The sequence below is a fragment of the Oryctolagus cuniculus genome, chromosome 8, assembly GCF_051225735.1.
Source record: "Oryctolagus cuniculus isolate XC-2025 breed Fujian yellow rabbit chromosome 8, ASM5122573v1, whole genome shotgun sequence".
In the NCBI taxonomy this organism is placed as follows: domain Eukaryota; kingdom Metazoa; phylum Chordata; class Mammalia; order Lagomorpha; family Leporidae; genus Oryctolagus; species Oryctolagus cuniculus.
In genome coordinates this window covers 123,063,065-124,216,497 of record NC_142874.1, presented here as the reverse complement: position 1 = coordinate 124,216,497, position 1,153,433 = coordinate 123,063,065, and the positions used below count along the sequence as shown (strand labels likewise).

Here is a 1,153,433-nt window from a genome sequence, read left to right as displayed (position 1 = left end):
CCCAGCTCCAGCAGTCACAGCCATTTGGGGAGTGAACCAGTAGATGGAAAGTCACTCTCTCTCTCTCTCTCTGCCTCTGCCTCTGCCTCTCCCTCTCCCTCTCTCTAACCCTGCCTTTCAAAATAAATGTAAAAATAAATACATCTTTTTTAAAAAATAAGTCTTTATATTGAACTTCCAGTTTACAGGAAATACAGGGATAGAAGAACAAACTGAATGACTTCCTGAGGAAGGCACTGGACAAATTCAGATGGGGTGCTTTGTACTGGATAGGTGATCTCTTTTAACAAGTCAATATCATGGAGAAAAATGGGTGGAGGAGAATTCTAGATTTAGAGAATATTAAACATCACTTCTTTACTCTCTCAAAATGGAATGTGGCCTCCTATTTTGACTTAGAATAGACAGTAACTGTAGAGAATTCTAGAACACTCTAAATCAGTCTCATCTCACATGGGGACCACACAATGCGTGACATCTTACACTAGTGCTTCTCAACATTTGTCTCCTGCCCGGAATTTTCCTGTGTTGATGCTTTGGTCCGTGTGTGCCCAGAAATAAGAGGAGGTAGTCCTTCATCTTGCAGAACTTTGGTCAAGAGGAAGCAATAACTGGTAGATAAATTCCTCCCTGTTCTGCAATGTACTTTCCTAAAACATATCTGTTCATCTGACCTCCCAGAAGATGGCTCCACAGCAATAAACAATCAGTCACCCCTGATAAAAGGGACAGTTTGCTAATGTACCCTTAAATTCACCCTTCTAATTCCTTGCCCCCCATGGCCCTTTCCCTTCAGTGCTGTTGCCATATTATTGAACTCTCTTATAAAGTAGCAGCATAAAAACTTTTGCTTCAAGCTCTGCTTTCTAGCTAAGGCAAAGAGACATAGAGGCGTAACAACTAGATGCAAAGTGTGATCCTATAAAAACATTTGAGAGGATAATTGGAAAACCTTCTACAGAAACTGGGTTTTAGATTATATGAAGAGATGATTGATTCTTTCATATGTGATCACATTATTTTGATGAATGCATTTTTTCATAGATACAGCTTTAGGAATATAGTGGTCCTTTCCTTCATACCCACCCCACCAGCTTCCATCCCACCTTCCTCTCCCTCTCCCATCTCCTTCTTCATTATGGTTCATTTTTTAGTATGACTTTATATGCAGAGGACCAACTCCATGCTAATCATAGACTTCAACAATTTGCAACCATGCACACACACAACATATAGAGTATAGTTTGGGGAGAGAATTTGCAGTTGATTCTCATATTACAATTCATTAGGGATGGAGGTCCTACATGGGGAGCAAGTGCACAGTGACTACTGTTGTTCCTTTAACAATTAACACTCTTTTTTTATGACGTCAGTGATCATCCGAGGCTCTTGCCACGGACTGCCAAGGCTATGGAAGCCTTTTGTGATCATAGACTCCATAGGTATTTGGACAGGGCCATAAGCAAAGTGGATGTTCTCTCCTCCCTTCAGAGAAGAGTGTCCCCTTCTTTGATGACCCTTTCTTTCTTTTCTTTCTCTCACAGAGATCCTCCGTGTAGGATACTTTTTTGTCACAGAGTCTTGGCTTTCCATGCCTGAAATGCTCTTGTAGGCCTTTCAGCTTGACCAGGAAGCCTTAAGGGTTGATTCTGAGGTCAGAGTGTTATTTACTGTGAATGTCATTCTGGGAGTCTGCTGTGTGGACTGCTTCCCATGTTGGTCCTTCCTTCCTTTTTAAATTCTATTATCTTTACCGGGTACTGGATGTTATTTATATCCTCCCTTTTAAACTTTAGACCGATCTGTTGTCTTTAACATTTAATATTATCATTTTAACAGGATCACATTATTTTGGAATGCAGGATCTTAGAGATGAATACTGAAGTACTTTGAAGTAGAAATAATATTCTTTAATTCATTAAAAATACTTTAGCATTAAAAAATTGGAATTAAGGAAAAACATCACAAGTCTCTCTCTATTGCTTTGTGAGACTAGGCTATAATATTAATCAGAGTCAAATTTTAGAAAAAGGAAGCCCAGAAACTGGTGGAAAAAATATATATAGGATACATTAACTTAAGGCAAACTTTCATATATTTTTAGTTTTTCAGTCATGAATCACGAATCACAAAGAAAATTTTTTAAAAAGAGGAGTTTATGGAATGGGAATGTGGTGCAGTGAGTTAGGCCACTGCACAGGACACTAGAATCCCATCTCAGAGTGTTTGTCACCAAGACCCACCTCTGCTTCTGATCCAGCTTTCTGCTAATGTGTACCCTTGCAGGCAGCAGATGATGGCTCAAATACTTGAGTCCCTGCCATCCATGTGGGAGACCCAAAGGCTTTCCAGCCTCCTGGCTTCAGTCTGGCCCAGGCCTGACTGCTGTAGGCATTTGGGGTATGAACTAGTAGGTAAAACATCTGTCAGTCTTTCTATCTGTCTTTGAAATAAGTAAGTGTATAAAACATTTTTTAAAATGGAAGGAGTTCAAAAGAGCAAAGAGTTTAGCAATCTGCCTTGGGTGCATGAAAATGGACATTTTTTTCTCATGAAAATGCATTTTTCACTTCCTTATTCTTTTGCCCCCCAAAAAGTGATTAAATACCTTTTGTTTATACAAAGATGGGAAAATGAAATTAAAAGAACTCTCTGTCTCTTAGATTTAATAATATGTTTTCCTAAGACTTCAGTGTCTTATCTTGGAAGTGAAGTTAGGTTGCTCTCTTTAATCTTTCTTTTACTGACCAACAGAGAGTGCTTAATAGATGGATTTCTTCTTCATTTTAGGATTGGCTTTAAAAAACATCATTTATTTATTTGAAAGTCAGAGTTACAGAGAGAGAGAGGGAGAGACAGAGAGAAATCTTCCATCCATGGGTTCACTCCCCAAATGGCTGCAATGGCCGAAGCTGGGCTGGTTCGATACCAGGAGCCAGGAGCTTCTGGATCTGCCCCATGGGTTCAGGGACCCAAGGAATTGGGACATCTTCCACTGCTTTCCCATGTGCATTAGCAAGGAGCTGAACTGTCAATGGAGCAGCTGGGACTCCAACCCAGCGCCCATATGGGATACCGGTGCTGTAGACTGCAACTTAACCTGCTGTGCCACAGGGTTGCCCTTACAACACCACATTCTTTTTTAAAAAAATATTTATTTATCTGTTTGAAAATCAGAGTTACAAAGAAAGAAGGAGAGGCAGAGAGAGAGAGAGAGAAAGAGAGAGAGAGAGAGAGGTCTTCCATCTGCTGGTTCACTCCCCAATCGGCCTCAACGACTGGAGCTGTGCAGATTCAAAGCCAGGAGTCAGGATCTTCTTCCAGGTCTCCCACGTGGGTGCAGGGGCCCAAGCACTTGGGCCATCTTCTACTGCTTTCCCAGGCCACATCAGAGAGCTGGATTGGAAGTGGAGCAGCCAGGACTTGAACCAGCGCCCATATGGGATGCTGGCACTTTAAGTGGCGGCTTTACCCGCTACGCCACAGCTCCAGCCCCAGCACCACATTCTAACACATGGGATTATATTTTTTATTCTCTTCCCAGAAGAGAATTGCTCTGGTATTACATTGTATAATTTTATTCTTAAAAGGGATTTAAGTAGAAAGGTATTGAAGAGAAGAAAAGTTAAACTACATGTTTTAAGCATTTTTAAACTTTTAATATACATTCTGCATTTCATAAATACATGTACAGTGTTTACTTCCACATTTTCCATTTTTCAAGGTAAATTGAGAAGACTGATGACAATTGTTGTGAAACTCAATCAATTTTTATGAAACTAACTACCTATGAGATGAGGAAGGTCTGAAAATCCATATTTCCCTAGATGGGTGTTCACCATTATTATTTATTCACCTTTAAAATTTTGTAATAAGAGTAAATTAAAATACATGAAAAAGAAGAGATAGCAGTGTAATGAATCTGCACATACGCATCATCCGGCTTAACCATGAACAATTCATGGTTAATCTTGTTTTATTTTTGTACATGTCCCTCCCCCCCCTTTTTTTTTTTAATTTGACAGGTAGAGTTATAGACAATGAAAGAGAGAGACAGAGAGAAAGGTCTTCCTTCCATTGGTTCACCCCCCAAATGGCCGCTACGGCCAGTGCTGCGCCAATCGGAAGCCAGGAGCGGCGCCACAAGCAGAGGATTAACCAAGTGAGTCACGGCACGGGCCCAACATGGCCACTTCTGCAAGCAATCTTAAAGCAAATCCCTGGAAAACTTAAGTAGTCACAAGAGCGAATTAAAAGTTAGTACATTATCCTGATCCACATCATTGATCAAACAACACATTGTGGACAGTGAAGTCACCCAAGTTTCAGCCTAGGGGTGGATAATAGTTCTTGGGGAATGTCTTTTTCTTCTTCTTTTTTTTTTTTTTTTTTAGATTTTTTTTTTATTTATTTGAAATGCAGAATTACAGAGAGGGAGAGGCAGAGAGAGGAAGAAAGGTCTTCTACACACTGGTTCATTTCCCAAATGACTGCCAAAGCCAGGAGCCTGGAGCTTCTTCTGGGTCTCCCCTGCGGGTGCAGGGGCCCAAGTACTTGGGTCATCTTCTACTGCTTTCCCAGGCATTAGCAGAGAGATGGATCAGAAGTGGAGAAACTGGGACTGGAACCAGCACTCATATAGGATGCTGGCACTTCAGGCGGTGACTTTACCTGCTACGCCACAGCACCAGCCCTCAGAATGTCTTTTTTAGACCTACAGCAAAATAATTCTGATCAGCTCTCTTGTCAGCACCTGAGTTGTTAGAACAGAGACGAATCCTTTCATAAGAACACTGGTATTTTTGCTACACCACCCAGCCAGACTGTTATAGCTAATTGTGGCCATTTGTCTAAGTGCTGGCAAACTGAATGTGAGCAGAAGGGATTCTCGCAAACACTATAGGCCTTTTCCTTAAACTGCCATGGCTTCAGCTTTTCTCCTCCTCCAGTCTTCCAGGTTGGGCCCCAGAGACAAAAGTCCAAGGATGGTAGAGGCTCTTCACCAGCCCAGAGGACTGTTGAGTGAAGATATATAAATGTCTTTCTGTTCAGGCCACTGTATTTTTCACATTACAAGGATTTTCTTTTTTTTTCTTCTGTATTTTCTTTGTTAGAACTTTAGACTGCACAAATAATTTATATATGTATAATATGCTAAAACTGAAACCAAACAATTGGGTTATTTTGTCTTTTCAGTTTCCTGTTTTTCTAAAATGCCACTGTTTACAGCCAAAATTCATAAAACTTAAGCTCTCCAAGGGTAAGGTTTGTGCCTTATTTTTGTATTAATAGAGACATGTAGAAATGGTCCAATAAAAATGCCCAAAGAGCTTCAGGCCTCCCTCTACTAACAACATTTTGTTGTTAAATCATATAACTTGCTCTAATCCCATGTCTCTATCTCTTTCAAATGAGAAACTTTTGGGGCTGGCACAGTGGCATAGCGGGTTAAGCCGCCTCCTACAGACCCGGCATCCCATATGGGTGTTAGTTTGAGTCCTGGCTGTTCCACTTCTGATCCAGTTCCCTGCTAAGGCACTTAGGAAAGAAGCAGAGGATGGCCCAAGTCTTTGGGCCCCCGTACCCATGTGGGAGACGCGAAGGAGTTTCTGACTCCCGGCTTTGGCCTGGCTCAGCCCTGGCCACTGTGGTCATTTGGGGAGTAAACCAGCGGATAGAGGATTCTTTGTCTCTGTCTCTGTCTCTGCCTCTCTGTAACTCCACCTTTCAAATAAATAATTAAATCTTTAAAAATAGAGACAGAAAGAAACTTTTGTGGACAGAGATGTGAACGGTGGCCTCTCTAAGATCTTGTGGCAAAGACAGAACGTGAACCAGGAAAAATACCTATTCAGGCTCTGTTGTTTGGGACTTTACCATTCTTCTGATAAGGCAGTCTTTGGAAATGAAAATAAAAATTGTCAGCAGGCACGAAAGAATAGAAAAGACACTTATCTACTCAATTCTGATGCCTGACCTTACTCTGCTCTTCTCTGCCACCTGGCTGCCAAGAATTGGTATTTTTAGAACTCTAGTATTTTCTATTTGAAATTTAGCTTTATTTGCCTAGACCTGAATAAAAGGTAGAGTTTGAGTTGCAGGAATATTGATGGAATTCATCAATATAATATGTGCTTTGTGTGAGAGCCACCTTGACATTCACTGCTAGCCATGCCATTTCATTTTTTTCCTTTAATATTTTATTTACTTGAGAGATAGAGTTACAGATAGAGGGAGGGAGAGACAGAGAGAAAGATCTTCTATCCATTGGTTCACTCCCCAAATGGCTGCAACAATTGGAGCTGAGCCGATCTGGAGCCAGGAGCCCGGAGCTTCTTCTGGGTCTCCCTCTCGGGTGCAGGGGCCCAAGCACTTGGGCCATCCTCTACTACTTTCCCAGGCCATAACAGAGAGCTGGATCAGAAGATGAGCAGCTGGGATTAGAACTGACTCCCATATGGGATGCAGGTGCTGCAGGCAGAAGATTAACCTGTGCCACACTGCTGGCCCTGCCATTTCATTTTTTAAAAATAATAAAGTGGTGTGTCTTTCACATGGCTAAAGAGAAACTTCAAGATACTTTCATATTTCACACTTGATGTGAGCCTGATTTTTTCATTGACTTAGATATTTTAGGGAAGTAAAACTGAGATCAATTTTTAGGAAAGTTAATGCAAAGTAGATGGAACCTAGGCGTTGCTTGACAATCATTGGTCAATTTTTTAAAAAGTTAAACCTACATACTGAGTACATTTTATTACAAGATACACTCTCCAGCAAAAGAATTGAATTCTAGTAATGTACTGAAAAGTAAATAATCTGCTTTTCTCCTTTCACTGAACTGTTTGATGACACTATCTACTTTTGTCAGAAAAAGAAATAAATCCAGTTGTTTTGTTTGTATTATTTACATTTAAGAAAGTACACTGTGTGATTTTAAAAGTCAGCAATTATAACTGTATATTTTGTTTAAAGCGACTATAATAATTATGTTTGCGGGGCTAGATCATAGCAGTAAACTGCTTTCAGTAGAAGTAAGCCACTTTTAAAGTACAACACTTTTCCAGACAATTGGAGCAATAATTATGAAAGAGGATTTTATTAATTCCCCTTAGTACCTAACTATGTGAAATAGCTAGTGCACTCTCGAAACCAACTGGTTCCATTAGGAGACAAAGAAGACATTGTAAGCTCTTAAGGAGGTTGCGAAGCCACAGCTAGAGAAGCACTTTGCTCATTATTTAATAATGAGCTGAGTTTACAACTGTGGTTTCTAATGCCAACCTAATTAATGGGTCAGTACAATGTGTTCTAAGATTTTTAACCATAAGTCCTTTCTTTCAAATTAATCTTACACAAAACCTACTAAATAAATGAAATGGATAAATAAATTTTCCTGGGTGGCCTAGGTATCTAGGGATAGGGATGGAGGCAGAGTTCCTGCCCAAGGAGTTCTCTCCCCTACAACTGCTGCTGATCCCTAGTATGATGTTTCTGAAAACCCATTTCCCAAATCCTGTCCATGAGAACTAAACCTACTGAGTCAGCGCTACTGTTTCTCCCTGGCTAAAGGTTGAGAAGATCCTGTGGCATATGATGATATACTGAAGCTAACATAAAATGAAAGTTGCTGCAATAGTTCCCACTCCACTTCAATTGTCTATTGAGAATATCTGGTTCACTTGACATCATGTTTTAATGCCAACCAGATGTCCTTTGTCATCTGTGCTCATGTCATAGGCCAAAAATGAACAGTCTGACCATTCGTCCATGAGAGTATAAAGTCAACATTTCATTTTCATAGCATAGGAAAGTGAACTGAAAATTGAACATTAGAAGTGAGAGTTTAGCCTAGCAGTTAAAAGACTGCTAAGTTTCCATATTAGCATGCTTGGATTCATGTCCTGGTTCTGGCTCCCGATTCTAGCTTCCTGCTAATGCAGACACTGGGAAGACAGCAGTGATGGCTCAAATAATTGGGTTTCAGTCACCCACATGGGAGACCTGGATAAAATTCCCAGCTCCTGACTTTGGCCCCTGCCCAGTCCTGGCTCTTGCAGGCATTTTGGGGGTGAACCAGTGGAAGAGAGCTCTCTATCTCTACATGTCTGTCTTTCTGTCTCTCTGTCTTGCAAATAAATAAATGAATGAATTTTTAAAATTGAATATTAGCTCTGATGCTATGGAGAAATGAGCTACATTAACAATAGAGAAAACTAAATTATACTCTGCGAATCTAAATGGGAGACTACAAAGAGGGTAACAAACTTTCTCTTATTTTAATACTCCTGCAACCCATGATTATGGCTTCTTTTTTAAACTACAAATCTGCCTGGTAACCATATGCTTAGCAAGCTCCATCACTCCTCACTGCTCAGCAGATCAAGCTCAGATGATTACCCAGGCTAGCAAACTGGTCATGATCTAGCTCCGAGGAGGTCTGAACAGCCTTAACTCCAGCTGATCTGGATAATGCACTGAGGATCCAGCTGCACTGAACACTAAACTGTTTTCCGAATGGATTCTCCTTGTTAAATTTTTCTTTTTTTATGTTATAAATGGAAAATATACATACCATTAGAGAATGCTGAAAGAAAGAAAATTAAAGTCATTTCCATTATCTCACCACAGTACGAAGTGCTGTTTAACGGTGAAGATGGAGGAGTTGAGCCACAGACTAAGGCATACAGGTGGAGTCAGAAGTCAGAAAACACAGGCATAGTTCTTCTCCTAGAGGCTCTAGAAGAATACCCAATATCCAAGGTGACACCTTGATTTTAGCTCAGTCAAGCCCATTTAGGACCTGTGACCTTCCAGAACTGTAAGATAATAAAATATGCTCTTGTTAGCTTTCAAGTTTATTTGAAAGGCAGAGTCACAGAGAGGAGGGAGGGAAGAGAATCGATCTTGATTTGCTGCTGGTTCATTCTCTAAAAGGCTGCAAAGACCAAGGCTGGGCCGGGCCAGGCCAAAGCCAGGAGCCAGGAGCTTCCTCTGGGTCCCCCTTGTGGGTGCAGGGGCACAAGGACCTGGGTCAGCCTCCATTGCCTTCCCAGGCACACAAGCAGGGAGCTGGATTGGAAGCAGAACAGTCAGGACCTGAACTGGCGCCTATATGGGATGTCTGTGCTGCAGGCTGTGGCTTTAACCTGCTGCACCACAGCATCAGCCCCACATTGTTGTAATTTGTTACAGCAGACATGGGCAACTAATATAATACCTTATGAAACTTGGCATCATGCTTGTATATGCCTATTTAAAAGGATTCATTTCAGCACTAACATCCAATCATCATATTTTATCCTTGGAAGGAAGTTTCACTTTGTTAAAATATTATGACCTTGAGGGCCGGTGTTGTGGCATAGTGGGTAAAGCTGCTGCCTGCAGTGCCGGCATCCCATATGGATGCCTGTTTGAGTCCTGACTGCTCCACTTCTTCTTTTTTTTTTTTTTTAATTTTTATTTTTTTTGACAGGCAGAGTGGACAGTGAGAGAGAGAGACAGAGAGAAAGGTCTTCCTTTGCCATTGGTTCACCCTCCAATGGCCGCCGCGGCCAGCGCGCTGCGACCGGCCCATCGCGCTGATCCGATGGCAGGAGCCAGGTGCTTATCCTGGTCTCCCATGGGGTGCAGGGCCCAAGTACTTGGGCCATCCTGCACTGCACTCCCTGGCCACGACTGCTCCACTTCTGATCCAGCTCTTTGCTATGGCCTGGGAAAGCAGAGAAGATGGCCTGAGACCTTGGGCCCTGCACCCACGTGGGAGATCTGGAAGAAGCTTCTGGCTCCTGGCTTCGGATTGGCTTAGCTCCGGCCATTGCAGCCAGTTTGGGAACGAACCAGTGGATGGAAGACCTCTATCTCTGCCTCTCCTTCTCTCTCTGTGTAACTCTTTCAAATAAATAAATAAATCTTTTAAAAAATACTATGACCTTGGGTTATAAATTAAAAAGAGGGAGCAGGCTGGTGCTGTGGTATAGCCAGTAAAGCTGCCACTTGCAGTGCCGGCATTCCATATGGGCAGCAGTTCAAGTCCTGGCTGCTCCACTTCTAATCCAGCTTCCTGCTAATGTGCCTGGGGAAGCAGCAGAAGATGGCCCAAGTCCTTAGGCCCTATCCCCATGTGGGAGACCCAGAAGAAGCTCCAGACTCCTGGCTTCGGATTGACCCAGCTCTGGCCATTGCAGTGAATCAGTGGATGGGAAACCTCACTCTTTCTCTGCCTCTGCCTCTCTCTAACTCTGCCTTGCAAATAAATAAATAAATATTTCAAAAATAAATGTTGTTTAGCTAGTGGCTAAGACTCTGGTTTAGATGCCTGTGGACCTCATTGGAGAACCTGTGTTGGATTCCTGGCTCCAGCTCAAGACTCAAACTTCCTGCTAAGTAGACCCTGGGAGGCAAGGGTTATGGCTCAAAGCTCAAGTAATTGGGTTCCTGCCATCCACATGGGAGACCTGGATTGAGTTTCTGGCTCCTGGCTTTGGCCATGGCTATTTCAGTTATTTGGGAGAATGAACCAGCTGATGGGAGTGCTTTTGTGCATGTATGTGCTTTCTGTCTCTTAAACAACAACAAAAAATTTAAAAAACAAAAATGCAAACTTATTCAATAGTGAGCCTACACACAACAGTAGCCATGATCTCAATGAGGGTAGAAAACATTAGTTTTGTTCATTAACATGTGTCTAGATAAAGTGCTGGGCACAAAATAAGTGTTCAGTAAATATATGTGAAATGAATTGTGTGAGTATAGTCAAATTCTCTTTTTTTTAAGATTTATTTATTTAGTTGAAAGAGTTACAGAGAGAGAGAAGGAGAGGCAGAGAGAGAGAGAGAGAGAGAGAGAGAAGGGTCGTCCACCCGCTGGTCCACTCCCCAATTGGCAGCAACGGCGAGAGCTGTGCTGATCCGAAGCCAGGAGCCAGGAGCTTCTTCTGGGTCTCCCGTGCAGGTGCAGGGACCCAAGGACTTGGGCCATCATCTACTGCTTTCCCAGACCTAGCAGAGAGCTGGATTGGAAGTGGAGTTGCTGTGACTAGAACCAGCGCCCATATGGGATGCTGGCACTGCAGGCAGCGGCTTTACCCGCTACACCACAGTGCCAGCCCCTATAGTCAAATTCTTACATGTTCTCTTGAAATCACATGAATACTCATGCATTCATAATCATGCTATTTTGATAAGTGTGCACACTCAATGTGGGCTTTCTTCTGCTTCATGCAAGCCAGTTTGAACTCTGCGGCCTTTTATGCTTGCCTGTTTCTGTAGTCCCGTGAACTGCTTTCAAAAGGCCAATGATTACCTAGTGCTCTAGAGCTTGATAGGCTTTCTGAAGCTTTGAGTTCTGTTTCTTGGCAAGGTATATCCTTTTTATTTTTTTAAATATTTATTTATTTATGAGGCAGAGTTTCAGAGAGAGGGAGACACAGAGAGAGAGAGGTCTTCCATTTTGCTGGTTCACTTCCCAAATGGCCACAATGGCCAGAGCTGGGCCAATCTGAAGCCCGGAACCAGGAGCTTCTTCCAGGTCTTCCACATAGGTGCAGGGGTTCAAGCACTTGGGCCATCTTCCACTGCTTCCCCAGACCATAGCAGAGAGCTGGATCTAAAATGGAGTAGCAGGATTTGAACTGGCACCCATTATGGGATGCTGGCACCACAGGCTGAGGTTTACCCTACTATGCCACAGCTGCAGCACGGCAAGGTATACCCTTTTACCACTTCAGCCATTTAACATTATAGAAGCAAGATTGGGCATTTGGTACAGCAGTGAAGATACTGCTTGGAATGCCTGCATTCTATATTGGAATGCCTGGGTCCAAGTGCTGACTCTTCTGATTCCTACTTCCTGCTAACACATACCCTGCGAGGCAACAGGGGATGGTTCCCAGAGAGGAGACCCAGATTGAGTTCCCAGATCCTCGTATTGACCTTGCCCAGCCTTAGCTGTTGCAGGGTGAATTAGTTAGATGAAAGATTTCTCCATCTATTTCCCTGCTGTTCAAATAAATAAGTAAAAATTTAAACAGAAAACCACTGTGGAAGCAGTTTGTAGTATGAGTATTGATGTTCCATGGTACGTTTAGGTACCACCCTGCAGGTGGATGAAGCAAAGTGCTGAAAAACAGACTATGGACACACTCAGGCTCCTCCAACAACTCATTGACTCTTTAGAGAACCTTAAGTTTACTAAAGTTAACTCACACAAAGCTACTGAAGAAGAGGCAATATTTTGGGAAATTTTATTCACAGAATATAGGGGAGAATCAAAAAGTAAATGAAAAAAAATTTGCCCATAAAAGACATTACAGAACCCATCAATTGATGTCTGTTCACTTCTTCCTAATTTTACTTACATGTTTTCCAGCATGAGAATCAGGGAATTAGCACCAGCAACGTGGTACTACAGCTGACAAGCAACAACAGGAAAAGAAGCTTTAAGAAGCCATAAGTAAAGTCACTATTCCAGCATAATGATGTGGCACACCGACTCCACTCCAACAGATCTGGAAATATCACTTTACCACTTATTAACTGGTGATCTGTTTTCCCATTCAGAAAATGGAGGTAATGATAGTATTTACCACACAGGGCTAATTAGATACAGCAAGGTTAAAAAAAAAAAAACTCTATGAAACAGCAGAGATATAGTAAATGTTAAATATATATTAGTTTTTCTTTTATTAATTTAATTATTATTATCATCTCTTATAGGTCATATAAACTTAGGAAAGTTACTCAGTCTCTCTGTAACTTACTACCATAGTTTACCATAAATGATTGCAACAAAAATCAACTAAGGAAATATATACAAAACTTTCGTGTGAAGATTTTATTTATTTATTTGAGAGGTAAAGTTACAGAGAGAGAGGGAGAGACAGAGAGGTCTTCCAGAGGTTCACTCCCCAGTTGGCTGCACTGATCCGAAGTCAGGAGCCAGGAGCTTCCTCCAAGTCTCCCATGCAGGTACAGGGGCCCAAGCACTTAGGCCATCTTGTACTGCTTTCCCAAGCCATAGCAGAGAGCTGGATCGGAAGTGGAGCAGCTGGGACTAGACCTGATGCCCATAGGGGATGCTGGCACTGCAGGCGGCAGCTTTCCCAATATACCATAGCACCGGCCCCACAAAAATTTTTTTCTGAAGATTTATTTATTTTTAGTTGAAAGAGAGAGAGAGGGAGACAAAGAGAGATCTTTCATTCACTGGTTCATTCCCAAATGGCTGCAAGGCCAGGGTTAGACTAGATGCAAGCCAGAGCCTGAAACTCTATTCAGGTCTCCCACGTGGGTGCAGAGGCCCAAGTATTTGGACCATCTTCTACTGCTTTTCCAGGCCATAACAAAGAGCTGTGTTGGCAGTGGAGCATCCAGGACTCAAACCAGCATCCACATGACATACCAGCATTGCAGGTGGAGGCTTAACCCACTGTACCACAGCACCAGCCCTGAGACATACAATTAATCATGAAGACAGAGTCATCCCACTACAAATTGGCTAGTAGCTTCTGGTGTGATCTGGGCAAAGGATTTCTGGCAATCTGAATGACAAATGCAGAAATAATTTGCCAGTTGGGAGCAGGATTGAAAAAAAGTAGAAACACCCATTCTAACCTGTTCTAACCAGACTGCATCACTGCAGGGCTCAAGGTCCAGAAACTCTGTTGCTGAATGTGCCAGAGTGACCTGGTGTATAGAATCATTCCAAAGGTCTCTTGGAGACATTTTGACTCTGTCAAATGCTGGTTTTGGTGTCTTCATCATTCTCTTTCTATTATTGTTCTGTGAGTATCTATATAATAAACTCTCCTATGAATAACATAGTTGAAATTTATAACTCTTTTAAAACAGTCTTCTACAAAAAGATAATTATCAGTTTATGAAGTGCTTGCACTTATACTATCTGGTTTAATCCATCAATAAAGCCAATAAACTACAGAGAGTTTTCTAGGTATCTAATCATTCAAAGCAAATAACCTACAAGGCTGAGTCAACTGAGGCTGAAATTTCATTAAAGGACAACTTCTCTAAAAAAAAGACAAACTTCTTTCAATGTCCTCTAATTACGGTTCAGTGTGAATGTGAAGTCCAGGCTGGCACACAGAGGAAGGACAAACTCAAGGGAACCCCAGAAAAATTAAGCTGGAGCCACTAATGCAATCCTGAAACCTACCCAACCTGTGAACTGCACTTCTGTGAAGCAATACATGTCCTCATTGCTTCAACCAGTTAAGAGGGTAAATTTCTGCTGTCTGTAATTGAAAATGAACCGATACTACACAGCATCAATTACAGTTTTACATGACTTCCTCGGGGAAGAGAAGAGGACCCTTGACCAGGGAGGGAGGGATGTGAGAAGTCTGGGCCAAGGGGGTTGTTTATTCAGTTCATGGACAGATGTGCACAGGGAGGAGGGAGTCTAGGTCATGGATTGACCAAAAGGAAAGGCAGAGGAAGAAAAGGGAGGTTTAAAAAAAAAAAAAAAAGGTTGAATTTCATGTACTTATTAGCCCTGTCTTATTTTAAGTTACTTGTGTACTTTCAGTTTTGATAGGAAACTTAGAGCGCATTCATAAACCTACAAATAAAAATGATTTCTGTTTTTAAAAATTAATTTGAAGGCCCGCACTGTGGCATATCAGGTAAAGCCGCTGTCTGCAGTGCCAGCAGCCCATATGGGCATCGGTTTGAGTCCTGGCCGCTCCACTTCTGATCCAGCTCACTTCTATGGCCTGGAATAGCAGTGGAAGATGGCCCAAGTCCTTGGGCCCCTGCACCCGCTAAGGAGACCTGGAAGAAGCTCCTGGCGCTGGATTGGCCCAGCTCAGGCCATTGCAGCCATTTAGAGAGTAAACCAGCAGATGGAAGACCTCTCTCTCTTTCTCTGTGCCTCTGCCTCTCTGTAACTCTGCCTTTCAAATAAATAAATAAATCTTAAAAAAAAAAAAAGAATTAATTTGCAAAGAGTTTTGACTTCATCAGTATTTCCCAGACTTGTGTTTCCCATGATACCTTTTGATGTTTGTCATCTCTCAATATCTAATATTTTCCTTTAAATCAGTGATTCCCAACCAGGAATGATTTTGCCCTCCAAGGATATTAGTCAAAGACTGGAAACATTTTTGTTTGGTACAGCTGGGGAGACAGAGCCATGCAAGCGTCTGTTGGCTAGAGCTCAGTGATACTGCTAAACACCATGGTAAACAGCACAGCCCACCACAACAAAGGATCATCCGCCCACTGTGTCAGCAGTGCCAGTGTTGAGAAACCCTGATTTCAGTCAGTTCATTCTCTTTAAACTTCATAATAACTAATACTTACTGAGTAGACATGTATTTTACATGTTGTTCTAAGTACCTGACTGAGAATGCAGTATCTCATAGAATCTGCACATCAAACGAATGTGGTAGAAACTGCTATCAAACCTCTTTTATAAGAGAGGAAATGGAAGGTTAATTAACTTTTCCAAGGTCAAACAGGTAATAAATAGCTGAACCTGGATAGTATGATTCTAGAAAGATCCTGAACTTAACAAATAACTATAGTTTATATTACAACTGTAACTAGAAACCAGTATCATATGCCCTATGTAGTAGAAAAACATAGAAGTAAATGCAGTCAGAAGAAAATATTACAGGACCGCATTGTGGTGCAGTGCTTAAATGGCCATCTGCAACACTAGCATCCTAAATGGGCACTGGTCTGAGTCCCAGTTGTTCCTCTTCTGATCTGGGTCCCTGCTTATGTGCCTGGGAAAGCACCAGAAGATGGCCTACATGCTTGTACCTTTGCCATCCAAGTGGGAGACCCTGATGGAGGTCTAGCTCTTGGCTTTGGCCTGGTCCAGCCCTGGCTGCTGTGGATATTTAGGGAATGAACCAGCAAATGGAAGATCTCTCTGTCTCTTCCCCTCTCTCTCTGTAACTCTGCCTTTCAAATAAGTAAATAGATCTTTAAAAAATGAAAAAAAAAAGTATTAAGTTCTAGCTAGATTTTTTTCTTTTAAAGATTTATTTATTTATTTCAAAGGCAGAGATACAGAGAAAGGAGACAGAGAGAAAGAGATCTTTCATCCACTGGTTCACTCCCCAAATGGCTGCAACAGCTGGGGTTAGGTCAGATTGAAGCCAGGAGCCAGGAGCTTCATCTGGGTCTCCCATATGGGTACGGGGCCCAAGTACTTGGGCCATCTTCTGATGTTTTCCCAGGCACATCAGCAGGGAACTGGATTGGAAGTAGAGCGGCCGGGACTTGAACCAGTGCCCATATGGGATGCTGGCAGTGCAAGTGAAGGCTTAGCCTTCTACACCATGGCATGGACCCCTCTAGCTAAATATTGTTGCCTGATGAAGTCCCTGGGCCACATGGGACTATGCTGTATTTCAAGGGAGGTTTTAGAGAAGTGTTAAAGACATACTAGCATCAAACCAAGGCTGGAAAAAATTAAAATGAATGTAAAAGGGATTAACTTATCTAATTCTGATTCAGTATTATATAATGCCATGTACATGCACCATTTAAAATCCCAGTTCTTCAAAACTACAGTACCCTGAAATTGTTTTATTCTACATGAATTAGATAGAGCTGGGCTCAAATTCTGGGTCTACAACTTACTCCTGCTCATATAATTAAGATGTGACTGAATTTCCTCATCCATAGAAGCTGAGACAAAACATATGTCTTACATGGTTGTGGGGACAATTAAATGAGATATAAGGAGTCTTGGAAGATTACAAATAAAATGCACAGCACAAAATAAATATTAGTTCTCTTCATTTCCGGAAGATACTGTGGTCCCCTTCCAGCCTTGGTCTGGATTTTCATATCCTTCCATGATTATGCAAGCTCTCTATGAGCGCTGGCAGGAGAAGCAACCACAGTTGGCCCCAGAGTACCACAAGGAACAAAGACCTGCTTTCAGTCTTGTCCAGAGCAACCACATAGGCCTCTTGGGAGGAACTGGCCTTTTGAGCCATGTTGTGTGGCCGGGTTAGCATTTTTGATGATATAGCCAACGTTTACGGAAATTGCAAGCATGCAGGTTCTGTGACAGTGACTCTGATAGATGATGCAGGTCCCTGGAGGTTATCAGGCAGGAAGGAGGCACAGAACATAGGGAAGGCTTTGTTCCTAGGAAAAGAGTTGTTGTGAGTCCTCTTAATTTCTTTCTTTCTTTCTTTTCTTTTTTTTTTTTTTTAGCCCATCTTAATTTCTTTACATATAAACAGAACTGCTCTAAATTTAGATCCACCATTTGGCCACATGATCCTTGAGTTCACAGCTAAAAGTTGTACTTTAAGTAGTCACAGTACCTCCTATAGGACTGGATTTGCCATTCTGTGTATCAACTAGAGTTTATAAGAGACTTCAAACTATTATCTGCTTGGTGATCGATGGCCTTTTGTCCTTATTTTGTGATTCCACAGTTTGTCTCCCACTTGCTGCTTTAATTTTTAAAAATACTCCTTTAATATATTTTGAGATTTCTGTGCCATAATTAGACCTAAATAAATTGCTAATACAATGAGGGAGTTTATACACTGACTTAAATTCAGAATATCTCCTTCCTAATAAAAACATAAAGTCTTGGTGGCAGGGCCTTTGCTTTGAATCCTTCTATATCCCCAGTGTTCACATAACTGGCATATAGTTAGAACTTAATAAAAAATTTGCTGGATGGATGAGAGTTCATATTAAGAGCAAATGATTGTGGCAGCCAACATTCCCTTTGCCTACACACATTACGTGTATCATCCTCCAGAGGATGTTGCATCCTGTCTGTTATGCCTTCTCTCACCCCTTCTTCATTTGGGGAAGGCCTTGTAACCTTTCAAGATGCCTTCAGATAAAAATCTTCTTGGTCCTTACCGTCCTCCTCCAACGAAGGTAACCCTTTTTCAAAAGGTGGGCTCCTGCAGTCCTTTGCATATATTCCTATTGTAAGCAGAATGATTCTGTGCTATAATGATTGGATTACACGTCAGTCTCTGCCAGTAGAAATGAGTTCTTTGTGATGGTGGGTCTTTATTTTGTATTATCCCCCTGAGCATGGTAACTGAATGTCACTCACAGACTGACTGAATCTTGCAAGTAGACCTTCATTCTGCAGGGCTCCAGAATCTTTTATAAGGAGTGCATTACAAGATCCCTTCCTTTAAAAAGCTCTATTTTGGGGGCTGGTGCTGTGGCACAGCGAGCTAAGCCACAGCCAGCAGTGCTGACATCCTATATGGGTATTGGTTCAAGTCCTGGCTTCTCCACTGTGGTGGAATGAGAAGGCCATGCCAAGATGGCCACTGGTAAGCGAGCGTCAGTTACTTAGGAATAGCTTCAGAACCCACCTGGCAACGGAGCCTGCCTGGCAACAGGCTGTGATTGGTTAGGGCATAAACCGCCCCTTGACCGGATTGGCTGCCTCGGCTATATAAGCTGCTGTACCAACTGAAATAAAGGAGTCTGTGGGCTGCTCGCCTCTTACCCGCTTTCACTCGATTCCCAGGGTCTATGTGGTGATTCCGTGCCTCTTGCCCCCACTGCGCTCCTCCTCTTAGAACGAATGCACCATAACACTCCACTTCCTATCTGCTCCCTGATAATGGCCTTTGGGCACCTGCACCCACTTGGGAGACCTAGAGTTTTGACCTGAAAGAAATTCCTTGCTCCTGGCTTCAGCCTAGCCCAGCCCCAGCTGTTGCAGCCATTTGGGAGTGAACCAGCAGATGGAAAATCTCTCTCTCTGTGTCTGTCCTCCTCTCTCTGTAATTCTGCCTTTCAAATAAATAATTAAATCTTTTTCTAAAAAATGCGCCATTTTGGATAGGAACTCTTTCTGCCCACTAAGGTTTTCTTTCACTAAATCCATGAATTCTGTATTGAAATGAGATGATTAGTGTAAAAATATCCAGAACACCCTACAAATAAGGGATTTGGAAACACTTCATCAAATTTCAACATGGGATTGATTACCTTGGTTTTCTGCTGTCTGCTTCCTGGTTGCTTTAATGCCATAGGGACCGCAAAGAGAGCAATCCATGGGGAGGGTTGGAATATTTCTCCTGAAGCAAAACAAGTAGTTTGCCTGTTTGGGACCAGATTCCTGTTGGTGCAGAACAGGGAAATTATCTTGTATAAGGTAGTATCTCATGTCTCCAGCTATAAGAGGATTGTGGCCTGCTCAGGTTGCTATGGTTGTGACTATGACAACTATGAAAAACATGAGTGAGATGCCAAGAAGGGGGTGTGGAAATGGCCACAGCAAAGGAGAACAAATGGCTAAGACTGCCTAGTGTCCCTGGATTCCAGTGGTCATATAGGCAGGGATTCAAAACCATATATGGAGATCTAATTTCCAGATTTTATTATAAATAAACATTGATGCAAACCCTGAACCTTTCATAATTGAATCCTTTCATTCATCCATCCTGCTTTTTTGTTATTCTGAGGAAGGCAATAGGGTAGGGGGAAGCAGCAAAGCACCTGTGGTACAAACCAAAAGGCTGCAGCTCTTGGGAACAGGCACTATTTAATTAAGCCAACTGTGAATTTGTGTGGGTGCAAGTAACAGCTGTTAATTCCTAAGATATTTTTGTTGTACCCAGTTGGGAGACTCTCTCTGTCTATATATGGTCCTTCATGCTACAGGACCTCATGGGGATGGGTGGGCTAAAACCATGGGCTCCTTGAAACTACTTTGCCACCTCTTGATCTTTGACAGCACACTGACAGCCTGCTCTCTGCAAAACTTCAGCAAGGTTAAAAGTTAAGCTGCTCGTCTGACACACTCAGCAGTGACTCCTCCATCTCCTCATGTTGTTGCTAGGCTATTATGAGCTTCAACAAGAGACTTATTTGTTTAGTCCACATATACTTTCAAGCTGCTTAGTTACCATGTCTTGTGCACAGAAGCATTCCTGGCAAACAAACTTTTTAAGAGCGATTGAAGCTGCAAGCCAGCCTGGCAGATTGAGCCTCCAGAGCCCATGAGCTATATGAAGCAAACCAAAACACAGCTGGTGGAGTTAATTTTAGACTTTTCAACCTTGGAAATGTCCTGTCAATTTGGGAAAAGCAGCTCTCAATAGGCTCAAAAAGGTCCCTCTCTCTTCAACTCTATGCAGCCTACTGAAGAAGTGGCTACGTGGTTATACTGGAAAAAACAATAGGAGGCAGAAGTAAACTTGACAGACCAAGAACTTCAACTCAGTATTTACTGAGCAAGTACAAGGTCCATGAAAGAAATCTTATATCCTTTTTTTCCCCCTAATGACTAAAGCCCTCAAAATTATACTGAACTTTCTAAAAAAGAACTTTCTAAAAAAGTTCTAGGGGCAGGCATTTGGCCTAGCTGTTAAGATGCTTGTCTCCCAAATTGAAGTGTCTGAGTTGATTCCTGATTCCCTCTCCTGACTCTAGGTTCCTGCCAATGCAGACCTTGAGAGGCAGTGGATGATGGATGGTTCAAGCTGCTGGGTCTCTGCTACTCACATGGGAGACCAGAACGGAGTTCCTAGCAGTTGGCTCTGGCTCCTGGCTGCTGCCTTAGTTTCACGCTGGCCACGCAGGCATTTTGGTAGTAAATCAATAGATGAGAGTTCTTTGTCTCTGTCTCGCAAATAAACAAAAGAAAAAACCATTTTGTTAAGTTTTAAAAGACTGGCTTCTCAAAGACAAAAATAAATTTCTATGCAACGATGCCTCAAAACATCAAAAGTAAGTTGGTAATGATAAGTGAGGAAACAAAACTTTTATTAAATTATGCCTTTTATGAATGCAACAGGAATTTAAGTGCAAGGAGTACATACACACTGTTCACTTCTGAAAACAAATGATGCAATTCTCTGACCACCAAAATAGGTAAGGTCAAAATAGATATAATATATACTCATATACAACATGGAACCTGCCTTCATAATGCGTATGTAATTTCTAACTTTGTGTTTACTTATCTGATTGCTAGTATTTCCCAATGACCTACAGACTTCATGACCTCACTAAAGTCCAGAGTAGATGACAAATACTTGTTGAGACTCTTATCATTCCCTCAAAGCTAGCTTTCTATTGCACAAACCTCATCTTCAAGGAATGCACAGTTTCAAGGGCGAGGGTACTGGGTTGAGTTTTTGGTCAATGAAAGATGCCTTCTTCATTTTAAACAGGAAATAAGAAGCTTTGTGTTTGCACACTTTGTGGGTTTTAGTGATAAATGAATGCACTGAGAGACACCAAGATTTTCATGCTTCCATTACGCTCCACTATGTCAAATTAATCTGTCCTTGAGAAGCAATTAAGACTCACATTGGTTTGTCTTTAATGAAGCAAGACACAGAATTAAAATCTAAAGAGCACCAATAAAGCTCAGGTTGAATTTCTGGACTGTATAGCATGCAACAATTCATTTAGAATATATATTTTTTCTACTTTAGTCCATCAGGGAGGGGCAGAGTGAAGAGAAATAATCTTTACACTGTTGGGATTCTACAAACTAGCTGTGCTCTTGGGCAGGTTACATAACCTCTTAGCATTATCTTCCTTATCTATAAAGTGGGGTAAACAACACTTAAAATCAACCTGTGGAGCAGTATAAGGAATAAATGAAACAAAAAAAATTATATGAAAAGCTTAGTGAGATTGGCCCATTGGAAATACTCAGTAAGTTGCATCCAGAAAAACAATCTTGTGTAATAAAATAATTAGATGGAATAATTATCACATCAATCTAAACATTCCCACACAACAGAATGCATTTCATCAAGTTATTAAGGATTTGTTGTCCAGGTATACCTTTTCTAGTATTTGTTATTCAGTATCTACTATTCTCTCTCTCTCTCTTTTTTTTTTTTTTTTTTTTTTTTGACAGGCGGAGTGGACAGTGAGAGAGAGAGAGAGAGACAGAGAGAAAGGTCTTCCTGGTTTACTTCCCAATGGCTGCTGCGGCCAGCGCACCACGCTGATCTGAAGCCAGGAGCCAGGTGCTTCTCCTGGTTTCCCATGTGGGTGCAGGGCCCAAGCACTTGGGCCATCCTCTACTGCACTCCCGGGCCACAGCAGAGAGCTGGACAGGAAGAGAAGCAACTGGGACAGAATCCGGTGCCCCAACCAGGACTAGAACCTGGTGTGCCGGCGCCACAGGTGGAGGATTAGCCTAATGAGCCGTGGAGCCGGCCCATTTTCAACAACTTTTAAATCCTTATCACTGATAGAATTTCTAGGATTTTCCCAAAAAGGAGGCTGTTCTTTGCTTGTTTTCTTTTTATCATGGAAAAAATTCAAGCTAAACAAAGGTTGTCATCATTGCATAATTATTTCCATGTCCTCACTACCTGGCTTCAAATATTATCAAGTTATGGACAACCTTGTTTCATCTATATTCTTACCTTCCTCTCCCATGTCTATCTGAAACAAATTCCAGCCATGTTTATTTCATCTTTCTAAAAGCTAAGGGTTATAAAAAAAAGCAAAATCACAACATCAGCATCACAAAAAGCACCCAGTGTCCACATTTCCAGTGTCTTATAAATGTCAGGAGGATTTATTCCAGTTGTTTCACAGTTTGTTTGAATCAGAATGCAAATGAGTCCACACATTTCAATTAGTTGATTTTCTTATGAGTTTTTAAGCCTCTAGGTTTCTCCTTCAGCTGTTTTCCCCCCTGCAATGTATTTACTGAAGAAATTGGATTCTGCTTAGGTTCTCCACAGTTTGGATTTTGCTGATTGTATCCATGTGGTACAGGTGTAATTTTAACACATTCTTTAGCACATTCTCTGTTTCCTGTATTTCTTGCAAACTGATAAATTGGTTCTAGAGGCATGATCAGATTCAGTTTCTATTTTGTTGTAAGTCTTCTTTTTTTAAATTAAAAATTTACTTATTTATTTGAAAGGCAGAAAAACATAGAGAAGAGATCTCTCATCTGCTGTTTCACTTCGCAAATGCCTGCAGCAGCTGGGGCTGGGCTATGCCAAAGCCAGGAGCTTAGAACTCAATCTAGTCTCCCACACAGGTAGCAGGGACCCAACTATGTGAGCTATCATCTGGGTCTCCTACCTGGATAGCAGGGGCTTAAGTACGTGGGCCATCTTCTGCTGCTTTCCCAGGGGCATTAACAGAGAGCTGGATGGGAAGCGGAGCAGCTGGGACTTAAACGGGCATCCATATGGGATGCTGGTGTCTCAGGTGGTAGCTTTACCCACTATGCCACAACGCCAGCCCTGATAATACATACTTTTATCAGGAAACATAAACTCTGGCTATCTGTCTTGTGACACCAACAACCATTGATGATCATTCACTAGAGGCTAGATGCATCTACTGAGGAGGGGTTGCGAAAATACTGATATTCTACTATTAGTTCAGTCATTCCTATTTCATTTTTTTAAAAATTTAAATAATTCCACAAGGAGAAATTTCTCCTCATCTACTATATGGAAACTTGTCTTTAACTGGTGTTATTTTATATGGGAATAATGACATATCAAATAACACAGTAGATATGATTCCTTTGTATTTTAGAAAGCTACTATGAATACTTTTCCTTCAGGTAGTAGAAATCCTAACTTTTAGAGAAAGCAAATGTAAACAAAATTGAGGGAGAAGAGGAAGATGGTTGTCAGGCATCAGATATCTGGAGAGAGAAGTAAAGAAAGGAGAAACAGAGTCTTAGAGGTGACATTTTTCTAAGTTACTCTTACGTGGCACACAAATTTCTATTCAAAAGCCTATCCTTGGCTTTGAATATCATTTACTTGCTGAGGAAGCCTGCATTCCTATCTACAGTTCAGATGTCTCCTCAGGCTTCATGAAGTACTCAAAACTCCAACAGATATTGCTACTTTGATGTCTAAAAGACATCTCAATGTGAACACATCTGTGGGGAGCAACTCGGACTAGACTAAGTTACTCGAATTAAGACTTATTCTATGCATCTGCTCTCCCACAATATGGTGCTGGGAGAGGAGGAAACAGCTTCTACGCAGCTGTCTCTCGCCAACTTGAGTGATGACCTGCAGGAGCTGATCCTGCTCCTGATTGGAGGAGAGCAGCGTGCTCGGCGTGTGGGTAGCAGAGTTGGGATTGGTGGAAGAGGACTATAAAGGAGGAGAGAGACAACATGCACCAGGAACACCTGAGGAACATCTGAGCAGCCCCCGAGAGAGCCGGCCGGCGGTGTGCCGCTCCCCCGCGGAAGTGGGGAAAGTGGCAGGGGGAACCGCCCTTCCACGGAGGTGGAAGGATCGGTAGCCAACCCGGAAAGAACCAGCAGCAAACCCGGGGAGGGCTGAGCAGACAAAAGAACAGCGCAGGGTCCTGTGTCGTTCCTCCACGAAGACGGGGAGCGACATAATGGTGCCGTGACTCGGATAGGAAGCCTAGGAGACACAATGGTGCCGTGACTCGGATAGGAAACCTAGGCAGGGTTTAGTGTCGTTCCTCCACGAAGAGGGGGAGCGACAACATCCAAATGGAACTTTTTTGGTTTTCCCTTAGAATTGTGATCCACATCTTCCCTATCTTAATAAATGGCAGCATCATCAATCAGTTGCCACAGCTGAAAACACAGGAGTCATTCTTGTCTCCCTCCTTTCCACAACTTCCACAATCAACCAACCAATCACCAGGTGCTCTTGGCTTTACCTCCACATTACAAATTCCTTTTTTCTATGATTAGTAACACCACCCCAAATCAAATTACAACTTGTTCCTAAGAAACAATTGAACTATTTCAGTAATCTAGCTTTCCTTTTAACATGTAAATTGCTTCCAGCTTATTATCTACCAGAAAGGAGGTGGGGGCCAATACTGTGGTGTAGCTGGTAAAGCCGCCGCCGCCGACTGCAGTGCCGGCATCCTCTACTGGTGCCTTTTCAAGCCCCTGCTGCTCCACTTGCGATCCTGCTCTCTGCTGTGGCCTGGGAAAACAGTAGAAGCTGGCCCAAGTCCTTGGGCCCCTGCCCCCTGCACCCGCATGGGAAGACCCAGAAGAAGCTCTTGGCTCCTGGCCAATAAATCTTTTAAGAAAAAAAAAATGAGAGTTATCATTCCAAAATATTAATCAGGGGTCAAGAGCTGATAATTGTTAAAGTTGTGTGATGGAGTCATTATACTAATCTCTGCCCAGGTGAGTATGTCTGAAATTTTCCAAATTTAAAAAGAAAAGTATTATTCAGATTATTTTAATTTATGCTCTTACTATCTTAATTCAATGCTGACTTCTCAGATGCTCTTAGAATAACATCCAAATGTCTTATCCAGGTCTGTGAGTCCCAACCTGCCTTTGGTCTACCTTTCTGGCCCCAACTGATGCCACTCTACCCCTTGTTCCTTCTAAACTATCAGGCAAAAGAACACTTTAAGCTCTTTCATCTCTTAGGGCATTTGCACTTACTATTCCCTCCACCAGGCTGGCTTCTCTTCCTCCAAGTTTCAGTAAACATCTAACCTCCTTTACAGGGACCTTTCTTAACCTAACCTAACTTCTTCCTTCCACATTCATAACACCATTGTGTCACTGTATTTCAGATCTTTTACCATATTTATAATTATTTACCCATTTCTCTAAATATATTTACATGCTTATTATGACAAGAAAGCAACCTAAATGAATAAAGGCATTTGAGGGCATACACCTACTCATATTCTATTTTTGTCCACATTGTAGTATAATTCAATTCTTCAAAAAATTGGCAGACAGAATACAAAATGTTAGCAATTTTGCTTCATAAACAAATGGCTTCATTCAGATTTTGTTAATTTTTTTAATAATATAAATTTTTTAATAATAATACCACAGTATTTACTGTCTTTTTGTAATAGCATAAGGGCTATAAAAACTATATGAACAAGTATTTTAGAACTATATTCCTGGCCGGCGTCGCGGCTCAATAGGCTAATCCTCCACCTAGCGGCGCCGGGCACACCAGGTTCTAGTCCTGGTCAGGGCGCCAGAGTCTGTCCCAGTTGCCCCCCTTCCAGGCCAGCTCTCTGCTGTGGCCCGGGAGTGCAGTGCAGGATGGCCCAAGTGCTTGGGCCCTGCACCCACATGGGAGACTAGGAGAAGCACCTGGCTCCTGGCTTCGGATCAGCGTAGTGTGGCGGCCGCAGCGCACCGGCCACAGTGGCCATTGGAGGGTGAACCAACGGCAAAGGAAGACCTTTTTCTCTGTCTCTCTCTCTCTCTCACTGTCCACTCTGCCTGTCAAAAATTTAAAAAAAAAAAAAAAAGAACTATATGCCTGGGGCCGGTGCTGTGGCTCAGTGGGTTAAGATGCCATCTGCAGTGCTGGCATCCCATGTGGGTACCGGTTTTAGTCTCAGCTACTCCACTTCTGATCCATCTCCCTGTTAATGTGCCTGGAAAGCGCAGTGGAGGATGGCCCAAATCCTTGGGCAGGCCCCTGCACTCACATGGAAGACCCAGATGGGGTTCCGGGCTCCTGGTTTTGGTCTGGCACAGCCCTGGCCATTGTGGCCATTTGGGGAGTGGGCCAGCACATGGAAGAGCTCTCTCTTCCTCTGTCTCTTCCTCTCTTTCTGTAATTCTGACTTTGAAATACACAAATAGATCTTAAAAACAAAAACAAAAACTACTCCCAATAAAGGACATCTAAAAAACAAAAACTGTATTGCCCTCTCAATAATTTCTAACTTTATTGATCATTTCTACATGGAGACACTTTGTAGCAAAGTATAACTATTTCCTTTTAGCATGATCCCACAGTTTTCTTGACTTTGTTTTAGGATAAATCTCTTCTGCGTGGTCCATTATGAGGTTCATGTACTCATCAAAACCAATGATTCAGCCTTTTCTCTGCACATGCACTCGCTCACACAGTCACATCTGAGTGTCAGATCTACTTTGCAAGTATCTGAGGATGAGGTTGATGGGTGTACCATCACCTTCTGCCCTTTGGACCCTGTCCACAATGCAATCTCACAACCACCACACTGGACACACACGTTACCTCAGAAAGCAATTTCTGGAATTCGACAGTAACTTCTTGAAACCGAAACTTCAAAAGAGTGGCATGAAATATGGATTGGTGAAAGAGAAATTCGAATTATATTTGTTTGAAGATAACTTCTACTTGATTCTGAAATTCCTAACATTTTTGACATGCTACATCATTTTAGGTGATAGCCATTGTTTGATTTAAAGTCTAATCTAGAATTATTCTGTATTGTTAACATGACATCCCCCTCATTTTTAGGACAACTATAACTAAGCTCTTCCAGATATTAATTCTAGGCAGTTCTCCTAGTGGTTTGAAAAAGTACACGGTAGAGATTTTTGCAGATTCTTTCCTCTGCTGGTCTTTCTCCAGATTCAGGATCACAAGATGCATCTACTGGAGCCGGCCCTGTGGTGTAGCAGGTAAAGCCACTGCCTGCAGTGCTGGCATCCCATATGGGTGCCAGTTGGAGTCCCAGCTATTCTACTTCTGATCCAGCTATCTGCAATGGCCTGGGCAACCAGTAGAAGATGGCCCAAGTCCTTGGGCTCCTGCACCCACATGGGAGACCCAGAAGAAGCTCCTGGCTCCTGGCTTTGGATTGGCCCAGTTCTGGCCATTGCAGCCAACTGGAGAGTGAAGACCTCTTCTCTCTCTCTCTAACTCTGACTTTCTTTTCTTTTCTTTTCTTTTTTTTTTTTTTTTTTGTATAAAACAATTTATTGAATTTTTTGGGGGGGGGGAATTCCATCACATCATGCTGCATTACAACTGAGCCATTAATCTTGTAGCTTCATCAACATTAACAGGTTCATTTTCATGACTCTGCTGAAGAATCAGCTCTTTCTGTAACGGTTCCAGAGAAAGGCCCCTTGAGAAGTTTGCAAGTTCCTTTTGTATATTTATAAAAGCTTTGTTCACTCTGTTAACTTTGTCTTCGTTCACAATGTTTATCTTCTTAAGATTAGTAGTAACTGGTTTTGCTTTGTTTTTAGCCTTAAAGTTTTTTTGGCTGGCTATGTGAAATACATTTTTGGACTTCTGTCCTCTTAATTTGTTCTTGGCCATTGTCTTAAATCCCCGCGTGCTGCAGCTGGAGGTCCAGGTGACGCCATCTGCACGCACATAGTCCCTCTAACTCTGACTTTCAAATAAATAAATAAATAACTCTTAAAAAAAGTAGTATAGGAATATTTCAAACACAGGGGTTTTACATAATAAATCCATGATTTTTATTATATTTAGCTCAGTCCTCCTCTTTCCTCCTTTTGTGGCATGTTTTGGGCCTGTAATTCTCAAATTATTCCAGTGACCTCTGCAGTTCCCCTAATAGTGTGAGATCTCAATATTTTCCTCTATTTTTGTTTTTAACTATTTTATCGCCATGCCTAAACTAATAATGTGACATATAAGAAAATAAAGTTCACATTTGCATCTCCTTCAAGTGTATTCTGCCCTTTGGAACTTTAAGTCAAAGGCGGGTTAATATCTGCACATTTGTTTTGTTGGGATTCTTTGAGACCTTGTGGATTTGATGGGTGTCCGTAACATGGACAGCTCTTGCATAAAACAAACAGGTACCCATAGTCCTCCTCAAATTGACAATGCCGCAGGCGCATTCTTAGAACATAAAGCCTTGCTCTGGGCCCCTTAACTAGGAGAGAACAAAAGTGCTTCCATAAGTGAGACTGAATTTTTTCTAGCTTCCAGCATGTTTTGCACCTCACCCTGCATTTACCGGGGGCTTTCGCCCCGCCTCAGTGTTGTCTCTGATGATGACCCGCCTACCTTGCTAGTAGTGTCCGTGGTGACTCCAGCTCTCCCCAGGGCTCCCTCAGTTTCCCCAGGAGCTGATGACCGCCTGGCCTGCCAGTTCAGACAGGGACCCAGAGACCCTGACCTAATTCAGGGTTTTAAAATGCTCCCATCACAGGGCAGCGACCTTGAAAGCTCATTTAGTCCCCTTTCCTCTCTTCGGGCAGAACCACATCCAAACCATTCCCTGACCTTAAATACTGGCAGAGAAGGAGACTGCATAGCCTCACCTCACCTTGGACCGGGCACTCAGGGTGGGCAGAACCCCGGTGGCCCTTCAGTCCCTCTCCGCAGGACCCTGGCCTCCTGGAGCTGCCGCCCACTTCCTCCCCGACCGTGAAGCCCAGCTAGCGCTCTGCCCGCGACCCCCGACCTGGCGGACAGGCCTGGGGGGGCAAAGGGCTCCCTGGGCCCAAAGGTGACCATTAGGCCGGCGACCCCGGGCCCAGCAGGAGGCGCCGGGTGGGCGCGCGCGGCTCTCGCGAGAGCTCGGTTAGTGAGGGTGGCAGGGGCCTGGGGAAGTGGACGCCTGGGAGCGGCGCGGTGTCAGAGGAGCCGGCGGGCGGCCCTTTCCCCGCCTCCCTTAGCTTCTCCTCCCATTGAGCGCTGCACGCTCTGCGCTTCCCACTTCCGCCCCCTCTGCCTGCCATTGGAACCAGCGAAGCCCAGCAAGTTGCGGCCGCCGAGCAGCCGGCGCTGCCCTCCTACTCTGCGCCTGCCTTCCTCTCGCCTGTCCTCCGCTTCCCCGGCCGCCGCCGCCCCTGAGGCCTTGCGATCGCCGCGCCCGTAGCCCACGCCGCGGCCGACATGAGCTTCTTGTTGTGAGTAGCAGGCCCCTGCGCGCGTCGGCTTTGTTTGGGCGCGACCTGGGCCGCGGGCCCCGGCCGCCTGCCTGCACGCCGTCCCGCCCGGCCCGGTGGCCTCGCTCCGCGCTGCCCTGCCGGACGTTGCCCCCCGGGCGGAGCTCCGGAGCTGCAGCTGTAGCTCCCGGGACGCCGCCGCCGCCGCCTCGGCTGGCTTGTACCGCGCGTGGAGTCCCCGAGCCTCAGGAGGCTGTTTCCCCCGGTACTCCCGGCTGTGTGCGTGTGTGTGTGTGTGTGTGTGTGTGTCCGATTTCTCCGTCAGCCCGAGCGCTGCCTTCGCACTCCTGCCGGCGATTGTTTATCCGCACGCTTTTCCTAGATACCGCCCACTCCCGTCGGGCTCCGTCTCGTTTCTGCGTCCTAGGCACGGAAGATTGAGCGTCCTGCTCTTTCCCCTGTCACGCCGGGACCTTGTAAACTTCCTTCTTAGGCCTTAGGGGTGGGGAGATAGGGGACAAGCCCTGTGGCTGTAACTCCGATGCGGATCGGAGTCCTTCTCCGGTGACAGCCTGGGGTCTTGGGCAGGGGTATCTGGAGCTGCCTGCATGCCACAGTGTTGGTTAGGTCCCCCCAGGGGGTTGTTGCGCGACTCATTGGAGGATGCCATCGGTAGAGTCTCATTGAGTGCTGGTCATTATTTCGCTGTACTTATCGCTTATTCCAGAAGAGTTTGGGGCGGAAGGGGGCCGAGAGGGCAGGGCGGAAAGATGAGGCGGCCAGATGAGGGTGTGGAGGCAGCAGGCGGGCCTCCGGTTACGCCCCGAGGAATAACTCTCCTGAAGGCTTCGCTGTGGTTCCTCCGTGGTTCCTCTGCGTTTGGAAAGCCAGTGTGAAGTGGGAGTTGGAAACCGACTCCGTACACTCCTTCACTGTGGTGGACGAGATAAGCGTTTTGGAAGATTGTTTTCTGGGCTGATTGCACTTACTTCCCAGTCGCCCATTACTTTTTAGTCCTCCCCTTGGCATCTGAATCCTGATGTTTTAATTCACCCTTATTTCCACGTGGATTATATCTACAATATTAATTCTTTTTAGCGTGTCTATCGAGCGATCACGGACGGTTGGTTAACTGCCCGCAAACTGGCTATTATTTTCCATGTGCGTAGGGGACCTGGCTTTTGTCAGCCTGAAGCCCTGTTTTTAGACTTTATCCTGGACGTTGATTCTGAATTTGTAAGATTGAAATAGTGCTAGAGGAGGGGACTGGGTGCCTTTTTAGAAGTCTTTGTTTCCTACTGTAGTCCTAACCAATATATCCAGGCAACCTTAGCTTGAAGCTTCTCATCTTGAGTGTAATTTTACATTGCTGATGCTTTATTTTCTTTAAGAATTTAAAAGGTGCTTTTCAAATAGCAATGAATGTACTGCCCATGACTGCGTCTGATGGGCTTGTGTCTTTTGGAACTCATAAACCAAATTAGTTGAAGCAGGGGAGAGCTGTATTTGGCTGAAACTAGAGGATGCAGAAGGTTCTGGTGCTATTTTTTGGAATGCAAATACAATAGTGTCCTGTTTTTACATGGCTTAGTGTTTAATAGATTCAGAAATGTTCTGGATTGGTTCATTTCTCCTAAAGGATATTAGCTACATTTAGAAAGTCTTGCTGTAACTAATGTACATAGCACCTCAGAGGGTTTGCACTGCTCGAGGCACAGTGTTTGAGTCAGCTGACATGTAGCAGTTAGTATATTCTTAGGATATTTAGCCTATGTCCTTGATAGTTCAAAAACATTCATTCCATATTTTTGGTTTTGATCCTTGTCCCCAGGTAGTTAAAATCACCGAGAAATAATTATTGGAAATGAAAGAACAAAGTTTTGGTTTCTTCATCTTTTGTTACGGTTTCTTGAATACAACTTCTATACCAAGAACTAGAAAGATGACCTCAGAAAGGAAGACTTTAAAGATTGAGTTCAGATACTTTCCTGCAGTTCTTGGAAGCTTGTTGGGAAGGCTTCTGTTAAGTGGATGGAGCAGAGGAAGTAAGGGCGATGCAGGACAGTTACAAAGGTGATGACTCATGGCTCTTGAGGACTGTAAGACAGAAGGAAAAAGTTATTGATTTAAAAAAAATTCGCTACGTCAGACACTGAGGTAGACGCTGAGTATCATTTCTTGACAAAACAGACAGAAATTCCTGCATTACTAGACCTTGTATTCTGGTGGGTGACTCTAAACCCTAAACATCAGTAAATTATATAGAATGTTAGAAAGTCATGCCATGGAAAAAAATAAAGGAAGTACCGCAGTTTTTGGATTGGGAGTCTAGGTAGATTAGGACATCTTCAGAGGCTGCCAGATCATCTGCAGGAGTGATACCTTGTGTAACTTTTCTGTGAATGTTCAAGATAAATTGGCACTGACTGAATGTGTAGGTCTGGCAGGGACAGAGCATTGAATATGCTGCAGATTGGCCTCAGTAAAGTGGCAGCTTTACTTGCAATACCACACTTACTTGCAATACTGTGTTACTTCTTTTTTTCTTTTTTTTTTTTTTTTAAGATTTTATTTTATTTGAGAGGTAGAGTTACAGACAGAGAGGGAGAGACAGAGAGAAAGGTCTTCCATATGCTGGTTCACTTCCCAGATGGCCACAACGGCTTAGGCTGAGCTGATCCCATCTGAAGCCGGGAGCTAGGAGCTTCTTCTGGGTCTCTCCATGTGGGTTGAGGTGAGACCTGGGCCTTCATCTACTGCTATCCCAGGACACAGAAGAGAGCTGGATTGTAATTGGAGCAGCCAGGACTTGAACTGGTGCCCATGTGGGATTCTGACACCACAGGCAGAGGCTTAGCCCACTACACCACAGCGCTGGCCCACTTATGCATTACTTCTTGAAAAATATGAAAAGATCGTACCTGTTAGGAATGTCAAGCTGAGTCCTATATATTTTTCAACTCTTCATTTTATCCAACATTCTATTTTTGTTTTAGATCAACTAAGATATCTTTTAATTATGTATAAGTGTGGCTGTGAAATCTGTTCATTTGCAGAAGTGATTTAAAATTTTACTGTGACAGGGCTGGCATTGTGGTGTAGGGGGTAAAGCTACCGCCTGTGATTGCCAGCACCCTTGATGGACACTGGTTTATGTCTTGGCTATTACGCTTCTGATCCAGCTTCCTACTAATGGCCTGGGAAAAGCAGCAGAAGATGGCCCTAATGTTTGAGCCCCTGTACCCACATGGGAGACCCAAATGAAGTTCCTGGCTTCTGGTTTCTGGCTTCATCTACTGTTGTGGTCAATTGGGGAGTGAACCAGTGATGGAAGATCTCTTTCTCTCTCTCTGTAACTCTGACTTGCAAAATAAATAAATAACTTTATTTATTTATTTATTTACTTTTGACAGGCAGCGTGGACAGTGAGAGAGAGAGACAGAGAGAAAGGTCTTCCTTTGCTGTTGGTTCACCCTCCAATAGCCACCGAGGCCGGTGCGCTGCGGCCAGCGCACCGCGCTGATCCGATGGCAGGAGCCAGGTGCTTCTCCTGGTCTCCCATGGGGTACAGGGCCCAAGCACTTGGGCCATCCTGCACTGCACTCCCGGGCCACAGCAGAGAGCTGGCCTGGAAGAGGGGCAACCAAGACAGAATCCGGCGCCCTGACTGGGACTAGAACCTGGTGTGCTGGGGCTGCAGGCGTAGGATTAGCCTATTGAGCCACGGCGCCGGCCAATAACTTTTTTTAAAAAACCTTTGTATTGTGAAACATTTCCCAACCTTCATAAAGGTTGCAAGGAACCACACGAGGAAACTGCACGCATTCCTTCTTCAGAAACCCCACAGAATTTTATCTGTGGCTCCAACAGCGTCATCTCCAGTGAAAGAGTCCTGTCATGAGTCATGTGTTGCATCCAATTACGTGTCTGCAGGTGTCTTCAAACTGAAGTATTGCCTTGGTCTTTCCTTGAATTCCTTGCCCTTCTCATTTTTAAGAATTGCAGGTTAGTCATTTTGTAGAATGTCCCTCGTTTTGAATTTGTCTGATGTTTCCTTGTGCAGTTGAGTTATGCATTGGGACAAGAATACTACAGAAGGGATGTGTATTTTTCTTATTGCATCTTAGTAGATACACAAGTTACGTATTTGTCTGGTTTTGGTGGTGTTAGCTTTGATTCTTTGAGATGTGTACCAAGATTCTCCACTGTATTTGATCTCTTTTTTTCCCTCTTTGCAGTCAGTATTTTGATATGCTATGACTATCCCTTTCCTCATTCCATTTTTATCCACTAGTTTTAGTGTCCACTGCAACATCTTGTCCAAGTTATTACTACTGTGTTTGTCTAATTTTGTCATTTCTTTTAAGTTTATTAGTTGATAGTTTTACCTCAAGGAAGAACTTAACCTTCTTTTCATTTATTCATTTTTTTTTATATCCGTGTTTGCCATGGTCTGAATGTTTCTATCCTTCTAAAGCATATACATTGAAATCTGATTACTAAGGTGATGGATGGTATTAGAAGGTGGGGCTTTTGGGAGGTGATTGGAATTAATGCCCTTAGGTAAGAGGCGTGAGGAAGGGATAGGTGTTGTGGCACAGTGGGTTAGGCTGCTGCTTGGGATGCCTCATCTATATTGGAATGCCTGGAATCGAGTCCCAACTCTGCTTCAAATTCAATTTCCTGCTAGTCCACCTGGAAGGCAGCAGATGATGGCCCAGGTACTTGGGTTCCTGTCCTTATGGAGTTCTTGGCTCCTGGCCTGGGCCTGGCCCAGCCATGGCTATTACAGGCAGTTGAGGAGTAGACCAGTATAGAAGATGTCTCTTTCTGTCACTCTACCTTCAGAATAAATAAATAAATGAATAAATCTAAAAAAAATGGAAGATGGTGCCTCAACTCCCTCAGGAGCTTCTTTGCCCTCTGCCATGTGAGGACACCCGGAAGACATGGCTTGTAAGGAACAACCCTCACCAGACATCAGAATCTGCTTATGCCTTGATCTCGGATGCCTAGCCTCCAGGGCCATGTGCAGTAAATTTCTGTTGTTTATATATTACTGAGAATAGATATGTTATTATAGCAGCTCAGATGGACTAAGACAGTGTGAACATGTGGATTTCTGTGTTACTCAGTGAGCTGTAATCTGTAACAACCATTATTTGGGTGCTCAAATTGTCCCAATTTATGCTGGTGGGAACTCTGTTCAAGCCAGCTTCTTTATCCTTTGGCTTGTTCCTATCTTTCTCTCAGTACTTCTTTGCTTTCTGCACAAAATATCCCAGACATTCTCTGCCCCAGTTCTGTGACTGTCTGTTTCTTTGAGTACCTTGGTTCTGTTCAATGGAGAATAATATAGAAAACAATGTTCTTTTAAAAAATATTTTATTTTCATTAATTTGAAGGACAAAGAGAAAGGGATCTTCCATCTGCTGATTGAGTCTCCAAATGCTCACAACAGCCAGGGCTGGGCCACACCAAAGCCAGGAACCCAGATCTCCATTTAGGGCTCCCATGTGATAGCAAGGCCCCAAATATCTGAGCCGTCATCTGCTGCCCTCCAGGGTGCACATTAGCAGGGAGTTGGATCAGAAGCGGAAGTGAGACTCAAACCTCAGCACTCTGATATGGAATGCAGGCGTCCCAAGTAGTGGTGTTAGTACTATGCCACAGGGTATGCCTGAGGTATGCTTTTTTCTTTTTTAAGATTTATTTATTTATTTGAAAGTCAGAGTTACACAGAGAGAGTAGAGGCAGAGAGAGAGGTCCTCCATGTGGGTGCAGGGGCCTAAGCGTTTGGGCCATCTTGTACTGTTTTTCCAGGCCACAGCAGAGAGCTGGATTGGAAGTGGAGCAGCAGGGTCTCAAACTGGCACCCATATGGGATGCTGGCACTTCAGGCCACTGCACCACAGCGCCAGCCCCTGAGGTATGCTTTTTACAACAGGTTGCTTGCTCCTAGGCCCCATCATTGGACAGTACTAAAAAATACATACATATAATATATACTTATCTGTATCTACCTGTGTATATTAAATCAGTTCCCACAGCTACCTTCAATTCTTTTTTTTTTTTTTTTAAGATTTACCTATCCACTTGAAAGTCAGAGTTACACAGAGAGAGGAAAGGCAGAGAGAGAGGTCTTCCATCCGATGGTTCACTCCTCAGCTGGCCGCAATGGCCAGAACTGCGCCAATCTGAAGCCGGGAGCCAGGAGCCTCATCCGAGTCCCTCACGCAGGCGCAGGGGCCCAAGGACCTGGGCCATCCTCCACTGCCATCCCAGGCTGCAGCCAAGAGCCGGATCGTAAGAGGAGCAGCCAGGACCAGAATCTGTGCCCACATGGGATGCCGACACCTCAGGCCATGGTGTTAACCCTCTGAGCCACAGCGCCAGCTTCAATTCTAAGCCAATCGCATAGGTTTTATTCTAACCTTCTTCTTTTCATGTTTTCTACTTCTTTGTCCTTGAGAAATCTGACTCCTCTCATCCTCATGGAACTTCCTTACCGAGTCCCTCTTTATAGCTTTTCTCTTTTCTCTGGCTATCCTACATGTCCACCCACTTTATAGCCCCAACTTCTCTCGTTGGGGCGTGTGTGGGCCTGTACTGTAACCATATTAGGGATGAGTGCGTTGTGAAACTGTTTTGTTTGCATGTGACAGTGATTTTTTTTCTTATGAATCTTGAGTTTAGGAACAATACTGCAGAACTGTTGGGAAGATTAGATGCAGTGAATGCAAAGGCCTTGCTCAACGTATTGCACTTGTGTACATTAGTGATGCACACTTTATTATTGACATCTCTGTAGTGTGATGATTGCTAGTGGCTGTTATTTTTTGTAAACATGTTCTCCATTTCTGGAAACTTAAATTGTAGCCAATTTTAGTAGGTATATCATGGTGTGTGTCAGTGCTGCTTTGAGTTTTTGAGGTTAGAACTCAAGTGAGCAAACATTATTTGGGTAATAGTCTAACTACTTCATGACCATATAGCCTTATTATTTGTAATTGAAGGTTAAATTTTCTTTAATTGTTGCTTTTGTTTTATATTTTTGGCTAAGACTTTATGTTATCAAATGGAAATATGACTAAGAATACCTCAGTAATCATAGTAGTAGTAATGTAGTATTGATTATTAGAAGAAATATTTTTTATGCCGTGGTTCCTTTGTGGAAATAGGTAACAGTGTAACTCAGTGTAAAGGAAGAATAATTTAGTCGAAACAGTAGACAGAAAGTGTTTTTAAGGTACTTTTTCTGGTATCTAAGTGTTTCAGATCCTATTCCAGACAGATGAACAGTAGTGTGACCCTCCTGCTCTGTAGAGAATCTGTTTGCTAGAGCCCTGTAGCTCTAGAGTTAACTATTAAAATAGCTCTTTGTTCAAAAACTCCCCGTGGTTATGGTTTTTGCTCACATATGCCTAGTTTCATTCTCACTAAGCCTTCCCCATCCCTGCCAAATGTTCATTCAGTTGGCTCTCGTATTTGCAACTCTGAAATGGTGCTTTGGAGTCAGTGAATAACAAATTGATTACACAGCATTATTATGAGGTCAGCTGCTTGTAAGTCTTGAGTTATTGTTAGGGACTCTCAATGGTGTCTTCTCAGTCAGACTATTCAGTTCTTTTTCAGCCTTATCAGTTTTTCATTTAAAAAAAGGCAAATTTTTAAGAACCAAACATTCTTTTAAAACCATATTTCTAATTATAGTTAGAATCCAACTAAATAAAAAAATCAGTGCTTAAATTGCTAGATTTTTATGAACCAGAATGTACTTTGTGAGCTTTAATGATTTTTTAGCTTTCTCTGAAGTGGAAACATAGTTATAAGATGTTGATACTATATTGTTTGATGAGAAGAGTACTTGCTTAGAGATATCTTCACCTTTTTAAAAAAATTATTTGAAGGCTTGAAAGTAGTCATTTTATTTGAAAAGCAGAGAGAGAGAGAGAGAGAGATTTTCCATCCACCAACTTACTCCCCAAGTGCTTATAACAGCTAGGGCCAGGCCATGCTGAAGCCTAGGGTTGAGAACTGAATCTAGGTTTCTCAGGTGGGTAGCAGGAACCCAACTACTTGAGCCATCACCTGCTCCCTCTCAGGGTTCACATTAGCAGAAAGCTGGAATCTAGAGTGGAGCCGAGACTTGAATCTACATACTCTGATATGGGACGTGTGTGTCCCAAGTGGTGTCTTAACTGCTGAACCAAACACCACTCCCTCTGACTTGCTTATGTCATTCAACACTCAGGAAAACACTATTACTGTCATTTTATATAGCAGAAGAAAAGCTGCTCTTGGCCTCTGATGACAGAAGATACCTGTAGAACTGAGGAGACCAATGTATTGTCCTTAAGAGGTTTGCTTTAGACCTTTGAAGTGTGGAGCTTTGGCACCACCTAGGAGGAAGATAGAAATGCAAGATTTCAGGGTCCAAACCCTTGGATTAGAATGTATTTTAGTAGAATAAATACAAATGGCCAGCAAATATGAAGAAATGCTCAACATCACTAGCCATCAGGGAAATGCAAATCAAAACCACAATGAAATATCACCTCACCCCTGTCAGAATGGCCAAAATCCAAAAGAAAGAGAGCAACAAATGCTGGTGAGGAAGTTGGGAGAGGGGAACACTTACACACTCTTCATGGGAATGTAGGTGCAGCCACTGTAGAAAACAGTATGGAGATTTCTTTAAAAACTAAAAATAGAATTGTTATATGATCTAGCAGTCCCACTACTGGGATTGAACACATTGTATCAAAGAGATACCTGCACCACCATGTTTATAGCAGTAATGTTCACAACAGCCAAAATTTGGAGTCAACCAAGGTGTCCAATGGTCAGATGAATGGATTAAGAAAATGTGATATATATATATACACACACACACACACACACACACACAGAGTAAAATATCCAATCATAAAAAATGAAATTCTACCATTTGCATCCAAATGGACACACCCGGAGTGTGTAGAGTAAAATAAGCCATCCACAGAGACAAATACCGCATGTTCTCCCTTATATGTGGGAGCTAAAATTTATTAAAAAAATGAAAAAGCCTGTGTGTATCAGTATTGTTGCACATGCAGTTTTGTAAAACTTTGTCTTAAACCTTTGTCAAGCCAGTGATGAAGAATGTTTTACTGGGCCAATACTGTGGTGTTGTGTGCAAGCTGGTATCCCATAAAGGCACCCATTTGAGACCAGCTGCTCTACTTCTGATTTAACTGCTTGGTAATGCACCTGGGAAAGCAGCAGAAGATGGCCTAAGTGCTTGTGCCCCTGCACCCGTGTCAGAAACCTCTAAGAAGCTCCTGACTCTTGGCTTCAGATAGGCCCAGCTCTGGCCATTGTGGCCATTTGGAGGGTGAACCAGTGGATGGAACATCTCTCTCTCCGTCTCTCCCTCCCTCTCTCTGTAACTCTTACTTTCAAATAAATAAATCTTTAAAATAAAAAATAATGTTATATTACTACCATTTTAATGATCTGTAATTACTTTAAAGTTTATATATGGGTGAAATGGTCATTTTTCCATAAAACAAAATGAAACAAAACAAAAAATGATATGGTACCTCCCTCCCAAAGAAAATATTTTAGTAAGATTTCCTAGGTGATTGGAAAGTACCTTTCAAGTCTGAGAAACTTTAGACAATAGTAAATGAGGGGCCGGCACTGTGGCATAGCAGGTAAAGCTGCTGCCTACAGTGCCAGCATCCCATATGGGTGCCGGTTTGAGTCCAAGCAGCTCCTCTTCCTATCCAGCTCTCTGCTGTGGCCTGGGATAGCAGTGGAAGATGACCCAAGTGCTTGGCCCCTGCATCCTCGTGGGAGACCTGGAAGAGGCTGCTGGCTCCTGGCTTTGGATCAGCACAGCTCTGGCTGTTGCAGCCAACTGGGGAGTGAACTAGCAGATGGAAGACCTCTCTATCTCTCTGCCTCTCCTTCTCTCTGTGTAATTCTGACTTTTAAATAAATAAATTAATTAAAAAAATAGTAAATGGGTAAATGACTATTTTGATTTACATGTTCAATGTAATAATTAATATAATGTAACTCTGCCTCTGAGATTCGCTGTAACTTTACTTCTGATTGAGAGATTCTTTGAAGCCCCTTGTAGGAGCCTAAATATATGTTATCTTACTGTCTGCACACTTGTAATTATTTATAATGATTCTTTAACTATGTTTTTTCCTTCTGGACTGTAAATTTCTGGAGGGTTTGCTCACCATTTTATTTTCCAGTATGTTAGTATGTTACTTGGCAAATATGTTTTTAGTTTTTTTTTTTTTTTCTTAACTGAAGGTTGTTCTAGTAGAAACAGTGGTATGTGAGAGAGGAGACCTGGTCACCATTAACCTTGTGAGATGACTTAATTCCTTAGCCTCTGTTTCCTCTACCTACTGGGGGGCAGGGGCCAGAAAGTAATGCTTATTCCATTGGGTTACTGTGAGAATTGAATGGCAGGATACATGTGGAGGCTCTTTATAAACCAGAGAGTGCTGTATGAACTGTCCTTATCTTTGTTCATGAAACTCTTTCTTCATTCCAGCTTTTGTTTAGTTATCTTACAAATGCATGGTATTGCTACATAATAGAGTAAACATGTATTATTAAGCAAAGTGTTGGGGCTGGCACCCCAGGTTCTAGTCCCGGTTGGGGTGCCGGATTCTTTCCCACTTGCCCCTCTTCCAGGCCAGCTCTCTGTTGTGGCCAGAGAGTGCAGTGGAGGTTGGCCCAAGTGCTTGGGCCCTGCACCCATGGGAGACCAGGAGAAGCACCTGGCTCCTGCCTTCGGATCAGCGTGGTGCGCCGGCCGCGGCGGCCATTGGAGGGTGAACCAACGGCAAAGGAAGACCTTTCTCTCTGTCTCTGTCTCTCACTGTCCACTCTGCCTGTCCAAAAAAAAAAAAGAAGAAGAAGAAGAAATAAAGCAAAGTGTTGGGTGCTAGCTTTAAGAGGAGAAAGGGGTTCAGGAAAAGATAAGATGTATGTTCTTACTAGTTGTTTTTCCTCTGGCTAATGGCTTAAACATCTTGGATATTGCATCAAGTATACACATTCCTTAAGGTGTAGGTGTGAGTTTCAGTTGATGTTTATACCAGTTTTAAAATGTTTGTAGTGTGTTCACTTACTCAAAACAGAGGGGATTTTGCAGATCTAGGCTTCCATAGTTTTTGGCAGAGGCCATTTTGACTGGGTGGATTTGGGATCTTGTGTTTTTAGTTCTTGGCTTTTTTGCTGCTCTCTTCCACCCAGCATGGTGTTTTTTTAATAAAGAAAAGGGGTGACTGGGATCCTTTGGCCCACCCACTTCCTGTAGTTGGGACTTTCAGGTAGGGATTGGAATGGGCTGGAAGTGGTTGGCGGAACTCCAAAGCATGGAAGAGATGGTGTGTGCAGACCACTGCAGCCTCAATCACACGGTACCCCCAGGGCTCAGCCATTTTATTGGTATTTTTTTCAGCTTGCGTTTCTTCTGCCTTTGTAAATGCTCTTCTAGTTGTTCTGGCTGGGCTACCCTTTCCACCACATTCCTCTGGTTCGGAAACTGCTTTTTCCTGGCCTGTGCCCCCTTCCCAATTTGTTAGATACCATTTCAGTGATGTTCAAACCTTACCATAACCCTTTTCAGAAAGATATTATACTCCCCATCACAGTATGTGTGACCTCTTTGAAGATGGGGCAGTTTCAAAGCTATTTGTTTTTTCTTTTTTAAATCTTTCTTTTTTTATTATTTGAAAAGCTGAGTTAGAGAGAAGGAGAGACAAAATACAAAAAAAGAAAAAAAAAGAAATAACAAAAAAAAAAAAAAAAAAGAGAGAGAGAGAGAAGGAGAGACAGAGAGATCTTCCATCTGCTGGTTTGCTCCCCAAATGGCTGCAACAGCTGGGACTGGGTGGGGCTGAAGCTAGGAGCCTGGGGCTTCTTCCAGGTCTCCCGTATCAGTGCAAGCATTTGGGCCAACATCCTCTGTTGCTTTCCCAGTGCGTTAGCAGGGAGCTGGATCAGAAGTGGAGCAGGGGCTAGTGCCCTGGCACATTATGTTAATCCTCCGCTTGCGGCGCTGGCATCCCATATGGGCGCCAGTTCAGGACCCGGCTGTTTCACTTCCGATCCAGCTCTCTGCTATGGCCTGGGAAAGCAGTGGAGGATGGTCCAGGTCTTGAGCCCCTGCACCCACGTGGGAGACCCGGAAGAAGCAACTGGCTGCCGGCATCGGATTGATGCAGCTCCAGCCTTTGCAGCCATTTGGGGAAAGACCTCTCTGTCTCTCCCTCTCACTGTCTGTAACTCTACCTCTCACATAAATAAATAAAATCTTGGGGGGGAAGCCATTGTATTCCATAAGCTGTACTTTGGAAATTTATATTCATTAAATAAAAGTTAAAAAAAAATAAAATCTAAAAAAAACAAAACAAAACACACACAACAAAGAAGTGGAGCAGCCAGGTCTTGAACCAGTGCCCTAGGGGATGTTGGTGTTGTAGGCAGAGGCTGGCCCCCTTAGAGTTATTTGCTTTTTTTTTTTTTTTTTTTGAACAGGCAGAGTGGACAGTGAGAGAGAGAGACAATGGTCTTCCTTTTCCGTTGGTTCACCCACAATGGCCGCTCTGGTGGCGCGCTGTGGCCAGCGCACTGCGCTGATCCGAAGCCAGGAGCCAGCTGCTTCCTCCTGGTCTCCCATGCGGGTGCAGGGCCCAAGGACTTGGGCTATCCTCCACTGCACTCCTGGGCCACAGCAGAGAGCTGGACTGGAAGAGGGGCAACTGGGACAGAATCTGGTGCCCCGAGCGGGACTAGAACCTGGTGTGCTGGCACCGCAGGCGGAGGATTAGCCAAGTGAGCCACAGTTTTTAATCTGCCACCTAGTACATTGCCACCTAGTACATTGCCTGGAAGTAAACAAATCAATGACATTTTCAAATATTTTGATGGTGGGTGTGGGAGTGATTGCCTCATTTTGCTCTAATTTCCCCCTTCTAAAGATTTTAAGGAAAATATAAGAAGTGGATGCTATGCACAGAAAGATTTAGAGCACCTGTTTATTGGATCTTTATTGCATGGCTTTATAGAAACACTGTAGATACCTTCCTTAAAAGATTGGCATATACCAGGCTCATGTGTTCTGCCTTCTAATCTGCTCGTGTAATGTGCATTTCCAGTAGCAATAAACGACAGTGCCCATTTCTCTGGATCTCTGATGTCTTCGTACCACTGAGAAAAACAATTCTGAAAGCCTCTTAGCTTCTTTGACTCTTTTTAAAGATTTATTTATTTATTTTTTTGAAAGGGGCCCAAGGACGTGGGCCATCTTCTACTGCTTTCCCAGGCACATTAGCAGGGAGCTGGATCAGAAGTGGAGCAGCTGGGACTCCAACCAGCGCCCGTATGGGATTCTGGTGCTGCAGGCTGGGGCCTTAATCTGCTTGCCACAACGCTGGCCCCAGAATATAATTTAAAATTATATTCTTTTAAAAATATTGATAACTTTTAGGAAAATATTTGTTTTATCTAAGATCGACACATGTAAAGTTTTTTTTTTTTTTTTTTTTTTTAGATTTATTTTATTTATTTGAAAGGCAGAGATACAGAGAGAGAGAGAGGTCTTCCATCTGCTAGTTCACTCTCCAGATGGCCACAACAGCCGGAGCTGAGCTGATCCGAAGCCAGGAGCCAGGAGCTTCCTCCAGATTTCCCACGTGGGTTCAGGGGCCCACACACTTGGGCCATCTTCTACTACTTTCCCAGGCCATAGCAGAGAGCTGGATTGGATACGGAGCAGCCAAGACTCCAACTGGTGCCCATATAGGATGCCGGCACTGCAGACAGCAGTTTACCTGCTACGCCACAGTGCTGGACCCCCCAGGATTGTTTTTGAATGAAGGGTTTTTTCTCTTAGTAACTCTTTCCCCAATCCATAGGTAAACTGCAGTGTCCAATTGCTAGTACATAGGAAGAATATGCCTTTATGGTATGCTTGCTGCTTTTGAGTATTTACAAGTAAAACCATTAAAAGCACTAATAAGTTACATGTTATGACAACTCAGAATATTTCACCATTTTATCAGCAAATACTCTGCATAATTGTGTGTGTAGAGCCCTGCTAGCCTATAATTTTGTCTTTTTCAACATTTAAAAGAGTTTTATTTGCTTACTTAAGATACAGAGATAGAGAGCCCTCAGATGGTGGTTCACTCTCCAAATGCCGGCAGTGGCCAAGGTGGACCTGCTGACACTGGAAACCAGGGACTCAGTCCAGGTGTTCTGCACAGCTGGAGGGGACACAGCCATTTGAGCCATCACAGCTGCCTCCAGGGTCTGCATCAGCAGACTACTGGAGCTGGGTGCTAAACCCAGGCTCTCTGATACAGAACTCTGGCATCTTCAACTGCTGGGCCAAATGCCAGCTCCTGTTGCTTTTTTAAATGGCAGCTCTGAAACTTGCATTCCACTTAGTTCAGAAAAAGAAAAGTAGGAGAAAGAGGGGAGAATTTTTTTGCATTTAGTTATGGATTTTCTTTTTTTCTCCTCTTTGACAGTTTTCATTTATTTATGCTTTCTTTTTCTTTCTTTTTTAAAAAAATTTTATTACCAAGATAAAACTATAATTTCTGGAAGTTATTACCCATAGAACATTTTTTTTTTCTAAAGTCAGAGTAACAGAGAGAGAAGGAAAGGCAGAGAGAGAGAGGTCTTCCATCTGATGGTTTACTCCCCAAATGGCCGCAACAGCCAGAGCTGTGCCTATCCGAAGGCAGGAGCCAGGAGCTTCTTCCTGGTCTCCCACGCGGGTGCAGGGGCCCAAGGACTTGGGCCATCTTCCACTGCTTTCCCAGGCCATAATAGAGAGCTAGATCAGAAGTGGAACATCCGGGTCTCAAACCAGTGTCCATATAGGATGCCGACACTGCAGGCAGCAGCTTTACCCACTATACCACAGCACTGGCCCCTATGTTGTCTTTTCTTAGTTTAGATGGCCAGAGTTAGAACTCATTCCAGATACTGGAGAACATTGCTAAGTCCTAGATAGTGTGAACTGTCACTTCTGCAGGTCAGTGATTCTAGTCTAGATACCCAGCTGCAAAAGTCAAGTTTTTTGCCATATGAAACAAATAATACCTGAGTTAAATAATGATAGTAAGTGGGGTTGGGCAATTGGTGCAGCAGTTAAGATCCACTTGACGGCCGGCGCCACGGCTCACTAGGCTGATCCTCCGCCTTGCGGCCCCGGCACACCGGGTTCTAGTCCCGGGCGGGGCGCTGGATCTGTCCCGGTTGCCCCTCTTCCAGGCCAGCTCTCTGCTGTGGCCAGGGAGTGCAGTGGAGGATGGCCCAAGTGCTTGGGCCCTGCACACCGTGGGAGACCAGGATAAGTACCTGGCTTCTGCCATCAGATCAGCGTGGTGCGCCGGCCGCAGTGCACCAGCCGCGGCGGCCATTGTGGGTGAACCAACGGCAAAGGAAGACCTTTCTCTCTGTCTCTCTCTCTCACTGTCCACTCTGCCTGTCAAAAAAAAAAAAAAAAATCCACTTGAAATGCCTGCATCTTTTATCAGAGTGCCAGGGTTTGAGTTCCAGCTTTGCTTTCCATTCCAACTTCCTGTTAATGCACACCCTCAGAGGCCCCAGATGATGTCTGAAGTAGCCGGGAACTTCTCCCAAGTGAGAGACCCAGATTATGTTCTGGACTCCTTATTATGTCTTGGCCTAGCCGGGGTGGGGGGCATTTGGGGAGTGAACCAGCAGCTGACAACCTCACTTGGTCTCTGCCTTTCAAAGGAATAAACAAAAGCAATAAATAGATTTTATTGATCTTTGGTCAGACATTGCACTAGTAATTTACTTTCTGGTCTCTATCCCTTGAGACAACTCTGCAGCGTAGTGTTTTTTCTGTTTTGTAGACAAGGTAAATAAAGCTCCATAGACTAATGAGTAAGTCAATGTCTCCACTAAACTGTAGAGCTGCAATGAGATTCCAGGGCCATAGGACTCCAGTAAGCAGTTCTACATCATGCTGCATGCTGCTTTTATAAGTTTTAACCTGATTTATGTTTATTTGGTGGGTTTTGGTTTTCTGAAGCAAGTCACATTGATTGAATCTGGCAATATTTCTTTTTTTTTGTTTTAAAGATTTATTTATTTATTTGAAGTCACAGTCACAGAGAGAAGAAGACCCAGAGATCTTCATCCACTGGTTCATTCCCCAGATGGCCGCAACTGCTGGGGCTGGGCTGGGTTAAAAGCCAGGAGCTTCATCTAGGTCTCCCACATAGGTGGCAGGGGCCCAAGTACTTAGTCCATTCCTTTCTGCTTTTCCGAGGCCATTAGCAGGGAGCTGATTTGGAAATATGGCATGCCAGCATCACAGGCAGTGACTTTACCCACTATGCCACAATGCCAGCCCCCTCTGGCAATATTTCTAAGGTGAATTAAGAATAGCATCTAACAGCTAATAAGCCATTATGTCTCATTTATAGGTGGTTTTGACTGATTTATCTGTGATACAGCATCAAAATGCTAGGCTATCTCTGTATAGCTCTAGATATACAGTACAGTATGCTTAGGTAGAGCAGTTTATTTACATTTCTATAAATAATCCATTTTAGTGCCATGTTTTGATTAAGCATTCAGACTGGTTTTTTATTAAGCTCTCAAACTTTTTCTAAATTTATTTTTATTTTTTCAGTGTTATACATGTACATAGTTTAATTTAGAGTTAAACAATTCTTTAAGGTATGTGATAAAAGCAACCCTTCTTTTACTGCTTCTTAGATGCAACCATTTTTTTTAAGAACAAAAACCATGCAGTTATCTCAGTAGATTCAGAAAAAGCAGTTGGTAAAATTCAACATTGCTTCCTGAGGAAAAACTCTCAGCATATTAGGTATAAAAGGAACGTATGTCAAAATAATAAAGGGTACATATGAGAAATCCAGAACCAACATAACACCAAATAGAGAAGAGCTGAAGGTGTTTCCTCTAAGATCCACTTTCAGCACTCTTATTGGATATAGTATTGGAGGGGCTGCATTGAGACATGATAGATTAAGACACAGCCCGTAACACTGCTCTACTTTAGTTATCCAGCTCCTTGCCAATGTGCCTGAGAAAGCAGTGGAGGATGGCCCAAGTACTTGTACAAGTACTCCTTGTACCCACATGGGCGTTCCAGAAGAAGCTCCTGACTCCCAGCTTTGGCCTGGTCCAGCCCTGGTTGTTGTGGCCATTTGGGGAGTGAACCAGTGAATGGAAGACCTTTCTCTATCACTGCCTCTCTTTCTGTAATTCTGCCTTTCAAATAAATAAAATAAATAAATCTTAAAAAAAAAATATAGATTGGAAGCCTTGCCATGAGCAATTAGGCAAGAGGAAGAAATAAAACACTCACATATGTAAATGGGAAGTAAAAATAATCAATGTTTACAGATAACATGATTTTATAAATAGAGAGCTTAAGTACTCCACCAGAAAGCTGTGAGAATTGATAAACAAGTTCAAGTAAAGTTTTAGGACACAAAATCAATGTACAGAAAAGGTAGCATTTTAATGCACTGACAGTGAACTTATTGAAAGAGAAATTAAGAAAGCATTACTCTTGGCAAAAGCTATAAAATAAAATATTTAGTAATGAATATGACCAAGTTAATTAAAGATCTCTACAATGAAAATTAGAAAACACTGTTGAAAGAAAATGTAGAGGGGGCTGGTGGTACAGTGCAGTGGTTTAAGCCGCGGGCTGCGATGCCAGCATCCCATAAGGGCAGTGGTTCACATTTGGGCTGCTCCACTTCTGATGCAGCTCTATGCTAATGCCCCTGAGAATGTGGTAGAAGGTGGCCAAGTATTTGAGTCTTTGCCACCCTTGTAGGAGACCTAAATGGAGTTTCTGGTTCCTGGCTTGAGCCTAGCCCAGCCTTAACTGTTACAGTCATTTGAAGTATGAACCAATGGTTGGAACATTAATCTCTCTTTTTAAATTTTTTTTTTTTTTTTGACAGGCAGAGTGGACAGTGAGAGAGAGACAGAGAGAAAGGTCTTCCTTTGCCGTTGGTTCACCCTCCAATGGCCGCCGCGGCTGGCGCACCGCGCTGATCTGATGGCAGAAGCCAGGTACTTATCCTGGTCTCCCATGGGGTGCAGGGCCCAAGCACTTGGGCCATCCTCCACTGCACTCCCTGGCCACAGCAGAGAGCTGGCCTGGAAGAGGGGCAACCGGGACAGAATCCGGCGCCCCGACCAGGACTAGAACCCAGTGTGCCAGCGCCACAAGACGGAGGATTAGCCTAGTGAACCATGGCGCCGGCCTCTCTTTTTAAATTTTTAATTAGTTTTTAACAGATTCAATGTGACTTATAGATACAATTCTAAGAACATAATATTTCCTTCCTACCTACCTCCCTCTCTCTCCCTCCCACCCTGTTTCCTTCTCCCTTTCTTTCTTTTATTTATTTTTTTAGTTTTTGAGATAACTTTTTATTTTAATTTTTAAAGATTTTATTTATTTATTTGAGAGAAGGAATTAAAGAATTAAAGACAGAGGGAAAGGCAAATCTTCCATCTGCTGGTACATTTCCCAAAGGGCTGCAATAGCTGGAGCTGGGCTGATCTGAAGCCAGGAGCCAGAATCTTCTTTCAGGTCTCCCACATGGGTGCAGGGCCCCGAGCACTTGGGCTATTTTCTACTGCTTTCCCAGGCCACAACAGAGAGCTGGATTGTAAGAAGAGCAGCTGGGGCTTGAACTAGTCCCCGTATGGGATGCTGGCGCTGCACACAGAAGCCCAGCCCATTATAACATGCAGCCAACCCCAAGAGAAAGCATATTTTAAAATTACATTACAGTAGGCCAGTGCCGCAGCATCAATAGGCTAATCCTCCACCTAGCGGCGCCGGCACACTGGGTTCTAGTCCCGGTCAGGGCGCCGGATTCTTTCCCGGTTGCCCCTCTTCCAGGCCAGCTCTCTGCTGTGGCCCGGGAAGGCAGTGGAGGATGGCCCAAGTGCTTGGGCCCTACACCCCATGGGAGACCAGGAGGAAGCACCTGGCTCCTGCCTTTGGATCAGCGTGGTGCGCCGGCTGCAGCATGCCAGCCGTGGCGGCCATTGGAGGGTGAACCAACGACAAAAAGGAAGACCTTTCTGTCTGTCTCTCTCTCTCTCTCTCACTGTCTAGCTCTGCCTGTCAAAAAAAAAAAAAAAATTACATTACAGTAAAAAGTAATACTTCACTGAATAAGAAGTTTAACAAGTAAAAAGCAAAAAGGCCCTAGTTTAGTGGGAATATAGACAATGGCTATAAACAATAATTGGAAAAATGGAAAAATGATCATTTCACCCATATATAGTAAATTTTAAAGTAATCCCAGATCATTAAAACTATAGTAGCATAACATTCTTAGCCATTAGTTTGACCAAGTTATAAAACAAAGTTTTACAAAACTATATTTGCAGTCTGATACACATAGACATTTCTTTTCTCTCTTTTTTTAAATTTTTGCTCCCACAAATAAGGGAGAACATACAGTATTTGCTTTCTGGCTCCAGCTTATTTCACTCAACATCATGTCCTCCAGTTGTGTCCAATTTGCTGCTAATGGTAGAATTTCATTCTTTTTTATAGCTGAATAATATTTCCATTGTGTATATATACCATATTTTTTTTAAATCCAGCCATGTGTTGATGGATACCTTGGTTGGTTGCAAATTTTGGCTATTGTGAATGATGTGAGGCAACCACTTTGAATGCTTTCTTCTGATTTTTTTTAACATTGAATATTTAAAGATTTATTTATTTATTCCAAAAACAGAGTGAGAGAGGGAGAAATCTTCTATCTGTTAGTTCACTCCCCTTGAATGTCTGCAATAGCCAGAACTGGACCAGGCGAAAGCCAGGAGCTGCCAACTCTGCGCCTTCCATGTGGGTGGCAGGGAGCCAGGTACTTGGACCATCATTTGCTGCTTTCCCAGGTACATTTAGCAGGAAGTGGGCTCAGAAGCAGAGCAGCAGGCATTCCCACATGGGATGCTGATGTCTTAAGTAGTAACTTGACCCACTGCACCACGATACCTGCCCTGCTGTGATTGTTTGGCTTTGAATTTCATGTCTGGAACATGTACATATTCTTACTTTTTGATTTCTTCATTTCTTCATTATAATGATTTCTTCATTATTCTTCATTATTATTATTATTATTATTATTATTATTTTTGACAGGCAGAGTGGACAGTGAGAGAGAGAGACAGAGAGAAAGGTCTTCCTTTGCTGTTGGTTCACCCTCCAATGGCCGCTGCGGCTGGCGCGCTGCGGCCAGCGCACCACGCTGATCCGATGGCAGGAGCCAGGTACTTATCCTGGTCTCCCATGGGGTGCAGGGCCCAAGGACTTGGGCCATCCTCCACTGCACTCCCGGGCCACAGCAGAGAGCTGGTCTGGAAGAGGGGCAACTGGGACAGAATCCGGCTCCCTGACCAGGACTAGAACCCCGTGTGCCGGCGCCACAAGGCGGAGGATTAGCCTAGTGAGCCGTGGCGCAGGCTTCTAGGCCTTAATTATTAAATTGTTATTATGGAAGTAAAGGATATCACCCCACCCTTACCACCAGACACCAGATTACATACATATTTATTTCCTATCCTGCCAACTTTATGATACATTTAATACTGCGTAAGTGCTGTGAACAGTTGAGCCAATACAATATTACTTTTCCTTTCCTACACAATTTTTTTAAAGATTTATTTTATTTATTTGAAAGATGGAGTACAGAGAGAGGTAGAGACAGAGAGGGAGGTCTTCCATCCGATGGTTCACTCCCCAGTTGGCCGCAATGGCCAGAGCTGCGCTGATCCGAAGCCAGGAGCCAGGAGCTTCTTCCAGGTCTCCCACGTGGGTGCAGGGCCCCAAGCACTTGGGCCATCTTCTACTGCTTTCCCAGGCCACAGCAGAGAGCTGGATTGGAAGTGTAGCAGCTGGGATTAGAACCAGCGCCCATATGGGATGCCAGCACTTCAGGCCAGGGCATTAACCCACTGCGCCACAGCGCTGGGCCCTCCTAAACAATTTTTTTTTAAGATTTATTTATTTAAATGAAAGCCAGAGTTACACAGAGAGAGAAGAGGCAAAGAGAGAGAGACATCTTCTATCTGCTGGTTCACTTCTCAGTTGGCCACAACGGCTGGAGCTGCACCAATCTGAAGCCAGGACATAAACACTTTTATGTCCCTTGCTTAAAAAAAAAATTTTTTTTCTTTTTTTAAAGATTTATTTATTTGAGATGCAGAGTCACACTGAGAGAGATTTTCCATCCTCTGGTTCACTCCCCAAATGGCCACAATAGCTAGGGGTGGGCCAGGTCAAAGCCAGGAATTTCATCTGGGTCTCCCACAGGGTGGCAGGAACTGAAGTACTTGAACCATTATCTGATGCTTCCCAGGTGCATTAGCAGGAAGCTGGATCAGAAGCCAAGGAGTTAGGAATGAAGCCCATGCTCTGATAGGGGATACAGGTGTTAGAGGCAGCAGCTTAACCCATTGTAACACAATGCCCACCCCATCTGCTTATATTTTTCATTTTAAAAAATTCCAAGAGTTTTACATGGTTTCTCTCTTTTTTTATGTAATATCCTGGTTTTATTTTATGAAGCAGGTTTTTTTTTGCATATTTTTGAGGGTATTTTTGATAAGTTTTTATTTTTTAATATTTTTGTTGTGCATCATTTGTCCTCAGGTTGCTTTTTGCTGCCTATTTTGGTGTTTTCTTTCATGTTAGAGGCTTCTCTCAGATGTTCGTAACCTTTTGCTTTCTGCTTTTATTTACAAGTAAGACAGCTTAGTTCCTTGGATCTTTGGAGTGCAGGTTGTTGGGGGCCGAACATGCCAACTGTGGACTTTGCTGAAGGAGTTCTCTGTAGAACTGGAACTAAGTAATTGATATCTTTATACACTCAGTGTGATCAGTTATGCTAGAAAAAGCTTTGCTGGTATTTGCTTGGAAATGATCTCCCTGGTTGGGGGAAAAGGCTACGAATCTGATCATTGATTCTTCAAATTCATCTTAGTGATAGGAGTGGTAGGTCAGCCTGCAGCCTTATCTGTGATCTCTAAGCCAGAGTGCTTCTATTTTGCTCTCGCCTTAAAATAAACCTTCAGCTCCTAGTTTTTTCTTGGGATGGGTAGGAGCGGGGGGTATAGAAGCCCGTTGTGAGCTTGTAGATAAGGCTTAGGGATTAACTATTATCCTGCAATTAGAGGTGTCACTAAATCCTGAACTTTTTGTGGGATCTATGATATGAATTGTTTCTAAATTTGGGATTAAGTTTTCTTAGACACATTAATTCAGTTATGTATCTACTTTATAATATACAAAAATGTGTTATTTTGGGCTGGTGCCGTGGCTCACTAGACTAATCCTCCGCCTGCGGCATTGGCACTCCAGGTTCTAGTCCCGATTGGGGCACCAGTTCTGTCCCGGTTGCTGCTCTTCCAGTCCAGCTCTCTGCTGTGGCCCGGGAAGGCAGTGGAGGATGGCCCAAGTCCTTGGGCCCTGCACCCGCATGCGAGACCAGGAGGAAGCACCTGGCTCCTAGCTTTGGATTGGCGCAGCGCACCAGCTATAGCGGCCATTAGAGGGTGAACCAACGGAAGGAAGACCTTTCTCTCTGTCTCGCTCTCTCACCGTCTAACTCTGCCTGTCCAAAAAAAAAAAAAAAAGTGTTATTTCCTCTTCCTTTTTGTTCTTATGGGATTATAGTTTTTTTTTTTAAAGATTTATTTATTTATTTGAAAGTCAGAGTTACACAGAGAGAGGAGAGGCAGAGAGAGAAAGAGAGGTCTTCCATCTGATGGTTCACTCCCCATTTGGCCGCAACGGCTGGAACTGTGCCGATCCAAAGCCAGGAGCCAGGAGTTTCTTCTGGGTCTCTCATGCTGGTGCAGGGGTCCGAGGACTTGGGCCATCTTCTGCTGCTTTCCCAGGCCATAGCAGAGACCTGAATCAGAAGTGGAGCAGCTGGGACTAGAACCGGCATCCATATGGGATGCCAGTGTTTCAGGCCAAGGCGTTAACCCGCCGAGCACAGCGCCAGCCCCAAGGGATTATAATTTTTGTAAAATTATTATTACTTTGAGTAGGCATGGGGGGCTGGTATGTATTTTCGGCCTACAGTCTTTAACCATCTCTCTTCATAATCATTTTTATGAATACAAAAAGACTTCAGAAAGTTCATAAGAAATGCGTATTATGAAAAAAACTTCATGGATTTCACAATTTTTTTGCATCATAAAAGCTTCAATCTTTTAATTCCATTTTCTATGAACTTCTTCAGATGTCTTTGTATTAGTAGGTAACCTAAAACTTCACCTTCCAACTAACACTTTGACAGTTCAGTATCTCATTTTTCCAATAAAACAGATTAATCCAAATTTGAATTGTATCTTCACAGCTTCCCATAGTTCTTAACATGGCAATGTCTTGTCTGTGTTAGGTATCCTGGAAGATTGAAGATGAATCTCTATCCATTGTATTAACACTGTTATTATTTCAGTGACTTTGAAATCTGATCATAGGTAGGTGAAGATTTTCCTAAAATTTTTATTTCCAGAGTAACAATAAAAATAATATTGGGACATTAGTATACTAATTGATCCTTTTAAATATCTGAGCTCTGAGTTTGAAATTTAGCTAACCATACTGAACCATAGTATTTTGTCTCACTCTTAATGTAGAAGTAGACATTTATTGCCATTTGTTTCTGGTTATCAGAATTCTTCATGACTACTTTGTTATTTCCTAGCAAACGAAGCTGATATTCCTGATGCCCTTTTGGATATCAGATGTGGTCTCAGTACTATGCTTTGATTTCTAGTTACCTCTTTATGATTATCTGCTGCAATTTTGGAGTTTCTTCTTTGCCTTGCTCCTCCTTCCCTTCCATTTTTCTTCAAGATTGTGAAATTCCTCTTTGGTATCTTTGTTTTCAGCAATAAAACTCCATGATGTCTACATTCAAATAGTAATTTAATTCCTTTAGAGTAAAGATGACCACTGATACCACAAGCTTTCTTGGTATTTTCATTTTATCATTATGATGAAACTAGACTGATACATTTCAATGTCTGTCAGAAGAATGGATGATTTAATATTAATCCTATGATAATTTTGTTTCTAGATGTCTTTAAGCTCTTGATTAGAATATTTTAATTGGTTAAACCATTAATAAGTTTTATAACTTATTTCATTATCATTGTCTTTCTGATATTTCAGATTATTCAGGTTACACTTCACAAGCATACTTTAACAAGTTCTTATTTTTTAAAAAGATTTGTGTATTTATTTGAAAGGACGAATTACAGAGAGAGAGAAAAAGAGGGACAGTTTACTGTTTTACTGGTTTACTCCATATGTCCGCAATGGCTGGAGCTGGACTGATCAGAAGCCAGGAGCTTCTTCCTGGTCTCCCACATGTGTGCAGGGGCCCACACACTTGGGCCATTTTCCACTGCTTTCCTAGGCACATTAGCAGTGAGCTGGATCAGAAATTGAGCAGCCAGCACTTGAACCAGCACCCGTATGGGATCCCAGCGTTGTAGGTGGTAGCTTTACCCACTATGCCACAGTGCTGGCCTCAGCAAAGCTCATTTAAATCTTTAATGTTTTTAGCTTCAACTCTTTGTGAGTTAAATTTATCTCAAAATCAGGAATGATCCCTATTTTCATTAAAGAGAAAACCCAAAAAGCAAAAAACCCAGTTACTTGGATTTGCAGTGAGGGTTATAGGAGAAAATGACTTTAACCATTTTTTTTTTTATGTTTAGAGCTAAAATTTATTAAAGTACAAAATTGCTGAAATTAAGCTAAATAGGAAAACATAGTAAATATTTACAAAAACATGGATAACATCACACAAGTCACACACATGAAACAGCGCAAAAAGGTCTGAAAGGCTTACATGTTGACACGTGGCGATTTCCTTCCTCATAGATGTAGCGCGCTCCTCTGAGCACAGTGTCGATGTAACCATTTTAAAAAGATTTATTTATTTGTTTATTTGAGATGTAGAATTTCAGACAGAGAGAGGGAGAGATAGAGAGAGAGGTATTCCATCTGCTGGTTCACTCCCCAAATGGCCACTCTTCAAATGGATGAATCTGGGCGGATGATAAGCCAGGAGCTTCTTCCAGGTCTCCCACGTTGGGTGCAGGGGCTCAAGCACTTGGGCCATTTTCCACTGCCTTCCCAGGCTGTTAGCAGGGAGCTAACAGTGAATACCAGAATAGTGAACTACCAGATAGAAGATCTGTCTCTGTCTCTGTCTTTTTCTTCCTCCCTGTCTGTCACTCTGCCTTTCAAATCAATCAGTACATTGTTTAAAACATTTATTTATTTCATTTAAAAGGCAGAGAGACAGAGACAGAAAGAGATCTGGTTCACTTCCCAAATCCCCACAACAGCTGAGGCTGGGCTGGGCTGAAACCAGGTCTCCCACATCATCTGTCTCCCAGAGGGTGCATTAGCAAGAAGCTGGAATCAGAAGTGGAGCCGGGACTCAAACATGGGATGTAGACATCCTAAGTAGCATCTTAGCTGGTAAGCCAAACATCTACCCTTCCTTCTTTTCTTTTTTTTAAAAAGATTTATTTATTTATATATTTATTTTGAATGGCAGAGTTGGAGAGAAAGAGAGAGGGAGAGAAAGAAAGAGAAAGTCTCCTATCTACTGGTTCACTCCCCAAATGGCTACAACGACCAGAGCTGGGCTGATCTGCAGCCAGGAGCTTATTCCGGGTTTCCCACAGGGATGTGGGGGCCCAAGCACTTGGGCCATCTTCTCATATTCTATTGCTTTCTCAGGCCATAGCAGAGCTGGATTGGAAATGGAGCAGCTGGGACTTGAGCCGGCGCTCATTTGAAATTCTGGCACTGCAGGTGGCAACTTTACCCTTTATGCCACAGTGCCTCCCCCCTCCCTTTTTTTTTTTAAAAGATTTATTTATTTATTTGAAAGGCAGAGTTGCAGAGAGGCAGAGGCAGAGAGAGAGAGAGAGAGAGAGAGATCTTCCATTGCTAGTTTACACACGAAATGGCCGTAATGGCTGGAGCGGGGCTGGTCCTAAGCCAGGAGCCAGGAACTTCTTTCAGGTCTCCCATGAGGGTGCAGTGGAGGTGGTGCACTTGGGCTATCTTCTACTGCTTTCCCAGGTAGATTGGATGTTGAGCAGCCAGGTCTCAAGCCAGTGCCCATGTGGGATGCCAGCACTGCAGGTGGAGGCTTTATTTGCCAAGCCACAGCGCCATCTCCCATTTTCTTAAGACTGTTAATTTAATGCAGTGAATTTCTTATAAATGTCATGGTTTTAAGGTTTAATATAAATTATTGAGTTATTTTTAAAATAATATTTATTTATTTGAAAGGCAGAGTTAGAAAGAGAGGCAGAGAGAAAGAGAGGGAGAAAGAAAAACATCTTCCATTTGCTTGTTCACTCACCAAACAGCCGCAAGGGCCAGGGCTGAGCCAGGCCAAAGCCAGGAGCCAGAAGCTTCATATGGGTCTCCCACATGGGTGGAAGGGGCTCAAGCGATTGGTCCATATTCTGCTTCTTTCCCAGGTGCATTAGCAAGGAGCTGGCAGAAGTGGAGCAGCCAGGACTTGAACCGGTGCCCATATGAGATACCATCCTCTCAGCTACATCATAACGTTGGCCTGGAAATGCTCAGATCTTAACTATGTAATTTGATTAAAGAGAAGTATAGACTTGTGTAACCCATAACCCTTTTGAGACCTAGAACATTTCTATCACCCAGAAATTATACCTTTTTGGAGTAAAACCAAAGATCATTCCTTATGGGTCTTTTTTTTTTTTTTTTTTTTTTTTTTTACTGTTTGAGTCGTAGTTGTACTGTTAATCCGCATAGTACTTCCTTATGGGTCTGACATAATGTACTTTAAGCTCACCTTTGCTCTTCACTTTACATTTCCATTAGCTACATCAATAACTCAGCTTTTCTGGAGGAGGAAAAAATCTATTAGGCCCTGCTGTGTGCACTTGCTGCTGGTTTTCCCCCATTGGACAACATAGCAGTTTTTAACTACAGTAGTCTTTTAGGTGAGCAAAAGAACTGGGATGGCACCTAGTAATTCAACTCCTTGGTCCTTAAAGAGATCAATGCTGTCAGTTTTTATAGTTAATCTTGGTCTTTAATTACCCCACAGTGATGAATAATACGTGTTGTGAGCCAATGAGTGAAAGAGCTTTAATAAACTCAAAGATAGAAGTTCAAGTTAAAAAAAAAACAATAGTTTTTGATCATTTATTATATTACAGATTTATGGGACTTGGTCCTACATTGCACATGGTCATAAGAGAAACAGATGAATTAACACACAATTCTTCTAGGTTGGTGAATATAGTGATAGGAAACTATATGCTATACAATAATGCCTGGAGGAAGGTGTTGCTTATTTTTTTAAGGGATAGTCATGAACAATTTCTCTGAGAATGTTTCTGAATAGTTCTATGTGCTGATAATTGACAGAATCAGTTCTATCAACAAATACCTTCTAATTTACCCTCTCTGAGTACCATTAGTAAAACTTAAGGTAGGTAGAAACTAATCCAGATCTTAGAGTTATAATTGCCAAGTTATACAGTAAAGTAAATATTTGAAATGATACAAGAACTGCATGTTGCAAACTTAATAAAGCTTAGAAAGTAACATCACAAAATACAGAAAAGCCTGATGTCTGCCATAACTTTCTACTTAGAGTTTTTTGACACTTGTTAATATGTCAGTTTAGTAAAATAGAACTGGTTTTTTTTTTTTTTTTTACGATTTTATTTATTTATTTAAGAGGTAGAGTTACAGACAGTGAGAGAGAGAAACAGAGAGAAAGGTCTTCCTTCCGTTGGTTGACCCCCCCAAATGGCCGCTACAGTCGGAGCTACGCTGATCCGAAGCCGGGAGCCAGGTGCTTCCTCCTGGTCTCCCACGCAGGTACAGGAGCCCAAGCACTTGGGCCATTCTCCACTGCCTTCCCAGGCCACAGCAGAGAACTGGACTGGAAGAGGAGCAGCTGGGACAGAATCTGGTGCCCCAACTGGGACTAGAACTGGGGGTGCCAGCGCCGCAGGTGGAGGATTAGCCTATTGAGCTGTGGCCCACCGGCCCCAACACTTTGCTTAATAATACATGTTTACTCTATTATGTAGCAATACCATACATTTGTAAGATAACGAAACAAAAGCTGGAATGAAGAAAGAGTTTCATGAACAAAGATAAGGACAGTTCATACAGCACTCTCTGGTTTATAAAAAGCCTCCACATGTATCCTGCCATTCAATTCTCACAGTAACCCAATGGAATAAGCAAACTCCAACATTATTTAGACAGGGCCGTAATCAAAGTGGAAGTTCTCATCTCCCTTCAGAGAAAGGTACAGGAGGATTTCTTACTCTCTCTCTGTCTCTCCTTCTCTTCCCTATAACTCTGCCTACCAAATAAATAATAAAATAAATAAATATTTTCTTAAAGAATAATATGTCTGTTACTAAGCATGTATACTGGGTAGTGTTCTATTTCAGTCTATCATACTTAGGCCTATTTATGTAAACTGAAAATATAAATTTTAGCAAAAGTTACCAGAATACTTCCTGTACTTTCAAATTTATTTTGGAGTCATTTATTAGTTTAGCTCAAGAAGCAAACGCTGAGGATTTGTTCTGACCTAGGCCTGTGTTAGGTTCCAGAGATCTGCTGATGACTTAGGAACAATCCTTGCCTTAAAGGAAATGTCTGATGCTTTGTAAAATGGACGCATGCTGGAGTTCTGTGGGAACACAGAGAAGGCATCCTTCACCCATCTGAGGCCATCCGGGAAGCTTCCTGAGGACTGTGACCCCTAGTTGATTCTCTAGGAGTGCCTAGACATTACCCAGTGAAAAAAGTTCAGTTAAAAGTATGTGAGATGAGGAGTAGGCTCCATCTGATTTCTAACTGTATGTATGTTTTTCTTTTCTTAGAAAACCAGGCTGACTTCACTGTTACTAAAATTTAATTTCAAAGTCAAGCAACAAAACTTCTGTGTCACTGATTGCATTGAATGCTTATTGTTTTATTGCTTGATATTTACAGGCAAATGCTAGACTTTGGGAATTGTGAGTTGGTCTTTTTCCTAGTATTAGTTTGAAATTTATTTCTGATGTAAAGGTTATTTCATTATTGCCAAAACTGCAGACTTGATCTTTTTTTAAAAATAAAAACATTTATTCATTCATTTATTTAAAAGGCAGAGTTATACAGAGTCAGAGGCAGAGAGAGTCTTCTATCTACTGGTTCACTCCCTAGACGGCCTCAATGGCCAGAGGTGTGCTAATCTCAAGCCAGGAGCCAGGAACTTCTTCCTCGTCTCCCACTGGGTGCAGGGGCTCAAGGATTTGGGCCATCTTCTGCAGCTTTCCCAGGTTTCCCATCCAGCAGAGAGCTGGGTCAGAAGTGGAGCAGCTGGGACTCAAACTGATAAAAAAACTGCAGGCGGCGGCTTTACCCACTACACTACAGCACCGGCCCCCAGACTTGATTTTTTACTACACCTTTTCTAATGGTCTGTGGTTTGGATTATATGCCAGGGAAAGTTCTGTCCTTTTACTTTGAGTGGGGAAAACCATTTTTTTTTTTACAAGAAACTACATACTAGCTTGTAAAATATGGTTATATTACTGTAGACTACAGGATGAAACTACAGCCTACTTAGTGGTTAAAAATATAAAAACTACCACCTCCCCACAAGGGGGAGAAATAGGCTCACATAGAATTGCTGAGATGCTTTAGTTAACCCATTGTTTTAGGCAAAGTTTAAGTAGGACTATAACGGGCCTAAGATTGAAAATGAAATTTTAGTGATGGGGTTAGGAATTATCTCCAGTCTGCCTGTTACTTCTGTTGTCACAGTTAAAATAGATTTGTTGCACTGAATAAAAGAAAGATGATAGATTGATCCTTTTGTTTAATACTAGAAACAGTGGCTCCTTACAGTAAAATTTTCTTCCACTTCAATGTGATCATTTAAGATAATAAACATTTATTAGGCACTGTTATGTTGCAGGTTCTGTATTAGGTATTAGGGATTCAAGGATGTCTAAGGCACTGTCCATATCTTTGAGTAACTGACAGTCTGATGAGAGAGAAACAGTAAATACGAGGATGTGATGTTTTAAGGTGGCCCTTAATGGATTAGAAGTGTTTCAGGGAGATAAAGTAAGGATAGTTATTTTATTTATATATATGGATAGGCATGTAAATGTACATACACATAATTTATTGATCAATTTATGACTGTCAGTTCCTGTATTGAGTATTAACTGTGTGAGTTACTGTAAAACTAAGGTGCTTTAAATATATGCTCTCATTTGTCATAATAGTCCTGTAAAATTAGTAATATCACTCCCGATGTTTTAGTTATATAGTGGTCTCCATTATCTGCAGGGAATGTGTTCCAAGGTCCCTGGTAGATGCTGGAAACCTTAGGTAGTATCAAACTCTATATTTTCTTTTTGTTCCTGTACAATATAACTATGACAAGTTTCTATTTATAAATTTGGCACAGCAAGGAATTAACAACAATAATAAAATAGTGTAGCAATGAATTATAAGGCAGTTGCCAGTATCATTACTCTTGTGCTGATCAAAGGAATGACTCAGGTCCTGGGTAGGAGGAGTAGAACCATACAAGATTCTATCCTGCTGCTCAGAAGAGTATGCAATTTAAAACTTAGAAATTGTTTACTGATAGAACTTTCCATTTTGTGTTTTTGAGTTGTGGTTGACTGTGGGTAAATGAAACTGCGGAAAATGAAACTATGCGTAAGGGAGGACTGCTATAAGTTTAGGGAAGCTGTATAATTTGTAAGTTACAAAGATAGGATCTGAAACTGTGTCTTCATTCCAAAGCCTTTGCCTCTCCTTCTAGTGTATCCCAGACATCATATTAGGCAGTAGAACTACAAAAATGAAGGGGACACAGCCTGTCATCTCAGAACAGCTGTTTGAAAGAGAACAAACACAATGTATACCTAAGGTATTATAGGTGCCTCAAACTACTGGCATAAATATTCGGAATTAGGGGCAGGTACTGTGCATAGCAAGTGAAGCCGCTGCCTGCAGTGCTGGCATCCCATATGGGCACCGGTTTGAGTCCTAGCTGCTCCACTTCTGATCCAGCTCTCTGCTATGCTCTGGGAGGGCAGTGGAGGATGGCTCAAGTCCTTGGGCCCCTGCACCCATGTGGGATACTCAGAAGATGCTCCTGGCTTCTGGCTTCTGGCTTCTGGCTTTAGATCATCCCAGCTTTTGCCATTGTTACCATTTGGGGAGTGAACCAGTGGATGGAAGACCTCTCTGTCTCTCTGTCTCTTTCTCTTTGCTTCTCTGTGACTCTGCCTTTCAAATAAATAAATAAATCTTTAGAAAAAAATTTGTAATTACTGTAGACTCAGTTGCCAGGCTGATGCATTCTAAGCCCTGCACGTGCAAGTTTCTGTTTTCTCTTTTTAACTGTCTGGCTCGCTGCATAAAACTCCAAAAATGGAGTTGCTTTTGTTGCATGGAAATCACCAAGTCATCCACTATGGGTACTTCCTAAACTCTGCTGTGGTTTCACTACCTGCTTACTGACTAGAATGCTGGACTGAATGCTAGGCAGAGACTGTGGCCTCTGTGCAACTCAGAAGCTTCAGGATGCTAGGAGACAGGTGAACAAACTCTAGTGCCTTTTTTTTTTAACTTTTATTTAGCAAACATAAATTTCCAAAGTACAGTTTATGGATTACAATGGCTCCCCCCCCCATAACTTCCCTCCCACCCTTACCCCTCCCATCTCCCGCTCCCTCTCCCATTCCATTCACATCAAGATTCATTTTCAATTATCTTCATATACAGAAGATCAATTTACTATATATTAAGTAAAGATTTCATCAGTTTGCACCCACTTAGAACATAAAGTGCCTTTTTTTATAGCTAGTATGGTACCTCAGATAATGTCATGATATTGAAACTAATTGATGTTTGCTTGTGAAGTGCTATATTATTTTCTAAGGATTAGGTTATAAAAGTTAATGGAGTATTAAATAAATACTGAATTGACTAACAGTCTACTTATTATTATATGAAGTTGCTGTTATACTTTATAAAATTGAAGTTTTAGGAACATGCTTTAAATTGAGAGAGAACAAAACAGTTTAACTTACTTGTGCACTGTTCCCAATTATGTCGAAGAATAGGATGCCAAAGCGTGGAAAAAGTTTCCATGACTAAAATATTTGGAAACTCTGGGTTTAACCATAAACAGTTTTCTTCAGTATAGGTCTTTTCATAGCTTGTGAAATACTCATTATTTTAATACTACATTTAAATGCACATTGTATTAATATTAGTGCATCTTTTGGCACTGTGCTAACCATTGAGATTACAAAGTTGATCCGTTATGTTCTGCCTGAACTTTGCTTCAATGCTGACATTTGTATGTACAGTTGCCTACCTAACATATCCATCTGGATGTATGATAGGTACTCAAGATAATAAGTCTAGGAGCCGTTAGGCTGCACCCTTTGTAGTAAATGGCCCAGTCTCTACCTAGTTGAGATTAAAAACCTAGGAGGCATCCTTGATTCTCCTCTTTTTGCTGCTCTCCATAAACGAAATCCAAGAGTGAATCTTATTGCTTCTCTTTAAATGTATCTGGAATCTGTCTTCTTTCTATCCATGCTAGTCTGAGCCACCATTCTCTTCTTTATAGTAGTTACTACTTGAGTCTCCCTGTTTCTGTTAGCATATTGTAACATGTAACTAATTAACATGTATATTAGATCACATTTTTATTTATTTATGGTGAGGACATTAAATCTATTATCTTAACAATTTGCAGGTATACAGTATGTTGTTATTAAGTATGGCCACCATGTTGTATAATAGATCTCTTATTCCTCTTAACTAAAATTTTCTATCCTTTGATCAACATCTCTCCAAAAACCCAGTGGCTCCCAACCCCACCCTTGGTAACCACTGTTCTACTCTGCTTCTTCACTTTTTTAGATTGCACATATGAATGAGATCATGTGATCTTTGTTTTTCTGTTCTTGGCTTATTTCACTTAATATAATGTTTTCCAGTGTTTATGTTATGGCAAATGAAAAGATTTCCTTCTTTAAGACCAAAATAGTATTCCTTTGTATATATTTTCCACATTTTTAAAAAAATTTTTTGACAGGCAGAGTGGAGAGTGAGAGAGAGAGAGAGAGAGAAAGGTCTTCCTTTGCCGTTGGTTCACCCTCCAATGGCTGCTGCGGCCGGCGCACCGCGCTGATCCAATGGTAGGAGCCAGGTACTTCTCCTGGTCTCCCATGGGGTGCAGGACCCAGGTACTTGGGCCATCCTCCACTGCACTCCCTGGCCACAGCAGAGAGCTGGCCTGGAAGAGGGGCAACCGGGATAGAATCCAGTGCCCTAACCGGGACTAGAACCCAGTGTGCTGGTGCCGCAAGGCGGAGGATTAGCCTAGTGAGCCACGGCGCCGGCCCCACATTTTCTTTATCCACAGATGGACACTTAAGTTGATTCTATATCTTGGCTATTGTGAATTAATACTGTAGTGAACATGGGAGTGCAGATATCTCTTCATCATACTGATTTCCTATCCTTTGGATATAATATCCAGAAATGGGGTTGCTGATCACATAGTTAGATCTACTTTTAATTTTTTGAGGGGCTTCCATACTGTTTTCCACAGTGGCTGCACTAATTTATACTTCCACCAATGGTGTTTAAGGATTTACTTTTTTACTACATCCTTGCCACCGCTTGTTTTCTTTTGTCTTTTTTGATAATAGCTATAGAATATTTTTTTAAAAAAGCTTACATCAGGTGATGGTAGCACTTCGATTTTAAAACTAAGTTTCTAGTGACTTCAACTTGCACTTAAAGTCCCTCAGTTTGGCCTCTAAAATCTTAGCTAATTTGATGCTACCAGCCTTACTGGTTTCATCTCAAACCACTGTTTATGATGCCTTAGCCTCAATTACCTTTTTTCCCTTGTTCATGAAAATGTTACTTTTATTTTCTCACTATGAGAATAGGTACTTTACTTGTCTTGTTCAATGCTGTGTTTCAGTGCATAGAATAGTGCTACTTAGAATGAAGTAGGCAAATAGAATATACTGATTGAATGAAGGAATGGGTGCCATAACATTGACCTTTAAAATGAACAGTTTAGTAGCTTTTAAAATATGCACAAAGTTTTGCAACTGTCACTATTGTGTAATTTCCAGCATGTCTTCATCAACCCATATTGAGACCTTATATCTTCAGTGGTTGTCCCTTTCCTTTGCCTTGCTCTCTTAGCTCTGGCAACAACCTATCTGTTCTCTGTCTTCTTATATTGGTCTATTCTGGACATTTCATATAAATGGAATCATGATACGTGACACTACATATGTTGTGTTTGGATTCTTTTTCATTTAGCATATTATCAAGATTCATCCATGTTGTATGTATCAGTACTTCATTTTTAATGAATAATATTCTGTTTTACAGATATACCACTTTGTATTTATCCATTTATAATTGATCAATCTTTCAGTTGTTGCTACTTTTTGGCTGTTATAAATGACGCTGCTCTGAAAATCTGAAAATGTTATGTCTGTGTGGATATATGTTTTCAGTTCTTCTGGGAATATATCTTGTCATCTCTCTTGACTTCCCTTGAACCCTGACTGATCATTTTACTGTCTCTGGTTTTGCTAGAATGTCATGAATTTGGAACCATACAATATATAGCATTTTTACTTGTCTTCTTTTACTTGGTAGTATTCTGTTAAGGCTTTCTCTTGTCTTTTTAAGTCTTGATGGTCATCTCTTTTGATCAGTGAATGGAATATTCTGTTGTATGGATGTAGCACAGTTTGTTTATTGAAGGACATTTTAGTTGCTTACAATTTTGGTGATTATGATTAAAGTTGCTATAAGCATTCCTGTACAGGTTTGGTTAAATGCTTAGGAACATAACTGCTGGAATGAATGAGAAGATTATTGTTTAGCTTTGTAGCAAACTGCCAAATTGTTTTCCAAACTGGCTATATCATTTTTTCATTGCTACCAGCAATGAAATAGTTTCTATTGCATTGCATCCTTATCAGCATTTGATATTGTCATATTGTGGATTGTAGCCATCCTCATGGGAGTATATTGGTATCTCTGTCTCTCTTTTTTTTAAGATCCCTTTTTTTGAAATGCAAAGTGACAGAGAGAGAGAGAGAGAGAGAAAGAGAGAGATCTTCTGTTCTCTACTTCACTCTCCCAAATGGCTGCAGCAGACAGGACTGTATTTGGCTGAAGCCAGGAGCCAGAAACTCCATCTTGATCTTCTACATGGTGGCAGAGTCCCAAATACTTGGGACATCCTTCACTGCCTTCCCAGGTGCATTAGCAGGAAGTTGGATCAGAAGTGGAGAAGCTGGGACTCAAACTGGCACTCTGGTATGGGTTGGCAGCATTGCAAGTGATGGCCTAACCCACTGGCCCATTGTATTTCATTATTTAAATTTACAATTCTTTGATAACAAATAATGGTAGTCATCTGTTCATACGCTTATTTGTTTATCTTTGATGGGATTTGTTCATATCTTTTACCCATTTCTTTTTTTTTTTTTTGACAGGCAGAGTGGACAGTGAGAGAGAGAGACAGAGAGAGAAAGGTCTTCCTTTTGCCGTTGGTTCACCCTCCAATGGCCGCCGCGGCTGGCGCACTGCGGCCGGGGCACCGCGCTGATCTGATGGCAGGAGCCAGGTGCTTATCCTGGTCTCCCATGGAATGCAGGGCCCAAGCACTTGGGCCATCCTCCACTGCACTCCCTGGCCACAGCAGAGAACTGGACTGGAAGAGGGGCAACCGGGAAAGAATCTGGCTCCCCGACCGGGACTAGAACCCGGTGTGCCGGCGCCGCAAGGCGCAGGATTAGCCTAGTGAGCTGCGGCACCGGCCTACCCATTTCTTCATTGGGTTGTTTTGTTGTTGAATCTTAAGGGATTTTTGTTTTTGGATACATATCCTTTGTTATTTGCAAAGATTTTTCTGCTAGTTTGGCTTTTAAAGAAAGTTTATGTGTTTGAAAGGCAGAGAGAGATAGAAGAGAGATCCATCTACCTTCTGTTTGCTGGTTCCCTGTTCAGGTACCTGGTGCAACTGTCAGGGCTAGGCCAGGCCTTAGCCAGGAGCTCAGAACTCCATCCAGTGATTTGAGGTTGTCCACCTGTGTTGTTTGGGAATACTAGTTTGGGAGGATTACATGAGAATTGCGTATGAATTGTTCTCAGCACAAAACTCTCAGGAAATATTAATTACTATCATCATCATTACTTTTTTGATGTAGGTGTTCTCAGATTGAAGTTTTAATCTACTGACCTGTAGATTAAAAGTATTTTATTGGGTACCTGATCTCCAGTTTTTGACTTAGACATAAAGAGCTATTGATATGAATGACAAGTTGGTACCCAGAGGTAGAGCAAAGAGTGCTACTGTTAGTAGAATTCTTATCATGTGGTTCAATAGTAAGGTAGGTATTATTATTTCTATTTTATAGATGAAGAAACCAAGACTAATAATATTAAATAACTTATTCCAGATATGGGCTATTACTGAATTCTTCTTCGGCCATTTAACTTGCTCTGTGGTAAGAGTAAGTTGCTTAACCTTGAAGGGATGGTGCTATTAACTCAAATTAAGACAGTTAATTTCCCTCTGGTCTGAAGAAATTGACATATTCTTAAGTGTCAAAATATACAGATGTATATTCTTTTAATCCTAGTGCCCTTGTTTTGAGTTCTCTATAATTTTCTTCCACCAACCCTCATCCCTTCAGCCTTAAGATTCCACAGTTCAATTTAGAAAGTACAAGCAATCTTGTTGATGGTTGGATTGAACAATAGATGGTTAAAATTAAGGGTATAGATGGATGGTAGTGTTAAGATAATAAATAATGATTTATGGGATTTAATGTAGGTGTTACTACAGAACCTAAGATATTCTTTAGGACCTAAAAGAGGAAATAAATGATGTTGTGGAAATTTACAAAAAGTAAATCAAATTGGAAGACTATAAGAAATATGTGTCAGATCTGTCCGTAGAAGTGATTATTTACCAGACAGACCACACTGTCTTGATTTAAAAATTGATTTTCCTTCAAATAGCTATAAGATAACAGGGGAAAACAAACCTAAATGTCTTAGATGTTTATTTGGAAAGTGATAGCAGCAGCGTAATGTTAGAATTATTAATACAGCACTCTTAGGTGTAATGCATCATTCACATTCTTATCAGAAATCTCTAAATTCTCTATAGTTACAGTGCTGTGTTGGAAGCTGTGTAAGAGAAATTAGCATTCTAATCTTTGTCCTGTAAAATGAAATGAAAAAAATGTGTAGCAGCTCTCATTCGTTATTAATGGGATTATAAAAAGGTATAACCTATTGGAGAAAAATAAAATGCACATGTCTTTTAGCCCAGCAATTCTAGGAATGTTTCCTTAAGTACATATGCATGAGAATTTTTACCACAGCATTGTTTGTGGTAGCAAATGACTGGAAACAACCTGAATATTTAATATTAAATGATTGATTAAATCTATAGCAAGGAATGCTATTCAGTCTATGGAAAGAATAAGTACGTTTACTTGTGCCTAACACAGCAATATCCTGGATATATTAAGTGAAAAATATGTAGTCTACTACAGTGTGCTACCTATTTAAGATCAGACAGGCACAAACATTCTTATGCTTGTGCAGACATGGAATCTCTGGAAGGATACACAAGGTATTGATAACTGGGACTTCTGGGGAGGGTGGAGTGAAAGGGCAACTTACTTTCCATTTTTGAAAAATGCTTTGACCATTTGCATTCATTTATCTAAAATGCCATATGAAATATATGAGGGGGCTTCTGAAAATTCATGTCGTATTTTTATTCCATTTCTCCACAAGCCTTTGGAAGTCCCTTCCCGTGCTTTTGGCCATATGTTGCTATTATGAGAGCTTGTAGTCATCCATGAGGACTGTTGTGTACATGCTTTTGTGTTTGTAGTTTGAACTTGAGGATCTATCAGTTGGTTGTTTGAGAAATGAGAAGCAATATTGTCTACCCCTTCCAGGGTAGAAAGGATGCTGGTGGAATCTCAACTAGCAGTTGAAGAAAAGTCTAATACAGTTTTTAAAAAAGAATTATTTTGTTTATTTGAAAGAATTACAGAGATAGAGACAGAGAGGAAGAGGTCTTCCATTCCTTTGGTTCACTCCCCAAACGACTGCAATGGCCAGAGCTGAGCCGATCTGAAGCTGGAGCCAGGAGCTTCTTTTGGGTCCCCAACATGGGCTCAGGGGCCCAAGGACTTAGGCTTTCGCAGGCCATAGCAGAGAGCTGGATCGAAGAGGAGCAGCTGGTACCTGATCCAGTGCCCATATGGGATGCTGGCGCTACACGCTGGGGCTTCAACCCACCGTGCCACAGTGCTGGCCCCTAATATAGTTTTTAAAAAGTATTTTAAAAAAAGTAGTAGATGGTTAAGGTATTCTGTCTGAATTAAGCAGGAAGAAGGAAAATGAGATGGAGGACTCAAAAGCATGTGGGAAGTTTGGTGGTACATGCAGAGAGGAATAGAGAAGACAGGCAGGTGTCTGCAGAGAACTAAAAACATTTTATAAACATCTCATCTGTAAATTATACCCTTTTGTAAAATGTCATTTTTTTGGCTTTCAAATGACAAAATAAAAAAAAAAACTTTTATGATAATTTGTGGTTTCCTGAGTAACCTAAGAAGATGAGAAAATAGAACTTTGTTTTACTATTTAAATTTTTTCTCCTTTATTTGAAAAGCAAAGAGAGGATGAGGGAGGGACAGAATTCCCATGGTTCAGAACTCAAATGCCCACAATGGCCCCTTTGTAAAACCATAGTAGGGTCTGGGAACTCAGTTGGGGTCTCCCACACAGTGGCAAAGACCTAACTACCTGAGCCATCATCTGCCATCCTCCAGAGTGTTCAATAGCAGGAAAGCTGTAATTGGGAGTGGAGCCAGGACTCAAACCCAGGTTCTGTGATATGTATCCCAAGCAGCATCTTAATTGTTTCCCCAAGTGCCTTGAGCCTCTTTTCTTCCCCTCCCCTCCCCTCCCCTCCCCTCCCCTCCTCTCCCCTCCCCTCCCCTCCTCTCCTCTCCTCTCCTTTCCCCTCCCCTCCCCTCTTTTCCTCTCCTCTCCTCTCCTCTCCTCTCCTCTCCCTTTTCCCTTTTCCCTTTTCCCTTTTCCCTTTTCCCTTTTCCCTTTTCCCTTTCCCCTTTTCCCCTTCCTTCTTTTTCTTTTTTTTTTTTTTTTTAAATTTACTTATTTATTTGAAAGGCAGACAGAGGCAGAGATCATCTATCTGCTGGTTCAACTCCCCAAATGGCCACGCAGAGGGGAGCCTTGTTTTCTTGATTCTTATGTAACCTCTGAGATCACCTGAACCAAGTTTGAGGTGAGCATAGGGTTGTATGCACCAAAAAGAAAGAAGGAAAGAAAAAAACCAACAGAAAACTAAAAATATTCTATTTTGAACTTGTATAAAAACATGTATTTCCAAGGGCTAATGATGAGTTGCAGCAGGTGAAGCCATAGCCTGCTGCGGCAACATCCCTTATGGACTCCACTTGCAATCCAGCTCCTTGCTAACGTGCCTGGGAACGCAGCAGAAGATGGCCAGAGTACTTGGTCACCTGCCACCCACGGAGTCCTATATGGAGTTCCAGGCTCCTGGCTTCAGTTGTAGCCATTTGAGGAGTGAACCAGTGGGTGGGAGATTTCTCTCTGTTTCTCCCTGTCTCTCTTTAGCTCTGCCTTTCAAATAAATAAATTAATTAAGGAAGTGAGGAAGAGAGGACAGCAAGGAAGGGAAGAAAAAAGGAAGGAAGGAAGACAAAGCAGATAGGACTGGAGTCAATTCTAGCTTTGGGTATTGCACTATCATTTCTTTTTTTTTCTTTTTTAATTTCAAAGTCAGAGTTACACAGAGAGAGAAGGAGAGGCAGAGAGGAGAGAGAGGTCTTCTATCTGCTGGTTCACTCCCCAGTTGGCCACAATGTCTGCAGCTGCGCTGATCCCAAGCCAGGAGCCAGGAGCTTCTTCCAGGTCTCCCACACAGTTGCAGGAGCCCAAGGACTTGGGCCATCTGATACTGCTTTCCCAGGCTGTAGCAGAGAGCTGGATGGCAAGTGGAGCAGCCAGGACTCAAACCACGCCCATGTAGGATGCCAGCACTGCAGGCGGCAGCTTTACCTGCTATGCCACAGCGCCGGCCCCTATCCTTTCTTTGTAGTCATGATAATGAAAAACTAAGAGTTGCACAGCTTTTACAGGTTTAAAAATTTTTTCCACATATATTATTTTCTCATTTTGCAACTGTTCTGTGATACAGATAGTATGGATATGTTGTTTTTTCTTAGGCTTTCGCTGCTAAAGAAAAACCAGGCTGTGGAAAGCTAATTTGCTTGAGATGACATACCTGGTATGTGCCGAGCTGGCCTTCATAAAATCCAACTCCTACTTTTTTCTTTCTTTCTACCAAAATGTAAGGTCTTGCGAGAATTTGGTGGAAGATCACCGGTAGGTCTAGGAAAGGGCTGATCAAGAAACCATTACAAAGTGTAAAACTCTGGGGCAGAATAGTTTGATCAGTAGGGGTTTTGGTGGTTAGGGGAGGCTCTGACCCTCCTGAGTGCAGGCAGAGCACAGGTCCTTGTAGCTCTCTTAATGCTCTCAGCCAGCCCTGTTCAGAGCTGCTTGGCACTTCCTCAGTTGCTGCATCACTGGAGTTGAGGCTAATTAAAGGGAATGCACTTAACACCCTTTCTCAGCACTTGTACTATGTTGTCACAGGGGAGCTATTTTTGTAATTGATCACACATAAATTAAGTCAAATGTCTTTTTGTACAATATGTTGGTTAAAGATGTTCTCACACTAAATTTTGATAAGAGGTGAGGAGGAGGAAGAAAATGAAATAATCCACAAGCTTGGTAGTCATTTATATATAATTATACCTTATGTTTACATAAATAAATTTACATGTTTGTAATTATTTATATTTTAGAGATGCTGGGAGAGTATTTGGTGCTAAAAGCATTATCTGATTAAAGAACAGTTTCCACACTCTAGTGCAGGTCTAGAGCTTGACCATGTCTGATAGTTGTCCTCTGATTTACTCTGGTACACTAGGTGTATTGAGTGGGTCTAAGCAGAACACACCTGATTGATGTTTTCAGTGGTCTTTTAGCTGTTGAGCACAGATAGGGAAGGAATGTGTGTGGAGACTGAAGGAGTGTCAATTAAATTCTAATTAGACACCTGAGAAGAGACCTACATTTAAATGAGAATGTCAGTGGTGAATGCCATTTAGAGTGAAATATACCTGTGATTTCAGTTGGATGCCTGGCTTGATCAGTAGGTTCCTAGTTCATCTTAAGATTTTCATTTATCTTAGTGCTTTCTGAAAGCTCCTCAAGTGCTGTATGTAGCCAGGGTAGAACTGCTGCTTTATCTTGGGGGAACGGTAATGGGGAACTTGGAAGTGTAACTGCTATTATGTGTTCTTATTGGAACTCCACTTTCCATGCATGCTCAAAATATCTGAACGTTGTGGTGGTGTAAATTTAGTGACCCCAGACTATAGAGCTCTCAGTTATCCAGCTTCTTCTGAATCTTTCCAGTGTGTTCTCATCTGAAGAGAAGAAGGTATTGAGAGGGAGTGACAAAGATACAGCACAATTCAGTAAGAATTTGCAGCATTAAGAGAATATGCCTTCTCTTTAACATTCTTAAAACCAATTTTAAGCTTAGTTTCAGGTGTGTGTGTAACATATAGGCATTCAGAGAGAGAGAGAGAGAGAGAGAGAGAGAGAGGTCTTCCATCCACTGGTTCACTCCCCAGTTGGCCGCAACTGCCAGAGCTGCACTGATCTGAAGCCAGGAGCCAGGAGCTTTCTCTGGGTCTCCCACGTGGGTGCAGGGGCCCAAGGAGTTGGGCCATCCTCTACTGTCTTCCTAGGCCACAGCAGAGAGATGGACAGGAAGTGGAGCAGCCAGGACTGGAACCGGCGCCCATATGGGATGCCGGCACTTCAGGCCCTGGCGTTAACCCACTGCGCCACAGCGCCGGCTCCTAAAAATTCTTTTTTCTCCCTATGGATTATAGTAGTGAATGTAGAGAGAGTTTTTATGTGTTTTGGTAGAGAACACAGGAGTTACGGCAATTATGGTGTTGTGATTTAATGTAGCCATTGCATTTTAGGTCTAATGCTGAGAGGAGCTAAAAGTGTATTTGCTGTTTGTGAACATTTGGGATCACTTGTATTTTATTACCCCGTAATATAGCATACTAACCCCTGTTGAAAGCCTTGCCTTAAATATTAAAGTGTTTTTTTCTTTTTTCTTTTCTATTCATAGTGGTAGTCGCTCTTCTAAAACTTTTAAACCAAAGAAGAACATTCCAGAGGGGTCTCACCAGTATGAACTCTTAAAGCATGCAGAAGCCACACTTGGCAGTGGCAACCTCCGGATGGCTGTCATGCTTCCTGAAGGGGAAGATCTAAATGAATGGGTTGCAGTTAACAGTAAGTGGTTTTTCTATTTCTCAGTGGGCTCTCATTTAGGTTAAGAGCCTCATTCTAGCATCTAGTTGGCAATCTAATATCACAATATAATGATGTCACAATCCACGTTTAGCCCTTTTACATTTTCTGAATATGAAGTTTTGTAAAACTCTTGTCTCCTTTTGTAATGTATGAATACTAGAAGGCACAGATTTTATCAAACTTAAGTGGAAAAATAATAATATGAGGGTACTTCACAAGATATGTGGAAAAATAGAATTAAGAGGTAGTTTATTTTCATGCAGAAAGTTGGGAAATCCATGCATAGTTTATTTGGTAATATACATTTTTCATGAACTTTCTGAATACCCCTCATATTTGTAAGTGTTAATAATGTGTTTAGCACTGCTGTCCTTTCCACATGGATGATTTTATTTCTTCATTGTAACCATATGATGTGTATACTTTAATTATCCCTGTTTAACAGATAAGGATGCCGAGACAGAAAGATCGTTAGCTTGCCTAGATCATGTAACTATTGAATGGCAGTGCTGAGGCTCAAATACACAGCTATAAAATTTCAAAGTCTATTCTAACTAAATAAAATTGCCTGTGTCGGGAGCATACCTGATTGTTTGTCTAAGTTGTGTTTATTGTTTTTAAAGTCAATTCAATAGTAATCTTTTTAAGTTAATAAAAATATTTATAAGTATAAAGGAAAAATATCAAAGTAAATATATTCTTAGGAATTAATCAAAATTGAAGGATAAACATTCAGAGGTTTTCTTTAGCACCAGTGAAAAGATTGACATAATTTTATAGCTGAAGGGAATTTATATGAATCTAATAGAAATGAAATGAAATTTCCTTGAAAGCATAAACTAAAGCATCGAGGAAGAACAAAACAGTATTTTTCTTATAATAATTTTGAATAGTATTACTGTAATTTGAAATATGTCTTGGGATTTATAAACTGAGCTTCTAGCCAGTAATAACTTTTAAGAACCAGAATGATTTTATTTATTTACTTATTAAAGTTTTGTTTATTTACTTTTAGAGAAGCAGAGAGAGGGAGCTCTCCCATTCACTCCCAAATGCTGGCATTGGTTAGGGCTGGGTTGGGTCAAGGCTAGCATATCATCCAGGTCTCTCATTTGTGTGGCAGGAACTCAATTTCCTGGGCTGTTACTACTGTCTCCCAGGGTCTGCGTTATAATGTAGGAAGTCAGCTTCAGGAGCTGGAATCAGATATTGAACCCAGGTACTCTGAAATGGTGTTCAGCTGTCATAACCACTAGGCTGAATCCCTGTTTCCCAGACAGATTTCATTGAGATGTTTTAAAATCTTCCTGTGACAGCATTTGTACAAGAGCTGTATTATTATGTTTATCCTTCTAGACTGAGAGAATTTTTCAAATAAACTGATTCATTTGCTGTTAATGAGACTCACCTTATCTACTAGATGATTTTGTAGCACCTCAAAGACAATATTAAGAATGTATTTCCAGTATAAGCCTGCATTTTTTATGCATGTTATGCCCTTGTGCCGTTTATTTGAGACCTTATAATTATTTTTTAATTTATTTCTTTTATTTGAAAGAGCTAAAGAGAGAGAGAGAAAGAGACTCTTCTATGACTAGTTCACCTCAGATGGCTGCAACAGCCAGGAGCTTTATCCAGGTCTCCCACGTGGTGACAGGGACCCAAAAACTTGGGTCATCTTGTGTTACTTTTCCCAGGCCCATTAGCGATGAGCTGGATTGGCAGTTGAGCAGCCAGGACATGAACCAGCACCCATATATTATGCTGGCATCCCAGGTGTCAGCTTTACCTGCTACACTACAATGCTGGCCCCTTGAGACCTTATTTACTAATATCAAAAATATAACAATGATTAGAGCCACTATACTACAAGAAATTTTGACTTCTATGTATAAAAGCAGATCATTATTTTCTTTCTATCTCCCTTTCTTCTTAGGATTTACTTATTCATTTTAAAGGCAGAGTTACAGAGAATGATGGGAGAGGTGTCTTCCATCTACTGGTTCACTCCCCAAATGGCCAAAACAACCAGGGCTGGGCCAGACCAAAGGAGCCTGGGACTCCATCTGGGTATTGCATGTGGGTGCAGGGGCCCAAGTACTTGGGCAACGTTCCACTGCTTTCCCATGTGGGTAAGCAGGGAGCTGGATAAAAGTGGAGCAACAAGGCCTTGAACTGCCCCATATGGGATGCTGGCGTTGGCTTGGCAGGTGACGGCTTAACTAACTCTGCCACAATGCCAGCTCCAGATCAGTATTTTCTGTCTGTATTCTCTTTCTGTTGCTGAAAGTGAGTGTCTGTGCTATTGAAATACTGAAATTTCACTGGCATTCCAGAATTATCCTATTTACTTGGACAAAAATTACTTTGGAATGAAGCAATACATTATCTGCTTTGAACATGTAATTCTGCTTGAAAATGCAATATTTGCCTGAAATGTTAGATTCTAAAGTTTGTTATTTATAGTAATCTTCTCAAATTACAATTTTTTTTTTTTTTTTGACAGGCAGAGTGGACAGTGAGAGACAGAGAGAAAGGTCTTCTTTTGCCGTTGGTTCACCCTCCAATGGCTGCCGCGGTCGGCACACCACATTGATCCGAAGCCAGAAGCCAAGTGCTTCTCCTGGTCTCCCATGGGGTGCAGGGCCCAAGCACTTGGGCCATCCTCCACTGCACTCCCTGGCCACAGCAGAGAGCTGGCCTGAAAGAGGGGCAACCAGTACAGAATCCGGCACCCCGACCAGGACTAGAACCCGGTGTGCCGGCGCCGCAAGGGGGAGGATTAGCCTATTGAGCTGCGGCGCCGGCTCAAATTACAATTTTTTAAAAGATTTATTTTTATTTATTTGAAAAAGTTACAGAGAGAGAAAGGTCTTCCATCCACTGGTTTACTCCCCAAATGGCTGCAATGGCTGGAGCTGAGCTGATCTGCAGTCAGGAGCTTCTTCTGACTCTCCCACTTGGGTGCAGGGGCTCAAGGACTTGGGCCATCTTCTACTGCTTTCCCAGGCTGTAGCAGAGAGCAGGATAGGAAGAGGAGCAGCCTGGACTAGAACCAGCACCCACATGGGATGCCGACGTTTCAGGCCAGGGCTTTTAACCTGCTGTGCCACAGTGCCGGTCCCTAAAATGGCAATTGATGATGTGAATAGCATTTGAGACTAGATGGGTATTGCCACTCATTGGCAATGATTAGATAAACATTTCAGGTGCATAAAAAAAGGAGGAAATTCTTGATAAGATTGGCATCTTAGCACTCTTTTGGCTTTATTATACCAGCTTAATGAAGATAAGTGGTAAAAGATGGGAAATCTTTACAAATTCAATAACTAGTCTCATAGCCAGAAACCGAGCTTGTTTTTGAACATTTTTCTAGTAGAAAAATAGATAAGAGTGATAACTTCTAAAGAAGATGTTAGGAAGGTTTAGGATTCTGGAAAAGAACAGAGTGCATAACATAAAAAGTTTATAGGGCACAGAGTCCTGAAGCTGTATCTTGGTTTGGGAAAGGAAACTAGTGCTTACTGAAATGCTGCTTTATGGTAAGCACATATTTTTTTGGTACTCCGTGATTGGTTCTATTTTATTTTATTATTATGTGTGCATTTGAGAGAGAGACAGCTGCCATCCATTGGTTCATTCCCCAAATACCTGCAATGACTCTCTCTGCCTGGGCCAAAGCTGAATACCTAGAACTCAATCCAGGTTTCTCTCGTGGGTAGCTATCATCGCTGCTTCCCAGGGTCTGCATTAGTAAAGAGCTGGAATCAAGGACCCTCATATTGAACCAGGTATTCCAGTATTAGATGCATGTGTCTAAACTGCTAGGCCCAAGACTGTGCTCCAGTTAACTCCAATTTTAAAGGTGGGTAACTGAGGTTCAGGGAGATTAAATAACTCAAACTGGTAAGTATAGGTGCTGGGATTCAAACCTATATGAGTTATTTTAAAAGCTATAGATTGTCCTGTTCAAATTGAGGACAATTTAAGAATTACTGTTGCAGAGTCATTATTTAATCTTGGCTCACTGCGGTAGGACAGTAGAAGAAAATGGTTAGGATTTAATTTGGCATTGTACTTATTACTGCCCTACTTTCATCAATAATTAAGTTTGACTCCTCAGTCATTTTTTTCTTCTGCTCAGACAGTCTGAATTTACAAAGCATGGTGCTGCTCATGGGTGATTAATGGCTTGAAAAAGAAATGTTAGAACTGTGTGAACAAGAGAGAACAGACACTGAGCTCATGGTCACCACGTGTAGTGTTTGTCCTTAAAAATCTGGCTGGATGTTCTCTTTCTACCTTAGCAACTTGAAAAGATACAATTCTTACACTATAGGCATAAGTTGTTAGGATCTGGCTAGAGATGTCAGTGGTTACCAGAACATTCCTTGTGGCTTCCTTGAGGTAATTTGCAGTAAATCTTTATTGATTGTGCTTTATGTATTAAGAGTGCTCTGAGGGCAACCTGTTCGCTTCCATGTTTACTTTTCTTCATGAGAAACTCAAGTGATAACTCTTCGGTACTGCTGTGTAAACCTTCAAGGGCAGGCCATTGAGTCAGTTTTGTTCCTCACTATATTCTTAGAGGCTGCCATAGTTTCTAGCATATCCAAGGGCTGTGCATTGTCTGGAGGATGTATGTGACTTAAAAAAAAATAAATATTTAGCTATTTCCATCTACTTCAAAGGCTGAGAAACAGAGAAATCTTCCATCCTATGGTTCACTGCACAAATGCCCATAACAGTGAGGACTAGGCAGGCCAAAACCAGGACTCTGGAACTCCATCCAGGTCTCCCATGTGAGTAGCAGGGACCCAAGTGCTTGAACCATCACCTGCTAGCTCAAGGATGCATCTACCAGCAGGAAGCTAGATCAGAAGTGGAGTAGCCAGGATTTGAACCAGCACTCCAATTTGGCATCTCAAGTGGCTACTTAACCTGCTGCACCACAATGTCTGTCTTGTGTTTGCGACTTTTTAAAATCTAGGATGTGATGTTCTATACTCTAGGTCAAGAGTTAACAAACTTTATAAGACAAGATAGTAAACATTTTAGAGTTTGCCGGTCACAAAGATTCTGTTGTAGCTCTTCCGTTCTGTTGTTATAGGAAGAAAGCTGTCAGAGATGTTTATAACTGACTAGGCTGGCTGTATTCCAGTAAAACTGTTTATGAAAGCAGGTGGTATGCCAAATTTGGCCTGTGGCCATGGTTTGCCAACTCTTGCTCTAGGTTAGGAGTGAAATAATAATAAATGGATGTATAATTACCTAGCTAATATGAGAAAAACAGAATGATTAAAATAATTCCTAAGAACACAATCAAAAAATAATTATAATAAATAGGATAAATCTATACCAAATATTATTAAGATTGTGGATTAAAATCCAAATGTTAGTAATTGTATTAAATGTAAATGACAAGCCAGCACTGCAGCTTACTAGGCTAATCCTCCGCCTGCGGCACTGGCACCCCGGGTTCTAGTCCTGGTTGGGGCGCCGGATTCTGTCCCGGTTGCTCCTCTTCCAGTCTAGCTCTCTGCTGTGGCCTGGGAAGACAGTGGAGGATGGCTCAAGTGCTTGGGCCCTGCACCCGCAAGGGAGACCAGGAGGAGGCACCTGGCTCCTGGCTTCAGATCGGCGCAGGGCACTGGCCGTAGCAGCCATATGGGGGGTGAATGAACCGAAGGAAGACCTTTCTCTCTCTCTCTCTCTCTCTCTCTCTCTCTCTCACTGTCTAACTCTGCCTGTCAAAAAAAAAAAAAAAAAAAAAAAAAAGTAAATGACAAAATACTTCAATAAAAAATAGTGACGGTGGGTGTTGTAGAGCAGCAGATTAAACTGCTGCTTGGGATGCCTGCATCCCATGTTGGAGTGTCAGCTGAAATTCAGCTCCTCTGCTTCCAGTACAGCTTCTTGCTAATGCATACTGGGGGATAGCGGATGATGGCCAATTTGCCTGACCACTGCTATACATAGCAGACTTGGATGGAGTTTGGGCTCCTAGCTTTTGCCTGGCTGTTGTCAGCATTTGGTGAGTATTTCTCTTTCTGTTGCACTGCCTTTCAAGTAGATGAAAACAAATTTATTTTTTTTAAAAAGATGATTCTATTTTGATGGTTACAAAACAAATTTGAATGCTGTTTCCAAGAACGTACTTTAGGAGACAGTACTGTGGCTTCATGGATTAAGCCACTGCCTGAAATGCCAGTATCCCATGTGGGAGCAAGTTCAAGTCCCAGCTGCTCCACTTCTGATCCATCTCTCTGCTAATGCACCTGAGGAAAGCAGTGGGAAATATTTGGTCCAAGTGCTTGTGTACCTGTACTCACATGGAAGACTTGGGTGAAACTCCTCGCTTCTGACTTTGGCCTGTCCCAACCCTGGCCATTTAGGGAGTAAACTAGTGAATGGAGGATCTCTCTTCCACCCACACCACCAACTCTGCCTTTCAAATAAATAAAATAAATCTTAAAAACATACTTTAGGGTCGGGCGCTGTGGCATAGTACACTAAGCCTCCGCCTGTGGCACCAGCATCCCATATGGGCACCGGTTCGTGTCCTGGCTGCTGCTCTTCTGATCTGGCTTTCTGCTATGGCCTGGGAAAGCTGTGGAGGATGGCCCAAGTGCTTGGGTCCTTGTGCCTGTGTGGAAGACCAGGAGGAAGCTCTTGGCTCTTTCTTCTGGTCTGCTCAGCTCCAGTCGTTCTAGCCATCTGGGGAGTGAAACAGTGAATGGAAGACCTTTCTGTCTCTCCTTCTCTCTGTAGCTCTACCCCTCCAATAAAATAAATAAAATATTTTAAAAAATACTTTAAATATGCAGATGTATAAAAGTTGAAACTAAGAGGCTAAACACTAATCCAAACATCACTGATAGTCATGTTTTATCAGAACATGTAAGTAAACTTTAAGTAAAATTCACTAATCAAGAGTGTACTAGTCTGTTTTCTGTTGATGTAATAAAATAGCCAAATCTTGGTACTTTCTGTAGAAGAGAAGGGGGTGTGTGTGTGTGTGGCTGCAGTTAATGCCTTATTTGAGGCACCTGCATTTCGTATCAGTGTGCCTGATTCAAGTCGCAGCTCCTCTGCTTCCCATCCAGCTTTCTGGTTACTTGCATTTTGGGAGACAGTAGAAGATGGCTCAAGTATTTAGATTCCTGCAAGCCAGGTGGGAGACCAGGATTGAATTCTGGGATTCTTGTTTTGCCCTGGCTACTGTGGCATTTGTGAGTAAACTAGCAGGTAGAGGATCTGTTTCTACCTTTCAAATAAAATGAAAAAATATTTTTAAAAACCAGAGTTTTACTTAGCTTATCACTCTGGAGGTTAGAAGGCTTGACAGCTGTTTTGCATTTGGGGGGTGAACCAGTGGGAGCTCTTCTCCCCTGTCTCTCAAAATAGAATGAGGTAATGAAAACATACAGCAAAAATAATTAGCAAATCAAAAAATTGTTCTTTTGAAAAGTCTAATGAAGTTTATAACCCTTGATAAGACAAGTCTAGAGACAAAAATTAATAGAGAATGCAAATAGCCAATATTAGGAGTGAAAAAGGTAACATCACTGCAGATCTTACATAGATCTATATAACTCTTAAATACTCATAGTCATGAGAATATTATAAATGTAGTTCAAATTTATGCCCAGAATTTGAAGGTTTAATTGAAATAGACAAATTCCTGTTACAAATTCAACTTAACAAATGTTAACACTAGAATAAAAAATAATTTGAATAGTCTTATAATTATTGTTTTGATAATTGTAATCTAATTGAAATCTTAACACAATGGGTATTCCTACCAAGCATTTTAAAAAAGATTTTATTTATTTATTTGAAAGTCAGAGTTACACAGAGAGAGAAGGAGAGACAGAGAGAAAGAGGTCTTCCATCTGTTGGTTCACTCCTCAGCTGGCTGCAACGGCTGGAGCTGCACCTGTCCAAAGCCAGGAGCCCGGAGCTTCTTCAAGGTCTCCCACGCGGGTGCAGGGGCCCAAGGACTTGGGTCATCTTCCACTGCTTTCTCAGGACATAGTCGAGAGCTGGATCAGAAGTGGAGCAGCCGGGGACCCATATAGGATGCCAACACTGCATGCAGCGGCTTTACCTACTATGTCACAGCGCCGGCCCCGCAACCAAGCACTTAAGGAAGAAATAACACCAGCCTTTGGCTCTTACAGAGATTATGTGTTTTGAGCTCTGTATGAACATAATCAGAAAGAGAACTAAGCCATCTAATTTATTGATTGAACTTAGGTTACGAATCCTAATAAAAATATTAGGAAATTCAATCTAGCTGTATTTAAAAAGTCTTAACATATTATTATCATGTTGAGTTTATTGAAGAAATATATTGTCAAGTAAATAATAAATGAGAACCTCTGTTAAAGCATCAGGTTTTGGAGAAAAGCAGTAGCAAGGGCCAGTGCTGTGGCGTAGTGGGTAAAGCCGCCACTGGTGCCGGCATCCCATATGGGCACCGGTTCGAGACCCAGATGCTCCATTTCTGATCCAGCTCTCTGCTATGGCCTGGGAAAGCAGTAAAAGATGGCCCAAGTCCTTGGGCTCCTGCACCTGCGTGGGAGACCCGGAGGAAGCTCCTGGCTCCTGGCTTTGGATTGGCGCAGTTCTGGCCATTGCAGCCAATTGGGGAGTGAACTAGTGGATGAGAAGACCTCTCTCTCTCTCTCTCTCTCTGCCTCTCCTCTCTCTGTGTAACTTTGACTTTCAAACAAATAAATTAATAAATCTTTAAAAAAAGAAAAAAAAAGCAGTAGCAAAAGCAAACATAACAGAAAAGTTTAAGTTTTTGCAGATTAGGAGTAAGTCAAGGATATCCACTTCCACCCCCACTTTAATGGAATTTTATCCAATGCAGTACAGTAGGAAAAAGAATAAAAGATAACAGTGACTGGAAAGGAAGATGGAACCTTTTCCATTTATAGCCAACGTGAATATGTATGTTGAAAATCTAAACAACTATGATTGTTACTGCCATACCAAATTGTTATACCAAAAGATGACTTTCATAGGGTTGTGGACTCTAGTTCAATATAAAAAGTTACAGATAACTATCAAATACCAGAAACCTAAAATAAATCTAATGAAATACATGGAAACCTATTCTGTATAACTATTGCTTTTTCCCTTCTTTCAAAGAAATATGTCAATGCCAAAGGTTGTAAACGTGTTCTTTCCATGTTTTTATTTTTTTTTTTAACAGGCAGAGTGGACAGCGAGAGACAGAGAAACAGAGAGAAAGGTCTTCCTTTTTGCCGTTGGTTCACCTTCCAATGGCCGCCGCAGCCGGCGCACTGCGCTGATCCTATGGCAGGAGCCAGGTGCTTCTCCTGGTCTCCCATGGGGTGCAGGTCCCAAGCACTTGGGCCATCCTCCACTGCACTCCCTGGCCACAGCAGAGAGCTGGCCTGGAAGAGGGGCAACCGGGACAGAATCCGGTGCCCCGACCGGGACTAGAACCCGGTGTGCCGGCGCCACAAGGCGGAGGATTAGCCTAGTGAGCTGCGGTGCTGGCCTCTTTCCATGCTCTTAAATTTTGATGTCTTGCTTTTTACATTTAGAGATACAGTCCACTTGGGATTGCTTTTTGGGTATGTTTTGAGTGAAGAGTTAAGTCTTATTGTTTTCAATGTCAATAGCCGGTTGACTTGGGAATGTTTATGAGAAGACTGTCCTTTGCCTACTGCTCTGCAGTGATGGCATAATGCTTGCATCTGTTTCTGAGCTCTCTGTTCTGTCTTGCTGGTCTGCCAAGACCTGTTTTATTCATTGTGTCTTATAAATCTTGATATGCACTTTGTTCATTTTTGTGTATGTGTTGGATATTCTTGGATTTTTTTTTGGGGGGGGGGGGCGCTGTATAATGGCATCCACCGTCATTTAAATGTGCCGTTCCATAGTTGCTTGCATCTTTTCATAGGATTTTTGACTGAAATCTTCTTTTGTAAAGTGATGGTTCGGGGCTGGTGCTGTGGCATAGTGGGTAAAGCTGCCGCCTGTGGTGCCGGCATCCTATATGAGCACTGGTTCAAGTCCTGGCTGCTCCACTTCTAATCCCGCTCTCTGCCATGGCCTCGGAAAGCAGTAGATGATGACCCAAGTCCTTGGACCCCTGCACCTGAGTGGGAGACTTGGAAGAAGCTCCTGCCTCCTGGCTTCGGATCGGCTGAGCTCCAGCTGTTGCAGCCAATTGGGGAATGTACCAGCAGATGGAAGACCTCTCTCTCTCTCTCTCTCTGCCTCTCCCTCTCACTGTCTGTAACTCTGCCTCTCAAGTAAATAAATAAAAAATCTTAAATAAATAAATAAATAAAGTGATGGTTCAGCCTGTCTCACATTTTTCTACAGCGTTGTCCTTTTCTTATTGACTTATAGGAGTTCTTTATATATTCTGGATACGAGCTTTTTGTTTTTATGTGTTGCAAAAAACTTCCCCCATTGTGTGCTTGCCCTCTTAATTGAGTTACTTGATAAACCTAAGCTGCTAATTCCTGTGTAGCCAAATATTGAGGCTTTTGTGTGTACCTTTCACCTGTTCTTTGTAGGGGAAAGAACACTGATAACCATAAGATTGTCCTTAAGTAAAATTTTGTTTTAAACATTCTGTTTTATTAATAACTGATATTTGTTTTGCAGCTGTGGATTTCTTCAATCAGATCAACATGCTTTATGGGACCATCACAGACTTCTGTACAGAAGAGAGCTGTCCAGTGATGTCAGCTGGCCCAAAGTAAGATGTCATTAATGATAACTAGTCATTTGTATTCTCCTTTATAGTACTTAGATAAGAAGAAAGTTTCTGGCCATGCAATTTCTCTACTTAGCGTCTGCCTTAGGGGTTTGCCAATGACTGATTTATCAAATCCATGTGCCTTGGCTTGAACTGATGCCCAACTCTCCCTGTAGTCTTCCGTTCTGCCTTTGTTCCATTTGCTTATGTGTCTTCCCTGTTCTATCCAAACTGGCTTACTGGAAATGCTTTACTGTCCCCTCCATTACTCTCTGAAAACTTGCTCATTCTTTTCTGTTCTGGGATATTTTTCTTCTTTCCCTTTTCTTTCCTATCATTTGTGAATATTTCAAAAAATCTTACCTGTCCTCAAGGCCCATATTAAATACTTCTTCTCTCTGAAGCCTTCTGACTTCTTTAGATGAGCTCTTTCTACTTAACTTTTACAATGGTTATATTTATTTGTTACAATATACTATTTATGAGTATACATCTTATATAATGTTAGACTTTTTTTAAAGATTTATTTATTATTTGAAAGTCAGAGTTACACAGAGAGAGGAGAGGCAAAGAGAGAGTAAGGTCTTCCATTTGATGGTTCACTCCGCAGTTGGCTGCCACGGCCAGAGCTGTGCTAATCCGAAGCCAGGAGCCAGGAGCTTCTTCTGGGTCTTTCATGTGGGTGCAGGGGCCCAAGGACTTGGGCCATCCTCTGCTGCTTTCCCAGGCCATAGCAGAGAACTGGATTGGAAGTGGAGCAGCTGGGACTAGAATCGGCGTCCATATGAGATGCTGGCGCTTCAGGCCAGGGTGTTAACCATCTGTGCCACAGCTCTGGCCCCCTTTAACTTCTTTTTGGTATAAGAACAATGCCTGCTGCCTAGTTAGCACTCAATAAATGTTGGTTAGATCAATATACTTTTTTTTTTCTTTTAAATAACAGGCAGAGTAGACAGTGAGAGAGAGAGAGAGAGAGAGAAAGGTCTTCCTTTACCATTGGTTCACCCTCCAATGGCCACTGCGGCTGGCGCGCTGCAGCCAGTGTACCACCCTGATCCGAAGGCAGGAGCCAGGTGCTTCTCCTTGTCTCCCATGTGGGTGCAGGGCCCAAGCACTTGGGCCATCCTCCACTGCACTCCCTGGCCACAGCAGAGAGCTGGCCTGAAAGAGGGGCAACCAGTACAGAATCCAGCGCCCCGACCAGGACTAGAACCCGGTGTGCCGGCGCCGCAAGACGTAGGATTAGCCTATTGAGCCACGGCACCGGCCAGATCAATATACTTTTGAAACCTTTATTATTACTGTTAATAATAACAATAGCAGCTATTCTTCATTTAGAACTAACTAGCTATAAGGCCTTTTGTGTGTTTTGCCTTTACACAGAAACATTCATCACAAAAATATCGTCCCATATGTTGCCATGGACTCAGACAATTTGGTCAGATGGTCACAGTGCTCATAGAGGTGTAAAAGCTTAGGAAAAGTATGGTGGGGCCAGCGCTGTGGCGCAGTGGGTTAAAGCCCTGGCATCCCATATGGGCACTGGTTCTAGTTCCGACTGCTCCTCTTCCTATCCAGCCCTTTGCTATAGCCTGGGAAAACAGTAAAAGACGGCCCAAGTCCTTGGGCCCCTGCACCCACATGGGAGACCTGGAATAAGCTCCTGGCTCCTGGTTTCGGATCGGCGCAGCTCCGGCTGTTTTGGCCATCTGGGGAGTGAACCAGCAGATGGAAGACCTCTCTCTGTCGCTCTGCCTCTCCTCTCTCTATGTAACTCTGACTTTCAAATAAATAAATAAATCTTTTTTAAAAAAGGAAAGGTATGGTAATACCACAGAAGGAGGTAAATCAGGAGCTGGCAGTTTTCAGTGAAGAGAGAGGAAGACCGCACTAGAAAAGGCATAAAAGTGAGCCTTCACTTCTTTTTGGCCTGCAGAGAAGTCAGTCAGAATCCAGTGCTTCTCAGTCCCCTTACAGATCCCTTCTTGCAGAGAGGTATGTTCTGAGGTTTTCCCTCCTCTGCAGTGTTTGCTTTGGAGAAAAGGCCTCTGTGGACCTCACTTTGGGTTTGTAGTTGCAGGTGCCTCTTGTTCTTTTTCACCCTGTTTGAACTTACATGAGTTAGCTCTCTTTTTCTTTTTTTTAATACTGTTGTTCAGAGACACAGGTGTTTCCTAGTTTCATCAAAGATATGGTATGAATTTCTGTTACTTGTTATTCTGGGACAATTTCTTAAAGGAAAAGTACACATTTTGAAATGAAATTTTCTTTTTGTACTAATTAATTTTTGTTAAGATTTTTGATAATCACTTCTGAGAATAGATGCTTTTAAAAAACGTCTGGGAATAGATGTGTTTAATTTTTCTGTTTCATGTTTAGTTATGCATTGAGGACATTAAATAGCCCACCTTTTACAAAAGCAAGTTCCTGTGACTATTTGAAAGCTACAGTTTTCTATCTATTCCTGTGTGTGCACAAGTTATATGTTGGTGTGTGGGTGTGTAGCTGTAACTAAAGCTGTAGCTAGACTCCTGCCTTCCTGCCTGCATGTGTGCCTCCTTCCATCCTTCCTTTCTTCCATGTATTCCACCCCTTCTTTATGGAGAAATCTAGACTTTTACCTGTTGTTGGACATAAGTAGATGTGGTTGTTGTCATGGCTGTACATATTTAGCAGCAGATGTAAGAGGGGCCTTGAAAAATGGAATTAAATAGTTAAATACAAGGGACTGGTGGTGCAGCAGGTTAAGCTACGGCTTGGGACACTCGTATTCCATATTGGAGTGCTGATCCAAGTCCTAGCTACTCCACTTCCAATCTAGCTTCTTGCTCATGGCATCTCGGGAGGCAGCAGATGATGGCTCAAGTACTTGGACCTCTGCCACCCACATGGGAGATTTAGACAGAGTTCTGGCTCCTGGTTTCAGCCTAGCTTAGCCCTAGCTGTTGTGAGCATTTGAGGAGTAAACCAGCAGATAGAGGATCTCTCTCTGTCTCTGTCTCTTTCTCTCTCTGTGTTACTAGGCCTTTCAGGTAGTTGAAAATTAATAAATAAACATTTGAAAAGAAAGATAAAAATAAAATATTAACTTAGGGGCCAGTGTTTGGCCTAGTGGTTAAGCCGCCAGTTGGGACACCTGCATCCTGAACACAGAGTGCCTGAGTTTGACTCCTGGCTTTGTTCCCAGTTTCAGCTTCCTGCTAACCCACACCTGAGGAGGCAGCAAATGATGCTTAAGTACTTGTGTCCCTGCCATCCATGTGGTAGATCTGGATTGAGTTCCAGGCTCCCAGCTTTGTCCTGGCCTACTTCTAACTATTGTGGGCATTTGAGGAGTGAGGCAGTAGATGGGAGCTTGCTCTCTCTCTTTTTGCCTTGAATTAAAATACATATATGTGTATGTGTGTGCCTGTATCTAAATCTATATCTATCCATCTATTTATGTGATTTTATTTCTCAGTATAAGACCCATCAAGTTCAAACACTTTTGTAAGTGATGACACCAGCTGTGTAGTGCATTGGTGAATGACTGATGTTGACACAGTATCTCTCACATGGTAGAAGCCCATTAAACAAAGGATGGGTTGCCAATTTTCTTTCTTTTTAAAAAAATTTTTATTTATTTATATGAGAGGTAGAATTACAGTCCAAGAGAAAGACAGAGAGAGAGGTCTTCCATCCACTCATTCCCCAAATGGCCACTGTGGCTGGAGCTGTGGTGATCCGCAGCTGGGAGCCAGGAGCTTCTTCTGGATTTCCCACGTGGGTGAAGGGGCCCAAGTGCTTGGGCCATCTTCCACTGCTTTCCCAGGCCATAGCAGAGAGTTGGATTGGAAGTGGACCAGCCGGGACTTGAACCGGCACCCATATGGGATGCCAACACCACAGGCGGAGGATTAACCTACTGTGCCACAGCGCCAGCACTGCCACTTTTCTTTGGAGTGTTTAACCCATCAGCCAAATGTCCTCAAATATTGAATCATCCTCCTTTTCATCACTTTAGAGCTTCTATTTCATTCTTGACTCTTAGTGCAAAGTGCAAAGTCTCAATTTGAGAATTGTGCTGCATAAGAAGAAATGTTTTCTAAGGAAGAAGAACAACTATAAGACTCAAAGATAGTCATCATAGATCTGGGAAGAAAGCCAGTTTCTCTACTGTAGCAGTGTGTGGTTCTACTACATGAGAGGGAAAACAATGGAGAATATAGGATCTGCTTAGTTTGGATTGTGAAAATTTGAAAGTCCACTAGCAAATTAAAAATGCATCTTTATTGAAGGAGCAGATTGTTTAAAATATCTGTATACATTTTAAATACATATATAATATAAAAAAGTATGTACACTATTCCAAGGATATAGCAGGAAACACCAGTCAGATGCAGTTTTTCCAGCATACATTTGCAGTCAGGTCACTTCTGACACCAGATGTTGGGGGCTTTCTCCCCATACACCAAGCAGGTAGGCAGTTCTGCCATAGACACCAGTTGGATATACTCCAATCCAGGTCAGCTCCGACCCTGTCTACTTAGAGATAGTGTCAGATCCAGCTGTTGAGGATTCAGTCCCCAAGACTCCCTGCTACCCTTTAGATTCCATTTGTAAGCCCCCGGTTGCTTTACCCCTGCCTTTTTCCTTCCCTCCTTCCCTCCTTCCCTCCTTCCCTCCTTCCCTCCTTCCCCCCTTCCTCCCTTCCTCCCTTCCTCCCTTCCTTCCTTCCTTCCTTTTCCTCCTTCACGATTTATTCATTTTATTTGAAAGGTAGAGTTACAGAGAGGCAGAGGCAGAGGCAGAGAGAGAAAAAGAGAGAGATTAAGAGAGAGAGAGAGAGAGAGAGAGAGAGATCTCTCCCAGATGGCTGCAATTGCCAGAGCTGTGCCGATCCAAAGCCAGGATCCAGGAGCTTCTTCTGGGTCTCCAATGCGGGTGCAGGGGCCCAAGGACTTGGGCCATCTTCCACTGCTTTCCCAGGCCATAGCAGAGAGCTGGATTAGAAGTGGTGCAGCTGGGACTTGAACCGGTGCTCATACAGGATGTCGGCACTGCAGGCAGCAGCTTTACCCACTACACCACAACACCAGCCCCTTACCTCTGCTTTTGACTGAGTATAAATCAGGATTCCTATACCATTGCCTCAGGTTTGATTAATTTACATGGGTGGCTTTCAGAACTCAGGGAAACCCTTAGATTTACTGGTTTGTTATAAAGGATATTTCAAAAGATACAGGTGAAGAGAGGCATAGGTATCAGGTAAGGGGGAAGAGATGTGCAGATTCTGTGCCTTCCAAGGCTTCCTAGGGCATGCTCCAGGTATCTCCAGTCAGCTATCTGGAAGCTTTTTGAACTCCATCCTTTTGAGTTTTTTGAATTTAATTGCAAAGATATGATTGATAGTAGAATGTGTAGAGAAACCCAGCATGGCCTAACTCAGCGTTCTTGGTCTCTGTGTGAAGCCTTCCTACCCCAAGGGTATGAGGCAGGGCCCCTCTAAATGAGGAGGGTTTTGTGACCTACAGTTGGACAAGGGTAGGTCAGAGAATTTCTCTGTGGCCAGTTCTAAGACAGAAAGGTGGGAGAAGATTCGAATTTCTATGACCTGCCTTGGGGAAGAGAGATTCTCATTTTTGTAGTCTGCCTTGAGAAGGGAGTTATGAGCCAGAAACTGGGGATGAAAACCAAAATATATACAAGTGTATCATAGTATCATAACCATCTAGAAGTATATAATGATATTCTGTGCATTTTTATCTCTCCAATACAGATATGAGTATCACTGGGCTGATGGAACAAACATAAAGAAGCCTATCAAGTGCTCTGCACCAAAGTATATTGATTATCTGATGACCTGGGTTCAGGACCAGTTGGATGATGAGACATTATTTCCATCAAAAATTGGTATAATTATTTTATGTAATTGGGATCCATTATTAATTATGTAATAATACACGTTTCTAGAATTGTTGTCCTTCCCACCCTATATACTTGGAAGAGTTCTGTGGTGTTGTATTGGTGTATGTATGTATATAGCTCCCAGGAAGAGACACAGTTGTTTAATCGAGAGTTAAAATCAACAAGCTATCCTGTGTGAATTGATTTTATTCTCCTTAATATGTTATTATATTATAAAACATATTATAAAATTATAAATATAAACAATACATTATAAATTATATATAAATATATAATTTCATATATAAAATTATATATATTATAAAAATATTTGTTAAGTTTTTGGTGATATTCTAGATTAAAATATCACTAAATTTATTTTCAATAATAAAGCAGGGATTTTTGTTTTTATTGTTATGTTTTACTTTGTTTTATAGTTATAAACACTGAGCTAACCTTTTCAGTAAAAATTTCTAGGTGGAGGCTTATTCCTGTTCTGGAAACCATACTAGGTACCATACCTGTCAAAATATTTCTAATCTTATGCATTAAAACTATCCTTTTTCATACCAAATTTATCATGAACATTGAGATCACTTCTCTGTAATTTTACACAATGAGAAAATGAGTGTATCTAGGATAATAGCAAAATCTGAGTTATGTTATAGAAAAAGAGAATGGGTGTTGAGTAGGCAACTAGTAATATCCAATACGATCATGTGTATTTTATATTTTGGGAAAAACTTACATGGATTGTATCCAGTTGTACATTGTACTTACGCTAAAGAGAGAGTTTTTTTAAAAAATATTTATTTATTTATTTGAAAGTCAGAGTTACAGAGAGAGAGGAGAGGCAGAGAGAAAGAGAGAGAGGTCTTCCATCTGATGGTTCACTCCCCAAATGGCCACAATGGCTGGAGCTGTGCCGATCTGAAGCCAGGAATCAGGAGTTTATTCCGGGTCTCCCAGGTGGGTGCAGGGGCCCAAGGACTTGGACCATCTTCTGCTTTCCCAGGCCATAGCAGAGAGCTGGATCAGAAGTGGAGTAGCTGGGACTCGAACTGGTGCCCATATGGGATGCTGGCACTTCAGGCCAAGATGTTAATTAGCTGTACCACAGCGCCAGCCCCAAGATTTTGGTTTTATTTTGATATCATAACTTGTCAAAAGCAGGAAATTACTAGTAATTAAATACTATATAGGTCTAAGTCAGGTTTCCCCAATAATAACTTTTCTGTTCTCCATCTCTGCATATTTGATTTTTTTCTCTTTTTAAGATTCCAAATATAAATGAGAACATGCAGTATTTTTCATTTTGTTTCTGGCTTACATTTTTACAAAGTCCATGCAGTGGCAAATAGCGGGATCTCCTTTTTAAAGCCTGAATAGTATTTCCGTGTGTTTTGGCTTCTTTGTTTCTTTTTTTTCTTTTTTTTAGATTTCACTTTATTTATTTGAAAGAGTTACAGAGAGAAGTACACACACATACACAGAGAGAGAGAGGAGATAGAGAGGGAGAGAGAGAGAGAGGGAGAGGTGTTCATTCAATGGTTCACTTCCCAAATGGCTACAAAGGCTGGAGCTGAGCTGATCTGAAGCCAGTAGCCAGCAGCTTCTTCTGGGTCTCCTACATGGGTTCAGGGCCCCAAGGACTTGGGCCATCCTCTGCTGCTCTCCTAGGTGCATTAGTAGAAAGCTGGATCAGAAGTGGAGCAGCTGGGACTAGAACTGGCACTCATATCAGATGCTGGCACTTCAGGCTGGGACTTTAACCTGCTGTGCCATAGCACAGGCCCCATCTTAGTTTCTTTATTCATTCATTGGTTGATGGACACCTAGGTTGTTCCCATTTTTTTTTTTTTAACCCGGAAACATTATAGTATACAAACTTAATACATTTCATAAATAGAAATTTAGAAACATAGTGATTCTTCCCACCCTACCTGTCCTCCTACCCCCACTCCTACCCTTCTTCCTCCCTCCCATATCTTGGCTATTATGAATAATACTGCAAAAAACATAGGAGTGGTGATTTCATTTCCTTTGGGTATACATGCAGAAGTGGGACTGATGAGTAATATGGTGATTCTATTTTTACTGTCTTTAGGAACACCATACTATTTCCATTAATGGCTGCAACAATCTACTTTCCTACCAGCAGTGTACGAGGATTTCCTTTTCTCCACAGGGATGCTGCATTTGTTTAAAGATGTAAAAGTGCTCCAATGCACAAAAACAGTGAGCCTAATTGAGCAGAGATTGAAGCTAATTTCAGGACACATGTAGACCTGAAGTAGTAAGGAAATCATTTTAAACAGGGTTAATGCATGATTTTTATTTATCACATATTTGTACTGGGACTTGATGTTAGAGATTTGAGTGTGCGTTTTGTTAGCTCCACTACCATCCCCGGAGTTTTTTGTTTCATTTTAGTAAAGTAATGATATGTTAGAAGCATAATGGGCCCTAATGAAGACTAGTTCTTACTCCTTAGAAGCTTTGAAGCTCATTTTCATGGAATATTGAGGACTTCTGAAATGTAAAATGGGTATGCGAACTTCATAAATACTACTTTTTTTGTGCTTCGTCTTAGTAATTTATTTTTCACTTTGCTTACAAACTCATACTGCCTTTTTCTCATTTCTTGTTAATAGAATGGGGGTTGTTTATCTCTTTACTAGGTGTCCCATTTCCGAAGAATTTCATGTCTGTGGCGAAAACTATCCTCAAACGCCTCTTCAGGGTTTATGCTCACATTTATCATCAGCACTTTGACCCTGTGATCCAGCTGCAGGAGGAAGCTCATCTCAATACATCTTTCAAGCACTTTATTTTTTTTGTTCAGGTAGGTTGGATTAGGAGGGTTTTGGTGCCTAGTGTAAGCATTTATCTTCTGACTTACACGGTGAACACTACTTCCACAGTGTATAATTTGCCACATCTCTATAATCTGCATCCTGTTCCAAACTTTCCATTATGGTAAGCACTGGCCTTTTGTTTCTGAATTTCATTAGCCTCCAAGTTGATGACAGTAAGTCTAAAATAGATCCAAGAGAAGTTGCCTTATATTTGCTTTAGTGAACAGGCCATAATGGAGGGGCTCAGTAAGGAACCTTTAACAGTTGGGCAGATTATTTATTGAATGCATGACATATATATTACTTGGTTTTTTAATCATTTCATCATTCCTCACACTCCCTTTAACCTTCTTCTCCTTTCAAGCCTTGCTGTTTATTAGTGGCTCCTGAACAAGGAAATGGGCTTTGGATGTCATATCTTTTGTCTCCTTATTTATTTTATATCTTTGAGTGACAAAGAGAGCTCCCATCTGCTACTTCATTCCCCAAATGCCTGCGAAAGCTGGGGCTGGGCTAGGTTGAAGCTAGGAACTGGAAACTCAAATCTAGGTTTGCCACATGGGTATTGTGAACCCAGCTACTTGAGCCATCAGAGCTGCCTCTTAGGGTATGCAGGAAACTTGAATTAGGAAAGGAACTGCAACTCAAACCTAAGCACTCTGATATGCAATGTGATGGTTCCAGCTAGCAAATTAACCACCAAATGCTTGCCCATGTCCTTTTAAAAATCATATTCTAGGCCAGCGCCACAGCTCACTTGGCTAATCCTCCGCCTGTGGTGCCAACACCCTGGGTTCTAGTCCTGGTTGGGGCGCCGGATTCTGTCCCGGTTGCTTATCTTCCAGGCCAGCTCTCTGCTGTGGCTTGGGAAGGCACTGAAGGATGGCCCAAGTGTTTGGGCCCTGCACTCGCATGGGAGACCAGGAGGAAGTACCTGGCTCCTGGCTTCAGATCAGCCCAGCGCGCCGGCCACAGTGGCTATTTGTGGGGTGAAGGGAAGGAAAGGAAGACCTTTCTCTCTGTCTGTCTCTTTCTCTCTCACTGTTTAACTCTGCCTATCAAAAAAAAAATAATATTCTAAATATGTCTGAGGGAGAAATATATTAGAAATATATTGCAAAGGGTATTTTTTGTTCCAGAGATCTATTAGTGCTTGATCTGACTTCCTAGTTGACCTCCCCTATATTTAGTCTGCAATGAGCTGACATTAGAAATACAGACTAGGGGGGGCCGGCGCCACAGCTCTATAGGCTAATCCTCTGCCTGCGGCGCCAGCACACTGGGTCTAGTCCCGGTCGGGGCGCTGGATTCTGTCCCGGTTGCCCCTCTTCCAGACCAGCTCTCTGCTGTGGCCCAAGTGCTTGGGACCTGCACCCACATGGGAGACCAGGAAAAGCACCTGGCTCCTGGCTTCCAATCAGCGTGGTGCGCCGGCCGCAGTGCGCCGGCCCGCGGCGGCCATTGGAGGGTGAACCAGCGGCAAAGGAAGACCTTTCTCTCTGTCTGTCTCTCTCTCACTGTCCACTCTGCCTGTCAAAAAAAGAAAAGAAAAGAAAAGAAAAGAAATGAAAAGAAAAGAAAAGAAAAAATATAGACTAGGGGCCATGAGTCTTCTCTCACTCTGTCATAATTAGAGAAGTAACAGGCAAAGGTGGAAAAGAGGTAGAAGTGGACAAGATTTATTTACTTTTTTCCTAGTGGTTAAGAGAGGGAGATGGTGGTCTGGAGAAGCCCAAGGCCTGATTTCATGTTGTTTTTCTAACATTCAAGTGTGTCTGTAAATACTTGTTCACTTCTCTTCTTCACTAAAGAAAAAATATGTCCATTTTCCCTCTATACACACTCTCAGTCTGAAGGCATACATATATTTTAAGTTTCAGTCTTGCCTATATAAATGCATTTGAGGAGGTTGTAACTTGCCAGAACTGTTTCTGTAAACACTTAATATGATATCTCATTTGCAGACCAAGAGAAACAAACAGAACTTTGTAAAGTTTGTAGCTGTGCTTTGGTTTAGGCAGAACATGATTGCTAAAGTTCAGGATTCTGGGCCAGCGCTGCAGCTTGCTTGGCTAATCCTCCGCCTGCGGTGCCAGTACCCCGGGTTCTAGTCCTGGTTGGGGCACCGAATTCTGTTTTGGTTGCCCCTTTTCCAGTCCAGCTCTCTGCTGTGGCCCAGGAAGGCAGTGGAGGATGGCCCAAGTGCTTGGGCCCTGCACCCGCATGGGAGACCAGGAGGAAGTACCTGGCTCCTGGCTTTGGATCGGCACAGTGGCACACCGGTCATAGTGGCCATTTGGAGGGTGAACCAATGGAAGGAAGACCTTTCTCTCTGTCTCTCTCTCTCTCTCTCACTGTCTAACTCTGCCTGTCAAAAACAAACAAACGAAAGTTCAGGATTCTGTGGTTCGGAAGAGTATTTTCTCCCTCAAAAAGCTTGGTTTTACTTTGTAATCTTAAAGTACACTGTGTTTTCCAGCTGCTAGCTATTAGTAGGGGATTGACACAGAACATTTATCAAATCTTATCTAATTTACCTCTGGGGACACTGGGTTTCTTAAATGTAGTTCTATAAGTTATATAGGATCACCCTTAGATTGAGTACAATGAACATCTGCCCCAGATCCCACAATTTTAGACTGTTATTCTGTCTCTGCTTTGGCTGCACTCCCCACCATGACCTTAAGGGATCCATGCAGCTAGTAACATACCTACCCATTCTTCTGGTTTATGCTTGGGCATTTGAGATCTCAGAATTCTCTGCCCACATGTTCCCAGCTGCATTTTCAGCATCTCCATGAATCTTTTCTGTGCATCCATTCCTTTGAGGACATACCTGAGGATAGCCAAAAGGGTGCTTGCTGTTCATGAGGGCATGTGAACATTTCCCATGTGTGTCAGCAAGTGTGCCTACACTCATGTGCACGCAGCCCTTTGAGGTGCAGGGAGGCTAGAACAGCAGGGGGTTTCTGGAGGGTTGGGACCTGGGTCACTAGTGCCATACCAGTGCACTATATGACTAGTGTCCTTCCCTTCAGTGAATGGGGCTGGTGTTTGCTTATCATTTTAAAATGATACAGTGCCTTCTTTACTTATTATAGACCCAACTTGAAGCATTCTGACTTCTGATTTTTCCCCTGTGAGGGGAAATCTTTTTCTTTGCAGTAATGTCAAACAATGAAAATGCTGTCTTTATAGTGAATTATTACTTATGGTAATAAGTCTAGAAACCTTGTTTATAGAATAAATACTAATTTTTCTCTCATTTTATTCTTGAGAAATAACCTTTTCTGACTTCTAGTTTTAATTTTGTCATTTATGGCAAATCTTTCAGTTAGAACTCTATGTCCTTTCAGTTAGTCACTAGTCATAGATACATAGATACATAGAGAGTGTCATAACTTTATAAGTGCAGAATCCTTAGGAGTCTTCAGAATTATAAATATGAATCTGCTTTCCTGGTCACTGTGAAGTTATATTTGTAAAGGTAGGAGAATAGAATATGGTTAATTTCATAACATATTAGCTTAATGTAAAATTTTAATAATTTAGTCATGTGCTATGTATCTGTGTTCTTGGCCCAGACACCACCAATCTTAGAAGTAAGCCTGCAATTGAATACCTCCTAGTGCTTCTTCCCGTTAATTATTGTATGTAGCACCTGACAGATGCTAACAAAGGAAGTTAAATTGAGAACTGAAAAGGCCTCATCATAACAGAATATTGAAAGTATAGCAGCTTCCATTTATTAGCCTTATAATTTATAGTTGAGGGAAAATCTGTTCCAAAGTGAATTTTCGAATGATAGGGAGTGGAGCTTCTAAAGAAGCCTAAGTTAAATCCAGGCTTTTTCATTTGTTCTTTACAGGATTTTATGATTTGTAGACTCTACCTTATTCATGTTATTTTCAGGTCACATCTTAGGCTGGCCTGCAGATACACAGGTTTACAACCAGGGTTTTACTATCATATATGCTTAAATTTGCCTGTGATGCTAGAGTTTTTGATCCCTAATTGGTTGACTATATACATATTTAAGTGGTATACTGGTTATTCCTTTCACCAGGAAGCAGAAACTCCCAATTATTGAGTGTTAGTTTTTCCCAGGGTTTACATAGATTTTTTAATATTCATTATCACATTTAGTCTCCCGATAGTTTTATGAGGTCAGGGTATTTTTCATAATATTACAGATGTTATAAAAACATCAAGGGGCCTGCACCCCATGAGAGACCAGGAAAAGCACCTGGCTCCTGGCTCCTGCCATCGGATCAGCGCGGTGCGCCGGCCACAGCGCCCCGGCCACGGCGGCCATTGGAGGGTGAACCAACGGCAAAAGGAAGACCTTTCTCTCTGTCTGTCTCTCTCACTGTCCACTCTGCCTGTCAAAAAAAACCAAACAGACAAACAAACAAAAAACATCAAGGGGCTGGCGCTGGGGTGCAGCAGGTTAAAGCCCCAGCCTGCAGCACCAGCATCTGATATGGGCACCGATTCTAGTCCCGGCTGTTCCACTTCTGATCCAGCTCCCTGCTAATGTGCCTGGGAGGACAGCCAAGTCCTTGGGCCCCTGAACCCATGTGAGAGACCCAGAAGAAGTGCCTGGCTACTGGCTTCCAATTGGCTTAGCTCCAGCCATTGCAGCCATTTGGGGAGTAAACCAGCAGATGGAAGATCTCTCTCTCTCTCTCTAACTCCCTGTAACTTTGTCGTTCAAATATAAATAAAATAAAATTTTGAAAAGAAAACATCAAGATTGGTTAAGTGATTTGTCTAAGACACAGAACTAGTGAATAGAAAAAAAAATCAAATCTACTTCTTTTACTTCAAAAGCTAATTTCCAACAAATGATAATGGTACTTTGCTTTGGAATGAAGTGCAAATGTTTTACTATTTTTGCTGCTTTTTTTTTTTTAAATCATGCATAGGAATTCAACCTTATTGACAGAAGAGAACTTGCACCACTCCAAGAACTGATTGAAAAACTCACCTCAAAGGATAGATAAAAGGATGCAAAGCTATGCAGATTGTTCCTCAAATGAAGATGTGTGGAGTATATTTGGATCTTGGTTATGTTTTGTTTTTATCTTTGTTGTTTCCGTCTTAGGTTTGGGTGGCTTTGCATTCCTGGTTCTTTATTCTGAATATATGAAACCATATTCTATTGCTAGAGGATGCCAAGAGCCACTCTCTATACTTCTGATGGGGGTAAATTTTGTCTTAGTTGTATAGTTTTTTTTTTTTAAACTTAGTTTTGATTATTTGGGAAATATGTTATAATACTGTGTGCTGAAAGAAAAAGCTTATTGATTGAACTGCTGGTAGATGGGGTTCTGTCTTATGTAAATTGTGGCCCATTTTTGAAGTCCCCAAAAGACTTGTTTTTAAGTGCCTTGTCAGGCTCACTTCTGAGGTGCAAAGCACAGACATAGAACTGAACAGGGCTTGAAACAATATAAGATTACTACCCAGGGCACTTTCTGTGCATGCTGTAAAATATTCATGATAAAAGCCATAGTTTATGTAAATTGGTGATCTCCAGCTTTTACTACATTGAAGAAACATAATTTGTAAAGGTGTGCATGTAGAACATAAAAAATTAATATTTCTTAATTATTTTTTATATTGACAGTAATAGAGTCTGTTCAACAAATATTTAAAGTTCTGCAAGCAGGTCTTTTTCCATCTGTTGATATCTGTGATATTGAAACTTGAGGATGTTGAAATGTAATATCTATTGCATTTTGGCTTCTTTCTACTGCACTGTAGGTGTAAAAATTCAGGTTATAAGTAAGATTGCCATCTTCAGAGGTGATGCTGAACTGTGAGGTTTCTTAGCAATTGCCAAATGAGCCATAAGTCTGCAGAATCTCCTTCTACTCTGAATAGGAGGGGATGGGGTGTGTATGTGTTTAGGGGGTGGTTAGTTTTCTAGGGAGTTAGGGATGGGATTAAGTATGGGGAGTCAAGTTCTGTAAGTCCTGGCTTAAGCCCTTGAAAAAAAAGAATGGTGTGAAGATTTTTAAAAAGTATGTATAAACCGTCTTAGAGACTTCCTGTTAGGAATCAACTTCCATGAGAAGTTACAAATAAATTACTAATTTTAAGTACAGACATTAAGCTTATAATTTAAAGATGGGGTAAATTGATGACTTTTTAGCATTTCCATTCAGTGAATGGAGCTGGTGTTTGCTTATCATTTTAAAATGATACAGTACCTTTTTTGCTTATTATAGGCCCAGTTTGAAGCATTCTGACTTCTGATTTTTCCACTGTGAGAGGAAATCTTTTTCTTTGCAGTGATATCAAACAATGAAAATGCTGTATCTTTATAGTGAATTATTACCATAAATAACAAATCTAGAAACCTCATTTTTAGAATAAATACTAATTTTTCTCTCATTTTATTCTTGAGAAATAGCCTTTTCTGACATCTAGTTTTAATTTTGTCATTTATAGCAAACTTCCTCCCTTCAGTTAGAAATATATGTCCTTCTTTCAGTTAGAAACATTGCCTTTTTTCCTTGTAGAATAGAAATGCTTGCTCTGCAATCATAGATACAAATACTTAGTAGAAAAAATATAAAATGAGATCAGTTTTTTTTATCATTAACAGATCAGTGATAAAATTTAATGCCATTAAAGTTATGGTCACTAGGAACTGCCTTTTACTCCATTTCATTTGTAGCAACTGCTTGCCAAATAGCAACAGTAGAAATAACAAGAGAGCCTGGCAGAAGCGAATATTTTGGATATTTACTGATAATTCTTTTTCATAAACTGCAGGGAGAGCTAGCTGATATCCTTAAATCTTTTAGTATCCAGATAGACAATATCAACAACTGTGGATTGATTCAGAAATGAAATTTAGTGTCAAGTGGTTTTGAGTACCATCTATTTAGGAACATGAAACAATATGATTACTCAAATAATCTTCCAAATGCATTGACTTCATACAGACCTAGTAAACTAGGAATTGCAAAAGCCAAGTCAAAAATTGTTCTTGCTCTTTTTAGCCTTATTCGTTAGTACACTGTAAAAATAGGAAAATGTTTCTTTTAAATTGTTCAATAGTAGGATATACTTTCCCAGTATGTGTAGATAGGAGTTAGTTTTCACTGTGCCAGAATCTCAGGTGCCTGCTTCTGGTTATTTAATCAGAGTTCTTGGGAATGAGGAGGTATGTATGTGTATATATGGTAACAAAGTATAGAAGTTCTCCTAGGGAGAGGCCTGGCATTGTCAGTGGTGTTACATGGCTAGCAATAAGGAAACACAAAGCATATGAGAATGAACTTTTAATAGGAAGCTATTTTAGTTTGGTTCCTGTGAAAGTAAGATGCCCTTTATAAAATAAGAATTAAAGCTTGTTTTTTCAGCGGAGCATGCTTTTAAATGTTGATTGGATTCTCTTCAGATCTTTTAATTTAATTTGTAAATAACCCAGATATTTTCCTTTCTACTCTTTATACATAAGATATAAAACTTTCTTTGATAAAAGCATCCTGTAAAATATACAGTAGTAAATTAACATAGTATTACTGTCACTCATGATGCTTGGTTAAGTTAACATGAAACAAGTTTTAGTAATTATTTTAAATGATGGAGTAGCAGTATTGAAGAGACATGAGTAACACAGTGGAAATCTTTTTAGTTAGCAGTAGACGGTGCTACTAGCTTTCATTTACTGACTTGATTATTCCATTCCTATAAAAATCATAGCATTAGATTACATTAAAAGAGTAAGCATGTGTTAGTTAGCTGGTGGCTTTGGAGGTCAATTTGTCTTAATTACTATCTCATTCTGCCTTTCCTGTTAGTCATCTGTAGTTTCTAAAAGGTCAGCATAAAATGTATTAGGTAGGCCCTACGGAAGATAGGTTTAATGTATAATGTCTCTCAGACTGAGTTTCTCTCTGGCTTCTCAGAATAGGTGAAGCACTACAATCTCTTGTTAGGCAGTAGAGATGATGTGGATATTTATATTTTACAAATATAGTCACCAGATTCCATTTTATTAGCATTTTCCCTGCTTATGAGAAAATAGAAAAATGACAGATTTCTTTTACACCTTTATACCCTTTCTGAGAGAAGTTTTGATAATCAATAAAATGGTAGAATATGTGAGTTACAAATACTAAGTTGTAGAATTTTCTTTTAAAATGAATATGTCGTATCTCAACATACACATGAGAGTTGATCTTCGGAGTGGTTCCTGTGGGAGCGCTACTTATCCCAGCTGTGCTAGGAAAGTATGCTGATAGCTTTGTGATGAGTTAAAAATAATCAGTGGTTGATCACAGAAGTGCAATGTTTTTGGAACTTTGTTTTAGACATGTCATGCAAATCAGTTTGTGACTATGCAAGGAAATCAGTTTCATCATTTTGGTTGTACCAAAAGCTTCTTGGTGGCTCAGTAGTGACCTATCTTAATCCCCAAGCTAACTATAATTTGGCTCTGCTCTGAGAACTGCACCATTAGGGACATTGAAAAAAATGTGCCATAGTCTCTGAATCTGCAGAAAACAATATGTTAAGTATTGATCACATAATTGAATAAAGCAATAGTTTTCTGACATCACTGTTTTGAAGTGGACAATATCATTTACAAGTGTAGGTTTTACTTTAAAAAAAAATTCAATCTAATTACAATTAAATAATTTTTAAAAACCACTGTTTTTCTCCAGAACTTGTTTTCTGTGTTTTATTACTTATCCTGAAAACTTTTGAATTTTATATTGATTACTACAGAATAGTAGTTCTGATTGTCTAATGTGGAAAATGGATCCAATATTTAAGATAGAAGTAAGTTAAGGAAATAAAAGATTTCACTTCCAGGATTTTTTTTAAAGCATGTTTTATTTGAGTAAACAATTTTACTTTATTAAAGACTGTAATGCAAAGAAATCGGAATGTTTTATATGTTATGCTGAGTTTTAAGCTTACATATCACAAAATGTTTAAAATTGTATAGTCATTTTATGTATCATTTATAACTTTAAGTTTCTGAATGTCCTTTGAAAAGATGTGGGACCAGAAGTATATTTGTAATTTGGAAATGTGACTTTGTACTATGAAAACTTATGTCTTTTTGAAACTTATCTGGTATAATAAAGACTATATCAATTCTTAGAAACACAGATCTATACTTTAAGGACCACTCCCAAAATAATTTAAATGCCAAGAATTTTGTCCTGATGTTAAGATTTAGCATAGGAATCACTTGTTCAGCTATCAACTTAGTTGTGTATGAGATAATAAATGTTTAGAGGTAAAGCTATTTCAAGATATGCTGGAAAATTTTAATTTGAAGATGTAACAATTCTGACTGTAGATGATTTGAATTTTATGAATTTCCTAATAAGCTAATCACAGAATAATTTATTATAAAACTGCGCTGTATGTCTGCCACTTGTAGTTGAACTAATTTACATTTGACAAAACAGGTTAAAATACTGGGTACTCTCAGTTTTGCAAATGTAATGTACATTTTTTTCTGCACATAGTATAATACAATAGATAACTTTGTACTACAGTTCTAAAGATAGTAAAATCACTGGCCTTTTGTAGCTCTTTTCTTGACTCCTTATCCTCCATGTCACAAACACAAGGTATGCAGGTACATACACACAGACACATTTCAAGCAAAGCAGGTTGATTCCTCTAAGTTTTCTTTGTTAGTGATTCAAAAGTACTTAGTGTCAATACACAGGTTTCAGTTGATAGCTTTTTTTAAGTTATGTCACTGAAGCTGAGATTATTCGTGATATAAAGTAAAACTTTATTAATATTTAATTTTATTTCATATATTATTAATATTAAATTCTTACAGGTAGATGTTTCTTACAATTTTGCACAGTTTTCATTTTTGTTTCAGAAACACTTAATTGTGCAGATTGTAAAAATAAATGAGTGCATTTTCATTTTAACAACATTTTTCTCCTTAAATTGTTCTGCAGAAATGACTATTTTTAGGGAAAATAGTTTTTTACAGCCACTAAATTGTATTTGTTATTTTTGTACATGTTTAAGCAGGGTGGTGAGGGCACTAATCTTGTAGGGAACACTTTGTTCTATTTGAACTTTTCCTACATATTTAAATTATTACTTTAAATTACCAATAGGAACAGTGTCAAGAAATCTAGACTGAGAGAATACAGTACACAAGAGAATACTTAAAGTGTGAAGACAAAAGAAGAGGAATACTGCCAATGCCAGGGGATGGAAGCATAAAGGCAGCATTCACACTGTGCTAGTGTTTAAGAGACTGCATCGATACAGGGATCACACTCTAGTGGAGAGGGACAGTTTGTCTCTATAGTTAAGTAGCTGGAAGGGGAAAAATGGTCTAAAATATGGAATATGGGCGCTATATTGTAAACTGTGCCAAGATTATGCAGGTTGTAGTTGCTAATGATCAGAATTTGCTTCATCATTTTTGTTTTAAAGGGCATACCGAATGTCAGAAAATTTGTAATATGTTTTATTTGAAAGATGTAAATAATGTATACAGACTTGTATGTGATGGGATATTTAAATTATAAGTTTTTTTAAGGAAGAAATTGAATGTTTATAAAAAAATTAATAAATCATTATGTTTGGCCATGAATCCTTTGGATGACTTTTTTTTTTTTAGGATCTATTTATTTGAAAATCAAAGTTACACAGAGAGAGGAGAGAGAGAGAGAGAGAGAGAGAGTGTCTTCCATCTGATGGTTCACTCCCTAATAGGCTGCAATGGCCGGAGCTGCGCCGATCTGCAACCAGGAGCCAAGCGCTTCCTCCTGGTCTCCCAGGCGGGTGCAGGGGCCCAAGGACTTGGGCCATCTTCCACTGCTTTCCCAGGCCATAGCAGAGAGCTGGATTGGAAGTGGAGCAGCCAGGTCTCAAACTGACGCCCATATGGGATGCTGGTGCTTCAGGTCAGGGCATTAACCCACTGCACCACAGCACCGGCCCCAGTGATGGTTTCTTTTTATTGTAGGTACTCTCACACTAAACACATTCCCAGGGCAATATTGGTATATAGAGTATATTGAACATTTTGAATGTTTTGGGCATTATTTTATGTAATGTTCATGACCCTGAAAGTTAATATCTGAGTCTTACCTACTAGAAAACCAAAATTCACAAGTTATACAAGTCATTGGAATAGTTTAAAAACCCTAATATGCCTGCACTTGAAACCAATGTTTGTGTTTGTTTTCTTTAATGTAAACTACTAGAATGAGAATATTTATTGGAATAATGAGTTCTTTATTGACCTTTCCAGCTTGCTTTTATCTAATATTTTGTCTTCAGTATAAATCATTAAGGAATATTAAACAATATTGGAAAATCACTTGCCCTAATGTCAATTCCAAAAGAAAATAAGTATTTTAGAGATTCTTAGAAAATCATTATTTAGAGATGTTTTTATCAGAGGCTTTTGTTTGGATCTTGAAGTTGAGAATATTTTGATGGTACTGTCTATAGTTGCCTAAAGTCCCTAATGATATAAAAAGATGAGTCACAATGCTGGTTCACACTGATGTGGACTATGCAGGCTTTAAAAACACCTGTTATTCTGCAAATATCTATAAAACATTTGTGTGTAAAAATACACAAGGAGGCTTCAAAAAATTTCTGAGAAAAAATAGAATTAAAAGATAATGTGCATTTTCCATGAACTTTCTGAAGCTTCCTCATAAACACACATGATGAAATCAATCACAGTTTGATAATTAGCTTCATATATCTCTATTGTACTAAATGCAAATTGTTACTTCCTTATACAGAATTATCTAGAATGATGTATTTTGGCAACACAAAACACATAATTCTAAATAGTTATTCCTTTAAGGGTTAACCATGTTTAACATGCTCCTGTTTTAAATACATTGTCTTGATGTCCTAAGTTCACCTTTACAAGCATGCAAACAACTATTTTGCTAAGCTCTATGTGTCTGATGGTTCCTGTGCTCTGCTAGTGGGTTACTTTGCTTTCACATTTCCAAAATTGTTGGCACCCTGATTTCCCAGTCTTGTTTTTATGATGGCTTCTGCATTCCTATTTTCTATGCAATAAAGAGGGTTTCAGGAGGAAATTTACAACTAATCAAATTGATAAATGAAATTTTACACTTGGGTTGGTATAGACAAATGCATGGACTATATAATTATTACTTACCAATGTTCAGGACCTCCTAACATTTTCTGCCTTTGCCTTCACTTTCTGAATTGGTTAGTTTTCTTAATAAGATTTGTTGTCAGTCAGGATCCTGACTTATTCTTTAGTTATACCAGAATATCCACAGGAGAAAAAGTATCCCCAAATTGAACATTTCTGGCAAGGACAGGTCAAGATGGTCGCATGCTCATGTCTGGCTGGATACTGAGTACCATGTCTGGTCTACAGTTTCAAATGAAAAGCTCAGAAAATTGAAAGTAGTTTCTTGAATTCAGTGCAAATTTAACCTGACCTGAAGTTAACCATCTTTATCTCAAGGTAAAAATTCTACATTTTACTGCACAATGTTAATGTATTTAACATCTCTGCAGTGGGGTAGGAGTGATTACTTAATACATACAGTACATATACACTGTATTTCTTCGATTTTTTGTTGTTGTTATTGTGGATGGTTTTGAAAGGCAAAGAAAGGGAAACAGAAAGCTCCCAGTCCACAGTTCACTTCCCAAATGCATACAAAGGCCAAGACCCCAGACAGGAGTCAGGAATTCAGCCCAGGTCTTCCACATGTGTGGCAGGGACTCAACCGCTGGAGCCATTTACCTGTTACCTCTCAGGGCCTGCATTGGCAGGAAGCTAGAATTGGGAGCAGAGCCGGTTTCTGGCACAAGCTCCTGACTCCCAACGGCCGGCTAATGCAGACCCTTGGAGGCATTGGTGATGGCTCAAATAATTTGGGTTCTGCTACCCATGTGGGAGACCTGGATTGAGTCCCCCAGCCCTAGCCTTTGTGGGCATTTGAGAAGTGAACTGGTGGATGGGCAACTCCTCACTTTGTATTTCTCAAATAAAAAAATAAAGTAACACTATATAACAATATAGGGAATTTACAAAGAATGATTTTGGTATTTTCACCCTAGAATTCCTCAGGGAATCGCATTTTGATAGATTTCTGCTCTTTATTTCTGAGAATGGAGTCACCATTTCATAACCATTCTTCTAGTTCAACTTTTAGATGCAGATCAGGTGATAGCTGCAAAGTACCAAAAAAGAAAACAGAAGAACCTTTTGATTTTTGTACAGTTAGAGCCAGGTAACTTCCAGACTGGGTAATACCTGGCCTACTGTCTTTCCCCTGATGAAAAGTGAACCGTGGGCATGTCTGTTACTGCATGTGTCCCTACCCGCGGGAGTCTTGCTCCAGAGTACTTAGCACGGAAGCAGCCTTTCAAAAATTCACGGTTGTTAACTGCGCCAAGGTGTAGGGCATACAAAGTTAATGAAGCCAGTCATGCTGAACACAACCCCACCCAGTGTGGCAACTTGTACACAGCACAGACGCGCAACCAAATCAAACGGGCGGGGCAGGGGCGGTCTGGAGAGGCTTCCTGCGGGTGGTGCCGGGCTCCCAAACCCCAGCGCACTTCCTCTTGACCTTGACCTTGCCGCAACAAGTTAGCCCCCCAGCGCGTGTTTCGTCTCTGTGCTTAACGAGGCTCGTGACGGGATCACGGCGCCTGAATAAAAAGAGCCTAAAAAGAGCCTAGGGCAGGGCCTGGCGTTACGCCAAAGCGGCCCTGAGGAGAGGAACACAGGGTTAGCCATTTGATTTCTTTTTTTTTTCCCCCACCATACAGACTGTTCTCCGTGACGCATTCCAAGGTTCAACCCCATCTCTGTCAGGACGCCTCAGGTCTACACAAACCGCGCCAAAGCAAGCGCTTAGCGCCTCCCCCCGCGCCGGGGCGTCTCCCATTTTCGCCGCCAACGCCGGCGCCCGGGTATTCGCGCGCGCTGTCGCGTGACCGGCGTGACGCACGCACGGGCCGCGCCGGAGGCGGGAGAGGGCGCCGGGGCCGCGAGGGGATCGGGGCTGGGACTCGGCGCGGTGCGGCGTGGGGGGAGGCAGGGCGGAGCCGCACCGCAGGCCCGCCCCCGCCGGCAGCTGCCTCCGCGCGCCAAAATTAAACCCGGGGCCCGCCGGCCGGGGATGCTGCGCGCAGGCCAGTCGGGGCAGGTTCGGCAGCTGCGCGAGCCCGGCGCGCACCTGTGACCGCCTCCCCGCCCGACGCGCTTGGGGCCGCCGCCAGACGAACATGGCCACTCCGCCCAAGAGAAGCTGCCCGTCTCCCTCCACCAGCTCCGAGGGGACCCGCATCAAGAAAGTGTCCATCGAAGGGAATATCGGTGAGGGGCCCAAAGCCGGGGGGGAGCCGCCTCGGTTTCGCTTCCCGCGCGCAGCCCGCGTCACCTCCCGCGCGCGGGGGAGGCGGCGGCCGCGGGGGTCCGGCGGGGCGCCAGGCCTGCCGGCTTTGTGTGGCGCTGTCCGGGCCGCTGCACCTTCCTGGCCGGGAACTGGCAAAAGGGGAGGGGGGGGGGCTTTGTTTGTTTTGTTCCGTTTTGTTGGTGGCTCGCGGAAGGTGGGGGTGGGGGTGGGCAAATTTCTTGAAGTGTAATGTACACCGTTAAGTGCACACTTTTTAGGTGCGCTCTTCAGTGAGGTGTGAGAAGTCTAGTGTCATTCTGTGACCACCACAGAGCACGGCTGTCGCCTGGGGAAGCTCCTTTGTAGGCAGCCCTCTGCCTCTTCTGTGCTGACAGCCACCGATCTGACCGCTGCCCCTGCAGAGTTCGCCCTGTAAACGGCATCAGGGAGCAGAAAGCCTTTTGTGTCTGGCCTCTTTCCTGAGCATCGTGCTTGTGAGGTTTCTTCATGTTACTGATTCCTGTAGAGTGTTCCTTTTTATTGCGGAGTGGTATTCCCTTGCTGGATAAACCACGGTTTTCCTATTGCCAATTGTGTACCTTTGGATTGTTTCTAATTTTTAGCTATTTGTAAAAACACTATAAACATTCAAGTACAAAGAAAGATTTTTAACCATCTTAATAGCGTGAAGTTTCTCACCCTTAATCCCACATCCAGGAAAAAACTGGGTTATGAAACTAATTTTTCTTAACCATGATAAGGCGGACTACACTATGCCTGTCATTTTGCAAGAAACATATGAACTTCCATTCTTCTATACTTCCTACCATATGAAATCTACACTTAATACTTCCTGTTTTGATAGAAAAAATTACTACTTTTGGACTGCAGGTTGAGTGCTGGCCATTCATACGTACAGTAACTATTTTTTAATCTTACCACATTCAGAACACTATCCCTTCTTGAAAAAGGCACCGCAATGCATTAAGCATTTTAAAAAAGCTCAAAGCTGAACAAACACTCACTTCTCCAGTATTAAGACACCAGTGAAAAAGCCTCATTTCCTCTTAGTGTAAGTTCTTTGAGGCTGCATGTTTATTAGGATGGTTTGTCATAGCTCTTTCCTGGTAAAGAAGACCATATGTGAAGGCAGGAGAAAGTCACCTGAAAGTAAACTTAAATGAACCCCTCAGGTAAATACCACAATGGATTAATCTCCTTCCCTCTCTCAAGTCCAGTTAGACAAAATATCACATTTAGAAATCTGCTTTTTTCCAAACATCCTTACCCTAGCACCTGAAATAACTACCAGTTCCCCCACCTTTTCCCTCCCCTCCCCTCCCCTCCCCTCCCCTCCCCTCCCCTCCCCTCCCCTCCCTTCCCCTCCCCTCCCCTCCCCTCGACTGTGAGCTCCTATTTGTTGGGTCACTCCTTAAATGCCTGCAATAGCCAGATGTAGGCCAGGCTGAAGCCAGGAGCCAGGGACTCAATCTAGGCTTCCCATGTGGGTGGCAAGGACCCAAGTATTTTTGCCTAGGGGTGCACATTAGTAGGAATGTGGAACCCAGAAAAAGAAAATATTCACTCCCAACACTCCCACGTGGGATGCAGATGTAACCACTGCATGAAAGCATGCCTCTGAAATAACTTTCTAATATGCCACCTCCATTTTCTCTTAAATACATTCAGAGCAGTCTTTATATGCAAATTACCTACACTGACAGGAGTTGCAAATTATTCACTTAGATTTGCACAACATTGGTCTGCAAAGATTTTGGAAAAACAGTTGCTGGCATTTAAAATTTGGGAATTTCATGTGAATGTCTAGATTCTAGGCTTTTTGAAAAATCTGAAGATGGTTAACAGTGGTCCCACATTACTGTTTGACAGCAGTTGGTATTTAGGTGTAGTATTTGCTTTGCCTTGCGTTATCTTCTGATTCTGCAGCTTTGTCAGATGCTGTTTGTTACTGCTCTCCCATTGTCCATGTCTACCACCTGTTTCCAGATCCGAACAAGCCAGAAATGTATAAATTGTTATTCTCTAGAAAATTATTATGTGATTCCTCTTTTTTTTTTTTTAAGATTTATTTATTTATCTGAAAGGCAGAGTTACATAGAGGCAGAGAGAGAGAGATCGAGATCAGTCGGTCTTCCATCTGCTGGTTCATTCCCAGATGGCCACAATGGCCAGAGCTGGGCTGATCTGGAGTCAGGAGCAAGGAGCTTCCTCTGGGTCTTCAGTGCAGGTGCAGGAGCCTAAGCACGTGGGCCATCTTCAACTGCTTTCGCAGGCCATGACGGAGAACTGGATCAGAAGTGGAGCAGGACACAAACCTGCGCCCATATGGGACACCGGAACTGCAGGCAGTGGCTTTATTTGCTAATGCCACAGTGCCAGCCCCAAGCCTTTTTCAGGTATTAAATCAGTGCTCTAGGTTCTTGTTCTCTTGTCTTTATCAAACATTAACTTATTAATTATCTTATTTTTTAGCTCCCACTTCTTTCCCCAAGGTTAAAGAGCTGGATATTAGTCTGACTGGATTGATTAGTATGGTTCCTCACAGCTATTTTTAGGTAAACAAGACCGTATATGGGGCTGGCATTGTGACATAAAGAGATATGCCGCCTTCGATGCTAGCATCCCATATGAGTGGTGGTTTGCATCCCTGCTGCTGCACTTCCAATGCAGTTCCCTGCCAATGAGCTTGGGAATGTAGAAGAAGATGGCCCAAGTCCTTGAGCCCTTACACCACGCCGAGAGACCTGGAAGAAGCTCCTTGCCCCTAGTTTCAGCCTGGCCCAGCCTGGGCTACTGTGGCCATTTGGGGAGTGAGCCAGTGAATGGAAGATCTTGCTCTCTCTTTCTCTATGTAAATCTACCTTTCAGATAAATAAAATATATCTTTATTTTATTTTTTTTTAAGGGAACGAGTTTATTGGAGGAAACCCGACAGACTGGAGGGAAGGGGCGAAGAAGGAAAAGAGGGATAAGGAGAGTGTAAGAGAGACAGAGACAGAGGTCAGGAGACAGAAAGGAAGAGAGAGTGAGCGAGAGGAGAGGAGAAAAAAAATAAATCTTAATAAAGAAGGAAGACAACATGAAGATGGGAGAAAACTGAACAAAGCCATTTCAAAAGTAAATTTAGTGAAAAGACCCTCAGATCAATAACACAGTGGATTAACTTCTCTTTCAACTAAATGTAACTTATTATATTTAGAAATATGAACCCATGAAATTTTTCTGCACATAAGCAGGATCAGAAAAAAGTAGAATGTGCTAGCTTTAAGTGCTTTTAGACTCTGATTCCAGATTTTTAAAACTTCTTTTGGGTGCTCTTTCTGAATATCCTGTTCTTTTCATCTTCCATCTAATTTAGTGAATGTTGGGTGATATTTTGTGTTTTTCATTTACCATTACTCCAAATGGTGTACAGTCCCTAATCTTAGTCCTGTACATAAATTTTTAATTGTTTCTATTGTTTCTCCATGATTAAATTTAATAATTAGCCAGTTCATCCTTAAAAGTTCTTTGCCTCCCCTCTGGAAATGATAGGACTTTTATCTTGCTTCCTATCTGTTCTCATGGTGCTGCCTTTTTATTTAGTCTTCTTTTTTCTGTTCTTGTGATCCTTTAACGTTCTTCCAGTTTTTTACTTCTTTTCTACTGCCCTATATGAAGTCTGAGGTTTGAATATAATTATGGTAGTAAAAGGTAAGTTCTTTTTGTTTTTAGATCCAATTTGTAAGAAATAAGAACTTTTACCTATCAGTATATTCAAGTTATTTCATCTGTGTATTCATGTATATACACAAGGGTACATCAAGGAGTTTCTAGAAAAATGAAATTAAAAGATAAGTTTGGGGCGGGCATTTAGCCTAGTGGATAAGAAGCTTATGTACTGACTTTACCTTCCTGATGGTGCAGACCCTAGAAGACAGTGGTAATGGCTCAAGTAATTGTGCTCCTGCCACTCATAACAGAAGGATTGAATTCCCAGCTCCTACTGTCAACCTTGCCAAGTCTCAGTCATTGTAGGCATTTGGGGAGTGAACCAGTTAGTTGATGGGAACTCTGTGTTTCTGCCTCTGTGTCTCTCTGTCTCTCAAATAAATGAAAAAGATTTTAAAACAGATAATTTATTTTGGGTCAAAAAATTTAAGACCTATGTGTAGTTTTTTCAAAATATGCATTTTCCGTGAAAATTTTGCAGATTTCCTTTATATACACAAATGTGTATATATGTAGTGAGGAAGAAGAGGAGAGAGAGAGACACACACACACACAACATTGTTTACCAGAGATGTGTACTATAGCCACATTTGGTGACTTCAGATACAAAGGGTGTGGTTGTCGTATTGCTGCACCCTGTTTGATTCTTTGTCAAGACAGTTCTAACTATACATGTAATATATTCCTGGATAATTTTAAAACAGTGAACATAGTATGTCCTGATTACACATGGTCTATTTTCTTTTACTCCTCCTAGATATCTCATAAACTGATGAATGATCAGGGTAAAGTATGTCACTTACATGAGCACGTGTGTGTCTCTCTTTTTAAATTTGGTAGAGTATACTGGGCATGGAACCGTGAAAATGAAGCTGAGAGAACATGACTGTTTGTGAGAAGTGCTTTGCAAACATGTTTTTAAAGTTTCTGTTAGTCAAAGTGACTATTAATTTTATATAATAAACATACTGTTTCCCATTCTAAAACTTGAGGTCCTAGGTAAATCTTTATATTGATTTTATGGCTGTTTGTTAATTGATTTTAGATAGATAAGAATGAGCCTGTTTGTGTCCAGTGAGAATGGAGCTAGTAGAGAGGACACTTCTGAAAATGGAAGATCCTGAAATGCCTATCATGGTAGGGATAGTTACTTTCATCACAACAGTTTGCATGAGCACATGTAATTGTATTTTGAGGAAACAGAGGTTCAGGGACTTGCCTCAGATCACACAACTGATTATGTGGAGCAGTTGTCTAATTATCTAAGGATAGTCAATGTAAGAGTAGGGTTTGTTTTTTTTTTTCTGCCATAACGTCTTACCTAGAATTTCACCAGGATTTTAATTTCATGATTTAGCTAAACTAAAAGTAATAACAAACAAATATGCTTAACAAAAATTGAGTTCTGTTTTCATTAAAAAGAAAATCTAAAAAAATTCAGGAAGTTGAATGTTTGGGGTTTTTTGCTTTTGTGTTTTGAATTATTTGTTATTATAAATCCTGTAAAAGTTCATGACTAGTTGACCTTTTTTTTTTTTCCCTTTCACAAGTTCTCTTTCTCAATTTGCCATTCTTCTTACAACAGCTGCAGGGAAGTCAACATTTGTGAATATTCTTAAACAAGTCTGCGAAGACTGGGAAGTGGTTCCTGAACCTGTAGCCAGATGGTGCAATGTTCAAAGTACTCAAGATGAATTTGAGGTATGAGAATAAAATTTAAGTAATAGAGGAACAGAGTATCTAATCTCTTTTTTACTCCTGCCTTTTCAAATAAGACTTTCAAATCTAACTTTAAGTATGTTGCTTCATCCTGGCAGTAACATGGAGATATATATATATATATATATATATGTTTATGTTTATGTTTATGTGTATATATATGTATATATATATGCACACATATATATGGTACTCTAAAAATTTTGTAGAAAATGCATATTATTTTTTAAATATTTATTTATTTGAAAGAGTTACACACAGAGAGTTCTCCATCCGTTGGTTCACTCCCCAATTGGCCACAACAGCTGGAGCTGCACTGATCCGAAGCTAGGAGCCAGGAGCTTTTTCTGGGTGTCCCATGTGAGTGCAGGAGCCCAAGGACTTGTGCCATCTGCTGCTGCTTTCCCAGGCCATAGCAGAGAGCTGGATTGGAAGTGGAGCAGCTGGGTCTCGAACCAGCGCCTATATGGGATGCCGGCGCTTCAGGCCAGGGCGTTAACCCGCTGTGCCACAGTGCCAGCCCGAAAATGCATATTATGAGAATATTGCGTGGATTTCAGATTCTTTTCTGCCAAAATTAGCTTTTTTTTTTTTTAAATATTTATTCATTTTTTTTGAAAGGCAGAGTTGTAGAGAGGAAGAGGCAGAGAGAGAGAAAGAGAGAGAGAGAGAAAGAGGTCTTTATCCACTGGTTCACTCCCCAGATGGCTGTAATGGCTGGAGCTGTGCCTGTCTGAAGCTGGGAGCCATGAGCTTCTTCCAGGTCTCCCTTATGGGTGCAGGGGCCCAAGGACTTGAGCCATCTTCTACTGCTTCCCCAAGCTACAGCAGAGAGCTAGATCAGAAGTGGAGCAGCTAGGACTGGAACTGGCGCCCATGTGGGATGCCTATACTGCAGGCAGTGGCTTTACCTGCTACACCACTGTGCCAGGCCCCCCAAATTAGCTTTTAGTTCCATTTTCCATGAAATCGTTGTAGTACCCTTGGAAACATTATCAAGCTATGCATTTGAGATTTATGCATTTCACTGCATCTATGTAAAGTTTAAAACATCTTTAAAAGTTCAAAAAATTATTTAAAAGGTTTTTAAAAAAAATCTAATTGAAAGTTAAATTGCTTGAATGACATTTTTCCTTTGCTTAAAAACAATCAAGAAAAACAGAAACTGAAAAAATTTACCCAAAAACTTTTATTAATTTACTTTTCAAGCCTTTGTCTTAGAGAAAATTATTTAATCCTCATTTTTCTTTCTTTTTTTTTTTTTTTTTAAGATTTATTTATTACTCGAAAGGTAGAGTTACAGAGAGAGAGGGAGAAACAGAGGGCGATCTTCCATCCTCTGATTCATTCCCCAAATGGCTGTGATGGCCAAAGCTGAGCCCATTCAAAGCCAGATGCCAGGAGCTTCTTCTGGGTCTCCCCTCGTGGCTGCAGGGGCCCTAGTACTTGGGACATCTTCCACTGCTTTCCCAGGTATGTTAGCAGGGAGCTGGATTGGAAGTAGAGCAGCCGGGACTGAAACGGCACCCATATGGGATGCCAAAGCTGTAGGTGGTGGCTTTACCTACAATGCCACAGCACCAATCCTTTATCCTCATTTCTTTGTGCTATACTTTTTCTTGCCATGTGTTCACTGTAGCATAATTTTCAATTTCCCAACACTTTGCCATTCTGTATTACAAATGAGAAAAAAAAGAGTTTTATTTTTTTAGAGCATAAGTTTTGCTTATATATGTATATGAGAAAGAGAGATTACTAAGATTTTCATTTCTTCAGAAAAGAGAATGGGAAGCAGTGAAGTAGAAACCTTAAAAATGAAAATGTGTGGGACCAGCGCTGTGGCGTGGTGGGTTAATGCCCTGGCCTGAAGCTCTGGCATCCCATATGGGCGCCGGTTCTAGTCTCAGCTGGTCCTCTTCCATCCGGCTCTCTGCTATGGCCTGGGAAAGCAGTAGAAGATGGCCCAAGTCCTTGGGCCCCTGCCCCCACGTGAGAGACGCGGAAAAAGCTCCTGGCTCCTGGCTTTGGATTGGAGCAGCTCCGGCGTTGCAGCCATCTGGGGAGTGAACCAGCAGATGGAAGACCTCTCTCTGTCTCTACCTCTCTGGAACTCTTTCAAATAAATAAAATAAATCTTTAAAAAAGAAAATGTGTGCTAGACATTTACATTGATCTGGGGAGGACAAGAGAACGCAAAAACTTTTTTTTTTAAAAGTGTAGCTGTTGGTATGAAGATTTCTGGGAATAATAGAGTAATTGAAATTTAAGTAACATAAACAAGGAGCAATCACTAGAGTTAAAATGAGGACTTTGAGTATATGTGGTTTTGACCAAAAATATTTTCTCACATATTCTCTCTATTTGCCAGTTGTAGTTAACTCTAGGCCTGGTTCCCAGTTCAGTGTATACTCTAATCCTTTGCATATCTAGGGCTAATCTTAAAAGGACTTCCCCTCTCATTTGGACCCCTATTTGCTTAGGAAGTTGGTATTTCATATCAGAAATTTCGGGAAAGATAGGGTTCGCTATAAGTAGAATTTTGAAGTAATTAATTTATTTGCTTTATTTCAACATTTTTTATTGATGTATAGCTATACAAAAATATATAAAACATACATGCAAGTTGAAGAACAGTTTTAAAGTGAACATCTTCGTGGTCTTTTTGTTTTGCTTTTTCAAAGATTATTACAAAGGGTGAGACAGAGATCTTCCATCCCTTATTTCACTTCCCAGATGGCTACAACAGCCAGGGCCGAGCCAGGCCAAAGACAGGAGCTGGGAACTCCATCCGGGTTTCCCATGTGAATGGCAGGAGACCAAACGTGGGCCATCATTTTCTGCTTTCCTAGGTGCATTAGCAGGGAACTGGACTGGAAGTGGAACTGGCATTAGAACCAGTGTTCATATGGGATACAGGCATTGTAGGCAATGGCCTGATCCACTGTATCACAGTGCCGGCCCCAAGCCATCATCCAGATCAAGAATGGAACATTATTCCAGAAGTCCCTTTTTGCCCTTTCCTGACCACATTTCTTTCCCTAGGGTAATGCTCTTCCCCTAAAGTAATCACTGTCAATCACTATTATTCTTGTAATACAAGTTTTCTTGCTTTCTATAAAAGTAATGACCAGGGGCCTCTATTGTGGCAGAATGGGTTAAACTGTAGCCTATGAATCTGGCATCCCATGTTGGATCTGGTTTGAGTCCCAGCAGCTCCACTTCTGATCCAGCTCCCTGCTAATGTAATGGGTCTGGTAAAGCAGCAGAAGACAGCCCAAGTACTTGGACCCCTGCCACCCCCATGGGAGACCTGGGTGGAGTTCTGGCTCCTGGTTTTGGCCTGACCCAGTCCTGGCCTTTGCAGCCATTTGGAAAGTGAACTAGTGATGGGAAATCTCTCACTTTCTGTCTCCCTTCTTTTTAACCCTGCTTGTTAAATAAATAAATAAATAAATTGTTAAAGTTAAATTAATGTGACCATCCATGAACATGTCTCTAAGAAATATAATTTAGTCTGTTTTTAAATGTTATATAAATGGAATCATACTATTTATATTCCTCCTCTCTTGCTTAATAATTTTATGAAATTTGTTCATATTGTTGCATGCAACTTGTCTGTCCATTTTCATTGCTGTATAGTATTCAATCATGTTTGTGTTCACTGTCTTTCCATTCTGTGCCTTGAGGCTTTTTTTTTACTTTATAAGCAGCATTGTCATGAACATGAATTCTGATGTACACATACACAAGAATTTCTTTAGGAACATGAAGTAAATTCCTGGGTAGTGGGATATGCTTCTGGTCTTCCAAGGTGATAGACTCATTTGCACTCTACTGCAGTCAAGCTCTTCTTAGTATCTTTACCAACATTAATTTTGTTTTGCTTCGTATCTACACTTTATCGTTCTGAGTTTTTACTTTTATATTTTTAGATTTGATTTCCTTAATTGTTAATGATATTAACATTCTTTTTTTTTTTAAAGATTTATTTATTTTACTTGAAAGTCACAGTTACACAGAGAGAGGAAAGGCAGAGAGAGAGAGAGATCTTCCATATGCTGGTTCACTCCCCAGATGGCCGCATGTCTGGAGCAGCGCTGATCTGAAGCCAGGAGCCAGCACCCATATGGGATGCCAGGACCGCAGGCAGCAGCTTTACCTGCTACGCCACAGCGCTGGCCCCAATGATAATTGCATTCTTTTTCATGTGTATATTGGCCATTTGGATTTCTTTAGTGAAATGCCTGTCAAGTCTACCTTTGGGTCATCTGTCTTCCCTCTCGGCATTACTGCTTTCCAAAGTATGTCTAGGGGCCTCTGGCTTTTTGAAGGCATTCATGTTAAGTCAGTGTCAAATATAGAGGGAAGTGGTAACCTGAATGGACCAGGTGACCTCCATTTAGCTTTAGTATCCATTCTTAGTTTTAGTTTCAGGCTTCCAACTCATATGAATAACTGGTTTGTTGACACACTGGTCTTTTATTTTTTAATGTTTTATTTATTTATTTGAGAGAGTTACAGACAGTGAGAGGTAGAAACAGGTCTTTCATCCGCTGGTTCACTCCCCAAATGGCTGCAATGGCCAGAGCTGAGCCAATCTGAAGCCAGGAACCAGGAGCTTCTTCCAGTTCTCTTACGTGGGTGCAGGGGCTCAAGCATCTGGGCCATCTTCTACTGCCTTCCCAGACCATAGCAGAGAGCTGGATCAGAAGCAGAGCAGCTGGTACTAGAACCGGCATATGGGATGCCGGTGCCACAGGTGGCTGATTAACCTACTGAGCCACAGTACCGGTCCCAGTACACTGCTCTTTAAACTCAGTGTGCCTCACGTTAAACAGGGGCACAGAAACTGATCAACAAAACCCAAAATGTCAAAAATCTTAATTTGTAGACAAAATGTAGTTGTCAGAGTCACTGAATTTATATAAACCCATTCTCTGTTAGGGCGTAATTCTCATCTAGTGGAAGGAACTTTTAAGAAACTGAAGAGTTTGGATATGTTTTAAAATAATAAGAGATCCCTTGGGATTTTAAATATGTGAGATGCCTCCCAGTTAAAAATTGTTGCTGATGAATCACTGTTAGTGTTGGGAATATATTGAACTCTTTCATTACGTTGCAGAGGTAAGTTTTGAAAACACTGAATTATTATATGTTGAGAACTAATTTAAAATAAGATGATTGTATATTGAACTTGGAATCAGAGCCCAGAGGAATTAGGTAGATATATTAATGGCTGATGTCATGAAGCTGTGACACATTCGTGCATGTGTCTTCATTTTAAGACATGATGGCTTTGTGAATCTTTTTTTTTTTTCCTATGAATCTTTTTTTAAGATTCTATTTTATTTAATTGAAAGATGGATGACAGAGACAGAAAAAGAGATCTTCCACCCATTGGCTTACTCCCCAAATAACTGCAATGGTCAGTACTAGGCCAGGCCAAGGTCAGGAACCTGGAACTCCATCTGGGCTCCCATACGGATGACAGAGGCTCAAGTACTTGGATCACTTCAGCCCACATTAGCAGGGAGCTAGAATGGAAGCAGAATAGTTGGGACTCAGAACTGGTGTTCTGATATGGCATTGCAGGCCATGGTTCAACCTGCTGTACCACACACCAGCCCCAGCTTCATGAACCTGATATTCATGTTTATCAACTGGGGCATTTTCTTTCCATGTACTAGAATCAGAATGCCTAACTGGCCTTTGTTTATAACTAGCATGCTGATGATCCTATTAATATTCTTTCACTGGATAGTTCACTATAAATCTGTCATAACTCCATGATATGATTTTGATGATATGATTTAGATGCATATTATTTTGGTTGGTAGCTGTAGTTTCTTTGTGTATATTGTGGACTACTATACTATAGTTGGTCTCCTGCACTTCTGGGTAGAGTGTCAGATAGTGTGAGGATGCTGTTTTTGGGGGTAAGGTTGTATGTGACAGTGGTTGGTTGGGTGACTTTGCTTGTATTTGAGATTGTTCTTTTTGTCTGGACTGACATTAGATTTTTTTTTTTTTTTAAAGTAATTTATTTATTTGAAAGAGAGAAAGGGAGAGGGACAGAGATCTTTCATCTATAGGTGCATTCCCAAATGACTGAAATGGCCAAGGTTGGGCCATCAGGCCAAAGCCAGGAGACAAGAGCTTCATCTGGGTCTACTATGTGAGTGCAGAACCCTGAGTACTTAGGCCATCCTATGCTGCCTTTCCAGGAACATTAGTGGGGAGCTTGATTGGAAATGGAGCAGTGGAAATTGTTATGGCACAATGCCAGCCAGCCCCATGGACCTGCACTAAATTTAAGAAGTGGTATTTTCTTATTTCATCCTAGATCCTTTTCTCAGAGTCCTTCCTGGTCTGTTCTTTGTGGTTATAATGTGAATCAAGGACTATCTAAATCTTAGCTTTGTTAGAAAACTGTCAAAAATGAGAAGTGGATGTCTTCAGACCCAACTCTTGCAAGACCAGTTCTACTTGGATGTTAACCATCTGCTCACATTTCTTAGCAGCTGTTGAATAGGACTGTTGTTTGTGATCTCTTCCCTTGGTAACTTAATATGCACCTGCATGCTTAGTTTTGCTTTTTATTATTTTTTTCACCTGCCACCTAGTGGCTGAAATGTTGCTATGCTATTGATACTACCAATTTTGAGTAAAATGGAACAGAGCGCCTAAAAAGATTATTTAGTCTGTTCTCCCTCCCCCTTCATCCCTTCCTCTGAAAAGATGATCTTTAAAATTCCCCATCCATGTGATTACCAATCTTTATTATTTAAAATAAGTCTTCAATATAATATACTTTGATGATTTATGTTATTAATTAGTCTCAGAGCTTTGATTTAATTGCTTACTTCTGGCTTTTTTTTTTTTTTTAAGATTTATTTATTTATTTGAAAGAGTTACACAGAGAGAGAGAAGGAGAGGCAGAGAGAGAGAGGTCTTCCATCTGCTGGTTCACTCCCCAACTGGTCGCACCAGCGGGAGCTTTGCTTCACCCACTATGCCACAGCACAGGCCCCTGTTAGTACACTATTAAACTAAGAGATACGGCAAGCTACTGCTTACAATGCTGACATCCCTTGGCTGAGCACCAGTTCAAGTTCTGGCTGCTCTGCTTCCAATCTAGCTCCCTGCTAATGTTCCTGGGAAACCATCAGATGGTAATTCAAGTACTTGGGCCCCTGCCACCTATGTGAGAGACCCAGATGAAGTTCTGGGCTCCTGGCTTTGGCTTGGGCCAGTCCTGGCCATTGTGGCCATTTGGGGAGTGAATGAGTCAATGGAAGATCTCTTTTCTCTGCCTCTGCCTCTCTCCCTGTCATTCTGCCTTTCAAATAAATAAAATGAGTCTTTAAAAAAGAGAGAGACAAAAAATAACATCTTCAAAGCTGTAAAATTCTGTAGCAGAATTTTTATTCAGTTTTAATTTGTGTATTTATGTTTTTAGGACTAGTTGATTTTTTTCATAATTTGGTAGTGGTTCAGAATTGATCCTCTGAGTTGAGAGAAAGAGAGTTCCCATGATTTGATTCACTTCCCAGATGCCCAACAAGGCCAAGGCTAGGCTGGACTGGGCCAAAGCCAGGAGCTGTGAACACCCTCCAGGTCACCCACATGGGTGGTAGTGATACTGTCCTGCTTATTAATAATTTTCAATGTTAACAAGCCTGTGGGTTCTTGTCATGTATTCAGAGAAGAATTCTGAATACTGACTCAAATAAACCAGACAAGATGGTAAGTTCTTAAGCTTTTTATTCAGTGAGAGAAATGCACAGGAAAGTGAGAGCTTTATTTAGGGGAGAAAGAGAGATCTAGAAGCTAAGTTGGGTCCATACTAGGCGGAGAGCAGGCTATTCGCCACATGGAGCAAGCATGCAGGCAGGAAAGCAGAGAGTGAGTGTATGGCCCAAAGGCCAGTGCCTGCAGGGCAACAAGGGGAGGGCCTACTGTGTTCCAGGCCTTTTATTTACTCCCCGATGGGAGTGGTTATGTAGTCTGATTGACAGGTGGGCTTACAGGTGGGGTCTGTAGGGGCATGAGATCACAGAGCGGGTAAGACTAAGGCATGGTCTCCTGCTTATAAATCGAATCAATTTTATCCTGTCTGCCTGCCTGCATCAGTAGGAGTGTAGTGATGGATCAAGTAATTGAGTTCCTGCCACCTTCATGGGATGCCTGGGTTGAGTTCCTGGCTGCAGTACAAACCTAGATATTGTGGGCATTTAGAATGAATCAGTATATGGGAACTCTCTCTGTCTCTTTATCTTCTGTCTCTGCCTCTCAAATAATTTTTTTTAAATTTCAAAAGTATTTTGTTGATTACCTTCATTTCTCTGGAAAAGTTTAATTGTATTAAATATCCTCTCCTTGGAGAATGCCAAATAAGTGGAAAGTATATTTTTTTAACTTTTATTTAATAAATATAAATTTCCAAAGTACAACTTCTGGATTATAGCGGCTTTTCCCCCCCATAAATTCCCTCCCACCCGCAACCATCCTATCTCCCACTCCCTCTCCCATCCCATTCACATCAAGATTCATTTTCAATTATCTTTATATACAGAAGATCAATTTAGTATATACTAAGTAAAGATTTCAGCAGTTTGCACCCACACAGAAACACAAAGTATAAAGTACTGTTTGAGTACTAGTTATGCCGTTAATTCACATAGTACAACACATTAAGGACAGACATCCTACATGGGGAATAAGTGCACAGTGATTCCTGTTGTTGATTTAACAATTGACACTCTTATTTATGGCATCAGTAATCACCCAAGGCTCTTGTCATGAGCTGCCAAGGCTATGGAAGCCTCTTGAGTTCGCCAACTCCGATCTTATTTATTTATTTATTTGACAGAGTTAGAGAGACAGACAGAAAGGTCTTCCTTTACCGTTGGTTCACCCCCCAAAATGGCTGCTACAGCCAGTGCGCTGTGGTTGGCGCACCATGCCGATCTGAAGTCAGGAGCCAGGTGCTTACTCCCGGTCTCCCATGCGGGTACAGGGCCCAAGCACTTGGGCCATCCTCCACTGCCTTCCCAGGCCACAGCAGAGAGCTGGACTGGAAGAGGAGCAACTGGGACAGAATCCAGTGGCCCAACCAGGACTAGAACCTGGTGTGCCAGTGCCGCAGGCGGAGGATTAGCCAAGTGAGCTGTGGCGCCGGCCAACTCCGATCTTATTTAGACAAGGCCATAGTCTAAGTGGAAGTTCTCTCCCTTCAGAGGAAGGTACCTCCTTCTTTGATGGCCCATATGGAAAATATATAATTAAATTAACAAAGATTTATTCTGTAAGTTGTTTGGGAAGGCAACTCACTGAATCCTATTTCAAATAATAGTCTTCTCAATATTTTCTAAACATAACAACTGTTGGCTTTGTATCCTGTCATTTTATGCCTTTTTTTCCTCTAAGTTTCGAAGAAGATTGACTTAATTTTGTGGTTTGTGGTTCTTTGCCTCAAGGTGCCGTACGTTTGCATGGTTTTTTGGTTCTTAACAGAAACTTTGAGGACAGTTGTAATATTAATACTTCTGGAGTTTGTTTTTCAAGGAACACCTGTGTTGAGCATGAATTCCCAATAAATTTTCAGGTTGTGCTTATTTGGACTAGGATTGAGAATAGGAATTAAACCATAATATTTTCTTCTTTGATAATAAATACACAAGACTAAAGGAAACTGTAGCTCTTAAATTACAAAAAAGACTGGTGAAGAGTGGTTTGTGCACCATAGGGACCTGTGAGGACAGGTCAACTGATTTATTTATTTTTAACAATTTATTTTATTTGAAAGTCATTGTTACACAGAATCAGAATTACACAGAGAGAGTGTGAGTCGGAGATTTTCTTCTGCTGGTTTACTCCCCAGATTGACTGTTATGGCCGGAGCAGGGCTGATCTGAAACCAGGAGCAAGGAACTTTTTGGGCATCTCCCATGTGGGTGTAGGGGCCTAAGCACTTGGGTCATCTTCTGCTTTCCCAGGCACATTAGCAGAGAACTGGATCAGAAGTGGAGCCAGTGTCTCAGGTGGTGACTTTACCAGCTTTGTCACAGCATTGGCCCCAATTAATTCATTTAAAAATCAGTTTAATAAGCCCATTGCATATTAACATAAAGAGCATTGTTTTTAATTTTTTTTTTTTTTTAATTTGAGAGGCATAGTTACTGACAAGAGAGAGGGAGAGACAGAGAAAGGTCTTCCATCCCCAAGTGGCCATAATGGCTGGAGCTGAGCCGATCCAAAGCCCAGAGCAAGGAGTTTTTTCTGGCTCTCCCACGTGGGTGCAGGGGCCCAAGGACTTGGGCCATCTTCTGCTGCTTTCCTAAGCCATAGCAGAGAGCTGGATTGGAAGTGGAGCAGCCAGGACTTGAACTGGTGCCTCTATGGGATGTGGGCACGGCAGGCGGTGACTTTACTTAATGCACTGCAGCACTGGTCCCAGGATCTATTTTATTATATAGAAGATTAAAGTTACAAATTCAGTGCCTTAAGGGACCTGGAGTCTAAGCAGTACAGATGGTTCCTGACTTAGAATGGTTCAGTTTACTAATTTTACAATTTCACAGTGGTGCAATGGTGATACATATTCAGTTCAAATTGTATTTCAAGTTTTGAATTTTTTTTTGAATTTTTCACGTTGGCAGTATGTACTATGATACTTATGTGGTGCTGGGCAGTGGCAACAAGCCATAGCGCTCAGGCACTAAGATAAGACAGTGACCAACCAATCATCTATAGTGTACTGTGTTGCTGAACTATGAGGTTTGGTAGTTCAGGAGTGTTAAATGCATTTTCAACATAGGATATTTTCAACTTATGAAGGATTTGTTGGTAACTAACCCTATTGTAAGGCTTGTTAGAGAATCATTAGGGAATGATGGGGGCTGATAAACTGGAGAGCGTATTCCACCTGATGGAGGTGAGTATGACTTGGCTCTGATTTTTGCCAAGAGGAAGTAGAAGCACAGTGTTGTTTGTTTTTTTCCATTTCTAAAAAGAACATATAAGTCCAAATAGTTTATGTGAAATTAATAGCTTTCAACCACTGAAACTAATTCAATCTTTAAAAGTCCCATTTGAGTGAAATAATAGGTTAGCTTGTAAATAATAGGTTAGTTTGTAAACTGTTCTGAGAAGTAACTAAGGATTCTTTCAGACTTCAAGCAACCTGAATGATGTAGTAAGAGGAAGGGGGCTTAATCACCCTGGTTTTGCTAATCATGATACTTTTGTTTATCCAACTTCTCTTTTTTGAGCCTATTTAAAGTTAAAATACCCCATTGAGCATTAACTTTTCTTTTTGTAAATTCAAAATAGGAACTAACAACGTCTCAGAAAAGTGGTGGGAATGTTCTTCAGATGATGTATGAAAAACCTGAACGATGGTCTTTCACCTTCCAATCATATGCCTGTCTCAGTCGAATACGAGCTCAGCTTGCTTCTCTCAATGGCAAGCTCAAGGATGCAGAGAACCCTGTATTATTTTTTGAACGATCAGTGTATAGCGACAGGTACGTACAAATAAATGGCTTGCATTTGGCTGTTTAGAGCCTTGTCTTTTATTTTTTTAAAATTTATTTATTTATTTGAAAGGCAGAGAGAGAGGAGAGAGGGAGTGGTCTTCCATCCACTGGTTCATGCCCCAAATGGCTGCAACGGGCAGAGCTGGGTCGATCCAAAGCTGGGAGCCAGGAGCTTCTTCTGGGTCTTCCACTTGGGTACACGGGCCCAAAGACTTGGGCCATCTTCTACTGCCTTCCCAGGCCATAGCAGAGAGCTGGATCAGAAGTGGAGCAGCCAGGTCTTGAACTGGAACCTATTTGAGATGCTGGCACTGCAGACGGTGGCTTTTACCTGCTACACCACAGAGCCGGCCTGTCAACATTCTTTTGACCTCCAAAGTTACCTCAGAGAGAGGCTCTCAAAAGTTGTTGGTCTCATGACCCCTTTCCATATGTATTATTATTCATGAGTCCTCGGGCCTTTCTGATTTATGTTTTTAGAATTTATTGTTATTTAAAATTACTACTAAAAAACCCATTTCATATTAGCACAACTAACATACTTTTGGAGGCAGGCTTTTTTTTTTTTTTTTTTTTTTTTTTGACAGGCAGAGTGGACAGTGAGAGAGAGAAACAGAGAAAGGTCTTCCTTTGCCGTTGCTTCACCACCCAATGGCCACTGCAGCCGGTGCACCGCGCTGATTTGAAGCCAGGAGCCAGGTGCTTCTCCTGGTCTCCCATGCGGGTGCAGGGCCCAAGGACTAGGGCCATTCTCCACTGTACTCCCGGGCCACAGCAGAGAGAGCTGGACAGGAAGAGGAGCAACCGGGACAGAATCTGGCACACCAACTGGGACTAGAACCCGCCGCAGGCAGAGGATTAGCCTAGTGAGCCGTGGCGCCGGCCTGGAGGCAGGCTTTTGATGCAGTGGTTAAGATCCCACTTTGAGGCCGCTGCCACGGCTCACTTGGCTAATCCACGCCTGCGGTGCTGGCACACTGGGTTCTAGTCCCAGTTGGGGCGCTGGATTCTGTCCCGATTGCTCCTCTTCCAGTCCAGCTCTCTGCTGTGCTCTCTCTCTGCCTGTCAAAAAACAAACAAACAAACATCCCACTTTGAATGCTTACATCCATTATCAGAGTGTCTGGGTTCAAGTATGGCTCTGCTTCTGATTCCAGCTTCCTGCTAATGTGGTACCTGTGAGACAATAGGTGGTGGCTTAATACCTTCAGGGATGTTATCCACGTGGCAGACCTGTAGTGAGATCTGAGCACCTGGCTTTGGCTTAGCCCAACCCCAGCTGTTGTGGCCATTTGAGGGTGAACTACCAGATGCAAGGTCTTTGTTTTTCAGTCTCTGTCTATGCATTTTTTGTGAATCTCCTTAATGTTTGACTCAGTTAAAGACTGCTGAGCTTTCATTTATGCTATTTATGCCAGAGCCTTGAATTGGATGGAATCAATTTGATAAATTTGATAAATTCTATTTGATAAATTCTTCTGATTGAAGCTTAGTAGTATTAGAAATCATCTGGCCTTTCATAACACCTCTGAAAGGATCTCAAGGGCTTCCAGGGAACCCCAGACCACAGTTTGAGAATGACTGGCAGGAACATACTTCCTATTGTTGGAAAGAGTAGTTTTTTCAGCTTTCCAAGGATTCTGTATGCCACAGGAAAATGTTTCATGTCCACTTAATAGATATGTTTTCTCTTTTTGTGGTTTTTTTGAAATGATAAGCTATATTGATGAAGACTCTCTTTCAGGTATATTTTTGCATCTAATTTATATGAATCTGACTGCATGAATGAAACGGAGTGGACAATTTATCAAGACTGGCATGACTGGATGAATAACCAATTTGGCCAGAACCTTGAATTGGATGGAATCATTTATCTTCGAGCTACTCCAGAAGTAAGACCCAATAAAAATTTGTTTCATTGAAAAAGTTTTTTTAGGAACTTATTTTTTTTTATTTATTTAAAAGGCAGAGTTACAGAGAAAGAAACATTTTTTTTTTTTTTTAAGATTTATTTATTTACTTGAAAGGCAGAGAGTTACAGAGAGGCAGAGGCAGAGAGAGAGAGGTCTTCCATCCACTGGTTCTCTCCCCAAATGACTGCAATGGCTGGAGCTGGGCCAGTCAGGAGCCAGGAGCTTCTTCTGAGTCTCCCATGTGGGTGCAAAGGCCCAAGGACCTGGGCCATCTTCCACTGCTTTCCTAGGCCACAGCAGAGAGCTGGATTGGAAGTGGAGCAGCTGGGACTCGGCGCCCATATGGGATACTGCCACTGCAGGTGGCAGCCTTACTCACTACGCCACAGCGCTGGCCCTGAGAAATCTTCCATTCTCTGGTTCACACCTCAATTGCCACAACTGCCAGGTCTGGGCTAGGCTGAAGCTATGAGCCTGGAGCTTCTTCCAGATCTCCCACGTGGGTGCAGGGGCCCAAGCACTTATGCCATCTTCCACTGCTTTCCCAGGCTTATTAGCAGTAAGCTGAATTGGAAATGGAGCAGCTGGACTTCAACTTTACTGCGCCCAGATGGGATGCTAGTGTCACAGGTGGAGGCTTAACTTGCTATGCCACACCACCAGCCCCTTCATTGAAAATTTTAAGTAATATTTAGAAATCCTGGGGCCGGCGCTGTGGTGCACTGGGTTAGTCCTCTGCCTGTGGAGCTGGCATCCCATATGGGCAGTGGTTCTAGTTTTGGTTGCTCTCTTCCAGTCCAGCTCTCTGCTGTGGCCTGGGAAAGCAGTGGAGGATAGCCCAAGTGCTTGGACCCCTGCACCCGCATGGGAGACCAGGAGGAAGCTCTTGGCTCCTGGCTTCAGATAGGCGCAGCTCCGGCCATTGCAGCCACTTGGGGAGTGAACCAACGGAAGAAAGACCTCTCTCTCTGTTGCTCTCTCTCTCTCTCTCTGTCTCTGTGACTCTGCCTGTCAAATAAATAAATAAAAATCTTTTTAAAAAAGTTAGAAATCCTTTCAGTGGCATGTAGCAAAGGCAATTTAATTCCACACACCATCCTCCACACCCTCTAGTTATCTACCTCCAAACATATAACTATAGGTGGAAGTCTTTTGCTTTCTCAGGACACTAGAAGCCCAGACTTGGAAGTCACTCTTTTAGGCTCTTGTCTGTTCTTCCTCACTTAAATTTTATTTTTCATTATTTCTTCCTAATGTTTGCAGGCTCTCTCATTCCATCACAGTAAGGAATTTGTTCAAGCAACTCCTAGAATATAGACTTCATGAGGTGGAGCTTTGGGTGTTTTAATTACTGTTGAATTTCCAGTGCCTAGAACAGGGTCTGTGTTTGTAGTGGGAACTTGGTAAATGTTTGCTAAATGAATGGTGAAGTTAATGGAGGTCCATTTCCAGAATCTTTTATAGTTGTTATGGCTTGGAATGAATGGATAATGACAGTTATGTTCTAGAAGAGACTTAGAGGACCCTTGCCATTTTCGTTTATAAGAATGAGCTCACTGGGGCTGGCGCCGCGGCTCAATAGGCTAATCCTCCACCAAGCGGTGCCAGCACCTCAGGTTCTAGTCCTGGTCAGGGCTCCAGATTCAGTCCCGGTTGCTCCTCTTCCAGGCCAGCTCTCTGCTGTGGCCAGGGAGTGCAGTGGAGGATGGCCCGAGTTCTTGGGCCCTGCACCTGCATGGGAGACCAGGAGAAGCACCTGGCTCTTGGCTTCAGATCAGCGCGGTGCACCGGCTGCAGTGCGCCGGCGGTGTCGGCCATTGGAGGGTGAACCAACGGCAAAGGAAGACCTTTCTCTCTGTCTCTTTCTCTCACTGTCCACTCTGCCTGTCAAAAAAAAAAAAGAAAAAAAATGAGCTCACTGGAAAATGTGCCTTTCATGATAGGTTGTAATAGGTATTATATTTATACATGATATTATGTAATAAATTCAGAAGATCAATTGGTTGCTTTTGATAAAATAGATAAAATAAATAATAAGATTATATTTAGTAAGAAGTCTTCCGGCTTTAATGCTTGCATTCTCATTGTTTCTGATTTTTTTAAAATTTCTTTGTTAAATAATAAAGAAGGAGAGCAGGCATTTTGCCTAGTAATTCAGTCACCTGTTTGGACACCTGCATCCCACAGAGAACCTGGATTCTATAGGGAGGCAGTGATGATGACCCAAGTAATTGAGTTCCTGCCTCCCACATGGGAAACTTGGATTGGTTTCACTGCTGGTATTTTGGGGAGTGAGCTAGCAGATAGAGTCCGGTCTTTCAAAAAAAAAAAAAAAAGAGATAAGGAAAAACAGAGTAACAAGAGAAGTGCTGATAAATAAAATATAAATGCCATAACTTCCAGCCTAAATTAGTTTTGTTTATGATGTCTTTTGGTTAAAAGAATGCTTAATTATTGAAAAGAGAAAGTAGATTTGGAAGCACAGTTTTTATGTTGCCATAATCTTATGCATGTCATTTTTGTTAGCGGAAGAAGCTCCTTACTCCTAGCCTGGATTGGCCTAGCTCCAGCCTTTGTAGCCATTTAGGGAGTGAACCACTGGATGGAAGATATTCTCTCTCTCTCTCTCTCTCTCTCTCTGCCTCTGCCTCCCTGTAACTCTGCCTTTCAAATAAATAGATAAATCTTAGAAAAAAGAAAGGAAGAGAAGTGAAGTGTTTGATCTTGTAGTAAGTAGTCTGTGGTTGGCATAACTGAAGAGCACTAGAAAGCAACATTTTGATTGCAGCAGATAAGAATAATTGTTTTCTTTTTCTCCCCTCTTTTGTTGCTTGCTTTTAGAAATGCTTGAATAGAATATATTTACGTGGAAGAAATGAAGAGCAAGGCATTCCTCTTGAATATTTAGAGAAACTTCATTATAAACATGAAAGCTGGCTCTTGCATAGGACACTGAAGTAAGACCTCCTTATTCTTGGTTACTGTTCATTTTGAATACCTTTATTGCATTTTAATGCTTGGCACCATGTAAAAGTTTCCATTTAGTAATTTTATTTATTGATGTCTCCCAGAAAATTAGGTGTAGATGTGATTATCTTGATTGCAATGAGATCTTGTTTCCTTAAAGTTTTTGTAACTTAACGTACCCCAGTGGTACTCATTGACAGTATAATATATTGAGTTTTTACTTTAAATGATAAAGTAGGAATATATCTGTTTATGTCACTTAAATATTCTTTCAGAAAGAATTTTAAGATACAGTCTTTTCTGCAGACTACAAAAGTTATACCCACAGTGCATAATAAGTGTTGGTTAAGATGAAAAAGCCATTACATTTGTGTATTTGTTTTAGGAATAAACAGTTAATATAGGCTTAGGTTCTACCTGTACGTTTAGGCATCTGTGGGGGTCTTGGAACATTGCTCCTATGTATAAGGAGCGATCATTGTAATATATTTCAGATTTGTTTCTTCGAGCATGGTGTGAGAGAGTATAGCGTGGTTGTTGAGAGTGTAGATTGTCTTTAGTCAGATTGTGACTTAAGTGCAATCTCAATAGTGTGTACAGAATGACCTCTGGACTTCAGTTTTCTTATCCAAAATGCAAAAATTCCTACTTGTTATTTAGTTTGTTTTTGACTAGAATCACGTTAGAATGCTTTGTTTTATATATTTTTTTAACCTATAAATTGAATTCCAATATGTATAGTAAATCTAAATGAGGAAGAAGGAGCTGTCAGATGAATACTTGCAGGGTAACTTTAGTGTAAAATGATTGACAAATATTTTGATTTTCCTAAGATACAAGTTTTTATTGTTTCTATTTTTTATATTTTCTGATTATTTTGTTCATCTCTTTTTAAACAGAACCAACTTTGATTATCTACAGGAGGTACCTATCTTAACATTGGATGTTAATGAAGACTTTAAAGACAAACATGAAAGTCTGGTTGAAAAGGTATAGTTAGACAAAAACTAGATGATTTGTCATCTCTAAAGAAATCTACTAAAGGAAATTTTTTAATAGAAAAGGTTACATAAAGTTGGGTTAAGAAACAGTGAAGAGGTGAAAAGTACTTTAGATTGTTTAGACTGTTCTGACTTTAAATTCCAGCTTGGTGACCTGTGCTAAAATAAGGATCTTCTTTATCCTTTACTTCCTTTCCTTTACTGACCATTCTTTCCACAGCACCAATATTTAGATATCTTAACAGTGAACTGCTTGTGAAGTTGAGTTTATTTTTTTTTATGAGATTCCGTATGGAGGCTATTTAAAGCTGTAAGATATGGATCTCTTTCCGTTCTAAGCTGAAATCTTGAGAATAAAAGATTTATTTTTCGTTTCATTAGATCACAAGGGATGAATTGACATTGCCCGATATTTGTGTCATTGTCTTAATTAGTGTTAATTTATCTCCCCAGATAATGGGGAGTTGATTGTTCTTTTAAGTGAGTTGGTTACACATATTGATAAAGGAACTGGGAGATAATCTATTGATATACACTTAAAAGAATAGTAAGGGGAATTGTGCAATGATTATCCCTGTACTCTGGTTAATTAACTTAGTGATCTATGGTCTAAAGAAGAAGTCACAATTTTTTTCTTTGGTTTTGAGAAAAAGCTGATTTTTTTTCTTTGTCTTGTCATGAAGTGTCTGCTATTTACTGTAATAGGGTGATGACATTCATAGGGGATATATTTCAAGAATTTTGATCTCAAACGTTTTACAAAATACAATAGCAAATGGTTGTTTTTCCCAATATAAACTAAAGCATATTTGAAATTCAAGTGATGTGTTCCTACCATTGATAATGTTACAAATATAGGATAGAAGTCACTTAAGGGGCCAACGTTGTGGTGTAATGGATAGAGCTACTGCCTACAGTGCCGGTATCCCATGTGGGTGCCATTTGGAGTCCCAGCTGCTCTACTTCCAATCCAGCTCCATGCTAATGTGCCTGGGAAAGCAGTAGAAAATGACCCAGGTCCCTTGGGCTCCTGTGTTTATGTGGGAGACCCGAATGAAGCTCCTCCTGGCTTTGGCCTGGCCTAGTCCTGACCATTGTAGCCATTTTTTGGGAGTGAACCAGCAGATGAAAGATCTGTCTCTTCCTCTCTAGTTCTGCCTTTCAAATGATTAAAGTAAATCTTAAAAAAAAGCACTTTTTCAAGTTACCTAACATTTATTTTACTAAGAATTATTTCACTTTATTTATTTTTACTTTTATTGATAGTGCTAGCAATTGGCTTTAAAAAAATTTTTTTTTTTTTTGACAGGCAGAGGGGATAGTGAGAGAGAAAGGTCTTCCTTTTTGCCGTTGGTTCACCCTCCAATGGCCGCGGCTGGTGCGCTATGGCTGGCGCACCGTGCTGATCCGAAGCCAGGAGCCAGGTGCTTCTCCTGGTCTCCCATGGGGTGCAGGGCCCAGGGACTTGCGCCATCCTCCACTGCACTCCCTGGCTATAGCAGAGAGCTGGCCTGGAAGAGGGGCAACGGGGACAGAATTCGGCGCCCTAACCGGGACTAGAACCCGGTGTGCTGGCGCCGCAAGGCGGAGGATTAGCCTAGTAAGCCACAGCGCCAGCCTAAAATTTTTTTTTAAGATTTATTTGAAAGTCAGAGTTACACAGAGAGAGAGAGAGAGAGCGCTGCAGGCCAGGGCATTAACCCACTGCGCCACAGCGCCGGCCCCATCTTTTTAAGATATTTTTACATGGCAATGGTTTTTGACATTATGTAGTTTGGAATATGTAGAGAACAAGAGTCTTGCATTGTGGTATTTCAGTTCGCTAGATTTATTCACTGCTTATATAACTTTCCCCATATACTAACATTTATGCTTCAGAAAAATTACAAATATACTACATGTCTAACTTTCAGTTTTTTAAATTATTATAGTTATTAAAATTATCAGTAATAAAGCTGTGTAATCAGTGGTCCATGGTATTTAAATGAATAGATTATAAAATTAATGTTACAACTGTTTTAGAACTTTTTCTTTTTTTTTTAAGATTTATTTATTTACTTTGAAAGAGTTACACAAAGAGAGAAGGAGAGGCAGGGAGAGAGAGAGGTCTTACATCCACTGGTTCACTCCCCAGCTGGCCGTGCTGCAATGGCCAGAGCTTTGCTGATCCGAAGCCAGGAGCTTCCTCTGGGTCTCCAACGTGGGCGCAGGGGCCTAAGAGCTTGGGCCATCTTCTGCTTTCCCAGGCCTGGACAGGAAGTGGAGCAGCTGGGTCTCGAACCTGCGCCCACATGGGATGCTGGTGCTTCAGGCGGTGGCTTGACCTACTATGCCACAAATCCGGCCCCAGAACTTTTTAAATTCCGATGTAAATTAAATAACTCCTAATCTTTTAGGTCATTCATCTTTTACTACTGAAGTATGTAACAGTATTTGTAGGGAAAGTAAATGATATGACGTTGGTACAGAGTTACTTACTGTTGGGTAGACACTTTTAATTGAATATGATTTTTAGATATGAAGGGTCTTCAGAATGTTCATGAAAGATATATATAATGAAAAATATGCCTGAATTTTAAAATATATTTTGTATCCAAATAAACATCTTTTAATTTCATCTTTTGAAGTGCCTTCATATTTCAAATTAGTCAAGGAATTACATTAATATTTTTTTGTCTTCTCAGGTCAGAGAATTTTTGGGAACCTTGTGATCTTACTGAAGACTACAGGTGACCATATGGTTCCAGATCCTTCAGCTTTGTATGTCTTCATAGCTCCACATTCATGCAAGTCTTTTTAGAAAACCCAAGTTTTTAACCATCTTTGTTCCAAGATAAAAAGATTGTCTTAATGAATTTCATGTAAAACTTTAAGACCTCTTTCTCTAATTTTTTTCCCTTCCTTTTTTTTTTTTGTTTAAAATGACATTTAGTTACCTTTCACAACAGGAAGTCTGGAGGTAGTTGGTTCTAGAATCAGTATAGTGCCTAACTTGTGCCTTATAAAGGCCAAGCCTCCATTCTATCTTTCCCCATAGTCTTCCTCAGAAGATTTTTTTGTTTTTTGTTTTGGTCATGGTGCTTCTCACTTTGCTGGTAACCATTTTCTTAATTGGTAACTTTAATGTCACATAGTAAATGGTGTGTGTCCTATGTAAATTAGCGCACCTATTAAAAGTTGAAAAGTGGAATTTAAGGAATCACAGTAATAAGGATTCTGAAGTTTTATTTTAAATGTTTATCAGATGCCTCTCATTCCACCTTAATTTATGTGGAAAATAAGGTCCAAGTTCAGTATTTAATGACTTCACTGATATTTATTAATATGTCTATAAAAATGTTTGTAGAGCAGGTTTGACTTTGTTCCCAGTTTGGCAATGGGGGTAACCCATCTTAAGTCATTTAGTATTTTCTCTACCTTTGCTTCTCATTTGTAATAAGGATAATCTTTCACTTATCCTTTTATGTGAAATTTTAGAGGACTGAAGAGAAACTCTTTCTTAATAGATAACTGAAAGTTATAGAAAAGTGTAAAGATTCAGTGTACATGGAGCTTAAAATTGCTACCTGTTTTATCTCGGCTCTGACTATTCTTTTTGAATGGAAAATTATTATAGTTGAAAGATTTGTTTAATCTATAATTGTCCTTAAGTCATTTGAGTTGGAAGTGTAGTTTGTTCTAAGTTTCTTACCGAATATGAACTATTAAGGGAACATAGTGTATAGTTTTTCTCTACTGTTTCTTCTTTACTTCATACTTAGAAGTCAGAAAGTAAAGCCATCGTGAACTATCTTATTAGCAGTTTGGTCTGTTTAGTCCCACCTCTTATATCCTGACTCATACTGCTTTTTGTACTGTCTGGATTAATTAGGTAGCCTGCTATTTTAAAGTTTACATACAAATCACACATTTCTACTTTGAGAGCATTGTGGTTCCTCTTCACTTCATAGTTTGTTTTATTTTGTTTTGTTCCTTTCAGAGAAGTTATTGATAAAAGATGTTCTTGCTTTTTGTGTAATATATCATGAAAGTATTATCATTTTTTGTTGAACTAGGAAATAAAGTTTAAAAATACAAGGAAGTTGAAACTTCCATTAATGTCACACTTATTTAATCTTAAAACTACTATGTGAATAGTTACAAAAAGTCTGCTTAGATTCATCTTAGCTCTGTGTATGATTAAAGAAGTTTTTTTTAAGGTATGTAGCATACTTCCATTGTATTTAACCTTTATTTCTATTTCATGTTTTAGAAAAATCGTGTGCTTTTTGGAATGAAGGAAAAAGTCACATTTATTTTGAAACTACCATTTTCTTTCCTCAAATGTCATGTTTTATTTTTTGTTCCTTATTCAATGATGACAATGTTTTGGATTAGCCAGTCTGGATGCACTGATCTTTGAAACAGTGACTTAATTTCAAATCTGTAATTACTATTAGTATTTAAACTGTCTCTTCTGTGTGTTTTTGGTTAATTTTTGTTTGAAATACATGAACTTGTCTACTTATTTACATATTTGTTAATAAATAAGTTTAAATCTAATAAACTACAATGGAGGTAATTCATTGATCTATTTAGAATTAAAATTTTATTATTGAAGAAAATTACAAAAATAAAAGAGGGAAAATGGTTTATATAAATTACATTGATTATGTTTTAAAGGGAGGCTTTAATTCAGTCATTTTCAGTAGCCTTTAAAAATGTTTAATGACTTTTTAATCTGTAGAATTAAATCAGACTAATAAAAATACATTGTTATTTATTTGTGATAACAAAAGCTGTACTGATATGGTGGGAACATGAATTGAGCCAAGTGGTCTGTTTTATTTCTTGGGTATTTTCCTATATTACTTTCCATCAGCATTTATTTATTTTTTAAATTTGCTCTTCTAAAAAGTTACTTGATAGTACAAGACTAATTTTCTTAATCCAGAACTTTTTCTTCTGCTGTGCCTGAAACTTAGAGCCTATATAAAGCCAACAGAAATTAGGTCTGTCATGCTTTACAGAACAGAGTCTCGAAGTGTTTTTAAAGTGGAGCAATAAATGTTACAACCTCCAGAAAGTTGGTAGATAAGTTAAAACATTGAAGTGTTTACAAACCCATGGGCTGCAGTGGTGGTGCATCAGGTTAAGCTGCTGCCTGCAATACCTACATTACATGGGGGCGCAGGTTTGAGTCCTGCATGTAAGAAAGCAGCAGAAGATGGCCCAAGTGCTTTGGCCTCTGCACTCACGTGGGAAACCCCGAAGGAGTTCTTGGCTTCTGGCATCAGCCTGGCCCAACCTTGGCCATTGTGGTCATTTGGAGAGTGAACTAGCAGATGGAGGGTCTCTGTCTCTCTCTATCTGCTTCTCTCTGTAATTTGCCTTTCAAATAAAGAAGTTTGGAAAAAATAAAGTGTTTACAAAATACAGTGTAAATAATAACCTTCATCTGAAAAACATTGCCTTAAATATTTTGAAATAGTTTTAGATTTCCTAAAAGTTGTCCGTCACTTGGCTAGCCCGAGTGATAACAGTTGAGGTACCATAGTATATTACCTAAGCAATATTGTTATTAACTACAGACCTAGTTTGGATTTTACAAGTTTTATCTCATTTTTAATTAATAAATTTAAAAGAATATTTTTATAGTAGTTTCTGGCTCAGCAAAATTGAGTAGAAAGTACAGAGGTAAACCGTCACCCAGAGGCGGTTTCTTTTCTTTCTACTCTGTGTACCTTTTCTTTTTCTGATTACATTAGCTAGGATTTCCATTAATGTTTAAAAAGTTGATGTTGGGGGCAGATGCTTTGGCATAGTGGGCAAAGCCACCGTTTGCAGTGCTGGCATCCTATATGGGCTCTGGCTTGCGTCCCACCTGCTCCACTTCTGATCCATCTCCCTGCTAATGGCTGGGAAAGCAGTGGAAGACGGAGTGCTTAGGCCCTTGCACCCATGTTGGAGACCTGAAAGAAGCTTCTGGCTTCCAAATTCAGATAGGCGCAGCTCTGGCCAATGTGGGCATTTGGGGAGTGAACCAGCAAATGGAAGATTTCTATCTGTATCTGTCTCTCCCTAACTCTGCCTTTCGAATAAGTATACAGATCTTTTTTTTTTTTTTTTTTAAAGTTGATGTTGGCAAACAGTGATATGAGAAGACATCCTTGCCGTATTCCTGATCTTTTTTTTTTTTTTTTTTTTTTTGACAGGCAGAGTGGACAGTGAGAGAGAGAGACAGAGAGAAAGGTCTTCCTTTGCCGTTGGTTCACCCTCCAATGGCCGCCGCTGCAGCCGGCGCACCGCGCTGATCCTGGCAGGAGCCAGGAGCCAGGTGCTTTTCCTGGTCTCCCATGGGGTGCAGGGCCCAAGCACCTGGGCCATCCTCCACTGCACTCCCTGGCCATAGCAGAGAGCTGGCCTGGAAGAGGGGCAACCGGGACAGAATCCGGCGCCCCGACCGGGACTAGAACCCGGTGTGCCGGCGCCGCAAGGTGGAGGATTAGCCTATTGAGCCACGGCGCCGGCCCGTATTCCTGATCTTTTTAAAAATAGTAGTGGTTGCCGACGCCGCGGCTCACTAGGCTAGTCCTCTGCCTTGTGACGCCGGCACACTGGGTTCTGGTCCCGGTCAGGGCGCCGGATTCTGTCCCGGTTGCCCCTCTTCCAGGCCAGCTCTCTGCTATAGCCAGGGAGTGCAGTGGAGGATGGCCCAAGTACTTGGGCCCTGCACCCCATGGGAGACCAGGATAAGTACCTGGCTCCTGGCTTCGGGTCAGCGCGGTGCGCCGGCCACAGGGCGCCGGCCGCGGCGGCCATTGGAGGGTGGACCAACGGCAAAGGAAGACCTTTCTCTCTGTCTCTCTCTCTTACTGTCCACTCTGCCTGTCCAAAAAAAAAAAAAAAAAAAAAAAATAGTGGTGGCAATTTATTTTTAAGCTTTTAATTAGTTTTTAATACAATCAGTGTTCTTTGTAGATAAAACTCTAAAAACATAATGATATTCCCTTTCTCCTTCCTCTCTCTCCTATACTCCTTCCTTCTCAGTTTCTTTTTCTTTTTAATAAAGCATGCTTGGTACATTTTTTTTTTAAAGGCAGAGTTACAGAGAGAGAGACAGAGATCTTCCATCTGCTGGTTCACTCCCCAAATACCCCAATGGCTAGGATTGGCACAGGCCAAATCTAGGAGCCAGGAGCTGCTTCTGGGTCACTCACATGGTTGTGGAGCAGCCAGGTCTTGAACCAGTGCCCGTATGGGATGCTAACATCACAGGCAGAGGCACAACCTACCACAATGCCAGCCCCCTTTTAGTGTTTGAGATAATATATTTTGAACTCCCATCACAGTAAAAAGGTTTAGTACTTTGCCAAATAAGAAGTTGAACAAGTAAAAAGCAAAAAGACCCTCATTTAGTGGTATTATAGGCAACAGCTGAAAACAGTAATTGAATGGAATAATGACCATTCACTCATATACAGTGTATTTTGAAGTAATCACAGATCATTAAAACTATAGTAGTATAACATTCTTAACCATTGGTTTGCAAAGGTATAAAATAAAGTTTTTGTTTTACAAAATTATTTGCAGCAGTACTGATACATTTCTTCCTTCTTCTGGGTCTCCCATGTGGGTGTCAGGGGCCCAAGGACTTGGTTCATCTTGCACTACTTTCTCAAGCACATTAACAGGGAGCTGGATCACAAGTGAGGCAGCAAGGACTCAAACTGACTCATGGGATTCCAGCTTCGAAGGTGGTGGCTTTACTTGCTTCGCTACAACACCAGCCCCTGAAGCTTCATAAATTAATGGAGGTAGACTGTCAGATTGCATGCTGACATTACAGAAGCAACATTAAGACGTTATGAGCCTCCTGGTGAAAAAATACTTAATATCCATCAAGTATTTTATTTATGCATTTATTTGTTTATGCTCCCCCACCCCGCTTTTTGTTTTTAAAAGAGACGAAGATCTTCCATCTGCTGATTCGTTCCCCAGATGCCCACAACAACTGGGGTTGGGCTAGACTGAGTCCAGGGGTCCTAAACCCAATCTACATCTCCCAGGTGATTGGCAGAGATCCAAGTATTTGAACCATGGTCCACTGACTCACATAGTACACATTAGTCGGAAGCTGAATCAAAGTAGAAGAGCCAGAACTCAAAGCAGGCATTCTGATATGAAAGTGGCATCTTAACTACTGGCAAATACCCTGAATTTTCCTGCCTCCAAAATTTGGACCTTTATCAGTTTGAGCCTTTAGCTCTAAATTTTAATTCAGGGGAGGTGCAGTGGCACATGAAAAATGCGAAGTGATACCACAGAGATGAGATAAGGCACATCCGGACTCTGGGAACTACAAGACAAATTTCCTAGTTGGATAAGCTGCAAAGAAAAAATAAAAAAGAGACTATCAGATTAAAAGACTTGGGGATTATACACAGAAGAATGTATGTTCTGTTGTTGTATGTAGTCTAAAGACTGAGTTAATTCTGTCTGGTTATTTGATAGTGTTGTTGAGTTTGACAGTGTCCTTAATGATTTTCTGCTTGCTGGATCTGTCCAGTGTTGATAGAGGGCTTTAAAAAATCTTCAGTTAACAGTGTATCCAACGTAGACTTGGCATCTTGTTTTTGATCCTGACAGTTTCTTTTAATTGATGTATTTAGATGTGTTTAGAAGGATTTTAAAAATATATTTGGGTTATTATCTACCATATTCTTTAAAAATAGGTCTAAGATAAGACAATGTGAAAAGGACAGTCTTCGATAAAGTTCACTGGGAGAATGGCGTAGCCACATACAGGGAATGTAACTGGCCCTTCATGTTAACGTATACAAAAGGGCCGGTGCCGCAGCTCAATAGGCTAATCCTCTGCCTGCAGCGCCGGCACACTGAGTTCTAATCCCGGTCAAGGTGCTGGATTCTGTTCTGGTTGCCCCTCTTCCAGGCCAGCTCTCTGTTGTGGCCAGGGAGTGCAGTGGAGGATGGCCCAAGTGCTTGGGCCCTGCACCCCATGGGAGACCAGGAGAAGCACCTGGCTCCTGCCTTCGGATCAGCGTGGTGCGCCAGCCGCGGCGGCCATTGGAGGGTGAAGCAATGGAAAAGGAAGACCTTTCTCTCTCTCTCTCACTCTCACTCTCTCTCACTGTCCACTCTGCCTGTCAGGAAAAAAAAAAGTATACAAGAGATCAACTCAAAATGGATTAAAATCTAATGTTAGACCTGAAACTAAAGCTACTAGAAGAAAATGGAGGCAGAAAAACTCAGGGTGGGCATTTGCCAGTGGTTAAGAGACTACTTTGGGGGCCATTGCTGTGGTGCAGCGGGTTAACACCCTGGCCTTAAGCGCCAGCATCCCATATGGGTGCCGGCTGAGACCTGGCTGCTCCACTTCCGATCCAGCTCTCTGCTATGCCCTGGGAAAGCAGTGGAAGATGGCCCAAGTCCCTGGGCCCCTGCACCAACGTGGGAGACCTGGAAGAAGCTCCTGGCTCCTGGCTTCAGATCAGCTCAGCTCAGGCCATTGTGGTCAATTGGGGAGTGAACCAGTGGATGGAAGACTCTTTCTGTGCCTCTCCTTCTTTCTGTAACTCTGACTTTCAAATTAAATAAATAAATAAAGACTATTTTGGACACTTTCCTATCAGAATGCCTGGTTTGAGTTCTGGCTCCTCTACTTTGATTTAGCCTCTGGCTAATGTGCACTATGAACCAGTGGACCATGGTTCAAATACTTGGGTCTCTGCCATTCACATGGGAGATGTGGATTGGGTTTAGGACCCCTGGACTTAGCCTGGCCCAGCCCCAGTTGTTGTGGCCATCTGGGGAATGAATCAGTAGGTGGAAGATCTTCTCTTTTAAAAACAAAAAGGGGGAGGGGGGCAGGATAAAAAAAATGCATAAATGAAATAAATGCATAAATAAAAAGAATATGGCCTGGGCAATGATTTTTTTTTCATTTGATCCCAAAAATGGGCAACAGAAGAAAAATGTGAGGCTGTGGTGTAGTGGGTAAAGCCACTGCCTGCAATGCTGGCATCCCACATGGGTGCCAGTTCAAGTCCCAGCTGCTCCTCTTCTGATCCAGCTTCTTGCTAATGTGCCAGAGAAAGCAGCAGAAGATGGCCCAAGTCCTTATGCTCCTGCGAGACCCGGAAAAGCTCCAGGCTCCTGGCTTTGGATTGGCTCAGCTCCTGCCATTGCAGCCATTTGGGGAGCAAACCAGTGGATGGAAGATCTCTGTCTGCCTTTGCCTCTGCCCTTCTGTAACTGTCTTTCAAATATGTAAATAAAAAAATTTTTTTAAATGTGATATGTTACATCAAGCCAAAGTTTTTGCATGGCAAAAGAAGGCAACAGTGAAGAGACAACCTGTGGATTGGGAGAAAATTTTTGTAATCAATGTGTCTGATACAGGATTAACATCTAAAATATAAGGAATATAACTATACAAGGAGAACATATTTAAATTAAACAATGGGCAGAGGACCTGAATAGATGTTCTGAAGAAGACCTACAAATTGCCAACATAGATGAGAAAATGTCCAATATCATTAATCATAATGGAAGTACAAAGTAAAGTCACAGTTGTCAGAATGACTAATATCAAAGAGGAAAGAGGCCGGCGCCGCAGCTCACTAGGCTAATCCTCCGCCTAGCGGCGCCGGCCTACCAGGTTCTAGTCCCGGTTGCCCCTCTTCCAGGCCAGCTCTCTGCTGTGGCCAGGGAGTGCAGTGGAGGATGGCCCAGGTGCTTGGGCCCTGTACCCCATGGGAGACCAGGAAAAGCACCTGGCTCCTGGCTCCTGCCATCGGATCAGCGCGGTGCGCCGGCCGCAGCGCGCCGGCCGCGGCGGTCATTGGAGGGTGAACCAACGGCAAAGGAAGACCTTTGTCTCTCTCTCTCACTGTCCACTCTGCCTGTCAAAAAATAAATAAAAATAAAAAAAATTAAAAATAAACAGAGGAAAGAACATGGCAAGGATGTGGAGAAAAGTTAGCCCTTGTACACTGTTAGTGGACATGTCAGTTGTAGCTATTACGGAAAACAATGTGGACATTCCTCATACAACTTACCATGTGATCCATCAAACCAGAAAATATGAAATTAGTATGTTGAAGAGATAATGGCACTTTTATGTTAATTGCAGCATAGCCAATATATTGACTTAGCACAAATGTCCACCAATGGATAAATAGATAAACAGTGTGGTATATATACACAATGTAATACTAAAATATTGCAGGAAATCCTGTCATTTCTGAGCCTGGAGGACATGCTAAGTGACATAGCCCAGGCAGAAAAGGACAAAAGCATGAGATCTCACTTATATGTGGAATCTAAAATAAACTCATAGAAGTAGAAAGTAGAGTGGTGGTTACCAGATGCCAATGGGTAGAAGTTAGGGGGGAATGTTGGACAAAGGGTACAAAATTTGTAAGTTAGGGGGAAATGTTGGGCAAAGGTTACAAAGTTTGTTAGGAGTAAGTTTTTTGAGACATTACATAGCATGGTGACTAAATGTGTATTTTGAAATTTCTATGAAAATTTCAAATGTTCTCATCACAGTATTTGTGGTGATGTGAATTAACTTGATTTACTTATCCCGTACTGTATACACTTGCCAGAACATTACCTTTACCCCATAAATATTCAGTGATAGAGAAGTTATATTCTGGCAGGGAAAAAAAGTCAGTAGTTACAATCATTTGCCACACGGGGTCATTATATACCTGATTCTTTACTGTCCTCTGGCTGTCAGCCAAGCATTATTTTGATGGTGAATGGTTGGGAAAAGATAGGAAATGATGAGAGGTCTTTTGAATTGCCAGTCCAAAAGCTTACTGATGAAAAATAATGAAATTTTTTGTGTACAGATGCAGGGGGAAAATGACCTTTTGGATGAAATACAAGCAGTTACAAAGGCAGTGCTTTTAGAATTATTTTAATAAGAAAGTTTGCTACACATCTCCTAGCTGCTTCTCTAGATACAGATTGAATAATATCAATTGTTGAGTTTTTATGGGATGGTATTACGTTCATTATATAATTATGCTTAACAGGTTCTCAGGAAATTGAATGTTTTAATGTTCACTCATTAGACTGAATATTAAGGGCTGTGTTGCATGATGTTTACTGTTTACTTAGCAACTATGTATACAAAGAAGCTTACAGTTAATTTTCCTAATTCCATGGAACTATATAGAGCTTACATTATTTTTCCATTAAAAATAAAGTTTTCTTATCAAGATGATGATCTAGAAAGTGATTGAGTAACAGATAAAATGTGATTTTTAACCCAAATATATCACCTTTTAAAGTGTTTTGGTGTCATTTCAAAATGGTGATAACTGCTACTTTGGTGACAGTGATTTATCTGTGTACATGCATGGGTACATTTGAACCCTGTTTTTATGGCATTTGCTGTTACCCCTGTTTAATAAGATGCAATTAAAGCTAAAGTATCTTCTAAAGCTGCTTGCTGTTAACTGTCAGCCACAGTGGAATCACCTTATATTAAATTTAAATTTGAAAATTGGCTAATGTTATAAAACAATTTATTTGCTTGGATCAGCAGCACTATTTTGTTACGCTGTAGAATACTTAAAATGCTATCAAATCACTGACTTGAGAGCAAGGTAGTCAAGATGGGCATAAGTTATTTTGCTAATGGCTGCACTGGTTGCTGGATTAGCAAGTCATCATAGTCCTTTTTGTATGCTGTAACTGAATCTTTCACAAACTGGGTAAATTAAGAGGAAAGACATTAGTTTTTTCAAGGTCTGGAGTATGGGAAGTCTAAGATGCTGGCAGGTTTGTTGTCTAAAGCCCAGGTCTCCAAGATATTATTACCTTGATCCTCTGTATCCTGCAGAAGGTAGGAACACTTTGTACATATGGCAGAAGAGGAAGAAGAGTGAACCCTTGAGCTCTCTTTATGGCATTAAACACCTCCCCTCGGCCCCCACCTCCCAACATAAAAGTTTCAACATAAGTTCTGGAGGGGACAGAAACATTCAAGCCAGAACATAACTGAAATAAATTTGTAGAATATGGTAGCTTTTAATAGACTGACCTTAAACTGCCAGTTAAATATTACTCTGTTCAGAATACTTTATGATGCTGTGTTTAATTCTAACAATTCTGCCATTTTCAAAAGACTAGTGGGTCTGAGTTTAGTACAATATGTTTTTAAAATATGATGCAAGATTTTTGTATATGTGTGATGATGTTTTTAAAAATTGTTTATCCATCTATCTGTTTGAGAGATGGAGCTCCATCCACTGGCTCACTCTGCAAATGCCTGCAATGGCTGGAGCTTAGCTGAGACCAAAGCTGGTAGCGAGAAACTCAGTCCAGATCTCCCATGTGTGCAGCAGCTCAATTAGTTAGGCCATCACTGCTGCCTCCAAGAGTCTGCATTAGCAGGAAGCTGGAGTCAGAGGCTGGAGTCAGGAATGAAACTCACGTACTCAGATGTGGTTCTGAACTGCTAAATTAAACACTCCTTGTAAGCTTGTTTTAAATGATCATGAATCACTTAGTGACAAACCCAGTGAATAAGAAGGCTAATCAAATGACAACTACTTTAGATCATAAAAGATGGTAACAATAAGGCACTTAGAATTATTTTTTATTCAGTTTATTATGTATATGTGAAAATAATTCATATTTGTTTTTACTAATTCAGATGTTTTTGACTAGTGGCAAATAATATGAACATACACAACCTCTCAATGTGATTACCTTGAAGACACTTCTAAGTAGAAGATTCTGGTATTTCTTTAAAAATATTATATCTATTATGTTTATATCAGGTGTATATACCGGCAGTCTTTGTTAAGTAAGAAGTTAATATTTAATATTTTTTAACATCATTCAGAGGCAATAATAATTAAGAACATAGGCTTCTGGACAGATTGCTTTACTTAACTGTCTAACTTTAGGCAAGTTGTAACCTTGAGCAAATAATGTTTTCCAATTTCTTTATCCATAGTATGGCTATGAACAGTTGTACCTGCCTATAAAGTTATACAGCTTAAAGAGGTAGGGTATGTAAAGCATTTAAAACAGTGTTCAATAAGTGTTAGATGTTACTAATTGTTCTATTATATCCTTTCACTTAATGTCTTGATTGGTGAAGTATTGGGTAATTAGCACGTGTGTACAGTTATTTAAAAGATAAGGTAGAATTTTAATAAGATGTCCATTGTATTTTTAAAATGGAAAGAGCTATGGTATTCTACCATTTCTTTTTTAAAAATATGCAGTATATATATGTATAGAAAGAGGTTTACCAAACTGTTCATAATGGGTGCTTCTGAGAAGTAAGATTGGAATAATGGTCGAGATTCTTGAGAGAATGTCTACGATATAACAAACATCAAGCAATATTAATTTATTAAAATATAAATGTAGAGATCAATCCACTAAAATATTAATTTAATCATTTGCTATGAAATTATTCATTCAGCAAGTATTTATTGAGCTCCTGTTGCATGGCAGGGACTGGTGAAAGAACAAGTAAATGATTAGGAATTCTTCCCCTTGTGGAAGTTTGACATTACCTAAAGGAGATTGGATTGCTATTCAGGTTCTTAACATTTTCCTTCATTTTTGTGTTCTGTATTTTTATTTTGTGAATGGTGCTCAATATAAATATTTTTATATTTTCATTAATGTTTCAGAAAATTATATTTTCCTTTGTAAATGTAAAAATTCTGCTAATTTTAAAATGTAAAAGTGCACTGAGGGTGAGTGTTTAGCCTAGTGGTTAAGATGCTCAAGTCCCACAATGCAGTGCCTAGGTTCAATACTGGACTCCAACTTCCTACTAATGTGCACCCAGGGAGGTAGTGGTGATGAGTTGGATTCCTGCCATCCATGTGGGAGATCTGGTTTGAGTTCCTGGCTCTTGGCTTTGGCTTGGCCCAATCTAGGCCATTTAGTGTGTAAACCAGCAGATGGGAGCTTATCCTCCTCCCCTCTCCTCCCCTCCCCTTCCCTCCCTTCCCTCCCTTCCCTTCCCCTTGTTTTCGATTATAAAAACAATAAATATTATGGAAAACTCTCAGGAGACTTTGATGCTTGATACTCCTCTAGCACTTAGGAAACCTTTCTTCTCTTGGAAAGTAGGTGGGATTAACAGGCTATAGTTATTATTTATTATCTTAAGCAATGTACATAAAGATTTTTTTTAAGAGTAATTTTTTTTTTAATTTTTATTTTTGACAGGCAGATTGGACAGTGAGAGAGAGAGAGACAGAGAGAAAGGTCTTCCTTTTGCTGTTGGTTCACCCTCCAATGGCCAAAACGGACGGCGCGCTGCTGCCGGCGCTCCGCGCTGATCCGAAAGCAAGAGTCAGGTGCCTCTCCTGGTCTCCCATGGGGTGCAGGGCCCAAGGACCTGGGCCATCCTCCACTGCACTCTCTGGCCACAGCAGAGAGCTGGCCTGGAAGAGGGGCAACCGGGACAGAATCCGGCGCCCCGACCGGGACTAGAACCTGGTGTGCTGGCGCCGCAAGGCGGAGGATTAGCCTAGTGAGCCGCGGCGCCGGCCTACATAAAGATTTTTTACCATTTCTCAGAAGGTAGGTTGTAACAAAGCTCTCAAGACCTATAAATTATCTTTAAGTTCTGTTTTTTCAGAAATTGTTTTTATTCTTTCTGCTTTCCAGCCTTATTTCATTTGGATAAAAGAATATTAGGATTAGTGTCATGTGTCCAGTGTTTCTGCCCTGGAGAAGTGATGAAAGGGGCTACTATTTTACAGTTACTCAGATGTCTCTTCAAGGGCCTCGTTCTAGACTGTAGACAAATGTCTGCCTCAGTCTCATACTTGATTGGGTCCTCAGGTCTTTTCAGACAGTTAAATAAAGTTGTCTTTCATGAAACAGTGCAGATACTCTCTGAGTAATAGGGACAAAAGGAATGTGAATGAAACCCCTTGACTGGTTTTTATTTCTTGGTGAACTGAAATGTCTATTTCACAGTAAACAAAGTAATCGGTAAAATGAGAGGCGTTCCTATTTTGATGGGTTCTAGAGCAATATTTGATACAGAAAATAAACAATATTGAAAATATTTGTAAAGTAAAGCCTACTGGAAATGCCACCACATCCTTGAATTTCACTGCATGTTCATCTACATGTGTGTGTATGTGTGTGTGTGTGTGTATCTTTCTGCATTTGTGTTTGTTATCTTTAGACTTCTTTTGATTACATTCAGAAACAAATCCTGAATTCCTTATTGAAAATGTAATAACTGAATTTTTCTACTGAGATTTGACTATTGGCAAAATTTATTGAAATTTTTATGATAAGTAAGAATACCTAAACCTAGCCGGCGCCGTGGCTCAATAGGCTAATCCTCCACCTTGCGGCGCCGGCACACCGGGTTCTAGTCCCGGTTGGGGCGCCGGATTCTGTCCCGGTTGCCCCTCTTCCAGGCCAGCTCTCTGCTATGGCCAGGGAGTGCAGTGGAGGATGGCCCAGGTGCTTGGGCCCTGCACCCCATGGGAGACCAGGAAAAGCACCTGGCTCCTGGCTCCTGCCAGGATCAGCGCGGTGCGCCGGCTGCAGCGGCGGCCATTGGAGGGTGAACCAACGGCAAAAGGAAGACCTTTCTCTCTCTGTCTCTCTCTCTCACTGTCCACTCTGCCTGTCAAAAAAAAAAAAAAAAAAAAAAAAAAAAAAGAATACCTAAACCTGACTTAATTGCACATAAACTGAAAGTGGCATAGTGGTTAAAATGCTGCTAGGGACACCAGCATCCCATACTAGATTGCATTCTCAGCTCTGCTTCTGGTCCAGCTTCCCCTTCATGTGCAGCCTGGGAGGCAGCAGGTGGTAGCTCAAGTGGTTGACACCATGCCAGCCACATGGGAGACCCAGGTTGAGTTCCAGGTTCCTGGCTTTAGTCTGGCCTAGTGGGCAACTGGGGAATGAACCAGCAGAAGGAAGATCTCTCTCCCAGTCTCTCTCTCTCTCCTCGCTCTCTGTCAGTCTGCCTTCCAAATAAATCTTTTTTTTTTTTTTTATGCAAAAGCTATATTCACATTGTAAATTACCTGCTCCCTCACCCTACGCTTACGGGGCGAGATTAAAATCCATGCTTCAGCAAAATCATAATTAATTATACATCGAGTACCTTAGGACTTACCCTATAACAGCTGAAACTTTCAATGTTAAGTGCTTAATTTCCTTTTTATGTTGGAATCTTTCAGGAGCTCATAGTGCGTGTGCGTGTGTGTGTGTGATGGATATATAATTTGAACAGATTTTCCTCATTTATTTGTGTCTTATGTAAGCTTTAACTTCTTCGAACCTTAGTTTTCTCATTTTTCAAAGTGTAATGCTAGAACCTTTTCAAGGTACAGGATTGTTTTAAGGAGCCAGTATCATGAAATCTGTGGAAGAACTTTAAAAAATTGCGAAACATATAAATGTTAAGTTATTATTCAAGGAGCTCCAAGAAAGAAAAATAAAAGATGAAGGCAACTCTTGACTCCAGCAAGCTATGGTCAGATTTCCTGTCAGAACAAATGCAAACTGAGCATGGAAGCCTTCATATAAGAAATGCGGAGGAGGCTGATGCTGTGACGTAGTGGATAAAGCCACTGCCTACAGCTCCAGCATCCTGTATGGGTGCCATTTCAAGTCCTGGCTACTCCACTTCTGATCCAGCTCTCTGCTGTGGCCTGGGAAAGCAGTGGAAGACACCAAGTCCTTGGGTCCCTGCACCCATGTGGGAAACCCAGAAGAAACTCCTGGCTCCTGGCTTCGGATTAGCTTAGCTCTGGCTGTTGTGGCCATTTGGGGAATGAACCAGCGGATGGAAGATATCTCTCTGTCTCTCCCTCTCTGTACTCCTGCCTTTCAGATAAAGAGAAATAAATCTTTTAAAAAAATAAATGCAGAAATAACTGCTTTGAATTTCACATCTCAGCAAAAAGGTACACATTTTCAAGCAGATCACCTCTCTAAACCTTAGGGCTAGATGAAATAGGATTCTTTTTGTACTGTATTAATTTTGGACAAGCCAGGTTTGTAGTACCTAACTCTTAGGGGAAAAAAATCAAAAGAGCAAGGGAGAAATGGTGTATCTGTCCACCACTACCTGTTATTTTTAGATTGGCTAGGAAGCCCTATTTGGCTGCCTTTGCCCATCTCATTTGGCAGCTCTTGAGCCTGCATCATTCAGAAGATATAAGAAGCTTAGAAGGTGGAAAGTGGATTTCTTTGATTTTCCAGACATCATTGCCGAAAAACATCATCCCAAACAGTTTGAAGGACATTGACTGTAAGTAAAACAATCAGTGTTTTCATTTCGCATAGTAGGCAAAGATGGGATGTGTTTCCACATTTCTGCTTTAATAGCGGGTAAGGAATTGATGAACCCTCTGTTTTAATTTTATTTTCATCCACTATCAAGAGAAATATTAACATAAAAATGTTAAGTATTGTGCATACACATGTACATGCAAATGCACAATGTTCATGTTTTTTTTTTTTTTTTTAATCACTTTCTAGAATAAAATTCTCAGAAAAGAAAGGCAAACAATATGAGTGTCAAGGGAAGAACAACACACAAACGACCCTGGAAATGACAGGTGTTAAGATTTATGTACTAAAATAGATGAAAGCTTACAAAAATAAAAGGTGAATAAGGAAATCTAATTTGCCATTTATTCAGATAAAAGGGCGCATTATTAAACCCATGGATCAGTTTTAGGTGAACATGCATGTGAGCATTTTATAAACTAAAATTTAACATTTGTGGTTTCTAGTTCTGAAACATCTCTGCTGTTGGGTGTAGTGATTTACCAAAATCTCCATTAAAAGTCATGTTATGTATGCCAGCTATTTTTTTCTTTTTACGTACCTACATTATTATTTTGGTAGCTCCCCACACTAATTTTTCTCTAAGTCTGTTAAATTGTTACTGTCCCTTAACAGAAGAATTTTATTAAAGAGTTAATAAATGGTAAGTAGACATGTGCACAAATTTGAATAAAATTATATTAAAAATTCACTTAAAGCTAACCTTACTTTAGGCCATACAGCTATTTTAGATACCTGCCCATTTAAAATAGAATTCACTTTTTCATAGCTGCTCCAAAGTTTCTGTTTTCCTCTTTCACCAAAAGAGTGTGAGAAAAGCTTAGATTGTAAGCCTAGTCTTATGTGCGGCAATAACATAAAACAATTCTTTGTACTCAGAAAAGATATGGATATATTGCTCTATTTAAATTTATGATTGTGGAATCAGTGATATATAAAGTAGTATCCACTTAGAATGACTTAAATTCAAAGGCAATTTTTCTTTTTACAGATCTAACTTGCTTATAAAGAAAGTTCAGGGAGCATTTGTAAAGTACTTTATTATTTACAAAGGACTTTTATAACTTCATCATTTAGTCCTCACAATAACCCCTGAGACAAACAATATAATTCCTTTTTATAAGTGAGAAAACAGGCTCACAGAGGGCTTAGTTTATATGTGATAAAACCTGCGTTTTAATGAGAAACTGGATCGCTGGAAAGGATTCTGTAGAAATGATACCTACACAGGAATGCTCTTGTAAAGAGTCCTGGGGGCATCCTTTCCAATGTCTTTCTGTGATTGCTATGGTTTTAAAGAGGCAGCATGGTATGTAGGAAGTATGGTATATATGAGAAGACCTGGATTTACTGTGTTCTGACTTTATTTTTTGGATCTTCAGCTTTTTAAAATTTTAAGGAAGTTGATTACTATGTAATACTTGTACACTGTTATGGGGTACAGTGTAATATTTCAGCCCATGTATACAGGATTAACTGATCAAATTAAATGATTAGCATTTCCATTTCTTTTCTTTATGATTGGAACCTACTAGCTCCTCTCTTCCAGTTTGTGTGCCGTATTTAATGCATTATTGTGAACTATAGTCTTTCCACTGTGCACTAGAACCTGTTATTTGGTGCCTCTTATCCAGTCTCCCTCTGTACCCTCTCCACCAACCTTTCCTAGCCTCTCATAATCACTATTCTAATTTCAGATCAACTTTTTTTTTAAACTTCCATATGTAAGAGAGAATATGCGATATTTTTATTTTTAGTGTCTATCATTATATCCTGAACTTAAACAAATAACTCAGTTTCCCTGAACCTCAATTCCTCACCTGTAAAAAAGACCATTTTTAATAACTTACAGTATTATTGAAAGATGAAATGAGCTAAGGTAGTAAAAGTAGAGCTATTGTTAAACTGTATAACTCCAAATACAGTTGTCCATTCCATAACCTACAGTTGCTGCACAACCCATTAGAGCCATGACTTGGCAGAGGATTATATTGTTAGTAATCAATAACTGTTTTTGGTGAATTATAAAAATGAATGGAGAATTTGTTGAAGATAGAGTAGAGAAGCAAATTGTATGAAATAGAACCCATCAAGCTATTTAGAAATGGAAGCTAAGATCACAACTCAAATCAATACAGTGGCAGGAAGAACATAGCAGGAATTAAAAATGTGCCAAGACCTAGCTTGGTGGAAGGAGTGTGAGAACCACTTGGCTAAAAGCTTGGCACACAGTTTCAAGATTCACCATACATCAAGGAGGCCTCTAGCAAACTCCGTGTTCATGGAAAGTTTCAGCAGTGGGGTGGAATGGGTCACACTAAAAATGGGCTTTAGAATTTGACAGATCTAGGTTAAAATTTTGGTTGTGCCACCTGCTAAGTATCTCATCTTGGACAAGTTATTTTACATCTTTGTGTTTTGTCTGTAAAATGAGGGTGTAAATCCTACCTTGGGATTGTTTCAAAGATCCAATAAGATATATTGATCTGTAAAGTGTTAACTTATTTTTCTCTTTATTGCCTCCTTCTCTGCCAACAAAAATATAAGATCTGTATAAGCAAGACCTTTGTTTTGTCTCTGTACTGGGTGTATTATATATAATGATAGGTCCATTTTTGTCTATTTGTTGAATGATTGAACAAATGTCCTTTGTCAACATTTCTGTGTTTAACAGATCTATATACCTCACTGAATGATGTTAGGAAAATAAACACTGTCAACTTACGGTGGAATGTATACTGTTTTTATCATGATTCATCCATGTCTAAATTTCTTTTACACTTGTTCAACCATTCATGTAACATTTAACATGTTCTGTTTTATGTCATTGTCTATTTTATTGAACTCTTAAGATGACAGTGGGTAGAGAGTGATGTTTATCCATCATCATATAGCCCAATGCTATACTTGTAGTATCATAGATTGGAATAAGAAATTATGTTATGAATTGCTGGGTCACGTAACCAGGAAGTTATACTTGATAGGATTTGGCTGAAAATGAAAATATATTTTCTTCAGTTGATATTTGTTATAAAAAAGATTGACAGATATGATATTAATGGTCAAGAAAATAACAGATCTATTTGAGAGTATTTATGTTCTGATTCCAGAACAAAGGTTATACGTTGGTGGATATTTTGAGATAATATGCGACAAATATGCTGTTTTTTGCCTCTGGGCCTTCGCTCATGTCTTTGTCTGGAAAATTTCCCTTGCTCTCTCCCCTTCATTTGCTAACTCCTATTCATCTTTCTGTTTTCAGCTTCATGTGATTTTTCTCCAAGAAACCTCCACAGTACTAACATAAGTGTGGATGAAAGGTCTGTCCTCACTCTTTCCATAGCACCATATACTTTTACTGTTGCAATACATATAAAGTTATATTGGAATTGCCTGTTTATTTGTCTGTGTCCCCTACTAGATGATAGCTTCATGAGGACAGGAGTTGTGTATGTTTTATTCACCATTTATGCTCTAGTACAGTGCTTGCTACTGTACGAATATTTGTAGAATAAACAAATGAGGAATGACTAAAAGAAAGGGAAAAAAATCCTCATAGCTGTCATTTACTGGATGTCTGTTAAGTAACTGGGCTTTTATAAATGTTAATATTTAATCCTTGTAACAATCCAGATGGAGCAATTGGGGTTCAAAGAACTTAACTTCGTCAAAGTGACCTATGTGGGATTTGAATCAGGATCTTTCTGGATCCAAAGCCTCTGATCTTTCCCCTAGATGATATTGTTTCCCCCAAATTTTACATTCATATAGATTGTTATAGACTCTACTCTTTTAACAGCCTTGTGAAACTGGGTTCTTATCCTCCATTTATATATCCAATAGAAGCAAAGCCATGACTTTAAATTAGATATTCTGCATTCTCTTTCCATGATAAGACAGCTCTCTCATTCTGGAGCATTCAAAGGTGTAAGACCTTTACAAAAATGGTGAGAATAAAAGTTTACAAAATAGCAAAGAATGTTTAATTTATTAATATTGGAAATAATTTCAGATACAGGTATTTTAGCAAGATTAGAATAATGTCTATTTTGTCATTGCTTCCAAGAGACAAAGTAATAAAGTTGGGAATAATTGCTATTAACACTATCAGGTTCTTTATTCTCATTGATGTCTGATTACTTTTTGGCCTCACATTGCTATAAAACCTGAATTCATAGAATCACTACAGAAGAGGTTTTGTTTTTGTTTTTTAAAAGACATTTTTAAAGCTATGGAAGATTGTAGTTTGTTGAAACCACAAGTAACCAAAATTCTATTTTAAAATCTTAAGCAAAATGTTAAATTTAAATAAAAGACTTAAAAACCAATTGTAAGTTTGAAAATAAATTTCTCTAAAACAAATATGATTCCAACATATATCTTTATTATTGCCTATTCTGTTCTGCCTTGCACTGTTCTGTAAATGTTTGATGAAGCTGAAGTTCATTATTTACTTTTCTTTGATCTCCCCACCAGCTAAATATATTTGTGTTTCTATTTTCCTTGTGACTCTGCATTTGTACTATCTGGCAGTGGAATTTTGTTGAATCTTTGAGTTTGGCTGTTTGTGGGAGAGAAAGACAGAGGAATGTGGGTCCAAGTAGGTTGTGTTGAATAGAAGGAAATTCCAAGTTCCCTTCTTAATAATGGTGGTATAGTTTGCAAATTGTAAGCTCGGTAAATCTTAAACATTTTAAAGGGTATTAACCTCTTTCCAACCACCATCTAGATCAAAATAAAGAACATTTTCCATACCACAAAAGGCTCTCATGTGTGCCTTCCCAGACATTACCTACTCCCCAGGATAACTACTATTCTGATTTTTGTCACCACAGATTAGTTTTGTCCTTATAGCCATTTTTCTAAGAAAAATAATTTATTTATTTGAAAGGCATAGAGATAGAGACAAACAAAGATTTCTCATCCTCTAGATCACAAATGCCTACAACAGCCAGGGCTGGGTCTGGCCAAAAGCAGGAATCTGAAACCCAATCTGGGTCTCCTGTGGAAAGGACCCAAGTACATGAGCCATTGCCTTCTGTCTCCCAGGATGCTCTTGAGTAGGATGCTGGATCAGGAGTAGAGACAGGACTCAAATCCCAACACTGCAATATGAGACGTGGGCATTGAAAGCTGTGCCTTAACCACTATACCAAATGCCCACACCAGGACAGCCATTTTAAACAGTGCTTTTCACACAAGACATTATAAATGGGAATGATTGATTTGAAGTTTGGGGTTGGAAATAGGTTTAAGTTCCTTGGCATGACATTTATGACAATGTTGGTATGTCCATTGTATACCAAAGACAGAAATTCCCAAGTGGTCTCATTCATTCCACATTGATCAAGAGGACAGGGTTTTTCTTTGATATCTATCTACACATTGCATGTCCAGATTCCCCAAGTTAAATGCCATTCTTTCTTCAAGGTTGCTTTTAAGGGTATGCAGTTGTACTGAAAGGCTAATGTCCACAGGCAAATCATCAGTGTGGGGTTAATACTTGGTAATTACTCCTCACCAAGTCCCTCTCTCTCCACTCATGGACCTTTTCACCTGAATCCTACTTATGTCTCTCTCTCAAATTTACTTGTCTTTTATTTTAGCTCAAGCTTATTTACTCTTTGGCAACAACTACAACAGCAAACCCTGGAAACATACATCTACATTTTTCTCTGTCCACTGGGTTTTGGATTGTCTTTGGGCTAGGGGAAGATGATGGTGAGAGAGAAGAGAGAGATGGAATATCCTTAAGTATTCATAGGTTAATACTTGGTATTGTATAGACTGGCCATATGTCAAAGGTCATTTATGTTAATGGTCCCAAGCCACATCTCTAGCCTGAACTTTCTTTCCAGCACCTTTCCCATGATGAAAGCATATTTTTCTTGCTGTTTTGTTGTTGTTGTTGTTCAAAATCTTTTTACTCTTTCTGAAGTGTTTCAAGACCTCTACTTTTTCCCAGGTAATTCCTACTTCACTTTCAAGACTTACTTCAATGGTTCCTTCTTGGTTGAATTCTTTCCCTAGGTTTAGACAAATTGACTGCTCCATTTTTTTTTTTTTGCAAGATTTACTTATTTATTTTGAAAGTCAAAGTTAAAGAGAGAGGGGGAGAAAGAGAGAGGGAGGGAGGAAAGGGGAAAGAGAGATATATCTTTCATCTTCTGGTTCACTTCCCAAATGGCTGCAATGGCCAGGGCTGGGCAAAGCTGAAGTCAGGAGCCAGGAGCTTCATCCAAGTCTCCCACGTGGGTGAAGAGGACATCTTCTGCTGCTTTCCCAGGTGCATTAGCGGGGAGCTAGATCAGAAGTGGAGCAGCCAGGACTCCATCTGTCGCCATATAGGATACCTTTGCTGTAGGTGGTGGCTTAACCCACTGCACCACTGCCCCGGCCCCCATTTTTCCTTTCTAAAAGGAACTGTTTCTTTCAAGGCAGGCATATACACAGATAAAATGTACAACTCTGTAGAATCCCTTCCAAATAGAATCTTGGGACCAATTCTGGCTAATGAGATGAAAGAGGGGAAGTATGGGAGGGTAGTCTTTCAACAACAGCCAGAAACACAATGACCAGTCTTTTCACCTTCCTACCTTCTTACATGAAACATGGACACAGTGTCCAAAGGTACATTATCAGTCTTGTGACCCTGAGGAGTATAGCAGTGTTTCAAGGTTTCTTCACAGTTTTTGTTAAATTCATGTCAGGGTTTTGCTTTTTTTTTTTATAATTTTTTATTGTAAATGGGACTTTTTCATTTGTTTTTTAAGCTCGATGTTGTTTGTATCACTGTATATATGAAGGCAATTAATATCTACATATTGATTTTTCCCTCTTCAAATTGAATTATTTTTCCCTCTTCAAATTGAATTATTCCAAATTATGAAGGTTACTTCCTCTTTGGATATTTTTTAAAAATATTTATTTATTTATTTGAAAGGTAGGGTTACCTAGAGGCAAAGAGAGATAGAGAGAGAGGTCTTCCATTGGTTAGTTCACTCTCCAAATGACTGCAATGGCTGGAGCTGGACCAATCTGATGCCAGGAGCCTGGAGTTTCTTCTGGGTCTCCCACATGAGTGCAGGGACCCAAACACTTGGGGCATCTTCCACTGCTTTCCCAGGCCATAGCAGAGAGCTGGTTTGGAAGTGGAGCAGCCAGGATTTGAACTGGCATCCATATGGGATGCTGGCACTGCAAGATGGTGGCTTTACTTACTACACCACAGCACTGGCCCCCTCTTTGGTTATTTTACACCTAAGTTCTATTGACTAATTTCATTGTCTACCATCTCCAGAACAATGTTAGATAATCATGGTGAGAGTGGTCATCTATGACCTAAGATATTTAAATGTGACTACAGTGATATAAAAGGCTATAAAATATGCTTCCTTAAAGCTGTCTCAAAGAGAATATGATTTTAATAAGAAAGTGGGGGCAGGCATCATTTGACACAATGGATAAGGTACTGCCTGGGATGCTTACATCCCATATTGAAGTGTCTAAGTTCGAGATCCCACTCCACTTCTGATTCCAGCTTCCTGCTAGTGTGCAGCAGGTCATGGTTTAAGTACTTGGGTCTCTGCCAACCACAAGCGAGATTCAGACTGAGTTCCAGGGTCCTGGCTTTGTACTTGCCTAGCTGTGGCTATTGCCAGTATTTGAGGAGTAAGCCATTTGAGGAAGATCTATTTTTCAAAGAAATAAAAAAAGATAAAAACATTCCCTCATATTAAAAATCAATGAAGTGAAAATGCTCTTGAAAGGTTGTCTTAGATGTTTGAGTCTTTCAGGTGTGCGTTCAAAGGTACCTTTTTAGTGACAGTTTCCATGGCCAACTGTAAAATTACACCTCCCTCCTGGTCTCCTGTGTGAACTCATTTTTCTCCATACATTTTATCACTACTTCACAAAATATATTTAAATTACTTATTTTTTTAAAGATTTATTTATTTATTTGAAAGAGTTATACAGAGAGAGGAGAGGCAGAGAGAGAGAGATCTTCCATCCGCTGGTTCACTCCCCAGATGGCCGCAGCTGCCGGAACTGCGCCGATCCGAAGCCAGGAGCCAGGAGCTTCTTCCTGGTCTCCCACATGGGTGCAGGGGCCCAAGGACTTGTGCCATCTTCTACTGCTTTCCCAGGCCATAGCAGAGAGCTGGATCAGAAGAGGAACAGCTGGGTCTAGAACCGGCGCCCATATGGGATGCCAGCACTTCAGGCCAGGGCGTTAACCCGCTGCGCCACAGCGCCGGCCCCCACTTACTTATTTTTATAATGTATATTTCTCTCTGCTGGAATGTAAGCTCTATGAGAGCAGAGATTTTTACCTTTAGATGGAGAGTATATGGCTGTATCTGTAGCCCCTAGAACATTGCCTGGCACATAATCAATGCTCAAAATAAATACATGATGGATGGAATTGCCTAAAAAAATCTAAGAAAGTTGCAATAAGAGGGATTTGCTTCCCTCCAGCTAAATGTCAGTATAGAAAAGGAATTAATTACATGAAGAACTTAGTGGGATTTTAAAATTTCTTGTGTGGTCACATTTTGAAGCGTGTTAACTTCTCTGCTTCTTCATAGTGATGAGCAACAGTGGGGCTGGGGAGATGAGCATCCACCCAGGGAGTGGTACTGCAATGAGAATAGGCTTCATGTTAAGGTTGTACCTGCATCTATTTTGAAGAACAAAATGTTTTTCGTTTGTTTTTTAGAAATGGCAGTGAAACTGTTTCACTGAAAAGAAAATTCATTCGTGCTCCATAGAACTACCTTCATGTTGTTCAAAAACAGATGTGCCTTTCTTTGTACATAATTCACTATTGAGATTACATACAGCAAAGAAATTTCAAAAAATCAGTGAGGGCCGGCGCCGCGGCTCACTAGGCTAATCCTCCGCCTAGCGGCGCTGGCACACCGGGTTCTAGTCCCGGTCGGGGCGCCGGATTCTGTCCCGGTTGCCCCTCTTCCAGGCCAGCCCTCTGCTGTGGCCAGGGAGTGCAGTGGAGGATGGCCCAGGTGCTTGGGCCCTGCACCCCATGGGAGACCAGGAAAAGCACCTGGCTCCTGGCTCCTGCCATCGGATCAGCGCGGTGCGCCGGCCGTGGCGGCCATTGGAGGGTGAACCAACGGCAAAGGAAGACCTTTCTCTCTGTCTCTCTCTCTCACTGTCCACTCTGCCTGTCAAAAAAAAAAAAAAAAAAAAAAAAAAAATCAGTGAGAAACATCATCTTTAAAGGACTTAGGCCTAGGGTGTACCAATGATTAAGAAAAATATTAAAGGAAGGAAGGAAGGAGACTAGGGAGGAGGGAGAAGAAAGAAAAAAGCAAAAGAAATGGAAGTAGAGAAAGAGAGGGGTTATGACTCTTAAACAAAATAATTGGTGAAATTGTGTGCAAATTCTGTTGGAAAATTGTCCCAGTCAACTCTGTGTGGGAAAAGGAGTTGCTCAGCAGGGACAGCTAAAAATATAGCAATTAGGAAGCCAGATTACTTCATGTTGGCACATGTGTCTGCCTAGCGCTTGGTAGTTTGTTCTGAGTTCTAGTTCTGTTACAGCACCAGTGCCTTTCCTGATGTGTTCTCACCACAGGACAGGGGTTAACCTGAGCTTGGAGGAAATGTAGCACAGCTTAATTCAAAAGCAAAAATTGGGAATCTCCAGTTCAGAGGTGCTCTTGCAATTGCTCTATTATTAGCACCACGATTAGGCTGAGTTTAGACCAGCATTCCTGTTTTACCTGATGAGAAAATTGGAGGTTGCTGCATTTAGACTGAAGGAAATCATGAATGCATACGCCTGCTATTAGCAGTGTTTTTGGATAAAAATGGCAAGAACTACGTGTTATGATCTTAAAGCGAATTTCAAAGCAATCTTGTTCATCAGGCTTGGTCTCTTTCCTCCTTGGTATTGTGATTCCTGTTAATGTATCCCTTTCCTTCCTCCCACTCCACATCAGATAGGACAAAAGAAATGTAATAGCATCTTTTGCCTCTAATTCCAATCAGGAAAGACAAAAGTCCTTACTATGGTCTGAAAGGTACTTCATGATTTCCAACTTCTCACTACCTTGCTCCTTGCCCACTTCAGCCCTGCCTCACTGCCTCTGCTGTTCATGACCCTGTCAAGCCCACTCTTGTCCCAGGAACTTTGCCTTTGCTGTCCACTCTGCTTGGGATACTTTTCCCCCAGATACCTTCCCAGCTCTCTCTGGCACAGCCTCTAAGTCTTTGCTCAGATGTCATCTTATGAAGAAGCCTTATCTGACCACCCAATCTAAAATATTAACCCCAGGAGTCGGGGTGGGGGCAATGCAATGGCCAGACATTCGCATAACAAACCTATATTTGCCCAAGGCAGGGGAAATATGGGACACATACACAATGCTGTGAGGACATTATGGCCAAAGAAAGGATGGGTCTTTTTGTAATTCAAATTTCAGGGATACTGTTAGCAGAGATTGCTGGAATAGAACTTTGTGCAAGGAAGAATTCAGGCACGAGGCAGAGAGCACTGGTAAGCAGGGTAGCAAGGTTTATTGGGATAGGGCATCCATCAGAATGGGTGGGCACCTCTTCAGACACAATCTGAAAGAGAATGCTCATTCAGACTGGGGTAAGCACGGTTATCTAGTTTAATGGAGAGAATAGGCCTGCTAGACCATGCAGCATCTCAGCAAAGGGCTGTATTCAGACTGAGGCTTGTAAGGGAATGGGAGCTGGGTGTTCTGACTTTCTCTCCCCTACCCTTTCTGGAGAAAGGGTTTGCTGGGTTTGAAGTAGGTAAAATTGTTCCCAAGGTTTTATTACCCAATGTTAGCCTGGGTAACCTACTTGGCGCTGGGCAGAGTGGATTCTCCTGGGATCCCTTTCTTTGGGGGAAGGCTGGGGCCACCTATAAAGTTACCAGGATATGAGCAGGACTTGGCAGTGTAAAATACTAGGCTGCTTAAGGTTACCGAGGTATGGTCAGTACTTTGTATTGTAGAATACTGGGCTTCTCCCAAGGTGTGCTTTCAAGGCTGCTAGAGGCTGCTGCATTCCTTTCCTAGAGTGCTTTTTTTCCTTAGGCCCCTCTCACACACAAAGGCTAATTTTTAACTTCTACCTAGCAATGCTATTTCATTCAAAATTCAGTAGTCAGAATGATCTCCACTTATCATTGAACCCTCCGGTTCTAGGATGACAGGATCTGAATTTCACCAAAAGGAAGTGCTGTGATTTGTGCATGGATCACTTTTCACAGAGGCCACGCTGCCAGCAGGCCATCATCTGTCACTATCTGGAGACAGTCTGTGTGTGTATGATTCGCATCTGTTGGAAGCAATAAGATGTCAAGTAGGAGAGCTGTGGGTCTGTATTCCCCAGATCAGAAATGCTGATGGGTGGTTCTCATGCTTCGTGCTGCCAGCAACACCTCTCTCTGGAGGGATTAATGTATTGATTGGCCCTCCGGAGGATGGTGGAAGGAGCCTGGCTAATCCCTTGGTTTCTCTGACAGCAGGTCCGGAAGGATCCTGTTGCCAGGAATCGAAGGTAGTTGTTACCTTGACAGCAGGAGTGCCCGTGCGTCTTTCCTGGGCCCCATGTGATCCTTCACTGTGACGCTTGTGTGTTTATACCTGTGCAAGACTCAAGGAGGTAGAGACAGCCCATGTGTGTCCCATATGCCCTCCTCAAGGAGGCAGGCCTGGGCCCACTGGGCGCAGCGAGCACTCTGCCTTTGCCACAGCTCTAGACAGCAAGTGATGGGAGCGCTGAAACCAGGCAGGTGGGCCCTCTTCAGAAAGACAGCATGATTCCAGAGATGGGCAAAGTGCCAGGTAAGTAGGCGTACCTGCGTTTGCAACAGACCAGTGGGCTCATGTGCTTCTCAGCCCAGGCCAGGGCACGTGTCAGAGGATGAATATTTTTCTCCTCCTGAGATGCCATGAATATTGCTCAACATCATATCAGCAAATATTTTCCCCTGCCTCTGCCTCTCTCATTTTGATGATTTTGTCTTTCTTCATACATCGCAAATTGGGGATTGCTTACTGTGACTTGAAAATTTCAGCCTTTCCCACCCTGGGAGCACAAAAGCGTTCACCTCTCAAATTGCTCTTCATCCCATTGTGATTGCTTGTGGAGTTCTTGTCCTCCACATATTTGTGTAAATTCTCCCATCAGTTGCTTTTTGTTTCTGTGCAGAGCTCAGGCTAGAGCTCGCTGCAGGGGCTTCCCCACTAGGTTGCCACAGCTGCTGAAACTGGAAGTCTGCTGTGGCCACTGTAGTCCAGCTGCAGATGCCAGCAACAGGCCTGGTGTGGCCAAGCTGCACCCCAGTGAGGCTGAGCTGGTGCCGCCCCCTCTGCTCTCTGTGCTTCCTTTTAGTGAAGCTCTTGTCTCAAGCATCTCTGTCAATGACGACTTTGCAAAGTGAGAAGGGTACTTCCTTGCCCTTTGGTACAGTGAAAACAAAAGGCTTCTGGAGTGGGCCTGGTTAGCTTTAAAACACAATGATTTAGATCCCAGAGTGCTTTGCCCTGAGGTGAATGGCATTGCTCCTGCTGTAGCCAGAAGTGCTACCTGGAACTAATCCAGTTGGAACTTGGGTGTTGTAGCTGCCTTTGAGCCTTTGTAAATCTGCCACCAGCACCTTCTCATTTTGGATCCCTACAAATGTATTACATGATTTTGTTTTTGAGAATAGAAAATAAAATGTTTCTTTGGTTTTGGGTGTGGTGGGAAAGTTATGCCTCAAATTTTCTAAGTTTGGGACAGCTGTTAATTCACATACAGGAGGCTGACACATCCTCTGGGATTGCCTGGGTCCCTGAGGGTTCTGCTGTCAGCTGCTGAATTCACTGCCTTCACCTCTAAGGTCCTTTTGCTGAATCTTGTTCCCTTGTCTCTCCTTATATCTTACTTATTTGTGATTCCTGCAGTTCATCAGACATCAGACTCCTTTTATTCTCCCCTACTTGGATATAGCAGAATCTCAACTCCAGCCAGACTCTTCATTCACAGATAGCTCTCCCCACTGCCGTTAGGTATTCTGTCTTCTCACCCTCTCTCCTTTTCCACCTACACTCTACCATTACTATGACATCTTCCTCTTAATCTGCTCATTCAAAACTGCCCCCAAACTGCTCCACATTCTTAAGTGTCTTCCAGTGGTCAGCATGGAGAACTCTTCCATCAGTCTCTCTCCCATGGATTGCTTTCTTTTTCCTCAGAGACTATACCTATAAGATCTATGTCTATATTTATCTATCACCTATCTATTAATCTTGATAAAATATATAGAAAGTTATGATGAAATGCAAACATTTCAAACATTCAAGAAACCATAGAGATCAATATAACAAGTGCCATATAGCCACCACCTACCTTTAGCAAGCGTTAATGTTTTTTCTACCTTTTCTTTGTATTTTTTTTTTAATTAACACAATATTACAGATATAGTCGAAGTCTTCAATTCCCTTCTTCTCAGCCCATAACTCCCTAAGTCCTCCAGGAGTAATCATTTGCTTCTGAATGCATTTTGTATATGTGTGTATTCACATCATTATATAATATTATGACTTTAACAATTAAATGTATGACGTGAAGTACATCACTGCTGTGGTCTGAATGGGATTTATCACCACCAAAACTCATATTGAGGGAATTAAGTGAGAAGGAGTTACTGTAAAAGAGTGAGCCTGGCCCTTGCTGGTCTCCTGCTTCCTTGCTCACATACATACTTCTCTGCCATGTTATACAGGCAGGGAGTTCCTCACCAGAGGCCAGTGCCAATTGGTTTGGACTGTCCAGCTACCAGAATTGTGAGCCAAATGCACCTGTGTTCTTTATACAGTTACCCAGCATTTGGTGTTTATACATTGCCCAGCATCAGGTATTTTTTCATAATGACACAAAACAGAGTAAGTCAGTGACATATTCTAACTTGATTTCTGCATTCAAAGTTAAGCTTTTCAGATTTTCCCATATTCACACATTAAATATTCATTGATTTCAACTACTATACAGATTACATTTGAGATTATACCACAACAAACATATCTATTTCTCCACTGATAAGTCATAGTCATTTTAATTTCCCTTCTTTCATGCTCTTCCAACTCTTGCCTTATTTTTCTCTGAAAATTTTCATTACAGCTTCCTGATTTTGATTGTTGGTTCAATATTAGAAGTCCTGTTACCATAATTGGCCACAGCATTGAAGGAAGTAAATTGATATTTCAACTAAAACACATGGCAGTGTAAAGACAAGAATGGAGAATAGAGATATGAGCTCTGAAGTAACTACTGAAGATTCTTTAAGGGTTTATATTTGATGGTAAAGCTGTTGTGCCTGGGACAGCAAGAGCCTGGGGCTTTGGGATAAGACAAGCTGGGCTTGAATTCTAGCTCCACTCCTTTCTAGCGTTGTCAGTTTCTCAAATTCCTCATGCATGGCTTATAGAGTTATTTTATTTGAATGAGACAATTTACAGAAAGCTTGTAGTGCAGTGCCTGGCACAGTTAATCATTCTGTTCATCTTTGTATGAGTTTTGGTTATTAGCTTAGTTGAATGCAGGTGCTTCTCTTTTGGGGGGGGGGTTTCTGTGAGGATCTACTTCTACCCCTTGGCTGGAGCTGTGTGTGTGTGTGTGTGTGTTCAAGGAGGGATAGGAAGGGAATTACTGTAAAGCTCTTTATAACCTCCAGCTTACATGGAAGACACCCCCCCCCTTCCTACTTCAAAGGCAAGATGCATTTTTTTGGTGGATTGAGACTTCTATATTAATTCAAGGTAATTGTTCAATGTCACAGCATGCTCTTAAGAGCATTATTTTTTTTAATTTTATTTTTAATTTGACATATAGAGTCAGACAGTAATAGAGAGAGAGACAGAGAGAAAGGTCTTCCTTCCATTGGTTCACCCCCCAATGGCCGCTACGGCCAGAGCTACGCCAATCCGAAGCCAGGAGCCAGGCGCTTCCTCCTGGTCTTGGGCCATCCTCCACTGCCCTCCTGGGCCACAGCAGAGAGCTGGACTGGAAGAGGGGCAACCAGGACTAAAACCTGGCACCCATATGGGATGCCGGCGCCGCAGGCAAAGGATTAACCAAGTGAGCCACGGCGCTGGCCCAAGAGCATTATTAATGATGGGATATAAGGATTGCCTTGAAACACATTCTAGAACAATAATTTGAATAATTCTTCTACATCAAATAGTTTTAAGTGATCTTTTTATATGTATGTTTTAACTACTCTGTGGCCTCCATGTACCAATTCAACCCTTTATGTAATTCTACCTCTATATGAACATATTTATTTACTATTAAAAAAGATTTATTTCTTGATGGCAGAGTTACAGAGATTGCAAGAACGAGGTGGAGAGAGAGAGAGAGAGGGATTGAGAGATCTTCCATTTACTGATTCATTCCCCAGATGGCTGCAAGGGCCAGGGATGGGCCAGATCAAGGCCAGGAGCCTGGAACTCCATCCAGGTCTTCCACGTGAGTTGTAGTACTTGGGTTATCTTCCATTGTTTTCCCAGGCACATTAACAGAGGGCTGGACCAGCATTGGAGCAGCCAGGACTCAAACCGGTTCTCATATGGGGTGCCAGCATGACAGATGACAGCTTAATCTGTTGTGCCACAATGCTGTCCCCTACATGAACATTTTTATTAGGAAATAAAGATTTGCACATAAAGGGAGTGAGAGGCCTTCAGGTTTACAGGAGAGGACTTGGTGGCCTGAGAGATTTTATTTTATTTATTTTTTGACAGGCAGAGTTAGAGAGAGAGAGACAGAGAGAAGGGTCTCCCCTTTCCGTTGGCTCACCCCCCAAATGGCCACCATGGCCCTTGCGCTGTGGCTGGCACTCTGTGCCAATCCGAAGCCAGGAGCCAGGTGCTTCCTCCTGGTCTCCCATGCGGGTGCGGGGCCCAAGCACTTGAGCCATCCTCTACTGCCCTCCCGGGCCACAGCAGAGAGCTGGACCGGAAGAGGAGCAACCGGGACAGAATCCGGCGCCCCAACAGGACCAGAACCCCCAGGGTGCCGGTGCTGCAGGTGAGTCTCAGCGCCGGCCAGCCTGAGAGATTTTAGGGACTTAATCTTCATTCTTACAAAAAAACATTTTTTCCCAAACACATGCAGATGCTCTTAAAAGACCAAACGGTTGTTCTTTGCTGGGAAAAATGCTAGGGCTAAAGGTAGAATGGAAACCTCTTTAGAGTGACTTGCTTCCAAGTCTGAAATAATTAGTAAGTGCTACTCAGAGATTGGCTGTTTTTAAAGGCTCTAAGACAAAACAGTGACCATGAAGAGTATAGCCAGAGGTAACAAAAGGAAGTGGAGCCAAAGCGGGCATGGAACACAAGAATTCATGCTGCTCAGTGGCTGTTCACATTAAGACAATCTTTTTAAACAGTGATGCACTAATCCTGTGCATTAATTGAGTCCACATCCTCGTGGAACCAGCCACGGGTCATTGTCTGATCACAATCAGAGTCCTTACTCTGTATCTATGAGCAACGAAAAAAATGTCTTTTCTTTTCTAGGAAGAGAAAATAGTTTTGAACTTTGGGAAATATTACATGTCCTTGTCAGGGTCTGTCTCCCAACTCTAATTTTGTATCCATTTTCCAAAACTACACACATTGTACAAAGATTTTCATCTTGCATATAGGAATTATATAACAACTAAGAGAACATGAAAAAAAATTTTTTTTTTTTTTTTATTTATTTATTTATTTATTTTATTTATTTTTTATTTTTTTTTTAACTTTTATTTAATGAATATAAATTTCCAAAGTACAGCTTATGGATTACAATGTCTTGCCCCCCATAACGTCCCTCCCACCCGCAACCCTCCCCTTTCCCACTCCCTCTCCCCTTCCATTCACATCAAGATTCATTTTCGATTCTCTTTATATACAGAAGATCAGTTTAGCATACATTAAGTAAAGATTTCAACAGTTTGCTCCCACACAGAAACATAAAGTGAAAAATACTATTTGAGTACTAGTTATAGCATTAAATCTCAATGTACAGCCCACTAAGGACAAAGATCCTACATGAGGAGTAAGTACACAGTGACTCCTGTTGTTGACTTAACAAATTGACACTCTTGTTTATGGCATCAGTAATCACCCTAGGCTCTTGTCATGAGTTTCCAAGGCTATGGAAGCCCCCTGAGTTCACTGACTCTGATAATATTTAGACAAGGCCATGGTCAAAGTGGAAGTTCTCTCCTCCCTTCAGAGAAAGGTACCTCCTTCTTTGATGACCCGTTCTTTCCACTGGGATCTCACTCGTGGAGATCTTTCATTTTTTTTTCCCCAGAGTGTCTTGGCTTTCCATGCCTGAAATACTCTCATGGGCTTTTCAGCTGGATCCGCATGCCTTAAGGGCTGATTCTGAGGCCAGAGTGCTGTTTAGGACATCTGCCATTCTATGGGTCTGCTGTGTATCTCACTTCCCATGTTGGATCATTCTCTCCCTTTTTGATTCTATCAGCTAGTATTTGCAGACACTATTCTTGTTTATGTGATCCCTTTGGTTCTTAGTCCTATCATTATGATCAATTGTGAACGGAAATTGATCACTGGGACTAGTGAGATGGCATTGGTACATGCCACCTTGATGGGATTGAATTGGAATCCCCTGGTATGTTTCTAACTCTACCGTTTGAGGTAAGTCAGCTTGAGCATGTCCCGAATTGCACATCTCTTCTAATGAAGAACTGGATTAAGGATTCCTCTGGGTTGCCTTTAGAAATCTCTCTTTTTTTTAAATAATAGGTAAAATCCAACAATTTTATGTAGTACAAGCAAGTGGTATTTATCCCACGTAAGCAAGGCTGTCAGCATTTTAAAAAATCAATAAATTGGACATACTACACAAACTGCAAAAATGTTAAATGGTTACATCAACTTTTGTAAAAGATATTTGGCATAAAAAAACTGAGCAAACAAGAAACAGAAGAGAAATTCCTCATCTAGATAAAGAATATCTACCAAAACCAACTTTAATAGTGAAATTGGACAGTTTTCCCTTAAGTTGGGGAAAGGGGGAAGTGTCTTTTTCTCACCACTACTTTTCAATATTATGGTGGAATTACTAGACAGTGCAGTAACACAAAGAAAGGATACAAAATGCATACATATTGGGAAGGAAGACATAAAACTGCTAGCAAATGTCATTATTGCATGTATAGAAAATTCAAAAGTACATCATAAGTACCCCTGGAACAATGTTAGTGTAGCAAAGTGGCGAATTACATGTACAATTTAATTGTTGTTCCATGTATGGGTAAGAGCTAGGATTTGAAATTTAAAAACAAAATTAAGCATCATTTAAAATTGCATCAGGTTAAAAAGCAAACCCCAATCGGTGTCTTTTAACTGGACAGTTCAGGCCATTAACGTTCAATGTGACTAATGAAAAGTGGTAACTTTGCCCTGCCATTTGCCAAAGATAAGTTCTAATATATGCTTTGAATTCCCTGTGATCTTTTGCTGTGAGGTTTCCTTCCTTTATCTTCTTTCATACTGATGACCGTGTTTCTGTGTTTCTGTGTGTAACACATCTTTAAGCATCTGTTGCAGGGCTGGACGAGTGGCAACAAATTCTTTCAATTTCTGTTTGCAATGAAAAGTCTTTATTTCACCTTCATTCACAAATGATAGCTTTGCAGGATATAATATTCTGGGCTGGCAGTTGTTCTCTCTTAGTACCTGGGCTATATCTCGCCATTCCCTCCTAGCTTTTAGAGTTTCTGATGAGAAGTCAGCTGTGAGTCTGATTGGAGATCCTCTGAGAGTAATCTGACGTTTCTCTCTTGCACATTTTAGGATCTTTTCTTTATGTTTCACTGTGGAGAGTTTAATTACAACGTGTCGTGGTGAGGATCTCTTTTGGTCGTGTTTATTAGGGGTTCTGTGGGCTTCCTGTACTAGGATTTCTCTGTCCTTCTCCAAACCTGGGAAATTTTCTGCTAATATCTCACTAAAAAGGCCTTCTAATCCTTTCTCCCTCTCCATGCCTTCAGGAACTCCTAGAACCCGAATGTTGGGTTTTTTAATAGTATCCTGAAGATTCCTGACAATATGTTTCAGATTTCTAATTTCCTCTTCTTTTCTTTGGTCTGACTGTATCCTTTCCTGTTCTCTGTCTTCTAAGTCCGATATTCTCTCTTCTGCTTCACCCATTCTGTTTGTAAGGCTCTCTATTGTGTTTTTCATTTGATCTATTGAATTCTTCACTTCAGTCACTATCACAGTTTCCTGTTGTACTAGTTGTTTCGTTTCATTTTGATTCCTCCTTAATATTTCATTTTCACGAGAGAGATTTTCTATCTTGTCCATTAAGGATTTGTGTAGTTCCAGAATTTGTTTTTGAGAACTTCTTAATGTTCTTATCAATTTTTTGAGATCTGCTTCTTGCATTTCTTCTATGTCATCATCTTCATAATCTTGAATTGGGGTGTCTTTTTCATTTGAGGGCGTCATGGTGACTTCCTTGTTTTTATTACCTCTGTTTTTGCGTTTGTTATTTGGCATATTGGAGATATTTGGTTTCTTCACTGTGGTGCTTTTTCTTGTTATACTATGACTCTAGATTAAGTGGACTATCTGTTTTTGATGGAGCCTTAGGGCTTGAGATGGGTGTGGCCTGAGAGCTCTGTTTGGTGTGCCAAAGGTGACACTCCCAGTTTAGGCGTGGTAAATCTCTCTCTGTCTCTCTTTTTTTTTTTGATTCAAAAGGGAAGTAATTCCACACAGCTGAACGAAGTTGGAGGTAGTTAGCAGGCAAATGATATACCCACAGGAGCCAGAGATCGGAAGCTCTTTCCCAAGATCCCCACAGGGAATCTGTTTGGCCCTTAGAGTGGGCTCAAATTCTCCTTCAGCCTCCCACTGGGTTGCCAAAGTTACGGAATTGTAGCGTCTCTGGAGAGTGCTCACGTGAATTCCGTGAGTTCTCTCCCCCACCGTCTCTTTTTTCACAGTCTCAGTTCAGTAGCACCACAAATTTACTAGCTCCTAATCTCCTGTTAATTCGCCCCGCCCAGAGTCAGGTTTTTCTGCTAGGCTCAGGGCCGGTGCAGACCTGAGGTCGCTCTGCTTATGACGTATGTCCAAGATGGCGCCTGCTCTTTGTCTTGCTCGCCCTTGAGAGGTGAGCGGAGAGAGAGAAACCCGTGTCCGTACTAGTCACCCTTTTCTCTCTCTCTCTCTCTCTTCCAGTTAGCCTTGTGAACTTCCCCCCCCGGGGGTCGTTCCCTCTAGTCTCCTCTTGCCTGCCGGTGTCTCGGGCTATTGAGGTTCGGCTCACCTCGCGTTCCAGCGCTGGTGTGTTGAGTCTGCCGCTGATGTCCCGAACTGTGGGCTCCTACGCTCTCCACGCAGGTCCGCTGTGAGTCACGCGTTCCGGAAGAGTTTCTTCTGCTGTTTCCTCCCCTACTCTTCCTTGAACCTGCAGTATCTCCACTTTTATTAAACTATCTCTCCCCAGACTATCAGTGTGCTCCCTTCCTATTCCGCCATCTTGCCGGAAATCCAAATTTTTTTTTTGACAGGCAGAGTGGACAGTGAGAGAGAGAGACAGAGAGAAAGGTCTTCCTTTGCCGTTGGTTCACCCTCCAATGGCCGCTGCGACTGGTGCGCTGTGGCCGGTGCACCGCGCTGATCTGATGGCAGGAGCCAGGTACTTCTCCTGGTCTCCCATGGGGTGCAGGGCCCAAGCACTTGAGTCATCCTGCACTGCACTCCCTGGCCACAGCAGAGAGCTGGCCTGGAAGAGGGGCAACCAGGACAGAATCCGGCGCCCTAACCGGGACTAGAACCCTGTGTGCCGGCGCCGCAAGGTGGAGGATTAGCCTAGTGAGCCGCGGCGCTGGTGAAAAAAATTTTTACTGCTTCTGTATAATATCTGTTAAATATTTGAGTATTGTAATAGACTATGTGTGCAACTACTCAGTAGGCAATGTGAAGAATATTTTCATTAAGGGATGCAAGATTATGTAGATATATAAACATGATCTGGTATTCTGTAAATACATATAATCTGGCCATAATTTCTGTTCTAAGCCTCCTTTTCAGTGTTATTTTTTTCCTTTGAGAATTAAAGCACTCATGAGGGATGGATGTTTGGCGTGGCAGTTGCTATACTACTTGGGGGAGGGGGTCTGTATCCCATATAGCAAAGCCTGGTTCCTGGCCTGGCTCCTCTGTTTCCCAACCAGCTTCCTGCTGATGCACACCCTGGGAGGCAGCAGAAGACTCGGATTGGTGGGTTCCTTCATTCTCTTGGGAGATCTAGAATTGAGCTCTGGGCTCCTGGCTTTGACATGACCCAGTCCTGGCTGTTGCAGGCATTTGAGGAATGGACCAGTAAATGGAAAATCTCTGCTCTATACCTTTCTAAAAAGGAAAAATACATACATAAATAATAAAATACTCATTGTGGATAGATTTAATAGATTTCTATATCTCAGTAAGATTCTATTTTTCCTGTATTTTTATAGGAACCTTTTCCTTTTGACATACATTTAAAAATGAACATTAGAATTTATGTACTTCAAATCCTAGCAAGCGATTAGTAGAAATGTTTGTAAAAGTTTGTAAGGAGAGTTTTATTTAAGATAGTTTGTGGGAAAAACTTTCCTTTACATTTTCTAGGAAGAAATATTTGATTTTAAGTATTTTGCCAGTTAATGGACATTTATACATTATATTACATTAGCAATAGCTGTATGGAAATGTAAAAATAGAATGCTGAGACTAGAATCTCAAAGAGGGGTAAGATGAGAAGGAGAAGAGAGTTTTATGACTCTGGTATCATGCTATCATAATTTCTTGTTCTGTTTGAGATTCATCAAGTAACTGTTATTTTTCTCTCTACAGATATCCACACTTGTTTTATAACCTCGTCTGGCTATCAACCTGAGCAATGCTTGATCTATTGTAAGTTGGAATGTCATATGTGGAAAAAAAGTTTTGCTTTTTAAACTATGTTCTTTCTTAAAAAAAAAAAAAGAAGAAGAATTTAAATTATAAGTGGTTAGGAATAGAAACGGCTTTTTGTTTCTGTAAGCAAATGTTCTGACCTTGTTCTGGGTTGATAAACTGCCTAAGTCTAGCTTTAGTAATTTTAACTCCCAGAGTTCCTCCTATGATCCAGTGGTACTCAATACATCACTACTGTTGTTGATGACAAATGTAGGTAGGAAAAGAGTATGGAGGTGCACTTTTCCCTTTTGTGGCTTGACAAATATTTTTTTTTTCCTTTTCAATGGTGGGTCATTTATGCATTTATTATAATTTGGTCCAAATAAAATAGTTTTTAAAATCTTCAAATAGAAACAAATTGGAGAGAATTAATGAGACACCATTTGGGATTGTTGGCAACTTTAAATGTTCAAAAAACAAAAATCACAAAAAGCAGAACAAAAGCCTCATCCTGGCTGATTAGATGATATTACCAGCAGTTGGTGTTGGCACCAAATCATCAGCCAGACTGTTAAAAAGTCTCAGGGGCTGGTGACTCTGTCCTCCATGGGGAAAAGATCTAAAACGTGTCCCTCATTATATTCTTTGGCACACAGATTTCCCTTACGAATCTCTGATTGGAAGAAAATATAGCATCACAAGGAAAGCCACGACTGGGATGCACAGTGATAAAATGAGTGGCCCTTCTGTGAGGGGGTTTTATCCTTTGCTGTTTGGGAGCAGTCGGAGTAGTGAGTCTTATATCGTCAGAGTTTCTCATCCTGCCTGGATTTACGCATCCAGGGCTAACATATTGATGTTCAGAGGAAAAGACCCCAGGACAATGAATTGCAAAAATATTCACATTTACTGTAAGAGCCTGTGCAGTGTAGAAAGCATGTCTAGATCCTTCTCCAAACATTAAGCAGTGTGTATCTATTTTTGGCATTACATTATAAATAGGGCTGATGTTTATTGTGAAACAAGAATATATTTTCAAGGGGACTTATATTCAGTTTTCTCATGTTAAAATATTTAAGGCTACAGTATTTTCATGGATGATTTAATTTGTTAGTAAGGTTTCTTTTGCTTTGTGAGTCTCAGTCCTGAATATAAGGACATTATATAAGTCCTTAATGTTCATGTAAGGATACGTGATCAGGCAAAGTGCCAGGATTTTCTTTGAAAAATTCAATATGCTAATAGGGAATATTAGCCACAGACAGTATAGTTAATAAAGTTATCTATTCTCTGTGATTTTTTAAAAATCATTTCACCATTTTAGGGGATTACAAGAAGCTGGTTACCTTGTGCTAAAATATATGTCCAGTTTATGTGAGAGTGAGTCTGTGTTCTCCCAGAACAAGAGAGGTCTCTTTCCTCTCCGGAGGTCTTCAGTGAAGTCCCCCAGAGCCACACTCTGTATTTTCCAACTTGATTCTGCTGACTCTTATTTGCTGTATATCCCATCACTTTTTAATGGACAGGCTAAAATTAGGCAATTAAGTTTTCTTTGCTAAAAAATGTATGGAGTTGGGCTTGTTCCAACTTGTTGGCTAATAAAACTGAATGTGTTTGTTTTACAAAGCATGTAATGTGAGCATCCTATTTGATCAGCATAATCTTCTCAGAAAGCACTATGAGCCCAACTATGTTGGGAAGAGGTCCCAGAGTCTTAGTGGTGATCTGGCAGACTTGAATCTGTTCCCTCTCACTGTGTGCTCTTTGGTGAGACACAGTGGCCAGCAAACAGCAAGTAAAACTCTGCGTCCCGGAAAAGATCAATGGGCAGAACATTTGATCACAGAAGAGCAGAAATGAGTTTCAGGAGGGATGCTAAAGGCCAGATGGCTCCACAGGATCTGCCAAGATGTTCAGAGGCCCCAATATGGACACGCCAACAAATGGGCTGTGCTCTGCCTGTTAGATGAGCGGTACCTGCGTGAGGAGTTCTGCGTGCTTAGTGAAAGAGGTGGGCTCAGGGTTAGGAAGAAATGAAACTTTCTAATTAGATGCTTCCTAATAGTGGCTGGATTTTGTGATTTTTTTTTTTTTTGCATCTGCTATGTTTTGCTTGTTTGCACATTGCATGGATTCTGTTTTGGTGGTATTTGATTTTCACTGACTGCCCTCCTGTCCCTCACATAATTATAACCGAATGGCTCATAAGTGGTAGAAGCTGTGTTAGGGCTGGCTATATAATACTGAACAAGATGGACATGGCTCCTGCCTTCATGGACCTTATAGGCTAGTTGTGAAAATAATAAGTGGAGGGGCCAGCGCTGTGGTATAGCGGTTAAAGCCGCCCCCTACAGTGCTGGCATCTCACATGAGCTCCAGTTCAAGTCTTGGCTGCTCTACTTCTGATCCAGCTCCCTGTTATGGTCTGGAAAAGCAGTAGAAGATGGCCTAAAACCTTGGGCCCCAGCACCTGTGTGGGAGATCTGGGGGAGGCTTCTGGCTCCTGGCTTCAGATCGGCCCATCTCCAGCTGTTGCAGCCATTTGGGGAGTGACTCAGTGGATAGAAGCCCTCTCTCTCTCTCACTCTCTCTCTCTCTCTCTGTCTCTCTCTCTTTCTCTCCTCTCTCTCTCTGCCTTTACTTCTCTGTAACTCTGCCTTTCAGATAAATAAATAAATCTTTTTTAAAAAAGATTTCGTTAAAAAAATAGTAAGTGGAGCAAGTGGTTATAATAATCCAGAATGAGGGATATGAAAGAGAAACTGCAGAGGTGGGCATTTGGCCCAGTTGTTAAGACCCCTGCTTTAGAGCGTCTGGTTTTGATACCTGCCTCTGACTCCTGACTCCAGCTCCTGCTAATGTGGACCCTGGGAGGCAGCTGTAAGGGCTTGGTGCTTGACTTCCTGCCACCCACCGGTACAACTGGATTGAGTTTCTGGCTCCCAGCTTCAGCCTTCTGGCTATAGCAGGTATTTGGGGGAGTGAGCCAGCAGACAGGAGTGCACTCTCTGCCTCTGTCTCTCAAATAAAAAAATAAAGAGAAGGTTCAGAGTTCTGAAGGTGCACATGGGGCAGGAGGAACTAATGTAATCTGGAGATCACAGAAGGTCTCTTTGGAAGGAATATGTAGGCTGAGACCTGAAAGAGTAGTAGCGGTTTGCTAGGAAAGTAAGGAAACATCCCCTGTAGAAGGGACAGTGTATGAGGTTTTGGACTTGAGATGAATTTTGGCCTATTTGAGTAACTGGAGGATAAAGGGGGACAGTGTGATAGGATGGAGGGCCTGGGGAATCTCTGTTGCCTTTTCTCCTGCACCCTAGAGTGTGAGACAGGCATGAGGACTGTGGGGAGAGGGTTTTTGTGAGTACAGAGATTTAATTTTTGGCTGCCAGTATTACTTCACCAGAAGTAGGAAGCAAGTCTCTGGACATGTGTCACAGGAAAGGAGATTTACCCACCCAATTGGGGGATTGAGGTTAGATTAACATTAATGGAGGATGACGTGAAGATGAAGCAGTTTGCATATCAGTGGGATGTAGAATGGCTGAGGTCACTCGGACGGTATGCGTGGAAAAAGAAGACAAGACCTAAAACAGAACCCGAAAACACTGACACTTAGTAGCCAGAGAAAGAGCTGCAATGAAGACTGAGAAGGAGAGCTCAGAAAGAAAGGAGAAAAAGTTGGCAACTATAGTATCACAGAAGCAAAAGGAAGAGAGTTTCTTCAGGACTGGGACTTGCCTTGGGCAATTGGAGGTGTCAGAAATGTAATTAAAACAAATAATATTTTAATGCACTATTTTAAAAAAAAAACAATTAATTAAAAAAACCCGTGATGTACAAATCACGAAGTTTTAAAATAAAGACAAGTTCCAAATTATTGAATTTTCTCTTTGCCTCAAGCTCCAATATAGTTGATAGGACACTGTATTGTTATATCTAGAAGGGCTAGTATCTTTCAAAGATTGATGTTTTCTTCATATAGAAAGAAATATAAATAAATGACAGTGTTAAATGTGGCTGAGAAATTGGTCAAGATAAGGGCAGAAATGGGTCCACAGGGTTTAGGGACAATCATTGTCTGTGTCTTTTCTCTACCTTCTTTTAATAAGTCATAACAGAAATTATTTTAATGTCTGCTAACATAATCACTACTACAAAAAAGGAAGACCTTTTTCTGAATTAGGAGAGTCTATAAATATAAACATACTTTTTTCTTGTTTTTCAAATTTTTATTGTGATATATATATAACATAAAATTTACCATTTTAACTAATTTTAAGTGTACAGTTCAATGGTATTAAGTACAAGATACTGTGTAATAACTGACATCTTCTATTTCAGAACTGTTTTTGTCTTACAACATGGAAACTATACTCATTAAACCTTTTTTACTTTAAAGTCTATTTTGTCTGATATTAGTATGGTCATGCTGTTCTCTTTTGGTTACTATTTGTGTGGAATATACTTTTTTCTCCTTTAACTTTATTTTATTTAATTTTTTTTTTTGACAGGCAGAGTGGACAGTGAGAGAGAGAGAGAGACAGAGAGAAAGGTCTTCCTTTTTTCTGTTGGTTCACCCCCCACAATGGCCGCTGCGGCTGGTGCACTGCGGCCGGCGCACCGTGCTAATCTGAAGCCAGGAGCCAGGTGCTTCTCCTGGTCTCCCATGCGGGTACAGGGCCCAAGGACTTGGGCCATCCTCCACTGCACTTCCGGGCCACAGCAGAGAGCTGGACTGGAAGAGGGGCAACCAGGACAGAATCCGGCGCCCCGACTGGGACTAGAACCTGGGGTGCCGCTGCCGCAGGCGGAGGATTAGCCTATATATTGTTCCTTATGCCAGTAACTTGTTGTTTTAATTACTATAGCTTTGTAGTATGCTTTGAAGCCAGGTATTGTGATGTCTCCAGCTTTGGCTATTCTGGGTCTTTTGTGATTCCATACAAATTTTAGGATTATTTTTTCTTTTTTAAAAAAATAGTTGAAAGAGTTACAAAAGAGAGGGAGAGACAAAGAGAAAGATCTATCTGCTGGTTCACTCCCCAGATGGCCCATAGGGAATGTGACACTGGCTTTACCGACTGTGACACAACATTAGCCCCAATATTGTTTTTTCTAATTCTGTAAAGAATGTTATTGGAAATTTGATAAGGATTGCACTGCATCTATAGATAGCTTTAGGCAATATAGACATTTTAATAATATTGATTGCTCCAATCCATGAGCAGAGACTATCTTTCCGTTTTTTGTGTCATTGATGATTTCTTTCATCAGTGTTTTATAATTTTTATTGTAGAGATCTTTAACTTCTTTTGTTAAATTTATTACTAAATATTTGATTTTTTGTGGCTATTGCGAATGGGATTTCTTAATTTCTTTTTCAGTGAATTCATCATTAACATCTAAAAAAGTTACTATTTTTTGCATGTTTGTTTTATAACCTGCAACTTTGCTGAATTGACTTATCAATTCTAATAGCTTTTTGGTGCAGTGTTGAGTATTTTCCATCTGCAATGTCATGTCATCCGAAAACATGGATATGCTGACTTCCTCTTTTATAATTTTCATTTCCTTTATTTCTTTCTCTTTCCTAATTGCTCTTGCTAAAATTCCAATAAAATATTGAATAAGAGTGGTGGAAGTGATAATCTTCAAATCTGAGGGGAAATGCTTTCAGGTTTTCCCCATTCAGTTTAATAGATGCTGTTGTTTTGTCATATACAACTTTATAATTTTGAGGAATGTTACATCTATACCCAATATGTGGAGGGTTTTTCAATACCTCATGAAGAGGTATTGAATCTTATCAAATGCTTTCTCTGCATCTGTTGAGGTGACCATATAGTTTTTGTTCTTCATTCTGTTGATGGGATTTGTGACACTTATTGATTTGCAAATGTGATCCACTCTTGCATCTCTGGGATAAATCCTGCTTGATTGTGAAGTATGATCTTCTTGGTGTGGTTTTGGATTTGGTTGCTAATATTTTGTTGAGATTCTTTGCATCTTTGTTCATTAAAGATATAGGTGTGTATTTTTCATGTTGTACCTTTGGTTGTGGTACCAAAGTGATGCTGGCCTCATAAAAAGTTTGGCAGAGTTCCATTATTTTCAGTATTTTGGAATAGTTTGAAAAGTACTGGAATTATTTCCTCTTTAAATGTTTTATAGGGACTGGTACTGTGGAGCAGCAGGTAAAACCACTGCCTGCAATGCTAGCATCCCATATGGGCACCAGTTTGAGTCCGGCTGCTCCACTTTTGATCCAGCTCCCTGCTAATGTGCCTGGGAAAGTAGCAGAAGATGACCCAAGTACTTGAGTCCCTGTACTCACATGGGAGACCCAGATGAAGCTCCTGGTTCCTGGCTTTGGTGTGGTCCATCCTCTGTCTCTGCCTCTTCTTCTCTGTAACTCTGCCTTTCAAAAAAAATAAATATACATCTTTTTAAAAAATATATGTTTTGGGCTGGTGCCGCAGCTCACTAGGCTAATCCTACACTTGCATCGCCGGCACACCGGGTTCTAGTCCTGGTCGGGGTGCCAGATTCTGTCCCAGTGGCCCCTCTTCCAGGCCAGCTCTCTGCTGTGGCCCGGGAGTGCAGTGGAGGATGACCCAAGTCCTTGGGCCCTGGCTCCTGGCTTCAGATCAGCACGGTGCACCGGCCGCAGCGCGCCGGCTGCAGCGCCCATTGGAGGGTGAACCAACGGAAAAGGAAGACCTTTCTCTCTGTCTCTCTCTCTCTTGCTGTCCACTCTGCCTGTAAATATATATATATATATATATATACACATTGTAGAATTCGATAGTAAAGCCATCAGGTCTTGGAGTTTTCCTTGATGGGAGACTTTTTTTTTTTTTTAAAGATTTATTTATTTATTTGAAAGTCAGAGTTACACTGAGAGAGGCAGCGAGCGAACGAGAGAGAGAGAGGTCTTCCATCCAATGGTTCACTCCTCAGTTGGCTGCAACGGCCAGAATTGCGCCGATCCGATGCCAGGAGCCAGGAGCTTATTCCGGGTCTCCCACGCGGGTGCAGGGGTCCAAGAGCTTGGGCCATCTTCTGCTTTCCCTGGCCACAACAGAGCTAGATCAGAAGTGGAGCAGTTGGGACTAGAACCGGTGCCCATATGGGATGCCAGCGCTTCAGGCCAGGGTGTTAACCTGCTGCCCCACAGCGCCGGCCCCAGTGGGAGACTTTTGATTACTGCTTTAATATCATTGCTTGGTGTGGGTCTGTTTGTCTACATCATTTTGATTTAATCTTGGTAGGTTATATGTTTCCAAGAATTTATTTCTTTGAGGTTTTCCAGTTTGTTAGTGTATGGTTCTTCATAGTAGTTTCCTATGATCTTTTCTATTTCAGTGGTGTTCGTTGTAATGTCTCCTTTTCATCTTTAATTTTATTTCAGTTTTTCTTTTTTTTAGTCCAGCTAGAGGTTTATATACTTTGTTTATATTCTAAAAAAACAGCTTTTTTTGGGTTGGACTGGCGCTATGGCGTAGCGGGTAAAGCCACTGCCTGCAATGCCAGCATCCATATGGGTGCCAGTTTGAGTCCTAGCTGTTCTACTTCTGATTCAGCTCTCTGCTATTGCCTGGGAAAGCAGCAGAAGATGGCCCAAGTCTTTGGGCCCCTACACCCGCATGGGAGACCCAGAAGAAGCTCCTTGCTCCTGGTTTCAGCCTGGACCAGCCCCGGATGTTGTGGCCATTTGCGGAGTGAATCAGCAGATGGAAGACTCTCTCTCTCTCTCTCTCTCTCTCTCTGCCTCTCTGTAACTCTGCCTCTGCCTCTCTGTAACTCTGCCTTTCAAATAAATAAATAAAATAAATAAATCTTTTTAAAAAAACCCAGCTTTTTGTTTTTGTTCTTTTATATTTTTTTATTTTTAGTTTCAATTTCATTTATTTCTGCTCAGATCCTTTTTATTTATCTCCTCCTGCTGATTTTGATTTTGGGTTTGGGTTGTTCTTTTTTATCTAAGTCTTTGAGATGCATCAATAGATTATTAATTTGAGATATTTCTCTTTTTTAATGTAAGCACTCAATGCTATAAACCTACCTCTTAATATTGCTTTTGCTATATCCCTTAAGTTTTTTTTTTTTTTTTAAGATTTATTTATTTGTTTGAAAGGCAGAGTTACAGAGAGGCAGAGGCTGAGAGAGGGAGAGAGATATCTTCCAACTGTTGGTTCACTCTCCAGATGGCTACAATGGCCGGAGCTGAGCCAATCTTAAGACAGGAGCCAGGAGCTTCTTCCGGGTCTCCCACGTGGGTGCAGGGGCCCAATCATTTGGACCATCTTCTACATGGTTTCCCAGGCCATAGCAGAGAGCTGAATTGGAAGTGAAGCAGCCCTGACTTGAACTGATGTTCATATGGGATGCCGGCATTGCCGGTGGCGTCTTTACTCGCTACGCCACAGAGCCAGCCCTATCCCATAGTTTTAGATACGTGATTTTCATTTTCACTTATTTCAAGAAAGTTTCCAATTTTCTTTTTAATTTCTTCAATGATCCATTGATCATTCAGTAACATGTTAATTTCCATATATTTATGAATGTTCTGTTCTCATTGTTTATTTTTATTTTATTCCTTTATGGTCTGATAAGATACATGGTATGATTTCAGTCTTTTTAAATTTATTGAGACTTGATTTGTGGCCTAATGTATGGTCTATCCTAGAAAATGTTCCTTGTGCTGAAGAGAAGAATGTGTGTTCTATAGAAATTGGGTGAAATGTTTTGTAAATGTCTCGTAGGGCCATTTGTTCAATAGTGTTTCAACTCTGATGTCTCTTTATTGATTTTCAGTTTGGATGATCTATCCATGGATGAGAGTGCTATGTTGAAGTCACCCAGTATTATTGCATTAGAGTCTCTCTCTCACTTTAGGCTTAATAGTATTTGCTGTCTATATCTTGGTGTTCTTGTATTACATACATATATATTTATGATTATATAACTTTTTGCTTAATCAAACATTTAGCAAAATATAATGTCCTTCTTTGTTCCTTTTTACAGTTTTTGTTTTAAAGTCTGGTTTATCTGATATGAAAATAGCTAGTCCTGCTCATTTTTGGTTCCCATTTGCTTGGTATATCTTTTTCTAGCCCTTCATTTTCAGTGTGTGTGTATCTTTGTGAAGTGAGTTTCTTATAGACAGCATATAGTGGAGTCTTGTTTTTTTTAATCTGTTCAGGAAATCTCAGTCTTTTGGCTGATGAATTTGATCGATTTACATTCAAGATAAGTACTGATAGATAATATCTAAGACCTGTTGATTGGATAATGATTCCACCTGCTCTGTTAGTGAATTTGGTGGTGTCATGTGTTTTCATGATGCCTACTTCTAATGCAGGACTCCCTTCAGACTGGTCTGGTGGTGGTAAATTTTCTGAATTTTTGCTTATTTGGAAAATATCTTGTTTCTCCTTCACTTTTAAAGGGTAGCATCACTGTATATAATATTCTTGGTTGGGAGTTTTTGTAGCATGACATCTCCAAAGGAACACGATAGTCTTCCGAATTAGATCCTAAACTGAAAGAAATCTATGAAATGACAGATATAGAATTCAAAATAATGAATGTAAGGAAACTCAATGCAACGCAAGAGAAAATAGATAGGCAGGTTAAAGAAATGAAGAAATCAGTGAGTGACATGAAAGAAAATATTACTAAGGAGATAGAAATCATTATGAAGAACCAAATAAAAATCTTGGAGATGAAATCTTCATACAGTGAAATAAAAAGTATGGTTGAGAGCTTTAACGGCTGAATAGAAAAAGTGGAAGAAAGAATTTTTTACCTCAAGGACAAGAAATTTGAAATAATCAAGAATAAAGAGAAAAGAATTAAGTCTATGTGAAATATGAGATATCAATAAGCAACCAAATATTCATATTATAGGTATTCCTGGAGAAGAGAAGGAAAAAGGCACTGAGAAACTGCTTCTTCCAGGTCTCCCACGCATGTGCAGGGGCCCAAGGGCATGTGCCATCTTCTACTGCTTTCCCAGGCCATAGTAGAGAGCTGAATTGGAAGTGATGCAGCCGGGTCTCAAACCAACACCGACATGGGATACTGATGCTTCAGGCCAGCGTGTTAACCCACTGCGCCATAGCGCTGGCCCTGAATGATCATTTTTAAAAACAAATCAGTCTGTTAAAATTATGTAGAAAGCAAAAATGTAACCAAAGTTACAACAATATATATCTTTTTTTAAAGATTTATTTATTATTTGAAAATCAGAGTTACAGAGAGAGAGGGAGAGACAGAGGGAGAAAGATCTTCCATCTGCTGGTTCATTCTCCAAATGGCTGCAACAGCCAGGGCTGGGCCAGGCTGAAACCAGGAGCTAGGAGCCATCTGGGTCTCCCACATGGGTACAGGGGCCCAAGCACTTGGATCATTCTCCATCACTTTCCCAGGCATATTAGCAGGGAGCTGGATTAGAAGTGGAACAGCTGGGTCTCAAACCAGAGCCCATTTGGGATGCTGGCACAGCACATGGTAGCTTAACCCGTTGTACCACGGCACCGGACCCAACAACACTAACTTTTACAATTGCCCACGTATTTACCTTTATTGTGGTCTGTATTTCTTCATGTGGCTTGGGTTCCTGTGTAATGTCCTTTATTTTACCTGTAGGACTCCCTTGAGCCTTTCTTGTAGGGAAATTCTAGTGGCAACCAATTCCCCCAGCTTTTGTTTTTCTGGTGATGTCTTACTTTCTCATTCATTTTCAAAAGGCAGTTTTTTCCATGTATGATTTTTGTTTGGCTGGGATTTTGTGTGTTTGTATGTGTGTGTGTGTATTCTGTATCAGCCACTGCCAGCTAACTTCCAAAATTTCCAATAAAAAGTAATGCTGGCAATCTTTGAAGACCCCTTAAAAGTGATGAGTTGCCTCTCTCTTATTGCTTTGAAGAGTCTCTCTGTTAGCCTTTTTATAGTTTGATTATAACGTATCTCACTGTGGTTCTATTTGGGTTCACCTGCTTGGAGTTCATAGAGTTTCTCAGATATTCCTATTCATGTATTTCCTGAAATTTGGGGAAAGTTCACCCATTATTTATTCAAATGTTACCTCTACTTTTTTTACTCTCTTTTCTACTTCTAGAACTCTTGTAATGCATATATTGGTCTGCTGGATAGTGAACCACAAGTTTCTTAGACTGTTCACTTCTCTTCAATCCTTTTTCTTGGATTTCTTCCTTGGGCTTTATAATTGAAATTGTCCTATCTTAAAGTTTACTAATTCCTTTTCTTCCTGTTGAAATATAGCATCAAATATCTCTAATTAATTTTTCATTTCAGTTATTTTATTTTTCAGCTCCATAGTTTCTTTTTGGTTTCTTTTTAGGTTTTCTATCTCTTTATTGATATTTCTGTTTTGTTCACACATTATTTTCTTGATTTTTAAAATAATAGGCATTTAAAATAATACATATATAGACAAAATAAATTTTAAATTATATATTTCATATTTAACCAGCCTCATAAAAATACTTTGAAGACAGCTAGATCTGCAGATTTCTACTGCTTGATTATTGCTTTGCCTATTATTCTTTCTGTTTTCTTTCCCAAATAAACTTCATTTATGGCCCAAGGTAGGATTTAGCCTACTTATATTTTGTCCACTGTTCTTTAGGCAAGAGCTGATGCCTCCTAGTCATCCAGTGCTCTCATAATGTGAAACATTCTGTTATTATAAAGGTTCTCGGGACTTTTACATCTTACTTGTATCCTGTATCATTTCACATTAACCTCAGTTTATCAAATCCTACAACATTATAATACTATTTTTAATTACCATCCATCTGCTGGCTTGATGTTGCAATGGTAGGCCTGCTCACCGTTTTTACCTGAGAGCCGTTTTCTTGAGTTTCTCTGATGTTCTGTTAGTTTATAAATCATCTACCTTAAGTAGTTGTCTTAATGTCTTTTTATTAGATCTGTCATCAGATCTTTCTCAGGTTGGTTTCTGTTTATTTCTTTTTTCTTTGAGTAGATAATTTCTTTCTTTCTTTTTTTTTTTTTAAAGATTTATTTATTTTACTTGAAAGTCAGAGTTACACACACACACACAGGTCTTCCATCATATGGTTCACTCCCCAGTGGGCCACAACAGCCGGAGCAGCGCCAATCCAAAGCCAGGAGCCAGGAGCTTCTTCCAGGTCTCCCTCGCGGGTGCAGGGGCCCAAGGACTTGGGCCATCCTCCACTGCCTTCCCAGGCCACAGCAAAGAGCTGAGTTGGAAGAGGAGCAGCCGGGACTAGAATTGGTGCCCATGTGGGATGCCGGTGCTAAAGGTCAGGGTTTTAACCTGCTGCACCACAGTGCCGGCCCCAGAGTGGGTATTTTCTTATTTCTTTGTATGGTTTGTGATGTTTTGTTGAAATCTGGATCTTTGAATCTAATAACATAGTATCTCTGGAAATCAGATTCTCTTCTTCCCCAGGATTTTTTTCTTTTTTCTTTTTTTTTTATTGCTATAGGTTGTCTCTGTTCTGAGAATTAGCCCAAGCTGTAAATGAAGGTTTTTTCATGTCTTTTCTGAGCCTACACTTATCCTTGACATGCATGATAATATTTTAAATGCCACCATGTATATAGTTGTTTTAGAATGTCCTGGTCTTTAATATCTGGCTTCCAAAAGGGGAACAGGAAAAAATGAAGGAGGGGAATGCACTGTTCCTTCAAACTGCCCCCACCCCAGTCACTGCATCCAGAGGGACGGGGGCTTGCAACAGTGGAGGAAGGCGCAACAGCAGCCTCTGCCTGTTGGTTGCAACTCTGTGATCAGAAGCAGCAATCTGTGATCACAGCTCTGGTCCCTGATATTTAGAGGTCAGCTCCTTTTTGCTCACCCTCGTTCCACAAGCTGTATGTAAACTGTTCCAGGAATTCAAACACATCTGACTCCCAGGGGTCTGGGGTGGAGGAAAGATGAGCGCCTACTGATAAGCTAGGAACTGAAACTGACCAGAGTTAATTGTAATTTGTCATCCAAGTAGCCCTTTCGAAGTTTCAAGCCTTCTGTAGACTGGAGTTCTAAAATCTTTACATGAGACAGATTGTTCAAGTGTTACTGTTGTCTGGGTGGGGAGAAAAATTCCTTGTGGTTTATATTCCATCTTCCCAGAATCCTGTTTCACCAAATCTAACCTTTTAACCTCATGGTATCTTTCATATTAACTTGAACGTGAAATGAGATAATTGCTTAATTTTATGAATTAATCTTTAGAAGTTTCTGGATGGATCCTTGTTTTTGCCAAAGTCACATCTGAGGGTCAGAAATAACAGCCTGGGAAGCCAAATTACTAGGTGTGATTGCTAAGCAAACCCATGAATGTCCCTGAGAGAGGTCAGCTGTGTTTTGCTTATAGGTCCTTGTATCTGTTTAGGAGACACTAGATTACCTGTAAACAATTTGGTTCCACTGACTCTTCAGTTTGAAGTATTGTGTATAATTCAGTTCCATATACAATAAATCCCCAAGTCCTTCTAAAGGTGTTCATACTGCTTGTTAAGGGTTCTGCTGCCTTTTATTCCATTCTTACCTGACATAAAAAGTTTGCATCTTTTTACTTTCTGATGCTATTTTACATTCTAATCATGGTTGGGGTACTTCAGAAGATATTCAGTAACTTGACATGTCCTAGCTACCTGCCCAAAATTTGGGGACATCCATTTTACCCCTCAGCATGTCAAAAGGTTGATTATATTTAAAGGGTAAAAATATTTTAATTTGTGTCTCATGAATTCAGTCTCTGGCTTTAGGATGACCAAATATTCTGGTTTGATCAGGACTTTCCAGCTTCAAGCAGTGAAAATTCTGTGTTCTGGGAGAAAACCTGTACAACTGGTCAGCCAGTTTGCTCTAGAAATATTTGCTGCTCTTCTTGATTAAAGCCATCTAAGTTCTCTAGGTGTAAGGGTAGCAGGTGACTTTACTAATTTTGTATGCTCCTGTTCCTGCTAAATTTCTTGGTGTTCATGGACTGCTGGCAGTTTTGAGTAAGAAGGGAGTTGAGAGATCCTGTATTACAACCATCTCATTTTACAGATGAATAAAATCTCAATTGCATTGGCAAGTTTTAGCCATCTTCATTCCACTCTGGCTGCCATGGTACCAGATTTCTGCAATGTCTTCAAACATCTCCTTCCCCACTAATTAAAAACAAACCATTATGCTGGAACATCAGCTACAGTAACAGGAAAAAGTAGCAGTCAGTTAGTTTTAAATTGTCCAATAATCTTTCTCTAATGCCTCTATTTGCGTCAGAGGCATTTTAACCTCCCTCATGTCTAAAGTTCAATGTCTCTTACTCATATTATCTGAGTGTGAAAATAAATATGGTCAGGTTAATTAGTATCAATTTTAATAAGTTCCTCAAGTAATTTTACACAGTGCTTCCTGGCAAAAAAAGAAATTAAAGTTGATAACTGAGATGATGGTATCTAAAGTAGAAACTATGTCCTAAAGAAAAAAATAAACACAGTAAAGGGAGAAAGATACTGTATGTATTGTGTGTGGTGTATGGATAAGGTTTTCTTTTCAGAATCACACAATGGGCCTTTGTTATTTTGCCTCCAAAGGAAGTCAGAGACTTGGTTCTCAAACAAACAGAGTGACCTGGAGTGCTTGTTGAGAATTTGAATACCTGCCTCCTGTACTTGGTCATTCTGATTCTGCAGATCTGGAGGGGAACCTGGGAATCTCTATTTTCAATAAACTTCAAAAGTGATTCAGATGCAGTTGGTCAATGGAGCAGTGTCTGAGGACCAGTCATCTTGACTATTTGAAAAGGCTTTGCTGTTTTTCACTTTGGAAAAACCCTTTACTAGTCATTTCTCAGACAGGTATCATCCTCCTTTCTTCAAAGAGGGGGACATTGAAGAAGGCAGCGTCATATAATGATGTAGAAATATGAGAAAGAGAGAATGTTTACTCTGCACTTTCACCCACGAGGAGTGAATTAAGGCACTAAACTAAGAGCTGCTGCCATAAAGTGGGAGCATGAATTTTTCCAGTGGGCACGTGAGACTGTGCAAAGCAATTTGTACATTTTACACCTGACCATAATGAGGCAAGGTAGGGCTGGCTCCTGGGAACTGCCTGAATCCAGCATTTTCAATCCTGGTTTGACGTCTGCAGAGATTGTATAATCCTTATCAAGCAGAGGAGAAATGGCTAAAGTCTCTTTGTTCATTATCCACAATGAAAATACTTCTTATTAAGTGTGTGTTTATGTGGCTGTTACTGGAGAAGCAAAGGGTCCATGTCTTCATGCAAGAAAGAATTCAGGCGTGAGACAGAGAGTAGTGGAAAGCAAAACAGCAAGGTTTATTAGGGTAGGGACATCCGTAAGAACGGATGGGCACCTCTCCAGACAGGACCTGAGAGAGAGTTCGTAGCACACATTTAGGCTGGGGTTTTTAAGGGGATGGGTCTTGCCTTCCCTCCCCCTCTCCTTCTTCTCCTCCTGAACAAAGGACTTGTTGGATGTAAATATGAAAAATTTCTTTCTGAGTTTTTCCCCTCAAGTTATCAGACAGGGGAAGCCTTGCTGGCGTCGCCCCGCCGTAGAGGAAGGATGTTTATCAAGCCAGGTAGAAGGGGCAGGACCCCTTGGAAGGTCATCAGGATCCAGGCAGGACGTTTGAAGTGCAGATACTGGGCAGTGCCTGGAAGGTTATTGGAATGACTTTGAGATGTGGATGCTGGGCCTAGATGTCAATTCCTTAGGCCTTTGTCACACACATATAAGCTCATTTCTGACTTCCTACCTAACATGGCCATGTACAGATACTTAACATAACCTGAAAAATCCACTGGGAAACCAATACAAGGCCCCAGGTTCTTAATTAGCAGAGTGGATTTCCCAGCCCCGTCTCTTAATGGTATAGCAGATGATGTGTTTGGCAATTAACTGCGTGAACTATAAAACTGGAATCCTGACCACTAACAGTCTTTAAAGATCCCAGGGTACTTTCCTTGTGGCAGGTGGAGTCCTGGATAAATTCCAACCGTGATAATTAAATTATATTCTGCCCAGCTTCCTGTACACTTTCAACTGGACTCTGTTCCTTTTCCATCTTTAATCACAGCAGATGTGTACATTAATAGAGAACTACTGGATTTTAAAGATGCCTACAACATGGTAACAATGTGCCCTAACTGAAGGAGTGAGAGTTGGTGGGTTAGTAGTCAACAGGCACATTTTGTACAAAGAGGAGATGGCTAGCTTAGTATCTAAAGAGACATGGTACCACTCCTGAAAAGTAAAGCCTGGTAAACATTTCAATATGTAATTAAAAGTACACGTGCTATTAACTTTCAGAAGACTTTTTTTTGCCTGTTCCTTTAATAGAAGATGTCTTTCTGTAAGCAAAGTAATTAATAGACATGTTCTATTAGCAGAACAAATCCATGTGTTTAAAATACATAACATAATAAAATGACTGATCTGAATCACAGAATAGTAGTAAAGATAAGACCAATGAAAGTACTAGAGACTGGTTTGATGACTTGAAATTTGTTGATGTGGAGTTTGAGCTCATGTATCTTTATTATAAACAATTAGTCTGCTTCTACTCCTTTACTAAGTTTTTCCAACATGAGGTAGCTTGGAGGGCAATGTGATTTCTCTTAACAATTATGTTTTGTTATAATCACAAATTATTTTATAAACACAGTTTTTCCCCAAACATGAGAATTCAGTTAACTGTCCTGAGACTATAAAGGTCTTCAAAAAGTTAAGGGAAAATGCCTAATATGAAGAAACTATGCATGGATTTCAAACATCTGTTGCACTAAAATGAATTTATTTTTAATTCCATGTTCCATAAACTTTTTGAAGTGCATTTGTAGAGTGCTGTTATATAAGGCAAACTGCCATAAATATGTATCAGGTTATCTTTTTCTGGAAATTAAACTTCTTCCTGAAACTGGATTTCTGCATGCAGAAGTATGAAGCAAGACCCCTACCTTATACCTTACACAAAAATCCACTCAAAATGGATCAAAGACCTAAATCTATGACCTGATACCATCACATTATTAGAAAACATTGTGGAAACCCTGCAAGACATTGGGATAGGCAAAGAGTTCTTGGAAAAGACTCCAGAGGCCCGGACAATCAAAATCAAAATTGACAAATGAGATCACATCAAATTGAGAAGCTTCTGCACTGTGAAAGAAACAGTCAGCAAAGTGAAGAGGTGACTGACAGAATGGTAGAAATTATTTGCAAACCATGCAGCTGATAAGGGATTAGTATCCAGAATATATAAAGAGTTTGAGAAACTCAATAACAACAAAACAAACAGCCCAGTTAAGAAATGGGCAAAGGACTTAAATAGGTATTTCTCAAAAGAGGAAATCCAAAAGATCAACAGACACATGAAAAAATGCTCAGGATCACTAGCCATCAGGGAAATGCAAATCAAAACCACCATGAGGTTTCACCTCACCCCAGTTAGAATGGCTTTCATACAGAAATCAATAAACAACAGATGTTGGTGAGGATGTGGGGAAAAAAGGTACCCTAATCCACTGTTGGTGGGAATGTAAACTGGTAAAGCCACTGTGGAAGACAGTATGAAGATACCTCAGAAATCTGAATATAGACCTACCATATGACCCAGTCATCCCACTCCTGGGAATTAACCCAAGGGAAATGAAATCAGGTTATGAAAGTGTTATCTGTACCCTGCATGTTTACTGCAGCTCAATTCATAATAGCTAGAATATGGAATAAACACAAATGCCCACCAACTGAAGACCGGATAAAGAAATCATGGGATATGTACACCATGGTAAAAAAAGTAAAATCCTGTCCTTTGCAAAAAAATGGGTGCAACTGAAAAACATCGACTTAGTGAAAAAGTCAGTACCAGAAGGACAAATAACATACGTCCTCCCCGATCTGTGGTAAATAGTAGAGCACCTAAAATGCAATCTCTAGAAGTGAAATTGACACGTTGAGAAGCAGTGACTTTGAATAGCCCTTGTCTCCACTGTTGAGCAACAGTTTGTTATTTTTCATACTATTTGTTGAACTCTTTACTTAGTATAATCTTCTGTACGTAAAGTTAATTGAAAATAGATCTTATTAAAAAATAAGAATGGGAATAGGAGTCCATACATAGTTTTTTCATGATATGCGTGTCCATGAATTTTTTTACACTTGACCTTAGCCGAAAGGCTGAGAAGCGATCCATGAATTTTTTGAAGCTCTCTTACATTCCTGTTGTATGGTACTTTCAGGAATAAGCACACAGAATTTTTTGTCTATTAATTTCACATTTATTGTATACAGGATCTCCATCAGGTTTATCAGTTTTTAAATGATCAACTCATAATCACCATTTAAAATCAAATTTTCCTCTCATCTAATGATTTTCACTCTGCTTAGTTCAGCTTACTCTTTAGTCTATGGTAGCCATGCTTTATTTCAAAGGAGCTAAACTATTTCATTATGCATTATACACAAAACTTCTGCTTTCAAATCATACCTACAAAGAGTAGATTAAGTTTTCAAGTTTACAGAAAATCATACCATAACAATTTACCAATATAAACATCTTGATTACTGTTCATTCCATTCTGTTTAGACAGCAGCAGCACTAACAAAATTCTTAATGCATATACCTCGTTCCCTATGCTATCAATGACAATTACATAAAAACCTCTCAATCCAGAAACCAAGTTTTACAACCACTGTTCCTACCAATCGAAGGAATATGCACCAAGATCCCAATTCTCAGGAATTTTAGCATATTAATGGTACATTAGTTACCTAAGACTGAAGGACTATGCCTTCCTTTATAAAAAACAACGAAGATATCCTATCACCTTAATTCCATATATATAATACTACCGAGTTAATAAAAATTGTAATAAACATAATAAACTACTACTGCAAACTTATGCTATTCATGTGGGAAGACACTACAAGAGAAGACATAACAGAGACTGCCTGACAATAAGAAGTACAAATTCCTTCTATAGAGATGGAGAAATAAAAGGACAAATCAGCTGTCTAACAGACAATTCACTGTACACATTTTATTTACAGTTTTGTACACTGTCTTAATATGAATAGGATCGCTTTTCTACTTTAGCCATTTTTAACCAAAGCAAAATAACCTAAGTAATACAAAGTGTTAAAATACAGCATAAAGAGCTGGTGAGGATGTGGGGAAAAAGGGACACTAACCCACTGTTGGTGGGAATGCAAACTGGTCAAGCCACTATGGAAGTCAGTCTGGAGATTCCTCAGAAACCTGAAGATAACCCTACCGTTCGACCCAGCCATCCCACTCCTTGGGATTTACCCAAAGGAATTTAAATTGGCAAACAAAAAAGCGGTCTGCACCCTAATGTTTATTGCAGCTCAATTCACAATAGCTAAGACCTGGAACCAACCTAAATGCCCATCAACGGTAGACTGGATAAAGAAATTATGGGATATGTACTCTTTAGAATACTATACCGCAGTAAGAAACAACGAAATCCAGTCATTTGCAACAAAATGGAGGAATCTGGAACACATCATGCTGAGTGAAATAAGCCAGTCCCAAAGGGACAAATACCATATGTTCTCCCTGATCAGTGACAACTGACTGAACACCAAAAAGGAAACCTGTTGAAGTGAAATGGACACTATGGGAAACGGTGACTTGATCAGCATAGCCCTGACTGTTAATGAACAACTTAATACATTATCCCTCTTAGTAGTTTTTTTGTCTGTTCTACTTAATATGACTGGTTTAATTCTGTAATTAATACACAGTTATTCTTAAGTGTTGAAAATTAACTGAAATGTGATCCCTGTTAAACATAAGAGTGGGAATAAGAGAGGGAAGAGATGTATAATTTGGGACATGCTCAAGCTGACTTGCCCCAAATGGTAGAGTTAGAAACATACCAGGGGATTTCAATTCAATCCCATCAAGGTGGCATGTACCAATGCCATCTCACTATTCCAAGTGATCAATTTCAGTTCACAATTGATCATAATGAAAGGACTAAGAGTCAAAGGGAGCACATAAACAAGTCTAGTACCTGCTAACACTAACCGATAGAATAAATAAAGGGGAGAGTGATCCAACATGGGAAGTGAGATACTCAGCAGACCCATAGAATGGCAGATGTCCTAAATAGCACTCTGGCCTCAGAATCAGCCCTAAAGGCATTCGGATCTGGCTGAAAAGCCCATGAGAGTATTTCAGGCATGGAAAGCCAAGACACTCTGGCAAAAGATCTCTGTGAGTGAGATCCCAGTGGAAAGAAGAGGTCATCAAAGAAGGAGGTACCTTTCTCTGAAGGGAGGAGAGAACCTCCACTTTGACTATGACCTTGTCTAAACAAGATAAGAGTCGGAGAACTCAGAGGGCTTCCATAGCCTTGGAAACTCATGACTGGAGCATAGGGAGATTACTGATGCCATAGACAGGAGTGTCAATTGGTAAAGTCAACAACAGGAGTCACGGTGCACTTACTCCTCATGTAGGATCTCTGTCCTTAATGTGCTGTGCATTGAGATTTAATGCTATAACGAGTACTCAAACAATATATTTCACTTTGTGTTTCTATGGGGGTGCAAACTGTTGAAATCTTTACTTACTGCATACTAAACTGATCTTCTGTAAAAAAAAAAAAAAAAAAAAGAAATTATCAACTCCCAACTTGACTCTCACTGGGATTAAACATGACAATAGGTCTGATCTGATTTCATCATCATTTAAAAAAAATCATCTATTATTTTTCACTTTATGTTTCTGTGTGGGAGCAAACTGTTGAAATCCTTACTTAATGTATACTAAGCTGATCTTCTGTATGTTAAGATAATCGAAAATGAATCTTGATGTGAATGGAAGGGGAGAGGGAGTGGGAAAGGGGAGGGTTGTGGGTGGGAGGGACGGTATGGGGGGGAAGCCATTGTAATCCATAAGTCGTACTTTGGAAATTTTTATTCATTAAATAAAAGTTAAAAAAAATACAGCATAAAGATACAAAAACATACATACTAATTCTAGTTAGGAATGTAATTATGATGTTACATTTTAATAATCCACAATTATGTTTATGAAAGCATATAAGCATAGATCATTGATTTGAATGAAATGTATAAATTTGTTGAAAACCTTTATAGTTACAAAAAACAAAAAAATTACCAAAGAATGCACAAAATTAATGTTTATCCCACCTTTGTGTAGAGTCCTGGATCCTTCACCAGTGTTACATGAGGAAAAAACAAAAGCAAAACAAATGAAAAGCTGAAAGCAGAATCACTAATGTTATCAAATAGGGAAACAAATAAATTAAAATCTAGCAGCCATCAGCAAAAGTACAGCAAAGATGATGCTGTAAAAAGAAACAACGAAAATTGCTAGAAAACTTTATACATCATACTCTTTTAAACCAGCAAAATATGCTCTGCATATAATGGAACATAAATAGTATTTTTTCCTGTAAAGTATAGAAATGTAAGTTTTTTTTTTAATATTGTGGGTGAATAAAATGTGTTTGTATAATTCTACTTAACTATTACAGAGTGGGCCAGGAACATAGAAGGATTATGGAGAGGGGCTAGTGCTGTGGCACAGCGGGTTAAAGCCCTGGCCTGAAGTGCCGCCATCCCATGTGGGTGCTGGTTCTAGTCCTGGCTGCTCCACTTCCGATCCAGCTCTCTGCTATGGCCTTGGAAAGCAGTATAGGATGTCTCAAGTCCTTGGGCCCCTGCACCCATGTGGGAGACTCGGAAGAAGCTCCTGCCTCCTGGCTTCAGATCGGCACAGCTCTGGCTGTTGCAGCCATCTGGGGAGTGAACAAGTGGATGGAAGACCTCTCTCTCTGTCTCTCCCTTTCTCTCTAACTCTGTCAAACAAATAAAAAAATAAAATAAATCTTTAAAAAAAAGAGGATTGTGGGGAGAATGTACTATATATAATTCTTTAATTGGGATAGTGGACACTTTAGCCAAAATTAAAAAAAATAATGAACACAGAAGTACAGAAGTACAAGACAAAGACAAATGAGACTTTCATTTTACAACATTTAGATGGAAATCTAATTTAAATGCAGTAAATGTGCTTTTTAAAAAAAAAAAAAAGATTTATTTACTTATCTGAAAGAGTTACAACAGAGAAGACACACACACACACAAAGAGAGAGAGAGAGGTCTTCCATCCGATGGTTCACTCCCCAATTGGCCTCAACAGCCAGAGCTGAGCCGATCTGAAGCCAGGAGCCAGGAGCTTCTTCCTGGATCTCGCACGTGAGGGCAGGGGCCCAAGGACTTGGGCCATCTTCTACTGTGTTCCCTGGCCATAGCAGAGAGCTGGATCGGAAGTGGAGTAGCCAGGACTAGAACTGGCACCCACGTGGGGTGCTGGGGCTTCAGGCCCGGCTGTTAACCAGCAGCGCCACAACGCGGGCCCCTACTGTGCTTTTTTTTTTTTTTTAAACAGGAAGAGTTTTAGACACTGAGAGAGACAGACAGAGAGACAGAGAGAGAAAGGTCTTCCTTCCATTGGTTCACTGCCCAAATGGCCGCTACGGCCGGAGCTATGCCGATCTGAAGCCAGGAGCCAGGTGCTTCCTTCTGGTCTCCCATGCGGGTACAGGGCCCAAGCACTAGACTAGAACCCAGCACCCATATGGGATGTTGGCACCACAGGCAGAGGATTAACCAAGTGAGCCACGACGCCGGCCCCCCACTGTGCTTTTGAAGAGGCTTTGGTTCAGCTCTCAAATCTGGATTGTTGACACAGTCTCCTATGGGAATCCTCAAAAGGTGTCTTCTTAACCTATTTTTAGTGGTGGAGTTGCTCTTAGGAGCTGTGTCTGCATGGGACTGCTAACCAATCACTATCTTCATTTTTATTTTATATTTATTTATTTATTTGACAGGCAGAGTGGACAGTGAGAGAGAGAGACAGAGAGAAAGGTCTTCTGCACTAATCTGATGGCCCAAGCACTTGGGCCATCCTCCACTGCACTCCCAGGCCACAGCAGAGAGCTGGCCTGGAAGAGGGGCAACCAGGACAGAATCTGGTGCCCCGACCGGAGCTAGAACCTGGTGTGCCAGCGCCGCAAGGCGGAGGATTAGCCTAGTGAGCCGCGGCGCCGGCCGACCAATCACTATCTTTAGAGGAAGCCCTAACCTTTCCTTGTATACCCTCCCTGTATGTTTAAGAGCATCTCTGTTTTCACATTCAGTAGTTCATGTTGCTGTTTTATCACCTTTATTTTTATTTATTTATTTATTATTTATTTTTATTTGATAGAGTTAGTGAGAGAGAGAGAGAAAGGTCTTCCTTCCGTTGGTTCACCTCCCAAATGGCTACTATGGTCGGCACTGCGCCGATCTGAAGCCAGGAGCCAGGAGCTTCCCCCCAGTCTCCCATGTGGGTGCAGGGGCCCAAGCACTTGGGCCATCCTCCACTGCCCTCCTCGCAGGCCACAGCAGAGAGCTGGACTGGAAGAGGAGCAATCGGGACTAGAACCTGGCACCCATATGGGATGCCGGTGCCGCAGGCGGAGGATTAACCAAGGGAGCCATAGCACCGGCCCCTATTTTATCACCTTTAGCTCTAACTTTAACAATAGCTCCACATACATCATCGCTGTAGTCATCAAAAGATTCTCTAAGAAGGCACAGCAGTATCTAGCCAAAAGCAATGGAGGTCACTTGTCTCTGCTGTTTGTTTAACGCAATTAGGCATTGTCCTCCCCCTTTTTTTTTTTCATCTTCCCACATAGGCTCAATGTCATCCTTAAAAAGTGAGTAGTCGCAGCCAGGCATTAAATTACTAGACAACTAGATATGGTTGTACAGAGCCGAGAAGTCTTCAACACTATCAAACTTAGAGATCAGCCGAAGGTTTGCTTGCCAAGTTGTGCTTTTATCATTTTTTAAAAAGCACAGCGCTCATCTATTCTGTAGAGGATGTTTAATATAGTGTTCTGGGTTAGCAACCTCCTGATTAGATTCTGTTTTCTCCTCTTTTGTGAGTGGGGGATTAGGAATGAGGGTGGTTTCCGGTTCCACAGTTGCCATCTTAGATCGATCTGATCACACAACCTCTCCTGAAGGGGGGTGAGACGAAAAAAAAAATGCAGAATTATTATAATACAAATTCTATAAGAAGAGAAATAATTGGAAACACTAGGAAAAGCAAATACTTATCCAAGAAAGAAACATACCTGGCTCTTCAGTGAACATTTATATACTCATATGATGAAAGTATTACTTATTGGTATAGTAATAATTATATAGCTGGTAGTATACTGGTAAATCTTTATCAAACAGCTCACAAAAATTGCATGTATCTAGATACACACGTCTATTGTACTGATTACTGGTATAAAGGATATATAGCTCACAATTTCCAAATAATAAGATACACAAAACTTTTTATTGCAAATTCCATGTAGCAATTGATGTTCACATAATGCTGTCTCAAAAAATGTTGACTTTTTGCTGAATTCTTCAAACCACAGCCAAACTCTGGCTGCAATTGCCAGCTAACATTCATATACTTCTGATATGAATGTTAGTTGAATCTTTGCTTACTTCAACAAGTAGAAAAAGTTGAAACAATGGTGATATATATCAGATCTTTACTTGTTTGCCAATGATATGAGCAAATGTTTTGCTGGAATGAATATATTTTACTATTTTATGTATTCATTTTTTGCAGCTAAAGATATATTTATTGTGTAACTCAGAATAGTAAAAAAATCATGGTCTAAATATTTGATAATGATACAATAATATGAATAATTGTGGTACAACCATAGGATGGAATATTACATAACCATTGGATACCATGGTTTTGAAAGACATGAAGATATTTTCATTATATAGTATTTGGTTAAAAAAGAATAGAAAATTTATAGTATTAATCCAAATTTTTGGCTGGGTTATCTGTATACCCAAAAGAAAATATTTTTAATTAAAATATTCTTCTGTTTCATAGTTTTTACAATGAACATTATTACTTTTGCATTCAGGAAAACAGCTATTTTCTCTCTCTCTCTCTCTCTTTTTTTTTTTTTTGACAGGCAGAGTTAGACAGTGAGAGAGAGAGAGACAGAGAGAAAAGTCTTCGTTCTGTTGGTTCACCCCCCAGATGGCCGCTGCGGCTGTTGCGCTGCGCCGATCTGAAGCCAGGAGCGAGGTGCTTCCTCCTGGTCTCCCATGTGGGTGCAGGGCCCAAGCACCTGGGCCATCCTCCACTGCACTCCCGGGCCACAGCAGATAGCTGGACTGGAAGAGGAGCAACCGGGACGGAATCCAGCGTCTCTACCGGGACTAGAACCGGGGGTGCTGGTGCCGGAGGATTAGCCAAGTGAGCCGCAGCGCTGGCCTATTTTCTCTTTTTAATCACTCATTAAGAATCATCTCAAATGCCATTTAATTCTTAAACTTTTCCTCAAACCATCCAACCTGTTGTGATCACTCTCTGGCCTTTTTTTTTTTTTTTTTTACATTTTTAAGCTTTTATTTAGTGCAAAAGATGCATAGGGGAGTGAGGGCCCTGTCTAAAGGAGAGAGGTAGATCTGGGTTCATACTGAGTACCAGGAACCAGCCACGTGGAGGAACATCTAATTCAGGAAGCACGAGGCGGTTGGCCCTAAGGTCACGCACTCTGGATGTGCAGGGCTGTGGCAAGCCCTGCGCTGGCAAGAGGCCAAGGAAAGGAAGGGACTCTGGCCTGTCTCTACAACACTGTATCTCTAGGGCACTTACAGTCCTCTTTTTCTTCTTCTTCTTTTTTGGTATAATTATTTGGATGCCAAACTCATTATTTAAGCTGTCCAGTATACACCAATGGGCCGCACCCAGCTTCCTGCAAAGGACAGGGTGCTGATTTCGTTTCATGTAAGTCTATCCCATGTCCTCAAAAAGCATTCACTGTGGCTCTATCCCGTGACCAAACTTCACTCTTCAGAGCACTTACCACCTGAACTCAACGTGATTATTTACTAGCTTTTTGTCTGGTCCCCACACAGTTCCTGCCACAGAGGAAGGGCTCAAAAAATAGTTGCTGAGTCAGTCTCCAGCTTTTTAGATAGACTCTCCTCTGAGCTCCATGCAACCAGCTACCTCTGCTTGGCTGTCTCCTAGGCACCTTAAATTCAGTATGTGTCGGTACTGAATCCAAACTCCCTCCTATCCCCTGATCTGCTCTTCCTCCTCTATTCTCAATGAATTCTACGTCTATCCGTCTAAATCAGAAGCATGGAGCTTTCTTGCTGCTTCCTTCTACCCCACCTCCAAACCATCTGATCTTCAGTTTTCTGTACATTCAACCCTCCTGAATAAATATATCCCCTCTATCTCTGCGCCATTGCCTTAGTGAACTCTCATCACCTCTATGACCCACCTGGGCCGAATCTTCTCCTCTATTGTTTCCTGCAGTCACAGTGTGCTGGTTACAATGCAAATAGGACCAGCCGGCGCTGCGGCTCACTAGGCTAATCCTTTGCCTTGTGGTGCTGGCACACCGGGTTCTAGTCCCGGTAGGGGCGCCGGATTCTGTCCCGGTTGCCCCTCTTCCAGGCCAGCTCTCTGCTGTGGCCAGGGAGTGCAGTGGAGGATGGCCCAAGTACTTGGGCCCTGTACCCCATGGGAGACCAGGATAAGTACCTGGCTCCTGCCATCGGATCAGCGCGGTGCGCCGGCCGCAGTGTGCCGGCCATGGCGGCCATTGGAGGGTGAACCAAGGGCAAAGGAAGACCTTTCTCTCTGTCTCTCTCTCTCACTGTCCACTCTGCCTGTCAAAAAAATAAATAAAAAATTAAAAAAAAAACAATGCAAATAGGACCATGCTTCCCTTTAAAAAGAAAACTCTTTAGTTGATCCCAGTCACTAACCACTGCAAGCTCTTTAACATGGCCTACCCAATAGCAGTTAATATTTATAGAAAACTGACTGTGTGCCAGATACCATACAATTTATCTCGTGTATGAATCTTAACCCTATGAGATAGGTACCATTATTATTTAGATTTCACATATGAGGAAACCTGAGGCTCAGATTGTTGTAGGTTAAATAAATTACCCAAAGTCTAGTGGATTCTAAGTAAAGCTGAGAGTCAAACGCAGGTCTCTGACTCTAAAGATCTATTCTTTATTTATTTTAAAGGCAGAGTTAGAGAGAGAGGGGAGGAGGAGAGGAGAGAGAGAGAGAGAGAGAAGATATCGTCCATGCGGTGGTTCACTCCCCAGATGGCTGCAATGGCTGGGGCTGGGGCTGGGCCAGGCTGAAGCAGGAGGCTGGAGCTTCTTCCAGGTCTACCATGTGGTCAGGGGCTACACCACAATGCCAGCAGGCCCCATCTCTGACTCTGTAGTCTATACTGTGAGCCACACAAATATAGCAATAGCTGACTTTGCTTAATGTGTCAGACACTGCTAAGTTTCTGATATGTATATTTCTCTTTAAATCTTCATAATTTCTTCACAGGGAAGGACCTATTACTATTTGAATTTTACAGCTGGGGAAATTAAGGTACCAAGAGTTTAAGGAACTTGCCCAAAATCAGAGTGACTAAATGATAGGGCTGGGATACAATCATCTTCCTGAGTGCTTCTCAACGAGGTTGCTCCTTTACCTTTCTCACATCTCAAGCTTTCTTTAGTCTTTTTTTTTCTAAGATTTATTTATTTATTTGAAAGTCAGAGTTACAGAAAGAGAGAGAGAGAGAGACAGAAAGATCTTCCATCAACTGGTTCACTCCCCAGATGGCCACAACAGCCAGGGCTGGGGCGAGTTGAAGCCAGGAGCCAGGAGCTTCTTCCAGTTCTCCCTCGAGGGTAGCGGGGGCCCAAGCTCTTGAGCTATCTTCAGCTGCTTTTCCCAGGTCATTAACAGGGAGCTTGATCAGAAGCCAACCAGTCGGAAGATGAACCGACCCCCACATGGAATGCCGGTGTCACAGGCGGTTGCTTTACTTACCTTATCACATCTCTGGCCCCTCTTCTTGGTCTTGACCCTAGAACATTCTCCAGAAGTGTTCTTTCCTTCTCTCCACCATCCTCTTTGCATTCCAGCATCGCCTAATTGTTTGTAGTTGCTGTTATCCTTCCACACATTCCCACCCCAGGACTGTTTTCTTAAAGGTCCTTGTAACTTTATTTATGCTATTACTTCTGCAGGCTAGTGCTCTCCCCTCCTCTTCCTTTAGATAATATTTCTATTCATCCATAAACAACTCCATACAGGAGTCACCTCTCCCAGGGAGATGTCTCCTTTCTCCTGCATCCTCTTTGGTTAGGCGCCCCTCCTACTTGCCCTCAGTACCTTGTGCATCTTCCTGTGACCTCACTTTATGTTTATATTCTGTTTCTATGCCCCCTTTCCTCACAAGGTACTGTATGGCCCTCCAATGCAGGCACTATCCATACACAAACACCCGGATAGTTTGTCTCCCCATTAAAAGTTCTGTTTTAGTTAAGAGATTAGGTACCTTTCACATGATAAAGCTGTGCCAGGACTGCTGGCAGTTCAGGATGTTACACATCTGGTCCAGTTCTGTGTTAGAATGCAGCTTCTCAATCAGGAAACTACATGGAATACAGTTTTGAGGCACTGTGCCCTTAGACATTTACTCCACTATACCATATGAATATTGCTCTTCTGGACACAGTACACTTTCCCCAGGTGTCTAGGTGTCCTTAATCTAGTCAAGTTGACACCTAAAATTAGGCATCCCAGGGGAAACTTGGCTGGAAGTGACATGAAACAGATAAGTACTCATTTTTATAGCAGAAAGCAAAAATGAAGATGCTACATAAAAAATGGTTTTCTAATGATTTTTTGTGTAATGACTAAGTATGATTATAAGAAGAAATATGGGAAGCTGAGCAGTTGTAGGACAGGGTAAAGGCTTTTTTTCATTCCTTAGTTAACCCTGAGAATGTTCTCATTTGAAAAAATAAGTAACAAAAGTAAAAAAACCCTAAATGTTACAGAAATGATTTATAATAAAAATATTTTGAAATAGTGTGAGACTGTATTCTTCTAATTCTTTTTTTCTTTTTACTTGTTTTTTGAGAGGCAGATAGATTGTATTCTCATCTACTGTTTTAGTCCCCAAATGGCCACAATGGCCGAGGGTAGCTGAGGCTGGGCTGGGATTGGGCTGAAACTTGGAGCTGAAGCCGGAAGCCAGAGGCAGTCCAGGTCTCCATGTAGGTGGCAGGAACCCAACTACTTGATCTATTAGCTGCTGAGCCAGAACTGGGAGCCGGGAATCCAATCCAGTCACTTCCATGTGGGATATAGGCTGGCATCTTTTTTTTTATTATATGATTTTTAAAAAAGATTTATTAATTTGTTTGAGAAGTAGAGTTACAGAGAGAGAGAAGGAGAGACAGAGAGAAAGGTCTTCCATTCACTGATTCATTCCCCAAATGGTCACAATGGCTGGGACTGGGTCTATCCGAAGCCAGGAGCCAGGAGCTTCTTCTGAGTCACCCACGCAGGTGCAGGGCCCAAGCACTTGGGTCATCTTCTGCTGCTTTCTCAGGCCATAACAGAGACCTGGATCAGAAGAGGAGCAGGTGGGACTTGAGCTGGTGCCCATATGGGATGCTGGCACCACTGCTACACTACAGCACCAGTGCCCTCAGGCTGGCTTAACCCCAATGCCAAATGCTGCTCCTGTTCTTCCACATTCTGCCTTGTCTTATTCACTGCTCTGGTCTACCAACAGGAAAATGATCTAGTTTGCTGAACTTTTTGGGGGCATCAAGTCATTCTATGTATCTAAAATTTGATATAACCTCTGGGTATTTTTAACTGAGCTCATATGATTGAAAGCATCAATTGGGACACATTGAAGATGTTTACACTTTGAGTGTCTATTGCTGATTCCTTCTGGCAGTCACTGAAACTTACAGTTTAGGCCATTGTTGACTCACTGGGATCTTAATTAGGCAGTTGAATCCCATATGTTTATGTGCGCTGCTTCAATTTCTCTAGTATGTTTCCTTGAGTGATTGTGGCACTTTATCATTGTGTCTTCGCAGGATCCCCATGAGCAGTCTGGCAATTTGGTATATGATGTAACCTCAGGACACAACTAGTTAATCAAATGTCCTAGCTCTAGCTCACAAACCTAAATGGTAATGGAATGCATTTGTAAAGTCTAAAAATTATTCCCTATCAGTCATTTGCTCTTGTTCCTTTCTTCTCATTCTCATTATTACACCACTAATTTTTATTCAGATGCATCAGTTTTTTGATTATTACACTGGCCTCTTTCCTTTTTCTTCTCCGAGTTCTAGTGTTCAACCCATTTTCTTTCTTTCTTTTTCTTTTTTTTTTTTTTTTGACAGGCAGAGTTAGACAGAGTGAGAGAGAGAGAGAGAGACAGAGAGAAAGGTCTTCCTTCCATTGGTTCACCCCCAAAATGGCTGCTACGGCTGGTGCGCTGCACCGATTGGAAGCCAGGAGCCAGGTGCTTCCTCCTGGTCTCCCATGTGGGTACAAGGGCCCAAGCACTTGGGCAATCCTCCACTGCCTTCCCGGGCCACAGCAGAGAGCTGGACTGGAAGAGGAGCCACCGGGACAGAACCCGGCACCCCAACCGGGACTAGAACCCGGGGTGCCAGCACTGCAGGTGGAGGATTAGGCAAGTGAGCCGCGGCGCCAACCTCAATGCATTTTCAATGGCCCTACTGAACTCATTTTTTTCTCCCAAAATGTTACTCTAATGGCTGGCGCCGCGGCTCAATAGGCTAATCCTCTGCCTGTGGCACCGGCACACCGGGTTCTAGTCCCGGTTGGGGCACTGGATTCTGTCCTGGTTGCCCCTCTTCCAGACCAGCCCTCTGCTATGGCCAGGGAGTGCAGTGGAGGATGGCCCAAGTGCTTGGGCCCTGCACCCACATGGGAGACCAGGAGGAGGCACCTGGCTCCTGGCTTCAGATCAGCGCGGTGCGCTGGCCACAGCGGCCATTGGAGAGTGAACCAACAGTAGAGGAAGACCTTTCTCCCTGTCTCTCTCTCTCACTGTCCACTCTGCCTGTCAAAAAAAAAAAAGTGACCCTAACGTCTTCTTCTTGCTCAACAATCTTTGATTTTTTTTTTTCTAAGGTAAATTCACATCCTTTAAGTTGGGCCAGTAATCTCTGAAGTGAAGTGGGTGGACTTAGTGGATGTGACAGACAATCCACTGGAATAGGGAAGAAAAGATCTGAGCTTTTTATGTTTAATTTCTATACTACACAAATACACACACACACATCAGGCTAAAAAGGAAAGTAAGTAAAGCTTTGCAAGTATTTCATATATGGATGATACAGGAGCTGCCTTTCAGATAATATGTCAGACGATTGTGAGTCACTTATGGAACTTGATATATCTTGAAGTAATAGTTGGAGTTTCAAGGTACTGGGGAATAGTGGCATTCTCATTGCAGGGGATGGTCAGCTGCGGATTAATTAATTATATGGTTTCATGTATGGGCAAGTGGCTCAAAAAGATTTCAGGAAAGAAATCAGAGGTTTAAGAGAATAGTGATTACAATTAACAATTGAGCAACAACAAAAAGACCCAATTGTTACTTTTGTTCTGAGTGCAGTTTGTAAGCCACTATATGTAATAGAAATAATGCAGCTAATCAAGTCTGACAACAATTTGGCCAAAATGATCTAAAATTACTGAAACGATAGTTTGGAATGGAAATCATATCCTAATTTAATAATTCATCACACTTTACATGTGTATTATGCTTGATGTTTTAGTGATAATATCAGGACATTAAATTAATAAGATATTTATAAACTAAGAACCTAAAGAGGACAGATTCAGGTTCTGTTGAGCTTGAACCTGAGCTGAATTTGGAGGTCTCTTTAAGAGAAAAAAGTACCAAATTGCAAATGTAAAATCAGATAAATATTTATTTAAAATGAGACAAGAAATGACAGCAGATCAACCACTTTAGTTTTGTACTTATTTTTTATTTCTCCATTTATTTTTATTTTATTCAAAAGGCATAGAGAAAGGAAGAGAGACTCTATTCAGTGAATTAGCCTCCGATTTCCTGTCACAGCTTGGGTTGGGCCAAGCTTAGGCCAAGAACCTGGCACTTAGTCAGGGTTTACCCTGTGAGTGATAGGAACCCAAGTACTCAGGTTATCATCTGCTCCCTCCCAGGGTACCCATCAGCAGGAAGGTAGATCAGAAGCAGTGTGGCCAGGACTCAATCTGGGGCACTCATTATGGGATGTGCTGTCCCAAGCAGTGACTTAACTGCTGCATCAAATGCCTGCCCACAAATTATTTTTTATTACTGAAAATAATTTTCTATTAGGAATTTCACTCAGGTTTTTAGGATTTTTGTCAATTTGGGGAAACCTTTATTATGTTTCTTTTATTTTTATTTTTATTTTTGACAGGCAGAGTGGACAGTGAGAGAGAGAGACAGAGAGAAAGGTCTTCCTTTGCCATTGGTTCACCCTCCAATGGTTGCCGCGGCCGGCGCGCTGCGGCCAGCGCACCTCACTGATCCGATGGCAGGAGCCAGGTACTTATTCTGGTCTCCCATGGGGTGCAGGGCCCAAGGACCTGGGCCATCCTCCACTGCACTCCCGGGCCACAGCTTAGAGCTGGCCTGGAAGATGGGCAACCGGGACAGACTCCAGCGCCCCGACCGGGACTAGAACCCGGTGTGCCAGCGCCGCAAGGCGGAGGATTAGCCTAGTGAGCTGCGGCACAGGCCTATTATGTTTCTTTATACAGAGCTGTAAAATTTTTGTGATGTTCATATTTTATTATAGAAGACTAACTTTAAATGCTCTTTGAACTAACAATACTAATTAATCTGAGAACATTTAAGTGTATTTAAAGATTGCTGTTATGTTGTAGTAAGCTATATAATTTTACAGTGCAACTATTCTTGTGTATTTTACATTGGTAAATAGGTATAGGGATTCTGTCATAGGAGCATTTGTCCTTTATTTGGCTTAGTTTGTTGGTGGTGACTTTGTGTACTATTTTATCTAGAATTGCCAGATGTAATCAAGAGAAGACAAAGGAGACATGCTAAGAAGTGTGTTGATAAGCTGAGATACATAAAACTCCCTCATTAGGTGACCATATGGACGCCAGGCTGCTCCACTTCTGATCCAGCTCTCTGCCAAGACTGGGAAAGCAGTAGAAGATGGCCCAAGTGCTTGGGCCCCTGTACCCATATGGGAGACCTGGAAGAAGATCCTGGCTCCTGGCTTTGGATCAGCCCAGCTCCAGCCATTGTGACCATTTGGGGAGTGAATCAGTAGATGGAAGACCTTTCTCTCTGTCTCTCCCTCTCTCTGTCTGTAACTCTGCCTTTCAAATAAATAATTAAATAATAAAACAACTCCATTATACTATCACTACAGGTTTGTCCCTACAAACACAGGCATTATGATAAATTCTGTTTCATGTTATTACAATTGAAAGTAAAATTTAAAAATTCATAATTTATTTGAAATTGAATCGGATGATAGGAGAGAATTTCCAGTGAGAACCACAGGTTTTATAATTTTTAAAGAAAGATTCTTATTTATTTGAAAAGCAGAACAACAAGGGGAGAGGGAAGAGAGAGATCCATTTTCCATCTACTGGTTCACTTCTGAAATGACTACAACAGCCAGAGCTGGGCCAGGCTGAAGCCAGGTGTCTGGCTTCAACTCAATCTGAATCTCCCCCATGAGGGGAAGGGACCCACGTACTTGAACTATCATCTGCTGCCTCCCAAAGTAAGCATTATCAGAAAGCTGGAATCAGAAGTGGAGCTGGGACCTGAACCATGCATTACCATAAGAGATGCCAGTGTCCCAAGTGGTATCTTAACTGCTAGGTCTAATGTGTATCCTCTTCCCCCTTATAATTTTATACATCTGGAAGAATTTTCCATAAGCAAGCTTATGGTTCCATCATTTCAAACCTCATGTCTCTTGCACTTCTGCATACTTTTGGTTCTGCAAACCGTGGAAAACACCCACGTGTGACATGACCTCCGTTTCTGCACCTTCATGTCACATGCACAGATGAGTCAGAGCGTGGGCGAGAGCATTCCTGGAAGGCATATTCTACTGGGATGGCTAGGGATAACCTAACTACACCAGTAAGAGCCCAGGGACCACATAAATCCCACTAAACCCAAACTAAACATGCTCCTAACTCTACTTTCTCTTATTTGAATTCCAGAAATGCTTGTAGCCTCTTGTCTACCATCTAACATAAAGGGAAGTGCAGCTGAAGGAAGTCAGAGAGGAAAGAAATTGTAGTCAGAGTGTATTACTTTGATCTCACTTGCACAGCCTTCACAGAAACGAATGGCCATGAGGTTACATTCCAGGGGAGATACTCACACAATGAGGAGTCCTGAACTTAAGCTTCATTAGCTTCATGGTCGAGATGTCCCTATCTTCAGAAAGGGAAATCAAACTGTTATAAATATTTTAATGATTTTAAAGGCATCTGACGCTTATTACAATATAGAATGCTGCAAGAGAGTAATAATTTTTTAAAAGAGAAGAAAAACCTCACTCACATATCTTTTTCCATCAGTATCAGCCATGAACATCACCAATAGAAATAGAATGAGCCAGAGTTTTGAATCATGCTGTCACCAACTGTTACATGAAGATTAGCAAATAGCATATTAATATTACTCTTATTAAAATATTTATTTTTTAGAAATGACAAAATATTTTAATATGTCTTAAATAGTGTTTATTTTACCCTTTCAAATATGATATATAAAGCACATCTCAGTTTATCATATGTGTTTTATGTACATACATGTACAAGCAAGCTTCAAAAAGCTTATGAAAATTACAAATTATTACTCAATTCCATTTTCCACATGCTTTTTGAACACCATATACATATATACATAGGTATACACAGATGCATACACAGACACACTTAGTGTGGGTGTATGTTCAGAAAATTTACAAGATGCACAATTCAAAATGATTGCGGATCATTGAATTAGACATTCAAAGAAACTCAACATTTGATCTCACAGAATCACTTCTCTTCAGTTAATCTGAATTATTTCCAATCCCCCAAACAAGTTTTTTTTTTTTTTTTTTTTTTTTTTTTTTTTTTTGACAGGCAGAGTGGACAGTGAGAGAGAGAGACAGAGAGAAAGGTCTTCCTTTGCCGTTGGTTCACCCTCCAATGGCCGCCGCGGCTGGCACACCGCGCTGATCCGATGGCAGGAGCCAGGAGCCAGGTGCTTTTCCTGGTCTCCCATGGGGTGCAGGGCCCAAGCACCTGGGCCATCCTCCACTGCACTCCCGGGCCACAGCAGAGAGCTGGCCTGGAAGAGGGGCAACCGGGACAGAATCCGGCGCCCTGACCGGGACTAGAACCCCGTGTGCCGGCGCCGCTAGGCGGAGGATTAGCCTAGTGAGCCGCGGTGCCGGCCCAATCCCCCAAACAAGTTTTTACAACTATGTTCCTACCCTAGTGTCTGTATTTGAGTACATCCTACTCCAGCTTTCAACTTGGAATGTCGCCTCTTCTTCGGGCTTACTCAGGTCCTACCTAACCTCAGGAGCTTTCTCCTCAAAGATCCCCAACCTCTTTACTTTTCAGAGGACTCCCATCTTTTCAGAGCAATAGTGCTTGCTCTTTTTAATATGCCTTTAGTACTAAGTGATATCATACTTCAAGGCGTCCCTTTTCTGTATTATTTGTTCTGGAGCATATATACTTTATTCTCAAGCTTCTCAAAGGCAAACCTCACTCTTGAAGTTTTGTATCCTCCACTGCACCTAAGACTATGCAAATAGCAGATCCTCTATAAGGATCTGTGGAATCAATATCTATTTTGGGGAAATCGAGTCCAGGGGAGATATATTTGGAGTTCACGGGACTCTGTGAGAGGACAGTGTGTGAAGACCTCGTGGTGACATCCTTTTCTTCCTGGTTCACAGTGGATGAAAGTTCTCTTTACACAAGTTCCTGTGCACACAATACAGTCCCCAGGAGGAATACTGAGTGGTGGACACAGAGGCTCCGTCCAGGACAGTAAAAGGAAAGGATGGCATTAGCTAGCATCACAACGTGGTTAATTCGTCCTCCTTCCCAAACTAAACAATGTTGTGTTCTCAGCAACTGTCTTGTCTGCCTCATTCATCACGAGGTTGTGTCCACTGACCATGACAGACGGGAGGAAGGGGATGTGACTGCCCGTTGCATGCTAGTTTTGCATCTCTGTAGAAAGAAAAGTGATCAAATAAACCTTGTCCTCCTGAAGTGTCCTGGTTGCTCCTGTCCCCTTGCCTTTTTTGAGGTGCACTTTCCCCAGACCTAGAGGGAAAGAGGTTGGTTCTTTTTAGCAGCAGCGGTCCTCCTTGCTCAGCACTCTTCTGGGATTAAGAAAGGACTCATCTTGAAAGCGTGAGATGATTGGGAACTATGAGGCTTCAGCAGATGATTAAAAAGCCATTGTCTGTGCTGTAACGGAGTCTATGATGTCTTTTCATCTCGACACCTGCCAACATCTCAAGGTTCTAATTAGCTGCCAGTCAGTGCAAGAAACTCAGAATAAGTGGCATTGTGCCTGGAATTAGTATGTGGAAGTATATGCAAATTACATGGGCTAAAGATAAGAAAGAATCTGTATTTTAGAGACTGAAAAGCTATATTAATATGAGATATCAAACACTGATAAAATGTATTACTGACCTCGTTACAATGCCAAAAAGAATAACGCTGTCATCTCAAGCCCGGCCTGGATGCTGGTGAAACACACTGGCTCTGGCTTGGCTCTTTCCTTGTGAATAGCATGGGGTCCTAAGCCCGTGAGATCAGGACAAGCTCTACCCTGTGACACCCACCTTTTCCCATCTGTATCCATCTCCCACTGTGTTATCAGACACGCCAGATGGAGCTTCCTGTGCAATTGTTAATTATTATTATTATTTTTATCTCTTCACCCATAATGTCTCTAACTCTCCTGGCACTGCAACTGCTGTCTTTGTTGGAAAGCGATGATAGCCTTCCAAGCTGGTGATTTCTTTGTGAGTTCTCAGGAGCAATGTGGATACTATTTAAGTTTTTTAAAAAATAATAATTATGTCCTGACACTTTAAAAAAGTGAATTTCTTTGTAATTACTTCTAGTGTTTAGGATTGCTTTGAAATTCACCAGGGTTCTTCCTTTAGACAAGGAGGGAAGCTTCAGCTTGTTTCCCTTGTTTGGGATCTGTTGGGATGGAAAGCACTATACAAATGTAAGCTATTATTAACCCGCCCCTTCTCCAGACACTTGTCGACGGGGGCTCTACAATGTATATCAGCTGATGGTGAGTCTCGGCTCAAAGGAAGCTGCATTATTTTTAAGTGTGTTCTTTGAATTTGCCCAAAGCCTGTCTATTTCCGTGCAAATAGAAGTGGCATCCTGTGGCTCAGGTCCCTGTTGGTTTTAGCAGTTGAGGAAGGTTCAGCTGCATGCCACCTCCTGGACAACCCATAATGCTTTTCCGTGTTTCAATAGCAAGTGTGAGGAGTAGGTTAGCTTCTGCCTGGATGTAGAGGGACAGAGAGATCTTGCAGATTTCCTCCAAACCGTTAATTATTTTGCAACTGCAGTGTATAGGTAAGAAGAGAAAACCATCATGTCCTGCCTGTATGGTTTTACCAGCTCTGTGGCTTATAGAAATTTTCTGAGTAGTTCTTTTTTCCTTTTCCAGTGTTGCCTTGCAGCTAGCATTGACTGACCCCAAGTAATTCAGAAACTGTGGTCTCTGTTGCTGTTGCCCTCTATGGGATAAGTAACTGAATCTTTTTATACTGTGTTGGACACTGGGCAAGGCTACAGATGTGCACTGCACACCATTTAATGTATGTGCATGTGGTGAGTTTCCATTTTTATCATGGTGAGTTTTTTTTGAAAGTTGGGATATCTTCATTATGATTTGGAAATGAGTGGTAGCACTGAGCTCTTTTCAGTTCCCTGTCCTTGAACTCCTCTGGGAGAATTTTTTTAGGAGTTTTGGATCCGTTGCATGGGAAGCATGGAGACTTTTCAAGGTCTCACCTGAACTCTGTTTGCTGAATTGCTCTGTGTGGCCATAGCTTCACTGTGTGTTTCAGTTAGCTATTCTTCCCGAAACTCTGGTTTAAACAACAATCATTTATTTGCTTATGATTCTTTAATTTGGCTATGACTCAGCAAGAACAGTGTGATTCTGTCTCATGTGGCGTTAACTTCCAAGGTGGCTCACTCACATGGCTGGCAAGTTGGTACTCACCTGGGGCAGTCAGCCAAGGGCAGCTCCATTGGCAGGGTTCCCAGGTTCTCCTCCATATGGCCAGCAAGGAGATCAGGGTCGTCCATTTTCTTACACTATGGCTACTTTCTCCCGAAGAGCAAAAGCATAAGTGGCCAGACTGCTTCTAGGCTCTGTCTTGGAGCTGGCACAGTGTCCCTTTTGCCAGTTTGCAGGAGCAGTGCAGCTGGAAGGGAAGGGACTACCCGAGGATGTGAGTACCTGGGATTTACTGGGGGCTGTCAATGTCATGGTGTGGTCTTCCAATCTGATTTCCAGGCTCCCATGACTGTGCCTGCCTTGATACTTAATTTGGAAAACCCATTGTTCAAAGGGACTTTTAGGGACCTGCCTTCCTCTTACAAGAACTTTCAAGGACTGAAATTCTCTTTTCTTCAAATGTCGTCCTTGTGGCAGCTACCAAATACCTTGCTCTGCCTTTTTGCCACAACCTTGGATTTCACCCAGGAACTTTTCTGGCAGGTTCCTACCAGACTGCCTGGGCCTTCATTGTATTCCTGATTTTCAAACAGAGGCCTAACGCACCTCAGGTGTACAGGGTGAATGCCAAGGCATGTGTGGAACTGTGAGACATGGACATGAATCATCTTCCCTGAAAGTTGATTTTACTTGAAAATATAGATTAACAAAATTCTCATTTCAATCCTTTTTTATATGAAAGTTTTTATATAAAAGCTAATGTGAGTATGTTATGGAATAAAAGGTGGAATTCTATTGAATTTTTAAGATAGAGCACAAGGTTTCAAGGACGTCTAAAGCTGAGTGCGACTGTTTCACACACTACCCCAGACTGCTGGGCATGGGTGTATTTTCCATGTCACTGCAGGTCTGGTCAGCTTTTCTCACCAGAACCTCTCCTTCTAGCCTTGCCTATTCTGCCATCCGTTGAGATCCAGATCATGCTGCATTATGGCCTGAGCCTTGACAGTGGTACTTGTAATAATTGTTGTCTATGCCAGCTTTCCTGTAAAGGGAGAAAGCTGTTTGGTGAAGGATGAAGAAACACATGCACTGTTCCTGTATCTTTTCTGGGACATAAATCTTATTCCAAATTTTGTCCTATTAAAACCAGACTCGGAAATGGCATTTGGCCAAGTGGTGAGGACGCCTGTGCTCCATTCCAGAATGCCTGGGTTCAATTCCTGGCTCCAGCTCCCATTCCAGCTTTCCCATTGCCATTCACCACCAATGTGGCCCCTGGTTGGGGGTCCTGTCACTCCTGTGAGACACCTGGATTGAGTTCCTGACTCCTGACTTTGGCCTAGCCTAGCCCCAGTCATTGCAAGCATTTGAGGAGTGAACCAGTGGATGGGAGCGCTCGCTCTCTCTGTCTCTCTCTCTCTCACTCTCACTCTTTCTCTTTCTGTCTCTTCTTTCCCTCTGCTTCTTGAATTAAAAATAAAAATAAAACACCCCCAAAACTGAGATCTCTTACCTACTCCCTGTACATCTCCTATGACTTGCTTTCCCAGCCTCTCAGAGTCAGTAAGCACTAGACAATCTTGCTTGAATGGAATTCACAAAGGCTGGGAATTTTCTTAGCAAAGGGGCTCCAGCAATGAGCCGGGAAGATGAACCTCCCCCTGAAGGGGATGGCGTGTGGCATAGACTGTGGTCATCACTGATCAGGGACTACAGTTGCTGTGCATCGATTGCCAAGCTCCATGAAGACTTTACATGATTACAGTGGAATATTGATGTCCAGCATTTCAAAAAATTTATTTCATCTTATTTGAAAGGCAGACGCGTGCACACACACACACAGGCAGACACACACAGAGAGAGAGAGAGAGAGAGAGAGAGATCTCCTATCTGTGGGTTCGTTTCTCGAAGGCCCACATCACTCAGGGTGGGACCAGGCTGAAGCTGGGAGCCTGAATCTCCATCTGGATCTCCCACAAGGGTGGCAGGGACCCCAGTACTTGAGCCATCAGCACTGCTGCTCAGGCTGTGCATCAACAATAAGCTAGATTGGAAGCTGAATTGCTGGGACTCAAACTGGCATTCCAGTATGGGATAGGGGCATCCCAAGCTGGATCCCAACTGCTGCCCCAAACGCCCACTATAGGCGGTCTTCAACATGCTTCAGGTCTTAGCCCAGGTCCCATGGTATTTATTTATTTTGCTCCAATTTATTAAGTATTTCTTTGATTGACAGACAAATTAGAACTATTATGTACAACATGCTGTTTTGAAATATGTATATATTGTGGAATCTGTAAATCCAATTATTTAATATGCATATTACCTCACATACTTAATCATTTTTTGTGGTAAGAACACTTAAAAATCATTGTTATTAATGATGATTGCATGTGGTTCAATAGGTCCCTTGAACTTACTACTCCATCTAACTGAAATTTGGTGCCCTTTGACCAGCATTTTCCCACCTTTTCTTTTTTTTAAAGACTTATTTATTTTACTCGAAAGTCAGAGTTACACAGAGAGAGAAGGAGAGGCAGAGAGAGAGAGAGAGAGGTCTTGCATCCGCTGGTTCACTCCTCAACTGGCCTCAACGGCCGGAGCTGCACCGATCCGAAACCAGGAGCCAGGAGCTTCTTCTGGGTCTCCCATGCAGGTGCAGGGGCCCAAGGGCTTGGACCATCTTCCACTGCTTTCCCTGGCCATAACATAAAGCTGGGTCGGAAGTAAAGCAACCGGGACTCGAACCCGCGCCCACATGGGATGCTGGCACTGCAGGCAGCAGCTTTACCCACTACACCACAGCGCCAACCCCTTACTACCTTTTCTTTTCTTTTTTTTTTTAAATTTTTTTTGACAGGCAGAGTGGACAGTGAGAGAGAGAGAGACAGAGAGAAAGGACTTCCTTTTGCCGTTGGTTCACGCTCCAATGGCTGCCGCAGCCAGCGCGCTGCGGCCAGTGCACTGCACTGATCTGAAGCCAGGAGCCAGGTGCTTCTCCTGGTCTCCCATGGGGTGCAGGGCCCAAGCACCTGGGCCATCCTCCACTGCACTCCCGGGCCACAGCAGAGAGCTTGCCTGGAAGAAGGGCAACCGGGACAGAATCCGGCGCCCCGACCTGGACTAGAACCCCGGGTGCCCGTGCCGCAGGCGGAGGATTAGCCTATTGAGCCGAGGCGCTGGCCCCCTTACTACCTTTTCTATACTGAATGTGTATGGGATCATGTGTCATTTCACAGTATGTAAATCCTGTCCCATTTGTGCTCATGCCAAGAGGAGAATAGAGTTCTTGTCTTTGAGTTGTTGAGTTTGGAAGTCCAGCCCAGTACATGTCCTGAAAGAACTAGGTATTTAGGACTCACTAAGGTTCCAGAACTTTTGATATATTTTTTAAAGATTTATTTATTTATTTATTTATTTGAAAGGAAGAGTTACAGAGAAGCAGAGGCAGAGAGAAAGTCTTCCATCCTCTGGTTCACTCCCCAAATGGCTGCAACAGCAGAACTGGGCCAATCCGAAGCCAGGAGCTTCCTTCAGATCTCCCATGCAGGTGCAAGGGCCCAATAACTTGGGCCATCTTATACTACTTTCCCAGGGCATAGTAGAGAGCCGGATGGGAAGTGCAGCAGCTGAATCTCGAATCGGCATCCATAAGGGATGCCGGCACTGCAAGCGGTGGTTTTACCCTCTATGCCACAGTGCCAGCCCCATTGATATTGTTTTGATTAAGTTTCTAAACCCTCAGAATGTCTCTAGAGGTTCATAGTGTTTCAGAGACAAAATTAGGGGATCTATAAGATCTTGTACCTTCTTTTCCCTATTATTGTCCTGACGACCCCGCCCCCTGGCATGCATACACTTTTTTAAAAAAGAGATTTGTTGAGGCCGGCGCTGTGGCGTAGCAGGTAAAGCTGCTGCCTGCAGTGCCGGCATCCCATGTGGGCGCCAGTTCGAGTCCTGGCTGCTCCGCTTCCCATCCAGCTCTCTGCTATGGCCTGGGAAAGCAATAGAAGAAGGCCCAAGTCCTTGGACCCATGTACCTGTTTGGGAGACCTGGAAGAAGCTCCTGGCTCCTGGATTTGGATTGCAGCTCCAGCCACTGCGACCAGTTGGGGAGAGAACCAGCGAATGGAAGATCTCTCTCTCTCTGTGTCTCTCTCTGTCTCTCTCTGCCTCTCCTCCTCTCTCTGTATAATTATGACTTTCAAATAAATAAATAAAGTCTTAAAAAAGAGATTTGTTTATATGTTTGAAAGGCAGAGTTACAGAAAGAGGAAGAAGAGGGAGAGAGAGAGAGAGAGAGAGAGAGAGAGAGAGAAATCTACCATCTACTGGTTCACTCCCTAAATGGCCTAAACAGCCAGGGCTGGGCCAGGCCAAAGTCAGGAACCAAGAGCTTCATTTGGGTCTCTCATGTGGGTGACAGGGGCCCAAGCACTTGGCCATCTTCCACTGCTTTCTTAGGCCATTAACAGGGAGCTGAATCAAAAGTGGAGTGGCCAGGACTTGAACCAGCACCTAAAAAGGATGCTGGCATCACAAGTAGCAGTGTTACCTGTTACACCACAATGTAGGTTCCTGTCCTGAGTAGCTTTAGAACCTGGTCCAGCCCTACCCATCTGGGACCACAAGTTAAGGTTTTCATCACTTATTTTATCACCTATTTCATCATCCTATTTTAATGCTTTTTTTATTCAGTGTTATTCTCATCTTAGGGCCTTCTGGAGTCTGGGGACTTAATACTAGGTGTGTCCTTGATGAGCCAGAAACCTCAGAATTGGTTCCAGACCAACATAGGTAGAGAAGAACCCTCATGCACAGATGAATACTCCCCTCACTAATCTTCCCTGGCAGGGTGTGTTTTGAGTTCTCTTGAGACAGAGCTGGAAATTCACCTGCCAGTTGAAACAGATTAGCGCTGAGCTAATTATTCAGGGAAGAGGAAATGGAGATGAACAGAGGAGCTGCAGCTGAGGTATGCTGTGTTCCTGCCGGGGAAGACTTCCCCATTTCTTGTTTGTGCTGCTCACAAGCTTCCAGGCAGAGACCACTTTAATAGGAAGCTTCATTTGCAAAACAATTTTGTGAAATAGACCCCAATACTGTACATTAGTTGATGAAGGTGACTCCTAACACACAGAGAAAATGAGCTGGACACTTTCTCTTTTTTGATTGGGTCCTAATAAAAAGATCTTGTTAGCTTTTCAGTAAGAACCCATGGATATATTTGCCAAATTCACTTCTATATTTATCAGTGCCATAGCAGGGGAACAAAAGATAGACTTTGTGCATGATGATAGTTTGTCCTTGGAATAACAAACCAGGTAGTTATATTGATTAACGGAGGGGATGTTTATCCACTACTTTGAGTGAAATGAAGTTTGAAGGGTCAATAAGTGAATTCTGTGAAGGCTAGTGTTATTACTCATATTAAAATATTAACACATTTCGTTCTCTGCCTCTCTAATCAATTCCTTTTTAAATGATCATTTGGTTTTCAGGCCAGCCTCTTTCCCAAAGCTTGTCCAAACAAACAATATAATTCACAGATGGCAGTCACATTAAATGATGGTCATAGTTAGTGGTACCTCTCTTGCAGCTTGCTAAGTGGGGGTCTATGGGAAAGAACTGTCCCTCATAAGAAAAGAAAGGTGCAACCAAGGACACACCTAGCTTTCTGCTTTCCAGTTTGAGAGATCGATGTACTCAATTCATATTATCTACAAGGAGCTGTACAGTCAGTGAGCAAAGTTCTCTTGAATAAGCTAATCTCAAGGTTCACAGATTACCCAAACACCATATCTTTTCTGGACTTAGCGTATCCTTCCTACCTTTGTCACAGTGATTTACACTTCTCTGCCAGTGGGGCTGACTTTTCTGTTTTGCTGGAGGAAAGGGGGCTGGTGGACTATTTGTGGAACCAGAGGAGATACAGGTAGAAAATGAATCAATGACTGGTCTTTCTTTGTTTAACCACCAGGGACCATCCAGTTAAGAGGGCAGTGGTGGTGATTAATCTAAGTCACCAAGCTTAACTACCTTTTGTGTGTGTGTGTGTGTGTGCATTTCTAGTTTTCATTGGGAAAAAACAACCACTATTCTAGTAGACTACTGCTTACTACTGACTCTTCACCAGCTTGCACCTGCCTTGCGCTGCTTCTGGAGACTCTGAGTCACACTACTAATTTTCATTCTAGAACCCTGGTGAAGTTCTGTTAGACCAGCGCACATCTCCTGGAAGCCTAGAAAGTGAGATGTTCATGTGAGAGAGGTTCCCAGACCTACGGGCTTCTCTAGCAGATGCAAGCAAACCCTACCTGTGTGCCTCACGCCTTTCAGGGGGTTCCAGCCCAGGTCCAGCTGAGTGTTTTTATCTCTGTGTCTGAGATTTTTTTTTTCTGAAACTGTGTGATTCACTCTGGCCATACACGTGCTGATCTGCTTTTTGGTATAGTTGAGGTTCTGGATTTTCTGTTTCCAATCTCTGTCTTTGCTTGGGTTTTGTAGTGAAACTATTTTAGAATGGATTGTTTTGAACATGCCACAGTGTCTAACAGTAATATATGAAATTGCCACAACTATTTTCAAATTTATATCTCCAATTTTGTTTCCCTTTGATGCTCAGCCTTCAATATTTAATTGCTTTGGATGTCCACTTGTTTCATAATAGGCATCACAAACACATTACTTTTTTTTTGCTTTTCCTCTCCACTGGCCCCACCCTCTGTCCAAGACCCCAGCATGCCCCATCTCTTTAAATGAGACCATTTAAATTTCATTAGATTGCTCAGATCCCAAACCTGGACTCATCCTTGAATCCTCTCTTCCTCATTTCCCCACAGCATGGCAATTTGTTGGTTTACTTTCAAAATAATATATCAAATATGACCACTTCTTATGACTTCATTCCGACCTCTGCAGTTCATGACACCATTAGTCATCTCTCACCTGGATGATTACCAAGGCTCTTTTTTCAAAAAAAAAAAAAAACTTTATTTATTTAAAAAGGAAAAAGAGAGAGAGAGAGAGAAACACATGCACACAGAGAAAACTCTTATGTGTTGATCCACTCCCCAGATCCCCCAAGAACATCCAGAACTGGGCCAGGCTGAAGCCGGAGTTGGGAAGTCAATCCAGTTCTCCCATGTGCATGACAGGGAACCAAATATTTGAGCCATCACCCACTGCATCCCAAGGTGTGCATTAGCAGAGAGCTGAAATTGGGAGCAGAGGGGACTCAAACTCAGTCGTTCTGCTCTGGGATGTGGACATCCTAATTGGCATCTTAACCATTAGAACAAACACCTGCCCTGCAAAGGCTCTTAAACTTCCACTTTTGCCCCCTTACATTAAACCCAATAGCCAAAACAATCATGCCAGTTTCTTGCTTAGAGTGCTAGAATGACTCCCTGTTACATTTGGAGCCATGGGCTGCAAGGCCTTTCTGATATCTTCATGGCTCATTTGCTAGCTCTTTCCCTATGCATGCCCCTTTAGCTGCTCTGCCTCTAACACTGGAAGACTTCCCATCCCAGAGGCTTTGCGCTCATGTTTTCTGGGACTGTCCTTGCCTCACACCTCCCCTTGCTCACTATCGCCTTTCGCCTGGGTCTCAGCTCAAACATCTTCATTCCTGTAACCACCTTACCATAAATAAGTATGTTTTAAAACTCAGGAATAAATTCCAAGAAATCAAGAACTTGTCTGCCTTGCTAACTTGTATCTCTAGCACCTAGAGTAGTGTCTGGAGCATATTACAATTAACACGCATTGAAGGAATTGACCTGAGTATATAGTGTACTGGGAACTCAACTGGAAAGAATTAAATTTATTATATATCAGCACAGTCCTCACATTGTGTTTCAATGTTTGGAGAATAATAGGAGTGTAAACAGGGAAGAAGAAGCTGCTAGGTAGCTACTTTCTAACCTTTCTCATCTTTTAATAAAAAATCTTAAATGAAAATAAAATGGCACAACTGATGAGTTATTATGAAAGATCTTAATTAAAAAGAAGACTTTTCCCATCTCAGAGTTTTTGCTTTTCTGGTTTCTTGGAAGGGGAACTTCTATGAACTATAATATCCTTTGACTTTTTAAAAATATCTTAATTTTTTAATGATTTATTTATTTATTTGAAAGTCAGAGTTACACACAGAGAGAAGGAGAGGCAGAGAAAGAGAGGTCTTCCATCTGCTGGTTCACTCCCCAATTGGCTGCATCAGCCGGAACTGTGCTGATCTGAAGCCAGGAGCCAGGATCTAGGAGCCAGGAGCTTCTTCCAGGTCTCCCTCAGGGGTACAGGTACCCAAGGACTTGGGCCATCTTCTACTGCTTTCCCAGGCCATAGAGAACTGGATGGGAAGTAGAGCAGCCAGCACTCGAACTGGCACCCATATGGAATGCTGGAACCTCATGCGGCAGCTTAACCCACTACACCATACCGCTGGTCCCCCTCATTGATTTTTAATCAGACCTAATGCAGAAAAATACTTCACAGATGTAGTGTGTTGTGTAGGATAGAGCTTCTCAGTGAGTTTGCCATTTGTAAGTGTGCCTCATGAGTAGCCTCTTTTGATGAAAACTTAAAAGCTCTATTAACACTGAAACTAAACACTATGCATAAAAAGGGTGAGGAGGCGTTTAAGCTTACCAGGAGAAAAAAAGATCTATTTGGACATCTGCTGAGGTAAACTTTCTGGGACTGTGGGACCATTTCTAGGTCCCTGTGGCACTCAAACTTAACCATGCTCCAGCTGCTTCCTGTTTTAGGAACAAAAATTGTTGAGTGATATTGTCAATGATTTAGCAGATGCAATGCCCTCACATGGGAAACCCACCAGCCTCAGTCTTGGGCTCTCTGCAGCATCTTCCTGCAGTTCTTCTGGGAGAGGAATCCAGCCATTGGAAAAGCCATCGTGTGAACTGGGCTCCCTCCAGTTATCCCAAAGGAGTCACTCTTTTTAAGAGTCACACAGGGAATTGAGAATTGTGTGTTGCTAACAGGAAGGCTTTCTCTCCTCCTCTTCTCCAGCTTCTGCTCTTAATTTCTTTCTTCTTCCTTTTCCTTGATGCTTGCTCTTTCTTTTCTCCCTCTGCTTTTCCTGTCCTGTCTTCATCCTCCTTACCTCTGTCTTTTCCCCAGTCTACTGTGAGGTGGTGGTTGAAGATAGTAACAGGCTGTCGGAGGGATGAATTCCAAAGTCAACTGTGGGAAACCAAACCACGCACCACGGTGATGCTCTTCCTTCCATCCTTGTTGCACTTCTCTCCTGGATGTACTAAGGACTTGGGTTTTTCAGCTAGTGCTCTGTGGTGACTGGAGTAGGACAAAGAGGAAATAGGAAACAAATGGGGCTTGACTTAATCACACCAGGAAGCTGTTGGTCACAAGACTGAGTTAATCTATGGTATTATGACATAGAACACCTTATTTCAGAATACAGAATTAAATCAAGTTGGATCTCATGATTTTTCAGATAGAATCTTTCTGCGGAGGGGATTTGCAGTGGTGCTGCAACCGTCTACATTGTTGTGAGAAAAAAAAAACGCTGTTCTCCAAATCTCTAATGCTGGGTTTGTTTTGGCTGGACTCCTATGCCTGGTAATGGACTGGTCTGGACTGGGGCACTTTCTACAAGTGGTGACTCTAAGGGACTGGGCTGTTCTCAAGAAAACACTGGGCCTGTTTCAGGAGAGATCCAGTTTTTTCTTCTGTGTCCTTTTTTTGCCCACTATAGTTGAAGAAAGTGACTTGATTCAAAAACTTATTTCAGAATGTGGGGAAGAGACTCATGGAGTCACGGAACCTGAGGACTACCAAGGACGTAAGAGGTCATCGGTTCCACCTCTGCCAGATAGTCCTTTCTTCTCTGCTTCTGCCCTCTACTTGAACTGTAGCATGGAACTTCTAAAGTCCTGAGATAGAACATCTGATGTTTATAATTTTAGGGGCAGCTCTGACAATTGGGAAGCTGGACCTGTTGTGTCCACATCTCTCTTTGGCCTGAAGTTTTCCCATTGGACTCTCTCAAGGCTCTGGGGACACAGTCTTGGCTAAGTCTTAAAGAAGTCAGTTCCCCAAACCATCTACAGGAACTACTTTCTCAAGTAGAGCTAATTTCCTCAGTAGAAACAGCTCCAGACCCTTGAAGCCGGCATTAAAGGAAGTGGCTGAAGTACCATGAACTCAGTGAGTTTAATTAGAATGGCAGAATTCTCTTTTTGAAGATGGCAAGGAAGCACTCTTCATCATTATTACAGTGAAAACTAAAGGCCTATACATAGATTTGATAATAAGAAAAAAATTCTAAGAAAATTCTTTCTCCCCCAAACAATAGAGTCATTTTCTGGGCTCCTTTCTGATATAATTTTGGGGCATTGCAAAAGATCATAGAAATAAGACACAGCTCTTTAGCAGCAGGGAGCAGGAAGTCATAAATGTTGTTAAGGAAGTGCTTGGGTGTGAGGGCACTAAATTCCTTCAGCTACTGGATCAAACTAGAGAGGGGACCTCTGAGCTTCTTTCAGATATGAGCCTGAAGCTCTGTAACTACTCAGGATGGAAGGACTTTCTGCATTTTCTCATTATTTGTTCACCAAATGCTTGTTAGGCACGGTGCTCCACAGTGCTGGGGGTTGGGGGGTCACTGTTTTTCATTTTACCTGCTGAGGCTTAACTTGAAACTACTTTTTTTCAATTCTGCTGATAGGTTTGGAAGAGATTCGTTGCTCTCTAATGGCTTTTCTCTTCCTATCACTAGGACAATCCTGGATGGGGGGAGGTTGGTGGGGCGCAGAGATTCACTGGCCTACTTTTAATGATGGCATTATTTTTTGAGTCATCAAATGGAGCCCCTAAATCCAATTAGCCATCTGGCTTAACTTAATTGTTCATCAATTAAGTGTGAATTCCTAATATGTATTAATATACCTGCTCATAAATACTTTTCAGTAGTAGATAAACATAGAATCACTTTAAAAATATTTATTTTTTATTTACTTGAAAGGCAGAGTGACAGAAAGAGTTAGAGAGAGAATGAGTGAGAGATAAAGAGAGAGATCTTCCATATGCTAGTTTAAATGTCCACAACAGCCAGGGCTGGGCCAGGCCAAAGGCAGGAGCCAGGAACTCCATCTGGGTCTTCCATGTGGTTAGCAAGGGCCCAAGCACCTGAGCCATCATCTGCTGCCTCCCAGAATGCATTAGGAGAAAGCTGGATTAGAATTGGAGTAGCCAGGACTCCAACTGGTAACTTCTTATTTCATAATAGTTTTCAATTTACAAAGCAACAATTGTGAAGCAATGCAAAGGGTTCCCATATGTCCCACACCCAGTTTCCTCTACTGTTAACATCTTATATTAGCATATTTGCCACATAAAACCATTTTTAAGCTCCAGTACTCCTTGGATTGTTTTTCCTGATAGAATAAATTGTTAATATTAGGTATTGTTACAAAAATAAATGTTGATCCTCAGAGTGTCCAAGCAGTGTTTCTGTGATGGTGCCTAGAGAAATGGAGAGTGTCTGGTAACAGAGAAATAAAACTCAAGTTTGGCTGAGGGTGGAGCGGTGAGGTAGCAACTGGGTTCTGGGGGAACCAAGAGCCATTCCAGAGGATGTGGCTGGGGAAACAAATGCCCTTCTCATAAATGGAGATGGGTTGCCAGTTGCCTTCCTCTGGGAACCCACGTTTAGGTTCAGCCAAAAATAGTGGTATGTAAACACCCTGATTCCCTCTTGTGCAGGCAGAAACTGCGCCAGAAAACACAAAGAGGCTTATTTTAGTCAGCAAAAAGCAAACGAAAGCTCAGCTAAGTGTGTTACCTAAATGGATAGGTAAATTCAATTTGCAAAATGCTATCAAGGTTCTGCCATTCAGCATGACAAGCAGAAAAGATGATTTAAAAAATGAAATCCTTTGCCTTATTCCATCAACGGTGTCCAACTAATAAATTCTTAAAATGAATGCACAGGATCCAAATGGGAGAAGAGCAGGTGAGAGTGGTGGGGCTTGTGACCCGAATCCTCCTTTGGTGGCTTGCTTTGTCCTTTGTGCTGCTAAGTGCTCTGGGTTCTCCCTCTGGCTTTGCTCCCACTCTCCCTTTCCACCAGGGATCCTCGTTTTTCTTCCTGTGCTTTTCTTCTCTCTCCTCATGAGTCTGCAGGAATCTGGGGGTGATGGCAGAAGAACTGTGGTGTGATCAGGAATGTTGAAGGGGAACTGTTTTGTTGTCTGAAAGTCCGTGCCTCAAATTGTTCTTGCAGGATTTTATTTCATTCTTAATTGTGAGGAGATGAGGATACCCTATATTATCCAGTCCAGTAGCCACTAGGAACATGTGGCTATTTATATTTATATTTAAAGTAATTTAAGGGGGCTGGTGCTGTGGCGTAGTGAGTAAAGCTGCCACCTGCAGTGCCAGCATCCCATATGGGCACCGGTTCCAGACTTGCTGCTCCGTTTCCTGTCTAGCTCTCTGCTATGGCCTGGGAAAGCAGTAGAAGATGGCCTAAATGCTTGGGCCCCTGCACCCATGTGGGAGACCCAGAAAAAGCTGAGTACAGCTCCAGCTACTGCTATTTGGGAGAGTGAACCAGCAGATGGAAGACCTGTCTGTCTACTTCTGCCTCTCTATAACCACCTTTCAAATAAATAAATAAATAAATCTTATACATAAAAGTAATTCATTAAATTAAAAATTCAGGGTTTTTTTTTTTTAAGCTTTATTGATTTAAAAGACAGACAACGGGAGAGGGAGGGAGAGGGAGAGAGAGAAAGTGAGATTTTCCATTCACTGTTTCATTCACCAAATCGCTGGCTAGGGCTGAGCCAGGCAAAGTCAGGAGCCTAGAACTACATCCAGCTCTCTCATGTGTGTGAGAGGGACCCAAGCACTTGGGCCATCTTCTGTTGCTTTCCCAGGCACATTAGCAGGGATCTGGATCAGAAATAGAACAGCTAGGACTTGAACCTGTGTTGCAATATGGGATGCTGCTGTTGCAAGTGCTGGATTCAGCCACCACACCACAACACCAGCCCCCAAATTCAATTCTTTAGTATTCAATTCTTTAGTCATACTAGCCACATTTCAAGTGTTCAACACCTACCTGTATGGCTAATGCATAGAATATTTCCAACATCACAAAGCATTCTGTTGCACAGTGATGGTAGACTGGTTCCACCTTGGCTACTGTTTAATGCTAACCTCTTCCACTTTCCAGTATACCCTCTAAGATAACCATTAATCAGAACTGGCTGCTAGTGTATTGTATTTAAATGTTGCCTCAATAATTGCTTCCTTCTGTAGCCCTTCACACACACACATACACACACACACACACAAAGACATACACACTTTCCTCTTGAGAATCAAGAGGCATAGGGAAATTCAGCCTAAATGAGTTTCTTAGAGTTTAACCAACTTTAGGTATGTGGGATTAAAAAGATCACCTCCCTATAATCTTTAAATTGAGTCTATACAAAAATAAGAGTTGTTTAAAAATATATTGAGGATTCAAGTAGAAAGATGCCGCCTTACAACATGTGGCTAACATTTTCCAGGTGGCTGACTTCACACATACCTGTACCTTCCTAATGACAACCGAGCTATGCCCAGGAGCAATCCTTCTTTACTTAGTGGTCCCACCTCTGTACAGCACTGGCCAGCAATGGCTAGATTAGTGAATTTCCTTTGTCCTGCTGATCTGCCTACATCTTTGGATGGCTCATGTTGATCTCTGAAGAAGTCTTCAATCTTCATTTTCTCTCTGTCATACAGCTGTCATTTCTATTTTTAATGACTTATTTACTGTTTTTCATGTCAGCTGTTCTTTCCTCTGTTTGCTCATTTCCCTCTGCTTTTTAGGCCTATAAAAAGTTTATTTTTTATTTGAAAGCAAGGAGGGAGGGAGGGAGATAAGGAGAGAGATGAAGGGACTCTCTTTCATCTTCTGGTTTGCTCCCCAAATTCCTAATACCCACAACATCTGGGGCTGGGCCAGGCTGAAGCCAGGAGCCAGGAACTCGTCCAGATCTCCCATGTGGATGGTGGGGACCCAAGTACTTGAGCCAATACCTCTGCCTCCCAGGAAGCTGGATTAGAAGCAGAGTGGGGGCCCCGGTGCTGTGGCATAGTGGATAAAGCTGCTGCCTGCCCTGCCAACATCCCATATGGGTGCTGGTTTGAGTCCTGGCTGCTCCTCTTCCAACCCAGCTCTCTGCTATGGCCTGGGAAAGCAGTGAAAGATGGCTCAAGTCCTTGGGCCTGTGCACCTGTGTGGGAGACCCAGAGGAAGCTCCTGGCTTCAGATTGGCACAGCTCCGGCCGTTGTGGCCATCTGGGGAGTGAACAAGTGGATGGAAGACCTCTCTCTCGCTTTCTCTCTCCGCCTCTGCCTCTCTGTAACTCTGCCCTTCAAATAAATAAATAAATTTTAAAAAATAAATAAATAGAAGGAGCAGAGGTGGGACGCAAACCCAGGTACTCTGATTTGGGAAATGGTGTCCCCAGTGGCTGCTTAATCTCTTGCACTACAACACCCACCCTCAGGCTTTTCGTCTTTTCTTTCCCCCATGTGTTTTTACATATATTGTTATATTTGAGAAACAAAAAGGTAAAAGATGTGGTAAGGCAGCCAGGTGAATGAGACAATGTCATACACTCTTGGATGTTTGCTTGGAAGTACCGCAATCCAACACAGATGTGGATTTGAAGTAGAATATGACTGGGATGTTCCATTCAGGAGAGATGAACCCTACCGGGTCTATGTTGGCCTCAAGTTAGAGTTTGGAAACAGCCAAAATGAGGTCACTTATCAGGATTTGCAGTTGCCTCTATGCATTTGATAATAACCATTCTGTCTCCTTGGAAATGAACTTGTGCCCATGGCTCTTCAAAGGCTGGTGGCACAAGGGAATGGGAGCTAATTGTGGCTGGAGGAACACTGGCTCTGCAGTGGGTAGCACTGCCTTATGGGCATGCGGTGCGGAAAGGAAAGATGTTGGTCCCAGGCACAGAAAGTGCAGTGTTTCGTCTGTGAGGAATATGAGAGCTGGAGCAGACAAAATGAACTATGCAGCATTTACCACATAAGAAAATACTGGTCAAGTCCATCATAAATTTTAGTGGAAAAGGAGATAAGATGCCTGTACAAGAAGTGGCTGCATTAAGGAATAGTCACAGGAGCTCCTGGCCCTCCAGTGTGCAAACAGCAAATAATTCTGGGTAAGTTAGTTAACAACTGGGGTTGATAGAACTGGGAAATCACTATGAAAATGTAGATTGGACTAGGTCAGAATAAAATAGAAAACAATACATGATGTAATTATTAACATCTCAAGAGAAGGTAGAAATGCTAAATAGAATGCAATAGTGACAGGCAGGAGGATAAATGTCATATTGATACAAATAATTTAGGAATAAACTGTGGAAAACAAATTTATGCCAACTAAAGAAAGAGTGATTATAAATATTTATTATGCTTTGTGTTTGTGAAGGAAAATTTGACGACTTATGTTATGGAAATGATTAATAACTTGAACTTATTTTGTGTGTTATTTTAAAAATGAAAATAATTGAATTTAATCCATAACTCATTTTATTCTTATAAATTGCCAATGGCTTCTGTGTGGCCTAGATTTTTAAACTGTGGGTTGTAACTCACCAAGTGGATCACAAAATCCTTTAAGTGGGTCATACTAAGCATTTGAAAATATAGTAGGATAAAACAATCACAGAGCATTTCATAAGGCAAAGGGAATTACTGTTTTATGACTTTTTTTTAAAGGTTTTTATTTATTTATTTGAGAGGTAGAGTTACAGATAGAGAGAGAGAGAGACAGAGAGAAAGGTCTTCCATCCACAGGTTCACTCCCCAAATGGCTGCAACGGCTGGAGCTGAGCTGATCCAAAGCCAAGAGCCAGGAGCCCAAGCACTTGGGCCACCTTCCACTGCTTTCCTAGGCCATAGCAGAGAGTAAGATTGGAAGATGAGCAGCCAGGACATGAATTGGCGCCCATATGGGATGCTGGCGCTGCAGGCAGAGACTTAGCTCACTATGCCACAGCACCAGCCTCTATTTTTGTTTTATTATTACTGTGTGTGTGTGTGTGTGTGTATGTGTGTATAATGTACATTTGAAAAATGTGAAGTCCTCAACCCAAATAACTTCTCATGAACCCTTCCAGTTCTGTGCAACAACAATATTATATGTTAAACAATTTGAGTTCTTTAGATGAAAATAATTTTGCTGTATTTTAGGTAGTTCTTCCAATTGGGAGTAGTATTAGATTCTATTGAAGGGAGTTTATCCAATTTGGACTGAAAAAAATTGTTTAATTACTAAAGAACAAAATAAAAAAAAACTTTGGTCTTTAAGGCTGACCAAAGGTGTGGAAATGGTGGGCACAATGAAATGAAAACACTTTCATACAAAATATTTCTTCTGTGTTAGGACACTTGAAAAAGTTAATGGAAATGCAATTACAAACTAGGTTTATTTTGGTGTAAAAAAATAGAAGCCCATGCATAGTTTTTTTAAAATGTGCAGTTTCTTCTTTTTTCTTAGATTTATTTATTTATTTATTTATTTATTTATTTATTTATTTTGACAGGCAGAGTTAAACAGTGAGAGAGAGAGACAGAGGGAAAGGTCTTCCTTCCCCCCAAATGGCCGCTATGGCCAGAGCTATGCTGATCCGAAGCCAGGAGCCAGGTGCTTCCTTCTGGTCTCCCATGCAGGTGCAAGGGCCCAAGCACTTGGACCATCCCCCACTGCCCACAGCAGAGAGCTGGACTGGAAGAGGAGCAAGTGGGACTAGAACCCGGTGCCCATATGGGATGCCGGCACCGCAGGTGGAGGATTAGCCAAGTGAGCCACGGCACTGGCCAGATTTATGTGTTTATTTGAAAGGATGAGTGACACAGAGAGGGACGGGGAGAGAAAGGGAGGGAAGGAGAAAGAAGGAGAAAGAGAGAGAGAGAGAAAGAGAGAAAGAGAGAGAGATGTTTTCCATTCTCTGGTTCACGTCCCAAATGACTGCAACCCAAATGGATCTAGGCTAGGCTGAAGCCAGGAGCCAGGAACCCCATCCAGGTCTTCCACATGGTGGCAGGGGCTCAAGTACCTGGGCCATCCTCCACTGCCTTCCTAGGGAGCTGGATTGGAAGTAGAGTAGCTGGGACTGTTCTGATAAAGAGATGCTGGTGGCGGCTTAACCTGCTGTGCCACAGTGCTAGCCCAGTAACGTGCACTTTACATGAACTTTCTGAAGACTCCTCATATGCATGGATTTCAAAATTTTCACACCAAAATACGTTGTTTTTTTAAATTCCAATTGTCGTGAAATTTTTGGAGTCCCCACATATTTCTGCTCTATTGTTTTTCTGCAAGAATCTATTAGAATTATGTGATCAACTTAGGTACTCTCCATGCATGAAGTTGAACAAATATCTGTATTTTTTAAAGTCTTATTTGGTATTCCAGATATTGGAAGCATTTCTTTTCATTTCTTGGTAATAAACATATCTATTAGCTTTGCACATCATCATTCTTTGTAGAGCAGCCAGTACAAAATTTACAAGAGTGTGCATGATCTCTGCTGACTTTTCACACAGTAATAAACAAGAGCACTGTTTGTCCTTCCTTATTGTTTCTTTGCTATTGTCTGCAAAAAATTCAGTTTTGGACTTGTGAGAATGGTGATGCACTGTCTCAACAGGCCGGCTCTGTGGCACATGATTCCACAGAGTGCTGCCAACGAAAGTGTTGTGGTGGGGAGTGTGTGAGATTTCCCTCACAGGTTGTACTGCTGATGCACTGGCTGGAGATTTTGGTGAGCCTCAAGATGGATTCTTGACACCTATCCACAGTCTGGTGGGGTCACAGAAGTTTTTGTCATCTGTAGTCTGAACAAAAATGTCATTACATAGATGCATCTTCCTTGTGTGCAGTTTTGTGTTCACCTCATGTACACAAGGCTTGTTTCTAATGTGACCTTATCCTTTTGGGCTACTCTATGCACATATGTATTATGAGTAAAAATCATGGGGCTTTAAACATAACTGGCTCTGATGTGATCAAATCCATTGGTGTAAAGACAGTAAACTTATACCTTGAAAGAACTTGGCTGATGTCCAAACTAGCGCACATTGTGATTCTCAGGCAGTTGATATAAAAATACTGTATCAAAAGACATGTCAACACCCTTGAAATAATTTGAGGCTCAGAGTGAGGCCATGTTTGCTGCTACTGACCTTATAGATTTCTTTCTCTCTCTCTCTCTCTCTCTTTATTTTTTTTGACAGGCAGAGTGGACAGTGAGAGAGACAGAGAGAAAGGTCTTCCTTTGCCGTTGGTTCACTCCCCCCATTGGCCGCCGTGGCTGCCGCACGGCACTGATCCGAAGCCAGGAGCAAGGTGCTTCTCTTGGTCTCCCATGAGGGTGCAGGGCCCAAGCACCTGGGCCATCCTTCACTGCACTCCCAGGCCACAGCAGAGAGCTGGACTGGAAGAGGGGCAACCGGGACAGAATCGGGCACCCCTACTGGGACTAGAACCCAGGGTACCAGCGCTGCAGGCGGAGGATTAGCCTATTGAGCTGCGGTGCCGGCCAACCCTATAGATTTCTTGCACCCCATCAGTGATAGTTTTTGGCTTCATTTTAGCAACACTGAGGCAACATTTCTTTTTGGCTGCAAACCCTTAACAACTTTAATCAATTGTACTTATTCAGCTCATGCCTAGCCGTTTTATTTTTGCAAAGTGATTTATAATCATTTTTATTAATTATTCTAAATTGAGGTTTAGAATGGCATGTCATAAAGAAAAGGCTTCATGTTTGAGAAAGGAGACTAATCCTACCCAGCATTTGTCTAAATAGTGTAATTATGACTGCATTGCTCAGGGATTGTTTAATTATTTATTCCTTAATCTGTGGATGTAAATAGGCCTCTCCAACCTGCAATTATGGCAGGTCTGCAAACCTGAGTTGTGAAGTTCAAATAATATCTGTAAGAATTCTTGACATAAAGAAGTGTGTGTGTGTGTGTGTGTGTTGTTAAAACTCTGTTAAAGAAAAAGAAAGTTGGAGGACTCATATAAATGAATAGACAATAATAATTTAGTAGCATCTATAATAAATCCATGCTGTTTAAAAACTAAGAATATCAGAATAATATTACCACTTTTGTTCATAAAAAAAAAACACATACTAGCATAATATGTATTACTGTGCTTATAACAAGATCAAACTGGTAATTTGAAAATGTTTTCAAGTGATGTGAATCAAATTAACATCAGAATGTTTAATTTGTAATTGCATTGTCTAGATTTTGCATATCTAGATCTTTTGTGTACCAAAAGAAGAAAAATCAGTATTTTGTTGACTTTGCATTTTTTACCTCTGCATACATTACAGAATGTGATGTTCAAATTCAAAGCTCTGAAATCAGAAAATTTGAAATGAAATGTAGCTTTCTAATTACGTTAATTCAGGACATAACTTTCAACTGATTTTTGATTATTCAGAGATCTTCTAATCTTTGCATTGTGTGGAACTTAGTTTGTGTTTTGCACCTGTCTTTTGGGTAATACGCTACATGTATGCATCCTTACAAGAAGATGCTGGGGGAAGGGACAAGTGATGAACCTTCTTCCTTGCTGGTGTTGCTGATAAGGAAGGCAACAATGGGAAGAGGAAAATAAAAGCAACTGAGAAATCCTAGATCCCTGGGGAAATGGCCACTCACTGAATTTAAAGCCACACTTTGAGAATTTAAATCCAATTTTCAGACTATGAAATGATCAAAAATGGATTTATGAGAAATTTCCTTACCTGATTACTATGATGTTCGTAAGAGAAAAGAAACTATAAACAACAACTTGGTTTATGGGAAAAGGCCCAATTAAAAAATAAGAATGCTAGCCAAACACATCCTTGACTCAGTGTGTGTGTGTGTGTGTCTCTGTGTGTGTATGTCTCTCTCTCTCTCTTTTTTTAAGGAACGAGTAATGTAAACATGTAGCCACACAGCATTGCATAGATATTAAAGATGATAAAAAGATTTGTGAATGTAAAACTGTGACCTGAAAGAATGGGCATGTCTAAACACAATGAATAAAATTTTCTGCTTACACTGGCAAAGATACCAACTACCGTGCCTAAAAAAAACAGTTTAGTTTTATTAGCTAAACAAACAGACTAATCCACACCACTGATGCCCTCCTCTCACTCCTCCAGAGCTCTTCCAGAAGCTCTGTTTCTCAAAGGCAAGCTATGGATTCCAAATGCTGAATAGCCCAACATTCAAGTGAAGGTTTCACAGTGACCTTCAGCCACTTACTCCAATAGGGAAAGGACTGCCCCTTCCAAGATGAACCCCCGCTCGCTGCAGCTTTGTAGGCGTGTGCTAAAACACCAGTGGTAGCCTCTGAGAGGGGCATTTGGTGTTGGCAGGCACTTCTTCATCCACAAAGATTGTGATTCCTCTTCAGATCTGTTTCTGGACCCTCAACTGGAACTTGACCTTTCTTTGACACCCATAGTGTTTGTGTTCTGGATGAGGGCAGGGGGAGAGTACTGGTAAAGTGTGAGTGGGCCAACAAGAGAAGAATTGGCTTGTGTGTGCTCTTTAGATTACAGGGACCCAAAGGAGAGTATGATGTGGACTGCACAGGAGAGTGCTGAAGTGGCGTGTTCCAGCATTTTCACCCAGGGCATTTTAAGTTACAATCTTTTCACTCACGAAACCCTGGGATGGAGTTCACAGGCCCACGTGTGTGGTTTATTTAAAAATGTATGTGTGTTTTTTTAAAAATTAAGGGGTAAAAAAATAAAGGGGTAGGCATTAGGCCCCACAGTTAATATGCCAGTTTAGACATTGCTTCCCACACAGGAGTGCCAGGTTCTTTTCTCAGCTCTAGCTCCTGACTCTAACTTCCTGCTAGTGCAGACCCTGGGAGGCAGCAGTGATGACTCAAGGAGTTAGGTTCCATGTGTGAGACCTGGACTGAGTTCCCGGCTCCCAGCTTTCACCAAGCCCAGCCCTAGGTCACTGCATGCATTCCGGGAGTAAACCAATGGGTGGGAACTCTTGTTGTCTGTCTTTCTGTTTGTCTCTGTATTTCTGCCTCTCAAGTAAATAAATAAAAATAAAAATGTAAAAAATCAAATATTTTTAATTGCAGATGAAAGCTATGAGGAAACGTCTTGTACAAAGTAAGAAAAATAAAAGTTTGTGGAAACTGGAATTAAAATACAGATTTATTTGCATGTGAAAAAATTTGCCATATATAGTTTTTTCATAATACATACTTTCCATGAGCCCTTTGAAGACTTCTCAAATGCTGGGATTTCAAATGTTTTGTACCAAAAATAGACATTTTTAGTGACATTTTCCATGAATATTTTCAACTATTCTTTTTTTTTTTTTTTTTTTTGACAGGCAGAGTGGACAGAGAGAGAGACAGAGAGAAAGGTCTTCCTTTGCCGTTGGTTCACCCTCCAATGGCCGCCGCTGCAGCCGGCGCACCGCGCTGATCCTGGCAGGAGCCAGGAGCCAGGTGCTTTTCCTGGTCTCCCATGGGGTGCAGGGCCCAAGCACCTGGGCCATCCTCCACTGCACTCCCTGGCCATAGCAGAGAGCTGGCCTGGAAGAGGGGCAACCGGGACAGAATCCGGCACCCCGACCGGGACTAGAACCCGGTGTGCCGGCGCCGCAAGGTGGAGGATTAGCCTATTGAGCCACGGCGCCGGCCCTTCAACTATTCTTGTATATATGCAAAATTTGTGTGTGTCTAAATATATGTAAAGCTATGTATCTATATATTGACAATGGGATCATGTCTTGCAACTTTGCAACTCAGTGTTTTCTCTTGACGTTGTATTGTAGATATATAAGAGTAGACCATTTGGTATTTAACCAATTCTCACCTATTATTCAATTTTCTTATATTAAATAGTCAAGAAATAGGCAGCATTTGCATATATTCATCAAGAAATATACAGTATCCATTTGGAATATTCTCTTTTTATTAGCTTGTGTAAATATTTCCTAGGACATTCCTAGAAATGGGATTTCTGTATCAAAAGTATTACCTTTATTATTATTCTTTACATGAGATGTGAAGGTCTCATACTTTCTGTAGAATTTCTTGATAAATGATGATCAACAAGCCTATACAAAAACCTGGGTACAGTTTTCCATTGCATTTGGTTTGATTTTTCTTCAGTATAAGGCCTCAAGGATTTCTAGAATGTGTGATCACTCATAAGAGCTAATATTTGAATGACTACAATGTATAAGACTTTTACAAAGTTTACAAATATTTAAATTCATGCACTTTTCACAACAACCCAATGAAGTAGACCGTTTTTACTGATATAGAAACTGAACCTTATGTGGAATTAGATAGCATTGACCAAGGTCATACAGTTAGTATGTGAATGTGCCACAATTTAACCCAAGTAGTTTGATTCTCAAAATTCACACTCTCAACCACAAACTAATAGTCCATCTTCCTTGTTGATGATTTCTACTGGGAAGGAAATAGAGACATTCCTACCTGTTTTATGTTACTCGTATGTCCAGGTAAGTGTTAACCCTAGGCCTTTTTAGTGTTTAAGAACATGAGTATAGCCATTATGAATACCAAATTTTGTTTGATGCGATTTTTGAGTGTTTGATAAAATTATAATTCTTCTACAATACAGAGAGCTGTTTACATGTGGGATTCTATTTTATTTCTATAGCAACTTAATGGGAAGCAAAGGAACAGTCACCTCATAAAAATCAGACTCAAACTCAATAATAGGGAGAGGAAACCAGAAGGAGGAGGGATATGGACAGAGGACAGGGGCAGTAATATCATGGAGTTGGAAGGGTATCATGAGATGGAAGACAGAGTGGGTGAGGGATGGGGACCAAGGAAGGAGCTTAGAAAAAAGGAGGGAATGATAAAAAACAAAACCATAACAAAACCCTGATCTACACACAAGACATAATGAAGAGGGTTTGACTGAAAATATCCACGTATTTACTTGGTGTTGGTGGTGAGGAATATTTAGTTTTCCCACAGATGAAGAATCAAAAAGAAAGAGAGATTTTCACTAATTTCTGTTACTGGCGTACACTCCTTTCATATACTGACTACATGATAAAAGTGAAACTTTGATGAATTTTGGAAGGAGATTTATATTTTGGAGAAATGGGTACCTTCAATATTCAATATTTATCTTCTAGAAAAATATAAAAATCTTAAGAATGCATAAAATTGCAAAGATACCACTTTTCTGCAGTGTTGCTCAGATCTCTGGGCCTGAGAAGGGATGTATCCACTGAGGACCAGAAGAAGGAGAGACTGTCAGTACTTCCAACTTGTCTTTCCCTGCCTTTGGAAGATGAAAAGTGAATGAGCTGTGGAGTTGCGATAAAGAGCTTTTCCCCACAAAGTAAACAGGCCTCCCACTGTGCATTAAATAAACAATTTGTGCGAATTCCCTAAAGGCAAGTACAGTGTTAGAGTGAGAAAAGTTGTAATGTGGCAATATGATTATTTCACTAACTTACTCCACAAGAACACCTATTGCCACACCCAAGCCACATCCTCCACATCCCATTGTTGTTTTACTGAGAGGATGATGTCAGTGGCAGGGAATGTAATGTGGAGGTAGCAAACTGGCCTCCAGTTGCCATCCCATTAGGCATAGCGGAGGTGGCTCACCAGACTTCCACAGTGTAGGACTCCATCTCTTCTCTTTTCAGAGATGGCTGCTGTCTAACCTTATTTGTAATCAATGAATTACCTGTGCAGTCATTTAATGCTTATCTTCCACAGGCGCTCTTCAGTAAGCTTTGTGAAGACAAGGACTATAGCATTTTTCTCCACTACTGAGCATGGTGTTTGACACCAAATAAACTGTCAATTGTTGAAGGAATGCTACAAAATGAAGTAGGAGTACAGCAGGTGATAAAAGATAATCACAGGTTGTGGTCTAACATCATGTGCTAGGATAACGTTGCTTTGTAAGAGATGAAGGACAATGATACAAAGGGAAGGAATAATGTATACCCACGTAAGTCATTTAATTCTGTTCTTAGAGGTCACGGAACTAATAAAAAGGTGTAGAAATGGATCTGATCCCCTTCTCTGTAATTCGGACCACACTCCCACTCTAATCTCTTAATGGGGTATAGGATTGCAGTGAGGTTTTCAATTCTGTAAGAAATAAAAAGATGAATTTAATAATGAAAACTATTCCACTGCTTATTTTCACGCCAAGCCATGGCTTTAATTCAGTCAACACCACTTTGAAGAGGTAATATTCTTGCTTACCAACTGAAGACAGAATATAAATTGAAGCATTCACTATGTTTGGTAGACTGAGAGGATTATTTTTCAAGTTATTCTGTTACTATATATAAATTGTGTCTTTATGTGGTTACTGAACTACTAGTCATAGACCCATCATCACCAGCATCAGTATTGCCACCACCACCATTATAATAGAAATTATGCAGAGAATAAGTTCAGATAGTAGAGCTAAGCTTTGAATCCACGTTGATCTGACTCCAAAACTCATGCTCTTTCTATTATACTCTTGTTACAAAATCTAACCTTCAAAGGTAGATCCTTCTATAAGGAAGAGGACAGTTGCAATGCCTTTTGATACCGGTCTTATTTATGCTCTCAATTATTAATCTGCTGTAAGATATGAGCGCAGTTGTTAGACAATTTCAACGTTTTAGTGGTTTCAGCTCAAGGAAATGCAGTAGAGCACCTGAGTTCAGTCCCTGTTGACCTAACCCTGATCCCTTGAAATTCCAAATTCCTTTTCTTATCTTTTAAATGGGATCATAGTTCACAAAAGTGGGGTGTGAATCACTAATGAATGTAGAGCATAGAGGAAAATGGATTTGATGGACAGACAAAAGATTATCACTATGAAAGCACATATTTTCCCCTTTATGCTTGATTTTGAATATAGAAGTGTAAAAACTTGGAGAGATCATGAAAAAATAAAAAAATTTTACAAGATTTATTTATTTATTTGAAAAGCAGAGTTAGAGAAAGGCAGAGGCAGAAGTAGAGAGAGAGAGAGCGAGAGAAAGAGAGAGAGGTCTTCCATCCACTGGTTCACTCCTCATATGGCTGCAGTAGCTGGAGCTGTGCGGATCCAAAGCCAGGAACTTCTTCCCAGCCTCCCACACAGGTGCAGGAGCCCAAGGAGTTGGGACATCCTCTATTGCTTTCCCAGGCCATAGCAGAGAGCTGGATGGGAAATGGAGCAGCTGGGACTTGAAATGGCGGCCATATGGGATGCTGGCACTGCTGGTGGTGGCTTTACTCACTACACCACAGCTCCAACCCCAACAAAAATGTTTTTTAAAGTAACTATAGATGGTCAAAATTTTATTATGTAAGTTTAAGAAGACAAGAAGGGCCCGGTGCTATGGTGCAGTGGGTTAAAGCCCTGGCCTGAAGCGCCGGCATCCCATATGGGCGCCAGTTCGAGTCTGGCTGCTCTTCTTCAAATCCAGCTCTCTGCTATGGCCTGGGAAAGCAGTAGAAGATGGCCCAAGTCCTTGGGCCCCTGCACCCGCGTGGGAGACCAGGAAGAAGCTTCTGGCTCCTCGCTTCAGATCAGCGCAGCTCTGGCCATTGTGGCCACCTGGGGAGTGAACCATCAGATGGAAGACCTCTCTCTCTCTCTGCCTCTCTTCTCTCTTTGTAACTCTGACTTTCAAATAAATAAAATAAATATTTTAAAAAAAAGAAGACAAGAAATCAATATTGAAGTTCCACTAATTTTTCATTCCCTTTACTGCTCCAAATTTTGTGTGTGTGTGTATTACTTTGGGTAACATTATTTTCGGAGAAACAATGCTTCCAAAATTGTGCTATGGTTGTCCATCAGGAATAATTTAATCTTTGGCAGAGTTGAGGAGTCCAGGGAGCTAGAAATCAGAATCATATAGGTACAAAGGAGATGAAGTTTTATAAAGTGATTAGTAACATAAGCTAGGAGGAAAATAACATTTTTAGGCTATATTACAACAGATGGCTTGACCATATGAGAAGACAGGCCATTAAATACTTTATAAAGTTAGCATTTTAATCTATTTTCACTTTTATTTATTTATTAATGATTATTTAATTTAATCTACTTCAAAGGCAGAATTAAAGTGAGAATGAGAGGAGAGAGTGGGAGAGAGAGAGACAGAGTGAGCAAGCACACTTTCTCCATCTTCTGGTTCACTGCCCAAATACCCACAGTAGCCAGGGCTGGGCCAGGCTGAAGCCAGGAATCAGGAATTCCCTCTGGGTCTCCCGTGTGGATGGCAGTGGCCCAAGCACTTGGGTCGTTATCTGATGCCTCCCAGGGTGCATTAGCAGGAAGCTGGATCAGAATCAGGAGCCAGGCCTCTAGCCAGGCACTCCAGTATGGGATGTGGACCTCCCACATGTTTATTTATAAAAATGTGTACCTTTCCATTTTCTTGGTAAAGTTTTACCCCTATTATTTTGTTTTCTTGCCGACTACACCATGCCTGTTCACCTGTGGCAGCAGACTGAGATAAGTCAATTATCGTATTACATCAATGGCTGGAATGCTACAAAACTGCTGGGGGCTTACCCAGCTTGCCACAAGGCCCATCTCGCATTTGTCAGTGAAAATGGTTATGGCTGGCGTGTGGGCTTTACTTTTGCTACTCTAGTTCACTAGGGTGTTCCATGTAAGTGAAATGAGAGGGTCTATTTTGTCATGTGTGGTATTAGTGCCTTTGAAGGCACGTGCCCTGTGTCAGCCATGTTTTAGTAGATGTGGAATGAGGCGCTAAGTGTCCTGAACTGGTATTTCCACACTTCTCTTCAACTCCAGAGTACCAGATAGAGTGTTTTGGTGTGTTTCTTTCTGCTGTGGTGTCCCAGAGCAGTTTTGTAGCATTCCAGCCATTGATGTAATACGATAATTGACTTATCTCACAGTCTGCTGCCACAGGTGAACAAGCATGGTGTAGTCGGCAAGAAAACAAAATAATAGGGGTAAAACTTTACCAAGAAAATGGAAAGGTACACATTTTCATAAATAAACATCATCATGTTCCAATATATTTTATAAATATAGTCTGCTTTTGGTTTAAGACAGGTGTTGGTGAAGTGCGGCCCAAACCAGCCACATCTATTAATTCGCATATTGGCCACAGCAGTTTTCTCACAACAATGACAGAGTTGGGACAGAATATGTGGCTGGCAAAGCCAAAACACAATCTGACTCTTTATAGAAAAAGTTTGACAATCTCTGGTTTAAACTGATTTCTTATCACATTTCTTATTGGGTATTCACTCATAAAATATAATAAGCCTCTGAATTCAAACTCATCAGAAAACAACAAAAAAGTGTGTTGAAATTCTTGTTATAGTACATCATTTAAGAAAAGAGCCTTGAATTGAGTTCATTTTGTCTGTAAAAGACAACAGGTTCTATATTGATTATGGATCAGCAAGGGTAATAAAATCTTACTGGCTCACTGAACAGTAAAATATTCCTGAATAAAAGCACTATTAGAACCAGGAGGCTGGGGCTAGAATAAATGCCATCTGGAGGTCGCTGTTTTTTTTTTGTTTTTTTTTTTTTAAGATTTATGTATTTATTTGAAAGAGTTACACACAGAGAGAGAAGGAGAGGCAGAGAGAGAGAGAGAGAGAGAGGAAGAGAGGGAGAGAAAGAGAGAGACCTTCCATCTGCAGGTTCACTCCCCAGATGGTTGCAACAGCCGGAGCTGAGCCGATCTGAAGCTAGGAGCCAGGAAATTCTTCCGGGTCTCCCACCCAGGTGCAGAGGCCCAAAGACTTGGGCCATCTTTTACTGATTTCCAAGGCCATAGTAGAGAGCTGGATCGTAAGTGGGGCAGCTGGGACTTGAACCAGTGCCCATATGGGATGCCGGCACCACATGCGGTGGCTTTACGTGCTACGCCACAGCGCTGGCCCCAGGAGGATGCTGTTTATTGTTAACACTTGTTATTGTCACATAAGAATGAAGGTTCAGTCACTGATGATTTCTAATTGTTGTAGAGGCAAAATAAATTGAATTTATTTAGTCTTAGGATAGCAGATCCTAATTCCTAGGAAAATAATTTATTTTCAAAATGTTGTACATAAAGTAATTTTCAAATCAAGGTAGTATTTTGAAAGGTCATCTTCTATTTTATATTCTTGTAAGAAAGGTGAAGAGAAAATATTGGGTGTTAAGAAACGAAATGTGTAGGGTTGTTTCTGAAAAAAACAAAGCAGAACAACTCTGTGTTCCACTTCCCTAACCATCCGTCATACGTAGGAGTTTTATCCATAAGCAGTCTATTCTATTTGTGGCTCCACTTATGTGACCTTAGAGATATCTGCAGGAAAACTACTTATGCAATGGAAGGAAAATCACGTGTTTTGAAGTCAGGGTTTTAAAGTGTGGCTTCTGTTGACTCTACCTTTTATCAAATTTGAATATGCTTGACTATCAAACCTTGTTCTATAGAGAATTAAGTGTCAAATTAATATCTGAACTTCAGTTCCTTGAATTTGTTATAGTTACCATTAATACCATTACTCAACTCTCATTTAAGTCAGTGAGAGGATGGTTGCATGTTTGGGGATTGCATGCTCCTCCAGAACGCAGTGCAGGCAATGTATTGGTGAGATTATGGCTTAAATGTATTTATTATGTCAGTGTTTGATTAACCAGATGACCTGGAAACTATTGCTGCTTAATGAACTATCACAATTTTTATTAGTTTACAACAGTAATCATTTTATTACATCCCTGGGTTCTGCGGGTCAGGACGGGATAAAGCACGATGGCTTGTTTTGCTTCTCATTGATTAGAATTATAGCCCAGAAGATTTGAGCGTGTGGAGTCAGAATCACCTGGAACCCTTCACTCACGTGGCTGTTGCCTGCACAGGGAAGATCTGAAGACTAAAGCTGCCACTCAGACTGCCCACAGGTAGGTGGTTTCTCCATGTGGCTGCTCCAAATGGCTTGGCGTGGAGCTAAACATAGCAGCCTTAGGACGACTAGATCTGTTAGGTGACAGCTCAAATCTCCAAGCAGGACTGATCTGGCAGACACGTCACCTGTGCCACACAGCCTTACTTCCACTGTGTTCGTGGTCAAAGCAGCCTCAAGCTTAGGAGAACTGGATACATTTTCTTGAAGTGGAGTGACAAGGTCATGTGGAGAGGAGGATGTGGGAATGGGATGTGTTTTGGAGACCCACTTTGGGAAATACAATCGGCCACATGAGCAAAGAACAAGTGACCACACAATTGGGAAAATGCAGGTACTATGTTAACAGTGAAATGATAATGGCTTTGGGATGTTGGTTGTTTATTAGAACTGGCTATCTCAAAGGCATCTCAAACTTACTATGTTCAAAACAAATTTCTTTTTGTCTTTCTCCAAAATCAAAACAGCGATTTTTCTTTTTTTGTCTTCTCCAGAGGTGGCCTCTGGCAAGTGGCTTCACCTGTGAAGGTGGGACCATCTCCTGGCCAAAACTTAGGAGTTATTCTTAATTTTTATTGTTCTTTCAAATCTTACATCTAATCTGTCAACAGGTCCTCTTATCTCAACCTCCAAAATCTCTCTGAAATTTTTCCATTTGTCTCCATCTTCAGGGCTCACCCCCAGTGTTAGTCCATGTTGCTCTACTCTACAATGCCTGACACCAGCATGTGTTTAAATAGAAACTTCCTGGATCATGGTCCTGGAGCCTGGGAAGTCCAAGACTGAAGTGGAAGACTCTGGCTAGGGCCTTCTTGTGATGTCGTTACCTGGCAGAAAGTGAGAGGACAGGCAAGAGTAAGAGGTGACAGAGTCCACCTCCCCATCCCCCATTCTTAAGAGATATATTCCTTTGAAAGGCAGAGCGACAGAGAGAGGGAGAGAGAGAGAGAGAGAGAGTCTGTCTTTCATTTACTGGTTCACTCCCCATAGGACTGCAACAGCCAGGGCTGGGCCATGCTGAAACCAGGAACCATGAATTCCATTTTGGTCTCTTCTGTGGTTGGCAGGAACCCAGCTACCCGGGTCATCCTCTGCTTCTTGCATTATCAGCAAGCTGGATCAGAAGCTGAGTATCTGGAACTCAAACCAGCACTCTGAGATGGGATGAAGATGTTGCAAGCAGTTTTTTTTTACCCACCACACCGCAATGCTTGCCCTGAATTTGTCTTTTTGTGACCAGCATCAATCCCACACCACGAGGCCTGCTCACTTCTTCATACTGTTACTATGGCAATTAAATCCCAACATGAGTTTTGGAGGGAGCAAACTTTCAAACCATAACACCCCCTAAGGCAACCAGTTCTCCATTCTATTCTAAGGCTCAGCTCCCCACGCACAACACTTGATCATGTGACGCTCTGGTTTCTAATTCTTCCGTAGCTTCTGATAGCGCTTCATCTAATATCATAATTCCTTCCTGGATCTATGAAGTCCTGCAAGATCTGGCTCCTGCCACCTTCCCCAGGCCTCATCTCAGTTCTGCTCTCTTGCTCCTGGTACTTCACCTTCACCGATTTCTGTTTGTTCCTCAACCCCCAAGTGTCTTTCAACCTGCTGTTTTCTCTGCTCAAGTGATTTCCCCACAGCTCTCTGCACGGCTGGTAGCTAATTGAAGGTCGGCTGTTTCCCCTTAGGCCTTCCTCGACCAACTACTCTCCAGGGTTCTGTCTCACCACTCTCTCTTTTATTGTCCTATCAATTCCTACCATAGAACTAATCTTGTTATTTTATATATTTGTTTACTTGTTTATTGCTTCTCTTTCCAACTAGAATTTAAACTTTCTGAAGATAGTGGCCTTGATTCTTCAGTACATACAAGATTCTTATAGGATCTTGTGCCTAATAGACATAACATGAATGTATATATATATATATATATATACATATTTGACAGGCAGAGTGGACAGTGAGAGAGAGAGACAGAGAGGAAGGTCTTCCGTTGCCATTGGTTCACCCTCCAATGGCCGTCGCGGCCAGCGCGCTGCGGCGGGCGCCCTGCACTGATCCAACGGCAGGAGCCAGGTACTTCTCCTGGTCTCCCATGGGGTGCAGGGCCCAAGCACTTGGGCCATCCTCCACTGCACTCCCTGGCCACAGCAGAGAGCTGGCCTGGAAGAGGGGCAACTGGGACAGAATCCGGCTCCCCAACCGGGACTAGAACCCGGTGTGCCAGTGCCGCAAGGCGGAGGATTAGCCTAGTGAGCCACGGCGCCGGCTCTAACATGAATGTATTTTTAAAATAAACAAATGAAAGGTGGTTTAAAACAAGGAGAAAATTGTATGTTTAAGCCTAAGTTCTCATGAAAACTTATCTGTTTTTTACTCAAGCCCATGACTTTTACCTTAATGGTCACATAAAAATAAAAACAAGTGTTTGGGGGCTCAATCTGACCTTTCAAAGCAGCAGTTACTATATGTGAACTTGTCAGTGTTATTACAAACCTAACTTTGATTTATTCACTCAGTTTTTTATTATTTTTAGAAATATTTTATTTTAAAAATATTTTAAAATATTCTATATTTTATTTTATTTTTAACTTTCATTTAATAAATATAAATTTCCAAAATACAACTTTTGGATTATAGTAGCTTTTCCCCCCATAACTTCCCTCCCACCTGCAACCGTTTCATCTCCCATTCCCTCTCCCATCCCATTCACATCAAGATTCATTTTCAATTATCTTTATATACAGAAGATTGATTTAGTATATACTAAGTAAAGATTTCAACAGTTTGCACCCACACAGATATTCACTCAGTTTTTTAATGAGAGCTTACTCTATGGATGAGGCTGTTCTAAGGGTGATAAAGAATGTAAAAATATATGGCACATTTCTTACCTTCATGGAGCCTACAATCTGGTGGGGGAAATGAGGCCCATGCACCAAAAGCCTCAACACATAGAGACGGTGTAAAGTGACATGTGAGTGACACGGTCTCAATGGTATCGGTATGGAAGAGAAGGAGGTCATTAGGGCTGAATTAATCAGAGAGGATAGCATGGATTAGAGAACAAATGAATTCATGTTCAACGATAAGGCTTCCTACAGGTGGAAATGGAGGTGGAAAAAATGCAGACATTCCTAATAAGCAGCATCAGCAAAGGGCTGGGACATGGACAATACATTGTGTGTTTAGGAAATGGTGAGAAATCTAGTTGAGTAGAGCATCAAACTCCAAAGTCACCAACTCCAAGTTAAATAACTTGAACTTCATCTCAACAGTTGATGAAGAACCACTGAACATTTCTTGTTTTATTGTTTGTTGCTGTGCCTTAGGAAGATTAACCTGGCTTTGTGTGCAGGCTGGAGTGGGTGTGAGGAAGAAGGAATGTGTAGGTAACGACCCAAACTTTATTCTTCAAGGACCAAGGCCTCAATAATCTCAGCTTTCTCTGTGTATCTCTTAGAGGTATACGGAGGAAACCTGGTATGCATGGGCTTAGGCCTAGTTCCAGAATCCTGGCTCCACAACTTCAGTGCTTTTGTCTTAGTACCTCGACATTTCTGAATCTGTTTCCTTAACTGTAGAATAGGGATCATGTCTATCCTATTGTACAAGGTTTCCAGGATTAGGAAGTTCTTGACAAAAGTAGGTATTATTAATTATTGAATGCAGTGTTGAATTGCTGGCTAAAATCTCTTAGTGTTACACTAGTTTACTTCCATTTCCCTTGACTGGTGGCCTCTGCTAAAGCTAGATAACACAGGATAGCACCACTACAGCCGGTATGTAATATTTATTCTGTATTCTCTGGAAAATCGCCTCCATCTACTTGATTACTCTACTCTTTATTCCAAATAGTATCTGCAATGTCAGCAGAAGCTTTTGAAGAGTTGTTTCTCTAAATGGAATGCCTTTCACTCTTGCCAGGATAGACAAAGTGTTAAATAAGTGCTCAATACTTTTTGTATTTTTAATTTAATCAAAGAAGCAGTAATAGAATTTGAGGGCCACTGGCTAAGGCAAAGGGAGCTATCTAGCAGGCTTCTGCTCTCTTCCATTTGCCTCTTATTCTGCCTTATTTTTTTGATTTTGCTTTAATTTCTTTCCTGGACTAGCATGCCAGGCTATTGGTTCCAAGATATCACTAAACCTATAAAGAAATGTGGGTATGAGAAGTGAATTGGGGGTGGTTTTGCCTTGGATCAAAGTTACTTAAGCACTCAGATGGAAACTTGAGAGGCGAGGGATTTTCCTTTCAATAATTTGAAAATTATTTCCCTCTTCCAGTTTCTGGTTCACTGTTCCATATGGTAGCACAGATATTTCTGGCAGATCTTTGCTAAATACTAACTTTTAGTTTTATGCAAGTAAGAATTGATGAATAAAAAGAAACATGTTGGGATTTTTGTCACTATTTTTGGGATTCTGGGTGAAATGTTTTCTTGGTAAATAGATAAAAGTCTCAAAATTTAATTTGGGCATGAATAATGCTGGTATGAAGCCTTGCAACCTGATATCAAAACAATAGCATTGATAACAGTATCATCACCATCACCACTTCTACCAGAACACCAAGAAAAATATTTCCCTTGCCCACAGATTTTAAAGTGAGAAATCAAAAATCTAAGGAGTCTTAGTATGAGTAAATACTTTGGTTTACTAGCAAATGAGATAATATTGATGAGTTGTGGTACAAATTTCAAAAAAAGTCAAGGAAAAGACAGTTAGAAGATAAGTTTACTTTATTACAAAAACTTTGAAATTCATGCATAGTTTTTTCATAATATTAATTTTCATGAACTTTTTGAAGATCACTTGTCTGAACAGGTTTCAAAATCTTTGGGATCAAATGGAACTTATTTTTTAATTCTATTTTCCTGAAATTTTTTGAATCCCCTTGTACATGTGATTGATTAGAAGAAAATACCAGTGAAAATACAATTTAAATAATTATGATAAAATGTAGCCATGTTAAAAAAGAAAATAAGATCAAAGTATGGTGTCTCCAAACATCAAAATTCTGTTTTTTGGAAAACTGTGTTTTCATAAGTACATGCAGGTATTGATATTAGTATAAACATGCTTTGTCAGATTCAGGTGAAATTAGAGAAGAGGATATAATTTAGGGGTCATAATTTGTGGATTTCCCCAACAATTAGCTAGCTCTTCTGGATCAGATAGTTAAGTTGACATAGATCTGCCCTGACTCCAAAGTGCTGAAATTGAGGAAACGTGAAACAGAGTTGATCATGTCTGAAAGGCAATTATGAGAACCACATAGATTTTTCTGAAAATGAGAGTGAACAAGTCTTAATAGGGTTATGACGGACATTATGTGAGTACATTTATTAGAACAGACCCGGGAACATGTTAACAGCTATGGAGCTATGAGCAGTACTACTACTGTTATTGTTAGTTGGATTATTAGTGTTTTTACTGCCAGCCAGCAGAAACTGTCAGAGAGATTGTCCCATCTGGATTTTAATAAACAGAAGGGCAATTCTGGAATCATGCTGAGATCAGAGCATGGCAGCTATCAACTGGGTTTAAAAAGATGGAAAAATTCAGATTTCTCTCTTTTTTTGGCCATTTCTATTAGAATTTGTGTTTTATGCCAAAAGAGATCTCACTTAAAATTAACCTCAAGGACCACACTGTTTTTTTAAATGAAATTTACCACTGAAAATGACAAATCTAAATTATGCAAAGAAAATATCTCAAAATATTAGCGGTCCTCTCTGAAAGATGTTTCTCACTGTCATTCACCTATTTTCTCAATTTTATAATTTTTCAATAATGAAACTACATTGCTCTTTAATGGCAAAAAAAAGCAGCAAATTTTCATTTTTGAAAACCAAATCTCCTTAGTAAAAGGAGTGAAATGCATGATAAAATTTTTAAAATTTTATTTGTATTTTATTTTCACAAATTTGTACTTATAATTTTTTTTAATTTGCTAAGGTGCAAGAAAAGCAGCAACAGCTTTCTGAGGTCCATTTAGACCCCAAGAAATTGACCTGAATGGAGCCCAGGTGGGCAGGGAGCACTCAGCACTGAGCAGCCTCAGCCAGCCAGGAGGGGTCAGACGTTCCAGTCCTGGGCCTGGTGTCTGGGGAGCCACTGCACAGTTCTTAAGGACGTTAGACTCACTGCCGGATGAGTTTCTAATCAAATTATATACTTCTTAATATGAAGAGGTAGCGTTAGGCGGGTAAATGGGGGCTATTAAGGTATTTTAAATTCAAATTTGAGATTAAAAATAAGCAATCCACACACATGGTTAAAATTTAAAAAGAAAAAATCAGTGGGTGTGATCAAGTATTCCCTGAGTACCGAGTTCCTACTACGTGTAAGGCACCATGCCAGCTTCTGTTTATCCTGTCAGGCAGCATATTTAAGTATCTGGTCATGCCGATCGGTGCTAAAATGCCACCATTTCCAAGAAGCCTCCGTCTGGGTCTCCTTCTCACTGTCAGCTCTATCATGTGAGCAAGAGTGATTCTGTAATAGACGGATAACAGATAAACTGGGGCTGTAACCTAGGATGGTTCTTCACCCTGTGGCACTCTCCACTTCATAGCATTTAGTATTTCAAGATGATGGAAATTATCTTGTCCATTTATTTGTTTACTTGAAAGCTGCGTGAATCAGGGACTTTGCTTTCTGTAAGAACCCATCACTGGCCGGTGTCGCTCCCCCTCTTCGTGGAGGAGCAACACAGGACCCTGCGCTGTTCTTTTGTCTGCTCGGCCCTCCCCGGGTTTGCTGCTGGTTCTTCCCGGGTTGGCTACTATCCCTTCCACCTCCGTGGAAGGGCAGTTCCCCCTGGCCGCATTCCCCACTTCCGCAGGGGAGCGGCACACCGCCGGCCGGCTCTCTCGGGGGCTGCACGGGTTCCCTTAGATGTTCCCCATAGATGTTCCTGGTGCATGCCGTCTCTCTCCTCCTTTATAGTCCTTCTCTGCCAATCCCAACTCGGCTGCCCACACGCCGAGTACGCTGCTCTCCAATCAGGAGCAAGTCCTACAGTTAATTGGTTGAACTGGAGGCAGCTGTGCGGAAGCTGTTTACTTCTCTCCCAGCGCCATATTGTGGGAGAGCAGATGCATAGAATAAGTCTTAATTCCAGTAACTTAGTCTAGTCCGGATTGCTCCCCACAGATCCCCCTTTCTTTTTATTTTTTGGCGTTGATACGCGCCTGTCTTCGGTGTCCCGCAGCACACACTCTGCTGTACTTGCTAGAGTTGCCACAGGCTCTTACAAGTCCTATCAATCAGGAAAACCGAATCCGGGTCCTCTCTTCGCCATTGTGAGGAGGTTTTTAGGCGCTGATGCGTGCCTGTGTTCGGTGCCCTGCAGCGCATGCTCTGCTCTGCTAGAACTGCCTGCAGGTGTTTACAAAACCTATCAGGCAAACCGAATCCAAGCCTTCTCATTGCCGTATTGTGGGGGAGACTTATTAGTGTTGGTTTGTGCCTATCTTCGGTGACCTGCAGCTCATACTCTGGTCGAGCTTTGCTGGCGCTTACCGCCTTAAATCAGGCAGACCGAATCCAAGCCTCCTAATTGTTGCATTGTGGGGAAGCTTTACTGATGTTAATTCGTGCCTGTCTTCGGTGACCTGCGGCTAGCCGCCCAGGTGCTCATAGCCTCACTAATCGGGCAGACCGAATCCAAGCCTTCTAATTGGCATGTTGAGGGGAGGCCTTATTTTTCTCTATTTCTCTATCTCCGGGCATTCCTATTTCTCCCATTTTACTTCTATCTTCCAGCATTCCCATTTCTCTTTTACTTCACTTCCAAACTTCTGTTTCTCTTATCCCCGCAGCTTCCTGGCACCTCGCCCCGCCGGCGGGTTCCCGGCTCTGCGCCGCTTCAGCCCGCGCGCCTCTCTCATCTGCGCAGCTTCCCGGCTTTGCGCTGCTTCCCGGCTTCGCGCGCTCCGCGGTCTCCACGCTTAACCCTTTCGCGTCTGAACCACGGCCTATGCCAGCGTTCCCTATCTATTCACGCCCCGTGCTCTCTCTGCACGCGGCGGCTTCCGCGAGTAACACAGCGTAGCTTGCGTCTCCGCCACTAGGATTCAATCTAAGTTCCCCGGGCTAGCCTGGCGAATTCAACCCAGCGTACGTCTCCGCCCCACGATTTGGCTTCCCGTCCTTTGCTCCCCGGGCTAATCAGACGGATCCCAATCTGGCTTGCGTCTCAGCTTCTGGTTTTAACTTTTCGCCCCCTATTCCCGGGCTAACTTGAGAATCCCAAAGTGGCTTTCGTTTCCGCCTTGGCCTGCCCCCCGCGGCTTCAATTTCCCTAACGTTTTTCTCTACCCGGTATGTTTCCCCAAGCTTTCCTCCAACGATATTCCTCCCTCATTTCTCCTGGCCTCTCCCCACAGTCCGCGTCCGAGTCTGTTTGTTCTAGCTTTCACTTTCGCTTTCGACCTTAGAGATTTCTCCCAGCTTCCCCCCGTAGTCCGTATCTGAGTCTATGCCTAGGCTTTCAATAGCTTCTTCCGGCACCCTTTTCGTCCGGCTTTTCCCTAGGCTGTTTGCTAGTCTCTCTCTCCGGTAATTTCCCTAGGCTGTTTGCTAGTTTCTCTCTCCGATATTTTCCCAATTCTTCCCGTTTCTTCCCGTTTCTTCCCTCCTAAGTTTGCTATCCGTTCTAGGTTTCCTAATCCGTCCTAAGTTTCCTATCCGAGTCAGGTTTCCTATCCGAGTCACGTTTCTTCCCTCCTAAGTTTTCTATCCGTCCTAGGTTTCCTATCCGAGTCACGGCACCATTATGTCGCTCCCCCTCTTCGTGGAGGAGCAACACAGGACCCTGCGCTGTTCTTTTGTCTGCTCGGCCCTCCCCGGGTTTGCTGCTGGTTCTTCCCGGGTTGGCTACTATCCCTTCCACCTCCGTGGAAGGGCAGTTCCCCCTGGCCGCATTCCCCACTTCCGCAGGGGAGCGGCACACCGCCGGCCGGGTCTCTCGGGGGCTGCACGGGTTCCCTTAGATGTTCCCCATAGATGTTCCTGGTGCATGCCGTCTCTCTCCTCCTTTATAGTCCTTCTCTGCCAATCCCAACTCGGCTGCCCACACGCCGAGTACGCTGCTCTCCAATCAGGAGCAAGTCCTACAGTTAATTGGTTGAACTGGAGGCAGCTGTGCGGAAGCTGTTTACTTCTCTCCCAGCGCCATATTGTGGGAGAGCAGATGCATAGAATAAGTCTTAATTCCAGTAACTTAGTCTAGTCCGGATTGCTCCCCACAGGCCGGCGCCGCAGCTCACTAGGCTAATTCTCCACCTTGCGGCGCTGGCACACCGGGTTCTAGTCCCGGTTGCCCCTCTTCCAGGCCAGCTCTCTGCTGTGGCCAGGGAGGTCAGTGGAGGATGGCCCAGGTACTTGGGCCCTGCACCCCATGGGAGACCAGGATAAGTACCTGGCTCTTGCCATCAGATCAGCGCGGTGCACCGGCTGCAGCGGCCATTGGAGGGTGAACCAATGCAAAGGAAGACCTTTCTCTCTGTCTCTCTCTCACTGTCCACTCTGCCTGTCAAAAAAAAAAAAAAAAAAAAAAAAAAAAAAAAAAAAAAACCACACACACACCATCACTGAGAAGAGTTCTTGGCTTGAAGTAGGTGGGTATTTGTTGACTATATGGACAACCCATTGCACTCCACATTCTGTGTAGAACCGAACATCCTTTGGTCAGCTGTGGGAAGCTGAAAAACCATATGGGAAAATTTGCTCAGAATGTTCTTTTTCAAAGAGAGGGAGAAAAAGGAGCCAACTTTTAATATTGAGGTTTCCATATTGCAGCGTTTCCTACGGGGACATCTGTCCGGAAGGTGTGGCCTTGCATACAAGAGATCAGGTGCTGTGGTCTCCAGGATAGGCCTGGCTGGAGGAGCAGACCAATGGAACATGAAAGCTTATGGCCCAGTTTGATCCACTGGTCCATCGGTCTGTAGGGAAACCTGTCTTCAAGCAGTAGAATAGCTGGATCCATGTGACTCAGTCCACAGGCAGCAAAGGGAGAGCAGCTGTAGATTAGCCAGCCATTTGGGCTTACCTCTCTCCCAAGGAGTGGGAGGCCAGTGGGATACAAAGGAACAAACACTTTCTGTGTCTGCGAAGTGGCTGGTGTGACCACACACCACACATACACACAGCAGAGAAGTCCGACAAATTCTCCACCATATTACATAAAACCAGACTAATTTTTTTTTTTTTTGGATCAGGTGCACAGGTTTCAGTGGGTTGATAGCTCATATTAACTTTTCCTTTCCCCTTCCAAACAGAGAGGCCTGTGTCCTGTGTTCTGCTGATCCATGGGAGAATTCCTGTAGGAGGAAGAGGCTGGAACCCTGGCCTAAGGTTATTAAACAGAGCCTTCATAATAAACGTGTCTATACCATTCCTGAAAGTGTGCATGCTTCTCAATCGCACACATATTGTGACAGTGGGAACTACTCTAGCATCCTATTGGAATTCTTGGATTTGGGGTAATCATCTTAAGCCCTTTAATTTTGCAGCTGAGTGAACCGAGGCCAGGAAAAGTTAAATATCTTCCATTCCTCAACATTGTCAGAGACAGAGCTCCTGTTTGCAGAAGTTAGAACCTCTTCTAGTATTTGATTTTCAGCATGTGTTTTAAATATGACAGTTGGATATGGTTGAGAGCCTCGTCATTAAAACTGTGAAGCAACTTATGACACATGTTTAACCCAATAAAATTATTTTCCCCAGCTCATGCCATGCCGAGAACTCACAAAAGCCATCCTCACTGTCCTTCTGTCCTCATAAAAAAGGGGATGCAGCTATTTTTAATCTTGGGTTTGAAGAAGGGAATGTAGATTATAAAACTAGATTAGTTGTATTTATTCAGGAATTTGTCAGACTGAATATAAACTTTCTGCAGTGTAAGTGAAACCTTTAGTTACCTACCATCCATTTCATCCTAGACTGGTTCCAGAATAAGAAAAAGTGATGTTTTCTTTTCTACTCTTATATGATGAAGCAATGACTAAACTGATAGCATGGCAACTTTACCATCATTCTGTTGCAATCTATTTTTTAAAGATGTGTTCATGGCCAGCGCCGCGGCTCAATAGGCACATCCTCCGCCTGCGGCACCGGCACCCCAGGTTCTAGTCCCGGTCGGGGCGCTGAATTCTGTTCCGGTTGCCCCTCTTCCAGGCCAGCTCTCTGCTGTGGCCCGGGAGGGCAGTGGAGGACGGCCCAGGTCCTTGGGCCCTGCACCCGCATGGGAGACCAGGAGAAGCACCTGGCTCCTGGCTTCGGATCAGCGCAGCGGCCATTGGGGAGTGAATCAATGGAAAAGGAAGACCTTTCTCTCTGTCTCTCTCTCTCTCTCTCACTGTCCACTCTGCCTGTCAAAAAAAAAGTGTTTATTTACTTGAAAGCCAGAGTTACATATAGAGAGGGAGAGACAAAAAGAGAGCTGGTTCATTCCTCATATAGCCCCAACATATAAGGCTGGGCCAGGCCGAAACCAGGAGCCAGAAGTCTCACCTGGGTCTCCCATGTGGGTGGCACAAACACTTGGGCCATCTTCTGCTGCTTTTCCCAGGCCATTAGCATGGAGCTGGATCTGATGTGGAGCAGCCAGGATAGGAACTGGTGTCCATGTCCATATCGGATGCTGGCAAGGCAGGCAGTGGCTTTACCTGCTGTGCCACCGTGGTACAATACTGTTTAATAACAAAACAAGTCAAAACAAAGTAGCAAAAATTCTCAGCTCTGTACTGCAAAATGTTTATCAGGCTTCCACTAATGAGCCATATTTCTAAAAAGTACTTGATACTGAGAAATATTTCTAAACATTCTTGAAGTAAGAAGATATGTCTACTATCTCTCTGTGTATTAATGCTATAAGTTTTTACAACTACAGGATAGGTATCCAATAATTTCATCTTTGTCCCTAATAAAACAGAATAATGAAAAAAAGTACATAATAGTTCCAATTATGGGTTCTGCTTTTTTTTTTTTTTGAGCAAAGTGGTTGATAGATAATGTCTGGTGACAGGACATCACTCTTTTCATTTTATGTAATAAGGAGACTTCAGTGCAGAAGTCTTTCAGGCCTATTCAAAGTCACACAAAGATTAAGAAAATTCTATGGTAATAATCTCTGCAGGTCAGATCTGTATCCTGCTTACCTACAATAAGCAACAAAGGGCCTATCAGTTGCATACTTTTATTGCATGCAACCATCTGCTTTTAGAAGTTAAGAATTCTACTGGTCGGTGCTTGGCACAGTGGTTTACGTACCACTGGGGATGCCTGCATCCCATATTGGATGGCCTGGGTTCCAGTCCCCAGCCTGCTTCCAGTTCTAGCTTCCTGCCAGTGTTGGTCCTGGGTGGCAGCAGGTACTCAAGTACCTGTCTCTGCTACTCGTTTGAGAAGCTCAGATTGAGTTGCAGCCTCCTGTCTTTGGCCTGGCCCAACCTTGGTCAGGTCAGCTGTTTGTGGGTGCTTTGGGGGGGGGTGTGAACCAGGGAATGGAAGATATGTCTGTTTTTTTCTTTTTTTCAAATAAAATTAAAAAAATGTAAAAAATCTAAGAATAGCATGCATTCATGAGACCAGAAATGCCTGGGTTACCTATTCAAAAGCTTTCAGGTTCAGTTCTGTTGGAGACAGGTTTTATCACCTGCTGCCACTAGATGGTGCTTGTTATCGAAACAATGCTGCTTCCTCTCTTGCATTTAGATGCCCAGTAGGACCCTGGTTAGGAGGAGAGAGTTTTTTCTTCCCCCCCCCCCCTTTTCTTAAACAAGTTAAATAGTGGGTGAGTATTTTAAAAGACCATTTAGCACACAGAGTTAGTGATTAAAAACCAAACAGATCCTTATTAGTAAAGATTATTTATACTGTTTTCCTAATTCCATCAATTTTTCTGTTCATGCTTGTCCCCAAGCTGTGTGAACCTCGAGACAAAAAGAACAAATAAGTCTTTCTTTGACCTTATGAGAATCAAGGAACATAACGCAAGTTTTAGGCTAGGTGGTGAAAAAAAAATCTCAGGATTCATTGTTCTCACCCGGAAAACCAATAGCAAATGTGACCACATGCAGAGTTAACAAGAAAAGTTAATCAATGACCTTTCAAAGGAAAAACACATGCATCTCACTTACTGGACAATAATCAATAACAAAGGAAGTGGAACATGCTCTTTTAATTGTGGGATAGCAAACATCAGGTAATGAGAAAGATAACAGGTTGCTGGCTCTTTGCCAAAGACAAGTCTTTTTCACATTAATTTATGACGTACTGCAGATCTCACTCTCTGGTCTTCTCATCTCTCCCTGTCTTCCTCCTGCACCCCCCCCCCACATAACTTTGTACCCCTTTCAAGGTAAAATTTCACCACTTTTGATAGTGAAAGGCTTGCAGGCATTGCCTTCTTGGTTTGTAGAAAGGCATTTTGACACATTTACAGCAGAATGCCTGGAAAATGTGTTTCTTAAACTTTTCCTTTCTCCAACACTCACCAAAGCTGGCTGTTCATGTCTGGTTCACGATTATAATGAGAAGTTGCCAGCTATGTTGAAATACATAATCCACAGCGTGAAAAACTGCTGAACAGCGGTGGCAGATTCTTAATACAAAAGTGACTTCTTTTTGCCTGTGAGCTCACTCTGGGGCTGCTGATCCTTGCTAACTGCATGTTCAGTGAGTGAAAGTTAGCCTTGGGCCGGCGCCGCGGCTCACTAGGCTAATCCTCTGCCTTGCGGTGCCTGCACACCGGGTTCTAGTCCCGGTCGGGGCGCCGGATTCTGTCCCGGTTGCCCCTCTTCCAGGCCAGCTCTCTGCTGTGGCCAGGGAAGGCAGTGGAGGATGGCCCAAGTGCTTGGGCCCTGCACCCCATGGGAGACCAGGAGAAGCACCTGGCTCCTGCCATCGGATCAGCGCAGTGCACCGGCGGCAGCGCGCCAGCCGTGGTGGCCATTGGAAGATGAACCAATGGCAAAGGAAGACCTTTCTCTCTGTCTCTCTCTCTGTCCACTCTGCCTGTCAAAAAAAAAAAAAAATAAAAAAAAGAAAGTTAGCCTTAACATTCGTCTGGAAACAAGAGAGCAATAGTTAGGCAAAACTTTCAAGCTACATTTTTGGTTTGTCCTCACTTTTGGATTCCCCATGGCATAGCAGGAGGTCATATACAGGAGCCAGATGTGACAACAAGCAGACACGTGACCTTAGTACCTTTTCATTTCAGACTCTAAGCGGCTTGGGGCCATTCCAGTGCCTTCTGAGCATTGACTAAGGAGCTTCAATGTACAAACTTTTAAAAGACACAACTATACTTTCTTCACAACACTTGTGGATCTCTCTCAGTCTTGCTTTCCAAAAAGAAAAACCTCTGTCCTCAGATTAATTCCCATCTACCCCCAATTTCCTTCACCTAAAGTTCTTATTAGATACAGCTTGGTACTGAAGAGAGGTTTGGGACGGGAGCAGTCAGTATGTGATGTTCTCTACGTGTTTGAGTGGCTGCTGTTGAGAGTGCAGTCTGGCCAGGGACTTCACACACAGCATAACAATTTGTATTAAGAAAGGCGTGTTTCTAGTCTAGGTTGGGGCGCCGGGTTCTGTCCCGGTTGCTCCTTTTCCAGTCCAGCTCTCTGCTGTGGCCCGGGAAGGCAGTGGAGGATGGCCCAAGTCCTTGGGCCCTGCACCTACATGGGAGACCAGGAGGAAGCACCTGGCTCCTGGCTTCAGATCAGCGTGGTGTGCCGGCCGTAGCGGCCATTTCGGGGGTGAACCAACGGAAGGAAGACCTTTCTCTGTCTCTCTCACTGTCTAACTCTGCCTGTCAAAAAGAAAAAGAAATGAAGGATGGAAGGAAGCAAGGAAGAAAAAGAAAGGAAGGAAGGAAGGAAGGAAGGAAGGAAGGAAGGAAGAAAAAGAAAGAAAGAAAGAAAGAAAGAAAGAAAGAAAGAAAGAAAGAAAGAAAGGAAGAAAGAAAGAAAGAAAGAGAAAGACACCTGCACCACACACCGTGTGGCTCAGCTCCGGAGGACCTCCGAAGGTATCTGCTGACTGCCTAGCCGTATCTTAATGCTTTACTTAACTGATCACGATGGTGCTGGCTCTTTGACAGCCTCTGTTTGCTTCTCAAAGTTACCTAACCTTCACTAATTAGACTCAGGAACACAGTAAATACAACCCATCTCCCTGCAGGCTCAGGAAACCCCTTGGACGGCCAAGGGTGTTTCCTCAAGTCCCCAGGAAGAGACATCAGAGAAGCAAGTTGAGAACCAGCCTTTGTCCACACAGCCCTTGCTGGAGATGCCCGGCGACTTCGTACGGTGTGCGGCCAGCACTCTTTCTACCTGTGCACCTCAAGTTTTACAAAGTAGCGTCAAGAACGGCCGGGAAGCATTCGCAACTTCGGGTCTGCACCGGCGAACAGGCTCTCTCCGCAGCGGGGAACACTTGGGAACAGGGCAGAAAGCTGACTGGCAGCCCGCTCAGGGCGTGAGAGAGAAGGGACCCAGGGAGCCGTGGGCGCCGGTCCCGAGCCGGGGCCCTGGCCAGCTGCAGGCGGGCGCAGCTCGCGGAGCCCGGGACCCCGGCGGAGGCGGCGCGGCCGAGGCCCCTCCCCTCCGCGCCGCAGAAGCCCCGGCGGCTGACGCCGAGCGGCGGGCGCGAGCGAGGGCAGGGCAGGGGGCCGGCCGAGGCCACTCGCGGCTTTAAATATGGATCGCGGCGTTCGCCCGCCGCACAGCCTGCGCCGCGGCCGCCTTCCCCGAGCCCCCGTGCCCCGGCTCGCCGCCCAGGGGCGTCCGGTCTGGGCAGCACCACCGCAGTGTTGGTTACAGGCAGTAACATCCCCATAAATACGCAGGAGCTGCGGGAAGCAAAGTAGAGTAGGCGTCCGCGCTCTTCCACACTCGCTCGCCGCGCACCACGCGGGCCGTGTAGACATCTCCACCCCCACCCCTCCGCCGCGCCGCCTTCTCCCCCTCTCCTCGCAGGCCCTGCGGGCTCCAGTGGTGCCTGCTGCGAAGACCCTCCCGCCCGGCGCCCTCGCCCCGCTCCCCCGCTCTCGCCTCCCTCCGCCCCGGAGCGCGCAGCCACCCGGGCAACAAAGTTCTGACTACTTGGGCGCGGGTGGCTCGCGCCCCGCTCGCTGCGCGCCTCGCACCGCCAACTTCCCGCGGCTCGGCCCCGCCGCGCCCCAGGCCCGCGCCTCCGGGGCTCCCGCGGGCCCCCAGCCTCCAACCCCGGCGGCGCGCCGGGCAGCGCTCGGGTGGCGGCGGCGGCCGTGGTGGCAGCGAAGGCGGCGGCGGCGGCGGCGGCAGCGGCCGCTGCAGCCCCACACTCCGCCGCCAAGCTGGAGGAGCGACGGAAGCCGGACCCCAGGAGGTGAGCGGCCGGCCCGGGCGGCGGCTGGGAGGGTCGGCCGAGTCCGCCGCTTCGGGGCGGCGGCGGGCGCGGGCCTGGGGGCCGGTCCGGGAGGGCGCGCTGGCGGCTTCGGCGCGCTCCGGGGAGGGAGCGAGGTCAGTCGCGGGCCGGGCATCCCCAGGGCTGGGCGCCCGCTGCTGCCGCGGAAAAAGTACTTTTCTTTTCTTCTCAGCGTTTGGAGGACTAGGCTTGGGTGGTCCTGTGCCTGCCGCACCGCAAAGCGGCACCCGCATCCCCCTCCCCAGCGGCTTCCCCCTCCCACCCCGCGCCGCCGGGCGCGGTGGCCAGGACTGTAGGGCTTGCGGACGCGGAGGGCCGGGCTCCGGCGCGCTGACACGTGTGCTCCCGTGAGCCCGGAGGTGGGGTGGTCGCGGTGTGGCCTGCACCTGCCCAAGGGGGAACCCGTCCCCGGCCGATCGGCGGGGCAGGCTCGGTGGCATCGAGGCCCCGGCCCCCGTGGCACTGCCTGCTCAGGGACGGAGTCCTCACATCTTTTTCCCTGGCACGCTGAAGGCGGGGGTGAGTCAGGCAGATTCTCTGCAAGTGGCACACGCACTGATTTGCAGTGGATCTGGAAGGGGGACACAGAGGTTAAACTGGGATTTCTCTTGGCCAGGGACAGCGGACTTCTGCCTCAGGTGCTGGGCAGCACGCGCGTCTTGGCAAGGAGAGCTGATTTCTGCGTTCTTAAGTGCATTTTGCTCAGCCTCTGCCAGTCCGTTAATAACAGTCTCCCAAAGGAAGGCAGGAGTTGGGAACTACAGCGGCGAACTGCATGCAGCAGGCACCGCAGAGAGAAAGTTCTTCAAGAACAAAGGGAAGAAACCTGAACGGGACCTGAGAGACGGGCCAGGAAGCAGTTCCGTTTCTGTTCTGCCAGCCTAGAGCGCCTTGCCAGTTCCTGGTGGAACTTCTGCTTCAGCCACCCCGCCTTCCTCCTCCAGGCCCTGCCGTCCCTGCGTAAACTGCCCGCAGCAGCACGCGCTTCCCAGCCTGGCCGCTGAGGAGCCCTAACCACTTCGCTTTCCCCTCTCCGCTTCTCTTCCCGTTTCAGAGAAAGTCCCTGGCCCTAGGCTGCAGTCAGTGCGCACTGCTGCGAGTCCTGGAGCGGCTCCTTTCCAGGGGGACCCTTCATTGTACTCTGTTTGCCCCTTTTCTCACGCCCGGTACTTGGGATCCTACCTGACTTACAGTGCAACTTGCTGGTTAGGGTTTATGCATCTCATTCTGATGGCAGTGCAGTCAGAACTGTACTCAGTAGCACCGCAGGGTCAATGTCATGTCTTTGGAAAATGTTTCTAAGAACTCTCCTCCTGGTGCCTATCACATTAGCGTTGAAATAATCTTCATGGCCATTAGAGTACTTGGATGGAGGTTATTGGTCTAACTTTACTGAAAGGAAGTGTGTCTATTTTTGTATATGCTTTCAGAGTGAGAAAAAACTTTTACTTTCATTTTGAAGTTGGAAGCAGTGAGAAGATTCTGGTCCCTATGTCAGATCTTGAGGTTGGCATTTTTTATCTTTATCCCGAGGTGTCCAAGTAGGACACAGAGACTCCCAAATCCACAGGGTGGAGTAGTGGGCACTGTGGAGGCGCAGGGCATTTCCAGTGACGGGCATGGGGCTGGCAGGCGAGAGCTGAGATATGTCGAGAGTGCCACACGTGTTTGAGGAGACAGGAAAAGGAAGAGACTTTCAACACTTTGTATTTGAGTGTTTTCCGAAAAAATAAGTTTTCTGTATCCTTTGCTGTCTTGGGGTCTTTTCTGAGACTTAGAAACATACACAAGGCGCCTCAGCCAATCAGGTTGCCAGGCTGTCCTCTCAGTGTGCGGAGATGGATCTCAGTTCATTTTGCCTGTGTAAAAGAACCTTGAATGCTTGGGTGTTGCTGTTATTATTCCAGTTTTAAAAATTGTTAAAGACAGTTTAGACTTACAAAGAAATACAATAGTGTGAAAGGAACACAGGCGATCATATTTACAAGAAAAATATCTTAGAAATCGGGTAACCTTTGGGACAACATTCAACCCCCCTGTGATAATCACAGTTTTTCACCGAGCTTTGGCAAGTACATTTTGAGGTTCTGATCTCTTGTTCCAACAACAAGAGAGATAGTCTGGCCATGGCTCACATCTTAAAGAAATATACAGCACTTGGGAGTGGAAGTACTTGTTAGCTGGTGCATCGTGGAGATAATCCACTTTCCCTACTTGCCTCTGAGGGCGCTGCAGTCCACAGGGACCATTAGAGGGAGGGGAGAAGCATCCTGAGAGAATTCACTGCTACTTGAGTTTGGCAAGACACATCTTCTGCTTGCTTCTTGGCGTTTCTCTGTGTTCATTTAAAATAAAATGAATGAAATCCAAGACTGGAGTTGATAGATAATAAGATTGGGAATGGAAAGAACAGACTGAGAAGAGGGAAATCTAATAACGATCCGAGTTTCTAAGTAGTTTTTCCTTGACTGCTAAATGGAAGGAATCAGGGTGTGTGCTTTGATGCGACAAAGCAAGCTTTATAAGCAGAACGCATAGCTCGGTGGCTGCTGTTTCTGCAGACAGCCTGTGATTGATGCAGTTGTATATATAGTCAGTCATTTAGCAAAGTGGATAGTTTAAGGTACATCCAGCAAGCTAGTAAGACTTTACACAATGAGCTCTTACCACTTTTATATAATGCAGGAATTTTAGGGGAAAAGAAGAATAAGGTCTCATGTAAGGTCAGGGCTAAGTTGTATTCCAAATACCTTTTGCCTTTCTCCTGATATTTAAACACTTTGTATATTTGTGTCACAAAGTTGAAAATCAGCTGAAGATGGTCTTTTTTTTTTTTTAAGATTTATTTATTTATTTGAGAGACAGAGTTACTGGTCACTCTGGGGAGTGAAGCAGAGAGAGGTCTTCTATCCTCTGGTTCACTCCCCAAATGGCCGCAAGGGCCAGAGCTGGGCTGATCCAAAGCCAGGAGCTGGGAGCCAGGAGCTTCTTCTGGGTCTCCCACTCGGGTGCAGGGGCCCAAGCGCTTGGGTCATCTTCCACTGCTTTCCCAGGCGAAGATGGTCTTTTCTATCCCCGGTAGTGCATGCCTTGAGTTGTTTTCCCAGCAGTGGAGGTGGGTTCCCTTTAATTCAGTTCTTCTGTCTAATGTGCATTTTTTCACACACAAACAACAAATACCACTCATTTGTAGGGAGGCTGATTTGTTTTCCCTGAAGCTGTGTTTACTATTGCCAGAATGATTTTGTGGTAGTGGCTTTTCTTAAATTTCTCTTCTCTCAGCAGTGTGGTGGCCTTTTAAGCAGGCATCAGAATGATGACGAGAGCAGGAATGGATGAGGATGCTTTATTTACCTGTTGTAGCAAGGGGAGAAAAAATTTTTTCTTCCAGTCTTCTTTATGCTGTTCATAATTATATTCCTTAATGATAACATCTCACTTGCCTCCGAATTACGTGTTAAAGAAAGGTGGTGGAAGTAGTAATGGGGAAACTATGTACTATATAGTTAGCATGAGCTGAAGCATCATCTTGTTCTTCTTCCCTGAACATGGAGTGCAGATAAGGGATGGCTCTGCTGGTTGAGGAGATGAGGAAACTGAGATACAAGGACCTAGTGTGCTCTTCTGAACCTTCACGGATAGTTACTGGTGGAGCTGGGAGTGGCCCTTTTATCTTTTGACGAGTGTTGCATGTTTGTTGAGTGACTGTCTCTGGAACGTATGGATGCTGTGTTAGTCACAACAGAACACAGAGAGAGATTTCTCCTGCTTTAAAGTGATGTTTTCCGTTCCTGGTTGGTAATTCCACTCAGCAGCCCTGTCCATCTGCCTCAACTTTATTTCAGGTCCTGTAAGGCCAGGCAGTGATTCCCTAGTGAAGAATTTTCAGTTTGTGCCAATTTGAGTTCCAGTTTTGGGTGCTAGCTTTTCTTTTGCATGTAGAGTGAACACAGGTTGAAGTTATGGGCAGTTAGGGTACTGCAGGAAATACCAGGGAACTTGAAAAGTTTTGTGGGAAAATAGAATTAAAAATAAGTTTATCTTGGAACAAAAAAATTTTAAATTCATGCATTCTTTCTTCAAGGTATGCATTTTCCACAAATATCTTGAAGAACCTTCATAAACAATCAGTTGTTATTTTGGGATTTTGGTTTTATGGTGGATAACCTTGTGGTAAAAGATATTCTCAGTTTAACTTGAATTTCTGTATTTAAAGCAATAAAAAATTTCAAGTAAAACTTCTAGTATAGGGCTGGCATTGTGGCACAATGGGTTACATCACTGCCTGTGATGTCAGCATCCCATATGAGCACAGGTTGTATTCAAGCTGGTCCACTTCTGATCTGGCTCCCTGATAATGGCCTGGGAAAAGCAGTGGATGGCTCAAGTGCTTGGGCCCCTGCACCCACGTGGGAGACCTAGAAGAAGCTCCTGGCTCCTGGCTTTGGCCTGGTCCAGCCCAACAATTTTAGCTATTTGGGGAGTGAACCAGTGGATGGAATCACTCCCTCACTCTCTTACTTCTCTCTGCTTGTAACTCTGCCTTTCAGATAAATAAATTCATCTTTTTTTTGAAAACTTCTAATATACTTTTGGAAGGACCATAAATTAATAATCCATACAAATACAAAATGAGAAGGGAATGCATTTTATTTAAAACTGATATAGTGTTTTGTGAGTGGCACAACTAGAAAAACTGCTCATAATATGTTTCATAAGTTAGCAGATTCTTTTTGGAAATATAGTTGCTGATTAGTACTCTCCTTTATGCTATTGGAAAACAAGTAAATGTGGGCTTTTTTGTTAGTTGATTCTACCTTCGGCTTGGAGGTCTATTCTTCTTTGATGAGATCCAGTAACAGATTCATCCAGTTTGAATTCATGTTGGGTGTATTCTCCAACAAAAAGCTTCTGAGCAGGCAAAGTACAGGCTACAAAAGCAGTGCACACTGAGGAAGATTCATTTTACCAATAGGAGATGCACATGTAGTTTTAATGTGATTCGTGGTAAGATTTCTAACCCCAGTACACTAAAAAGAAGAAGATAGAAATGATATTGGCAGACACATGGAAGCATTAAAAGTGCCAGAGGGCGGCTTGGAAGTGAGGAAGAGGCAGACCGAGTACTACACACAGAAATAAGAACAAAAGCACAGGGGCCGAGGACGATTAGGTGTAGACCTTAACAGCATCACCTCATGACACCGCCTTCTCCTGCCTTTCCTGTCTCCTTTCCTCCTTTCTTTTCCCCCTCCCTCCCTCCTTCCTAGCTATTTAAATTTTTATTCAGTTACAGCATGTGTTCAGAAAATCGCACATCATTAAATCATTGATAAACAACTCAGTGACTTACCTAAGTGAACATGTCCGTGTAACCAGCATCAAGTCCAAGCTACAGACCAACGCCAGCATGCAGAAGCCTCCTCTCCTCTCCTCTTTCCTACACAAGTCAGTACTTGCCCCCGGAGGTAGCCTCTCTCCTGACTTCTGAGCCTATAGGTTGCTTTGACCTACTACTGAACTTTCTATCAGTGAATCACATGGAATGTGTTCTTGGGTCTGACTTCTTTTGTTCAGCATCAGGTTTGTGAGTTTCTGAGATTCATTGTTGTTTAAAGCAACAAACAAGTTTGTTTATTCTGATTCTCTTTATGAGAATGCCACAATATATCCTTTTCATTTTTTTAAAAAATTTTTTAAAAATTATTTTATTTGAAAGAGCCACACAGAGAGAGGAGAGGCACAGAGAGAGAGAGAGGTCTTCCATCTGCTGGTTCACTCCCCAAGTGGCCACAATGGCTGGAGCTACGTTGATCTGAAGCCAGGAGCCAGGAGTTTCCTCCGGGTCTCCCATGTAGGTGCAGGGGCCCAAGGACTTGGACCATCTTCTACTGCTCTCCCAGGCCACAGCAGAGAGCTGGATCAGAAGTGGAGCAGCTGGGTCTCGAACCAGCGCCCATATGGGATGCCGGCACTTCAGGCCAGGATGTTAACCCACTGTGCCATAGCAATGGCCCATCCTTTTAATTTTTTAGAGATCTGTCTGTCTATTTGAAAGACAGAGTGATGGGGGCAGGGTGGTGATGGGGAGACCTGTCTGCAGTTTCACTCCTCAAATACTGTAATGGCTGGGGCTGGGCCACCCTGAAGCAAGGAGCCAAGAACTTCTGGGTCGCTTATGTGAATGACAGGGGCCCAGGCACTTGGGCTATTGTCTGCTACCTTTTCAGGTGCATTAGTAGGAAGCTGGATAAGAAATGGAGCAGCAGCTGGGAGTCCAGCTGGCATTCCACAATGTGTGATGCATGTGTCCCAAGCAGCAGCTTAGCCTGCTGAGCCACAATGCTGGTCCCTATCCATTTCATTCTTGATGGACATTTGAGTTGTTTCCAACTTTTGACTATGACGAATAGCATGGCTGTAAACATTCTTGTGTATGTCTTGTGATGTACATGTGGAGATTTGGGTTGTGTATATTGTGAGTTGAATTGCTAAGTCAATTTTAGTGGATAGGGAAGTCTTCCAAGTTTGCTTCTAATTCACGCTCCCACCAGTGTTGTATGAGAGTTTATCTGTCTTCCATGTCTGAGCCATTGTATTGGGTAGAGTTGTATCACATTGTGGCTTTAATTTGCACTTCTCAAAGTGCTTTTTGTACTTCTCCATATGTTTATGGACTGTATCTTCTGTGAAGTACTTGTTCAGTCTTTTTGCTCATGAAGTTTTGGTCCAAAATGATACCCCAAGTAAGGAGTGTTTTGACACCTGAGGAATTAATTTACCTTATTTGTTTAGAAAACTCAGATAATCTAGCAAACTCACGAACCTGTGTTTCTATCTTGTAAATAATGTCCTTGGGTAGAGATTAGAAAACATTTTGCATTTGTGAACATTATAGTCTGAATCTTTGCAACTGTGTCCTTAAAACACAACAACCTAACCTTACCTCCCCCCAAAGCAACTCTGTAACACAACACTCAAAGATGTGCAGAACTAGTCATTAGTACTTTACATAGAAGAAGAGCATCTTGGGATGGGCATTTGGCACAAAGTTCAGATGTCTTTTTATACACCCATAACCTATATTGTAGGGTCTGGGTTGGAGTGTTGGCTCTGCTTCTGATCCAACTTCCTGCTAATTTGTACTTTGGGAGGCAGCAGATGATGGCCCAAGTACTTGGGTCCCTGCCACCCATGTGGGAATCCCAGAGGGAGTTCCTGGCTGTTGGCTGCTGGCTTCAGCAGGGTCCAGCTCCAGCTGTGGCAGGCATTTGAGGGAGCAAACCCCAAAGTTCTCTGGAAAGTCCATGCTCTTCTCTGCCTTTCAAATACACAAACAAAAATATGAAGTAAAAGTAAAATATGAAGCTTGGGAATACAGGAAGGCCTGTGTCTGTCCCTTTGCCTTTCATATAAAATGCAAATATGTAAATAAGAATTAAAAATAATCACAAAGCATTTGTAATGTCGTATTACCCAGTGACCAATGGAAATTTACACTTGGAAGATAAGGATTGAAAACCCAGATCTCTGTCTCTCTCTCTTTTTTAAAGATTTATTTTATTTATTTGAAAGACAGAGTCATAGAGAGAGGCAGAGCCAGAGAGAGAGAGAGAGAGAGAGAGAGAGAGAGAGAAAGAGAAAGTCTTCCAGCCACTGCTTAACTCCTTAAATGACTGCGACAGCCAGAGCTGAGCTGATCTGAAGCCAGGAGCCTCTTCCAGGTCTCCCGTGTGAGTGCAGGGGCCCAAGGACTTGGGCCATCTTCTACTGCTTTACTAGGCCATAGCAGAGAGCTGGATCAGAAGTGGAGCAGCTGGGACTCGAACTAGCACCCATATAGGATGCTGACACTGCAGGCTGGGGCTGTAACCCACTGTACCACAATGCCGGCCCCCAGATCTCTTACTGTCTGTTAGATTTGGGGAATTTTTTTGAGACTAAAATGGCACCTTCAATATTAAAGTTGTAAAGGGTTTGTAAATATCCCATAACCTGATTTTGGAAATTGAGAAACTCATCTGTCCACCCCTGTTTTCATTATTAAAATGCTTGTGAAACCTAATTCACAGAGGAGTTATGAGGGACAGATTAGATCATCTTTGTGAAACTTTTCTCAGAACTGGAAATGGCTGTGCACATGCTAGTTATCATTACCGTATTATTCTACAGCATTCCTTATTGAGTTGAGTTGTGCCAGCACTGGGAACAGTTCCTGGCATATTAAAAAATGTTTGTTGGCTGAATGAAGGAGCAACATGTTTAAGCATCTTTCTTAAGCTGTTACTCTGACTCAAACTGTGTTTTACATTTTTTTTTCTAGGACTTTGGCTTTTTATTGCTAAAGGTGAGTTGGAAACAGTGTCTCTCAAACATCAGGTTGAAAAATTGAGTCTAATAGCAGCAGTTGGAGATCACCCATTTCTCTATATAGTTCATATTAAATTCACACCCCCAAGCCATGCGCATAGGACCTGGAGAACCCTTGGAAATGATTACAGTGATCTTCACTCTGTGAGTTATCCTCCAAAAGCTTACATGCTGAATAGCTTTAGTTTCTATAATTAGAATGCTGGCCAACAAATTTCCAGATTTAAAATATTGTAGTGGGTTCTCCAGTGCTGATACCTTGGAAACCATATTTCATGCAAAATTGAACTGTTAAGGATGAATAATAATAGCTGAAAACTGGAGCTTAAACAGAACCTTTTCAGCATGTTTCTCAGATATGCTGGTTATAATATCAGAATACGCTTGCTGCACCCCCTCTCGCAGTGTATGTGCAAAGCCACAATCCTTTTTTTTTCAAAGATTAATTTATTTATTTGAAAGAGTTACACACAGAGAGAAGGAGAGGCAGAGAGAGAGAGAGAGAGAGGTCTTCCATCTGCTGGTTCACTCCCCAGTTGGCTGCAATGGCTGGATCTGAGCTGATCCCAAGCCAGGAGCCAGGAGCTTCTTCCAGGTCTCCTACCTGGGTGCAGGGGCCCAAGGAGTTGGGCCATCTTCTACTGCTTTCCTAGGCCACAGCAGAGAGAGCTGGATCAGAAGTGGAGCAGCCAGGACTCAAACCGGCACCCACATGGGATGCTAGCGCTGCAGGCTGGGGCTTTGACCCACTGCACCACAGCACCAGCTCCCACAGTTCTTAACACTTTGAAAGATCTGACTCTCAGCTATTGGCCTGACTTTGTGACTTTTTTTTAATCTTAAAAGCAGTCTAATGGCATATTATTTTCATTTTTAAATTTAATAAAATGTGTGTATATATATTGCTTTAGAGAATTGCATGGTTCTCCCTTTAAACAGTAATATAGATATTGCCCTTTGCAAAATGAGGCTTGCAGCAAAAGGAACTTGAGTCTTTTTTAAATTTTTATTTAATGAATGCATTTTTACATAGATACAACTTTAGGAATATAGTGGTTCTTTCCCCCATACTCTCCCTGCCCAGTTCCCATCCCACCTGCCTCTCCCTCTCCCATCTCCTTCTTCATTACGGTTCATTTTTAGTATGGCTTTATATACAGAGGACCAACTCCATGCTAATCATAGACTTCAGCAATTTGCACCCATGCCTACACACAACATATAGAGTACAGTTTGGGGAGGGAATTTGCAGTTGATTCTCATATTACAATTCAGTAGGGACAGAGGTCCTACATGGGGATCAAGTGCACAGTGACTGCTTGAGTCTTTATGTGAGAGTCAGTTAGATTTGCTTACCCAACGACAGATACTCTTTTCTTTTCTTCTTGTATTTGAGTCCCTGTACCCCCAAGAGTTCCTAGTGAACTTCTATGCCTGCTCCCATTTAGGCACGACTGCTCAGTGTGCTCACAGTTACCACGTCAGTGTCAGTGTATATTTCCTAAGGACATTTCTCTTTTAGGTAGCACTCATATAACTTGGCGTGCTTGATCCAAATGTGGCTGATTTACAGTGCTTAGTGGAAAATGGAATCATCTGGTATGGCAGACAGCTTTTGTTTTCGGTTATAGACATAATACCATAGAAAAGTGAAATGAATACAAAGGATAATGATGGTGAGCATCCTTAAACTCTTTTTTTTTTAAAGTGTATTTCAGAAAACTTCATCTTCTATTTTGGATGATTTTATTCCTTTGAGAAGTTAAACTGGATTGTTTTGAAACAAATGCATCCAGGCATGTATGGTTACTGCTGCATTAAATGTTGGAAGCAAGGCTTCTCCTGTCTTTGTTTCACTGATACCTGGGACTTTAAAAAAAAAAAAAGATAAAATGATGCTGTGGATTTAGAGGACAGGTGTTCAAAGAATGAGATCATGGCAGTGATACTCATACATGTCCAGTGAGGACCATTGCTGGTGTCTTTAACTCAAACTAAACTTGTGCACCTCCTACCTCAAAAGTATCACAATTGAAATCTTATTTGGGCCGGCGCCACGGCTCACTAGGCTAATCCTCCGCCTTGCGGCGTCGGCACACCAGGTTCTAGTCCCAGTTGGGGTGCCGGATTCTGTCCCGGTTGCCCCTCTTCCGGGCCAGCTCTATGCTGTGGCCCGGGAGTGCAGTGGAGGTTGGCCCAAGTCCTAGGGCCCTGCACCCCATGGGAGACCAGGATAAGAACCTGGCTCCTGCCATCCGATCAGCGTGGTGGCCATTGGAGGGTGAACCAAGGGCAAAGGAAGACCTTTCTCTCTCTCTCTCTCTCTCTCTCTCTCTCACTGTCCACTCTGCCTGTCAAAAAAAAAAAAAAAAATCTTATTTGGTGAAACATGTTTGTTCCGGGTGAGGACTTAGGAGAACTCCAGGGTAGGCCGGGAGTTTGACGGGACTGTAGGTGGTGATGGCTGTGCCGCTGAAACCCTCCCCTTCAGTGCTGGGTGGCCACAGCTGCAGCGAGGCATTGCACTTGAACTGCGTTGCGAATTCCTTCATTCCTTTGACCTCTGGAGACCATGTCCTTAGGAATGCAAGATGAGCACTCTTGATGGTAGCAGAGTCGGGCCTCCTCATAGGGAGTTTGCAAAAGGACTGATTACAATCGCCTCTAGAAAACCGCTGAGCATTAACAGATTAAGCAGAAACACTGCTCACACGTTTGCACTTTTACAAGTTGAGCTTCTTTGCCAGGGAAAAGAGAGAAGGCGGGTAGGAAATGTCTCGGAAGATTTAGATAAATGAGATCAGATCTTTTCCCTTGAAAAATGCATTAAGAAATGAAACAAAAACAGTAGTCCAAAACCATCAAAAGAAAATATGATTCAAGCACTCACATGTTTTTGCTGCCAAAAACATTAGGCAGTGAATCGTGCACTGTTCTCACTTTGCTGTTGACTGCATTGCATTGTACTAATTGTTCCACACGTGCTCATGTTGCCTTCATCCACGCAGGTTTCCTCACTCTTTGTCATCTATTTTTTGGGGTCCTCACAGTGGCCAGTGTATTCTAAAGCAGGAGATGCTTACTTAATAGAATGGTACTTACTTTACAGATCTGGACAGACCAATTGGAGATGCCCAACCAACTCACTCAACTTCATTTCCTCTAAGTATCTCCCTCCAGCATAAAGCTGACATCATCCCTGTTAGTCCTTTCAAATAGTTCTTGTGAATTTGTTGTAATGCAGCTTAGAGTCTGGTAGCTCTTGGGATGAAATGTTGTTATTAGGTTTTGTGATTTATTGTAGCTCCCTGGGAAAATATTTTAACCTAGGGGCCAGTGCTGTGGCGCAGTGGGTTAAAGCCCCAGCCTGCAGTGCCAGCATCCCAAATCAGTGCCAGTTAGAGTCCTGGCTGCTCCACTTCCAATGCAGCTCCCTGCAAATGCACCTAGGAAAGCAGTTGAGGATGGCCCAAATCCTTGAGGCCCAAGAAGTTCCTGTCTCCTGGCTTCAGATCAGATTAGCTCCAGCCATTGTGGCCATTTGGGGAGTGAACCAGCAGATGGAAGACCTCTCTCTCTGTCTCTACCTCTCTTTGTAACTCTTTCAAATAAATAAACTAAATCTTAAAAAAGAAGGTGGACATTCTGGTAGTTGACCTAATCTGTTGGGTGGTTTTTCTGTTTACCCAGGACTTTACTCAGGGTTATTCTCTTTACATAGAACTTTGTTCAAGTCACTTATCATTTCGTGGAATAACTTCCTGCTGTTTGGTACTGCTGTCAGATCTCCCTGAGTGTTGGTGGAGAGGATCGGGACCATACATGGTATTTCCTGTGCAGTCTATCTCCCTCTCCCATCCCCTCACCACCCCCCAGCATGTCTTATCTCGGCTCTTGACTTTGATCAGAGGGCTCTAGTGTACCCGCATTGTTACCTTGGGGTTATAACATGAGCCCTTAGGCCTTGTAACGTTTCTGTGAATCAAGTCCACACCTTGCTGCTGATAGCAAGAAATGGGATATTATTTCTGAACTGAAACCAGTGCTTTTGGTTCTGGGTTCATCTAGGATAATCTCACTCATCTGAAGTAGTTTGTTTTCCCACATAAATGAAATGCATTTTATTTTGTGCAAGTTAACAGATCATTGTGTTGTATCACTTTCTTAGGTGTAGTACTATGTTCACAAATTAGAGAACTTGTGAAATCCAGTGCCATTTCCTCCTGTTTGGTCCACAGCTCTCAGCTTCTGTGATGCTGGGTCTCTAGCACTTGGGCTTGGCCAACACAGCTTCCTTTATTCAAAAACCAGAGCAGCAGAGAGAAACAGTGGCTTAGAGGGCATGGCCCAGGCTTCTAGCAAATCGCTGCTTTCATCCAAGTCCTGTAGAGAAAGCGAGGGACTCAGTTCCGTGGTGATATGGGATCTGACGGAGGCTGCTGATGTGTGGCACAGGGTGCAGTGATGTAGAAGCCCGCAACACGGGCAACAGGTGCTAAGCAGAATCTGTGGGATCCAGAAGGGAAATACTTTTGATTCTGGGAAGTTGTGCACCTGGCTGCGTACATGACAGGGGTGGGCTGTTTGTCTAATGTCATCAGAGGCGGAAGTATTCACTGCAGTTGAATTTTCTGGTTACTGAAGCTTACTTAATTAACCATCCAAACTAAAGTTGTCTTAAAATATTCTTTGGATGTACATAATTACAAAATGAATTACATGTACTTATCTCCTGTCTTAACAACATATTGCATATAATTTTCTCTTTTGTTTTTGGTCTTCATTATATAATTCAGACATATTTCAGAGCTAGAGACATGTGGAGCTATAAATGCTACACTAAGTGTTCCTGTATTGTTGTGCCTTAATCTGTTTAGACACAGCTAAGACATCTTCTTTATAATGTAAAGGAGAAGCAAAGGAATGGACAACTGAATGTATCCCTGGCAGGAGAGTGGCATTGGCCATCAGTGAGGAGTCACCCTAGAAGATCATGACAGGATGGGTGGGGGCACAGCTGACAGAGCCTAGAAGAACTGGGGGGCCTCGTGGAGGCCTGGGGGGACTCCCGTCAGCTATTTTCTGGAACCTCAGTGACTGTCAGGATTCCCCTGTGCTGGTGAAGGGTGGTGCTCTGGAGTCAGGGTGCTTGGACTTGAATCTGGTCTCCGCCACTGACTTAGGTTGTGCTCCCTGGGAGACAGAGCCTGTGGTTGCTCAGAAAGCTTGTTGGCGCTTGTGCAGAAGGACAGAATCTATGGGGGGAGTAAAGGAAGTTAGATTAAGCGGAGAGACGAGTTCAAGTGCAAGACTCTAGCAGAACTTTCCAAAAGCTCTGAAACCGGGGAGACTCTTGAGTTGCCTGACCTTGAAATAAGGAAGCCAAGCCTTTTTTATCCTATGTCAGCCAGTCATGGGACAGCGACAGGGTGTTACACTTGGGTTGGGTGGTTCTCTTCTGGAGCAAGGCTGGGCTGAGTGTCATCAGCCAACATTCTCACCTCCTGGGAACGCACTTTGGTTCTGAAAAGGAGGTCGGTCTTAGGAGCTTGGTGCAGCACCTGAGTCCTTGGTGTCTTGGGGTCTAGGTGACCTCCTGCTTTCAGTTCTTCATCAAAATCTACCTCATTCAATGTGTAGAATTTAAGTAAGTTAATGAATGTTAAATGTTTTAAAAAGTGCATATTAGATGCTAAGTGCTGTTTTGGGGTTAGTTTTATACCTTTTCCTTATTACGCGGCTCTTCTAACATGCTATGAGTCTGAAAGCTAATGCTCTCATTGTTTCTAATTCTGTTTGCAAGAGGAAAACATCTGAAAATGTATTAGTAATACAAATGTATTATGTACTTTCTGCTGTAGGGCTAATTGCTTTTCTAATTTCTATCAGAAAGATGCAAAAAGAGCAATTCCCGATGATGACATTGGAAGGATTTGGACATAGGGTGAGTGGAATTTTTATGGCTGTTTGTGCTTCTTGGTTCTTGGCCTTCCTTGAAGTAACATGGAAGGCAACCTGTAAGTCACAGGGAGTCCATTCATTTGCTGCTGTTGATTGGGTGGTGGTTTGATGACAGGAGTTCAAGGCCAGGTGATGGTGTCCAGCTAAGAAGATCCTCATAGTCTTCATCTTTGTCATACAGATCTCTGGTTATAGATCTAAACATTACAGCATTCAAATGGCTTCATTTTTAGAAAACTTATTTACTTATTTATTTGAAAGAGTTATAGGGAAGTGAGGAAGGGAGGGAGGGAGGGAAAGAGAGAGAAAAAGAGAGGAAGATAATTGATTTCTCATCCACTGGTTCACCCCCCGTATGAGTGCAGTGGCCAGAGCTGTATCAGACCAAAGCCAGGAGCCAGGCACTTCTTCCAGGTTTCCCACAGGAGTGGCAGGGAAACAAGCACTTGGACCATCTTCTGCTGCCTTCCCAGGCCATTAGCAGGGAGCTGAATTGGAAGCAGAGTAGCTGGGACACGAACTGGCACCCATATGGGATGCCAGCATTGCAAGCAGCCATTATGCCACAATATTGCTCCCAGATGGCTTCATTTATTAAACAGTCCTGAGTCATTCTGTCCAATGTTGTAGTATTTAAATTCTGTAAATATGGAGAAGATCACCTGGAGTATTTTAGAAATTTGCTTTTCATTCCAAGTAATGTTTTCATGGAGGTTTAGTCTCTCTCGATTCATTCATTATTCACTTGAGGTTGGCTAATCCCTTTGCACAGTTCCTATTTCCTTAATATTTAGGTGAATGTGGAACACTTTATATGAAATCACTTATTTACCCCTTCCCCTATACTGTAACTGTATCATATTGTCTGATTGCATTGTTCACATTAATGCAGACCAGTGAAGAATACATGCCTTAGAATACTGCTTTAAAATATCAAGTGTATATGTTTATTCTGTTGGAGTCAACATCTCATTGTTGGCATATCCTAATAAAGCTAGCAGAGTGGCAAGGAAATAATATGACACATCCCTTGGAAGAATACCTAATTTATTTTTAATTGACAGTAATTGTACATATTTATGGAGTACAGTGTGATAGTTCCATACATGCATATGATGTATAATGAGCAATCAGAATAATTAACATTTCTCTCCTTAAACATTTATCACTTATTTGCATTGAGAATCTTTGAACTCCTGTATTTTTGTGCTTCATAAAATACATAATAAATTGCTGTGAACTATAGTTACCCTGTTGTGCCATAGAGCATTATAACTTATTTCTCCCACCTAACTGTATTTTGGTAATGTTTGTCCAACCTATCTTTAGCTCCCTTCCTCTTGACCCTTCCTATCCTTGAATGACCACTAGTCTACTCTCTATGAAATTGACTTTTTAAGCTTCAACATTAAGTAAGAACATGTGGTATTTGTCTTTCTGTACTTGACTTATTTCACTTAACATAATAAACTCCAGTTCCATCCGTGTTGCCACAAATGACATCGTTTTTTTAAAAAAGATTTATTTATTTTGGGGCTGGCGCTGTGGCACAGCAGGTTAAAGCCTTGGCCTGAAGCGCCAGCATCCCACATGGGCGCCTGTTCTAGTCCTGGCTGCTCCTCTTCCCATTCAGCTCTCTGCTATGGCCTGGGGTAGCAGTCGTAGATGGTCCAAGTCCTTGGGCCCCTGCACCCACGTGGGAGACCTGGAAGAAGCTCCTGGCTCCTGGCTTCAGATTGGTGTAGTTCTGGCTATTGCGGCCATCTGGCGAGTGAACCAGCAGATGGAAGACCTCTCTTCCTGTCTCTACCTCTCTCTGTAACTCTGCCTTTCAAATAAAGAAAATAAATCTTAAAAAAAAAATATTTATTTTAATAATAAAATTTTAAAAAATTGAAAAAGAGATTTATTTTCTTTATTTGAAAGGCAGAGGCAGAGAGGGAGAGAGAGATAGAGATCATCCATCTGCTGGTTCATTCCCCAAATGGCCCCAGTGTCTGGGGAAGTCCAGAACTCCATCTGGGTCTCCTACATCAATGGCTGTGCTCTCTTGGGTACTTTAGAAGGGAGCTGGATTGGAAGTAGAGCAGTCGGGACTTGAACCTGTGCCCATAAGGGATGCCAGTTTTGCAGGTGGTGGCTCAACCCATTGTGTCACATCGCTGGCCCCAGGAGTTCCTTTTTTTAATTTTAAATGCCAGAATAGTATTCTATTCTGTATATACATGACCTTTTCTTTATGCATTCATCGATCAGTATATACCTCGGTTGGTTCCATAACTTGACTACTGTGAATAGTGCTGCCATAAATATGGGAGTGCAGCTATCTTTTTGCTATATGGACTTTTTGTTTGGTATATGCTAAGCTTTGGATAGGTCCCTGGTGGTGGGATAACTGACTATGCTAATTTACAGAAGATTCTGCCTTTCCTGCCTCCCCACTGGCACTGGAAAACAAGCCTGCCTTCCTTGACTCCGTTTTCCTCCCCAGTTTTCATTTAAGTTGCTTGTATAAGTATAAGCAACTGTTTCTTTTAAAGAAATAAGAATGCTAGAAGTGAACCAGGAAAGAGAATCTATCTCTGTACTTGTATAACAAAGTGTAGAAGGTGAGGATTATATGGAAGGCGTTGTAAGCATTGAACTGAGTCAATGAGAAATTTTGTCTTAGCTTTGCCTTCTTTGCTGTTAACCTTTTTCTGAGTTGAGCATTCTGTTATGCCTTCCAGGCAGAATTCCATAGTTACTTTTGTTACGTGAGCCGGGGACCCGGTGGAGAGCCTACCACTTCAGCAACCAGCAGTTTTTGTCCTGTTCAGATTAGGAATGCCTACCACATTCAAGATTTTACTTCCACGTTTGATGGGGGATGGGGTTGAGAAGGAGTAAACATGGATATAAAACTTAAAGTTGACTATAGATGTGTTTAAATGTATTCATGTTTAAATATGATGAATGACAGAACTCATTGCACAAGCCCTGTCTAAAAGCAAAGATGATTTTTAAAACTGCATTTTGGAGATTAAAATACATAAACCCTCTTTTTAGAGAACCATTGTTGAGCTTGATTTAATGGGAAAAAAGTCCATATCCAAGGAGATTATGCCAGTATAGCTTTTAATTCTCAAAAACGTGAAAGTATGACATTTGTACAGATGTTCTTTCACTATGTTGCAGAAATGAAGTAGAAAAAGTAATATTTTGGACAAAATTATTTAACATCTATAAAATGTACATAGGTGACAATGATTCCTATTCTTGTATATTTAATCCCAGGCTGGCCACAATTATGTCTGATGGTTTTGTGGAAGGTCCTGCTTATGATGCCTTATTTAAAAACCACTTAGTGCCCTCCTGATGCTGTTGTGTATGTGTGTGCGTGTGTGTGTGAGCATGCATGCGGGTGAGTTTTTATGTGAGTTCTTTAGTCGTATTCTGTTGGAAAAAATGTCTCGAACTTGGGCCATTGTTTTGAGTTTTTTTTTTAAAGATTTATTTATTCATTATTTGAAAGGCAGAATTAGAGGCAGAGAGGCAGAGAAGCAGAGAGAAAGAGGGGTCTTCTATCTGCTGGTTCACTCCTCAAATGGCCTCAATGGCTGGAGCTGGGCCAATACGGGTGCAGGGGCCCAATCCCTAGGACCATCTTCTACTGCTTTCCTAGGCCATAGCTGAGAACTGGATTGGAAGTGGAGCAGCCAGGATGGGATGCTGGCACTGCAGGCGGTGGCTTTACCTGCTATGCCACAGTGCCAGCCCCTATTTTGAGTTTTAAAATGAATAAATGAAAACTGGAATACATTATAGATAACAAGGAAAAGTTGTCTACTCAAAATACTTTTTAATTTAAATAGAATGGCTTGTTACTTTCATTTGTAGTATAAAGGTTAGTCAGTTCTTAGATTGGTCATCTACATTTACACACGTAATTGGTCACAGATACATAAATGTTTGCTTAGGTGATAATTGGCACAGAAGTGCATTAAACTAGTTCTTAGTTACTTGCAAAGTTTTGTCAATGAAATGTGTAGTAAGTTCATTGCTTATTATATAAATATAAACAAACTTAAATAAAAGGCACAACAGGAAGTACACCTAATAAGCAGAACACTGTAAGTTACAGCAAAACCACACTATTAGACTTTACCTTTTCTCTGAAAATTAAGGCTTAGGGCTTTACCCACAGGACACTCAAAGGTTGACCAAAGGCAAAGGAAGAGTCCATGTGGGTGTTGGCTATTTGGTCTAATGGTCTAAATGAAATGGAAAAAAAAAAAAAAACAACATGTACTTGTAATAATGGTTCAGTTTCTAACAATAAACCTGGTGAGTCCACTTTAAGTGCGGTTGCTGAAAATTGATGATGATTTTTAGCACTTAGCTTCTCATCTTCAAAGCACTTTCCAAATGTTGAATAATTAATTGCCGCAACCCCCATGTGGGGGTAGAATAGCGAGCATGTCTTTCTGTTTACCAGGAAACCATTATGGCAGAGTCTGGAAATGTGGGTTTTTATTTTTAGAGGTGTTTTTGCTTTCCAAGGTGACCAACTTTTTAAATGCTGTCTGTTTTGCAATCACAGGGTCATGAGAAAAGCCACCAAGGATGTCGAACCCTTGAAAACTTTCCCTCCTCATCATTTCTACACACATTTCACTGTTCATCTCACTTTTGCCTGCTCAACATTTTGCAATACTAATCTTTTTTTTTAGAAGATGGAAAGTTAAGTACTTGCAAGTTTAGTCTTTGCAATTAGGATAGTCTCTTCTTACCTGACAAATTCAGAATTAGAGATAATCTCTTGGAACTATGAGGAATACTTTACAGGGGCAGAATAAAAATCACATTTTGAAAACAAGTTTAGTAGTCAAAAGAGATTAATCTTTCAAACAGCAGGTTTTCTAGCTTCCACCTAATCTTGTAATCTGAGGAATAGTGCATAGAGACTGTGTAATGTCCAATAGGATATTATAGACAGTTGAGCTGGCACATACAGGAGATGAATTTATGCTCTGTGTACAGAACAGAAAGGACTATGAGAGAGGCTAGTTTAAGTCAGAGAAGGTGGCTAGCTGAACCCTGGGGTTAATCTATGTGAAAGGGATTGAGAAGAGAGAACTGTGCGTGATGCTGAGACAAGATGAGAGCCTTGAAGAGGCAGGTGGCAACACTCACAAGGTGAGTGGTGAGTGTCCTTACCAGACGATGTGACATGAGCTGGGCTAATTCCTGGCTTGTTTGTGCTGCCAGCGGCAGGATGTCTGCTGATGAGCTCTCTGGAGAGATTCAGGATGACGTCCCTCTGGCGGACGTGCAACGCTGTCCAGCCCTCAGGTGCTCAACCCTCAAAGCAGAGGAGAGCCAGGACCTACATTTGAGAGCAGGTCAATCCTTTATGCTTCGAGAAACTCACAAGACAGCAGAGTTCCTCTGATCGATGCTGCTTTTTGTGCTTGGTTTGCACCTCTGAAGGCAGAGCACACTGGGTCCTCCATGTCAGGTCAAGCTGCTGTAGTCCTAGAAATCACAGGTCAGCTCACACGTGTCTACTAATGCAGGCATGGGTTCTTAACTCTTGAGATTTGTGATCCATAACCCCCAGGTATTTGTGTAGATATACATCTATATTTTGGAGGAGTGAATTCAGAGTACTCATAATGTTGCAAAAGCTGTGACATATACAAACCATTTTACATTTAATATGGATTAGTGGCCTTAAAGAATGTTTATCTAGTCACCTCCAAAGAACAAAACAAGATAGCAATTTCCAGCCAGCCACACCTCTAAACTCTGAATACAAAGGACATGAAAGCTTATCAGCTCCACGATGTCACCCTTAAAAAAACTATAATGTTTTTGTGTTATCAGGAAGATCAGAGAGTACAGTGATGCAATCCAAACCAGAGAGCATGGTTATTTAACCGCAGTACATTAAACTTGGAAAGGTAGCGGTCAAGTCCATCTCATCTAGCTCAAGTCATGGGACTTTAGTATTATCAGGTTTGAAGAAGGTATGCCCATAAGGATAAGGCAGCTTCAATTATGTGTTTGTAATTTAATTTTTGGGCAGGGAGCCTTTTCATAGCAGGTTTGTGGGCAATTGCTCATCCAACATGTGGTAGAGCTCATAAAGGAAGTAGTAGAATTCTTTTACTCTATAGCTCTTTCTTTAAGGAATGTAACTTCTTCTGAAAATTTGTATTTTAATTTAATCTTTGTGACTATGACCATGTTTTTGTGAAATGTTCCACACAAGATCATGACTACCACAAGAATGATACCTTTGCCAATATATGCCAGGGAGCTTCACGTAGTTAGTGGAAAATGGAATTAAAAGACATTTAGGGATGGTGTTGCAGCTCAGTGAGTTAAGCAGGCTGGCATGTCTGCATCATTATGTCTGGAGGGATGACTGCTTATAAGACAGATAAGGTACCAGGGACTGAAAGATTAAGAAGAAATGAGATTTTGGTGACATTCCAAACACTGTGGTTCCTTGAATAAATGAGAATTGATGGTTGATATTATTGACACTAGTCTGAAGTCTCAAGGAAATCTCTCATATAATTTAGTATGTCCAGACACATGAGCCTGCTGTATAGAATATATCCAAGAGTATGAATTCAGAATTATAAAAATTTAAATAATCTGTAACCATGTGTGAGAATAAGTTTATGGATGTGCTTCCATATCCTCGCAGGAAAGTATGTCTACAGGTACACATCATTGTTGATTTTAAGATTAAAGCCCCTTTCTCATCATTTGATGGGTATTTTTACTTTCTTCTTGTGTTCACAGGAAGCCCAACTGAAGATCATTAGCTATGAGCTGCATGATGGTCCTCTCATTGCAGGGATAGAGAAAGCTTTCAAAGTGGGAAAGTGATGTAATTTGTGACTTCACAGCCTCCTCTGTGAATGACGGGCTTGTAAGCCAGGTGGTTCTTTGACAGGAGGCTGATTTCCTTTATGTAGGAAAAATTGTTGCTTGACCCCTACTTTTTTTTTTTCCCTCTTAGTTTCATCTGCATTTGAGTTAAAACATGCTTTAGAAGGCTTTTCTCCTTTGATAAATGAAAATCTTGTGCTGTTACAATGTTATTTTTATAGGTATACAGATACATGAGGGTACTTCAGAAAGTTCATGGAGAAATAGAATTAAAACTTGTTTATTTTGGTGCAAAAACCACTTGAAATCCATGCATAAGGGCTGTGTTTGGTTTAGCCACTGCCTGGGACACTGGCATCCTGAATCAGAGTCCTGGTTTGAGTCCTGGCTGCATCACTTCTGATCCAGCCCTTTGCTAGTAGCCTGAGAAAGCTGTGGAAGATGGCCCAAGTGTTTGGGCCCCTGCACCCATGTGGCAGACCCTAGTGGAGTTTCAGGCTCCTGACTTCAGCCTGGCCCAGGCCCAGTAATTGCAGCCATTTGGGGAGTGAACCAGCAGATGAAGATCAATCTCTCTCTCTCTTTCTCTTTCTGATTCTGTCATTGTTTCAAAATAAATTTGAACAAAAAAGAAATTAATGCTCAGTTTTTTTATAATACACATTTTCCATGAGCTGTTTGAAGACCCCTGGGCTAAATGTAAATGTGACTTTCCAATTTAAAAATTTTTAGAAATAAAATGTTATATTACACATTTTATCATGAAGCAGGGTTAATTCCTTTTTTCCCCCTGTCAAATATGTTTTTTTTTAAATTTATTTATTTATTTGAAAGCTAAAGTTATAGAGAGGCAGAGGCAGAGAGAGTGAGAGAGTGAGAGCAAGAGGTTTTCCATCTGCTGGTTCACTCCCCAGATGGCTGCAACGGTCAGAGCTGCATCAATCCAAAGCCAGGAGCCAGGAGCTTCTTCCAGGTCTCCACATGGGGGCAGGGGCCCAAGGACCCAGCCATCCTCTACTGCTTTACCAGGCCATAGCAGAGAGCTGGATTGGAAATGGAGCAACTGGGTCTCGAACTGGCACCCATATGGGATGCCAGCACTGCAGGCGACAGCATTACACTCTATACCACAGCGTTGGCCTGGAATCTCTTAATATTATTTACTGATTTATCATCTTTTTTCCTATTGTGGTCTTTGCTTTCATTATTTTCTGTTTTCTTCTTCTTCTTCTTCATCTTCTTCTTCTTCTTCTTCTTCTTTTTTTTTTTTTTTTTTTTTTTTTGACAGGCAGAGTTAGATAGTGAGAGAGAGACAGAGAGAAAGGTCTTCCTTCCATTGGTTCCCTCCAAATGGCTGCTACGGCCGGCGCGCTGGCCGAACCGAAGCCAGGAGCCAGGTGTTTCCTCCTGGTCCCCCATGCGGGTGCAGGGCCCAAGCCCTTGGGCCATCCTCCACAGCAGAGAGCTGGACAAGAAGAGGAGCAACCGGGACAGAACTGGCGCCCCAACCAGGACTAGAACCCGGAGTACTGGCGCTGCAGGAGGAGGATTAGCCTAGTGAGCCGCGGCGCCGGCCCGTTATTATCTTCTGGACTGTTCTATTTTAAATCTCCTTCCTGTTTATGATTGTGTGGAAAGCACACTAATCTAAGTTAGGTTCTGGGTTGCCTGAGTCAGTTTCCCAGGCCAGTGAGAACCCTCTCTGGTGTTCAGATGACTCCCGTGTAACCCCTCAACCAGGACCATATCTTATGCCATGAAATGAATATTTCCCATTTTTTTCTTGAGTTTTTGGATTTGAAATTGGTTAGTATTTGTCTGGAGAAGCAACCTTGGTTATAACAGCAGCATTCTCATCTTCAGAATGGCTAGATGCTCTTTATGCAGTGCTGAAATTCTCCAGCCCATGTCAAACTTTCTTGCCTTTGCAGTTTACTCTGAGAGATCAGAGTGAGTTACTTTGTATCAGATCTTTCTCAATACCCTACATGAAATGCCAATCAGGAGGCCCACTTAACACTGCTTGTGCTGTTGAACACAACATGCTATGTACGTGGTCACTAGTTGTTTTGAGCATTGTTAACATCTTTGGAGAAAGAAGCATAGCCTGTACAAAATTCTAACACCTACAGGAGGGGGAAGCTCAGATATATTGTGCAAACAGAAAGCTATAAGGATGTTGCAAGAACAGACTCAAGAGCTGATGGGGGAGTGAAGTTTACAGGTGCTTAGGCAGTCAAAACCTTCCATTTCTCCCTCTTTCTCCTTTTAAATATGATGCTTAGAGCACAAAGTTTCACATGATAAAGATGTATCATAGAACATGGGTACCAGGAAGTTCTATGTAATGCGTTTTGGATATTTTGGTCTTTATTTTTATTTGAGAAAGAGAAAGGGGGGGGGGAGGGAGAGAGAGAGAAGCATGTAATATTTTAATGTATGTATACAGTGCAAATTGTTCTAGTGGAGCAATTAGCTTTTTGATTTCTGTATCCTTTATGTTGGAGCCTACCTGTTCCTATCTTGTAGTTCTTTCTACAGCGTATAATACATTATTGTGAACTATAGTAACCCTACTGTGCGGTAAAATGCCAGAATCTCGCCTTTCTATCTGACTGTGTTTGGTACCTGTTACTCAGCTTCCCTGTATCCATGCCCTGTCTTCACCTCCTATCCAGCCCCTGTTCCCAGCTCTAGCAATGGCTATTCTAAGTTCAGATCAACTTTTCAAAAACTTCCACATAGGAGATGGCCTGTGGTGTTTGTCTTTCTGTGTCTGGCTTATATCTTTTAGCATACTGACTTCTAGTTCCGTCATGTTTATCGCACTGTTCCTTTTACTTCTCCCAGTCATCACCTGTGTTTTGAAGCCTTCTCCTACAGCAATAGTAGCATTTGTTTCTGGTGCTGTTTGTATCTACTAATGTGAGCCCACCGGGTTCCCATTTGAGCACTTCTGGGTGCAGACCTGACCCCACCCGAGTGCTCATATAAGCTCACCCGGATGCTGCCCTGAGCAGACCTGGGTGCTGGCCTGAGCATTGCCAGTATTCTAGGGGACGTCACTGATTGTTCCCTCAGGCAGGCAGATGCTAACAGACCTGGAACCCACAGTGTCCTTCATAGCAAGCCAGGGTGTGGTTGGCATTATCTTAACTTGTTGCTGTTGAATAGCCATTATCTGATTTAAGGGGAAATCATGGCATTTACACGGTTAGGTCAAAAGAGGAAATGATTTCAACATAACTCCGTGAATTACTGTAGTCAAAATGGCATTTGCCAGAAAGGTTGAAGTTAAGGTCCTCTTTGAACAAGTTCAGTTAATGGTGAATATATTGTACAAGGGCACTCAAAATGTGTGTTATGAAGAACTGTGCATAGATTTCAAATTTTTTTTGTACCAATAAAGTTTTAATTCAAGTTTTCCATGAAAGTTTCAAAGTGCCCTTGTATGTGTTAAATTTTATATAACTGTTGGTAATTTCTTGGAAAAAAGTCTCTTATGAGTGGTTTCACACTATTGTTTGTGACTTCTCTCTTTCTCCATCCCTCCTTGCACTTCCCATCTCCAACCCAAGTAAAAGCTTAGGGAGAACAGTTTGTAGACAAAAAGTTCAGAAGAAATGGCTCTTTTAAATCCTGAAAAAGTGGACTTTTTTTTTAGTTTGAAGGTATGCAAAATTATCTGTTTTTGTGTCTTCCTATTTCAGCAGCCTGTAGTCTCCTCAATGAAGTGGCTGCATCTTATTCACTTTTTATGCAGCCCGGCTTGCACAGACTGACAGAGAATAGGTACCCAGGAAAAAGCTGTCCAAGTGGGCTGACCTGTAGCTCTGCGGTTGTAGGTAGAAAGATGGGGAGGGGCAGAATAACAATGTTTGATATTCAGATTTCCAAAACTGTGTGAAAAGTCTGAACAGACTTCAAACCAAAATATGACAAAGAAAACTCACATTTAGAATGTTTTTCTTTATAATTTATCTTGGGAACATTTATTCTTTTTTGTTGTTTTGTTTTGTTTTCTTTTTTTAAATTTTTGACAGGCAGAGTGGACACTGAGAGAGAGACAGAGAGAAAGGTCTTCCTTTTACTGTTGGTTCACCCTCCAATGACCGCTGCGGCCGGCGCACTGTGCTGATCCGAAGCCAGGAGCCAGGTGCTTCTCCTGGTCTCCCATGGGGTGCAGGGCCCAAGCACTTGGGCCATCCTCCACTGTACTCCCGGGCCACAGCAGAGAGCTGGCCTGGAAGAGGGGCAACCGGGACAGAATCTGGTGCCCTGACCGGGATTAGAACCTGGTGTGCTCCTAAGAGATTTATTTATTTGAAAGGCAAAGTTACAGAGACACTGGGAAAGAGAGAGGTAGAGAGGGAGGGAGAGATTGCTCTTTCATCTGCTGGTTCATCCCCAGATGACTGCAATGACCAGTGCTGGGCCAGGCCAAATCCAGGAGCCTAGAACTTCATCTGGGTCTCCCACGTGTGTGGCAGAGGCCCAGGAACAGGGAGCTGGATCAGAGGTGGAGCAGCTAGGGCTTGAACCAGCACTCCTATGGAATGCTGGCGTAGTAGGCAGTGACTTAATCCGCTGTGCCACCACACAGGCCCCTGTAATGTAAAATTGTAATAATAAATTTATTTTTGAGAATATGCTTGTTTTTAGTAGTAACCTTAATGTTGCTATGTTTTGAAGTTTTGTTTGTTTATTTTTTACAAAACTAGCCAGGTTTATTGCCAAGAATGGAGAGCTTGGGCTGCCTTTAGGGATTAAGGCCATGGGTGGCCCCTGTGCTCCGCCGGGACTGGGGCTCTGAAGCTGGGGATCCCCTCCCCCAGGTTGTGCAAAGTCTGTAGCCACAGTGTGGAGGCAGCGAGGAGCCTCAGGGTGGTGGTTATGTTTTAAACACAGCTTCTTGGTGAATGTGAGCGTGAATCTGAAGAGTTGGAGCCCCATCCTATTTGGGTAGACAGATTTCACAAATCTCTACTGCTAAAACGGTGGGACAGTGGGCAGTTTAAAGACACATCCTTCATAAGTGGGGAGTAAACATACATTAGTAATAGTATCGCTCGAATTTATCTGATGGGTTTTCTTTTTCATGTGCATTACTTATAAATGCTTTGTGGATCTTCTCAGAAACGCACAGCATTCTCCGGCCTGAGGCTGTGCGAAAATGAGCATTGTCACTAGCAGCTGAGGAAGCAGACACAAAGAAACCAGGGGCTTGTCGGGAGGCATCTAAGTCAGCGATACAAGATTTACAGTCAAGTTCAGGGATGCGATGACTGCAGTGCCGCCTCACCCAGGAAGTTAGTCAAGTGTCAGGAGGTGTCATTGACTGGTTATGGGGATCACTTGGATAACTGTCTTAGAAAAATCCAACTTTGCAATCTTTGCCAGTGCAAGCATGTCACACTGTCCTCAAAGAGTTGTCACAGCTTTCTGTCTTCCACCTGAAATAATACATTCAGGGCTGATTTCAAAATTACCTGATTTCCCCATGAAGTCTTGAGGTCTAGATCTTCTCTGTTAATTCTCTTTGGTTTGGAATCCTTTGACGTTTTCCCCTAGTGGCCCTTTTGCTGAGCTCCCATGTCTCACTTGGTTAGATTCCAGGTTAGTTTTATTATAGCCACCATCCTGGATTGAATCTTGAGGATTGGGAATATGCAGGATGTGTCTGGCTGAGAGAACAGTAAGAGGCCTTATCCTCTGGGGCTGGGCAGAAGATGTGAGGACTTTGCTTGGAGCAGAGAGTGAGCCCCAGTGCCTACTTCCCATCAGGGAGGCCACCAGAAATGAATGAAAAAGTGAGCGGTGTCACTAAAGCTGTTGTTGGGCCCATGGGGCAGAGCCACACAGGCACTGGAGAACCATGGGGTGTGAAAGTGGGACGCCGAGGTCGAGACTGGGTGAATGAAGTGGTTGTTGACTATTCCGAAATGGCACTGATATTGCCCGTGTGTGTGTACATCTCTGTGTGTGTGCATGCATATGGGAGTGCTTGAATCGGATACCAGGTGCAGCTTTGGACTGGCCAGGTCACACTGAGGAGACTGGGGTGGAATGGGTACAAGAGGTCAAGCTGAGAAAAAATGTCTAAAAATGAGAGAACTCACTATGAGTCCTGGTGACATCTCAGAATTCCGTAATATCCCATGTCTACTGTGTTGGTGACTTACATGTATTTGTGCCTTTCTCTATTCTCGTCACTAGTAGTGATTCTGAATTTTGCCTCATAGAGTGTTGGCCCATGAGTGCAACTCTTGCAGTGTTTCAGAGAGCTGGTAAAGCAGCAGTAGGGGAGCCTCTGTGTTGGTTTGCAGACCAGAGCCACAGGGACCTCCACTTCCAGGCTGGTGGGCTTGAAGGCTTTCACACAGGCCCATCGTAGTGGAGTATGGAGTTTTCGCTGCACTCCCGTTATGGGTTTATAAGTAATTGTTTCAGTGGCTGTCATTGTGACCATGCACCTCACTGTGTATTGGTAAGACACCAAGAGACGAAAAGGTACGGAGGAAATCTCCCTGCTAGGGATGGAATACTGTGTGACAGCATATGTTGAAGCCCTGATCCCAAGTGTGATAGCATTTGGAGGTGAGATCTGCAGGAAGATACTCGATTGTGAGGTGAAGCTCTCCTGAATAGCTTTAGTGCCACACAGAAAGAGACATGAAAGAGTTGCTCTTTCTCTTGGCCATGTGTGGAACCTGTGAGAAGGTGGCCCTTGCAAGCTAGGAAGAAGGCTATCCCCAGGAACTGAATCAGCCATCACCTTGATCTTGGACTTCCCAGTGTCCAGACTGCGAGAAATCAGTGTTGGTTAAGCACCCATTCTGTGGCTTTCTGTTACAGCAGCCTGAGCTAAGAGACTCCCCCTTCTATGCTGCCCCCTTGAAATACGTCTGTGGCTGTTTGGTTGGCTCTTATACCTTCATGATGTTTCCTGTTGTGGCTCCCAGGCACCCAAACCTCTTGGGGTTTTGTGATTGGACTGTGTGGAGAACTTAACTGTGTGGGATTCTACCTTCAACATCAGCTGCTCCTGTACTGAAGGTGTAGCCGTGCCCCAATCTGTGGCCTCTCAACTTGGTTTACACAGCCCTGTGTACGGCACTTCAGAAAGTGTGTCATCGTCAGCCTGGGCTGACGCTGGCCCACAGCTGTTAGAAAAATAGTAGCCCTGTGGGGAGGGAGGAGGATTGAGGGGGAATGGTCGTTGAAGCATCTACAGGTGCATTGTGGATTTTTAGGCTGTTAGCGTTTCCTGGTCAATGAGGTTGGTGAGATGCTAGATTTGTTCACCAATGTTTCTGAAAGCTTAGTAAATAATATTTGTACAGCACATCAGGTAAATAGTCGAGACATCTTGGGTGAACAGCAGCAGCTTTATCAGTGGAATACGTTCTATACCCAGAGCTCGGGTTAGGATTTGGTTCCCGTTGTGGATTGCTCATGTGCTCATCACTTTTGAATTCTCTGATCTCTAACCTAGACTCAGTGTAACACCCATCATCTTGGCTGTTACACATGGCTGAGAAGTAAGTGAATTGTGTGAGTCTCTCTTGAGTTTTCTGAAAGTCACACCCCATACTCTTACAGTAGTGTCGTGAAACTTTGGAAGTCATTTAGGGCATCCTTCTGTCCTCTGCTCAGGCTCATTGGTGGTACAGGGTGGACTAAAACATCACAGATGGGCTCGTTTTGTCTGATTTAATTAATTTGCTTTTGAATGCTTTTTGGGCTTATTAAGAACTTTGTATTCCAAAAACGTCCAAGGTGCAGATGGTTGTCGTTTCAAAACACCTTGTTGTAATCATAGCACCCATTTAAAGCAATCAGTGGCCTGCTGTCAGTTTCCCCACACGCCGGACCACTGATTAGGTTTCTGCAGAGATGAGGTGATCCAGTGACCCTGTGGGCCTCATCCTCCGGGAGTCCTTCGTTCACCGCCGCTCTTCCAGGTCCCTAGGGAGAGGTGCAGCATTAGATGAAGCCTGCGTCAAGCACGTTCACAAGCAGGGAGGGAGGGTGCAGTTTCAGAGTCCGGAGATCTGAGTGTGGATTTCCGTAGTTCCTTCCTTAGGCTCTGCACCCTCGGGCCACTCCTTGCAAGGCTCTGGGCTTGGGTTCTTCCTTTATTGATGGAGCTGGTAGTAACCGGGATGCATGGGGCTATTGTGGCGGTCACAGGAGAGACAAGGGGACGGCAGTCAGTGGGTTCACAGCCCTCATGACTGATAGTTCTCTAGTGTTCTACAGAGTCTGTTTTATGCAACAAAGCGAATTTTTGTTGCTCTACCAAGGTTTAAGGGAATCATGGATTTTAGGAAGTTCTTTTTAAAAAATATTTATTTGTTTAAAAGAGTTACAGAGGCAGAGTTACAGAGAGGCAGAGAGAGAGAGAGGGAGAGGGAGAGGGAGAGAGAGAGAGAGAGAGAGGGAGGAAGAGAGAAAGAGAGAGAGGGAGGAAGAGAGAGAGAGGTCTTCCTTTTGCTGGTTCACTTCCTAAATGACTGCAACAGCCAGAGCTGCACTGATCCAAAGCCAGGAGCCAGGAGCTTCTTCCAGGTCTCCTGCATGGGTGCAGAGGCCCAAAGACTTAGGCCATCTTCTACTGCTTTCCCAGGCCATAGCAGAGAGCTGGATTGGAAGTGGAGCAGCCAGGACTTGAACCGGCGCCCATATGGGATGCTGGCACTACAGAAAGTTGGTCCTTAAAAAAGATGTGTTAATGATGACTTTGGGATACATTTCCCTCCTTATTTTCTTACTTGCATTCCTCTGTCTCATCTATTTTTAATTTTTCTTTTATTCTGAATTCTAAAAATTGGCATGTGGGGGTCATTTTCAAATTTTTTCCTTGCCATAAATATTACACAAGCAGATCTGTGTTTCCCTGGGTGACCACCTTTCAAAAATACCCTGCTGGCTTCTTTCCAGTCCTCAGCACGTTCCCAGTCGGTCCTCTGGGTATTATCAACAAGTTGAGAAATTTGACCTCTGGTATATCAAGAGGTACATGCTTGATGATTTCTCTCCTTGATGTCCTGCCCTTTACATACTTTGCAGAAGGGGGAAGCTTCTCTTGTCTTTTAGTCCTGGCTCCCGCCTCGAGACTAATGAGCTTGGGAAGGACTTTGGGAAAATGATCTGGTTGTTCCTTCTTTTCCATGCTGAGGAAGCAGCAAGGCCTAAGAGCATTGGAGTCAGACAGGGCTGGATTTTTGCTTCCCTCCATGCCAGCTGCTAGCAAAGTGACCTTTCTGAACTTGTGCCTGTCTGGGACAAATTAAGGACTCAGCTGCATGGTAACAGTAGCTGCGTGTGCTGTCTGCCAGCTCAGTGCCAAGTACCTACCGTGCAGGGTGCTGATCTCAGAGCTTTCTCGCAACTGAGCAATGGAGGTGTTACTAAGCCAGTTTTTCATATGAGAAAATTGACAGTTGGAGCATTAATAACTTGGGCTGTGTTCATTTTATAAACATCATTTACTATTTTTTAAAAGAAATTTTATGAGTAGGACAAGGTTGAGATCATCGGAATTGGACAAGAAATACCATTTTGGATTTGCCCAGACATCAAAGTGTCATTTATTGAGTAGTCTAATCCATACTGAGATTGAATAAATAAGATGTTTCTACTAGTAAATGGACCATTAACCTTAGTGACAAAACAGTGCAGGTCAATAGTTTAATGAAACAATAAATAAGATGGCTACTAACAAAACAGCATTTCTAAAGTGTAGTGAGCAGTTTTTACAAGGGATCTTCAAAAAGTTCATAGCAAATATAGATGATGAAGAACTGTGCATTGATTTCAAATATTTTGCACCCAAGTAAACTTAAAACTCCAGTGTTTTTATTTAAAGATTTATTTATTTATTTGAAAATCAGATTATTTACACACAGAGAGGAAGAGAGAGAGAATCTTCTATCCACTGGTTTACTCCCTAAATGACCACAATTGCCAGGGCTGGATCGAAGCCAGGAGTCAAGAGCTTCTTCTGGATCTCCCATGTGGGTGTAGGGGCCCAAGCACTTATGCCATCTTCCACTGCTTTCCCAGGTTCATTAGCAGGGAGCTGGATGAGAAGTGGAACAGCCAGGACTTGAACCAGCACCCATATTGGATGCCGGCGTCACAGGCAGCAGCTTAACTGCACCACAGCACCAGCCTCAACTTGAATTTGAAGTCCCTTAGTTTATACTTGCTTATCAAACACCATTGTACACAAAGAGGATTCTGACAGAAGTGGGCACCTCTCCGAAGTGGGCTGTTGCTTTCGTGTGGTGTAAGGGTGCTGTCCTGGTTCCCGGCTGGCCCTTCCTGGGTGACTGTTGGTTTTATGGAACTGTAGGCACAGATGGGAAGACTCACAGAACAGACCCCGAGGTCTCCATCAAGGCTGGAATGTGGCAGTGGCAGTCTGACTTGCCTGTTCTGGACTCTCCTTGCTTATCAGCTTGGCTGCAAGGAGGAAGTTGGGAGGACTGTGAAAGCGAAAAGAAATGGAGGCTGGAAAGTGTCTTACCTTTTTCTTCAAGAAGGGACTTTTTGTATTTAAATGAGGAAATCATTCTTCCTTTTTAACCAGTGGCTTGTCAAATTGATTCAAGTTGGTTGTAGTTCAGAAGTGGAGATCTCCAGAGTGGAGATGTTGTGATACCAAATGAATCTTTAGGAGCCAAGTGGTATTTGACTTTGGTCTTCAGCTGTCTGTTTATCCACATAACTGACTTCAGCAAGGAGAAAAGCAAATGCAAAAAATGGCCGTAGGCAGTGTTTTCATGTAAGTTCTTTTGAGAGCAGTTTTATCTTCATTATTTATGGCTCATTTTGTTTGTGCATCTTAGAGGTAGCCCTAATGTTTCACCTCTAATTTCAATTATTTGATAACTTTTCTAGCTAAATACCTTGCTGCTTTTAACTTACTTTTTTAAAAAAATTATTTATTTATTTATTTGAAAGTCAGAGTTACACAGAGAGAGAAGGAGAGGCAAAGAGAGAGAGAGAGAGAGGTCTTACATCTGCTGGTTCACTTCACAGATGACTGCAATGGCCGGAGCTGCGCCGATCCAAAGCCAGGAGCCAGGAGCTTCTTCCAGGTCTCCCATGCAGGTGCACAGGCCCATGGACTTGGGCCATCTTCTATTGCTTTCCCAGACCGTAGCAGAGAGCTGGATTGGAAGTAGAGCAGCTGGGTCTTGAACTGGCACCCATATGGGATGCTGGCACTGAAGGTGGCAGCTTTATTGGCTACACCACAGCACCGGCTCCTCTAACTTACTTTTGTAATGCCATCACTATATAAATACAGATAGATAGCTCTTTGAAACTCAAAATGTGTTTTTACCATAGAAAGCAGTAATACAATGATGATTAGGGTTCTAGTTTTATTCAAGCCCCCACAAATCTGTTTCACCCAGAATGTACCTAAAACAATGCTGTTAGCACTATATTATTAGTAATTGAGATACTATTAGCTACTAATCTCTAGGGGGCCCATCATTTGATAGTGGTGTGACCTTGACAGCTTGCTTACATGTTATAGTCTCAAGTTTCATCATTAGTAAAATAGAGATAATAATAATACTCTGTGGGCTGAGAGGGAGGTTTCAATAATTCATATGAAGCACTTATTATATTAGCTTTTTATTATTACTATAATTTGGCAACATTTGCAGTCAGTAGAATTTTTGTAAGTTGGCCTTGGAAACTAACCAACCAGAGTAATCTTTGGTAAAAGTAAGTGTCCTGTGGAGTCACCAGGAGCATTCTTTTTCCTGTTTATCCGGGTACCCGCCAGTGTCTAGCAGTGGAGGGGAGTGTGGTGGTTTTTTTTTTTTTTTTTTTTTTTCATATATTTTTGTTCTGGGATCCCAGGGAAGCTGAGTGTCCTATACCAAGACATTATGCATTTATATGTGCAGTGCTTGCTTTCCTAGGTTCAGCTTTCATACAAGCCATGCTTTGGTGTTTAAGAACCCATACCCATCACCATTCCTAGTCTGCTTTTGTGCGTTAGTTGGGATGTGGGGTCATCTGTGGTAGATTGAGGGTGGCACTGCTCACCAGCCTGCAGCTCAGTTTGGATGGCGTCACCAGGTTTATTTCTGCCTCAGTGTTTGTTGCTGCAAATATTTGAATGCTCTGTTGCGTTTCACCATGTAATTTTACACAAATGAGGGGAAAAAATAAAAATGCTGATGTTCACGCTAAGAAACATAGACCTCCTAAACTTTGTTTTATTTTGAATAAGATGGAAAGCATTAGCCATGCCAGAGCCAATAAAGAATCTGTGGGATGAGTTCCTGAGTATTCAGGTAGGAGGGAAAAGTAAAAAGGATGCTGAAATACTTGATAGACATTTCTATTTACTATGTCTAAAACGGGGACAAGGGTATGGATTTTACAGTTTTTAATTCTTTTGGGAGTAGAACCATCTTTATAACCTGGGAACATATTTGCTGTGACTTTGATATTCATGTATGCTTTCTGGCATGCCCTGAGCATAAAAGATGAGTGAAACTTGTGTGGGATACTTTTAAAGTTTTTAAACCAACTTTGGAGAGTTTAAGAAATGAACAGAAGAAGAGAAATAGTACAGGGCACTCCCTAGCCCCCTTGTGCCCATTGTCCTGCTTCACTGATTCATTGCTGGGTGCCAAAGCTCTGGCCCTGCCTTTTTTTTTTTTTTCTGATGAAAAGTTTTTAGGAAAATCTGAGATCATAGCATTTTATCCATTAATATCTAAGAAATAAAGACATTTAGGAAGCATAGTGCCAATGCCCTTAATGCATTTATATTTATGAATAGTTAATATATAAATAATAGCATTGGTAATATAATTAGTAGTAGTCCCTTAGCATCATCTAATATCCAATTAACATTCAAGCTTCTTTGAGTGTCTCAAAATTTTTTTTTAAACAGATGATTTGTTTGAATTGGGTTCTCCACCCACACGTTGCATTTGCTAGTAATGTCTTGTGGATGTCTTTTACCTACAGAGGTGGGGAGGGTCTTTAAGTTGGGAGTAGCATCTTTCCACAGCCTGGCTCCCTTCTCTGCAGCCAACAGGCCACCAGAGCCTAGTAAGCATTCATTCCATCCTTTGGCAAGGGCTGGCAAGCTCAGGGCATTTCCCCACAACGTGCAAGAGATGGAACTGTTTGCAGTCATTCTGTGTTTTTCTGCTGTCTTAAAATTAATGTAGAAAATTCATATTAAAGGCAACTTTAATGAGTGGGCAGTTAGCTTAGCAGTTAAGACTGGTGAAGATGCTCATAGCTATCTATGTGAGAGCTCTTGGGCTTGAAGCCGGGCACTGGCTTCTGACTCAGACCCTGGGGCGCTGTGGTGATGACTCAAGTAATCGTTTCCTGCAGGCCCACTGGAGACCCGGCTTTGGTCCAGTCCAGCGCTGGACATTGCAGGCATTTGAGAGTGAACCAGCAGATGGGAACTCTGTCCTCCTCTCACTCTGCCTCTCTGTTTCGCAAATAAACAAAACTAAAAAACCTTTATAAACATATTCCTTTATTACTTATAGATTCGAATCCTGAGTGTTAAAAAAAAGAAGTAGCAAATCAGTTCTGTGCCACTCTCCTGACACCTGCATATTCACCCTTCTGCTCTGGCTTCTTCTAACACCAAGCGTTGCCATCCCCAGAGCCAACTTAGGCCGGCAAGGATATGGACGGTGATTTTTGGAGTCCTGAACTCCGAGGCTCGTTTGGCACAAGTTAGTCAAGATCGTATGAACAAGTTAATACAGACTAGCCTGTGTCCCGGGCCCTGAACCCCTGTGCTGAAGTCCCCGTGAAGGTGCTGCCCAGTGGGAACAGTTTTTCAGGCCATTGCTGGGGCCCTGAAACGTCCCGGCCGCCCTAACTGTGGCCTCTGAGAGGCTCCCACAGCATGTGAGGGAAGCACCCTCCAGGGCCTGTTTGGATAACCACAGAGTTTTAACTAGTAAAGAGGACCATGCGCTCGAGGAAGTGCCACTCTTCCAGGGGCTTTCTGCTTGTTTGGAGTGAATGCCAAAGGCCTCGCGGTGGCCTACCATGCCCAACACAGCCAGCCCCACCATCACGCCATCACCTTTACGCTCTCCCCATCTCCTCACACTCTCTGCTCCAGCCACTGGCCTTGACAGTAAACACCCAGGCTCTCTCCTGCCACAGGGCCTTTGCATCTGCCCATCCCACACATAGCCACAAGGCTCATGTCCTCCCCTCAGCTGTCCATGAGGCCTTCCTAACTCTCTGATTGCAACTTCACCCTGCCCCAGTTCCTTCACTGCTCCCCAAATCTCTTCCTTGCTTACATTTTCCCATCTGTCACCTTCTGGCATTTTATACAATTAACTTTTACATTTTTACGTGCTGTTTATTTCCCACTGTGGATTTATCCTCCTGCCTAGAGCAGTGTCTAGTCACGGGAGACACTCAGATTGAGTAAACAAATAAGGGGATGAGGTAAACTCTGAAAAATTTGATCCCAAGTGTACACTGAGAGACTCCTTGGGGAAAATGAAGGGTAAACTTTGACCAGCATTTTGGAGAGACATTGTGGTAGCAGAGCACGGACTAGGGTCGTGCCTCCGAGCTTCATGGGATGGTGAACTACGCTTGTCGAGTTGATGAGATCCAAGTCATCTTGGCTTGCGTGGGGCAGCCTACGTGGGGTATGACGCTTTTGCTGGCTTTGACGCCGGAGATCCTTGTGAACCGAGCAACTGGGATTTCAGCATTTTGCTGGTGGCTGAGTGGGGTCATCCCATGTACCAGTTGTGTGTATGCATTTTTGTTAAATATAGGATTTATTTTATTTATTTGAAGGCAGAGTTACAAAGATAAGAGGAGAGACAGTAGGAGGGGAAGAGAGAGAGAGCCAGAGTGAGAGAGCAAGAGCGAGAGCGAGAGTGCGAGAGAGAGAGAGAAAGAGAGAGGGATCTTCTGTCTGCTAGTTCACTTCCCAAATAACCACAACAGCCAGGGCTGGAGGAGACTGAAGCCAGGGACCTGGAAGGCCATCTGGATCTTTAATGTAGATGGCAGGAACCCAAGTACTTTGTCCATCTTCTCTTGCTTTCCCAAGTGTATCAGAAGGGAGATGGAATGGAAGTGGAGCAGTCAGGACTTGGACCAGTGCCCATATGGGATTCTGGCATTGCAGATGGTTGCTTAACTCACTGTGTCACGACACTGGCCCCTAGGTTGTGTTCTTGTAGAGCCCCATGTGATGAACCCAGACCAAGTTGGGTGAGGTTCACCCCCCACGCCTCAGGTGTCTGGGTTGCCTTCATTTCCTAGAGAGTCCGGAAACTTATCGAGTTGCTCTTCACCCATGGTATCTCCGAGAGTCTATGCTACAGGCATGTCTGCAAGTTTGGGCATTTCCAAAACAGGTCTGGGGAGGTGAAATTTCCTGACTGTGAAGGATCTCTGGGCTCTTGGGGTATTCTAGTGATTCTTTGCTCTTTCACCAAAGGTCTATCTCATGTTTGTGACCTGGCCCCTAGAGAGTTTGTCTGGATCCATCAGCTGAGCTGAAGAAGGGTAGCAGGACTTCCATGGTGAAGAGCATAGACTTTGGAGCCAGGCTACCTGGGTTTAGATTTGAACTTGACAGTTATTAGCTGTGTGATTGTTCAGGCCAGTCACTTAATCTCCTTGTGCGTCTGTGATGATGATCAGCAGTAATTCCTCGTTGGACTGTTGTGGTCGTTAAGTGGATTAATTTGTAAAGTGGCTGGCACACAGTGACTGCTTGCTAAGTTTGCTGCATAAAGACAAGGACCTTGACTTTGGTAGACTTCATGAGAGGGATGTTCAACTTTTGGCCAGTAGGACATCAACATAAGAAAGAATGTGAGTGTAGGTAATAAAGTTTGAAATTTTAAGAAGGTGTATTCAAGTTTAGAATTATGTAAAAATATTTCTGGGCATGGTTAATTATGAAGGGGTGCAGTAGAGTATTTGAAATTGTGGGCTGGTCTCAATTCCTAATAACTAAGATATGGAATCAACTCAGATGTCCACCAGCAGATAAATAGTTTGAAATTGTGGTATATATACACAATGGAATACTACTCAGCCATAAAAAGAACAAAATCCTGTCTTTTACAACAAAATGGATATGATTGGGGGCCATTATGCGTAGTGAAATAAGCCAGTCTCTAAAAGACAAATACCGTATGCTTTCCCTGATTTGTGGTAACTAATATATACAGTGAAAACATGTATATGAGTGAAATTGACATTTTGAGATCTGGTTCTCATTTCTGGCCCTTGCCTGTGATCCTGAGGAGCAGTGGTTTTTCTGTTGACTACTTGTTGAATCTTTAGCAGAGGATCAGGCTTGCGATTATAAAGTAAATTGAAAGCATGTCATTGGAAAAATTTATTTATTTATTTTTTATTTTTATTTATGTATTTATTTGACAGGTAGACTTACAGAGAGATACAGAGAGAAAGGTCCTCCTTCTGTTGGGTCACCCCCCAAATGGCTGCCACAGTCGGCACTGCGCCAATCCGAAGCCAGGAGCCAGGTGCTTCCTCCCGGTCTCCCATGCGGGTGCAGGGGTCCAAGCACTTGGGCCATCCTCCACTGCCTTCCTGGGGCACAGCAGAGAGCTGGACTGGAAAAGGAGCAACTGGGACAGAATCCAGTACCCATATGGGATGCCAGCACCACAGCCAGAGGATTAGCCAAGTGAGCTACGGCGCCGGGCCCAGAAAAATTATTTGAAAAAATAAGAAAGGAGAGCAGAGGGAGAATGAAAGGCAAGGAGGGACAAAGTGCAGGATGGGAAGTATCATTTTGTTCTTAGAAGTATACATGAGGTTTGTGCCGTTGCTGTGGACTAGTGAGTAAAGCCAGCACCTGCAGAGCTGGCATCCCTTATGGACACTGGTTCAAGTCCCGGCTGCTCCACTTCCAATCCAACTCTCTGCTACGGCCTGGGAAAGCAGTGAAAGATGGCCCAAGTCCTTCAGCCCCTGTGCCCACAAGGGAGGCTGGGAAGAGGTTTCTGGCTCCTGGCTTTGGATTGGCCCACCTCCGGCCATTGCGGCCATTTGAGGAGTGAACCAGCAGATGGAGGATCTCTCTCTCGTTCTCTCTGCCTCTGCCTCTTTGTAACTCTGCCTTTCAAATAAAGAAATAGATCTTAACAACAACAACAACAACTATATATTGGGGGCCAACACTGTGGCGTACTGGGTAAAGCCACTGCCTGCAGTGCTGGCATCCCATATGGGTGGTGGTTCGAGTCCCAGATGCTCCACTTCTGATCTAGCTCCCTGCTAATGCATCTGGGAAAGCAGCAAAGGATGGCCCAAGTCCTTGGGCCCCTTCACCTACATGGGAGACCCAGAAAGAAGCTCCTGGTTCCTGGCTTCAGATAGGTTCAGCTCCAGCCATTGTGACCATTTAGGGAATGAGCCAGCAGATGGAAGACCTCTCTCTCTACTTCTCTCTGTAACTCTTTCAAAACAAATAAAATCTTTTCTCTGAAGACTTTGGCCCTGTCCTGTTAACTGAGCCAGTCAGAAGGAATCTGACAGTGTCCAGGACGGATAACAAGGGCAGGATGCACAGCTTCTACGCTGCTGCAGAGCACAGATGGTACCAAATGCCAGGGGCCTCGTCCCTGCCACAGGTGGTGGTGAGGATGTAGAATGTGAGCAGTACGGCTGCCCTGCTGAATCAAGCTGGGAAGGCACTTTCTCATTCTTAGCTCTGTGTGTAAGAGGTGGGGAGGGCAGAGGCGGTGTCTGATCAGGTCTCCTCCAGCGGACTCTCAGCTCTGTGTCCTGGAACAAGCTCCTGCGCTCACATTCCTGTCCACCTGCAGCCTGCCCTGAATTAGATATTCCTATGCAATCCACAGGAAAGAGGCCAGTCTGTGGCACAGCCAGTTAAGCTGCTGCTTGCAGCACTGGCATCCTGGTTTGACTACCGGCTGCTCTGCTTACAGTCCAACTTCCTGCTAGTGCATCTGGGAAGACAGGGAAGGTGGCCCGAGTACTTGGGCTTCTGCCCCCTATGTAGGAAACCCGGGTGGGGTTCCCGGCTCCTGGCTTTGGCTTTTGCCCAGACCTGGCTGTCTGCAAGCATTTGGGGAGTGAACCAGAAGATACAGGACTTCTCTCTCTGCCTCTGTCTTTCATAAAAATCTACAGTAAGTGTACACAGAGTCATAGTCTAAAACTGTGAGTAAACCATGGGTTTCAGTTTTTGTGGATTAATTACTACTTATCAGTTACTGTTGGCCATGTAGAAATGTAAAGTTAAGCTAAAATTTCTAGAGTTTAAAGTTTATGTTGCCATTTTGCATTTCAATTTCCTTGGCAGGTAGCTTTCATCCAGCTTCTTTACCTGAACACATCATAAAGTTAAATTCGTCCCATTGCAGGCCTGAGGAGCAAAATTGAGTTTTCTCTTCACTTCTCATACTGCTTCTGGGTGTTTAAAGCAACTTATGCTGCAATGTATTTTTATTTTTTTATGCAGTCAAATGCTCTGCCATTGAGCTATACCCCCTATTTTTAAAGAAGATTTATTTATTTTTATTTTAAAAGTAGAGTTACTGAGAGAGAGAAAGAGGCAGAGAGAGAGAGAGAGAGAGAGAGAGAGAGAGATTGAGATCTTCCATCCTCTGGATCATTTCCCAAATGGCTACCAACAGCCAGGTCCGGGCCAGGCTGAAGCCAGGAGCCAGGAGCTTCTTCCTGGTCTCTCATGTAGGTGCAGGGACCCAAGCAGGTGGGCCATCTTCCAGTGCTTTCCCAGGTGCATTAACTGGATCAGAAGTGGAGCAGCCAGGACTCAAATCAGCACCCATATAGGACGCTGGTGCTATAGGCAGTAGCTTAACCTGCTAGGCCACAACACCAGCCCCTCTGCAGTTTATTTGAATGTTCATTCATTCATCTGCTTTTGAACAAATATTTAATCAGAACCTTTAACAATTCCAGGTAACTCTTAATTTCTTCTAAAGCAGGCAAGAATTCTTATCTGCATTTAACTCCTTTTTTTTTTTAAGATTTATTTATTTGAAAGCCAGAGTTAACACAGAGAGAGAGGAGAGGCAGAGAGAGAGAGAGAGAGAGAGAGGTCTTCCATCTGCTGGTTCACTCCCCAATTGTCTGCAACAGCCAGAGCTGCGCTGCTTCGAAGCTAGGAGCCAGGAGCTTCCTCTGGGTCTCCCACATGGGTGCAGAGGCCTAAGCACTTGGGCCATCCTCCACTGCCCTCCCGGGCCACAGCAGAGAGCTGGAATGGAAGTGGAGCAGCTGGGATGTGAACTGGCACCCATATAGGATGCTGGCATTGCAGGCAGTGGCTTTACCTGCTATGCCGGCCCGTTTAGTTTCATTACTACATATTATAGTGCATCACTACATACAGCCCAGGTGAGGCTAAGATCTAGGGTTAGCTATCAAGAGAAAATTAGATAGAATTATCCTGGACAAATTCCTTAATTCATCCACAGTCATAACATCTTTCATTGAGGACAATGTAGTTCCCATTCCTGACCTTCCTGCCCCTTCAACCCAGCTTCGGAGCAAACCAGTGTTGCTTCAGTCATTTGAAATTTTCTTTGTGTATGGGATCCATGCCCCATGTTTGGAAAAATACATTCAGGACTTTCAGACTTAGAGATGCATTTAGTAGCAAACATGTATACCCCTCCCTGTTTCCACCCTTCACTGATTGATTGGTTGGTTGATCAATTCATTTGTCAACCTTTAGTAAGCACTTACCATGTGCAGTTACTGTGTTTAACACCAGAGGTAGAAAAGCTATAGAAAATGCTTATCTGTCTTCAAAAATCTCATGATGTGGTGATGACAGCTGCCATGATATGTGTACCTACCGTCAGGGTGTTGTGTCATGGTGATGGTTGCCCCGTGAGGTGCTACAGTGAAGCAGGGAGCCAGTGGAGTGCAGAGCAAGGAGCAGAGCTCTGATTAGCGAAGGGATGGAGAGTATTGAGAGGGATCTGGCGAGGCCTGAGCTGGGTCTTGAAGAAAGGATTAAGTAGAATGATGTGTTAATGACAGGAAACCGCATGTACACAGAGGCATGGTGGGCTGGTCAGGGAATAGTGTGGTGTGGGAGTTGGTGGTAACTAAGTGTGGAAAAGCTTGGAACAAGCCTTAAATTCCATGGTGAGGGGCAGGCAGGGTTGCGCACTGGGTTAAGCTGCTGCTTCGGTGCCTGGATCGCATATCTGAATGCTGATTGGAGCCCCAGCTAGTCTGCTTCCTACTCAGCTTCCTGCATCCTGGGTGGCAGGAGGTGATGACTGAGGCGCCAGAGGCCCTGTCTTCCACATGAGAGACCCAGATGCAGTTTTGGGCTCCTGGCTCCCAGCCCCAGCCCTATTTGTTGCAGGCATTTGGAGACTGAATCAGTGGATGGAAGATTTCTCACTCTGTCTCCATCTCTGCCTTTCAAGTAAACATTAAAAATGAAAAATAAGTAAACATTTAAAAAAAATTCCATGTTGAGCAGTTTGGACTTCATGTTCCGTATCTGAAGAACCACTGGTTGGTCCTCAAAAGGGAACAGATACTAAACTGTGCTTTGCTAAGGGCTGGGTTGGGGGGCATGTGGGAAGGCAGATGGGGATCCGGCCATCTCCGCCCACTCCACGCCTGACCTCACCAGAGCTTCCCTTCACCTGCACTGCAGGAGAGGTTTTCATCCATTTCTTTTCCTCATTACTACCCCATGGGGTCCTGCCCTCCTCCCTCTGCTCTTTCTTCACTCTCCGTTCATTGGGGTCTGGCCCCCAGCTGGGGAGCAGCTGGTGGTGGGGAAGGAGGGGCAGAGGACAGTTGTGCCCTCCCACAGGAGCAAGTCCCAGCCATTTTACCTTGCCTGACCCCTCTCAGGATTTTCACACAAGAGCCCTTGAAGAGGGGCGGTTGCAATTGGATGTTTCGAAGGGTGTCTGCTTCCTGTCCCTAACAGCAAAACCTCAGAGAAAACTCTGAGGGCAGAGTGCTTGATTTTCTTTTCTTTTTTTTTTTTTTTTTTTTGGCTTAAGGATGTATTTATTTATTTTAAAGATGGAAGATGGAGTTACAGAGAGGAAGAGGCAGAGAGAAAGAATTCTTCCATCTGCTGGTTCACTCCCCAGATGGCTGCAACGGCGGGGCTGGGCATATTTTTCCCCAAAAATACTTTAAAATCCAGATGAGAGAACAAAGTAATATCTAATGAATCATAAGTTCTTATTTTGTTTCATTTTTTAAAAAATGTATTTGTTTATTTAAAAGGCAGAGTGGCAGAGATAGAGAAGGGGAGACACAGAGAGAGAGAGAGATCTTCCAACTGCTGGTTCACTCCCCAAACAGCTGCAATGGTCAGGGCTGGGCCAGGGTGAAGCCAGGAGCCAGGAGCCAGGAGCTTCATCCAGGTCTCCCATGTGGGTGCAGAATCTCTCTTCTAATGCTTTCCCAGGTGCATTAGCAGGGAGCTGGATCAGAAGTAGAGCAGCTGGGACTTGAACCAGCGCTCAAAGGGGATGCCGGTGTCAGGCTGCAGCTTTACCTGCTGGGTCACAATGCCAGCCCCATAAAGTGCTGTATTTCTGATGTAGGGATGAGACTCTTCTGCCGTGAAATTCTCAGCAGCACGTGGGGGTGTGGAAGCACATGAGGAGGCCCCTCCCAGAAGTGCAACAGTGTGTGCCCCGGCGTGGGGACTGTGGGGCTGGGGGACTGTGGGGCTGGGGGAATGTCTTGAGGGGTCACAGGAGCCGCCCTCCTTCCAGCACACACAGTGCCCTCCCTCCAACGCCTCATTCACCTGTTACTTCCCATGGGCTGACAGGCCTTCCTCACCCCAGGGTCCTTGTGCCCATCCTGCAGCCAGGTCTTTTCTTGTCTTCTGTGCCTGAGCAGTCTGAGGACAGCGTGTAGGAAACCTTGCCCAGCAAGGACAAGATGCCATGGGAGCGTTGGATCCTGGGAGCCGGAGTGGCACTCTGTCTCTGCTCTCTGCAGCTGAGACTTCCACACATTTGCTCAAGAGTCCGAGTGTATAGGACTATTAATCATGTGTTGTATTCCTCGGGCCAGGTGACTTTCAGATTTACGTGTCGCCAAATTTAATTATTTTCTTCAGGAGCTTATTAAGTACCCTAACCCAACTTCTTAAGTATTGTAGGCTCATTTTAAAAGACACTGCACTGGGAAAGTTAATGAACTTTCCCAAGGTCACACTGGTTGAAGGGCTCCTCTGGGGTTTCACTCAGCTTTGGCCAATTCTGCACGTGTGTTGAGGAACCAGCTTCTTCACCTGAATGTAAAATAATGTTTCTTGGGATATTTTAAAAAGAGACTTACAAATGAGCTATTACTGTTTTTCAGTGAAACTTTTGAGATTGTTACAGATTCAAATACATATTTGAGAGAAAATACAGAGGAAATACTTGTGCATAGGAAGAAAAAACTCATTTTGCCAGTTTTCCCCAATGTTCGCATCGTAGAAAACTACAAAAAGTGTCATAGCCAGGATAAATGGCATTGAGACAATTCATTGAACTTTTTCAACTTTCCTCGGTTTTGCATGCACTTGTTTCTCTGTTACACATTAAATTCTATATGGTTTTATAATTCATGTAAATTCATGCATACATTACCACAGATAAGCTATTGAACAGAACCAATAACACAGGAACACTTTATGTTGTCCTTTTGTAACCACAGACACCGCTACCCCATCTCTAACCCTTGGCACCTACTAATCTGTCCTTCTAAAATGTAGTGGTTTCACAGATATCTCGTAATTGGCATCATAGGGATGTAACCTGCCACATTAGCTTTTTAGCTCAGAATTATTCCCTGGCGCTCCGCTAGGGGTGTTGAACGAATCAATAGTCCATTGCTTTTCATTGCTGAGTGGCATTCTATGGCGTGGTTGTACCGTAGTTGCTTTAACATTCACCTGTTGAAAGACTTCTGGACTAATTCTAGGTTGTGGCCACTCTAAAGAACGCCAGTGCTGGGAACAATCGTGTACAGGTTTTTGTGTGAACCTCAGTTTTCATTTCTCTGGGATGAGTGCCCAGGAGTGCAAATGTACTTTTAATATAGTTCATAAATCCAGAATAGTGTTTGGCATGATTCTGCTCTGCCTTGCTTTTGTACCTTTTATCCAGTTCTCACTTTGATTTCATGTGGGGCTGCTTCCCCCTGGCCCTGGGCCTGTGTAAATTTCCAGGCTGATTAGAGAGCTCCTGAACCCTGGGAAGGGGATTTGCTTCCCTTTGTTGCCCTCTGATCTCCCGGAGTCGCCTCTGCCATTAGTCATGCTTGTCAGTTTTGCAGCACCGATGTCTCTTTCCCCCAGCAGTCTGCAGAGCAAAGCCAGCAGCTGCCTTGTCCCGTGCTTCCTGCAGGGTTAAGAGGTTTGGCAGGGGACCGCTGGTCCTTTTCCTAGCCCATACCCTCTGGTCCCCTGCAGTGAACGCATGTTGCCAAAAGATGGCAGTGCACCTTGCAGCCACGGAAGCTCCTGCTTGCTGTCGCCTGTGGCTGGGAGTGTCTTGTTCTTTCTGTGGACATTTGAAAATGTGGACAACATGTTTTGCAAAACAGCAAGAGTGCCAGTAAAATGCTGTGAAGTTTTAAAAAAAAGCTTTAAAAGAAAGCATCACGTTTGCAAATGGCTTAGGATGAAAATGGTTCGCTGCTTCTTAGCAGTGGTTTGAATGGGGCACAGAACTCCGAGATGTGCACCTGGGTTTCTCATTTTCGATGTCAGTACTGACTGTTGCATTCTGTGCAGCTCCTGAGAAAGACCTGTGCAGTGTTGATTTTTGCTTTCCTTCAGGTCCAAGGCCAGCCGAGCTGCAGCGCCAGCCTTCCTTTGAGCTCCGAGACTTGAGATTAACACTTCTTATTCCTCAGGTCAAGGCCTGATCAAGATTAACACCTCTTAGTCCTCAGGTCAAGGCCCTCCTAGACACTGGAAATACAGTTCTCATGGCAGCCGTGGCTAATGATAACAGAACTCCTCACTTCCTAGTATTTGTGCACGCCCCTGCATGCGTCCCACTAGCGCGTGTGAGGGCATGTGTGTAAAGAACTATTTAAACATCTGCTGTACTTAGGGAAGCTGTCGTAAAGTGATTATGCTGGGGTTCCCTGGATGTGGTAAACAGACCAACCTAGTCAGGATCAAGTGGGATGGGTGGAGGAAACACAAGAAGATCTCAGAAACTTTAAGCTGTGTGCATAGAAAGAAGCAGCTATGTCAGACTCTGGTCGGGATGTGTTACAGACTGGAGCCTTGCTGCTCCCTTGGGGGCCACCCCGATGCCTTTTTGGAAGGAGGCGAAAGCCCTGCTATTAATTTGATCCTCGTGTGGTGTACCTCTGTGGAGAGTAGGGTGTGCAAGAGAACAGGCTGGCTCTGGATTTGGAGTGACAGCCCAGAAGGGAACTCCCTTTGCAGCCACCAGCAAAGCAAGGTTGGAGGGTCTGTTCTGTTTGCCTGGGGGATCAGGTCTGTGCTTGCTGGGATTTTGCAGCTGCAATGCTGAGGTGGCAAGGAAACAGGTGTCTCCACTTTTGCAGCAGCCTCTGGCTAATGCATCCTTCTGCAATAGCCTTGGGCTAGGAGGAGCCCTGCACTGTGTAAAGTTCTAACCTGAAACCAGAGGCTGTTGCCATAGAGACCAGTGCACCGCTACCCTGGGAGGCAGGGTGTGAGGGAGGTGGGAGGGCAAGTGAGGCTAGTCTAAAGGCTAGCACACCCGAAGACCTTCAACCTTTAGCAGCCCTGGGACGCTTGTGTGCTGGCGGCCTGCCACGTGCTGACTGGCTGAGTGGCAGCTGCTTGTGCCGTGGGGACTGGCTGGTGAGCACGTTGGCAGTTGGCGTGGGCTCGAGGGTGGGAACTCAGAGGGGTGGAATGTCGATGGGTGCTCGAGGCCCAGTGGCTGACAATTTTGCACAAATGTTTCTCGTGCCAGGCTTAAGTCACCCTTGCCGGCCTGCTTGGTGATTAGGACGGCTGGTGAAAGCCGGTCCGCTTGGCAGCGGATCTGACATGTGTTCTAGTTAAATCATTTCAGTGTCCCCAACTGAATGGAGAACAAGACAAAGCCTGCTTTGGGTGTGGACTTGTGCAGGAGGGGGTTACCTCCTACTGTCAGAGCCTCTGCTGCAGGAGGGCAGGATGGGCACTGGAGGATTTTGTACTGACTGGTGTGACCCTTATCCCCGTGATGCTGGGAGAGGCTTCCAAATCTATTCTGAACTTTGCCTCAAGCTGGTGATGTGAGCCACAGCCACGCAGGGAGCTGTTGCGAAGCACGGGTCTTCCCTGCTTTGTTTTCAGCAAATGCAGGCCATGTGAGAGCAATGTTGTGAGGATGGATTTGGGATGAAGGACATGAGTTAACTTCTTCCTGCTAGCAGAGAGGGAAACCGGTTGGGTCAGATGGTCATTTCAGGAGATATCTCTGTCTTACTAATAATACCCAGCAACTGATGAGGGGATTTGAGGTGAAGGGACACAGGCCTCTACAGCTGTGAAATCCCAGTAGTTGGTGCAGCAGCCCAGGTGCGCCAGGCTGCCCAGGCCATGGAGGAGGCGTGAGGGCTGTCCTGGCCAAGTCTGCTGTGGGTGTGCAGGGTTTGTTTTCAGTCACCCCCTTTCACTTTCCTACCAAGAAGAGGCTGCTTTCCTGATGTTCTGTATGTCCATCACAAAGAACCAAGTTTCTGGTTGTCTGCTATGCTCCCTGTTGGAGGCAAGGTGAAACGCGCATTGAAGAGCCCAGGAAGGCACCAGTGTGCACTTGGACTCTAACTCAGGTGGGAGACAGCAGCAGTGCCTCAGGGGGGCTGCGTGGCTTTCTCAGCCTGGGAAGCAGGCTTGGGCATTCACTCTTCTACTGTCTTCCCCGTTGTTACTGGCCTTCCCTCTTTCACCTCCCCTTTAGTTGTTGCATGCAGTTGTGGGAAGGGCATAGGAACAAGGGCTAAGCATTTCATTGAGGAATATGCAAAGAAACTACAAGAGGGTTTAGAGCCAACTTGATTAATGCTGGGGTGATAAAATGATGTAATCAGTGAAATTGTGTTGCATCCCATTGGCAGCTAAACAGGAAAGAGTTAACCCTGAGACTACATGTGAGCTAGACTTCTCTTGGTTTTCCAGAAGGGAAGCAGTCATTTAGGGCTCCAGGATATTGTGTCTCTGAAGTCTTTAAAGAAAATATCCCCATTAAGCTGTCCCCTTCGTCTGTGTCATACAAATGCCACCTCTCCTCTGAGGTCTCTGAGAAGGCAGATGCGCTTGACCAGAACCTTGGTCAGCCTTGCTCTGCACTGCATCTGACTGCCTGTGTGCCTGACACGTAGTAGGCACTCTGTTTCCTGAGTGACCCAGTGGAGGAAACGGAAGGGAGAACTGTGTCTCCCACTGTGCTGTGGTATTCCTCAGATGCTTCGGTCATGGTCATCAGGGGTTTCCATATTACCAGATCCAAGCCTCACTTTGCGGTCTCCATCTTTCTCAGCCTTCAAGCGGCGGTCCTGTCTCTTTGCATGACTTCCTTGACTTCCTTCTTGCCCAGCTTTGCTCTCGCCTCACTGACTGTTTCTGTTCCTCTACTCAGGTGCTGGCAAGCTCAGCACTTGATCTGAGGTCTGCTACTCCATGGGCACGTTTTCTTCCTGGATGATCTCATCTCGTAATTGCTTGAAGTCTCAGCTCCGCCTTTGATTCTCTAGTTTTTTCCTTACCCCTCAGCTCCTCGTTTCCAGACTTGGACATCCAGTTGTGTACCTGAGAGATCCTTTTTCTTTGTAAAAATAAGCATTTCAGCCTTAATATGTTCAAAGAGAACTCTCGATTCCTCCCTAGCTGTTTCTCCCACAGCCTTCCATGGGCTCTTGTAGTAGTTGTTTAATTTTCCTTGTCCCCTGACCACCCATTTTCCATGTAGCAGCCAGAGTGTTTCTTTAAACGGGTAAAGCATTTCAAGCCACTTTCTATCTTAAAACTCTTCAGTGGCTCCCGTAACACCTGTAATCCCAACTCCTGACCACGGCGGGCCATGCACCAGTTCTCTCCAGAGCTGACCTGATCTTCTTTCTGTTCTTGGAACTTGATCCCATCTCAGGGCCTTTGCACTTGCTGTTCCTTTTGCTTGGCATGCTCTGCCCCCAGCTTTTCCCCTCTGTGGGAATGTGGCCAGATCCTCCCCGCTGTCTTGTCTCAGCTCACATGTCACGTCCTCGGAAGCCTCATCAGATCTACGCTCCGCCAGGTAGCTTCCTGCCTCACCATGTTTTCTGCAGAGACTTTGATGCTGAGGTTACCTTGTTTGTCTGTTGATGATTAGTTTTTCAGGAACTTTGTCATATTCAGAGATGCATTCCTGTCGCTCTAAATAATGCCAGAAACACAATAGGCACTGAATAAATATTTGCTGAATCAATGACTATGTTGTCTGATTAAATCTTCTTGGGAATTTGAGGCTCAGAGAGGTTGGTAAGTGACTTCTCAAGTCTTCAAGGCATTTTCTTTTCCAGTATAATCCTGATGGCTCATCCATATCCTGTTTGCATGCAGTTTATAGTTGTAGCTTGGGTACAGAGAAGGAAAGGTTTAGATATATGGATGAACTATTAAATCTAAGACTCATGCCCCTGACATTAGAAATCCTGCAAGCATCCAAAGATAATGAGTTTCTTGATGGCACTGTCTACCAGTGGTTGTCAGGGTAGATAAGAAGAAAGGAAGGAAGCTTGTGTTTACTAACCATGTAGTTAATGGGAGGTCCTGCAATGAGCTGAGTGCGTTTAGATACATTTATCACTTAATTGGACTCTCAAAGCACTCAATGCAAGGTTGATATTACTGTGCTGTACCAATGCAGGATTGATATTATTTACATGATATTAACATGTCCATTTATTTCAGAGGTAGACACACCAAGGCTCATAAAAGTTAGCAATTTTGCTGTAGGTGCTACAACTGCCAAATGGTCTACCTAAATTTTTTAAAACCTGGGGCTACCTGACATTCTGTTTCTGACTTTTTATGCTGAGATGGTTGCTAATGGATATATTTCTAAACTGAGATGAGGTTCAGTAACATTCATATGGATTGTAACAAATAGCCGAAGCACACATTGTACAGGCACTGCGGAAAACCGACCTACTTCTATTCGGTGCCTGAGTCTATAGCTGGATGAATAGACCACAGAGTGAACATTTGGCTCTCTGGCAGGGCTCATGTACAGTATGACATGGAGCAGCTGTCCCCAGAGAAAGTTCTTTGTTTCTTGCCCGGTTCTACACAAGGAGCGTTTGAGCAATTCAGAATTTCTTTTTGCTTTCACTATAAATAGAGTTCATAGAATTCTGTATATCAAAGTTAACACAACGAAAAGCAGCCACAGAGTATGGAAATAAACCTCAACTCATCTTGTAAACCAAAAACCTATTGGGCTCGGGAGGCTGCAGAAATGCTCTCTTTCCTTGGATGGAGTCTGAGATCTTATTTAGCAGATGAAATTGCAGAGTAGATCCTATTATGTAAGGAGACAGGAGGACAGCATAATGTTGTTACAAAACGAAGAACTTCGTGCCCTTCAAGGAAGAGTTAACAGGGAAGATATCCTTAGAGAGAGACGTGTGATAAGAATGCGGAAAGTGAATGAATGGGTGGCGTGTATATGTGCCTCTTGCCGAAGCCGGGTTGCTGGATAATCCTCAGATGTCAGATTTCCGTAAGGCCAACATGTGACTCAAAGCTTGCCACTCAACAGAGAATACTGGGCTGTGCTGGTATTAAGAGGCTGGCTGCAAGCTAGGCTCCCACTGTGCATTAGCCTAACTCCCTGTCGCTCTCCGCATGTGGGTGGGCGTGCATGTGTGTGTGAGAGGGTATACATTGGATGCAGTGGGTGTTTAAAGAGCTAAGCACTGAAGCTGAATTTCCACAAACGATCATCACGAGCACTCCAGACACACCAAACTTCCTCTCTTGGTATTTTTTTGTTTGTTTTGGCTTTTATCTTCTTCTTTTTTTTTGTGGTTTTTGCAAACCCCAAGGGGGAGAGTACCCAAAACCCAGCCTGCAGGATCAGGGTGCTTTTCTCTCACCTGTCCATGTGGGTGTCCTGTCAAGGTTAGAACTGAAGCTATGTGTGGCCGGCGTATTCTCGAGCAGCAGAGCAGAGGAGCTGTGTGAAGGAGTGGCAGACACCAAAGAGAGAGAGCCTGTCCTGTTACCATGAACACCAGCCTGCAGGTGGACCTGCCCAGAAGCTGGGCTGCTTCAGGTGGCTCGCTCCAGGAGAAGTCTGAGCATTCTTTTTTTCTTTTTTATTACTATAGGATGGAGGATGAAGCTGTCCTGGACAGAGGGGCTTCCTTCCTCAAGCATGTGTGTGATGAAGAAGAAGTAGAAGGTGAGCTCTCTGTTGGTCTGGGCAAGTAAATATTTGTATCCATAGGTCTCTAGGTAATGGCATGTGTATATTTTACATATCTTAAAGTTTTTAGGTTAAAAACCGAGGCTTTTTTATGGGGTTTCATTGACCTCTGCATGGTACTTTAACAGCAATTTTAAGAACTTCCTCAGACCCTCAGAATTCGAATCAATGTGGTCTTGCTTGGCTTAACAAAAAAGCATCTTATTTTGAGGCAGGTGCCTGTGTTGTGCCTCTCCATCAAAAAAGAAATATTTTACTAGATAATGTTAAATGATTAATTCAGAGAAATTGCTAGATTTATTTAAGTTTATCTGGCAGCACCTCATATTCTTTCCTGCAGCTTGCTGGGTATTGAAATGACCATTACTGAGAGAGGATGATACAACACTTGCAGAAAAAATGGATCTAAGCTGAGGCTGTCAAGTGTGGCTGTCAGGGAGGATTCTCAGGAAAGGTGGACAAGCAGTTTTTAACTTAAAAAGCCTCCAGGAATCCTTTTGCTAATGTTCCCCAGTGTCATAAAAGCTGAAGAAGAGTTATATTTTAGCTGGTGCTACTTGCTTTCGTGCGGTTTTCCTTTCTCTTGTCTCTTGACCTATCTGTAGTGTGGGATGAACGATGGTGAGAAGGCAAGGCTTAAGAAATAGATATTAAAGTAATTATATGAAGGCATATACAAAGTTATTGATATTTATAATGTGATTTTATACAATAAACTTATAATAGTACCCAAAGTTAATGAAGTGTGCAGTTAAACCATGTGATCATTCCACTCCTTAAAGTCACCTGTGAGATAATTAATTTATGCTTTGAGACTCAAGTCTGGGTATTGGGTAGGCATTTAGTACATACCAAGAACTTGGCAAAAAGAGGTGGGTGTGGTGTGTTCTGGAGTGCATGACCAGAACCTGGCTTCCCCGCAGGTGATGCTCCTGTATCACCCGGGACAGTCCGAACAGGCTTGCTGTTGTGCTGGCGCTCCTGTTTCTGTAGTCATTTCTTCTGCCCGTGTTGGAGGACTGGAACGTTCCCCCACCCCCACTTCCTGCATTTATGCTCTGGAGACTGAGTAATAAGAATCTGATGCCTACTTTCTTAGGAAAACGGAAACTACAGTATTTTCTTTCATATTGTTTTATGGGTTCCTTGCATTTTTACAACATGACTGTGGGAAAATGTCAAGTTGGTGAAAGCAAAATAGTTAAACCTTTTTCTTAAGATTTTTGCAACCCATGATATTAAATCTTCATAGTGACTCTGTCACTGTCCCACTGTCCAGGGGAAGAGGAGAGTATTGAAGTCATAGCAGGTGCATATAAAAAATATCCTATAGTTCTAGGACAATTAAAGCAGAAAAAGCTTAGGAATGAGATATCCTGTGTGTGTGTGTGTTTTCCTTTGAGAATAATGTTCTAGCTAAGTTCACAGGAGATAGAAATCACTTCTCCAGTTTGTAAGGTCTGTAGAGTTGACGACACCACACTGCAATAGGATATAATACACAGTTTATTAATGCTTTGACTAAGAAGTGTGTTTTCTCAAGTATTTCCCTTGAATTTCAAGCACAGGATTAAGACCACATTATAAATGAGTAGTCTGAGGAGAACCAAAAAGACAACCAAAGTTGGGAGAAATGTCTGTAAAATTCAAGAGGTGTGTTGGCTTTGTGCTGATTGAGCTGGCCATGTGCATTTTGTGCATTTTCCCCGTTCTCACAGCCCTCTTTTCAGTGACTGTCTTTCATGTTGTTTGGAGCCTGAGCCTGATTACATTTCTTTCCAGGCATGCTGAATTAGCTGCCCATTGATGGATCTGGAGACCCTATAGGCTGGTTGCTTATGATGTCATTATTTAGTGGAGAGATTCATGTCCTCTTTTTTTTTTTAAAGATTTATTTATTTTATTTGAAAGTCAGAGTTACACAGAGAGAGGAGAGGCAGAGAGAGAGAGAGAGAGAGAGAGAGAGAGAGAGAGAGAAAGGGAGAATCTTCCATCCAGTGGTTCACTCTCCAATTGACTGCAATGGCCAGAGCTATGCCAATCCGCAGCCAGGAGCCAGGAGCTTCTTCTGGGTCTCCCACGTGGGTGCAGGGGCCCAAGGACTTGGGCCATCTTCTACTGCTTTCCCAGGCCAAAGCAGAGAGCTGGATTGGAAGTGGAGCAGCCAGGTCTTGAACTAGCGCCCATATGGGATGCTGGCGCTTCAGGGCAGGGCGTTAACCCGCTGTGCCGCAGTGCCAGCTCTCATGTCCTCTTGAAACTACAGATAGGAACTGGTCCAGGCTCATTCAGTGCCCTTCCAGTTGACCCTCCACTTTTCCCACCTGGCTTCTTCTGGTGGGGATGGGAGGACTTCCATTTTCATGGAAGCTCTAGGTGATAGCATTAAGCGGCTGGAATGGATGTGGGTGTGATGGCACACACATCTGTGGTTCCAGTGGTTGAGGATGAAGAAACAGATGACCCTGGTTGTCAACACCTCTCACAGGGATTCACATGTTGAGTGTTTTCCTCAAGGACTCGTGTCACATCATCATATTGTTAATTGCAGAGGGAAAGGAGTGTGAAGGAAAGCTAACTGTTCTCTATTGAGAAGTAGCTGGGTTTCTGGTACACTTACAGCAGAAGTAAATGTTCTAGTTTTTAGGATTAGGAATTCAAAGGACAAGAAACTGGAAAACTTTATACTTAGGTTATCAATTGGGCTCTCTTTTATCCCAGTAGTTATTTCTCTTGCTTCTAGGATAAACATGATTAAAATATATTGCAGGAGATTTGGCAAGAGTAAACCTGAAATATTGCACAAATAAGATGTGTTCCCCAAAAGCGATGATGAAGATGACCAAGGTCCAGGAGCTCCATTTATTTTGAAGTGCTCATGCTTTTGGCCAACCCCTCGGCTCACTAGGCTAATCCTCCGCCTGCAGTGCCGGTACTACTCCAGGTTCTAGTCCCGGTTGGGGCGCCAGTTCTGTCCCGGTTGCCCCTCTTCCAGTCCAGCTCTCTGCTGTGGCCCAGGAGTGCAGTGGAGGATGGCCCAGGTCCTTGGGCCCTGCACCCTCATGGGAGACCAGGAAGAAGCACCTGGATCCTGGCTTTGGATCGATTCAGCGTCCTGGCCGTAGTGGCCATTTGAGGGGTGAACCAATGGAAGGAAGACCTTTCTCTCTGTCTCTCTGTCTCACTGTCTAACTCTACCTGTCAAAGAAAAAATGCTCATGCTTAAAAATGTTTTGTAGGGGCCTTATTTGAGGCAGTTGGGTTCAGCTCAGCCTGAAAGTGAGAGAGTAGCTGCCTTCTCCTCTTTCTTTCTAATGCTGTAGCTCTGAGGAGGGGGGAGAGGCAGAGCCATCAAGCCACGCCCTCGGTTCACCTTGTTCAACTTTGCTTTCAGTGGGCGGCATGACACTTAATCCGTGTTCTAAAAACTCCATAGAAAACCATCAGCTGCAAAACCCACTAAGAAGAGAGTGAGTCAGAAGAGGAGTCATTTCTGATTCAATAATGAATTTATCTATGTGGTGTATATTTAAAGACCCAAACCTCCCTTTCACATAATGTCCCCCTTAAAGAGACACGCCTTAAAAACGAAACCAAGTACCAATCTTAATCTTTAAAATAAATAGATGTTTGTCTAGCTGTCCTTTTATCCTTTACCTTAGACCACATGTGATTTTGTAAAATTTAGCATTTTTGTCAGGGAGTGGTTACCATGGATAAACTTATTTAAAAATCTCAGCATCTCAGATGTTTCTTTCCATTTCCACACCAAAAGGCCCCTGATCCCGCCCAGGTGCTTCCACAGAACCCCTCTGTTGTTGCCGGAGTGACCCAGAAGCGCTGGTCACGAGGGGCATCCACTGGTTTTCATTCTGCACACAGACAGGGGAAAATACATTTTGCATAGTGAACCAAGAGTGAGAGAGGAAGAAAGAGTTCCAGGTAGCTTTTTCCAAACAGGAGGAAACCCTATGGACTTTTTTCCTTCTTAAAAACCTTGGCGGGGATTTTGGATCTGTCTGATATAAACAGATTACTTAATATTCTCGAATTTTGCAATAGGGGAAAAGAGCAAACTCCACCTTATCCTTTGAGATAAGGCCTTGGCTGTACAGCACTAGGTAACTCCCCAGCACAAGGAGGGGCCTCTTTGAACACCGGGTCCAGCCAGCAACGCAGGAAACAAAGTTGTGCGAGACAGTAGAGGCTGAGACGTGCCTCCATTTCTCCAGCTTGAACTGTGTGCCCTGAAAGCTCTGGCCTGTCATGGCGGTTTCCACTTCCATTCAAAAGTGACTTCAATGGGAAGTAGGTTCCCACCTACTTCCAACAGGAAGAATCAGACCAGCAATTCCATGTCCTTGATGGAAATGAAAAGAGAATCTTGTTGAAAAGGCATGGGATTTACAGAAAGATTGCTTTTAGGGAAATAAAAGTAAAAATAGGGCAAGGTCTGAGTGAATATTTCGAGCAAATGTCATGATTTATAGTAAATTTCACTAAATATTTGTTGAAAGAAAGAATGAGTAAATGAATATGCTACATAAGTTACAGCCTATGTAGAATGACTTTATATAATCCTGTTGCATCTTTGTTAAAATTTTTGGTTGGAAAATTGGCTCTGTTTATGCTGTTGGTCAAATGAGATAAAGTCTCTAAAGATCATATCCTTGAAATTACTCTTCTTTCATTTTCACCAAGGTCACTGTCATATCTATATTGCCTGTCTATCTGCATTGATAAGCAAAAGAAGTCCTTACAACTCTTCCGCCTTGTCCTCTTGCCTTCGTCTGCTCTATCTTTCGAAGAGAGAGGCCAAAATGATGAGATGGTGGTTTCCCTCTTTTTGGGGGGGTCAGGACCTTCTCATTTTAAACCTGAAATCATAATGACTTCAACCTATTTCTTGCTGGAGGGTATGGTGATGAGCTATTCATGTGTACTGGAGGAGCTAGAATTCTAAAGAAAAAGTGGTTCCTGGCAGATATTTGTTAATGATTACATTGTTAAAAAAAAAAGTAACTGCTGAGAAGGAGTGAAGGCAAAGCTATGGGATGAGAAAGGGGGGGCGAAGAGGGCTGGGGCTATTCTGAGCACTGGGAGTTGAGTGTCGGGTTGCATTGTGCTGACCTCTTCCATGCCATTCACTGCATTGCCCAGAAACTGTGTACAGAGGAAGCACTGGCAAATTCTGCTACAGGAAAAGCCTTATTAAAAGAAACAATGTATCCACACATTGGAAATCTTTAAAGCAATGCAGTGAGGTGTCTAATGGCTGATGCTTGCAGAGCAACTTGGTTTTCCTGAAGTAGGTGGAGCCCTTCCAGACTTCCCAGCTCCCTGCTTCTTTCTCCTTCAAGGCCTCAGCTGAATGCCCGCCAGAGATCCCAGAACTTGGAGCTCTGGAGCTGCCCCACCCTTCTGCTGCACAGTGGATAAATATTTAGGTGTAGATTTCTTCCCCTTTAAGGAAGTGCAATGGGTTTTGGAAACGGGAATCAGACCTCTCTGCCCTTGGTGGTATACTAGGGGCTAAACTTTCAAAGCCACCTCTTGTCCTGGGTGCTGACATTCTTTCATGGCAATAAATGATAACAATTTGTATTTGGTACTTGGGATTGTGTCTTGCAAAGATCCAGAAGTTTTGAAATAGTACACTTGCAGAAATTTTGTCTGTAGATTGAGTTTCTTTTTAGAGGCCTTGTATCTGGTCACATTATGAGTGGGAATGCCTATGGTTTGTTTTATTTTATTTTATTTTTTATTTTTGACAGGCAGAGTTAGACAGTGAAAGAGAGAGACAGAGAGAAAGGTCTTCCTTCCATTGGTTCACCCCCCAAATGGCCACTACAGCCAGGACGCTGCATCGATCCGAAGCCAGGAGCCAGGTGCTTCTCCTGGTCTCCCATGCGGGTGCAGGGCCCAAGCACCTGGGCCATCCTCCACTGCCTTCCCCGGGCCACAGCAGAGAGCTGGACTGGAAGAGGAGCAACCGGGACAGAACTGGTGCCCCAACCGGGACTAGAATCCGGAGTGCTGGTGCCGCAGGCAGATGATTAGCCTAGTGAGCTGTGGTTCTGACCAATGGTTTGTTTTCTTCACGTATTGTTAAAGCAGAATGGTTAAGGATTCCTTTGAGACTAAAAGTTCAAAACGTGCTCTATCACTGAACCATTACATATGTGAGTAGTTTAGATTTTGGGTATCTTTGTAAATGTGAACAATCAAACATTCTAATCATTATAGAGCTCTTTTGACAATTACTGAAAACAGTGTAGCTCCTGTACCTGGCATTGGGAATAGAAGTACTTTGTACCACACTACTCTGCTTTTTTTCTTTCTGATGGATGTAGCCTCACAAATAATTCCCACTGATTATCATCATCATAACAATTCTAAGTGTCTTTTATTGGCTTAATTCATCTCTCCCACCTTCCGTCCTTTGCCTTCCTGACTGATGCTTCTTTTCTGCTTCTGATACTGGAAAGGTCAAGCCACAATCGTCAAATGAAATTTCGCAAGGCCAGTTGTCTGTTTCTCTTTGGACTCATTCTGCTCCTCTCTAAGCTCTGGGTGTGAGATCTGATTTTCATCGTGAGATGGCTATGATACACATTGCCCCTAATTTGTTAAATTGCTTCTCTTCCAAAAAGGGGCATACTGACTACAGTTGCATGCAGGGTAAAATACAGATGCTTGTCTAGCAAGGTCTGCAGTGTTGGTTCTTCTAGAAAATAGACTTGGGGGTGGTGCTTTCCCACCAGTGAGGAGGCTTCTAGAGTCATTTCACTATGTGTGTGTCTATGTAATTCCCTCCTTCTGCAGTGCGGACTAGCATTAATTCTGCTCCCTGCTATGTAGGGAGCTATTGTGTACTGTAGGTGCCAATTAAATGAGATTATGCAACAGTATAGAAATAATGCCATGTATTCTAGCCTGACCTACATATTTCTCCCATTTTTATCATCACAAGATTTGGAATCATTGGGGGAATTGAAGACTAGGCCTGATGAGGGTGAGTAGAGTAAGAATAGAATACAGATCAATTGAGGCTCACTTGTTGCTGGGCCCAGCTTGCTGGGGAGACTTGTTTTGTTTTATTTTATGTTACTTTTTTGGCTGATAGCATAGAGGATTGAGGTGGAAGCCTGGCCGGCAGGGGTTCATGAGAGGTTCCCAACATAGTATCCATGTGGCTGCTGATTGCAGGTGGGAAGAAAGGTGAAGGCAGTGAGGGTGGCGAGTGACAGCCTTTGAATCAGCAGTGTAGCTGACTTAAATAATTCCTTTCTCTGAGTAGCTGAAGAGCTTTTACAGCTGGTTAATTGTAGTTACCTTTTCATGGAGTCAGAATTAGAAGGCAGCTACCTTGCTTGCCATAGCCAGAGTGCATCTTTACACTCTGCTGATTTTTCAGTGGGGGAATGGACCCTGCCTAGGCCTGATGAGATATTATTTTACTGTTTTCCTGCGGCAATGCTCAATAGCTTTTACCAGGCCAAAACTTCTGGGAATAAAAACAGGTTTTAAATTTTAGTAAGATTGGCCAACATATCAGTTGTAGAGGGCCAGAATTACGTATTTATAGATTGGTTAAATCACTGCCTAGGTCCCCAGTTGATTATTAAATTTTCAACAAGAAATTCTATCCCTATGAAAAATACAGAAAATGTCTTTGATGTCAAATGAAAGCCCATAATTGAATCCAATAGTACATGTATTTGGCAAATTAGATCGGTATCTGATTGTTCAGGTTTTTACTTGCTTTTATGCAGTGTGTGCTGTGATTCAGAGAATACAAAGGTGGACCAGGAGTCTCAGGATGTGTTTTTGCTTCTTACTCTGCGCTACCTTTCTGGGTGACAAGAACCAAATTGTCCTCCTATGGTTATGGTTTCTTCATGCAAAGCACAGTTAAAAACCTAGCTGTTTGTTTACCTACTAGAGATGCTATAAGGCTTCTAGGATAATATGTGAAAAATACTTCATTTTTTGCAGTAAGCCATTGACAAATTACTTTGTCTGAATTCCAGTTTTCTGGAACAAAGAAATGGAATTGGTATCATCCCATCTTCTAGTTTTGCTAAGAATATGAGTAAAGAATTTGATATCCCAGTCTAAACCCTCTGCATTAAAAACATTGCTTCCCTTGGATATAATCCTTGCCTGAATTTATCTTTCTGATCAACACTTTCTTAGCAGTGGTTGCTGTGACTGCAAAACACGTAGCAGACTAAAGCTAATGCTGAAACCTGGTAATCAACAAGTACTTGCTTAGTTCCTATGTTAACTCTTATTAGCTTCAATATAATGGGTGGATAACGGTTTCTTTAAACTTACAGAAATGGTAGAACAGTTGCAGGTATAATGTTGCTTTTTCCAGGCTCACACGTATCATTGAATGTGAAAATATATTCCAATTAGGAATATGTTAAGTTAGGGTGCAAACAAGCCAGCTATTATTTGAGGATGCAAGATTAGTTGCTATGATAATTTAGAGATTGTATCATGTATACAGGTGAGTTTACAAAGAAGACCGGGGGAACATATCTCCCAAAGAATAGCATTAAGTGAGACCTAAAGGGTGAACCGAATTAGCCAGATGAATGAGGGAAGTATTCCAGACAGGCATGTGTGAAGACCTAGAGGCAAGGAAGAGGTAGGCCCATTTAAGAAACAGAAATAAAACTAATGTGGTTGAACAATGTGAACAGGGAGAGAGTAGCCTGAGGTGAACAGGACTCAGATAATTTATGGCCTTTTATGCTCTACTAAAGATTTAGAACTTAATATTGAGTGTATGGGAAAAAGTGATTGTAGGAGGGTTTTAAGCTACAAAGTGATAAGACAAAATTTGTATTTTAAAAAGGTTCACGGGCAGGCATTTGGTTTAGCAGTTAAACCACTGATTAGGATGCCTGTGTCCCATATCAGAGTTCCTTAGTGCGAATCCCAACTTGGCCTCCAATTCCAGCTTCCTGCTATTGCAGACCATAGGAGACAGTGGTGATGCTTCAAGTAGTTGAATTCCTGCCACCCATGTGGGAGATGTGGATTGAATTTCTGGCTCCTGGCTTTGGCTCTGCCCATTTCTTAACCATTGTGAGCATTTGGGGAGTGAACCAGTGATGTGTTTTTCTTCTCTCTCAAAAATTAAAAAAATTCCTTTGGCTCTGGATAGAGGTACAAAGATAACAATGGGGCAACTGTTGCCATGATTCAATTGAAATGGCTTCAGGTTCTAGAGTGGGGGACAAAAGAAATGCAGACAGATGGGTTGAATTGCCAGGATTTACCATGGCTGGCTGGATGGATGAAGTAGCTGCTTCTGGAGTTCTGTTATGGAAAACTTGGTAGATCACATGCTTATTGTAAGATGAGAAGCATTGGAGGAGACTGTTAAGGGATGATAGGAGTTCAGCCTTTTTGAGTATATTGAGTTTGAGGCAGCTGTGAGATAACCAAGTACAACTATGAAGCAAGAAGTTGGGTAGACAAACTATAGCTAAGAAGAAAGGACAGGGCTGGGACTGGTGCTATGGTGTGGTGGATTGGGCTGCCGCCTGCAATGCCAGCATCCCATATGGGTGCCAGTTTGAGACCCAGCTGCTCTACTTCCTATCCAGTTCTCTGCTATCACCTTGGAAAGCAGTAGAAGATGTTCCAAGTCTTTGGGCCCCTGCACCTACATGGGAGACCCGGAAGAAGCTCCTGATTCCTGGCTTCAGATTGGCATAGCTGCAGCCATTGCAGCCAGTTGGAGAGTGAACCAGAGGATGGAAGACCTCTCTCTTTACCTCTCCTTCTATCTCTGTGTAACTCTGACTTTCAAACAAATAAATAAATCTTAAAAAAAAAGAGAGAGAGAAAGGACAGGGATGGGCATAGAAATCTGAGAGTCTAAGGCATGTGGCTGAGTATTTTAAACTATAATAATGGCTGACATTGTCTAAAGAGAGAGAGAATAGAATGAGCAGAGGACTGGCCTGGGCTTTGCAGGTGCCAACATTTAAGAAGTAGTGAGAAACATAGGAGGAAACAGGAAGAGAAGGGAGCCTTTGAGGCTAAGGGAAGAGAGCTTTCAGTAAGGAGAAGTTAGTGACAAACAGTGCTGAACGATGCTTGAAGTCAGGTACGGTGAGGATTGCACATAGTAGCCACTGGACTTGGCAGGAAGAATGTAGGGTTGGTGGCCTTTTCTAGCGATACGGGTGTCATGGTTAGGAGAGTTGAGCTGGAGGCGACTGAAGGGTGCTCAGGAGATAAGTAAATCATGAGAGGCTGGGAAGAGACATAGAGGTGATGTTAGAACACTCTTAACTTTTCTCTTAATGTGCTCCATTACAGTTGGCCAATTAGAATATTTGGAATTGTCATAGGATTTTTGCATTTGAAAAGGATCTTGGAGAAAATGGAGTTTGACATCTTCCCCTTGTAGTCAGGTACATGAGCCCTGAGTCATAGAGAAGGTAGAGTGACTTGCTCGAGATAATCATGGTAAGAGTCACAGTGAGTCCAGCCAAGGCCAAGGTTTCCTGACTCTGCCAGGGCTGGGCTCATTCCCAAACAGGGTGCATGAGATTGGTTCCCTCTGGAGAGGGAATGGAATTTAGACATGGAGGTGGATGGGAACTAGAAGCACCTAGAAGAATAGGAAGTGAGGAGAACTGAAAGCAGAGGAATGAAAGATGTTGGAAAAGCCTGCGGAAAGGTGAGAGAGAAAGGTGACAGCAGCCTGGCTGGCTTTGTCATTAGCATGATCCCAGGTGATAATGGGGAGGACAGCCAGAGCCTCTTCATGTTCTGGGGCAGCTTGTGAAACTCAGGGTTGTCCATTTAAATTTGTCATTCTGTGATGAGAAGACAGAAACATTTTGAGAGAATTATTCAGCTCCTTCCCTTCCCCCCTCCCCCAACCAGGCAATTGCTAACTTGAAAGGATGAGTAAGTCATTTTTGAGAGGACGCGTTTTGCAGACAGTGGAATAAGGGGGTGAGAGGCCCTGAGACCATGCTTGTAGGAGAGTGGGAGAGGAAGTCTTCTGTGTCCAGGAGCCCCAGGAGTCCTTGTCTCTGTACCTTGTTAACAAGCTGTCTGGCTTTAGTTGGTTTGCTGGTCAAGGAAGGGGATGAACTGGGTGATGTTTAGGGTGACTTCAATTCCAACAGTAAAATTAGGTGCTGCTGGGCCAGCAAATGCAGTCTTTCTCTTCTCTGGGCGCATGTGGAAAACCGTAGTCATGAAGATTCTGGGACTGGGCTTAACTCACATACATTTCTCATGGCCCTTTGCATAGTGCTTGCTAATTGTTCTTGTCCTGTGGCATCATCCAGCTCTCCTTTACCTATATGCAGTATGTGAGGGAAGAGAATCTTGCAAACTACTATTAATATTTTATACTTGATTAGCCATGAGTACATTAACTATATTGTGGATTATTCATCTATAGCCGCCAAAGACTCTTCTTCCTCTCGTCCAGCCATGGCTTAGTGCACTGCAAAGAGAGACGCCATAATAGAGTCAGAGGTGGACAATGTGGGTGGAATGAGAGTATGAATGTGTGCATTTATGTGTCTTTCTAAGCTGCCTCTCAGGCTGTCATTGCAAATCCAGTTATCAATGACTGTTGGATTAGCCATTGTTTTGTATCTTCCAACCCTACTTCCCATTGAGTTGTGCAAATGGTGACCACAAGAGAAATAATGGAAACTGGCAGTTCTCTGTGTTTGGCTCATAGGTGGATTTTGTCTGACTGTGTGTGTATTGCACATTAACATTTAGCAGCTCTTTTGAGGTTCTGGGGGTGTCAGGATGAATGGAGGTGCCTGCAGAGTGGCTACTGTTTGCTCTTGCTTAAAGCACTGCCTTGCCTAGTACTGGCCTTCCACAGCCTTTTTGCTCTACTCTGCTCTGTTAAGTAAAGAGACCCACACACTTGGTTCTTGGGGGTTGGCATGCACTGTGTGGAATATCTGCAGGAAACTCTGCCTAGAGCAGCATGGAGATTGCCAGGCCTTGTGTCTGGGCAGGATGAGGAAGGATTGAGATTGTTGAAGGTGTTGCCTCTGTTGAACACTTAAACTCTGTACAAGGGCTGGCACGGTGCAGCAATGAGAAGCCACGTCCTACAACACAGGGATCCCATCTGGGCACTTGTTCAAGTCCTGGCTATTCTACTTTCAATCCAGCTCTCTGCTAATGTGCCTGGAAAAACAGCGAGAGATTGTCCAAGTGCTTGAGCCCCTACCACTTATGTGGGAGATCCAGATGAAGTTCCTGGCTCCTTACTCTTGCCTGGCCCAGCCCTGGCTCTTTGGCCGTTTGTGGGAGTGAACCAGTGGATGGAAGATCTATTTTTGTTAGATTTTTTTTGGAAAATTTCTTTAGTTCCCTGTCCCTCTGTCTCTTTGCCTTTCAAATAAATAAAAAAAAATTGAAAAAAAAAAAAGAAACCTCTGTATAATGGCTTAAGTAGTCTACTGAGGGCCAAGTTAAGATAGGTCTGATGTTGGTTCTTTTGCCTTGCTCAGGGTGAATGTTCCAGAGAATGGAGGACATTCACAGGTTTAGGGCTTTAGGTGGGTGGGAGAGTAGTGCCCTGTTTTTTCCCTCTTTGGAAAGCAAGCAGAGAAGTAAGATAACATTTATGGAGCACCTTTGTGTACAAGACATAGTTTAAGGTACTTTTTCACTTGGATTACTAGGGGTAGTTACATCTATCTCTCCCTATGTTCTCTCTCTCCTCTCTATCTATATGCAGATTATATAGAGATATAGTTATCTGTATATTGATAGAGATAAATTTACATCTGTATAAACATATAGATGTATTTTTACCTGTAGATATGGATTCAAAACAATTTGCTAGAGCAAAGATGACTTTGGAGAATCAACCTTTTAGATTGTGATGTGCTTCAGGAACTGCAGTTTATGTAGCATCAGCTGATTTTTAGTTGTTTGCTCATGAAAGAGGCTCCCAAAATACCTTTAAGAGGAAATTCTTTTTTTCCCCGTAGCCTAGATATTTTCAAATAATTGATGGTCGTTGAACGTACACACTTGTCTTTCTTTACAGATACTCATTAACTCAGACTTTTTAAAGCATCCATCAGTTTTAAACCCTATTACCAGTCACAAATGAAGGAAGCTGCAGTGGAAGCTTAACTTTGGTGTGTAGTTGTAGGATCCTCTCCTTTATGTTATCTGATGACTATCATTAGAACTCTTTTGTTAAAAATGAGCACTTGGAAGGCAGATGCACAAAGTTTGCTGAGCCAAAGGACAGAGAAGTCTAACTGACAACCATCAGCTTGCCTCCCTGAGTCCTTTTCCTACATCTGTTTGTTCTTGCCTAGAGATTGTTGTCATCATCATCATAACTAAATATTAAATATTAAAAGTGCTGTGTTCAGTAAACACTAGATAACAAGCTGGGTTTTATCAGTCTTCCTTGGAGAACCTCAGGTTGCCTTGAGGATTTCTTGGAGGCATTCAGTATACAAAATTCCAATGCAGTTCAATGGAAAGAGAAATGCTCCTTGTTTTTCATCACTTTTTACTATTTCTTTGTTTGTATGCCTGATCCTCATTATAATTGGTAGCATTCATATTAACATAAATTACCCATTGAAACAGGCATGTCATGTAGTGGTCAGACACCAGTTAAGATACCTGTGCCCCATATCAGAGCACCTGGCTCCAGCTCCTGACTAGTTTCCTGCTGATGCATACCCTGGAAGGCAGTGGTAATGGCTCAAGTAGATGGGTCTTCGCCACCCATGTGAGAGACCTAGATTGAGTTCTTGGCTCCCAGTTTGGGCCCTGGCATAGCCCTGCCATTGGCAGGCATTTGGGGAGTGAAGTGGCAGATGGGGAGTGTTCTCTTTCCCTCAAATAAGTAATTAAATTAAATAAAAATTATCAGTATTCAAAATCATCTATACTTAAATCATATTTGTAATGTGTAACTATCTATCAATAAACGTATGTATTACTTTTCCTATGTAAAAAGTTGCCCCTATTCAAAATATAAAAATAGGAGTCATCCCTTGTTCTGAGAAGTAGTGTGTATTTAATGTCTGGACCCTCATGAAAACATTTCATAAAGGGCTGGCTTACTCTGTGTTAGCTACAAAAACACTCCATGCCTGTTGAGGGGGCTTTCTTTTCATGAGCTGCTATTTATGCTCCAGTAAGTTAGCAAGGTTCTGTTGATTATATCTTATTACAGCTGCCCATGGACACTCTCAGAGATTTGTGAATATTAAACTAACACATTATTTGTATTTCATTTATTAAACTCTTCAGGATTATACATTCTGGTCTCTTTCTCATTATATAAAGCACCGAACACAACATCCATGATGTCTGGACTTGGTACTATGGTTCTAAGTTTTCTTGTGCATTTGCTTCTAATTGAAGTATTTTTGGGTAAGAAGTAGTCTTTGCAGTGTCTTTTTATAATCTCTGTCACTCATCCAGGGTCTCTGCCTCCTCTTCTGCATTTTTCTTTTAGTAATTAAAAAAAAAAAAAAGCTCTTTCATTTTGCTTCCCCAACATCCCTCTTGGCAATAGCTACAACATGTGTCAGACATCTTGGCATAAAAGCAGGTTCTGTTAGATAAGCCAGGGAAGGCAGTGTTTAACTTATATTTTGGGAATATTGCTGATTAGTTCTGAAAGAATGATATAAAGTGCCACGTGTTGTAGTTTTTGCTTTGCACTGGAGAGAACAGAAATTCAGTTGCTTATAGAATGAGCAACAGTGTGGATACAAACCAAATTCAGAATGTCTCTCAGTGTTTAATTAGAGATGTATATAGAGGCTAGAGAGAGAGGGTGGGCTGGCTCGAGGTGGGGAAAGGTAGGATTCTGGGTAAAGATTTCCCCTGTCCTTTGATGATGAATTAGAACATGAATTAGAACATGAAAAAACCTTATCCTGCCCTATTCACTTGGATGAAGGGAGGGTAACAGTTGAACAATTGGAAGCATAAGATGAGTGTAGAAAATGCATGTCATGAAGCTAAAGACTCACTCCATGTTGGTCCCAGGTTTGTCCCTTCCTTTGTAGTGGTTGCCATGAGGAAGGAAGTACAATCAGTTATGAAATTTATAGTACAGATGTAGTGTGTATTACCAACAGCACTGTCAACGTAGTGAAGAGGCACTCAACTATTCTGAATGTTGACCTCAGAGAGCGAGAGTTTTTGTGTGGAATTTTATGAAAAAGACAACATCCTTGACTTACCCAAAACTGGCTTTTGTACCTGCTCAATGGGAATAATTGCAAGAATGCATAAGGTGATGGATGTAAAAAATCTGACACACTGGTTAAATGATTTGTAACTGTCTATATATACAGTAAAAACAGCAACATGTTTCTTAAGAAGGAGCTAATAGATCCATCTTGCACGTAAAGGCTCATGTTATAAACCATGCAGTCATCTGTAGAATTTTAGACCCAGCTGGTATAAAACTCTTTTAGGACTTGAGGACTTATTTCTGAAAGGCTCTAAGTCATCCTTGGTGGAAACATGGGTACCTGTGGAAGCCACTGTCACTTGAATGGCTCCAGAGTTACTAAGTGTTAAGAGTTCTCTGTTTGCCTGAGAGCTTTATAACCCCTAATGGGAAGTATGCAGTTAGGTGAGACCTGTCTCAGGAATTGGGAGAATTGGGTGTGATGGCTTCACAGGTATGTTTTGCTTGCAGCTGGGGTGGAGCAGGTGAGCATGGGAGGAAACAGGAACTACGTGGTGATGACTCCTGATAGAGATAACCAGAAAGGCCACGTTTCACCCTAGTAGTCCTGGCTGCAGTGTGGATTATCATTTGTTGGGGACTTGTACCATCTATCAGAGAAAGGCACGAAAGGTATTTATTTGGACACATGATACTGAGGCCAATCCAAATCAAGGCTGGAACACCCTTTGACTGAACACCTTAAAGAAACACTGTGAGATATAGATTCCAGTAGTTTTATTTTAGTTTTCATTTTGAGTTGCAGGAATATAAACTTTAGTTTAATGACATCTAAGATAATCGCCCTTTTTCCTTATAAATTATAGCTATTTAAAATCTTTTCCTTTTTTCTTTTTGTTATTGTTGGAAGAAAGTTTTCTTGAAATTTCCACCAGATAATTTTTTTTGTCAGCCTAAAAATTCCCTTAATAGAAACAGGTAACTGTCCCTGAGTCTTTGAGCATCTTGCTGTTTTATCCACTTTTGCTGGATGGGGAAACTTGTCTGTCAAGTTTCTGCTTTTCATTTTCCATGTAAAACAACGCTATACCCTTAACCTGTGGCTTCCCTCAGAGCTTGCAGTCATTATGTGAGTTGCAATTTTAAAAATAGCCATCCATCTTTGTGACACATCCCTGAGACAGGTGCAGCTATTGTAATGACAAGTAAAGACTGAGATCCACCTATGAGAATCTCAGTACCAGCAGCGGATTTTTGACAGTGAGGCTGCTGCTCTTGCTTGTGAAGGTAGCTGTTCTATGGGGGCTCCCATTCCAGCCCATTTGCTTTCAGGTATTTTTGTTTCTTGGCACATTACAGCTTATTCAATATTTGCCTGTGTCTTTGAGAAAGCTTGCCTCCCTCTCTCCCACCCACCATGGCAGAGAAGCTGGGGTGGAGGGAGGCTGAGAAGTAGTTGATGAAGCAGCAGACACTGTCCCTGAGCTCCTAAAGGTCCACTTAACCTTCTCCTCCGCCTGACCATGAAGTGGAAAGGCAGCATCCAGTTTTCAGCAACGTGTGGGAGGAGAGGGAGAGTGCTTTGAGCTTGGAATCGCTCAGTTCACTGCCATGATCGCCTCTGGTACTTCTTGGAGGGGAATCTCTTCCTTGCTCAGGGACTGTTCTATTTAACCAGGCTGTAATGATCTCTATAAGATGTTCATAGCCATGCAGGTGCCAGAAAATTGTAGCTTCCCAAGGCCATCCCTGAGAAGATAAAAATGCCAAAGAGAGGTTGTAGGGCCAGGAGTGGAACTGACAGTGACTGTGGATGGACATGAGGGATCGTTTTTGGCTTGGTAGAAATGTTGTAAAGTTGGATTATGGTGATGGGTGCACAACTCTGTCAGTGTACTAAAATCAATGAATTGTACCCTGATGCTGAGTGGCCTTTATGGTTTGTGAATTATACCTCAACAGAGCTGTTAGAAAAATGCCTGAAGCTGGGGATGGCTTGGGAGGAAGGCCTTTTTCTGCTCAGTGTCTGGGCCCCAGAGCACCACCTAGTGCAGCATGGTCTCTGCAAGCTTCCCTGCCCACTGCCGTGAGCAGAGGAGGAGCTGGAGGCTGCAGGGACAAGCTGAGCTGACCGCAGGGAGGCTGCCTGGTACCATGACGTGAACAAGATGGTGCCATTCTGTGATGATCACAGCTCAAGCTAGGTTCCAAAGGACAAGGCGCCTGCCTCTTCAGGATTTGAAGGCCGACTCTCCCAATCACCCAGACTCTCATTAGGTTGACATCAACACTTCACAGCCATGAATCTGACCTTAAAATCCTATCTGTCCACATAGACTGTCTTTTAAATTATTTGGTTGAGTATGCAGAGTTTGGGTAAATACAGTAAAAATGCTTTCTGTTTAACATCAGTGTGGCTAATTCATTCATTGCCATTTTTTGCTTAGTTGTCATAATTTAGTAAGATGTAAAACTTTTTAATGTATTAGGGTTTTTTTTTTAATGTGATAGGATTTTAAAAGCTTTTCCAGCCCTTTGTTTTTATGTGTGTGTGTGTGTTTGTGTGTGTGTGTGTGTGTGTGTATGTGTGTGGCATTTTCCTAATTTCTTAATGAAGGCAACCAACTTTCAGTGTGTGAGTTCCTGAAGAAATTGATTAGGTTTTCTTTACTTACATGTTTGGGACTTGTGATAGAGCTAGACTCCTTCAATAACTGGAATGCAGGAAACAATTGACACTGTTTCTTAAGTCACATTGTTTTTGAGATGTTTCCTACTTCCTCATATAATAAAGGTTTCCCATGAGAACAATCTGCTTGCAAATAATTAGGCATGATGAATTTCTCACTGGCACACAGTCCGTGCAGAGAATGAGTTTCGCTGTGTGTTGTAGCAGATAGTTGTGTGTGTGTCTCTGTGTACAGGATGTTGAATGGGAGGGTTTCTGCTTTATCTAAAGATGCCTCCTGCTTCGTTCCCAGCACCAGGTACTTTCTTTTGAACACTGGTCCATTCACTTAGGGCTATCTGTTCCTCAGTTGGAACCTCTTTCTTAAAGCACTCTATGATTCTTCTTTATTTTTTAAAATTTTTACTTCCTTTTACCCTGACAGTTTAAGGAGACACCCATGTGAGTTATGATGTTTTCAGATCTGCTTGATGAATGACTTTGAGAAGCAGCACACAGCAGTGTGTGCACACACATGCTGTCTGCTTGTATAAGTGCATGTAGGCCCATGACACTGTAAAGTTGTCACCAAAGGATACTTCCAGAAATGGGAGAGGAGTCTCACAGGGGAGAGAGCCTCATCTAATTTGGAGTACAAAATAAAAACATGTTCAGGTGACTTTTGAAATGATGGGTCCCACTTTCAGAAATGATGCTGTGTATAAAGTGAGAAGAAAACTTTACCAGGTTTAAAAAAAATGGTGTGCAACTTTTGAGCTCCTTTTTTTGTTTGTTTTATCAGATTTTGTAAAAATAATACCAGTTGTCAGCTTTGCAGCTTCTTCCATTTAGAGAACAGAAACCATTTCACCATCTTTTTCTCTCATGCCCTTCTCTTCAAGGCAATTTTTGCTGGGCCGGGTTTATTTTTGTCATCCCAACAACCAGTTTTTAGAAACTTTTGGAAATGAAAAAAGAAAAATGAGAATGGCACTGTAGCTGACATTCATTTTAGCTGTTTCCTAGTGTGAACGTTTGAGTATTTCTAAAATCTTCTCTCCGAGGATGTCTTATTTTTCTCAGTTTGTCCCAGTTTCAAGTCTTTCTTCTGCTGATTGGGTAAAAAGAAAGTTTTCATGTAAAACCTGATCCCCAGCAAAATGACATTTTGAACTTTGAGTTACATCTTTATTCTTGTGGCTCCACCACCGGTTTTCCAGTACCTCCCTCAGTGCAGTCATAGGCTCACGGGAGGTTGGACTTGAAGAATCCTCTGGGGAGTACTGAGTTCATGCATCTCATTATATAAACGAGGAGGTTGAGGCCCAGAGTGGTGAAGTTACATGCTCAACAATAACAAAAAACAAAAAACAAACAGGCAAACAAAAACTACAAACAAAACAAAACAAAACCACTCAGACACATACTCAAGGTCATATAGATAATTGATGGCAGATGTGCGACCGGAATCAAGAATTCCTGGTTTCCAGTTCAGTGTTCTTGGTTTTTCTGAGCAAAAGTAGTCCATCTGGGAAGAACTAGGTTACACACTTGCAGAACCCCAGTGCTAAGCAACAGGTTGAATCGCTTGGTAGCTTTCGGAAGGTTGGGAGGAAGCTTTGTTTTTTCCATTTTGAGGTTGCCAGGTCCAGAACGGTAATGTGGAATCCACAGACATTTTCTTCCGATTCGCAGATCTCGTGCAGTTTGCACGCATCAGAGAATATGCTTTGAAATGACTGGTGATTCATGTACCTCCCTTAGGCCACCACACCATCTACATCGGGGTTCATGTGCCGAAGAGCTACCGGAGAAGGAGACGCCACAAGAGGAAGACAGGGCACAAGGAGAAGAGGGAGAAGGAGAGAATCTCCGAGAACTACTCTGACAAATCTGACGTGGAAAATGCTGACGAGTCCAGCAGCAGCATCCTCAAGCCTCTCAGTGAGTCCCCCGTGGGCTGGTGCCTCTGTCTCTCTCACACTTCTTTAGTTTCTTGGAGTCTTGCGGTTAATGGGGAGGGACTCAACCCCATGGGGATGGGCTGCATCACAGGCTCATGTCTGAGGGGATGCTTGTCTTGTACTGGCAGCTTGATCTAGGAGGTCATCTGGTAGGATTCTGAGTTAATCAGAAACATCCGACAGCCTGGAAGCATGTTGTGTTTTCTACATTTGATCAGTGAACTACGTGTTGCGTACGGTAGTTAACTAAATCAGTGGTTGCTGGATGACTCTGAAAGAATGATTTCTGCACAGAAATAGGTTCTGCCGAAGCAACAGGTGAAGGTATGTGCATAAAAATTTATGTGTCTTTTCAGATAGTAGAGTTATAGGAGATCTTTAACCTGATCACGGGTCAGGTCAATGCTTTATGAAAGAATAATGAAGAAGCATCATGCAAATCAGAGAAGAATGCAGAAGGACCCAGGCCTCGAAATGTTGAGCATCTTAGATACAATGCACTGGATTAAAGTGTTACTAAGAGCAGAATAACAGGAGGTCAGAGAACACCTTGGAATCAAGCAATGGGGTTGACTGTGTGCTAAGGCACCTATTTATGTTGCTTCTTGTTTCTGTTAGCGTGGGGAGTATTTGGCTATGTGGGTAGCCTTGTGGCTGAAGTGAGAATGAGTATGCGCAGTAGTAACACATGGCAATTTGGGGAGATTTCCCCAAAAGGACTTACGCAGTGACAGCTTTTCACGTTGGCAGAGCTCTGCGCGTGTTCTCCATCTCTATCTGTGCCACAGTTATGGAAATAGGGATGCTGAAATAAAATGCATTATGGGTCATGCAGATAAAGATCAAGTTCAGTTCACAGTCCGGATTAGCACAAGCAACTCAGGGGTGTTGAAAAGAGAATTTACAGAGTTACAGAGGGTGTGAGGTGTGAATCTTTTATAGTCTTGCCGTGGAATTGAGCAGGTGGCTTAGTAAGCGAGGGAAGTGCTGTGCTGAGAGGAGCAATGCAGATGGACCAGCAGATTACAGCTGAAAGGTTGGAGGAGAGTGGGGAGATGGACCACTACATTAAAATTGGAAGGTGTTGGAATGCATGTGAGGCTTGGAACAGAGAGCAGGAGACTAAAGTTAGGTGTTTTCTCTTGGAGTGTTGGGGGAAAGACTTTCTGAAAGAAGGGATCCTTCATGTATCTATGAAAATAATAGGATCTGCTTTGAGCAAAGTCCTTGAAATGTACAATAAAAGGTATAAAAATGTTACAGTTATTAGTATGGACCTTTCAAATAAAGCGCTGTGGTTTCTTTCTACTTACGATCTGTTTTTGCAAGACCTGTCAATGAGGAACCCATCATAGTGCATGTGTCGTTTTTCTTTATCTCTCTGGTAAGTTGTCTTTCACTCTGCAATTTAAGAGTAAGATTGCACCATGACTATATATGTATTACCAAGGAAAGAGATGCTCTCCTAAGACAAAAGGGCCAAGGGGTTTTGAGATGATAGCTTATGTACCAGGAAGGGCAATGGGAACAAAATGCCAGAAACACTCAGATGAGTAATAAGGAATAAACAGATCAGAAAGAGCCTATGCATCGCCACAAAATCCTGCTGCTTTCCGTGGCATCTGGGGGCCAGTCTGAATCCAGTGTGTAAAATAAACAAGGCAATCCATCCTCTGTATCCTTGGAGCTCCCCTCTTGGGAAATAATGCATTGCGTTGCATGTTTGGTTTCTAAGGAATCCTACGGAGAAACAGTTGTTAAGGACCAAATTGGTAAATGATCATAAGGATATTATTTATGAATTTCCAATTTATAGTTTTTCCTGCTGGTTGGTAAGTGATGCTGGTCAGTAAGTGCCTCTGACATACGTGACATGAGTCATCCAATCTGACAAGCAGGACCTCTTAGAAATGATCATATTTTCTCTGCCACATATGCTGCAGAGCAGATAAAGTGGGCCCTGGTTATCGGCTGTGGTTCTAATTAAAACTCAGAATTGTTGCACCAGATATTGGAAGACATTTAACCCTGAGGGTTCTGGCACCAACATGGCAGTAAAACTGTGATAGGAAAATCTCCTTATAGAAACAGATACCCAATATACCATTATGATCTTTCCAGAATAGCCACATACAGTGTCTGTTATCTTTGGATCTGAGGTGTTTGGGTTACTTTTATCTATAGATTTAGCGTGACCCATTGACACGATTCCCGCATGTGCCTAGCACGGCATCATGTGACGCTTCTAACTTCTGAAATGAGCCAGCCACATATAAATAATAATTTTGTGAGAGTCGTCTGTGATTCTTCACTCCCTTCCACCTCCACATGAGTCCTTCAGTGTTAGTTCTACTTCTAAAATGTGTCCAAATCTGCCTACTCCTTTGCAGCTTTGCTATACATTTTGGCCCAAAGAATTGTCCTCTGCTGCTTAGACAGCTGTCGCAGCCTCTGCTTTTCAAGTGTTTCTCCACACAGAGCACATTGATCATCATAAAGCATAAACCAGGTCATGTCATTCCTCTGTTGAAAACTTCCAGTGCCATTAGAATCAAGTCTCAGTTGGACCTCATGGCCCTCAGCATCTCTGCAAGCCTGCATGATGCCATTCATTCTCTCCTTACCTGGTTTATTCCAGTCACAGTGACGTTCTGGGTCTTCAGTGTCAAAGCCTTTTCTGCCTCAGGACCTTTGCACGTATAAACCCATCTTCCTGAAACGGTCACTCTGTTCTTATCCTTGTTAACTTCTCTGTTCCTTCCTGTTCCAGCTTTTAAATTTTGCCTCTTGAGAGAGGCCTTTCCTTCTTACTGTCTCTAAGCAGGTTCTCCTGAGTTATTCTTTCTGTGCTCTGTGCATGTTTCCTTCTCAATGCATGCCACAACTTGTGTGATTTTTGTGAGCCCACAGCTCTGTCTTGAGCGGATTCTGGACTGTGAGCTCTATGAAATCAGAGATCATGGTTGTCCTGTGTACTCTCTTGTCTCGGGCACCTAGGACGGTGCCTGGCAGTATGAGCTCAGCATGTGTTTGTTCAAGAGTACTTGAATGAATGGGTCACTACAGAAAAAGAATGAGCATTGCTTTTGTCTAAATATTTCCCACTTGCTAGATGAAGATCCAGTTCATGTTCTGGTCTTTACACCTTGCACATCATCTTTATAGTTCTCCCCTTTGCCGTGTAATATCTGGTTCTAACCATTAATTATCCCTCATGGGGACGTGCCTCAGGATTTCCATACTGCCAAAGTGGTATTTCAGTCTGAGCAGATGACTCCCGAGTGTGAGTGTGTGGAGCTGCTTGCTACCCACAGGTGGCAGAAGGAACTGATCCGCGGGGCACGGTGACTCAGGATGCACACTTCAGAGTGCTCTCGATTCCGCAAAGAACCAGAGCAACTCCTCTTCAGAAGCCTCATCAAAGAGGCATAGGACTGGCTAAGAAAGGGCCTCACGGAGAAGAAATAAGCCAGTTTTCTTCCAGTGTTCAGGCACATCAGGAAGATGACATAATTAACAGGTTCATTTAGCTCATCACAGAGATGCCTTTTCTTTGCTCTATGGCTCTGGTGTCAAGGCAGGGCTTCTAAAAAAACCCACGTGCGTTTGATCCTTAAGCATTTGCAGCACGGAGGAGGAAGCCAGCCAGCCTCACTCGCGCCTGAGCTCGCAGCAGCTCCAAACCGTGGCGCAGCTGCTGTTCCCAGCGTGGCGTCAGAGCTGGTGTCCCAGCCGGGGACACAGAAGGAAACATGTGTGAGAGTGGGGGACACGGAGCCTGGGAAAGCGAAGTGAAATGAAGGAGCAGGCAGGAGGAGAGACAAGGGAATGAGGAGGCGGTGCCGAGTAGGCGGGAGAGAGAAAAGTTAGATTGTGCCTTTCTTAAAAATAATCCTTTTGCCTCCTCCACCGTGCACTTTTTTTCCCCTTAAGTTAGCAGCTGCCATCCTCTGCGGGTTGCCCAAAAAGTAGGTGGGAACACAGTCCTGAGGGCCCTGGAAACCCAGCCCGCCTTCCTCCCCTCGCTGGTTTGGCCTCTGCACCTCTCACTTTGTTCAGGTCTTTGGATGTTGACTGGGGCATCCCAGGCCACCGGGTATCTGCAGAGACTCTGAAGATGGTGGAGATGTGAGGAGACAGAGCGATGGACAGAACAGCCTGCAGCATGGGGCACTCCTTGGCTGGCTGGCACACCCATCAGTGCTCACAGGTGCCGAGGGCAGCTCGTGCACAGATCTTGCCCGCGTGGGGTTGTGGCGCTAGGTATGTCACATGCACACTCATTCAGTTCCATGGCATTCGTTTTCAGCTCTCTGGCCGTGTACCAGAGCTGACGGATTTATGCTAGTGGACATTGTTCTGGAAGCCTGGGACAATGGGTGCCAGTTGGTGATCCGGTTATATTCAGGAAACTCAAACAGAGAAATGGGCAGCTGCTTTTGTGTGGTGCTTCCGGGTAAATGAACGGAGCAGCTTTTCCTATGAGCCAAGAATACTTGGTGTTTTGTCATTCGACTTCCCTTTTTCCCAGTGCACACCCCTGTGCCCTCTCCCTGGCCTGACCTCAACTTCTTGGTACATTTCGATTTTTCCTTGATTTTTAAAATGTTTTCAGGTAAGACCTTTGATTTTGATATCATAAAGTAAGATTTCTTTGATTTTGTAGATGCTCTTGGCATATTTCAAAAATGAATCTGGATACAGGAGAGAAGGGAATCTTTGGAATGTATGTAAAATGAAGTAGATATATCCCTCCTCCAAAAAACAAAACCCAAACACAAAGGAACTATACTGTCTCTTTCAATCTCTGTTTTTTTTCTTTTGCCTTAAAAGTAGGAGGAAGTGCTGTATCTTTAGATCTGAGAACAAAAGGTTTTTATATTAAGAAGTAATTGAGGGGCCAGCCCTGTGGTGCAGTGGATTAAGCTGCCGCCTGCCACACTGGCATCCCACAGGAGTTCTGGTTTGAGCCCTGGCCACTCTACTTCCAATGCAGCTCCCTGCCGATGTTCCTGGGAAGGCAGCAGAGGATGGCTCAAGTCCTTGGGCCCCTGCTGCTCCCATAGGAGACCCAGATGAAGCTCCTGGCTCTGGCCTGGCCTGACTCTGACCATTGCAGCCATCTAGGGAATGAGACATCTGCCATCGTGCTGGCAGAGCTGCAGTCAGGGCAGTTAAGAGCACACATTCAACCCAGAGCACTTGAGTGTGAATCCCAGGTCCTGTAAGCAGTGCAGCCTTGATTATGTACTTAGCCTTTTTGTGCTCCAACTTCCTCATCTGCAAAAGGAAGATATTGGTAAAATTTAGTGATAGTGTTTTGCATATCAAATGAGCACTTGTTAGCAATAATAATTTTGAGTTATTCTGAACACCTCCCCAAACTCATCTCTAACCATCCATTGTGTGCAGGTAATGGTAAAAGCTTCAGGCCAAAACTTTGTAGAGATGATTTCTTTACGAACAATAATCTCTGTTCTTTAGGCTCTTCTAGCCTTTTCTGCCACAGATTCTCACTATGTGTCTTGGTTTGTCTTGTGTGCTATCACAAAGTACCTGAGACTGGGTACTAAAAGACAAGAAGTTTATTTAGCTTACAGTTCTGGTGGTCCAAAAGCATGGTGCTGGCATGGGCTTCCGGCGAGGGCCTTATGGTGGCTGGCATCGTACTGCGGGAGTGTGTGGGAGATGATCATATGGTGAGAAAGGGGGAAGAGAGTGAGCTAAGGAAGCTCATTATAGCAGCCTGCACGCGTGGTAACTAGTTCAGTACCATGAGAGTGAGAACTTACTCCCAGTGGAAAAGCAGAATCCCTTCTGCGGATGCTGCTGTCATGACCTCATCACCCTCTCTGGTCCACACACACACATTTTTTTTCTTTTTTAAGAGAGAGAGAGAGAGAGATCTTCCATCCAGTGATTCACTCCCCAAATACTCACAACAGCCAGTGCTGGGCCAGGCCAAGCCTGGAGACAGGAATTCAAGCTCATGAGTGACCAAGGAAACTAGGGTTTCAGGGGCAGAGCTGGGATGTGTCGTGTTGCTCTTTTGCGTGAATACTGTCGCTAGTGTGTGGCTCTGCTTACCAGCCTGCCCTTGGATTCAGTCAACCAGTGGGATCCCCAGGTTTGGGTTCCCGCAAGCAGTGAGCTCTTCTCTCTGTCATGAAAAGCATCTCTTTCTGGCTCTCCTTGGGTGTGTTCCCAGTGAAATCAATCTGGTTGAGAAGGGCTGTTGGGCGGGACAAGTCAGGAATTTGAGGCATTGTGCTGAAAGGAAAAATGTCTGGTGTCCTTGTGTTTTTGGTGGCACTGGGTTGGCTCAGTAAAAATCTGTGTGGTACAAAAAGTTGATGTTTATTCCTCTGTGGTGCTGATGGCTACAAGACGATTGTGTCACAGCGCGTCTGCTTTCCCTAGTTAACTCTACAAATCTCTTAAGGAGCCTTGCATTTCTGAAATGCAGTTCTCCTGAAGTCACCTCAGAGTACCCTACACATGGCAGCTCTTACACTGTTATACTCCTCATTGCCTGTTGCCACGGCTGTTCTGTTCCAATAGCTATTCCATTTTATCGTGCCATGAGATGCTACAAATTGTGCACTTACGTGTGTCATGGGAGAATTGATGTTGTTGTTATTTATAGTGGCTCATGAGTTCAGGAGGCCTCAGAAGGTTCTAGTTTACTCCAGGTGCTGGGGTACTCAGGGCTAAAAAGAGATTGTGACTTGGAGTGGAATGTGGGGGAAAACCACAACAGTGTGTGGAATTTAAGATGCAGAATATACTTTAGTGAAGTCAATGGGGTATAAATGACTGACTGCCATAAGCGTTACCACTTCAATGGAAGGTAGGCACAGCCTGTCTGGGATTCAAGTTTACAAGGCAGGAAGCAGGAATGCATGAGTGTGTGAATGAGTGAGTGTGTGTGTGTGTGTGTGTGTGTATGATTGGAATGCACTGGCAGAATGCAAGACACTGGCAGAGGTCTTCTTGGAATGCTCTTCTGTTTAGGAACATTTTCATATAGGAGGAAATAACTCTTGAAAGACATGGGTTCTTAATAGCAGGGATTTAAATCCAGGGCTTTATGAGAGTGTGCTGTACATGTATGAGTTGGGGTGAGGAACCATGGGTATACACTATAAATAAATTCTCCAGAATTCTCCATGTCCACAATCTGGAGGCAAGAATGTTAGGTTCTTTTAATAACTTTCCCATGGACAGAAGTCTTACTTGACTTTTCATCATAGTTGTATAGGGATACTGTGTGTGTGGAATCCCATTTTCCCGGCTGTCTATAGACTCAAAATCTTAGTGATCCTTGATTTCTTTCTTTTTTTTTTTTTCAGTTTTTTTTTAACTTTTATTTAATGAATATAAATTTCCAAAATACGATTTATGGATTACAATGGCTTCCCCCACATACCGTCCCTCCCACCCACTACCCTCCCCTTTCCCACTCCCTCTCCCCTTCCATTCACATCAAGATTCATTTTTGATTATCTTAATATACAGAAGATCAGCTTAGTATACATTAAGTAAGGATTTCAACAGTTTGCTCACACAAAAACAAAAAGTGAAAAATAATAGATGATTTTTTTTAAATGATGATGAAATCAGATCAGACCTATTGTCATGTTTAATCCCAGTGAGAGTCAAGTTGGGAGTTGACAATTTCTTTTTTTTTTTTTTTTTTACAGAGGATCAGTTTAGTATATATTAGGTAAAGATTTCAACAGTTTGCACCCCCATAAAAACACAAAGTGAAATATATTGTTTGGGTACTCGTTATAGCATTAAATCTCAATACACAGCACATTAAGGACAGAGATCCTACATGAGGAGTAAGTGCACAGTGACTCCTGTTGTTGACTTTACCAATTGACACTCCTGTCTGTGGCATCAGTAGTCTCCCTATGCTCCGGTCATGAGTTTCCAAGGCTATGGAAGCCCTCTGAGTTCTCCAATTCTTATCTTGTTTAGACAAGGTCATAGTCAAAGTGGAGGTTCTCTCCTCCCTTCAGAGAAAGGTACCTCCTTCTTTGAAGACCTGTTCTTTCCACTGGGATCTCACTCGCAGAGATCTTTTGCCAGAGTGTCTTGGCTTTCCATGCCTGAAATACTCTCATGGGCTTTTCAGCCAGATCCGAATGCCTTTAGGGCTGATTCTGAGGCCAGAGTGCTATTTAGGACATCTGCCATTCTATGAGTCTGCTGAGTATCTCACTTCCCATGTTGGATCACTCTCCCCTTTATTTATTCCATCGGTTAGTGTTAGCAGGTACTAGACTTGTTTATGTGCTCCCTTTGACTCTTAGTCCTTTCATTATGATCAATTGTGAACTGAAATTGATCACTTGGAATAGTGAGATGGCATTGGTACATGCCACCTTGATGGGATTGAATTGGAATCCCCTGGTATGTTTTTAACTCTACCATTTGGGGCAAGTCAGCTTGAGCATGTCCCAAATTATACATCTCTTCCCTCTCTTATCCCCACTCTTATGTTTAACAGGGATCACATTTCAGTTAATTTTTAACACTTAAGAATAACTGTGTATTAATTACAGAATTAAACCAGTCATATTAAGTAGAACAGACAAAAAAAACTACTAAGAGGGATAATGTATTAAGTTGTTCATTAACAGTCAGGGCTATGCTGTTCTTACCCCTCTCCCCATAATCGGCCGCTCACTGGGTCCTACTGTTTTTTTTCTTCACATCTTCTATTGTGTCTGCCCCTTCCTTCACATTCCCAAGGCAATAACTTCTTAATTGAGACTTCAGCCTTTAGGCTCTTATTTGAGATAGAAGGAAGTTATTTCTGACCAGGCTGCCAAATAGCTAAACAGTTCCTTCAAGCCTCTCCTTAATTGTAAAAACAAACAAACTTCTGATTACTTGAGGCAGGTTCCCATCATGGGATCCCTAGATGCCAAAAAGTAAATTGACTTGGTCATGGAGAATCATTTGCTACTTTCAATATGTTAAGTAGTTGAATGATAATTATGTTTACACTCTCTCAGAAAGGCCTATTTAAGATCACTTATACCAACTTGTAATGGCCTTCCCAGTTTTTGAGCTCTCACATTAAGTATTAACATGCATCACACACGCTGGCTCCTAGACCTACATGGTACACGTGGTGATGGCGGACCTCTTTCCTTCAAGGTGTGCCATCTTTCTTATGGTTACAGAGTCAAGAGTGGGGCAGTATCATGTACTAGTTTGAATTATGTTCCTCAATTGCATATACTTTTTTAAAAAATTATTTATTTATTTATTTGAAAGGCAGAATAACAGAGAGGCAGAGTCAGAGAGACAGAGAGGTCTTCCATCTCCTGGTTCACTACCCAATTGGCAGCAACAGCCGGAGCTGGGCTGATCTGAAGCCAGAAGCTGGGTGCTTCTTCCATGTCTGCCCCACGGGTGCAGGGGCCCAAACACTCTTGGGCCATCTTCCACTGCTTTCCCAGACCATAATAGAGAGCTGGATCGGAAGTGGAGCAGCTGGGTCTCGAACTAGTGACCATATGGGATGCTGGCACTCCAGGCAGCAGCTTTACCTGCTATGCCACAGTGCTGGTCTGACTGTATGAGTAAATCAGGTGTTCAGAAACCACTTGGTAGAGTATCGTAGTCTGGTCTACCCAAGAAAATAAACTGGAGAGGAAATATTGTATACCTAATTGGAATTAAGTACTGTCTTGGTGATAAGAAATGTTATTCCCCAACCTAAATCCTTATTGAAATGTGTTTTAAGCAACCAAATAGCTTTCCAGTGGGGTGATTTGAATAATGCTGAGATGAAAACAGAGAAGGCCAGGAAAAATATTTTTTCTTATCCTATAGATTTACAACTTTGCTTTACCATAACTGATTTGCACACAAGTAAAAACAGAAATTTCCCGTGTTTTTAAAACAGAGAAAAAAGTGCTATCCAGTGTGTACTTTCTCTCCTTTGGAAAATATTGAAATGTGTGAAAATATGCAGGTCAATGTAGGAATGCAAAAATTCTATTTAAGGTAGCATTTCTCTACAGAACCATACAGCTTGCTAGATTGGAATAAGCTTGCATTTGACTATTTATTTTGAGTTCACATTCCACGGTGATGAGTGAGGATAGTGTATAGAAGACGTTACTTAGGATAGTGAGACGGGCTAATTACTGGATGTGTCACCAAGGCTGTTTGCGACTTTCCTTGCAAAGAGAACTCAGAAATTTGGTTTGTGTGTGTGTACCTTGTACATGCACAGGTACAAAGGTTAAGGTCAGGTTGCTTTCAGAGATGAATTTAGATGATCTGTAGACATCTGTCTCAGAATTACAATTTGCTGATTCAGAAATGAGAACATCTCTGGAATTATTTATTCTTTTGCTCTTTGATGATTAAGCTGAATTCCAGTTTCTCAAAAAGCATAATGCCCTTGGTACCTGTATTGAGAAGCCGCTTCTGGTGATGGTGGTGTTATGATCCAGCCATTTGTGTTAACATTATCTCTTGTCAGTTACCAAAGTTTTATCACAAAGGCCACAAGAGAAAGCAATTGTAGTTAATTGATTCCACTTCATTTGTGAAGCTTTGGGAAGGAATATTTAAGAGCAATAGAAAATGTGACTTCTGGATGCAAATTTACGATAAACATGGGCCATATAGCTAGTTGTTTGTTCAAAACTGAAGTTATTTTGATCAGAAAATAGGGTATTTCTGTTGAGAAGGCACGGGAATAGCAATTTCTATTCTAGACATTCACTGCAGAGCACCCGATACTCAGAACACGTGCAGAGTAATTATGAAATCCTAAATCAGTTGTCTCTCATATGAGGATGCTTCACAAAGTTTGTGGAAGATGAACTTAAAATATAATTTTCTTTGGGTGCAAGTTTTTTTTTGGGAAATCCTTCTATAGGAGAGGACTTCAGAAAGTTCGTGAAAAATGTGTTATGAAAAAACTACACATAGCTTTCAAAATTATTTTGCACCCAAATAAATTTATATTTTGGTTCCATCTTCTCATTAACATTTTGAAGTACTCATGGACTTTGTAACTTTGTGTGAAACTGCAGAGTGCCACAAGCAGACAAACTAAGCAAATGGACACAAAACCTCAAAAGAGATTATAAACCATTTTTTCTTCCATCTACACACAGCTGTGGCTCATACTTTCCCTTTCTCCTCAATTCATAAATATAGATTCTGAGCAAAAAATACTGTGGTTCGGAAGGATTGAAGATAGGTAACTGATGTCCCAGTGGCTGCTTCAGGTACTAACAGAAGCTTCTGAACAGCATGGAAACGTGGCTGTGGAAACCATTCTCAGCTATAGTTTGCATGCTCAAACCAAACTTGGAAGGTTTACAGGTGTTTTTTTCCCCCTGATGAAACTGACTTTGGAACTTTGTCTATGCTACAGTTCTCTTTAAGATCCTTAAATTTAAGTTCTTTAAATTTATTTTCATTTTTGGGGCCTGCGCTGTGGCCCAGCAGCTAAAGTTGCCACCTGTTATGCCAGCATCCCATACGGGTGCCAGTTCATGTCTAGGCTGCTTCACTTCTGATCCAGCTCCCTGTAAATGGCCTGGGAAAGCAGTGGAAGTTGGCCCAAGTGTTTGGGCTCTGCCCACCCTTGTGGGAGATGGAGAAGAAGCTCCAGGCTCCTGGCTTCTGCCTGGCCCAGCTCTGGCTGTTGTGGCCATTTGGGGAGTGAACCAGTGGTTGGAAGGTCTCTCTGTGTTTCTCCCTCTCTCCCTGTAACTGTGACTTTCAAATGCATAAATAAACCTTAAAGAATTTATTTTCATTTTTAATGGACTCAGTAAGTATACATATGTACAGCTACTGTGTAATATTTCAATATATGGATATGATGTATAATGATCAAAGCGGGAAAATCAGCATTTCCATCACCTCAAACATTTGCTGTTTCTTTGTGCTGGGAATATTTCATATGCTGTCTTCCAGCTCTGTTGAAACATACAGTCAGTGTTAGCTGTAGTCACCCTGCAGCGCTGTAGGGCACTAGAACTCACTCGTCCCCTCCAGTGGTATTTTGGTGTTTGTTATCTGTTCTCTCTGCAACATTCCCTCTTCCCCTCGTGTTTTCAGCCTCTGATGACCTCTGATCTACTTCCTACTTCAATGAAACCAATCTGTAAGCTCCTTTTATTCTGTGAGTTTATGAATTCTCCTGACATGTGTAAAGCAGTGAATGTAGTGGGGCACATTTGGGGATCTCCTTTGTCCATTTTTTGTATCCTGGAAGAAGAGGCAGAGATAGTTTCTGGGTTTGGCAGGTAGAGAGAATGATTGTTTGGTGGTGGCAGGAACTTTTAATTTCATAAAAGGTACAGAGACGTTTAGATGAAAAAGAAATCAACCAAGGGCAGTGTATGGAAAGAAAAACCAACCTGGAGCATGTATTTATTTTCCAAAAGGAACTGGGTTTACAAAACGTCACCGAGTTTTGTATTATGTACCATCATGGGGGGCGGGGCGGGGGGAAGCATGGGAAAGATTTTGAAAGTCAGAAGATGAGAGGACATATTCTGAACAAAGAAGGAGGGGAAGTGGAGGATTCTGACCTTCAAGAAGGACTGAAGAGAACAGAAAATCAGCATCTTACCCCTCGGAGTAGAGCCCCATGGTTTCACTGGACCACGTCTCCACGTTCTGTCCTCATGTGCCCTCTACCTGCCTTACCTGGAGTTTTCTAGGGATTGTTTATTCACTGTGATTATCGAATGATTACAGTGATCCTCTCACTAGCCTCCCTTCATTTTTATATTTACACTACTTGCTTTTAGAATCCTCCCTACCATATGATCCTCCTGTAGGGAACTGGGCACTTGTCTTCCAGCCATGCTAGTCCATTTCTTAATTCCTGGCTTATTTTTCCCTGCAAAGTACCAGCGTACCATATAATAAATAGGCTCAGCTTACTCAAAATTTCTTTCAAATATTTGTGCCTTCTAGCAGGTCATTTAACTTAATTCTGAAATTTGATTTGTGTTCCTTATAGGCCATTACTGCAGGTCTTTTTGCAACCAACCACAAGACAAACATAGACTATGGTATTTTTTTTTTTTAAATACTTTTACAAAGACGCTACCCTGAGTATCTGTATCACATCCAAGGCTGGCCCCTTGGTAATCTGCCTGATGACAGTGGAAATTCAGAGTGAGGCAATGGGACTTTTTTGGAAGGCAGCTGGATGTAGGGGAATTTTTGTAAGCAATGAACCATTTTTTAATTGAAACCACTGGATGTGGTTAGTAGTTTATTTTAAAAACACCATATGTTAGTTCATTCCTATAGACTGTAACAATCATAGTTTAATCAAAAGCTGCTTGTGACATTTCTGTTTAGTATTCATAAAAGAGTGGCTTGATTCCTTGTAATCCTGAACCCTGTGCCAAATGCCAACACATTTACAGTTAGAGTTTTGCTTTTAGGTAATTGTGCAACTTTTTGTGTGGTAGGTTTTATTTATTTTCATCACTTTCACTAATTTGTCATCTCCTTAAATGGAAGAATATTTTCTCAGCCCTTTGTTTGGTAAACAGTGACTTCTGCTCCTTTCTCCATGGTTCCCCTGAGAGGAAATAAGCTAATTTAACTGCTTTTGGACACTCATTTTCATTAATTTTTTATTTTTTTGCCAGAAAGCCAAGCTAATGCATGATCTCATTGAGACATGATCTATTTGTATGAACTGTAAGCTTCTCAGCTTGTCATCATCCTTCATGGTACTGGGGCAGGCACCCTTTTGGCCACCATAACAGAGTGAACAAGGAGGTGCAGCCAGATCCCCGAGCCTTGAATTCAGTGCAGTGCGAGTCATTGAGTTCATCTCAGTTTACTCCCTTTTGATGAGATCCAAGAAATATTTATGGAGAACTTCTTTTCAGGCATAGTCCTGGGAAGTAGAGCTGTGGTGATGAAATTTTCACGAAAATGAACAGTTTAGTGGGGAAAATGCTACAAATCAGATAAATTTAAGAATGTGATCGTTGCTATAGCAGAGTTAGCTCAAAACATTCTTTTTTTTTGACAGGCAGAGTAGACAGTGAGAGAGAGATACAGAGAAAGGTCTTCCTTCTCCGTTGGGTCACCCCCCAATGGCCACTGAGGCCGGTGCACTGCGGCCAGTGCACCACGCTGATCCGAAGCCAGGAGCCAGGTGCTTCCCCTGGTCTCCCATGGGGTGCAGGGCCCAAGGACTTAGGCCATCCTCCACTGCCTTCCTGGGCCATAGCAGAGAGCTGGACAGGAAGAGGAGCGACTGGGACAGAATCTGGCGCCCTGACCAGGACTAGAATCTGGGGTGCCAGCACCGCAGGTGGAGGATTAGCCTATTGAGCTGTGGCGCCGGCCCATTCTTTTCTAATTCTTTATTTGAAAGAGAGAAAGAGAGATCCTCCATCTGTTGGTTCACTCCCCAAATATTTGTGACAGCCCAGGCTGAGCGAGGCTGAAACCAGGAGCATGGAGCTCAATCCAGGCCTCCCATCTTGGTGGTATGGATCCAGCTAATTGAGCTGTCACTGTTCTCTGTACATCAGCAGGAGGCTGAAATTGGAAGCTGAGTCAGGACTTGAACCCAGGTGGTTCAGCATGGGACGTGGGTGTCCCAGGTGGCATCCTGACCTGCTATACCAAATGCAACTCCCTTCCCTCCATTACAAAATATTCCAAGAACATAAAAAAATTGCCTACTTTTGGTGTGGTGAGTTAGAGAATGGTTCACAGAGGAAATAATATTTGAATTGAGACTTGGAGGAGCAGGAGACTATCAGGAGGTGGAGTGGGGATGGGGAGGGGTGGTTACATTTTACTGCTCCTTCCTCCAGGAATGGACCAATAGAGATGGTGAACAAGCTAAGGTTCTTCTACAAAAACATCCCTCCTCCTCACAGGGACACAATGTGGTTTTTTCTTTTTGTACCTGCACTGAACACAGAAGTCCTTTTGGGCAGATTGTACTTTGCTTGAAATCCATTCTTTTCTTCTTTTTTGTTATCCCCAGAATTCCAGTTTTGTTCACAATAGGAATGGACCAGCAAAATCCTTGGTTTCCCATGTTCCCTTGTGGCTAGGATTGGCCATGTGACTTAGTCCTGACCACTGAGCTGTAAGCTTAAATGGATTGTGTGGTACTTGGGAGATGGGTACTGGCTCTGGACAGAAAGAGATAGGTAACATTCACACATTTTCTACTGTGTATTGTGAGTGAATATTTTAGTTCTATTATTTACTTCATAAGTTGTAGAATGGTATTATGCATTTTCACTTTCAGGAAATTAGACCTGGCATCTTTTAACTTTGTCACTGGCATAGATGAGGCTGCAAAAATGCTTCTGTTTTCTAGGCCATTCTGCTTACAGAGTGTATTCACCTGTCTCTTCTCTTTTATGTATATACTGAGCAGGATTATGAGAAAGAACAAGTGTGAATCTGTGCTAAGGCAACTTGAATTTCATTGATAGAATTTTGCTGACAATAATAATAAACATTTATTGAACACAAGATGTCATCTGGGTACTATGTCAGGTACACACACAAAAAAATGACCTTATGTTTCCTCACCAAAGCCCTGGGGTCACTGTTCCCCTTCTTGGGGTTCAGGGCTCTGATGTTTGCAGAGGTAAATGACTTGCCCAGTGTTATGTGACTACCAAGAGGCTTTGTTGCAATGCAGACCTGGGTCTCCCTGACTCTAAGCAAAGGCTCTTGCCCACTGTATTACACAATTTTGAAAAAAGATTGGATCAGGTTTTTCTTTTTCTTTTCTTTTTTTTTTTTTTTTTGATAGGCAGAGTTAGAGAGAGAGAGAGACACGCAGAGGGAAAGGTCTTCCTTCCATTGGTTCACTCCCCAAATGGCCGCTACAGCTGGTGCACTGCACTGATCCAAAGCCAGGAGCCAGGTGGTTCCTCCTGGTCTCCCACGCAGGTGCAGGGCCCAAGCACTTGGACCATCCTCCACTGCTCTCCTGGGCCACAGCAGAGAGCTGGACTGGAAGAGGGGCAACCGGGACAGAACCGGTGCCCCAGGATCAGGTTTTTTGACAGCCTCATGCTAGAATGAATGGGATTTGGAAGGTATCGTTTTCATCTAAATCCAATTTGTGTCATCAGGATCAATTCCGAGGCCACCTTGTAGAGCGATGAAGAAGTAGGGCAGGAGACAGGAAGAAGCCTTTCCTTGTCCCTATTGGATCCAGAATCTTAGCGTAGTCTGAAGTCATACTGTGCTTGCTTTTCTTATTGATTTTCTAAGTAGTTACCGCATTTATGATTGGACAAAGTAGGTTAAAACAGCTAAAACTGACTAAATAAAACGGTTTGATTTTGCTTTGGACAGATGGGTTTCCTGCCAACCTGTTTCTTTTATGTTAAGACCTATCTGTGTCTCTGTAATTCAGTTATTTGTTCATTCATTCATAATTTTACTTCTTTTTTGAAATTTACACTTCTAAATTTGTTTATGTTGGTTGTTTTTCAGAGGTGTGTTTTGAGAGTAGTTGGCTTCTGTTTCCTTTACTCAGTCACTCAGCTTCCCCGCTGTAGGAAATCCTTAGCTCTCCAGTCTCTTCCTGCTGGAAAGTGAAATCATAAAAAGTTATCCAATACTGAGGACTCTCGGGAGAATCTCCCAGTCAATACCAGGGAGGATGAGGTGCCTCAGTTGTCCATCCACCCCTTCATCCAGAATGCTTACAGAAGATCTGCTGTGTTACATGCTGTGCTTATGATAGCAAACAAAATTAAATTAATCACATTTTCTACCATTAGGGACTTATGGTCTGGTCCTTAATAACCAAACAACCCATACCAATACATCTTAAATTGACCCGTGGAAGTAATGTGATGGAGTGTGGCTCATTGCACTGTAAAATCTGATATAGGTAGGATTTACTGGTGCTGGGAACATCAGGAAAGGCATCTCTGAGAAAGTCGTACTGTAGTTGAGATCTGAAGGACGAGAGGAGAAATATGGCGAAGGCTGTAGAGAAGGACGCCGCCAGTGACAGAGTGCAAAATGAGACTCTGGGCGAGGAGGCAGCATGCGGAGTCTCGGTGAAGCCATTGGCAGTGACCACATATGGGAAGGCCTCATTGAGAAGAGTTCAATCAGGGAAACCATTCCACTAGTTCTGGCTAATAGCTGTGAAAACGAAAGGCACCAATTTCAGGTATTATCAGGCATCTAGGGTACGGGCATTTCTACCTTTAACGCACACAGTAAGTAAAGCATCAGTTTTTAACCTAAGTAGAGCATTACTCTTCAGTGAATTTGTTTTTCCTCCATGCTATTTATCTGCTGAACTGCACGCCTTCCCCCAACCTCTGCTTGCATTTAAAACCCCCTTTTCTACAAACGTTCCACACAATCACATGGTGATGGATCAATGATTTGCTTCTGACCCACTGTGAGTCGCAGCTAAAGCTTTGGCATTGCCACCAAAGGTATATTCCTATCTTCTCTAGTGGCTCTGTGATTTTTGTCTATTTTGATGGACTACTCTACTAGCAGTCAAGTTAATCCATTGAGGATACCAACTCTACAATTTAGAGGTATAGAAGGCTGTAACGGCTGATTATTCCAGGTGAATGTTGTGGTAGCCTTGACCAAATCATCCACAGGCCTTTTCTGTCTGTGACTCACATGATGTAAGGAGGAGAAGGAGAATTGAATGACAGGGTCAAGAGGACACAAAGCTGCAGCCATGCTTCTGCTTGCTCAATGACTTCCTTCCAGAATGACTTCCCACGTAGCACCAGAGCATAGAAACCCACCTACCATGGCGATTTATAACTTGGTTTGGTTTTGTTAGTTTTTTCTGTCATGGTGAGGGCAAGAAGAGAAATTTGTGGTGCCAAAGGAGTTTTGTGTAGCCAGAGGAATTTTGAAACCTTTCTGTACTCAGTACATCAGTATATTTTTGTTCACTGTCCTTTTGAAGTCTATGATCAGAAAATGTGTTTTTTCCCAAAAAGAAATCAGAAAAAGTCCCAGGGGGTCCTCATTGACTATAGCAAACCGTGTGTTTTTAGAGCACTTTCATGTTTTCACACATCGCTTTTCCCCCGCTTTGCTCCAAGATGCATTTTTCCATCCAGGTTATTTTGGATGGCATTGAAAATTTCCCCTGGGCCCTTTGTGCATAGTTCAAAGGGCATTCAGGGAGGTTGATGATATGGCACAAAACATTTTGTTTTTGTGAAGTGCTGTATAGCATATAGAGGCTTTCATGCACAGCGCCCTAATTGTTCCATAACCTCGGATGCAATTAAAGCAAGCGTTATTCCGGTTTTAGAAATAGGAATCAGAGGTCCCCAGAGGCTAAGCAATTTGCCTGAGGTCGAATGTCCTGCATTGCTGGAGCCAAGATTAGGATAGGTCTCTGGCCTTCTGGGCTGGCTCTCTAGATACTGAATCAAGAAACTGAAACACTGGAGGGGCAGGGTTGAAAATGAGACCATTTGATAGGGTGCAATCAAATCCTGGAGGGTTCCATTATTCATTTCTCCAGAGCATGGTGTATTCAAAATTAGAAAATTACTGCTATGAATAGTTGTTTTCCACTTGATTGGTCTTAAAGTCAACCGACTCCTAGAGCAAGCTCCTTTGAAAGTGTGTTGCCTTGGAAATGGATGAGCACAGCACTGTAATAGCTTTCACTGTACTTGAAATTCCAGCAGTTCAGGTGACAGTTGTGTCTTTCTGGAGGGCGTGGGCAGATTCTGAACGGGCTTTTCCCATTGCTCATCAGCTTGGCCGTGGCTGCTCTTGTTACAGCAGTCACTCATCGTCACGGATGTCTCTTAAGAGCTTTTTTATGTATTTATTTTTTGTTGTTGTTGTTTCTTTTCCAAGTTCAGAATATGTGGAAATAGCTTCTTTTTGGCTGATTGCACTGCTTGTCTTTGCCTGCCAAGTTGCTGGTACTGAGAAACACACACAGACTAGAGTAGAGGCATCTAATCTTTGTGTGGAACTGGAGGCTTCGCAAAGGTGGTCACTTCCATGAGTGTCTTTGATACTCATTAACGACCTTGTGAGGAATCTAATACCAGTTTTATGATTCCCTTATTTTATAAAAGAAGTGAACAAGATTTACAAAAATAACGTTTTATTGTGGTTAAGGCTAAAGACTGGAATCGTAGTTTGAGCTCAGACCCTCTTGTTCCTTTTAGTAGCCGTTTAAAGGTTTTAAAAAATTATCTGATATAAAATTATACGTTCCATCTGATGCTTCTACACATGTACATTATGTTGTGTCCAATCAGAGCAAACATATATACGTCCTCAAACCATTCGCATTTCTTTATGGTGAAAGCATTCAAAATTCTTTCATAAAAAGTAATTTTTACTTTTTTAAAGAAAAATATACAATTTTTTATCATTATCAATAGCCACATCTTGTGCAGTACCATGCCAGAACTTTTTTTTTTTTTTTTTTTGACAGACAGAGTGGACAGTGAGAGAGAGAGAGAGAGAAAGGTCTTCCTATGCCGTTGGTTCACCCTCCAATGGCCGCCAAGGCTGGCGCACTGCGCTGATCCGATGGCAGGAGCCAGGTACTTATCCTGGTCTCCCATGGGGTGCAGGGCCCAAGCACTTGGGCCATCCTCCACTGCACTCCTGGGCCACAGCAGAGAGCTGGCCTGGAAGAGGGGCAACTGGGACAGATTCTGGTGCCCCGACCGGGACTATAACCTGGTGTGCCGGCGCCACTAGGCGGAGGATTAGCCTAGTGAGCTGCAGCGCCAGCCAGAACTTCTTAACTTACTAGCTGTTGGATGGTGGGCAGATCACTTGATTGTTGTCTGAGTACTTTTAATCTAAAAAATAAGGGGAGAAAGATGTCTACCTCATTAGGTAGCTGTGAAGGTTAAAGGAGTTGAAATGTGCTTTCAGATTGGGCTGGCAGATTATCAGGTATTTATTATTATCATCAAGTGAATGGATCACATTCCCACTTTAGCATAGAGCAGAGCTGGGGCTTGAACCTGTAACTTTTTTATTTTTTTATTTTTTTTAAGATTTACTTATTTATTTGAAAGTCAGAGTTACACATAGAGAGAGAAGGAGAGGCAGAGAGACAGAGAGAGAGGTCTTCCATCTGCTGGTTTGCTCCCCAGTTGGCCTCAACAGCTGCAGCTGGGCCAATCTGAAGCCAGGAGCTGGGGCATCTTCCGGGTCTCCCACGTGAGTGGAGGGGCCCAAGGATGTGGGCCATCATCTGCTGCTTTCCCAGGCCACAGCAGAGAGCTGGATCAGAAGTGGAGCAGCCAGGACTTGAACCGGTGCCCATATGGGATGTCAGCACTGCAGGCAGTGGCTTTACCTGCTATGCCACAGTGCCAGCCCCAAGAACCTGTAACTTTTAATTCCAGCTTTTACCGCATCATCTTCCTAATATACCAGCAGTTTGCTTCTTTCTCCCCTCTTTAGGTAGGCAGCACCTCACTAAGGTGCTAATGGGAGAGGTGGTTTTCTTGAAATATAGGACTTATATATTCTGTGAGAACATTTGAACTCCTGGAATAAGTTAGCAAAGCTTTCTAAAAATGGATAAACACCTACCTTCCCTATTATTAAGAGTTGCTTGATTCCAGACCAAATTTAACATAAAAAGTAAACTCTCCTCTCTGAATCACACTCATAGTAAATGAATTCTTCTGGATCTACCAGTGGATGTGATGCATTTAGTTACTGATGGGGATGAAGGCAAGATGTGGGGTCCCCATAGCATAAGCCCACTTATTACCCATAACCTGTTCCTGGGATGGGTGTGGTGAACGTGTCTGGTGAACCTCACTGGAGAACAAACCATAATCTCATGTACACTGTCCTGTAATCAAATCAATGCAGTAGGGTAAAGGCCAAATGATGAATTGACCTGAGGTATTTCCAGAACAGGGATTGTCCCTTTTAGGTATTTATGTTCATTTGCACCCCGCATCTGCTCTTACGCGGAGCTCAGCTGGAGTTTGCTAGAGAGTGTGACCTGGTGGCTGCTTCTGCCCCCTCACTAATGTCTTCCATCTTTGCCTGCAGGGGTCCTCAGTGCTGCACTGTAGTCTGTGTGCAGCTTCTCTGCTTATGAATGCAATAATACCTGACCTTTGCATAGCACTCAACAGGCCACACAGCCTATTTGTATCCGTCAATGATTATGAGAAGTCTTTGGAAGTCATCATTTCTACTTTCCATGAGAAAATACATACTCAAAAGGTGACATGAGTTGGTCAGGGAGAGAGAAGTATATGGAATAGGACTTGAGCATCCCAAGGCTGGGCTGTTTTTATAATGCTTAAAACAATCTTTTTTCCTGGAGCTGAATTAGTCGGTAAACTGATTAATAGCTTCATATACTTTACAAAAGTTTTGAAGTATCTTTTAATAATAAAATATAGGTGAAAATAGAAATCAAATATGGGCAGAATATACAATATACTAAACCTCTAGTTGCAAAATTGTTCCTAGAACTGAATCTGCTTCTGAGCTTCCTGGCAGTCAGGATGAAAAGAGGGACAATATTTCTTATCAGAAAAGGAAAAGCATGTTAAGGAGAGGTACAGACTTTACTACAAGTGCATTCTAAAAGGAATGTTTTATTTGAGGCTTTAAATAAGAGGCAATAAGAATAAAAGAAGGGAATGCATTTAAAATTTTACAGCCATGCAATAACAAAAATGCATTGCAAGGGGGCTAACATTTGTAGGTGTCTCTTACGTGCATGGCAGTATACTGGGGACATTGCATGCCTCATTTTATTTAGCCCTCATAAACATCAAATCATTACAGCTATTCTTTTAAAGGTATTATTGTATTCATTTAATGATAAGGAAACCCAAACTCAGGGAGTCGATATTACTTCCTCAAGGTTGCATACTTTCTCAAGTGAACCTGCCATTGAGATTCAGACTTGAATGATTATAGCACCTATGTTCTTCACAGTTTCTTTTGCTGTTTGCATCACTTTAGGGAGGTAAATCTAATGACATGGAAGTATATCATTTTCTGGTATTTCTGCTTTGTCTAGGAATGTGTGTTTATAGGCCCCAGATTAGAAGATCACCTTTTGTGAACATCACTTCTCCCATTGAGCCCTGGTAGGAATTGAAGAGTAAAACAACTCAGGTTCTGTTCCTGTTTGAAAGTGCTTCTCTGAAATAATATGCTTGCTATTTGCTGTTGTTGAATACAAGCACTTTGTACACACTCTCTTCCTTAGTTCTTCCAAGTTTCTTAATAAGAAAGATGACATTATTATTCCCATTTTGCAGGCGGAGACAGTGAGGCTCACTGAGGTTAAATGGCTCACAAAATCATGGAAATGCTCTGTGTCAGGATTCAAATATAGATTTCCCTGGCTCTAATGAGCCTGTGCTTCAGCAGTGTACTAGAGGGCCTCTTGGTAAGCAAGTGATGAAGTTGTTGTCTCTTGAATGAGCTAGGGTCCTAATCTGGACTTGTCTGAAACAAAGAATATGTGGCTTGCCTGGAGTGTCTCCATGGGGAAGTCAGAATTCCCTTGAAAGACAGCTGGGTCAGCTTTAACATGTGTGCAAGTTTTATTTTGTGCAGTTCTATGTCATAAACGTGAATGGTATGATTTTAATATGCAACATTTTCGCAGAATATGTTCCTAGTGACTTTCTGCAACCATAGGAAACCTTGAAAAATGTTGGAATGCCTTTCATTTTATAGGAGTCTCTGAGGAACCCACTAGGGTGAATTAGCTGTTGGGTGTAGTAATGTAAAAAATTGATACAAGCAAGTTTATTTTTGGGAAATGCAGCAAAAGTAAGTTTAGTTTGGAATAGTTATTTCAAAGCTATTCTTTTTGAAAGTCTTTAGCTACCCCAATCAATTATGTAACTAATATCACTCCCATTTTGTCATTATTGTAATAATAATAACCGCCACTTTTGCTTAACATCACAACATGAACAGGTAGCATTACTGATTCTTGTTCTGAACGATTGATAAGAAATAGCTCATTTAACTCTCTTAATAACCCTGTGATGTGGGTATAGTTATTAACTCTATTTTGTAGATGAAAATATGCAGAGAGGTGAGTAACTTTTGTGAGGTACATACACAGCAGATAAATGGCTGGCTCGCCACCACTAGTCTGACAATTCACATAGAGTGGACTAGGAAAAGATACTCATAGCCTCCTTTTCCTGAGTGGGGGCCCATGCAACCATTCGTGTGTAAGCCCTCTTACATTCTTAGATGTAGAAATTAAAAATAATGGGAGCAGGAATGCAGGAAAACACTAAGATTGCTCGCTTAGTCTTGAGACTATTCTTGATCTCCATAATTCTTGCAACTGGGCCACTATCAAAAGACAGTCTCCATTGAGCTCATGTAGTTTAGTTCCTACTTGGTTCTAATCCACAGAACCAAAATCTGGTTAAAAGGCCACAGATGCCCAATATGTGAAATTGCTCTTGAAAGATTTCTCACAAGATAATGCACAGTGTGTGGATTATTTTTAATAGGAAACTTTTGCCTAAAGCCCACTTGCTTTATAAACTGAATGCTGGAATTCTAGAATTCTTTATTGTTACAGATAAAATTGGTGTAAAGTTTTGAACGAGTAGCTTAGTAACTAAGAAGTCTGTAGATCTGAGAAGCATATTGGTTAAGCCTTGCATACAGCAATCAGATTGACTTGGATTAGATGTGTGGACTGGACTTGAAGTGTCAGTTTTCTCATCGGAAGAATGGGGCTAATACTACTTAACTCATTGTATTGTGATGGTTAAATAAGAAGATCAGTATAAAGTGCTTACCTGGTTATTGACATATTATAAACTTTGAATAAACATGTGCCATCTAAGGCTACCCATTAAAAATGGGTCAAACTAATTCTGAGTCCTGATGGAATCACACAGGACTAATGAAGCAAACGCTTGACAAGGATTGGGGATCACCAAACAGAACATTCCTAAGGAATTTAGGCGTTAGAGGTTGAGTTCCCAGATGTAGTTCGTATCTCTAGAGGAGTTTGAGGCTAAGATTATCAAGCTCTCTAGAGGGTGGTCCCATAGTCCTGCACAGAGAATGCTCCAGACATGGAGTTCTATTCCAGCCAGGCCATGCACCAGCTGTGTGACAGTGGCTATTTTACATCCTGCGTGTGAGCTGTGGAATGAGGAGTTTGTGTGGGTCGTTTTCTTCTAGCTCTCACACTCTTCCACTCAGTGTAGCTCATACAAACGAGATAAAGTAGTCAGTTAAAAAATATTGCCAGAAAAGGGCTTTCCCCCCAAATAGTCACAAATAAAACTGAGAGGAAATAAATGCAGAATGAAACAAAACACCCCAACGAGGCTGCCGGAGAGTCCAAATGTTCCCTAGAGGCCAAATGACCCTTTCTTGTCTTTCACTGATTCCTTTGGAGAAATGTCCTCAGCTCACTCACAGGCCTACGATCTTTTGCTTCCTTCCTTCGTTGAAAAAAAAATTCTTTCAAATTCTTTCACTGCAACAGCAGCAGCGGCCCCAGAGGATGCAGGCACAGGAAGTATCCTGCTTTAATTGTTGTCAGTGCCAGTACAGCCCTTTTCCAAGTCACCCTGAGTTGTCACCAGGGTGAATGTATGAATGAGTCAAATGAACTGAGAAGATCAATCCAAATAACGGAACACATTTTTTTTTTTTTTTCCCTCCCGAAGAATAGTTTTGACTTGAGCAAAAGGTCATTTGACCTGGAGATGTAGTTGGCATAGTGCCTTGGGACGGTTTGTCATTTTCTTTCTATAGTACTTCCTAAAAAGTTTCCCTTTCGTTTGGGACTTGTTCAAACTGGTTATTATAATCTTCCTTAAAATAATGGTGACAGGAAGAGTTGATGCCATATAAGATCCATTGTAGAACAGATTTTAAACCTTTGAAGGTTTCAGGGTGGGGGCTGGTACTGTGGCGCAGTGGGTTAAAGCCCTGGCTTGCAGCTCCAGCATCCCATGTGGGTGCTGGTTCTAGTCCTGGCAGTTCCACTTCCAGTCCAGCTTTCTGCTAATGTGCCTGGGAAGGCAGCAGAAGATGGTCCAAGTCTTTGGGTCCCTGCACCCTCGTGGGAGACCTGGAAGAAGCTCCTGGCTCTTGGCTTTGGAGCAGCACAGCTCTGGCGTTGTGGCCATTTGGGGAGTGAACCAGCAGCTGGAAGACCTCTCTCTATAACTCTGTCTTTCAAATAAATAAAATCAATCTTAAAAAACAGATTTCAGGGTGGAAGGATTGTCCTCAAAAAAGCTCCTCTTTCTTGGAAAGTGTTTTGAGAGCAGGATTCAGATCACAAATTACCCAGTCAGACCTTCTCATTTAACAGCTGAGACCCCTGAGGAAAGGTGACTTGGCCATGATGGCACAAACAGTTAACTTGGGCCTTCAGCGCTCCAGCAAGTTTTTTCCCTACTACACCACGTTTCCTTCCTATTCTGGGCTGTGGCTTCCTAATTCTTGCATAATAACTTGAATTTACCACAGCGTAACCATCTTCCACCAACATGAGAACTTTAGAAGAGTGGGAAGATTTTTCCATCTTTCTGCAGCCAAGCTTCTCAGTGAGGCTGGGTGGGGATTTACCTCTGCAAACCCGTGAGGATATGGCTTCCAGACACTCCTGAAACCCAGGACGCTAGAACAGCAAAGAGAAAACCTACCCAAGTCTCTGAGAGAATTAAGGAATGAGTGAGCTCCAAGTGCAGCCGGGGAACCTATCCAAGGAGAGAGAGAATGTGGCAGCTTATTCTGGAATAACCCTGCTGCAGTACACACTGGCATTAGAAAGTTCTCTCTCTCTCTCTCTCTCTCTCTGTCTGTCTCTGTTTTGAAATACAGATTTGCAGAAAGTTGTGGGGGGATATTAAAGAGAGGTCTCACGTCCCCTTTACTGGTTTCCTCAGTGATTACATCTTATAAAATTAGAGTGTGATATCAGAATCAGGAGATTGTTATTGGTACAATGTGTGGGTCTGGTTCTGTGTACTTTTTGCCAGGTATATATTGGTTTAACTACTGCTACTGTCAAGATGCCGGAAACTTCATTGCTTTGGGCTCTCTCTCTGTAGTTAGATCCCCTTTTTTCACGTTGCTCCTTACCCTCCCAACTGCAAATGTGTGTTCCCTTTCTGCAAATTTGTCATGTCTCAAATGCTTGTAAATGAAATCCAAGAGTATGTATACTTCTAAGAACAGCTTATTGCACTCAGTATGAGGCCCTTGAGATCCACCCAAGTTGTTGTAAATAGTTTGTTTCTGATTGCTGAGCACTATTTCATGGTACAGCCACACCATACTTTGTTGAACCATTTCCTTATTAAGAGATATTTTGGGGCTGGCGCCGCGGCTCAATAGGCTAATCCTCCACCTAGCGGCGCCGGCACACTGGGTTCTAGTTCTGGTTGAGGCGCCGGATTCTGTCCCGGTTGCCCCTCTTCCAGGCCAGCTCTCTGCTATGGCCAGGGAGTGCAATGGAGGATGGCCCAGGTGCTTGGGCCCTGCACCCCATGGGAGACCAGGAGAAGCACCTGGCTCCTGCCTTCGGATCAGCGTGGTGCGCCGGCCACAGCGCACCGGCAGTGGCGGCCATTGGAGGGTGAACCAATGGCAAAGGAAGACCTTTCTTCTGTCTCTCTCTCTCACTGTCCACTCTGTCTGTCAAAAGAAAAGATATTTTGGCCTCTGACATGGCGTCCACCGTGTAGCACAGGACCCCCCTCCCCCATCATGTTCAGGGTGGACTTCACTGATGATGATACCCACAGGGCCTTTCCCCCCTCCATTGTGGGGAGTCCTGACTCCCTGATATGGTAGTGAGCCTGGGCCAGGAGGACTCCACTGTGGGTGACGGGACCCAGAGCAAATAGAGTGTCCTTGTCTATGGAATGACATGGAGGAGATCTGTCACCACACCTCCTCTTCCTCCCCCTCCCACTCCCCCTCCTCCTACTCCGTTAATTTATTTGAGAGAGTTATGGAGAGAGAGGGGGAAGAGACAGAGACAAAGGTCTTCCACCTCCCAAAGATCCACCGGTTCACTCCCCGGATGAGCTGGGCCGATCTGAAGCCAGGAGCCAGGAGCTTCTTCTGGGTCTCCCACGTGGGTACAGGGGTCCAAGCACTTGGGCCATCTTTTATCGCTTTCCCAGGCCATAGCAGAGAGCTGGATTGGGAGAGGAGCAGCTGGGACATGAACTGGAACCCATATGGGATTCTGGTGCTGCAGTCAGAGGCCTAGTCAACTGTGCCACAGTGCCCACCCCTGGCACTGCACCTGCTATAGTCGGCTACATGTGGACCTTGAGGACCTGTGGCACCCCAAGGCCAGCTGTGAGAAGACCCCCTTGGATCATGTTGGAGCCCCTCAACACCCTGGGTACAGGAGATACCACCTGCAATATGATGGATGCCAGGGATCTTGTGGCCTCTCCCACGCCAGCCTCCGTGCCATTCCTGCCTCTGGACCAGGCTTGTTGGGAAGTCGGTCAGCTTCCTCCTGAAAGTCTCAGAGAACTCAGCTACAGCTTCACTGCCCCAGCAAGTGGGGGGTTGTGCGCCACACAGCCCTGGACTTGGCGCAGGAGGCGGCCACTGCCACGCTGTCCTCCCCGGAGAGGTGCGTTGAGCGCCTAGCAGTCAGGCGATATGTCGACAGCGAGTTGTTCTGCTGTCCTGCAGTGATCTTTCACTTCCTTTCCCAGGCATGGTGTCTGTGGTCTGAGTGCATCTACCCTCGACCCCATGGCAAGGTGTGAAGTCCACAACACCAGGACTTGTTAGCCAGCACAGTGCTGTCTGGTGGCACCACCATGTGCCTGGGCATTCCCGAGAGGACACTGGACACTGTGGCGCCAGAGTGAGGAAAGTCATGATCGTTGTATCCCTGAGTGTGAGTGGGTGGCTGTGCTGGTGCCAGGTCTGCTTTCTAGCAGCTGTGAGTTGGCAACTATGGCAATGCCCCCAACGTGACCGTGCAGGCTGCCAGGTAGATGTTAGTGTGTTATACCCTTTCTGGACAAACTTCTGTAGAAAACAGGTGAGTTTGGCCTGGCTTTATTTGGATTGTTGGTTTGGTTGTTTGTCTTTTTTTTTTTTTTGCCCCTTGGACTCACTATTTAAAACTGGCATGATGAAGGTGACCACAGGCATTCGGAGCCAGCACCCCCCAAGTTCTGCGGCGTGGGAGAGGACTTTGATTGCACATTGTTCCCCCTTTTAAGGGTTATTCCAAATATCATGAGATGCATTGGGGCAGGAAGCCCTTTGCCCTCTAAAAGCCACTCCACTTCTCTGGAAGGAAAATGGCCCAATTCTCATCACCAGGACCACGTAGGAGAGGTAACAGCATCACTTTTATACAAATTATGCAGATTTTTCAACTCTTTGCCTTTGTACTTTAAAATTTTGTTTTATTTTGAATAATCAGCCGTTGTCCCCCACCCCTTTTTCTGTCCCTTAACTGGAGATACTTTAAAGGCTGTTGGTCTCCCTGGGTGTGGAGGTAGTCAGGGCTTAACTGTACATTGACTTGAGACCAGTTCAATAAAAGTGCACACCTTAAAGGTGAAAAAAAAAAAAGAGACATTTTGGTTGTTTCCAGTTTTAGGCTACTGCAAATAAGGCTGCTATGAACAATTGTATACAGGCTTTTGAGTAGGTATTTGTTTTCATTTCTCAGGGATAAATGCTCAGTAGTGCAAAAACTGTAGTGCAGTTGCTGGGTTGTATGGTAAAAGCATGCTCAGTTTCTGAAGAAACAACCAAACTAATTTTCGGAGTGGTGGAATCATTTTACTGACCACCAGCACCCTGTGAGTAATCCACTGTGCCTACATCCTCACCAGCATTTGGTATTATCGCTTCTTTATTTTAGCTGTTCTGGTAGGTGGATAGTGATAGTCTTGTTGTGGCCCTACCTTCCATTTCTGGAATGGCTGATGGTGTTGAATATCTTTTATGTGCCTTCTTTGCCATCTTGTTGAAATTCTTTGTGTATCTATTATATGTTCCCTAGTGTATTTTTAAAACTTTTATTGTTTTACTGTTAAATTTGGAGAGTTCCATATATAGTCTAGACATGAGTCCTTTGTTAATATGTGATGTGCAAATATGTTCTCCTAGCCTATATCTTATCTCCACCACCCCCCACCCAGCTTCATTGAGGTATAGTTGACAAATACAATTGTGTCAATTTAAGGTGTACAGCATGATTATTTTATATGCATAGACAGTGTAAAAGTATTACCCCAGTCAAGTTAGAACATGTCTATCATCTAGTTACTGATTTCTTTTTTTAAAGAATATTTACTATCTACTCTCTCAGCAGATTTAAGTACAATCATCTTCTGTACATTAGATACCCAGAACATATTCATCTCGGAACTGGAAGTTTGTACCCTTTGACCAACATCTCTCCACTACGCCCATCTTCCTGGTCCCAGTAACCACCATTTTATTCTGATTCTATGATTGGCCTTTTTTAGATTTCACAAGCGGGTGAAGTCACGCAGCGTTTTTCTGTCTCTGACTTGTCTTACTTAGCATAGCATAATGTACTCAAGGTTATTTATGTTGTCGCAAATGCCAGAGTTTCCTTCTTTTTAATGGCTCAATAATAATCCTCTCTGTGTGTGCGTATGTGTGTGTATGTTGTGTGTACGTCTCATTTTCTTTATGTTTTGGTTGTTGTGAATTCTGCAATGAACCATGAGAATGCAGGTATTTTTTGAGATAGGGATTTTTTTCTCTATGTATGTGTGTATGTGTGTGTGTGTGTGTATGGGATTGCTGGATCCTATGATAGTTCTATTTTTCATTTTTTGAGGAACCCACTATGCTTTTTTTTTTTAATAATGGCTGATTAATTTACATTTCCATCAACTGTGTCCAAGGGTTCTCTTCCCTCCATATCCTTGACAATGATTATTATCTCTTGTCTTTTTGGTAATAGTCATTCTAACCAGTGTGATGTGCGATGTTGTTCCTTTTTTTTTTAAGATTTATTTATTTACTTGAGAGGTAGAGTTACATACAGAGGGAGAGACAGAGGTCTTCCATCTGCTGGTTCATTCCCAAATGGCGACAACAGCTGAGGCTGGGTGATTCCAAAGCCAGGAGCCAGGAGGTTCTTCTAGGTCTCCCATGTTGAGGGGCCCAAGCACTTGGGCCATCTTCTACTGCCTTCCCAGACCATCAGTAGGGAGCTGGATTGGAAGTGGACCAGCCATGACTTGATTTGGTGCCAATATGGGATACCAGTGTGGCAGGTAGATGCTTAAGCTACTATGCCACAGCACCAGCCCCAATGAAGATGAACAAACTTGACACTCGCTTTGAGCAGCTGACTAAATAAGTGAAAGTGACTAGATTTCTGGCAGAGCAGGAATCTGAAGGGTACAGTTTCCTGATCACCATTTGTGTGTGCTGTGCTTAGTGTAATGTTGCATAGTGGATGCTGCCCACATAGCAAGCACTAGAACTGTGTGTGGTACTGATGATCCTGCAGTGGGCTTGGAGCCTTAAGGCCAGGCTCTGTATGGGAGCTGAAATGTAGGGTCTGAGTGCTGAAGCATGCTCAGCTAAGAAGACTGTGCTAGAGCTGGATTTGAAGGAAGGCCTAACAGGAAGAGAGAGCAGCAGGGTGGGAGTCAGGAGTCCTGGAATGTTGTGCTGGACCTGCAGTAAGTGGTTTCACAACTTTCTGCAACTTGAATTACCTATATGAGCCCCAGTCATCCCCTTTGTCAATCCAAGGCTTTGGCCTCTAGGTGATCTCTGAAGCTTCTTCCAAATTTGTAGTACATGGTTCTATAGAATCTCCCTTTCTTATAGAAGATATGATGTGGTATGATAATTTTCTCATGCTGACTAGACTATAAAGCCTTCATAATGTGAAGTGAGTATTGATGGTGAATGCTGCATGTTAAGGTTATATGTTATACAGATGCCCCTTTGATAAGAGATATGTATTGTATCAAGTGTTAACATGTCTAGTGCCATAGCAGGTTCACTGTTGTCCAGATCACTTCTCTTTCAAAGGCTGAAGGATTATAATGCCATGTTAAGTGAGTGTATTGATATTTTAGGTATTTTGTTAGCAATGTAATGTGGACTATTGATTTGACTTGAACAATACACAACATCAGTGACTGAAGCAAGGGGCATTTGACTTATTTTATCTCAAAAACGTATTTTGATTTCCCTTTCATTTTCTCAGTGAAGTGATTGCATGATAAGGTGATTTCTTTCTTTTATTTTACTTAAATGAAAACTTCAGTTCTTTCTCAGTGAGACACGTTCTGAAAAAAGAACATTTGCATTTTGTTAAATGAACTCTGTTACAGAACCTTAAAAAGTTTGGTTTGGGATTTAACCAGAAAGGAATGGGAGAGTGATCGGGGTTCTTACGAAAGGAAAAATAGCCATTGCTTTGATAAAATTACAAGTAACTTTTGTGGAAAGCCAGAAAAGAACCCATTCTGCCTGTGCAGAACAGTGTAGGGCAGGTGGACAGGCAACTGAGTTAATAGAAAGGAAATCCCTAAAGCTAATTTTAACTGGACCAAAACCAGGTGCATAAGTACCAATGGGTGAGACACCTGTGCAGGTGATTGGCTTTTCCAAATATGCAAATAAAAAGGGACCATTACATCTAAGACTGAGGTCTGACAATATCAAAGTAGGCTTGGTTGTAAATTTGACCAGCTAAATTGTATTAAGAAAATACCTAGCAGGTGTCCATCCTGTCATGTACTTTCAAAAAGCTATGCCATTCTTTGTTGTTTGTGATACCCTAAGGTTGTCTATGTACCTCAGTGCCACAGCAAGCAGGGAGATGATATGTTTTATATTTCTTGAATATCTGTACAATCTTCATGTACCCCTTTTCTTCCTTCCCTGTGCCTCATATCTCATTTCTCTTTTGTTGTTTCAAGAAACACTTGACTGAAAACCCCATTTTCATCTTTGTGTGTCTTTTATGTGATGTTTCTTGGGATAGGAGGACAGTCTAGGTACAGAGTGTCTACATTCATTGAAATGTGTTCAGTGCTGACATTTGACTCACACAGAGCTTTTCTTGTCATCAGAATTGCACAGGGCTGATGAGGTCTGCCTCAGTTGCTTTGAACATCTTGGCCTTTGTGGGTAGGAAGTGGGAAGTCAGCAGAACCTTTGCAGGATCAGGTGTAAAGGCCACCCTTCTCTCCTGTGTGCAAGTCCATAGCCTCATTACCCTAATTTCCAGGGAAGGAAATGCTAGGCTGTCAGGGGAGTGGCTTTTGAGTCAACACGATTGCTATATGATCCCCACTTTCTTTTCTTAAGACTCATGGCTGGAGATCACGGAATTATACCATTCCAAATTTATTGCTATTTACTGAAATGGAAGACCAAATCAGGTTGGGTGTGAAAGTCTGATTACTTTTCTTCTACAACATTTCCTCTGGTTTTGCGTGAGTTCCAGGGCCTAGGGAACTTCCCTGCAGAGTTCAATGTAAGCTGATCCCATGCTCGTCCATGGTGTCATCCTTTCAGACCCAAGTGCTTGGGGAGCTTTTTATAGTCTTCTTGCTGCAGATCCCTCCTCCTTTTGCTTCCTCACTATGCTAAATGAGGAGAGTAACGGATCATCTTAGAGTTTTCTCAGCAGCCAGTTTTCAGGTATAAAATAAAATTGTAAAAATTGTGTTGACTTCTGAAGTCTATAAACTTCTACTGGAAACAATCCATGGTGATAAGGGTAATAGGAGTGGTGAGAGTAGTAGTGTGATGTCATAGGTAAAAATAAGCCTCTATCAGTTATATTTCCCAGAATGGAAATAAAGGGCTTCTACTTGTAATTTAGACTGGGATTATTTTGGAACACCAGCTTCATTACTACTCCTTTAATGGTACGAAGAGTTATTCCTACCAGAAATATTTTTCATAGAATTTGAGTTTGAAAGGAATTTAAGGGCCAGCTAATCTCTCTCTCACCCAAAGCACAAATCCTTGCTATGGTTTTTCTGACTGATCATGATTTACACTTCCAGGGCCAGAGAGTTCATTGTTTTGCATGGTGATCTGTTCCATTTGTGGATGGCTTTAATTGGGAAACTGGCTTTTATTACGTTGAGTCAAAATTAACCTTCCTGCGATTTTGGCCCTTTGGTCTCAGTTGTGCCATTGATAATACAGTTAATCCTTTTCCTACATTATAGACTTTGAAATTATGAAAGAATTATAACATATCTTTGCTTCCAGTGACTTGATGTTTTGATAAGCTATATTCTATTTATCTTCCTTCAAGTCATTGCTAACGTTATTAGATAAAATAGTGCATTACTTCTGCAAGCTGAACTTGATTAATCAGTAAACTCTGTGTTTACATCTTCTTGACCCTTTACATTTAAACTCGGATGATGAACCCGCTTGTGTACCTTGATCTTGGAACCACTTCACGCCTGCCAATGCTTCCCCTCCCCCTGCCCCCATTCTTTTCTCATATATATCTGTGTTCTTAAACTTTGAGTTTTGCTTATTTCCAGTTTTATGTTGCTGTCTAGTCATCTCTGGTTTTCTGCTTTAGATTCTTTGGGCAACTACTACCAACCTATATCTGTCACTGATAGCCATCAGACTAGTACTCTGAGTGGGAAATCTGATGAGGCCATTGTTTAGTCATGGAGCAGTGTTCCTTAGAGTGAATTTTCCACCAGGTATCCTGCAGAGGTGGATCACGGATATGCTGAGAAATTCAGCACATCCCAGAGTGGCTTGGCGGGGCCTTAGTGGACCCTGGTGTCCCTCAGTGTTACATATAAGTGCCATTATTTGAGTGTTCCATGTTAGGCAGAAGCCTTAAGTGCTGAATCAAGAAATCAACACAGCTTACCAGTAGCGAAGGGTTAAATATTTTGCTTCACTCAAGATAAATAATAGACTCATTATATATAAAAAAAATATGGTATAGCATGTTCTTTCTGAACCTATGCTGGCTCCCTTCAGGTAGCCCTTCCAGCTGAAAGAACTAGCTTGAATGTGACTGGGTGCTGCTAGCAGTATTTTGTGTGGGGATGCCCCCCACAGGCTCTCCTTGGGAGTGTGAAGGCAGACTGCCCATGTTGAATACAATCCTCTCATTATAGTCTATAGCCTCAAAAAGATGAGTGGTGGTATTTCAGGCAAGTTCAGTGAAGGCTGGCATTTAATGAAGTATTGGAACTTGGAAAGTGTGTTGATTTCCACCTTGCTGTTTTGCAGGCACAGGGAAGTGGGCAAGTGTTAACAGAAGCCAAGTTGGTATCTGGAGCATTAGAAAAACCTGGCTGCATTGATAATGTCCAGCTGTAAAGTAATTCCTATAGTATTTTATGAAGTGCCACTGAAGAGATATATTTAAAGGAAAAGTTAAATATTGATTTCTTTGAACTTTGCTCTATTTCAAAATTGTACTTGGATTAATATTTAGTAGTACACTCTATTTCTTCCTCTGTTTTCTGGTAAACAGTTTTCCATAGTGACAAGTGCTAGGCAGCCTTCTCTGAGTTTTCCTGACAAAACTTTGAGCAGTTCTCAAACTTGAGTAGGCATCAGAATCCTTTGGAGGTTTCATTAGGACTACAAATTTCTGGTTCTCATGCCTGGAGATTTTGCTTAAGTCGGTTAGGGTAGAGCCTAGGAATTTTTTGTAAAAGTGCTCCGTGTGGATGATTTCACAAGGGAGCAGAAGACCAGATACTGAGAAGTAGTGGATGTGAAAGCCAGTGCTTTCCCACTCACCAGCTCCTGGATGCTTTGCATTGCATTATCAAAGGATTATTTGCTTTGGAGTCTTGTATATGGGGATCTAAACAAGTCTGTGGCAAGTGGCATTAAAAGATAATAGGAATACTCCATGAACTTCTCAACGCCCTCTTGTATTTTCTCCCAGCATGTGTCTCTTTTTATTTTTATTTTTTTTTGGACAGGCAGAGTTTTAGACAGTGAGAGAGAAAGACATAGAGAAAGGTCTTCCTGCCGTTGGCTCACCCCCCAAATGGCTGCCATGGCCAGCGCACTGTGCCGATCCGAAGCCAGCAGCCAGGTGCTTCCTCCTGGTCTCCCATGCGGGTGCAGGGCCCAAGCACTTGGGTCATCCTCCACTGCCTTCCCAGGCCACAGCAGAGAGCTGGACTGGAAGAGGAGCAACCAGGACAGAACTGGCGCCCCAACTGGGACTAGAACCCCAGTGCCAGTGCCGCAGGCGGAGGATTAGCCAAGTGAGCTGTGGCACCAGCCAGCATGTGTCTCTTCTTGTGGTATATTGAAACACAGAAACACTCAGCTGAATTGGAATCATCACAAGTAGTTTCTATAAGTTCATATAAAGTTAGGCCAAACTTTATATATAATCTTTGGTGATAAAATTGGAAAAATGCTAAATTTATGTTGAATACAGTAGCATTTTGTGTACAGTTTACATCATTAAATAATATTTTTACCAAGTTTATCTCAATTCATCTTTATAAAAATGTTCTGTGGTTAATGTTATTTTCACTTCATTTTTAAAGTGAAAAATTTAAGGTTACAAATAAATGACAGAAGTGGTACATAACCCCAAACTCATATATTATCAATACTTCAACAGGATTTATTATGTGCCAGGGACTATGTTGTACATTCCTAAATTCATATTCTCTTTGGATCTTTGCAAGAACTCTATTAATAATACTAAGTATTATTAATAATACTTAGTAATTAGTATTAGTAATAATAATACTAAGTATTATTATTATTATTATTATTTAGGTGGCTCCTGATGAGGTTAAGTAACAGTAACTTCTCCAGGTCATGTCATTAGTAAATGGTAGAGCCAAGACATGAGCTAGATTTGTCTGACACCAGAGTTCATGCTCTTGCCCCTTGAAGGCAGATTGCCTGGACTGATTACAATCCTCTAATTAGACATCTCTGTCCTAAGAAGAATAGGTAGTGGTATTTCTAGGCAAGTTACCAGTACACATTGCAGCAAGTTGCCAGTATACATATACAAAGCTATCCTACAACTCATGCTAGGAAGAAAAGCAAGTAAGAGAAAGAAAGATCTATGAGGAAGGAAAGCGAATATTGAAAGTCTAAAAGTTAAAAACAAATGAAATCAACACAATCGTCCATTTTTAGAAGACAGTGAAAACAGCATTTGACACTGTTCAGACACTGAAGGTACAAACAGTAGGATGGGGAAAGGCATAAACTGTCATCTGCATACATTCTGAAATGTTACCCATTCTTCTGGAAGAAGCAATAGGATTGTTCTGTATTTTTATAGGCTTTTGAGCATTGCTCAGTCTTTCATTTATAGGATTCTATTTCCATTACTAATACCAATTGGCATTTGACCTTTCATGCTTATGTCCTTAGTGGTGATGTCTTTATTTCTTCAATGTACAGTATGGCCTTTGTATTTTAAGTTAGAAGTTTACTTTCATCAAATATATATAGTAATGTGCTTGTGTAGTATAGTGCTTCCATGGGTAGAAAATTCACAGTGATTTATATTTATCCTAGGTTTCTTTCTGAAAGCTCAAAATGAAAAAAATTGGTTCTAGTAGTTTTGTTTATAATCCAATGATCACTTTCAACACAGAAGAAACAACAAAATATTATTTCTTGCCTTGCATTTTCTTTTGTGCTCTGAACCCTACTCAAAAAAAAGATTTTTCCTATTACCTAAATTTTGCCAAGATTCAGTGTGAATAAATGACTTGGAGCATCTTATTTATCATGAGTCAAGCTTTTGTCATGACCTCATACAATCTACCACTGATGGTGATGAAAACTCCCAGGAGCTAATATATTGCTTCGTCCTGATATCTTTCAACTCTGTGTTCACCAAAATACATTTACCAGCTGTCCATATCCATCTGACCTGAAACATGACTGATGGCATATTACTATCTCTTCGTTCTGGTGGCCTTAGACTGTGTCCTCAAAGGAAGAGCATGAAGAGTCGCCTTTTACTAGAACGATTCTATCTTGCATGGCGCCTACTTGAAAACTCTGAGCGAAGATCCATCAGTTCAGGCCTGTGTTTCCTAAGTGCTTTTCTTTCAGGCAGAGTCCCTGACAGTGTCAGAGTCCCTGCTTTTGGATGGAGACAGTCCAGTCAGCTCTTGATGGTCTGGTCTGAAAGCAAGGAGCTGCCCAGCAAATGCAGAGTAGGGTCTCAATAGGGTCTTTGAAGGACACCCTGAGTCACCCGACCAGATCCTCACATGAGACACCTTGCAGAATTCAGTTACTTAGCCAATAAAAACATTCCCGTGGAAATTCTGTAGTTTTTCCCTTGTCCATCCTATGAGTTAGAAAAAGTCATTTTGAATTCTCTTTTTCATCACTGGCATATATATATATATATAATATATGTATATATACACCTTTGTATCTTTCTGTGAAATACAGGCTGCTTGTAAGTGTTAGGGTGGCTGCTGGAATTGCTTTGTAGGTTCTCAGACTTTCAGGGACATAAGCCAAAGCCTAGGGTGACCTTGGAAGTGTGCTGTGCTTTGTTATGCCTCTGGGAGCTGCAGTGAGCAACGTGAGGGAGCCAGGATTCAAACACAGCTAGGATTAAGTAATTAGGTTAGGTTAGAAATTATCCCCCTTCCTTCCAGCAGGTGGACAAGCTAACCAGGGAAACATGAGAAAGGAAATAAAGCTAATTTAAAGAGAGCAAAGGTCTATAATGGCATAATTAAAATGTTTATTGAAAAATGAGCTCTCTTTTAACTGTTGGTTGAAATGTGCTTTGGGTGAGTAGCATTTCTTATGGGATTTGGATATAAGATAGTGATATTGGTCAGCTCTACCAGCTATTATATTCATTAACAGCTAGTAGGTTAGTATCCAGATATTGCTGGTACTATACTGTATGTAATACCAAAGAATTCTAAGTAGTTTTCTAATAGGACCAAAATGTAGTTATATAAGAGTGATTCCTGGCTTCCAGAGAGCTTTATAATCTAGCAGAATGATAACTTGTACATCTAACATAAGTTGAGAACGCTTGCAAAGTAACATATCAGAAGTGAAAAAAAACCGTGTGAATTGAATTATCTAAGAACTGAGTGATTAAGGGAGTGATGCTGAAGCCATAGGGCTGGCTGAGCAGGGATCTGGATTTTGAACTGGGTAATGAGGAGGAGAGAAACATAAATTGGCAGACAGAAGTGAGGCTGCATCTAAGTGGGAAGGAAGGCATGTGAAAGGACTTGGGTTTGGAAATGTCAGTCAGCAAGTCATGTGAGGTGGCTGCCAAGCACGGGCTTGATTGAGGTGGAACTTTCATGCCCTGGATAACTTGTGATGAATTCGGTTATTGATTTGAGGTAAAAGCAGCAGTGTGGCATAAGTTCTTGAATGTGTACCATGTCCTGAAATGACAGATACAATTTATGCAGCAATCACATGTGTTTGGAGTAGCAGAGCAAGAGGTGGAGGGAGGTCATTGTTAGGGGCTGACTTGTAATCTTGCCATAAAGTAGTGAGGGTCTGGTGTAGGGTATTGGGAGGGACTGCAGGGCTGAGGAACAGTTGAGCTCGGGTTTTGAGATGGGACCTTTCGGATGTCAGGGGTCATAGCTGGAGATGATCAGTCGGTAGTTGCAGAAAGGATCACGGTTGGGGAGGTCAAGACTTGACCACTGCTTTTTCTGTATCACCTGTATAAGTAAATCATCCAGACGTGCACGTGGTATATGTCTTCTAGTGGTGAATACCGAGGGAGCAATGTGGAAAGCTGAGTTCTGAATCTTCAGACTCATGCCAGCCAAGGGGGCGGAGACAGACAAAAAGAGTCGTCAGCAAATGAGACAAAGAGGTAGCAGAAGAACACAGAGAACACCCAGGGAAGCCATGCGAGGAGAGAATTTCAGCAGTGCTAACTGAAGCATAGAGGTCAAGGGGCCTGAAGACTTGAGAAAGGCCTACTGGATTTGTTAAGGAGAAAGTCTTTGGAGACTTAGAAAAATTAGTTTCCAGTGAAGTTTCAGGGCAAACGTGTATCAGGGATTTTCTAGGTACTCTGCATGACAAGGAGATTAATGTTTAATAAATAAATCCCTTCTGTAATTGCTTTAGCACATATGACTGGGTTTCTAGGTCTTCAAAATTTCAAGGGAAATTGTGGGGTCACCTCAGAAAGTAATTGAGATTAGATTTCTCATATTATGCAAACCAGTCAGGTGACTTGGTGTATTATGTGGGAAAGAAACTCTCAAAGCTCAACTGTTGGGCTTACTTGATTTCACAAGATCATAGTGGCTCTGAGGAAAATCTTTGGGAAAATGTAAAACCCAAGCAATGTTTGAAAGCCTCTTCATTGCTCCTATTATTTGGTGCATGCTAATGGATGAGCTTAGAGTATTTGTCACAGATGTTGAGTTGTAGGAAGTAATAACAATCAGATTAAAGTTTACCAACGTTAATTGTAGTGGAAGTGGAGGTACCAAAAGAATTTTGGGTAAGATCGAATCACAGTTCTAAATTTAATGACCTACAATTAATGTCATGCCAAGAGAACGTAACAGTTTTGCAAAAAGTCACAATTGAGTTGAATAAACAGAGGCCGGGTCAGGTATGGAGAAGAACTCACAGTTAAAAGGCTGGAAATACTTTCTCCTGATTCCAGGGGGAGCAATTTGTAGAAAGAAAGCAAACTTTTAACTTTATCTCCTGTTCAATTAATTAGTAATAGACTCAGTTATAAAACCTGAAAGGAACTATAATGCGGTCTCACTTATGTGTACTTGGATGGAAATGTCTTGCTTTTCTGGTGAGATAATGTTTGGTTTTGGATTTATAATCATATCACAACAATCTAGCTGGGAAGGAATGAAGGCAAAGCTGGGATTTTTTTTTTTTTTTTTTGCCTTTGGTTCCTTTGTCTTTACGTGCACATAGTAGTAGCTCAGAACTAACTAGGGGCTAAATACAGCTTTGTTGTAACTGAGGACCTGACTGTAATGTTCCCACAGATTTTCATGTTTCTGCAGCAAAACATAAATTTCTGCTGTTTCTTTGATAGAAAATGCAGAGACTTCCAGTGCTCTCTACAGTGTAATTTAGAAAAGTGAACTTGAAACCGTGCTTAAACTTGGATTGCATGGGCTTCTGAGATTTCCCTGTCTGTTCAAGTTGGTACTTGACTGTAGCGTTCACCAGTGTTGCCTCTTCCTGACCTTCACAGACGCTGCCCTACAGTGTAGCATGTGTATTGAATTGAACCAATAATTTCCAAAAGTTCTAGAAGCATTCTTAAAATTTGCGTACTTGAACTTCACTTTGTTACCAAAAAGGTTCAGGGTGACACAGATTTATTACATGAACCTGAAGAACACAAAATAAATTGTGAAAGATGGGACAAATGAAAGGGGGAGAAAGGGACTTAAGTGGAATCAAGAAAGAACAAATGTGAGTCACTGAGTAGTCATTGTCATGTGGCGTGTGTGTGTGTGTGTGTGTGTTTCACTTTTTTCTACCTGCCAGGGAAAAAAATACGACACTTGATTATTTGGCCGGTGTATACAGTCCATGACTTAGAATCATTTGGTTAGGTGGAAGCCCCAGTCTTATCAGCATAAGATTTAGAAAGAATCTAAGAGGACTTTGTGTAATGCAGCGAATGATGCCCTTAACAACAACTTGACTCCTGGAGCAGTCCAGTTCTCTGACTCCCACTGAACTGACTCCAGGGGGTCCATAACCTGATGGTTCTGCAAACAAAGTCCACCTGCAAAGTCACATCACTTAGAGAATTCTTTCAAGTGCTTCTATCTGGGGGAACGAGTTCTCTGTCCCTCTCACGTGTTTGAGTCTTCAGGGCATACATAACAGCTGGGCCCTGCCCCGTCCCTGTGAGCCCAGGCATTCCTGTTGGAAGCCTTCACTGTGTGAGCCGCACGCTTCTGGTGACTCAGCAGGAAAGGTCAGCTTTCACAACACTAGCACAGGGTGAGGTAATCGTTACACAATCGGGGTTTGGAGTACACGGTAAAGAAGCTCCCAGGGAAAATGAAGGGTCTTCGCTTCCGCAGCGGATACAAGAGAACACTTGACGAGGACTCTGGTTCCCCTGTACCTCCCACTCCCCTAAACCAGTTGTATGTCACTTTTGAGTCTTTCTGGAATGGGATGGAATGTTCGGAAAATTGAATCAAGTAGGATAAGCAGTAAGGTTTCAGTTTAAGAGAGAGGAGGCAAGTTCTGCTAGCCAGAAGGGCTTCTTCTGTGAAACAGGCAGTGTAGGGTTGTGTGGTGCCCATTCCTGCTGACAGATGTGGAACCTGTCTGCACTCCCTGGGTCGGCCGTGAGCATTGCTTTTCCTGGGCATGTGGTGCAGGGTGTTGGAGACCTTGGTAAACCCGTTGCGTTAGATCATGGGTTGATGTAAGTTCATGTTTGGTTGTTTTTAAATTGGCAGGGACCTGGCTAAGAGAAGATGTATGCCAACAACTGGCCCTGTAGGTTCGAAAGGGGTTTTTCACGGCAGTCGATGGGGTAGTGATATCTCTTGCAGTGTGCTAGCAGCTGTGCCTGTTAGGAGAGCATTCCTGAGCACCAGATGAATCAGAGACTGATTAGCTATAGGTTAAGGAAACCTGGAAACTGCTTATGAGGGAGGTTTTGTTATTAACTATAGAAGACACAGATGCCACTGATTTAAAACTAAAGATAGGGGTTACCCCTCACCAAACCGATTTCATTGTGTGTCCTCTTTTAATATAAACTTTAGGACTTGCTGCTGTAAAAGTAGTTGGTTTTCTTCAGCCAATGACATGTAACAAATTAATGGTACCCATAATTTTTCCAAACATTGTATGTTGTTACCTTTAATTTAAAACAGAAATCACAGTCAAAAAGACAGTTTAGTTCCTCTGCTAAAAATTATCTTATCCCATAAGACAGATTATTAACAGCTTACTGCTTTTCAAAGAAAATTTATTTACCTCTCTTTAGCCTCCAGCATTTAGGTTTGCTGAAGTTTTAAAGTAAGCTTATTCAGACCTGAAGTTTTTTGGTATGGTTGTTTGGGGGGGGGGGTCATTTCTGTGGGAGTAGTAATTGGAGATGTAAACAACTGGAAATGAAGCACTGAAGCTTAGGAAAATCATGGCTGTCGATGTGGATGTAGGAGTTATCAACTTAGATTTTGAATTATTTGCTGCCACACTTTAACCAACAGAAACTGCACTACTTCCTTGTACTTAGAGATGATCCTGGAGACAGGTGAGACCCTGGAGCTGCAAACCCAACTTCTGGGCTGGATTACATTTGCTTTGAATACACACATCTTTCCTGATAGCCAATAGAAGAGATCTTCAGATGCTTTATTGTGAGTTTCCTAAGAAAGGAGGCAATCATAGAACTGAATCCCTTTTCATAATTCTTCAAGACTGATTGGAAGGAGAATGTTTTCAGTCCCTCCTGGATTTTCTTTGTGAGGAAACTTAGTAATGTCATTTTTTAAAAAATTTTATATTCTTAATTGAGAGGCAGAGGAAGAGAAATGAGTTCCTGTCTGTTGGTTTACTCCCCAAGTGTCTGATAAAGCAGAGCTCAACTAGGGCCAAAGCCAGGAACTGGGAACTCAGTCTGGGTCTCTCATGGGGGTGGCAGGAACCCGACTACTAGAGCCATCACTGCTGCTTCCCAGGGTCCGCATTAGCAGGAACCTAAACTCAGGGGCCAGAGATGGAAGTCAGACTCAGGTACTCCACTGTGGCACATGGGCGTCTTACCCGCTAAGCTGAATGCTTATCCTGTCAGCCACTTTAAATCAAAGGGAGCACACTCATTGCAGCATCTGCCCAGGCCTCCACGTCCTTAGCATTGTATCATTCAGTGGCTGCTCCTCAGGTCTTAAGTGCTCCTGACTCAAACTAAAGTTTTGAGTTTTTTTTTTTTTCATTTTCATTCTTTATCTCATACAGATAAAATTGGAATGTTTTTATTTCCATGATTCAGCAATATGTACAGAAAAAATAATGGAGCATAATAAATAATGGAGCAATAAGTAATAGTACATATTAAATAATGGAAGAAGCCATCCGCTTGCACTTGAGCCCATTGTTAGGTTGTTTGCTGCTCATTTCTATTTGGATTTAAATGCACATGTTGCAAGGTATTAACTTGTGGCTTGCAATAGATATAATTAGAAATTGGCCTATCCCTTGTACCATGATCAATGAGTTGTGAGCCTAAAAATCTAGTATGTGCCTGTTAACAGTCAGCATGCAGCATTTCTGTCTGATAAGAAATGTCCAGCAAAGATGCAAAGCTCTGTTTCCTGAAGTGGATTTTGATTTTTATTGAGAGTTGGATGTATTTTCTGTTGGTAGTACATTATTTACCTTTAGAGTTATTAGACTACATTGTAATATTTTAAACATAGAAAAGGATTAGGAGAGATGAAACACAATTTGACCATTTCTGCTGATGGTATGTGTTATCTCTTGATATTTTCTTACTTTAGAAAAGGTGGTTTACTTCTATGTGTTTGGCATATTTTGGAGTTGATAATCACAAATAATTATCAACTTTTTACACATCCTTGAAACTCTGTTTGCTCTGGTTTTTTAAAAGGGAGAATTGTGTGGATCTGTTATTTCACAGACATATCCATTTCCCTTATTGACTGGTTGATAAAAAAGAAAGGCAGGGGCTGGGGATGTAGCATAGCTGGTTAAGATGCTGCCTGCAATGCCGGCATCCTTTGTGGGTTCTAGTTTGTGTCCTACATGCTCCACTTTTTGTCCAGCTCCCTGCTAATGCACTGGGCAAAGTAGCAGAAGATGGCCCCTGTCATGCACGTGGGATACCTGGATGAAACTCTTGGTTCTTGGCTTTGGCCTGTCCCAGCCCTGACTGTTGGAACCATATGGGTAATGAACCAGCAGATGGAAGATCTCTCTCTCTCTCTTTCTCTTTCTCTCTCTCTCTTTCTCCTTCTCTATCTGTGCAACTCTGCCTTTCAAATAAATGAATACATCGTTTTTTTAAAAAAAGCAGAAAACAAGAAATTATCCTCCATTAGGTATTACTTTGTTCTCTCATCTGGAGTTTAAAGTATTATTGGAAAAAAATATCCCCTCATCTCTTATTGAAGATAAAAGGCAAGCTCTCACAAAGTATAGGTTGTTTGCAGGACTGAGAAGTATTGGAAATATGTCTTGGCTCAACTGGCTGGCCACCCTCGAGAGCCAGTAATACCAAGTGGCTCAGCTTAGCTGCACTCTGTGGCAAGAGAGGTTCTGAGGTTTCCCATGTATTGGGAGGGGGCCCAAGACAAAGAGGTCCTTGTAAAACTCAGCTAGAGACTTGGCCGTGGGACAGAGTCCTTGAAGAGTCTGCATTAACTGTGCCCTGCCCAGCAGTGTGCAGCTACAGAGGGTGTGCTGGGAACCAGCAGTTCTGTAGTGTGCACTTGCTCCTCCAGGTGGATGCTCTGATCTCCTTTTGCTTACTGACCCTATAATTATCCCTGGACCCTGGAACTGCCCATGTTGCATCATACACCTTCCCTGCAAGGTCATATTACACATTCATCATGAAGAACTGACTCCTCTTTGTCTTCTCATATGTGGCTGTTTCTTGAAGAAGATAATGACTTACCCTTACACCTGTCTTCCTGGCTTAATATCTAAATAAAAGTGTTTCTATACCCATGCACACTTTGGCAAAGTAACTTAATGCGTAGTATTTGGAATTAGAAGCTTCTTGATTTCAGTTGTCTTTCTGCCACATTAATAGTGTTGTGCACTTCCTGATTTCCATTTTCATTCCCTGCCTTGGTTGGGACATGTGAACCTGAAATTAGGTCATGTGTTTAAAAGCTGCCACACAAATGTTAATTATTGTTATCATTTTGCTATCATGTACTCCTAGTATAATCATATATTAATAATAAACACCCCATAAGTTGCCTTGATTCCAGAAAAGACATCTGAGCGTAAAATACCCTACTTTGGTTGTCAAAAGGCTTACTTTTTTCAGGGTTACTGTTAAGTAGTGAAAATCACGGGTGTGGTAATCTCACACCGGGGATCTACAGACACCTTAGGTGGATAAAGAAGGAGGCAGAGAGTAGAGATCGTAGAAGGCTTAGTTGCTACACAGCCTGGGGAAAGATTGCATTTTGAAGGCTTGGGTTCAATATTAAGGTTGATAGTGTTTTATAATTTATACTGATGGTTAAAGAGTAGCACTTATCAACTTCTGAAATAATGATTTTGTGGATCACCAAGCATAAAAAATATGGTCAAATGTGAATTACATACTTTTCAGAGCACTTAGCTAGGGTTTTGGGTAAAAGTGAGAGTTTCTTGGTGACACAGCAAACAGTATAGGAATGGAGATTTGAGTGTTTTCTAAATTGAGCTTCACAGCCTGGAAAATGTATTTCCTCAGTGGGATGCTAGGGCCATCTTCAGGCTAGAAAGTGTCAGCAGGAAATAGTTCAGGTTCAGGTGTGGGCTGGGTCTGTGTTTTCCAGTTTGTACAGAAGGGTTTCTCATGGTCTGTTGGGACTTGGTCTTTGTCCATCTAGCCTCATTGACGAGTGGCCAGTTTCGTTTCATTCCATTATTTGGGTTTGTCTTCAATTTATTTGATTGTTCCTTCCTTTGGAAGCTCCCCTAACTTTTCTGTGGAAATGTTCCTGTTTCCACTTCAGAGAAGTTTAGCATATTTTATTTATTAATCTATCTATACTGTTTATTCTTAGAACACCATTTTTAAAGCAGGACATCTCAATCATCTAGATGTTCATCATGTGAACATCATTTATTTTGTCAAAGAAAAGTTTTATCTTGGATTTGAATGAGCTGTTGAGTTAGCTGAGTTATGAGATTCATTTTTGCTGTCCAAGAGGCAGGAAAGTGGTGGAAGGATTTATGACTTCAGCCAACTGGCCTCTGACCAGCTTTCCTGTTGTGTAGGCCATAGGAAATAAGACATTTGGAGACAGGTGCTGAGGAAATGAATAGCATTTACTGTGATAAGTCTGACACATTCCCAGTTTTATTTTACATATTTGTGCTTTTGTTACTGTAAAAGATGATATAGTGTGGCAAGATGTTGATTGCAGTTTCAAGGTAGGAAGGACATTGATTGTTGTAGAAATGGGTAATAGGTACTTATACAAATTTGGGGCTGTATATTTACTTTTGTGTGCCTTGGAGGTAATGATTTTAAAAAAAAATCTCAAAAATATTTTAAAAATTCAGAAACAACCAGGGTATTGATAGAACTTGTTGGCGTGGTAGAAAGTGCTATGGAATGAGAATAGTGAATTTTTCTTTTTCTTTTGGCTTTGCTAGTAACTTCTGGAACCTGGACAAATCCCTTAGTGCATTTAAGCCTCTGTTTTCTTCTTTATGGAATGATATTTCCATATAATTCCAAGATTCCTTCCAGATTTAAAGTTCTGTGACTTTGATTTTTCTCTCTGACCACAGATTGTGTGCTTCCACAGAAAAGGAAGATGACAGATATTCCTTCTCAGTGAAAGTCACCTATAAAAACATAAAGCAGCAAAGTTGGTTGCACAGGGAATGTGTTGGATGGGCCTGCAGCCTTTGGACCTACCTGGTGGCCTGTAGCTTATTCCCTTTGAATGCAGCACCTGAAGCCTTGGCTCTTGGATGTTTTTATCTTCATCTCCTGGTATGTTGAGATTTTGGAAGGTAGGGCCTCTGTCTTTTTTTTTTTTTTTGACAGGCAGAGTGGACAGTGAGAGAGAGAGACAGAGAGAAAGGTCTTCCTTTGCCATTGGTTCACCCTCCAATGGCTGCCACGGCTGGTGCGCTGTGGCTGGCGCACTGCGCTGATCCGAAGGCAGGAGCCAGGTGCTTCTCCTGGTCTCCCATGGGGTGCAGGGCCCAAGCACTTGGGCCATCCTCCACTGCACTCCCGGGCCACAGCAGAGAGCTGGCCTGGAAGAGGGACAACTGGGACAGAATCCGGCGCCCCGACCAGGACTAGAACCAGTGTGCTGGCGCCGCAAGGTGGAGGATTAGCCTAGTGAGCCGCGGCACCGGCCATCCTCTGTCTTGAGTATATGGTTTTTGGTAGCCTCTTCCTAGATAGTATACACTTTACTGTTTTTAAAATGGACATATAGTAAACATGGCACATGTTTATGGGGACACAATTCTTTTTTGGAAGATTTATTATGGGGCCAGTTTTGTGGCATAGTGGGTAAAGCCACCACCTGCAGTGCTGGCATCTCATATGGGTGCCAGTTCGAGACCCTGCTGCTCCACTTCCAATCCAGCTCTCTGCTATAGCCTGGGAAAGCAGTAGAAGATGGCCCAAGTCCTTGGGCCCCTCACTTGCATGGGAGCCCTGGAAGAAGCTCCTGGCTCCTGGCTTTGGATAGGTGTAGCTCTGGCCATTGTGGCCATCTGGAGAGTGAACCAGCACATGGAAGACCTCTCTCTCTCTCTCTCTCTCGCTCTCGCTCTGCCTTTCCTTCTCTCTCTGTGTAACTCTGACTTTCAAATAAATAAATAAATCTTTAAAAATTATTATTTACTTGATAAGCAGAGTGAAGGAAGGAGGAGAGAGAGAGAGAGAGAGAGAGATTGAGAGAGAGAAACTTCCATTCTCTGGTTCACTTCCCAGTTGGCTGCAAGGAGCTAAGAATTCCATCTGAGTCTTCCACATTGGTGACAGGGGCCCAAGCACGTGAGTCATCCTCTGCTGTGCTCCCAGGTGCATTATCTGGTAGCTGGATCAGAAGTGGAGCAGCCAGGACTCCAGCCAGCACTACCTTATGGGCTGCTGGTGTTGGGAGTGGGAGCTTGATTCACTGTGTCAGAACATCAGGTGCCACAGTGTGACATTTCAATACATGTATACAATGTGTAGTGACCAATCAGAATAACTGGAGTATCTGTCTCCTCCAATGTTTCCATTTCTTTGTGTTGGGAATATTCAAAATCCTCTTCACTAGCTCTTTGGAAATATTCAGTTGATAGGACCTGCACATTTCAGTGGGGATCCTCTGGGGCATACAGTGTTGTAGTCTTCAAGATGTAACCCTCAGGTGCCACTAGGATTGGAACTTTGCAACCATATAGGAAAAGAAGATGATGCCAAGACAGGCCTAAATAGTATGTTTTGGGGATGGAAAGCATCATATACTCTCTCCAAGCCCATATTTCCATTAAGTGGTATTAGACAGATTTTTTTTCAAGCTCCATTATGTTTCTTTAAAGTTTTCCACTTTTTGTAGTAATCATTTTTTCTCTCTTGTTTATAGTAAATTCTGTTACAAATGGGGTTTACCATCTGCCATCAAGGAAGCATGAAAATTAGGCTGTGTCAGTCTTTTTGTCTCCCTAAAGTAATTTCTGCCAGACCTCATTTTTCCCTGCTTCCATCTCTCTTTTGAATGTGGTTGTGATCTTGAGTTGTGTGGCTTGTGAAGGTGAGGCATAAAACAAATATAAATCTGATAAATTGGCAGGGGAGAGGGGAAGGGGTAAATGGTAAAATAAGAGGTGATGGAATCTGTGCATGATTCATATAAGTGAGTGTGTGTAAAGAAAAGCAGATTGGTTGTTGATGATAAAAGTTAGCCCTAATGGCATTTGCAGAATTGTAAGGTTCATTTCACAGCAATGCAGTCTTCCCATTAGCATCTCACACATAGCTCTGTCAGAATGCTTGCAGTTGCTTCGCTATTCATACTTAAAGTCTGGCATCTTTCCCATGAACCACCTCTCAATACACAACTCTTTTAAGTAGAGGAGTGAAGTGTATCTCTTTATGATCACTCCATGTCACTTTTTGATTTGTCCCTTTGGAACTGCAATTTCAGTTTCTATCAGTGGAAAGAATAGTTTAACATTCTAATCCAGGATCGAAATCACAGGATTGTATATGACTTCGAAGACTGCCTGCTCTTTCTCAAAAGAATTGTGGCTATAATGTCCCAGATGGGTGTCTTTATCACCTTTTCTTCCCTTTCCTCCATTCTTCCCTTCTTCTCTTTGTTTAAATACTTGCAAAAAAAAAAAAAAAAAAGAAAAAAGAAAAAAGAAAAAAAAACCACTTTGCAGCACCTCCAGTGCTCCACATTTGGTTTCCTCAACATCTGTCAAATGCCTGTTATGTTCTCGGTGCTGTGCCAGGTCCATTCCTATGCATTGTCTCTTTTAATCCTCATAGCAATCCAGTGAACAAGCTATTGCATTCCCATTGCACTGAGGAGGAAACGTGGGCTTGCTTCACAGAGCTGGTATGTGGTAGAGCCTGAATCTGAAATTGTATCTTCTGGCTCCTTCCTCTACTGAGTAGAAACTCTGTTTCAGATTGGAAGTTGTTAGGGTTTTCCAGAGAAACAGAACCATTAGGATATAAGCTGGATGCTATATCCTTCAAAAAAGTGTGTGGAAAAATGGAATTAAAAGATGCATTTATTTTGGTGCAAAAGTTCTATATGATTATGGAGGTTGAAAAATCCCACTATCTGCTGTCTGTCTGTCTGTATGCTGGAGAATCAAAAAAGCCAGAGTGTAACTCAGTCTGAGTCCAAAAGCATGTGACTCAATGGCCAATGATTTAAGTCCTTGTTTCAGTCTGAAATCTTAATCAGGAGAGTTGATATTGACATCAGGGGAAGGTGGATGACCCAGCTTTAACAGACAACAAACTTACCCTTCCTGTGCCTTTTTCATCCTTCCACGGGCAGGATGATTGTCACTCACATAAGTTAGGTGATTTTTTAAAAATATTTATTTACTTATTTGAAAGGCAGAGTTACAGAGTGGCACAGAGAGAGAGAGAGTCTTCCATCTGCTGGTTCACTCCCCAGATGACCGCAATGGCTGCAGCTGGAGAGATCCGAAGCCAGGAGCCAGGAGCTTCTTCTGGGTTTCCCACCTGGGTGCAGGGGCCCAAGGACTTGGGCCTCCTTCTACTACTTTCTCAGGCCATGGCAATCAAAAGTGGAGCAGCCGGGACTCCAACTGGTGGCCTTATGGGATGCCAGCACAGTGCTGGCCCCAGGTGATCTTTTTTACTTAGTCTTCCCGTGCAAATGCTAATCTCTCCTATACACAGCCTCATGAATACATGCAGAAGTAATGTGGCAGTGGTGATTAAATGAGAACATTGTGGAACCAAATTCTGATACCAGATTCCCGTGGCTGATTCAGCACTGGGTCAGTTTTTTGTTTTTGTTTTTGTTTTTTTTTTGTTTTGTTTTGTTTTAGAAAATTAGCTGGTGATATTTGCTTTCTTTTTTTTTTTTTTTGGTAACTTTTTTTTTTGAATTTCAATCATTTTATTTTTTTTTATTTTTTTTAACTTTTATTTAACGAATATAAATTTCCAAAGTACGGCTTATGGATTACAATGGCTTCCCCCCCATATCGTCTCTCCCACCCGCATCCCTCCCCTTTCCCACTCCCTCTCCCCTTCCATTCACATGAGGATTCATTTTCGATTCTCTTTATATACAGAAGATCAGTTTAGCATACATTAAGTAAAGATTTCAACAGTTTGCTCCCACACAGAAACATAAAGTGAAAAATAATAGATGATTTTTTAAATGATGATGAAATCCGATCAGACCTATTGTCATGTTTAATCCCAGTGAGAGTCAAGTTGGGAATTGATAATTTCTTCTTTTTTTTTTTTTTAAAGAAGATCAGTTTAGTATACATTAAGTAAAGATTTCAACAGTTTGCACCCCCATAGAAACACAAAGTGAAATATACTGTTTGAGTGCTCATTATAGCATTAAGTCTCGATGTACAGCACATTAAGGACAGAGATCCTACATGAGGAGTAAGTGCACAGTGACTCCTGTTGTTGACTTTACAAATTGACACTCCTGTTTATGGCATCAGTAATCTCTCTATGCACCAGTCATGAGTTTCCAAGGCTATGGAAGCCCTCTGAGTTCTCCGACTCTTATCTTGTTTAGACAAGGTCATAGTCAAAGTGGAGGTTCTCTCCTCCCTTCAGAGAAAGGTACCTCCTTCTTTGAAGACCTGTTCTTTCCACTGGGATCTCACTCACAGAGATCTTTCATTTAGGTTTGTGTGTGTTTTTTTCTTTTCTTTTTTTTTTTTACAGAGTGTCTTGGCTTTCCATGCCTGAAATACTCTCATGGGCTTTTCAGCCAGATTGGAATGCCTTTAGGGCTGATTCTGAGGCCAGAGTGCTGTTTAGGACATCCACCATTCTATGAGTCTGCTGAGTATCTCGCTTCCCATGTTGGATCACTCTCCCCTTTATTTATTCTATCGGTTAATATTAGCAGGTACTAGACTTGTTTATGTGCTCCCTTTGACTCTTAGTCCTTTCATTATGATCAATTGTGAACTGAAATTGATCACTTGGACTGGTAAGATGGCATTGGTACATGCCACCTTGATGGGATTGAATTGGAGTCCCCTGGTATGTTTCTAACTCTACCATTTGGGGCAAGTCAGCTTGAGCATGTCCCAAATTGCACATCTCTTCCCTCTCTTATCCCCACTCTTATGTTTAACAAGGATCACATTTCAGTTAATTTTTAACACTTAAGAATAACTGTGTATTAATTACAGAATTAAACCAGTCATATTAAGTAGAACAGATAAAAAAACTACTAAGAGGGATAATGTATTAAGTTGTTCATTAACAGTCAGGGCTATGCTGATCAAGTCACCGTTTCTCATAGTGTCCATTTCACTTCAACAGGTTTGCTTTTTGGTGTTCAGTCAGTTGTCACCGATCAGGGAGAACATATGGTATTTGTCCCTTTGGGACTGGCTTATTTCACTCAGCATGATGTGTTCCAGATTCCTCCATTTTGTTGCAAATGACTGGATTTCATTATTTCTTACTGCGGTATAGTGTTCTAAAGAGTAAATATCCCATAATTTCTTTATCCAGTCTACCGTTGATGGGCATTTAGGTTGGTTCCAGGTCTTAGCTATTGTGAATTGAGCTGCAATAAACATTAGGGTTCAGACCGCTTTTTTGTTTGCCAATTTAAATTCCTTTGGGTAGATTCCAAGGAGTGGTATGGCCAGGTCGAACGGTAGGGTTATCTTCAGGTTTCTGAGGAATCTCCAGACTGACTTCCATAGTGGCTTGACCAGTTTGCATTCCCACCAACAGTGGGTTAGTGGCCCTTTTTCCACACATCCTCGCCAGCATCTGCATTTAGTCTCTACTTTTAAAATAGAGATAGTAAAAAGTTGGCTTAGAAGGAAGTTAATTTATAGCTATCTGTATTCCCCATGGTGTCTTAGTTTCAGTTGTACATGTAAGTTTGTGGAACATTGGAATTCCTTAGTTGGGAGATAAATCCCAACATAGTTGTTTTTATAGCACATCATTTGATAGGCATTTTATTATCTAAATTGCTAACAAATGTGCCGAATTACTGGGGAATTCCTAAATATTTAGTGTGCCAACCAGTATATATTTGTTGAATACCTAAAACATAACTGACACTTTACATTCATTGTCTCACTTAATCCTTATATCGCTCCAGTAAGTTTTCAGTTACTGACCACGCAGAGGATAAAAATGAGGCTCTGAGGAATTAAATAATTTCTCCAAGATCACACAATTCTTTGGTGGTAGAGCTTAGATTTGGATCTTTGAGAGCACAAAAATAGCACAGTTGTTACTAGTGTGGGATTTGGAGTTAGATTTAAGTTCCAGTTCTGTCTCTTAACAGCTGTGTACATTTGGGCAAGTGACTTGACTGCTTCAGACTTCTCATTTATGGATTGAGCCATTTCAGAGGTCTGTAATGAGGATTAAATTGTAAGTCTGTCTTTAGCATAGTCTGACATCACAAGGGAGACAGGAAACAGCCTCTGTCTACTGGGGTTTACCGTATTAAATGAGAGCTGAAGCATGAATACAGAATGTGAACAAAATTTTACAAGATTCATAATGTATAATAAAATGCTGAATTGTCTAGTATTAGCCAAAGAGAAGAATATTGTGGTCTGTGTGATACATTGAACAGAACTTTGAAGTAGGACTGGGGTGTGCAAACCCTGTTATCTGTATCGCTAGCACACCGTGAATCTTAGAGCAGGTTATGGCACTTCTGAGTCCTTTTTGTGTTTCCTCTGTTCATGCATTCATCAAACACTTGTAAGAAAGCAGTGGGTCCAGGCACACTGTATTGGGAATCCAGGTACTGGAGAGGGAGCTAAGAAACAGTGTCTGTTCCCATAACAGACCATGGAGCTTACAACCTCATGGGAGGAGAGACAGATGTATGAAGCTTAACCATAATGCAGTGTGAAAAGTGATATAACAATGCTCTGAGTCAGGGGAGGCTTTGTGAAAGAGTTGCCAATTGAATCGGGCACTGAAGATGAGAAGGGAATGTGTCTTACTCACATTTCTGTTAATAGTTCTAAAGCATTGAGCGCAGTGCCTAGCACATAGTAGGCCCTCAGTAGTGAATTGGATATTGATTTGCAAACCTGACTTCTTTTGAAAGTCAATTTCTTCCAGCGTTTTTTCATAGTATCTTGAGCCTTTGCAAACACAGTTCAAGCTTCCAGTTCTCTTGGTGTCAGAACACTAGGGTGGCTAAGAGCAGGGGCTCTAAGTCAGACTTCCTAGTTTCAGTTCCTGTCTCTGCCACTTTTTGGCTATTTGATTTTGGAAAAGTTAGATAGCTTCTCCATGCCTCCATTGCCTTATCTATACAATGGGGGATAATGATGGTGCATGGTGCTTTAAGTGGAAAAAGTACAAAGAACTCAGAATGGGGACCAAGTACTAAGACTCATAATCACTTCATAGATATTAGACCTGTATTTTCCATTTACATTTTGCTCTTAATTCATTTATTAATAATGCCACCACACAAATGCTCATTGTAACCTGCAGAAGCCGCATTTTCCTGTGTATTCTTTTGATTGGCAATGGGCCAAATGAGAAGGTGACTTCTTTTAGGTAGAGTTGCTTATTCAGGGCTTGCTGTGCTTCTAGAGCTCAGATCCTGAGGTCCTAGTTAATGCCACAAAGAACTCACATGTAGCTTGCTAATTACAGGTCGTGGCTTCCTGGCGGCCCCTTTACCTGTGAAAATGACCTCCAGATTCTGGTTTTCCACCACTCTTTATTAATAGTTAACAAACTGTTTAATGCGTAGCAGGAAAGCTAAGTAAGCCTGAAGCGTTTAGAAAATGGCATGTGAATTAGTTGTAAACTGTTCCAGCAAACATTAAATGGGTGGCAATTACTTAAAGTGATTGCCTGAGTTTCATTAAAGTATTTAAGAGAAAAATATATGCTTAATACTGCCTTAATTGTAAGGAGCTCATTAGAGTAGCTTCAATCCAGGGTTTACCACACTAGCCTAATTCATAACCTCACCAGGGTCATCTGTGTAAAAATAGATGGCTGACTCCTCCCGCCCTCTCCTACTGAGATACAGGAACCCGAGGAGCTGTGTTTATAATTTCCTCAGGTGACTCTGATGAGCAGGACTGTCTGGAAAACCCTGCTAAGGGTTCTAAAAACTTGCTTTAGATTTTATTTTCCACCATAGGACAAAGTCCTTTAAGATATTTGAGTACAGCTGATGACCAAGGGTTCAATAATGGTGGATGACATAGCTGAGAAAGTGGACATCTGCAGCAGCGCGCCTTGTGGTGGGCTGTTTCAGGAAGGGCTGAACCTAGATTTGCCACACGTTAGCTAAATTTCCTTAGGTGAAAAGGATGGGTGACATCAAGGAGGTCATTTCAGATGCCGTGTGATCAATGAAGAGTTGTGGAAGAAATGCCGAGCATGCGTTCGAAGCAAGGTAGTCTACCATAGATTGTTGGAAACCAGAAGCAGCATTCTCAAGGTGTGTGCAGCCAAGGAAACAAAGGTGATGAACCGCAAACAGCACATTGACTTCGTCAGGTGTCTGTACCTGCTAATGACCTCCAGCGATGTCTTCATTGTGGAAGGGACTGCTGAGCTCCCTCCCTCCTCCACGCCGCCAGCTGTGGCACTGCCCTAGAAAGCTTTCTCAGACACATGTTGGATTTTGCCTCTCCCTGCTTGTGGCTCTAAGTACTTCCCTGTTGGAGCTTGAGGGTAAACTGTAAATGCCTTATCAAAGTACATAAGGCCATTCACGATGGATCACATTTCTACTTTTTATAGTCTTTTTTTTCCCTCCTATATTTTCATGCTCTGCGTTCCAGCCACACTGAGGCATACCCATGAGGTTTCCAAAATTTTTTGAGCAAAAAAGCCAACATTATTCTATTGTGGCCCTTCCCCTAGTACCTAATCGGGGCTGAAGACACACACACACACACACACACACACACACACACTCAATAGGTATTTAGTGAATGTTTATTGGATGAAAGAATAAATGAAAGGACAATTAGTGAAATTATCTTTTTCCATGTGGGTTTTTCCCTTTTTGGGGGAAATAAGCACACCCTGAGACTGTAGTTTGTATATAGCCTTTGGTACATAACAGACTAAGAATTCATAAATGAATCAATAACCTGATAGGATCATGGACTACAATGAATATTTCATACTTAACACTTATTTTTGCTTGATAGTGAGAGGAGATTGGGTAAACCAAACATTAAATACAGTACATTTGATTTTCTTGGAATTTATAAAATTATCAAGCCAAACAATGACTATCTGAATCTTGAGAGACTGGAAATTTGGCTGACTTTTCTAGGTTCCTCCCTTTCCCACAGAATTCTTTGTTTTTCCCTTTATTCTGTGCCCATTAGTATCAAACCTAAGACTCAAGGAACACCAGAAATTTAGGTAGAACTGACCTGCTCAAAATTATTGCCCCAGAAGTTCCCACCTCACTTAGGTTGAGAAGGCAGTGAAGTGTTTCGAAATGTGCAAAGACTATGACTTGAATTGAGTGACCTAGGAAAATGAAAAATAGATAAGAGATATTGGATTGTATTACATTGCTTTATGATAGCTCAATTATGACAAGTAGTTGAAAAGAGGGCATAAGTCATGCACACCTGGATTCAGGACAAGCCATTGAGAAAGCCAGGGTGTAGACAGAGGGCCTTCTTTTGTGGTGATGACCTTCGACCTTCTCAGTAGGGCTGAGGAGGCTGCCTTCTCATACTGGGCTCCCCATGCCCCTGAGGTTGAGCCTGGACATGCTTACTTGAAGCGGTCCTGTTATTTGCATATTTGGGGGGAAATAATTTTCCAATAAAATGTATAGAGAGCTATCGTTTTTGTACAAAATGCACAAGGGTTTTTAAAGACCTTAAAGTTCGAAGACAAAACACAGAGATTTTTGAGGCTGGGTGAAGGCCTTAGTTATTCTATCTGATTAAACTTTTGAAGAATGTGTACAATAGCCTAAAGGATTGATTGGCAGCATGGGAGAGTTAATGACTGTGGCATAGATGCTTCCAGTTTAAAGTACACGTTGATGACCTAGCCCTCTAAATTCTGACTTTTTTTCTTACTTCACTGAACAAGACTGTGATGTTCCTTTTTACTCCTTCCTGGGCAAACAGGGTGGTGGTACAATCTTTAGCTTCATTTTGTTGCATGAGAAAGCAGTTGAGAACCAAAGCTGTAGAGAGAGAGATGCCTTTCTGCCTTGGAGAACAAGTTAAATCATGAACTGCTTTATTTAGAGCCAGTTGGAGGTAGCATACTGCTGGCAATTCCAAACCGTTTAAAAAACAAAAGTTACGGTTATTAATTTTTGAAGCCACAAAAGCATGAATCAACATTATAGCAGTGTCAGTATCTCAGTAGGAACTGGTTTCAACTGAACTGTGGCAGCAAAATAAATGTTTGCAGATTGTTTTGAACGAATGTCATCCTCTGGGCTTCAATTTATTCGGCAGCAGCCTTGCTTTTGAACAGAGTTGCTCACTTGAAGTCGAAGAAAATCCTCCCTCTGAACATTCTGGTCTAGGAAATCACCGTATTTGCAAGCATTTGTAATTTAGATCTGCAAATGTTTTCAATAGGAACGGAATATGTTGCTAAGAGATGTTCCTCTAAACATCTGTTTGACATATTTCTCCGTGATGGAGATCAGGGAAATGAGTTACAAAGCAGAGTGGTCAGCCGGTCCCCATGGTGGTATAGACCATTAGAAGACACAGGTCCCATGTGTTTTTCAAGTCCTCCAGGCAGGGCTGTAAAACAGAAAGTTACTTCTCCAGCTAATGCCCTGAAGCAGCCATTGGCCCTTGACGATAGCTGTAAAGGTTGTGGTGCTCCTTGGCTAATTGTCATGGAATACTTTTTAAAAAAACGTAACTTCTAAGATGTTATGGGTGTGCGTGTGTGCCTGTGCTTTTAGTTGGTTTTATTCTAATTCTTCTTTTGTATACTCATCTCTACAATGTACGTAGGTACATGCAATTTTGGAGGTTAGTTTATTCTTTGAGATGAATGTCTTTTTTGTATTTTTTTGAAACTTGTTTGTGACAAGTGTGAAAAATTCATTTTCCAAATCGGTGACATTCAGTTTCTACAAAACTCTGCTTGTATTTATTTATATGTATGTTATCTGACTCTTTTTTAAAAAGATTTATTTTATTTATTTGAAAGTTAGAGTTACTGAGAGACGTAGAGAGGAGAGGAGAGGAGAAGAGAGGAGAGGAGAGAAGATGGGAGGGGGAAGCACGGGAGGGGAGGGGAGGAGAGGAGAGGGGAAGAGAGAGATGTCTTCCATCCACTGGTTCTCTCCCCAAATGGCTGCAATGGCTGGACTTAAGCCGATCCGAAGCCAGGAGCCAGGTGCTTATTCCAAGTCTCCCACTTGGGTGCAGGGGCCCAAGTACTTGGACCATCCTCTTTTGCTTTCCCAGGTGCATTAGCAGAGAGCTGGATTGGAAGTAGAGCAGCCAGGACTCAAACTGGTGCCCATATGGGATGCCAGCACTGCAGTCTGGGGCTTTAACTCAATGCACCACAGTGTCAGCCCCTCATCAGACTGTTAAACAGAGCTGAATACCCCAAAGTTAAAACTGACAAGTATATAGGATAAGTTATTTGAGCTCTGCAAAGAATTTAGATGGTTCTTTAAGCCATTTGAAATCAGAAGAAAGTAAATTAAAAGGAAGAGAATGGATGGATTGTTGAAAAGCAGAGGAATAATGATTCCATCCCAAGTTTTGTGTACGAGATTTAGTGCTCATTGGGAAGCATTTGCTAAATGGGCAAATGAGAGCACCCCTTATATATTTTAAAGAGAAAATTAAGCCTGGGTATTATTTATTCAGATTTTCAACATGCCTTACTTTTAAAGAGTCCAAGCCAGTGGCCACATATGTTTTTAAGATATGGAATGTGGGCTTTTGAAAAGTGCCCTATGTTTACAAACACAATAGAAATAGGAATGAAAGGGGAGGCATTCTTTACATGTATATCTCTCCATTACTAGAGATTTGATTAGGGGAATGTGTATAACCCCCTTGAACATGCTTTATATTAAATGTAGAGATAATGCTTAGTTTATGGGAGTGTTCTGTAGATTGACAAAGATAATATGTGCTAATAATGAGTGTTTTTTACAAATAGATATTTGTATTAAGCAGTATTTCTAATCAAGTGCCCTAACCAAAGCAAATATTACTGTTTAAATTGCTTGCCCAGAAAAAAGTATAAAGAAAAATTAAGATTCTCTTCAATAAGATGTGTTAATAACTGTCTTTTTAAAAAAGATTTATTTGTTTATTTGAAAGAGTTACAGAGAGAAAGCTCTTCTGTCCACTGGTTCTCTCTCCAAATGGCTAAAAAAAGCCAGGGCTGGGCCATGCTGAACCCAGGAGCCTGAAGCTACATCTGGGTCTCCCACATGGGTGCAGGGCTCAAGTACTTGGGCCGTATTCTGTTGTTTTCCCAGGCCATTAGCAGGGAGCTTGATCAGAAGTGGAGAAGCCAGTACTTGAACTGGTGCCCATATGAGATGCTGGCATTGCAGGTGGTGGCTTTACCTGATGTGGGACACCACTGGCCCCAGTCACTGTTTCTTAGAGGTTTTCAAGAATAAAACCTGTGATAGTGGAAAAGAGAACTATAAATTTTGGAAGAAAAGCCTACAGTATTTGAGTAATTCAGTTTGTACACAGCCCAAATGAAATTGTAAGCCAAGTTATTCTCCGAATCTTTGATCATTTTAAATAGTAATAGAGTCAAGATAGAAGAGAAACTTACTTCTTCTGAAGTGAACTTGGTTTTAGTATTTGAAAGGATAGATTTTTTTTGACTCAGTTCAGAATATATTAGCTTCATAGGCAAATTAACCAATTGTTATTCATGGCAGAACATACCATAGAGACATCTCAGCATAATTTTAATTGTACTTGATGTTTCTGAAGTGGATTTTTGGACATAACCATCTATGTGAACTTGGATGAATCAAACAGGAGAAATTTCGTGTCAACTGATTTAATGGCCAGTGTATTTTAACATTTAGGCATCTTTTACATTAGTGACCAAATAGAATATTTAGAAATTTACTTTTTTTTTCTTAAAGATTTATTTATTTATTTTAAAGGCAAAGTTAGAGAGAGAGAGAGAGAGAGAGAGAGAGAGATTGATCTTCCATCCACTGGTTTACTTCCCAAGTGGTTGCAGTGGTCCAGGCTGGGCCAGGCTGAAGGCTGGAACTCCATCAGGATATCTCATGTGGGTGGTAAGGGCCCGAGTACTTGGGCCTTCTTCTGCTGCTTTCCCAGGAGAATTAACAGGGAACTGGGTTAGGAGTGCGGCAGCAGGGACTCCAACAAGCACTCATGTGAGATGTAGGCATTGCAGGTGGCAGCTTAACCCATTGCATCACAACACTGGCCCTAGGAATTTCAAAATTCTTTTTAGGGTATTCATTGAGCTGAGATCACAAATCAGTATTTAGAAAAGGTTTATTTGAGAGACCCAAAGAAAAGAGTGAATGAGGAAGAGAAAGAGAAAGAGAGAGACCATGCTCTCATATGTTAGTTTATTCCTCAGATGTCCACAGTGGCTGGGGTTCAATCAGAGCAGAAGTTGGGAGCTGGGAACTCAACCCAGGTCTCCCACTTGGGTGGCAGAGATCAGTTAGGTACCTGAGCCATCAGCACTGCCTTCCAGGGCCTGCACTAGTAGGATGGTTGTAGTCAGGGGCAGGTATGGAACCTAGGCACTCTGATGTGGGACTGGGTTGTCTAAACCAGATGTCACATGCTCAGCCCACACATAAGTTTTTTTTTTAAAGATTTATTTATTTATTTGAAAGTCAGAGTTACACAGAGGGAGAAAGAGAGGCAGAGAGAGAGAGAGAGAGGTTTTCCATCAGCTGGTTCACTCCCCAGTTGGAGTCAATGGCTGGAGCTGCGCTGATCTTAAGCCAGGAGTGAACTTCCTTTGGGTCTCCCATGTGATGCACGGGCCCAAGGACTTGGGCCATCCTCCGCTGCTTTCCCAGACCACAGCAGAGAGCTGGATTGGAAGTGGAGCAGCCAGGTCTCGAACAGGTGCCCACATGGGATGCCGGCACTGTAGGCAGTGGCTTTACCGCTATGCCACAGCGCTGTCCCCTGACACTTAACTCTTAAATAGCATTGTGTGTGTGTTTTAAAATAGAATTAGATGAAGATACTATCAAAAAACTAGGCATTGGCAAGTTTTTCTTTGGATATACAACACAGGAGTTCAGAATTTATTTAATAACTATATTTTTATGCAAAGCAATAGATGGTAAAAATATTTACACTCTTGTTTTGAAAAAAGTATGATATTTTATAGTAACACAGTTAAGAGTTTATTTTCACATGTGGGTTTTTTTTTTTTTTTTGTGCTATGTTAGAGAACCACCACACTTCCTAACATCTCTGCTAGGTTTGTATAGGCATATATGCTGGGTAGGCATATATAGTTTAGGGTATGTGTACTTTGAGTGAAGTTCAGAGATAACCAGTGTTGTTTAACTTTCATTGAGTATCTCTTGGGTTGCTAATTCTGTGTTTAAGTCAGATTCTATTTGAGGAGGCACAGTCAAGGACTGTGGTTAGGACATGTGAATCAAAGTTCATTTCAGTAGGACACTCACATGCATAACTTAATTCCTTTCACTATATCATCTTTTTATCTGTGAACTGCTCTGCATGCTTTTCCTTTGCTTTCTGCCTTTGGAAATCTCTATTCTTCACATGTTTTGGTCTTCCAATGAAGTCTCAGGATTTTAATTATCCTGAATTCTTAGTGCTTACTTTGGACTCTGGAGTTAGTTATATGTCTTCTTTTTTTTAATGATTTATTTATTTATTTGAAAGTCATAGTTACACAGAGAGAGAAGGAGAGGCAAAGAGAGTGAGTGAGTGGTCTTCCATCCTCTGGTCCACTCCCCAGTTGGCTGCAATGGCTGGAGCTATACCTATCCAAAGCCCGGAGCCAGGAGCTTCTTCTGGTCTCCCATGCAAGTGCAGGGGCCCAAGGACTTGGGCCATCCTCTACTTCTTTCCCAGGCCATAGCAGGGAGCTGAATAGGAAGCGGAGCAGCCGTGACTCTAACCGGCGCCCAAGTGGGATGCCGGCACTGTGGGAGGCAGCTTAACTAGCTATGTCACAGCGCAGGCCCCAGTTATATGTCTTCTGTAGATCACTTTCATTGTGATTTATTTTTACTGACCACAATCAGCAAGAAATTTATTTTTAAAAATTCACTCATTGTGCAACTCCTTTAGGTGGCCAATAGCTGAATACTGCTTATTACTGCTCAGTGCATATCTCTGACTAAATATCCAAGCAAATAAAGGGTAAGAATATTGTTAAGGATTAATTTTCCCTCTTCAAGAATGCCAGATCTACTTCTTTCAGTATTTGGACTTGAAAATGCGTTGGTATTCTCAAGGGAAAGATGAGATCGAAGGTACCAGAATGGACGGTGCGCTGGATTGGTTAATAGCACCATCTTCTCTTTCTGCATAGATATTTGTAAGTCTGAAAGCAAAATGCAATTCCACCAGCCATGTATGTGCTTTCAGTAATCTCTTCAATCTCCCTGTTTTCCATGTCAAGCAGAGGGGGAAGCTGAGTCAGAGGAGGAGAGGGGGTTTGCTCAGCCAGAGGTGGAGCTGAGCACCAGATCCAGGTCTTACAATTCCGATGCCTTTTCTCCACCTGTGGCTGTGTCACCTCAGGGTCCTGTTTCCTGTAAAATCAATGCCTTGTGTAATCTCTAGAGGCGGGAGGGTTGCAGAAGCCCATGGGCTGGTGTGAGTGCTCCCTGGGTGACAAGGATCCCGTTCCCAGAGGACATGAGAAGCAGCAGTTGAAAATGCGTCACCACCCCGGGGGGAGCTTTGCCAACTGATCAGCAGGGTTTGGAGGGTCTTCAGTATCTTAGATGAGTCCTCTCTGAAACTTAGTGAGAAAAACTTTCCCTTGTGGTCACCGTTACGCAACAGTGCCTCTTAAGTTCCTATGACTAAACAATCCAATATTTATATCAGTGTTTGTCTTGACTTTTGGTTTCTAATATGTCTCATCTCTCAGGTAACTCTGGCCTTTCACTTTTGACTTTTTCCTTCAGGTCCCTTATGACTTGCTGTTTGTATTTGCTGAGTTTAGCTTTGGTATCTTGGATTCCTTTTATGAATTTTGGCTTATTTCATCCATCAGGCCTAGAGTACCTTCCATTTCCTCAGTGCGAGTTCCTGAATCCCTCTTTATAATTCTATTCCTAGAACCCCACTTTGCTGGTAGCTTTTTTCTGTCCTTCCCACAAAAGGCAAGTGGCAGAATTTTGGGTAATTTTTAGGTGAATGCCTAATCTCTGCTCTATAAGGTTGCTAAGGCACTTTATGATGCAATTCTCAGAAAGACCATTTTGAGCTTTTGCACTTTTTTTTTTTTTTTGAAAGGCAAGTTAGATAGTGAGAGAGACAGAGAGAAAGGTCTTCCTTCCGTTGGTTCACCCCACAATGGCCACCACGGCCAGCGCACTCTGCTGATCCAAAGCCAGGAGCCAGGTGGTTCCTCCTGGTCTCCCATGCGGGTGCAGAGGCCCAAGCACTTGGGCCATCCTCCACTGCCCTTCCGGGCCACAGCAGAGAGCTGGATTGGAAGAGGAGCAACTGGGACAGAATCCGATGCCCCAACCGGGACTAGAACCCGGAGTGCCGGCACTGCAGGCAGAGGATTAGCCTAGAGAGTGCGGCACCGGCCTGCCCTGCACTTCTTAAAATGTATCACAGATAGACACATGTGTTTCTTTTAAAAATATTTATTTATTTGAAAGGGCAGAGGGAGGGAGGGAGGGAGAGAGAGAGAGAGAGAGAGAGTGAGTGAGTGAGCTAGCTTCTAGCTACTGGTTCACTCTCCAAATGCCCACAATAGCTAGAGGACTGAAGCTGGGAGCCAGAAACTCAATCCAGGTCTCCCATGTGAGTGGCATGAACCCAATTACATGGGCTGTTACTGCTGCCTCCCACGGTGTCCATTGGCAGGAAGCTGAAGTCAGGAGTTAGAGACGGCCTGAAGTCCAGGCATTCCAATGTAGGATGCGGGCATCCTAAGTGGCAGTTTAGCTGCTAGTCCACTAAACGCCTACCTTGACAAATGTATTTATAAACTAGCTTAAACTGATACTTGCTGGAGCTAAAGAAGAGGTTGTCTGAGAGGGTAAAGGAACTTCAAGTTTTATGATTGACATTTAATTAATTGGAAATTCTGCACCCAATTAAGGAATAGCCATGCATGCCTTAAGCATTACCACAAGCCTTAGAAGTGACTAAATACTTTCTCTGCCAGTTCTTTCTGAACAGGAAGCTGTTAATAATCAATCTCTTTTGAAGTGGCCCTTATTTACCTCACCCCTGATGAACCAAGAATATCTCCAGATGACTTGGACTGTTATATATGGGCTTTTATTATAAGGGAGTAAGAGGTATGGGTAGGGCGACTGTAGTGAAAACACATTGTTTCAAGGAGGTGAATGCTTGACTTTTCTTGACGTTACCCTGTGGAGTACCCACAATGTTTGTAGTGTATTTTAATAGGATATTAAAATCCCTTGCCAGCCCATGTGCTGTGTTTTCAGTTTGCTTTGTGTAATTTAGTGATATACAGAATTTAGAAGGAAGTTTATTTATATAACAAATTAGGCTCCTCTACCCTAAAAGATGATTCTAAAAATTTAGCTGATCCTTTTATTGTTTACCGAATGTGAATTTAAGAAATCTCTATTAATAATTTGGGAAGATATAAATGAAGTGGCATCAAATTTGCTTGTTCCTATTAATTAGATTCTTATCATTCATTTGCCATTTCTTGTGTAGATGAATTGAAGTTTGACAAACGGTCTTTTAGTTTCTGGCCAGGTTTGAAGGTCTTTTCTGATAAACGGATATGTGTTGCTGGTTGGCATCCCAAAGTGTTGTGTCTAGGCTGGATAAAACAAGGTGCCTTAGTCTGTTTTATGCTGCTATAGCAATGCTACACTCTAGGTCATTTATAATGAACAGAAGTTTTTGGGCTCATTATTCTTAGTGTTGGGAAGACCAATGTCAATGTCTGTTGAGGGCCTCCTTGATGTGTTACAGCTTCGGAAGGAATCACACAGTGGAAAGGCAAAGGGAGCCAAAGAGAGCAGGGGGGTGAGCCCACTCTCCTGCTACCTGCCTTAGTCCATTCTTGAGGGCAGAACTCTCACGACTTAAACTCATCTTAAACGTTCCACCTCCCAGTACTGTCACAGTGGAAATTACATTTCTCCAGGAGTTTTGAAGGGGACCAACATTCAAACCATAGCACAAATCAAATGAAACATTATGCTGTTGGAGGACAGTGTAACTCTAGATGTCAAGTATGAGATGTTGTAGGACCTATTATTTCTCTTTTTTCTTGCTGAGAATATAATTAAACTTCACAGAAGATAAGGATCACTGCCACTAATTTTGGACCCCCAAGTTAGAAAATAAGTATTAGGCAGAAAAGGAGAAAAGCTTATGACTACTGTGGAATCTTGTTGACATTTCTGTATTGCATGCAGAGTTCTATCAAAATCTGTAGAGCAGTGATACATCTGTGAGGAATGCCATCTTTTCTTTCTTTTAGAAAGGGCGAGCACCTCAATGTTTCCTTGAGGCCTCGGTTGTCGACTCACCCTTTTAGAAGAGATTATATTTTGAAACACATTTCTCAATATTACTATCCAGGAAAGATAGGTAGAATTTTTTTGGCCATGTGAGCATGTAATTAGAACTCCTAAGGATTCTGTAAGACATGTGCGTATTAAACAGATTCTTCTTATATAAATGATTTTATATAAAGTCACCTTGGAAGGTTTGTGGCAAAATGGAATTAAAAGATAAGTTTATTTTGGTGCAAAACATTTTGAAATCCGTGCATACAAAAGGTTTTCAAAAATTCATGGAAAATGTATATTATGAAAAAAACTATGCATAGATTTCAAAAATGATTTGCACCAAAATAAGCTTATCTTTTAATTCCATTTTCCATGAACCTTTTGAAGTGCTTTCATATTTGTATGCATTTTGCAAGAAAATCTACAGGAAGGGGAGAATGTCATCTTTTGTGTGCGCATACAAAAAGACATCTAATAGCAGCATTAGCATGGTGGTTGTGACACTAATATTGGAGCTATAAATGTAGCTGCTTTGTATAGAAAATGGTTGCACTTGAGCGGATCAGTGGAATTTATTTTGGGAATCTTGAATATTCCCTAATGTTGATGAGAATCCAGTCTGACTTCAGAAACCTCAGGGTATAAATTGTGCTGATAATTGGTCTGAGTGGAACCTGGAGAAGATGCTGATGTGTTCACTGTGCAGCAGAGTGATTCATCATCTAACCCTCATCATGAACAGCTCTGGCAGAGCACAGAGGCGTGAAGCAGGGCCGGAGACATGAAGGGACAGAGGGAGTGGTGGCTAAGGCGTGCACATGGAGCTCTCAGGTCTTTTAGGAAAAAGTTTCTGCATGGTCATATCCTTTACCATTTAAGTTAATGAGCCAGCCCCTCACCTGTTTACCAAAAGCATCTTATCTTTCCTTGCCACTTATACAGCGTTCCCTGCTCCATACCCATGGTTTTGTGCCCATCGTATTATGTCTAGGCCTTTGTGGCTGCTTAATACTAGCTTTCAGAATGGTGGCTGGTCCTGTTCCATGGTTCAGAACTGAGTATTCCAGTGCATAAACACGGTTGGGCCAAGGGCTGTTCGGTTATGTTTGTGTTGGACATACGTTGAAAAAGATAACTGAGATGTTGCAGATTCAAATACTTTAGGGCAGTGTCTGGGCACTAACTTGACATGACTGTTCTCAATTTAGCAACTATAAGCCCTCCATTGGTTTGTTTTCCTTGCTAACATGACATTAATGTTAATTTTAGAAAGTTTAGAACTTGTACATAAGCAAAATCAGGAAAATAAGAATCATCAATAAATTCCACCATTTAGGGATATTAATTAACATTAGACTCTCTCCTTCTGGAGCTTTTTCTACACCTACTGTATAAATCAATAAGCCTTTGATTGCAAGGACAGGTAACAATTATAAGTGGAATAAAAACACAACAAAAGAATTTATTGATTCACTAAAGAAAGGGTTGGGGTGCATCTGAGTCTTGGGGAAAATGGTTCGGTATGAACGAAAGACTGACGAACTTAAGAACAACCATCAGAGGTAATGATTGTCCAGATGCTGAAAGCGTTGGGTGCCCTGTAAGTTTAATAAGGCCAGTACTCCCTGATGGTTAAATGTGAGTGAGTGGATTTGGTTGTAGGAATTCTTTCTTGAGCCATTACTTTTCTTTAGGAAATTTCTTGGCATGTGGTAGGTGTCAGAAGACACAGTTCAGGGACAGGCAGCCCTTTGGCCTCTGTACTGACTTATTAATCCCTATTATCTGTTGTCCCCATCCAGACTGTTCTGTTCTCACTCCTGCGCTGTTTTGGCCCCTTGAGTGGTGCGTCCCTGGGGACTTTGGGAGCTGACATCCATAGAATTGAGGTCTCTAGCCCCACCGCCCAAATTTAGGTTTATTATTAGTTTAGTTACTTAGTTTGGATCACCATTCAGGCTGCCAGCAACCAAACAAGGGGGCACACGTCTGGCACAGTGATTAAGATGCCACTTGGGACACCCTTATCCCATATCACAGTGCTGGAATTCAAGCCTTGGCTCCTCTGCTTCTGATCTGACTTCCTTCCAGTGCATACCCTGGGGGCAGCAGATGATGGGCTCAGGTACCACCCATGTGGGAGACTAAATTGAGTTCTAGGCTCCTGGCTCCAGCCTATCCCAGCTACTGCTGTTGTGGGCATTTGAGGAATGAACTAGATGATGGGATGATCTGACTCTCTGTTTTTCAAATAAAATAAAATAAATATTTTTTAAAAAACAATTAATTTAAATTTTACTTCTCTTTTCTATAGAAATGTTTGAAATATTGAAATAATATTTATAGCTAAGACAATTATATTTAGTTGGTAATTAATAAAAGAATGAACATACCAAAAAGGCTGTGAGCCAGTGATTTTTTTATTATTATTTTTTATTTATTTATTTATTTTTGACAGGCAGAGTGGACAGTGAGAGAGAGAGAGAGAGACAAAGAGAAAGGTCTTCCTTTTCCGTTGGTTCACCCTCCAATGGCCGCTGCGGCTGGCGTGCTGCAGCTGGCGCACTTCGCTGATCCAAAGCCAGGAGCCAGGTGCTTCTCCTGGTCTCCCATGCAGGTGCAGAGCCCAAGGACTTGGGCCATCCTCCACTGCACTCCTGGGCCAGAGCAGAGAGCTGGCCTGGAAGAGGGGCAACCGGGACGGAATCCGGCACCCTGAACGGGACTAGAACCTGGTGTGCCGGTGCTACAAGCGGAGGATTAGCCTATTGAGCCATGGCGCTGGCTGCCAATGAGTTTTTAAAAAGATTTATTCAGTTATTTGAAAGAGTTAGAGGGAGAGAGGGAGAAACACAGAGAGAGAGCTTTTCTATCTGCTGGTTCACTTTCCAAATGGCTACTAAAGGCTAGAGCTGGGCCAGGTTGAAGCCATGAGCCAGTAGCTTCATCTGGGTCTCCCATGTGGGTGCAGGGACTGAAGCAGTTGGACCATCTTTTGCTGCTTTTCCAGGCACATTAACAGGGAGCTGGATCGGAAGTGGAGCAGTCGCAACTTGAAATGGTGCCTTTATGCGATGCCAGTGTCCAGCTGGTGGCTTAACCTGCTGTGCCACACTGCTGGCCCCAAACCAATGATTTTATAATGTGGCATGTCCCAGAATTTCATAGACCTTTATTTGATAGCAACATCATCCCTGGCACCACCTCTCTGTGAATGGATTAGCAACAACAACAACAAAAAAGTCTGTGTTAACACCACTGCGGATGTCCTACATTTAGTATTTTCAATCCATTATGCTGGAAGAAATTATGAAGGAGGAAGCAGAGTATGTTAGGTGATACAGAGGTTATCACCCTTTTGTTCTAAAGAATTCTAAGGGGCTGGCATTATGGCATAGCGACCTGGGATGCTGGCATCCCATATGGGTGCCAGTTCACATCCTGGCTGCTCCACTTCTAATCCAGTCTCTGCTAATGGCCTGGGAAAGACAGTGGAAGATGGCCCAAGTGCCTGGGCACCTGCACCCACCCACATGGGAGACCTGGAGGAAGCTCTTGGCTCCTGGCTTTGGCCTGGCATAGCCCTGGCCACTGTAGCTATCCTGAGGGGTGGGGGTGAACCAGTGGATGGAAGACCTGTCTTTCTCTCTGTCGAACCCTGTCTCTGTAACCCTGACTTCCAAATAAATAAATTAAAAAAAAGAATTCTGTGTTTCTTACAGGTATGACCTGAGTCCTGATAATGTTTTGTAATATGAACTCTAGATAAATTAATTTTTCTATTCTGGAAGACGAAAGCCTGAACTATAGGTATTTCCCCCAAATCTGAATATTTCTGGTTTTTATTACCTCTTGCTAGCTGAAATTGAACTTAACTGTGCTCCTGCCTGGGATCGTTGGTACTTTTCTGTACCCCAGACTCTGCGTGCTGTTGACTCTGTGCAGCTGAATGGTAATGTCATGGAATATTAAGGATAATTGTGATAATTGACAGCTTTTCTTGAGTGGGAGCTTATTAATACATGGATACCTAAGTATGTTTAAAATTATCCATTTTAATGAATGCTATTTGACTGTTTCAGTTTCTTAGGTAGTTTGAAACAGAAAAAGTAACCATCTAATTTACCTGTCTAGAGCTTGCTAGCATGTAAATTAATAGTAATTTTCTGGATTGGTTGAGGTAAAGATAGGTTAAGGGGTAGAAAAAAATCTAGATGATTTGTATGGATTACTGTAAAACTTGCATTCTATAAAAAAATGGGGGGGGAGATTCTTCCATTAATTTGATGATGTATCTGATATATGAAAATGGGCTCTCCTCTCAGCCTGTTAAGATGGAATCATAGAGGTGTGCATTAGTGCACTTTTGGTTCTAACTGACCTAAAATTCAACTTGGATTTCCTTAAGCTAAAAGGGAATTGTCACATGTGATTGAAAAGTAGCTGCCTTCTAGCATGGCTGGGTCCTTGCTATCTCTGGCTTGGCTAGAGTTCTTCCATGCTTATTCTCGGACAGCCTCTTCCCTTAGGGTTGGGACAAGGCCATCTGCACTTCACAGCTTTTATTCCCATCTAAGCCTGTCAGCAGAAAGTGAAGATTTATTTTCTAGTAGCTCCAGCAAAAGGCTGACACTTACTTATTCTGATTGACTTGGATGGGGTAAGATGTCCTCTCAAAAATGAATTGCAGTGGCAAGGAGCTATGACCTTATTGTCCATACCTGAGTCTCAGGAGGTGGGCTTAGCCCAGTAGAATTTTAGGCACTGCATAAAGATGGTTCTCCAAAGGAAGGTAGGATGCTATTTTCTGAAAAAGAGTTTAGGGATACTGAGTGGGCGAGACTAAGAGCCTGCACAATGTGTGTGTGTGTTCTTAAACATATGTGTGTTTATAAAATTTTATTCATTCAGTTATTTCTCATATCTTGGGAATTATTTTTAAGTTTTGTTTATTGAAAGGCAGAGATAGAGAGAGGGAGGGAGTGAGGGGGAGAGAGAGAGAGATTGAGAGAATATGAATCTTCTGTCTGCCTCCTTATTCTCCAAATGCCAGATGGGGCTGGGTCAGGCTGAATTCCATTTGGGTCTCTCTCACAGGAATGATAGGGACCCAAGTACTTGAGGACCATCTGTTACCTCCCAGGGTGCATTAGCAAGAAGCTGAATTGGAAGTCGAGGAGCTGTGTTGGAAACAGGCACTCTAATATGGGATGTGAGCATCCCAAGTGGTGGCTTAACACTGTTTGCCCCTAAAAATTTATTTATTTAATTTACTTGGAAGGCAGAGAAATGGAGGGGAGGGGAGGGGGATGGGGTAGAGAAGAGAGAGAGAGAGAGATAGAGAGAGATTGATTTTCTTTCTTTCTTTTTTTTTTTTTTTTGACAGGCAGAGTGGACAGTGAGAGAGAGAGACAGAGAGAAAGGTCTTCCTTTGCCATTGGTTCACCCTCCAATGGCCGCCGCTGCCGGTGCGCTGCGGCTGGCGCACCGCGCTGATCCGATGGCAGGAGCCAGGAGCCAGGTGCTTTTCCTGGTCTCCCATGGGGTGCAGGGCCCAAGCACCTGGGCCATCCTCCACTGCACTCCCTGGCCACAGCAGAGAGCTGGCCTGGAAGAGGGGCAACCGGGACAGAATCTGGTGCCCCGACCGGGACTAGAACTCTGTGTGCCGGCGCCGCAAGGTGGAGGATTAGCCTAGTGAGCTGCGGCGCCGGCCCGAGAGATTGATTTTCATCTATTTACTGGCTTGTTGTTTAAATGCTTGTAACAGCCAGGGCTGGGCCAAGCCAGGAACTCCATCTGGGTCTTCCACATGGGTGGCAAGGACCTCAGCACCAGTACCATTACCTGCTGCCTCAATTGTGTGCACTAGCAGGAAGCTGGATTTGGAAGTGGAGCCTGGACTTGAGTAATGACTTGGGTATGGAATACAGGAGTTCCAAGTGGCATCTTAAGGGCTACTCTAAATGCCTGTACCTATTTGTCATTTCTTATACTTAAAAATGTGAAAATGGAGTTGAGGATTTGGTGTGTATGAGGGGAGCTTCAAAAATTCATAGAATATGTGTTATGAAAAAACTATGCATAAATTTATCTCTCCATTCCACATTCTATGAGCTTTTGGAAGTACCCTAATCCATTTAATTGTACCCTTAGAGTACTATAGTAGTCTCTAATTAGATAAATTATGATAGTTTTAATCACCACAGTATCTACCTGCAAGCTTCTGTCTCATACCGGAGGACAGAAATGAATATTTGAAAGGACAACCATGCAAATCAGTTGATAGTAGCACATTAGTAATTTACAGAAATAGTTGTTTCTTCTTACACTTTGGTTTGAGAGATTGTGGAGTTTGCTAAGGAGATGCAAAATCTAGAAGTCTTCAATTAGCCCACTGAAAGGAATTTATATGTAGACTTGTCATGCTCAATATGAATTGTTCATTATGACCATTATTTCTAATAAAAATTATGTTTTTTGGTAGCCTGCAGGGTAGCCACAGTGGGATGCTTCCCAGCCTGAAAATAAAGGGCACATTCACAAATTGCCTTTTGGTGGATAATGACCCCAGTGTTCAATTAATTTACTTTAGGATGTTTTATATGCGCGAATTCTGCCTCTGAAATCCAACACATTACTGGCTGTGCTCATATGGCAATCTGACCATTTTGTCTTTTTTTTTTTTTAAAGATTTATTTATTTATTTGGAAGGCAGAGTTATAGAGAGGCAGAGGCAGAGAGAGAGAGGTGTTTTTTTTTTTTTTTTTTTTTTTTTTTTTTTTTTTTTTTTTGACAGGCAGAGTGGACAGTGAGAGAGAGAGAGTGAGAAAGGTCTTCCTTTGCCATTGGTTCACCCTCCAATGGCCGCCAAGGCTGGAGGCGCACTGCGCTGATCCGAAGGCAGGAGCCAGGTGCTTTTCCTGGTCTCCCATGGGGTGCAGGGCCCAAGGACTTGGGCCATCCTCCACTGCACTCCTGGGCCATAGCATAGGGCTGGCCTGGAAGAGGGGCAACCAGGACAGAATCCGGTGCCTGGACCGGGACTAGAACCTGGTGTGCCTATTGAGCCATGGTGCCTGCCGAGAGAGAGAGAGAGAGAGAGAGAGAGAGAGAGAGAGAGAGAGAGAGATAGTTCTTTCATTCACTGGATTATTCCCCAAATGGCCATAATGGCCAGAGCTGTGCTGATCCGAAGGCTGGAGCCAGGAGCTTCTTTCGGTCTTGCACGTGGGTGCAGGGGTCCAAACACTTGGACCATCTCATGCTTTCCCAGGCCATACCAGAGAGCTGGATTGGAAGTGGAGCAGGAAGGACTCCAACCGGTGCCCATATGGGATGCCAGCACTGCAGGAGGTGGATTTACCCGCTATGACACAGCACAGTCTCCATGTTTGTGTTTTAATTAAGGTAATTTCTTACAACTTGGAGGTCACACATTAGAGTGGAGCGGCTAAGAAACAGGCTTGACAATGACCCAGGATTTGAGGTCTTGTCTCTTACTAGTTGTTACTCTTGAGAAAGCCCCTTACCTCTTTTGAGTTTCTCTCTTTTTTTTTTTTTTAAATTTATTTGACAGAGTTAGACAGAGAGAAAGATCTTCCTTCCATTGGTTCACCCCCAAAATGGCTGCCACGGCCGGAGCTATGCCGATCCAAAGCCTGGAGCCAGGTCCAGGTGCTTCCTCCTGGTCTCCCATGCAGGTGCAGGACCCAAGCACTTGGGCCATCCTCCACTGCCTTCTGGGCCACAACAGAGAGCTGGACTGGAAGAGGAGCAACTGGGACAGAACCCGGCGCCCATATGGGATGCTGGCGCCGCAGGCAGAGGATTAATCAAGTGAGCAACGGCGCCAGCCCCAAGTCGCTTATGTCTTAACATTCAGTTTCCTTATTTGTAATAGAAGAGTAAAATAAGAGAATAATAACAGAAACTGTCTTCATTGCCTTGTGTACAATAAATAATATAATAAATGGAAGGCATTTAATGCAATGCAGGTACTATATAACCATTCAAAAATGATCTTTTAGGCTGGCGCCGCGGCTCACTAGGCTAATCCTCCACCTAGCGGCGCCAGCACACCGGGTTCTAGTCCCGGTCGGGGCGCCGGATTCTGTCCCGGTTGCCCCTCTTCCAGGCCAGCTCTCTGCTGTGGCCAGGGAGTGCAGTGGAGGATGGCCCAGGTGCTTGGGCCCTGCACCCCATGGGAGACCAGGATAAGCACCTGGCTCCTGGCTCCTGCCATCGGATCAGCGCAGTGCGCCGGCCGCAGCGCGCCAGCCGCGGCGGCCAGCGCGCTGCGGCGGCCATTGGAGGGTGAACCAACGGCAAAGGAAGACCTTTCTCTCTGTCTCTCTCACTGTCCACTCTGCCTGTCAAAAAAAAAAAAATCTTTTTTGCAAGTTACATTTTTACTATTGTATATTTTCTATTTTTTTTAAAAATTTTTACACCCATAAGGTTTTTTTTTTTTTTTTTTTTTTTTTGACAGGCAGAGTGGACAGTGAGAGAGAGAGAGACAGAGAGAAAGGTCTTCCTTTGCCATTGGTTCACCCTCCAATGGCCGCCAAGGCCAGAGGCGCACTGCGCTGATCCGATGGCAGGAGCCAGGTACTTCTCCTGGTCTCCAGTGGGGTGCAGGGCCCAAGGACTTGGGCCATCCTCCACTGCACTCCCTGGCCACAGCAGAGAGCTGGCCTGGAAGAGGGGCAACCAGGACAGAATCCGACCAGGACTAGAACCCAGTGTGCTGGCGCCGCAAGGCGGAGGATTAGCCTAGTGCGCCGTGGCACCGGCCTATACCCATAAGTTTCTAAGGACAGGAACTTCATCTTAAAAATATTTTGTTACTTTTCAACAAATAGTGTATAACCTACATTAAAAAGTATTTTATCACCTACATTAAAAACTATTCATTAATTAAGTTACCAATTGGAAGTTGCTGTTTCTCAGGGAAACAGCTACTTTACTGTGTCTGAAGTAGGCTGCAAGAGGAGTTTAGCTGAGAGTTGACCCAGGTGGTTCAGTGATGACAGGTACAGAGACAAAGTACCGCAGTGAATGGAACATGAGGCAGGTGGGTATTAAATGTCCCAGAAGTGCAGATTAGGAGTGGTGTGGGACAGGAGGATTTCCTCTAGCAGAGGAAAATGACTTTCCCAAGGTGCTTATTCTTTTATCTGAAGCTTATTCAACCTTGAATGACTCCTATAGTTTAGATATATGTGGCTAATATTAAGTTGGATTAAGGGGGAAAGAATGAGGACAGTTTTCAAAACATTTTCTGTTTCTGTTTTAGGTGTCTTTTTTTTAAGATTTACTTACTGAAAAGGCAGGGTGACAGAGAAGGAGGGAGGGAGGGAGTGAGAGAGAAAGAGAAAGAGAGAAAAAGAGAGAGAGAATGAATCTATCTGCTGGATATTTAAGATTTACTTACTCAAAAGGCAGGGTGATATAGAGGGAGGGACGGAGGGAGAATAAGAGAAAGAGATTGAGAGAGAGAACGAATCTATCTCTCTTCCTGGCCCCAGCAGCCAGGCTGGGTCAGGCCGAAGCCTAGAGCTTGGAACTCCATCCTGGTCTCACATGTGGGTGGCAGGGACCCCAGTCCTTGTCTTCCCAGGAGCATTAGTAGGGAGTTGGACAGGACGCAGAGGAGCAGGGACTCAAACCGCTGCTCAGATATGGGAAGCCAGCCCTGCACGTGGTGGGTTAAACCATGGAGCCACAATGCTGGCCGCCTGTTTCAGGGAAGCTTCCTTTTACAAGCGGTTATGTTTGTATGTACTTGAACAACATCCAAGCTTTTTCAGCCCCATCTAACTTACTAATTCAACATCAAAGTAGCTGTTCTATGCACATTTCTGTGTAGGCCCTTGAGGAGCACACAGAAACATAGACCTTGCTTTGGGAGTTTGGTGGTCTCCTTGGGGAGAGAAGGCTTATCCACAAAAGTTACATAATAAAGGTTGGTTTGTGTCCAAACAAGTAATTTAGATAAAATGTGTTGCTGTTGGTTTGAATAAGGCAGAGATCCTTGCTTTTGTGAACGGTTAGGATTGATGTACTTCATCCTAGGATGAAGTCTGCAATGTTGTCTATTATGTTTAGTTCATTTCCCTATATGATCAAAGGTTAGGGGAAGCAATGGATTCTTGACAGTTTACTGAGGGACTCCCATTCTTGGTATCTTTGTGTTAAGAGTGACATTAACAGTGAGGAAGGGTATTTGCTGGACATGGAGGATGGCCTTCCCATAGGTCATTGTTCACTATGCAGATTGCTATGGTCTATACTTCCAATTCCTGGGAAACCTTAGGAGAGCAAGGGGGGAAGAAACTCATTAGAGTAGCATAGTAGTTTATGATATGCAGTTTTAGAATTTTAATCACCAAGGCATGGTGACACTTGTTGCTTAGGGACCCATATTTAATAAATAAGACCCCATGCAAGGTGTTAGGCATGGTACCTAGAAAGTAAGACCTGGAGTTAATGACACAGACTTCTTCCATTCCATTTTGCAGAAGCCACTGTTGAGTTGCTGTCTAATAAATCATGATTCATGTTTGCCCAAGTTTGGAATGCCAGACCACAGGGTAATGCTCTGTGGCTTATTGCTGAACGGGGACATATGCAGTAGGAGATTCTGTTATGTGGGCTGGAGAAACATTTATTCTTCTCTGTTAGAGATGGGGCCAAACCTGCATTGCATCTTTAGGAACATACAAGGACTTGATTGTCTAACCCTAGACTTCTTCCTGCTACAGGCTGGTTTTACCATGGGGATCTTGGATGTCGGATGTTGATGAAAAGTCAATCAAATTTGTGATTGTCAGTTTCAGAATCACTATGAATAAAGTGACCAAACGTTTTAGCAGTGTGAATACTATACTCAGAAATAGTGTCCAGATTCTAAATTTTGCCTGCCATTTTTTTTTTTCATTTTCATGCCCTCCCTAATTCCTTAAAATAATTATCCTTTCCATTTCTTGAATGAGAAGACATTGACAGTGTTTTCAAGCAAAAGCCCTGGAACTTTTTTTTAAATTTTCTCCAAATAGTACTAAGAAATTTAAAAGTGGATATTATTTGTAATTTCAGTGCTGACTGGATCTTTGATTATATTAAGGACTTGGTGTTTTTAATTGTGCCAGGGTAATGTAGGTTTTTAAAAAGAAGTCCTTATCTCTTACAAACATATATTGAAATGGTGATGTGCAAAATTTTATGATGTCCAGTAGGTGCTTCGCAACAATCTGGAAGGCAGGGAAGTAGAGGGGTATAGATGTAACAAGATTGGCTTTGAGCTCATGATGTTGAAGCTCTGTAAACATACATTTGATTTCATTATACTTTCTACTTCTGTGAAGGTTTGATATTTCTAATAAAAGCTTTAAGTAATGCTTAAAAGAAATTTAAAAGTCATTTTCCCCTCATTATAGAAATAAAACATATTTATTGCACACCGTATCAGAATTATTCAGTTACCTTATTTTAATGTTCTGTAAGCAGTTAGATTTAGCCAGTATTTTCCTGTGTTGGTTTATGTACTAATTTATTTATTCATTTAATAAATGAGTTAATTAGTTGGTTGACGTAGGTTTTTCCACTTACATGTAAACTCAGTAGGGACAGAGATCTTGCTGTCGGGTTCTTTGCTTTATCTTCAGAGCCTGAGACAAAGCCTATTTAGGGCACAGAAAGTGCTCAATAAACATTTGCTGAGTGAATACATGAATGAATTATACAGAAAAATAAGTGGAAGAAATTAAAATAAATCAGAGAAGTAAATTCTGTAACATTTAAGATATACCTGTCTAGCTTATATCTGTATATTATTCTTTTTTTTTTTTTTTTTTTTTTTTTTTTTTTTTTTTTTTTTTGACAGGCAGAGTGGACAGTGAGAGAGAGAGACAGAGAGAAACGTCTTCCTTTTCCGTTGGTTCACCCTCCAATGGCCGCCGTGGCGGGCGCGCTGCGGCCGGCGCACTGCGCTGATCCGATGGCAGGAGCCAGGAGCCAGGTGCTTCTCCTGGTCTCCCATGGCGTGCAGGGCCCAAGCACTTGGGCCATCCTCCACTGCACTCCCTGGCCACAGCAGAGAGCTGTCCTGGAAGAGGGGCAACCGGGACAGAATCCGGAGCCCCGACCGGGACTAGAACCTGGTGTGCCGGCGCCGCTAGGCGGAGGATTAGCCTAGTGAGCCGCGGCGCCGGCCCCTGTATATTATTCTTGTCTACACAGTTAGTCCTTGCTTTGTGTAGTGGTGCAGGATCATAATAATTGATCATGAAAACTGGTATTAAGTAAAGTGATTTTGACACTCAGTGGCAAAAGTTGCTATTATTCCTTGACCTTCAAACTTTTCATATCTGTAAGATCTCTCTTGCTCTTGGCTATAGAAAAATGAGAAAAGTCACAGTGAAACTAATATTTATTTAATATGCAGTAATTTAAAACATTAGAAACATTGGGATTCAAGTGGTTTTTTTTGTGTGAAATCATCAATTTGAATACTGCTTGCCTTTATTTGTACAACTTATGAGATAGAGCAGGCATGGTTTTTTCTTTTAAAAGATTTATTTATCTATTTGAAAGGTAATTACAGGAGAGAGAGGGAGGAAGGAAAGGGGAAAAGAGAGAGAGGGAGGAGAGAGAGATATATATCTTCTATTTACTAATTCACAGATAATTGCAGTAGGCTTGGTGAAGCGATAGTCAAGAGTCTGAATCTCCATCCAGGTCTCCCACATGGGTGGCAGAGACCCAAGCACTTGGGCCATCTTCTGCTGCCTTCCTAGGTGCATTAACAGGGAGCTGGATCAGAAGCAGAGCAGCTTGGGACTTGACCTGGGAACTGGTGCTTATATAGGATGCCAGCATCCTAGGTGGAGGCTTAACCTGCTGTCTCACCACACTGGTCCCAAGCATGTTTTTCTCAATGTCTAGACAAATTGTCATGCTCTCTGATTTTGAATCAACATACAACATTTTATCTTTTGTGCTATTTATGTCAAGAAATACTTTGTAGAGTTCTTTTAACAGGAAGTTTTTTTGGCAGTGTCACTTTCCTGTTAGACATTGTCATCCTTTTCATCATAACCACTTTTCTTATTTTTGTCGATGAGCCTGCCTCTGCATGTCCAGAGTCTCTCAGATGGTGATTGGCAGCCCTGTGAATGTTCGATGGTCAATGGTGTCTTTCATATGAGGTTGTCTTTAAAAAGTTCATGGAAGAAAAAACTGTGCATGTACTTAAATGTTTTTTGCACCAAAATAAACTTATCTTTTATTCTTATTTCCCATGGACTTTTGAAAGTATCTTCATAACTCCATGGATATTTGATATAAAGTTAACTTTTAATTTCACCTTTTTTTTTTGTTTCTGTGCTGTACTTTCATATCTGTTGGCCAGTTCCCTCTTTTGATGATCCATGTCATGTGAGCTTATCACTGGGAGACAAGAAAACAGCACAACTACAGATGTTGCTATCTGTGTGTGAATTAAGCAACCTCCAGGGACCCATCTCTGAGAGACTGTATGAAGGGCCATGATTGGTCGGTGATCACGATACACATGATTGGCTAGCTCTATAGTGATTAATGTACTGAAGAGCTAGCAGCAGACTTTCTACTTCATGCAATTGCAATTAAAACACAGTGTCAGGCCGGCGCCGCGGCTCAATAGGCTAATCCTCTGCCTGCGGCGCCAGCACACCAGGTTCTAGTCCTGGTTGGGGCGCCAGATTCTGTCCCGGTTGCCCCTCTTCCAGTCTAGCTCTCTGCTGTGGCCTGGCAGTGCAGTGGAGGATGGCCCAAGTGCTTGGGCCCTGCACCCCATGGGAGACCAGGAGGAAGCACCTGGCTTCTGGCTTCGGATCAGTGCGGTGTGCTGGCCGTAGCGGCCATTTGGGGGGTGAGCAAATAGCAAAGGAAGACCTTTCTCTCTCTCTCTCTCTCTCTCACTGTCCACTCTGCCTGTCGAAAACAAACAAACAAAAAAAACAAAACAAACAAACAAACAAAACCAGTGTCAATTGAAATTTTAACTGTGTTGTTGAGAGACTAGTGTTATTTAAGTAAACTATAGTAACTGAAATGCATGCAGATTAGAACCGAGCACAGTGAAGGCTGCTTCAATGCCAAGATGTATTTTATGGATATACATATGCATTTTTCTTTTACTAAAGTGTGGTCACATTCTGCCTGAGTTTTTTATTATTCATTTAATTTTATATGCCATACATGTAGAAAAATCCACAGCAATCTTGGCTGCATGTTTTATGACTGCATGATATTTTATTGTAAAGTTTTACTACACTTTGTTTAACCAATCCTCCTTTAAGGACGTCTACAATTTTTCTGTTTTTCTCAATTATGAAAAATGCTGCAGTGGTCACCTCTGTACCTAAATCTTCAAAAAAACTGTTATTTGTATGGAAAGAAACAATGCACTTTTAAGTGGAATTGCTGTCTTACAGGACATACTTTTATTTATTTTTTATTTTTCCCTTTTTATTTTGGAAGATTTTCAAGCATATACAAAAAGAATCAATTAATTTTAGGCATGGATATGCAGAAGTATTTTAAAATGTGAGGAGAAAATGAAATTTAAATACAAATTTTTTGGTACAAAATTTTTGAAAGTCATGCACAATTCTTTCATAATACAAATTTTTGTGCACATTTTTTATGGAAAATGCTTTTATTTTTTATAGTTTCGATTTTTTAACTTTATTTTTAAATTGAGAGAGAGAGAAAGGAGAGAGAGATTGAACCCACTCCCATCTACTGGTTTATTCCCCAAATATCCACAATGGCAAGAACTGGGCTGAGTGGAAGCCAGGAGCCCAGAACTCGATCCAGATCTCCCACATGTGTGGCAGGGACCTGACCACTTGAGCCATCACTGTTGCCTCCAGCAGGAAGGTGGAGACAAGAGCTGGAGCTGTACATTGAACTCAGATCACTCCAGTGTAGGTCATGGGCATGTTAACTGATATTAACTGACTTATGAAATTCTATTCTGTCCTAGCCATAGTAGTTTTTAGATCTTAAGGACTTTCTTGCTTTATTAGGCTGTTTGTGTACATATATGAGGAGTCTTCAGACATTTCATGGAAATTATGAAATGATTTTGTGGCAAAATCTTTTAATTTCATTTTCCATGAAATTTTTGAAATGCCCTCATATTTCCAGAAATGTAGCTAAATATCCATATCTGTGTTAAGGGCATTTACACATATGTACCGTTCTTAGTGTTACTCAGGGACTATAGATTATAAAATATCCATGAACCCGAGTTTGATAATATGATCATTCATTTCCAAATGCTTCTCATCTGTCTGTCTGTCCATCTTAAGAAAGGGAAAATAACCCACGACCTGGAGGAAATTCTAGTTAAATTTTCATTACATGATTTTCAGGAGATGGGGTCAAAAGGAGCTAGTAGGGCATTCAATTATGTGCTTAAGAGTGTTGGAAAATGTGGTTTTTTTCTTCAGGTGTACAATATTTTACTTGGGCTTGTTTTTCAAGTGCACTGAAGTGTAACATTTTTGGGTCCTGCCATTATGTAAAGAAGAGGCCCATCTTGTTAACTATTCCTTCATCAGCTTTGCAGTTAGCCAGTTACAGGCGGTGAGGAGCCTGTGAGGGCGTGGGCTTGAGGCATTGGACAGAGTTGGGCTGGGTGGGAGGCGGGGCCCCGGGAACAACTCAGGATTGGGGTGCTCTGTTGCACCTCCCACTGCTGTATATACAAGTGATTGGCCCATGCAGATTTCTGTGTAATAATTTTGGATGGGTCATAAGTGGGCAGGGAAGGGAAGTCGTGAGGTTGGACCTCAGCTCATCCGAGGGTTAAAGGTTCTCCACACATTACAGAGACCTGGTGTGCTGTCCTGGAGTGTGGTGGACAGCTAAGACGCATTTCAGAAGTGAAGAAACAGAGAAAGCTTTGCTTTTTTTTTTTTTTTTTTTTTTTTTTTTTAACCTTTAGATCAGGGATAAGAGAGGCTCAGCGAGAAAGATGTCCACTGAAAATGTGGAGGGGAAGCCCAATAACCTTGGGGAGAGAGGAAGAGCCCGGAGCTACACTTTCCTCAGGGTTGTCCAGCCAATGTTTAACCTCAGTATTTTCACTTCTGCAGTCTCTCCTGCCGCAGAACGCATCCGATTCATCTTGGGGGAGGAGGATGACAGCCCAGCACCCCCTCAGCTCTTCACCGAACTGGACGAGTTGCTGGCCGTGGATGGGCAGGAGATGGAGTGGAAGGAGACAGCGAGGTGAGGCGTGGCTGGGTGTGAGCAGTATTGACCCAGGGAGCAAGTGCAGGACAAGGTAGTTAAGTCTGCGAGGGCCTCTGCTGGCCTTGGCACTTTGAACAGTTGGTGAGCTTAGTGTTGGCTAGGAGAATACGTGATTCCGTTTCTTTCTTTTACATTGATGTGGATGTTGGGCGTCCATTATGTTATGTGAGAGCATTGCTTTATTGAGCATTATTCTTTGTTGGGCATTATTATAATTTTGACTTTTATAAGGAATTTGATATCAATCTCAATTTCTGTGCTATTTAGTGATCAAATATTTTAAGAGATAATAAAGTCAAGGAGCCAATGATGGCAGCGAAGAGATGTGTTTCCACAGCTTGCACGCAGCTAGGTATCTTGTGAGTTCCTGTTCCAGGAGAGAGGCTGTACAGACAGTGATGGATACCAAGCAGTTGCCATTATTTCAAGTAAAGACCTGGCATTTTCTTAATACCTGGTTGAATGCAAGTAGAAGGTTTACCTGAACTTGGAGTTTAGACACCTCAGTTTACTTTCTTACCCTGTTCCATGTTAGCTGCATCATATTCAGGTTCTTTGCACTTTGGTTTCATCATCAGTGTGGATAGTAATACCTGCTACACATAATATGTACGTGTGCTAGGTAAACTATGTAAGATAGAAACATGTAATGTATGTATAATTATGCCATATATGCTTATCTGCATATGTGTGTATGTATATTGAATTGCTCTGTAAGTTAATAATTGCGCAAGCATCAAAAGTTTCATTAATTTCATGATTAGCAGAGCTTTTTTTCACATGTTGATTTAATTGTGTACTCCAGCCTCAATCTTTTGTGACACATAACTGTGTAATATAAAGACTTTGATATAATGCAGCTTTTGATCTCATCATTATTTCAGAGATATCAATGATTTCATTTTCACAAATAAAATAATGTTAAGATATATCTTTGGTAGTTTTGAATTCAGTTCAACCACTGTTTTCTATTTTCATGTATTTAAAAAAAAGTTTTATTCACTTTTATTTTTAAGACAAGGCAACAGAGAGACAGAGACAGAGAGAGAGGGAGAGAGAGAGAGAGAGAGAGAGAAAGAAAGCTAGTTATTGGGATTTTCCAACTACTGGTTCAGCAGCTGGGACTGGGCCAGGCCCAAGCCAGAAGTGAGGAACTTCATCTGATTATCCTATATGGGGACCAGGGACCCCAATATTTGAACCATCATCTGCTGCTTACCAGGGTAGGCATTAGCAGAAAGTTGAATCAGAAGCAGAAAAAGGACTTGAATCCCCCAGGCACTCAAATAAGGGGTGCAGGCCTTCCTATCTGCATCTTAACCACTGAACCAGACCCTGCGTCTCAGCCAGGTTTTTTTTTTTTTCTTAAATGTATAGTATCTATTAGGCCTGTTTTAGGAACTTGGAGTATAGCAGTGAGCCAAGGGAGCTTATAACATGCATCTCTATATCTTGTACAAAAGTTTGAAGTGATTTCAATTCAGTATCTTACAATCTGAAGAATGAGGAAAACCAAATCATTATGTTTATGAAAAATAAAGTAAAAGTAGGTAGATGTCCTCTTCTGTGGCTCTAGATGGAAAATGGATTTATATCTGCTGTTCTGGTTCTAGATAGGACATTCTAGAATTAAGCTTTTTAAAAAAAATCACTTATGATGGTAAGAGCAGATGAGCTCTAAGGAAGAAGTAACTCAATAGCCTTTTGTTTTCTGGATGAGGGCTCTTTTAAGGGTTGAAGAAAGAGCTTTTTTGTAAAAGTTTCATACATTATACCATTTATATTCATGTCTTCATGAAGTTAATTGAATTTGTTGTGGTTTATTATTCAGATTTATGCTTTGTAGGCTATGAATTTATTATTATTTCCACAACTTTAAGTACTATTGAATGTCTTCATCCATTTGGTATCTTAATACTGAAGAAGTTTCATAAATTAATTTATTTGATAAATGGTGAAGAGCTTTGATTTTATACCAACAATCTTTAGGTAGCTCAGTCTTACAGAAACACTTGCTCTTAAAAAATTTAGTAGAGCCTGTGGAGAATTTTTATTTCCCATAACTTAAACCATACTCTGAAAAAAAAAATTACATGTCACCCTGGCCTATGTGGTAAGGAAAGAGACCCAACTTTGAAATATTTTATTTTCCATTTGCTGGGTGATTCTCTTTTAATAGACACCTCCAGTGGGTATGCTTGTTAAACTCTTGTGTTGCACAGCTAATTAATAGTTTCCTCTTCTAATTAAAAAGCTTTTGATAGCACTTTTCCACTTCGTCTTTAATGTCCTCTTTTGGAGCTCTTCATTCTTTGCCCTTTTGGGACATCTTCCCTGATAAAGTTATTGTTTCTTACTCTCCTATCTCAGAACCAATAGCTTGTATACTACGAGAACTCTATAAATTTAGAAGATTTCTCTCTCTCTCTCTCTCACCATGTCTCTCCCTCTATAACTCTGCCTTTCAAACAAATACATCTTTAAAAAAAAAAAAAGATTTTCCAAAAGGTTTCAAAGCAAGAACTTTTACTAGTATCTCCATCTAATTCTTCCTTTTCCTTCTTTGTAGTAGAAAAATGCAGAGTGAGACTTGTGCTGGTATAGCCTGAATTGAGTGAAATTTTGGTTGAGTCCTGTCTTTGCTGTTCACTACCTGTCTGGCTTCAAGCAAGTCACATGGTCGTTGTGAGCTTGAGTTTCCCATTCTATCAAGTGAGAGTCATATTGAGGTTGCAGTCTAACACTGTAAATATCTTACAGTTCCAAAACTTCATTCTTGTGACTCTAGGACCTATTTAGATTCTTATTTTCATCTTGAGATTATGTGTGATTAATTATCATAAAGTAGAATTCAGGTCTACTTCCTTGTTTTTTCTTTCAGTCAACTGTAGACTACACTTTATTTTACACAACCCTTGTTCCCAGAGGGAAGAGGGATGACCATCTGTTGTATAGGCAATTCAACTTTGAGTGAGGTGGCCATAGTAGTTTCCTTCTAGGCTCTTAAAGATGAAGATGTCCTTGAGTGCTTTAGCATCCTTAAAGCCTGTTTTGAGAGCACATGTGCGTTTTTGGTGGCCTAATTGGTCCCCAAGAGGTTGTACTGCTGGAAAGGAAGCCTTGTGTGTCAGGGGAAGTTGTTCAGGAAGAAAAGTTACTCACATGGTCTTCACTCTTGTGTAATTATATAATAGATATTTATACTTCTGTTATGTAGGACTTTCCAAATTGCCGTATATGTGATATTATTCTGTGCACTTGCTCTCCTGCATCGCCTTAATTGATCTGAAGACAAGGATCATCTTGTCTGTTTACTAGTTTTCCCAGTGCCTGGTTCCTAATAAGTGCTTAGTAATATTTGTTGAATGTGTGATTAATTACAGACTTTTTACCTTAGAAACAACTGCCCTGAATATACTACTTTCTTGCAAATATTGACTGACCAAAGTTGGAGTTTTATTATAATTCCTCTTTCTGACAGAAGGACAGCTGTGGAAGGAGAGATCCTGAGCACCCAGTTTACCAGTGATAAAAAGCTCAGGAGAGGACCTATGACGTCTGCATTCACAGTCCTTATCTAGATTTATTTCTTTTCTTTTTTTTTTTTAAGAATTATTTTATTTATTTTGAAAGACAGAAGAGTTACAGAGAGAAATAGAGCCAGAAAGAGAGAGGTCTTCCATCTGCTGTATCACTCCCCAGATGACCTCAATGGCCAGAGCTGAGCTGATCCAAAGCCAGGAACTAGCAGCTTCTTCCAGGTCTTCCACATGGGTGTAGGGGTCCAAGGACTTGGGCCATCTTCTACTGCTTTCCCAGGCCATAGCAGAGAGCTGGATTGGAAGAGGAACAGCTGGGGCTCAAGCTGGTGACCATATTGGATGCCGGTGCTGCAGGCTGGGGTTTTAACCCACTGTGCCACAGCGCCAGCCCCCTAGATATATTTCTGTATTTAGTTGGGATCAAATAATTGGAGGGCTGATAGGAGTCTCAAAATTAACATCCCTAGAACTGAAGTCCAGATCGGTTCCTCTTACAGCAATCCCATTCTTCTAGTTGCTTAAGCCTGAACATTGGCATCTTCCTTGACTCCTGTCTCTCTCCACACCTGCTATCTGGTCAATTGGAAAATTTTATTTTACTCTCAGACATACTCAGATATCTCATTACATCTCAAATTCAGTACTTCCACAACATAGTTCAAGCTATCATCATCTCTCATGTAGATTATTGCAAATGCCTGCTACTTAGTAGGTTTCCTTGTACCTTACTTCCCTCATAAACTATTCATCACAATCTCTTTAACATTACCTCGTTTATTTGTTCCCCTTGTTTGGTCTACTTGAGTCCCACTGGTTAGTTATGGTCCTCTGTGACAGGCTTTGCACGTGGCTTCCCCTCTGAGACGCTCTTCCCACCGTGCACTGCTGCGGTTACCTGCATGGCTTGTTTCATCACCCACCTAAGGAGTTTACTCAAATACCTCTCAGCGGCTGTCCTGTTGGCAACTGAAACCTTCCCCAATACGTCCTATCACTCTTCCTCCATTATTTTTGTCCTTAGCTCTCACCACCAGGTAGCATATTAGATATCTTGTTATTCTCTCTTTGCAATTGAATTAAAGCTCTTAGATAACAGGGACTTTTAGTTGTTTTGCTTGTCACCATATTTCTAGTTTTTCTACACCAACCTGGTTCACAGACCACACTCAAGACATATGGATTAGATAAAGTAATAGAGAAATCAGATCTTGATCCTTAGTTTTCTGCTCTGCCTAAATTTTATGGAGAAGTTTGGAGGTGATGATTCCATGTAGAAATGTTCAGCTTTTTGGCAGTCTTTCCTTCCTATGACATACTCTGCTTCAGAATGTTTTGTAGTAATTTTTTAAGCGATTTATTTGGAAGGCTGAGTGATAAAGGGAGACAGGGAGGGATAAAAAGAGAGATCTTCCATCTGCTGGTTTACTCCCTAAATGTCCACAATTGCTAGGGCTAGACCAGGCTAAAGCCAGCATCCTAGAGCTCTATCCAGATCACTCAACATGGGTGGCAGGAACCCAACTACTGCCTCCACATGCAATAGCATAAGTTGGACCAGAAGCGCTGAGTAGCCAGGACTCAAACCAGGCACTCCAGTATGGGATGTGAATGTTCTAATCTATGGCCATAATGCCTTCCCCTGTAATAATTTGAGTTCCATTTGTGATGGCCAGTTTCCAGATATGATAGATTTTCCTCTCACCTCTTAAAAGCTCTCAAACCTACCAGACTAATAAAAAGTTTAGTGCTAGCAGGCCTTCATTTAATATCTGAAGATGTGGTATGAATCTTTTTCTGGCTCTCTTGTGAATTTGATTTTTTTTTCCTATGAAAACCCCAATTGTAGACTGTTTTGTTCCATAGAGAGTTAACCTTCTGAACTTGACAAGGTTAAGGTAGTTTCTAGTGGGAACTTATACTTCACAGAACACAATCGAACCTTGATGTACTTTTAAAATTTTCATATTTTCCAGTTTAATTATTTTATTCGACCAGAAATACCCTACACTGAGCCTCAGCATTACTGTGATTTTAGTTTTTCCTCAGGGATTTCAGATTGGCCCTGTGCCTCAAACAGTAAGAAGAATTGTTTCAGTAATGGAGGAGATGTCCTATTTGAAGTCTTGGAAAGCACAGTAATCATGTAACACAATGGATAAGAGAAGTCTTTGTTTATGTGAAGTTTAATTTCATAGCCCCTCCTTCCACCCTCCTTTTCATATCCCTTCCCTGTTTTTCTCTTTCCTGAACGTTAGAACTTTGAATTTTCAGTTTTCAGTGGGCTTTCTCAAATGGAGCGCAAGTTGAAGATGAAATCGTAAAGGGGAGACTTATCAGACCTGATAAATGTGTATGATCCCTAGAATCACAGAGAATGTCACTCTTTTCAAAAGGATACTTCTGAATGTTGGGTGATTGGAATAATGGCATTCAGTCACCTAGCAGTCACTATAATGAAATCATTTGGAATTGATGAAGAAACCTATGTTTCTTGCTGAGAATGTTCAGGGCCCTTGGCAGTGGCTAATGGGTACGTGAAGCAAACTGGCCCAGCTTTAGTGATAGCCCAAAGTAGGAGGAGGGGACCCTCCGTCCAGTTCTTTATTTATTTGAGTTAGGAATATATCTGCAAAAATGATTCTCAGCTTTTGGCTTCCCTTCAGTAAACTTCGAAATAAACAGTATAGGACTTCATCCCTGTTAGATGAATGTGTGTTAAAGATCACTCCTTGGAATAGTGGAAAGTGTCCTGCCAAACCTGGATAAAGAGATTTGCCATCGCAGGTTTCAGCAATGGCAGGTCAACAGATGGAAAGGTTATTGGCATTGCCCTTCTGGTTGGACAGCACAGATGAGCACCTGCTTGTGCTTCTGTTTGGTAGATTGACCCAACTCACCTCTGCAGAACTTGCAGGGGTGAGGACACCTAACCAGTGGGCCATATTAAGGCCTCCAAAATCATTTGGTCTGACTCTGCCAAGGTAATGGTAGACTCAAAATTTATAGCAGGATAATTTTTAAGTGGATAATTTTGTATGGCCTACAAATGATGTTACAAATATCCCATGTCCCTTGGCAGAAAAAAAAGATTTTTCCACTTCTGGAACTTTAAAGACATGACCACAGAACACCAACACAGGCATTTATACCTTGGGCCCCGAGAAAGAGAGAGAGAGAACACTCTTTGTTCAAGAGTAATCTGATGTATCTCTCTTTTCTCTACTGGATTACTTTGGGAAATTCTGCTTCAGACCAAGTTTATTTTTCTGTAAGAAAAAGACCCAGGGAATTTAATCTTCTGTATAATTACATGAGTATGCATTTATATATAAGTAATTGTATGCAATAGCTTTTACAGTTGATGGAAAAATTTAAGAATTGTTCTTAAAAACATCATTTATCCCAGGTATGTACTAGCATCATCTTTTCTGGTCCCTAGCAAGTTAGCAAGAAAGTTGTTACTCTTGCCATTGGTTTATTTAGTTGGATTGTAGTCTAGTGCAAAGGTCATGTCTATTTTCCACTGAAAAACTGGCATGTTTTTAAGTTCGAGGTCTTGTCTTTCCTTAATTACTTTTAATCATATGATTGGAAAATTGCAAAATGCAGTGATTCCCAGTTGGCCTTCTGTGTCTTCAACAAAGGAGTGAAATACCATTTGGTTGGCAGTCACTCAAAGTGTGTTTAACTGCAAAGGACTTTATGGTTATTCTTCTAAGAGCTGAGAATAAATAAACTTCACCTAATAAACTCCTCCTTCAAGGTTACAACGGTTTTGTAATTGCAAGCATTTAAAAAGCCACCTCCTGAAATTAATTTTCTTGTCCATGTCAAGTACTGAAACAAAAGGAAAAGTAGGAAACTTATTGCAAATATATGGTTTTTCATAGTTATTGTGAAGGGTAGATAGTGGCTTTTAGTACACTCTACAGTAAAAATGTCTATTTTTTTAGAAAAACGTAATTACATGGCTCTAAAGCACCTCTGCAGATTCGTTGGCACTTGAGTGGGCTGAACTTTGGTACCTTTGCCTTAGCTTTCTCCTTAATGGGCTCTCATTTGAATTGAGTAGCACTCTGCTTTATTTTTTTTTCCAAGTTCGTCCTTGATATGTGAGGAAGAGACACATAGCATGTAGAGTCTATGGAATGAAACTACCTACAGACAATCTATTTAAATAAGCAAGCCATTCTGTCATGCATAAATGCAGATGTTAGAAGTATCATCAGTTCCTTGAACAATTAGAGCAATTCATTTTAAAAGGAATTTAATAGGCATTACCCTAGGATTCCCCTTTTGAGTTTAGCCATGCTATGACATTATCACAACATTCAGTATTACTGAACTCAAAGTGAAATAGATGCTAATCTGATAATGCTTATCCCTTAGGAATATAAATTCTAAGAAACTGGCTAGTTGAGACTTTACATTTTCATTCTTTCATGGCTAAATCTTGACCCAAGGGGCTGGTGCTGTCTGGGAAGATGAGTAATACTATGGTTTATTTATTTATTTATTTATTTATTTTTTAAATTTTTTGACAGGCAGAGTTAGACACAGAGAGACAGAGAGACAGAGAGAAAGGTCTTCCTTTTCCCCAAAATGGCCGCTACATCCAGAGCTACGCAGATCCAAAGCCAGGAGCCGGGTGCCCACTCCTGGTCTCCCATGCAGGTGCAGGTCCCAAGCACTTGGGCCATCCTCCACTGCCTTCCTGGGCCACAGCAGGGAGCTGGACTGGAAGAGGAGCAACTGGGAGGATTGCTCCTCCCGGCGGAGGATTAGCCAAGTGAGCCACAGTGCCTGCTGAGTAATGCTATGTTAATAAATCCAACCTAGTTGGGATTTATAATTTCTAAATGTACTTTTAAAACTTACTTGAAGTCATGGTTTTTATTATTTTTTAAAAATATTTGTTTATTTATTTGAAAAGCAGAGATACACAGATAGAGGGAGAGACAGAGAGAGAAATCTTCCATTTGCTGGTTCACTCCCCAAATGGCTGCATCAGCCAGGCCTGAGCTGGACCAAAGCTGGGAGCCAGGAGCTTTTTCCAGGTCTCCCACATGAGTGCAGGGGCCCAAGAACTTTGGACATCTTCTGCTGCTTTCTCAGGTACATTCACAGGGAGCTGTATCAGAAGTGGAGCATGGCGAGGCACAAACCAGCATCCATATTGGATGCAGGCATCACTGACAGTGGCTTAATCAGCTATGCCACAACACCGGCCCCTCAATGTCATATTTAAGCTCTTCCTAAAACAAAACACCATGGCCTCGCTAGATACAGTGGTAGATACAGAAATTTGTGTCTCACGGTTCTGGAGGCCGGGAAGGCCACAATCAAGGCACCAGCAGATTGAATGTCTAAAGAGACCTTTATTCTCATAGTTGGCACCTCCTGGTTGCATGTTCACATGGTGGGAGGGACTAGCTAGCTAAGTGAGGCGTCCTTTGGAATACAGTAATCACCTCCAAAAGTCCTCACTCCTAATGTCATCACTTTGGGGTTAGGATTTCAGTATGTGGCAAGCATTCAGACCACAGCAAAGGTGATGGCAAGAAAGATCTCCTGTCACATCCTGTGTACAATGATGCTTTGTTTGGTGATATAGTCTGATGACAGCTGTTAGAAGGGGGCACTCTTTTGGAAAAACAAGAAGGAAGTGAAAGATATATGTATATCTATCTTTCTCTCTCTTTCACACTCCACTTTACAGAATTTTTAATGCTTGTCACTCATCTTGGGCTTAAATTCTATGACCAAAGTATCTATCCTCCAGTTAATAAGAAAACTCTTGGGGCTGGTGCCGTGGCTCACTTGGTTAATCCTCCGCCTGCAGTGCCGGCATCCCATATGGGTGCCGGGTTCTAGTCCTGGTTGCTCCTCTCCCAGTCAGGCTCTCTGCTGCAGCCCGGGAAGGCAGTGGAGGATGACCCAAGTCTTTGGGCCCCTGCACCCACATGCGAGAACAGAGAAGCACCTGGCTCCTGGCTTCGGATTGGCATAGCTCCGGCCATAGCGGGCATTTGGGGGGATGAACCAACGAAAGGAAGACCTTTCTCTCTGTTTCCCTCTCTCACTGTCTAACTCTATCTGTCAAATAAAAAATAATAATAGAAAAAAACTCTTGGTAAAAATCAAGGACTCACTAGAATTTTTATAGATGACATAACGTTGTGTAATCCTGACCTGATTTCATATTCTATTGAATCTTCTGTTTTCTAAAACCTCATCTGAGCAATATCTTGTCAAATCACATGTAAATATAGTTCACATACTGATTGCCAGCACACACTTAAAGACTCTGAGCAAGTACAGAAAGATGACCAATGTGCCACAAACTGGTTATTCTAAAAATAATCCCAATTACCTTATTTTATTGTTTTGGTTATACTTGTAGAATTCTGTAAGAATCGTTAGTTTTTTTCTCAGTTCCTTCTATTCCTCTGACTTTAATAACCACCAAAGAGAAGAAATACTAATTTAATCACACATGGGCTAGAACAGTAGTAGGTTCTCATTCTCTTTCAGGATGTGTGTCAACCAATTTTGTAGAAATAAATTAGATCCAGTTGTGAAGTTCTAAAACCTCTTTGGTGGTGAGGCCGGTGCTGTGGCATAGTGGGTAAAGCCACCACCTGTGGTGCCGGCATCCATATGGGCACTGGTTCGAGTCCTGGCTGCTCTACTTCTGATCTAGCTCTCTTCTATGGCCTGGGAAAGCAATAGAAGATGGCCCAAGTCCTTGGGCTCTACACCCACATGGGAGACCCAGAAGAGGCTTCAGGTTCCTGGCTTTAGATTGGCACAGCTCCAGCCATTGCAGCTGTTTGGGGAGTGAAGCAGTAGATGGAAGGCTCTCTGCCTCTGCCTCTCTGTAACTCTGCCTTTCAAATAAATAAATAAATCTTAAAAATAAAAAAGTAAGTAAAAAACTTCTTCAATGTTGCTGCTGCCTTTTTTTTTGAATAAAAGATTTATTTACTTATTTGAAAGGCAGAGTTATAGAGAGAAAGATCTACCATCTGCTGATTCACTCCCCAAATGGCCGCAACAGCCAGGACTGATCTAGGCCAAAACCAGGAGCCTGGAGCTCTATCCCGGTTCAGGGGCCCAAGTATTTGGGCCATGTTCTACTGCTTTCCTAAACACATTAGCAGTGAGCTGGATCGGAAGTAGAGCAGTGGGGACTTGAAGCAGCGCTCCTGTGGGTGCACATCATAGGTAGGGCCTTAACCTGCTGGTGTGCTACAATGCTGGCACCCCCCCCCATATATACACACATATATACATATACATATACATATACATATACATATACATACAAGCTCCTGGGTACAGCTTAGACAAGTGTGTGTATGTATATATATATGTATGTATAATGTATATATATGTATATACATACACACACTTGTCTAAGCTGTACCCAGGAGCTTGTAACTCAGCCCCGACTTCCTACCTGTGTGACAAGGACCCAAGTACTCCAGCCATCACTTCCCTACCCCTCACCCCAGTGCACGTTAGACAGAAGCTGGAATTGGGAACAGAGCTGGATCTGGCACCAAGGCACTCTAATATGGGATGCTGATGTCTTAACTGCTGTGCCTGATGCCTGTTCTGACTGGACTTTTTTATTTTTATTTTTTTGAGGTGTGATATACAGGAGAAAGGAGGAGAGTCTTAGAGTTGATGTTGCAGTTGGGAATAAAGCTATGGCTGGCCCGTGGGGCTGCCTGGCTGTGAGAGCATGGAGGGGCATGGGAGAGTCTTCGGATCTGACAGAATACTTCTGAATCACATGAGTGTTGGGCTTGATTAAAAGTCTACATTTTCTTTGACATTGTGGTTGATCTCTTGATCTGTTTTCATTCTGGTTCCACTAATGTGCTTTTTTTCCCTGCCTCCTCTGGGGGTGGTAAGAGGGCTATAAATAATACCTTATGTAGAGCTCCCTCTGATCTCTGCCCTTTGTTCTCCTCTTTAGTGAGTTAGGTGAGCGTTTAGCTTTTTCTAGGGAAACATTTTCCAATCATTAATCCTTTGGGTGAAGAATGTAGGAAAACAATTTTTAACCCTCTCTTTTTCTTTTCTGAATATCTTTCACTTCTTTTTGATGGGAAGGGGAGTGGTTTTGTTTGGGTCGTGATGAACAGCAAAGTACTGATGCTGTCCTGCTTTTCTCTTACTGGATAGGAAGAGTCTATAGGGGTAGAGCCTGGAGTATAAAAGGTGTCCTGTGTGTTTGACCATTTCCATTAGACTTCTTCCTTTTTTTGTGTGTGTATGGATATATATTGCTAAGTATCACAGCATCTAGAAGTCTTAGAAAGTAAAAGCTATGACAGAGGGCAGTTTGTTCCATTGCCAAGGTTAATAGGAGATGTATTATTTTCAGAATGTGTCTGTTGTTCAGTGAGCTTGTGTGTTTTTGAATACACATGGAAGCAGACTTAAAGGGCAAAGCTTCCATTAGAATCTCAACAAGAGGGGGAGCCATGTCAGCTGAGAAATATGTGTTGAAATAAGGTGTGGCAAAATATGCTGGCCCTGTTTTCAGCATCAGCACAGGGAAATTTTACATTCATCTAACCAACTTCATACATCATAGTTTCCAAATATGTGAAGTATATATTGGTTTATACCTAGTATTTCAACTTACATAAACTTGCCTTGTGAAGTCACACCAGAATCCTCACAATAGTGGCTGTTTTTATACACTGTAGTCCCTATCCATATGGAGAAATTTGAAATGCATATTTTTCCCTACTAACTTTAAGAAATTAGATAAGTTCTCATTCTGAAGAAGCTCATGGCCTCATACGGGAAGATATAAAACCAAGGGTGCTTTGGCTGTTCTGGTGTGCTTTCTAACATTAGTGAATCAAGTCGTTTTGTGACTTTGGGTGTATTTGTGAAGATAGCATAATTAATGATATAACAGGATGGTACAACTCCACAAAAGGAGATTTTTTTTTCCAGAAAACTTTTATTTAATAAATATAAATTTTGAGGCTGGCACTGTGGCGCAGTAGGTTAAAGCCCTGGCCTGAAGTGCAGGCATCCCATATGGGTGCTGGTTTGAGTCCCGGCAGCTCCTCTTCTGAACCAGCTCTCTGCTATGGCCTGAGATAGCAGTGGAAGATGGCCCAAGTCCTTGGGCCCCTGCGCCCACGTGGGAGACCTGGAGGAAGCTTGTGGCTCCTGGCTTTGGATCGGCACAGCTCCGTCCATTGCGGCCATCTGGGGAGCGGACCAGCGGATGAAAGACCTTTGTTTCTGTCTCTCCCTCTCACTGTCTGTAACACTGCCTCTAAAATAAATAAATCAATAAATCTTTTAAAAATAAATATAAATTTCGAAAGTACAACTTTTGGATTATAACATTTTTCCCCCCATAATTGCCCTCCCACTCGCAAACCATCCCATCTCCTACTCCCTCTCCCATCCCATTCTTCATTAAGATTCATTTTTAATTATTTTTATATACAGAAGATCAACTTAGTGTATACTAAGTAAAGATTTCAACAGATTGCACCCATACAGACACACAAAGTATAAAGTACTATTTGAGTAGTAGTTTTACTGTTAATTCGCATAGTACAACACATTAAGGACAGAGATCCTACATGAGGAATAGGTGCACAGTGACTCCTATAAGGTGATGTTTTGAAAGTGCCGGTGGGGTGAAGTTGGTGGGGTTAACTTTGCTGCCGCTAGCGTATGTTAAAACATTTCTCATTGCTCTTCATTAATCTCATCTACACAGGTGGATCAAGTTTGAAGAAAAAGTGGAGCAGGGTGGGGAGAGGTGGAGCAAGCCCCACGTGGCCACACTGTCCCTTCACAGCCTCTTTGAGCTGAGGACGTGTATGGAGAAGGGGTCCATCATGCTTGACCGGGAGGCCACCTCTCTCCCACAGCTGGTGGGTGAGTATGCTGCTCCAAGTTCCTCTTTTGTTTTGTCTCCATCAATGCAGACTACAGTGTGTAAAGTGGCCTTTGATATTCTATAACATTTTAATGTTTTCTTTTTTGTATTGCAAAACTATGCTTTATTGCAGAAAATATGAAAATAAAAATATTAAAAAGTTTTTAAAAATCATGTGTAGTACTACTCTCTGGTCATAGCCATTGTCAGAATTTTAGAGTATTTCTTTGAAGATTTATTTCCAAGTCTTCTGTTTCTTTAATTTTGTTTTTTTTGTGTGTGTGTGTATTTGAGAGGCAGAGGGGCAAACAGAAGAAGAGACAGAGACAGACACACCTATAGACCTACACACGTGTGCATGCGTGCACACCTACACTAACAGAGAAAGAGGGAGAGAGTGTGTGTTCTCATCCTCTAGTTCACTGCCCAAAAGCCCACAAGGCAGCTTCTAGGCCAAGGCCAGAACTGAGAGCTGGATGTAACCCAGGTCTCCCACATGGGTGACAGGAGCCCAGCTACTTGAGCCATGACTGCTGTCTCCAGGTGTGCTTTGGTGGGAAACTGGAGCAAGGACTGGGAATCCAACCTTGATGTGGGACACAGGTGTCTTAACCACTGTGCTAATTACCTGCTCCTGTCCTGTCTTCTCTTGTATTCTTTACATTTCTTACGTTAGTTTTTTCCGTTACAGTTAGGATCATGTTATATATGTACAGATTGGCTTTCATTTCCTTTACTTGTTAGCATAAGGGCAACATGCTTTTTAAAGATTTTATTTATTTGAGAGGTAGAGTTACAGACAGAGGGAGAGATGGAAAGGTCTTCCATCTGCTGTTTCACTCTCCAAATGGCCACAACAGCTGAAGCTGGGTCAATCTGAAGCCAGGAGCCAGGAGCTTCTTTGGGGTCTCCTACATGGGTGGGCCATCTTCCACTGCTTTCCCATACCATAAGCAGAGAGCTTGATCAGAAGAGGAGCAGCCAGGACACAAACTGGTGCCCATATGGGATGGTTGTGCCGCAGATGGAGCCTTAGCCTATTACGCCACAACGCTGGCCCCAGGGTCAAAATTTTGAGTAGTGTCCCTCAACCACACAGCCTCGGTTATGTCAGACTGGATGTCTGGATACTGGATTTGTGGAACTTTCTGACTTTAGACATTGCACTCTATACTTCCGTTTGGTCATCTGCAAACAATTTAAATCCTTTGTTAGATAATGGTCTAGTTCCTGGGGTAGCTGCATGTAGAGAAAGGTTGTTTGGGACGAGGGGCCAGCAGGCCTTATAGTTTAGTGACTAAGTCAGGTCACATTGGTGCTGAGCATCGATTATGTCACCATCTGCAAAGTCACGGGACCTCATGGCTCAGGGTAGCTTTGGCCTTGCTTTGCAGTCATGTCATGTGCACTGCATGTTAACTCATCATGCCAGACGCTTTGGAGACATCACTGCATTCCAGACTGGACTTACTGTTTTCATTTTCTAGCGAGAGCCTGGCCCATGCTGCCTTCAGCTCTAGGTGTGTTGAAGATTATGGTTTCCTGGCAGGTGGGGGGAACCTTTTTTCTGCCAAGAGCCATTTGAGTATTTGTAACATCATTCATGGGCCATATGAAATTATCAGCTTGAAAACTAGCCTGCAATAGATTTATTGAATTTCAAGTCCCACCTGCGGTTGCCTTGGCAGGGCCCAGACCAAAATTTTTTTATGGGCCTTAAAAGCCTGCATGCTTGGAGGTTTTTCACCTTTGTGAGAGGTCCAGGGGTTCTACTTGCTATTGCTAGGAAAATTTCATAGCTAGGTGACTTCTGTGTCTATAGGAATGACTGCACCTTCCCAAGGGGTCTGCAGTGCACGTTCCCTGGGACTGCTGGACCTGCCTGCAGAAAGTGCCAGTGAAGCATTCCTGTGTCATTTCAGGTTTGCTGCAAAATTTCTCTGTGTATCTACAAACAAAAGTCTGTCCGTGGCATCTCTACTTGTGTAGGCAGCTGAAAATTTCAGCATTTGTTTTGTAAGAAAAGATTGGCTGTCACGTGATGAATGTATATGGCTGAGCCACTTGTATATGTACCTGGATCTTCTTTGCAGAACTCCTTAGTTAAATTTGCAAAGAAGCCCCACACCTTTCATTTGTCTGAAGTAGTTAGGGGACAAGTTGTAGAAGGGAGAGGGACTCATGTGTTCATCTGCCCGATGGGCAGATATGATTATTTCATGCATTTATTCATCAGTGTTACATGAGCACCCACAGTCTGCCAGGCACTATCGTACTGTGGAATTGGTTTGAAAATCTACTTCTGTAAATGGGAAAAGTTACAAAACCTACACATCCAGATAAGTAGCTAGGAGGGGGAAATGCTGCTGTGTGTATAATTTTTATATTGGGCAGGACACATGAGGCTGAAAATGGAAATCTGACTTGTAAGGAGAGATTTTGGATGTTGGTACCCAGGGTAGGTGGAGCCCATTTACAACGATGGAGAGAAGCAAACAGAAGGCATCTTTCTCTGGATGATGTGTTCCATTGACTTTTTCATGTTTTAAAAGCTACAGAAGAGCTCGTTATCCAAGGAAGTTGGGTTCAAACAAAAGGAGCGCAATTTTTCTGTGAGATTTGTAATTTCTAAGAACTAACCTGAACAGGATGTCAGAAATGATGCACAAGTTGAAAATCAGGTCAGGAGGCACACATGCAGGGGGAACTGGAAAAGAAACCTGTGACTAGGCATAGTACAGGCAATATAGGAGGAGAATTGGGGTAGCTAGAAGGCGACCATATTGAAAAGGAAACCCACCCTATCATAGGTCATCATCAGTGCCTGGAAAGCCACCATTTTGAAATTCATTCCACTGAGTCCTGGTTTGTCCTGTGTTGTAAGAAGTAGCTGCTTGCAAGGGGCCTTGCATTACTCCCCCAAGATGCAGAGTAGTGCAGAAGAAACAATGTTGCATTTGGAGTTGGAGAAGTTTATTAAAGTCCCTTCTATTAGCATCTCTGACCATTGAGAAGGCAGGTCACTGAACTCTTTCCCGACCTTGGTTCCCGCATCTAAAGGATAAAGGTAGAATTTGAGGGTTGCTAGGAGAATGAAGAGAAATCATCACATGTCATGTAGCACACTTACATGTCTGTTCCCACTCTCCCTACCTGTCACCTAGCAGCAGGCACGTGCAGACCCCCTGAGTCAGGTAGACAGATGCTCAGCAACTTCATGAGCCGGGAAAAAGACTCTAGGGGGTGTGGAGGTCGGAGATGGCAGCTGCTGAACACCTTTGTGCTATGTCTGCACTCGAAATCCACACTAGCAGTGGAAGTTAGCGTTGAGTTGTGCACTCGAACTTCTCTCTAAACTGCCATAGGAATCTTCAGCGTAGGAAAGAGCATCTTTAAGGAGTCTCTGGTCATCAGCCCATTTGTGTGCATCAAAAGACAGAGTCCTGCATTATATTGGAACGAAGGGCTAAAGAGAGAAGTTGTAGCATTTAAGAAAGGTTAATCAAGCATTTTGTATTTTTGCTTTAATTTCTATTACTTCTTAATATCGGCTGTGAACTTTGTGTCTAACCTCCATGCATTTAGTTTAAAAATTGTCATTACATGTTAAAATTAGACACCAGTAGGTCACTTTGAGGTATCATCACTCACTAATATGTTTGCTCCACGGTCCCTGGGGGCAAGCGGGCGGAGAGCCAGGGCTGTCACTCCGGAGCTGATAATAGAGAAAAGAGTTCAGAGGCAAACAACACATCACAAACAAAACAAAACGAAGGGAGACGGCAGGAAAAGGCCAGCTCTGCAAACGTGGGGAGAAGGGCATTTTAAAAGAATGTTATTGGCTAAAAAGAAATACTTTTTAAATCCTCTGAAGGAACCAAAACCTTATAGAAGGCAAAACATGCAGGGGGAAAGGCTTTATTTCATGTTACATGACAGAAAATGCCATAGTAACTTGGAGAGCCGTACTCATTATTTGGTTATTAAAAAATCAATCCTGTCCCATCAGAGGATGAAATGCAGTTATTTTGTCCTGACTCACCTCTGATCAGCTCTGAGCTGAGAATTATGCACAACCAAGTTCCAAGATGCTTCTGCCCCCCACAACCTATTTTGTTTTGACAAATGAGAAGATAAACAATAGCAAGTGTGGTGATATCAACCAAACAATAGCATGGCCTCTTGCTTCTTTGCAGTCCACCTGCTGCCCCTTTGGCCGTGCTGCCTCTGAGAGGCCTCCCACCTGGCAGGTTCAAGGGCAAGCAGCATGTGAGGGGCACGCGCTACAGGGAGACATGGAGACTGTGAGCAGTGAGTGACTGCTTAAACAGGTGCTGCTTCTCAAACTTAGCACATTCAGCCTAATGCTGACTCTTCTCAGGTCTTCTATTTGCCTTTTATTTTTTTTTTTGACAGTCAGAGTGGACAGTGAGAGAGAGACAGAGAGAAAGGTCTTCCTTTGCTGTTGGTTCACCCTCCAATGGCCGCCGCGGCCGGCGCACCGCGCTGATCTGAAGGCAGTAACCAGGTGCTTCTCCTGGTCTCCCATGGGATGCAGGGCCCAAGGACTTGGGCCATCCTCCACTGCACTCCCAGGCCACAGCAGAGAGCTGGCCTGGAAGAGGGGCAACCGGGACAGAATCCGGCGCCGCTAGGTGGAGGATTAGCCTATTGAGCCACGGCGCCGGCCTCTATTTGCTTTTTAAAATTTTTTTCATGAAGAATCCTTTCTGGATGCTAATAGAAAAATTTATCTTTAAAATATTACAAAGGCTAAAACATCATTTTCCTGGATGGGTTTTAATAGCTCTAGTATTAGAGTCCTTGTTCTAGTTCTCCATTTAAAAGTGTCATTCACTATGAAGCCCCATCCATGAGAATTTCCCTTCTCTCCTAAGTTTAAAAAATTAAAAGGCATTTCAGGTATTTCAGCGTGAAGTGAAATAGATTAGTAAAGTGTAGCTCTATTTTTGGAGTTTTCATTTTTATGTTTGAAGCATTCTTGATCTGTGCAAGTTAGCAGATAGGTGGGTCCTCTGTGTTTCTTGCTTTTTAAACTTTCTATAATTTGAAGTGACATTAATTTTCCTTCCTTCCTAATCACAAAACTAGTAAATATTCATTTAAAAATAATCCAGTGGTAGGCATTTGGTGCACTGTTTAAAACCTCCCTTGAGTGACAGGTGTTGTGGCACAGGGCGTTAAGCCACCACTTGGGGAAGCCTGCATCCCCTTTAAAGTACCTGGTTTGAGTCCTCACTACTCTGCTTCTGATCTGGCTCCCTGCTGATTCACCTAGGAGGCAGAAGCTGAGGGTTCAAGTGCTTAAGTCCCTGGTATCCAGTTGGGAGACCTGGATGAGGTTCCTGGCTCTTCTCCTGGCTTCAACCTAGTTCAGCGCTAGCTGTTGGGGAGTGAACCAGTGGATGGAATCAATCTCTCTCTCTCTCTCTGCCCTTCAAATAAATAAGTTATTTTTTAAAAAAGATCAGGCTGTCACATCCCATGTCTCAGTGTACGGTTTTAGTCCTGACTCCCCTTCTTCTGATCCAGCTTTCCTGTTAATGTGCTTCCTTGGAGGCAGCAGGTGATGGCTTAAGTATTTGGGTCCCTGCTACCATGTGGCAGATAGAGTTCCAGGTTCCTGGCTTCAGCCTGGCCAGGCCACAAAAGTTGTGTTAATTTATGGAATGAATCAGTGGGTAGAAACTCTTTCTCTTTGACTCTCAGATAAATAAATAAATAAATAAAGATTCAACAAATAAGTAATTCCAAAAAAATATAGTAGACAGAAACCCAGAACATCTACAAATCTAATTTTTTGGAAAATTTTTAGAAACAAAGATTCTTCTTTCTGCTGGTTCAGTCCCCAGATGGCTGCAACAGAAAGGTCTGGGCCAGGAGCCTGGATCTCCATACAGGTCTCACACATGTGTTTCAAGGGCCCAAACACTTGGGCTTTCTTCTGGTGCTTTTCCCAAGTGCATTAGCAGGGAACTGGATTGGAAATAGAGTGCTTGGGACACAAATTGGCTCCCATATGGGCTGCTGGCACCGCAGGCCACAGCTTAACCCACTAAGCCACAGTGCCAGACTCTAGAGCTTATTTTTTAAGGAAAGAAAAATGTTATGTGACATGGAGAAAGATTTAATTATGAGTCAGAAATCTTGGCTGCATTTGGGAGTTCTGTCTCTAGTGAGTGTATGTCTGTGGGCAAGGTACTCGTCTGTGCATCCTCTTCTTTCCCATGTAGCAAGAGGTTGAACTTGGCTCCCTGAGATTCCTTTCAGCTTTGCTAACATCTAGAGCTGGCACATTTTTGTTGACCAGTTGGTGTCATCTGTGGGATTTTTGAACACTGAAGGCTTAATTTCAATGTAGCTGTCACGTGTCACAGCCCTAACTTTGCTGTGAAAGACTTGTAGTTAATGCTTAAAGAGATTCCTATGAAGTGGGCCATTTTTATGTAAACTTCATGAAGGGCATATGCCACTCAGATGTTTTATCCCATCCTAACTGGTGGTTTCCAGCCGTTAGTAACAGAGGGTGGTTGTGCATTCTTGTGGGTTGGTTTGAAATTTCAAGGGCGGGCAAGAATTGAGGGAGGCCCTGCCAGGAAGAGTAGATAAGAAAACCCTGTAATCCACAACCTGGAATTCGAGTAGCAATTTGATAATACTTGTAGCAGATATGTTGGGGCTGTTTGTTTGTTTTTATGATTCATCTGTAAAATTGATTTTCCATGTTGAATAAGACTTAAGGGGTAGAGGGGTTGGGTTCCATAGGTGCCTTGTTGCAGGGTTGGTTTTGAGTTTTACTGAGTAGGATTTGTGTGGTTAAAACTACTCAGAAATAAAGGCCACTGTCAAACCAACACATTCACAGCAGAAACTCTTCATGCCTTGCTCAGGCTACCTATCAAGTGGTCCAATGTTATGTGACTTTTAAGGCATCTGTGTAAGGCACGCAGTAGAAAATCCTGGATTTAAGCCCTGCATGCTTTCCGAATATTTGTAGATTGTATAACTCTCGAGTGTCTGGCTGTAGTTATGAGACCAGTCCTGTGAGTGCTTGCTAGGAATATGGGCTTTTGAGAAGTATGGTGATGCCCAAGTAACGCCCCATGAACATCTGTAGCTTTTCTTTGCAAAGAGGTGGGAATCCTTGAGAGATGCTGTTAGCCAGTACCCATGGATTTTCTTGTCAGACTTTTGGAAAAGAATAGTTCTCTTCACTTGTAGCACACAAGTGGAGAGAAATGTAGATGTGTGCTGTATGCATCCGTGCACCAGAAAATGTGGACAGACTCTCTGCAGAGGACAAAAATGTTACACATGGCAAGTCAGCTTCTTGGCCAGATTCTGTGGTGTTTGCCCTCAGTCCCATTCTAGGTGGGATGTTGGCCTGTCCTGTTGTTAATGAGGGATGTCTCAGGCCATGTTGATGCTGCATTGCTGTGAGAAAGAGGATTTCTTGTTTTTCACTGGAGTAAAGGGCTTGTCCTCTGGTAGGACTCAGGGGATGATTTCTGTCCAACACAGCCATTTTTTTTTTTAAGTTAAAACTCTGCTTAAATGCAGGTAATTGTAAACTAGATTTTCTTTAGTAAGACTAAGATAAAAAAATTTCATAGAAAATTCTCATCAGGTAGCCAATGGAAATTTATTGGAAAAAGGTTGATTGTTTGCATCTTCCAATAAATTAGTTTCTTTACATGTGGGATAAATCTCTATTGAAGAGGAAAAAAAGAACTAAAGTGTAATTTTGTAGTTTACCCTGTCTTTTATCAGATTAATTGGTATTCGGATGACTTTATATTTGGAAAGGTATTGCTTTCCTTTATTGTGTTCTATTTTAAAGAAATATAATATTCACAGAAAAATGTGTTAAATAGTCAGTAATCCCATTATTTTACGTTTTGTAAATGTTCTCTAATTTGTGGATGTAATTTATGCATCTGATGAGACATTTGGCATGATAGAGTACATGAAAATTTTGAATTTTTTAAAAAGATTTATGTATTTATTTGAAAGGCAGAGTTACAGAGAGGCAGAGGCAGAGAGAGAAAGAGATCTTCCATCCACTGGTTCACTCCCCAAATGGCCACAATGGCCGGAGCTGGGCCAATCTGAAGTCAGGAACCAGGAGCTTCTTCTGGGTCTCCTATGTGGGTGCAGGGCCCAAGGACTTGGGCCATCTTCTGCTGCCCTCCCAGGCCATAGCAGAGAGCTGGATCAAAAGTGGAGCAGCTGGGTCTCAGCTGGCACCCAAATGGGATGCCAGCACTGTAGGCAGTGACTTTACCTGCTATGCCAGAGTGCCAGCCCTTGAATATTTTTTAAGTTGAAAAAATATAAATTACTGATATACTGTATGACTCAAAAGAATGTGATGTATGTGAATTCACTGTAACTATGGATTGAAAAAAATGAACAATTCTGCTTCCAAACATTCAATTAATACTGAAATATTTACAGCTCTCTCGTTAATGTCCATATCTCCATACCTTGTGTCTTTATCCCACATAAAGTGGGCAGTTGGAAACTTGAAAGTAATATATTGGTACGAAAATTGAGGATGACATCCATACATTTAGACCAGGAACAGTAACGCTGTGATTTGTGACTGAATTTTGTGTTTTGCTTTGCTTTTGTATCAGAGATGATTGTTGACCATCAGATCGAGACAGGCCTGTTGAAGCCTGACCTGAAGGATAAGGTGACCTATACTTTGCTGCGGAAGCATCGGCATCAAACCAAGAAATCCAACCTTCGCTCCCTGGCTGACATTGGGAAGACTGTCTCCAGTGCAAGTAGGATGTTTACCAGCCCTGATAATGGTAATGCAGGGGCATCTGTCATCTGGTTTCTGTTTTCTGTCTCACCTTTACTCCATGTCTTTTGCTTTTTCTTAAATCCCTCTGCATAATTCTTCCTTTCTCAGGATCACGTATCACAGCCATTTCATAATGACCCCTTTCCTCCAATGGGGCAGGTTTGCAGTGTTGCTGCAAGGAGCAGTTACTGTGGACTGTTAGTGACGTGTTGCCTGTTCTCCCTGGCTGAGATGGTTTGGTAATAACTCTGTGATGAAACAACTTGATATTTCAGATGGATCAGCCGTTTGTTGATTATTGAGTACATCAGGGAATATATTCTCCACGTAGCGGTTTGCCAGAAATGATAGATGCTTTGTAATCTCCTATCATTAAGTATTTGCTTGGTATATGAGATGGTATCCAACTTATAAATGTTCATTTCATCAAGGTAAGACTGAATATTACTTTTAGTACTTAAAAAATCTTCTCTTTTAATATGGTAGTAGTAGATAGGAGAACAATGACTCAGGATGGAGTATTAACCATATTATATAACAGTAGAGATGGCAAAGTATCCTATTTATACTTTATTGCATTTACTAGTGTCTCTCTCTCTCTATAAAGCATCTGTCTTATCTGTCTTCTGCATTATTGCCTTGGTTTCGAAATAAATTTCATGATTAGGTACAAATGGACAGGGGTGATGTCAGCCCCCAACAATTACGAAAAATGAAGGTCTAGTGGAAAGATTTCCTAAGCACCGGGCTGCTAGAAATAGGTCTCGACACCCACCCAACTCCTAGTTGTTCTTAGTATTAAAAGAAATGAGTAGATAAGGGAGATTATAACTCATTGTCCTCAGTTGCACTTTCAAAATGACATAAAAGTGTTGTCATGGAAAAGGTGGATTAAGTGAACTGTATAAACTGAATTCCAACTCAGCCATTCTGTGTCTGGGAGTGGGGTTTTCTGACTCAAAGTTAATGGCTCAGTGGAGGAGAGCTTTCCATTAACAGACTTTCTCTGGTACATTTTAAAAGCAAAACTGGTTATAAACAAATAATTAAAACATTCTTTATAAAACACATTTACAAAAAAGAATCTAATCTAAAAAGTTCCTACTACAATTGAATGGTTCTACTGTTATCTGGAGTATTCCTGCTGACAGGAAATATTTTGTTCATTGTATGTCACCTGGTTTTATAAAAAATTTCATTGTGTTTTTGAAGAGAGGTTGTTTAATGGGTGAACAGTTTGTTATAACTGATGTCACAAACTTTTTTTTTTTAAAGATTTTATTATTTATTTATTTGAAAGGCAGAGTTACACAGAGACAGAGAGAGAGAGAGAGGCCTTTCATCCACTTGTTCACTCTCCAGATGATTGCAATGGCTGGAGCTGGGCCAATCTGAAGTCAGGAGCCAGGAGCTTCTTCTGGGTCTTCCATATAGGTGCAGGGGCCTAAGGACATGAGCCATCTTCCACTGCTTTCCCAGGCCACATCGGAGAGCTGGATCAGAAGTGGAGCAGCCAGGACTCAAAACGGCACCCATATGGGATGCTAGCACTGCAGGCAGAGGCTTTACCCACTATGCTACATTGCCAGCCCCACGAACATTTAATATTAATAATCCATATTTTTGAAACTATGGCCATGAAGGTGGAAGACACTCTTTTATATTTTATTTTAAAAACCTCTTTCTCTGGCTGGTGCCACAGCTCACTAGGCTAATCCTCCACCTGTGGCGCCAGCACCCCGGGTTCTAGTCCCAGTTGGGGCATGGGATTCTGTCCCAGTTGCTCCTCTTCCAGTCCAGCTCTCCGCTGTGGCCCGGGAAGGCAGTGAAGGATGACCCAAGTGCTTGGGCCCTGTACCTGCATGGGAGACCAGGAGGAAGCACCTGGCCCCTGGCTCCTTGCTTTAGATTGGCACAGCGCGCTGGCCGCAGAGCGCCGGCCATAGCAGCCATTTGGTGGGTGAGCCAACAGGAAGACCTTTCTCTCTGTCTCTCTCTCACTGTCTAACTCTGCCTGTCAAAAACAAAAACAAAAACAAAAACTTTTTCTCATATAAAATGAAATTCTAAGATTTAGAGATTTTTTTAAAAATCATGGGATTGGGATGATAAAATAAAGAGTTGTATTATTTTCCAATATTGCTATACAGTGGGTCTTCAAAAATTACATGGAAAAATGCATATGATGAAAAATGGATGGTTGTAAAATTTTTTTCACAAACATAAACCTTTTAGCCCCATTTTTTGATGAACTTTTGAAGTATTCTTATATTTAAAAAGAGAAGAGGAACAAATATGGCATTGAGGATGCCTTCTACCAGTAAAGTGAATATGATTTTTCATGGAACTATAGGCGGGGCAGAAATTAGGAACAGACGGTTCTTGGAGGGCATGCCCAGTGTTTTAGGAGCAAGTATTTGGATGTGAGGTGCACCTGATGAATGGATGTCACCGGTCATTCAGGCTGTTAGCCTATCAGTAGATCTCTGTGCTGCAGAGGAAAGTTGAGATTGCCTTTGTCACTGACCTTTTCACCTGTGACATGTTACACGCTGGGCAGAAAACAAATAGGAAGGGCAGGCAGTTCTTTCCCTGCCCTTTGCCAGATCAACTTACACCCGGAAGCATGGAATAGGATTAGACCCTTCTAAACATGTGATTATTGGCCTTGGTGTTACCTAACTCCTATTAAATATCCAGAGGCAAGACGTGGCTTTGAAGGATCCTAAGCAACGATTTTCATGTGCCTCCATGGTACATTATTATAAATTATTCAGATTGTAAGTGTGTGGCTCTCTGGGGGTACTCGTTCTTTTCCTAAAATGCAATTTATTATTTATGTAGATTGTGTGTGTGTGTGTGTGAGAGAGAGAGAGAGACAGAGACAGAGAGAAGGTAGAGAAAGGAAGAGAGAGAGATATACCATCTAATGACTCACTCCCCAAATGTCTGCAATGGCCAGAACTGTGGGCTGGGCTGAAGCCAGGAGCCGGAAACTCAGTCCAGGTCTTCCATGTGGGTGACAGCAGCCCAGTCACTTGAGTCCTTGCCGCTGCCTCCCAGGGGCTGTGTTGGTATGCAGGCTGAGTCAGGAGCCAGTCTGGTATTGAACCCACGCACTCCAATGTGGGAGTTGGGTGTTTCAAATGGTCTGTTAATCACTAGGCCAAACACCTGACTTAAATTTTTTATTCTTAACTTGTAGGTTTACACAAGATTACAAACTTCTGTATATTGTGGTTTAACTACTTAATATCTTAAATAATAAAATGCCTTAGAAAGAATTTCTAAGGAATTATAGAACAGCAATATTGGTACTTCATTAAACTAGAATCTTACTCTCCATTGTATTTGCAGCTAGATTCTCATATCCCTGTGTAAAACTGAGATAAACTTAAGTCACCTTAGTCGTCTATCATAGGCTAGAAAATAGACCCAGTGACACTGCCAGCTTTAGTTGCGCTAGCAACAGTGTAATAAATAGCTGAAATTTATGGAGATACTTCAGAGTTGGGAATTTTTCATTTCCCAGTGGTGTGTTGGAGCCAGGTCTTATCTACTCACAAAGCCAATTGTTACCAGGGACTTTGCAAGCTGGTTGCTGCTGAAAATAAAAAAACATAAACATAACAGCTGAATAATTATATTAAAGACAGTCAAAATCCATTGCTTTCTATTCATTTTGCTATGCTTTACTCTGTGCTTTAGAGGTTAATTCCATTTATTGTGCCTGTACAGTGGGGTTGCTCTAAAATGGGATGCTCCTGTATCTCTTCCCAGTGATTTCACCCTGGTAATTTAAAGTGGACCATGATGGTAATATTTACACCATAGAAATCAGCAAATGCTGCTAAGCAGGACTTGATGTATTGGTTTTGTTGATTGTCTCTAGACTTAAAAAAGTGATGGAAAAAATGCTAATAATATGATTTAAACTAAAAATTATATAGTATTTGTAGCTGTTAAAATATAAATTGCACAGAATTTTTTTCTTGGTCATCAAAAACTATTGTGTAGTTTAGAAAAGGAGTTATCCACACCACTGACAAGTCAGTGAAATCATCTCCACATTTCACTTTTGTCTTAGTCATTAGCATACATGATACTATTCATCTACTTGGATGATAGAACTAAGCTCCCTTGCCAGTTGCAACCATAAATTGGCCACCGATGCAAGATTTTGGAAAAGCTCAATAAAAGCATTCTATGAGAATCAACTGGCTACTATATTAAATTCACAATGGAGAAATGTATACAGTTTCAAAAATTTTTCCATCAAAATGAACTTTTAATTTAATTTTCTATGGTTATTTGAAATATCTTAGTATTTAAGCTATGTTCAAATATCATATATGTGATACACATACTTTTATATTAGTAAAATTCACTACCTGCACACTCATACATGTGCACACAGTTTCACACATTCACATTACACTTCTGGAAGTTGATTTTTGAACATATATTAGCACATCCACTACTAGCACACCACTTTTCTTTATCCGTAGCTAACAACTTACTGTCAGTAGGATCCTGATATGGCTTGGGGTTTAAGATGATTTAGTGTTTTTAAAAAGAAACAAAAAGCATTTTTATTTATAATCAATGAGGGGAGGATCAGGCTGGCTTCCAAGATGTTAATGCCCCTTGTCTGAGACCACATGAATTCTGATGGCTACATCTTCCATATACTAAATTTTATGCCAATGCTGCAATTTCCTTTTTTTAAGGTTTCATTTATTTATTTGAGAGGTAGAGTTACAGACAGAAAGAGGGAGAAAAAGAGAGAAAGGTCTTCCATCTGCTGGTTCACTCTCCAAATGGCCACAATGGCTGGAGCTGGGCCAATCTAAAGCCAGGAGCCAGGAGCAGCTTCTTTGTCTCCGATGTGGGTACAGGGACCCAAGTACTTAGGCCATCTTCTGCTTTCCCAGGCCATTAGCAGAGAGGTGGATCAGAAGTGGAGCAGTCGGGATTTGAACGGCTGTCCATATGGGATGCTGGCACTGTAGACAGCAGCTTTACCCACTATGCCACAGTGCCAGCCATTTCAATTTCTTAGTATATTAATTGAGGCATTACTATAGAATTAATGTTCCATGAAGAAATTAATGAGGTTTTAGTTTCCTCTGGTTTTGCATTTTCCTTTATCTGCTTTCTATTTCTCATTGTTGTTTTTGATTGAGTCATATGAATTTGCCATTTTTGTGAGTAAAATAAAGTTGACTATTGTCAGTTTCATATTCTTCTGTTTAATAATTTGGTCTGAGAGATTTAGATAATAGTTCTGTATTAGTTTAGTTTATTGTGAGAGAATAATGTTTAAGCCTGGTAGCTTTCACTAGGTGGTTTGTTTGTTTGTTTGACAGGCAGAGTTAGATAGTGAGAGAGAGACAGAGAGAAAGGTCTTCCTTTCCGTTGGTTCACCCCCCAAATGGCCGCCACGGCCGGTGTGCTGCGCTGATCTGAAGCCAGGAGCCAGGTGTTTCCTCCTGGTCTCCCATGCGGGTACAGGTCCCAAGCACTTGGGCCATCCTCCACTGCTCTCCTGGGCCACAGCAGAGAGCTGGACTGGAAGAGGAGCAACCGGGACAGAACCCGGCGCCCCAACCGGGACTAGAACCCAGGGTGCTGGCGCCACAGGCAGAGGATTAGCCTATTGAGCTGTGGCGCCGGCCACCTTCACTAGTTTTTAAAACAATCAAGTAAGATATATTTACTTTTCATTTTATTAGCAAATGAAAGTAAAGTTTGTACTCAATTAGCATTCATTTGATAAATAAAGTAAGATGTTTGTGACACGGTTAACTGATAAATGTGTTAAAAATCATGGGTTATAGCAGGGATGGGGGACATCCAGACTGTGGCCCCATAAGTTCCAAGAAATCATTTGGTCTGGTCCTGCCAAGGCAACCACAGATAGGACTCAACATTCAGTAAGTCTATAGCAGGCTTATTTTTAAGCTGATAATTTTGTATGGGCCGCGAATGATGCTATAAGTGTCCAAATGGCCTTTGGCAGAAAAATAGGTTCCTCACCCTTGGTTTATAAGATTAATCTGAATATCATTTGCTTTCAACACGTATTGTTTTAACCGTAAAGCTTATAAATGATGACCGACACCTGACTTGAGGAACTCCAAGTCTTCAGGTTTCACTGCCTCTGGGAGTTTTTCCTCTTCTTCTCTTGGCTTCTTCCTTTCTCCCCCCACACTGTCCTGAAGATCAGTTCCCTGTTGTCCGTGGTCTGGGGATTCAGATGCCCCTTCTGCGAAGTAGCTGCGATTGTCCAGTGAGGCCTGGGCTAGCAATTTCCCTTTTCTCCAGTCCGATTTCATACACTCACTATTTTTTAGTTAGTGAAAAATTGTTTCTTTTTTCTTTAAAAACTTGAAAAATAATTCAGTGATAATTTTTGATGTCTGTAAAACAGAGCCTGGACTCCTCTTTTGTAGGTATCTCACCAGGCAAGATGCTGCTTTCTGCTGTGTCACACATGCTACTTTCAGATCAGTGTCAGTGCCTTTAGATGTGTTAAAAAATGCAGTCTATTGCTGTCGCCATTGATAGTGATTAGCAGTGCAGAACAAACAGTGGAAAGAAATCAGGGTTGTTGCTGTTGTTGTTGGTTGTTAGCAATTCCAGGAGCTATAGAAACGTTAGTGGTATTAGTTAGGCTCTTGCTGCTTTGGATCTGATCTGAGATTGCTTCTGTTTGAACTATTTGATTTGACTGTTAGCTCATACTGTCTCAGCACTGGCACGTGTTGGATTTGGTCGTGACCACCACTGGGTTTGGCTGCTTTTTCAATTCTTTTACAAATTCTTAGGTTTTTGTGTGGGCACTGGATCCCAGATTGCCCAATTGTCTCTGGCTGGGTTGTTCTACTTTGAAGGGCTCCCAGCCCCTACCTCTGGATTCAGATGTGATCCCTGAAGCAATGGGCAAGGCAGACATTTCCCTGACTTTCCTCCAAGATTCTCTTTCTGACGCAGTTCTGAGAGGGGTCAGTGGATATCTTGCATCTCTAAGGCCCATGTCACCTAAAGATGACCGTCGTCTTCCTGAGTGCCTTTCTGCATGCAATAAGCCCTTTCCAAAAACCAGCAGTACACATCCATCTGTTTGGTTCAGGACTCTAATTCTCCATTTGTTCACAGAACAGATGAATGTCCTGGCCAGAACCCAATGAATGATCAAGCTCTTCCCAAACTTAGCATAAGTGAACCAATCCATGGAAAGTTTCTAGCAAGTGCCTGCATCAAAATATTCCTAAATGACAGTAGCCATTAATATCATTGTTATATTTCTGCCTTGTCTGCTAGGAACCATTCTTATTTGTTATCTTCTCCCCAGGCAAGTGACTGATCTTCCAGATTTTTAATATTCAAATCTTTACATAAACAATAACATACTTTTTCCCAACGATCATTCCTACTCAGTGTTTGCTAGTCTATGCTGCGCTCTGTGTGTGTGTGTGTGTGTGTGTGTGTGTGTTTGGGACACAGAGACAGGCTGTGAGTGAGAGACAGAGAGAAAGCTCCCATCTGCTTGTTTGCTCCCCCAAAGCCCGTAGCAGTTGAGATTGTGCCAGGCTATGGCTGAGTCCTGTAGAAGATGGGAACTCAATCCAAGTCTCCCAACTGCTTGAATCATCTCCTGCTGCCTCCCAGGATTTGCATTATTAGTAGGAAGCTACAACTGGGAGTGGGGCTGGAACTCAAACCTAGGCACCTCCGATATGGAAGGTGGACATCCCAGCTGACAGCTTAACTGTGACACTGAACGTCTACTTCCCATTCTACTCTTTGTAGCAATGAAGCGTCAGGTTTAAGAGATACGACAAAATGATTATTTAGTTATGAGACATTAAACGCCTACTTTGCAGTCTTCTTCAAGACATGACGCCACCTTTTCCAAAGACTTCATTCAAATCCTGGGCTAATATTTAGGGCACCTTGATTTTGAGCAGCCTACGTAATCCCCTTGAGCCTCTGTTTTTATGTCTATAAAATAATGTCTATAAAATATGTCTTAATCTATGTACAATACCAGTAGTAAGTGAGATCTTTTAGCGAAGTGTTTGATACACATTACCATAAGGCACAAAAACTATTTAGGAATCTTTCTGATACCAGTTTCCTGCTAATGTGGACCCTGGGATTTAGCAGGTTATAGCTCAAGAGGTTGGGTCCCTGCCACCTACTTGGAAGCCTGTATTGAGTTCATCCTGGCTCAGCCTCAGCTATTGTGGGCATTTGGAGAGTGGACTGGAGAATAGGAGATCTTTCTCTGTTTCTGCTTTTTAAATCAATAAAATTAAAAAATGAGATTTTTAAAAATAAAATTGAGAATGGAACTTCAACTCACAAGTATTATTTATTTGCTTATTTTCTATGTCTCCTAATTTTCCTCTCATCACTTCAACTTGAAAATATTCTTAGAGTTTTATTTTAAAAATAGTGCTACTTACATTACCAACTTTGCAGATGACAAGTAATACATAATGAGTTGCCAGTCATAGACTTCATAATATCTTAAATTTAGAGTGTAAAGATTGATCAGTATGTCTGAGAAATGACAGTTCGTGGCCATCAATAAATAATATACTCATATGTTTAGCAGGATTTTACATAAAAAACACACACTTTTAAATGTTACTAATTGCAGGTCTGTTTTAAGACAGCCTGGCTCTGTGACAGAGAGAACTGAAATGAGTCTCTTTGTCTTATTCTAAAACATATGAGTACTCACTTCCTCATTCTCTCCCTCCAGACAAGCCTGGCAGTTACAGGACATAGAGTTGATTTGCTGCTGCTGACCCTGAAATATCTTCTTCCAAGGTTTGGGATAATTTGTAGAGCCATCCTTGCGATCCCTATTCTCTTCTTGCTCTGAGAATGGATGGGAGAGTAGATGTAGGTCTGGGACCCTGTTCAGGTCTCTTCGAAAGAGAGATAGTGAGGAGAGGAGAGGGAGGGACAGAGGCATGTGAGGAGAGAAACGGAAGCCAGAGATGCATAAGCTATGAGCATAGTGGGTTCTTTCTTATGTCTTCCTGAAAGAAAAACAGGGAATTAAGTTAGGGTCTTCAAGAATTAGGCATTCCTCATGCTACTCAAAACCTGTTTCACTGTAGATGCTAAGGGCCAAAAGAGATCTTTTCAGATTTGTAAACCTAACCTCTTAAAAATCCCATTTTGGCTTTAAAGTTGATTTATTTGTTTTAGTAGATATTGACCAATTATGATTGTATCTACTTAGGAGCTATAAAGTGAATTTACAATGTGTGCATACAGTGTGGGCTGACTGAACACCGTATACCTCACTTCAAAGGCCTGTGGTTTATTCTCTGTCTCACCAGAACATTGTGCCCCTGACTATCTTCTCCCCCTTCTCCCCACTCCCCAGCCTCTGATGACTTCTGTTCTGTTCTCTGCTTTAGTGAGTGCAGTTGTTGAAGAATTACTGTGTTAGTGAGAGCATGTGTATTTGTCTTTCAGTGCCTTGGTTTTGGTACTTAACATAATGACTACTAGCTTCGTCCATGTTGTCCCAAATGACATAATTTCCCTATTCTTAAAGTTTGAGTAATAATAGTTTGTAGTGTCTATATGCCACATTTCCTTTATACAGTCAATTGGTAGACACTTAGGTTGATTGCACAACTTGGTTATCGCAAATAATGCTGCAATTAACATTGAGAGTGCAGATATCTCTTTGACATACTGATTTTAGAACTAAAAGTTGAATTTAAATTAGGCCAAAGATGCTGACTATTTTTTTCTTTTTAAATATTTTATTTATTTATTTGAGAGGTAGATTCACAGGCAAAGGGAGAGACAGAGAGAAAGGTCTTGCATCCGCTAGTTTACTCCCTAAATGGCTGCAATGGTCAGAGGTGAGCTGATCGATAGTTAGTAACCAGGAGCTTCTTCTGGGTCTCCTACATGGGTGCAAGGGCCCAACAGCTTGGGCCATCTTCCACTGCTTTCTCAGGCCATCGGCAGAGAGCTGGATCAGAAGAGGAGCAGCCAGGACATGAGCTGGTGCCCATATGGGATGCTGGAGCTTCAGGCATAGGTGTAACATACTACACCACAGCACCAGCACCCTGATTAGTGTTTTCTAACTGCCTTCAGGATGCTGAACACATAAATGTCATTCCATTAATATTAGTATTAATAGCAGCAAAACTTCCCATTATTTGAGTACCTATTATACAGCAGGCATTTTTATCTAATGCTCCTGTGTGTGTGTGTGTGTGTGTGTGTATAACATTATCTCCACTTGCAGATGAAAAACTTGATTGCAGCAATGTAAAATAACTTGTCCAAGCTTAATGAATGGAAGAGCCTAATGTGCTCAATAACAATATGCTAATTCAACTACAAAGGGAATGAGCTGCTTCAGTCTTAATTTATTTTCCACACATCAGAGAGTCCAGGACTCTTTGTATAATCATGTGATGTTCAGGCGCTCCAGAGGCTGCTCTCTATTGAGGCAGGAAAACATACCAAACATGGAAGTAAGTTGAATGTCTTTGCTGGCTTCCCACATGGACATGAATAAGCAATGTGTCTCATGTGCTTGTAGGAAAAATGCTGGTATACTCCTGGGTTAAATTGCGTGGCTCGGTATATATAACGCACAGGGGGCACTTGGTGACTGTTTAAACATGCAACACTGCAATCCCACGAGGGTCCTAAAACTGTAACATGAATGAAATGTGTGTATTCATAATAGGATTGTTGAGGAAGCATTTTTCTGAGAGGTTTCTTCGGTCTATTTGCTGCATTCAAGTTGAGACGCCCTCACTTGAGCAGATTTAGGATTGATGATTTTGGACAAGTTGATTCTCAATGGGAACATGAATCATTTAAAAATTTTTTCCTCACAACACTTTGTTCTACAATCTAGATATTGGAAACCATCACTCAAAAATCTATAGAGCCGTATCTTTCCTCATCAAGTCACGATGATCTAAACCAATTTCTACCTTGTTTATGCCTGAAGTCAGACAAAAGTGATTTAAAAGAGAATATGTAAGATAGTAGCAAAGAGACATTGTTTATTTTGGAGCTGAAGCATAGAGGAAAAGCAGTGGCAGCATTATTTGGAAAAAGGGTTGTGTAATAGATCATTACCATGGTATAATTACAGAAAGCATGTCTATAGCTTTGGGAACAACTTTTCAAAATTTGATCTTTGCAGTAAACTTATGAACAGAAAACAAAAAAACCAGCATCATCAAAGGGTTACAGAGTTTGTACATCTTCCTGCACAAAACACAGAGGGTCCAACAAATCAAAGTATTGGGTTTTGCCAATATACGTAATGGAAGCTGCGTGCCTCCCAGTTTTCATGCGGGTAGGCAGCCAGATGGCTCCAATCAGGCTCTGCTGAAACCCAGGTGCCAAGTCTCTCTGGACAGTTCCATTTCCATGCCTGTCTTTGGAGCCAGGTTTGTTGCTGGTGTGTGCCAGACTCCATTTCACTGTCCCCTTGATGATGAGGCTAGCATCAGTGGAGGTTGTCTATGCAAAACTAAGTTTCCAGTTTTAGTTCCCAACAGATAACACCCTGACATATTGAGGGGAATGGAGGAGAGAGAAGCTACTGGGGAAAGTTATCAGCATCTGAGTTTTGGGCAGTTGCTGACCTCTTGTAGTCTAGGAGCAGGTTGTGATGTGAGTGATCAAATCCAGGTAGTTACATTTTCATCAGAAGCTGAAGGAGCGCGAAGGCTCCTTGGAGTTGACTTTGCATTGCCCACCTCTGGCAGCTCTCACTGATCTGGTATTTCAGAGCATCCTTGCTGGAGTCTAGATGAAGCAATACCAGTTGTTTGGACTCCCGTTTCATTTCAGCTGAGACAGTGTGAGCATGGATTCTTCCAGCAGGTCAATCAGTTGTCAAAAGAAATAGGAGGTGAAAGTTGGTTACTATGATAACATGCACTTCCAAATGCCTCACTCTTGACAAAAGCAATTTTGGAATAATCTCAACTGGTTCATTTCCCTTTTTCATTTTTCTTAGTGCAATAAAAACTTGCAAAGAAGTTCAATTATGGGAAACAATTAAAAATTCAAATTGCAATGAGAAGACATCAGATTTGCCTCAAACAGGTGCTGGCACAGATGGCCCGCTTACAAGTCCTGGCTTTATTTACAGCTTTTAAACACAGACAGATAAATTGACAAAAATGTTTCTGGATTTTATAATGTGCTGAGTGCCCAAATTTGGCCATAAACTTACATTAATTTATAAATGGTTCAATTTAAAACTTGACCTCTCGCGTCACTAATAGCCTTAAAAAGACCATTTGTTTTCCCTGCTGTTTGCATACTTGTGTGAATAGATGATCTCTTATTTGCTTTTGGTTCAATATGGTTTTATTGTTTATTGCCATGAGTGTTTAATGACTATGTTTATCATTAAGGAAAAATAACTTCTCAAGTCAAATTGCATGTGGCCTGGTGGCTAGATATTTCCAACCTCAAGTTGTTCCTCAAAGGCAAATGATTCTGTCCATTTCTTATTAGCCTTGGAACATGATGTTTGATGAGAACAGCAAAATGAATGACATGAAAGGCCCGATGAAGCTGTCTTCAGGAAGAAGTTGATAGTGCCATCCAGTTGATGAAACATAACTGGAGCAAATACGTGGTATATTTAATCCGACTCATCATTCTATCTTTGATGTAGTCTACGATTCAGCATAGGTGTACAATTTTTAGGTCCCTGAAAATGAGGACTAATATGCATTTCTAAACTGGTTTGTGTCAAGGTATTCATAGACTAGTCTCATGTTTCTGAAAGGCTGGGAAACAGGAAACTGAGGGCTTGTTCTACACTCCTCAAGGAAAATATTTCAGAAGTGGAAGAGGAAATACTGTTTTCTGCATTTGTGCACAAGGTCTGTTGAAGAGTCTGTTGGGCAGCTCCTCAGAAAGTCATTTACTAATCTGACACCCTGCTTGCTGTGCCTCACAACACTGTGTATCACTTCCCTCTGTGTGTGCTTATGTGGTGTGAAATTATTAACACTCTTCAGCAGTCTTGTTCTTACATCCTGAGAATAGTGTTCATTATGCACATCTTTCTTCTGGGTATAATCCACGTTTTGTGTATTAGAACTACAGGATGGATCTTCCATTGATACTTGGGGAACTGTGATGATTGAATGTAATTTTTAAAGACTTTTTCATTTTGTGTTGGGGTCTGTTCCATCTATGGGTGTGGGGTCTGTGTCATTGTAATATGTCATTGATTTCCTTTAACCCGCTTGTGTGATTTGCTTTAGTATTTTTTCTTCTCAATTAATGCTTCCATCCTCATCCATGCTGTGGCTGCTCATGTGTCCTCCTCCTCCTCCTGTTTTTCTGCTTCTGACACTAAAGCCCGCAGCCCGCTTGAGAGCTCAGTGCCCTGCCTAGCCACCCGCACCTCGGATGATGACCCCCGTGTGCGCCGCACTCCCAGCGCAGGATGGATAAGTAAGTCAATGGCTGGGGCAAGGGCAAGGATGGCGGGGAGGGGCATGGGGGGGTCGTGGTTACTGAGTGGAGGCATCCTCAAGAATGCCTGAAAGGGTAAGATACAAAACTTGAAATTACTGATTTATCACTTCTGCTATCCAAGAGAATGGTAACAAAGACGTTTCCGGGTGATCTGCTGTCCTGAATTCAAGTTGAGTGCCTTGTAAGGCAGAGGAGAGAGCGGGAGGGGAGTTTAGGGCTAGCGCTGGCCACCCTCCTGCCAGGTGACGACACTTCTCAGACCTGCAGTGTCCTGCTGGCAGTGCTGGACCTTCTGCCTTCAGAGGGTTTTGAGGAAAGTGGCTGGATAGGAGCTCTCTGGAGGAGATTTGAAAGCGTACAAGTGTTAGCTATGAGGAGACACTACGTTAGGGTCTCAGAAGACTCTCAAATACCCATTAGGCACCAGAAAGTCAGGGGTGCTCTGGACAGCAAAGAAGGGGCATAAGATGGGGTCTTTACTGTCTAACAATATAAGCCTTTTTTTTTTTTTTAATTTTTTTGGCAGGCAGAGTGGATAGTGAGAGAGAGAGCCAGAGAGAAAGGTCTTCCTTTGCCGTTGGTTCACCCTCCAATGGCCACTGTAGCCGGCGCACCGCGCTGATCCGATGGCAGGAGCCAGGTACTTCTCCTGGTCTCCCATGTGGGTGCAGGGCCCAAGCACTTGGGCCATCCTCCACTGCACTCCCTGGCCGCAGCAGAGAGCTGGCCTGGAAGAGGGGCAACCGGGACAGAATCCGGCGCCCTGACCGGGACTAGAACCCGGTGTGCCGGCACCACAAGGCAGAGGATTAGCCTAGTGAGCCGCGGTGCTGGCCCATGAGCCTTCTTTTAAAAAGAGATAGGGTTGATACACCTAAACTGAAACAGAAGAGAACATGCATAGGAAATGACATCCCTTTAGGGTTTCTGAATTGATTATATGGGGGTGAAACATCTATTAGTTTTCAAGAAACCCATCCATGGTGACACCTTTAGATTTTTACCTGCTGATTATTTCCCTTTCATGTAGTAAACCTGTTGACTTAAGCTTTTTACTGTTTTAGCCTGAGAAGATTTCACTTCCCTGGAAAGATATCTTTTTCAGCTGACTTAACGGGGATGGGGCGTTTTAGTTCATCCTAAAATTGTGTTTTCAGTTGAGCACATTCTCCCAGGGCTTCTTGTCAAGTGAAATTTAGGTTTCTGGGAAGTATATTACTAATCTTTGTGCCTTGTAGAGATGTGAATTTACGTGCTGCGTGATACTGCATACCAGACCCTGGATTGGCACTGGCCATTCAGACATGGGGAGCATGAGTCCGTGCCCTCAGATTTCCTTTCTAATTAGGGAGACAGTTGTGGGGAGCAGGGCCTGTCTCCCATAACATGACAGGGCCCGTTGCCCGGGAGACAAATAAGTACTAAGACTGTGGACACATAAATACTGAGGACAAATACTGAGATTACCGAGACTAGACTAAACTACTGGAACTGCTCAGACTAACTCTGTGCATCGGATCTCCCATCATATGGCACTGAGAGGGAGTAAACAACTTCCACACAGCTGCCTCACCAATTCGACTAACAAGCTGCAGGAGCTGATCCTGCCCCTGATTGGAGGAGAGCAGTGTGCTCAGCGCGTGGGGAGAGAACGCCAGCAGAGTTGGGATTGGTGGAAGAGGACTATAAAGGAGGAGAGAGACAACATGCAGGAGGAACATCTGAGGAACCCCTGAGAGAGCCGGCCGGTGGTGTGCCGCTCCTCCATGGAAGCGGGGGAAGTGGCGGGGGTGCCGCCTCTCCGCGGAGGCGGTGGGGTGGGGGGGAGCGGCAGCAAACCCGGGAAGGGCTGGGCAAAAAGAACAGCACAGGGTCTGGTGTCATTCCTCCGCGAGTGGGGGAGCGACAACAGGCACTCATGGGTAACAACTGTATAAAATGACAAGTGAACTGATTGAAAATGCATATCCACACACAGATGTGCATATCCACACACAGATGTGCATATGCACACACACATACATACACATGTGATCATGGAAACATCCATTTGGCCTGGGAGTAGTGATAGTTGAAGAGGATTTTAGATGATATGCTTTTTGGGTGAAATCTCAAAGGAAAAGCTTGACTTTGTTAATAGGAAAATTGGGGTAAGGGCCCACTATAGAACTATTAACATTGTAATGATTTCTGCTATAAAGTTGGTCAAAAGAACATGACTAATATTTTTGAGTATTAATTAAAGTGGCAAACATTATTATTTTTTAGATACAAATTCTGAGCTAGGTGCTTATTGATGTGACATTATTCAATTTTCTGACAAGTCCTAAACAGTGGCTCTTGTTATTGTCCGTATTTTACAGGTGAAGAAATGGGACTTAGAGTTGTTAAGTCACTTGCTGAAATCACACAGTTTATAAATGTCTAGGGCAGGGGTTGAACTTCATCATATGATAGTTTCATCTATACTATGATGGGTGATGTTTTATTGAAGTAGAGGAAAGTCACGTGGCTAGATTGCTATTAAGGTCTATTGACTTCACGTTGAAGCTGCAACATTCACATGAATTTCTCTGCAAGAACTGCATTCTTTCAAATAAATTTGTTCATTCTTTGATGTATCTTGGAAAAAACAGAGTTCAGAAGGACTGCATTTGAATACTGGCTGTACCACCACCGACTTCCTAACTTTGGGCAAATTATTTCTCTCATGCAAACTAGCATGGGTTTCTCAACTATAAAATTGGGTTAATCTTCCCAACATACGTGAAGTGTCTAGCATAGTGCTCAACACTCAGCAGCAAATCCAGTGTGATTGTTATCTGCAAAGTATATAGGAAGTACTCAAGAAATTATGTCGGTCTTTATCCTTTGAAAGTTTTATTTATTTCGTTGTCAGACATCCAGACATTGAAGTGGTTTATAAAGTATCAAGGAAATAAACCAAAATAAAAAATAAAAATATTTTTATATATTGTGAAATAAAAACGTGGCAACTGTCTGTAAATCAACTTAGACCACACCTGAACCAAACACTTTGTGTTTTCTATTTATATGATGTTTTCCTTTCTAAATAATCAGCTTTGCTATATAATCCCAATCGTCTTCCCCAGGGCTCTCCTACTTACTGTGTCAATGTGATAAATTACATATACATATATTGAATAATTAAGGTGTGCAAGGTGGTGTTAAATCCTGCTAGTTCTACCTCCCTACCCAACCTCATTTTCATCTCTTCTTATGGTATGGAGCCCTCCTGTTGCCAGGTTGTCTTTTTCTGTCTTCTACGTTGATTAAGTCCCACTTCCTTGGTCCCTCTGCCCTTCCAGGAATGCCAGATACACCTATCCAAACCCACTCAGTAGATTCTGAATGAAGTCCCATCTCTTCTTATAAAATAGTCATTTTAAATCTTAAAGTTCCATGGCCCCTATGTCTACACTCCACAATTGTGAACTTAACCATATACTGTCTTATATTATCCTCTGATGCTCCATTATCTGTATTTTTTTTTCTCCTTTCAACTGCATCAAAAGCTCTTTTAGGGCAGGAGCCAGGTGACCCACTTTTGTGTTTCCCCCAGTGCAGTGCAGGTACTTGGAATGTGGGTGTTGCACAGTAGCCCTGTTGGGTAATGGTTCTCGATGCCCTGTTGCTTCACTGAAAGCAGCCAGCAGCCTAGGCTCTCAAGGGCTGTGTTGGCTACAGTAAAGCATTCACCAGAAGTGAGTATTGTTCACTATTTCCCCATGTATTTGCAGAGCCTTGTGTGAGGAATTTGACTATCAATTTATTCTAATAGTCAGCACAGAATTATTTTTTGAAAATGCTGCCAAAAATGTCAGCTAAAAATCAGGTTGGTAGCAAGGTTCTATTAAGCTAATCTTTCAGTGTTCTTAGCAAGATATTTTCAGGCTTAGTATGACTTTAAGTAACTACCTCTAAAAAGCTACCTTTAAAGGTACTTTTTGGGGGAGTAAGCTCTCATCATTTTTACATTGTGTGCTTCTTATCTTAGTTGTCACCTGAGGCAGAAGTGAACTGAGAGCTCTTATCCATTTTCAGTGCTGCCAAGGTATTGAATTATTAGTTGGAACAAAACCAAAAATGATTTTTTCTCACAGATCTCCCCTGCAGGTCTGAAACCAGCCTGGACCACTGAGAACAAAAGAGGAGCTCTCACCTCTCCTTTTCAGGACAAGTTAATACCCACCTAAATGCTTTGCCATTATTAGAGCGCAGTAGCACACGCTATCTTGGTAGATCCAAAATGGCTCTTCACTCCGAGCGCTTATCTGTGAATTCAGTTTGACATCTAACAGCCAGCCTCATTTGAGCCCTTAGAAAACACTTGTGTCCCTTTGCAGTTATTGGCAGATGATAGCCCTTGCTTCAGGCTCTCAGGTCTGAACCTTAAAGAAGAAAATGAGCTTTAGAGTTTTTCTTGTTCTCTTCTGCACATTCCTGCCATCTGCCCTCACTTTGCTTTCTGTTGTATCTGTCTAGATTGTACATCAACTGGATAGGGACTTAGTCCAGTCAGCGTTTTGCTTTGTAGGTAGTTAAGCAGTATTTCATGTTATGATTGTATTAAGTATTCTTATTGGGTAATGCTGGTTTTTTGTTTTAATTCATGAAACCGCAGTGGTATAACGGACATTGTTGTTATACCCTAAAATCAGGCTATGCAGTTCACGTTAGAATTTTGAAGACTAAAATTTTAAGTGGAACTTTTTTGCTTTTAAAGATATTTCTTTTCAGGGCATTTCTGGAATTAAACAATTCAAAATCTTTTAACTTCATAGAACTTACTGACTGAATAAAATTTTTGGAGCTTCTTTAGGAAAGTGGCAGTCTCAGAGTTCACTTTTTTTTTTTAAGCTGTATCTTTCTTCAACACTTCTTTAAACATTTTATTTAGGGTATACAAGTTTCATGTATTTCATAAATACAGATTCAGGAACATAGTGATTCTTACCACTCTACCCTTCCTCCCATCCACACACACCCTTACTCATCCTCCCTCTCACATTCCCGTCTTCAAGATCTATTTTCAGTTTACTTTGTATTCAGAATATTAACCTATACTAAGTAAAGAATTCAACAAATAGTATGAAGAAAAAACACAACTCTGTTCCTCAACAGTCAAGACACGAGCTGTAAACAATCATCAGATCTCACAATGTCAGCTCAGTTTAACAAGTTCAACTCAGCAGCTGTTCACTGAGCTCTTGGTCTTCTGGTTTCATGGCCAATTTGGGGGAAGGAGCAAGGGAGAATCACAGGTAACTTACACCCATTGAAGAGGGGCTGCATTGAGGGCCACCCCGGGAGTGGGAGGTAGAACTGTTTGTCTACAATGTGTGGAATAGTAGGAAGTATGCACTCTGAAAATGCTTATTAGAAGAACAGCTGGTGGACATAAAAAGAGAATTGGAGAAAGAATTCTTTGAGGAAGGACTTTTTGATGGATCTTATAGGATGTGTCATAGCTCCATAAATGGCCATTATAGTAAAAACGGGATGAGATATTGAAAGACTGTACTAGGGTGAGAGAAAAGTAGAAAAGCAGCCAGGTAGGTTGAGAAAACATAGTTTATGCAAGGTAGGGTAGATGGGCAAGTCAATTGAATTAGTAGAGTGGGCATGAAAGCAGGACATTGGAGAGCCAGGATAGGAAAATCTTTGATCTATTTTGTAGACGGCCTTGTGCACATTGATTCTCATGGAGATAGTGTGACCCTAACTTTGTATTAGGGAAATTGCTCTTCTAGGGGTTCCCTGAGAGTTGGGAGGGGATTGTAGTACATCAGAGATGGCAGGAATAAGGAATGGAGCCAGGGTTGTGACTATGGAAGAGGAGAGGAGAGAATAATGCAAAAAAAGTTACAGTGATGGAATCTGAAGGACATGACAACTGAATGTTAGGGAGAGAGGAGAAGGAGTCCAGGATGGCTCAGGGTTTGAGCTTTCAACCAGGAAGATGATGGGAAACTGTTCATGGTAAAAGGCCATTGGGTTTTCAGAGCACCCAGTTAGGATTAGTAACCCCATCGTATATATTGTGGTCATCTTCAAAGATTTATTTTCTTAGGAGACTTTCTGTTTACTTTTCATAGGCCAACACCACTCCCCTGCACTTATGCTTTGTTACCACATTCTTAGTTTTGATTTTCTCAACAGCTTACCAGTCTTTCCTTGGGATGGGGAACCACCAAGTCGGAGCTGTCTATTGCCCAGGGAATGTAGAGCATTTCCATCTTGATTTCAAGCATCTCACTTTTCCATCCTTCTGCTTCTTTCTTCAGCAAGTTCAAAAGCAGGCATCTTCTTGAATGGGGGTATTACTTGGGTCACATATTGTACCATTCCCACATATTACTTTGCCTTTAAAAACCATAGCAAATCTAAATACAGCGTAAAAATTCCTTATTGTAGCTCTTCACAACCATAATTTTGAAAAGACTATAGGCAATAAAATCTTTCAGCACCCTGAGTCTGCCTTTATATTTTTTAGTTAACATAAGACATTCAGAAAACTATGTGGTATGCAAGAATGAGTTAAAATACAGGTGGATCTAATGTTTTAAAATAAAAAGAATTAGTTATTGATTATCCTGAGTTTCTGAAAAGAGATCTCATGATGTGTTCTGTTGATATCTAATATTATTAAAATGGACTCAAGTATATGCTGACCTTAGACAGCTGGAAATGGAATCAAGATGTAAAAAGAATAAAAATTTAGAAATTTTATTGTATTTCAGCATACTTGGGACTTGGTAGAGATATTAAGAGATACAGATATGGAAAACCTATTGAAAATTATAAAATAAGGCGTTCTCTCTCCCCTGCCCCCAATAAGAAGAGTTTGGAACTTGTGAGGATTCAAACTTCTACTTGACAGAATGGTGACATTAGTATGTTTATAATCAAACTCTTCCTCTCGTCACCAAGTCTGTTCCTTTTCCTGACCTTCCTGTTCCTTACCGTAGTTTTGCTTCTCTCAGCCTTGGGATGTCAGAGTCAGCCTGGATTATGTACTCTGTTCCTTTGCCTACAGTGAACCACTCTATCTGTGCAGTGTTGTCTCTGTAACGCTACTTGCTCTGTCTCCTTTCTGGTCCTGCTACTGTTGCTCTTGTTCAAGTCCATACTTCGCTTGCTTAGTTTGATCCCCATTTCTTGTTATCCAAGGTCACTGCTCATATTTGGGCACATGCACATGCAACTTACGCTTTGCCCTACAGTTAATCTTATCATCTGTGCCTGGTAAGTTGCCTCCTCATGTGGAAACATTCACTGGCACCCCTGTGGGTATCAAACAGAATCCAGCCTCCTGAACCTGGCACTCAAGGCCCACTGTACAGCATCTGATGGTTGAATCAGGTGGATTTCACACTACTGTTTCCTTTACTTCTGCTATGCTTCATTAACTACTTGCCATTATTTGTATGTGCTGGGTATTTTCTTCTATTAATGCCTTTGCCGTGAAAAATATCTTCATCTGCAATATTTGGGAGTCCCTATCAAAATTCTGCTCATCCTTTAAGGCTCACATTCTTCTTGAAGTCTACCCAACTTAAAGTACTCTCTACTGACCTGGAACTCTTAAAGCACAATTATCGAGACTCTGAACATAGCATTCATGACATTTTACTTTGTAATATAGTGTATGGGCACACGTCTTATTGCCCTTACCAGCTATACGTTTCTTAAGGACAGGATTTCTATCTAAAATTCATTTAGGTAGCCTGTTTAACAGCCTAGTTTCTAGTCTCGTAAATAAAGCTTTATTGGGATGAAGTCATGCTCATTAGTTTATATGTAGTCCATGGCTGTTTTCATGCTACAGTTGCAGAGTGGTGATATTGTAACAGAGATTATATGCTGCACAAAGCCTAATCTATTTTCCGTCTGCCAGTACAGAGTTTTCTGACATTTGTAGTGTGTTCTGGTTCTCAAAGACGGCACTGAGGAATCCTGGGTATCCCTAAGAACCTTTCAAAGTATTTGAAATTCCTAGGATTTTCTTCATTCAGTTCAGCAAAAATGATAGATATTAACAGATAGAACACAGAAGCAGGCATAAGAGTCCAGCATATTTCATTAAGTCGTATGTTAAAGAAATCTAAAAATGAGAAGCAATACTGTTCTTTTTGTTAATTTTTTGTTTTGGAAAATTTATTTACCATGATGTGAAGAGGTAATAAGTTTATAATCTTAAAGTGAATCAGTGAATAGATTTTTTTTAGTTTTTTAAATTTTTATTTATTGATTTTTTTGACAGGCAGAATGGACAGTGAGAGAGAGAGAGACAGAGAGTAAGGTCTTCCTTTGCCATTGGTTCACCCTCCAATGGCCCCCGCGGCCAGTGTGCTGCGTCCGGCACACCGCGCTGATCCGAAGGCAGGAGCCAGGTGCTTCTCCTGGTCTCCCATGGGATGCAGGGCCCAAGCACTTGGGCCATCCTCCACTGCACTCCCGGGTCAGAGCAGAGAGCTGGCCTGGAAGAGGGGCAACCGGGACAGAATGCGGCGCCCCGACCGGGACTAGAACCCGGTGTGCCGGCGCCACAAGGCGGAGGATTAGCCTATTGAGCCGCGGTGCCGGTGTTTTAGTTTTTTTTTTTTTTATATATATTTATTTATTTATCTGAAAGATAGAGTTACAGACAGAGGTAGAGACAAAGAGAGAGAGAGGTCTTCCATCTACTGGTTCACTCCCAGATGGCCGCAATGGCTGGAGCTGTGCTGATCCAAATGCAGGAGCCAGGAGCTTCTTTCAGGTCTCCCACAAGGGTGCAGGGGCTCAAGGACTTGGGCCATGGTGTACTGCTTTCCCAGGCCATAGCAGAGAGCTGGATCGGAAGAAGAGCCCATATGGGATGCCGGCACTTTAACCTGCTGAGCCACTGCACTGGGCCCTTAAGTTTTAGTTTTAATTGCTAATATAAATAGATAAGACTCAAATAATTTACTATTTAAGTGTGTAAAGGTTCTGTGATCATAATTTTATAATGACTTCTGTGTGATTTCTAATGGACCACTTCAAACATAGCAGTAAATCAGAAAGTATTGATTGAATGAGCAACAGAACCTGATGATTGAAATGTGAAAATAAGTAAAGCTTGATGATAATCATTTAAAGTTTGTAAAGGGAAGCAAGAGGCATTAAGAAAGAATGTTTGCTATGTGGTTATGATTTTGATTTCCCTTGGCCTCCCAGGGATCCCTGATGAAGGAGAGTGGAGTGGGAATGATTTTGAGGGGCTAGGAAGAAGTGCATGTGTCCCTGACTGCTGTTTTCTTGACAACTCATGGACAAGATGGGTTAGGTTTTGCTACAGTGACAACTAACCCTAAACGTCTCTGTTGCTTAACACCACAAAAGTTACTCTCCTACTCAGGCTGCTACAGGTCTAATGTGGATTTTCACGGGGCTCTGCTCATTGTCCCTGTGCGGGATCCTGGCCAACTGAAGCCTACTCTCACTACTTGCCTCCACAACCATTGTAACCCTGGGCAAGGTTATGGTGACTCACAGGCTGCCTCTGAACCACTGGCTAGAAATGAATGATGTATGTCACTGTCATGTACATTTCATTTGCAATAGTGAGTCATGTGTCACACTTCAGAGATCAGTCATGCTTCCCTGTACTCAGAAGGTGGAGATTCAGAAATAGCTGGTGGGCAGCCGAAATAACTGCCACCCAGTCACAACAGGAGTCAGACACAGCCTGTACTTTGGAATGCGCCCTTCTTGGCAAGGCTGAGGGCAGGGGGAAGCTGCCCAAGGGCAGTGTGCAAGAAAATCTTCTGCGTATTATTACACATGGAGGACGAGAGGTTTTCTTCTAAGGGACAGTTGGGGTTACCAGTTCAAGGGCTACTGAAGAACCAGTGGGATTGTGGTTTTACAGAGACATCTGAGGTGGACTAGGTTAATCTGAAACTGATGGAGTCTTCCGTGTAAATATGCAGAAAAGCATTTTTATTAGACCAAACAATGTCTGGCTTTAATTATTGGAGACAACTGAAGATCTAACTACTTGAATTAGTATGTCTGTGCATATGTGACTAAGAGAGACAGGAGGAGAAGCAAATGCAATATTCTAGCTGTGGATATCAATTTCAAAGTTAATGATGAAATTTCTTCTTGGCAGCAAACAGTAGAATTTTACTTTGATGAAAATTGCTGGCAGAATCTTCAAAAATAGGGCTTTTCTTCTGTGGTGAGTGGAATATTCATGGTGTTTAGAGTTATTCTGGGAATTCCAATCTCAATTCTACACCTCTTAATGCATCGTCGACCTCGGTAGGTTCCCAACCATCCACTTGTCAGGTCACAATCTTTCACAACAGCTGGAGGATCTTTAAATTACATATGGGACACCTCACTCCCTCTGCTCACACATCTTTGGTGACAACTCCCTATCATTTCAAAGCTAAAGCTCAGCCCAATATTTATCAGATCAAGTTGAAGTTCTGTAGTCTGTGAGGAGATTCTTGTCTCTGCCTAACTCCCCAATCATTTCTTAATATTCTCATTCTTGTATGACAGGCTTTCATAATTTAAATTCTCAAGTGTTTGTATTTAGTGCCTTTCTGTCTATCATGTCCTCATGCTATTCCAGCTGCCCACAGTTGATGTGACTACCTTTAACCTATGCTTGAAGCTCACACTTCCTCCAGCAGGCTTATTTTCATGAACCGCTTTACTGCCTCCCCGATCCCACCAGAGTGTCTCTTCGTCATTTATGCTCACATAACCTAACCCCCTGCCTCCACTTTTAAAAAATTTTTATTTAATGAATGCATTTTTACATAGATACAACTTTAGGAATATAGTGGTTCTTTCCCCATACCCCACTCCCCACCTCCTATTCCCTCTCCCATTCCCCCTCCCATCTCCTTTTTCATTATGGTTCATTTTCAGTATGACTTTATATACAGAGGACTAACTCTATGCTAATCATAGACTTCAACAATTTGCACCCACACCCACACACAACATATAGAGTACAGTTTGGGGAGAGAAATTTGCAGTCGATTCTCATATTACAATTCAATAGGGACAGAGATCCTACCTGGGGAGCAAGTGCACAGTGACTACTGTTGTTCCTTTAACAGTTAACACTTCTTATGACACACTGATTTATTATTATACCACAGTACAGATATGTTTCCTTAGTTGTTGGCCAAGTGCCTAAAGCGTGTGAACCACATCTCATTCATCTTTGAATACCCAGTGCCAAACATAATGTGACACATGTAGTAGATGTTCAATAAATGTTGAACCACATTTTTCTGAATGTCCCCTGTCCTGGTCTTCACATCACCTCTCAGCCAAGCAGCCTCTGTGCCACAGGGAAACTGGTGCTCTTCTGTGGCTGCTGCTAACAGGAACATTTGAGGAGTAGACTCCATGGCCAGGGCTCACTTCTTGCTGATCAGATCATCCTAGCCATGACTGAGATGTTACAAAGAGGCCACCTGTGACTGCTCCAGGGATCGTATTTTCAGCTCAGTTCCCACCAAACATTCCTGTAACGTAAGCATCACTCACCCTATCTAGGCGAAGGCGCTGCTGCTCAGGGAGTTTACTGTAGTTCTCAGGGCTCCTTATGCATGTTCCTGCTTTCTCTCTTTCTGGGCCTGTGTGGGAACTCTACTTCCTTGCTCTCTTTATAGCTGGCTGAGACCACATGACTTGCTTTGGCCAAGGACATATGAGCAGATGTGTTGGGGTCTTTTCCAGGGGGAGCATTGAGAGGCAGTGTGTGCCTTGTTTTCTGGTTTCCTTCAAGCCAGCAGTGTTCTAAAGGGTAACTGCTCCCTGCATCTAGTCCTGGCCTAAGGACAGATACACAGAACCAACCCCCCAGCCAGTCTACAATGGTTATTATCATGAGTGAGAGTAAATCACTGTTGTTTTAACCTTTGAGGACCTGAGGTCATTCTGTTAGCTTGCCTCCTTGATGGGGAGTGCTTGAGATCACCCAGTAAGTGGAGGAAGCAGGGTTTGAACTCAGGTATGCAGACTGCACCTGATGGGTTTCCATTTCACTCTTGCTACTCTCTGACCTCCCAGCTCTCAGGCACAGATGCTGACCTTGTCTGCCTTCCAGCAGTGGGGACACTGAGGATTCTCAATGAGAGGCAACAAGTCAGTATTCACAGAGCGTAATTTTCTTGGAAGGTTCTGTTTGCTAAGGCCCATTCTTATGAGCCCCAGGGTTGAGCACACAGACAGTAATGGGTCTTTTTTTTTTTTTTTTGACAGGCAGAGTGGACAGTGAGAGAGAGAGACAGAGAGAAAGGTCTTCCTTTTGCAGTTGGTTCACCCTCCAATGGCCGCCGCGGCTGGTGCACTGCGGCCGGTGCACCGCGCTGATCTGAAGCCAGAAGCCAGGTGCTTCTCCTGGTCTCCCATGGGGTGCAGGGCCATCCTCCACTGCACTCCCTGGCCACAGCAGAGAGCTGTCCTGGAAGAGGGGCAACCGAGACAGAATCCGGCGCCTCGACCGGGACTAGAACCTGGTGTGCTGGCGCCGCAAGGTGGAGGATTAGCCTGTTGAGCCACGGCGCCGGCCCCAGAAATGGGTCTTGATCGTCTCTTACCTGAAAGAGCCATGCACTCAGATGTGTTCTGCAAGTAGTAGCTATGGTAACAAATCAAAGCAGTCTTATTAGGTGGATATAGTGGAGGACTAATATCAGCATCATTTTTGAGGAAGAACAGGATAAATCCAGTTATGATGACAAGCTTTCCCCTCAGTAAAAGTCTAACTTTAAAAAACCATTCTTCTAGTACACATATAAGCAGGACTCTGGTTTTCAGGAATCACTGTAGGTGTCAAGGTTGAAACTTTTTCCCAGTTTTCAAAGGCTGTCTTGGAATAATTTTTTGTCTGAGTTGCTAGGGATATGCTTAGAACCTGCAAGAAAGTAGGACTTTCTCTTACTTGGCTGGCGACTAAAGCCATTTCTGTGATTATTGTTATTTTTATAAGTATCAGTGTTGTCTTTTGAAGAATTATTATGACCCTGGATTGGAGGGTTCGGTTTCCATTCCATGGTGGCCATTTCATTAGATCTAGTTATAGTGATAGAATTTTGGGATGTCATACCAATTCACATATATTCATTCATTATTGTACATGGTTTTTGCGTCTTGTTCTTTGTCTCATACTAAGGTAGATGCTGGGAATATACAGTGAACAAAGGAGACACAGCCCCTCTCTCCAGAGAGCTACAAAGTACATTTTTTTTTCACCCAGCGAAGAATGATATTTATGATAGATTGAAATCACTCTGGGGGGATGAGAAGTACATGTAGATAGAATGGTTTGCATCTGGAGAGGGAGAATGAGAAATCAGAGAACGCCTAGGAGGTGATCAGATAGCCAGCACTAGACATGGTCAAAGGAGCATTGATATTTTCTTGAGATTCCTGAAGATTTTGGATAAGGATTGAATGTTATTTTTTAAGTCCATTTGTTTTCCAGAAAGGTTGATGACCTGATCTAGGTTTTAGTTTTCCCAAGTTCATGCTAATCAAGCCCTGTTGGTGAGATTATCCTTCCCTCCCTCTGTGTTAGGGTGTGGGATTTTTCCCCAAACACCCTTTTTATCAGCTTCTTGGGAGCAATGAAGACTTAAGCAACTAACTTTCCTGTACCAGAATTGTAAAAGATAAAACAAGAGCCTTTACTTAAGAGAATTCTTGGTTAAGCTTGAGAACTGATGGGGGTGGGGTGGGGTGTATGTTATTTCTAAGAAGACTAATAGATGCTGCATTCATTTAACTGAAAGCCAGTTCATGTGGATGCTTTGGTTGGCACTCTAAATGCAATCCACATACTGTCTCTTAGTCCATACATATGCTGATGCTTACCTGAGGTATTGAGGTATTCAGCCAAATGTAAGATAGAGCTTTAATATAATGTCGTGGTTTGCTTCAGTGAAATGGCAAGTTTCCTGTTATCAAATGTATATGGGTAGACATTAAGAGACTAGCTTTATCTAATGTTATAAGAGAAAAACTGCTTCAATGAGAAGTTGGCTAGTTGCTCTCAAGGTGTGAGCCATACTAATAATAACTTATCCAACCGTATCCAATCCTATGGGGCATCTACACTTACTAGGCCTTCTGCAATAAACTCCTGGTCCAGATATAATATACAACTGTGAAAAAATTCTAGCAATACTGTACTGGGGGAATTTGAAGCTAGAGTTGTGGTACTGATTCACAGTACTCTTGACAGAAATTTCTTTCGCATTCTCTTTTTCTTTTATTTTTTCTTAGTTCAGCAGAAAAAAGATTTTCAGTAAGAACCTTTGCCCACTGATTTAAGTAAAGTTTAACTAGCATAACTGGACCGAATCAAATAGTCTCAGAATCCCCTTTATTGTTTGATGTTTCAAATGTTTTACCTTTTGCCCTTTTTTCCACCCAATTCATCCTCAATATCACTTCTGTGGTACATATAGGAACATGTATATTGCTTACAAATCAGAGTGCCAGGTGCTAAAATGTACCTAAGACAGAGTATCCTCAAGAGATTTTCTAGACTACCATTAAAGAACTTCGTTTGCCCATGATTTAATATGCAAAATTAAGCTAGGTAATCCCACATAGATTTCTCAAGTAAGTAGTGACCTCTGCCCTCAGTGAGACCTCTAAGTTTTTGCTGGACGCTCTCTCCCATTGGTTTGCCCAGAGATGCCAGGTGTACCTTCTGTGTAATAAATAACAGCTGTATTTAGGCCTCAATTCCTCATTTCTTTGGTGTTTTTTGAAAAGATTTATTTATTTTCTTTGAAAGGCAGAGTTCCAGAGAGAAGGCGGGAGAGAGAGAGAGAGAGAGTGCAAGAGCGAGCGAGCTTCCATCGCTGGTTCACTTCTCAAATGGCTGCAACAACAGGAGCAGGGCCAGTCCGAATTCAGGAGCTTCTTCCTGGTCTCCCAGGTGGGGGGCCTGGGCCTGAGGACTTGGGCCATTTTCTGTTGTCTTCTCAGGCTTATTAACAGAGAGCTGGGTTGGAAGTGGAGCAACCAGGACTTGAACCAGCACCCATATGGGGTGCCGGTGCTGCAGGCCACGGCTTAACCTGCTATGCCACAGTGCCAGCCCCCAATTCCTCATTTCTTGAGTCAGCTCATGTGATTTCAATGCCCACAATGGGATATGAATTAGAATGACAACTTCTCAGTTCTCTGTATTCATCTCCTTAGACTGGGAAATTACAAATGGTAAATGGAATATTAGGTTCTACCTTGTTCATGGTTTTCTAAGGATCTTGAGTTCAGAGGGGATTTACATACATGATTGCACGACAATGGGAAAGAGAAGAAAACTGACAATTATTCAGTATGTAAGCAGGATAACTTCCTATGTGTTTTCTTGCTTATTCCTTTAAATAATACTGTACAGTAATATTACTCCCATTTTATAATCTCTAACTTTGTCTTCTCATGATGATATGTTTACATAATGCTTTTATATTTCTCTTTATGGACCCATTAAGTTCACCTAGAGAGGAGAGGTGGGAACCCCCACTTTGTCTTCTCTTCCACTCCCCATCAGAAAAGTTATGGCCATGGATGTTAATGTCAGGCAGGTCTGTGTCACAGAGTTAAATGGACTCACCCTTGGGACTTTTGAGAACTGGATAACTCAATGTGATCGTTGAGAAGGACAGTATCAACTAGAACTCCAAGTTCTTGAGCTTGGGCTTTTCAACAAGGATTCCTGAGCCTCTCTGAGTTCTGACTGGAGTTTACCAGAACTCTGGGATCACTAGAGTCCTCAACACTAGCACACCATTGGGACTTTAGAAGTCAGTTTGGCATGAAAAACTCTCCAAGGGAGAGGAAGTAAGTATATGAGCAAGTGCACACCAGGCGGAGTTGTGCCTTTTGTTCTTTCTCAGATACATAGCACTACCATCTGGAGAATCTTCAGGCCACTGGGATGAAGGGAATTATGGGCCCAGAGGAGCTTATACTCTTATTCTCCCAAGGCTGCAGAGATGGAATGACCCATAGGCATCCATTTCTCAGTATATATCAATAAACTGATATATGCACCAGCAAGGCTTTGAGGAGGAACTGTGTGAGCCAATTTGATCTTTCCCCAGGGCATGTTTTTTGAGCAGTCAGGAGGGCATTAAAAGTCCTTTTTTCTATGTCTGTATCTATGCCTATTTCCCTATCTCCAAAGGCAGATGCATGCTAAATGGCTTATTTTTCTGCATATATTCATGCTTTTCAGGTATGGGGCTTGTTTAAACAGATTTATTTATTTATTTGAAAGGTAGAATTAGGGAGAGGGTAAGAAAGGGGAAAGAGAGAGGGGGCAGAGGGAGGAGAGAGAGAGAGAGGGAAAGAGAGAGAGAGAGAGAGAGAGAGAGAGAGAGAGCGAGCTCCTCCATCCACTGGTTCACTCCTCAAATGACTGCAATGGCTAGGGCTGAGCCAGGCGAAATCCAGGAGCTAGGAGCCTCATTTGGTCTGTCATGTGGGTGTAGAGGCCCAAGTACTTGAGCCGTTTTCCACTGCTTTTCCCAGATGTATTATCAGGGGGCTGTATTGGAAGTGGAAAAGCTAGGACATGAACCAGTGTCCATATGGGATGCCATCTTTATCGGTGGTGGCTTTACCCACTATGCCACAACATTGGCCCCTTCAGGTATATGAGTTTTTGCTGACTAAAGCTATAGATTAGAATCTTTGATAATTCAGAGAGAGCCTTTAGGAAAAGAATTCCCTTGCCATAATTTTTAAAAATAGGGAAAATCATTATTTCATGGAGCATGTTAAACTACTTAAAAAGTTGATTTTAGACTCAAAAATTTTTGATCTGCCTATTGATATTAAAATGTGATTTAATTAAACCCTTCTAATGTTGGCTGCTAGTTAATATTTCACTTTAATCTCCAGTACTTTGAAATAATGAAAGTAGATTCAGTGAGGAATTATCCCAGGATAAGATAGACATGGATACCATTGTTACTCCAGTATTTACTCATGGATTCCAAATTTACTCAGGCCTTGGTAGAGTCGGCTTGCTCTGCAGAACACACTCCTCTGCGTCACCTCCCCTTCCCAGGCCTGCCCTTGTGTGCTGACTCCCTCCTTCAGTGATTTCTGCCTCATCTTTTCTTTTTTTTATGATTATTTGCATATCTACATTGTAAGAAGCTTCTCTTCCTACTTCTGTTTTGTCTGTTTTGTCCGACTTAGATATTTTGTGTTAATTATTCTTTGATAGAAAAATTTATCTCATTTGTATACTTTTTCTTTTTGCAGTTAGGTTTGCATCATTATTCTTAGTTCCATTCCCAATCTAAGCAATACGCCGATGCTTTTATTCCTTTTTTGCAGTAAGTTTTTTTTTTTTTTCAAGATTTATTTATTTATTTGAAAGGCAGAAGCAGGGAAAGAGAGAAAGAGAGAAAAATCTTCCATCCACTGGTTCACTCCCCAAATGACCACCATGGCCAGGATGGAGCCAGGCTGAAGACAGGAGACAGGAACTTCTTCCAGGTCTCCCACATGGGTTCAGGGACATAAGTACTTGGGCCACCTTCTGCTGCTTTCTTAGGTGCATTAGCAGGGAGCTGGGTTGTAAGTAGAAGGAGCTGGGACTTGAACTGGTGCCCATATGGTATGCAGGTGCTGCAGGTGGAGACTTTACCCACTATGCCAAAGTCTTGGCCCCTGCACTAATTATTGACAAGATCTTCTAACCTTTTACCTTGTAAGAAAAGGATACGGGCATCCCAACCTCCCTTGCCTCTCTCCTTACTGTTTACGCTTCCAGGCCACTGCCATTGGTACTTTTATTTTCTATATCACTGTTGCCTAGATTCATATTCTTGTCTCTGTCTGTAAATAAATGCCATGTTTTCTCTGTCAGTTGACTCTGATGTTGGAAATCCATAAACAGAATTTATGAATATATAGTCGGATTATGACTATATGAATAGAATTCACTCTAAATCTATGTCCTGAGCTGTAAGTACCTTTTTGATGTGTGTACAGTTTTTCTTAAAGCTGGAATTTTAAATTGCATTTAAAACCTAATCTGTTGTTATTGTAATCTCAGACTCTTTCATAGCTCAAGGATATTCATGAGCCTGTATAATCCCTGAGTACCTGGCCCCTCAATTATCTCCCTTTCCTACCACCTAGGAGAGACCCTGGTCTGTCAGCCTGTGGCATGGTGCACATTCTGAAATTCATGTACTGCTCTTCTGACTGAGAGACCATATCTGTCCTTTGCTTAGTTTCTTTGCCCATTTTGTGAAAGCATTGTCAAGTAACTTTATAAGAAAGGGTATAGTATGGCCGGCGCCGCAGCTCACTAGGCTAATCCTCCGCCTTGCGGCGACGGCACACTGGGATCTAGTCCCGGTTGGGGCGCCGGATTCTGTCCCGGTTGCCCCTCTTCCAGGCCAACTCTCTGCTGTGGCCAGGGAGTGCAGTGGAGGATGGCCCAAGTACTTGGGCCCTGCACCCCATGGGAGACCAGGATAAGTACCTGGCTCCTGCCATCGGATCAGCGCGGTGCGCCGGCCGCAGCGCGGTGGCCATTGGAGGGTGAACCAACGGCAAAAGGAAGACCTTTCTCTCTGTCTCTCTCTCTCACTGTCCACTCTGCCTGTCAAAAAGAAAAGAAAAAAAAAAAAAAGAAAGGGTATGGTAAATTAATGTTTCTTGATTTTTGTTTTGTGTGTGTAATTGATCTGTTTTGTTTTTTTTTTGTTTGTTTGTTTGTTTGTTGTTTTTTGGCCTACGATTTTATTTCTTTCTTCTCCCTGGAACCCATGGTATATTGATGATTTGGGATAGTATGGAGTTCTTGGTAGAAGCCTCATTCTTTAGCGTCGATTCATTCTGTGTACTTCAGATAATTCTAGAAAGTAATTATTTTTCTTCGTAGATAGAAAACTTTAAGCTTTTCTTCTTTTTACTAATTTTTTGAGTATTGTTTTGTTTATTTTTTTCCTGGAGCCTGTGTGATTTGAAGAAACTTGTACTGTAGTTTTGGAATATTCTATTTTGCTAATTTTCTGTCTCCATTTTCCTTGTCCTAGGTTAGTAGGACTTCTGATCATCAGATATTGACCCTCTTGGGTTGTTTCTCATTGCCTCTTAACCTACTCTCATATTTTGCACTGCTTTTGGGAAGATTTTCTTATTTTACAACTATTATATTGAGAGCTTTCTTTTTTGTAATCACATATAACATATAGTCACTTTAAATGTATCTATTTAAAGTAATTGTTCATTATAAGCCCTTTATCTTGTACTATTTATCTTAGCATCCTGTACCTTTTTTTTAAAGATTAATTTATTTATTTGAAAGGTAGAGAGGGAGAGAGAGAGAGAGAGAGATCAATCTTCACCTGCTGGTTCACTCTCAGATGGCCACAATGGCGGGGGCTAGGCCAGGCCAATGCTGGGAGCCAGGAGCTTCTTCTGGGTCTCCCATGTGGGTGTAGCGCCCAAGGACTTGGGCCATCTTCCGCTGCCTTCCCAGGTGCATTAGCAGGGAGCTGGATAGGAAGTGGAGCAGCTGGGACACTCAGAGGTGCCCATATGGGATGCTGGAGCTGCAGGTCAGGGCTTTACTGGCTACACCTCAGTGCCGCCCCCTTCAGCCTGCATCTTGCAGCTGCCTCCATGGTGCTTGGCAGCTTCCACCATGCAGCTTCTTCAGAGATTTGCAGGCAGATCTTCCTTTCTGTGACTATTTGCCCCTTTGCATGTATTTCCCAGTGCAGTTTCTAGTGGGAATAAATGTCAAGCTCTGCATTGTCTCTGATTCTGTTTTTTGCAGAAAGTTTTTGAAGTCTCATCTGTGTGGGTCTTCTCCCAGAATTTTTCATTGATTTGGCTTTAAACCTTTTCTGTTTTGAAATGATTTTTTAAAAATATTTATTTTTATTTATTTAAAAGGCAGGATTACAGAGAAATGTAGACACACACACATACACACACAGAGAGAAGTCCTCCATCTGCTAGCTCACCCCTCAGATGTCCACAGATGCCAGAGCTGGGCTGATCCAAAGCCAGGTCTCCCACATGGGTGCAGGGGCCTTAGCACCTGGCCCATCTTCTACTTTTCCAGGGGCACTAGCAGGGAGCTAGATTGGAAGCTGGGACTTGAACTGGCACACATGCAGGATGCTAGCACCACAGGCTGGGGCCCTAACCCTCTGTGCCACAGCTCCAGCCCCCTTGAAATGATTTTTTTTAATTGATCATTTTTAAAAGTATCTAAGAAACACAAAAGGCCATTCACTAAGTCATAAACTCAGTTTACCAAGCATCCTTAAAATATTTTAAATGTAGACAGTTTGTTAAGGATAATTAGGATAATTCTTCAAGTGAGTGAAATTTCATGATATCTTGGATCTGGTATCTCAATATGGACACAGGAGTGTAGGCCAGACTTAAAGAGTGAGATCCTAGGTGTCTTGGAAATGATGAGGCTTCAGGACGTTCCGGAGAAGCCTGATTCACTTAACTTAGGGACAGTTGGAGAAAGCCACTTTGGGTCAGTGCTTGTTTGGAATGAAGACAGCAGCATGTGCATTTACCGTTTACTTCTGTCCTATCCTGCCATTGAAACGTCTTCCCCGTGGACCCTTTTTCTAGTGAGCATATGCTTGCGGAAAGCACTGTTCTTGTTTCCTTCTGGTTTATGTATTTCCACCTACATCTTTGGGATGGAATTTTTTTTTGCTCATCATTTTATATTGTTTGTGTGTGTTGTGCATGGATGAGTATATAAATGAGTGTCCATGCATGTGTGCAAGAAAGAGAGAGTCTATTATGGAATCAAATATATTGTAATTGTAAGGCTCAATGATTCCTTAACATGCTTTGTAGGGACTGTCCTATTGAGGAAATTTTCCAATCTTTCTTATTTCTGAAGGCTTCTTTAACTGACTAGAGATTGTCTGTAATTTTTTAATGTATGTGTACATGTAAGAAAGAGAATAACATACTTTAAAAATAATAAACTGCCTACTTTAGATCATAATGAAAATGCAATGTCCAGAGCCGTATTATTAGCATGGGGGTTACCATGAATTAGAACATTTTTCTTTTGCTGGTGGAAATTTAAAAGAATTATGAGAGATGAACCTTGTGTATTTGACATTGAGATGTTTAAGATCTAGCACTGACCTCCTCAGAGTAATCAGAAAATTAAACAGGAGAGATCAAGAAGGTTGAGGTTAGATAGATTATTAAGGGGAGTGTGGACAGCAGAGGTCTCAATGAGTAGAGACTGGTCTTTTAAAGAATAGCATTTGTGGGGCCTCATTGACACAGGAGTTTGTTACGCTGTGATTTGACCTCTACTCACATCCAGCTCTCCACGGAAGGCCATTCTCTCCATTATCTTTATCCCACATGTTAGCAATGACTGCAGCGTTTAGCTGAAACTCACGCATGTACTTTGATAGTTACCTGGGTCTTTTGATGTAGTCTTCTTTCCTCCAGGAGTGCTCCACTTTCTTTTCTTTTTTTTAATATTTCATTTATTTATTTGAGAGGTAGAGTTACAGACAGTGAGAGGGAGAGACAGAGGGAAAGGTCTTCCATCCGCTGGTTCACTCCCCACATGGCCACAATAGTTGGAGCTGCACCTATCCAATGCCAGGAGCCAGGGGCTTCTTCTGTGTTTGCCACACAGGTGCTGGGGCCCAAGCACTTGGGCCATCTTCTGTTACTTTCCCAGGCCACAGCAGAGAGCTGGATGGGAAGTGGAGCAGCGGGGACTTGGACCGGCACCCATCTGGGATGCTGGCACTGCAGGCAGAGGCTTAGCACACTACCCGCAGCACTGGCCCCAGCGCTGTACTTTCCAAGCCAGTCACACTCTTGAATTATTTCAGTCCTCTCCTCTTCTTTTCCCCAAAACTCTCCTTTCCTGGAGCTGAGGTCCTGACATCCTGCCCCGTTTCTCCTCCATCCTCACCTCCTAATTCTTTTTTGCAGGGGATGGCTCTTCCCTCCCTTTATTGATTCTTCTGTTCCCACTACTGCCTAAAAGCTTTTGGCCAGTTTGGCAGAGTCTGTTGGTACTGTTAGTCCTGGGCCAGCTACAGAATTCTTCTTTATTTACACTAAGGCTTTCCAAGTCTGAGTGCCCTTGAATGTGCACACAGCATCTTCCCCCATAGGAAATGGACTTCACACAGTAGTGTTTATAGTGGCAACTCCAAATGGAGTAAATGATACCCAATCGCTATTATTCATTCACAAATATTTATTAAGTACCACTAATGCCAAGCTCTGAGGCTGTGGCTCTGAACAAGAAAAACCAAAGGGTTGGCTGTGGGCTCCTGGGGTTTACATTAATGTTACATCATGATCAAACATTGAAAGTCCTCTGAGCAAAATAAAACAATTAAAAATAAAACAGACAAAAATGCTCAAGCCAATTCTTCTTTATTTATGGAATTCTTTCAAAAGACTGCTTGTGACATGATATTTATATCTTCTCTTAGTCTAGTGTTTGCACTTTTAAATGTTTCTGTATTTTGTTGGGGTGGGGAAGGGAAATGGATTGGGGATCTTAATGAATTGAATATGATTATTTTGGGCAGAAATAGCTGTTGATAACATGTTGCCATGGACACTTAGGAATCTGATGTGACAAAATTCAAGCTTTTTTTTCAGCCATTCCTTCCAGACATCCTCAAACTTACTAAGCCAGGTTATTTATTATCTTTGTCTCATTAAATTCCTATCTTTAGTGGTTGAAATGAGAATACCTTGCAGTTGGAATAACTAACTCAAAATGTGGAAAACCAATATGGAAATAATGGAGACTTAGCTGTGTATGTACATTGTGAAATTTTATAGGCACTTGGCTGTGACTATGAGTTGGGATGTTCAGAAGCAAGTAGCGCTATTCATTAATAATGATATTGCTGCTGCTTATAGCATCCGTTCTTGCAGAGCTGTGGTTTGGGGCTGCTACTTAATAACAGTGGCAAATAGACAACATTCAGTATTTTTTCTCTTCTTTATGAAAATAAAAAAGCAAAGAAATACAAACTCTATCTTTGAGAACAACTAAGTTGGAAACCATGACCATATCTGCCTTAAACATTCTTAAAAATGTTACACTGCGGGTAGTTGGCTTGGAAATAGATTTCTTGTGGTTGGCTGCTAATTTTCTCATCACTAGACATGATGTAGTTTATGTGTTTTGAACATAGAGAGACCAGTTTTCTTCTCAGAGGCATTGCAGTTAATATTAAGAGATCTTGGTGGAGGCAGCATTGTGACATGTAGGTTAAGCCACATCTTGTGACCCTAGCATCCCATTTTAGACAACCAGTTCAGGTCTTGGCTACTCTACTTTGAATCCAACTTCCTGCTAATGCATACTGGGAAGCAACAGATGATGGCCAAATCCTAGTGTCCCTGCCACCTATCTGGTAGATCCAGATGAAGTTCTTGGCTCCTGGCTCTTGGCTTTGGCCTGGCCTAGCCCTGGATGTTGTAGGTATTTGGAAAATGAACTAGCAGATGAAAGATCAATCTCTCTCTCTCTCTCTCTCTGTGTTTCAAATGAATACATACAACAACAACAACAACAACAAAAAAAAAACTTAAACCAAGATCCAGATTTAAATTTTGGTTTTGTCACTTGCTGTGTGACCATGAACTTAACTGAAGTTCATTTCTTATCCATAAAATGGTAACAACAATAATGTTAATTTCACAGTGTTGACATGAGGATTAAATAAGGTAATGCAAGTTGAAGTTCCTAATAAAAAAGATTAGGGTTGGCCTTCATCTTGTATGTAGACATGTTCTGGTAGGTTTGCTGTGTTGACATGGACTGGAGGAGACCATCACTAAGTCTGTCAGGGTACAGAACAGATTAACATGCATTATTCTGAAATTGCAATGTTAGCTTTGCAGTCTCCAGTACTGAAACCATTAACCCATACTGCTGAATTTTCTCTAACACCCGATTTATTTATGTCTGTGATATGTAAGTTATCTTTGCTTTTAATGCTACAACGTTCCGTATTTATTCCTGAGAATAAAAATGCAGTTTATTTTATAGATCATGTGATCATTGTTTTAGCTTATCCCCAAGTTCTCTGTTGGCTCATTATGGAGGCATGAGCTTAGAAGGAAGTTTACGTGCATTCTGTTACATACATGTTTACATTTTTCTCTAATAAGTACACATTTGCATATCATCCTCTTCCTGTGCTGCGTTTTCTCCTCTCTTCTTTTCATGGTATCTAGTAGATATAATTGCAAAGGACTTTCTTTGTGAATTGCCACATGTGTGCTAAAGAATAAAGATGATTTTCAAATTTAGTACAGAATTTAATTAATTTTTACAGAAACAGTTTGTACTTGCCAAGTGGGTACTTTGAAAATGAAATCATTTTTGATTGTGTGAAACTGCTTGAAAATATGGTTCTCCACAGGTTTTTTTTTTTTTTTGGCCAGAAAACAGTGATATACTATGTTTATGCATTTGAGACTGGTTCGTTTCTTTCTTCCTTTCTCTCTGTTTCTTTCAAATAAGACTTTATTTTTTATTTTTTTGGACTATAAGCTATCATAAGACATGTTTATGCCCTAGACTTTAGATGGGAAGGGACTACTAATAGCAGAAACTACCACTTCCCCAGGAAGTAACATACTGTAGGGCATCTTTATATTTCACCTTCTTGGTACAAGGCACATTTTCTGGTAGTCATCTCACGATTATATCATAAGTTAGAACTCTAACTAAGAAACACTGGTTTACTCTGACAATGTGTCTTAATGCCTATTTGGGGCAAAATATTCGTAATAGGCCATTGTTAGCGGCTTGTTGTATAATAGCTTCCCAGGTTTGCTAAAATCACACACATAGATTTCTGATTCCCACATATAATCCAGTTTGTAATCTTGTTTGGCTCTTGTTCTGTCTTCTTTGATTTAGTTAATATGTTTCTGGAAAAGGCTTATTACACAGTGAGTTTCCAAAATATAGGTGTTTATTTATGTGGTTGTATAGGTGAGAATGCAGAGTAAGAGCCACGATGATTCTTTTTGTCTGTGTATGTGGTAAGGACGCTAACTTCATGATTTGCTCGTTTTTAGAGCTGTAGCTCGGAGGAGGGCAGAATTACCCCTTTGGCTATTCCAACTCACACATGCTCTGTCCAACTCAGAATCTGACTGGAACACAGCCTACAATAACTGGTTTACTTAAATGTTTGCCATACTTATGGGTAACTTGGATGGTTTGTTAAAACCTACATTCCTGACCCCCACATCCAAGCTTTGGTAGAGTTGGTCTGGGATAAGTCTTATAAATTTGAGTTTCTAACAAGTACCCAGGTGATGCAAATGCTGCTGTTCTGGGGATTATACTTTGGGAACTACTTGTTGAAAGCATTGAAAAGCACTTGTCCTAGTTTAAGATGTTGGGGAATGGAGGTGGGACTTTTGCTAGGGAGAGAGGTGGGAAAAGATTGAAGAATACTCATTATCCTGTGTAGTTACCTGGAACTGTTGACTTCAGGGATCTTACAGTGTATTAGAAAGTTCAGCATCAGCTGTTAATATTAATTACTTTTTTTGATGAGAACCAGATAAAAGTGGGAGGGGCAATAGAATTATTTCCTTACATCAGCCCTGTCTACCCTTCTGATTCCTGCATCTTCCTTGGACTCTTGCCTTCCCCTACATATAGATTGCCATGCTCTTAACTCTCTTTTAGAAAGAAGGAAAATGGTGAGATAGTATATGACATTTCTGGAAAATTTGTCCCACCTATCAAGATCACCATTATACTAACATTCTTATTCATTTGGCTTCTACCTCTTCAAGTTTTTGTAGCAGTTAGGTTTTGAGCTCAATTACTATTCTGTCTTTTCAGTATTTATGAAGAGTTTTGAATGCTATTGCCAAGGACATTTAAATTACTTAATGAAAAACTGCTTTCAGATTATTTTAGTACTAAGAAGTACATACAATTGTTTTGATAATTAGGAGCCAGTCTTAAGTATTTGTATATAAGAACTTACAGTCATGATGAGATTCCTAGGCTTCAGTGGTTTAGGATTTTAGATTTTAAATTTCTTTACCCATTCTACCCAGTTACTCAAAAATAACTGGTTTTATTTTTAATGTAAAGTAAAAAAATTGTACCTACTCATTATTTTCTCTTACTTTCAATGTAAGCATTATTTGGGGGCAATCATGTTTATATCTGGTACTTTTGTATTGAGTGAACACTAGAAATCTAATGTGCAATTTAAGGAAGAAATTGGGACTTTCAAAGAGGTTCTTTATATTCTGCTCATAAAGCAATTTTTCAGATGTTAGTTTCCCTTAAATAATGCTCTGGGCTCAGATTTTCCTAGAATAAAACAACCTACCAGGTAAAGGATTTAAGAGATCTAGGCCATGCTTACTCAATGAAATGCAGCAGAGTGGAAAATACCCTGTCTTGCTAGCTCAAGAAAACTGATTTTGTAGTTATATCTGATCTAGTAGTTAAAGGCCATTGTATTACTTAAATAGCTGCTGTTATATAGACATTAACTTGTTAGGGATAGATTTTAATCTTTTGTAAAAAATATGTGTTGAAGTTTCTATCTAAAGGAATTAAAGTCAGAAACCTAAAGAATGCTTTGGAAACAAAAATGAAGCTGTGTTCAGACACCAGTGCTCCTTTTCAACCCTTGTCCTCTAGCCACGAAGACCAGCCTGAGTCAGATCATTGAGGATTAATGATGAATGCATTACTCAGCACCCCTCAGGGGTTGGGTCAAACACCCTGGCTTTAAAAAGTTACTCTTTTGCTTAGTAAGCCTTGAAATTCCAGGTCCAACTGCAGAAAGAAAGTTGAGTATTCTGTTGATTTCAAAGAATCCACTTGAAAATGAACACAGCTCTTCTAGATGTCCCTCTTCTCTATTCCTGCATAACAATGCTTGAAATCATTGCATGGAAGGCCAATGGATTTTACCAGCAGCTTCTGTGTTGCCAGGGAGATTAGTTCCCATGGGATATTCCTGATGCAATTAATTTACCCTTTAACTTGAGGAGATTTGGCCTGTTAAAGAGGGAAATGGGATATGCTTATGTGAGTCTGGTAAATGGAAATGCAGAGAAGTAGGGAAGCCTGTGAAACATGACTTGGAGGCAAAGAATGGGGATTCTGGATCAAATAACAACTAAGGAGAAATAATCTCGATTAACATGCTAGCCAGAGCATGCAAGGCAGGTGGCTTTTGGCATTGATGATAGTGGCAAAAAGTGAACCAAAACACGGGTGCATTTATTTTTATGCTTATTGTTTTATAAGTGTCTTTTAAAACTTAATGTATCTTGAAATGGAACCAGGCAATAAGACTTAAACGCAGCCTTTGGGATTTTTACATACTTTCCATATAATCATGTTTCTATTCTAACCTGGACTCTGGCTGATGTGGTCACAAGCCTCTTCACCATGCTCCATCGTTATCTATCAGGGTTTGGGAAATATACGGTCAAAGTCTTTGTCTTTTGGAGAGTGCGTCTTTAATTATCATGCATTTGTGTTTTCCCAGGTAGCCCAGCCATGACCCATAGGAATCTGACTTCCTCCAGTCTGAATGACATTTCTGATAAACCAGAAAAGGACCAGGTAAGCAAAGAGTTCTTGCCTTTTGAAATCTAAGATTGAACATGTATCCAAAACATGCTGGGGAAGGCTCAGAAATGATGTTTGTCTCACTTAACTTGATGTACAGAGGAGCGTTGGCACTTTTGCCAAGGGTGGGGAACAAAATATGCATGGATCTGGACTTAGAGGAGAATTTAGGTCTTGACTTCAGCCCATACAGATGCACAATCACTGGGACAACTTAAATCTTGGAGCTCCAATTGTCTCAGCTTTAAAATAGCAATGACCTCAGGTTTATTGTGGAGGTTAAATGAGATAATTTATGAAGATAATGTTTTAGTAAACTACAGTAGGGCCAAGAAATGCTTGCAGTTGTTAACTATGGGGCATTCATAAAGCAAAAGTAATAATTATCTCACTTGCCTATATTTTTCTCTTATAACATAGTAGCCTGTTTGAAATGAAGAGCAACCACATTTTGAATTTCTTTTTTCTCTGTTTTAAAAAGAATATAGAGCAAACTAGGACGTCTTCTTGGTTGAATATCCGTGGAAGGAGATTATATTTCAAGAATATGGTATAATGACACTTATAAAAGGAAGCTTCCCAAATGAAAACAACCTCTCACAGTTTCAAAAAATAAGGTCACAGATATTTAAAATGACAGAAATCCTAGCTTATTTCCCCAGGATTGTAGTATGTTGGAAAGAGCTAGGACTATGAAGCAGGAAAATCTGGCCACTACGCTTATTTCAAAACTGACCAGCAGTGTGGTATGGACACCATTTTTCTGTAAAATAGAAACAGTAATGCAAAACCTCAGAAAACCAAGTGTCTGATTCTTGCTCTTACAACTTACTTTTTGTCCTTTGATGTCATAGAAGAGTATGATTCTGGTTGGCATCATGGTTAGCATGCTGATTGTATATATATCATTTATATGACCTTATTCTTTCTCCCTACCTCTTAAGTAGATTTCTCTCTACTTTGAAGATTTCTCTTTTCATACTTTGTAATTTAACTGCTGCTCTTTAACTGGTAGCTTTTCTTGTAGTGACTGGATTTTATAGACTTTGGTGAGTTCTAAAAAGTACAGGAAAGGTGAAATGACATTGTTTCCTGTGAAGTGGCTCTTGAATTATTTCTTCTTTCTCTTTCTCAACAGTACCACCCTCAGGACCCTTATCGTCTCAGATCCAAATAGATAGAAAAGCTTTTGGAACAATATTCTTATCCCTTTTTTTTCTTTCAGTTAAATATACTTTTCCTTTTAATGCTCTCATTTTCTACTCTGGATTAAAAGTTTATAATGGCGTCTTATCAAGCTGGCTTCAGAAATCCCTATATGACTTTTAAGATCCTCTGAAATCCAATGTTATCCTTCTTATCTTCATTAATTTATTGTGTTCCCCAAAAGTGAGACTCATTGGTTTGATCACAACTAATGACTTCCCTTCCCTTTTACACTGAGATTAATCCTGGACTACATGAGTGGCCCTTCCTTCAAGTGCCAATGTGTGTTATTCTCCTCCCTCCCATCTGCCTACTGCTCGGAACTATCCAGGAGAAGATCATTTAACTAATGCATATGTTGGAAGATGCATATTGATAGTGGAAACGGGAGAGCCTGGGCCACTGGAATTTTCCTCAAAGCTTCCTTGCACATTTTGGCTCCATTCAGTACTTACTGAGCAATGCTGATTACTCATGTGGTTTGCCAGGAGTCTTGATGTTGGATAAGAGATGCTGACTATGGTTAGGAATATCTGATTGACATATTTTTTGAAGTTATTTACTTGTAAGACAGAACAGAGAGACACACAGACAGAGACCTCCGAACTTCTGGTTCATGCCCCAGATGCTTGTAATAGCCAGGGCTTGACCAGATAAAAGCCAGGAGCCCATAACTGTACTTAACTCCACTGGGGTGGCCACATGGTTGGCAGGGACCCAACTGCTTCAGTCATCATCTGATGTTTCCCAGGGAGTGCATGAGCAGGAAGCTGGACTGGAAGTGGAGGTGGGATTTCAACTCAGTCACTCTGATATGGGGTTCAGGTGTCTAGAGTGGTGGCTTCCCCAGTACCCATCCCTGATTGACAGACTTTTTGAGGAAACCTTCTTTCTTTTTCCCCAAGATTTATTTTATTTATTTGAAAGACAGAGTTACAGAGAGAGAGAGAGACAGAGACAGAGAGAAAGGTCTTCCATCCATTGGTTCACTCCCCAGATGGTCGCAACGGCTGGAGCTGTGCCGATCCGAAGCCAGGAGCTAGGAGCTTCTTCTGGGTCTCTCACATGGGTGCAGGGCCCCAAAGACTTGGGCCATCTTCTACTGCTGTCCCAGGCCATAGCAGAGAGCTGGATCAGAAGATGAGCAGCTGGGACTAGAACCAGCACCCATATGGGATGCCAGTGCTTCAGGCTAGGGCTTTAACGTGCTGTGCCCCAGCGCCGGCCCCAAGGAAGGCTTCTTTTATTAGGGAGAGCTCTACTCTGTCCAGGAATTTGTTGATAAGCATCTGGTAAATGCTGGGTGAAAGAAATGTCTTAACTTTCTTAAATCACTTTACATCTGGGCATATGCGGAAGTTTGATGACTTAAAATGTTTATTGCATGCAATTTTGACCCCAAGAGCAGAAAACATATGTTGGTGCATTAGGATTTTTGGATGTTGAATTTTCCATCAAGCATGTGTGATTGGAATCCTTAAAATTAGATCCTTCAAATGCCTATCACTAGAATTTTGTAGTCATCCAAGTTTCATGTTCAGATGAAGTCGGGAATATTTAATTCCAGGGTTATGTTCCTTTGGCTTTCAAAGGCAGTAAATAAAGGTTGACAAATATGTCACCATTAAAGGAGCTGTGCCTCTTAATTGTACCTATTACAGTAGCCATGGTTAATACACTAAGTTCTTCCTCTGCAGAAGTGGAAGAAACCCCATTTTCCACTTCCTACCAAAGAGTTTGAAGAAAGCTTTGTAACTGAATAGGTAGAGTAGGAATTCAAACTGATGTTTCTAATTTCTATAGCAACTGTTTTGATTGCTTCAAATACAAAAACTCCTGGATCATTTTAGGGTGAGAGAGGGGAGAGAAAAAAGAACTTGTACATAAAATGAAGCTATGGTAAATCTAGGTTTTTATTTTTTTGACCTGTTTTAGCACAATAGACTCAGACTTTTTATTTTTTTAAACTTTTTTTTCTGTTTGGATAGGAAAAAAAGATTGCCAGTCTCAAATTTGTTTTCAAAAAGCTTTTATAATTAATTAGCCAATGTCCTGGAAGTGATCTTGGCAGTAAAGTCAAACTTGTCCTGTGTACTTGTCCAAGTTGGCTCAGAAAACTTCCATCCGACCAAGACTGGCATTTCTGATTGACTGATTATTCTGCCTGGATACAGTTTGGACAGTTGTGATGGTGTCTCTACACTTCCTGGAGCTGTATAACTTCCCAGTAGCACGAGAAATGAGTTTACTGTTCAGAGTTATGAAGAGGAGCAGAATGGCTCTTTCTGACAGCTACATAGTGGCAAAATTCGAGGGCATTTTTTTTTATAAGATTCTGTTTTGGGAAAACAGAAGAGAAATCTGTGGACTGCACTTTTTCTTTCTGGCTCTGCCAAGCCCATGCACTTAGGGTTTCAGTAGTGGCTGCCTGATTGAGAAATAGCTCAAAATAGTTAACAGCAGAAAAGCTCATAGCCAAAATTCAGGTGATTCAGTGCTTCAGCAATATTCCAACTTGGATGTTAATTTATTAAGCAGAAAAACACCTGTGGAGAATTAGATTAAAAGGTACATCTGGAGCTCATTTGGTTATAAATCCACTTAAATAATCTGTTTTGTTTCTATGGAGTGTTTTTTTTCAGCATTATCCAATTATCTCCTTTGGTTAACTTAGGTTGTCTTATTTTCTGATCTGCTTTAATTCCTCTTCTTTTAAAATTTGCATGCATGTGAGTTGGGGACTCATCAGAAGCAGGGACTTTGGTTCCAGCTTTCATGTGAGTATGGAATCAGCTGGGAGGTTAAGAAAAGCTCATCTTTCTTTTACTTTTAAAAAACATATGGTCACATTCATTTCCAGTGTAGATATGATATACATATTGACTATTTTTCTTGAAATGTGAGATATTAAATCACAGTGCAAGGAGTTTGTGATCATAAATTGGGGGGAAGAAAGGTATATTGTCATTTATATAGTGTGATTAATTGAAACTATTTATAAATAAATAGCCAATGATATGACACCCATATAATTTTTATATTCTCTCTATTAACTTCTACAAATGAGAGAAAACATGTGACATTTGTCTTTCTAGGTCAGGCTTATTTCACTTAGCATAATGGTCTCCGTTTCCATACATTTTGTTGCAAATGTCTCGATATCATTCTTTTTTGTGGCTGTGTAGTATTCCATCAGGTTTATATACCACATTTTCTTTGTCCAGTCATCAGCTGATGGAAATCTAAGCTGATTCCATATCTTTGCCGTTGTGAACTGAGCTACTATAAACATGAGAGTGCAGGTATCTCTTTTTTTTTTCTTTTTTGACAGGCAGAGTGGACAGTGAGAGAGAGAGACAGAGCGAAAGGTCTTCCTTTTGCCGTTGGCTCACCCTCCAATGGCCGCCATGGCTGGCGCACTGCATCCGGCGCACTGCGCTGATCCGAAGCCAGGAGCCAGGTGCTTCTCCTGGTCTCCCATGGGGTGCAGGGCCCAAGCACTTGGGCCATCCTCCACTGCACTCCTGGGCCATAGCAGAGAGCTGGCCTGGAAGAGGGGCAACCGGGACAGAATCCGGTGCCCCAACCGGGACTAGAACCTGGGGTGCCGGGGCCGCAGGCAGAGGATTAGCCTAGTGAGCCATGGCGCCAACCCCTCTGCCTATTATCTTTTTTTAAAAATTTTATTTAATGAACATAAATTTCCAAAGTACAGCTTATGGATTACAATAGCTCCCCCCCCATAACTTCCCTCCCACCCACAGAACTCCCCTCTCCCACTCCCTCTCCCCTTCCATTCACATCAAGATTAATTTTCAATTATCTTTATATACAGAAGATCAATTTAGCATATATTAAGTAAAGATTTCCACAGTTTACACCCACACAGACACACAAAGTGTAAAATACTATTTGAGTACTAGTTATAGCATTAATTAAACACCTAAGAGTAATTGTGTATTAATTACAGAGTTCAACCAATCGTTTTAAGTAGAACATAAAAATACTAAAAGGGTAAAGTATTAAGTTTTTTTTTCTTTTTTTTGTTTGTTATATAGTTATTTTTTTATTTAATAAATGTGAGTTTACAAAGTGCAACTTTTGTATTGTTGTGGCTCCCCCCCCAACCTCCCTCCCTCCCGTGCCCCTCCCCTCTCCCACTCCCTCTCCCATCCTGCCCTTCATCGAGTTTCCTTTTCAATTAACTTCATATACTGAAGATCAACTTAGTATATACTAAAGCAAGGATTTCAGCAGGCTGCACTCACACAACCGCACAAGGTATAGGGTATTGTTTGACTAGTAGTGTTGTTTTTAAGTTTCATAGTAAAACACATTAAGGACAGAGATCCTACGTGGGGAGCATGTACCCAGTGACTCCCGTTGTTGATTTAACAATTGGCACTCTTATTTATGACGTCAGCAATCACCCGAGACTCTTGCTATGAGCTGTCTAGGCTATGGAAGCCCCTTGAGTTCACCGACTCTGAACTTGTCTAGTCAAGGCCGTATCACAGTGGAGGTTCCTTCTTCCCTTCAGAGAAAGGCGCCTCTCTCCTTGATGGCCTGTTCCTTTTGCTGGGGTCTTGTCCACCAGGATCTTTCATTTAGATTGTTTTTTGCCACCGTGTCATGGCTTTCCATGCCTCTGAGACTCTCATGGACCTTTTAGCCAGATCCGAATGTCCCAAGGGTTGATTCTGTGCCTATTATCTTTAAGTATGCATCACTGCGTTGACTACTATTTTTGAAGTCTTGTTTTTTTGTCGAAAGAAACGTAAATTTAAATATTTTGTCAGCAAGTAGGAGAATGTATGTATAGATTTGAACTAGCTAAGCTGTGACTGCCTTAAAATGAGATCTAGAGGGACATGTTCTGGGATGGAGTGACCTCTATGCTCTTCTTGCACATCTGTGACATAGGAGCGAGCCAACCCAGTTCAGCTGACATGTCATTTGCATGGCCTAGAAGGTATATTTCCATGCCAGAGCTCACATAATACTTCCCTTAGCATAATAGCTACTTCATACTCACAGTAATGGAAGAGTACCAAAATACTCCTTGTCTTTTCCATGGTTCCACTCAAAACCATGGCAGTTCACAGAGAGTATGGGTGGTCTACTTCACCCCTCAGGGAAGATATAGTGGCCAGGAAGGGCTCATGTTCTCCGGCTTAGCATGCTTATTTATCTTCAGCATCTGTTCAGGGCCCAGGGAGAGTTTCGCTGTCAGAAGAGCTCCCAATGGAATCACATCTGTGAACATCAGATGACAAAGGCATGCTGTGAGGAGGTGGATGCTGTCCCCACACATCCTCAGTCACTGCAGCGAGCACTCCCGGGGCTGAGGCTCCCTTTTCCTTCATCTCCCCTTGTGGGAACTTGCCTAGCCATGGAATGATTATTTTCCGGCCCTTTTAGAAGGCAGCCAGCTTGTGCTTGTGTGATTAACAAAACCCAAGTTTGTCAACGCCTTTTTACTCTCTACAGGAAATTTGGCTTCATGTAGCTTCTTTTCTACACCCGAAGCTCACTCATTTTCTTGCAGCTCTAACAATGGCTAGTTGTTAGCAGTGTTTGAGAAACATTGACATCAACACTGACTTTAAGAGTCTGTGTGTCTTAAAATTGGGAAAGTTGAATTTTCCTTTTATATTAAGGCTGTACTTCTTTTTTTTTTTTTTTTTTTTTTTTTTTTTTTTTTGATTTTGCTAGTCATTTTCTTTTTTTTTTTTTTTTTTATCTTTTATTTAATGAATATAAATTTCCAAAGTACGTCTCATGGGTTACAATGGCTTTCCCCCCCATACCGTCCCTCCCACCCACCACCCTCCCCTTTCCCACTCCCTCTCCCCTTCCATTCACATCAAGATTCATTTTTGATTATCTTAGTATACAGAAGATCAAAGGCTGTACTTCTTGAAAGCTCCTTGTCTGTATCAAAAACCAGCACCCGATGAAAACCCATGTGAAGTACACTGAGCTCAGCTTTGTGTCTTCACATGGGAAAAAGAGGGGCCTTGTGTGAAGTTTGGAGATATCGTTTTGTGTCACTGTGGCACTATAGTAAATCAGAACTTCTAAATCACACGTACATAACTGTATGCTGCTATGATTGGAACTCATTCACTCATTCAGACACTGTATTCTGTGCTAGAAAGTGTTCTTAGTGATAGGTTCCCAGGGTGAGTGCATCTTTTGACATATGCAGCGTCTTTGCTTCAGGGAACAGATTGTAAACAGTACAAACAAGCCAATGAATACACTAATTAAGCATTTAAAAAAACATTATTTTGCTTTTCTGAGAGGCCAGGAGACAGACCAAGTTGATCTCCCATCTGCTGGTTCCCTGCAATGGCTGGGTCTGGGCCAGGCCGAAACCGGGAACCAGGAACTCCATGCAGGTCTTCTACCTGGGTGTGAGGAACCCAGTTACTTACTTGAACTATCACATACTGCCTTCCAGAATGTGCATTAGCAAGAAGTGGGAATTGGGGACAGAGTTAGGACTTGGACCTAGACACTGTTATGGGATATAAGAACCTCATCTCCAAATGTCTATCCCTGAATACAATAACAAAACTCAATGATAAGTGCTGTTTTGAAATTGTAAAGAAGGGTAATATGGAATACTGTTTTCCATTGGAGAGTTAGCTTTCAGGGAGGAGATCTGGGGGGAGAGGTTTCCAGGCTGAGCAGACAGTGAGATCAGAGGCCTTGAGGCAGGAAGGAGTGTAGTTTATTCCAGAATCAGGAAAAGCACCCCTAGAGTGCTGGAGCCAAGGGTGCAGTTGCTCTGTGGGAATCGAGGTGTGGGAAATAATCAGGAGGGCCTCTTGATTTTATCCATCGTGCAGGGAGGTGGCCGTGTGTTCAGTTTCCCTGAGTTGTATGTTCTGGTTTACATTTTAAAAAGCCACTGAAGATGCTGGATGATGGGATGCAGAGACTTGGCAGTGTTTGGGATCTTCTGGTGTTGCTCCTGTGTTAGGCATTGTGTGAACTCCTACTGCACTAAACGGGGGCCCATTCTCAATGTGTCAGTTGTAAACAACATAACTTCATTACTCTCACGGAAGTCCTTGTGTGCCTTGTGAGTACTGTAAGAAAAATTCCCTTGTTAAACTTCTTTCCATGTACTGTTAGCTGTATGAAATTAATAATTGATTAGTTAATTTAAACTACTTTAATGTACTAGAATTGGGCATAGGCCACCAAAAGTAGAGGGATTGAGTTTTTGAGTGATGGTATCCATACCTGCAGTCCCTGGCTGATTTACTGTTGGCTGTATGCCATGTATGCCATGCCACCTGCTCATGTCTGTGACTCCTGACACCTTTGCTTGGGGCCTTGCTGAAACAAGCATCTGAGCCAACAGTCCTGTGCTGTTGTCTTCTCCTCCTCCTCTTCCTCTTCCTTCTTCATTACTATTAAAGGCAAAGTGACAGAGGGGAGAGGGATGGTGTAAACAGAGAGAGAGAGAGAGCAAACGCTAACGCCTGCAATAGCTGGGTCTGGGCTAGGTAAAAGGCAAGAGCCAGGAACTCCATCAGGGTCTCCTCTGTGGTGGCAGGGACTCAAGTACTTAAGCCATCATCTTCTCCCTCCCAGGTGCATTAGCAGGACGCTGCCTCAGAAACAGTATCTGAGACTTGAACCAGGTACTTTGATATGGGATGTACACGGGATGTAGATGGCCCAAGCATTGCCTTGACCTGCTGCACCCTAACACCTGCTCCTGTGCTACATTCTTACCTGTACCTGTGACAGAACTGAACTCTGGGAGCACCTCATCCCTGTGTTTGATATTTAACAAAAGGGATCGTAGGTATTACATATCTTAAATAAACTGACAGGTTTCTTTTTGATATCCTTCTTTGTCTTTTCATTATGTGTCTTTCTGCCCCGTGGCAATAGCACAGATATGAGGCTAAATCATCTCTGATGCAGGTATAGTCTCCTGATCTATGATCTGTGTCTGACCAAGACCTCATAAAACACATTTGTTTTCTCATGAAAGTGGCAAATTGTTACAAATGGAGAAACTTTATGGTGAACATAAAGCTACGTTCATGGTTAAAGAACTTTATAGTACTTATAAAAATATTCGTGGAACCATTCCTTACCAGTTCTAGTCACACATGTGTAATATTTTTAGAAAATTTATTGTTGGGGTCAGTGCTGTGGTGTAGTGGGTTAAGCCGCTGCCTGCGGCTCGGGTATCCCATATGGGTGCCGGTTTATGTCCCGGCTGCTCCATTTCTTATCCAGCTCTCTGCTGATGGCCTGGAAAAGCAGAGGAAGATGGCCCAAGTGCTTGGGTCCCTGCACCCATGCAGGAGACTGGAGGAAGCTCCTAGCTCCTGGCTTTGGACTGGCCCAGCTCTGGCCATTGTGGCCATTTGGGGAGTGAGCCAGAGGATGGATAGAAGACCTCTCTTTCTGTCTCTCTCTGTAACTCTGCCTTTCAAATAAATAAATAAATCTTAAAATACACACACACACACAAACACACAGATATAAAATAAAGGAAAAAATATTGTTTTCCATTTCAAAAGCATGCACATTGCCGTGAAATATAAATAAAGAAAACAGTAAAATAGAAAGTATAAATGTTTAAATCTTAACCCTTTCAAATAGTGACAGTTATCAGTTTGATGTGAACTTCCCGGACTTTTTCAAGGCATAAATATTTTTATATTTATATATATATATATATAATAAAATGGAATTTATTGTTCCATAACTTGATTTTTTTCTTGTTCTACCTAATGATACTGTGAACACCTACGTTTTTCTTCTTATAGGTTGTATAATACACAGGTATCATGTTTAATTGAGATGGTTTCTTTGAATAGACATTTGAGTTATTTTCAGTTCTTTGCAATTACAAATAAGCCTTGAAGAAGTGTCCTTACTGTAATGTTTCTGCATTTCTTCCTGCGTGTATCTGGAGGAGACATTTTTCTAAGTGCAGTTGCTGGGTCACCATGTATTGCCAATCCAATTAACTTCCAATTGTGTCCTAGATTTTTTTTAGAGACTTTAATAAATCTCCCTCCACTGCTAAGATACTGTGTGCCAGTCAGATTTGAGTTTCTCCTTCAGGATTCACTCACTAAAAGCTTAGCAACTCAGTTCGTGTGCAGAGATCCTCAGTTGCTGGCTTCTGCGTGCCAGCTCCCTTTGGGGCTTTCTTCAGAAGCAGATCATGCAGAGAGAAAACTAGGTGGGTTCTGATGCTCTGATCACGCGTCTCCCGACAGGAGGAGGTGAAAAGTGAGGTGGCCGGAAGCTCGGCCACCTACCTGTATGTTTCTTACCACTTGGGCTAACAGTGTTGCTGTCCACTGCTCTGAGAGAGCTCTTCAGGTTTTGTGGGAACTTCTCTGGCAATCAAAAATGGCCTCGTTTCAAGAACCCTTCTTGATGGTCAGCGTTTGGAACAGAAAGCAGCACTGTGAGGAGTGTTGGACCAGTGTTCTCTTTGAAATGTTATTCCACACGTTTGAAGCTGGACTCGTCTCCTTTCCCTCCAGCTACTCCCGCGAGAATTGCAGGTGCACTAACGTCCAAGCTGCACACTAAAGAGTTGCATGCTTTATGTGGAAATACTTCATTAGGAGCTTCCAAGGAGTGTTGTCTTAGAGGAGTGCGGGTAAAAGGAGCAGTGGCCCCTTCTTTTCCTGTCGGGGTCTGGTTGCAGCTTCTGCTGCTCCCCTGGTTGCTTCTCAGCAGGAAGCTCTGCAGAGGAGATGGATGAAGAAGTCGCACCATGCAGGGAAGTGTCTCCTGTTTTTTTAGAAAGACACAGGCTTCCCACTGTTTGCAGCTCACTTGTCTGATTGATCCACTGGCCGGTTGATTGATTCGCCTTGACGGTATCTCATGACCAAATCCGGCCCCAGCAGAGCTTCCTGATTTCTCCATGTGTGGCTACCAATGGTCTCATTCCACCTCCCAGGAGTGAACTGAACTGAGCTGAAAAGAACAGTGCTCCCTTTTCTTCAGCCACCGTGTTAAATGGGCAACAGTAGTTTTTTCTGCAGTCTGACAATCCTTCTTCATGTGCATGTGCATCTGAGCAGGCAGGAAGTAACTGAGTCATTGCACTAGGGGCATGGTAAGCTTTGACCTTCTAAATTAGCTGCACTGCTTCATCATTCAGAAGCCCTGTTTGATAGTATTGGGGTGGGTGTCCAATGGACAGGCTACTTGACTGAGTCTATTCCTGTGTAAGGGATAAATTAGCAAGTACCCTAGAGTGGACGCCTTCTTAGACCACGGCTTAGCAGTTACTGTTATCAAGCCCACTTTACATATTGACAAACTCAAGACATGAAGAGACTAAATGATTTTCTGAAATAACCAGCACCTAAGTGGCAAAGCCGTATTCAGGTCCTAGTGCCCACGCTCTTAATGAGTGTTATGAATTCTGCTGATTTGCAGTGGGGTGTTGTCAAAGTCCCAAGGCACAGTGACACAAACAGGTGTCCTGTTGATAGTTTCTGGCCTTTGAGGCACACATCTTGCTGAGTAGTCTGATGGGGGAGACCAGATACACTGGGTGATGCTGATAGTAAAGCCCAGCAGGAGCTTAGTAAAAAGACAAGATAACTGTGTGGGCCACGGCCATCAATCAAAGAGAAATGATGGACTTGACAACGATCTTTCCAGTTTAGAGAACGTGAATAACAGAAGATAAGACTTTTAATCAAATAAGATTTATTTGTTTATTTGAAGGAGTTACACAGAGAGAAGAAGAGACAAAGACAGAGATCTTCCATCTGCTGATTCACTCCCCAGATGGCTGCAACAGCCAGGGGCCAGGGTTGAAGCCAGGATCCAGGAACTTCCTTGGGCTATCCCATATGGGTGGCAGGGGCCCAAATACTTGGGTCATCTTCTGATTTTTCCAGGTCATTAGCAGGGAGCTAGATGGGAACTACAGCAGCTGGGACTTGAACTGCCCATTTAAGATGCCAGTGTCACAGGCAGCGGCTTAACCCACTATACCCCAACACTGGCCCCACCAAATAGAACATTTTTGGTTGTCTTAAAAGTTAAGTGATAAATGGGGAAAATATATTGAAATGCTACTGCAAATATCTTCAGTTTAACAATATAAGTGAATGACTTCAATTTTCTAATAAATGAAAAATATTGTGGCTTTTAGAATTCCTTGGGGTAATGGTCCAAAATGCCCTCAATTTGATTAAATACAATAGCAATTTTTTTTTGTAGTTAGAATCATTTGTTCAATTAGAAAAATTAAATTAGCTAGTTGACTTGTCCACAGACTGTGGTGTATAATTAAGAGTTAGAACCCACTTATTGAAGGGGTCTTCTCTTATGCTTTACTGAAATAATTTGCACAATAGATATGGTCATCTCTATGTCATTAAGTCTGATCGATTCACATCATTATAACCTTAATCTTTTTCTGATAAGAGGAAAAAGTGATTATTATTGAAATTTTCCATTAGTAAGACTATAGAGAATATCTTAGCCGGTGCTGTGGCTCAACAGGCTAATCCTCTCCCTGTGGCGCCGGTACACTGGGTTTTAGTCCTGGTCGGGGCGCCGGATTCTGTCCCGGTTGCCCCTCTTCCAGGCCAACTCTCTGCTGTGGCCCGGGAAGGCAGTGGAGGATGGCCCAAGTGTTTGGGCCCTGCACCCCATGGGAGACCAGGAGAAGCACCTGGCTCCTGCCATCGGATTAGCACGGCGCGCCGGCTGTGGAGGCCATTAGAGGGTGAACCAACGGCAAAAGGAAGACCTTTCTCTCTGCCTCTCTCTCTCTCACTGTCCACTCTGCCTGTTAAAAAAAAATGAGAATAGCTTAGGAGACTTAAATAAGCATGTTAAACCTTGCCTTTTTTCAACTCCAATTTTCCGATGCATAATACAGGTATTGTAATCACTGTAAGTTGCCTCCTCCATGTGACTGTTGCATGAAGAGGCAAGTGTGTAATACACTTCAGAATATTATCCAAATCTCCATTACCATTGCATTTCTGGTATTTAAATGGAATACTGCTTTTTACTTTTGGTTTTGTTTTGCAGTAAGATTGGGTGAAATAGAAGTCAATTTCATTTAGTTGTCAGTCCTCATCTTTCAAATATGCAAGGCTGAATTAACTTTTTTGGAGTCCACCCTCTGCACTGTGCCCTAGCAGAATGTGTCCCATAAGTGCATCCATGGACATTGTTATCGCTCATGTGTTTCCACTGTCTCCAGATGTCTCTTTTCTGCTGTACTTTTCCAAGTCACACCTTTAGTTCCAGAGCTGTCAAGTGTGCATTTTCCTTGTATCTATTCTTGAATATTCCCTCTAATGTTAATTATTACTGTCTTTTTTCAAAAAAATATTTTATTTATTTGAACAGCAAAGTTCCAGGTTTTCCAGAAGCATTAGCAGAGAGATGGAGCAGCTGGGACTCGAACCAGCGCCCATATGGGATGCTGAGCGTTGCAGGTAGCAGCTTAACATGTTGTGCCAAAACACAAATCCTAGTTATTCCTATCTTGGATTTCCAACATCCTCTATTACTTACCATTTTGCATCACTAATTTGTTAGTTTAAGTGAGCTCATTTTGTTTCTTATTTTTTATGCATATACCTTGTCTTCACTACTGGAGGTGAGGCAGGAGTCTTGTGAGTTAGTTGCTGATTTTACAGATGGTATTTCCTGCTTTATGTTACTATAACTAAAATATCTAAGAGGACCTGCTTTGGGAAAGAAAAGGTTTATTTTTCTTTTATTATAGCTTAGGTTACAGGATCCAGCACCCCCAGAGTGCAGTGTCTGGTGGAGGCTGGTTACAGTCGATGTGGTGGCAGTGATCACATCCTGAGCCAGGATGGAGAGAGGAGGCACCCGGGCAGAACTGAAACTGAAGCAATCAAACCTATCCTAAGACATACACTCTGCAGGCACCCAGTGACCCAAAGACCTCCCGTCAGCCCCGTTTCTCAGAAGCCATCATTAGGTCAGGTCTCCAGCTGTAATCAATCAACCATGCCATTAAGACCGCAGAATTTAAACATCTGCCTGAGTTTTGGTGAGACAAATCCTATGCAATCCGTAACAAAACTGGTGATGCCTAATTGAGAATAAGCTTATCCTTTCTCTTAGAACCTCCTTCCTTCTCCTCTCCCCCCTCCCATTAACCCTCCCTCCCTTTCTACCTCTCCCCCTCCTCTCCTTCCTCTCCTCTTTTCCTTCTTCTATTTTTTATTCTTATCTATCTTCTTTTTCTTCTTCTTTGTCTTGAAGGCTAAGAAAAATGACTATGAGAGTTTCTCAGTGAAAGCGATTTCCCAACACATTATTATTATCTTTTTTCCTGGCAACTTTTAAAGTGACTATTTCTTACCATGAGCCCAAGCAGAGTGTTTCAGTAGGTTTATCAGATGCTTGGAATGCACATTCTTACCCATCTCATACATTTTTAATTTTTTTTCTCTTAAGAAAATCATGTAAGTGCCAACATTTCAAGTATCACTCACTCTTTGATTTGTTAAAATCCGTTTACACATTGTTCTCATAATGAAAACTGAATTATCATAGTTAAGTGACTGATTGACACAGTTTGAAGAAGTTTTTTCCTTTATTTAAGTCAACATGTAGTGTTTCTCAAGGACATATTGGAAAAGCCAGCTGTCAGCACAGAAAGATGTTCTGTTGCGAGATGACATGGCATTGCTGTTTTCCCAAATGTAGCACATTTCAAATCACAAACTGTACAGTATTATTCTTTGGATATGAATGCCTTCCAGTTTTTTATAACACAAAATAGTCTGAAATGAGAGGTAACATAGATCATACTTCAAAAGAACTTATCATTAAATGGGGTTTAATATTGAATTTATTAGTTTTCTACATTATAACCCTGTTTCAATATGTTCCTCCTATAGTTTAGATCCCAGGGAAAGCATTATGGTGATTATCCAGGTGTAGTATTGGAAAGCAGGAACAAGTGAAATTGAAATCCATCTGTGTGTTAGGATGACTTGATTCAGAAAAACCTTTTGATCCAAGATGAAATAAGCATCTCTTTTCTCATTGTGCCTTTGATTACATTTCTCGCTGTTTCTCAAATGAAACTTATGGATAAAACACTTTCAGTATCAGCTAATTTGAGATCTTAAGAGAAATCATCACAGGAAATTCCACACACTGCAGTGAATGGCCTCTGCGTGGAGGCTTTGTATAGACAAACAGCTAGTAGATGATTTATTGTCTTGTTGGATTGTGATCTCTAAGAAGCCATTCCCTGTCACTGCCTTCTAGAAGGAAGATCCTGTTTAGAAAAATTAACAACTGTACTACTGTATAAAAAAAGCAGTGAAACTCTTTCTTGGAATTAGGAACTCTCATGGAGTAGCTTTGTGCATGAGGACCTTATGAAAACATCTGGGAAAATGTGTCGGGAACGGATTTTCATGGGGGCAGGAGAAATGATAGGGTCCTATCCCCACAGGTCTTTATGAAGCTCCTGGAATGAAATCCTAGTGCATGAGTAGAGTGTAGCTAGTTCTTTTGAAAGACCTGCATTCGTGCCATAGTTTGATTTCCAGTTAGGAAAATCGTATTTGGTTTTTCAATTTTTAAATAATATTTGAGGAAGTACAACATATAGATTTTAGTACAAAAAGAAAACCCAAACCAAATAAATGACTTATTAGAAGGTTGTCGCTTTTCTAACACAGTTTGTTAAATCAAACTCTTGAGATCAAACAAATAGGATGTATTAAGCTGTTAGAGATGCTACCCAGTGAATGACCAGGTCCTAGGACAAGTTCCTGCACCTACTAGCAACAGAGATGAATATGTGTGCCTGAACAAAAGCTAAGAGAATTTGTGTAATGAAAATTTAGGGAAGGAAAGCATAAATTGTTTACATTGAACCTCCATTGGCTGCAGACAGTAGGGCCAGGATAATAAGTCAGGGGCTGGCTCCTGCAGTGCCAGCATCCCATATGAGTGCCAGTTCGAGTCCCAGCTGCTCTACTTCCAATCCAGCTCTCTGCTATAGCCTGGGAAAGCAGTAGAAGATGGCTCAGCTGTTTGGGCCCCTGCACCCACATGGGAGACCTGGAAGAAGCTCCTGGCTCCTGGCTTTGGATCAGCCCAGCTCGGGCTGTTGTGGGCATTTGGGGAGTGAACCAGCAGACAGAAGACCTCTCTCTCTCTCTGTCTCTCTCTTTCTCTCTCTCAGCCTCTTCCTCTGCCTCTGTCTCTGTCTCTCTATAACTCTGCCTTTCAAATAAATAAGTCTTTAAAAAAAAAGAAGAAGAAATGGGGAAATTTTGGGGTAGGAGGAGAGAGCATAAAGAAATTTACTATTGCTTTGGCATTCCTTGGGCTGGTAAGCAGGAGGTGGTGGATTGGTGATCAGCTGCCTGGGGTGTGAGTCAAGGTTTGAGCAGAAGTTCAGGAATGTGGAGCAGTTTTGCATTGGCTTGGCCCACAGCTGTTAACATACTAGCAGATATGTCTCCTCCCCTCCATCCTCTGCCCCTGTAATTAAATTTAGAACATCTCAGAAGTTTTCTCCTATCAAGTTATACTAGGAGCTGCATGCTCTTGGACTTATCTTTTAAAATCTGTTCCTGCTTGGTTTAAGCCATGCAGTGGGCTCTCCTATCTTTACTTCAGCTGTACCATCTTTGTCTAATCTCCCAGTTTGTAGTAGCTTAGTGTGAAAAAGATTAGGAGAAAGGGATTTCTCTGAATGGATGGAAGAGGTGGAGACATTTTACAGTTTTCTGGATAATATGAAATGTGTTTTTACTTGATGTGGTAGAAAAGCCGGAGTTTTGTAATCCTGGGATCTTGGTTCAAAGTGTTTTACTTCCCTCATTACAAGCTGAGTGATCGTGTGTAGTACTTACTATCTCTGAACTTTAAAAATAAGTTGGTAAAAAGAAAACTTGACTCCTCATGTTCTCATGAGAATGAAAGGAGATAATATATGTGTGAAATATACCAGACCCACAGTAGGTACTTAACAAATATTATTTCCTTTTCCTTATGCCCCTGGCACTGCCTTCTTGAGAACAGAGGAACAGGATAAACCATGAAACAAAATAGTCAGGGGAAAATGGAGCAAATAAAATGGAGCAGGCAATAAAGTGAGGTAATATTTATATATTTTTAATTTTTGGAGTGGTTCAGGAGAAAGTAGCAAAATAGAACATGAGAGTAATTTTTGGTTTTTCTTGAACTAGACCTCAATTTGGAATAATTCTACATTAAATAGTTTCTATGGGAATATAGAGGTAAAATTTTATACCAGTGGTATTTTCTTTTTCTCTTTTTATTTTTGTTGAAAGGGACAAGCCACTAGGCAATCTAGGGTAGCATATTAAGGGCTGCTTTTACATTCAGAGAAACCATTATAACTTTTAAACCTGGGAATGTTGAAAGCTGACGAAGCACTGTGGGGATATATAGAAAATGGAAAACAGGCTTTGAACTCTAGGAGTGTACAGAAAGTGTCACTCATTGCTTAAAACCATTTGATGACTACCCAACTGCCTTTGTGATGAAGCATGGGATCCTTGGCATGGCCTTCAAAGCTCTGCATTATCCTACCTAATTCTCTCACCAGGGTTGGTGTGCAGAGTTCTCTGTTTTGCTGACTTTCCTCCAGCCACACTGAGTTCTTTCAGTTCTGTAACGGGGCCAGTCTCCTTCGAACCTTTGGGCCTTTGCACATGTGTTTCCTTAGACTGAAACGCTCTTCCTGTCTAGCCGGTTGGTGTTCCCCCATTGTTTCTGTGTAAATGTCCCCTCTTCCAGGAAGTTTTCTGTAAGTCTTCAGGCTGTGTTAGAAACTCTCATTGCATATTGTGCTTTTCCATCATAACATCTACCATAGCTATTATCAAATCATCGCATATTTTAAGTTTTGGTTAAATATCTTCCATAGACTGTTTCAAAATTGAAGAGATAATATTTGGCAAAGCTTGGATCGAAGGACTGTTTAAGAAGAAAATCACATGTAACAGAGCTTGTATCTTGTCTAAATGGCCTGCAGTATTTACCATTTGGCCTTTCACAAAAAAAGTTTGCCAACCTCTGGTCTATATTTTTGTTACTCATTGAATGGAAGAATATAGATATTTTAATGTATTTCCTTTGATTTTTTGAACAGGACACTTGACTGTATAAATGTATAAAATTATTTTTATAGTAAAACAAAGTGAAATAAAAAGTACACAAGTAAGGGTATATACACCTAGCAGAAACACATCAGGGTAAGGACTCAGGAACACAGTAAGGAGAACGAAGCAGATGGGGTGACAGAAATTCAGGTTCAAGTTGGAGCTACATTTACCTACGCAGGAATGCTGACCTATTAGAATCAGGGCCAGTGGGAACGAACTAAGGCCAGCAGCCTCACGTATGCTGTTCAGAGAAACTACAGAGCAAGGGGACGTGTTTGTCCTTCCCTTTCCTTTGGAAACAGGCTGGGCCTGGGCCTGGGCTACCACCTATTTCTGGGAAGCCATGAAAGTGGTGAGAGTGGAACTATGAGTATCTGTCTAGGACCTCCAGTAGGAAGTCAGCGCACTACTGATTCTGAAACACAAGAGACACAACCAAGAGAAAAAGGGCTCCATAAACACAGAGAGAAGGGATCTGAGAACAGGGAGGTGAGTGAGGAAACCTGAAGACAGCCTTCTCCAGGACAGTCCACTTACGCTGGTCTGGGAAGACAGACTAAACAACCTTGTTAGGATTTGGGAAGTGACTTTGCTACAGCAAGAGTGGTAGCGATATCAATATCCTCTCGGCTGACACACTGGAATTCTGTAGCAGGCGGGAGCATTGGCTGATTCTCCTTTGTGCGATGCTTGTGCCTAGACACAGCTTGGGCTGACCAGGATAGAACAGGTCTTCTTGACACAGAGAGAGACAGGGTGCTTCCAGCTCACGTATGTTCTGTCCTTAGGATCTGTCACAATTTCAGTGTGCTTAGCCTCCAACCTGATGACCCTCCTCCTACGAACACATCCTGAGAAATTACCGTGCAACACAGGAAGTGTGCGAGCGCCGTTCATGAGGCATCATGCATCCTAATGATGTTGTCATAAGTAGTTTGACCATCAGAGAAGCTCTCAGCCAGATAAACAATTACACTCAACCATTCTAATGCCATGGCTCCTTTTACCTTGTATCACTCTGCTGAACAGAGTTATTTGCAGTTTGGATTAAGACATAATGCATGCATATCAGATTCTCTGATGACATGAAACTGACAAGGTTAGCAATCTCAGTTTTCAGCCATAGAGTCAAGGTGGAGAATGCTCCTGACAGGCTTGGGGCCATAGGAATTTAACCGGGATAAAGCTAAAGTGTGTAAGTTTAAAACATAAAGTGAATAAGAACATATAGGAAGTGTGGGGAGCAACTCAGACTAGACTGTTACTCGAATTAAGACTTATTCTATGCATCTGCTCTCCCACAATATGGCGCTGGGAGAGGAGGAAACAGCTTCTACACAGCTGCCTCCAGTTCAACCAATAAACAGCAGGACCTGCTCCTGATTGGAGGAGAGCAGCGTACTCAGCGTGTGGGTAGCAGAGTTGGGATTGGTGGAAAAGGACTATAAAGGAGGAGAGAGACAACATGCACCAGGAACATCTATCCGAATAACACCTGTGCAGCTCCTGAGAGAGCCGGCCGGCCGGCGGTGTGCCGCTCCCCCGCGGAAGTGGGGAAAGTGGCAGGGGGAACCGCCCTTCCACGGAGGTGGAAGGGTCGGTAGCCAACCCGGGAAGAACCAGCAGCAAACCCGGGGAGGGCCGAGCAGACAAAAGAACAGCGCAGGGTCCTGTGTCGTTCCTCCACGAAGAGGGGGAGCGACATAATGGTGCCGTGACTCGGATATGAAGCCTAGGCAGGGTTCAGTGTCGCTCCTCCACGAAGAGGGGGAGTGACAAGGAAGTGCTACTTTGGTAGAAAGTCTGTGACTTTTATCAGATGTAGGCTTTTCAGCTAAATTCAAAAGCAGGTGAGAGGATGTGGTTTTGGTAACTAGCATGGTGAGATGCCTAGACACTAACTCGAGAAGTTTAATTGAAGTAACTCGGCCAGAACTTTTAGAGATGAGAAGGTTGAGGGGTAGGAAGTGTATGAAAATTGCCTTCCAGTGAGAGAACAGATTGACTATCTTTTGCTCCAGACATAAAATTGCAGTAGAAGGTGGTTGTTTCATGGAGACAATTTTTACTTCAACATAAGGATGGATTACATAGGAAATGGAGCTGTAAGTTCTGATTTTTTAATGACGTCTTTATGAAGTCCTCCTTTGTACTGAATGCTGGGTTTTGGGTCAGGACCTCAAAAAGGAACAGTGCCTGCTCTTTAGGGGTTCTCATTATAGACTGTGAGACAAGTTGGTGAATTAGGCAAGGTGTCCCAAATCAGAAGAGATGAGAATGAATTCCGCCAGGGACTGGGGAGTCAGCAGAAGTGACATTTAAATGAATTCTTGAGTCGTATACTTTTGTGGTTTTTTTTTTTTAATTTTTTGGGTTTATTTTGAAAGTCAGTTACAGAGAGAGAGGGAAAGACACAGAGAGAGATCTTCCATCCTCTGGTTCACTCCCCAGATGGCTGCATCCACCAAGGCCAGGGCAGGCTGAAGCCAGGAGCCAGGAGCTTCATCCAGGTCATCAACATGTGTAGCATGTGCCCAAGCACTTGAGCCATCTTCTCTTGCTTTTCCCAGGCCATTAGTAGGGAGCTGGATCAGAAGTGAAGCATCTGGGACACTAGGGTTGCCTGTGATACACTTACCTGCTACACCACAATGCTGGCCCTGAGTCATATGCTTATTTTTTTTTATCACTGTCATATTCAAAAAGAAGCTGATGATCATATATTGGGAATATAGTCATTGAGTAGAAAATTGGACTGGGTAGCCTTTGAGTTCTTTGAAGATTTAATGGATGTTGGTGAATGGCACATGGAGATTCAATTGTAAGAGATAAGACTTCGGACTCCAGTGTACCCGGGACCACAAAGGTGAAGGGGCCCTGGGGCTCAATATTCAAGTGATCACAACATACCTGTGGCCCAGCCAGGGAGCCCATGGTGCAGATGAAGAGCTCTCGGGAGAGCTTCCGTGCCATGGTTGCATGCCTCTGTGTCAGAAACCTGCTCTCTCATTGCTCTCATTGCTCCAGTCCTTTTTTTCCTGCTTCTTCAGTAATTTTTATTGTTCTAATTTGGTCTCTCTTCTCAGGGACCTCAGAGAAGGGTACATTAGAAAAAAATCTGCTAAATAAATAATAGCATGACTACTACAGATTTAATTATAGCTATCCAGCTGTCTGTCTGAAGTGTTGTGCTGGGGCCATATGGTCTCTTGCATATTCCAGCCCTGGAAGGCCCTGGTTTAAATGTTTCCCAGCTGATAGTCTTTGTTCTCAGACACCAGCTAGCAGCCGTTCAGAAGTCAAGAGCTGATGTACTTTACCTTGGCTTTCTCTCTGCAGATGGACACTTTATTGAGAATTTCTTATTAGATCCCAAGTCAGAAGACATGGAAGCACCCGTGCAGACAGGTCTCAGGTGTTACGTCTTACTGGCTTTCTAGGCTGATTTTTGTTGTCATGTTTGATGGGATGTTCTCAGTAAAGAGTACTGCAGTTGACCACTTGCCCCCCAAAGGCATTTCTAAAGGGTTCTAATGAGTGGTTTTTGTCATTGTTTTCTGTCCCAAGGTCATGGTGAGAGCAGAAGTGGAAGAGGGTGAGCAGAGGTCACCTGCTCTTGTTCTCTCAGCATGCCCTTTCTGGGCCTCTGGCAGACTAGCACTGGGCCCTTCTAGGCCCCTTCCAGTCCCAAAGTTCAGTGATTGAGAATCAGCAGGGGCACATGGCCTGGCTCCTGACCTGTATCTGGAGGAGGGAGACAACGTTTCCTTTTCCTGCTGTGGTTTTTGTCTGCCTCACGGTGCTGGGAAAGCCCAGATTTCCTCTTCTTTGGGCCACTAACATCTTTTTAGTGTGAAGTCTGCATAAAGGTCTAAACCTCAGAGAGTAGAAAAGCTTTGGCCTTCAGTGTGCACTTACGCAGTTCAAAACTGTGTGCGGTAGTAGGCCTTAGGCTTTTTCCATGTCAGGGGTCCATTTGACCTTGTGATAGAACGGTGGGTGCTTTCATCAGAAAAATGTACAATAAACACGTAGTCTCCATTGGGGACTCCAGCTTAAGAACTGCTCCTCTGTGCCTTGGTATGAGCCTTGCCAATTCATTTTTGTTGAAGGGAGGTTGAGGATGGTGAGGTAGAAGGTGTGAAGCACCAGCCCTGAGGTTCTGATGGTTCCCAGGGCAGAGATTTGTTGGATTCACGGACTGCACTGAGGTGGAGCAGAGAGTGAGGGAAGCAGTGGACAGCATTTCCTGACTCCTGCACAAGAAACATTTTCTGCATAGGCGTTGGCCAAGCCATTGCCTTCCAACTCTTGGTTGCCTACACTAGATCTGATGATTCTACTTTCCTACCTCTCATACCTTTGTTTCGTTTTTCAGAGCAGTTTGTCTTTTTTCTTAGCTACTCCGACTGGGATGTGTGCAGAAGAGAAGGCACACGGAGCATTCTCCTGTATGCTATAATTTTCTCTTAAAGTGACTAACCCCACAATGTTAATTTTTGTTTTGGGCTTCATTTGATTGTTTTCCTTGCAGCCTTTCTCTCTTAGTGGTAGTTGGTGGCTATGGGCCAGAAAGAATGAAAGAAACTCTACCTTTAGGATATTTCTTTTTGGGATGGGAAGGGAAGACAGTTAACAAATTCTGTCTTTTAGATGTTAATAGCTGGGGCAAGAGTTAGAAATAAGCATTTCATGTTTTATGTGTTTTTCTCTTTTCCTTGTTAAATGCAGCCATTCAAGGACAAATGTGTCATTTTTGAGGGATTGCAGGTAAATGAGATGGTGCAGTTATTGTGAGGAATTGTATTTGTGTTACTGTATAACAGCCCTGAATCACCCCCACGCTCACCTCAGCCATCAGTTCATCTAATTGTGTAGCCTCACCAAGGGGAGGCTCCCTCTGTGTGACCTTTTCAAGTGAAAACTCATGCATTGGTACACTTGGTAGAGTTAACTTACCTGGGTGTACTGTATGATATGGATGTACAAGTCTGAAGTCTTGTCTTAATTCTCTAAGTCAAACTGGGGAAGGATTTCCTCCTAAGATCTGGAGAACTGTGTGTCTGAATTAAATGTAGTGGCAATCTATGTGGATTTTACTTTATTCCTTTAGAAGGAGAAATTTTATTTTACCAATCACACATTTTTTTCTAGGATTATATCAAAACTCTAATGTAATTATAGATAGTATTGCCATTTATTGAGTATCTGCCCTGATAGTCCAAGCACTGTCTTAGAACTTTTTACATATAAACTTAACATGTGACAGAGAACTACTTCAGAAAGTTCATGGAAAAATGGAATTAAAGAATAAGTTTATTTTGATATAATTTTAAAAAAATCTCTGTAGTTTTTTTCAATATGCCTGTACTTTTTTCAACATATATTTTTCATGAACTTTTAGAAAACCTCTCTTGTGCATGTATTTCAAATTTTTTTTCACCAAAATAGACTTCTCTTTTAATTCCATTGCCATGAAATTTTTGAGGTCCTCTTGTGTTATCATCACCTTTGCTTTACAAATGAAGACGTTAAATGTACATCAAAACTCTGTGGTCTTCTGAGCAACTGTTATAGAGGTTAAGGTAAAAGAAAACTTCAGGGCATGTGTGTTTTTGGTGCCCAGCCAGATTTCCGTGGTGTGTCTGTTAGTCACCAGTATTGCCGAAATGTTTGCTTCTGATACTGCAGAGCTTTAAGCCACAGGGAAGAAAGCCGATTCTAGTAGTGTGTCATGCGTAGGTCTTCCTGATTCTTTGCCCCCTCTGTCCAGGCACTCAGAAAATCCACTGTGTTCTGCCTTTTAATTTTTCTCGTGGTTTTTCAACATACAGTCCCCATTGATGCTGTCTTGAGTTAGGTCTTCACAGTGTTCCTCCATGTAATGCATTTGTTGAGCAACCTAGTATCCGGCCAGTGTTGTATGTAAACATTTTCCAACACCACCTCATGAATGACTCTTAACTCTGTGAAGCATTTCACAGGTATGGAAACAACTTGAAGCTATGAAGTAATATGTCCAAAGTTTCACTGCTAATAAGTAGATGAACAGATTTGCTCATAGCTCTAACTCCAAGCTCATATTCTTGATCTCTGAATTTCTAATAAAGAGGTAACAATGGCTAAACTTAGCATGATGAATCTGGGACTGTGGAGACAGCCAAACTTTGATTTGAATTCTTGCTCTGCCTTTCCTAGTTTTGTGATCTTACTCAGGTTATGTAATCTCTTGAATTGTGGTGAGAGTTTAGTAAAAATGATATATGCCAAGTTCCTGCTCCAGTGCCTGGCCGTAGATCATTGATTTAAAAATTATTAGCAATTGGCTGGCGCCACAGCTCACTAGGCTAATCTTCTGCCTGCGGCGCCAGCACGCCGGGTTCTAGTCCTGATTGGGGTACCGGATTCTGTCCCGGTTGCTCCTCTTCCAGTCCATCTCTCTGCTGTGGCCTGGGAAGGCAGTGGAGGATGGCCCAAGTGCTTGGGCCCTGCACCTGTGTGGAAGACCAGGAGGAGGCACCTGGATCCCGCTTCGGATTGGCACAGTGCGCCGGCCGTAGTGGCCATTTGGGGGGTGAACCAATGGAAGGAAGACCTTTCTCTCTGTCTCTCTCTCTCACTGTCTAACTCTGCCTGTCAAAAAAATTATTAGCCATCACCATAATTATTAGTATTAATAAATTTCAAAAATATCTTAAAGACATTTGTGCTTCTTGGTAACAATTGGGACCTTTAGAATTCAGTCTTAGTGATATGAGATTCAGAATCTTAAATTGGGAAGGAATTGAAGAGGCAGTCTCTCCCCAAAAACAGAACCCCCTTGCACACACTCACTGATGAATCCTACAAAGATAGAACTTTCTGGCACTTCGGCAGGGATTTTTATAAAAACAATGAATTGTAGCAACCTGCGGTCATAGTTTTTGGAACCAGTAAAGGCCCTTTGCTTCCTGAGAGTCCTTTCTGAAGTTCATCCCACCAAACGGAGTGCCTTGCCTGGAATTCTCCATGTCTTCTCTCGTGTTTATGCAGAACATAAAACACCGCAACACAGATGTGATCACATGGATTTCACTTATTTACAGGTGGTTGCTGAACACGCATTACTGCAAGGCTAAGGCTTTGTAAGACACTGGCTAACAAAGTGGAGTAATAATTGATTTCTTTTTGTAGAGCACTTTAGGAGTATCTTTAAAGTGCTTGTCATCCACTGAGAGTCACAGGCAAGTCAATCAGTGAGTGCATCCTAAGTGCAGTTACAGAGGGAAGGCAAGGAAATGAGGGAAGGTGCAGGAGGTCAGGGTCACGCTGACCCTTGCCACGAGGCCTGGCTAGGGTTTGGGAGCGTAAGTGGAATATAGCAACTAAAACAGGAGGGTAGAGAGGATGAGGCATGTAGGGAAAGGGAATGTCTCACCAGATGGATTAATGAATGTTTCAAGTTTTCTTTGAGGCAAGGAGTGGATGATTGTATTTACATATGGTAGAGTTCAAGACAAAACATTAAAAGAGGAAAAGACTTTTTCCAAGAAGTACCTAACTCAGCCAGCATATGAAATTTGCCAGTTCTTATTTTTCTTAATACCTGTTTTTTAAGAAAATATTTATTTATATGTTCAAAAGCCCCATTTACACAGAGAGAGAAGGAGAAGCAGAGAGAGAGAGAAAGAGAGAGAGAGAATTTTCATCTGCTGGTTCTCTCCCCAATTGGCCACAGTGGCTGGAGCTGTGCCGACCAGAAGCCAGGAGCCAGGAGCTTTCTTCTGGGTCTCCAATGCAGGTGCAGGGCCCCAAGGACTTGGGCCACCTTCTACTGCTTTCCCAGGCCGTAGCAGAGAGCTGGATCAGAAGTGGAGCAGCCAGGACTCAAACTGGTGCCCATTATGGGATACTGGCACTGCAGGCAGCAGCTTTTCCCACTACACCACAGCACCGGCCCCTTAAATACTTCTTTTTAAAAGATTTATTTATTTATTTGAAAGTCAGAGTTACACAGAGAGAGGAGAAGTAGAGAGACAGAGAGAGAGAGGTCTACCATCCGCTGGTTCACTCCCCAGATGGCTGCAACGGCCAGAACTGTGCTGATCTGAAGCCAGGAGCCAGGAGCCAGGAGCTTCTTCCGAGACTCCCATGCAGGTGCAGGGGCCCAAGGACCTGGGCCATCTTCTACTGCTTTCCCAGGCCATAGCAGGGAGCTGGATCGGAAGAAGAGCAGCCAGGTCTCGAACCGTCGCCCAAATGGGATGTCAGCGCTTTAGGCCAGGGCATTGACCTGCTGCGCCACAGCGCCGGCCCCCCCTTAAATACTTTTTAAAGTGCTGTTCTCTTTATTTGGGTTTTCTCCTTTCCTTCTCCAACCCATTTAATTTTTTGGAGTTAAATACTTGGGTGCTTCATAAGGATTTTGGAAAAAAGTAATTAAAAGATAAGTTTACTTTAGTGCAAAAAAGTTTGGAATCCATGCTTAGTGGTTTTTTTTTTTTTTTTTTTTTTTTTTTTTTTTTTTAATAACACATGTTTTCCATGTGCAAGGATAGGTGCAAAGATGTCAAGACCAATAACTTCTAAACTTCAGATAGTAAAATTTATTTATCAAATATATTAGAGTTTCACATATACAAATAGGAACTGAAAATCAAAAGTTATAATATTCGGATTCAGTCCTGGCCTGGCCATTGAGCTGTATGATTATGAAGTCTTAAACTTTTTGAACTTAGTTTCTCTCATCTGTAAGCTGGTAAAGTAATATGGTTCTCATAAGGTTTCTGGTAAGCATTCAATTATTAAGATAGCATATATCAAAGTATTTTAAGAACTGTGAGTAGCTATATACATATTGATGGTCTTCTTAAAAATAGCATGAAAATTAAGAAATAAGAGTTTTGACAAGTTGATTTTTAAACTAGGTCACTACTTAAAATTTCTTCTTGTTTAGGAAATCAAAACTAATGGGTGGTAGTTAATGTTATATTTAGTTCAGTGGCCATTTGTAAATGTGCTGCTTTGCAGAATCATTTGCATTAATGGTGGTGAGATATCTAAATTTGGAAAGAAAAAATAGAATATCAAGTTTTCACCCTTAGGGAACTGTTTTCGCTTTGAAGTTGTATTTTTTAATGGAATAAATGAAACTAGAATAGTGTTTAAAAAGTAAAAACTTGTATCCACAGAGCCTTTTGGCATCTTGTCTTAAACAATCATTATACTCTTTCATATTTTGTACTTTTTGGAAATCTCAGGCCATATCATAAATGTAAGTACCAATAGCATGATAGGTGGTTGTCTAAATTTTGGATCCTTTGGGCTATCAAGTAATGGTTCTTTTTAGACCTCTTAGACATTAAGCCAGTGGCATTTAAGTTTAGTCTTGGGAATGTTCTTTTGAATCACAGCTTGATATAACCTAAAGGGCAATCAGAGCTTTCATTAAAAACAAAACATGCTTTTAGCAATTATTCTGATAGGTTCCCCCATTATACTGAAAAAGTCCAATCCTACAAGTTAGTTTAAGAGGTGAATAAAGAATATTCTTATCTAATGTTAGAGGCTTAAATAAATTTTCTTATATGACCTTAGAATAAAAGGCACTATCTATCTATTAAGCTTAGACAACAGTGATTCTCGCATTTTCCTTCATCTGCTATTTCCCTGTTAGGTAACCATACAGTTTGCAGTAAGGAAGTGAGATTTAGTAATGGAATGAGTGTGTTTATTCTGGAAGGCCCAGACCCTGTCACAGCCCGACATTCTAGAAGATCATTGGGGAAATGCATGCATCAAGAAATGGGGGCCAAGGAGCTGGGCTGAAGCTTTGTCTTCAAATCTGAAAGCAGACACTTAGTGAGCTAGGCGGAACCTTGGCTTCCTTTTGGTAGTTGTAAAAATTCTAGAAGCAGAGTAGGTTCTTACAAGGCCTGCTCTTTGTCTGTGGAACTTAAACCTAAATCATGACTCTTCCTTCTCTACCACAAAGAAAGGCCACGATGCAGTGTTCCAAGAGAACTATTGTCCTGATGCCCAGGACACAGCTAGTGTAGACTCATCGTCTAGGAATTTGGTTAGCTCCGATCAGCCCTCTTTTTCCCTAGGTGTGTAATATGTGGGCACCTGGAAGGTGGTGGGGAGGATGAGAGATAAGGACAGCTTTCTTAAACCATGACGGCCGACTGTAGGCAATGCACTGGACGACAGCCTTCCTTCTCCTAGTTTCCCAGTTTGAGACTATGGTTGTGTACCCAATAGCTACATAGATTTCTTGGTAGTTTAAACCTTCTTCAGAATTGCCTCCTTGTTTTTCACAAGACTGCTTTATGATGTCCTGTTCATTCAGCTGGCTCTTGTTGGAGACTAATTTTAACCTGAGGAAAGTATACTTGATTTCTTTATATCTTATTAGGTATCTTGCCTCTTAACTCTTTCCCATCTTTACAAAAGTCTTTATGAGTAATGGCTGCGGAGCATAATTTTAGTTTTCCATTTTCCTTTGTTCCTTTGAGGGTTCTCTGCCAAGGTGGTACTACATGTATGCCAGATTTGCAATTAAATAGTTACTTATTTTTAAAAAAAATTCAGTATAGTATAATTGTCCAATAAAGTAAAAAAAAGTGTGCATGTGTGTGTGAGTTCATAATGTGAGCAGGGTTGCTATATTTGAATATTTTATATATTCAATATATATTTGTTATATATTGTTTATATAACACATGTGTAAACACCAGTGGACTAGGATAACATCTGTACAGTTATCACTGAGATTTTAGTAAGAATTGAACATTTGTTTTCTATTAATTTCTTATTTTTATTATTTTTTCTTCTTTCTACTAATTCTTCTTTGAATTTCATTTGCTATTTTATTCTTTTTGAGACATAACATATAGATTTAGATCACTGAACTTTAAATTTAACCTTTCTTCTTTTGTAATTTTTCAAGTTAAGATCATGATTTTTTTTTTTTATTTGACAGGTAGAGTTATAGACAGAGAGACAGAGAGAAAGGTCTTCCTTCCATTGGTTCACTCCCCAAATGGCCACTACAGCTGGCTCTGCGCTGATCTGAAGCCAGGAGCCAGGCGCTTCCTGCTGGTCTCCCATGCGAGTGCAGGGCCCAAGCACTTGGGCCATCCTCCACTGCCTTCCAGGGCCACAGCAGAGAGCTGGACTGGAAGAGGAGCAGCTGGGACTAGAACCCAGTGCCCATATGGGATGTTGGTACCGCAGGTGGAGGCTTAACCTAGTGAGCCATGGTGCTGGTCCCAAGATCATGAATTTTATCAATACAAATAGCAGCATTCTACATGTCTTGATATGTCATATTTTCATATGATGAGTAATTTTGACTTAACAAGTGATGTATATTTTAAATTCTAGGACTATTATTTCATTTTTTAAATAGATTACGTAGAAGTTCTCAAACTTGCAATCAACATGTTAAAAATATTCCTATTTTTTCAAAGTTTGTGTTTGATAACTACAATATGTAGCTCTCCTTTAAGGTTGTTTCTATTTCTGTTTTTCTTCTCTCTTTCTCAGATTTCAGTCATTTGATCTTGTCTACTAGTATGCCTTGTAATTTCTGATTAAATGTCAGATATAATATATAAATAGTAGAGATAATGTGATACTCTGTATGATGCTATTATCCTTAAGAAATTATTTCTCTTATTTTTGGCTGGTATTTAAGCTGGGGGCAGGCCATATTAATTGATATTCAGTCCAAAATTGAGCTAATTAGAAGCTAGGTTTCAGCTTTTATATAATTTACCAGATGCATAGCTTCAAGCCTACGGTACTCACATACACATTCTGGGATTCATGGGCTCAGAGGCACCTGTTCTGATAAGGAAATGTAACTGTGTAACTGGACCTAGGAAATAGACTCTGGGTCTGTTATCTAGTCATATGGATGAAAATTTCAAGTCTCTCCCTGTCTTCTTCTTCTTCTTCTTCTTTTTTTTTTTTTTTTTTTTTTCCATTCTGTGGTCTTGCTGCAAGGGAAAGCAGTCAACTGGCTTTTTTTCTTCAAGGCATTATACCCCTCACATTAGTAAAAAAAAAGATGTCCCATTGAATTTGTCAAACTCACTGAATTGGCTGCTTCTCCTGAGATGCAGAGAAAGTGAATGGGAAGATGCAGAAATATGATAAGCTAAGAGAATACTTTTTCCTAACCTTAAAAGTTAATATTATTATTTGTATATCTAATAAATGAATCAATTCATACCAAGAAAACAGAATGAACTTACTAAGAACCTGATTGATCTAGATCCTTACTCATATTTTTTAGTTCCTTGATTTTTTTAAAGATTTGTTTATTTATTTGAGAGGTAGAATTACAGACAGAGAGACAGAGAGAAAGGTCTTCCATCTGCTGATTCATTCCTCAAATGGCTATAAGGGGAGCCAGGAGCTTCTTCCACGTCCCCCGCATGGATGCAGGGGCCCAAGCACTTGGGCCTTTTTCTGCTGCATTGGAAGAGGAGCAGCTGGGACTCAAACTGGCGCCCATATGGGATGTTGGCTCTGCAGGCAGAGGCTTAGCCTACTATGCCACTGTGCTAGCCCTTAGTTCTTTAAGTCGTAAGATAATACAGACCATTCTTATACACTGTATCTTAGGCACTGCCCAAGAGCTAATCTGAATTAAATTCAAAGGTAGAGTGGCTATATTCTTTTCTTCTAGCCCAAGCACTTCTGAGAATGAAAGGAAGTACTTTAATAATTATTCCAAGACAATGGGATAACTGAGACCATCATGAACAAATTGGTAGCTATGGTAACCCTACTTTGCAACTAATATGGATTCTTTCTGCAATGGAATAGTATGGTACTAGGACAACCTAGAAAGACTTTGATCTTACCAGATGATTTTATTTGGGAAGTAGGCAGAGCTGGCAATTTTCAAAGGTGTATGTGTGTTGCAGGGGGAGATCAGTTTAAAAAAAGAAAATAAGCTAAAAAGAAACAAAGAAAAGAAAGAACACTAAGTTCTTTGCCCAGGAAAACAGGTGGATGTTAGTATGTGCACATGAGGCACTGTGAATTGAGAGTAAGTATAGATAGAAAGCAAAATCATCCCCATGGAGTGGAAAAGAGAATATATAGAAGGGAGCAGCAACAGATATAAGATATGTAAAAAGAATGAGTATCTCAAGCTTAGTTGATTTTTAAATATCACTTATTCCAAGGACTTTGAATAGACTAAAGATCAAATTTTAATTCATAAAATTCAGGGGACAAATCATAAGTATTCTTGCTTACAAATAGTACTTTATTACAGATACAATTATTTTAATGTGCTAAAACGGCAGGGCAAAAGAAGGTAAGATTGAAATTTCTGCCTATTCACTAAGGAATAATATGATAGCCTGGACCTACTTACCAGGTGTTGATCATGCTGTAGTTCCGAGGTGATGATAGGAGACTAGTAAACCAAGTGGAAGTTCCAGCCAGTTAACAGTGATTAGCAGTTACATAATGATGAGTCCCCATGTGTAAATTCTGAACAATGCAAGCTGCCTTCATTAAAGGGTGCAGGAGATTATAAGACCTGAGCTGACTATAGAAAATTGACTTTTTAATTAGCTATGTGTGATGCATATCACTTGTATGTGAATAACTTTCTTATTATCAAACAGAGCCATCAACTCAAGTCAGCTACCTCTTATAATCAGCCCACTTATTCTACTTTATCCATTCAAAATCTCTAGTTTTTTGGTATGCCTATACTATGATCACTGGGTTAACAGAAAACCACTTAGAAAGTAAGGAAGGTTAAGAAATTTTAAGAGTAAATATTCATGGAACAAAAAATTTTCAGTATACCTCTAAGCAATTTTGGCAAATCTTTACTCTGGAAGGAAGAATGCAGGCTATTTAAAAAAACACAGTTGAATTCTTACAGCTGATATTGTAACCTGGTAAAGACAAAAAAAAAAAAAAAAAAGATCACAGAATTTATGAGCTAGCTAAGTATCCTTTAATGATAGTAGCTTCACAAGATATCCATTTCTCTGAAATCAAGATGGGCTAAAGTGATTTTTTTTCCCTCGGTGTGTGCTTTCAGTTGACCCTGCCTAAAATCTAGGCTGGGTATCCCTTGGAAAAGCAACTCATCGTCTTTAAGAAAGGAATGTCACACTATCTTTGGAATTCAATCCAGATGAGTTTGTTGTGTTTTCAACCTTCATTTGAAAGCCCTAAATCCTTTTCTTGTTTTCATTATCTTTTATTGCTTTTTGTAATTCCTGAATCTGTTCTTTACCTTTTTGTTTAATATTTATATTTTTTCATAGTATTTGTTATTGTTTACAGTTTATTTTGAAAAGTCCAGAGTTGATTTTCAAACTTCAGTCAGTACTTTTTCTTTCATGAGATATTATTGGGTACTTGAAAAAGAACAGAGGTGGGTGAATTAGCATTTGATGAATCAGAATTAAGGAGGAGAGATCTTAACTTTTTTTTTTTTTGAAGATTTATTTTATTTATTTGAAAGACAGAGTTACAGAGAGAGGTAGAGACAGAGAGAGAGGTCTTCTATCCATTGGTTCACTCCTCAGATGGCCGCAATGGCCGGAGCTGAGCTGATCCGAAGCCAGGAGCTTCTTCCTAGTCTCCCACGTGGGTACAGGGGCCCAAGGACTTGGGCCATCTTCCACTGCTATCCCAGGCCATAGCAGAGAGCTGGATTGGAAGAGGAGCAGCTGGGACTAGAACCAGTGCCCATATGGAATGCCGGTGCTTCAGGCCAGGGCGTTAACCTGCTGCGCTACAGCGCTGGCCCTGAGATTTTAACTCTGACCTGAGAAGAACCTTGCTTCAACTCTGACTTCCTAATATTATTTAATTCTATAATGTGCCATATCTCCTCATGACAGAAAAAGCATTTTTAGGCACATAGGAATATTAAAGGCTCTGGTAAAGTCTGTAATGTATAAAGTTACTTGATTTTGTCTAACTTGCTGTTCCTCAGATATATTTGACATACACTCTATTGTATCAGGGCTCTGTAGTGGATATAAATATACTTCAAATTAATTGAAGCCCAAAGGAGATTTAGTAGCTGATGTAGGGAAGAATTCTTGGAGAAGTTACAGAACATCAGTGATTAGAACTGGAGACTCAGCAATTTCTCTTTCTCTCTCATTGTTGGTTTCATTTTGGTTGCTGACCTCTTTCTTTACTGGTGTGGATAGTGCTGTGGACATGTCTTTTAAATGTTGTGGGGAATAATCTCAGGAGAATGTTGATTTTTTGACATCTAAAATTATCAATTTTTTCCCACAATATTTGGCCCCTGCATGGGTTATGCATCCATCCTTTGGGCAAATCACTCATCAGGGAAGGAATTTGTTGAGGTTGACTATATTTGGACCTTTTGTCCATTTATGTGGCCTGGCTGGGATGTGCAGAAGTGATTATTGGAAGAGGACAATTAGGAAAGCTTGTTAGAGAGAGGTGAGGTAATAACCACCATTTATTTTAGCAACTATTTATTGAGCCTTTCTCTCTAGGCACTCTTGTAGGCACTTAGTGATACAATGCTAAAACTAGATGGATACCCATGCCTCCAGGAAGCTTATGTGCTGGTAGGGAGGCAGACAGTTTTAAAAAGTAAAATACATGGTATGTTAGGCTGCGGAAAATTAAAGTAGAAAGAGGAGTGGGAAGTGCTTGTGGGAGAAGGGAGTTTAAATTGTAATGGGTATGGCCAGGGAAACCTCTGTGATGAGAGGGTGATTTTTTTTTAAGATTTTATTTATTTATTTATTTGAAAGTCAGAATTACAGAGGCGGGGGAGGGGGGAAAGACACACAGAGGGAAATCTTCCACCTATTGGTTCACTTCCCAGATGGCCACAATGACCAGTATTGGGTCAGATGGAAGCTAGGAGCCAGGAACCTCATCTAGAGGCCCAAGCACTCGCGCCATTTTCTGCTGCTTTCCCAGGTGCATTAGCAGGGAGCATGATTGGAAGCGGGGCAGCCAGGACACAAACTGGTACACATATGGAATGCCAGTATTGTGGGCTAAGCTGGCCTAAAATTAATATTTCAAGCTCTTGCCTTTTACTTAGAGAATTCTAAGCACAGACTCAAACACAGCATGCAGAATGGTAAGGTTTAGAGTTTATTTAGAAAGTGAGAAAGATACACAGAAACATGAGGGCTTTATTAGGGGAGAGTAGGCCAAGAAGTGTAAATGGGGATCTTCATACCAGTCATTCCAGGGGTCCATGAGAGAGAGGAAGCAAGCCAGAGAGCAGAGGCAAGAGCAGGCAAGAGAGAGAGCAAGCGAGGGCAGGCTCGGCACTCTCCAGGCCTCTCATCTACTTCCAAAGGGGAGTGGTTACATGGTCTGATTGACAAGTGGGTGGATACAGGTGAGATTATGTGGTTGGGGGATGGGGAGTGGCCTCCAGCTCCTGAACCTAATCTTTCTCATGGACTAGTCCCATATCACTGGTATTGCAGGAGGTATATTTACCTGCTATGCCACAATGCTGGCCCTGAAAAGACGACTTTTAAACAAAGATCCAGAGAGAGGGAGGGAGGGAGAGAGGGAGGGAGATTCCATGTGGAGGTCTTGTGCTAAAGAGGCCTGGGATGTCTGAGGGAGGACACAGAGTCCGCCTGTTGGGCACAGAGAAGATGGAAGGCAGGCCAGGGAGCTGTTGGGCAGCCAGATAATGCTGGCGCTTGGAGATTGTCCTGAGTCCTTGGCTTCCCTTGGTGAAATGGGTGCCAATGCAGTTTTGAAAAGGGTGACATGATTCTCTTGGTTTGTCTGCTCCAGCTGTCTTGGTGAACATTTGGGAGTCAAGGACAGAAGCAGGTTATCTGGCCAGGAAGCCCATACTGTAATCCAGAGGAAGCTCATTCTAGTAGGGACCAGGATAGTGCCAGCGAAGGTGGTGAGAAACAGTTGGAGTTTGAATGGATAACTGATAGGATTTGCTGTACAGTGGGCAGGAGAAAAGGAGAAGAGTTAAAGAGGACAGCGAAGTTTTGGATCTGAGCAGTGGAACAGTGCAATTGCCACTCACCAAGTAGGGCAGCAAGCAGGAGGAGCTGTTTTGGAAGGACTGACAGAGGGTACCACTTGGACCTGTCATACTTGAATTGCATGTTAGTAATGGAAGTTGACGTGCTGTAGGTCTGGGGTTTGGGGAAGAGGTCCTGGTTGAAGATGTGAATTTGTGTCATCAGTGTGTAAGAGAGGCTTTGAAAGCCCGAGGCTAGGCAAGGTCACCCAGGCAGTGCATGTAGACAAAAGGAGCCATCCAAGTACTGAGCTCCGGGGGTACCTCCAGCACCACACAACCTTACTTTAGAGTAACTATTAATTTCTCTTTCAGACACTAGTATTCCACAAAGACAGACTGAGATGTCTAAAGGAACCTGCCTTCACAGCTGTCTCCCTTTGAAGCATGGAGAGCACAGTTGATTTTGTCCTTAAAATGTACTTTTAGTTCTCTAGTATGGGCACAGTAATCTTCATAAAGGTACCACGATACAAATGAGCTATGCTGTGGAAGTGCATGTCAACTCTGCAATACCCTGAGTGCTTTGTAAGTTAGTTGTTACGGCAGGTCCAGATTGAATTAGTAGTGCCTAGATTGAGCTTTTGAGGGATGTTTGATGGTCTTCTGGTTGAATTTTGAGTGCTCCAGAGCCTGTTGCTTCTGTTCATAATATTTATTACAGATGAACTGTGTACGAAGCAGTGGTTCAGCACAACGTGGAATAAACTGCTCTTACACTCGTGTTACTCATGGGAAAATATTTACACCTTGACAAGAGTGTGACTCATCAGTGAGTGCTTCTGAAGTTGCCTGGGAAGTGGGCTGAGATGGAAGGAAGTCTTGCCCTGAGCTCTGAGGGATGTTTAGAAAAGGTATAAATGAGGAAAGGATACTTTTTGATAATGAGTGTGGGAGGCTAAGTACTAAAACAGAAGGGGATTATGGTCAGAAGTACATAAAACAGAAGGGGATTATATTTGCCTGACTGGAGCAAAAAGTCTGCTAAAGAGAATGGGAAGTAAACTCAGATGATGATTGAGCTTTGTGCTCTGTTTTGGTAACGAGAACTCTTTCTGGAAGGAGTTTGAGGAAGATCATTCTAGCAGTGTTGCTGTGCATAGGCCTGGGCACTTGGCCATACCTGCCATCTACTCTGAGTTGTAGAGAACCGTTTGTTCCTGCAGCTTCCTTAGCTGACAGTAACAGTTGTGGAAACTTGATGTTTATAAACCTTTCCCATGGCTGATTTTTTCATATCTGTAAGATATAAAAAGAATTTGAAAATATTAGCATTTCTTGGAGAAATTAGTTGTAGAAACTTTGGAAAATTCTTTACTGCTTCAAAGAGGTTAGATTCCTACCCTGTAAGAATATACATGTTGCCTTTGCTTCCTTTTGGCTTCCACTAAATTCTTAGTTGTAAGTTCCTTGTGTTTGCCCCATAGCTTTCTAAAAGTGCAAAATTAAAGGGAAAAAAATCTTATGCTGCTGATGGTGTTGGAGCTATAGGAATTAGTTCCCATGTCCCTTCTTTTCCTAACTGAGAACTCTTAAGTGGAAGTTGAAAACAAAATGTTGGTGTAACCTTTTTATTAACAGGGAAAACTGGGTCATGCCTGCCACTTCCCATTCAAGCAACCATCCATGACAGAGAATATTAAGTTCACTGCCACTTTTGAGTTGAAGAGAGGGACATTTATGTTGGATACTAAGCATGTATGAGAAGTCTGTGTGTTTTCTGTGGTCTTGCAGAATTCTTATCTTCATCTTCCCATGATTATTCAAATACTTTTCTTGAGTTGTAGGAAAGAATAGGGCCTAGGAGATAAACTTTCAAAGTGTATTAAGCAACCTTCACTCTCCAGGAAAACCACTTTACACCTCTTCTCTTCTCTTCTCAATCCCCCGCATGCCACCCTCCTCCTCACCATCAGCTCACTTGTATTTCACTGCAAAAATATAAGTCCTCAGAAGCCCTCATTGTCCCCCACCTGGCTGCCAGATCTCGCAAATCACCCATTTTTGTACCCACATAGTCTGCCTTGCCTGGGCAGGGGAGGTAAACTCTGTGTTTCCAAGTAAAGTGAACTCCTCCATCTGTGATGTAGATGTTGCTTTTTAATGGTTTAGGGTTGCTTGAGCTGCTTTTGCAGTTACCCCCTCTCTCTCTTGCAGCATTAATCTGTGTCCTGTAGATCATTCTCATTCACACTGTAACATCTCCCATTTGTAATAGTTCCCTATTTTATGCCCTCGTCCACCAGCATCCTCATTTCTTGGCTTTCCTTGGTATCAGTGTTTCTCAAAATAATTATCTTGAGATAGTGTCCACTTCCTCACCATTCTTTCTTTGCTGGGTACCCTGGTTTCCACTGCAGCAGCTCGTGTTGAGATCCCCAGCATTTCCATCTTGCCAAGTTTATTCACTTGTTCTAATCTGATTGGAACTTTGAGCAGCCTAGGGCTCCGCCAATATACTTTTCTTATTGAGTACTTTCTTCATCTGACTGTCAGTGAAGTCTTGTGTTTTTTTCCTTTTTATCACTGCTCTTCTTCAGTGTTCTCTGCTGATTTCTCCTCCTTTTCCTGTAAAAGGTAAAGTGGCCCAGAGTGTCAGTCTTACTCCTCTTCTTTATCTACACGCCACCCAGGTAATGTCATAGTGTTTCATGTTTCCCACCTTTCCACCTGGACTTTGGTGGGCAACTCCCACTTAAACATTTCACCAGTCAAGGGTGGTCATTAGGCACAGCAGTTGGGATGCTGCTTGGCATGCCCACCTCCCATTTCGGAGTACCTGCTTCAAGTCCCAGCTCTGCTTCTGACCCCAGCTTCCTGCTAATGCACACCCTGGGAGATGGCAGATGATGGCTCAAGTGCTGTGTCCCAGTTACCCACATGGCAGAACTGGATTGAGTGCTGGGTTCCTAGTTTCAACTTGGCCCAGCCCTGGCTGTTACAGCCATTTGGAGAATGAACCAATAAAAGGAAGAGCTCCTCTTCTTCTTTCCCTTCCCTCTATTCTCTCTGTCTTTCAAACAAAGCAAAACAAAATAATTTCCAAAATTATTATAACCTCAAAGCCTTGTGTCCTGGTACTCCCTTCCCTGTGCAATTTCATTTGCTGCTACTTCCTGTCCTTTGATGCTTCAACTCCCACTGCAGTTGATTTCTTTTCCTTTTTAAAAGATTTATTTATTTATCTGAAAGGCAGAGTGATGGAGGGAGGGAGGAAGGGAAGGAGAGAGAGAGGGAGAGGGAGAGGGAGAGAGAGAGACCAACCTTCCAACTACTAGTTCACTCCCCAAATGGCCACACTAGGGGCTGGTGCTGTGGCATAGTGGGTTAAATCACTGGTCTGCAGTGCTGGCATCCCACATGGGTGCCTGTTCAAGTCCTGGCTGCTCCACTTCTGACCCAGTTCCCTGCTAATGCACCTGGGAAAGCAGCAGTGGAGGATACCCAAAGTCCTTGGATCCCACACCCACATGGGAGACCTGGAAGAAGTTCCTGGCTCCTGGCTTCAGATGACCTCAGCTTCTCCCCCTCCCCCTCCCCCTCTCCCTCTCCCTTTCTCTGTAACTCTTTCAAATAAATAAAATAACCTTTTAAAAAATGTCCACAGGAGCCAGGAACTCCATGCTGGTCTCCTCCATGGGCAGCTTGGGCCCATCTTCTGCTGCCTTCCCAGGGGCATTAGCAGGAAGCTGATGGGACACAGAATAGCCAGGACTCTAACTGGGATGCTGTTGTTGTAAGCAGTAGCATAAGCCTGTGCCACAACACCAACCTCAGCACTTCTTACCGTTCTAAATGCCAAGCTCTTCCTGTCTTTAGGCTTTGGATTTGCCATTCTCATTGCCTAGAGTTTTTCTCTGCTTGGATCTTTGCATGACTTGTACCCTTACTCCAATGTTGAGTGTGTTTTTTTTTTTTTTCAGAGGCTTTCCCCAACTACCCTGCCTGAAACAGTACCCTTACCTGTATTATTTTTCCTTAGTATTTGTCACTACTTTAAGTCCTGCTTTATGTCTCCTCTGCAGGAATATGACCTAGGGAGGACATGTAATCTCTGTGTCCTAGGACTTAGATCATTGTTTGGCTTATAGCAAACTCTCAAGTTTCCACTGAGTGAATGGAGTTGTACTATACATTGTTTTATATGTAAATCATGAGATTATTTGTTTGAAAGTCAGAGTTACACAGAGAGAGGAGAGGCAGAGAGAGAGAAAGAGAGGTCTTCCATCTGATATTTCACTCCCCAATTGACCACAATGGCCGGAGCTGTGCTGAACTGAAGCCAGGAGCCAGGAGCTTCTTCTGGGACTCCCATGCGGGTGCAGGGGCCCAAGGACTTGAGCCATCTTCTACTGCTTTCCCAGGCCATAGCAGAGAGCTGGATCGGAAGAGAGCAGCCAGGTCTCGAACCGGCGCCCATACGGGATGCCGACACTTCAGGCCAGGGCGTTAACCCGCTGCGCCACAGCGCCGGCCCCTACCTTCAATATTTTTTAATCCAAGGTATATATAAATGTTTGTTATAATAGAATGGTTAAACGTAAAAGTGGTTAGCTAGGGCCTGTTGTGTATATACTCCTATAAAGAAATTTCCCCTGAGCGATAGACACATGAGTGTCTCCTCTTGTTCAGCTCTCTGGAAGTAAGTTGTGTTTTCTTGGCTCTTCCCATGCAGCTGAAAAATAAGTTCATGAAAAAACTGCCACGTGATGCAGAAGCTTCCAACGTGCTTGTTGGGGAGGTTGACTTCTTGGATACTCCTTTCATTGCCTTTGTTCGGCTACAGCAGGCTGTCATGCTGGGTGCCCTGACTGAGGTGCCTGTGCCCACAAGGTAAGCGACTCTCAGACCTGCTGGGTCTACAGTGTGCTTGTAGGGAAATCCCTGCCTCTCAGAATGGAGATTGATAGAATTGAGGATACATCCAGTGCAAGCACAATGGAGATTGAATTGGAAAAATGACAAAGTATGACTTTTATGCTATGAAATTAGTTGGTACTCATGAGTGAAATTGATATGTTGGGATTTGATTATTGTTTATAGCCCTAGTCTAGTTTCCTGCTGAACAGTATCTTTCTAGTTCTTACTTATTGGACTCCTTATTTAGTGGAGCATTAAGCCTGTGACTATAAAGTAAATTAAAAATATGTTCTCACAAAAGTCAGAAGAGAAAGAGGGAAAGAAGAAAGGAAGAGAGAGAGGGAGAGAGGGAGGTAGGAAGGGAGGGAGAAGAATGAAGGAAGGGAATATTGATGTTTTTAGGATTGTACCTATGAACATGAAATCTGTTCTCTTTATTTTAACAAAAATGTTTAAAAAGATGAAAATATTACTTGGCACTTTTATAGTAATAACAATAGCAATTATAATACTTTTTGGGCAATGTATCAGTTTATTTTCATGGGCTATTCTCTTTACTCCTTACAATAATCTTCTAAAGTACAAACTATGTGCCCAGGTTTTATAGATTAGGAAACTGAGTCTAAGAGTTTAAGTTAATTGCCCAAGGTTCAGGAATCATGAATGGTTTCACTGTGTTCTGTGTTTATCAGAAAGTCCCCAGTGGTTTCTACGTCCATCCATCCATCTATAAGCACATTTATGTAAAAATCATCAGGCTGGACACTTCATTTTGTACACTTCACAGTTAATGTGTCGTGTTACATAAATTTTTAGTTTTCTCACAGTTGTGTGCTCAGTCCACAGCACTGCAGGTTAGAAGTCATCTTCATCTGTCCCTTGGAAGCTAAGCTCAGCAGAGTCAGGAAGCTTGACTTAGGGAGAGCATTTAGTACTTGTGCTGAAGAAGGGTTCAGAGAGAAACTTGTGCTCTTCAGACTGACGTCTGAAAATGATTGTATGAAAGGACCTTCCGTTTGGGTATTTTCTGTGGTCTCAGGGGACAAGGGCAGGTGACTGTTTCTTTTCTATAGGTTTTCCTACATGAGCAGAAGGGCTATGAGTCTTACCCATTGTTCTCAGGTCTGAGCATCATTGACCAGCAGTGCGAAGAGGCTTAAGGTTTGCTTTGAGCCAGTTTAGGAGGAATATTAGAAAATGTTCTAAGACCTCTCAATTCATAGCTTATAGGCCACTGCTCCTTGTTATTTGGGTATTTTTAAACTTATTCTTATATTCCTTAGACACTTAAAATATCATCTGTAGGCCAGTCATTGGACAAATAGCAGTGGAAAGAGATGATCACGGTTTATTCAGTTAATGGGGTTATCATGATTTGTGTTTTTTGTATCTTAGCTTTTTGCTTGAAAGCATTCCAGCAGAGCCTTGCGGTTCTCTCAGAGCAATCACCTGGCAAAGAGCTGACTCAGATAATGGCTGAAGGCCAGCTCAGTGCCCCTATGGCTTTATTTATGTCTCTTTGGACGAACTGTACCGGGCTTGAAAGAATAAAACATGCCAAGTGGTGTTAAAGAAAATTGCTCCTGCCTTTTCATTTTTATTACCATTTTTCTTTACAAGCTACAAATAAAAAAATACTTTCAAAAGCTTTTTATTTAACCATAACATGCATGTATTGAGTAGCAAATCATGTTCATTTTTGTATCCCTCTTATCATCTGCTCCCGTCCTGCTCCTTCTCTTTTTATTCTATCTTGGAGGGTTGAAGTGGTCTAGAGGTGAAATACAGCTTCATTTGCATTAACAAGAGGAGTCAAGGCATTCAAGGGACTGTAATTCAGTAATATCATAAAACTATTTCAGGGCAATAATCTGAGCAATATATCCTCACATGTTAACATTTTTCCAGGAAGTAGTTTATCCATTTGTTACCCTCCCAACCAGTGCAAATTGTAATCACGGAGTAGGGAGTCTCATTAGCATCTTTCGGTGGTGCATAATGTGGGGCCATTTACAATGCCTGCATCCTGTGAAATCAAATAAAGGAAATCCCACAAGGAATGCTTTAGTCATTGGAGAGGGACTGTGCCTGCATCCCACCAAGGGCCATGATGTGCCTGCTGCTCTGTTGTACTGCAGGGAGACCAGGAATGTCTGTTTTTGTGCACATCTTTTGATAGTCATTTTTGCTTTTTAATGTGGAAGGAAGTTGTGTTGTTATTATTACTGCCATTATTCTGATAAACATTATTACTGTTCAATACCTTTTAGGGAACCTGATTGTATCACCTCCCCTTCATATGTAGAGTCTCCACATTTATTTATTTATTTTTTTTATTTATTTTTTTTTTTTGACAGGCAGAGTGGATAGTGTGTGAGAGAGAGAGAAAGGTCTTCCTTTGCCGTTGGTTCACCCTCCAATGGCCATCGCGGCTGGCGTGCCACAGCCGGCACACCACGCTGATCCGAAGCCAGGAGCCAGGTACTTCTCCTGGTCTCCCATGTGGGTGCAGGGCCGAAGGACTTGGGCCATCCTCCACTGCACTCCCGGGCCATAGCAGAGAGCTGGCCTGGAAGAGGGGCAACCGGGACAGAATCCGGCGCCCCGACCGGGACTAGAACCCGGGGTGCCGGCGCCGCAAGGCAGAGGATTAGTCTATTGAGCCACGGCGCCGGCCGAGTCTCCATATTTCTATCCACACTGTTACTTGGTGGCTGTCTTAGCCTCCACGTGTGACTGGAGGACTGCCAGCTGGGTGGGCATCTGTATACTTAGGGGCCCTTCTTGCCATTCATGTGAAAGCAAACAAACAGTTGTTTGAATTTTGATGATATGGTAAGATATATATATATAAATTTATATTATATATTTGAATATTATATTATCAGTTGAGGGATGGAGGCAATGGAAATATTGACTGTGCATGTTGGAAATAGAACTGTGGACTTCTGACTCAGGTCAGATTTTCAGAAGAGCCCAAGCAAAGGAGAAAACTTGAAAGGAGTGTCTTAGAGTTCTCCCATGAGGACTAATAAAGGCTGTAGAAGCATCTGTCCTTTTCTGATCTTGATTTGCCAATCTTAGGCACATGATTGATTATTCTCTAAGCTGCAGCCCTCTACAGTGCTGGAATGTTTACCTTTCTGGTGTCACTGTAAGTTAATACATTTCTTACATTATCCATATTGACTTGCCTGGAAGAAGCCACTTGTACTTACTTGTTAAAACTATCTTAAAAAGCTGTTAAAAGGATTGTGATGGGGATCCTACTAATTCAGTTCTGTCTGTCCACAAAGCTGATTGCTAGCTGCTCTTCATGGCATATAATGTGGTTAGTTATGGTAATCTGTGGTCCTTGTGAGTCTATTGTGAAAGCTACAGTTTAGCCACATTTTCCAAAGCTGCCAAATATGAATAATGGGCTATTTGATTCACTGTTTTGAGAAGGGACTAAAGGATTGGTCCATGCTGAGTTTGTTCTAGAAATAGCTGTGATGTATCAGGAAGGAGGGGGTACACAGCCTTTCTAAGAAGATTGAGTGGTTTCGGAAGGCTGGCTCCTTCTGTGATATTAGGCTCTGTTTCTGCCTATAATTATTTTGTGAATGTGAGTACAGGCCATTGGTTCCGGACACAGATCCTCTGGCACTTCCCTTCGTGGAGAATGCTCAAGGCATCCTCCTCGGGCAAAGTGAGTTACACGGAAAAGCTCACCGAAGTAGCAAATGAGCACCTGAAGACTCTTGAGACAAGTAGCACTATTAAAAACACGAACTCTGGCTTATTCTAGTTATGAACTCATAGAAAGAACTCAGTAACATAAATTCACTTTTTTTTTTCCTGAGCTTTCAACATGGGCCAGGCCCTCCCAGCCACACAAATGTGATGTTTACTCTAATTCGTTAATAAAGCAAAACGCTTCTGGTTAAAAATAACATCTGTCCATTGACAAAAACCAGCTTGGATCATGAAAAGAGTATTCCGTATATTATAAAGACTGAGTTTGGCAGAATACACTTCAATCTTGAAAGTTGCAACTTTTTTTTTTTTTTTCCGTTTTGGGGGTTAAAGGGGGAGAGGATGTATTTCAGGCAGAGTGAGCTTCAACATATGGGGTTGTTCTGTTAGTTTGCTCAGATTTCTCATCCCTGTTTCAAAAATGCAGTCCAGATTAGACATTTCTTAGGACCTAAGTTCCTACAGAGGAAATTGTTGACTTGAAGTGATACTTCCCACTGTTTGTGGATACTCAGATCCCTCTGTCTGTCATTTTAAGGACATGGATTTACTGAACTCTGACTGGGATGATGTGAAAATTTTAACTACTGTGTGACCATATTGTTTCTGTTCAGCACTTGGTGATATTCCATTTATGGAAAATATCATTTTTAAAAACATGAGAAATTACATTTACTAGGAAAGAGGAATACTATCTCCATATTTAGGCTGTGGTATTGTTCTCATAACCTGGGTTTATTACTGTAGTGTATGTGTTAGACACCTTTGATCTACTGCTTCGATTCTTCCTTTGGTACTATCGAGCAAACAGCAAAGAATAACCCTTTTACAGAAAATGTATCCCTCATTGCACAGTATTTACCTTGGAGGCTCTAATACTCTCTCTGTGCTTCAAACAGTTAGCCATGATCTGCCAAAGTTTTCACTGGAGGACTGTTGGTGACAGAGTGTTTTTCTCAGCTACAAGACAGTATTTTGGCCTTTTTGCTGTTACAGCCAATCTGATGACGAAGTTAGATGTCAGTTGACAAATACATTTCCGTAATGTGTATTTGTAAGCTGGAATCATGATGGAGGTTCTTCGGGGGAGGCAGGAAGAGGTTCTCAGTGATTCTGGAAAGGTTTTAGATAATGTACATTACTAAAAAGTTAATATTTAGAGACATTAAAATAATAACAAATGGCAGGTCAAAGAAATCCATTATTTAAAAAACACACTAAGTGAAAGGAAGCAGGCATTAAGTAGTTTCTGTGGTGGCATGGCCTCTGCCCCTTTTTGCTTAAAAGTGTGCCCTTACTATCTTGCTGGATGACTGGCCTTCTTAGATGGGCAAATGGAATTAGGAAATGAGACCAACGTGTTTCTTAACAGGGTTTGTGTTTTGCCTGGTGGTTAAATATTTTTGCATGGGATACACTTACATCAGTGATCAGTCTCTGGAAAAGCAAACTTTACTGGCACACAGGAGCACTTTGTAATACTGTAGATAGTGGTATACAGTTATATATGAAGTGGTCAGCTTCAAGGAGGGAATGTTGTGGTCCCAGCTGGACTTCAGTGTTGGAGAAACTGAAATCCGGTTCTGATAATGATTTCCTTCATAGCTGAGCAGACTTTGTGCCTGTTGATTGCTTCTGCGATTTCCTCTACTGTGATAACTTTTGAAAGAGAGTGTGCAGCTCTGTGCCAGGGCTGCTTTCTAAGCAAATAAGTAGTGGCTGGTTTTATGGTTATTCTGGTATAAAATCCGAGTATCCAAACTTTTACGTACTTCTTAAGTTCTTGACCCCCCCACCCCCCCGCCCCCTTAGCCCCTTCGGATTGAGTTTTATAGGGGAAAAAAGTAATCTTGGCATTCAAGGGCATTTTTGGAACAGACTCTAACATTTCATAAAACCCTTGCTGTCAATCCTTTTTTTGTTTAAAGTGAAGTATATAAGTAAATAAGTGAGCAATAAAATTTTGCTAAGTGAAGTGATAACCATTCCTGGTGCCATAAAATCTAGCCTCATTCAGTTACCCACAAGCTTCTTTGGTAGAGTGACTCATGGAAGTTGCACAGTTTTTCTCTGTTGAATCAGTTAAGCAGATAATACTAGGCAGAAATGTGTGCTGAAAAGAAAAGGGGGAAAAGGCTTATCAGTCTGCTTTGTTTCATTGACTAAGCACATCCCTTGGGCTCATACACTAACATCCTTCAGCCTCAATTTCCTTTCCATTAAGTGGAAATAGTAGACCTGTCCTTACTGCAAATGGGTGTATGGAAATTTGAATGAAGTGGCCAACGTGAAATGCTTTGCAGGCTTTAAAAAAAGAAACCCTGTGCATATTTGTGCATGTTAGGGGAGACATAATCAATATCAAGGGGGGAGACTTCTCCAGTGTTACTTTTTATGTATTTTTTCTTACGACTTACCTGTCAGGTTCCTTTTTCCCCAGTGTTTGCCCATGTGGTCAGTATGATCAGAGGTAACCCTAAGTGAGGGTAAGTTACTGCAGGTTTCAGGATGGTTGCTAATGAGCCATGCTTTGTGCTCTAGTAAGAAAACGAGTATGGAAAAGGAAATGAAGAAACCCACCAAAGAATTTCAGTGATCACTGAGTGATGCTTTATTTCTAATTTCTCTGTCCTCAGTGTGGCTGTCAGCATGTGGCTTACTTGTAGAGGGTTTGGTTTTGGCTGACTCCCAATCACTTCTGAGTAGAAACATCTCCTAAAAGTGTTGGGAAGATCATTTGTCACTGCTAGAAGTAGGTAAGGAAAGTAAGAGAAATCTAAAGATGGGCTAAGTCTTTGTAGTTATTGTGCTTGTTGGATTTGCCTTGGAGATTCTGAAAGTCAGTAGAAATGGAGAGAAAAGAAAATTTGAAACAGAAAGATCCAATGATTTATCAAGTGTATAAAGTAAACCTTTCGTGCTTGGTGAAGGAGTGTTTGCTGTCAGATACACTGATAAAATGATTTGTATTCTGCAATAGAGTGAAAGAACATCTTGCCTCTTACCACAAATATTACTTATTTCAAAGGTAATGTTTTAAAGGTTAATTCAGCTCCTAGCTTTTTATGAATGAAAATGCATGTCTCTCAGTTTTGTATATATCGAGTGTGACAAATTGTGTTTTATAGCGTTTCTTCTTTTCTTTTCCACTAGGTTCTTATTCATCCTCTTAGGTCCGAAGGGGAAAGCCAAGTCTTACCATGAGATTGGCAGAGCCATTGCTACCTTGATGTCTGACGAGGTAGGGAATCAGGAAGGGGGGGGGGGTTCTGTGACTGTCCTACTTGTGTTGGTTTCACACTGTGAGTTGGCTGTCACCCTTTATTGCATTGGCATAGTGTGATTAGCAGGTTTCTGCATAACGTGCTGGTACCTCCCATGTGGTACAGTTTTAAAAGTAAGGCCTGCATTTTATTTTTTTCTGGGGTTCTAAACTCTGTGTTGGAATAAAACACGTTATCCTTTCTTTTTTTAATTTTTAATTCTTTTAAAATGTTTCAAAAATTAATTGACATAGTATTATACATACTTATGGGTACAGTGTGATATGTCAGTATTTACATATACTGTATAATATTTGAAAGCAAACACAGGTTTGACAGCAATTAATTATATATATATGTAATTATATATTTCAGAAAGCCTGTGACAAGGGTTTTGACAGTTCCCAATATGTAGAACTGGTCAGTGTATGAGATGATAGCCCAGTTTTCCTTGATGTGATCATTACATATTCATAATTATCATAATTGATGTATGTTAATTATTCTTTAGAAAGTTTCAACATTTTAGTACTAACTTCAACTTTATTTCTGAAAATGTGTAAAACATTAACTCTGGAAATTCAAATGTCTATAAACTATACCATTTCAGAAACAGTGAGTTCTGTAAAATGCATAAAATACAGATAATGCATTTTTCTTAGCTATCAGAAATATGTGGTTTTAAAGTTTTTTTTTAATTTATTTGAAAGGCAGAGAGATGGTAAGAAAGAGATTTTTTCATTCTCTGATTCACTACCCAAATGTCCACAATAGCCAGAGCTGTGCTAGGCTGAAGCCAGGATCCTGGAACCCAGTTCAAATCTCTCATGCAGGTGATAGGGACCCAAGTAGTTGAGACATAACCTTTGTCTCCCAGAATGCATTAGCAGGAAGCTGGACTCAGAAGCACAGCTGGGACTCAATCCCAGGCACTCTGATGCAGAAAGTGGATCCCAAAGTGGTATCTCAGTCACTGTGCCGAGGCTCACCTTGCTTTCCTTGTTTTGTGGGAAGGAGTTGCACATCTGGAATGCATTAGTAACCATTACCACAAAGTACTTCAAATTTGGAGTTATGGCCTCACTTACTGTCCTCACAGCTAGGTGTGTTTTAGATGTGATGAAACTCTGAACCAGTCTCAGAGTAGGAGAAATAGGACATAGCGTCCCTACGTTCTGCGTCTGCGTCTTTCCAGTTTGCCGTTTTCCCAAATGTTTTGCTTTTGCTCCATTGCTTGACTTTCCAGTTTTGTACGTGTTAAGTGGAGAATGTGGGCACTTGTATCCTTCATGATGGAAGTTCTATGTGGCAATTACTCAGGTGGTTCCTTTATTCTGGGACTGAGAGCAATGATGCAAAGCTCTGCTGGTGTTTTCCCCCCTTGAGAGAACATTTATTTCTCTCATCACAGTTGGTTCTTTTCTTTTTTTTTATGGTAATATGCTATTAATGCAAAAAGAACAGATCCAATGTAGTTCATAGGTACAATTTTAAGAATATAATACTCCATCTCTCTTAGTTTTTAAGGTAGCATTTTAAATTTACATTATAGTCAAAAATACTTCTTTCTTAATTTTAAAAGATACTTCCTTTTTTTTTTTTTGGACAGGTAGAGTTAGTGAGAGAGAGAGAGAGAGAGAGAGAAAGGTCTTCCTTTTTCCGTTGGTTCACCCCCAAAATGGCCACTACAGCCGGTGCGCTGCGCCGATCAGAAGCCAGGAGCCAGGTGCTTCCTCCTGGTCTCCCATGCAGGTGCAAGACCCAAGCACTTGGGCCATCCTCCACTGCATTCCCCAGCCACAGCAGAGAGCAACACAGCAGAGAGGAGCAACTGGGACAGAATCCGGCTCCCCAGCCGGGACTAGAACCTGGAGTGCTGGCACCACAGGTGGAGGATTAGCCAAGTGAGCCTCGGCGCCGGCCTGATACTTCCTTTTAAGATATATTAATTAGAAAGGCTTAAGACAGCAGTGATAAAGTGGCTTAAACAGTGTGGGGTTCATTTTTTTCTCCTAGAATAGAAAACTTGGAAGTAGGCATTTGCTGGGGTTGACTTAACTGCTTAGTGATAAATCAAGAGCGAAAGCTCTTGCTTCATGGTCTTGCCATGACATTTTTTTTTTCTGCCATGACACATATTTCTGTCAATACTGTACAACAACTTTGCCTAAAGTCAGCTCCAGTTATCTGTGTTTAAAATAGGAAGAAGGGGTGGATAACATCAGCTGTATCGGTCTTTTTTAACAGGTGTTTGAAAGCTGTCTCAGACAGCCTTTTTCTTACATTGAATTAGTTAGCACTGTCGATCTTTATCTTCAGGACTGGCTGGGAAAATGAATTTCTGACTTTGCAGCCTCTCTAGTGGGAGGTAGCAAGAGGTAGTAAGGTGAAGGATGGTTGTGTCTGCCGCAGGGGTTGTGCTGGCACTTTGTATCACCTTTCCTTCAAGATCACAACCCCTAGACCATGAAATGCTATTGGATGGGTAGCTTTTAAAAATTATTTTCCTGGAGAGAGATAGAGTAGCAGTCTTTACAGATAGTAAAGAGTGTTGAACAGTGGCCATATTCTTTTTTTTTTTTTAAGATTTATTTATTTATTTGAAAGTTAGAGTTACACACAGAGAGAAAGAGAGGCAGAGATAGAGAAGTTTTCCATCTGCTTGTTCACTCCCCAATTGACCGCAACAGCTGGAGCTGCACTGATTCGAAGCCAGGAGCCAGGAGATTCTTCTGGGTCTCCCAAGTGGGTGCAGGGGCCCAAGGACTCTGGCCATCTTCTACTGCTTTCCCAGGCCACAACAGAGAGCTGGATCAGAAGTGGAGCAGCCAGGACTCAGACTGGCACCCATATGGGATGCCAGCACTACAGACAGCAGCTTTACCCACTATGCCACAGTGCTGGTCCCCATATTCTTTTTTTTTTTTTGACAGGCAGAGTGGACAGTGAGAGAGAGAGAGACAGAGAGAAAGGTCTTCCTTTGCCCTTGGTTCACCCTCCAATGGCCGCCAAGGCTGGCGCGCTGCGGCCGGCGCACCGCGTTGATCTGATGTTAGGAGCCAGGTACTTATCCTGGTCTCCCATGGGGTGCAGGGCCCCAGTACTTGGGCCATCCTCCACTGCACTCCCTGGCCACAGCAGAGAGCTGGCCTGGAAGAGGGGCAACCAGGACAGAATCCGGCGCCCCGACTGGGACTAGAACCCCGTGTGCCGGGGCTGCAGGCGGAGGATTAGCCTAGTGAGCCGCGGCACCGGCCCCCATATTCTTTTAACATTTATTTTATTTATTTGAAAGGTAGGGGTACACAGAGAGATAGGGAGAGACACACACAGAGAGATCTTCCATCTGCTGGTTCACTCCCCAAATGGCTGCAATGACTGGCCCTGGGCCAGGCCAAAGCCAGGAGCCAGGAACTTCTTCCAGGTCTCCCACATGGATGCAGGGGCCCAAGCACTTGGGCCATCCTCTGCTGCTTTCCCAGGTGCATTAGCAGGGAGCCGAATCGAAAGTGGAACAGCCAGGACTTGAATTGGTACCTATATGGGCTGCTGGTGTTGCAGATGGTGGCTTAACCCACTGCACCACGACACCAGTCCCAGTGACCATCTTTCCTTCTGTGAATGAAAGAACTTGACTGAGGAAGTATGAAAGACTTGGGTTATGTATAAAAAACTTTTACAACATCAGCTTTGTTAGAAGAATGGAATGACTGACAAAAGGGATTGTGTCCTGGAAGCCCCTTCTTTGGATGTCCTATAAAAAAGACATGAAACTTTTGCTTCCTTTGATGGCTTAGTCATTTCCTACCTAAAAAATAGGCAGATGAGCACTTATTTAAATCCCCTTGCTCTACGTGCTTCCAGGATCAGATTTTTCTTTTTTTAGTAGCTTATGTTATTTTATTTGTATGTTAAGAGAACTGCACTGTTTGGGTCTTAACCTGATGTTAACACTCAGCTTGAACTTTTCCTTCTTGAATGACCAGTGATTGTTTGTCCCAGTAGTTTTTACTTCAAAGAATGACTCTTCACTGTATTTCTCCAAACCATTTTCACGTGGCTTCCATGGCAACCATATCTGTAGGAGCCTATGCCCACGGGAGCTGAAGGGCGAAGTTGTCTTACAGAGTTGACGGGGTTGGGGGGATGGTGGTCACCAAAAAGAACACAGACATTTTCTCATCCCTCTACCTGTATTTTGTGAGATCATAATCTGAATACCTAAATGTTTTAGAATAATCTGAATAATAGGAAATGTGAGAGCATGGTTATAGCAATACCGCAGCGTGTCGTTCAGGCTCGGCTTGGTGTGAGGCGTGCGGAAAATTCTCTTGGCGGATCAGCACTTCTTTCCCCCCTCTTCAGGTGTTCCATGACATTGCTTATAAAGCAAAAGACAGGCATGACTTGATTGCTGGCATTGATGAGTTCCTGGATGAGGTCATTGTCCTTCCACCTGGCGAGTGGGACCCGGCCATCAGGATAGAACCTCCGAAAAGTCTTCCATCCTCTGACAAAAGGTAAGCTGGTTGGGGATTTTCAGTTGCTGGGATACCCTGGGAAAGGAGGTTGGGTTTGGAAAAGAAAGCAGAGCCAGGCTACTCTCTTAATATTGTCAGATTCCTATTGAACAGAATCTATTACATGAGACGAATCACCTATGTGCTTTGGTTTCACCTTTCCTTGGCACTATAAACGCTATATGTTGTGTTGTTTTTCAGTGATTACAGGTTAGAGCTCAATTACTATATGGGAATGTGTCACAGAGATCCTGTGGGAGCGCCCTGTCATGCAGAATGGCCAGTTTACTCAAATCTGTAGACTTTAGAGGTTAAGGAATTGGGTGAGATAGTTGAGGCAAAAGCACTTCCTGAAAATCTGTTATTTCCCAGGTGAAACAGTTTCCCTGTTATATGATAAACAATTCATTCAGTGTTTCTGTTTAGCCAGTCGTTTGTCTTGGTTCTCAAGCTAACACTTTAAGAATTGTCTGTCTGTTAGGACAGCAGAAAGAAATCAGCTTTCTCCCAAAGGGTTCCCCTTCCTTCTCTCCATTAGTCAGTGCATGGCACAGCCGAGAAGCAAATGAGTCACGTGAACTAATACCGTGTTGGACTCTGTTGTCTTGCTTAGAAAGAATATGTATTCAGGTGGCGAGAACGTTCAGATGAATGGGGACACGCCCCACGACGGAGGACACGGAGGAGGAGGACACGCCGATTGTGAGGAGCTGCAGCGAACTGGACGGTAACTGGAGGGTCCTTGGCTGTTCCTGATGAGGCTCTCCCCAGAGCTGAATCTCCCTCCATCTTTCTGTCAGCCTGGTTTGTTCATTTGCGTAGCTGAGTACTATATGCAGCACACCTGTTAGTCCCAGGCGCTGGGGATACTGCAGCAAATGCCACAGAAGGCCCCGCCCCTGTGGGTCTTACTCTCTGGAGATGGGAGGCGGCCAGGAAGCCAATATGCAAACATGGAGATGGTTTTATGAGGAAAAATAAACCCAACCAGGGACTTCTGCCAGGGCAGAGTGGCATTAACGTTCTAGAAAGGTGGCCAGAGAAGGCCTTGCAGACAGAATAGCAGCATTTGCGGGAAGCATTGAAGAAGCCTGAAGTGCGGGTGGAACAGGGGACAGTGACACGGGCAGCTTGATGTGTGGCACGCCTGACACTGAGGCCAGGGTGAGTGGACCGAGTGTGTGGCAGGAAGACCGAGCAACGTGTGGTCCTCTCCCTCTTGCCTTTCAGGAGTCCATCTCTTTCTGTTCTTTAACCTCAAAGTAAGTTACTGGTTCCAGAGACCACTGTGTCACAGGTGTTCTGTCTCCTTAACCTGCACTTAAGAAATCAGGGTTCCCAGATTCTTCAGCTTTTTTTTTAAAAAACGAGCTATTTATTTATTTATTTGAAAGAGTTACAGGGAGAGAGGAGAGACAGAGAAAGAGATCTGCCATCTGCAGGTTCATTCTCCAGATGGCCACAATGGCCAGGATCCAGGAACCCCCGCCAGGTCTCCTGCATGGGTAGCAGGGGCCCAAACACTTGGGCCATCTTCCGCTGCTTCTCCCAGCCCATTAACAGGGAGCTGGATCAGAAGAGGAGCAGCCAGGAGACGAACTGGACCCCATATGAGATGCTTGTGGTGCAGGCAGCAGCTTTACCCACAAAGCCATAAGGCTGGTCCCCTAGCCTTTTTTGCTTCTTATGATAATCCTTCCTTTTTGAATATTAAGTTCTCTATTTTACTTTGTCTTAAGTAAAATGTTATGGGGGATTTTTATTTTAGGATGATATGGATTTTAAAAACATACTACAGGATTTTTGCACACAAAGAAGATGTCATTTTAATCTGAATCGAATGAAGTTACTCCCTTCTTATAACACACTTGGGTTTCTCTCCTAAACTAAGAGGAAAGGATTTGCCTCTGCTTTATTCTTAAAGGATAGGGAGCATAAAACCTGTCCTCCCCCTCTTCTCACTGAGCAGTGGGACACATTCTGAAATCTCTTTTGTTAGGCAGTTCTATCGTTGTGTGGTCATCATGGAATGGGTGCCCTTATGCAAACCTGGATGGAGTGAGTCATTCGTTCCATGCAGCTTCTTGATGTAGTCTTGAGACATAAGATGCACGAGGCTGTTTTCAGTAAAATTTTCCTCCTAAATAAAAAGGTGAATGAAGTATGATACAGTGAATCCATATGCCAGTACCATAAGTACTTATTAGCATTATCAAGTGTGACCTACTATACACATTTGATTACTATGCATTTTTTACCAGCATCATCACAGAGTAATGTGTTACTCTGTGCACTGCAGCAACTGTGATGTCACGGGGTAATAGGAATTTTTTAGCTCCGTTTTTGGTCCTGTGGACCACAGTCACGTGCATGGTCTACTGTTGACCAAAAACATTAAGCACTGTACCCTAAACCAACTATTTCCATTGGGAATATAGCTTTCCTTTTCTACAGGTATCAGTTCTAGGACTTTAAAAAATTTAATCAGGCTGTAATTTCATTCTTCCACATTTCATCTTCCAAAATGTATCAAGTTTCCACAGCATTCTCAGTGCCACGCACAACTCTGTGCATACCCAGAAAACTGAAGCCAGGCAGTGGTCCAACAGGTGCCCAGATAGAGGCATTGATGAAGTGGGCTGACCTGGAGTGGAAATATTCATGATGAGTGAAACCAAGACTGCAGAGAGATGCTGAGCATTGGAAGTAGGGTACTGAAGGCAGAAGTACAGCATGGGGAAGGCTAAGATGGGACGTTTGGTTGGGAGGGTAGAGAGATCGATGTGTGACTCAGGCATCTGCTAATACTTACCTTGAGGCTCTGCTTGTCCCTTCTACCACACATGATTACCTTCCTTAACTCCTTCTGATCCTCATCCCAAAGACAAGTTCTCGAGGTCTGTTCCAGCTACCCTGCCTAAAATCCCCCCTTCTCGGGCCCAAGCACTTGGGACATCTCCTGCTACTTTCCAGGCACATTGGCAGGGAGCTGGATCAGAAGCGGGACAGCCAGGGATGCAGGCACTGCAGGTGGCAATTTTTTTTTTTTTTTTTTGACAGGCAGAGTGGACAGTGAGAGAGAGAGACTGAGAGAATAGTCTTCCTTTTTCCATTGGTTCACCCCCCAAGTGGCCGCTACAGCCGGTGCACTGCACCGATCTGAAGCCAGGAGCTAGGTGCTTCCTCCTGGTCTCCCATGCGGGTACAGGGCCCAAGCACTTGGGCCATCCTCCACTGCACTCCCGGGCCACAGCAGAGAGTTGGACTGGAAGAGGAGCAACCGGGACAGAATCCGGCATTTTAAATTGCTATAATGAAAATATAAAATTATCATGAAAATATAAAATTATATTACACAATTATAGTAATAATTGAAGTCTGCTACTCTCTCCATTTTTATGTATGATAATAAAAATCTGTGTCTTATTGAACTAAAAAAAAAAAAATTCCCCCTTCTCCATGACCTTCTCCCTGATTGAATGTTAGTGTGGTGTGCAATTCCTGTACTGATCTCATTTCTTGTTTGCTGCTGGCCTCTCAAAAGGAAGCTCCACAAGGACAGGGCTTGTTCACTTTGTGTCCCCAGCAGCCTTGCAGGTGCTCTGTATACTTTTATGGGAATGAATGAGGGCGGAAAGGACACGATGGTGAGATTTTAAAGGGCCTTATGTATGTCGTTGGCTCACACAATCGGATTTTATTTTAAGCAAAGAAAATCTTTATCTACATAGCTTACTCTCATCTGAAGACAAAATGCCTGGTCTTCAGGAGATGTGACAGCTAATTTGGTAGCAGAGAGAGAGAAAGGAAGAAAAAAACTTCATTGCTCTGCACTTCTCTGATTTCATCCTAAGTGGTCAGCACTATGTTGTCATTGGCTCAAGCATGTTAAATTCAAATTCTTGGTGGTTTAGTGAGTTACCTCTTGTTAATTTGGTGGTAATTTATGTTATATTTCATCACATGTTTGCTCTTTCCCTGCCCAGGTTCTGTGGTGGACTCATTAAGGATCTAAAGAGGAAGGCGCCATTTTTTGCCAGTGATTTTTATGATGCTTTAAACATTCAGTCCCTTTCAGCAATTCTCTTCATTTATCTGGCAACTGTAACGAACGCTATCACTTTTGGAGGCTTGCTCGGGGATGCCACTGACAACATGCAGGTGGGTATGGTTTTGGGGAGGACACAAATAGCCCAGATTGTCCTCCTCACCCCTACAGCTCAGTTGGAAGCAGATGGCCTCTCAGTTACTCAGCGTGATTTTCTTTCTTTTGCTGGATGCTGCATTTTGCTTGCTTCTGGCCTGCTGCTGTATTCCAGCATTTTAGTAATTACAGAAATAGCTCGATGAAATCTGGCTTGAGTCACAAGTGGGGAAAAGAAGGGAAGGAAATGAGGATCTACAATTCTATTTGGGCAAAAGCATATCAGCTGCTTTAATTTTGTGCAGTGCACAAGGTTTAGATCTTCCACTGCCTGGGATGTACAGGCTGTGTTCTGTGAAACTTGATGACCACACTCTTTTCATCAGTGTGTACTTAGCTTAATCTTACACATGAGCAAATATGAGAATGCTTAAAAAAGTTCATGCAAAATAGAACTATAAAGATAAGTATTTTGGTGCAAAATATTTTGAAATCTGTATATTTTTAATAATATACATTTTTCCACAATTTTTTAAAAAGGTGTATTTATTTGAAAGTTAGAGCTATACACACACACACACACACACAGAAGAGAGAGAGAGAGAGGGAGAGGGAGAGAGAAAGATCTTCCATCCTCTAGTTCATTCCCCAAATGACCTCATTGTCAAGGCTGGGCCAGGCTGAAGTCAGGAGACAGGAACCTCATCCTGGTCTCCTACATAGGTGGCAGGGACCACAATAAATGGGCCGTCTTCTGTCTTCCCAGGCACATTAGCAGGAAGCTGGTTTGGAAGCAGAGTGGGCAGGATTTGAACAGGTATTCAGATATGGGATGTTAGTGTCACAAATGGTGGCTTGACCTGTTGTGCCACAATGCTGGCCCTCATAGACTTTTTGAAGACCCACTTGTATGCAAGAATTTCAAAATATTTTTCATCCAAATGATCTTTTTTAATGATTTATTTATTTATTTTGAAAAAGAGTAAAAGACAGAAAGAAAGAGAGTGGTCTTCCATCTCCCCAGATGGCCACAATGTCCAGAGATGGGCCAGGCTGAAACCAGGAGCCAGGAGTTCCATCTGGGTGGTAGAGGCCCAAACAATTGGGCCCTTTTCCTCTGCTTTTCTCAGGCCATCAGCAAGGAGCTGGATCAAAAGTAGAGCAGCTGGTATAGAAACTGGAGCCCATAGCAGTGGCCCAAATTGCAGGCAGTGGCTTTACCCACTGTACCACAATGCTGGCCATTAAACTTACTTTTTGACTGCATTTTCCATGAACTTTTTGAAATGTTCTCATAAAGTCATCTAACAACCCAGTGATTTGCTCAGTGTTGGATTTGCATATCTATTGATGGAATTCACTTTAATGGAGGCCAGCCAAGAGTTCTCTTTGCTATACCTGCAGGGAAGTCTGGCTTGACTTATTTTGTATGATAAATTGTGACCAATTTTTAAATTACTTTGCAGATGGTGTTTGCTTTACTTTGGCATTAATAATAGCTAAGTTTTGAGTGGTGGGAAAGATATTTTAGATTCGTTTAATCAGCCAGAAAAATATGTACAAACTATTTGTAGTGGATCCAGTCAATAAAAAACAGACACTGTGCAGGATGATATAGAGTACTGAATAAAACTGATATTCCTATGAAAACCAGATTCGAGCCCTTTTCAAACTATAGTTAACTCCAGTAGTCATCATTACTGCTCATTTCTTAAAAAAAAACACAAGCTGATTCCAAAGAGTTGCTTTACTTTCACCTCTGTTTACCTCCTGAGGACATTCATGTTCTAAATGTCTGCGTAAGTTCAAAAATAGGACAGAGACTATAACATCTATATTGACCCAAGTTAAAATGAAGAAATTATTTAATAATTATGTTTTAGTTTAAGTGCACTTTTAGTCTTTTAGCACTTACCTGTTGCTGTTTAGGATATCATTCCAAATCATGAAAGCTTGAAACAACCATTTTGTTGCTATATGTGTGATGGGTTTGGTAGTTCACTCCCCAAATAACCGCAACAGCCAATGCTGCTGCCTTCCAAGGTGCATGTTAGGAGAAAGCTGGAATTGAGAGGCAAGCTAGGACTTAACCCAGACACTCTAATATAGAATGTGGACATCCCAAGTGATATCTGACCCTTGTACCAAATGCCTAGCCCTTATTGCTTTATTCTTTTTTTTGTTCTTAAGGACAGCCTAAAAATTCAAATTCTTAGTGAAATATAAAAATTTTGAAATATTTCAACTGATTAACATTTGAAAAACACATTATGCTGGCCAAAGAACATATATCTCTGTGTTACCAATAGGAGACTTGCAGAACAGGTTGTCAAACCAAGATTGATAGGATAGGGGTGAAGAATATGAAGAAAGTGTTTTTTCCCCTTTTCCTTCATTCATAAGAGAGGGTTGAATAAGTTCAATTTTAACAATGATGTCAGTACTACAATTTTATAAACCCTGAGCCATGTCCAAGTTGGGCAGTTACTCTTCATTTAACTGGTAGCATAATGATAGCTAATAGCGATCATTTGAGAAAAGAAGTGAAGAAAGCCGTGGCAAAGCAACCTGAGGCTAGCCTGAAGTTGGTGATCCCGGCAGCCACCTGTTAGAAAACACACGCCCTGTGATTCTGAGAGTGGAAAGAGCAAGCCCATTTTATGTCTGTCAGAATGTGTAGAGACTTTCTTGTACAGATAACTCTCAGGCATTATTTTCATAGACATTCTTTCTATTGAGATAGGGACATAGGGACATTGTGGCATTTCCTGTGATGTTGGCTTATTATTGTTTGAACTGAATGATACTCTTTCTCAACTTCATCAGACTTACCTTCAAAGTTCTGTACCTGAGACTAGGGGAAAGTTCTGTGACAGGGATTTGACCCCTCCTAGATGATTCCTTTCTGTCCGAGTGAGTCCTTGAGATAGGAGAGGGCTGTTGTCTGGCATACAGTTGTCTGGCATACATGAGTGTTTTTCTCCTCGGGGTGTGTCACGACATGGGGAAGGCCTTGCTGGTGGAATTAGCTTTTTTTTTCTGGGATCTGAAAACTTCAGGAGAAACATTTGCTGGGTGTCCCTCCTGACATTTGGCTTAATTCAAAGTAACCCACCTAGGAAGATATTTCCAGACACAATTTGAGTATTTTATTAATAGATTTTGTTATCTCCATTGATATTTTCACTGAAACAGTGCCTGCATCATTTTAAAGGTTTCTGTGAATGAAAATACTGAACATATTTTTCTCTCACTTCTGATGCCTTTTTCCTCTAAGGAATATACTGGCCAAGTCCTCCTCCTGGACTACAGTTTTGTGCTTCCAGGAGTCTCAGTGATTGACAGAAACACTGAGAAAGAGGGAGAGAGAATTAACGATCGCTGATAATGTATTTGCTGAAATGAAACTTGACAAACAGTTGTGTCTGTTTTAAGGACTGTAGCGTAAGGTGGTGTAATATTTGAAGAGGATCTCATGACTGTGTACTTTCCGCAAATTCTGATGCTCTGTCAATGGAAGTCTTTTTGATTTGGCGTTGAGATTGTTCGATGTTTTGTGGATTTGGTGCCAAAGCCCAGGTCATTCCTCAGGTCTGAAGCAGAGGTTGTTTCATTCCTTTGCAAATACTTATGGAGTGACTCCTATGTGTCAGACACTATTTTAACTGCAGGGGCTGTAGATATGTGACCAAAATAGATAAGAACTCCAATTCTGATGGTTTTTGCAGTTTATGGTGTTGATGAAAGCAATCTTTTTCAATGTCCCCGGGAGATACCAGTAGTGGTGCATGGTGGCCTTATATTTATGGGTGAATTCCTCTGGCTTCATTTGCCTTTCTGAACTCTGGACCAAGAGTAGAAGAAAGCATTGGCAAAGCATGGAATAATCTGCACTCACATCACATGCCTTCATAAATGTGGCAGTGGGTTATTCTCAAAAGCACACACATCTTAAGTGAGTCTATAGAGAACAGTGTCCTTGCTTTTTAAAGGCAGACAGCACACAAATAGTTCACACAGGCTACAAATAGACATGAATGCGGGGGAGAAGCATGTTGTGAAAACACAGATGACTCATGGCACGGCTGTTGTCTAAGCAGACTCTCTGCCAGCTTCTGCTCAGGAGGTCTTGCCTTTGTGGAGGCTGGAGTAGACATTGAAGTATTTGTTTCAGAACTTAGATTGATAGCTAGAGATACACTCACATGTAATAATTTCGTATATGACTATATATATATACACACAATGGTACTTCAAAAGGTTCATAAATGAAATAAAAATGTGTTCTAAAAAGTGTGTTCTGGTGCAGATATTTTTAAAATCCATGTGTGGTGTTTTTGTAACATGTATTTTCCATGAACTTTTTCAAGATCCCTTGTATATATGTATTTCAAAATTCTGCATCAAAATAAACTATTTTTAATTCCATTTTCCAAACATTTTCAAGTGTAAATATGATTATAAATTAGGTATATGTATATGTCATATCTGTAAAATATCATTAGAAGCAGGTGATTGGGGAGCGGTATAGTTCATCTACCATGAAAGTAAAACAGTTGAGTCAATGGTTGCTCCAGTGGCTCCAAGTATAATCAAATTACAATGCCAACATAGATAAAACTGCATAAATCCCCAACTTGCTGAGCACAATTTCTCCATCCGCCTGCTCTGATAGGACTGTGTAATTACAAATGGATATGCATGGATTTCTTGCTTTCGGCAAATAAAGTTTAGCTTGGGCTCCTGGGAGCAAGTGAATCGCTTTGCCAAGAGTCAGCCTTACATTCCTCTGGGATCCAATCCTGGCTTGTGGCTGTTTCTGTTCTTAGAGCTCAGCAACAAGGGAGGAAAGCACAAGCCTTCTCCAGTCTGGAGACTGTGCAGCACTATTACCATTTTTAGCAAGTGCTGCCATAAGGGTGCTCCAGTCTACTTACCATATTTTCAAGTAAACAAAGACTTTCAGCCTCATCCTCCTAAAAGCATGTCCCTCACACAACTAACCTGCTATGCTAACTCATTGCATTACATTTATATTCTTGGTTGCCTAACAAGTATACCACTCTATTCATTTAGATACTTCTATTTAAATTGTTAAATGTCAATGTATAAATACATTTCACTGGAATTTATTAGAGTTATGGTTTTTTCATTCAAACTGCTATCTGAATGGGGCCATGACATCAAACTATATTTGTGGATTGCTTAGTGGGCAAGTTACTGATAACAGTTTTTGATACTTTATGGCCAAGTCTTGTGTTATTTAAAAATTGCTCTTCTTAGCTTTATGAAATACATAAAAGTATTTTAATTTAAATCTAAATTGTTGATTGTGATGACTAAGCACAGTCTGGAGTGAAGACAGAGAGAAGAAAGTAATTTTAGCTTTTTTCTTGGAGTAAATATAATCCTATTTTCACAAACCTTTTAGCAAAGAATGCAGTTAGATTTTTAGAATTCTGTGAATTTTGTGATATTTTTAGAGCCGAACAGAGCACATTTTAAGGGAACTTGTCTCATAATAAGGCACATTTATAGCTGGCATCTCCAAATTTGATACTTTATTTGAACATACTGCTGTGCTGAGAATGTTCAATCCATCTGCTTAAGTTGGAAACGTATCATTTCCTATTCACATATGATATTCCTTGATCAGATGAACGTTTCTTTACAAAACCCATAACCTGTAATCTATAACAGCAAGAGTGAAGTGTATTGATAATTGTTTTACTGTCGTGAGAACCATACAGCAATTTAGTTTGACTTAAATAGTACAACTTTGAAACCAATGCATTTCCTCTTTGAGGTATACAATAGAAAGTTACATATTAATCTGCACCAGAATCATTTCAGTTTGGAAATTTTGGAAGGGACAATCTATTGGAATGGTACAATTTAGTTATTTGGAAGCAAAATGAATAAACAAATTTAGTGACAGAGTAAAGATTATGCATTGCTTAGCTACCACAAAGGTTTGTTGACTGTTGCTTCTTCCAGAAGGGACTTTTAACTTAAAATAATGTGCCTTGCTTCATGTACCAGTTCTGAAATAAGCATATTTGATTAAAATTAAGTATTGTATATGATTTCTTTTCATTTGAAAGATCTTTGGCAACTATTTTCTAGGTGATCAGAAAATGATAGTCATTTGGGTAGGGGTGGGCAATCAGTGCCCAGTGATGCTAATTTCTAAAATTACTTTGTGCTTGCCTTGTGATTATTTTGACAATAGCTTTACTTAAATATGATGTAATTAGGCTCTATAGAAAATTTAAACAATCTAGAAAAATCATATAGAAAGTAATTTTGCCTTAAAACTCATCATTTAGAAATAATCAATATTAATATTTTGTAAGCACCTTTTCATACATCTTGCATACATATGTACATCTTGCATATATATGTACGTAGAGTAATATATAGAATTTTATATAAATGAGAACACAGATACACATGGTTCCATAACACTAGTATTTCATGCATTCCATCTTTAACATCATTTTGATGGCTATATCTGTTTATACATATGATGCAATGCTGTAATTCATTAATAAATTCCCTATTAGAGGATTTTCCATTGTGAACAGTCTTTTCTTTTATAAACAAATCAATGGCGACTAACTACATTTTCATTCTTTGTGATTAATCCATAGGAAAACTTCCTAGTAAAATGACCACTGGATATGCTCATTTTATTTTTAAATTTTATTTCAAGTTGCCTTCCATAAAAGTTATTTCAGTTTATGCTTCTAACAGCAATGGATAAGAGTATTTACTAGCAAAAACCATCGGAAACAGACTGAGGTCCTATATTGTCGTTCTGTGGCTTCAAAAATAATAGTTCACTTCTACTTGATTCTCATTTGTACAATTTTTAGTGAGGATGAATGCCCTTCCACATCTTTATTGACAACACTTATGTTACTTGGTGTATGTTTGTTCTTTGACATTTAGGTTTTTTTTATTGACTTGTAAGTATTCTTTGTATGATAAGGATATTTTCTCTTTGCTTATGAGAAATATTACAAAATCTGTTTTTTCTGTCATGTATATTTTAACCTTATTCATGATTTCTCTTGCTGTAGAGTTGTTAATTTTTTCTGTGGTCAGTGTTTCAATTTTTTATGGTTTCTTACTTCCATGATGTATTTCAAGAGGCTTTCCCTACACCAAGATTAGAAAAATATTTACCCACATATTTTAGTTCTTTTGTATTTTCATTAAAATTTTTTATCCATCTGGAATTGATTTTTGTGTAAGGTTATACTGGCATTTGATGTTTCAGATGATCTAAATACATATTCACAGCTCTTCAAACAAACAAAAAAAATACTGAGTGGCCTCCATGTCTTGCCCATCTCTTTTGTTAGGCTTGGAGTTGAAGCTCTTTTGGTAAAGATCTTGGCTCATACTTCTCTTCAAGCAGGGAGGTCATTTGTCTTTCAAGTCTTCCCTTGTTCTCAGTTCCTGCTGGGCAGTGTAAACAGGGATCCTGCTTAGAAGGACAAAGCACTCTGGGCAGAGTAGTGGCAGTAAGAGTTTGGCTGCTGAGATCTGTCAGGACAGAAATCACTGACTCATAGGTAGGAGCTACACAGCTGAGATGAAAAATGAGAGTTGTCTATCCAGTCTACTTTCCTGGTGTAGATGAATGGTCTGTGCAAATGATCATTAGTGCTGTTTTGAGGGGGGTGGGGAGTAGCTTGAATGGGGTCAACTTCAAATTTGGGCCAAATGAGAATCACCTGAGGGACTTTGAAGACATGCTAAGTCCCCAGGACTCATTCAGAGGTCTTGATTCAGTTGTTCAGGGTGGAGATAAGGAATTTTTTTTTTTTTTTTTTTAATGTTTCTCAGGTAATTGTCCTGTAACCCACACTAGATGTAGGTGCTAGCATCATTGATCATTTGGCTTGGCTTATGTTAGGGACCTGACTTCAAGAGGAAGGCAGGTAATTTGGATCTGAATGCCTCTTTCCAATGGCATTAGTCTGCTTCATTTTTCTTGGCTAAGCTTCAGACTCAAAGACTCATCCAGAGAAATTTAATTTTATTATGCAGCATTCTACACAGTTCCTATAAATCATCACAAACATGGACTAAGATTTCTTTTTTATGGTTAGAAACAGATAAAATATTTAAAGCCTGCAACATAACAAAAATGTTGGTGAATGCTTTCTCATTGAATGCCACTGAAATATTTTATTATCTCAAGTTTTATTGTCAAAGAAGTAGAAAATCTTGTGTTCTCCTGTGCTATTGAGTCACCCTTCTGCTTAGCCTTTATTTTCCTTCTATTATTGTCATCCAGCCTCCCAAAACAGGGTTGAATTTATTAATCCAAACAGTAAAGTCCTTGATAAAAAGGACATAAAAGAACAGAAGTCATTCTTTAGCGTTATATGAAGATAGTAAATTGCAATAAGTCAAAGTCCTCAGTGGACAGTTTATCCTCTTGAATGTGCTTGCTTTGCATGAGCATGGAAGGAAATGGTGGTCCTTCAGTCCCTTGTCACAAGAGACTGGTGTTACAAATCATGATTGCGTTTTGTTATATTTTATTCTTTTTAGACTCTTGTTCCTATGGTCTGTTTTTTTTCATGCCAGATTTTATTATTGTGAGCCTTGTCCTGATTTTCTTGGTGGTTTCAGAAAACAAGGGTCATCTTTAGTTTTAATTTTGTATCCATCCTGCAAGTAGATAAAAAGATTAAAAAATTGTTTGAGATGTGGATTGTAACTCTACTGCTATAAAGTGAAACAAACAATTTTGTTTAGGATCAGGTTCCTCGTATTTAGTAACACAAAGAAGGAAAAGGAACAGCCTTTGGGGGCCTCCGTGTTGCCCTCTGAGGCCCCTTGTTGGTTAAGAATTTGCTGTGGAAACACGAGTATCTGCAGAGCCTTTTCCCCTCCTTTTCTCTGAGAACTGATCATCTTTCCATTCCATGCCACTCCTTTTGATTCTGTCTCCTTCTCCTTCCTGTCTTGAAAGAGAGAGAAATGACCAATGAGAGACAGGCTGGGGAGGAAGGGGCTGAGAGGGATCTAAGGACAGGAGAAAATCAGCCTTGTCTGTGTCATTGCTTTGTGCTGAGCTTTTATTCTTAGCCCTGTGTGAGTTATTGTTTCATTTAATCCAAATAATTATCCTGTGAAGTAGCCATTGATCACACAGAAAAGAGAATGAGTACTCGGAGAGGTGACCCAGATGGTAAGTAGTGGAGCTCAGATTTCAGCTCAGGTATTGGGGATTCCACCAGGGAACAGAGTTTAGAGAACCTCAACCTCTTCAATTTCTATTTAAATAAGTGCATTATATATATATATATACATATATATATTAGATATGTAATATATCTGGTTATAATTTTATATTATATATTTAACCACATATATGGTCATAGATTTGTCAATCAAACTATCAAGCACTTCAGATATGTTACCTGATCAAACGTGTGCCCTGACTTTACTAGGCATAGAAAGGTTAAGGAACTTGTTCAAAGTCATTGATGGAAGAAGTGACACAGTCTCTGTCATCATGGGCTTGTCTGACTCAAGAATCCATTGCTCTACTATGTCATCTTGATTTTCTCTCCTACACAAAGAAAGTAAACTTGACAGAGGTAAAGTGATATTCCTAAGGCCATCTACTCTCTGGTGGCAAAAGAGAGACCAGACCTGGGATTGTCAGAGTGCCAGGGATTTGCTCTTTTCACTCTTCTCTAGTCATGTCACCCCATGAGCAGCAAAGTAAAATGCAAGCCCAGTCAAAATGCCGCTTTGTGGGACCTGATTCCACTACATTCAGGGCTCACTCACTTGCATTCTGGTGGCTTGCTGGGGAGTTTTTACTGAGAAATGAGATACGTCTCCGTGCGTTATGGCTATCAAAAATATATACAACACTTTTTTTCCTTTTTTATATTGGTGAACATTTAATATAATTCAGAAAAGAGGTTTCTGCTAGTTCACCCTATAAATTGCTTTAAACTCTATTTACAGTTAAAGTTGTTGCATGAGATTTTTTTTAAAAAACATTTTGTATTGTGAACAGGAACATGCCAAAATATAGTGAGAATAGTTCTTTTCTTAGAAATGCTGGAAGCATCTGAGTTTAAGCAAGTTTCCAGTGCAATGTGTATAATAAATCACCTGTCTCTGTTTCAAAATTGTCAGCAACAGAATGGAAACTGTAGCACTTACCAAAGGTTCACGTACTGAAATAAAAATAATCTGCCTTTTAACGGTCACATGGCTTCCATAAATCAAAGCCATTTTCTGGAAGAAATTGGTTGCTATCTTTACTGAATGATCAAGAACGGTTGTTGACCTTTGATAAGTGGAACCTAGGGTGTCATTTGGACACGTTGCCTCAGTTCCTTTTGCATTTACTGAGTGCCTCAGACCATGTGGGAGGATGGCAGAGAGCATGTTGAGAGAAAAAGAGACATTGGGGACACTGAGAGACCCTGTTTGTGCCTTCACAGAGATTAATGGCTATGTCAAATCAAGTCAAGCACGCTGGAGCTTGTGTGTCCCTCCTTTCTTGCTTTATGGTCTGTCTTACACCCAGTCTGTGCTATGTTCTGATCCTGCAGTAGTGATGAGCAAGAGGCATTTCTCAGAGCTCTGTAAAGACAGACGCCGAGTATCTTCCCCTATCATGTGCACCCAGAGTGTGGCTTGTCCTGCCACACGGAAGGACATTACACATACTCTTAAGTCATAAAAAAATAAAATGATAACGACATAAAAAGCCTATTGTGCAAAGGGAGTGAAAAACTACATGTCCAACAGAATGGTAGCCTAAGGCACACCTTTTACCTTTGCCAAAGGTGGGGTGTGGCTGGCAGCCACATACGGCAAAGACTTGTTGTGCTGCATTTTATGTGGGTTTAATCATAACTTTTAAGCCCCTTAAATCTCAGCATTCAAATAGGTAATAAATCGAGGCAAATGTATTTGCTGTGCAGAGAGGAATCCTTTTCTGTCCTCTCTGCATGAATGCATCTTGAGTGTGCCAGCATTTTTTGCTACTTTCGTCTCTTCCTAGGAGGAAGAAAGAACTGGCTACTTGAGATGGCACCCTGTAGTCATACGTTATCCACCCAAGTGGGGCACCTTAGCAGGCCCTCCTGGGAGCCAGCCTTCAAACCTAGACTTCTCCATGAGCAGGATTTGTTCTAGATTATTTAGAGCACGTTTACTTTATTCTCAATTCACCAACCCTTGTGTTTTGCTCACTCTTACCCCAATTGCTTTATCAACTAGTTCTGCTCTCAAGTATTTTCATCTGTTTCTGGATTGAACTCTACCCTTAAACTAGGAGGAGGTGCTGTGCCAGTGTCATTTTAAGAAGAATGTCACTGGCTTTGAAGCACTGCACAGAAATACTTTGAGTAATTATAGAAGTCAGGGTCTCTTAGGATCGCTTTTTCTATAAGGATGGAACTTAGTGTTTTAAGTCTTCTAAATTGATATTGCAATTTCTTCATAATCGTTTCATGCATATTATCTCTGAAAATAAATGAATGAGAAGTTGCTGGAGAACTTTTGGAGCAGTGGAAAGACGGGTTTAGTGAGGCTGACAAGTAGATGTGTTAACTGGAAGGCAAGGGGTACAGGAAATGACTGGGGGTCTTGATTCCCCAGAGGTTCACTCTGCTCCAGTCAGAGGTGGTTAAGAGTAATAGGCTTATTTTATCTAATGAAAGTCATACTTTTCAGAGCAGGTAATTTATTATTGAGTTGAAAAGGGAAATCTTCCTATAATTTTTAGTGTATACACAGAGATCATATAATTTTCTTCTATCATATAAATTAGTCTGCCACTAAATATATGATTATGTTTTATAAAGCCCCAGAATTTCTTTACATGTTCACTTGAAAATGTTTTATTTTTCAAGTTTTCAAGTTGAAATTTATAGTCATATATGACTAAATGGTCTCTATCATTGAAATACAATTAAAAAACCACATCTTGGTAAAAATATTTTAAGTTTATAAAAAGACCCTTCCACAAATACACATGTGCTTCTTTCTCACTGAAGTTTGGAACAATGAAAAATATAGGATCTAGGCTACTTTGTCTCCACCAAGAGTGTTGGTCCTGAATGAAGTGATTAGGGAAGTATCTTTGTCAGTCTGTGATGCTTGTGGATGTATGTTTCCTTATTCTTGTTAAGCTAAAGGAAGGCAACAGGTTGACTTCCACAGATGGAAATACAAGGTGTGGCCACCAGAGCTTAGCTGTTGTGTCCCTGAACCTCCGTTTCCCGTGTGGATGACTTCAGTGGTAGCTCTGAGTTCACAGTGGACAGTGAACGTGCAGTGGCTGAAGTCAGTGGTAGCTCTGAGTTCACAGTGGACAGTGAACGTGCAGTGGATGCCTGTTGTTGTGAAACTGCAGGCTGGAGAACCAAACAGCTACTTTGTCCTCCTGCTCCCATCTCCACTTCAGAAGCTTTTCTCTACAGAGGGAAAAAGGACTTTTGTGCATAAATACAGCTCAATGTGAGGGCCTCCTTTGAGGTAAGATCAGGCTGAAACAAACGCTGAAGATGGCCACAAAGAGTCACAAGTCGCTTCCACCCCCATATGGTGAGGTTACAGAATTGCTTTGTGGATAGAAGCTTTGGTGAATATATTTTGTGAGGATCAGAGCCACCTTTGCCAGCAGTTTACCACTGGAGTTCTTTGGAGCAATCCAATCCTGAAGTAATGGTATATGTCTTCCTCCTTCTTGATAATGTTTGGTAAGGCCCTCATAATAGCATACTTATAGGAGTTGATTTCCCTAGTAGCATCACAAATGGGAAGGAAAAAACAGATGCATTTCATTTAACACCTGTATTTTCTTTCTTTTCAGGGCGTGTTGGAGAGTTTCCTGGGCACCGCGGTCTCGGGAGCCATCTTTTGCCTTTTTGCTGGTCAACCGCTCACTATTTTGAGCAGCACAGGACCTGTCCTAGTTTTTGAGAGGCTTTTGTTTAATTTCAGCAAGTATGTATGGACACTTCTCATTCTACATCAGAATTGTTCAATTCTGAATTCGTCCTCTAGATAGAGCACAGAATAGCAGTTGGGTAGATCCAAGAATTAGTCAACACTGGAATGTTAAGAGTTGGAGGTTGAAAGGAGGGACTTTCAGCAATTGGATGGCCTGACCCTCATTTTACATCTGACTCAACCGGGGCCACTATGTTCTATTTTCTCTTTGCTCCTTCCCCAATTACTCTTAGTGTCCTGCTTTGTGCCCTCGAGGGCCAAACCCAGTAGATGGCAATACCCAGTCTTCTTTCCTCCACTGGCTTCTTACTGGGAAGAGGAAACACTAGGAGGACAGGAAGAGAGACAAGGAGAGGGGTCTGAATGTGTCTGCTTCTCTCCATCTCACTGTTCTGCAGTCTGCCAGTGCATATCTCCTAAGACTTTAGCCCCTGTCAGGGGCTTCCTCTCCCTGGCAGTAGCCCTTACCAGGCTCTGCAGGCAACTTTATTCCTTCCTTGACCTTCTCAAGCCCTAGGTTGGTAATGGCTTCCTGCTCTTGCAGAGCCCCCTACCCCCCCACTGCCTCATTCTTCTTTGTCACTCGCACTTCTATAAATAGCCCATTGAGCAAGATATTTCACAAAGTTTGTGGAAAAATAGAATTAGAAGGTTAAGTTCATTTTGTGGCAATAAAAGGGATTTGAAATCCATGCCTGTGCCTGTGAGGGGGTCCTCAGAATGCGTGGACCACATATTATGAAAAAACTATGCATGGATTTCAAAATTTTGGGACCAAAAATAGAGTTATCCTTTAATTTCATTTTCAAGAACGTTTTGACATTCCCGTGTATTAAGTTTTCCTCAGAATCCCATGTTTTTCCAGTCGTGATCCCAACTGATGCACTAACAAAATGAAATGACTTAGTTTAAGGTCGCGTGATAAGTTAATGAAGGAGATTGGACACTCTTTACTTGGTCTATGGCTTCTAGCCCTAGATCCCAGGGTTCTTAATTAAAGAGCTTTTGCGACTTAAATGAATAATCACTAACACTGATTGAGTGCTGGTCATGTACCAAATATTCTAAGCACTTACTTTGTACTAACTTATTTAATTCTAGCCATCCTGGGTGGTAGGGATGTATCCTATTTTATAGACAAGAAAGCAGGTGTGGAGTACAATAGGTTGCCCAGTGTTACAGGACCAGTCCTTGGTGAGCTAAGCCTTGAATTCCTGCTTTGTGACTCCAATCCCATACCTTTCGTGGATTCATTAGAAATCCTAATGGGTATAACAATTATGATATCAATATTTTCTTTTAGAAATAGATCGTCTTAAGAAGGAGAAAATTGATATGAAGTGAATTATTCAAGTGGTTGCATTAGCATGCAAATAGAATCAAAATCAAATAGGATATTCTGGTCTCTTTCTAATGTGCTTGATACCTCTAAGAGAATTTTCTTTACTGGCTTAGATAGAGTGCATTCTTATATTGTTATATATAGGATTTTGATTTTATAACTGCCATTACTTACATAATATTCATAGTTTCAAGGACTCATATTTAGCCTTTGCAACTATATGTGTCATCAGAAATGATCCCAAGATAGAGGAGGAGAATGAAGATTTAAAGCCAGTTTTTTTGATACAGGGTTGAGAACATCAGCAGGAGCCCTTTGAGAATTTGAAGTTCCAAATTTTAAGGAATGTTGTGAGTTTTCTCTAGGCCATTATCACAAATCCCTCCTCCATCGTAATTCTCAGAAAAACATTGGAAAGAATTTTATTCATGTCAGTTTATAGAAAGAGTCAAACAGTTTTTATATGTTTAAGAAAACCTTGTGTGAGACAAGAAAGCCTTTGTGGAAAGATTAAACAAGCATGTACTATAAACAGGAACAAACATGAACAGCCTTTGCAGAAAGATTTATTGGATGAAACGTGATCGGAGCCTTAATCTACAGAAAATGTTTGCATTCTGGTCTGCTTTAAATAATTGTGAGATAGAGATTATTTCCTTTCACTAAGAAAGTTCCTTTCCCACTTTGCCTTCTGCTTCATCGTAACTGGTAACATAACAGAGTTTCCAAGTGGTTTATTTGAAAACAGTCCTGAAGCAATGAGAAACATTTGAGAAATTGTGCTTTAAATCCATCACCGAGGAGTTTGAGGAAAACATGATTTTATGCACTGTGCTGATTCATTTACTTGTGTTATAGTAGGTGTGCTAATGGTTGTGCAAATCACAAAGTGTGTTTCATCAATTACCTGTCCCATTAGGTGCTCCATAAAAAAAGGCTTCTGTGATCCCAGGAAGTCTGGGATGAGCTCATTCACTTTACATGTTAGCATAGCAAGGGATCTGAGAGGTCTTTCAGTAAGGAGACTGTTTTACTTCGTCTTGCCCACGTAGTCTCCAGCATAGTTTATGGTTTTTGGAGAAATAGGTAAGTTGCTTTGTATGCTCAGTGTGGTCATTACTGATGATATCCATACTGGAAAATTTCTTGTCTCTTATTCCTCTTTTTTCTTTTTTGCTATAAACATCACTTTCATAATGAAGTGCCATTGGTTTTAGTGATTTTATTTGGGTCATTCTTATTGGACCACTCTGGGCGTTTTTATATCTTTTAGAGCAGCTATTTTGGTATATAGTTTAGGTTAGAAAATTTAAGTTTATACATACAATTTTTCCCTTCAACCTAACCACTAGCTAGTTACTGGATTTGCTTCACATTCTGTATTATAAAAATCAGTTCCATAACAACCACTAATATTCTTAGACTAAACTCACATTGCTTTAACTTTCATCTTGTTAGGGAAACAAAACACGGCATTGCTTAAAACCTTGCAGAAAAAACGTCTGCTGGCTCAGAAGTAATAATACTATGTTCCTTTACTCTTATTTGACACTGGCTCACTGTATGATAAACTAAATTAACCCAAATTCCTAAAACTCATTTCTTTTCCTGAAGTGTACTTACCTTCCAAAGACATGTCTAGGATTAAACAGTGGGGTTCCAGATGTAAAAGGAACTGGAAAAGAACAGAAAAGTTGTCTTCAGAGAGATCCTAGAAAATCCACAGAGGATGCATTAATAGTTTTCTGCTTTGACAGTGTATCCCATTTCATGTTATTTGGTGAGAAGAGATAGACAAAAGACTGTGGTGACTTTAATGCCTACCCTGTCTTGAGCCAAATAAAAGTAATACAAGGATGCCATGGGGTAATTTTTAAAAAGACCAGTCCAAGAATCAGGAGAGTGAGTTCTGGTCCAGCTTTGCCATTAAAACCTTGAGATTGGATAAATGAGTCAACTTCCATTGGCTTTGGTGTCATCTATAAATTGAGACATATTTGACAATTGGTATTTGCATTAGAGTTCTTCCAGAGAAACAGAATCCATAAGAAGCATAATATAGAAAGAGATTTATTATGAAGACTTGGCTCACATGACTGTAGAAGCAGGCAAGTCCAAAATCTGCAGAACAGTCTGGCAGGCTGGAGGTCCAGAAGAGCCAGTGCCTCAGTTTGGGCCTGAAGTCCGTCTGCTGTAGAAGCGGAAAGAGCTGTGCTTGCCGATGAAGTTCACTGTTAGCCTGCGGAAGAAGTGTTCTTCCCAGACCCTTTGGCCTGCACAGGCCTTCAGCTGGATGGATGAGGCTCATCCGCCTTAGGAAGGGCAGCCTATTTTACTCAAAACCCAGGAATTTCAATGTTAAGCACTCAAACATGAAATGGTAAGCTTTCTATGTACCTGTAGTAGTCCAGGCAAGTTGACACAAAAATAGCTGCCACAACATCTAAGGGAGTTTCAATTCCAATATTCCATGAATATAGTTTTCAGTTTACACAAGATCAGTCATCTCGTTGCACGTGTTTAGTTCACAGGTCACTGTCAGCATCTTTCTCAGTCAAGTCTTAAGGCAGAGGCCGGCATTTGTTCATCCAGCAAGCCTTTATGGGGCATGTTCTGTAGGCCAGAAGACACTGTGCCAGTTAGAGACTTTGAATTTTATTCTAGGGGCAGTGAGAACCCATTGGAACATTTCAAGCTGAGGTATCTAATTTATATTTTAAAAGGTAATTTTTGCTATGATATAGAAAATGGCTTTGAGTAAGGCAGGCCTAGGCATAAACAAAGATATGCACATTCTTTTTTTTTCTTAAAGACTTATTTTATTTCTCTGAAAGACAGAGTGACAGAGAGAGAGAGGGAGAGACAGAGAAAAAGATCATCCATCTGCTGATTTAGTGCTCAAATGACTGCAACATTCAGAATTGGGCCAGGCCCATGCAAGGAGCCAAGAGCTCCATCCTGGTCTCCCACGTTGGTGTCCGGGTCCTTCATGGGTGGAGGAGGCCCAAGTACTTAGGCCATCTTTCCCAGGCACATCACTATGGAGCTATATAAAAACAGCAGCTGGGACTGGAACTAGTGCTCCCATAGGCAGTTCTGGTGTCACAAGGAGCTGCCTAATCCATTGTACCACAGTACTGCCCCCTGGAGATTCTCATCTGGCAGAGACTTACTGATGGCCCAGATTGGGTTGGTGTTAGTAAGAGTGAAAGGATGATGCCTTTGAGAAAGTAGTAAAATATATCCCTAGGAATGGGTATTTTGTGTAGTGGTTAAGATGCCACTTGGGCGCCGCATCACATACTAGAGTGCCTGGGTTTGAGTGCTGGCTCCATTCTGATCCCAACTTCCTGTAAATGTGCTCCCTGGTAGGCAGCAAGGGATGGCTAAAGTACTTGGGTTCTTGCCACCCATATCAGGGGCCTGGCTTAAGTTCCCAGGTCCTAGCTTTGGCCTGGGCAGCCCTGGCTGTTGCAGACACTTGGAGAGTAAACTAGTGCCTATCTTTACTTTCTATCTCTCTACCTCTTTAAGAGATAAATAGATACATACACTGCTAGCAGTCATCAGAAACCCACTGCCTAAAAGCAAGGCTCTAGAATGTCCAGCATGCACAATCCTTGGTTTCTTTCTTTGTCTCTTACAAGAAATGTGAAGTATTTAAAAAAAATCATTGAAAAGTACTCCCCATGTAAGTTTAAAAGGATTCATATATTTGGCCCATCTTTTCCAAGCTGTGAATCTTGAACTAGATGTAAGAGATGGGAAAGGAATTGAAAGACCCTGGTTTCCTTAAATGGAGGTGGCCTATTCTAAGTCTGCTGTGGGACAAGCACATTCAGAGAAAAGGGGGTCCCCAAAAGGCTTCACATCCAACTCCAGCAGATACATGTGGCCAACTCATGAGAACTGGTAGCAGACAACCTCTCATGATCTGACAACAGATCCATATCTCATCCTATCCACTCTTGTAGGTGGCATTCTGGCCACAGTGGGCATTGTGCACCATGCCTCAGGACTTGTCAGCCACTCTTTCTTCTTCCTAGTTTGATTCTACGTGGTCTGTTTGGAAAGTTTCTTGTACACCTTGAGTTTTTCTCTGCAAGTGCATCTATCCCCCAAGCCAGAACTAGTTACTCCTTCTTCTACGACACTATAATTCCATAGTTTATAATGTGGTTATTTTTATCCATTTGTCTCCCTCAGTGAACTGCAATGACTTGAGGACAGAGGATATGTTGTATTAGTGTCTTTATTAACCAGTAATGCTCATGTTTATTGAATGCACACTGGCCACCAATGTTATACTTTCAATCAGTTTGTAGACTTAGTTAATATGGTGACCATATTTTTTGAATGAGTTTTTCACTTATGAATGATATGACTACCTTTGATGTACTTTTCTCAGAATTCTGAACTTAATTCTTTATGGTAGCGCAATAGTATTATTAGACTAAACCCTTACTACTTTCTGATAAATCAGTCTTTGCATCTAGTGGATAGAATGATCGTCTGTGTATTTGTTAGCAGTCATTCCAGCAGGCATTTGTCAGTTTTATGTTCTTCGTTAGTTACATCGTGGTGAAGTCTAACTTTCTTTCTTTGTTCTTTCCAGGGACCATAATTTTGACTACTTGGAGTTTCGCCTTTGGATTGGCCTGTGGTCAGCCTTCCTGTGTCTAATTCTGGTAGCCACTGATGCCAGCTTCTTGGTTCAGTACTTCACCCGTTTCACGGAGGAGGGCTTCTCATCTCTGATTAGCTTCATCTTCATCTACGATGCTTTCAAGAAGATGATCAAGCTGGCAGATTACTACCCTATCAACTCCGACTTCAAAGTGGGCTACAACACTTTCTTTTCCTGTGCCTGTGTGCCGCCAGACCCAGGTGAGACCATCATGCTTGGAGTTTGTACTTACTGTGTTTCTGATCTTAAGGTACTCAGGAAAGGGTCTCATTCTATTTCTCTGAGCAACTGTCCTCCTGAGTTTGAAGTCTGAGGTCTGTGCACAATGTGAGTCTATCAGGTAGTGAAATGTGCAGCTGTAGAATGTGAACCTAAGCAGCACAGTACTTTGAAACCAAAGCTACAGTATTTGCAAAGAATTAATGTGTGTATTATTGATTTTCTGTGATTAATGAGAAAGCCCAGGTACACATAATAACAGGTATAAAGACTGGAAAAACCTAACCCTCTGAACTTCAATTTTTCTGCTTTCTTACTGTGGCAGGAATTTCCTCTTTTTAGGTAGACCTCAGATAAACTATTTTAAGCATGTAGGACAAAAAGAGCTTGAAGCTTTATATTAAAATTTTTAGATAAGAGTTACCTAGTAACAAGGGAGAACCTTATAGTTCATATCTGTTAGATAATGTAAGTAAGAAAGGAAAAGAATAGCAGAAATGAAAGAAAGAAAAAAGAATGTTATGATCTAGGCATACACTCATATTTTTAGAATCAGGAAGGCAGGAAAGTAAAAGTAACTTCTGGTTAGGGGATGTGATTCTATCTATCTCGGCATATTAATTAAGACCCATTTTGCCAAATATGAGTAAGCATCAGAACTTTTGACAGAAAAGTGTTCAACGTGGTCTTTACAGTGTTTTCTTGGAGTGATTCATCATTAATATATAATTCTGAAGGAATTTGGAAAAAGGATTCACTTTGAGGAAAGTTGGTTTTGGTCTTCAGTAGAATAAGGGGTAGATGTTTGCTTCAGATAATTAAATGGCAGTGATATTAGTGATCCAAAGTTATGCAATTGGCTGTAGGTTGATGTTTTTTTTTAAAAATTGATGTACTTCAAAAAGCTTGTGGAAAATGGAATTAAAAGGTAGTTTCTTGGGGCCAGTGCCATGGCATAGTGGGTAAAGCTGCCGCCTGCAGTGCCGGTCTCTCATAAGGGTGCCAGTTCAAGTCCAGGCTGCTCTACTTCCAATCTAGCTCTCTGCTATGGCATGGAAGATGGCCCAAATCCTTGGGCCCCTGCACCCTTGTGGAAGACCCAGAGGAAGCTCCTGGCTCCTGGCTTCAGATTGGCGCAATGCTTAGATCAGCAAGTGCTTAGGACAGAATAAACATTCGTTCCATGGTTGATCTTATCAGCATCTATTTAATCTGTACCCTGGGAGACACCACTGTGTGAAGCTCTCCCTCAGAGAGAAGGGATGTAAGATGCCTGGAAGCCACACTGCATGCACTTTTAAAATATTGGACCCACAGGCATATTTGTGGGATTTTGAACTTGCCTTTCAATTATTGATTTCTGTCTATACACACACACAAACACACACACACACTTATGTTTATGAAAATGTCCATAAGCTGACTTCTTAAGCAAGTGTGAGTAATCATTTGCCAAGATTTGTAAAGAAAAAAAAAACACTACTCAGAGTTATGAGATTTGGTGTGTTCCTAAAGCCAGATGAGGGCTTTGTCAACACACGTGTCACATGGAAAGATGATATCCATCCTGTCAGCCCCATCCCTGCCTGAGGCTGATGGAAACTTGCTCACTTTTTTATTAATTGGATGCTGACTTAGAAGGTAGTATGAAATAAGGAAGCCGTATCTCCATGTGTTCAAACTGTGAAAAATACAATGAAGATCTTACATGTAATTTTCTTTCTTTTCCCTGACCACTCCCCCCAATATTGTAAAAAGTCAGTCCTAAGTAACTCAGATATTGTCTTGGAAGGACTCTGATGGTTCCACTACTTCTTGGGGGATCAGTAAAGTAGACTGACAGAGCTTTGAAGTCAGAAGCTCTGGTGTGCCAGCTGCAAGTTGGCTGATGCCAAGGGGGTGTTTAGGGCAAGTTCTCAAGGAAGCTTACATTCCTCTTCCTCATCTGTAAAATGAGGTTAATAATAGCTCTGACCTTAAAGAATTGTTTTGAAGGAGGTAAAAAAGCTAATACTTAGGGAATTTCCCAATATGTCATATGTAAGTAGATGTTAGTTACCATTATTTTTGCTATACTATTCATTAAAATTTAGGGTTAGTACTTAGTATGCAAGTCTAAATGATAGAGCAAACAAGTCTTCCTTTATCACCCTTCCTTCTGGTTGTACATTGTTAGGCAGTTGGCCTATCTGCATCAAAAGTGTTGGTTCTTTCCTTATTTTTGGAGTGATCTCAATGAGTGTCACTTGTCAAAGATGTGTCCATGAACATGGTTTGTTTCTAAACCTGTAAGATGAAATCTGTGGTATCAAAAAAGGCAAATAAATATTTGTATGTTAATGACAATCTCATTTTTTACAAGACCCTGCAAGATTGATGGTTATGAATTTCCTAATAACCTTAATATTTCTGAAAACCTTGAACATTTCCCCATATCCTTAATACTTTTTGGTAGCAAACTGTATAGGTCTACCATAAATTTAGTACTTGTTGATAGCAAACTGAAAAACGATAGTGAGAGAATAACACAGATGCATGTACAATTTGAGTAAGTATTCTAAAAACAACAAAAGACTGGGCTTTCATCACAACATGCACTCAGTAAAAGAATTCAATCAATGAGTCAATAATATTTGAACTGGCGAATGTCTTGTTTTTCAACACTAGGATAGTATGTAATGATGAACAGCAATTGCACAGATGGAGGTGGGATCCTGCAAACTAAGAAATGACTTCACAGAAAGAAAAATAGGGATCACTAATCCCAAAGAAAACTTTCCTCATGGTCACAGTAGATTGTCTGTGTGTGCGCGCTCTTGAAAGAAGCTCTTCCTTTTGTCCTACTTCCTAGTCTCTCTTGTTCTTACCTATTTCCATAAAACTTCATCCCTCCCTATTTTTTCTTTTCATTATGCAAGTATTTTGCTTCCTTCCATTGAGCCCCATCTATTGCTTGGTAGCACAAATCATGCACCTAGTTTTACTGAAGAAATTAAAAAGCCCCATTGTAAGTCAGGAAGGAGAATTAGCCAGGAAGTTTGACATCCATGGGTAGAAAATTGTTTTTGTACCATAATTCCACTTTTTGAAGAAATGGAATCGCTATTTAGATAGCAACAGTAGATGTGATAGTTCCCCCGTTACTTCGGCACTTCTGTAGCAGAGGTGTATAAGAAAGAAGATAATTCAGTTCAAAATCCGAAGGTGAAAACTGAAAGACAGTCAGTCACTTGATGGACAGTTCACTGCATCTCCATTCCTAGTGTTTCAGAACACAGGAAACTGAGTTGGAATTTTAGCTCTGCCACTAACGAGTAGTGAGAACCTGTGCTAGGCTAACTGCTCAGTCTCCGTCTCAGCATCTGTGAACTGCAGTGGAATTTGTGCCTAATCTCTACAAACAGTACATGAGATGGTATATGAGATAGTAATGTCACTGTCTGACACCCCATGGACCCTGAGTAAAAATCTATTCTTTTGCATATTTATCACTCTCTGACAAAAAAAAAAAAAATGAATGCTCTAGTCAGTCAGTCTTTTGGTTGTATTCCTTAAGGGGCTCAAACATTTAATTTTCTTCAAAGTCTTCCTAGGAGAAGATTTTAACTAGGCTTCTGCTGCAAGCCTGCCCCTTCTCCAAGAAAGCAGTGAATAACCTTTGTGTTACTGCAAATATGAAACAATGAAGCTCAATACATTGTAGTTGAAGTATTTAGTACTATTCCACTGAATTGTAACCCTACAAAAATACTGTACCCTATGTATAGTCATGTAGAAAAAGGCTTTAAAGTTCTAGAGTTTCCAAGAGGAACCTAATTGATTCAGAAACATAAATGCTAGAATTTTATCATTAGGGAACAGGACAATGAAAACCCTTCTGCTTTTCTTCTCTTCTCTCTTTTGCCTTCTTTCTTTTAAAAAATTGTATTTATCTACGTATTTGAGAGAGAGAGAGAGAGAGAGAGAGAGAGAGAAAGATTCTCCTATCTGCTAGTTCACTCCCCAGTTGTCTGCAAAACAGCTGGGGCTGGGCAAGGCCAAAGCCAGGAATCTGGAACTGAATCTAGGTCTTCCATGTGGGAGGTAGGGAGCCACCCACTAGAGCCATCACTTGCTACTTCCCGAGGTTTGCATTATTAGAAAGCAGGAATAAAGAGAGAACTGGGACTCAAATTCAGGCACTCTGATACAGGGTACAGGCATCTTAACTAATACATCAAACACCCACTCTGGCCTATTTTCTTTCTCCATCCATCAACAAACAATTATTGAGGCTCTAGTACAGCTCTTCTTATAAACTGTGCTGCTTATAACAAGGTGAGTTACACCCACATACTCACACATGTGTTTATACATACTGCTTTTTATAAAATGTATTTAAAAATGTTAATTACTTGTTTAAACTTTTATTTAATAAATATAAATTTCCAAAGTACGGCTCTTACAATGGCTTTCCCCCCATAACTTCCTTCCCACCCGCAACCCTTCCCATCTCCCGCTCCCTCTCCCGTTCCATTCACATCAAGATTCATTTTCAATTATCTTTATATACAGAAGATCAATTTAGTATAAATTAAGTAAAGATTTCAACAGTTTGCACCCACACAGAAACACAAAGTGTAAAGTACTTTTTAAGTACTAGTTATAGCATTAATTCACATTATACAACACATTAAGGACAGAGATCCTACATGAGGAGTAAGTGCACAGTGACTCCTGTTGTTGACTTAACAAATTGACACTCTTGTTTGTGGCATCAGTAATCACCCTAGGCTCTTGCCATGAGTTGCCAAGGCTATGGAAGCCTTTGAGTTTGCTGACTCCGAACTTAGACAAGGTCATAGTCAAAGTGGAAGTTCTCTCCTCCCTTCAGAGAAAGGCACCTCTTTCTTTGATGGCCCATTCTTTCCACTAGGATCTCACTCACAGAGATCTTGCATTTAGGTGGTGTTTTGTTTTTTTTTGCTTTTTGTTTTTTGTTTTTGTTTTTGTTTTTGTTTTTTTTTGCCAGAGTGTCTTGGCTTTCCATGCCTGAAATGCTCTCATGGGCTCTTCAGCCAGATCAGAATGCCTTAAGGGCTGACTCTGAGGCCAGAGTGCTGTTTAGGACATCTGCCATTCTATGAGTCTGCTGGGTATCCTGCTTCCCATGTTGGATCGTTCTCTCCTTTTTAATTCTATCAGTTAGTATTAGCAGTCACTAGTCTTTGTGATCCCTTTGACTCTTAGTCCTATCATTATGATCCATTGTGAACTGAAATTGATCATTTTGACTAGTGAGATGGCATTGGTACATGCCACTTTGATGGAATTGAATTGGAATCCCCTGGTATGTTTCTAACTCTCCCATTTGGGGCAAGTCAGATTGAGCATGTCCCAAATTGTTAATTACTTTTTAAATGAACAGAAGTCATGTTTTTGTTTCATTGGACATTAGAAATAAATTCAACTGTAGTTATCTGTTCATTTGCCTAATGTGTAAAGGTTGCAGTGACCATACACACTCAAGGGCAAGTTAATATTTTGGAAAGGTCAAAGAAAATTTTCTATCAGGCGTTGTTCTTAAAACTGGAGGAGAAAGAAGCCTTGCTAAAAATTGAGAAATTATAAAAGCTAGAAAATTGGCTCAAGGGGATACTAACAGTATTGTTAACAGAAGGAATATATTAATTGATTCATTATTGAAACTCCAGGGAGAACATGTTTAATAATAGATGAATCGATTAAGCAGAGTAAATCCTTTCTCAGGCACTGAGTGCTTTGCTGTCTATGGTATCTCTAAGTAAAAGATGGCCTTTTGCTTGGTGTGAAATTGTAAGACTGAGCCAAGTGATTGTGAGTAGCCTCACTTCTATTTCCATATCTTTAATATATTCCAGCATAAGCTAGCTTCCAAATAGTCTAAAATAGTAATCACTAGAGTGGGATTTCAATATCATGCCTTTCTGTGTAGTTTTTCTATTATCCTAATGAGTGCTACTCTCGAATATATTGTGTACATTAAAAAGTACTTCTGGATGTGGCTCCCATAGCCCATATTACATCAATATATGTTTCATAATTAGAAAGCCCTGTTTTTGATCTTTTTTATTTTATTTTTACTTTAATTTTTAATTAGTTTTAAACATTCAGTGTGATTTGTAGATATAATTCTAAGAACATAATGATGTTCCCTCTCCCCCTCCCTCCCTACTCCCCTCTCCTTTCCACCTCTCCTTCTTTCTCCCTTTCTTTCTTTTTTTGTTTTTGAGATAACATATTTTAAATTTTATTACAGCAAAAAGGCTTACTACTTCACTGAATAAGAATTTTAAAAAATTAAAAAGCAAAAAAACACTAGTTGAGTGGGAACATAGACAACACCTATAAGCAATAATTGAATGGGAAAACTACCATTTCACCTATATACAGTAAATTTTAAAGCAATCACAGATCATTAAAACTATAGTTTTGTCATTAAAACTATATATCTTCTATATATAGTTTTATATATAATGATATTTTATCATTAAGACTATAATAGTATAACATTCTTAACCATTGGTTTGACAAAGATATAAAACAAAGTTTTACAAAACTTTATTTGCAGCAATTCTGATAGACACAGACATTTTTTCTTTTTTTTCAGCAGCCCTTTAAAGGGACATTAGAACATAAAAAAAGGAATCCTGCTTTATCTTCCATGAACTATGTTGTATTATATGCAGTTTTATTTTTACTGGGTACCATTTCGTTTTTATGAAGTAGGTATAAATCATAGACTAATGAATGGTAAAACCAAGAAGTACCATTTGGTGTAGCTTTAACAAGGTTTACATTTGAAAGAATCTTTTACCAACAGTGTTGATGTTTTATCCTTCATCCTCTTTTGAGAAAAAAAATAGATATTTGGAAATGACCATCACATTTAGTTCAAGTTAACTGTTCTAATATTTATTTTTGCAGTTTCTCTATAATATTTACACAAATCAGAAAAGGGGAAGCCATGAATTTGGATTATCACCAGACCTGGAAAATTCCCTAGCCCTGGGTTTGTCTAACACACACATTTGGAATAGTTTCCTCAGAATAATGTGTATAGCACATCCCAGATGTAATGATGAGTGGGTATGGAAGAGATTTGGGGAAATGTGGTTAAATGTATCCATCCCAGTACCTCTGGGATATGTCATCCCTTTAACTTCCAACATAGCATCTGGTGAACTTGGGCAGAATGCCTGTGGATTGAAAAGTGTTGTGATTTTAAATTGCCCAGTTACTGTGAAAATCTCAAGCATTAGTGTTGATGAAAATACTTAGGAAAACTCAAGTGGTAATAACAAGAAAAAATGAAGAAAAACCTTGCTATTATTTTTATTTAAGACTTAAAGCTAAGATGGTGGCAGGTTATTTCCCTAAAAGCTACTTTTCTCAGAGTTTTCACTTTGTTGTCCCTACAAAAACCTTTCTGACCCTTTTATCCACCTCGAAATTTAAAGCATACTTGTTTGACTTTATGAAGAGACACTAATGTGCTCAAGTCATCCAGGACTCTTGTACAAATCTGACATAACCATGTAACAAGAAGCACATTCAGTGATAATCCTGTATCTTTTTTCCAGCTACTCAGTTTCCTCAAGATGTTGCTTAAATAAAATGGAAAAAGTTTCATTCTAATGAAGAATACTATTTATCTAGTTCCATCAGGTTAATCAGTTCCACATGATTAGACCCCGTAAGAGGCTGTGTTGAGAAAATGGATTCAGATTAGGCTCATACTTAGGTACCATCCAAATGCCAGATATTTCACTAGGATGTTTTAATAAACCACACACACACACACACACGCACACACGCACACGCACACGCACACACATTTATTTACTTAAAAAAGACAAAGCAGCAGAGCAACAGAGAGAGAAATCTTCCACCTGCTGGTTCAGTCCCCAGATGGTTACAACTGCCAGGTCTGAGCCAGGCTGGAAACCAGGAGCCTGGAACTTCATCCTGGCCTCCCACATAGGTATTAGAGACCCATGTATGTGGGCCATCTTTTACTGCTTTCTCAGTGGCATTAGCAGGAAAGCTGGATGGGAAGTAGAGGACCCAGGACTCACAGGCTATTATGGGATACCGATAGCACAAGCGGTGGCTTAACCCACTGTACCACTCCGGCCCCCATAAATGATATTATAATAACATATTGCATGTATATTCAATCAGCACTAAAACCTTGAGATGTAGCTGCCCTTCTTCTCAGGGTCAAGTTCTGCTTTCTCCAAGTTGTAGAGCTCATAATAATTTCAGTTAACATTTATTTCCATTCTACCTGATAACAGGACACAGTGCTAACAATTTTGCCTGTACTGCGTTATTTAATTTGCAAAGTAACTATGCCGTGGGTGGTTTGAAATACAGTTATGAAAATGGTGGACTGCTCACGTGTCTGGGGTGAAGAGGTTTGAGGGCCCGATGCTTGAAAGAGGGTGGAGCCAGTATTCAAGCCCAGAGCACCTGGTGCTCCCTTCTCTACATCGTAGTGTGGGGGTACATCAGAGCCGACAGATGTACCCTCAGTGGCCACTTATTGCCCAGATTTGACCTCATGGCCCAGTGATCTTGTGCATACTTCTGATGCTAGAGTTCCTACCATTGAGTAGCTCCAAGGGCCTGGGTCACTGGGGGATGAAGAGGGAGAACCTGCATGGTCCCTGGAGGAGGCGTGCCAACCATGACGTGTGACACGAGCTGCTGCTTCCTTTTTATGCCCCTGACTCCCACGTCCACAGCCCTACAGCATCTTTTTGTTCCTTCTCCAGAACTCTTCATTAGGCGTAAAGAAGGAGAAGCCAGTTTAAGGTAGAAAAGTTACAGACACGCTTCTAAATGTCTGTGACTGACACCATTCGTGTCCTCCTTCTAGAAGACCAGCTGAAATTTGATCCAGGGGAAGGAGGAGCAAGTAGTGAAAGCCTTGTGGATACCCTCTGAAACCAAGAACGGGCCGGGGACTGCGTGGTGACAATTGGCTAAATCTCAATTAGCCAGATTCCTGGGGCAAAGAGCTTCTTTGCATCCTAAACTGTGGTACTCAGCCAGTGGTGAAGACAGAGTACAGTGTTTGGGCTTTTCCATTTGACCTTTCCAGAATCCTAATTAAGAAGACTGACGATTCCATCTGCACAGATACGTCTTCGTGGCCAAAATGTTGGCGCTGTGTATGTGTCTGACTCCAGTGGTGACCCACGGCTCTTACAGCTCAAGCTTCCAATTGTAATTGATCATTTTCTCTTTCCTGAGCCTAAAGAAATTTACTTTTAATCTTATTTATGGGTTCTACCATGCCCTGCCAATATATATTTATGGAACTGATTTATTATATATTTATTTTAAAGTCTTTCTTTTGAAGCAACTGCTTATTAAGATAAGTAGAGAAAGTATTATATACTTTTTACAATCCTTTAGATGCTGGTCTCTTGGGGTTTTGAGAGCCCGTGTGTTTTAATAGCTTGTCTCAGAGGAAAGCTGAAAAAGATGGAGGAATTTAAATGAGCAGAATTGATGTGTATCCAAAACCTGAAAGCAATTTCTGAAAGTTCAGATAGGAATCCTGTTTTGGTACACTCCTGGTCTTTATTAACCATCATTCATTTCTCAAAGAAGCAGCCTTGAATATTTTTCTTCCTCACCCTTTACCCCTTGTTTTTAGCCAAAAAGTGTGTTTCAAAAAGACTTTTGATCTTGTGACAGGAAGTTCTGAAACTAACTGCATGAAAGAATCCAGCTTGGTCAGGAAGAGCAGCTTCCCGGATACCATCTAAATGGTATCTAAATGATGCTGAGGATTTTACTTACACTTTTAAAAAAAAGATTTATTTATTTGAAATGCAGAGTTACAAAGAGGCAGAGGCAGAGAGAGAGAAATCTTCTGTCCACTGGTTCACTCCCTAAATGGCCACAAAGGCTGGAGCTGCGCTGATCCGAAGCTAGGAGCCAGGAGCTTCTTCTGGGTCTCCCATGCAGGCACAGGGGCCCAAGGACTTGGGCCATCTTCTACTGCTTTCCCAGGCCATAGCAGAGAGCCAGATCAGAAGTGGAGCAGCCAGGACTTGAACCAGTATCCACATGGGGTGTTGGCATTGCAGGTAGCGGCTTTACCCACATGCCACAGCAGCAGCCTGGCATGTACTGTTTTTTGTTTCAAAAGCTCAGACAAATCAGACATTTCAGCTCTCAGTTGAGAGTCCCATAATCTAACCTCCATGAGTACTATCCACCTTGAATTCTGTGGTCACACAAGTCATCTTGATTTTGATTGAAAATGTTGAGTAGAAGAAAGAATGCTGAAGGGAGGCTGGGTGCCACCTGTGCTTCTGACTGATCCTGAGCAAATAACCTGGGGTATCTTACTTGAGAGTCCCACTCAGTATAAAACAGGCCTCGGTGGGATGTTTTCTAGGATATTTTCAAATGAACAAATGGAACAGTATATGAAAAATGCACTTAAAGCAGTTTAGAAGAAAATACTAATAGAAATCTAGGTTTTGTTTGTGATAATTTACTAACATCTTCCTTTTTTGGATTGGATTCTTATTTTAATATTGGGGCTAAGCGCCTTTTATTAGCCTATTCTAATTTTTTTGATACCTGTAATGAAACAGGGAGAATAAGAAAACATAACAGTGTGCAGGCATGCATTTCTTACTTCTGAGAAAGGAGGTCCTATAGTTTTCCCAATCCAGAGCCTTCAGAGACAGAATGGATCCTAAAACTGAGTAAAACCAGGACTCAAACTCAATGTTTTCTCTCCTTTAGTTTGCTTTCCTTACTTCATCTCTTTTGGCATTATCTGCCCTCATTCTTTTGTTGCTGTTGTTACAAAATGCCCCCTTTCCTAGTTTCCTCACTGATGGTGAACAAGCTATTTATTTATTTATTTGACAGGCAGAGTTAGACAGTGAGAGAGAGAGAGAGAGAGAGAGAGAGAGAGAGAGAGAGAGAAAGGTCTTCCTTCCGTTGGTTCACCCCCCAAATGGCCGCTACGGCCGGCGCTGCGCCGATCTGAAGCCAGGAGCCAGGTGCTTCCTCCTGGTCTCCCATGCGGGTGCAGGGCCCAAACACTTGGGCCATCCTCCACTGCACTCCCGGGCCACAGCAGAGAGCTGGCCTGGAAGAGGGGCAACCAGGACAGAATCCGGCACCCCAACTGGGACTAGAACCCAGGGTGCCGGCGCTGCCAAACAAGCATTTTTTTAAATTCCTGATGGTTAAGAGCCAAACTGGGTAGATTCTAGGGAAGAACAGTGAACAAGATGTGCACCTTTTGCTTTTGCCTTAGGGATCTCACATTCTAAATTTCACCCATCAAACAGACCTAAGTATTTCTCCTCAAAGGTTTATGTAGACAGAATCTCAAACATGCAAACTAAAAAGGCAGGTGAGGGGCTTGGAGGGGCTCAAACAGTAATCAGCAATTTGGATGGTAAATGCATTGTGTGATCCTTAAGGAGAAAAGCCTGTGTTTATTTCTCAGTATTTCCAAGGATTGGGATTTCTTTTGAGTTATCACACATAAAACTTTGCATAATAGGGAAAAGACTTACCTGATAAAGAAAAATGTTTTAATTATTGAATGCTTTTAAAATATTGTTTTAATAATCAGACCTATTAAAAATAACTAACAAAATATTTCTAAGAGGAGCATTAGTTTAATAACATTCCACAAGTGGTACCTTTAAATGTGCAAGTGATGGGAAATTGCATGACACTAATCCTTAAAAGTGCGTTAAATATTCATCTCTGTTATATTTATATTACTTACCTAGCCCATTTTTGTTTTCACACATCTTGCAAAGATATATTGCCTCATATGCAATTCAAATTTCCAAAAGTTTCAAGTTAGTTAATTCTCAGTGAAGTTTTAATTTTTGAGATTTTGCTATACAGGAAGCCAGTGATCAGCTTACTCAATTATTAGCACAATTATTAACAGTCATTTCTTTCACTAGGCAAAATATATACAGTGCCTTTTAGTAATAGGGATTTTGTGTTTTCTTTTGAAATTTGAAACAAATTTTCATACCATTTTCTTAAATATTTGCCTTGGTTTGTATCGCATTAGAGCGCAATAGATGTACCCAAGTGTTTTCCATCAACAGAGGTAAACATGGTTATAATAAAGAAAAATTTGTTGAGCACCTATGTGGTTATGGAAATCATTTCTAATGCCTAGCTATGTTTCTTTCAATAATTAATTATGCATTCAGGTGGTTTCTTTTTATTTTTAGCTAAACATTGTCCTTTACTTACAGTTAATATCTCAATAGCTAATGACACCGCACCAGCCCCACAAGAATTGTCAGCTGTCTCTTCTACTGACATGGTAAGTGACTTCACATTTTAAACCACCTGCATCCTGATTGCATGTTTCAAATCGTGTTTGTGAACAACTACAACCATAATGTGATATTGCCTGCCTTTCAATAATCCTGGCTTAAAATATGTATTTAATAGTCATTCACAGTGGAGGACCAGAAAATGGGCACTTTCCTTTGCTCCGGACAGCTTTTCATAAAAATTTTATTTTGCCCTTAAAACCAAAACTGAAGCTAGTATTTATTCTTCTAATATGCTTTTCAAACCTTTTTAAGAATTAATGGTGACCTGAAATGTTTTCACAGGGGAAAAAGAGAGATTGAACAATGAGAGCATAGTATTCTCTCCCTGTGTGTAGCAGGTTAAGAAGTCCTCTCCCTACCAGATGGTGCTGTGTTCTCTTCACTAAGGCTGATTGTAGCGGGATGTTTCCTCTGCCGCTTAGAAAGGACTGTGGCTCTGTCACATGATATCCTTTCCCATGGCTTGTAACCAAGGATCCTTAGGGGACTGGAACTGAGCTCTAAAAATGAGCTGTTTTGCATGGAAGGTCGCACACTGGAGAGAGACTTTTGTGTTGGAGAAAAAGGGAGAAGTGCTGTTTCAGACTTCCAGTTGTGTTCCTTCTGTGCTGAACGTGGAATCTGACCAAAGAATATCAATCTCTCCGTTATAAAGAAAGCACCATAATACCTTGTGTTGATAGAATGCCCATCTCTCAGGAGACCAGAACACTTCTGCAGATATTATGGAGCGAGTGCCCACAATATCTCTTTCAAAGATGATGTTTTGTGCCTTTCCTGGGCAGCTCTTACTTGACCCCATTTCTCTCTTTTCATATTCCATGGCTCTCTTGACTTCTTTCCTGTTAAAGTTTTCTCTGACTTTCCTCAACCCTTAGCTCTCTCTTCTTCCATGTTTGATTCTGTGTTTATGTATGCCCAGAAAGGTATGCAAGTGTACTTTAAAGGCCACGTACAGAAAAGAGATCAATTTGTTTTGTAGCCAGCCACTCTGTTATCTAAAAGGGCTTGTCTAAAACACACTTCTTTCTAGACTTTGAAGAATCTTAATTCAAATTCCTATTACAGTAAAACAATCTAATTAATGAAAACCTAAGTTAATTTGCAATAAAAATTAATAAAATACTTCCACTGATTTAAAAAGATTGTTTCCTTAAGTTCATTTTTTTGTAACTAATCAAGAAAAGCTTTAAAATTAATGAATATTTAAGCCTCATCATTAGGCAAATCTTGGAAGAGACTCCAGTAATTTATATGTAATTATATTAAGCTGTCTCAGTAAGATTCATGGAAAACAAATGGAAGTTCTGGTTGACTTCTGATATGACTATGATAGAGGACAGAGAGGTGTAATAATGATTGTAATTTAGCTGTCATTTGTAGAGCATCTTCCAGAGACCAGGTGTGTTACATACATTATAATCATAAACCTTAATATGTCCTGCAATTATTAACACAAACTTCCAGGCATAATTATCTGCATCTCCTAGATGAATGAAACTGAAGCTCTAAAGGTGAATAATCTTGTTCTCAGGTCTACAGCCATAAATTAGTAGAGCAAAGATTGGAGTTGAGGTCCCAGTAGTTCCAAGACTTGTGCTATTGCAAGCACACCAGGATGCTGTACTCTGAAAAGGGTCAAATGAATAGATATGCAGGGCTTCGCAGAGTGTCTGGCACATACTCCTCTCTCAGTTAATGTTAGGTGCTGCTGTTACTCGATGGGGGTATTATTCTCATCCCACTTGGTCATACAGCATCCCTAAATCAGAAGCTTAGGGGAGAGAAGAAATTAGAAGCCACTGCTTTCAATAGGCTGTGAGTCCTCTCTCTGCTTGGCCATGCTGGCTATGCTACCCTGAGCTTTTCCTAGGACAGCCATCAGGTCTTAATTGCTCTCTTTGCCTTTCAGCAGTAATTAGGTGATCAGAGAAGGTGCAGTCAAAGTGACACGCAGTCCCCAGGCCAGAGAGCCTGCCCCACACAAGGCCTGGTACATCATGTCGGAGGGAGGGAGGCCTTTTCCTTCAGCTTCATTAGCATGGAGACAAGCTTTTTCCTTCTTGGGGACAGGGATGTGTTTCAGTAGCAAAGAGCAAAAAGAAAGAAGGGGCATGAGAACATTTAGAAAGAGATTAGAAGTGCAGAACAGCTATATTTCAAGATGAAAAGGGAGGCTTTTCATTATTTCCAATGGTTTTTGGAATCATTCTTTGTCAGATCTCCTGTAGGTTTCTTACTGGGTGTATCCCTTTAACCTGCAAACACAGTTTTTTCACAGATCTCTGTAGGAGTCAGAGCTGTGGTGCAGTGGGTAAAAGCCCCGGCCTTCATCCCATATCAGTGCCACTTTGAGTCCCAGCTGCTCCATTTCCAATCCAGCTCTCTGCTAATGCGCCTGGGAAAGCAGTAGAAGATGACTCAAATGTTGGGCCCCTGCATCCACATGGGAGACCCTGAAGAAGCTCCTGGCTTCGGGTCAGCTCCGCTCCGGCTGTTGCGGACATTTGGGGAGTGAACCATCAGATGAAAGATTCTCTCTCTCTCTCTCTCTCTCTCTCCACCTCCCTCTCTTTTTCAAATAAATACAAAATAAAATAAATATTTTTAAAAAGGTCACTATAAAACTTAGAAACCAGCTGCAGCATATCATGCAGTTTCTAAACAGTGAGCTTTTTTTTTTTTTTTTTAAAGATTTACTTGAAAAGCAGAGTTACAGAGACAGACAGTGAGAGAGAAGGATCTTCTATCAGCTGGTTCACTCCCCAAATGACAGCAATGGTGGGGGCTGAACTGGGCCGGGCTGAAGCAAGTAACCTGAAACACCATCTGGGTCTCCCACATGGCTGCCAGGCTCAAGGACTTGGGCCATCTTCCATGGCTTTCCCAGGCACATTACAGGGAACTGAACTGGAAGTAGAGCAGCCTAGTTCCAAACCTGCGCTCACGTGGGATGCCAGCATCGCAGGTGGAGGCTTAACCCCGTGTGGCACAACGTCGGCCCCTAAACCGGGAGCCCTCAGATCTGCTGGCTTCCAGTTTAGGCTGCCTCCCTTTTGCTGAAAGGGTTTTCCTGCCGCTGGGAAGGTTGTGTGTGTCCATGGGGGATTTCCCTCAGCTCCCTTGTGCAGCCTCCGGTCTATCTTGTATTACCTGTGCTCTTGGTGGAGATGGTGAAGAAGTTCGGTGTAGGTGTGGATACAGCCTTGGTCTCTATCTAGGGCTCCTCCAGACTCTCACCTGCCACCCCAGTCTGCGTGCTGCCATGAAACATTTACTGCAGGCTTGACTTTTTTCACCTTCCTTCCATCCATGAAGATGGTGCCTTCTGCCTCCTGTTTGGCTGGAGCCGAGGCGGCCATGGATTGCTTTTCTCCTATGAAGGGCTTGTTGTGTTTTGGAATTTATTTAGGTTTCTTTACATCCTCATTTCCCTGGTGGGCTTTTTAAAACTACTTTTATAGTTTATCCAGTTTGCTTTGATTGTTAGGTTGGGAGTGATGGTCTTTTGCAAGGTTTTATAATCTTAATTGCAAGAAGAACCACCCATTAGTTTTGATATTTCACAGTGTTTCAATGTGGCTCAAATGCATGCTGGCGATGATAAGGTAAGATTGAAGATCACTACAGATATGACTCACCCACCATGGGGTAAAAACCCTAAAAAATACATCAACCACTTAACCTTGAGGCTTTTGTAGTATAATATCACCCTCATTTATATTGAGAAAGCCACATATCTTGCCAGCTGATACTCCAGGAGGGTAATATAGAACCTTTAATTTTTTTTTATTATATTGGGCAGTGAAGCGTATCATGTCTACAGGGAGATGCTGTTAATCATGGGACTAAGAGCTATTACAGTCACATAAATTCTGCTTGACAGTCAGACATGGAAGCAAAAGCGGTTTGATTTGATGTACCTTCAGGGTGATTCTAGGAGTTAGCATTCATTTTCATGGGAAGTGGATGTCATATTAATCTTCTTGTGCATAGCATCCTTGTGATTTTTCTCCCATTGAGAAAGTCAAGTGTAAAAACCATTGTGTCCTTAAATCTCCTTGAAGGTTACATGTTCTTACTTCTGGAAAATTTCAAGTGTGCACTAAAATAGAGAGAACAGTATGATGAACTCCACATACCCAGCACCTGGCCTCAGTGACTGTCAGCATTTTCCTGTCCTGTGTCACATGTGCCCACTTTTTCCATGGGAGGAAGATTTCTCTGGTTCTTCTAAATCCTAAAATAAATCCTGTAGTATTCATTCTGCTTTTAAGAATCACAAACAATCCCATCCAGCAGGGCATTCTGTTAAAAATGAGATCCGGAAAAATAGATCAGAATCTCCTTTCATGGGATTGACCTCGGTTAAGACCTTCAGCAACTTGGTTGTGTTGCCTTTCAGTCTGATTTTTTGGTTACCCCTTGACACAGTCTGCTTCAGCCCATCCCGTCCACTCACTGTTAGCTACCGTGCCTGGGGAGCACGCCGTGAGTTTTTAGCACAGGATTTTTTGGATAAAGGAAAGAAGCCTTGGACGTCTCCGCATCAGTATCTTTGCTCATGGTATGTCTCTCCTACTTTACCTCTTTCTTTCTGTCAGTTCAGAATGAAATGCACATCTACAATTGATCCCTTTTATTTGCTTGTCCACTGGCTTATGTGACCCTCTCTGTTGTTCCTTTTCAGTTTTACTTACACTGAATATGAGAGTCCAAAACCACCCTTCAGGGCGTAGTTATATTTGTTTTCCTTTACTCAGTGAAGTTGATGACTTGCTCTTCTAATCTGCTAATCTCTGTCCCACACACTCACACTTTCTGTACTGTCTGGTATTCTTAATGTTTAAGTGGAAATACTTTATTTCTCTGAGGAAATTTTTAAAAATTATTCTTGTTTTATTTCATCTTTGTTATTCCTTTAAAGCTTATGTTAATTCATTCATGCAATCGGGTCCTGTTGCATCTTTCAGTTTCTTTTGAACATAGTTATCTTTTTCAGATGCAGCTGTTGATTATTCAACATATCATGTATGTAATTGAAATAATGTTGCCAGACTTAGCAAATAAAATTATAGGGTATCCAGTTACATCTGAATTACATATAATTATTGAACAATTTTTTTTAGTATAAGTACAAGGGTATTTCAAAAAAATTCACGGAAAATGAGTATTATTTTAAAAAACTATGACATAATTTCAAAATTTTTGGCCAAAAGAAGCTTATTTTTTAATTCTAATTTTTCATGAACTTTTTCAAATACCTTCATTTGTCCTTAATATTGCATAAGACATCCTTATACTGGAAATGTTTTGGGGGTGGACTTTCTGGTACACTGGGTGAAGCTGCCATTTGGGATACCTGCATTCCATATGAGAGTGCCTAAAATCCTGTCCTCCCTTTCAGAATAAGATCGAAGTCAGCGAACTCAAAAGGCTTCCATAGCCTTGGCAACTCATGACTAGAGCCTAGGGAGATTACTGACGCCATAAACAAGAGTGTCAAATTGTTAAGTCAACAACAGGAGTCACTGTGTACTTACTTCTCATGTGGGATCTGTCCTTAGTGTGTTGTCCAATGTGAAGTAATGCTATAACTAGTACTGAAACAGTATTTTACACTTTGTGTTTCTGTGTGGGTGCAAACTGATGAAATCTTTACTTAATATATACTGAATTGATCTTCTGTATATAAAGATAATTGAAAATGAATCTTGATGTGAATGGAATGGGAGAGGGAGAGGGAGATGGGAGGGGTGTGAGTGGGAGGGAAATTATGGGGGGGGAAGCCATTGTAATCCATTAACTGTACTTTGAAAATTTATATTTACTAAATAAACAAATAAAAATAAATATTTTGGATAAATTCAAAAAAAAAAAAAAAAAAAAATCCTGTCCTCCCTCCACTTCTAATCAAATTTACTGCTGTGTGCACTTGGGAGGCAGCAGATGATGGGTCAAGATCTTAGATCCCTGCCTCCCATGTGGAAGACCCAGTGGAATTTGTAGCTCCAGGTTTCTATCTGATCCAACTCAGGCTGTTGTGGGCATTTGGGTAGTATAGCAACCAGTGGCTAAAAGATTCTCTCTCTCTCATCTATATTTCTTCTTCTCCCCCTTTACTCTTTCAAATAAATACAAATAAATAAACAATTTTTTTCATTGTTTATCTGAGATTCAAATGTAAATGGACATCTCATATTTACCTGATAAGTGAACCTACCTGCCTTCCTTGAGTAGGTCAGAGATTCCACATCTGGAAGGTCGCATTCAGTCAGTTAACTGAGAGTCCCTTGGTGTCCATAGCAGCCTATTTGGAACCCTGCTGGTTTCTTGATTTGCTCTTTTTCTTCATTCTTAAGTGACACTCAGTCCCTTTGGTCCCAGCCCCAGGCTCTATACCTTTACCATGTTAGTTTTTACACCCCTGTTGCTAAGTGCTCAGGGTCACCGCCCACCTTTCTCCATTCTTACTCTCTCCTGTCATTCCCTTCCCTCCTTTCTTACCCACCCCAGACACTCACCAGTCTTCACCAGCCCGAGGAACTTTCCTTGACCTGTCAGTGCTCCTGTGCGTTAGCCTATTCTTTTGCTAATTTTTTTTTGAAAAAAGTATATAATTGCTGTTGGATTTTTTTCACGCCCACTAATTTCTTAGCATATTGTACTTTTCTCTTTACCCGTCACTCAATTCTGATGACTTGTTCATAGTCGTTTGCAGTATCTTTGCTTCCATCGTGGGTAACCTAGATGTTTTAGACTTTTTAGTTCCCCTTGGGCACATTATTCCTTTGTAGTTTTATTTAGTTCTATTACTCCAGTGATTTAACTCTTTCTTTGCAAATGATTTCTAAATCGTTATCTCCAGACTTAATCTTCTAGAGCCACGTCCAAATACATTAAACGTTCTCTCCTTCTCAAAATGATTAGCACTGAATGTTAACAGGAGCTACATTGTAATTGTAGGTGAAAGCTGTAAGCCTCCTAAGAGGAAGAAGTAGTGTGTGTGTTATGAGGGTTCTGTAGGCAGAGAGGACTTCTGAACTCCCTTTGCTGTTTGTCTTGTGCTTAAAGTTCTGACTTAACCATTTAAACAATCTGTGTACAACTTTGAATTGAAAATAAAGATCAAAATCACAGGAGAGTGAGAATGAGCTACAAGGAGGAAAGGCCAGTGGCAGTGAGGTGAGGAAGGGGCCTCCTACACTAAGCCCACAGAAAACGGTGGTGGCTGGAACGGGGGAGATCGCAGTGGCTGTGGGTGAGTTGGCTCATGACGTGGCTGATACCTGAGATTTGGGGGCATTAATCTTGACTGACATCAGCTTGTACGGAACAATAGTATTGAAACAGCACAAATACTTTAAATGCCTTTTCAGGGATATTTAAGTAGACTTGTTTATTAGCTAGAACTTAATTTTTGCAAGAGGGAAACTGTTTTGAAATTTTACATATGTTGAGATATATACATGCTGCCTAAAGTTTTCACACTTGAGTCCATAGTGGTAGATGATGTTTAAAGCCTAAATTTTCTATGTATTGACACAATCATTTGAAACTTACAAGATACCACCATTTTAAGTTGATGTAGTCAGGAAAACGTATTAAGCATCTCAGATATCTCTGTATAGTTTTCACCTCAACCTGAATCTTTATGAGAAAACCAGTAATTGCTGATGGTTTAATGCAGCTTACCTCTTTGGGAAGTTCTAGTTACAATGAAGGATTCTTCTGAAATTAATGTGCTGAAGTAAAATTATGGTAAATTTTTGCTGATTTAAAAGAAAGAAATCTGTTACCTATTATGACCTCTAAACTTTAAATGTATTCTGCTAAAAACATCCATATGCAGACATCTGAAAAACAAATGAGATATGATTCATTGCATTTCAGAAGCAGAGTTTGATTAAAAAAAGGAATTATGCAATTTAACAGTTTACAAATTGAAGCTAATATACCAAAAAAAAAATATTCAGGGGGAATACCTATAGCTTGTTTTTTTACTGAATTATGTAAGCACTTTACCTTTGGGGTCTATAAAAATAAGAACTCTTTCTGGCTGGGGATTCTTCTTTTATCATTAGATCACTCACATCAAGAGGATTCATTGGATAATGAAAGATGTTGATAATGTGTTTGGTGTGATTTAGTAGCATAGGACAGGAGGCACTTATCTTTCCACATTTATACTTGAGGTGTTTTCAAGTAACTCTTACATTAGTACATGGCACACCCACTAGCCCTGGACTCAAGAGGAATAAAGGTCTTGGTATTTAGAATGCTTCTGAGCTGAGTTATGTAATCCCTTCCACCAAATCACACTGATATTCAGTTAGACAGCTAGGATTTTGAAACTCTATCTCCAGGAAATAGTCATAATTATTACAGTATGCAAAAAAATCTTTCTGTATAGCAAAAGACATTCACTTAAAGGGTGAATTTGTAAGGAGGATCAAGTATCGGTAGAAGAAATTTTGTTAAGCAAGGGTGTGAGCCCCCAGAAAACTGCTCATCACAGAAAATGTCCAAGCAGTGCGTGAGCATCTGTCTTTCAAGATTGTTGGAGACTGGTGGGAAGAAATCTGATAAAATTATCTCTGAGGTTCTTCCAAAGTGTAATATTCTAGAAAAAGTCTCTTAGGAATAGAGGTCATTAATTTTTGGTTTGCCAATAATTCAAGAAAGCTCGCCTAGTAGCATATTCTGATACAAGAATGTCACGTGCATGGGATTGAGATACGTAATTGAAAAGGCCAGGACCATCCTCATTTGTATTGATCGTTTCTCTGCAGCACCACTCTGTTTAGAGAAGAAATAGTGTATTTGTGGAAGTGCTTGGTGAGTGGGAAGTTCACCTCTACTCTCACCTGCAGAGCATTAACCATGGGGCAGGTGGAGGAAGCCTAAGGAGCTGTGCACTAAAAAACAAGCTCTCTTTGTACAACAAAGGTGTTTCAGAGAGTCTCACATTGTAGACTTAGGGTATTATTAACGTGTCTCACTTTACTCTCAGGAAGGGTGACGGAAAGAGGGATTTAGTGGTTTTCTTCCTACGAACAGACGTTCTATTGTAAAGCAGCAGCCCAAAGTTGATAGCACGTTGCATCATTCTCATTGTGTTTCCAATCATTGTTGGCCTCTTGGCTTCCCCTTATCTTTCTTTTTGCATTAGCACCTCTTTCTTTCACTCTCCAGTGGTTATCCTCAGACTATTTTATAGAAATTAAAAAAAAATTTATTTGTATGTATCTCATAGATAACATTAGGAACATAGCAATTCTTCCCACCATACCCACCCTCCCACCCACTCTCCCCTAACCCTTCCTCCTCCCTCTCCTATTTAGTCCGAAAAAGAAAGAAAAAGAATAAAAAAAACTAAGAAAACTGTTCCTCATCAAGCATCGACATCTGCTTTTGACATGTCAGTGTGCTCTGGAAAACTGTCATGTTCTTCTTCTCTAGCATCAGAATGCCACCTTTGACTGGGCGTTTTTGTCGAAGAAGGAATGTTTGAGATATGGAGGCAAGCTCGTGGGAAACAACTGTAATTTTGTTCCTGACGTCACACTTATGTCGTTCATCCTCTTCTTGGGCACCTACACCTCTTCTATGGCTCTGAAAAAATTCAAGACTAGTCGTTATTTTCCAACCACGGTAAGTACCTGAATTTTAAATAAATTTCATGGAATTTACACTATATCAACAAAAATACAATTTTACATAATGAGAAAAGTACCAGTAATTCAATCTGTCCAGTATAATTTTGTGTGCCTAAAAAGCTTCGTTCTAGTCTCTGTTCATGTGGATTCCTTTTTAACACGATTGTAGTACAGCTTTGAAAAACCATCCAAGGATTTGCTCCTAAGATTCTTTCATAAATTCTGTCATAATTCTGAATGTACTTGAAAAGGAAAAAGCAAAAGCTCTTTTATGTTAATCAGGAGTTTTGATGTTGGAGTATTTCTGTTCATCAGCTGAATATGTGAGTATTTTAGTATTTGAATTATGGACTGTGGGAGTTTTAAATTGTGTCGTTACACAAGTATTGGTATAAGATATGACTGTCACTTGAGCCAAACTTTCCATCCTGTAAGTATGAATGCCATAGTATGGAGAAACAGATAACTAAACTAGGCTGTGCAGACTTCCTGTCTCCCATTAATATGCTTTGATGAGCTAAGAATAAAATCTATGGTTCATTGAGAGACTACAAGATAAGAGCAACTTTTAGTTAATGACATTTTGGTTTTTTATCTGCAGCATGAAACTAATGTAATCCTTTGATTTGCAGTTCAGGATTTAGTGTTTTGGATGTCAATATTTCTTAGGCAATCTTGATTACGCATGATTTATATCAGTAACTTGCTGTATACAGCTGCAATCTATTCTCTTGTGTTATGTGTCGAAGAGGTGGAAGGACTTTAGAAGATGAGAAGCACTTGATAAAATTCCTAGAAGATGAGACTTAAAATTAGTTACTCACTTTTACCTGGGAAATTTTTGACTCTGGTTCTTCTGATAAAATTGGAAATAAAGGGAAGGATTGATAATGAAATGTCTGGAATTAGATGCCCAAAGGAATGAAAAATTTTCAAACAATGAGGTGTAAAAAGCAGCATTCCATGTAGACTGCTTAAAATCTCACAGATAGGCAATTCACATGCAAAATTCACACACACACACACACACACAGTCGAGAGTCTTAGGTGGAGGCTCTACTTGCAAGTAGTCATTGTCTGTGTTTTGGCTGCTTCACACATTCAGATAAACTGTCTGTTCCTGAACACATTTGAGGTTGTGACCCCAGCTCATACACTACAAAATGTGCTTACTTGAGCCACCTGTTTAATTACATGGATTTTGTGTAGAACAGATTCCTTGGTGAAGGGCTTTGAGGTTTATTTCTTATATATTAAGGTTTTTTTATTCTTACTTTTTAATTCATTAGACATCTTGTCTTTTTTTGGTTGATTTTGTTTGTTTCCTGGCTTACACTTTGCAAACCTCACCACCTGCCAAAGTCTGATATTAAGCCTGGTAGGTGGAATCAGCGTCTGTAAATGCATGTGGTTATTTCTGGGCTCTCCATTCTGTTCCCGTGATTTACGTGTCTTTTTAAAAATTTTTGGCCAGTATCATGTTTTCTTTTTTCCGTTACTCTTAATAAGTTTTTTAAAAATTTAATATAAAAGGAACAACTTTCATATATTTCATACTTACATTTTTTTTTTTTTTTTTTTTTTTTTTTTTTGACAGGCAGAGTGGACAGTGAGAGAGAGACAGAGAGAAAGGTCTTCCTTTGCCGTTGGTTTACCCTCCAATGGCTGCCGCGGCCAGCGCGCTGCGGCCGGCGCACCGCGCTGATCCGATGGCAGGAGCCAGGAGCCTTACAGTTTTTTTTTTAAAGATTTATTTTTATTCATTTGAAAGACAGAGTTACAGAGAGAGGTAGACACAGAGAACAAGGTCTTCCAATCACTGGTTCACTCCCCAAATGGCTGCAGTGGTCGGAGCTGAGCTGATCCAAAGCCAGGAGCCAGGAGCCAGGAGCTTCTTCAGATCTCCCATGCAGGGGCAGGGACCCAAGCACTTCAGCCATCTTCCATTCCTTTCCCAGGCCATAAGCAGAGATCTCCATAGAAAGTGGAGCAGCCGGGACACAAACCGGTGCCCATATGGGATGCCACTACTGTAGGCAGAGGCTTAGCCTACTATACCTCAGCGTCGACCCACCTCATACTTACAGTTTTAAGAGCATAATGATACTTCTCATTCTACCCTTCCTCCGCCCCTCTCTCTCACCCCTTCTTCCATCCTTTCTTATTTTTCTGTGAATTTTTACAATGCCATACTTCCAGTTTACTTTATTTATGTAACTTATTTGACAGGTAGAGTTAGACAGTGAGTGAGAGAGAGAGAGAGAGAGAAAGAGAAAGGTCTTTCTCCCGTTGGTTCACCCCCCGAATGGCCACTACGGCTGGCGCTGCGCCAATCTGGAGCCAGGAGCCAGGTGCTTCTTCCTGGTCTCCCATGCAGGTGCAGGCGCCCAAGCACTTGGGCCATCCTCCACTGCCTTCCTGGGCCACAGCAGAGAGCTGGACTGGAAGAGGAGCAACCGGGACTAGAACCTGGCGCCCATATGGGATTCTGGCGCCGCAGGCAGAGGATTAGCCAAGTGAGCCATGGTGCCAGCTTCCAATTTACTTTATAATCACAAGTGTAACCCTCCACTAAATAAAGAATTCAACAAGTAGTAAATAGAAAACTACTGTTCCTCAGGAGTTTGATTACTATTCTGAACTCAACTAGTGTGCTACCTCCAACTTTATTCCTCTTGTTGAAGATGGCTTTGGCTGTTTAGGGTAGGTTGTGACTCCACACAAATGTTAAGGATGTTTTCCCTATTTCTATGAAAACTGTTATTGGAATTTTGATAGAGATGCATTGAATATATAGATGGTTTTGCATATTGTGGATGCTTTAACTATATTACAGATTGAGCATGCCTAATTCAAAAGTCCAAAGTACTGTATGCTCCAAAATCTGAAACTATTTGAGTGCTGACATGATACCACAAATGGAAAATTCTATACCATAAAACTTCATTTTATGCAGAAAATTACATAAAGTACTGTATAAAATACTTAAGGCTATATTATTGTATATATGAAACTTAAAACAATTTGTGTTTAGCCTTGGGTTCCATCCCTAAGATAACTACTTATATATATGCAAATACTCTAAAAAGTCCAAAACATTTATGGTCCCATGCATTTCAGATAGGGGATATTCATCCTATAAGTCTTCTCATCCATGAACTTGGGATATCTTTCCCTTTATTTGCATATTCTTCCATTTCTTTCATCAATTCTTTGGCTTTCAGATTATTGATCTCTCCCTGGATAAATTGGTTCCAAAGTATTTTATTTTATTTTTAAGCTATTGCAAATAGAACTGTTTCTTTTTATTTTTTAAGACTTTATTTATTTGAAAGACAGAGTTACAGAAAGAGGCAGAGACAGAGAGGTCTTCCATTCACTGGTTCACTCCCCCAGTGGCCACAATGACTGGAGCTGAGCCGATCCAAAGCCAGAGACCAGGAACCTCTTCTGGGTCTCTCACATGGGTACAGGGGCCCAAGGACGTAGGTCATTTTCTGCTGCCCTCCCAGGCACAGCAGGGAACTGGATCAGAAGTAGAGCAGCTGGGACTAGACCAGTGCCCACATGGGCTTTAACCACAGTGCTGACCCCAGAATTTTATTAATTCCTTTTTGGATAGTCAGAGTCTAGAAGCATCACTGATTTTTGTATAAGTTGATTTTATATGCTTCAACTTTGCTGAATTTGTTTATTCCTAACAGTTTTCACTGGCATTTTTTAGAGTTTTCAGCGTATAAGACCATGTTGTCTGCAAATGAAGACAATTGAGCTTCTTTCTTATTTTGACAACTTTTATTTCCATTACCCTATTGGTCTGACTAGGACTTCTAGTACTATGAAGAATACAAGTAGAAGTGGCAAGACTGAGCATCCTTATCTTATTCCTGATATTAGAGGAAAAGCTTTCAATTTCTCCCCATTGAATATTTTTGTGGATTTTTCTTAAACGGTCTTTAATGTGTTGAGGCATGTTCCTTCTATACCACATTTGGTAAGAGTTCTCATCAGGGGCCTGGCATTGTGGCATAACAGGTAAAGCCACCACTTACAATGCTGGCATCTCTTATGTGCAACTGTTTAAGTCGGGGATAGTCCACTTCTCATCCAGCTCTCAACTAATGGCCTGGGAAAAGCAGAAGATGATCCAGGTGCTTGGGTGCCTACCACATACATGGGAGACTCTAAAGAAGTTTCTGGCTCCTGGTTTTGGCCTGGCTCAACCCCAACCTTTGTGGCCATCTAGGGACCAACAGATGAGAGATCTCTCTCTGCCTATCTAACTCTGAATTTCAAATAAATAAATAGATGATAAATAATCAATCTTTGAAACAAAGAGTCCCCATAATGAAACAATGTGAATTTCATCAAATTATTTTTCTATTTCTCTTGTGATGATCCTACAGTTTTTGTCTTTCATTCTCTTATTGATTTAAATGTATTGAATGCTTCCATCTCACTGATAAATTCCACTTGCTCATGTTAGTCAACCATTTTAATATAATCTTGAATTCTATTTGCTGGTATTTTGCTGAAGGTACTTTAATTTTACTCAGAAGAGAGTATGACTTTGAGTGTATTTTTTATTTTTTTATCCTTGGTTTTTGAATCATAATACTGCTGGTCTCATTAAATGAATTTAGAAATATTCCCTCTTCAATTTTTTTTTTTCTGGAAAAGTGTCAGAAGGATTTTTATTCGTTCTTTAGTGTGTAGTAGAATTAAACCATCAAGATATTAGGTCCTGGACTTTCCTTTGAAAGATAATTTTTATAACTGATTTCTAAATTGTTATTGGCCTGATCACTTGCTATTGGTCTGTTCAAAATTTCTATTTCTGTGTGAACCATTTTGTTGGTTATCCAGCTTGTTGTCATATAATTAATTGTTCATAGTAATCTCTTATACTTGTATTTCTGTGGTATCAATTACTCTATCTCCTTTCATTTCTAACATGTTTATTTGCATTTTTCTTTTTTTATTAGCCTAGCTAAAGGTTTGTCAATTTTTTATATCTTTTTCCAAAGGAAAAAAGAAAAAAAAACACAAAAACTCATAGTTTCATTGATATTTTTTCTCTTTTTAATTTTTTGGGTTTTCACTGACATGAAAATTGTACATATTTATGGGATATCACATGATGCTTCAGTACATGAATGCCTTGTGTGATATCCAATCATGGCAGACCCATCTATGTCCTTAGACATTTAACATTTCTTTGTGGTGACTACATTCAAAATTCTTCTTACAATTTTTAGAGAAATATATAGTGCATTATCATTCTTTGTAGTCATTCTATTGTTCAACAAAACCAGAACTCCTCATTCTTATCCAACTATTACTTAATACACTGCATTAATCACCTTTTCCCCATCCTGCTCTACTCCCTTCTCTGCCCAGTGTGTTTTATATTTTTTTAGTCTCTATTTCATTTATCTTTGCACTGATATTTATTATTTCCTTCCTTTTGATAACTTTGTACTTTTTCTGGTGCTGCTTTTAGGTTCTCTCTCTTTTTTTAAACATTTATTTATTTTTCACTTTATTTGAAAGGCAGAGATAGAAATACATATGGAGATAGAGATAGAGATGAAGGGAGAAGGAAAAAAGCTGATTCACTCCCCCAGAATGGTGCAAAAGTCAGGCCTGTGTGAGACCAAAGCCCGGAGCCAGGAACTCCATCTAGGATTTCTGCATAGGTAATAGGGTCCCAATATCTGAGCCATCACCAGATGCCTCCCAGGTGCCCATTCACAGGAAGTTGGATTGTAGCAGAGCACTCAGGATTTGAACCAGGCATTCCAATATGGGATGTGTGTGTCACAAGCAGTGTCTTTATTACTATGCCAAAATGCCTATCCCTATATAGATGAAATCATAATATAAACAGCGAGGAGATATTTAAATGACTTCTGAGGATCTTTGTATAAATGTATCAGTTTTCAGCTTGACATCTCCTCTTATACCTGTATATATTTCATATTTACAGCTCAATATAAAATATAAACATATATAAATATATGTGTAAATGAAGGGGCCAGTGTTATGGCATAGGGAGTAATGCCACTGCCTTTGCCACCTGAGTTCCATGTGGGTGCCAGTTTAGTGTCCCGGATACTCCACTTCCTATCCAGCTCCCTGCTAATGTACCTGGGAAGACAGCAGAAGATGGCTCAAGTGTTTGTGTTCCTGCCACCCATATGGGAGACCCAAATGTAGCTCCTGGCTCCTGACTTCATCCTGGTCCAGCCTAGATATTGAGGCCATCTAGGGAGTGAACCTATAGATGGAAGATCTTTCTCTTTATTTCTCTAACTCTGGCTTTTAAATTAACAAATATATCTTAAATATGTATGTAAATCATTAAGAATATCCTATTTTTCTCTGATTTTCCAAAATATATTTTAAGATATCATTTAAAAGGATGGTTCCTACAAGTAGGAGAAGCTAGGTGTATACATTCGTATTCTTACATATTATATTTTATAATTAAAATCTATATGCTTAACCACTATACATAAGACAAGCTTTTATTGCTACTAACATAATCAAGGCTATCTGATTGTTTTCAGTTCCTTACTCAAACAGACTCAAACTTCTGCAAATCCAAAATGTTAATACTGAATGACAGAGCCCTTGTCAAAAAAAAAAAAAAAAATCCTGTTCTTTAGCTTACACAGCCATTTCTCTGTGGGTTCTTCTTTCTAAACATTTGCATGAGTTGTTAGTTAACACATAAAATACTGAAAAAATGGTTGTACTTCTGTTTCTCACATCAGCCAGCAGAAGGTTGGATGCAGAATGGGTCCCCAGTCCTGTTGTCTAATTGAAACCAGTCAAGTAGTGATGATCGCTGCATTTTGTGGGAAGAGCGCAGCTGTGGGAACCCTACAGTTAGATTCCTGTGCCAACACTGCTGGTCACCAGCAGTGTGTCTTGGAGAGACAGCTGCAGACTTCAGCTGCCTCACCTGCAGACAGTGAGCTCAGGTAGATGACCCTAACATCCTTTTAAGCTCTAGTATTTCTATTTTGAAGAGAGTTTTCTGGATCTATCTCCTAAATGAAATAAGTTCTACATATTGTACCAATGCTCATGGCAGAGATAGAGTCTTCTTACAAATTTCCAAATTTAGGCCAGGTGTGTTTTTTGCAACTCCTGCCAGTTTTTGTAATGCAGCAAATTCAAAATATGATTCACTTTCTCTCCACAATGAAACTTACTTGTCTGTCTGTATGCATTATCTCAGCTAATAGCATCACTGATCCTCACAGCCATTCAAGATCTAAGTCTGAAAATCAGATTTGGTATATGAGTCAGGGTCCCAGCAGGAAGGAAGCAAATTATACACTAAAATTAAGATAATTTGAGGAGTTTAATATAGGCATTATTTAGAGAGGTAAGTTTGGACAGACTATAGTATCAGGTGCTAGTAACAGTGGGGTTGGTACCATCCTAGCCCTAAGAACATAGGAAACGTGCGGTTTCTGGAACATGGAAGGAGAGATAAGGGTAGTGTTGCCCATGACCTTGGGTTAGGGGGTTCAGCCTTTCCAAGGCCACTGTTCAGGGTTGCAGGTCAGAGAAGGAATACCCCGAACTCACTCTACTTCTGAGGGCTTGCTCTGCCAGCTACTGGCCAAACCTATTTGGAAACTGAAAAACCATGGAGTCTTTGTAAACCACCCGGGTCTTCATCCCAAAGCAGAGAACACAGCAGAGGGGAGCAGAGAATAGATCTCGCGTGACAAAGATCCCCGTCACATGCGGCACTCCCGGTTTTTCTTGATCCAAGTAAACTTGTCTCAGTGCGCGTGTTTCTTCGGCTCAGTGTCTCCTTCACATGTACACTTCAGATCCCTGCATTCTGGCCTTCGTTACCTTCTCCTACATCAGTTGGTGGCCCACTTGTTCCTCCCTCACAGACACTAGCAACCATCATATGAGCAAGTGAGATGCAGTAGGTGGCCTTTCCCAGCCTGCCTGCCTGCCTGCACTTGTTCATCGAAGCCTTCTGCAGACTGCTGATGTTCTGTGGAACAAGGGTAGGACACCAGTACTGCACTGAGCATCTTCGTCGGGTTCCCCATTCTTTATAGAAGGGGGCAGCAGTCTGTCATCCTGTGCTGTGTCTCAGCCGCAAAACCCCCAGCAGCGGCATCACAGCATAATCTGCGATCTTCCATGGCGCTTGGCTCAGGGCATTGACACGACGTGCTCCTCAGAGTGCCACACCAGCAGATGATCACAAGCATGGGGCAAAGTCGCCATCATTGCATATGTGGTGGCACAGTGAAAGTGATAGTTAAGGCATTCCGATCTGGCTGAAAAGCCCATGAGAGTATTTCAGGCATGGAAAGCCAAGACACTCTGGCAAAAAAAAAAAAAAAAAAAAAAAAAAAAAACAAAAGAAAAACAAACAAACAAAAAAAAAACCAAAAAAAAAACACCCTAAATGAAAGATCTCTGTGAGTGAGATCCCAGTGGAAAGAACAGGTCTTCAAAGAAGGAGGTACCTTTCTCTGAAGGGAGGAGAGAACCTCCACTTTGAATATGACCTTGTCTAAACAAGATAAGAGTCGGAGAACTCAAAAGGCTTCCATAGCCTTGGAAACTCATGACGGGTGCATAGGGAGCTTACTGATGCCATAGACAGGAGTGTCAATTTGTAAAGTCAACAACAGGAGTCACTGTGCACTTACTCCTCATGTAGGATCTCTGTCCTTAGTGTGCTGTACATTGAGACTTAATGCTATAATGAGTACTCAAACAGTATATTTCGCTTTGTGTTTCTATGGGGGTGCAAACTGTTGAAAGCTTTACTTAATGTATACTAAACTGATCTCCTGTAAAAAAAAAAAAAAGATGAAATTATCAATTCCCAACTTGACTCTCACTGGGATTAAACATGACAATAGGTCTGATCTGATTTCATCATCATTTAAAAAATCATCTATTATTTTTCACTTTATGTTTGTGTGGGAGCAAACTGTTGAAATCTTTACTTAATGTATGCTAAACTGATCTTCTGTAGATAAAGAGAATCGAAAATGAATCCTCATGTGAATGGAAGGGGAGAGGGAGTGGGAAAGGGGAGGGATGCGGGTGGGAGAGACGATATGGGGGGAAGCCATTGTAATCCATAAGCCGTACTTTGGAAATTTATATTCATTAAATAAAAGTTAAAAAAAAAAAGAAAGTGATAGTTAAAAATAGTAGCAGGCTCCTGGCTTGCTTCTGCCTGACTATTGCCGTTGTTTGAGGAGTGAACCAACAGATTGAATATTTCTGTCTCTCCATTACTCTTGCTCTTGCTCTTCCTTTCAAGTACATGAAAACAAACATTTTTTAAAAGTATTGAAGTACTCTATGGATACAGGAAGTAATTTTGAAAGTGGTGCCCCATTGGTCCTAAGCACTTTCTTTTTAATTTTTTTAAAGATTTATTTATTTGAAAGACAGAGTTAAAAAAGAGGTAGAGCTAGGAAGAGGGACAGGTCTTCCATCTGCTGGTTCAGTCCCCAAATGACTGCAACAGCTAGAGCTGAGCTGATCTGAAGCCAGGAGCATCTTCCAGGTCTCCCATGCAGGTGCAGGGGCCCAAGGACTTGGGCCATCTTCTAGTGCTTTCTTAGGCCAAAGCAGAGAGCTGGATTGGAAGTGGAGCAGTCGGGACTTAAACCAGCACCCATACGGGATGCTGGTGCTGTAGGCTGGGGCTTTAACCCGCTGCACACAGCACCAGCCCCAATTCTAAGCACTTCCAGTTTACTTATCCATCCTCGAAGAATCAACATAATTGAAATCTATGCACCAGTACAAAAATGGCCTCTTATCCCATTCGCAGTAAGTATAAGTGTAAGTGTAACTTATACTTACGGCTCATTAATTATCCTTTGTAAACTTTCCTTCTTATACCATCACACAAATGACAGAACTGCCTTCCTTTTAGGCCCTGGAGTCCTGTTTATATGATTTCTCTGAGTTAATCCAAGAAGACCCTATGAGGAGGTTAAGGGGTTTTGATAATTGTATCTTAATGAATTTCGGTGTTAGGACTTTGAATGCCATCTGGTTTACATTGCCTCTGACTTTCTCACAAGCAGTTGTCCTCATTCTGCTTGAATACTTTCAGAACAGAAATTCAGGAGCCTGCGGGTATCCCTGATAGAAACACAAATCTCTCTCTCCACAGCCTCTGTCTATGGGGTCTACTCTTGTCTACTGGAGGTATACTGAACAAGCAAGCTAATTTCTCTTCCCTATGTCAGATGTCAATTTCGGAAGATTCTCTCATAGCTTCTTAAGTCTGATCATCATTCTTGGGGTGTGTTTTATGGATTCCCACTCCTCTGGTTATCCTCTCAAGATCAGTTCCAGTTTGCCAGTTTCATTGTAGAAGAGATCCATCAGATTAGGACATGATACTTCTCGTGTGGTTTGGTCATTGGATTTTGGCACACCCTCACTGGGGTCCTTGCTCTACTGCCCCATTTTGAAGCAAGATGGAAGAAGTCTTTAGTGATTGCTGTGGTCTTCTCTGTATCCCTGCTGAACTTCTGTAGGCCTCCTTCCCTCCCAGCAGACTTCCATTACCAAACTGTAGGGCCCATGTGGATAAATTATTCAATCCACATCCCTTCATTGCTCCCCAAATCTCTCTGACTTGGTACTTAATGGCATTAAAATCCCAGAGTCTAAGTCAGACCTTTTTTTTCTTGAATTCTGATTGTGGTGGTGTTATTGAACCAAAGTACAATGAATTAGGATTATTGCTATGACTAATATTAATGCTTATTTCTTTCACAGTGCTTTGGAGCATTGGCTACCAGGGGAACTAAATTTCATAATTCTCATGGGTTCTTTGTGTGTCTTTTGTGATTGCCAAAAAGCATGTATTTGTAAAGCATATTCTTTTCCTATAGAATAAATGCTTTTTTACCCTGTTGCTTAGCATTTTCCAAGCACCACTGTCATTAGAGGAGTTGACATCATGAATTAATATTTATTGAGAGTCCACAGGGTGCCTGCTGCTGTACTTGTCTCTTTGTAAGAGCTCCATCCATTGAGAACTGCTGGGGAGGCTCATAGCCCTTCGCCCCCCGTTAGCTTAGCAGCAGCTGCACTTCTTGCAAATTGAAAACCAAATGTCCTCTGGGACTTCCAAGGAACTAAATTAATTTTTATCCCCTGTAAATTAACTAGCATCTCACTGCTGGTGTCTCTATGATTATGACTCCTTTAATAATTAATACAGTACCATCCTTCATGAACAGTGTGTTTATAGCAGATGTATTGGGTTGTTTTGACCAAGAATGAAAGAATACCATATGGTTATTTGAATTTTCGTTGCCATCGACTTGATTTCTTCTTTGCTTTGGTAGTTTAAATATTTAGGCTGCTTGCTTTTTCTTAGATTAATTGAGATATTACCTAATTAATTCTTCAGAGAACAGAAATAACTTTTGAAATAAAAATACATTCCTTTTATGCAAATGTATACAAATAGTAAGATGTTAAAAATAAATAAGTTTGGCTTTTCCTTTATAGACCCATAAAATGATTATATTCTTAATGAGGAGAATTGGTTTATTTATTCAATCATTTGTGCGAGCCTATTTCTCCCATTAACTCCCAGTGTCTCTGTGCACACATTCTCTGTACCATCTCCTGAGATTTATAATACAACCACGTGTAAGATTAGATTGAAAGAATCACAGAACCATCCTGGTGAGATGCTGGTTATGGGGAAACAGAGCCTCCAGAGGTAGAGCAGTGTAGGATGGATTTCTGGTCTCATGAGCTGTTTTGAAAGACTGCATGATACAGATGAGTCGCTGCAAGATTGATTCTGTTTTGGCCTCCCAAATTTGTAATTTCAAGTCACTCGGCAGAGCTGCTTCTGATCCTCTTCTACTCTTCAGTTTCTTAAGCAATTGTGGGGAGCAACTTGGACTAGACTAAGTTACTGGAATTAAGACTTATTCTATGCATCTGCTCTCCCACAATATGGCGCTGAGAAGGGAGAAACAGCTTCTGCACAGCTGCCTGCAGTTCAACCAATAAACTGTGGGACTTACTCCTGATTGGAGGAGAGCAGCGTACTCGGCGTGTGGGTAGCAGAGTTGGGATTGGTGGAAGAGGACTATAAAGGAGGAGAAAGACAACATGCACCAGGAACATCTAAGGGGAACATCTGAAGGAACACCTGTGCAGCCCCCGAGAGAGCCGGCCGGCGGTGTGCCGCTCCCCCGCGGAAGTGGGGAAAGTGGCCAGGGGGAACCGCCCTTCCACGGAGGTGGAAGGGACAGTAGCCAACCCGGGAAGAACCAGCAGCAAACCCGGGGAGGGCCGAGCAGACGAAAGAACAGCGCAGGGTCCTGTGTCGTTCCTCCACGAAGAGGGGGAGCGACAGCAATGATGGGCAGATAGCACCTGCTCGTGTGTAGCTGGGAGAGTAGGGAAGCTGGGTGCTGCTGAACCTGGGGCTGCTGGGCCCAGGTGGCTGCAGCAGTGGGCCCAGCCTCACGATGCTTCCTGTGCCAGTCACATTCCAGACTCAGGAACTACGGGGCTGGGAGTCTGTGGAAGAGGTTAGTGCACCTGTGAAAGATGCAGACTAAATCTCTGCCCTTCATGGGGCTGGCATTGGTAGTCCCTTTTCAGATGGCTTCCATTTGTTTTTTTTTTTTTTTTCAGTTAGGTAATTATATAGTGAGTGTTAAACTCTATATTTATTTAATTGTAAGTTAAACTGAGTGATAAACATGACTGCTCTTCCACTTTTAGGCTTATTCATTATTTCAAATATTTTTTAGGAAATATTTTTATCTCCTTCATTTTTATAGTTAAACAATAGTAAATAAGAGTTAAAAACTAGTCTGATATAAAAGGGACATCATAATCATAATCTTAGTTGAAACATACCTCTGTTTCTCTTTGATAGATGGAGGTAGGAATTATCATACATTGTAGTACATCCATGTACCTTTAAAAAACACATTTAAAAAATGGCAAGCCATTGCTATCTATGACTTATCTTACCTTTTGTTCTCTTAGATTGTGATAATTTATATTCCTACAGTATTGAAGTGTGAGCCTGGAGAGACGTGGCGTTTAACTTGGATGGACACCCACAAGTTATAATATTTGTCCAAGTGGAATTTGAGGTCTCTGAATCTACAGGATTGGCATGAAATCTTGTGGGAACAGGTTTTCTCCTGAATACTTTGGCTCTACTTTTAATCATTACCAGTAAGAGCTAGTAGGGATTTAGGAATGTAGAGTTTCTAATTGGATTTCTTTATTGATAATATTGACCTACATAAAAGGATATTGTTTTTGGAGTTTTAGAAAGAGATCAAATTTGTTGAAAGGTAAAACAAATGATGAAAATAAATCATTAATTTTCATTTCCTAAATGTGTGTAGAAATGTGAGAGAGGCCCAAGCAGAGTGATTCTTATCTCCTTAAAGTCAGACTCGAAACTCCTGTGTGCAGACCCCAGAGTGTATCTGCTGTGCTGTGTGTGCTCATTGCTGGACACCTTTAGGCACTTTCTGCTTCTGTTATGTGAGTTTTTCTAGTTCAAATTAAAGTTTAATTTTAGTTTGGAGCAAGACCTGAATAGCTTGCTAAAGTAGCACCCCTACCTGCCTTCTCTAATTAGAGGATTCAGAGTTGACTACAAAAGTGGCCTGGGAAAAATCAATTTCCTTGACTATGATGTTTCAACTGGATACAGTATCTTAGAAATGAATGTCTTCATAATAAACACCCTCTAGGAGTGACTTTTGCTGTAACTGAACTGTGTTGTACAATTTAAGGGGAAGGAAGGGGAAATAGCAATGAGTATATTGTACAGACTATATCACCCTGGCTGTGATTTTTAATGAGGTTAAGCAACATTATTAATAGAGTAGTTTTTTTTCCTGGTATGTTTTAAGAGCTATAATTTTGCCTTTTAGTAGCATGTGTTTTTAGCTACTTTTGTCCCTGTACAATAGTGCCACACTTGACAAGACCATTTTATATGTGTGTGTATATATACATATATATGTATACATTTGTATATATGTGTATACATACCTACTACCCCTATTTTATTTATATCTATTATCTATCTATGTGTATATACTCACATACACACATACATATCCCTATCTCTATTTGTTTACTTTTAGTTATTTGTTTCCTATGGCTGTTGTATTAAATTACCACAAACATGGTGGCTTAGAGCGACAGAAATTTAGATCTGAGAGGGCAGATCTGGATGCCAAAATTAAGATAGGGATGTCAGAAGTCTGAAGTGGGGCTGGACTACTAGCATTCAAATGTCCTGTGATCAGAGTTCACTCAGTATCTACTGTGAATTATTTGATTACTCTCGGTCCCTATACTATTTGACTTATGAAGTTTATAAGAGACTTATGGGAATACAGGTTTACCATCTTGAGAGGATGATACATTTATGTAGGATCTATGCTGACAATTTTGTATTCTTTTGAATAGTGGTGACAGATTGCTTTCCCTTTGTGTATGAGTTTGACTTTTAAAAATATCTATAGTCACTGTGAGTAGAGTGAAAATTGGTAAATCTATATAACATTCTAGAAGATAATTTGAGTTTATATACCAAAGCCGTCAATTTACATAAATATATGTATCTACATAATTCTTTAAACATGATTTTTTCTAAGGAAATGGTCTTAGATATGTGCAGATTTCTTTGTGCTCTTGTTATGAGAAGAGTTGGAAGAAATCTAAGCAGTAAGGGTATTAGAAAAATAGATTTTGGGATATCTACTTAATATACTGCTTTGGAGTCATCACTGCTTACCATCATAGAGAACATCAAATGAGATAGAAAAAAAGCGAGAAATCCAAAAGTTTGTGGAAAAACTATATACACATGTGGGATCTCAAAGGTTCATGGAAAATCTGCAATATCTTTTAGCTCCATTTTCCATGAACTTTTTGAAGTACCCTTGTATATGTGCAGATACTTCTGTACAAAAAAGGATGTTTTGTACTTTAAAAGATTTATTTATAAGTGATAAAGTTGGGAAACATTTTTCCTTTTCTTCATCTATTATTTTTTTAAGTGTTCTGCAATGAACACATTAATTTTAAAAAATAAAAATAAATTTAAAAGGAGAATCATGGCTCCTTCAGACATGTGTCTCATGGTTAGTGTGACTGGTATTTTCTCAATATTAATCTTAATTAAAGAGATTTTTAAATTTTTTGAAAAAATTTACTATCTCTTTGACAGGCAGGGTTACAGAGAGAGAGAGGGAGAGACAGAGAGAGAGGTCTTCCATTTGCTGGTTCACTCCCCAAGTGGCTGCAATGGCTGAGGGCTGGGGTTAGGACAGGGTGAAGCCAGGAGTTTCTTCTGGGTCTCCCATGTGTGTAGAGGCCCACGGACTTGGGCCATCTTTCCCTGCTTTCCCAGGTGCATTATCAGGGAGGTGGATCAGAAGAGGAGCAGCTGGGACTCTAATGGGTGCCCATTAGAGTTGGACTAGCAGGCGGTGGCTTTATCTGCTATGCCACAATGCTAGCCCCCAGATTATTTGGAACAACAGCAACACCAGTGAGATAAATGGATTCAGAAAGAGATCATTACAATAGTAATTTGTACTTGGAAATTCTGGGATTTGGGGGGTATAATTTAAATGGATCACAAGTTCAATAAGTTTTGACAGATATATACTTGTATAACTAGCACGCAAGTCAAAATGATTAGTACGTCAGTATGACAAAAATGATTCAGTGTTTTTCTTTATGTATTATCATACCTTGAATAGTTTTTTAAAGCAGTTTAGGTCTTTCACGGTACTAATGAATTAGGCAGGCATACAGGCTAGAATTGATTAAATTTGTGAGCTGGAAGACCACGCCTTTGCCATGCCCCTGTATGACTTCAAGCGCTACCTGATACCTTCGTCACACCCCTGTGTGACCTTACGCCCTACCTGATACCCCCACCATGCCCCCATGTGACATCAGGCTCTACCTGACCATACCTGAGCGCCCACCTGCCCACAAGCCACTCCCCTGTGGAAAATATATAAAAAGGCAGGGAACATCCCCAAAAGGCTCTCTGCCACTGCTTTGCTGCTGGTGATAGGCGGTGGATACCAGCTTGCTGCATGAGGTGCTTGCTGAACGTGGCTTTGGCCTGCTCTCTGAGTAGTATGGACGCTACCTGGAAAGCCAAGACACTGTGACAAAAAAAAAAAAAATGACCTAAATGAAAGATCTCTGTGAGTGAGATCCTGGTGGAAAGAAGGGGCCATCAAAGAGGGAGGTACCTTTCTCTGAAGGGAGGAGAGAGCTTCTACTTTGATTATGGCCTTGTCTAAATAAGTTCGGAGTTTGTGGACTCAAGAGGCTTCCATAGCCTTGGCAGCTCGTGACAGGAGCCTTGGGTGGTTACTAACGTCCTAAATAAGAGTGTCAATTGTTAAAGCAACAACGGGAGTCACTATGCACTTACTCCCCATGTAGGATCTCTATCCTTAATGTGTTGTACTATGAGAAATAACAGTAAAACTAGTCTTCAAACAGTACTTTACACTTTGTGTATCTGTGTGGGTGCCAACTGTTGAAATCTTTACTTAGTATAGAGTTGATCTTCTGTATATAAAGATAATTAAAAGTGAAAATGAGTCTTAATGAAGTATGGGATGGAAGAGGGAGTAGGAGATGGGATGGTTTGTGGGGAGGAGGGTGGAGAACCACTATAAGCCAAAAGCTATACTTTCGAAATTTGTATTTATTAAATAAAAGTTTTCTAAAAAAACAAAAAACAAAAAACAAAAAAAAAACACCAGTGCAGTGTAGGGATTCTCATGGCTCTCTTTGGTAGATAGAGTAATTGAAGGTAAGAAATGAGAGCTGTTTACACACAGGCAGTTAATAATGTTAAAATTCCAATCCAGGTAATCTGACAACAGATTAGTTGTGTACCTAAACACTCTATGGTATATTCTTCCCAAATTGATCCCTGCCATCTCTTTGTTCTTGGAATTATGGTGTGTAATTTGTGTTAACTTTCTCCTATAAGATCCCATAGTTGGCCTTCTGTTCTGCAGTCTGTACTTATCGAGAAACCTAAACCTAACAGACTTCAATACTCTGACAGAGAAAGGAATTGGTGGGGAAAAGGATCATTTTGATTTCTTGGGCTAGTTAGCATCCAGAACTCTGGACATCCGGGAATGGTCGAGCACTGAGCGCTGTGGGCTACAGCAGCCATCTGCTGTCAGTTATTTCTGTTCCTCACCTCCCTTTCTGTTGAATAGCTGCTGCAGTAGTCCTGTACCCCTCTGTCCCAAGAACCATGCATCCACTCATGCTCATCTTCTATCCACAGTGTCAGAAACATGACTGCTTATCCTGGCATAACTGGATAGCCTCAAATTCATCCCCGATGTTATTTAGGACCAGGATTGTTTGATTATAACTTGGCGATGAGCTTCTCGAAGACATAGGTTGTGTCTGTTTTATCCAGTACCCAGCAAAGCATTAGGGAACTAAGAATTCTTATTGAGCTATCAAATGAAGTCCTAGCCCGTGGACTCACCTTATGAGAACCTCATGTGTTGGTGCCCTAGCAGTGCTCTTAAGGTCCTTGTCAGCACCACTGGAGACTGCAGAGCAACCTCCAGGAAGCCAAATGGCCCTGTGCTCCTCTTAAGAACTTGTAAATGGCCATTCGGCACCCACTTGTCATGGGGAAGGACTGGGTTTAATGCTGCAACTGTAGAGCTCTACCTGCCCAAGAAGCAAGTACTTGGGAACTTGAAGGGCTATCAAGTAATAGCGGCCACACTTAAGTGACAGAGGAGAGATACCCAGCGTATCAGAGGGGACAGCCTGGAGTGAGGAGTATTTTCTTTGACAAAGCTAGTGCAGCTCTTACATTGCCAAGCCCTGTCACCTGATGTTACTCCGAGGTCTCCATAATTTACTTCGCTCAGTGGAGTGGAACTTGTCACCTTTTCCATGTTGGACTCTCAGTGTTTTTGGATTACTTTCTAGGATTAATCTTGCATTGTACTCCCAGTGCTGCCTCTCAGATAATAAACAAAATTCTGTGTCTGTGTAAATTTCTACAATGTGTGCTTCGATTTCATTCTTATCTAGGCACCCTTCATGTTGAATATTGGATGACTGTTTTTATAGTATTTCTGGAATATTTTCTGTATTCTGCTTGATTGTCCTCACTTGCCTACACACACACACACACACACACACACACACACAGTGTGACCTGTTCTAGGGGGTCAGATATGTCTGGACAGGTGTAAAGTAACTCACAAAGAACCTCCTTCAATTTACTGATGAGATTGTTACTATAAACTGCTAGCAAATACAGAATTCTTCCTTCAGTTAAAACTCAGGAAAATATATGTATTCAGTGCTAAATGATCTCTTGTTTCTTTTTTCCAGGCAAGGAAACTGATCAGTGATTTTGCCATTATCTTGTCCATCCTCATCTTCTGTGTAATAGATGCCCTGGTGGGTGTGGATACTCCAAAATTAATTGTGCCAAGCGAGTTCAAGGCAAGTGAATGTCAATTTTGGTCATTTTTGGAACTCTTTTCCCCCCTTTCCCTCTTTCTAGATTATTGTGTCTTCTTTTAAGTTGTTTGGTACAGTTATTTATTTATTTTTTCCAAAAACAGTATATTTTTACAGTCCCTTGTATACATTTAGTCTTCTTTCTTCAGTAAATTAAATGTCAAGACTGGAACCACTTCCCTTATAGTTTTAAGTATTTTCAAACATAATTTTATATACCTTATCACTATGATTCATACAGTAATTTTAGGAAGTATAGAGTGTAAAACTGGAAAATCTGATTTCTGGCCAGATGATAAAGTAATGCATAAACAATTTAAAAAATAATCTCCCAGTAATGTGACACCTCCTTCAATTTGTTGATGAAACTGTTACTGTAAATTGGCAATAAATAGAGATTTTATCAGGCTGAGATTGAAGCTCATGAGAATTAAATAAAATGCCCAAGATTAAACAATTAGAAGTGTCAGGGTATGAAATTAAAACCTCAAACTCTGCCAGGTTTCCAACTCAGTCTTCTTTTCATACTGCAGAACCACCTGCCACATGAGTTTCAATGTAATGTTGATTTAATTACTATGGAGAATAAATATGAATTATTTATTTTATGAACCTGTTGGTCTGTACAGAGGCATTAGATAACATTTTCATTTCAATCATTTCTAAATATATACCTAGCTAATTTTCTATCGCAAGTCTTTCACCTATTTTCTAGAATAGTCTTAACTCTTTCTACTAGTAAGGACATATATATGCTAAGAAATATTAAGCTAATTGCATTTTTGGCTTAATAACTACTTACTAAGAAAGGAATATATGTATTACAGCAGACTATTCTTTGTATTGTCTTTGTTCTTATATATTCATTAGCAAAGGCAAGCTCTCATTCATTCAATCATTAATGCATTGAAGTCAGTACTTAATATTTTCTTTGAGTCAGGCTCTGTATGGGCATTTAAATTGCATTAGTGTGCAAGACAAAGTAGCTTAGCAGTGAGCTCACAGTCCTGCAAAGGTAGTAAAATATGGATGAAGTTGGTGATAGAGTGATGAGCAAAGTGAGGCAGAAGAAGGAAATGTCCTCCAAAGCAAAGCGAGGCTTTGACAGATAACAAATCTGAAAAAAATCCATAGAGAGTATTCTATTCTAGTTTCTTAAATTTGCGTTAAAGTTGCTTTGCCTTGTTTAATGAAGAAAAAGCACAATGAAAATTTTTCCTGTTATATGTGTGTGTGTGTGTGTGTACTGTTAACAGAAAATAGATTGAAAACTGGAAAAATGGCCATTTTTTTCCTGGGGATGTAACTCATTATTCTAGATCATTTTCTATTATTACAGTAAGAGACCAGAACATTCACATTAATTCAATTATCACATATAAAAATATCTATAGGTTTTCCTCTATTACATTATGAAGCCACTATAATTTGAGATTAGTATAAGCAACTTCAGTATGATTGCTAAAACCCATGAACAAAGTTAATGATAGCTTTGTAATTTATTGCTACTTCTTTTTATTATATTTGGTGTTTGATTCTGGCTTCTTAAATTACTTTCTTCATCTTGAATTCTCACGTTAAGTCATCTTCAGAACAGGAAATGCCATTCCCATATTCTCTTTCTCTTTCCCCAATATATTGGCTCTTCAAATAGAAGTTTGTCTTCGTCTCCCCATTCATTTTCACCACCTAGCATACATTAGTTTGATACTGGTCTCTGCTTCCAGCCAACAAGTCCAAACCGGGGTTGGTTTGTGCCACCATTTGGAGGAAACCCCTGGTGGGTGTACCTTGCTGCTGCTATCCCTGCTCTGCTGGTCACCATTCTGATTTTCATGGACCAGCAGATCACCGCTGTGATTGTAAACAGGAAAGAACATAAACTCAAGGTAAGTGCTCCCAGTCATGGTTATTATTGCCTTCTTCTTTATTTTTAGAGCTTGAAAATTGATTCAGAATTTAAAGAGCATCATTAGGAGTTATACCGTAGCCAGTGTCCCCCTAAGACTTGGCAGGATCATGGGTCATCTGGTGTTGACACATGTCCACCAAACAAGGGAGAATACATTTAAATCTGAAAAAATATTTCAAGTTATATTTCCTTCATCACTACAGAGAGAATACAAACATAGTTTACTACTCAGCCAGTCGTCATACTTCTGATTTTAATGTGATAACTGTCCTTAATGAAGACGATGACAATCAAAGATTTAATTTATCCAGAGTGTCTGAGCTCCATTGAATCAACTCAGATATTTTTTATTGTTTTTTCTTTTTCTGTTCAAAAAACTTTTTAAATTGTACTTACTTGTAGAGCATAGTGTGATGATTGGTACATGTATCCAATGTGTAATGATCAAATCTTGGTAATTGGCATTTCTATATCTGCTTAAACACTTTTTGGGAAGCTTTAAAGATTTTTTCTTAAAGATTATTTAGATAGAATTTGGCTATAAGTGTTGATAAGCGTTTACATTTTTGTCTTTAAATATTTTTCTCCGTATGATATAAACCATAAAGTGTGGAGCAAAATGCTTTATTTTACACATTGTAGGTTTTTTCTGTAATCAGTTATTAACTTTATCATGAGTCTGAAGAAAATGATTTAGTAGCCTGGGATATTTTTCAAGAGCGCTGCCTAAGATGTTCTTGATTATATAATGTTTCTCTAGCTCTAATGATTTTTTTATGTCATAGTGGATTTCAAAAAATACTATTTGGGGAACTGAGATATAAATAATGACACTAACAAGAAATATAATTTGGTGGATACCTACTATGAGTCAAGCCATGTTCTAAGCATTTTACATATTAACTCATTAGCTTTTTATAGCATCATCTGAAGGCTCCATGCAAGTGCATTAGAATCAGCTGTCTAGAAGCAGGAGCAGAAATTAGTGAGTGTAGAGTTCTGCAGAGTAGGTGTAGGAAAAAGAAAAATCCAGGAAATGTAAAGAAGTGATTAATAATAGAAACCCACTGGACAGGGGAATGAGGAGATTCTGATAAACCATGAAAATAAGGAGGACTGGATAAATTATGGATCATGGCAAGAAAAGAGTAAATCCCATATTGTTAAGATAGGGAGAAGAAGAAAATTAAAAGCTTTGGTTGAAGGAGAGATGTTTAGACTTCAAGAGGTTGGGAGAGAGAGAGTTGGGAGTGATGAAGTATACCCTCAATGCTGTTCCTCAGAGTTTGGAAGTTAGGGTATTGTTGAGTTCAGGGTGTCGAAAGTATTATTTGCATCAATATGGCTATCACCAGAAGATGACACAGATATGGTGGAGAGGAAGATCATGGAATTGTTACTGAAATCATAAGACACGTGTATGGGTCCTGGAGGTCAGCATTTGTTGCTATGTGGAAAGGCAGAATGAAGAATAATCTGAACTTCAGTAGAAGACAATTCGTGTAAGCGTGAGAATGAGTGATGAGCACTCCTCACTAACACAGGGAGTTAGAGGAATAGACTTTCACTGAAGAAGAAACATGTCCAGCAAATCCCAGGTACCAAAACACCGGGGTTCAGTAGATATTCTGCTGCTTTGAGATGGTTTTAATTCTTGTTTTTGTTTTTTAAAAAGTTTTTTTTTTTAATTTATTTGAGAGATAGAGTTAGATAGTGAGAGAGAGAGACAGAGAGAAAGGTCTTCCTTCCGTTGGTTCACCCCCCCCCCAATGGTTGCCACGGCCAGAGCTATGCCGATCTGAAGCCAGGAACCAGGTGCTTCTTCCTGGTCTCCCACGTGGGTGCAGGCGCCCAAGCACTTGGGCCACAGCAGAGAGCTGAACTGCAAGAGGAGCAACCTGGACTAGAACCCGGCGCCCATATGGGATGCTGGCGCCGGAGGCAGAGGATTAACCAAGTGAACCATGATGCCGGCCCCAAGATGCTTTTAATTCTAAGATTGTTGTCTAACCATTGATATATTTATGTCTTGTTTCACAACTGTTAGTCCATTCCTCATACATTCATTGAATGCCTTACCATGCCTGATTCTATACCCTGTCCTGATTTGAGGGTACTATTCTGTGAGCAAACAGTAAGAAGGATGAGGCCAATCCTACTTACTTTCTGTTACTCACAGGATTTTGTGCCTGTGTGTTTGTTGTTCCTAAAGAAAATGATCTCTATGAAATGAGTGTCTGGTGACCCATGGAGTTTCAAAAAATTGTGAGGATCCATTCGTCCATTGCACAATAGATGTAGATAGATCATGATAATGTGCTGTATGCTTCTCTTACAAAAGAACTAGAAGAAAGGATTTGGGACGGTTTCATCAGAAATAAATGTTACATGTTTGAGGAGAGAGAGATTTTTGCCATTGTTGGACGTTACACATATATGCATGTCTGGAAGCATCACATGGTATTCCATAAATATGTGTAATTTTTATGTGTTGGTAAAAAATACAAGGAAAATTTAAAAATCAGTAAATGAGGGGTTATCAAGTACATGAAATTGTGCTGTACCTTAGCAATTCAGGTGTTACAGATTAGGGGGAATAACAAATCATCCAGTGTGAAATGGATTCCTCTGTGTCTGTGTATGTGTGTAAATTATCAGTACATGTCCCTTTTTGAGGAAAATTGCTTCAGTTATTGAATCTTAGGAAAAGTAAAATTACAGAAGTTGAAATGCTGTTTACGAGAAACAAAAAAAAAGATATTTCACTTCAATTCCTTCAGTTTTTGCAGCATACCAAAGAACATCTGGTAGATGGTAATTTATACATGTAGCCATTTGGTTAATAGCTTAATTTTTCATATTGCAAAACATGCTGTAATTCTAAAGTGTACATATGATGTTTTTCCATAATTTAAATGAAAATAACGAGAATCTCATCTGTTTTGTATCAAGTTATGAACACATCTGTGGGCCTGTGGATTTCCCTCTTTTCAGTCCCATTGGGCTGCTTGTGCCGCTTCTTCATAGCTACTTTTCTTCAGAAATATTTGGTGACTGCTTGGCCCTCATCAGTTGAGAAGTTTTGATACTGAGTCTTTCACTTGACATAGTGATCTATTTAGGTAGACCTTCTTCAGCATCAGTGTTCAAAATTGTGTAAGCTCTTGCATATCTTTCTAAAGATATCTAAGTTTATTAAATGATGTTTTAAAAAAGTGTTATTTTTTAAGATTTATTTATTTGAAAGGCAGAGTTACAGAGAGAGAAACAGAGAGGGAAAGAGAGAGAGAGATTTTCCATCCACAGGTTCACTCCCTAAATGGCTACAATAGCCAGGGTTGGGCCAGACCAAAGCCAGGAACCAGGAGTTTTTTCCAGTTCTCCCACGTGGGGGCAGGGCCCAAGTACCTGGACCATCTTCCACTACTTTCCCTGACGCATTAACAGAGAACCTGAAAGGCAGTGGAGAAGCTGGGACTCAAACTAGCCCCTGCCTGGGATGCTGGCACTGCAGGCAGTGGCTTAACCTGTTGCACAACAGTGCAAGCCCCACCATTATTTAAGAAAACCCTTGTTTTCTTAGAGAAAATCAATGAATATATATTGATCTTATTTTTTTAAAAGATTTATTTATCTATTTGAAAGTCAGAGTTACATAGAAAGAGGAGAAGCAGGGAGAGAGAGAGAGAGAGAGAGAGAGAGAGGGGTCTTCTACCTTCTGGTTCACTCTCCAATTGGCCGTAACAGCCAGAGCTATACTGATCCAAAGCCAGGAGCCAGGAGCCAGGAGCTTCCTCCGGGTCTCCCACACGGGCGCAGGGGCCCAAGGACTTGGGCCATCCTCTACTGCTTTCCCAGGGCATGGCAGAGAGCTGGGTTGGAAGTGGAGCATCTGGGACTCAAACCGGCGCCCATGTGGGATGCCAGCACTGCAGGTGGTGGCTTCACCCATTATGCCACAGTGCTGGCCCCTATATTGAGCTTATAACTGGTATTTGTACCAAACTCGTTAATTCCAGTAATTTTCCATAGATTAGTTTGGCATTTTCTTTGTATAATTTCATATTACTTATGAACAATTACAGCTTCATTTCTTCCTCTTCAGTCCTTAAGTCCTTCGTTTAATTTTCTGTCTGGTGTGTCACTTAGGATGTGCCACACAACATTTAGTAAAAATAGTGATCATGTTTCCGGTGTTGTTTGATTGTTGTTAAGTACATCAGTACTCATATTTTTAGTGAATTGAACTTTGTGTGTGTCTTTGTTTCTCATAATGCTTTTTGCCTTAATATTCACTTGGCTGTTATATATTTTTACATTCTTTATCAGTCTTTCTTTTTATTTATTTTAAGTAACACATAACTAGACTTTTAAAAAAGTTCATTTTTCACTTAATTTTTGCTTTTAATTAAAATATATAATCCATTTAAGTAAATCATTTTAATATGTTTATATTGATAGGTGGGCTTTTTAACTGTCCTTTTTGCTTTCTGTTTATCTCAACACCTTGGTACTCTTTCTTCCTTATGATTCCTTCCTGCTTGCTCTCTTTTAGGTTCACACAAGTTTATATTTTGCATTTTCGCCCTTCTGCTTCTTTGTTCATTGGTTGTCTAGAACTTCTACACTTCATCTTTTCTTTTAGTGGTTGGGATGCCCATTTTAGTATGCATGTTTAAATTCTAAAGTAAGTATTTTGCTCTTCTTTTGAATACTGCTAAAGACCACAGAGTATTTCAACTTTACTGCTTCTTTTTGAGTCATAAGCTATTACTACACACATTTATCTCTGTCTCAGTGTTAAAATCCAATTAATTAGATGTGGTCAGTATTTTTAGCATTACCCACAAGTTTACCATTGTCTTTGGTCATTTTTCTTTTTTGCATCTCAGGCATTCCTTTCTGGAATGTCCTCTTTGCACTGAATTATTTTGCTTAAACAGTATCTCCTTACCAGGCGTTTGAACTTTCCTCCCCTGAGGATCTGTGGAGGACGAGCTCTCTCATTTGCGTTTGCCTGCAAATGTTTTTGTCTCATCCTCATTCTTGAAAGGTAATTTCTCTGGATATATAATTTTAGATTGGAAGATATTTTCTTTCAGCACATAAAGGCTATTTTCCATTATTTCTGGCTTCCATAAAAGTAAACTGTTAGTATAATTTCCTCATTGCTTTATAAATCTTTCTTTTCCTTTTGGTTCTTTTATGATCCTTTTTGTCTTTATTTTGTAGTTTCACTACGATTTATATAAGCATAGGTTAGTTTATTATAAATTGGATTTACTGGGTTTCCTGAATTGAGGGTTAGTATCTTTCATCAGTTATAGAATTCTGTAAATCTTTGAGCCATTCAAACTCTAGTACATCCTTCTAGAATTACAAGCACAAATGTATTTTGAAGTCCTGTCTTGTGCCATTTCTGCTAAGTTGGTTTTTAGAAAATATTTTCTACTCTTTGTGTATTTTTTCCAATCTATCTCTTTACTAATTTATTATTTGTTGAGGACAACCAGGTGGTTTGTTATTCTGTTTATCTTTTGGTATATAATAAGCCACCTATCAACAGAACAGCACAAAAGCAAGTGGTTATCCTGGCTCATATTTCTTGGTAATGTTAGGACTCAGATAGACAAGTCTTGCTTGAGCGCTCTCTCTCTCTCTCTCTCTCTTTCTCTCTCTCTCTCTCTCTGTATGTATGTGTGTGTGTGTGTATGACTCAATTTCTGTACATACAGATATATTCTGTCTCTCCATATGGGACTCACTCACTCTCTTAATCTCAACCTCTCTCTCTCCCTGTTTCTCTACCTTCCTCCCCATGGCGTCTCATCTTCCAGGGATTTTTGTATGGCTTGAGTGTCTCACCAGTGTGGTAGTCTTACCTTATTTGCACTTGTTATGTGGCAGCTGACTTCCAAGAATTAAGATGTGGGAGATGCTAGACATGAGCTGTCAGGTTTTGCTTCTTTACTTTGCCGTAGTCAATTGGTTAGTCACAGAGATAGCCTCCACTTAAGTGGTTGAGGGAAGAATCCACCTTTTGATGTGGGATTGGCAAAGTAACATGTAGAAAATGATATGAAATAGGAAGTGTTTCCCAGCCATTTTTGGGAAAAATATATCTGTCACATTTGTATTGAAAATTTTGCCATAGTATGATCTTAGTGATTGCTTCCCTGTGGTATTATTTGGTGTATTCTTTTGTTTTCTGTTTCCTTTAAGTTGAATGGGAACATATGTCCCACAGGCCATATAAGAGCAGTGAAACCATTTGGTCTAGCCCTGCCAAAGCAAGCTCAGGTGGGACTCAAAATCTGATAAATCCCTAGCAGGCTAATTTTTAAGTTGATAATTTTGTATGGCCCACAAATGATGTTGTAAATATTCAATTGGCCAATGGCATTAAAAGAGGTTCTCCACCACTGCATTGGCTGTAGAAGTTGATGAGGTATGAGTTTGTCATTATCCATCTGTCCATCTGTGTTTTAGGAGAAGACAGGCCAAGGCTAAGGCCAGGGTCACTCTAAAGTACATTTTTGGCTTCCAGACCACAGAGGCAGTGTGGCTTCCAGCCCCAAACTCAGTACAGGTGTGTAGTTAGAAATGTTCTTGGGAGAGCGCCCCAACTCTCTCTGTCCCTCATTTCTCTACCTAGGGGCAAGACTGAGGGAGGTATGTGTCCTGGCCCTCACCTGCCCCCATCTTTTTCTGTATTTTTTTTCTAAGTGGCTAACTGAGTGTATAGTATTGAGAATATCCTGGTTTTATTTTGAGTGGTGTCCTCCCTCTGTTCCTCTTGCCTGTAACCTTAGGATTGGTCTCTTTTCCTGGAGTCCAGATGGTAGTTCTAATTCAGGCCTTAAGCTCCCAGGATTGGCACAGTCTCCCAGGGCTCTCCCAGCCTCCAGGGCTTGGTTACCTGTGGCTTTGCTCTTTCTGGTTGCTATTGTTGTTTTGTCCTAATTGTTCCTCCTGCTTTCTGGCAGATAAGCCATGATTTTTGAGATATTTCTATATTTTGTTGAGAACTTTTAGGTGTTCTACATTGAGAGAGGTTTCACTGTTGGTTGAGATTCTCAAAAGACTGGAAATAAAATATTGACCAAAATATTTTTTGATTTTGACAAAACATTGGAAACACTGGTTAATTTTTATCTATAGTTGGGTAGACTTATACGTATCTTTGGAGCTAAATGCCTTTCCTTTTTATGCTCATTTTCTCATTGATAAAATTCAAAATTTAGAATTTAGCAAATTTAGGATTGACAAGATACATAAAATTTTTAATCCCTTATTCCTCTTGGTGAATATTAGGAAAGAAGTTATATTAATATTTTCCTCTTAAAATGAGGGTTAAGTATATAAAAAGCAAGTTTTCATCACTTTGGGCATTGATTATTTGAAGCCATTCTTTTGAATAATGTTATAGTATAAATGCCATTCCTTTGAATCATGTTACCATGAATCAGAGGCTTTTCACTATGGAAACTATTTTGTTCACATTTTATGAGAAAAGGAAGCTATGGGATGTGAAAATAGGAGATTCTATGTGGAATTGTAAAGGACCCTAACTGCTATGAAAATGATTCAAAAGAGAAACCTGAAACAGTGAGAGACATGGAGGCATTGTGGTATTAAAAGCAGCATGGTTTTTGGGTGGCATTTGTGTTGGCTGTGTGTCAGGTGGCCCTGGCTGTCTGCTCTGCTTGGGACAGGATCCACCTTTCCGCTCTGCTAAACAGCTCTGAATTGATGTAGGAACACCAAGGTACTTGGCTGCTTTTGGCCATCATCTTGGTTAGTTATGTCCCATATTCTCCCTGCAGAGTATTCAAACCCAGGTTAACAAGGTCATGACCTCTCCAGGATCATTCCCTGAGTCATTGGCAAGCTGAGCTTCAGACTGCAAAGCCAGAGGTCATCCTTAAAGGGAAGTGGTTTCAACATTTATAGATTGGATGGGGGAAGGAGAAATTATTTAACATCATTGTCTAGAAATAGATATTGGGTGGTTGCAGTGATTTTCTCTGATATATTTTGGGGTAAAATACATTTTTAAAAAATTTGATAATTACCATGCCCTGTCTTTATTTTTACCTTTCTAGTCCTACTATCCTAACCCTAGATTCTAGTCCTCTTATTTCATGTCAAGATGCATCTATTGGTTTAGCCTTGAATTAATAACCAGTCTCCATTGATTTGTTCCAAAACACTTTTTTTTTAAAGTTTCATATTTTTACAGTTATATTTTTAAAAGATTATTTATTTATTTTGAAAGAGTGATATATAGAGAGTGAGACAGAAAGAGACAGCTTCTATCTGCTGGTTCATTCCCCAGATGGCCACAACAGCCAGAGCTGGGCCAGGCCGAGGCCAGGAACCAGGAGCTTCATCTGGGTTTCTCATGTGGTTGGTAGGGGCCCAAGCACATGGACCATCCCCTACTTTTGCAGGCACATTAGCAGGGAGCTGGATGGGAAGTGGAGCAAGCTGGGACAGGAACCGGCACCCATATGGGATGCCTGTGTTGCAGGCAGCAGCTTTACCCACTATGCCTTAGCACTGGCCCCCAGTCCTACATTTCTTTCTCTTTTTTTAAGATTTTATTTTATTTATTTATTTGAGAGGTAGCGTTACAGACAGAGAGAGTAGAGAGAGTTTAGCCATTCCCCAAATGGCTGCAACGGCCGGAGCTGCGCTGATCCGAAGCCAGGAGCCAGGAGCTTCTTCCGAGTCTCCCACGTGGGTGCAGGGGCCCAAGCACTTGGGCCATCTTCTACTGCTTTCCCAGGCCATAGCAGAGAGCTGGATTGGAAGAAGAGCAGCCGGGACTAGAACCAGCGCCCGTATGGGATGCTGGCACTGCAGCCGGAGGCTTAACCCACTATGCCACAGCACTGGTCCCCAGTCCTACCTTTCTAAACCTTCATACCTTGAACCTCTAAACCTTTGCCCCTTGAAGAACGTTCATTTGCCTTTGTGTGGGGTTTAAGGCTGTTTGCAAGATGGGTCCCACCTAAATGTAACATGGTTTTCTCCCAATACTAGAGTGCTCCAGTGAGATGATCAGCTCGTTTCTCCTCCGGTCTGACAGTGTGGCTGGGTAATATACCTGCAAAGCTCTTGCTCCCCATTCCTCAGTAATTGGTGTATATCAGATTCTTCTCATGCTGTAACTTCCTCCATATAGGAAAACCTCTCCATGTAGCCTTTCTCCACTCCTAATATGATTTATCTTTTTTTTGTTAGTACATATAATTCAAAATGTTTGTAGAAAAATAGAATGAAAAGATAAATTTATTTTGATGAAAAAAGTTTGGAATCCATGTATAATTTTGTCACAACACACATTTTTCCAAGAACTTTTTAAAGATCCCTCATATGCATCGATTTCAGGATTTTCTGTACCAAAATAAACTTACCTTTTAATTCCATTTTCTACAAACTTTTCAAAGTGCCCTCATATTTATATTACTCTGTAGCATAGGCCACATGATATCTTATATGGTATTTAGTTTGTTTAATTATCATTCTTGCCGGACCAAAATGTTTTCAGGAATCATATTTTACTCCCATTTTCAGCTCTCACATGGCCCACCACAATCCCATATGGTCGACCCAATGAGCACATACTGAAGAGTTTTATTGTCTCTGACTGCTTGGTTCTCAGGGCTGTCATGCTGTGTGAAATGAGTGATAATGGAAAACCATGAACCCAATCTCCAGTTCTCAAAGTGCGTGCTCATACTGCTCAAAGCCCTCCTTAGATGTCAGCCCCACAGGAAGTGCAGTGGAGTTGGAAGATTCACTCTGAACATAAACAGTTCCTCCTCTGAACTTTCCAGTAACTTTTCTAAACTTCTGGAAACTGTTTAGAGAGCATTCTAATCTGTGCACATGTCTGATGCCCTCGGTCCAGTTGTGAGCTCCTTGGTGGGAAGTTCTGCGTCCTGGCTTTGAGACCACCATGTTGTCTGGATCACCCAGGGCTCCAAGCATGTGTATTTATGCCCTGATGCTGTGTGTACATGCCCTGATCCTGTCCCCTCCTTTGTTCTCGTCTGTGTACCAGAGGTGAACTTTAGACTGCTGGGCTAGCTGTTTTCTCTCATAGATTTTTATTCCTATGGATTTGTCCCTACTGACTTTTGCTCTGTGCTCATATTAGGAAAGCTTACACAATTTCAAAAGGAAATCATTTCACTTCCTGCCCTTGTACTTAACATAATCTCTAGTTTCAGAAGGTACATTTTTTGGGTTTGTTTTCAAGAAGACAAGGACTTTTTTTTTTTAACTTTAAGGAACATACTTAATTATTTCAACATATATTGCATTCTTGGCTTGGAAGGAACATTTGTGTTAGATATTGAAGATAAACATTTTTCTATGTTATGGTCTCTGCCTTGAAGAAGTTGAGCAAATGTTTCCGCTTCACCACCTATCTCCACCAAGGCTGGAACTGATTGCCTTTCTTTGTGCCTCATATTGTGCACAAAGGAAGTCACTTATCTTTTTTTAAAAAAAGAGTTATTTATTTACTTGAAAGTCAGCATTACAGAGAGAGGGGGAGAGACAGAGAGAGACATCTTCCATCTGCCAGTTCATTCTTCAGATGGCTGCAACGGCCAGAGCTGGGCCAGGCTGAAGCCAGGAGCCAGGAGCCACCAGGAGTTTCATCTGGGTTTCCCAGGTAACAGGGGCCCAAACACTTGGGCCATCTTCAGCTGCTTTTACAAGGCCATTATCAGGGAGCTAGATAGGAAGCAGAGCAGCCAGGACACACCTGAACTGATACCCATATGAGATGCCAGCATTGTAGGCAGTGGCTTTACCAGCTGTGCCACAGCACCAGCCCCAAGAAGATATTTATCTTGAGTAATTAAATGATTTATTTTCATGGCTATCTTCAACTAATAATCTTCAAACCCTTGAAGGGTAGATATTCTGTCTTATTTATTGTTTAATATAGGGCCTAGCACAAAATAGGTGTTCAGTAAAATGGTTATTAAATAAGGTTTAGTAATAATGCTTATTCAATAAATGTTTCATGGGAACAATTTGGCTAACCCAAACTATATTTGGAGTCCAGGTTAAAAAAAAATGAGCGAAGGCCGTGTGGTGAGAAAGAGTTTGGTGTATAGCAGAACAGATAGCCGGCCAGTAGGATTATAGTAGGTAGTAGGGTCAGATCACATGTCACAAGGAACCAAACTTCTCAGCCTCAGCATGACTGAAAATGTGAACAGTGTTTTGCTGGCACTGGCTGTCCTGTGTAGTCACAGACTGTCGAGCAGCCAGTAGACCACCATTAGGCCCTTTCCCCCAAGCAGTGATGACCAGAAACATCTCCAGGTGTTGCCAGATGTACCCTGTAAGGGCAAAAGAGTTTGAAGAAGAAACACTGATGTAGAACTTTGTAGACAATTTTGTAGTGTTTACTTTTTATTCTAAGTGAAACCAGGAAGCTACTGGAGGGTTTTTCAGGGAGTGTCCCACAGCGATTTAGATTTTAAGAAGATGAGTCTTGTGAGTGGAGTAGATTTTCAAGGACAAGAATGGAGTAGGGACCTCTTTGGTGAGCGCAGAGTCGAGGGCTGATGGGTGCTAGGTAGTGTGAAGGAAGAGGCGGGATTATGAGTTGGTCCCTGGGGAGAAAGAATGGATTGAAAAAAATGCTTATTTTTATCTGCTTGAAAGGTAGAGTAATAGCAATAGCAAACACATGCAAGAGATAACAAGGAGATCAGTCTTCTATCCATTGGTTCACTCTCCCAGGGCTGGGCCAGGCTGAAGCCAGGAGCCCAGAATTCCATCTGGGTCTCCCACATGGGTGGAAGGGACTCATATACTTGAGTGATCACCTGCTGTCTTCCAGAGGGCATTAGTAGAAAACTGGATGAGAAGCAGAGCAGCCAGGACTCCAATTGCCACTCTCATATGGAATGGCAGCCCATGTGGCAGCTTAGCCCATGGTACCATGATGCCCATCCAGTGAGAATGGATTTAAACAAATGTCAAGGAGTAGAAATAGAATGCCAATTTGAGGAGTGGCACCCAGGGAAATGACAGGGGTGCATAATATGCAAGGCCCAGTTAAGAAGGGATAATTTCAGGCCTCACTCAGGGTACCACCCACAGAGCTAAGAGAGGTCATGCAGATCTGCCTTGTCCTCTGTGGTCTGCATCTGCAGCTGGCCTCCCCTGGTCAATGACAGATAGCCCAGCCTGGTCTTGATGGTAGCACAACTGCATTTTGAACACTCATTCTGGAAGCAGTGAGGGTGGATGGGGAAGGTGTAAAAGGAAAGGAGAGGGGAGGAGGCTACTGTATAATCCAGGAGAGAAATTAGGAAAATCTAAAATATACAGGAGCAATGGGAAGAAGGGGGAAGGAACAGGTGTAAAGTTTCTCATGGGATTTTTTTTAGTGCTGTCTTCTGTATTTCTTGCTGGATGCTTTACATTTTTAAAGTGCCACTATTTGATTATTTCTATTTCATATACTTTTAGCTAAAAGTGAGGCCTTGGAAGTGGCTTATTTTCATCCTTATTTAGTTTACTTTGTAGGAGTCACTTCTCTAATACAAGCATCTGGGTTCGAGGTCTTTAAGGACACCATGAATATTGGGATATAGATTTTACCATCCTTTCAGCCAGTATGTTTGCAGTTTAACATAGTAAGATACTGCATTTGACATGGTGTACCTTGCATGTTGAAACCTGGCAAAACAAGTGCTTTGCATTTCCTCTTTGGACTCAGCCTCTTTAAAATCTCCCCTAAGTGCGCATTGTCTTTCTTCAGTGCTGGTTCTTTAAACTGCATCATTTCCAGGCTGGTTGATGGCAGTGTCCTCATGCCTGTCCCCTGCCTCCAATCTTGACCACTTCCATGGACCTTCTAGAAATCAACAGAGTCATGTTTCTAAACAGAAATATGATTCTATCATTTGCTGGCCTAGACCCCCTCAATGACTTCCCAGTGTTCTTTCAAAGCCCTAACAAGTCATAAAAGTTCTTACCTTCTCTAGGTAATACCCTACCTGTCCCATCTTCTCCACTGCCCCAGCTCAACTATATTTACTCAAAATGGCTCCTCATTTTGCTGAGATTTTTTTCTTGCCTCTTTGGATCTTGTCTTCCATCTGGCTATGGCTTACATGTTAGGACTCAAATACTCCCTCCAATGCAAATCATCTCTGATTTGCACTCTCCTGGCATACCCGTGGCACTCTGAGCTCACTTCTACTATGGTGTTACAGATACCTGTAGTTTTGTTTTGCTCCTCAAGGCAAATACTACATATTATCTGTAATTTTACTTCTAAAGTCTAGCAGAGTTCCATTGAATGAATGAGGGAAGATCCATTCATGTATCTATCAGACATTTATCTAGAGTGTCCACCTTGTGGTGAGCCCTGTGCTAGATGCTAGGGTTTCATTGTTGAACCAAAATGCACATGGTCCTATCCTCATGGAGTGCGTGATGGAGAGATGCTGAATTCAAATAATGATTCAAAATGTGATATTGCAAATGTGGTACTGTGAAGGAGAGATGATGGTGTGTCCAGGAGGCACACAGTTTTCCCTGAGGCAGTGGCCCTTACATTGAAATCTAAAACATCAGTAAGAATCAGCTAAATGAGGATGAGTGCAAAGAGTGTTCCAGGCAGGCAAAAGAACCACTGTGTGTGTCCAGGTCTTAGAGGAAGTAATCTGGTGGGAATGCGTGTGGCTGCAATGACAAAGCTGAGGCTGGAGAAGGAGCTCAGGGCAGACCAGGCACAGCCTGTGGTTCCTGTTGGTAACTTACTCTTCTTCTTAAGAACATAGAGAAGTCACAACATGGTTAAAGAGGAGACTTTCGGAAAGAAGTAGATCAAGGAGCATAGGGTAATTATTAGTGTCTGTGGTTATTTTATCCCAGCACTTTTATTTATTCTGGTGATTATGCATAGTTACCCTTAGAGTCTACCTAGAGACCTCGTTCCACTCCATTGGTATTATGGGGCCCCTTTTGCTTGTCTTCAAATTTGTTTTAGTTGAAACAGATCAAGAAAGCACTGAGATGGCTTACAGTAGTGTGTGTGTCTGACTTTTCTGCAACAGCTCTTCTTTGGCCTATTGATCTGGCCAGTGTGCACGTACATAGGTTATTATCTTTGGTGACAAAAGTTTGAGGAGTCTGCCTATAAATGACTGCATTGGTATCAAAAACATGAACCTGAGTGATTTATTCTAACAAGGGCTTGAAACTGTGCTGTTTCTAGCCCGTGTTCTTGCTCTCCTCCAGCCCCAAATGTTTTTCATGTATACAAATTAATGCAGTTTTATATTTTTTGCATAGCTAATTAAGAGGTCACACTTGCCCATCAGGAGAATGTTTGCACACTATTGTCATTTAAAAAAATAAACCTTTAACAAGAATTAACTGTGCATCATGCACTCTGCTCAGGTATTCAGAATGCAAAGTAAAAAGGACACAGTCCAGGTCCTCATGTTTCTATGGTCTAATGTGAAAGCCAGATAAATAGACGTTCAACTGCAAAAAGATAGTGTGATAAGCACTGGGAAAGGAGAAGTAGAATGAAGTACAGAAGAACATAAAGAGCATAAAGGTGGCGAGGGAACTTAATTTGAGTCACCTATCTCCCCTAGGCTGAGGCAGCAAAAACTACCAGAAAAGGTGAAGACTAATTTAGGTCCAAATGTGAATAAAACTGAGCCAAGGGGACAAGAAGGGAGAGGGGAGGTTATTCTAGATAATAGAGGTCAAATGGGCAAGGACACAGGAGGCATTAGTGAGTGAAACAGATTAGAGGCATTGCACATTGTTGGAAATGGTGGTAGCTTAGGATCTAGGCAGGGGAGAGGTGAAAGTTGGGGCTGCAGAGGTGAACAGAGGTTAGATCATGAGTGGCTTATGGTAAGGTCATAAGACATATGTGCAGGCGGGAGGGAGCAAATCTTGTAGGCTCCACTTGAAAGTGTAGTCAAAATATGATTGCTTCTTGATACCTCACTACCACCACTTTTTCTCACCATCAGTTTCTTGAGTGAATTTTGGCAAAACTGGTCCTAGTGACCTTGACCCTTTTCAACCAGTTTCTAACATAGAAGTCAGAATGTTTAGAACATAAGCAAATCAAGTCACCCTTCCATTTGAAACTCTGCATTGGTTTCCCATGATAGACTACAAACAATGCTCTGAAAGCTCTTCTTAACATATACTACTATTTATGATACTGTGTCATTTGTTTGTTTATTTATTTTAAAGATTTATTTATTTGAAAGGCAGAGTTACAGAGAGGCAGAAGCAGAGAGAGAGAGAGAGGTCCTCCATCTGTTGGTTCACTTCCCAGATAGCTGTAAAGGCTGGAGCTGTGCCAATCCAAAGCAAGAGCCAGGAGCTTCTTCTGGATCTCCTACACAGGCACAGGGGCCCAAGGGCTTGGGCCATCTTGTACTGTCTTCCCAGGCCATAGCAGAGAGCTGCATCGGAAGCGGAGCAGCAGGAACTCGAATCAGCACCCGTATGGGATGCTAGCACTTGTAGGCGGCGGCTTTACCCACTATGCTACAGCGCTGCCCCTGTTTATTTATTTATGTTGTTTATTGTTTTCTTCTTCAGTAGACTGGAAACTCCATGAGGATAGTCATTTTTGTCTGTTTTTTTTTTTTTTCCACAGCTGTGTCCCCAGCACATGAAAACATTTCTGGCACTAAGTTGGCAGACAATATTTTTTGAGATTACTGTTTCATTATGAGAATCAGCTCACTAAAGATTATTGAAAATGTATTTTAGTTGCTGCTACCTTTTCTTACCTTTCCCCTACCTTATTGCACTCTGGATTCAGACTTGAGCATTCCTCAAATGGACTGGTTTTATGAACATATAATAGTCTATTTGTCTCCCAAGTAGACTTTTGTTCTCAGCCAACCCTGGACTAAGTGAAAACATGCTTTTCTTTCTTGTGTCAGCTCCCCTTGCCTACAATGAGTTCCCAGGGAATAGGATTAGACTCATGTGTGCACGCCAGGAATGAAATCTTGGCATTTCAGTGAGAGGAGAGTGGTGCTCTGATGAACTGTAACAGGAGCTGAATGATAACAGTCACTGGGTTCCTAGTATAAATCACATTTTAAAAGGCAACCTCTCCCTTCCTTTGGATTGGTCATATTCTGGCACTTGGTGCTGCTGCCTCCATGCTGTGCAGATGGACTCCTCATTTTCTCAGGCTCCATAGGAATATAAAGCATTTGATTTCTTCATAAAATAAGAGCAGAGAAATAGAGCCGGAGAATAACACTGTGGACACATTTAATGATATTTATTTAGTGAGTAAAAGAGCTAGACCTTTTGTTACCTTGTCTCCTCTTCCTGTCAGTAAATGTTATTGTGACTACTGGGTCATGTTTGAAGTCAGCCTCCTCTGATTAAGTTTAATCACCTTAATGATGATGGGTAGTAGATTGCTAAACAGTTACTTTTATATACCATGAAAAATGAGAAGCAGTTTACATTCCTTCTCAGGACTGCTGCATCGGATACTGCACAGCATCCACATGAACAGCACCCTGCTGAACACTGTCAAGCAGAGAAGGCAGAGCTCTTGCTTTTAAGGTGCCTACCATACGTTACCATTAACAACCAATAGGGCTCCTGCTATTATCATTATTTATTGAGCTCCTACTGTGTAGCAACTGCTACCATTTAAGTTACAACAAGATGTTCTGCCTGTTACTTCATTGCCTGCTCTCAGTAACTTCAAAGTAGTTAACTTCAATGTCTCTATTGTCCCGATTACAAAACTGAATGCAGAGGGGATAATTAACAATAAACAAGTAATAAGTGAGCCTATGCATTAAATCCAAGTGAAACAATTATTCAGAGTCATAGCATAGGAGATGTCTACTATAGCAACTATAGAAGATTTAGTTACTAGGGGGACTAAAGTGAAGAGGATGAAACCCCTTCCATCAAGAAGCTTAACCCTTCAGTAGATATTTTGATCAAGCAAAGTGAGTCCATTTCTCTTGATGATTTTCCCATGTGGAAATAAGACTACATACCAAACATGAGTATTTTGATTGTTTTCTCTCTTTCTGCAGAAAGGAGCTGGGTATCACCTTGATCTCTTTTGGGTGGCCATCCTCATGGTGGTGTGCTCCTTCATGGCACTCCCATGGTACGTGGCAGCTACCGTCATCTCCATTGCTCACATCGACAGCTTGAAGATGGAGACAGAGACGTCTGCGCCTGGAGAACAACCGAAATTTCTAGGAGTGAGGTGTGTTAGAGCAAAGCACATTGTGCACACGTCTAGATGTCAATCATAAGGAAACAGGCAGAGTTTGAGGAGAGAGAGCTGATGATGATTGCTTTAGTCTTATATTTGCAGACTATGTTTTCATCAGAAAATGTTTTCAATAATTTTCTTAGTTCAGTTCTTATGATAATGTAAATTTTCCTTGATTAACAATAGGCTAAATGATGCAACATAAAAATACAAGCAGGTGATTCATTTTCTTCAATGCACAGGTGATTGGGGCTCTGCAGTACTTATTCTATCACAATCATATATCATGGTCCCCGAACTGTTGAGTCTGCATAAAATTTTTTAAGAGTCTACAGAAGGGAAAGGAATTATTGTTTTCTAGCTCATTTTCTGTCCCTAAAAGCATTGAGAATTTTTGACCTCCAGGGTTAAATTTACATGGCCACCGATGACAATAGCAGAGGACCCCCTTATATTGGTGGAGTACTTTCTGCAGCTGACTCTGCTCCTAAGTGCATGGGGTGCAGAGCTCACGAGATAGAATCCCGATTGCCATGCCGTACCAGTGTGTGATTCTTTCCTGGGGGTGGGGGACCTTTGTTGGATGGGAATCATATTTGTCAAAAGTACTCTTGTTGTTGTAGACTTGGAAATTAGACTGATGTGATTTATCGTACTCATGAGATTTCCCTGAGCTGGTTGTCAATGAGGAAGTGGGACAATGTAATATCTGTCTCCTGTGTAAGAAGGTACAATTACACACAGGACAAGTTGTTTAAAAAATAAGGGCTTCAAAGAGGCCAGTAACTGATGAACCAAAAGCAATTAGTTTTTCCTTCTTAGTTCTAAAAGGAGCAAAAGATTTAATAAAATCACTTTTTTCTTAATGAATTCCAGCACAGTTTACAGTAGCTTTAAGATTTTTAAATAGTTATTTTTAATTTACATGCTGTCCTTGTCCTTGAAGTATTAATTACAGGTTATGAACACCTTTGCTGTTTTAGGCAAACACTGATTCAGTCAATATGTGGTCTTTTTTTTGTTTCTTTTTTTTTTTTATGAAGGTAAAAAGATGAGAGCATGTTGATGAGAACAAGAGGTAGATTGGTAATCTTTTGATTTGGTTTCAGGGAACAAAGAGTCACTGGAACCCTTGTGTTTATTCTGACTGGTCTGTCAGTCTTTATGGCTCCCATCTTGAAGGTAAATATGATAAACCCTTGCCTCTTCCTCCGTCTCAGAACAGTGACAGATAACTGGATGTGTGAAGAGTGGAATTTCTTGCAAGATTCTCCTCAGTTTAAGAACACATGGCAGCAGGGGTCAGGTAGACAGAGGACTTCAAAACAGTTTTATCTCAACTTTCCTCTCACCTCTTCACCCCTTCCCGTATTATTTTTTGCAGTTACTTGGCTAAACCATAGGAATTTACCAATTTCCAACTAGGAGAACAAGTTTCATATAGTTAAATCTGAAGGATTCCTCTACACACACACACACACACACACCACAGACACACATTTTTATTCTTTTTCTCCTTTTATACATCCTTCCCTCCCATTGCCTCCAATTACTTAGCTATGTCTTATCTCCCTACCTCCATTAGGCTCCTGGAGAACACAAGTGATTTAAAGTGATCATGTTCAGATTTTTCTTCTGTTTTTAATTATTTCTGTGTTCCTATTTTCTTTGGACCAAAAAACCTAGGAGTCTGCAAAGGAGGATTAGAGTCAAATCACTGACTTATAATTAGAAAACTTTAAAAGTGAACTTTTGAAGAAGAAAAATTATGTGGTGGATGATTTAAGAAGTTCGGACTCAGTATGTAGGTTTGAATGGTGGGGTAGAGATCCATGTCAATGGGTAACTATAGACTAGATGTAAACACCCGTTTAGAAGCAGAAATAGAACTAAAGGGGAAAAGGTCAGTACACACCGGGACTTCAAAAAGTTCATGGAAAATGTGTATCATGAAAAACCTGTGCATGCATTTCAAATCTTTTTTCACACCAATATAAATATCTTTTAATTCTAATTTTCCATGAAAATTTTGAAGTCTCCTTGTATAACTGTTAATGAAGCTTCCCATATGCTTTTGTGATATGTTTTCTGTTTTCCCGTTATATAAACAATGCTAGCCAGTAACTGATGATTTCTATCTTATGTTTTGTAACATAGTAAAACCTATAGACCTAATGATAGTAAACAGCCACTCAGCCCTATTCTTCCAAATTTTTCTTTGAAAATTTTCATGACACATTTCTGATTTTTAAAGTTTTGAAGACGCCCATTTGCTTACACAGTCAGCAGTATCCTTTCTTAAAGGGTTTCAGCAGTATAGAAGTACAGAGAATGAAAAGCAAAAGCCCTCAGATGAGCAAATTTTATATCCATTGCCATTAAGATGAATTTGTGGAAAGTGGAACTGTAATATCTTAAGCTGTGGGTAAGATTGCCTTTGCCTTCAGTGTGATCAGACTAGCGCATATGTTGTGCATAGAGTACTTGATAAACACTTAAAATACTTAATTATTCATCCTTTGTCCTTGGTTTCCATGATGTCTGCTCACTGGATTCATTGATTTCTGACTGGGCTCATGAAGGAAGATTCATCTCATGTGACACATGAAGAATTAAGATTAAGGAGAGGATCTTAACCGAGTACAGAGCCGTATTCTGCAGGGACAGAGGGAAGTCTGTTGTCCCTTCTGCCGGTGCAGCGCGAGTACGGGGTAGGCTTGATGGTGCAGTGAGTTTCACAGTATTGAATCCACTGCAAAAATGCTTACTGTGCCTCCAGCCCCTTAGAGACACCAGCATGTCGGCTGCGGGAGATGTCTCATGGTGGCTTCACCTCACAGGCAAAGGGAACTCCTCTGGAGAGAGACGTTTTAGGGAACTCATTGCAGCCTTCACTGTTGGGGGCTGTACCAGATCCAAGTCCCCCACCCCCAGGGTTCACTAAGCTGAGCTCACACATTGCAACAGCGAGTTTGATGGGGTCTCTGTGGACTTAGTCACTATTGAGGCAGAAAAAGAAGCCTTTTTGTCAGTGCACATGTATTCATCACACCCCCCTGTTTTTTCTGTTAGTGTTTGTTATTTATTTTCATTAATACAATATCAAATCATAATTTAAGAGTACTAATCCAAAAAAGCCAGATGTGTTTAAAAGTTGTGTGTGTGTGTGTGTGTTACAACAAATTGGCTTTAATGCTGGAGGATCTGTCAGTTGTGTAATCAAGGATGATTCCAAAGGGATACAGAGAACAGATACTGTATAAATTGCTATTTTTAGGAAGAAACAAAAGACCTAGCTTTTTTTTTTTTTTTTTGACAGGCAGAGTTAGACAGTGAGAGAGAGAGAGACAGAGAGAAAGGTCTTCCTTTGCCGTTGGTTCACCCCCCCAAATGGCCGCTATGGATGGTGCACTGTGCAGATCCAAAGCCAGGAGCCAGATGCCTCCTCCTGGTCTCCCATGTGGGTGCAGGGCCCAAGGACTTGGGCCATCCTACACTGCACTCCCGGGCCACAGAAGAGAGCTGGCCTGGAAGAGGAGCAACCGGAACAGAATCCGGCACCCAAACAGGGACTAGAACCTGGGATCCTGGCGCCACAGGTGGAGGATTAGCCTAGTGAGCTGCGGCGCCGGCCAAAACCTAGCTTTTTAACATCTCTTTCTGCTTTCTCACCCTGCACCCAAATATGGTTGCAGAGGAGTTAAAGCTGAAAGCCCTCTTATTCTTTCCAGTGACTGTTTTCTGTTCCTGATAAGCAAAGCACCTTAAAATCCCCAGGAACAGATTAGAAGTCAGAGAAAGGCAATAGAAAGATCCAAGGGATTGGAGAGCTTGAGCTGGCCTTCTTCTTTGCCCTTTCCTAAGCCCTGGTGGGCTTTCACTTGCCTTTCTTCAGCTGCCAGTCTCTACGATTGTGCCTATTTCCACCTGGCAACTTTGGGTTAACCCACAGAGTTATTGTCAGAAGCAGTGAAACAGGTGTTCTCAGCAGATATGGATGCTAAGCAAGGTTTTGCCCAACACGTGTAAAATGAAATTGCTTTGTTAACATGGTCTCTAAGATATCGTGGAAAACCTAACACAAACAGCAAGAATAAAATAGTCAAGCATTGGCAACTGAGATTTCTGACTTCAATAGGTTAGGCTGTGCCCTCCATTCAGGATTCATATCTCCTGATAAAGTCAGCTAATTTCAGGTCACTGCAGCTTCTTAGCATGGCAATCCTAAGTTATACATGTTCTTCCCAGATCCCTGGTTAGCTCATTTGTAAAGTCAACACAGGAAGGAGCAGACGTTGAGGGTACAGTTTAACCAAAACCTAAGTTATGACTAAGTAAAACCCCTGGTTAATCATTAACCTCAGAATTCACATAGAAAAAATGGTATCAGTGATTAGTTCAGAGGAGGGAACCATTTTCCAACCCTTTGTGCCCGTGTGTTTAAAAAAACAGGTGTCAACTTCAGAGAATGGTTTCACTTAGGAGTCTGGCTTTGAAAGGCAGATCAAATGAAGGCAATCAAGAGAAATATGTGACTTTGACTTTAGAAAACTTTCCCTGCCCAAGTGCTGATACCTCTTACAAGTTTAATGCTTTCAGATGATCCTAGTAATCTTCTCTCTTGCATTAATCAGAGTAGGTAGTTGTCCCCTTGTCTACTTAGGCAAGCTTACTTTGAACATGAACTGTATGACCTTTGTTTTGATCTCTCTGCTGAAATCTGTCTTTTATGTGGAGGAATGTAAGGAATTACAGTGTACAAGCTTTGAGTTCACGAGGATACCCCTTGACCCTCGTCAGCCACAGTCACACATGCTTCAAAGCACTGAGTCCCACCACTGATTCAGTACAAAATTGCTGGGAAGCCAGAGCAACTGGCTTCCCAGGCTGGCTGAATGCACACTGCAGTGTTTCAGCAGCGGAAACCTTGCCTGTTATGATAGCATTCTGTGTAGGGAAATTAGGGGAGACTTAAGAGGAGGGGAAAAAAAGATGAAAGGCAGTGCCTTGAGCTTACTTTTTCCCATTTTTTTTTTTTTCTGGAAAGTCTAAAGACATAAACACCAAGTTCAGTTCACTGCTGCCTCTGTTGCCTTTGCTTGAATTAGTTTATCTTTAACATGAGGAGTGGCCAAAGAGTATCTTTCAGATGTGTTTAGTGTTCTGAAATGAGGAGGGTAGCATTTAATTAGTATTGGCAAGTATGATTGAGCTCCTGCCATTTGCCACATGCTCCACTGAGTGACAGGGAAACAGCAAAATGATGGTGGTGATGATGGTTGATTGGTGCTGCCATTTGTTGAGGTTGGCGTTGGATTAAGGGCTCAGCTCTGATGTTTAAAATTTAGTCCTCTAGTGACACCTGCGAAAAGGTACTAATAATAATTTTAATTTTCCACCCTATAAAGCCCAGTCCTTGCCCGCTGAGAACTGAACACGTCCATTTCTCACGAGATGGTCTTCTCCAGCTTCTTCGATCTACTTTCTAATCTTCTCTTATGTGGACAGAAATGTGGCCTTTTATCAAGCTTCTCATCAGACCTCAGTCTCATTTCTTCTGAGAATAAGTTCCAGGCTGCAAATCAACAGCTTTCTTATCTGCTTGCATGTTCAAGGCTCAAGAGCATATTATGTTGATAACATGACTCTGAAGACATTTTTGAGAGCTGAAAAGGCAATATGGTAGAGCTTGATTAAAACCGGGGCTTCGAGTCTGACCTTCACAGCCATCTTTATGTCTGGGATCTCTGCCATGCCATGCCCCAACCATTAAGGTCCCCAGGAAGGTTGTGCTTAGAGGACAACTCTACTTGTCCATCAAGGTCCTCATGATAATGATGGAATTAATATCACACCTATCATTTACTGAGTATGTGTTCTTAGCTAGACTCTGGATGGAATGTTTTGTCCTATATAGTCTTGTCCTATATAGTCACTTTCTTGATGAGACTACTGAGGATAAAGAAAGAATTTTTTCAGGGTTGTATTCCCAGTAGAGTCAGAATTTTAAACCAGGTCTCCATGGCTTCTGTGTCCATGCTCTGAGTTTTAGACACACACACACACACACATGCACACACACAAAACCCTGACCATTATTCTACAGGGAAGTCTCACTCCTTTGTTGGATGACTATCTACCCTGATTGTTACATTTATTCCTTTCCCATGTTCACATCTGAGAGTATTCCAACACTTTGTGTGAATCAAACGGAGGTATAACTAAACAAGAACAGAAGCACATTTGGCAGAATTTGAAACTTTTTTGACACGATCTAAAGATGTTAGTTCTTTCTTTGATTTCATCTTAATTTTATTATTCTATCTGGTTGCAGGATAAATTTACTGATTTTTTCATTTTAAATGTTTACTAAATGTAATACTGATTTATGATTATGATTTTTTGTTTACCTATTCAATATATAATTTTCTTTGCATAATTTTATCATTTGACTATTCTTAATATTCCTGTAAACCTGACATTCCTTGTGTTTGTTTTTAACGATTTATTTATTCATTTGAAAGGCAGAGTTACAGAGAGGCAGAGGCAGAGAGAGAGAAAGAGAGAGAGATCTTCCATCTGATGGTTTACTCCCCAAATGCCAAAATGGCAGGAGCTGGAGCTTCTTGGTCTTCCATGCGGGTGCAGGGGCCCGAGGACTTGGGCCATCTTCCACTGCTTCTTGGTCAGTAGGCAGAGAGCTGGATCAGAAGTGGAGCAGCAGAGACTCAAACCAGTGCCCATATGGATGCTGGCACTGCAGGCGGTGGCTTTACCTGCTAAGCCAAGGCGCTGGCCCCACACCTTGTGTTTTTTATGTTTTAATTTGTCTTTGTGAATTGTATATTATTATGCATATTGTGCTGATTTAACTGACCCTGGGGGTACCACCTTTTTAAAACTTCTTTCCCACCTGTGAGAAATTTTTATTGTGATGAGTTTTTAAGGATTGGCCTTGTGACATCAATTATGAGCCAAATCCAATTAAAATAATCCCCAATAATTACCAAATGTCACTAAGATTTTTGGAAGATTTTTATTGAAATGTCGTACTATTATAAAGAAAACTGCTAATTTAATAAGATACTTGAATCACATTGAAGTTGACCAAATATCAACTTAGTAGATTTATTTTTGCATTGTTTCCTTTCTAGCAATGAATAATTCTTTTAGAACATTTTCGTATCTAAAGCTGTTTTCCTGTGCACCCTCCAGGCCGTTGTACAGTAGACTCAGCGATATCCATAATCATAAATGCATTGAGGGCAGATCTGAGCAGCAGAACACAGCTTTCCTTAACTTTGGCCATGGGACCCCAAAGTCAGCCAAGGATAAGGACAAGCCCAGGAGTAGGCTCTTTGTATTTCTTTCTTTCAGGTTAAAGAATGCTTTACTCAGATTAAAAAGTAACTACTGCAAGAAGTCTAACTAGTTTTCCACAAATGAACTATGCCTCTTTTCCCCCTTTCTGCCTTTCCTTCCTTGCCCTCCAGTTAGAAATGAATGACAAGGAAAAAATCATCCTATATTAAGGAAAAATGAAAGGTGTTTAAAAAATAAATGAGTCAAAGCTATCACATGGTCCCTTTGTTAGCTTTATTATTTTTCACCTAAGTTCATAGGAGGAATTGTAAGGAAACATGCACATCTTGAATGAAAAGCCTGGGTCAGAACTCCAGTGTCTTGAGTGTGATGTGTTCACCTCTTTGTGGTGACTGTTGGGTATTACAGCATGCTTGCTTCCCCACCTGCAACTCTGGCTCTCTGACCCCCTTCACCGTTCTCTGGTTGCTTTTTTTGAACTTCACTTTAATTGTTAGTCTTTTCTAGGAGAAGCACTCATTGTTTTATATGTAGAAGTAGATTTATTCCAAATAAATTTTATGATTTCCATGGCTAACAGATAACAATTGGAGATAGCTGTGACACACTTTGGAGTTTATTTATCCTCTAATAGTGGCCAAAAGGGCTCAGATACATCTGTACATCTTAGGCAGTCTCAAGAAGAGACTGATTATTCTGCACTTAATACATGTAGGTAGTTCTTTAAATATTACCCTAAAGCCATACTGTGTTTTCAGTTCACAATAGCCTCTTTTGTATAGATTTGGTAAGATTGGCCTTACTTGAGTTGAGATTTTAGTTTTTTATCTTTGAAAAATCCTGAAGTTACTTGAACTCTTTTTCACCATCCAGGGTTGACAACCTTTGTTGTCCAGACAGAATATTTCCCATAAACAGGATTACATTGTATTTCTTTAGTTTCCTCATGACTAGTTGGGTTTTAAACATCTAGGAATGGGTCCAGTTGCAAACATATTGGAACTTCTTATTGTCTAAACGCTTTGGCTTAATGTAAACTCTTTTTTTTTTTTTTTGATTAATGCATGGGAGTGTATTAATTTATTTTTACAGATGTGTAGCAAACTCCTGAGTGTAACATTACTTCCAGATGCTCCATACTATTTTCAAGCAGTGTTGCCATTAGTTCATCCTGTTAATACTCCTGAGAAGAAAGGGGTGGTAGTGTGATGGTTGTTTTAGGGAAAGAGGCATTTGTATAGCAAGCTGATATATCATTCAGCAGAAATTAATAAGGGAAAATCAAGAAAGAGTTATGAAAGGAATTTGATATTATTAAGAGTGAGACACCCTTCACCTCTGTATCTCAGAGCCCACACAGCATCTGGTTTACATAGTCATTCCTTTTAAGGGGAAAGGGAAACAGAAAATTTCCTCCTTGAATTAAAAAAATTATGATTAATGTGTGCTCATGTGAAAAACAGGCATCAAGTGAAATGGCAAATACCCTCCACTATCCTTCATTTATTTCTGGTACAAAGAGTTTGGAAGTTTATCCAGTGACCAGCAAAGCACATTAACTAGAGATCAGTGGTGGTTACAACCTGTCATTTAGTGCCAGATGTAGCCTCTGTTTATGTGCATCTGCATTACTGGTTGCATTATTGTTGTTTGTAATCCATGTCCCTTTTTATTCTTCCCAGTTTATCCCCATGCCTGTACTCTATGGTGTGTTCCTGTATATGGGGGTGGCATCTCTTAATGGTGTGCAGGTAAGGTCTCCAAAGTGATGTAAGTGGTAATGAGAATAGTCTAGTAACATATCTTCCAAGACAAATGCTACTAATCAGTTGCAGAGTTCTTAAAATTTTTTTCTATTTACTTTAGTTTTGATTCAATTTTGTTTTCTTTTTGGTTTTTATTTTAATTTTTAATTAGTTTTAACAGATTCAATATGTTTTGTAGATTGGTAACATTAGTAATAGGACATGCATACTTTTCAAAATATTTATTTATTTATTTGAAAGGCAGAGTTACAGCGAGAGCAAAAGGGAGAGACAGAGAGAGAGAGAGGGAGATCATCCATTTGCTGATTCACTCAAATGGCTGCAATGGCCAGAGCTGGGCCAGAAACCAGGAGCTTCTTCTGGGTCTCATGTGGGTGCAAGGGTCCAAGCACCTGGGCCATCTTCTATTGATTCCCCACGTGCATTAGCAGGGAGCTGTACTGGAAATGGAGGAGCCAGGACTCCAACTGGCACCCATGTGGGATGCTGGCTTGCATGCCGTGGCTTTACTTGCTAATCCACAGCTCCGGCCCCTGTAGATACAGTTCTCAGAACAGATGCTATCCCCTTCCTCCCTCCCTCCCGGTCTCCCTCCCATGCTCTTTCCTCTCTCTCTTTCTCTCTCTCTCTCTCTCTCTCTCTCTCTCTCTCTCTCTCTTTTTCCTTCAGTTTTTGAGGTAGCATATTTTAAAATTACATTATCGTAAAAGGCTTAATACAAAGTCAGCTGGTGTTAGCAAATGGTCTCATACAGACCCATTCTAGAAAGTAGGTGGTCAAAAATCATTTGACCACGAAAGTAAGAGAGCTGTAATCCTATAAAATTTTCTTTTTCTTCTTCCCACTCCCTGCCCCCCAACTCTGTCTCTGTCTCCTTTCTTTTTGTCTTAATAAGGACAGTTAACCCTCTCAGGTCTCCTGCAGATAGCATCAGGCAACATTTATTCCTTTGCCTTAGCTCAAATGAAGGACAGGCTATTCTTAGTTGATTTGTGTTTCATATGGCTGACATCATTAATCAAAAGTTCTACACCAATAAAAGAGTAAAGTTAATGTGGTTTACATGCTGCTTTTGTCGAAACCTTCAGCTCTTCACAATTTTGGTAAAAATTGAACCCTGTTTAAAAAAATCATTAGGGGAAACTTTGTAAGCCATTCTGTCTTTCAGCTGAGGTTTAATTTAATCAACACCAGGAAACTGGAAGTACTTCTGCTGCTTTCTGGCACCTTCTTAATTGTAGCCTTATTTAGCACTTAGTAATGTTTTAATGGGAAAAGACTGCATGTTCTGTGAACATCATAAGAATTTATTTGAGCCCCTTCAAAATAGTCCTTGCTTCATTTTATTGCATTGAGATTAATTCTCTTTTAGAGTCAGATAGAGCTGGGCTAGTGGCCAGATCCCCCAAAAGAGAAAAGGCTACTTTCTGTTCCTCTATTAAGGGTCATTGAATAGAACTGTTCATTATTGGATATTTGTTACAAAACCCAAGGTGATTCTCCATGGACTGGAATAGATGAATGTGAAAATGAATTTACTTGTGATCATGAAATTTGTAAAATCATTTTACTTTTTTTACCTGCCATTGCAGATGTTACCTATTCTACTAAATGGAAACATTCAAAACCAATCTGACACCAAACAAATATTTCTTATTTTTGTTTGCCTTTAGTGAACCAATTGAGATCAAAAGTTTGATTTTGTATGTGTAGGGAGCTTTATAGATGGTTGGAACTCAGGATATGTTTGTTAAATTAAAAGAAGAATGAAAACCAACCACATAATAATGATGGGGAAACAACTTTGCTGGAGGGACAGCAAGTGGATTTCCTAAATTCTGCAGTGCTGTCGTCCCTAAGGATTTTTCTTTTTTCCTTCCTTTGCTCTTGACTCTTCCACTTTTAGATGTTTTTGGCAAGATTTGCTTTACCAGGAAGTTTTGTAACCCATTCCTTATAAGTGAAAGCCCCCCGGACCAACAGTCAAAACTAGCTGTAGAGGGAGAAAGAAAACTCTTTAAACAGGAAATGACCTCAGAGACGATTGTCTGTAATCCTCTAATTTACTATCTCACACTTCTTTCTCTCCAGAAAGAACACAGAGCTACTTTTTCAGAGTTCTTGTCATATAACTCTTCAATTCAGCAGCTACTTACTGAGCATCTTTGAGTGAGAGATACTGTGACAGGTTATGAAATATCATCTCATTCATCAACATCATTAGTATCAACTCAGCAGTTGTTCCGTGACGCATAGCACCTGTCACACGGATGCTCAATACTCATTTTAATACCTGTTTATACATAACCATGTGAGAGCCTCTCTTAGATGAAAAAGTCTAGTTGTTTATACCTTCAAGCTCATTGTAATGTTCATGTAACTTTTCTATGAACAGGAATAATACATTGCTGAATGTCCTCATCAAGTTTACGCCACAGATAAATAATTAGCAATTTATTAAAATATCAGTGCATTCTCATTTTAAAGTTGGATATTTGCCTCACATGCTTAAAACATCCTGAAGTGTGTATTATACACATTTCCATCTCCTCCTCTTTAGGGTAAGCCAACGAAGCAGAGTAGGCTAGAGGAATTAGACATCTCTCTTCAGCATATCATCCCTAAAATGCACAAGATGCTGTCTCCCAACACTCAGATAGTCAAAACAGTAACTAGGAGGTGGGCATCTGGAATTTGTTTTGCATCATGGTGTATTCCTTGATGGCTAGTTTATCTCAGATCTCTGCCTAGCTTTCCTGTGAAAAATTAAAGAAAATTAGAAGACTTGCACAAGAAGACTTACTTTGCTAGACTGAATTTAAATTACTGTACTCTCTGACAAGCGCCTTTGAGTGGAAACTGCGGGCCTAACTTACATATTGTAGCTCATTTGAGGTTAGTTAGGCATGGGTGGGGACGACTATGTGCACCAGTTCTTGAAGTAATGCAGTTGGGTCCTCTTCCCCTTTCCTTTCTAGTTCATGGATCGTTTGAAGCTGCTTCTCATGCCCTTGAAACATCAGCCTGACTTTATCTACCTGCGTCACGTGCCCCTGCGCAGAGTCCACCTGTTCACTTTCCTGCAGGTGTTGTGTCTGGCCCTACTCTGGATCCTCAAGTCGACTGTTGCTGCTATCATTTTCCCAGTCATGGTAGGAATTCCTTTAAGTGAACCTACCCACGAGTTCATGCCAATATCTCACGGTTATTGTAACCTGGAAGACACATCTATCTATCTTTACTGTGTACTTCCAGAATTTTCTAGCTTTGACCTCATCACTTTGCTCAGTGGGAATTTAACTTTCCTAAGTCCACGGCAGTCTGGGATAAGCCTTAGATTCAGAACCATGTGAGTTCATGCTGATCAAGGAACCTTCTTGTGGTGCCATTAGGTCATCTGTAAGATGGCAGCGGCACTGTTAGTGTTGTTTTGAGTATCAGTAACAAACACCAACCGTACAGCAGAATGCCTGCCCTGTGGGAGACATCAGTGCACATTGCACATTAGTTATGTTAACAATAGCATTGCACAGACATTGAAGTAGAATGAATCTAAAGAAGAGTACCAGACGTTTCAGTACAAACAAGAGAGGTGTGTGGTGGCTTGTGAGAAATCCAGTGCAGTAGATGAAAAGAAATGAGAAGTTCAGATCTTGAAGATCTTGTGGTTTGCATCTTGGCTAAGCTTAATGATGAGGCTGGACTCACTGTTTTTGGTAAAGCAAGCAAGAGTCCACTCTGGATCACAGGTGAAAGAAGGGAAAAAAGTAAATACAAGGTTTGTATTTGGCTTCATTCTTGAAATCACACTTCAGTTAACTCTGTGTATCTTGCAAGGTAATGCAAACACACGCATGTACAACACATCACAAAGCCAGCCCCGGGTCTGTTCTCTCTCTCCCACAGCTCTGGAAATGGAATTTCCGTAGCCTTACCACATTTCATTTTTATAAAAATCCTCTTACTCTCAGCCAGGATTATGTTTTATTTTCTGTATATTTGTTATTTGTAATCGTCTTTCTCCCAACCATGCATAAAAGGGGGGGGGGAGTGAAAAATACGGGTGATATTTGTTGTCAGTTTTTTTCCCTTAATGGTCTGTATCTCTTTTTCTCCCTCAAACTACATTAACTACTCGAAAACACACTGTGTGTGAGAAATGGCTCCACTTTTCATGTTAGTATTATCTGCCTACCTACTAGTTTTGCTTAGACCAGGAAAAATGAAGCTAGAAGCCAATCAATTTGGAATATATCCAGTAAATGACTTACTGCTTGTGCTAAATCATAATAAAAATGTTTTATCTTTCTAAAGTGTTTTTATATTTCTAGAGGTTTCATTTGGTCATAAAACAATCCCACTATATCAATAAGGCAGATGTTATGAATTTCTCAGAGTATATAGAGCATGACACATATAGAGTATGCTATAAAGACACCTGTTGACTCTGAGATGGAACCAGGACCCCTGCAACTTGCTGCATACTAATTTCACTGTTGAAGACAGATACCTTTCTTATACCTTCAGAAGTTTCTCTTCAAGAGTGATTCTTAGAACCAAAGATACAGAGGTCACAAACACTGGTTTTGGAAGCAGGCTTCCTTGTGTGATTTGATGATCTTAGATAACATGGTGTATCTGAGCTTCAAGTTTTTCAACTGTAAGATGAAAATAATAACATCTACATTTTGAATTTGTTGTATGGAATAAGTGAGATAATATAGCCTCAGAGTTTAGCATAGTATCTGAGCATACAGTTAAGTATTTGGTTAATAGGGGCAACTGAAGTAGATCAGTGAATGAACCAATCTCTGTATACTCAAATACTACTTCACTGCTAATACTGCAAAGATATCTTAGTGTGCTTTGTGTTGTACAGATTTTCTTGATTTTCAAAAATGAATATAGTGTTTTAACTTTGAATAACTATAATTCATGTGTTGGCTTTTTTTTTTTTTTTTTTTTTTGCCTCTCAACTTCTCGTTATTAAAAAGGAAGGAAAGGGTTTCAAAAACAAGCCTTTCCCCTAAAAATCCTAATTGAATGTGATCATACAGTTCAGTGAATAAAAAAAGTGGGTTTCAACTGAGATTTGTGTGAAACAACTTTCCCCATGCAGACAGTGATTATGGTCCCCTTGGAATCAGCCCATGCAGCTGCGATGAGCTCTTGTATTCTAGCCTTATCCAGACAGGTTTCTGCTGACTTTCATGGGGCCATGTCAGCATGAAGTCATCTAACGTGGTTCCTTTCATACTTTTTATGTTTGCCCTTCCAGATCTTGGCACTTGTAGCTGTCAGAAAAGGCATGGACTACCTCTTCTCCCAGCATGACCTCAGCTTCCTTGATGATGTCATTCCAGAAAAGGACAAGAAAAAGAAGGAGGATGAGAAGAAAAAGAAAAAGAAGAAGGGAAGTCTGGACAGTGACAATGATGATGTAAGGAACTTTGAGAAATCCCAAAGTAAAGCTAGTTAAAAAAAAGAAATAAATGTGAAAAAATGTAATGTTATTTAACTTGATGTGAGGATGAAGAACTGAGTTCTAAAAATGTTCATCTGGCCCTGTGCTCAATCACTCATTTCACTTCCATTTACCCTTTATTTCATTTTATTATGTTTTCTGAAGTCTTTTTGTAATCATAGTATACTAATACTAAAGTCATAGTATACAAATGACTTCTAGAAAAGATAAACCCATCACATTTAAAGAACTCTGATCTTATAGATATAAAGGAAATTTGCTTAGTAATGCTATAAAATGTGTCTGGTTTTCTATTGCTAATAAATTGGTCATCTATAGTTGAGATAATAACTCAATTTTGAATTATTTTAATCCTAATTAGTACAGATACCAGTGGTCTCACCTCCTATGACCTATAAATCTATTTGAGTAGGTTTCCAACCAAAGTTTTATGCTGTCATATTACACTAGCATTATATTTACACTAACATAATTTGGTTCTACTTTTCTGTAACTCTGCAGCAAACAAGGAAAGGGAATTGGAGTGTGGGGTCTTTTTATATAATTATGGTTGTCACTGTCATAGTCCAGATGGTCCTCTTACAATTAGGTGATTGAATTAGGAAATAAAATTACTGCCCAATTGTTTTCTTTAGAAGACTGTTTCACAAAAATGCAGAAGCACTAGTAGGGCTCTGTAATCATTGCTGAGAGAAAAGCGAGGATCTGGTTTTCTTTAGCACTCACACACACTCTCGCATGCACACAAAGACATATGCACACAATTTCTTACAGTAGCTCTGGGAAAGGACCATCAAAATGATATTTTCCATGTGAAAACTGTTCTGGATTTTTCACAGTACAGCACTGTAGATTATTTAGTGTGTTTCTTTACCCATTCTGAAATAGGAATATTTTGAAGCTTTAGTGTCCATTCTGTAGTTGATAACTTTGCTTATGCATACCTTATATTTAATTTAAAGTTTATATTTTCATTCCCATTTTATAGATGATGAAGATTAGACTGAGAAATATTAAGTTATTTTTAATTTTTCAACTTTATTGAGTTATAACTGAGAAATATATTTATATTTTAGATATGCAATGTTTAAGTCACTTGTCTAAATGTATTCATCCGTAAGTGGCAGTCAGGGCTCTCTGCTTATTTCCAATTGGTCAGGCTGTCAGATTGTATTCTTTTTGTGAAAACATGGAAATAGTAGAGGCAAGGAAGGCAACAGATAGAATTAGATTTCAGATAAATTGATCCAATACAAAAAGGCTAAGTTTATGAAGCACATTGAGCTAAGGAGAAAAGAATCTGAGGGAGCTTTTATGACCGTCATCATCCATCTCCAGTGAGAGCAACTGTATAGATTTTCTGTTTCCAATGATGACAGAAAAAAGAGAGAATGTGTTTAAACAGCAGCAGAGATTAGCATGCAGTATTAGGAAGAATTGATATGCTTATGTACTGAATGAAAATAAAAATTTGAAAGAGATTTATGGGCCACATAAGAAAAAAAATAGTTACCTAAAATACTAACATCATTAAAGTAGGATTTAATCTTGAATTTTCCCAGCAGATACTTCAGTTTATTTACATGGACACTAAACTTAATATTAATTACATACTGCCAATGTATGAAGTCATAACATGAAATTCTATTATCTAAGAAAAAATAATGAAATAAAAAAACTTTAGGGAATGTTTAAATTTACTGTTCTTGAGTAACAAAAGTTGGATCAAATGACTGCCTGAGAAATTCTTTCAGGTTTTAGATACAATTCTGAACAAATGATATTTTGTTTAAACAATGCTACTGTACTCTTTACCATTTTCATCTCCATATTTCTAATAGATTTCTTGACATAATGGGTGATATTTGTTTCTTTTTTTCGGCCTCCCACCCCAACCAAAACAAACAAACAATCATCGGTATTGGTATTATCCTAGCAGGCAATTTAGAGCACATCTGTGCAGCACATTCTCTATGTTGAGTCCATGGTTTAGGGGCTGCACATTTGAAAGGTGGTTCTTCTGCTGTTCACCTGATCATCGTGTGGGTGTGTAGTCCGTGGATACAGGGAGCCACACCAGGACATGAAGGTTACAGCTCTGATAATCAACGGCAATGGTGAAAATTCTTACTTGCCTACATTTGAGCCACTCAGTCATTTCTGAACCTGCCTGGTAGTCTGTGATGAAGAATTGGCTGCCAACGCATTCATTTACAAATGCTATTATTATGGGAAATGTTTGAGATCAGATTTAGTGTTCTTGACGTTTTCATAAAGCTAGGCACAAGTAGCTTTTCATTATGTTTTCTTTTTCTTCAATGCAAATACATTATCTCAGATCTCTAAATGATATTGTAGCTCATTACCCTCTTTATTTTCATCAAAAAGCAATTTTCAAGGTGAATGGTAGGCTTGAGCTTAATAGTATTTTTTTTTTACTCTTAGTTCCATTTATATTTTTTTCAACTAAAGATAATTTTCTCGCTACTTTCAGTTAAGACATGAACTGGATGTTTTCAATCCAAGAAAATAGACTTAGATTCAGTATAATGGAGTTTTTGACAAAGGAAAGTAGGAATCTTTCGGAGATCTTTGAAATTTTGGGGTATATGGTGATTAGTTACCTGTTTTTATTATTGTATTCTGATTATGATTCTCTGCTTATCTGACCATCATAGGGACTTCCTTAGGATTTTCTCAGGTTTTCAAGTACTTTCAAATTGAAGTGCACCTTCAACCATAAAGTCGTATTTGATAGAGTATTAGGGTAAAGGAGGGAGGTTTATTTTCTGGGATATGTAGAATTCCTTGACAGTGAATATGAAAAGTCTTCTTGTTTTGGAAGGAAATAAATCTTGATTTTTCTGGCAATGAAATCAACAAGAATTTCAAGATTATATTATATTTTAGGAAATTTCTTCAGCTTAATATGTTTTCATATTAATATTATTTGCTTCACATGGATAACAATTGGGATGCCAGCTACTGGGAAGCTGAACAGTTAACTTGTACTATATTCATGTAGTATGGTTCTAGTTTTAATTGACTCAACCCCATTAACACAGAGGAAAACAAATGTTGAAGGGGTAAAGATGGTATAGAATTTGAAAAGTTTGTGAGTTAGAAGTGATTCTATCTAGGGCTTCCCTCCTAAATGGTATGTGAAGGATAATAGGGTATGTTTAATCAGCCCTTGAGGTAGGAAGGGCTGCATAATAAAACATCCTGAAAACTGCTGTGCGTTTCTTTCACAGTCTGACTGCCCCTACTCAGAAAAGGTTCCGAGTATTAAAATTCCAATGGACATCATGGAACAGCAGCCTTTCCTAAGTGAGAGCAAACCTTCCGACAGTGAGTAGAACTAACCGCTCGCATGCTTGCCTCACTATGATTTGCACTGATAGAGAAAATACTTAAGAAGCCTCACCTACATCAACTTTCCCTCTCTTTTGTCTTTCCTTTTTTCTAAGTGAAGACGTACACTCAATTATCATAAAACTTCATTTTCACATTCTCCATAGTTCACTCTTCTTCCTTTCATCTTTATAATTTTCAGCTTTATAATTTTTATTTGGTAACCTTTTCTCTTACCCAAGTCATCACCAGTTTTGTTTTTTTTTTTTTTCCCCAGTCGCTAAACTTGTAACCATTTTTCATTCAATTTTTCTTGTTTCCTCACTGGTATTTAGAGTCGCAGCTTATAGTACTACATCACTGTCTGTTACTGTTTGTCTTCCTTAGGTTTCAACCAATGACCAAATCCACTCAAAAGAGAAATTGCAACATGGGTCCCTCAATGATCAGTGAATCAGTTATTAACATTGAAACTCTAGAGTAATTATTATTTTCAATTAAATTGGCAGTCACAAAATATCAGCACAACTTTTTATTTGTAAGATATGTGCATTTTCTTCCTAATTTTTTGATGATTCTTCTGCTGTTTCAAAATTGCTATAACTGTCCTGGTCTTTCTGGGATGATCGCCTGGTGGCTACAGAGCAATGGTTTGTGACATGCCATCTTCTCTTTGATAATTGAGTTAACAGGCAACTTGGGAAGGGGAAGCCTCTGTAGTAAACCAGTGAGCATCTCAAGCTTTTCTGAGATGTAGCGGTTGCCTCCCAACTATTTTCCACTTTGAATTCTCTGTTGAAGAAAATGTATTCTTTTAGATCCAGAATGTACCTCAAAGTATACTGATCTGTTACAGCAAAAAGACATTTGGGGCACTTTTGTTTTTATTTGACCATGCCACTACAACCTCAATAAGTGGTTAGTGTTACCAGAAGACTGAAATGAAAGAGCATTGATGAAAACCAGGGGAAGGAGGGATATTAGTTGTCAATTACTGAGTAACAAATCACCACAAAACTTAGCAGCCTAAAACAAGTATGTATTTCATCACACTGACATTCAGAAATTTCGGGACAGCTGATTTTGATGGTCCTGGCTCAGGGTCTCTTTTGAGAGCTGATAGCAAGCTGCTAGTGGGGGCTGAGTCTCTGAAGACTGGCTTGGAGCTAGGGAGCTGCTTGATCTGCTTCCTGCTTGGAGGGAAGTCCCAGTTCGTTGGCCTGTGGGCTTCTCCACTGGGCTGATTGATACAGCTCACCCCAGTACCAGTCATGAAAGAGAGAGAAACCAAAACAAATGCTGTGTCTTTTATAACTGAATCTTGGAAGTGAGGGATCATTACTTCTGCCATAACATATTGGTTGTGTAGCCCAACCCTCTTACAGTGTGGGAGGGAATCACACAAAGATGCAAATTCCAGAATTCAGGATCACTGGGGGCCCTGCTGGAGACTGACCACCACCCTGGTTTAAAAAAACCAATGTTTGAAGCAGTCTTAGCTTCAGTGTCTAATGTGTGACTACAACTTGTAACTCAGACTAAATTTTTTTTTCTTTTAAGATTTATTTATTTATTTGAAAGGCAGAGTTACAGAGAGAGATGGAGAGACAGAGAACAAGAGATTTTCCATCTGCTGGTTCACTTCCTAAATGAATAGCAACAACTGGAGCTTGGTCAGGCCCACGCCAGCAGCCCAGAGCTCCCTCCAGGTTTCCAGTGAGAGCTCTGGGGCCTAATCACTGCAGCCATCCTCTACTGCTTTTCCAAGAACGAGGTGGCAAGCTGGATTGGATGCAGACCAATGGAATTAAACTGTTGCTCCAATGGGATGCCAGTGTTGCAGGGTGCAGCTTAACCTGCTGAGCCACAACAGGAGCCCTGTAGTAGCTACATTCTTTGGTAAAGAATTTGTTATTCAGTTGAATCACCCTTGTCATTTTCTGATTTCACTTTTTAGCTCTGCAGCATTGCTAGTCAAAGGAGACTTTGATGTGCAGGTGCCACGGTATTGATGGCCTCTGCCAGCATCATCACCTGGTTCTGCCCTTATAAGTGCAATGGAAAGGCTGCTTTAAAAAAGTCACCAGCCAGAAGTGGAGACTTGTGAAGAGTTTATATGGCAATTGTTCATCCTTTCAAAAACCTTTTAAGAGGATAAATTGAAAGTTGATATGTGAGAGGTTTAGTGAAACCAGATACACATGGTCATTTTGAATGAAACCTTTCTAATGGAATGCTAATCTTTAAAATCTATGATAGAAGAACATTGATGAAGGTAGAGTTGCAGCTTGAGTACCTTTTATCCCCATGAGATAAAGTAGCGAAGGCGGAAACTGGAAGGAAATGCAAGGGGAAGCCTTAGACATTAGGAAGATGCCAATCTTTCGCAAAATAACTCCCTTCTTACCCTTTTCACTGAAGACAGCAGTCCTCCATCCCGGAAAACCTAGAGAAATGGCATGACAGTGATTTGGGCTTTGGGGTGCTTCTCAGATGCTTAGCTGGATGCAGAATCAATTGACATCATCTAAACTTGTCTTTCTTATTCCTTCTGTTTACGAACGATGCATCCATTTCTGTGATGCTCTTTATTTTCATTCTGCTTTTGTATTTTACCAAAGCCCTACCACTTATGATTTAAAACTTCTTTTTTCCAGGAGAAAAATCATCAACATTCCTCGAGCGCCACACATCATGCTGATAAAATTCCTTTCCTTCAGTCACTGGGTTTGCCAAGGTAAAGGAAAGCCCAGTATTTTTTCCTGTTTGCTAGTGTTACACCACACAGAAATGTAGGCAATGGTGGGTTATTGGCAGAACTCCCTGTATTCTTTCCTCTCCATGATTTATCTTAAATAAATTACCCAGTGACCAAAACTTGCCCCAGCTTGTACTGGTAGAAAGCATTCCTAGAGACTTGCCTACCCTTAGGAGTAATGCAATCTTTCAGTATCATTACATTAAAACCCAGGATCGACATTAGCTCAGATATATTCCACTGTTGTCCCTATAGTTTCCATTCCATCTCATATAAGACTAAAGACTTCAGGTCATTCTGAATTTTTGAAAGAGTGAAGTCTCTGATTGTTTTCATTATGTTAGTCTTTTTGCCTCTTAATTCCTGAAAATATTTCCCTCCTTTGTAGTTCTTCTCATTCTGGGGAAAGTGTTTTTTTTGTTGTTGTTATTGTTGTTGCTTTATTTAATCTAGCTATGATATTGTTCTAGAACATCCCCAAAATTGGTTGGAGAAATTTCTATAGAATCCCCCAAGCTGGGTCTGCTAGCTGAATGTGCAGCAAGCCAGTTACTGTCACCAGGGTAGGGAAGAAAAGTAGATATTTTTTGCAGAGTGCAAAGCAAGGATGCAGGCAGTTATGGCTTAATTCCAGGGTTTAGGGGTTAAGGGTAAAGAGTAAAGTTGAGGCGTAGGGGTGCATGTTCAGCTCATGTCCAAGTTCCTGGTTGGTCTGCAGTACTAATGGCCTCCTTTGATTGGTCAGTGATACTGAATTCTTTGGGGAATTTTGGTGATGACACAGTGGGTTCCAGGCAATCTAGGGTTTACTGGTAGTTCCTTTTTGCTTGGGGCCTAAGGTTCCTGGAAAAGAAACCCTTCAAGATCAGACTGAACATCCAGATGTTATTGTGATGGTAGAGATCAATGGCCTCTTGAGTTTTGAGTGTTCAGAGTTCTGTGGGGCTGACTGCACTGCTCCCTCAATTCAGGGAGCCAATTTTAGTACCAGGTTGGTTTGCAATCATAAAAACAGGGCAGGGACTCTTGAAGCGAAGGGAGGAGTCTGGGGCCCTGTGGGAAACCAGGCCCTGGTGGTTTCTAGCATCTGTATCTAAGGCACTATTTACGGGCTCAGTTTTCAAAATCTTAGGAAAGTTTTACTTGAATTTCTTGGTTCTACATACTGGTGCCTTCATCCCCTTTACAAATGTTTTAAAAACATAAGGAAGGGGTAAGAATTAACAGAGGACAAGGAATGACCCATTTGCCTTCTGTATAGTGTGTAACCATTTAATATATGATAAAGGAAGTATGATTTTCTTACTGCTTCTTTCTTTTTTTTTCTTTTTCCCTAGTCCTCCTAGAACTCCAGTAAAAGCTGTGCCTCAAATTAGAATAGAACTTGAGCCTGAAGACAATGATTATTTCTGGAGGAGCAAGGGAACAGAAACTACATTGTAACCTGTTTGTCTTTCTTAAAACTGTTTTGTTTTTAATATTCTAGATTTTCTTCTTTTCTTTGGTCCAGCTGTTTATTTTTTAATTTTTTCTTTGTGGTTTTTGGTCACTGGCCAAATAATACAGCACTCTCTCTGCAATTTTTTAGTTTTTGCATAGGTAAAATCAAGACAGTAGTGCATTGTTCCTTTTTAAAAACAGCATCTGAGGAATCCCCTTTTGTTCTTAGACTCTCAGATGTGTCCTCTGACAATCGATTTCCTCTGTCACTCAAGACACGCACAGATCCTGGCCCTTCCCCTTACTGAGCAGAAGTTTTATAATACCTTTTATCAAAATATTGAAGGAACTTACAACTTTAGCTTTGGAGCTGTGCTTACTGGCTTGTCTTTGTCTGGCAGAACAAAGTGTGACCTCCAGACAGAGCCCCCTTCTTGCTTGTAGAGCTCTCCAGGACTGGAAAAAAGTGCTGCTATTCTAACTTGCTCTTGCTTGTGAACCCTAATCATAGTTATCAAAAGAAAAAAAAACACTAAAGGTACTTTACTCCCCTTAGAGAAACCATTGCCATCATTGTAGCAAGTTCTGGAATGTCCCTTTTTCCTATGCAACTTTTTTTAACCCTTTAATGAACTTATCTGTTGAGTACATTGAAGAATATTTTTCTTCTAGATTTTGTTGTTTAAATTATGGGGCCTAACCTGCAACTTATTTTTTGTCAATTTTTTAAACTTTTTTTTAATTACTGTAAAGAAATGAATTTTTTCCTGCAGCAGGAAACATAGTTTTGAGTAGTTCTACCTCTTATTTGTAGCTGCCAGGCTTTCTGTAAAAATTGTATTGTATATAATGTGATTTTTACGCACACTCACACACACACACACACACACACACACAGTCTCTAGGGTAAGCCAGAAGGCTAGATCTGATTTAAAACACCATGTTTCTAAGAATCCATTTTTCCCTTTCTTTAAAAAATTTCACTGTTCTATGAAGGAGAATGAGGGAGAAAAGAGGAAGTCCCGTGTAACGGGAATGACTGCTGTTCTGCGCATAGTCGCATCTGGGCACAGATGCCGAGTGCATTACCACGTCAGTGTCCTATGCAGTATTGTTAGACATTTGTTCATCCTGCAATATTTGTATGTTTGTGTATATGCTCTGTGTGTGGCTGGTGCACCTGCGTGTAAAAGTTAAAAAGTAAGAATAGTGCTAGACGGAGGGTAAGGTTGGCAAATTTCTTGTGTCAGTTTTCATAAAATCTAAACCACACATGAAGTCCATCTGGAGGGGTCCAAGAAATTTACCACTATGCAAATGAGAGTGAATATATTTTATTACCCAGATATTAGGCACCTTCATTGATACAGTAGCCCATATTTACAAAACAAAATTCATGGGACTATTAGCCCATCAATAAAGAAGATCACTCACACATCTATGAAGTGTTATGGGACTACAGATAGATTTGCAAAGGGTGTGCCCCTACAGTTTAACAGGATACTCACACATGATTTTTAGGATGCAAAGGCAATTAGTCTTTGTGAATGGAACATGTAGATTATGCATATGTGCACGTATATATGCATATGTGTTTCAGAGTACTGTGTTAAATAGTAAACCTTTATTAATCAAATTCCATATAGTACTTAAATGTAATATTTTAATAGGTAACTTATGTATTGTACATATATATTAAAAATAACATTTTAAATGTTGGAATATAATTTTGGACTCATTTAACTATAATTGTGCTGTATTTCCACTGTAATAGATTCTTGGAGGCATCCTAGAAGCAGAATGAAACCAGTTATTTTGGTTTCATAATATGTACTTATTGAATCCCATTACGGTTATAGTATTTAAATTGTAATTCTGTCTCCTTGAAATTTTGATTATGAAAATTTTATTATCCTCACCTGTTACTTCTGTAGTATTTGATAATGTTAAAACTTTTAATTTTATACAAATCAGACACAAATGACCCCAATTTTTTCATTAAAATCATAATGGTGAATTGGGTATTACTGTGTTAAAATCTCACATGTTGAATTTTGGCATCCCATTTTTCTATTAAGAGCTATACTTACAACGGTTATTCTATATTATGTAGTTTTCTACTACACTAATATAAAACCATGTAAGAAAAGCCTTTCCAATTTTCTTTACTGGCAGAAGCATCGATAAAATGCTTAAAAGTCAAGCATAATAAATTCAGCCTAACCTATGATCTTACTAAAGACACTTTTGTTTACTTTTATAAAAGCTCTAGATAAAATATTTTTTTTTCTGATCATGAATTGTTTATCCCTTTCAATGAACTCCTGCAGCAACTTAACTATCACTTAAGCCTTTGAGGAGATTAAAGAGCTACCTGTCCCCCCAGCTATGACCCATACTCTGTGATTGAAGGTTGATATTCACAATATATAATCAGGATCATACCTCAGACTTCCTCAAAGGAATAATTCCTGTCAAAGCTTTCAATATTCTGGAACCTAGGGAAGTTTTTAAAAATCATACTTCAAGAAGAATCAGAGCCAAACTTATAAGCAAAACCTGAGGTCCATAGAGAGCCAACAACTTACTTATAATTTAACTGGATTTAAAATCTCACCAGATTTCAGGGGTGGTTTTGATTCTATGTAAACTGGACACAAATATTACAGTAAATTTTTTTGTAAGTGTGAACTCAGAGATAAAAAGCTCAAGTTGCTTGAAGACAAGACTGAGTGTACTCAGAGCGGTTAATGGATATTTTTGGTGGAAGAACCTCATTTTTGGAAGCAAAGAAATGACTAGGCCAAGAGTCTGCCTTATCCAAGGAGCATAAGTGCCTCTGGTTTTTGCATTTGAGAGAAGATCTCTTGGAAACACTGTTTTCCTTGAAAAAGTCACTTATCGATACTGTGTGAAACTACTTAGAATCTTAATTTATTTTGTGTGCCATAGGCAGTAGAGTTGCCACTTCTTCCAGTGAAGCATGGAGGTGGGGGTGTGGGGGGCACTACTTCAAGAAGTAGGAGAACAAAAACCTCTCCCGTCTCCCTTGGCCTCAGAGAATGGGGAGAAAATAATTGCCTGCTGTCAGTAATTCAATTTTTGTGTATTTTATGCACATGCAACACCACACACAGAGTAGATATTTTATCAGCTATATATATTGGTGTTTAATATAGAGAATGATTGTCTTCCACATTTTTAGTTCTTTTTTTAAAAACTGTGTTAAAGTACTTGAAATGTATTGACTGCTGACTCTCTTTAAAAACAAAAACAAAAACCCTTGAGTTGTATTATGGAGGTTGACATTGTTCAGGAATGGGACAAAGCTTTCTTCACTCCTTTCCATACCACTTAAAGATTTTGATTCAGGAACCAGAAATATTGTTATTTCTATTCCAGGATATTTCAAACTTGCTCTTCAAAGCATAAGCATGAAGTCCATTGGCGCCAAGTGGCTGAATATACTCAAATGGAACTCTATAGCAGCACTTCACTTACTGAAGAGCCTTAAGAGTTTTCAAATGATGATTTCATTATCTTCATTGAGGCCTGAAATTTAAAAAAAAAAGAAATATGTGCTGATCAGTCCATTTGTGTTTTGACCAGCAATCTGGACATGTCCTGTTTCTTGGCTCATTTCATTGTGCTCTAAGAGTGCATCCAAATATCCTGAATTCTATTTCTTAGGCAAATATTGCAACTCAGGGCTGAAGTCCCCCAGTGAAACTTGTAGAGCCAGAAGTAACTTTGTCCCACTCCTACAATGTGAAGAGAATGAAGAGTTGCTTCTTTTTTGGCCATCGTCATGGCTGGCACTTACCATACACATTACTTTTTAGAATCAATACGCACTTTCAGATAGTCTTATTTTTATTCTCTTAAGTCTTTATTAACTTTGGAGAAATGATGCATCTTTTTATTTTAAATGAAGTAGATCAACATGGTGGAACAAAATGATAAGAACAGAAAACATTTCAATATATTACTAATAATTTTTCCAATATAAAACCTAAAATTCCTATAACATTATAGTATTTTACAGTTTTATGAAGCTTTCTATTGTGACTTTTATGGAATTAAGAGATGAAGAAGATGAGATATTTTAGCATTTATATTTTTCAAAATTAAATGTATACTTAAAATAAAGTAACTTTATGCATTTATGGGTGTCCAGTGCTTCTGTAGAACTCTTTCAATGATTGTTTGATGCCTGTTAATCTTACTCTTTGCTGCTGTAGGGATGAGTACAAAGATGAGTACATTAGAGTCCCTGTCCTCAGATTACTTCAATCACTTTAGGCAGGAAGATAAAATAAGTCCTCACATTATATGAAGTAAGAAGAGATTGTAAGTATCTATGTAAGTATTAATGAAGTATTGTCCTGGAAGGGTTCAAAACAAGAAAAACATCCACCCAACTAAGAGAAATAGGAGTCATTTAATTGAGAGGGGAGTATTGTCATTCTTTGATAAAGTGAGTGAAACATAAAATTTTGTTTTCTTGAATCCACGATGATGTATATACTCAATTAAATTTCAAAACAAGCCAAATGCTAAGCCTGAACACTTAAAAAGTAATTACTCAAGTGAACAAAATCCTGGAATAGTTTTCCACTGAAGATATATTACACACACTTTTGCTGGATTTCCCCAAGCTTTCATGTGATATTTAAAACTCTCTCGGGAGCTTCACTTGGCCCCAAGTTACAATCAGAGAGTGCTAGTAATGAGGGGGGTGCATGGGATGGGAAGGAATTTTTAGTACCAATAAAAAATTTAAAGTGGAATAACAAAAATAATGAGGCAGGGACATTCACTAAAATAAACTTCATCTGGAAACTTAACACAGACAAGAGTTTTGAGAATCTGGGTATGTGTTGTGGTGGTGATAGTGGGGAGGAGCAAGGAATGGAGTTTCGATTTTTTCACTGCACTGCAGAAGCCGCACTATGGAACATATGGGAGAATTTGATGAATTCTTCAACATACCCACCTAGAGTTAATTAAATATTGCCAAGTATAACAATAACTGAGTGACGAAATTAGGATCAAATTGTGTTTGTATGTTATGGAAATAGTTGTGTTTCAGCACCTCTTCAGCAAGCTACCCCACCTACATAACCTCCCCGAGAACTCGGATGTTAAACAAGTACATTCTCTGTCTCCTGAATCATCTGTCTCTAGGTCTTTGCACAACAGCCTGAAAACCTTAGATCTGGGATAAGAGCTCACGTTGTCATTCATAATCTATTTATGCTTGCTTTATTCAAAATCTCAACAAGTTTGTGCATTTTTGGATTTCTTAGAACATAAAAAATGAGAAACATCAGACAATTATTGATAGGAAAATTAAGAATTAATATCTTAATCCTTGCAGCAATACAGAAGATAAAACACTGTAAACTGTATTCAGAAACTTAAGCGTTGGGTTATTTAGTATACAAACAAGAATACTGCAACAGATATTAAAAATAAAATGCATTGGTGTTATATTGATTAAAATCTAGTTATTAAATTTTTTAATGTCCGAAGGCGGAGCCAAGATGGCAGAATAGTGAGGGCGCGCACCGATAGTCTGGGAAAATTTAGTTTAATAAAAGCGGAGTTACGGTAGCCTCAGAAAAAGGATCAGCAAAAAATTGCAGAGGAAACTCTTCAGGAGCTATTTGCTATGACTCAAAGGACCTACTGGGAGAGCAGGGTCGCCCACCACACAGAAGCCGAACCGCGGGAGCCGCAGAGTCTGAGCACCAGTGCAGGAAGGGGAGTCTATGTGACAAAGAAACCAGCGGGGAGAGGAGAGACGCCCAGGGCTCCGAGTCCACACATCGGGGCTGGAAGCGGAGGTGAGCTTAGTAACAGGAGACATTGGTGGGGAAACGGCGGCCAGAATTTTAGAGGGACGCGGGTTTTGAAGCCGGAAAGTCCAACAGACTACAGGAGAGAAGGAAAAATAAATAAATAAATAAATAAAAAGGTGGGGGCATACTGGTACAGACAAGTTCAAGCAAGAGACAAAGAGCTGGGATATACATAATAAAAGGGGAGAGTTAAGACTACAATTCAGTAGCTTAGGCAACCCAGTGGGAGTCCTCAGGACTCTGGGTAGAAGCCAGCAAAGCTAAATACCATCCATTCTGCTCAGCCTTGCAGTATTACTTACCTCCTGAACAAAAAATAAAATAAAATAAATAAATGAATAAATAAATAGAGATTTACCATGCATAACCTGAGGGTGTCACCTTTGCACACCTGTAACCCTGAAGAACCAAGCAGAGCTCTCAGGCCACACCCATCTCAAGCCTCCAAGGCTCCTCCATCAGCAGGCAGTACACTTAACACGGACATAGTATAATAAAAAAAAAAAAAAAAACCTCACAGTGAGGGAAACAGAATTAACCATGCCAAGCAATAAACACAGAAATCGAGGGAACAAGATCAACGATGACATTATGATGCCTCCAAATAAACAAAACACCCCAAGCCAAGATTATGAAGATGATGAGATAGAAGAAATGCAAGATACAGATTTCAAAAAATTTATGATAAGAACATTTAGAAGTTTTCAAAAGCAAATCCTTGAACTACAGAAATCCTTATTGGACAGGATTGAGAATCTCTCTCGTGAAAATGAAATTTTAAGGAAGAATCAAAATGAAACTCAGAAACTAGTAGAACAGGAAAGTGTGATAGTGAAGAGAAATCAAAATGAAATGAAGAGCTCAATAGATCAAATGACAAACACATTAGAGAGCCTTAAAAACAGAATGGGTGAAGCAGAAGAGAGAATATCGGACTTAGAAGACAGAGAACAGGAAAGGATACAGTCAAACCAAAGAAAAGAAGAGGAAATTAGAAATCTAAAAAATATTGTTGGGAATCTACAGGATACTATTAAAAAAACCAACATTCGGGTTCTAGGAGTTCCTGAAGGCATGGAGAGAGAGAAAGGATTAGAAGGCCTTTTTAGTGAGATACTAGCAGAGAACTTTCTGGGTCTGGAGAAGGACAGAGACATCCTAGTACAGGAAGCTCATAGAACCCCCAGTAAACATGACCAAAAGAGATCCTCACCACGACACGTGATAACTAAACTTACCAGAGTGAAACATAAAGAAAAGATCCTAAAATGTGCAAGAGAGAAACGTCAGATTACTCTCAGAGGATCTCCAATCAGACTCACAGCAGACTCCTCATCAGAAACACTACAGGCTAGGAGGGAATGGCGAGACATAGCACAGGTGCTAAGAGAGAAAAATTGCCAGCCCAGAATATTATATCCTGCTAAGCTCTCATTTGTGAATGAAGGTGAAATAAAGACCTTTCATAGCAAACAGAAATTGAAAGACTTTGTGGCCACTCGTCCGGCCCTGCAAAAGATACTTAAAGATGTGCTACACTCAGAAACACAGAAACACGGCCATCAATATGAAAGAAGGGAAAGGAAGAACACCTACCAGTAAAAGAGCATGGGAAGCTCAAAGCATATACTAGAAAATATCTCTGGGAAAATGGCAGGGCAAAGTCACTATGTATCAATAGTCACATTAAACGTGAATGGCCTGAACTGTCCAGTTAAAAGACACAGACTGGCTGACTGGCTTAAGGAACAACACCCAACTATTTGTTGCCTACAAGAAACACATCTCTCTAACAAAGATGCATGCAGTCTGAAAGTGAAAGGTTGGAAAAAGATATTCCATGCCAACAAAAAACCAAAAAAAAGCAGGTGTAGCCATATTAATATCAGACAAAATAAACTTTAATACAAAAACTGTTAAGAGAGACAAAGAGGGGCACTATATAATGAATAAGGGTTCAATTCAACAGGAAGATAGAACAATTATCAATGTATATGCACCTAATTACAGGGCACCAGTCTATTTAAAAGATATGTTAAGGGACTTAAAGGGAGACTTGGATTCCAATACAATAGTACTGGGGGACTTCAATACTCCACTCTCAGAAATAGATAGATCATCCAGACAGAAGATCAACAAGGAAACAGCAGATTTAATCGACACTATTGCCCAAATGGATCTAACAGATATCTACAGAACTAATGCTACATCTAAAGACTTTACATTCTTCTCAGCAGTGCATGGAACCTTCTCTAGGATTGATCACATACTAGGTCATAAAGCAAGTCTCAGCAAATTTAAAAGAATTAGAATCATACCATGCAGCTTCTCAGACCACAGTGGAATGAAGCTGGAAATTAGCAACTCAGGAAACCCCAGAAAGTATGCAAGCACATGGAGACTGAACAACATGCTCCTGAATGAACACTGGGTCATTCAAGAAATCAAAAGAGAAATCAGAAACTTTCTGGAAGTAAATGAGGATAACAACACAACATATCAAAACTTATGGGATATGGCAAAAGCAGTATTGAGAGGCAAGTTTATAGCAATAGGGGCCTATATCAAGAAATTAGAAAGGCACCAAATAAATGAGCTTTCAGCGCATCTCAAGGACCTAGAAAATTTGCAGCAAACCAGACCCAAATCTAGTAGGAGAAGAGAAATAATTAAAATCAGAGAAGAAATTAACAGGATTGAATCCAAAAAAACATTACAAAAAATCAGCCAAGCGAAGAGCTGGTTTTTTGAAAAAATAAACAAAATTGACACCCCATTGGCCCAACTAACTAAAAAAAGAAGAGAAAAGACCCAAATCAATAAAATCAGAGATGAAAAAGGAAACATAACAACAGACACCACAGAAATAAAAAGAATCATCAGAAATTACTACAAGGACTTGTATGCCAGCAAACAAGAAAATCTATCAGAAATGGATAGATTCCTGGACCCATGCAATCTACCTAAATTGAACCAGGAAGACATAGAAAACCTAAATAGACCCATAACTGAAACAGAAATTGAAACCGTAATAAAGGCCCTCCCAACAAAGAAAAGCCCAGGACCAGATGGATTCACTGCTGAATTCTACCAGACATTTAAAGAAGAACTAATTCCATTTCTTCTCAAACTATTCAGAACAATCGAAAAAGATGGAATCCTCCCAAATTCTTTCTATGAAGCCAGCATCACCTTAATCCCTAAGCCAGAGAGAGATGCAGCACTGAAAGAAAATTATAGACCAATATCCCTGATGAACATAGACGCAAAAATCCTCAATAAAATTCTCACCAATAGAATACAACACCACATCAGGAAAATCATCCACCCAGACCAAGTGGGATTGATCCCTGGTATGCAGGGATGGTTCAACATTTGCAAATCAATCAATGTGATTCACCACATTAACAGACTGTAGAAGAAAAACCATATGATTATCTCAATTGATGCAGAGAAAGCATTCAATAAAATTCAACACCCTTTCATGATGAAAACTCTAAGCAAGTTGGGTATAGAAGGAACATTCCTCAATATAATCAAAGCAATTTATGAAAAGCCCACAGCCAGCATCCTATTGAATGGGGAAAAGTTGGAAGCATTTCCACTGAGATCTGGCACCAGACAGGGATGCCCACTCTCACCACTTCTATTTAACATAGTTCTGGAAGTTTTAGCCAGAGCCATCAGACAAGAAAAAGAAATTGAAGGAATATAAATTGAGAAGGAAGAAGTCAAATTATCCCTCTTTGCAGACGATATGATTATTTACTTAGGGGATCCAAAGAACTCTACTAAGAGACTATTGGAACTCATAGAGGAGTTTGGCAAAGTGGCAGGATATAAAATCAATGCACAAAAATCAACAGCCTTTGTATACACAGACAATCCCATGGCTGAGAAAGAACTGCTAAGATCAATCCCATTCACAATAGCTACAAAAACAATCAAATACCTTGGAATAAACTTAACCAAGGACGTTAAAGATCTCTACGCTGAGAATTACAAAACCTTAAAGAAAGAAATAGAAGAGGATACCAAAAAATGGAAAAATCTTCCATGCTCATGGATTGGAAGAATCAACATCATCAAAATGTCCATTCTCCCAAAAGCAATTTATAGATTCAATGCAATCCCAATCAAGATACCAAAGACATTCTTCTCGGATCTAGAAAAAATTATGCTGAAATTCATATGGAGGCACAAGAGACCTCGAATAGCTAAAGCAATCTTGTACAACAAAAACAAAGCCGGAGGCATCACAATACCAGATTTCAGGACATACTACAGGGCAGTTGTAATCAAAACAGCATGGTACTGGTACAGAAACAGATGGATAGACCAATGGAACAGAATTGAAACACCAGAAATCAACCCAAACATCTACAGCCAACTTATATTTGATCAGGGATCTAAAACCAATCCCTGGAGCAAGGACAGTCTATTCAATAAATGGTGCTGGGAAAACTGGATTTCCACGTGCAGAAGCATGAAGCAAGACCCCTACCTTACACCTTACACAAAAATCCACTCAACATGGATTAAAGACCAAAATCTACGACCTGACACCATCAAGTTATTAGAGAACATTGGAGAAACCCTTCAAGATATTGGCACAGGCAAAGAATTTCTGGAAAAGACCCGGGAGGCACAGGCCGTCAAAGCCAAAATCAACTATTGGGATTGCATCAAATTGAGAAGTTTCTGTACTGCAAAAGAAACAGGAGAGTGAAGAGACAACCGACAGAATGGGAAAAAATATTTGCAAACTATGCAACAGATAAAGGGTTAATAACCAGAATCTACAAAGAGATCAAGAAACTCCACAAAAACAAAACCAACAACCTACTTAAGAGATGGGCCAAGGACCTCAATAGACATTTTTCAAAAGAGGAAATCCAAATGGCCAACAGGCACATGAAAAAATGTTCAAGGTCACTAGCAATCAGGGAAATGCAAATCAAAACCACAATGAGGTTTCACCTCACCCCGGTTAGAATGGCTCACATGCAGAAATCTACCAACAACAGATGCTGGCGAGGATGTGGGGAAAAAGGGACACTAACCCACTGTTGGTGGGAATGCAAACTGGTCAAGCCACTATGGAAGTCAGTCTGGAGATTCCTCAGAAACCTGAAGATAACCCTACCGTTCGACCCAGCCATCCCACTCCTTGGGATTTACCCAAAGGAATTTAAATTGGCAAACAAAAAAGCAGTCTGCACCCTAATGTTTATTGCAGCACAATTCACAATAGCCAAGACCTGGAACCAACCTAAATGCCCATCAACGGTAGACTGGATAAAGAAATTATGGGACATGTACTCTTTAGAATACTATACCGCAGTAAGAAACAACGAAATCCCATCATTTGCAACAAAATGGAGGAATTTGGAACACATCATGCTGAGTGAAATAAGCCAATCCCAAAGGAACAAATACCATATGTTCTCCCTGATTGGTGACAACTGACTGAACACCAAAAAGGAAACCTGTTGAAGTGAAATGGACACTATGAGAAACGGTGACTTGATCAGCATAGCCCTGACTGTTAATGAGCAACTTAATACATTATCCCTCTTAGTAGTTTTTTTTTTTGTCTGCTCTACTTAATATGACTGGTTGAATTCTGTAATTAACACACAGTTATTCTTAAGTGTTGAAATTTAACTGAAATGTGATCCCTGTTAAACATAAGAGTGGGAATAGAGAGGGAAGAGATGTACAATTTGGGACATGCTCAGGCTGACTTGCCCCAAATGGTAGAGTTCGAAACATACCAGGGGACTCCAATTCAATCCCATCAAGGTGGCATGTACCAATGCCATCTCACTAGTCCAAGTGATCAATTTCAGTTCACAATTTATCATAATGAAAGGACTAAGAGTCAAAGGGAGCACATAAACAAGTCTAGTACCTGCTAATACTAACCGATAGAATAAATAAAGGGGAGAGTGATCCAACATGGGAAGCGAGATACTCAGCAGACTCATAGAATGGCGGATGTCCTAAACAGCACTCTGGCCTCAGAATCAGCCCTAAAGGCATTCCAATCTGGCTGAAAAGCCCATGAGAGTATTTCAGGCATGGAAAGCCAAAACACTCAGGCAAAAAAAAAAAAAAAAAAAAAAAAACCTAAATGAAAGATCTCTGTGAGTGAGATCCAAGTGGAAAGAACAGGTCTTCAAAGAAGGAGGTACCTTTCTCTGAAGGGAGGAGAGAACCTCCACTTTGACTATGACCTTGTCTAAACAAGATAAGAGTCGGAGAATTCAAGGGGCTTCCATAGCCTTGGAAACTCATGACTGGAGCATGGGGAGATTACTGAGGCCATAAACAAGAGTGTCAATTTGTGAAGTCAACAACAGGAGTCACTGTGCACTTACTCCTCATGTAGGATCTCTGTCCTTAGCGTGCTTTGCATTGAGACTTAATGCTATAACGAGTACTCAAACAGTATATTTCACTCTGTGTTTCTATTGGGGTGCAAACTGTTGAAAGCTTTACTTAATGTATACTAAACTGATCTTCAGTAAAATAAAAAAAAAGAAGAAGAAATTATCAATTCCCAACTTGACTCTCACTGGGATTAAACATGACAATAAGTCTGATCTGATTTCATCATCATTTAAAAAATCATCTATTATTTTTCACTTTATGTTTCTGTGTGGGAGCAAACTGTTGAAATCTTTACTTAATGTATGCTAAACTGATCTTCTGTATATAAAGAGAATCGAAAATGAATCTTGATGTGAATGGAAGGGGAGAGGGAGTGGGAGAAGGGAGGGTTGCGGGTGGGAGGGACGTTATGGGGGGGAAGCCATTGTAATCCATATTCTGTACTTTGGAAATTTATATTCATTAAATAAAAGTTAAAAAACATGTCCAAAAGATAAAATTGTATTATTCATGTTCAGATGGATGATTTGGGCTATCAAGACAATATTTGACTATTTTCTGTTTTGTTCCTAACTTTATAAACATTAAGTGGAGTAGTTCCTGGAGAAATAAAGTAAGACATGATTCCTGCATGAGAAAGAAATGCAGGTAGACAATATAGTCCAACAAATATGTCAGTGCTGCAGTAGAAGTGTGTGTTGAGTGGATGCTCAAATGAAGAAGTCAACAATTCCTTGAGGAAATAAGAGGCCAAATGGTCAGTAAAAATTTCTGAACAATCTGTTGGTTTGTGTAAAAAAATGTTTCCAACACATTGTGTCTGAAGTGGCATTAAGAAAGTGAATGAAGACATTCCACATGTGGGAGACACCACCAAAACAAAATAAGAAGTTGTTAGGTGCTGACAGTGGATCATCCCTTCCAAACATCATGTTGAAATTTATCCAAGGTGACAGTGTTGAGGTGGGACTTTAAGAGGTTATTAGGTCATGAGAGCTCTGCCCTCAGGAATGGATCAGTATTTACAGGAGTGGGTTCCTCATGGAGAGGAAGAATTGCCCCTTTTTCCTCTCCATCTGTCTTGTGCTAACTTCCTTTTCTTTCTTTTATCTTACAGAAGACCTTCCCCAAATCTGGCCCCTCAGTATTGGATTTCCAGTCCCCAAAACCATGTGCTAAATAAATCTCTGTAACTTAGTCTGTAGTATCCTTTTATAGCAACAGAAAAATCATTTATTCAAACATCCATTCAACAATTGTAGACATGTGCTACTCATAGGATTTTTCATGCAAGAGTTCAGGGAAAATGGAGAGAAAGATGTTTTCTATAAAATAGTAAATTTCTCAGAAATGAAGGGACATACCTATGTTCGTGTAAAAATCTGCCTGCCTAGAACAAAAACTAATTTAGAATATTATATACATACAGTGTTGTGGGATTTTTGACTATGAAGAATAAAAATTTGAGGACATGGGGAATATCTTAAAACTCTCCAGAGAAAGATTATCTACACAGAAATCACAATCAAGGTGGTGCTAATCTTTTCAATTAGAAGATTGGATATGAGAAAATATCAGTGAATTGTCTTTAAAATTTTGGAGGAAAATGACCTGAACCCAATTCTAGAACCAACTAGAAACCTTCAAATTTTAAATGCTTCATCATCTACTCACCTATTTCTTAGTAAATTACTCAAGAATAGACTTTGGCATGATGGATTTAACTGAGACAAAGAGCCAAGATCAAAGAAAACAATTGATTCCATCCTGCTGATCAGTGAAGTCCAGAATAATAGAAATGCGTAGGATTTAAAGAAAAAAATCAAAACCAAATGGGGATGAGAGATGGTTTGGAACTCTGTGAAATGGGCAAAGTGACTAGAAATTTGGACAACTTGATTATATACAGGCAGTTTTGTAAAAAAGCAAACAAAATTCTGGAAAAACAAGACAAGAAAGTTATGTCCCAAATGTTGTAAAGCCGGTCCAAATGAATAGAACTTAATCTGCTTCAAATAAAAGAATATATGTGATTCCAACAATGAGTAATTTTCCGGAAGATATTAGGGAATATGGTGATTGAGCTATATGTTCATTTTCCCAAGATATGAAAGCAGTCATAAAAATAAATGCTCCAAATATGTAGCCATTGAGTTTGAACTATTGATGGAATGTAAGAAAAGAGAATCAAGTTGAAGTTGACATTCTTCTTTGAGTGGATCAGGTGCAATTATATTGAATATGTCACTATAGCCCATTACTTGGGCTACTAAAATATTAACCCTACTAAAATATTAACATAACCACAATAATGCAAACACTGTTGGTTTCAGTGTTCAGAAATAGCCCATAGACATATCTCAGAACATTAAAAAATGTTAGGGAATTGAGTGGAAACGTTATTATTTTTGACAATGTAAAAGGCAGCTGACAGAATGTTGGGAAGTAGAAAGGAGAGAGAAAAAACAGTCAAGTGTGAAGATGCTGGATCAGTCAGTGATGAGTCTGGGAGAAGTGAAAACTTTCAGCACTGCGTTAAATAGTCTGGGCTTGGCAGCTTTTGGCTTCGGTTCCATGGTAGATGTTATCAGGGTTGGTATCTCTGATTCTTTCAGTTGTTTGATTCAAGTTCACAAAAAGAATGTTGCATTTTCAGTCATCACTTCCAAATAGGAGGAACCTGGCTGACAGGCAAATGGCTTTCTCTTAGCTGGGCTTTGCCTTTATGTAATGGGAAGGGAAGCTCTGCTGGGTGGGTTGTCCCTTATGTCTCACTGGGCAGATCTGCAGTATCTTCCCACATTTGAATCACTCACCAGCTAATCAGAATTTGATTGACATCTTCTGGAACTAGTCTGAGGTTGAGGTCTCTCTCTCTCCAGAGCTCAAGAAATTTCAGTCCACTACCTTATCAAATTGAGGTTGGTTAAAAGGCACAGCACTGTATTATGTGCTGCTTGGGGAACACTCTGCAGTAGTTGGAATGTTCTCTTTCACCCTTTCTCTGGTAAAGTTTAGTCAGTGTATTTTAAACCTTGAGGTTTAGTGCTAGAATTGTGAATTGGGTGCATTAGTTAAGTATTAGCATTTGTGAAGTTTCAATTATTGATTCCGTTAGCTAGCAGGCACATTTGCTGACTTTGGGCAGAACTGCAAGTAACTGAATTAGTGGATTAGTGGTTATGCATAAGCTGTTTTTAAAGGTTCAGATTTTTGAAGAGAGAATGAGATTACATGCCATGAGTAGAATAAATGTATTTTTGATGCTGTTTATATATATATATCTTCATAGCTAAACATTTAATATACAGACTTTCTAGTGTATCATGAAGCAGACATCTTTATTATAAATACAAATTAAATTTAATATTTCTTTATGTATTTGAAAGGCACAGTTAGCAGAGAGAGAGAGGGAGAGAGAGAGAGAAAGGGAGAGACAGAGATTGTCACCTGCTGGTTTACTCCCCAAAGGGCCACAATGGGCCAGACTGAAACCAGGAGTCAGGAATTTCTTCTAGGTCACCCATGTCGGGGTAGGGGCCCAAGCTTTAGGGCCATCTTATTCTGTTTTCCCAGGCCATTAGTAGGGAGCTGGATTAGAAGTGGAGCAGCTGGGTCTCAAACCAGCACTAATATGGAATGCAGTCTCTCATGTGGCGCTTTACCTGCTAAGCCATAATGCCAACCCCTACATTTACTATTTTGAGGTCTCAGTTGTTTATTATTTGAGAAGAGAGACTTGACTCTTCCATTAAGAGGCTACAATATGTTGCCCTTGTGTTATTTACTACTCTCTGAAAACTAACTTTAGCAGATTGCGTCTGAGCACAGTGTGTAAGGAATCGGGTATTTGAAGACTTTGAACAGCTGTGTGCGTGACTTATATAGAAGGGAGTAGGTAAGTGTTGACGCTTAGGCATCAGCTGTGAGTCCTAGCCTGCAGCTCCTCTGAGGCTCAGTCTCTGCACTCTACAGAAAGGTAATAACAGTGTGAGATCTATCCCTAAGGCAGTTGCAATGAGGAATCAAAATACAGGTAAGGGACTTTTCTACAGTGTTTGGAAAAATTTAGACTCTTCTCATTCATATTTCAGAAATTCAAAAGTGTATAATTTGAATCCATATGCTTTAATATCCAATATAGTTTTATTTTAGGATAAATTTTAAACGTGCATGATTGTTAAAGAGCAGCTTCCAGGCAAAGGTTGTGGAGAACTTCTCACCTATTTGAGAATTAACTGCTTTCAAACACTCACAAGCATTTTCAGAGCAACTATCCCCGTAGAAACCCATAGTTGGTAAATTATAAAATATCCCTGTTTGTTAAAGTATATTCCCAGCCGGTGCCGTGGCTCACTTGTTTAATCCTCTGCCTGCAGTGCCAGCATCCCTTATGGGCGCCCGGTTCTAGTCCTGGTTGCTCCGCTTCCAGTCCAACTTTCTGCTGTGGCCCAGGAAAGCAGTGGAGGATGACCCAAGTGCTTGGGCTCCTGCACCTGCTTGGGAGACCGGGAGGAAGCACTGGCCCCTGGCTTCAGATCCGTGTAGTTCCGGTCGTGGCGGCTATTTGAGGGGTGAACCAACCGAAGGAAGACCTTTCTCTAACTCTGTCAAATTAAAAAAAAAGTATATATTTTCTGAAAATGTCCACTCAGATTATTTCAACAAGCATGTCCTGGGTCTGGAAGTCTCCACCTATCTCATCTAACAAATTATCTTTGAGTTGGAGCAGTCTGTGTCACCACCAATGGCTGTGTCCCTTAAATGGTCAGTTATTTCCAGAAGTTGTTGAGTTCTGAAACATGTTAAGTTTGTTAATTAACATACGCTAAATCAGAACAAAACCAATTGTAAGTGGTGTGTCCCTGAAGATTGAAAGAACATATCTCACATCTCTCAGATAGTGGGTGGTTGATAGGCTACCCTTATGTAGATTATAAAACCATTTAGCTTGAGCACAGAGAACTATAATAGAAGAACCCATTAGGAGTTTTATTGTCAATAATAGTTTCAAGAGAGAATCAAAAGAGGAGGCAGTCACAGCATGTCTGCTTTAAAGTGCAGCAGTCTTGCTGAGACGAAAGCAAAAGCTTTACGTATCTTTTTGCCTTTTGAAGAGGTCTCGATTGGCTTCCAGTAATAATCAGGTGTGTGTTTGAGTTCACCTGTGAACACTGAAGAGCGAGACGCTTAATCCTGATTTTACTGAGGTAGTTGTGCTCAGTAGCACCTGAGAAGGTCCCTTCCGTTTAAGCTGCACCTGATCTGAAGAGGATCTTCCTATGAGCGGCTTGTTGAGGAATTCCTAGTGTTGGAGCTTCTGTTAAAAGCTCCTTAATTCACTGGAACACCTTTCGTGGCTCCCCTGTCCAGCACAGTGTGTCTGTGTCAGGGCCTTTTAAAGCCTCATACAAAGGCTTCGAATCCAAATCCTGGAACCCATATTCCATAGAATCTTTCCATTCCCAGAAATATCCGTGGCTGTTTTTTGGTCTGTGAAGACCATGTATAGAGAATAGCTTTCTTTCTCTTGACTGAAAAGCACACTTTCTTGGGGTTAGACCATATCCCAGGTAATCTACCTCTTGTTTAGAAACCTGAATTTTGGGCACTTCTGTATCCTTACTTTCCCAGATTCTGGGTTTAGTGGGATGCAGAAGAAATTATCCCTCCGGCAAAGGTTAGCACATAGTAAGATGCATTGAAACAACTGTCTCATTAGTAACCCTGAGGCTTTGAACCATTCTGTACTTTTTATTTGACCTTATTTTAAAACATAGGAGATAGGGATATCACAGAGACATGGATCCAAGAGTTCATGTTTGAGACACTTAATTAACTTTAAAGAAACACCTAAGAATATTTGACATTTAGACATAACTAGAGCTTATGATGCATAATAATGTAACACACTAGAACAAGGTAAATCTTTGAGAGCAAGTATTATCATTAACTCTTCATAATACAACTTTTTGAAGACCGAGGTCCTGCATGGGAAGCTAGTACACAGTGACTCCTGTTGTTAATTGAACAATTAACACTCCTACGTGTGACATCAGTGATCCAGAAACTATTAACATGGGCTGCCTAGGCTATGGAAGCCTTTTGAATCCAAAAACTCCGTAAGACAGTGTTCAGATTGACTCTTTTTTTAACTTCCACTTTTGAGAGAGAACATGTGGTATTTGGATTCCTGTGCCTACCTGCCTAACTACAGATCTGTCTATTTTGTTGTCAGGATTTCATTCTTTTTTGATGCACCCTTATGCACATGTTCCACGTTTCCTTCATTTCTCTGCCCTTTACTGTATACCGTTGTTGATTCCAAATCTTGAGTACTGTGAACAGGGCAGCAATAAACATGGGAAGGCAGCTATCTCTCTGATACATTGATTTCATTTACTTTGGATATATGCCCAGTACTGAGATAGCTGGGTCATACGGTAATCCATTTTCAGTTTTTTGAGGGACCTCTGTACTGTTCTCCATGATGGATATACTAATTTACCCTCTCAACAACCATTCCTTTCTCTTCACATCCTCACCAGGGTGTGTTATTTTTTGTCTTTTTCAAAATAGCCATTCTAACTGGACTGAGATGATAGAGCATTTTGGTTTTGACTCCCATCTCCCTGATGGCTACTGAAATTGGGTACTTTTTCATAGATTTGTTGCTATTTGTCTTTCTACCATTCTGTTTGTCTCATTGCCATGCGGGAGCTTCTTATTTTGAAATTATCCCATTTGCCTAGCTTTGCTTTTGTTTCCCATGTTTTGGGGAATCTATTAAAAAAAAAACCACCAATACTGATGTTTCTCAGTGTTTTCTTTTGGTAGCTTCATAGTTTGAAGCCTTACATTTAGTTTTTTTTTTTTTTTTTTTTTGTCTATTTTGAGTTGCTTTTTTAAAAAACATGTAGGATGAGAAGTGGGGGCAGGGAGTTCAAATTTCTATTTTTTGTCCTTTTTAAAAAATTTATTTAAGGTATGCAAGCTTCATGTATTTCATATATACAGACTTAGGAGCATAGTGATAGTAGGCATAGAGACAGCCGTTTTTCCAAGCACCATTTGTTGGAGAAATTGTCCTGACTCCAGAGCATGTTTTTGAGACATTTTTCAAAAATCATTTGGCTGTAGATGAGTAGATTTATTCCTGGGGTCTCAATCCTTTCCTTTGGTCTGTGCATTGGTTTTTATTGCCCATCCGATGCTGTTTTGCCTACTCTACCCCTGTAGTATATCTTGAGATCAGATTTAGTGGTGCCTACAGCCTTATTGTTTTTGTTCAAGATTGCTTTGGTGTTTGGGGATCTTTCATGCTTTCAGATGAATTTTAGAATTACTTTTTCTAATTTTGTGAAAAATATTTCTTGTATTTTGACAGCAATTGTATTGTAGTATGGCCATTTTAATATTATTTTTTCCAACCATGAACCTAAAAAACATTTGATTTTTTATATATTTAACTTTTTGTTACTGTTTTATAATTTTCATAGTAGAGGTCTTTCCTTATTTAAATTTATTCCAAGGTTTTTTCTTGCAGCTGTTGTTAATGGTGTTGCTCTTAGAATTTCTTTATCAGCAAGTTTGTTATTGATATGTAAAATGCTACTGATTTCTGCATGTTGGTTTTGTATTCTGAAATTTTCTGTAACATAAATACCAATTTTCACACTCTTGGTGGAATCTATAGATTTCTCTATATGTAGAATAGTGTCATTTATAACAGGCATATTGTGAATTTCTCCTTTCTGATTTGTATGTCTTTTTTTTTAAGATTTATCTTATTTATTGAAAGAGTTACGAGAGAGGCAGAGACAGAGAAAGATGTCTTCCATCTGCTGGTTCACTCCCCAGTTGGCCGAAACGGCCGGAGCTGTGCCTATCCAAAGCCAGGAGGCAGGAGCTTCCTCTGGGTCTCCCATGTGTGTACAGGGGCCCAAGGACTTGGGCCATCTTCCACTGCTTTCCCAGGCCATAGCATAGAGCTGGATTGGAAGAGGAGCATCCGGGACTAGAACCTGTGCCCTTATGGGATGCTGGTGTTTCAGGCCAGGGCTTTAACCCGCTGCACCATAGCACCGGCCCCCTGATTTGTATGTCTTTTATTTTTTCTCTTGCCTAATTGCTCTGACTAAACCTTTCAGTTTTATATTGATAAGGACTGTGAAACCTGAATCCTGGTCTGGTTCTGCATTTTAGACAAAATGCTCTCAGTTTTTCCTCATTCAATATGATATTGATTGTCATATATAGCCTTTATTTTTTATTTTTTTTTAAAGAAGTTACAGAGAAAGAATGAGAGACAGTGAGAGTGAAAGCAAGAGAGAGAGAAATTCTCTAGTTGACTCCCCAGATTATGGCAATGATGGGGGCGGGGCCAGGCCTACTCCAGGAGCCAGGATCTTCTTCAGGTCTCCTACGTGGGAGGCAGGTAGCAGTGATGCGAGCACTTGGGCCATCTGCTGCTGCTTTTCCCAGGCCATAGGCAGGGAGATAGGTAAGAAGTGGAGCAGCCAGGACTTGAACTGGTGCCCATATGGGATCTGGTATGGCAGGCAGCGACTTTACTCACTATGCCACAGGCTGGGCTCCATATTTAGCCTTACTATGTTGAGGTGTGTTCTATACCTAATTTGTTGAGGGTTTTTATGATAAATGGATGTGGAATTGTACCAAATGCTTATTCTGCATCTGTTGAGGTGGTCATATGATTTGCATTGTTGATTATATAGATATGAGGTATTTCATTCATTGATCTGTGTATGTACACCCATCCTTAGGATAAATTCCAGTTGATCATGTTAAATGATCTTCCTGATGTGTTGCCAGATTTAATTTGCTACTATTTTGTTGAGAATTTTTGCATCTAAATTATCAGGGGCACTGGTCCACTGGTCAATAATTTTCTTTTTATTGTTATGTGTTCATTATGGTTTTAGAATCAAAGCCTCATAGAATGAATGTGGAAGGGTTTCCTTCCTTTCAACTTTTTGGATAACTTGAGAAGAAATGGTATTAGTTCTTTTTTAAAAGTCTGGTGCAAACTGAGAATTGAAGTCATGTGGTCCTGAATTTGTCTTTGTTGGGAGACTTACTATTAGTGAGGGAACCCCATTACTCATTACAGGTATATTTAGGTTTTCTGCCTTCAGGGGTTAATTTTGGTAAGATACAGACATCCAGAAAAGTTTCTTCTGGGTTTTCCAATTTGTTTGCATGTAGTTGTTCATAATACTCCCTAACAATACATTTTATTTTCTGTAGTATTACTTGTAACATCTCGTTTTTCATTTCTCCTCATTGTTTTCTTTCTGTTTGCATGGAAATCCTTTTCCATCTTTTTGCTTTCATTCTGTGTGCATTTGCTGATGAAATGAACCAGTATATCATTGGATCTTGTTTCTCTTTCCATTTAACCAGTCTGTTATCTTTTAAATGGAAATTTAGTCCATTTTTATCCATTTATATCCAGGATTACTATTCAGGAGGACTCTGTCATTTAAAAAACTTCTATTTATTTTAGCACTTCTGTTTTTCCAATGGTTTTATACTTTCACCTATTTTCACAATGGTATGTTCTTTTGCTTCTGCGTGTAGAACTCCCTTAAGCATCTTCTGTAACCTGATCGGGTGGTGGTGAATTCCTTGTTTTGCCCGTCTAAGAAAATATTTCTTTCTCCTTTGTTTGTGAAGGATAAATTTGATGGATTTAGTGTTTTTGTTTGGCAGTATTTCTTTCAAAAATCAAAATATATCATTCCATTCATTGCTGCCCTGTAAGGTTTCTGCTGAAAAAGTGCCATTGGTTTAATGGGGGCTTCTTTTAAGACTTGCTGGTTTTCTCTTAGATGTTTTAGAATTCTCTCTGTCTTGTACTTTTGACAGGTTTACTATGACGTATCACAGTGAAGATCTTTCTTCTCATGTGTATTTGGCATCCTATGTGCTTCCTGTTCTTTGATGTCCACATCTTTCCCAAGATTGGGAAGACTCTCTGTTAATATTTCATTTAATATATTTTTATGCCTTTATTCCCTCTCTTCTCTCAAGTATTCCCAAGATTCATCTATTTGTTTAATGTGTCCAAAGGTTGTCTTAGTTCTCTGCACCCCCTCCATTTTCTTTTGTCTGAAGGATATTTTTAAAGACTTGTCTTTAAGTTCAGATATCTTTATTCTTCTTGATCTAATCTACTGCTGAGAATTTCAACTATATTCTTAATTTGATTTAGTGAGTCATTCATTTCTAAGTTTATTATTTGGTTCATTTTATTTTCCTTTTTTAAGGATTTATTTATTTATTTGAAGGCACAGTTATAGAAGGAGAGACAGAAAGACAGAGAGAGAGAGATCTTTCATCCACTGGTTCACTTCCCAATGGCTGCGATGACTGGAGCTTGGCTGTTCTGAAGCCAGGAGCCAGGAGCTTCTTCTGGATCTCCCACATTGGTGCAGAAACATAAGCACTTGGACCATCTTATGCTGCTTTCCTAAGTGCATTAGCAAGGAGCTGGATAAGAAGTGGAGCAACTGGGACTTGAACCAGCATCCTTTGGGATGCCAGCACTCAGAGAGTGAGGCTTAACCCATATGCCTCAGAACAGCCCCTACTTGATTCTTTGTCAAGATCTCTCTTTGCTGAATTCCTCATTCATTATTTTTCTAACTTTAACTGTCTTTCTTCTGTCTCCTTGATTATCCTTATAATCATTCTTTAAATTCTGTATCAGGCATTTGGCCAACCCTCTTTTCACTGGAATCTGATAACAAAATTGTCGCTCCCCCTCTTCGTGGAGGAACGACACAGGACCCTGCGCTGTTCTTTCGTCTGCTCGGCCCTCCCCGGGTTTGCTGCTGGTTCTTCCCGGGTTGGCTACTATCCCTTCCACCTCCGTGGAAGGGCAGTTCCCCCTGGCCGCATTCCCCACTTCCGCAGGGGAGCGGCACACCGCCGGCCGGCTTTCTTCGGGGGCTGCACGGGTTCCCTTAGATGTTCCCCATAGATGTTCCTGGTGCATGCCGTCTCTCTCCTCCTTTATAGTCCTCCTCCGCCAATCCCAACTCGGCTGAGTACGCTGCTCTCCAATCAGGAGCAAGTCCTACAGTTAATTGGTTGAACTGGAGGCAGCTGTGCGGAAGCTGTTTACTTCTCTCCCAGCGCCATATTGTGGGAGAGCAGATGCATAGAATAAGTCCTAATTCGAGTAACTTAGTCCAGTCCGGATTGCTCCCCACAGATCCCCCTTTCTTTTTATTTTTTAGCGTTGATACGCGCCTGTCTTCGGTGTCCCGCGGAACACACTCTGCTCTACTTGCTAGAGTTGCCACAGGCTCTTACAAGTCCTATCAATCAGGAAAACCGAATCCGGGTCCTCTCTTCGCCATTGTGAGGAGGTTTTTAGGCGCTGATGCATGCCTGTGTTCGGTGCCCTGCAGCGCATGCTCTGCTCTGCCCGCAGGGGCTTACAAAACCTATCAGGCAAACCGAATCCAAGCCTTCTCATTGCCTTATTGTGGGGGAGACTTATTAGTGTTGGTTCGTGCCTATCTTCGGTGACCTGCAGCTCATACTCTGGTCGAGCTTTGCTGGCGCTTACCGCCTTAAATCAGGCAGACCGAATCCAAGCCTTCTAATTGGCATGTTGAGGGGAGGCCTTATTTTTCTCTATTTCTCTATCTCCGGGCATTCCTACCTCTCCCATTTCACTTCTATCTTCCAGCATTCCCATTTCTCTTTTACTTCACTTCCAAACTTCTGTTTCTCTTATCCCTGCGGCTTTCCGGCACCTCGCCCCGCCGGCGGGTTCCCGGCTCTGCGCCGCTTCAGCCCGCGCGCCTCTCTGCGCGGCTTCCCGGCTTTGCGCGGTCCGCGGTCTCCACGCTTAACCCTTTCGCGTCTGAACCACGGCCTACGCCAGCGTTCCCTATCTATTCACGCCCCGTGCTCTCTCTGCACGCGGCGGCTTCCGCGAGTAACACAGCGTAGCTTGCGTCTCCGCCACTAGGATTCAATCTAAGTTCCCCGGGCTAGCCTGGCGAATTCAACCCAGCGTACGTCTCCGCCCCACGATTTGGCTTCCCGTCCTTTGCTCCCCGGGCTAATCAGACGGATCCCAATCTGGCTTACGTCTCAGCTTCTGGCTTCAACTTTTCGCCTCCTATTCCCGGGCTAACTTGAGAACCCCAAAGTGGCTTTCGTCTCCGCCTCGGCCTGCCCCCTGCGGCTTCAATTTCCCTAACATTTTTCTCTACCCGGTATGTTTCCCCAAACTTTCCTCCAACGATATTCCTCCCTCATTTCTCCTGGCCTCTCCCCACAGTCCGCGTCCGAGTCTGTTTGTTCTAGCTTTCACTTTCGCTTTCGACCTTAGAGATTTCTCCCAGCTTCCCCCCGTAGTCCGTATCCGAGTCTATGCCTAGGCTTTCAATAGCTTCTTCCGGCTCCTTTTTCGTCCGGCTTTTCCCTAGGCTGTTTGCTAATCTCTCTCTCCGGTAATTTCCCAGTTCTTCCCATTTCTTCCCTCCTAAGTTTGCTATCCGTTCTAGGTTTCCTAATCCGAGTCATTTCTTCCCTCCTAAGTTTCATATTCGTCCTAAGTTTCCTATCCGTCCTAGGTTTTCTATCCAAGCTAGGTTTCCTATCCGAGTCACGGCACCATTATGTCGCTCCCCCTCTTCGTGGAGGAACGACACAGGACCCTGCGCTGTTCTTTCGTCTGCTCGGCCCTCCCCGGGTTTGCTGCTGGTTCTTCCCGGGTTGGCTACTATCCCTTCCACCTCCGTGGAAGGGCAGTTCCCCCTGGCCGCATTCCCCACTTCCGCAGGGGAGCGGCACACCGCCGGCCGGCTTTCTTCGGGGGCTGCACGGGTTCCCTTAGATGTTCCCCATAGATGTTCCTGGTGCATGCCGTCTCTCTCCTCCTTTATAGTCCTCCTCCGCCAATCCCAACTCGGCTGAGTACGCTGCTCTCCAATCAGGAGCAAGTCCTACAGTTAATTGGTTGAACTGGAGGCAGCTGTGCGGAAGCTGTTTACTTCTCTCCCAGCGCCATATTGTGGGAGAGCAGATGCATAGAATAAGTCCTAATTCGAGTAACTTAGTCCAGTCCGGATTGCTCCCCACACAAAATAGTATTGTATTCCTTTGGAAGCATTGACTTGCTTTGCTTTTTAATGCTTCTTGTGTCCCTATATTAATTGTGCATCTGGTGAATAATTGGGCCTATTACTTTTAAAGGGTGGCTTTTGTGGATTAAAGTGGTTTTTTTTTTTCTGAAGATGAATCATCAGGTGTCAGTTTTATAGCGTGCTTTGATTGTAGTTCCAGTTGGATGCTGTAGTTGAGTCTCCCTGTATCTTGTTCCATTATAGTCACTGGAAGCAGCAACAGGGAAATGGGGGGACTCCTCTCAGTCTCGTTAGGGGTGCCTGGGTCCTAGTAGTGGGGTCATGGTAGTACTGGCCTGAAGTCTAGGGAGATGCATAGCTGCCCATGCCAACCAATGTTAAAGCAGCAGCAGGAATGGATCCATAAGAGTGCCAGCCTGCAAGCTGAGGTGGAGTAGAACACCACCACAGCCTACGCTCTCGGGATTGGACAAGGAGACAATGTGAGTTCCCTCTCTGAGACAAAGCAACCATATGTACTCCAGGTAGCTGCCCTAACTGGGCTCTACGCCAGTGGTAGCTGTGGATCCCTCCAGTAGCTAAGATGGCTGATGTCTAGCATCATTGAAGATGGGGTCCGCCGAGGTTCTCCCAGGTATCATTTCTCCTGAACTGGTGATTTTCTTGGCTGTGGGACTGGGATCACTGTTGGCAGTGCACTTTCCCCTTTTCAGTTATGTTGCCATCCCAGGTTTTTATGCCCTACGTGGTTTCCATGTCTCCCTCGATGAGCTTTTGGAACACTCACCTGAAAAGGCAGTTATTTATTTGTTATATTTGTTGTGTTGTGTTGTGTGGAGGAGGTTGCAAAATGCTATGAAGCAATTAGGCCATGTTGGAGATACTCAAATAATTCCTTTTCATACTACTATCAGAAAACTACAAATTATAACATTAAAATACTCTATACAATAGATTTTTCATTACTTCAGTTCAGCTCCCCATTTTCCCAGATTCAGGGTTGTTATTGTAGTTCCTTTTTTGAATAAATGTTCTGGATTACACTTTTTTAAAGCTGTGTTATACTTGAGGTCCTACTAAAACAAGCCAATAAGCTCAACAATTGGCTACTGGACTGTGATGATAAATGGATTCTTTTACTGGTAGTTTAGAAACCAAACAAATTGGGGAAATGCTCCACAGTAGAGGCTTTCCCTCTGATATTCAGGCCTTTTATGTTTCTGATATCACAAAAGTAACTTCAGTTTTCCATGTCAAAGTAAGCAATGGGACTATGCTGGTGGTTTTTCTAATCTATTAATATAGGTTTTTTTTTTTTTTAATTATCCATTGTTCAATTCTTTAGGAATACATACTGATCTCCAGCCAATGGGAAAACCTGATGAGTTGGGCTTCCACAAGTCTGTTTCCAACATAATATTAATGTGGTGATGTCATGAAAACATGAGAAAGCAGACATTACTCCCCCAATGCTACTTTGTAACACTTCTCATAGCACAATAGAGTGACTCATATTCCCAGTCAACATCTAAAGCATCCATTTGAATGGAAATGCAGGAAGGTGACAGGGAATATATAAGCAACACACCAACGAGGCTCAAGGACATCTTTCAGAAGTTTGATATGTTTGGCAAAGCTGCCTATAGGGTAGAAAAGAAAAACTGTTCAACTCAAGCAAAATTACATTGAGGTGACAAAGGCTTCAAAAACGTGTGGGCTTATCACAGCCAAGTTCATTCCTGACTTATGCAACTAGTCCATCACAGGTTGACTGAAGCTGTGCTGCATGCCTTCTTTGCTGCAAGACCCAGCTTGGTGTAGTTGCTCCTCTGCACACAGCTGCATTCATGGAGAGAGAAAACAGACCTGTTAAAGGTTCTGCTCACATTTCATTATCCAAAGCAAGTCACGCGAGTGTGCTTGAGGCCAGGAGGGAGGGCTCCCTCAGGGAAAGCAAGCAAATGAAGAACGACACACAAAATACATAAAATCTAGCATGAAGTCCCCACCTTTATGCACAATATTTATTCCCTCGGCACACCAGTTATAATCGTCTGCTTCACCGATGGAGAAAATTCCAAATGTCACAGCAGGATGAAAGAGCAGGCCTAACTAGATCCGATGTGATTGTAGTTTCTCTTCATCAAGGACATGCGAACAATAACGATGACTTCCAGGCACCCGTACACCCTGCATTCAGTGATGTAACATAGAGAAGATAACTATATTTAAGATTGTTCTTCGGAAACAGAACTGACGAGCGGCACAGTGCAGTTCTCAAGTCATTCCATATTGGCTTCAAGAAGCGTCTGCCTTGAGGGTAGGTTCTCTTCCTTGATCAGGCCCCTCTTGGGATTCCTGAGAATAAATTCCTAGTCTGTTTGTCCTATGGCTTTTGGCTCTACCTTCTGGAAAGCCTTTCTCCAGTATCCTTGTTGGCCCGAATTGAAGAAGACCTGGTCTCTGCCCGCTCTCCCTTTGTTGAGCTCTGCTCAGAACCAGGAGGAAATTCTCCTCTGGGGCATGATTAAATGAGAATGTGTCTCCTCACAGCTCAAGCAGCTTTCTCAGTCCACTTCCTGCATGTGAAGTATTGGGGCTGTCTTAGGTCATTTTAATCCAGAACCATCAGTCATGTTTGTCCCAAATAGGCCAATAGTCTCGGAATTGGGTTTTTAAAATGTATTTTATCCTAACCATATTCATGTGCCTATAGCCTCATTCTCATTTTTTTTTTTCAGTACAGGGCTCTTTATGCAAACTTAATTATAGATGACTTCAAGGTGGGGGGTAACTCATGCCCTTAGTCTCTTATCCATGTACTATTTCCTTCAACTAAAAGGATTTCACAAGTTCTACCTTATTTGATTCAAAACTATTTAAAAAAAGATATTATGTCCATGTATCGATTTAGTCTTTGCATTGAGGTGAGTTTAACTGGCATTTTTTGAAACAAATGCCCTCTTAGTTTTACCTGCTATTTTTGGAGAGTAGAAACAGATCCTCTTTTAACTTCCATTCCCTTTCATTTCTGATTGCTAGCTAACTCTTTTAAAGAATAAATTCATTTCTGACTTTTGATGCTTTGTCAGATACAGCAAGTGAAATATGTCATTAACTTTGTTTGCCATTCTCTATGCGTAAATCCAAAGCTCACTCAATACATTGTTTTCCAAGTTAATGCAGGAAGAGTTATATAAAATGTTTTGCCAGTACATAATAAGGATTGTTTTTTTCCAGAACCCATTAACAGTTTCCTCACCACCCACTGGGTGGCCCCTGGACCAGTGTCACTTATTTGAAGTTTTTTGTTCTGGTGACACAGCATTTCTAGGTGCCAATTTCTATAAAAGTCAGTGTGGGCCAAATTGGGTAGCACCCTCAAAATCTTAGTGGATTTCAACAACAAATGTTAATTTCCTAAGCTACACTAATGTGGCTGTAGGCCAGGCTATCTTTGCTCCAGAACCTGGACTGATAAAGCACCCTTCATCTTGACATTGCCAGTGTCATGGCAGAGAAAATAGAGAACAAAACAACCACATAATAGCTTTGTGCACAAGTGGTCCACATCCCTTCTACTCATTTTTCACTCACGAAAAGCAGATCATTAGGCCAAGCCTAGAGGTAGTGAAGTATAATCATTCTGGCTTGAGGAGGAACTCTAATAAAATCTACCACAACTCTAATCTTATCAGTCCTGTAGAAAGCTAAGAAGAGGTACATTTTCTGTATCTTGTGAGCAGCTGTTACAAGATCCCCTTGTCGTGGCTGATTAATAGCATTGACACGATCTATGGGGTCAAAGATTTAATGTGAATTGATAAAGAGGCCCTTATTGGAGATTTCTGGCAAAGGCACAGACTGATTGTGAAATTTTGTTTATTTTGAACAAAGTCTTTTTACTGAAAATAGTTTATATTTCCCATGTAAGGAAATCCATATGTAACATTTCAAATTTTCATAATGTCCTTTTAAAATTGAATCATAGAGTGTGCTAAACTTTATTTACTTCAATAAAATTTAAATATAACTACCATTTAGCTCAAAATATAGGATCTGTCTAGAACCCACAAATATGGCCTTGGATATTTCTCTGTAAATATCTATTTTATCTCTCACAAGCAAAAGTTAGTCTGACTTTTATCACCATACATCACCCATTTTTTTTCTGTCCTTTTTTAAAAATTTAAAAATTTTAAAGGCAGAGTGACGGAGAGAGGGAGAGACAGAGTGAGAGATCCTGTATCCACTGGTTCACTCCTCAAATGGCCACAACAGCCAGGGCTAGGCAGAAGCCAGGAGACTGGAACTCCATCCAGGTATCCCAAGTGGGTGGCAGTGTCCCAACACTTGGGACCTCCTCTGCTGCTTTCCCCGGTGGATTAGCAGGGAGCTACTTCAGAAGATGAGCAGCCAGAACTTGAACTGGAGCTCTTCTATGGGGTGCTGTAGTCACATGTGGCACCTTAACCCACTGGGCCACAATGCCAGCCCCAGGATTTTTCTGTTTTGAAATTTCAAGTAAGTAGAACCATATAGTATGTACTTGTTTCTCTCTGACCTCTTTGTTTCTACATGTTTGGGAGAGTAACTCCTGTTGTTACGTGTGTTGGTAATTTGCTTTGTTATCATTGTGGAAAGGCATTTGGGGTATTTGTAGTTTGAAACTATTATGAATAAAGCTACTAGGAGCATGCCTGTGCATGTGTTTTGATGGTCATTTGTACTATAGTCTTCTGGGTGTATACCTGGGAAAATTTCCTAGCAATTCCATTCCTAAGTTGGCAGCTGGCCATTTCAATTTTTTAAAGTATCTTTAGAAGAGTCAAAGTTTTAAATTGTGAAGCCAAGTAATTAAATTTTTTAAGAATTTGCACTTTCTGTGTTGCATATAAAAAGTCTTTAGATGGTGTCAGCAAAGTGGCTGAGTAGACACTTAGAGTGTTCTTCCCGCCAACAAAAACATACCCAAACAATGAATAAACAGCTGCATTTTGACCAGAAGCCTAAAGGAGAGAATGAAGAAACAGGAAAGAGGCATCAGAAATCCTACAGAGCATAGAGACCTGCGATGCCACACATGGAAGAGAGGGAAGACCTGGTCTATGCCACCCTGCCCCCCCCCTTTTTAAAGATTTTTTATTTATTTATTTGAGAGGTAGAGTTACAGACAGTGAGAGGGAGAGACAGAAAGGTCTCCCTTCTGCTGGTTCACTCCCCAATTGCCTGCAACAGCTGGAGCTGCGCTGATCTGAAGCCAGGAGCCAGGAGCTTCTTCTGGGTCTCCCACATGGGTGGAGGGGCCGAAGCACTTGGGCCATCTTCTGCTGCTTTCCCAGGCCATAGCAGAGAGCTAGATTGGAAGAGGGGCAGCTGGGACTAGAACCAGCACCCATATGAGATGCCGATGCTGCAGGCTGAGGATTAACTTACTACTCCACAGCACTGGCCCCCTTACCCTTTTTTTGAGCTCTGCTCAGAACCAGGAAGAAATTCTGCAGCGGGGGCATAATTAAAAGAGAAACCCTACAAGCCCCATTACCACCATAGATGCCTGCTATTAGAGACCTCATAGGCTCTAGTTGAGATGAGGGAGCCCCAGAGTCCACTTTGTGAGCTCCCTATAGGCAAAGAGGCAATGCTGAGCCCACCCCTTTGTGGCCTGAGCTACTACAGCTTTGTGTTATCTGGAAATCAGAGCCACTTTTCCCAGGGGCAAGTAGCCTTTGCATCCCTCTATCCCTGATGCTGAGCCACCATGGTTCAACGTTTGTTCAGAGGGGGCCATTTCCAAACAGGGCAGATGCTTTGCCCTACTGGAAAAACCAACGAACTACAGAGCCACTCTATGCCCCTTGTCCTGGTCACTGGTGACCCTCCCCTTGGGGCTCAGCTGAATGTGTGCACAGAGCTCTGGCTGCTAGAGCAATCATTTCCCCAGTACCACAACCAAGGCTGTGCCCTGTGCTTCATTGAAGACCTCAGGCCTTGGGGACACCACATACATCACCTTCCTCACATGTGGCTAGGTTAAGTCTGCAACCTGCAATCTGGGCTCTCCAAGACTTTGTCACACTGTGCTATTCATTTCACCTCTGCCAGAGCAGATGTGGTGCTCTACCCTCAAGGAAGCAAAGGCTGTGCTGACCCACGTGGCCAGGTCTTCTGGAACTGAGCATATGTGATCTTCACATTTCAAAGAACCTGAACCCTGGCTGAGCTCTGCCACCCCACCCTCCAGGTCAAAGAGCTTCAGCACTCTGCATGCTTAAAACTACCCACTACAGTTTGAGCTGCTGAGGCACCCAGCTTCTTCAGAGAGTAGTCGTAACTGAAGCTCTCAACCCCAGGGAACATGATACCATCAAAGGAACACAATCATTCTCCAGTAACTAGAAATTCAAAACAACTGTCTTAAAGAAACTCAGTGAAATACAAAATAATATAGAAACAATTCAGCAGGGGTGGATGGTTGGCATACAGGCTAAGACATCACTTGGGACAGCCACATCCTATATTGCAGTGCCTAGGAATTGGCTCAGCTCCCAATTCCTGCTTCTTGCTGATGTGTACCCTGGGAGATAATGGGTGATATCTCAAGTAATAGCATCCCTGCCACACAAATGAGAAACTCAGATTGAATTCCCGGTGCCTGATTTCTGACTGTGGCTTGGCCCAGCCCTGGCTCTTATGGGTATTTAGGGAGTGAATCAGTAAATAGGATCTCTCTCTCTCTCTCTCTCTCTCTCTCTCTCTCTCTCTCTCCTTCCTCTCTTACACACGCACACACAAATAAATAAAATATTTAACAACACGATTACATGAGATGAGATCAAGAAGACAGTTCATGATGTGACTGAGAAATTAAACAAAAGGAGCAAACAGAAATCTTGCAGTTGAATAATTCAATCAATTAAAAAACACAACTGAGAGCCTCAATGAAAGACTATATCAAGGAGAACCATATGTATATCTGAAGAGAGCTTTTGAATTGATTCAGTCAGAGGAATACACAGTATGATAAAGAGTGGATAGAGCCTATGAGACAAATAGGGGCATCATCACATGAACAAACAGTTGCATCATGGAAATCTAGGATGGAGAGATAGGGAAAGGGACAGAGAGCTTATTCAGTTAAATCATTGCTGGACATATCTCACGTCTTGATAGAGACATGATGACCATCTCTATCAATGAAGCTCAGAATTCTCCAAATAGATACAACCCACAGAGTGCCTTTCTGGGGGAAATTATAATCAAATTGTCAAAAGTCAAAGACAAAGAGAACTTTAAAAGCAGTAAAAGTATCGAGTCGCACATAAGGGAACCTCCATTATACTCCAGTGTATTTCTTAGCAGACATGGTACAGGTTGAGAGAGAGTGGAATGTTATAACAGAATGCTGAAAGAAAGGAAACTTCCTTGGAGGAGGCATTTGGTGCAGTGGTTAAATTACCACTGGGGACACTTGCATTCTGTATGGGAATGCTTGAGTTCTTGTGATTACTCTTATTTTTTTTTCAAAGATTTATTTATTTATGTGAAAGAGTTACACACACACACACACACAGAGAGAGAGAGAGAGAGAGAGAGAGAGAGAGAGAAAGAGAGAGGCGGAGAGAGAGGTCTTTCACCTGCTGATGAAACCTCAATTGGCGCAACGGCTGGAGCTGTGCCCATCTGAAGCCAGGAGCCAGGAGTTTCTTCCAGGTCTCCCACGTGGGTGCAGGGGCCCAAGGACTTGGGCAATCTTCCACTGTTTTCCCAGGCCAGAGCAGAGAGCTGGATTGGAAGTGGAGCAGCTGGGACTTGAATCGGCACCCATCTGGGATGCCGGCACTGCAGGTGGCGGCTTTACCTGCTATGCCACAGCGCCAGCCCCTGGTGATCACTCTTCCAATACAGCTTCTTGTTAATGCACATTAGGGAAAGGCAGCAGATATTGGCTCAAGTACTTGGGTCTCTGCCACCCACATGGGAGTGGGTGACTGACTTCCAGGCTCCTGACATTAGCCTGGCCCAACCCTGGATATTGTAGGCATTTGGGGAGTAAACAGCAGATGGAAGATCTTTTTCTCTCTCTCCCTTTCAAACAAGATGAAAGTAAATACAAATCTAAAAATAATCATCTAAGAATCCTATATCCAAGAAAGCTGTCCATCCTAAATGAAGGAGGAATAAGCTCTTACACAGAGAAGCAAAGCTGAGTGAACTCATTACCACCAGGTCTGCCTTCCCAGGAGTGTTTAAAAGGGAGTTCTTCAAGCAGAAGGAAAAGGATAAGTAATATCATGAATCTATGTGAAAGTATGCATCATGAATACATTTCACAAGTATCAAGAATACATGTGAAACTCACTGGTAGGAGTTGGATAAAATATCTAAATAAGAGAAACTATAAGACTTCTAGGGGCCGGTGCTGTGGTGTAGCAGGAAAAGCCGGCACGTCTCATATGGGCGCCAGTACAAGTCCTGGCTGCTCTACTTCCAATCCAGCTCTCTGCTATGGCCTGGGAAAGTAGTAGAAGATGGCTCAAGTCCGTGGGCCCCTGCACTCATGTGGGAAAACTGAAGAAGCTCCTGGTTCCTGGCTTCCAATCAGCTCAGCTCCAGCTGTTGCAGCCACTTGGGGAGTGAACCAGCAGATGGAAGACCTCTCTCTCTCTCTGCCTCTGCCTCTCTGTAACACTGCCTTTCAAATAAATAAGTTTTTTTTTTTTTTTTAAAAGACTTCTAGAAGAGAACATGTCAAACTCTTGGACATTGCTTTGGCAAGGATTTTTTTTTTAACTTTTATTTAATGAATATAGATTTCCAAAGTACGGCTTATGGATTACAATGGCTTCCCCCCCATATCGTCTCTCCCACCCACATCCCTTCTATTTCCCACTCCCTCTCCCCTTCCATTCACATGAGGATTCATTTTCGATTCTCTTTATATACAGAAGATCAGTTTAGCATACATTAAGTAAAGATTTCAACAGTTTGCTCCCACACAAACATAAAGTGAAAAATAATAGATGATTTTTTAAATGATGATGAAATCAGATCAGACCTATTGTCATGTTTAATCCCAGTGAGAGTCAAGTTGGGAATTGATAATTTCTTCTTCTTTTTTTTTTTTTACAGAAGGTCAGTTTAGTATGCATTAAGTAAAGATTTCAACAGTTTGTACCCCCATAGAAACACAAAGCAAAATATACTGTTTGAGTACTCATTATAGCATTAAGTCTCAATGTACAGCACATTAAGGACAGAGATCCTACATGAGGAGTAAGTGCACAGTGACTCCTGTTGTTGACTTTACCAATTGACACTCCTGTCTATGGCATCAGTAATCTCCCTATGCTCCAGTCATGAGTTTCCAAGGCTATGGAAGCCTTTTGAGTTCACCGACTCTTATCTTGTTTAGACAAGGTCATATTCAAAGTGGAGGTTCTCTCCTCCCTTCAGAGAAAGGTACCTCCTTCTTTGAAGACCTGTTCTTTCCACTGGGATCTCACTCACAGAGATCTTTCATTTAGGGTTTTTTTTTTTTGCCAGAGTGTCTTGGCTTTCCATGTTTGGCAAGGATTTTTTAGATATCACACAGAAAGCTTATGCCACAAGAGCAAAAATAAATGAACGAGACTACATTAAACTAAAGACTTTCTGCACAGCAAAGGAAACAATAAACAAGATGGCAGGCTATAGGTTGGAAAAAATATTTATTTGCAAACTGCCTTTAATCAATAATGAAAAATAACATTTCTCCAAGAAAGACATAGAAAGGTCTATAGGCGGGCCGGCGCCGCGGCTCACTAGGCTAATCCTCCGCCTTGCGGCGCCGGCACACCGGGTTCTAGTCCCGGTCGGGGCACCGGATTCTGTCCCGGTTGCCCCTCTTCCAGTCCAGCTCTCTGCTGTGCCCAGGAGTGCAGTGTAGGATGGCCCAAGTGCTTGGGCCCTGCACCCGCATGGGAGACCAGGAGGAAGCACCTGGCTCCTGGCTTCGGATCGGTGCAGCGCACAGGCCATATCAGCCATTTGGGGGGTGAACCAACGGAAGGAAGACCTTTAAATAAATAAATAAAAAGGCTATAAAAGAGCAGTCATGTAAGATGGCCTTGCCACAAAATACAAAGATGTATAACTATGTAGCATGAATATGCTAATTGGCCTCAGCATAGTAACTTTTTACCTTCTAAATATATCACATAACATCATGATGTATGTATGTCATCTACAATTTATTTTTTAAATTGGAAGATTTAAAAAGTAGAAATCTTCACCAAACACAATGTCACTAGGATTTTAGGAGTTTTATAATTTAACTCTCATCTATTTCTGTTCTCAATTTCAAGATAAAGTACACATATGATGTGAAATAACTGTTAAGATTCACTATTTTGCATATAGATAACCCATTATTCCAGGATGACATGTGAAATAGACTGCCCTTCCTGCACAGAATCCCTTACACTCTTACTGGCGTCAGAGGACAATATATGTGTGGGCTTTCTATTCTGTTCCATTCATGTATTTGTCCGTGTTGACACAAATAACACACTACCTTGATTCCTGTAGCTTTATACTAAGCTTCAAAATCATATAGTATAACCTCTCCAACTGTCTTCTTTTAAAAACTATTTAGTATGCTCAGTCCTGTACCATATACTTTAGGACAAACATGCCAGTTTCTGAAAAACAAAAAAAAAAAAAAAAAAAAACTTGCTGTGACTTTTTAATTGCAGTTGTACCAAACCTATGATTCCAAAGGGAACTCTACTCTTAGTAACATATGCAAGGGAAATCTGTGCTCATGTGTACCAGGACATATACAGGGGAGTGCTCATATCAGTATTATTTATAATAATCCCAAATTGGAAATAAAATAAATATCTACCCATATTAAAATAGGTAAATATATCGATACATGCACACAAAGTATAAGTACATGCATCAAAATGAATACATCTCTTAAATAGTGCATTAAAGGAAAAAGTCAAGTTACAAATAACATATGCAGTGTAAATCGGTTTATGTAAAAATAAATTATAATCTCAGGGAAATGTGTATATATGTATAGAGGTAAAGAAGCCTTCAAAATCAAGATTTTGGTTAGCATTGGGAGGAAAGGAAGGGAATATGAATTACTGACTTTCCTAAAGGCAATACAGCTGCCATTCTGCGAGCGTTTGTTGGTGCTATTTGCTGTGGACTCCTCTGTGATGTAGACTGGTTGAGCTGTTTATAGTAGGATTCCAACTATCACTGCCTGTAGGACTTTCTTCTTGGTCTATCCAATTTATGCAGAGGCCTCCTTAAGGTGGCTGAAAGTGCTCTCAGAGGCAAATGCAGGGAATAAACTGAGCTGCTCCATTATTTCCTATATAGCATTTGTATAACTTCTTTCTTTTCAATCAAATATCCACACCCTCACCTGAGCCTACTGTTTCCAACTCCAGCATCATTCTGCTTGAATTTCTCTGGAGTAAAAACGTCCCCATCTTGTGTAATGTGAAGAGAACAATTGTCTGGGTACTACAGACCTAACTCCTTTATATAGATGCTGACCTGTTCTCTTTTCTGCTCTCCCACACCTCACTTTCAAGATAGCTAGTACCTTAAATTCCAAGGTTTTCTGCGGAACTAGTTGGCTTGCTTCTATATGTCCACCACTACTGGTTTACTATTCATATTCTGTCTGTTGAGATGACCAATTGCTTTATATCTTCCATTTTTTCTTGTCATTTCTTCTCCATTTCTCATCCTTGGGTTTATCTCAGTATGTAAACACACTATAAAAAATCTACAGTCAGTGCTAAAAGCTTGTTTTCTAGATACTTTTCTTCAACAACTGGAGTCAAGACTCCTTGGAGGAAATGGGTGATTCTAGCGCTGGCACATGAATGATGTAAGATATCTTGGGATATATCTTGTAGTGCCACAAATGAAGGTATTACTGGAAGAATGAAAATATGGGACATGTCAGAGTGATCATGAAGTAGTAATAAAAGAGCTCCTATCGGCCAAAGCTGAAACAATCTGAGCGACAGGATAAATAGTATAGTATTGAATAGTAACTCAGAATACTTTAAAGAGTAATTTATTTATTTATTTGAAAGGCAATGTGTGTGTGTGTGAGAGAGAGAGAGAGAGAGAGAGAGAATGAATGAATCTCCCATTCACTGGTTTACTCCTCAAATGATCACAATGGCCAGGGCTGGACCAGGTCAAAGCCAAGAGCCTAGAACTCTGTTCAAGTCTCCCAAATGGGTGTCAGGGACCCAGGTATTTGGGCCATCTTCAGATGCTTTCACAGGTCCATTAGCAGGGGACTAGATTGGAAGTAGAGCAGCCTCATGTGGTATGCCAGTGATGCAGATGGCAGCTTAAGATACCACATTACAATGCTGGCCCCAAACTCAAAGTCTGAAATAAATATACACAAGTCCAAAGAGATAAAAATAAACTATTGAATAAATTTAAAAATGGGAGGAGGAATAAATCTTCCTTACAGAACAATTCCAAGTAATCTGTGTAGGTATACTCCCATGCAGGAGGTAGAGTTTAATTCCTTTTCCCATGAGTAGGCCTGTGCTTACTGATGCTTTTCCAAAGGATAGCACATGACAAGGGAAAAAAGAACTTTACTGTACTTGTGAGACACTAGTGGAACCAAGTGAACAAGGTGACCTTCAGTAGCAATATGTCATGTTGCTATCAGGGACCTGTGATTTGATGCAGTGAGAAAGATACTTCTGTGATGACCTTCTCCCAAACCCTTAATTTCAACTTATTCATGTTTAATCATGAGAAAACATCAGAGAAATCAAAATTGAACACTGTTTTACAAACTACTTGCTATGATTTGTCTTCTCCAAAAGTTCACATGATGGAAAGCTGATTTCTAACATGGTGGTGATAAAACATGGGGCTTTAAGAGGTGCTTAGGTCAGGAGAACAGAGCCCTCATGTATGAGTCTCGTGCCCTTTAGGAGAGGTCTGAGGGAGCATGTTGGCCCCTCCTCCAGGTGAGAATGCAACTAGACTGAGCAATCTAGGAAACAGCAAGATCCCACCACACACTCATCTGCTGGTGCCTTGAACTTCACGACTTCCCAGTCTCAGGAAGCGCGAAGCATAAACTTGTGGTTTATAAATTACCCAATCTCTGGTAAAAGATGGAGACCCTACTGGCCCAGTGCTCTCTAAGACCACTGGGGTCATGAAAAATAAGTCAAGGAAAAACTGGGAAACTGTCATAGATTCTAGGAGTCTAGGAATAAATAATGACTAAATGCAATGAAGCCTCCTAAGTTAGAATCCATGATAGAAAAGCAGTGGGAAAAAATAGTGAAAAGCAAATGTCTGTTGTTTATTTAGGAGTAAATGTTAACTGTTTACTTTTAGATGATTCTACTGAGACCATGCAAGACCTTAACTTTAGGGAAATTTGGGAACTCTCTGAATTATCCTTGTAACTTCTCTGGTATAAAGCTAGATTTAAAGTTTATTGAGAAAAATCCTTATAGTAAAGTTCTAAGAGAGAACTATGTTCTGCCTGCTTTGACTGGAAGTTCATAATCCTATCAACTACTTCGGCTTCACGACTCAGCTGGTTGGCGACCTGCTGGGAAGGCGCCTCCAATTTCCTTAGACATGGGGTTTCCATAGCACCCCGCACTTACCTCCTTTTTATAGCACTTATCAGCGTCTCCCTAGTGTGCCGGACAATCTTGAAGGCAAGGACCAGAGTCTGTTCATTATTCTGTGTTCAGTGCTTGGCAAAATGCTTCTGGAAAGCATGTATCCATTTAATAAACATGCACATTTGAGTCAAGTTGGTTGTGAAGTAGGGGACCCCCTCGGTATAAGAAATAAAGCATATAAAAGACACAAGTAACAACTATGATACTGGAAGATTATTTTCCAATAATAGTTTCAGAGTACCCTGTATTTCCTTGGTAGTAAATACTCTCACTCAAGACCATTGTTTCAAATCACAGGGAACTATAGCAACCAGAGCTAGACTGTGATGAGAAGTAAAGGTTTAATTAGCCTTGTTCTAGTGACATTTTTCTAAATAGTAAACAATGCTCTCTGAGAACTCTCCATTATTAAGGAAATTAGACCTTGTAAACGTAAACCCCACCAAATGATATTTAATCAGCCAATGAGCAGCAAAGATTTGACACTGGTAGCCTTTTGGTATAGTGTTTTTCTTTTATCTTTGCTGGTTTCTTTTCCACTAAATGATCGGAAAATTACCGTGACTTTATTCCCATAGGCTGAAAATTAGCCTGCTAAGCTTGAGCCCAAATGAGATTCTGATGACTAAGAATTAATCTATTTTAGAGGAAGCATGTCTAACGGAAATCAGTGTAGCTCTTCTCTGCTGCAGCAGAGCAGTCCCTGCTGTCACTGGTGATTGATACGCAATAGCCAAATGTGGAAATCATTCAGGTCTGAGTCCCTTTGTTCTCTGGCCAATATTGATCAAATTTTGTTTTTCCAAAGTGCATCTGTTCAGCTGCACTGCTTTCCCAAGGTTAACAAAACCTTTATTTTGAAGTTAAAAAAAAGAAATGTGTGCAGAGAGTTTTCAAACTATGTGGAGCTGTGATTTCCCTCCTGTGACTTTGTGATTCTGTGTTACTCCAATTATTCAAGAGGTGACAAAGTTTTGATATTTGAATTCAAAATTAATAACTTTCAAATTAGTCTATATTTTAACAAGGGGTGCAAAGGCTACAACGGTATGACAAAGCATCTGGAAGCTACACATACGGAATTGATAAAGGATGAGTCCAGCATTTATTTATTGAGCTCCTACCATTGCCAGGTACTGTGGTACGTGCTTAAAAACAAATATTGAATGAAAACAACTGATGTTCCTGCCTTCATAGAGCTTTCAGTCTGGAAGGAAACAGATACAAAATCAGTCTATGCTAAAGTCAGAGTTTCTTCTGTTTGCTATTTAATGGTGTTTCCTTGCTGTGGTAAGAGACTTGCAGAGTGAACAAGAGTGAGCAGACATCTCAGGCGTGGGCAATGTAGAAGCTGATGTAGGTGTTAATGTTTTGAAGGTTCTGCTTCTTAAAAACAAGTTCCCAACCCAGGTTTTTCACTGTTGAATTTTTCAGGATTAGCAAATCCCTTTCATATTTAAATATTTCTAAGAGTATCAGAAACTGCTTCATTTAATAGCATCCTTGTCTAGTCAGTTTTATGTACCAACAGCTCAGCAAAGCTAGCATTAGAACTCCACTGTCTGTCCCAGAGTCACTCTTTCAGCCTCCAGCTCCTTGCCTTCTATTTTGCCTTTTAACCAACACCCATATGAAATGTTGTCTCTTATACAAGGCTTTCCTTAGGATCATTCTTGATATTACTCTTATTATATGTATCACTTATTTGATATCTAATAGACAAAGAAATTACTATTCAAGATTTTCCCCTATAATTGCTTAAGGGGGTAATTCAAAAAATTAGTGGAAATTGGAATTAAAAGATGAATTTATTTTGTTGCAAACATTTTAAAAAATCTAAGCATGGAATTTCATAATGCATATTTTCATGGTATTTGAAAATCCCTCATGTAGGATGTTCCCTATTATGTATGAACAAGAGTTTCCCACATAAACACATGGTTGCATAAGTCACCATTCATGCTTTTGCCTCCTACAAATCACTGAAAACTATTAAATACCCAAGCATGTTAAAAGTCCATTTATAGGCCGGCGCTGTGGCTCAATAGGCTAATCCTCCACCTTGCGGCGCCGGCACACCGGGTTCTAGTCCCGGTCGGGGCGCCGGATTCTGTCCCGGTTGCCCCTCTTCCAGGCCAGCTCTCTGCTATGGCCAGGGAGTGCAGTGGAGGATGGCCCAGGTGCTTGGGCCCTGCACCCCATGGGAGACCAGGAAAAAGCACCTGGATCCTGGCTCCTGCCATCGGATCAGCGCGGTGCGCCGGCTGCAGCGGCGGCCATTGGAGGGTGAACCAACGGCAAAAGGAAGACCTTTCTCTCTCTGTCTCTCTCTCACTGTCCACTCTGCCTGTCAAAAAAAAAAAAGTCCATTTATAGTGAAAACTGGGCACAAGTTTCATCTTAAGTTATATATAAGGGCTCCAAGATTGAGTAGTCACCTTTTTGAAAAAAAAGTGTCATTAAGAAAAAATTAAGAGAATACAAGTTCATGAAAAATGCATATTATGAAAAAGAACTCATGGATTTCAAAACTTTTTTTGGAATCAGAATAAATTTTCCTTTTTAAAAAAAAGTTCCATTTATTTATTTGAGAGGTAGAGTTACAGACAGTGAGAGGGAGAGACAGAGAGAAAGGCTGTCCATCTGCTGATTTACTCCCCAAATGACCACAATGGCCAGAGCTGGGCTGATCCGAAGTCAGGAGCCAGGAGCTTCCTCTGGGTTCCCCATGTGGGTGCAGGGGCCCAAGAGCTTGGGCCATTTTCTACTGCTTTCCCAGGCCATAGCAGAGAGCTGGATTGGAAAAGGAGCAGCCAGGACTAGAACTGGCACCCACATATGGGTGCTGATGCTGCAGGTGGAGGACTAACCTACTGTGCCACAGCGCCAGCCCCAAATTTACCTTTTTTTATTTATTTATCTATTTACCTTTTATTTTCTGCAAGCTTTCTGAAGCACCCTCATGTTCACAGTGGGAGAGTCCAATGGCAGATTCTCCTGAAGCAGAGGGCCATTCCTGAGTTCTGAGCATTCTTTTCGACCACAGGGGTGGAGATTGTGTGACCTCTGTGGATGGAATTACCCTGCAGCTATGGTCCTAAGAAGCAGAAGAGACTGGGCTACGTGAGGAATCACACAGACAGCACATACTTGCTGCAAGCAGGTGTCTCTGTAATTGCAGAAGAGGGGACAGACTTTGTGGGGTTTCCTTTTTCTTAAGGGTGTGTTGTATTCCATTGTATGTATAGACTGTATTTCTCTGTCCACTCGTCTGCCAACAAACATTGTCTGAATAATTGGCTTTTGTCACTGAGGCTGCAATAAACTTGGGAGTGCAGATATCTCTTTAGGTTCCAAATTTCTCTGGATATGTACTAAGAAGTGAGATTGTTGGATCAAATGGCAATTCAATTTTTAATTCACTGATGAACATCTATATTGAATTCAGTAGTGGCTACAGCAATTCACATTCTCATGAACTGTATAAGAGTTAATTTTTCTCCACATAATCACCAACACTTGACCTTAATATACATTTATATATATGTATGTATATGTTAAAAATATATACTTTGTACACACACACACACACAGAGTCATCCTAACAGGTATGGGGTGATAGCTCATTGTAGTTTTGATTTGCATTTTCTAATAATTAATGATGTTGAGCATCTTTTTTAATATATCTGTTGGGCAGTTACATGTCTTCTTTGGAGAAATGCCTATTCAACTCCTTTGGCTAGTTTTTAATCAGGTATTTAAAAAAAAGATTTATTTTATTTATTTGAAAGAGTTACAGAGAGAGGTAGAGACAGAGAGAGAGGTCTTTGATTGCTGGTTCACTCCCCAGATGGCCGAAATAGCTGGAGCTGCGCCAATCCGAAGTCAGGAGCCAGGAGTTTCTTGGGTCTCCCACGTGGGTGCAGGGGCCCAAGGACTTGGACCATCTTCTGCTTTCCCAGGCCATAGCAGAGAGCTGGATAGGAAGAGGAACAGCCCAGACTAGAACCAGTGCCCATAAGGGATGCCAACGCTTCAGGCCAGGGCTTTAACCCACTGTGCCACAGTGCCAGCCCCAATCAGGTCTTTTTTTATGTTAAGTTGTAGGAGTTGGTCACATATTTTGGATATTAATTCCTTTTCAGATAAATCACCTACAAATATTGTATTCTATTTCATACGTTGCATTTTCATTTTGTTAATGGTTTCCTTTGCTAAAGAGATGTTTTTTAGTTGATGTAATCACATTTGCCTACTTTTATTTTGTTATCTGTGCTTTTGGTGTTAAATCTAAGAAGGCATAGTCCAGTGCAATGTATAGAAACATTTTTTCTGTGTTTTCTTCTGGGAGTTTTATAGTTACAGATTATGATATGAATTTTGAATATGGTGTATGAGAAGACTCCAGTTTCATTCTTTTGCATGAGGATTCCAACAACATTTATTGAACAAAATATTCTTTCCCCAGTGTATATTTTTGGCACCCTTGTCAAAAATCAGTAGACTATATGCATTAGAGTTCACTTTTGGGCTTTCTTCTCTGTTCTCTTGGTCTACATGCTTGTTTTTCTTTTCAGTATGACCTTGTTTTGACCAGAATTCTAGTATATTTTGAAATTAGGGAGTATGATACCTCTAGCTTTTCTCTTACTCCAAATTTTCTTTGGTAATTCAGGGGCTTCTGTGGTTCCAAATGAATTTTGGGATTCTTTTTTTCTACTTAAAAAACTGTCACTGGAATTTTGCTAGTGATTACATTGAACTTTAGATTGCTTTAAGAATTATGTACACTTTTGAAAGATTTATTTATTTATTGGAAAGGCAGAGTTACAGAGAGAGAGAGAAAGCGAGAGACAGAGAGAAAGATCTTCCCATTAGCTGGTTCACTCCCCGGATGTGGCCACAAGAGCCAGGGCTGGGTCAGGACAAAGCCAGGAGCCAGGATTCTTCCATGTCTTCCACGTGAGTAGCAGGAGCCTAAGCACTTGGGCCATCATCTGCTGCTTTTCCCAAGTCATCAGCAGGAGCTGGGTTGGAAGTGGAGCAGCTGGAACACGAACCAGTGCCCATCTAGGATACCAGTGTTGCAAGCAGTAGCTTAATCTGCTATACCACATCACAGCGCTGGCCTTATAATTATGAATCTTTTAATGATATTAATTCTTCTAATCCATGAACCCAGGATGTATTTTCATTTAATTATGTCTTTTATTTATTTTTTAACATTTTGTTGAAATACAGTATACAAATCAAGAAATGCATGTAAGTGTACAGAAAAATGAGTTTTTGTTTTTCTGATCACAATCATTAAAAATATGCAAATTAAGAACAAAACATTACCAGTACCCCCAAATTCTCACTATTTTGCTCATTTCCATTTCTTTCTTTAATGTGGGAAAGAAGAGTATATTGTCACTTGAATGGTATGATTCATGAGGCAATATAATTTTTTAAAGATTTATTTATTTGAAAAGAAGGATTAAGGATAGAGAGAGAGAGGGAGAAGCAGGGAGAGAGAGAAAGATCTTTTATTCACTGGTTCCTTCCCCAAATGGCTAAATGACTAAGGATAGGCCAAGGCAAATCCAGGAGCCCGGAGCATCTTCTGGGTCACTTACGTGGATTTCAGGGGCCCATTCACTTGGGCATCTTCCACTGCTTTCTCAGGCCATTAGCAGGGAGCTGTATCAGAAGTGGAACAGCCAGGACTTGAACTGGTACCCATATGGGATGCCAGTGTCTTAGGTAGGCGACTTTACATACTTAGGTACAATGCTGGCCCCTCTGAAGCAATATTTTGAACTATATACCAATTGATATTCATCTATACAATTTTCATTCCCTCAATATAGCAACTGCAATAAATAAGAGAAAACATGATATTTGTCTTTTTGGGTCTGGTTTATTTCATTTAGTGTAATGCTCTCTAGTTGTATCCATTTTTTTTTGCACCCATTATAATTTTATTCTTTTTATGGCTGAGTACTATTCTTCATGTATGTATACCCCATTATATTTATCCAACCACCAATTTCTGGACATCTAGGTTGATTCTATATCTTAGTTATTGTGAATTGAGCTGCCATAAATATGGAAATGTAGGTAACTTTCATATGCTGATTTCTTTTGGATATATTTCCAGGAATGGGGTAGCCAGGTCATATTGTAGACATATTTTGAACTTTCTGGATCTCTCAATACTGTTTTCCATAATGTTTTACAATTTACATTCTCACTAACAATGTATTAGGGTGCATTTTGCTCCACAACCTCACCAGCATTTGCTGTTTTTTGATTTTTGGGTACTAGATATTCCAGCTGGGGTGAGGTGATACCTTAATGTGGTTTTAATTTTTCATTGCCCTGATAATTGGTGAGCATTTTTTCATGTGTCTGTTGGCCATTTGATTTTGCCCTTTGAAAAACGCCTCATTGACACATTCTCACCCTTTACTCATTTCTTTTTTTTTAAATATATTTATTTATTTACTTGAAAGAGTTACACAGAGAGAAAAGGAGAGGCAGAGAGAGGTCTTCCATCTGCTGGTTCACTCCCCAGATGACTGCAATGCCAGGAACCAGGAGCTTCTTCTGGGTTTCCCACGTGGGTGCAGGGGCCCAAGGATTTGGGCCATCTTCTATTGCTCTCCCAGGCCATAGGGGAGAGGTGGATTGGAAGTGAAGCATCCAGGTCTTGAACTGGTGCCCATATGGGATGCTGGCACTGAAGGCAGTGGCTTTACATGTTATGCCACAGCACAGGCCCCTTCTATGAGTTTTTTTTTTAATTAAAAAATTTTTTCTTTTACCATTTTTTAAACTTAGTAAATATAAATTTCAAAGGTACAACTTTTGGATTAGAGCAGCTTTCCCCCCAAAGCTTCCCTCCCACCCACAAACCATCCCATCTCCTACTCCCTCTCCGATCCCATTCTTCATTAAGATTCTTTTTTTAACAGGCAGAGTGGATAGTGAGAGAGAGAGAGACAGAGAAAGGTCTTCCTTTTTGCCGTTGGTTCACCCTCCAATGGCCACCGCGGCTGGTGTGCTGTGACCAGCGTACCACGCTGATCCGAAGCCAGGAGCCGGTGCTTCTCCTGGTCTCCCATGGGGTGCAGGGCCCAAGCACTTGGGCCATCCTCCACTGCACTCCCTGGCCACAGCAGAGAGCTGGCCTGGAAGAGGAGCAACCGGGACAGAATCTGGCGCCCTGACCGGGACTAGAACCCGGTGTGCCGGTGCTGCTTGGCGGAGGACTAGCCTATTGAGCCACGGCGCTGGCCAAAAGATTCATTTTTAATTATCTTTATATACAGAAGATCAACTTAGTATATACTACATTAAGATTTCAACAGACTGCACCCACAAAGACACACAAAGTGTAAAGTACTGTTTGAGTAGTAGTTTTACCGTTAATTTGCATAGTACAACACATTAAGGACAGAGATCCAAGTGCACAGTGACTCCCATTGTTGATTTAACAATTGACACTCTTATTTATGACGTCAGTAATCACCCGAGGCTCTTGTCATGAGCTGCCAAGGCTATGGAAGCCTCCTGAGTTCACAAACTTTGACCTTATTTAGACAAGGCCATACCCTCCTATGAGTTATAATAGTCTCTTAGTGGAGTCTTCTGATTCCCCTATAAAAGGATCATTTTATCTGTAAACAAGGATAATTTAATTTTTTCCCTTTTGAGTTTGTATCCATTTGTCTTCTTTTTCTTGCCTGATGGCTCTGGCGAAAACTTGCAGAGCTATATTTAGTAATTATGGTGAGAATGGGCGTCCTTTTCTGGTTCTGCATCTTAGAGGAAGTGCTTTCAGCTTTTCACCATTAAGTGTGATTCTGGCTATGGCTTTGTCATATATTGCTTTAATTCTGGTGAAATATGTTCCTTCTATACTCAATTTTAAAGGTTTTTATAATTAAAGAATGTTATATTTTATCAAATTCTTTCTCTGCATTTGTTGAGATAATTGTATCCTTTTTATCTTTTATTTTGTTGATGTGAAGCATAACAATATTTTTTTTGTATGTTGCATTTCTGGGATGAAACCCATTTGATCTGGGTGGTTGGTCTTTTTGGTGTGTTCTTAGATTCAACTTGGGAGTATTTTGTTGAGGATTTTTGCATCTGTGTACAACATGGATATTTGTCTTCATCTGTCTTTTTGTTTTATCTTTGGTTTTGGAATCAAGTTAATGCTGGCTTCATTCAAAGAGTTTGGAAGGGTTCCCTCTCTTTCAATTGTTTTGGATAGTTTAGGAATTGGCATTAGTTCTTCCTTAAAAGTACAGTAGAATTCAGTAATGAAGCCATCTGGTCCTGGGCTTTTCTTTGTTTGGAGGTTTGTTATTTCCAATTCAATCTCAACCTTGGTAATCGATCCATTCAGATTTTCCTATGTCTTTGTGCCTCAATTTTGGTAAATTACAAATGTCCAAAAATCAATCTTTTTTAAATAAATTTTCCAATTTGTTGACATGTAACTGTTTGTAATAATTCCTAATTATTCGTTATATTTCCATGGCATAAGGTGTAACATTTCCTTTTTCATCTCTGATTTTATTAATTTGGGTCTTTTCCATTTTTCTTTCTTTCTTTCTTTCTTTTGGTTAGTTGGGCCAATGCCTTATCAATTTTTTTATTTTTTGAGAAAAAAGCTCTTCATTTCACTGATCTGTGTAGTATTCTTCATTTTATTTTGTTTATTTCTTCTCTAATTTTTATTATTTTTTGGCCTTTTACCAATTTTGGATTTGGCTTGCTCTCATTTTCCTAGGTCTTTGAGATACATTGTTAGATCAGCTATCTGATACTTCCCATTTTTTTTTAGTGGGCATTTATTGCTATAAAATTTTCTCTTAACACTGCCTTAGTTGTATCCCATAAGTTTTGATATGTTGTGTTTTCATTTTCATTCATTTCAAGGAATTTTCAAATTTCCCATTTGATTTCTTCCATGACCCACTGTTTATTCAGGAGCATATTTTTTATGCTCCAAGAGTTTGCATGGTTTTTAGAGTTTCTTTTGTTATTAATTTCCAGCTCCTTCCATTGAGGTCAGAAATTATACATGATGTGATTTCAATTTTGTGAATTTGTTGATGTGGTTTATAGCCTAGTATATGGTCCATCTTAGAGAATGTTACATGCAGTGGTAAACAGAGTATGTATTCTGAAATTGTGGGATGAAATGTTCTGCAGATATCTATTAGGTCCATTTGGTCTGTAGTGTAGTGTTTTTTTTTTTTTTTGTCTGATTGATCTGTCCCTTGATGAAAGTGGGATGTTGTCACTCTCTTTCAAATAAATAAACCTTTTTTTGTGGCCACTGTAATTTTATTTATTTTACTGTCTGGCTTGTGACTTGTTTACAAATTAACTTGCCAACTTATATCATTAAATAATATTTATTTTTATATTTTATTTATCTATTTTTTTTGACAGGCAGAGTGGACAGGGAGAGAGAGAGAGAGACAGAGAGAAAGGTCTTCCTTTGCCGTTAGTTCACCCTCCAATGGCCACCGCGGCCGGTGCGCTGTGGCCGGCGCACCGCGCTGATCCGATGGCAGGAGCCAGGTACTTCTCCTGGTCTCCCATGGGGTGCAGGGCCCAAGCACTTGGGCCATCCTCCACTGCACTCCCAGGCCACAGCAGAGAGCTGGACTGGAAGAGGGGCAACCGGGACAGAATCCGGCACCCCGACCAGGACTAGAACCTAGTGTGCTGGCACTGCAAGGCAGAGGATTAGCCTAGTGAGCCACGGCACCGGCCTTATTTATCTATTTTTAAAAGCTTTTTAATTTTAATTAACTTTTAACAGATTCAATATGCTTTGTAGATACAATTCTAAGAGCATAATGTTATTCCCTTCCTCCCTCCCTTCCCCCTTTCTCTCCTTCCCATTCTCTTCTTCCTTCTTTTTTATTTTTTAGCTTTTGAGATAACATTTTAAACTTACATTACAGCAAAAAGGCTTAAAGTCTCATATTGGATACTTGGGTTTGATTCCCAGCTCTGGTTCCTAACTCTAGCTTTCTGCCTATGAGGCCTTGAAGGCTGCAGATGATAGCTGAAGTAATTGGGTTCCTGCTACCCATGTTGCAGACCTGAATTGAATTCTGAGCTCCTAGGTTTCATCTGGCCCAGTACTAGCTGTTGTGGGCATTTGGAGAGGGAACCAGATGATGGAAGCTCTCTCTGTTTGTCAGTCTTTCTCTCTCTGTCCCTCTCAAATATTAAATATTTTTCAATTAAATTAAAATTAAATATATTTATGTGTTCTTAAAAAATATTTTCTAGTATTCTTCTGTACCTTTTTCTGCTTTATATTGTGATTTCTTTAGCCAAATCAAAGTTTGGTTAAATGCAATGACAGTGTACATATAAGTCAATTCCATTTAATAATAAAACTATACAAAAATGCATTAATGCAATCTTCTACATCTAGTCATTCCTTATGGAATATGAGAAACCCAAATTTTAAAACTATAGGAATTCATGGAAACATGAAAAAAGATACCCAAATTTGGCTACGTGTTAGAAGAAAATCAGGGGCCAGTGCTGTGGCACAGTGGGTTAACGTGCTGGCATCCCATATGGGCACCGGTTTGAGACCTGGCTCCTCCACTTCTGATCCAGCTCTCTGCTATGGCCTGGGACAGCAGTAGAAGATGGCCCAAATCCTTGGGTCTCTGCACCCATGTGGGAGACCCGGAGGAATCTCCTGGCTCCTGGCTTCGGATCAGCTCAGCTCCAGACATTGAGGATTGAGGCCAACTGGAGAGTGAATCTCTCTCTCTCTCTCTCTCTCTCTCTCTCTCTCTTTCCCCCTGCCTTTCCTCTGTGTAACTCTGACTTTCAAATAAATAAATAAATCTTAAAAAAAATAAGAAGTTCTCTCCTCCAGATGCACAATTTGGGATATGCTCAAGCTGACTTGCCCCAAATGGTAGAGTTAGAAACATACCAGGGGATTCCAATTCAATCCCATCAAGGTGGCATGTACCAATGCCATCTCACTAGTCCAAGTGATCAATTTCAGTTCTCAATTGATCATAATGAAAGGACTAAGAGTCAAAGGGATCACATAAACAAGTCTAGTGCCTGCTAATACTAACCGATAGAATAAATAAAGAGGAGAGCAATCCAACATGGGAAGCGAGATACACAGCAGACTCATAGAATGGCAGATGTCCTAAACAGCACTCTGGCCTCAGAATCAGCCCTAAAGGCATTCCAATCTGGCTGAAAAGCCCATGAGAGTATTTCAGGCATGGAAAGCCAAGACACTCTGGCAAAAACAAAAAACAAACAAACAAACAAACACCTAAAAGAAAGATCTCTGTGAGTGAGATCCCAGTGGAAAGAACAGGTCTTCAAAGAAGGAGGTACCTTTCTCTGAAGGGAGGAGAGAACTTCCACTTTGACTATGACCTTGTCACCTTGTCTAAATAAGATAAGAGTCGGTGAACTCAAAAGGCTTCCATAGCCTTGGAAACTCATGACTGGAGCATAGGGAGATTACTGATGCCATAAACAGGAGTGTCAATTTGTTAAGTCAACAACAGGAGTCACTGTGCACTTACTCCTCATGTAGGATCTCTGTCCTTAGCATGCTGTACATTGAGATTTAATGCTATAATGAGTACTCAAACAGTATTTTTCACTTTGTGTTTCTGTGTGGGTGCAAACTGTTGAAATCTTTACTTAATGTATGCTAAACTGATCTTCTGTATATATAGAAAATTGAAAATGAATCTTGATGTGAATGGAAGGAGAGAGAGAGCGGGAAAGGGGAGGGTTGTGGGTGGGAGGGAAGTCATTGGAGGGGGGGGAAGCCAATGTAATCCTTAAGCTGTACTTTGGAAATCTATATTTATTAAATAAAAGTTAAAAAAAAAGTTCTCTCCTCCCTTCAGAGGCAGGTACTGCCTTCTTTGATGGCTAGTTCTTTCTGCTGGGATCTCACTCACAGAGATCTTTCATTTAGGTCATTTTTTTTTTTTTTTTTTTTGCCACAGTGTCTTTGCTTTCCATGCCTGAGAAACTCTCATGGGCTTTTTAGCCAGATCCGAATGCCTTAAGGACTGATTCTGAGGCCAGAGTGCTGTTTAGGGCATTTGCCATTCTATGAGTCTGCTGTGTATCTTGCTTCCCATGTAGGATCATTCTCTCCTTTTTAATTCTATCAATTATTATTTGCAGACATTGGTCTTATTTATGTAATCCCTTTGACACTTAATCCTTTATTTTTGATCAATTATGAACTTAAACTGATCACTTTAACAAGTAAGATGGCATTGGTACATGCCACCTTGAGAGGATTGAATTGGAATCCCCTGGCACATTTCTAGCTCTACCATTAGGGATATGTCCGAGTGAGCATGCGCCAAACTGTACATCTCTGCCTTTTCTTATTCCCACTCTTATATTTAGCAGGGATCACTTTTCAGTTAAATTTAAATGACTAAGAATAATTGTGTGTTAATTAAAAAGTTCAACAAATGGTATTAAGTAGAACAAAAAATACTAAAAGGAATAAAATAGTAAGTTGTTCTTTGACAGTCAGGACAAGGGCTTATCAAACCACTTTGAATATGGCCTTGTCTAAATAAGATCGGAGTTGGTGAACTCAAGAGGCTCCCATAGCCTTGGCAGCTCATGACAAGAGCCTTGGGTGATTACTGACGTCATAAATAAGAGTGTCAATTGTTAAATCAACAATGGAAGTCACTGTACACTTACTCCCCATGTAGGACCTCTGTCCTTAATGTGTTGTACTATGTGAATTAATGGTAGAACTAGTATTCAAACAGTACTTTTATACTTTGTATGTCTTTGTGGGTGCAGTCTGTTGAAATCTTTACATAGTATATACTAAGTTGATCTTCTGTATATAAAAATAATTAAAAATGAATCTTAAGAATGGGATGGGAGAGGGAGTAGGAGATGGGATGGTTTGCGAGTGGGAGGGAAGTTATGGGGAAAATTGCTCTAATCCAAAAGTTGTATTTTCGAAATTTATATTTATTAAATAAAAGTTTAAAAAATGAAAAAAAATAAGAAAATCAACTCTTGTGAAATCGGATTATCTGGCTTTGATTTGTTGGCATTTGGGATGGATTTATCCAGGTGTTGGCCCACTTAAGGGTCAAATTTCTTATTTTTTAGTTTGCCCATTCTGTACCTCTTTATTAATTAAAAACAGTATCTGAAAGTCCAGCTCAAACAGGTTGCTTGTGATGAAGGAAAATGGCATCTCATCCAAAATCTTCTCCACGTTTGCTCCATGAACCTGAATCTAGGCATCCACTGTAGTGCACCTAAAGCTATATGTCAGTTAAGGTTCTAAGACTTTTGAGTCCACAAAAGTGCACAGTCTACTTTTTTGAGGCTCTAAGTCTTGGAATCCACAGAAATGCAGAGTATCACTCACAAGTGACCAGAGAATGACACTCCAGCCGTTATGGACACCATGTTGAGTACATGGAGCTGCTGCCTCCTCTGGTGATGTGAAGCACTCTCTTTCGATTCTGGAAAGGTCTCTGCATATACAGCAAACTCTTATGTGGGCAGATTCTGCATAAGCACTCACTCAAACCACCATTAACATGCCTGATCTTGTCTTTTTTCTATTTTCTTCTCTAACTAAATATTTTTCAAATGGCCAGTCTCTCAGTTTGATGATTCTTTCCTCTTGATCGTATCTCTTGAAACTCCTCTTGAATTTTTCAATTCAGTTATATTCTTCAGCTTCAAAATTTCCATTTGTTTCTTTTTATAGTTTCTCTTGCTTGAATTAGCATGTAATTTTGTTCATGTTTTGGTATTCTAATTTCATTTAGATGGCTATCTGTGTTTGCTTGTACCTCATTGAGCTTCTTTAAGATGATTATTTTAAATTCTGTTAAGTAATTCATGTATCTCCATTTATTTAGGGTTGGTTACTGAAACTTTATTAGTTTCCTGGGGTCATGCCATGTTTGCCAGATTCTTCTCTTCTTGCCTTTAATGACTTCTTTGGGCAGATAATGACCTTCTCCTGAAGGGTCCCTAGCTGGAGTGGGATGCAATTGAATCAAGGAGACTTAACACTTTCATAGTCAAGCCAGCTTTCAGCAGTCCTGTTCCTGGGGTACATGCAGGTGCAGTCCCCCCTTCGACCTACCACAGAGGGGGCCTTCCTCTGGAACTGCAGACAAGGGAGGCCTGAGCCAATTCCACAAGGGGTTGTTTCTGATCCCTGGTTGGGTCTGTGACAGTAGGCCTGTTGCTGGGGTATGAGCCTGCCTTCTTGAAGCTGCTTTTTAAAAAATATTGGTCTCCATGGGAAATTGCAATCTTCCACCTTATCATGTTTTCCATGGATAGTTTCCAGCTTGTTTATGTTGGAGACAAGGACTGAGACGCTTATTCTGCCAACTTCCTTACACCCTTTACAAACAAAGGAAGTTTCCCTTTGTTTGTAAATTGTAATTACAACAAGTAAGTTCTACATATTATCTATAGTCCACAGTGATTTTGGTCTGTGATGTGTTACATCAACAGAGGTTGATCATTATTCTAATTGTAATGGCCTCAGAATACATTTAATATTTTAAGAATAAATAGTTATGGGGCTTATACAGGTTGTATGCTCGGTGCAAATGGTGTGATAAATTAAATACTTTTTAAAGCCTTAAAATTATATTAAAATGATCTAAGAAAGCATCTCAAGCCACAGAGGAAAATCTGTACAGATATAATTCATACACATAATATCTATATTGAGAAAAAAATTTCCTTTCCCTCTCTTGACCTTCACAGACAACATAGAAAAACATTACCATAATCCCAGGAGAAAAGAGTGCTGCTTATCTCCCTGCCCACATTTGCTTGTGGGTCCTTGGTTGAGTACATCTTTTTCATCTTTATGATGTACACATAGAACTAATTAGGACAAAACTATAGGATTACCCAAATCCATTAATTTCACTAAATGGGAATATTAACATTTTTAGTTTGCTATTGTTTCTTTTCTCTGACTCTGGAATCCAAGTTATTTAGTAATAAAGGTGTGTGCGTGTGTGTGTGTGTGTGTGTGTGTTAATTCAGAAAGTAGATGCTCTATTGAGAAAGGCTAAGGAAGATGGTCAAGTTATTCCTCTGCCTAGGAGTAGGTAGAAACTTTAACTCCTAACTCAGAAGTTGGCACTTCTCCTCTCCTTTTCACTTATACCTAGAGGAATGTTTGAAAGAAGCCTAAATCCTCCCTTAAACAACTTTCAAGAAGTCCAGGAGAGCCTTGTACCTGGTAGGAGCTTGATAAATAGTTGCTGAATAAAAGTGAATTTTTAAGTGTATACACAATCAGTTCACTCTTTTTTATATCTTTTCTTACTCATGGAAGGTCTCTGTTCTAGAATTACACAATCAGGTTAATTGCACACATTAAGCATTGGATACTAAGGTTGATTGTTGTTAAGTTCCAATTTTAGTATTATCTAGAATACCTTGACATAAGATCAGAAAGGCCATTATATTGTTAATCTATCCATTTTTTCACTCCATGCATACTATGTTGTATGTGTAGTTCTATATAATTTCTTCCTTTGTGAAGCTTCTAATTAAAAATTATATATAAGTATATAATATAATATGAGGATCCTTCAGAAAGTTCATGGAAGGATGATATTAAGAGATGGGTTTATTTTGGGGCAAATAATTTTTAATCCATGCATATCAGGGGTTTTCAAAAAGTTCATGAAATGTATGTTATGAAAAAGCAACATGTGGAATTCAAAACTTCTCTGCACCAAAATAAACATCTAATTTCATTTTCCAAGAACTTTTTGAAGTCTCTTTTGTGGGATGTGTGTGTGTGCATGTGTGTGTGTGTGTGTGTTTGTGTTCATTGAGAGAGGTGGAGAGAGAGAAATGGAGAGCAATGGTTAACTTGGTGAGAAATAATAAGAGCAAAGCTATGTAGTATGCACTATGTGTCATACATTGTTCTCGGTGTTTATATTAACTCATTTGATGCTCACAATGACATCATGAAATAGCATTATTACCCTTCGCTTTAATGATGAGGATTACAAAACACTGAAAGATTTAATAAATTGCCCAATACCACATGATTTATGAAGTGATAGGGAGGGAAACTGGGATTTAGTCCAAGCAGTGTGGAGCTAGAATCTGGCCATTATTCTTTAATCCATGTGGACTCTCAGCAACCTTAAAGTAAGGAAACAGATTGGTGAGGGGAGACAAACTATTTTAGATAAAGGAGTCAGAGAAGGTTACTTTGATGGGGAGCCTGTGGGCAAATCTCCAAGCAAAATGTGCTGCCTGTTGCTTTCACGAGGTCGTTAACCTATTATCAGGTTTCATGTTCTGAGTTACCTTTCAGCTGGATTGCTCTGATATCTCTCTCAAGATCCTATTTTAGCAAAGGTGTAGCCCTCGTGCTTGGGTACTTGTGCTTTAACCTGATCTCATGTTTTCTCTCCTTATTTACTTGAGTTCATTGCTCCTTCTCTCTGTCACAAAGGTGACCACACTGACCCTTAGACCAGTCTCAGCACACTCAGCAGGGATATTAGGAAATACCTGGATGAATTTAAACTATGATCCCCAAAGTCATGAGCATCATGGTTCCAAGAAAATGAACACAATGTTTTCCCAGTCAGGGCTGCTGATACATGAGGTGAGAAGGAGGCAGCGTCATTTCCAGTTACTTCACATTTCTGCAGAAGAGCATCTTGGGCCATGCCATTCCTACATATTCTGTGTAGGGAAGCACCCATGTCATGCTACTCTGAGCATGATAAGTGAAGCAGCAGCAAACTGAGTACTCCAATTTTCCCAAGGAAAAAAAAATTGAAAAAAAAAACCACTAGGATTATAAAATTTGAAACTAGTTTGGCTCTAAAGAGGGAAAGGAATGTTGCATAAGAGCTAGAGATGTGTCGTTTCGTTTCTGAAGTGAGCAATTTAATTGAGCCAATTAGCCTTTGACTATAAATTAAAATGTTATCTCAAAAATCATGCATTTTTAAATTGAAATATAGAATTGAATATTTTTCAGTTGTTCCATGTAATGACTAATTGTTTAGCACCTGTTGATAGGAAATCGCCTTGTCAGTGAGGAACTCCCTGTCTAGTGGGAGAGAGAGATCTGACCACCAGATGCACTAATGCTTACTGCCTTAGCATTAAGTGATAGAGCTTCATCTAGCATGGTGGAGGCTAGCATAGCTTCCCGCCTTTGCTGCTTGTTTCAGGAAGCAAACACAGGTTCAGATTTCTTACTTGACAAGTGTGCTAAGATAAACGGACATCTAAATATAGATCTTGAGAATTTTTTGGACTATTTCTAAGCCTACTATCATCATGATTAGAAGCCACTTCTTTGCTTATATCCACACACATCTTCCCCAACAATGACCCCCACCCTTCACCTGTGCACCATGCATATACTCCCTGCCTTAAAAGAGACCATTGCATTAGTTCTCCCTAGCAACGTGAGAATTGACATTTTTCATTGATGTTGCTAAGAAAAATGTAATGTGCCATTTCAGTTATAGATTCTAGCCTAATATTTCTGATTTCTAGGGTTTCATTCTAAGCATCAGTGGTCATGTATGGACCGGTGACTTATTCAATTTAGCTCCATTGGAGTCCACGTGAAAAGCACTAAGTTGGCAAGAGTCAAAAGGTCTGTTGCCTTTCCTTTAGTGCAGAGCTTCTGAGTAACTCTTAAACTGTTGTGTACTTATATTCTTTTACTTCATGATTATTTTCGTTCTACACTGCAAACAACTCCTTTAAATCCTTCTAATATTTTATCCCATCCCAAGGTGGATAGAATAGATATCTATGCCTATGGCCCTAATTGTTATGTGCATCTCTTGTTCTCATTGTGAGGCCATTGTAATAAGGAGTTGATATTAGGGCTGAGATAAATGGGAGTTAAACCTGCACAGTGTATCTTTGGTAGACTCTTAACTTGATCTAACTATTGTGATTTAAAAATATAAGTGATTCTGGATTGTGTACTTATTTTCTCTCCTTGTTTTATTTCTCTCTCTTCCTAAGTCCTGGCTGGCTGGCACAATGTCTGCTACATTTATTAACTCAACTGTTTCTATTTTTACTGACTGACATCAAAGAATTTCTACTTCTGCCATAGCATAGATCCTCCCTATGACATCTCCTTCCTACAACATTTCTGAACATCTGTGATTTACTTCAGTACTTAACTCTGTATTGTTCTTTTATTAAGAATAGAATCGAAAGTCTGAACAAATGCCCCATTTAAAAAATAGCCAACAATATTATATTAATCATTTAAACTTGTTCCCTTGAAAATTTTCACTACTAAACTTAAAACACTTTCCAATAATTTGACTCTGTTGACAGATACGTAGTGTAGTGGAAAAAAACCTGGAAAAGAAGTTAAGCTTAGATTTGGCTCTCACCTCTGCTAGTTATTACCTGTTGCTTTGGAAATGTAGGCACATTTCTTAAGTTCTTTGAGCCTTGGTGTCATATTCTGTAAAGGAAAATATAGAGACTTTGTATATTGGAACTGAATGGGATATATATATAATCCCATATATATATATATATACACACACACACACACACACACACACACACACACACACACAACCACCTTAGTACATGGCATTATAACTAATATTCCACTAGTTGGATGCAAAGGTTTTGATAGCACATTGGAGTTCGATTCCTGGAAATACTGTTAAAAATTGTTATGTGACTTTGAGAAAGTTATTTATCTTCTGTTTTTCTCAATATCTTCATATGTTAAGTGGGGATAAGATTTCCTGTCTATTGGGGCTGACATAAAGATTAAATAATATAAAAGTACAATATGTGCATGGTAACTAGCAAGTTAATAAATATTATCTGTGTTAATATGATGTGATATTCCATGGTTAATATTAGTAATTGCTCAATAAGTGAAGTTATATCTCAATTTGCAAAGGAAACTTTTCTCCATAAGAAGATTTTTGCAACAAAAGCAGGAGGCAGCCTCTGTTGACTACAAAACAATTCAATTAGGTAACCTAACCCTTGAGCATAAGCTATTTTATGAAGAGCTTCCAATAAATTTTCGAAAAATCAGCACCGAGAAACAGTCATTGAAGTTTGCATACTTTTACATTAAACTGAAACCAGAGACTTGCATGCAGTAGATGTTCAAACAGTATTTGCAAAACAAATTCTGTTGTATAACACACCACTGTTTAAGAAAGTTTTGCATGTATTTATCAAAATATATTTACTGTGGGTGTTCGTGTCAGGCCATGATGCGTTCCTTGGCAAAGACAGACCCAACAATGTTATCATTCCATACGTGACCCATGGAAAGACTAATGTTGAATTTACTCTAAGGGAGACACCACTTGGGGTACAGGTAATGTTTTTACAAAGTTATCTGAATGTAGGTGGCATTTTTTTCCTGTTTGAGAACATGTTAATATTTTCTTCCTACGTTTAAACAATGATGAGGTGGGTAGATGCTACATATAAAAACAATCCCCCAATTCTGCCATGAGTAGTCTGAAAACAGGTGAAATTTTCAAAGGCTTTTTTTATCTCAGTATTTTGTTTATGAAAAATCATAACATGGGGTGACAAATCTGTCAGTTTTATAAATAGTGCTTATTAGTTGCTCTCACAAAGAACAAATGGGCCTTGTAGTAGCACAATGATGTTTCCGCCAAGCACCTCTTTGTCTCCCTAACTCCAGTCCTAGGGTGAAATGCCCTATGTAGATGTTTCTGGTCTGTTTTTAGCACCTGCTCTTAGGAAAATTTTGAAAAAGCCTGTGTATAGCACATTCTGATTTCTGTTGCATGAATATTCCCATAGTGTGACTGATATCAGTCTATCCAACTGGAGTCAGAAAGAGATACAGTCAACTCCAGTCAGCTGGAACCAGCTCCTGATCCCCATTGCTCTAGCCCCTGCCCAACATGTGACTCATGTGGGCCTGGTGTTAGCAACACTCCAAACAAAATGGTGAACCCATGAGTGAAATGTGGCCAACCCACAGAGCCAATCTCTTTGCCTCAGATATTGGCCCAGAGGTGGGTGTGTGACCTAATTTGGGGTAATCAAGTTCTTTATAAGGAATTTGATATTTGAAAGCTGGAGACAAGTTCTTCCTTTGCTTTTAGAGCTTCCTGAGCCCTTTTCTCCCTGAATATGTACTAAGAATAAATGAGGCCCCACAGGGAAAAAGATTTCGAGTATCTTTTACAGGTGCACAAGCCAAAATTTCCACTAGTTGCTTAAGTTAACTTGAATTTAGTTTCTCTAGTTGCAACATAGTATATATATGCCATATTAACAAAATAGAATACTACAAAAATGATATTTTAGAAGCCTACTGACTTACATTTGTATAATTACTGTGAATTTTATTTACAATATAAAAAATTTAAAAACGTCTTATGGGTTGACTAAAATCATATTTCCTATTTCTTTTAGATCTCTACCTTGCAATTGATATTTTAGCATGCTGAATGATTCATTTTTTCATTAAAGTAGTTATATATATATATAAATATAGACATACACCAACTTCACAGACAATTGTATGCTTTGTATGGTGCCAAAAATATATTTTGGATTCCAAAATTTTTCATAAATATCTCCTGTGAATTTTTGTCTATAAAAGAAGCTGCCATATGGGTCCAAGCATTACGGCACACCATGGTTCAGGGCATTGCCTGGGTCTGCCTGACTGCAAGCTTAGGAAAGCACTTAACTTGCAGAGAATTAGCTGCCTTGTAGCAAATGAGAATACTTGTAAATTCTAAAGGATCTCTCTACTTTTCACCTGCCCTAGAATCTATGAGAGCACGTCCTTACCATGTCATCCACGTGGCTTTCCTGAAATGTGCCAAGGTAGTGAAATAATGGTGACTTTTTTAACTCTCCAGCCCACCTGAAAAATTTACCGGGGCTTTACCTTTCATACCAACACTGCCATGTACTGGGTCAAATTTCCTATGTTCTGTTTCAGGGTACTTTGGGGAGACCTAGGCTGATGATAAGCATAGTATCCACAAGAGATTCTGCAAAGTCCTAGTGCATAGACAGATGCTCGTGTGCTGAATAACTCACTGCTGAGTTGGTATAGTGGGTGATGGCCCAGCAGTGATGGCAGCCACTGATAAGTTTTCTACAAAAGTTAAGGGTAATCTATTGGCTTCCACACAGCTAATGAGGATCACCATACTTCCACGTCATCTCTTCTCTTTCATCTCTAATTCTCTGTGATCATTTTGGTCTTGGATTCTGTCCTTTCCTGAGATTTTGTCTCTGCCATTCCCTTTCCTATCTCTGCCCAGTTAATCCTCAACTATCTTTTCTTCAGGTATAGGAGTTAGGATCATCAACTTCACATTTTTTGGTAAAGATTTATTTATTTATTTGAAATCCAGAGTTTACAGGGAGGCAGAGAGAGAGAAATCTTCCATGTGCTGGCTCACTCCCCAGATGGCCACAATGGCTGGGGCTGTGCCCATCTGAAGCCAGGAGCCAGAAGCTTCTTTCAGGTATCCCAGATGAGGGCAGGAGCCCAAGGACTTGGGCCATCTTCCACTGCTTTCCCAGGCCATAGAAAAGAGCTGGATTGGAAGTGGAGCAGCTGGGTCTTGGATGCCAGCACTGTAGGCAGTGGCTTTACCCACTATGCCACAGTGCTAGTCCCACATTTTGGTTTTTAATCAACCTTATGTAATATCTTCATCCTACTTCCTTCAAAGATTTTTTTCTGAGTCTCAAGAGTCTAGTTAGGAAATATTGGGGAAAGAAAAACTCAACCAAACAACCAATTTAACAACAAGCAATTTAAACCAACAAATCAATCAACATGTAACTAAATGGTTTTTCCTCTCTTACTTTCCTTGCAGAAAAATGGTAATGCTTCTGAATTGCTCTGATAAATTAAAGGAAGAATGGGTGTGTCTGAAAGAAAGTAAAATCAGAAAAATTGATATTTCAAGATCATGTTAACCTTGACAGAACACATCCCACCTCCAGAACACTTGTGGTCCAGTGTTGGGTGCCTGAATAAACATTGGCTACTCATGGTCCCTTTCAAAGGATAACCCTTCTTTGGATGATAAAAATGTAAGATATAGTGTGGGTATTTGGCCTGGCAGTAAAGACACCCCTTGGGGTGTTCATCAGAGTGCCTGGCTTCAAATCCTAGCTCGACTCCTGATTCCACTGTCTTGCTAATGTTCAGATTGGTAGGCAGCAGGTAATGGTCAAGAACTTGGGCCCCTATCACCCATTTGACAGACATCTGAGTTTATGGTTTCTGATTTGAGTCTGTCCCAACCCTTGGCATTACGAACATTTGAAGTTTGAACCAGCAGATGGAATGGGAATGAACTCTGTGTGCTTCTCAATAAAAATAAATAAAGAAAACTTAAAAATATTAAGGTGTAAGACTTGAGAATTATTAGCAGTGTTGTTGTCTATCATGTTGACACAAGAGTTATATTTGTAGACAGAGAAGAGTGAGAGTAACCTAGCAAGAGGAGTAGAGAGGAGAGAGTGAGGAACTTGATAGCATTTTTTCTGGAATATAGTACTGGTGGTTTCTGATTTCTAACTGAATTTTTATTATTGGGTTCTGCGAGTTGGGCTTCTTTCACTTGGGACCCAGAATCCCATTTCATATGGTTTTGCAAAGTATAGACATAAAAAGATCTTTCAATGTCCTAGTGTAATGTCTGGTACTTAATAAATATATAGAGTATTGGTGTTATTAAATAGTTCATACTTTCTGATATCTGAGCTGTGATTTTTAAAAAAAGGAATTATTTATTTATTTGAAAGGCGGAGAGAGAGAGAGAGAGAGAGAGAGAGAGAGAGAGAGAAAAGCACAAAATAGAGTTCTTCCATCTGTCCAAAATGCCTCCAATAGCTGGGGCCTGATTAGTGTAGGACAATGCCGGGAGCCAGGAACTCCTTCTGGGTTTTCCACATGAGTGGCAGGGGCCCAGGTACTTGGGCCATCATATGTTGCCTCCCAGGTATAGTAGCAGGAAGTTGGATTGGAAGTGTGGAAAAACCAGGACTTGAACCAGGTACTCCAATGTGGTATGTGAGTGTCCCAAGTGGTGGCTTAACTGCACTATGATGCCTGCCCCTAGAGTTGTAGTTATTGAAAGTTTCTAATCATTATTCACGCTTGTCCAAGATAAAATGATTTACTCACTCACCACCCGCTCTGTACATTTAAGGTTAAGGAACCATGCCCATTCTTTATCACCATTACACCCTTCAGGTGCCTCTACTTCCAAGTGTCTGACACACACAGTTGGCAGTAAATGATGACTTGTTCAGTTAATGCATTTGGGACACAATATAGCAATAACTGATTAATTTCTGTGATTCAAGAATAAAAAACAAAATATGACTTCTAACTCTTGCCTTGTATGTTTAAAAAGAAACCTAGAGTTAATGGTACAAAAATGACATTTCATTGGAAATGTGTGATAAAGACATCTTTTTGAATTTGTGGTTCTCTGGTTCTCTGTTAATTGTGGAAACTGAACTATTCTTGGTTGGCAGATTTGGAATTTCCTGAATATAAGTCCACATACAAGGCTATTTTGTTTTGAACTTGCCTTAACCTAATCGAAAAAGAGCAATTCCACCTGAGACTAGTGTATTTGAGATAAATGTGCAGAATATCACTGTATTATGAAATTCGCCACGTTTCACCACACATTCTGTTTTTTTATGTCCTTATTTACATAATTTAAAAGATACTTTTAAAATGCCCTTTTATTGTGTGATTTATAGTAGAGAAGTGAGCATTTTTCTAGGAAAGTTTGTTAATATTAACTTCTACTATTTGAGTGAAATGTTGACTTAGCAAAGGTGCTTTCCTAATGACTTACCTGGCCTGACATTCTGTTTGGCTTTGTTTTAGTACCAGGGAAGTTACATACTGTTAACGAGCGAGTTTTGTACTTTTCTCCCTTGCTCAAAACAGACTCAAGGTTCCTCTGGTTAGACATTGTACTTTGACTGGGTTCACTTCTGTTAGGACTGTTCCTCGCTACTGTCATTCTTTGCAATGAAGTTTTGTTTGTTTCTCTTTTGAAGAAAACAAGTTCAGGCAATTACCCAAGCAAAGGCTTCAAAAATAAATTGTAGCAACATAAGGAAGAAAACTGCATTCGATCTTATCTGAAAATAGATAGGGAAGATCCAGAGTTTAAGTTATGGAATGGAGGAAGAAGAATGGGCTTTACAGCAGTGCAAGTTTGTTTGATGCTGTTTTTGTTTGTCATGGATGCTTCAAGATGCTGCAAAAGCTATAAATCCTCTCTCTAGAGAAATCCGTACACCAGTAAACACAGAATTCTTCTTGACATTTCAGAGTTCAACAACATGCTGAAACTTTTCTAAGAGTTCTGTTAAAAACACTGGTGCTAAGGAACAACTTGCGAACAGTTATAATTGCTTGGTCCCATGCTTATCTAAGTTGCTCTCTGTGAAGATCTGTTCAAATGGGAAACATGGCCTTTACAGTTTAACTTTGGAACTGATTTTCTATCTACTTGTTGGAACACTTAGACGTTAAGGCCACATTCTGTTCTATAAGTCTGTGAAAGATTTGTTTCTATAAAATGCCTACAAATTTATATTATAAATCCTGGATGTGAGTGAAACACCTGTTCTGCATGAAATAGTACCTACCACAATAGGATGTGCTTTGGTTAAGTAGGATTGGATGAAAAATTAAGTGTAGGTTCACTAATTGAAAGTAAATACATCAAAGTGATATAAGTCTTATGTTCTAATATCATAAACACTTTTTTGTTTTATATAAAAGGTAAGGTAAGAACACAAAAATGGCCTAGAGAAATTTATTACTATTTTTTTTCCCATATACTTAAGTGCGTTAAGCCAGAAGTCTTCTGCTGGTAGCAATGATTTGTACATGGTTTACCATAGTTTTTAATCCACTGGGATATCTCAGCCCCTCTAATGACAAATATTTTAAAAAATATGAATGGAGATCATGTAGATAAAGGATATTTGATGCTTTCCTTCACTTGAGTAAATTTAGAATAAAAATGTATGTGTGTGTGTGTGTGAGTGTTTGTGTACACATGGGTACTTCCAGAATGGAAACTGGTAATAAATACTTGCCTGTAATGACATATAGTAAAATTTGAGCAGCACTGAATTTCTCTGCTATGAGGTCATTAGGTACAAGACCTTGTACTTGTATTACCATCGTTATAAAACACCATTATCATCTCACCACCATCTTCCAGTCAATGCTCTTATTTAAACACATCCATCCTCTTCAAATTTATCCTAATTTTTTTCCCACTTTGATTTGAAAAGCACAAAATAGGTGCTCAGGTCTTTGCCTGAGAATACTACACATAAATGTACTTTTTTTTTTAGGGATAAGAGCTAGGTTTTATTTTTATTTATTTTTATTTTTTATTTATTTATTTTTTAACTTTTTTTTACATAAATGTACTTTCAATTCTCAGAGCAAACTGATGCTTTCTGAATTTTTTGAAGGTTCTGAATGTACACCTCTTTATCCACATTTTTGGAGGTTTTTAACTGAAGTCCAGAGTAAGTTATATTGTACATATATATAAAAGAAAGTTTCACAAAATTATGCTTGCTCTCTGTAATACACTCTATTATTTACTAATCTTTTCTTGTAATATCTTTTTTAAAAAAGATTTATCTATTTGACAGTCAGTTACACAGAGAGAGAAGGAGGAGCAGAGAGAGAGAGAGAGAAAGAGAGAGAGAGAGAGGTCTTCTATCCGATGGTTCACCTCCCAATTGGCTACAACGGCCGGAGCTGCACTGATCTGGACCAGGAGCCAGGAGCTTCTTCCTGGTCTCCCACGTGGGTGCAGAGGCTCAAGGACTTGGGCCATCTTCTACTGCTTTCCCAGGCCATAGCAGAGAGCTGGGTCAGAAGTGGAGCAGCCAGAGCTTGAACCAGCATCCATTTGGGACGCCAGCACTGCAGGCAGCGGCTTTATCCACTATGCTGCTGGTCCAGTCCCCTTGTAATATCTTGTAATCTATTTCATTTAAAAAATATTGGTCCCTCCAAACTGACTTCACAAAACTTGGAAAATGGAAAGAATTTAAAAACTCCTGCTCCAGGTTGACGGTTCCTAAAATTTGGTATGTAGGAGAAGATTCCCAGGAGTACTTTCAAAATCCAGATTACTAAGCCCACCTTCAGAGATCCTAATAGACTAGGATAGTGTGCAGTCCAAGAATGTACAATACTCAGAAACCTCCACACTATAGTCACAGAGCTGAGTTCCTGCTACATTGAAGCTGTTAAGGCAAAAAATTATATAGCACACAAAACCTAAATTGCTTACTATGTGGCCATCCACAGAAAACACTTGCTGACCTCTGCATTTTATATCCTGCTCCATGAAATAGAATTATTTACTCTGACTTTAGATAAGTTACATTTATAAATCTCAGTACAAATGTAGCTAGTTTGCTGTTTCCCTTTATCAGATGTTTCTTGATAGTCTCTAATGCATTGTACTGGTCAAAAGTTTAGATAGTTTGAAGTTTCTTCAACTAATAGCCATCTTTCAAAATTTAGACATTTTATTTTTATATGTTTATGTGTTAGTATATTTTTTCATGGGTGGTCTAGTTTGCATATCTTGACCTCATGTGTAAATGTTAACATTATGTTTAGAGACAGCATGGCTCCCATCTAACACTTCGCATGAGGCCCGTGATGAGTTAAGAGGCTGGGGGCATTTGAACATGGCCATCAGTCTGGAAATGCAGCCTTTGCCATTTTGTGGACCCAGCAGTGTAGCTTCAGCCTCAGCTTGTGAGGGAGGGTAAGAGGGTAAAATGGCTCCTCTACTTCATCCTCTTGTAGATAACAGGGAGAGTGGAGAAAAAGCTAAAAGAAACGATGCTTAGAGAGATTTTGAATAAACATTACCCAATTAATCTTCATAAACTCCTATAAAATATTATAGCTCTTATTTTAATTGTTCAGATAAACTATTGAAAGTGCTTAGTGTTTACTCAAGGTCATGATCTGACCTTGTCACTTCTGAGTTCTTGATTTCTGAATCATATGTCAGGCTACCCATCTACCATGCAGATCTGTTATAAATTCATAGTTTTCTCAGCCTGCCCGAAGGCTTGAGGACTTTGACGAAATTGTTAGTAGACATGCATAAGTCTGTGGTTAGAGAGGCTTTATTTTCCTACAAACCTTGTGGGAACTTGGCTGCCCTTGTTTGCTGGGGAATATAGCCTGCTGCTCCCAGCATGTTCTTGCAGGCAGCTCACTCTGGCTGAGTTGCAAAACTCTCATTTGAATGTTGTTCCGCTCCACTCTTCAGTTGGTGTTGAATGACTTGTGCAGTAGTCTTGAGTATTCTCAACAAAAATCACTTAATTATCAGAGACGAGCTGTTATGTATTGTATTGAACATGATGCTCAAAGATTTTAAGTCACAACTCACAGGTTTGCATCAGAGTAGGATAGTGAGCCCTTGTCTGTACTTTGCCCTGTGTACTTTCCCATCTTTTACCATGACAGTTCATCTCCTTACTTTGGTGTGGAAAGAATGATTGAGGGCCAGGACTTATAATGCAAGTTTTAGGTAATTTTGCCTAAAGAAAGAGATTCTGGTTGTAACACGTAAGGGTGCCGATCTGATTGTGGGCCTGATTTCAGGAGCCTCTGTATCCACGGAGAGAGGGGAAGAGCTAGCCGACACTTAGGCAGCTCCCTCAACTGCATTCACTCCCAGTTTGCTGGTCTTGCTCTGATTCTGCTCTTTTTCACTCTTTTATGTCAACACAATGATGAGACTTTAAAAAGTTGGTGGAGCCGGCGCCGTGGCTCACTAGGCTAATCCTCCGCCTAGCGGCGCCGGCACACCGGGTTCTAGTCCCGGTCGGGGTGCCGGATTCTGTCCCGGTTGCCCCTCTTCCAGGCCAGCCCTCTGCTGTGGCCAGGGAGTGCAGTGGAGGATGGCCCAGGTGCTTGGGCCCTGCACCCCATGGGAGACCAGGAAAAGCACCTGGCTCCTGGCTCCTGCCATCGGATCAGCGCGGTGCGCCGGCCGCAGCGCGCCGGCCGCGGCGGCCATTGGAGGGTGAACCAACGGCAAAGGAAGACCTTTCTCTCTGTCTCTCTCTCTCACTGTCCACTCTGCCTGTCAAAAAAAAAAAAAAAAAAAAAAAAAAAAAAAAAAAAAAGTTGGTGGAAAGTGGAATTAAAAGATGTTTATTTGGGTACTTTTTTGGGGGGGAAGTTCATGCATTTTTTTTCCTGATATGAATTTCCATGAACTTTTTGAAGATACCTGGTATTTGTTTTAGGAAGTTGTTGAAAATTCACCTCTGGTGGCAAATGTGCTTGAGGAAGAAATAGTTCTCCACTTTCCCCTCAGAGCTTTTGCATGGCACAGGGCAGAAATGCCCACCTACTTGACCCTTCCTGACTAACTGGATGCTCATTAGCTCAGTTCCTTTGTTCCTCATGCGCTGGATGACTGTGAATAGGGCAAAAGGAATTAGGGGAGGAAAAAAGAAAAGATAGATATGATCAAGTTTATGAAGTATCTACTGTTACATGCTTTAAGTGCATTTTTTACTTTTTATTTTGGAGCAAATTACCAACGCAACTAACCCCTTGAACATATTATTATGGATATCCATGCTTTATAGAAAAAGTACTTTTCAGGGGGGTTAAGTAACTTGTCAAAATCACATGCTTGCCAGTGGCCAACATATGTCTGAATTCAATGTCTATTTCCACTAGACCTCACGTGCACAAATCCACAAGCTGCAAAGGAGAGACATCTCTACACTCTCTGAGTGCAATAGTTGTAATCATGTAACTGGGTAAGCTAGCATGCATGCAAAAGAATATCATCTAAAATTGATGAATTTACTTATTTGCCTTGAAAGTGTATCAATACAATAGTTTTTCTTGTCCTGAATTGATTCAGGGCCAGCCTAAGGATTTATTTTTAGTAATAATAAAGTATTTCCTTTATTATTATCAAAGCTCTACTAGGGCATTGCACTGCCTATTAGTTACTGTAAGTCAATCATTCCAGAAGTCTTTATGTAACCAGACTGGTCTGTTTTAGTATTAGTTGGTTGAGATGTATATCTGAATTTTTGAGATGCACTTTTCTCCCTTCTTCTAGAATATTAGGTCAAACATCTGCCCAGTGTTTCAGAGGCTGGCCCCTGAGTTTACCCTACAGTCCTATCTCTTCCACCATCCTGACAGACTCTCTATGGCATAAATTAGGGCCCAGGGGTTATGCTCCCTCACAGTGAAGGAAGACAGCATACCAGCAAGAACAGTTACAGGAAATAAATGGCTGGCTCATATAAAGAGAAGCACAGATTGTGGCAAGAAGGAATACATGTGTGTTTTGCAGTATTCTTTGAAGCTTAGACATGAAAGCTGGTTTTTATAGTTTTTACTGAATGAGGTTACTGTCCTATCACTGTAAATAGTGATTTAGATATATTCTAATGTCCCTTATTTTCTTTTGTTGATTTTTTCCTTTTCTGTGCTAATTAAATATGCTACTTTAGCAAATCCTATAACTGAGTTTAAAATCTGATGACCAATGCAAGTGAGCCATTACCTGAATGATCACTAACCAGTATCTCTTTACTGTTTTGGAATAAATTATGTAATTATTTCACATTGTATATGATTCCAACCAACGGAGCCCAGAGTAATTAACATTCTCATATGAGCTTTAACGAACGGCCCCAAATTCTTATTAAATCATCAGTTAAACTATGTAGTGGGATGTTAGTAGGATACCAAACGACTTTTTAGTTTTCATTCTGGTGCAGATTAAAGTAACTCAACAATCCCTTAGGAAAGCAGTGTGTCTCTTGTGACTGCCCTTTTTGGGGTCATAGATAATGTGCTATGTTCCTTCAGCACATGGTTTCCAGGTCAGGTCTGCTAAACAGAATATGTCACATCATTTCCAGTGAAATCCTTACTTCTTATCATCCAACTCCAAAGTACTATGTCTCTCTGGTACACACCTTTTTTGGTTGAAACAGTTTTAGGCAATACACTCAACCTTGACTAAAGAGCTCTTTTGATTTTTTTTTTTTTTTGCTAGAAAGCATGTATTGTGATTCTTTGCAGAATTTAAGATTACACCTTGGAAAATCAGCCAGTGAGTGCTGTTTTGATGTCAAGCTTCAGTGACTCAGATGCTTGTGGGTGTTGGTATGTGCTCCAGCTTCTCAGTGGTTTTGGAAAACATTTCTGCACACGATATTGATGCTGAATCTGTCTTCCAGTGATCCCTGTATTCTGAATTTTAACTTTGGATGGGGGGGTGGAGTTAAAATATTATTTCCTGTTAGAGATTTTCTTGTCACCCCTGTGGGTCCCTGGGGCTCAGCCTTGCTACGTCTCTAGGTCACATGAATGCTAATCAGAATTGTCTCTTGGAAGGATCATAGAAGGGAAGAATGACCCACTGACTTCTAGCTTCCATTAATGAAGACTCACTCCATGGCTGGTAATCCTCTCACTTCTGATTGTACATGCACACACCTGCTATGTGCTATACCAAGATGTCAGGGAAGGACCAAAGAATGGTACAACTGGAAGAAAGAGTTACCAGGTTACACCTGTATGAAGATAATTACCATGTCACTGGGTAGAGTAAAAGATAGGTGGGGAGGGCAGAGAGGAGGCACAAGAAACATCCAATCCCATGACAAACATTCCCTAACCTTCATCGCCAGTATCATTACTATTATTATTTTTCATTACTATTATCGTTAAGATCACCATCAGCATCTTCACACATAAGAACATCTTCCTGAAAAGATGGACAAATATTTATAATTGGTCTTTGCAAAAGCATTGTACTAAGATTTATTCTAATTTCTGAAATCAGAACTTAATTTTAGTAAGTTATATTAGGGGCTCACATATAATCAGGAATGTCACCGTAACCTAAAAACCACTCATACATTCTTCTTAGCAAACATTTATTGGGCCCTCGCCTTTGCAAGGCTTGAAACAGAAAAGCATTCTTATCCTTGCTCCTAAAGAATTCACATACTTCCTGTGAGATACATTGATTGTGAACAATAGAAGTATACTCTAGCTTAAGTAAATGTAGTTTTTGGAAAGGGCACATGAGGATCATATTCTTGAGAACTGGCAATCATAGGGATCTCTAGACAGTGGCAATTGCTATTCATTCAGCAACTTCCAGCATTGTGGGTGACCAATCTATTTCTTCTATCCTTTTTGACTCAAAGTTCAGAGTCCCCATAGAGAACATAAAACTTTCTTTAAAAAAATATTTATTTTACCTATTTGAAAGACAGGGTTAAAGAGAGAGGTAGAGACAGAGAGAAAGGTCTTCCTTCCATTGGTTTACTCCCCAGATGGCCGCTACAGCTGGTGCTGAGCCGATCCGAAGCCAGGAGCCAGGTGCTTCTCCTGGTCTCCCATGCAGGTGCAGGGCCCAAGCACTTGGGCCATCCTCCACTGTACTCCCTGGCCACAGCAGAGAGCTGGATCAGAAGAGGAGCAGCGGGACTAGAACTGGTGCCCATATGGGATGCTGGTGCCTTAGGCCAGGGCTTCAACCTGCTGCACCACATCGCTGGCCCCCATAAAACTTTCAAAGATGGGTCCAAGTCTATCTGTTGTCTGATCAGGGTGGACAGGAGGTTTGTTTCTTCTGATTTTCTTTTTGGAATATGGTTCTTCCCACACAAGACTGCAAAATGAAGAAGGCTGAATATGGCAGGTTTGTGCTCAAATGAACCAATTGGTAAACTTTAGGAGTTTTGTAAGTTGATTGTTAAATGCAGCTATTTTTGAAAATTATATTTATAACTACATAAATTATATTAAAACAAAGGCTATAAATATTCAGAGTCTAACACTTTCTCATTATTTATGATCTTGAGCTTATTGCATTTACGGTGGCCATACAGTGAAATACAGCACACTGGTGGCGCTACTGCATACCTCTTCCCAACACCATGTTGATGTTCTGTGACATCACATTGGTAGGTTAAAGTCGGCCAAAGTGGGTGTGTTTTGCCCACAGAAAATCAGAAGTGCTACAAAGTAGGTCTTGATTTATTACCTTGTGCATTGCTTAGATTTAAGAAAGTGATGTAGGAATGTAAATCATTCAGATTATACTTAAAAGTGTTCCATGTTTGTAGCCATCATATCATGAACAACACCAAAAATAAATACCCTCTTCAATGCTTAAAAATATTAACAGATTCAGTAAAGAACTCATTTATGTTGTTGATGAGCAAGGAAATTAGGATATAAGTCTCTATTATTTCACTTTGCCTTATTCATTAACGTGAATGAAAATATCAAGCAACTCTGAATTGGACCTATACTCTAAACTGCACTTGTGATTTGACTGCATGAATTTGGCAAAAATCAACAAAATTGTTCTGTGAGAATTAATAGACTGTGCAATTTAGAACAAAGGGGTAACTATGTATATTTTTAAAACATTTTATTTTTTGGCTGGCGCCATGGATCATAGGCTAATCCTCCACCTGTGGCGCCGGTACCCCGGGTTCTAGTCCCATTTGGGGCACCGGATTTTGTCCTCTTCCAGTCCAGCTCTCTGCTGTGGCCTGGGAAGGCAGTGGAGGATGGCCCAAGACCTTCAGCCCTGCACCAGCATGGGAGACCAGGAGGAAGCGCCTGGCTCCTGGCTTTGGATCGGCGTGCTCCGCCGGCTGTAGTGGCCATTTTGGGGGTGAATCAACGGAAGGAAGACCTTCATTGAAAGACAGAGCTTTTTGAAGACTTTTCAGAAAGAACCAGTGTTAAGCATTTATTAGCACAACATTGGGTTGGAATAATTTCCTGTAAAACTTACAAGTGTCTCCTAAGACAGAAATATAAATGGGTAATCACAAGACAATACATGGGATGTATATGGGGCAATAGAATTCAGGATACAGTGTAAATAGAGAAAAAAAATAAAAGGAGATAAAGGGTTGAGTTGGGTTAAATCAATAAAAAGGAGGTATATAATTTTACAATTAATTGATTTTTATTTATTTGAAAGAGATAGAGAAAGATACAGAGACAGAGTGACAAAGGAATATCTTCTATCTGCTGGTTCACTCTCCTAAATGCCTGTAACAGTGGGTCTGGACCAGTCTGAAGCTAGGAGTGCAGAATTCAGTCTGGGTTTCCCATGTGTATGGCCAAGAGCCAAGTCCTTGAGCTATCACTAGATGCCTTCCAGGGTATGCATTACCAGGGAGCTGGAATCAAAAGTGGAGCAGCCAGGGCACAGAGTCAGATGTTCCAATAAGGGATGCAAGCATTCCAAGTAGCATTTTGAGCACAGTGTCAAATACCTACCTCAGGAAGGACGTAGTTGATACATTAACTATGAAGCTTAAGGATAGATTATATACTTTGAAAAATGTGGGGATGAGATGTCAAAGACAGGTTGACCTAAGTGGCCAATATTTGGAAAAGACATTGAGGAATATTTTGGAGGATACTATGTTTTATTTCCTATAGTGTCCAGATAACCATTTATGTAGAGTGAGTTTAGTAAACATTTGGCATTGAACATGAATACATTGTCATGTTATATAGTGATTCTGGCTTTGTTATTTACTCTCTGGGGAATGTTGGGCAAATTCATTTCTCTGTCCTTCAGTTTCTCATCTGTAAAATAAAAATAATAATAGTAGTTAATGGATTGGGGAACTTTGAGAATTAAAAATATTTGGTGCATATAAAGCTGTTCGGTCACTCTTTAGAACTGGCAGCCAGTTAGCCTGTTACTATTATGATGAGTACTACTTTGGCTTCATGTTTTCTTTATTAACTTTTGACCCCTCAATAATAGGTCATCAGTGATTACTTCCTGTTTGTACTATGCCTGTCTCTTAGGGAATCACTCATCTCTTTCAGAGACATTGACTAGATGACAATCAAACCACAACATTGCCCACAGAATATAAACAATGCTGAGAACAAGTCGCAGATGTGGCCACTACATGCCCACAAGATGACCAACACAGTCCTCCTCTGACTCAAATGATTCCTGCTTCTGTACAATAACAACTCCAGCCTTGATTTTTTAAAAAGATTTATTTTATTTATTTGAAAGACAGAGTTACAGAGAAAGGTGGAGACAGAGAGGTCTTCCATCCGCTGGTTTACTCCCCAGATGGTTGCAATCGCCGAAGCTGTGCAGATCCAAAGCCAGGAGCAAGGAGCTTCTTCCAGGTCTCCCACATGGATGCAAGGGCCCAAGGACTTGGGCCATCTTCTACTGCTGCCTAGGCCATAGCAGAGAGCTGGATCGGAAGAAGAGCAGCTGGGACTCAAACCGGTGCCCATATGGGATGCCGTCACTTCAGGCCAGGGCTTTTACCTGCTGCACCACAGCGCCAGCCCCCAGGCTTGCTTTTAATTGCTGTATGTCTTCCACTGAAAGGGTTAAGATTTCTAGTTACCTAATATTCCCTGTTTGTTGAGAGCTTCTAGCCCAGAACTGGCCTCAGCCTCCTTAACTCTTCCATAGGATCTCCTGGCATAAACTAGGACTCACAAGAAATTTTTCTCACCCCCTCTTATGGACATGGCCTTATGGAGCTGTGGGATGTGCTGCAGCCAGCTAGATAACCTCTTCATGGCAGGCCATGGCCCAGGCAGTGCAACACAGCGGTGGAGCCTAGCAGATGCTGCAGGGTCAGTCCTGAGCAGGCTGGCTAGATCCAACCTCTTGGTACCTGGCCCCATGTCCTAGCAAGAGCAAGGAAATGGGTAGAAAGGAAAAGGTCCAGAGAACTGTACTTGGGGAAGAGAAATCAGGATAACACAAAAAATGCAATCAAAATAGCGTATCCTGCAGATGACTTGAAAATGTGCCTTTTGTTGGGAATTAATGATGAAATGCATTTGACTTTTTGAGCTGAGCCAGGAGTGCTCAGCCAGAAGCATCGGGTGTATGAGTGCCTGGGCATGAGTTCCAGTTCTGCTTTGGAGTTTAGCTTCCTGCTGCTGTGCACCCTGGGAGGCAGCACACGATGGCTCAATTAGTTGGGTCCTTGCCACCCATGTGGGAGATCCTGACTGAGTTACTGGCACCTGCCTTCAGCCTTGCCCAGGTGTTGTAGGCATTTGAGAAATGAATAGTGGATGATTCTCTCTCTCTCTCTCTCCCTCCCTCCCCCCTTCTATCTATCTCCTACATAAATAAATGCAATGATTTTATTTTAAGCACAGGATTTACTTATTCCTCTATTAGGAATGATTTCCTTTCCCTCCCCCTTTTAAGTAAAAACTAAAATCGGTTCCATGAAATAAACATCCTAATTTTATCTTTTTTTAAATAATTTTATTTTACAAATGTATTCCTGGTGGCTTTTGATCTGCTTCAGCAGTGGTTATATAATCAGTGATTGACTGGAAAGACTAATAATCAAGAAGAATTTCTTAATAATTGTTGTTAAATAAGAAAAAACATGTTTTTTTTTTATTAGTTTCTAAGGGGAGCAGTAAGTTGTTCAAGGTTCAGAGAGTGAAGGCTCCCTGCATTGCTTCTGAGTTCAAACTGAGTTCTGGAGAATTGAGCTGGCACAGGAATGCAATATTATTGTTTCTTTCCTTAAAAGAAAAATTCCGTCTTCAGAAAAGCTGAAACTAACATAAAAGAACTTTTTCTTGAACCCATGTGTGAGTCAGTTGCTGAAATATGCTTCGTCACCCTGAATCCTTGAATGTGTATTTTCTAGAATGAAGGACAAAGCCACCACACAACCCTCAAAACCAGGAAATGAACACTGATATTTAATCTTTAGACTGCATTTAAATGACACCCTGGAAAGCTAAAGGGTGCCATTCAAAATCACATTAAATTGCATGTCAGTTGTCTCCTTCATTTGGAAAAATTTTCAGTTTTTCCTTAACCCATGACCCTGACACTCGAAGATTTCCAGCCATTTATTTTGTAGACTATGCCTTCACTTGAATTTTTCTAATATATCCTTAGCTCTAGTATCAGGGTGAGCATTTTGGTCATAAATATCTTAAAGGTGGGGTTGGCGCCGTGGCTCACTAGGTTAATCCTCTGGCTGCAGCACTGGAATCCCATATGGGCACTGGGTTCTAGTCCCAATTGCTCCTCTTTCAGTCCAGCTCTCTGCTGTGGCCCAGAAGGGCAGTGGAGGATGGCCCAGGTGCTTGAGCCCTGCACCGGCATGGAGACCAGAAAGAAACACCTGGCTCCTGGCTTTGGATCAGCACAGCGCTGGCCATAGCGGCCATTTGGGGAGTGAACCAACGGAGGAAAGACCTCTCTCTCTGTCTCTCTCTCTCTCTGTAACTCTACCTGTCAAATAAAAAAATATATATTAAAGATGTGCTGTGATCTTTTCTTTTTCTTTTATCAGGTGGGGCACACTTTCATTTTGTCTGATTGCTAATATTTACTTTAATAACAGGAATAAGGCAAAGCCTGTTAGAGTTGTCCTCCATGAGTTGACTTTTTTTTCCTTTTGTAGTTAATATGTATTTTTCAAAGGGGAAGATACCCTATTACTGTAAATGCCTTGCTGCATTTTCTGTTGCTATACAAAATATCCCAAACTGGGTACATTTATGCGGCTTACAGTTTTGGAGGCTGAAAGTCTACGATCAGGTGGCCTCACCTTCTTTGCCTCTGATGAGAGCTCATTCAGCTCCTTAAAAACATGAAAAAAACAGTATGAAAACTGCATATAGTGTATAGGATGACCTAGTTCTATAAAAACCTGCTGTCTAGTCAGGGTCTCCGTAGAGCTACATTAATCCTACAGAGGGCAGTGTCCCCAGTGCCTTATTTCTTTCTGCTAGGACTTGCCTCTTAAAGCTTCTACCACCTCAACACTGTTCCACCAAGCTTCCAGCACGTGCAAAGTGCTTGTGGAGACAAACCACATTCAAATGATAGCAATGCAAATCTCCTTTCTATGCATGAGTGTTTTTTGTTTATTAATTTACTTATATTACTATGTACTCATGATTTTCTATTTTATTTAATAGAATTTTATTCATTACTTTGTGTTTATTTTGACCTTCAAATTATCCCTGATTTGACCAGTGGAAGCCCCTTCTACCTGGCTCTTTTTTTTTTTTTTTTTTTTTTTTTTTTTTTTTTTTGTCAAGCTGCCATCATTCCTTGAGCACTTGTTTATTTTCAGACTATGTAAGATGTTCAAGGTTCATTTCTTACTTTTTCTTCCCCTTGCATATTATCAACCATTTCTTCAACGAAGCTTATTTCCTAGTGGATAAAGGTATTTAGAAACCAAGATCTGGGTGGTAGGTGTGCTCATAACCTTTATCCTTGCCCCTCACCCTCTCCATGGACAGAACTGGAAAATATATGCACACACGTATTTGTGCCTACATATGCATGCACACATACATCCATATTTGGTTCCATATCTTCTCTATTTTGAAAGCCCTACGTTTATACTGATGCCTTCAATCTCAATCAACACCATAGGGTTTGGTATTTGCAGCTCCATCTTCTCAAAATGAGAAACTTACATACAATATCCTTAAAACACCTACTTATCAGTCTTTGCGTGCATAACCCATTCTCTTCACTGCTCCTGACACTTATCTCACAGGGATAGCCTCCTCATACCATGAGTGCTGAGGTCCTCATGCTATGCTGTGGCTATATTCTCAAGTCGCCCTTCCACCAACGGTGAGTATCCTCTTTACTTTGATTAGATGGTCACACTGCCACTTGGCCACTGCCCCACATAGTATCCTTTCTCACCTTGCTTTGGCTCTGCTGCTCTGCACTAGGTCTTCCCTATAACCAGACTTCTTCCTCACCTTCCTTTGGCCCCAGTTCCCCATATCAGGCCATCCTTCCTACCCAGACATCCTTCCTCATTCTGCTTAGGCCTTGGCACCGTGTGCCAAATACCATCTTCCTTACTCCTCTTGGCTTTAGGATCCTGTACTGGGTTATGCCTCCGTGGTACACTGAAGTCTCAGTGCTACGTTAGGCTGCTGGCCCACAGAAATTCTCTCCTCATTCTGCAGAGCACTGACATGCCACACCGGGCTGCCTTCCTGGGGAGACACTTCTCACTCTGACCTTGCTCCCAATTCCTGCCCTGCATCCGTGTGACTCTCATGTGCTGATGTGGACATATGCTCTGTGGGTTCTAGGACTGAAGTGTCAAATAAAGTAGGTAAAAGGAAGAGGAAGATAATTATTGGGTTTCTTTTTAATGCGGAATTTTCTAACTTTTGGTCTTCACTATCCATTTTTTTTTTTTTTTTGACAGGCAGAGTGGACAGTGAGAGAGAGACAGAGAAAAAGGTCTTCCTTTGCCGTTGGTTCACCCTCCAATGGCCGCCTCGGCCGGCGCGTTGCAGCCAGCGCACCGCAGCCGGTGCACCGTGCTGATCCGATGGCAGGAGCCAGGTACTTATCCTGGTCTCCCATGGGGTGCAGGGCCCAAGCACTTGGGCCATCCTCCACTGCACTCCCGGGCCACAGCAGAGAGCTGGCCTGGAAGAGGGGCAACCGGGACAGAATCCGGCACCCCGACCGGGGCTAGAACCCAGTGTGCCGGCGCCGCAAGGTGGAGGATTAGCCTAGTGAGCCGCAGCGCAGGCCCACTATCCATGTATTTCAATTGCTTTCATTTGGTAGAATCTCACGACCTGAAATTTTAAGACAAAGAAAGTTACCTGCAATGTTTCTTTCTTTCTTTTTTTTAAAGACCAAAATCACCATTGGCTTTCTTTGCTCAGATGAGATTTAACACAAACCTTTCCCATTTATGGACAAACCTATTTCTCTTGCCTTTTCTATGTGTACTCTCTGTTATATAACTTAGCCCTTCATTTCCTCTGAACTCTGTGTCTCACCACAAACATGCTCTGCCTGTTTGCACATCTGCACGTGCTTTCTCCTGCTTCTTGGCATGCTTTTACCTATTTTCTATCTGGAAACTTCTGAGTCATTCTTTACAATTCAGATCAAATGTCACTTCTCAGTGAAATCTTTCCCAACTGTCTCAGGGAAATAGGTCCGGTTTTTTCCTCTTTAGGGAGTATTTAGAGCTCATGCTATTCAAGGTCTGCTACTTACTAGCATGCAGCCTTGGGTGCATTCCTTAACCTTTCTTCAGAGTCTCAGTTTACTTATCTATTAGGTGAGGGTAATAACACAATCATATGAACCTCATAGATTTGTCATAAAGGTAAATTGCACATAGTCACACTATAAATTTTTGCCATTATTATGGTTATCTGATAAAATGTTTCCCACAATAGATGTGAGTTCTCAGACATAGTCTCCACACTTAGTTCAATGTCCACAATATAAGGTAACCAACATCTCATGAAGGAATTCATTCATTTGACAAATATTTTTAAGTGTGTACCATGAGCCAGGCATGTGTTATGCAATATTACGATCAATTAGGGATACTCTCTTGCCTCATAGGATTAATAATCTGTGAAACAGGGAATTTAGCAAATAATTATAAGTGAATAAACAAATTTGAACTGTGATGAGCCTTAAGAGGGGTGTTAATTTTAAGGTCAGAGTGTTATCATGGAAAGATGTTTTCAGTTCCCAACATGGAGCTCCTAAAACCCCAGGAATTTCCTGAGTGTTTAATTGTCATAGGGACAGCCTTTGTTCTAATGAGACAACTCTTGATGTATCCTTTGATAGTTTTATGGTGGGAACTGGTAACCAGAAAGACCAAGCATTTGTTTAAAAACTTGACAATCTTGGCCCAATCCCTCAACCTCCAGGGAGAGAGGAAGAGCTACATATTGAGATAATCATCCCCATGTAATGAAGCTTCCATAAAAAATCCTAAACAATAGGGTGTGGACAGCTTCAAGGTTGGTGAATATATTGAGGTACCTGGAAGGGTGATATTCCCAGACAGAGTATGGACACTGTGTGCTTCTCTCGCCCCATAACTTGCCCTACACATCTCTTCCATTTCTCTGTTCTTGTTATATCCTCTCTCCTTATAAAGTAGGGTGGCAATTGTACATAAAACACTTTCCTGAGTTCTGAATTGTAGCAAATGATCAGACCTGAGGAGAGGGTTATGGGAACCCTTGACTGGACAGAAGTGAGAGTAGCTTGGGGACCTTATATTTATGATGGCATCTCAAGGGAGGGCATCCCATGGGACTGAGCACTTGAGCCTGTGGATTCAGATGCTGACTCTGGTGGTGTTAAAATTGAATCGAATTTATTGTAGGACCCTCATTTTGTGTCAAAAGGGTGATGTTAGGAGGGAAAACAACTTCTCATTTTGGTGTCAGAAGTGTGAATGAAAACAGCTCGATCAGTAGGTGAACAAAGCAAGTATGAATCCAGATCAGGTGGTCGGAAAGTAGTTCTGAAAAAGTGATGTTTTCCAAAGATGTGAAGGCTGAGTAGAAATTAAACAGGTGAGACAGGCATAGAAGATGCATGGTAGGTGTGGAGGGGTGCAGCAAACAAGAACTTGTCTCATAATATTAAGCCAAAGTTCAGGACACAGTAAATGGAAATTTGGAAAGATATAATATGTAAAGAGATTTAGGAGGTAGCCTAGGGCTGTGTCATGCTGCATTTAAGGAATATTTTCGTCTTTTAAATTTTTATTCTAAAACATTTCAAGTAATACAGATAAATATAAAGAATAGATTAATGAGCATACATAGATATAGCAATTTTTAACATTTTGCTGTATTTACTTCATATATTAATATTTTATATATATACATTCTTACTATATCTTGAAATCAGGAGTGGATATGTTAATATCACATAATGTGAGATTCATGACAAGGATTGTAAACTGAGTAAATAAGGCTATAGTATTATGTAAAAAGTATAATTTAGTGAAGACAACATTTACAAATATTTATTTACCAAATAATATGGCACCCACACATTTATACTATATATATTAATTCCATATGTTAGAAATCAAGTGATATTTGTCTACCTGTGCATGGCTCATTTCACTTAGCATAACAATCCCCAATTTAATCCATTTTGTTGAAAATGTCAGGCTTTCCTTCCTTTTAATGGCTGAGTAATATTCCATTGTGCATATGTACCACATTTCCTTTAGTCATCCATGATGGACACCTTAGTTGATTCCATATTTTTGCTATTGTGAATAGGACTGCAGCAAACATGGAAATTCAGGTATGTGTGTTAGAAAACCTAGACAACCATTGAGAAAACCATTATGTTTTAGTCAGAGGTGTGACCTGTTCCTAGTTTCCCCTGCAAAATACTCTGGCTACTCAGAGGGTAACGTACAGCAGGTGTATCTTGGAGAAGATATAAAGATCCCAGGGAGAAGTAGACCAGGTATGGGCAGTGGGCTTGAGTCAAGGTAGAGAGGCTGAAATGTACATGGGGAACAAAACACAGGTTGAATAATGATTTGTTTGTAACTGGTATGTGAGGAGAATTGTTCAGGATGGTCATGGTTCAGCTTTATATGAGAGAAATCACTAAACCATAGGGCAGTTACTAAGATAACAGAAACTAGAGAAGGAGCACTTTTCCAAGAGCAGATAAAATATTCAGTTTTAGTATACTCGGTTCTGTTGAGGTGATTGCAGGAAGCCCATGGGGAATGCCAAGTACACTGTTGATTATATGAATCTGGAGCCTTGAAGGAGAATCTGAGCCCAATGTATAAATTTCAGAGTTGTCGGCATAGACATGAACTCACCACTCTTTTTCTCTGCTCCCATTACTGATAAAATATTAGTCACATTTACCCATAAACTTTCTGAATATTTGGCATCCTCTGTATAATAATAGATGAGTTGTGCTAGTATTTGCAGAAAGCCATTGGCCTTGTCTCAGTTCTGCTATAACACGATGCATGAATTCCTCAAAATGCAAGTACTCTGTAAAGTCGCACAATAAAACCCACCAGGCTTGTGAGAAAAATGAGGTATGACTTTCAAACTTCATCAGTGACATATTTTTAAAAAGATAAGAACCTAATAAAACCGTTAGCACAGTTTTATACATGTTAATTGGTTAAGAAGTACACACATGGTTCAAGAAATAAGGTGACACAGACCTGAAGTTTGCTTAGGGAACAGGCCCTTGCAAGGGCTGCACCCTGTGAATGACGTTAAGTGGTGAAAGGGCCATTATCAGCAGTCAGGGGGAACATTGTGATACGATACAGATAACTGGGGCTCACTGTGCTTCAGCCAAACATCAGTTACGTGATCGACAGCCTTCAAGGCTGGAGCATATATATATATATATTTTTTTTTTTGCACTGAGATGAAGATCTTGCCATGCATACAATTATAATAGACACTTATTTCCTCAAAATAGAGAATTTGCCCTAACATACAGTCTTTTTCTTCAATTAACTTGGGTATTACTTCTGGGAATTTTAAAAGGATGTCTTATTTACATTTGTGGTTTCATCCAAACAGCTAAAGCTTTGTAGGGATTTTCTACATGTTTGAAACCACCAAACATGCCACTATTACCAATAAAATGAACTGCTTTAGCAGGAATTGGTGGTTTTGTTTAAGGTCTTCATAGTGCTTTGCCTCTGAGTGTGAGAAAGCTTGGATCTACTTTCCTTGACGTCCAATCTTCAAGACATAGGCTTAAGGATCTTTCCGTTTCCTTCTCCTCCCCCTCCCCATCTCGGCCTGGTTCTTACTGACTTCCCAGCACAACCACAGACCTTTCTTTTAACCGTCTCCGATGGTTGGCAAAGTGAATTCCTTGACATCTGTGGTCCAGGATGCATCACATGTCTTGTTTCACCCAAAGTTCCTTATTATTTTGAGTTTCTCCTCAGTCCTTAAAGATTTTCTTTTGCCCTCACAGCTTCACATTTTTGAACTAGGACATTTAGAAAGATCTAAAATGATCAATGAGGTTATTTAATAGACAAGTTTACAAATGCAAAAATATAGCAAACAATTTTACATTTTAACATGTGCATTAATCGGTTAGTAAATTTTTAAGCTGTGTTTGGGTATGGATTCTGTGTATTTCTACTCAGCTCCATTCAGCTGAATAGAGTTTTCTACCTTTATCTACTGTTTCTTAGATATGCAAGATTTTTCTTGCATGAGCAAATGCAAAAATTCATGTTACACTCAAATTATTCCCTAATATATCAACTGCCTTGGAACAGGTTTTCATTTCCAAAAGAAGCATTATTGAACAGATGTCTTTATTTACTGTATTTCGATTATAAAATTTTCCCAGTAGAACATCCTAGTTTTGGAACAGAGAAATACTCATAATGGACAGGGAAACAAATTTTACTTGTGAAAACTGGTAGTAAATCATTCTTGATGAAATGGAAACTGTCGGTGAAATAGGCATTATATGGAATAATTTTTTGATTTATGCCCTAGATTGTGAATGACTTTTCAAAAATTATACTTTGAGGAGAGAGATTATACTTTGCCAAATAGGCCAGGCTACAGTTGAGAGTGAGGAACTCAGTTCAGGTCTCTCATATGGTGGCAGAAGCCTGACTATTAGAGCTGTAAGTTAGAATGAGGAGACAGCCAGAATTAGAACCCAGGTACTCCAGTAAGAGATGCGGGTGTCTTAACTGCTAGCCAAAATGCCTGCCTCTTTAGTGACTTTTAAACATCAGCTTCATGCTAATTTAGATACCAAGAAATCACAGATTTTATTTATAAGCTTGTCACTAAACTTTCATTATTCTCTTTCCTTCCTTTCATCCCTCCTTCCTTCCATCCTTCCATCTACCACCTATTACCTATTCATCCATCCATTTGTGCCAATTCACCATGAATAGAGGTGCACTAGGACAAATATAAAAACTCCATAAACATGTGGATTATTTAAAATTTGAAAAATTCCAATTTTAGGTAAAATAGAAATACCTTGTACATGAAATTTAAAAGGAAATCCATTAACCTATACATTTAATTTCTAAGGAAATCTATTAATTTTTATATCAACTATATGTTTAGATTACACATATTTCTGGTGTAAAGAGTCTGGTGTTTTAATTTTGGATCCTATGACAAATGAAAATTGATTGTTGTAAATGACAAATTATATTCTGTTTGATACCTACCAAAATGTTGAAAAAATCTACAACTAATTTTAGAGAATTTAGACTATTTTTCTACTATAAAATAAGTACAAGTTTAATAAAACTCAAAGTTTAATTTAACTAGCTGTGCCTCCACCACACACATCCCAATGGGAAACTACCCATTTATTACACATTTTTCTGGGACCATCGATTTTGCTGGGTGATTTTACTTATGTATTCTCTAATCGTCACTATAAATCTTCACATGAAAGAAAGAACCTCAAAAATCAGAAAAATTCAATTTGACCAATCACCTTTACACTTTGGAAGCTAAATTCCAAAGTTTCCCAGGAGTTTGGAAATGTTAAATGGTGGCTTGGTGCTTGTATATAGAACAAATTTCTTCTTTGCTATTCCTGAATGATGTTATATGATTTGGGGGGAAATCTCTTTTTATTTTTATATATATTTTAAATTTTAATTGATACATAATAATTATACATATTTGCAGTGTGCAGTGTGATTTTACATGTATATAATGTGCAATATTCAAATCAGATTAGTTAGAATATCATGTTACTGGATAAGCTTTGCCATGAGTTAAAAACAAGTAAAAAAATTTAAAGTTAATGTTTGTTTCTTTTTAAGCTGTGTATGTTTTCATTTTAAAAGTTCACTGACACAAAAAGTTCTCAGAAATAATTGTGTTGATCTTGGTAATGTGATGAGCTGTATTAGTTTTCAAAGGTTGGAATCAAGAAACTTTCTATCTGCCAATTTCTTAATCATTTCGCTGCCTCCTTTCTCTGCTGACTGAGATAGTCAGGTATAAAGTGAATTTGTTGAGTTTCCATAGAAGCTCCTCTAATCTCTACTGGGCTGACAACCTCCTTGAAGGCCATGATTATGTCATCCTACAAAACTGGATGTTTCCAGTGCCTGATAATGACAGGTACTCATGAGGAATATATTGACTCCATCACTAGATCAACAAGAAAAGTCTTTAGTTCCAGGCCAGCACAAATAAGTTTTATTGAATGTATTTTAGAAATGCTCCTCAATGCTAAATGACATCAAATAAAAAGAATGCTCATAGGCGGTGGATATGATTGGATAGATAAAAAAAAATCTGTCAACTAAAGATCTGTAAAAATTAAGGAGAGTTCAAAAGAAAAGAGACTGACTATAAGATTATTTATAATCTTTCTAAAATAATGTTGGAAAGTATGAGGAAAAGTAAGATTACACACACACTAGTGACAGAAATAGTGAATCTTTAATAATAATATAAAATGGAAATAACATATACACACATGCACATATTTATATATACATGCATATATATGGAATTACCAAGGTGAGATTCTGAAATATTCCAATACTTGAAGAGCTATACCACATTTCTGAATGGTAAAACAATAGTATAAAGATGTGAATTATTTACCACATTACTTACAGATTTAATAAAAATTTCAATTTCTTTTTAGATTTTGATGAAGGGATTCTATACTTCATATGGAAAATGAATGGCTGACAATTGCTTAAATAATTAAAAATATTGGCTCTATGAAATCTACAAATTTATAAATTATTACAAACACTAAAATGATAATAATATAGAAAATAGTTCAGAAGAAGCCTCAGCAGGCATAAAAATTTAAGGTATGTTGTTAAAAACTGTGAAGGGGCTGTCACACTACTTTGCACAAATATATATGTAGATAGGTAGGTGGATGGATACTTACTGAAACATCTGCAGATACTCAGAGATTATAGCTCTGTTTTACTCACAGCTATAATAGCTCCCAGTGTCAGTGCCTTCCTCCCATCCTTAGATCGCTGGAAAACATGCTCAGGGGTAAATGGATAATTCTACACAAACTGTGGGCGTGCACTGCTGTCTAGGGACCCAGAACTTTAAATCTCTCCCCTGATATATTTAATTGTGAGTGGAGGAGGGAATGAGAGGAGGGGGGCGGGGGTAGAGAGATGGAGAAAGGGAGTGAGAGATGGAGAGAAAGATCTTCCTTCTGGTTTGCCTCCCAAAGGCCCACCAAAAGCTGGGGCTGTACCAGGCCCAAGTGAGGAGCCTAGAACTCATTCTAGGTCTTCCAAATGTGGGGCAGGGTCCCAAATACTTGTACCATCATCTTCTGTCCCCCAGGGGTGCAATAGCAGGAAGCTGGATAATGAAGAGCAGCTGGGACTCGAATCCAGGGACTCTGATGTGGAATGTGGGCATCTCTCTTTTTTAAAAATATTTTTATTTATTTCTGCGAAGGCAGAGTTACAGAGAGGCAGAGGCGGGGTGGGGTTCTTCCATCTGCTGCTTCACTCCCCAGATGGACGCAATGGCCGAAGCTGTGCTGATCCGGAGCCAGGAGCTGGGAGCTTCTTCCGGGTCTCCCATGTGAGTGCAGGGGCCCAAAGACCTGGGCCATCTTCTGCTGCTTTCCCAAGCCATAGCAGAGAGCTGGATTGGAAGAGGAGCAGCCGGGCTTTGAACCAGTGCCTATATGGGATGCCAGCACCACAGACGGCAGCTTACCTGCTATGCCACAGTACTGGCCCCCGAAATGTGGGCATCTCAATGGGCACCTTAACTCTGTGTCAAATGCCAACCCCCATCCCTCCATAGAGGGGGAATATCTGTTCCTCCTCCTGGAAGATAGGGCAAGATCCTTTAGTCTCTTTTTAAAAAAATATTTATTTATTTGAAAGAGATAGAGGAGGATGAGGAAGAGGAAGAGAGAGAGAGCGAGCGAGAAAGAGAGGTCTTTCCTCTGATGGTTCTCTTCCCAAATGGCAGGAGCTGGGCTGACTAAAGCCTGGAGCCTGAAACTCTCTACAGGTCTCCCACATGAGTGGCAGGGTCCCAGGAACTTGGAACATCTGCCTTCCCAGGCACATTAACAGAGAGCTGGATTGGAAGCAGAGCAGCTGGGACTTAAACCAGCACTCTGATCTGAGATGCCAGCATTGCAGGCAGCAGCTTAACACACTGCCCCACGATGCTGGCTCTCCTTTAGTCTCATTGTTGTCACTAAAATGATAACAGACTGGTACAAACTTTGCTGAACCTCCTTGGTTTCTCATTTATATGGCAACATTGTTCATCATATGTTTTATGCCTTGACCAGGGATCAAGGATTTTTGGTAGAACTTTCATTAAGTAAAATAGCTCAGGCCAATTCTAGGCTTTCTAAAATTAACCCTTGAACAGCTTGAAATATTAGAAGATGGCCTGGCCCGGAGAGCAGATATTAGATTTGGGATAGCATTTATCAAGAGTGGTGAGTACATCAATAGCCCTTCACAGAGTGACTGATGGTACTATTGATTGTATATACATCTTGCAACCACTACTGCATATGTGTGTAGAGAGTACATCAGACGCATCCTGGGACTTGAAGGACATTGCTGTGAATTGTTCATTTAAATGCAAATTAGGCTCACCAGCTGTTGTTGCTACTAGTATTGGCAAACTTAAGGAGACATTTTTTTTCCCAGCTACCACAGAGAATATAAGTAACAAATCTCTTTTTTATAAGGAAAAACAATCAAAAAGCATATGAGCAATGTTTCAGTCAAATGCATCTATTTTGCGCGCACACACACACACACAATCCTTTTAATAGAGCTTAGGAAGGCCACAATCAATTGCTTCAAGAGATATTAACCAAACAAGTATCATTACCAAGATGAATGTTAGCAGCCTACAATGCTATTTGCTAGGTTCTATTCTAGGCACTGTTTTTGCACTGTAATTTAACAAGAACTATGAGAAGAGACATTAATTTAACCTTCCCATTTACATTCACAGGGTTGGTTAGGTCACACTTTTATGGACTGTCTCTAATTTAACCAATATTACTTTTAGGTTATTAACTTGACCCTCTGTTTTGTGCAGCAAATATTTATTTCATGGTCTAGATTCCTTTTGGAAAATTATCATCAGCATATTTTAAACACTTTTAGCCTCTGACAGCTGTGGACCCTGTTTCTTGCAAGCACACAGCTACTTTCATAGCATGGTCTTACTCAAAGTGTATTGAATTAAATTTGAATATCACTTGGGTTAGAAGCAAGTTTTAGCATTTATCCAGGTGATTCTTGAAAGCTTGCTTTCTGGAGGGCCATAGCACTGAATACCATGGTACTGGAGCGTGTTTGGCATGAGGCCATCTGATGTCCCTGGTTGTGTTCTCTAGAGCAATAGCTGGGCTCTTCCAGTCTTTTGTGGTTCCACATGAATTTTGTGACTGGTTTCTTCTTTTTCTGTGAGGAACACCATGGATATTTTGATGGGGATTGCAATGGAATCCATAAATTGTTTTGCATATTTAAATATATGCACTTAAACAATTCTTCAAATCAAAAGCATAGAATTTCTTCCAATTTTTGTGTCTTCTATGATTTTGTATATTAGTGCTTTATAATTTTATTGTTGAGTTTTTCAACCTTTTGGGTTAAATTTACCCCTAGTTTTTAACTTTCAGATATGGTGAATAGGATTGCATTTTGGATATTTTTTTCAGTCAGATCATTATTTGTGTATAAAAATGCTAATGGTTTTTCTATGTTGATGTTTACTCTCACGTTTTTATTTAATCTGTGTATTAGTTCCAACATTTTGTTTTGATGAAGGTTTTAGGGTTTTTAATACATAAGATCATGTCACCTGTAAAAACGGATAATTTGATTTCCTTCTCTCCAATTTGGATGCCACTTATCAACTTATCTTCTATTTTCTATGGCAAATATTTATTTCATGGTCTATTCCTTCTGTAAAATTATCATTAAAATATTTTAAAACACTTCAGGCTCTGACAGCCTTGTCTTTCACCTTATTACTCTAAGACTTCCAGTACTATGTTGAATAAAAGAGGTGAGAGTGAATATCTTTACTTTGTTTCAGATCTTAGAGGAAACACTTTCAACTTTTTCTCATTTTGCATGATACTTTCTGTGGATTGATCATAGATAGCCTTTATTATGTTGAGGTAAGTATTTTCTTTACCTCAGTTGTTAAGGTTTTTTTTTTTTTCATTAAATATGTTCAATTTTATTAGATGCATTTTCTGCATGTGTTGATTTTGTCATATTTTTATCCTTCAAGTTGATGAGGTGATGGATTGCATTTATTGATTTTTGTATGCTGAAACTTTCTTGCATCTCTACAATAATTCCCACTTGATTGAGGTATATAATCTTTTTGATTTGCTGTTGGATTTAAGTTGATTTTATTTTGTTGAGAATTTTTGTGTCTATGTTCATCAGGGATATTTGTCTGTATTTTTCTTCTTTTTTGGCCTGTATTTGACTGAGGCTAAGATAATGCTGGTCTCATGGAATGAGTTTGGCAGAATTATCTCATTTTCAAATCTTTTGCAATGGTTTGGGAAGAACTGGTGTTAGTTCATCTTAAAATGTTTTGTAGAATACAGCCATGAAATCATCTGTTCCTGGGAATTTCTTTGTTGGATGTATTTTAATTGATTCAATTCCATTACTTGTTGTTGATCTAGTCTGGTTTTCTGTCTTTGAGGTTTAAATTTGTTATGTTATATGTGTCTGAAAATTTATCCATTTTTCTAGATTTTCCAATTTGTTGGCATATAGTTACTCATAATAATCTCTAATGAACATTGTATTTCTGTGGTATTCTTTGTAATCTTATTTTCCATCTCTGATTTTATTCTTTTGGCTCTTCTCTATATTTTTTCTTGGTTAACCTGGCTAAAGTTTTGTTTTCTTTTTCTTTTTACAACAATTTTTCATTTTGTTGATTTTTGTATTTTTAGTCACTATTTATTTCTGCTGTGATTTTTGTTGTTTAATATCTGTACTAATTTTGGGATTGGTTTGCTATTGTTCATTATGTTGTAGTGCTAGGTTCTTTATTTTACATTCTTCTCTTAGGGGACTAATCACTATAGCTTGTCCTCTTAGTATAGCTTTTGCTGTGTCTCATGGGTTTTAATATGTTGCACTTCATTTGTTTCAAGAAATTAGAAAAATTTTCCTTTTCATTTCGTCATGCAAGAACATGCTGTTTAGCTTCTATGTACTATTTCTGAAGTTCCTTTTATAGTTGATTTCTATATATATTTCACTGCTGTCAGAGAAAATGTTTGATATGATTTCATCTTTTTTGAGCCTGTCGAATGTGTATTCTTCAGTTGTTGGATGAAATGTTCTGTAAGTATTAGAAACCTTTGCTCTATAGTGTAGTTAAACTATGACATTTCTTTGTTGATTTTTGTCTGAATGATCTGTCCTTGGAAGAAAGTGGGATGTTCTGAATGTTTCTGTATTCCAGTTGTTACTTCTCCATTCAGATCGAATAATGCTTGCTTTATTTAGATCTAATAATGTGTATTTTGTATAATTTCATACTATATATTTATAGTTGTTATTTCCTTTTGTTAATTGCTCTATCATTGTATTATGGAACTCTTTGTCTCTTCTCACAGTTTTGAACTAAAACTCTACTTTTTAAAAATATTTATTTTCATCTACTTGAAAGCCAGAGTTGAGAGAGAGAGGGAAATGTCATCCATCTTCTGGTTCCCACCCCAAAAACTCACAACATGTAGGGCTTTACCAGGCCAAAGATCAGAACCCAGATCTCCATTTGGGTCTCCCATGTGACAGGGGACCAAGCACTGGAACTATCAGCTGGTATCTCCCAGGATACATTAGTGGATAGCTAGAGCAGGTGCAGGAAAGCTTGTAGTTGAACCAGTGCTCTGACATGAGATGTGGGCATCTAAAGTGCTGGTCTAACCTGCTGCACCACAGTATTTGCCCTTAAAGTCAACTTTATCTAATGTATACATATATACTCTGCCTTACTCTTGGTTTCCATTTATGTGAAGTATCTTTTTTTTTTTTTAAGATTTATTTATTTATTTGAAAGTCAGAGTTACACAGAGAGAAGAGAGGCAGAGGCAGAGAGAGAGGTCTTCCATCCGACGGTTCACTCCCCAGATGGCCTCAATGGCCGGAGCTGTGCGGATCCGAAGCCAGGAGCCAGGAGCTTCTTGCCAGTCTCCCACGTGGGTGCAGGGGTCCAAGGACTTGGGCCATCTTCTACTGCTTTCCCAGGCCACAGCAGAGAGTTGGATTGGAAGAGGAGCAGCCGGGACTAGAACAGAAGCCCACATGGGATGCTGGTGCTTCAGGCCAAGGCATTAACACACTGTGCCACAGCGCCGGCCCCTATGTGAAGTATCTTCCATCCATTCACCCTTTTGTATTCAGCCTATGTGTGTCTTAATTGGAGAAGTGAATTTCTCATAGACAGTCTATAGTTGAGACTTTTTCTAAATATCTGGCCCCTCTACATCTTTTGTTTGGGGAATCTAATGCATTTACATTCAAGGTTATTGATAAAAAACTACTTCTACCATTTCATTAATTATGTTCTCATTGTTATATGAATTTTTCATTCCTTTCTATCTTATTGTATATTGTAGTGAATTTTTTGGTTTAATTTATGAATTTTTTTGCAGTAATTAGTTTTGATTATTTTCTCTTTCTTTATTTGTGTATCTACTCTACCAGTGAGTTTTCTTCTTTCACATGTTATCATGATAGTAACTGTTATATTTCTGCTTTCAGATGTAGAACTCCTGTAAGCATTTCTTGTAAATAGTTCTTATGTTGATGAATTCAGTAAGTTTTTGCTTGTCTGGGAAATCTTTTATTTTTGTTTTCATTTCTGATAGCTTTTCTGGGTATAAGTGTCACTATTCTTTTTGTTTGCTTGTTCCTTTTATGACTTTGAATAGATCATCCCATTCTCTTCTGACCCGTAGGGTTTCTGTGCTGTTAGTTTAATAGATGTCCATTATATTTGATTTGACAGTTTTGCTGTTTTTTATAATTTTCTATTTGTATTTTTCTTTTGATAGTTTGTCTCTACTTATGCCTTGGAGAGGGACTTTTGGTTAAGGATGCTAGATTTACTTTAATTTTCTGAATCTACATGTCCATATTTTTCAGTGCTTGGGAAATTTTCATCTATTAATTCGATTAATAAGTTTTCTAAGCATTTTCCTTCTCTTCTCCTTCTGAAATAGTGATAACTCAAATATTTGTACTCTTTATGATATCTCATTAAGTGTCAGGTTTTTATTATTATTTCTCCTCCTCCCCAATTCCTTCCTCCTCCTATTCTTCTTTAAATCTGACAAGGGTTATTTCAGAAGGCTGCCTTCAAGTTCAGACACACTTCTGCTCAATCTAGTCTGTTTTTGAAACTCTCAATTATATTTTTATTTCATTAGTTAAATTCTTTAGCTCCAAGATAGATGTCTATTGGTGTTGCTAATTGAATTGTCTAAGGAAGTTCTTTTGCATCTCACTGAATTTCCATAGGTCACTGTTTTGTATTTGATAGGTTTCCCCTACTTTGGGGTCTGTTTCTGGAGAGGGATAGTATTCTTTTGGGGGTATCATGTTTCCTTGATTTTCCATAGGTCTTTGTATTTCTATATTCGCATCTGCCTTTTTCCAATTTTATGGAATAGCTTTAGAAGAGGAGGACTTTTTCTTGTAAGTGGGATGTAGGGTGTTGTTTAGTGAGCCTGCTTCGGATTTGGTTCCGAGTGGGAACAGAGTTGTTTTCTCTGTGTGAATTCTTCTGCTGTCATCAATGTTAATAGTGACTGTGGGTGTCTTAATGGTTCAGACTGCAGGTGGTGGAGGTAGTACCAGGATGTTGCAAGTAAGTGTAGGCTGCAGAGTGTGTAACCTCAGGATCTGAAATTGACTGAGTACTGATTTTTTTTTTTTTTTTTGGTCAATCACAGCCAGGGCTTTGGTAGTAGGAGCAGTAGTGCCAGGGGGTACAGGTCATGGGAAACATGTTGTCAGTCTTCATGGATATAGGGATGCCAGTGGTTATGGGGCCTCTTGCAGATGCAATGGTGACACAAGGGCATAGTCTATTTGGACATACTCTTAGAACATGCGTTAGTCAGTACATTTGATGGAGGTGGCTTTTGGTGGTAGCAGTAGCAGCACCATGCCATTATACCCCAGGGGATACATTCTTGGTCTTTGTAGGCACAAGTTCCAATGGCGGAAGGGCCGCATGGATTATCAACAGGTGTGATGGGAGCATAGAGTATGTGGGACATTTCTCCCAGGGCCCTTAGGAGCAAGCACAACTGGCTGCAGGGACCTTCAGTAGAGCAGTAGTGCCAGGGACATGGGCTGGGGGACACATCCTCAGATCCTGCAATGGCAGAGGTAGGACCTCCAGCAGTGGAAGTAGACATATTGTGGATATGGGGTATAGGGGCTATGTCTCCAATTCCTGCAGGAGAAATACACACGGCAGCAAGTACCTCTAGTTGCTGCAGCAGTGGCCGTGGGCACATGGATCCTTGGGGATGCACCTTCAGTCCCCCAGTGGTGTGTGATGACAGTGGCAGGTCTGCAGACAGTGGCAGTAGCAGCATTAGGGATAAGATGGAGGGTATAAGGCAAGCACTTTGGTTACTCAGATTTTGGGGGCAAATCCCCTGCTGTGCTGTCTACCTATTCTCTTCATGGCAGGATGCTGGGTGAGTTTGAGTGCTGGTGTCACAGTTGTACAACTGGGTCCAGCTGGGTTGGTGAGTTGACATCCTTCTGTGACTATGATGGGATGTTTGTGGGGATGAGGAATTGGAGGTAGAGAAGCTTCTGGCCCCTAGGCAGGATGGCTTCAGGTGGTGGCTCTGTTCTGAAGAGGTCTCCATGCTGTAGCAGTGTGGATTCTGGAGGTCAAGGATTAGGCAATGTGAATTCCTTATCAGAAGCAAAACTACTGTGCAGACCCAAGTAACTCCACTTTGGGGGCTCCACGCCTGTGAGGACTGTAGAACTCTCCTACAGCTAGGGTTGCTGGAATCCTTGGCCACTCTCCCTTTACCCTTTCCTTTCCAATGAAAACTCTGTCTCTGGCTCCCTGGCTTTGTTCCTCTCTCCAGGCTGTCATTACCATTCTCCATGCTATCCATGGCTCCTGCTTCTCCCTTGTTGAGTTCCGGGGCCCTCTCTCAGTCACTCACCTCAAAATTCAGCTATTCATGGGCTGCTTTGCTGCTTCTTTGCTGAGGAAGTGAGTGCTGGGCGTATCTATTCCACCACACAGGATCCCTCTCACATAGTGGTAAATATTTAACAACCGGTTCTTCAGGGGATGAAAGCCCTATTTTTAGAGTTCACTGATTTCTGTAGTTTAAATATTACCACCATTGCCAGTTTCAAGCAGCCCATGTGACCTAAGTGAGGAGATGGGAGATAATGTACACGATCAGTCTTTGAGCTTGCTGGAATCAGTTCCAAGCCTCCTCTAGCACAGAGACGCCATGAGGCTATCAAAAGCAGAGTGCTTAAACTCCATGACATACAAGTTTGAGAAGCACCATGTCCCTTGATTGTGTATCCCATTCTCTCTTAGAGAGATTCCAAACACATTAACCCAATAAGGAGTGCTTCACTTAAAAGGGTTATTTACCGAGTGCCTCTCAAGAAGATTTGACTACAGAACCCTCCTGCCAGCCTGGATCATCTGGAAACTTCATAATCAGCTCACAATGAGCTGGAAAGTAGGTGCATCTGATTGTGATTAAATGTAAGGATCACATAGGCTCATGACTGGTAGAGGGAGGTATGCCTTAACACAGCCACAACAGTATCACTTCCCAAAGTGATTATCTACTTTAAAGGACATGTAAACACTGCTCCAGGTATCATTTGTTTACAGTTACCCTATTTGTTTTAGTCACTATTTACCAACTTTTTAAAGATATTTGGGGGCTGGTCAGATTTTATCATATTTTGAATTATATAAATCCTTTATTTCTTTCTCATGAATTCTTCCTTGTTCATCCATTTAAAAGTGATTAATAGGAAGAAAGACACCAAAAGCCAAACGAAACCAATATTTTATGACAACTCGAAAAGATAATAACACAATTATTTTAGAAATATTGATTAAATTATTATGACTGGATCAATAATCTAGACTTTTTTTCAGCCCAGCACAGATAACTGAGAAATTGTGATAAATCATATTTTAATAACAAACAAAATTATGGAAATACTTGAATGAACATTGATCTTCTTACTTGAAATAAAGGTACTGAGATTCAGAGCAGAAAACTAATTTCAAAAATATCTAGTGATGATTTCATGTTGCAGGATTAGAATGGATATGATTCTGAAAAGCTGTGATCTAACAAATAATGAAGATTTTCTCTAATGTTTAGGAAAATTACCACGTGGTAAAAACTATCAAAAATATATTTTATATGCTGTATACATAGCACATTATATGTACCATATTATATAAATTTTATATACCTTAAATATGTTATATAAAAATATATATATTACCATAATACCCCCATCTGCAGGTTTTTTTTTAAGATTTTTATTTATTTATTTGAGAGGTAGAGTTACAGACAATGAGAGAGAGAGACACAGAGAGATAGGCCTTCTGTCTGTTGGTTCACTCCCCAGATGTCCACAATGGCCAGAGCTGCGCTGATCCAAAGGCAGGAGCCAGGTGCTTCTTTCTGGTCTCCCACATGGTTGCAGGGGCCGAAACACTTGAGCCATCTTCTACTGCCTTCCCAGGCCGTAGCAGAGAGCTGGATTGGAAGAGGGGCAGCCAGGACTAGAACTGTCGCCCATATGGGATGCCAGCGCTACCGGCGGAGGGTTAACCTACTGAGCCATGGCACTGGCCCCCCATCTGCAGTTTCAATGTCCATCTTTCAGTAACCCCAAGTCAACCAGAAATAAACTTTTTGTGTTTTACATTGGATGCTATTCTGAATAGTGTAACACTATCCTGTTCCATCCCAACTGAATGATCTCATTGTTCAGTGTAGTGCATAATGTTGTTCTTCAAATAACCCTTATTTTACTTAACAATAGCTGCAAGCTCTAGACAAGTGATGTTGGTAATTTGGTTATGCCAAAGAGAAGCCATAAACTGCTAAGTTTAAGCATATAGGTGATGGGACCATTGCTGTAGTGCGGTGGGTTAACGCCCTGGCCTGAAGCGCCAGCATCCCACATGGGCCCCTGTTCTTGACCCGGATGCTCCTCTTCCAATCCAGCTCTCTGCAATGGCCTGGGAAAGTAGTAGAAGATGGCCCAAGTCCTTGGGCACCTGCGCCCATGTGGGAGACCAATAGAAATCTCCTGGCTTCTGGCTTTGGATCGGCGCAACTCCAACCGTTGAGGCCATCTGGGGAGTGAACCATCGGGCGGAAGACCTCTCTCTCTCTCTCTCTGCCTCTCCTCTCTCTGTGTAACTCTGACTTTCAAATAAATAAATAAATCTTAAAAAAAAGCAGATAGGTGAACGCACAAAAAGATATTTTAGAGAAGGAGAGAGGGACCTCATTTACACAACTTTTTAAAAAAAATTTTTTTAATCTTTTTTTTTTTTTTTGACAGGCAGAGTGGACAGTGAGAGAGAGAGACAGAGAGAAAGGTCTTCCTTTTGCTGTTGGTTCACCCTCCAATGGCCGCTGCGGCTGGCGCACCGTGCTGATCCGATGGCAGGAGCCAGGTACTTCTCCTGGTCTCCCATAGGGTGCAGGGCCCAAGCACTTGGGCCATCCTCCACTGCATTCCCTGGCCACAGCAGAGAGCTGGACTGGAAGAGGGGCAACTGGGACAGAATCTGGCGCCCTGACCAGGACTAGAACCCGGTGTGCTGGCGCCGCAAGGCGGAGGATTAGCCTAGTGAGCCGTGGCGCCGGCCCAAAAAATTTTATAAATTTCATTTATATGAAAGCCTGAGTGACAGAGAGAGGGAGAGACAGAAAGAGATCTTCCGTCAGCTGGTTCACTCCTAAAATGGATGTAAGATCTGGGTCTGGGCCAGGACAAAACCAGGAGTCCGGAACCCTATTCAGGTCTCTCATAAGGGTGGCCAAGGTCCAAGTACTTGGGCCATTTCCTGCTGCTGTCTCAAGTGTGTTGCAGTTAGATGGATTGGAAGCAGAGCAGCCAGTACTCGAACCAGCACTCTGATATGAGATTTCAGCATCCCAGGCTATGGCTTAACCTGCTGTGCTACAATGCTGGCCCCAATACACAACTTTTATTATAGTGTGCTATTATAAATACATTATTTTAATTTTGGTTGTTATTAATCCCTTGCTGGGCCTAACTTAAAATTACCTTTACCATAAGTGTATATGTTGCTGTGGTTTAATGGTTGAATATTCCCCAGAGGTCCATGTACTAAAGACTTGGTCCACATGGTGGGGGCTGTTGGGAGGTGGTGGACCCTTTAGGAAGTAGGGCCTGGAGGGAGGTTCATAGGTCACTGGAGACATGCCCTTGGAAAGTAATTGTCACGTGATATCCTGAGTTCTCAGGGGAAGGTTGGCATAAAACCCTGAATTTGGGCTCATGTGCTCTCTCTGCCTCCTGGCTTGCCTTCCTCTGCACATACTCCACCATCCAACATCAGGCCGTCACCAAAGCCTGCCTCATGCAGTTTGCACTTTGTGTCTCCACCTCTGTGAGCTAAATAAACCTCATCTCTTTGTAAGTTAGCTGTCCCAGGTTTTGCAATATAGTAATGAAACCTGAATAATATATATGTATAGGAAAAAGCATAGTATATACAGAATTCAGTACCCTCCCTTTTTTTTTTTCAGTTCTCCACTTGGCATCTTGGAACATATCCCCCAAGAATAAGGAGCTCCACTGTAGGAGGGGGTCTTCAAATTGCTCATGGAAAATGAATATTATGAAAAAACACTATGCATGGATTTCAAATTGTTTTGCAGCAAAATGAACTCATAATAACTTATTACTACATGTCCGAATAGCACTTTGCTTCAGACATAAAGAGATATTAGACATCAGTTTGACTTGTTTATTTTCAAGGCAAAATTAGAGTGAGTAAGAGAGAGGGGGAGAGAGGAGAGAGGGAGAGAGGGACAGAGGAGAGAGGAGAGAGACAGAGAGAGAAAATCTTCCATCCACTGGTTCACTCCCCAAATGATCACAATAACCAGGGCAGGGTCAAGCCGAAGCCAGGACCCAAGAGCTACATCTGAGTCTCCCGTGAGGGTTCAGAGGCCCAAGGACTCATGCTATCCTCTGTTGATTTCCTAGGTGCATTACCAGGGAGCTGGGTCAGAATTGGAGCATTCGGGACATGGACAGGTGTCCATATGGGATGTCAGATTTACAGGCAGAGGCTGACCCACTATGCCCAGAAATAATTACCTCTAAATGATACCTGGATAGTGCTGCTCCTCCGCATGCGGAGGAGCCGCACCGGACCGGGCGCTTGTTGTTCCCTTTTTTTACAAGTCCTTTCTATAGTAAAGTAAGAATAAGTAAACAGCAAACTCCCAAAGCAAGAATGAGTAGAGAGAAATGAGAAAGAACGAAGTAACGAACTTCCCCGCAAACTCTCCAACGCACTCTCCAACCAACCCACACCACCATGCCGTCTCTCTCCTCCTATATAGTCCTCCTCTGCCAATCCCAACTTGGCTGCCCACACGCCGAGCACGCCGCTCTCCTCCAATCAGGAGCAGCTCCTGCAGCTTGTCAAGTTGGTGAGAGGCAGCTGGGTAGAAGCTGTTTACTCCTCTCCCAGCGCCATATTGTGGGAGAGCAGATGCATAGAATAAGTCTTAATTCCAGTAACAGTCTAGTCCGAGTTGCTCCCCACAGATAGTTTGTTTATAGAAAACTATTCACAACAGCCAAGATACAGACTCAACTGAAATGCCCATTAATGGACCAATGGATAAAAAAATTGGCATATATACACAATGGAATATTATACAGCAATAAAAGAGATTCTATTTGGAGTCAACACTGTGGTGTAGTGAGTGAGGGTACTGCCTGTGGTGCCGGCATCCCATATGGGTGCTGGCTTCAGTTTCTGCTGCTCCTCTTCCAATCCAGCTCTCTATGGCCTGGGAAAGCAGTAGAGGATGGCTCAGGTGCTACAGCTCCTGCATCCTCATGGGGAACCCAAAGGAAGCTCCTGGCTCCTGGCTCCTGGATTCATATTGGCCCAGCTCCAGCCATTGCAGCCATTTGGGGAGTGAACCAGTGGAGGGAAGAGCTTTCTCTCTATCTCTCCCTCTCTCTGTCTATACTCTACCTCTCAATTAATAAATCTTTAAAAAAAAAGGATACAATTCTGTCATTTATAGCAACATTGATGAAACTGGAGGATATTACATTAATTGAACTAAGCTTTCTACTGGAAGACAAGTAGCACATGTCCTCAATCATAGGTGGAAGATCAAAACATTGATCATGTAGAAGCAAAAAGTCTCATAGAGGTCATTAGAGGCTAGGAAGAGTAAGAAGTAGGGGAATAGAAAAAGGATGGATAACAGGTATAAAAATATGGTTAGGTGGGTGAATTGTTTTCATATTCTATAGCACATTAGGGAAACTATGGACTACAAAAATTCATTATGCATTTCTGAACAGCTAGAGAAGTGTTTGAGGGTTTCCAACATATAGAAAACAATATAGATTAATTTAATTGATGAAATTAATTTGTTTTAAGTGATTATTACATATTATATCAAATTATAATACTCTACCCTGTAAGTGTAAATAATATGGATCAATTAAGAAAATAGATTAAAGATAATTTATAAAACATTTACTACCACGGTATTCATAAGATTTACTTTGCCTGTCTTATGCACTACTATATTCCAGCATTCAGAAAAATGTATCTTTTACTCCTATAAACTCCTTAAATACTTGTAGAGTGAATAAAAGTCTGGGCTAGATCATGCAGAAGTAAACATTTGTATTTCTGTCCCTGATAATCTTCTGGGATATATAGTTTACCACCATATTCCTAGAATGCTAATAACTACTCTCATATTAAATCTACACTTTTTATCCTTCTTTAAGGATATGGTGATTCTTCAAAAATTCTTGGAAGATGCTTGTTATCATTCAATTCCACTTCCCTATGAAGTTTTTGAAGTTTCTCTGTAGTTTTAATCTTTCCAGTTATTAGGAAGCCAATGAAAAAGTGATACCTTTTTTTTCTATGAATTATTTATTTCAAGAAATATGCATACCAAATTGAGAGAGATGTAGTCGTTTGTTGAATGTGGCATTAAATCAGTCTCTCAAGTAGAAAGAATGTGTCACAGCTGGTTCCTGTTATTAACAGGGCGATCAGGTTGTGCTGTAGTGTGACGTTAATATGGAACTATGAAGAATTTTGAGGGGTCAGTCATAAATCCATCCAGCTTTATTCTGGAGCTCTCTCATTAAGTGCTCACTACACAGAGAATAGGAAGCACGTACATTTTGATATTTGGGCTGGAGTTATGTAACTCTCCATTCACTTCCTTTTTGTTGGTAATGATGATGTCTGACGGAGGTTGACATATCACTTTACCTTTTTGCCAAAGCAATTCCTGGAAGTGTAATAGATGCCCAGTTCAACTTCTTGGTTCATGGTGTAGAAACTTTGAATGCCTGAAATAAATGATGTTTCAGGGATCGTTACCTGCTAACTGTAGGGCAGTTAATGACACTCAGATATTTTATGGAATTTCAGTAGTATCATGGAGAGCAGTGGTTTTCTATCAAAATTACCCAAGGCATTAATGTCAAATTCTGGATGTATTATTTTCTTCAAAGCACTTACTAACCATCTTCTTGCGTTAGTAAATACAATAGAGATTAACTATATGATTTCCCCACTCCTTTACCCTCACTTTCTAGCAATGAGTGCTGTAAATTCCATCTCATTCAGATCTTTCAGAATTGTCCCCTTCTCCATCCTATCTGCAATTCTGTCTTGATTGATGCCCTGGAGATTGTAGCAGCCTTCCAGCTGGTTTCCCTGTGAATGATCTTCCTTTAAATCCATCATCTCTATTTCAAAAAGATGCAATGGTAATGAAGAACTAGTAAGTTCTCAGTACTGTCTCTATGTTACAGTCTGTGAATCTCTGGAATGCACAGTACTAGTGGAACAAAACTTTTTCAGCAGAACATGGATTATTCCATAAAAATGCTGTCATTTAAGGATTTAGGTTTATATACACTAAAAATATAACTTACACTTTATATTTAAGGCAGGGATGTTAGTTTTTCAGCATATAACAGTGTAGTAGATGCTGTCATTACCTGGTTCATACTTCCTTGGTCCAACTTGATCTGTGCTACAACATTTGTGATCTATACCAATCTACTGTTTTTGCCTAACTACCAGAGAGAGCATGTTTGTGCTGCACTTGTGGTAGGACTAAATGGGGAACAGAGTTAGCTTCTCTTGCAGTGAGCAGAGAACAATGAAAGTCAAGAATTTCTGGATAAATAGCTCAACTACCTTACCCCTTGGTGAGAAAATGCCACAGTTGCATAAAGAATACCAACTGTCCACTGTGAACTTTCCCTTTTTAACATTCTGCTTATTGGCCTTCCTCTATTCCCTTTGACAAATCCTCAGTCTCTTAAAGTGCTCCTGGAATTGCCTCCTAAAGAAATTACTTGCCCCCAAATCGTTGATGCAGGAAACCCAATCTAAAACTGTTGATACCAGTTGTAGTCTTAGAAAGCAGATCTTTAAAATTAGAGTCATAAATTTGATTGTTCTAAGGGCAGATAAAATAAAGATCCCATTGCTGATGCTAGCTGAGGGGTAGTAATCCTGCTTGTTGTAGCATTGCTATTACTAGTTTTCTGAGAACTCTCAAGGTTGGCAGAAGTACCCTCTGATTTTGTCTAGCAGATTCTATTGCCTAAAAGCTACTTCACTTGAGGGATTTGTTTAATTTCATTTTTTCACATTTCCTTTTTTATTTTAGTAGTTTTTAAGAGATTCAATATAGTATATTGACACAATTCTAAGAATATGGTGATATTCCTCTCCTCCCTCCCTCTCGTTCTTTTTTCTTTTTCTTATTTTCATTTTTGAGATAACATTTTTAATTTACATTACAGTCAAGGGCTTAATGCTTCACCAAATAAGTTTAACAAGGAAAGAGCAACAATACCCTAGTTTAGTGGACATATAGATAAGGGTTATAAACAATAATTGAATGGAAAACTGATCATTTCATGCATATACTGTAAATTTTAAGGTAATCGCAGATCATTAAAACTGTAGTAGCACAACATTCTTAATCACTGATTTAAGAAAGGTATGATGTAAAGATGACAAAACTATGTTTGCAGCAATACTGATACACACAGGCAGTTCTGTTTTTTTTTTTCTTTTTACATTTCACTCCCACATATAAGGGAGAACATGTGGTATTTGTCTTTCTGTGTCCAGCTTATTTCACTCAACATGATGTCCTCCAGTTGCATGCGTTTTGCTACAAATGGTACAGTTCTATTCTTTTTTAATAGCTGAATAATATTCCATTATGTACATGTATCACATTTTCTTTGTCCATTCATCTGATATGGACACCTTGGTTGATTCTATGTGTTGGCTATTGTGAACAGTGCTACTATAAACATGGCGATGTAGGTATCTCTTGGATACAATGAGTTCATGTCTTTTGGGTATAAATCCAGTAATGGGATTGCTGGATCATATGGCATGTCTATTTTGAGTTTTTAAGAACCATCCATACTGTTTTCTATAGTGACTGCACTAATTTACATTCCCCCCAACAATGTATTAGTGTTCCTCTTTCTCCACATCCTCACCAGCACTTGTTATTCTTTGTCTTTTGGATTTTAGCCATTCTGCCAAGATTAGTGATATCTCATCACTCAAGGTCTTTTAAAATGGTGCTTGCCTTCCTCAAGATCTGCTTACACATTTTCTCATTACCTATAGACCAATAACCAGAGTCAAGTTTTAGCATGGAAAGAGCTTGAATTCTAGCCTGTGCTATTGGAAGAAGTGGACTACTAATTAAAAATGTATGGTACATGGCTAATACTAACAGAAACTGAGAGAATACTTATGTAGATAGCGTGAGATGGGGGTGAGGACAACACTTAAGACTGGATAGGAAAAAATTTATCACTATGGAATACTTTCCCATAACTAAAGGTTTAACATACTCAAAATTATGCTTGGATCTTTTCCTAATACAGTGCTGGTATAAGTATATTCTTAAAAGCATAAGAAAATTTAGAGATAACAATGACATAGAATAAATGAGGTAGAGATGCTAGAAACTCCTTACTGTATAATTGAGCAAGGAACAGAAGGCTCAGAGGCATGGCCCAGCTAGAAAAAAAACACATATCAGAAAACAGCTCTATTCCCTTGGCACTTTATGCTCTCAAGCAATGAAGAATTCACTGGGGAGAGGGTCTTTGACATCACTGAGAACCTCAGTGATGGCTGTGTGCTATAAATAAGTGGCTGCCAGGTACTAAGTCTCTGTGTCAGTGGAGGTGATAGGATCCTACAAAGAAAGGATCTAGTGGTAATGCTTGGTCACCATAGGCAAAATGATTTTAATTACTGGAATAAAGAACACAGTTAAACTGCAACCAGTAGACCTTAACTTACAGGCATCATGGTGATGGTTGGTTGTCCATGCTATCAGAGGTGGGCAGTCAATGAGTATATTGCTCAAATCATATAGCTAAATAATATTAAGAAATCATAAACAGAAGGTTGAAGTCAAAAGTTATGATAGAAAAAGTTTATTGATTTTCCAGAGCTGGCCTACTGGCTGAAGAGGAGGCTAGTCCCCTGAGGAAGGACTAAAGAATACTACAATCTGTATTTCCAGAAGCTGTTTACCAATCCGTCACCCGAGGGTTATAGAAACATTTACGAATACTCTGTACACTGGGGTTTGATAAATACTCAGATCTTGTGAGGATTATTGGATGTGGGGAACTAAGCCAATAGTGATCCTAGAGGCCACAAAATATTTCCTCCTGTAGGTCCAACCACAACCCATTCTGTGGTCATTCATTCAGTCCTTGAGTACCTAATCCTAGGGGCTACATCAGCAACTGGAAGAACCATCACTTGGCTCCCTCATTTGTACATATTGGGAAAGATTAAGTGGAAGCATCTGAAATTGCCTTCTTCTACTCCTGCCCTATACCCTGGCCAAGATAGCAAATCAGAAGTAATACCATATTACTCTAAACCAGGAAGGATTTCAGAAATTCTACCAAAGACTAAAAACATTCAAGGGTAATAATCTATCATTTCAGAGTTGGATTCATTTATATGGCCCTCATAAAAACTCAGATAAATTATGTTGACACAGGAGAACTACAAAATGAAGCAGATCTGCTTGATGTTAATCATTGTTACTGTTATTATTACAATGATCCTGGAAGCCAAAAAAAAAAAAAAAATAAAGAAACTTTCCAGGAAGACAAATTGATCATCTATGTCACTTGCTGCAGAAATATCAACTCAAGTGAAAAGTGAGCTCTGACTGTTGGATTTAACATCATGGTAAATCTTTACAAGAGCTGTTTAGGTAAAGTAGTCATGAAAAAAACCTGATTAGATGGGGTTCAGGAAATATGTAGGGGAAGAATTAGAGATAGGATATACTTATGTAACTCTTGAGGAAGATAGGATATACTTATGTAACTCCTGAGAAATGTTTCTGTAGGTTGAAGAGAAGCAATAGCAAGAGATAGTTCACAGTCAGGAGGAATTCATTTTTTCCATTAGGGCAATTGCAGCATTTTTATGTAAATTGGAAATATTTAGGGAAGAGGAAAATTTTGTGTAGCTTAGAGGAAACTTCCTAAGCAACACCCTTAAATAGGTATAAAGTGCCTAGTATAAGGTATAAGGTACCTAGTGCCCAAATGAAAGGACTCAATTTTTTAAAATTGTCTTTGAATAGATGTGGTAGTGTTTAAATGAATGAAGAGCGAATGTTCTCTTAAGGTAACTGTGGTAGGTTAGTACCAGGCAAGTATAGCTTCAGAAAATACTATCCTTGGGGAATTAAAAAATAGCAAGCCTCAAGTATCTTATCAATTATACTGTTCATTTCAGGAAAATTGGACATATAGTTCTATAATTATGTCTATCATCAACTCTGATGATTGGGTTAGCTTTTTCCATTTCCTAGATTCAAAAATTACTCTTAACCTTTCTGAATTCCTTTTACTTCTCTCTGACACATATTCTGAGACAAAACTATTATGATAGTCTAACAATTCAGATTGAGGAAATATTTGGTTATTATACAAGCTAGTAATTTGCCAGATGCATTGCCTGATTCACATGCTATTTAAAGAGACAATAGTAAGTAATTTAGAAACAAAATAGAGGTGTCTGGTGTTCTGTTCAAAGAAGAAGGAACATACATGTATGTGTGCATATATATATAAAATTTCAAAAAATGATCTGTAGTTTCTACAATGTTCTCTAGTATTTTGATGATATTGGGTTGTAGATTTAGGTCTTTGATCCATTTTGAGTGGATTCTTTGTAAGGTATGGGTCTAGTTCAATATTTGTGGACGTGGAGATCCAGTTTCCCCAGCACCGTTTGTTAAAGAGACCGTCCTTGCTCCAGAGATTGATTTTAGCTCCTTTGTCAAAGATAAGTTGGTTGTAGATCCATGGATTGATTTCTGGAGTTTCTATTCTGTTCCTTTGGTCTACTAGTCTCATTTTGTGCGAGTACTGGGTTGTTTTGATTATACATACCCTATAGTTTGTCTTGAAATCAGGTATTATGATTCTTCTGGCTTTGTTTTTGTCATATAAGATTGTAAACTGGTGCAGTCACTGTGGAAGACAGTATGAAGATACCTCAGAAATCTGAATATAGGCCTACCGTATGATCCAGCCATCCCACTCCTGGGAATTTACCCAAACTAAAATAAATCAGTATATTAAAGAGTTGTCTGTACTACCATGTTCACTGAAGCACAATTCACAATAGCTAAGACATGGAATCAACCCAGATGTCCGTCAGCTATTCACTGGACAAAGAAATTATGGTATATATACACTATGGAATAGTACTCAGCCGTGAAAAACAGTGAAATCCTGTCTTTTGCAACAGGATGGATGCAACTGGAAACTTTTATATTTAGTGAAGTAAGCCAGTCCTCAAAAGACAGATATCATGTTTTCCCTGATCTGAGATAACTAATAGAGTACCTGAAATGTAATGTATCGGAGTGAAATGGACATTTCAATGATTTTTTACAGCCCGTGTCTCTTCTGTTGAGGAACAGTTTTTTTTTTATTTCATACTATTTGTTGAACTCTTTTGCTTAGTGTAGGATTAACGAAAAAATAATTAAGTAAAGTGAAAATCGATCTCTGTAAAAATTAACAGCCAGCATATAGAGGGAGAAGGAGGAAGGGTTGCAGTGTGGCTAGAGGGAAGGTAGGGGGGAAGTGTCACTATGTTCCTAAATCTGTATATATGAAGTTTATGGAACTTATATAACTTGGGGCCAGTGCTGTGGTGTAACAGGTAAAGCCGTCACCTTTAGTGCTGGCATACCATATGGGCACCGTTTTGAGTCCCGGCTGCTCCACTTCCAATCCAGCTCTCTGCTATGGCCTGGGAAAGCAGTAGAAGATGGCCCAAGTGCTTGGGCCCTTGCACCCGCATGGGAGACCAGGAAGTATCTCCTGGCTCCTGACTTGGGATTGGTGCAGCTCTGGCCATTGTGGCCATTCGGGGAGTGAACCAGCAGATGGAAGACCTCTCTTTCTCTCTGTCTCTCTCTGCCTCTCCTCCTCTCTCTGTGTAACTTTGACTTTCAATTAAATAAATAAATCTTTTAAAAAACTTATATAACTCAATACATTTTTAAAAAATGATATATAATAATCTACAAAACTTTTATTTTGATAAAATAACTGTTGAATGAGAATCCAAGTGCAAACTAGATTAGAAACCAATATGAAACAGTGAAATAATTTTTTTAAAGTTCAGTGATCTGATGTCATAAATAAGAGTTTCAGTTGTTAACAAGAGGAGTCACTGTGCACTTGCTCCCCATCTAAGGCCTCGGTCCTTAATGAGTTGTACTACGAGAATCAACGGTAAAACTAGTCTTCAAACAGGACTTTATACTTTGTGTGTCTGTGTGGGTGCAAACTGTTGAAATCTTTACTTAATATAGAGTTGATCTTCTGTATATAAAGATAAAAAAATGAATCTTAATGAAGAATGGGATGGGAGAGGGATAGGAGGTGGGACGGTTTGAGGGTAGGAGGGTAGGTATGGGGGGAAGAACTGCTATAATCCAAAAGTTGTACCTATGAAATTTATATTTATTAAATAAAAACTTTCTATTAAAAAAATAAAGTAACAAAAAAAAAGAAACCTATTTCCCAAAGTGGGGGGTGGTGGTGGGATAAACTACATTTCAGATGTAAAAAAAAATAAAAAATAAAAAAACTTCAGTGATATACATATTCTAAAAAATGCCAATCTTTACTAGAATTTTGGCCAGCTTAGCATATAGCTGATAATAACATTAAAATCTGTGGTGAAAGTAAAGAACTGAGGAGCTCCTCAGTTTCATTTGCTGTTTTAGGCACCTATTTTAAGAGATAAATTGATTAGCCTGTTGTGATCAGTACACATCATATACATGTATTGAAATATTTAATTGTAACCTATAAATGTATACAATTATTGTTAATAAAATTTTTTAAGCTTTTATTTAATAAATATAAATTTCCAAAGTACATCTTATGGATTACAATGGCTTTCCCCCCCGCATAACTTCCACCACCTGCAACCCTCCCATCTCCTGCTCCCTCTCCCATTCCATTCCCATCAAGATTCATTTTCAATTCTCTTTATATACAGAACATAAATTTAGTATATATTTAGTAAAGATTTGAACAGTTTGCACCCACACAGAAACATAAAGTGTATAGTACTGTTTGAGTACTAGTTATAGCATTAATTCACATTGAACAATACATTAAGGACAGAGATCCTACATGAGGAGTAAGTGCACAGTGACTCCTGTTGTTGACTTCAAATTGACACTCTTGTTTATGGCGTCAGTAATCTCCCTAGGCTCTTGTCATGAGATGCCAAGGCTATGGAAGCCTTTTGAGTTCGTCGACCCCAATCTTATTTAGACAAGGTCATAGTCAAAGTGGAAGTTCTCTCCTCCCTTCAGAGAAAGTTACCTCCTTCTTTGACAGCCCGTTCTTTCCTCTGGGATCTCACTTACAGAGATCTTTCATTTAGTTTTTTTTTTTTTTCCCCAAAGTCTTGGCTTTCCATGCCTAAAATACTCTCATGGGCTCTTCAGCCAGATCTGAATGCCTTAAGGGCTGATTCTGAGGCCAGAGTGCTGTTTAGGACATCTGCCATCCTATGAGTCTGCTGTGTATCCCGCTTCCCATGTTGGATGGTTCTCTCCCTTTTTAATTCTTTTTTTTAAACTTTTATTTAATGAATATAAATTTCCAAAGTACAGCTTATGGATTACAATGGCTTCCCCCCCCATAACGTCCCTCCCACCCGCAACCCTCCCCTTTCCCATTCCCTCTCCCATTCCATTCACATCAAGGATCATTTTCGATTCTCTTTATATACAGAAGATCATGTTAATAAAAATTTTTACAAAAAGAAATTTTCCTAGGACAATTAATGGAAAATAGAATTACCCATTCTCTTTCCTTCCTAGTCTTCAAGATATATTTCTTGTTTTAAGATTTATTTGAAAGGAAAATTTACAGAGAGGTAGAGGCAGATAGAGACATCTTCCATCTGATGGTTCACTCCCCAAATGGCTGCAATGGCCGAATGTAAGCCTATCCAAAGCCAGGAGCCAGGAGCTTCGTATGGGTCCTCCACATGAGTGCAGGAGTCCAAGGACTTCGGCCATCTTCCACTGCTTTCCCAGGCCATAGCAGAGAGCTGGATTGGAAGTGGAGCACCCAGGACTCAAACTGGTGCCCATATGGGATGCCAGTGCCACTAGTGGAGGCTTATCCCACTGCACCACAGTGCCATCCTCTCAACATATATTTCTTTAAATACCTGCCATACAAGACTTTGTGTCAGGTGTTCAGAGGATTTTCCAAACTGGAAAAGACATTTGGGTTATAGTTTAGGAGGGGAAATGAGGACACATTTAATTGTGGTGCAAATGGAAGGATTTGGAAAGTTTTAGAAGAGTGGTGAAAATTCTGGATCGTGTAATTTTGGGTGAGATAACATTAACATTAGAGACGTTTATTCAGCTAATCACAAACACGGAATATCTATTCTGTACAGTACTTGGGTATTCCTTACGAGGTTAATTCTAGCTCATGTTGCTTTTGTGAGTGGGTCCTTATTTCATTTTCTTGTTGTAGTAAGATGCTTCAGATTTATCACATTTACTTTATAAAAATTTGATTTGTTTTAGTGACTTTAATAGACAGTTCTTCATGTTGATATAGATTTTTTGAAATATAATCCTTATGTAATTAAGGCAGTTCCAAATTTTTCATGATTGTGCTAAGTAATGTTCATTTGGTTTTAATTTTCAAATAATAGGCATTGAATTTTTAAAGTGTTTTTCAAGACATTGGAGAAATCAGATTATTATGCAGTTTGTACTCTTTTGTTTTCAATCATATACTTTCATTTTTATTTTTTCCATTCTGGGATAATCCTCCTGGGATTTGGAAGGCTACTATATTATTTAGGATTTTGCATCTATGTTTGTAAGTGAAATTGTCCTTTAACTTTCTTTTCTTATACAGTGCTCAACAAATTTTAGAATCAAGGCTATACCAACATCCTAAAATATGTTAGACAACTCCAAATTATGGAACAGGGGCAGACATTGTGGCCCAGCAAATTAAACTGTGGCATGGGATACCTGTAGAACAGCTGGGATATCATCTTGTCTCTGCTTCCGCTTCAGCTTCCTCCCAAGGTACTCAAGTGGCAGCTGATGATGATCCAACTACTTGAGTTCCTGCCACCCATATAGGAGACCTGGATGGAGTTCCTGCCTCTTGTTTTGACTTGGGGTAGCCATGGCTCTTGGGGGCATTTGGAGAGTGTACCAGTGAATGGAAGATCTCTCTCTTTCTCTCTCTCTCTCTCTCTCTCTCCTTCCCTCTCTTTCTGTCTCCTTACCTTTCAAATGAATACATCAATAAATAAATAAATAAAACTTTATTTTTTAGAATATTTATTTACTTATTGGAGAGGCAGAGTTACAGAGAGGCAGAGGCAGAGAAAGAGAGGTCTTCCATCAGCTGATTCACTCCTCAAATGGCCGCAATGGCTGGAGCTGGCCTGATCCAAAGACAGGAGCAGGAGCTTCTTCTAGGTCTCCCATAGGGGTGCAGAGGCCTAAGAACTTAGACCATCTTCTACTACTTTCCCAGACCATAGCAGAGGGCTGGATCAGAAGAGGAACAGCCAGGACTTGAACTGGTACCGATATGGGATGCTGGCATTGCAGGCTGGGGCTTTAACCAGCTGCGCTATAGCACTAGCTCCTTACTTGAAAAATTCTGAGCCTGAGTTTTTAATTGCTTTGTTATTTTTCTACTTGAGGTATTAATGTTTTCTTGTACACATTTTGGCATTTTATGTCTTGTGCATAAATTTATCCAACTAATCTAGATTACCAATTTAAATTTATTTATTTATTTGAAAGAGAGAGAGAGAGAGAGAAAGAAAGAGAGAGAGAAAGTATTCTATTTGTTGGTTCACTCCCCAAGTGACTGCAACAGCCAGGGCTGGGCCAAGCTGAAGTTAGGAGCCTGGAACTCAATTCAGTCTCCGCATGGTAAAGACCCAATTGCTTGGGCCATCACCTGCTGCCGCCCCAGATATGCATTCACAGGGATCTAGAATCCAAAGGAATCCAGAAGTGGACCCAGGACTCAACCCAGGTAATCTGAGATAGGATGTGGACTTGCCAAGCAGTGTCTTAATCATGGTGTCAAACACCAGCCCCTAGATGATCAGTTTTTATCATATAATTATTGTTAAAATGATCTGTTCATTTAAAAAAATTGAAGATTTTTGTTGTATCTACATTCTTTTGTTTCTACTTCCTCCTTCCCCTATTTTAATACTGCCTCTATCTCTTCAAAAGAGAAAAAAGACAGCTAATTGAGGAGACTAACAAACTTCAGAGGATCAATTGCCTTGTGGGGAAGGCAATATAAGTTGAGAAAAGATTTTTCATTTAAATAAAAAAGAGTGGGTAGAAAATTATTCATTTATTTGAGGCAAAGAATAAATATTATAAAGAAGGGGCCTGGAGGAAAATACTTTAAATATAGATTTGACACTTGAGTTTGAACAAAAAACAAATCTAGAAATTAGTATGGGAAGAAATGGCCAATAATAATAATCCGTCAGATGTTTATCAAAAATATATCTAACACTGCATGTTCTCCCTCTTTTGTGGAAGCTAAAAACTCTCAATCTGAACATATAACAGTAGAGGATGAGGGGGTAGGGAGGACAGTGAGAGGTGGAATAACAGATGCCAAATCAGAGTTGGAGAGAAGAAAAAAGTTGCTAGTGTTACACAGTACAGTGGGGTCACTATAGTTCACAAGACCACATGAAATATTTTCTTAGCAGATTAAAGAGAGGAGATCTAAGGCTGTAATCATGAAGTAATGAGAAAGAAATATTAATTACCCTGATTTGATCAGTATGCATGCATGTATTGAAATGTCTATATCCCATAAATATGTACAATTATTGTTAACCAAAAATTTTAATGTAAAGTACAAAAGAACAATACATCTAAAAACAGCCAATCATCTTATTTAAATTTTTCTTCCTGTGTTTCAATATCTGACAGTTTTACTGCTGCTTTCCAAGTCTATTAAGATGAGAACTTCCAGTAATCTTTGATTGTTTTGTCTTATAACTTCCCACAGCTAACTGATTGCCAAGTTCAAACAATTTTCATGAACATTTTAATTCACCAGTGGATCTCCTCACATTCATTCTTTCCATCCTGTGAATCCCATGCTTTGCTGCCAAATTGATAGTCCAAAACCATCAGATTAATTCTGATTAGCCATTGTCAGTAAAACCATCATGAGTTGTCTCTGTCTTTACTACTCCATGGGTACTCTGTACCCTAGAAATGCGACAGCTCCAATACATTCCACCCATTCCTGTCTCAAGGCCTTTGCATTTGCTATTTCATACACTCAAGTTTTGTGACTTACCATAAGTACAACTTTTTTCATAAAATATTTTCTGATTCCCCAGCTTTCTTTACCTCTGCTGAATCACACTGGGCTTTATCAATATATCATCTAACACTTTCTATGTTGAATTAAAGTAAGCATTATATCTATCTATGACTGCTTGAATTATCACTTAGCAAATATTCACTCCCTTCCCCTTACCATTCTGGATGGCATCTTCTCCACCAGTGTTGGATTTAGCTATGTAACTTGTAGCCATTGGAATGTTAGTGGGCCTCTCATGATTAAAGACCATGTATGTGCTTATGTGGTTTGGCTTAGGTCTAATGTTTGTGCCTTTGCTGTGAGATCATGTCCTGAACAATACACATGAAACAGACTTGAATCCAACATCTAGTCTAAATCCAAGTGCGGTTGAACTGTAGCTTAAAGCAGAGCTAGTCAGCTAAGTCTAGACTGCTCAAATTAGAATCATCCTGCATATATGTATGAAAATAAATACTAATTGTTGCATTCCATTAAGATAACTTCAATTTTCCTGAGACAAAATTTAGATATTAAACCTTACCACATACTTTAACACATTTTTATTCAAAGCCTATTGTGTCTCCAGTACTGGCCTAGTTGCTGGCAATACAATGATTAGCAAAATCAGCCATGATTCTTGTTCTCATGGGAGGAAAGTTATGAATAACCTCATATACCTCTAGTGGAGAAAAAGCTATCCTTCTTGAAACACCTAAAGAGTAGACCCCATTTGCTCTATGATAACAAAGAAGGTAGTCTGAGGAAGTGGTTGGAGCTGAGGCTTGAATGATGAGTAGGAGCTAATGAATTGAGAGTCATGGTGAAAGAGAGGCATGAAAGAATAACGTTAGGGGCCTGAAGGAGGTAGGGTGTGGTGGGAGAAAATATTCTTATATTCTAGGCATGTGGAATAGCTTGTGTATCAACCCTGTGATGAAAAGACATGTGGCATTTTGCAGGACCTTAGAGAAGGCACCTGTGATTGGTATAAATCTACTTTACAGTTAAGATAGTACAAAGTCATGCACAAGATTTTGGGTTTTTATTCTATGCTCTTTAAAAAGCCATCCAAATTTCTTTAAGCAGTGATATGATCATATTAATGTTTTGAAAAAAAAAAAAAAACACCTCTGGTCTGGATGGAGATCAGATTGAGTGGGGGATTCTGGATTAGACTGTAGAGAGACAAGTTAGGTCAATATTGCACTTGACCAGGCTAAAGATGGAGTTGTTCTAGAGTAGAGGCAGTGTAGACAGAAGAAAGTAGATAGCTTCAAGTTACCTATGAGATGTCAATGTGGCAAGAAAGCATGATGGCTTAAATGCGGAATTTGAGAAGGAGATGTCATGGAAATTCCTTTCACTTCTTATATCCAATAAAATCAAGTCCCATTTTTTAAATTTTTTTTTAAATTTTGAAAGAGTTGCAGAGAGAGAGTCAGAGAAAGAGAGAGAGAGAGAGAGAGAGAGAGAGAGATCATCCATCTGCTGGCTCACTCTCCAAATGGAAACAATGTGTTGGCTTTCCCAGGTGCATTAGCAGGGAGCTGGAATAGAAATGGAGGAACCGGGACATATATGAACTGGTGCCCGCATGGGATACTGGTGTCACAGGCAGTGGCTTTGCCCTCTATACCACAATTCCAGCCCCACCCCTACTACCTCCCCCCTCTACTCCACCATGTCCCATTTATTGGAAGTAAGAAAGAGTTCATGGAGAAGTACTGTGCTTTTTTATAAAGCACCAGAGAGGCACTAAAATAGACACTGGATTTGGGATATTGAGTAGGCAGTAGGGAACTTGAAAGTAGGTCTGGGTAAGCAAAAACAACAACAACAACAACAACAAAACCGAACTACTGGGACATGGGCAATAATTAAAACCATCTAGAGAGACAGGATAAGAAAAAAGAAGAGAACAGGATTGCCTTATATTGTTAGATTGAGGAATATGAGTTTATAAAAGTCACTGAGGTTGGCGCTGCCAATAATAATCCAAATAGGCTAATCCTCCGCCTGTGGTGCTGGCACCCCGGGTTCTAGTCCCGGTTGGAGCGCCGGATTCTGTCTCAGTTGCTCCTCTTCCAGTCCAGCTCTCTGCTGTGGCCCGGGAGTGCAGTGGAGGATGGCCCAAGTGGTTGGGCTCTGCACCCGCATGGGAGACCAGGAGGAAGCACCTGGCTCCTGGCTTCAGATCAGCGCGGTGCACTGGCTGCAGCAGCCATTGGGGGATGAACCAATGGAAAAGGAAGACTGTTCTCTCTGTCTCTCTCTCTCACTGTCCACTCTGCCTATCAAAAAAAAAAAAGTCACTGAGTATGAACAACTAGAGAGGTAGCAGAAACACTAGAAAATTTTTTACAAACTACTGAAAGTATTTCCAGAATTCAAGATATAGTCAATGTCAAGTGCTACTAGAAGGTCAAGAAATATAAAGTTTGAAAAATGTTCATTGAATTGAGAGATATGGGTATTATTGTTTTTGTGGATAGATAAAATAAACTGAAAAATAAACTTAAGAATGATTGAGAAATGAAGATTTTAAGACAAGATCTGATAATATTTGTAAACAATTTATTTGTGAAAGAACAGAGCATAACACCATGGGCAATCTATGTGGTGTCAGCAGAGAGTTTATTTTTTCTTAGGATGAGATACACATGAGCATGCTTAAATATTCATTGTTAACACACCCAATGAAAAGACATCCTATCTCAAAAATTTTATTTATTTACTTTGAAAGTCAGAAAAAGAGAGAGAGAGAGGGAGGAAGATATCTCCTATCCATTGGTTCACTCCCCTAATAGGCAAAAAAAAGAAAAAAAAAAAACAACCTAGAGTTGGCCCAGACTAAAGCAAAGAGCCAGGATCTCTATCTAGGTCACCCACATGGGTGGCAGGGACCCAACTGCTTGAGCCCACTTCCTCCGAGAGTGCACATTAGCTAGAAGCTGGAATCCAAAGTTGATCTGGGATTTAAGCCTAGGTACTGCAATATGGGATGCTGGCACTACAAGTGTTGTGGCAGATGTCTGCACTGGCAATGAAGTCCTCAAGTATTCAAGAGAGATCACGGATAGTATAAAGTATCTGAGAAGTCAGGGTAGATAAGATCTATAGCACTAGTGGAAAGATTAGTTCTAGAGCCAGATAAAACATAAAAGAGAATAGATACAGATATAGATAGACTTGTGCATTTGAAAGTGTCGGTATGAGGAAATTCAGGTGTCATGCTTTTGATATCCTGTTTGAAATAGGGTGCAAATTAATCTTTTGAGCATTGCTAGTGATGGTGATGGGAACTGGGTCCATGTGTGAGGAAAACAAAAGCTATTTCAAAAATTGTTATATAGTGCCAGCTTAAGACAGAAAAATGGGACATTTGGATGGAGTTATGTCTATTTGAGTTTGAAAATCACTAACTTATGTTGCTATCAATCTGCCTCAATGTGTTTAGAGCAGATATTGCTGAACTGGTGTGATAAATGTCAGGATCACCCATATTTGGTTGTGCTTTACTTATGAAGACAGAATAGAGCAAGAGATTTCAATACATTTGCAAGACTTATTAAAATCATGTGCCATGGAGTCTTAAGCTGACTAAAAAGGAAAATAAAATATGGAGAGTAGTAGAATAAGCCAGACACAGAGGGACAAATATCAAATGATTTAATATGGTATGTTTAAAACAGGAAAATTTATAAAGAAAATAGAATAGATGTTCCCAAGTGCTGGGGGAAGTGGGAGAGAGAATGGAATGTTACTGCTTAATATGTATAGAGTTTCTCTTTGGGGGAATGAAAAAGACATAAATAGGTAGTTGTTTGATTATGTAACATTGTGAATGCACTTAAGGCCAATGAATTTTACACCTAAAACTGTGAAAGTGTCAATTTGTATGTTTTATATATGTTCATTTTTAAGAATGTAAAAAATGTAAAAAATGGGGAGCTGATGGGTTTGAGTACATAGTTAAATGAAGTCACCATGAAGTCAAAGAAAGTCTATTTCAGATAAGGGGGAACATTTGAGATCAGAGGATGGAATGATTACTGGAGAGATAGTTAAGGTGGAGTAGTTTCTGGAAATGGGAAATCCAAATGAATTTTTGAAGGTAATTGGAGGAAAACGTGACTAGAGGTAAGGAAATAAAAATTAAAAATATTGAGTCAGGAAGATTGCAGGAATGATGATGAAGAAGATGCAAGTCAAATGTCAAGCTATGTGTTAAATGAGGGGCATCATTAGGAGTTTAGTAAATGAGAATAAGTAAGAGGGGAGGAACAGGCTTAAGAGAACTGGGCTTGAATGTTTTTTCTCTTTGCAAGAAACCATATATTTAAAGCAGAACATAAATATACACATGCTTGATTAAAACAACAGCAATGATGAAACAGGTACTCGTGATCTGCCATCCTGTTCTGCATCTCTGCACATGCTCTCTCTCCAGCCACCTCCTGCCTAGTCTACACCACCTCCTTGACCTTTGTGTTCATCATCTCCCAAGAGTAGACTTATTATTTCCTTTTAAACAGAGGATGAACAAGAAGAGTTTGGAAGTGACAGTGGGAGCAGAGACTTTGATCTTACCTGAAAATAATGGAGCTGCTGTGAATATTAAGTTCTAAGTAAAGAACACTCCGAGTTAACACAAGGAAATCAACAGCATACTCAGAAAAAGGGGCAAGTAAACAACCGACAGTGGAGGAATAGTTCCGGAACACAGATGACTCTGTCTACTAACAGTCATTTGAAGTGAGGGAACAGGTAGGTTGACGAGTTTTGTAAATATGAATTAGGGAGGAAATAATCAAATTCACATTCAAGCACTTGTTTACTGCAAGATTTCATTAGTGAATTAAAAAAAGTTTGGGCATAGCTTGACTAGAACTTTCAACATCCTTGGAAAGAGTTGACAGCATCTCATCAATCCTTGAGAAAAAAAAATTTAGAATAAAGAAGTTATTTTATATTTTCTCTGAATCTGAATTTCAAATCATTTAATTTTTCCCTGGATACTTAAAATATGTCAGAATGAAATCTGGGGGGAGAGGTGGCTAGCATTTGTTAGAAAACTTCCCTTCTGGAATGGCAGCCAACATTCACCTGATGTTTTTAGAAACTTCTTGGGAATTCATTTGGTATTTAGATATATTTCCTGTTCAGCCAAAGGCTAGTACCAAATGTATGACTAACTTACTCTTCTGTTGCATAGGTCAATATTCTATGATCATTGCTTTCAGAAAAAGAAAAGAAAATGAAGAAAACCAACTATTGAGCTCAATTTAAAAGACAAGAACTAACAAAGACTTGAGGGCACATATTCACTTTGTGAAAGTTTGGCATTTTTTTCTTGCTAGGGAATGATTTTGCTGCCTGCCCACTCAAAGCCTGGTCAGAGAGCATCCAAGTATAAAGAGGATATTGGTTATATTCTTCGCCCCACCCACAGATTCATTCCCTGCTCTGCTGTCTGTGGGTGCATTTGGTGGGTATTACCCTGTGAACTGCAGGTTCTGGGTCCTCTTGCCCTCTGGCTGCAGGATGGGCTCAGCAGGTGGTAAAGGCCCAGGGAAATGAGGGGTTAGGCTGTTTTCACCTGCTTCTTCCTGCCTCTGTGCTTTACAACTGCAGAGGCTTCTCCACCTACTATGGGATTCCATGCCTGTCAACCTATTGTCAGTTGCAGTTCTGGTAAATTGGACATGCACTCTATACTCCTAACATACGGTACATCCTGGCTCAGCAAACCGGCAGGATGTAGTCCCCATGTTTCTGCTCAGGACTACATGGGACCAGCATGTCACTAGCCCAAGAAAAGATGACAATTAGAAATCTGATTGGTTTCTACTGAAAGTATATTTCTTTCATATGATGCTAATATACTGTTGGTGGGACTGTAAACTAGTACAGCCGTTATTGAAGATAGTATGGAGATTCCTCCGAAATCTGAAAATAGATCTACCATATGGCCCAGTGATCCCACTCCTGGGAATTTACCCAAACAAAATGAAATTTGTATATGAATGAGTTATCTGTATCCCCTTGTTTATTGCAGTTCAATTCACCATAGGTAAGATATTGAATCAACCCAGATATCCATCAACCAATGATTGGATAAAGAAAACATGGTTTATATGCATTATTGGAACACTATTCAGCCATAAAGAAGAATGATATCCAGTCTTTTGTGGCAAAATGGATGCAACTGTAAATCATTATGCTAGTGAAATAAGCCAGTCTCAAAAAGGAAAGTATCATGTTTTCTCTAATATGTGGCAGTTAATATGAGGTACAAAAATATATAGGAATGAAATAGACATCTTGTGATATGATTGTTGCTTTTAACCCCTGTTTATATTCCTCTGGAACTGTGTTCTTCCTACTATTATGGTTAGTGGTGCAGTAAGCCTAGGATTATAGAGTGGGTTGGAAGTATGTCCTTGCAAAAATTAAAGAAAAAAACAAAACAGGGGAAGGAGGGGGATTGGGTGAGGAAGAGGGGCAGAGAGTGAAATATGGTTATCTTCTTAGAATGTACCTACGAAATCTGTTCTCTTGAAATTAAGAAAAATAAAAAAGCATGATCTCAAAAAAAAAAAAAAAGGAAATTGTAAGTTGGACCTCTATGCCTCTATGTATAATCTCAAAAACAAAACAAAACAAAACAAAGCAAAATTGTACATTGAACCTCTGTAACTATAGTACTACATACATTGCCCTCACCAAATTCCAACAGCTCCAGTCCCACTGTTCCCTACCCTAATCCCTCAGGCTGGGTGGCAATGGTTTCCTGCTCTTTCTAAATCCTAGGTTCATCCACATTTCTTATAGGTTCTTTTTAAAAATTTTAAAAAATTTAAAAATTTTAATTTTTAGTTTTTAACAGGTTCAATATGCTTTATAGATAGAATTCTTAGAACATAATGATATTTCCTTTCTCTTTCTCTCCCTCCCTTCCTTCTTATCCTCTCTCCATACTATACTCCTTCCTTCTCAATTTCTTTTTTGTCAGATTTTGAGATAATATATTTTAAATTTACATTACAGTAAAAAGGCTTAATACTTCACTGAATAAGAAGTTTAACAAGTAAAATTTTTCAAAAGACCATAGTTCAGTATGAATATAGACAACAGGTATAAACAATAGTTGAATCGAAAAATGACCATTTCACCCACATACAGTACATTTTAAAGTAATCAAATAATCACTGATCATTAAAACAATAGAAGTGTAACAATCTTAACCACTGGTTTGACAAAAATATATTTTCAGCAATCCTGATATGTACAGATATTCCTTTTTTCTTATTTTTTTTTAAATAGTACCCACATATAAGGGAAAACATGCAATATTTGTCTTTCTGGGTCCAGCTAATTTCACTCAACATGATATCCTTCAATTGGGTCCATTTTCTTTTCTTTCTTTTTTTTTTTTTTTTTTTTTTTTTTGACAGGCAGAGTGGACAGTGAGAGAGAGAGTGGACAGTGAGAGAGAGAGACAGAGAGAAAGGTCTTCCTTTGCCATTGGTTCACCCTCCAATGGCCGCCGCGGCCGGCGCGCTGCGGCCGGCGCACCACGCTGATCCGATGGCAGGAGCCAGGAGCCAGGTGCTTTTCCTGGTCTCCCATGGGGTGCAGGGCCCAAGCACCTGGGCCATCCTCCACTGCACTCCCTGGCCACAGCAGAGAGCTGGCCTGGAAGAGGGGCAACCGGGACAGAATCCGGCGCCCCAACCGGGACTAGAACCCGGTGTGCCAGCGCCGCTAGGCGGAGGATTAGCCTAGTGAGCCGCGGCGCCGGCTTGGGTCCATTTTCTATAAGTGGTAGAATTTCATTGTTGTTTACAGCTGAATAATATTGCATTGTGCATATATACCACATTTTATTTATCCATTCATTTGATGATGGGCACCTTAGTTGATTCCAAGTTCTGTCTATTGTGGACAGTGCTACTATGAACATGCTCATGCAGGTATCTCTTTGATATTGTATTCATCTTTTGGCTATTTACTCGGTAGTGTGACTGCTGGATCATATGCAAGCCTATTTCTAAATTTTTAGAAGTGTGTTATTTGTTAAATTAACAGCAGGAGTCACAGTGCACTTACTCCCATGCACGACTTCTACCCTAAATGAGTTGTCCTATGAGATTTAACTGTAAAACTTGCTCTCAAACAGTTTTTATACTTCATGTGTGCAGGTGTGCAAATAGTTATAATCTGTACTTAGTATAAAGTTGGTCTTCTGTGATAAATTTAATTGACAACGAATCTTAATGGAGAATGAAACTGGGAATGGGAGAGGGAAGAGGAGGTGGAGAGGGAGTGGGAGGAAGGGCAGGTATGGTAGAAAGAATCACTATATTCCTAAAGATGGACCCATGAAACTTATATTCATTAAATAAAAGGTAAAAACATCTCCTCACAGAGGCTATACCAATTTATATTCTCACCAATAGTGTCTAAGTATTTCCCTTTCTCCACATCCTTGCCAGCATTTGGTACTCTCTGTGCTTTGCATTTTAACCATTCTGACAGGGGTTAGTTGATGTCTCGTTGTGGTTTGGGTTTGCAATTCCCCTCCGGTAGAGATGCTGAGCATTTTTTCAAGTATTTGTTGGCCTTCCATGTTTATTCTTTTGAGCACTCTCTACTGAAGTCCTTTGCCCATTTCTCAACTGGATTGGTTGGCTTTTTCTTGTTGCTGTTTTTAAAGTTGCTGATATACTCTGGCTATGAATCCTTTGTCAGATATGTGGTTTGCAGATATTTCTCATTCTATTGCATGGCTCTTCACTCTATTGATTGTTTCCCTAGCTGTACAAAGCTTCTGAATTCCATATAGTCCCATTTATTTAGTTTTGCTTTTGTTGCCTGTGCTTTGGGAGTCTTATCTAAGAAATCATTTCCTACACGAATGTTTCCCCTATGCTTTCTTCAAGCAACTTCACAATCTCAGGTAAATTTAGGTCTATGATCCATCTTGTGTTGATTTTTGTACATAGTGAGAGGTATGGGTCTAATTTAATTCTTCTACATATATAAATCCAGTTTTGCCAGCACCATTGTTGAAGAGACTATCCTTACTCTATTGTCTGAGAATTTTTGTCAAAAATCAGTTGGCAGTATATATGTGGATTAATTTATTGCCTCTCCATTCTATTTCATTGATCTATATATCAGTATCAGGTTTTATGTTACTACCATGCTGTTTTAATTACTATAGCTTTATAGTATGCTTTGAAATCAGGTATTCTGGTATCTCCTGCTCAACTATTCTAGTTCAGGATTGGTTTGGCTATTTTGGACCATTTGTGATTCCATATGAATTTTGGATTGCTTTTTCTAGTTCAGTAATGAATGTCATTGGCATTTTGATAGAGATTGCATTGAATCTGTAAATTACTTTAGCTGGTATAGACATTTTAATTATAGTGATTCTATCTATGAGCAAGGAATATCCTTTTTTGTGTCCTTGATTATTTCTTTCATCAATGTTTGATAATTTTTATTGTAGAGATTTTTCACTTCTTTGGTTAGATTTATTCCTAATTATTTGATTTGTGGCAATTGTAAATGGGATTTTTCTCTTGTTTTCTCCTTCTGTGAGTTCATCATTAGTATACAAAAAAACTATTGTTTTTTGTATTTTATTTTGTAAACTGCAGTTTACGGAATTAGTTTATCAATTCTAGAAGCTTTTTGGTGGATTGTTTAGTCTTTTCCATGTACAGCATCATGTCATATGAAAACATGAATAATTTGGCTGTCTCTTTTCCAATTTTGATGCTCTTTCTTTCTCCTCCCTAATTACTCTCACTAATTCCAGATTTGAAAGCTGAAAGCTTTCCCCCATTCAATATGTTATTGGCTGTTGGTTTGTCATATACAGTATTTATAATTTTAAGGAATGTTCCTTCTATACCTAATTTCTGTAGGGTTTTTATCATGAAGGTGTGTTGAATATTATCAAATGTTTTCTTTGTATCTATTGAAATGACTATATGATTTTGTTCTTCATTCTATTGTGTGATTTATGATGTTTATTGATTTGTGAATGTTGAACTGCCCTTGCATTTCTGGGATAAATCTCACTTGATCACAATATTTGATCTTTTTGATGTAGTTTTGGACTTGATTTGCTAGTATTTTGTTGAGAATCTTTGCATCTATGTTCATTAAGGGTATAGGTCTATAGTTTTCTTTTCCTATTGTGTCCTTGGTTTTGGCATCAAAGTAATGCTGGCCTCATAAAAAAGAGTTTAGGCTGGCGCCGTGGCTCACTAGGCTAATCCTCTGCCTTGTGGCGCCAGCACACCGGGTTCTAGTCCCGGTCGGGGCACCAGATTCTGTCCTGGTTGCCCCTCTTCCAGGCCAGCTCTCTGCTGTGGCCAGGGAGTGCAGTGGAGGATGGCCCAAGTGCTTGGGCCCTGCACCCCATGGGAGACCAGGAGAAGCACCTGGCTCCTGCCATCGGATCAGCGCGGTGTGCCCGTTGCAGCGTGCCGGCCGTGGCAGCCATTGGAGGGTGAACCAGTGGCAAAGGAAGACCTTTCTCTCTGTCTCTCTCTCTCACTGTCCACTCTGCCTGTTAAAAAAAAAAAAGAGTTTAGCAGAATTCCATCCTGTTCAATATTTTGGAATAGTTTGGAGAGTATTGGAGTTACTTCCCCTTTGAATGTTTTGTAGAATTCAGTAGTAAAGCTATTAGGTCCCTGGTGTTTTCCTTGATAGAAAAATTTGATTACTGCTTCAACCTCATTGTTGTGGATCTGTTTAGGTTGTCTGAATCTTCTTGATTTAATCTTGGTAGATTATATGAATCCAGTAATTTATCCATTTCTTCAAAGTTTTTGAGTTTATTAGATATGGTTCTTCATAGTAGATTCTTATAATACTTTGTATTTCATTGGTGTTGGTTATAGTGTCTCCTTTTTCATCTGTAATTTTATTTATTTGAGTTTTTTCTCTTTTTTATTTTCATCGGGATAGAGTTTTATTTATCTTCAAAAAAATAAAACCCACTGTTTTGTTTTGTTGATTTTTTGTATTTAATTTTTTTAGTTTTGATTTCTTTTATTTCCGCTCTGATTCTTATTATTTCTTGCCACCTGCTGATTTGGGTTTGGTTTGTTCTTGTTTTTCTAGGTCTTTAAGATACATCATTAGATCTTTAATTTGAGACATTTGTGTTTTTTTTTTTTATTGTAAGCACTTAATGCTATAAATGTCCCTCCTAATACTGCTTCTGCTGTATTGTGTTTTCATTTTTTTAAGAAAGTGTTTGATTTTCCCTTTAATTTCTTCAATGAGCAATTGATCATTCAGTAGCATGTTGTTTAATTTCAAAGTATTTAAGAGTGTTCTATTGTTCTTGTTGATTTCTAGTTTTATTCCTTTATGATCTGAGAAGATAGATAATATGATATCAGTCTTTTTATATTTGTTGAGACTTGATTTGTAACTGAATATGTGGCATATCCTAGAAAATGTTCCATGTGCTGATGAGAAGAATGTGTATTCTGTAGCCATTGGGTGAAATGTCCTGGAAATGTCTGTTAGGTCCTTTGTTTGATAGTATGTTTCAACTCCAATGTATCTTTATTGATTTGCTATCTGGATGATCTGTCCATTGATGAGAGCAGGGTGTTAAAATCACCCACTATTATTGTTTTGGAGTCTATCACTCCTTTTAGGTCTAATAGTATTTGCTGTGCATATCTGGGTGATTATGTGTCGGATATATATATATATATTATATATATATGTATTTTAATCTGTCTGGAATTCCAGATGGAGTCCTTTCTACTTCCTAATGGAACCCAAATTGATCAGGAAGACAATTATCTCAATTTATAGAAAATTATATAATTAAAAGAGGGATCCCTAAATTTTCAAGATGTGGTGTTGAATGTGTCACGGTTGTGACACTTTTCTTTACAATTGAAAGTGAGTTCTGTATATGGCACAGGGAGCTATGCCCTTTTTGACTGCTGGGTCACTTCCACACTTAGACCTGGACAACAGACTCCTGCTCTGAATCCTGTATTTTAGAAGACCCCACTCTCGCCTTCCTGCAGCTGTGGTATTCCCTTGAGATGGAGAAGTCTGTAGCATCAAGAACGCATGCCGACTGAGGCTCCTGTCTCTCACCATCCACAACCCTGCTCCAGACTCTCACCATCCCCGCCTGCTTATCCCAAACCCTACCAAATATACCATGTCCTAGATGCTTTGGCCCCTGGAATTCCCCACCTAAACACGCCCGAGTCTACTTCACAGTAGATTGTGTCTACTTCACAGTAGATTGTGATTTTTGTTCTTTGATGAAAGAGCTATGCTGATGCCTTTGATCATTTGACTGGAGTGAGGGATGGGAAGCAGGAGGACAGTGGAGCTGGGACTGGGGCTGGTGGTTGAGTCTCTCTGCCAGCTTCAGGTACATAACCCCAAGAATTCTACTCTTCATAAATTCAGATCTGCCTTTCTGGCTTCCCCTTCCTTAGATGATACCAAGAAAGGAGAAGGACTAGGACACTGTGCAGGCAGATATTACTCACCTGGATGTGTAGGGCCAGACCTCTATTTTTATCATTTCCTTTGTTAGCTTTTAAAATCGATCTCACTGGAGCAAAAATAACAAGAATATTTAACCAATTTAATTTAATTTAGAATACACAAAAATTTTTTATAATTTCTTATAGCAAATGATTTAAATTTATTTTTACCTACCTGACTTTACTTTTTTAAAGTTTGTATTTAATGAGTGCATTTTTTCATAGATACAACTTCAGGAATATAGTGGTTCTTCCCCTCATACTCACCTCCCCCCCCAAAAAAAAACTCCCATCCTGCCTCCTTCTTCCTCTCCCATTTCCTTATTCATTATAGTTTATTTTTAGTTTGATTTTATATACAGAGGACCAACTCCATGTTAAGCATAGATTTCAACAGTTTGTACCCACGCACACACACAATATATACAGTACAGTTTGGGAACAAAATTTGCAGTTGATTCTCATGGTACAACTCATTAGGGATGGAGGTCCTACATAGGGAGTAAGTGCACAGTGACTTCTGTTGTTCCTTTAATAATTAACGCTTTTGTTTATGACGTCAGTGATTACCGGAGGCTCTTGCCATGGACTGCCAAGGTTATGGAAGCCTTTTGTGACTATAGACTCCATCGATATTTAGACATGGCCACAAGCAAAGTAAATGTTCTCTCCTCCCTTCACAAAAGAGTATATCCTTCTTTGATGACCCTTTCTTTCCACTTGAGGTCTCACAGAGATCCTCCATGTAGGATATTTTTTTTCCACAGTCTTGGCTTTCCATGCCTGAAATGTTCTCACAGGCCTTTCAGCCAGACCAGGAGGCCTTAAGGGTTGATTCTGAGGTCAGACCCTACCTGACTTTAATCAAAGAACTCATTGTATTTCCTTGACTCCTTCCAGCAGTATATTATGATACAAAAACCTTTCACTGTCAATAAGTAAGACTAACATGACTAACACATCCTACAAGCATTAGAGGTTGGTCATATTAAACTCACATTTGTGTTCAAGATTTTCAGAGTCTCTATATGCATGCTTGGTTCCAAAGTGCTCTGGTTCTCTCTTAACTCACTGCATCCATCAGTTCACCCAGTTTCCCATCACTCTCTGTTGTGCCCTCCTGAACTCATGGCCAACACCAACAATCTACTTTGCATCCTCAGTCTCTTTTCACCTTCTTACCCAACTGAAAAGTGCTCCAGACAGGCCCTCTCACCAAGACTTTGCTTCCCGTGTAGTAAATGTCTTTGAACCTGGGGCAGATATCCTTGGGACCTTGCTTTATTGTGCAGATGGTGTTGCTCTCTTTGAAATTCTCCTCTTCTTTGTTTGCATGGCTGCTCTAATGTGAACTCAGTAAATAATTCCAGATTCCCGAAAATCTCCTAACTGCCCTTCATGCCCCCAGTGTGGCCCCCTTCAATTTGTTTCTACTGTGGTGATGTTGATCTATTTAATCATGCCTTTTCCTTACTTAAACTCCCCCAATAGCATCCTACAGCTTTCAAGGATAAAGTTCAAACTCTTTCATTTTGTATTTAAGGCCTTTAGTGACCTCATTTCTTTCTATATTTTCAGGTTTGTTGTCTGCTACTCATTGACATTCACCATTTATTCCTGCCTTACTGAGCTATTTGTAGTTCTCTCTAGTTTCCCCAGGAATAAGACACTTTTCCGGGACAATCCCTCTCCGGGCAGACTCATGTGCACTGTGTTAAGGCTCCTAACACACTATCTACCTCTCTCTATGTCACAGCACCTATTGCACTTTGTGTATGCCTCTTGATTTGCAGCTTTTGGAGGGCAAGATTCACAGCCCTAGTGCCTGGCAGGTGTTGGTTGGAAAGAAGAATAAAGGAAGCTGGAACCAAAGCTGTTCTACGGGTTGATATGGATGGGGCATCATTTTGAGGGATTGCCTCCCCTTCTGAAGTTGAGTTGGTTTATGTTGACTAGCTTGTTTTCTTTCTGAGGTGTTGAATGTGTATGTCGAGTTGAGGTGATGGTGAAGGAAATAATGTGTGCCCGTATGTTGTGTGTGCTTGTGGATGGGGATACTGCAGGAAAAATTGCTTCCCTCAAAATGCCATCCAAAACCCTTCTGTGAGGAACTGTGGAGAAAAAATCCCGGTGAATACCTGTCTTGGAATTCCATTATTGGCCAGGACTAAAGCAGTCTAGAGCTCTTCCCCCCAGTTTCTCTCTGCACAGTCTCTTGGCAAGACATCAAATTAACACGAGGTTCTTATTAGCATCAAGATCTAATCAACCAAATTTACTATACACAAAAATAACTCTCAGAGATTTGACATGGGCCAAACAGTTAATGAGGATAATGTGCTTTAAAATCAGACCGGCTGAAAAATCAGGCAGGGAAGGTGTCTTTCATGCTCCTTTTTCTCTTTGCCTCAAATGTCCTCTCTGTGCCCTTCTGCTTGGGACACTTGGACTTGTTCTTCAAGACTTCCTTGTGTTACTGTGACTGCTGTGAGCCTTGCTCCTGCATTTCCAGAGTGCAGGGTGAGGCAGCACATGAAGTCTGATGCATTGCCGTGTTTTAATGTCTTCCCTAGACTTCAAGCTCTTTAGGAAAAGGGATTGTGTTATTTTTATATGTAAGTATGTGTATATGCATTTATTTATTTAACTCCTAGAATTGTGTCTATTAAATGGTAGAAGCCAGTTAATATCTCTTCAACTTCTGGATCCTGGGAAGTGGAAAAATCTGATGATGGCTGTGTGGCTTGCCAAGAGAAATTACCTGCATATACAGTAGCTACATATGTGTTTATGTGAAAATAATACACGCTACTTGTGAAAAATGTGAAATACATGGAAGTATACAAAATAAAATATAAATTTCCTCTAATCTTCACAATTAAAGATTAGTTACTGCTATCAATTTGAATACTATAATTTCATATATCTAATGTAAATATTTATGTCAAGATGAAACAATTAGTTTAACTTGAATCAAATCAAGAATCCTAAAATGTGAAGCACTCCTAAAGAGTCACAACATTCCCTTGAGGCAAAGCAGTTTCAAGGACAGGATGGAACCTGTGAGATTAACAAAAAGGAAGTTCAATTTAGAGAATCATTTGGCCTGAAGGAGCTATTTCTCTGTGTAAGTGAACATTTTATTTTGAAGCCAGATTTTGTTTGTATAGGATTAGTTTTTTGGCTTTTTTTCATTGTTATTTAAACCTGTTTTATAAAGATTGAAAAACCAGTTATTTCAATCTACAGGGGCTTGTTTATCAGGTTTATTAGCTATGAGGTAGTTAGCATTCAGGATGAAGAGAGATGCTTCTGAAACTTGGAGTAAATATTCCCAAATGTCATTTTCTCTGGGTGACTGTCATTAATCTTCCTGGATCACTGGTCTCCTCCCTCGTGGCTCTGGTGACAGGTGACAGCCTCTTTGTATTCCTTACCATATATCTCACCATACTAGTCCTGGTAATAGAACAATAAGGTAAAAGTCAAAGTCTTTAAAATATAAAATCCTATCTTTCAGGGTTGTGTTGCATTAAACTAAATTTGGGCTGAGGCTGCTTCTGTACATTGTCTTTAATGAGCTGCAGCCAAACTTCAGGTGTAGACTAACTGAAAACCTAACTGAGGAGTGCACTTCTGTACCGACAAGCGAGTCTTGGCTAATCATAGTAACCAAGCTTCAGCCAATTACAGGAGGCACCTTCAGATCATGTTAATGTCTACCACACAGCACATACTCTGGAGAGGTTTGCCCTATTAGCGGGTGAATCCTCCAGTTTATTTGGAGATAAAATGGGTTATTATGAAGCTCATCTCAGAAATGAGAAAATTGGGGTTTGGAAATGTTAACTGTCTTTTAAAGTTCTCACTGAGTGGAAGGGAGAGAGTTTGATGCCATCTGGGCTCAGGACACCGTGCTCTGAAGTGGGTCACTTTGGCATGCTGGGTGCCTTGAACTGAAGGAGATTGAGGGACATCAAAAAAAAGTCTCTCCGACCTTCTATTTTCCTGTCTCTCACCCTTTATTCTCCCCCAAGGTGAGCCATAGAAACCAGAATTCTTCAAAGTGAGTCATGGAAGCTAGAATTCCTCTCCCCCAAACAAGCCATGACACCTAGAAAGGTCACTCTGTCCCTTCTCCCTTCTTCTTTCTTCTTTGAAGGCTCTCCTAGAGGGTCCTGCCCCTGTCTTGGAAGTAGGAATACTACTCAGAGAGGCCAAGAAAATCTGGACACATAGGCACATTGGCTACCCCTGCACCAGTCAACTACCACCAGGTCACACGGTTTGTCCAATCACATTTCTACACAGCTATACACTGTCATTAGACCTAAGAATAAGGAGTTTTCCCTGGGGGCTGTGGTCTTCATTCCTGAATTATCACTGTTACATAACTTTGATTAAATAAGCTTCTTATGTGTTTCTCTTGCTAGCCTGTGTCTTATAATGCTGGTCATGACCCCTAAAATGAGTGAGAAAATGTATCATACCCCTTTTCCCTATGATCAACTTGCATTTTCTTCAACTCTGTTGATTATAGTATAAATTTAATGTAGTAGATGTGCCAGCCAACAGGTTTCTCTTGACATTTTCCTATTTTATCAACTAGATTTTGCTGTCTGGACTTTTGAAATTATCATGTGTACTGGTGATAAAAGATGTTTATTTGGGAACTAAAACTCAAAATTTGAGGTTTGTCACCTTTTTCCTCTTCATCACTCCAGCTTTCCACTTCTACAATTACAAAGCTGTATTATTTTGTTCTCCCACCACTTCTGACTATCTTCAGAGGGTTAGATCTCAACCACTGTAAAAACTAATTAAAGGCAATATTTTCATACAGTGATTATTTAATGATTAGGAGCTATGGAGGAAAGAAAATATGTAGGTAATCACAACAGGTTCATAATTGTTTTTGGAAAAATAATTTTTAGTAGTCCTATATTCTTTACTTTCTCTTGATAATCTTAAAATTTAGTTTGTACTCTGTCTATTGAGTGACAGTAGTTGTGGAACAAAACCAGTGTTGCAAAGGTAGAGAGAAACCTGATTTGGAAATAAATATTGTTTCTTTTTTTTTTTTTTTTAATTTCCAAAGTACGATTTATGGATTACAATGGCTTCCCCCCCATACCGTCCCTCCCACCCACAGCCCTCCCCTTTCCCACTCCCTCTCCCCTTCCATTCACATCAAGATTCATTTTCGATTATCTTAATATACAGAAGATCAGCTTAGTATACATTAAGTAAGGATTTCAACAGTTTGCTCCCACATAGAAACATAAAGTGAGGAATAATAGATGATTTTTTTTAAATGATGATGAAATCAGATCAGACCTATTGTCATGTTTAATCCCAGTGAGAGTCAAGTTGGGAGTTGATAATTTTTTTTTTTTTTACAGAGGATCAGTTTAGTATGCATTAAGTAAAGATTTCAACAGTTTGCACCCCCATAGAAACACAAAGTGAAATATATTGTTTGAGTACTCGTTATAGCATTAAATCTCAATGCACAGCACATTAAGGACAGAGATCCTACATGAGGAGTAAGTGCACAGTGACTCCTGTTGTTGACTTTACCAATTGACACTCCTGTTTATGTAATCTCCCTATGCTCCAGTCATGAGTTCCCAAGGCTATGGAAGCCCTCTGAGTTCTCCGATTCTTATCTTGTTTAGACAAGGTCATAGTCAAAGTGGAGGTTCTCTCCTCCCTTCAGAGAAAGGTACCTACTTCTTTGAAGACCTGTTCTTTCCACTGAGATCTCACTCACAGAGATCTTTTGCCAGAGTGTCTTGGCTTTCCAAGCCACTATGGAAGTCAGTCTGGAGATTCCTCAGAAACCTGAAGATAACCCTACCATTCGACCCAGCCATCCCACTCCTTGGAATGTACCCAAAGAAATTTAAATTGGCAAACAAAAAAGCGGTCTGCACCCTAATGTTTATTGCAGCTCAATTCACAATAGCTAAGACCTGGAACCAACCTGAATGCCCATCAACGGTAGACTGGATAAAGAAATTATGGGATATGTATTCTTTAGAATACTATACCGCAGTAAGAAACAACGAAATCCAGTCATTTGCAACAAAATGGAGGAATCTGGAACACATCATGCTGAGTGAAATAAGCCAGTCCCAAAGGGACAAATACCATATGTTCTCCCTGATCGGTGACAACTGACTGAACACCAAAAAGGAAACCTGTTGAAGTGGAATGAACACTATGGGAAATGGTGACTTGTTCAGCATAGCCCTGACTGTTAATGAACAACTTAATACATTATCCCTCTTAGTAGTTTTTTTGTCTGTTCTACTTAATATGACTGGTTTAATTCTGTAATTAATACACAGTTATTCTTAAGTGTTGAAATTTAACTGAAATGTGATCCCTGTTAAACATAAGAGTAGGAATAAGAGAGGGAAGAGATATATAATTTGGGACATGCTCAAGCTGACTTGCCCCAAATGGTAGAATTAGAAACATACCAGGGGACTCCAATTTAATCCCATCAAGGTGGCATGTACCAATGCCATCTCACTATTCCAAGTGATCAATTTCAGTTCACAATTGATCATAATGAAAGGACTAAGAGTCAAAGGGAGCACATAAACAAGTCTAGTACCTGCTAACACTAACTGATAGAATAAATAAAGGGGAGAGTGATCCAACATGGGAAGTGAGATACTCAGCAGACTCATAGAATGGCAGATGTCCTAAATAGCACTCTGGCCTCATAATCAGCCCTAAAGGCATTCGGATCTGGCTAAATATTGTTTCTTATAAACACTGACATAAACAAATTTTAAGTAAATAATCTGAAGCTCTTCACAAATTCTTTTAAGACTGAAAGTGTGTGTGAAGCATTCATATGACTTAAAAATCACACTGTAATCAGGATTAAATGAACTTTCAGCCATGATGTGACCAAATTAGATAGATTTAATTAATATAAATGCAGTACCATGTAATTATTTCTAAATAATTAGTTCGGTCAATAGAACTTGTGTCTATAGATGCATATTAAATTCAAAGAGCAGATTGAATGAATAACCAATAACATATGAAACTTGATTTCTAACCATTGATACAAGGACCAATGATTCATTCTTTTTCACATTTTACCATAACAAGAATGAACATTTATTCTTCACATTTAAAAAGAACTTCATGTTATGACACTGCATTGTATGTGATCAACAAAAAAGAATCTTCTCCTTTAAAGGACCAAGTGAGCTAAAATTGTGCTAGAATTTCTTTAAAGTTCAGTTTATTCTGAGATAAAACTGATGTTAAGAATAGAGATATTGGCCTTTAAGATATGAAAAAAAAGAAAATAAAAAATAAGCTACCTATTAGATTTTCAGGTCTTGTCATTAAAAATGAGTTTAACTGTCAAAGAAATGGAAGAATAATGAGAGAAAATTTAGTGAATGAACACATCTGGTAAGCATACTTGACAATTAGCCATATATTATTTTTACTATTAGTTTCCTAGCAAGAAAGAATCATATATTGTTAATTCACCACAAATCTAACTTAGTGGCTTGGTGGTACAATTCTGTATTTTCTATCCCGAGGAATAGCATTAGAATCAGGAAAATCTAATTGTTATTTGGTCATAAAATAATTCTTGGAATTTTCTTATTAAAACATGTGTAGTTTTCTATCCAGTTTCTCACTGATGTTTGAGACGACTATGTTTACAAAGGAGAAGCAGCATGATCTAGGAGTGATTTCATGAGGAGGTAAAGTACCAACACAAAACAAGATTAAAAGCAGAGATAACTAAAAGGATTGTTTCAACCAAGAAACAATCTCCTTCCTTAATTCTGAATTTCCTCTCAAGGCTCTATTTTGCTCAGAAAATTTAATATCCTTCATCCCACAGTTAAGACACAGTTCAGACAAAAATCAATAGAAAGCTTACATAATTCTTTTTTGTGTTATAAGTTCAATAGCATTAATTTCACCAAGAACCTTCTATAGCCAACCCTGATCTATGCAGTCATCTGTGGGCAAGGGAAGTACTCTTTTATAGGAAGAAAATGATATGTAAAATAATATCAGCATTCATTGATTGACTGATTAATTTATTCCAACTTATTTATTGTTTCAGATGCTAAGGCTATACCAGTGGACAAAATTCATGTCCTCACTGAGCTTGCATTTAGACAGATAGGAGAAATATATGGGCAATAGTTTTCTTAGGCTTTTATTGTTTCTTTTTTTTCTTTCTCAGATTAAACAGGAGAAGGAGGAGGAAGAGAGGCAGGAGAGTGGGTGGGAGGGTGGATACAGTGGGAAGAATTATCTTTTTTCTCATCTTGTATTTTTGAGATAATACAAATAAAAAAAAGAAATATAATGGGCAAGTAAAATACAAAGGATATCAACTACTGATCTAAAGAAAAATGAAGCAGGGAGCTAAGAAGAATGATATCAGAGTGTCTCAGTTTTAAATCATTAGATACACTTGGGAGCATTTCTCCACCACAAAGGCAGCTATTGTTCCAATTAGTTCTTATTTTGTGTTAGAATATGTAGCAGTGATGAAGTAGATACATGACTTGTATGTGTATAGGTAAGCCAGCATTTTTCTGTGTCTGGGGGAATAGCAAAACTGACATCACAACTTTTGACACATTACAACTGAAAGAAGAGGGACAGCTTCCAAGACAAAAACGGCCTTTACTGGGGAAAATGGTGCTTATCCAGTTATTTGCTCCTTGTGATTGAACTGAATGTGTAAGGATTCAAGGATAAAATGAACAAGAATATATCTGGATAAAGAAAATCCATATAAACAGAAACCAGTAGCTCTACTTTTATTTTTTTATGTTGCTTAACTTTTTTCTTTGAGGAAACATATGTAATTTAAAAAGTTAAAAATGGGCAAAGGACTTGAACAGGCATTTTTCAAGAGAGAAAATTCAAATGGCCAAAAGACACTTGAGAAAATGCTCAGGATCATTAGCCAACGGGGAACTGCAAATCAAAACCATGGTGAGGTTTCACCTCACCATAGTTAGAATGGCTCACATACAGAAATCAATAAATGACAAATGCTGGTGAGGATGTGGGGAAAAGTACCCTAGTCCACTGTTGGTGGTAATGTAAATTGGTGCAGCCACTGTGGAAGACAGTATGGAGATATCTCAGAAATATGAATATAGACCTAATATATAATCCAGCTGTCCCACTCCTGGAAATTTATCCAAACCAGAAAAAAAAATCAGCATCTGAAAGAGTTTCTGTACCCCCATGTTCACTGCAGTACAATTCACAATAGCTAAGGTATGGAATCAACCCAGATGTCCATGAACTGTTGACTGGATAAAGAAATTATGGTATATACACACTATGGAGTACTACTCAGCTGTAAAAACAAAATGGAATCCTGTGTTTTACAAGATGGACACAACTGGAATCCATTACACTTAGTGACTTAAGCCAGTCCCCAAAAGACAGATATCATATGTTTTTCATGATCTGAGATAACTAATAGAGCACCTGAAATGTAATGTATTGGAGTAAAGCAGACATTTCAAGATCTGATGATGGCCGGCACCGCAGCTCACTAGGCTAATCCTCCGCCTGTGGCACCAGCACACTGGGTTCTAGTCCCAGTTGGGGCGCCGGATTCTGTCCCGGTTGCCCCTCTTCCAGGCCAGCTCTCTGCTGTGGCCTGGGAGTGCAGTGGAGGATGGCCCAAGTGCTTGGGCCCTGCACCCCATGGGAGACCAGGATAAGCACCTGGCTCCTGCCTTCAGTTCAGCGCGGTGCACCAGCTGCAGTGCGCCGGCCATGGTGGCCATTGGAGGGAGAACCAATGGCAAAAGGAAGACCTTTCTCTTTGTCTCTCTCACTGTCCACTCTGCCTGTCAAAAAAAAAAAAAAAAAAGATCCAATGACTGTTTACAGCCCTTCTTTATGTTCTTGTGTTTTGTTTTCTTTATTTGTTTGGGTTTTTTTCTTCATGCTATTTGTTGAACTGTTTTTCTAAGTGTAGGGTTAACTATATGATTGTTAAGTAAACTGAAAGTAGATCTTAAAAATAAAATATTGAGGCTGGCATCACGGCTCACTTGGCTAATCCTCCACTTGCAGTGCCAGTACCCGGGTTCTAGTCCCGATTGGGGTGCCAGATTCTGTCCCAGTTGCTCCTCTTCCAGTCCAGCTCTCTGCTGTGGCCCGGGAGGGCAGCAGAGGATAGCCCAAGTCCTTGGGCCCCTGCACCCTCATGGGAGACCAGGAGGAAGCGCTTGGCTCCTGGCTTTGGATCGGCTCAGCGCGCCGGCCGTAGTGGCCATTTGGGGAGTTAACCAACGGAAGGAAGACCTTTCTCTCTGTCTCTCTCTCTCACTGTCTAACTCTGCCTGTCCAAAAAAAAAAAAAAAAAAAAAAAAAAAAAAAAAAAAAAAAAGGGATGTGAGAGAGAGAAGAAAGGGTTGTAGTGTAGGAGGAAGGAGGGTAGGGGAAAGTGTCCTTATAGTCCTAAATCTGTGTATATGAAATACATGAAACTTATTAACTTAAATAAAATTAAAAAAAGAAAAAAATATATAGCTTTTGCAACCTTATTACTGGTTATATATATTTGGCCATTATAATGTGCAAGCAATTGGGGAAAAAGCCAAAGAAATGCTTGTTTTGTAATAATTTGTTATCAAAAATAACGTATGATAACATCTGTAAACAGCACCACTTTGATTCCAATAGACGTAGTGTTGTAATAATCTGTTTAATGGGGCTGGGAGAGTGCTAGTTGGTGCAAGTGTTAGGGTTGCTGTTTTAAATAGGCTGGTCCAAAGGGTCTCAATAATAGTTGCCATCTTGAGTGGAAAGGGGGCAGTGAGACATGTGAACAATGGGCAGAAGAACAGCGTGGGCAGCAATGCATGAAAGCATGAAGAACGGTGAGGAGGCCATGGTTGCTGGAGTGGAGGTAGTGAGGTGAGGGGAATTCAGATGAATGCTTGGTGTCAGTGCTGATGCGAGGAGATGAAGTCAGAGAAAGAGATAAGGCCGGGACTTGGGAATCCATTTTGAGTACTGTGGTTTTCCAGAACAGTGAGATGGGTTTTGAGCAAAAGGCAACCAAAATCTTCTTTATGTTGTAGTACTGGTCTGACAAAGAGATATCACTAAGTTGGACTGCAGGTCTTGGTCTACCTGTTGGTATCATATTTCATTAATTTGTACATTCATGATACTTTATCATTTACTTTTATTCTAGAAGAAGGCATCATTTTTGATTCATGTTAAGCTATCTGTATGAATATATTAATGTCTATCCAGACTAAAATTATGAAATTGTGATTTTAAAATCTGGTGAAATTTTTCAGTGTATTGACAATGGAGAATCTCTTTGAAGCAGTTCAGATTTTATTGAACTATAAATTGATCTGGAGAAATACCACATGATCCAGAAATCCCATTTTGGTGTATATTTATATATATGAGAAAGAATTTCAAACAAGAGTCCTGAAGAAATATTTGCACATCCATGTTTATTGCAGCACTGTTCAAAATACATAAGGGTAGAGGCAACCACTGATGGATGAATGGAGGGGGCTGATGAATAAGACAACATTATTCCGCCTTAAAAAGATAAGGAGGCCCGGGACATGTTTCTGCACAAGTGAACCATCCTGAGGACCTTATAATAACTTCAGCCAGTTACAAAAAGGCAAGTTTTAGATGATTCTATCCATATCAGGTATTTAAAATACGCAAATTTATAGAAATGGAAAGTAGAATGGTAGTTAACAACATAGTTACAGTTCAATGGGTGTAGAGTTTCGGTTTAGTATGATGAACAGTTCTATATATCAGTTATGATGGATGCACAACAATATAAATGTACTTAATAACATTGGAATATATACCTAAAATTGGTTATAATGCTAAACTTGATGTTGTGTATGTTTTATGGCAATATGGAAGACTTCCAAAAATTAAAGTGGGACACCCAAAAATCAGCCCAAGATCCTAAAAGCAGGAGAGGAGTCTCAGCACATGACATGCTGTGAGAGAAGAAGGAACCAATATTGAAATCATAGCACTCACTGTCACCATTTGTGTCTCATATCATGAAAAAATGCAGAGGACTCAGGTTGATCTGTTGAGAAGTCTTCCTCATAATAAGATTTGGCAAATGGGCCAGAATAATAGAGTAGCCAGTTCTCGCATAATTTCTGCGGTTTAGCATATAGAAATCTGGAAACTTGTTTAAATATTCAAGTTTGCATCTTAGCTTGAGAGCCATAGGCTATTCTTTTTAGACTTTATTTTTTCTTTTCTTTTCTTTTTTTTTTTTTTTGACAGGCAGAGTGGACAGTGAGAGAGAGAGACAGAGAGAGAGAGAGAAAGAAAGGTCTTCCTTTGCCATTGGTTCACCCTCCAATGGCCGCCGCGGCCAGTGCACTGTGGCCGGCGCACCGCACTGATCTGATGGCAGGAGCCAGGTGCTTCTCCTGGTCTCCCATGGGGTGCAGGTCCCAAGCACTTGGGCCATCCTCCACTGCACTCCCTGGCCACAGCAGAGAGCTGGCCTGGAAGAGGGGCAACTGGGACCGAATCCGGTGCCCCAACCAAGACTAGAACCCGGTGTGCTGGCGCCGCAAGGCGGAGGATTAGCCTAGTGAGCCGCGGCGCCGGCCGACTTTCTTTTTTCTTAATAGACACTTCCATCGAAGCTTCACAGCTGAAAAAGCTGAGGGTCAAAAGCAGCAGAATAATTGACCTAAGGTCAGATTCTTCACTGTTACTAAAGAAACTGATCCTCAGTTTTTGATTTCTTGCTTGTTGCTTGCTTGCTTGCCTTTTTTTTTTTTTTTTTTTTACTATAGCCAGGGTATGCTTCTGCTTCTGCCTATAGTTAGAGGGACCCTTGTGCCATGGCAGTCTATAGTCATTTACAAACAACCATTTTCCCTTTCCTCTGTGACTATAGTGTTTTGGCTGTGCTTGTAGCCTCCAGTTAATACATATACATCCCAATTTTCCTTGCATCTAGGTGTGGCCATATGACCAAGTTTTGGTCAATGGAGTGTGAGCATATGCATTTGTACATTGCCTGAGACTAGTTTTACCAAGGATTGAGCATCTGATTCCTTTATGTGCATTACTCATTCCTGGCTATCTGGAACATGGATTTGATGGTGCTGGAACAGCTTGATCCTGTTGATGACCCTACTGAACGCCAGAGCAACAAGATAGAAAGAATCTGAATTTCTCAGGCAACTTTATTGAGCAGAGCTTCCTACTACTCATTAATACGAATGTTTTGAAATAAGTCTTCTAACTCCTTTAGCCTGTGATATTTGGTCTTTGTTAAAGTCGCCAAGTCAATATTTTAACTAATACAGTGGACTTAATTTTGTAGGACAGTTTCAATTTCATAAAAATAGTATTCTGCCTTTTCCCTAAAAACTTTTGAAGCATTCAAAAATTTCAACAAGGTAACATTCAAGTTTCTCCTGTCAGAAGCCTCTTTCACTCCAGGTTTTTTTTTTTTTTTTTTTTTTTTTTTTTTTTTTTTTGACAGGCAGAGTGGACAGTGAGAGAGAGAGACAGAGAGAAAGGTCTTCCTTTGCCGTTGGTTCACCCTCCAATGGCCGCCGCGGCCGGCGCGCTGCGGCCGGCGCACCGCGCTGATCCGATGGCAGGAGCCAGGAGCCAGGTGCTTTTCCTGGTCTCCCATGGGGTGCAGGGCCCAAGCACCTGGGCCATCCTCCACTGCACTCCCTGGCCACAGCAGAGGGCTGGCCTGGAAGAGGGGCAACCGGGACAGAATCCGGCGCCCCGACCGGGACTAGAACCCGGTGTGCCGGCGCCGCTAGGCGGAGGATTAGCCTAGTGAGCCGCGGCGCCGGCCTCCAGGTTGATTTTTAAAACAAAAACAAAAGCAGGATATTTTATTAGATAACATTTTATTAATATTTTGGGAATATATGTTGTTCTGGTCACAAAATCATGCCCTATTCATATTTACCTTGTTAATCATAGGGTTTGGGAGCAAATAATCAACCGAAACTTTAGAAGCAAAAACAAAACAATAAGCTAATCACAAATAGTATCTTAGGCAAGTTAGGCATTCGTGTAGGGTAACTATTTTCTCTTTGTCGTGGTGTTCCATCTTGACCCTAGGACATTCCATGCATCCGTCATAGAAATTAATATATGATCAAAGGTGACTTTATAACGGAACAAGTGAACCAAAATTTAATCCAAAGGGTTAAAAGAACAGCAATGGAGTTTGAGAGATTAATTTTTAAAGTAGAAAGGGATATTATGAGCAGTGGATTTTTGTAGAAAATTTTTGCAGAATTCACCTCTTTCACCCATGTTACGTGTTTTCCTAGACACAAAGGCTCTGGTGATGCCAGAATTATAATAAATAATGGCTACACATAACATTTTACTGGCCCTGGTACTTACTGAGGTTGTGGATTTTGTAACTTTCCTTCAAGGTCACCTTTGATTATTTCTGGTGGATGTGTTCAAACTCCAGTTTTGACATGCGAAGGCTCTCTCTCATGCTTTGGCAAAATTGAGATCTGCATGTGGTTGATGTTAGTGCTGTTTGTATCTCTGGAAGGTGCTGTTATCTGTACAGTACAGCAAATGAGAGCATAGATTCCACACCAGAAAGATTTGAGTCGGATGTTGGCTCTTTCCTTCATCCACTGAGTGATGCTTGCAAGGCACTTAATCTCATTGGGTCGGAGTTTCTTCATTGATAAAACAGAGCACAGGGAGTGTCAAATGAGATGATTATGCGGAATTGTCCACTTGGTGCTTCCCACATACTAGGCAATCAGATGCTCTTATGATTATTGTCATCATTGCCCTGTGTTCTGTTAAAGGTGTCTGTGCTTTTTCATGCTCTAGTCTTGCCTCCTGGTTCTGCTCAAGGTCTTGCAGATTGTGCTGCCTTTGCTGTTTGCAGGTGCTAGAAGGCTCTGCTCTCTTCTGACAAAGTCAGAATGTGGTGACATTTGCTGAAATCTCAGCTCAGAAGAGAAGAAATCTTGGGCTGTATCTCTCAGAGTATCTTTTTGGACATTTACAGTCTCCAACTGGAGAGACTGGTGGGTAAAAGATTTTAGTTTGCAATGCTTTCTACTCCTTCTGTCCAACTAAACATAATAAATAAAAGGAGGTTGCCTACATCGGTACATTATAAAGCATTTTACATCACAGCAAACAGAAAATACATTCATTAGGCCATTTGGATAAATGGATGAGGCCCCTTGTGTCTGGAAATCAAAGATGCAGGAACTTCAGCTGCTCACTATTCTGTCCCTCTGTCTTGGAGTTGAGGGCAACTGTATAGTGACCCGTTCACGGGACAGCCATAGAGTTTACCCAGAACTGAAGGGATTTCCAACGAAAAAAGATTTTCAGTGCCAAAACTGGAGAAGTCCTGCCCAAAGCAGGACAGTTGGTAACCATCCACACCAATTGGGATGGTCTGGACTGGACCACTGCCTGTACCTTTTGTTGAGTCTATAAAGGACATGAGTGAAAGGGGGAAACTGATGAATCTACATAGACCAGCTGAATTCACACTGGGAAGGGCAGAGAGTTATCAGTGGGAGAAGTCTGAAGGGAGAGAAAAGGAGTCACAAATTTTAAGATGCCTTTGGGAGTGTGTTCTACAGACAACTTGTTTTGTAGAGACCTGAGAATAGAGACACAGGACTTGAGAGTAGAAGTTTCCCAGCTGTTTTAGAGTCCTATCATCTGTTAGCATGACTGAACTTCATGATGGTTCACTGTTGGTTATAAGTAATCTTTGGATTGGACACAAGGACCTGAGAACTAGGTTGAGGGTTATCCGAGGAACAGGCTCTGTGAGGTTTTTTGACTTTGCTTTTGTTGCTGACATTGAAATATTTTCTTTAAACTACGCTTGTGTAGTTGGATCTTACTGTGACAACAGAGCACTCTTTCTCAAGAGAGTCCTTGATGGCGTGACAAGCAAATGAACCCTTGCAGCATCGGCTTTAGCCTCGTAGTCCTGGCTGTGCTAGAGCCTCAGGTCGGGTGTGTGTGATCAGCCACTTTCTCCACTCTAATCTCTCCATCGGTGCTCAGTCTTTCTTCACAAATTATGATGCAATATTGACTTTAAAAGTCCTCATTAGCTTCCTTTAAATAGTCTTTATTTTTATTCCCCAGACCTCACTTTGCTTTAGCATCCTCATCTAATCCATAGAGGGAGTTATTGAAGAATCGATCACTGTTGTGATTCAAATGCTTCTTTTTCGCCTGTAGTTTTCTTTACCCATTGCCTAGGGCACTGTAGGAAAGGTGCCTGACAAGTTTCAGCAGCACTGACATTCAGCCCTGCTTCCCAGCAGTCCCCCTGCTGGGTTATGCAGCAAAAAGTTGTGCATGGTTAACACCATTTACTAAATAATAAACACAGCAGCGGGCAGCTGTCAAAATGATTTCTGAAACTTCAGGTCCTGGAAATTAGGTTGTACTTGCTGTGGTTTTCCTTGTGTCACTAAAAGATTTATTGAATACAGTTAACACACTCAGATTTTTCTCCCTCTAGGAGTTGGTTGTTGGCATTAAGTTCAATGGAGAGGCAATAATTTAGGAGATAACAATGAGATTTAAGGGGCTCTGACAAGTCAAGGTAAAAAGACAAAGGGAAACGTTTGAAAGAGAGAGCAAGGGAATCTTAATGCACTTGAAGGGAGACCCAGGTGCCTTACCTTCAAGGAGGAGGTATAGAAACCATGTTTTTGAGAGTCTGACAGAAAATATTTTGGCATTTTATGGTTAGCTTCTTAGAATTGAATCTATGCTGGTTGCTACTCTTCCAGTCCAACTCTCTGCTGTGGCCTGGGAAGGCAGCAGAGCTGCACCCGCATGGGAGACCAGGAGGAAGCACTTGGCTCCTGGCTTCGGATCGGTGCAGCATGCCAGCTACAGTGTGCCGGCCATAGCGGCCATTTGGGGGGTGAACCAACAGAAAAATGAAGACCTTTCTCTCTGTCTCTCTCTCTCTCACTGTCTATCTCTGCCTGTCAAAAAAAAAAAATCAATTCTGAAAAACAGAAAATCTGTTCTCTTTATATTTTTATTTATTTATTTATTTGAAAGTCAGAGTTACAGAGAGAGGAGAGGCGGAGAGAGAGGTCTTCTATCTGCTGGTTCACTCCCCAATTGGCCACATGGCTGCAGCTGTGCCAATCTGAAGTGTGGAGCCAGGAGCTTCCTCCGGGTCTCCCACATGAGTGCAGGGGCTCTAGAACCTGGGCCATCCTCCACTGCTTTCCCAGGCCATAGCAGAGCACTGGATTGGAAGTGGAGCAGCCGGGTCTCGAACCGGCGCCCATATGGGATGCCAGCGCCTCAGACCAGGGCGCTAACCTTCTATGCCTGCCCTGTTCTCTTTATATTAATAAAAATTTACAAAAAGAAAGGAAGTCAGAGTCCTATACTGCCTCTGTTCATTAATGTGTTTAAAATTCTCCTAAAATGTCTGAGTTCAGTTGCCAAGGCCTGTGCTGCAGCTTCAGGACCACACTGAGGATGGCTGTGTGGCCTTGGGTAAAACAGCTCTGACACCTCTGCTGGGGTCGGCTGAGGGCATTTCCCCAGGAGCTCCGCAGTCTCCCAGTCTCCACAAAGGAAGTACCAAGTCCCTTCTCACCAGGTTTGCTTATTGCAGGAAAATAACTCCTTTTGGTTTCATCCAAAGTGAAGTTGGAAAGAGCTTTGTTCTCTGATAGAAGGCAACTCCCAAAGTGAGGAAATTCATGAATACTTATTACACTTTTAGGTACGGTTTATGGAAATATTAGATCAATGTAGAAAATACTAGATCATTTCCAGAAAGCAAGGTGTAAGGGGTATGAGGGAGAAGACAAAGTTTCAGGAGAGGGGGAGAGAAGAAAGCAGCCGTTCCAGAGAGCAACCTTTGCCTCACGTCACAATTTTGCCAGCCCTCAGCTGCCCACCCTGGTTGAAAAAGGAACTTCGAGAATTCCTTCAGGCTTTCCTGGCCTCGTTTTATCTTTGTTGTATTTTCTGCAGGGTTCTCTATAGACAGAGTTTGTTTCATACAGGTGCTTTCAAATGATAAAATACTTAAAATAATGGAGGCACAAACGTGTTTCTGTACAGATATCCAAGAAGAAAACTGGTTTACATGGGGTCTCAAACTTACTTTCTGCCAGAGTCATGCCAGTGTAGATTCTGGGATATGTGCCATGTGAGTAAGGGAATGGACACACACCCAAAATCACACGTCAAAGGAAATGCAGGAGCATCACGTTCTAGAAAAGGCAGCCGCTAATTCTCAAAGGCAGGGAAACGGACATGCTGTCAGTCATCTGTGTGATATGATGGAGAAGAAACAGGCAGGCTTCCACGGGCCAGACAGTTACTGGACTGGGATCTTTATTTGGCTCTTAGAATTTATATTTTCATTTGTCTAGTGTGGAAGAGGGAGTAAAAGGGGCCCGGGGATTTGAAGATGGAAATGGGGTGAGGCTATCGATGACCTATAAAAATATTCTTTTCGACTTATTAAGGGAAACCAGAAATAGTTTGAGGGGCTGTGGTCAAACATAATTTCCTGAGAGCTGCTTCAGATTAGAAGCAATACCAGAATGAAAAAGGAGCCAGAAGAAAAATGTCTAATAATTCTTTCTGTTATGAAATGTCATTTTTCATATTTCTCATGGCTAACCTTAGAGAAGGTATTCTTTCCATCACTAAAATTCATCCTGTTTGGATTGCTCATCCTTGAAAGTATATCCATTCTCTTTCATCCAATCGGTCTACGTTTCTTCTAGAAAGAGAGTGCCTACTATGTGCTGTGTCCTCTTTATTCTGAGTTGGTTGAATTTTTAAAAAATAAAAAGTATTGAAATTTATCAGTGACTTTTCTGCATCCTTTCAGATCATTATATTTTTTCCTTTTATTCTGTCATAATGAATTTTATTGACTGATCTCTGAATGTTAAACCAAACTTACATTCTTAGAATCAATCCTAGTGTTTCTGATTTCTTATTTTATGTCTAGACTTGATTGGATAAAGATTCTTCAGCCAGGATTCTGAGAGACATTCATGTGTGTTTTTTTTCTATCTGTTTCCATGCCCTTCTCTGGTTTTGACACTAGCATTATTCTGACTTCTTAATGTGATTTGAGAATTAATCTTTACTCTTCTTTATCAGATAAGTGTTGTCAGATTGGTATTGTTCTTTCTAAAAATGTCAACTAGTGAAGCCACTGGGCCTGAAGCATTATTTGTAGGAACACTTAGAATTATGTAATCAATTTCCTAAAAAGATTTATGGCTACTGAGATTTTTTATTGCTTCTTGAGTCAGTTTTTGATAATTTGTGTTTTTTAAGACATTTGTTTATTTCAAAAGTTGTCGAGTTTTTGCCAAAGTTTCTTTTTGTGTTTTTTTTTTTCATCTTTTAATACCTGCTTTATAATGACATACCCATTTAATTTGTGATCTTGGTAACTTGTTTTTTTGTTTTTCAGTAATGACCTTTGAATTTCTAATTTTCTCTATTGTTCTTCACTTTTCTTGATTTCTTTTTTTTTATTTCAAAGCCACACACACACACACACACACACACACACACACACGGTGGGGAGGAAGGTGGAGAGAGAGAGAGAGAGATCATGATAGTTCCCATCTGCTGGGTTACTCCCAAATACTTTCAAAGATCAGGGGCAGGCCAGGCTGAAGTTGAGAGTCAGGAACTCAATCCAGGTCTCTCATGGGTGGCAGGGTCCCCATCACTTGAACCATCAACTGCTGCCTCCCAGGATCTGCATTAACAGGTAGCTGGAATCTAAACTTGAACCCAGGCATTCCAATACGGGACAAAGATGTCCTAACTGGTATGTTAACAGCTTTGGCAAATACCCACCCATTTCCATTCTTTTTTTATTTTTTTCTTCTACTTACTTTTGCTTTAATTTGTTCTTATTTTTATAACACGTTTAAGTCACCAATTTGAGATCTATACTAATAATATAATTTAAATCAGTAAAGTCTTCTCAACACTGTTTTGGCTGCATCCTACAAGCTTCACTATGTTATGCTATTATTTCACTGAATTTAAAATGTCTTCAAAATTATTCTGTGATTTCTTTTCTCATCAAAGTTTAAAGTTTCATTTCAAATGTCTTAAACTTTTCTTAATGTTTTTCTTTGGTTGATTTCTAATTTACTTTAATTGGTTCTATTCAGGTGATAAATTATGATTTTAATCCTTTTATGTTTGATAAAATTAGCTTTTATGATGTGACATTTGTTTTACTGTGAACTCTTTTTTTTTTTTTTTATTTGACAGGTAGAATTATAGACAGAGAGAGACAGAGAGAAAGGTCTTCCTTCCATTGGTTCACTCCCCAAATGACCAATATAGCCAGCACTGTGCCGATCCGAAGCCAGGAGCCACGTGCTTCCTCCTGGTCTCCCATGCGGGTGCAGGGCCTAAGCACCTGGGCCATCCTCCACTGCCTTCCCAGGCCACAGCAGAGAGCTGGACTGGAAGAGGAGCAACTGGGACTAGAACCCAGTGCCCATATGGAATGCCAGCGCCACAGGCGGAGGATTAACTAATTGAGCCATGGCGCCGGCCCTTACTGTGAACTCTTATATGGGCTATGTTTTCTTTTTAAAGAGAGAGAAAGAGAGAGAGAGAGACAGAGAGACAGAGAGACAGAGAGACAGAGAGAGAGAGAGAGAGAGAGAGAGAGATCTTCCATCTGCTAGTTCACTCCCCAAATAGCTACGAAGGTCAGGTCTGGTTCAGGCCAAAACCAGCAGCCTGGAACACAATGAATGTCTCACATGTGAGTAGGAGGGGCCCATGCACTTGGGGATCTTCTGCTACTTCCCCAGGTGTATGAGAAAGGAGCTTGACTGGAAGTGGAGCAGCCTAAAATTAAATTGGTGCACATAAGGGAATTTGGTGTTGTAGGTGGTGGCTTAAACTGCTGTGCCACAATACCAGATTCATATATGCACTCTTAAAAACAAAGGGCATACTCTGATGTGGGGTGGAGAGATCTCTGAAGGTCAGTCAGTTCTGATTGGTTGATAATGTTGCTCAAGTATTATTCCAGATCCTAACTGATTTTCTATATATTTCTGTCTACCTATCAATAGTAGTGTTGATAGCTTCTTTCTGTCAAATTTTCATTTGTATTTTTAAAACCCTTTTGGGGGTACATATATATATACCTTTTTAGTAAATTAACTACTTTATCATTATGAAATGTCCATCTTTAACCTGATAACATTAGTTTATCTGATATTAATATAGAAACTGTAGCCTTCTTATGATTAATATTTTCATGTTATCTTTTAACCCATCTTTTAGATTTTGTGTGTGTGTATGTGTTTTACTGAGATTTATTTCTTTTTTTTAACTTTTATTTAATGAATATAAATTTCCAAAGTACAGAATATGGATTACAATGGCTTCCCCCACATAACGTCCCTCCAACCCGCAACCCTCCTCTTATCCACTCCCTCTCCCCTTCCATTCACATCAAGATTCATTTTCGATTCTCTTTATATACAGAAGATCAGTTTAGCATACATTAAGTAAAGATTTCAACAGTTTGCTCCCACACAGAAACATAAAGTGAAAAATACTGTTTGAGTACTAGTTCTAGCATTAAATCTCAATGTACAGCACACTAAGGACAAAGATCCTACATGAGGAGTAAGTGCACAGTGACTCCTGTTGTTGACTTAACAAATTGACACTCTTGTTTATGGCCTCAGTAATCACCCTAGGCTCTTGTCATGAGCTGCCAAGGCTATGGAAGCCCCCTGAGTTCACTGACTCTGATCATATTTAGACAAGGCCATGGTCAAAGTGGAAGTTCTCTCCTCCCTTCAGAGAAAGGCACCTCCTTCTTTGATGACCCATTCTTTCCACTGGGATCTCACTCGCGGAGATCTTTCATTTAGGTTCCCCCCCCCCCCAGAGTGTCTTGGCATTCCATGCCTGTAATACTCTCATGGGCTTTTCAGCCGGATCCGCATGCCTTAAGGGCTGATTCTGAGGCCAGAGTGCTGTTTAGGACATCTGCCATTCTATGGGTCTGCTGTGTATTTCACTTCCCATGTTGGATCATTCTCTCCCTTTTTGATTCTATCAGCTAGTATTTGCAGACACTATTCTTGTTTATGTGATCTCTTTGGTTCTTAGTCCTATCATTACGATCAATTGTGAACAGAAATTGATCACTGGGACTAGTGAGATGGCATTGGTACATGCCACCTCGATGGGATTGAATTCTAATCCACTGGTATGTTTCTAACTCTCCCGTTTGAGGTAAGTCAGCTTGAGCATGTCCTGAATTGCACATCTCTTCCCTCTCTTATTCCCACTCTTATATTTAACAGCCATCACTTTTCAGTTAATTTATTTCTAAAAAACACTTTAATTCCATTTATTTCTGGTTGAATTTGGTCTCTGTTTCTCCATACATCAAAGAGTTTTCTCTGTATCACATAAAATTGTGAACTCACTTAATTGATGATATGTTTCTCCCCCCAACAAAGAATATTTTTTCTGTTCATACTCTTTTAACTTCCTGTTTCTTAAATTTCTAAAAAGATATTCCTTTATCATATTTAAAAATTTTAATATAAAGAGAATAGATTTCATAGGTACTGTTATAAGGCGACAGCCATGTCTTTACCTGTAAAATGAGTTTCTTGTATATTGTTGAGTCTTAGTTGAATCTTTTAATAATCTAGCTTGATAATCTTTTTTAGTTAAAGTTTTAGACTATTTACATGTAATGCAATTGTGGATATAGTTGAATTAAACTCTACCACCTTGCTACTTGCTTTCATGTTTCTTACCTTATTTTGGGTTAATTGAATATTTATTGGTCCATTTTATTTCCATTGACGGTTCATTCACTAGGTTCCCTCAGCTTTTACTTTACTGATGAACTTTTTTTTTTTTTTGATAGGCAGAGTTAGACAGTGAGAGAGAGAGACAGAGAGAAAGGTCTTCCTTCCATTGGTTCACCCCCCAAATGGCCAATACGGCCAGTGCGCTGCAGCGATCCGAAGCCAGGAGCCAGGTGCTTCTCCTGGTCTCCCATGCGGTTGCAGGGCCCAAGTACCCGGGCTATCTTCAACTGCCTTCCCGGGCCACAGCAGAGAGCTGGACTGGAAGAGGAGCAACCGGGACAGCACTGGCACCCCAACCAGGACTAGAACCTGGGGTGCTGGTGCCGCAGGTGGAGGATTAGCCTAGTGAGCTAATGGCTAATAGCCTAGTGGCTCTGGCCACTGATGAACTTTTAAGTTTTCCTTTTTTCCCCTCTCAAGGATATTCTCATTGGATATAGAATCTTGTTGATAGTTTTCTTTTCTCTTCATTATTCTTTGGCTTAGTTTTGATCAGAAGTCTGTGGACATTCTTGTCTTTGTTCCTCTGTATATTTGTGTCTTTTTTCTGTGATTGGTTTAAAATTTTTCTCTTTGAAAGATTACTTCTTTTCAGCAATTTTGTCATAATATGCTTTCATGTGATTTTCTTTATGTTAGTTTTGCCTGGGTGTCATTGAGATCTGTGGATCTGTTTGTTGATAGATCTCAACAAATTTGTGAAATATCTGGCCATTTATTCTTCAAATAATCTTTCTATCCACCCTTCAGACTCCAATCATGGCATGTAAAAGAACTTGATATTATTCTCAAAATCATTGAGATTCTGCCAATGTTTTGGTCTTTCTTTTATCTTTGTGTTGCATTTGGATAGTCTGTATTTATGGCCCCAAGGGCATTACTTTTTTTTTTCTATGATGTTTAAACTATTGCTAATGGCCGCAAGTTAATTTTTCATTTTCATTATTATAAGTTTTCATTTATAGAGTTTCCATTTGGCTTTTTGTACATCTTTCATTGTTATAATCATTTTCCCCTTTTCCATCCTAGAATATGTGGAGCAAATGTTTAATATACATTTTTAAATTATCAATCTTCTAATTAAATCTCTATCTTTTCTCGTTATTTTCCTATTAATTGATTCTTTTCCTGCATGTATGTTCATTTTTTCTTGTATCTGTTTTTACACTGATTGCTAGACCCCTGTACTTTATGTTACAGGATGGTAGATATTTTTATGTTAACTGAAGGAGTTTTGAATTTTCCATAAAGAATGCTAAGTCATTGCAAATTGGTTTGATCATCTCAAGGCTTATTTTTAAACTGTTTTGCTTTGGATGGATATGAAATAGGTTTTGTTCTAAATATAAGTTTATTTCTACTTTTAAGACATGGCCCTTCTACAGTCTACTGAATTTCTTATGCATTCAGCAAAAATTCTCCATTTTGGCTGGATGGAATTCAAACTGTTCCTGGCTCCATTTTAGCTCCAGAAATTGTTCATCTTTCAGCTCCCTGGTAATAGCTTTTCTTGTCAAAAATTGTTCTTATCGTTCCTCCTGGGATTTCTTCTTATAAACACAGACAGACTACTCCTTAGCCAAAGACTCAAAGTGACCCTTGCACAGGTTTCTGGAGTTCTTTATGTAGCTTTTACTCTTGGGAGGGTTCCTTAAAAATTCTAGCAAATCTGAACTCCCTGGTCACCAAGGGTGTCTGCTCAACACAGTGACTGTTGGACTCCCTTTAGATTCTGCCCCTGTATCACCTGGGTGATAAGGTTCACCTGGTTCCTCCTGGGCACCCCCTAATTGTTAAGGATCATAATAACTGTCCTGTTGTATCAGGAAATAATTCTTGTATTTTGTCTGGAGGGTAATTCCAATCTGCCTTACTCTCTTATGGAAAGAAACAAATAATTTTTTGCCTCTCTTATTGTCTTGTGTCATTTTCCTGTTACTCAGGCCTTCAAACATTTGTTTTAATCTTACTCTTTTGGTGGTAGGATAGCAAGGGCTAAGACCTTGTATATAGGTAAAGAGGAATTAAAAAGGAGAGAAAAACATATAAAAGACAAGCCAATCTTTCCACTTCCAAGACCGGTGCCTGCATTAATAAGATTCTCAGCACATTATGCTGAGACTCTGTTCCCGTTTTAGCCTTCTCAAACACCACAGAATCTATCCCCTTCTCTAAAGTCTTCTATATTACTGTGCTAAAATAATCGCTAATTTGTCTTCTGCTCTAACAAAACTCTCTTGTTTTGTTCACTTTTTTATGACTCAGTGTCCCAGAAGGTAGTACATGTGGAGAAAATAGTAAGATGTTACAAAAGTGGGAGAAAAACTGGGTTTCAGGCACTGCAGTTATGAGAACATTTTTCTTGAAGTTAATGTTTGCTCCTCATGGAAACATAGTTTAAATGCCTGCCCACAACCATTTATCATTCATATTTCTACCTGGGAGGGTATTTATTCAAGAGCTAGGGAGGCTAGCATGAACACTCTGGGGAATGAGCCCAGAAGATAAAGTAGAATTTTCCCATATGACCTGCTTTTTGTTGTTTCTTATTTTATGATGTTGACATAACTGGTTCTTTTCTTTATTTATCCCCAAAGATACTAAGGTTATTTTTCACAGGCATCATTTTATTTGGGTAGAAAGAAGCCATCTTAATAAACCAGTTAAGCAAAGTACTATAACTTCTCTCCACGTCCTGTATTAAGAAAATGATATTTAATATTGGCAAGTATCCTGCATACTATATTGTAATTTTATTTTCCATATTAGCTATTTTCATACTATGTACTAAATTGTTCCTTCCAGATTTACTTCTGATTCACTAGAGCCTTTTTTTTTTTTTTTGTCTCCCACCCGACCCTCATATTCACTCTCAACACTTTTATGTCCTACGTTGATTCCCTGGTATCTGACCTTGCAAAATGGTTTGCTGGGCCCCTTTCCTGGCTCTATTGCTCTTGTAGTTTTATCCAGAAAGTAGAGTCCCAGTAGAAGACTTTAGGGAGAAAGGAGAGGAAGGGGTATTTATTTTACCCTTCTTGCTTTCCACAGTTGGACAGTGGTTGTTTTTCCATAGATAACAGCCCTTATGGGGTTGTCTTCTTGCTTCAGCTCTCCAAGGACTAGGGTTCCACTGTACCACTTGTCCTTCAGGCTTTGGGGTAACGGCTTTTCTCTGTTGATATTACCAGGTGCTTCACTAACCCTCGTTGGCTTCCCTAGTTCTACTCATGCATCAATAATTAGCCCCTTCATTGAAACCTCTTCATTTAATGCTTTTAATTTTTTTAAATTTTTCTTTCTTGCAGGGACCATGGTTGAAATAAATACCTTTCCATATCTTGTCCAGAGTGCTCTTTTTAAATAAAGCTACTATGTTATTTCTTTACCATTAGAATTCAGTGTAAAATTCTTGATAAAGCCTTATAATCTTGACTCTGTCATCTAATTTCCTCCTGGTCTCTCCTCTCTCATTCTGTTCCAGCCATCCTTGTCTTCTTTCCCTTGACCTTCTCATGCTCATACTTACCTGTGTTCTGTCCATGTACTGTTCTCTCAGCCGGACAGTGTCTTCCCCTAGACATGTCTCTCCTCTTAGTTTTGTTTCTGCTTAATTTTCACCACTCCAAGGGAATTCCAATGGCCTATTTATCTTAATCACTTTTTCCAGTATTCAATATATCATTACCCAATCTGATTTTCTGATAGAAATTGCCACTATTGTGTCACGAATGCCAGTTGTCATGCAGCTCAACCAAAGCTAATGCGACATGTTGGAACACGGGGAAGAATCACACGGAATTATGATAGTCTTTTCAATATAATTTATTCAATGGTCAGTACTACTCAATGTGTGTGTGTGTGTGTGTGTGTGTGTGTGTATATATATTCAAGGCACACATATAAAGGTCAATATCACTCAATATGTCATTAGTCCACAGGTCATAATACACATCTAGAAGTAAGGCAATTTCTAAAAGTATCCAGCAATGATAATAAGTATAAAGTAGAAAAGCATAAAAGCACAACCAGTCTAAACACTTGTGACTAAGGATGTAATAAGAATGTTGCATTCTCAAGGTTTGTATCACGGTCACGAAAAAGTCAAAATTCAAAGTCCAGAGTCCAAAGTCTCTGTTTTCACTCAGAGAGACAGACCTCAGAATAGTCACCTACAGGCAGGAGTTGTGGGATGACTGGCACTCTGGGCAGTAGGCTCAAAGTTCCAACACGGACAGCAAGGTGAAGGGTTGGAGAGGTCCCCTGATGAGAGGTCTGGTCAGCCTGATGTCAGGTCTGGCAGCAGCTGGGACGTCCAGGCGAGGTGGGCTCTCACAGAGTAGTGAGCAGAGCTTCAGTCAGTGGAGACTTGGGCAGAGTTTCACATGCACTGAACCATGGTCCCCCAGGGGATGAAGAGCAGTTGTGATTCTTGCCTTTCTATCCTCACTCTGGGGTAGGTGGGCAGTGAAGGTGCCCTGGTGTGTCACCAATCACAAGCTCATCCTTTGGGGTGTCAACAACCAGATGTTGCTGCCTGGGTGTTGGTAGCTTTGGGATCTGTAAGGAGAGAAGGCCTACACTTCCGGGAATGGAGAGTCCCTATCCGCACTTCCGGAAATGAAAAGTCCTTGTCAAGGTCCCCGTGGGTCAACCAATGAGGATCAAGCCTGCCTCAACCTTTAACCCCCATGCCCTGTATCTATAAAAGGAGCCCTCCCAACCTCTGACGCGCGACTTCCCTGGCCCCCGCTCTGTTGGGACCGTTGAACCTCATCTGGGAGCAGAATCCCAATAAAATTCTTGTGAATTAATTGATTCATCTGCCTGGGGAGATTTGTTACGCACCAGACACCTTCCAGGTATGACTAATGATATTTTAGGGGTCTTCTAGATGTGACCAATCATGGTGCAGTAGTAAGGGAGAAGTGCTGCAGTAGCCAGCTGGTTGGCTGCTTCTTATGATGTAATGTCCCTTATCCCAGTCCTTATCCAGCCTCACCATCTTTGTCTGTTCTGACAGATGGTTTTGGCAATTCCTGGTGCTTAGTGGCCTTAGCTTAAGTAACTCCATTTTTGTCTTGCTTAGCTTAAGTAATTCCATTTTGGTTTTGCCTTTTCTCTTCATTTTTGGGTTAGCGGTGCTCTATAACTCTTTTGGAACTTGTGTGGGATTCCCCCAAATTGGAATTAATTTAATTTATTGTTCTGTTTGTTTCTTATCTGTCTCTTCTCAGTAAATATGACCAGCTATGTCCAGGATGTTTGTATTGTCTTATTCATCACTGTACCTCAAGTGCTATAGCAGTATCTGGGGACATTATGTACCTTCAATAAATGATGTAGAATGAATGAATGAATGGTTCACTTAATGAAATATTTAAAAAGTAAACAAAGCCAAGGAAGCCAAATAATGATAAGTCCTCTGGAAGGTGAATTGAATGTACAAATTCATTTTTATAAAATTTATCTTTTTCTATCTGTATTTGTGGATGGAGGCACAGAACCCACTAGTACTTGTGTAACCAAGTCTGACATAGGAGAAACGAAAGTGAAGACTGTGAATAACAGAATGAAAATCATGGGCCAAGGCACCAGTGGGCAGAGTTGACCTGTTTTAATGTGGAAAACTCAGCAGGAAACAAACCCAAGCCAGATCAACAATGATCTGACTCAGCAAAGGCCAAGATGAGCATAAGAACCATAGAGCTCAACTGATGTGAACTCACTGGAGTAGAGGAAATAACGGGACCGTGAGGTAAGAACCCATGTAAGACACACATGAACGTGCCCCTGCATGTTCTGAGTGTAGTTCTGTGGTTCTTTGCTTTTCCAGTCTAGCATCTGCTCCAGGCTGCTGTGCTGTCTCTGTATCTGGTCACCCACAGTTCTCCCTGATCACCTAAGTTTCAGCACCAAAGCCTTGGTCTCTCTGGGGTGGCTTTGTTCTTGAGTGCATTTCCCCCTAGCAGAGTCAAAAATTAAAGCTAAGGGATTTCTTTCTCTTGTGATGCTACTCCTCTGTTTAAAGTCCAATAGCTGTGCTACATCTGGACTCTCAGCAAAAGGCCCATGGTGTCTGTGGCGAGTAATCCAGGCCATATTTCATACCCTTGCACCATTTGGGCTTTGTTTTTTCCTCTGGCTACAGAATATTCCAAACTCTGCCTCTTCTGAGAAGACCAAACATCGTGACAATTCCCACGTCCACCCTGTCTTTCAACAAGGTGGTGCATCTCTTCCCTAGGCCCATTGATTACGTATGCAGGGCCTGATTAGGCTACTACATTGTCCTAAAATTTAATCTTATTAGACAGTGGATGAGAAATATGAAATTAAAGATTTGAGCTAGATGCATAGGTTATTGATACTCATCCCAGATGAAACTGAGCTCTTCTAAGTGGGACCTAAAGACTCCCATGACTTCTAGCAAAGCTTTCATCTTCTTTAGAAGGTAGAGGAGGAGCTATACTGGAACAGTGACCTTACAACCAAAAGTGGCAACATTATTATAAAAAGCCTGATAACTAGGCCATCACAGGGAATTCCTCAAACACAGTGCTGTTTAAAAGAAGCTTCTTTGATGATGAAAATGTTCAATATCTGAGTTGTCCAATGCAGGAGCCACTAGATATATGTGACTGTTGAGCACCTAAAAGGTGAACAGTGCAGTGAGGAACTGAATTTCAGATTTTATTTGAGTTTGAGAAGTTTAGTGGCAGGTAGTCATGTACGGCTAATGGCTATCAGTTAGACAGCACAGCTATAGAATGCCTACCAATATACTACAAGAGGCTGGGTGCAAACTTCCACCTGTCTGTGAGGTATGACGTAATGGAGAGATTGACAAGGCTCAGACTTATTTTGGAAAGGCGCCACTCAAAATCAATACATATCTTGCTAAAAGGCCAGTCTGTGAGGGGTGATATTTCTTGGTCTGCTCACTCTTGAAACTACATTGTATAGCACCAATAATGGAAGAGGGTGCTAAAAATGTTTGTGGAAAAAAGGAAATTAAACAATAAGTTATTTTGGTGTGAAAAATTGAAATTCAGGCATAGATTTTTAAAGTAGCATGCATTTTTTCATGAATGTTTTGCAGATCCTTATTTTTCTGATGCTAATCACAAATTAGTTAATTTTGTGGTGTTTATAAAACTCATGGTCAGTGTGGCTAGGGAAATCTCACTTTTTCTTTCTTTGTTTTGAGTCTGTACTAACAGTTCATTTTCACCTAACCCCTGGCTAATCCTTCTCTCACACCTATAATTACTGAACAGAGTTAGAACCAGTTCTGACAAATCCTAATGATGCTACCTCTTTGTGGCACTACTCAAAATTCATCCTTTATAGAGGGCCATTCTACATTGGCTATCATGCAGTATTAACCATATTATAAAGCTTTAGCTAACTCTGTTCTTGCTATTTTAAAAAAGTTTTAAAATGCTGGCCTCTAGTTCTCTTCCAATGTGAATGGACTCTACTTAGGCTATCTGCAAACATTGCCCTCAGCATTTTCCAAGAAGACACCAAGGTGGGATGAAATATATGAGGTTGCATTAGGGCATGATGCTTGCATGGAAGAAAATAGGGGCAGGATCCAGAGAAGGCTGGGTGGACCATCTCATTGCTAAGCAGGTCTGACCTGGAGTGGAGAAATAGCTAAGGAAAGGAGGGTGGAGTTTCACATGGTTTTAGCAATGTCATCAGGGAATCTAAAAGATAAGATTGTACAGCAGAATGTGCAGGAACTCTCTGGAATGAAGTATTCTGCATTCCTCATTGACTGGAGCCATCCATGGAGTGGCAGCCTGGAAGAAACACTGGCATAGATTTCCAGTCATTTACCTTATTTGTAGTAATACATTCTTTGCATAATAGGCAGAACACATTTTCAAGGTGCCCACAACATATACACTTCCTGATTCAGTTAGAATAAATACAAAATAAGACAATATGGATAGAAAATAAAATGTCTAAACATTACCCAGAATATTCTCCTTCATGAGTCAGAATTATCTCCATGTATTCCCTGAAGTATAAGCCCACTGGATTTGACCTACCAGAGCTACATTAGTTATGTTTGGAAATGGAAAAATTGGACCAATATAAATTTTGTAAACTGCATCTATCTAATTCTAGTTCTTATTTCCAGAATTTACTAAAAAGAAGCATTTTATTCTTTTTTTTTCTGTTTGCAAGCTATTGTTATCCTATTTCTTCGTAGTTCTGGAGTCTTTTATGGGATCTAATAGATAATTCAATTCTTGCCCATTCAGTTTGGAATAACTCTAAAACAAGAAGAAAAGTCAGAGAAGAGGCAAAAGAGTGATCTGGTTAAATGATAAAGTAAGAGAATTTGATGAAGTGGTGAGAGTTTGACTCATGTCTCTGGACAGATTGACTTCAGGAGACTGAATCTGGAATCTGGAGGTCCTGTGTTCCTCTGGCTGCCTCTGATTTAAAATAGGAAAGGCGTCACTTCACCCAGTGCAGAGTCTACTCAGGTCGACAGCATAGTGTGTTTCCTGAAAGATTTCACAGTTTCTATGTCAAATTCACTGACCTCACCGACCAGGTCAAGTCATTCCTACTCTTCAGGAACTGATTGAGGAAGGGGAGGGAGGGAGGGTGGGAAAGACAGAGAGAGAGAGAGAGAGAGAGAGAGAGAGAGAGAGAGACTCAGAAAGCATAAAATTAAAGTAATAAAAGCTCAATTTTGGGGAAGAACCATAAAAATTAAATACCAAAATGACTCATGCCTATTCTCTTGTGTGAGGGTGGTCCTGAAGTTATTTCCAGAATTATGAGTTCAACTAATGCTTACGTCTGTAAGCTACCTTCCCTTTGGAATCTTGAGAAATATATTTTCCTTTTATGATTTGCCCCAAAATTTGGAGTCAAATTCTTTTTTAGAGATGATCAGGAAAGCTTTGGATTCGCTCTACCAAAAATATATACAAAATCAATTTTTGTGTTGGTGGTTAAAAATTAGATTGCATTTTTTCTTGACTCAAAACTCCAGCTAAGTTTTCTATACTATTTTCAATTTACTTTCTCATATTCACACACACACACACACACACACACACACACCCCACTGCCCCCACTCACTCGACTTATGATTCTGGAGACCTTTTCTCTCAATTCTGTTTTTCTTTAGCTCACTGAGTCAAGTAAAAATCACTATAATCCTGACTTTTGAACTTCGGGAGCTTATGTGAAATGGTCCATAAACTCATTCTAAGAAAAGATTACTGAATGCATTTCTGTATTACTGTGGAATTAAATCCTCTTTCTCAAGCCTACTTTTACATTATCTTTCTGAGATCAGAAGCTCAACCTGCATTTGATGGATTTGGAGGAAGAATGTCAGTAATTGAGCCATGCTATATTGGAGGTAGGATAACACATCGAGTAAGAGCTTAGGCATTGAAGTCAGACATAGTTGCATTTCAATCCCTGCTTTTTCACCTCGTGCGTATTATTATACCTCTCTGAGGTTTTAGTTCCTCATAAAATGAAGACAACAATAGTACTTAAGTCACAGGGCTGTGGTCACTTTTGAAGGATATAATGTTTGAGAAACATTTAGTACAGAGCCTGGCACATAATGGACAGGCCATCAACTGAGAATTGGCAATTCTTATTGGGTAATTTTTATGCAATTTTTTTTTATTATTAACAGCATCAACCACAATGGTTGCAATGGAAAAGTGCTTCAGCAATGTTCCCTAAATGAAGACTGGGACAGATCAAAGCACCTGGACCTTCTTTTTTTCCGGGAGTAGCAGGCACTACTATACGATGCGTTCTTACATCATGGAATTCAAAATGCACCTGCACCCTTCAGTTCTCTTGTGACCAGCAGAATCTGTCTGAGGACACGATACTGCAGAATGTTGCATCTTTAGCTCATATACCTCTGTGAGAACTGTCAAACTCACGTTTATTTAGTAATTTCTCTCTAGGTTAAATCAAAGTGTTTTCCTTTAGTAAATCCACTCGCCCAAGGGCTTCAGCACAGAGAGGATCCTGACTGTTCAAACACACTGTTTCCAAGGGCTGGTGCATTTCTTTGGGAGTCAAAAGTCAGGCTAAGTTAGAACTGGCCTGAGGTCGAGGTAATCTACCTAGAACTATGTGTTATTTTCTTTTTTTTCCTACTAGAATAGAACTATAGATGTTTTTAGATAAACTTTCACTACTCCACAGATTCTAAGTAATTCTCGCCAAATCCCTCAATTCAGTACATCACCAGAAGTTTTCAGGTTAAATAACTATTTGGTTTTCCCTGATTTGTGGTTATTAAGAGAGTACTAAAAATGTAAAGTGTATGAGTGAAATTGACATTTTGAGATTTGGTGATTGTTTATAGCTTTGTCTCTATGATTGAGGAATAGTGCTTTTTCCTTCTTACTATTTGTTGAATTCATTACTTAGTGGAAGGTTAAGCTTATGATTATAAAATAAACTGAAAGTATGTCATTGTAAAGGTTAGAAGAATAAGAAAGGAAGGAGGAGGGAGGGAGGGTAGCGTGGGAAGTATCACAATGCCCCTAAAAGTGTATATATGGAATACATGAAATTTGTTCCCCTTCTATAAATAAAAAATTATGAAAATGTGCTTCAGGGGCTGGTGCTGTGGCGTAGTAGGTTGAAGCCCTGGCCTGCAGTGCCAGCATCCCACATGGGTGCTAGCTTGAGTCCTGGTTGCTCCGTTTCCAACCCAGCTCTCTGCAATGGCCTGGGAAGGCGGTGGAAGATGGCCTGCATACCTGGGCCCCTGCACCCACACGTGAGACCCAGAAGAGACTCCTGGCTCCTGGCTTTGGATCCACTCAATTCTGGCTGTTGTGGCCATTTGGAGAGTGACCCAGCGGATGGAAGACCTCTCCCTCTCTCTCTCTCTGACTCTACCTCTCTCTGTAACTCTGTCTTTCAAATAAATAAAATGAATCTTAAAAAAAAGTGCTTCATTCCTGTAGTGTTCTCTCTCAGTTTCCTTCATCTGCCTCGCTGTACAGATAGAATCTTATGAGGGTGTCAGCTTGCCAAATAATTCAGATTCTTTTCAGTAATATAGGACCCAAATCAAAAACATTCCTGGACTCTAGTACATTTACAAGTTATTGCTTATACAGATGTGTGGTGGAATGGAATAAAATGTTAGGTATGACAACAACAAATTATAAAACTATGAAGCTGCCTTCAGGCACATGAATATATACATGAGGGTAGAAATATTTGGATGCGAATTACTACTAAGGGTGTGGGATCTTTGAGACGATATTTGAGAACAGAGAAGTGCAAGTTAACATCAAAGAAGTTAGTCAATAAATAGTTCTTGAGCACAAATAATGTGCCAGCTGCTGGAACAGGCAAAGAGAATACCACTGTGAATGAGATGGATGTGGTCCCTTACCTGGCACAATGCTAAACACAGAAGATGGGCAGTAAGAAAACAATGGGATAGCTCAGGAGGGTATAGAGCTTTGAGGAATCGTAAGGTCCAGTAGAATTTAGGGTAAGTGTAGGCTGGGGACGAAGAGGGTTCTTACCTAGTGTGGGAAGGTAAGATTCTCTCTTTGGAACAAACAATGGCAAAGCAAGGCTTAAGGATGGCATAGCTAGGAATAGACGAGGGAAACTACTGTGGCAGGTGAAGGGTACTTGTGAGGAAGGGGCCATGCTGAGTGGCCAGAATCCCAGTGTGTTTACTTGTTAGGGCTGCTGTAACAAAAGTGCCACAAGCCGAAGGGCTGAAAGCACACAAGTTGTTGATCAGTTCTGTAGGAGGACAAGGTCAAGTGTGTGGCAGCAAACCAAAATACACTATCTGGACTCTCACCATGCATTTTGTTTGTTCTCTCCCTCAAGGACCACCTACTGGCCTAATTTGCACCACTGCCCAGCCATAACTGAGGTGTGATCACGAGCCTTTTGATAAGGTGGACAGTCCAACAGGCACTCAAGGAGCTAGTCCTTAAAGAAAGGTAAAGGAAGGGGTGAGTATTTGGCTTAGCTTTAACATGCCAAATGAGACACCCGAAGCCCACATTGGAGTGCTTGAGTTTGAGTCCCTACTCGGCTTCTAGTTCTAGCCTCATGCACCCTGGGCAGCAGCAAATGATGACTCAAGTACTTGAGTCCCTGGCACCCATGTGGGAGACCTGGTTTCAGTTCCTGTCTCCCTGCTTCAGTCAGTCCCAGCCCTGGCTCTGATGGACATTTGGTGGGTGAACCAGCATATAGATCCCTCTGTCATCTGTCTGTTGCTTTTTCTTTCTTTTTTTTTTAAGATTGATTTATTAATTTGAAGGTCAGAGTTACACACAGAGAGAGAAGGAGAGGCAAAGAGAGAGAGGTCTTCCATCTGCTGGTTCACTCCCCAATTGGCCACAATGGCCGGAGCTGTGTCGATTCAAAGCCAGGAGCCAGGAGCTTCTTCCTGGTCTCCCACGCGGGTGCAGGGGCCCAAGGAGTTGGGCCATTTTCTGCTGCTTTCCCAGGCCAGAAACAGAGAGCTGGATTGGAAGTGAAGCATCCATGACCCAACGGTGCCCATATGGGATGCTGGCACTGCAGGTGGTGGCTTTTCCTGCTACGCCACAGTGCCGGTCCCTGCTTTTTCTTTCAAAGAGACAAAATAAAAAACAGTAAAGATGTGGTAACACAAATTCCAACTCCCAGCTCCCTTATGGTTTCAGAAAGTATAAAATCACGCCTCTAATATCATGGTGTGTGGACAGACTTGCTCCACATTTTGTGCACACTGTTGTCCACACCAGCCTGGAATTCCATATGTTAAGTTGCCCTAATAAACTATTTTATCCTTATGTGGAGCTTCTTTCTTCATTTGCAGGTCTCCAAAGTCCTTCTTAATTTGGAGGGTGCTGTGTGCCTTTCCACTGCCTGACATTTAGGGACTGGCAGAACTGATTTCTCCTGAAGGCTGTGAGGAGGAATCTTCCAGGCTTCTGCCCTGGCTTCTGGTAATTTGCTGACAATCTTTATGTTCTTTGCTGGCAGAAACAGCACCTCAATCTGTATATATTTTCATCGCCTTCCCCCCATACACATTGATGTCCAAATTTCCCCCTTCTTTAAGACACTAGCTGTACTGAATTATTCTAGAAGGATCCCATCTTAACTAACTACACTTGCAATAGCTCTGTTTCCAACCATACTCCAAGTCTCAGGAGTCAGGATTTCAACTTTGGAGGCATAGCATAATTCAAATATAATAACCAGCATGCCCAGTATGATGATAATAGTGGGGAGAATGATTTGAAGTGACATCGGAGAGGTAATTTGGGTCGACGTGATATGGGGAACTAGGCAGGGAGTTAGGTAGGAATAAATAAAGCTGGAATTTTTTTTTTCATAATTTCTCTGTAGCCCAGTAACTGTACCTCCTTACCTGCCAATCCAGTATGCCCACTTACCCATAATGCACTGTGTCTCAAACAGCAGAAGGAAGGAGGAGACACCATGATGACCACGGGGAACTTAAATTCCACACAGACATGTTCTCAGGAAGCCTCCCAAACACTGAGCACCTTGTTTCTCTATACAGTTGGGGTACAACCGCTTATCTCATAAAAATCTGATCTCATGAGAACTTTCTTTTTCTCTTGGCTTCTGAAACCATGCTTGTGGGTCCTTCTCTGGCCTTCTCCCTTCTCTCTCCTCATAGGAAACTCTCTGGCCCACTCATGACAGGTATCTGTCTATGTGTGATTGCCTGTACTTACACATGAATGTATATTCACCCTCTCTCTTTTAAATAAATGCTGCTTTCACTTGTACACTGTATTTATGTCTCTGTTTTGAATTCTTTTCTCTGTGAGGACAAGAACCTGGAATAAAATTTGAGATACTTATGCCCATAATACAGGGCTATAGCACAATTTTGGTGGACTTAGGATTTAAAATTTTTTCTAAGGGGTTTGGTAAATCATTTGTAAATTTTAAGCAACAGCACGAGGATGCTCAGATTTGTATTTTTAGACAGTGACTCTGGCTGAGTGTGGGAGATAGGTGAGAGGTAGGGGATGGGTGAGTAGATATGTGAAGCATCAGACTCTATCCCTGCACTTCTCGTCTTTTAGTCCTTCCTTTAGATATCACTTCTACTTACTCCATGGCAATGAAGGCTACAGCTGGGCCATGGGCTGTCCAAATCTCTTTGAATGAAATACTCTCTTGCTTCTGAATGCATCTGTCATCAATCATGGGGTTGTCTTCCTTAGACATCAATAGATAACAAAGCTTAAATTTACATCTAAGAATTCGATTTAGTCAAATAGCTCTTGATCTTTCCAGATCATTGAGATTTCCCATAAAGTTTCAAATAAAAATATAGCTGATAAAATTTTAATAATTTATACAATAGTAGTTTTATGTGACTCTGAAATTTATATAAAATCAAGTACTTACATCTGGGCTTTTAAAACATGATGAAAGATTTTTGTATTCTTTGTGGGGAATTGACCTGGTAAGGAAGGACAGATTTTAGTCGATTTAAGTTGACTTTCCCAGCTCCCCCATGTGAACATCAAAGTTTCAGGTTTCAAAACTCACATCTCTCACATCTACTACAAGCCCTCTCTCTGGCTGCTTTATGCTGATTGGCCAAAAAAAAAAAAAATCACTTTTAGTGATCTAATCTTCTCATAGGATTATGCCTGGGGATAATGGAACTTTACTAAATGCCTGTGGGAACTTGAAGATAGCCTTTGTAATGAAGGTAATCTATTGTCATACTGCCTGTTAGTAAAATGGAAGGATATTGAAAGTGATTAACAGAGCAATTAAATGATGTCGTGAAGGGGCCTCTTAGTCTGAGGTGCTGAGAAAGAGAAGCAAAGACTATCATTTACAAGTTGATTTCAAGCTATAACATGTGCTTCTGTGATTGCTATTGGCAGGGAAACAATGTTTATTCTTTTTGTTTTATTCCTAAAGCAAAACTTATGTTTCATCCATTATTTATTGACATCCAGAACTGGAACATACTTCAGAGATTGTTCAGGACCTTCTGCAGTAAGTAGGATGCAGGTTAAACTAAGGTAAGACAGAACCCAAACCAAAGTCATTAAAATGATAGATGACCCAGAAGTATTTTTTTTCTTCTATGTCAGGTTGAGAGTCCAAGGGGAAGTGGTACAATGCTGGTGTGGCCTCACTGTTCGGGTTGTTCCTCAGGTCCCCCTGCAGGTGCACAAGAAGACTGCCATCTTCAACATGGGGCTCCCATCGCTGGGTCTAAGGTGGTGACGCTTCTCATAATGGAAAGGGGGAGAGTGAGACCTAGTGGCTTCAGGTTTCAAATAAATGACACAAAATTTGCAAAACCACTTTTGCTAGTCCACAGCCACTCCTAATTACACCAAAGACTGGAAATAAAGTCTCCAGCTGGGTGCCCCTATACTTAACTAAAATTTGGGAAATTTGTTATTGAAAGGGGTACAGGGAAAATTAAAGGCTTATATCACAATTTCATTCTCTGAAGAAGAAATAGGATACAAGGAGGTCAGTCCCAAGCTGTTGGAACTCTGATTCCCACTTTGCAGGAGGAGACAACTTCACTAAGTGTCCGTGTGGATTGCCCTTTGCCCTGCTAGGTCCATACCACTGATGTTAAACAGAACTGTGGCAAAGGTCAAGAGTTTGTCTTTGCAATGGCAAGAATTCGCCTCTTCAGTGCCAGAGATTTCAATGAATTAATTAACTTGGAGCATTGGTCCAAAAAAACCTAAGTGGAGTATCAGATTGGAAAGATAATGTCAGGCTTCTCTTTACTTGTTCTAGAAGTTTTCTCCATACCAACGCCAGCTCTCAACCCTAATTTCACACAGACCCATCTTTGCTTCTTTTACAAATTGTCAAGTTAAAAATATTTGTTTATTCATTTATTTGAAAGGCAGAAATATACACACACATACACACAGAGAGAGATTTTTCCATCCACTGGTTCATCCCCCAAATGCCTGCAATAATTCAGGCAAGGCCAGGCCAAAACTGGGATCTCAGTCTGGGTGTCCCACATGTATGTTAGCAGGAACCAGAATCAGAAGTAGAGCTGAGATGCAAGCATCCCAAATGGCATCCTAACTGCTGAGCCAAACACCTACCTCTCCAATTCAATATTCAGTGTTCCGAGGAAGCCTTTTTTCACACTTCGACCTTCATTCTAAGATCATCACATGATTTCGTTGGATGCACATAGTAGTGGATAAGATGGCATATAACTTGATCTGTAATTTCTGTTAGTAGAAAGCCTTAAATTCTCATTTTCTACCCCACCATTTTATTTAATTAGAGAAAAACAGATCAAGCAAGCTGATCAAACAAGTAGTAGGTATGGAATTTCTTGTAAGTGTGGAAATTATTTATCCCTGTTTTATTCTTCGTATCTTATTTCTTTATAAGTTCTTGAAAAACTTAAAAAGCTTTGGGCAGTAATGCTTCAGGCTCCCTGAGGCTTTGTCAGGTGACGATTTCAGTATTCAGTTCCCTCATAATCAGTCCAGGGCAAGACTGCCTCCTTTTTCCAACTGAGCAACATTTTAGCTCCATTGAGTAATTCTACTTCACTTAACATGATAGAGAAAGCCCAGGATTGTAGTTTTGGGATGGAGATTGTATAATACTACATGTTCCCTCATACGAACATCCAAAATGTGTTTGTGACTGAACATCAAATCTTTCAAAGGCTTTAGGAAAATAGAAATTATTGTGTAGAATTCATTTTTTTAAATGCAAAGGACCTTCAAAATATTCATTGGAAATACATATTATGAAAAACTGCATGCATTAAAATTCTTTTTTGCACTAGCATAGACTTAACTTTTAATCTTATTTTTCCACGAACTCATTTTCCAGTATCTTCTTATGGGAAAAGAAGTTTTTCCTGACCATCTTTAATTTCTTAAATATAATTACTGAGCCTTATCACATCTGAGGATAACTTGCAGTAGGGAAATGAAGCTTATGGTTATCAAAATAATAGTTTATTTTGTCACCACATTCAAACATTGGAAATTTCATGTTTGATAACATTGCATGTTTTTATTTAAGAGAACTTTGTCCCACCCTTCTCCAGCCATTCCCCTTCAACTTCACTTTTCTATGGTCCTTGTTTATCCATAGGCTGCTAATTTCATACCCCATTTGTAGATCTAGACACCTACTGTTTTGCCTTTATTTCCTTAGGAATCACATAAAATTCCAAGGATGAGTCAGAAACCTGGCAAAATGGAATAACAGTTCTGTTTGCTGTTAAACCTTTATCCAAACTCTGTCTACATGCTTAGCCTTGGAGTTTTGGGGTAGCGAGAAGGGTTACCTGCTCTTGAGTCTCAAGCTGTGCTCATGTAGCCTCTGATTTCTCCCTTTATGATGTAGGATTTTATTGTTTTGAGTATATACATGTATGTTCCCTATATTCCAAATCCTTAAATTATTCTTTTGGAAGAAACTTCTTTCACACCACGTGGCAGTTTGGCAACGAAACTAGAAGACATTGGGTATGAATTACTGCTTTGTTCACTTAGCTGAAGTATCAAAACACAGTGGTTCAAAGAAAGGCCAGTAGTGATACGTTACTAATAACAGTCATCACACGGCACTTTGTATATGATATATTTAAAAAATAAAAAGAATTAGAGCAGATCCAAGGACATCTTTGCATGTGTGCAGTTAGGAGAGGGCATGATGCTCCTGAGTCTATAAACAGAGACAAATTTTCTCCTTCTTGCATCCTGTTAATGCTGAAATTATCTGTGATTAGGACATGCTCACTATTCTTTCAACTTTCAAGGTCTGCTGTGTTTGCAAGGGGGCAGAGAAGGACAATCGATCTGGATTCTTTCAAGTGTTTCAGAAGGAGGAAAACCCTAGAACTTTCAAGCTTTAGCTGGCACTTTGTGCTAAAAGCAAGCGTATTTCCTTCTCTATCACCTTTGGGCTAGGAAGAATTTTACGTTTGGAGTAAACATTTGAGACTTGGATTATGCAACAGTAACATAAAATCCTGTTCTAAAATGTTGGATTTGGAATAAAAGAACTCCAACTCCTCCACAGAGCACTAGAAAAGGCTGTATTTCCTGTGGTCATTACAGCATTTCCGGAAGATTATTCTATGAGATTGCCTGGTTTGCTTTCTCCTGGAAGCTGGAATCAAGTAAAAATGAGGTTTTCTCAGTGGGAAGAGTGGGTAGGTCCTAGGAGATTAGTCGAGGGCTGAAGAATGATTCTGAACAGAATTGACTACTTTTCTGCTTTGTAGTTACCTTATGTTTTCAAAATGTCCCATAAACAGGATTTTACTGAACATGCCCTATGAGCCAGATAATATTCTAGGCACTTCAGCTATGTCAGTGACAAGACAGACAAAGATCCCTGGCTGAGGAGACTGACTTTACAGAATTTTTTGATCAAAGACTCTTGAAGGATAAAGCCGCATGTTGGCTGAATTTTCTGAGAAAAGGAAGTGGTGTCTTGTTTTGGAGTGAGGCAGCGCGGGGACAGCTCTAGCACTTTGAGAGTAGTCACGAGGTGGCTGAGGTGGAGAAGAATGGTGGAGAAGCTTGTGAAAGTTGTAAGCTGGGAAATTAAACCCTGTCTGTAGATTCTGAGGACTTGTGAATGAGTTTTGGACTTCGGAGTTGCAGATGAAAATTAATTGGGGGAGTTCAAGAAGCTAGTGGGCTTTATGCCTATAGTCGCATGATTTTAATTCTCAGCCTATCAACTCTATTACATTGAGTGGAAAAGAGAGAAATGGCATCAGAAATACTACACAAGGACCTGGGCTTAAATCTCACTTATGTGTATTGCATATATCAATACTATCATTTTTTATGAGTCCTTACCGTGGAAGAAAGTTTGAGAAGCATTGATACAACTAGCATGGAGCAAATGTTGGAAAACCATATAGATATCACCCATCTAACAAAATCCTAGGTTTTATTTCTCATGAGCTATGTCTCCATGAGAATACTTCCATTTCTAACCCCAGTATACTGCCATTATAAATATTTCTTTTACCCATCCCATATAGTCAGCCATATGATTAATCAAATGATTATTCTTAACAAACAAAATTTGTGTAAGAATAATTTTGGTGTTAGGGTATTTTTCCATCCATTATTCTATTTTCAACTGAGAGGGTTCTTTTTTTCCATCAGTGAACATATATTCATTTTCTTCCAGGTAAATTGATAAATATTTCCTTTCTGTGTCCTCTGTTTACATTTATTATGATAAGATGCACTTCAAATTCTGTTTAGGCTTATCTAATAGTATGTGAAGCAATAACCACACAGATATCAAATAGAATTTTAAAAGAATTTCATGTTTATGGAGTTACTGATCTAAAACATAAGGCTATTGACTTCTGGTCAATAGTAACAAGATATGGAAAACTTATAAGAACAAAATAAAATAAAGCCATTTTAACTTTCATTCACATACAAATGTTTCCCTCAGCTCATGTGTGAAACCCATCCTTAGCTTCAACTTTATCTTAAACATCTCAGTACCTTTTTCTAGTCCATGTCAGATCCCTAAAATTCATCCATTAGTAAGATCTTCTGAGGAATCTCCAGACTGACTTCCATAGTGGCTTGACCAGTTTGCATTCCCACCAACAGTGGGTTAGTGTCCCTTTTCCCCACATCCTCGCCAAGATCTGATGTTGGTAGATTTGTGTATGTGAGCCATTCTAACCGGGGTGAGGTGAAACCTCATTATGGTTTTGATTTGCCTTTCCCTGATTGCTAGTGATCCTGAACATTTTTTCATGTGTCTGTTGGCCATTTGGATTTCCTCTTTTGAAAAATGTCTAGAGTTTCTTGGCCCATCTCTTAAGTGGGTTGTTTGTTTTGTTGTTGTGGGGTTTCTTGATCTCTTTGTAGATTCTGGTTATTAATCCTTTATCAGTTGCATAATTTGCAAATATTTTTTCCCATTCTGTTGGTTGCCTCTTCACTTTCCTCACTATTTCTTTTGCAGTACAGAAACTTCTCAATTTAATGCAATCCCAAATGCTAATTTTGGCTTGACTGCCTGTGCCTCAGGGGTCTTTTCCAAGAAGTCTTTGCTGATACCTATATCTTGCAGGGTTTCTCCAATGTTCTCTAATAATTTGATAGTATCAGGTTGTAGATTTAGGTCTTTAATCCATGTTGAGTGGATTTTTGTGTAAGGTGTAAGGTAGGGGTCTTGCTTCATGCTTCTGCACGTGGAAATCCAGTTTTCCCAGCACCATCTGTTGAATAGATTGTCCTTGCTCCAGGAGTTGGTTTTAGATCCTTGATCAAATATAAGTTGGCTGTAGATGTTTGGGTTGATTTCTGGTGTTTCAATTCTGTTCCATTGGTCTATCCATCTGTTTCTGTACCAGTACCATGCTGTTTTGATTACAACTGCCCTGTAGTATGTCCTGAAATCTGGTATTGTGATGCCTCCAGCTTAGTTTCTGTTGTACAAGATTGCTTTAGCTATTCGAGGTCTCCTGTGCCTCCATATGAATGTCAGCATCATTTTTTCCAGATCTGAGAAGAATGTCTTTGGTATTTTGATTGGTATCGCACTGAATCTATAAATTGCTTTTGGGAGAATGGACATTTTGATGATGTTGAGTCCTGGCTCCATTTCTGATTCCCAGCGTCCTGCTAGTGCACATCCTAGGAGCCAGCAAATGATGACTGCATATTTGGGTCCCTGTCACCCATTTGGGAAACCCAGATGGAGTTGCAGTCTTCTGGCTTTGGTTTGGTACAGTCCTGGCTGTTATGGATATTTGGGGAGTGAATCAACAGATGGAAGATGTCTCTCTGTCCCTGTGTCTCAATCTTTGTGTTTCTCTGCCATTCAAATGAAATGAAAATTTAAAAAAGAATTTTAAAAGTTCTTTATTTTTACACTTGAAAGGCAGAGCAACAGAGACAGAGGGGGGAGGGATCTGCCATCTGCTGGTTCACTGCCCAAATGGCACACAGGCTGCTCTAGGTCAAACAAAGACCACAAGCAAGAAATTCAACCCTGGTCTCCCACATGGGTGGCAGGGGCCCAATTATTTGGGCCATCTTCCATGGCCTCCCCAGGAACGTTAGCAGGAAGGTGGAACAGAAGCTGGGTAACTGAGACTTGAACTGGCACTCCAACATGGGATGGCAGCATTGCAAGCAGCAACTTAACCTGCCACACCACAATGCTGGCTTCCCACCAGACATTTTTTAAAAAGCCATACCTTACATGCATGATGTTAGAATTATGTTACATCAAGAAAGTTAGTTTTCTTTAATTCTTAGTTTTCTGAGAATTTTTATCACCAAATAATATTGATGTTTTTTGTATGTTTTCTCTTATTAGTCAAGATAATTTTGTGACTTTTCTTCATTAGAACATTAGTACAGTAGATAATATTGATTGATTTTTTAATATTAAGCCAACTTTGCATTCCTAGCATAAAAATTGCTTGGTCATTGTGTATTTTTAAAAAAAGTATTGTTGAATTCAATTTGTTAATATTGTATTCGGGATTTTTGCATTTATGCTCCCAAGGGATATTGATTTGTGGTTTTCTCTTATCTTATGTAATTTTGGTATCAGGCTAATGTAGGCCTCTTAAAATAAGGTGGGAAATGTCCTTCGTCTTCTATTTTTTGAAAGAGATTGTGTAGGATCTGTGAAATTTCTTAAATTTTAATTAAAGATTTATATTTTATTTATTTGTAGGGCAGAGTTACAGAACGGTGGTGGAGAGAAAGAAATACAGAGAGAGAGATTGAGATTTTCCATCTGCTGGTTTACTCCCCAAATGGTTGCAATGGCCAGGACTGGGCCAGGTCAAAGCTAGGAGCCTGGAGCTTCTTCTGGGTCTCTCACATGGTGCAAGGGCCCTTGCAAGTACTTGGGCCATCTCCTGCTGTTTTCCCAGTCACATTAGCATGGAATTGGATCAGAAGTGGAGCAGCTGGGACTCTAATGGGCACCCATATGGGATGCTGGCATCACAGGGGTAAACTTAACCTGCTACACTACAACACTCCAGTCCTCAAATTTCTTTTAGTGTTGTTAAGGTCAAGAACGCCCACCGCCCCGAGGGACGACTCCAAAAGACTTCTCTCATGCAAATTGCAAAGGTTTTTTTTTTTTTTTTAATTTTTCCAGCATGCTGGGGCTCTCTGATCAAACCAGAACAGAGCAGCAGCGAGGAACTACAGCATAGGGTTTATAAAGGCAAAAACCGCAAAATCGGGAGGGGGGGTGGGATGCACAGTTGCTATACACGGTTGCTAAGATCAAAAAGAGAGTACATAGTAACTGAGGTCAACATAACCTAAGACCTAGGTGAAATTAATATCCATCATAATCTTGACAATACCAGTTATAATCGTACAATTATCATTTATGATCTTAACATTAATCCAAATTATATGTAAGACATAGACAAATCACATCTTTATCATTAACCCAGGTGCAACCTTTCTATTTTCAAGCCTGAGCAATCATGCTAGGGGTTTTCTGTGCTCTGTCAAGGGTGATGTAGTGCACTGCTATTGTCTGACTATTTGAGATCATAGTTTCAGACCAGAGTCTCACGGGGGGGGGGGGGGGGGGCGGTTACTTTCCCAGAATGCAGTCTCAAGTGCTCCAAAATGGAGTCCATACTGTCAAGGTGCTACTTCAGTGTTTGGTGGTGTTTATCAATGAAATCATCTGGGCCTGAGACTTTATCTATGGCATATTTATAGCTATATATTTAATTTCCTTTTATACTTTAAGGACTCTTCCTGTTTCCTCTTTCATCTTGGGTGCATTTTTGGTGGTGGATTATGGGTTTCGATTGTTTGTTCTATGCATTTCACCTATATTACCAAATGTGTGTGTACAGAGTTGTTCTTCATCTTATTCCCTGATTTTTCTTTCAATATCTGAGGCCCTGATTTGATAAATGCTGCTTTAATTCTATTTTCCAAATCTTTGCAGTGTCATGTGTGTAATAACTAGAATAAGACTTAGACAAATATCTACCTTTTAGTTTAGTTTTCAGTCTTTGATAGGCTAATTGGTGCCAGGTCCATGCAGGCATAGTTTAAGGATGAGTTCCAGAGTTCAGAACCAATTTTATGGGCTTACTTTTCTAAGTTCGATCCTCACCATGTTTTTCTCATTAGTTTCCATTTTCCTGGAGCTCCCCTTGTCACTCTTGTCTCTAGGAAGCTGACCCCATAAACAGTGGTTCTGCTGAAACCTTGCCATGACTCTATCAGCAGCTATGCCTAAGCATAACTGCCATAGGAAAGGGGAAAAATCGGGGGGGAGGGATTCATCACACCCTCTTGGGTCTCGGGATTTGAGCTCTTCTACTTAGGGAGGAAGTTTCTCCTTCTTTGAACTCACAGTAACTCTGCCATATGCCCCTTTGTCTTCTCCGTAAGCCTAAGCTAGAGAGCTGCCCCTGAAGCTCTTCCCTTCAGAAGTGATGCCCACTTATGAGTGTTAGGTTGTCTTTAGTTTACACAGGGGATATCAGGGAAAGCCAGGTCCATGTACTGGTGATTCAGTGGTGCTTCAAATATGATCTTCCCCAGTCTGCCTGCTGCTATTGTTTGCTATTACATCTTCAAAGATCTGCTTTATGTGCTCTGTTTAGGTTTTTGGCTACATTCAATGGGAGTAATGGGGTAGAGTGTGCTCTGTCCATCTTACCCTAAACTGGAACTGCATAGAAAAAATTTTTAAAATTGAAAGGTGATGCCCTTTGGACCTCAGAACTTTTGTAGTTAGCAATGCGATGGCAAGCATTGGTGGAATGGTGCTGCTGAGGGGATTACTTGGGGATTATAGTTAAACAGCTTCTTCATAGCATTGCTCAGGGCTGTCCCAGTTCCCAACCTAGTGTCTCCCTGCCCAGTCCCCTCCTAGCCTCCTTTAAAGGCCGCATGTTGAAAGGTTATAGTTCTTTTCAACTCAAGAGCACCATTTACTGTAAACTTCAGTGTCACAGGACTGCAAAGGGAGCATGTCAGAATTCCATGGACTTATTTTTTTAGTTAGTTGTTTGCTGACAGTTTTGTCAACATTTCATGTATTCATGATTATTCCATGTGACATTTGTAGAAAGCTTAAAGACCAATGAATATAAAATGTCTTGAATGAAAGATAAAATGATTTGTTTAAAACTTACTGTTTTGGGGGGGTGCATTTGGTGTAGCAGTTAAAGTTGCAGCTTGGGATGTCTATTTTATATTGGAGTACCCGTTCTGGGTTCCAGCTTTTCCACTACCAAGCCAGCTACCTGCTAAAGTACACTCTGGAAGGCAGAAGATGATGGCGCAAGTACTTGGTTCCACATCACCCATGTGGAAGACCTGGATTGAGTTCTGGGACCCTGTGTTTAGCTTGGCTTGCCCTAGCTGTTGCTGGCATTTGAGGAGCAAAACAATAGATAAAAGATTTCTCTCTGTCTCTCTCAGTCTGTGCTTTTCTGCCATTTAAGTAAAGTAAAAATAAGTAAATAAAAAGTTTTAAAAATCTTATTTATTTTAGAGGAGGGGGGGAGGGAGAGAGAGAGGGAGAGGAAGGCTGTTCCCCAGGGTGCAAATTAGCAGCACTGAGGAGCCGGAGCTGGGAATTGAACCCAGGTACCCTGACGTGGGTTGTGGGTATCTTAATTTCCAGACTTCATGCCCACTCCAAAGTCTTCATACTTTATTGTTCTACTTTATTTTAAAATTTGCCTTTAGGTTGCTAGTTATTCAATTCAGGAGTGTGTTGAGGGTGAGGGTTCACACTCTCTAAAGCACACAGGAAGATGATTATATGTAATTTACTGGAATCCTTAATGCATTCATGTTACTAGTAAATCTCCTGTAAGCAGTTTAGTGTTCACACACTGAAAAGTATGTGGATTAGGGAGGGAAAAAAGACTGTGTGGGAATTTGTAAGATCAGGAACCTTGGCTGGCCCCGTTGAATCCAATTTTCTCCTCTTGATGATCAGCTTAGAATCATAATATTACCCCTGAAATGCACATTAGAGCCAATTGACCTAATTTATGAAAAAAGAAAAACAAACAAATTTGAATGACTTGCTTCAGGTCACACTGCCTGGCAGGTGCCTTAGGTGTAGAACTTGATGTCCAAGCCTACTTTCCTGTGTTTATAAAGAAAGGAATTCTATAGAATTTACCATTAAATGGAATGGTGTTCAGGGTGCCAGGAACTAAGTGTAACAGACACCAGGGCCTTAGTTCCTGGTTGGGTGCTGGACTCTTTCATATGGTCATGTATATATTGAACTTGAGGTCAGGGGAGGGCTAGAGGTGAGGGGTTTATGGCTACACCTGGTTACTTAGCAGGACATATCACGGGGTTTGGCATAGATATACACTCAGTGGTATTATCCACAACAAGTGCAGCGAAGGCAAACATTCCCTGAAGGCGTACCCATGGCAGGCACCAGTGTGGTCACTGGTGATTAAAAAAGTAGGTCAGGCCGGGTCTTTGCCCTTGATGAACTCACAGTGGAGTAAGGGCTGTCTGGTCAATGACTGCAGAATGTTCTCAGAGCTGAACATGTAATTGAAGGTCAGCCTTTTTTCCTTTTATTCTATTTCATATTACTCTTTTTTTAAAAAAATTTATTTATGTATTTTGAAAGTCAGAGTTACAGAGAAAGAGGGAGAGACAGACACACAGAGAGATCATCCATCTGCAGGTCCACTTCCCAGATGGCTGCAAGGGCCAAGGCAGAGGCAGGCAGAAGCTGAGAACTGAGAGCTTCATCCGGGTCCTCCCTGTGGGTAGCAGGGACCCAAACACTTGGGCCATTCTCCGCTGCGTCTTCCCTGGCCATTAGCAGGAAGCTGGATTGGAAGTGGAGCAGCCAGATGCCAGTGTCGCAGGTGGCAGCCTAACCCACTAAGCTGCAACGCCAGTCCCTAGTTACTCTTTCCGAAGGTGGGCCATGCATTTAAGAACTGCTTTAGCTTTCTTTGCCTTTTTGAATGTTGTGAGGCATCTTTCGGTGAATAAGAACCAAATGTATCAACAGATCTAGTAATCATGCTTCATTCAAGTGGTGACCACACTCTTTTCTGGTTCCTCCCATGGCCTTGCTGCCACAGATCTTGGAATGCTGCTGAGTCTCTAGGGTCATGCCCTCATCCCTATTAGCCTATAAGGCTGGAGGGTGTGAGATGTTTCCAGACCAGCTCATGCCTGGTTCTGATCTCCCATGACGTGCTTGCTGCTGAGTGTAGGTCAACGTCTTACACCTCATGTGTCCTGGGCTGGGTTGTGTTCTCTGATTCACCTCTGCTTACCAATGCTGCTATCTTGACTGGGCTTACCCTGGTACACAAAACACACTATCAGAATGCACCTGTATGACTGCTATTAAATTACGTACTGAACACTGGATGGAAAAAGAAAAGGGAAAGAGGAGAAATGCACTGCTGTAGTTTGTAAGAGAAAGGTGGAGTGAGTGAGAGGGTGGTTCCTGGTTGTAACTCTGCCTAGATTTTACTGTTTTTCACTTTAGCTCTGCTAGGTTATCACAGCAAATATTTTCAAAAGTGATGATAGCTAACTGGGATAAGGAAACAGGGTGGATCCTAGAACTTCATGTACTTCAAAGATTGGTGCCTTTGGGCTCCTTGGTATTTTGTGACCTCAAATGCTTGAAACCAAATCCTAACAGAACATGGCAGTTCTCTTTGGGTAGCATGAAAATATGACTTAGTAGAAGCAGCATAACTGATGGTTGTGGTGAATAAATAGAAAGAATTCAAGGAAGAACCGCACTCACTGGCTTCTGCAAGCTCCGCTGGGTACACTTTTAAGTTACCAGCCTTTGTAGTAGGTTTTTTTTTTCTTTTTTTTTTTTCCCCCTAAACTTAGAAGCCCACCATGGCGGCCAGAGCTGTGGCATAGTGGGTAAAGCTGCCACCTGTAGCGCCGGCATTCCACATGGATGCTGGGTTGAGTCCTGGCTGCTCTACTTCTGATCCAGCTCTTTGTTATGGCCTGGAAAAGCAGTAGAAGATGGCCTAAGTCCTTGGGCCCCTGCACCCATGTGGGAGACCTGGAGGAAGCTCCTGGCTCCTGGCTTTGGATCAGCCAACTGGGGAGTAAACCAGTGGATGAAAGACCTCTCTCCCTCTTCCTCTCCTTCTCTCTCTATGTAACTCTGACTTTCAAAAAAAAATAAATAAGTCTTTTTTTTTTTTTTTTAAAAAGCCCACTATGTTCACTTGAGGCCTTCAGGCTGATCCCCACTCCTTGAGGAAGAATCTAAGAGACCACAGGCTGCAAATCCAGGTCAGAGAGTTCTCAGAATGCGTGCTCAAAGTTTTAGTGAGGATTGATTCAATCCAAAGATGTAGGCTCCTTCTGGACATACAAATATGATGATATCTGGGACTTTTTTTTTTTTTAATCAATCCAGGCTTCAGGGGATTCCATAAGGCATTTCTGGACCCATGACCATTTTGGGCAAACCTGAACCTGTAAGTCATTGTCAGTCTAATGCCACTGCTTATACCCACCCATAGATATTAGGAGAGGGGTGATAAATACTGTATGGAGGTCCAAATGCCTTAGAATATAACTATAACAACAACAATAAAAACCTCTAAAACACCAAAAGATAACTATGATACTAGCTCATATTTATCCCTTTACTTGTGATATTTTGTCATTGCAATATAAATTTTTGTTTTCACATCTTATAGATGAGAAAATTAAAAATATTTATTATCCAATGTTTCATACATAGAAAGTGGAATTATTCTTGGGGTGGGCATTGGTGCAATTGTTAAGGTACAGTCGTTAAGGTGCCTGCCTCCCATGTGGGAGTGGGTTTGAGTCCTGGTTCTATTTGTGATTCCAGCTTCCTACTAATGCACACCCTAGGAGGTGGCAGGTGATGGCAAGTGATGATTCAAGTATTTGGGTTCCTGCCTCCCACATGGGAGACCCAGATGGAATTCCTGGCTCCTAGCTTTGGCCTGGCCTGGTCCCAGTTCTTATGGGCATTGGGGAATAAACCAGCAGATGGAAGATCTCTGTATTTCTCTGCCTTTCAAATAAAATGAAAATAAATAAATAAAAATTAAAAATTATTGAAATGGAATTATTCTTAGTGTCAGATTCAGGCCATCTGAATGGCTCAAGATGTAAGGGCATTACTGTTAAAATGTTTCTTATTCTTACTATGATAACAATGTGCAATCATAGTTTCAGCTCTGCATGATATTCTTTGATTTTTATGATGAGGAATCAGAAACCCTGAAAAGTGTAGTAGCCTAAGATTAGGCAAACAGCGAATGGCAGAGCTAAGTAAAAGTCCAGGTGTTTTGTTATTGTTGTTGTTGTTTGCTCTGTTTTGTTTTTCAAACAAAATGCTTATATTAACTTTTTGATGGTAGAATTCACATTGTTAAGACAACTCTTGGTTTCCTGAAATCATGTAGTAACCAGGGATTTGCTGCCACCTAGTGGGTCAACTGAGTAGATACTGGGTGCAGAGTAGCATCCAACATGCGTGGCTCTGTGCGTGCTCATACACTCACACATGTGTGTGCACAGTATGCTCTTGTCAGAGAATAGGGGGTGAACAGGAATTTCAGAGGTTCTAGGATGTTGCCGACATTTTATAGATGCATGCTCTTGAGTTGCGAAGTGAGAATAACAGCTGCCAGGCTGCACAATATGGTGGTGGCAAAACTGGGAGTGAAACTCCAGTCTACTTTTGGTCCAGCATCCACTTTCTCTGCTACTCTACAAATGGAAAAAAAAAAAGGTCCTTTCAAATTATGACATCCCAAATCAACATATTTACCTGAAGGATTGTGAAGTTTTAGCAACCTTCTACTTCTACTTCGGCAATCAGCCTTCAGTTATATTAGTGGAAGGAAAAATTGCATATGTGGTATGTATATCTACTTACATCCATGCCTAAAGTATTTTTTCCTAGGCTGGTACTAGAATATTTACATTACTTGGGTATATGATAACTTATATGCCAAGAAGTGTATGAGATGCCAGTAGATTACTGGTCAGTATTTAATAGTTATTAATAGAGAAAAATAATTATTAATAGAAAAAAGGTAATAAAACATAACTAGTAGAGTAGATACAATGTATACATTGTATCAAACATACTTTTTATGCCTATACTCATAGCAGTAGAGGGGTTTTATAGCAAACTGCATAGAAGTTTATTTTTGAAACAGATATTTATTTCTACTTATAACAATGTATTTTGCATTCCAAGAGGTATATAAGATCAACCAAAATAAGCTTCTAAATATGCTTAAGAAATGGCTTGTTGAATCTGTATATGGAATGGACTGTTGCTTAATATGATGAATCCTCTTCTTTTTCACATTTGCTAGTGTCTTTTTGAAAGCAATGCATTTGGGCAAGTAAGAACTGTTTATTTGGTGCTGTTCCTTTGGAAAGCAGCAGGGGCCCTGGATCAGGAGAGACTTCATCTCCTCTCAGGAAATAGCAGTTCTCATCTTTTTTGAATCTTTGACTTATGGGAGAATTTGGTTTCCTAATTTCCACACATTTTCCGTATGTTGTAGTTGTGTTTCTATGACATTCTCACAGGGTGGAAGCCATCAGTACTGTTCCCACTTGTCGTCTTCAGTTTTGCAGGAGTACAAGCACATTTGAAAAAGTTCACCATATTTTCCACAATGTTAGAACAACCTGCAGCCCCCCAAATCCTTCAAAACCTTTGCGACCCAAACAAAAGTGTGTGAAACGAATCCAGCTGCTAGGATGCACATGTGGAAGAATGCCTTTCTGAGCGAATTCACAGCAGTGTTTCCATCACAATTTTGGGCTGACTCAGGGAAGGCCCCCTTTTTTGATCACTGTGTCCTGTGGGCAGGGGCAATGGGGGCTTCCAGTTGTGTGGCTTGACTCCCAGCTTTATCACCACTCACCAATAAGTAACCTCTAGCCAGTCACTTAATCTCTGAATATGCCAGTTTTATGGTTTACAAAATTGGTATTTGTGTGTGTGTGTGTGTGTGTGTGTGAGTATGAGATTCTGCAGGTCAAGTGTTTAGAATAATAGTTGCCACATAGAAAATAATACATTTGTGCTGTTAAAAGAATAGTTATTAATGGGCTTTAATTAGAGGACTTGAAGTTTCCTAAGGCTAGGCTTAGTTCAGTGGGACCATGAATTGGATAACATTCTGTTTAACTGATTTTTCATCTAACCATTTGGAGAAAATTCTTTTCCTTAGAGAATAATTCTGCAGTGTTTTGGAAACAGCAGAGTTTCATGTGAAGGTATTGAATCTGGCTCTATTTTGTCTAAGTGTTGATTATGCTACTATAACAGGATTGCAGTTAGTCTAAATGTAGGAGGAGGCACTTCCCTTTCCTTCTCAAAAATTAATAGAATGTGTTGGAGTTACAAAAGTAAGTGATGGGGACCAGTGCTGTGGCACAGCGGGTTAAAGCCCTGGCCTGAAGTGCCAGCATCCCATATGGGCACCACTTCTAGTCCCGGCTGTGCCTCTTCTGATCCAGTTCTCTGCTGTGGCCTGGGAAAGCAGTAGAGAATAGCCCAGGTCCTTAGGTCCCTGCACTCACGTGGGAGATCTGAAGAAACTCCTGGCTCCTGGGTGTGGATCAGTGCAGCTCCGGCCATTGCAGCCATCTTGGGAGTGAACTAGCAGACGGAAGACCTCTCTCTCTGTCTCTGCATCTCTCTGTAACTCTGTCTTCCAAATAAATAAAATAAATCTTAAAAATAGTAAATAATGGAGTTGGCTACCCTTCAATACTTTAGTAGTACCAAGACAATGCCTTTTTTTAAAACTTTTATTTAATAAATATAAATTTCAAGAGTACAACTTTTGGATTATAGCGGTTCTTCCACCCATAACCACCCTCCCACCCGCAAACCATCCCATCTCTTACTACCTCTCCCATCCCATTCTTCATCAAGATTCATTTTTAATTATCTTTATATACAGAAGATCAACTTAGTATATACTAAGTTAAGATTTCAACAGTTTTCACCCACACAGAAACACAAAGTATAAAGTACTGTTTGAGTACTAGTTTTATCATTAATTTGCATAGCACAACACATTCAGGACAGTGATCCTACATGGGGAGGAAGTGTACAGAGACTCCCATTGTTGATTTAACAATTGACACTCTTATTTATGACGTCAGTTATCACCCGAGGCTCTTGTCATGAGCTGCCAAGGCTATGGAAGCCTCTTGAGTGCAAAAACTCTGACCTTATTTAGACAAGGCCATAATCAAAGTGGAAGTTCTCTCCTCCCTTCAGAGAAAGGTACTCCCTTCTTTGATGGCCCGTTCTTTTCACTGGGATCTCACTGTGACATAGTTCTTGTCTTATTGGTCTACTGGTAGGTGATAAAGGCAAAAATGGTCTCTGAGAATAATGCCTTTGTGACAGGGTGATCCTGGGCCAAGGAGTTATGGATATTGAGAATAGAGGGTTTCCACTGGATGGTTCTTTGGGGCATCTCATAATATCCTCTTCACCTCCCTCCCTGTGATGCTGGTCCATGGTAGCTTTAGGAAAAGCTGTGGAAATTACAGGAAGTCAACTGTAGGAAGCTGTAGGAACTTAAACTATAACTCATATATAGAAGTGCAATGATGAAGCCCTAGCAGAGTATTTTGAGATGTCAGTTCCCATTTCCATATGTGAGTGAGAATGCTTTTTCTTTCTTGTTAGGTCAAATGTAGAAGATTAGTTTATTAGTATTTACCTCACTCTTTAGTTCTGGAATGTTATCATCTTTGGTGCATACAGGCTTTTCTCTTATTTATCCCAATTCCACATACCCCATTTCCTTCCTCTGCCCACAACTAATTATATTTTCACTGTGTATGTTCTTGTTAAATAAAAAAATTTTGCATAGATGCACTTTTTAAAATTTATGTAGATTGCAATATATAAAAAACTTTCATTGTGTGACTGTACTTTTTGTCAACATTGATTTTCAGTTCTACCCATGAAGTAACATGTATGACTTTTGTTTTTGTTAATTTGGGTGTAATATTCCAGCATGTGGATATACCTTTCACATTTTAGATATATTTTATTCCATGGAGTACACTCAGTTTTTTCTCGACTCTGCCTCCACAAACATTACATCAACACACAGATCATTCCAGCTTCCTTTGTTTGATTATTTGTAAACACCCACTCCAACAGTGAGACATATGACTTCCACTCTTCTCCAGCCATACAATTCAAATAATTGCATTCCAGAAAATGAGGGGACTTCAAAAAGTTCCCAAAAAATGCAGTTAAAAGATAAATTTATTTTGGCTGTTTTAACTTGTTTAACATTTTTCTCAATGTTTGTGATACATGAGCATGTACATGCTTAGAGCAGCAACATTTTAAAATAAAGCTGTGCTAATGAAGAAGTGCATATCATATATATTTATAATTATAAAGTGTTGAGAGCATTAACTTTATTTGAATCAGAATTAATTGTTGATTTCATTAATGTTTGGCCATCATTTCAGCCTTTTGAGTCAATATTTGATTATTCTTCACAATGCAATTCTCTGCTTTTCACATAGAAACACTCTATTAGTAATTAGAATAATGACTGAGAGTGTTTATTGGTTTAATGAACATACATTAGATATTGCAATGGGGAATTTATAAATGACAGCAAACCATAAATGCAATAAACTGGATGAGAACAAAATGATTATATACTAAAATCAGCTTTATTCCCTCTCTGTAAAGTTAGTGGTACTTTTGGACTTACTTTGTGTTTATACTAGTTTCTTATGTTTATCTAATCAACTTCATAAAATCTAAGCTTAGTGTATGAACTACTTCTCAGATTGATGACACAGAGTGACTTTTAAAACCTGCTGGTGACTTTGTTTCTGTTTGGTATGTCTATTTGAGACTTCTATCGCAATGATTTCCCCTACCTTAGGAGTATTTTGCTATATTCTATATGGCCTCTGCCAGTGACAAAAATGTTGATGTTGGAACTTTCCAAATGAATAAAGTTTATCTTTGCTTTTTTTTCTTCTTCAGCCCCTTCTCCAAGGCTTTTCTTTATGACCTCAGCTCCCTCATTGCATGATGACCATGAAAGATTCAGGTTCCCCATGCCCCTTATAGCTGAGCAGTTGCCAGTTCACAGCCATCGTGTGTCCTCATTGGCCAGTGGTGTATTCTGATCAGTTGGGACCTGTGTGTTACCAGCTGTTAAATATTTGGAATCTCACCCATGTAAGTGGCCTTTGGTCTCATTCCATCCTTAACAAGTTTGGCTTTAAGGCAAGTATCTCTGATCTCATTTATTTGCATATTTCTAAGACTGTGGGTCAGAGTCACACATTTTCAAGGATATCGTATTGGCAAATGTTGAAGGCAGGGGCTATTTGTAAGGGCTGGTAACAAGATCACTATGGTTGGCTGGCCACAGAAAGGGCACAGTCACACTCCTGGAGAGTCCACTATTCTAAAATATTTTCTCCTATCCTTGAGTTTCCAAAACTTGTAATAGACTGGACCCTTTGGCTTCACTTTCAGCCATGTGCTTCCCATGCCTAGGAATGGGAAGCATGTTTTTTATTTAAAAAAAAAAAACACAAAAATATTTCTAGGAAATAAGATGTTAAATTTAAATCACGTTAGCGTGTTAGTCCAATTTGGGGACTAATAAACATATTGAATGAAATAGCATTAATGTGTTGAAAACAAAAGACAGAACACTGGAGAAATGGCCAGGACAGTTGAATAAAAGGGGTGTTAGCTGGTGATGGAGGGCATTGGAAGCTCTCTTCTGCCCTCGCTGTTTGCTCAGGTAGCTCCTTGAGCTTGACTTTACAGAGGTGGCAGCAGGATTTATTTTAATTCTTACTGGATGCATCATCTTCCTACCCAACAATGAGTAATCAAAACACACGGGACCAAACAACTCACTTTTCACTGAGAGCCCAGTGAATGAGGTGTTGTTCTCATTGTCCCACTGAGCTTCACTTCCCAGGTGGAATTTCAGGAAGGCTGGTTGGCTGGTGAGATTCAGCAGGAGAAATGAGAGTTGGCGTGCTCCCTGTGTGGACAATAAGCCTTACAAGGTAGTCTTCCCTGGAGCTGACTGATACCAGACAGCACCCTTACACCTTACACAGCTGTGTCAAGGTTCAAATTTGGAAGCTTGCCACTCGCCAGTTTCTTCTCAGCTCATCATCAGTGATTCCCTTCCCTCTGCTTGCAAAGTTGTTGTCCAGTTTGTTAGTCTACATGTCTGCTTTCCATGTGAGAGTGGAAGTTACCTTGATCATAGGGACCGTGCTTTGTAAGTGTTGATGAGAAATGTTTATCAAGAGGTATATATTCTACAAACCTAGTCTGTATAGCGCAATTTTCTTGTGAAACAGCATTGAAGGAAAATATAAACATGGCCTTTTCTATTATTTTTACTGAATAATTGTGGTTGATAGCAAAATCTCATTCAGAATTGTTTGAACTGTATGAGGATACTTCAGTTTATGGAAAAAAATAGAATTAAAAAATAAATTTATTTGGCACAAAACTTGTCAAAATCCAAGCATGGTTTCTTCATAATATGCAGTTTTCGTGATCTTTTTGAAGACCCCTCATATATTCAGCTGCCAATTTCAGTGTTGAGAGAGTATGCACAGAGTACATAGAGGGGCAGGCATTTTGCTCTGCTGTTAAGATGCCATTTGGGGCCGGCACTGCGGCTCACTAGGCTAATCCTCCACCTGTGGTGCCGGCACACCGGGTTCTAGTCCCAGTCGGGGCACTGAATTCTGTCCCGGTTGCTCCTCTTCCAGGCCAGCTCTCTGCTGTGGCCTGGGAGTGCATTGGAAGATGGCCCAAGTGCTTGGGCCCTGCACTCGCATGGGAGACCAGGAGAAGCACCTGGCTCCTGGCTTCAGATCAGCGCAGCGCGCCGGCCACAGTGGCCATTGGAGGGTGAACCAATGGGAAAGGAAGACCTTTCTCTCTGTCTCTCTGTCTTTCTCACTGTCCACTCTGCCTGTCAAAAAGAAGAAGAAGAAGAGGAAGAAGAGGAAGAAGAGGAGGAAGAGGAGGAAGAAGAGGAAGAGGAAGAAGAGGAAGAGGAAGAAGAGGAAGAAGAGGAAGAAGAGGAAGAAGAGGAAGAAGAGGAAGAAGAGGAAGAGGAAGAGGAAGAAGAAGAAGAAGAAGAAGAAGAAGAAGAAGAAGAAGAAGCCATTTGAGTCACATGCATCCCATATTGGAATGCCTGGATTTAAATCCTGGCTCTGCTTGTGATGCTAGTTTCCTGTTAATGAGCACCCTGGGAGGCAGCAGATGATGGCTCAAGTCCTTGGGTCCCTGCCACTCATGTGGAAGGTCCAGATGGAGTTTCTGGCTCCTGACTTTGGCCTGGCCCAGTCCTGACTGTAATGAGCATTTGGGCGAATGAACCAGAGGATGGAAGATCACTCTCTTTCAAATAAAATGAAAATAAATTTAAAAAATTTTAGGAAAACCTGCTATTTCCCCTCTCTGTGAATATTGAATGTGCCTGAATTTCATTGATGGGTGGACACAGGTGAAAAGGTGTCACCTGACTTCTGAGAGTCCCCTAGAAATGACAGCTTCTGCCATGGTCTCCTGGGAGACTCGCTCTGAGGACCTTCAGCCATTGTGTGAAAAGTCTGACTGCTTTGAGGATATGATGTGGAGATATCACCTGCAGAGACTGGCTAGAGAGAGAAGCAAGGAGCCCCACCTCTTGCAGACCCCAGCTTTTTGATTCCTTCCAGCCCAGCTGCCAAACCTGCAAATGGAAAGGTTTTCAGGATGGCCCCAGGCACTGCCACCTGCCCCTGCGTGAGGCAGACTGAGCCCAGTCAACCTCCAGATTTGGGAGCACATTTAATGATTGCTGTGGTTTGAAGCCCTCTCTGTGGAGCACATTACTAAGCAATAGGGAAGTGGCAGAGTGTCCCATTCGTGCCCTGTATTGTTAGCCTAGTCTTTGCTGTCAGTGTGTGGACTTGTTCCTGTGCTCATCTCACTGGACTCATTGATCTGTAAATTAGATGGACTAGGACCTGGACTATCTGCCCCATGTGATCGCGGTGAAGGTTAGGTAACAATAAAGTCCTTTGAAAACTAACAATTACTGTTTCTTACATTAAACAGCAGGATTTCTAATATATCAGAAACATTAAACACCATCACTAAAGCTCTATTCTCAGTGGTAAAATGGAGCTGATTTTTTTTCCTCAAAATTTTAAGCATTATCAGGCATTGAATGAAAAATCTGGGTGGCTGATTTTGTCATGTGAGTCAATTAGCATGAGTTTTAAAATCCCTGAGAATAAAAGTTGAAAATTATGTATGTTGCTAACTATTTTATGATTCTCTAGATAGAGCTCTAGCCCAAAGTAGGTCCATTCCCCCACGGTTTTCTATTAGCAATTTTGTTAAGATCTGATTTCAGAATTGACCTCTGCACAGCATCAGCATTTAGATGTGTCATCCACAAGGTGGAGGCAAAGGTTCTCATTTGAATCCTGCATCGTCTCCTTTTCCTGGTGGAGCATATACAGCAGGTGCCACGATGGATGCTTCTGTCCTGGAAGCCTGGGGACAAAGGCACCTAACCTGCTATTAGAAACTTTATGCCTAGAGCAGATGCAATATGAATCCCAAGCCCCTGATCTACAGATGAGTAAATCGGTACTCCTATCATTAGTTCCAAAGTAAACCTTGCCAGAAACTTAAGCTATGAAACTAGGATCCTTGTGATGAGTGTGAGGGGAGGAACAATTAGGTGCTTTCTTGGCCTAGTGGAGAAAAGAATATTTCAGCTCTTGGAAGACAAGGACAAGGATGAAATAGCCCCTGGGAAAGGCAATCTTTTGATTTGAGTATCAATGACCGGCTTTCTTTAGGAAGAGAAAAGTTTCATTCTATAATTACGGACAAAATGCTCAAAATGCAATGCCAGATTGAGAGATTGACCCTTGCTCTGGTACGATCACTTAGCCAACAAGGGTTAATTGAGCTCAGATGCCTTCGTTTTCTTCATTTGGATGAGGGCTACAAGCCTCTGAAGCTGTGGTGTGCAGGCTGGCTGCATAGCAAGTTCAACTCAGGACTGGTCATTGGTATTTTTCCCCCAAATCTCTGTGATTTTAAAGCACAGTCAGGGTTGAGAATCACTGGTCTATAGGTTGAATGGGGAGAGGTGCACCAAAGGAAGACCAGGAATAAAAGTGACTTTTTAAGATTTCTTGCTTATTTTCAGATACTTATCTAAATGGGGATTGGGTGAACTATGAAGCTGGTTAAACTCTTGCTTCACTATGACCTCAGACTGCTGAATTCAATGAATAACTGATGGCTTTTTACTTCTTATAGTTTTATTTTCAAAAGTATTTTATGATAGGCAATGAGAAAGAGGGAGAAAAAGGAAAGAGAAAGAACGTGAAAAAGAGAAAGAAAGAGAAAGAGAAAGAAAGAGAGAGATCGTCCCATTTATTAGTTCACTCCCCAAATGCTCAGAATAGCAACAGCTGGGCCAGGAGAGCGTCAGGAGCTAGGAACTCAGTCCAAGTCTCCTACATGGTGGCAGGCACCTAACTATTTGTGCCGTCACCTGCTGCCTTCCAGGGTATGCTTCAGCAAGAAGTTGGAATCGGGAGCAGAGCCAGGACTTGAACCCAGGGAGTTGACATGGGATACTAATGTCCCACGTGGCATCTTCACTACTGCCTGCCTTCTTCTTATGTGTTTTTAAAAATGTTTTAATATTTATTTTCATTTAGGTTGGGGGGGGAGAGAGAGAGAGTCAGACAGACATAAATCTTACATCCACTGGTTCACTACCAAAATGACTGCAAAGCCAAGGCTGGGTCAGGTAGACGCCAGGAAGTCAAAACTTAACCTGAGTCTCTTACCTGGGTGGCAGGGATTCCGCTACTTGAGCTCTACACCTCCCTGGATGTATATTATCAGGAAGCTGGGTGGAGTACAAGGAAGTGGGGATCAAACCAGGCACTCCAATGCAGGATACAGGCATCGGAAGCAGTGTTTTTTTTTTTTTTTAATTTAATGCATTAAAAATTTTGAGGGGCTGGCACTGTGGCTCACTTGGCTAATCCTCCACCTGCAGTGCTGGCATCCCATATGGGTACCAGTTTTAGTCCTGGTTGCTCCTCTTCCAGGCCAGCTCTCTGCTGTGGCCAGGGAGGGCAGCGGAGGATGGCCCAAGTGCTTGGGCTCCTGCGCTCCCATGGGAGACCGGGTGGTAAGCACCTGGCTCCTGGCTTCGGATTGGCACAGATCCGGCCACGGTGGCCATTTGGAGGGTGAACCAACGGAAGGAAGACCTTTCTGTCTCTCTGTCTATAACTCTACTTGTCAAAAAATCCTTTAAAAATTTTTGAAAATTTATATAAAGGGCACACATTTCACATATTCATACACAGTTTTAAGGATATAATGATCCTTCCCACTCTACCTTCCCTCCATCTCTCACTCCCACCATCCCTCCTCCTTCCTTTCTTATTTTTCTTTAAGTTTTTGCAATGATATATCTTCCATTTACTTTATAGTGACAAACTTAACCCTGCACTAAATAAGGAATTCCACAAGTAGAAAAACCCCTGTTGTGTACAACAGCCATCCCTGCTTTCTTAGGTTTTTAAACCGAAATGCCCTTAAAAAGCAGCTTTGCTTTTCCAAACTTTCCAGGTGAGGTATGAAGACACTAATCCTGGGAAGATTATTTAAGATGATGGTGTAGGGGTGATGTTTGAGAAGCACCTGTAGGGTGAGGTAGGCATCCAGAAAGCAGGTTGGTGCTGTCCCTCCAAAGACTTGAAATTAGGTGACTGATGACAACTGAAAGCTTGTGTGACAACTTGGCTCAGCTCTGACACCAATTCGTTTGGTGAAAGAATCATCTAGACATTGCTCTAATGGTGTTTTGGATGTGATGAAGCATTACCACCAGCTGACTTTATGTAAAGATTGCCATTGGTAATGAGAAGTGGCTTCATCCAATCAGCTGAAGGCCGTTAAGAGTGAAAACCGAGGTTTCCCAGCAAAGAACTCTACCTTACGACTTCACACAGAAGTTTTGCCTGCAACTCTGGACTGTCAGCCTGCCCTGAGGATTTCACCTTCCCAACTACACGGTGAGGAGTAGGCCAGTTTTTCTTTTATCTCTCTTTTATTACTTCTTTGGAGAACTCTGATACAACTTGTAAATTCTGTTCTCGAACATAAAGAATAGCTTCCTTTTTTCATGATGAGAACAGGTTTTTGGATGAAAGTGCAAAGTAAAGTATGAAAAACTGAGGCCTTCTTATGTAAGACGGGAGCGAGTGAAATCAGCTTTGGCTGACAGCATTTTCAAAACATTTTTTCCACGGCAGACAGCCCTTGGGAAGTAAGCATATTTGGGCAATGTCTTAACAAAAATATCTCTACTTCTTTGAAGTGAAACAAATATGGGCACATTCATATGTATACAATCTGAAATTAGAGCACACTAAAGTGACAGAATATTGTATCGGCAGTTCTTAAGAAAAATGGTAAAAGGTGCACAAGTTTTCTGGGCAATATAGTTGTGGGAACCACAAAAACACTCCTTCGATCACATAATACTCTGACTAGTTAGTGTCAAAAAAACAGTGTTACCTGGCTGTGTATACCAGTACTTGACCACAATGAATCAGTTTGCAGGAATCCATCATTTATAAATATGACCTCTCAAGAACCGAGCAGAATTTTCAAAATTAACTTTGTAAAACAATAACTGGTAAATAAAGGAGAAGGCGCTAGTGATTAAATGCATTTAGAAACAGAACTAGATGCAGTAACTGGGACTCTTCAACTGATAGTTACTGTTAGGCTTCCAAACCTGCTTTGATTAGGGTCCATGTGCTGCAGGTGTGCCCATCAGCCTGTCCCACGCTGGAATTGAAACCCAAGCACTTAATTTGTTATTTGCTAACTCTGTGTCCCTGAGTCACTGATTGGCCTTGTAGAGTCGCCGTCTCCTTGTGTTTTACCAATAATAGTTGCTTCTCAGTGTAGTTTCAAGCTTCAATAAACTAATTTTTAATAGAAGTAACGAAGAAGAAAGTTCAGTGCTGTCTAAACATATAGTGAAGAGTTTGCTGCTTCTTGACTTCACGGCACCTGAAGAGCGTCTACTGGAGGTTGATTTCTCAGTTTGGGATCTTTGTCAGAGTGGGGGCTGCACCGTCTGCCATGGAAGCTGCAAGGGAGTGGGCATTTTATATCCCAGTTCCTGGAAGCTAACGCATGAGCTCTTGGCCTTGTCTCAGTTAGTGAAATGCTCCTTGCTGTGATTAGACTCTTGAAGAGTGAGAGGGATGATTTCAGTTGACTTCGGTTATGTTTGCCATGAACTATGCATCAGCTCTATCCTATATTCTGTATCTACTATGAAGTGAATTCAAATTCTCTGATGCAATTCGCTCTACATGTAGAATGTTTTCCTGGGCTTTTTATTAGTTTCGGAGAGACATTTATTCTGAAAATATCTTGCATAGAACAATGTAGAATTAAGGCACATGGAATACCACAGATATTTAAATATCACTGATATTTGATATAAATGGAATGAAGCTGAAAAATAAACATGCCTTATAGAACTGTGCTTCAGTAAATTGCTTTTGGGAGTTTTCAGGAGAAATAAACTTGTTCCAGCTACACAGATTTTCCTTTCACAACACAGAATTACCTAATAAACACCATGAAACTGCCGCAGGAAGCATGAAGGTGCTCTCAGGAGGAGGTTTTATTTTGTTTTGTTCCGTTGTTTTTCAGAAGTGACTTCTCCCAGCTGTCCATGCTAGAAGGATGGCTAACCCTTCCTTAATGGTACCTGCTGAGCCTGAGAATTAGCCAGGGATGGAGTTCGGTGTGTTGGTCATTGTAACATGGATGCTTAATGTTGTGAATCTTTTAGAAGGAAACAGCAGAGATCTAGAACAGAGCAGGGATTTGTGAGGGTGAAGCTGCCTACTTTGAGTGTCTCGGTCAAAGGCACAGAGACAGGGCTGAAGAGTAACAGCAGTTTCAGTCATGTATATGGTTTGCATTATAGTTCATTTTATTTTGTAGCAAATCATTGTAAGAAGACATCGTGGCTGGGAGAAGTAGGGAGCATCCTACATGTCTCCCCAGAAGCCCAGTGCTTGTGCTCAGGTCAGGCCAGCAGAGGTCACTGCCCAAGGTGGCTGCAGCTGTAGAACTATGAGAATAATGAAAATGAGTATGTTAGAAAAATAAAGTTAATGGACAACAATCATAGTGCAAGCGCACTTAAAATTTATAGAAAATGCTTTAGAAATAGGGCAGGATGGGGAGCAGTGGTGCTATAGCATAGTATGAAAAGCTGTCACCTTCACACTGGCAGCCCATACGGACACTGGTTCCTGTTCTGGCTGCTCCACTTTCAATCCAGCTCCCTGCTAATGCACCTGGGAAAGCAGCAGAAGATGGCCCAAGTGCTTGGGCCCCTGCCACTCGTGTGGGAGACCTGGATGAAGTTTCCAGCTTCAGCCTGGCCCAGCTCTGATTGTTGTGGCCATGTGGGGAGTGAGTCAGCAGATGGAAGATATTTCTGTCTCTCTCTCTCTTTCTCAGTAACTCTGACTCTTAAATCTTTAGAAAAAATTTGTGAAAAATGGAATTAAAAATAAGTTTATTTTGGTGAAAAAATTTGAAATCCATCTGAGTGGTTTTCAAAAAGTTCATCTAGCTTGATATATGTGTTGAAATTTTATACTGTACCTCATAAAATATACAATAAAAGTTTAAGACAAAAATTGTTAATTCATAAAAATTAATACTTTGCAAAAACTGTGCATGAATTTCAATTTTTTTGCCAAAATAACCTTTTTTAAAAGATTTATTTTATTTATTTGAAAGAATTACAGAGAGAGGTAGAGACAGAGAGAGAGAGAGCTTCCATCTGCTGGTTCACTCCCTAGATGGCCACAATGGCCGGAGCTGCACTGATCTGAAGCCAGGAGCCAGGAGCTTCTTCTGAGTCTCCCACATGGGTGCAGGGGCCCAAGGACTTGGGCCATCTTCCACTGCTTTCCCAGGCCACAGCAGAGAGCTGGATTGGAAGAGGAGCAGCCGGGACTAGAACCAGTGCCCACATGGGATACCGATGCTTCAGGCCAGGGCTTTAACCTGCTGCGCCATAGTGGCAGCCCTTGGATTTCTTTTTCTTTTTCTTTTTCTTTTTCTTTTTTTTCTTTTTTTTTTTTTGCCAAAATAACCTCTTAATTCCATCATCTATGGACTTTCTGAAGTACTCTTAAACTGCTGAACACATGAATTTTTATATTTTTATATTATACTTATACATATGTTTTTTATATTCATGCCAAAGATACACTTGTCTAGCATGACCCAAATATCCATGATGGCCTGCCTCATGGATCCAGAATGAAAAAAACGTAGGGGCCGGCACCATGGCACACTAGGTTAATCCTCTGCCTGCGGTGCTGGCATCCCATGTAGGCACTGGGTTCTAGTCCCGGTTGCTCCTCTCCCAGTCCAGCTCTCCGCTGTGGCCCAGGAGGGCAGTGGAGAATGGCCCAAGTGCTTGGCCGCCTGCACCTGCATGGGAGACCAGGAAGAACCACCTGGCTCCTAGCTTTGGATCGGCACAGCTCCAGCCATTGCAGCCATTTGGGGGAGTGAACCAGCAGATGGAAGACCTTTCTCTCTGTCTCTCCCTCTCACTGTCTGTAACTCTACCTGTCAAATAAATAAATAAAATCTTTTTAAAAAAGTAATAAATTCCTGAAGTAAATAATAGTGACAATTAAAGCCATTAATTACTATTGTGGCAGGAGGCATTGGTTAGTTTTTTTTTTTTCCCCCTTCAAAATAATGTTTGTGATTTTTCTGTGCTATCAGTATGAGTAATTACTACCAGAGCAAAAAAGTGAAACATTAGCATAATACACACACTGCTACCTCATCAAGGAATTGAGATAATAGTCCAGTAGTTTTTATTTTAGTCAAACACTAAGCAGTGTGAATTTTGTCAAATTACCTTCTTTGTGTTAAGGTAAAGATGCCTCCCCTTTTTTTCCTCTTCCAAGAAAGTATAATAAAATCATATCACAGTTCTATTTGCATGGCACAAGAAATCCCATCTTTCATTGCCCTCTATGTGCCTATGACTTGGAGTTAGACGAGATGGAAGACATAAATCTGTTGAAGAACCCTCAGCCTCAGTTCTCAGGTTTCTCTCACAGCATGAACACCCTTCTATGCTGTGTGTGATTTTAGGTATCTAAAACAGCTTTGAGACTTAATTCTGTACCCTGAGGTGGCTCATTCACCTTATAACAACCTAGGGAATACTTCCAAAGCTGAAGGGGAAAAAAAAATACTTGGTTTTGTGAGATATATTAAGAGACAATAATTCCTTCTCCACTGGCATATGCAAATGTAGCCATATTAAGTTTGGGATTTTTAAAGAAAAAAATTGATGAAGGGGATCAATTACTGTCAAACCAACAACTCAAGCTTGTAAGAAGACCATAGGTGTGAAATAGCATGGAACTGTTGACCGAAGACATGAATTTTAGGTGTATTTAGGGATCAGAAAACTTTGAGACAAAAGGCTTCAGCTTCTACACATTTGAAATCCCTGAGTCGAAAGAGGTAAGTTTTTATAAAACACAGGCATAGCCAGCCAAAGTTCACCTAATGGTTTTAGCAATTGCTAGGCCCTGAATATTGTGCTCCTTCTGTCACTGAAGTGCTTACCTGCTGTAGTGAAAGAAAAACTATCAAAGAAAATGGCTATCTTCTGGAATAATTTAAAATATGATGAAAAAACTGCTTTATTTGGGGTGGCGAGGAAAGTTGTTTAGCTCTTAGTCTGGAATCATTTAAGACAATAACTGGGTTCAGAGCAGCTCACAACTGGGCCTGTGCTATATTGGGGCAGTGCTTTTGACAACTGAATGAATCCAGGGTTATTTAATAGTTACAACATTTTCCCTAAAACTTAAGACAATAATCTGCTGGTTGTATCTGGAAACCTAGAAGGAGGGTTAGATTGTGTTTTCTGGATATCAGGTAACCCAAGCCTAGCAGGCTTATTAAAAAGATATAATCCATTTTTCCAAAGCTGCATAACTATTTTTGATACAATTGAAGTTGGAAGCGTCTCAGCTTTATCCATGCCTGTTTATCATAATCAACATTGGCAAACTAGAGCTCAATGTCAATGTATATTGTTGAAATTAATGGAAGAAATATGGGAATGATTTTAGAATTTCTATCCAAATCAAATTGTGTTTTGGTGGCCAAAGACTGATACAGAAATTGGACGATTATTTAAAGGCCACAGTGATATACTAATATATCACAAAATTATCATAAAATTTATAATATGAAGATAATGACTACAAAACATACAAATTGCTCCAATAGAAATTTCTTTGATCTATCACTGAAATCACCTCTTGATTTAGTTAGCACTAAAACTATCTTTGAAAGTTGTTAGTTTAAAAAGAAATATTTTGAAATCCATCAAATTAGTATTTCCTCCCTTTTTAAAGGAGACTTTCTCTTATTTCAATTTGTTATCTTAGAACCCCAAAATATATATATGAGGGTATTTCATAAACTTCATGAAAAAACTGGAGTTAAAAGCAAGTTTATTTTGGTGTAAAAAAAAATTGAAATCCATGCAAGTTTTTTCATAAAAAGTTCATTTATTTTCCATGAACTTCTTGAATAACTCTCATATGCATGGATTTTGAATTATTTTTGCTCTGAATTCCATCAATGTTTTAAAGTACCTTTGTATCTTAGACACTAAGGAAATGCATTCAGGATTCTTGAGGAATCGCATAGCCCAGTGATGCAAAATTCATGGCTTTAAAACAACCTTTCTTCTTAATAAGGGAGGGAGGTGAGGAAATTTGCATATAGCCATTTTAACTTTATGGAGATCTAACAGGTGAATTAAAATAAAGGGAAAATTAGTTCACTTAGATGTGGACACAGGAATAATTCAGCAACAGAGGCAAGGTATTAAGTCGAGGGTATTTGCAAGTGCAATTTGCATTTTGATTTTTATTCCCAGGATTACTTAGAAACTCACTTTTCCTTTAGGATCTAATATGTGTGTGGCAAAAGCCAACAATACATTTTGGGTAGGAGAAACAAATTTAGTTTAGATTCATGGTGGTGATGATGATAATAGTAGTAGAGGCAATAGTAACAGCTTGGTCAATATTATTCATTATTTTTAATCATATTTATGGCTTTTATACACATTACAGTCTCAGCCATTATAATAACACAGTGAGGTAGAAATTTTCATTTTACCAAATAAGGAAAGTGAATTTTGGACAATATGAATAACTTGCTCAAGTTCCCAAAGATAGGTAATTAAAGTCTGAATTCTAATATAGATTAGGTGATTCCAGAAACATGTTTCCTGAATCAATTCTCTTATACTGTTTCTCAGAATGTTAGTTTTCCTTGTTAATGCTTTAGATGATTCAAATAATTGACAAATGAAAAGCTAAATATGATGAAATTCTGTAATTCATCAGCCAATGTATTGGAGGGCTTTTGTTTCCACATTACATAAGCCAGCAAAATACAGTTAACATCATTAAAAATTAAAAATCACTGATTCAACTAAAATTGGAGAAAACCCAAATGATTGTTTGCATCAGTTAAAAATCTCAGATATAATATCTTTAGCGTGAATATAATTGAATCTAGAGAGAAAAAGTTTTGTGGAAATATGCAAGATTAAGTTCACCTTCAGTTTAATGTGTGGAGTTACATCTAAATAAAATGCCTGATAAAGTAAGAACAGAAAGTACTTTTAAATGGGTAAAATATAAAATTTAAATAAGTGATTATATTTCAACAGTGTTGCTTTAGTTTGAAGAATGTTTCTTTCCTAACAAGGCTTCTGTGTTATGTTTTAGACTTGATGAGCTTTGTGTATAAACTCAACATTTTTCTACTCAAGTGCATCAGAAATCCTTAAATGATGGTTATGCTGTCATTATCCTGTATATGAGGTTGTGATGGATGTAGCAGGAGGCTGGGGATCAGTAAATTTGAAAGTAAATTTGCATCCATAATTAATAAAATCTCCTTCCCCCATTGTAGTATGTGGTATTCATTGATGCTGTATTAAAAAACAAACAACAACAACAAAAACTTACCTATGTTCAACATTTGCATCAGGGCTCTGGGAGATTTTTTATTTCAGCATCAATCTGACAATGAAAACAGAATGTTAGATTGTTAATGGAGTATTATGTCTGTAGGCTACTGAATCATACAAAAGTGCCAAGGAAATATTCCCAGGGGAGACTGCCTAAATTCAATCCTAAAGCCAGATGAAAGATTTAGCCAGGGCTAGCCTGAGGAATGATAGGACAAGCTGAACTGAGTCATTATGTGCCAAGGCCTTGAAGTAAGAGCAAGTTTTATGTGTTTGGAAAATTGCAAGCATTTCAGGAGGCAAAGGATATGATACGTAGTCAGGCTGGCCAGGAAATCAGAGGTCCAAACTCATGAGTTTTTTGTTGTTCTTTATTGTTGTTAAAAAACATTTGAACTTCAGAAGCAATGGAAAGCTATTACAGGAGTGCATTAACCATTTTGTGTGTTACAGAGGTTATTTTGTCCTTAGTACAGAGGTGGGATTGGGTATGAGGCAATAGAGCGGAAATGCTATGGGAGTCCAAATGAGGGGGTGTAATCCAGCAGAGAAGATTTCTTAAAATTAGGGCCCAAGAACATTGACAAAGATGAGTGGAAGTTTGGGAAATACTGAGTTCATGTTGATAGGGATTTGATTTTGATTGGATGTGTGTGGAAAAAGTGAAGGTGAACTCAGGATCACTAAATTATCATCTTGGAAAAGAAGTGAATGGTGATGATATTTGCAAGGTTAGGAAGCACAAGAGTAAGTTTTAGGGGGAGGTTTTGGCCATATTGCCTTTGAATTTCCTGTGGGATAAGAAGTTGTTGGAGAGGCCTGTAGACAGTTGAATCAGAATGTAGGCTGCTGGGGGAGAAAGCAGGCTGGAGGTAGAGGTTTGGAGATCAAAGGCATGGGCGTTTGTGAGAACTCCTGTGAAAATGCAGCGCCATGAATGTGAGGAAGGGGAGTGGAGAAAACTCTGGTAAACAAACTTAAGGGATGGATAGAAGAGGAGGGTGAGAAGAGCAAGAAAGGCAGAATCAAAGAGGACAAAAAACCAGAAAGTGATAATATTGATGCCACAGAAAATGTGTCAGGAAGGAAGGAATAGATGTGAGAATCAAGTATTTTGCAGAGAAGGCACATAAGGACTGAGAACTGTTTATGAAATTCAGCAAGGAGGAGATTGTTGGTATGAATATATTGATTGTGGTACAGTACGCTCAGAAGCCAGACTGAAAAGGGTTGCAGACTTAATGGAACTGAGGATTCTTCTTTCAAGAATCTTGGCTGTAAGAGCAGGCTAAAGAAAAATAGCCAGGAAGGAGTTAAAGCATCTTATTTATTATGTTTTGAAACAAGAAGAGTAACTTGGATACAAAGTGGACAGAGTTAGTAAAAAGGAAATGTTGATGTAAAAAGAGTGTAATTAGAAGAGGCAAATTTCCAGAAAGCAAGATGGGGGAAATTCAGAGTGACACTGCAGCCCTAGTATAATTTTTGCTACTTTAACATTAATCATTTTATTTTCAGCCAATAGTTTAGTAGTCCTTTAGTACCAATATTTTGCTTTGGTCATTATTACCTAATTAGGGCTGAGATCTATAACAATGACAAAGAGAGAGTCACAGACTAACATGGAATAAACTTAACATTTTCCTTACAACATGCAACCTCTGTAACTCTTATTCAACCCGTATATAAATGGGGAATTAAACTAGAACTTAATATTTAGAATTGTGTTGTTCCATGAATATATATACACATAAGCATACTGATGTTCAGCTTCACATGTCATGAAATCTGTCCCTACAGAGAGGGAAATCAAAAATGGAAACGCCAGTTTTCCCTGACGTGGGAGACTGGAGGTGATGGGCTTACTATGTTGTCAGACTCTTTTCTGCACAGCTCCCACTTGGTCACCTGCATCTATCTCAGTTTTCAAGAATGGAATGATCAACGCCAGCACATCACAGTGGCTTCCTGAATATTCTGGAAAGTCACAGGTGGTGTCCACTAGCACTCTGCTGGCACATCTGAGAGGAAGCACAGTAATGCGTTCTCATAGGAGTGCATGCGGATACCACACCTGCATGAAGATAAGAGGGGAAAAATGTTTCATGTCTTGTCTTTTTTTAAACTGTGTTTTTCTGAAGGGAAATGGGCCTCTGTGACACAAACAGGTGGATCCGTTGAGAGTGCCTTGGGAAAGCCGGAAGAAAATCACACTGATTGCTCTAGTTTCTGGTCATTTCAAGGTGAGGATGAGGGTGGCGTAAATTTTCACCTATTGTACCATTTTTAGGGGATCAGAAGCCCCTGTGGCCCTTCTTTCAGCAGTTGTACCAAGAATACGGAGAATGGTGAACAGAGGTCAATCCCCTGGGCATAAGTAACTTGGAGTGAAAGAACTACATGAGCGTTACTTTTAAGGAAAAAGTTTGCCAAGCAAATATGGGACAAGGGGATTTGACAAATTGTGATCCAAATCTTATACGGTAGGGGGACACACAACTACACTAAGCATTGGGAGTTACAATGACTGCTGTTACAACAGATGTTGCCATAGCATGAAGTCACAGAAGAGTGAGCTTATTACTTAGCTATGAGATCAGATTAGAAAGGCTGAGGGAAACGCAGATGGTCTAATCTCTGCTATAAATAAGTAAATGTGCACAAGAGTCTTAACTGGGTTCATCTTCTACTTCTTTTCAATTACTGAAAGATTGGCTACTTAGTAGCAGCAGCACTGCTATAAATTTAATGATCATAAAGCAAGAAAAATAGAAAGTTAGACATGGCTTTTTACCATGGCAGTTGAAACTAAAAATGTTTTTGCAATGGTAATGCAAGGGCACTCCTAAAGATTCATAGAAAAATGGAATTAAATTATGCGCTTGAGGTATAGAGTTAGCCTATTAGTTAAGACACCAGTGAAGATGCTCACATTCCATAGCAGAGTGCCTGGGTTCAAGACTTGTCTGTGGCTCCTGACTTCACCCTGAGTGACAGAAGTGATGATTCAAGCAGTTGGGATCCTGCCACCTAAGGGGAAGAACTGGACTGAGTTCCTAGATTTGGTCTGGCTCAGCTCTGGCTGTTGTGGAATGAACCAGTGCCTGGGCTTGCACTCTCTTGCTCTTTCTGACTCTCAAAGATTTGAAACAAATAATTTTAAAAATATTCCTTTTTTGGTGCCAAAGTTTTGAAATCTATGCATAGTTTTTTCCATAACACATTTTTTCCATGAGCCTTTTGTATGTTATATTGAAACATACACTGAAAAGCAACTGGCTTAAAAGAAGCATGCACTTTGTGTTCAAGTTTGTTTTGTATAATATCAAAAAGGGAAGTGGGTTACCTGGATGAATGGATAACAAAAGGACAGGGGAAAGGTTTTAGAAGTGATACTTCTTTTAGAATCTAAAATAATATTTAAGTCCCACACACTCATTTTTTAAATGACTGAGACCTTCATAGCCAATTGTGCTAGTAGCAAACAAATTCTAGGTAAGGTGATTTTATTTTTCGGAGTTAAAACATCCTAAAATTAACCTAAATTTGATTTACTAAAAGCAAGTTGGTATGAAAGAAAGGTATAATTCATATAATTGTTTTAATGTCCATAATGACCAAAATATCTAACAATCCAACTTTTTCAGCTTTTATGTTAAATAATTTACATGGTGTGAATTATAATAAAATATTTCAGCAGAATTTAACAAATAAGATTTTATTCTACTCTATCATTTGAAATTCTTTTCATATTATTACAAACAAGAATAGCAAATAGGTTTGGGATTAGACTATAAACATAGAAATTGGAAATCAGAATTCCTGAGGTTTATAAAGAAAATTGAACAAGATGTAACACCATTTGTCAAGCTAAGTAAAGACTATTTATTGAACACTATACAGTAACAAAACGAAACTCCATTAAAATGCTTGGAGAGCTGAGTCTAATAGCCCAAGACATTAAAAACACAATAAGTGTAAAAGAGTTGCTATTGACAGAGAATAGATGTTTTCTAATTGACTGTGATAGCCATGGTAGGTTCCATAGGAATTATGAAAGGAATAGCAAGGCTTAATTCAGTGAAGCTACCTGGCAGTGAAATTGGCTATTTCTGCCTATAAATGAAAATAGATAAAAGTATTTAAAAGATAGCTCTTTTATTTGTCAATTTAATTTCCCTTGGATAAATTCCGAGGAGTGGGATGCCTGGGTCATGTGGAAGGACTATATTTAGATTTCTGAGGTATCTTCAAACTGTGTTCCATAGTGGCTTTACCAGTTTGCATTCCTACCAACAGTGGGTTAGTGTCCCTTTTTCCCCACATTCTCGCCAACATCTGTTGTTAGTTGATTTCTGTATGTGAGCCATTCTAATCGGGGTGAGGTAAAACCTCATTGTGGTTTTGATTTGCATTTCCCTGATTGCTAGTGATCCTGAACATTTTTTCATGTGTCTGTTGGCCATCTGGATTTCCTCTTTTGAAAAATGTCTATAGAGGTCCTTGGCCCATCTCTTGAGTGGGTTGTTTGTTTTGTTGTGGTGGAGTTTTTTGATCTCTTTATAGATTCTTGTTAATCCTTTATCGGTTGCATAGTTTGCAAATATTTTTTTTCCCATTCTGTCGGTTGCCTCTTCACTTTCCTGACTATTTCTTTTGCAGTACAGAAACTTCTCAGTTTGATGCAATCCCAAATGTTAATTTTGGCTTGACTGCCTGTGCCTCTGGGGTCTTTGCCAAGAAGTCTCTCTGTGCCTATATCTTGCAGGGCTTCTCCGATGTTCTTTAATAATTTGATGGTGTTGGGCCGTAGGCTTAGATCTTTAATCCATGTTGAATGGATTTTGTATAAGGTAGGGGTCTTGCTTCATGCTTCTACATGTGGAAATCCAGTTTTCCCCACACCATTTGTTGAAAAGACTGTCCTTGCTCCAGGAATTGGTTTTAGCTCCTTGATCAAATATGAGTTTGTTGTGGATGTTTGAACTGATTTCTGGTGTTTCTATTTTGTTCCATTCGTCTATCCATCTGTTTTTTTAATTTATTTGACAGGTATAGTTTAAAGACACACACACACACACAGAGAGACAGACAGAGAGAAAGGCCTTCCTTCCATTGGTTCAGTCTCCAAATGGCCGCAACAGCCAGAGCTATGCCGATCCAAAGCCAGGAGCCAGAAGTCTCTTCCTGGTCTTCCATGTGGGTGCAGGGGACCAAGGACTTGAGCCATCCTCCACTGCTATCCCAGGCCACAGCAGAGAGCCAGACTGGAAGAGGAGCAACCGGGACTAGAACCGGCACCCATATGAGATGCCGGCACCATGGGCAGAGGATTTAACCTAGTGTGCCACAGTGCAGGCCCCTATCCATCTGTCTCTGTACCAGTACCATGCTGTTTTGATAATAACTTTCCTGTAGTATGTCTTGAAATCTGGTATCGTGATGCCTCTGGCTATGTTTCCATTATACAAGATTACTTTAGCTATTTGAGGTCTCCTGTGCCCCCATATGAATTTCAGAATCATTTTTTCCAGATCTGAGAAGAATGTCTTTGGCATTTTGATTGGCAAATAAAAGAGCTATCTGCACGTCAATGTTTATTACAGCTCAATTCACAATAGCTAAGACATGGAATCAATCCAAATGCCCATCAACAGTTGACTGGATAAAGAAATTATGGGACATGTACTCTATAGAATTCTATACAGCAGTCAAAAACAATGAAATCTGGTCATTTGCAACAAAATGGAGGAACCTGGAAAACATCATGCTGAGTAAATTAAGCCAGTCCCAGAGGGACAAATATCATATGTCCTCCCTGATCTGTGACAACTGGGCACCTAAAAGGAAACCTGTAGAAGTGAAACGGACACTATGAGAAAAAATGATGACTTAATCAGCCCTTGTCCTGACTGTCGAGGAACAACTTACTAATTTATTCCTTTTAGTATTTTTTTGTTCTATTAATACAATTGGTTGAACTCTTTAATTAACACACAATTATTCTTAGATGTTTAAATTTAACTGAAAAGTGATCCCTGTTAAATATAAAAGTGGGAATAAGAGAGGGCAGAGATTTACAGTTTGGGACATGCTCACTCAGACTTAACCCCTAATGGTAGAGTTAGAAACGTGCCAGGGGATTCCAAATCAATCCCATTAAGGTACCATGTACCAATGCCATCTCACTAGTCCAAGTGATCAGTTCAAGTTCATAATTGATCAAAAAGATAGGATTAAGTGTCAAAGGGATCACATAAACAAGACTTGTGTCTGCTAATAATAATTGAAAGAATTAAAAAGGAGAGAATGATCCAACATGGGAAGCAGAATGCATAGCGGATTCATAGAATGGTAGATGACCTAAACAGCACTCTGGCCTCAGAATCAACCCTTAAGGCATTTGGATCTGGCTAAAAAGCCCATGAGAGTATCTCAGGTATGGAAAGCCAAGACCCTCTGGCAAAAAAAAAAAAATAACCTAAATGAAAGATCTCCGCGAGTGAGATCCCAGTGGAAAGAATAGACCTTTCTCTGAAGGGAGGAAAGAACTTCCACTTTGATCATGGCCTTGTCTAAATAAGGTCAGAGTTTGTGGACTCAAGAGTCTTCCATAGCCTTAGCAGCTTATGACAAAAGACTTGGGTGATTACTGACATCATATATAAGTGTCAATTGTTAAGTTAACAACAGGAGTCACTGTGCACTTGCTCCCCATGTAGGATCTCTGTCCTTTATGTGTTGTACTATGTGAATTAACAGTAAAACTAGTCTTTAAACAGTGCTTTATACTTTGTATACCTTTGTGGGTGCAAACTGTTGAAATCTTAGTATAAAGTTGATTTCTGTATATAGATAATTAAAAATGAAAGTGAATCTTAATGAAGAAAGGGATGGGAGAGGGAGTAAGAGATGGGATGGTTTGTGGGTTGGAGGGTGGTTATGGGTAGAAGATCCACTATAAGCCAAAAGTTGTACTTTGAAATTTATATTTATTAAATACAAGTTTTCTATAAAAAAGTATTTAAAGGAAAGCTAAATGACCTCTAGAAAGGATTAACCGAGGGAGAATTATGCTAGATGATTGTCATGGTTTTCTTCCAACATTGCTACATCTGTGATTTTATTAATCTCTTGGTATTTTCAAGTGTGTTGTAATAAAAAGTAGGCTTTAGTTCTTTCATGGTTTAATAAATGAGCAAAAATTCATGTAAGTTCTTTCACTTAAAAGATCCTCTGTTAGGTATTAAATTATTGGCTTAAATAGCATTGATCTTTACATTCCAGTTAAATTACTTTTCTGTAGAGACACAGAAAAATGATGAGTCACAAGTGGATTATAAATGCTCCTTTCCCAGCAGACAACAAAGTGAGCGATAGTGAAATTGTGGTCAGAAAAATCTCAGCAGTCATCTGCAGAGTGGGAAGGGATGAAACTCAATACCATGAACTTCAGAAAGAGTTGAGCAAAGGGTGAGTATAATGTGGCATAAACTTATTTCTCATCATGTCGCTATATTCTGGAAATGCAGTGGACGAGATAACAAAATTTTTAAATTGTCACTAGTGCCTCCAAATTAGACTGTTTACTTAACACTCTATAGTAACAAAGCATTAAGGTCAGATGAATGGTTGCCCTTATGCTCTGAGTATTCTAAGTACTGGAAATGATGGCGGAAGAGTAACAGGTAAATGGACGATGTGAACCAATGGGCTGACTCTGAAGACGGTGGATAAAATATTCCTCCAGGGAGGAGGGCACATTTGGTTTCTTGGTGAAGGAAATCAGACACTTAGGAAAATGGCAGAAGTTGAGCATTACACAGGTCTGCAAATCATGGACAGTCTAACCTGGATGCTCCCTTCCCTCACACTTGCTTTATAAGTAAAGACAGCTGAAACACAAGGGAGCAGCCTCACACCTTGATTTGCAGGAGAAAAGCAATGGGCCTGAGATGCAGTGGGTTACAAAACACCAATCCTTAGAAAATCAAACCTCTGACTAGAACCTTCTCTGATTTGCACAAGAAATAAAAGATCTGGCAACTATGTAAATACATTTAAGAGAGAGAGAGAAGGAGAGAATGAGAAAAGGGGGTTGTGGGAAGGAACCTGTGGGAGGAAAGATAGGGAGGAAGAAAAGGGATATTTTGATTTTAAATTTTTTAAATTTACTTGAAAGGCAGAGAGAGAAAAAATGTGAGCACACAAGTGAGCTCTCATACATGGATTCACTCCCCAGATGCCTGCAACTGTCCCAGCTGGGACTGAAGCTTGAAGCCAGATCTCCCACATGGGTGGCAGGAGCCCAATTACTTGGGTGGTCACTGCTGCCTCTGAGAGTCTGCATGAACAGGAAACCTGAGTTGGTTATCAGACCCAGGTCCTCTGCCATAGGACAGGAGAATCTTAATGGGCATCTTAACAAACAAGCCAAATGCTTGCTCAGAAGAGAGACAATGAAATGACGATGAATCCAAGAACTATAAGATTTGGGAGGATTGTAGAGGGAAATTAGAAGAGCTATAGAGCTCTAACTTCTGAATCTTTCAGAGTTGGAACCCACGTGATAAAAGAAAAATCTGTAATTAAAAATGAAGCACATTTCAATATCCTTAACAATCTTTCTTTGACTTTTAGAAAATTTATGGTAAAGAAACATTTATGTGATCTTCAGAAATTGTTTACTGCATTTTTTCCTTGCATTTTTTTACAAAAATGCTAAATTCAACTTTGTTTAATTAAGCTGATGTCATCACTTCCATTTTATTTTCTAAAAGTATTTCCTTCATCAAACTGCCTGTGTGTGTGTGTGTGTATATAATGTATATACATATATAGCTATGTAAATACACACATTTATATGAAATAAAATTTTCATGAAATATTTACTTGTATTATGTGAGAGACTCTGGGAGTTATATCATGTTCTCATTCTTCATTCTAAAAAGGTACCAGTAGGTTACAAACTACAGACTAGAAAACACTATACTGTTCTTTGCTGCCAGTATTTACAACCCATTTTGTTTATTAATGTATAACATTTTGTCGTATTATAAATGTCTTTATTTTTTAAAGGTTTATTTATCTGAAAGAGTTTCAGAGAGAGGTAGAGAGAGAGAGGTATTCCATCTGCTAGTTCACTCCTCAAATGGCTGCAATGGCCATAGCTCAGCCAATTCAAAGTAGGAGACAGGAGCTTCTTCTGGGTTTCCCATGTGGGTGCAGGGGCCCAAGGACGTGGGCCATATTCTGCTTTCCCAGGCCATAGCAGAGAGCTGGATTGGGAGTGGAGCAGCCGCGACTAGAACCGGTGCCCATATGGGATGCCAGCACTTCAGGCTGGGGCTTTAACCTGCTGCGCCACAGGGTCGGCCCCATAAATGTCTTAATATTTATTTATTTTGAAAGCAGAGAGAGAAGGAGGGAAGGAGAGAGATATCTTCCACTTGCTGGTTCAGTCATCAAATACCTACAACAGCCAGTGATAGGCCAGGCGGAAGCCAGGAGCCAGAAACTCTGTCCAGGTTTTCCACATGGGTGTCAGGAGTGCAAGTACTTGTCCCATCATCTGCTCCCTCCCAGGAAACTGGTTCAGAACCATGGAATAGCTGGAACTCCAAACCACGCTCTGATACAGGATGTGAACCTCACAAGCAGAGGCTTAACCTCATGAGCCACAATGCCATTTCCTCGGTTTGCTTTTAAATGAGTATAATATGTAGAAACAATGATTCTTAAATTCATTAGAGACAGTGCTTCTAGTGACACCAGGAAAAGCCTCACATATTTGCATTTCAATAAAAAATGAACGCATGGGTTCTTCACGTCATCCACAGCAATCGGTAGAAGGTAAGGTTTTCCTACCTCTGAGTCACAGTAATTGGGAGGTGAGTTTATGGAACAGCACTTGGAGGCAAAGTCGGAGTGTTTCTCCACCAACTCTGCCAGTTCCGCGGATGTTGCCTCTGGCAGCTTTGCTCTTAGTTGCTGGGATAGTCTGAAAAAACGTTATTTATGTCAGGTTTCATCAGATGTATTTTACAAGCATTTCTAATACAAAATGATAGCCACTACAGATTTTTTTATGGTTTAAAAAAAGTGAAAATAGAAATGTTTGCCTTCCTCAAGAAACTCCTATACCTGTGGAATGCTTTCTGGTGACACAATTTAAGATGAGAGAGGGAAACCCAGGCCCTGTTAAAGATCATGAAAGTAAACACACGCTTTGCTGCTGAATTTGAATTCCACACTTTCCCTCCTCACTTGCTCAGTATTTCAACGTGGTGGCCCTCCATTTTCTCTAACATTTCACCTTCTCTCCAGTTTTAGATTTCACGTTCCTTAAGGAATGTGTTTTTCACAGGAGCTCATACAACCTTAAGTTTTCTTTCCTCATACGTCTTATGGTGCCCTCATAAAGGACAGCTGCCCTGGTTTTTAACACTTTTTTCCAGAAAACCTTGCCAGCCCTGTAGTGGACAAGTGGACGTGGAAGAGATCCAAATTTATCCAGAGTTGGGATGGGCAAGGTGGATGCTGGGAAGGCACAAGAGGGAAGGGGGAACTGGTTCATAGAAGCATCCACAAAATGAGTAGGTCTGAGCTGGGAGAGAAGGCAAGTTAGAGTGGGGAGGAACTGCGAGAACAAAAATAGAGGGGGAGGGACCAGCAGTGGATTTTAAATACATCAACTAAGTAGTCTCCATATCAGTTCTGCTACAGGTTCATCTGCAATGGAGACTGAATAATTACTCAGTTGCCCTGTGTGATCCTCGAGTTCAAAGCTGTTAGCAGAGAACTTGATGTGGATCACTGTGTTTAACAGTTTCTATTCTGCTTTTGTAATATTCTCTTATGTTACTCAGTTATGCAGCTTTCTGATACCTGAGAAATTCTGAAGTGAAGTCTTAGTCTTTTGTTTTTCTTTTTTGAACTTTGCTACTGGACATCTTGTGGTTCGTTGAGGAAGGTGTTTTACTTTGGGGGTTCTTCAGAAATATCTCTTGGTGGAGTTCTGTTTGTGTTTGCATGAGGTCTGGGTTGCTCAAAACTATTTGAAATGGAGGATCTGAGAAATTATTTAAATTGCAACCCTTTCCACGAAGCCAATACAACTTTTTTCATTATCCTAATATTTTGGTGTTAATGCTTATTTATAGAGAAGTGATTTTTCTTATTCTTAATTGATAAATATGACTATTGTATCACATTATTAATAATTAGCATTGGCTCCAGTTTTTGGGAAGTTCATGATGGGGTGTGCTGACATTACCTGTATTGAAAGTTTGTTTCCATGTTGAGCAACATGCCATGAAGGTAGGCAAATTTTAGTAGTCTAATAGTTCTTCAGTTCATATACAGCAATTTTTCAAATAACTTTGGGACAGGAATGTTGGCAATTTGTCCTAATTTTGCTGTTTTGAACCAAGTCCTTGCACATATACATTGTATTTATGTTTCTGTGGCTATGTTCTAATTGGCCACTCATCTGATACACTGATACACTGGACTTTTTTTACACAGATGCTAGATTTTGTGGATTTTTTCTTGCACAGATACTAGATTTTGACTGCTTTTAAAAACTCTTAATTGCACCTTATTTTTTATTCTTCATGTAGAATATCTTAAATTTTCAACTGTACTTTCAGATCACCATAGTAGCCAAATATTATTGATATATTTAGAAGATAGTCAAAACATATCCCTTACTTTTTCTTGTACTCAGTGAATGTATTTTCTGAATAACCTGCACATAATTCTTGTCCCTTGTCAATGAATGAAGATACTTCCTTTTTCAGTACAGGACCCTAAGAGGAAACAATAATAAAATAACAGAATTATTTATCTTGAAACACTGACTCATGAGACCATCAAATCAGAATTCTTTACATGGCATTGGTGTAGATATTTATTATATAAATTAGAGATTGGCAAACTTTTTATTTGCATAAAGCCAGGTAGTAAATAGTTCAGGCTGTGCAGGTTTTTTGTAGTCACTATGGTAACTACTCAGTTTTTTTTTTTTTTTAAGTCAGGGACACACAGTGTATAAACAATGATGTTTGATCGACTGTGTTCCAGTGAAACTATTATGAATATTGAAATTTGATTTTCATGTGTGATATATTAATCTTTTTTGATTTTTTTTACATGAATGATTTAGAAATGTAAAACTATGTTTCCATTCTTAGCTTGGAGGTCATATATGAATAGACAATGGGATAGGTTTGATTCCTGAGCTGTGATTTGCAATCCTTGACCCACTTGGTGGATAAAGGAAATCCTTCAATTGATACCTTTGCATTTAAACAGGCAGTGGAGTCAGCAGAGTGGCAGCATTCACTGAGGCTTTTCAGGGTTGGCTCAAGGACTTTACTGAGGAACACTTCAGGAATGTGAGTCTTTCTACTTAGTTCAAAAGTATACCTGGCAGGAGAGAGAGTAGAAGATAATACACTGTAAAGTGTAAATAGGTACGTGTGACATGCGAGGTAGCTATCATAAAGGCAGAGCACCTGGTTTCTGCATCTTAAAGATTTTTCCAAAACTGATTCCAAGTACTGGATTGTGCAGTAGTTCCAAATATTGGGTATTTATTATTTTCAATAAATTATGTTAATACTTTGAAGTTATTATGACAATAGTTAGATGTCTATATTTAAAATATAATATTTTAAATGCATTTGAAACTGTTTATGTAAATGTAATACAAGTGACTCTATATGAAACATCTAGTAAGTAGGTGATATGGCTTTTCTATGAAAATGGTTTAATGTATATTCTTTTGTTATATTTTACCTCACTGCTGTCTAAATACTTATAAAAACAATGAGCATTTTAGAAAGGTAGATTTCCAGTCCTATCTAAATTCTGCTGTCTGACATTGCTGATTGATATTTCATGCTGCATACTCATAGTGTATGCAACACAGGGTGTATTTCCTTTAGGACCTTTTTCAAATGGGTGGAAAAAAGATAAAGGTTTACTGTTTCTTCCTATTAATTCTTTTACAATCCAATAGTAGTGAATACCAATACTGTAAAAACAAATTGAATTATTATATATTTGGCTGTGCTTTGTTCGTGTGCTATTACAAAGATTGATTTACTAAAGTTTTTGATTTAAAACTCTGATCTAGAAGTTATAGAGTAGACTCATTAATGGTATGACAAACATTTCTGGTGCCATTATGTATTTTATATGTACATAGCATTTTGCATAAAAATAGACATTGACTTCCACCTGTGTTTCTAGATGCATTTTTCATTAGCAACATGTGTGCTATGTAAGGCAAGGATAATTCTCACATTAATTAAGAGGAGACTTAGGTTCAGAAAGTTCAAGTCTTCTTTAGGCCATGTCCAGTAGTGAGAAGAGCCACAGTTAGAAACCCAAAGCTTTTTTTTCCTGCACATCCAAAACTTCCTATTAAAGTTAGCTGTTCTTTACAACAGATCGGGTTTTTGGAATTTAAGCTACTTACAATCAAATAACAAATGCTGAAATCCTTGAGCAGCATACAAATATTTGGCTACATTGAACTGAGTGACAGCTTACCTTCCCTCAATCTGGGCCACACTGTGATTCCTTTTTGTCCAAGTGAACTTAAAGTGGAAACACCTTTCATGTCACTTCTACTTACTGATCCATGACGTTGATGTTTTTTGAATCACACACATCTTTACTTGTGGGCAACTCGACATTTGCTGGTTCAGGAGGCTGGGCAGCTGGCATGAAGTAAGTGCACACAAAAATGTCCATGGGTGTTTTTTCTTGACAACATTCTTCAAACTTGGGATTCTTTGTGGATAGGCTGTCGCATATTTTTACTGTGTGCTCAGGAAGCTATATAAAGTTGGGGAAATTTGGGAATTGTTAGTTTTCTGCTTGAGCTAATTAAAAATAAGACATGCACAGATTGACAAGCTCTGGCATCATGTTCATATAAGTTAATGTGAATACCTGCAGAAAGAAAACTGATTTATTATTTGTGAAGGTAATTCATGAGTATGTACTAAAAGCCTTAAAAATATAAAATTTCATTTCTAAGAAGTTATACCCAGAAAACAATTATAGATAAAGGGAATTCTTAACTATAAGATAAGACTCTTAACTGCAGTGTGGCTTAAAATATTGAAAAACCAACACAACCCAAATATAATAATTAGAGAATTGGTCAAATAAAAATATGGTATATTTTGTAGATCTATATGTCAGATATATATAGTAGAATCCTATTTAGCCAGTAAACATCATTATAGAGAAATATTTATTAAGAGACAAGTATTTTTAATGGAAAAAGATCAGGCAACACAATTAATAAAGACATCGACAAGACTTTCCTTGGAGACTGACCTTCCTCTAAAGCAACCATTCCAATTTGCATCTACTTGCAAGGATTACACAAATTGAAAAAGATGAAAAACCTTGAAATGGTTGTCAAATTATAAAACAAATTATAGGAACATTAGTGGCCTCTAATTAGTTTGTAGCATGGTGTGATAGAACTTGATGTGATAATGAAAATGCTTGCTGTCTGAACTGTCCAGTACTATTGTACATTTGAAATATGCCTCATGTGACTAAAGAACTGAATTTTAAATTCTATTCAACTTAAATATCTAATTTTTATTACAATCAAATATCTCTTTATTCATAAGCCAAGGTTATGTTTCTTGGCTCTTGAGTCTTTTCTTTTTCTTTTTATTTATTTATTTAACAGAGTTAGACAGTGAGAGAGAGAGACAGAGAGAAAGGTCTTCCTTCCATTGGTTCACTCCTCAAATGGCTGTCACGGCCGGTGCTGCACCCATCCAAAGCCAGGAGCCAGGTGCTTCCTCCTGGTCTCCCATGCGGGTGCAGGGCCCAAGCACTTGGGCCATCCTCCACTGCCTTCTCGGGCCACAGTAGAAAGCTGGACTGGAAGAGGAGCAACCGGGACTAGAACCCGGTGCCCATGTGGGAGGCCGGTGCCGCAGGCAGAGGATTAACCAAGTGAGCCACGATGCCAGCCCCTCTTGAGTCATTCAAAAAAACATTTTTTAAACTCACTTAGTAGCTACAGATAAAAGAAGTAATAAACTTTATAGCCTGATACCACAAAAAATATTTACTGCACAAAATGCAGTAGAGTAGGGGCTTGGGTGTGAGATAATCTTGTTATTGCCCGTGGCCTCTGACACTAGTTGGGTGGTCTCAAATGACTCACCCTTACTACACTTTCGTTTCCTTATCTGTAATAGTTAAGCATATACTAGTCTTTTTCATAGAGTACATATAGTTAAGCATATATGAGTATTTTTGATAGAGGATCCATTAAGATAATACACATGAACAGCAGTGTAGAAGAGCCCCTGGCAATCAGTACTCGTCACTGATGATGACAGTAGTGATAAGGATTCTTACCTCCTTGGCCATGCAGTCCTCTGAGGTAGACTCACAGCATTTGGAAAGAATATTAGTGATATCTTCAGCTAGCGGCAAAACTTCCTTTAGAGCAGCAGTAGGTGCTTTCTGAGCTAGTTTTATGAGATGGCTAGACATGTAAAAGTGAATTTGTTAGCTTACTGACATTCGCAGTTTTCCTGGCCTCATTATGAACACACTATCTGCAGGATTACATCATAGTTTTAACTTTTCCCCTCACCAGTTGCACAGAGTACATTTGGCATGTGGCAGATCCTATGTATCAAAGCCACAGACTCAAAATTAAGCCACCTCCAATGACTCTGCTCTTTGGCCAAATCTACCTAGTTGAAGCATGCCTTACAATGTTAGGTTTATTTATTTATTTATTTATTTATTTATTTATTTTTGACAGGCAGAGTGGACAGTGAGAGAGAGAGACAGAGAGAAAGGTCTTACGTTGCCGTTGGTTCACCCTCCAACGGCCACTGTGGCCAGCACACCGCGCTGATCCGATGGCAGGAGCCAGGTGCTTCTCCTGGTCCCCCATGGGGTGCAGGGCCCAAGCACTTGGGCCATCCTCCACTGTACTCCCTGGCCACAGCAGAGAGCTGGCCTGGAAGAGGGGCAACCGGGACAGAATCTGGCACCCCGACAGGGACTAGAACCCGGTGTGCTGGCGCCGCAAGGCAGAGGATTAGCCTAGTGAGCCGCGGCGCCGGCCACAATGTTAGGTTTATAAAAGCAATAAAGAAAGTACTAGTGACTCTATTCCCAAGGCTAATGTTACATTTTTGTGGCATTTTGTGGACTCTTTAAAAAAAGTTTTATAATTTCACCTAGTAACTATAGCTAAAATAAAAGAAGTAATAACATTGATCGCCCTACACCATAGACTTAAATAATCATTAAATAATTTATAAGGCTTACATATGTGAAAAGGATTATTGTATACTATTTTCATTTTCACATATCAGGAATATCTTCTAATGCTATTTCTGTATCAATACACTGGGACATAATTACTATTTTTAAAAATTTTGAAAACACAGTATTTATTATCATAATTGTTTATAAGACATACAGTTCAGTAGTGTTAATTATATTCACATTGTTGTACAATGGATCTCTGCAAATTTTTCATCTTACAAAATGGAAACTCTATAACCATTAAATGCTGGTTCTCCTACCCGTACCCAACCCTTGGCAACTACCTTTCTAATTTGTTTCCATAATTTTGATTAATTTAAATATTTTACATAAGTGGAATTATAGAATATTGGTTCTTTTGCAATTGGCTTATTTTACTTAGGTTCCTTCATTTTGTGTCTTTTACCAGCTAGCTTTGTTCTTTATTGCTTATTCGCTGTGCAGAGAAAAGAATGGTGTCATATCTCTGAAGATCATTGGAACATAAGACTGTGTTTTCTATCTTCTATTATAAACATATTTTTAGAGAAGCTTAATATTAGGGATAGATGGTGCAGAACCAAACTTTTAAATTAGATCATGGTGCCTAATCCATACCTGCGTCTTGATTTCTCCTTCCCATAAGCGGCATATTGTGAACAGACTCTATTTGACAAAGTGGTGAGAAGTGATAAATGTTTAATCTGGAGTCTCTAAAACGTGAGAGAGAGAATCTCATTAGGTGGTCAAGATCCATTGAAGGTAGTGTGAATATATGGCAAAAACAGAACATTAATTTTATATCATCAATTAATGTAAAACTGAACACTGACCAAAAACTATCAAAATTTCTTTTCCAGAGATGGTATGTTTATTTTCCAAGTAACAAAATGTGAAGATGTGTGTTAGAGATATTTACTTCTTGTAGAACCTCAGCGTCTCCCAATGATGAAAAGGAATGTTATTACCAAGGAAAAAGAATGCAGCACAATAATGATAACATAAGCAAAATGGAGCCTACCTCTTTCAGAAAGCATACGGTTGGGCTGGCAGAGGTGCAGCAGGTCCCGACCATGGAGAGATAGCTTTTGGTGTAACTGACTAGGATTGGCAGAGGAGCTTGTCCATAATTACTGGAATATTCATACAGAAATCTGGGGAGAGGGGAGCAGGCGGGGAAGGAAAACAGGACTGGTCAAAAAATTTGGGGAAAGTAAAACTGGATTTTTTTCACAAGTATTTTGATGAAGGCCGGATGCATGTTCTGGATTTAGAAACAGACTTATACTTAAAACTTGTAGTCAATGTATTCATTTAAGATTCTTTTCTGAATTCCCTCGTGGTCATCTTGAGAGGCCATTTGTCCCTTTATTTGTACAGTGTTCAGCTAGGTGCCTTGTCCATGGTAGCTGTTAATGAATTAAACCGCTGATTAAACTAGTTTTCGTGAATGTATTTACCCTTTTTTTAAAAGATTTATTTATTATTTGAAAAGCAGAATTAGAGGACAGAGAGAGAGAGAGAGAAAGAGAGAATGAGAGAGAGAATGAGAGAGAGAATGAGAGAATGAGAGAGAGAATGAGAGAGAGAATGAGAGAGAGAATGAGAGAGAGAGAGAGAATGAGAGAGTGAGAGAAAGAGAGAGAGAAAGAGAGAGAGAAAGAGAGAGAGAAAGAGAGAGAGAAAGAGAGAGAGAGAGAGAGAGAGAGAGAGAGAGAGAGGTAACTTTGATCCGATGGTTTACTCCCCAGATTGCCATAATGGCCAGATCCAGCTAAGGCCGAAAGCCAGGAGCCAGGAACTTCTTCCAGGTCTCTCACATGGGTGCAGGGGCCCAAGCATGTGGTCCATTTTCTGCTGCTTTCCCAGGTGCATAAGCAGGGAACTGGATCAGAAGAGGAGCAGCCAGAACTTGAACTGGCAACCAGATGGGATGTAGCACTTCTGGCACTGGCTTAATCTGCTGATCCACAGTGCCGGCCCCTGGATTTACCATCTGTTACTTGTATCAGTTGTTAGTCTAGATAATTGCTTTGAAAAGGTTTATATATTTGTTGAAAGAAGCCATTTTAAATTTCAGAAACAAGTATTTTTCTATCTGAAAGACTGAAATCTTAGGAAAAGTCATTTTTGAAAATTCACAGGAATGGGTAAGCCAACCAATTCTATACAAAATGTGACCAATTTGAATAACAAATTCAGTTTACATATATAATTTTATATAATAACTATTTGATTTTTCTCTTTTTTCATTTTTATGGCCTTCTAAGATGAACATTATCAGACTATAATGTGGTTTCTCCTGTATGTTTAACAATAAGCTCAAAATTACACATTCAGTTTTATAGTACATATGTCATGCTCACAACTGTTTCTGGTGGCATGGAGAATTGAAGAAAAAACTCATTTCTTGTACTTTTTTGGAAATTAAGAATTTGAACTATGTACAACAATAAAGTTGCTTCTATTATACGGAGTATGCAAGAATCTCTAGTATGAGAGGAATCAATAGGTACTGATCCGTGTTTGAATGTGTGTCATGTGGCCAGGGGACCCAAGTGATTCTGCTTCAGATAGTAGAACTAGGGCTGGTGGGTGGAAGTTGGGATAGTGGAGTTGCTCTGTGAGTCAGAAAAGCAGTCACAGCAATTGCACTGAGGAGGGGAAGGGCTCCTTGGGTGAGAGTCAAGTTCTCTTTATGGGAAGTTGTCTGGTTACTGTGAGAGAGGTGTGTGTGTTGGGGGGTTAGATAAGATTCATTTCTGATTTCTTATGCCTTAAAGTTCTACTCATGATGGAAACAGCTTACTTGTCAGCAAATTCCATTGGATCTTGACGGAATGCTTCACAGATTTCATCATTAGCTGGCTCCACGTAGGTAGGAAATTCTTGTGGTGGGTGTTTCAGGGCCGCCATACAAAGTTTCCGCTCCAGGCCCTCTTTGGTGCAGCACTCAGCGGTTCCTGGATGCACTGGGAACGGAGAGTCACTTTCACAGGACGTGGCAGACAGTGCGGAGGTCTGGAAGGAGTTAAAGGAAGTTCCATATAACTTCAGTGTAACATCTTGGTCTAAAACTCTAAAATTCCCATTTGTATGCAACTTTGCATGCCAAGGAGTCCTTGAGATGCTTTGTCAACATGACAAGCTAAGTAATTATAGGCAAGAGTAGGATTTTATTTATAAAAGTGTGTGTGTGTGTGTGTGTGTGTGTGTGCGGACCAAGCACCACCAGAGCAACCAGCCAAAAACTGTTCTTTTTTTGGGAAACAATGTGATATTTGATATAAAAGTATAGGAACAGTTTTCATAGCGAAACAATAAAGATGAAAAATAGCTGTCATGGAAAAAGTTCCTGTGAGGTTTATAGAGGAAAAAGTAGTTTGACTCCTTATGCTTGTTTTATAAATTAATCATTTTTAAGGAAAAGCTTCTATAGATCCTTCCCTGTGAATGAAGCAAACCAAAGTGATGAAGTAGTTGTGTAAGCCAACACTCATCATTAGCCCATCTACCAACTATTAGCTTCTCAGTACTTAAGTATTTGATTCTTTGTTTTCCTTATCTCTGTTTTTCTACCAGTCTCTGTTTTCTTTCTACTTTTCTCCCTGGCAAACTTTCTGCTTTTCCTATTTCAAATTACTTCTCTTCAAAAGAAAAAGAGAAAGAAAAGGAAAAAGTGTCAGTACTTTTTGAAAGTGTTGAAAAAGAAAGGTGTCAGCATATTGTGAAAATATGCTTTGAATACTATTCTGTTCATACCACATTTTGTTTATTCATTTGATGATGGGCACCTTGGTTGATTCCATATGTTGATATTGTGAACAGTACTGCAAATAACCATGGAGGGATGGTATCTCTGATACAATGATTCATATCTTTTGGATATATATTCATAGTAGTGAGGTTGTTTATAAATAAGAATAGAATCCTGTTATTTGCAGCAAAATGGCTGGAACCGGAGGACATCATGTCTAGCGAAATAAGCCAGACACAGAAAGACAAATACTGAATGTTCTCCCTTGTTTGTTTTTAGCTCCTGCTAACAAGCAAGCAAACCTCAGTCTGAACACAGAATGTGGATTACCAGAGCTTGGGAGGAAGTGGGAGAAATCAAAGTTTGGATTAAAAAAATGAGGGAAAGCTGGATACGATACATTAATTGTAACAAATATACTAATAAGAGGTGTTAATATGAGAAGCAGGGCATGGAGTCTATGGCGATTCTTTGTATTACTACATCACAATTTTTGTTAGTATAAAAATATTCTGAAATAAAATGTTTTAAAATGCTTTGAATAAGCCAGAGAAAGAAGAATGTAGTACAAAAAATGTCAATGCCATCCCTGCTCTCTGAAGCTTCAGGAATGTCCAGATGTTTTCTCTCTGGTCAAGGATATGATAGCAAATATGTAAAGTAAGATAGAAATAAAACATGACCAAGGTTGGTAATTTGACATTTGTTTAGTTAAAGATAATGTAGAAGGTCAGATGCAAATGACAGGTGTTTATGGACTTAGTGAAGGCAGAAACTGCATAAATAATTCTTTGAAAACAGAGAATGGCCAGATAAGTCAGTTTCGAATAAGAAAACTCATTGTGGGGCTAGCACTGTGGTGCAGTGGTTAAGCCAATTGCGTGCAAAGCTTGCATTCCCTCTGAGTGAGTGCCAGTTTGAAACCTGGCTGCTTCCCTTCCAATCCAGCTCCCTGATAATGTGCTTGGAAATGGAGCAGGAAATGGCTCAAGTGCTTGGGCCCCTGCACCTACATGGGAGACCTAGGTAGAGTTCCTGGCTCCTGGCTTCAGCCTGTGCCTGCCCTGACCATTGTCATTTGGGGAGTGAACCAGCTGATGGAAGATTCTCTCTCTCTCTCTTTCTGACTCTTCCTTTCACATAAACAACTAAATCGTTCAAATAAAAAGAATACTCATTGTACAGACTATATCCTAAGTAGATCTTTGGAGCATTATTTCTGTGTGCTGTTGCAGGCATGAGTAGTGTGTCCAATTTGTCTGTAGAGAACTTTATCAAAAAGTATCAAGATATCATTAGCATCAGATATGACTGCATTAATGAATTGATGAAGCTGCCCACTTTTTACCTTTTTTAGTTACTGTGCATATTTTGAAAGCTGTCATCTCAGCATTTAATTTCTGCATAAGCATTGCAGGGGAGAAAATTCAGAACCTACTGTTTGTATGCATGGTCACTTTTTTTTTAAAATTTTTTGACAGACAGAGTGAACGGTGAGAGAGAGAGAGAGAAAGGTCTTCCTTTTCCATTGGTTCACCCTCCAATGGCCGCCACGGCTGGCGAGCTGCAGCCGGTGCACCGCGCTGATCCAATGGCAGGAGCCAGGTACTTATCCTGGTCTCCCATGGGGTGCAGGGCCCAAGTACTTGGGCCATCCTCCACTGCACTCCCTGGCCACAGCAGAGAGCTGGCCTGGAAGAGGGGCAACCGGGACAGAATCTGGCGCCCCGACCAGGACTAGAACCCGCTGTGCTGGCGCTGCAAAGCAGAGTATTAGCCTAGTGAGCCACGGCGCCGGCCGCATGGTCATTTTTCAACCTGTAAATAATTTGAGGCCAGCAGAAAATTATTCTAGGGCATTTGATAACCATCCTGGAATGATGATAAAGGTATGGACAAGCTTTTAAATGATACAGAACATATTAGGGTTATATCTGTTTTGAAAAAAAAAATTATTTGTTTGAAAGGCAAAGTGACAGAGAGAGGGATTTACTCCCCAAATGCCTGAACACTGTGGACTGGACCAGGCCAAAGTTACAAGCTAGGAGCTCCATCTTGGTCTCCCACGAGTGGTAGGGGTCCAGGCTTGTTGAACTATCTTCCAGTTCCTTCTCAGGCAATTAGTAGGAACCTGAATCAGAAGCTTAGCCCCAGAGACTCAAACTAGCACTCCAGTATGAGGTGTCTGCAATGCAAGAGGCGGTTTATGCCAGCCCCCAGCAAGCATTAGAGTTATTTCATGAGGTTCAAAAGTTGGTATTTTTGAGTCTCACATTTATACCAATAAAATAGGACTTAAATCCTATGCCCACTGCTTACAAGCAAAGTATGCTCAGTAATCACTAAGCTACTTTACTGCCCAGTTTTCTCATTTGAACATATAATAGGGAAAATAGTTGTTCGGTGAGAATTAATTTGACTCTAAAGATAACAAGCTATGTATTTTCCCCAAACTGGAAGTTAGGTGGAGTTGCTGTCTAAGATTCCTCCAAGATACAGCATGGCCTGTTGTGACTGCCTTCTGGGCTGCTATGGAGTTGACCAGCCATGTTGACATACTCTGTTGTCATAGCAGCCAGGGTCAGCATCTTCGGCACAGCAGTCTTCAGTCAAGGAGACAACTTCCTTCACCAGCTTCATGACCTGGTCGAATGTTCCAGAGGGAAACTTCCTGCTGTACAGTACTAGTGATCTAGGGGGAAGAATAAGGCAATGTATTAGTTAGAACTGATGTCTTTCAATACATTTTGGCACATATTAAAATATGAAGTCTGTTGGGACCGATGTTTTGGCACAGTGGGTAAAGACACTGCCTGCAATGCCAGCAACCCATATGGGCTTCATTTCGTGTCCTGGTTGCTCCACTTCTAATCTAGCTCCCTACTAATGGCCTGGGAAAGCAGCGGAGGATATTCCAAATGCTTGGGCCCCTGCCACCCATGTGAGAGATCTGGATGAAGCTCCAGGCTTTGGCCTGGCCCAGCTTTGCCCATTGCAGCCAACTGGGAAATGAACCAGAAGCTGAAAGATCTCTCTCTCCCATTCCGTACTACCGACTTTCAAATAAATAAATATGACCTCTGTTCAATATTTAAGTGGGCTACTTCATACATTTGCTTTTTTTATTTGGCTAATGAGAAATTTATGAGGTTTAATTTTAAAAAAGTTTTTATCCTAAGCAAATTTAACTCAGAAAGCAGTAGAAATTGGACTTAATAGTTCCATCATCCCAGCCTGGTATTGTCTTTCTCAAGCCTCCCGCAGTGAATCTGGGCCTTCAATGCCTTCATTTGCCAGAGTCTTTGGCAGTAAAATTGCATTTTGGTTTACTTTAGATAATTGTGTTCACCCATGTCGCTCCCTGTCTTCGTGGAGGAACGACACAGGACCCTGCGTTGTTCTTTCGTCTGCTCGGCCCTCCCCGGGTTTGCTGCTGGTTCTTCCCGGGTTGGCTACCGTCCCTTCCACCTCCGTGGAAGGGCGGTTCCCCCTGCCAGCTTCCCCACTTCCTCGGGGGAGCAGCACACCGCCGGCTCGCTCGGGGGCTGCACAGGTGTTCCTTCAGATAGATGTTCCCCTTAAATGTTCCTGGTGCATGTTGTCTCTCTCCTCCTTTATAGTCCTCTTCCACCAATCCCAACTCTGCTACCCACACGCCGAGTACGCTGCTCTCCTCCAATCAGGAGCAGGTCCTACAGTTTATTGGTTGAACTGGAGGGAGCTGCGTAGAAGCTGTTTCTCCCTTCTCAGCGCCATATTGTGGGAGAGCAGATGCATAGAATAAGTCTTAATTCCAGTAACTTAGTCTAGTCCGAGTTGCTCCCCACACACCCATTCTTTTTTAGCTCATTTGAAAACGTTGGCAATAGATCCTCAGACTGTAGTAACCATCGTTGAACTAGAACCTCTGGATGTTCCCCATTTGCCTGACATCTCTACCCTTGTTGACCCTGGGACAATGATCCTCTAAATCTTAGTCAGTTTGCTCCTCCAAGTTGGACAGAAGTGCTCACGTTCAATTTCGTTCAGGGTCCAGTGACCAGCAGCGTGCATGTGTGCTGCACACTTACAGAGTTCTGAAGTCGTCCTTTCCCAGAGTGGCAAGTTCCTTGCAGACTTTATCCTTTTCATAGTCTCGGCCTAGGAACCAGAAATAGAAAAATTGTGTCACTTCCTTTTGAATGAATAGCATATTCAATATACATGTAAAAAGTGAGTTTCCATGTAATCTATGGGGAAAGTAGCATTTTCTCAATCTATATGCAATTTCACTTCTGGGGTGCATTTTTTTTTAGCTTTTTCTCATAATGAACCACCATTTTATGACCTGCTATTATGTTTCAATGGGTAGAAGGAAAAATAAAGAGTGAATTGATACTGAAAGTGGGTAAGTTGGGGATCTAGCAGCCAGTGAGTCAGAATGTGTGTGTGTGGCTCAGTGCTAACGTGGGGCTCTGCCTCCTTTCCTCCCACCTTCTTTTCTACCTTTTTTCTTTCCTTTCCTTCTATTTGTGTTTGTGTGTGTGTGTGTGTGTGAATGTTTCACATAAAGCCTGCAAGTCAAAAAGAATTGCCTCCCTCCCCAAATGATAAGCAGGGATGTTCTCCAATCCAAAGTGAGGGGCCAGCCCCTCTAATACAGGATTTCCAGGGGGTGCCTGATAATGGGTGCCTGTGACTCAAGTGCAGGCTGTATGGGAGATATGAGGAATTCTGCAGTAAGAGATGGGAATTATCCAAAGTATTACTTGGAGAAAGTTGTCTGTAGGATGAGTCTGGGGGAAAAGTGAGGAGTGTTCCCCTCTCTTCAAACATAGTGAGAGGGGCTTCAAGGAAATCTCTCAGCCATCTTGGTAGATAATCTTTAGAGTATAGGGTACAATGGACAGGTGTTTGAAGTCAGAGAAACCTAAAAGGATAGGGAATGACTTAGCAGCCTGTGAAGTGAAGGAGAGGGCCATGGGTGAGAATCAGTAGTGTGGCCTGCAGACTGATGTAGACTGAGCAGGACAACAAACTGGTTGGCCTAGAGCTGTCTTTACTGCCCCCGCCCCCAACCCTAAGGGCTATTTGGAGAGCAAACTACCAACAGAGGGGACACCTCTGCATGGAGGTGGATGATTTGAAAATTGAGTCTTAAGGTCCCAAGGTGGTCTCTGAAAGTGCTGCTATGTGCAAAAGATTTCCAGGGATGATGGAAGAGAGAGCATTAAAGAACCCACCAGCAAAAATGTCTGCTTTGAACATACGTCACCACAGGGAATGACGCTGAATACACTATGTTGCCTACTGAATTGGTTTTCTCTGTTGCTGCCTGTCCTGCTAGCTTCTTCCTTCCTCGTGTTAGCCTTCGAGAGCCAGAAGCAGACTGGAGAGGATGGATGGGAGGAGATGACAGCAGGCAGAGGAGAGAGGTCAGTGTCCATACTTTCTTCCTAACACATGCCACAAGACAGGAAGAGGCCTGAGCAGGGAATGGCTTCAAGTTCCAATGAATTTCCATATTGTTGGCTATTAAATACAGTCAAACATTCTCATGACTGAAATGAAGTGGTTTTTTTTTTTTGGCATTTGAGAGGAAGAGAGAGACTTTTTGATATTTGAGAGTGAACCAACAAATCATGAGAAAACAGAGTTTGAGTCTACTCAGGAAGAGGTAGTTACTGCAGGCAGAGGTGAGTTCTACACCGATGGTGATACCTGCTTATTGAACATACTTATTACATCGAAGAATGGGCATATTGAATTATGTTTTCCCCTGCTTCATTTACACAAATAAGTCCAGGAAACTTCCCAGCACCTTTGATTATATATTCTGAGAATATATGAGAAGTGGATAAGTGGCATAGTCTCTAAGTGGGATAACTACTGATTTATCCTCCTAGCTTAAAATATTGGGAAAGTCATCTCAGGTGATGTAGGTGATCCTGTGCCTGGCTGGAAGACTGCCTGTCTAGTCTATGCAGGAGGTCAAGAGGGCATGGCACACCATGCTCCCTGGGAAAAACCCTGGTTGAGGACTTAGCACACTGAGACCCACATATGACCTGAGCGCTGGCAGGCATCAGGGGCCTCGGGCACATTTGCCCAACCCCTGCTTCCTGTTGAGGGGCTTTGTAATTGTCAACTAGGTAAACAGGTGTGGCCCAGACCCATAAGACCACCTGGAAGACTAGGTGGGCTACGTACCCTTCAAGCTGATTGGAGAAGCATGGGCATGTTCACCAAAACTGTCTCTGCTGCTGCTTGTTGAAGAACGCCATTGCCCCACCATTCTGACATGGGCTTCACAGGACGATCCCACAAGGTGATATGATGGTAACTGCTGACGTGGGTTTAAGCCCAAAGATGTCCTATCTCTCTGCAGCAGTTACTGTTCTGTGGATGACTGAACAGACCCGTGTCCTTGTGGAAATTTTTGTCTTATGTTTAAAGGTGGTTGATAGAGGCTGGGAGGGTTTGCTTTTTTTTTTTCCTTTTATAAAAGCTCCTATTTAGAATGTGTTAGATTTAATAATGAAAATTGCCTTTGGAGGAAGCTATTGTACTATGTACTCTTTAGGAGCACAATCAAAAATGTACCTCTGAGGTGAGAAAAGTCAACTGAGAGGCAATGGGATTCCTCTTAAAATTATTGTTAACTTGTAATTTAAACTGCACCTATTTATAGGGTATTATGCTTCAAGATATCTACAAATTACATGTTGTTCAAATTAGGGAAACATCTATCCAAATGTTTATTTCTTCACAGAGAAAATAGTCAAAATCCATTTTTTTTACTTAAAAATGCACATTATCATTTTGTGTAGTTACCCTTCTGCGCAACAGAAGCTCAGAACCCCTCTAACCTAACCTTAACAGTACCATCTTGTCATCTTTTCCCTTCTCCTCCCTACCCCTACTCTCCTACTCACCCTTCTTCTATTTCTATGAAATCAATTATTCATTCAGGATCATATGGTACTGTCTATGCTTAGAGTATTTCACTTAACATAATGGTCTTCAGTTCCATCCGTGTTTTTGCAGATGATAAGATTTTATCTTTTTTGTCCTGACGGTTGATGTACAATGTAATACTTTATCCATTTTAGTATTTTTTTTTGTTCTAGTACCGTTGGTTGAACTCTGTAATTAACACACAATTTTTCTTAGGTGTTTAAATTTTAACTGAAAAGTGATCCCTGTTAGGAATTTGGAAAACATTATGCTGAGTGAAATAAGCCAATCCCAAAGGGACAAATACCACTTGTTCTCCTTGATAGGTGACAACTAACTGAGCACCAAAAAGGAAACCTGTTAAAGTGAAATGAACACTAGGAGAAACGGTGACTTGATCAGCCCTCACCCTGACTGTTGATGATATGTTATCCCTCTTAGTATTTTTTTTATTTGTTCTACTTAATACTTTTGGTTGAATACTGTAATCAATACACAATTCATCTTAAGTGCTGAAACTTGACTGAAAAGTGATCGCTGTTAAATATAAGAGTGGGAATAAGAGAGGGAAGAGATGTGCAATTCGGGACATGCTCAAGCTGACTTACCTCAAACGGTAGAGTTAGAAACATACCAGGGGACTCCAATTCAATCCCATCAAGGTGGCATGTACCAATGCCATCTCACTAGTCCCAGTGATCAATTTCTGTTCACAACTGATCATAATGATAGGACTAACAACCAAAGGGATCACATAAACAAGAATAGTGTCTGCAAATACTAGCTGATAGAATAAAAAAGGGAGAGAACAATCCAACATGGGAAGCGAGATACACAGCAGACTCATAGAATGGCAGATGTCCTAAACAGCACTCTGGCCTCAGAATCAGCCCTTAAGGCATGTGGATCCGGCTGAAAAGCCCATGAGAGTATTTCAGGCATGGAAAGCCAAGACACTCTGAAAAAAAAAAAAAAAAAAAAAAAACTAAATGAAAGATCTCCACGAGTGAGATCCCAGTGGAAAGAACGGGTCATCAAAGAAGGAGGTACCTTTCTCTGAAGGGAGGAAAGAACTTCTACTTTGACCATGGCCTTATCTAAAAATTATCAGAGACAGTGAACTCAGGGGGCTTCCATAGCCTTGGCAGCTCATGACAAGAGCCTAGGGTGATTACTGATGCCATAAACAAGAGTGTTAATTTGTTAAGTCAACAACAGGAGTCACTGTGCACTTACTCCTCATATAGGATCTTTGTCCTTAGTGTGCTGTACATTGAGATTTAATGCTAGAACTAGTACTCAAACAGTATTTTTCACTTTATGTTTCTGTGTGGGAGCAAATTGTTGAAATCTTTACTTAATCTTTACTTAATCATACTTAATGTATGCTAAACTGATCTTCTGTATATAAAGAGAAATGAAAATGAATCTTGATGTGAATGGAAGGGGAGAGGGAGTGGGAAAGGGGAGGGTTGCGGGTGGGAGGGACGTTATGGGGGGGGAAGTCATTGTAATCCATAAGCTGTAGTTTGGAAATCTATATTCATTAAATAAACGTTTTAAAAAAAAGATTTTATCTTTTTTTGTGGCTAAATAGTATTTCATTGAATGTCTGTACCACATTTTCCATATCCATTCATTATCTGATGCTTAGGTTGTTTCCATTTCTTGTCTGTTCTAAATAGTGCAGCAGTAAACATTGCAGTACAGATATCCGACAGACTGATTTCATATCCTTTGGTTATATCTGATAGTGGGATTGCTGGAACATACAATGCTATTTTTTTTGAGAATAATGCACACTATTTCCCACATTGATGTATTAATATATGTTCCCAGCAATAGTGTGCAAGATTTCCCTTTTTCCTTATCCTTGCCAGCCCTTAATTTTTGTCTTTTTGATAATAGCCAGTGTAACTAGACTTATGTGATATCCCATTGAATTTCACTGATGGGTAATGATGTTGAACCTAATGCTCATTTCTATGTCTTTGAAACATATCTGACAATAACTTTCCTAAATAGCAATTTGTTATAAGGGACCAATTCAAGAACATCAAAATCACATGGAAGGTAGAAAAGAACCCACATACTCAGATTTGGTATTATCCTGAAAACCTGGCTAAGGTAATAGGATGACTAAAACTAATGATCAGTGGAATGCAAAATGTCACTTGCAACAAACCTATTATGTCTGACAACATTCACATCTAAGTACACTTTTTGCAGTTTATTGATTGTTTTACAAGGCTGGATGTTGTCAGGTTCAGTAGGTCCAAGTAAGGTAGAAATTTTTCATTAATCATTAATGGTATTCCATAAAACTGACAATTGGAACACAAAATGAAAGAATTGAGATTGGAATTGCTCTCATTTAGAGAAAAGCTGTTCTTTAGGGATGTCAATATAATTGTTTTCTGTTGTTCTAACATGGAGCTAGGAAAAATATCTGGTAGTCACAAAGCAGTAGGTTTTAACTAATGTAAGAAAAGTTTATAAAAAAAACTGTGATTGTTAGTAACTGAAATGATAACAACCTTTTGAATAGTGTATTTGTTTTATCACTGGAAATAGTCAAATGTATTTAATAATCATATGTACTAAAGGTTTCTGAATATAAAAATATTACTTAGTAAGTATGGTAAATTATTTCCTTTTAGAAATACTAGGATATTCTATCCTTTTCCCAAAACTTACTGAGTTTTATTTTACAAAATGAGTTCTAATAGGAAGTTTTTTCCCCTTTTAGTGGATGTGAGATAACTTTGTTTAATAAACTCTCCATGTATAACTGGAGAGGTCATTTTTGTTGGTGTTTTTATTGTGATTTTTGAATAACATGCAAAACATAATATAGGGTACCTCAGATGAACATTTTGAGAAATATTTTACTTGTCGACTTCCATTCAGATTTCTCATTTCACTATTTTTAAAATTTCATATATTATGGGAATATGTATTCATGTGAAGGTAGTTCAAATAGGCTTTGCAGATAATTCTCTATAAATTGTTTCAATTAAATAAGCTATGTATGTTTGCTCAAGTTCATTGGCTATATGTACTGCTTTGGTTAGAATTCACATTGATAAGAGAGAGAAGTAGGAAACTAGATAATCAGCATGTCTTACAGTGGTTTGGGGGCATTTTTTTGCTAGAATAGTCAACCTTGAGTATGAGAGAAAATAAAGGAGGAGGCCCCACTGGGAGGCATTGAGAAAGTTCAGAACTAAATGTTAAGGGTAAATTGCTCTTATGAAGATAGCCTGTAGAGGAAGCTGTTGCACCATAATCTTTCAGGTGAGCAACCCAAAATATATTTCTGATTAAAAAAAACTTAATTTATTCATTTGTCTAAAGAGAAGATATCTAGCTTACAATATATTAATCATTTTCTCATCTCACAAAAAAACAGCAAATACTAAATTTAATTGGCAATGTGATTATTGTTAATTGATTCCTCATTCCATTGAATAAATATAATTTTTAAATAGTAATTGAGCTTACTCTGATTGATACATTTAGGTCACCCCTGAAATGAATTGCAAATGACATGCTCTGGTCTTTAATGTGCCATTTGGGTGGAAGAGGATGATTTGGACTTTGATATGGCACAAGAAAATATTGACATAATCTTAGGAACTGTGGTGAAATCATTTTCACATCAAGTAATCGCTTAGTTTGAAATGTTTACAAATTTCATTAACAGAATTTTTACTTTTCACAATAGTGTGACCCATTTTTATCTCTATTGTGGAACATTCTGTTACATTCTGTCTAATTCTGAATTCTTAAATAGATTTGATTTCCCTGTGGGGAAATCTTTACTGCTTTATGCACCTGACCTTTTCCAACAAAGCTGACAGTGTTCACTCGTATGCACAACAGATAGTTTTCAGGGTTTCCTCTGTGCCAGGTTTTGGGTTCAGTATGGAATTGGATTGAAGTCTATGATGGAGGCCAAAATAGACACTTCCCTGCCCTCACGGAACTTTAATGATAAATAGGAGAGTCAATAAACTTACAGTATGGGTAGAAAGATTACTAATAAAGATATTTTGGATGCTTATACTATTTTTATAGTCTCATTAAAACACAATTTTGTTCCCTAGAAAAAATCTTTATATATCATGAGCAGTGAATAGATCTTAAATAACATTGACTTGAATAGATGTTTATAGAGGATGCTAGGAACTAACTCAAGCTGCTGTTTTTTCTATTGTGTTTTGGAGAATTACAGGCTTTTAGAGCTCTCTTGGGCATTGACATTTTTCTTTCTATTTTGTACTGTTGGGCTCATTTGTGTTAGAAAATGGTTAGGAAATTTCTTTTTTAAAGGAAACTTCAGTGTTTATTTGAATTAGTCTGGCTAGTAATTTCAGAGAAGTGGTTTTTCTTAAAAAATTAAACATTTCTGGACTGGTTTAGGAAGCTGGCTCTGGTTTTGAAATTGATAAATCACTAGGAACAGTGACAATGAAGAAGTGGTAATTAAATGTTTTATTTCATTTTTAAGTTTTTGTTTCATCATCATTAACATTTTAAATGATTTAAGTATAAATATAGAACATTGGTTTGTTTTTTTCATAAATATTGTTTACCAGCAGGTATGCAATTTTTTTGTGTATGAGTAAATAGAAAGAAATTCAAAATTTTTAATACTATACCCAGAGAACCCCATGGCATCTATAGATTAATCTAGAAGAAATTAAATCTGTCTTTTAACAATGCTATCAGTGGGGCAACCTGAGATTTCTTGCAAATTTGGAAATTAAAAAAAACAACAACAACAACAATGAAAACAGTAGAAGATTGAAGGTCAATTGGCTAGTTGTCCAGAAACTATAGATTCAGCAAAGGGTAATATATACATACTCCCTAAACCACTGTCCTTGGGTTCACTCTGGGTGGTAGCTTATCTTCTGGGACACTCGCCGAAGTCCCATACGAAACATGTCTCTCCAAACATCTCATCCTGCCTCTCTTTTCTTTCTCAGGCTGGTCACTCCCTCACTTGAAATTACTTTTGCCAGAAAAAGACGGAGGAATTATTTTCTCTTCTACCTTTGGAGTTAGTGCAAGTGCTATCCCTTGTATTTTGATTTGGAAACTTAGAATATATTGCAATGCTGAAGTCCTACAAAAAATACTAATAATACCATGGTAATAATTATATTGGAGTGCCAACAATTTGGTAGAAGCTAGTCCAAATGTTTGAACTTTTAACCCTCAAAAGATCCTGTAAGATTTGTAGTTATCTCATTTCACCTCTGATATTATTATGCATAATTGAGCGTCTCTTCAAGAGCTTACTCTCTATGTATAAATGATTTCTATGGAAAATTGACTTTTAACCATTAAATAATCAACAGCTTATTAACCTTTCAGCACATTTGGCTTGTGAGCTAGAGAATGACTCTTGCAATTTGCACTATGCTGTCTATGTATTAAAGCATTCATGACTTTCTGAAGTCTTAGTCTATGACTATCGTTTCTGAAGAAAGTTAATTCTTACCCTTTATATTCTGAAAAAAGAAAAAAATAAATATACATACTTGAAGAGTCTGGCACAGGAAAACGCCAAGATGAGGAGAATGGCTGAAGTGCTCGGCCATGTGCTTTAGTCTCAGTAGAGAGGGGTTTGAAGGAATACTAAGCATTTTCTAGTGGATCTAACAAAGGAGCCATTATGAGTTATGTTCACTTTCAGCAAAACTCTTTGGAAGATCACATCTAGATTTTTTGAGGTGCTGGATCCATGGTACAATTCTGGATACAGCATGAATATTTTTTAAAGCCAGTTCATTAATCATATATTGTGAAATCTGAAGACAGTGTTATTCAGTAGGGATGGAAAAGTCATATTTGCATGTTCTCCTTTAATGAGGTAATAAAACAAGCAGCAGGGGTTGTTTCACTTCATCAGTACCATCTCAATTAAAGCTTCAGAAAACATCAACTCCACATGGAATAGAGACTTAAATGCATCACCTGACACTGTAAAACTACCAGAAAGAAACAGGAAACACCACACAACAAAATGTACTTGTGAGATACCACTACATTAAAAGCACCTTCCAAGCAAGGTGATGTATACAAACATTTGATTAGGAGTTACTACCCTAAACATGTAAGAATCTTAATTAAAAAGAAGTAAATATCTGATTTAAAAATGGGCAAAGGACCTGAATTGGTATTTCTCAAAAGAAGACATACAGGGCCGGCACCGTGGCTCACTAGGCTAATGCTTCGCCTGCGGTGCTGGCACTCCAGGTTCTAGTCCCAGTTGGGGCGCCGGATTCTGTCCTGGTTGCTCCTCTTCCAGGCCAGCTCTCTGCTGTGGCCTGGGAAGGCAGTGGAGGATGGCCCAAGTGCTTGGGTCTTCCACCCGCATGGGAGACCAGGAGGAAGGAAGCACCTGGCTCCTGGCTTCAGATCAGCGCAGTGCGCTGGCCGTAGTGGCCATTTGGGGGGTGAACCAACGAAAGGAAGACCTTTCTCTCTGTTTCCCTCTCTCTCTCTCACTGTCCACTCTGCCTGTCAAAAATTAAAAAAAAAAAAAAGACATACAAATAGCTAACAGGTTTACTTTAAAAAAGTGCTCAATATTACTGTTCATAAGAAAAATGCAAATTCAATCCACAGTATCACATCACACTTGTTAGACTTGCTATCATCAAAAAGGTGAAAGAGTAATGTTCTATACATTTCAAAATAACTTAGAGAACAAATTGCAAATGTCTTGCCATAGAAAGTAAGCAAGTAATATCATAGATATGCTTATGACTTGATTTAATCATTCCACATTTTGTGTCTACATGAGTATTATTTATGTTTCTACTATAATACATGATTTTTGTCAAGCAGATCTCTTGAACCATTTAAATGCGCTTAAAGTTCAATATGTTATGAATGGTTTTATCTTAAATAGGAAAATTTTCTCTTCAAAGAGCAACCATTCTTTTTGTAATTATAAAAATAGATTTACAGATAATAAGGCCAAAATAATTGGGCAGTAGTTGTCTATTACACTGGCAGGATAGCAAGATTTTTATTCCCCAAGTGAAATATAATTTTCTAGTTTTCTCACTAAATCCCAGAGAGAACCTGAAGGCTCACTGTTGGATACTTGTAAGAACTGTAATTTAAGTGGGATACTTAATATGTATTAAGAATGCATTGCTATTTTATAAGTATTATGATTTGCATTGCTTTAAGTGCTTTATAGCATTGTTTTTCTAAGTAAGGCTAAAGGGATCTTTTTAAATATATAAATTAATAATGGCCTTGAGGATATCATATAGGTTGAAAATTAAATGGGATATGTAGAATATATTAGTATAAAATTACAACTATTACTAGAATATAAAGCTGTGGTTATATTTGATAAGAAAACTTCAAAGGACTATCCACTTAAATGTTAGTAACATCAATAATCAAAGTGTTTCTTTTGTTTATGTTTTTAAAAAAACCCAGTATATATTTGTCATGAAAATATTTACTTTGTAAAACTAGTTGCTATTTGCCATTTGTAGCAAGGCTGATAAATACAAAATTATGAATTTATTGTCATGATGTTACTTTAGGACTAAAATGTGGGGCTGGCGCTGTGGTGTAGCAGGTAAAACTGCCGCCTGCAGTGCTGGCATCCCATATGGGCACCAGTCGAGTCCCGGCTTTTCCACTTCCAATCCAGCTCTCTGCTGTGGCCTGAGAAAGCAGTAGAAGATGGCCCAAGCCCTTGGACCCCTGCACCCACGTGGGAGACCCGGAAGAAGCTCCTGACTCTTGGCTTCGGATCAGCACAGCTCCACCATTGTGGCCAATTGAGGAGTGAACCAGTGAATGGAAGATCCCTCTCTTTGCTTCTGCCTCTCCTTGTTTCTCTGTTTAACTCCAACTTTGAAATAAATAAATAAATCTTTGAAAAAAAAAAAAGACTAAAATGTGTTAGCTTAAAATGGTGTTCTTGCTGTTGTATTACAATTTATATTAAACTCATAGTTTTCTTATGGAAATGGTAGGTTTTACTTTTCTAGGATGAAGACCATAATCAATTAGATGTAAAGATATTTAAAGAATCCATAGGGTAATAATGTAAGTACAGTGGTTAAGACATTGCTTGAGATGCCTGTCTCTCATATCAGAGGGCCTGGGTTCAAATCCTGGCTGTGCTTTGGATTCTAGCTTCCTGCTAATGTATACCCTGGAAGGGGGCAGGTGATGCTCCAAGTTCTGGAGTCCCTGACACCATGTAGGAGACCCAGATTGGATTCTGGGCTCCTGCCTTCAACCTGGCCCAGATCTGGCTGTTGTAGGCATGTGGGCAGCGAATCAGCACATGGAAGATTCCCATTAATTATTATTCTCTCTCTCTCTCCCACACGCACACCTTGCCTTTCAAATAAGTAAAAATAAAACCTTTTTGAAAAAAGAAAACAATAAGTTCAGCTCATGTTTAAAAAAAGAATCCATATGTATTTTCATTTGTGGATAATATAAATGGCTGATGATAAATTATTTTTCTTAGTTTTAATGTAAAGGGCAATCATTTTTGAGCATTCTTTCCATTAGGTGATGTTAAGTCTGAAACACATGTAAGACACCAATGAAAGTAAGTTCAAATACCCATAATATCTAGGAACTGCATTATCTGTATCCTATCCAAGTGCAGAAAGGAAAATTCTCAATGGTGGGAACTATGGCTTTATTTCAAAAGAGGCAGTCACAGTTCAGCCCCACTTAATTGTTGCCATGTGAAAATTTGGCCCTTATGATTACATCTTCTCATGAGTCCAGAGAAGCTAGAAATCTGAATTTTTATGTGAAATCTGCAAGTTTTAAAATGTTGGAAGTCAAGTCAAGCTTCAAGACATTTTCCTGGCCCCAATTGTGAGACCCAAAAGAAAAACACATTCACAAGAGGCTCCCTAATGTCACGATTTAGGGCAGAGAGTTTAGATCCAGACCACCCAGGTAAAGGGCCAGTTGCTGATCCCCTGTGTTCTCCCTCAGTTTTCCATTTGTAAAATGTAGATGACTGTCTCTCCTAGGATGAGTATGGTTCTACAATGAGTTACTACATGTAAAATGCTGGGGACAGTGCCTGCCACTTCCATAGGAACACTATCCTACTTGTCAGTATTATTATTGTTATAGGCTAAATCCAGTTTGTGATGACTGTTACACATGTGTGTGAGGCATCTTTCTTGACTATCTACCAGCAGTAGGGCATCATGCAAAGGAAAACTGGAAAGCCACTTGCCCCGTGCACCTGAGTCTGACAGTAGAGATAACTATGCATCATCAATACTGACCATTGCTGGAGAAGAAATGGAGTCAAAGCATACCGAATGGAAACTTTGGAATGGAAGGGATCTTTTAGAAAGTCTCCTAAAGGGACTGTTACTTGGAGTGGATGGTGGGTGATGGGTGGAATAATGAAGAGAGAAATTTTAAGTGGAGAGAACAACATGAGGAGCCCTTGGGAGCTCAGAAATCGTCAGTCATGATTGAAGGCAATGAGTAGTTCAATGAGGAAACGAAGTATGGAATATGAACACGGAAGGATTTACCACTGGTTTTTTTTTCCTAAGAAAATGGATGAATCTATTGAAATATGTTTAAAAATGGTATCTCTTGGCTGTATTCAAGGAGGAGTAATCTCAAATTTAAGATAAATTGTACCTTCTTTAAGAGGCTGTTTTATGAAATATGTTCATCCATGTAAAAATGCTTATTCATCTAACACATGACGTCTTAGGGCTGAGATAACAGATTCCCCACTGACTGGATGGTTTAAACAGTGTATTTCTTAAAGCTGTAAGAGGCTGGAAGTCTGCGATCAGGGTGCCAGTGTTCTTGGAGGGAGTCCTCTTCCTGCCATGATCTTCCTTGTTGTGTGGGAAGACAGAGAGATCTCCCGTGGCTCTTTTTAGAAAGAAACTAAGCCTATTAGAGGGGCTCCATCTTCCTGACTTCATTTCATGAACCTGATAACCTATCAAAAGCCTCATCTTGGGAGTTAGGGCTTCTCCATGTGGATACTGGAAGAAAAACTCAGTTCATAACATGGGAAACAATGAATGCTGATAATGGATTTTGCAATAAAATCTGGTCATAAACAGTTATAGGAACCATGTAATTTGCTCCAATTCTCTTAGGTGGTGAACTAACCTCTTTATTTCTGATCAGAAGGCTATAGGAGCAATTACAAATAGGAAACAGGAAATGCGCTAACTTGAAAGCTGATCTTTTCTTCCCCAGCTCTCCCTTGAGAAAATGGTTGTCTTATAACAAGGGGATTCCTTGCCTCACTGCTCTCTGCTTTGGGAAGTACCAGTAAGCTGCAGGATCAAGTAACACAGCATATTAGATTTTTGTTGCTGTAATGTATAGGGGCTTAAAGAATGCAATTAAGAAGGGACTCCAAAAATAAATCAAGAATACATATTGTAAAAAACGTTCATTGATTTCATTTTTTGCATGTCAATGAACATATCTTCCAATTTCGTTTTTGTACAAACTCATTTAAGTGCCCTCATTTATAACCTTAGAATTCTGTTGGAAATTCCAATACTGGTGTTACTGGGCTTAAGGCAAGGTGTCAGTGGGGCTGCATTACTTCTGAAGGCTCCAGGGGAATTTATTTCCTTGCATGTTATAGCTTCTAGACATGGCTCCAGGTCGCCTCCTCCTATCTTCAAGGCCAGGAACTTTGCACCTCTCTGTGTCTTCCTCCTCATTCATTTTTCCTCTGACTCTCTTGCTCCTCTCTCACCTTTCATAACTCTTATAATTACATTGGGCTCACATAGATAATCCTGCATCATCTTTTTAAGGTCAGCCTATTAGTGATATTTATTACAACTGCAACTTTAATTCCCCCTTGTGATGATCAAGCCTAACCTAATCACAATTTCCAGCACTAGGATGTAGATGTCTATGCGGGGAGGTTTATTCTGTCTGTCACCTACTCATTAATGTTTAAGGCCAAGGGTGCATTCATAATTAGGTGACTAAACAGAGGCCAGACTTGAGGTGGATTTTTATCTGTAGTGCCCACCTGTCAGTTGTGCAGGCTCAACTCCATCATTTCATTAATCTCATAATAGTAACCTTGACTTTGGTATAATTCACTGTATTTTATTTCTTGTCAGTTTTTTTTAATTAATTTTATTATTTGAAATGAAGAGAGAAAGAGAAAGCGAGGCAAGGGTATCTTCCATCTGCTGGTTCACTCTCCAATGCCTTCAACAGCCTGAATAAATGATTCAGAAGAATGGTGCCAGGAAAACAGAGAAGTTAGAAGCTGGAGCCAGTTTCATGGAATGGTGATAAACAGGAGGCTGAACCAGCGATGGATCAGCCCAGTAGGCAGCATGAATTTCACTTATTTCCACTTAAACTGAGGTTTGTGACTGGTTATTTCTCTGTTGCACTGTTAGTTTGGTGAAGGAACTTATTTCACAAGAGACAGCAAAGTTGTGATTGAGAACGTTGTCTTTGGAACCTCGCTATTTTACATAAATTCTGGTTCTGCTAATTACTAGCTCAGACACCTTGGGTAAGATTTGACTCCTCTTTCTTTAGTTTCCTCATCTCTAAAGTGGAGATAACAATAGTCCCAAGCTGATCATGGAGAAGATAAAGTCAATTTATCTAAAAGATTTCAAACAGACTAGCATACTGTGAATAAAATATTAGATACTTTTCTCCATAGGACGTAAAATTTAGTGTTCATGCTTCATGGTAGACACTTATTATAGTAATTCTACAAAAAAGACAATGGCAAACACGGAGTTTATTCCTTCTGGGATATCTATTATATACCCTTCTTGACATTTAATTTTCCTTTCATACTCAAAACTACTTTATAAGCATAGTACTCTAATAATCCTAAATTTTGTGATATTGCATAAAAATTACTAAGCACCTACTATGTTCAGTAGTGTTCTAAAACTGAGAATTACAGACTGGACTAAAAGCAAAGTCCTTGATTTCATGGAATCTAAGTTCTGTGTTTGTTACAGTAAACCAATGAACAGGTAGTAGTAAGGTAAGGTAGTAAATACCAAGGAGAAAAATGTAATGGGATAGAGAGTAATGGAATAAGAGGTACTGTCTCAGGTCAGTTGTTCAGGGAAGCCCTCTGTAGACTAGACTTGGAGCAAGCACCTGAAGCAGGGAAGGAATATAGCTTTGTGGATATTTGGGAAATCAGTGTTCAGGAAGATGGAAGAGCTAGCATAAAGTCCTAAGGCATAGAGGTTGTAGTGTGTGGACTAGTGTAGCAGCCAATGTGGCTACAACAGGGTAGGGAAAAGGGAAGGGGTGGTAGAGATAGCAGTAAGGCAGAATAAGGAAGTTAGATGACTGTAGATACTGGTGAAGAGAAGTATCAATTCCTTTCAGGGATTTCTTAATTTTTTCCTTATATAAATTGCAATGTGGCCTTTAAAGGATATGCACATGTATGCCTATTCCACATGCATATATTAGTGACTGCATACGTGGCACTGCATTTTGCAGCAATGAAATGTAAAATTGCTATTGATTTCTGGAAAGTTAATTGGTTTTGATGATGAAATTGATGACTTTCTCTTGTTAAGAGCTATTTTGTTAGGGAAAATGCAGAAGGAAAAAACGGATTTTGCCCACCATTCCAAAGGGGGCTTAACTTTCTTGTGCAGTTTGATAGCATGATTAATAAAAATACATTTGCTGAGAACAAAATGCTTAAAGCAAAAACAGAAAATGTTCATGTTGAACACCTGATTCTTGCCAACAAGTATTGTAAATTGCAGTGGTTTAATTCCTGCAGGCATTATTACTTTAGGAATTGTGTTGTGTACCAGTGCCATTGTTGCTTGTGTTTTGGGGAAGATGGAAAGATGCACTCCGAGTTTATGCTGCATTTGTGGGAAAAGAAGTCAGGTGAAGACAACTGGCAAGGACTGCCTTTTTGTCTCTCTTAGGGAAGCAAAAGTTGTGTTCTCTTGTGACACCATACAGATTTAACAGACTTGTTAAGATCTTTTCTCCCAACATGTGTGAGCCATATGTCCTTTGAAGGGAGAAGACTGGACCCACAGGAGTTGATGTTCAAGTTGAGCTGCAGCAGCATCCATTTTAGACCCAAGGCTTCCAAACAATACGCCCACAGGTATAGGCATTTGAGGAAAGGGTCAACATGTTTGGGAAAATCTATGTTGAATACGATTTCTTTTCTGTAGGACATCTCAGAACCTTTAGGACCATAAAAGCACTGATAGTGAACGCATAAAATATTAAAGAGTAATGTAATGGCTAATGTATGAATATGTTTGACCATGGAAACTTTAAGACTCACCTTGAGTGAAGTACATGATACAACAGATGTTCTAGGTAAACACTGTGGGTTACCAGTTATCCTCAAATATAATAGGCAAAGGGAACTGCAATGCAAACCAATTCCCCCACCCTCCATGTTTACTCTGATCCTAAGAGCCCCCTGATCTCCTTTAATCTCTACATTTTGTAACTTTCTCCCAGGAAAGCACATGCCTGGCTTCTAGGTAAATCACTGCCTTGGTCTTTAGGTCCTGCTCAAGTATCATAGAACAGGGAATTGAAGATTTAGGACAACTTCTCCAAAATACTAGACATCTATTATGTACAAATGCATTTTTGTGTGTGTCTCTGGCCTATTGTATCTGTGTAATAGAAGTAATATTCAGACCTTTATGGGAGCTGACTTCAGGTTATTAGAATTTCATCAGGATCTGAGAACTGAGGGTGTTGAAATAGAGCTTGCAGAATACTCTGTTTTTCTCCAAAGGACACTGATTCTTTGAGTTGAGGCCAAGGCACACTTACTGAGTCAGCAATCCAAGATGGTGACTCATGTTCTAGATCATGGCTTTCATATATAATTTTGAGACCTACCCATTACTGGAAAGAATCTGATCTGAAACTACTTCAGTAGGATTTTCATGATCAGATTTGACTAGGGGAAATCTTGGGCAAAAATAAGCTTAACCTATTCAGAAGTCTTAGATGGGCCCTAATTTATTTTACGATTTTTATAACCCACTCCATTTCAGGAAGGCTTTGTAGTCTTACTTAAGGATTCATAGCTTACTTAAGGATCTATGACTAAAACAATTTAAAATAATAATTCACATAAAAAATGAGATCAAGGAAAACTAGATGAAAAAAGAGTACGAGAAACTCAAGAGTACGGTTATTCATGTCAGTTAATAAATGATTATTCCTATAAACACACATTTTATCCCATTGGTTAAATATATAAAATTAACGTATGACACTTAGAATTCAAATGAAAGCTTTCATTTTACAAAGGAGGGTAAATATATATTCTCTTATAAACATTAAAGAATCAGCCATCAGAGTAAATTGAAACTGACTATGGAAAAGTTCTCAATATATAGAATCCATAAAGTTGGATACTTCACATATCTTAGCACTTATCATTATAAAAAGTTTTCATACTTTGCCCAGGGGTGTGCAGGTGGTTAGACTGCTCTTGGCACTTCCACGTGCCATCTCAAAGCCATCCGTTACAGCTTCTGGCTGCTAATGTGAACAAAGAAAGCAGCTTATGCTGTCGTAACTGGGTCCCTGACATCTGTGTGGGATACTTGGGCTAACTCCCAGCTCTAATGTTCAGCCTGGTCCAGCCTAGGTTTTGTGGACAGTTATGGAGAGATAGCAGATAGGAGATTGTGTGTGTGTGTGTGTGTGTGTGTGTAGTATTTCCCTGCTGCTTTTCAAATAAATTATTTTTCAAAAATTACCCAAAGTTGATGACACCATCTAAAGAATAATTGCAATGAAGAAAATAGCTCAACTGTTTTACTTATGATTGTGTTTTATAGCTATAGAAAGTTATTTTACATGCTGGAGTACTTAAAAACTATAATTCATATTTAAATAATACATGTATAAAATTCCTTCAAGCAGATCAAAGAAATCTCTGTTGACTTCTTACATCATTGATGTGGTATATTATGATTTCAAAGGTGACAAATATTTGATGTCTGAATAAAAGGCTTAGAGATAGATGACAATCTCCACTTATATTTTAATACCTAACAAATTTCTACTATTTCTACTTTAAATCATTCTCAACTTGATTATCAAAAATATGGGGAAGGATGATTGATAATGTATATAATTCCACATCCATTCTTTTCATGAGATTCTTAGTGGTTTTCTTTTCTTTTTTTTTTTTTTTACTATTCTGGTTCAACACCACATGGCATTCTTGAGTTTAGATTCTGTCTCTTTGATCCGTTCTTCTCTCTCCAATATATTAAAACTTTCTATTTCTTTAACATATAATTTAAAATGTTTAACAGGAAATTAGAACTAGGAAGAGGTCTTGTGAAAAGTCATAAGAGTCTTACCTCTCTCTAGAGCATGCCCACATACTACAGCAAGCAGGAGAAGGAGGACCCTCTTCATTTTCCTGTGTTGAGTCCTACAGCAGCTCCTGTTCCCTGTGGATTACCATGTACAAGATGGTAGACCAAAGTAACCAGTTCCCTTTTGCTGCAATTTCTGGCTATGAACTAATCAATTATTAATCTCTACAGAGCAGCAAGGGGGCAATCATCTTTGGCCCAAAAGAGACAAACTAGTATCATCATTCAAGGCAAATAGACACCATGGGGGCAATGCGGTGGAAAATGTAGGAGATTTTAATCATTAACTTTGTCAAACTGCAAGAAAGGAGTCAAGGGGCTTATATATAGATTATTTTCCTGTACTGTTTTCTTTATTAAAATTGATTGAATGAGTCACAAAAATGTAAGGGACACATTTACTGTCCTCTTCCTGGGGTTGTATCTGTCTGCTTTGAATTTTCTCTACCTTTCTCAAGTACAAAAGGAAAACTGAAGACTTTCTCTATCTTCCCCTTTTTGCTTAAAAACTTATAAGTGAACACTATCTTAAAATAAAGCATACCAGAATTTTTTAAGTAATAAGGTGAAAAGAAGAACAAGAAACCAGTTCAGCAATTCCTCGTATCCATAATTTTAGTGCTATAAAGAAGTTAATTTGACATGTCATAGTACCTTATATGCGTTATTGTCCATTTTTTAAGCATGGACATATATATTAAAAATATCTCTGGAAGTGAGGTAGATAATAACTAGACAGATTAAATGACATGCCCCAATCATAAAGACCTCATGGCAAATCCCACACCCTCTGCCCCAACCATCAGCTAATTTAAAGCTTCTTCTAATAATATTATATAACTAATATATTTTATGATACTATAACTTGAGGGCTCATAGGATGTTGAAGGACATGGAACCCCACATCTTCATTTTACAGAAGAGAACAGAGTCCCAGTTAGATTCTGTGAGTTGTCCAGAGAGGCACAGATGGTATTCATTCCTTACAATTAGGTCAGCTCCTGGTTTTCACAGTCGCTCTCTTTTCAGGAAATGAGCAGGTGCAGGTTGGGTATACAGAAGCTGATGTGAAATCCCTACCCAGCTCTCATTGCTATATAACCTTGGGACATTGATTTTTACCTCTCTAAATGCGATTTTCCTCATATGTAATGTGGTGATAACTCTTTTAGCATCTCTGTTGTAAGCTTGCTGTTGTGAAATTAAGATAACTCATGTGCAGGGTACATAATCTAATGTACTGCTATATGTATTAATGTTATCCATTACTCTTATTTTCTTATTTTTGCCTCTTTTCCTGACTGGACCGCTAAATTTATAATATCTGAGAAGGCCATTGGAATTAATAAAGTCTAGAGCTCAGTGGGAAATTTTAAAGCCAGCCTGTATCCTGGGTCTCACAGATAAGTGAAATCAAATTCCATTATGACTTCAGTAGCCAGGGATTAACTATATGGGTGTACTCCATCAAAATCTCAATAAACCACACTATGAAGTTACATTTTTAGTCAGATCCTTCATCTATATTGAACGTGCTTGAGTGTTAGGTTCAGAAAATAGAATCCAGCTGACTGGAAAAGACAACTTAGCAAGATCAACACAGAGATATCACTGGAAGGCCAACAGAAATTCATATGGTAAGGAGATTAGTGGATTCTATAAACATTGCTGAGGACAGGATGGGAAGATAGTTTTCCTCTTCAAGGTTCAACAGTATCATCTTCAGGTATTTGCTTACTGCCTACTATAAATCTTTACATTCCAACACCTCCCCCCACCACCCTCTTCCCTTTGGCTCAACTCCTAGTTGAATTTGTGTTATTTTAAGATGTGCTTTAGTTTTACTGTAAATTATTTGGAAATGAAGAAACTCTTTATGACTTCAGAAAGTTAAAAATGTACTGAGAATCCCAGCAGCCAGGAAGAATAACTGTTAACACATTAGTATATTTCTATGGTTTCCATTTTTACTTGATGACCTTGTAAATATACTTTGGTACTAAAGAATTTCCTTCATTTTCTGAGGATTAGTTCATTTGAAGACACAACTTGGTTATCTCTCATGAATTTTGCTCCAGGGTTTAAGACCAGTTCTTTTTTTTATTATTATTCTGGCGTTATCTCTGCTTTTGCAATAGCACCACTTTTGTTTAATGATAAACTGTGTTGCAAGAGTTGCAACATCTCCTTTGAGTGTCCTCTTGAGAAATCCCTGCCAAAGCTGCCAAATGCATTCTTCCTCTTACTGGAATATGGCACTGAGCTATTAGCAGCTCTTATATGAACCATTCTTCAGTCTTACATATGTAATGTTCCTTAATATCAAATGTTGATTGCCTACTGCAATTCTGAAACCATGAAAAAATAATCATAACTAGTTTCAGTGATAAGTCTCAGATGCAAAAAAGTAGATGTCAAGAGAGCAAATCCAACCTTCTGAAAGCGTCCGTTTCAGCAGCAGTAGAGCAAGTAAGAAGTTTGTTACAGACATGCATTTAGTGAGGGTTATTCAGTACATATGTAAGCAGTGGAATTTTACAGGAGTGATCTTACCTACGAAGAACTGATTTGAAGTAACTTCTCTCCTCTTTCTGCGTCTTCCCATTGGTCAGGACTTTCTCTAACCAGGACAAGTTTTGGGCAACATCATAAGGCAGACAAAACCATTGTAGGTTCTTTCCTCTATCACATTTCTCTTCTTTTGGTAGCTTTTGGATTTTACACTTTTTGCCAAAGCAGTATTGTTAACATTTTAATGCTTCTAAAGGTTGCTTAAAAACTCTCTGGCAGAAATGATTCAACTTGCCAGAGTGTTCTTTTCATGTAGAGTCTCTTTGTAGTATTAAAATGAGTTATCAGTATCTTGCCTTGATCAATGATCTGAAGAGATGGAAATTAGTGGCTTAAGGGTAATATCTTTGAAGTTGATATAGAGAGGAACAGCGCAGTGTAGATTCCAAGATTCCAAATATTCTTATATCCTAGCCTTTTCATAGTTCTGATTTCCATGAAATATTCTGAGAGACTTACATCTCTCTTTACTTAAACTTCTTCAAGCTGAGTTTGGCACTTGTAATTAAAGCATTCTTTTTTTTACATTTAAAATTGTCATTAATGCATTTAGAAAGAGTCAAAAGGTAAAATACCTCTACAATAATACAATGTTAATATAAATCAGTCATGTTCTGAGGTCATTATAGTGAGCTACCATCATTTTAGAAAAGTGATTTCTGGTTCCAAATTAAAGCAACAAAAAAGATTGTCTTTAGATAACATTATTTGAGGACAGTGCATTTTCAGATACACTCTGATGTTTGAATTCACTTTACAACAGAATTATATATTAGCCTTTTAATTACATCTTCCTTAAAAAGCTGGCAGGTTTCATTTTCTTGGGGAGATATTTTCTTTAAATTTTTTAAATATTTATTTGAAGGTCAGAGTCATACAGAAAGAGGAGAGGCAGAGACATCTTTCATCTGCTGGTTCACTCCCCCACTGGCTGTGCTGATCAGAAGCTAGGAGCCAGGAGCTTCCTCCAGGTCTCCCATGCGGGTGCAGGGGCACAAGGACTTGGGCCATCTACTGCTTTCCCAGGGCATAGCAGAGAGCTGGATCAGAAGTGGAACAGCCGAGACTCAAACCAACACCCAAATGTGATGCCAGCACTGCAGGCGGCGGCTTTATCTGCTACTCCACAGCACTGGCCCCCGGAGAAATGGTATCTTGTTAAATTCCACAGGTTAGGTTTTCTTGATTACTATTAGAGATATTGCCATTACTGCTTTTTCATCTTTCCAAAAAGACATGGGCAAACTTGCTAAAGTTGAGGTCTTTAAAGGCATGCAACAGGAAGATCCCCACAATGACTGTAAAGAAGCCACTCGGAGTACCAATGACACCAGCAGTAGGCATATCTTGCCATTCCTTAAAAAGAATAGCCGAACATGTTAAGATGGAGTTTGTAAAGAATACATAATATATTGGAGTTACGATTGCAGTAATGATATGTCCAGGGCCTTGTTTAGATAATAAATCTGTGTGCTCACATAGACAATCAGGCTCTCCAGAAAGATCCAGGTCAGAGGAAGCCACAGCATGACCTTTCCTGCAAACAGCTCTTTGATAGCAGTGCCCAGGCCCTTCACACAGGACACTGAAAATGCTCAGTGATGGAACAGATTGTTATGTGCACCAGAAGGTTTGCCCATGGCGAGGGCCTACCACGAAGATGACTGTCAAGGACCCAATGACCACAAGTGTGGCCAAGACCATAAAACCTGAATCATCTAGTTTCTGAGACATTTCATTTAAGGTCTCAATCTCCTCTTCATTTGGAGCATGAAAGGCCATTTACTGTAGATCTCAAAGCACTTCGCAAACATCCAATGTTCCCATGAAGATTAAGTCTTTCATTTAGAAAGTATGAAGAAAGAATGGCACTTACGAGGGTGCTGAGAGCTCCTAGCAGAGTCACTAGCATGGCTGGTGCAAATGCATAAGCAGCAAAGTTGGCCACCTCCTCTGCTCCCCTTGACTGTGGTCCCACCTACCACAACCATGGCTCTCTCTTATCAGTGCAATTCACAGGAATTTCTTAAGTGACAAACAAAATGAGCCAGGAACATAGAAAATATGACTTTTACATTGGCCTGAGATTGGCTATGAACTCCAGTATTTTTGCTGGAGAAGTTTCATTTTTTTTAAACTTTTATTTAGTAAATATAAATTTCCAAACTACAGTTTATGGATTACATTGGCTCCCCGCCCCCGTAACTTCCCTCCCACCCGCAACCCTCCCATCTCCCACTCCATCTCCCATTCCATTCACAACAGGATTCATTTTCAATTATCTTTATATACAGAAGATCGATTTAGTATATATTAAGTAAAGATTTCATCAGTTTGCACCCACACAGAACATAAAGTGTAAAATACTGTTTCAGTACTAGTTATAGCATTAATTCACATTGAACAAAACATTAAGGACAGAGATCCTACATGAGGAGTAAGTACATAGTGACTCCTATTGTTGACTTAACAACAGGGCACTCTTGTTTATGGCGTCAGTAATCACCCTAGGCTCTAATCATGAGTTGCCAAGGCTATGGAAGCCTTTTGAGTTCACCAACTCCAATCTTATTTAGACAAGGTCATAGTCAAAGTGGAAATTCTCTCCTCACTTCAGAGAAAGCTACCTCCTTCTTTGATGGCCCATTCTGTCCACTGGGATCTCACTCACAGAGATCTTTCATTTAGTTTTTTTTTTTTTTTTTTTTTTTTTTTTTTTTTCTGTCAGAGTGTCTTGGCTTTCCATGCCTAAAATACTCTCATTGGCTCTTCAGCCAGATCCGAATGCCTTAAGGGCTGATTCTGAGACAGAGTGCTGTTTAGGACATCTGCCAGTCTATGAGTCTGCTGTGGATCTCACTTCCCATGTTGGATCATTCTCTCCCTTTTTGATTCTATCAGTTAGTATTAGCAGACACTAGTCTTGTTTATGTGATCCCTTTGACTCTTAGACCTATCGTTATGATCAACTGTGAACTGAAATTGATCACTTGGACTAGTGAGATGGCATTGGTACATGCCACCTTGGTGGGATTGAATTGGAATCCCCTGGCACATTTCTAACTCCACCATTTGGGGCAAGTCCGATTGAGCATGTCCCAAACTGTACATCTCCCTCTCTTATTCCCACTGTTATATTTAACTGGGATCACTTTTCAGTTAAATTTAAACACCTAAGGATAATTGTGTGTGAATTGGAGAGTTCAAACAATAGTACTAAGTAGAACAAAAAAATACTAAAAGGGATAGAGTATTACATTGTACATCAACAGTCAGGACAAGGGCTGATCAAGTCACTGTTTCTCATAGTGTCCATTTCACTTCAACAGATTTCCTTTTTGGTGCTCGGTTAGTTGTCACCAATCAGGGAGAACATATGATATTTGTCCCTCTGGGACTGGCTTATTTCACTCAGCATGATGTTTTCCAGATTCCTCCATTTTTGCAAATGACCAGATTTTTTTTTTACTGCTGTATAGTATTCTGTAGAGTACATGTCCCGTAATTTCTTTATCCAGTCTACTGTTGATGGGCATTTGGGATTTGGGTTAATTCCAGGTCTTAGCTATTGTGAATTGAGCTGCAATAAACATTAAGGAGAAGTTTCATTTTGGAAAAAAAAAAAGAACTTCTGCAACTTACCAGAAAAGGCTCCATAAGAGCAGGCCAAGGTGGCCGTGCGTATTGTAACTGAAGCATTCTTATCCAGCTTTGAATGATCTCCCTGCTAATTCTGTCACTAGATCTCTAAAATGTGTTACTGTGTGATTGCTTCCCTATTTAAAACCCTTCAGGCCAATTCCTGTGCTTACAGTTCATGAATTCATCTTAGCCACCTCTGAAAGGAACTCTATGCCTAGTGTATTTTTTTTTAAAGGTTTACTTATTTATTTGAAAGGCAGCATTACTGAGAGAGAAAAAGAGAGGGAGAGTCCTTTTACCTGCTGGGTCACTCCCCAAATGGTCCAATGACAGGGGCTGGGCCAGCTGAAGCCAGGAGCTTCTTCTGGGTCTCCCACATGGGTGCAGAGTTGCCAAGGATTTGGGCCATCTTCTTCTGCTTTCCCAGGTACATTAGCAAGGAGCTGGATTGGAAGTGGAGCAGCTGGGTCTCGAACCAGTTCTTATATGGGATGCTGGCACTGCAGGCAGCACAACTTAACTTGCTGCTCCACAGTGCCTGCTTCTGTCTTGTTTATGAAAATGTAATACTATTGTACATGTAGTTCACTGAACGCACTCTGCTGCTGGGCCTTCCGTAGTCTTTGTGCTCTGCTTCCTTTTCCCTTACACTATTTTATGGATTGGATCTTCCCCATTCTTCAATAGAAGGAGTCTTTCATTTATTCACAGATCACATATTTAATTCATACCATTTTGGGCTGGGTAATAGGACAGCTGTTGATACTACTGTGGCAAAAAGACCTCCATAGTTCTCCTTGTGGGCCTTCTAATCTAGTTAGGAAGACAATAGTTTTATAATAAGCAGCCCATCCTAAGACTTTTTTTTTTAATTATCCTTTTGTGCACACCAATTATCAAGAAGAATCAACTGTGATTGTGCCGTATTCATTAAGTGACCCTATAGTCAATAAACAACACTTCTAGCTTAATCACAAAGGTACAAAGTAGAACGGCAGTGGGGGAAGAAAAGAGAAATAAAAACACAGTTAAGAGCATTTAGGACAAAAAGAAATAACACTTAAACAGTGTATAAAGGTTAAATAAATCACCTTTTTGTCTACAAATAAAGATTTCTTTATCATTTTTCTCTACTTTCTCCTTATGTTTCCTTCATGATGTGTTAACTACCATGTGTACAATGTTTAAGGATATCATTTTTTCCAAGGTGTGTGGTTATTTAAAGAGGAAAATGTTGTTATTTTATATATGTGGAATTCTTACTATGAGGATTGCTAATTTGTAGAATGGCCTGAGAAATAGAGTTATTTTCACACATTTTTGTTTTTAATTTTTTGAACAGATTTTCCTTTTTTTTCAATAAAAGAGTTTATTTATTTAAGAGGTAGAGTTACAGACAGAGACAGGGAGAGATAGAAAGGTCTTCCATCTGCTGGTTCACTCCCCAAATGACCGCAAGAGCTGGTGCTGGGCCAGTCCGAAGCAGGAGCCAGGAGCTTCTTCCAGGTCTCCCACGTGGGTGCAGGGGCCAAGCACTTGGTCTCCTACTGCTTTCCCAGGCCATAGCAGAGAGCTTCATGGGAAGGGGAGCAGCTTGAAAAGGAACTGGTGTCCATAGGGGATGCTGATGCTACAGGTAGAATCTTAGCCCACTATGCTACAGTGCTGGCCACAGGTTTTGGTTTTAATTATTACCTCTTGTTTTGGATTATTCTTAAATTTACTCTAAGTTTGTCAAATTCCAACAAAGTCTATTGGCTTTAAAATAAAATTCTCACTGAACTAGCAAAAAGAAAAAAAAAAACAGGACTGTTCAGACATGTAATAGTAATATTTCTATTCCTATACTACAGCTCCTGTGGTCCAAATAGTCTTTTTGCTTAGCAATCTTGATTGGCCAGATTAATCAAAGTGGTTTTTCCAAACTTTATTTTTGCAGGGGAGTTGGCGGGGGGAGAGTTGAGGGATCAATACCATTGTAAATAGTCAATGGATTCGTATACCTACTAATAAGAAATGAAGAGACAATATCTGCTGTATGTTATGTTAAACACATTAGACTTTTCTTTAAATTTTTGCAGTAATACAAATGCATTAATTCTTTTTTTTTAGATTATAACATTGAGCTTAGAGAATTTTCTAGTGAGTCCATTTAAAATTAAGCATTTTGATACTAAACCCATTCCTAAACCAGTACTTAGCTGTCAGTAAAACAACAATGACTGTAACTGGAATATATTTTCCATGCAATGTAATTAGATACCCTATGACTAAAGAAGTGTGGATTAATTTAAAAGAATTAAGAGTAGCTGGGATAAATGATGTTTTGATAGTAAAAGGGAAGTTATGTACCTTAAAATTTGGAATCTATGAAAGTAATGGTCACTATTTACTTCTCATAAAAATGCTCTTTATAGTTATAGTTTCACTATAAGTAACTATCTTTGGTATGAAAGTATTCAGAGAAATTAAAGCATGGTAACAGAAAAATCAAATCATTTGCAAGATGAAGATGAATCAATGCTGAAATCTTTTCATGTGATAGGAATAAAACTACATTGTATTGATAGCAAATTGAAACCTTTATTTTTACTTGCAGTAATCTTTCTGTCTGACATTCTCTTTCTTAAAAAATGTTTTAAAATACATGAAAATATACATATCAGGGCATCAGCAGTTGGCCTAGGGGTTGGGATGCCCTTACCCCACATTGAAGCGCCTGGATTTGATACCTGGCTGCAGCTCCTGACTTCAGCTTCCTGCAGACCCTATCAGGCCGTGGTGCTGGTTCAAGTAATTGGGTTCCTGCCAGCTACATGGCTGGCCTGGATTGAGTTCCCAGCTCCTGGCTTTGTGTGGCCCAGTCTCATTCATTGCAGTCATTTTGAGGGGTGGTGGTGGTGAAGTAGCAGACAGGATCTATCTCTCTCTCTCTCTCTCTCTCTCTCTGTCTGTCTCATAAATAAACATAAAATATACATGTAAGGATATTATGTGAGGATATTGAGGTTTCTGGAAAAGTTATGTAGCTTTGTGATAATGCTAGTCTTGTGTATCACTTTGCTTTTGGACTGGGAAGAATAAAACATATCTCTCAGAACCAAAATTTCAAAAAAACTGATTACATATACAGAGTTTCTGAGCTACCCTAATCTGTTTCATTTCATATGTGTATTTCATATTGACCTGAGAAAGAACAGCCACTAATTTATTACTTAGACTTTCCATAAATACAGGTTTGTTTGTTCTATACATTTAGGTTAATTAGACCTACAGCAGTGAGTCTCAAAATTGTCTCTGTTGTCTGTTACACAGTGATTGCCTATGTAACGTATACTATATAAAGCATGATAAAATAGTTTGCTTCACTGCTACTTGATTGTGAGGAGTCACACATCTACATATTTGGTGAGGCAACATGTTTTTCTATTTTACTTCTTTCAGAATTGAACTATAAGCAGCCTTGCTCATTTATGCACTTCCTTTTCTCATTTATCAATACTTCAAATGATATGTAAGACAGGCACAGTTTAAAGGGATCTGTGCTTTACCCAAATAGTGTTGACAGGGTTTTCAGTCTTCCTTTCATTACAAGCACGTGGCTTGCCCTGGACTTGCTGGTGCCTTACCTCACATCCTCTCTGCCTTTCTTTATTCTACTTCCACCAAACGTTGGTCTAGAAAGTTGGAGTGGACAGGGTTAACCTGATAGCATCTTACTTCAGCTGCACTGCGTATCTTTCATTTTATGCCTTATGGCTTCTCTGCACCTCATCATGGGATACCTGCAAAAAACCTTTATTCATCTGATGTATGTCAAAGTTGGAAGGATAAGGGAGATATTATCTGTGTGACAAGCCTAGACAATGCAACAGGAATTGGTAGATAATGTACTATTTTGCTTTCATAGGCAGAGAATTTAAAGGTTCTTAATGATTCATCTGAATGGAACATCCTGGAGGGTAAATTATATCCTTAAATAAAATATTTGTATGGAAGCACTGTTTCAGTTTCTGGTTCTGGGAAAATCCAGGCTAGGAGCTTTGGTGACTCCAGTAATATCTTTCTAAGAGACCTCAAGATGGGTCTATGGAACTGATAATCAACTGTTCACACAGTGATCAGACTCCAATGTAGTGGTCAGGTGGTACTAACTCAGCATATAGTAGCAACAGTGCAACTAACACTTGAAGTGATGATGGATTGCAGAGAGGCAGAGGAGATAGTGAGTTTTGGGCTTATGCATTAGCGGTAGCATTGAGTAATATGGCAAGGATAATTGTGGAATTGGTGGTTTCTTCTGCTTTAGAAACCTTGGAGAAGAAATTGGCAGCCTCAGAATTGCCACTTGCCAATTCAGGACATACAGTGAAGGACAGTTAGCCTCCATGGCAAAACTGACAGCTGGCTATAGTCTTTGTGCTCATTGTGTGATCATGTACTTATCTGAGGGTTATGAGTAGGTCTCCTGTCCATTGTGACAGTGTGGTCCTTGGAGGACCTGAATTTCTTGGCATTTTGCTGGATATCAATGAGCTACATAAAACTATATTATTGGCACAGGATACCATGTGCTCTGATGTTCCAGTGAGAAAATTGTTGCCAGAGGATGAGGATTAAACCTCGGGAAGTTTCAGAGAACTTTCATACAAGTAAAGTTATCAAGAGTCCTGTATAAAAGATAGTGCTTGGTAACTTCTTTGAAATTTGGAGACAGCATGTAATAACACAGGATACTCATCTTACTTATTTATTAGCGATTTAAAATTCATCCGGGTTTGCATGGTGCTCAGAGATGACTTTGGAAAGAAATCGGTTTGCTAGCACCATTGGCAGAGCTATCATGAAGTGGTCTAGGTGTTGAAATGATAATTGATATACTATGCTATGCAGTACCCTCCTCAGTAACTAAAACATACAAACATGGGAACAAGAGATTGCAGAAATGATGGTCCCTTCTCAACACTAACCAAGTGATCTTTGGGAATTGTATTTCCTATCTTTTGGAAACATTTCCCTGGATGGAAGGGCATAGTAAGCATTCTAATGATCCAAAGCCCCACTGACATCTCATCATTTTCACTCCCAGTGCTGCTGAACAATTAGACAAAGGAGTCATTGGTGGAAATGATTATGATTACCTATGACAGAGAAGAAGGAACACATCTGGAATCCAAAAGAATATTTTGGTGCCTATATACCTAGTCATCATTATTGATTGGTAATTGTAGCTATTAATAAACCATACTTCATTGGATTTAGAGTCCCATTGCAAATGTTTAACTTTACCCTTAGGGGTAAGTCCAAGGGAAAGTGTGCCAAAGTGTACATCTCCTCCGTCTCTTATTCCCACTCTTATTTTTAACAGGGATCAGTTTTCAGTTGAATTTAAACACCTAAGAATAATTCTGTGTTAAGTAAAGAGTTCAACCAATGGTATTAAGTAGAAAAAGAAAATAGTAAAAAGAATAAAATAGTAAGCTGTTCCTTGACAATCAATCAGGACAAGGGCTGATCAAGTCGTTGCTCCTCATTGTGTCTGTTTCACTTCTACAGGTTTCCTTTTTGGTACTCAATTATTTGTAACAAATCAGGGAGAACATATGATGTTTGTCCTATTGGTACTGGCTTATTTCACACAGCATGTTTCTCCATTTCGTTGCAAATGACTGGATTTCATTTTTTAAACTGTAACTTTTATTTAATAAATATAAATTTCCAAAGTACAGCTTTTGGATTACAGTGGCTTTTTCCCCGCCATAACTTCTCTCCCACCCACAACCCTCCCATCTCCTGCTCCCTCTCCCCTTCCATTCACGTCAGGATTCATTTTTTTTTTTTTTTTTTTTTTTGACAAGCAGAGTGGACAGTGAAAAGAGAGAGACAGAGAGAAAGGTCTTCCTTTGCTGTTGGTTCACCCTTCAATGGCTGCTGCAGCCGGCGCACCGCGCTGATCCGAAGCCAGGAGCCAGGTGCTTCTCCTGATCTCCCATGCGGGTGCAGGGCCCAAGGACTTGGGCCATCCTCCACTGCACTCCCGGGCCACAGCAGAGAGCTGGCCTGGAAGAGGGGCAACTGGGACAGAATCCAGCACCCCAACCAGGACTAGAACCCGGTGTGTGGGTGCCACAGGCAGAGGATTAACCTATTGAGCCACGGCACTGGCCTCAAGATTCATTTTCAATTATCTTTATATACAGAAGATCGGTTTAGTATATATTAAGTAAAGATTTCAACAGTTTGCACCCACACAGAAACACAAAGTGTAAAGTACTATTTCAGTATTAGTTGTAGCATTAATTCACATTGTACAACATGTTAAGGACAGAGATCCTACATGAGGAGTAAGTACATAGTGACACCTGTTGTTAACAATTTGACACTCTTGTTTATGGCATCAGTAATCACCTTAGGCTCTTATAGTTGCCGAGGCTATGGAAGCCTTTTGAGTTCACCAACTCCAATCTTACTTAGACAAGGTCATAGTCAAAGTGGAAGTTTTCTCCTCGCTTCAGAGAAAGCTACCTCCTTTTTTGATGGCCTGTTTTTTCCACTGGGATCTCACTCACAGAGATCTTTCATTTAGTTTTTTTTTTTTTTTTTCTGCCAGAGTGTTTTGGCTTTCCATGCCTAAAATACTCTCATCATTGGCTCTTTAGCCAGATCCGAATGCCTTAAGGGCTGATTCTGATTCTGAGACCAGAGTGCTGTTTAGGACATCTGCCATTCTATGAGTCTGCTGTGCATTCCACTTCCCATGTTGGATCGTTCTCTCCCTTTTTGATTCTATCAGTTAGTATTAGCAGACACTAGTCTTGTTTACGTGATCCCTTTGACTCTTAGACCTATCGTTATGATCAACTGTGAACTGAAATTGATCACTTGGACTAGTGAGATGGCATTGGTTCATGCCACCTTGGTGGGATTGAATTGGAATCCCCTGGCACATTTCTAACTCCACCATTTGGGGCAAGTCAGCTTGAGCATGTCCCAAACTGTACATCTCCCTCTCTTATTCCCACTCTTACATTTAACAGGGATCACTTTTCAGTTAAATTTAAACACCTAAGAATAATTGTGTGTGAATTGAAGAGTTCAAACAATAGTACTAAGTAGAACAAAAAAAATACTAAAAGGGATAATGTATTAAGTTGTTCATCAACGGTCAGGACAAGGGCTGATCAAGTCACTGTTTCTCATAGTGTCCCTTTCACTTCAACAGGTTTCCTTTTTGGTGCTCGGTTAGTTGTCACTGATCAGGGAGAACATATGATATTTGTCCCTCTGGGACTGGCTTATTTCACTCAGCATGATGTTTTCCAGATTCCTCCATTTTGCTGCAAATGACCGGATTTCGTTGTTTTTTACTGCTGTATAATATTCTATAGAATACGCTGGATTCTCTCCCGGTTGCTCCTCTTCCAGTCCAGCTCTCTACTGTAGCCCGGGAAGGCAGTGGAGGATGGCCCAAGTGCTTGGGCCCTGCACCTACATGGGAGACCAGGAGGAAGCACCTGGCTCCTGGCCCTAGCAGCCATTTAGGGGGTGAACCAACGGAAGGAAGACCTTTCTCTCTCTCTCTCTTTCTCTCTCTTTCTCTCTCTCTAACTCTCTGTCTCTCTCTCTCTCACACTATCTAACTCTGCCTGGCCAAAAAAAAAAAAAAAAAAAAAAAAAGGATAGCCTTTGGTAGAGCTTCACTAATGGGGACTATAGCTTGTTTCTGTGTGATGTGTTGGATTTGATCTCAGTCACAGGTGGATCTGAGTGGCATTAATTAATATACTGTATTGGACTCCTGGGCTCTGCTACCTAGGATCTCAGCCCATCCTTTTACTGTAGTGACTGCAGTGGCAGTACACTAATTAGAAGTACAACTTAATAGTGTTCTGCCTCAGCTGCACTGTACAAAGATACTTCAGAAAGTCCGTGGAAAGTGGAATTAATAGATGCGTTTATTTTGGTACAGAATGTTGACATCTGTGCATACTATCTATCTTGCTTTCTGTCATGGTAGTTCTCTATGAACCTTTGTAGAATATTAGTAGCACTATTTCTATATGGCTGGGACGTATGAGAGTTATTATCATAGGAACAATAATGGCCAATAGGGTGGAATTAGGTAAATATTTCTTAAAAAATTATCACTCAAATGAACGATTTTGGGATACATTTCATGTAGCTCTTTTGAGGTAACCTAGCATGACTGAGTCTCAGAGATGACCACTTGATAACAAACCATAGAATTGTCCCTCTCCCCTTCTCTGAATTACTCCTCCCAGTCTACTCTTTGCCCTAGGATTACTCTATGGAATTAACCACTTAGAAGGTGCTTGTCATTCAGGTTCTGCTTTTTTAGTGGATGATGCAGGCTAATATCAGCCTCTTGAAGTTAAGGATGACCATGTCACCTCCTTGGTGTGTTTGGAAGTACTAGTGGTCCTTCATGCCATTAATTATCCCTGATTTCTTCCTTGGTGGTAGTGATTGTATTAGCTTGTGTGGATATGCAGCAGACTCAAAACTCATGAGGAAACAAGAATGATATCTGTTCTTTCAGCTAATTATGCCAAAGATGTCTGAGGGTTTGTTTGGAAAGCAAAATATATTCCATTCTGGCTAATACAGATGAGATGACCACTAGTGAAATAGTGCAATATATTGATGGACTATAATAGCACCAATAATCCTCTCCTCACCCTAAACTCTCCTTGAAGAAAGAAAGGTATAAATTTTGCTTTAAAAATTTGCCACTCATGAATTATTAAGAACGTGATGAAAAGGCAAAAAGAATATAATTACAACCCATGCACATGAAAGTACAACTGATGCACTCCTGATTCAACTCTTCCTTCTCTAAGTAGGATCCACATTTTTCTGTGCTTTTTCTTTTTACTCCAATGAATCTCTTAATATTGTTATTCTAAAGAAGAGATTCATTAAATAATATTTAATATTGTTTTTCATGTTTTATACTTCATTTAAATGCTATCAGCACAGTTACTTTTTTGTGGTCTGTATTTTCTTGCCTGGGAACAATGTTTTTGAGACTTACTTAGGGTGATGCTGGTAACTCTGCTCTCTTCATTTTTATGGCTTTGTAAGGTTAAATTGCACAGATGTGCCACATTTTATTTATTCACTCTCCTGTTGACAGACATTTAGGTTGTTTACAGAATTCAGCTAAGGTCTGAGCTGTTCTTTCCTTCCCTTCCTGCTCCCTAGAGAAAGTAAAGAGCTCTGAGGTTTATGCACATTAATGGATTAAATTGTTTACCTTTGTGAGAGCCACTTCCATGAGCTGTTGGGGCAGAGGCCACATCATGGTTCCAGTCTCACTGAGCAGGAGAAATGGAAGAGTGAAAGGTCTGGTGGAACTGTTGAAAATTTCTTTATGTATTTTTTATTTTTTACTTTGAGATTAACAATGTTGATTATAAAATGAACTGAAAGATGTCATTGTAAAAATTTTAAGAAAGAATTAGAAAGAAAGGAAGAAAGAGGGTAGGGTGGGAAGTATCACTATGCTCCTAAATCTGTATATATGAAACACATGAAATTTGTTCACTTATATAAATAAAGATTATAAAAAAGATTTAACTATTTTTAACACTTTGCCATGTTCACTTCATATATAGACATTATATGCATACATATATAAACTACTTTTTCTTAAAAAAAGGTATATTAGTATCAGAAAATATGGAATTCATGGTAATGTTCATAAAATGAGGAAAGAAGGATATATTGCCATGTACATGGTGAAAGTTTCTTCAGTTAAGTGTCTTGTGGGATTTGAAAATGGATACGTGTTTAAGAGGATCTTGGCCAGAAATCAGGGGAGCTTCCTTTTTTACTTGTTGTTTTCGTAAGGCACACTCTATATTTTAAGTAAGTTCAAAAGTCTAAGATCCAAGTGTCTGTCAGGTGGGTTTGTAACAATGCTTTTATTTTCCATTCAGGATAGAATTACATTATTATCCACTATTATACATTATACATTATTGTATTATACACAATACATTATTTCTCACGTTGTGCTCTCGGTGCTCAGTCATAAGCTCTTTTTGAACTGTTTCAATGATTTGGGTGTAGATGGGCATTCCTATCTCCGTCCCCTTCGTAGAAAGAAAGAACAGAAAGGCCAGTATTGTGGCGCAGTGGGTTAATACCCTGGCTGGAAGCATTGGCATCCCATACGGGTGCCAGTTTGAGACCTGGCTGCTTCATTTCCATCCAGCTGTTTTCTATGGCCTGGGAAAGCAGTAGAAGATGGCCCAAGTCCTTGATTTTTTTTTTTTTTTTTTTGGCAAGCAGAGTGGACAGTGAGAGAGAGAGACAGAGAGAAAGGTCTTACCTCTGTTGGCTCACTCCCCAAATGGCCGCAATGGCTGGGGCTACGCTGATCCGAAGCCAGGAGCCAGGTGCTTCTTCCTGATATCCCATGTGGGTGCAGGGTCCCAAGCACTTGGGCCATCCTCCACTGCTATCCCAGGCTACAGCAGAGAGCTGGACTGGAAGAGGAGCAACTGGGACTAGAACCCAGCGCCCATATGGGATGCCAGCACCGCAAGCGGAGGATTAACCTAGTGTGCCACGGCGCCAGCCCCAGGAATAGATCTTAATGTTTAGTTTTAATATAGATCTTTGATTTCCCTGTGGTACCATATTGAACCCTGAAAAGAAACTAAACACCTTCCTGTTTCTTTAGGAATTATTCATAGTTATTTTTATGTAACCTCATTCCATTTTCCTGGAATCTGTACAATTAAAATATGAGGATTAATTATAGAATCTCATCTTCTGTTACAATCATAAAATGGTTTCTAAAGGTAGTATTGAAAAGAAGATGCATTGAGTATAATTTGTTATTTGTGAGTATAGATCATAGATACTGTTAGGGAATCTCTTACTTGAATTGAAATGTTGCCATTCTAAAATGTTTGTATGGGGTCAGCATTATGGTGGAGTGGGTCAAATACCACATGTGATGCTGGAATCCTGTATGGGTCCAAAGTCTTGGTTGCTCTATTACTGATTCAGCTCCCTGCTAATGCACCTGAGAAAGCAGAGGAAGATGGCCAAGTACTTGCACCCCTGCCACTCATGTGGGAAACAGATGGATTTCCTGATTCCTGGCTTCAGCCTGGCCCAGCCCCACCTATTGGGACCATTTGGGGAGTGAACCAGTGGATGAAAAATCTCTCTCTGTGTCTCTCTCTTTCTAACTCTGCCTTTCAAATAAATAAATGAATCTCAAAATAAAATATCCACATACCCAGATGTTAGTAGAGATGGCTTGAATAGAGATCCTTGCTTTCCTGTAAGAAAAGAATTTCAGGAGTGAGGCAGAGAGTAGTGGTAAGCAAGGCAGCAAAGTTTACTGAAGACAATAGGCCTGGGAGGCCAGCTGAGCATCTCTGCAAAGTACTGAGAATGCAGTCTACATTCAGACTGGGGTTTATAAGCATTTAGGGTCAATTTCTTTGAGACATTTCTCCTTTTCTCTCCTCCCTCTTCTGGAAAAGGGAATCTTGGTTATGAAATTCATGGAGTTTTTCCCAATGTTTTACTACCCAGTGTCATCAGACTGACTAGTCCTTGGCACCTGGCCAGGAAGATCCTTGGGGGGCTTCTCTGGGGTGCAGGAAGAGGCTGGGACCACCTATTGGGTATGGGCAGGACTGTGCTGTGTAGAATGCTGAGCTTTCCCAGAGCTGCTGGGTTCTTTTCCCACAGGTACTTTTTGTTTTTTCCCTTTGGCCCCTTTCCCACACACAAGCTAACATCCACCTTCCTACTTCACATAACTTGAAGAACCATTCATGGCAGGAAGATAAAGTAATAAAATCATTGACTGACTACATTTAGGGAAAATATGAGAACCCCTTTTCAATCTTAAACTAAAGCCTCAAGGAATTTTTGAGACCTCTGAAGATCTGGTACAATACGAAAACTGTGACATAACATAGCACAAGCACTAAAATAAGACCAGAATGGTAATATTTAGTCTTTGTGTAATCAGAGGAGATTGTCCCCTGTTACAATTTCTGTCTTGATCGCTTGTGTTCTTTTTAATAAACTGTTGTAATATTAGTGACTGTTATGGGCACTAATGCATTCTGCTTAGAACAAGAGCTGAATTGACTGCCCAGGGAATCTAAATACTACCAGATATTTCATGGAAAAACATACCAAAAAGAAGGTGAAAAATGACTTCCTGGTATTATATTTCTCTGAGATTTTCTGGGCCAAATTCAAGTAGGAAATACTAACTGGGTTATAATGATTCTCTCAGTAAGGCTGCCTCCAGCCATCAGTTCCATCATTGTGTTAACTCTTGGTAGCAAAATCATCAGCTTCTCTCCATTGCCAATTGTATTTATCTCAGCTGACTGAGGTTTTCTTGCTTTTGCTTTTTGGTTTTCCAGTCTGTCTAAAGAGAGAAATGTGGGTGGAAAGCAAGATGGTTAATGGGCCAGCGCCGCGGCTCAATAGGCTAATCCTCCGCCTTGCGGCGCCAGCACACCGGGTTCTAGTCCCAGTTGGGGCACCGGATTCTGTCCCGGTTGCTCCTCTTCCAGGCCAGCTCTCTGCTGTGGCCAGGGAGTGCAGTGGAGGATGGCCAAGGTCCTTGGGCCCTGCACCCCATGGGAGACCAGGAGAAGCACCTGGCTCCTGACTTAGGATCAGCGTGGTGCACCGGCCGCAGCGGCCATTGGAGGGTGAACCAATGGCAAAGGAAGACCTTTCTGCCTGTCTCTCTCTCTCACTGTCCACTCTGCCTGTCAAATACAAACAAAAACCACCACCACCAACAACAACAAAAAAAACCCAAAAAGATGGTTAATGATATGCCACTCTTTTGACAAATCAAAATTGATTTTTTGTGACCTTTTATTGTACTGTGTAGAGGAGACAGTTCTGGTTTTTGCAGAAGCTGCTATTCCACTCCCCACTCATTTTGCAGTAATTATTTGGTTCAAGTGAGATTGGTCCCATGTCCAGTAAACTCTGTCTGTAAATAGGCTACCACCACTAGTAATCCTGCCTCTATCATGGATTAAAATAATCTCTTGCGCACGATGACTGTTTCAGGACCAGGTATGTGACCTACATGGAACTGATCGGAAGAAGGACCCTGGAGTCTTGGTCCTAAGAGAGAGTTTATGGATGACAGACCTGGTGTATTTCAGCCTTTGTTACAGGTCCAAGAAAATGACAAAATGGGTTTCAGACCCTAGTTAAAAAACATGTTTAGTATTTTTAATTATTTGTAGTAGTAAATTTATTTTGTTTAAACCAATTTGAATTGAGTATTTGGTTAGTTTCAGCCAAAAGTATCATTCCTAATAAAATAACTGCCGTTGAGAGTCCTAGACAGTATTAAAAATATCACTTGCATATATTGTTTAATCTACTTTTTCCAGATTATTGTCTTTATGTGATTCTCTCTATGCTTTATCAGAATTTCTCCAGCATTTACATCCATCCTTCCTCATAGATTAATTCTCAGTTCCTCAGCTATGTTTATCTCAATAGTTTTGTACATGGTCAAATATCTTCCATGAAAATCAGAACAGAACACAACTTCAGCCAACCTCTGATTGTTCACTATTTATCCCCATCTCTCTTTTTCTCTGGAAGTTATGTTTCTCCTAGAGAATGTCTACACTTGGCCGTACCCATTTCTTTACTTCTTACTCTCTCATATCCAATGATTTCCTTGTATCTAACATTTTCATTGCTCATGTTATGTGATACTATAGGAACAGTTGACTCTCACTCTACCTCATTTTGCTCAAATACATTTCTCACCTGATTGTCATTTTACTATAATTCCTATGTTCATCTCATTGTTAGAATAGATTCTTTTCTGATTCCTGTGCAGGCTTATCCTCCCTGATCATGTCATCAGATTTTATAATTACTAAAACTTCAGTCATAGCCCTCTGTCTTCTAACTCTAGATTGTGCTCCTCTGTGGCTTCACTGATACCCAGTGGTTGTTCTCCAATGATGCTTTCCATTTTTCTAATGCGTAAGTGTTAAAGTCAAACCAGGCATGGATTTGAGTCTTTGCTCTACACTTTTAGTCTTTTTTAAACCTCTTCAGCTCCAGCCATTGCTGCCATCTGGGGTGTGTGAACCATCTGATAGAAAACCTCTTTCTCTTTCTCTCTCTCTTTTTGCCTCTCCTCTCTCTGTGTAACTCTGACTTTCAAGCAAAGTAAATAAATTTTTTAAAAAATATAAAAGGTAGAAAATAGTAATACCTGTCTCATATAATTTACGTTTATGTAGAGATAACAGGAAAGTAAAGTAATTTTTTGTACTTATTTGATTTCTACTAAAAACATGTTGCTCCTTCAAAACAAAGTTCAACAACAAACTTTTAAGGTGACTGATTAAAGGGTTATAGTTGTGTGGATGGGCATTTGACTCAGATTGAGATGCCAACTGGGAAAACCACATCCTATCTCCGAGTGCCTGAGTGAAGTCCTGGATCTGCTTCTGTCATAGCTTTCTGCTAATGTGTACTCAAGGAAGAAGCAGGTGACGGCTCAAGTGCTTTGGTCCCTGCCACACTCATGGGAGGCCCTGATTGTGTTCCTGATCCAGCCATGGCTACTATGGGCATTTGGGAAGTGGGTTAGCAGATGGAAGGAAAATTTCTCACTGTCTCTATATCACTACCTTTTAAATAACTAAAAATAAATAAACAATTTTGAAGTATATAGCGAAGGAGATTTCAATAGAATTAATATATGAGAAAATATTTATTCAGAAATGAATAATTTAATTCTGACATTTTTATAGTAAGAGTAGGAGGTATAGAGTACTTTATCATATCTATATGGTTTCAAAAATTTTTCTGAAAGAACTTATGACTCATAAAAGAGGATAGCCATGGAAATAAGACATATGAAATGCCCACATCCCATATTAGAATGCCAGTTTGAATCCTGGCTACTCTACTCCTGGTAAAACTTCTTGCTAATGTGCCTGGGAAGGCAGCAGATGATGGCCCATGCACTTGGGTCCCTGTCACCTTCCTGGGGAGATTGAAATGAAGTTTCTGGCTCCTGGCTTTTGCCTGGCCCAGTGCTGGGTGTTCTGGCATTTTAGGAGTGAACCAGTGGATGGAGAATCTCTCTCCTTCCAAATAAATAAATAAATAGGTAAATAACTATATTTATCTTTAAAAACACAAATCAAAAATCTTGGAAAAATATAGATAGGTTTATTTAGGAAACAATAGTCTCTGAATCCAGGGAGTTGAAGTTTGAAAACAAACCATCCCTAAAAAGTATGCATGGCTTTCAAGAGCAATAGCTACTGGGACCTGTCTGAGGAATATCTGGACAGAACTATTAATCTTCTCCACCAGGTCAGTTTAACTTAGGTGATAAGCTCATTGGCAATCTGGAACAGCCTTGCATATATTTTGTTGTTTATCTATTCTTCTCCTATCTATTCCCAGAAATGTCCTTTTAAAATTTAATCAGTAGCCCTTTTTTCAGTAATTTGTTTTTGGAACAAACTTTTGTATCCAGTTATGTTCTAAAGAAAATGATCTCCAATCTGCTTATCTAAATCCCATTTTTTAGGTCAATGCAATGTGTATTAATGGTGTAATGATAAATGCAAATTTATTGTTGTGGAATCTATGAATTCTGACTTGAATTTGACCATTTTAGAACACTTTCCAAAACTCATTAAAAGTCATTGTTCTTGTGTCTCCCGGGCAGAGTATGTGTTACTCTGCCCTGAATAAACTTTTTGCCTTTTTTTTCCCAGCCTGTTTGTATCCCATAGACAATTTTAAGATTCCTCTGCCCTCTTTTTTCAGCTTAATATTTTTTGAGATAACATTTTTTTAAATTACATTACAGTAAAAACCTTAATGACCCTCCTAAGTAAAGAGTTCAACAAGCAAAAAGTAAATTCTATCATGTGCAGCAAAATGGTTGGGAGTGAAAAACATCACACTGAATGAAAAAGGCCAGACACAGAATGACAAACATTGCTCTTCTTTTTAAGGCTTAATGTCTTTTGCACAGTTAGGAAGTGTCAGAATGGCAGAAAGAAAGTTTGTTAAGGGAAAATTGGAAATGTAAGGCCAGTTGAGCTAGATAAGTGAGGATACTGAGGTTTCAGCATTGCGAGCTGTTGCCTGATTGAATGAGTATAATCCTGATGGCCATAGCCACGGTATATGCCTACTGGTTTCTTATCCAAGGCAGATGTTATAAATGCCTAAAAATAAATCTTGGTGGTTTTTTCTCAACTGTCTTTCAACTAGATATAAAGAAAAGATGATAGAAGAAAGATACCACCATTCACTTCATTGAACACTCATCTATTAAAATACTAATGAGGGAACTTGTTACCTCAGCAGATCCTGGGGAGGACAGCATCCCTGTTAATTAAGTGTGGCTAAGGGGAAGACAATTCAGTCCATTTCGGTGTTAATAGAAAATGACCTTCATTTTATTTTGACTTTTTTAAGAGGAAAAAAAATGTACACTTAATAATGGCTTAATTGGAGAGCATTTATTCCTGACATTTCATGGAAGAATTATCCTATGTCTTTATAGAGAAGTTATAAATAATTGAACAGGGTCTCTAATTCATAAGCAAAATCCAGTAAATAAAGCTTTCAGAATTTTTGGCAGCTGTCCCAAATTTGGTCATCCAAATTACTGGACAGAAAGGCTTCTACTTGGAATTCTAAAAAACGTAGTAGCATTAATATACTCAGCTAGGCAGAAGGAATAGATAGCAAGAGAAATATATCCTTATTCAGGGGTGTAGGAGCAAACTTTTAAGATGTATTTATGATAAAGGCAGATTTTCTTTCATTTTTATGACCCCCCTAGTTTGTGTCTATAGTTTTGTAGAATAACAATTCCTTTTCATGTGATGATCTTGAAGTTGTGAAAGACAATACACTGGACAGCTAAGGACATAATTTTGCTTTGTTTTTATTTTTTTAGATTTATTTATTTATTTGAAAGGCAGAGTGGCAGGGAGAGGCAGAGAGAGCCCATGGTTTACCCACAAAATGGCCTCAATGGCCAGGACTGGGCCAGGTGGAAGCCAACACTGGGAACCCCTTCTGGGTCTCTCACATAAGTGGCCATCTTGGGCCATCTTCTGTTGCTTCCCCAGATGAATTAGTAGAAAGCTGGACCAGAAATAGAGCAGCTGGGATTCAGACCCATTCTTTGATGTAGAATGCCAGTCTTGAGCTTTGCCTGGGACACAATTATTTTACTAGGAAACAGTTTAACCCTTTTAGGTCTTGTTTTCAAGTTTAAGTGGACTCAGAAGAATGTTTGGTTTATGGCTAATTTTGCCCTACTGTGGAGACAAAATCTTTTTGGGTATTCTGTCAGATAACTAATGTGTGACAAGGTATTTTGTGCTAGCACATAAAAATGAGATTTTTTTTAGCCCTGTTTTTCCTGCCTTGAGATTGTTTACTTAAATGTATATGTATATTAACCAATACTCATTTAAAGAATCAAGGTAAACCTCTTGCAGATCTCAAGAGCTTTCTCTGTTTATAAGTATTTTCTTTCTTGCTTCTTTTTACTGTAAAATTTTACTATCTTGTATACCCATGTTGAATTTGGGTAACACTTAGAGCCTAGAGTTCAAGACAAATAGTTGGATTAAAGTTTAAGGTAGGCACTGTAAGCTTAGAGAAAATATTTAAAGCCATAGAATGACATGCCATTATCAAGAAATGCGTGTTGACAGAGAAAGTGAAGACACGGAGCTCGGTAGGACTCCAGTGTTAAAAGGCTGGGAAAGGGTCCAGCATCGTGCCTCAGCTGGGTAAGTCACTACTGCAACATCAGCATCCCATTTCAGAGCAGCATGTAAGTCCTGGCTACTCTGCTTTCTGTTCAGCTCCCTGCTAATGCCTCTGGAAAGGCTATGGAAGATGGCTCAGGTGCTTGACCTCTGCCACCCCTGTGGGAGACCCAAATGATGTTCTTGGCTTCTTGCTTTGGTTTGGTCCAGCTCTGGTCATTGTGACAATTTGTGGAGAATACTAGTGGATGAAATACCTCTTTTACTTTCTGTCTATATGCCTTTCAAATAAATAAATATTTTTAAAAAGTGACTGGGACAAGAAGTAAAATCAGAGAAGACAGAAGCACAATTATTCTGGTTTCTTAGTGTTTCCCCTAAAGTTTACTCTCAACTTATATTTATGAAAAAGTACCTTGTTCTAAATAACTATTTATAAAAAGTAATTTATCCTGAAGTATTCATAATTTTTAGATAATCTATAAAATCAAATATTTATTTACATGCATACTTCATTATATGTTCAATAGTAGCCTCCTTTTACATAAAATTTTATTAACTTTTTTAATACTGAGAAATTGACAGAGATTGTATAGTAAATGATAAGCTAGTAGGTTCCTACTTAAGTTTGTTGTTCTTTTTTTAAATTTAAGTTTTGAATTAAGACTGTTCTCAGGGAGATGTATCTCGAATGTGATACAAGCATCACTTCTATCTAGGTTAGAATTGTCTGCAGTTGCTTGTTAAGATGCTGATTACCAAGATCTGTCCAAGATTTAGGAATCCATGATTTTTTTTTTTTTTTTTGTCAAGAACTTCAACTGACCCTTAGGAACTCTTCAATTGGAGATCCCATGCTCCATCCTGTCAGTGGTTCTGAATTTTCACTATGTACCATAGTAAAGAGTGAATTTCTAAATTATTCTGTTGCCCAGGCTCTACACACAGAAATTTTGATTTGAATTAGGACCTGGGTATCTGCACTGTAGCCTTTCAGTATGTCTGATGCCATCCAGAATTGAGAACCAAGGACAGAACATGTGTGTTTCAGCAGATGGACAAATCTGGCTGGTTCTGTCAAACAGACAGCATAGCTGAGTGCAGAGAAAGTGAGTGAGAGATAACTGGCTGCTGTCATATGTGATGTAGTTTATGTTACACGCGTGGAGCTGGACTTGTATCATCAGCTAAAGCAATGCTAAGAGTTACAGGGGAGGCAGGAATATACTGTCCTCTCTTGTGGTCCCCAAGGACTCTAATGCCTACTGTTATTGTTGATATCAAGGTAGGGCTTGTTAACTTTTTAACCACTTTACAATATCTGCTGTATGAGTGGCTTAGGACTCAGAGGTCTGTCTTTATACCAGACAGGGCGATGGTATCTACGTTGATTAAAACAGATGCACATATATCCTGGTCTGTTTCAAGGAGCAAAATTCTTCTTTGGTTTAGTTTTTTTCTTTCTTCTTTCTTTTACTACTTCTTGACTTTGACTAAATTATATTTCATCTCTGCACTGCAATTTTTAATAGCACTTTCAAAAAAAGGATTTGATTTAGAAGAAGGCTTACTTCTTTCAGATTATTTTCATTTTAATGGAAAACTAAGTTTTATCAAATAAACATTTCTAAAAACATCAATTATTTAAAAAGTATTTTAAAACGTCATTTCCTGGTGTCCCTGAAATCATACCACACAGCATTCATTACTTACTTTCATGTATGGCTTTCTCTTTATCTGTATTATGTATACATATATAGAAAGATGGATGGACACATAGATAAAGTGAGCGAGTCTTCTTTTCTGTGTGTGTCACAGCTTTTGTTTGCTAACCTTGTAGTTTGACTCCTTATTTCTGAGCTCCATAATTCCTATATTGGTTACTTCCATATAGAATGCTCATGTCTGACAGGCAAACCTGTCATCAACCTGCACTTTGATTATACCTCATGTTTTGAAGTGTCTTTTGTGGTATCCTTCTTTATGAGTGGGCAGAAGAAAAGTCAGTTTTACTTTTCATCTTGAGGTCATCAATTCTCATACATAAGCAGCCCAGTTGAGTTTAATTGTGCTGTGCGATGTATTCATGGTCTTGGAAGCAACTGCACTTGAGAAACTGATTCTACATTATCTGAGTCTGCCAGTTGGAAAGAATGTTAATAAGGAGAAAGAATTGATTATATAAGGCTTGACAAAATAAATGTGCTATGTAAAACTGCAAGCAGTTCTTTCTAGACCTCATGATTGCAAGGATGATTTGATAAAGAGACAAGAGATACACACTGGCAAAAGTCACCTCGTTTAAAAAATAAAAGTAACATCTCAGATAAGGATTGTAAAAGAAAATTCTATAAAAAATCAGTATGCTTTTCAAATATTTTATCAGTGTGATAATTATGTTCATATTAGACTTATATAATCATTTAAGAGAGCATAGGTAAATTTTTCTTCTGTCTTTATATATTGCATTTTATTTCCTTCTTTACAGTTTATATTTTACATAAGTTGTACAGTTTATTTTTCCACTAGATGATTTTTAAGGCCACCCTGAAGAAAATTTGAAAACAAAAGGAACCAAAGAAATAAGACTTTTTTTATAATTAATAATTTTGTGTATTGATTCTTTTATTTTCTACTATTCAAATGTGTTTCTTTTTTATTTTATTTGTTTGAAAGAGTTACGGAGAGAGGTAGAGACAGAGAGAGTGAGGTCTTCTATCCACTGGTTCACTCCCCAATTGGCTGCAGTGGCCGGAGCTGTGCCAATCCGAAGCCAAGAGCCAGGAGCTTCCTCCGGGTCTCCCACGTGGGTTCAGGGTCCCAAGGACTTGGGCCATCTTCCAATGATATCCCAGGCCACAGCAGAGAGCTGGATCCGAAGAGTAGGAGCTGAGACTGGAACCGGCACCCACGTGGGATGCCGGCACTTCAGGCCAGGGCTTTAATCCACTATGCCACAGTGCTGGCCCCATCAAGTGTGTTTCTTTTAAATATACTGCTATAAAAATTTTTGGATGAGAGAAAGGGAGAAAGAGAGAGCAAGCGAGCATGCATGCTCCCCTCTACTGATTACCAGCTAAATGCTCAGAACAGTAGGGCCTGGGTCAGCCTGAAGCTGGAGCCCAGAATTCAATCTACATCCACCACATGGCTGACCAGAATCCAACTACTCAATTCCATCACTTCCTGCCTGCCAGGGTGCACATTTCTTCAAAGCCAGAATCAGGAATGGAGGCAGAACTTGTGCCCTGGCACTCTGATACAGGATGTGGATGTTAACTGATGTTAAATGCTATGCCAGTGCTCATCCTTACATCTCTTATTTCTACAAATTAATGCTTTTGAGAATCAATATTCCAGTTTGATGAGCAAAATACCTATTATCTCCTTTTGCACTGATTGTCTAAAATTCTTGATATACCCATTTCATAAAAATGGTGCATGTTGATGGCTCCACTCAAGTAGAGAGAGTCCTGGTTCCTAATCTGTCTGCTATTCTATTTGACTCTTTCCATTACATAGTACTCTCTTTAATTAAATGGTCATTCATAGTATGTAAATATTGAAAATAATGTCACCTTGGCCCACTTCCAGGTAGACACCAGCATGGTTTCTGAAGCCTATGACTTTAAGAATGTCTTTGTTCAACATTAGACAATTACTTTAAAATGTAACCAGGATTTTCTCCAATCAGTTTTGAAAGACATAGACAGAGAAATGACTTTTCATGAAAGAAAAAGGTTATATTCAAAGAGGAGGGAGGAAAAAGAAGGTGAGTCTTTATTCATGTTTCCAGCAGGTAGGCTGGGCTGTGTAAGCAGGCTTACGATTGGCCAGTCTGAATAACTTCAGCATGTTGTGGGATATGAGGGCTACTCCTAGTTTCTGGTACCCTGCCCTTGGCTAATTAGGGGGTTGGTAATCTGGGGTAAAAGACCTGACAGATAAAGGTAGTTAAGGGACAGGAACTTGTTTTGGTTTACACTTTTATTGTCTCTAGGCATTGGCTACCCCTGGGAAAGGCAGATTTTCCAGGATCAGCATTGTTCGAGGTATTAAAACATCAGACAGTACCAAAAGCCAAACCAAACAAACAAAAAAATGACAACACAAAAAACCCCCACCTAAACCAGACAAAAACTAAACTAAAAATAAAAACTAACCAACCCACCAACCAAGATGAGTGTACATATAGGCTCCATTGCCCCACACTGAATTCCAGTGCCTTCTCACAGCCCAGGGCTTCCAGTGCAAACCTTAGTCATTGCTCCATAGAGAGCCAGACCCCAGCCCCAACCTTTGATTCATGGTGCTGTGAACTGAGCTCCAAGCATGTTCCCCCTTCAGTTCCTGGGACCTTTTGAATAGCTAAAGCTAAATGTTCATTTTTCTTCTCTCTTGGACAGTAAAAGTGTTGTAAGATGATTACTTGTGCAGTTGCTGGAGTTGGTCCTTCTATATTGCATGGCAGATAGATTTCTTATTTTAAAACTTTAAAAACAGAAGACTCTTTATTATATCCTTTATGGAAAATGGAGTTTGACCTCACAGATGCCTGAAATAAATTTACTTACGTTGACAGGGCGACAACATGCTACTGTAACAACTGGAAAACTTCCTTCAAGTTTTTTCCTTAAAAGGGCAGAAAAATAAAACCCAAGTGAATTTTGGTGGGTCTCTCTTTCTATGTTTTAAATATTTATTTTAAAAGCAGAGTGACAAAGTGGGAGCAACAGAGCAACAGTTCCATCTGCTAATTCACTCCACAGATGGCTGCAATGACAGGGGCTGGGCAAGGCTGAAGCCAGGATCCAGGAACTCAATCTGGGTCTCCCATGTGGGTGTCAGGGGCCCAAGCACTTGAGCCATCTTCCACTGCTTTCCCAGGCATATTAGCAGGGAGCTGGATCAGAAGTGCAGCAGCCCGAATTTGAACCAGCACTCTGATATTGAATGCTAGCATCCCAGGTGGAGACATTACCTGCTGTACCACAACACAGGCCTCAGTGTGTCTTTCTGACACACATACTTTATTTTTAAAATTTGTGATAATTTTAATTTACATTCAAAGAGAAATAACAGAGAAAGATCTTTTACCCATTTTCCCCACAGGAAGCATTTTGCATAACTGGTATAGTACAGCCAGGACATTGACACAGATGCTGTCAATATATTGAACATTTTTTTTCCCAACACACAGATTTCTGATGGTGCTTATTGTTTTTCTTATAACCATACTACTTCCTGCCTAACCCAACCCTTACTTTTTCAATAGTGAATCATAATTCAATTTCAGGAAGTGGATCACACATTACATGACCTTTGGGAATTTCTTTTCACACGTCATAAGGTACTAAAGAGTCACCCAACTTGCTGTATATGTCAATAATTCTTTGTATGATATGGATGTCTTACAGTTTATTTAACTGCTTATCACTGGACATCTGGGTTACTTCTAGCTTGGGGTTATCATGATTTATCAATATTTGTATATAGGTCTTTTTGCAGATACTACTAATTTGTCTGAAATAAATGTCAAGGAGGGCAATTTTTTGATGTTGTATGATAATACTCCTAAAATTTACAGTAGATTTATCAATTTAAAGGCCATAGATGAACCTAATAACAGCTATTTTGGTAGAGAGATGACATGAAACACGATTAGATGAACTCAAGAAGGTTTGCAAAAAAAATTAGAAACGGTGAAAAAAATACCTTTTCTGAGAGATTTTGTTATAAGAGAACTCAGAAATAGAAAGGTAAGGACCTACATTGTGGAACACCTGGTTTGCTGCTTAAGACACTGATGCCAGCATCCCATAGGAGCATCAGTTTGAGCCCTGGCTGTTCTACTTCTGATTCAACTCCTTGCGAAGGTGACTGGGAAGTCAGAGAATGATGGTGTCTAAGTTCCTGGGGCTCTGCCAACCACATAGGAGACTCTGGTGGAGTTTCTCTCTCCTGGCTTTGGCCTGACCCAGCCCCAGCCATTTGGGGATTGAATCAGTGGAGGCAAGATTGCTGTTTCTTCCCCCACCCCATCATAACTCTGCCTTTCAAATGAATAAAAATGAGTCTTTTTTTAAATTTTTTTAAACTTTTATTTAATGAATATAAATTTCCAAAGTACAGAATATGGATTATAATGGCTTCCCCTCCATAACGTCCCTCCAACCCGCAACCCTCCCCTTTCCCACTCCCTCTCCCCTTCCATTCACATCAAGATTCATTTTCGATTCTCTTTATCTACAGAAGATCAGTTTAGCATACATTAAGTAAAGATTTCAACAGTTTGCTCCCACACAGAAACATAAAGTGAAAAATACTGTTTGAGTACTAGTTATAGCATTGAATCTCAATGTACAGCACACTAAGGACAAAGATCCTACATGAGGAGTAAGTGCACACTGACTCCTGTTGTTGACTTAACAAATTAACACTCTTGTTTATGGCCTCAGTAATCACCCTAGGCTCTTGTCATGAGCTGCCAAGGCTATGGAAGCCCCCTGAGTTCACTGACTCTGATAATTTTTAGACAAGGCCATGGTCAAAGTGGAAGTTCTCTCCTCCCTTCAGAGAAAGGTACCTCCTTCTTTGATGACCCATTCTTTCCACTGGGATCTCACTCACAGAGATCTTTCATTTAAGTTTTTTTTTTTCCCCCCCCAGAGTGTCTTGGCTTTCCATGCCTGAAATACTCTCATGGGCTTTTCAGCCGGATCCGCATACCTTAAGGGCTGATTCTGAGGCCAGAGTGCTGTTTAGGACATCTGCCATTCTATGGGTCTGCTGAGTATCTCACTTCCCATGTTGGATCATTCTCTCCCTTTTTGATTCTATCAGCTAGTATTTGCAGACACTATTCTTATTTATGTGATCCCTTTGGTTCTTAGTCCTATCATTACGATCAATTGTGAACAGAAATTGATCACTGGGACTAGTGAGATGGCATTGGTACATGCCACCTTGATGAGATTGAATTGGAATCCCCAGGTATGTTTCTAACTCTACCGTTTGAGGTAAGTCAGCTTGAGCATGTCCCGAAATGCACATCTCTTCCCTCTCTTATTCCCACTCTTATATTTAACAGTGAGCACTTTTCAGTTAAGTTTCAGCACTTAAGAAGAATTGTGTATTGATTACAGTATTCAACCAAAAGTATTAAGTAGAACAAACAAAAAAAAAGTACTAAGAGGGATAACATATCAAGTTGCTCATCAACAGTCAGGGTGAGGGCTGATCAAGTCACCGTTTCTCCTAGTGTTCATTTCACTTTAACAGGTTTCCTTTTTGGTGCTCAGTTAGTTGTCACCTATCAAGGAGAACAAGTGGTATTTGTCCCTTTGGGATTGGCTTATTTCACTCAGCATAATGTTTTCCAAATTCCTAACAGGGATCACTTTTCAGTTAAAATTTAAAATAAATATGAATAAAAATGAGTCTTAAAAAAAAAAGAAAAGGGTGGTAGTTGGAGAGGTTTGAGGGAAATTACAACAGGTTGTTGTGCTAATACAAATGAGTAAAAGCATGTGGAGATAATGGGGATCCCGGGCTGCTGCTTCTGTAATCACTGAGACAAAATATTATGCAGCCCCAAATAAGAGCTTTGGCATCAGACAATTGATGCTTTAGAGTCAAGGGAGTTTCTGGCTTATTTTCCTCTAAGGTTGACTTGATAATATCCCCTGGTCTAATAATTTTTTCCCTGTTCTGTTTGAATCCCTATGAGGCAAAGACAGCTCCTTGTTGATCTTTTCACTTCTCATTTTTTCTCCCGTAGTTCTCATTTATCTTATTCTTTTATGCTGCAGTTTCTTCACCTGTGCAGGAAGAATCGACAGATCACATTAAAAGCCTTTCTTCCCACCATGTGAAAATGTGTGTTAACTTTTGGCAACAAGCTTTGATAAGCAGAAAGATTCTGGCATAAGATAAATCTTTACTTTCCACTGTGTTTTATATCTGTGTTGGGAAATCAAATAAATGAAAAGACTAACTACTTTAATCCAATGACCTTAATAACATTTACCATTTTAGAGGAATAGGTGAATATTTTTATTCCCTCACATATTGTAAATCCAAAAGGGATTATTCCTACTAGAGAGAGAAAATATTTTGTGTTCAAATTTTATATTTTAAATTTTTAAAATATTTGTTTAAAGTCAGAGTAAGAGAGAGGGTCACTCCTCAGATGGCTGCAATGGTCGGGGCTGGGCCAGGAGCTAAGAACTCAGGCTGGGTCTTTCATGTGGCTGGCAGGCGCCCAAGCACCTGAGCCATTTCCACTGCTTTTCCCAGGCCATAGCAGGAATCTGGAGGAGAAATGAAGCAACTGAGATATGAATTGGCACCTATATGGGATGCTGACATCACAGGCGGCAGCTGTATCTGAAATGCCATAATGCTGACCCTTAAATTCATTTTTAAAATAAAATTATGATTAGGATATATGCCCGTGGTTAAAAATGAAAAAAAGAAGTCCAAATGTGTAAAAGATTGAAAAGCAAGATTGTGTCCTAAGCCCATGCCCCAGTTAGCAAGTTTCTCTCTCCAATGGCAATTAAGGATATAGTTTCTCATTACTTGAGCATAATTACAAGTGCAGAATTAGTCAAGCTATTATGTCACAGTCCTGAAATGTAGAAAAATAGAGTGTGGTCCTTCTATCTCTATTAGGAAATTTCTGTAGAAGTAAAAGTTATAAACTAAAAGCGGCTCTTTAGTACTTAGTGGTTGACTATAGTTTGTCTTATTTCCTTGATATAATTATTCTCTGAGTTATAAAAAGATGCTATTCATTAATGCATTAAAATCTTTTTTAACATATAGAAAGATAAGAGTTTGAGGCTTGTTACTTTCACAGTAAATTATTTCAGTGTTCTTAACAGGAAAGATAAGTGGAAGCTTATTCGTTTGATTTTTTATGCAAGTAAGAAAATACTGAAGACAAATGGAGACAATTCACTAAGCCATTTTTGTTCATTTAAGTCTGTTTTATTTAGAAATCTTTGGTGATGTTAAAGAACAAAAGTATTCATGACACTTGTTGAACACGGTAAGGCAGACTATTTAAGGGGAACCATCGACAGCAGTTATAGGAGCCAGCGTGACAGAGTCTTGCAGCGGGAGAGAGTGGCTGACCTCAACTCCCAGTGAGGACAGAGAAGGAATCTCAAGGTCAAACCTCCTAAGAAAGAACTCAGGAGCAAACCTGGGTCATGTGGATCACACATCACTGAAAAGTCTAAAGTGGTGTATCTCCAGGCAAGGCTGAGCCCACTTATCCTACAGACTGCAGACACGTTGATTCTTCAGGGAAATCTGATGTATTGTTTCTGTGATGTATAGGTAATGGATGCCGCTTGTTATATAATAAATGATTATGCCAGCTTAAGATGGGATATTAGATAGTTCTGATGTTTAATCTTAGACTAGGCTAAGTGAATGCAACGGGATTACAGGAGAGTCAGACCATCTATTTCCACCTGGTTTGATGATACATGGATAATGCCATTATCTTACACTCAAATATTATTAAATTCTTAGATATTGTTTCTGCCCAGAGAAAGAGGAATCCCAGAAGAAAGGAATAAGGACGAAATGCAAAATCAAATGACTGGCGGCCATGAGAGCCTATTTTCTGTTGATAGGCTAAATTTACACTTTTTACCAGATCTTTGAAACTTAAAAATTTTAAACACACTTAAAAGTCCATGATTGTAGTTAATTCAGAGCAATGTACCTAACTGGGATATGCTGTTATCAACCATTACTATGTGAGTTTAACAAGGTAACCTCAGTCTTAGAACTTGAATCCAGCAAAAACAGCATTTTAGGGTAGTAAACATGACCCTGAACATAAAGGCAACTGCACAGGTTTTGTACCTGTTGTGATACACACACTTTTGTACTTAGGGTTTCTGAAACATCCATTGCCAACACTGATTCTTCTCCAAGGAGTGAGCAGATACCAGTAACCTACTGGACCTCATAAATAAAAATAGAAGGTTATGGAGGGCAGCAAATTTACTTATATAGTGACTCCAGAAATTTATCATCTGTAAATAATCTTTTAAGTTAATCTTAAACTACTTCATTGTGTGTATTATATATATTTCTGTATTATATAAAATGCATAGAATTGATTACTAAAAACACTGAAACTTGTGGGGGAAATTAAGTCCTTCATTTTCAGTGTGACTCAAAATGCACAGCTGGATTTTGTTTTATGACCTAAAACTGTAAATTTTAAAATAAATTTCAGGCACATTTATTTCACTCATTATTCAGTAGAGCACTGCTTGTGTTGATGGAGTAAAGAAAGGTTTATCCATTATTTCTAGGCTGGGCTCATGGGAGGTGGTGAAGCAACAGGTGCCTGTGTTAAGCCTATGCATACTTTGACTTGCTTTTGGATTCAAATGGACTTTGCTTTCTTCTGTACCTCAGTGACACCATAAGTATACTTAAGACACATGGTTCAGCCCAGTGTGGATCGATCTATCTGTTTTGTAAACTACCTGGGATTTGACTCATCCAGGACATGTAAACACTCACAGAGGAGCTTACTTGAAAAGGGAATGGGCAACGGCCACTCATGAAGTACAAGGTCAGGCCACATAAGGAAAATTTATTGGCTTATTTGTTCAATCAAAGGCCATTCCTGATACTGTCAAGAGACAACTATTAACCATTTCACTGCCCTCAACATTAAAATAATCCTAACGAATTTTGGGCTTTTGTTGTCCAGGAGGCAGTATAGCACTCATTACAAATTTATGTAAGTCATTTTTTGTTTGTTTATATAAATTTATTTCTTAACTTTTATTTATTAAATAAAAATTTCAAAAGTACAACTCTTAGATTATAGCAGCTTTTCCCCACCATAACCTCCCTCCTACCCACAACCATCCCATCTCCCACTCCCTCTCCCATCCCATTCTTCATCAAAATTCATTTTCAATTATCTTTATATACAGAAGATCAATTTAGTATATACTAAGTAAAGATTTCAACAGTTTGCACCCACACAGAAACACAAAGTATAAGTACTGTTTGAGTAGTAGTTATAGTGTTAATTCACATAGTACAACACATTAAGGACAGAGATCCTACATGGGAAGTAAGTGCACAGTGACTCCTGTTGTTGATTTAACAATTGACACTCTTATTTATAACGTCAGTAATCACTCGAGGCTCTTGTCATTTGTCATAAGCTGCCAAGGCTATGGAAGCCTCTTGAGTTCGCCATCTCTGATCTTATTTAGACAAGGCCATGGTCAAAGTAGAAGTTCTCTCCTCCCTTCAGAGAAAGGTACCTCCTTTTTTGATGGCCTGTTCTTTCCACTGGGATCTCACTCACAGAGATCTTTCACTTAGGTCCTCTTTTTTTTTGCCAGAGTGTCTTGGCTTTCCATGCCTGAACTACTCTCATGGGAGTATGTAAGCCATTTTTGTTGTCACAAATCAGTCAATTTTGAAAGAGGCTCCCTATGCCACAGGAATCTAACCAAATTGTAATATAATAGGCACTCTAATAGTGTCTTCTAGAGACTGACACAGTAGAGGTTTTTTTTTTTTTTTTTTTTTTTTTTTTTTTTTTTTTTTTTGACAGGCAGAGTGGACAGTGAGAGAGAGAGACAGAGAGAAAGGTCTTCCTTTGCCGTTGGTTCACCCTCCAATGGCCACGGCGGCCAGCGTGCTGCGGCCGGCATACCACACTGATCTGATGGCAGGAGCCAGGTACTTATTCTGGTCTCCCATGGGGTTCAGGGCCCAAGGCCTTGGGCCATCCTCCACTGCACTCCTGGGCCACAGCAGAGAGCTGGCCTGGAAGAGGGGCAGCTGGGACAGAATCCGGCGCCCCGACCGGGACTAGAACCCGGGGTGCCAGCGCCGTAAGGTGGAGGATTAGCCTAGTGAGCCGCGGCACCAGCCCTCCACTTCTGATCAGGCTCTGTGCTTTGGCCTGAGAAAGAAGATGGCCCAAATCCTTGGGCCCTTGCACCTGTGTGGGAGATCTGGAGGAAGCTTCTGGCTCCTGGCTTCTGATTGGATCAGCTCTGGCCATTGCAGCCATTTAAGGAGTGAACCAGTGATTGAAAGAGCTTTCTCTCTGTATCTCTGTCAAATAAATTAAATCTTAAAATAAGGGGGACAGGAGAGAATTTCTAAAACTTGAAATATAAGGCTTGTGCTGTAGTGATTGTACTTAGTCATTGATGAACTCTCACTGTCAGCCTGTGGGTAATGATCAGTCCTCTGTTTAGCTGCCAGTGATATTCAGCACATTTCAACTTTCCTTCCTGAAATCTGTTCCTGACTTAACCTTCAGGACAAATATCCTTTCCCTTTGTCCTCTTTCTTGAAAGTAGTCTAAGTCTAAAATGAAATGTCATGTTCACTTCAAATAGACCACTTAAGTCATATATCTTAATTTGTTAATATTTCAGCTCATAATTGAGAGAATAATCCATCATACAGACAGCTTACTAATGGACAAAGTTGAACATATCAAGGTTAAAATAGCTGTAATTATTAAGGAGAATTTAGGATATTTCTATCAAAATGATCAATGTCCTTTTCCCTCCATCATTCCTAGGACTTACCACTTCTGGAATATTCTAGTTAATGTTCAAGAACATGAGGCTGTATATGCACATGCAATATGGCCTGTTTAAAATCTTTCATTTCCAGCATCTATTGTTGGTAGATTTCTGAATGTGAGCCATTCTAACGGGGGTGAGGTGAAACCTCATTGTGGTTTTGATTTGCATTTCCCTGATTGCTAGTGATCTTGAACATTTTTTCATGTGCCTGTTGGCCATTTGGTTTTCCTCTTTTGAAAAATGTCTATGGAGGTCCTTGGCCCATCTCTTAAGTGGGTTGTTGGTTTTGATGTTGTGGAGTTTCTTGATTTCTTTGTAGATTCTGGTTATCAACCCTTTATCTGTTGCGTAGTTTGCAAATATTTTTTCCTATTCTGTTGGTTGCCTCTTCACTCTCCTGACTGTTTCTTTTGCAGTACAGAAACTTCTCAATTTGATGCAATCCCAAATGTTAATTTTGGCTTTGACTGCCTGTGCCTCCAGGGTCTTTTCTAGGAAGTCTCTGCCTGTACCTATATCTTGCAGGGTTTCTCCAATGCTCTCTAATAATTTGATGGTGTCAGGTCATAGATTTAGGTCTTTAATCCATGTTGAGTAGATTTTTGTGTAAGGTGAAAGGTAGGGTCTTGCTTCATGATTCTGCACGTGGAAATCCAATTTTCCCAGCACCATTTATTGAATAGACTGTCCTTACTCCAGGGATTGGTTTTAGATCCTTGATCAAATATAAGCTGGCTGTAGATGTTTGGATTGATTTCTGGTGTTTCAATTCTGTTCCATTGGTCTATCCATCTGTTTCTGTACCAGTACCATGCTGTTTTGATTACAACTGCCCTGTAGTATGTCCTGAAATCTGGTATTGTGGGAATGCAAACTGGTTAAGCCACTATGGAAGTCAGTCTGGAGATTCCTCAGAAACCTGAATATAATCCTACCATACAACCCAGCCATACCACTCCTTGGAATTTACCCAAAGGAAATGAAATTGGCAAATGAAAGAGCTGTCTGCACCTCAATGTTTATTGCAGCTCAATTCACAATAGCTAAGATCTGGAATTAACCCAAATGCCCATCAACAGTAGACTGGATAAGAAATTATGGGACATGTGCTCTATAGAATACTACACAGCAGTCAAAAACAACGAAATCTGGTCATTTGCAACAAGATGGAGGAATCTGGAAAACATCATGCTGAGTGAATTAAGCCAGTCCCAAAGGGACAAATATCATATGTTCTCCCTGATCGGCGACAACTAACTGAGCACCAAAGGGGAAAACTGTTGAAGTGAAATGGACACTATGAGAAACAGTGACTTGATCAGCTCTTGTACTTACTGATGATGTACAATGTAATACTTTATCCATTTTAGTATTTTTTCTTTGTTTTGTTCTAGTACTATTGTTTGAACTCTTCAATTCACACACAATTATTCTTAGGTGTTTAAATTTTAACTGAAAAGTGATCCCGGTTAAACATAACAGTGGGAATAAGAGATGGAGGAGATGTACAATTTAGGACATGCTCAATCGGACTTGCCCCAAATGGTGGAGTTAGAAATGTGCCAGGGGATCCCAATACAATCCCATCAAGGTGGCATGGACCAATGCCATCTCACTAGTCCAAGTGATCAATTTCAGTTCACAATTGATCATAACGATAGGTCTAAGCGTCAAAGGGATCACATAAACAAGACTAAACCGTAAATACTGAACAACATATACATTTACATTCACTTGGAGGAATCAGAGACTGAAAAAACTTCAGAAAGATTCTGCAGGGGAGCAGATATTTAGAAAAAGGAAATGGAAGAGAGTTAGCTAAAATTTGTGCTTCCTTCAGTCTGAGAATGGACTGATTTTGATACTGCATGTAGTGGCTAAAAATCAACGAATTCTGAAATGTTTTAGATTTTAATAACCCAAAAACACAATTTTTGGTATAATAACAACTCCTAGAATGGGAGCAGGGATCTCAGATTGGAGAGTACTCCAGTCATTAGTTGATTCCATGTATGCACATGACATAGTAGATAATTATGGATGAAGGAACTGAACCAGGACTTCAGTAACATTCTCAACTTTCAATTTGAGTGAAACCAAGCATATTGCTAACTAAAACAAAACAACCCAACTCAAAACAAAAAGAATTCTTTGGGGTATTTAAGCAAAACTCGGAGTTGCCACATATAACATTGAAAATGTGCAGAATGCAATGCAAAATTACTAATAATTTTGAAATGTGGTCAATCATTTGATGCAGCTGTTAGCCAGCCCTGAGAAGCCTGTGTCAGATATCAGAGCCCTTCCCACAATTGCAGGCCTGGGAAGGCCGCACGTGATGGCTTAAGTACATGGGTATCCACCATCCTTTTGGGAGGCCTGGATGGAGTTCTTGGTTCCTGGCTTCAGCCTGACACAGACTAGACTGTTTCAAGTATTTGAGGAGTGAACCAGCAAATGGGAGATCTCTGTCTTTTGGTCTCTCTCTCCCTCTGTCCCTCCTTCCCTCCCTCCCTCCCTCTCAAATAAACAAAATTAAAGTTAAAACTAGGAAAATATTAAGAAAGTCTCAAGAGAATGATGATCAACAAAGACCACCCCTGAGGAACTCATATATCAGATTTGTATAGTACTTAATATAGAATCCAAAAAAGGTTTAAGAACAAAAGAGACATCTTGAAATTTGATTGCTATTTTAGCCCTGTTTATTTTTGATTTGTTGAATATTATTATTAGTGGTGCATTAAGTTTGTGATTATAGAGTGGACTGAAATTATGCTTTTGCAAAAATTAAAAAATATAAAGAATTAGCCAATTGAGCCATATAAGAGTGGGAATAAGAGAGGGAGGAGATGTACAGTTTGGGACATGCTCAATCGGACTTGCCCCAAATGGTGGAGTTAGAATCGTGCCAGGGGATCCCAATACAATCCCATCAAGGTGGCATGGACCAATGCCATCTCACTAGTCCAAGTGATCAATTTCTGTTCACAATTGATCATAATGATAGGTCTAAGAGTCAAAGGGATCACATAAACAAGACTAGTGTCTGCTAATACTAACTGATAGAATCAAAAAGGGAGAGGACGATCCAACATGGGAAGCGGGATACACAGCTTCTGATTTGTGTACTCCTCTGTCCAGGTATTTCAATAAAAATTCCTAGTTAACATGGTTGACTGTTGGCTACCACAAACAAATATACTGTTGCTTCTATAGATCCTGGGCTCTCACATGTCAGCCACTGGCTGTTCAAAATCATTGCATCTCAAAGGGTCAATTTCACTTCTATAGATTACCTTTTATGTTCTCTATTAGTTAATACAAATCAGGGAGAACATATGTTATTGGTGTTTTGGGACTGACTTATTTCACAAAGTATAATATTTTTCAGTTGCATTAATTTCTTTCAAATGATAGGACTAAATTTTTTTATCACTGTGTAATATTCCATGGTGTACATATACCAGAAAATCTATCCCATCTTCAGTTGACAGACATCAGGGTTGATTCCATATCTTAGCTATATCTTAGCTATTGTGAATTGAGCTGTTCCATAAATATTCCTATTGTTTACTTTAGATTTCCTTTGTACTTTTATTCTGAGATATTTCTTCCTTCACATTCTTTCATAGTGATGACTGTGTTTCTGTGTTTTTATGTGTAGCACATTCTTAAATATATTTTGTAAAGTTGAACCGGTGGAGACAAATTCTTTCAATTTCTGTTTGTTATGGAAGGTCTTTATTTCACCTTCATTTATAAATGAGAGCTTTGCAGGTCACAGTATTCTATGTTGAGAGTTTTTTCTCTTAAGACTTGGACTGTATTTCTCTATTCTCTCCTAGTCTGTAGAGTTTGTGATGAGAAGTTAATTGTGGGTCTAATTGGTGATACTCTGAAATTAATCTGGCATTTGTCTCATGCACATTTTAGAATCTTTATGTTTTACTATAAAGTTTGAATACAATATGTTGTGGTCAAAGTCTTTTTGGGTAATGTCTATTAGAAGTTCTATGTGCTTTCTGTACTTAGATATCCTTTTCTTTCTCCAAATTAGGGAAGTTTTCTGTAATTATTACACTAAAGAGGACTTCTAGTCCATTATCTCTCTCCACACCTTCAGGAACTCCTTAGACCCATATGTTGGGACTTTGCATAGTATCCTATAAATCTCCAACACTGTTTTTAATTTGTATAATTTCTTCTTCTCCTCATCCTTCTTTTTCCTCATTCTCCTCTTCCTCCTCCTCCTCCTCCTCCTCCTCCTTCTCCTTCTTCCTATGTATCTGTGGCTTAGTGGAGTGTCTGAGTTTTCATCAAATACCCAGAGGCATGTGCTGTGTGTGGCCAGGGAGCTCTGTTTATTAATCAAGAATGTGGGGAATATCCAAGGTGACGGATGGATTGGGTGTCGTAGATCTCCTCTTTTTTTTTTAATCAGAGGGGAGGGCCTTATCAGCTCTTTTGGTGTAGTCTCACCCTTAACTCCTCTCTTCCAACATGATCAATTCCTGGATGCTAGCCTCGGTGGGTGCAATATTCATCTGTCTTGCCCCAAGAACCAGTGAAACTGAAAACTGGCAATTCAGGAAACCAGACAGCACCAGAAAAACTGTGTATGTGTCACGTATCCATATGCATGTGTATGTGTATATGTGTATGCATACATTGGTATATAATAAAGATGCTTACTGATGAATATATAAGAAATGAAATAAAAAGTGCCATTTTAGAAACTATGTCAACAATGTACCATCAATCATTGTTGACACTACTGAGTAGAAAATTGATGGGCAGCAAATATTTTAAAATTTCAGGAACATTATCCCTTCAGAAATGGGTTATTTTCTACTAAGAGTCTAAAGTTTCGCCAAAAGAGGTTGAAGGATATTCATTAGAAAAGAAGGAAATGATCCAGGAAAGAAAATCTGAATTTTCAGAATGAATGAGGGCTTCCCCTCTTCTCCTTCTATTTTTGCTCCCCACCAGAAAGAAGGAAATGATTGAAGGTAACTGTATGGTAATTATTTTAAAGAATGCCAACAACTGGACTCAAAAATTCTGAATAAATTTGAATATAATTTTTACATGGTGTTTCATAAGACAACCAGTTCATCTGAGAATGTAAACTCCTAAAACAAATACCTTGGATTGATCTCAAGAGAATTTTTCAAATCCATTGAAATAAAATTTATTCTCTTGAGAATAAAAATTTCATAGGCTTCAGTTTTGCATTTAAAATTTTTTGATTATTTTTATTAAATGTTAAGCAGTTGGGCCATCTTCTACCGCTTTCCCAGGCACATTAGCAGGGAACTGTATTGGATGTGGAGCAGCCGGGTCTTGAACCGATGTCCACATGAGATGCCAACGTTATAGCCAGTAGCTTAACCCTCTGCAGCACAACACTGGCCCCATCTCTCCTAGTTTTTAATCCAAACTCTTTATCCTCACCCCCACCACACACCTCCCCCTCCCCGCCTACACCTCCAAGTCTCTGGTAATCAGCTTCTGTGTTCATATTCAGGTTTTTCAACTGTTCGAAGTTTTCACATATGAGAGAGAACATGTATGTTTTTGCTTTTGTTTCTGGCTTATTCACACACACTATAAAGAGATAATGAGAAATATCCATTGTACACTTAGCCCAAGTTCTCAATGGCAACATTTTGCAAATTTATAGAATGATATTACAACCAGGGTATTGACACCTAATTAAATCCACTGGTTTATTTATTTATTTATTTTTGACGGGCAGAGTGGACAGTGAGAGAGAAGACAGAGAGAAAGGTCTTCCTTTGCCGTTGATTCACCCTCCAATGGCCGCCACGGCCGGTACACTGCAGCTGGCGCACCGCGCTGATCCGATGGCAGGAGCCAGGTACTTATCCTGGTCTCCCATGGGGTTCAGGGCCCAAGGCCTTGGGCCATCCTCCACTGCACTCCTGGGCCACAGCAGAGAGCTGGCCTGGAAGAGGGGCAACCGGGACAGAATCCGGTGCCCTGACCGGAACTAGAACCCGGTGTGCCAGTGCCGCAAGGCGGAGGATTAGCCTAGTGAGCCGTGGTGCCTGCAAATCCACTGGTTTTATTCAGATTTCCTCAGTAATAATTGTACTCATTTTCTTTTGTACTCATATGTTTTAAATTCTGCATAATTTTTTTCACCTGGGAGGGTTATGTCTTTACCACCACAGTCAAGATACTAAAGCAATTCCCATACCACGAGGCCTCACCTTCTTAACATCCCCTGCATTCATAATCCCTACTAATCTTTTCTCTAGCTCTGAATTTTTCATTTTCAAAAATGTTATACAAATTTAAACTATCAGTGTGTGAACTTCTATGGTTAGACATTCTCACTGGAGAAACATTCAAGTCATTGAGTTGATCAGTAATCCAATGCATTCTTCATTTTGGCATAATATTCTGTGGGGTGAATATGGGTAACTACTCATCTGTTGAAGGATATCTGGGTGATTTATAGTTTTTGGCTATTAGAAATAAAACTACTATGAACATTCATGTATCAATTTTTGTATGACAATTAATTTTCTTGCACTGGTATTGTGATGAAATTTATTAAGCTGCTGCCTGCCATGCCATCATCTGATTTTAGCACTCATTAAAGTCTGGATGCTACACTTGTGATTCAACTCCCTGCTAATGTGTCTGAGAAGGAAGTGGAAGATGACCCAAATCCTTGGCTCTTGCCATTTGCATGGGAAATCTGAATGGAGTTCCAGGTCCCTAGCTTTAGCCTGGCCTAGCTCTGGCCATTGAGATCATTTGGGGAGTGAACCAGTGGATGGAAGATCTCTCTCTTTCTCTTCCTCTCTTGTCATTGTGTATTTGTTTCTGAGAGGAAGAGTGTGGTGGGGGTAAGAGGCGCAGAGTCACCACACAGACCCCAGGAGTTGGGTGAAAGAAGGCCTGAGGCAAGCAGCCTGCAGATTCGTTTATTTCAGTTGCTACAGAGGCTTATATAGCCAAGAAAACCAATCTGGTCAAAGGGTGGTCTATGCCCTAACCAATCACACCCTATTGCTAGGCAGTTTCCAAAACCATCCAATCACAGCCTGTTGCCAGGCAGTTTCTGTTGCCAGTGGCTATCTTGGAATGGCCTTCTCATTCTACCACACTCTCTCTTTCTCTCATTCTTCCTCTCTCTCCCTCCCTCCTTCTCTCCCATCATCACTCTCTCCCTCCATCTCTCTCTGTATCTCTTTCAAATAAATAAATTAAAAATTAATTTCCCTTTATCTGGGTTGTGTGGTGATTACATGATTACTTTTAAAAAAAAAGGCTAAACTGTATTATGGTTCTGCAGGGAGACATAACCAATAGGATAGGTGGATGGGAGGCTGGGTGCATGAAGGGAAATCTAGTAGGAGAATTTGTTAATATAATTGTGGAGACCGAGAAATTCCATAAGAGGCCATCTCCAGCCGGAGACCTAGGGAGGCTGGCAGTGTCTCAGTCCAAGTATGAAGGCTTCGGAACTAGGGAAGCAAATTGCATAATTCTCAGATTGAGAGTGAAGGACTGAGAAATGAGGGAGTAGGGAGGCTGTTGCTGCATGTCCCAGAGTTCAGAGGCCAGAGAACCTGGATTGCTGATGTTTTGGGGCAGGAGAATGACACCCCAGCTCCGGAAGACAGAGAGCAAATGCCCCTTTCCTCTGCCTTTTTGCGTTCTCCTGGCTTCTAATGATTGGATGGTGCCACCTACACTGAGAGCAGATCTTCCTCAACTCAGCTCATTGCTGAGTTGAATCCAGGTGAGTCACCTCTGGTGACACCCTCACAGCCACATCCAGACATAGTGCTTTACCAGCTGTGGAGGTTTCCTTCGATCTCCTTAAGTTGACACCTACACAAACTTTTTGTTTTTGTTTTTGCAGAAAGACTGTGACTGATTAAGTTCCTTTGTATTCATCTCAGTATTTGGTGCTGTCACCCATTTTAATTTTAGTTGTTGATCGATGTATATAGATGTCTCCCTGTGGTTTTAATTTGCATTTTCCTATAGTTAATGAATGTTAAGGGGCATCTTTTGATGTGTTATTTATCTTCTGTTTACTTCTGTGGTGAAATATCTATATCTTTTTCCGTCTTTACAATTTGATCAAATTTTAAACATGGAATTATTTTAACTGATAAATTACATATATACAAATATATATGCATATATAGTATATACAATATATACAGAAAGGTACACTGGGAAAATTGGATACATGTATATGATGCAAAATTATCAAATCAGTGTAAACATAATTTCCATTTCAAATAATTATCATTTTTTTGTGTTGGGAAACTTTGAACTCCACATTTCTCACTCTTCATAAAATACATCATGTTTTGTTGTGAGCTGTATTCCCCCTACTGTGCTATGGAACACTAGAACAGATTCCTCTGTTGAACTATATTTTGGTATTCATTATTCAACCTCTCTCTGTCCTTTCTCCTTTCTCCCCTCTGCCTCCTAACTATTCAACACTCTGTTCCCATAAAAATCAACTTTTTTTTTTTTCATTTTCAATTCTATTTATATACAGAAGATCAGTTTAGCATACATTAAGTAAAGATTTCAACAGTTTGCTCCCACACAGAAACATAAAGTGAAAAATACTGTTTGAGTACTAGTTATAACATTAAATATCAATGTACAGCACACTAAGGACAAAGATCCTACATGAGGAGTAAGTGCATAGTGACTCCTGTTGTTGACTTAACAAATTAACACTCTTGTTTATGGCATCAGTAATCACCCCAGGCTCTTGTCATGAGCTGCCAAGACTATGGAAGCCCCCTGAGTTCACTGACTCTGATCATATTTAGACAAGGCCATGATCAAAGCGGAAGTTCTCTCCTCCCTTCAGAGAAAGGTACCTCCTTTTTTGATGACCCCATTCTTTCTACTAAGATATCACTCACAGAGATCTTTCATTTAGGTTTTTTTTTTTTTTTTTTCCCCAGAGCGTCTTGGCTTTCCATGCCTGCAATACTCTCATGGGCTTTTCATCCGGATCCGCATGTCTTAAGGGCTGATTCTGAGGCCAGAGTGCTATTTAGGATATCTGCCATTCTATGGATCTGCTGTGTATCTCACTTCCCATGTTGGATCATTCTCTCCCTTTTTGATTCTATCAGCTAGTATTTGCAGACACTATTCTTGTTTATGTGATCCCTTTGGCTCTTAGTCCTATCATTATGATCAATTGTGAACAGAAATTGATCACTGGGACTAGTGAGATGGCATTGGTCCATGCCACCTCGATGGGATTGAATTGGAATCCCCTGGTATGCTTCTAACTCTACCATTTGAGGTAAGTCAGCTTGAACATGTCCCGAATTGCATATGAGTCAGAATTATGACATTTATCTTTCTATGCTTATTTTTAATTAACATAGTGTCATTCAGCTTTATCATGTTGCCACAGATGACAAGATTTCATTCTTATTTATGGCTGAATAATATTCCATTTTGTTTTTGATGTTGAGTTTCCTTATTTCTTTTCACATTCTGGAAGTTAATCTCTCATTGGATAAACAGTTTGAAATTTTTTATTGGTTTGGTAGATTATCTCTTCACTCTGTCAATCATTTTCTTTGCTGTGTAGAAGCTCTTTATTTTTTAAATCTATTTATTTGAAAGGCAGAGTGACAGAGACAGAAGGAGAGAGATCTTCCATTCACTAGTTCACTACTCAAATGCTTTCAACAGCAGGATGAGGCCACCCTGAAGCCAGGAACCAGGAACTCTATCCAGGTCTCCCATGTGGGAGGCAGGAATGCAAGTACTTGGGCTGTAATAGGTTTCCTCCCAGGTGCGTTAGCAGGAAGTTGGATCAGAAGTAGAGGCAGGACTCCATCCTAGGCATTCTGATAGGGACGTGGGTGTCCCAAGTAGCAACGTAACCCATGTGCCACAATGCCCACCTCTGAAGAGATTCAGTTTGTTTTAAATTTTGAGATTTAAAAAGATTAAAAAACTTGAAGATTTATTTCTATTTATTTGAAAAGCAGAGTTACAGAGAGTGGCAAGGGAGAAAAATCTTCCATATGTTGGTTTACTTTCAAATGGCTCTAATGGCCACGGCTGGGCCAGGCTGTAGCCAGGAGCCAGGAGCTCTATCAGGTCTCCAGTGTTGATAGCAGGGATCCAAGAACTTGCAGCATCATCCACTGCTTTCCCCGGCGAATTAGCAGGGAGCTGGATTGGAAGGCCATGCCACAATGCTGGCCCCTAAAAAGTATATTTTAAATACTATTCCTTTATCAGATACAATGTTTGCACATACTTTGTCCAAATTTGCACTTCGTCTTTTTATTATTTTCATGTGGACTTTCCCAAACCAAAAGCTTTTCATTTTGATATATCTATTTTTTATATGTTTTCATTTTAATTTGTATTAGTTTTTAACAGAGTCACTGTGATTTCTAGATACAATTCTAAGAACACAAGGATATTCCCTTCCTCCCTCCCTCCCAGCCTCTATCCTTCTCCCTTTTGTTTTATTTTAGTTTTTGAGACAACATATTTTAAAATTACATTACAGCAACAAGACTTAATACTTTACTGTATAAAAAGTTTAACAAGTAAGAAGCCAAAAGAACAAGTTTAATGAGAATATAGTCAATGGCTATAAACAATAATTGAGTGGAAATATGGACTAGCAATCTTTTTCTTATATGAGAGTGTGCTTTTTAGTGTCAAAACTAAGAATGTATTGTCTTGAACTAGAGACTGAAATTTTTCATTAATAATCTTCTTATTCTTTTATTGTTTAATAAAAGATTTATTTATTTATTGGAAAGGCCTAGTTACAAAGAGAGGAAGAGAGACAGAGGCAGTGATAGAGTGAAAGAGAAAGAGATAAAGAAAGATAAAGATCTATCTGTGTATTGATTTACTCCTCAAATGGTTACACCAGCTAGGGCTGGGTCAAGCTGAAGACAGGAGCCAGGAGCTTCATCCAGGTATCCAGCATGATTACAGGGCCCTGAGAACTTGGGCTGGCTTCCACTGCTTTCCCAGGAGCATTAGCAGGGAGCTGGATCAGAAGTGGAGCTCCTGGGACTTGAACTTGTGCCCATATGGGATCCCAGCTTCACAGGTGGCAGCTTAACTTGCTAAGCCACAATGCTGACCCCAATAATTTCCTGATTTGTAGTTCTGATATTTTGCCTGTAAGTACAAATTCATATTATTTAATTTATTATTGCATAAAATATGAAGGTTAGAACAAGGTTCTTCAATCTTTTTTTGGATTATGGATAAATATCCAATTATTCCAGCTCCATTCATTGACACAATTAACTACATTTTAAAAGTAACAGTTTGATAGATTGACTGGACTTTTAACTTCAACAAAGGTGATGCATATTCCCTTTGGAATGATAACAGGCCATTGATACTATTTTCAGAGTCGCTGCAGATTGGGGGCTCAATGTGACAGAGGTAACTTCCACTTGTTAGAGTGATTGGATCAGGGCACATGATGTTCACAGCATGGCCTCTGTTATTTCTGGCACAAAGTGTTATTGATAAATTTCCCCCTTTCTCATTTTCTCTATTTTTCCATGCCATTCTTAATTCCTTTGGAAAGCATCCTCCTAAATGTCTATCTAGAGTGTGTGATTTCTCTGTGTCATCTCAAACTTAAGAGTGTTATAGACAGCAGCTACGTTGCCTTTTTAATAGCATTGGTTTTGTTTATCCTGAATATTGAATTTCTCTTTGCACAGAAAATGTCATTTTGGATAATAACTGTCGGGGTGATCATGCAGTTATGAAGCAGCAGAAAATAGTGGGAAGGATTTATCTTAAAAAGCTTCAGATGTGAAAGAGAAATAACTCCCTATATTTTATTATCTGTTCCCGCATGCCTGCTTGGGTAACAAAAGCTCTTGCTCATAAATGCAATAGCGGAATTTTAAGTGAATCAGCTAATTTGGGTCCTTACTTACCAGCATAGATGATTCAGTTAATGCAGGTCAGAATGTCAAGGTTCTGGAAATCTAAGGAAAGGCTTATTTCAACAACATGAACTCTGAACAGTGAGTTCATTGTGGAGCTATAAACATAACCAATTGCTAAGGTCCTTGAATCACATTTAGGAACCCGACTCTGTTAGAATTTTGGCCTTGAGCCTGATTTAAAAGCAGATTTGTCTTGTTCATTCCTCCTGCCCAGATTACTTACAGATTTACTCATTAATTGTTCTTTTGATCCTTGTCTTGTTAGGTACAAAGCAGTCTCTGATGCAGAAACCACCAGGCAAAAATGAAAGGCCGAGCAAAGGATCAGTAATTTGTCCTCTGGGCTTGGCAAAGTCCCAGAGTCCCTGCAAGCCTTCAAATCATTGTCTGTCTCTAGTATGCCTTGATTATCACCCCTATCCCTCACCTGACATAATGAGGTTCTTTGTACCTCCAGCTTAGTTCACTGTGGTTGTGTAGCTCTCTTCAAAGTTATCTTCATTGTAGGAACAGCTAATATAAAACTCTTTGATATCCTAAATTAGAAAGAAAGCACTTGCCTTTGGGAAATACAAGGGTCTCAGAGATGTGAAGTGAAATCTGTCCCTGCTCTACTAAAATGGGAGTTGTGTCCAAATCATCTATATTTTAAATCGAACAAGTAGATTTGTCCACTAGTAGAATAGTATTAACTTGTACTCACTGATGATTCAATTATCTGTTGAGTGTTTCTTTTTTGGCTTATCTGACATTTCTCTCTTTCTTGAAACAGAGCATGAATTTATGGATTCAGACCTGTGTTTGTAAACATGTCCTGATAAGGATGCATTGAAATACCTTTCTTATTCATGGTAACACAGATTGCTTATTTCATGCCTTATACATTGTAGCTTCAATTTGATCTATGGAGGAAAACTTCCAAGTACTTACTGCTTAGCTTTCAAAGGCTACCTCTCAACTCTTAATTACGTGTTATCGGATGTGATATCAGGTGTTGTAAGTTGTGACAAAATCTGTGAAAGAAACTTTGAGTTTAGCAGCATTTCAGATGATACACAAATATTACAGAAATTCAAAAATAAAAGAAAAACAGTAACTTTGGAGGAGAAGCAAAAATTTTTATACATATATAAATTTATGCAAATACATATATATTATATAAATTATATATTATGCATAAATATATAAAATCATAATAAGTATATATAAATATATATGATAAATATATATAAAAATATATTTATATATATAAATCAGGCATTGTGCTTTTAACCTAAATAATTCTAAACATGAGGTCAAGTTTTTCTAATTTTTTTAAAGTTTCATTTATTTGAAAGGCAGAGAAAGAGAAAGACAGAGATCTTCCATTCATTGGTTTGCTCCCCAGTGCCTGCAACAGCCAGGGCTGGACCAGGTCAAAGCCGGGAGCCCTGCTATGATGGACTGTCAAGAAGTTCATGGAAAGGGCATTTTCAGTACAATTTTAGTTCCATGACCTTTTTTTGAAGACCCCTCATATAGTGAGCAATGAGCGGAATTAGAAGCAATGTTGGTGATGAGTCATGCTTCAGCATTCAGTGTAAGAAACAGGGCATACAGTGTTTAGCCAAAGGAAATAGACCCTTAACAGTGTCAGGGGTCTCTGCTCCTAATGAAACCTTTCCCTTCACAGAGAAGAAACATCCCAAGTGATGACACAGGAAGCAATATACAAAACCAGGGCTCAAATCCTCATTTTCTGGCTTCAAAACAGTTTTTTTTTTAATACCACATAACTTGTTTAAGCTAATTTTAAATCTTATTCAGCTTCATTTTTGTTCTGCTAACAGGATGTTTGAGGTGTGTATGCACATCCTAATTAATATAGGTGCATGGTCTACAAATCCACTGTAAATTGAATGGTTAAGACATTCATTGTGTGACAAAGTAAAGTAATGTTATAACTAGTACTGAAACAGTATTTTACACTTTGTGTTTCTGTGTGGGTGCAAACTGATGAAATCTTTACTTAATATATACTGAATTGATCTTCTGTATATAAAGATAATTGAAAATGAATCTTGATGTGAATGGAATGGGAGAGGGAGTGGGAGATGGGAGGGATGTGAGTGGGAGGGAAATTGTGGGGGGGGAGCCATTGTAATCCATTAACTGTACTTTGAAAATTTATATTTACTAAAAAAAAAGTGTGGGTCTTTGTTCCATTTATTTAACCACTGAATTCTATAGTAACCTTCCCCACATCGTACAGATATGCATAAGAACTCCTGAGACATAAACTATAGTTCCCAGGAAGGAGAAGAATGGAGTTTCTCCTACATTAAAGGTCATCATGTTGAATTAGAAATTAGAATGCTTTAGGAAAAGGCCCTGAGCATTGAAAATATAAGTGATTCGAAACAGTTCTGTAGAGTAAGAATAGCTCTAGGAAGCTGCATGTGCCTTCTCTATCAAAAATCTACAGAGAAAACTAAGAAATCATTCATGTGTGCTTCTGAGTTCAATTTGCCTCAACCGAAAGCAAGTTACACCTGCTACTGGCTTCTTAAACTCTTTCATGTGGTAACAAATCCACTAAAAGGAATAGTGTTCACGCACAGGACATTAGAGGTCTCTCTTTGCTTAATGTTTGCACCACTTCCTCCCCTCTTCCTCCTCCCATCTCCCTCATTCCTCTGTCCTCTCCCTCTCCTCCTAACCTTTCTCCCCTTCCACCTCCTCTGCCTGTTCCCTTCCACTTCCCTTTCTTTGTCTTCCTTCCTTCTCTTCATCCCTTCTTTACATTTGTATTCAGAGTTTTTATTTACAGCATATTTTGACTTCTGACCATCTCAGATCCGTTCACCAAACTGAACTAAAGCCATAGCAAATTTTCATCAATTTCATATGTATTTGCAATTTAAAGACCTATGAGGAGTCCTCACATTGTTCATGGAAATGCACGTTCTGAAAAGGCAGCATGAATTTCAAAATTATTTCACACAGAAATAGCCTTTTAATTCTGATTTTGCATAAATTTTGGGAAGTGCCCTTGCATGTAAAAATGCTTTTAACTGTCATGCAAATATAAAATTCTATTACTGAGGCCTTGTGAACACATACACATATACACAAGCACCCTAAGAACTTGTAAATGTCTTAGAGACTACTCATCATAGCCTCTAAAATATTTCAGTTCGTATTTGCTCAGAATTTCCGTGATGTTCCTTTTGAACTGATGTTTGTGTGTAAGTAAAACACAAATCATTTTATGACTTTATAGTTATATTTTATAATGGACATTAAACATTGACAATTGATTTCTCATACATAAACTTTCCAGTTCATTCTGAAAATGCAGCCATAAAAACCTAAAATTATTCATGATTTGGGCAAGTTCATTTAAAATCATTTATCTTCAGTGATAAAGCTCATTAAAGAGGAAACAAATTTAAGTTCAGTGAAAATATATTTCTCAGTGATAGTGCAGAATGGAGGAAGGCAACCAAGAGCAATTCACAGATGACCAAATAAATACATGAGACATCATCAAAGTAAAGTCAAAAGACTGAAAAATAAAACAAAAAAAAATCCAGTTTATACTCCTTTGCCTCAGAGGTCATAACTATAAAGCAAAAGTTGACTTTGAGAGTTAGTTCAGATTCTGTAAGGAGTGCTGTGATTGCTACCTTATATTTTATGAATTAAAAACCTTGTGCTCGAAAACTCATGTTAAATGCCTTAATTTTCACAGCGGTAAGTTGCAAAGCCAAGATTGATATTTATGCCTTCGGACCTCCCCTGCTGAAGACATGAATGCTGTACCTTTTCAGTAGGTTAAATGCATATCTCAGGTTAGGAATAAAGTAGTCTGTAAATATGAAGGGACTTCAAAAGGTTTGTGGGAAATGCTCATTTTGGAAAAACAAAAAACTTGCATAGACTTCAAAATATTTTGCACAAAAATAAGCTTATCTATGAATTCATCTTTTTCATTATCTTTTTGAAGCAACCTCATAGAAAATGTTGTTGAGCTGAACATTCTTCCAGTGAAGATACCCAGAAATGTCCTCATACATGCCAGAGGAAACAGTTCTCCCATTTCCATGCCGGTTAGCAGGAGTAACTCATGTTACAAGTGGACAGCAGAGACAGAGCCACAGTTCACTCTGTACTGTTGCCAGCAACAGCATTTGTGCATGTGACTTTGCTAGTCAGTCAAACGTCTTTACCAGGATTCTCTGCAAATCAAAGAGCTTATTTCTTAAGGTAGAACGGCTTAATTTCTTTTTTTTTTTGGTCATTAGCTCTTCATGACCTCATACATTTTGAAGTGTTGGATTCATAATGACAGACCAAAAATATGAAGAGGAAATGCTTCCTTTTGCTAGACTACAAAATGTTGGGTAAGAAAGAGCCAAGGAGTGGGCATTGTGGATAAGCCTCCACTTGGGTTGATTACAACCCATGTCAGAGTGCTGCTTCAAGTACCAGCTACTCAACTTGTTGGAGTCCCAGTTCTGCTTCCAATTGCAGCTTCCTGCTAATGCATACCTTGCAAGTAGCAATTGATGGTTTAAGTAGTTGGGTCCCTAGCCACTTGCCTTGCATTAACTTGCTATCTCCTAGATACGATGGGAGTTCTCCTTGCCTGTCTCTGCCTCTCAAGGAAAATAAAATTAAATTAAGAAAAGACTATTTGTCTCAAAATCTGGTGGCTGGAGAGTCCAAACAGCATGGCCTCAACTTCTCACAGTGGCCTCTGGCTATGTCAGAACATGATGGATGGCATCGCTTAGCAGGAGTACATAGACTAGAGTTCACATGGCAGGAGAGCAAACAAGAGATGAGGAATGGGCCCGGCTTACTCTTTCATAACAATTCTCTTTCTAGTAAACTATTCTACTCTTGTGATGCCCTACCCCTTCCTTTAAATTAACATTAAATTTTTCATGAGGTTGGTCATGACCCAACCACTTTCCACTAGATTCCACCTCTTAAAGAGTCTACTACTTTTCACCATCACTACATTGATGACCAAGTTTCAATATACAGTTTGGTACAGACAAATCACATCCAAACCATAGAAGAAGTAAATAAAAATATTTGCACATTAAAGTAATGTATTCTGTTATGATAGTTTGCTTCAATACCTACAATTAAATTTGCATTAATATGCTCATTTCTTATAAAATTAGTATCAGGTTTGTGAAGTTTAATTAGAAAAGCAAACTTTGATACAGGAGAATGATATGAAAATAAACATCATTGTTATATTTGAATAATGTGTTTAATTCTGCAACAAATTTGAGCAATTATTGTTGAATACTAAATAGTGGTAGCCAGGATGACTGAGGAAATAATACATATTTTAGGTCTCAGAAAAGAAACATATGCATGTATATCACCTTTTTCTCCTCTTTGGAATGAAATGCAGAGCTCTGACCAGTCTTGTCTACTCAGCACCTCTCAGGTTAATTTTGTGAGGTTATTTCTTTTTGAGTTGAGCAGTGTATGATAGGACCACTATAAGGTACTGTTAAGTGCCTCCAATGGCCACCATTATGACAACAAATCTCAACTAGATTTTTTCTCTTGCAAATATGACCCTCTTTTTTACTGTTAATTTCAAAGAATGAAAACATTCATGCCATTTTTTTAAAGATTTATTTATTTCTTTGAAAGGCAGAGATACAGAGAGGCAAAGGCAGAGAGACAAAGAGAGAGGTAGGTATTCTATCTGCTGGTTCACTCCCCAACTGGCTACAACAGCTGGAGCTGAGCCCATCTGGAACTAGGAGGTTCTTCCAGGTCTCCCAGGCACGTGCCAGGGCTCAAGGAGTTAGGCCATCTTCTGCTTTCCCTGGCATAGCAGAGAGCTGGATCAGAAGTGGAGCAGTAGGGACTTGAACTGGCACCCATATGGAATGCCTGTACTGCAGGTGGTGGCTTTACACACTATGCCACAGCAACTGCCCCCATGTCTGGTTTTTAAAGTCAGAAATGACATCATCCTTTATTCTTCTCTGTTACGCCTTCATATTCCCTACATTCAGCCAATAGGAATTTGAATTTTTCTCTGCATACCTCTGGCAGGCCTTTGTGTTCTGTTGCCTTGGTCATCCTGTGTCTCTAAATGTTTTCCCTTTCTTCTGTTTTGCCTTATTTCATGCTATTCTGTTCCTTGGCTTTACTTATTAGTTCTTTTATTCATATTTTCATATTTTTCCTTCCCAACAGGATATATTGATTTTATTCTTTATATTAAGAATATCATCCATTGCTTTACTAATGATAACTATTACTTTGACCATATTTTCTTATAGACTCTCTTGGGGCCCATTGAATGTTGCTCTATTTTTGATGTTGTTTTACTCTGATATTTTTTTCCCATGGAAACTCTTAGTTTCATGCCACTGTTTCTTGTAGCCTACAAATTTTCTTCTTTCTTGTTTAAATGAGGGAACTTTGAAAAGTTCATAGAAAAATGAAATAAAATATATGCTTATTTTGGTATAAAATTTTTGAAATTCACAGAGTATTTTTATAATATAGATTTCCCATGACCTTTTTGAAGACCCCTGGCATGTTTATAGAAATCTATTTTTAAGAGGATAAAACTGGTAGTAAACTTTGACTATTTGTGTATCTTTATTTTGTGTTCACAATAGGATTTTAAGTTCAGATTAATTTCCCTTCTGAAACTCAGAAACATCCTTCCATTGTTTTCCAGCATACAATATTGAGATGGGAAAAGTCTGATGTCTACATGTGTTTCATTTTTTTGTAGGTGGATTTATATATTTTTTCTACCATTGTGGATACCTTAAGTTTTCTGTGTACAAAATTGGAGATGTGAGGATTCACAGCGACCTAAATAGAAACTAACATGACATGTTCCTGTAGGAATCTTTCTCAGAATTCAGAGTCTTGTAGAACTCTTCCAAAAATAGACATTACACTGAAATGAGCTTTAAATTGAAAAGTTAGAAACTAAATGCCAAAAAATATCCTGAGTGAACCAGCATACACCACAGTTCAAAGAATTACTCACCCCTTTCTCTAACAATGTCAGGTGATAGATTAATATTGTAGAATGATAAAATAATTATGTTTAAAGTTATTTGAAAACATAAATAACAGAACAAGCATGTGAAATTGGTTTATTTTTAAAAATATATTTTTGATAAATCAACCATGGATTAAGAAATTGTATTGATATTTTACAAAGGTATCTTTATGCAGTGGGTCAATTAAATAGCAAACTAATCACAAATTAACTGAGGTATTGAGATGTGATTCTATGAAAATTACACAAAAATCTTATCCAGAATTCAGGAAAAGTATGAATCTTCATGTTGGTATTTAGGAGCTGTATATAGTTTCATATTATACCTCTGTAAAGACTACTTCCTCACTCAGGAGACATTCTAAATGCATGTAATCAACTCAGTATCTTTTTGTCTGGCTAATTGATGCATCTCTGTTTTAGAAATCAACTTAGATGTTGCCTTTTCTATAAACTTTGAGTGATCCACCATGTTTGAATACGAGCTACTCATGCAAAGGTCTTCATGGAAAGTATGTATATGAAAAAAAGTTGTGCATGAATTTCAACCAAAAAATACTCCACCAAACTACATCTGTAATTGAGTTTCTGCAAATCCTCCTATATGTGATATGTAATAAACCAAAATAGTATTTCTGGCTACTTTGATCATACTTTTTTCCATCAGATTCTTATACCATTTCTGCTTAGGTGCTGTTCTCAATAATAGCATTTACTTCATCACTGAATTTATACTAGCTAGCACATTGAAAGCATTCAATATTTCTGAACAAAATTGAATTCTCCAGAACATAAGCCAGGTTGATTAACCAAGTAATTACACAGGATTTCAAAATAAATATCAAGGCAACTCTTCCTATACCATTTTGCCATATCATAAAGTGCCATACTTGTAGCCATAAGTGCATGTTATCACTTAATTTTCAAGTATTATGTGACTTGGGGAGGAAAATAAACATTACATTCATACTATTAATAAAAGTTAAAATATTGTTATCCATGTAAAAAGATAGTCCCCTGTATTGGTGTTTCTCAAGTTTTTTTATTTATTTATTTTTTATTTTTTGACAGGCAGAGTGGACAGTGAGAGAGAGAGACAGAGAGAAAGGTGTTCCTTTTGCCGTTGGTTCACCCTCCAATGGCCGCCGTGGCCGGCGCACTGCGGCCGGTGCACCGCGCTGATCCGATGGCAGGAGTCAGGTACTTCTCCTGGTCTCCCATGGGGTGCAGGGCCCAAGAACTTGGGCCATCCTCCACTGCACTCCCTGGCCACAGCAGAGAGCTGGCCTGGAAGAGGGGCAACCGGGACAGAATCCAGCGCCCCGACCGGGACTAGAACCCCGTGTGCCGGTGCCGCAAGGTGGAGGATTAGCCTAGTGTTTCTCAAGTTTTACTAAGGCATAAATCTAAGTAAAAAAAGAAGAGTTATTCATGAATCCCCACAAGTTATTTTGTTCAATACGAAGGCTTACTGAAGAAAGTAAGCAATTCTTTTTTTCAATTTTATTTAATAAATATAAATTTCCAAAGTACAACTTTTGGATTATAGTGGCTTTTCCATCCATAAACTCCCTCCCACCCACAACCATCCCATCTCCCACTCCCTCTCCCATCCCATTCTTCATCAAGAGTTATTTTCAATTATCTTTATATACAGAAGATCAACTTAGTATATACTAAGTAAAGATTTCAACAGACTGCACCCCCGCAGACCCACAAAGTATGGAGTATTGTTTGAGTAGTACCTTTACCGTTAATTTGGATAGTACAACACATTAAGGACTGTCGCTCCCCCGCTCGCAGAGGAGCGGCACCACTTGTCGCTCCCCCACCCGCGGAGGAAGGACACCGGACCGGACATTGTTTTTTTTCCTCTGCCCTTCCCGGATTTGCTGCTGCTCCCCTGCTTTCCTGGAGGAGTGGCACCGGTGAGCTCTCCAACCAACTATCTCAGGGGGCCCGGCATGTTGTCTCTCTCCCCCTTTTATAGTCCTCTCCCACCAATCCCTGCTCTGCTGCCCACGTGCTGAGCATGCCACTTTCTTCCAAACAGGGGTTGGTCAGGAATCAGGTAATTAATGACGCAGCTGTGTAAGATTTGTTTTCTCTCTCTCAGCACCATATGGTGGGAGATCAGATGCATAGAGTTAGTTACAGTCCACAGTCTCAGTACTTATTATCTCCTGGGTGCCCTGCCATGTTGCAGGAGATGGACCCTGCTCCCCACAAAGGACAGAGATCCTACATGGGGAGTTGGTGCACAGTGACTCCCATTGTTGATTTAAAAATTGACACTCTTATTTATGGCGTCAGTAATCACCCAAGGCTCTTGTCATGAGCTGCCAAGGCTATGGAAGTCTCTTGAGTTCACTAACTCTGATCTCATTTAGACAAGGCCATAGTCAAAGTGGAAGTTCTCTCCTCCCTTCAGAGAAAGGTACCTCCTTCTTTGATGGCCCTCTTCCCACTGGATCTCACTCACAGAGGTCTTTTCATTCAGGTCATTTTTTTTTTTTTTCACAATGTCTTAGCTTTCCATGCCAGCAAAACTCTAATGGGCTTTTTAGCCAGATCCAAATGCCTTAAGGGCTAATTCTGAGGCCAGAGTGCTATTTAGGACATCTGCCATTCTATGAGTCTGCTGTGTATCCTGCTTCCCATGTAGAATCATTCTCTCCTTTTTAGTTCTATCAATTATTCTTTGCAGACACTGGTCTTATTTATATAATCCCTTTGACAGTTAATCCTATCTTTTTGATCAATTGTGAACTGAAACTGATCACTTGGACTAGTGAGATGGCTTGGTACATGCCACCTTGATGGGATTGAATTGGAATCCCCTGGCACGTTTCTAGCTCTACCATTAGGGGTAAGTCCAAGTGAGCATGTGCTGAACTGTACATCTCCTCCCTCTCTTATTCCCACTCTTATATTTAACAGGGATCACTTTTCAGTCAATAAACAGTTAATAAACAAGTTGTTGCTTTCTAGAAGTACATTGAAAAATATCCTTAAGGGAAGAAAATAACCTTTATTCATAGTTCTAACATTTTGGTAGTATTTAGGAAAGTTGCATCCTTGTTGTGGTCTCATATAATTTAAGGGGAATTACTTCTTTTGTTGACAAATATTATTGAACATCACTTCTGTACCAGAAACTGTTCTAAGAAATTAGACTATAAAGATAAAAAAGAAATGGTCCTTGACCTCAAGGAACCTGAAGTCCAGACTTCTTATTGACAAACTTGTTATTTTTACAATTAGCAATTCATGATCACCAAGTCTTGTTAAATATATGTACCTTTACCCAATAATAAGTACATTTAAGACATAAACATGTATATTTATGAATTCTTATCACTTTTTAGCCTAAACTCAAGGGCATTTAAAATGATGTAATTTCTAATGCATTTTGTCCTCCTATACTGTTTGTCACTGAGTATCTTTCTTTGAAGTATTTTAGAGAATGAAGAATACAAGCTTCAGAACAGATCTTAAGTGTTAGAATCCTCTTTCGTAAAGAGTTAAATTCTGGTTCCTTAACCTTTTTATTTTTTCAACTCCTAGAAAACCCTATTGGAATCATCATTATCTTTAATCAGAGCTTTTTCTGGTAGATGTTCAAAGTCCCCTAAAATTGTCTCTAACTTACACTTTTACACTAACTGTGTAACAGATTTGCTAAGAGACCTGAGTCTCACAGAGATTATCTGACTACACTCAAACTCCTAGGGTTGATCAGTCAGTACAAAGGAGCAACATAGAGAATTTAGTGGATCAGGGTGCAGTAGAATCATTCATTATCAGACCTTAGATAAGCTACATAAGTTTTCTGGAACTGTTTTTTCACCCAAGTTTGATTGGGTTGCTGGACATAACCTATACCTGAAATATCTTCCAACTCTCAAATTCTGTGATTTTTTTCTGGAGTTGAGGATTGTTTAGTCACTTGAGTTTGAAATAGATGGAGTAAGAATAATGAAGGAAAAAGAGAATTAAAATTAAAAATGGGACATAAGGTATCAGTACAAAAATCTGTAAGGAGCTGAAGACCTACACTGTGTTAGTGGCCACCATGACAATGGAAGCAGAGATAAAACAAGACTCAGGTCTGAGGAGGCTGTGGCTCCTTAGCAGCCACCTTTCATTCCTTTTACCTCTGCTCCCTTTCTACTATGCTCTTTTTCCAGGAACTCCCTTCAAATTGTCCACATGAGGGTGCAACAGTGATTCCTCAGCATGGAGAAAATGCAGCAACTCCTACTCCACTTGAAGCTCATTGTACACTTGCCTTGTGGCCTCCAACACTGAATGCAGCTGTGAGGCCCTCCAGGCCCATATAAGGAAAAACAAACGGAACCAGTGGATGACCTTGGACAAATAATATAAACACAGTGTTTTCATTTGTGGAATGAGGGGATCAAATGCTTCCATTTTTTTTGTGTGTGTATTCTGATGCCTATAATTCTTCTGTATCTCTGTCATCCCCACAGCTTGACTTGTTTTATTGTCAGCAGGCAGCTTGTTTCATACTAAGCTCATTTTATACTCAGAGTCTGGCCCTGAGAATAAAGCAAATGAAGTTCTTTTGAAAAAAAAAATAATTTTAAACTCCTAAGAATAATTGTCAGTTAGTTAAAGAGTTCAGCCAATGCTATTAAGTAGAACAAAAAATTGCTAAAAGGAATAAAATAGTAAGTTGTTCCTTGACAGTCAGGACAAGGGCTGATCAAGACATAGTTTCTCATGGTGTTCATTTCACTTCAACAGGTTTCCTTTTTGGTGCTCAGTTGTCACCGATCAGGGAGAATCTATGATATTTGTCCCTTTGGGACTGGCTTACTTCATTCAGCATGATGTTTTCCAGATTCCTCCATTTTGTTGCAAATGACGGGATTTAATTTTTTTTTACTGTATAGTATTTTTTTTGACAGGCAGAGTTAGTGAGAGAGACAGAGAGAAAGGTCTTCCTTCTGTTGGTTCACCCACTAAATGGCTGCTATGGCCGGCGTGCTCTGCCGATCCAAAGCCAGGAGCCAGGTGCTTCCTCCTGATCTCCCATGCAGGTACAGGGCCCAAGGACTTGGGCCATCCTCCACTGCCTTCCCAGGCCACAGCAGAGAGCTGGACTGGAAGAGCAGCAACTGCACCAGAATCTGGCACCCCAACTGGGACTAGAACCTGGAGTACCGGCGCCGCAGGTGGAGGATTAACCTTGTGAGCCACGGCACTGGCCTTTTACTGTATAGTATACTATAGAGTACATATCCCATAATTTCTTTATCCAGTTTTCTGTTGATGGGCATTTATTTTGGTTCCAGGTCATAGCTATTGTGAATTGAGCTGCAATAAACTTTGATGTGCAGACAGGTCTTTTAGTTGCCAATTTAATTTCCTTTGGGTAAATTCTAAGGAGTGGGATGGCTGGGTTGTATGGTAGGGCTCTATTCAGTTTTCTGAGCAATCTCCAAACTGTCTTCCATAGTGGCTTTACCAGTTTGCATTCTCACCAACAGTGAGTTAGTGTCCCTTTTTCCCCACATCCTTGCAAGCAATTAATAGAAATTATTCATGTTTAGAATAAAAATTCACTTATAAAACTCTGGTAAAACCAAAAAGCCAGAAATTAAATGTAACCTTGTCTATAAAACAAAAAAGGCAAATTAATAGTGTAAACTTGATGTTATACACAGTGCTGTTTTATGAATGTTAACATTTTGTTCACTGTTTTATCTAGAATTCAGCACACCTATGTTAACATGTTTCTTGTGATGTCCCAAAATTGCTATAAATTTCTGTTCTAAAGTGTTATAATGCCAGTTAGCCCTCACTTGGTGGAGAAGGCATCTGGTGTATTAAGTCTCCTTTTTTCTCTCATTAGCCTTGAACAATTAAATTATTGCATGACACTACCTCAAATACTAAAAATGAGTTCAAATCCAGGCATTGTAATCTTCAATAATTTGTAGATTATCCAGTGAATCCAAAACATATTTTTTGATTTCTGGGTTATCTAAAAAAGAAATATGTCACTGCTACCCTTTTGATGCATGTATATAATATGAAATGATTAAATCAACTTAAATATTCATGGCCTTATTTACTTAATTTTTTAGAATGAAATATTTAGTCTTTTTTTTTTTTAACAGATTTTAGTCTTTTTGAAAGGCAGAGTTACAGAGAGGCAGAAGCAGAGAGAAGGATAGAAAAAGAGATCCTCCATCCACTGGCTTACTCCCTCAATGGCTTTAATGGCTGGAGCTAGGCCAATATGAAGCAAAGAGCCAGAAGATTCTTTTAGGTCTCCCACAAGGGTGCAGTGGAGATGCACTTAGTCCATCTTCTACTGCTTTCTGAGGCTTTTCCAGAGAGCTGGATTGGAAGTAGAGCAGCTGGGACTCAAATCAATGCCCATATGGGATGTCCACACTGCAGGTGGTGGCTTTACCCACTATACCACAGCGCGAGCCTTGATTTTGGTCATCTTAATATTAGACATTTTCATAAGAATGAAATGGTACCATATTGTAGTTTTTTGTTGTTGTAATTTCCTGGTGTCCGGATGATAGGACAAAGTTTTTACAGGCTTACTTGTCGTCTATAGATATTTTCTTGTTGATTTATATTCAAGTTGTTTGCCCAGCTTTAAAACAAATTGTTTGTTATTCAGTTTGAAAGGTTTTTTTATTCTTTGAAATTAAAAAAAAATTGTGTATTTACTTGAAAGGCAGAGACCTAAATGAAAGATCTCTGCGAGTGAGATCCCAGTGGAAAGAACGGGTCATCAAAGAAGGAGGTACCTTTCTCTGAAGGGAGGAGAGAACCTCCACTTTGACCATGGCCTTGTCTAAATATGATCAGAGTCAGTGAACTCAAAAGGCTTCCATAGCCTTGGAAACTCATGACTGGAGCCTAGGGTGATTACTGATGCCATAAACAGGAATGTCAATTTGTTAAGTCAACAACAGGAGTCACTGTGCACTTACTCCTCATGTAGGATCTTTGTCCTTAGTGTGCTGTACATTGAGATTTAATGCTATAACTAGTACTCAAACAGTATTTTTCACTTTGTTTCTGTGTGGGAGCAAACTGTTGAAATCTTTACCTAATGTATGCTAAACTGATCTTCTGTATATAAAGAGAATCGAAAATGAATCTTGATGTGAATGGAAGGGGAGAGGGAGTGGGAAAGGGGAGGGTTGCGGGCAGGAGGGACGTTATGGGGGCGAAGCCATTGTAATCCATAAGCTGTACTTTGGAAATTTATATTCATTAAATAAAAGTTTAAAAAAATTTGCAAACTATGCAACAGATAAAGGATTAATAACCAGAATCTACAAAGAGATCAAGAAACTCCACAACAACAAAACAAACAACCCATTTAAGAGATGGGCCAAGGACCTCCATAGACGTTTTTCAAAAGAGGAAATCCAAATGGCCAACAGGCACATGGACAAATGTTCAAGATCACTAGCAATCAGGGAAATGCAAATCAAAACCACAATGAGGTTTCACCTTACCCCGGTTAGAATGGCTCACATACAGAAATCTACCAACAACAGATGCTGGCGAAGATGTGGGGAAAGAGGGACACTAACCCACTGTTGGTGGGAATGCAAACTGGTCAAGTCACTATGGAAATCAGTCTGGAGATTCCTCAGAAACCTGAAGATAACCCTACCGTTCAACCCAGCCATCCCACTCCTTGGAATTTACCCAAAGGAATTTAAATTGGCAAACAAATAGCGGTCTGTACCCTAATGTTTATTGCAGCACAATTCACAATAGCTAAGACCTGGAACCAACGTAAATGCCCATCAACGATAGACTGGATAAAGAAATTATGGGATATGTACTCTTTAGAATACTATACCGCAGTAAGAAACAACGAAATCCAGTCATTCGCAACAAAATGGAGGAATCTGGAACACATCATGCTGAGTAAAATAAGCCAGTCCCAAAGGGACAAATATCATATGTTCTCCCTGATCGGTGACAACTGACTGAACACCAAAAAGGAAACCTGTTGAAGTGAAATGGACATTATGGGAAAGGTGACTTGATCAGCATAGCCCTGACTGTTAATGAACAACTTAATACATTATCCCTCTTAGTACTTTTTTTTTTGTCTGTTCTACGTAATACTACTGGTTTAATTCTGTAATTAATACACAGTTATTCTTAAGTGTTGAAATTTAACTGAAAGGTGATCCCTGTTAAATGTAAGAGTGGGAATAAGAGAGGGAAGAGATGTGCAATTTGGGACATGCTCAAGCTGACTTGCCCCAAACGGTAGAGTTAGAAACATACCAGGGGATTCCAGTTTATCCCATCAAGGTGGCATGGACCAATGCCATCTCACTAGTCCCAGTGATCAATTTCTGTTCACAGTTGTTCATAATGATAGGTCTATGAGTCAAAGGGATCACATAAACAAGTCTAGTGCCTGCTAATACTAACCGATAGAATAAATAAAGGGGAGAGCGATCCAACATGGGAAGTGAGATACACAGCAGACTCAAAGAATGGCGGATGTCCTAAACAGCACTCTGGCCTCAGAATCAGCCCTTAAGGCATGCGGATCTGGCTGAAGAGCCCATGAGAGTATTTCAGGCATGGAAAGCCAAGACACTCTGGCAAAAACAAACAAACAAACAAACAAACAAACAAAAAAACCTAAATGAAAGATCTCTGTGAGTGAGATCCCAGTGGAAAGAACAGGTCTTCAAAGAAGGAGGAGGTACCTTTCTCTGAAGGGAGGAGATAACTTCCACTTTGACTATGACCTTGTCTAAATAAGATTGGAGTTGGTGAACTCAAAAGGCTTCTATAGCCTTGGAAACTCATGACTGGAACCTAGGGAGATTACTGATGCCATAAACAGGAATGTCAATTTGTAAAGTCAACAACAGGAGTCACTGTGCACTTACTCCTCATGTAGGATCTTTGTCCTTAGTGTGCTGTACATTGAGATTTAATGCTATAACGAGTACTCAAACAGTATTTTTCACTTTATGTTTCTGTGTGGGTGCAAACTGTTGATATCTTTACTTAATGTTTGCTAAACTGATCTTCTGTATATAAAGAGAATCGAAAATGAATCTTGATGTGAATGGAAGGGGAGAGGGAGTGGGAGAGGGGAGGGTTGCGGGTTGGAGGGACGTTATGGGGGGGAAGCCATTGTAATCCATAAGCTGTATTTTGAAAATTTATATTCATTAAATAAAAGTTAAAAAAATAAAAAATAAAAAAAATCAATTCAGCCAGTCTGTGTCTTAACTGAATAATTAAGGCTATTTACATTCAAGATGACTATTGATAAGTAATGACTTTTCTCTGCCATTTTACCATAAACATTCCCATTTTTTACTTTGGAATTCCTTTGTACTCTCACTGGGAGATTTTCTGCCTTTATATTCTTTACTAGTGATGACCACATTTCTTTGTTTCTTTGCAAGGCTGGTTAGGTAGTGACAAATTCTTTAAATTTCTGTTCATTATGGAAAGTATTTATTTTATCTTCATTCATAAATTAGAGGTTAACAGTATTCTTGGTGACAGGTTATTTTTTTCTCTAACACTTGGAAATGATCTTGCCATTCTCTCTTAGCCTGTAGGGTTTCTGATGAGAAGTGTGCTGTGGGTCTAATTGGAGATCCTCTGAAAGTAATCTGGTAATTCTCTCTTACACATTTTAGGATATTTTCTTTATGTCTTACTGTGGAGAGTTTTATTACAACGCATCATGCTGAAGATCTTTTCTGGTCGTGTTTATTAGTTCTGTGTGCTTCCTGTACTTGGATGTCCCTTTCTTTTTCCAAATTAGAGGAATTTCTGTTATTATATCACTATAAAGGCCTTCTAATCCTTTTTCTTTCTCCAAGTCTTTAGGAACTCCTAAAAACTGTATGTTGGGTTGTTTGATAGTATCCTATAGATTCTCAAGAGTGTTTTTTAGTTTTCTAATTTTTTCTTCTTGTATTTGGTCTGACTGTATAATTTCCTGTGCTTTGTCTTCTAAGTCAGATAGTCTTTCTTCTGCTTCAGCGATTCTGTTGTTAAAGCTTGCCACTGCATTTTTTATTTGTTCTTTTGAGTTTTTCTTTTCAAAGATTTCATTTTGCTTTCTCTCTAAGATCTCAATTTCATGGGAAAATTTTTCTTTCATATAATGTATGGATTTCACTAGTTCGTGCATTTGCTTCTGATTCCTTCTAATTAATCCTACAATCAATATTTTGAATTCCATTTCTGGCATTTCTTCAATCTCTTCATCCTCACAGTCTATTACTGAAATGTTCTATTATTTTGGAGGCATCAGGTTATGTTCCTTATTCTTGTTTCTTCAGTTGGCGCATTTATAATTCACCATTTTTGCAGGTAATTGTTGGTTTCTTACTGTTTTTTTTTTTTTTCCTGTGGTGGCTTTTATTTTTGGACTATGCCTCTGTGGATTAACACAGTATGAAATTCTTCTTCCATCTTTTACTATAGATTTTTAGAAATGACATATGAAAATAAATATCACCAAAACTAAATTGGATAGTGACATCATTAAACCTAGAATTCTTAAGAATAGACCCCAGGTCCGTGTGTTTCTTTCTCTCCCTGGCATCCATGGCGGGGGGGGTGAATCGGGAGATAGGCAGGTAATTTTAAAGCAACATAGCTTAGATTCCAGGGCAGTGTGTGTGTGTGTGTGTGTGTGTGTGGGGAGCATTGTGTGTGCTAATACTAGCATTAGATCCAGCAAATGAAGGATTAAGATGGGTGTTACCACCCATGTGGGAGACCTGGATTGAATTCCAGATTCTTCATTTTGGAATGGACCAGCCCTCATATTGCAGGTATTTTGGGAGTAATCAGAAGATGTAAAAATCTCTCTCATTCTGCCTTTCAAATAATGAACACTCAAAAATTCCAGAGCAGAATGCAGTGAGCATATCATTGTTGCTCTTTTTAGTAGAGAAAAATAAATTACTAGATCATTATTCAACACACATTAGCCCTCAAATTCAAGGTTTTTTTTATTTTAACTAACAGCATTTTATGAAATCTATAACCTAAGTGAATGACTTTATATTTATGCCAGATACGCTCACAGAAGTGCTGATAAACAGTACAAAGAGATTTGCAATTCGATGACCAAAGGAAACACATCATGTGCACTCCTTCTGAGGATTAAAGAAAATTGACGTTTCATATATTAGTTCAAGTCTATTATAATGAGTCTCTAATGATAATATAAAATAACTTGCTTTTTTATGCTGGAATAGGAAATTGTCATTTTTGGTGATAATTGGGATCAATATATTTATGATTTATGTGCTTGAAAGTGATACTGGGATATCTCCAACCAATACGCTCCTTCATTCTGAGTTACCGTAGTCAGTGATGCAGATTGGATTCTGTGCCATTCAAGCAAAAATTGGCTGTGGAGTATATATTTTCATTCCTGATGGTGTGCTTATATCACCTTGTTATTTGGTGTAGTAATTACTCATGTGACAGCAAATAAGAAGAAAGCATTAATAATTTGTAAGAACATTTTCTGTATATGTTTCTTCCATGACTTTAGGAAAAAGGCAGAACTTTTCACTTCCTTTCTAAGTTAGAGGCCTAGATTTAAAATTTCTCTTGTATTGCTGGCCAAAGGGAAGGGCCAATATTCTTCAGCTTACCAAAATACTAACATTGTGAAACTGCTGTAGTTCAGATTATTAAAAATGCCACTTCCTTGTTTTTGTTTGTGATCTTAGTACCACTGGTAAAATGGTTTGTTTGAGTCTAGTTGCTTCCACTTTTCATTCCCCATGTCATGCTCCCTACCCATGCACCACTCACCTCACCTCACCTGTTAATGTTATCTTGCATCATAATTCTCAGGTAATGATCTTTTTTTTTAACTTTTATTTAGTAAAAATTTCCAAAGTACAGTTTATGGATTACAATGGCTTCCCAGACCATAATTTCCCTCCCACTCGCACCCCCCCATCTCCCGCTCCCTCTCCCATTCCATTCCCATCAAGATTCATTTTCAATTCTCTTTATATACAGAACATAAATTTAGTATATATTTAGTAAAGATTTGAACAGTTTGCACCCACACAGAACATAAAGTGAAAAATACTGTTTCAGTACTAGTTATAGCATTACTTCACATTGAACAACACATTAAGGACAGAGATCCTACATGAGGAGTAAGTGCACAGTGACTCCTGTTGTTGACTTAACAAATTGACACTCTTGTTTATGGCGTCAGTAATCTCCCTAGGCTCTAGTCTTGAGTTGCAAAGGCTATGGAAGCCTTTTGAGTTTGCTGACTTCGATCTTATTCAGACAAGGTCATAGTCAAAGTGGAAGTTCTCTCCTCCCTTCAGAGAAAGGTACCTCCTTCTTTGATGACCCCGTTCTTTCTACTAGGATGTTACTCACAGAGATCTTTCATCATTTAGGTGTTTTTTTTTTTTTTTTTCCCCCAGAGTGTCTTGGCTTTCCATGCCTGCAATACTCTCATGGGCTCTTCAGCCAGATCTGAATGCCTTAAGGGCTGATTCTGAGGCCAGAGTGCTGTTTAGGACATCTGCCATTCTATGAGTCTGTTGTGTATCCTGCTTCCCATGTTGGATCATTCTCTCCCTTTTTGATTCTATCAGTTAGTGTTAGCAGACACTAGTCTTCTTTGTGTGATTCCTTTGACTCTTAGACCCATCATTATGGTCTATTGTGAACTGAAATTGATCACTTGGACTAGTGAGATGGCATTGGTACATGCCACCTTGATGGGATTGAATTGGAATCCCCTGGCACATTTCTTTTTTTTTTAATTTTTTTAACTTTTATTTAATGAATATAAATTTCCAAAGTACGGCTTATGGATTACAATGGCTTCCCCCCCATAACGTCCCTCCCACCCGCAACCCTCCCCTTTCCCACTCTCTCTCCCCTTCCAATCACATCAAGATTCATTTTCGATTCTCTTTATATACAGAAGATCAGTTTAGCATACATTAAGTAAAGATTTCAACAGTTTGCACCCACACAGAAGCATAAAGTGAAAAATAATAGATGATTTTTTAAATGATGATGAAATCAGATCAGACCTATTGTCATGTTTAATCCCAGTGAGAGTCAAGTTGGGAATTGATAATTTCTTCTTCTTCTTCTTCTTCTTTTTTTTTAACAGAAGATCAGTTTAGTATACATTAAGTAAAGATTTCAACAGTTTGCACCCCCATAGAAACACAAAGTGAAATATACTGTTTGAGTACACGTTATAGCATTAAGTCTCAATGTACAGCACATTAAGGACAGAGATCCTACATGAGGAGTAAGTGCACAGTGACTCCTGTTGTTGACTTTACAAATTGACATTCCTGTTTATGGCATCAGTAATCTCCCTAGGTTCCAGTCATGAGTTTCCAAGGCTATGGAAGCCCCTTGAGTTCTCCGACTCTTATCTTGTTCAGACAAGGTCATAGTCAAAGTGGAGGTTCTCTCCTCCCTTCAGAGTGTGGGGAGCAGCCCGGACTGGACTGAGTTACTGGAATTAAGACTTATTCTATGCATCTGCTCTCCCACAATATGGCGCTGGGAGAGAAGTAAACAGCTTCCACACAGCTGCCTCCAGTTCAACTAATAAACTGTAGGACTTGCTCCTGATTGGAGGAGAGCAGCGTACTCGGCGTGTGGGCAGCCGAGTTGGGATTGGCGGAGGAGGACTATAAAGGAGGAGAGAGACGGCATGCACCAGGAACATCTATGGGGAACATCTAAGGGAACCCGTGCAGCCCCCGAGAGAACCAGCCGGCGGTGTGCCGCTCCCCTGCGGAAGTGGGGAATGCGGCCAGGGGGAACTGCCCTTCCACGGAGGTGGAAGGGATAGTAGCCAACCCGGGAAGAACCAGCAGCAAACCCGGGGAGGGCCGAGCAGACGAAAGAACAGCGCAGGGTCCTGTGTCGTTCCTCCACGAAGAGGGGGAGCGACATAATGGTGCCGTGACTCGGATATGAAGCCTAGGCAGGGCTTAGTGTCGTTCCTCCACGAAGAGGGGGAGCGACATAATGGTGCCGTGACTCGGATAGGAAACCTAGCTCGGATAGGAAACCTAGGACGGATATGAAACTTAGGAGGGAAGAAATGACTCGGATTAGGAAACCTAGGTCGGATAGCAAACTTAAGAGGGAAGAAACGGGAAGAACTGGGAAAATACCGGAGAGAGAGACTAGCAAACAGCCTAGGGAAAAGCCGGACGAAAAGGGTGCCGGAAGAAGCTATTGAAAGCCTAGGCATAGACTCGGATACGGACTACGGGGGGAAGCTGGGAGAAATCTCTAAGGTCGAAAGCGAAAGTGAAAGCTAGAACAAACAGACTCGGATGCGGACTGTGGGGAGAGGCCAGGAGATGACTCGGATTAGGAAACCTAGGTCGGATAGCAAACTTAAGAGGGAAGAAACGGGAAGAACTGGGAAAATACCGGAGAGAGAGACTAGCAAACAGCCTAGGGAAAAGCCGGACGAAAAGGGTGCCGGAAGAAGCTATTGAAAGCCTAGGCATAGACTCGGATACGGACTACGGGGGGAAGCTGGGAGAAATCTCTAAGGTCGAAAGCGAAAGTGAAAGCTAGAACAAACAGACTCGGATGCGGACTGTGGGGAGAGGCCAGGAGAAATGAGGGAGGAATATCGTTGGAGGAAAGCTTGGGGAAACATACCGGGTAGAGAAAAATGTTAGGGAAAATGAAGCCGCGAGTGCAGGCCGAGGCGGATACGAAAGCCACTTTGGGATTCTCAAGTTAGCCCGGGAATAGGGGGCGAAAAGTTGAAACCAGAAGCTGAAACGGAAGCCAGATCGTGGGGCGGAGACATATGCTGGGTTGAATTCGCCAGGCTAGCCCGGGGAACTTAGATTGAATACTAGTGGCGGACACGTAAGCTACGCTGTGTTACTCGCGGAAGCCGCCGCGTGCAGAGAGAGCACGGGGCGTGAATAGATAGGGAACGGGGCTGGCGCGAGGCCGTGGTGCAGACGCGAAGGGCGTGGAGACCGCGGAGCGCGCGAAGCCAAGCCGCGCAAAGCCGGGAAGCTGCGCAGATGAAAGAGGCGCGGGCTGAAGCGGCTCAGCTGGAAAGCCTCGGAGAAATAGCCTCGGGGCGGAGCCTGCCGGCACGGCGAGGCACCAGGAAGCTGCGGGGATAAGAGAAACAGAAGTTTTAGAAGTAAAGTGAGAGAAATAGGAATGCTGGAAGATAGAAGTGGAATGGGAGAAATAGGAATGCCCGGAGATAGAGAAATAGAGAAATAGAAAGGCCTCCCCTCAACATGGCAATAAGAAGGCTTGGATTCGGTCTGCCCGATTAGTGAGGCGATGAGCACCTGGGCGGCTAGCAGCTTATGCGCCGCAGGTCACCGAAGACAGGCACGAATTAACATCAGTAAGGCCTCCCCCACAATACGGCAATGAGAAGGCTTGGATTCGGTTTGCCTGATAGGGCTTGTAAGCCCCCTGCAGGCTCGACCAGAGCATGCGCTGCAGGGCACCGAACACAGGCACCTATCAGCGCCTAAAAACCTCCTCACAACATGGCGAAGAGAGGACCCGGATTCGGTTTGCCTGATGGATAGGACTTGTAAGAGCCTGTGGCAACTCTAGCAAGTAGAGCAGAGTGTGTGCTGCGGGACACCGAAGACAGGCGCGTATCAACGCCAAAAATAAAAAGAAAGGGGGATCTGTGGGGAGCAGCCCGGACTGGACTGAGTTACTGGAATTAAGACTTATTCTATGCATCTGCTCTCCCACAATATGGCGCTGGGAGAGAAGTAAACAGCTTCCACACAGCTGCCTCCAGTTCAACTAATAAACTGTAGGACTTGCTCCTGATTGGAGGAGAGCAGCGTACTCGGCGTGTGGGCAGCCGAGTTGGGATTGGCGGAGGAGGACTATAAAGGAGGAGAGAGACGGCATGCACCAGGAACATCTATGGGGAACATCTAAGGGAACCCGTGCAGCCCCCGAGAGAACCAGCCGGCGGTGTGCCGCTCCCCTGCGGAAGTGGGGAATGCGGCCAGGGGGAACTGCCCTTCCACGGAGGTGGAAGGGATAGTAGCCAACCCGGGAAGAACCAGCAGCAAACCCGGGGAGGGCCGAGCAGACGAAAGAACAGCGCAGGGTCCTGTGTTGCTCCTCCACGAAGAGGGGGAGCGACACAGAGAAAGGTACCTCCTTCTTTGAAGACCTGTTCTTTCCTCTGGGATCTCACTCACAGAGATCTTTCATTTAGGGTTTTTTTTTTTTTTCCAGAGTGTCTTGGCTTTCCATGCCTGAAATACTCTCATGGGCTTTTCAGCCAGATTGGAATGCCCTGGCATATTTCTAACTCCACCATTTGGGGCAAGTCAGATTGAGCATGTCCCAAATTGTATATCTCCCAATCCCAGACATGGTCTGACACTCCGGTTGTGGTTATCCTATGAATGCCTGCATTCCAGATCCAGATTTTTATGGCTGTGCTGTACTTCCCACGTCACAGACATTGGAGTCACCAGATCAGCCTCTGTAGAAAGCTGGGGCACAAACTGACTCCAGTGCCACTATAACCTTGCACACATCTATGCTCCCATTAGCAGTTACCTCAAATATCCACACTTCGTATACTATTAACAGAGTGGCTGCAGAGTTGTCTATGCCCTGAGCACCAGGGGAAGTATGACACGGGATCCGGGAGATGTGGTACCCCCATGCATGTCTGTATTTTAGGCCTCTGTTCTATGGCAACTCCATGGGACCACTCATCAAGCAGCAGTGCTGTTCAACCTGGTGACAGTAGGAATCTCCTCAGCAATAGCTTCCCTAGTGGGAGGAAGAAGTCAAGAGGACCAGAGCAGCCACTGCCACTGAAGATCATAAAAACCCTCTCTGCGACCACAGGTGTCCAACATTGCCACTGAGGATCCCTGCAATCTTCAGCAACATTGACCTGAGCTGATAAAGCCAACCTGGGTCACCTTGTGGGTGACAGGGCTGTTTCAGCCCCACATAATAAGAGAAGGTCTTGGCCGGCGCCGCGGCTCACTAGGCTAATCCTCCGCCTAGCGGCGCCGGCACACGGGGTTCTAGTCCCGGTCGGGGCGCCGGATTCTGTCCCGGTTGCCCCTCTTCCAGGCCAGCCCTCTGCTGTGGCCAGGGAGTGCAGTGGAGGATGGCCCAGGTGCTTGGGCCCTGCACCCCATGGGAGACCAGGAAAAGCACCTGGCTCCTGGCTCCTGCCATCGGATCAGCGCGGTGCGCCGGCCGCAGCGCGCCGGCCGCAGCGCGCCGGCCGTGGCGGCCATTGGAGGGTGAACCAACGGCAAAAGGAAGACCTTTCTCTCTGTCTCTCTCTCTCACTGTCCACTCTGCCTGTCAAAAAAAAAAAAAAAATAAGAGAAGGTCTTTTCATAGTGTATGTAGCCCCTGAAGACTAAAAGCAGTGGCTCTTCCACCTAAAGCGTGGTCATCAATGTAAAGCAAGAGGAAATATGAAAATACATATACAAAGAACACAAAAATTTCCCAGTAGCTGACCCCAAGGAAGTGGCAATGTATGAACTGAGCAGAAAATAATTCAAAATAATTGTTTCAGAAAGTCCAGTGAACATCAAGAAAGTACTGAGAAAAATTCAGTGAAATCAGGCAAGTAAAAATAACTAAAATGATATAGTCAGCAGATTAAAATTACAAAAATGAAAATTGAGATGAAAAATACAGTGAGTATAGTAAAACTACAATAAAGTATCAAGAACAGAATGGATTAAGCATAGAAAAGAATTTATAATCTCAAAGTTTATTTGTAAATCCACAGTCAGAGACAGCAAATGAACAACAGTAACAATGACCAAAAAGACAAGGAATGAAAAATGCTGACCGAATTTTTATGGGGATGCATGAAATGGATCCAAACATTAAGTATTTGAGTTTTAGAATTTCAAGAAGGAGAAGAAAGAAGTGCAAAGGTAGAAAGCCTATTTGAAGAAATAGTTGCAGTAAAGTTATGGAGAGTAGAGAAAGATATGAATACCCAGGTACTGGAAAGTCAAATCAGACTTGTCTCCTCCCCCCAAAAAGTTAACTCTTAAGTATAAAAAATCAGCAACAAAGAAGATCCTGAAAGAACAGAGGAAAGAACTCCATCACATGCAAGGCAGTTTCAATAAGGCTGGCAGCAGACTTTTCAGGAGAAATCTTATAGGTCAGGAGAGTATGGAATACTATATCCAAAGTGTAAAAATACTGCTGTTCAAGAACTAGAAAAGAGATGAAGAGTTTTTCAGACAAACAGAGGTTGAGGGAGTTAATCATCACAAGACATGTATTACAAGAAGTCCGAAAGGCAGTTTTTCAAGAAAAGTACACTAATTAGTAACACAAAAACATACGAAGAATGAAATCACACATCTTCAGAGTATTCTGGTAAGATAATGGGGGTGTGGGCAGTGTCATTATGCACTGTGTTAAGCCACCACCTGCAACTCTGGCATCCCATATGAGTACAGGTTTGAATCCTGGCTGTTTGACTTCCAATCCATCTCACTACTAATGGCCTGGGAAAGCAATGAATGATAGTACAAGTGCTTAGTTCCCTGCCATCTATGTGGGAGACCTGTTTGGAATTCCAGGTCCTATGGCTGTTATGACGATTTGGGAAATGAATCAGCAGATGGAAGATCTTTCTTCCTCTCTTTAGCTCTCCCTCTCCCCTACAACCCTTCTCCCTATCTCCCTCTTTTATCTCCCTCTCTTTTCAAATAAGTAAAAAAATCTTAATATGGTAGTATGTAAATGACATTGAACTTAAAAGACAAATCTATTAAAATAATAATGGCTCTAATAATTCCTTAAGGGAGACAGAATATAAAGAAGAAAATTACACCATCAATGATGTAAGGATGTGGGGACATGGAGTAAATGCATAGAGCTTCTATTCTGAATCCTCAAAAAGAAAATGCTTGAAAAAGTTATTGTGTCTGTAATACACATGTGCAGAATTTTCATGTCTTTATACCCTGAATAATACAGTATAATAACTATGTGTATTGGGTATTTTAAGCAATCTATAAATAATTCAGTGTGTACAGGTATTTAATCTATAAGTAATATATTAGTGTGTACAGGAGAATTATACAAGCCATATGCAAATACTATACCACTTTATATAAGAAACCTCAGCATTTTCTAGAGCATACTGGAACAAATACTCCATGGATACCAAGGGACAACTATCCCAGTTGGGGATGTTAATGTCACCTTTTGAGAAATAAAAACATGTGTAATTTTCCCAATTTTAAATCAAGTTGTTTTCTTATTATTTTTTGTTTTTATGTAGACAGACCTACCAACTTTTCCCCATATTTCTTTTGAGTTTGAGTCTAAATTGATGAGGTTTTCCCACACATGGTTTATAGGGCTATTGAACCATGCTATTTTTATTTGTATACTAATTTTTACATTGAATTATTTGATTTATTTGTAATTTACTCTTGTTCACTCAGAAGAATTAATCTTTTTTTTCTTTCTCTTTAAGGCAATCAGATTATCTCGACACTATTTATTAAAATTCCACCTTTTCCTTCTTTGATGTGAAAAACTGCCTTTATTTTATACTAAATTTCTGTTTATATTATAAATGTTCTAGAATTTTCCATTCAATTCCACTGGTTTTTGTGTGTCATTACCACATTATTTTTAACCAGCAAGGTATTCATATATGGAAGGGATAGCTTCCCTCATTTTTGTTCTTCAGCATTTTCCTGGCTATATTTGTTTTTCTATATGTTCTCTCTCAGAAGCTTTTTACAACTGCAAGGGGAAGCAAAGGAACGTTTAATGGTATTTTTTGTTGAAAAATGATGTTCAATTACAGGAAAAACTTATGTCTTTTGATATCAGACTTCTTGCTTACAAACATGTCCTTCATTATTCATGTCTTTTGTTTGATGTTTTCCTTATCCCTTGTATTTAGGTAATTATTGTTATTCTGTATTATAAACAGAATCTTCTCAATTGTAGCTTCAAATTGTATGTTTTTATTTTTATGCTAAAATTAAAGTCATAGAGATGTAAGTCTATAGCAATCCTTGACAATTTTCTACTTCTTGGCTCTTGTCAAACACTACTCAAGCTCTGTAGTAATGTTTTCTCCTTATACACAGTGGTTCTTGACTGGGGACTCCACTTCCCATAGGTTGGTGTGCTTTAGAACTTTTAGAATTTTTGCCTAATTTAAAAACTACCTCTTTTAAAAGGATTCAGTTTGTCTTGACATTTCCCCCATATCCTGAAGAGAAGTGAGTTGGCAAATATATTGTATATTTGACATTTTATGTGTAAGTAATGTTCAAAGGCACCAGTTACCTTCTCATTTCTGTACACTGAGAATGTGATTGATGCCCTTTGTATTACTGATTTCATGTGAAGGTATTCCATTAGAGCACAATCTTTTGAGTACATTAGGTATGACTAAAATTTGCGTTGTTAATCCTTGAAATGCAGGCAATAACCAGTGAATAAAAAAGAAAGCATGAATTTTTTTTGTTTTTACTGATAAATCTGTAATCCTTCAGTGGAGCCTTAATTTTATCATCATACAAATAAAATTATTTTTATATTATGAATTTTACTTCATTTCACATGAGATAATCTGATGTTCTCCATGATGAGCTCTGAGATAATGACAAAGCACAGCATGTAAGATACAAGGCTAATGGGTCCTTGGGGTATGAGATGGAACAAAACTAAGTGGAAACGAGGAGAAAAAAACACAAGAGAGCAAAGAAAAAAATAGTATTGAGGGCCGAGTTGTGAATAAACTACTCAACATCTGGAATATCAACCTCTTTTTTAAAAGTTTTAAAAATTTATTTATTTGAAAAACAGCATGACATAAAGACAGAGGAAGAGACAGAGACAGACCCCAAATGACTGTAATAGCCAGGACTGGGGCAGGCCAATCCAGAAAGCCTTGAACTCACTTTGGTCTCCCACAGGGGTTTCAGGGACCCAGGCGCTTGGTCCAATATCTGCTGCCTTCCCAGGTGCATTAGCAGGAAGCTGAATCAAAAGCAGGGCATTCAGTACTCAAACCAGAGCACTTATATGGGATGCAGGTGTCCCAAGTGGTGGCTTACCCTACTGTGCCACAATGCCTGCAGTTTATGCAAGGACATGAAGTTCTGACTCATTATTACACAGAGGTTGCATTGAGATAAGGTCATTCATGTATGGAGAACTCAATTATTCCCTTAGGCATCAGCAAGACTGAAGCAGAGAAAATCTTCCATTCTGCTTATATTCCTATGAAAAAGGTGCTTTTTCCCCTTGGAACACATACTTACTTGGCTGAACCCATACCTAAAATTGTGCAGCCTATGATATGGTAGAATCATAACTTTAGCTTAAATATGTAATTCTATGAATCAATCTATGTCTTCAAAGGATTTAGAAATCTGTGATCAGGTAATAATAAATTTATTCTATGGTAGAGAAACAGGGAAGAGGCACTGGAGGGAAAGATGAAGGGAGCTTTTTCTGCTTGGGTTTTCTAATTTTTCATTTTATTTGAAAGGCAGACAGAGAGACACAGGCAAAGAGAGATCTTCCATTTACTGGTTTACTCCCCAAATGGCCACAACAGCTGGGGCTAGGCAGGCCAGGTCAAAGTAAGGAGCCAGAGCTCAGTCTGGGTCACCTACATGAGTGGGAGTGACCAAAGAACTTGAGCAATCATCTGCTGCCTCCCAGAGTATGCATTAGCAGGAAGCTGGAATTGGAAGTGGAGGGGCCTGCACTCAAACGATGCACTCCAATGTGGTGTGCAGGAGAAATGAGGAAAAAACCCACAAGAGAGCAAAGAAAAAGTGTCATCTTGAGTGATGTGCCAAATGCCTGCCAGTGCTTGACTTTTTAAACATAGTTAACACTGAGACACCCATTGGGCCTAGTGGTTAAGACATCCATGTGCCTGGATTTGATTCCTGACTCTGGCTCCTGAGTCCAGCTTTCTGATTGTGTAAACCTTGTAAGTCAATAGTGGCTTAAGTGCTTGAGTCCCTGCTGCTCTTGTGGGAGAGCTGGATTGACTTTCTGGCTGCTGGCTTCAGTCTGCACCAGTCCCAGTCATTCCAGACTTTCGGAGAGTGAACCAGCAGATGGGAGCTGCTTATTAACTAAGTAAATGAAAACAAAACAATTGTTAAACTATACTTAGAACTTCCATCCACTGCTTCACCACTCAGATGAACTAAGTGGAGAGGACAGTAATGTTGAGTTTCACAATTTAGATTATTTTCAATTTTTGATTATTAATAATAGTGCTGCAATAAATACACATGTACTACTTTAGGTGAATTATTGCAATGAGTATTTATCTAAGAATGGAATCATTGGGTCCCACTAATGCAAGGATTTTTAAAACATTAACAATATTTACTCATTTCTTTAGGCTATTATGTTACTGCTTTCATGTTTTGTTTTTATGTCTACTTAAAATGTCATGATATGTTACCATTTTCTAAGCAGTTAATAGTAATTATACATATTTATTCTCATTGCATTGCATCATAATTGTCAGGCATTTATGTATTTCTGGGTGAGCTCATTCTCCTCCTTTGTGAACTGATTTTTGAATTTCTTTTAGTATAGATCTTCTAGCAAAATTTCTCCCAGTTTTTGCTTGTCTAAAAATGCCTTTTTTCTTACAAATGTTTTAGAAAAACATTTTCTTTTTTTTTATCTTTTATTTAATGAATATAAATTTCCAAAGTACGACTCATGGATTACAATGGCTCCCCCCCCCCATACCGTCCCTCCCACCCACAACCCTCCCCTTTCCCACTCCCTCTCCCTTTCCATTCACATCAAGATTCATTTTCGATTATCTTAATATACAGAAGATCAGCTTAGTATACCTTAAGTAAGGATTTCAACAGTTTGCTCCCACACAGAAACATAAAGTGAAAAATAATAGATGATTTTTTTTAAATGATGATGAAATCAGATCAGACCTATTGTCATGTTTAATCCCAGTGAGAGTCAAGTTGGGAATTGATAATTTTTTTTTTTTTTTACAGAAGATCAGTTTAGTGTACATTAAGTAAAGATTTCAACAGTTTGCACCCCCATAGAAACACAAAGTGAAATATACTGTTTGATTACTCGTTATAGCATTAAGCCTCAATGTACAGCACATTAAGGACAGAGATCCTACATGAGGAGTAAGTGCACAGTGACTCCTGTTGTTGACTTTACAAATTGACACTCATGTTTATGGCATCAGTAATCTCCCTATGCACCAGTCATGAGTTTCCAAGGCTATGGAAGCCCCTTGAGTTCTCCGACTCTTATCTTGTTTAGACAAGGTCATAGTCAAAGTGGAGGTTCTCTCCTCCCTTCAGAGAAAGGTACCTCCCTCTTTGAAGACCTGTTCTTTCCACTGGGATCTCACTCACAGAGATCTTTCTGCCAGAGTGTCTTGGCTTTCCATGCCTGAAATACTCTCATGGGCTTTTCAGCCAGATCGGAATGCCTTTAGGGCTGATTCTGAGGCCAGAGTGCTATTTAGGACATCCGCCATTCTATGAGTCTGCTGAGTATCTCACTTCCCATGTTGGATCACTCCCCCCTTTATTTATTCTATCGGTTAGTGTTAGCAGGTACTAGACTTGTTTATGTGCTCCCTTTGACTCTTAGTCCTTTCATTATGATCAATTGTGAACTGAAATTGATCACTTGGAGCAGTGAGATGGCATTGGCACATGCCACCTTGATGGGATTGAACTGGAATCCCCTGGTATGTTTCCAACTCTACCAATTGGGGCAAGTCAGCCCGAGCATGCTCCAAATTATACATCTCTTCCCTCTCCCATTCCCACTCCCATGTTCAACAGGGATCACATTTCAGTTAAGTTTCAACACTTAAGAATAACTGTGCATCAATTACAGAACTAAACTAGTCATATTAAGTAGAACAGACAAAAAAAAACTACTAAGAGGGATAATGTATTAAGTTGTCCATTAACAGTCAGGGTTATGCTGATCAAGTCACCATTTCTCATAGTGTCCATTTCACTTCAGGAGGTTTCCTTTTTGGTGTTCAGTCAGTTGTCACCGATCAGGGAGAACATATGGTATTTGTCCCTTTGGGACTGGCTTATTTTACTCAGCATGATGTGTTCCAGATTCCTCCATTTTGTTGCAAATGACTGGATTTTGTTGTTTCTTACTGCGGTATAGTATTCTAAAGAATACATATCCCATAATTTCTTTATCCAGTCTACCGTTGATGGGCATTTAGGTTGGTTCCAGGTCTTAGCTATTGTGAATTGAGCTGCAATAAACATTAGGGTGCAGACCGCTTTTTTGTTTGTCAATTTAAACTCCTTTGGGTAAATTCCAAGGAATGGGATGGCTGGGTTGAATGGTAGGGTTATCTTCAGGTTTCTGAGGAATCTCCAGACTGACTTTCTTAAGAAGAATTGTGTATTGATTACAGTATTAAACCAAAAGTATTAAGTAGAACAACCAAAAAAATACTAAGAGGGATAACATATTAAGCTGCTCATCAACAGTCAGGGTGAGGGCTGATGAAGTCACCGTTTCTCATAGTGTTCATTTCACTTTAACAGGTTTCCTTTTTGGTGCTCAGTTAGTCGTCACCTATCAAGGAGAACGAGTGGTATTTGTCCCTTTGGGATTGGCTTATTTCATTCAACATAATGTTTTCCAAATTCCTAACAGGGATCACTTTTCAGTTAAAATTTAAAAACCTAAGAATAATTGTGTGTTAATTACAGAGTCCAACCAATGGTACTAGAACCAAAAAAAAAAAATACTAAAATGGATAAAGTATTACATAATCAATACACAATTCTCCTTAAGTGCTGAAACTTAACTGAAAAATGTTTGCTGTTAAATATGAGTGGGAATAAGAGAGGGAAGAGATGTGCAATTCGGGACATGCTCAAGCTGACTTACCTCAAACAGTAGAGTTAGAAACATACCAGGGGATTCCAATTCAATCCCATCAAGGTGGCATGTAGCAATGCCATCTCACTAGTCCTAGTGAACAATTTCTGTTCACAATTGATCGTAATGATAGGACTAAGAACCAAAGGGATCACATAAACAAGAATAGTGTCTGCAAATACTAGCTGATAGGATCAAAAAGGGAGAGAATGATCCAACATGGGAAGAGAGATACACAGCAGACCCATAGAATGGCAAATGTCCTAAACAGCACTCTGGCCTCAGAATCAGCCCTTAAGGCATGCGGATCTGGCTGAAATGCCCATGAGAGTATTTCAGGCATGGAAAGCCAAGAAACTCTGGGGGAAAAAAAACCTAAATGAAAGATCTCCGTGAGATCCCAGTGGAAAGAATGGGTCATCAAAGAAGGAGGTACCTTTCTCTGAAGGGAGGAGAGAATTTCCACTTTGACCATGGCCTTGTCTAAAAATGATCAGAGTCAGTGTACTCAGGGGGCTTCCATAGCCTTGGCAGCTCATGACAAGAGCCTAGGGTGATTACTGATGCCATAAACAAGAGTGTCAATTTGTTAAGTCAACAACAGGAGTCACTGTGCACTTACTCCTCATGTAGGATATCTGTCCTTAATGTGTTGTCCAATGTGAAGTAATGCTATAACTAGTACTGAAACAGTATTTTACACTTTATGTTCTGTGTGGGTGCAAACTGTTAAAATCTTTACTTAATATATACTAAATCAATCTTCTGTATATAAGGATATTTGAAAATGAATCTTGATGTGAATGGAAGGGGAGAGGGAGTGGATAAGGGGAGGGTTGTGGGTTGGAGGGACATTATGGGGGGGAAGCCATTGTAATCAATATTCTGTACTTTGGAAATTTATATTCATTAAATAAAAGTTAAAAAAAGAAAAACATTTTCTTTAGTTATAGAATTCAAGGTTGGTTTTTAGTTTCTTTCAACGCTTTTATGATGCCATTCTATTGTCTTCTGTCATCATTTCTTTTCTTAAGACTTATTGATTGATTTGAAAAGCAGAATATTGGAGAAAGATGGGGAGGAATGGGGGGAGAGAAGGAGGGAGGGAGGGAGAGAGAGAGAGAGAGAGAGAGAGAGAGAGAGAAAAGAGAGAGAGATGCTCTTCTATGTGCTGGTTCACTCCCCAAATTGTCACAAATGGTCACAGCACCTGGGATGTGTGCCAGGTTGGAGCCAGGAGCCAGGAACTCCATCCAAAATTCCCACATCAATGGCAGGGACCTAAGTGCTTGGGCCATCTTTTTCTGCCTCCCAGGCACATTAGCAGGGAGTGGGATCAGAAGCAGAGCTTCCCCCACTGGAACTGGGGGAACAGCTATGAGACACCAGCATTGCAATCAGCAACTTAACCCACTGTGCCACAATGCGAGCCCCTCTTTCATCACTGCATCACTGATAACTGTCAAACTTACTGATGACATTCTTTTTAGAAGGTAAATTTCTTGCTTTCTTAGTGTTTTTAAGCCAATAGCACACAAACAACAAGTATAAGAGGCATGGTAAGTTCTGCAAAGAGCATGCCATACTTAAGCAAACACAAGAACAGGATGGCTACGTGCAGCAAGTGAAGAGGAAAGTGACTCGGAAGAGTTTGGAGAGGAATGAAGGGACCACAGTGTTAGGGTCCTCAGAGCACACAGCAAGGAGTTTTAATTTTGTTATCATTCCATGCCCAAAGTGATATGAACTAAAGCGTATTTCAAGAGGGTCGTACTTGCTCTTGTCTGGAGATGAGGCAGTGAGAGGTCCAAGAGCAAAAGGGGGGAATAATTTAGGAATTTGAATATACTGACCCACTCAGAGAGTAGCAGAGATGAGGATGGAGGCCTGGGTGAACTGGGGTATTTTTTAATGGGAGAATTGAAAGGCCTTTTTGAAGTTGTTGGGTATGGGGACTTTGAAAAAGAGATGAATTAAATTTGGATTCTGGATTTCGGTTTGGACGTTGAAGCAAATGATGGTGTTATTTACTGTGCTTGTGAGATTGAAAGAAGCTGTTATGCAAGCTGGGGGTCAATAGTTTCCTTTGCAGCATACGATTAGATGCTTCTTGGAAATTTAAGAGAAGAGATTAAAAATTTCTGTTTTTGTGCTTAATGTTGAAATCAAGTCCAGAGTTCTAAATGAATTAGGAAAGAAGCAGGCCCACTTGTAGATCTAGTGGAAGACGGGAAATGATCTCCTTCCTCACTGGGGAGGCATTTTCAGTTTTCTAAATGTTGCATCAATACTTATAAAGCATGTCTAAGAATATCTTTATTTAATGTTTCCATTTATTAGGTATTATCAGGCATTAAAAATTCAGTAGATACTGTGATTACCCAAGAGTTGGAGGAAACTACTTCTTTTATTAACTTATTTCCTTTGTTTAATTCTGCTTCATTTTTTTGCTCCAATTTTGCTTTGTGTCTGAAAAAGTCTGTAGATGATGGCTTTCCTTTTCTTCAGATCTTGATGTTAGGTGATTGACTAAAAATCCTGAGAAACAGGATTAATTTCTTTGATGCAGCAGAGGAAAGAATACATTGGACAACAACATCATTCTTTAGGAAGTCACACAGAGTTGATAAGTAATTTAGAATACTTGTCTGAAAATCATAAACCTAATTTTATGAGAGAAAGAAATCCATATTTGTATGTGTGTGTGTTTGATGAAAAAATTTCCATGAGTATGATGTAGAAAGGATGTTTTTAAGACCAAGCATATCTACCTTGGGACCCATTCATATTGTTTCATTGATGAAATTCCAAAAATTCCACTTCTAGTTTGTGACTGGTTATGTCATCTATTTAATCAAATCTTTGACAAATTTAGTTCATAATTATTTTTCAGTTCAGACACATTGAGGTTCTCCTGGTTTGCTTAACTCTTAACTCTTCTTGAAAAATATTACAGGATCTGTAGGAACTAAAAGAGCATCTAGAATATAATGTATAGGAGTGAAATGGACATTTTCAGATTTGATGACTGTTTACAACCCTTGTCTCTTCTGTTGAGGAACAGTGTTTTTTTCTTCATGCTATTTGTTGAACTCTTTACTTAGTGTAGCATTAAACTTATGATCATTAAGCAAAGTGAAAATAGATTTTGTAAAATTAAGAATGGGGTAAGAGAGGGAGGAGGAAGGGTGGGAGCATGGGCAGAAGGGAGGGTGGGGGGAGTATCACTGTCTTTCTAGATCCATATATATGAAATATATGAAACTTGTATAACAAGTAAAATTTAAAAAAAAATTTTAAGAAACACAAAAATCACAGGAAAATAGAGTTTTAAAAACGTTTCGCAATGTGTAGCTCCCGGCTTTCTACTCATGTGCCTGGGTAAGAAGTGGAAGGTAGCCTAGTACTTGGGCCCTGCTACCCATTGAGGAGACTTCCTGGTTTTGGCCTTGCCCAGACCTGGCTGTTACTATCATTTAGGGAGTTAACCAGTGGATAGAGAAACTCTTTCTCCCTCTTTCTCCCTCTTTCTCCTTCTTTCTCCCTCTGCCCCTCTATCACTCTGCCTTTGAAATAAACAAAGAAAAAAGAAATGTGACTTTCTAAAAATAATTTAAAAATGGGTTATAAGTTGAATATTAATAAAGAATACAGTGATAGGTATAAATGATTATGTTTTTCATAACTGAACAGCATTAAAATACATTATTTAAATTATACAAATGAATTGAATTCTTTAACTTAGGTACATTTAAATGATTTGTGTCTGATTCTATGTATAGACTTTAGTATAGACTAAACTTTAACAAAATTTCTAGTTGATTTCTAGCTAGCTCTATGACTTTTTTAAAGACTTTATTTATTTGAGAGGTAGAGTCACAGACAGAGAGAGGGAGAGACACAGAAAGATCTTCCCTCTGCTGATTCACTCCCCAAATGTCTGCAACTGCCGGAGCTGAGCCAATCTGAAACCAGGAGCCAGGAGCTTCCCCTGGGTCTCCCATGTAGGTGCAGGGCCCAAGCATGTGGGCCATCTTCCACGGCTTTCCCAAGCTATAAGCAAAGAGCTGAGTTGGAAGAGGAACAGGTAGGACATGTATCAGTGCCCAGGAGGAGGCTTAAACTACTATACCACAGTGCCAGCCCCCAGCTCCGGCATGTTTCTCCTACCTCTATTCTAGGTAGAGAGTGATAATGAATACCATCTGTTGATGGCAAACCAACTTATCAGAAAAGGGCTCAGTGCTTAGCACAAAACATTTTGTTTTTATGTAGTTCTTCCAATGTGTGTTTAAAACAATGAGTCTCAAAGCAAAACAAATAAAAAAACCTCCCCCATAAACCAAACCAAATCAACCCCCCCCCCCAAAAAAAAAAAAAACAGAATGAATCTCATTTTTATTGGCTTCCTGTTGAATTTCATAATAAGAGTGAGTGCTTGGGGCCTGAGATACATCCGTTTTTTTAATTTCTTAATTTGCTTGTATAAGAAAAACCTTGCCAAGAATTATTTTCAAATTTCTGTTTTGTTATTTGAGATTTTCCTTTCATCCCATTACAGATCACCACAGTGATTTTTATTATTTCTGTATGTTCTTTGCTGACGGATATGCAAGTCATTTTAGTTTGAACAATGCACTACAGTGACAAGTATGACAGTCATCCCCGAGCTGTATTGTTCCTCAAAGTCCCTGGAGGGCCTGCTGGAACACAGAAGATTGGATGCGAACCTGAGGGATGGAGATGCAGCAGGTCTGAGGCAAAATTCACAGTTTCTCAGCTGATGTTGCTGCTGGCCTGGGTTCCACTGTGTGAGGACCATGGCTCTAATAGTACCCAAAATGAATATGAAGGAAGGGTTTTGGCTTCCTCTAACATTCATTTTATATCTAAGCATTTTTATATACACTATAACTAAATTGTAGTTAAGGCAAAATTCTAAAATATCAAGGCCTTAAATGTTACAAGTTATGAACACTACTTACTATGAAAAAACTAAGCATGGATTTCAATGCTCTCTTGCACCAAGTAATTTTTTTTAAAAAAATTGACTTATTTATTTGAAAGTCAGAGTTACATAGAAAGAAGGAAAGGCAGAGAGAGAGAGGTCTTCCATCCATTGGCCATAATGGCTGGAGCTGCACCAATCTGAAGCCAGGAGCCAGGAGCTTCTTCTGGGTCTCCCACTCAGGTGCAGGGACCCAAGGACTTGGGTCATTTTCTTCTGCTTTTCCAGACCATAGCAGAGAGCTGGATTGGAGCAGACAGAACTTGTACTGGCACCCAGTGGGATACCAGCACTGCAGGTGGAGGCTTTATCTGCTATGCCACAGCGCCAGTCCCCAAATAAAATTTTAAGTCTATATTCCATGAACTGTTTGATGTCCCTGTTATAAATCTCAGCTACTCTATTTTTATTACAATACTGAAGTGGGCACTGTTCATATAAATGAGGAAAATCAGGCACAGAGGCAAAGTAGCTTGTCTGATGTCCTATTAACAAGAATGGGAACAAAGGATCAAGCTCAGGCAATCTGGCTGCAGAAATCCTGTTCTTACCTTCTAGGCTGTCCCACCTCCCTCCTTATCAGTGTGTGAGCCATCAGGAGATTACGGTGGTGGTGTGCTACATTTTCTCTCATGTGCCCTTGGCATACTGATTGGGAAAAAAAAAATAGGTCCTATTTTAACTTCCTTTTCTTGTCAAACACGGATTTGCTGCTGGGATTAAGCAGAAAAACAAAATGAAACAAAACTTAAGGTCCATCCTGCCCCTAAGGGGAGGCAATTCTGTTTCTAATTATTAAGTGATCATTTATGGATGCTACACAAAAGGCTTCCATAGCTATGACTCTTTTAAAACCAGCAGCTGAGAAACACATCTAAGGAAAAGGTCACAGTTGAAGAAACTGAGTGCCACATACTATACTTTGTGAGATGTTTTTTCATTTGGAAATACTGTGTAGAAAAATGGTTACTGAATTTTAAACAATAATTAGAGAATTTCTTGAATTTATGAAGCATATAATTTTGAGGTGTACATTCATATGATATGTACAGAATATACACTAGAATGCTTTTTCCTATTCAAATCTAAAATTTTCCCAAGAATATTAGGAGGAACCAAGAATTAAAATGAAATTTTTGTTCTCATCAGAGGTATAAATTGGAATCAAATTGGGATTTTTGAAGAAGAAATAAAATGGAGAATCAGAAAAGGAAACTTCTTTCCTTAACTCATAAAGTTTATAGATCCCTCTGAAAGCCGTAGGAAGGAGCAAGGTAATAGCTAGTACGTGGACAAAGTAAACAGAAAGAGCAAATCTTCATGGATTTAAAAGCACAACTGCTATCAGCTATATTAGTTGATTTCTATGTATTCTCAAAATTTTAGTGTGCAAGAAAAATGTATAGACTACTAAGTAAATATATGGAGTCATATATATGGGGGATATAATGTTGAAATAATGCACGTGTCAATTCTCATCCTTTAATATGTATTTCTTGCCTGTTTAGATACAGTGATGTGTTTCCATGTATCTCTTTCCTGATAGGACAAGGGATACGGGGCAATTCAGAAATGGGATGTGCAGTGCCCCTCAAGCCCTCGGTGGGTTTTGACATACACCATTTTCTTTGAGAGTTTGTTACTGTATGATGCTGTAGTGTCTTTTTTCTGTCCTACCTCCTCATTTCTTGACAATTTTTTCTTATAATACATCTTAATTCATGTAGGACCTACACTTTGTCCTGAGGGATGTTGAGGTGCACAGAGCTGGGAACTGAAAGAACACTTGTGGAGTTGTAGGCGGATGAGCCATTCCTTATTCAGGCAGCAGTAGGCTTGGTGACCAGAACACAGCAGCTTTAGCAGCCCACAAAGGGTGGCTCCTTTCATATAGGGCTACACAATAGTGGGCATCAGCCAGGGAATTACCCAGCAGAAAATGTATCAGCCTTACTGGACCTGCTGACCAGAGAAAATTTATCTATCACTGGGACTTGTACGGTTGCCACGGAGGTATAGATTAGAAGGCATAGTGACATGCAATCTTACTATTAGTCAACCTATATACCTGGATCTGCTTATGCTTCCAATAATATGTAATATTCGTGTCTGCCTCTGTGGAATACAACCTTACACTGTGAAGGTTGTGGTGGCAGAGTCTTTAGAAGGAGCTGATGGCAATTCAGTGGTTAACTCTGGGATTCTCCCCTCTCCCTCCCACTTGATTCTGCTCTATGGGTAGAATTTTGGGCTGGTTTTAGGTAGATATGAAAACATGACATCCAAGGCCCCAAAACTTTAATCTGTAGTGGTTTAGTTCACTGTTGTAAAAGGTTCACCAAAATATTACATCCAATTTTTTATTCCTCTGTTTATATTTTAGATCACAATCACACTAAGACTAGAAATTTACCCAACTTTAGACAGAAATACATTGTAAACAGAATGACACTAAATATATTGATCCCTGCAAAGCAACATATATATATATATTATATATATATGAAATTATTAGTGATTTGAACCTGTGGACAGATCAAAAGAACAAGTAAAAAGAACATATCTTAGATGAAATTAAATGAAACTAAGAAAAATATCAAAATCTGTGTCTCTTAGTAATTGATCTCTGTGAAGAAATGCAGCTTTTATCATGAAAATGAGAATCTTATGTTAGATCTCAACTATAGCTGGCAGCGCGGCTATGGGAACAATTCAAGCAGAACTGTCTTCGTCACAACCTCTCTGTGCCTTTGTTTCTGGGTTGCTAATGTTGGGAAAATAATTCTCATTAAAGAATTTGTGAGGTTCACTTGAGAAGGAAAGCAGGGACTCAAAATAACAAAGTGTAAGCAGGCAAAAGGAAGCAACTGGGAACATAATATAATATATAACCCAGGAAGATGAATACTAGAAAGACAGAGAAACAGAAATCAAATTTAATGAAGAGTGGCGTATTTAAACTTCGGATACTATTATTTCCTCCCTGATGGGATTTATGGTTTCTGAAGAAAGGTAGCCTAATCTAAAATTGCATCAAGCTCAAATTCATCCTGTTCCCCTCTGACACTTTTCTTGACAGACTGAAGCAGAAGAAACCTGGACATGTTGGTAGCATTTTGAAAAGCTGAACTCTCTCACAAAATACAGGGGCAAGATTTCAGAAGATGTTTTAATATCAGTTTTCATACAGTAGCTATACAAGCTGCAAGAATTGCCTCTTTCCACATCATGTTTTCTTTGACCTAAAGTGATTTTTTTTTGTCCTTAGCAATCTAGCTTTACCTTTCATAGCTTGTTCCATCATTTGGGTTAAATCTCTCTGCCTTTGTTTCCTGAGTGGTAGCATTAGGAAAATAATTACCATGAGGTCAGTATTGTGGCACAGTGGGTTACGCTAATACCCCTATACACAAACACACATACACTCACATCTGCACACATGCAAATATATGTATATATATAATACACATTTAAAATGGAACATTATAAATCATATATAATACACATTTATAATGGAATGTTATTCAGTCAGAAAAAATGAAGAAAATCCTCTCATTGGTGACAACACAGATGAGCCAGGAGGACTATATATTAAGTGAAATAAACCAGACACAGAAAGACAAATAGTACATGATCTCACTCATATGTAGAATCTATGGAAAAACAACAACAACAACAAAAAAGTGGACTTATAGAAGCAGAGAGTGGTGGTTCCCAGAGAATGCGAGATTAGGGAAATCAGATTCTGGTAAAGCAATAATTTTTTTTTTAAATTATAAGTGGACAAGTTCTGAGGATCTAATATACTAAATGGGTGGTTATGAGTGTATTAATTCTGGTAATCATTTCACAATGTATATGCATATTAAATCCTGAAGTTGTACATATTGACTACATACAGTTTTCTATTTGTCTATTAATTTTTTTTCCATTTTTTTATTTAGTAAATATAAATTTCCAAAGTACAGTTTATGGATTACAATGGATTCCCCCCATAATTTCCCTCCCACTCACACCCCTCCCATCTCCCGCTCCCTCTCCCATTCCATTCACATCAAGATTCATTTTCAATTATCTTTATATACAGAAGATCAATTCAGTATATATTAAGTAAAGATTTCAACAGTTTGCACCCACACAGAAACACAAAGTGTAAACTACTGTTTCAGTACTAGTTATAGCATTACTTCACATTGGACAACACACTAAGGACAGATCCCACATGAGAAGTAAGTACACAGTGACTCCTGCTGTTGACTTAACAAATTGACACTCTTGTTTATGGCATCAGTAATCTCCCTAGTCTCTAATCATGAGTTGCCAAGGCTATGGAAGCCTTTTGAGTTCGCCGATTTTGATCTTATTCTGACAGGGTCATAGTCAAAGTGGAAGTTCTCTCCTCCCTTCAGAGAAAGGTACCTCCTTCTTTGATGACCCGTTCTTTCCACTGGGTTCTCACTCACAGAGATCTTTCATTTAGGTCTTTTTTTTTTTTCCAGAGTGTCTTGGCTTTCTATGCCTAAAATACTCTCCTGGGCTCTTCAGCCATTTCTGAATGCCTTAAGGGCTGATTCTGAGGCCAGAGTGCTATTTAGGAATCTACCATTCTATGAGTCTGCTGTGGATCCAGCTTCCCATGTTGGATCGTTCTCTCCTTTTTTGATTCTATCAGTTAGTATTATTAAATTTTAAAAGGAAACTAAAACTCAGGGAGATTGTCTAAATTCTAAAATTCACAAATTTAACAGACATAATGGAAACAGAATGTAAGCAACATCTTTGCAACTACAGACCTGGTGTTCTTTCCTTGACACTGTTTTGTATGATAAGGTGAATGAGGAGCTTAGACTGACCCTGCTTTGAGGCAGGATGTTAGTTTCTGACACAGAAGGATCTAGTAAGAATGTGTATTTAAATTTTCTCATTTCATTTTCACACACTTTTAGATGCAGATCAATGAATTTCTTTATGAAACTGAATTTATGTCATGTTGTATTTTCTAATTTGCCTTAAATAAGATGAGAAAAAAATTCCTTTAAAACCCTATTAGTGTGGCTGGCACCGTGGCACAGTGGTTAAGCCTCCTTCTGCAATGCTGGAATCCCATATGGACACTGCTTTGAGTCCTAGCTGCTCCATTTCCCATCCAGTTCCCCCTTAATGTGCCTGGGAAAGCAGCAGAAGATGGTCCCTGCACTCACATGGGAGACTCAGAAGAAGCTCCTGGCTCCTGGCTTCAGCTGGCCCAGCTCCAGCAGTTGCAGCCATTTGGGGAGTGAACCAGGTGATGGGAGATCTCTCTCCCTGTCTTTCCTCTCTGTCTTCTCTTTCTCTCCCCCCCCCCACCCTCCCTCCCTCTGACATTGAAATAAATAAATAAATTTTAATAAAAAAAAAACCCTATGGGTACTAATGGGACAGATTCTACCTAATAATTTAACAACTCAAGAGTCATAATTTCTATTCCACTTCTCCAATTTCAGTGTTTATGTTTGTTTTACCAGCATTTTGTTGATAACAATCCACATGACTCTTTAAGCTTAAATCACCTAAATAGTATTTCTTTATCTTTACTGTAAAGGAAATCCAAGGTAGATACATACAGACATTCTCCTCAGTTTCCCTCTTACAAGATAGTATGAAAGACGCTTCTCCTGAGGGCATATTCTTTTAGAAGCCTTAAGAAGAAAGTAGAGATAACCATGACTGAACGGTGTGAGAAACAAAACTCTGTAGACATTTTAAAAAAGATTTACTTATTTATCTTAAAGGCTGAGATAAAAAGATCTTCCATCCACTGGTTCACTCCCCAAATTACTGCAACAGCCAGGCTGAATCCAGGAGCTTGGAACTCCGCTGAATCGCCCACATCCACAGGGTCCCAGGCACTTGGGCCATTTCCTACTGCTTTTCCAAGTGGATCAACGGGGAGCTGGATTGGAAGAAGAGTGGCCAGGACTCAAACAGGTGCTCTGATAAGTGATGCCGGCATCGCAAGTGGCGACTTAACCTGCTGAGTTACAATGTTGTCCACCACCTACCCCCCAAGACCATTTTGATGTTTGCTATTTATTTTTATCTATGTAGAGTTTCTATTGAGGATGGTGTTTGAATTTTATCTATTTCCTCTGGTACTTCTGTCACTATACAAATCATATTTTCCTTCTTTTACTTGATGATATAAAGAAATGATAGTTGTATATTTGTTTCCAAGTTGTATATTTGTTTCCAAGCTTTAAAATTTTAAATATTAAAAAAATTAATCATTGTTTTGGGAAAGAGAAAGAAAGAGAAAGATCATTCTTACCTGCTGGTTCATCCCCTAAATGCCTACAATGGCCAGGCTGAGAGGCTGATCTTGGAACAGAGCCAGGAGCCAGGAACACAGTTGAGTTCTCCCACATGGGTGGCAGGAACCCAATTACTTGAGTCATCACTGCTGTCTTTCAGAATTTGCAATGGTGGGAATCTTGAGTCAGGAGCCAGAGCTGGGAAATGAACCCAGGTACACTAGGGTGGGACATGAGCGTCTTAACTTCTAGGCTAAATGTCATCTCCCCAAATTTCATTTTGTTTGACACACAATCATACATATATATGTACAGGGTACAATGTGTTCTGATATATGTATATATATATATATGTATATACATATGTAAATAAATATATATCATGTGATTAAATTAGAATTACTAGCACTTATCACCTCAATAATAACTAGTTTCACTGGTTAGTTCTATTAAGATTTAAATAAATAATAGAACAATAATATGTTCTTTCAGAAAATAGTAAAGAATCAAACACTATTCAACCTATTTTAAGAGACCAACATAACCTTGATATCAAAAAACCTACTCAATACAAGAAAAAAATTCAGAACTATAGTACTAATTAATACTATTGAAAAACTCTTAATATATAGCAAATAAAATCTAGAGAAAAAGGAAAAGTAAAATTTAAACCATAAGATTTTTCTTCTGCTTTTCTTTGGTATAAATGCTCTATTTCTAAATGTATACTTTCATGTGTTTTCAGGATAGTAGGTATTGTTTTGCTTCTTAGGTAGAACTCCATTAAGCATTTCTTATAAGTCAGTCTGTTGGTGATGAATTCTTTCAATTTTTCTCATCATAGAAAATGTTTGTTTTTTCTTAACTTCTGAAGTTAGGCTTGTTGGGTATACTTGGCCATTTTTTTCTTTCCGGATTCTTCTTTCATGCATTTTGCACCCCATGTTGGTTTTTGTGCATCTGTTAGACCAGTTGCTCATATCAATTTTATAGGGTGGCTCTTATAATAAAAACTCCTTTTGTTGTGTATCCCAGGAGATTGGTTCGATGTGCTGTGTTGGCTTTGGTTCCAGGTGGGTGCTTTATCACAGTGTGCATGTAGCTTCTTCAGTTAGAGCCAATGTTGGTGACGTCTGCAGGTGTCGCAGTGGCTTAGACTGCAGGGATTGTGGGATTTTGCTGCCAGCTGGGATGCAGCTTCCTTAACCAGGACAAGTTCAATGGCAGCTCTATGTGTGGTGACCCAGCGGGACATGTGGCGTTCTTGTTGATTTCTATACATTATGTGAGATTGGCGCATCCCTTTGGGCCCAGGTAGTAAGATGTAACATGCTCAGTAGCAGGATGGAGTGTCTGCCAGCCACACTGGGGTGGAGCCAGGGCAGTGTGCCCAGATATTGCATCTTCCCCTATCTGTGGACTGCACAGGTCACTTTGCAAGGCCTCAACGGGCCAGCCCACTCATTAGGTCTACCCAGCTGCTTCCTAGGGCCAGTGGAGGATGGGTAAGACCAAGCATCTGGTTTCAAGGTATCAGTGGGCCAAGCTTCTGAGAATTGGGTGCTCAGTTGCTTCTTGGGGCACTTGAGGGTGGGAAGGGCTGCCCAGTTGTATCCTGGGGGACTCAGTAAGCTGAATCACTCAGGAAAGTTGTCTGGGTTGCTTTCCAGGGCTAGTGGTGCTTGGATGGGGGCAACCCAGCTACTTTGAGGGAAGGAGAATGAATGGGTTCACACATTTGTTTTCTATGAGACTCTAGAGACCAAGTGACTCAGAGTGTGTCACCCATGTGCTTCCCATGGCTATGAGAGGCAGCCAGTGCATCCTGAATGACTCACAGACCTGGGTCAGTGCAGCTGTGGGGGACAATGGGCCTCAAGATAGCCCTGTGCAGCACGAGTCTGTGTGTTGACTGCCTCTCTATGACATTAGATTCTTGCAATGTGCTTATCTCTATTCCTTAACTTATTCACAGCACATGGGTATTTATATCACTACATGCGCATTCTGTGTATGAGTCTTGTCAGGGTTTTTGGTTGTGACACTAAGCCCACTGAAGCTCTTGGAACTCATAGGATGGCTGAAGCAACAGCATCCTCGTGGGCCTTTACCCAGAAAAACTGTAAAAGCACACCACATCACTGGACCACTGAAGATGTCTGTGCTGTAGTCAGAAGTCACCGTTGCTACCACTGCCAGAACCATAATGCTTTCGACCCATGAGGAAGTAGTTTGCATCAGGATGTAATTCCTGTTATTAGTTATGAATCTATTGCCTCTGCTGAAAGATGGATATATTCTCCCCAGTACACCTTTTACATGACTAAATTCTGAATGCAACTTTCATTAGTATGCCTGTTTAATAGAAATCAAGTTAAGGATCCAGCATTGTGGCACAGTGGGTTAAACTGCGTTCTGTGATGACATCATCCTGTACCAGAGAACTGGTTCAAGTCTAGGCTGCTCTGCCTCTGAACCAGCTGCTTGCTAATGTGCCTGGAAAAGTGCTGGAAGAAGGCCCAAGTACTTAGGCCCCTGTTACCCAAGAGGGAGTTGCAGATGGACTTCCAGGCTTACGCCTGTTCTATCCCTGCCCTGGCCATTTTGGTCATCTGTGAACCAGTGGATGGAAGATCTCTGTCTCTCTCTGTGTCACTCTACCTTTCAAATAAATTAATTAATTAAAAATACTTCAAGAACTTCAGTCAACATAAGTCAAATCTGAACAGATAATAGTTAAAGGGTAACTTCTGCATAAGGAAGCTCAGTGGAGGGTAGAGGTTTAGGATGCTTGGAATTATCAGAATCCTCACTAGGAAATGCTGAGATCAAAGGAAGCAGAACCACTTACGGGTTATGATTTCTCCCTATAAGTTACTTGCATTCAAAAAACTGGTCCCTGAAGAGGCTTTTTGCTAAGACTGGGAAGTGGTGAGACATGTGACAGAGATTGAAGTTATTGTTGTAAGTTCAGTCATATTTTTAACTTTTTAAGCTATAAGAATTCCTAGATTTAAGAAAGCATTACATGAAAGAGATTATCAATTTGTAGAAGAAAAAGAAATCCTGTTTCAAAACCATTGCTAATTGTATCCCAGGCTGATTTGCTCTGTGAGCAGTTTATAGCAATGGAGCCAAGCATTAAACACATTCAAAGCAAGAGCTTCATTATAACAAAGATTAGCTTAGCTTTGATATCTTCATGCTAGAAATTGAAAATGCAAATGGATTTAAAAATATGCATGGCTCTTATTGACTTCAAAATAGATGAAATGCATTTAATCATTTCATTAATTTATGACTAAGTATAACAATGTTTGATTATAACATGTTAATGTTACAGATGTAAACAATCTGTATTAAATGTCAGTTGAAGGAGGATTAGATGTTAGTATAGTCATTAAATACTAGCATTGCTAAATGAAGAAATTGATTGTATTTTATGATGTGTTTTGAACATATGCATTTGCACCTTTCATGAAATTAAGGTAGAATGACCATTTTTTTCTGATAAGGTGAGGAACTGAAGCATGTTTTGCAGCTTCTGTATTACCAAACAAAAGCCTTTGACATTGCTATGTTAGTATAATTTACATACTGTACTGTCTTGGTTTGGTATAGTAATTTAAGGGGTAGTTTAGGACTTTTTTTTAAAGAACATGATTTTAACTAACATTCATTTCTAGTTAAAACACCATGCCTGATGCTTAAGATTTCTGACACTATATATTCACTGAAAATAATTTTTCTTATGTATGGTCATATAACCCTGTTTATAAGTAGGCTAGGGAGACCCATCTTCTTGGTTCTCTTGACTAATTATTAATATCAAATTATTTAACTCATATCTTTTATTATTATCCATTATTATCAAATAATATATTGTCACCCTCCTTCTCTGTCTCTTAGGGAATAATTCAAAAGCTCAAAAGAGAATTCCAGTTCAAAAATACATAGACATTAATTTAGATTACTTTTACAATGATTGCCATGAGAGAAAGTGGTATGTATATTTTTGTGTTCTTGGCAGTTGTTCATGTGACAATTAACAAACATAAGTCAGGAAGAGTTTGGAGTCATACTCTGCCTGTGAGCTCACCTGCATCTCCTTAGATGACACCTCATTCTGGATAACTCCTCACCCTGCGGTATGCACTTCTTGTGCTACTGTCACTCTATAGTCCATGCACTGTTGATGGATAGGTCTTAGTTTAACATAATGTCTGCCCTTCTTGAAGTCTAGTGTCCTCTACTGTGGGCCATGGTGTTGCCTCGTGCCTGCCCAAATGCCCATGTGGTTTTTGCCAAACAGAATGCAGACTATTAGAACCCCCCAAATCAGCTGTTTGACTTGTTTAATGTTTCAATACTTTCTCACTGATGGAGTAACCTATATATTTTGTTTCTCATTCTCTTTCATGCATCCCTTTTCCTGGCTGCTTTATAACCATATGTTCAGATCCCAGTTTAGGTATCACTTCCTTTGAGAAGTATTTCCTGACTTCACAGAACTTGCACTTGATACTTTGATTTTCTGTTTAGTGGTCTGTATCCACCCTCTGCTCTAGTAACCTATAAATGCCACTGTGGTCCACACCAAGCACAGGGCTGGCTTGTAGTAGTGCATTGAGTGAATCATGGATCTACGTACCACATCAGACTGTAGGAGAGCATTTCCAAAAGTTTGTGGAAAATAGAATTCAAAGTTCATTTTGGTGTAATTGTTTTTGAAATTCATGCATATAAGGGTTCTTCAAAAATTTTGTGGAAAATGCATATTATAAAAATTTTGCATATATTTAAAAATTACTGCCAAATAAACATATCTTTTCCTTCTATATTTCCACGAAGTATCTTCACATACTGCAATTTTTCCCTCCACAGAGAGAAATCTTAAGCATTTGGTTAATTTGACTTAGATTGACAGTGTAGGTTTCACTGTAGAGGGGAGAATAAAGAGGCTGGCAGGTGCGATGTTTCCCCCTTAGTTTGAGGAACCAGCGGAGAAGCACTCAAAGATGCCTGGCAGGGTGAGTCTCACGCAGCACATGTGTCCATTCCCAGGTAGTGGTGCTGCTACTTCTCGGTGCACATCAAGGAAGTATAGAAAGGCTGTGGCACCTGCATCTTGGCTTTTCTTTGTTTATGTATCTAAGGATCAAAGTGAGATGAGAAGTATCTGTCCTTTGAATGCAGGAAGTGGACTCTGCCTGATACCAAGGGAACTACCATCTCAGAGTGGGCCCCGATCTCGTCATGTATGTCCCATGGGCTTCTTCGGTGACTTTGTGCATCTGATACTTACTTCGAGTATCTTTACACCTTCTGTCACCTAGCATGCTTCTACTCATTTCCCAAGAGCCAGTTTTGTTGTTACTTTTCCTTTGGAGCCTCCTTAAAGTCTTCATCAAAGTCAAGACTCCCTTTTCTGCTGCCCTCTTACCCTATCATTCAAAAACCTAATGATATTCACCATATTGCAAATCACTCTTTTTTTTTTTTTTTTTTTTAGTTTGTTGGATTCCCTACCAATACTGTGAAGTAATTCACAGCAGAATTCCTTTTATCTTGCTTCATGCATGCAAATAGCTGACTAAAATGTTCATTGAGGAGCACAGATAAAAGTACCTTAATAAAATGTTCACTGAGAAGTTAATTAAAAATTATCAATGGGAGTAATAAGAAAATCCAGAACTACAGGGACCTGCAGAAATATTTAACTGAATTCCATGATTCTGATTGAAATCCTGGCCATGAGAAATTATTCTTAAAAATCAGAAAAAAATATTTTTAAAGATTTATTTTTTTTGAAAGAGTTAGAGAGGAGGGGAGGGAAGAGAGAGAGAGGGAAAGAGAGCAGAGAGATCTATCTTCCATCTGCTGGTTCACTTCCCTAATGGCTGGAACAGCTGGCACTGGGCCAGGCTGAAGAGAGGAGCCAAGAGCTTTTTCCTGGTCTCCTATGTGGGTGAAGGGAAACGAGGACTTGGGCCATCCTCTACCACTTTCCCAGGTTCGTAAACATAGCTGGATCAGAAGCAGAGCAGCTGGGACTCGAACCAGCACCCATATGGGATGCCAGTGCTGCAGCCAGAGAACTGACCCCTAATTATTTTTATAATATAGGTGGAATTGGGAGAATTGAGAAAAAGAAAAAGGCATACTCTTCAATTGCCTAATAAAATGGAAAGCTTTGGGGCCTACTGTGGCATAGTGGGTTAATGCCCTGGCCTAAAGCGCCAGCATCCCATATGAGCGCTGGCTCGAGACCTGGCTGCTCCACTTCTGATCCAGCTCCCTGCTATGGCCTGGGAAAGCAGTGTAAGATGGCCCAAGTCCTTGGGCTCCTGCACCAGGAGACCTGGAAGAGGCTCCTGGCTCCTGGCCTCAGGTCTGCGCAACTCTGGCTGTTGCGGCCAATTCGGGAGTGAACCAGTGGATGAAAGACCTCTCTCCCTTTCTCTCCGCCTCTCCTTCTCTCTCTGTGTAACTCTGGCTTTAAAATAAATAAATAATTTTTTTAAAAAAAGTCAGTGATCTAAGTAGTTAAAATAGAAGATGAGGTGACTACTGTACCTTAGGAGAATATTTGGATGTGTTATTTTCACCCCTCCTCTTTGATCTCAACTAAACTAATCTGAGTTTTACATTAATCATTTTAAAAATAAGAATGATGACTTCTGTCTTACAGTGCTTTTGTAAGTATTAAGATACTTTTTAAAGAAACTTAGTATACTCATTAGTATAAAGCAATTCTTCACAACTTTACTTTTTTTTTTTTTTTTCTGTCATCCTGTCCCCATTTATACTTCACTGCTGGGATTCATAAATAACTTTTATTTATTTATTTTTATTTAGTAAATATAAATTTCCAAAGTACAGTTTATGGATTACAATGGCTTCCCCCCCATAATTTCCCTCCCACTCACACCCCTCCCATCTCCCGCTCCCTCTACCATTCCATTCACAACAAGATTCATTTTCAATTATCTTTATATACAGAAGATCGATTTAGTATATATTAAGTAAAGATTTCATCAGTTTGCACCCACACGGAAACAAAAAGTATAAAATACTGTTTCAGTACTAGTTATAGCATTACTTCACATTGGACAACACATTAAGGACAGAGATACTACATGAGGAGTAAGTACACAGTGACTCCTGTTGTTGACTTAACAATTTGACACTCTTGTTTATGGCATCAGTGATCTCCCTAGGCTCTAATCATGAGTTGCCAAGGCTATGGAAGCCTTTTGAGTTCGCCAACTTTTATCTTATTCCGACAGGGTCATAGTCACAGTGGAAGTTCTCTCCTCCCTTCAGAGAAAGGTACCTCCTTCTTTGATGACCCCGTTCTTTCCACTGGGATCTGACTCACAGAGAGCTTTCATTTAGGTCTTTTTTTTTTTTTTTTTTTTTTTTTCAGATTGTCTTGGCTTTCCATGCCTAAAATACTCTCATGGGCTCTTCAGCCAGATCCGAATGCCTTAAGGGCTGATTCTGAGGCCAGAGTGCTATTTAGGACATCTGCCCTCCTGTGAGTCTGCTGTGTATCCTGCTTCCCATGATGGATCATTCTCTCCCTTTTTTATTCTATCAGTTAGTATTAGCAGACACTAGTCTTGTTTATGTGATCCCTTTGACTCTTAGACCTATCAGTGTGATCAATTGTGAACTGAAATTGATCATTTGGACTAGTGAGATGGTATTGGTACATGCCACCTTGATGGGATTGTATTGGAATCCTCTGGCACGTTTCTAACTCCACCATTTGGAGCAACTACAGTGTAATACTTTATCCATTTTAGGATTTTTTTTTGTTCTAATACTATTGGTTGAACTCTGTAATTAACACACAATTATTCTTAGGTGTTTAAATTTTAACTGAAAAGTGATCCTGTTAAATATAAGAGTGGGAATAAGAGAGGGAGGAGATGTACAATTTGGGACATGAATAACTTTTAGATTATTCATATACTTAATATATAGTTTGTATCAAAAAACACTTTATGAACATTTTTCTCTTCTTGTTCCATCTACTCTATAATGTCATAGTTATCAGGGTGGGGATCTTTGTAGTCTGAGAGCCTAGAATTGTGCTCTTGAAAAAGCTTACTAATTAGCCACTCAGGAATTGAATGATCCCCTCTTTGTATTTTCTTTTAAATAAAGAATGAAAACTGAGAAGAGTTGTGTATAATCTCATAACCTAAGCAATATATAATTTTAACTTCTGATTTCCCTAATTATTATTTAATGACAAAAATTATAATAGATGATTGCCATGTCAGTCATTGTGGCAATACAATATCCAGATAAGCTCTGCTGTGATTTAATCAGTGAATTACCTGAAAAATTTGATCTCAGATTTCAAGTGGTGCCATGCTAAAATAAAATCAATTTAATTTCCAAAAACTAGGTCAAGAAGAAGAAAAACATGTGATTGATGGGCAAGTCCAATCCAAGAGACAAGAGAAATTGTTAGTTATCAGCATCACTTTTGGACATTCAGTTTAAAGATTAACTTCCCTTGGTTAGGAGAGTATTTTAGGTTCTTTCTGAATGACACCAAAGTAGCAACTACATTCAAAAATTTGCTTGGGTGCTCTTTAAAAATGGCTGTACAAGCTAATTTCAGTTTAATTTAGTTTTTCTTTCCAAGGATTTTAAGGTAGAAATCTAAAAATAGATTTTAAAAAATTTAAAGATTTATTTAGAAAGTCAGATTTACATGGGAAAGGAAAGAGAGAGAGAGAGAGAGAGAGAGAGAGAGAGGAATTTCAGCCACTATGCACTCCCCAGGTGGCCTCAATGGCCAGTGTTGGGTCAGGTTGAAGCCAGGAGCTTCATCCAGGTCTCCCATATGCATGGCAGGGGCCCAACCATGGGCCATATTTTGCTTCTTTTCCTGGACATTAGCAGGGAGCTGGAGTGGAGTAGCCAGTACACAAACCAGTGTCCAAATGGGATGTGGATATCATAGGTGGCAGCTTTACCCACTATACCACATCACCCAATGTTGATTATTTAAATTGTTTTCCTAGCAGTATCAACAATTTAATTTCATAAAATTTCTTTTAAAGCCGGCGCCGTGGCTCAATAGGCTAATCCTCCACCTTGCGGCGCCGGCACACCGGGTTCTAGTCCCGGTTGGGGCGCCGGATTCTGTCCCGGTTGCCCCTCTTCCAGGCCAGCTCTCTGCTATGGCCAGGGAGTGCAGTGGAGGATGGCCCAGGTGCTTGGGCCCTGCACCCCATGGGAGACCAGGAAAAGCACCTGGCTCCTGGCTCCTGCCAGGATCAGCGCGGTGCGCCGGCTGCAGCGGCGGCCATTGGAGGGTGAACCAACGGCAAAGGAAGACCTTTCTCTCTCTGTCTCTCTCTCTCACTGTCCACTCTGCCTGTCAAAAAAAAAAAAAAAAAAAAATTTCTTTTAAATCCTGTTGTCACAGCATCTGCTAACTTGTGTCAGCTTTCTTTTTAAAATATATCTTCCCAAAATATATTTTGTTTTCTTATGATTTCTTCTTTAACATGAGTTATTTGGAAGTATGTAGTTTAATTTCTATGTATTGGAGAGATTTTTAAAATAAATTTCTTACTGATCTCTAGTTTAAATCCTTTTGTTTCCCCTCCAAGGAGAATCTTGGAATTGGGAGTTTCCTCCTGATTGTCTGGTTCTTCCTGGGGGTGAGGGGTTGTGGCTGAGAGGTTGCTAGATCTTTTCCTGCTGGCTTTGATGTGGTTGGTTTAGTGCTCCTCCAGAGTAGAGGAGACTCTCAACTTGGTCTCTAGACTTTTCACAATGAGATTTAGTCCATTTATTGTTGAATTGGTGTGTCCATGGGAGGAGGGCAGTTCTTCAATTTCCTGTTCTTCTGCCACCTTTCTGATGTAAATTTTTGCAGGTTGAGTAATTATTCTTTGGATTTAGGATATTTTTATTTTACATTTTCGGGAACAATTTGTTTATTATATTTTGTTAAAAATTCTAACTGTACTGCCATGGAATCAGTTTGATGCTGTCGGAGCTTAATATTTAGCTTTGTTAAAGGAGATGACGAGCAACATTGACTCCTAGCAATCCCCTTCTGGATATTCTACTGATGTCCTGTGTGTTACAATGATTGTGTTTGAAACATAAATTATTCAGAGCACTGTGTGAGCTACCAAAATTATTCTCCTTAGTGCTCTACAATGATTCTTTCCCTTGATATATGGATAGATTCTTCTTATTCACATGCAAGTCAGTACTTAGGCAAAGACACTAGGAGAACTTCAGGATCAATTGAACAATTTATCTCTCAGATATATTCAATTGAATAATTTATCCCTTTACTAACTAAGCATGAGAATTAAAATATATTCATTAACAGGAAGTTGCTCTGACATGTAAAGTGAAAAAGATTATATTAGTTAACCACAAATTATTGTGATACCTTCAGTAAAAATCATTATATTCAAAATGATTTTACCACATTCATTTGGCTAAATATGAGTCCAATATATTGTGGTAAGCTCCTTTTAAGGTCTTTTTTAAAAGGAGATTTATTTATTTATTTGAAAGTCAGAGTTACACAGAGAGAGGAGGAGATGCAGAGAGAGAGAAGTCTCCCATCTGCTGGTTCACTCCCTAATTGGCCACAATGGCCAGAGCTGTGCTGATCTGAAGCCAGGAGCCAGGAGCTTCTTCCAGGTTTCCCATGTGGATGCAGGGGCCCTCCTTGGGCCATCTTCTACTGCTTTCCCGGGCCATAGTAAAGAGCTAGATAAGAAGTGAAGCACCTGAAACTCGAACCAGCGCCCATATGGGATGCCAGTACTGCAGGTGGAGGCTTCACCCACTATACCACAATGCCACCCCCCTCCTTTTAAGATCCTGTAGTTTGTTTTGCACTTGTTCATGTTTTAGGGACGCATCCCAGGAAGTGACAAGGAGTGGAATTTGAGGCCTTTGTGGTTAATCACAGGCAATTGGAAACCTAGGAGACTGTTCTTACACGTAGCCCATGACTCAGAGTGACTGGTAGAACTAGGCTGAACTAAATGTTGCAAGAATAGAAGATGAAGCCCTGTTTTCAGGGAGATGTTCGAGTTTGCAGAAAATGATTGCTTTTGAAGATTGTAACTCACGGGGACGAGTGGCTCAGCTGATTTGATTTGCTAAGACCTCGAGACTCCATCTCCATGAGGCTCCCTCCTCTCAGATGTTCTTTCCTGCGTATTGTATTTACCCCTATCTTTTCAGTCTCCGACTTCTGTTCTTTCAGTCCACAATGCCATGAGTGGTGTTCAGATTTCTCCTTTTGTTTCATGTGTATCCTGGACAGTTCCTCTCATTAGAAAACTGTGACAGTCTCAGGGCTGGCTTCATTTGTTTTCATTATCTTAGATTTCTCATTGCTGGGATCTGTGCTCTCAGATGTCTGCAAGCTGTACTTATCATTAGGATGTTTCTTGTGTCAGGTTTTGCCAGCCCAGCACTGAGTCTAAGACACAGCTCTTTGCTGTTTCCTGCCCTACTCGGAGCTGCTGAGTCTTGCTCCTCACTGCATTGTTGAGATCAGAGGAAGGGTGTGGATGAAATGCTCTCAGCCATAATGCTGACTCTAAGTTGTGTAGCTCTTATTCTTAGAGGCACAGGGATCTGTGCAGTCTCAGGGGTATGTACCTGGCCCCCACATGGGAAGCAGGTCAAAATAGGAATCCAACTCATGTGGTACAGGTTTGTATCTGATACTAGGGTATCTCTCGAGGCTGTCTCTGAGCACTGGTCTGAGAATAAGGGCCACTGCACTGCAGGGCCTCACCAGGGCAGACCTGGCACTGAGCTCTCTGCCAAAAATCCTATCTCCCTTTCTTTCTGTGCTCGCCAGGGGTTGTCTTCTTTCTCCACCCTCTGCCTGAAGTTAGGGAAGGTTTGTAGAGGAGGTATCGGGGCCACTTGGCTAAGCAGGGTCCACAGGGTCAGTCTGCTGATAGTAGACTCAAGGTAGAAGTCCTGGGTCTGGTCTAGCACTGGGTTCTACGTGGTGGACCTGGTACCAGGTTTCAAGTCTAACATCTGGACTCATCCTTCTCATCGTCCAAGTAGAAGGCATCTCTCAATTATGTGGTGCTTGAGGTTGGTGGTGGGGTTGACATAGGTAACTTTTTTGCCCCTACTGTCTTCAGTGCCTCATTTCTCATTATAATACCGAGACCTAGAAGTACAATTTCTCACCCGCCCTCCTTTGTGCCTGTGAAGGTGATCTGGTGTGTGAATAGCTGTCCTCTATTCCATTGTCTCCCTGGAGAGAATCACAGGAGAGTCTTACTCAGCCACTATCTTGATCTGCCTCCTTCTTGATTTCTTGTTTGTGAAAAGTAGTTTAAAAAAAGGCTATCTGATGAAATCAGTCTGTTAGAGATGAAAACTCCTAGTAAATATAAAATTCTTAACCAGTCCTATTCAAAGTCTAACCCATTTATAATAGAATATAAACTAGAATGATGTTTTTGCTATTTGAAAACAATATGGTATTGACTAGTAAAGTATCAATTAGCAATGTTAGAAGTAGACATGAGGGGTTGAATAGTCATTGATTAGTGTATCATTGTATATGTGTTTTTGAGACAAGACAACTGTACAGTTCACCATGCAGCTTAACTGTTTTGTTGTGTGTGTTTGTGTGTGTATATATGTGTGTGTGTGTGTGTATGTTATAGTAGACTGAACATATTAGGATACATAGGCTTGCTTAAGAAAAAAAGGAGTGGGTGGGGAGGCATATTTATAAAAATACACTGAGATTGCTCAAAGAATCCTAAGGAAAAGTTAAATAATGAAGACAAAGGAAATTATGGGACCAGAGGACATCTGAGCTTGATGAAAGAAGGCAGTTGTCCTTTATTCCAGTGTTTCCATTAATGTGAATCCATACTAGAATATTTGTGTTTTTGTGTTTCCAGTTCCAATTTTAATTCATAGGAAAGAAACTCAATTACATCTTGCTGAGTAAGTCATCTGTGCTAGACTACAGAGCCACACTGCCCTGGACAATTGTTGGTGGTGAATCCCTTTGTATCTTAGTTTCCAGAGAAGGACAAATCACTGTAAAGTTATAAGTCATCTCAGGAGATACATAATCTATAAACATACCCTGTGAACCTGAAGGTGGTGCTCAAATACAGTATGAAATTTAAACATAACTGTATTGTAAGTTACTTTCCAAAATAACTTAGATAATGTGCATTCTGCTATATATTTTGCTCAAAGATATTTCTCAATACAAAGGAAGATGAAAAAGTAAAATTCCATAAAATCCAGTGACCTGAAAGAAGTACAGAGGATAAACATTTATGACTCTGTGGGATAGCAGGTTATATACTGAAACAATTTGGAAATTGAGACTAATATTTGATAGCTGTCCTAGGCCAGTGCCTACAGACAGATTTTAGAGCTGCCCCCGTGCCGGGTGGAGACAGACCGCCTCAGTTGATCCTCAGTTGATTGGACTTTCATCATGGGCAGCATCACCTGTGGCTGACTGCTCTTATCTCATGACACAAGTCTGCATCGGCAGCAGGCATCCCACTGAAGCATCTGCCCTGATGCTACCCCTGTGCTATGATGTTCACAGTGGGCTCTGGGATCCAGGGATGGCCCAGTATTATATTAGTGGTAGCCATGGGGATGCCTAAATCATTTTCCAAGTCCAGGCAGCTTAATACAGAGAAAGTAGTTAATCTTGGGGGAAGAAAAAGGAAGTGGATTCCAAGGCATACCATAAAGATTAGGACTAGTCCCTCCATGGTGATGCCCAGAGTTAGGTAGAAACTCAGAAGACTCATGGCAGACCTATCCTTAAGGCTCCATCTCATGTAGAAATAACAGAATTTTCCACAAACTAAGAGGAAAATAGGCAGACTACTTAGAATTCCCAGAGGGACAAGCACAAGAAAGCCAGATTACAAATCCAAGAATAAACACCTAATACTTGAGTGTGAAGATGTTTTATGCTGACAAGCATTAAGAACTTTCGGGGAGATACTCAACATTTGGCCTAGTGGTTAAGATGCCTGTGTCCCACCTTGGAGTGTCTGTGTTCAATTGCAAGCACTAGTTCATGACTCATTTCTTGCCAATACAGATCCTGAGAGGGAGAGCAGTGATGTTTCAAGTCATTGTGTTCCTACTACCCATATGGGAGACTAGATTGAGTTCTTAGCTTCTGGTATTGGTAACGTCCTAGCCCTAGCCATAATGGGTTTCTGGGAGCTGCCTGTCTCTGTCAGTTTCACTCTTATATAAAATAATAATGATGATGAGGAACTTCAAGGAAACTATGACCTCATCTAACAAAAGAAAACATCAGAAACCCAACACCACCAGATAGCAAATGATATGTGCAATGATGAATTCAAAATAGTTATTTTAAAGAAACTCAGTGAACTTCAATAAAAAAGATATAGTACTCCAACAGAGAAAGTGGGCATGCACTGATTGAAACTGAAAGGTTAGAATACAAAATAAAGCAGCAGTAGCGACATTTACAACAGATAACAGACTTTAGACCAAAAGCAGGAAAAATACATAATGAAGGTGGTTGAATAGTGACAAAGCATTCAATTCAGCAAGAAGAAATGACACTTGTAATATATGTACCCCATGTTAGAGCACACAATAGTACAAAACAAAAATTAGTAGACATACGGGGAGTGATAGCCTCCAAAATAGTTATAGTAGGATTCTTAAATACCCACTTCTAGTCGTGACAGATCATCCAGACCAAAAAATCAATGAAGAAACAGCAGAGTTAAACAGCATCCTAAATCAACTGGACCTTATAGGCACCTACAGAACATTCTATTGAACAACTGAAGAATACAAAGTTTCTCAACAGCATGTGAAACACTCTATGGGATGGATCATTTGTGGACCCTAAAATAAGTCACAGCAAACTTTTTAAAACCTGAAGTAAAGAGGTGTGGGAGTGCAGGTAGGAGGGAGCATGGGGTGGGAAGAATCACTATGTTCCTAAATGTGTATCTATGAAATGTATAAAGTTTGTATATCTTAAATAAAATATTTCTAGGTTAAAAAAAACCTTGAAATTATATTTAGTATCTTTTCTTAACACATGATCACAATGCAATAAAAACAGAAATCAGTAAGAAGAAAAATGTTAAAACCATACAAATATATGGAAATTAAATGCCTTACTCCTGAACTACCAATGGATCCAGGAAGAAATTAGGAAGGAAATTTAAAATTTCTTGATGCAAGCACAAATGAAGCAAAGCACATCCCAAAGCCTGTGGTATACAGCCAAAGGAGTAGAAAAAGTTAATCTGTGCTGTCATCATGAAACCAAAAAAACAGAAAACAAATGTCAAACAGAATGTTGCTACATCTCAAGGAACTAGAAAAGCAAGAGTAAACCAGACAAAAAATTAGTAGAAGAAAAAGATAAATATCAGAGCAAAAATAAATGGAATACACACAGATACACAGGTTAGTGTATTGAAGGACTGGTTCTTATTAAAAAAAAAGTCTTAACTAGACTAAGAAAAATGGAGGACTTAAAAATATCAGAGTTCAAAATGGAGATCATACAATTGACATTACAGAAATGCCAAGGATCATTAGAGCTTATTATGAATAACTATAAGCCAACAAATATGCTAAGCCACAAGTCAAGGCAAATTCCTGGACAATGTTTGCCTTACCAAGATCACAGCAAGAAGAAATATTTAGAAAACCTGAACAGACAAAGATTGACAAGATTTAATCAGTAGTAAAGATTATCCACTCAAAGAAATATTCAAATGCTTCACTGCTGAGTTATTTTATTTTTTTAAAGATTTACTTATTTATTTGAAAGTCAAAGTTATAGAGATAGATAGATTGATAAAGATAGATAGATTGATAGATAGATAAAAAGAGAGAGACAGCCAGACAGACAGGGAAATCCCCACATGGCCCAAATGGCCAAAGTTGGCCCAGGCTGAAACCAGGAGCCAGGAGCTTCATCCAGGTCTCCCATGTGGGTAGCAGAGGCCCAAACACTTGGGCCACATTCACTGCTTTTCCCAGGTCATTAACAGGAAGCTGGATTGGAAGTGGAGCAGCCAGGACTGGAAACAAACCATAGCCCATTTAGGATGTTCCTGTTGCAGGTGGCAGCTTTACCTGCTAGGTCACAATGCTGGCTCCTTCACTGCTGAATTCTATCACACATTTAAATGAGAATTGATATTATTTGTCATAAATGTATTCCAAATAGTAGAAGAGGAGAGAATTCTTCCAAACTCATTCTATAAAGCTAGCTTTATTGAGATAACAAAACAGGGTAATGACGGGACAACAAAACAACAAAAACTACAGGCCAACAATCTCGGTTAACAAAGACACAAAAATTCTCAACAGGGACCTGTACCGTGCCACAGTAGGTAAAGCCACTCGCACCTCTAATGCCAGCATCCCGTATGGGTGCTAGGTTTGTGTCCTGGCTGCTCCACTTCTAATCCAGCTTCCTGCTAATGGCCTGGAAAGACAGTGGAGAATGGCCCAAATGCCTGGAACCCTGCCACCCACCTGAGAGACCTTTATGACACTCCTTGCTTTGACCTGGTCCAGCCCTGGTTGTTGCAGCCATTGGGGAGCAATCCAGCAGATGCTCCCCTCTCTGCATAACTCTTTCAAATAAATAAATAAAAAGTAAGTAAATCTTTAAAAAAATTCCCAACAGAATACTAGCAAACAGAATTCAACAAAAATTAACAGGATATCCTGTATATGAAAGCATATACAAATCAATACGTGACCCACTTCATCTACACAATGAAAGACAAAACCAACTGATCTCAATAGATGCCGAAAGGCATTTCATAAAATTCAAGACTTCTTCATGATGAAAACTCTGAACAAATTAGGTATAGGAAGAATGTACTGCAACATTATGGAGGCTATATATAATATGCCATAAACTAGCATCAGACTGAATGGGGAAAGCTGAAAGTTTTCTGTTATATGATCTGGAACAAGATGAGATAGCCATTTCCACCACATTTACTGAACATACCACTGGAAGACTTAGCAAGAGAAATTGTGCCAGGGTAGGATTGGGGAAGGATGCAGAGAGAACAGGCAGAGGAAGAGGAATAAGAAAAGCACCCAGATTGGACAGGAGGAAGTAAATTTTCACTATTTGCATATGACGTTATCTTACATATAGAACCTCGAAGACTACCAGAAAAACACGTGCAAGAACTAATAAAAAATTCCAGCAAACTTGCCGTATACAAAATCAACAATAAAAATCACTAGCATTGCTATTCACCAACAGTGAATACGTGAAAGTCAGGCAAGTATTTTCATTTCCAATAGCTACAAAAATAGTTGTTAAATACTGTGGAAGCCGGCGCCGTGGCTCAATAGGCTAATCCTCCACCTTGCGGCGCCGGCACACCGGGTTCTAGTCCCGGTTGGGGCGCCGGATTCTGTCCCGGTTGCCCCTCTTCCAGGCCAGCTCTCTGCTATGGCCAGGGAGTGCAGTGGAGGATGGCCCAGGTGCTTGGGCCCTGCACCCCATGGGAGACCAGGAAAAGCACCTGGATCCTGGCTCCTGCCATTGGATCAGCGCGGTGCGCCGGCTGCAGCGGCGGCCATTGGAGGGTGAACCAACGGCAAAGGAAGACCTTTCTCTCTCTGTCTCTCTCTCTCACTGTCCACTCTGCCTGTCAAAAATAAAATAAATAAATAAATAAATAAAAAAATATTAAATACTGTGGAATAAATTTAACCAAAAAGTGAATGATATTTACAATGAATTATAAAACATTGGTGAATGAATTGAAGAGGACACAAAGAAACTGAAAGATGTGTGTTCATGGATTGAAGAATCAACACTGTTAAAATGTCCATACTATTCAAAATAGTCCACAGATTCAGTGTAATCTCTGTGAAATACCAGTGATATTCTTCACAGAACTAGAAAAAGAAAACAATTTAAAATTCAAATGGAACCAAAATTACCCTAAATAACCAAAGCAATCTTTGATCATTAGGATAAAGCAGAAACATTACATTGCCTGACTTTTAATATACTGCATAGCTATGGTAAGTAACATGAATTGTTATGATGATAAAAACTGACACAGACCAATGGAACATAAGAGAAGCCAGAAATAAACCTGTGCATCTACAGTCAAGTGATCTTTGTCAAACCTCTAAGAATGTGCACTGGGGTAAGGGCAGGCTTTTTTTTTTTTTTGACAGGCAGAGTGGACAGTGAGAAAGGTCTTCCTTTGCCATTGGTTCACCCTCCAATGGCCGCTGTGGCCGGCGCACTGTGCACCGCGCTGATCTGATGGCAGGAACCAGGTGCTTCTCCTGGTCTCCCATGGGGTGCAGGGCCCAAGTTCTTGGGCCATCCTCCACTGCACTCCCTGGCCACAGCAGAGAGCTGGCCTGAAAGAGGGGCAACCAGGACAGAATCCTGTGCCCCGACCGGGACTAGAACCCGGTGTGCCGGCACCACAAGGTGGAGGATTAGCCTATTGAGCCGTGGCACCGGCCTAGGGCAGGCTTTTCAATAAGTGGTGCTGGAAAAACTGAATATTCACATTCAGAAGAATGAAACTCCCATCTCTCGGGTTATCGAATAATCAAATCAACTCCAAAAACTCTCATTTAGGTAAAAAAAAACCCTCTCATTTAGGTAAAAAAAACTCTCATTTCGGTAAAGACCTAAATGAGAGATTTGAAACTGGGGAACTACTGGAAGAAAATATAGGTAAAGTGCATCAGCAATTTGGAATGGACAAGGATTTTTTTGGATGAGGCCTCAAAAGCCAAGGAAACAAAAGCAAAAATAGAGAAATGAGATGCATCAAGTTAAAAAAAAAAAAAAAAAACTGCACATCAAGGGAAACAGACAATTCACAGGATGAAGAGACAACTTACAGAATAGAGGAAAATATCTGCTAGTTAAAATCTGAAAAGGGTTTAATCACCAAAGTGTATAAGGAACTCAAATAATTCAAAAGCAAAACTCTAGATACTCCAGTTAAAAATAGAAAATTAATATAAACAGATATCTTTCAAAGGAAGATTCTGAACTCTGTTTACATTAATTTTGTTACCTAACCTTAAAAAGATCGAAGTTAGAAATTATAGAAAACATATTGTACATGTGGATTATTTAAGAAAGACTAATCAACATGGACCTCCAATAAGAGAAATTATGCCTAAGGAAATTCCATGGGCTTGTATTTAAAGATAGGATTCTACTATATTTGTCAAATACTCATCCAAATTCATAGCTTTTAGTTTTTATTGAATTTTTTATATTTTTAAGACTTTATGCAGATTGTTGTTGATTTTAGAAAGGGATTGGGAAGCTTTTACTCACACAGCATTTCATTAACAGATTTAAAGGAATTTTTAAAAAGTTCAGCAGACTCTGGTATCCAGTTCGCTTTTTACTAAGAGATAGGAAAGTCTAAATGCGAATTGATGTTGAAATGAATTATTACTCATTCTAAATAAATTATAATAAATAATTATGGATACCATTTCTAGTTTAATTTTTTTTTTCCTTTTTGTCACTTGTATTCCCCTTTTTCAATATGTTTTCTAAAAATCCAAGATCTTGACTTTAGCTTATACTTTGAATTGCTTTGGTCTTTTGCCTGACATTTTCAGAATCATTCTGAATTCTGTGTACCTTTCTCCAAATGTCTAGCTCAAGAAAGCTTTCCTTAGAGAATACAAAATCAGAAACATTCAGACAGATGATAACTCTAAGGACAAATATTACAAGACCCTTGTTTATTTACAGATTAAAAGCATTAGGATTTCTTCCTTGCCTGGTTTATTCTCAAAGCCTCTTATCTTCCTTTGAGACCTGTCTTCTGCTACAAGTTCATATTTCTTTGGTTTACTCTCAGCCTTTCACACTAGCAATATTACTCCTCATGTCAAAATTTAATGTGTCATTTATTTTTAAAATGCTATTGCTTTCGTAAAACCAGTCTCTAGTTACTCACTCATTTTTTTCCTATAGATATTTTAGTTTACCATATGCGATCTGAGGATATTATCAGGCGTGCTTTGGGGGTAGATATTTATGATTCATACCATATAAAGTTCCATTCAGCTGAAAAAGGCTTTTACATCAATAGTTCATTTGTTCATCACAAAAGGTATTATTGTCCCCACTCTTTTCCATGGGAAACCAAATGCCAGGAAATGGCAGGAGTTTAATCAAATACTTAAAGAGTGAGCAGCAGAATTTGGATTATGAACTATTCTCCTGGCTCCTCATTTGCAAAGAGCAGACTAACGTGCATGTGGCGTCTTCAAAGCACCAGCAATATTAGGGAAGATCATGCCAAACAGGGATCCAGGCATACTCCCTGGTGATGAAATCTGGGTCTTCTATGGCCACATACTTGGCTGATTATACTTTGGGTACTGCTTTGTTTTCCCTCTGTAGACTACTTCCTTTTTATTAAGAGTTTCTGTAGCATAAATTTCCCTGGCACTTCCAATTTTCCTATGTCCTGTTTTCATTTATTTCCTCTCTTGTCCATTTACTCAATGACAAGTTTCCTTACGTGTTATTTTAAGACTTATCTTTCCTCATCCTGAGCATTTACTAGGGGAACTGCAAGATTCTTCTCTAATCAGTGTTGAATTGCAGATGCCAATCTAATTCCTTTCAATGGAAATAAATGTCATGAAAGGCATGAGATGTTACAAAATCATTGAACATTGCTGTCCATTAGCTCAACCATCATCCACATGTGGCTGTTTAAGTTTAAAATTAATTAAAATGAAATAAAATTTAAATTTAACTTCTTAGTTTCAGGAGTTATATTTAAGTTAGCAATAGTCACATGTGAGTAGGAACTAATCGTGTTAGAAAAAGCAGATCTACAGGACATTTTCCATTGGAAAAACATTCTACTAGATAGTGCAGGCTTGGAGGAGCAAGCTCTGAGTGTAGCTAATAGGAATGACTCCCAGAGCAATATGACAGAGTGTCCCCTAGAGGAGCTCCTCCCTCTGCTAAGATCAGCAAGCAGCAGAAACAGAGGGCCACATGCCTCCTGCATAAACTTTGTCAATAGAATGGATACTCCTGCCCTGGCTCCTGGCATGTGCTATGCTACAGACTGGCATTCAGAACTCCTGCTCAGCTGCGACACCAAAACCCAATACGCGATGACTGGGCATGCTGGCAGAAGCAGCAGAAGTAGCAGCAATGTGTCCTCTCTCCTCTCATAAGGTCAAATTCTGCTTCTGGGCCTCCTGTGGGTGAATTCACTCAGTAGAATCTAGGTCCTATCTGGAATCTAAGCTGTAAAGCGTTCCGTGAAATGTTCTTTTAGGTTTCCAGGCCCTAGTTCACTGTATGCTGCTAGGATGGTGGAGTTAAGTGGTGCTGTACTACTCTATATCTAGGGCATCAACTTTTTAAGATTCTGCATATAAGTGAGATCAGGCAGCAGCTATATGCATGGAATTCAAAATTTTGGGAACCAAGATAAGCTTTTCTTTTAATTCTACTTTCTATGAACTCTTCAAAGCACATTTTGTAAGTTTTATTTGAATTTCTTTCATGTCTTATAACAGTGAAGTTATCCTTAAGTAATATAATACAACTTTTCTTCTCACTTTTCATGTACATTTCCAGAATTCAAATGCAATATTCTAGTTTTTGTCATATTGCTGTCCTTAGTAACTCTCCTCCTCTGGAGATAATACTTGAGTATAAAGGAGAAAGACAAGTTTCATGTTTTTTTGTGTTTTTTTTTTTTTAAGATTCATTTCTTTATTTGAAAGTCAGAGTTACACAGAGAGGGAGAGGCAGAGAGAGAGAAAGAGAGAAAGAGAGAGAGAGAGAGAGATCTTCAATCTGCTGGTTCAACTCCCCCAACTGGCCACAATGACCAGAGATACTCTGACCCGAAGCAGGGAGCCAGGAGTCTCCTCTGGGATGGATGATGGAAAAGGCTGATGACAATCAGCCAGAAGCTGGTTGATCAGTGCTTCTTTCATGGTGGGTGATTTCTGGACTGCATTCATTTGTGGTACCAAATTTTCACACTTTGTGCACAGTACAGTGAGTCCACTCACATGTTTTTACCCCATTATTCTTTTATATTTATTTGACAGATAGAGTTAGACAGTGAGAGAGTCAGAGAGAAAGGACTTCCTTCCGTTGGTTCACCCCTCAAATGGCCGCTATGGCCAGAGCTACACTGATCTGAAGCCAGGAGCCAGGTGCTTCGTCCTGGTCTCCCATGTGGGTGCAGGGGCCCAGGCATTTGGGGCAGCCTACACCGCCTTCCGTGGCCACAGCAGAGAGCTGGATTGGAAGTGGAGCAACCGGGACTAGAACCCGGCACCCATATGTAACGCCGATGCCGCAGGCAGAGAATTAACCTAGTGAGCCATGGCGCCAGTCCCCCATTACTCTTTGTCTTCAATATTCCAGTCTTTTCATTTCAGATTGATGACTAGCTGAGCAACTCTCTCTTCACTACCCAGACATCCATCTGTATTTTCGTCTCCTGTGTTTTTATCTCGAGGTACCTCTCCTTTGTCACAAAGTAGTTAATGGAGGCACCAGGTAAATGTCTTCCATTGGAAGTATTTCCCTTGTCATTGTCCTGCAAAGTCACCCTTGCATATGGGTGGACTTCAGGAGCCATCTGCTTTTGGCTTGCACATTCATACTGACTTGAACCGTCTGAAATCCAAGCTCTTTCTTCTACTGCTCCCACGGGACCCTTCCATTCATATCAGTTGAGAAAGGAGCTAAGTGTGGAGTCCTGGTGCAAATCTATTGGGTGAAAGTAAATCTGGGACATCTATCTGCTCATGCAAATCACTCTATTGTTTCTATGTAAACACAATTTCAGGTGAGTTATTTCAGTGGACTGCTTCTAAGAATATGCATATTCATGGCATGACATGTTTAACACAATCCAGCTCAAATGGATGCACTGACTACATGCTTATTTGATGCTCCATGATCAGGTTTATCTGCCTGTGTTAGGGCCCATAGCATGCCAGGACCTATTTTTCAAAAGGCATCCGATTTATCACAGCAGATAGGGAGATGTCATTGCATATTGCAAATCCCCAAATCCTGCATTGTGATCCTCCCAATGAAGTGCACCATAAACTTAACTCCATATCTTTCAGCACCACCATCCTATCTGATATCATAGATCATGCCCTGTGTTGTTGTAGGTGGAAGAGCTATTTGTGACACACTGCGAATCTGTGAAAGGGCTGCTATGTGTTCCAGTCTATACTCAGGAATGCAGCCTTTAGTGTCATTTGTATTTAAGTGACAGCAATATTCCTAGGTGTGATGCCTTGCCTTCCTAACCTGAAGTAGTGAACCATTATTTTGTAATTTTCTTTTAAGAGACTGTGCAATATGAAAAAAATTATTCTGTTATAATAATACCTCTCACCTCCATAAAATGCATTCGGCAACTTGCATTAGGTCCCTGAAACTTTGTGTAGTATTGAACTCAACATATCTAGTTTTTTTTTTATTTTTAAATGTACATGTATACCTATTACAAAGCTCAATTTATAAATTAGGAGCAGGGAGAGATTAAAAATAGTAATTAATAATAAATATAACAATATATTGGGATAGAACTTATGTGACTGTCTTTTGACTAAAGATTAAAGACAGATATTGTTTTCAGACTATGATTGAATATAGATAACTACAACTTCTTTATGCACGTACAATGGATACTAACCCTTTATCAGGTATATTATTTTAAATCTTTTCTCCTATTCCATTGGCCCTTTTCCCTCTGTTTATTGTGACCATGAATGCACCAAGGTCGTTTCTTTTAAACATGTATGACAAACAGTACCTTTATGGGATGCCTCGCTTGGAATGCCATGTTCTCTTAATCACGCCCATGCTCCTGGGGAGTCCAGTCTCTTGTTGCTATTGTTTCAGCTCCCCCATCACCTGCACTCATCTATGGATTCATGCCCTGTGACTCCCGGGCTTGGCCTGCAGAGGAGAACCCCTGGGACTGCCTTGTTAGTTCTAATACCATTCCTGTCTGCATATTCCTGGTGACTTTGTTGAGTGTTGCTTCTGGACCTCCCAGATCTGGTTTTGAGTCTTCTATCTTCACACCAAATATCCTTCTAAGCAGAACCACTTTCCTAAGCCTTTTAATTCTTTTCTCCATTGTCAGGCATAGCAACTCATACACTTCAACATCCCGTAAAGAGCAGCAGCTCTTCCTCTAGTCTTGCAGGAACACTAGAGTAGAAAATTTGCCCCTTCCACTGTGGCTCTTGGCAAGGTGTTAATCATGTATGCTTACACACTGTCTCAAGTCAATAAACTCTTGCTTATTTAGTTTGATTTCATAAAACGCTTGATCAAGCACTCAACATATCCAATCTCACATGTTCTTTGATTCTAGCCGTTCATGTGAGGCAATTATTGTAGCTTCTTTGGGGACTGATCTGTCTCCTTGCTTACCTGGCACAGTATTACCCCAAATGGAGTTAAACTAGGATTTAACCATATTTATCAGTGGCAACTGAGAGTGAAGACAAAGGCAAGTTCCTGATGGGACATCTGCTGTATTACAGGAAAGAGGCCTCTCCATTGCCTTCCACCTAGACAATGTACTAACTCTTAATGGGATCCTGACACAGAATAACTTGTTATTATAAGAGCTTATTTTTGATTTTTTACATATTTCCAAAATCCTTTTAGAATGTCTTTATTTTATAAGCGGTCAGTCTCATCAACTAGCCTTTCAGTTGTGTCTCAGTCTGTCATCAATCTACCTAACTAGCTGTTTATCATCTCCTGGGCTGGGAAGTAGTCCCACTGCACGGCCGCGTCCCATGATTGCCTTGACTGTCATATTTAAACTTCCTTTTACTATTCCCCAGTATGGATTTCCTGTTTCCTAGATCTAAAGTAGTCTTCTTGCTTGATGTCCTTCCTTATTTGTGTCTTGTGTAGCATCTAATGGTTTCATGAGGTCTGCACAAAGGTATTATGTTTGTCTCTCTAGCCCTTCTGTCCCAGGCAGGACTGGTATTCCTCCTCTCCTGGTTGTCATCAGACATCCTCTTCCTGACAAGTATATCAGTGCACTCTGTCTTCTTTTCTGCCGGTTCATTTACTCCATTACTTTGGTGAGCACATCATCCAGGTGCATCATAAACAAAATAAATTTTTGAGAAATTTCATGTATCAAAATGTCACTATTTAGCATGCACTTTTGAGTGCTATTTTGACAGGTATAGCATTTTAGATTGGAAATAATTTTCTTTAATACTTCGGAGGGATTTCTTCATTGTCTTGGAGTTTCCAGTGATATAGTAGAGGATTTTGAAACCATTCCAATTTTCTGATCCTTTATATATTTCTGGTAGTCAATATTTTCTTTCTTCCAGAAAGATACAGAATTTTCTCCTGCTATTACAAATAGAAAGTGATAGGTAGTCTAATTTTGTTCTTGCCAGATAGTATACTGATGAGCTCATTCAATCTAGAGATTTAGTGCATCAGCTATGAGAGTTTCTCAGAAATGCTTCTCCAGTGCTTTCTTTCACTCACATTTATATGTTTTCTGTCTTAAACTTCTATTGTTGTTTATCCTACATTGGTTATCTGATATTTTCTCTTCCAGATTTCTATCTCTAAATTTTTGCTCTCCTTTCTGGATGATTTTTCCCAACTTTCTTTTGCAAGCTTTCTAATTCCAACCAAATACCACTTCTAGCATTATACCTTTTTGGTTAATTTTACTTTTCTTTTTTTTTAACTTTTATTTAATGAATATAAATTTCCAAAGTACGATTTATGGATTACAATGGCTTCCCCCCCATACCGTCCCTCCCACCCACAACCCTCCCCTTTCCCACTCCCTCTCCCCTTCCATTCACATCAAGATTCATTTTCGATTATCTTAATATACAGAAGATCAGCTTAGTATACATTAAGTAAGGATTTCAACAGTTTGCTCAGTTAATTTTACTTTTTAAAACATCATATAGTGAAATTGAATTTCTTGATGCATAGTTCTATGAATTTTAATTCACATACAGATTCATGAATTGTTTTACAATTTAATTGATTTCAAGTTGATTTGTTGAAGTATCATTTGTATCTAATAAAATTCATCAATTTTGCCAAATATGTATTCTGTTACCATAATCACAGTTAAGACTTGCAACATTTCTATCACCCAAAATATTTCCTGCACTGTCTTTATGGTCAAGCTCTCTCCTACATTTGGGCCCAAACAAACACTATCTGATATGTCACTAATGATTTACTTGCCTGTTCTAGAATTTCATAAAAATAAAACCATTCAGTATGGAAAATTTTGTGCCTTGCTGATTTCACTCAACTTAATTGATTTTGAGATCCTTGTGGTTGCATTATGAATGAGTCATTCCTTTCCAAAATTTAGTGCTATTCAATTATAAGTGTATACTATAGTTTGGAAACAACCCAAATGTTGATGAACAATGTTTGGCTACTATGAAGAAAGCTTCCATTAACATTTGTATTTATATAATATGTGAAAATATTTATTTTCATGTATCTTAAAAACATTAAGGATTTCCAGGTTCTTGTAAGTATATCCTTAACTTTTAAGGCACATTTAGACTTTTCTAAAACATGTTTTTACAATTTCATATTCCCACCAGCAAAGTATGAGATGATCTATTGCAGCATATTGGCATCAACACATTATATTGTTAGTCTTTTTGAATTTAGACTTTTCAACATCAGTGTACTTGTAGCTCTTCATGTTATTTATTTCTATTTCTCTGATGATTTGTCATAAAGCATCTTTGTATATACATTTTGGATAGTTGTGCATCTTCCTTGTGAATTATGTTTCAAATATTTCGCTTAATTTCAGTTGGGTTGTTTAACATTTTATTATTTAGTTGTCAGAGTTCTTTGTATATTTTGGATCCCATCCCTTGGTCTGATACATGTATTAGTAGGTTTTTCTCCTTGTTTGCATACTTGACTTTGTATTCCTCTTGTAGTACTTTTTTAAAAAATAAAACTTTTTAATTTTGATGAAGTCATATTCAACTTTCTAGAAAAGATTTTTATTTATTTATTTTAGAGGTAGAGTTACAGAGAGAGGGAGAAACAGAGAAAAAGATCTTCCATCCACTGGTTCACTCCCCAAATGCCTGCCATGGCCGGAGCTGGGTTGATCCAAAGCCAGGAACCAGGAGCTTCTTCCCTGTCTCCCACGTGGGTGCAGGGGCCCAAGCACTTAAGCATCTTCCACTACTTTCCCAGGGCCATAGCAGAGAGTTGGATCGGAAATGGACAAGCAGGGACTTGAGCTGGTGCCCGTATGGGATGTTGGCACTGAAGATGGAGGCTTAGCCCACTATGCCACAGCACAAGCCCCCATATTCAACTTTTTATGATTCTTTGCATTTTGTAACACATTTACACATTTTTGCCTATTCCAAAAATGATTAATATTTTGTTATATTTTCCTAAAACTTTATAATTGTAGTTTTTACATTTATGTGTATGACCCATTTCAAGGTAATTTTGTTGTTGTTGTTTAAAGATTTATTTATTTATTTGAAAGGCAGAGTTAGAGAGAGAGAGAGAGAGAGAGAGTTAGTTCTTCCATCCGCTGGTTTACTCCCCAATTGGCCACAATGGCCAGAGCTGCGCTGATCCAAAGCCAGGAGCCAGGAGCTTCTTCTGGGTCTCCCATGTGGGTGAAGGGGTCCAAGGACTTGGGCCATCTTATACTGTTCTCCCAGGCCATAGCAGAGAGCTGGTTCAGAAGTGGAGCAGCCGGGACTTGAACCAGCACCCATATGGGATGCCGGCACTGAAGGCTGCGGCTTTACTCGCTATGCCACAGCGCTGGCTCCTCAAGGTAATTTTGTATAGGCTATGAGGCCAGGATTGAAGTTTATTTTTTCTGTATAAATAAGGTATTGGTCAAGTATGATTTATTAAAATGATTACCTTATCCTGATGAGTTACATTGGTATCTTTGCATTTTTGTCAAAAATCAATTGAACACACATGCATACTTGTTTCTGGACCCTATTCTATCTTTTTGCCAATATGCTACCTTGACCTTTATAGGTCTGTGGCTTTTCCAAACTCCAAATCAATATGTGAATTATACCAAACTCCTAAGAAATGATACCAATCGTATATGAATACTTTAAAGAGAAAAGAAAAAGTACTTTCTGTTATTAAATGACAAAACACATTTAAAATTACAAATCAATATTCCTCCTGAACCCAAATGCAAAAAGCCATTTGCCAAATAGCAGAAAATTGAAATTACTACTATAATACAGGTTAACCATATTGCCTTATGGTTTTGTATTATTTCTGGCATTTCAAAATTTGCTTTCATTGTCTCCTAGCTTATATTTTTTCTGATGAGAAGTTTCGAAACATTCTTTTATTTTTTGGTGAATAGTGATTTCTTGTATCAAGCTATACTTTTCATGGTTTTTGCTATATCATGGTTTCAATCAACTTGTTTACCATGTTGCTTAGTTTTGTTTTCTTTGTGTTTGTGGTAGCTTGGACTTCATTGAGCTTTTTAAATTCAGGGTTTATAGTTATGATCAAATGTAGAAAATTTTGGCCATAATTTCTTAAAACTTTTTTGTATTTCTCTGTCTCTCCTTAGCTGGGATCCAACTGAAAGTATATTAGATTATTTGATTTTTATCTAATAGAACACTTAGTTTTCATTTTCTTAAAGATTTCATGTATTCATTTGACAGGCAGAGTTATAGAGAGAGAGAGACAGAGAGAAAGTTCTTCCAACTGCAGGTTCACTCCTTAAATACAGCAATGGCTAGAGCTGAGCCAATCTGAAACCAGGAGCCAGGAGCCAGAAGCTTCATATGGGTCTCCCACAGGGATACAGGGGCCCAAGCACTTGGGCCATCTTCCATGGCTTTCCAAAACTGTAGCAGAGCGCTGGATCAGAGGAAGAGCAGCCAGGACATGAACCGGCGCCCACATGTTATGCAGGAAGAGGCTTAGCCCAATACGCCACAGAGCCAGCCCCCATTTTTGTTATTTAATTTCTGCACTTCCCCAGCTGGGATAGATTCAGGTTGCTGGTGCACTTTGTCTAAAACTTCTTCCTTTCTGGTACTTTACCAAACTAATCCCAGGAATCCACCCTCCCAGCTGTAACACAGCTTCACTAAATCAGGTCTCCATGCTGAGCTTGAGATCCTCCTACACCAGGGTGAATCATGGCTCACTTGTCTTTTGTTTGCCCTCTATGAAGCTTCAGTCCTGCAACCCCTTTCATTTAAAGTTGGAAAACATTTGCCGCCTTCTCCTCCTCCTTCTGCTTCTTCTTCCCCCCTCCTCCTCTTCCTCCTTCTTTTCCTCCTCCTCCTCTTCCTCCTTCTTTTCCTCCTCTTCCTTCTTCTTCGTTCTCCTTCTCCTTCTCCTCTTCCACCTCCTCTTTTTTTCTCCTACCTTCCTCTCCTCCTTCTCCTCATCCTCCTTCTAGTGGCCTAAGGGTATTTGATTAGAAAGTCAGTGTCATCTAAGATGCTTCATTATGGCCCAAAGGGGGATTGCCTTTGAACTCAGTTCTGGTTGTAGGGAGGTATTCTCAATATGGACTTTAATTAAACCATCTGAAAAACGAGGGTGAAAAATTGCTTGTTAAGATTATAAATTATGGAGCCTGCACTGTGGTAAAGTGCAGGTAAAGCCACCTCCTGAGATGAGGGCATCCCATGCGAGGGTGCTGGTTTGAGTCCTGACTGCTCCACTTCTGATCCAGCTTCCTGCTAGTGCACCTGGGAAAGCAAAAGAAGAAGACTCAAGTGCCAAGACCTCTGCACTCAGGTGGGAGATCTGAAAGAATCTCCTTGATTCCTGGCCTCAGCCTAGCCCAGCCCTAGCCGTTGTGGCCATTTGGGGAGTGAGCCAGTGAATGGAAGATCTCTCTCTCTCTCTGTCTCTCCTCCTTCTCTCTCTGACTTTCAAATAAATAAATATTAAAAACAGATTATAGTTATTTTGATCTAATATCCACAGAAACTCTAATGTTACAGTTCAAACAAGATTACATGTAACCAAAATTTATGTGATTTTTGCACACTCAAGGTGGACAATTTGTGCCTCCCCCAACTAGATGTTATGAACCTTCATTTTAAGTCAAAAATCCTGTGGGCTGCTACTAAATGCAAATAATATACTCATGCCTTGAATTACCTTTAGAATATAGCAAATACTGTAAAGTATTTCTTAAATGAAATAATATATAAACTATTGGGCCCACAAAAGCAGGAAAATTCATTATCCTTTTACTTATTTTTGTTCACGTTATTTGAAAGACAGAAACAGAGATTTTCAGTCCACTGGTTCGTTTCTCAAATGACCATGATAACCAGGGCTGACCTCACTGAAGACCTTAGCCCACATTCAATTTGGATATTTCATGTGGGTGGCATGGACTCAAGTACTTGAACCGTCATCTGTTGTTATCCAGGGTTTATATCAGCAGGAAGCTGCATTAGAAGAGAAGGAGCTGGGGCCGGCACTGTGGCGCAGCGAGTTAAAGCCTTGGCCTGAATTGCCAGCATCCCATATGAGTGCTGGTTCTAGTCCCAGCAGCTCCTCTTCTGTTCCAGCTCTCTGCTATGGCCTGGGAAAGCAGTAGAAGATGGCCCAAGTCCTTGGGCTCCTGCGCCCACATGGGAGACCTGGAAGAAGCTCCTGGTTCTTGGCTTCGGATCAGAGCAGCTCCAGCTGTTACGGCCATCTTGGTAGTTAACCAGTGGATGGAAGACCTCCTTCTCTGTCTCTACCTCTCTCTGTAACTCCATTTTTCAAATAAATAAAATTAAAAAAAAAAAAGATGAGAAGAAGCTGGAACAAAAATCCAGTACTCTGATATGTGATGCAACTGTCCTGAGAAATATCTTAACTGCTGTGTCAAATACCTTTCCAAGAAAATGGAAATTATTTTTAACTTAACTCCTGATATATATATATATATATATATATACATATGTATGATATATGTGTCTATATTATATAATAGTATACATATATATGTGTATATATATTATATACAAAACCAGCTTTCATGAGTCAAATAGATTTTTACAGTACCTAGATCAAATGTTTGTTGGATATCATATTTTTCTGCAATAACAGTTATTCAATAAAGCATGAAATTTGAAAATTTTATATATTTATTAGCTTTATTTCTGTTCTTTACCCTTATTGGAGTTGACAAGGTGTACGGGAATTTCCAAGTTCACTTATTTTCCATTGCAATATTGCCTACTCAAGTATATTTTTATGTTTGGTTTCCTCTCCATAAGTTTCCTAGAATTCTCTCTTTTCTAGTTTAGTTCACATAAAGTTGGTGATACTTTGTTGGGACAGCTCTTGTCATGAAGCTCTGGCTGACTACCCCAACCCTTAATAAAATTCACCTTTATTTGGATTCTTTGAACATTTGTGATTTAACCAAGTGATTTTTGCGCTATACTGTGTGCTCTGTCCATTTTTTTCTTACATATTTTATAAGAGTTTTGTCTACCCTACACTGTAATCTCTTTGAAAGCAGAAATTATGGCTTGCCCTCATTTACATACTTGCGAAGTGGGAAAACTATTCAGCAAATCAGGTATACAATAAACATTGTCGGATAACTAATTGTTGCATTAAAGTTATGCTTGCAAGTCTATGAGTGATCTTTCTATATCTCTCTCTCTTTTTTTTTTTTTAAGAATAACCATTTTCCCTAGACTATCTGGAAAATAAGACAAGCCAGTTCTCCAGCTATAAAACAAGTCCATTGTTTGTGTGGAAGGCAAAATATGTCCCTTTTCTATAGATATGTGGGTTGGCATTGAATGGTAATATCCTTTCAAAATAAGGATCTCAGTAGAGTATTATTGAGTTTAATTAATATAAAAAAATCTTTAATCTCAGAAACATAGCTTGAGATAATCATCATTCTAAGTTTGAAAAATATTTCCTTTTTACTAAGATGAGACTCTTGATATATTTTGTTGTAGTTTACATGCTTCCCTTTGGCCCAGAACAGGCTGAAGATTTTAAAACACTTTAGCTTTCTAATCTGTAAACAAACTAAAAATGTTCAATTCCCTAGGGAGACATTTTATTCTGAGGTTTTATGAACCTTTCTCGGTTTTCTCCTCGGAGCCAAAAGCCCCGAGGAGATTTAAAATGTGGGAGAAATCTCTAGATAAGAAGATTCAAAGTGATTATTTGTTCACAAAGATATATATTTTAAGTTGAGTGAGTGTTGAAAGTAAAGACATGAACCTTGCTTTCTGAGAGCTGATAATTTGCAAGGGGTAAGACCCATGTTATAAACGAAATAAAAACTGGAGATACAAATCGTACATGACCGAAGTAAAGTTCCATAGCTATATGGACACAATAAGATTATTTCTAACTTTATTACTGAAAATTTAATGGAATAGATGGCTAGACTTTGGGAATTTGATAAAATGTTCTTAACTGTAGAGAAAAAGGGATTGAAGCGGGAGACAATGTTGTGCCCTGATAAAAGAAGTACTTTAACAGGATTTCGCTGGCAATAGATAGAAGAATATTGATAAAGTTAGTTTGTGAATCAAAGTCGTGTTGCTGCTTGAACTCCCATGGCTCATACTGCAGGTCCTGGTTGGAGTCTTGGCTAGTCTCTGCTTTTGATCTTGCTTCTTTACTACTTCTGGGAGGCAGTGGGTGACAGCCCAGATCATTGAGTTCCTGCCACTCAAGTGGGAAACCTGGGAATTCTGGGTTCCTGGCTTCTGACTTGGCCTGGCCCAGACCTGGCTGTCGTGGGCATTTGGAGAATGAATCACTGGATGGAAGATCTCTCTGTCTCTCCCTCTTTCCCTATAAAATCTGCATTACTTATATTAAACTGATTGTAAAAATGATAACATATTTTACTATTACACAGATTTACAAAGATTTAAAAATGATTAACTAAAATGTACATATTCATGTAGATAGTAATCTTGTTCTAAAAATGGTTAATCCACATATACAAAAGCAAAAAGAAAAGGAAAATTTAGCTCACATGGTAATGGCTGTGAGTTAGCGCCAACTTATCACAGTTATAACTTGGGGTGACTTAGCCCGTAAAATGCAGGTGTTCATTTCTGAATGGCAGATGAATAGTGGTGTGCAATGAAATCCTGAGTCATTACAATGTTGTTCATCTTCTTCTGGATTAAGCAGTGTAGGTTATGGCTTCATGAGCATTTGCTGGATGATTCACATCCATACTTTTCCCTCCTTCTGGCTGTTATGCCAATGATGCATGAGTAGGTATGAAAATTACGGCCGGCGCCGCAGCTCACTAGGCTAATCCTCCACCTTGTGGCACCGGCACACCGGGTTCTACTTCCAGTCGGGGCGCCGGATTCTTTCCCGGTTGCCCCTCTTCCAGGCCAGCTCTCTGCTGTGGCCTGGGAAGGCAGTGGAGGATGGCCCAAGTGCTTGGGCCCTGCACCCCATGGGAGACCAGGAGAAGCACCTGGCTCCTGCCTTTGGATCAGTGCAGTGCGCTGGCCACAGCGCGCTGGCCGCGGCGGCCATTGGAGAGTGAACCAACGGCAAAAAGGAAGACCTTTGTCTCTCTCTCTCTCACTATCCACTCTGCCTGTCAAAAAAAAAAAAAAAAAAATTACAAGCAGACAGAGCAGTTAGAGAGCAATTAGAGTAACCCAGGCTTTGACAATAATAGGAACAGTGGAGGAAGGGAAACGTGCTTGCATTCTGAAATCATTTTGAAGATGTGATCAACAGGTCTTGCTGACTGATTAGATATGAAAGAAAGGTTAAAGCCGAGTTAAGTTTCGGGTGTTGTTTTGTTTTATTTTGCCTAACAAACTACTAATAGCTATTAAAGATACTAAAAATGAGATCAAAGACATAGATGTGGCCAAATGTATTTAGGACAAGCTAGATTAGGAATATCTATTTGATATCCTTGATAAGAAGGTCATTAAGGGCCAGTGCTGTGGCATGGCGGGTAAAGCCACTGCCTGCAGTACCAGTATGCCATATGGGTGCCAGTTCAATCCTGGCTGCTCTGTTTCTGTTCCAGCTCTCTGCTTTGGCCTGGGAAAGCAGTAGAATATGACCCAAGTCCTTAGGCTCCTGCACCCATGTGGGAGACTGGGCAGAAACTCCTGGCTTCTAGCTTCGGATTGGCATAGCTCTGGCCGTTGCATCCAGCTGGGGAGGGAACCAGCAGATGGAAGACCTCTCTATCTCTCTCTGCCTCTCCTTCTCTCTCTGTGTAACTCTGACTTCCAAATAAGCAAATAAATCTTAAAAAAAAAAAAAAAAGAAGGTCATTTAATATGAATCTAAAATTCAGGGAACAGGCCTGGATACAGATATAAATTCTAAATATAATGACTGTATTACTTAACAACTTGTGTAATAACATTTTGAATGTTATACTGATATTTTCTGTTATGCTATCAAAAATCTATATGATATTTTGTGAGCACTTGGTATAACTGCTTCCGTTGTTGAAAGATGGTTCCTCCGAGCACCATTACTACAAACTCTGTTGTGGTTCTAAGAAGGCACTTTGTGTCACTGACTTAATTCTGACTCCCAGTGGGAGAGGTGTTCCATTCTGCCATTCCAGAGCTCTGTTGCATCTCTCTTCCTCTGGTAGGTTTATTTAAGATTCGAATACTTTACTGATACCAATAAGAATAAACAATCTCCTCTTGAAAGAACATCACTAAGACTAATTTTTCCTCAATGCATTTCTTATTTCCTGGCATGTTTGCCTATGAGGTCTATCCTGGTATTCAACACTCTGTTGCAGTCCATGAATTGAATGGGGATATCTTCCCAATTATTTGTGTCTTCAGTCTCCTTCAGCACTGTGTTCTAGATTTTGGTGTACAGATCTTTCACCTACTTGGCTAATTTTTCCTACATATTTATTGTTTTTGATGTTGTAAATGGGTGGTATTGTTTATTTCTTTCCAGATATTTAATTGTTAGTACATGGAAGCACCACTAATTTTTACATGTTGATTTTTTATCCCATAACTTGACTGAATTTGTTTTTCATACTGACAGTTTTTGGTGATCACTGGGGTTTTCTACATATAAGATCATGTTTTCTACAGATGAAGACAATGTTTACTTCTTCCTTTCTGATTTCTATGCCTTTTGTTTCTTTTTCTTGCCTAGTTGCTCTGGCTAGAACTTCTAATAATATGTTGAATAGAAAGGATAAGAGTGGACATTCTTGTCTTGCTCCCAATTCTATAGTAAAAATTTTGTTTTCTCACATTGATTATGATGTTAGCTGTTAATTTATCATATATGAGTATGGCCCTTATTGTATTGGGCCATTCCTTATATATCATTTTGAGTATTTGTGTTATGAAAGGATTTGCAATTTTGTCCTGTGATTTTTCTGTATCTATGGATATGCTTATATGTTTTAGCCCTTCATTTTTAATGTAGTATGCCATATCTCTGATTTGCATATGTTGAACCATCCTTTCATCTCAGGAATAGAGCCCATTTCATCATGATCTTTTTAATGTTCTGTTTAATTCAGTTTGCTAGTACTTTGTCAGGATTTTTGCATCTTATCAGAGAGTTTGGACTGTAATTGACTTTTACACTGAATATGAAGATCATCTCAAAATGGATTATAAAAACCTGAAGTCATAAAACCACTAGAAGAAATTAAAGGGGGGAGAAACTGTGGTGTTTGATATAGGAAATTATTTTTAGGCTATAATCCCAAAGACACAGACAATAAAGTGAAAATAGACAAATGGAATTATATCAATTTGCAAAGCTCCACAGTACGGGAAACAATGAACAGGGTGAAGGGGTAACCTATAGAATAGGAGAAAATATTTTCAAACCATATATTTGGTAAGGGATTGATATCCAAAATCAATAAGAAACTCACATAATTCAATGCAAAATAATTCAACTAAAAATGAGCCAAGGACCTGAATAGGCCTTTCTCCAAAGAAGAAATACAGATGATCAACAGGTATATGAAAAAAACTCCAACATAACGAATGATCATGGAAATACAAATTAAAATCACAATGGTCTATCACCCCATAACTCTTATTAACATGGCCATTAGTTAAAAAAAAGAAAAAAACTAATTGTAACAAGTGCTAGTGAGGAGAAAATGGAATTCTTGTACAACTATATGGATGTTTGCAAAAAGTTAAAAGAAGAACTATCAAATGATCTGGCAATCCCACTACTGGTATATGTCCCAGCTTATGAAATCAATATAGCAAAGAGATATATGCATTGATATTTGCACTGAAGCTTAATTTATAATAGCTAAAGTATGTGATCAAAGTGTCAATCAATAAAGTGAAATGTAGACACATGGTGAAATACTATTCAGCCTTAAGAAAGAAAGAAATCCTGTTGTTTGTAACAACTTGAATGGATCTGGAGGACATTATGCTAAGTGAAGTAAACCAGGCTCAGAAAGACAAACAATAAATGTTCCAATTTACATTTGAAATAAAAATTCAAATTGTAGAAAGAGATTAGAAAAGTTTCACTTAAACAGAAAGAATACATTCTAGAGAGATATTATATGGCATAGTGAGCATGGTTAAGAAATATGTGCTTGTAAATCACAAACAGGTGCTATCTAAATTGTTCTCACCACAAAATACCTTAAGTATGTGAGGTGAGGGATGTGTTAATCAGCTTAAGGTAATCATTTTGTAATATATACATATGTAATCACAGTTTTGTCATCATACATGCAATTTTTACATACCAGTTGTTCAACATTTCAAAAGGTTTTGCTGACACAAAAATAGTACATATTTGTTGGGTACCATGTGATGTTTTGATGCATTTACACATTATACATGTCCAACCAGGGTAACCAAATGTATTTCCTCAAATATTTAACATTTCTTTACAGTGAAAGCATTCAAAGTCCTTTTTTGAGAAATATGCAGTACCTTATTTTTATCAGTAGTTATCTTACTCTACCATGGAACAATAGAATTTCTTAATCTTTTCTAACTATAACCTAGTATCCATTAATCAGTCTTTCCTCATCTTTCTTTCCCTCTAGCCTCTGGTAACCACCATTTGCCAATTTAAATATCAAATTAAATAAAACTGAAAAGGAAATAGAGTAAGACACAAATAAATGGAAAAAAAATCTTTCATGTACGTGAAAAGAATAATCGGTGTTGTCAAAATAGCCATACCACACAAAGAGATTACAAATTCAATGTGATCCCTATAAAGTTTGAGTGGTAATTTTTTTTTACAGAAATACATAAAAAAATCCTAAAATTCTCATGGAATCAAAAAAAGACTACAAATAGCTAGTAAGAATAACAAGCTGGAGGCAACATACTACCTGATTTCAAGTTATATTACAAAAGTTATAGTCACTAAAATAGTATGGAACTAGCATAAAGACAGACCCATAGGCCAATGAAAGAGAATAGTCATCCAAGAAATAACCCCACTCAGCTAATCACTGACAAAGCCAGGTGCTTCCTCCTGGTCTCTCATGTGGGTGCAGGGCCCAAGCACTTGGGCCAAACTCCACTGCCTTCCCGGGCCACAGCAGAGAGCTGGACTGGAAGAGGAGCAACCAGGACAGAATCCGGCCTCAACCGGAACTAGAACCTGGAGTACTGGTGCTGCAGGCAGAGGATTAGCCTAGTGAGCCACAACGCCGACCAGTCAATGTATTTTTAAAAAATGAAAATCTTCAGTGTGCTGTAACAATATGCATGTCCATCTCCATATTCTTTACCCTTTAGCAATATGATTTTAAATTATCTTTAATAATTTTTCTAACACTTAATATGTAAGAATTTCTGTTTCTACATTTCCCTTTTGTATTTCCAAATGCAACAATGATCAAAATTTTCCAGAATAAGTGAAATATCCAAAATTAGCACTGTCACATTGAACTTTTCCTATCTTCTACCCAGTTGACTGCTTTGCCTGTATTTGTAATTCACTGTGATTTTTCATTCAGCCCTTTAGTTTCCTGGGGTTTAGATTGATGAATCATCTCTAGGTTCTTTTTTTCTTTAGCTATTCATCAGCCTCCTTTCCTCTCATGAGCTTGACCACCACAATGGCCACTTTCACTTTAAAAACAAATCTTTAAAAATACATAATGCCCTGGCAGTTTACCTTCATCTCCGTTGTTGAATTCTGCCTGCCTCTAACCCAGGCCATCCTCAAAGCCCATGAATGAGCTTGTGGTTCAGTGCGCTGGCCTCCCTGCTGTGCATGTTTTGCCTAGTAACCAAAGTAAAATTTTAAAATATGGATCGTATCATGTCCCCTGCTTTCTTAAAGCTGTCCTGCATTCTTTCAGCAAACTTAAAAATCGGACTCCTTATAATTGTACGTCTGATTTGGACTTTACTATTTCTTCAAACTCAACTACTAATCTTTTTCTTTTCTCACTGTTGCATTGTCTTTGGATCTTCATGCCTATTTCCTAACTGTTTCTCTGAAATTGTCTCTTTCCCTATCACTTTTATTATGCTTTTTAGATAACTATCTGTTAGCAAATTGTTTTCTTATCTACTTCCACCACTGTTTTCACTGCAATGTAAGCTCTGTCAGGAAAAGAACAGTGATTGACACATAGCTGATGCTCATTAGGAAAATTCTAATTGAACCAGGTAATCTCAACATCTGAGATTTTGGTGTGACTGCACATTTTCTTTCTTAGTGCAGAAGTACAAGATGCACATTTACTCAGTTTGCTTCAGACATTTTGTCCACTTTGCTGGCTTTATGTATTTAGAGCCAGTTAGTGTATCTAAGTCCAAAAGAAAAATTTTAAGTATTCCCAAATTTAATAAAGATATATGCAATTTCCCACTTACTCACTATATGGTCAAATTATTAGAGCATATAGTTCTTTACTTAGAGTTCTTTACCAAATCTTACATATTCAGATAGTATTAGTTATTCCACATTACAGTAGTTAAGTAGCTACAAAGCAATGGAAAAAGTCTGATGTCAAGTTAAAATCATAACTATTCGACTAACAAATAATAAGCACATATGAACATACAAGTATAACATTTTATTCTCCATCAATTTATCATTTGACTTGTTGTTAGAAGAGATTATATGAGTCTAATGAGATATGTTTGCTTCCAGTTATTCTCAGTATAATTCACATTGTTCTGTTCTGGACAATTGAACAAATAATAGCAGTTTTGAGAACATGGAGATTTAGAGAGCTCACAGATCAGGTTTACAGCATCAACAGTCTTTCCTCCTATCCTCAACCAGGGAACAGTGTAATCTAGGTATGCAGGTCCCATTAGCAGACAGTAGGAGTCCGTTTTCTTGGGCTGTTAACCTCAAGTGGAATTTGCTCTGAGGAAAGCTTCATTTGCTTGTGAGAGAGACAGACTCTTTGAGGAGCAGTTTGTGAAGGCCTTCATATCAAGGGTTAGAAGAATGTCGGAATGGAAAAAAGATGGAGCAGGAAGGCCTTTCTTGCTTGCAGTACATTTTTAGACAGTACAAGTCGAAAAATCTGACTTAGACTGGCTTCTTGCAGCTTTTCTTGTTTGTGCTAGCCAGGCACCTGTGAGTATAACATTGCCAAATAAGCTTTCCAGAAACATTCTCTTAAATACAAATTCAAGGCAGTAGGCTATTTCAGACTTTTTGCCTGTGCTCCACCTCCCTTCCTCCCATTTGTGCCTAAATCCTATATTCTTGGTTACAATAGATGGAATTATTAATGCTAAAACTAGCAAATATCTGCCAACAATGCATGTTTCTAGCAATTCTGTCAGATAAAGCACAATTTATAAGAAATGTAAGGAAAGCACTGAGAACCAACACTCACCTATTCTCCTTCTCAAGAGGTCAATCTGCTGTCGTAGATTCTAAATGTGGTTGTGGGGTGGGCATTGGCCTGGCAGTTAAAACCGAAGTAGGGTTGCCTGCATTCCAAATCACAGCACCTGGGTTGGAATCTTGGTCCATGTTACTGATTCCAGCTTCCTGCTAGCAGGTGAGGGCCCAAGTGATTGGGTACCTGCAGGTCTGAATTGGGTTTGTGGCTCCTGGCTTTGGCCCACCTCAGTTGCATTCCCTGTGGACACCTGGTAAGTAAACCAATGAATGGGAGCACCGTCTGAAAGCTGGATGGGAAGTAGAGCAGCCGGGTCTTGAACCTGCGCCCATATGGGATGCTGGCACTTCAGGCCAGGATGTTAACCCACCGTGCCACAGCACCGGCCACTCTCACTTTTTCACACACCCTCTTTCTGTGTCTCTTGAAATAAAGACTGATAAATAAGTAAAACTTAAAGTGGACGTGGTTCCAACAAAAAGACGGCAGAACTCTTTCATATAACAGGTCAAAAACAGATTTAGAAGAGTTATCTAGAAAGATATTTTTAACAAAAATCAAAGAAATCTCCCCCTCTCTTTGCCACAAGCAAACTAAATAAAGTTCATTATTTAATAATGTAGTAAGTAAAAAAACAAAAATTAAGCAAAACAAGACAAACCAATCAATTCATTATACTTTTCCAGGCAGGCCCCTTCAATTTCTGCCTGATAAATAATAACCAGATATTAACTATTTTATTTCTATTGAAATTTCTCTCTTTAATGGCAAAATTATTTCAAATTTCTAGAGGAGACTAGAAATCTCCAAATTATTCATCCGCTTTTCATTCACAGGAGAGGCAGAGACACGGATGTCCTTGATGAAGTCTCCTGGTCCTGGATTGGTCACTGCTTCTCTTAGAAGCACCCCAGTTCCCTGTTTAAACAAGATGATCAACTGTGATAGAGGAAACATCCAACTCGTCTCTTCTCATTTTAAGCATGAAGGGGTAGGCTTAATGTATTCTCTAACAGAGCTCTTATGAAATAGTAAGTTTGGAAAAGAATGATCACAATGTGAGCCATAAGACTAAGGAACGTTCTATGCTTTTCCAATATGTCCTTGTCAAAACGTACATAAATTAGTCTGGAGGGAGCAGAACAACATGGCTTTGTTGATGGATTCTGTCCATATGGCAGTTCACCTGATCATTCAAAGACAAGAAAGGACATTCACCAAATCCATAAATTCACAAGAAAGGAAGTATTGTCACCCAGAGCTGGAGAAAAAAACCTGTTGGCTTGATAAGGTGGGATTTCCTCTGGTTTTCTGGCATTGTGGGATCTTGGGAGAGAAGAGATTTGCTGCATATTTCACATTCCTTTCCATCTGTAGTCATGAAAGAAGATTATTAATTTTATATTTTCATAAATAGTTAAATCAATAGTTAAATAAGCTTGCTAAAAAGGAGTGAGGGAGTCATCCTAATACTGAGGGAAGCCTGGAGACTTCGCAAGTTTAAGTAGAGATGATAAGTGATGTACCTTCAGGCGATTTTACTGATATTGGCCAACAGTCAACAAAACTGGTGGCTGTGTGTGTCTATCACAGACAACCACTCTAACAGAAAGCCCTAGTTGTTAGGACATTTCTCTAATTCAGTTCCTCCCTCTCATTCCTAAGCAGGGCATATGAAGTACCACCTGAGAATTAAAAAGACTAACCTATCCACAAAGCTGGTAGAAAACTAAGAAAAAGGTATGGCCATATTGTGTCCCTGGACAAAAGGAGAAGTTGTGTATGTGGAGCTGATTACTGGGGCAGTGCTTTTGACACACATGGACAAAAAGCTTAGAACGCCCCACATGTCCTATCTCTCTATACCTGTGGTCTCTCTGGGTGGCTGAAAGCATAATGTATACGTTATTCATCAAGCTTTCAGCTTAAGCATTAATAATGACTTTTTTTTTCTTTTGGCTCAAACAACAGATATTTATTTCTTACAGATCTACAGTTTGGGCAGTCCAGGATCAAGAAGCCAGCAGACCTGGGCTCTGGTGATGGGCTGCATCCTACTTTGTAGCTGACTATCTTCTCACTGTGTCCTCACATGATGGAGAGCAAATAGAGGAAGCAAGCGGTTTCATGTTGCTTCTTATAAGGTGACTAATTACAACATGAGCGTTCCATCTTCTTGAATTAGTTAGCTCCCAAAGCCTCCATCTACAAAACATATCACATTGGTTATTAGGGTTCTGACATATAAATGTGGAGGGGACACAAACATTCAGTTCATAACATCAACCTCATGCTGGTACCATCAGTTCTGAAGTCTTCTGGATATACATTTCTTTGATTTTTTAAAAAAAAATTATATAAAGGTAACAGATTTCATGTATTTCATATTTATAGTTTTAAGAATATAATGCTACTTCCTACTCTACCTTTTCATCCTAATTTTCTCATTGTTCTTTTATTTTTTGCAGTGACATGCTTTTGTTTTTAAAAAGATTTCATTTATTATTTATTTGAGAAGTAGAGTTACATACAACGAGAGTGAGATAGAGAGAAAGGTCTTCCATACATTGGATCACTCCCCAAATGGCCATGATGGTTGGAGCTGGGCCCATCTGAATCCAGGAATCTGGGGCTTCCTCTGGGTCTTCCATGCAGGCACAGGGGCCCAAGGACTTGGGCTATCTTCCACTGCTTTCCAAGGCCATAACAGAGAGCTGGATCAAAAGAGGAGCAGCCAGGACTAGAACTGGCAACCATATGGGATGCTGGCACTCCAGGTAGAAGATTAACCTACTGAGCCACAGTGCTGGTCCCAGTGACATACTTCCAATTTACTTTATAATCACAAGCTTAATCCTCCACTAAATAAAGATTTCAATGAGTAGTAAGTAGAAAATCCACTGTTCCTCAGGAGTATAGACAAAGGCTACAACAATTATCAAATCTCAAATGTCAATTTTGCTCATATGCATTACATTTTTTGTACAACCTTGGGTAATACACTCCTATGACTTTAAGACAAATAGTGGTCCTAGATAAACCAAATCTCATTCATAAATAACTAAGAGGAATGAGAAAGTAAGGAAGGGATGGGGGAAGGAAGAACAAGAAGAAAGGAAGGAAGGAAATAAAGTATGTGGTACAAATGCAAAAGTTCTGTGGAAGAAGAAAAATTATAAAAATATTTAAAAGAATAAAAATTCTATGAAATTATTATTTATTTGAGGGGCAGTGAGATTTTTATCTTCTGACTCACTTCCCAAATACCTGCAATGGCCAGGGCTTAGCAGGGGCTGCACCAGGATTCGAGATCCCACTTCAGGTCTCCGTTACAAGTGACAGGAACTCCATTATTTGAGCCATCACCACTCTCTTTCAGTGTCTGCCGTTGCAGGAAGCTTGAGTTAGAAGTTGGAGCCAGGAATCAAACCCAGAAAACCTGATGTAGGACACGGACATCTTAACCATTAAGCCAAACTCTTGCTCTCAAAGACTTGTTAAATAACATTCCTTTGAGGAGAACTTACTACATTCTTTACAAACCATAGGTATAATCTAATTCAGTTCTGGAATTATCATAGGCTGTAAATCATAATGTTTTTATGTTTTCACATGATAACATTGTTATAACAAAGTACATTACATTATTATCCTTGTTTCATGTTAAGAATGGGAAGTTTCATCATTGCACATTTAAAATTTAAAGCCCTTTTATCTATGTGTATCTTGAAAATAAAACTATGTAAACATTTATTAAAAATTCGTATTACAAACATCAGAACTTGAGTAGCTTTCCTAACTATGGTTATTATAATTTGTCTTAAGAACCTGAAAAACCATTTCTTGATGTAAGTGACAATGATATGAATTAATTCTTATCATAATATATCACGTATCTAAATGTTTATGATTTATAAACTTTTCTAGGTAAAAAAGTTATCCTCCTGCAAACATCTTTATTTTAAAATGACTTGAATAGTTTTCTTCTGTATGGTTCTTTGATTTAAATTAGCAGTTGGTTTTTGATTTTTGCTATAATGAGAAAATTCATCTATTTTTAGACAAGGAGACATGCAAATACCAGTAATCCTGGGGAGACATGGAAATGGATTAATGAGAGCAACACACATGGTACTGGAGGTAAAATAAGCGTGCATTTCTGATCAGCCACTTCTTTTCAAAGCAAGCCCTGCTTGACCCTGTAATTAGTAACACAGATAATGGCAGATCATTAACGAACATCAGTAGGACACACCATTAAACTTTGTGTGAACAGTGAAGATCTCAATCTAAATTCAAATTCCATACTTACATAAGGCTAAAAAAGTGATCACCTGTGGCTAAAATCTGCTTGCAAAAACCAATAAGCTAGAATGAATCAACATTTTCCTGCGGATAATCATTTTGTTGAGGAATGTAAGAGTAATATAACATTCATTTTTGTTGTCACATTTAAAATGAAAACAAAGAAATAATTTCATCTCTTAAAGGTCGCTAGCTATACAGCTTACATTCAAAGAATAGTGGCGATGGAGTGACAGCTCCAAAAATTTCAATGTACATCCAGAGATTCATAGGATTTAATGAAGACAAGTTTGACTTGTTTTCAGAGCCATTTAAATTGCTTAGGAAGTAGATTTGGAATTAAAATTAGATGAGTTTAATTCAACCGTGTATAATTTATGTTTATTCCAAACTAAAGCTAGAGCTCACTGCTTAGATGTTCATCATAAACATTAGCAGTAAAAATTCTAGGTTATTAGGTAAAAAGGAATAGGGAATTTTCCATCCCTTCCACTTCATTGTGTATGCTGTAGGAACAACAAAGCTACTCATTACTTAGGTAGGAAATCTGACAGGGCACTCAAACAGAAGACTTTTTCCCAAGTACTGTTTACATTATATAATCTGGAAGTGTCTGGCACACCCTCAGTTTTTCAGTTGCTTCTGTTCTAAATATGACTCATTTATTTCTGTGTTCAGAAACTTTCTAACTTTAATTCTCACTCTCTTTTTTTCTCTGCCTTAAGGAGAACATTTCTTTTCACTTTTAGGCTGAGTTCTAAACAATAGGCATTGAGTTGAATGTGAAAGTAAAAGGCAAGCAAAATACTCATAATAAGTAGTTTCAAATTAGTTTTGTGGGTAGTAGACAGAAGTTTTTCACTGAAATATTTTTTTTAGAATTTCAATATATAATCTTCAGGCAGTTTAAATGTTATTTAAAAGAAAATACTAAATAGCATCTGAATTCCTGGAAATTCCTATGTTTCAATAAGCACAGTTCGTAAACCGTGATTCTAACACCAACTCTAAGCTTAAAGCAAAACTTAGTTGTCACATCAGATTTTCAACGAATACGAACTTAATAAAAAACAACAAATTAGTATTTTTCCACTCCACAATCAATTAATTTGCTTTTGTTTTTAAGCAATTTTTAAGAAATTAAGTTTGAGTTACTGGCATACTCTGGTCATTTCCTTCTTGATAAATCACTCACCTGTGTCTGAAGAAGCATTTTTCATATCTTACATTTACATATGAGGAGTATTCAAAAAGTCTATGGAGCCGGCGCCGCGGCTCACTAGGCTAATCCTCCGCCTTGCGGCGCCGGCACACCGGGTTCTAGTCCCGGTCGGGGCGCTGGATTCTGTCCCGGTTGCCCCTCTTCCAGGCCAGCTCTCTGCTGTGGCCAGGGAGTGCAGTGGAGGATGGCCCAGGTGCTTGGGCCCTGCACCCCATGGGAGACCAGGATAAGCACCTGGCTCCTGGCTCCTGCCATCGGATCAGCGCGGTGCACCGGCCGCAGCGCGCCGGCCGCGGCGGCCATTGGAGGGTGAACCAACGGCAAAGGAAGACCTTTCTCTCTCTCTCTCTCTCTCTCTCTCTCTCTCACTGTCCACTCTGCCTGTCAAAAAAAAAAAAAAAGTCTATGGAAAATGTGAATTGTTAGAAAAAACTATACATGGGTTTTAAAACTTTTTATACCCAGATAAACTTATCTTTTATTTTTGTTTTATATAAAATTATTGGGGTGCCTTCATAGTACTCTATTGTTTACCAGGCACAATGTTATCTCATTTGTTAAGAATTAGTGTATATATTTTATATTTATTTTTCTGTAAAGACATCTTGATAATCACAGATCTGACACTCCTGGACATTTTAACAGAAAAAGAGCATTCCATAGAAGAGTATAAACACTGGAAACCAATCTGTCTCATTCCCTTCAACCTCCTATTTCTCATTGATCTACTTCCTTCAACTTCTAGATTCTGTTTCATTATGTGGTCTGAAAAAAAATCTCTCTATTTGAGTTAATTATTCCCTGTGAGCATTGTTCTTAACTAGGCTTCAGCCTTGACTTTCCATGTCCATCCTTTCCAAGCATCTTTCCAAATACAGTTTTAGCCAGAATCCTGCTTAGTTTATAAAGAATTCCCAATCCTTGATGGCTGATCAAGTTCTTCATCCCCCACTTTCTATGTCCAAGTCCTTGACCCATCTTTAGCAGAAATCCTTCTACCTTTGACATCTCCTATTCATAACTTTATGTTCACTGACTGCTTCACACCCCACATAGGCTATAAATCCCCAACTGGCTTTGATGTTGTAGGGACTGAGATCAATCTCTTTCATCTATTGCTACAGTATTGACCCCTAAGGTCTCCCTTGCAGCATAAAAACTGTCAGAATAACTTTGTCCTTCTATCAGTCCTGTCTACACTTTTAGGGGGGATGCCAGACCTCAGTCCCTATATAGTGCAGTGTTTCATGTATGTCTAGAAGTGCTAGTAGGAACCGGGAACTCTGGGCATGTTGCTAGATTCTACTGGTGACCAGGACACAGGGCATTCCACTCTCAAGGTAATTCCCATTTTTGCCTGTCTTTTCCTGTGCTCCTTGTTGGTTACTGAAAACAAAAGTCTGTGTAGTGGATAGGAGAGAAGTCAAGCAGTGGAGAACTGGGAGAATCTGATGAGATGTATAGATCTTATACAGAAACCCAATTTAAAAAAAAATTAAACACTCTAGTTTGGTTAATTGGTGGGGAGTTTATTGGCAAAAATGGATTTGTATTGTAAAAGCTTATTTTGCAGAGGTGTGGGTTGGCTGTAGCAAGGCCATATGCAATATTGCAGTTTTTCAAATTCTGACAGTGGAACTGCCAGCGATGCTGTGCCAAGGAAAACAAGCAAAGAGAGCCATAACAAGAATCTGAGGGAAAACCATCTTGGAGAGAAAATCCCTCAGGAGGAGCAGTGACCTTTGTTAAGGGACACAGCTTCTCAGAGAGCTCAGGGGACAAATAAACAAATCCCATCATCATGTTGGAGCTCTCCCTGAACTGATCCAACCAGAAGGAGAAGACCTTGGAGACTTTAACACAGCCTACATAAATCAATTCCTGGGGCATAGGCCAGGGTAAAAAAAGATACAGAATTTATCAGAAGGGGCAAATAAAAGTTACCTGGGGCTTTGTGTTTCCTGCAGCAGTTAAAACATGGATTGAGCTGCCTGTATCCCATGTCAGAACACCTGGTTCTGGCTCTTCTTCAATTCTCACTCCCTGCTAATGTGCACCTGGGCACAGGTAGTAGGCAGCAGGTAGTAGGATCTCTGTCACCCACATTAGAGATCTGGATTGAGTTCTGAGCTACTAGCTTCAACCTGACCCAGCTCTAACTTTTGTGGACATTTGGGAAGTGGGCCAGGAGATGAGAGATCTCTGTCTTTCCGTCTCTCCCTCACCCTGCAAATAAAATGAAAATTGTAAATGGACATTTTTAAAGCTATCTAGCACTTTTGTTTAATAAACATTTCTTTTGCAATATGAGATTATTGAATTTAACTTTTATTTAAAAATTTTTCTATGTAGGAGCATATCTAGGCTTTTTAGAATTTTTTCCACCTTGTGTCCTGCTTTTAAGTTCATTTTACTGACTAACCCAGTGCCTCTCAAATATTAGAGAACATCAGAATCTCTTGGAGAGCTTGCCAGTTGTCTGACCCCCACCACCAGTGGCCCAGAATCCCATTGTGTAGGTCAGGGGTTGGCCTGAGAACTTGCATTTCTAGAAGTTCTCAGGTGATCTCATTTTTTGCAGATCTATGGGCAGCACTTTGAGAACCACAGAACTTGCCTGACAGAAGACCAGGCATCAAATACACACATTTTCTGGGGAAGTTACCAACATTCTTCTTCTGCCATTCACCATTTCTTGTTGCTAATATTCCTATTGTTTACTGAACCTACTGCTCAGCTGTTGCTTTCCTCAAGACTTGATCCTTGTCTGTTTTGCTTGCTAGAACTGTGAATTCATGGCCTTGGGGAACTCACTGATGTCATTATTGCTCCTGCCTTTATTCCTAGCCATTTTGTCCCGACCATTTTCCTGCCTTTGCCTTATCTCTCTCCTACACTCTTTCTGGTTCAGTTCCACTGTCAAGGCTGTGTACCTCCTAGTCTTCCAGGCAATGGCCCCTTGCTTCTGTTCTCTAGTGGATTTCAGTGTGCAGACACTCAAAACCCTAATCTTGCTTATTCCCTTCCCCCGTGTCCATGCAGGGTTTCTGCTTCTAGGACAGATAGCTGTGATACCTGAACAGTTTGGATCTCAGCCAACAAGCACAGTCACAATCTCAGTGCCCAGAAAGAGAAGACGAAAGTGTGATGTATACTACATGTAACACAGATTGAAAAGATAGGGCTTCCACTGCCTAAGGCTGGGTGTTTTGCACAGTATGTGCACATTTTTATTTGTTCACTTGCTGGCAATTTTAATAGATTGATCTGGAAGCAGTATGCAGGGTGGATGGGATAACTAAAGAGACCTAAGGCTTCTTAGAGGTCTAGAAAAGAACGATATTTTCCATCTAAAAGAATTAACATAGATTTAGTTTGTATGATGGCGTACTTTTCAGAATAGGCAGAACGCTGTGAGAAAAAGTCATTATTTGTACACAAAGAAGATTAAGTTTCCAGTAGAGAGAGATTTTAGGCCAAGTAACAGTCTTGCTGCTGCCTAACAATGCAGACTAAACTATCAGCAGTGAGCAGTTTTAAGGCATCTATTTTGCTTTATGTTTCACAGCTGTCAGGCAGGCCCCACACTTGTTCTACTGTGTGGACCTTCCTCTCTGCTCTTACCCACCCAAGCTTGGTCATTGCCATAGTGGATGTGATGTGAGGCACATTTATTCTCTTAGTTTTTCGATGCGACTTTCTTCCCTTTAAGTTCATTCCGACTCTAAGCTTAAATTATTTCTGAAAGTGGAGAGTGGTTGAAAGCAACTTGTCCTCTCTTCCATAACTACAGCCAGTTAGGAAGGAAAATGTACCCTAGAATTTGTTTTGTCACTCCTGGCTATCTAACACAATAATCTCTGAATACAATAAATGTACCCAATGCAGACAATGTCGTTTTATTTCTCATTGGCTTGAAAGACTTTGCCTTTTTTTTATATTTTAACTCCTTAATCTGATGTCAATGACGATTTTGTCTCTACTGTGGTCCCTTAGAATGAACTTTATCTTACATTTTCTTGGGCATACAGAATTCATACTGTTTGGATGACTCCAGCTTAAATTCTGGAAAGACAACAGTGTCCCCCTACACTGAAGGAAGTTCTTCCTGTCAATACTGTGTCTTGGTATAGATACGGAGGATCACAAATATCCTGTATGTGTGTGTGTGTGCGTGCGCGCACACCAATACATGTATCAGGGTTCTGGAGGCTGGGGCACTCAGAATGGGGGAGCTAACTGCTTGCTGTTTTCTTCCATGGCAGAAAAAGAAAGTTCTCGTGTCTGTTCTCTTTTTTTTTAAGATTATTTATTTGAGAGGTACAGCTATAGACAGGGAGACAAAGAGGGAGGTCTTTCATATGCTGGTTCATTCCCCAAATAGCCACAATGGTGAGAGCTGTGCTGATATGAAACCAGGAGCTAGGAGCTTCCTCCAGGCCCCCCATGCAGATGCAGGGGCCAAAGCACCTGAGCCATCCTCTCCTGTTTTCCCAGGCCATAGCAGAGAGCTGGATTGGGAGAGGAGCAGCAGGACATGAACCTGTGCCTATATGGGATACAGTGCCACAGACAGAGGCTTAGCCTATTATGCCACAGCGCCCATCCTATTGCATCTGTTCTTTATATTGATAGCATTAATTCCATCCTGAGGTCCCCATTCTCATTGATTAATTGAACCCTTTTTGTATCCCAAAGGCCACATCTCCAAATTCCATCATGTTGAATATTGAGTCTTCAACATGTGAATTTTTCATGGACACATTGCGTTCATAGCAACACAGTCAGCCTCTCAGTTGAATTTTTTTTTTTTTTTGACAGGCAGAGTTAGACAGTGAAGGAGAGAGACAGAGAGAAAGGTCTTCCTTCCATTGGTTCACCCCCAAATGGCTGTCGTGGCCGGCGCGCTGCGCCGATCTGAAACCAGGAGCCAGGTGCTTCCTCCTGGTCATCCCACGCGGGTGCAGGCCCCAAACACCTGGGCCATCATCCACTGCCTTCCCGGGCCACAGCAGAAAGCTGGACTGGAAGAGGAGCAACTGGGACAGAACCAATACCCCAAATGGGACTAGAACCCTGGGGTGCCAGCGCCGCAGGCAGAGGATTAAACTAGTGAGCCACGGCACTAGCCTCAGTTGAAAATTTGAGCTGGCACTGTGGCAGTTAAGTCAGCGATGCCAACATACCAAATCAGAGTGCCAGTTCAAATCTTTGCTCTTCTTCCTATCCAGGTTCCTGGGAAAGCAGCAGAAGATGGCCCAAGCACTTGGACCCCTGCCACACACGTGGGAGTTTTGAATGGAGTTCCAGGCTTCTGGCTTCTGCCTGGCCCAGTCCCAGCCACCGTGGCCCTTTGAGAAGTGTACCAACAATGTCTCCAACTCTCCTCTCTCTGCCATTCAGCCTTTCAAATAAATAAATGCATCTTGAAAAAAAAAAGGCTTGAGCCAGGGAATGTATGAATAGGAGTGATACTTCCTCATTCTTAATGAAAATATAAAACAAGGAAAATCCGGAACCCTTGAAAACTAACTTACACATGTCTCAAGATTGCTTTATGCATGTTGCTCTTTCTAAAATGCACTGGACTCACTGGAATACACTTCTTCTTCCAAAATGCTGCTTAATCCTAGATCTTCAAGCTGCTTGGCTGTGCTGTAGAATTCCTAATATTCAGCTGATCCTTGGTAACTAATAATTCCTCTGTTTCCCATACTTCAAAGAAGTAGCACCAGAGGTAAAAATTTTTTCAATATTGTTTCAAGATATTCATATTAAGCCAGTAAATCTTTGATAATTGTCTTTCACAATGATCTTGCTATACTTGTTTGAGTAGAAAAAAAGTCAAGAACATTTCACAATTGATTCAAGAATATAAAATAAATCAAGTAAAAAAGTAATTATGAAGAGAAATGCTAGTCCTGAAAATATATTATATTACAAAAAAGAGAATGGAGGGAATGATAGGGATTACTGAACACTAATTATGCCAAAATCAAATAAATATGCTCATCTTCTTCCCAAATAAATCAGAAAAAGAAGCACATACTTTAAAAAACAGGGAATGTTCTCATTTTCCATATATTATATACAGATATGATTACAGCAAAGATGGGATCATGTGTTGCAAGCCTCTTTATTCTTAAATCCATTCTTGACAGTCACCGTCTTTGTCTCAAGAAACTACACTCTCCAGGCTGCCATGCCCTCCTGGCTTCTGGTTGGCTTAGTCATTAGGAGGTGCTGGCAGAAACCTAGAGGGTAGGAGGAGCTGAACTCTTGATTCTCTTTCCCTTTAACTGCTCTTGGCACCTGCATCCCTTGCACATCTCTAGTTCCCCACAAGTTCATCCCTCTTGGTGTGGTCCCAGTCCCTACTGGTTAGACTCATTATAGGTCCAGGTTTCCTGGGTGGCCATCTCCTGAACTCAGCTAATACTAATTGTACCCCTTGACCATCTCTCCTTGGGGTTGGTGGTAGCTTTATGCTCAACTCTTTCTTGTTTCTTAGCTCTTTTATCAATTATGTTACTATTTCTTTGTAAAATTTAATTAATTTTTATTTTACTTGAAAGAGTGACAGAGACTTTTTCCATATGCTGTTTTACTCCCCCAAATACCCATAATGGCCTTGGCTGGGCCAGATTGGAGTCAGGATCCTAGAATTCCATCTGGGTCTGCCACATGGGTAGCAGGGACCCAAGTACCTGAGCCATCACTTGCTACTCTCCAGGGTGTGCATTATCAAGAAGCTGGATGGAAAGTAGAACCAGGATTCTGTGAAAAGGATAAAGTTCTCAGCTGTTTCCCTACAGAAATAGTGAACAACAAACCATGTAAAAATGGCACAATTTAGTCTTCTCTAATTGGGGATAGTGGCAGGATGTCTTCAGCTTCTCAGCTTTTAATGTGATTGTCAAAGTAAGCAAACTGCAATTATGTCTCAGTGGGCATGCTGTCATTATTAGCAGGAATAAATAAGGTTTTTTTCAAACTTATTTATTTTACTTGAAAGTCACAGTTACAGAAAGAAGGAGAGGCAGAGCGAGAGCGGGAGAGGGAGAGGGAGAGGGAGAGGAAAGAAAGAGGTCTTCCATCCATTGATTCACTCCCCAATTGGCCACAATGGCCAGAGTTGCACCAATCTGAAGCCAGGAGCCGGGAGCTTTTTCTGGGTCTCCCACAAGGGTGCAGGGGCCCAAGGAGTTGGGCCATCTTCTACTGTTTTCCCAAGCCACAGCAGAGAGCTGGATGGGAAGAGGAACAGCTGGGACTCGAACCGGCACCCATATAGGATGTTGGAGAAAATTTTCAAATTATTCCTCTTGAAGAAAGTTAACATCTTTTGTTTCCAGGACAGTAGGGTTGTAAAGTATAAATAAGATGATTATACAAAGCAAAAATACCTTCTGTTGAATGATATTCCACTGGGCTCTGAGTCAACTTTTTCAATCAATAAATATTTACTGCATAGGTTTAATGTTCCAGATATTTTTTTAAAGATATTTTACTTATTTGAAAATCAGAGTTATATAGAGAGATAGACACAGAGAGAGAGAAAGATGGTCTTCCATTCCCCAAAATGGCCACAACAACCAGTGCTGGGCCAGACTGAAGCCAGGAGTCAGGAGTTTCTTCCAGGTCTCCCATATGGATACAGGGACCCTAGAACACAGGCCATCCTCTGCATCCCAAGTGCATTAGCCAGGAGCTGGATCAGAGGTGGAGCAGCTGGGACTCGAACTGGCACTCATATGGGATGCTGGCACTGCAGGCTGGGGCTTTAACCCATTGTGCCACAGTGCCAGCCCCAAATGTGCCAGATCTTGTTTTGAGTTCTGACAGTATTTGGGAAGTGCTATGCAAGGTGTCAGTCATTAGTGATCTTTAAATGCAAGAACTAGGAGCAGATATTTGACCTAGTAGTTAGATGTCTGAGTCCCGCATCTGGGTACCTTGGTTCAGTTTCTAGATTTAGTTACAAATTACAGCTTCTTGCTAACACAAACCTGGGAAGACATGGTGATAGCTCAAGTGACTGGGTTCCTGTAACCATGTGGGAGACTTGGATTGAGTTCTTTGCTACCACTTTCTGCCTGGTGCAGCCCTGGTAGCAAGTATTTGGGAATGAACTAGCAGATGGGAACTCTGCCTCTTTCTCTCTCTCTCTGCCTTTCTAATTAATTAATTAATTAAAAATACAAAGTCTTGTATAGTCAAAGGCACTCAAGGTATCTGTGGTTCAGCTGTGATTTTCTACCATCTTTTTCATTTGGGTCCCAGGATTTGTCCTACTCTCTCATGCTTTGAAATGGGCATTTCATATCATGGTTATTATACTGTATTTGTCATTAATACTCTCTTAAAGTTAGAAGTGTTTGATGATTTCCCAATTCATAAACCTCCACAACATGAAATCTCATCTATGCTTTTCTGCTTTTCCTGATTTATTTCTTCAAGGTTTTGAAAAAGACATGTATCACCACCTTAAATCATACCTTTCTAATTTTATAGAGTGCTGGTCCTATTTATTTCCTAACTCTTGCTTAATAATGAACAGATACTTTCTACAGAACAGTACCTAAAAGCATTGGTAGGAGTTTAAAATCATCAGTGCATCCATTAGGAATTGGGGTCACACAGATTATTGTCAGTCATTTTGTTTTTTCTAGTTCTGTCACAATTGATATTTTTCTGATTTTTTAAATATTTTTTTCATGATCAGTCCTCAAAATATAGCATTTTTGTTCTTTACCCCAATTGTGTATTTCCCTGTTCTAGTAAATTGCACTCACTTTATGTCCACTGACAATCTCTTGGGTAGTTATTGTGCTTTTAAAAGACAGCAAATCCTGTTTCTTCCTGTTGGCAATCTTATGGCTGCTAAATTCTCCTGAAGATATTTTTTTTTTCTTGAGAGGAAACCTTTTTCTGAATGAAGTCTCTTTTGAAATAGCTGTCCAAATTTTAAATATTACAGCAAACAGGAGTGGATGAATTCCATTCTCAGCCCAGCCCCAGCGGATGTGGCATTTGGGGGAGTGCATCAATAGATGATGGCTCTCTAATCCCTCTCTCTCTCAAATAAATAAATAAAATTAAACTCCTTAGTTTTAATTAAAAAACTATAGCAAATAAATTAATATCACAAATGGCCTTATAATGACAATTTCATAATCAATATTAATTTGTCTGTCTATAGATAGATTGGTAGAAAGATTTAAGTGAATTTTGCTATAATTGACAATTGAAATCTAGTTTTACTCTGTAGTTTACTGTGTGGCCTAGCACACATTTTTGTTGTTCCCCAAAGAAAATAGTTTTACATTTTTTTCTTGAAGGATGGTCTTAAAAACTATACAATAATAATGCAGAAACAGAATTATTTATTTTGTAACAAACCCAAACCTGTTACCTATCTTGCTTTGTGATTTTATTATGCAAATTAACTCAACTATCCCTTTCTTCAACACATTTTTTTTTTTTTTAAGATTTATTTACTTAATTGAAAGGCAGAGTTACAAAAAGGCTGGTTCCCCAGATGGCTGCAGCAGCCAGAGCTGGGCTGATCCAAAGCCAGGAGCCGGGAGCTTCTCCTAGGTCTCTCATGTGGATGCAGGGTACCAGCGAGGACTCGACCCAGTATCCATATGGGATGCCAGCACTGCAGGCAGCAGCTTTACCTGCTATGCCACACTGTTGGCCACTCTTCAACACATCTTAAAAGAGGAAATCAGAGATAAAATAAGATTATGAACCAGGAGTCTGATAAACTACTATGAAGATCAATGGAAATTGTTCACCCTGTAATGACAACCATTTCATGTAAATGAATGCAGCCTGTCTTCTACTTCCTTACAGCTGGGCAGTAAAGAGCATTATCCATTGTTAAGTGTGTAATTTTGTTTCCTTAAGATCCTACAAAATGAAAGACATAATCTCAGAAAAGACAGACAGAATAAGGAAAATCTGAAGCTAATATCTACGATGTGGCTAAAACCCATCAATCATAAAGCCAGAAAATAATAGCTAACATTTAAGTTCTCAAATGTATCAGACTGTTATGTAACATGCACTAACACATTTAATGGCATAAAAAGCAAAGCCTGTTATGAGTAGATACTGTTATAATCTGCATTCAACAAATAAGGAAAATAAGTCAGGTAGATATAAAGAAACAGGTCTAGCATCACAAAGCTAATCATTATTTATCTTGATTCAAGTGCAGGTGGGCCTGCTTCTGAGTCATCTCCATAATTGTGATGCTAAATTTCTTTTTGGTTGTTAAGATTTATTTTATTTATTTGAAAGGCAGAGTGAAAGAGAGAGTGTGAAGAAGAGATTTTATGCACACTGATTCACTCCCTAAATGGCCGCAAATGCTAGGACTGGGCCAGGCCAAAGCTGCAAGCGTGAAACTTTGATTGTGCTACACTACCAGACACACTCAGATGCTTTTATAACAAATTTTACTGTTGTCCCAGGAACTATATACTGAGGACTGCACAGCAATGGCCGGCACACTGCGCCGATCCAAAGCCAGGATCCAGGGGCTTTCTCCTGGTCTCCCATGTGGGTGCAGGGCCCAAGCACCTGGGCCATCCTCCACTGTCCTCCCGGGCCACAACAGAGAGCTGGACTGGAAGAGGAACAACTGAGACAGAACCGGTGCCCCACCCAGGACTAGAACCCGGGATGCCTGCACCGCAGATGGAGGATTAGCCTAGTGAGCCGTGGCGCCAGCCAATGATCCTTCTAATCCTGACTTCATAACATCCTTGATTGTTCAACAAGAGTGCTTAGCATGTTATAAGCCAGTAACAATACCAAGTGCTGGATGTTCACAAGTGATTGTGTCAGGACCCACTTACTTGAAGCTTCTATTTAATGAAGGAGGTAGGTAAATACGTAATAGGAAGGAGATGTGATGAACCCCACTGGATGGGCTAAGTGCTGAAGGAGTTCAAGTGAAGGTACCCTTTTGAGGGAGGGCCAAGACCATAGAGTAGCTTATGCAAATACTCAGGTACTGAGAAGAAAGAGCATGGCTGGCTCCCTGGGGAACTGTGAAGTAAGGCGCTCAGAATGGCTCAAGCAGAGAAGTCAGAGTCAAGCTGGGGAGATAAGATGGAAACGAGGTAGGGATACACATTAAAGTGTATTCTCTCTAATTATCTAGTGGACTTTTTTTTTACACTGAAACTATGTCTAAATCAGCTTGCTTTCTTCTGTTAAAATGTGGTCCCATTTTAATAAATAGGAACTTAAACTACCAAATTGAACAGGGAAAAGCTACTTGAAGGGAACAGGTCTCCAAATTCTGTTTATTCTAGCCAAGTATCCTCACAGTCTCTGTCTCTGTCACAGCCTCTTAGTGTAGGCTGCTACCTCAGTTCAGTTATTTTATTTCTCAGCATCTTTTAAGGCAATCCCCTCTATTTGGTATCCAATGCATTGTGTGTTTTATAAAAAGCAACCATACTGCCGGCACTGTGGCATAATGGGTAAGCCACTGCCTGCAGTGCCAGTATTTCATATGGGTACCTATTTGAGTACCCACTGCTCCACTTCCTATCCAGCTCTCTGCTATGGCCTGGGAAAGCAGTAGAAGATGACCTAAGTCCTTGGGCCCCTGCACCCACATGGGAGACCAGGAAGAAGCACCTAGCTCCTGGCTTCAGATTGGCACAGCCCTGGCCATTAGGGCCAGTTGAGGAGTGAACCAGTAGATGGAAGACCTCTCTCTCTATCTCTCTGCCTTTCTCTGCCTCTCTCTCTCTCTCTCTCTCTCTCTCTACCTCTCTTCAGGAGAATTTAGTGGCTGTAAGTTTGCCAATGGGAAGAAACAGGATTTGTTGTCTTAAAAGCACAACTACTACCCAAGAGATTGTCAGTGGACATAAAGTGAGCGCAATTTACTAGAACAGGGAAATACACAATGGGATAAAGAACAAAAATGCTGCATTTGGAGGACTGATCATGAAAAAAGTATAAAATCTATCAGGAAAAAATCGATTGTGACAGAACTAGAAAAAACAAAATGACTGATGATAATCTCTGTGACCCCTATTCCTAATGGATGCACTGATGATTTCAAACTCCTACCAATGTTTTTAGGTACTCTTCTGTAGAAAGCATTTGTCCATTATTAAGCAAGAGTTAGGAAATAAATAGGACCAGGCCATCATTTTCTGCCTTCCCAGGTGGAGCAGCATGGTGTTCAGTTGGAAGCAGAGCACCTGGGATTCAAACAAACATTCTGATATGGAATGCCAAGATCACAAACTGCTGTTTAACTTACTGTGCCACAATACTAGCCCACATCATTTCTGAGTTTAATAGTAGGTAACCTTGGTTGCTTTTTGTTATAGATTTTCTTATAAGCTACCATCCTGAGAAAAAAATTTAAAAACTTTGAAAATGGTAAATTTTGGCCTTTACTCTAAATGAAATATTCCCTTCTGGTACAAGGGTAAAAATTTTATTATTTTAGATGACTATAGCATTTTATAGTCTGAAATCCATTTTTCACTTATTCAAGGTAGATTAAAATAAGTTCTGAAAAGCTATGGGTACATCATAAATCCAGAAATACAGATATTTAAAAGCTAATAACATTTACTGATTGAAAAGTTACTTCTCACTCCAATGCTTCTTTGTAGTTCTGAATCTCATCTTACCAAGAACTGTTTTTATTTTCTAAGTATTCACCATAAAAGGGTGACATAATTTTCTAGAAGCAATGATTTACTTTTATTTGTCACAGAAGTGTTATTGTAGTTTAAGCAAAGCATGATATTTTTAAAATGGTAGGTTAATAAAAATAATGTATTTTTATTTGCATTTCCCTGTTGACTAGTGATCCTGAGCATGTTTTCATATCTATTGACTGTTTATATTTCATCCCTTAAAAAATGCCTGTTCATGTCCCTTGACCATTTCTTATTTGCATTGTTTGTTTTATTGTTGTTGAGTTTCTTGGGATCCTTATATATTCTGAACATTAATCCTTTATCAGATGCATGGTTTGAAAATATTTTCTCTCATTCTGTTAGCTGCTTTTTCACTTTATTGAATGTTTCTTTTGCTGTGCAGAAACTTCTTGGCTTTATGTAATTCCATTTGTCTATTTTTGTCTTTATTGTATATGCTTGTGGGGTCTTATCCAAAAAGTCTTTGCCAATGCCAATGTCTTGTAGTGTCTCCCTATGGTTTCCCTTAGTAATTTGATGGTTGCCGGTTTTAGGCTTAGATCCTTGATCCTTTATGCATTGATTTTTGTTTATGATGGTGTCATGTAGAGGTTGTGTTTCAAACTTTTGTATGCCATGATCCAATTTTCCCAACACCATTTGTTGTTTAGCCCATTTGCCAAAAATTAGTTTTTTTTATAGATGTGTGGATTAATTTCTGGGGTTTCCTTTCTGTTACATTAGTCCACATGTCTGTTTAGGTTCCATTACCAGGCTGTTTTGATTGTAACATCCTTGTAATATGTCTTGTAATCTGATATTGTGATACCTCCAGATTTGTTTTTATTGTTTAAGATTGCTTTAGCTATTTGGAGTCTCTTATGTTTACTTACAAATCTTATGATTGCACTTGTTAGATCTGAGAATAATATGCTTAGTATTTTGATTGGAATCACATTGAATATGTAAATTGCTTTGAGTAGTATGATCATTTTGATGATATTAACTCTTCCAATCCATGAACATGGAAGATTTTTACATCTTTTTGTATCTTCTTCTGTTTTTTTTTTTCCTTTATGTTTTAACATTTGCATTGCAGAGATCTTTTATATCCTTGTTTAAATTTATCCCAACGTTTTTAAAATATTTGGTGGCTCTTCTGAATGGGACTAATCTTCCAAGTTCTTTGTCAGCCATGGCATTATTAGTATATACCAATGTTACTGCTTTTTTCTGTTATTTTTAAAAAAACTTAATTCATTTTTAGCAGATTCAATGTGATTTGTAGATACAGTCCTTATTTTTTAAGATTATTTATTTAAAAGGCAGTATGAGAGAGAGAGCGCACGTGATATCTTCCATCTTCTGGTTCACTCCCCAAATGGCCACAGAGCCAGAGCTGAGGCAATCCAAAGCCAGGATCCAGAACAACTTCTGGGTCTCTCATATGGGTGCAGGGGTCCAAGTACTTGGACTGTCTTCCACCTTTCCCAGGTGCATTATCAGGGAGCTGGATCAGAAGTGGAACAGCTGGGATTGAGTCAGCACCCAGATGGGATGCAGGTACTGCAGATGGTAGCTTTACCTGCTACATCACAGTGCAGTCCCCTATAGATACAATTCTGAGAAGATAATGGTATTCCCTTACCCCTCCCCTCCCTCTCTCTGCCTCAATCCCCAGTTGTTCTTCCCTCCTTTTTTAGTTTTTGAGATAGCATATTTTAAATTTATAATACAGTAAAAAGGATTAATATAAAGGAATAAAGTGTAACAGGTAAAAAGAAAAAATCTTAGTTTAGTGGGAATGTAGACAGCAGCTATAAACAATAATTGAATAAAAAATGATTTCATCCACATATATTAAATTTTAAAGTCATCACAGACATTAAAACTATAATACTATAACATTATTAAGCATTGGTTTGACAAAGGTATAAAACAAAGTCTTACAAAACTGTATTTACAGCAATACTGATAACACAGACATTTCCTTTTTCTTTGTTTTATTGTGTTTGTGTATGTGTGTGTGTGTTTAATTTTAGCTCCTATGTATAAAAGAACATGTAATATTTGTCTTTCTGGGTCCAGTTTATTTCACTCAACATGATGATCTCCAGTTGTATCCATTTTGTTGCATATGGTAGAATTTCATTATTTTTTATAGCTGAATAATACTCCATTTTGTATATATAACACATTTTCTTTATCCAGTCATCTGATGATGGATACCTTGGTTGATTCCAAATTTTGGCTGTTGTATACAGTGCTGTTATGAATGTGGTGGTACAAGTATCTATTTGATACATTGTGTTCAAGTCTTTTAAGTGTATACCCAGCCTTGGGTTTGCTGGATCATATCAAAAGTCTATTTCTAGTTTTTTTAAGAAATCTCTTTTAAGAACTGTCTGTTGAAGAACTGTCTTTTAAGAACTGTCTATTTGGCCATTTCTCAACTGGATTGATTGTTTTTTTGTTATTTATCCTTTGTCAGATGAGTGATTTGTAAATACTTTATTCCCTTCTGTTGGATGTCTCTTTTCTCTATTGATGGTTTTCTTTGCTGTACAAAAGCTTCTGAGTTTGAGATAGTCCCAGTTGTTTTGTTTTTCCTTTGTTGCCTATGCTTTGGGGATCTTGTTTCCTACAGCATTGTCTTAGAGTATTTCCCCAAAATTTTCTTCCAGGAATTTCATAGTCTGAGGTCTTAAATTCAGGTCTTTAATCCATCTTGAGTTTGCGGCTGTGTATGGTGAGAGGCATAGGTCTATTTTCATTCTTGTACCTATATATAAATCCAGTTTTGCCAGCACAATTTGTTGAAGAGATTATCCTTACTCCACTGTATGGTCTGAGCACTTTTGTCAAAAATCAGTTGGTTATATGTACGTGGATTAATTTCTGGCCTCTCTATTCTATCCCATTGACCTATATACCAGTTTTTATGACAGCACCATCCTGTTTTAATTACTTTAGCTTTGCAGTGTGCTTTGAAGTCAGGTATTGTGATTCCTCCATCTTATGTTTTCTTGTTGAGGACTACTTTGGCTATTCTGGGTCTTTTGTGATTCCATATGAATTTCAGGACCTCTTTTTCTAATTCTGTAAATAATGTCATTGTGTCCTAAATTTATACCCTGCAACTTTGCTGAATTTCCTTTTGAGTTTCAATAATCTCTTATTGAAGTTTTTTGGTTCCTCTCTATATACATGTCATCATCAAACAGGGATAATCTGACTTCTTCCTTTCTAATATGTATCTATTTGGTTTCTTTTTCTTGCTTAGTGTCTCTGGTTAATACTTCTAGAACTAGATTGAACAATAATGATGAGAGGTGAGGGTGGGTATCCTTATCTCATTCTTGATCTTAGTAGAAATGCTTCCAAGTATTCCCCATTCAATACAGTGCTGGCTGTGGGCTTGTTACATACTGCCTCAATTGAGGTATGTCCCTTCTATAGCTTATGTGCTTAAGATTTCCATTATGAAAGCACAGTTTATTTTATCAAATGCATTCTCTGCATTTATTAATGTGGTGTATCATATTTATTGATTTACATATATCGAACCATCCCTGTTCCCTAAGAAAAATCCCACTTGGTCCAGGTGGTTAAACTTTTTGATGTGTCATTGGATTTGATTAGCTTGTATTTTGTTCAGGATCTTTACATCTATATTCATCAAAAAAATTACAAATACTTCTGAGGATGGTGAGAAAAAGTTACCCTAATGCACTGTTGGTGGATAGGTAAACTGGTACAACCATTATGGGAAATGGCATCAAGATTCCTCAGAAACCTAAAAATATATCTACTATATGACCCAGTCATTCCACTCCTGGGAATTTATCCAAAGGTAATGAAGTAAGCATATGAAAGAATTTTTTATATCCCCATGTTTATAGCAGTTCAATTCACAATAACTAAGATATTGAATCAACTCAGATGTCCACAACAGGTGACTGGGTAACAAAATTTGATATATACACACACACACACACATACACACATATATATATACACATACATAAATGATAGAATATTACTCAGCAATAAAAAAGAATGAAAGCCTATCTTTTACCACAAAATGGATGAAATTGGAGACTATTAATCTTAGTAAAATAAATCATACTCAAAAAGACAAAACCATATTTTTTCTGATTTATAGTAGCTAATATATAGAACACAAAAAATCCTTAATATATATTAGTGAAATTGGTGTCTTATGATTTGATTATTGTTCATAGCCATTGTCTATATGTGTATTGAATGGTGGTCTTTGTACTTTTGTTTATCTCTTTATTTAGTGGAACATTAAGCTTATGATTATAAAGCATATTAAAATGTTTTTGCAAAAGTTAAAAAAAGAAATAAAGGAGGAAAGAGGGAGGGAGGGAAGTATTACTGTATTCTTAGAATTGTATCTATGAACTACATGTAATCTGGTAACTTTATATTAATAAAAACATTAGAGAAAAGAAATACATAGCAACAGATTGTCCACATCAATTTGAAAGGAAACAAAATGATATCATTTATGTTCTAACTTGAGAGGGTGATAATTAACTGAAGAAGCCAACCACACCACAGACATCTCCATCAGCTCAGCTTACACAATCCTGACTCCGAACAGTTCAAGTAGAGTAAAATTTCTGCTTGATGAATGCCCAAGCAGTTGTGCTCAGATCATCTGCAAACAGCAACAGTTGCAGTAGGGATTTTAAACAAGCGGGATCAAATCCCTAAGGAATGAAACATTAAAACATTTGAAGCATTTACCAGTATGATCCTGAAGACAAAGTAAAATCACGGTACTGACTGGGGCCAGTGCTGTGGTATGGCGGGTAAAGCCACCGTCTGCAGGGCCAGCTTTCCACATGGGCACCTCTTCACGTCCACTACTCCAGGACAGCTTCACCAGAGCCTTTCTCCTGCAGAACGATGCCCCTGCTCATTCTTTCATCACACAGGGAACTTTTGAACAGGTTCCTATGGCAAATCACTGGGCATCCATTTTCTAGTCATGATTTGTCCCCTTCTTTCCTATGTTTTTTTCCTAATCTTAAAAGAACATCTTTAAAGGACACCCATTTATTTTCAGTGGGTAAACTTCCCTCAGCTCTTTAGGGATGAGGTAAATAACATTTATTATTGTAGAAAAAATTGCTTAAAACTTGATGGAGATTATGTTGGGAAATAAAGTTTGTGTTTTCACATAATAGTACTAACTAGAACAAAAAAAAATACTAAAAGGGATAAAGTATTAAATTGTACATCAACAGTCAGGACAAGGGCTGATCAAGTCACTGTTTCTCATAGTGTCCCTTTCACTTCAACAGGTTTCATTTTTGGTGCTCGGTTAGTTGTCACCCATCAGGAAGAACATTCTGGGACTGGTTTAATTCACTCAGCATGATGTTTTCCAGATTCCTCCATTTTGTTGCAAATGACTGCATTTCATTGTTTTTGACTGCTGTGTAGTATTCTATAGAGTACATGTCCCATAATTTGTTTATCCAGTCTACTGTTGATGGACATTTGGGTTGATTCCAGGTCTTAGCTATTGTGAATTGAGCTGCAATAAACATTAATTGCAGCCAGCTTGTTTGTTTGCCTGTTTAATATCCTATGAGTAAATTCCAAGGAGTGGGATGGCTGGGTTGTATGGTAGGATGATATTCAGGTTTCTGAGGAATCTCCAGACTGACTTCCATAGTGGCTTGACCAGTTTGCATTCCCACCAACAGTGGGTTAGTGTCCCTTATTTCCCCACATCCTCTCCAGCAATCTGTTGTTGGTAGATTTCTGAATGTGAGCCATTCTAACCGGGGTGAGGTGAAACCTCGTTGTGGTTTTGATTTGCATTTCCCTGATTGCTAGTGACCTTGAACATTTGTTCATGTGTCTGTTGGCCATTTGGATTTCCTCTTTGAAAAATGTCTGTTGAGGTCCTTGGCCCATCTCTTAAGTGGGTTGTTTGTTTTGATGTTGTGGAGTTTCTTGATCTCTTTGTAGATTCTGGTTACTAATCCTTTATCTGCTGCATAGTTTGCAAATATTTTTTTTCCCATTCTGTTGGTTGCTTCTTCACTTTCCTGACTGTTTCTTTTGCAGTACAGAAACTTCTCAATTTGATGCAATTCCAAATGTTAATTTTGGCTTTGACTGCCTGTGCCTCCAGGGTCTTTTCCAAGAAGTCATTGCCCTTACCTATATCTTGCAGGGTTTCTCCAATGTTCTCTAATAATGTGATGGTTTCGGGTTGTAGATTTAAGTCTTTAATCCATGTTGAGTGGATTTCTGTGTAAGGTGTAAGGTAAAGGTCTTGCTTCATGCTTCTGCACATGGAAATCCAGTTTTCCCAGCACCATTAATTGTATAGATTGTCCTTGCTCCAGGAATTGGTTTTGGATCCTTGATCAAATATAAGTGGCTGTAGATGTTTGGATTGATTTCTGGTGTTTCAATTCTGTTCCATTGGTCTATCCATCTGTTTCTGTACCAGTACCATGCTGTTTTGATAACAACTGCCCTGTAGTATGTCCTGAAATCTGCCTCTGGCTTTGTTTTTGTTGTACAAGATTGCTTTAGCTATTCGAGGTCTCCTGTTTCTCCATATGAATTTCAGCATTGTTTTTTCTAGATCTGAGAAGAATGTCTTTGGTATTTTGATTGGTATCACGTTGAATCTGTAAATTGCTTTTGGGAGAACGGACATTTTGATGATCTTTATTTTTCCAATCTATGAGCATGGAAGATTTTTCCATTTTTTTGGTATCCTCTTCTATTTCTTTCTTTAAGATTTTATAATTCTCATCATAGAGATCTTTAACGTCCTTGGTTATGTTTATTCCAAGGTATTTGATTGTTTTTGTAGCTATTGTGAATGGGATTGATCTTAGAAGTTCTTTCTCGCCAGCGCTGTGGCTCACTAGGCTAATCCTCCGCCTTGCGGCACCGGCACACTGGGTTCTAGTCCCAGTCGGGGTGCCGGATTTTGTCCCGGTTGCCCCTCTTCCAGGCCAGCTCTCTGCTGTGGCCAGGGAGTGCAGTGGAGGATGGCCCAAGTACTTGGGCCTGCACCCCATGGGAGACCAGGATAAGTACCTGGCTCCTCCCATTGTATCAGCGCGGTGCGCTGGCTGCAGCGCACTGGCCGCGGGGGCCATTGGAGGTTGAACCAACGGCAAAGGAAGACCTTTCTCTCTGTCTCTCTCTCACTGTCCACTCTGCCTGTCAAAAAAAAAAAAAAAATAAATAAATAAATAAAAAGAATAAAAAAAAAGAAGTTCTTTCTCAGCTGTGGCATTGCCTGTGTATACAAAGGCTGTTGATTTTTGTGCATTGATTTTCTATCCTGCTACTTTGCCAGACTCTTCTATGAGTTCCAATAGTCTCTTAGTAGAGTTCTTTGGATCCCCTAAATAAAGAATCATAGCATCTTCAAAGAGGGATAGTTTGAGTTCTTCCTTTTTATATTAGTGACAATTTATTTTGTTCTATTAGAACTGTCTACTAAGTAGGGGATATCTCACCCAACACAACAGATAATCAAGAAGTCTCGTGAATTATTTTTTTATTTAGTCACATATTTTTGAAATATTTAGCAAACCATTCATCACACTAAGGTGACACATAAACTAAGGCCAAATGTATTTTGTTTCGAAATAACCTGGTTAACTCTTTCCAAAAAACAAAAAAGAAAATTGTTTAGAAGAAATTTATCCCAGGTACTTGGACATAGTCTCACGTATTAGTTCCTTTACCTTGGTTAGCTCCCATATCATTCACCAAAGACCCTAGTGTTCTGTGTAAATGAATTCCAGTTTTCCTGATGTAGAGTTGGGAAGACATAATAGATGCCCTTAAAGGTGTAGGTCTCAAACAGATCTGAGGTCCAGCACAGTTCCTGTCACTTACTAGCACTGCAACTCTGAGCAGTTACAACTTCTCTAAGATTTTGATCATCAGAGTGTGTTCTGTAGATCTGCAGCATTGTTATCAATGCAGATTCCCAGGTCCACCCCAGAACCACTCTGTCAAAATTTGCATTTAAAAAAGGTTCTGCAGGAGCTGATGTTGTGGTGCAGCAGGTCAAAGTTCCTCTTGTGACACTGGAATTCCATATTGGAGTGGCAGTTTGGATTCCAGCTTCTCTGTTTCCAATCTAGCAATCCTGGGAAGGCAGTAATGAAGGCTCTCAAGCTGGGGTTCCTGCCAGTCAGGTGGGTGACCTCAACAGAGCTCCAGACTCCTGGCTTCATGTGGTTATTTGGGGGGTGAATCAGCAGGTGAATACCCTGTCACCATGTCTCTGTCTCTTTGCTTTTCAAATGAATAAATTTTTAAAAGAGAATTTAAAAACTTCTCCATTAAAATTTGAAAATCATTGATATAAGCCAGTTTTTCACATTCACAATAGGTTGAAATAGGATTTAAAAAGAATCTCAAGGCTCTTGTCAAATGAGATGAGATAATGATTACAAAGGGCTTAACACAGTACATGAAATATTGTAAGCATAAAGTTAGTATATTAACAATTTACAAGAACACCATTTGCAGATTTCCCATTTTAAGGGATGTTATTTCCATCTTAAAGAAAATTGAGTTTAAGGATGTTTTATAACTTCTTATGACCATATATTAGTAAATTAAAGCAACCGGGACTTAAATCTCCCTAGCAAACTGACACATTTATATATTATACTCTGATGTGCAACACAAACGCAGTTTCTTCATTTTCTGTAGCTGATATGATATTCTTTACAGTGGAAGGACGTGGAGGATGAAACTTTTTTTTTTTTTGACAGAGTGGGTAGTGAGAGAGAGAGACAGAGAGAAAGGTCTTCCTTTTGCCGTTGGTTCAACCTCCAATGGTCGCCACGGCTGGCGCGCTGCGGCCGGCGCACCGCGCTAATCCGAAGACAGGAGCCAGGTGCTTCTCCTGGTCTCCCATGGGGTGCAGGGCCCAAGCACTTGGGCCATCCTCCACTGCACTCCCTGGCCACAGCAGAGAGCTGGCCTGGAAGAGGGGCAACCGGGACAGAATCCGGCGCCCCGACCGGGACTAGAACCCGGTGTGCTGGCGCCGCTAGGTGGAGGATTAGCCTGTTGAGCCACGGTGCCGGCTGAGAGATGAAACTTTGACAATTATGTGTTCATGAAATCATAATCTATTTTCCTTGGGATAAATCAAAATACCATGTTGAGTATATTCTCTCATGTGCTTCCTGCTGAGATAATGCCCTATCATTTGAAGTGAAAGAGGGCCTCTCTGCTGGACAATGATGGTTACTCCTCATCCCTTGAGCTAAAGTCAATCTCATTTGGCCTTTTAGAAAGATGTGCTTTCTCCCAGGGCTGGGCTCTGACTCTCTGCACGATTCCTGGGCACAGTGGCTTTCTTTCCTGACCAGACACCTAGGCTGTATCCTGACTTCTGTATTGTGTCAGTTGAGAAAAGGGAGTTTCTTTGGTTTTATCACATTCCACAGACAGCTTGTGAGGAATGAGGACCAAGACTTGAGACCCATCTGGCCACCTCACTTCATGGAGGCAGCTCTATCCCTGCAGTGTCACGTTGGCTCTGTTGCTGAGTTCCAGCCATGGGGTGTTAGGTTCATGACAAGCAACTGCACAGGTTCCTCTCACCACTTTGAAAGCAGATGCATTCCATGCATTCTAAGACATAGTACAGTGGCCCTGGACCCAAAGGGTCTTTAAACATTCTCTCTGCTTTCCTATACAGCCTGCTTATGCCAAGCTAGGTAAGGAACTGTATGTATACAGTCTTCAGAGGCCCCAAGATCCATAATTTCAGGCTGGTGCTGAAGCTCAGTTGGTTAAGCCAACTGCCTGTGATGCCAGCATCTCATAGCAGAGTGCCTGTTTGAATCACAGCTACTCAACTTCCAAATCAGCTCCCTGCAGATGCACCTGGGAAAGCAGCAAAATATGGACCAAGTGCTTTGATCCCTGATACCCATATGAAAGATATGGATGGCGTTCCAGGCTCCTGGCTTCAGCCTGGTCCAGCCCAGCTCATTGTGGCTGTTTGGTATTTGGGGAGTAAATAGTAGATAGAAGATTCATTCTCTCTCTCTCTCGCCCTCGCCCTTGCCCTCTCTATCTCTCTCCCCCCTCACACATTCACTTTCTTTGTCACTCTGACTTTCAAATAAACAAAATAAATCTTAAAAAGAAATCTTTGTTCATGACCACATAAATTTCATTGAGCTACCATATCAAATTTATCCTGCTTTTTTCACCATTTGGTTAAAGTTAAGAAATAACTTTCTGCTTGTAGCATTTTTCAATAGCTTCCAATGCACATATTTTATAAAATGAGTTTATTGAATCATATTTTAAGAACATATTATTAGCTTTTAAGATACACTGTTTTCAAATAATGCTTCTTTTTAAAAAGATTTATTTAGTTACCTGAAAGAGTTACACAGAGAGAAGGGGAGAGAGAGAGAGAAAGAGAAAGAGAAATGTTCCATCTGCTGGTTTACTCCCCAGATGGCTGCAATGCCTGGCATGGTGCCGATCTGAGGCCAGGAGCCAGGAGCTTCTTCCTGGTCTCTCATGCAGGTGCAGGGGCCCAAGGTCTTGGGCCATCTTCTACTGCTTTCCCAGACCATAGCAGAGAGTTGGATCGGAAGTAGAGCAGCCAAGACAAGAACCAGCGCCCATATGGGATGCCGGCACTTCTGGTGGTGGCTTTACCCACTACGCCACAGTGCCGGCCCCCAAATAATGCTTTTAAGAGATATTCTACAACTTTCAAAATTGCCCAAATAGTCCATATTACTGCTAATTTAAATGAGTTAGTTGTACTTAAGTGTTATTTCAATATTTTTTGGTTATTAGCAGTGTCTCTTTATTATTTGTAATTCTCCTAATTGTATATATTTCTATATGCCATCAGGTTTTTATTAACATAAATATTAAATCTTTGCCATCTTTGAAAAAAATAATTTTATTAATCTATTTTTTTGCCTTTCAAAAAAACATAACAAATCACAGAGTTAAAAATGAAGATATTTGGCTAGAAATGACCACAATTAAAGTTATGGTCTTTTCCACCCTGCCTCCTTCTATTCCTGCTCACCCCCACCCCCATCTTCAATAGTCACTTGGTTCATTTCTGTTTCTTGGGATCTAGATTCACTTGTTCCTCATGTTGTGTTTTCTTGAATCTGTCTTCCCAAGGTTTCCATACAGTCTGCAAGATTCTGCTCCTTACCTCTATATAATATCCTTGTATTCCATAAGGCCATGTTTCCCAAACTGGGGTACAAGGTAGGATACTATTAATGGAATATAAAATAACTTAAATACTACATAGACTAGCATTTTAGAAACTAGTGACATACTCTAATGTCTATTTCATATTTATATCAAGCTACTTGTGTGAGCAGCATTTATATGTATAATTATATGTACATAAATATATAATTACGCATGTCATTTTTACATATTGAAAGAATTTTGTTTGATTTTTCTCGTGTGGTAAAGCACAGAAGTGAACAATCAAAACTGAACCAGGAGCACTCTAGAGCTGCTAAGGACACACATTCCCTTTGTCTTGCTTCTCTGCCATCCTTGGCACAAGGCTTTCACCTCAGGGTTCAACATGGTGTCTCAGATGGATGGCAATGTATTCTAGAGTTAGGGAACCATGTGTCAAGGAGGAGTCTGTGATTTTAAATGTAGCCATGCTGAGTTTGAGCTGATGTTCAGATCAGCAGAGGCAGTGTCAGGCTAGAGTGTGGCACCGAGAGGGGAGGGCTACATTGGAGAGGTCCATGTGGGGATCTCCTGCATAGATGTGGTCATGGAAACCATTGGTGTAGGTGAGAAGGCTTAGAAAGTCCAGAGTAAAGGAAACTGAGCCTCCAAACAAAAAACCTACCTGGATTAATGGGTATATAGGAAACAATTAACCTATGGAGGTAAAAAAAAAAATTGAGCAGCTAGAGATGCAGAGTAAATGAAAACCAATGGTATGAAAAGTAGTAAATTATTGTGAAATAGATGCCAAGAGAAGAAATCCTTTGAGAAGGAAACCAAACTGCTTCAATCCAAGTAAGATACAGGCTGAAACAAATCCATTGTCCTGGCAATGGGTGACCTTGGGGACATTGTTGGATGAAAGTGCCAGTTCTTGACTGCAGTGAGTTGGGGAGTGGGGAGCTGATGTAGACAGCAGAACAGGACTTTGGTGAATGGTGTGGCTGCTCCTGGGAAGGAATATTAGCAGGATGTCACTCTTTCAGGCTTCAGGTTAACAGTCAGGTCTTTGGGTTTTGTTTTGTGTACAAATGAACACAGTGGAAAGCCAGTGAGATTAACTCATTTACAGTGGTAGGTGAAATACACAAGAGGGTGGATGTGGGAAAGGGTGGGAGCCAGGCTACCAGCAGTAGAGATAGACTTTAGGAGTAAGACAAGCCCTTCTACTGCAGGCAGGTGAAGTAAGGTGCATTGAATGAAAGGGAGTTGAGGGAGTTGAAGCGTGCAGTGAGGGAGAGGTACATGGCAGGTCCTTCCTGGGTTTGTTTGCATGATTTTTCAGGCCTGTGAACATTTTCTGTTGTCTCCAGTGAGAGGCAGAGGAGGGAATCAGAACAGTAGTTTTGGCAGACGACTGTTTTCTAAGACACAGAACCTGACTCATGGTTTAAATGAGTATTATATGACAGGTTTTATATATTTTTAAAAATTTATAATAAATTCTTGCACTCTAGACATTACCTCACTGTCTCAGCAAAAGTATTGCTATTTTTCTCATTCATTTTGATGATTTTTACTTTTCCCTGTGGAAGAAGGGATTATATGGTGCAATGGCCATATTTTTTTCCTTACTGTGATTCAAGCCTCTCAGGATTGAAAACATAATATCTTTCTCTTAATTTTATTTTACTCACTCACCTGATTCTTTTAAGTATTGCCTCCTGTCAGTTTATCTACATAATGTCTTTCTGTCCCTCTATGAATTTCTGTGCCCTGAATTTTTTTAAGCTTTCTTACTCTCAAGGTTTACAGGGTAGATTTAGACACTTATTAAAAATCAGAGTTACAGAGAGGAAGATACAGAGAAAGAAATATCTTCCATCTACTGGTTCATTCCAAAGATGGCTGCAACAGCCTGGGCTGGGCAAGGCTGAAGCCAGGAGCTTCTTCTGTTACCCATGTGGGTAATAGGGGCCCAAGAACTTGTGCCATCTCCTACTGCTTTTCCCAGGCCATTGGCAGGGAGCTAGATCAGAAGTGGAGCAGCCAGGACATGAACTGGTGCCCTTCTGGGATGATGGCATTGCAGGTGGTGGCTTTATGCACTATGCCACAACGCTGATCCCAAGTGTTCTTTCAAACATTAGAAACGTGGCCCCAGTGTGGCTATGTTGAATTTTGTCACGTCTTAGCGAAGCTATTCATCTTTGGCATAACCCAGGTTCACAAACACACATACACACATGCAGAGGCTTGTCCAAATCTGCACCTTTAATCCACTACCAAGGACTCCTATTTCACAGGGTCTCCCTCATGAGCACCTTTTTCCTGTATCTTACCTGGACCAGTGACTTGCTGGAGAAATGCCATAACTGGAGGAATGAATTTGTCTTGTGGCACCTGCTGTCTTTGAAATGCAGCCTCTGTGATCTTAGATAAGTCCCTGGACCTCTGTACAAGCCTGTGCTTCCATCAGCAGGCTCCCACTGGATGACATATACAGAGGAAGGCGCCTCACTGGTTACCCACACTGTCCCCTATCTCTGCCACTCTCTGAAAGTGCCTTTAGTGGCCCCCATTCTCAGCAATTTGTATCAGTCCAAAGTTGGTGCATTACATTTTTTAGGTTAGTATAAGGATGCTTTATTTTAAAAGTAAATCATTAACATGCCCAGGAGATCCACCAGTAACAGCAGACGTTACCTGAGAAAATGGGTGAGGGTGGGCCAGCGCTGTGGCTTAGCAGGCTAATCCTCCACCTGTGGTGCCAGCACACCGAGTTCTAGTCCTGGTCGGGGTGCCAGATTCTGTCCTGGTTGCCCTTCTTCCAGTCTAGCTCTCTGCTGTGGCCTGGGAGTGCAGTAGAGGATGGCCCAAGTGCTTGGGCCCTGCGCCTGCATGGGAGACCAGCAGGAAGCACCTGGCTCCTGGCTTTGGATTGGCACGGTGCGCCGGCCACAGCGGCCACTGGAGGGTGAACCAATGGTAAAGGAAGACCTTTCTCTCTGTTTCTCTCTCGCTGTCCACTCTGCCTGTCAAAAAAAAAAAAAAAAAAAAAAAAGGGTGAGGGTGATCTTTTCTTAAAAAACAGACATGGTATCAAATGATTTAATTTAGCTTATTTTATTAAACATTTACAATTCTAGTTTCTTTTTTCAGCCAAAACAGAAGAATGCAAGCAAACTGTGTTTAGGTCGAACTGAATAGCACATAAAATGCTCACTGAAAAATGGCCCCAGGTTTCTACTTTTGGGTAAATTACAACAGTACCCAAGCTAGGCCAAAACATGATTTAGGGCAAATATTCTTCCTTCCCATCTTCCTGTTTTAGAATTAAAGAAGACCTAAGTAAGTTGAGAGATGCGCTGTTCACAAATTGGAAAACTCTACTTTTAAGATTAAATCAGATGGCCCAGGAGTGCAGTGGAGGATGGCCCAAGTGCTTGGGCCCTGCACCCCATGGGAGACCAGGAGAAGCACCTGGCTCCTACCTTCGGATCAGCTCGATGTGCTGGCCGCAGCGCGCTAGCTGCGGCGGCCATTGGAGGGTGAACCAACGGCAAAGGAAGACCTTTCTCTCTGTCTCTCTCTCTCACTGTCCACTCTGCCTGTCAAAAAAAAAAAAAAAAAGATTAAATCAGACCTTTCCAATTGATCCTGATCCATACCCCTAATGCAAGCCCAATCCACTCATCTAGATGCGTTACATTTAAATGATTTGCTGGCAAATTCCAGCTGGGCAGATTTGGAGGCTTTGGGACCAAAGTGTGTCTCCCATCAGCTATCTCTTTCCTGGGACTAATTCTGATGTGAATTCACATTTTCAGAATCCCAGAGGCGTTTCATGCAAGAGGAGCTGCTGTCTTGCCAGGACTCTCAGGGCAGAATTTGCTTCAGAGAGGGGAGTGGATTGTGCCAGCAGGAAGTCTCCCAGAAGCCTCTCATCCCCAAGAACAACTTCCAAAGGATTTCATAGGTGTTCAGTGCCAGTCCAGGCCGGTTGGCCTATAGAGACTCATTTGGTGCTCAGAATCCCTACTTAAGCCTGTCTCTATTTAGGAATCAGAGCCCTGCCTCCATCAACCTGAGACAGTCACCGTGGGGCTTCCTTTCCCCTGCTGCGCACAGATTCCGAATTCCACAGCCAAGTATGGGCACGCCCCTCAGCGGCAGGTGCATTGATCCTTCAGAAACCCGGGACTTCCTGGTGCCTTGCGGGCAGCGATCATTCATTTGATTCCTGCAAGGCGTCAGGCAACTCGGAGCCGGGAGCCGGGAGCCGGGAGCCAGGAGCCAGGAGCCGGGAGCCGGGAGCAGGGAGCGAGCTGCGATCCGGAGCCCGGCAGGGGCGGAACCTGTTGCTGGTTCACACGTGGCCAGGCTCTACCTGCTCTTCGCCGGCAGCCAGGAGCAGGTAGGGGAGTGGAGGGCTGGCGGGGGTGGGGGACTCTGGCGTGGGTGCGGGATGAAGGTACCTACTCGTCATGGAGAGCTGGCTTTGCATTTTGTGACTTTACTCTTTGGACTTTTCCCAGATCCCTTCCTGCTTCCACTGACTCCCTCCGTGGAGTCGGAGCGAGGGTGCCAGTTTGTTCCTGCCAGTGGGGGGTGCCCGGCCCCGCCTCTCTATACTGTGCGGGAAAAGGATGCGGGACAAGGGGAATGGCGCTTGTTACTGCTCAGTGTCCCCCCAGCTCCTCTCCAGGGCCGAGCTGCACTGGCTTTGTTGGAGTTGCAGGATGCTAGGAGCATTTTCTCTCCCCACTTCTTCCGCGGCAGCTCTGGGGGGCGGGGGTCTGGGCACACCTGACGCTTCCTCTTGCACGGTCCCTGTTGGCAGAAAGGCTAAACTGCTAGCCCGTGCCTGGGTCTGAGCTCATGGAGAGGTTTTCGGTCTCTGGGGGCGTGGTCGGTCCAGCCTCTCTTCCTCCGAACCACTGGGCTTTTTCCAGCAGTGCAGCCCCCTCCAAGGTTGGAGTCTGGGGTCTTAGGCAGAGGAGATGATTTCCAAGCGCTCATTTCAGTTCAAGACAGAAACAGGACATAGCTGCTCAAGATAAACTAAGAAACAAAACATGTATCTGTTTCTCCTTCTCATTTCCCCTTAGCTAGATTGTAGATTTCTCAAAGATTCATTTATTTTAAAGTATCGTAAATACAATATGAGCTAGGGGACCACACGGGCTTTCCTTTTTGATCTAAGTATTCAAAGTTATTTTAGCTATGGATCTAAATGTCCCTTTCCTTTATACATCCAAGTCACTTTCACTGGATGACAACCAAGGAGGGGATGGATGGGCAAATCAATGGTTTTCAAACTGTGAGGGGCATGTTTCTATTTTCAACTGGAATCCTAATTAAACCAGAACAGTGTGTGTAAACTTATCTTAATAATGACACCTTAAGGTGCAGTTGAATCACAAAATTTCTACAAAATGTTCTAGGATGGTACCATTATCATCAACAGAAAATTGAGTGCAATTGTATGCAGACTTTAATCAGTCTTTCATCTGAAAAGGTTGCTTAATAAATCAGTGACTTCTCTATTGCACTGGCTTTAAAGGCATCGCAAATCAGTGTGGAAGAATGGATATTGTAATAATCTGAAATGTGCTTGTGTTATGGCTTGTTGCTAGCATATGTCTTCTCATATATCGTTATTGTATGTTTTGTCAATATATGTTTTCCTAAAATCCATATAATTATATAAGTTTTTCTACCAGCTGTTTTTTCTTTCTTTTTTATGTTTATATGCAGCTTCAGGAGTGGGTAAAACTCAAGCTTATGTTTTCTTTATCTATTTTATCAGACAGTTTATTCTTAATGCATTTAGTGAGTACCTTACAATGTATATGAGTATATATTAGAAATCCACTGCTTTATTGTGATTCTTGTATCTCATAATTCCTATTAACCACAGGCTCACCAATATTCTTTTTTACAAATTTTAAAGACTCTGGAATGTGTGAGTGTTTAGTTAGTATCACTCTGATGATGATTTACACCTAGAAAATTTATTAATTTATTTTACTTATTATTGTTCTTGTCCTTTGTGAGTATGATTTTTAATTTAGAATTTCCTGCACATAATGATAAATATAATCCTTTTTGCTCTGTTTAATTAAAATGGACATCTGGATGCAGTATGGAACTCAGAACAGGGGGAGCTTCATTCCTCAAAGCGTCCTGCACTTAAGCATGCTCACCTTGTAAAATACCACCCTCCACTCATTAAGAGGAGACAGTGAATCTAGATGAGCATTTGAAATTGTCATGAATCTTCAAAAAATTAGACATAATTTCACATTCTTACAGAAGATCACTGTGGTATTTTAATAATCTTACCTTATACTTGTTATTAACCCAATGTTAGTAGCTGATGTTTCTTTCCTAATTACTTTGGTTTTCAGTTCTATCACTGTTGGATAAACTGGCTCTTAAATGGATTTTCTGATTACCTTGAAACTGCACATTAAGGGTCCAAAGAGTCCCTCATGTGATTAAACCAAAAGGCAGATGGAAATAAACTGTCTATGCAATGAGCTCCAGCCATCATCTCAGCACACAGCTGTGCAGAATGGGTCTCGGGTTGTCCCTGCGCCTTTGGGGAACACAGACCTCTTACAGCAGGGGAATCAGGTTCTCTTCCCTATCAGGCTTTTGCCTCGCATGAATCACTTAACTTCTCTGAGTCCAGGTTTCCTCCAATGTAAAAGGAGGAGTTAGAATGTGATTTCTTTCTTTCTTTTTTTTTTTTTTTTTTGACAGCAGAGTTAGACAGTGAGAGAGAGAGAGAGAGACAGAGAGAAAGGCATTCCTTTTCCGTTGGTTCACCCCCCAAATGGCCGCTACGGCCACACTATGCAGATCCGAAGCCAGGAGCCAGGTACTTCCTCCTGGTCTCCCATGCGGGTACAGGGGCCCAAGCACTTGGGCCATCCTCTACTGCCTTCCTGGGCCACAGCAGAGAGCTGGACTGGAAGAGGAGCAACCAGGACAGAATCCAGCGCCCCAACCAGGACTAGAACCTGGGGTGTCAGCACCGCAGGCAGAGGATTAGCCAAGTAAGCCACAGCACCAGCCCTAAAATGTGATTTCTAAAGTCCCTTCACCCCTCCAGCTTTCCCTGTTTCTATATAGAAAGGCAGAGAACCTAAAATAAGCAGCTCAGATACCCTTGCTTTGCTACGTGAGGTCTGCAATCCTGTAGGCAAGGCTCTGGGATTCTGTGGCATCAGTGTCTCCTCTGTATAAGAAGGAATATTAGTATGATCTATAGGACTGCTGGATGCAGTGCTACAGGGTTGGGGCATGGGACACATGCTGTCACATTTGTTAAGGCAACAGTATCTGGCAAATCTAAAGAGATTTCTGACTGTGGCAGGGAAGGAGATGGGCATCATGCAAAGAAGTCTGTCTTGCACCTGCCAGTGGCCAGACACCAGTGTAGCTCCTAGAGTGGGCAATAATGAGATCAGGAGAACAGGGGCTGGTGGGGTGGGAGGTCAGAGCCTTAGCATATTTTGAATGCCTCTTTTGGTATCCCCCTTAAAGACCCCCAGACTGCCTCCCTACCCTCAGCATGTCAAAATGAGTCAGGTTGGCACAAAAAAGTAAATTAATCTCAGTACCATACAAGACTGAGAAGATGCATCCTTATCTAGTTCCTGTACCAAACTAAGTTCACCTGCACTTATAGATGATGATCTCAGAATGGCCACCAGAGAAACAGTACCACCCAATGATAATATACTAGTCATTGGAAGAAGATAAAAGAGAGAAAGATGGATGGAGGGATGGAGGGATGGAGGGATGGAGGGATGGAAGGATGGAGGGATGGAAGGAAGGAAGGAAGGAAGGAAGGAAGGAAGGAAGGAAGGAAGGAAGGAAGGAAGGAAATGAATGAACAGTGAGGGAAGGAGGGAGGAAGAAAGGAGGAAAGGAAAAAAGAAAAGATAAAAGAAAGAAAATACAAGAAGGAATGTTTTTCCCTGAGACCTCATAAAATTGATTCTCCCTTGCCTTTGTTGCCACTGAAAATATGTTTCCACATCTTGTGACAATGTATTTCTTACATATTTTCTTTTTGAGCTCCTGAAAGTGTCTCTTTTGGGCAGCAACTTGGAGTCCTGGTTCCCTTATGTTAGTTACAGATTAAGTGACTCCCATTAGAACTGGTGTACCCTTCTCTGGTCTCTCACATTAGTCTCAGTTCATCTGTGTTTTCAGAACATTGGCAATTGACCAAGTGTGTTGGAAGATTACACACTTGGTTACATTGCTGTGCAAGTTAGACAACATGAATGATTGCTCAAAAAGAGACAGCCATAGCGAATCTTCAGTGTGCTGTAACTTCATTTAACCCTTACGATTTTAGATACTGAGTGCAAACACAATTACTGTTTTGCTGATTAAAAAAACAAGGCTTTGGGGCAAGCATGTGGCTTGGCAGTCCTCATCCTGTGATTGATACTGGCTGTGCTCCTGATTCCAGCTTCCTGTTGATGCGGATCCTGGGAGCTGGTGGTGATGACCCAAGTGACTGGGGTCCTGCCAGTCAGGTGGGAGACATGGCTCAAGCTCCCAGATCTTGGCCTCGACCCAGCCCAAACCTTTGTGGGCATTTGGGAAGTAAACCAGCAGATGGGAGCTTCCTCGCTCTCTTTCTCTGTCTGCCTCTCTGTCAAATACATCAATAAATAACAATTTGTTAAAAAGAAACTGACACTTAGAAATAACTTCCCTGATGTAACAACGTTCAGTTGGTGGAGGAATCAGGGCAATGGGCTGGTGTCCTCCCCTAGCCTGCATGCTTCAGCACACAGGTAACAGTAGCTTGCAGTCAAAAGGCTGATCTCTGTGCCTGCCAAGAATTTCCAAGCAACTGCTATATATTTAGGAAGAGATAAATATTACAGTTTTGATGTGGGATCTTTGTTATAAGCAGAAGGAGCACCAGAGTGCTTCAGCTGGACACCACGGTGTCCCAAGTGGTCTGGATCAGGTCTGGGTATGGGATTCTGAGTGAAAGTCATTTCTGTGGTTTCTAATAGTCAAAAAAATCCCAATGCACTTTGCTGTTTTGCAGACACAGACAGAAGAGTCTTAAGTGATGCCTGAGAAAAGGGGTACTTAGAGGAAATATCACAAGAGGAGAAACGTCTTCAGTTCAGCCAGTTAAATCACATAGTTGTCTGGGTCAGAGTTTGCCACCAGAAAAATCTCTAAGAAAATGTAAATTAATAGCTTGCTCTTGACCTTATGATTCTCAGCTTCACGTTTCAGGGCATGTCATTGCCAAGGCCACTGTCGCCTCACTAAATGTAGGCAGTTAGAGGATGCACCTGTAGAATCCCAGACGTCTCCAAGACAACCACCTTTCCCTTAAAGCAGATCTCGTTTGGAGTCTTTACATTTAAAGTACCTCATCTAAAGTCTCTCAATTTTCTTATCCATTTTACTCTTGCTACTGTGTTCTTGGCACTCTGATAAGAAACTGAAGGTGACTTGCTGGGCCCACAGCTTCCACTCCTAGCAAGGGGAATGATTCACCTTTGTAATGGTCAACTCTCAACAGAGTTTAAGCCTTGCTTTTCCCTTTGACCCTGACAATTTTGTCTTCCCCTGGTTTGCAGAATTTTTTGTTTTTGTTTTTGTTTTTTTTTGTCCTTGGGTAGCCATTTGTGTCATTTGTCTCACACTGCTAATTCATGCTTGAAAGTCTTTGGCTAGAATTCGGCTTTTCTGAGGGGGTTTCCTCTGTCTTGACCCACAGTGTAGTTTATGCTTCTTCTACAAACCCATAGCCCTGCACTTGGCTGCACCTTTAAGTACCAGTCATCAACCCGAACTCCACTCAGTACCCCGATCTTAGCTCACTTTCCTTAATTGAAGTACATATTTAACTTTCACTTCTTCCAGATGAATTATTAAGTATCCATTCTGAATTAAAAGTCTGCCTTTGTCATGTGCTAAAATCTCAAATACAGTGGGATCTATATCTGTGTCTCTGATCTATTGAACTGCCCCCATTTCTCCTGTATTTTTTGTTATTACATTTGGTATAGAGTATTTTTCTGCAGTTTTAAAACATGAGTGTACTCACTATTAGTCTTCCAGATGATCTTGGATATCTTGAGCATTTATTCTCCTCTGAAATTTTTATTATATTCTAGAACAAGTCTTGTTATCTCTGATGCAAATTTTTTTGAGACAGGATAAAAACAGGATTCAACAAATTCAAGTCTTCTCCCATTCCTTGACCTGACTGTGTATCCAACTCCAGCTCCAAACAAATCAGCAGCAAGAAACGTTGAGACCCTAACCACAACAGACTGCCTAATGCCCTGTACTGAACCACCCTGACCTGCACACCTGCCCAGAACAGCCCATTGTTCCTGATACATGGCCTTTCTGGTGACAGGAGGGAGCAAGACCACCATACTGAGTGTGCTGAGTGCAAAAGAAGGAACCACACCTGCACAGAACTGCAGGCAGAGCAGGCTGCAAACCTAAGTGCATGTGCTGAGTGGGGTGAGTCAGAACTTGGGGCCAGGTGCAGATTTAACTGCCTGTGCTGAGGGGTAACCCACAGGGAGCCCCACTCAATAAAAGCCTGTACCAGCTCCCTTCATTGAGCAAGTCGGTGAACATTTTTCTGTCCTGTTATCTGGAGTATAAACCTTGTCTTGGCCACCCACTGACCTCTTGTCTGTTTCTATTTGTAAGAGGGCCAAGGAACCTGGGGTCAATAACATTTTCACCAAATGAACATTTTGTCCATATTTTAAATGCAGTATATTAATGTTATATATTAAATGGGGAAGACTTGACCTTTAACTTATCAAAATTATTCTTCCAAAATTACTTTGTCATTTAATTTTTCAGAACTTTAGAAATCTTTCTGTCATGATTTTAGATCTTTATATTTTATATTTTCTCTCCTTTCCTGTTCAATTTATTTCTATATACTCCACATTTTGGTCACCACTGTAAAATAGATTTTTCAAATCATTTGAATTTCCTGGTGCTTACTGCTAATTTTAAGAAAGACCTCTCTTTTATAGGGCAGCATTGTGGCATAGTGGGTTAAGCTGTTGCACACAATGATGACATCCCATATGAGCACTGCTTTGAGTCCCAGCTGCTCCACTTCTGATCCAGATCCCTGCTAATGTGCCTGGGGAAGCAGCAGAGGATGGTGTAAGTATTTGGTCCCCTGCACCCACATGAAGGAATTAATTGGATGCAGTTCCAGGCTCCTGGCTTCAGCCTGGACCAGTCCTACCTGTTCTATCCTTTTTTAGGGAATGACCAAACCGATAGCAGTTCTCTCTTTCTGTCTCTTCCTCACTCTCTGTAACTCTGCCTGTCAAATAAATAAAATATTTTTAATTAAGAAAAGTCTATTTAAAAAAATATCTGAACCTGTTTTAACACACCAGTTAAGCAATCTTTGTAATTAATTATACTAGCTATTAATTAGAAATATTGATTTTCTTGGCATAAAATCATATTAACAGCAATAAGATGATTTCATCTCATATTTTCACTGTTCCTATTGACTTTACAATGTTCTTGTCATTATGTATCTGTTAGAATCCCTGTGGCACAGTTAAGCTACAGTGAATAGTAATGATGATTTGTGGCACAGCTCTCAAAATACCAAGTTCAAAAGGAAAGAGTCTGAGGACATTGTAACTGTATTTTATAATGGTTGGCATTTGGCTAAATAGTCTTTTTGAATTCCTGTCTTCTATGTATTTTATATAAATAATGCCAGAAATTTATTGATCTGATCATAAAATTTATATTTCTTTGTTGATAAAATACTTTATGTTGGTGGATTTCTTGACATTCAACCACCCTTGCATTTCTAGAATGAGAGCTGCAGAGTTACAGATAGAGAGAGGGAGAGCTCTGGCTGCAATGGCCAGACCTGGGCTGATCCATAGCCAGGAGCCAGGAGCTTCTTCTGGGTCTTCACATAAGTGCAGGGGCCCAAGTGCTTGGGTCATCTTCTGCTGTTTTCCCAGGCCATCAGCAGAGAGCTGGACTGGAAGAGGAGCCACCAGGACTAGAACCACTGGCCCCTACTGCGAATTTTGAAAAATTTCTTCAGATATAAGGCTGGCACTGTGGCATAGAAGGTTAAGCCTTCGCCTACAGTGTCAGCAACCTGAATGGGTGCTGATTCAGGTTCCGGTGGGACCGGTGTTGTGACATAGCAGGTAAAGTTGCTGCCTGCAATGCCAACATCCCAGTGAAGATGTAGCACTGTAATGCCTTACTTGGTTTGATCACATAGGAAAGCAATTTGATTTAGAAAGTTACACATGTATGTGTCTGATACATGTACACTTGGAAACATGTGTAAGGATGTTAATGACAGTATTGTCTGAAATAAAATAATGAACAAACTAGTAATCAGAAACTGAGTAAGTAAGTAACAGTTGAATACACAGTGAGGCAAAAGGCAGCTTTTGTGTTTGGTTAAATGGAAAGTCTCTGGTGGGTTTGAGTCCCGGCTCAATATAAAAATAAAATCAATATAAAACATGGTAAAACATAAAAATAAAAATAACTTTGGAATTATTTTTCCTTTCCTTGTTGTAGCCCTGCAAAACAGAAAATCATACCATCTCAAAGGATAAGTACAGAACCAATTAATCCATGTCAGGTATTGAGAACAATGGCTGTCATACAGAAAGAACTCATTAAGATTTAACTTTTATTTTTCTCAGATAATACAAAGAAATAACTGCATATACATGAAAGAACTATCTGAACTTAGAGCATGTCCTCTTAAAAGTATTATTTGGAAGAAGGAGCCATTGTGTATTTATTAAATGGATACTTTTGCTTTCAATTTCATTGTTGGCTTGTTTCATTGGTTACCTTTTAGTATCCTCTTAAAAAAAAAGCTACAAGTATGTCCCAATGCATTTAATGTGAAGAGAATTTAAATTTAGCTTGCCAAATTTATAGTACAGTGGAATTTTTTGATGGTGGTTATTTTGGTAAAGTTTGTAGAAGGGCCTAGGAAATTATCTTTGATTTAAAAGTATAGAAAACAGGCCGGCGCCGCGGCTCACTAGGCTAATCCTCCGCCTAGCGGCGCCGGCACACCAGGTTCTAGTCCCAGTCGGGGCGCCGGATTCTGTCCCGGTTGCCCCTCTTCCAGGCCAGCCCTCTGCTGTGGCCAGGGAGTGCAGTGGAGGATGGCCCAGGTGCTTGGGCCCTGAACCCCATGGGAGACCAGGAAAAGCACCTGGCTCCTGGCTCCTGCCATCGGATCAGTGCGGTGCGCCGGCCGCAGCGCGCCGGCCGCGGCGGCCATTGGAGGGTGAACCAACAGCAAAAGGAAGACCTTTCTCTCTGTCTCTCTCTCTCACTGTCCACTCTGCCTGTCAAAAAAATAAATAAATAAATAAAAATAAAAAAATAAAAAAAGTATAGAAAACAGACTGCCATCAGTATGCAGAACACAATGATCTCCCTTTATCCAAGATTTTGCTTTCCATATTTCCATTACCCTTAGCCAACCATGGTCCAGTAATATTAAATGGAAAATTTCAGAAATAAGTATTTCATACATATTAAGTGGCCTTATTACCATGTGTTATTATAATTGTTCTATTTTATTAGTTGTAATAATTGGTGATCTCTCACTGTGCCTAACTTGTAAGTTAAATTTTATCTTAGATATGTAAGTGCAGGGAAAAAAAATGGACTATATGGGGCTGGCGCCATGGCATAGCCACCACCTGCAGTGCCAGCATCCCATATGATTGCCAGTTCAAGTCCCAGCTGCTCCATTTCTGATGCAGCTCTCTGCTGTGGCCTGGGAAAGCAGTAGAAGATGGCCCAAGTCCTTGTGCCCCTGCACCCCTGTGGGAGACCCAGAGGAGGCTCCTGGCTCTTGACTTCTGATGGGCGTGGCTCTGGCCATTTAGGCCATCTGGGGAGTGAACCAGTGGATAGAAGACCTCTCCTCCCCCCTCCTCTCCCTCTCCCTCCCTCCCTCTCTCTCTCTCTCTCTCTCTCTCTGCCTCTGCCCCTCTGGAACTCTGACTTTCATATAAATATTTTTTTTTAAAAAAATGGGCTATAGTTGTTCTTCAATATCAAGGAACACAAATAATGTGTCCCTGTGCCATTGGTAGATAATACAATCTACAAATGCTCAAGCCCCTTATATAAAATGGTGTAATATTTGCATATAACTTACCCTGATATATACTTTAAATCATTTCTAGATTATTCGTAATATTTAGTACAGTGTAAATCCCATAAAATATTTGCTATAATGTATTATTTAATGCATAATAACAAGAAAATCAGTTTGTATGTATTGAGTGCAGTTGAAAAAATTTTTTGAATATTTTTGATTCATGGTTGAATTTGCAATCATAGAAACCATGCAGACAGGCCGGCGCTGTGGCTCACTAGGCTAATCCTCCCCTCCTGCAGCGCTGGCACCCTAGGTTCTAGTCCCAGTTGGGGCACCGGATTCTGTCCTGGTTGCTCCTCTTCCAGTCCAGCTCTCTGCTGTGGCCCGGGAGTGCAGTGGAGGATGGCCCAAGTGCTTGGGCCCTGCACCTGCATGGAGACCAGGAGGAAGCACCTGGCTCCTGGCTTCGGATTGGTGCAGCACGCCAGCCATAGCGGCCATTTGGGGGGTGAACCAACGGAAAAGGAATGCCTTTCTCTCTGTCTCTCTCTCTCTCTCTCACTGTCTAACTCTGCCTGTCAAAAAAAAAAAAAAAAAAAAAAAAGAAAAGAAAAAAACCATGCAGACAAAATGCCAAATATATAAGACTATAGATAATTGCCTAAACATGTCAAACTATGCACTCATGTAGAGTGGATGAATGTTTTTGTTCGTAAATGAGCCTAACTATAGTTCTAAAATATATTGTAACTCATTCAGTGGTAGAACAATTTATAAGTCCCTTTAGTAAATAAATAAAAGAAAGCTTTTACTTATCATAGATTGCCAGATAATAAATATGGAAGAAATCATAGAATTTAATGATTGCCATCTGATAACCACCATAGTAATGATCGGTTGCAATGGGAAGCATAAATGATAATTAACACTGATAGATGACGGTTTTTTGGCTTCTTCCATGTCTCCCACATGGGTGCAAGAGCACAAGGACTTGGGACATCCTCCAGTGCTTTCCCAGGCCACAAACAGAAAGCTGGATCAGAAGAGAAGCAGCTGGACAAGAACTAGTGCCTATCTGCGATGCTGGCACTGCAGGCAGAGACTTAGCCTACTATGCCACAGCGCTGGCCCCAAGCTCACTCCTTAAAATGCAGTCTTGATTAGAGTCTATTGAAAGTCCATGATACTGGCAACCAGCAGCAAGGTGGCTTACAGCCCTACTGACTTAAACCTCTGCAGTCCTCATTCTACTCTGAACTCTGCAGGAAATAGGGATAGTAAGATCTGTGGTTGAGATCATCATTTATCAGTGATAATATCCTGACTTTGGTTACTGTTTTGTGGTTACATATGATGGTATCTTTATTTTATGGGGAATACATACTTAAGTGTTCAGGGGCATAAAGGTATTATATCAATAGCTTCCACTTAGAAAATAGTAAATATATGTAGAAAGATAATGAGAGAAAAATGTGGTTGAGTGTTAGCCTTGGGAAATATGAATGAACAGTACATTAAAAAGCCCAATACTGTGGGACAGCAGGTTAAGCCAGTACTTGGGACATCAGCATCCCATATCAGAGCCCAGGTTCAAGACCTGGCTACTATGCTTCTGATCCAACTCCCTGCTAATGCACCTTGGAATGTAGTGGATGATGGCTGAAATACTTGGGCCCCTCCCACCAAGGTGGGAGACCATGATGGAGTTCCTGGCTCCTGGCTTTGGCCTGGCCCAGACCTGGCCACTGAGACCCTTTGGAGACTAAAACAGCAAATGTGTGATCTCTCTGTCTCTCTCTTTCTCTGTTGCTCTGCCTTTCAAGTAAATGAATCTTAAAAAAAAGGTGGTGGGGGGGGGAGTATACAAGGCATTTCCTTCTGTGGTGACTCTAAATCTTTTGTAGGTCTGAAGTTGTTATCTTAATGCAAATCTGTTCTCTAGTCGCATGGTGGAAGTGGTATGTGCACTGAACAATTAGAAGGACATGGCTAACTTTGTGACAGTAGCATATGTGTTCCCACAGTGCTGACATTGTCCTGTGGCAATGAGCTTGTCATACACAGTAGGTGCCCTGGTATAACCTGACTAAAGTTTTTCATAGGTCTGATTTGGACAGGATACAGTTGCCAGATTAAAGTGTGTGAAACTTTTTGGGAATGAAAATGAGTTTCTATGTAATAAGACTTAGAGAACTGTAAGTCAGCTCAGGGTGTGAAAAAATTAAACCCAGTTCATATCAAGTCTTTAAAACATGCATAAGAAATTAAAAAAATAATTCCCTAGGTCAACATTTAAGATTCTACAAACATGAAGTTTGAAATATCTGGAATATTTTAACTTCCCCATATATCAGTTGCAGTTGTAAAATTTAATCATATTAAAAGATCTACCATGAAACTTAATGTTTTTCCAAATTTTTGATTAATCCGGATATTTTATATTTCATACTGGCACAATTTTGTAAGGTAGAACTCTATGAGTTATCTCTGAAGACATCCAAGCTTTTGTATGAATTAAAATGTGTCCTGCTCATGGAAAGCCAAGACACTCTGGGAAAAAAAAAAAAAAAAACCTAAATGAAAGATCTCCGTGAGATCCCAGTGGAAAGAACGGGTCATCAAAGAAGGAGGTACCTTTCTCTAAAGGGAGGAATGAACTTCCACTTTGACCATGGCCTTGTCTAAAAATGATCAGAGTCAGTGAACTCAGGGGGCTTCCATAGCCTTGGCAGCTCATGACAAGAGCCTAGGGTGATTACTGATGCCATAAACAAGAGTGTCAATTTGTTAAGTCAACAACAGGAGTCACTGTGCACTTACTCCTCATGTAGGATCTTTGTCCTTAGTGTGCTGTACATTGAGATTTAATGCTATAACTAGTACTCAAACAGTATTTTTCACTTTATGTTTCTGTGTGGGAGCAAACTGTTGGAATCTTTACTTAATGTATGCTAAGCAGATCTTCTGTATATAAAGAGAAACAAAAATGAATCTTGATGTGAATGGAAGGGGAGAGGGAGTGGGAAAGGGGAGGGTTGCGGGTGGGAGGGACGTTATGGGGGGGAAGCCATTGTAATCCATAAGCTGTACTTTGGAAATTCATATTCATTAAATAAAAGTTTTAAAAAAAAGAAAAAAAATGTGTCCTGCTGCATAGTTTTATCATACTGTGGTAACTGAACAATCAAAAGAGGAATGTAATTTATTATGAGGCAGGTCGCCTGATAGAAAAACTTAAGTTAAAGAAGTAGTATAGCCAATGGTTCCTATCAGTTAGACTTCAGTTAGAATACCAAAGACCATTCTATTTTAAGCAATGGTAAATACATATAATTACATATAATTAAACATTTGCAAAGTTATTGAGTGAACTAGGAGAACAAAGATCACAGAAAGCTACTGCTGCATCTCAGGTTCACCGAAAGCTTTTAGAAAATTAGGAAGTTGTAGAACAGGGTAACTGTCACCAATGATTACAGCTTCTTTTACTGAAGGTGAAAACTGACAAGAATGCCCTGAGGCTGCCACAATTCCTGGTACTTCCCCTTTGCTGCCAGAGGAGTAGAGTATTGCTCTCTTTCACCTTCCACCGTTCTTCTGAGTGCCTCTTGTCAGTTCACTTAGAACTCTGCAGGCAAAGAAATGTATGAATGTTGTAGAACTTCCGGCTCCACCTACTCAATGCACTGAATTCAGGGCAGTAGAAGGGGGTAGGTATTTATTTACAAAGTGAAGAGCAAGGAGTACAGGCAGTTATCAGTGAAATCCTGGACTGACTAAGGGATTTAGGGTCAGGAATGTTACAGGTTGAAGTTGGGATTGAGAGGTATATATTCAACTCATGTGCAAGTCTTTAGTGGGTACAGAGTGCTGACGATCCACTTTATTTTATTTTATTTTTTTATTTTACAGAGTTGAGAGAGAGAGAGAGAGAGAGAGAGAAAGGTCTTCTTCCATTGGTTTACCCCCCAAATAGTCGCTATGGCCAGAGCTATGCCAATCCGAAGCCAGGAGCCAAGTGCTTCCTCCTGGTCTCCTGTGCAGGTGCAGGGGCCCAAGCACTTGGGCCATCCTTCACTGCCTTCCCGGGCCACAGCAGAGAGCTGGACTGGAAGAGGAGCAACTGGGACAAGAACCTGGCGCCCATATGGGATGCTGGCGCCGCAGGCGGAGGATTAACCAATGAGCCACAGCACCAGCCCAACGATCCACTTTTGATTGGTTAGTAGTAATAGGACAGCTGGAGTGCAATGACTTAGTGGGCTCTGGTCTGCTGGGGGTCACCATGTGATGGTTATTACCTTGTTCGATCAGGGCCTGGGGTTCCTGTGATGGTTCTCAAAATGGAGTATAGTTCTGATTATAGAGGTAATAATTGACTTCTTGGTCTTGTGAACTGGGATCTTGTGGGGCTGGCCTAACCCATATACCACTCTCTTATTTTAGCCAATTACTCTTTAAGAAGGAGTTGACTTGCAATCATTAAAGTGGACACAGAAATTGTAAGCTAAGGGAGAGGGGTTTGACAAAGTTTACATCAAAGGTACTCAGGAATGGGGCTTAGTTTTACAAAGAAGTGCATTAAATTGTAAGGGAACACTGAGGAGTTTTAAACAATATAAGGGATGGTCTATCTTTTTTGCTACTCAGCAGACTTACATATCTTTCTGTACAAGATTAATGGCATCAGGCTTCTGTCTAATTTGAGGACCATGTCTCTCATAGAATGAATATGTACTCAGTATCACCAAATGTGGGAAATTCATTGGTTACTGTATCTATTATTTGTAATATTTATTCCTTTACAGATTAAATTATAATCTTTTTACATTCAGTAATATTAAAAATAATCTAATCACTGAAAATTATGCTCTTGCTATATTGGTAGAAGGAGGAAAAGATAAAAAAGCATTGATATGTTTGCAAGGACACACATATGCAAATATGTATTACCAAAAGAATAACAAAAATCCATAGTTAATAGAGTCTTCATTTCTGCATGCAATCATTAGACCATACTAAATGTTTATAACTTCATTTACTACTTATTCAGTGCCACTTTGAACTTAGTATTTATTATATTTTATTTGTTTATTTATTTTGTTTTTGACAGGCAGAGTGGACAGTGAGAGAGAGAGACAGAGAGAAAGGTCTTCCTTTGCCGTTGGTTCACCCTCCAATGGCCGCTGCAGCCGGTGCGCTGCGGCCGGTGCACCATGCTGATCCGATGGCAGGAGCCAGGTGCTTCTCCTGGTCTCCCATGGGGTGCAGGGCCCAAGCACTTGGGCCATCCTCCACTGCACTCCCTGGCCACAGCAGAGAGCTGGCCTGGAAGAGGGGCAACTGGGACAGAATCTGGTGCCCCGACAGGGACTAGAACCCGGTGTGCTGGCGCCACAAGGTGGAGGATTAGCCTAGTGAGTCGCGGCGCTGGCCTATTTTTTTATTTTTACTAATTTAGTTGTTCTAAACCTCATTCTTTGGGATCTCACCTGTATTGGCATGTTCTGTCTTCTGTTCAATTTAATTACTAGCCACAATATAAGGAAAATCCTCTAGTTTCTAGATACATCTCATTGTGAATAGCAACAAGCCTATTCCCCCTTGAAAATTGGTAAATCCTTTCAACCCTATAGGACTCTCCTTCCTGCCTCTTGGTTCTTTGGCACTGCAATTCTGAGTAACTAGATAGAACTTCAACTACTTGTTCTTTGGAGCAGTTTTAACCTTGATACCCTTGGTAGTGGTGGTTTTCCTTGGAGACCAACATTCTAAACCAGAAGAGCCTAAAGATGTAAGGCTGGAATTGCAAAGTTTTGCATCTGGGTTATCATCAGTACTAGAGAAAGGAGCCACTGCTTCTCACCCTCTGGCATGTGGGCCTGTGCATTCTGCTGTGGAAAAGCCATCGCTTATTGGTTGCGTGTCAGAGAATAAAAAACAATTTCTAGTGCTGGTCTCTTTCTGAAAGATATTGTTTCTGGATAAGCCTGTCTACAGTTTCCTAAACCTACTGCTTATGAGTCACATGACTGCTTTCCTCCTTGCTCTATAAAGTGTTTTTTTTTATCAAAACCCAAATGGGAATTATATCAGGAAAATTTTTAATAGCATCGTCAGTATGTCTGTAGCTGAACGGACTGATAAAATTCATTGTTGGAAGAAAAGACAAATTCATAACCTTAGTATGAGTCTATTTTTTTTAAAGAAGAAACTTTACTGCAGCAGTGTTAGCCAGATCAGCCTTGATGAACAGAAGCTTGAACCCGTCCATAATCTCCAGGGATATTTTATTAGTGGACCCATTAAAAAAGTGCAGGGTAGCTTGGGAAAGTGGCTGACTACCTGGAATAGGTTATACTGTGTACAATGCTGAGTGCCTCTGATTGGTGGGCATTCACATTCAACAAAACCTTGCAATCTGTGTTCACTTGGATTGTTCATTCTATATCTTTATTTTTGCTATCTCCTGTTACCTGAACTCCAAATTTGGCTGACTTATCCATTAGTCATTCATAATCATGCATTATCCATGTTGTTGGCAATTTCTTTTGTGAGATGAATTTCACAATCAGATACAATAATCAAAGTGCTGTCTGCCAGGAAGATTTTCTTCCTTTGATACCCCTCAGTGCCATCTCAGTGCTACAGCGATTTGATTTTGATTAGTATCAGGCAGCCTGTACACTTAGCTTGCTCCAGGAATTCCACAACTGACCTTAAATGTGGGTGGCAGGAGGAAGGGTGACACAGCAGGAAGAGATGTGATAGGAGTAGGAACTCTACTCAAATTGGAATTGCTGATCTACTCAAGTCTGATCACATACATGTCAATTTCACTATAATGTTTGGTGGTTCAGAAAACACCCAAAGAACAGGGAAAATTCAGCTTACGTGGCCATTTATTTTTCCATTGTCAGTAATTATGTGTCAACCTAAATACTGCAGCAAGTTAGAAACTGTTTTGGAAACAGAAATTTTCTTTTCTCCTAAAAGGACATGGATTTACTATAAAACTGCTGGGACTTGCTGTTTTTCCACTCTAGGGTTGCCCCAATCCTCATTCAGTGCGGATTCTCTCATAGACCGTTTAAACACACTTGGATCTCTGTGATCATCAGACCTAAGCGACACAGCAGCTGACACTCAGATGAACCTGCTACCAGACATTCTCTTGCTCTGGGTTTTACTCAAATTGAGCAATTCTGTAAAATCCATTAGTAAATACTGTTTGTAGGTGCCAGATAAGTCCATGGAGTGCTGTCCTTCTTAGCTGTCAAGGAGTACAAGGCACGCGTCTCCTTTGTCAGGGGATAATTACTCTTAACTGAGACCGTTATTGTCCTAGAACATTTTTTAAGGTGGCAAATACCGAAAATATCTCACCAGAGGGTGGGAAATACCTCCTCCCTCTGATATTCATGTGTCTTATCAAGGCATCTAATGAATTAGCTCATTTCTGCCTACCAGGCCTGAGGAATAGGATGTATCAATTTAGTAGACCAGTGCCATGGCTAGGGAAGCAAAGAGCACTGCCAGCTAGATTATGACACAGAACTAAATAATTTGTGGTTTGATGAATTATGCAAAAGAGTGTGGATGGACCACTGTGAAAACAAACTACTTTGATTAGTTTGATTAGTTTCACATTAGGAAAAAGAAAAGATAATTTATCTGATGAAGTGCTGTAGATCAAGTTCCAGAGACTCTATTGATTTGCTCTCATAAATTAGATACTTCAACAATAACAGTCAATGGAATAAATACCCAACTCAAATTCACAATAAGACCCTGTCATCCTCCATGACCCATCTTGCCTTCTGTTTTGTCTTTATTTTTTCAAAATATTTATTTGAAAATCAGAGAGATGAGGAGGGGAAGTGGAGAGGGAGAGACAAACAGAAAGTGATCTTTGATCCACTGGTTCATTCCCCAAATGCTGCGTCAGGCCAAAGCCAGGAATCTGGAACTCAATTTGGTGCCAGGGACCCAAGTACTCAAGTCATCAGCTGCTGCCTCCCAGGATGTACATTAGTTGGAGGCTGGAGTTAGCAATGGAATGAGGACTTGAATCCAGAAACTCTAGGGTCCTCATGTCTTTTTTTTTTTTTTTTTTTTTTTTTTTTTTGGCAGGCAGAGTGGATAGTGAGAAAGAGAGACAGAGAGAAAGGTCTTCCTTTGCCGTTGGTTCACCCTCCAATGGCCGCCGTGGCCGGCGCGCTGCGGCCAGCGCACCACGCTGATCCGATGGCAGGAGCCAGGGGCCAGGTGCTTCTCCTGGTCTCCCATGGGGTGCAGGGCCCAAGCACTTGGGCCATCCTCCACTGCACTCCCTGGCCACAGCAGAGGGCTGGCCTGGAAGAGGGGCAACCGGGACAGAATCTGGCGCCCCGACCGGGACTAGACCCCGGTGTGCCGGCGCTGCTAGGCGGAGGATTAGCCTAGTGAGCCGCAGCGCCAGCCGAGTCCTCATGTCTTAAGAGAGGTCTTAACTACTGTGCCAAATGCCCGCCCCATCTGCCTTCTCTAGGTTACAAATAGAAACTGAATGGGAACAGTGAAGAATCAACCTGCTGTCTCGAGTCTTTGATGGGGCACTATTCTCCATAGTACCCCAGGGATATGGTCAGTGCTTTTGGTTAACCATGCTGTTGGGGATCAGAGAGAGTTGCAGGATCCCCAACTTGGCCTTTTCTACTTTAAAAGCATTAAATCTGTGGATCAGGAAACCACAGTGAGGATTCTTTCATTTACATGCTGTGTCCAAAAATAGCATGACTATTGCAACTTTACATTTACCAATGAAGGGGAGAAAAGAACCATGGCATGTTGGCAGACTCAGGGCATCTGCTGTGAGACAGACTCAGCCCAACATCTCTTTTATCACGTGAACTCTACACACCTTCACTATGATCTGTGATCTACAGAATCAGGTTAGCAATGACTACCTGGAAGATCTGCTTATGTTTTCCCCAATAATTACCCCAATAATGAAATGCAGTGTCCTTTATTAAAATACGTATGGAAAAATTTGATGTCATGATGCTTCCTCAGATGGATCTAACTTACCATTTAATAAGGGTCTTGGTCTGTGAATTAGGTCTGGCCCAAAACGTGGGTGAGGCATTATGGTATTACTACTTGTTGAGGTTGCTTTCCATTAGGATAAGAACAATTATTTTTTTTCTGGCAGCTAAGTGTTGTCCTTTGGTCTCACTTCTAGGATCTCATAATGTCTTTTGCAGTCAGGCAGCCTATCTCAGTGATAGTATCTCCAGGTACCATCCCATGCTCCAGTTTCAGAGTATTTCCATACTGCAGAACTTTTCAAGGATGCTGGTATAGGACTCACTAATGTACTTATTTTCTTAATTAATTAATTAATTTTTTATTTTTTTGACAGGCAGAGTTAGACAGTGAGAGAGACAGAGAGAGAGGTCTTCCTTCCATTGGTTCACCCCCCAAATGGCTGCTACGACTGGCACGCTGTACCGATCCGAAGCCAGGAGCCAGGTGCTTCCTCCTGGTCTCCCATGCAGGCGCGGGGCCCAAGCACTTGGGCCATCCTCCACTGCCTTTCAGGGCCACAGCAGAGAGCTGGACTAGAAGAGGAGCAACCGGGACAGAATCCGGGGTGCTGGCACCGCAGGCAGAGGATTAGCCTAGTGAGCTGTGGTGCCAGCTACTAATGTACTTCTTAATGCTTTGGTCAATGAAAAGTTCTCAGGGTCCTCTGAGAGATATGGGGAAGAAGTGAATTCCTTCCTAAAATATGACAATAAGTGTAAATAAAAATGCATTTAATGCAGATTAACATTAATTTAAATAACCTAGAAGATGGGCATATTCTAGCTATTTAAGATATACTGAATTTAGAACTTTCAGGAACTACATCTGAGAGAGAGAGAAGAATTAGAGGAGAGGAGAGGAAAGATGGGAAGGGGAAGAGATAAAAGGAGGGTAAGGGAGAGAAGGGGAGGGTAAGGGAGGGGAGGAAAGGGATGTAAAGCCCAGAACTGTCATCTTTGTGCCTTTTATCACTTGAAGAATTTTCTCCTGATATGATTAGGAACCAACCCACCTGACTCCTTTTCATTATCACTTCCACTACAAAATCCTAGCCAGAAAGGTGCTGGTGCCTTCTAAGATTCCTGCCTTCAATAAGCACTTTATTCCACTCAAGCATTCATAATACTTTTTGGCCATTGTTTGCCATCTATTACAATCTTCCATTTTCCACTGGCAGTGATGTACTTCTTATTTAAAAAAAAAAAAACTCAATAAAATGACCACTCCCTAATTGCCATTTTTTAGTTTATATTACCTTGGACTACTGATGTACCCAGTTCAATATCAGCCAGCATTCTGTTGTTTGGAGGGGCTTTCAATAGGAGAAAGGCATTTAAATCAGGGAATTATTGGTAGAACAAGGACATAAGCCTCAGCCATTCTCACTCATTGCCCAAAAGATAGATAAACATTGGAATGTATTCCTTGCCCTAGAATCTCAATTGGCTCTCACACCCTATTGCCTTCATACCCCACCCTGCATTCTTTCCCACGTTGCCAAGCAGCACCCCCCCCCCCCCCCCCGCCCCAACCCTGCACAGCAACCTGAAGAACAGCCCCAGGAATTCACCTCCGCCTGCTAGCTACCCCCACCCCCACCCCCATCCCTAGCCCTCCTAAAATATGTGTCCATCAATGTGCAGGCTCGCAGTTGGGCACTCACCTCTACAAATTTATTTTCTCTGAATAAATTCAGTCTGGCTGTAGATTTGTGCACTGGCTCTTCTCTATTCTGTACCTCTTTTCCTAACATTTTTGGTGCCCCGTGTGAGGAGGCACCAATCTGCACCTCTTTTCCTAACAATTATATGCCCATAAACAAATTGGAAATCTTAGGTGATCCAAGATTAGGGAAAACTGCTGGCCCTTAATGCTCCCTGTCTGACTTGACCAAATCAGGATGGATCTCATCTGACTGTAACACTGAGGCCCACCCTTGGCAGAGAGCCTGGAGGTTGGTGAAAGACTTGCTGCCCATAAGTGACTAATGCCCAGATATCTGTCAAAGTAGAGTTTCTGCCGATCTTCCAAAACTCCTGTAACTGCTTTAACTGCTGGAAGTAATCTAGAACAAAACAGATTTCCTGGTGTCCAGAGTAAATACAGGAAAGGGTGACATGGTGCTAATGCTAATGTGTCGCCAGGAAAACTGACATCGTGGTTAGAGTATGGGCTCTGCAGAGCACCCAAGTCCATAGCCTGATTCTATGACCTTTGGCAGGCTGCAGTTGCAATGGCTGTGAAATGTAGTCCATCTTCCTACTTTAAAGAGATTTTTTTTCATACTATTTCTTGAACTCTTTACTTAGTATAGTGCTAATCTTATGTGTATAAAGTTAATTGAAAATAGATCTTAGTAAAAAATAAGAATGGAAATAGGAGAGGGAGGAGAAGGGTGGGAGTGCAGGTGGGAGGGAGGTAGGGTGGGAAGAATCACTGTGTTCCTAAATTTGTATTTATGAACTGCATGAAGTTTATACACTTTAATTGGTTTCTGCGGAAAAAAAAAAAAAGATGTTGGGAATGATTGCACACGAACTGCCTGAGTGTGTGGCATCTAGTAAAGGCTCAGTGCATTAGGAAGCTGTTACTGAAATAGGTAAACATAGAAAACGGTTTTTCCAAAATCCAAACAAAATGATTAGAATTAAATGATCTCTTTGGAACCCTGTGGTACTTGACACATATTTTTTCAGTCCTCATTTCCACAAGAGTCATCTCATTGTAACTTCCTTAGGTTCACTTTATGATGGAGACCGAATATAGTAGCAGTTTATTTCCATCTAATTAGCTTTGCCTTTATGTAAGAGAGGCACTGCCATCTGGATGCTCATGGTGATACATGGGTACTTGAAAAACTCTGTGAAAAGTGGACTTACAGGGGCCGGCGCTGTAGCTCACTTGGCTAATCCTCCGCCTGCAGCACCGGCATCCCATATGGATGCCAGGTTCTAGTCCCGGTTGCTCCTCTTCCAGTCCTGCTCTCTGCTGTGGCCCAGGAAGGCAGTGGAAGATGGCCAAGTGCTTGGGCGCCTGCACCTGCGTCGGAGACCAGAAAGAAGTACCTGGCTCCTGGCTTCGGATCAGCGTAGCTCCGGCTGTGGCAGCCATTTGGGGGGTGAACCAATTGAAGGAGGACCTTTCTCTCTGTCTCTCTCACTGTCTAACTCTATCTGTCAAATAAATTAAAAAAAAAAAAAAAAGGAAAAGAAAAGTGGACTTACAAAGAAGGTAATTTGGGCACAAATAAATTTGAAATACATTCATAGTTTTTCAGAAATTTTAAAGATTTCTTATATACTTTAGGTCATTATTACTTCACAAATTTTTTAATGTTTGAACACAGCTCTTTTTACTCTTCCGGGTAGGATCACAGGTGTGTTTTTAAAAGATGTCCATCTTAAACATCTTTAAATAATCAAAATAAAATTAAGTTCTGCTCCCTACCTACAAAATAATAAAATAAAAACTCACGGTATTCCAACTTGAATTTCTCTGGAATGCATCTCTAGAAACATTGATTCCAACTGGATTAAGCTGTTTACAAACTGAGTTTTTAGTTTCTCAGTGTTTTAAGTCCTTCACAAGTAGGCATACTATGAAGGCGCCAATTTCTTTATCCCTCCCTCCTCTGTGCCGTTTCCAATGTGAAATTGTGGCTTCTCCCATCAAAAGGTGGGGGTCTTCTCCTGTCCCTTGAATCTCTGCTTATGACTGATTTTTGTTAATGGAAGAAACGGTGTTCCACCTTGAGGCTTTGTGACTTTGACTTTCTGTTGCTCCTACCTGTGCTTTTATCATGAGACCATGCCTGTGCTCAAACTAGTGTCCTAGAGGATGAGACTCCCAGAGACACACAGCAGAGTTGACTCAGGCCAGTTGTTCCAATCCAAGCCCCAGCGTGAGAGGGAGCCAGGCAAGTTTTGCACATCTGTCTATAGGACCCAAGTGAGCTCCACTGAGCCTAGTCAAGCAATCAACATTTCTAGTAACCTTTTGAGAAAAAAATGTGAATTATTATAAGAATCTAAGGTCCTGTCATTGTTGGGATTATTGTAATGATAAGTGATCGATGCAAAATGCTACCAAGATTGAAATACTGAGTGGTAAGTATATTTAAATTCCAAAAAATATTTTTGTCTAGCAAAGTCAGAAAGTAGGATTTTCATCTCCTTGATTCTTTTAAAATTATGTAACATAATGCTTTCAAAATAAAATTTAAGGAGAACATTAGCTTTCATAACCGAAATAATGTTGTATTTCATGTTCTTCCAAGAGTGGAAAATATACACATCAGAAGAACTTATTTATGAGCCAAATTAACTTTGTGTGGCAAAATTATTTGGTGAAACATACAAGTCAGAGAATTTATTTATTTCTTCCATTTAATGTACTCTACTTCCTTGCTGCCTATGTTGAAAATAAGCAAGGCAAATAGAATAGTTTCTCTTTAATACTGATCTGCAAGAGGGAAATTGGTTTCTCAAGAACGTATTGTGAAGCAATTAGGAAGGAAAAGCTTTTATCTGTAATTTAGGTGATGTAGAGGTATCTTAAGGATAAGTAGAAGAAACAAGAGTGGAAAACAGTAAAATTCTAAGCATTCAACATGCAGATTTCAAAACAAAACAGTAGTTAGCAAAGTAAAGAGAAGGGCACCTGTAGTGCTGATTGAGGAAGCCAAGAGTGATATTCTCCTTACCCAGCCGGTGAGATTTTCTAGCTGGGATATGTGGGACTTGGACAAACTTTACACAGAGATGGTTCACGTTGGTCCCGGGGAACACAGTCTTGTACCTGTGCTGTGCCAGCCACTCTGCTAGGCATGGAGGACACACGGTTGGCCACATGTATCCTCATGATTGCAAATCTGTATGAATGCAGAATAAAGCTATATACAGGATGTGAGCAAGACAATTTGCCTAAAATGATTGGATGTCAGTTCGTTTTTTAATTTTATCTTTTATCAACAGAAAAAAAGATGGTTAAGAAAAGATAGAAAAAAGTACTAAGAGGAAGAAATATACAAAACAGAGAAGTGAATCAGTTTTCACAGTGGGCAAACTGCACCCACCAGGAGCACCGACATGCTAGGAGAGAAGATGATGGACATAAAATACGATAGCAGGGGATGGTATATTAGTTATCCATTGCTGCAAGTTCCACTAAAACTTAATTGTGTATGAAAACAATTATCTCACAGTTTCTGTAGGTCACAGTGCTTAGCAGGATCCAGTTTCATATGGCTGTCATTTGTCACTCCCCATGAGCAACCTCAAAGTTTTACTAACTTGATCCCAACAGGTAAGCAAGAGGAGCCAGAGGAAAAGTGTGAGCTAGATGGAAGTCACAGCTTTTGTCACCTAGTCTGAGAAGTGACTTCCAACACTTTTGCTATATCAGACCCATTAGTAACAAATTACCAGCTTTGGTCCTCTCTCAAGGACGCAGAGGGTGGAATACAAAAGGACACAGGTTTCAGGAAGCAGAGTCATTGGGAGCCATTTGGGGAAACTACCTTCAGAAGATATCAAAAATAATTTTATCTATCAAGAGGACTAGTGCTTCAGAAAAGAAGCTATTCCTAGTCAGGAGAAGAGTATTTGAATGAGTGGTAACACTGTTTTTTGTTTTCCTTAAGTTGTTTAAAGATTTATCTGTGAAGTTAAAAATAATCGCATCTGTGAACTACGTTGAACCTATTCTCTTTGTATTAATATCACATCAACATGAGAATTGATAAGGATTGTATTGTAATTATCACTTGTTTGCTGTGACCCTGAGAATCTAATACATTAATAAATTCTTTAAAATAAATAAATGAATGTATTTCCCCCTTGAAAAAAGAAAATAGCTGGGAGATAAGAAAAAAAAAAAAAAAGGAATTGGTTGAGATAGGCATGGGACAAATGATGGGATAGGTGTCCAGTGGAGTGACAGGAGAAGCTAGGCGGGCATAACAGTTCCTGTGATTAGGACTAAGAGGCTAAGGCTGAGCCCCCGGGGAGATCTGGAGAAAGGCTTCGCATGCCTCGTGCCACAGCAAAGGCCTGACAGCTTAGGGATGGGCACAGCGCGGGCTCTCCGTGGTGGGGGCTCTGCCCCCTCCCCACTCCCCACAGATGTGGTGCGGCTGAAGGAAAGCTTGCGACTTCACCTGATGCCAACTGTGCACAGTGGCTCCAGTAGACAAAGGAGACATGGCAACTGTATCCAAGGTGCCCAGTGGCCAGAGGAAAATATAAAGCAAAGAGCTAGCAGAGGTGGTGAGGAAAAATGGAAAAACACAACACAGAGTCAGTGTGCAGAAAACTAATATCAGGAATATGAAAAAAAAAAAGTTAAATTAGAGCCTGAAAAGACTTAGTCAAAGAGAGACATCATTACTTTTTGAAGAAATCACTCCCTAGGCAAGTGGGAGATGCTGTTAACATTCTGGGCTATAAATCAGTGACATCAAGTTAAAGAAATGGTTCTCTGAAAAATATCAGAGACAAACAGAATGAGAAGGAAATGATGATAGTCATCTATGAAAGCAGCATCAATTCTGGAAGGAAAAAAGAAAGGAGAAATGACCAGTAATTTTTCAACAAATAAGAAAACAGACCCTTGGCCTGAAGATTTTCTTTTCCTACAGGGTGAGAAGGAAATGAAGTTCTGGTGTTAATGTTTTTAAAGAAACTCCTGGTCATAAGTTAGTATAATTACTTTATTAGGAAGAAAAATCATTTCATTTCTTACTTATTATAAAATATAAAAATCGACCCAAGGAGGTAAGCCGTCTCCTCTGACACACACTCCTGCAGCCAGTGTGATCTACTGTGCTCATCAAACCCTGTTCTTCCGGAGGGTCACTCTTGCACTGTCTTCAGAACTCTGCTCGTGGTGTTATCTCTTTCCCTGACCATCTTACAGGAGATAGCAACCACCCCTACTTCTGCAATGCCCCAAATCCTACTTAATATTTTCCTTGCATGTTATGCTTTTATTTCTTTGTTATCATTTTCTATGTGCCTTAGTCCATTTGTGCTTCTGTAACAAAATATCTGGGGCTGGGTAATTTAGGAAGAACGTAAATGTACTGTTTGCCTAGTTCTAGAGGTTGTGAAGTCCAAGACCAACACACTGGCAGATTTGGTTATCTGGGAAGGACTGGTCTCAGCTTCCAAGATGGCACCTTGCTGCTGATCTGGAAGGGAGGAGCAAGACAGCCAGATGCTGCCTGGAGCCTTTTTTATGAGAACCTTAATCTTGTTCATGAGAGAGGACCCTTGTGGCCTAACCACCTCTTAATAGGAACACCTTGGTTGTAAAGTTTTGACACCTGAATTTTGGAGGAGATACAATCAAACCATAGCATCAGTGTGGCACATGGTGGGTATATTAGTATTCTTTGTCACTATAATGAAATACCTGACACAGGCTGTTGAGGAAGACAAGGGGGTGATTTAACTCTCAGTTTTAGAAGCTGAATTCAGATAACCTGGTGTAGACTCTGGCGCAGTTCCTGATGCTGGATGGCAAGGCAACATTTCAGGGAAAACAGTCACATCCCAGACAGGAAGCAGGGAAGAGTCTGGGCTTATTTCTTTTTTAAACAATTCTTTTATGAGAACTCAATAGTCACAAGAGAGCTCTCTAAATCCTTTTAGAGGGGAAAGTTCCCATTGACGCAAGGATCTCCATCTAGGCCCCATCTCTTAACAGGCCCACAAACACTTCCCAATGCCAGCACCTCGGGGACCAAACTTTTTACATATTGGCCCTCGGGGAACACCCAAACGTGTTCAACCCATAGCAGTAAGCATTCAACAACAAATCATTAAATGGACCAGTTAAAGAGTTAATGAATGGATATGTAGATAAAGGAGAAAGCTCAACTGGACTAATTTTCATGAAAGAAGGTGGAAAGGGGAAAAGCAGGTGGGGTCCAGATTAGTCAGTAGAGAGGAGTGGTTAAGTGTAAAGGCCCAGAATTGGACTGCTGGAGGCTCATGTCTGACTTTCCCATTGTATGCTATATGGTATTGAATACATATTATTTGATTTCTTATTTCCCAATTTCCTGAATTGTGAGGTGTACATGCTAATTACAGCTTCTAATTCATATGTAATATATGTGTGTATATATATTACATATATATACATGTACACACACACACACACAACACTTTCTTTAATCACAAATGAGGGACATCTTGCTTGATTCCATAGGTTCACTAGTGTGTAGTGCTGCTATAAGCATGGTGATGAAGGTATCTCTTTGGTACAATGAGTTCATGTCTTTTGGCAATGTACCCCATAATGGAATGCTGAATCATATGGCAACTTTATTTCTAGTTTTTAAAGGAATCTCCATACTGTTTTCACAGTGTCTGCACTAATGTACATTCCCATAAACCTTGCCTAAGGGTTCCTCAGTCTCCCTATCCTTGGCAGTATTTGCAGCTCTCTGTCTTTTGGATAATAGCCATTCTGAAAGGGGTGAGGTGAAACTTCACTATGGGTTTGATTCCCATTTTCCTTAGGCTAGTAATGTTATGCATTTTTTTCATATGTTTGTAGGACATTGCATTTCTTCTTTTGTGAGCTCTCTATTGAAGTCCTTTACCCATTTCTTGATTGGTTGGATATTTGTTGTTGAGTTTTTGAGTTATTAATATGTTCTGGAGAGTAATCCTTTGTCAGATAGGTAACTTAGAACTATTTTTTAAAGATTTATTTATTTATTTGAGAAGTGGAGTTACAAACAAAGGGAGAGACAGAGAAAAAGGTCTTCCATCCACTGGTTCACTCCCCAAATGGCTGCAATGGCCGGAGCTGAGCCTATCCAAAGCCAGGAGCCAGGAGCTTCTTCCAGGTCTCCTACATGGGTGCAGGGGCACAGGGACTTGAACCATTTTCTAAATGCTTTCCCAGTCCATAAGCAGAGAGCTAGATTGGAAGTGGAGTGGCCAGGGCTCAAACTGGTTTCCATATGAGATGCTGGTACTGCAGGCAGTGGCTTTTACCCACCATGCCACAGCGCCAGCCCCCAGTAGAGAAATTTCCAGAGATACAAATAAGGAAACCACAGCAAAGTAAATATAAATAGCCAGTAAACATAAGAAAATATGCCTTAAATAATAAAGGTAAATGTACAATCATATTAAAAATTATATAATACTTTACATGATCAGATTGGTTAAAATGGAAAGTTGTAATCATGCGCACCTTATTTCATAGTAGCTGACGTTTAGTCCAATATTTAGCACTAATATTATCATTGCTATTTTACACCTGATTAAACTGAGGAACACAGAGTTTCCATAATTTGCTCAAGGTCACCCGACTGATAAAATATAGAAAAAAACATCCTCCTCCTATTCTGTTCATTGAAGTGAGTCTTAGTATCACCTTTGTAGAGTGTGATAATAGCATAATATTTAGTGAAATTAAAACCATTTGTGTTCTCTGACTCAGCATTTTGCTTTGAGGAATCTACCCCATAAAAGCAGTTCAAGAACAGACGGTTGCGTATTTAAGACTGTGTATTGCAGTGTGTGGTTCTATATTCTGTGTATATGATACATCTTGATAATCTTTTTTTAAATATTGGTTTTTAAAATGGCAAAAGATTTGTATATATTTATATGAACAACATTTTTTTAAATATACCTGCATTGTGGAATGGCTAAATAGAGATAACTAAAATGCATTATCTCACTTATCATTTTTGTGTGTTGAGAACATTTAAAATGTGCTCTCAGCAATGGTCAAGAACACATTGTTATTAACTATGCTCACCTTGTGGTTCCATAGAACTCTTGTACTTATTCCTCCTATCTAACTTAAATTTCGCATCCTTTACAAAATTAGCTGTCTTTGAATCCATAGAATACTTTTTTCTTTTCAACTTTTAATAAATATAAATTTCCAAAGTACAACTTTTGAATTACAGCAGCTGTTCTCCCCAGAACCTCCCATCCACCCGCAACCATCCCATCTCCCAGCCCCTCTCCCATCCCATTCTTCATTATTGTCGCTCCCCCTCTTCGTGGAGGAACGACACTAAACCCTGCCTAGGCTTCATATCCGAGTCACGGCACCATTATGTCGCTCCCCCTCTTCGTGGAGGAACGACACAGGACCTTGCGTTGTTCTTTCGTCTGCTCGGCCCTCCCCGGGTTTGCTGCTGGTTCTTCCCGGGTTGGCTACCGTCCCTTCCACCTCCGTGGAAGGGCGGTTCCCCCTGCCACTTTCCCCACTTCCTCGGGGGAGCGGCACACCGCCAGCCGGCTCTCTCGGGGGCTGCACAGGTGTTCCTTCAGATAGATGTTCCCTGGTGCATGTTGTCTCTCTCCTCTTTTATAGTCCTCTTCCACCAATCCCAACTCTGCTACCCACACGCCGAGTACGCTGCTCTCCTCCAATCAGGAGCAGGTCCTGCTGTTTATTGGTTGAACTGGAGGCAGCTGTGTAGAAGCTGTTTCCTCCTCTCCCAGCACCATATTGTGGGAGAGCAGATGCATAGAATAAGTCTTAATTCCAGTAACTTAGTCTAGTCCGAGTTGCTCCCCACAATTATGATTCATTTTCAATTATCTTTATATATACAGAAGATCAACTTAGTATATACTAAGTAAAGATTTCAACAGACTGCACTCACACAGACACACAAAGTATAGAGTACTGTTCTTACCACTAGGATATCACTCACAGAGATCTTTCATTTAGGTGGTTGTTGGTTGTGATATGCAAAATGTGATATGCAAAAGAGATTGTATGATATCATATTTAAATGAATGATTTTTTAAAATTCCTGTTAAGTGGGAGGTTCTATATTAGTAACAAAAGAAGATTGATATATAGCTCAATATATATAAACATAGTCACATATGAAAATATTTCTAGATACACACAGGTTAATAAAGGTACCTGTATTTCCTTGCTCCATCAACTACAAGGGCTTGGAAGCAGTGAGCCCCAAGTAGCAATGAGCACGCTCTGAACTCAGAGTGTGTTATCTAGGACCATTCTTCAAACAAAGAAACCAGGAATACAAAGGGAAAAAGCTGATTATAGGAATGGAACAAGAAATAAACATAAATCTGAAACAACCCATAGTGCCAAAAATAAATAAGTACTTATTTAAAAAAAAAAAAAACAAAGAGAAGTATATATCACATGAGCCAACCAAAAGAGATCCTAATGACCAAAGCTGGAGCAATTTGAGCAAAAAAAAAACATACATAAGCAATTATTGTATTATAACCCAAAGTACAAATAAATATCCATTATCTCATTTTGTTATAAATGACTAAATAAAAATGGGAAACCAGAGGAAAATCTTCTAGGCAGATAATTACAAATCACTTATACAGATACTTCATCTTTAAGCAACTGCAGGATAAGGCCCTATGTCTTCACTGGGGGGTATACCTAGTAACTTCCTTCCAAAAAGTGTGGGGGAAGTAAATTTACATTGGAGAAACTGGGATGGAGGTCAACATTGAGTGATAAGTCATATTGACAATATCTACCCTTTACAATATGGGGTAACTTGGCACGTTATTTGTGTTATCTACCTTCCAAAAATCCAAAAATCCCAAGCTAACTTAATAATAAGCAGAACATGAAATAAATGCATTTGAGGGATACCCTACGATACCAGAACTCCTCAATATTGTCAATATCATGTAAAACAACAAAGAATTCCTAAAAAACTAATGCATCCAGGAAGAATATAAGGAATCCAAAAACAGATCATAGGAAATATGATGAGGAAATTTACTGTGGCCACATACACAGGGCTTGCAGTGGAAAGAATACATTAGTTTCAAAGTTCAAAAAGTTCAAAAGTTTAAAAAGAGATATGGATAAAGTTTATACATTAGTCAATCCAATTTGCTTTTTTTTTTTAATTTTTATTTAATGAATATAAATTTCCAAAGTACAGCTTATGGATTACAATGGCTTCCCCCCCCCCCAGATAACTTCCCTCCCACCTGCAACCCTCCGCTCTCCTGCTCCCTCTCCCTTTCCATTCACATCAAGATTCATTTTCAAGTCTCTCTATATACAGAAGATCAATTTAGCATATATTAAGTAAAGCTTTCAACAGAATGCACCCACACAGAAACATAAAGTGAAAAATACTGTTTGAGTACTAGTTATAGCATTAAATCACAATGTACAGCATATTTAGGACAGAGATCCAACAAGAGGAGTAAGTACACAGTGACTCCTATTGTTGACTTAACAAATTGACACTCTTGTTTATGGCATCAGTAATCACCCTAGACTCTTGTCAGGAGTTGCCAAGGTTATGGAGGTCTTTTGAGTTCGCCAACTCTGATTATATTTAGACAAGGTCATAATCAAAGTGGAAGTTCTCTCCTCCCTTCAGAGAAAGGTACCTCCTCCTTTGAGGACCTGTTCTTTCCACTGGGATCTCACTCGCAGAGATCTTTCATTTAGGGTTTGTTTTTTTTTTTTTTTTTTTTTTTTTTTTTTTTTGCCAGAGTGTATTGGCTTTCCATGCCTGAAATACTCTCATGGGCTTATCAGCCTATTCCAAATGCCTTAAGGGCTGATTCTGAGGCCAGAGTGCTGTTTAGGACATCTGTCATTCTAAGAGTCTGCTGCATCACGCTTCCCATGTTGGATCGTTCTCTCCATTTTTTATTCTATCAGTTGGTATTTTCAGACACTAGTCTTGTTTATATGATCTCTTTGACTCTTAGTCCTATCACTATGAACAATTGTGAACAGAAATTGATCACTTGGACTAGTGAGATGGCATTGGTACATGCCACCTTGATGGGATTGAATTGAAATCCCCCGGCACATTTCTAACTCCACCATTTGGGGCAAGTCTGATTGAGCATGTCCCAAATTGTACATCTCTTTCCTCTCTTATTCCCACTCTTATATTTAACAGGGATCACTTTTCAGTTAAGTTTCAACACTTAAGAATAATTGTGTATTAATTACAAAGTTCAACCAATAGTATTAAGTAGAACAAAAAAAAAATACTAAAGGGCTAAAGTATTAAGTTGTCATCAACAGTCAGGGCAAGGGCTGATCAAGTCACTGTTTCTCATAGTGTCCCTTTCACTTCAACAGGTTTCCTTTTTGGTGCTTGTTTAGTTGTCACCAATCAGAGAGAACATATGATATTTGTCCGTTTGGGATGGGCTTATTTCACTGAGCATGATGTGTTCCAGATTCCTCCATTTTGTTGCAAATGACTGGATTTCATTTTTTTTTTTTTACTGCTGTATAGTATTCTATAGAGTACATATCCCATAATTTCTTTTTTTTTCTTTTTTTTAACTTTTATTTAATGAATATAAATTTCCAAAGTACAGCTTATGGATTACAATGGCTTTCCCCCCCAAATAACTTCCCTCCCACCTGCAACCCTCCCCTTTCCCACTCCCTCTCCCCTTCCATTCACATCAAGATTCATTTTCGATTCTCTTTATATACAGAAGACCAGTTTAGCATACATTAAGTAAAGATTTCAACAGTTTGCTCCCACACAGAAACATAAAGTGAAAAATACTGTTTGAGTACTAGTTATAGCATTAGATCTCAATGTACAGCACACTAAGGACAAAGATCCTACATGAGGAGTAAGTGCACAGTGACTCCTGTTATTGACTTAACAAATTGACACTCTTGTTTATGGCATCAGTAATCACCCTAGGCTCTTGTCATGAGCTCCCAAGGCTATGGAAGCCCCCTGAGTTCACTGACTCTGATCATATTTAGACAAGGCCATGGTCAAAGTGGAGGTTCTCTCCTCCCTTCAGAGAAAGGTACCTCCTTCTTTGATGACCCATTCTTTCCACTGGGATCTCACTTGTGGAGATCTTTCATTTAGGTTTTTTTTTTTTTTTTTTTTTCAGAGTGTCTCAGCTTTCCATGCCTGAAATACTCTCATGGGCTTCAGCCAGATCCGCATGCCTTAAGGGCTGATTCTGTGGCCAGAGTGCTGTTTAGGACATCTGCCATTCTATGGGTCTGCTGTGTATCTCACTTCCCATGTTGGATCATTCTCTCCCTTTTTTATTCTATCAGCTAGTATTTGCAGACACTACCAGTCTACTGTTGATGGCCATTTAGGTTGATTCCACATCTTAGCTATTGTGAATTGAGCTGCAATAAACATTAAGGTGCAGGCAGCTTTTTGTTTTCCAATTTAATTTCCTTTGGGTAAATTCCAAGGAGTGGAATGGCTGGGTTGAATGGTAGGATTATATTCAGGTTTCTGAGGAATCTCCAGACTGACTTCCATAGTGGCTTAACCAGTTTGCATTCCCACCAACAGTGGTTTAGTGTCCCTTTTCCCCCACATGCTCTCCAGCACCTGTTGTTGGTAGATTTCTGTATGTGAGCCATTCTAACCGGGGTGAGGTGGAACCTCATTGTGGTTTTGATTTGCATTTCCCTGATGGCTAGGGATCTTGAACATTTTTTCATGTGTCTGTTGGCCCTTTGGATTTCCTCTTTTGAAAAATGTCTATTGAGGTCCTTGGCCCATGTCTTAAGTGGGTTGTTTGTTTTGATGTGGTGGAGTTTCTTGATTTCTTTGTAGATTCTGGTTACCAATCCTGTATCTGCTGCATAGTTTGCAAATATTTTTTTCCCATTCTGTTGGTTGCCTCTTCACTTTCCTCTGCAAGGTGGAGGATTAGCCTATTGAGCCACGGTGCCGGCCCTAAAATGTTATTTTATATAGCATCAATTTGTATGTTATTACAGAATTCATGTAGAGTGATGCACAGTAACCTTAGTCATTGTGGAACAGTCATGGAAGGAGGGAGGAAATGGGAAATGGAAAGTTAATGAAATGTTGACTCTAGAAAAGTAGAAAAATACTCAAGGCATGAATTACCATAGCATAAAATGCACAATGCATCAGTTCTATTGCAAACATGTACTTATTGAATGTGCTTGCAAGAAAAAGAAACCTAAAGTATTTCTTGAATGAATGGAAGTATTGATGATATATCAGGATGAGCCAATGAAGGTTTCTTCTGGTATTTCTGTCATTTTTAATGTAGTTCCAATTGCAAAATATCAGATGCATAAATGCAGAAACCTGACTGAGGAAAAACATAGTTCTGGATTCTCTACAGGAACCGTTGTTCAGAGATCCTGGGTCACTTCTCTAAAAATCTGCATGTGCAAGTTTACAATCAGAAATGAGTTCCTTACCAGACCACTGCCAGAACACAGAGCACAGGTGCATGGAGAGTGTGCAGTTCACTGCAGAATCAGAGACAGGCAGGCGTTGACATCCATTGCTTTTTGAAGATTGAGTAGGATGTTCTATTTGCAAAGAAGAGAGGAGAAAACAGGGAAGGGATCAAGGGAACAGGGCACTGTGAAGCAGCAAAAATCTGTCTGCCAATCTAGGCCATATTTGCACTGGCACAGATGTAACTATTTTGGAACTTTAGAGTTTATTGCAAGCTTGCAACTTGCAGGGGGAACACTTGCATAGTAAATTGCAGTTCCTTTCAGTACTAAACATAGTAGCAGTTTCCCATCACTCAGTCTCCTGGCAGGCAGCTCTGCAAGTGTTCTTTGAGAAGCTTGAACATAGCTTGTGGAAGCCAGGATGTGCCTAAAGGACTCTTGTCATCCAAATATCAGAGTTCCGTTCCTGGTTGCTGTTCTAATCACGAAAGTGCAGAAAAGGAAGCCACAGACACTGTTTTTTGTGCACCACCTCCCTCTCTCAACCATTGTAAGCCCCACAGTGTCTGGCTATTGTGACTTCCAGGGGACTTAAACGGACAAAACCCTCCCCGTTCCTTCATTTTTCTCTTTTTCCACTTTGGAAACCAGATATTTAAAACAAGAACATATAAAGACAAGACAGCCACATAGTCTGGGGAAAACGAATCTAACAAGTGGTTTAAACTCAAAATTCTAGGTGGCAATGCACATGAAACCTCTAATGGAAGCCGTTTCTGCAAGCTGGCACTGCATTGTGGGGGTGGGTGGGTGGGGTTTGCGCGGGGGGACCACCTCCTGCTGAGAAGCCACCTCCTGCTGCAACCCTGTCTTGGACTCCCCTTCCCAAAGACACCCCTTTTCAGCATGAAGCAGCCAGAGCAATCATCACCCAGTTCCCCCTAATAGATGTTAGGGTTTCCATCTTGGAGGAGGGAATGTGAGGACTCAGGTGGGTTAACAAATAGTCAGGGGATCCCAATGGAGTTTGGGGTATAAAATATTAGCTTCCTTCTCCAAATCTTTAGCAAGAACAAACAGGCCACCCTCCTTCCTTCGGAATCTGCAAGTTTACCATGAGAATAGCAAGGAAGTTCCTCCAGAGCTCCTAGCTTATTGTGAAAACAAGTTATCTATCCTGCCCTTAGCAGGCCAGACAGGATGGAGAATTGTAACAGGTCTTTTGATGGTTTCCTCCCTGCCTGGTAACAGAATGCCAATCTGATTGTTCTTTTTTTTTTCCTTCAAAATTGTACTTAAAGCCAACTGCCACCAGTCCCCTTTGGGTTTTCCTCTCTTGGGTACCAGGGACCTGAATACTTGAGCCAGCATCTCCTTCCTCCCATTGTGCACTTTAGCAAGAAGTTTGAATCAGGTCCCCGGTACCCACTTGAGAGACTCGGAATGCATTCTAGGCTCCTAACTTTGCCTGGCAGAGCTCTGACATTTGGAGAGTGAACCAGAGGATGAAAGATATCCACCCCCCTCTGCTTCTCTCTTTCTCTGTGTGTGTGTGTGTGTATGTGTGTGTGTGTGTGTGTGTGTGTGTGTGTGTGTCTGGTTCTTTGCCTTAGAAAAAAAATGCTCAAAGAATTGAAACAAGACATGGAGAAAGTTAAGAAAGAAATGTGTGAGCAAAACAGAAACATCAATCAGAAAGCTAAAAAGAAACCAAAAATTCTAGTACAGAAGTATACAACATCTGAAATGGAAAGAGCATATTCTAAAGGAAATAAGACAGTAATCAAAATAGAGCTATAGGAAATAGAACAACCAGACAGAATATGTTAGGAAACAGAATAATTGAGCATGCTAAACCAACTACATCTAGGCCATATACAGACCATTCTACCTAACAGCACACTAGGCATTCTTCTCAGGTGTACAAATAAGCCAGTCAAAATGACAAATACTGCAAGACTCCACTTACGTGAGCTATTTTGAGGAGTCACAATCATAGAGAAATAGTAGAATTGTGATGATTTCCAAGGTTTGGGGAAGGGGGAAAAATGGGAAGCTATAATTTGAGTTTGTGAAATAAAGAGTTCTGAAGATAGATCAGGGTGATAGTCACACAGTATGAACGTGGTTAATATCCCCAAACTGTACACTTAAAAATAGTAAGGTTAAAAAAAATCACACACATGCACACATACATAGCAGAAACCAAGGAATAGTGGAATGAAACACTTTATGCATTAGGAACAACAGAAGGACCAGGAGGATACGTGTTACAGAGTAAATTATAAAAAGGTAAATGATGTCTACAAGATTATTGAATGCTGTGCTATGGAGGTTTTCTTTGCTGTTTATAGCTAATCTATTTTTGGACATAAAAATTGATCCTGTTTCATGTAGGTCTTATGGAAGCTACTCTGAAAATCTAAATGTAAAGAGAAGTAAGAGTATTGAATTACATAGACATTTTATAGTTTTGCTCTTTAGGAAAATCTAATTATTTACATGTCAATTGTTACATTCCAATGAAAATGATTTACTTTCATTTATGTCTCACTTTAAGATAACTGAGTGAAAATATTCCCGTAATAAGCATGTGCTCCTGAAATGAAAGTTAAGGGTGACAAATGGTTTAGGGAGCACAAGTAAATATTGCTACTGGGACTGAAAAGAAGCCGCTGCCCATGGTCACGAGGAAGTGACCTTATTAGTGCAGATTCTGTGGAAAATGGAGGCAGAAGCCAAATGGCTGTGAACTGAAGAACGAATGGAGGGTGAAGGACTAAATGCATAGAACATTTCTTCAGGAAAGATAATCAGGCAGTGCTAAAGGAGGAGGCCAGCGTACAGGTGAGTGGAATACATTTGCACAGATGTATATGAACACAACCTATGAGAGAGCGAGAGGAGCCACATGGAAGTTGCCCAGTGAGAATGAGCCCTCCTCACTCAGCCTGTGCTGCACCTTCAGTCCATCTGTGATGTGATCCTAGAAGGTAATGAAGAAGCCATCTTCATAGTCAATGAAATGGAGATTTAAGGTGTGCACAGTTACTGCCTGCAGTACTTGGCATTTCTAGGAAGAGTAATACACTTTCCCTGTATCTACAAAGTAATGCAACACCCAACTGCAATTATATCATTTTTAAAGGATTGTTTTAAAAATTGTTAATTAGTCTTTAACAGATTAAATATGGTTTTAGAAGCAATTCTAAGAAAATAATGATAGTCCCTTCTCCTTCTTCCCTCTTCCCCCATGCTTTCTCCCACCTTCTTTCTTTCTCCCTTTCTCCTGACTTTTATTTTAGTTTTTGAGATAACATAATTTTGATTTACATTACAGTAAAAAGGCTTACTATTTCACCAAATAAGAAATTTAACACATACAAAAGCAAGAAGACTCTAGGTTAGTGGGAATACAGACAAAAGCTGTTGATAAATAGATGGAAAACCTTCAAAGTGAGAAAATGCGCCTGCCTCTATCTGGTTATAACTCACTCTGCCATGTGGGATAAAATAATCTTTAAAAATATATTTTAGGGGGGTAGGGCTGTGGTGCAGCAGGTTAATGCCCTGGTCTGAAGCACCAGCATCCCTTATGGGTGCTGATTCTAGTCCCAGCTGCTCCTCTTCTGATCCAGCTCTCTGCTATGGCCTGGGAAAGCAGTATTAGATGGCCCAAGTCTTTGGGCCCCTGTCCCTGTGTGGGAGACATGGAAGAAGCTCCTGGCTCCTGGCTTCGGATCGGCACAGCTCTGGCCGTTGCGGCCAATTGGGGAATGAACCAGCGGATGGAAGACCTTTCTCACTGCCTCTCCTCTCTCTTTGTAATTCTGACTTTCAAATAAATAAATCTTTAAAAAAAAAAATATATATATATATATATATATAATGTTAATAGGTTTCTGTTTTCTACCAGTAAACAAGGGTGCTTCAAAGACTTTGTAGATAAAATGGAATTAAAAGATAATGCATATTTAGCCTCATATTCAGTCAACTTAGAAATATTCCTTTCCTGAGTGCACTTTATCCTGTCTTTCACTAACAGCACATGTAAGTTGCAGTTGCACTGAATATGTCTTGTTTTTATTGTTTTTAATTTTTAAATCTTTATTTTTTAAAGATTATTTGTTTATTTGAAAGGCAGAATTACACAGAGGGAGGAGAGGCAGAGAGAGAGAAAGAGTTCTTCCATCCGCTGGTTCACTCCCCAAATGGCTGCAATGGCTGGCATCCATATGGGATGCCAGCGGTGCAGGTAGCAGCTTTACCCACTATGCCACAGTGCAAGCCTCCATGTTTTATTTGTTGTTTGTTTGCTGGGATGAATTTAGCAGAAGACATCTCTGTCCCTATACAATACATTTCAGAAGTAACGAATGCAACGCCTGCCACCTCTTCCAGGAGCTGTGGTGAGCCAGGCAAATGCCAACTTATCTGACAAATCCATTAAAACAAAATTAAATATACAGAGAAGGAATATTCAGCCACCCTCACACATATTCAATTGAAGTTCTTATTTCCTTTCTTCCAAATGACCTTCCAATTAGGAGAATACAACATGTCTCTATTCATTTGATTTTAGTCCTGGGGAAAATGAAGCTGTTTTACAAAGAGGTTAATGATTCGTTAGCATCTGCCAAAGGTTCTTCATTTTGCTCCGCTATTGTTGCAACCAGAATTGCTGCAGATCTCGACAGCCACCCACTGGAACCCTCACCTCTCACGTCCTAGTGTCATCAGGAACCCTCGCATCTCTCAGCACAGATCTGTCCTGATTCTTAAAACAAAGGTCCAGGTCGAGTTCCAGAGATTAACTCAGAACTCTCCATTCTTTGCACACTAGTACAGAACTCTTTCCTACTTGCTTGGGCAGTTACTCTTCCATGTTTGTACTGTCCTCTGCAACAAGAGGAGTCTCCTGAAAACAGAGGCACACAGAAATTTGATTTGTGGCCAAATTTGACGAAAAAGATGAGGTTCTAAAATGGTGGCATGAAGTCAAAGACCCTCTCCCTTCTTTGTAGAATTAAGATAACTTTGATTTTATAGCTTTTGAGCTAAAATAACTTTTGTAAAGATTAAGCTCAATCAGTTTTTTTTAAGTATTTCAGCAGGATCTGCTGCAGGGGTTTTTGTTGTTTTATTTGTTGCTTATTTTTAAATTAACAGTTTCAAGCTTTGGATACTTAAGGCTTTAGAGGGAGAACCCAATTTTCAATTATGTTGGCTTTTTATAAAGCTTGAGTTATGTAAGATTTAAATAAAAGTTTGCTACCAAAAAAAAAAAAAAAAACCAACAAACTTTGGTGTGGGCTCTCATTTTCACTTGATTCCATTCGCTATTGTCAGTTCTTTTGGACATTTTAGCTCTCATAGAACCAGGATAAATGGATGTATTCCTGTGAAAAATAGATTTGCCTCAGCAGATATTTCACTCAGCTGGAGTGGGTGTAAATTAGATTTAGTGTTCAACCTCCATATAGAGATTTTAAAGGTCATTTCCATTGTGTGTGTGTGGGTGGGTGTGTGTTGGGTTGATGCCATTTCCTCTTTGTTAGAGCCATTTTTGTGTAAAAGTAAGTGCCAATAAGCTAGGAAAAACTGGTGCCTGATCCTTTATAATCTATAATTGGCCTGTTAGCTCTCAATAGTTATTTCATCATAGTTGACATAGGTTACCAGCCGTGAATTATGGGGCTTTAATTGTGGAGATTTTTTTCCAGTATTAGGCATCTTATCTACATCATTAAAACCTAACTTAAAAAGGCCATGATCTTATTTCTTAATTGCTGCTGATTACTGATAAAAGTTGATTATGTTGACTAAATGGCCATGTGTTTTTAGAACAGTAATTTGCATGAGTAATACTACTAAAAAGTTCATAAAATTGTCATTTAGACTGTAGTATTTGAAAGCTTTAAGAAATAAAGGTGGCCAACACTAGGCTGTTTCAATTCCATTATCCTTTTAAAGGCATTTTATTTTGAGAGAAATAGAGATTCACATGCAGTTGTTAGGAATAATATAGAGAAGAGAGGATTTCATGTACCTTGTACTTCATTTTCTGCAAGGCTAATGTTTTTTAAAAAATTATAATTTATTTGTGTTTATCTGCTTGAAAGGCAGGCTAACAGAAAGAAGTAGAGACAGAGAGACAGACAGACACAGGGAAGAAGGGAGGGAAAGAGAGAGGGAGGGAGAGAGGGAGAGAGAGAGAGAGAGAGAGAGAGAGAGAGAAACAATGAATTTTCCATCTGCCAGGTTATTCCCCAAGTGCCTACAACCATTAGGGTTGGGCCAGGCCAAATCAGGGAACCAGGAACTCCTTCCATGTCTCCCAACTGGGCGGTAGGGACCCAATTCCAAGCATTCATCTGCTTCCTTCCATTAACAGGTCACTGGGTCAGAAACAGAGTGGTTGAGTCTCCAACTGGCACATTAGTATGGGAAATGGTCATCCCACCCAGTTACTTAACTAGCTACACGACAACACCTGCTCGGAAGGATGTACCTTGCATAGTGTGATACTACAATAAGGGACTTGACTTTGCTTCAGTCCCCTGGCTTTGTTTAGATTTCATCAGTTTTATAAACATCTGTATATATGTGTTTGTATGTGTTTATGCATGTGTGTGTGTGTGTTTTATAACACATTCATTTGCTTGCCATAGTTGAAGTACCGCACAGTCCCATCACAATGATGCTTTGTGCTCTCCTATAAAAATCGCCTACAACAGCCCTCAACCCTGGCTTTCATTATTCTACATTGATATAATTCTGTCATGTTAAGAATGCTATATAAAAAAAAGTTATATAACTGGAACTTCACAGTATGCAACATGCTGAAAATTTTAAAAAAAGATTTATTAGTTTATTTGAAAGTTAGAGTTACAGAGAGGGAGGGAGAGACAGAGAAGCCTTCCATCTGCTGGTTCACTCCCCAAGTGGTTGCAATGGCCAGGACTGTGCCGGGCCAAAGTCTGCAGCCAGGAGCTTCATCTGGATCCTCTTGCAGGTAGGAGGGTTCCAAGCACTTGGGCCATCTTCAGCTGCTTTTTTTAAATTAAAGATTATTTTTGGCCAGCGCCGCGGCTCACTAGGCTAATCCTCCGCCTTGCAGCACCGGCACACCGGGTTCTAGTCCCAGTCAGGGCACCAGATTCTGTCCCAGGTGCCCCTCTTCCAGGACAGCTCTCTGCTGTGGCCAGGGAGTGCAGTGGAGAATGTCCCAAGTGCTTGGGCCCTGCACCCCACGGGAGACTAGGAGAAGCACCTGGCTCCTGCCATCAGATCAGCGCGGTGTGCTGGCCACAGCGCGCCGGCCGTGGCGGCCATTGGAGGGTGAACCAATGGCAAAAGGAAGACCTTTCTGTCTCTCTCTCTCACTGTCCATTCTGCCTGTCAAAAAAAGAAAAATAAATAAATAAAAATAAAAAAGATTATTTTTAATTTATTTGAGACAGAGTTACAGAGAGAGGTAGAGCCAGAGAGAAAATATTCTTCCATCTACTTGTTCACTCCCCAAATGACCACAACTGCCAGAGCTGAGCTGATCTGAAGCCAGGAGCCAGGTGCTTCCCCTGGGTCTCCCACATGGGTGTAGGGGCCAAAGAAATTGAGCCATTGTCTACTGCTTTCCCAGGCCATAGCAGAGAACTGGATCAGAAGAGGAATAGCCAGGACTCGAACTGGCGCCCACTTGGGATGCTGGCCTTGTATGCTGGGGCTTTAAACCACTACACCACAGCTTAGGCCCCTTTAGCTGCTTTTTCCATGCCATTAGCAGGGAACTGGGTCAGAAGGGGAGCAGCTGGGATATGAAACAGAATCCATATGGGAGGCAGGCATCACAGGTGGTGGCTTTACATGCTATTCCACGGTGCCTGCCCTTGAATTTTCAGTCATTGTAATTCCATTGAATCAATTCTATACTTTTGTCAAAAATGTGGATATGTTTGTATAAGTCTCTTTTTCAAAGTTGCTTTAGGTATATTAAATATAGTGATTTTCCATATAAACGTTAGAACCACCTTGTCTTTGTCCATGATAAACCTAGTATGGATTTCTATAAAGATTGAAATAAACCTTCAGATCAGTTTAAGGAGTCGTGTGTCCTCTTTGGAAAGCTGCAGATGTTTTGCAAGATTTGCCATAAAATGAAGCCCCATGCAAACCATCCTTGCTGCTGTCTGATCTCACTCCATTAATATCTTTAGCACCTGTGTCATTCTCTTCCTCTCAATTATTTCTCTTGCTTTTATCAATAAATCAGAGGGCTGATTTTCCTATACCCTATCACATAATTTTTTAGTTTTACAAAAAATAAAGATTTTACATAAGAAATCAAGAACATGCTAACTTTGCAAGTTTTATTTCAGTAGACATTCTTTTCACCTAGTTGATTTACTTCAACAACAATTATTGAACTGTATTAAAACTTATAATCTGTTCAACAAAGTGCTAAAACAATAGAATATACAGGTGAACAACAAATCTTAAACAAATCTCATACCTAATCCAAAATTGAACTGAAATTGGATAAGAGAGCTAAATGTGAAACTTCAAACAATAATTGTCTAGAAGAAAATAGAGAATCTTTATGACCTCGGTGAAGAAAAACGTTCAGAACTTGGACCTCCTAAAACTTCTTCCCTTCAAAAGAAAATGTGATCTTTGATCTATTTTCAGTTGATTTTTGTGTAACAAAGGGTCTTGTTTCAAACTGCTGCAAGTGGAGATATAATTTCCCCAGCACCATTTGTTGAAGAGACTGTCCTTTCTCCAGGGATTGATCTTAACCCCTTCATCAAAGATTAGTTGACCAAAGATGTGTGGATGGATTTCTGGGGATTCTATTCTGTTCCATTGGTCTACATGTCTATTTTTGTGCCAGTATGAGGCTCTTTTGATTATAACTTCCCTATACCATGTCTTGAAATCTGGTTTTGTGTTGCCCTCTGCTTTGTTTTTGTTGTTTAAGATTGCTCTAGATATTTGTGTTTCCATATTAATTTTAGAATCATTTTTTTCAATATGAGAGAATCGTGCTGTGGGGAGCAACTCAGACTAGACTAAGTTACTGGAATTAAGACTTATTCTATGCATCTGCTCTCCCACAATATGGCGCTGGGAGAGGAGAAAACAGCTTCTACACAGCTGCCTCCAGTTCAGCCAATAAACTGTAGGACTTGCTCCTGATTGGAGGAGAGCAGCGTACTCGGCGTGTGGGCAGCCGAGTTGGGATTGGTGGAAGAGGACTATAAAGGAGGAGAGAGACGGCATGCACCAGGAACATCTAAGGGGAACATCTAGCTGAAGGAACACCTGTGCAGCCCCCGAGAAAGCCGGCCGGCGGTGTGCCGCTCCCCTGCGGAAGTGGGGAAAGCGGCCAGGGGGAACCGCCCTTCCACGGAGGTGGAAGGGATAGTAGCCAACCCGGGAAGAACCAGCAGCAAACCCGGGGAGGGCCGAGCAGACGAAAGAACAGCGCAGGGTCCTGTGTCGTTCCTCCACGAAGAGGGGGAGCGACATAATGGTGCTGTGACTCGGATATGAAGCCTAGGCAGGGCTTAGTGTCGTTCCTCCACGAAGAGGGGGAGCGACATAATGGTGCCGTGACTCGGATAGCAAACCTAGGACGGATATGAAACTTAGGAGGGAAGAAACGGGAAGAAATGGGAAAATACCGGAGAGAGAGACTAGCAAACAGCCTAGGGAAAAGCCGGACGAAAAAGGTGCCGGAAGAAGCTATTGAAAGCCTAGGCATAGACTCGGATACGGACTACGGGGGGAAGCTGGGAGAAATCTCTAAGGTCGAAAGCGAAAGTGAAAGCTAGAACAGATTCGGACGCGGACTGTGGGGAGAGGCCAGGAGAAATGAGGGAGGAGTATTGTTGGAGGAAAGCTTGGGGAAACATACCGGGTAGAGAAAAGTGTTAGGGAAATTGAAGCCGCGGGGGGCAGGCCGAGGCGGAAATGGAAAGCCATTTTGGGATTCTCAAGTTAGCCCGGGAATAGGGGGCGAAAAGTTGAAACCAGAAGCTGAAACGTAAGCCAGATTGGGATCCGTCTGATTAGCCCGGGGAGCAAAGGACGGGAAGCCAAATCGTGGGGCGGAGACGTATGCTGGGTTGAATTCGCCAGGCTAGCCCGGGGAACTTAGATTGAATGCTAGTGGCGGACACGTAAGCTACGCTGTGTGACTCGCGGAGGCTGCCGTGCGCAGACAGAGTGTGCGGGGCTCAAGTACATAGGGAACGCGGGGCTGGCGCGAGGCCGTGGTTCAGACGCGAAAGGGTTAAGTGCGAGACCACGGAGTGTGTGCGCAAAGCCAAGCCGCGCAGATGAGAGAGGCGCTGGCTGAAGTGGCGCAGAGCCGGGAAGCTGCCGGCAGGGCGAGGCGCCGGGAAGCTGCAGGGATAAGAGAAATAGAAGTTTAGAAGCAAAGTGAGAGAAATAGGAATGCTGGAAGATAGAAGTGAAATGGGAGAAATAGGAATGCCCGGAGATAGAGAAATAGAGAAAGAGAAAGGCCTCCCCACAACACAGTAATGTGAGAGCTTGGATTCAGTCTGCCTGATTAAGTGAGGCGATGAGCACCTGCGGCGGCTAGCAGCTCGACCAGAGTATGAGCTGCAGGTCACCGAAGATAGGCACGAACCAACACTAATAAGTCTCCCCCACAATACGGCAATGAGAAAGCTTGGATTCGGTCTGCCTGATTAAGGCGGTAAGCGCCAGCAGGCGGCTCGACCAGAGCATGCGCGGCAGGGCACCGAACACAGGCACGCATCAGCGCCTAAAAACCTCCTCACAACATGGCGAAGAGAGGACCCAGATTCGGTTTGCCTGATTGATAGGACTTGTAAGAACCTGTGGCAACTCTAGCAAGCAGAGCAGAGTGTGTGCCGCGGGGCACCGAAGACAGGCGCGTATCAACGCCAAAAAATAAAAAGAAAGGGGGATCTGTGGGGAGCAACTCAGACTAGACTAAGTTACTGGAATTAAGACTTATTCTATGCATCTGCTCTCCCACAATATGGCGCTGGGAGAGGAGAAAACAGCTTCTACACAGCTGCCTCCAGTTCAGCCAATAAACTGTAGGACTTGCTCCTGATTGGAGGAGAGCAGCGTACTCGGCGTGTGGGCAGCCGAGTTGGGATTGGTGGAAGAGGACTATAAAGGAGGAGAGAGACGGCATGCACCAGGAACATCTAAGGGGAACATCTAGCTGAAGGAACACCTGTGCAGCCCCCGAGAAAGCCGGCCGGCGGTGTGCCGCTCCCCTGCGGAAGTGGGGAAAGCGGCCAGGGGGAACCGCCCTTCCACGGAGGTGGAAGGGATAGTAGCCAACCCGGGAAGAACCAGCAGCAAACCCGGGGAGGGCCGAGCAGACGAAAGAACAGCGCAGGGTCCTGTGTCGTTCCTCCACGAAGAGGGGGAGCGACATAATGGTGCCGTGACTCGGATATGAAGCCTAGGCAGGGCTTAGTGTCGTTCCTCCACGAAGAGGGGGAGCGACACATGCTACTAGTGTTTTGAGTGGGATCACATTGAATCTGTAAATTACTTTGAGTAATATGGACATTTCGATGATATTAATTCTAATCCACAAACATGGAAGATTTTTCCATTTTTTGTGTGTCTTCTTCTATTTCTTTCTTTAATGTTTGTGGTTTTCATTGTAGAAATCGTTCACCTCCTAGTTCAAATTTTTTCCGAGATATTTACATTTTTTGTAGCCATTGTGAATGGGACTGAGCTTACAAGTTCTTTCTCAGCCAGAGCATTGTCTGCATATACAAAAGTTATTGGTTTTTCTGTGTTTATTTTTTATGCTGCAACTTTACAAACTCTCTTAGTCAAGTCTTTTGGTTTCCCTGTATATAGAATCATGTCATCTTCAAACAGGGATAATTTGACTTTTTCCTTTCCAATTTATAAAACTCTGATTTCTTTTTCTTGAATAAAGGCTCTGGCTAAAGCTTCAGGACAGTATGTAGAATAGCAATAGTGAATGTGAGTGTCCTTGTCTGGATCTGGATGCTATTGGAAATGCTTCCAATATTTTTCCGTTCAATATGATGCTGGCTGTGGGCTTGTCATAAATTGCCTTGATTGTGCTGAGCAATTTTCCTTTTATATCCAAGTTGCTTAAGGTTTTTATCATGAAAGGATGTTGTGTTTTATCAAATGCTTTCTCTGCATCTATTGAGACAATCATATGACTTTTATTCTTCGATTCGTTAATGTGATATATCAGATTGGTATGTGTATATTCAACAACAGCTGCATATCAGGGATAAATCCTACTTGGTTTGGGTGAATGATCTTTCTGATTTGTTGTTGGAATAGAATAGTTATTATTTTGCTGAGGAATTTTGTATCTGTATTCATCAATGATACTGGTGTATTGTTCTCTTTCTTTGTGGTATCTTTTTCTGGTTTGGGAATTAAGGTGATGTGGACCTTATTGAAGGAGTTTGGGAGGATTCCCTCCCTTTTAGTTATTTTGAATAGTTTGAGAAGAATTGGAATTAGTTCTTGTTTAAAAGTTTGGTAAAATTCAGCAGTGAAGCCATTGGGTCCTAGACTTTACTTTGTTGGGGATGGATGGGGGTCTTTATTACTGATTCAATCTCTGTCTTGGTTATTGGTCTGTTTAGGTTTCCATGTCTTCATACTTCAGTTTTGGTAGATTGTTTGTGTCCAGGAATCCATGCATTTTTTCTAGAATTTCCAATCTGGTGCCATATAGCTGTTTGTAGTAATTCCTGATGATTCCTTTAATTTCTGTGGGAGCCAGGATTATACCTCCTTTTTCATCTCTGATTTTATTAATTTGAGTCTTCTCCCTTCCCCCATTTTTTTGTTAGTTGAGCCAATGATGTTTCAATTTTTTTAAACAGATCTTCATTTCATTGATATTTTGTATTGATTTTTGGTGTCAATTTTTAAATTTCTTCCATAATTTTAATTATTTGTTTCTTCCCACTAATTTTGGTTTTTACTTCTTGTTGTTTTTCTGGGTCCTTGATGCATTGATAGCTCATTTATTTGGTGTCTTTCTGTTTCTTGATGTTGGTACCAGTACTATGTTCCATACTTTTTGAGATGTTGTGTTGTCATCTTCATTTCTTTCCAGGATTTTTTTTTTTTGCTTTTCCTTTGTATTTCTGCTATGACGCATTGTTCATGCAGGATTGTGGTGTTCAGTCTCTGAGTGTTTGCACTTGTTCTAGAGATTTGTGGATTGTTAATCTCCAGCCTCATTTCATGGTTGTCAGAAAAGACACATGGTATGATTTCAGGGTTTTTGAATTTTCTGAGACTTACTTTATGGCCTAGCAATGATCTATGCCAGAGAAAGTTCCATGCACTGATGAAAAGAATGTGTATTCTTAAACTGTGGGGTGTAATGTTCTATAGATAACAGTTAGGTTCATTTGTTCCATAGCGTAGATTAGCTCTGTTGTTTCTTTTTGATTTTCTATTTAGTTGATGTGTATATTGACAAAGAGATGTTGAAGTCCCATATAGCTATTGTATTAGATTTTATGTCTCCCTTTAGATCCATTAACGTATGTATTCATCAACTCAAAATGGATCAAGGTCTAATTCTATGACCTAATACCATCAAAGTACTATAGGAGAACATTGTGGAAACTCTGCAAGACATTGGCATAGGCAAAGACTTCTTGGAAAAGACCCCAGAAGCACAGACAATAAAAGCAAAAGTAGACAAATTACATCCAGCTAAGAAGCTTCTATACTTCAAAGTAAACACTTAATAAAGTGAAGAGGAAAGCCACAAAATGGGAGAAAGTATTTGTAAAATATGCAATTGATAAAGGATGAATATCTTTAATCTATAAAGAGCTCAAGAAACTCAACAGCAACAGAACAATCTGGTTAAGAAATGGGCTAAGAATTTGGATGCACATTTTTCAAAAGAGGAATTTCAAATGGCTACCCAGACACTTGAAAAAAATCTTAAGTATCATTAGCCATTAGGGAAATGCAAGTAAAAACCACAATGTAGTTTCATTTCACCCCAGCTAGAATGGCTCTCATGTAGAAATTCAGTGCTGGCAGAGATGTGGTGAAAACGCTCCATAACCACTGATGGTGGAAATGCAAACTAGTACAGCTTTTGTGCATGACAATGTAGAGATTCATCAGAAATCTGAAAATAGATGTACCATATGCCCCAGCCACCCAAAATTCACCCAAACAAAATGAAATCAGTATATGAAAGAGTTGTCTGTACTCCCATGTTTATGGCAACTCAATTCACAATAGCCACAATATGGAATCAACTCACATGCCCATCAACTAATGACTGGATAATGAAAATGTGATACGTATAGACTATGGAATGTTACTTACCCATAAAAAAGAAGGAAACCCTGTGTTTTGCAACAAAATGGATACAACTAGAAACCATTATACTTAGTGAAATAAGCCAGTCCTGAAAAGACAAATACCATATGTTTTCCCTTATCTGTGTTAACTAATAGAGTACAAAATATGAAATATATATTAGTAAAATTTGTATTTTTATTTACAGCCCTTGTCTCTACTAGTATGGATCAGTGGTTTTTTTTATACTTTAATTCTTTAATGGAGGGTTAAATTTATGATTATAAAAAACAAAGTATATCATTATAAAAATAAAAGAAAGAATACAAATGGAAGGGAGAGGAATTGTCAGAGCATGAGAAGTAGGTTGGGTAAGGTTGGAATTATCACTATACTACTAAATCTGTATATAAGACATAAATTTGTTCATTTAATATAAATTTTTTAAAAAGTTAAAAAAAAAGATAAAAAACTTACTTTAGCTTGAAAGAAAGACAATGTGAATAGAATGAGGGGTACACATCTGCTGGGGCAGTTAAGATGCTGTTTGGGAGGCCCAGATCTCATATCAGAAGGCTTGGGTTCAAGTCCTGATTTCACTCCCAATTCCAGTTTCCTGCTAATGTGCAGACTGGGAGGCAGCGCTGATGGCTAAAGTCTTGGAGTCGCTGCCATTCATGTGGGAGACTCAGACTTTGTCCCAGTCTCATGGCGTTCGCTTGGCTCAGCCCCAGCTTTCCTGTCATTTTGGAGGAAAATCAGCATTTGGGAGATCTCTGTCCCTCTGCCACACAAATAAATAAATAAAATAAATTTAAAAGTGAGAGTAAAGAGGCAAACCATAGACAGGAAGAAAATATTTTCAAACCACACATCCGATAAATGATTTATATTCATGTATCAGCAAATATTCAAATATCAGAATATTTCAAAATTTAACATTATTTTCAAGATTTTATTTACTTATTTAAAAGGCAAAGTTATATAGAGAGATATGGAGAGCTAGAGAGTGATCTTCCATCCACTGGTTCCTCCTCAAATGGTGGCAATGACCAAAGCTGGGCCAATTTGAAGCCAGAAGCTTCTTCTAGGTCTCCCACATGGGTGTAGGAGCCCAAGCACTTGGGCCATCTTCCACTGCTTTCCCAGAAGCATTAGCGGGGAGCTGGATTGGAAGTAGAGCAGCCAAGACTTGAAATGGCGCCCTTATAGGATGCTGGCATTGCAGGCAGCAGCTTTATGGGCTACACCAAAACACTGGCCCCAGAACTCAACATTTTTAATGCCAAAAAGCATTGACAAATTATTGAATCAAGCAGTTAATTGAAGAAAATATATAGATAGCAAATAATGGATGAAAATATACCACCATCAGTTATTAAAGAAACTGCATTTAAAACCACCATGAAACACTTGTATATATTGATTGAAATGATTTTTAAAATTTAAAAAAAATGCCAGGAGGCTGGCTCCGTGGCACAGTAGGTTAATCCTCTACCTGCAGCGCCAGCATTCCATATCGGCACTTGTTCTAGTCCTGGCTGCTCCTCTTGTAATCCAGGTCTCTGCTGTAGCCTGGGAAAGCAGTAGAAGATGGCCCAGGTCTCTTGGGCCCCTGCACCCATGTGGGAGACTGGGAAGAAGCACCTGGCTCCTTGGCCATTTGGAGAGTGAACCAACAGATGGAAGCCCCCTCTCTCTCTCCCTCTCTCTCTCCCTCTCTCCCTCCCTCCCTCTCCCTCCCTCTTCCTCTCTTCCTCTCTCCCCCTCTCTCCCTCTGCCTCTCTGCCTCTCCTTCTTCTGTGTGTAACTCTCCCAAATAAATAAAGAAATCTTTAAAAAAAAGAAAAAATTCCAAGTGTTGTTGAAGATGTAAAACAACTGAAACTTTCATGTATTGTAGGTATGAACAAAAAATCAAGCAGCCAATTTGGAAAACTGACTTAAGAGTTATACAGATATTCACCATGGGATAAACAGTCCCACTGCAAGGTGATGTACCCAATTGAAACAAAACACCTGTGTTCTGGAGAAAACCTGTGCAGGAATGCCTCGAACTGGAAAAAAATCAAATTTCCCCCAATTGCAGAAAGAACAAAGACACTGTTGTACACCCACGTGATGGAGTATTACCCAGAAAAGGGTGAGTTATAGACATGCAAGGACATGTGTAAATCTCAATGCAGTAAGTTAGTTGAAACAAACCAGATCCAAAAGTCTACATACATATTTTCATCGTTATGCTGTGCCTAAAAATGCAAAACTTTAGGGACAGTAAACTAATCAGCGGTTACCAGAGCAAAGGATTGACAACAAACTGGTACATAGAAGAAATTTGTGGGTTAGTGCAACCATGCCATGTATGGACTACACTCTAGCATCTCATACAACTTTGAGCTCTATTTTCTTCTTGTAAGATAATGATGTCGTAACTTCCCTTCTTGAATGCTGCATTTTATCCACTGCAGCCTATTATATTTCTAGGTTTCTAACATCTTTGTAAACAGAGTATGTCTTACAATTAGTGGTGCCTATCAATCGTGATCAGCCAGGTGTTTGGTTTTGCTGGCCCAACAATCCTATCTATCCATTGTTGCCATTTCTCTAAGAACAAAAATGCACTCTAAATAAATTCAAAATAACCTTATAAGGGATTAAAGTATTTAAATTTCACAGTTTTTCTTAGCACATAAAATGAGATTGCTTGTCTAATTTACAGTGTCTTAGATCTTGTGAGACATATTATATAACTGTTATTTCAGAAATGTGAAGGTCTGGATGTTAACCATTTGTGCAAATATATAGTTACATATAGATAGATGACAGAAACTACAAAACCATGAGGTAGAGGAGCTTCATTTATACACATAGCAAATGAGAGCCAACTTAGCCTTGCATCATAGCTCCATAGGCCTGAAACCCCAATGACTGGTGTAATGAGAAATGCCCTATGCAGTGGATACTTTACTTTTTAATGCTTTTAAACAGGGCAGGAAACCACTTTATTCTCTGCCTTTCTGAGTGAGGACCCTTGAAGACATAAAGGCAGGAATACAGGTGATAGCTCTTTGCTATAAAAACACTTCAGGAACCAATGGAATCCACTGTCTTCAGCTTTCAAAGCTATCCAAGGTTCTGGAATCTGCCTTTTGGAATATAAACACTTACGAAGATAACACTAAAGTTTTCCAGGAATTTGCTGGGTTTTTAAAGTCACTTTTAGAGTTAACTTCAATGTTTGCACAGGATATACCATTTGACTCTTGGAGAGATCATAAAGATTTTTTAACTGTTTGGAAGAGACTGATTAACTTCACCCTCAGGGAAACAAATGACTACAGATCTAATCGGAGTGTTTCTAGGGATAGTGAAAACAACTTTCTCTGTATTATATATGTCTGAGTTTCATGGACCTGCCTGGGACTTTTTTTTTACAGGAACACTGAGCAACCAAAGAAAAAATTATTTTCCTACAGTTGCATTATCGCTAAACTGAAAATTGTTCTGCCTTAAATTCATCTGACGGCCAACAATCTTATGTACCAATTTGTTCTAGTGTTCTCTTTGTTGAACTTGGAACTATTTCCTAGACTCTCTTAAACCCGCATTTTTCCAGCTTAAATTTAACTGAGAGAGGAAATCTCCTGCTAGTAGGAAGTTAAAGGAAAGCTGAGGCCATTATTCACAAATGAAAACTATGGCTGTGAGGTAGTGACAGTTAGATACAGAAGTGCATGGCTGTTCTGTTTCTTTCTCTCCGTATCAAATTTTCTTCCCAATTGCAGATCCTGAGGGCCCACAGGGGTTCCAGTCCTGCCACCAGATGCATTCCAGGACAGCTGGCAGCCACACTGAGATATCATGCCCCAGCCTTCTCCATGGCCACCTTTGTACGGTCTCTACTCGGAATCATAGTTTGCCTGCCTTCCTAGACGTCAGCAGCCACCCCGAGTTGTCTTCTGCACTAGTGTTTCAGGGTGACAGCTAAATGCTTTTTCTATGATCCCCCAATACTCACCCACCCTGGTGGAGGGCTGGGGGAGGGTTCCCTGCCCCAGAATTTCCCACTCTCTGTAAAGTGAGATGGGCAGAGTATCTACAGCCTTACTGCCTATTTTCTCACAATAGAGTTTTATTGGAACACAACTATGCCCACTTACTTTAGTGTTGTTTATAGCTGCTTCCTGCAACACAGCAGAGTTGAGTAGTTGTAACAGAGATCTTCTGGCCTATAAAACTCAAAATATGTATTTACTATCTGACTTTTTGCACTAAAGATATTGACCTCTGGTGTAAGGTAGAATTTATAAAGTCCTATATTATGTTAAGGTTCTTCCTTTCTGACTGAACCCTCACCAATATGCCACCTTACCAGGAGATGGGTAATCAATCTACTAATTCTTAGTTTACCTCCCACAACTCACCCCTGAAAAATACTGGGGAGATTGAGAGCATGGTGAAAATCTGGAGGCGGGATTTGGCTGGAGAATGTTGGTAAAGGGCTGTGGCACTTCCCTTTGTCAATTGTTTCCCCGTCCCACTAGCATGTTCATATCTTTTGTAGGAGGAGTGTGACTGACACCAAGTCTAGCCGGGCCATAGGATGGGCATGGAAGTGACTTAAGAAGATCACAGGTTTGATTCTAACTGATTCAGACTTAGTGGGCAAGAGACTGGCTGATGCTTGTGTTTGAAAAGTAACTGTGCTCCTATCACAACCTCAAAAATGATGCATGTTTCCCAGGAAACAGATAAGGCCCTAATCTAGAGACATCAATCAGCATAGGTTCAGTTCAGAAAGATCCCCTTACAAGACTCCTTCTTTTAAGGACAAATTGAGTAACACAAGGACCAGTAGTGGCCATTGGATTTTGCAAAACAGATATTAAGGAGAAATTAGACAAGACATTCTTTGTGTAGGGAGAATGCCTAATTGAGATGAAAAGAGACATTCAGAGGGGAGACACCCTTGACTCCTCTGGGTGCAAAGCTTGCAATCTTTATGCTAAGCACCCTTTAGTCTCTCTCTCTCTCTCTTTGTGTGTGTATTTGTGTAAAACTCCTTCCCCTTCTCCCTTCCTCTTTCACTATCTGAAACTCTTTCTATTAAATCTTTAACAAATAATTTACATGAGCATTTTTTTTTGAATCCTGAGAGTACTTTATAAATACAAAGAAATTAGTTTTTCCATCAGTATCTTTGTCAGCATAATTCTGAATTGCTCTCACGGGTATCTTCTCCTTTGTAAAACAAACACTTCACAGGGTTTGAAGTATGCATGAAGTTCCATTTTTGTTCAGTGTTCTTTACTTTCCATCATGAAAAGCTATTCCTAAGGAACTGAAACCCCAGAAGATAACTACAACAAAAACATGGCAAATGTTTTTTAAATGATGCAAAGGAAGATTTTAAGAGAAGCAATATTTAAGAGACAGAAGAAGGCAAATGCAGTTTCTGAAGGGAATTGTTCTAATTATTACCCAACAAGTCAAGTCACGTGACTACATCCAAGGACATTAAATGAAGAAAAAGTTGAATTGGGGCAATGATCCATCAGTCCCAAAGCCTTCTGGAATCTGAGCATCTCGAACTGCATTGCTTTCTTTCTTATCTCTGTCTCACTGCCGTCTCAGAGCACCGTTCCCACACGATTAAATGATACTTGTGATTGTGTTAGGATTCAAAATTTCAATCCAGTAGCCATCAGGATCTTGAATAAATGCCAGGCCTTTCATTTTACCATCGTCTGGTTTCTTCACAAATTTGACTCCCAGTTATTCAAATCTTTTACAGGCGCCGTACACATCAGGAACAGCAATTCCAATGTGACCAAATCCTCGAGGGTCTGAATTGCCACTGTGGTAGCTCTGGGTCTCGTCATCTTCAGTGCCCCAATTATGTGTCAGCTCAAGGGTAGCTTTTCTGGAAAATGCCCATGCTACTCTTTCATTTTTATCTTTGGGGATGTCATTTTTATCCTCATATGCCATGAAATAGAGTGAAAATTTCATGGAAGGAAAATCTAATTTTTGGATTAGCGTCATTCCAAGAATTCTAGTATAGAAATCCAATGACTTCTTAGGATCCTTAATTCATAGCATGGTCTGTTGCATTAAAAAATCCTTGGTGCTGGGGTCCGCGTTGGAGCAGCAGCTAGCGGCGGCCTCGTCTGTGAGGCCGCTGGACGCAGGTTGCGGTTCTGCCATGGCCGCACAGCCGAGTCTCACGAACACCCGCACAGGACAGACAGCACAGACACCACCCCGCCGGGCCCGGGTCTACATGAGCATTTTTAAAACCAAATGACTTGTATTGAAATATCTTTTGTATCATATAATAGTATTTTAAACAGTGATTTAGGTTTTTCCTGCAGTAGATAGTTCTGCTCCCTAGGTGAGCCCACTCCTTGTGTAATTTCAGCAGCAGCTGTGGTGGACAGTTCCCACACGGGATACTAGCTGCTATCTGTAGCCTAGTCCGCTCCCAGGGAATCTGCATCAGTGCTTTCCTGAAGCAGCAGGATTTTTGGTCTGGAATATGGAAAACGCAATGCCCTGATGGTGTCCTGTGTCAGTAGATAAATGCCCTGGCTACTCAGAGTGTGTCAACACATTTACTCAGAGCACCTGCACCACCCGCATCGTTAACTAAGCTTGATAGCCGCCGCGCCACCACCACCTCCACCACCACCACCACCACCTCCCTTTATGGGCTTTTCTTCTTGTGCTTTCTCATTCACCTTGCTCATTCACTCTTGCTTCCTGGAATTGTCTCTCAAGTAAATGACGTGCATCCAACTACTTGCTTTAGGCTCTGCTTTAGGTGAAATCCAAAATGACAATCATCTATCCCTTTATTCAAGAAATTTAATTGAGAGCATTATGCAAGGTGCTAAAAAAGCAAAGTTATTAAGAAGACATTTCATCAAATAGTTGTAACTCTTCCCAGAGTACAATTAGAAGTCTATGGGATGAAAAATGAGACTCATAAATGTTAATACTATTTTCTACATTATGTAGCCATACAAGTTTTTTTGTTGTAGTTCCTAGGTTATTACAACTGACATGAGGTAGCTCTCAGCTAAAACTGGAATTATTATTATTTGCTTCCAGTTTCATATCTTGTGTTATTGTTACCTCAAAATTCTATTAAATATAAATAATCTTCAGCAATGAAATATAAGAGAAGAAAGTCTATTGAAACTAAGGGTTTATAACTTGGATTATTACTCTTTTTTATTTTGCATTTCAACATTCATGGGTTAATGTCCTGGGATAATTTTTACTTTCTTCCCTTTCCCTTCTATGATATAATCTATTTTTTTCTTTTGCTCAACTAGCTGTTGCTTTGTTGAGATTATCATAGCACAGAACATTTAATTTTTTTAGTTGTTGTTTCTGCATAATTGGCCAAATGTTGCTCTACTATTAAATTTTTTATCTTTTCATTGAAATCATTAAATGTTTGATTAAGGTAGCCAACTGAATTATATCAGTTTTAATTAATTATGTGTATGGAACAATCTAGACATAAAGAATATGTTTGTTATCTGTGTTTAAAAAAAACCTCTTGGCTTTTTTTACACTTGGCTCCCTTTCCACCCAACTCTACAGAAACTGGTGTTTTCAGTAGAGGAAACTAAAATTTTTAAACAAAATTAATGGCTAAAAATTAAATGATCTTGTTGGTAAATCCTAAAAATACAAGTTTAGATGAGCATACATATTGTTACAGCAAGCCAAAAATCTAAGAAGGATGAGAAGTGGAGTGGACATGTGACTTTCTTCATTTCATACTCTGGAAGAGAGCAGGAGCTGTGTCTGGCTGGCTACATACATATGAAGAAGATGCTAGATGCATAGTCACAAGCATTGGTTATCAGTGTGTCCTCACAAGGTCATTGTGGGCATTCTTTATATCAATGCATACATTTAATATTACTGAGTACAAAAGCACATAGTAATTATAAAATAAATGGCTTTTCCTTTGTTCCCCTATTATTATTGCTAGTTTATAGAAGCTCACTTTAGTGTTGACCTCTGAGCACTAAAAGATCCAAGTTTGTTCTGTACAGAAGATCAATGGAAATATGACTCAGACCCACTAGAGATTCTATGAGTTTCTTTACCAAAAATTTGATACTGTTCCCAAGGCACTGGGAAAAAAATACAAAAAACAAAACAAAACAAAACAAAAACAAACAAACAAAAAAACACCACATACAATACATTTCCATGACCAGTGAAGTTTCTCTTGGGAGAATAGATTATACAATTTTATGTTTTTTTTTTTTTTTTCTGCTCACATTTACAGAGATATTTGCCAGGCGAAAATCTGATTTAAAACATATCTAGGAAAAACAGCCAAAACTTGACACTTTCCTACTTATTTGAGTTGCCAAGGATCTAGGCACTGGTTTGATGACTCTAGTGGGTAATCTTTTTAAAATTGTAATGGGTGAGAATTCTGGAAAGGATCTGGAAGGAGTAAGTTCAGAAAATAAGATAATTTTCTGGGTAATAAGCTTAATAGAAATTTGAGAATGTGCCTAGATAAGGCTGTCTTCATTGATTTTGCAATACTACAAAGAAATCCTGGTAGCAGGCTAATTTGATAAAGAAAAGAGGTTTGTTCTGACTCACAGTTCTGGAGATACAAGGTCAAGGGGTTGTATCTGGTGAAGATCTTCCAAGCAGAGTCCTGATGTGACAGGAGACTGGGAGTGGGTCTGTATTTGTGTCTTTTCTGATTTCTCATTCTCTTCTTATATAGTCATAATGAGTCAGTCATAGGGGCTCTACGCATGTGCTTTACCTGATATAATCACTTTCTAAAGGCTTTTCCTCCCAAAACCATAGCTGTATTAAGTTTTCACCTTATCAATACTCACAATAAGGGTCAATACATGAAACGTTGTGAGATACACTTTAAACCACATCCAAACCATATCAAAGGCTGAAAATAAAAGGGAGTTTGGTTGGTATTTAGAAGGGAATGCCTCCTGTGACTGATGTAAGATATGAGAAAATTAAAGGGATTGTATAGTTGAAGTGAACATTTCCCACTGGCCAAGATTAAAGAAAATAAATTTGCCCCTGTGAAAAACATTTCTTTATGGTTGCAATGACTGAAAGACTTTGTGGAAAATTATATCTAAGGTCAGATTGAAGGTTGTGTCCAATTCTGACTCTGCAAATTACCTGGTGTCATCTACAATCAAATATAATCATGTAGCACCTAACAAGGTTTTGATCAAAGACAGATCACAAATAGGAGGGTGGTTCCATAAGATTATAGTGAAACTGAAAAATTACTATTACCTAGTGATGTCAGAGCCATATTAAAGTCATAGATTTGTGCATCGTTCATATATTCGTGGTGATATTTGTATAAAAGAAACTTACTGCGTTGCCAGTAATAACAGTATAACAGTCAACTAGGAAATTGGCTTCTGTATTGTGCCATACTTTTAAATCATTTCAGTGAGTATTCCTATTTAAAAAATAATATAATATGTTTTACTACCCTGTCAATAGCCTGCTACATCTTGGGGTAACTCCATCTCTCAATTCCATCAAGAGATGATGTGGAAAGATCACACTGAACAGTGTAGGTTTGTATTTGTATAGTCTATGATGTTCACACGATGATGAAATCGCCTAACGAAGTATTCTCAACATGTCCCTGTCATTAGGTGACATGAGTATAGTCTTACAGAGTACTTCGAATAATTAAAAGAGAGAGGCTCAGAAGATAAAAGAAAAGGATAATTTAATGAATGCTCAGATCTTAGGCAAAGAGACACTTTCTACAATTTTGCTCTCTCAAAGTCCAACAGAGAGAGAGAGAGAAATGCATTTACTACAGTCCTTGGAGCAGAGAAGTAGCCATTTAAGATGATATTAACAAATACATGTATGTTTGTTCATATATATTTGATGAAGTGTATTTTTACACATCCATTTATTTATATATTTATTTTAAGCCTAAGTGGAAAAAATAATTATATTTAATAAAGGTTATTTTTCTATATCTTTTAAACTTTTTTATTTATGTAAGGGGAACAGATTTTTTTATTTCATATATAAAAATTAGGAGCATAGTGATACTTCATACCCTACCCTCCTTTCCACCAATATTCTCACTGTCCCTGCTACTTCTTTTCTAATTTTATCTTTTAATTTTTACAATTGCATAATTTCAGTTTATTTTATAATCATCAGCTTAACCATCCACTCAGTGAAGAATTCAACACATAATAAGAAAAAAAACCACTGTTTCTCAACAATAGAGACAAGAATTGTAATAATAATCACATCTCAGAATATCAACTTTACTCATATACGTTATGTTTTTTGTACTCTATTAATTATCACATCAGGGAAAATGTTCTATATTTGTCTTTTTTAGAATGGCTTATTTCACTAAGTATAATGGTTTCCAGTTGCATCCATTTTGTTGCAAAAGACAGGATTTCATTCTTGTTTATGGCTGAGTAGTAATCCATAGTGTATGTACATCACATTTTCTTTATCCACTTTTGCTGAAGGACATCTGAGTTAAGTTTATATTCTAGTATTGTGAATTGAGCTACAATAAACTTGGTGGTACAGATAACACTTTCAAATGCTGATTTCATTTTATCTGGGTAAATTCTGAAGAGTGGGGTGGCTGGATCATACGGTGGATCTATTTGCAGATTTCTGAGGAATCTACATACTGTCTTCCACAAGGGCCAGACCAGTCTACATTCCCACCATCAGTGTATGGCATACACTACATACAGCTTTTACTCCACATCCTGCCAATATTTATTGTTTTTTCATTTCTGTATGAGAACTATTCTGAGGTGAGCTGAAAACTCATTGTGGTTTTTATTTGCATTTCTCTAATGTCTAGTGAAACTGAGCCATTTTTCATGTCTGTTGGCCATTTGAATTTCGTCCTTTGAAAATTTCATCCTTTAAAAATTGCTCATTTAAGTCCCTTTCCCATTTCTTAACTAGATTGTCATGTTGTTGAATTTCTTGAGCTCTTTATAGATTCTGGATATGAACATTTTATCAGTTGCACAGTTTGCAAATATTTTCTCATTCTGTTAGTCGCTCTTCACTTTTTTGAGTGTTTCTTTTGCAGTATAGAAGCTTCTTAGCTTGATGTAATCACAGTTGTCTATTTTTGCTTGTATTGCCTGTGCTTCTGGGGGTCTTTTCCAACCAGTATCTGTCTATTCCAATGTCTTGCAGGGTTTCCTCGGTGTTTTCTACTAGTAATTTGATGTAATTAAATTGTGGATTTGAATCCTTGATTTATTGTGAGTTGATTTGTGTTTGAGGTGTAAGCGAGAAGTCTTGTTTCATATTTCCACATGTAGAGGTCTAATTTTCTCAGCACCATTTGTTGAACAGATTCTCCTTTCTCCAGGGATTGTCTTTGTCAAAGATTAGTTTGTTGTAGATGTGTGGATTGATTTATGGGGTTTCTATTCTGTTCCTTTTGTCTACATGCCTGTTTTTGTGCTAGTACCAGGCTGTTTTGATTATAACTTCCCTATACTATGTCTTGAAATCTGGTATTGTGATGCTTTGTTTTTGTTGCTTAAGATTGCTTTAGATATTCATGGTCCCTTGTATTTCTGTATGAATTGTAGCATCATCTTTTCTAGATCTGAGAATAATGTTGTTGTTGCTATTTTGATCGGGATCACGTTGAATCTGTAAATTGCTTTTGGTAGTATAGATACTTTGATGACATTAATTCTTGCAATTCATGAACATAAACAGTTTTCCATTTTTTTGTATCTTCTGTTTCTTTAATATTTTTAAATTTTCATTGTAGAGATCTTTCACCTCTTTGATCAGGTTTATTCCAAGATATTTAAATTTTTTTTTTTTTTTTTAGTTATTGTGAATGAGACTGATCTTACATGTTCTTTCTTACCCATGACATTGTCTGTGTATTCAAGGGTTATTAATTTTTGGTGCAACTTAATCCTTAATCCTGCAACTTAATCAAGCCCTCTTAAGAGTTCTAATAGTCTCTTAGTGGAGTCTTTTGTTTTACCTATGTATAGGATTATATCATCTGCAAATAGGGATAGTTTGACTTCCTCCTTTCCAATTTGTTTCCCTTTGATTTCTTTTTCTTACCTAATGGCTCTGGCTAAAACTTTCAGAACTATATTGAATACAGTTGTGAAAGTGGACATCATTGTCTGGTTCTGGATCTTAGTGGAAATGCTTCCAGTATCCCTCATTCAAAATGATGATGGCTGTGGGTTTGACATATATTGTCTTGAGAAATGTTCATTCTCTACCCAATTTGCTTAAGGTTTTTATCATGAAAGGATGTTGTATTTTATTAAATGCTTTCTCTACATTTGTTGAGGGTATCATATAGTTGTTATTCTTCAATTTTCTAATGCAATATATTGATTATTTTATATATTATATACAATATTATGTATTTTATATATTTATATATGATTTATTTGCATAGATTGAACTATCCTTCTATACCAGGGATAAATCCTAATTAGTCCAAGTGAATGATATTTCTGATGTTTTGTTGAATTTTATCCACTAGTATTTTGTTCAGGATTTTTGCAACTATGTTCATCAGGATATAGATCTACAGTTCTTTTTCTTGTATTGTTTTTTGGATTTGGAGTTAAGATGATCTTGGCCTCATAGAAGGATTTTGGGAGGATTTACTCCCTCTCAACTGTTTTTGAATAGTTTGAGAATTACAATTAGCATTTCTTTAAAAGTTATAGAATTCTGAATAGTTTGAGAAGAATTGGAGTTAGTTCTTTAAATGTCTGGTAGAATTCAGCTGTGGGCTGGCGCCGCGGCTCACTAGGCTAATCCTCCACCTTGCGGTGCTGGCACACCAGGTTCTAGTCCTGGTCGGGGTGCCGGATTCTGTCCCGGTTGCCCCTCTTCCAGGCCAGCTCTCTGCTGTGGCCCGGGAGTGCAGTGGAGGATGGCCCAAGCACTTGGGCCCTGCACCCCATGGGAGACCAGGGTAAGTACCTGGCTCCTGCCATCGGATCAGCACGGTGTGCTGGCCGCGGCGGCCATTGGAAGGTGAACCAATGGCAAAGGAAGACCTTTCTCTCTGTCTCTCTCTCTCACTGTCCACTCTGCCTGTCAAAAAAAAAATATATATGTATATATAAAAAAGAATTCAGCTGTGAATCCATCTGGTCCTGGGCTTTTCTTTGTTGGAAGGGCCTCTATTACTGTTTCAGTTTCTGTCTCAGTTATGGGTCTGTTTAGGTTTTCTATGTCTTCCTGGTTCAATTTAGGTAGGTTGCATGTTTCCAGGAATCTATCCATTTCTGATAGGTTTCCCTGTTTGCTGGCATACAAGTCCTTGTAGTAATTTCTGATGATTCTTTTTATTTCTGTGGTGTCTGTTGTTACGTTTCCTTTTTCATCTCTGATTTTATTGATTTGGGTCTTTTCTTTTTTTAGTTATTTGGGCCAATAGGGTGTCAATTCTGTTTATTTTTTTCAAAAAACCAGCTCCTCATTTGGCTGATTTTTCTAATTTTTTTTTTTTTTTTGGATTCAATCCTATTGATTTCTTCTCTGATTTTAATTATTTCTCTTCTCCTACTAGATTTGTGTCTGGTTTGCTGCAGTTTTTCTAGATCCTTGAGGTGAATTGAAAGCTCATTTATTTGGTGTCTTTCCAATTTCTTGATGTAGGCACCTATTGCTATAAATTTTCCTCTTAACACTGCTTTTGCTGTATCCCATAAGTTTTGGTATGTTGTGCTGTTATCCTCATTTACTTTCAGAAGGTTTTTGATTTCTCTTTTGATTTCTTCGATGACCCATTGTTCATTCAGGAGCATGTTGTTCAATCTCCATGTGTTTGCATATGCTCTAGGGATTCCTGTAGCCCTTATCTCTTCTGTTGAGGAACAGTGTTTTGTTTTTTTTCCCATACTATTTTTTGAACTCTTTTACTAAGTGTAGGGTTAACTATATGATCGTTAAGTAAACTGAAAATAGATCTTTGCAAAACTTAGGAGTGGGAATGTGAGAGGGAGGAAGGGGAAGTTTTGGAGCATGGGCTGGAGGGAGTGTATCACTAAGTTCCTAAATCTGTATATATGAGATACATGAAACTTGTATAACTTAAATAAAATTAAAAAACTGCTTTTAGAATTTAACAGTGAAGCCATCTGGTCCTGGGATTTCTTTCTTTGGAGGATCATTATTACTAGTTTAATCTCCATGTTGGTTTTTGGCCAGTTTAGATTTTCTGTCCTCATAACAATTTTGGTACATTTTATGTGTCCAGGAATGTATCCATTTCTTCTAGATTTTGCCATGTATCTGTTTGTGGCAATTTCTGATGTTTCCTTTTATTTCTGTGGTATCCATTGTTAAATATCCTTTTTCATCTATGATTTTATTAGTTTGAGTCTTAACCACCTATTTTTTGGTTAGCTGTGCTGATAGTGTATCAATTTTTTATTTCAAAAAAAATCAGCTCTTCATTTTGCTTTTCTTTTGTATCTTTTTGGTTTCAGTTTTGTTTATTCTCTAATTATTTCTTTTCTCCTACTAATGTTGGGTTTGATTTGTTCTTGTTTTTCTAGGTCCTTGTTTTTTAATGTTAGATCATTTATTTGATGCCTTTGCAATTTTTGGATGTAGGCACTAATTTCTATAAACTTCCCACCTAACACTGCTTTTGCTGTATTCTGTAAGTTTTGATATGTTGTGTTGTCCTCTTCAGTCACTACCAGGAATTTTTTTATTTCCATTTTGATTTCCTCTGTGACCCACTGTTCATTCAGGAGCATGTTGTTCAGTCTCCATGTGTTTTCATATTTTCTGGAGTGCCTTAAGTTGTTAATTTCAGCTTCTTTCCACTGTGGTCAGAAAAGATACATGGTATGACTTCAATTTCTTGTTACTTTAGAGACTTACTTTATGGCCTAGCATATGGTATATACTGGAGAAAATTCCATGCTCTGATGAAAAGAAATGTCCTGTAACCATCAGTTAAGTCTATAGTGTAGATTAGCTATGCTGTTTATTTGTTAATTTTATGTCTAGCTGTTCTGTCTATTGATGAAAGTGGGATGTTGAAATACCCCATTATTGTTGTATTAGAGTCTATGTTTCTCTTTATATCCTTTAACATTTCTTTTAAATAGCCAGGCACTCTGGCATTGGGTAAATATATATTCACTACAATTGTATCTTTGTGTTCAATTGATCCCTTAATCATTACATAGAGCCCTTCTTTGTCTAACAGTTTTTGTGTTAAAGTCCATTTTGTATGATATTAGGATAGTTATGACTGCTCTTTTTTGCTTTCCATTAGCATGGGATATCTTTTTCCATTCTTTCAGTCTGCATATATCTTTATTAGTGAGATGTGTTTCTTGTAGACAGCAAATAGATAGATTTTTTTTAATCCATTCAGCCAATTTGTATCTTTTAATTTGAGAACTTAAGTCATTAACATTTGTGGTTATCATTGATATTAATTAATGAGTTGGCCCTGCAATTTTCCCCTAAATATTCCTATTGATTATTTTTTTCTGCCTTGACATTCTTTTATAGTGAAGAATATCGCTCTGTGTTTCTATGTGTACTATATCCTTAAGAATCATTTTTTTTAAATTTATTTATTTATTTTTGACAGGCAGAGTTAGACAGTGAGAGAGAGAGACAGAGAGAAAGGTCTTCCTTTTTCTGTTGGTTCACTCCCCAAGTGGCCGCTAAGGCTGGCACGTTGTGGCTGGCACATTGCACCGATCTGAAGCCAGGAGCTAGGTGCTTCCTCCTGGTCTCCCATGCGGGTGCAAGGCCCAAGGAACTGGGCCATCCTCCACTGCACTCCCGGGCCACAGCAGAGAGCTAGACTGGAAGAGGAGCAATCGGGACAGAATCCAGCGCCCCAACTGGGATTAGAACCCTGGGTGCTGGCGCCACAGGCGGAGGATTAGCCTAGTGAGCCATGGCGCGGGCCAAAGCATCATTTTTTAAGACTGGATGAGTGGTGAATAATTCAAATTATTTTTATTATGGAAGGCCTCTATTTCATCTTCATTAATAAATGAGAGCTTTGCAGAATACTGTATTCTTGATCGACAGTTTTGTTTTTTGTTTTTTGTTTTTTGTTTTTTTTTAAGACGTGAACTATGGCTCTCATTCTCTCCTAGCTTGTCGTGTTTCTGATAAGAGATCAGCTGTGAGTATAATCTGAGATCCTGTGAAGGTAACCTAGTGTCCCTCTCATGCATATTTTATAATCTTTTCTTTATGTTTTACTGTTGAAAGTTGGAATACAGTGTATTATGGTAAAGATCTTTTTTGGTCATTCCTATTTTCTGGGATTTCTATGTGCTGCCTAAACTTGGATGTCCTTCTGTTTCTCTAAATTGGGAAAGTTTTTTGTTATTATGTCACTGAATAGGTCTTCTAATGTATTATCTCTTTCCACACCGTCAGGAATTCCTAAGACCTGTATGTTGGGTGGTATGATAACATCCTATAAATCTCAAACACTATTTTTAGTTTTTCTAATTTTTTTTTGATCTGAGATATTTCCAAAGATTGGTGTTTGAGCTTGTATAGTCTTTCTTCTGCCTCACCAAATATGTTGTTTAGGCTTTCTACTACGTTTTTTATTTGGCAGATACAATTAATTTTTAATATTTCAGACTGATTTCTCTTTAATATCTCTATCTCATAAGAAATTTTTTCATCCATGTCATGTATGAATTTCTTTTTTTTAAGATATATTTATTTATTTGAAAAAATTTCACAGAGAGAGGAGAGGTAGAGGTAGAGGTGTGGGGGGGTCTTCCACCCGCCAGTTGACTGCAACAGCCAAAGCTGCACTAATCCAAAGCCAGGAGCCAGGAGCCTCTTCCGGGTCACCCACATGGGTGCAGGAGCCCAAAGACCTGGGCCATCTTCCACCACTTTCCCAGGCCATAGCAGAGTGCTGGATCAGACGTGGAGCAGCTGGGTCCCAAAGCGACACCCATGTTGGGTGCCAGTGCTTCAGGCCAGGGCGTTAATCTACTGTGCCAATGCACCGGCCCCTGGATTTCTTTAACTCATGAATTTGCTTCTTGTTGCTTTTGAGTAATCTTATGAAAATTTTTTTGAATTCCTTTTCAAAAAATTTCATCAATTTCTTTGTCTTCACATTCTAATATTAAAGTAATGGTTGTGGTCCTTTGGGGAAGTCATAGTTTCTTTCTTATTCATGTTTTTATGTTTATTTCTAGGCATTTGCAAAACCACTTGTTGGTTTTCTCCTCTGATGAGTTTTCCCTTTGAACTATGCCTCTTACAATTTGGTACAATCAACTTACTTTCTTGGAAGCCATTTCTGATCTTATAGGTAGAGTTGACAAATTCCTCCTTTATATTCTTCTTGCATCTTGAATCCATCTTTGCCTTAATTCTATGTTGAACTCTATTTATATATAGTATCTTCCTTTTGAGTTTCCTCATGACAAATAGAGTAGCTTACTTATCTATGAATCCTTATGTCAAGCACAAAGCTAACATAAAATAGAAGCTCAGTGCATGTGTATTGAATATATGAGAACTCCCATTAGAAACTATGGGAACTACAGAATATCTTACGAAATCTTTGGGGTTCATTTAAAGACATCGTGCTGTGTGCTAAAGGACACAAAGATAAATAAGATGCATGCCCTTAGTGTTCAAAAGCTAGATAGAAGTGAAAAAAAGATAGGATGCTAAACAAATTACTGAGCATTCTATGGCAGGTAACTAGTAACCCCTCAAAACTAAGGGGCTTAACACAAGAGGACTTTATTTCCTATTTACCCATGTTTGATGTGGGTCAGACTTCTCTACTTCCTCGACTCCAAATCATGACAAAAGATCTTGTGTCTCATGATACCTATTGACCTATTGTCTAGATGCTGGAGGCTCAGAAATGTATTCTTCCTCTCTGCCTAGGAAGAAAACAAAAAATAGTCTAATTAGCAGATAGTATTTTCTGTAGTTTAGCTGTATAAGTATTAAGTCAACATCTACGGTCAACTTTTAAAAGAATAGTTTATTTCCTATCATGACACTCCAAGATGCTTTATTCATGTATCATTTATTCATGTATCATTAAATTATAAATATAAAAAAGCTCTCTTCAGACTAGACAGCGTGACCTAACAACCACATGTATCTTAATACTGGTGAGCTCTTGCTCCATTCACCTCCTGATAATTACTGCTTGTTTATATTGTATCAGTGTCTGTTGACACTAACTTAATATATCTGTTAAAAATTGATTCAGCTGGAGATATAGAGTTTACCTTTTTGTTATTTCACCTTTTAGGGAAACCAATAGAATCACTCCTTTGAAAAAAGTTGGCATTTCATTATATGACTGGCTACTGCAGTCATTTGGGGAGTGAACCAGCATACAGAAAATCTTTGCCCATCCATCTCCATTTTTCTCCCCTTTCTCTCTCTCTGCCTTTCAAGTAAATAAAGGAATAGAAACTAAACATGAAATATTTCTAGGGAAGATTTATGTTAGGAGTTTTATTAGGGCTGAGAAGAGAAAGGCAATGTTCCTGAATAAAGACTAATAAGGGAGCAAAACACAAAATCAAAAGGGTGGAAAACTAAAAGAGACCCTCAAGAAACAAAAATTGCTGTGAAAAGAATAAACTGGAGTTGAGTATTCCTGTGGAGGAAGCTATGATATATTCTCCAACGAGGCTACCCATGAACAAGGTTGTGAACTAGGAGTTTCAAAGAGCTGCAAGATGTGAGACATCATTTCCTGAAATATTATGTTTATATGGTAATAATTAATTGAAAATATGATTTTTGCTTGTGAAAAATGCAGAAATATTATGAATTAGACTCTTACAAATCATTTTTAAGTGTTTGAGGTAGTCCCTCAAATTTCATGGATATTGGTTTATTCTCCTTAGCACCCATTTTCTTTAGTAGAAAAACAGCTAATCAAGAATTAAGGGAGATAAGGTAATGAGATTAATTGGGTCCAGTTTGTGGAGGAACTTAAATGTCAGGTAAATGAGTCTGGATGAGAATGCCAAACAATGGGAAAATGCGGAAAATAAACGTTTAATTTAGTACATGGATTTGGAGGCTCACAGTCCAAGATTATACCAATTTCATTGATTCAGCCTCTGCTGAGGGTGTTCTTGCTGATGGCATCTAGAGGTGGCACAGGGCATCAAGGGAAGACACGGGGAGCATACATGTCTGTCTATGTCTATAGCCTCTTATAAAACCATCAGGATTCAATCAAGGAAGCTCTTCCTTATCAAAATAACCCAATCTAAACTACTTTTGAAGGCCCCACCTCTAAACACCATAATTAGTGTTTGCATCCTCTTAGTACCAATAACATAATACTTGGGAGACTAAGTTCCTGAATTTGGGAGACAAACATTCAAATCATAGAGTGGTGTGACCTATAGGATTTCTTAAGCTGAGGAAAGAGCAAGCAGCAGCCAGAGATGTCTCCTTACATACATAATGAGAACTGTTGGTGAGAGATTCTCAGCAGTGGCTCCGTGTTGCTGAAGAGCCCAGGAAAGATCCCACAAGAGAGAGAGCAAGCTTAAAACTGTGCAGTCCAAGGAACACCTCATAAGAAGCCTGGAAAGAGACGGAGGACTCTTCCTGCCTTTTCCTGCCTTCATAAACTTGCTGATGCACAACTCGGACGAGGATGGCCACTGAGATTGACAAAATGGCAGTGAAGATATTGGACAGCAGGTTAGGAAAGTGAATCACAGTTGGGGAGACATTCTTGTTAGAAATTTAAAATTGTGCTTATTACACTAGACTGGATATATTAATTGCCCTACCACTTTCTATTGTAAAACAACTAGAATAGCAAAAAGTAAAAAAGAAATAGAAAGGTAGAAGTAATTTTATCCAGTAGCAAATAGACAATTAGTTTCAAACAATAAAGTTAAATGGTCAGCAGGATACAAATATAGTTGTTTTCACATCACATCTCAAAAATCATTCTTGATCAATTCAGCTATTACATAAATAAAATGGTCTCAACCTCATGTACTTTGGAAAAGCCAATGGTCTTCCTGTCTCCCATACAACTGTCAACTCAGGAATTCTCTGGATATATACAATTATATCCTGTTCCTGTGTCATCCCATGTAGCTACTTTTGGTTTCCTTCTTTCTACTAACCCAGACATTAGAAGACAGACATTTGAAAAATATCTTCTACAGAGGAAGTTATATTTAATATAGTCTTGCTGACAATTTGAAGTTGTAGACAGGTGAGTACTTTTCTGTATAGTGTAGAAGTTCATCTACAATGAAATATCAACAGTTCCTTGGCCATATTCACCTTATAGAACTTCATACTAATCAGCTTCAAACCCTTGAGTTACCTATTCCTCAGCCAACTTTCTGACCTTCACAGTCACAGGAGACCCTTCTACATAGTTCCCAAGTTTTCCACTTATAGTTGTAGAACCTTGGTTGGGATACATAATACCTTCCTATCTCACTTTCCTTATCTATTAAATTTTGTTGCTTTTAGTAGCTATTTCCTGTGTTACTGGAATGGTTAAATGAGTTGAAATATATATTGCTATTAGCATAGTATCCAGTGCAGAGCAGATTTTTAATAAAGTACCCAACTTTCTCTGTTTATTCCATTAATTAAAATGATGCCCTAGAGGGTAAGGTAGGATGGGATTTGCCTCCTTCTCTTTTGAAAAGAACATCTCATGGTATTTTCCTAAGTGCAATAATTCTCACTCCACTAACATATTGTACTTCCTTGAAAAGAATACTTTTTTTCTCCCCATGACATTTAAGTGAAAATGTAAGAGTTCAAAGACTGCTAAGAAATAGATTAAAATATGTGATATGTGTATTTAGGTCATGAAAGGTTATTTTTATGCATAGTATAATTCAAAGATAAAACTTAAATATCTCCTTTTATAAACATCAAAAATCTTGCTCATTTTCATACCTTACATGTGATTTCAAGAATGTAGACAATCAAGGAGCTCAAAGAAAGAAGTCCTGGGATGCTGATTCCTTAGAGCACTTGTTCTGGAATTCATGTCTCATGTTTGGCCTATCAGGGGTGGGAGACCTTTTTCCTGCCAAGGGTGATTTGGATATTTATAACATCTTACATACATACAGAACTATCAACTTAAAAAGTAGTTGTTATAGATTTATTGAATCCTAATTCCTGTCTGTAGTTGCTTTGTCAAGGCCAAACTGAATGGTTTCACAGGCCTTACACGTCCTATGGGCCAGGTGTTCCCACTGGACGAATAATGAGGCCTCCAAGATTTGCAGCGTTACCTGACACAACCGAGTGAGGTCTATAATAAGTCCATTTTATACCCCAGTTTGCGTGACATTTTCCAGAGAGTAATGCCTCCTAATCTGTTCATTCCATGTTATTACTTTAAAGATCTTAGCCAGGGAAACCCTATTAAAAGCTTTAAATAGTAAAGTTCATCATCCTAGCAAATATCATTATTCTATCTTCAGGTATATGTGTTATGTCCACAAGAACATTATTCGGAATCCTCAGTTTTTTCTTTCCTTGGATGCTTCTCTTGGTATTTTTTTAAGTGGGAGAGAGTGGATTATTGGCCAGATGTTTTAATAACTTCAATTGACAGCACTCAGTGACTATCCTCTTAATGGACATTTCTCTAGCTATTATTTGTCTCACTATGTTTTAAACAAGGAAGGCACATCATACTTCAATAATCACTAAGATTTTAAACAACCAATGGGGAGTATGAATAAAACATGTTCATAGTGGACATTTTTCTATTAAAAATCATTTGATAGCCGGCGCCACGGCTCACTAGGCTAATCCTCCACCTTGCGGCGCCAGCACACCGGGTTCTAGTCCCGGTCAGGGCACCGGATTCTGTCCCGGTTGCCCCTCTTCCAGGCCAGCTCTCTGCTGTGGCCCAGGAAGGCAGTGGAGGATGGCCCAAGTCCTTGGGCCCTGCACCCCATGGGAGACCAGGAGAAGCACCTGGCTCCTGCCATCGGATCAGCGTGGTGCTCCAGCCACAGCGCACTGGCCACGGCGGCCATTGGAGGGTGAACCAACGGCAAAAGGAAGACCTTTCTCTCTGTCTTTCTCTCTCACTGTCCACTCTGCCTGTAAAAAAAAATCATTTGATAAATTTTCCCTTCCAATGACTGGTAATCTTCAATTACACCAAGTTATATGGAACTTTTCATATGATGTGATGGAGATATTGAATCTGTAGAGTTTTTTAGAATTATTAATTTGAACCGTATACACACACACACACACACACACACACACAGATGTTCCGTCTACTGGTTAACATGCCTACAATAGCCAGTGCCACACTAGACTAAAGTGAGGAGACCTGACCTCAATCCATATTCCCATATGGGTTGTAGGAAGTCTACTACCCGAGCCACCTTCACCTGCTGTCTCCCAGGATATACATTAGCAGGAAGCTGGAATTGTTAGCAGAGCTGAGATTTGAACCCAAACTCTCTGTTTTGAAACATGCATAGCCCAAGTGGCATTTTAACCACTGGGCTAAACACTCACCCCTACATCTGCAATATTTCTAAAGTCAAATTCATTTTCTCCTCTAAACAGTCCTTTTAAACATATTTTATATCAATAAGAGGCTTTAACTTAGCTTGTCAAAGCATTTCCTTATCCTGGAGAGCAAAATCTACAAGTCTCATTTTTACTTAGTCCTGTCTATAAAATTAAATCCCTAATAAACCATGTGGCTGTGGCAGAGAGACCGATTCCTCAGTTGACACACCATCCATTAATAAAACTTACAGTATGTTTTAGTGATGAGTGTCTTCTTCTACTATTACGGATTCATGGGAATCCGATCTTTCTCCAGAGAAAAGAAATCCAAGTGTTTTCTTCCAGTGCTGTCCATTAGCACCCGATCTGAGATAGTTCATTAGTCTTATTGTCTCCTGGAATTATTTTTAAGTGAATGCACATTTCTCTGACTAGGCCACTGGCTACAGCTGAAGGGTCTTTGAACAGCTCTCAGCTCTTTCCTCTGCAAATTTGCCCTGGCCTTCCTTCCCTCAATTTTCCTATCTGCAGGGTGTATTGCTGCTGATTTTCAGACAGTTTGGCGACACACTCCAGAAACTCTCATCAGTGAAGCAGACAGCTGTGTTTCAGCTGAGACTCGTGAGACACAGAATGTGCAGCAGTGGGGTTGGAGAGATCTTCTGGGGCTTTGTTCACAGTTAGGCAGCAGACCTGTACTCAGTGACTCTCTGTGAGCTGACCCACCAGCCCCTGCATGCTCTCTAATAGTCCACTTCCAATCTGAGTGAGGTTCTGTTGTACCACTGGATTTCTGGATGAATGTCTCTGACATCATCCAAGCTAATGCTGGTATTCTTAGCTTCAGAATTATGTGGTGCCTTCCATGTTATAAGGAGAAACTCATACTGATACTCAGTAGCAAGCTGTCAAATGTTTTCCAATTGATTTAATAGGAACAGCTGTCTTGGGCAGCTTTTGTGATGAAAACATGAGACCTCCACTGAGCTGTTTTGTCTGCAGTAACTCCAGCTGGTATATTCTGGTCTCAGGTGCATCTAATATTGTCTGAGAAGTCATTATGTCCTAGTAGACCTTCCTGCAAGCCACCCTTTGAAAATCCTTTAGCAGTTATTTCTGTTCATGACCTCTCCATAAATTCAATGATTGTTGTGGTGATTGTGTGAATAGTGACCAATTGGTTTCTTAGATGAAAAGAAAAGGAACAAAACCTTTCCATCAAAACCAAAGTAAGCCCTATTTGTCTCCAAATCTCTTGCATCATGGCAGATTCTGGAAGAGATAAGTTTCCCCTCTGTGATTTAGGAATGACTTTCCGTGTTCTAGTCCATGTTAATTCCCAGGTTTGCGAATTTTTGCTGGGGCTTTCAGCCTGCCTGTGTTTGTCATGTGAGTAACTACAGTATTTAACTCCTCTTCATTTCTTACTCAGAGGAGATATTACCATGTTTTAATCATTAGCTTACTCTGAATGCTTATTAAGTCACTGTCTCATTTCATGAAACTATGGCAATTATGTCAGCAAATTCAAATATACTTGTGGAAATGCAGTAAATTTATGGTGTGCTTTATTCTGTGAGGATGCAAACTATGTCTAGTTGTACTTGGTAAATGGAAGGTAAAAGAAAGTAGTCGCCAACTTTAAAAGTGGCACAGCAGCCCCCTTGGCCTGTTTGGCTTCCTGTAGAGTTTCTAGCACAGCAGACAGCATTGAGTCAATTCTAAGAACAGTGTCATTGAATGATTGATGATCTACAGTTGACCTCATGGAGTAGCTACACAGTCCTGTTAAAAAGGAGGAACTATGGGGCACCAGTCATCACACTTTCATGATTCTCTCCGCCTGGACAATTATGCCTTGTGCATTCCTGAAATTCTGTGATGCTCTCAATTCATTACTTGGGAGAAGTAGGAAATTCCAATAGTTTCCAGGTACCATGGAAAATTAAAACTCCAAGAAGAGGGACTTAGACAACATGCTCCCCAGAAATTGAAATGTGTGACATTGCTAGCACATACTATTTATCCCACTTATGCATTCAGCCAAAGGGTTTCAGCCAATGAGGACATGCCTGCCATCCTCTCCTCTCCTAATTTTACCCCACCCTGGTTCCCCTACCATGGCATTTCTAGATTTTCCTATCTTCTCCTTGGCCTTTTAGAGCCTCTTTGCTGTCTCCCATAACTGCTACTATACATTGAACAGGTCTATCTAGGAATTCTAAAAAGCCTTGTCTACCAGCCCCAGCTCATTTGTCCAAATCCTGAAAAAAAGCTTATAATTCCTTACTGGGGATTGGGCAAGCATATCCCAGCATCTGAGTACATTTTTTAAAGATCAAATAAAGCTTTCAAAAAGTGTACTCAGATGCTGGGATATGCTTGCCGAATCCTCAGTAAGGAATTGTAAGTTGTACTTTTGAAATTTATATTTATTAAATAAAAGTTTTCTTTTAAAAAATATTTATTTGAAATGCAGAGCATCAGAGAAAGAGAGAAAAGGAGGGAGAGAGATAGTCCATCTGCTATTCAACTCCTTGATTGGCTGTAACAACCAAGTCCAGACCAAAGCTAGGAGCCAGGAACTCCATCTGGGTTTCCCACATGGGTGACAGGGGCTCCAGTACTTGGGCCCGACTGCTTCTGCATTCCAGGCCCATTATCAGAAGCTGAATTGAAAATGGAGCAGGTGGGACTTGAACTAATACTCTAATATGGTATGCAAGCATTGAAAATGGTGCCAACAATTTATTATTTAAATGTTTTAACTAACATATTGTAGTTGTCCATTTATATGGGGTACAGTGCAATATTTCAACACATACACAGCATGAATTGATCAAGTTGGGCAACTCTATTTCATTATTTTGTGTGTGTGTCTGAAGCCTAGCAACTCCTCTATTCCAATTCTTTATATAGTATATAATACATTACTATGATTTTTATTTACCCTACTGTACTGTGGAACACTAGAACTTATTACTTCTATCTGTGTTTTGACACCTGTTATCCAACTTCCCTCTGTCCCCATCCTTACTAAACTAAACTGAGATGTATTGTTTTTTTAACTTATGTATATGAGAGAAAATATGTGGTATTTGTATTTCTGTGTCTGGCGAATTAGGATTTTATAGAAACTGGTGATCCAGATATTGATAAAATGTAATAATATCTTCTACTTGAGTGAGCAGGAGATAAGGAGTTGGGACATCCATCATTTCATTTCATTCCGTGTCACAATGTAAAAGAACATCTTGTTTTACCTTACAACTATGTCTATTTAAGCCTGGGTTCTGTGTGCAGAAGTGGTAGGACTGTTGACTTAGAAAACCTTTACCTTTCTGAATGTTTGTAAATTTTAAGGAAACAATTTTACCTTAATTTTATAATCTCTAACCTGTGGGGCTAACAATATTTATATTGCTTATTTGTCATAGATAGTTATCATTAAGAGCTGACCAGGTGTTGTATTTCCAAGTGCTTTGCATATATCAAGGACAAGACATTATTATTTTTAATAGCTGTTGCCAATGACTCCCCCAGTTTTAGCACAGATGATTACAATGTTTTTATTGCCTTTCACCTATTTCCTCTTCAAATCTTTCAGCTATCTCAGTTGTAATAATTGCTTGTATTTAATTTACTTCATTAAAATTTACTAAATTGGATACATAACAGTGACATCATTTAATAATAAACATCAGAATTGATTTTAGATAATCCTACGTAGGTGGAAGTGAATCCTGCCACTCTCCTGTCCATAAGTCCTTGTCTACAGACATGATGAAGAAATGATGACAACAAAATTAATAACATTAATAACTAGTCCCAAAATGGCAGTTTAGCAACAGGGCAATCTGAGTCATGCGGGGCAAAATAAGTAGTTACAAAGGTGAGAAAGGCAGCTTCCAAGATGGTGGAGTAGAGAGGAAGCTTACTGCTCTAGTCTAGGAGAAGATAGTTTTAAAAAAATGGAGAGAGTGCAATCTGAAGGAAGAGTTAAGGAGAAAACAACAGAAGAAACTCTACGCAAATTTTAGTGAAATAATAACAGAAGACTTTCCTAATCTGGAGAAAGAAAGGGACATCCAAGTGCAGGAACCACATAGAACCCCTAATAGACATAACCAGAAAAGATTTACACCATGACACATTATAATAAAAAAATGCAGTAAAACATAAAGAAAAGATTCTAAAATGTGCACAAGAGAAATGCCCAATTACTTTCAGAGAATCTCCAATTAGATTCACAGTTGACTTCTCATCAGAAATCCTACAGGTTAGGAGAGAATGGCAAGATATATTCCAAATCTTAAGAGAAAAAAACTGTCAACCTAGAATAACATACCTTGCAAAGCTTTCATTTATGAATGGAGGGGAAATAAAAACTTTCCATAACAAACAGAATTTGAAAGAATTTGTCACCAGCCATTGCCCTGCAATAGATGCTAAAGGATGTGCTGCACACAGAAACACAGAAACATAGTCATCACTATGAAAGAAAGTGAAGGATGAAAATCTCCCAGTAAAAGTACAAAGGAAATCCAAGGTAAAAATAGGAATATTTTTTGAGAAATGGCATGGCAAAGTCATTACTTATCAATAGTCATCTTGAATTTAAGTGGACTCCGCTCTTCATTTAAAAGACACCAACTGGCTCAATGGATTAAAAAAAAATCTATTTGCTGCCTAAAAGAAACACATCTCACCAACAAAGATGCATACAGACTGAAAGTGAAAGGATGGAAAAAGATTTTCCATGCCAACAGAAACCTGTTATTTATCAGCTGGTATAGCCATCCTAATATCAGACAAAATAGATTTTAACACAAAAACTGTTAAAAGAGACAAAGAAGGGCATTATGTAATGATTAAGGGATCAATTCAACAGGAAGATGTAATTATTATAAATGAATATGCACCTAAATACAGGGCACCTGGATATTTAAAAGGAATATGGGAACTAAAGAGAGGCACATACTCCAATGCAATAGTAATGGGGGACTTCAGTATCCTACTTTCCTCAATAGACAGATTGACCAGAAAGAAAATCAGCAAAGAAACAGCAGAGTTAATTGACACTATAGACCAAATGGACCTAAAGATATCTACAGAACTTTTCATCCTATACATACAGAATATGCATTCTTCTATCCAGTGCATGGAGCTTTCTGTAGGATTGAACACATATTAGGCCATACTGCAAGTCTCAGCATATTCAAAAAAATCAAAATCATACCATGATCTTCTTGGGTCACAACAGAATGAAGCTGGAAATCAGCAACTCAGATCTCTAGAAAATATGCAAATACATGAAGACTGAAAAACATGCTCCTGAAAGAATAGTGATTTATAGAAGAAATCAAAAGAGAAATAAAAAAAATTCTGGAAACAATATAGACAAAAATACAACATTTCAAAACTTTTAGGATACAGCAAAAGCAATGTTAAGAGAAAAGTTTATAGCAATTGGTGCCTATAACAAGAAATTAGAAAAGCACCAAACAACTGAACTATCAATGTATCTCAAAGATCTAGAAAAACAACAATAAACCAAACCCAAAACTAGTAGGAGAAAAGAAGTAATTAAATTTAGAGAATAATTCAAAAAAATTGAAATAAAAAATACAAATGTTCAGCACAATGAAGAACTGAAAAAATAAACAAAATTGACACACCATTGGCCTAACTAACCAAAAAAAGGAGAGAGAAGATCCAAATCAATAAAATTACAGATGAAAAAGGAAATATAACAACAGAAATTAAAAAGAATCATCAGAAATTACTAAAAAGAGGTATATACCAACAAACTGGGAAACCTAGAAGAAATGGATAGATTCCTGAACACATACCACCTACTTAAATTGAGACATAAAGGCATGGAAAACTTAAACAGCCCCATAACCAGGATGGAAACTGAATCACTGTTCAAGACCCTCCCAGCAAAGAAAAGCCCAGGACCAGAAGGCTTCACTGTCAAATTCTACCAGACATTTAAAGAAGAACTAACTCCAATTCTTCTCAAGTTATTCAAAACAATTGAAATGAAGGAAATCCTCCCAAATTCTTTCTATGAAGCCAGGTTCACCATAAGTCATAAACCTAAAAAAGACACAACAGGGAAAGAGAACTATAGACCAATTTTCCTGATGAACATAGACCCAAAAATCTTCAACAGAATCCTAGCCAGTCAAATCCAACAACACATCAGAAAGATCATCCACCCAGACCAGGTGGGATTTATCCCTGGTATGCAGGGATGTTTCAACATTTGCAAATCAATGTGATAGATCACATTAACAAACTGAAGAACAAAAACCATATGATTATCTTAACAGATGCAGAGAAAGTATTTGATAAAATACAAAACCCTTTCATGATGAAAAAAATCTAAGAAAATTGGGTTTAGAAGGAACATTACTCAATACAGTCAAGGCAATTTATGACAAACCCATGACAGCTGTCCAATTGGATGTTCCCATTGAGTTCCAGAACCAGACAAGAATGTCCACTCTCATTGCTATTCAATATAGTCCTGGAAGTTTTAGGCAGAGCCATTAGACAAGAAAAAGAACCCAAAGGGATCAAATTGGGAATGAGGAAGTCAAACTATCCCTATTTACAGATGACATGATTCTATATATAGGGGGTCCAAAAAACTCCACTAAGGGATTACTGGAACTCACAGAAGAGTTTGGTAAAATAACAGGCTATAAAATCAATATACAAAAATCAAAAATTTTGTATACACAGACAATGCCACATCTGAGAAAGAGCTTCTGAGATCAATCACATTCACAATAGCTACAAAAAATTAAATACCTAGGAATAAGTCTAACCAAGGATGTCACCGACCTCTACAATGACTGTTACAAAACATAAAAAGAAATAGAAGAAGATACAAAAAAATTGGAAGAATCTTCCATGTTCATGGACTGGAAAAACCTATCATCAAAATGATCATTCATCTGAATGAAATTTACAGATTCAATGTGATACCAATGAAAATATCAAAGACATTCTTCTCAGGTCTAGCAAAAAGTGCTGAAATTCATATGGCAACACAGGAGACCTTGAATAACAAATGCAATCTTGTACAACAAAAATAAAGCTGGAGGCATCACAATACCAGATTTTAAGACATACTACAAGGCAGTTATAATGAAAACATCCTGGTGCTGCTACAGTAACATGGATAGACCAATGGAACAGAATATAAACTCCAAAAATTAATCCAACCATCTACAACCAACTTATATTAGACCAAGGAACAAAGACCAATCCTTGGAGAAAGGACAGTCTCTTTGACAAATGGTGCTGGAAAAACTGGATTTCCATATGCAGAAGTATGAAGCAAGATCCCTACCCTACATTTTACATAAAAATTCACTCAACATGGATTAAAGATCTAAATCTATTTTCTGACACCAACAAATTATTAGAGAACATTGGGGAAACCCTGAAAGACATTGGGACATGCAAAAAGTTCTTGGAACAGAACCCCTAGGCACAGACAATAAAAGCCAAAATTAAGAAACGGGATTACATCAACTTGAGAAGTTTATGTACTGAAAAAAAAAAAAAAAGCACTCAGGAAAGTGAAGAAGTGAAGAGGCAGTCGATATAATGGGAGAAATTATTTGTAAATCATGCAACTCATAAAGAATTAGTAACCAGAATATACAAATAGATCATAGATCAAGAAACTCTGGAACAACAATATAACTCAGTTTAGAAATGAGAAAATTACTTAAACAGACATTTTTCAAAAGAGGAAATCCACACGGCCAACAGACATATGAAAAAATGTTCAGTATCACTATCTGTCAGGGAAATGCCAATCAAAACCCCAATGAGGTTTCACCTCACCACCGTTAGAATGGCTTTCATACAGAAATCCATAAGCAACAAAGGCTAGAGAGGATGTGGGGAAAAAGGTACCCTAACCCACTGTTGGTGGGAATGTAAACTGGTAAAAACACTATGGAAGTCAGTTTGGAGATAACTCAGAAATCTGAATATAGACCTACCATTAGACCCAGCCGTTCCACTCCTGGGAATTTACTCAAGGGAAATGAAATCAATAAATAATACAGTTATCTGCACTCGCATGTTCATTGTAGCTCAGTTCACCATAGCTAAGACATGGAATCAACCTAAGTGCCCATCAATGAAGACTGGATAAAGAAATTATGGGATATGTACTTTATGGAATACTACATAGTGGTAAAAAATGAAATCCAGTCTTTTGCAGCAAAGTGGATGAATCTGGAAACATCATACTTAGTGAAATAAGCTGGTCCCAAAGGGACAAATATCATATGTTCTCCCTGATCTGTGATAACTAACATAGCACCGAAAAAGAAATCTGTAGAGGTGAAATTGATACTTTGAGAAGCAATGACTTGAATAGCCCTTGTCTTGACTGTTGAGGAACAGTTTTTTTTTTTGTTTGCTTTTGTTTTCTTTCCTTCTTGATACCATTTGTTGAATTCTTTATCTAACATAGAATTATTCTTATGTGTATAAAGCCAATTAAAAATAGATCCCAGCCAGCACTGCAGCTCAATAGGCTAATCTTCTACCTAGTGGCGCTGGCACACTGGGTTCTAGTCCTGGTCAGGGCACTGGATTCTGTCCCGGTTGCCCATCTTCCAGGCCAGCTCTCTGCTGTGGCCCGGGAGTGCAGTGGAGGATGGCCCAAGTGCTAGGGCCCTGCACCCCATGGGAGACCAGGAGGAAGCACCTGGCTCCTGCCGGATCAGCATGGTGCTCTGGCCGCAGCGCGCAGGCCGTGGTGACCATTGGAGGGTGAACCAATGGCAAAAGGAAGACCTTTCTCCCTGTCTCTCTCTCTCACTGTCCACTTTGCCTGTCAAAAAAAAAAAAAAATAGATCCTAGTAAAAAATAAGAATGAGAATAAGAGGTGGAAGAGGAAACATGTAACTGTAAAGCTGTATAGTTCTGCATACATTTCTACAGATTTACTTCTAAGGGTACAGCTAAAAACTTGCCATGAGACTCCAAATTCCAGTAATCTAGGTGGTAATAATGTCATTGTAAGTGTTAAAGTGATCATATTAAGTGTTAAATTGATCACATAGATAGAATTTAGTGTTAAAGGATAATATAGGTAAGATCAAGTGTCTGGTAATAACAATAGATAGGATTAAAAAGGAGAGAATGTTCCAACATGGGAAGCAGTTCACACAGCAGACTCACAGAATGACAATTGCTCTAATCATTGACCTTAGAATCTGCCCTTAATGCATTCTGGTCTGGCTGTAAAGCCCATGAGAGCATTTCAGGCAGGGAAAGCCCAGACACTGTGGCCAAAAAAATGTCATATGTGAAGGATCTCTTGAGTGAGATCCCAGTGGAAAGAAGGGGCCATAAAAGAAGGTTGTACTTTTCTCTGAGCAGGGCAGAGAACTTCTACTTTGCTTATGGCCTTGTCCAAATACTGACATTGATTGTGGACTCAAAAGGCTTCCATAGCCAAGGGCAGCTCATATCAAGGGCCCCAGATGATCACCAATGTCATATGTAAGAGCATTAATTGTTAAATTAACAACAGGAGTCACTGTGCACTTACTCATCATGCAGAACCTCTGTCCTCTAGGAGTTGTACTATGAGAATTAACTGTAAATCTTGTTCTCATACAGTTTTATGTGTTTGTGTTTGTGTGTGTGTGCAAATTTTTGAAATCCTTATTTAGTATAGAGTTGGTCTTCTGTATAAAGAGTTAATTGGAAATGAATTTTAATGGAAAATGGACTGAGAATGGGAGAGGGACGAGGAAGTGGGGTGAGAATGTAGGTGGGAGGGCGAGTATGGTGGGAAAAATCATATTCCTAGACTTGTATTTATGAAATTTGTACTCATTAAATAAAATGTTTCTAAAAAATTCTAATAACAACAATAATAGAAGCAACAGGGATAAGCCCAAGAATAAAGAATGACAAAACTAGATTATGCAGTAATCAGTATGAGTAGAGTCTAAATTTGCCTTCCTGAAGCTAGCATATACAATTTTCTCCACCCTTATATTAATTAATATAATGTATAGAGCACAGCTTAAAAATTCTGAACTTAAAGTTATTCAACCAGTTTATCTTAGTCCATTGTTTGAAATTTGTATGTGTCTAGTGAGGAACAGGAACATCAAAGAGCAGTGGTGTTTGAAGTATTAAAATTGAGATAAATGAGTTACCCTAGGACCAGTTAGGACCTGCTTGTTCTCTGCCACCCCACAGTCATATTATGGCTCTTGGATGATCATGTTACCATAGCTGTTTATTAAAGGTCAGGCTAAGGGCCAAAGCTCTGACCTCACCTACAAGAATTTTTACAACTGCATGCTAAGAAAGAAAGAACACAAAGTACAAGTTCTTTGGTCAATTCTCTCTATTGCATTTTGCTTGCTGTCTTGCCAAATACAGCTATCAAGCCTGTAATAGGAGTGTTGAAATACTCCTAGGGTCCCAAAACAAAATCTGACTTGAGTTTATTAATATTACACCAGAAAAAGAGGAAAAGGAATTGTTCCTGACAAAAAACAATGTAATAGAATTAAAGTTAATCCTGTGAAGATTTTTTTAAAAACCATCTATACCATCCTTCCTAACATCTTTCATCTTAACAGATACATGATGGAAATAGTTCTGCTTTGAGGCACCCAAGTTGTTGCTTTAAACTAAGGGCATAAGAAAATAAAGTTATGTGAATAGAAGTATGGTATCTTATGAAATATTCCACCCATATGTTTTCCAGCTCCAATTAAACTTGTGGCCAGATGTTTCCTTTTTAAGTTATAAATCAACAGCTTGTAGTTTTATTTATGGGATACAAATTGATGTTATAATTTATGAACACTCTGCAGAATAAGTAAATAAAGCCAGATAGCATATCCATCACATCTAATTCTTAACATTTTTGTGTCAAGAACACGTGAAATTTTCTCTTAGCAATTTTGAAATGTACTCATTTATTAATGATATTCACCACTTTGTGCAATAGCCTTTAAAAATTCCCTCTGTTTGAGAAGTGGTACACATTGATCATCACCTCCCCATTCTCCTACCCTCCAGCTTCTGAGTGACCACTCTACCATCTGCCTCCATGATTTTCATTGTTTGGGTTCCACATAGAAGTGAGAAGAGACAGTATGTCTTTCTATACCTCATTTATTTTACTTAGCATAATGTTTTCTAGTTCCATCTATGTTGTTACAAGTCCAAAACTTCTTCCTATTTTAAGACTAAATTGTCTTCTGTGGTGTACACGTGCCACATTTCCTTTACCCATTCATCTCCTGATGGACACATAGGTTGATTCTATAACATAATATTGTGAACATTGCTGTCACGAACATGGACATGCTAATATTTCTTCAGCACTGTTTTCAAATCTTTTGGGTAAATACCCAGACAGGCTTCCTGAATCTTATGATTATTATATTTTTTAGGTTTTAGAGGCATATCCATATACTTTTCTATAATGACTATACTAATTTACATGCCTTCCAGCAGTATACAAACCTGCCCTTTGCCAACAGTGACTTGTGTGTGTGTGGGTGTGTGTGTGTGAGTGATAGAACATCTAACTGCCAAGAGGTGATTTGTCTTTGTGGCATTAATTTGCATTTCCCTAGTGATTTCTGATGTTGAGCATTTTTCATATATCTCATACATCTGTTGGCCATTTGTAGAGTTCCTTTTGGGAACTGTCTACTCTGGTCCCTTGTTCATTTTTTAATTGGATATTTTGTTTTCTTGCTATAGAGTTCGAACTTCTTATGTATTTTGGATATTAACCCCCTACTGATATGTGGTTTGAAAATATTTTCTCCTATTCTATGGGTTTTCATTTCACAGTGTCAATTATTTCATTTGCCATACAGAGATTTTTTTAGTTTGATACAGTCCTAATTCTCTATTTTTGCTTCTGTTCCCTGAATTTTGGGGGCTAAATCCACAATATTATCCAATCTATGCAGTGTAGTTTTCCTTGTTTTTTCCCCCTAGTATCTGTATTTTCTGGTCTTACATTTAAATCTTAATCTATTTTAAGTTGTTTTTTGTGTGTTGTCTGAGACTAAAAGGCTAATTTTGTTTTTCTACATGTGGATACACAGTTTTCCCAGCACCATTTATTGAAGATATTGTCCTTTGGTATATGGATTTCTTTCAGTATCCTTTCACTTTTTGTATCCCTTCACTTTCAGTCTGTGTGTGTCCTTAAAAATGAGCCCAGTCTCTTCTAGGCAGCATATAGTTAGATCATGGTTTCCCACACATTCAGTCACTGTGTATCTATTTATTGGCTAATTCAAGGTCATTACTGAGAAGTAAGGAGTACAACTTCAATAGTGTTAGTTGTTTTCTGATTATTTGTTTCTTTTTTCTCTCTGGCTGTCTTCCTTTGTGGTTTGATAGTTTTCTACCCGATATACTTTGAAACCTTTCTATTATTGTTTTGTACTTCTACTCTAGATACATTTCTTTGTGGTTATAGTGAGACTTACATATAATTTACTATGCTTCTATAAGCCTGTTTCAAGCTGATACAATGTAACTTTATCATATACAACAGTTACATTTTTCCTCTTTGTCCTTGTGATTTTGTATTTTTATTGTCAGAATTTATATCATCTTGCAATGTGTATTCCTAGATAATTTGTTAGTCTTAGATGTTATTAATAGTTTGGTCTTTTAACCCTCATGCTAGGGATAAAAATGCCTTACACACTGTCGTGACAGTACTAGAATGTTCTGAATGTTCAGGGAAATCCTCTCCGCCTGATGTTGTGCCAACCCGGGGGAGGGGAAAGGATGGTACGGTTGGAGAAAACCATTCTCCTTAGGATTTCACTCAGTTCTACAGATCACGTGGGTGTCTCAGGCTTCTTGTTGAGTATTGAGTCTTTCAAATGGCTGTTCTGGTCTGTGGATACTTGCTAGTAGAACACTTTGGTGGAAGGGTCAGAGAATGGAGCCTCTGATTTTTATTCCATTATCTTTCTGATGCCACTCAGTATGGATGTTTCTTATCAGCTAATTTTAACTACCTACAGTTTTATCTTGCAATTTTATTTTTTGTTGTACTGTTTCTTTTTTTAATATTTATTTATTTATTTGAAAGGTAGAGTTACAGGGAGGCAGAGACAGAGAAAGAGAGAGACAGAGAATGAGAGAGATCTTCCATCTGTTGGTTCATTCCTCAAATATCCACAAAAGCCAAAGCTGGGCCAATCTGAAGCCAGGAGCCAGGAATTTCTTCCAGGTCTCCCACAAGGGCGCAGGAACCCAAGCACTTGGACCATCCTCCACTGCTTTCCCAGGTATAGAAGAGAGCTGGATCAGAAGTAGAGCAGCTGGGAATCAAATTGGCATCCATATGGGATGCTGGCACTGCAGGCGGCAGCCTTACCTGCAGTGCCACAGCGGGTGTAATACTCTTCTTCTGGAGACTTTTACTGAAAGGCTTTATATCAAGCTGATAGGTTTCTCAGTGTCAGGTTCTGTACCTCCAAGGATACTCTCATCCTGACTTTGTGTTGTTGAACATATCCAATCCCTCTCAAATTTAAATCTTTACTCCTCTCTTAGCTCACCTCATCCCATACTCACTTTGCTTTTTCATTTATTTGTGTTTTAGGGGGTGTGAATGGGGATGGGGGAGGTGGTGGTGGATAGGTCTATATGATACAGGAAAACAAAGCAGAGTATAATAGTTAGAGGAAATAAGAAATAAAATGACAAAATAATGGATGCTATTGAAGAAAAATGTTCCCATTTGTCAACTTATCATTTTTAGTAACATGATATTGCTTTTCTTCCCTGTCTCCCAACTACAAACAGAAAACAATTTGAAGTTGAGTATCAGAAATGAGCAATATCTATCTAGACATGCTGTTCTAAAGTGATACATTGTGTACTTGGTGAAAAATCCAAATGCTAAGTGATAATGAAGTCACCAGATACCACAGACTTGTGCAAATTGGATTCTCCTCAGCTACCAGCAGCAGACCCACTTGCTTCCTCATCACCAATTCAAATCCCATAAATGACACTAAAAATGTTCATGAGTGCTCAGTTTTATAAGTCTACTGTTAAATTCATGGGAATGCTCATTCATGGGAACGTAAAACCCTCTGTTCAGTTAATTAACAAGGTATTCGGAAAAGAGTCAGCAAACTGGCTTGAAGTTGCTGTCCTTGGAAAGTCCTGTTTACAAGGTTGCCTCTTTGATGGAGTTGGGGACTATAGGTAGCAAATAGTTCCTTCATAGACATTAACTTTCATAATGGAAGGAGAGAGGAAGGAAATATCAATATATTCTTAGAATTGTATATAAAAAGCACATTGAATCTGTTAAAAATATTTACAATTAAAAATAATTTTAAAAAAATGATGAATGGCTTACCAAGCCTAGACTGTATAAACAACATGGTTTATGCTAAACACCTACTTTGTGTCTGGGATTCTGGAATTTGGGTGCATATCAGGAAGAAGGTGCTCATGGATCCTGAGTCCCTAAGGAGTTTCCCTGGTTGATTATACTTCTCTTGGTGTTCCCACTGATTACTGTAGGAGCTAAGAATGTCCTGGGAGAAGACTTTTGGAAACTTGTGTCTGGGGTTGTACAGCCTTAGGCCCTTGAACCTTTTCCCTTGATTGATATCTGCTTAGTGTTCTTCATCAAACTAAAAGATAGATATCAGTGTACTATATGCTAATCAGTGTAGGCCTTTCTATTACATCACAGAACCTGAAAGTGGCCTTGAGTACTTCTGATATCCAAGAGTTGATTGAAATATCCACATAAGATATATAAATTCTGGGGCTGGCATTGTGCTATAGCAGGTAAAGTTGCTGCCTGTGATGACAACATCCCAAATGGAAGCCAATTTGAGTTCCAACTGCTCCACTTCTGATCCAGCTCCCTGCCAATGCACCTAGGAAAGCTTTGGAGGATGGCTCAAATGCTTAGACCCCTGCCAACCATGTGGGAGACCTGGAAGAAGCTTCTGGCTCCAGGCTTTGGACCAGCCTCCCTCCAGCAATTGTGGCTACTTGGGGAGTGAACCAGCAGATGAAAGACCTCTCTCTGCCTCTCCATCTTTCTGTGACTCTGCTTTTCAAATAAATAATCTTTTTCAAGAGAGATATAAATTCTACATAATTTATTTTTACATTCTATGTGAATAGACATGCTGAGTGAAACCAAGACAAGTAAGTAGCCTAGCATATTTTAATAGTTCTTACATATGGTACTTACACTTGCATGTATAAGTATTTACTAAAAAAAAATATTCCATGGCTGGTGTTGTGGCTCAATGGGTTAAAGCCCCCGCCTGCAACATCGGCATCTACTTCTGATACAGCTCCTGCTATTGTAACTGAGAAAGCAGTGGAGGATGACTCAAGTCCTTGGGCCTTGGCACCCATGTGGGAGACCCAGAAGAAACTCCTGGCTCCTGGCTTCAAATCTGTCCAGCTCAGCTCTTGCAGCCATTTGGGGAGTGAATCAGTATATGGAAGACATCCCTCTCTCTGTGTGTCTGTACCTCTCACTCTCTAACTCTATCTTTCAAATAAATAAAATAAATATTTTTTAAAAAAGAATATTCCATTAACCAAGTCAAAATAAAATAAGACAAATACCTGTTGAAGTGAAATGGACACTATGAGAAATGGTGACTTGATCAGCATAGCCCTGACTGTTAATGAACAACTTAATACATTATCCCTCTTAGTAGTTTTTTTTTTTGTCTGTTCTACTTAATATGACTGGTTTAATTCTGTAATTAATACACAGTTATTCTTAAGTGTTGAAATTTAACTGAAGTGTGATCCCTGTTAAACATAAGAGTGGGAATAAGAGAGGGAAGAGATGTACAATTTGGGACATGCTCAAGCTGACTTGCCCCAAATGGTAGAGTTAGAAACATACCAGGGGACTCCAATTTAATCCCATCAAGGTGGCATGTACCAATGTCATCTCACTAGTCCAAGTGATCAATTTCAGTTCACAATTGATCATAATCAAAGGACTAAGAGTCAAAGGGAGCACATAAAAAAGTCTAGTACCTGCTAATACTAACTGATAGAATAAATAAAGGGGAGAGTGATCCAACATGGGAAGCGAGATACTCAGCAGACTCATAGAATGGCGGATGTCCTAAACAGCACTCTGGCCTCAGAATCAGCCCTTAAGGCATGCAGATCCAGCTGAAGCCCATGAGAGTATTTCAGGCATGGAAAGCCGAGACACTCTAGGGGAAAAAAAAAAAAAAAAAAAAACCAAAACCTAAATGAAAGATCCCTGTGAGTGAGATCCCAGTGGAAAGAACAGGTCTTCCAAGAAGGAGGTACCTTTCTCTGAAGGGAGGAGAGAACCTCCACTTTGACTATGACCTTGTCTAAACAAGATAAGAGTTGGAGAACTCAAGGGGCTTCCATAGCCTTGGAAACTCATGACTGCAGCATAGGGAGATTACTGATGCCATAAACAGGAGTGTCAATTTGTAAAGTCAACAACAGGAGTCACTGTGCACTTACTCCTCATGTAGGATCTCTGTCCTTAATGTGCTGTACATTGAGATTTAATGCTATAACGAGTACTCAAACAGTATATATTTCACTTTGTGTTTCTATGGGGGTGGAAACTGTTGAAATCTTTACTTAATGTATACTAAACTGATCTTCTGTTAAAAAAAAAAGAAGAAGAGGAAATTATCAATTCCCAACTTGACTCTCACTGGGATTAAAGATGACAATAGGTCTGATCTGATTTCATCATCATTTAAAAATCATCTATTATTTTTCACTTTATGTTTCTATGTGGGAGCAAACTGTTGAAATCTTTACTTAATGTATGCTAAACTGATCTTCTGTACATAAAGAGAATCGAAAATGAATCTTGATGTGAATGGAAGGGGAGAGGGAGTGGGAAAGGGTAGGGTTGCAGGTGGGAGGGACGTTATGGGGGGGAAGCCATTGTAATCCATAAGCCGTACTTTGGAAATTTATATTCATTAAATAAAAGTTAAAAAAAAGTCAAAAAAAATAAAATAAGACAAATACAAAAGCTTACAAGGGGTCTTCAAAAAACCTATGGGAGGTATGTACTATGAAAAGAACTATGCATGGATTTCAAAATATTTTTGTGCCCAAAAAAACCCCTACTAATTATTGTAACATGTCTGAACAGGATCTAGTTTGAGGTACTAAGAAAGATACAAGTTTCAAAAAAAGCCCTTATCAGAGTAACTAATTCTGTTAGAACTGAAGTAAGAACAAACATCAAACTGATAGTCACTCTGGCTTGAAGAACTGTGAAATCATTGATGCTTTGGGAAAGTTTATGGAGCAATGACCCAAAGAAAGTAGCAGTTTATAAATGACAACTCATTTTAGGAAAAGAATAAGACTATTGAAGATGAAGCCTAAAGTAATAGACCACCCACAGCAATTTACACAGAAAAAGTTTGTTTTGTTTTTGCCCTTACTGAAGGGGACCAGTGATTAACAGAAGAAATAACAGCCAAAGGCATAGAGATTTCAACTGGTCCAGCTTACACAATTTTTTTAAAATATTTATTTTTATTTATTTGAAAGGCAGAGGGACACACACACACACACAGTGAGAGAGAGAGTGAGAGAGAGAGAGAAAAGCAGACAGAGGCACACACAGAGAGGTATCCTATACACTGCTTCACTCCCCAAATGTCCACAACAGCTGAATCTGGACAAGCCCAAAACTCCATCCAGGTCTCCTGCATGTGGCAGGACCCCAACTACCTGAGACAGCACCTGCTGCCTCCTAGGGTCTGCATTATCAGGAAGTTGGGACAGAAACAGAGTGAGGACTCCAACTCGGACATTTTATTATGGGACAGGAGCATCACAGGTGGCAACTTAACTGCTGTGCCAAATGCTCACCCCCAACTTATACAACTCTGTTTGAAAACCTAAAGTGGAGCACATTTTGCTTGATGGGTGCCAAAACTATTATGTCAAAATCAGCTGCAGACATGAGCAGTGCTTTCCATTGAATTTCAAACAAGTAGAACCTAGATCCTGAACCATTTCTTCAAAATCATAACAGGAGATGAAACAGAAAACACACAACGAATCAAGGACTACCAAGAGGCAGAAGTGGTTCCATGAAAGCAAAGTGGACAGTGCGTCAGTGAGCATCATGGATACTGCTTTTTGGGACTCTCAAGGCATTTAACTTTTTGGCTTTCTTGAGGACCAAAAGAAGTACAACATCTGCTTATTAGGAGAGTGTTTTGAGAATGTTAGCTGAAGTTGTAGCAGAAAACTTCCCAGAGAACTTGCCCAGAGAGTCCAACTCCACCCCAACAATACTCCTGTTTATTTCTGTGGAACAGGCACATTCTGTGAGAGTTTCCATGAGAAGTCGTTGGCCATCTACCTAATAGTCCTAATTTGGTTCCTTCTGATTTTTTTTTAATTTGCTAATCTTGAAATATCTTTAGGGGATTTTGCTGTGGTATAGTAGGCTAAGCCTCCGCCTGCAGCTCTGGCATCACATATGGGTGCCAGTTTGTGTCCCAGTTGCTCCTCTTCTGATCCAGCTCTGCTATGGCCTGGGAAAGCAGTGCAATATGGACCAAGTGCTTAGACTCCTGCACCCGTGTGGGAGACTCGGAAGAAGCTCCTGGCTCCTGGCTGTGACAGGTCAGCCCTGTCTCTTCCTCCCTCTGTCTGTAACACTGCCTCGCAAATAAATAAACAACATTTTAAAAATATCTTTAGTATTTTTATATTTTTAAAAATAGATTTATTTTATTTATTTGGGAGGCAGAGTGACAGGAAGAGACAGAGAGAAAAAGATATCTTGCATACACTGGTTCACTCTTCAAATGGCCACAATGGCCTGGGCAGGGCCAGGCAAAATCCAGCAGCCTGGAACTCCATCCAAGAGTTCCTACATGGGTAACAGGGACCTAAGCACTTGGGCCATCTTCCACTACCTTCCCTGGTGCATCAGCATCAAAAGCAGAGCAGCTGGGACTGCAGCCAGCTGCTCTGATATGGATGCCAGTATCAGAAGTGATGCTTAACCCGCTGAACCACAATGCCGGTCCCTAAAATATGTTTTAAAGGCATTCATTTTTCTTAAGCCAATTTCAAAAAGAGTGCCTTTATGTGATTCAATTCCCAGGACTCTAAATTCTTTAGCAATGGACTAAATTGCTTACATAAGTGTCTTGAACTTCATGGAGTTTGTATGTTGAAAACTAAAGCTTATAATTTTATTTTTATACTTTAATTACACTTTTTCCATAAATTTTTGAAATCCTCTTAGATTTCTATGACAGATTCAAAATATGTGAACACCCTATTTTGTTCAGATTAACAAGAATTTTCAAATTATGTAACACAGGCTTAAAAGAATAAGTTGGTTACAACACCTGCTACAGGGGAAGGAGATTTTTCACAAGTTAGGGAAAATCTGAGAATGGATAGAGGTTGTACCTAAAGAAATGGAATAGCGAGTATATTGAGGAAGTAAAGTATAATAATGGCTGATGTCGTAGAAAGTGGGATTTTCAAGTGCTCTTGGTTAACATCATAATATGAAGGCCTTGTTTGTCACTCAGTTCCATGCAAAACTGGTAGATTATTATGGAAGGTCCAAAAAATTCCACCTATTAAAAAGTGTCCCTCTGATTAAATTCAAGCACAGATTATACGTTCCGTCGCTTTCTGATCATGCTTTCCTTTTCTTTCTCTCCGTTGTTAAGGTCATCATGAGTGCAGGATGGGACTCCAACTCTTCAGAAAACTGGCGTCACATCTGGACTGTCAATGGCACAAAGCAGCATCTGTTCTCAGATGCTAATGTCACCTATGTGAGCTACTATCTTCACCAGCCTCAAGTGGCAGCGGTCTTCATCGTTTCCTACTGTCTGATCTTCTTCCTGTGTATGGCAGGAAATACTGTGGTTTGCTTTATTGTCTTGAGGAACAAACACATGCACACAGTCACAAATCTCTTCATCTTAAACCTGGCAATCAGTGATTTACTCATTGGCTTCTTCTGTATGCCTGTAACCCTGCTGGACAACATTATAGCAGGTATGTTGCCTTGTGTGCCGTTCAGAGATGATATGAGAAAATGCCCCATATCTGTGAACTCTTCCAGTTACCTATCCTCATGCCACGGACATTCATTCTGGAGGAGACAGACAATACACAGCTTTGTAAACAGAGAGCAAAGAGAATTATTGAAAAAAAAGTAGAAAGAGATGGAGAGTAGAGGTTGTTATTTTTAAAGTGTTTACTAAAGGTCATCAGAGAATGAGATATTTTTCAATTTACTTAATAAATACCTAGGTGCACACAATGTGTCAGAAATATTACTATGGACTGTAAAGTTCAAAGAATCGATGCTCATATACATGGCTTCAGTCGATGCAGTGTCTTCAGTCTAGACGTAAATACAACGTTAGGTCCTCCTATGGTTAGCTGAAGATATTTCCAACATTTTTTGGAGAAGAAACCACCCTAAAGATTTGTGAACGAGTGATAGCTCACTTGTACAATGTCAATACGTTTACACTGGAATGGTTAGGGTTCCCCCCCCCAAACACATACCACTTCTGAATCTACATTATTCCTTCTTTAGCACTACCTTAGATATTCTAGAAGCACAGGAAAGATGAATTTCCAGCTCCCAATATAGTTTTGGTACACATTACAACTTAGTAAATATTTGTTGCATTAATTAGTAAGCAGGACTTAAGATACCCATCTCCAAGCATGTATAATAAAAATAGAACAATAATGGATAATTGAATATATTTCAAGCAACATGAGCTATATCATAATTTTATCCTTTCATAGAATTCAAATCAGTTCACTGAAAAATGGGAAAAAGACATTTCTCTTTGGAGTTTTCTTCTCTTCCATTCTGTTCTCTGGAAAAGAAGCTAGTGAGAGTTAAGAGTGCCTGTTCATTCAGCCATGGAGTGCATGGATTCGGAATATTGTAATGTTCATCATTAAAAAATTACTATATAGTGTTCTCCTGATACTATTCCACACTAAAAGAGGGTAAAAAATGTTCAAAATTACTGTTATTACTCTCTGGAAAGCTATTTTGCCAACAAATGCTCTTAGTATTTTTCCCTCACAAATGTTTTGTAAATTAAATTATGATTTTAAAATGTTTGTATATAAATTCCCCTTCTTACTTTTTGATTTCTGCTTCTAAAATACTGTTGCTCTCAGCATTTTGGGACTTTATTTTTGGTAATTGCTTCTATATGTCTTAATAATATGTTTTTAATATAAGGTGTTATCTTCAAATTGGAGAAGATAAAAATGTAGTTATCATAATCTTCTTTTCCCATAAAAACCACAACCATGCATTCATAATTTTCCTCTTCTTTCAGACTCCCAATATAATTATATCCTGGTTTTGTTGAGATCAATATTTAGCATATACATTCCTGTTTTACATGCACCTTACCCCTGATGAGCTTTGGAAAATGCTGTGACACTGATTTCATTTTCTGGGATTTAGCAAGGGCATTGTATTTTAATTTTTTTGGTTTGGGGTGTGTACCTCTCAGTAGTGCATTCCTCACAGTCCTCTCTTGTCAATGACTTCAGATTTGTAAATTACATCTTATTCCTGGAGATCCTTATCTCGAGACCATCTGTCTACTTGTTTGTACCTGGCCTTGTTGCTCTCAGTTACCCTAGCAAGTCCCTTCACCTCTCGTTGCACCATCCATGCCCTGTTCTCTGGATGTCATGTCTTCTTTCTTGGTTTATTTCTTCCTGAAGAATGATACAGTGAGATAATACCTTCTTAAAGTCGTGTATGTCTTTAAAGATGTTTATTATGCCTTTGTGCTTGTTTATAATGAGCTTCATGAGACGTCCAGACTGAACAAGTCTACCTTGAGGATTTTAAAGCAATTGCTCTGTTGTTACTGTTGAGAAATGTACGGTCGACTGCTGAAAACTCTGATGCCATTTGACTCTTGCTTCTTTTACTCATGATTTGTTTTCCTGAAAGCTTTTAGCAATTCTCATTAGTCTAGTGTTCTTAATTTCATGAAATGATGCCTTGGAGTAAGTTTTCCTATTTTCATTTATTACACTAGAAAAAAACTAGGTCCATTCAATCAGAAAATGAATGCCCTTCATCCCTGGGGAATTTTCTTATGGGATTATTTTCCATTTTCTTTTCCTCTACTCATATGAATCAGATACTGGAGATTCTGGTTTCTATTTTTTTAAAAAAAATCTTTACAACTTCATTTTATACTCTTTTGTTGGGGTCTTCATTTTTATTATCACATCTTAAATTCTTTGAATTGTTTTTTCTTTATTTTTGAATGTTCTGCATACTATCATACACATGTTTTGTGGACAAAATGTGTCACATATCTATCATTATTGGTAATATTTTTATGTTTTATTTTTCATAGCTGTTTCCTCTTTCTTGCTATTTTATTTATTTTCACTTTAATTTGCTTTTAGTTTTATTTCCTTTATTTGAAAGGCAGAGTTACAGAGAGAGAGAGGTCTTCTATCTGCTGGTTGACTCCCCAAATGGCCACCATGCCAGGGACTAGGCCAGGCCAAAGCCAGAAGCCAAAATCTTCTTCTGGGTTTCCCATGTGGGTGCAGAGGCCCAAGAACTTAGGTCAGCCTCCACCCAATGCCCCACAGCGCTGGCCCCAACTTAAAAATTTTCAAGATTTATTTTCATTATATTTGAATGGCAGAGAGAGAGAGAGAGAGAGAGAGAGAGAGAGAGAAAGAGAAAAAAATATTACATCTGCTGGGTTGCTCCCTGAAGGCCCACAACAGCCAGATCTGAGTTTGTCTGAAGACAGGAGCCAGAAACTCAGCCCAGTCTCCTGTGTCTAGGTCCCTTGACAAGAAGCCAGGTACTTAAACCATCACCTAGCACCTCTCAGGGTGTGCACCAGCAGGAATCTGTGCTACAAGGGGAGCTGGGACTTCGACTAGGTACTCTGAAGGTATCCTAAGCCCACTCTAATGCCCACCATTCTTCCTTTTACAGTTGAGGTTTTTCTAACATTACCTACTATTTAGCTTTTCATGTTTCAGAGTGAGGTCCTCTATGGCTGCCTGGAAGCTGTGAGTACCTAGAAGTTGAGATTAGACCCATTCCCAGTTCATTCTGAGCCATTTATTAAGAAATCCACAACTCTTAAATCTGCATGTCTGTGATCTTGGATCAGTCACTTCCCCCAGAAAGAAATTCTATGGTTTCCTGCCTTGGAGCTTTAAGGCTGGCTGTCGCATTCTAGAACTAAGTGGGTCTCTGGGCCAGCAGTCTTGCCCTGCAGTGCTGTACTTGCAATTCATCTTTCTGTGCCACTGAGGTAGCCAGCCTGTTGTACCTGGTGGCTCAGAGTATCGAGTACAGGCACATCTGTCTCTTAAGAAAAGGAAATTCCATTCTTCTGTCTGTCCACATTGGGGAAAAGCCAGTGGCATCTAGTTAGATTTATACATCAATCATTGCTATGGATTTAAGGTCTCTTGTCCTAGTGTTGTCATTTCAATGGCATTTGGTAAGGGAGCTCAGTAAAACATACCCCTATTCTTCTGTGTTCAACCAAAGGCTATACAAATCTTTTGCACTTATATTGAAAAATACTGTTATCACAACCTAATACATTTTAGGATTGGGAGATATACTCTCTTTCAGCTTCCATTCAGTTGAGTCTCAAGCACCTATTTTAAGATAGGTGATGGTCTAAGGCCATGCCACCCTGAACATGCCCGATTTCGTCTGATCTAGGAAGATAGGTGATTGTTGGGGCCGGCGCTGTGGCGCAGTGGGTTAATCCTCCGCCTACAGTGCCAGCATCCCAGATGGGTGCTGGTTCTAGTCCCAGATGCTCCTTTTCCAATCCAGCTCTCTGCTGTGGCATGGGAAAGCAGTGGAAGATGGCCCAAGTCCTTGGGCGCCTGCACCTGCATGGGAGACCAGGAAGAAGATCCTGGCTCCTGGCTTCGGATTGGCATAGCTCTAGCCCTTGTGGCTATTTGAGGAGTGAACCAATGGAAGGAGGACCTTTCTCTCTGTCTCTCCCTCTCACTCTCTGTAACTCTACCTCTCAAAGAAATAAATAAAGATCTTCAAAAAAAAAAAAAAAAAGCAAAAGATAGGTCATTGTTTTGTAGACATGCTTAAATTATTTAGATTTCTTGAAATATTTTAAATTAAAGGAAAATGATATAGAAAAATAAATTGCAGGCTTTAAAGACATTTTTAAAAATATGAAAGTATGTAATAATCACCTTTTGACATCCTAGAATATTTGTTAGAAAGATATTGTTACATCCTGTAATAACAAGTAGGTTTTGAATACCAAAGTGCTATAAAAATTTAACTAATTTACTTAATAGATTTTCTAGTAGCTAAAATTTAGTTATGAAATAATTCAAATAGGCTACATATTGGGCACATTTATAAAGTAAAAAGCTGTCATTCTGACAATTCTATTCATTTAAAAGTCATTATTACCTGAGAATGGTTTAGACTTTAGAACCCTACTGTCTAGTTCAAAATCTTTGATTAGCTACTAACAACCTGTGGAAAGGTATGTTTTTATTACCTGATCTATATCATAAAGAGAATAATAGAGGCTTCAAAAGCTTGTTCTGGGATAATATATGCAAATAGGTATAAAATGCTTATTACCTTGTCTAGAATGTAGCAATTTCTATGTAAACTTGGCATTATTATTAGTGCATTGAAAAGCCAAGCTCTGAAAATACTGGAAAACATTAATTGTTCTCAGGCTATCATGCAGCTAACAATTGTAATAGTCTTAATTTCATTCCTTCCTGTTCATATTTTATGTGAGTTTTAGTTTAACAAAAAAAAAAAAAAAAAAAAAAAAAAAAAAAACACATGATCTCTCCAAAGACTGTTGCATTTCTTTTTCAGGATGGCCATTTGGAAGTACGATGTGCAAGATCAGTGGATTGGTCCAGGGAATATCAGTTGCAGCTTCTGTCTTCACGTTAGTTGCAATAGCAATAGACAGGTAAGTCAGCACCAAACTCAGATTCCAGAAAAATTGGCATGTCTGCAATTAACTTACCAGAATGCTATATAACTGAATACACTTCAGTACTTCTTCCCCAACCCAAATTATGTTCATAATATTGACCTCTTTTTAAAAAAGTTCATTTATTTTTATTTATTTGAAATGTAGAATGACAAAGACAGATAGATACACTCAGAGAGAGACAACCACACAGAGATCTCTAATCTGCTTGTTCACTCCCCACATTCCCACAGCAGCCAGGGCTGGGCCAGGCCAAATCCAGGATCCCAGAACTCAAAAAAGTCTCTCATATGGGTGGCAGGGACCCAAGTACTTGAACCATGATCTTCCGAATCGGAAGCAGGGCAGGACTCAATCCCAGGCACTGGGATATAGGATGCAAGCATCAATAGCAGCAGCTATTACACCACAATGCCTACCCCAATAACTACCACTTTAAGAGCAAAGCATACAAGTACTAGATGTTCAGCTAATCAAAAAAATTATAAATAATGCTCTCTACTAGGGATCTTGTATGTAACAGCTACGCAGGAGAGAATAATGAATTCTACCTGGCAGAACAGGAAGCAGTGGATTCAAAAGCTAGCTGGTCTTGGTCTAACTCTTCAGAGACCAGGAACTCGGGAAGAAAGACAGCTCTTAAGACAGGAATGTCCCAGGCATGTGTCCAGAGAAATGTAGCAAGGCTGGAAAAGAGTAGTGCAGTGTGCATTAGGCCAAGCAAATGGGAAGGGAGGGATGACCAATAGGCTTAACTCCCATTGTAAGAAGTATAAACCTATTCAGAAGATAAAGATGTTGACGTCTTTTAAATGGGGAAATAATGACTAGCTTTGCATTTTAGACAAACCAGCAGCAAAAGAAGTGCCCTAGATTAGTCTTAGATTATAGAAAGGTAAGCACTTTAGAAATTCTATAATAGATGGGAGTGGGTGTCCACATGAATTGAAGCAGTGAATGAGGATGGAGAGTAAACAGTTCAGGGAGATAGGATGTCTTCCTAAGTGAAATTGGGTTAATAAATGAAGCAACTCATAATTGTGTGTATGTGTGTGCATGTGTGCGTATGTGTGTGTGTGTAAAGAGAGAGAGACTGAGAAGCAGGGTTAAAAATATGAGATGCCACGAAATTGTGACATCAAAAGAACAATGTGATCATTTCCATTTTTGCTATTAATCTATTATTTACATAATGTTTTAATCTATTTCTGAGAACTATCATGTAGATCATTTTATCTTGGTTTATAGGTAGAGAATAGAATTTCAACAGATACTAATCACCATCTGCTAGAGATGCAAACTTTAAAATTGATAAATATATGTTGTAGGAGTTAATATCTTACTGTGGTATCCTGTTACAACTATGATAATTATGCCAAATTATTATATTTATATATTTATTTTTATTACTAATACATAGTAGTGCTTTAACTAAATTATTGCTTTATGTGAATGTTTATTATAAAGTCTTAGTTATTTTTTCAGAAAATTGTTTTTATTTGTTTGAAAGGTAGAGAGAGAGAGGAGAGAGTGAGAGAGCGAGAGAGCACACAGGAGAGCTCTTTCAGCCCTGATTCGCTCCCCAGATGCCTGCATCAGCTGAGGCTGAGGCCGGGCGTGGTGACAGCCGGGAGCCAAGAACTGAATCCAGAGGGACGAGGGTGACAGAGTCCCGAGTAATCGAGCAATCACTTTGCTTCCCAAGGTATGCATTAGCAGGAAGGCAAAATAGAGAATGGAGCAGGAGCTCAAACCCAGGCACTCCAATTTAGGATCCAGACATGCCAAGTGGCATCTTACTGCTGTGCCAAATGCTTGCTCTTTACCTTAGTTATATAATTGCGTATATTTAGAATGAACGAAAGCTACAATATCAATTGATTTTCCTCTTGAATTCTGAGCTTATCCTATTTATTTCCACAATACCTTTAGCACTTCAATATCCTTAAATTCTTTTTTCACTGTTTCTATCATACTACTTGAATACAAATTTAAACTAACATTGGTCTTTCTTTTACAAAATAAATGACATTACAATCAGTCAATAAATTTGCTTTGTTTATTCAAGGGATAACTTTATGGTGATTACAACCAATGAACAGAAACCAGCACACATAACATCTCAAAAACAAAACATTTCTTAAAGAGGTTGCATAATGACCTGTAGAATATAATGCATTTTGTAATATGTAAAAAGTTACACATGTGGACTAATGCTGTACAAGCATGAAAACATGCACAGGAGGAAGCAGGAGGGGAGCCTAGTCACTTCAGAATGTCTGGAGAGAGAGGAAGGATGGAATTAGATAGGCCTCCCAAGAGGATTTCAACTGAACTTGTAACATTTCATTTCTTTTAAAAACATAATGTCAATTTGACAAATTGTCAGCATTTAACATTTGTTAAATTTTAGTATCAGTAACACTGATGTATAATACATTTCCCTTCATATTTTTTCTATGTTTGAAAAATTTCAAAAGTAGGCCGGCACCGCGGCTCAATAGGCTAATCCTCCACCTTGCGGCGCCGGCACACCGGGTTCTAGTCCCAGTCGGGGCGCCGGATTCTGTCCTGGTTGCTCCTCTTCCAGGCCAGCTCTCTGCTGTGGCCAGGGAGTGCAGTGGAGGACGGCCCAAGTGCTTGGGCCCTGCACCCCATGGGAGACCAGAAGCACCTGGCTCCTGGCTTTGGATCAGCGCGGCGCGCTGGCCGCAACGGCCAATGGAGGGTGAACCAACGGCAAAGGAAGACCTTTCTCTCTGTCTCTCTCTCTCACTGTCCACTCTGCCTGTCAAAAAAAATAAAAAAGAAAAATTTCAAAAGTGAGATTAATCAATGACTAAGGGTACTTTTATCCTTTGGGTGAGGTAGGTTGCTTTGATATTACTAGGGATATTATATTTCACAATGTGTTTTAAATATATTTTATTTAAGGAGTTAATTCTAGTTTTGCTTATTGCGTTTTTAATTGTTCAGAGATGATAGCAATAAAATAAAATAATATTGTCATTTTAATAAATTACTTAAAGTATTAATAATTACACAAAGTAAAGTGTGTAGATAAGCACATGACACTATATTTTATTCAGACAACAATTCCTGATTTGAAAATATCATTATAGGCATGGAAATAGATAGTAAAATTGTTATAAATGTTCTTGTTATATAATCTCATGATTAAAAGGTGTAAACATTCCATTCTTTTTTTTTAATTTTTTTTTTTTGACAGGCAGAGTGGACAATGAGAGAGAGAGACAGAGAGAAAGATCTTCCTTTGCCGTTGGTTCACCCTCTAATGGCCGCTGTGGCTGGTGCACCGCGCCAATCCTATGGCAGGAGCCAGGTACTTATCCTGGTCTCCCATGGGGTGCAGGGCCCAAGCACTTGGGCCATCCTCCACTGCACTCCTTGGTCACAGCAGAGAGCTGGCCTGGAAGAGGGGCAACCGGGACAGAATCCGGCGCCCCGACCGGGACTAGAACCTGGTGTGCCGGCGCTGCAAGGCGGAGGATTAGCCTAGTGAGCCGTGGTGCCGGCAACATTCCATTCTAATTCCATAGTTTATATAGGTTGTTGTGTGTGTGTGTTTTATAAGTTTCCTTTTCTTTCTTTCTTTCTTTCTTTCTTTTTTTTATTTGAGAGAGATAGAGAGAGAGAGAGAGAGAGAGAGAGAGAGAGAGAGAAATAGAGAGTTCTCATGTACTGGTTCACTTTGTGAATGTTTCCAACAGCCAAGGCTGGTGTGAAGACAAAACTGGGAACCAGGAATTCTGTCCAGATCTTCCACTTGGTGACTGGGACCGGGTCACTTGAGCTATCACCTGCTGTCTCTGCAGGTGTTCAATAGCATAAGTTGGAATCAGGAGCCAGAGATAAGACTTGAACCTAGGTACTATAATGTGAGATGTGGGCATCTTAACCTACATCTAACCAATGTGAATTCCCTGTTGTTTTATAAGTAATAACATACCTGAAAGTTTCCAAGTTCAAGTATCTTTATGGTTGAAATATTTAAAAAAATAATGGTCAATAACATTTAAGAATTATTTTCATTACATTAAACCAGTATCACCCTATCACTTTAAATTGTATAATCAAGCTTATGAGTTTAAGAACCATATTTTGTTCAGTGTTTGTTTAGTTTTATGAGTTTTATTGAAATAATAGCTCTAAGTCTTTTATTGTTGCATAATAATGCAAATGATTCTGAACTACGAAAATTTTAGAACTTGGTATGTGCAAAATGTTTTTGCTGCTGCCCATGCAAATGAAATATCTTTGCGCACACCATGGGAGACTTGGAGTCTTAATTTTAAGTACCAAAGGGAAAGAGGAAAATCATCAACCTGCCTAAGAGAGCATTTGTGAGGCAAAATCAGCCTTAAAAGAGTGTAGAAAAGATAATATTGCCATCCCAAGGCTTCATATCTCAACTTTGTGCCAATGACTCCTTTTATTGATCATTGTTTTCCAGAAAAGCAGAACCAGTGGCAATAGGATAAAGGTGGATTGGAATATAAAAAATAGACATATGTATATATATATATATATGTGTGTGTGTATATATATATATATATACACACATGTATATATACACACACATACACACACACACAAAGAGATTAGAAGGAATTTGTTCTTAAGAAACCTGAGAAGTTCCATGACATGCTGATTGCAAATTCAGAGACCCAGGAAACCTGTGGTGTAATGCAGTCTAGTCTACAAGCCTGAGAACTAGGGGAGCCAATGGTATACATGCCAGTTGGAGAGCAAGAGAGGATGGAATGAGATGGTCCAACTCAAGCAATGAGGCAGGAAAATCAGAGTAAATTCTTGATTTCTATTTGTTCTGTTCAGGCCCTCACTATATTGGATGATGTACACTCATCGGCAGGGAAATGGACAGGGCATTGGACAGGGCAGTCAACTTTGTTGAGTCTACCAATACAAACGCTAATCACATCCAAAAACACTTTCATAGACATATCCACAAATAATATTGAATCTGGGCACCCACGGCCCTGTCAAGTGAACACATAAAATTAACTATCATGTTCCTGTAGCAAAGGCTCCATGATCTGCCAATTTGTTTTGTACCTTTTAGTGTGTTCTGTCTGATATCCAATTACTGGTATATTCATCTCTGTATTCCTCATCCACATTGCGAAAAGTCTCCCTGATCTTGTACACAGCAAGCCAGAAATGTTCCCCAAGAGCAGCCCTTTTCCCAAATCTGCTGGGAATTCCTGTAGAACTATTCAGCTCTCCCTCATCTCAAGAGAGATAATTCTAAAATGCATGGTTTAATTCACATTAAATTACTGCATCCCTTCCCATCTGTGTACCACTTCTCTATACTGTCTATTATGTGTTGCTGTAAAACAAGCCAGCCCCCCCAATCAAGTCACTTACTGAGTTGAAATTCATGGATCTGTTGTGTATGTAGATTCGTCAAGTACAACTTGTCTCCATTTACCTTGGCATCAGGTAGGGCAGCTGAAGTTTCTTATATTGGTGCCTGTACTGGGAAGATTGGAACACCTTGGGGCTAGAAGAACTGAGACTTTTCAGGCATTCTATGTCTAATGATCCTTCCATGTGGCTCTCCAGCATAGTGGCTCTAAGGCCCCTGGATTTTCTCTATGTCAGTTCAAAGTTGTGAAAGCCTGTGTCCTGAGAGACCAGCAGAAGTCACACAGAATCATCTCCACTGCATTCTATTCATGAGAACTGAGCCATCAGTGATAGGAGAAAGGAATAGAATTTGGATGAAGGTCAAAGAATTTGGACAAGCTTTCAAAACCATCACCTCTTTTTCCCTTGCCCTTGCCCTCAAGTGTTTCTTTTAGGGTGAGCTGCTGCAGAAAGCCAAACTGAAACATTCCTGAACCTATTTCACCTGCCTGACAGTTCCTTCCAAATTTTAGTTATGTTCAAAATCTGCTACTGGATGACTTCACCTGTACGTCCAAAACCTACCTGAATTTAAACATACCCAGAACCAAACTCATTACTTCCATTCTATACAAGCCTTCCATCTACTCAAAAAAACACGCGAAAAGCAGCTCTTTTTCTTATATTTCCCAGATCAGTGATTTGCAGGATTACTCATCCAATTAAAGTAGAAACATGAGCTTTATCCTTGAATCTTGCTTCTCTCTTCAACTTTTATGTTGCCACTCTCCAAGTCCTACCAGCTCTGGGTACTAATAAACCCTGATCCCATAAATGTCCTTTGTCTTGGTACTGAGTCCTTAAATCTTCAGTTCAGCCAGCTTCCAATTTGTTCTCCTCATAGCAGCCCAAAGAAGCTTCTTAAATCATAAAACTGGTACTGCTCTTAAACATGTAAAATCCTTCAGTGAGCACCTATAGATCTCTAGATAAAGTCCAAATGCTTTAGCACAATTTTAGTGTTTATTACACAGTATTTTCTTTTGGCAAAGACTATTTCTCCTGGAAATTTCTGTGTGTGTGTGTGTCTGTGTGTGTGTGTGCAAATACTTAATGAACAGATGAAAGAAATCTAATATTTGAAACTCCATTAGTTGGTCTATAGAAAAAAAAATCTAGAATCATGCCTATGAAACTACTCATGATCTAAAGGTAGGAGGATGGGAAGTTTCATTGAATACTAGCCTGCAGGAACCCTTGGGTGTTGAGAAAAGATGACTTTTCACATGAAGGACTTGCAGAGAATGACAACAACACAGTCACAGCCCAAGATAGCTAGTCCTTTAAGGAAGATATTTGGGGAAGGCAGTTTGGAGTTGTTACCATGCCATTGAAGTCCCAAAGTTCCCAATCTGTTGACTTGGAAACAATCATTTTAAGACTGATTGATTTAATAGGTGGCGAGAGAGAGAGAGAGAGAGAGAGAGAGAGAGAGAGAGAGTCTATTTACTGGTTTTCTCCCCTAATAGATGCCAATTGCCAGGACTGTGCCAGGTCAAAGTCAGGACCCAGGGACTACAATTGGATCTCCAATGTGGGAGGTAGGAGCTCAAGCACTTGAGCCATTGTCTGCTGCTTCCCAGTTGCATTAGCAAGAAGCTGCATTGGAATCAGAGTAGCCAGGATACAAGCTGGCACTCTGATATGGGATGTCGGTGTGCCATGTGTGGCTTAATCTGCTGAGCCATAACATTTGCCACTGGAAGTGATCATTTTAATAACATTTCAGTTTTTAAGCATCGTTATGAAAATCACAAGAGTACATGGATAACAGTATTTTGAAAAAATGTAATAGAGTTGCCTAATATGATTATTTTATAATTACACAATGAGCATCAATCATAGCAATATCAAGATCCACAGTAATGAAATAGTAATGAAATTAATGGGTCTTACTTGACATACTGATATTAAATTTTCATGTCCACCAGAGAACAGCGAATGTCAGGAAAGCTTATAATCAGAACCCATATTGGAAACACTCAGACTCATTTGGCTATGAAACAAATCACTAAAACGCTTAGAACAATAATATTACTTTGAATGATTTCATGGGTTGTCTGGGTGCCTCTTTATGGTTCTCCTGCTCTTTGTATTGTAGCTAGAATCTCTTGTATTGCAGCAATGACCTGGAAACTAAGCTGGAGTAGAAACACCAAGGATGGCCAATCTCTCACATCCCAGAGCTTTCTCCACTGGCCTCTCATCTCATTGGATCTACTTGAACTTGCGAGCTTGCTTTTAAGAGGAAACCTTTCAAAAGGAACAATCCCAATGTGCAAGTGCATGAAAAACTTCTGCTTGCATTATGTTTGCCAGTGTCCCATGGGCCAAAACAAGTGACATGGCCAAGCACACAAACCTTGTGTAGAGGACCATCAAGCACCTGAGGCAAAAACAGTTCATTGTTTGTCACTGATTTAACAGTTGTGCATGGCCCATTAAAGCTGTCATTGTAGTGAGCACATGGTGCAAGTTAAGAGAACCATCTCTGGAGCTAGCTAAACTACTTGTATTACAATTGCATGGTCAAGATTTTTATCTTCTACAAGTCTTTTTTTTTAATTGGAGGCAAGCAGATTAAAGAGACAATCCACACAAACCAACGGAACATAATCTAAAACAGTTTGAAATGTTCATGTGCGGTATGTTGTGGTTACCATGATTAGTTCTTACTGTTCATTACTATCTGATGTGGCCCACTCATTCAAAGATTGAATTGAAATTTATTTCCTAGGTCAATTATGGAAAACATCAGTGCATGCCTCTCTGCTAAAAATGGTAATTTTCTCTATTTTTAAGGGAAATCTGAGTGGCAGACCAAGAATTACTTAAATAAATTTGTTTCACACCTTGGTCCAAGATTATATTGATATTTGCCTTTAATTCCAGGTTTTGGTGTGTTGTGCACCCTTTTAAACCAAAGATCACCATCAAGACGGCATTTGTCATTATTGTGATCATCTGGGTCCTGGCCATCACCATTATATCCCCATCTGCAGTGATGCTACATGTGCAAGAGGAACAACACTACCAGGTGAGACTCAACTCCCAGAATAAAACCAGCCCTGTCTACTGGTGCCGGGAAGACTGGCCCAGTCCGGAGATGAGGAAGATCTACACCACTGTGCTGTTTGCCACCATCTACCTGGCTCCACTTTCCCTCATTGTCATCATGTATGGAAGGATTGGGATTTCCCTCTTCAAGGCTACAGCGCCCCACACAGGCCAGCAAACCCAAGAACAGTCACAGGTGTCCAGGAGGAAGCAAAAAGTCATTAAGATGCTCTTGACTGTGGCCCTGCTGTTCATTCTCTCCTGGCTGCCCCTGTGGACTCTGATGATGCTCTCAGACTATGCTGACCTTTCTGCAAGGGAACTGCGTGTCATCAACATCTATATCTACCCTTTTGCGCACTGGCTGGCCTTTTGTAACAGCAGCGTCAACCCCATCATCTATGGTTTCTTCAATGAGAACTTCCGCCGTGGTTTCCAAGATGCTTTCCAGCTCAGGCTCTGCCAAAAAAGAGCCAAACCCAAGGAAGCTTCTGCCCTGAGAGCTAAAAACAATGTGGTTGTGAACACATCAAGTGAGCTGGCCCAGGGACCCACATTTCAAAACCTACACAGGGAAAATTTGCTTGATGAAAAACCCAAGCAGGGACTGATGGGAGAATTAGGAGAAGCTACCAAAAGTATTGAGATTTAGGAAGAGCTAAAGTGGTGATGATAACCCTACTGGGTGTGATACCTGTATATTTATAAGTTGTTGCTTTTGCTAGCTTTGCACCTCAGTTCTTTCTACTGCTGTAAAAAAAAATACTGGAGATCCTCTGGCAAAAAGAAAAAAAAAATGGAACAAAAGTGCTTTTATGACCATAACCAGTATTACGCAGTGACTCATGCATATTTGCCAGGTTAAATCCATTTCTAGGGAACAGGCTTCTAAGACCATACTTGTCCAACTTAACCATTTGTGCATGAGTCAAATGAGCCAAGTGCAGGTGTGTATGTGTATGTGTGCATGTGTGTATATAGAGAGATATATATACATATGTTTTGCCTTCCAAATAGTGATAGTAGACAGTGCTTTGCAGTATTTTGTCAACATTCCCTTTAATTTGCGATTTGTAATTTTAGGCTATAGAGTTGTCTGCTTCCATTAAAAACTGCATTTAGCAATGGATTAGATTACATGAAGTTCTTTGCAAATTTGTGTCAATCTAGAAGAAACAAGATACTGTACCATGGGTATTTATTTAATAGGTGAGCTGACTTTCTGTGTGTTAGAACGGCTGTAGAAGATAAAGAGGAGGCAGTGCTGTGAGGTAGCAGCCTCCGCCTGCAGTGCCAACATTCCATACAAGTGCCAGTTTGAGTCCCAGCTGCTCCACTTCCTATCCAACTCTCTGTTGTGGCCTGGAAAGCAATAGAAGATGGACCAAGTCCTTGGGCCCCTGCACTCAAGCGGGAGACCCAGAAGAATCTCCTGGCTCCTGGCTTCAGATCAGCACAGCTCCGGCCATTGCAGCCATCTGGGGAGTGAACCAATGGATGGAAGACCTTTCTCTCTCAATCTCTGCCTCTGCCTCTCTTTCTCTCTGCCTCTGCTTTTCTGTAACTCTGCATTTCAAATAAATAAATAAATCTTAGAAAGGGACACAGAGGAATGCACATCGTAAAGTTCACAGAAAAGGCATATTACATGTGGATTTCAAAAAAATTGCAATAAGACAAACCTATATTTTAATTCAATTTTCAATGAATTTGTTGAAATGCCCTGTACTTCTTGTACTGAAAGTTGATTTTTTTAGAGTACACAGTTAGGAAAAATCATGGTATTGTTCCATAGGAGGTACTGTTGCCTTTTTACTGTTTTCAAGTTTATGAACTTGCTAAATCCACATTTGTTACAGAGCTGATTCAGGATCCCAATTTTTCCCCCTTTCTGTCTCTGAAATAAGGTAAATCCTTCAATAATGCAGCAATTGACAAAGAAATAGCACTTCTCTTGTAATGCATGTAATTGGAGATTTCAACAGTCATCATAAAACTCCCATAAAGTATATGAGAGGAGGAACAATTATTCTAAGCTTCCTTCTGGGAACATTTAAGTCTAGCACTCAGGGTTTAGTAAATTAGTACTGTGGACAAAAAAAGAATTGGCAGTCTCTGGATTCTGCTATGTTATAATTATATAAAGATAATAGTTGTAAATGCTAGCTAGCTTTGCTCCCATGGTGAAATAAGTCCCTAGAAAATAGGGAATTATCACAAATAGTTTGACAAATAAAAATAAGTTCTGGGCATGAAACTCATATTTTTTCTTGGCATTTATGTAGTTCGAGCTGAAAACTTCTCCGTATTCTAGGGCTTTGAGAAATATGATTGTTGAGCTTTTATTTGAATTCAGCTATGTGTATGTAAATGAATATGTAAATGTTTTCTGCAACCGAAAATTTTGAAGTCATAAGCATGAGATTTGATCTTCTATTCCTTCACCTTGACTTATTTAAATAAGGAGTTACAGATGGTGGACTTAGACTATTAAAGCTTATCTTGATGGAGATTATAAATTTCTCATGGTCATCCTCACACAGATGAATCTTCTACCAGCACCTGAAACTCATCACAACTAAATCCCATGCTCTTATGTCTCATCTCCCTGCATTTTATCACCTTTAAATCTTATTGCCTAATTCTTCATGGTTGCAACTCCCTAACTGTTCTCACTGAAACACATCCTGCTGTTCAGTATCGAATCTTCTAATGCTTTCTTCAATTGACAAAGTCATCTTCCTGAAGTGAGGGCTAACCAGCTGTCCTTTGTAAAATGCCTTCAAAAGCTCTCTGCCTTCTAAAACATGTAGGTGCTCAAATACCATCCTGGCCTGGCATTTTCTCCCAGTTCCATCTCTCAGATATTGTTATCTGTACCCCAGTCAAATAGAGATAATCATCCTTTCCATTTATTACTTTTTTTCTACTTCACTTCTTATTTGCCTGTCCATCCTCTGTTCACGGCATTTTCAAAAGCCACTTCACTCAGATGGTCTGTATTGTTACAGCAAAAATTATTACTCCCTTCTCCAAGCACTGTGTACCTCTTTTATGACAAGTTAATCTGCACTGTTATTGCTGTGTTTTATTCTTGCAACTAGAATGCCATGATGAATTAGGTCTTACTGACCTGTAGGTCTCCTATAGAATGGATCACAGTAGTAGGCCATCTATACATAGGTGCTGTGTAGCTGCCACAGGAAAAGCTATCTGTCTCTTTGCTAAAGGAGAATGTCTAATGCTGAATGAGTAGATTTCTTCACGTAGATTTTAGCACCCCTATTGCATCCAAAGGACAACAACAAAGGTAAAAAATGAGCCAAGCTATGATGTTTTGAACATGCATGGCCTCAAAGTATGTGAATTCTGGAATAAAACAAGATTCACCACTTATTGGCTTTTTACTTCGAACAAATAAATTCTAATGTCCAAATTTTCTAGTCCTTAACATGGTAATGAAAATAGCTTCTTTATCTTGGTTTGTTATGACTATTAGATGATGTGGAGGAAAAAAATCATAGAAAATAAGTAATAGCTGTCACTTTGGACTAAATTGTACATGTCTGAGTAATCTAAAAGGTATTAATAGTAGTTGTATTTTTAATGGTCTCAATATCTAGTTAGATAGTTTTTTGCATGTTCTGTTAGTGTTATAAGAGCACTCTGAGTGAGCATCATCATCATCATTTTACAGATGAGGACATTGGTTCTAAGAACAGTTGCTTTGCTGAAAGTCATGAAGTTTAAAAGTGATAAAGCAAGTCTGAGACTCATCTATGTCATTCCAACACTTTTTTCTTTAACTTTTTTTTCTTGCTACATAATATCATCTATATGTTATGATTAACTTGTTTTGATTTCTTAACTACTTCTTCACCTGCTATTTTTCTAATTGTAAAAGTAATAATTGTTATTTGTAGAATTTTTCAGTAATACAGAATGGTACAAAGAATAGAGCAAATTTATACATAATCTCTCTACCAAGAAGAAGAAATACTTTTTCTTACTAATACTTAGATCAGCACCCTGTACATATGAGGGCCTTCTAAACGCTCATAAGGGGCAGGTATCTGACCTAATGGTTAAGATGCCCACATCTCATATCCAAGTGCCTGGGTTTAGTTCATGCTTTCACTCCTAATTCCAGATTTCTACTAATGTGCACACTTGGAGGTAGCAGGTGATGACTCAAGTGTCTGGGTCCCTGCCATCCATGTGGGAGATCAGTATGGAGTCTTCAGCTCCCAACTTCAGTCTGGCTATAAAGAGCATTTGGAGAATAAACCAGCTGAAAACCCTCCTCTCCACATTTCTCTCCCCCTCCCCTTCCTTCTCCCTTTCCTTCTCTCCTTCTGCCTCTCAAATAAATAAAAAATATTTTAAATACTTATGGAAAATACATATTATAAGATAACTATGTATAGGTTTCAATATTGTTTCACATCAAAAAAAAAACTGTTAACACTATTTTCCATGAACTTTTTGAAGTCTCCTTGTACATTTTTGCCAATTGTGATTGTCTTCTTAAGACAGATTCCTGCCAGCGCCGCAGCTCACTAGGCTAATCCTCCACCTGCGGTGCCAGCACCCTGGGTTCTAGTCCCAGCCGGGGCTCTGGATTCTGTCCTGTTGCTCCTCTTCCAATCCAGCTCTCTGCTGTGGCCCAGGAAGGCAGTGGAAGATGGCCCAAGTACTTGGACCCTGCACCCACATGGGAGACCAAGAGGAAGCACCTGGCTCCTGGCTTCGGATAGGCGCAGCTCTGACCATTGCAGCCATTTGGGGGGTGAACCAATGGAATGGAAGACCTTTCTCTCTGTCTCTCTCTCTCTCTCTCTCTCACTGTCTAACTCTGCCTGTTAAAAAAAAAAAAAGATTCCTAGCAGGAAAATTACTAGAATGGACATTGAATGGACATTTTTGATGCTTTTGACATGTACCATCACGTTGTTTTCCTAGAACATATTAGCATACAATCCAAGTATTGTGGTAGCCCTTTTAACAGTGAAATCAAACACCTGCCTACTTCATCCCCCCCTCAGAGACTCCATCCCCTTAATCTTAAGGGGAGTTGATGGCCGTCTCTTTTGTAACTACTTCCTGCTTATGAGGGGCGTAGTGCAGGCCCTGCCTATCCAGGGTCTGGAAGTCTCTGCCTATCCTATCTAACAAATTTGCTTTGTGAGCTGGAACAGTCTCGGTCATTGCCAACGTCTGTGTCCCCTGCATGGTCAGTTACTCCCAGAAGTTGAGTTCTGAAACATATAAGTTGTAAATTAGTATAAGCAAAACTGGAGCAAAACCAATTGTAGGTGGGGTGCCCCTTTAGATAAAAACGTATCTTACAGATTCCCAGATAGTGGGTTATGATAGGCTACCCTTATGTAGATTATAAACCCATTTAGTTTGAGTATAGAGAATTATAATAGAAATCATCAGGTAGCTTTATCATCGATAACAGTTCCCAGAGATAATTGAGAAAGGCAGGTACAGCACGTTTGCCTTAAGGAGACAAAGGCAAAAGCTTTACTTATGCTTTTTGCTTTGAAGTCCTTAAGGTTTCTGATTGGCTTATAGGAACAGTCAGGCATGTCTTTTGCATTCACCTGTGAAGACCTTAGAAGTAAGTTTGTAAGAATGCATGCAGAGCTATACAGCTTTACAGTCTCTCTGTAGGACAGAGCACCAGGAACCAGACATGAGGAAGAGCATCTAGGCCTGTATCTGGGCCAGGTTCGGGCCACGCACTCTGGAGACACAGGGCTAAAGCAAGCCTGCCTCCTGGCAAGAGTCCAGGGAAAAAGAGAAGGGCCCCTGGACACACTGAGTCCCAGGCTTTTAACCCACTTCCAAAGGGGAATGGTTAATTAACCTGATTGGCTGGTTGGCACCCAGGTGTGGCCAGGTAGGGGCATGAGGTCACACAGGGGCATGGCAAAGGCGTGGTCTTCCAGTTCACAAATCCAATCAATTTCAGCCTTTATGCCTGCCTACTTCAACAGTATCTTCAAATTTTCATTGACTTTGCTAATTTAGTATGTCAAAAATCATTAAAGTTCTTGTTGTGGTTATGAATATAGTTGAACATCGTTCTATGTGTCTTACTAGTTTATTTTATTTTCTTCCCACCTTTGTCCATTTTTTCAATGTAGTTTTACTTTCTTTTGATTCATCACTCTACACTTACTGTATTTTAGGCTTCAATTATGGGGCCTCCTTAATGTTCTTTAAAAAAAAAATAGATGTTACCTCCCTGCTTCAAAGCCACCAATAATTTCTTTAGGAAGCAAAAGCCACACTTACTAAAACATACATACTTTTATCCTTTCTGCACTTGTCTATGACAGCTTCGTCTCAAATCTGACTTTCCTCTGTCAATGTCACTCTCACTTACATATGCCCAACTCCCTGCTGCTTCTACATTTTGTACCTGTGTTCTTCCTTCCAGAAATATTCTTCCCTTTTCCCTTCAAACACAGTAGCCCCATTCTACAGACTCAACTTGAACTTCAACTGAACCTTACCCATTTCCTGCATAGTGACTCTCATCATCTATAATTATCTTCCTGGTTTAATAGCTATATCCTGCACCAAAATGTAAATACCATAAGGGCAAAGATGTTTGTCTTAATTGTCACTTTATCTTTAGAGGCTGGTTGGCACATAATAGACATAGACACAGGATAAATATTTGTTGAACAAATTAACTAGTTACAAATATTTTCATTTTAAATTTGCGTCATTTAATTATGAACACAAATAATTTTCAGATTTTGAAGATAACTCAGGCTATAACAGAAACAAGAAGTAATTATAAAAAGTGATTGAAGTAAAGCTAAAATAATTCCTTATCTTACTGCCACCTGGTGATAGCAATTCTTGTTATTGTTTGGGCACATGTATTTGTTCTTTTTGGAAGAAGGTTACGATTCTGGGGCACATACTTTCTTTTTATTCACTTAGCGTCTCAAGAATTCATTTCCATGTAGTCTTCAAAATATTTCATTAATTTTAATGCAATTTTTGTATTTACTTAACATCTCTGTGACTAGAAACTTAAGTTATTACTTACGTCTTATAAAAGATTACAGTCATGTACTGCTTGCAAAATGCTGGGCATATTTGTAATCATCTTTGAATATAATTCTGAGAAATGCAATTGCTTGGCTTGAAAGCATAGGCATTTATTAATGTCTTGGTACCCATTGTCAAATATCTCTTTGAAAGGTTCTTAACACTTCATACTTCCCTTAATGGCTAAGAGTTTGTTGACTCATACACTCTCAAATACTGCACATTCTATAACCTAGTTTTTCTTACCAGTTTAATAAGTGATAGGCTCTCTCTGTTTTTACTTTAATTTCATTGTTATGCAACTGAACATTAGAAACAGTCTTTATTCAGCTTGATTCATTTGTCTTCACTTGTATTCACTTGCATTTCCTCTTTAACAATTTTCCTGTTAATGTCATTTGCCTCAATTTCTATTAGAATATTTTTTCTCAGCAATTGATAAAGGCACTTCCTAATCCAGTATGTTAATCCTGGTTACCAGTCAGATTTCAGTATTTTTCTCCATTCATCATGCCTATGTTTGCATTATTTGCACAGATATAAAGATAAAAGCTAAGCTACTGTGATAGTTCTTTTTTTTTTTTTTTTTTTTGACAGGCAGAGTTAGACAGAGAGAGACAGAGAGAAAGGTCTTCCTTTCATTGGTTCATCCCCCAAATGGCCACTACGGCAGGCACGCTGGAGCCAGGAACCAGGAGCTTCTTCCTGGTCTCCCATGTGGGTGCAGGGCCCAAGCACTTGGGGCCATCCTCCACTGCCTTCCTGGGCTACAGCAGAGAGCTAGACTGGAAGAGGAGCAACTGGGACAGAATCTGGCGCACCAACCAGGACTAGAACCCGGGATGCCGGCGCCACAGGCAGAGGATTAGCCCAGTGAGCCGCGGCACTGGCCCTGTCACAGAGTTCTAAAAACTGCAGTGCCTTATCATAGAAGTTTATTTTTCTCATAAAATTTTACCTGGTGCTAGTGGTCCGTTTACTGAAAATCTCCAGTCCTCAGTAATAAAAATGGGCCAATAATGGATAATAACTGTGTATTGATGATAATAACTGTATATTGTTGGTAATAACTATGTATTGTTGATATATATTTATGTGTATGTGCACGTGTACACTGTGTTTCATTTATCACTTTCTTTTTTATACTGTTTTTTAATTTACTCATAAAATTTTACATATGTATGGGATGCTGTGTGAGGTTTTGATACATGTATATAGTCTAATGTTCAAGTCAGGGTAATCAATCTCCCCACACACTTATCTTTTCTTTGTGGTGAAAACATTCAGAATCCTTTTTCTGCCTTTCTGAAATATACTGCACATGTTCTCTGTGGTGTACAATGGAACACCAGAACTTCTTTCTCCTGTCCAATCCGTTGACCAACTTCCTCATTCCTTCCTCTCCTCCTCCCTCTCAGCCTCTGATAACCCTCACTCAATGCTCAGCTACTATGAAAAACCAACTTTCATACATCTCACATACAAGTGAAATTGTGTGGTACTAATCTTTCTATTTTTGGCTTATTTCACTCAACATAATGTCCTCCAATTCCTCCTATGGTGTAACAAACGTCAGAATTTCATCCCTTCTTATGGCTGAGTGGAGTGGTATTCTATTATGTATATATGCCATATTTTCTTTATCCATTCATCTGTTTATATGCAATTAAGTTGACTATCCCTGGTTGTTTTGAGTAGTGTATTAATAAACAGTAGAATGTATATGTCTTTTTGACACACTGATTGCAGTTTTTTTCAGGGTTTGGATATATACTCAGCATTGGGATTGCTGGAACCTATTGTAATTTATAGGTAAATATTTAACAAGCTTCTGCACTGTTTCCCTTTGTGGTTATATTAATTTGCAATGCCACCAACTTTTTCTTTTTGCCACATACCTGCCAACAGTTGGTAATGGCCATTCTAAATGAAGTAGGTGATGTCTCATTGTGGTTTTGATTAACAATTCCCAGATGATTACTGATGTTGAACATTCTTAAATGTACCTGCTGGTTACATGTATCTCTTCTTTTGATAAATGTCTTTTAAGGCATACCATACATCTAAAATAACTTGACTTTTTTTTATCTACTTGAATTACAGAACAAGAGGGAGGGAGGTGGGAGGGGGCAGATGGAGTCTGCTAGTTTAATTTCCAAATGCCAGTAGCATCCATGGCTGGACTAGGCTGAAGCCCGAAGCCCATAACTCCATCTAGACCTCCCATGTGGTTTGCAGGTGCCCAAGCACTTGCAACATCATCTATTGTCCCCCAGGGTACATTAGCAGGAAGCTGGATCAGAAGCAAACTGGACAGGACATAAACCAAGCATTTTAGTAAGGAAGGTGGGCATTCCAAGTCATTGCTTAACCTGTTGTGCTACAATGCCTGCCCCATTATCCAGTTTTAAAAGAGACTATTTGTTTTCTTCTTTCTATTGCTTTGCTAGAATTAGTAATATAATCTAGATTTTAACTCATTGTCATATGAGTAGTTTGCAGATTTCTAGAGATTCTTTCAGTATTGTCTTCACTGTGCCTCTTTTGTGTGTGTGTGTGATGCAGAAGCTTTTATTTTGAAGTAATCTAAACTTTCTACTTTTGTTGTTGTGTCCTATGTTTTGGAATTGGATCCAAAAAACCCTTGCCTGTTCTAATGTTCTGAAGCATATCTCCTGTTTTCTTATAATGCTTTCATAGTTTCAGGACTTACAGTTAAGTTCTTTTCTTTTTCTTTAAAAAAAGATTTATTTATTTGAAAGTCAGAGTTACAGAAAGAGAGAGAAGAAGAAACAGAGAGAGTGAGAGATCTTCCATCTTTGGATTCACTCTCAACATGCCTTCAACAGTCAGGTCTGGGCCAGGCTCAAATAAAGAGTCAAGAATTGCATCCAGTTCTCCCACATGAGTGGCAGGAACCCAGGTACTCAGGCCATTATTTCAGGCTTCCCAGGTACATTAGCAGAGAGCTGCATCAGAAGCTCAGAGTAGATAGGACTTGAATCAGGCACTCTGATGTGGGATAGGGGCATCTCAAGGGGCAGCTTAACCTGCCATGCCACAACTCCTACCCTTGTGGCTAAGTCTATCCATTTTGAGTTGATTTTTAGAACAGGGTAAGACATAGAATCAAGTTTCATTCTTCTGCCTGTGGATATCCTATTTTTCCCATACTGTTTATTGAACAGATGGTCCTATCACTGATATGCATTCTTAGCATTGTTAAAGATCAGTTAGCTATAGATGTGTGGGTTTGCTTCTAGATTCTAGATTCTCCATTCTGTGTTATCAGTCTATGTGCTTACTTTATGCTAATACCATACTATTTTAATTACTGTAGGTTTGCAGTTGACTAGAAGCTGGGTGATATAGTGCTCCTGCTTTGTCCTTTTTGCTCAAGTTGCTTTGGCCACTCAAACTTTTCAGTGGTTTCATACAAAATTTGGATTTTTTTTCTAGTTTAGTGAACAATGGCATAATTTTGATAAAAATTGTATTAAATCATAGTATCTTTGGGTAGCATGGACATCTCAACAATATGTATTCTTTCAATCCATGAACATGGGATATCGTTCCACTTTTGGAGATGTCATCTACAATGTCTTTATTCAGTATTTTATAGTTTTCATTGCATGAGTTACTCACCTATTTGGTTACATTTATCCCTACATATTTCTTTTTTGTATCCATTGTAATGGAATTACTCTCTTGATTCCTTTTCAGATAATTCGTTATAAGCATATGAAAGCATTGCTAATTTGTACATGTTGAATTTGCATCTCAAAATTTTGCTGAACCCATTTATTCTAATAATGTTTTAATTTAGTCTTGCTCTTCTCTATAGAAGGCTATGCCATCTACAAACAGTGAAAATTTTACTTCTTTTCCAATTTAGCTGATCTTAGAAAGATTTCACTGTTCTCCCATTAAGGATAATATTAGCTAAGGGTTTGTCTTGTATATTCTTGATTATAGTGAGGTTTGGTTCTTCTATACCTATCTTGTTCAGAGTTTTTATCATGAAGAGATGTTGAATTTTGCCCACTGTTTTCTCTCCATCTATTGAGGTGATCATGTAGTTTTTAATCTTACTTTTGTTGATGTGGTGTGTAAAACTTACTGATTTGTATATATTGAACCATCCTTGTATCCCTGGGATTGGACCCTCTTGATTATTGTAAATAATCATTCTAATACACTGTTGGATTTGTTTTTTTTAGTGTATTCTTGAGAATGTTTGTATCTGTGTTCATCAGGGATATTAGCTGGTAGCTTTTCTTTTTTGTTATATCCTTATCTCATATCTTCAAAATTTTTGAATAGTTTAAGAATTAGTATAAGTGTTCTTTGAATTTCTGGTAGAATTCAGCAGTGAAATCATCTGGTCCTGCACTTTTCTTTGAAGGGCAACTTTTTAATACTAAAAGAACTTCCTCACTCATTAGTTGTCTGTTCAGATTTTCTATTTCTTCATGATTAGTTTTGGAAAAGTACATATAGAGAAATTTCATTTTTAAAGCTTGTCAAATGTGTTGGTATACAGTTCATAATAATCATTTTTTATTTCTATATCAGTTATAATATTTCCTCTTTGTCTCTGATTTTGTATTCTCTCTTTTTTCCTTAATTTAGCTAGTTTAATCAATTTTTATCATTTCAAAATAACACTTCCCTGGATTGATCTTTTGTATTATTATTTTCTAATTTCTTTTTTATTATTTCTGTTCTGATATTTATGATTCTTTCTTGCTAATTTACAGATTGGTTTGTTCTTGCTTTTCTACTTCATTGATATGTAACAATAGGCTGTGTATTTTAGATTTTTTTGCATTTGGATGTTAATTGTTTTAACTTCTCTTAGTATGATTTTGCTGTATCCTATAGGCTTTTGTATGTTATGTTGCCACTTTCATTTATTTCAAGAAATGTTTTAATTTTATTCATAATTTCTTCCATTAACCATTTGCTATTCAGAAGTATGATGATTAATCTGGATGTGTCTGTATAGTTACCAAAGCTTTCTTGTCATTGTTGTTTAGATTTATTACATTCTGGCATGTTTTGATTTTTAAATATTTTTTAAAAATTGAGATTTTCTGTGTTTTTAAAAAATATTTTATTTATTTGAAAATGTTACAGAGAGGTATGCACACACACACACACACACATATACAAATCTTCCATCTGCTGGTTCACTCTCCAGATGGCTGCAAGGCCAGGGCTGTGCCAGGCTGAAGCCATGCAGGATCTTCATCTAGGTCTCCCACATGGCTGGCGTTTTCCACTGCTTTCCCTAGCTCATTAGCAGGCAGCTGGATTGGAACTCAAGCAGCTGGGAAATGAATCAACACCTATCTGGGATGCAAGTGTAGCTGGCAGCAGCTTAACCAGCTATGCCACAACACCATTCCCAAGACTCGATTTGTGTTGTATCAAATGATCTGTCCTGGGGATTGGTCTGCATGATAAAGAGAAGAATGTGCATTCTGCAATTGTTGTATGAAATGTACTATAAAGTCTGTTAGGGCCATTAGGTTTAACTCTTCTGTTTCTTTTTTTGGGTGACTTGCCCATTGCTGGAAGTGAGGTGTTAAAGCTCCCCTACTATTACTGTATTGAAGTGTATCTATCCTCTTAAAGCTTTTAATATTTGTTTCATACATTTAAATGTTCCAATATCGGATGCATCTGAATTCAAAATTGTTATTTCCTCTTGCAGAAGTGAATACTTTATCATTATATGCTATTCTTTCTCACTTTTCAGTACATTTTGCATGATAGAAGTATGGCTCCTTTTTCTTTATTGAAGATTCCATTTGCATCAATTTTTTATCCATTTCTTTATTTTCATTTTACCTGTGTCCTTAGATATGAAATGTATCTTATAGGCAGTATATAATTGTCTCATTTTTTCTATCATTTCACTCATTTTATATTTCTTAATAGGAAAATTTAATCTATTTATATTTAATGTAATTATCAATGGGTAAGGGCTTAGTATTCTGTTTTGTTACATACTGTTTAGTTTTTTTTTCTTTCCTGCCCCCTCACTTTTCTTTCTTCTTTCCTTCATTTTCATTTTTTCTCTCTTTTCTTTCCATTTCCTATCTATTCTTTTCCTTTCCTTTTTTTAATGATCTTTTAAATTTTCTTTAAGTTATGCAAGCTTCATGAATTTCATATATACAGATTTAGGAACATGGTGACACTTCACCCACTTCTCTTCCTCCCGCCCATGCTCAATCCCTTCCTCCTCCTCCCTCTCAGATTACCACTCTTAATTTTTACAAAGATCTGTTTTCAGTTTACATAAACAAGAGATGTAAGCAATCATCAAATCTCAAAATGTCTATTTCATTCCAATACATTACATTTCAGGCACTCTATTAGTTACTTTGGATCAGGGAAAATATATGATATCTGTCTTTTGGGGACTGGCTTATTTCACTAAGCATAATGTCTTCCAGTAGCATCCATCTTGTTGCATAAGACAGAATTTTATTTTTTTTACAGCTGAGTAGTACTCCATAATCTATATACACCATATTTTTTTATCCTGTCAACAGTTGATGGATATCTGGGTTGATTCCATATCTTTTTTTTTTAAAGATTTATTTATTTACTTGAAAGTCAGAGTTACACAGAGAGAGAGAGAGAGGCAGAGAGAGAGAGAGGTCTTCCATCTGCTGGTTCACTCCCCAAATGTCTGCAATGGCTGCAGCTGCGTCAGTCTGAAGTCAGGAGCCAGGAGCTTCTTCCAGGTCTCCCACATGGGTGCAGGGGCCCAAGGACTTGGGCCATCTTCTACTACTTACTCAGGCCACAGCCAAGAGCTGCATTGGAAGTAGAGCAGCTGAGCACCCATATGGGATGCCGGCACTGCAGGCGGTGGTTTTACCCACTACACCACAGCGCTGGCCCCATGATTCCTTATCTTAGCTATTTTGAATTGTGCTGCAATAAACATGGGGATACAGATAACTCTTTCATATGCTGATTTATTTTGGTTTGGGTAAATTCCCAGGAGTGATGAATCTATCTTTAGATTTCTGAGATACCTCCATAATGTCTTCCACAGTGGCTGCACCAGTTTACATTCCCAACAACAGTGGACCAGAGTACCTTTTCCCCCACATCCTCACCAGCATTTGTCATTTGATAATCTCTGTGTAGGAGCCATTCTAACTGAATTGAGGTGAAACTTCACCATGGTTTTGATATGCATTTCCTTGATGGCTAGTGAGCATTTTCTCACTAAAGAAAGAAAGAACATTTTATCAAGTGCATGTTGGCCATTTGAGTTTCCTCTCTTGAAAAATTCCAGTTCAAGTCCTTTGTCCATTTATTAACTGGGTTGTTTGTTTGTTGTTGTTGGATTTCTTTTTTATAGATTCTGGATGTTACGCCTTTATCAGTTATGTAGTTTGCAAATATTTTCTCCCATTCTGTTTCCTCTTCACTTTGCTGGATGTTTTTGTTTGTTTGTTTGTTGTTTTGTTTTGTTTTTTCAGTGCAGAAACTTCTCAGCTTGATAGAATCCCATTTACCAATTTATTCTTGGATTGCCTGTGCCTCTGGGATCTTTTCCAAGAAGTTTTTGCTTATGCCTGTGTCTTGCAGACATTTTTTTTGGACTTTTATATAATATTGTCTAGTAATGAGGGTATTGGATCATAATTTAGGGCTTTGATCTATTTTGAGTGGATTTTTTGTGTAACGTGTAAGGTGTGGATTGAGTTGCACACTTCTTCATGTGGAGATCCAGTATCTCCAGCAGTATTTGTCAGAGATTGTCATTGACATTTTGATGATGTTGATTTTTCCAATCCATGAATATGGAAGATTTTTCCATTTTTAATGTTTTCTTCCATTTCTTTCTTTAGTGTTTTGTAATTTTAATCATAGAGATCTATGACATCCTTGGTTAAATTCATTCCATGATGTTTAATTATTTTTGGAGCTATTGTGAATGAGACTGATATTTAAAGTTCTTTCTCAGCCATGGTATTGTCTGTGTATACAAAAACTTTGATTTTTCTGTGTTGATTTTATATCCCATCACTTTGTCAAACTCTTTTATGAGTTCCAATAGTCTCTTAGTGGAGTCTTTTGGACCCCCTTTATATAGGATCATGCCATCTGCAAATAGGGAGAGTTTATTTACTCCTTTCCAATTTGTATCCCCTTGATTTCTTTATTTGCCTAATGACTCTGGCTAAAACTTCCAGGACTATATTGAATAGTAATGGTATGAGTGGGCATCCTTGTCTGGTTCTAGATCAAACGGGGAATGCTTCCAGCTTTTCCCCATTCAGTAGGAGTCTGGCTGTATGTTTGTTATAAATTGCCTTGATTGTGTTGAGGAATGTTTCTTCTATACCCAATTTGCTTAAGGTTTGCATCATGAAAGGATGCTGTATTTTATCCTATGCTGTCATTGTATCTATTGAGATAACAATGTGGATTTTATTCTTCAGTTTGTTGATGTACCACATTCATTGAATTGGTACTATGTTTATCAGGGATATTGGTCTATAGTTCTCTTTCTCTGTTATATCCATTTTCTGGCTTAGGAATGAAGGTTATGCAGGCTTCAAGGAGGAGTTTTAGAGGATTACCTCCCTTTCAGTTGTTTTGAATAACTTGAGAAGAATTGGAATTAGTTCTTCCTTAAATGTCTGGTAGAATTTAGCAGAGAAGCCATCCAGTCCTGGGCTTTTCTCTGTTGGAAGGATCGTTATTACTGAACCAATTTCCATCTTGGTTATTGGTCTGTTTACGTTTTCCATGTTTCCATTAGATTTTAATGTCTTCATTATTCCATTTTGGTAGATTGTATGTGTCCAGGAATCTATCCATTTCTTCCAGATTTCTCAACTTATTGGCATATAGTTCTTCATAGTAATTCCTGATTATTCATTTTATTTCTGTTATCTGTTATTATATTTCCTTTTTCATCTCTGATTTTATTGATTTGGGTCTTCTCCCCCCCCCCCCCCACGTTTTAGTTGGTCCATTGTGCATCAATTTTGTTTATTTTTCCAAAAAACAGCTCTTTGTTTTGCTGATCCTTTGTGTTGTTTTATTTGGTTTCAATTTTGTTTATTTCTTCTCTAACACCTTCTTTTAGACCTATCAGTGTGATCAATTGTGAACTGAAATTGATTACTTGGAATAGTGAGATGGCATTGGTATATGCAACCTTGATGGGATTGAATTGGAATCCCCTGGCACGTTTCTAACTCCACCACTTGGGGCAAGTCTGATTGAGAATGTGCCACACTGTACATCTCCTCCCTCTCTTATTTCCACTCTTATATTTAACAGGGATCACTTTTCAGTTAAATTTCAACACCAAAGAATAATTGTGTGTGAATTGAAGAGTTCAGCCAATAGTATTAAGTAGAACAAAAAAAATACTAAAAGGGATATAGTATTAAATTGTACATCTACAGTCAGGACAAGGGCTGATCAAGTCACTGATTCTCATAGTGTCCCTTTCACTTCAACAGGTTTCCTTTTTGGTGCTCAGTTAGTTGTCACCGATCAGGGAGAACATATGATATTTGTCGCTTTGGGACTGGCTTAATTCACTCAGCATAATGTTTTCCAGATTCCTCCATTTTGTTGCAAAAGACCAGATTTCATTGTTTTTGACTGCTGTATAGTATTCTATAGAGTACATGTCCCATAATTTGTTTATCCAGTCTACTGTTGGTGGGCATTTGAGTTGGTTCCAGGTCTTAGCTATTGTGAATTGAACTGCAATAAACATTAATGTGCAGACAGCTTGTTTGTTTACCAATTTCATTTCCTTTGGGTAAATTCCAAGGAGTGGGATGGCTGGGTTGAATGTTAGGGTTATATTCAGGTTTCTGAGGAATCTCCAGACTGACTTCCATAGTGGCTTTACTAGTTTGCATTCCCACCAACAGTGGGTTAGTGTCCCTTTTTCGCCACATCCTAGCCAGCATCTGTTGTTGGTAGATTTCTGAATGTGAGTCATTCTAACCGGGGTGAGATGAAACCTCCTTGTGGTTTTGATTTGCATTTCCCTGATTGCTAGTGATCTTGAACACTTTTTCATGTGTCTGTTGGCCATTTGGATTTCCTCTTTTGAAAAATGTCTGTTGAGGTCCTTGTCCCATCTCTTAAGTGGGTTGTTTGTTTTGATGTTGTGGAGTTTCTTGATCTCTTTGTAGATTCTGGTTATCAGCGTTTTATCTGTTGCATAGTTTGCAAATGTTTTTTCCCATTCTGTCAGTTGTCTCTTCACTTTCCTGACTGTTCCTTTTGCAGTACAGAAACTTCTCAATTTGATGCAATCCCAAATGTTAATTTTGGCTTTGACTGCCTGTGCCTCCATGTCGCTCCCCCATTCGCGGAGGAACGACACCGGACCCTGCGCTGTTCTTTCTGCCCGGTTCTTCCTGGGTTGGCTGCTGGTCCCTCACTCACGGAGGAACGACGCCGTCCAGGGTTAGCTGCTGGCCCCTCCACCTCCGTGGAGGGGTGGCACACCCCGCCGCTTTCCCCGCTTCTGCGGAGGAGTGGTACACCGCCGGCCGGCAGGCTCTCTGGGGGCTGCTCAGATGGTCCTCAGATGTTCCTGGTGCATGTTGTCTCTCTCCTCCTTTATAGTTCTCCTCCACCAATCCCAACTCTTCTACCCACACGCCGAGCACGCTGCTCTCCTCCAATCAGGAGCAGGATCAGCTCCTGCAGCTCGTCAGTCAAATTGGCGAGGCAGCTGTGTGAAAGTTGTTTGCTCTCAGCGCCATATTGTGGGAGAGCAGATGCATAGAATAAGTCTTAATTCCAGTAACTTAGTCTAGTCTCAGTTGCTCCCCACACCTCCAGGGTCTTTTCCAAGAAGTCTTTCCTGGTACTATATCTTGCAGCATTTCTCCAATGTTCTCTAATAATTTAATGGTGTCAGGTCATAGATTTAGGTCTTTAATCCATGTTGAGTGGATTTTTGTGTAAGGTGTAAGGTAAGGGTCTTGCTTCATGCTTCTGCATGTGGAAATCCAGTTTTCCCAGCACCATTTATTTAATAGACTGTCCTTACTCCAGGGATTGGTTTTGGATCCTTGATCAAATATAAGTTGGCTGTAGATGTTTGGATTGATTTCTGGTGTTTCTATTCTGTTCCATTGGTCTATCCATAGATGCAGAGAAAGCATTTGATAAAATACAACACCCTTTCATGATGAAAACTCTAAGCAAACTGAGTATGGAAGGAACATTCCTCAATACAATCAAAGCAATTTATGAACAACCCACGGCCAGCATCCGATTCAATGGGGGAAAAGTTGGAAGCATTTAAACTGAGATCTGGTACCAGGCAGGGATGCCCCCTCTCACCACTGCTATTCAATATAGTTCTGGAAGTTTTAGCCAGAGCTAGTAGGCAAGAAAAAGAAATTAAAGGGATACAAATTGGGAAGGAAGAACTCAAACTATCCCTCTTTGCAGATGATAGGATTCTTTATTTAGGGGATCCAAAGAACTCTACAAAGAGACTATTGGAACTCATAGAAGAGTTTGGCAAAGTAGCAGGATATAAAATCAATGCACAAAAATCAACAGCCTTTGTATACACAGGCAATGCCACAGCTGAGAAAGAACTTCTAAGATCAATCCCATTCACAATAGCCAAAAAACAATCAAATACCTTGGAATAAACTTAACCAAGGACGTTAAAGATCTCTACGATGAGAATTACAAAATCTTAAAGAAAGAAATAGAAGAGGATACCAAAAAATGATTAGGCTTTTGATCTTGCTTGTACATGAATAATATTAACAAAGTCTACTACATATTAACACATACTCTGTGCTAATGACTGTATTAAGTGCTTTCCTGGAGGTATTTTAATCTTCACAACAGCCATTTGAGTTAGTCATTATACCTATCTTATAAATTGAGACCTGGAAATTATGGAAATAGCTTGCTCATGACACTGATAGAGTAGGAGATAAATTAGTGACTAAGACCTAGAGTCCTATGGTCACAATCCCCATGCTCCAGACTCTTTCAATACCCATCAGAGAGCTCAAGGACATTCCCCTGCCCAGACGGTCTCCTGTAGGCACACAGGAATTGGGACATCATTGCACACTTCATCCCTTAAAACCCGTCTGCTGACTGCTTTGGGTCTGTGGTGAGCTGAGTGAAATAAGCCAGTCCCAAAGGAACAAGTATCATATGTTCTCCCTGATCAGTGACAACTAACCGAGAACCAAAAAGGAAACCTGTTGAAGTGAAGTGGACACTATGAGAAACGGTGACTTGATCAGCCCTTGCCCTGACTGTTGATGAACAACTTAATACTTTATCCCTCCTAGTATTTTTTCATTTGTTCTACTTAATACTATTGGTTGAATTCTGTAATTAATACACAGTTATTCTTAAGTGTTGAAACTTAACTGATAAGAGCAGGTTTTAAACACATACGTTACAGACCTTTGGCCTCCATAACTAGGAAGGAAAAGAATTTCTATCATTTTGAGCCACAAAATTTGTGATAATCTACTATGACAGCAACAGGAAGGTAACACAGGGCTCTAATATTAGTTATTAATAAATTAATATTCCTTCTATCGTAGGTCTTTTGCTTGAATAGTGAACAAAATATTTGTGGATTGACTTTTGGGATATATTAAACATATTTTAGAAGACAAACATCAAAGAAGTTGCTCCAAGAGGCACAAATGCCCTGTGTCTTCTGCTATCTCTCAGCCTCTCACACTAACAGGTGCACTGTTTTGCCACTGTTGGTTCAGCAGATGCACTGTTATCTTCCATATAGTAATGAGGGGTTCATTGATTGTCTCTTACATTTTACCCTCTAAATCACAGCTGCCACATTTGTGCGGGTATTCAGAGAAGCTTCCTTTTATCTTTCCACTATTTCACCCTTCATTTCTGTGCCTTTTTGCCTTGTGGTTATATAATGGCGTCATAAAATGAAAAAAGCATTGCCAGCTAAGTCTGTGTGAGAAAGCTGATATATAGGGAATTTTGAGGTTAATGGATATTTTCCTCTTAAAAAACTTGTGGCCAGAGCAGAATGATTAACTGTAGCACTGTGTTCTCTGAAAATGGGATAACTACTTATGTGGTTCATGAGAATTTTAACCAAAAGCTTGATAATATTTGTTTCTGCTTGATATCTTAGATACCATGTAAATATTCACAGCAGATTGGTTTGTATACAGTTTAACCTATTGTGTGGCTTGCCTTAGATACCTTAGAATGACCACCCTGAAAGAAAAAAAGTAAAATATACCTCATCATTTATTTTATTGCCTTCTCTTATCGTGTTTCTAGTCATTTTTCCTTCCCAAGCATTGCTGGTGTGAAAGGAATACTTCTTTACAAACATGAAAGTCCTAGACATATTTTCCATGGACTTTCCATGATGAATGTAAGTTGTCTGTGAGATTTATAGTCTTTTCTTGTGAAGAGCTTAAATTGTAGAACAGGGAGTACTCAAGTGTTTGCATTCAGAAATAGTAGAAAAATAATGACAGTGGTTTTGTGGAATGAAAATAAAATGCTGAATGAGCACAGCAATTTAAAAGTTAAAATATATTTTAGTATAATTTTAAAGTAACATCCCAAATATGAAATGGCATTGCAGTCATATTTCATTTGTTTTTAATTCTAAAATTTACAACCCTTTTCCAATTATTCTACCAAATATTATATCAAAGAGAAGACTCATCTTTGAATTCATACTTGAGTTCAACATGTACTTTCTTGATGTAATGCATGCTAAATGAACATCTTTTGGCAGATCATTTAATCTCTCTGAGCTTCGGTTGTCTCGGGTATAGATCAATTTTGATAATTGAATTTGCATGACAGATATTATGATGAACAAACTAATTTAAAGGGAAGGTTTCCAGAAACATCTGATACTGCACAAATATTTACCAATACTAACTTCCTCCGTTAGTCATTCAATGCACCTTCTGTTCAAGATTCACTATTATGGGATCAATAAAAGATATTTGTGTTCTTTTTCTCTGTGAGTTCCAGTTTGTATGATTGCAGTCCTGATAAAATTAGAACCTTGTAGGTGATTTTTATTGACATATGACCATGATGGGGCAGGATTCAGCCCTTTTTCTTCAGTTAAATTTCCTCCATAGGTATTAGTGTGAAACAGCAACATTACCTAATCAGGTCTCCCAGAATCAAAGTGTGCATCACAAGCCATAAAGTAAGTGTTCAAAAATCAATGTGTGATATCAGTTTCTACCATATTGACCCCAGAGTTTCATCTGCAGCTACCTTTTCTTCTTCATGCAGCTCTGAGTAAACTCTCCCCTATCCCACATCATTCTCACGCTCAGTCTCTCTCTATGATCTTCTTTTAATGGGAATGTCACTTCCTCATCAGGACTTTAGAAGGGAATCGTTCTTTCTTTTATTCTTTAATAAGTATACATCTCTTTTTTAAAAAAAAATATTTACTTGAGAGGCAGAGTTACAGAAAGAGAGAGGGGGAGGCAAGAGAAAGGTCTTCCATCCACTAGTTCACTCCTCAAATGGCCATAATGGCTGGAGCTAAGCTGATCTGAAGCCAGGAGCCAGATGCTT

The 1,153,433-nt window shown here is 40.4% G+C and overlaps 5 protein-coding genes, 4 long non-coding RNA genes and 5 pseudogenes across 58 annotated transcripts; 8 read left to right on the top strand and 6 right to left on the bottom strand.

Moving 5' to 3' along the window:
* Window positions 1–27,617: 27,617 nt before the first annotated feature.
* On the bottom strand, window positions 27,618–28,111 carry LOC100356732 (ribosomal biogenesis factor pseudogene; annotated as a pseudogene). The gene has a single exon (XR_016212123.1). The product of XR_016212123.1 is annotated as a ribosomal biogenesis factor pseudogene (transcript).
* A 1,139-nt stretch (window positions 28,112–29,250) lies between these two features.
* On the top strand, window positions 29,251–102,371 carry MOB1B (MOB kinase activator 1B). 5 transcript variants are annotated; one of them, XM_008267766.5, is made up of 6 exons: window positions 29,255–29,583; window positions 72,078–72,244; window positions 82,925–83,018; window positions 88,777–88,910; window positions 91,586–91,749; window positions 96,691–102,371. In XM_008267766.5, the coding sequence occupies exons 1-6, from the start codon at window positions 29,570–29,572 to the stop codon at window positions 96,766–96,768; spliced, it is 651 nt and encodes a 216-aa protein (XP_008265988.1). In that variant the 5' UTR covers window positions 29,255–29,569; the 3' UTR covers window positions 96,769–102,371. The 5 variants fall into 5 exon arrangements, with proteins under 5 accessions (XP_069904146.1, XP_008265988.1, XP_089158794.1 ...); XM_089302668.1 differs by lacking the exon at window positions 29,255–29,583 and adding an exon at window positions 56,554–56,670; XM_089302666.1 differs by lacking the exon at window positions 29,255–29,583 and adding an exon at window positions 70,919–71,075.
* Window positions 102,372–105,762: 3,391 nt separating this feature from the next.
* DCK (deoxycytidine kinase) lies at window positions 105,763–133,555 on the top strand. Its single transcript, XM_051819742.3, has 7 exons — window positions 105,763–106,118; window positions 111,455–111,570; window positions 122,923–123,116; window positions 124,873–125,020; window positions 127,883–127,998; window positions 128,908–128,998; window positions 131,694–133,555. The coding sequence occupies exons 1-7, from the start codon at window positions 106,028–106,030 to the stop codon at window positions 131,718–131,720; spliced, it is 783 nt and encodes a 260-aa protein (XP_051675702.1). The 5' UTR covers window positions 105,763–106,027; the 3' UTR covers window positions 131,721–133,555.
* Window positions 133,556–145,711: 12,156 nt separating this feature from the next.
* Window positions 145,712–229,541, top strand: LOC149125138 (uncharacterized). The gene is made up of 4 exons (XR_016212122.1): window positions 145,712–147,295; window positions 150,599–150,656; window positions 169,233–169,292; window positions 228,983–229,541. It is a non-coding gene; the product is annotated as an uncharacterized LOC149125138 (long non-coding RNA).
* LOC149125140 (cytochrome b-c1 complex subunit 7 pseudogene) lies at window positions 180,833–182,979 on the bottom strand (annotated as a pseudogene).
* On the bottom strand, window positions 183,367–193,375 carry LOC149125139 (eukaryotic translation initiation factor 4E-like; annotated as a pseudogene).
* A 21,974-nt stretch (window positions 229,542–251,515) lies between the features above and the next one.
* SLC4A4 (solute carrier family 4 member 4) lies at window positions 251,516–629,816 on the top strand. 12 transcript variants are annotated; one of them, XM_089301672.1, is made up of 26 exons: window positions 251,516–251,595; window positions 303,582–303,655; window positions 323,317–323,496; window positions 404,797–404,932; window positions 418,268–418,428; window positions 427,090–427,242; window positions 468,398–468,474; window positions 508,580–508,737; window positions 515,656–515,743; window positions 520,131–520,285; window positions 520,899–521,012; window positions 524,272–524,446; window positions 537,301–537,434; window positions 543,398–543,669; window positions 555,979–556,049; window positions 565,528–565,719; window positions 584,187–584,300; window positions 586,046–586,207; window positions 603,339–603,517; window positions 604,636–604,708; window positions 612,532–612,600; window positions 615,594–615,767; window positions 617,894–618,055; window positions 621,355–621,451; window positions 624,112–624,191; window positions 625,550–629,816. In XM_089301672.1, the coding sequence occupies exons 2-25, from the start codon at window positions 303,583–303,585 to the stop codon at window positions 624,153–624,155; spliced, it is 3,213 nt and encodes a 1,070-aa protein (XP_089157798.1). In that variant the 5' UTR covers window positions 251,516–251,595; window position 303,582; the 3' UTR covers window positions 624,156–624,191; window positions 625,550–629,816.
* Window positions 629,817–641,572: 11,756 nt separating this feature from the next.
* LOC149125136 (uncharacterized) lies at window positions 641,573–787,665 on the top strand. 4 transcript variants are annotated; one of them, XR_016212583.1, is made up of 4 exons: window positions 641,617–641,948; window positions 784,468–784,595; window positions 785,453–785,582; window positions 787,558–787,662. It is a non-coding gene; the product is annotated as an uncharacterized LOC149125136 (long non-coding RNA). The 4 variants fall into 4 exon arrangements; XR_016212584.1 differs by lacking the exon at window positions 785,453–785,582 and having other exon boundaries at window positions 641,776–641,948; window positions 784,468–784,583; window positions 787,558–787,665; XR_016212582.1 differs by lacking the exon at window positions 785,453–785,582 and having other exon boundaries at window positions 641,776–641,948.
* LOC149125137 (uncharacterized) lies at window positions 648,702–650,816 on the top strand. The gene is made up of 2 exons (XR_016212581.1): window positions 648,702–650,514; window positions 650,551–650,816. It is a non-coding gene; the product is annotated as an uncharacterized LOC149125137 (long non-coding RNA).
* Window positions 787,666–810,724: 23,059 nt separating the features above from the next.
* Window positions 810,725–934,538, top strand: LOC103350779 (uncharacterized). Of its 31 annotated transcripts, none has more exons than XR_016212115.1 (5): window positions 810,725–811,808; window positions 826,243–826,354; window positions 844,282–844,369; window positions 850,886–851,051; window positions 853,585–853,826. It is a non-coding gene; the product is annotated as an uncharacterized LOC103350779 (long non-coding RNA). The 31 variants fall into 31 exon arrangements; XR_016212097.1 differs by having other exon boundaries at window positions 826,188–826,354; window positions 850,886–850,959; XR_016212093.1 differs by having other exon boundaries at window positions 826,188–826,354.
* On the bottom strand, window positions 813,738–861,368 carry GC (GC vitamin D binding protein). Its single transcript, NM_001082204.1, is given in 13 exon segments — window positions 813,738–813,898; window positions 818,880–818,933; window positions 828,749–828,881; window positions 830,594–830,691; window positions 831,181–831,310; window positions 832,527–832,729; window positions 834,290–834,419; window positions 835,817–835,911; window positions 836,220–836,352; window positions 838,008–838,219; window positions 841,515–841,647; window positions 843,026–843,095; window positions 861,299–861,368. Coding segments are annotated over 12 exon segments (1,431 nt in total). The 5' UTR covers window positions 861,357–861,368; the 3' UTR covers window positions 813,738–813,898; window positions 818,880–818,897.
* LOC100347675 (magnesium transporter NIPA2 pseudogene) lies at window positions 865,046–877,632 on the bottom strand (annotated as a pseudogene).
* A 92,021-nt stretch (window positions 934,539–1,026,559) lies between the features above and the next one.
* On the top strand, window positions 1,026,560–1,136,474 carry NPFFR2 (neuropeptide FF receptor 2). Its single transcript, XM_017347500.4, has 4 exons — window positions 1,026,560–1,027,136; window positions 1,117,905–1,118,238; window positions 1,123,109–1,123,208; window positions 1,131,579–1,136,474. The coding sequence occupies exons 2-4, from the start codon at window positions 1,117,911–1,117,913 to the stop codon at window positions 1,132,393–1,132,395; spliced, it is 1,245 nt and encodes a 414-aa protein (XP_017202989.1). The 5' UTR covers window positions 1,026,560–1,027,136; window positions 1,117,905–1,117,910; the 3' UTR covers window positions 1,132,396–1,136,474.
* LOC100356476 (lactoylglutathione lyase pseudogene) lies at window positions 1,080,785–1,081,786 on the bottom strand (annotated as a pseudogene).
* Window positions 1,136,475–1,153,433: the final 16,959 nt, after the last annotated feature.

Excerpts from the sequence above, each read along its gene's own strand:
- MOB1B (XM_008267766.5), top strand. Across the intron at positions 72,245-82,924 it reads TGAATGGGTTGCAGTTAACA|CTGTGGATTTCTTCAATCAG; the intron begins GTAAGTGGTTTT and ends TTTGTTTTGCAG. Across the intron at positions 91,750-96,690 it reads ACTTTATTTTTTTTGTTCAG|GAATTCAACCTTATTGACAG; the intron begins GTAGGTTGGATT and ends AATCATGCATAG.
- DCK (XM_051819742.3), top strand. The coding sequence starts at position 106,028 with ATGGCCACTCCGCCCAAGAGAAGCTGCCCGTCTCCCTCCACCAGCTCC. Across the intron at positions 106,119-111,454 it reads GTCCATCGAAGGGAATATCG|CTGCAGGGAAGTCAACATTT; the intron begins GTGAGGGGCCCA and ends TTCTTACAACAG. Across the intron at positions 127,999-128,907 it reads CTCTTGCATAGGACACTGAA|AACCAACTTTGATTATCTAC; the intron begins GTAAGACCTCCT and ends CTTTTTAAACAG.
- SLC4A4 (XM_051819262.3), top strand. The coding sequence starts at position 303,140 with ATGCAGTGGGTGTTTAAAGAGCTAAGCACTGAAGCTGAATTTCCACAA. Across the intron at positions 303,656-323,316 it reads TGATGAAGAAGAAGTAGAAG|GCCACCACACCATCTACATC; the intron begins GTGAGCTCTCTG and ends TACCTCCCTTAG. Across the intron at positions 612,601-615,593 it reads CATCTCTTAATGGTGTGCAG|TTCATGGATCGTTTGAAGCT; the intron begins GTAAGGTCTCCA and ends TTTCCTTTCTAG.
- NPFFR2 (XM_017347500.4), top strand. The coding sequence starts at position 1,117,911 with ATGAGTGCAGGATGGGACTCCAACTCTTCAGAAAACTGGCGTCACATC. Across the intron at positions 1,118,239-1,123,108 it reads GCTGGACAACATTATAGCAG|GATGGCCATTTGGAAGTACG; the intron begins GTATGTTGCCTT and ends TTTCTTTTTCAG. Across the intron at positions 1,123,209-1,131,578 it reads GTTGCAATAGCAATAGACAG|GTTTTGGTGTGTTGTGCACC; the intron begins GTAAGTCAGCAC and ends CTTTAATTCCAG.